This window comes from Schistocerca piceifrons, chromosome 2 (assembly GCF_021461385.2).
Source record: "Schistocerca piceifrons isolate TAMUIC-IGC-003096 chromosome 2, iqSchPice1.1, whole genome shotgun sequence".
Lineage (NCBI taxonomy): Eukaryota > Metazoa > Arthropoda > Insecta > Orthoptera > Acrididae > Schistocerca > Schistocerca piceifrons.
In genome coordinates this window covers 285,939,324-287,092,756 of record NC_060139.1, presented here as the reverse complement: position 1 = coordinate 287,092,756, position 1,153,433 = coordinate 285,939,324, and the positions used below count along the sequence as shown (strand labels likewise).

The window sequence follows — 1,153,433 nt, the reverse complement described above, 5'->3', positions numbered from 1 at the left end:
TCGCTCGGGCATGGTTGTGTGCGTTGTCCTTAGAGTTAGTTTAACTTAGATTAAGCAGTGTGTAATCCTAGGGACCGATGACCTCACCATCTTGGTCCCATAGGGCCTTACCACAAAATTTTCAAACTTCTTCCTTGCAAACCATAGTCCTGAGTCAGAGCGTAGATCTTGTAATGGATTATGCGATGTTAGACTCTATCGTAAGCTGATGAAACGTCGATAAAAGCCACTTCAGTCATCTTCCTCCCTTCAAAGCCCTCTTGTACGTGATGTGTTAGATGAGTTATCTCCGCTGTACAGTATTCTTGGGACCTAAAACCTATCAATCTTTAGTGAAAGACTGTTCAAAGATATTATGAAGGTGGCATAATAATGAGACAAGCCAATAGCTCTGAGAACAGATATTATTTTGGTTTCCTCCGCGTTACTGCAATATTCTATTGTTTTAAGCAGTTATTGTGGAAGTCCACAAGCCGCTTCGTTGTTGTTGATCTGAATGTCTTTATCTACAGGAAAGTTTCTCCCAAAACTGCTCGACGAAAGTAATGACTAATGGCTAATGACTATTCACTATTAGACTACCAAGTCAGATAAAATTACAATTGACACATGGAAGTATGCATTTAACTGAAAGAAACACCTATGGTTGTGAATTTAATAACTATTTGTTTACTTCATTTCTGCATTGTAGTAATAGTTATCTGTAATTTTTCTATGAGCTGATCCGCTGGCTGACTGGGAGAACGTAAGGGCCAATGAGGTGGAACAGCACAAAACTGTTTTTCGCTGAAAGGCAGAGTAACTGCGGGCGCGCACTGAACGATGGGGCAGGTGACCGAACTCGGCAAATTGTTCTACATCTACATCTGCATCCATACTCCACAAGCCACCTGACGGTGTGTGGCGGAGGGTACCTTGAATACCTCTATCAGTTCTCCCTTCTATTCCAGTCTCGTATTGTTCGTGGAAAGAAGGATTGTCGGTATGCCTCTGTGTGGGCTCTAATCTCTCCGATTTTATCCTCATGGTCTCTTCGCGAGATATACGTAGGAGGGAGCAATGTATTGCTTGACTCCTCGATGAAGGTATGTTCTCGAAACTTCAACAAAAGCCCGTACCCAGCTACTGAGCGTCTCTCCTGCTGAGTCTTCCACTGGAATTTATCTATCATCTCCGTAAGGCTTTCGCGATTACTAAATGATCCTGTAACGAAGCGCGCTGCTCTCCGTTGGATCTTCTGTATCTCTCCTATCAACCCTATCTGGTACGGATCCCACATTGCTGAGCAGTATTCAAGCAGTGGGCGAACAAGCGTATTGTAACCTACTTCCTTTGTTTTCGGATTGCATTTCCTTAGGATTCTTCCAATGATTCTCAGTCTGGCATCTGCTTTACCGACGATCAACTTTATATGATCATTCTATTTTAAATCACTGCTAATGCGTACTCCCAGATAATTTATGGAATTAAGTGCTTCCAGTTGCTGACCTGCTATATTGTAGCTAAACGATAAAAGATCTTTCTTTCTATGTATTCGCAGCACATTACACTTGTCTACATTGAGATTCAATTGCCAGCACACACATTCTGAGAGGCAGCGAAAAGAATACTTCCTACAAAGATAGGGGTCTGCAAGGGCATGGGAAAAACATGCCCACCGCATGAGGAGTCTGCTGGAATCAAAGGTGGTCAGCAGTAATTGATGTATGAGGGAGCCCAGTATTGACACACATAAATTAATTTTGTGGCAAGGATAAAAATTCGAAAGTGTCTACGTACAGCTGCCGTGATTGGCCGAAACAACAAAGCGAACTCATAGTGGGAGCAAAATTTTTGCTTTCTGCCCTATTCTAAGTGAAAAATATGCGGTACCGGTTATTTACCGCAGATTCCCTAAGAGGAGGGAGATTGCTAATATTTTTATTTTTTTCACTGGACGGAGCTCGGTAAGACGACAGCGATTGGCAAACGAGAATCCAGTGCTGGCACAATCAGCAAATTTTGTGGAGTCAAGCATGTAGTGGACTTCGTCTTGGAGCTCCAGAGGGGGAACACTTTGTTTTTGTCTGTTCTTTCAGAGGACAACGATTAGCTGATGGTCGTTTTGAGACACTATTTCGCAGCCATTCAAAGATTCTGGGGTCGAACTTGTAACTTTCAGCTACCACTGCAGCCATCCTCTGCATTTCAGTTTTAGAACAATGGTAAGCATGTTCATTATTTTCACCAGATGTGATGAGGTGGATGCGAAGTCATTTCTTTCGAGCTAGAGTTTTACTTTCCTGAATTTATTCACACTCCGCTAATTGAGCTTAACATGCGCCTAGGCTAGGAAACAGGCGCTCATACGCCAAAGAAGCTGGTACATGCATGGGTATTCAAACACAGAGATATGTAGACAGCCAGAATAGGGTGCTGAGGTCGACAACGACTCTATAAGAGAGGTGTCTCGTACAGGTTTTAGACCGGTTACTGCTGCTACAACGGCAGGTTATCAAGATATGAGTTTGAATTTGGCGTTATAGTCGGTGCACGAGGGATAGGACACAACATCTGCGACGTAGCAATGAAGCGGGGATTTTCCCATACGACCATTTCACGAGTGTAACGTGAATAACAGGAATACGGTAAAACATCAAATATCCGACATCGCTGCGGTCGGAAAAAGATCCTGCAAGAACGAGACCAACAACAATGGAAGAGAATCGTTGAACGTGACAGAAGTGCAACCCTTCCGCTAATTGCTGCAGATTTCAATCATCAACAAGTGTCAGCGTGCGAACCATTCAGTGAAACACCAGCTATATGGGCTTTCGGAGCCGATGGCTGCACGACACAAAGCTTTACGCCTCACCTCGGTCCGTCGACACCGACAGTGGACTGTTGACGACTTGAAACGTGTTGCCTGGTCGGACGAGTCTCGCTTTAAGTTCTATCGAGTGGATGGACGTGTACTGGTATGTAGACAACCTCGTGAATCCATAGACCCTGCTTGTCAGCAGGGGATTGCTCAAGCTGGTGGACGCTTTGTAATGGTGTGGGGAGTGTGCAGTTGGAGTGATATGGGACCCCTGATACGTCTAGATACGACTCTGACAGGTGACAGGTACGTAAACACCCTGCCTGATCACCTGCGTCCATTCATGTCCATCGTGCATTCCGACGGACTTGGGAAATTCCAGCAGGACAATGCGACAACCCACACGTCTTTAATAGCTACAGAGTGACTCTTCTGAGCTCAAACACTGCCGCTGACCACCAAACTCCCCAGGCATGAATATTACTGAGCATATCCGGGATGCCTTGGAACGTGCTGTTCAAAATAAATCTCCGCCCCCTCGTACTCTTACGGATTTATGGACAGCCCTGCAGGATTCATGGTGTCAGTTCCCTGTAACACTACTTCAGACATTCGTCGAGTCCATGCCACGTCGGATTGTGGAACTTCTGCGTGCTCGGGAGGCCCTACACGATATTAGGCATGTGTACCAGTTTCTTTGGCTCTTTAGTGTATGTACTTCTATGTGTATTTTCTTTAACCCGTTAGTCAATTCAGCAACCATTGGTAGTTTATGTGGGCATAGTTAATTGTAGATTATTGTCATCATTTCCTTTCCAGTTCTACCCATCTGTTCCAAGGTATTATCATGCTTGTTTAATAATCCATTTGAACCACTGCCACTTAATAATTACATGTATTAGCTATTCAGTGGAGTCAAGTCTATGTGTTTTAGCAATAAACAGGATTTAATAGTGACCTTGGGTTTCATTCAATAGTCAGAAGAAATTGTTTCTCATTTTACTTGGTGCAACGCATAGAAGAGCAGATACTTTTATATCTGTTATCGTAATATGTACAGACATCAGTGTTTATTGTTTTTTCTCTGCATCAAACAGTGTTCCCACTAACACGTCAGAAACTTTATTACCAGATATTTTCTGAATGCTCTTAACTGCACCTCTAATTGGACTACACGTGTCAGTATAGACCATCAGTTTTGCATCTATGTGTCCACAGTTCAACACCTGACTTACTGGCTAGGAGAAAATAAGCATTAATGGCTTGCTCTTGCCGCATGTACTTCTAGGTACTAATCAATCTAAAGAGGTATAAGAGTAATAGCTATAGTAAGTTCGCAAATGAAGTTAATACTGACGTAATATTGTTCAGTATACCATCCACAGTCACTGACAAAAATGTATGTACTTATACGCGTTTACACCCTGTACTTACGAGATACAGTACCTATATTTCATGTTCAATTGGGCCATTCCTGTTCTTAATGTTCAGTAGTATCTGTTGTTCGACCTTGTCCTAAGACTCCACATGATCATATGGGGAGTGGCCTCTTCGCTGTATATGGCACTGGGTTCAGATATTGATAGCATCAGAGGGCTATGCTTAATCGTCAGCCGTAGTCCCACAGTAGAATGTAGTCCAAGCCAACTGCCTTGTTATTTTTACAACGCTGTACTGCTTTTTGCAGCTTTTTTTCGAAAAATGGAGTTTAGAACTAATTCATTTACGAGTGTTCTTGCCTCTGAATCTTAGGCCGTTTGCCCCGTCTGCCTACTTTGTTTGGGACACGTGACGTTCGGGACGCCAGGTTCGCCACTGCTACCCCCTGCCCTCTCCCTTCCCAGACAGTGCCGAAACAAACGGCAGCAGCCGCGCCGCCGCCCGGCTGCTCTCTCGCCGCCGCCGCCCCCCTCGACGCCGCCTCCACACGACGCCCAGCGTCGGCGTCCGGCGTCCGGCAGCCGCCGTCTTGCTCGCGGCCACTAATATTTCAGCAGCGCGGCGCTGCGCGGCGGGCGGGCGCCGGCGCCTAAAGAGAATAGGTAATTGTCGCCCGGTGTTTAGGGCCGGCGGACCCGCATCAAACATTCAGAGCACACACTGGCCCCACAAAGTGCCGGCCTCATCCATTATTCGGCCGTAGAAATCCGCCGCCCACCTGCCCGTCACTCCTATTAAATTTCCTTAAAGTGAATTTTATCACCGTTATATATCTTACAGTAGAGCACGGAGTTGCAATTATTGTGTCGTTTCGGGGGGAGCCCTGCCGAATATTACCGCCTCCCGTGCTCTTCCTGGTCCCGATCCTCACCACTGCGAGGCCTTTTCCTTCATCATCGGGCTCGCTTCCCGCTGGGCTTCGCTCTCTTGCGCTGTAAATAAATGTTAACCTTGCACGGCAGTCTCGGTCGGAGAGGGCCCCAGGGGTTCAGACGCCTAAGGCAGCTCCCCGGTTTGTCAGGATGCTCGTATGGTGATGTGACATACACTCCTGGAAATTGAAATAAGAACACCGTGAATTCATTGTCCCAGGAAGGGGAAACTTTATTGACACATTCCTGGGGTCAGATACATCACATGATCACACTGACAGAACCACAGGCACATAGACACAGGCAACAGAGCATGCACAATGTCGGCACTAGTACAGTGTATATCCACCTTTCGCAGCAATGCAGGCTGCTATTCTCCCATGGAGACGATCGTAGAGATGCTGGATGTAGTCCTGTGGAACGGCTTGCCATGCCATTTCCACCTGGCGCCTCAGTTGGACCAGCGTTCGTGCTGGACGTGCAGACCGCGTGAGACGACGCTTCATCCAGTCCCAAACATGCTCAATGGGGGACAGATCCGGAGATCTTGCTGGCCAGGGTAGTTGACTTACACCTTCTAGAGCACGTTGGGTGGCACGGGATACATGCGGACGTGCATTGTCCTGTTGGAACAGCAAGTTCCCTTGCCGGTCTAGGAATGGTAGAACGATGGGTTCGATGACGGTTTGGATGTACCGTGCACTATTCAGTGTCCCCTCGACGATCACCAGTGGTGTACGGCCAGTGTAGGAGATCGCTCCCCACACCATGATGCCGGGTGTTGGCCCTGTGTGCCTCGGTCGTATGCAGTCCTGATTGTGGCGCTCACCTGCACGGCGCCAAACACACATACGACCATCATTGGCACCAAGGCAGAAGCGACTCTCATCGCTGAAGACGACACGTCTCCATTCGTCCCTCCATTCACGCCTGTCGCGACACCACTGGAGGCGGGCTGCACGATGTTGGGGCGTGAGCGGAAGACGGCCTAACGGTGTGCGGGACCGTAGCCCAGCTTCATGGAGACGGTTGCGAATGGTCCTCGCCGATACCCCAGGAGCAACAGTGTCCCTAATTTGCTGGGAAGTGGCGGTGCGGTCCCCTACGGCACTGCGTAGGATCCTATGGTCTTGGCGTGCATCCTTGCGTCGCTGCGGTCCGGTCCCAGGTCGACGGGCACGTGCACCTTCCGCCGACCACTGGCGACAACATCGATGTACTGTGGAGACCTCACACCCCACGTGTTGAGCAATTCGGCGGTACGTCCACCCGGCCTCCCGCATGCCCACTATACGCCCTCGCTCAAAGTCCGTCAACTGCACATACGGTTCACGTCCACGCTGTCGCGGCATGCTACCAGTGTTAAAGACTGCGATGGAGCTCCGTATGCCACGGCAAACTGGCTGACACTGACGGCGGCGGTGCACAAATGCTGCGCAGCTAGCGCCATTCGACGGCCAACACCGCGGTTCCTGGTGTGTCCGCTGTGCCGTGCGTGTGATCATTGCTTGTACAGCCCTCTCGCAGTGTCCGGAGCAAGTATGGTGGGTCTGACACACCGGTGTCAATGTGTTCTTTTTTCCATTTCCAGGAGTGTATAAGGATGGCGGCAGTATCGCGTAGACAAGGTATGGAATGGCAGTGCATTGACGGAGCTGTCATCTGTACTCAGGTGGTTCATATGAGAAGTTTTCCGATGTGATTATGGCCGCACGATGGGAATTAACAGACTCTGAACGCGGAATGAAAGCTGGAGCTGGACGCATGGGACATTCCATTTCGGAAATCGTTAGGGAATTCACTACCCTAAGATCATAGTGTCAAGAGTGTGCTGAGAATACCACTTTTAGGGCATTACCTCTCACCACGGACAACGCAGTGGTCGACGGCCTTCACTTAACGACCGAGAGCAGCGGCGTCTCCGTTGAGTTGTCAGTGCTAACAGACAAGCAACACTGCGCGAAGTAACCGCAGAAATCAATGTGGGACGTATTCGTTAGGACAGTGTGGCAAAATTTGCCGTTAATGTGCTATGGCAGCAGACGACCGAAGCGAGTGCCTTTGCTAACAGGACGATATCGCCGGCAGCACCTCTCCTGGGCTCGTGAGTATATCGGTTGGACACCAGACGACTGGAAAACGGTAGCCTGGTCAGATGAGTCCCGATTTCAGTTGGTAAGAGCTGACGGTAGGTTTCGAGTGGGGTGCAACCCCCACGACGCCATGGACCCTTCTTGTCAACACAGCACTGTGCAAGCTGGAGTGGCTCCATTGTGGTTAGGCTTTGTTTCCGTGGAATGCACAGGGTTCTCTGATCCAACTGAACCAATCATCGACTGCAAATGGTTATCTTGGCTACTTGGAGACCGTCTGTAACCATTCATGAACTTCATGTTCTCAAACAGCGATGCGCCTTATCGCTGGGCCGCAATTGTTTGTGATTGCCTTGAAGAAAATTCGAAAGAATGATTTGGCCACCGAGGTCGCCCAGCACGAATCCCATCGGACATTCACGAGACATAATCGAGAGGTCAGTTCGTGCAGAAAATTCCGCACTGGCAATAGTTCCACAACTATGGACGACTATAGAGGCGTCAGGGCTGAACTTTTCTGCAGGAAACTATCAACGACTTGATGAGTGCGTACCACGTCGAGTTGCTGCACTACGCCGGGCAAAAGGAGGTCCGACACGATATTGGGAGACATCCCATGACTTTTGCCACCTCAGTGTACAAATCAAGATCTTGAACCTGTCACACTCGGTATACTGTAAATTTCATAGCCTTCCTCACAGTTTCGTTCATTTGAACAAACAACCGGTTTCGTATTTATATCCATTACCAGCACCTCATGCAGCTCCGCTTCCTTTAAGACCTGATGGTGGCTGCAAAGCCCAAACCGCTTATCTTTTCAAATAAAGTGACTTATACTCGTCTTTCAGCTACATGTCCCTTTAGATGGTCAGCGTATAAGCGGGCCTGTTGCCTCGTTCGTACAAAGTAAGTCTGAATCAGTTAATTCTATTAACTGGGTAATAATAACATCAATTGTGCCAGTACTGACTCACTGGGATGTTATCTTCCTGACTAGCATTGCAATAGATTCAAAACAAAACTCCGTATTAACAGCAAATAAAACACTTAAAAATTATAAAATTAGAGGGGTCTGAGCCAGACTAACAAGTAACGATAAAAACTCAATTTAAAAACCATTTAATACATATTCAAAAATAAAATCACAAGTAACTTCAGAAATAAGAACAATGACGATTAAAGGAATGTTCATTATCGTTTGTATAAAACGATAAACATTTCTTAACACGTTCCAAACCCGTCGGTTTTGCATGAGGAAGGATTCATCTCACCTATATGCACATGCACATTCATCTGACGACACGCGCACACGAAGAAGAGAAGGATAAATGTATACACCAAATCAAAACACGATGGGCCAGAGAAACGTTAACTTTACTGATCAACCACCTGGTCTGTTGCCCGTGTATAAATCCTACACCTCGCAGGTACGAAAAGATACGAAAAGATATAAGATGAAGACAATTCCTAATACATTTACGTTGTACCACAGGCTTGAATGATAACTACATTGAGATGAAGGTTCCCCACCTGGTGGAAAGGCACGTAGGCACGTGCTCTGGCTTACCTAACCAAGACAAAGAAACACTGAATACAAGAAAGAAGTTCAAAATTTTTCGTTTTTAAAATTCAGTCTTAATCACACCACGTATGTTATAAGAACATAGGTGACCGGTTTCGGTCATATCACATGACCATAATCCTGTTATTTAATTTAGAAAGTAATAGAAACCTTACCAGATTTACAATAAAATGAGATAAAATGCTTATAAGGATAAAATTCAATAAGACGTGTTTATGATGAAGACTACCGGCGTAAATTCGGTTCGCCATTACGGACATACATGTCCCGAGCTAGAAGTGAATGCCTCGTTAATGTCTAGACGGTACCATCGCATACCGGTTATACAGACGCCTCTAGCATTTGCGCCACGTCGCTCACAAACTGACAATCACTTCTATGTATCAGTTTCCGTCTCCATTGTTCTTCATAACTTGTACACCATATCCAGTGGCGCATCTAGTGCATGCTCACAAAAAAACATCGACTATTTCGGAGGATGGATAATTTCATTGTCCATTAAGTAGCCTGTCTGCACTGTTCATGGATATTTAAAAAATGGAACTTAACACACATTCCTTCACTGGTTAGACAACAACTCTCCCTTTCCCCTCTTACTCCTAATGCTGACTGTCCACTGATCACCCTATTGCTCAACAATTACACCCCGAAACATGTCCCACTTGGGAGCTCTCGACTGGCTGGCAGTGGAATGTATCAATAGTAAATTCATACATACGAGTAACTACTACATATACCATGTGTTATACATACAACAATAAAACTATAGGTATGATACTACGTATCAGGCCAGGATCAGTGGTCCAACCATCTTTAAGTGCCACTGACAACCACAATAATCCTCAGTATAAGGAAAGGAGAACAATGCCTCGCCAGGTGATTGCAAAAGCAACGATTGTACAGTGAGGTACGTAATTAGTACAAAAATAAGATTAAAAATATGATGTAAAGAATCAGCACTAATCATAACAACCGTATGAGAACAAGACTTTTTTATTTGTTTCACCATAAATTATATACGTACTTCTGGTTTTAGGTACAAGATACTTTTTGTAACTGTAAGAATAAACTGTACACAACGAAACAATAGGAGAATAAAATAAAATAGATAAAAAGCCTAAAAACTAGATGCTACGAAGGGAAAAACCGTAGTTATATTTTATATGGTCATTCAACAAATTGCAATCAAGACTGGAACATTGGTCATAAGGAAGTACAAAGCATTAAGTATCAAGTAAAAAACACTCATCAAATCTATACCACTATACACTGAGGTGAAAAATTCATGGGATAGCGATATGCACATATACACAGGTCGGCAGTATCGTGCACACAAGGTATAAAATGGCAGTGCATTGGCGGAGCTGTCGTTAGTACTCCGACGTGATTGCGGCCGAACGACTCTGGACGTGGAATGGTAGTTGGAGCTAGACTCATGGGACGACCCACTTCGGAAATCGTTAGGGAATCCAATATTTCGGGATCCACAGTGACAAGACTGTGCCAAGAATACTACATTTCTGACGTTATCTCTCAGCACGGACAACCAAGTGGCCGACGGCGTTCACTTAACGACCGAGAGCAGCGGCGTTTGCGCAGAGTTTCCAGTGCTAACAGACAAGAAACACTGCGTGAAATAACCGCAAAAATCAATGTGGGACGTACGACGAACGTATCCTTTACGACAGTGCGGCCAAATTTGGCATTAACGGGCCATGGCACCTGCAGTGCCCCTCCTGGGCTCGTGACCATATCGGTTGGACCCTAGACGACTGGAAACTGTGGTCTGGTCAGATGAGTCCAGATTTCAGTTGGGTGGTGTATTTAATCCTTTTGTTCTCCTGGCTATTTTTTTATTAATGGTCATGTTAAAAGTTCGATGTGCTTACGTGGCTGTTTTCTTGCTAAATTCTAGGAGCAGATTTTATTATGAAGCACGCATCGATGTGGAGGAAAATAAAACTTCCATGATCCGGATTAAATACATTTATTTTAGTCGTGAACTAAAAGTTGTTGATTTACTTCTGTGACAGAAATTGATCACAGATAAAAAATGTCTTTCATTATCTGGTTTCATAGTCTTGGGCATAACGAACTGAAATGTACTTTGGCTATATTTTAAAATTATTTTTTTCGCAGCAGAAATGACTTCAGTGCTTGCTTTCTACAGCGACCAGTGATATTAGGCTGACAGTTAATATTGGCACATTATTCAACATTAGACCATCGCTTAGCGTAATGTCCGCTACATTACAATTTCAGAAAACGAATATCAAGTATTATCACTTCAATGCTGTTCACTGGCCGTATTCTTTATCTGTTAATAATTTCAGTCTCTTTAAATGTCTCCGAAAATACCGGCCGGAGTGGCCGTGCGGTTCTAGGCACTACAGTTTGGAACCGCGTGACCGCTACGGTCGCAGGTTCGAATCCTGCCTCGGGCGTGGATGTGTGTGATGTCTTTAGGTTCGTTAGGTTTAATTAGTTCTAAGTTCTAGGTGACTAATGACCTCAGAAGTTAAGTCGCATAGTGCTCAGAGCCATTTGAACCATTTTTTGTCTCCGAAAATAAATCATTCTACTTCTGTAATTGATTTATCAGACTTGGGGAAAATCTCGTGATCTTTGGAATCAAAGCCGACCATGCGGCAAATTCACTTTTTGGAATAAATCGGGTAAAACAAAGTTTTAATAACACTGACATATTGTTTCAATTCCAATTCAGAATTGCGCGTCACAACGAAGCGTTAATGCTAACTGACGAGATTGTTACATAACATAGCGAGAACGAGACACTATTGTCCCTATTACTTATAGGTTAATAGAAACAAACAAATTCTGATCTAGAGTATTCTTACTCTTTTACTCTCTTAGAATAATACTTTGTTCCTTCTTTATGGCTAATACTTAAATATTTCAATCAAACTAATTAAACATTATTTTTTTATCAAAATTACGGCTTCAGGCCGTCAAAGGCGCGGCTACAATGGGAGTTCAGTGGCGTTCGTGTTTGACACAGACCTCACGAAGTCATGGACCAGCTTGTCAACAAGGCACTATGCAAGCTGGTGGTGGTGGTTACATAATGATGTGGGCTGTGTTTACGTGGAATAGACTGGATCCTTTGGTTCAGCTGAACCGATATTATCTTTAAATGATTATGTTCGGCTACTTGGAGACCATATGCAGCCATTCACTGGCTTCATGTTCCAAAACAACGACGGAATTTTTTTGGATGACAATGCGCCTTGTCACTGGGCTACAGTTGCTTGCGACTGGTTTGGAGAAAATTGTGAACAATTCAAGTGAATGATCTGGCCACCCAGATCGCCCCATGTGAATCCCATCGAACATTTGCGGGACTTAATCGAGAGGTGAGTTCGCGCACAAAATCTGGCGCCGGCTGCACCTTAGCAGCTACGGATGGCGGTAGAGGCAGCACGGCTCGGCACTTCTGCAGGGGACTTCCAGCGACCTGTTGAGTCCACAGCACGTCGAGCTGCTGCACTGCGACGGGCAGAAGAAAGTCCGACACCATATTATGAGATATCCCCTGACTTTTGTCATCTAAGTGTATAAGGAGACAAAGTTGTTTAATGTTGTTTCCGAAAATCACGAAAAGTTCTAGACCGATTTACTTCAAACTTTTACGGTACTCTAATAAACATTTGCACTGTTGTATGGCTTATCAGCTTATGATTAGAAAGCTTCTATGGAATCTGAATAGTCCAAGAGATTGTGATCCTAACCGTTCGCAGACAAAGCACATAGCAGACTATAATTACTCGTGTAGGTTACAGAATTTAAAAAGGGGTGTTATCAAAGTCCCTGAAGTTTCTGGCGTGAAGACAGTGGGTTTTTCGTTTGGTTTGTCTCCCGTAGAAATCGCAATACCACTCACCTCGGAGATGTTGTGTCCCATCACTCATGCGCCGACTATAACACCACTTTCAGACTAACTTAAATCTTGTAAACCGCCATTGTGGCGACAGTAACCGATCTAACAACTACGCCAGGCGCTTTTTGTCTTACATAGGTGTTGTCGACCTGTTTATATATCTCTGTGTTTGAATACGCATGCCTATATCAGTTTCTTTGGGGCTTTAGTGTAAATTACCTTCTCATACAGGGCCACCGAGCGATTTGCGAAATGTGTAATGCCTGTCCTGTAGATGTTGGAACGTGCAGCAGTTGGTCTCGTTCCATTGGTTATCGTAAGTTGTTATACGTCATGAGCTCAGAAAATGCGTACATATGTGGATCGACAGCAAAGCTTGCGCCACTATCTTTGTGGTTACACGCAGCAGGACGACAGTAACGTCTCGTGAAGTCCTGTAGAACGGCAGCCAATGATGTCTTGACGAGCAGAGGCCTGACAGGGCAGGTTTTTTCTTTAGCTCTAGTTGTGTACCTTATATGCTGGGGGCGGACAAATTTAGATGGAGTGGCGTGCTGCTTAAATTGGTGACTCACACGATGCTCTTGTACGTACCGAATGCATCACTATCCTAATTTCCTGCATCAATTTCACTCTGATTCCGATGTTTCTTTCATGCCTGGTAAATTCATTCATTTTACTGGCGGCCTGCGACAACCAGAACTCGGTGTTTTATGAATGAGTTTGAGCTTTGTACCCGCGTGGACAAGGATACCCACGCGATCTTTTATCGTCCGTTCTTGTATACTGCTTACCTGGCCTCTCTCAGCTAAAAGCAAACCAATTACTTCTTTTAGTAATTTTCTGTAGAGTATTAGATCCATCTAAAAATAAACATGTATTAGATAGCCTAACTGCCCTTTTTTTCTTTCTGTGTGGAACTGTAGCCCTTATGTATGAATAATGGATCCAATTTGAAACTTCCTGGCAGGAAAAAACTGTGTGTCCGGCCGGGACTCGAGCTTGGGACCTCTGCCCCCTGCGGACACGTGTTCTAACGTCTCTGCTATCCAAGCACGACTAACGACCCTGTTCACAGCTTTACTTCCCCCAGTACCTGATCTCCTACCTTCCAAACTTCACAGAAGCTCTCCAGCATGCCTTGTGGGACTAGCATTCCTGGAGGAAAGGGTAGTGTGGAGACACGGCAAGGCTACTAGATGCGGGTTACCAGGAAGTTTAAGATCACAGTGGACTACGCGGCAGGGTGGGAATTCATCCTGGAATGGACCCAGTTGTTTCCTTTCCTCTTACACAGTTTCATGAGTAACGTACTTTGTATGACGGCTCATTTAGTGAGACTTGAGTCTGGGGATGTAGCTCTATAACAGCTTGCCGGACGACGGCTTCCGGCGATGGAGAGGCTGACTGGACGCTCGCTTGGGGACGCGGCTCTGGGAACGCTGGACACAGAGAATTCGATCTGTTCTCAGAAATGGTTGTCGAGACGCCTCGCGACCCCTGGAATCGCCGTGGTACCGTCGCGGCTGTGGGAACTGCGAGGCTATTTTGTAAACATAGAACGGAGGTCTCCCGCGAGATACCAAACGCGAAACACAGCCAAGTTAAACCGTTCTCGGAAGTCATTGTCACGACGCCTTGCAACCCTTGGAGTTATTATGGAACCATAGCGGGTCTGGAAATTCCGAGGCTGTTTTGTAAATCCAGAATGGAGGTGTGTCGGCAGCTGCCAAGTGTTGCCTTCTCGTGGATAGTGATAGCTGAGATTCCAAGGCCATAGTTATACTGGGAAATTCATCTGGGAGCAGCAAGAGAGGCAGAGGGGATAGGGTAGCAGGGAACTCAATGACCAATGACGGCTTGTCGCTGTGGCCGTTGATGAGATAGGCAAAGATAAGAGGGCAGAGGCCTAAATTGTGTGTCGGGGTACAGGAATTAAAAGTGTTGGGAAGGTAGTGGACGTTGATCCGGAGTCGAGGCCGGCAGGAGAGTTGTGAAGCGATGACACCAGCAGCGCGAGGACGTGGAAACAGGAGGAGGGTAGCAGTGTGGCCGGGACCGGTGGGAAACGAAGAGACGCAGCGCTCAATATCGAAGGTAAATCGCCGCAGCAACTTTCTGTAGTCTCACTTAATGGTGGAGCGAGCAATTCTGAGCGGCCGAAGACTGGAGGACGGATAGTTCGTGGGTTTTATTGGTTGTCAGAAAGGTCTGGAAGTGTCTAAGAGTGTAACAGAGTCTAAGTTAAACCTTTTTTTTGCTATAGTTGTTACATAATATAAATACAGAAAGTATATGAAACCTTACTTGTCGAAGTGTTAATGGATGGAAAAAGTAATTAAAGGATGTGGATAATACCCTTAAGACGTTCAGTTTATATTGCCAAGTCACTTTAACAGTTAGTCTCTCCATCTGTAAGTGTTCTACGTCCTATGTGTCGTCATTTCTTTTTCAGTGTCCGCCGTAATCTTTGTATGACGATATATGAAACCTTACTTGTCAAAGTGTTAATGGATGGAAAAGGTAATTAAAGGATGTGACTAATACCCTTATGACGTTCAATGTATACTGCCAAGTCCCTTTAACAGTTAGTATTTCCACCTGTAAGTGTTCTGTGTCCTACGTGTCGTCATTTCTTTTTCAATGTTCGTCGCAATCTTTGTATGACGGTAGGCTAGGTTTATATGTAGCGTCTGTGTTGCTGAATAATTTCCCTACAGTTCCACAATCCTCATGAACATACGCTGGGTCTTCGTGACTGTCAGATAGGCCAATGATTTCCGTTTAGAATAATTCTCCTTGTCCCACGGGGTGAGTCGTTTATAGTGAGGCTGGCGACCCAAAGTAATTAGAATTATCGGGGTTGGGAGAGCGGGTGTTAAAGGCAGCCAGTAGCAGTTAACCTCATTTAGGTAGTACATTTAAGGGAGGGAGCATTACAAGTGTTACCTCTTAATGTCTCCGTTGCTAGCGAACTTTGGCATTCTCCTCACGTATAACGTTAGCTTGCGAGTCCACACTTATGTCATACTTTTGCTGCTGACTAAATACGATGAAAATAAAACAGATCTCGACCAGGTGTGAATAATTTTCTGCAGATTTATTTCTGTATTCTTAGCTTACTATGCGATACATGTTTTCACAAGTCTACAAAAACAGTGCTACGCATTTGATACTAATTGTAACTGAAGTTTCTTCCGCAGATGTCTCGCGCTAGAAGCTGCACAGCTAAGAATTTTGAGCACTTCTAATTTTCAGCCTTATGAGGTAAGTCGACGATCAGCGGATGTTGTGCATTCCCTTGGTCTAGACTCAAGTAGTTTCCCTTCACAAACTGAAGAACATCATCATTATTTGCACTCAGTTACATATCTTGATTTTTGTTTGCTTTACAGTACGCACTGACAGGGATGTGCAGCCATGCTGACTCCTGTGTGGTGGCCAGCGGCGCTACGTTTCTCACTTGATGATCAGTGGCACGATCAACCCGACTAAGGTGGCGCCACAGCTTCTCGGTTGGGTTCAAGTACCGCGAGTTTGGTGGGCAGGGGAGTGCGGTAAACACATTCTGGCGCACCCACGTACACTGCTAGATGTGTGAGACGTTGCATTGTCCTGCTGGTAGATGTCATTGTGTCGAGGAAAAACAAACTGCACGTAGAGATGGGCATGATCCCCGAGGACAGTTGCGTATTTGTATCGATGTGCCTTCCAGAATGACGTCATCACCCAGGGAACATGGAAACATTCGTCAGATCGTAACGCTCTGTCCTCCGGCCTGGACTCTTCCGACGAATGTTGCAGGGTGGTTGATTTCAGACGTTCCACGCCGTAACACGTCAACGGCCACCTATTATATGAATTGCACGAATGATTCCTAAAAGGAACGATCCTTTTATACCTATGTTCCCAGGTGCAAGGTGTACAGTTTCAAGGATGTAATTTTCATTCGGCTTGTCCTGCCGAATATTTCAGCTAGTAAATCAACAAGATTAAGGCTTTCAAGATGACTCGAGAACTTTCTGAGATGGAGTAATATTCCTATGACGGACACTGGATGTCGTGCTCTGCATTTCCAATCCGTAAATAAAGATCTTCCAATGGAACGGATTGCACCTTGTGGTACTGGAGACTTCTCCTCCGCCGCGCTTCTTCCCGTTCTTTCCTTGCATTATATGCCCTCGCTTTAAACTGATAGGTGTTGTCGGATACACTGAAATCAGGAACAGGGAAATGCCCTTTTTGCGTTGGACGTTCTACAAGGGGTTCCAAGTGCTCGTTTTGTATCACGGCCATGATGTCATGGAGTCCTGATGGAATTTCACCTGATTTCGATATCGCTGCAGCTCAACCATCTTCAGTAGCATGTTGGCAAGATGGACGTTGTTGCCCCTCTGCAGTTCTGGGGTGCGCTGGTACACTTAGCGAGTGTTCGCTTTGAACTTTTGGTGTGAGACGTTCCACTGGCTCTATTGAGCTCCCTTCAATCTTTCTATAGTTATTTGTACCCCTAATGGTCGTAACATTTGTGCTTTCGATTCAAGGGAGAAGGAGTATTTTCCTTAGATAGCCACAGTGGCAAATACTGTCATTTCTAAATTTATGCTTTATGTTTCATTCATTTGTAGATATACTAAAGTAAACTAAACTCCGTCCGAACACGTCTCGGAAGACTCTAACGGTACCGACCGGTCGCCGTGTCATCCTCAGACCTTAGGCGTCACCGGATGCAGATACAGAGGGGCATGTGTTCAGCACACCGCTCTGCCGGCCGTTGTCAGTTTTCGTGAACAGTGCCGCTAATCCCCAGTCAAGTAGCTCCTCAATCGGCCTCACAAGGCTGACTGCAGCCCGCTTGCACAGCATGCGGCAGACCCAGACGGTGACCTATCCAAGTGCTAGCCAAGCCCGACACCGCTTAACTTCGGCGTTCTGGCGGGAACCGGTGTTACCACTGCGGCAAGGCTGTTGGCTCTATAGGTACACTGCCTCTACATAGTCCCCTACTACACATCTTATATATAGTCTTCTATTTATTATTGCGTTTCCATGTTATATTTCTGTGTTTGTCCTTTCTCACTCCACGTCTCGTCTGCTACAGAGAGAGTGTGTGCGAATGTCTATGTGTACTTTTGTTCTTTGGTAGAGAGCCTTTGAATGGTCGTTGCAGTTTAAGCGACTTTTGTGTAGAGACGACGTACCTCATGCTGGGCCAAACAGACATCAGGGGGGACTGGTCGGCAGCTTTTCTATTCATAAATACTGGTACAAGTAGCTGGACCGTATTTTCTCTGCTCATTTTTGCTACTTCTTGATGACCTCTGTCGCCAGTGTGTTCCCTGGCTCATCGGTAGGTAAGACACCATAAAACACACATCAAAAATTTCACAAATGATTTGGACAGACAAAACATCAAAATAGCAGGACTCAAAAAAATGAAAAATACAACTGAAAACATATTTGAATCTCAAGGTTGTAGAATTTACAATGGAAAACCAGGACAAATAGTTATGAAAAAGTGCCCACAATTCGGAGCAGGATTTATAGTAAATTTTAAAGTGATAGATTCAGTAACTGATTTTAAAGCTACTTCTACACGAATCGCAGCTTTAACTCTGGAAACCACAAACAAGATCTACACTATCATAAACGCCTATGCACCGCCCAATGAGAAAAATTTTCTAACATGAATGTGGTAGAAGTACAAATTTATGGTATCTTTTGAATCAGTCAATAACTCAAGTCAGTAAAAACAACATAAAGATCTTAATAGGAGATTTTAATGCAGGCGCCACATAAATAAAGTAACAGAAATGGACAAAGACACGTTGAAATTTGCAGAACACGTGGGGCTCTAAATCTACGTATTTTAAAAGAAAACCAAGCAAACTTATGACATGGAAACATCCTGATTGGACAAGAGGAGAGTGGCAGCTGGACCATGTCTGCATGGACAAATTCTTTCATAAAGAAATTCGAAATGTTTAAGTGCTGAGAGGAACAAACACAGGTTATGATCATTATTTGGTCAAAACCAAATTCACCCCATTAAGGAAAAAAAGAGAAAGAACAATTGGAGATAAAAGAACGTATGACCCACATAAACTAACCAAAAAAACAAAAATTAAAAAAAACACACAAGATACAATAGTAAGCGATAATCTTGAGAAACTAATACCAATTTTAAAACAGCGTGCTGAAGAACCGGCCCCAGCAAATATACGTAAAAAAAACATGCATGGTGAACTACAGTATGTGACGAAATACATAATGAAAGGCATCAGCCTTGGACAAAATTTCAAACTCACAAAACAGAAGAAAATGCAGCTAATCTGAAAATATCAGTAAAAATTGTCTCAAATTATCAGAAAAAAAGCGGCAACGCCAAAAGGATCTTCTGAGCTCCACTGAAGAAAACTTCTACTAAACCAATTCCAGAGAGAATTTCACAGCTTTTGATAAACAATTAATTAATTACAACCCTCCTACACTATTGCTGAGAGGTATAGATGGAAGAATAGACAATAACAACAAGGAAAACACAGAAATCATGGCAGAAGCATTAAATAGGTTCTTGAACTGTGATGAACCTGAAAAGCCTCAAAAATACACAGAAGCACCCTTGTAAAAACCAAACCATAAAATATAAACCCACCTACAGTACAAGAAATAGAAATTGCACTTAAAGAAAGGAGAAACTGGCGAAAATCAAGTGTCTGCCGAAATGTGGAAGTATCCTGGTAAAACAACTGAGACATCTTTACATATCATTTTACAAAACAATTGAGCAATAGAAAAAATTCACATAATAATGGACCTTAGCTATAATTAGCCCACTTTATAAGAAAGAAGACAAAAGTGATTCAGACAACTATAAAAGAATCTCGATCTTGGACTGTACCTACAAGATTTTTTTCAAGATTTTATACAGTGGGATCAAAGAACAACTGAATAAGGAACTGGGGAATACTAAGGAGGCTTCAGACCTTGGAGAAGCTGTGCCAAACAAATAATTACTCTGAAAGTAATCATGGTGTATTACAGCAAATGAAACAAGCCTCTGTCATTTGCATTTATAGCTTGTAAGAAAGCATATGATTCTGTCCACAGACCCTCACTGTTAAAAATTTTGAGACATTTCGGACTCCACCCAAAATTAATTAAAATGATAGAGCTTAGCTTAACAAAAATAAATACGAAAATTAAGTTCAGAGAGAAACTTACTGAATCGTACTGGGTAAAAACTGGTTTAAGGCAGGGAGATGGCCTGTCACCACTTATTTTTAATTGCGCCCTTGAATACATAATGAGGGAATGGTACAAGTACAATACTAAGAACATTAAGATTGGAATACCAAAAGACGACATAAAGTTGAACTGTTTAGGATTTGCTGATGACCTCTCTCTTCTTGCCAACAACATTCATGAAACCACACAACAAATACAATCATTACAGGAAACAGTCCACAGTATTGGCCGTAAAACATCTTCTGGAAAAAACGTAAATAATGCTAACGAAACCGCCACTTGCAAACAAAATTAGAATTGGAGAACACGACATAAAAATTGTTGAAAAGTTTGAATCTTGGCAGAAATAATAACACGAATAAACAAATTGATCAAAACACATCATGTTACCAAGAACACATATAACAAAAAATGCCTCTCAATAGCCATAAAACAGAAACACTACAAAATATTCGCACAGACGCAAATAACATATTCTAGCGAAACTATATTTAAAACAACCAACACTGTAGCAATAAACAGATTACTCAGAATAGAAAGAAGGATAGTCAGAACATGTATAAATAAAAAATACCAAAAAGACGGAGACTGGAGAATAGCTTCAAATGAAACAGTTTATAAAGAAATAGAACCAGTGACAACTACAATGAAAAAGAAACGGATCTCTTTCCTAGGACATTGGATGAGGACAACAGAAAGTAGAATAAACAGGAGAATAATTGAGAAGTTATGGAATAGTAAGAGTGGCATTAAATGGATCGCAGAAATCAAGGAGGACATGATAAAATTATAGATTACGTTGGAGGACTTGAAAGACAAGACAGATCCTTTCAAGATCCTTCAGGACAAACATATCACACTGCCAATAAAAATTAACAAACAGAGAATGGGAAGGCTGACTTTGGATGAGGAGAGAAGGGCACGATCTGAAAGAATGAAAAATTATTGGGTCATCAACAAACAGAATAACTTAGTTCATAATATTGGCTAAAGTGGTCCATTGTAGGTCATAAAATAAATAAAACAGACAACTGCTTTAATAGCACTGAATACTAGAGCGATCATGATGGTTGTTCTTCATAAGGAATTTAGCCGAAGGCCGAACTTTGTACTCTTGATGACTGCACGCCTCGCCTGGGCCCATCAACACCGACTTGGACTCCTGATGACTGGAAACATGTTGCCTGGTCGGACGAGTCTCGTTTCAAATTGTATCAAGCGGATGGAGACAACATCTTGAATCCTTGGATCCTGCGTGTCAGCATGGGACTGTTCAAGCTGGTGGAGGCTCTGTAATGATGTGGAGCCTGTGCAGTTGGAGTGATATGGGACCCCTGTACTTCTAGATACGACTCAGACAGGTGACACGTACTTTAAGCATCCCGTCTGATCACCTGCACACATTCATGTCCATTGTGCATTGCGATGGATTTAGGCAATTCCAGCAGGAAAATGCGACGTCGCACACGTCCAGAGTTGCTACAGAGTGGCTCCAGGAACACTCTTCTGAGGTTAAACACTTCCCACTTCCACTGTCCACCAAACTTCCCAGACATGAACATTATTGAGCATATCAGGGATGCCATGCAATGTGCTGTTCAGAAGAGATCTCCACCTCCTCGCACTCTTAGTATTTATGGACAACCCTATGGGATTCATGAATTCAATTCCCTCCTGCATTACTTGAGACTTTAGCCAATTCCATGCCACGTCGTGCTGCGGCACTTCTGCGTGCTCGCGTGGACCCTACACGATGTTAGGCAAGTGTACCTGTTTCTTTTGCTCTTCAGCGTATTTATCCTTCTCCAACATCCCTAAAAGTCCTTAACATTTTCAGGGAATCACCTTGTAGAATCATTTGGCATCTACAACCACGTGCAGTATAAAATATACTCGAAAAAAAAAAACATTCAGAGTAATCGATAGGTAACTCATTCGACAATGACGCAGCTTTGAGTCCTCATGATATTATCGTTCGACAATCCCATCCGCACAAAATGTTGTCCCCGGGCATTCTCCTGAATCGTATGCTCACATCTTGTAACAAGACCATAACGAAGTATGAATGTACTTGTCAGCTGCAGTGTACACAGTATGAAGAGTGTTTGCGGTCGTGTCAGACCAGAGTACAGTACCAGAACAAGGAGTCTTCCTTTGCGGTGGGCTGGCGGCCAGGAGCGGGAGAGTTACGGCCGACTTGTCCACCCAGTGGGCCATCGCGTCCTGTTAGCACCTGCAGCCGCCAGCCTGCGCCCGAAGAGCAGCAAATAAAGGCGGCGCCACAGTAGAGGGGGGGCCCCCGCCTGTCCCCGGCTAGGCTGTGACTTGCCGGCTGTGGGGTAGCCACTGTGCGACCAGGGCAATGGCGCTCAGGTTCAGCGAAATGAGAACGTCGCCCCTAAGAAACCTTCCAGCAGCTGATTGAACGTATGCTTACGAGAGTGGAATCTGTCATCAAGGCTAAGGGTGGGCCAACACCATACTGAATTCCAGCATTACCGATGGAGGGCGCCACGAACTTTTAAGTCACATAGTTCTCTGGACACAGTGTTTAGTCTAATCTCTTTCTCTATGGAGAAGTATATAGCGTTATACGCATTTCTCTGTTAGCACTCCGTCTTCAGGCCACAAGTGGCCCATCGGGACCATCCGACCGCCGTGTTATCCTCAGCTGAGGATGCGGATAGAGGGGCGTGTGGTCAGCACACCGCTCTCGTGATCGTTATAATGGTTTTCTGTGACCGGAGCCACCACTATCGGGTCGAGTAGCTCCTCAATTGGCATCACGAGGCTGAGTGCACAACAAAAAATGGTAACAGCGCATGGCGCCCTGATGGTCACCCATCCAAGTGCCAGCCACGTCCGACAGCGCTTAAATTCGGTGGTCTGGTAGGAACCGGTGTATCCACTGCGGTACCGCCTTACCCATTTCTCAGTTGAGCAATGTTTAAAAACTTTTCCGAAACTGTTGCAATATTTCTACCATCAGTGTGGTGTGAGCTGACTACGTAGTGCACTGATAGCCAGAAAAAAGCGCAGCAGAAGTTCTTACACTGACTTTATCGACTGCTTGGTTTAGTGCCACATTCCCTGTTGTACAGAGGAAAATAAGACAGAGACTTTGAGTATATGCACAGGGGAAAATGGGCGCTGTCCGGGAACGGAAACTACGTTCGAGGTGCTCGACAGATTTCAAGCTGCTGTCGTAGGTTGTGGTGACGACATGAATGCTTTTGCTCCTCTGGAGCTTATAAAACGTCGTCAGGGGTTGTATTTCCTTTTAAATGAACATGAAGAGTCACAACCGCAAAAAACGTCTTTTCATAAAAGATCGGTTTCGGTTTGTTTTAGACCATCTTCAGACCTACCACCCTGATGGTAGACGATGGTGGTGAACGGAGCAGGCGCTATGACACCACAAACGAAGTTAGGAAGTTCTCAAGATGGTCTAAAACGGACCGAAACTGGCAACCTTGTAAAAAAAGAAGTTTCTTGCGATTCTGACTGTTCATGATCATTTTTAAGTAAAAATAAACCGTTGTTCTTCAAGAGAAATGTCCTAAAAAATTACGCATTTCCTTTTCGTTGTTCAGTAGGAGGCAATAGTGCCTTGAAACACGTACGGATTTGTTACGCTAGTTCCCCCTCTAAACTCGTGTTCAAGGTGTGTCCTCCAATCATGCAGGGATCTGAAACGCAAACTGATCTTCCAAACACGCAATTAAGGCAATGCATGGAATATAGCCACGAAGTTGCGGTGCTTATTTCATGCCGCTCGCGTTTCGTCCGTCGCTCTCGTTTGATTTCACTGCGCAGCGTTTGAGTTTACGTTTCTAGCGTATTCTGTAGGTTTATATGGAACATTCCAAGGACGTACTCGGTGGTATTGTGAACAATTTTGACATAGTAAAATATGATAGAGAGAAGGATGTAGAATTCGATGCCCTCTATCTTGTGAAGGTGACTGCAACGCGGAGTGTGGTTATTTCATTGAAAAATTTTGGGAGTCAACACATAAAAATTTGATTACGATGAGACGTTATTCGCAGCAGGTACGATATGAGTTTAGAAAAGTACATATATATGTACGTCATCTTTCGAGGACAAAAAGAGAGACTCGACTAGAAACTTTAATTGTAAAGCAGCTATTGGAATCAAGTTTCTGAAAAAAATTCACCATTAATGAGATGGGGATTGAATGTCCTAATAGAGATTAGCTGCAGTTCTTCCCACCGGATCACGGTTATTTAGTTGACCTTGTGTGATAATAAGGAACAACAGACGTGTTTGTCGCCGTCGTCCTCGTGTCTGTGGTGGTCCTTACGTTTCTTTTGTGAAGTCCTACGCCAAGAATGATACTTATTTGGTGGTGCTTCAGTAGCCTAAGGTGCACTTCACTGTTACAGTGCTTTTAAATTACGGGTAGTGCCTGCTTAGTTTTAAAGCTGTGAAGCCTCCAACTTGAACTGAGGCTTAGTTTAGAGTAAGGTAAGTGCCTGTGTGGGCAGACTGTTTGTTTTGAGGGTCTATTGACGTAGTAAGTGGCGCCAGGCTAATTAAGGTACAAATTCTGACTTCTCTAGTTTGAGTAAGTTTGTGTGTGGCTTAGAGCTGCCGCTGTTTGCTCGTTATGTGCACTACTTTGAATTACTAATTGAGTACCTACAGAAACGTTAGCTGCATTACTGGTTGATGGAGAATGCTCGTTTGTGTCCATTCTGTGTGTGTGTGTGTGTGTGTGTGTGTGTGTGTGTGTGTGTGTGTGTTTTTTATTTTCAAAATTCACTGTCACCTGATTTTCAGTAACGCATTTCCGGTTTACTTTAATGGCAATTTGTAACGCGAACAATATGAAGTCAGAACTTGTCCAGGTTTTCCTATTAAATTCGCTTAAGTAATGTTTCTCTCTTCAACTTTTTTGTTAACGTCATCGAACTGTGGTGTTGTGCCTTGCCGCGCGGAGTGGCCGCGTGGTTTGAGGCGCCATGGCACGGACTGCGCGGCCCTCCGCCAGAGGTTCGAGTCCTCCCTCGGGCATGGGTGTGTGTGTTGTTCTTAGAATAAGTTAGTTTAAGTTACTTTAAGTAGTGTGTAAGTCTAGCGACCGATGACCTCAGCAGTTTGGTCCCTTACGAATTCACACACATTTGAACATTTGAACACTTGTTGTGCCTTGCAGTGTGACCTAGTCACTTATTCAGTTCCATTACAGAGCGTGATAGTTCCACTTTCTCTGCGCCTTGCTCCTTCTACATCTACATTTACATATATACTCCGCTAGCCACCAAGCAGTGTGTGGCGGAGGGCACAATTCGCGCCAAAGTCATATTTCCCCCCCTCTGTTCCACTCGCGGATCGCGCGAGGGGAAAACGACTGTCTGAACGCCTCAGTGCGAGCTCTTATTTCCCTTATCTTTGAATGGTGATCATTATGTGATTTGAAAGTTGGTGGTAATAATATATGCTCTACATCCTCGGCGAAGATTGAATTTACTGAGCAGCCCCTTCTGTTTAGCGCGTCGTCCACCTGCAAGTGTGTCCCACTTCAAACTTTCTATGAGATTTGTAACGCTCTTGCGATGGCTAAATGTACCAGTCACGAATCTTACCGCTCTTCTTTGGACCTTTTCAATCTCTTGAATCAGACCCAACTGGTAAGGGTCCCATACAGACGAACAATACTCTAAGATTGGACGAACTAACGTATTGTAAGCTATTTCCTTTGTTGAAAGACTGCATCGCTTCAAGATTCTACCAATAAACCGCAATCTAGAGTTCGCATTACCCGTTACTTGTGTAATCTGATCATTCCAGTTGAGATCATTTCGAATAGCCACACCCAGATACTTGACTGATGTTACCGCTTCCAAAGACTGATCATTTATTTTGTACTCATAAATTAATGGGGATTTTCACCTTGTTATATGCAGTAGGTTACACTTACTAATATTGAGAGATAACTGCCAGTCATTATACCACGCATTTATTTTCTCTAAATCCTCATTGATTTGTTCACAACTTTCGTGCGATACTACTTTCCTGTAGACTACAGCACCATCGGCAAACAGTCTAAGGCCGCTGTCAATATCATCAACCAGATCGTTTATATAAATCGTAAAAAGATGAGGACCTATTACGCTGCCCTGGGGCACACCTGAAGTTACTCTTGTTTCTGTTGAAGTTACCCCGTTCAAGACGACATACTGCTCCCTGTCTGTTAGAAAACTTTCTATCCAACCGCATGTCATTGGATAGACCGTAAGTGAGCACTTTTTGTAGCAAGCGACAGTGCGGAACTGATTCGAACGCCTTTCGAAAGTCGAGAAATATGGCATCAACCTGGGAGGCGGTATCTAGAGCGTGTTCTACATCATGCACAAAGAGGGCCAGCTGTGTCTCGCATGACCGCTGTTTCCTAAAACCGTGCTGGTTTCTGCAGATGAGCTTCTCAGAGCTCCTTCGGCAGTGGATGGGGTGCGTGCCATCGTTGCCATCCTTGCTGTATTAGCTCTGGTGGTACGGGTCCTCGCTTCCAGTACTTGGGTAAATGAAGGGACATTGGTCATCTCAATGGCTTTGCTGTTGATGCGGTTTCGGGAAAAAGGAAAGAAACAAAAAAAAGGAAAAAGAAAATTTACAATCAAAATTTGTCAGCCCAGCTCTTCCACTCCCCATTTCCCACGCTCTCTGCATGTATCAGTGGGTTCACAAATTTCAGAAGATATCCTTAGATGTTACCAGTATGTATTGTTTATCAATATGTGGGTGAATATCCACTATAAAATGCAACCAAATTAAACAGAGATTACTTTTTCTGGGGCAAATTACTAAATTCGAATATCTTCTAGAGCTCACTATAAAATGTATCTATTTCTCTTTCAACAACAAAATATACAATGTCAGTGGATTAGCGATAAGTGCCAGCATATCTAGAGCAATATCCAAAAGATTTCTTAACCACCTTGAGCAACAAAAGCTATTCAGCGGAAACCTCCCATAAACAGAAAAGATTCAGTTTTACGAAATTTATGATCATACATACATCATTAGTGATGACAATAAAGATGATTTCCATCCTGTCTCTTCGTTTTCAACAATGTGAATACAAACTTGTAATTCCACATGAGCATGATAAGAACAAGACAACAGTTTTCTTGATCTAGCAAGAATCCATTGAGTGATGGAAACCACCACACAGAAATTGAAACCATCAAACAAAAGACTATAGCTAACAGATAACCAGCCTTAACTTATAGGCAATCTATCTACAGACAATCTGTGTACCAATAAGAAACAAATTAGAAAAAAATAATGATAAGCAACATGTACACCAATAGTATGTGTCTTCAACTTCTCAAAAAAAGTCAAATAGCTTTAAGATCTGCTGTACCAGAGCAGCTTCCTCCACAGGCTACCCACAACAATGAAAACCATCTCAATATTTATACAAATTCTGAAATCTATGAAATTGTTTGATTTGGATGTCCTGTTACATATTAGAAGAAACTAGATGTAACTACAATGTACAGTTTAAAGAATACATCAAAGCCTTCTGCTACAGTACTATTCATTCATCAGTAAGATGAAACAAATTTGAAAATACAAACAATAACTTGAACATAATTTAAGAAAGATATAATACTGACATATATGAACAGCTTCAAATTTTCATACACAACAGGTAGATTGGACAAAAACTATTAGAGGAATTCATCCAATGCAGACAATTTTTTAAAAGTTTTCTAAAATAAATTAATGTTGTATAAGTAAATTGTTGCCAACTTCTAAGTGTAATTTTCATAGAAATAAATTCTTAAGTTGATTATAGTGTGTGTGATGCTTTAACATAAATCTAAACATTCATATTAATGATGAAGACCAAAGTTCAATTCTGCTTTAAAATTAAATTCTTCAATTTTGTCCTGCTACATATCATGTAGAATGAAGACTTCCACAACAGTAATACGTAGCAAGAATGTCGTAACGTTTGTGTGGCTAATATCATTCCACTGTAAGACTTGCAAAATACTGTGAGTATGTAACTAACACATATAGTGCTCTATGACATTCGTCTAGTTATGCAGCAATGTAGAAATGTGTATAGCACTTTCCATGGTATAAATTATGCTAATGTTTCTTCTCCAGTGCTGGTCAACATATAATCTTCTTTCCCACATCGCTGTCTGGCAACCAAACAACATGTGCATGTAACAAGCAAATGTCATGCTGTAGAAACATCCCACCTCATGACAATAGCATAAGCATTGAATGTTTAGTAGAGTTTAAAATAAAAGTGACTGAAGTTGTAAACTGATGATGTTTTGTGTATTATCTAGCCCTTGAAAAACAGCCAGTTATAGATGAAGTATTTTCCAGTCAATCTGGTAGTGGGCTGAATCATTTCAGTTTTGTTTGCTTTGAGTTAGTCGGTTGCTAGTTTTGAGTGGACAATATTTTAGTTCTGCATTAAAGATAGACATTTCTCCTTCAGTGAAAATGATATTATTAACATTGATTATCGCTAGGTCATAACTAGAATTTTTTGGAGGGAACATGAATAAAAATCTTTGTGTTTTCAATGATCACCCCCACCCTCATGTCAAGTTGAGCTGGATAGTGATAATTCATGAGAATGAATACATGAGAAATGATTTCTTTCCAGAATAAGAACATCATTTAGATTATGATACGATAAGCTTAGAGTCGACATGAGGAAAGCTACTGAAGAAACCACAATATGGTGGATTTCGAATACCCCAGAATATTTCGAGTGAAAGGGTTATCTCAGCTGTAAATGTCATAACTTCGAGACTTGTGGAAGAAATGGAAACAATGGTTTTAGATACTAACAACAGTATGCAGGGATTTTGTTGAATGATAAAAGTTTGTTACAATTTTTATCTTCTTAGGAATGTAATGAAATAACCTTATGTTGCCCATGTTGGAATGTTGTGAGGAAATGCGTTTATAACAACGAAAGTTCAATTATCTACATCAGTCACTCTTGTCATTTCATGTCACGACGTGTATCGAGAGTTTATATTCTCATCTTCAGTTGGCATTATGATATTATGTTACAGATTTGCTAGCTGGATGCAGACAGTTGTTTGTTGTGGTTCCATTTTACTACAAAAACGTGTAACAGGCACTTGTTAGCGTAATATGGCATTAAGATTATAAATTTTAAACGATGATAGGGTTACTTACAATCTATTCCAGTGCACAGGAACATGTGGTTCTTCATAAATATATATTTTTAACTTAGTTTCTCTCACAAAAAATGAGCCAATAATGTAAACAAACAAAAGATCATAACGTTGTTAAGATGTAGTGCCTTACCTCAGAGATGAATCATTACTAACTTAAATTGTTGACAATAGATACATATGACAATTACAACATTTTTTCATTCTTTATAACAACTTGTTAAAAGTGTTACTATTGCATATATGCGAGAATAAAGATGCAAATAAAAATAATATAAAAGATCTAAGAATATAAAATTTGAACACTTAGTATCAACATTATCTAATTCTTATTGTTTCTGTACAATGCTTTGGAAATTACGCTTTATTAAGATCACTCAGGAACCAGAAAGTGGAAAGAATTACAGTGTATCATCTAGTATGTCCGTGAAGCTCTTAAAGAAGCTCATTGCCACTGTATCAGCATTTTCATTTAGTTTGTTCTGTCAGTATTTTCCACTGTGGATGAAAATTTACCATTGTTCATAGAGATTGAGTTTGTGGCCTTTGTTTATTTTGTGAAGTATTATTATATCATCTATGTCCTCAAACGAAGGTTTTGTGTCCTGAATGTAGCTATGGCAGATATATTGGGTCTGTTGGAACTAAGTGCATTAATGTGTTCTTTGAATCTAGTTTGGAAGCTTCTTCCGGTTAGACTGACACATTCTAAGGAGCATTAACTGCATTTTATCTTTACTGGTTTTTGTATAGAGTGACACTCTGTTATCTAATCTATTGTTGTTGGAGAAAGCAAGTCTTACATTGTATGGTCTCAACACACTAGCAGTTTTTGCGACATGGTACCAAAGTAGGGGGGGGGGGGGGGGGGCATGCTGTCCTGATGTCTATCTGCTTCTTGTTATTATTTATGGTTCTATCTGTTCCTTTCCTCACTTCCTTAGGTATTTTTCTATGAGTGTAGGTTGAAAACCATATGCAGCTGCTGCCTATTTGATGACCTTAATTTCGTTTTGGAGCATTTAATTGCTTAATGGCATTTTGTGTGCTCTGTGCAACGTCTGTAAGCTGTTGCGTGTGTGCAGGTGGCATGAAGAAGCATGGATATTGACATATGTAGTTGTGGGTTTTCTGTAAATACTAAGTATGTGTTCACTGGTTTTTTTTCTGGTTATAGTGAAATCCAAAAAGTTTATTGAGTTCTGATTTTCACATTCACAAGTGAACTGAATGTTCTTGTGCATGATGTTGAATGCTTGAATTAATGTCTCAACGAATTGTTCGTTTTCCGTCTCTGTTGTTAGTAATGTGTCATCCACACACCTTTTGTAAAACTTAATATGTTGTGTACGCGGGCGGTTGCTATTGAACAATTTTTGCTGAAGGTGGTCAATGAATATGTTAGCTGTGGCCCTATGCTGGAGCCTATTGCTAGACCATTTGGTTGTCTGCATACTATATTAGTGATGGGTAAACCAGAAACAAGACCTATGTTAATATGCGTCATTGAGTCAACGTTTTTACGAGCAGTATATTTTAATCAACACAAAACTACTTATTACGGTACACGAAAAATTCCGAAATGTATCACAACCATTACCATTATGTTTAGTATAATTTGTAAGACCATAGGTTTTCAATTTTCTTACGAATACAACGATAAAAATTACAGTATAAACTTGCGGAGTTCACGTCATCCTTTGATCAAACAATACCTTTGGGTTTGTTTTCGTGATACTGCGTTAACTGTTACTTTGTATTTCGGAAAGGTGTTGGAGTGGACGTTATATTTGCATACTTTTGTAAATGGGTTCTCACGGTACGGTGGAGTAGGCTGGTGAGTGGATTTCCAAACGTAAAGCAGTAAGTTGTAACTTGTTATTACGTTTTATTGTGCCAGTTGTTGTATGTGACGTGATGTTTTTCGTCTCGTTCAGTCTGCGATCTCTTTCTTCATATTGGATACAACTTAAGTAATGACAGGTCGTAGGCCAGCACGGCGAGCTAGTTATTACCGGGGCAGAGTTGGTGTCGTCAATGAATGATTGCGCCAGAGCCGCTTCTTTCGCAGCTGAAGCAGACGGACGGCCGGTGTGGTCCCGTGTACGAGCAATAACAGGCCCCGCTCGCCGTGATTCACATAATCATTAGTATCGCCGGTGGTCAATTACTGGGAACGAAAGAAATGTGGAAGCTTTAAATTAGAGTGCGGCGCTTCTTGCTCGGCACATAATTAGCTGGCGACTTCTGCCGATATTGTCCCGGAGCGCATGCGCAGAGCGGGGGCAAAAATGCCGGCGTGGTAGGCGGTAGGCGGTGCCTTTTAGGGAAGACGCGCCTACTGCGCATGGGAAGCCGACAGCACAGCCACACAAAGGCTGCCTTTTTCCCTCTGTGATCTACCGACCCGCCGCTGCACCTGAATAAGCGACAACAACGAACTGCAGGCCACACGTCCTACCAGCATATAGTCTATTGCGGGCTTTGCATCAGTTGCGCTTTCTTTGTTAGTCGCGCACAAACGTACTGCGCCAAAGTGTCTCCACGATTGATTCGCACAACAGTCCAGCGCCGTATAGCCTCACCGAAAGCGACAACAACTGCAGTGTGCACATGACAGCAGTGAACACAGAAATGGACAGTGCGCTAAATTTACTTAATCGTATAAATGCTATTTATCCTTCGCGACAGTGGCGTAGAACCACTTTTTACTAGTTGAGATGTAAGATTCTCACATGTTTCCTACTACTGTAAATAACTCATCTTCACTGTACTAGGACAAAGATGAATGAGCGCACTCCATGAGTAGTAAACCAGATCGTTGACTCTGAGTTTACTTTTATCTATGGTTAGCACTCTCGTCAGTCACTTGTGCAGCGCCGGGGCTTTCTTATTTGAGGCATTTTAGCGAGCAGTTGAGTTGTCAGAGAATGAGTCTGTTTCTTGTGAATCTGGGATAAGCTATCTGGAATAAAAAACTTCCTGGCAGATTAAAACTGTGTACCGGACCGAGACTCGAACTCGGCACCTTTGCCTTTCGCGGGCAAGTGCTCTACCAACTGAGCTACCCAACCACGACTCACACCCCGTCCTCACAGCTTTACTTCTGCCAGTACCTCGTCTCCTACTTTTCAAACTTTACAGAAGCTCTCGTGCTATCTGGAATACTTTGAAAACTCACTGATAATACTTTCTCGTTCTTTATGTTAACTGAGAAGATTTTGAAGGAGTTTTAAAGGTAACGAAGGCATGCCCAACAATGAAATGTTTCTTTGTCAGAACTTTTAATCGAAAGAAATCCTTGCCCCTCAGATAACTAATATCTTTCAAGTTTAGTGATAATTTGATGTCTTTGTTTTCATTATGTCACAACGCAGGTGCTTGAAGTGCTTGTAGTTATTTTAATGAAAGAATTTTGTAATTGTTAGTCTTCTTATGTTGTGCAGCCTTTTTTTCAATAATCAAAGTTTGATTTCTCAAGAACTACTTTCTTTACACCAAAACCCCCTCCATAGCCGAATGAGGTAGCTCGGTGGTCAGCACACTGGACCCGCATTCGAGGGGACGACGGTTCAAACCTGCGTTCGGCCATCCTGATTTACGTTTTCCATGATTTCTCTAAATCGCTTAAAGCAAATGCCGGAATGGTTCCTTCGAAAGAGCATGGCCGCTTATCCTTCTCCATCTTTCCCTTATCCGAGCTTGTGCTCCGTCGCTAATGATTTCGTTGTCGACGGGACGTTAAACACTTGTGTTCTCCACCTCCGCCGTAGTAAAGTTCAGAGTATTATGTTGTCAGGTGTGCATTGTACCTTATGCCACACGAAGTCACAGATTGCTTCTGACAAGCAAAAACGAATGAAAGTGGTAGTGTGTAGTTTATTTTCCTTTAGCTGTTGCGTTTGCTGACTTGTTTTTGCTTTCGACAGCGTCGGTACTCCAGACGCCAAAACGGCAAGTTGAGCAAGAAGCAAGCCACTTTTATTTCAGTGTAGATATCGCCTTGCATTTTTGAGCAAACAGTCCGTATTCGGGATTGTCAGGTGTCATACTAGCAAGCAGATTGATTTTGAGTGAACAATGTTCGTAAATTCAAACATTTTCTTCCGACTACAGCAGTAATTTATTTTTGTGCAGATTCCAAGTCAAACATCGCACTTCATATCATGCAACGATCATAATGTACTTCAGTATTGAGTTTTACTTATCTAGTTTTCTTTGAGCACACAATTACTTTCTTTTGATATTAATTAGACTCAGTTCTTTTATTGCACATTTTGCATTTCATGAAGTGTAAACTTCACATGTGCAACACAGGGCCTACCAATATCCAGTTTTGCTCAGCAGTTGAATACGATATCTAAAGTACACGTTACGTAAGGTAAAATTTTTTGAAATCGCTACATCCAGTTTTCTCATTTACACTTTTTTTATATAAAGCTCACAAAACATTTCTCTGTATCTAGTGCCTTACTGCCGAAAAGTGAAAGGCTGTCTGTTTGCTTGTCAGAAGCGGTTTGCTTCTTTTTATTTTCGAAGCATCATCAGTGGCCTACAGTATATATTGTGATTCAGATTTGTGATGAAGTAGGATTTCAATTTAGATCTATAGTCAAGTTTTTTTGCGTATTTTTAGACTGACAATTACTTATTGAAGCACAATTTACTCTGGTTAGTTTACGCTTTTTTTCATTCCATGTACGATTTCCTGTCATCATTTAACGTATGGCCGGTAATAATTGCTTTAATTATTCTATATAATTCGAGATGTGCTTTTCTTGTTATTTTGGTGTATATTTCATAGTCATACTTCGCGATTTTCTCGAGTGTCCCATAACAAAAGTTTGTTTATTCTGGATATTTATTCTCTGTAGTGTTGCCAACTTCCGTAGTTGACTTTGTTGTTTCTTGTTGTTATTGATGTTGGTACTGGCGTGTGTGTGTGTTGTGCTTTCTATTTTCATTTATATTATTATCACTATATTAGAACTAATGTCATGTTGTTGTTGTGGTCCTCAGTTCGAAGACTGGGCTGATGCCCCTCTTAAGACAAATAAATTCAGAAAATACTTTTTAGTGTTCGAATTTATTTCAGTTCTTTTTAATTAATATTTTCCTTGCTACAGCCAGTCTGTTTTTTACATCCTCTCTACTTTGACCATTACTAATTATTTTGCTGAACAGATAGCAAACCTCAGCTTCTACTTTCTGTGTCTTATTTCTAAATCTTATCGTCTCAGCATTGCCTGACTTCATTCGACTACATTCAGTTCTATTGTTTTCCTTTTGCTGAATTTCGTTTGACAGTATCTTTTCAAGACACTGTTAATTCCGTTCCACTTCTGTTCCAAGTCCTTTGCCGCCTCTGCGCAATTACAGTGTCGTCGTCAAACCTGCTCCTTCAACTTTTCGTTGGCTCACTTCACTGCATGCTCAATCTACAAATCAGATAACATCACAGATGGGCTACAACTCTGTCCGACATCTGTTTCGACTACCGTTCATCTTTTATACCCATCAACTCACAAATGTGGTCAGTTTCCTATACAAGCTGGAGATACCCTGATATCGTCTATGTTGCACTATGGTTATAAAACAAGAATACTACAAGTAAAGAGAAATGACAACAATTATCTGTGTCTGTCATTTTTTGTTTTCTCCCACGATGCGTTTCAAGCGCCCACACCCTCATCTTCAGGTGCACTGGTGGACTGCATTACATTTTCGTTTGCTGGATGTAGGCAGTTGTCTGTTTTGACTTTCATTTCCCTACAAATAAGGTGTAATCAGCACTTGTGAACGTAATATGACACTAGACATAGAAATTTTAAGCAATAATAAAGCTTCCTACAATACGCTCATCGGAAAGGACCTTGAGGTTCGCCATAAAAATACATTCTCGTCTTTAGATGTCATACATTTACAAACCAACAATATAAACAGTCCAGAGTTTGTAAAGGTGTAGAATAAAGTGCCTTGTAAGTCAAAGAGCATTCATTACTAGCTTACAGTACGAATCAAAGACATAGATATCAAATATACAGGTGTTTAACTGTTCACATTCTTTTCATTTAAGAGTATAATTATTGCAAAACATAAAAGTACGAAAAATAAAAACCATATTTTTTGTTGATGTTTCGGTTTGTTGATTTGGGAGTTGTTTTACAATTTTGGTCACTCAAACACAGATAGCAGCAGAAGTTAGTGTGCATCATCTGCTTTGCTTGAGAAGCTTCTAAAAACTTCCAATGCCACTTTCTCAGCTATTTGTGTGTTTTCTGTTGTGTATAAGAATTTCAAGTTCTTCATAGATCTTCATCATGAGGCATTTGTTTAGTTTGTCAAGTATTGTTAGATTATTGTGCATGTCTTCCAAAACATGTCCTGTGTCGTTACTGTGAGTAGTTATGGCAGATTTATTGAATGTATTGTAACTAAAACGATTTATATGTTCTTTAGACCTAGTTCAAAATCTTTGTCCAGTCTGACCCTGCATACTGTACTGAGGACTCACGGTGCTTTACCTTGCAAGTAACTGAGTAAGAAACTTTGTCTTTGTTGGATTTTACCTCATAGGGTGATCTATTACTACCGTTCATTGTTGGTGGAAAACGCAATTGTAACATCACATGGTTCCAGTACATTAGCAGTTAGCTGATAACAGCACCAAAGTAATTAATGCATGCTGCCCTGCTGCCTGTCTGATTGTCGTTCCTATTTTTGTTTCTATTTATTCCTTTCCTATCTTCCTTGGACATTATGTCCACGAGAGCAGGTTGAAAACCATTAGCAGCTGTTATTTGTTTAATTACTTCAATACCATGCCAAAACATTTCATTGTTTAATGACATTTTATGTGCTCTGTGTAACATGCATTTATGTGCTGGATATATATATATATATATATATATATATATATATATATATATATATATATATATATCTGTGTGTGTGTGTGTGTGTGTGTGTGAAGATGGCATGAAGAAGCATGAATGTTGAAATGTTGATATCTGTAGTAGTGGGTTTCCTGTAAATACTAAGAATATGTTCACTGATGGTGAGGTCAAGGAAGTTTATTGAATTCTGGCATTTTTCAAGGTGGTTATAATTCAACTTTTGCTGCTTGAGAGGGCCCCATGAAAGGAGAGCGATCGTAGGAAAATGAAACTTGGTGGAAACTTTTGTAAGGGCACGCCTGGAAGAGAAATAATGAATAAACCATAAAGAATCATATTTTAATTTTCGCATGAGAGGATAACATTTGTTAACTGCACACCACATTTACGTTCCAGGTCACAATCGTTGATGTACGTGACAACCATTTGCATCAATGACAGCCTGGAACTGCACTAGAGACTGCTCTACTGCTGCCCAGACCATCTCCGGTGGGATGTTGGCTACCTCCCTCACTCTGCTCAACGTCAACCGCCAAGGTGTGTTAGTGTCCCATTTCTAAACCACGTTCTTCAGGTAACCCCACAGCTGGAAAACACAAAATTACATATCTGGTGATCTTGGTGGCCACGTAGTTTGGAGAGATCGGCCGACGATTCAGTTTTCTTCAAATGTGTTACAAAGTAAATGACTGACCACATGATCAATGTGAAGTGCAAACAGTTGATCCAGAGCACCTCTGCCCCATAAAGCAGAGTTCACATGTTGGTGCAGCGGATCACAGTGATGTGCTGTTCATGGTGCATGTTCTTGGTCCTTGGGTCAGTAGTGGTACATGATGGCAAGTCATGACACTAATATTATACACAATGCAATGCACAGTCTGAACACCATTCATATGAAGTTGGGTACCCGTACTGACAATAGTTTCCCATCAACACTGCTCAAGTAGGGACTGTTTGATTACAATCACCCTATATTTCCAGTCGACTGAATGCCATTGCACATGCTGTTGAAAAGCTGAATTAGTGCCTAAATTTCTTACTTCCCCCCCCCCTTTCATTATTTGGGTCAAATGGATCTGAGCACTATGGGACTTAACTACTGAGGCCATCAGTCCCCTAGAACTTAGAACTACTTAAACCTAACTAACCTAATGACATCACACACATCCATGCCTGAGGCAGGATTCGAACCTGCGACCATAGCGGTTGCACGGTTCCAGACTGTACCGCGTAGAACCGCTCGGCCACTTCAGCTGGCCCTTCATTATTAATAATGTGTCATCCACATAGCTTTTGTAAAGCTTAATGTCTTGTTAATGTGGTATGCTAATGTTAGATAATTGAAATCTGTATTAGTAACTGATTTAGAGCTCTTTCTAAAATGTGTGAGTGCTAATAATTCATCATCTGGGTTAACACACATGGATATGATGTCCCATTCCATTCATTATTTGACCACCGTGCACAATGGAACCACCACCACAAATACCAACATGAAATCTTAGTGCAATATTATTGTTAAAACAAAAACACAGAAGACTAATGTGAAAAACAGAAGCTTTGTGTTTCGGGCTTTGTTTCCAATCAAGACTGAAACAAGAAATGATAAATGTTCCTCATCTTACCAGCTCGCATTTTTAACCCTCCTAATACCGTGGGGTCTATAATGACCCCAGGCCATAATTTTCTGTAAAATATACCTTATTTCCTATTCCTAAAAATGATGAAAAATTCGGACTTTTCCTGAATTAAGTAATGGGTTCGTAATATATTAATATAACTTATTGAAAATATTTAGTTTTGCAGAAAATCAAGACAGAACCACTGAATACCATTGGAGTTAAACGCGACCCCATTTTGTCTCTTGCGGTATTATTACCCAATAATGCTGCACTGAATCCGTAACTGTTGCTGTACTTCCTTTGCATTATTCTTGTAAATATTGTTGTAACATGTGAGTGTTGCCAATACTTTATAAGCCAACAGTTATTTGTTCCATACAAGTGGAGACTACTATTGTGTGTGTTGCATTTAGTGGAAAATGTTTCGGCACCTTTCCGAAGACGAAGTGCTTTAAATATTACTGCAGGATAATCCACTATCTGGAGAATCAAATAGTGATATCAGCGATATTGTTTCTGATGTCTCATGCAGCGATGGAGAAATTGACGTCTTAGAAGAGAGTATTCCTCAATCAGACGGAAGTTCAGAAGAAGATCTGGACAGCGCAGGTGTCCAGCCTGAACAAGAAGTAACACATACTTCTGACTGTTATATGTAAGTACACATTGTATTTTTGTAAATGTGCGCCAAGATATACCCTTTGTATTTTTAATTTTGTGTAGGTCTAAAAACAAAGAAGAATTGTGGCACAAACACGAGTTGAGATGAGCTTGTGGAAGAGAAGAGAGACGGAACATAATGTGAGTAAAGCCAGGTCCAACAAAATTCACAGTGAAAAATGTAGACTCCATAGCATCAGCTTTTCATTTGTTTCTTAGGAGAAACATTGTTGATGTAAGTGGACTAACAAAGAGGGTAGTCTTGTTTACAATAGTAAATGGAAAGCAGTAGATGCCACTGAACTGAAGTGCTTTATTGGTGTCTTGATCTTAGCAAGTGCTTACAAGGCCCATAATAAAGCAGTTACACATCTGTGGAACAAAGAGGATGGTAGACCCATTTTTAGTGAAGCAATGGCTAGAAATCGTTTTACGCAAATTTCAATGTGTATCCGATTTGATGACGCAAATGTGAAACGTCACAACCGTGCTCCTGACAAGCTGGCTCCCATTAGAGAAATATTTGAAATGTGGGTACACACATTTCAAGAAGCATATGTTCGTCACAGCAATGTAACAATTGATGAACAACTTGTGGCATTTCGTGGAGATGTCGATTTCGGCAATATATTCCTTCAAAACCAGGAAAATATGGGTTGAAATTATGAACATTGTGAAGTTGGTCAAGGCTTTAGATATGGTGAAAGGCTTAGAAAACAGTGGCAGAAATGTAACAACTGATAGTTTTTTCACTAGCCTGAGTTTGGCGAGAGAACTTCTGAAACTCAATCTCACACTCTTAGGAACAATTAGAAAAAATAAAGGAGAACTACCACAAGCTTTCACTCAGACCAAAGTTCGAGTCAAATATTCATCTATTTTTGGATTCAAAGAGCATGTTTCAATTGTTTCATATTGTCCGAAAAAGGGACAAGTTGTAACTTTGCTCAGTACAATGCATTCAAGGAAGGAAGTGGAAGATTGTGAAGAATGCAAGCCAGTAATGATTCTGGATTATAATAAAACAAAATCAGGAGTAGATGCCATGGACAAGGTGGTTAGAACGTACACTACAAAGAGGATGAGCAGAAAGTGGCCAATGGTATTATTTTACAACATGATTGATATCAGTGTGGTGAATGCATTTATCATATGGCTACATCTTACACCAGACTGGTCAAACAGGACCAACTACAAGAGATGGGCATTTTTCATAGAATTAGGAAAGCAGCTCGTTGGAAGAAAGCCAGCCAAAATTACTTTCCTAGTACTTCCATCAACAGTACAAACAAAAAAAGAGGACGGTGTCCGTTTTGTAAAAGGTCTAAGGACAGAAAATTCACCGATAAATGTCCAAAATGTGGATGTTCTGTGTGTAAAAACCACTCTGCAATTTATTGCTGTAAGTGTAATGCGTAATAAATGTCAATTCGGAATTTAAAAATGTTTGTAGTTTCATGAGAATCATTTGTAAATTTCACGGAAATAAATAATTTAAAAAATGTGCATCTTAATTTAATGTAATGTCACTGACATGATGTTTTAGATTGTGGAAAAAATAAGGAATGTGATTTTATTCTGCCATTATTAAAACTAACCTTGATAAAAAATAAATTCTATTGGGGTCACTAAAGACCTCAGTGGTACTCAGTGTAACAAAAAATACTCCGTATTATAAGGGTTAAAGTAACAAGAGAAATAACACCATGAACTCTATATACTTCGTGGGCTTGCCTCTACCAATAAGGTGATACGATATTGAAAACGTCTCTATGGCAACGTCTCAGTGTTGTCACAGCTCTGTAGATGGTTACTGCTTTTGCCTACAGCCGTTAGCACTTCGCAGTTGAAAGCTCGCAATAGCACTGCAACCTGTAAGCGATCTTCTTAGACCATCTTGACTATAGCACCACAAGTGACACTTCAGCCAACAGCACGGGATGAAAAGAAGGAAGTGAATGATAAGAATTCTAAGTTGTCAGCTGAAACTATTCTTGGAGGGGCAACACTATGCTTATTGCCACTGTGATGGAACAGGTATGTGTCCTGAAGCTTAAAACTTGGCGGAACACTGCAAGAAGTTCCCTAAGATGGTTTATAAAAAGTAAATAACAATTTGTTAGGCTGGTGCCATATCTGAACCTTCTTGTCTTATTGGTTGTTATTACATACATAGTGTCTATAATGAGGGGGAATACACTGTACTGGATGGACAGAAATTCTTTTGAGATGTACAATAAAGATGAGGTAGCAGTTGACACCCATATTGAACAGGTACTTCTCTCATCTCAACTGGGCACTTGAAGGCTTAGGCCCTCCTGGAGCCCCTTGCGTAGCGACTTGCATCACGAAACTGCTACTCCAGAATACTGTAAGCAAGCCACCATGCTTTCTTCCATGTAACCTCCCAAATCTCAAGGAAAGCTGTTGTGCATTTAGCTTCCTTATGTAAGAACCTTCAGACTTCTCATACCGTTTTGTACTGCTTGCTTTTATTCATGAAATAAATGTAACTGAACTGACACAGAATCATGATGTTTCAAAGTTTTGCTCAGGCTGGGTTAGATTGGATTAGATTTACTTTTATTCCAACTGATCCGCAGTGAGGAGGTTCTCCAGGATGTAGAACATGTCAGAAAAACAATAATACATGACAAATATTTACAACTAAAAGAAATACGCTAATGTACCTTCCACAGGTCCCAAGTGTAATGATCGTCATTATTTTAATGAACACTATATGAAAGGATAATTTTACAACACTCATTTATTAAGATTGCATTAATACACTGAATTTATAATTTTAAAACAATGTTTTTTTTATTTATAAGGTAATAAACATATAATAGAACTACTGAATACTTATTTACAAGGAACACATTACTGCACTGAAATAATGCAGAAGTTAGATTGTAATTTATATACAGGGTGAGTCACTAACTATTGCCACCTAGAATAACTCCGAAAGTATGATAGGGATTGAACAGTTTGTGGGACAAAAGTTGGATGGGAGAATGAGGGCCATAATATGATGTTGGTTTTTTGTTGCTAGGTGGGATCGCTTCACAGATATGAAGGTCAACTTTGTTATTTTTAGATGGGATGCTATAGTTCGGTATTTATTTTCTCATAGTGGCTATCGACACGAAAAATGTGCCAGACGCCCATCATGTTGATACCACATGCTGTTCCTTGTTCCTAAAGGTATTTATTCCAGTAACAGACCTAATGTTTCTTATAGGAATGTGGTGTATTTCCAACCATTAAGATTTCCTTCAATGAAATAGGGGCCTATAATTCTGTCCTCTAGAATCCCACACCATACATTCATCGACCACGGATATTGGTGTGCAACTTGCCGCAGCCAACATGGATTTTCAGTTGCCCAATAATGCATGTTACACAAATTAACATTTACATGGTTCGTCAATGTAACCTCATCAGTAAGTAAAATCAAATTAATAAATGTGTCATCCCTCTAAATCAGAAGTTGAGCCTGTCGGCAGAATTCAATGCGATGTATACAATCCATTTCAGTTAATTCTTGGTGGAAACTGATATGGTATGGATGATGTTTATGGTGATGCAGAACACAAACAACACTACTCTGGCTCATGCCAGATTCCCTTGCGATTTGATGCGAACTAACACAAGGATCTGGAACAACAGTGGCAAGAGTACCAATTTCCGTTTCCTTGTTATAACTTTCCTTTGCTGGATATGTTTCCAATTCATTAAAGATCCATTTGTCCTCAAATTATCATATACATATATAAATATACGACGTGTAGGGTGAGTGCATTGAGGACATCGTTCAGTGTATAGGTCTCTAGCTCTCACTGAATTTCGTTGGCCTTATTAGGCGAATATTTACTATTTGCAGAATATACGAGAGAGAATTGTCAGGGCATGTCCTTCAATAAGTGCCGAAATGATAAGGAATACTACTCAATCCGTAATAAGAAGATTGCAGCACTGCACTGACACCAGTGGTCATCACTTCGAACACCTTCTGTAAATGAACGTTCATGCCAGCTCTTTGACCTTCGTTGACCTTCAAAGACCTTTCTGTTACACATCATTTGATTCGTCTAAATAGACACTATCAGAAAATAAGTAGCAAACTATAGCATCTCATTTTAAAATACAAAGTATATATATGTATATGTATATATATATATATATATATATATATATATATATATATATATATATATATACAGGGTGCGTCACTATTGCCATCTACACCTAGAATAAGTCAAAGTTTGTGGAAGAATGGCGTCCATAATATGACTTTGGTTTTTTGTTGCTAGGTGGGGTCGTTTCAGAGATATTGAGGTCAACATCGTATTTTAAAATGAGATGCTATACTTTGGTACTTATTTTCTGATAGCGTCTGTTGAGACGAATCCAATGATGTGTAACAGTAACGTCTTTGAAGGTCAATGAAGGTCAAACAGGTGGCATGAACGTCCATTTACGGAAGGTGTTCGAAGTGATGGCCATTGGTATCACGGATTGAGTGGTATTCCTTATCACTTCGGCTCTCTCAAATTTTTAAAATCTTTAAAATGAGATGCTATACTTTGGTACTTATTTTCTGATAGCGTCTGTTGAGACGAATCCAATGATGTGTAACAGTAACGTCTTTGAAGGTCAATGAAGGTCAAACAGGTGGCATGAACGTCCATTTACAGAAGGTGTTCGAAGTGATGGCCATTGGTATCACGGATTGAGTGGTATTCCTTATCACTTCGGCTCTCTCAAATATCGTGCAAATAGTAAATATTCGCCAAATAAGGCCTACGAAATTCAGTGAGAGCTGAATCAGTTGGTTCTATTGAGAAATTCATCAATGGAGTAGAAGGAGTTGGCCATCAATAAATCGTTTAGGATTCTCTTAAACTGAATTTCATTGGTTGTTAAGCTTCTTATGGCTGCTAGCAAGTTATTGAAAATTTTGTTCCTGAATAATGCACACCTCTTTGTGCAAGAGTAAGCAACTTTAAATTCTAGTGAAGATTATTCTTATTTCTAGTATTGATTCCATGAACTGAGCTGTTGGTATGAAAAGGTGATACATTTTTAATGGCAAATTTTATTAAGAAATAAACATATTGGTATGCAGTAGCTAGTATCACTAGTTCCCTAAAAAGGTCTGTGCAGAATGTTCTTGAGTTCACATCACATATAACTCATATTGTACATTTTTGTGCCCAGAAAAAGCTTGGCATGATGAATTACCCCAAAAAATAATCCCATATGATATTATGAAGTGAAAGTCAGCATAGTATGCCAGTTTTTTAATTTTTATATCCCCTGTGTCAGACAGAATTCTAATTGCAAATAGAGATTTGTTTAGGTGCTTCAGTAGTTCTATGGTGGGCTCCACCCAGCTGAACTTATTGTCAAGCTGTAATCCAAGAATTTACCACTGTCCACTTCTTCACTATGCTTGTCATCATATATTAGGCATATACTTGTGGGACACCCCTTACACGTTTTGAAATGCATGTAGTGTGTTTTTCTAAAGTCTAATGACAAAGGATAGGAATCAGTGATTAATGTCCATGAATATTTTGATAGCTGTTTTTTGTAAGACTACACTTGACTGTCTATTTATTGCAATGTTTGTATCACTGGCAAACAAAACAAACTTGGCATCTTGTAATGTCACCGATCAAAGGTCATTGATATACACAGGAAAAGGTAAGGGCCCTAAGATGGAACTTTGTGGAACCTCACATGTAATTAGTTCCCATTTGGATGATGCCTGATAGCTCAATACACGTCTCTTTCCCAATAACACCCTTTGTTTCCTACTAGAGACATAAGATTTGAACCATTTTGCAGCATTTCCTGGTAAACCATAATATTCTAATGTACACAGTCAAATGCCTTTGACAAATCACAAAATATACCAATTGCCTGCAACTTTTTGTCTAATGAATGAACTACATTTTGATTGTAAGTGTAGATAGCCTTGTCAGTAAAAGAACCCTTTAGAAATCCGAACTGTGACTTTGACAGTACGTTATTTGTGATAATATGGTTATAAAACCGATTGCACATCACCTTTTCTAAAATTCTTGAGAGTGCTGGAAAAAGTGAAAGTGGACAGCAATTTGATGCTATTTTTTATCTCCATTCTTAATCAGTGGCTTAATTTCAGCAATTTTCAACCATTCAGGAAATATTCCACTGATAACCGACTGGTTACACAGATAGCTTAATATGTTGTTTATCTCAGAATCACGTTACTTAATTAACTATGTTGCAGTTTTTGATTTTAAAGATTTTATGATGGACATTACTTCTGCTGGGGTAGTGAGGGTCAAATTTATATAATGGAAGTTACTTGAAATGTCTAGTCTGAGGTAACCCATGGCAGCATCTACAGAACCTGACAACCCCATCTTTTCAGTAACAGTTATAAAATGTTTGTTAAAAAGTTCTGCAACACTATACACATCTGTCACCAATGTATTATTTACTCTTAAAGCTATTTGCCCCTCGTCATGTCTGGTTCTACTGATATCCTCCTTCACTATATCCCATATTGTCTTTATTTGGTTATCTGACATGACTACCTTTTCCTTATAATATATTTGCCTTGGTGTCCATATTACAGCCTTTAATATTTTGCAGTATTTCTAGTATCGTGCTATTAGCATCAGCATCAGAACTGTTTTGGATTGACAGAAACAGTTTTCTTTTTGTTTTACAAGACACCTCTATTCCTTGAGTAATCTATGGCTTCTTTGTAGACTTTGCTCTAACCTTGGTTAGTTTTGGGGGATAACAGTTTTCAAAAAAGGTACGCACTTCATTAGCAAAAGTGTTATATTTTTCATTCATTCCATGAGCATGTGAGAAGAGTCCTAAAATAATCAATTTTTGGCTTATTGATTACCCTCTTGGGTCCAGATTTAACAGATATCCTATTCAGTTTTAACATTTAACAGAAGGAACTGAATGTCATGGTCTGAGAGGCCATTAACTCTTGGTTTTGTAATATAATTCTGTTCTTTGGACTTTTGTATAAAGAAATTATCAATGGCTGTTTGTGAGCAATTGGCTAACCTAGTTGGGAACTTAACAGTGGGAATTAAGTTTAATGATAGTGTTACTAACTCAAATAAGTTTATGAAATTCTCCTTCTGTTGCATATGCTTCCATATGCTGTTCTAGGCAAAATTTATGAATGTCTATGTTCTTAAATTTATGACAGTTCCTGATGAATGTGGCAACTCCTCCTTCATCCATTTCTGCTCTACAAAAGTGAGATGCTAACCCAAATCCTGTAACACTTAAAAGTTCTATGCCAGTGGTCACATGATGTGCAGAGAGGCAGATTATGTCAGCTGGATTTCAGGACTCTAATTCATCTATACAGATAATTAATTCATTAATTTTCTCAGTCCTCGAATATTTTGATGCAATAAAGTTGGCTGACATTTCACATTGACTGAGTTAAAATTGGGTAGAGCTGAAATTTCTGCTGATTGTTGACAATTCTTAACCAACAGCTGTTTATGCTGATGCAATAAGCTAGAATTGTTTTTTGGTTTCTTTCTCAAACTGAAGGTTTATCTCAATCCTAACCTTTCTTAAAACTTGGTTTCTTTCTGTCCTCCCTACCCTAAAAAAGGGTCTTTTGTGAACCCTATAATCACTGGTATTTTATCACTCATGATACTGCCTCCCCCTTTAACTTTCCTGCTATTTTCCCAGCCAGTTTACCCTTCCCTTTCCTGTTGTTGCCTAGTATAATCCCACCTATTGAGAGAATCAACAGGAACCACACCAATGTTTGACCCTGCACTTAACATAAGCAGCTGTTCCAACTCCAAATTACTTCTCCTGGCAGAAGAGTTCAAATGAGGTCAGTCATGGCGCCCAGGAATAGATACAAATTCAACACGCTTCAATGCTGATTCATTCTTTACCGGGTCACACGCTATACTGTACCCAGGATCTCTGTCAGTACTGATACCTGGCCCACCCAGTACAACCATAATGTCTTCCCTAGTGAAATCTTTGCAAGGTGATCCTAAATCCTCTGTCACCACCTCCAGATCAGCAGTAGGTTTAAAAAAATTGGTAACCTGGTATTCTGATCTTAGTTCATCCTGCAAAAGTTGGCCAGCATCTCACCCATGGAAAATACCTAACAACAACACTTTCTGTTTGGATAATATGGTTGTGGAATAACAGCGATTGATATAAAATTAACTTAGTATTAAGAAAGCAGTCTTAATAAATAAAAAAACGCGATTGGGAGCTTTCTTAATACTAAAATAACACTTTCTTTCTCTTTACTGATTTCCCTACATTCTCACTTTTCAGTTTCCTGCTGGAAGTTTTTTGTGCCCTGTCTACACTTGCAACTGCTTGAGTCTCAGCAGCTTCTAACTGAATCAACAGGTCAATCTATTTTCCACAGTCACAGCAAAGTTCTAGGCCTGTTCCTCCTGTTGCCTGTTGCCGCTTCCCACCGCTCTTCACCCTTCTCCCTTCTTAACCCATCAAGATCTCCTCTGGCCGGAAGGGCGGCAGTTTTCCCCTCCAGTTCTAATATCTTCCTATATCTACTACATATCATACAAAACCACTGATGAGTCTCATTTACTTCCTCTACTCCCACGCCACTACAGTCACCCAAACGGAAAAAAAATTACAGCATCCATCACACCAAAGCCCCAACCTAACAATTCTATGGCAAGTCAAGCACTTTTCACTCATGATAAACGTAACAGTTTATAAAGAATAAGTCTGTTAAATTACAGATAAACACGAAAACATGATTCGACAAATTTGACCTATACGTAACTCTATGTAAACAAAAGCAACAGTGCAAAGTTTCTGAAACAACAACGTAAACATTACGCTACTTTCCGGAAATGTGAGTTAAGTAATGAAGAGGTACGCTACAGTTAAATTGCTGGAGAGAGCAAAAAGCATTTAAACGAAATCTATAGATTCGCTGCGCTAAAACGTAAATAGAAAATACGACTATAACACGACTGTACGATCTTTTCGCGTTTTCTGCTATATTACGTACAGAAAAAAGAAATGTACGCTTAAAAGGCACACTAACACACCTATTTACCACGTAATCAGTACTAAGCTAAATGTTCAATGTGTGTGAAATCTTAAGGGACTTAACTGCTAAGGTCATCAGTCCCTAAGCTTACACACTACCTAACCTAAATTATCCTAAGGACAAACACACACACTCATGCCTGAGGGAGGACTCGAACCTCCGCCGGGACCAGCCGCACAGTCCATGCCCGCAGCGCCTGAGACCGCTCGGTTAATCCCGCGCGGCAAGATAAATGTTATTATAATCTAAAATGATTTATCTTTACGAGAACACCAAAACTCATGCTAGTCGCCTGGCTGTAGGGCTGCCAACCCCGGGTGGTTTCGGAAGATGTCACGTACAGCCCCAGGTTTGCTGGAGCCCATCGTTAGAACATTTGGTTGTTTGAACACTTTATTGTCCAATGAGAAAGTGAATTAGGAATTTAGTAAAATTTCAAGGAAGTCAATGTAAGCAGTACTTTGAGCTACTGTAAACTTTTTATGTTTCATAATACTGTTTTTAATAACTTCCACTGCCTCATCTATGCAGATGGATAGATTAGTGACATCTAGTGATAACATCTCGCACTTGTTAGGAACAGGAATCTTTTGTGGCTCATGCCCTACATTATAGCTGTTTTCTAAATGGAATTTTCTTCAAATGTGTAATTGTTCCTGATAATCTCATTTAGTTTATGACTCAGCTTATAGGCTAGGCTGCTTCTAGAATTAATAATAGGTCTGACAGGGCGGTACTCGTTGTGAATCTTTAGTTGTGACCTTAGTTGTGGTTCTTTTGGGTTCATAGGATATAAAAAGGCATTTCTCTTTGTTAGTAAGTAAGAAGTCAGTTGTCTTTAAGGATGCCTTGAGTTCAGTCTGAAATTTGTCTGTTGGGTCTTTTTTTATCTGCATATTGTTATTTCTCTTAAAGAGGTGTAAGGTTTTTTGAATGTAAGTTTGATCATATACAATCACTGATGCACTGTCATCATTAGCTTATTTTCTCTTGCCTTATGTTCTCTTAGTTTACTGTTTACAGCTTTTTTTTAGTGTTGTACTGTCCATACTGGATTTACAGCAGTGTGTCGGTCAGACTGGACGAAATTTCTAAACTAGATTTAAAGAACATATAAATATAAATACTTTTAGGTACAGTACCTCAATAAATCTGTCATAGCTAACCACATTAATGACACAGGACATGCTGTTGACAGTATGGTTAATAATCTATTAGTACTTGCGGAAATAGTGCTAATGAACTAATTTGGTAGCTTCTCAATCGCAATACATGTCCAGTAAATTTTGCTACTTATGTTTGAGTGATGTAAATCATAAAATAACTGCCAAATCGCCAAAATAAATATATACTGAAGTACACAATGTAAGATTTTTTTATTTTTTGCAATGTGATTATCTTAAGTGATAACATTGCAAAGGATGAACGACATATTTGTTATCTCTGTCTTTGTTTAGTAATGTAACATAATAAAAAAAAGTTCTTTTACATACAGGGCATTGTATTTCAACAACGATTCATCTGACGAAAAGGGTGTAAGACCTTGGAAGAAAATAAAAAGTGACTTACACCAACAATTGTTTTAACTTATCTTTCATAAGCTATTGATAGCCTTTGTCTCCCTGACGTTCATCGCTCCTATGGCATTAAAATGTGTCAGTAAGATTTGCTGATGACACTGTAATTCTGTTAGATGAAAAATGGCATGGAAGAGTAGTTGAGTGGCATCGATAGTGTGTTAAAAAGAGCTTATAAGGCGATCATGAACTCAAGTAAAACAGTTGTAAAGGAATGTATCGAAATAAACCAGACGATGTGGAGGGAATAAGATTAGAAAATGTGACAGTGAAATCAGTAGCTGAGTTTTGCTGTTCTGAAAGAAATATCACTGTTGATGACTGAAGTAGAAATACAGACTGGCTATATGAAGAAAACAGTTCCTAAAGAAGAGGAATTTGTTAATATATCATATAAATTTCAGTGTTAGGAAGTCTTTTCTCAGTGTATTTATCTGAGGTATAGCCATGTGCGGAAGTTAAACGTGGACAATGAGCAGTTCCAAGAAGGGGAGCTTTTGGAGTGGGGTGCTGTAGAAGAATGCTAAATATTACCTGGACAGAGCGAATAACAAATGAGGAAGTACTGAAATGAACTGGAGAGAACCAAAATTTATGGCATAGCCCGACTAGAAGAAGGGATCAGTTTATAGGACATATCCTGGCATCAAAGAGTCATCAGTTCTGTAATAGAGGGAAATGTGTGGAGAATTCAGCAGGCAGGTTCAAATAGATGTTGTAAGTTGCAGTAGTTATTCAGGGATGAGGAAGCTTGCTCAGCATAGACTAGTGTGGACTATCATGGAGAGGTGCACTAACCAGTGTTCGAACTGAAGACTACACAACAATGCCCAGTAGCTGCTGTAATAGTTTTACTTTTAGTAATGACCAGTTCGATCGATACTGGAAACATATTTGTGTAGGTACGTTATATTAGCAGCTGCTGGTGCTGCAGAATATTAATGACGATTGTCACAGTGATGTGAGCTACAGAAACACTAATGACGGTGCGTGTGCAGATACAGTAGGTGGAAGTTTCCAATAAAATCATCTGTATTTTAGTTTAGTTTTTCAAATATTACAATTAAAAATCGAATACAAATTTCATGCTGTGAAGGCGTAGTGTTGAAGACCAGGGTTCGATCATCTAAGTTATGAGGATATAGTGAACAAAGTGTGTTCTGTAGAGGAAGCGAAATCCAGCAACGAGAAGGCGAACTGGAAAACCATTTTCATGCTCTGCGAGATACAGAATAGGTTGATCATTTATTAAACGATGCAGAAGAAAATTCGTGTACCAGCGTTCAGACTATATGGAAAATGAGGGAATAAAAAATAAAAAGAGAAAGAATTGGACTTTTAGCTAACGAAAGTGAACTGAAAGCAAGTGATAAAAATTCATTGTCTTTTAAGTGTAATTTTGAAGACAGATGGCCGGGTTGTGTGGCCATGCGGTTCTAGGCGCTTCAGTCTGACCGCTACGGTCCCAGGTTCGAATCCTGCTTCAGGCATGGATGTGTGTGATGTCCTTAGTTAGGTTTAAGTAGTTCTAAGTTCTAGGGGACTGATGACCACAGATGTTAAGTCCCATAGTACTTAGAGCCATTTGAACCATTTTTTGAAGACAGATGGTCAGCTTCCTTGCAAGTAACTCATAAATGATGTACTCGCTTTCAAATTTGGAATGTAGCATATTTTGTAAATACAGTAGGTGGAAGTTTCCAGTAAAATCATCTGTATTTAAGTTTAGTTTTTCAAATATTTGTACAGCCTGAGATATACATTAATCCAACTAACGTGGAGCTTGCTGTATTTCGCTGGTTTCGGCGTACTTCACGATGTGTGTATATAGAGGCTATTAAATAATTCATAGATTAAATGTTACTTTATCCATGTTGGATCTTGTGAACTCTACAGCCACTAATGGTTGTTGGTGAACAACACGACCAGCCACAATTACTTTTAAAGTGCCTTTGTTTTACATCATTCATGCACATTATCAGATGGCTAAAGTTTCCAGCTACATAAAAGTTCCATCTTAAATTCTTTCACCCTTCCCTCTCTGTCCACCTCCTCCTCTCCCTGTCTCTGTCCATCTCTTGCTCTTGCCCCATAATCTCTTGGCATCACCTCCTCGCCATTCTCTCTGTCCATCTCCTCTTCGCATTGTGTTCTATTCCCCCCCCCCCCCCCCCGCACCCACTGTCTCTGTTCTCTTATCCCTCTCTCTCTCTATTTGAACCTTGTTTGTTGTTACTGCAAACGAAGCCTTGATTGGGAATTGAAGTTGCTCAGAATGAGTGGCTAAATAGGTTGGAATTGTTGATATACGAGGTATGAGAGACACCCCCCCCCCAGCTGCTGTATCTGTCAGGGTAGTAGTGTCAGTGACAGTAGTATGTATAGTTTTGATACTGTGAATGGGTAGTATTGCAAAATTCAGATGATTCAAATTCTACAGTTAACATTCTAATCATAATCTAATAGGCCATACTACATTCTGATGATGAGGAAGAAAACAAAACAGCACATTGTTATGTATTCAATTTTTGTTTGGAAAAACATATAAGGAGAAAAAATATATATTGGGCAATTAATTTGGCTAATGGTTTAAATGCCTGCTATTGTAGTTGAAAGTGGCTGCGAGAAAGAAATCGAAACTGCATGTTTTTACATCGGAGTGCAGCCCTTCCTTGCAGTCAGCTTTAACTGAAAACTTGTGAAATGTCATATAAAGAAATATATAGCTCAAGTCTATCTGTATGTTTATTAACACATTGTGTAAAAAATTCAAGTAAATTTTCAAGAGCTTCTCGAAATTTTTCCTAACAACATTCCTGCTTCCTAAAGTAAATCTACATTTTTATATTATGTACTCTAGAAAAATACAAATAAATTGGTCAACTTTATTTTTAATAACTACATTTATCGTTCATACATTGTGTATATATTTATACAGTGCATACATTAAAAAATAAATGGCCTTTTGTCCATCAGAATGTCCACCAGAGGATCATGTAAAAATCTGGAGTAAATTGGTCAAGAATGTTCCAAAAATTTTTGGTAACAATTTTTCTCCTTTATATACTACATTTGTATTTATATACTACATTTATTAACAAAATATTTAGTCCACACCTGTGTGGATGTTCCTTAGAGTACTGTACAAATATCTGAAGTAAATTGGTTTAACATTTTTGCTAAGAACATTTCTTTTTTGTATGTTACATACATATTTATATATTACAAATATTTAAAAAGTGTAGCCTATGCCTGTCCAAATGTTATGTAAAGTATTGTGTAAAAATTTAATGTAAATCGATCAAGAACTTTTGGAGATTTTTGGTAACATGAGTTCCTCTCTATATATTAAATGTAGCTTTATAAATTATTTGTAAATAATGTATATATGTGTATGTCCATATGTTCATTATAGTAGTGTGGAAAATTTGAAGTAAATCAGTCAAGAACTGTCTGAGAGTTTTCCTGACAACATTCCCCCTTTACATGTTATGTACTTTTATGTGTATCATATATACCTATGTCTGCCTCAATATTTATTACAATATCATGTCAAAATCTGATTAAGTCAGTCAAGAACATTTCGAGACTCTTGCTATCACTTTTGCTTTGTATGTTATATACATTTATATACCAAATATATTGAAAATATGGAGTCTATGTCCATTCAAATTTTTAGAGTATCGAGTTAAAATGTGATGTAAACTGGTCAAGACATTTGCACTATTTTTGCTAAAATGTTCCTCTTTATACAGGGTGTAATGGGTATAAGTGCACATATATTTGTGTGTGTTACGTTAACATGTACACATATCACTATGTCCATGTCAAAATAGTCTTTCCACAAACATGTCACAAACTTTACAACCTGCTGTTTTCTGCATGGTTGTAACTGCACCACAAGTGGACTTCTTCTGTCAGTATAGACTAACCATTTTGCATTCAACTGTCCACACTTCAACACTTGACCTGTTGCTCATGAAAAAGTAAGCATTAATGACTTGCTTTTCCAAGATTTAGCTGAACACAATAACAAGCCTAAAAATATACGAGTTATGATGACTATAATTATTAGTCTTATGTAAATACGGATGTAATGTCGTACAATACACCATCCGCAGTCGTCAGTAGCACTGCTCTTATATCCATTACACCTTGTATATTATATGTATTTATATTTTGTGTTGTTGTTGCTGCAGTTTCAGTTCTAAGACTGGTTTGATGCAGCTCTCTCATCTCTGAATAACAGCCTACATCATTCTGAATTTGCCTACCATATTCATTTCTTGGTCTCCATCAATGATTTTTTTACCTGACACTGCTCTTCAGTACTAAACTGATGATCCCTTGATGTCACAGAATGTGCTCTATCAACCTACCCCTTCTCCTAGCCAGGCTGTGTCACACATTTCTTTTCTTCCTAATCCTATTCGGTGCTTCCTCATTAGCGACGTGGTCTATCCACCTAATCTTCAGCATTCTTCTGTATCACATTTCAGAAGCTTCTATTCTCTTTTTGTCTAAACCATGTATCATGGACGTTTCACTTCCATACATGGCTACACTCCACACAAAACTTTCAGGAAAGACCTCCTGACACTTAAGTCCATACTCAGCATTAACAAATTTCTCTTCTTCAGAAACGGTTTTCTTGACATTGCCAGTCTACATTTTATATCCTCTCTACTTCGGCTATCATTAGTTATTTTGCTGTCCAAACAGTAAAACTCACCTACTACTTTAAGTGTCTCATTTCCTACTCTAATTCCCTGATCATCATCTGATTTAATTAGACTACATTCCATTATTCTTGCTGTACTCTTGTTGATGTTCGTCTTATGTCCTCCTTTCAAGACTGTCTATTCCATTCAGCTACTCCTCCAAGCATTTTACTGCCTCTGACAGAATTACAACATGATTGGCAAACCTCAAATTGTTTATTTCTTCTCCTTGAAACTTAATTCCTACTCCAAATTTTTCTTTGGTTCCCCTTACTGCTTGCTCAATGTAGAGATGAATAACGTTGGGGATAGCCTTCAGCCCTGTCTCACTCCCTCCTCAACTAATGCTTCCCTTTCATGTCCCTCAACTCTTTCAACTGCCATCTGGTTTTTGTGCAAGTTGTAAACAACGTTGTGCTCCCTGTATTTTACCATCGCTATCTTCAGATTTACAAAGAGACTTTTCCAGTCAACACTGTCAAAAGCTTTCTCTAAGTCTACAAACACTATAAACATAGGTTTGCCTTTCCTTAACCTACTTTCTAAGATAAACTCTAGGGTTGGTACTGCCTCACGTGTTCCTAAATTTGTATTAAAATGTATATAGTGTATGTCCATCTGTTTAAAAATTTGAAGTATATATGTCAAGAACTTTTCAAGATTTTTGGGAACAACTTTAAACAACGATTTGACTTTATATAGTGCTAAAGAACAGATACTTATCTATATATGTGATCTATATTAATTTAATGAACACATGTAGCCTTTGTTACATGAACATTTATTAGAACATTGCGTACAAATTTGAAGTGAATTGGTGTAGGGTTTTTCGAGCTTTTGCTATAATGTTCCCTCTTGAACCTCCCCCCACCCCACAGACACTCAAACACATACACAAACACACACACACTCACACGCACACACACACACACACACACACACACATACAAATATATATATATATATATATATATATATATATATACAGGGTGTTACAAAAAGGTACTGCCAAACTTTCAGGAAACATTCCTCACACACAAAGAAAGAAAATATGTTATGTGGACAAGTGTCCGGAAACGCTTACTTTCCATGTTAGAGCTCATTTTATTACTTCCCTTCAAATCACATTAATCATGGAATGGAAACAAACAGCAACAGAACGTACCAGCGTGACTTCAAACACTTTGTTATAGGAAATGTTCAAAATGTCCTCCGTTAGCGAGGATACATGCATCCACCCTCCGTCGCATGGAATCCCTGATGCGCTGATGCAGCCCTGGAGAATGGCGTATTGTATCACAGCCGTCCACAATACGAGCACGAAGAGTCTCGACATTTGGTACCGGGGTTGCGTAGACAAGTGCTTTCAAATTCCCCCATAAGTGAAAGTCAAGAGGGTTGAGGTCAGGAGAGCGTGGAGGCCATGGAATTGGTCCGCCTCTACCAATCCATCGGTCACCGAATCTGTTGTTGAGAAATGTACGAACACTTCGACTGAAATGTGCAGGAGCTCCATCGTGCATGAACCACATGTTGTGTCATACTTGTAAAGGCACATGTTCTAGCAGCACAGGTAGAGTATCCCGTATGAAATCATGATAATGTGCTCCATTGAGCGTAGGTGGAAGAACATACTGACGAAACTAAAATGAGCTATAACATGGAAATTAAGCGTTTCCAGACACATGTCCACATAACATCTTTTCTTTATTTGTATGTGAGGAATGTTTCCTGAAAGTTTGGCTGTACCTTTTTGTAACACCCTGTATATATATATATATATATATATATATATGTGTGTGTGTGTGTGTGTGTGTGTGTGTGTGTGTGTCTTATGTCCATCTGAATGTTTATTAGAGCATCGTCTAAAAATGTGGAGTATATTGGTCTGCTGCTCTTTGAGGTTTTTGGCAACAATGTTAAACAACAATTTGTCTTTATGCGGTATTATAAGTGAAATGGAACTGTTGTGTACACTTACATAGCGGATGGCGCTTCGTCTTGCCATTGTTCCTATGCCCTTCCAGGAAAATGTGTAAGTTGTCGCGCATGTAATTCGGACAAATCACTGTGGCACATAGAACAAACTTCAGAGTATTCTTCACGCTAGTTTACACTTCACACATGTGCTTTAATTCGGGGTTCTTCCTTACACAGCAAAGAGGATCCACTAAGCAAAGATATCACTGATTCTTATTGAGCACACATCTAAACTAAGTAGAGAAAATATGGGGAGGGCAACATGTTAAAACAGGAAAAGCTTTACTCATTATTACTTATTATTTAAGGACTCTAGGAGAAATTGTTTCCAGCACCTTTTTTATAACAACTAGCAGCAGAAATTTTATCAAGACATTATAAAGCCATCAGATTCCATACCATAATTTATGGATGTACAGAACTTTTGTTGATCATTAGGGTTCATAAGTTTGTTGTGAGCAACACAGAATTAAAAAGGTGAAGGCTGGGAGGAGTTCAAAACACTTGTTCAAAATTATTATTTAGATTTAAGTAACTTGTTACTGTCATCATAAACAGATAATTTCAAATATAGATATATGCATTATGCACCATCAATTAACAGTTTTCTGGAACAGACTGCTTGGTTGACACTGGAGTTTTATAACAGCTCATTCCTAGTTAATAGATTAGCCCATTCCCATTTAAAATAGTACTACTTTAATTAAAGACTTCCGTACATCTGATCCCCTCTCTTCACGTGCCTCAACTGTTAAATATTTTGCCACTTTTGATTAGAAGTCTCTCAAGAGGTCTGCAAACATCTTTAGCACTGAATGGATATACTTAAATGTTGATCGATGATTTAACTTTTATTAATATCTCATCATTACGTTTTGGTATATGCCCATCACCAGGCATTTGGTATAAATATACGATGTAAGCCAAGAAATGAAATTTAAAAGCACATGTTTCAATAATGCAGTGAAGTTGACAAACGCAACTATCAGAAATCATATGCATTCCTATGTCGCCTTTTGTTACATTTCGGCAGATTATTAGTAACCACAGTGACGCAAGCAGTCCAACACAGCAGAAGTAAACAAATTTGCCAGTAGATGTCGTTTGTGACAGTACACTTATGAAGACATACTAAGTTGGTATATGACCTGGCTTATTGAAACTTGAGTTGTATAACTGATTAATAAAAGAATATAAAAATATAATTAAAGGAGCAGCTATTACATTTCAAGCTGCAAGATTTGGCTCAAATGGCTCTGAGCACTATGCGACTTAACTTCTGAGGTCATCAGTCGCCTAGAACTTAGAACTAATTAAACCTAACTAACCTAAGGACATCACACACATCCATGCAAGATTTTAAACAAAGTTAAAAGCAATGCTACGCTGTACAACACAATCACAAATAGATCTGTATATGAAAAAGCGTAAAGAGAATAGTATGTAACAGACGATGCAGATCAGAAACATGGATTTTTAAGGAAGTGGAATGAAGTCATGCCAGGGCATTTTCTTATGATAAAAGGAACCATAAAAATGTATGGCTAATTACACGTTATCACAGGAGCATGGTCATAAGCCATTCCACGAAAGACAATAGATAGCAACCGTCAGTCATATTTTCAGTCATTTTTATTTGAATACGAAGTTCTCATTCCTACATTAAAAAAGTACACTGGAGCGCAAAAATAAAGGACGAAAGTAACTTTCTCATGACGTGTCTATGCCAAGTAACAGAGCTCAATGAATCTTGGACCTTATAAAGAAAGAAGTGCTACATTACAGTACAGTACAGTAGAGTACAGAAGGTAACTGAAAGAAATAAGCAATGATACAAACAGAAATAACACTTTTATTCAAATACAATAATTACACTGAAGTCGCAACGATTCATGATGATCCCTTTGACGTAACAAAAGACCTGACATGATCACCATCAGTGACAATGCACGCTCTGCAACGTGCTCCCGTGGTTGCTAAAAGATGGTAAGAGTTTTGTGTGGTAGTGCGTTTCGTCCCTCCACCATTGTGTTTGACAACTGCTGGTTTGCCGGCGGTGCAAGTGCAGTGGACATGTTGCAATATGTCTCTACAACACACCCCACATGCGCTCGATGGGACTTAATTCGAGGTAACGGCAGGTCAGTATTTTTGCCGAATATCATTTCGTTCCAAGAGCTCCTCCAGCTGCGGTGGTCGTTGCGGTCGTGCTTTGTCACCGATAAAAACGAAGTCAGGCCGAAAGTACTCCTGAAAAGACGCTCGTGGGGAAAGAGTATAGTTTTACAATAATGTTGACTGCTGAGTGTACCGTGTTCAAAGATTTGGAGACCACTATGCCTACGCAACATCATGTAGATAGCCGCAGTCACGGCCTCTGCAGTTGTCGGGATAGCGAGATGCGAAGTATGAGGAGGAAGGTCCGTCAAGTGCCCAAAAGTGGTAGTAAGGCATTGTTAATAGAATACACATTTCTTGTTGATGGATAGACAGCTGTCTTATTTAACTTAACCAGTAGACAGGCGAGCAGGTGAAACTCAGACAAGGCCAGTATGCTTCTTCATGTTTTCGCGGCGTAAAGACTGTTCCATAAAATTTCGGGCGTGCAGCCGCATAAATTCAGTTTCTTCTTCAAACATTACGGCTGAATACCGTCCAGCCATCTTCAGGGTGAGCTGAGGTGGGTAACGCTCCAGCATTTGCTCCGTCCTTTTGAACACAAGGACCGAACCACTGCGTATGCGGCCAAAGACACACAAGGCGCCAGAGACGTTGACAGGCGGCAAAGAGGTGTAACATATGCATGGAAACTAAATCTATGGCTGCGTAGTCTGTCCACACCGTGACATCGATGTGTCACGGAGAGCTGTACCGTCGCGACGTCTTTGTGATTTAATTATAGAAATTTCTGGATTTCATGATTTGTCCAAGCTGAAGCCGCTATCTCTATTAATTAAATTCGTAGTCAACCGAATTTCAGTTGCTTCCTTCACTACTGAGTCCTAGAAAGATGAGGTCGAGGATAAAATTTCGACATTATCGTACACCATAGAGTGCCCAGTGTCAATACAGTGCTCTGCCACCGCAGATCTATTAGGTTGTAAGAGACGGGTGTACCTGCGGTGCTCTGTGCATCTGTCATGGACTGTACGTGTCGACTGTCCGATGTATGAACGGCTGCACTCACAGGAGATCATATAAACCCCAGGCTTCCGAAGTACCAAATCATCTGTAATTAAACCACAAAGACATCGCGACGGTACAGCTCTCCGTGACACATCGATATCACCGTGTGGATCGACTGCGCCTCCATAGATTTAATTTCCATGCATATGTTACCCTTCTTTGCCGCCTACCAACGTCTCTGACGCCCTGTGTGTCTTTGGCCGCATATGCAGTCGTTCGGTCCTCCAGTTCAAAAGGACGGATTTAGTGCTGGAGCGTTAGTCACCTCGGATCACCCTGAAGATGGCTGGACGGTATTCGGTCGAAATATTAGAAGAAGAAACTGAATTTATGCGGCTGCACGCCCGAAATTTTACGGAAACGGCCAGTATGCGTTTACTCCTCCAGGCTTTGCAGTCTCGGCCACTGAGGCAACGGGTCTGAACACCCAGTGGGCAGCTACCTCACAGGAGGTTGCTCACTAGACGCACTGCGTTCGTTACTTGCGTGGTCCCGGTGGCCAGAAGCAAGGCTAGCAGGTTACCAGCAGTTGACATTGTAGACGGCGCTCGGGAAAGGCACCCAACAGCTCTGCTCGATGTGTCCGTAGCCATCAAGAGTTGTGTCCGGCCTCCGAGTGAGAGAACGGCCAGCGACGATGGTGTCTGCTCGGGGATACAGGTCGCGGGTGGCAGCTACTGCACTCGCCTGGGATGATGGTAGTTTGGCAGGTCACTAGGTACCATCAGCGAAGCCTCCTGGCTGGTAGAAGACGAGGCAGCAGCAGCCCATGGCAATCATAACTTTCAGGATGGGCTGGCTCTTGCATTGTAGATCGATGTCATCTAGGTGGACCACAGCTGCAGCGTCACAGATTCCACCTCAGGACTGATTAGCTATAAACTGAGAATTAGGTTTTGGAAGTCAGTGTGTTTTTACCAGTCGGTATGTGCCAATGACTTTATCAAGGGGCAATAATGACCGAATGGTCCTAGTTTTATGAATCTCTGCGCCACGCTGTGTCACAACTATTCCGTTCAGGCTTTCAGTTCGGTTATTTCTGCAGCGTCTGTGTGCTGTGAAGCCACTCTCGCGTGCGACTTACGCATTGTTAGTTTACTGTGCGTTGTCGGGAGCATAGCCTTATGGTACCTTCTCTGTGAGGTAAATACTGCATCGGCACATTGGTTATCTATCTTGGATGGTGAGTAGCAGTTAACTCGCTGGTGTACTACATGCAATACCGGCTGTTCTTCTTTGTTGGCCTCCCAATCTAGATAATGGTACTAAACTGACTTGGGTTCAGCTATGGCGCTGGCACATCCGTAATCTGATTATTATTTCAATCGCCGTATCTGTTAATACGTTAATCCCACAGTGAGACAAGATGGCCAGTGCCTTCACGGGAAAATTTTTGCTGTTATTTACGGAGCCATGATTGTACTCCGCGGAGCACCTTTTCTTCCGAAATAAACTGACCGCCACGAATGTCTTTCTTCAGTACTCCACAATCACACAAATCGTGTGGGAGATATCGGGACTATTCAGGATGCGAAAGGGCGTCCCAGCGAAACGTCTGCAGTCTAATTGAAACAACCTTGGCAACGTGTTCCTTACACATCCGCCATACAGTTCAGATATCTCCCCATGCGGTTCCGTATTTTTGGAGGCCTGATGAAAGAAATTCTTGGCTGTCGATTTATTTCGGACGAAAAGATACGTCCCTGGGTACAATCGTGGCTCCATAGGCAACCACAAAAACTTTTCCATGAAGACACTGACCGTCTTGTCTCACAGTGGGGTAAACGTATAAACAATTAAGACGATTGAAATAATAAACAGATTATATACTTGCTTTTCACCTGTACAGTTTTCATTTGACTGCGCCTTATAAGAACTCTACAGTCAGACACTATACAAACTGAAAACTACTGGTGAACAGGGTTGGTGATGGTCGAAGAGGAAGCTCCGTAATGTCAAATTTTTTTTTTTTTTTTACAAGAAATGATCGTATCATGTATATGCGCGTGGAAAATCACAATAATGGTCCATCTTTGCTACATGAGATACGCAGGAAATCGGTGAAAAATGCAAAAAAAAATCGAGTATAATAAAGGGAAGTGGTTCAATTGTTGCTTCTGGCAAGCTTACTTGAAACCTGGAGAAGCAGGAGACGTGTTTTGTAATCTAATGAGCAACATGCCAGGAGGTCCGTTACCCACACAGTTCGCCGCCTGTGTCATAAAAGATGGTATTTATGAGGAAAATGTATCTTTGTCTCCTTGTGTTTGGGCAGGCGAGCCCCCTGCGCTTTTGGCAACGACAGACGCGTGCGTCTGTTTTCATTCTCGTTAGCTCTTTGTTCGAATTTGTTCACCATGAACAGCTTGAAAAGAGTACTGACAGACTCTTACAGTCCGCTAAATAACGTCAGCTCTGTTTGAGCCTACGCATGTGTAATTCAGGAGTATAGTGGATGGTTATACGGCATTAACTAATGTGCCACGCGATACAAATTCTATTCTTATCATATTCCATAACATTTTCGAAACGTATTTTTCTCTGCGTAAGACGGTGAGCTTGTTTCAGTGTTTGGGAACATTTATTTCACATTTCATGATACTTTTTATTCCTGTATTCTGAAAACACATTATAATTTATTGTTTCTAAAACTAACTGGTTAATCAAACTCAACAAACTGCAATTACCATTCAATGTAAACAATTCTATAAAAATGTCATCTGTGTATAGATACCGATATGAGTTATACCCTACGATTGATCGCTGTAAAGCTTTTGTATCTTTGGTTTGTGTTTCTGCGAATAGTAGTTGGCAATGAGCTCTGGAGGGGAGAATGTGGGGCGGTGGGTAAAAGTTAATCATTGTTTGTGCGCCGTTTTTCTCACACGAGCCTGGCAACTAATTTTGTGGTCAGCCAGAAAGCGAAGGGAAACATACTGACCTTAGTTCCCAGCTTGCACGGCTGCATTCTGGTCCAGTTCATTGAAAGAGAAGTTTCTATTCTCCTATTTCTTTGCGGGATCAGGACTATGATCTTGAATAAAATATAAAGTTCCAGTCAAAATTTATATTACGTACAGATTCTCGCACACAACACTTAGAAATTCACTATTGTCAATTGAAAGCAAGTCTTTCTATTCTAACAGCACATTTAGCAGTTCAGAGGCGACCTCCACGGTACGTTCCTACCAGATTGTCTTTGGCCCTGACTAACATTACTCAATGAAAGTTTGCAATAAATGTTCCAAATTAATGCTCGCCATAAAAGTGGAAATAAAGTCACCACTTGCCATGCGGAATTGTAATTCTCACGGACTACACACTAACAGTTACTTTGGTGAATTCTAAGCGATCCAGGACGGTGCACAGTCCTCGCGAGTTCATTATCCGTTTTTACTGCAAAATAAGCGCTTTGACACATTTCGGCTCTGACGTCAGCCGAGGCACAGCGCGATCCGACGTTTAACAGACGTGGATCTTACAGTAGCTGAATGCGAAGTGAACCTTACCTCTGGGGTTGTTTTTATATAGGTGCCGGAGCGGACGGCCGAGGGAACACCCGGTTTCTACAGCTATCTGCATACTGCAGCAGCCTCCGAACGACCGCTTTCTCGGGCACATAAACTTTAATAATATAGTTACAAATTACTTCAGAACCCTTTTAATTTTTATTTGTATTTAGTTAAGTTGTTTGAAATCACCGAAAGAGTTTCAGCTCACTAGAATGAATACTTTGCCTTCTAGAATTTTTATAGTGGAACTAACGATAGATCGTTACCTCTGAACCATATCTTTAATAGAACTTATGTCAGCAGTTATTAATACTACAACTCTCAAATTTGGTATTGCTCTATCACTTGGTGTGTTTTACCATCCACTTTAACCAAAATTCTCTATCACTAAAATCACAGGTACTTAATCTACAACAATTGGGTACATTTTAGTTACAAAATTTTTTACTTAACTAGTCAAAAACTATAAGACGAAGCTTAACATGGTCTTTCATCATAAAACAAATTTTGATGTTCCTAAAAATGGTTCAAATGGCTCTAAGCACTGCGGGACTAAACATCTGAGGTCATCAGTCCCCTAGACTTAGAACCACTTAAACCTAACTAACCTAAGGACATCACACACATTCACGGCCGAGGCAGAATTCGAAACTGCGACCGTAGCAGCAGCGCGGTTCCGGACTGAAGCGCCTACAGCCCCTCGGCCACAGCGGCCGGCTCATGTTTCTAACTGCATTATTTAGCATCTCTGATTTTTCGTAAAAACGTGGATTCCGGTGTTAATTTTTGTCATACGGTTTTGGAAACCTGCACCACTTATTTATGAGCTCTAGGTGCACCTTCTGACCAAATTCTGGCTTTCTAGCTTCATTATTTGGCGCCACTTATTTTTCTCTTCAACCGGCATTTTTACGTGATCTGTTAAGTCTAGAACATAAAGACTTGGTATTTGGAACATTATAACACTAAACTATATTTTAACAAAGTTTCAAACATAAATTTTGATTTTTAATTTCATACGTAATTGTGGTGCAATGCTTGCGCGCTACGTGCAGGCGCGTTAAGGTGACGTGGCGCTACTAGCAGTGAACTGGGGTAAGTCCTGGGACACTCGCTCACATCTGTATTTAACACACGATACAGCGCTTGGCTTGCTTCAAGAAGCAGTTGGTTGTGGGATGTATTGATGGTCGAACTTGGGAAGGCGAGACCGTAACTTGTCTCCATTGCACCCTCCTAAAATAGTATATTGTCAACGAATGAACAAATTTGAAAAACTGTTCTGTGCTTATTAAGGAGTGAGGGACTGTAGGCTATGGTAATTTCAGATGGTGTTTCATTTCAAAGGCGTTTTATTTATACCTGATTATATTATTCTGAGAACACGATAGAATAGCATTATTGACGAATATTTTGGATGAAAGAACTACGACCGTATATTGAGACCGAGAATGAGATTAATGTATTGTTCTTAAACACTACCAGGATCCAGGCACTCTCTCGGCGAAATCGAATCCCGTTTTATTTCAGGACAACGAGCAACAACAACGGTAACGAGCAGAAAGATGAGTATTAATTTCAACCATTAACATTTCACAACGAGCAGTGTTAACGAAGTAGTTATAGCACTTGAGCCCTGCAACTCTTTTTAATCAATTGTATGTCTTGTGTGCACAGACAAAAATGTGATTGTTCTCTTATTACGACAATTGTTCAACAATATTTTAATTATACGGGAGAACAGGGTGGCATTAGAGTACCAAAAACTGACAAGGAGGGCAAAGAAAGACAATGGCAGAATGTTGAAATGGATACAGTGCACTCTTTGAAGTCTGTTTCGCACAAAGCTTAGATCCTATCATTAGCTTAGAAATATCTTCTGAAAAACGTACTTTAGACTGACGCTCACAGTTATTAATTTCTTTCCTTTAAACTCTTGCAATGTTATGATCTCTATGTACGCAGTCCACCAAGTTTCCTTAGATCCGCATGGGGTTTGGCAGTGGTGAACACAAGCTGGCTGCCACACTCGTGGACTCAAAACACAATTAATTCTAGCATCTGTTCGACACTTGTAATTTTACAGCGTCACAGTACGACACTGTTAATGAAAAACACTAAAACGTTCAGCACAGATGCAGATAAAGTTTGATTACCAATAAATAAACCCCCAAAAATTGTGAAAGAATTATCTTTCCTCGTTAATCAAAAAATGTTCCACATAATGGCACCTACTTTCCACCGGAACGCCAACAGAGTGAGTGCACAGTTCAGGCATATAGAGTCGTCTGATGGTGTTTATTTAGAGAAAAGTGTTGCCACATCAGGTGGTTGTAGAACAAAAATACGATTAAAGTTAATCCTTAATTTATTGCAATGCAAAAAGAGACAGCCAGTGCTGCAACTAAAATGGATGTTTATTTAGACGGTGGCCTGTTTCGGGCTACGACCATTCTCAAACCAACCAATGTTTGCCAGGCGAAATGTCCGTCCAAAACGGCAGTAAATGAAGTGGATGCATATACGAATATTAGTTGGGATCACAGACATATGAAACCATTTTCTTTACTGCTATTTTGGACGAACATTTTACTTGGCAAACATTAGTTGGTTTGAGAATGCGCGAGACCCGAAACCGAACACCGACTAAATAAACATCCACTTTAGTTGCAACTGTGGCTGTCCGTTTTGGCATCACAAGTTAAAATGAGTTGCTGTCCCAATATACTCAGCACGGTGGAGTCAGGCCTTAATTTATTGATTAAAGAATAATATGATTCGCAGGTCAAAGGAACCTATAGTGACAATTTACCATGTCATGAATAATGAAATTACTGCACCTGGAATTATAAACAGAAAGAAATTACCCAGTCACGAGATAAAATTCCTGTCTCTACTGATTGCATCGAATAAATACTGAAGGCCTCTGTGGAAGACTGCTACTCAGGAAGCCAATGATCTTTCGATGTCTGAGCAGCTCGCAAATTCAATTATACTGGAGAAGATCGACCGATGATACCAATACAAGAAATCCAATATCAAAAGAAAGCTCATAAATTAAACATGCTAATTGTGAGTTGCTCAGAGGAACCGCGACACTTACTCAAACAGAAGAGAGAAAGAAGCGACAGGCAGGGTCGGACACCTCGCGATATGTCCTCCGCAACAAGACGGTGAGCTCCACGTCCTCCAACCCGTCTGACTGTCCTCTCCTATATTCCTCACTGCTCCCCTACTCTACCGGTGGAGGTGAGGAACTGGAGGGGAGGAATATCGTTTTCTATCATCGTGACGACTACGAACTTCTCCTCACATTCAAAATTGCAGGCCGAGAGCCTAGAGAATTTTCTCAAAAAGCGCTTGTAGCATTTCTGTAAACTGACTAGAAGCTGGTACTGGGCGGGCTTTCGCCACTATTGGCTGAGAATTCGTCTGGGCACAAAGTGTAGTTTGTTGCCACGCTGCGTACGGAAATATGGTGCTTATGCTTCTAGGAAAGACTCAGGGTGTTTCTGGCGTCCCCTCCCCCCAACCTCCTCCCCCAGGTACCACTTGTATTACGCACAGCTCTGACAAGGCCGGCCTGGGAGCACCGTTACGTCCCGCACCCCTCTCACGCGGCTCTAATGCCCTTCGGGGAATTCAGGGAAATGTCCCAAAAATCCACTCCCCGGCTACCGTCATTAGCCTGCAGTTGGCCTTTCACCACTTTCCAGCAATGGGGAGTTTAACGAGCTCAGTACTCCCGACTTCACAAGCCGTGTTCCTCCATCCAGAAAATTTAGCATAATACAACAGCAATAGCTACATTTATGGTCGCTTAGCGACATGTGACTAACAAGTTACAATACACATTTGTTCAGCACGCTTCTGTCAGTTGTAATTTTAAAGATAATACAAGGGCTATTCGGAAAGTAAGCTCTGATGAGGTGAGAAATGGAAACCACAGAGAAAATCCTATGAAGCTTTGCACAGATGCGTTGGTCAGTGTCCCTAGTATGCATGTCGATAGCGACAAGTCATTCTTTTGCATTCTGAGCCCACAGTGAGCTCGTAAAGATGCCTAGAAAAATAGTGTCTCCCGCGAAGTTTGAGGGGCTGGTGTGAGATTTCGCCTGATCTCATGCAGCCCACATAACATAACTGTCATGCGTTTCCTTCTGAGTGACAATTCTCGGCAGCACTCTGAAGGGGCAATGAAGATGCCCCTGCAGTGTTTTAAATGCGAAATGTTTGATCACCAACAATGGAGCCCGTAATTGATTCTCCCTGAGTTTCATTTTTGTTCACATGAACCACTAGCTATGAAGACGACGTTCTCGCACAGACAACGAGCTGTAGACCAGCGCAGAGAATTGGCAGGAAGCACAGGCGGCTCTTTTATGACGAAGGTGACCGCCCGGTTGGCCGTGCAGTCTAACGCACGGCTTTCCGGGCGGGAAGGAGCGCCGGTCCCCGGCACGAATCCGCCCGGCTGATTTGTGTCGAGGTCCGGGGAGCCGGCCAGTCTGTGGATGGTTTTTAGGCGGTTTTCCATCTGCTTCGACGAATGCGAGCTGGTTCCCCTTATTCCGCCTCAGCTACGCTATGTCGGCGATAGCTGCGCAAACACGTTCTCCACGTGCATGAACACCACCAGTACTCTACCACGCAAACACAGGGGTTACACTCGTCTGGTGTGAGACGTTCACTGGGGGGTCCACCGGGGACTGAACCGCACAATAACCCTGGGTTTGGTGTGGGGGTGAAGTGGACTGCGGTAGTCGTCGTGGGGTTGCGGATCACTGCGGTTGCGTCGGGGACGGAGCCTCTCCGTCGTTTCTAGGTCCCCGGTTAACATAACATAACATGATGAGGGTATTGGAAAGTTGGTAAAACGCCAAGACAATTGTCTTAATCGGATCGGCAATTTTGTAGAGAAGTAACTGGAAGGTGTAGCTAACTGTTGCAAATAAAACATTTTTTTTAATTTTTACTGTGGTTTCCATTTTGCGACAGATCGGACCTTACTTTCCGATTAGCCCTCATAACTCGTTTGTAAAGTTTGTTAGAAGAGTTAATAGTTCTCTGTAGCTTGACGTTGCTACAGTGGCGCAATATGCGTGTTGCTTGGAGTGGCCAAGGGAAAGGTGCGCTGCCAGTTACTGGCAGTACGAGCAGTTTGGCTGTCCCCGCGCCCCGCCGCTCTGGCGCCTGTGTACAGAGTGCCGGCACCTGCGGCGGGTGTTGCTCGCGCCTCGCACCACGAAAGCCGCCCGCCGGGTGGTACGCTGGCCCCGCAACAGCAGCGGCACCAGGCCGAGGCTGCGGGCGCGCCCATTATTACTGAAATTAATTTCAATCGGCCGCTGTGGGTGAGTCGGCAGTCGGCGAACAAAGCGCTGCCTGTGCCGCTGCCTGTCCCGGCAGCCCGTCCTAATTATACTCGCGCCGCTGCCAGCGCAGACCAGCCGCCGCCCGCCCTAACGAGCGCTACAAAACTTGGCCGCCCGCTGCCTAGCCGCTAATCCAGTGTCACAGATGGGTTAACGTAGTTGGCGTCGCCTACGTTTACATCTACATCTACACTCTGCAACCCACTTTATATTTTTTCATAGGTCTAAAATCGATTCTCGTGTCATACAGAGACAATAAATATGAGTATATTACGGATGAAACTTCGTTGACTGTCTGCATTTCTGTTTTTCGTATTATTATTTTTCGATAGATCTTTCGTAAAGCACCATCCAAGTTGACTATAAGTTTTTCATAATCACCTGCATCTGCTTTGCCAGATTGTGATGAAAATTTCGAATGAATCTTGCAGTTTCCGTTCCGTAATGTGTTGTTCTTATGATCTTCAGTCCAGAGACTGGTTTGATGCAGCTCTCCATGCTACTCTATAGCGTAATATGTATCGAAAATAAAAATGGTTCGAATGGTTCTGAGCACTATCGGACTCAACATCTGAGGTCATCAGTCCCCTAGAACCTAGAACTACTTAAACCTAACTAATCTAAGGACATCACACACATCCATGCCCGAGGCAGGACATTTCGTAGCGGTCGCGCGGTTCCAGACTGAAGCGCCTCGAACCGTTCGGTCACAACGGCCGGCGAAAGTAAAATCTTCAGAAATTGAAATAAAGACAATCGACAGAAATGTATTAATAAAACATATAAGCCACTTGCGTCTGCAAGGTGGCACGGTGGCACGGTGCATTCCTGTTGCATTTGCGAACGTTGCATGGCAACAACGGATATCAGTAAGGCCTGGAACATGCTCTAAAGTCTCTCACTTTCCTGTCGTGGTCATTTCGTGGATGTACCCCGTGATCCCAGAAAGTTTCGAGAGTGCTTCGTTAGTTACATGTCACGTAGATCACCTGAACGATTTTTTTGCCGTAGTGGTGTGGAATGATCAGTTTACAGGTATACATGGCATGTGGCAAGTGCTAACATACTTCTGAAGCCCTAATCGTGTCACTACATTTAAAAGCTATATTTTTTCTTTTTTCTTTTTAGAGCCTACAACTTTTCTTTCTAGTACAAATTCCTCTGGGGATAGAAGGAGTTGTCCAGGAAAAATGATTTTACTCATAGGTTAGATTTAAAATTTCCGTTGCTGCCTGTCAGATATTTTGGGTAGGGTAAATTATCAAAAGTTTTTCTTGCTGAAAATTTAACTCCTTTCTGAGACGCATACAGCTCTAATAATAGGTTATAAAGGTTATTTTTCCTCTATTGTTGTAATTCTGGACGTCAATATTCCTATCAAATTGTGACGTATTATTTATGACGAATTTTACCACCGAATATATGTATTGTGACGGCGCAGTTAAAAGACCTAGCTCCTGGAAGAGCTACCTACATGACGTCCTTGAATGAACACCACCTATTACTCTTACTGCTGGCTTTGGTGCAATCAATACCTTCTTTATAAGTGATTAGTTACTGGAAAAAATTGTTCCATAAGACATTACTAAGTGGTAATAAGCAACACATGCTGGCCGGTGTGGCCGAGTGGTTCTAGGCGCTTCAATCTGGAACCGCGCAACCGCTACGGTCGCAGGTTCGAATCCTGCCTCGGGTATGGATGTGTGTGATGTCCTTAGGTTAGGTTAGGTTTAAGTAGTTCTAAGTTCTAGGGGACTGATGACCTCAGATGTTACGTCCCATAGTGCTCAGACCCATTTGAACCATTTGCAACACATCTCAGTAGGTCGTTGATTCGTTTGTTTGCAAGACTAGCAACTGTATGAAGAGCAAAAGTAACTGAACTTAATTGTCTGAGAAGCTCAGTAATATGCTTCTTCCAGTTCAAGTTTTCACCCAAAAACGTTGAGCATTCTACCCTATTTACTCACTCCCGCTCATGTTCAAAAATGGTTCAAATGGCTCTAAGCACTATGAGACTTACCATCTGAGGTCATCAGTCCCCTAGACTTAGAGCTACTTAAACCTAACTAATCCGAGGACATCACACACATCGATGCCCGAGGCAGCATTCGAACCTGCAACCGTAGCAGCAGCGAGGTTCCGGACTGAAGCACCTAGAACCTCTCGGCCACAGCGGCCGGCCCTGCTCATGTGCTACACAGTTGCTGGTTAGAATTTTTATAATTCTTTTAATTTCAGTGAAGGATTAATAAAAAGGAGAGAAGAGTTAATATTGTAGGTTTAAGGCTTCAGATGTCCTACACAAACTCCTCCCAGTTAAGGACGCAAAGAACGTTGATCACCCATGTGATACTGTCACAAAATTCCTTCCTTGGAATGTTGTTGCTCAACTCGCACGTCACTTTGGCTTGAATGTTGGTTATGTCGTCAAAGAGTTGATCCCACACGTAAATTTCTGCACTTTGACGTTTTGTCTTAAGCTCCCCCTGACAACATCAGATCTAATCACCCTTGACGATTTGCTCTAGGAATGAATTTCCCACGTTTATCATTTCGCTCTAGTCGCAACAGACGTCCACGGTCGTTGATTTGTTCGGGAGTCAAGGTCTGGGAGACAAACTTTCCACACACTTTTCTCTTCTTCAAAGCATTCTGAGTAATGTCTTGAACACATGATTTAGAGATGATGCTCTATTGTGATTTGTGACGCTAAAGCGTTAACACACTGGGGTCGCACATCCGATTCGTAACACTGTCTACTCACAACTCACAGGTCGAATTCACATCTTTTGTTTGGCTGTTGGTTCGAACTGCCACCACAGTTACTGTGCTGATGTCGTTTATAAGCCAGGAATAAAATCAGTCTCGGAACTTTTTGTAGGGGCGGGTGGCGGTAGTGACCGACTCTTCTGGGACTGTACATTCTCGGAATTTAACATCGAACTGTGATGCGCAAAGCCTCTCTTGTGACATCTGCTATTCAGTTTGCTGAACACCTCCGCAGTGTTGTTGCTCTGGATGAATGAGAATGAGACCATACACGCAGCTCTTGTTAGAATCTTCTCTGTTTCCTCCATCAGTCCTACTTGGCAAAGCGCCCAGACTGACGGCCAATACTCAAGAATTCTTCAACAAGTGTTTTGAAAGCCATCCCCTTCCTTAAGGTTCTTCAGATGAATCTCAGCCTCTCATTTGCTTTTACTGCCACTAGGTTTTAGGAGTCGCTCGGGGTAGCCGGGCCATCTAGGGCGCCTTGTCACGGTCCGTGCGGCTCCCCCCGTCGGAGGTTCGAGTCCTCCCTCGGTCATGGGTGGGTGTGTTGTCCACAGCATAAATTAGTTTAAGTTAGATTAAGTAGTGTGTAGGCTTAGGGACCGATGACCTCAGCAGTTTGGTCCCATAAGACCTTACCACAAATTTCCAAAAAACTAGTTTTATGTGATAATTGCACTTTATCCATTTCCGAATGTCTCCTCCTCGGTATTTTCTGGGTGTTCAAGGTTAACAGTGTCGTTAGTAATGGAACCAAACATTCGCCCATCTCTAATCGTGCAACGTTATCCCTTCCCACACGATAACACCTGAACCATCAAAAGGATCCTGTATGATAGTGATGGACGTATCCTCATATGGTGAAAGGTGAGAACACGTAACGCACCCAGGAACGGTGTCGAAGACGATCGTTTTGCTGATCCATATGATATGCGGAGGGATAATGTTGCACTGACGTATTGACTTTCAAATCTTTGAACTCGCTAATATCACCGATCAACTTTAGTGTCACTCTGTACTGCTTCCCCACGCGCTTTTTCTCGGGGCTGCTTTCAAGCTAGACTTGCGCGACCGCAACGAGCAGCGCAGATGAAGGAGCTCCTGCAACGAGAGGATATTCGGCGAGCACGTGTGGGATGCGTTGGGGATACGTACTGAGACACGTCCACGTGCAACGAAGACCATGTTGCAGTTGTCAGCCGCACTTATGGAGGAATGGAACGCCCTAGCAAGAGAACCGCTCAACAACACTGAGGTCCGCGTGGGAGCCTGTTGCAGAGCATGACTGGCATGCATTGAATAAAAGTGTAATATCTGTTCATCTCATTGCGTATTTCTTTCAGTTAGCTTCTGTATCACTGTGTAGCAGTGGGACATATATTTTCGGAAATTCTCATGATGTACAGTAACATTTCTTGATCTCCGACAAGGTACGAATGTTCATTACATACGATTGCTATATTCGTAATATCTTTCTGACATATGGCCTACATAAAATAAGATTATCTACTTTTAACGTGCTTAATAGTATATATTAATTAAGTACACACGCGACGGCCTGTGTTTGAATTGTGTGTGTGTGTGTGTGTGTGTGTGTGTGTGTGTGTGTGTGTGTATATGTGTGTATGTGTGTGTGGCCATTAGAGGACGTGTCTCTCGATTTAATCATGCATCAGCATCGTCTCTTAGAGACGATTTCCTATTCCACATACCCACATTTTACTCTTTTAGTGATGCTGCTCTTTGTATCACAATGTCAGATAAATCTTTGCTACTGATACGCGTATATCACTTTGACATTTCAATATGCATTGAGTCCTACACTATGAGATGCTGTAACCATTCACATCGTACCTACTGCGATAATGCAGATTATTGTTATCAGCCGTCGGCGCTGACATTGGCGTGCGAGTATATTGCTGTTAATTCAGTCTTGTGATAGGAAATCAGTGCACTGATAATGCACACGTTTGAGCAGTTGTTAAATTCTACCTCTTTCTTTTTTTTTCGAACGTATCATATAAATTATCCACGTGTTCTTTTATCTGTGCAATTTTCTGGAATTTTTTAACTCATATTTTTGACGGGCAGTGTCCGTCAGCTGGTTTATATAGGAAGTCTCGTATCTTTTTCAGGTGCAATTCCCGAGAACCAGTATTTTTGAGAAAAGGAGAGTTCAGAAGTTGATAGGAAAACGGCGGTCCAGTGACGAAGTCTCTAGTTTTAAGCCGGACCGTAAGCCTTCATTTCGAACTCGGAAGTGGTAAAATATTTTACAGAAGCTTTGTGCAAGCCCGAAAGGAGTTCTTCGGTCGGCTTTTAAAAGTACGTCCTGCGCTTCTATTCTCCAGTCCTCACACATGAAACTTTACCGCGTTTCGAGTGATCAGGCGTTACTTCATGCTGATCCCGGAGAAAGGGACAATTATTGAGAGTGGTTGCTTGAAAAGACTGTGGATGGCGAACAAGACCCGGCACTATCTTTTATGAGTGATAAAGGTTTCTTTCCCCTTTCTGGGCACGTGAAGAGCCCGACTTACCCATACTGGTCTGCCGAAAACCGCCACATTGCGAGTCAGATTGAAGTTTCCTGCGTAGTTTGTGGCAGTTAGACTATCGGTCCGATGTGCTTTGATACCATCATCTGTATAGAAATTTATGTTTAAATTTTGGAGAATTTATGCTCTCAATTAAAGGTCCTTTGAACTGGAGTGCCGGCCAAAGTGGCCGGGCGGTTCTAGGCACTACAGTCTGGAGCCGCGCGAGCGCTACGGTCGCAGGTTCGAATCCTGCCTCGGGCATGGATGTGTGTGCTGTCCTTAGGTTAGTTAGGTTTAAGTAGTTTTAAGTTCTAGGGGACTGATGACCACAGAAGTTAAGTCCCATAGTGCTCAGAGCCATTTTGAACTGGAGTGTTGGGCTTTCTGGCTGCGTGCCACATGTTCTCGTCACCACTACCTTGCATTCGTGAGGCCTCCGTCTTGTGATTTCTGTCTTTGGGCACATTCAAAAGGAAACATAAAAGAAAAAAAATATATAAAACGGTAACCAACTGAAGGAAAACTTACGCACGTGCGTTGAAAGAAAGTGTTACTGTTAGGGATAAAGTGAGTTTCAGTGTGCTATCACGAGCGGAAAAATGCATAGAGATTCAGGGCGACCGTTTTCAAAGTATGTTGTAATTTTCAAATTGCTCTAATTTTTAAAATACACTATCTGACATACAAGTAAAACACTCAGAAGGGGAGGAGGAAACGAAATGAAGCTGCACAGGTTGAGAGGGTATGTGGAATTCCAGCGGTCACAATAGCGAGTCAGATTTACAAAGAAGTTAGGCGGCATCAGCCCACTTATCAGTATGACGTTGCAGCTCCTATGGCAGGATGTAAGCACTGATTGCATTGGGAAGCCGTTGTATCTTTTCCTGAAGTAAGCTGGTCAACAACTGTTGTAAATGGATACTCCACTCGGATGGAGCTCACATCCGATATGGCGTCACACATGTTATATAGGAGACACATACGGGGATCTTGCTGTCCACGGGAGTACCTCAGCATCACATGTTCATACAAACATGCGCCACATGTGGACGAGCATTGTCATGTTGAAAAACGTCATCACGTTACTCTCATATAATAGGTGACACATGAGGACACAGGGAGTGCGGTTCTGTCGCCAGAGTTCCCTCACTCGCTGCCAGCCGTGACTAAAGTCATACCCGATACGTCCCCAAACCATGGCAGCGGGAGTAACACAGCTGTGCGGCTGGTCCCGGCGGAGGTTCGAGTCCTCCCTCAGGCATGGGTACGTGTCTTTGTCTTTAGGATAATTTAGGTTAAGTAGTGTGTAAGCTTAGGGACTGATGACCTTAGCAGTTAAGTCCCATAAGATTTCAAAAAAAAAGTAACACAGCTGTGCGTCTCCGAAACATCGGAAGAATAGTTCTCTCCAGGCCGCCGCCATACTTGTCGACGTCGGTCGTCAGTGGCAGCGCAGAACCGCGATTCATCACTGAACACAATGCGACGCCATTCACCAGCAGTCAATGTTTACCGCTCACGACTCCACACAAAACGCAGCCGTTTGCTTTGTGACGTTCACGGCAGTCTATGCACTGAACGGAAGTGCCCTAGATCGACTGCAGCCACTCTGTGACTTATGGTGCGGAACGACGCAAAATGTTCCAGGAAGTCGGTTACCTGTTCTTGGATGGCAAGCGCAGATGCGAAGTTTGTACGATCTGCTTGGTGCACATGACCCTCTGCCAGGCACTTAAGTGTGATTTGCAGAGTATCCATGTAGATGTAGATCTAGGTGACGGCGATACCCTCTTGTGGCGGTCACGCGTGGTCGACCGTAACCTTGACGACGGTTACGGTGAACTCGCGTTCTCGTGCAGTCCATCACTCACTCACTGTCGCAGCCGAACGCTCGACAGATCTGAATGCCGCACGACTTGACCTGCCGGTCAAATGAGATCCCCTCTAGACTTCGTCCGGTGCTGATGTCGCTGTCTCGCACGAGTACGCGGCATTGCCGTGTCCTCCACAGTAATCACTCAACGTGTCATGCTATTCACGTTCCTTCTGTACTGTACCAGGAGCGTTAACAGCGCTAAACCCGAACAACACTAATGCACTCTGGTCAGAAAGAATTGCAACTCTTTAATCATTTACACAGCCGCCCATGGTGGGCCCTTATATGACGCTACAGTGACATTTCTCCATGTATTAATGATTACTGAAAACCACCTGAGCTATATTTTTAAACATTTATTGTGTTATGACCGGTTTCGTTTCTCTGAACATCTTCAGGCTGCCTGTAGATTTAGAATAATTACGTCACATATATCTGAAGCGATAATTTTGATCCCGCAGAACGATCATAAGTTGTTAGTAACGTTGTTACAAGACAAGCGTTGTGTTTTAAACATGTAAAGAAGGAAAGGCAACCAGTCTGGTGGCTATCTTATGCTGTTGATCAAATCACAAGCTACCTGCTTTATGTTAGCTTCTTTTATTTACAATGGAGGAGTACATACACCAGTTGTTACTAAAAGCTGCATGATCACTATGATGATGACGACAAACGACTTATCGCACAGTAATTACATATAGTACAACATAACCCGTAATTGTGATCGTACAAAGATATCATGACTGCAGAATAAAAGCCGTTACCACATATAACTGAACGTATGAAAGAGTTCAAATTAGCCGAACGGGGTAAATAATTGCAGCTAACTTAAAACAGCTCCCTTGTAGTTTTATTAAAAGCATTCGATAACCATCAGTTCGAGTCCCTTAGCTCTTTTACATTTTTAAAAGGCATCGCATCTCTTGTAACAAGGTTACTTATAACTTACGATCGTATTGTCAGATCAAAATCATCGTTCCAGATATATTTTACCTAATTATTCTGCAACTGTACTTTATATTTGTTGACTTACTGTCAAAGCTGTCGAACGACGATGTAATATGGCGTAAGCACTGTCACCTGTTTCGATGTTGTGTAAGTCTGGAAGAATAGACACCACGCATTAGTATAATGTTCCCTTGTTATTGTACATAATTGTATTCTTAATATTTCTTCGGTTCTACTTTTCAGTTGTTTGCGTTAATTGTGCACTCTTTAATATTAGTTCTGTACTTAAGGTAACTCTTACGATCGCACAGTCAACTGTCGCACTCGACGGACACCAGATACCGTGTTTACAAGTTTACTTCTGTGGAGGGGCGGCCCTGTCTAGGCAGTTTATTGTAAGCAGCTTGCCGTATAGGCTCGCGTTAATTCCGCAAGCGGTCGGCTAAACGTTTACGATCTGTGTTCTTGGATGTTGCCTTTAACATTACATACCGCAAGCAGTCCATTCTACATCTTGACTTCATCATAACCCGGTTGGGGTTTAGCATAAGGTTATTATCAGGGCGAGTCGCCTGTTTTATTAAAATGATGTAGCCGTTGCCTAGCTTCCTGTTTTGTTTAACTACAGGCAAACTGAAGCTATCCGAGCCGTGTTCCAGCGCGATTTTGATTCTGGCGCCTGTCAGGGATACTTGATACAGTTGCTGCACGTTCGTTTCCGCAGTCGCCGTGTGGACACCGGGGGTGTGGTCATTTGTGTACTTAGCGTCGGCTGCTTGCTTTACAGGACAGCGGGGCGGCAATTGGTGGATGGAAAACACGGCGGGACAGCAACGAGCAGGAGGGACGAGCTATTGCTTGGAGATTAAATGGGAGTTCTCGACCCAAGTCGTTCCTGAGTGCGCTGAACGTTGCTTGACTGCTCATCCGTGGTCGCTGCCAAGCGGGTGCTTTCGACTATTACATGTTTAAATCTTGTGACTGTGTCTTCAGACCCGCGTGCTCTTGTTTGCACTGACGTTTATTTCCTCCGCGCTAGTCTGTTTCCCGAATGAAAGAACGGACACATTTGAAGATAGGCAAGCAATTAGTTGTTGCCTTCATTTGACTGTTTTATAGCAGTATTTCCAGCAGTCAGCTACTGAATTCGTGTTCTGCTTCAGCTGCCTTTTTACGCCATTTGTACAGAAGACTGGCAAAATTCTGTTGTCTGTTTTGTTTCTGCAATTTCAGAATGTGTGCCGTGAGCTGTGATTGCCGCTCTCATAATTTGCTTTTTTTTCCTACGTTGCAGTAAGGCGAGAGTTGGGTGATTCCTTATCCGTATTAAGCTGGCTCCTATTAGTAGTTGAACGAGCATGTGAGGTGCAAGCACCGCGGCGCCATTTCGCTTCGTCGTACGGAAGCCAATTCATTCACCAATTTGGTTAATGTGTTTCTTATTAAATTTTCTCACTGCGTGACATATATATGTGTGCCCTGTTCAGTATATCGAAGGCTTGTGTAATTTTTTTAAAGCAATTGGAAATAATACTTTCTGAGTCTTAAGCTTTACCTGGTTAGTTATGGAAATTCATAGTGAATATTAAAGACTCACTAAAGTCCATTTTCGTTAAAACGCACTTCATTTTCTTAATTCTGTATTCTCCTTTAGCTGAAACCTTTTATTTCAAATTATGATAAAGGCAGTAACAACTCAGCTCAACACACTGGTCTGGTGATTTAATTATTGTTAATTAAGAGTTTATTTGATATAATGGTTACTTTTGTATCAAATTTCCTTTAGAAAAGGAGGAGAAGAAACAAAAAGAATCTAAGAAATAAGAGTGTTGGAGTTTAACCAAAATATTTCCTTTCTGACTAACCAACATTTGCCAATCTCCTGCCCGTGCCTTTTGTAACCAGTTCTGTTTAAATGTTCAGAGAAATGAAGCCGTTCGTAACACAATAAATGTGTAAAAATGCAGCTGACGCAGTTTTCATTAATAATTAACATTAATGTCAACTGTGGGCTCAACATGATAAAGATTATTTCTCCACGCGTCAGGGGGTTCCACATTCCTTGACAGTGTTACTGGCGCGGGCTCGCTTCTGTCTCAGACACAGTGTAGCGTTCGGAAGGGCGCCAACACCAGCGACGTGTTTTAGTCAGGCCTGGACGGATGCTCGGATGGCTGGAAATCGCCCCTGAACTCCAGGACGTACCAAGTATGCGGGTGGCCCGTAAACACGATCAATCTAAATTCTCGTTGGCGGTGTAACACAGATTTTAAATTGTCAATTGATGTTCTCTGCTTAGGCTCCTTCTTCTACATTGCTAGAAATTTGAGAGAATAATTTAAAAACACGCGTAGCGCAAGCGTAGAGGACGGGCTGCTCACCTCACACGTTCCGTGGCACCCTGTGACACTAGGGGTTTACAAGTCACAATCAACTCAGAAGGTCTTCTATGTTTCACGCCATCTACGTGCTTCCTTCGTGTGCGTCAGTTCCTACCAAGGCAGTACATTATTTGCTCAAGTGTAATTACTACACAGGAATGCTGTAAAACCTGTTATACATGTCTATAAGGCTCATAATATGCAAAGTGTATGTCTGGTCGAAACTACTGAAGCTCGTTGGTGAAAAAACCTTGGGAAAATGTGGCCCTTTCAAGTAAACGGGAAGATGGGGTGAGCGAGAAGAGAAAATCTTCTCCTGTAGGCCGACTGAGCTGTACCTGACTGTCGGCCGGAGTGGCCGAGCGGTTCTAGGCGCTATAGTCTGGAACCGCGCGACCGCTACGGTCGCAGGTTCGAATCCTGCCTCGGGCATGGATGTGTGTGATGTCCTTAGGTTAGTTAGGTTTAAGTAGTTCTAAGTTCTAGCGGACTGATTGTTGTGTTGGCAGAAGAGCCAACACCGTGTTACTAGTGGACGCCGAAACGCACGCGTTTTAGCTCACGCAGGCTGGCGTGAGGAGGGAAGAACTATACTGATGTAGGTCTGGAACATGACAAGAAACGAGAATTCAGAAAGCGGGCGAAATTAGTTTGACACTTAACTTTAATCTATTAATGATGAACGTCGCTCTTGACGGTACATGATTCACAATATTATCTGTTCCGAAGACATTTTTGAAGATATGACGTATAGTAACTGAATATGGCGCATTGCTAGGTCGTAGCAAATGACGTAGCTGAAGGCTATGCTAAACTGTCGTCTCTGCAAATGAGAGCGTATGTAGACAGTGAACCATCGCTAGCAAAGTCGGCTGCACAAATGGGGCGAGTGCTAGGGAGTCTCTCTAGACTAGACCTGCCGTATGGCGGCGCTCGGTCTGCAATCACTGATAGTGGCGACACGCGGGTCCGACGTATACCAACGGACCGCGGCCGATTTAAAGGCTACCACCTATCAAGTGTGGTGTCTCGCGGTGACACCACACTTATGACCTCAGAAGTTAAGTCCCATAGTGCTCAGAGCCATTTTTTTGCACCTGACTCCGGGGCAAGGAGGGCTGGAGTGTACGGTGCACGTGCAAAACGGCAGCTGCGGGTGAGAGCCGCGGGATTTCCTGCGACACGATAAGACTTTGCGGAGAGATTAACTGCGGCCGATTACCTGCGTCTCGCCTCGCCTCCGTTACGCAACGGTGAGGAGCTGCGCGTCGCTGTCTGGCAGGTGAGCCGCGGCCGCCAGGGCTTCGCGGTGACAGCGTGCAAAGTCCCGCAGAAACGTCCCCAACCACACACACTCCGGAAGGAGGATCTCCGAAGTTTGGCGGAAGGACGTAGAAACCATTAGCTGCCGGACACCCTGTCTGCTTGCGGTGTCGATATGTAGCGCCTCCTGAGTCGTTTGCACACTCACTAAGGAACGAATCAATTTTTCATTCAGCCATACGAATAATCGAAAGTCGTGTGCCTACGGCTATGCAGAAACGCACTCAATATGGGAACTCACTGAATAAATCGCGACAGTCATGATGATGATGATGCTGATGACTGTGGTGGCAAATTTTGACGATGATGACATGATGATCATGGTCACGATAAGGAAGTTGATAGGTCAGGAAATGTTTAAGCGATCGCTCTGTGGACGAGTCTGTGATAGAAGTGGCTACAAACAAGTCCCTGTTAAAACCAACGGTGCCGGCCGCGGTGGTCGTGCGGTTCTAGCGCTGCAGTTCGGAACCGCGGGACTGCTACGGTCGCAGGTTCGAATCCTGCCTCGGGCATGGATGTGTGTGATGTCCTTAGGTTAGTTAGGTTTAAGTAGTTCTAAGTTCTAGGGTACTGATGACCACAGATGTTAAGTCCCATAGTGCTCAGAGCCATTTTTTGAAAACCAACGGTGGTTTCCAAAACAACGATCATGCAAAACTCATTTCAAGCGAATCATGGTTCAAATGACTCTAAGCACTATGGGACTTAACATCTGAGGTCATCAGTCCCCTAGGCTTAGAATTACTTAAACTTAACTAACCTAAGGACATCACACACATCCATGCCCGAGGCAGGATTCGAACCTGCGACCGTAGCAGCAGCGCGGTTCCGGACTAAAGAGCCTAGAACCGCTCGGCCACAGCGGCCAGCCTCAAGTGAATCATGTCTGACAACAGCGGTGCCCTCAGCAGAAGGAACGCAGTTGATTCTTTTTCTGTACTTTCTGAACGCTTTTGATTCAGTTCCACACAGGCCCCTTGCAAAGAGAATTCGTTCCTACGGGATATGCAACCAGGTTTGTGACTGAATGGGAAGTGCCCCGACAGCCAGATAGCAGCCGTTATCCTGGATTGCAAGTCATCCACATCAACTGACATAATTTATGAGCTGCTGCAAGAGAGTGTGATTGGACCGTTTTTGTTCATTTTGTATGTTGATAGATTAGCGGGAAGTGTTAATTGCAATCTCAGACTTTTCGCAGGTGATACAGTTTATATGAGAAAGTAAAGAGTACACTCTTCAACACATTTCAGGTGATTTGCAGAGTTCAGATGTAAATGTAGACGTCTATTGTCATGTCCACTCTGCGGCATCTTTCTTCCTGTAGATCTGGAAAGAGCAGTTGTTGAGCCCACTGTCTGAACAATGAACCGCTTCCATTAGTCTGTACCTTTTTAACGAAGAAATATGCTACGTATGAACAGGCGCGGCGCCAGTGTTCTGCTGGTAGTCGTGCTTCCTTCCCTCTCGAATAACAATTATTTGTAACAAACTCCTGTTGTACGAAACAGCCAAAAACCCCCAACTGCGTTCCAATGTTACATGGCCGAATGAGTCTATCGCAGCCTTATTTCGACGCTTAACGCCATTGGGACCAATAGCTAGAGACGTATACTAATATTGCACGAAATCTTCCAGTCAATCTTGAAAAAAATAACAAATGTTTAGTGGTTACTGGTACATATGTACTAAGAAATACTCAGTGAGAGAGACGTTCAAACCTGCTTGGAGAACGCGGATTCGGTTTTTCAACACAAGGCAGCAACGACATGAGAGAATACTTGAAAGGTACGAGATAAAAGTACCACTGTCTGATGTGTATGATTTCGTGACAAGGGTGTTTCAAGAAAGATGGCTCCGACTTCAGAGCACTTTATCTTGTACACTGCCAACGACCTTGCCGCAATGGTAACACCCGTTCCCGTCGGATCACCACTGTTAAGCGCTATTGGGCTTGGCTAGCATTTGGACAGGTGACCATCTAGGTCTACAGAGAGCTTTTGGCAAGCGGGCTGCACTCAACCCATGTGAAGCCAACTGAGGAGCTGCTTGATAGAGAAGTAGGGGCTCCGCTTACGAAAGCTGACAACGGCCGGAACAGCGGTGTGCTAACCACATACCCCTCCATATCCGCACCCAGTGACGCCTATGTCGCCGAGGATGATACGGTAGTCGGACGGTACCGTTTGGTCTCCGGGCTTGTTTTGACGGAGCAATATCTTCTGCATGAACGAAGATAGGAACTTAGGTTACACTTTTTCAAAAAAGTCATCCCATTTAACAGGATTATATCTTTTAATACCCGCACATACAACCTTAGAGTACTTTTTACAACTATGTTTAGAGAAGAAGTTCTTATTTACCTTCCACAAATGTTCAGTATGCCCCCTAGCGGACGCACGATAAGCATCCAGACGGTAGCCAAACCCGTCCCATAGTTTTGAGAACATGTCTCGCGTTACTGCGTTCCCCACTACAGTTACACGGCGCCGCACTTCACCCAGAGACGATGAAAGAGGAGGCACATACACGCAGCCTTTCACAAAAACCCACAAAAAATTAGAAATAAGTCACACACCACGAGAGCATGCGGCCGTCTAGGCCAGCGGCGGGTGATGTGCGAGCACCAATGCATCGCTGAACCCCTACTCACGACGAAAATGACGTCGCACATTTGTAACTGAACTGATCTTCTTGAAATGGAAAAGGCAAGACGCCTTCCGTTCAGTTGACAACTGGAAACCGACTCTCCGCGCACGAAGTCAAACCCAATTAACACCAAAATAAAACATGTTGAATATTGTCTACTGCAGTTAGTAATTAACGTCTATAAAAGAACAAAAAAACTATAAATATCCATCTGTATTCCAACAATATTTAGTGGAATTAAAATGATTGAGTTACTAGGTACTAGCTGCTAATACTACGTACAGAAAGCCCGTTAAAACCCATATTGTCGGGAAAACATTTAAGCGTATACTGAAAGGATAAGCTAACGAGAAATGGTCTCGTGTATATGTCGCAGTACACAATAAACTCAAATTCGAAGAGGTAGAAACTGAAGCTGCCTGTGAGATTGGTTGGCTCAGTATCAGGGGTGAGCGTAAGTTATAACTGCATCCCCTAACTGCATCCTTCTATCGACCACCAGACTCACCCACTTCCCAGACGTAAACGAAAACTTCTCTGAAGGAAATCTCAGTTCACCAGTACGTAAGCTCCCCAACAGTACTGAAATCATCGCTGTAGATTTTAATCATCTAACAATCAAATGTGACAGTTACAGATTTGTTAGTAGCGGACGTGGCAAGAGAGCCTGCGAAACATAACTAAATACTTTCTCTGAAGACTATCTAAAACAGATAGTTCCGAACTCCAGTCATGTTACAGAATATTAGATTTAATGGAAACAGACAGGCCTGTCCTCTCTAAGAACGCCCACTTCAAAGCTGGTAACGTGAACGTGAGTCTGTTGTGGCAACAAAGAGTAACAAAGCACAAAAACCAACAAAAACAAATAGAAAGATTTATATTTTCAGAAAATTAGATAGTGAGACATTAGTGTCACATCTCAATGACGAACTTGAAACATTTCGCTCTGGAGAGAACCATTTAGAAGAATTACGGGCAATTTAAAAGAATAGTTGATCATATATATATATATATATATATATATATATATATATATATATATATATATATATACATGGTGTTACAAAAAGGTACGGCCAAACTTTCAGGAAACATTCCTGACACACAAATAAAGAAAAGATGTTACGTGGACACGTGTCCGGAAACGCTTAATTTCCATGTTAGAGCTCATTTTAGTTTCGTCAGTATGTACTATACTTCCTCGATTCACCGCCAATTGGCCCAATTGAAGGAAGGTAATGTTGACTTCGGTGCTTGTGTTGACATGCGACTCATTGCTCTACAGTACTAGCATCAAGCACATCAGTACGTAGCATCAACAGGTTAGCGTTCATCACGAACGAGGTTTTGCAGTCAGTGCAATGTTTACAAATGCGGAGTTGGCAGATGCCCATTTGATGTATGGATTAGCACGGGGCAATAGCCGTGGCGCGGTATGTTTGTATCGAGACAGATTTCCAGAACGAAGGTGTCCCGACAGGAAGACGTTCGAAACAATTGACCGGCGTCTTAGGGAGCACGGAACATTCCAGCCTATGACTAGCGACTGGGGAAGACCTAGAACGACGAGGACACCTGCAATGGGCGAGGCAATTCTTCGTGCAGCTGACGATAACACTAATGTCAGCGTCAGAGAAGTTGCTGCTGTACAAGGTAACGTTGACCACGTCACTGTATGGAGAGTGGTACTGGAGAACCAGTTGTTTCCGTACCATGTACAGCGTGTGCAGGCCCTATCAGCAGCTGATTGACCTCCACGGGTACACTTCTGCGAATGGTTCATCCAACAATGTGTCAATCCTCATTTCAGTGCAAATGTTCTCTTTACGGATGAGGCTTCATTCCAACGTTATCAAATTGTAAATTTTCACAATCAACATGTGTGCGCCGACGAGAATCCGCACGCAATTGTGCAATCACGTCATCGACACAGATTTTCTGTGAACGTTTGAGCAGGCATTGTTGGTGATGTCTTGATTGGGCCCCCTGTTCTTCCACGTACGCTCAGTAGAGCACGTTATCATGATTTCATACGGGATACTCTACCTGTGCTGCTAGAACATGTGCCTTTACAAGTACGACACAACATGTGGTTCATGCACGATGGAGCTCCTGCACATTTCAGTCGAAGTGTTCGAACGCTTCTCAACAACAGATTCGGTGACCGATGGATTGGTAGAGGCGGACCAATTCCATGGCCTCCACGCTCTCCTGACCTCAACCCTCTTGACTTTCACTTATGGGGGCATTTGAAAGCTCTTGTCTACGCAACCCCGGTACCGAATGTAGAGACTCTTCGTGCTCGTATTGTGGACGGCTGTGATACAATACGCCATTTTCCAGGGCTGCATCAGCGCATCAGGGATTCCATGCGACGGAGGGTGGATGCATGTATCCTCGCTAACGGAGAACATTTTGAACATTTCCTGTAACAAACTGTTTGAAGTCACGCTGGTACGTTCTGTTGCTGTGTGTTTCCATTCCATGATTAATGTGATTTGAAGAGAAGTAATAAAATGAGCTCTAACATGGAAAGTAAGCGTTTCCGGACACATGTGTACATAACATATTTTCTTTCTTTGTGTGTGAGTAATGTTTCCTGAAAGTTTGGCCGTACCTTTTTCTAACACCCTATATATATATATATATATATATATATATATATATATATATATGAGTTTGACTGACCTGTGGGAGAGTGTCACGGAAGTGCTGAAAGAATTGAAGCAGCAGACACTTGAAGATCGACAGGAACTATCCTTGAAAGTGTTCTTGGAAAGTCTCTACAACTGGCTTTAAATTATTACTCTAGGGATATACCACAACCCCCTAAGTATCGCTCTCGCTCACATAGGAATCGTGAAGATAAGATTAGACTAATTACTGCAACCACAGAGACTCGAACAATCATTCTTCCCACGCTCCGTACGTGAGTGGAGAAGAAAACGTGAGATTGCCATAATAAGTGGTACAAAGGTAAATACCCTCTGTTATGCACTTCACAGTGGTTTGCTGAGTATAGATGCAGTCGTAGAATTAATTAATATTGCTGTATTTTTTATTTAATGCAAGTAATGTCAGATTTTAAGAATAGTCATTAAAATATCCATAAATGCGCACATTTTCACAGAAATTAATAATACAGATAATAGATTAAAACTGTATAGGATATTATGAAACTATCAGAATTAAACAGAATGGCAATCTTGTGACCGAAAATTCACGAGTTGTGAGTGTTTTTAACATCACTTTTTAAATGTAGCAACAAAAATAGTATTAAACAGTTCGGTTGAAGAAACGAGATAGCACATTAAAAATATCGTTTCACAAAACTTTAAGCAACTAGAAGTAACTTCAATATCCTTTACTGAAGTTAGTCGAATTATAAAAGTTCTGAAAAAAATGGCTCTAAGCGCTAAGGGAGTTAACATCTGAGGTCAACAGTCCCCTAGACTTAGAACTACTTAAACCTAACTAACCTAAGGACAGCCGGCCAGTGTGGCCAAGCGGTTCTAGGCGCTTCGTCTGGAACCGTGCGACCGCTACGGTCGCAGGTTCGAATCCTGCGTCGGGCATGGATGTGTGTGATGTCCTTAGGTTAGTTAGGTTTAAGTAGTTCTAAGTTCTAGGCGACTGATGACCTCAGATGTTAAGTCCCATAGTGCTCAGAGCCATTTGAACCATTTTGAACCTAAGGGCTTCACACACATCCGTGCCCGAGGCAGGATTCGAATCTGCGACCGTAGCAGCAGAGCGGTTCCGGATTGAAGCGCCTAGAACCTCTCGGCCACAGCGGCCGGCATAAAAGTTCTGACGAAATTTAAGACAGAATTTTGAACAGTTGTTCTAACATAATAAGTAACGTTGTTAATGACAAACTTTTACACCACTGGCACAGAGAATCTTTCCAGACAGTTCAAAATACGCCATTGTTAAACCTCTTCATAAAAAAAGGTGCCAAGAAAGAGTTAAATAGTTTTCGTCCAATTTCCTTACCGATGTCTGTTTCCACTTAACTTCCATTGAGCAGAACTGGTGCTTTGTGCAAACGGTATTAGTGTTGTGATAAATTCCATGAGAGGAAAGGAACAGAACTATTGTGATTCTCTGAAAATGAACTCTCCCCTAATTTTGAGAAAACAAAATGGAAAAAAAGTCGGTAAACCTGGTACAGTGCTTCAAATATATAGGGCCTGATTTGTAAAAAGAAAGGTTACGGCACTGTGACCCTCTGGGCAGGTGTTTCCGAAATTTAGACTTCTTAAAACCTTATTTTAAGACTTTTCTGTGCGTTTTAGAAGTGCGAATACAACATTTGTACTCGTAAAGAATGAAGTTCCATCGTACCAACACATTTAAAATCTGCGGTTCTGATTTTTGTTTTTCGTCAGATGTACAGGTACGGCGTACCGGAGCGTACCGTCACAACTCAGTGAAAACTTCAGCTGGAAGAAACGTATTACTGTTCTGCTCAAACAGTCAGGTTCAGCTGCTATTGTTCCTCGTATTTTTGCTAGTCATAGAAACAAAGGAATCAACACCCTAAAATACTTGGCATATTTAACCGGTCAGTAACGTCTTACGATGAGCACCCGTGGTCTGTCCCTCTGTAGTTGGGGAGAGCCAGGCTGGCGTTCCGTACAGCATCACATCTAATACAGGTTCAAATGGCTCTGAGCACTATGGGACTTAACATCTATGGTCATCAGTCCCCTAGTTCTTAGAACTACTTAAACTTAACTAACCTAAGGACATCACACAACACCCAGTCATCACGAGGCAGAGAAAATCCTTGACCCCGCCGGGAATCGAACACATCCAAGACAGACTGATCTGAATTCTAAGCAGTGTGGAAGGAAAACGACTGCCTGGAGAGCTGCACTCTTTGAGGTATTAGCAAAGCAGTATCAGTCTGTTGTAGATATTTTAGGCGACACTATTGGAGATTGGAGGTAGAAAACGCCAATGGCAGTGCACAAGATAACTCCAGTTGCATAATTTCTTTAAGAATGATTCTTTTAGCTGATGTAGCTCAAGTAATATGGGAAGTTATTTTAGTTTATTCTTTGAATATCATTTTTGTAACATTTTCATTTGAACACGTATACTAATTATAATCATGTAATAAAGAATTATCTCTGCCCCGGTAGTTGAGTGGTCAGCGTGACAGAATGTCAATCGTAAGGGCCCGGGTTCGATTCCCGGTTGGGTCGGAGATTTTCTCCTCTCATGGACTGGGTGTTGTGTTGTCCTAATCATCATCATTCCATCCTCATCGACGCGCAAGTCACCGAAGTGGTGTCAAATCGAAGGACTTGCACCCGGCGAACGGTCTACCCTACGGGAGGCCCTAGTCACACGACATTTACATTTATTTTATAAAAAATAATTAAATAAATCAAATTTTAAAAATAATAAAAGGAAAATTGTGGAAGCTTACATCCCTTTGCCTTGGGAGAATTTTTGAGAATAATTTCAGGAAACTCCTGAAGAGCGATAGTCTTTTTTTTTATGGTAGCGCATAAGTGTGCAGTGCCAGGTCGGGGATAGATTTGATTGTCATTTCTTTCTTTAGAGGAAACAGGTTCAGGGTACTCTCTTCCCCTTGAGGTGGGAAACTGTCCCTAAAAGGCGAATAAACTAGCAACGATCAACGTCATGAGAATGCAAAAGGCAATGGAAACCACTACCTTACAGACACATAATGTCTATCCACAGGACATGTAGCCTGTCATTGAAAAAGTGTCATAATGGTCTCTCCGATGCCGAAAGATTGTGGAATAGTGCCCCATTCGGATCTCTGGGAGGGGACTGCCAAGGAGGAGGTGATCATGAGAATAAGACTGAATAACCTACGAAATCGTAATGTTCATCGAGTCGGGGCGTGGAATGTCAGAAGCTTGAAAATCTGAAAAGGGAAATCCTAAGGCTCAATCTAGATGTAGCAAGGGTCAGTGAAGTGAAATGGAAAGAAGAAAGGTTTTCCGGTCCGACGAATATAGGGTAATATCAACAGCAGCAGAAAATCGTATAAAGGGGTAGGATTCATTATGAATAAGTAGGTAGGGCAAGCAGTGAGCAACTGTAAACAGTTCACTGATAGGTTTGTTTTCATCAGAATCGACAGCAAAACAATACCGACAACAACAGTTCAGGTATAAATGCAAGCACCAGAGGAAGAGAGAGAGAAAGTATATGACAATAGTGAACGGGCGGTTCAGTATGTAAAGGAAGATGAGAATCTAATAGTCATGGGGGATTGGAATGCGGTTTGCAGGAAAAGGAATTGAAGAAAGAGTTGTGAGAAAATATGTGCTTAGTAGTAGGAATGAGAGAGGAGAAGACTAAATGAGTTCTGCAATAAATTTCTGCTAGTAATAGCGAATATTCTGTTCAAGGAGAAGGTGTACTTGGAAAAGGCCAAGAGGCACGGGAATATTTCAGTTGGATTACATCATGATCAGGCAGAGATTCCGAAATCAGAATCTGGATAAGGCGTACCCAGAAGCAGATTTAGGCTTAAATCATAATTTAGTAATGATGAGAGTAGTCTGAAATTTAAGAGACTAGTCAGACAGAATCAATGCGCAAAGAACTGGGATGCTAATGTACTAAGGAATGAACAGATACGCTTGAAATACTCTGAAGTAAGAGCAGTCAAGCAATTGGAAAGAAAAGCATAGATACAAGGAAGGTAACTGCGCAGGATCCAGGGGTAATAGAAGAAATACTTCAGTTGATCGATGAAATAAGGAAGTGCTTAAATGTTCAAGGAAATTCAGGAATACAGAAATACAAGTCACTTAACAACGAAATAATTAGGATGTGCAGGAATTTCAAGACGAAACGGCTGCATGAAAAATGTGGAGAAATCGAGAAAGAAATGGCTGTCGGAAGGACTGGCTCAATATACAGAAAACTCAAAATAACCTTTGGAAACGCACTGTTAAATGCAGAGGAGAGAGAGGATGAGTGGAAACAACACAGTGTAAATCTCTATGAGGGAGAGAACTTGTCTGACGACGTGATGGAAGAAGAAACAGGAGGCGACAGGGAAACAATAGGAGATCCACTATCAGTATCAGAATCTAAAAGGGCTTTGAACGACTGAAGATCAGATAAGGCAGAAGGGATAGATAACATTCCATGGAAGTTTCTATAATTGTAGAAATTATAATCACTGGGGGAAGTAGCAACAAACCGACTATTCACGTTGATGCGGGATGTGTGAAACTGGTTATATGCCAACAGACTTTCGGACCTCAAAATTTCGAAGACAGCAACAACCGACAAGTGTGAGAATTATCGCACAAGTAGCTTAATAGCTCATGCACCCAAATAGCTGACAAGAATAGCACACGGAAGAATGGAAAAAAAACTAAGGATTTGCTAGATTACGATCGGTTTGGCTTCAGGAAAGGTAAATGCACCAGAGAGGCAGTCCGACGCTGCGGTTGATAATGGAAGCGAGACTAAAGAAAAATCAAGACATGTTCACAGAATTTGTCGACCTGGAAACAGCGTTCGACAATGTCAAATGGTGCAAGGTGTTCGAAATTCTGAGAAAAATAGGGGTAAGCTGTAGGGAAAGGCGAATAATATACAATATGTTTAAGAAACAAGAGTGAACAATTCAAGTAAGACTGGAAGACCAAGAACGAAGAGCTAGGAAATGGGTGTAAGACAGGGATGTAGTCTTTCGCCCCTAGTGTTCAATTTATATGTCAAAGAAGCAGTTGTGGAAATAAAAGACAAGCTCATAAGTGGCATTAAGATTGAAGGTGAAAGGTTATGAATAATAAGATTCGCTGATGAGATTACTATCCTTAGTGGAGATGAAGAAGAATTACAGGATCTGTTGAATGGAATGAATTGTTTAATAAGTACAGAATATGAGTTGAGAGCAAAACGAAGAAAGACGAAAGTAATGAGAAGTAGGAGAAAAGAGAACAGCGAGAAATTTAACGCCAGATCTGGAGATCACTAAGTAGATGAAGTTTAGGAATTCGAACATCTAGGCAGAAAATAACCAGTGATGGACGAGATAGGGAGGACATATAAAGCAGACCAGCACTGGTGAAAGGGGCGTTCCTGGCCACGATAAGTCTGCTCGTGTCAAACATAGGCCTTAATTTGAGGAATAAATTTCTGAGAATATATGGCAAAGAAACATGGACTGTTGCAAAACCTGAAAGGAAGAGAATCGAAGCATTTGAGATGTGGTGCTGCAGAACAATGTTGAAAAGTAGGTGGGCTAATAAGGTAAGGAATGAGCAGGTTCTCCCCAGAATCGGGGAGGAAAGGGATGTGTGGAAAGCACTGGCAAGGAGAAGATACAGGATGACAGGATTTATTTTAAGACATCACAGAATAACTTGCTACGCTGAGATGAAGAGGCAGGACAGGAATTCGTGGCGGGCCGCATCAAACCAGTCAGAAGACTGATGACTAAAAAGAGTCTTGTTTGCACGAAATAGAGCAGTAAGAATAATATGTGGTGTTCACCTGCAGTCATCTTATAGGTATCTCATCAAGAAGTCAGGTATTTTAACTGCACCAGCACAATACATAAGTTCGCTAATGAAATTCGTCATAAGTAATGCTTCACAACCTGAAAAAATTTGTGATCTCCGTAACTACAAAACTAGAGGTTCAGTTTGCATCAAGAAATAATTTTAATCATGTCCCCAATAACAAAATTTTTGATACACAGCAAGGCAAGATTTTTATCTAACCTTAAATCATTTATTCTGGGCCACTGTTTTAAGTGCAGCTGGATGAGTAGGGCTGAAAAATAGTACGTTAATTAATGTTAAAACTGGTAATGTACACATATCCTGTAACCCGGATTGCCGGCCGCGGTGGTCTCGTGGTTCTAGGCGCGCAGTCCGGAACCGTGCGACTGCTACGGTCGCAGGTTCGAATCCTGCCTAGGGCATGGCTGTGTGTGATGTCCTTAAGTTAGTTAGGTTTACGTAGTTCTAAGTTCTAGGGGACTGATGACCACAGCAGTTGAGTCCCATAGTGCTCAGAGCCATTTGTAACCCGGATTCATTCCAGAAATTGTGCAAATGACCCATGGAAAATGTAGCTAACTAATTGGTGGTTCTTCACCTTGTTATGCATGGTTCAGATTCTTACAAAGCTTAGTAGGTAGTCAGGTTCTCCTAAAAAAATACAGTGTTATTAGTTCCTGTCATAAATTGTATAAATGTTTAAAATAATGTAACAAGATCTCCTAGTTTGAATCTGCCTCTCAGGGTTTCCACCAATGGGAGAGTTGTTGTTGGTCATGTGTGAGGCTAGTCTTACTATTTCTTTGAGTCTTGCTTAAGAGAAAGAGAAAGTGGACATGTTTACAACCTTGAAAATTAATGTGTAATTTTTATTAATGAAAATATTTTTTAAAAAAAATTAAGTGTAGAGCTGACTCGATACATGAAAATGCGGCCTACATACAGGAGTAAGGCTCAATCCACGGCAGTGTCAGCCGCAGCTGCGAGACACAACAAAACTTAGAACAGGAGCCGACCACCTGGTGCTCTCAGGGCGCTCTGCAGACAGAAATTAGGATAGGAGGCAGTACATACAACCCAAGAAACTTCTACTGAAAAGTTCGCGGTAAGGACAATTTCACTGATCAACGGAATGTGAGCTGATTTTAAACCTCCCGGCAGATTGAAACAAACAGTCCAGTTTACGTTTTACTGTGCAACGTATTCACTGCATCAGAAGGTGAAGCTGTCCTTGACACTATATGGTCCAATTATATAAATATGACCACCCCCTATGATCGACATCAACGTGCAATAACCACTTACAGACGGTAGATAGCAGCACTAACAGTGTCTCGGGGGGAGGGGGGGGGGATGCAGAAAATAGTGAAGTCATTGTAATGCGGAAACGGAGCGATTTATGTGACGACCAAAAGGGCATGATCATTCGTTTTCGGGCCAAGAGTGGAATAGTTTCCCGACCGTCTAAGTCTGTAAACTGTTCGCGTGCCGCCGTGGTTAAAGTATACCGTGCATGGCAAAATGGTGCTATCCAAAACCGGCGCGCAAACGACTATGATGCACCAAGGGCGACAAAGGTCAGGGGTGATCGACAGCTTCGGAGATGTGTGCGAGAGAGTAGACGCGCAACTGTTGAGCAACTGACCGCCCAGATGAAACAAGGGCCTACCAGCTGCGTCTCCCCTCAACAACCGTTCAGGGAACGTTGCTGCTGATGGGCCTCCGCAGCAGGTGCCTGCTTCATGCACCCATACCGACTGCTGTTCACCGGCAACGAAGGCTGGAATTTGCACTCCAGTACTGCAGCTGCACATCCAATGAGTGGTGACAGGTGGCCGTTTCAGATGAATCACATTTCATGCTCTATAGGACAAATTCCCTTTGGCGTGTACGGCGTGAAAGCAAACACTCTGCAACAGCAGTCGGAAGGGTCAAGCGTTGTGGCCTGGGGAATGTTTTCGTGGCGTTCCCTGGATGATACCGTCATGCTGGGAGGCACAATGGATGAACACATATCCTTGGGGACCATGTCTACCCCTGTATGCAGTTTGTTTTCCAACAGCAGAAAGACAGTGCAGTGTGTCTCAGAGCTTGCGGTGTATGTGCGTGGTTCTAAGAGCACCAGGATGAGTTTGCCATAATTCCTTGGCCACCAAATTCCCCGGATTAAAACGCAATCGAGGATATGTGTGGCAACCTCGATCGAGCTGCTCACGCCATGGATCCTCAGCCTAGAAACCTGGCGCATCTGGCAACAGGACTGGAGTCGGCGTGGTTCCACATTCCTGTTGGTACCTTCCAGAACCTCAATGACTCTTGTCTTACACGTTTCGCAGCGGTCCTTCTTACAAATGGTCGTTATTGAGGCTTTCAACAGGTGGTCTCATTAATGTCACTATACAGTGTATTTGTGTGAGACGAGTCTGAGAAACACAATTTTAAAAACCCGTTAAATTTATTAGCTTTCAAAATATGTTCCGGTGTATATGAACCCGGGACTGGGCGACACGCCACGTGTTTCCCAGGGTCTGGAGACCTGAGGATTCGCCTGGCGTGCGCGCTGCTCCTGAGGAACGGCGGCCTCCGTGCCAAGGCAACAGGTGCCCCGCACGGCACAATGCGTTGACCGGCCACGTCCGCGGCGCTGGCAGTGTGCATATGGACACGTGTGCCGACCGGGCAGGCCGCGGCGGAGTGCGTGTCGCATGGAAACTCGGCCATTATGCTAACGGCTGTTTGTGTTCCGAGATTCCCAGGCCACGGCAGTCTGCTGCCGTCCACAGTCGCGCAATCACCGCTGTCGTGGCGGTAACGGGTCAGTGAGTTCTGCGAAGTGCCAGGTAACACATTTCGCTTACTTCGACTTTGGACGGAGAAAACACGGCAATAGCACTCTGAGCAGGTGGCTGTCAAGAGATCCAAAAACTATCACAGTGCACAACTTTTCACTTTATGTTAATATACGAGGGGCGTTCAACAAGTATTGCAACACTTTGTAGCCTCCCAACAGAAAAAATATGCATAACAATCACGTTCAGTGTAACCTCCGCACAGATAAATCCCGCAACCTACCAATAATAAAATGTGATTAATCTCTCAATAAAATTGTGGCTCACATACAACCTTTCAATAATTAACTGACTGTGAATCTAAACTGGTAAATTAGGACTTCAGTAGTGCTGCGTCATGGCCCTGAAAGATCATACTGAATAAATTGAAAATTCTTACCTCCATGAAGTCGCTAAATAACGCTTATATATGTGCTCCTACAAGAAATTTTTCTGGTACAGCCCAGTGCAACGCTAGCCGCCAGATTTTTCTTTACGATAATCGGGATGACCATGGATTGCAGAAATTAGCAAATTCTTTAAATTCAGATGAATGATTGTCAAAAAGTTAATCTCATAAAAAAGATTATTATTAAAAGATTTTTTTGAAAAATTTACATGCGACTTGATATAACAGTAGTACAAATTTAGCTGTAACAAACTACATATGCGCGCGGCTGCATTTACCTTATACTACATCACCCAGGCACCGCCATCGCTTCCCACGACCGGTCCCGCCAAATCCATACACCAGACTGCTCGCTACTAGTTACTCCTACTGACACTGCTCTCTGGTCTGCCATTCTCTTATAGCTTACATATCGCAGGCAGCGCGTGAGCAATCCATCGAAATTACATCTGCTCGAGTGCGCTAGCAATAAATTCCTCAGTCATGGACCTCTTACAACTTTTTTTCTGAAAGCAGGTTCGTTTATTCAGGATGCCAATACACCATATTATTCACCACTCTTTTGGTTACAATACACTATTTTTCAACATCACCTACGTTCATTACGACGGCCTTACGCCACCTCATTGGGGAGGCCTGTACGTCCGCGTGGTGCCACGCTAGTGGACGCCGTCGGAGTAAACGTTCTGCAGCACCAATAACCTCCCCATCATATATGTACTCCTTCCCGCGGAGTGCATCCTTCGTTGGACGAAACAGATGGAGGTGGTAAGGTGCGAGATCCGGGCTGTAGAGTGGATGAGGAAGAACAGTCCAATGAACTTTTGTGAGCTCCTCTCGGTGTGAGGCCTTGCGTTTCCAAGGAGAAGGAGAAGTTCGTTTGCATTTTTGTGCTAACGAACACGCTGAAGTCTTTTCTTCAGTTTTCTGAGAGTAGCACAAAACATGTCAGAGTTGATCGTTGCACAATGAGGTAGGGAATCAGACAAAACTACCCTCTGCTAGTCACTTAAATGTGATTTGCAGAGAATCCATGTAGATGTAGATGTACCCCTTCAGAGTCCCAGAAGACCGTCACCATGAGTTTGGGGGTTGGGTTGTTTGGGGGAGGAGACCAAACAGCGAGGTCATAGGTCTCATCGGATTAGGGAAGGACGAGGAAGGAAGTCGGCCGTGCCCTTTCAAAGGAACCATCCTGGCATTTGCGTGGAGCGATTTAGGGAAATCACGGAAAACCTAAATCAGGATGGTTGGACGCGGGATTGAACCGTCGACCTCCCGACCCTCACTTTACCGGCTCAGTGTGCGGCTTTGAACCTTTTGTTCGGAGGAGAGGTGGTGTGGCGCCACTGCATGGGCTGCCATTTTGTTCCCGGTTCAAAGCGATTCTTCGCCTGTGACGATGTTTGACAAAAAAAATCACGACCAGCCTCGTAACTCGCAAGCAATTCCGCACACATGGCCATTCATTGCTCTTTACGATCTTCTGTACGATGGTTTGGAACCCAGTGAGAACACATCTTTGAGTACCGCAACTGGTGGACGGGTGTGTCAGTACTGATACTTCCAGTGGAGCAGCGAGGTGTCTGATTGTGATCCGTCGATCACCATAAAAGGGAGTGTCCGCACATTCCGATACTACAGGAGTCGCAGCTGTGTGTGGCCGGCCGGCACGCGAGAGATAGATGGGTTTGCACGACCTGGTTATGGTGATGACAGACACCTTGCCCAAATGGCCCAACGACCCATCGTTCTTTTGGTGACTTCCAGATCTCCGTAGATATTCTACAAGTGCCTATGAACACCTGCGATGCTCTGGTTTGCTGGCAAAAGAAACTCAGTGATAGCTCTCTGCATGGAACCTAACTTCATTACAGACAACATTCTGAAAGCTATGTATAGTGCATCCGCCTATCGGGACTTCGCGATACTATAGGGGCTGAAGCAGGAATATTCCACTATGTTCTACAACAAATTCCACATCTTTTGAATCGTAAGTGGCCGTATTTGAACACATCGCTGAAAAACTATATAGTGTTACTAGAACACCCCAACCAACACGCACGGTATCTGATAGTCTAAAATAAAGTTCACGAAATATTTTGAGTGGCAGCCAACAGTATCTTCAGTCAATTAATGGTATGCATTCAAGAGATCTACCGAGTCATTCTTTCCAGTTTCTGCACAAGTTTTCGACGAACGACCTAGCCGTCTTCTTCAGGTGGTGCGAGTTGTGGGTACCCGCTGCCTGATCTCCTGCCAGACTGTGAAATATGGTCGGTCTCGCGCCGCTGTTTATAACCGACTTCGATTTTCCGACGCCCACTGCGCCGTTTTACGCTGTTTTCTTCTTCAGAGCTCGCACACTGGTATTCCGTGAAACGAACATTCTCTCGCCATTTCCCAGCTATGGTGGAAACGATGGCCGGCGAGATCTCAATAAATTGAGTGTCGGACCCAAAGCCTTGTTTAAACTAAACCTTCCGTCCTTGTTTATTATGGTTTCTGGCATCTTTATCTTCATAGGCTCCTTAATGTTGCTGTCACAGTAACTTGGAGCCTGCACCACGATACTGATCTCACCGCATTATATTCGAGGTAGCGCTCGGCGACAGCTGATCTGATCGGTTGTTTTAGTCGGATGTGTCGTTTATGTTCCTTGCATCTGTCCTCTACTGTTCTGATGTCCGCCCACGTAAGATATGGCACATTCACTCCGAATGCAATACACACCAGGCTTTCTGAGACCCAGATCCTCTTGAAGCATTACAGAGAAGATGTTTTATCTTTCTTGGTGGTAGAGAAACCCACTGGATACCGCATTTCTATAGGAGTCCACTGATCTTCCTCGGAACTGAGCAAGAGTTCGATAAGCGATTGTTGGCTTCTCTTTCTGTTTCTCGATCCCGACCTCTTTCGCAGGTGTTCTTGACTGGGGCCGCATCGCATGCTCAGCTTGACGATTTGAGTACCCACTCCTTCTCAACACTATTCATAGGTCCTGTAATTCTTCGCGATCCCCTTCCTGTCTGAAAGCTGCGTCCGACCTCTGCGAACCAGAGTCTTCAGCATCACATTGCTTTGTCACGATGGTAATGACTCGAGGCACGGAGACAGAGATCAATGTGCGGTGTTCTTCTATATGCAATTTGATCCAGGGAGGTCGCCCGATCTTCCGTGAACTAACACGTCGAGAAAAGGTATTTGGCCCTCTTTTACGAGTTCTGTAGTGCCGCATCTGTCGCTTGGAGTCTCCAACAAAGCAATCCCCGGCCGTGCCTCGACCTGCGCGAACCGCCATGGTTCGTGGATCGGACTACAGCACTCCTGGAAGAAAGGATATGGCGGAGGCGTGGCTTAGCCACAGACTGTGGGATGTCCCCAGAGTGAAATTTTCACTCTGCAGCAGTGTGTGCGCTGATATGAAACTTCCTGAGTGGGTAGTGAGTCGTGCCTGGGTAACTCAGTTGGCAGAGCACTCGCCCGCGAAAGACATAGGTCCCGAGTCCGAGTCTCGGTCCAACACACTGTTTTTAATCAGCCTGGAAGTTTCATATCAGCGCACACTCCGCTGCAGAGTGAAACTTTCATTCTAGGAGGAACAGACTGATTTTCCAGGAACACTTCAACCTTTTCGTTCCATGTGGCCGCATCACAAACGTGTCGTCTACTTATCGTCAGAAAAAACTATGGTCTGAACTTGGGGGATACTACTTCGCTTCAATGTTTGCGCGTGAAGGTTCGCCACGACAGGCGATAACGGACTCCCCGTCGCCACGCTGTTGGTTTGTTCACAGTATTTTCCGTCTAGCAGAAAAATGTCGTCAGGACGAGCCTAAAATGCTCAGCGAAAGAACCATCACACCTTTCCGTGCTTTGTTATAAGGACTCAGGAACTGAGAGTCTCGTAAAGAGGGACACTACATCGAAACTGATCACAGTATTCGTATTCTGGTTGTGTCTTCACGTAGCACTTTATATAAATGACGAAGACCCATGTCTCGTTATACGTATGGACTATTTAAATACGCATGACACGGGGGCAGTGCCCTGTTGAAAATGGCCGACGCACTGACACACTACATAGTGAGATGTCACTTGAAAATAGCGATCGTGGTAAATGGGTACGTATGGTAACAGTTCAGATGGATGTCCGGATGACAGTCCACATGGTAACAGTCCAAACGTTGTACCGGTACTTTCTAAAATGTTGCACGGTTGTGGATGCAGGTACACGGAAAATAACCACGTATAATACTGTTCACACAACCATTTTCGTTGATGTAAGTAACTGAATACTTCCTTTCAGTTACTCGGTATGTTTAATTTAGAGTTAGATTATATTTTACATTGACACCCTTTAAATTTTCGCGGGCAGAGCAACTCTCCAAACGCGAGTGACTTGAACTAGTATCTTCCAGGAAAATGAACCTCTGGCATCTGAATGTCGAAGTGATAGGATAGAAGAGAGAGAAATCTGCTGCTAGGTCAGACTTAACAGTGCATTTTGTTCCGCTCGTCAGTAAAAGCTAACGCGTCTGTTCACGCGCAGTTGAGTCATTTGTACGCGATATCGTCTGCGGACAGTTCCGCCAAGGGTGATCCGGCAACGACACAGACGATAAGGTACTTGTGCCGATATTAAATTCATTTCACGACTTTCTGTCCGAGCGCGGTAAACAACATATGGCCGTCGGAACAATTGTATTGCGCAGAGAGACAAAATTCATTGTTCAGGAGACGAAATCTCGTACGTTTTGTACTCGGCCTTGCGAAAGGCGGAACGCTCTCTCGACATTACAACGCATTGTTCGCAGTTAGGGGAGCTTTCCGCCTTTATTAATATTTCGCTCATTCATCTCCTAAATATTGCTCCCAATTTTATCTTATCGCCGTAGTTTAACGTTGCCATTGTCAGAAGGGCCAAGGCATTATTACCCGGAGGCTAATGGGCGACCCCGCCATTGTGCAGGGTGGCGCTGACTGGCGGCGCGGGCGTAAATTAGAAAACAAAAGACGGCGCTCTCGCTCGCCGAGGGGCAGTCAGTCAGTCGGTGCTGGTCTGGCGCAGCGCTGCCCTGCGTTGCGCGCGTCTCGCTTCGTCTCGTCGCGTGATCAAAAGGCGCAAATCCGCCGGCGGTGCTGGACACAATTAGCGGCGTGGCGTGCTGTTTAGGAGCCGTTAGCCGCGGAGATATACATCGCCTCGCCCCCTGCTACTTGCTGCACGTCTCGGACACGCCCCACCATTCTCTCTTTCTCTCTCTCTCTGTCTCTCGCCTCTAATCTCTCTGTGGCTCCATGCTCAGTGAGCGACCTGCCTCAATGAATTTTTCCGAGTCGGATTGAATGTTTCGTCGCCGGTCTAGTGTTCCACGACGCACGTAATCATAAATAAAGTTATCCGTACTGTGAGCTGAGAAACGATTTATATTATCGTTATAGTTTATTGTATAGTCCAGCCATAGCGTAAATCCGGCTGTGTCTAATAAAGTCTTCAGTAGCTGTCTCACAAAATATAGAACCTCATGAATTCCTGTAAGCTGTATTACTTCAACGAAGAATACCTGTCACAGTTCGACATATGACTTCACAGTTTTTCCCTGCTTGTTACCGATCATTGCACTGGTGGTTGATTACCACAATAAAAATGGTTCAAATGGCTCTGAACACTGTGGGACTTAACATCTGAGATCGTCAGTCCCCTAGAGCTTAGAACTACTTAAGCCTAACTAACCTAAGAACATCACACACTTCCATGCCCGAGGCAGGATTCGAATCTGCGACCGTAGCAGTCGCACGGTTCCGGACTGAAGCGCCTAGAACCGCTCGGCCACCGCGGCCGGCGATTACCACAATAGTCTGCGACTTTTCCCCCTGCAGCGGAATTTAATAATAATGTTCCAGAATGAATTTTCTCTCTGCAGTGCAGTGTGCGCTGATATGACACTTAAAATTGTGTGCCGCACTTCGGCCCGAACCCGAGATCTCTGCTTTTCGTGGGCAAGTGTTCTTCCAACTGAGCTACGCAAACACGACTCACTACTCGTCCACACACTTCTACTTCCGCCAGTATCAGGAGTGCTAGTCCCGCAATTTTCACAGGAGAACTTCTCTGAAGTGTGGAAGTTACGAGACGAGGTACTGGCGGAAGTAAAGCTTTGGAGATAAGTCGTGAATCGTGTTTGGGTAGCTTAGTTGGTAGAACTGCCGCCTCTGCAGGCCATTGACCCCACTCCGATGGTATCGACAGTGCCAACGATTGACGCACCCTTCATCGCCAAGATGGAGATCGACTCGCTCATCAGCCTTCTCGCGGGAGCGACGCTACTCCCTGGTATCGTCGGACATGGAAGGTCACTTGGGGAAACAACATTCGCCGAAACAAAACGTGTTTGGATATGTTGGTTCACACACAAACAGGAAGTAGCCACTTGAGAGAGAGCAGAGGCGGTTTCCCAAGCATCAAATACCGAAGGACGCCGACTTCTGCTCTGCAGTCGCTAGACTGTCCAAGTGGCAAGGCTCGAAGTGTCGTCTGGGTCAGTGAATAGCGAACTGCTGCTCAGTATGCATTTCGCTCCTTCATGATCACGTGGGTTACGGGCAAGGTGTGGAGGAGGGTCCTTATATTCTCTAATGGGTCTGCACACAAGACCCCCGATACATGGCGAGTGTTTTTGAAATTTAATTACTTGATTTGCTTTCGTCTGTCTATAGATGTGTGGACGGATCACATCACTCTTTGCGATGTGGTCACCATTCAGTAGTGTCCACCGATGTTGCTTGTGTTGCTGCGATGGTTCGCTAGTTGTCCGCAAGCGCAGCGAAGCGCAGTAAGGGAGTTGTTTTTCTGGCGCTGTGCATCCACTAGGGCCTGTTAGGAGGTGTGTGTTTTAGAATCTGTATATGGTGTGCGTGTTAGATGGTGTTTTTTTGGAAATCTTTGATGAATGTTTAGGTCTCTATTAGCATGTTTTTTTGTGATACGTTTTTCCCAACGAAAGATGTAGCTCCGTAAACAGAGCAGGACATCACGTCTGATGTTTGTGCCAGCGAAAACCTAGTGTTTCCTACCTCCTCTTACCTTTCAGCACAGCTGCGCAAAGGCTTCTTATCACCTGATGCTTTGTTTGAGGAATAGCGCGACTTCCGGTTTGCGCATCGTGAGCTAGCTCTGTGTGCGAGCTTCTCTCCCGATCTGTGTGAGTGGGAATATGCGAGGCAGCTGGCATGTCTGCCATGCGGTCACTGTGAAGACGTGATCGGTAGGTTGTTTTTGCCGGATATGGGTTGCGGTGTTGGAGGAAGGTGCTTGGTACGTTGGTACGTACAAGACGTTGGATACATGGCGAGTCTTTTTCCCGCAGATTGCAATATTCCACACAGTCACTCAATCTGATGAGATATTTCCCAGAAACCGATGGATTGTGGGACTGATGCAGTAAGTATTTTGACCTAACTGTACGAGTATCAAGCAAAAGGATTTGAGGTGATGTCGTAAGAGTGGAGGTACTGCAACTGAGTTATTTCCTACCAAAGAGTAGCCTTGTCTCCCGCAAACTGATTAAATAAAGAATATGCGGTAACGTATTACTGACACTGATTTGGATTTCGTGTCATGAGATCCCTCCTCTCCGTCGTAGACTGAGTCTTTTCCGCCAATTTATAGGTGAAAGAAGGGAGGGGGAAATGGGGAAGGGCGGGGCTTGGGGATACTCTAGGAGGGGACAGGTGGCTTAGAACTGAACAAATGCCCTTTGCCCAGAGGGGTGAGGCGAGGAGGGGGAGGTGAGGCTTGAGGGTTTCTCAGAAGAACAGATTATCCCAGCGGAGGTATAATCAACCCTCAGGGTGTACTAAACCACTTAGCAAAATTATAGGTGAAGGGAAGAGGGTGGGGTTGGTTTAATTGATCGATTTAGTCAACTGATCGGTTTAGTTAACTAGCATATCAATTTGATATCAAAAGTGCGCTAGAATGAACGTTACTCTATGAGAACATTGCGCTACTACTCAGAACAACATCACTAGTTTGGGCACAACATGCCGTTTTCATTGTATGTTTTTGTGACAATTATATGCCCAATAAACCTCACGTTTTAATCATGGACATACTAATCCAGTATTCTAAAAGTCTTGTAGAGACTGATTGTTATTGACGTTTAGAAATCTCCAAAGCGACGTAGAAGACGCAGAGATAAGTAATTTAATACGGGGCCGCAAATGTTGGGAAATACACCAAAATTGGATGACAAATGTTAAGCATGTGACGTCACCAGATGATGCACCTCGCCGCACGTGCAGCAGCTGGGCACACTGGCAGGGGGCACGGCTAAACATCACTCCCCTTGGCTTCTCTCCTTTAGTAAATGTAAATCGATTGATCGTCGTCTCGTTTACCACTATCACAACCACTACCGTATCACATCGGATAATGCAACCACGAAAACCGAGTAGCCTAGCGGAGCAATGTGTAGCACAGCCGCCTATCAGAGAGACCAACCGTTGCACGTGTGGCGAGGTACGTCATCTGGTGAAGTCACACATTCAACATTTGTCATCCACTTTTGGGTTATTCCCGACAATTGCAGCTCCATGTGTCACATATCAAATTGCTCGCCTCAGCATCTTCTATATCGATTAGAGTGTTTTTAAACGTTAATAAGAGTCACCCTATCTATTAAAACGAGAGTTATGTCCGTTGCTGAAATAGGTCCACTAAACACAAGACTTCAAAGTTGAAATTTTAACGTATTTCAAGAAATGTTGATTAATTAAGTCTGAAAGTATTTTTAACTCATATGTTACAGATGTACAAGATGGTACGCGGTAGTGTGTTTTGAAGCACTCACGCCATGGACTGGCAGTTGCCTAGTTGTTGCATTAACAACTAGTGCCGTAACACTGCTGTACTATTTTGCGACTTGGGATGGACACTGCTTACAGAAATTGGTGGGTATCCTCTGCAGTCGAAATATGTAGCTACATGTGGTGCCAAGTTCGTGTTTCTTAAGTCACGTGGCTGTTAGTCATGTAACCACCACAACATTAGAAATACTTCGCTTCTAGGTGGACATTTGTTCTAGAACCATGGACTGTGTATATTTTCCAAAAAAGTTAAATTAATGTTGCAACTATTGCTAAATTATATAGAGTGGCAAGTTTCTAGGGGGGCAAAATCTTGAATTTTAATATCGTTTCAAAAGGATGAATCAAACAAGAAAATGAAACTTTTTATGTAAATAAAGAAGCATGGGACTAAATTCATGAAACAAATCATCCATAAAATCTAGCGTCTTACCACAAATTATCTACAGAATTGTGAAACAGATGACAAACGAAGCAGTAGAGTTGGTCTCTTTTTGTTTGTTTTTAAAAAAAAAATGGTTCAAATGGCTCTGAGCACTATGGGACTTAACTTCTGAGGTCATCAGTCCCCTAGAACTTAGAACTACTTAAACCTAACTAACCTAAGGATATCACACACATCCATGCCCGAGGCAGGATTCGAACCTGCGACCGTAGCGGTCGTGCGGTTTCAGACTGTAGGGCCTAGAACCGCTCGGCCACTCCGGCCGGCTTTGTTTTTCAAAATAGCAAAATTTGCTAGTGGCAGTGTTGCCAAATCAATTTATAGCAAGCGCCTACACAACACATGAAATGTACCTATGTCAGCTTGAAAGTCCCAATACAAGCGAAAAACTTTGCAATAAACAAATAAAGATAAATGCCGGTTTATGATGGCCTAACAGTTCCTATACAACTGCCTTAAACAGAATTGCGGCATCCAATAAAAAATGAAGAATAAGTAACATATACACTATAAATGTTTCACTTCCATTGCATTGACTGGCGCACCATATCTGACTCTGGTATTGAAGATGTATTCATGTCAGAAACATGTGTGAGTAGGCATGATATGTGAAAATAGGACATCACATATGAAGAAGTTTGTTAAAAGGGTAGACTATATCTGTAAACCTCCCCCCCCCCCCCCCCCCATGAACCATGGACCTTGCCGTTGGTGGGGAGGCTTGCGTGCCTCACCGATATAGATAGCCGTACCGTAGGTGCAACCACAACGGAGGGGTATCTGTTGAGAGGCCAGACAAACGTGTGGTTCCTGAAGAGGGGCAGCAGTAGTTGCAGGGGCAACAGTCCGGATGATTGACTGATCTGGCTTTGTAACACTAACCAAAAAGGCCTTGCTGCGCTGGTACTGCGAACGGCTGAAAGCAAGGGGAAACTACAGCCGTAATTTCTCCCGAGGGCATGCAGCTTTACTGTATGATTAAATGATGATGGCGTCCTCTTGCGTAAAATATTCCGGAGGTAAAGTAGTTCCCTATTCGGATCTCCGGGAGGTGACTACTCAGGAGGACGTCGTTATCAGGAGAAAGAAAACTGGCATTGTACGGATCGGAGCGTGGAATGTCAGATCCCTTAATCGGGCAGGTAGGTTCGAAAATTTAACAAGAGAAATGGATAGGTTAAAGTTAGATATAGTGGGAATTAGTGAAGTTCGGTGGCAGGAGGAACAAGACTCCTGGTCAGGTGAATGCAGGGTTATAAATACAAAATCAAATAGGGGTAATGCAGGAGTAGGTTTAATAATGAATAAAAAAATAGGAGTGCGGGTAAGCTACTACAAACAGCATAGTGAACGTATTATAGTGGCCAAGATAGACGCGAAGCCCACGCCTACTACAGTAGTACAAGTTTATATGCCAACGAGCTCTGCAGATGATGAAGAAATTGAAGAAATGTATGATGAGATAAAAGAAATTATTCAGATAGTGAAGGGAGACGAAAATTTAATAGTCATGGGTGACTGGAATTCGTCAGTAGGAAAAGGGAGAGAAGGAAACATAGTAGGTGAATATGGATTGGGGGTAAGAAATGGAAGAGGAAGCCGTCTGGTAGAATTTTGCACACAGCATAACTTAATCATAGCTAACACTTGGTTCAAGAATCATAAAAGAAAGTTGTATACATGGGAGAATCCTGGAGATACTAAAAGGTATCAGATAGATTATATAATGGTAAGACAGAGATTTAGGAACCAGGTTTTAAATTGTAAGACATTTCCAGGGGCAGATGTGGACTCTGACCACAATCTATTGGTTATGAACTGTAGATTAAAACTGAAGAAATTGCAAAAAGGTGGGAATTTAAGGAGATGGGACCTGGATAAACTGACTAAACCAGAGGTTGTACAGAGTTTCAGGGAGAGCATAAGGGAACAATCGACAGGAATGGGGGAAAGAAATACAGTAGAAGAAGAATGGGTAGCTCTGAGGGATGAAGTAGTGAAGGCAGCAGACGATCAAGTAGGTAAAAAGACGAGGGCTTGTATAAAACCTTGGGTAACAGAAGAAATATTGAATTTAATTGATGAAAGGAGAAAATATAAAAATGTAGTAAATGAAGCAGGCAAAAAGGAATACAAATGTCTCAAAAATGAGATCGACAGGAAGTGTAAAGTGGCTAAGCAAGCATGGCTAGAGGACAAATGTAAGGATGTAGAGGCTTTTCTCACTAGGAGTAAGACAGATACTGCCTACAGGAAAATTAAAGAGACCTTTGGAGAAAAGAGAGCCACTTATATGAATATCAAGAGCTCAGATGGAAACCCAGTTCTCAGCAAAGAAGGGAAAGCAGAAAGATGGAAGAAGTATATAGAGGGTCTATACAAGGACGATGCACTTGAGGACAATATTATGGAAATGGAAGAGGATGTAGATGAAGATGAAATGGGAGATACGATACTGCGTGAAGAGTTTGACAGAACACTGAAAGACCTGAGTCGAAACAAGGCCCTGGGAGTAGACAACATGCCATTAGAACTACTGACGGCCTTGGGAGAGCCAGTCCTGCCAAAAGTCTACCATCTGGTGAGCAAGATGTACGAGACCGACGAAATACCCTCAGACTTCAAGAAAAATATAATAACTGCAATCCCAAAAAAGTAGGTGTTGACAGATGTGAAAATTACCGAACCATCAGTTTAATAAGTCACAGCTGCAAAATACTAACGCGAATCCTTTACAGACGAATGGAAAAATTGGTAGAAGCCGACCTCGGGGAAGATCAGTTTGGATTCCGTAGAAATGTTGGAACACGTGAGGCAACACTGACCTTACGACTTATCTTAGAAGAAAGATTAAGGAAAGGCAAACCTACGTTTCTAGCATTTGTAGACTTAGAGAAAGCTTTTGACAATGTTGTCTGAAATACTCTCTTTCAAATTCTAAAGGTGGCAGGGGTAAATTACAGAGAGCGAAAGGCTATTTACAATTTGTACAGAAACAAGATGGAAGTTATACGAGTTGAGGGGCATGAAAGGGAAGCAGTGGTTGGGAAGGGAGTGAGATAGGGTTGTAGCCTCTCCCCGATGTTATTCAATCTGTATATTGAGCAAGCAGTAAAGGAAACAAAAGAAAAATTCGGAGTAGGTATTAAAATCCAGGGAGAAGAAATAAAAACTTTGAGGTTCGCCGATGACATTGTAATTCTGTCAGAGACAACAAAGGGCTTGGAAGAGGAGTTGAACGGAATGGACAGTGTCTTGAAAGGAGGATATAAGATGAACACTAACAAAAACAAAACGAGGATAATGGAATGTAGTCGAATTAAGTCGGGTGATGCTGAGGGAATTAGATTAGCAAATGAGGCACTTAAAGTAGTAAAGGAGTTTCTGCTATTTGGGGAGCAAAGTAACTGATGATGGTCGGAGTAGAGAAGATATAAAATGTAGACTGACAATGGTAAGGAAAGCGTTTCTGAAGAAGAGAAATTTGTTAACATCGAGTATAGATTTAAGTGTCAGGAAGTCATTTCTGAAAGTATTTGTATGGAGTGTAGCCATGTATAGAAGTGAAACATGGACAATAAATATTTTGGACAAGAAGAGAATAGAAGCTTTCGAAATGTGGTGCTACAGAAGAATGTTGAAGATTAGGTGGGTAGATCACGTAACTAATGAGAGGTATTGAATAGGATTGGGGAGAAGAGAAGTTTGTGGCACAACTTGACTAGAAGAAGGGATCGGTTGGTAGGACATGTCCTGAGGTATCAAGGGATCACAAATTTAGTATTGGAGGGCAGCGTAGAGGGTAAAAATCGTAGAGGGACACCAAGAGATGAATACACTAAGCAGATTCAGAAGGATGTAGTTTGCAGTAAGTACTGGGAGATGAAGAAGCTTGCACAGGATAGAGTAGCATGGAGAGCTGCATCAAACCAGTCTCAGGACTGAAGACCACAACAACAACAACAACAACAACAACAACAACATATCTGTAAACGTAGGAAAAGGGGGGGGGGATTGTAACCTGAAATTTTCTCTTGTTGTGGGAAAATCCCTGGAGCCAGCCCTGACTGCGACGTTTGTTGTCTTGTACACTACTGGCCATTAAAATTGCTACACCAAGAAGAAATGCAGATGATAAACGGGTATTCATTGGACAGATATATTATACTAGAACTGGCATGTGATTACATTTTCAAGCAATTTGGGTGCATAGATCCTGAGAAATCAGTACCCAGAACAACCATCTCTGGCCGTAATAACGGCCCTGATACGCCTGGGCATTGAGTCAAACAGAGATTGGATGGCGTGTACAAGTACAGCCGCCCATGCAGCTTCAACACGATACCACAGTTCATCAAGAGTAGTGACGGGCGTATTGTGTCGAGCCAGTTGCTCGGCCACCATTGACCAGACGTTGTCAATTGGTGAGAGATCTGGAGAATGTGCTGGCCAAGGCAGCAGCCGAACATTTTCTGTATCCAGAAAGGCCCGTACAGGACCTGCAACATGCGGTCGTGCATTATCCTGCTGAAATGTAGGGTTTCGCAGGGATCGAATTAAGGGTAGAGCCACGGGTAGTAACACATTTGAAATGTAACGTCCACTGTTCAAAGTGCCGTCAATGCGAACAAGAGGTCACTGACGTTTTCCTATTCGTGCACGCAGGTTCGTCGTTGAGTACACCATCCTGTCTGTGATGCAGCGTCAAGGGTAACCGCAGCCAAGGTCTCCGAACTGATAGTCCATGCTGCTGCAAACGACGTCGAACTGTTCGTGCAGATGGTTGTTGTCTTGCAAACGTCCTCATCTGTTGACTCAGGGATCGAGACGTGGCTGCACGATCCGTTACAGCCATGCGGATAAGAAGCCTGTCATCTCGAATGCTAGTGATACGAGGCCGTTGGGATCCAGCACGGCGTTCCGTATTGCCCTCCTGAACCCATCGATTCCATATTCTGCTAACAGTCATTGGATCTCGATCAAGCAGCAATGTCGCGATACGATAAACCGCAATCGCGATGGGCTACAATCCGACCTTTATGAAAGTCGAAAACGTGATGGTACGCATTTCTGCTCCTTACAAGAGGCATCACAACAACGTTTCACCTGGCAACGCCGGTCAACTGCTGTTTGTGTATGAGAAATCAGTTGGAAACTTTCCCCATGTCAGCACGTTGTAGGTGTCGCCACCGGCGCCAACCTTGTGTGAATGCTCTGAAAAGCTAATCATTTGCATATCACAGCATCTTCTTCCTATCGGTTAAATTTCGCCTCTGTAGCACGTCATCTTCGTGGTGTAGCAATTTTAAAGGCCAGTAGTGTAGATTGAAGACAACGTTCTGACAGAAACTTCCTGGCAGATTAAAAGTGTGTGCCCGACTGCGCCTTGAAGCTGGAACTTTTGCTTTTCACAAGCAAGTGCTCTATGACCTTCTTCCTTTTAAATCGAACAAGAACTGAACACGGGCCAGCAGTTTGGTAGTTTATTGCCTTCTCTTATATTTTTAAAAGATTTTACATTTCTGATATGGAACTGACAAGCAGGGGCTCGGGGGACAGAGTGCGCTGTGCCGGGGGGGGGGGGGGGGGGGGGGAATCCCGCGGCATGGACCCCCTCACCGCCACCAAGCCAGTATGGTATAGGGAAGAGGGCAACATGGGAATCAACTGAAGTGTCGAGATGGGCTTTTGCTCCGTCATGTAAGGGCATATTTGGCTATGGGAAAATACTTATCCTCCAGGTATACGGGGTTCGTGGTTGGATTGCATCCGGCAGCACCTGGATGTAGCAGGCAGTCATTTGCTGGACTAATCACCAGGTGTTGTGTGAAGAGGTGCAGGTCACACAGCGGTCGTCAGTGTTGAGTTGTTGGCAAAGCAGGCAAAGAGGAAGGAATCCAACAAAGTGATGGTGTCCAGTTACTGTTGTGTAGCAAATTTCCTGTTGATAATGTTTTACTACGTGGCCTGGATGTTGGTAGAGAGGAAGGGCTGGTGGATAGTATGCCACAAAATAGGCCATTGGGTGGAGGGATATTTGGTCGCTGGCCGGTGTGGCCAAGCGGTTCTAGGCGCTTCAGTCTGCAGCCGCTCGACCGCTATGTCGCAGGTTCGAATCCTGCCTCGGGCATGGATGTGTCTGATGTCCTTAGGTTATTTAGGTTTAAGCAGTTCTAAGTTCTAGGGGACTGATGATCTCAGATGTTAAGTCCCATAGTGCTCAGAGCCATTTGAACCATTTGATATTTGGTCTCCAGTACGTTACAGGGAACATGGTGCAAGAGTAGAGTGTAAAAATCCTTTATCTGGGTGGGTACGTGTCTGGGAGACTGGAATGTGCGTAACTGTGGTCGGTGAAGAACTCCAAAATGTGAGACAGGTTGACAGACACCGATGGCGAGGTAGATGCAGGTGGAATCTGAAGCAAACCATGTGTTTGGGATGTGCCCTCTCCAGATCATTGCTTTCTATTAGTACTCATAGACAAAGCTGCAGCTCATATCTGTATGTTGACGAGTGGAAGGTCACCATCCCATGGAGGGGAGGAAAGGATAAGAGTCTCATTATAGTCTCTAAACATAGAACCAACCATGTGATAATACCCATATGCCACCTAAATGGGTTGCACCCGTCGCCAGTGGCAGAGGGAACACTTGTGTGGTGTGTACAAATTGGTATGCCACATAGCGATAAAGGAACTCAGGGCATTGGAGGGGGTCCTGGCGGCGCAGAAGGCTTTGGCAAACATCGTTTGAATGATGTGTAATTGCGATGGAAATTCGTTGTGCCTGAGCATGTGGTGGTGGATATAAAAGTAACGCCCACAAACCAGAAAGTCTGCACCTGCTGCAGGGGCACACCTCTCTTTCCTGGAAACCTCATCTGATATACACTGTAGAAGATTCGGCCATGTTCAAGACATTGCTTGTGGCAGCCCCATAACAAATAATCAATCTGAAGATTACTCAGATCTCTGAGTCAGAGTGGACGTGGAGTAAGAGGTTGGCAGCATACGCCCGGCAATGAAAGCTGTGGTGGTGAAGGGTGAGTCCAGAGATCTTAGGTGTCAGCCTCCCATTGAAAGGTTCAAGTGCAACATCATATGGTAGGGTAGAGTGGGGGCCCCCTTGCCAGAGTGAGCAGTGGATGGATACCAGCCACGCCAAACATTAGTTGACTTGGACTTGGGAACATGCACTGCTGTAAAGGCACCAGAGGATATCAATGCGGGGAGGTAGTATGCCCATGTGGGCCGCCACCAAAAACAGGAAACAATGGCGCACTTTATCGAAGATACCATTGAAATCTTTAGTGATATCTTCAGAATGGAGTCCGTAAGTCGCCACCATCACAATTAAATTGCAGCACTCGCCTGTGCCAGTTTATAAGCTAACCTTTCCCCCACGTGTCGTTTGCTCCACCACAAGGACATGAGGGAACATTTATCAGAGACGCATTGCCAGTAAAGGTGCGAAGATCTTGTAATCTGTGTTGAGTACAGTGAGCGGCTGACAGCATGTGGCCGTCAAACTGTGGAATAGTATGTGAACCAGAATGATGATGTTCTTAAGAATAATGTGGGCAGCATTGCTTGAATAGATGTCATCAGTTCCTGAATTGTAATCGTCCAATGTGGCGCCATGAGCCCTTGGAAGGCGCAGTAAAACTCGTTCTGTAAACTGTCGATGCTGGGCGATTTGTTGACCGCACCTTTCTCAATGCATTATCGACCTTATCCCATGTGACTGCCACCGTTATACAGGGTTATTCCAAATTATGGACCCATTCTCAAAACTTCTTATTTATTCAAGTACAAATCCAAAATGAACAAGTTTTATACCAATGGAAATAGGAGGTTTCAAAGTTTTTTCCATAATGTTTGATATCAATTTAATAAATTTTTATAATTTGTAATTAATTAGGTTTTAATAATTATTTAATAATTATAAATATTCAATGTGGCCACTGTTGGCTGCATGGTAAACATTGACGCAGTAGCCAAACTCATCCCATTCACTCGAAAGCGTATCTGCTGTTACTGAGTGCACGGCACAAGTGATCTGGTTCTGTAGATGATTCAGAGTGGTTGGTAGAGGCGGGACGTAAACAGCTTCCCTCACTTAACCCCATAAGAAATAGTCGCAAGGTATGAGATCAGGAGATCTCGGTGGCCAGAAGTGCAGAACCAGGTCCTCAAGTCCCCTGCGACCGATCCAGCATTGAGGAAGGGAGTCATTCAAATAGCCTCGTACATCACGGTGCCATCCTGTTGGAAAATGAAGTCCTGGGAATCTTCCATAACTTGATGGAACAGCCATTGTTCCAACATGTCCAGATACGTGATTTCCATTACAATTCTTTCCACAAAGCAAAATGGTCCATGTACCTTTGTAGAGGATACGGCACAGAACACATTGATCTTCAGTGAGTCTCGTCCGTGTTTCAGTGGTGAATGTGGATTTTCCAAACCCCATATGCGAACATTGTGTCTGCTGACTTTTCCACTAAGGTGGATCATTGCTTCATCGCTAAAAATTACAAGCTGTAGAAATGCGTCATTCTCCATCTTTGCTAGCACATAACCACAAAATGCGAGACGCTTCTCTTTGTCATTGGGGTTGGGCGCCTGCACAAGTTCTAATTGGCAGTGTTTGTACAGCAAAAGCCATCTCACAACTTTCCATACAGTTGGTTGGGGTATTCCAAGTTCTCGAGTGGCTCCATTGGTAGACTTTCCGGGACTGTGCACACAACTTTCTCAAATCCGTCCCACATCATCCTCTGACACACGCTGTCGGCCTGCGCTTTTCCCTTGGCAGACACTCCTAGTCTGGTTGAATTGGTTAAACCAAGGGCTAATGCTTTTGGGAGTTGGTGGTTGAATACTGAATTTGATACGAAATACCCACGGCCCTGCAGTTTGCGACTCACTTTTCGCGAAATCAAGAACGCAGAAAACCTTGTGCTCCACAGTCGCCATCTCACTTACAACTGACAGCCGCTTCTGAAACCATCACCGCCCGCCCATTGGCGCCCGTCAAAACCTTTGAAACTTGCTCTTTTCATTGGTATAAAATTTGTTCATTTTGGATTTGTAGTTGAATGCATACGAATTTTTGAAAATGGATCCATTATTTAGAATAACCCTTCAGTATCTGTCTCTATATCGCTAACTCAGAGATGCTGTGTCCCATTGCTCGTGCTCTCACTATAACACCATGTCCAAACTCACTTAAATCTTGATAACGTGCCACGGTAGCAGCAGTAACCGATCTATCAACGACGCCAGACACTCGTTGTCTTACATAGGCGTTGCCGACCGCAGCGCCGTATTCAGGCTTTTTACGTATCTCTGTATTTGAATACGGATGTGTATACCAGTTTCCTTGGCGCTTCAGTATATGATTCATTGTTGGATACTGACCACATAGCGCTTTTCTTCTGCCGTCTACTGCCAGATACTCCATATCAGCGACCTCAGTAGTCATTAGACACCGTGAGAGAGCAGAATGGGGCACTCCGCAGAACTCAGGACCTTCAAACGTGGTCAGGTGATTGGGTGTCACTTGTGTCGTAAGTCTGTATGCGAGATTTCCACGATTCTAAACGTCCCTAGGTCCACTGTTTCCAATGTGATAGTGAAGTGGAAACGTGAAGGGATGCGTACAGCACAAAAGCGTACAGGCCGACCTCGTCTGTTGACTGACAGACACCGCTGACAGTTGTAGAAGGTCATAATATTGTAGGCGCCCCGATGGTCCTGGTCGCCTACGGTGGACTTGAAGCCGAGCAGTGACCTCTCCAGTTGTCAGGATGCTAGGAAATGACTGTGGACGCATCAGCAACGCCAAAGAAACCTTATTAATTCATGACACCTTTATTCCTGCCGAGTACAATGTGGCCCACGTAACACAGGCTGGCTGAGCTTGGTGATATCAACGACCTTCCCCGAGTCCTCGCTGACTCGGAGCGATGACACCAGCTCCGGGCCGCACCCGTCTTGCTAGCGCAGCGCCGCGTGCTGTGACGTAGCGATGGAACGCCCTTACTTCGGCCACGAGTGTCTGGCCAGGCGGCTCGGCGGTGGACAGCAGGCCACTGCGCATAGGAAGCTCCGGGTTGGAGTCCCGGCGCTGTCGGCACGAGAGGCGTTCTCGTAGTGCGGAGTGTACTCCATCCCACTCCATCTTCTTCCCTGCTCCTCCTGGTGGCTCGTCCGCGGTGGACGGGCGGAACGGGCTGCAGTCCCACAGCGTCGTTGGCTCACCCAGTTGTGACGGCGGATTCACAGGGCCTAGGCCCTGCACGATCTCGACGACGGCTCACTGATGTGGTCAGCATTGGCGGCGAGCGAGTTTGCCGCGATGTCTGCTAATCCTGGGTTGATGATTGACAGCGGCAGCAGAGAGGACCAGAGCTGGTACTGTCCCCTCACGTCTGCTGCTGGATGGGCCGCCCTTACTGCAACATCTCCTTAATAAAGATTAACATGTCGATCACCGAGCTGAGCGCTACGCAGCGACCCAGTACACATCTAACTGCAAGTCTAACTGCAAGTGCCTTGTTGCTATCAAAACTGGCGTATTTAAAGGAAGCACGAGCGACGTCCTGACGTCATGCTCGTTTGTAATGAATGCATTCGTTCCACTTATACTGCTGATTTATCTGTCGTACTCCCCCCTTAGGTGTTCTTGCGACAGTGTTACGTGTTGTTGCGGTAGACTTACACGAAGTTATGAAATGCAGTACAGCTGACGCTATACCTCTGTCTTACACTCTACGAAAGTCTCCATCTAACACAAACCCGCGTGCTAAGCAATTATCTCTCGCCTGTTGTGTGTAACCAGGCCACTGCTCCTGTGTGACGACACATTCCGATACATGTGCAATCCTCTTACATCTTGGCTAACCTACTGCCTCTGGCTCTCGGCATAGGCAATGAAACTTTGACGATATTCCACGTTTCCAACTATTTACTATTCCGCGACACTACACATTCCCCTCCTTTAAGAAAATTCGTCCCGAATTTTACAATTCTGGGCTTACTGGTTGTGCACGCCATACTTCCTTATACTCTACAGGTATCTTACAACTACTCCTTCAACACTGTCAAACTTTTCTTATCCGCTAATAATTTATTTACACTTAACACTGATTCCAATCTTATCGTTGGTTATCATTTATATTACGTTCCACTATTCCCGATCCATCCCATAGGTATTTGATGTACGGTTGTTATTACAGAACCAGACATCTTTTTCCGTATACAAAAGTAAGTTGCACAAATAAACACTAGAACAAAGATTATGCTAGTCGTTGACACACCAAATATAATTGTGTTTTGCTTACGTTTCTCCTGATATTACTGCACGTGCTGTAGTAGTTGATTAACTGAGATCTGCTCTTTTTCTGAGATAATCAGGCTATCTAAAGATTGTAGCAATGTGGGATCCAAGGACTCGTTAATAAGCGTTAGGTTCTGGCGAGGCAATATGTGTGATGGTTCCTCTTGATAATACAAGATAGGCTGTGTCACGTTAATCATTGTTGTACCCATGAAAGTAGCTGGCAGGTGAAAATGCTTCCCCACTATTTCACATCCAGTGCCATTAATCAATAACCCACTGTCCTGCAATCCAAGCTTTGATATATCTGTCAATCTACCATTTCTGTAACAAGTGGCAACTACGGTCTCTAGTTCGAACACAGAGTAAATCCAATGTTCCCCAACTTTCTGAAATTTCGGTCTCGGAAGCAACACCTTTTCGCATTCTAAGGTTCCCATATTCCCCAAGAACAACTGCATCTCACACGAATGATTGTGGTATGCCATCTCCTTTGCTGGACAAATAGAAACACTTCCCCTGAAACAGTCTGTCAAATCTTCCGTAGACATCACCACATGAGCACTCCTCCGTCTTGACACTAACAACACTTTCCGAGTTTGCACTTGCACCCACTTCCCAAGTGCACCCCATCCAATTGGATACGGGTGTACTGTATAACACTGGGACTGCGAATTGACACCCATCACTGGTATTTGCACTTCTACGTGTATACTCGCCTGATCCGTAATTACTCTCACTTTAGACATGCGATAGAATAACGGTAAATTCCTCTTCGCCGCAGCCACGACATGACGCACTCCTTCCGAGAATTCTTCCTACGCTTTCAGCAACGCCTTCAGCATCTGATCTGGATCTAACAAAGTGGCACTCAATTGCCCATGCACTGCGTGATGCATAGCTTCATATAACGCTTCCAATTCGACACGCGCATCATCCACCGTGTCTGCTAATGCCCTCAATAAAGCTGCTACTTGTATTTTCCCGTCTATTCGCCTCAATCTCGCCTGTATAGCCTCTATATCCCCATTCAACACTTTTCTGGTATTTACTGCATGCCGTTCCAGGTCTGACGTCAACTCCTGCACTGTTCTAGTGACATTCAATATCCCCTGCTCCATGTTACCGATACGTGTCGTGTGCCAATCCACTTTCGACTTTGTCTCCTCCGCCAACTCCTGCACCTTCCCCACCGTACTACACTCCTGGAAATGGAAAAAAGAACACATTGACACCGGTGTGTCAGACCCACCATACTTGCTCCGGACACTGCGAGAGGGCTGTACAAGCAATGATCACACGCACGGCACAGCGGACACACCAAGAACCGCGGTGTTGGCCGTCGAATGGCGCTAGCTGCGCAGCATTTGTGCACCGCCGCCGTCAGTGTCAGCCAGTTTGCCGTGGCATACGGAGCTCCATCGCAGTCTTTAACACTGGTAGCATGCCGCGACAGCGTGGACGTGAACCGTATGTGCAGTTGATGGACTTTGAGCGAGGGCGTATAGTGAGCATGCGGGAGGCCGGGTGGACGTACCGCCGAATTGCTCAACACGTGGGGCGTGAGGTCTCCACAGTACATCGATGTTGTCGCCAGTGGTCGGCGGAAGGTGCACGTGCCCGTCGACCTGGGACCGGACCGCAGCGACGCACGGATGCACGTCAAGACCGTAGGATCCTACACAGTGCCGTAGGGGACCGCACCGCCACTTCCCAGCAAATTAGGGACACTGTTGCTCCTGGGGTATCGGCGAGGACCATTCGCAACCGTCTCCATGAAGCTGGGCTACGGTCCCGCACACCGTTAGGCCGTCTTCCGCTCACGCCCCAACATCGTGCAGCCCGCCTCCAGTGGTGTCGCGACAGGCGTGAATGGAGGGACGAATGGAGACGTGTCGTCTTCAGCGATGAGAGTCGCTTCTGCCTTGGTGCCAATGATGGTCGTATGCGTGTTTGGCGCCGTGCAGGTGAGCGCCACAATCAGGACTGCATACGACCGAGGCACACAGGGCCAACACCCGGCATCATGGTGTGGGGAGCGATCTCCTACACTGGCCGTACACCACTGGTGATCGTCGAGGGGACACTGAATAGTGCACGGTACATCCAAACCGTCATCGAACACATCGTTCTACCATTCCTAGACCGGCAAGGGAACTTGCTGTTCCAACAGGACAATGCACGTCCGCATGTATCCCGTGCCACCCAACGTGCTCTAGAAGGTGTAAGTCAACTACCCTGGCCAGCAAGATCTCCGGATCTGTCCCCCATTGAGCATGTTTGGGACTGGATGAAGCGTCGTCTCACGCAGTCTGCACGTCCAGCAAGAACGCTGGTCCAACTGAGGCGCCAGGTGGAAATGGCATGGCAAGCCGTTCCACAGGACTACATCCAGCATCTCTACGATCGTCTCCATGGGAGAATAGCAGCCTGCATTGCTGCGAAAGGTGGATATACACTGTACTAGTGCCGACATTGTACATGCTCTGTTGCCTGTGTCTATGTGCCTGTGGTTCTGTCAGTGTGATCATGTGATGTATCTGACGCCAGGAATGTGTCAATAAAGTTTCCCCTTCCTGGGACAATGAATTCACGGTGTTCTTATTTCAATTTCCAGGAGTGTATTTAAGCTCCTTACATCTTCCTCGTCTGCGGTTCCAAACACTGTTTACAGCAGTTTTCCCCCTGCATCCAACCACCCTCGTTTCCTGCGAACGAGCGTTTGCGGGGCCACTTCTGTTACTTGTTCAGCTGCCTTCTCAGCTTTTCGTATGAGAGCTTCAGTTCCTGATACTCGTTCCGTATGTCTTGAAACAACCCCTCCTTCTCCGTGGCCGCCTGTAGCGCCGTGAACCTGTTCTGTAGTGTCCGTACATCATTCCTCACTCCCCATATATTATACGTGAACACAATTGTCCACCTGCGGCTTGACAATGCCACATCTAATTGTCTTGCAAACAAAATTCCCTTATCTTGTGGTTGCACCTGCACCACCTGTCCTCTGCAACAGTGTAGCAGTACCAGACTGACGAAAAGTTTCCCGGGCCACATCCTGGCACGGCACCTGAAGGAAAACGAAGCCATGTCAATCGCTCCCTTCCTTACCACGTCTAAAACACACAAATGACAAGTAAAAACTACACATACCCTATAACCTAATAACAATAAATACGACATGTTCCTCCCCGAGGACACTTAATCTACTTATCCCTAGACCTAAGTGCGTAAGGAACGTTCCTCTGCTGTTCTTTTAGCTTCGGTACCTTCACACACTTTGTTACTGCTGGAGGAATCTGCGGTAATGCATCCACTGCGCCCTTAAACGGCTAAATTCTACTCACATGAACTACTGACGACTTGGTTGGTAACTGCAACTTTACGTTCACTGGAGACACTATTTCATTTACCTGATACGGTCCAGAATATTTTGTCAAAAACGTCTTCGTTTTACCCTTCGGAACATAAGGATTTGCCAACAATGCCCATTGACCAGTTTTGTACTGCGGCAGTTTACCTGTTCTTTGCCCAATACTCTCTTGTTTCTCCAAAGCTTTAGTATTAGCACGCCGTACCCTTTGCCAAATCTCTCTCAATTTCTTGGCGAAATTCTTCACTGGCTCATCCTGTGAACCTACCTGAGGTTTGAGCACAATGGTGATGGCATTTTCCGACCATAAATTACCTCATACAGAGAGAGCCCCTTTCCTGTATGAACTTTCGCGTTATATGCGCTTGTCAACAGATTTAAATACACGTCCCAATCTGTGTGTTCTGAATTTACGTAATGACTAATCATCTTAACTAACGTCCTATGAACCCTTTCTGTTCGTCCATTCGACTGAGGATGAAATGGGCTTGTCCGCAATTTCTTAACTTTCAATAAACGGCATAACTGCTTCATAAGCTCCGACATAAAGTTACTACCCTGATCTGTAATTATAGTATCAGGCACACCATACTTCAGCAAACAGTTATTTACTAAGGCTTGCACAACAGTGTTTAATATTTTTGTGGGATCTAAAATTTCAAAACCTCTGTCACACCGGCCTGATTTAGCTTCACTGATCAGGATAGTAAAAAACATGCGTATATTAAGGGAATCTTCATTCACAAAGCAGGCTTATCACATTAACACAGTTCAATACTGTTCTATCCTGATTAAATTGAGCTTAACTTAAATTCCATAAGGCAGTGAAGCAATTTTGATGTCTCGGTGCGACGAAAGTTGTCAGTCGATCTCCTGAAAACATTTGTAATAATTATTAACTTTCGGTGATCACATGGGGAAGACCGGAGATCTGCTGGTAAGACCGTGTTAGCCTATTTATTGAAAGTAATGAACTGGATATCTTGAGCATACAAAACGGCAGGTTCGTCCAGTGTAAATCAGAAGTTCCCCACTGACCCCGTGCAACACAGCGTGGTAAGCAGACACTGTCAATAATAATCAGTTAAATCATACGCGAACACACTTACTTTAGTTTAGTTCATGTATTAAATTCCTTCTCATACAGAATCTCATCAAGATGGCGACTAGCTCAACAATACATACATATACATCTTCGTTCTCTCACGGCTAATCGGCAAGATCTCCTTCATTCTTTTCATAAGAGAAAACATAGATAGCAGAGAAGCTATTCCATGGAGTACATGGACGCTCCAAGGAATAATAGGGCTTGAAACTACTTTGCATTGATAATCATCGTATATTAAAGTTTAGGAATCGGTAAGATAAGAAGAGATATTTCGAGATATGTACTGAGTTATATAATTTATAAAATTTCTGAAAATATCGCGGAGAGATCGCTGCAAGAGACATTACAAGTGCTTGCCTTCTGATCTGGAATAGCTACCATTACCAGGTATCTGGAAAAATGATCTAATATTGTTAATACATATCGATTACCCGCTTGGGTCTTGTTAAATGCTCCGATCACGTCTAATCCCATGAATGGGAATGGACGATCCGCTTCAGGTAGTCTCTGTAACTGAATTTTCTGATGACTTAAATCTGTTCTCTGCGCACACGGTATACAATTTTGCACATACTGCTCTACATCATTGCGACGTGTCTTCCACCAAAACCTTTCAGCTACCCGTCTATCAGTCGTTCTTTTATCACCATGACCCGACAATACATGGTCGTGCGCTTGTTTCAACACTTCTTCCCTCAGCGACTCCAGTACTACGACGCATAGTCGCACTTCGTCTTCCTGCATTTCAAATTGCGGTTGCGTTTGGAACAATTGACACTCTCTGTCAGTGGCTTGCGCCTTTATCCACTCCTTCTCACTTATGCCCACAACTTGTACAGCTGCTAGTTTTCTACTAAGCGCATCTGCATTCGTATGTTTTACTCCTGGTTTGTGAATTACCTCGTAGTCAAATTCACTTAGTTTCAGTGCCAATCTCGTTAAACGACTCGAAGGATCTTTCAACCCCAACAACCACTTCAATGCTGCGTGATCTGTAATCACCTTGAACTTACGCCCATTTAAATAACAGCGAAAATACGAGATACCGTAAATCACTGCTAACATTTCTTTCTCTGCAGTTGAATAATTCTTCTCTGCCTTATACAGTTGCCTGGAAGCATAAGCCACTAGATGTTCCTGTCCATTAACCCTCTGAGAAAGAATACAACCAACAGCAATATTACTAGCATCACATCTTGTTCGAAATCAGGAAGTATCAACACTGGGTCTGATGTTAGTATCTGTTTGAGCTTCTCGAATGCCTCCTGACACTGTGCTGTCCATTCAAACTTAACACCTTTCTTTAACAATCTCGTTAATGGATGTGCAATTTTCGCGAACCCCTTTACATATCGTCTGTAGTAATTACATAAACCGACATATTGCCGAACCTGTTTAGTGGTCTGTAGTACTGGAAAACCACGCACAGCCGACGTTAGACGAGGATCCGTTCTTACCCCATCCTGACTGATAATATGCCCAAGATAAGTCACTTGCGTCTGAGCAAACTGACATTTCTCGACATTAAGCGAAAGATTTGCCGCTCTTAGCCTACTAAATACTTCGTTCAGTCGTTCCAAATGCTCTTCTATATTACGCGAAAAAGCAACAATATCATCGAGGTATACCATAGCAATCTTCGGCTTCAGTCCCTGAAGCACACCGTCTAACAGACGCTGGAAAGTAGCAGGAGCGTTTTTCAACCCAAAGGGCATTCTGTGATACTGAAAGTGACCAAGGCTTGTTGTAAAGGCCGTCTTCGGTCTATCCTCGGGACTTACTTCTATCTGATGGTACCCACTCTTTAGATCTAGTGTCGAAAAATATTTATACCGACCTAGGTTATCCAATGTTTCCGTGATGTTCGGTATTGGATACGCATCTGTTACAGTTCGTGCGTTCAAAAAACGATAGTCGCAACAAAACCTATACTTTTTAGTACCGTCCAATGACTTCTTAGGAACTACCACTATGTTGGCAGACCACGGGCTTTCACTGTTCTCTATAATACCGTCCCTTAGCTGTTGATTAATAAATTCTTCCACTAGTGGTTGTAGGTGTTTCGCTATCCTGTATGGTTTTCTATAGACCGACGGACTATCGCCAGTCAGTATATGGTGCTGTGTAATAGGAGTTGCTCGCAATGGACCTTCTGAATTAGACAAATCTAAATACTCTAATAACAAAGCTTCCATAGCTTTCCGATCACCATTCTCCAAATGACGAAACTTATCACGTAGTACAGATGCTTTGACGGTTTGCTTGACGTTATAATCACCTTGGGATTCACCTATATCCTCATCGTCGAATATTTCCAAACTTACTACCACTAAACCCTTTGGGAGATCCACTTCATCTGCCCCAAAATTATCTACACTGACCGGAATCATCAGTTCCCCATTTATATCCGTTACGCGTGCAACGCTCCTCCTAATAATACAATGCATTTCATCCAATGCTTCATTGCTCTGCAGTGCCTCCACACACAGTCTCTGCTGTCGGTACCTACTGACAACCAAACTAACTTCCCTGTAGCCGAATGCACTTTGACATGCGTAATCATCTTTAATGCCCTTGTACGCGGTTCAATTGGTGACATCTTAGCAACGGATGCACCTCGCAACGTAGAAACATTTACAGTTGTTGTACCCATTGAAAACAAGTTTCCACTAAGTTCAACTGTACGCTGTGAAAGACTAATTTTGACATGGTGTTTATCGAGGAAGTCCAGTCCGAGAATCACAGAATACCCTTGTCCCACAGTTGGCAACACTTCCATTTGCTTTCCGAACTCTACAGTTCCAATCTTAAAAACGAGCTGTGTTGTACCCAGTGACTGGAACTCATTATTTCCTACTCCACGTAATCTATACCTAGGAGTACCTAGTCTTCTCCTACCCACGAGGTCTAGATTAGCAACAAATACATGTGCCCCTGTATCAATCAAAAATTTACATCTGTTATTCCTTACAACAACCATCAAGCAACAATCCGTCTCCGTACTAGTTTTCACCATACTTCTGCTTACCGGGAATGTCTTCCGACGGACGAAACACTCCCGTTTCCGTTTAACGCTTTTTCCTGTTTATTCCCGTTATCATTCTGCTTACTACGACACTCAATCGGCTTGTGACCGTAGCGTTTACAAGCATAGCACTGCGGCTGTCTGCATTGAGCCTTCACGTGACCTTTCCTCCCACAACGGTAACAATTCCTCTCCGACGCAAAGATGCGTTTGTAATTGCGAACCCTTGTTGCAATGTCTGTCTCCTGCAGACGCGCTGCAATACGCAGTACTACAGGTAAATCCCCAGGATTCTCCATCCTAACCCTACGAGAAAATTCTGTTTGTGCCTCTTGTAGTAATACACGATCCGCATCGGAATTACCCGATAATTCATAGGTCTGCGAATTAATTTTCCGTGTCCTCTCTGAAAAAGACTCCACTGTCTCATTGACCTTCTGTGTTAAATTAACTTCTCCCTAAAAAATCTTGCACTATTCTGCTTACGATATCTTTGTCGTAACCCATCTGCCAATTCTTCAAACGTGCTCGCCTTACTAAGCGTCTCATGGTACATCACGAACGTCTTGGCTTCCCCTGCAAGTCGCAAATTTGCCATACGTAACGTAGTTACGTCCGACCAATTGCTCATTGCAGCTGTTGCCAAAACATCGTTAATGAACGCTGTGACATCCTCTGTTGTTTTACCCGAGAAAGGCGTGATCAGGTTAGCTACTGAAGGATATATTGTAAGGTTGGACATTGCTACTGACTTGCACTCACTTGAACCCGTTTGCGACTCTTGCGCCGAACGCAAGGTCTCCATTCGCGTCATTAATTCTACATGACGTAACTTATACTGCGCATTCTCTTCTAACAATTTTGAGACTTGCTCCGTCAGAGCAGCTATACTCACTTCAGTACTAACGGATCTTGTTTCCGGCATGATTTGTGCAAATTACCAACAACTTAGTCTATACTGAATTTACTCCTCAGAACAATAACTACACTAGCTACTCAACTCCTTTGCCACAGTTGAGTACTACACACAAGAAGACAAACAAGACTCACAATGCACAACTAAACAAAATTAATCCTTCCGCCTTGTTATTGCCCAGCGACACTCTCTACAACTGTGCACTGTGTGACCAAACCGTCTACAAATTGAACATTCTACTTGTACAAACTTCGTGCATGGCTCCCCATGCCCCATTAAATTACACAGAGTACATCTGACTGGTACCAAGTACGTTTCCCAACTGTTTCCCTTAAACTCAGATAAATCTGCTGTTTCCGCAGGTCTCACAATCTGCACTCCCAACAAAGAACGTGCATCCATAGTTATTAACAAAAATCGCATCGTGCACTTAGCACAAGGCTATGTAGAGTCGACAGTTCTGACCGCAACACTGTGGTGTCAGTCCTGCAGTGGCGGTGTCGACGACTCCAGATACCAGATCTGCAGGCCAGTGCTGTAGTGGGCGGTTCGAACACTTGTGATACCAAATCCGTAGGCGGTGGGCGCGAGGACTTCTGACACCAAATCTGTAGGCGCCCCGGTGGTCCCGGTCGCCTACGGTGGACTTGAAGCCGAGCAGTGACGTCTCCAGTTGTCAGGATGCTAGGAAATGACTGTGAACACGTCACAAACGCTAAAGAAACATTATTAATTCATGACACCTTTATTCCTGCCGAGTACAATGTGGCCCGCGTAACACATGCTGGCTGAGCTTGGTGAAATCAACGACCTTCCCCGAGTCCTCGCTGACTCGGAGCGATGACACCAACTCTGGGCCGCACCAGTCTTGCTAGCGCAGCGCCGCGTGTTGGGACGTAGCGGTGGAACGCCCTTACTTCGGCCACGAGTGTCTGGCCAGGCGGCTCGGCGGTGGACAGCAGGCCACTGCGCATAGGAAGCTCCGGGTTGGAGTCCCGGCGCTGTCGGCACGAGAGGCGTTCTCGTAGTGCGGAGTGTACTCCATCCCACTCCATCTTCTTCCCTGCTCCTCCTGGTGGCTCGTCCGCGGTGGACGGGCGGAACGGGCTGCAGTCCCACAGCGTCGTTGGCTCACCCAGATGTGACGGCGGATGCACAGGGCCTAGGCCCTGCACGATCTCGACGATGACTCACTGATGTGGTCAGCATTGGCGGCGAGCGAGTTTGCCGCGATGTCTGCTAATCCTGGGTTGATGATTGACAGCGGCGGCAGAGAGGACCAGAGCTGGTACTGTCCCCTCACGTCTGCTGCTGGATGGGCCGCCCTTACTGCAACATCTCCTTAATAAAGATTAACATGTCGATCACCGAGCTGAGCGCTACGCAGCGACCCAGTACACATCTAACTGCAAGTCTAACTGCAAGTGCCTTGTTGCTATCAAAACTGGCGTATTTAAAGGAAGCACGAGCGACGTCCTGACGTCATGCTCGTTTGTAATGAATGCATTCGTTCCACTTATACTGCTGATTTATCTGTCGTACTCCCCCCTTAGGTGTTCTTGCGACAGTGTTACGTGTTGTTGCGGTAGACTTACACGAAGTTATGAAATGCAGTACAGCTGACGCTATACCTCTGTCTTACACTCTACGAAAGTCTCCATCTAACACAAACCCGCGTGCTAAGCAATTATCTCTCGCCTGTTGTGTGTAACCAGGCCACTGCCCCTGCGTGACGACACATTCCGATACATGTGCAATCCTCTTACATCTTGGCTAACCTACTGCCTCTGGCTCTCGGCATAGGCAATGAAACTTTACAATATTTCACGTTTCCAACTCGAGGCACCCACATGCCTTGCTCATACAGTGGCATCAAGCAGTCAGGCCTGCAAGATGAGTGGTCCGCCAAGTGAGTGGATTCATTCTTATTTATCGAGTAACATGGACTCTCGTACTCACAATTAAGTTACAAATTACCTTCCTGTATGAATATTACGCAACGGAAACGCACATCTCACTATCAGTAATTTACCGAACTCTGACTGTTCACTACGCACTGGCAGTACCACATTTTCTTTCTTATTTAACGGCTTTGATCAACACGTGGCCATCGCACTGAATATGAATGGCGCACACATTATAAATTCTGGATATCATGACAGCATACAAGTCGAAGGAAAAGGCCACCAATCTTTTTCTTTTCACTATCGTATTTATTCCGATAAAATCTATAACCTAAACACACAAATTCCATAACCTACAACAATAACACATTAGAAATTCCGCCCAGTGGGCATGGCTTTACATTGGTGATTCTCTATCTTATGGTCTCGTAATTATTTAATGCTGCAATGCACTTTCTGGATAGGATGGTGGATCTTTTGCTATATCTCACACTTCGACTCTCACAACCATCATCACGAAACTTTCCTCCAGACCGAGCGGTACAAAAGGAACATGCATAACCCACTACCTCTGAAACTACCTTGCTACTCTCCCATGCAAACCACACATACTTAAATTACATGACATACACCACACTGCAACATGGAATACAACATAAGGAATAGTCACAACATTATAATCACATCACTTTCAGCTTTCCCACTTCAATTAGTATTCATCCCAGTTCCACACGACACTGCCCCACTTCGTAACTTTTCTTTCCTACCACGAACTCTGGACGATATATGCACGTCTTCCTGTGCAATGCAAGCCAAGTGGCGTTGCTGGATAGACGGCTGACTCACCTTGCTTCTCTCTCAGAGTATTATAGTTTGAATCAAGCGTCACACGGAAACATAACACACAAAGTAATATTAAGAACATATTCATCACACACACGAGTCCTCAACTGATACCATGGACGAGTACTTCTCTTTATCCTTCGTCTCATACACAGATTGAGACTCACACAGTACTCACCACGTGGAAGTACTCGTCTCTAATTTCAAGTCCTGCACACCCCATTTCTTAAATATTTCCAACTTATAGTACACACGCTAGTAATTCAGCTTAACTTAAGCACTCGGAAGTATTTCAACTTATTGCTACACGTGGTTTCATTGTGACCGTTGGTCACTTCCGAAGATTACTACGATCCCCTTAATATTACCTGCCTGACATTTAATTCTCCACACAAAAGTTCCTGAAATAGAGAAATTACTATTCTAAACTACTCTTAAGTATTTCACATGCATACCATGTCTCCACTCTTTTGTCTTTACGGAGCACGCCTAAGACAGGTCTTACCAACACTAGATCCAGCGGCAGAGTGCTGAAACATGGCCGTTCTTGAGGTTCTCTCGCACCTCTACCGAAGTGGGGGAGCACCTTGCTACCGCATTGGTCAGCCACATTTCAGGCGCTCAAAGCTCTGGTAAATTTTATCTCTTTGGTTCTACCAAAGGATGACCAAAGGGTCGTCTCAAAGATGATCATATATTCACATTCACTATCTGTGGTTAGCAGACGACCATACATTCATTCATTTCACAGATCTCACCAAACTGGATGCAGGGATTTATTTTGTGGGAGTGCACATGTGATCAATTAAATAAATAAATTGTCATTCTTTCCCACACTGGTATCCGGCTTCGCTGTATTAATTGAAATTGAGCTATTTTTACAAAAAATGTGTTGTTCTGACAAGAATAATGAAGTATGTTGTACCTATTTTCAATGTCGGGCGGTACTGTACCCTTTCACCACTTCCTACTGTTGGAGAGCGATACGGGGATGGCGATTGCGTCTTTCAACACGATCGAGCACCTGATCATAATGCACGGCCTGTGGCGAGGTGGTTACACGACAGTAACAGCCCTGTAATGGACTGGCCTGCACAGAGTCCCGACCTGAATCCTAGAGAACACCTTTGGGATGTTTTCGAACGCCAACTTGGTGCCAGGCCTCACCGACCGACATCGATACCTTTCGTCAGTGCAGCACTCCGTGAAGAATGGGCAGCCATTCCCCAAGAAACCTTCCAGCATCTGATTTAACGTATGCCTGAGAGAGTGGAAGCTGTCATCAAGTCTAAGGATGGGCCAACACCATATTGAATTCCAGCATTACCGATGGAGTGCGCCACGAACTCGTAAGTCATTTCAGCCAGGTGTCGGGATACTTTTGATCACATAGTGTATATGGCTATAATGGTCGCCATGTAGGATTTCCCCGATATCATGCAGCAGGAGGCCCCACATGACTAAACGTAGTTTGGTCAAATGGTACAGTGGGGAGCATGATCTTTTTGGTGCAAGATGCAGTTAAGATCACCTCCTAGCAGGCAGTGTTCATATCGACCTAAAAACAAGGAGGTGATGTGTCTGGAATAAAACCAGGCCGTTCCATGTTGTTGTACAGTGTCACAAGGAGTGTAAATATTAATGAATTTCATCTTCATGACAGTAAGCGTCTTGCCCCCAGATGGTGATGGAAGGAGAATCGGTGATAGGAATCCCTTTGCAGACACAGATGGCCACCCTATAGCCCATGGAGTCACCTAACACACACTCACCCTGCAAACTTTCTATCCCACTCGCTGTGCTAAAAAAACTTTAAGATGATAAAACTACTACCTTATACACCAAAGGAATAAACCATAGATTCTTTGTGATGCATGTATTATATATAGCTTTCTGGATGTGTATGACACCAACTGTTCATATCTGATTACGATTCGTAAATTATGTTATGCTTGCATCAGTCCAATAAAATGATCGTTAACAATGGAAAATGCATGAAGCAACGACACCTTATCAGGAAAAAATTATGTTATACTTTCATCAGTCCTATGAAATGGTCGTTAACAATGGAAAATGCATGAAGCAACGACACCTTATGAAGAAATGGTAAGAAGTTTGCTGTTAACGATTGAAGTCAGATATCGCTCTAAGCCACACACAGAATACTGAGTTGTATACAAGTCAAACACAGGTTATAACACAGAGCTGATACAGCCCGTGAGAATAATGTGATAAATGACCTACAGCAACATCTCCCTCTCTCTAGAATGCATTATCAGTCTATCATTAAATCATACATCGTTACGCCCCCCTCTCAACCGATCACTCCATCTACTACCATCCTTTAACGCAGATCATTAACCATTCATAGACAGATAGCTCTTTTATCTAGGAAGACATCCAAGACAAACGTTAACTTTCATGTACTCCTATTACCTCAGTAGACTGATAGCAATTAAAAACCATGCAGCAATTGTTCTCTAACGTATTTGTTAGATGACACCGTATGTTTGTGATTAATACAGAATACAGAGACGCACATTGTAAACGCACTTTGTTAGACTTTAAAACATGTAAACAGTCATGCACAGGGTCAAACATATGATCCATTCTGTAGTTGTACCCTGCAGCTCCCAAGCTGGTAATACATTGCTCTTTAACTAAGGACACTTTATAAATATCTATAAGGTGGATGCCGATAACTTTTGTGGCCACACTTGGGCTTGTGATCTGACATGTATAAATTTATTACTCTACATTTGGTGGTCATCCACGTTAACCAATCATTTCCAGCAGTCTTATCGCTGTCCGCGAAAAGTAGCAGTTTCCCTGGTTCCCTGTGCTTCCATATTAACTTTTTCTCATACCCTACATGCTGTCACACACTCGTTCCTATGTATAAGAATTTTCCTGCACCAAACAGACAAATTCTCCTCGTTCTCCCACAGTTCCTTCACATTTTGGTGCATTTTCCATCAGTTTATACGTATTTTCCGACAATTTTGTAATTTTACCGATTTTATCTCACTTCTGCTCATATTATCATGACTTCTTAAAATTGCTTGTAAATTTAATACATATTCCGAAACCTAGCACAATGTGTGTGTGTATGTGTGTGTGTGTGTGTGTGTGTGTGTGTGTGTGTGTGTGTGTGTTTCGGCTATGGAATGTAGTTTTGCACCTCCCCTCTGCTGATGGCTACTTCCCACACTAAGCCAGAGTATTTGTGTCATGTGATGTAGACAGTGTAACAGGGTTCGCGGTATGTCCGCATGTATATGAACCTCACAAAGCAATGGAGGATTGTTTAGCAATGTTACAGAAACTGAGGACCGACAAGTCGTTGATAGTGGTGATTTGTACCTCATTTAATTGAATAAAATGCGTTGAAATTACATAAAACATGGTAAAATTACAGAAATTGATAGAAAATACGTTAAACTGATGAAAATACGACAGAAATGTGGAGGAAAGTGGGTACTTACACACTCGCCCGTATGTATGAAAATCATTCCATTCATCCACCAGTGGGACTGACAAATGATGGTGCATATTATCCATGCTCTAAGGGCTTAAGTCCTGCAGAGTACCCCCTAGTTCCACTTGCATTTATGCAGCGTAAGTCATAAAAGTGAAAGACACAGTGTCCAAAGATATGGAGATAAGTATCAATACCACCTATGAGACGGAAACAGCCATCATATACCTGGATGCAGCATGCACCACCAATATGAGGAATCAGTTCTCTTGGTCTCTTCGAAAATAGAACACCAAGACATCTGCTACTCCATCACTGTAGAAGATCAGATTCGGACAGCTGCTGGGAAACAGGTTTCATAAGTTGTGCAGTCTTTATTATTTTTGTCAATAAGAAACACCGCTTCTGTCTTTTATTTCAACCATCCTGTGTGGTGTGGGAGCAGCTTAGTTTACACCAAGCGATTTCCTGCTTTCTGTGAGAGCCAATGGGTCAAAATGTATTAACGTTGGTTTAGCACCTGAAATAGACCTCGAAGTCACAACAGAAAAACAAAATGTTTCACTGTGTACAGAGCTGTAGTAATGCACTGCTTCGATATGTTACACCAAAAGAAGCATTGGATCAAATTGCTTATGAAAAACCAACACAAGAATCTTCTCTTGTGATTGGTAGTGTCTGAGATATGATCTTACTCCAGTACAGGGACTTCAATCACTGGTCACCTGCTCATACATCTATATTTAATGGAATCACCATATATGATCGACAAATTAAATGTATTCATATTCACGAATAATGAAAACCATCAGCTGCAGGCTGAAATGACAACAATGAAAATTTGTGCTGGGCTAGGACTCTAACCCAGATTTCCCACTTATCACAAGCGCTCACCTTACAGTTTTGCTATCCGTGCATGCCCCCCCATGAACCATGGACCTTGCCTTTGGTGGGGAGGCTTGCGTGCCTCAGCGATACAGATAGCCGTACCGTAGGTGCAACCACAACGGAGGGGTATCTGTTGAGAGGCCAGACAAACGTGTGGTTCCTGAAGAGGGGCAGCAGCCTTTTCAGTAGTTGCAAGGGCAATAGTCTGGATGATTGACTGATCTGGCCTTGTAACAATAACCAAAACGACCTTGCTGTGCTGGTACTGCGAACGGCTGAAAGCAAGGGGAAACTACAGCCGTAATTTTTCCCGAGGGCATGCAGCTTTACTGTATGATTACATGATGATGGCGTCCTCTTGGGTAAAATATTCCGGAGGTAAAATAGTCCCCCATTCGGATCTCCGGGCGGGGACTACTCAAGAGGGTGTCGTTATCAGGAGAAAGAAAACTGGCGTTCTACGGATCGGAGCGTGGAATGTCAGATCCCTTAATCGGGCAGGTAGATTAGAAAATTTAAAAAGGGAAATGGATAGGTTGAAGTTAGATATAGTGGGAATTAGTGAAGTTCGGTGGCAGGAGGAACAAGACTTCTGGTCAGGTGACTACAGGGTTATAAACACAAAATCAAATAGGGGTAATGCAGGAGTAGGTTTAATAATGAATAGGAAAATAGGAATGCGGGTAAGCTACTACAAACAGCATAGTGAACGCATTATTGTGGCCAAGATAGATACGAAGCCCACGCCTACTACAGTAGTACAAGTTTATATGCCAACTAGCTCTGCAGATGACGAAGAAATTGATGAAGTGCATGATGAGATAAAAGAAATTATTCAGATAGTGAAGGGAGACGAAAATTTAATAGTCATGGGCGACTGGAATTCGAGTGTAGGAAAAGGGAGAGAAGGAAACATAGTAGGTGAATATGGATTGGGGGACAGAAATGAAAGAGGAAGCCGCCTGGTCGAATTTTGCACAGAGCACAACATAATCATAACTAACACTTGGTTTAAGAATCATGAAAGAAGGTTGTACACATGGAAGAACCCTGGAGATACTAAAAGGTATCAGATAGATTATATAATGGTAAGACAGAGATTTAGGAACCAGGTTTTAAATTGTAAGACATTTCCAGGGGCAGATGTGGACTCTGAGCACAATCTATTGGTTATGACCTGTAGATTAAAACTGAAGAAACTGCAAAAAGGTGGAAATTTAAGGAGATGGGACCTGGATAAACTAAAAGAACCAGAGGTTGTACAGAGATTCAGGTAGAGCATAAGGGAGCAATTGACAGGAATGGGGGAAATAAATACAGTAGAAGAAGAATGGGTAGCTTTGAGGGATGAAGTAGTGAAGGCAGCAGAGGATCAAGTAGGTAAAAAGACGAGGGCTAGTAGAAATCCTTGGGTAACAGAAGAAATATTGAATTTAATTGATGAAAGGAGAAAATATAAAAATGCAGTAAGTGAAACAGGCAAAAAGGAATACAAACGTCTCAAAAATGAGATCGTCAGGAAGTGCAAAATGGCTAAGCAGGGATGGCTAGAGGACAAATGTAAGGATGTAGAGGCTTGTCTCACTAGGGGTAAGATAGATACCGCCTACAGGAAAATTAAAGAGACCTTTGGAGATAAGAGAACGACTTGTATGAATATCAAGAGCTCAGATGGAAACCCAGTTCTAAGCAAAGAAGGGAAAGCAGAAAGGTGGAAGGAGTATATAGAGGGTCTATACAAGGGCGATGTACTTGAGGACAATATTATGGAAATGGAAGAGGATGTAGATGAAGATGAAATGGGAGATACGATACTGCGTGAAGAGTTTGACAGAGCACTGAAAGACCTGAGTCGAAACAAGGCCCCCGGAGTAGACAATATTCCATTGGAACTACTGACGGCCGTGGGAGAGCCAGTCCTGACAAAACTCTACCATCTGGTGAGCAAGATGTATGAAACAGGCGAAATACCCTCAGACTTCAAGAAGAATATAATAATTCCAATCCCAAAGAAAGCAGGTGTTGACAGATGTGAAAATTACCGAACTATCAGCTTAATAAGTCACAGCTGCAAAATACTAACACGAATTCTTTACAGACGAATGGAAAAACTAGTAGAAGCCAACCTCGGGGAAGATCAGTTTGGATTCCGTAGAAACACTGGAACACGTGAGGCAATACTGACCTTACGACTTATCTTAGAAGAAAGATTAAGGAAAGGCAAACCTACGTTTCTAGCATTTGTAGACTTAGAGAAAGCTTTTGACAATGTTGACTGGAATACTCTCTTTCAAATTCTAAAGGTGGCAGGGGTAAAATACAGGGAGCGAAAAGCTATTTACAATTTGTACAGAAACCAGATGGCAGTTATAAGAGTCGAGGGACATGAAAGGGAAGCAGTGGTTGGGAAGGGAGTAAGACAGGGTTGTAGCCTCTCCCCGATGTTGTTCAAACTGTATATTGAGCAAGCAGTAAAGGAAACAAAAGAAAAATTCGGAGTAGGTATTAAAATTCATGGAGAAGAAATAAAAACTTTGAGGTTCGCCGATGACATTGTAATTCTGTCAGAGACAGCAAAGGACTTGGAAGAGCAGTTGAATGGAATGGACAGTGTCTTGAAAGGAGGATATAAGATGAACATCAACAAAAGCAAAACAAGGATAATGGAATGTAGTCTAATTAAGTCGGGTGATGCTGAGGGAATTAGATTAGGAAATGAGGCACTTAAAGTAGTAAAGGAGTTTTGCTATTTGGGGAGCAAAATAACTGATGATGATCGAAGTAGAGAGGATATAAAATGTAGGCTGGCAATGGCAAGGAAAGCGTTTCTGAAGAAGAGAAATTTGTTAACATCCAGTATTGATTTAAGTGTCAGGAAGTCATTTCTGAAAGTATTCGTATGGAGTGTAGCCATGTATGGAAGTGAAACATGGACGATAAATAGTTTGGACAAGAAGAGAATAGAAGCTTTCGAAATGTGGTGCTACAGAAGAATGCTGAAGATTAGATGGGTAGATCACATAACTAATGAGGAAGTATTGAATAGGATTGGGGAGAAGAGAAGTTTGTGGCACAACTTGACCAGAAGAAGGGATCGGTTGGTAGGACATGTTCTGAGGCATCAAGGGATCACCAATTTAGTATTGGAGGGCAGCGTGGAGGGTAAAAATCGTAGAGGGAGACCAAGAGATGAATACACTAAGCAGATTCAGAAGGATGTAGGTTGCAGTAGGTACTGGGAGATGAAAAAGCTTGCACAGGATAGAGTAGCATGGAGAGCTGCATCAAACCAGTCTCAGGACTGAAGACCACAACAACAACATCCGTGCATGACTTACGGCCAGACTCACACTTCCATATGTAATCAACCACGAACTCGTACATCCGTTATGTATATTCCCATACAGATCAGATGTTGTACTTGAAAGTCGCTTGCCTGTTATAGTACACTGAAGCGCCAAAGAAACTGGTATAGGCATGTGTACTCAAATACAGAGATATGTAAACAGGCAGAATATGGCACTGTGGTCGGCAACGCCTATATAGGACAAAAAGTGTCTGGCGCACTTATTAGGTCAGTTACTGCTACTACAATATCAGGTTATCAACATTTAAGTGAGTTTGAACATGATGTTATAGTCGGCACACGAGCGATGTGACACAGCATCTCCTAGGCAGCGATGAAGTGGGGATTTTCCCATACAACCATTTCATGAATGAATCGTGAATATCAGGAATGTAGTAAAGCATCAAATCTTTGACATCGCTGCAGCCGGAAGAAGAAGCCTGCAAGAACAGGACCAACGACGACTGAAGGGAATCCTTCAGTGTGACAGAAGTGCAACCCTTCCACAAATTGCTGCAGATTTCAATGCAGGGCCACCAACTAGTATCAACGTGTGAACCATTCAACAAAACATCATCGATATGGGCTTTTGGAGCCGAAAGCCCATTCGTGTACCCTTGATGACTGCACGACACAAAGGTCTACGCCTCGCCTGGATCCGGCAACACCGACATTGAACAGTTGATGATTGGAAACATGTGCCTGGTCGGTCGAGTCTCATTTCAAATTGTTTCGAGCAGATGAACATGTATCAGTATGGAGACAACCTCATGAATCTATGGACCCTGCATGTCAGCAGGGTACTGTCCAAGCTGAGCTCTGTAATGGTGTGGGGTGTGTGCAGCTGGAGTGATATTGGACCCCTGACACATCTACATACGACTCTGAGAGGTGACACATACGGAAGCATCCTGTCTGATCACCTGCATCCATTCATGTCCATTGTGCATTGCGATGGATTTAGGCAATTCGAGCAGGACAATGCGATACCCGTTACGTCCAGAATCGCTACAGAGTGTTTCCAGGAACCCTCTTCTGAGTCTAAACTCTTCTGCTGGCGACCACACTCCCCAGACAGGAACATTATTGAGCATATCTTGGATTCTTGCAACGTGCTGGTCAGAAGAGATCTCCACCTCCTCGTACTCTTACCGATTAATGGACAGCCCTGCAGGATTCATGGTGTCAGTTCCCTCCAGCACTATTTCAGACATCAGTCAAGTCCATGCCACGTCGTGTTGCGGCACTGCTGCGTGCTTGTGGGGGCCTTATATGATATTAGGCAGATGTACCAGTTTCTTTGGCTCTTTAGTGTATATTCCCATACAGGTCAGACGTTGTACCTGAAAGTCACTTGGCTAGTATTGGCAGAGAAGTGCGGTATTTCAGTGCCTGTGTTATTCTGATTACGATGCAAAGTTCCTTCGGACATGCATGCACTTATTATTGTGATTACGATGCAAAATTCCTGTGGATATTCATGCGTGTCCAAACGAACTTTGCTTTGTAATAAGAATAAAAGACAGTGCAATATCGTACATATGGCAGATGTCACCATTCGGACGGTATTTGTTTTTGATGAATCGGAAGGGAGAGATGCGGTAAAATCTTATTGAGTCTCTATCATTAGCGAAGTTCGTATGGTTCGTAGTTTTACACCATTGGATGTTACAAAAGTAACGAGGAGGGAAAGAGAGAGAGAGCGAGAGAATGTGCTGTCAACTAAGATTCTGACATCATTTACACTGTCGAATTTCTAGTGTAGTAATCATAGGAATACGATAAAGGAGATTGGGACATGATATTTATAGACAGGCATTTGATATCAATGAACTGTATGTGTTATGCTTCTGAATTTCTTTGTGCAGTTCACGTATACTTTGCTCAGTCGTGAATTTTCATCTGTACGTCACTGTGCTATTTTTCTCGTTGGGGTAACCACGCGGTCTGGGGCACCTTGTCACGGTCCGCGCAGCTCCTTTCGTTGTAGGTTCTAGTCTTCCTTCGGGAATGGGTGTGTGTGCTGTTCTTAAAGTAAGTTAGTTTAAGTTAGATGAAGTAGTCTGCAAGTCTAGGGACTGGTGACCTCAGCAGTTTGGTCCCATAGAAGCTTACCACAAATTTCCAAATTTTTTCTCGTTGTGATCGTTCTCTACCTTGTTAGTGACACGTGGAGGAGGACTACACAGTCTTCTAAGTAATGGAACAGCGCTGACGTAACGTGATGTGCTTCCGAGAGAATTAGCAGAGGTCTGTGACTTGGCGGGGGACATGTCTTACTTGTAATCGGGTGGATTCAAATGCTATATATCGAAGACTTGAGGGTTCCTGAGAATACGGCAGGTAAGCTATACTCTGACGGCAGTTGAGAGGTGAGGTTCAGAGGACAGCTCTATACAGTTTCTTCTAAATATTGTGGACAAACATATTAGAACCTCTCACGTAAGTCACGCAAAGTGCCTGCAGTGAGAAAATTAGGAGCTAATGTGCAGGTTTTTAACGAGAGAAAATCAGCATCCTTCTGCGAGTTCTGCGTGTATGTAAATGGATGAGCTGACATCTTAATAGGTAGAGTAAATTTACATCTACATCTAAACGCATGCTTTGCAAGCCATTGTAAGGTGCATGGGGAGGGCACCTTGCACCACTGCTAGTCATTTCCTTTCTGTCCCACTGACAAATACAGCGAGGGAAAGAAAGACTGTCTGTACACCTATGTATGAGCGTTAATTCCTCTTCAGTGTATATTGAAAATGGTTTGAATTTAATCTCATGAGATTCTTTCCAGCACAGACTGAGTTTTTTTCCTAATAGTTTTTTCTGAACTGGATGCGGAAGAAGGGGGTGAGGATGGGCGGTTGCAGTATGTCCTCTGGGGGTAACATTGTGCACTTTCTTAGTCAACCGCAGCACATCAGTGTGAGCACAGATATGAAGATTATCCAACGGGACAACATCTCCAATTTTCAGCAGTGTAGTTACGTAATTAGGACATGTACTTGCTGGACAGGGTAATATTTACACCTACCACACCAACAGCTCTGAACAGACTGTGCAATTTTCCCGCCAGTTTTTTTCTTGGGGGGAGGATGAAGAAGAAGGCTGGAGTATTTCCCGGGAGGGGGACGAGAGGCTCAAAGCTGAACAAGTATCCTTTTTTCCAGAGGGGTGGGGAAGGAGGAGGGAGAGGGGGTGGGTGGGGGTTTTCTCAGAAGAACTAATTATCCCCAGTGAGTTATAAATCAACCCTCAGAGAGTCATAAACCACTTACCAGGACGATAGGTTAAGGGCAGGCGGTTTAATTGATCAAATTAATTAATTAATTTTATATCAAACGTAAGCAGGAATGAACATTACCCTACTACATATGTTTCTTGGTATGGAGGTCTATTGATAAAAAGAATCCTGATATTAAAGAGAATATTATTTACCTTAAGTGGTGTGGACCTTGCCGAGGTGTGGTGCCTTACATGCCTCTACAATACAGACAGGCATACTGCAGGTGCAACCAAAATGGAGGGTTTCTGTGGAGAGGCCAGACTAACCTGTTGATACTGAGAGGAACAGCAGTCTTTTTAGTAGTTGCCAGGCAACCCTCTGGATGATTGAGTGATATGGCCTTGTCACATTAACCAACTTGGGATCCTACGTCTACATGACTACTCTGCAAATCACACTTTGCTTCTTAGTAGATGATTCATAGAACCACTTGCAGACCAGCTCGAACAGAATGTTGGGAAAATAAACACCTAATTATTTCAGTGCAAGTTCTGATTTATTTTATTTTATCAGCCAAGTCATTTTTCTCTGTGTAGTTGGGTCTCAACAGTATTTTCGCCTTCAGAAGAGAAAGTTAGTGATTGAAATTTCGTGAGAAGATCTCACTGTGTGCGTTAGGGAGCACTGCGCTCTCATTTAAATATTTGGCCGAAAGAGTAAGCCTACAGCAACTGTGAAACAAACCCTGTCGTCCAGGACCGCGTGCCACAAAGGGCGCAGATTCACCACGAGATGGGGAAACTCGCAGGCGTCTGTTGTCTATTGAGGCCTAAGCGCTGTAGTGTGCCAGGGAGACGGACGAGACCCTACATCATAGGGAAACCCAGTAGAAGTCATTTGTGGCCAAGGAGACATAGCAGTGTTAAATGTGGAGGACCTAAGATCGGCCATAAAGAGAAACATTTATGAAAACTATTTAATTCTGTAGTAATGTAGGGAATCAAGCCACAGTAATTTTAATCTGTCATCCTCCATAAATTTTCATGTTGATCCCAACAAAACTTGAATATTGATCATATCTATAATAGTTTAGTATTTTCTGTTAAAGTGAAATTAACAAGTTTTGTAACAAAGACCTGAATCCTAAAATCTGAACGTTTTGGTCGATCTTAACGATCGACATTTCATATAGAGGCGCATCATTAACTGACAAACGTTGTAAAAATCAACTCTGTAACTTTATTTGTTTAAAAGATATAGTAAATTTAAATTATTAGTATTTTCAGTTAGGCATCAGATCATCATTTACTCTACACAAATCGCATTGAACGATGACAGCATGACACCTTATTGAATCATTAGATAATAAAATATTGTGAATTTTAGTGCAAAATAGTTACTTTTATTCTTTATTTATAGGAAAGCACATTGTTGCAAGGCTGCTGGCAATGGCATTCAAAGCTAAGAAGGAAACTGTATTGGTTTTGTGTAAAAGAATTTAACGTCATTATATAATGGATATTATTGTTACTTTATTTGCAACGTGAAAGTGGTCAAGCTTTGATTATTTAAATATGTTAAAATGTAGAGTAATGTAGAATAAGCTGAAGTCGATCAGATGGACGGCTTCAGGAAAGGGAACTGCCCTAGTCAGTTGATCGAGGATATTCGGCGCGCGGGAAACGCAGCCAGGGACGGGCAGAGGTCAGTGCTAGTGCAGACGCGAAAGTGGACAGTTCGGATGGAGAAACCAAAGGGTACAGTTCGGATGCAGACGCGAAAGCGTACAGTCGCTCTTTAGGCAGCTAGGAAGTGAAACAACTTAGAAAATTTCGCGTTGTGTGGTATCGCGGGACTTTGTCTCTGAGCGGTGAGCAGCCGCTCGCCTGGTGTGAACTCTTAACTTTACGCGTAGGTAACTTGTATTTCGCAATGAGATTGTTAATGTTCGAACTGTGTCAAATGGATATGCGCTCGAGTGTAACAGTAACTCGAAATATGACCACTTTCGCTATTAGTTTGCTTTCTGTATAAACATTATTGTAACCAAATCGCAACTGTGTGGTCTGCATTATTTATGGGTCGTTAATTTAGTTCCCGATATTATTATTACCGCTATTATATGTTATTAACTTTGTTTTTCTGCAAATTTGCCATCACCCAGACAATTTAACCAAAGGATCACAAGTGTCTAATTTAGTGTGTGTAATGCGACACGTGCACTTCAACCCCTAGTCGAGTTTGAGCCAAGACATTTCGACGAAGAGGAAGCACATGTGATCCCGAACATCTTTGGGATGTTAGCTCGCAACCGCAACCAAAAAGCATCTTTGTTTTGAAGATTGTCATCCTAAATCGTTTATAATATCCGTGGCACTCCCTCTCCTATTTCATGATAATTCGAAACGCACTGCCCTTCTATGAATTTTTCCAATGTCCCTGACAATCCTATCTAGTAAGGATCCCAACCTGCACAATAAAACTCTAGAAAAGGGCGAACAAGTATGGTGTAATCAAAATACCCACGGGTGTACTGTCGATCTACAGTGTCCAACGGGCACAATATTTCCGCGATCATACATGAACTGACGGACTGAGCTCCTGTGAACGTGCCGGTACGGAGATCCGTACGCTATGGCTGCTCAGGGGGAACTGGCTTCGGTCGCGGCGGCGGCCGATTTAAATACCCTCCGCCCGCGGCGCACTCCCTCCGCCGTCCGCGCCCCGCGCCACGGTCGCGCGGTGGAACAGATTGCGACGGCGTCTGAGATGACGTCGGTGTGATGGCTCTGTCCGCCGTGGTCGTCACAACTATACGTTTGCTCGATTTACTCTTGATTAACCCAATCGCTGGTCCCCAAGCCTTGCTAAGATTATAGCCACAGTCACGGTTTATGAGGTCGTCATTGGTGCGAATTTCGATAGCCTCTCTAACAACGCTGTCCAAGTATCTCGACGTCTGTACCAGAATCCTCGTGCGTTCATACTCCATAGCGTGATTTTCCCCGAGAGTGCGCCTGCACATGGAATAAACGCAGTGCCTACCTCCTCCCTCGTGATTTCATCCATCTCCACGGGTTGTGCTGTAGTGGTTGGGCGGAGAGCACGTTGAATCTGCCACTCTGAGTACCCATTTTTTTCGAAATACTGTTCTCAGATGTTCCAATTCCTGGGGGTAGACTCTCTGCGTCAGAGATAGTGCGCGCCCTATGTACTAGAGTTTTAAGTACCCCATTCCTCTGTGAAGGGTGGTGGCAGCTGTCTGCGTGCAAATACAGATCAGTGTGCGTTGTCTTCCGATACACCCCATGACCTAGGGTGCCGTCAGCCCTTCTCTTGACCAAGACGTCAAGGAAAGGTAATTTACCCTTCGTTTCAGTCTCCATAGTGAATTTGATGTTGGGGTGTATGGAGTTTAGATGTGTAAGGAAGTCAAGGGGTTTATCCATACCATGTGGCCAGATGGCGAACGTGTCGTCCACGTAACGGAAAAAGCAAGTAGGTTTCCATTCGGATGACGACAGGGCTTCTTCCTCGAAGTTCTCCATGTACAAATTCGCTACCACCGGTGAGAGTGGGCTACCCATGGCGACTCCCTCAGACATGCCTAAAAAGTTCAGTGGTCTTCTCGTCAAACTTCTGACCAATCAATTGTAGTGACTCTCGCAGGGGTACCCTCATAAACAAGGAAACGACGTCAAAACTCACCATGATATCTGACTCATCCAACCTGAAGCTATTAAGGCGTTTAGCAAAATCCACGGAATTACCGATGTGATGAGGTCATTTACCCACATAAGGACTTAATATTCCCGTCAGGTATTTGGCCAACAAACATGTAGGTGCCCTGATCTTACTGACAATGGGGCGTAATGGTGCCCCCTCTTTGTGAACCTTCGGGAGCCCATATAGTCTTGGAGGTACCGGACCTTGGGGTAACAATTTCTTAGCGTCACCCTCCGGTAAATCTACGCCCTTGAGAAGCGACCTCGTCTTGTTCTCCACCTTCTTTGTAGGGTCAACGCTGATCTTCCGGTAGGAATCGTCATTTAGCAGGTTCTGCGTCTTATCAGTGTAGTCCTTATGGGAGACAACAACTGTAGCATTGCCATTGTCAGCCGGTAAGACAACAATTTCAGAGCGCTCCCTCAGATCACGAATGGCCGCCCTCTCTTAACTGGTGATATTTGACTTCATCGGCTTGGATTTCGTCAACGCACGACAAGTTTCACGACGTATTTCCTCAGCTGATTCAGGCAGAAGTCGAGCTGCAACCTGTTCAACAGCACTAACAATTTCTGCGACCGGAGTGAACTTGGGGGTGGGAGGGAAGTTGAGACCTTGACGTCCCGTTGCCTTCTTATGGGCGGAATCAGCTGCAACCCAGATGACACCATCAATCCAGTCCCAGGAAAAAGAAGTGAAATTACTAGCCAGTTGCAAATGTAGTTTGAGTAATTCCTGTGATATAAACTCAAGGCTCCGGCGGGTGAATTGCACTCTCTCACGTACCAATGCGAGGCGGGCTCTTTTCTTGATTCTCTTAGCTGCTGCAGAATCGATGTGATGCATAACCTTAGCAAACTTTGGAACAAAATTCTCAGAACGACATCTCTTTAGAAAGGCAAGAGTACTTAGCAAACGACATCTACGGTGGTGCAACTTTTCACATTTCTTCCTGCTGCGGTACATCTCCTCCTCGTAAAGGTGTATGATGTGATTCTTGAGTTTCTCCCGGCGTGTTTGATAATCAAAATATCCACAGGCGTACTGCCGGTCTACAGTGTCCAACGGGCTCAATATTTCGGCGATCAAACATGTCGCCGTCGCAATCTGTTCCACCGCGCGACCGTGGCGCGGGGTGCGTACGGCGGAGGGAGTGCGCCGCGGGCGGAGGGTATTTAAATCGGCTGCCGCCGCGACCGAACCCAGTTCCCTCTGAGCAGCCATAGCGTATGGATCTCCGTACCGGCACGTTCACAGGAGCTCAGTCCGACATGTATGATCGCCGAAATATTGTGCCCGTTGGACACTGTAGACCGGCAGTACACCCGTGGATATTTTGATTATCAAATACGCCAGGAGAAACTCAATAATCACAAGTATGGTGTATTCAGTTCCTGTAGTAGATCTTTTGGTTCTTCTAAGTGTTCTGCCAATAATGTGCATTCTTTGATTCGCCTTCCCCACAAAGTTTTACACGTGATAGACTGACTTAAGTTGTTGTATCTATAATTGCTAAGTATTTAGTAGACTGACCAACCCTTAAATAAACATGAGTTACCGTGTAACTGAAAATTAAAGGAATATTTTTAGTACTCATGTTGCATATATCACACTTTTTATTGTTCATACCCAATTGTCCCTTCCATACCATGCACATATCGTAAGTAAATTATGCTCTAATTCGTATAAACCTTCTGTCGAGTTTGGTAAATGACACCATCATCCACAAACAATCCAAGAGGGCTGTGCAGATTGTCTCCCAAAACTTTGTAGATTAATAACAGCAGAGGGCCTATGATATTCCGTTGGAAAATCCCAGATATCGCTTCTGTGTCACTCATGACCTCTCGTTAATTACTGTGTACACTGGCCTTTCTGACAGGAAATCACAAATCCAGTCACACAGCTGAGATGATACTCCATAGGCAAGAAACTTGATTACTAGATGCTTCTGAAGAACGGTGTCAAAAGCTTCAGAAAACCTAAAAAACGCGTGGAATCAACTTGAGATCCCTGTCAATAGCAATAATTAATTCGTTAGAATAAAACGGCAGTTGTTTTTTACAAGAACTATATTTTCTGAAACCATGTTGGCAATGTGATGAATGGTCATTTTCTTCGAGATATTTCATAATGTTCGAACAAAGTATATGTTCAAAAACCCTGCTGCAAATCGATGTCAGTGATGTGTCTCTATAATTCAGGGGATTACTTGAGTAGTGGTGTTCTACCATGCTGACAATTGGGCCCTCGCTACAAGATGTAGCACAATTGAAGCATCTGAGGATATCCTAACGAAAGACCTGAAGATAATGGGTGAATATTTCCGTAAGTGGACACTTCAACCAAATGCTTCCAAAACAGAGGTTATTTGCTTCCATCTCAACAAGAAACTCGCTGGAAAAGAACTCAACATTCGAATTGAAAGCACCGTTCTCAGGCACAATAAAACTCCAAAGTACTTGGGCATGACGCTGGAAAGAACACTATGTTTCAAAGAGCACGTAACAAAGACAGCCGAAAAATTAAAGACAAGAAACAACATTATTCAAAAGCTCTGTGGTACTACCTGGGGACCAACGGCCTCCACTCTCCGCACCTCTGCTTTAGCAATTGTATTCTCGGCTGCCGAATACTGTGCTCCCATTTGGCTAAACAGCCCACATGTAAAAAAAAGGTGGATGTCCAGTTGCATAACACTCTAAGGATGATTTCTGGAGTAATTAAACCCACTCCAAGCAACGGCTCCCAATATTAAGTCACATCCCGCCGCCACACTTGCGATGTACTGACGCCCTTGTACGTGAATACAAAAACATCATGGGAAATCGAAGCCTGCCAGCCCACCAAGACATTCAGGCTGCAAACACTAATAGGCTTCGATCTAGGAACTCGCCAACAAGAACAGCAAGGAACTGTGTACAAGAAGGTTTCAGTATCACAAACGCATGGTCTGAAAAATGGAACGCATGGCAGTATCATAACGTGCCTTGCATCACACAAAAGCCACCTGGTTTTGACCTACCACACAAAACGTGGTCCACTCTAAATAGGATTAGGCAGATGTGCTTACTCCCTGTATAAATGGGGTAAAATACTATTCCCTCATTATGACTGCGGAGAAAGTCAGACCATCAGCCACATTGTTGAAGAGTGTTCCAGAAGAGCCTATAATGGGAGCCCCGACGATTTCCTGCTCGCAACTTCAGAGTCGATAGATTATATTAATAGACTTGATGCTTGTATGTAATCCGTAAACTTTGTTATATTAGTAATGCTTGTTTGCAATTATTACGTTTGTTATATTAGTGATTTGTCTGTTTCTTTCTTATGTGTCTGTATTGCCATACGATAAATAAAATAAACCATCTCTAGGACAGCCTGCCTTGTTGCCAAATTTCCAGAAACCTACTTTCTCCTATGATACTATGCAATGTTGCAAGACTTCACCCCCACTCTTCCCCCTATCCATCTGATGTCACAATCCAAGATGGCAGAGCCTTCCCACCTGTCCTAAGTATAAAATGGCGGGAAATTCGAAATAGCCAAGATGATAAAACTAGCACAGCAAGAAATTCAAAAAATCCAAGTTCGGCACTTGTGCTAAGCCTGAAATGGTAGTAAATTTCAGAAAATCCCAGACAGTGCACTTATCCTAAGTTTAAAATGGTGCCACATCATTTTTATTTAAACATTTATCGTTTTATAGTCTAAAAGCACAGCAAAATTTACTTAATTAAACATATGCTGTTCCCAGTGGGAATGGCTTCAGCAGTCCTGTAGTAACAGCCTTCCTTCTGGTCTGGGCACAGAGCTCACGAAGCATGTAGGTGCCTCACCATCCACGAGTCCTGCTGACCAGGAAGCCTAAGCATGTCCACTGCACCACGCCTTGCAGCCATCTGTGTGCATCCACTGTGCTGGTAACACAAAAATGCATTCTATTTCCTATTTACCCTACTGTATTTCTAGTGACATTACTAACATTCCAGTACAGGAAAGCATTTAGGATATGCTATTTCTTGCCCACAAACGTAATTGCTTGATCTGTTCTGTTTCTAGTGTCGCTGCTAATATTCCAACATAGGAAAGCAATTACCAGGGCACAAATATATGTCTCTGACCTAATTTCCTGCGCTATTTCTGTCACATACAATAAACAGAAACTTATGGTACGGGTAAAACATGCTTAAAGAAGTTCATAAAGATGTGTGTTAGTGAGGGGGGGGGGGGGAATTGCGTGTGTGTGTGTGTGTGTGTGTGTGTTCATTATGGGACAATCACTAAGGTGGTAGTATAGTAGTAGTAGCAGTAGAGTAGTATTAGTAATACCAGTATATTTCAACCATAGATTCAAAGAGGTGCCCAGCCTTCTGTACTGCAATCACCACACACGTTTTCTGTGATGTTCCCCCCACTGCAACCTGAAATTAATATAAGTACCAGCAATTTGTCAGTCAACACCACCATGATTTAGTGTTCTGCATCAAAACAGTCTGCATTATATAAGTATTTTCAGGAGGTGTGTGTGTGTGTGTGTGTGTGTGTGTGTGTGTGTGTGTGTGTGTGTGGCTGGTTCAAATGATTTCCCAAATGATGATGTTGTGTAACCATTGACGAAGTCACTGAAACAGAAGAACATATCAATTTTCAAATTATTAATCAGTTTAAACTCTAGTGAGAGTAAACGTGTCTGCATAGGAATGATGTTAGATCATGAATCAAACCAGCTTCGATTTTTGGAAAGCCACAGTATTGTGGCAGTAAAGTGATCCCCAACAGAGTGGTGTCATTATGGGGTAACTCAATGGCTATTGTGAGCATGTTTGTTTAAAATACTCATACAGGATTACTAAGCGATTTCCACATCAGTGCAGGTGACTTGCCATGAACAACTGAACTTTTTAATGAAACAGGGATCACTCATATACAAGAGCAGATGTTTAAGAATTTAATGCCAGGATTAGAACACTGGCGGCGTGAGCGCAATTTGTTAGTGCAGTTTGCCTACATCAGGGTGAGTACACACTCAGGAGGAAACTTACTGCTTTCTTTCGATTGACAGCTCCTTGACCAGTTGTTCTGCTATGTGGATTATGACCCCCTGGGGATAATCCATCCTTCCAAGAAACCCTCACCCTTCCCCCTCTCCCTCCTCATCCTCCTCCTCCACCTCTCTGGGAACTCCCCTCACTGATAAAAGCACACTTTTGATATCAATTTGATTGACTGACTAATTAAATCGATCAATTAACTAACCCTTGCCCCTCTGGGAAACCCCAAAGCTCTCCCCTTCTGTCCCCCACCTGGAAATAACAAGATGACTACAGTATGACATGGGATAAATCTTAGCCATTGTATAACACAGAATGACTAGAAATTTGCAATAAACCTGAAAGAATTAGAGAAATAAAGATCTGTTTTCTGTCAGCACAGAAATAAGAAAATTTAAGAAACCTGCTTAGGCATTCAACCTACAAGTACGATATTCAGATTCGTGACAACCAAACAGAACATCATGTTCATCCCCCACAATTCTTTAACATGGCGAACATCATTTTATACTTCAGGAGAAGGTAGCAACGATGAGATGAAGAGTAAAGATAATTTACTGTGCCATAACCAGCTTCCATTCAACTAACTACATCCAGCCTATGAGCAACCTTTTTACTGTGTGTAAGAACATAGCCCCATATCTACATGCGGAGTGATCGTAACTATGCAATGTCAGTGTAAACTCCTCTCAAAATATATTTCACCACGGTAAATAAATTGAAATCACCTCACCCAAGTGTTTCTTCATTGTAATATATGCACAAAAGCGTGGGAAACAGAAAGTTAGTCTCAACATCAGAAGAGACCAGAATCGACTTAAGAATACAACATAGACTAGAATCATAACAGAATCATAAGAGCGATGAATTCGCTTCAAAATGAGCAGAACGACCTGGTCTGACACCTGCCAACGAATTTTTTTTTTTCATAAATCAAATTGAGTAACCAAAGAAGTGGAATTGGTGCACTAACTATGCAAAGACATTGCTGCAATGGAATAGTCTTATCGAAACTGATTACAGTAGGCACTCATAGTATAAAGTAAAGTATCTGCTACGACATGTTAAGAACAAAATATAATAGGAAGAAATAGCTGAACAGAACATCACATTTGCCCCTCAAAATCCTTTAACGATCAGAACATCATTTCACACTTCAGGAGATGGAAGCAACCTTGAGTTGCGGCTATTTGGATAGTCTGTATTTAAATTTGCTCCACAAGAGCTTGGATTACTCATTAACGCAAAAAAAGCTACTTCCCAGCAGACCATTTACAAATGTCAGTTTGCTTAAATTATCAAAAAGTTGTCCACTCCAAGAGTTTGTGCATTTTTTGTGCAAAATACACCACCTAAGGCTATGTGGTAATCTAATAAATGCAAATTGTAACTTTAGATGTTGTTCAGAGGACCTGGAATTCAATGATGGCGTATGTTAATAGAAACCAAAATATCATCTACAACTATTATTCATTTGGAGTCATACAATCACTTGAAGAGTTATACCTATACTTTACCTACAAAAACCTTGTTTGTTACAATTTTCAGTGCTATCAAAACTTCAGAACATACCAGCGCACAGATTTATACCTTGTGTTACTTCTGATGGCTACAAAAATAGAAAGAATCATCACAACGTCAGTTCATCAGTTGAGCTTCAAGAGGGATGACACACACTCTGGTTTAAAAACAGTGATCATCGGTACTACTCATGAATTGTTTCCCATCAACTGCATTAAGCAAAGGGACTGTCATATTGCATTGATAGGACTAAAAATGTACAACAGCACTCCCAATATCACACCATCAAACTGCAAACTACATCCATGATGTGGTGAAGTTCTGCAAGCACCACACGGCACATATACCATCGATGATTTAAACATATATTTAAAACAGTCTGTGCCAGGTTTCAGGTTTTGCTCTTATGACAAGGTGCTTAAAACTGATATAAGAACGGCCAACTAGATAATAGACTTTATATAGGAAAGTTCGATAGGATCGCTAACAGCTTTCCCGAAAGAGCAAATTTGGCAACTGGATCAGGCTAAATTTTAAGAATCAGGCCATTAGCAGATAGTCTACCAGTTGGAACAACTGATAACGAGTGCAGTATTGTGACGATTTCGTATCTCAACCACAAATTGAGGCACAGTATCTACAGACTATTCCCTACAATTGGCTCAACACACAAAATGGTAGAAACATCAGCCAACATCATTTACCTGCCAGTGAATGTTCAGACATCAGGCCCTCTTAAATTGTATACTGTGGACCAAGACGAACGTCTTGCCGGCTATCATGGTGAAGAAATCATAATACGGTTAGGCATACTGTATAAAACAACCACTCACAACCAACAGTGCCCCACTACACAGCAGAAACACAACACGTTAGCACCAATTCTTTAAATTTCTGTGCTTGAAACTGCATGAGAAAAATGACATCGTTCAATATAACCGCTTCACTCGATTATGATGAATAAACCATACGTCAGGAATGCTTCTCACACAACCATTTGGCTTTATTGAAAACTTTGTTTCAGACTGCACAGATGAATATCTTAACAGGGGCTGTTAGACCAGCTTAAGTAAAATTATATATTAGATTTCAGTTTTGACAGAACTTCGCCACAACAGTGAAGTTTAGGTATTTTGTGTATGACAAAAGTATTGAAAGCTCATAATTCTGACAGAGTATTAATTCTATAAACATCAGCAGTTCCAGTTTACGTTAATGTATTCATGTATTTTGACAATGTCCGGACAAATGATCGGAATAGTGAGAATTTAAGTTATACTCTCTGATTGTTCTGCACCCACGAGAAACATCTCATTTTAGAGTCTATGGAACGAAAACTGAAGATAAGGTAATCTCATAACAACGGTGAGTTTAGGATTATGCACCAGAATGATTTAACCAGTTCAAGCAATAGTTTCGTTCTCCAACATCGAGGTAAATTTTGTGAAAAAAGTGGATGATACAGCAGTATCTCAACTTATAGGTAACGCAATCGCATTCCTATTTAGGGAAGTAAGATCCGAGCTGAGTTGGCTTGAAATTGATGACGTACAGAATGTAGGTGTCACACCCACCATAAATACATATTTTTCCACATCAAAATCGGACGTGAACAGTCTATACAATGACGGATGTTTTCTAAAGAAACCAACATCAACAGATGAATACAAACGATTCAGTGCTCACAAACCTCTGAAGGTGCTGATGGGATATATCGAGGAGATGAAATACGTTCTAGTTAACGTATTGCAAGAACTCATTTTGGTTCAAAGTGGAACAAACAGTAATGCATACAACCAAGTATACGAATGCTTAGTTTCACGGTGACGTATACTGATAAATCCATATGTGGATTTTAAACCACTGGATGTGGATGCTTAAACTTTTAAAGACACTACATGCCACTACTCAACTGGCCCTAAATTTCTGGTCATCCTTATCTCTAGTCAGCAAAGAACTAACAGGACCCCTATTCCCACCAAGAGTTTAGGCACCCAACCCTCTTTCCAGTTACATTTGCCCACCGTTGGCGTCATAGTTTCCATTACATTACATTCCTTAACAAAATATCCCACCAAGAAGAGGCGAAACATTAAAAACTAATAATCGTGATTTTCTCCCCACTTTTCTGAGAAAACTTCACGCTATGTGTTGCATTCACCTGATGCCACATCAGCTTCATCAGTTGGTGGCTTCTCAAGCCCCACATCATTAGTCCTGGCAATAGTAGGAATTGTGCTCGAGGCCCAGCCGCCAACTTTGCGGCTCCTTCTGAGCCTGTAGTATGTCAGGAGTGTTTTGCCATGTTCTTTGGAAAGACAGGAGATATTTACCAGATGAATGTACTTTTCGTAACGTGGTCCAAAGACCTATCTGCAGCCAGTAGAGTTCTGCCATCCAGAACGAATGGTTTCAGGTCAGCTGTCCAAACTGTAAACGTGCAATAAACTGCACAACAGGCCCAATGCCAGTATGATGCTAGTTGAAGCGATTTTCGCAAGACGTGACCAGGGCTGCTATACCTGTCTCTCTCCTACTCACAGTTGTGCAAAGCCCGTGACTTCTCGCCCCACAGGGAGCCCCTTTCACTGTGCCACCTGCAACACTCCTCAATTGCAAAGCTTACCCAAGAAAACAATAAATACTGCATCAGGTTAAATTAAAAAGGAGGAAATGAAGTCAGTGAATATAATCTCATTAACCAAGCAAAACTTTATATTTCCAGTCTCTGAGTAATCCAACTGCCATCCAGTCGAATTATTTATCATAAATACGAGAGTTGTCCGTAAAATAAGGTTTCACAATGAAAAACATGTTTATTGGCGTTGAATTATACATGTGTGGAAAGCTTAGGCTTTTTTCCTACTTTTCGACATAATCGCCGTTGATGTCAATGCAGTTTTGCGTGCAGTGTGCCATCTTCCGTATGCCTGCATCGTAGAACTCTCCCGCCGCACCACTAAGGCAGCTTAAAACCTCTTCTTTCAGCTCCTCACTGGTTGAGAAATATATCCCACCCACCTGTTCCTTCAATTCAGGGAAGAGATTAAAGCCACTTGGAGCTATGTCTGGGCTGCTAGGTGTGTGTGTGACAGTATCCAATCCAGATTGATTGATGATATTGGTTGTGACACGAGCAGTGTGTACGAGCTATGTCCTGATGCAAACGCAGTCCCTTCATGAGCGTGCCTCTCTCCTCTTGTTTCGGATCGCGCGGCGGAGGTTCTTCAAAGTTTCACAGTCGCAGTCCGCATTGATTGTTGTACCGGCAGGCAGGAATTCGCACAACAATAACCCCCTCCTGTCCCAAAACATGCTCGCCATCACTTTGCCGGCAGACAGTGTTCGTTTAAACTTTCGCGACTTCGGTGACGCTGGCTGTCTCCACTGACGGGATTGTTGTTACGTTTCCGGTGTTGTATAGTGGACACAGGTCTCGTCTCCAGTGACAATAGAGTCCAAGAATTCCTCACCATCAGTTATTTAGGCCGCTTCCAAACGTTTACGTTTGTGATCGTCAATAGGCATTCTCGGCACCCATCTTACACAACCCTTGGCATACCCTAAATAGTCTGTCAAAATTTTGTCAATGTTGGTCTTGCTGAGATCAGGGCTCATCTCGCAGAGCTACTGAATCGTCACCCTTCGATCTTTCAGTATTGCTTCTTTCACTTTCGTAATCGTTTCGTCCGAAACCATCGGCCGTCCAGAACGCTGTTCGTCATCCACGTCTTTAAGTCCGTCTTTCAATTCTCTGCACCATTTGCTCACATATTGTACCCTCTTATACGTTTCTCCATAGGCTTCACACAGTTGGGAATGAATGCTCTCTGGCGCATTCATTTTTGCACACTAAAAACGAATCATAGAGCGTAATTTGCACTTGGCATCAGACACGAGTGGGAGGTCCATCTCTGACAGCTGCTAAGCCAAATCTGAATACCGCAGACAGCTCACCGGTGCGAAATGGGAGAAGCAGAACCAAGCCAGAGGCCAGCGTTGGCATATCCGGCGTAACAGCGTTCCTGACGCATTCATCCTTAAAAACTGAACAAGATGCTGCAGGCAATTACTTGAAGGTGCTATTGCAGACTGAGCCTCAACAACAGCTTACAAACTGAATATCAAATGTCCAGCCAATTAAACTATTCACTCCTTTACCAAGGCTAAAGTTGACATTATGTTACAATTTTATTTCGTTACTCTGCCCTTCCTCAAAGTGTGGTTCCCTGATTAATCTCTAAGCGACAGGACAAAACGTTAACTGACTTAAGGTTCACTCATACCACTTATACTATATACAACATTGATCGTTAGTGCTATATAGAGCTTTATAAAGCAAACAGATGGTTAAGCTGTTACGAAAATTGAAATTTTATGTTATGAATATTATTTTTCAGAATAATTATGCAATTATATTACACTAATTAAATATTGAAGTATTAGTATACAGCACGAAATTCGACAGTGTTACAGGCTAATACTGTCATATAGTAGTTAATTGGAAACACAAAATAAACACTTTAACAAATATTATTCAAAATAATACATTATACTCCTAAAGCTACCCAAGTTCCACAAGTGTGTGTTGTGTATTTTTTCAACCCTTATATATGACATACTACAAGACAGGAAAATTAATGTAGCATCGAAATCTAACAAGAAGGTATGTGAAAACATGGTACATGCAGTTACTTTACTCTGACAATTACAACATAAAATATAAAAACACATCATTTTATTTTTATATAAATAGTATGAGAGACCTAGGAGATGCTGATAGCCACAAATGTGATAATAAGTGTAAGCAGGAAAGAAAATAGACATATAGTGCACTCATTTTTTTCTGGTCCATAATCCTTATTCAAGAATATGTATCTCAGCTATCGTAACTCAAAGTGTTGAGTACGCTTTTCGTTATTGTACTCACATCCTTAGTTATGCTCTTCATTTTATTTATGTTAACCTTGTCTACAATCACTCATTTCCAGTCTGCTGAATTCTATATAAAAAATTAGTAAAACATATTGTTAAAATATTCTTTGTATCCAGTTTAATAACACCTTGCTGTCGGTAAGATTACTGTAAATTGATATGCATCTAACTCTCCACTGTGACTCGTACTCCTTTGATCTTAAGCCATCATTTCTAACTCTTGTAAGCCAAGAAAGTTTGCTTTCCATACACTAGCAAGCACATGTCATGCTCTTATTAAAAAAATACAAAAAAGATGTCCCCATCAAACAATTACTTTGTCCAGACATACCATAAAGTCGAACTATCTCAAAACACACTCGTTCCTTCAAACAACAATGTCCAACCACAAGTTTAGCAAGGACCGCTTTTCAAACTACACTATAACCTGTCATCCGAAAACGCTCCATCAGCGTGGAGGAAATACACATAAGCACCTACTCAATCACTACCTGCCAACTAAGGACATCCACAACAAAACTAATACCACATATCATGTACCAGCAGGCAATCTTTCCACCCAACAGTCAACCTGACACCAGGTACATTCCCATATAAACAAATCATCTCCAGCATCATTAAATGTGGATAGTAACATGCATGTGATACCCCTGGTTTATGACTACTCTTTGCGATATCACCTTCTCAGCCACAAATTACATCTTATTTGAAGACGTCGGCAGATGGTACCCTCCTTTCTTTTGTAGTGCTCTGATTTAACTGTGCTTGTAGACACTAACACTGCTTCTTAAATGCAGAGAATCTATTGAAATCATACACCTTGGGTCAATGCTGTGCACTGTAATTGGTCATCCAACTCCATACAAAAGTATATTCATATGAACAAAAAATCTTAATTTGCTTTAGCTGCTTGACCTGAGTCCTTATTCTGTATTTTACTCCAAGAAGGGTTTGATGTATCTAATATGATGCGTGCCAACAGATTTCTTTTATTTCCAGCTCAAAAGCATTTGCATGAGCAGTTTTCTTATCCTCATCAGTCCATTATACACAGAAAAGGAATTGTGACTTAATCTCTTTTGTTTGTTCGAAAATCGGAAGGATTTTACTAAGACTTTCTGCCCCGCATGATATTCTCGCACTCCAGCCTCGTTGTCCAGCCGTTCCTTTCCCTTGTGGCCTGCGTCTTGTATTCTGTGCAACGCCTGGCCGACCAATTCTCTATGCTGTTGTTGCATCCGTGATAGATCTAATTCTCTCAATCTATCTGGTGGATGATGATTCTATAAAACAAAAGTAACTCCAAAGTGGCCAAATCATATCTTCCTACAGTGGAGTCGCCACCTCACTCTGGGTGTCTGACTTTGCTTCATTTTGGGAAAACCTCGTCTAAGTGTTTTCTCACTGCACTGAAAAACTACGCCTCACAGAGAACGCGTTTCGTGACTCTGTGGAGCCAAACACGCTTGGAGTTTGCTCCTGACTAAGCCATTTCGGAACGTCATATATGACTGAGTTACGCAAATCGCTGGTACGAATTAATGGCGCATCTGAAGCTTCGTATCTCCACCAGGCAAGACTTCCACTACGTTTGTTAGCGACCTCACAAGTGCGTTACATTGTTCTAAGTTACTTTTGTTAGGCTCCAAGTGAACGTTATTAATATCCACCAACTCACAGACGCTGACTGGCGATGTACCATCTGACACACCCTTACCTTGAGCAATCAGCTGGACTACAGTGACAGCAGCGCCAAGTTTCGTTCGACCTTCCTGTGTCAGAACATGCTCTGACAAGCGTCCTCAGTGACCACTTACTCTGTATTATCTCCTTCTCTGCTATTGTCCTAGTCTTTTCTTCTTCGTCTTTAGTTGCTTTCCTATTTCCTTTAGTTCTTTTATTATTTCGTCTGTCCCCTTCTGTGCTTTTGCATCAATTTTCTTTAAAAATTCTTTAAAAATATTGGTCTCCAGTTACAGTCTGTCTATTTGACGCATTTTGCGCAAACTCATTTGAATATCTCTTCTCACTGCGTGTCTAGCCTATTGTTATCTTCTGTATCGTAATTTCTAATCGTCACTACGGATTCAATTTGTTTTGAATCGACTTCCTCTTCTTCCTCGTTATTCCTGTCTCTAGCGTCCTTAAGTCATCACCCGCTTCTATGTTGTCTGTGCCAATAATTTCATTACCACTAATGTTCGGACGTGACTGTTCCGTGAGAAAGGCCAATTGTTCCTCTCCTGAATAAATGACTGCCCCATGACAGATACAGGTTTATTCTTAGCCTCTTCTTGTTTTAGCCGTGTCGTACTTCTTGTTCTCATGCAAACTATGTATTGAACACAATGGCTAATAAAACAAAATGAACCTCCTCACCGCTAATATCTCACATATCAGATAACTCAACAGATCTCATCTATGTAAAGCATAACCCTCCTTAAATTTTCAATGCCGGTATCACAACGCCGATAACCAATCAGACATGGAAAAGAATTCAAAAAAATATAGAAAGGAAGCTGGAAATGAAGTTCGTACGGTAGTTACTTGCGCTAGTAGTCGTTTTAGAGAACATCGCGGTTCTAAATGTTCACAGTCTTCAAATAAATAATTAAAATCGAGAAAAGGTAGACTTCTCACTGCATCCCAGAATCTCCTATTTTAATTTGGCCCTTGCAGGGCAGCCAATTTTTGCAAAACCTCGTGTGTGTGTGAGTGAATTTACCTGTATTAGAATTATTTTTGATAAGATACACCCTTGAGACACAAAGCTGGAATAGTTATACACAACAGATTGGTTAATGCTATAGAAGACCGTGGCCCTAGAGTGAATCTTAAGCTGAGGAATTTCCATTTTATCAGTGAAATATATCAGACGTGATTATGGAGGCAATATCTACTAGAATCAAACACAGAAGTAAGCTCTTTATTTTAGTACAAGAAGCAATAGAATGGTCAAGCAAGCACCTAAATAAATAATGAAATCACAAGAGTTACAAGCCTAGAATATTACCTATGATCAGAAAAGTGACTTATCAGTTGGCAAAGTTACCCAGAGGTGGTCAAATGGTTCAAAAGGCTCTAAGCACTATGGGACTTAACATCTGAGGTCATCAGTCCCCTAGAACTTAGAACTACTTAAACCTAACTAACCTAAGGACATCACACACATACATGCCCGAGGCAGGATTCGAATCTGCGACCGTAGCTGCAGGGCGGTTCCGGACTGAAGCGCCTAGAACCTCTCTGCCACAGCGGCCGGCTCTAGAGGGGGTCAGATTTAGTTATTACTCACGTATCTGACACTGAGAAATTTATGTCGACCTACATACACATCAGTTACAGTGATTTTTTGTCTGTGCAGAATGTCAAAGAATCCCACGCAAATGGGAATGCACTGATGACCGTGGGAAAGGGAAACCGATCACGAATCCGAACTTCTAGTTTATGAAGGCCCTAACATTGCGAAGCTGCTAATTATGCTCACCATTATAGGAGGTGCGATATGAGCAGGACGGTGGCCGGATGCCGTCAAGAAAACGCGAGAATCACTCTGCGAAGAACTCGAACACTAGACCCCACTCCGCGGATAGAGTCTGCTGTTCCAGCTGAGAGAACAGCCTGAAGAGTACTTACGTGTTGAGCGCAAAGTTCAGACATGAAGAGCTTTTTTCCAGCCATTAAAAGAACTGACCACAGTCTCATTCCTGTCAAGAATTTAGGCAGCCAATCCTCTAAAGTTAGACTGGCCCATCAATGGCGTGATAGTTTCCCTATCAAATCAGATCTTTAAGAAGAGGCGAAACGTTAAGCAACCAATAATGTCGATTTGCTCGCCACGTTCCTAAAAAAAACTTGGTACTACGTGTTACATCGTGCTCATGTCACATACATTTCACCAGTCGGTGCCCTCTCTAGCAGCATGCCAGCCTCACATCACAGGCCCTGGGAAAGGCTAAAAACTGTTCTTAAGGCTAGTTGCCAAGAGTACAGTGCCTTCTGAACCTTCAGTATGTTAGAATTGTTTTTCATGTTTTTTTGGAAAGCCAGGAGACGCTTATCAACTGAACACACTTTTCTGAACATGGTCCAAGTGACAGAGTTCCGCCATCTGGAACAAATGCTTTCACAGCTCCGTCATCCAAATTGGATGTGTCCAATGAACTGCACATTAGGTCAGGCGCCAGTATGACGCCAGCTGAGGCGACTGTCCCAGCAGAACGTAAGGGCCACCACAACTGTCGCTTCGCCGCCCCCCCCCCCCCCCTGGCGTGGTCTGAGGCGCCTTGCCACGGTTCGTGCGGCTCCCTCCCCCTCCCCCCCCCCCCCGCCCCGGAGGTTCGAGTCCTCCCTCGGGCATGGGTGTGTGTGTTGTCGTTAGTTAGGTTAAACAGTGTGTAAGCCTAGGAACCGATGACCGCAGCAGTTTGGTCCCATAGGAGCTTATCACAAATTTCCACCGCTCCCAATTCTGTGATGGCCGGTTTCCGTCGCTCCACAGAGGCCGCTATCACCATGATACTTGTGACTCCCATCCTGTATTGACAGTGCTCCCAAATTCTGAGGCTTATGGAGAACAGCAATGAATACATACAGCATCAGTTTAAATTTGAAATGTTAAAAAAGAGGAAATCAAGCCGGCATATATAATCACTTCAATCTCATTTATCCATCTAAGTTTCATATTATCAAAGCCTCTAACTTAATTCCAATCCAGTTGAGATATTTATCATAAATAAATGGAACGCCTGCCACTTTTATACATTAATAAGCACAGTATCTCATTTAAACCGGTTCACGAAGGCATTGCAAACTTCAAAGATTATAACTGACACTCAAGGCTCACTCGATGAATACTGACAGTTTGTATTTAATAATATTGTACTTACCACCTTCATGAATGATGGAAGAGATACGACGCCTTTCTGCAAAAATATCAAGTCATGAAAACTTTTGAGAGACTTAGAACGGTCATGACGTAAAAACACGCAATGGCTAACGTGTAACAATAACGGGAAACACTGGAATAAATAAGGAATAACTTATGACGATGTGGTGACACTCTTTGAACTTTTGACTACATTGCTTCGATTTTTATATGAAAGGTAGTGACTAATCAACTTATTATTTCACATTCCCATGAAAGCTTGCACATACCCAGCGCTCATGTGTTGTGCCAAATTCATGCAGCCGGCCGCGGTGTTTAGCGGTTCTAGGCGCTCAGTCCGGAACCGCGCGACTGCTACGGTCGCAGGTTCGAATCCTGCCTCGGGCATGGATGTGTGTGATGTCCTTAGGTTAGTTAGGTTTAAGTAGTTCTAAGTTCTAGGGGACTGATTACCACAGATGTTAAGTCCCATAGTGTTCAGAGCCAGCCAAATTCATGCAACCCTGTGTGCACACATCACACGACCATTCAAGGTGAAAGCTCAATCGCGAGTGGCTGTTTCTTAACCCCATCGCCGCTACCATTATTATGTTTATGTAAGGCAGGCTGGAAACACGGTTTTTTTTCGGCATGTCAGTGTTCTTTGACCCATCACAATGAAATGCAGCAACAAGCTACATCTTGATGCCTCAGTCATCATTGATGATGGTGACCATATATATATATATACATATATATATATATATATATATATATATATATATATATATATATATATATGTGTGTGTGTGTGTGTGTGTGTGTGTGTGTGTGTGTGTGTGTGTGTGTGTGTGTGCGTGTGTTGTGTGTGCATATTTATTACATTTATGAACTGATGTTTTTTCTTCAAGATTGTTGAATGAGAGCTATTTGTCACAAACACGGCTTACTGTACATGATGATCATCTGATGGCAAGCCAGTTTAAGGCGTTGTGATCATCACAGGGCTTAGTAGGTGACCGACAATTATAGGCACTGATTTGGCTGTACACTTTTCGTTTCATGCCATGAAGTAAATACCTTGCATTCCTCTGTAAAAAACTTTTTGTCTCTCTTCAGACAAGACGACATAAATGCTCTCCCGCAATATGGTCCCAATTATTTCCTCACACTATGCAAGTGACAGATAAATCCGTCACACGGAACCACTAGCTAATTAATGTTCGTAACTGATAAGTAACAGTGTGTGCACTCTCCGAAACACCCGACGCACGTTCATATGGCAACACTGAAACACATATCTAATTAATACAAACAGCTCTCTATCTCTCGCCAGCTACGTAATTATAGACCAGCTCAATTGGGCGCTTTTTAATGTCGATAGCGAAAAAGGTGGAGTTCAACGCACACATGCACACTTCTCGGTTGATGTCGACCAACACTACCAAATGAGCTGCAAAGACGGTGAGAATGATGATAAGTGGTGAGGGGTGGACGGGCAACACCTTGTAGCCTTTCTGTAGATGCTTATGACAGAAGCATGCGAAGAACCGATCTGTTTCACGGTTTTCGAGATACTCTATTCATGTTCCCAAGCGCCGAGCCTTGTGTCAGAGCGATTATCCAGCTGTAGTTCTTAGCATCGCTACAGTGACTCACCATTTGTCTCTGCTCCGTCTCTAGTTTCTTCTCTGCGCCACTTCTCGAGGAGGCATTCAGTCTCGCAGTTGGCAGAGGTCGTAATACACTCCTGGAAATGGAAAAAAGAACACATTGACACCGGTGTGTCAGACCCACCATACTTGCTCCGGACACTGCGAGAGGGCTGTACAAGCAATGATCACACGCACGGCACAGCGGACACACCAGGAACCGCGGTGTTGGCCGTCGAATGGCGCTAGCTGCGCAGCATTTGTGCACCGCCGCCGTCAGTGTCAGCCAGTTTGCCGTGGCATACGGAGCTCCATCGCAGTCTTTAACACTGGTAGCATGCCGCGACAGCGTGGACGTGAACCGTATGTGCAGTTGACGGACTTTGAGCGAGGGCGTATAGTGGGCATGCGGGAGGCCGGGTGGACGTACCGCCGAATTGCTCAACACGTGGGGCGTGAGGTCTCCACAGTACATCGATGTTGTCGCCAGTGGTCGGCGGAAGGTGCACGTGCCCGTCGACCTGGAACCGGACCGCAGCGACGCACGGATGCACGCCAAGACCGTAGGATCCTACGCAGTGCCGTAGGGGACCGCACCGCCACTTCCCAGCAAATTAGGGACACTGTTGCTCCTGGGGTATCGGCGAGGACCATTCGCAACCGTCTCCATGAAGCTGGGCTACGGTCCCGCACACCGTTAGGCCGTCTTCCGCTCACGCCCCAACATCGTGCAGCCCGCCTCCAGTGGTGTCGCGACAGGCGTGAATGGAGGGACGAATGGAGACGTGTCGTCTTCAGCGATGAGAGTCGCTTCTGCCTTGGTGCCAATGATGGTCGTATGCGTGTTTGGCGCCGTGCAGGTGAGCGCCACAATTAGGACTGCATACGACCGAGGCACACAGGGCCAACACCCGGCATCATGGTGTGGGGAGCGATCTCCTACACTGGCCGTACACCACTGGTGATCGTCGAGGGGACACTGAATAGTGCACGGTACATCCAAACCGTCATCGAACCCATCGTTCTACCATTCCTAGACCGGCAAGGGAACTTGCTGTTCCAACAGGACAGTGCACGTCCGCATGTATCCCGTGCCACCCAACGTGCTCTAGAAGGTGTAAGTCAACTACCCTGGCCAGCAAGATCTCCGGATCTGTCCCCCATTGAGCATGTTTGGGACTGGATGAAGCGTCGTCTCACGCGGTCTGCACGTCCAGCACGAACGCTGGTCCAACTGAGGCGCCAGGTGGAAATGGCATGGCAAGCCGTTCCACAGGACTACATCCAGCATCTCTACGATCGTCTCCATGGGAGAATAGCAGCCTGCATTGCTGCGAAAGGTGGATATACACTGTACTAGTGCCGACATTGTGCATGCTCTGTTGCCTGTGTCTATGTGCCTGTGGTTCTGTCAGTGTGATCATGTGATGTACCTGACCCCAGGAATGTGTCAATAAAGTTTCCCCTTCCTGGGACAATGAATTCACGGTGTTCTTATTTCAATTTCCAGGAGTGTATTTTCGCCACAATGTTACAGAACGTACAGGAGACACAAAAGGACATATGTTGACAGGAATATATTCTCGTCTAATCGGGATAGATACTGTATACTGTGGAAAGTATTCATGGCCAATGTGGTAATGGAAGGAATCTGTATGTCATCGGGACATTGTTACAACTCAAGCTGCTAAAGCAACTGGTTCTCGCTTTCGAATTGGCTTCTTGAAGCCATGGTGCAAGAAGAAATCACGCGATCCATTTGAAACTGGAGAGAAAGTGGTCGGAGCGTAGTTCCTGGTCAACATAACACAGTCCCGGGTTTAATTAGCCGCGCGGGGCAGCCGTGGTCTAACAAGCCTCTCGCTACGGTTTGCGCTGCTCCCCTCCCCCCCCCCCCCCCCCCCCCCCGTCGGAGGTTCGAGTCCTCCTCCCTTGGGGATGGGTGTGTGTGTGTGTTGTCCTTAGCATAAGTTAGTGTGTAAGCCTAGGGACCAATGACCTCAGCAGTTTGGTCCCATAGAACTTACCACAAATTTCCAATTTTCCGGGTTCAATCCCATACCTCTACAGAGCACTTTATTCGATGGGAGACATGTTACACAACATATGTCTGTGTACTGCGCAGCTCACTTTATAGCACACGGCGGCGAGAACTTCTGATCAATATTTGTGATTTTTCTTTTCTCCTTTTCCAACAGTGTACAGAGCGACGAAAAAATTTGTCTGTATTGCTCGTATGCGTACTAACCCCATTTATTATTTTCATTGTTGCTACGTGATATATATGATGGAGGCGGCAGAATTGCCACAGTTCTTTGGAATACCATTTCTCTAAATTTATCCGGCGGTGTTTCCCGAGAATTACGAATTCAGTGATGGGCCACGCAGTAAACAGTGTGTTATTCATGAATGTCCGTCTTGATCACATATGCTATACAGTTCAGAATGACTAGTTTCGGTTTACTGCTATATTCATATATGTTAGAACTAGAAAAAAGCAGTAATGTGACAAAAAACAGATTCAGTTGACTGGGGAACGAACATACAAAAAATCAGGGAGTACAAAAATAGACAACGTGGCTACAGCCACAGACACCAGCTACGCATACCACGAAAAGTATTCTGACAGAAGTATCATCGTCACACAATCCGTACATGTGGGTAAGAAGTGCCAGTGATGGCCTGGCGGCGTCCTGTATTTAGACAAACTTAATTAGTACTTAAATACATAAGTGAACAGCAACATAAATTCAAAATTTTCAAATTTAAATACATGGTCATTCGTGAAAATGATTTCATATGACAAAATGTGTGTCTGACAATAAAAAAAAACTAAATAAAAATTGTAGAAATAAAATCCACACTTAAAGTCAAAATAAACCGTGCAGAAGATATCAAAAAGTCCCTCAATACAAACCTAATAACTCAACATTGTGTGAAAGTCAGAATAAAAGGTGTAGAGCCAAAATCTATTATCACAAAATCTTTCAAGATGACAACCAAATGAAACACCACTTTGCGTGGAGGATGGTTAATGAAACAAGAATTATTTGATTAAAAGTCTCCAGGGTCGACAGCGCTTGTAGGTAGGCAGCGGCGGATTTAGAAGTTTTGCGCCCCTAGCCACACCATATTATATACGCCCCCACCCCCCAAAAAAACATGTTTTAAATAATAACTATTACCCAATCACTTCACAATTCCCGTTTTGGGTGGGAGCGCTGTGAGCTGTTTCCGTACTCTGCTATTCGTTGTTCTGAAGGACGCGTCAGCGGTCTAGTCGCGCTCAATCAAAATTTAATATGGTTCCTGAACTGTACTGGGTGAACGGCAGCGGATAAAACAAACTTAAAACTGCATTGTGTTAACACGTTCTTCAGTCGAAAGACGACAGAAACGAACACAGTGAAAATAACTTTTCTTTTATGGCCTAAAAATTCAGCAGAGCATGTAGGAGACAACGGATTTTTGTTACACATTCACTTTTAATATGTTCTTTTACACGAAACCGATAAAAATGAAAATAAAAACGTTGTGTTACGATCTAAAAATTGAAGCGAACTTGTCTTACATTAGAAATTAATACGTACTTTTACAGAAATACGTCCAAAATCAAAATTAAAGTGTCGTTTACGATCTAATAACTTCAATGTGTAGCAGATAAAAAAAACACGTTCGGTATTAATACGTGAATCTATATGAAAGCTCAAGAAATGAATATGAAATAGAGATTTTGGTGCACGAACTAATAATTAAATACATACGAACAAACAGAGAACTGGATTTGCTATTACATAGTTTTACAGACTAGTGTGGAAAAATTAATTTGTTTTATAATCTAATAGTTAACATGAAAAGCATTAGGGTCTGTGTAGCTAGATGCTGCATAATAAGTGCACACAATACCAATAATCCATGTAAGGGATGTACAGTTTTGTACCGCAGCTACTGCTCTCATCATAGCTCTTTCTAATTATTAGCAAACCTTTTACGTATTTATCAACAGAACTGAGCTACGTTATTTATTAACACTTTTTCATGTGAGCGTACTCTCCTATTATGTATTTCCGAGATAACTGTACATTTCAGCAGACGCCAAGAATAGGCATCAGCTGTAATATACTACAGTATCAGTATGACTTGACTGTACAGCGCCGAGCGGCCTGGGTCATTCAGGTATTGTTTAGTACTGTCGGGCGCCTTCGGTCACGCCTGCACGTAAACGAGTTTTAGTTCCACGTTCTTCCACCAGCAATTGTAAAATAAACAGGGAATACGCAGTTTGTAAATCCAATGAATGTGCTCTAAGTTATAACAAAAATCACATTATAATCTTAAAATTTTAAAACTAATATGCATAAATAAACAAACTCACCAGTCAGCAAAGTTTGCGTCTGGCTTTGACGGCAGATAACTCGTTGATCATATCTACATAGTTCAGACAGTTATCAGTTAGGAGGTCGGCTTCGATGTGAAGAGTGGACAAGACGTTCAATAACTCCTCAGACAACGTAGAACGTAGGTACGATTTCAGTCTTTTAAGAGCCAAAGACGAGCGTTCCGTTGAACAATTTGGAAGTTCCATACATAGAAATATTCTAAACGCAATGTCAACATTCGGAAACACGGACTGTAACCTCTTATTTCGTAAAAATTTCCTCATTTCCACTGGTATGCCGGCCGGTGTGGCCGAGCGGTTCTAGGCGCTTCAGTCCGGAACCGCGTGATCGCTACGGTCGCAGGTTCGATTCCTGCCTCGGGCATGGATGTGTGTGATGTCCTTACGTTAGTTAGGTTTAAGTAGTTCTAAGTTCTAGGGGACTGATGACCTCAGATGTTAAGTCCCATAGTGCTCAGAGCCATTTGAACCATTTCCGACTGGTATATCACTAATCTCAGAAGTTTTCAGAAGTTCCGCGAAAAGTACACATTCACTAGGGAAGGAAGGCTCTAAAGCTGTGTCATATGACGCTTGGAGTTTTGCTGCACGTTCAGCAATATCGTCAGATGAACTGTTCTTAAGGTTACTTTAAACTGTGGAGGAGTCCAGCAGTGTTCTATAGCTTTCCCACCTTCTCAGTAATTCGGCGTACAAGTTGTCGAGTACTGGGAAAAATGTTTCGACTCTAAATTTTTCCCTTCTAGTCAGATAAACTTCTTCAGAGTCCACTTCGTCCTCATCATGAAGTTTGCGTTTTCGTGAACTTTTGTAGGTGCATTCATAGTCAATATCAGTCACAATCTCCATGGATTTATTTTCATAATAGTTGAACGTGCCACGAATAGATGCAATAAATCCTACAAGTGATTCATATAATTCATGCACTATTTTAGTAATAATATTTACACTTTGCAATTTCAGATTTACACTAGTAAACCTCTGGAGTATGACCTTCCAAACTGTCATCATGAATACTGCTTCTAGTCTGCAGAGTTGATTCAATAAAGCTGAAGCCTCATTTCGCACAAGTGGTTTTTCAAACGTATTATTGGCAATATGTGTGAGGGCACTGATAACGCCCTCTCAGTTTTCTTACAGACTTACGCTTCCTCTCTTGCTGACCAACATATTTTTGATAAACTTTTTACCGCTTTGCTTCCTAGTTTCATGAAAGAAAGAAGTTTATTCGAGCGCTGTGTAGAAGTAGAAAAAAAATTATAAAGGTTTTGCACTACGTTGAAAAATGAACATGCTTCCCGACAACAGTTTGCAGCACTAGTGCCGACTAAATTCAAAGAATGTGCTGCACAAGGCACATAATGCGCTTTCGGATTTCGTTCTTTAATGCGTGCCGGCAAACCAGTGTAGGTTCCTGATATACTGCTTGCGTTGTCATATGACTGGCCTCTACAGTCAGTAATACCAATGGAATTTGTAGACAGGACTTTTAGTACGGCCTCAACTCAGTTTCCGGACTTTCAACAGGTTCACCATTCTCGTTCACATATCTTAATGTGAAACATAATCGATCAAAACGTGAAATGTCCACGGAAGAATCTATTATAATGGAGAAATATTTGGCCTCTTTTATTTCACTTGCGATAATTCTTTTTATTCGTTCAGAAAGAAGCTTTATTATTTCATCACAGATTGTTGAAGAAAGATAACTTGTATGTCCCTGCCCTGGATTTCCATATCGTTCAATATGCTCTACGAGATAAGGATCAAACTCGGCTATAAGTTCAAGAGACATCATAAATTAACCGTCATGTAATGAATGGAATCTTTCAAGGTGTCCACGCAGGGGGAGTCCACAACTCGTTAGCTTCTTCTCTACTGCAAACACACTTTTCAACACACTGTGCCAGTACATTTTTTCTGTCTCAACATATCATTCGAAATGGTTATCTATTGTTCCAAGTGACTTTTTTCTTGTTAAGACTGATAACTCAGAATTTTTGTGCTCAAGTGAATTCTCATGATCCGGCCGGTGTGGCCGTGCGGTTCTAGGCGCTTCGGTCTGGAACCGTGTGACCACTACGGTCGCAGGTTCGAATCCTGCCTCGGGCATGGATGTATGTGATGGCCTTAGGTTAGTTAGGTTTAAGTAGTTCTAAGTTCTAGGGGACTGATGACCACATATGTTAAGTCCCATAGTGCTCAGAGCCATTTTTGAATTCTCATGATGAGATAAAATATTATAAATATTTTTCCAATCTGCAATACGATTTGTAGCAATCGCGGCCTTACCTCCAAATAATTATATGGTGCACAAAAAACAGCACCGGTGCTACAGGAGTATACTAGAAAATCACGCAAAGTTAATTTACCATGTAAGAGTTTACGGTAAAATACATTTTTGTTCAAATATGTGGTTTTATCGCCATTGATCTTCTTGAATTAGAAAAATCATCGTTACAATTTTGATTAATGCCACCTTGTAAGAGAATGTCGATTGTTGATTTATTGACACACTATTCTGCAGGATAATAACCAAAGAGGTTCTTTCTTTCTGTAATATCTGAGTCGACACTTATTTTTTCGTGAAACTCGAAATCAGGAACAACTTGCTTTTCTTTATTTTTAACTTTTGTTTCGTCTGTATTTACATCTTTTACAACAGCTGCACAGCCAGAAACATCATCTGTGCTACTTGAACTCGAAGTCGAACCAGCAACATTTTTTGCAAAAAATGTATCTACCCTGCCAAGCTTTTGGAACATTGGCTTCTCGTTCTCGCTTTTCCTTCGATAATTTCCGAAATGCCGCCCCACTTAATTTTGCACGTTTATTTTTTTTCCCTTATTCATGTTAAGGCACTTACAAAATTGCCAACCAACAGTCAAAACAAAAGAAAAAAATTTGTAAAAGGAAAGGAAGAAAGACTGTATCCAGTTCCAATCGTACTACACCGCACATCAGCACAAAGAATTTTACTTTAAACACGGAGCGATGAACTGACCAACTCGGATTACTCGACGTAACTGTGCCATGAAAATACGATAATGTAGAATAATTTAATTTCATTGTAGCCTGTTTCTCTGTTGTCAGTGAACAGCAGAAGCACTCCTGGCATCTGGAATTCGTCTCGTAAGGAAAACGGGAGAGTCCCTTTTCTGGCTTCTGTTTCCCGCGTCGCCGGAATTATAGCTAGGACACAAATATGTTCTGAATGTTCTTGACACTGTCTTTCTAATTTAAAAAGCAACAAATTTTTGCAGTTTCTTACAGTGAGGAGTGCTGGTTTGACTCTTATCCCACTTATTCTTACAACATTTTAGTGGTTTCTGTGGGCAGAGAAGATAGACTACAAAGTATAAGTAGTCTTGTTGGCAGTTGATGTGGTGTGTTGTCATTTGCGTGAGCACTGCTGTTATGTCTACACATAAATGCACCTTTTGTCCCAACATAAAATAAAAATAACCTTTCCTCGAAGAAAAAAAGCTTAATTAAGAAGTTTAATATAAATTTTTCAGTGCCACGTGCTATTCTATTGCACAGATTGGGAACTTTGATATCGTGCAGGCTGCAGCACAATAAATGAGAGAAACGAAAGTTGGTTTCTTCTTTTTTCGCCAAAGAAGTAATTGAGTAAGTAAACAAATAAAATTTTTAACTGTAGTGAAGTGTATTTCACACATTATTAGATATTCTGCTTATGTTCTTTTTTATCTAAACATGTGTTTAAAAATGCAAAGCTCACATGTTGAAGACCACAGAGTTTTCACATTAATTACAGTAATGAGGGTTGACTTGATACTTCCCCGTAGTTTGTACAAGAAATTTAAGTAGAGTCCCGTTTTACATACTGAGGCCCACACGTGTTACAGTATTTAAGAAACTACTGATTAGTTTACCACAGCTTTTCAGGGGCCCCGGTATTTTCACAGGGAAAATATGGCAGGGTTACGTAGAAGCCGACAACTTTCTCGAAATAATAATGTTTCAAACATTGCATTGTACGAGGGCATTCCCAAAAGTAAGGTCTCCTATTTTTTATAAGTACATAGAGCTGTTTATTTCTACAATGGTTTACATCATTTACAGCTTGAACATTTAGCTATTTTTCGACATCACCATTTCTGTCGATGTATTTTTGTAGACGCTGTGGCAGTTTTTGTATGCCAGCTCGCCGCCATGCTGTTCTTCTTTCACCTTGTCGTCGGAGCTGAATCGCTTTCCGGCCAAATGTTCTTTTAAACTAGGGAACAGACGACAGTCACTGGGCGCCAAGTCAGGACTATAGGGCGGGTGGGGGGGGGGGCGATTATGTTCCAGTGAAACTGTTGCGGGAGAGCAACAGTTTGCCGAGCGATGTGTGGGCTAGCGTTGTCATGGAGAATGTGTACGCCGTTGCTCAACATCCTTTTTTCCTGTTCTGAATTGCCCGTTTGTGTTTTTTCAGAGTCTCACAGTACCGGTCAGCGTTAAGTGTGGTCCCAGCGATTCAGCGCCGACGACGAGGTGAAAGAAGAGGTTCGTAACTATCTGAATAGCATGGCGGCGAGCTGATATGACACGGGCATACAAAATCTGCCACAGTGTCTACAAAAATGCGTCGACAGAAATGGTGATTATGTCGAAAAATAGCTAAATGTTCAAGCTGTAAACTGATGTAAACCACTGTAGAAATAAACAGGTCTATGTACTTATTAAAAAATAGGAGACCTTACTTTTGTGAGATTGCCGTCCTGACAGCTTGCTTCAGAATACACTCCTGGAAATGGAAAAAAGAACACATTGACACCGGTGTGTCAGACCCACCATACTTGCTCCGGACACTGCGAGAGGGCTGTACAAGCAATGATCACACGCATGGCACAGCGGACACACCAGGAACCGCGGTGTTGGCCGTCGAATGGCACTAGCTGCGCAGCATTTGTGCACCGCCGCCGTCAGTGTCTGCCAGTTTGCCGTGGCATACGGAGCTCCATCGCAGTCTTTAACACTGGTAGCATGCCGCGACAGCGTGGACGTGAACCGTATGTGCAGTTGACGGACTTTGAGCGAGGGCGTATAGTGGGCATGCGGGAGGCCGGGTGGACGTACCGCCGAATTGCTCAACACGTGGGGCGTGTGGTCTCCACAGTACATCGATGTTGTCGCCAGTGGTCGGCGGAAGGTGCACGTGCCCGTCGACCTGGGACCGGACCGCAGCGACGCACGGATGCACGCCAAGACCGTAGGATTCTATGCAGTGCCGTAGGGGACCGCACCGCCACTTCCCAGCAAATTAGGGACACTGTTGCTCCTGGGGTATCGGCGAGGACCATTCGCAACCGTCTCCATGAAGCTGGGCTACGGTCCCGCACACCGTTAGGCCGTCTTCCGCTCATGCCCCAACATCGTGCAGCCCGCCTCCAGTGGTGTCGCGACAGGCGTGAATGGAGGGACGAATGGAGACGTGTCGTCTTCAGCGATGAGAGTCGCTTCTGCCTTGGTGCCAATGATGGTCGTATGCGTGTTTGGCGCCGTGCAGGTGAGCGCCACAATCAGGACTGCATACGACCGAGGCACACAGGGCCAACACCCGGCATCATGGTGTGGGGAGCGATCTCCTACACTGGCCGTACACCACTGGTGATCGTCGAGGGGACACTGAATAGTGCACGGTACATCCAAACCGTCATCGAACCATCGTTCTACCATTCCTAGACCGGCAAGGGAACTTGTTGTTCCAACAGGACAATGCACGTCCGCATGTATCCCGTGCCACCCAACGTGCTCTAGAAGGTGTAAGTCAACTACCCTGGCCAGCAAGGTCTCCGGATCTGTCCCCCATTGAGCATGTTTGGGACTGGATGAAGCGTCGTCTCACGCGGTCTGCACGTCCAGCACGAACGCTGGTCCAACTGAGGCGCCAGGTGGAAATGGCATGGCAAGCCGTTCCACAGGACTACATCCAGCATCTCTACGATCGTCTCCATGGGAGAATAGCAGCCTGCATTGCTGCGAAAGGTGGATATACACGGTACTAGTGCCGACATTGTGCATGCTCTGTTGCCTGTGTCTATGTGCCTGTGGTTCTGTCAGTGTGATCATGTGATGTATCTGACCCCAGGAATGTGTCAATAAAGTTTCCCCTTCCTGGGACAATGAATTCACGGTGTTCTTATTTCAATTTCCAGGAGTGTATTTTGAACAATCGTGAAGATGGTACCAGACAGAAACCAAATGCTAAATTTCCATTCAGTCACCAAGTAAACTATGTAAATTTGCAAGCTTGTATTGTCGAATTTCGTTCTTAAGTCTTATTTAAACTAGCAAGTTGTTTAACAATATTAAAATTTTTTGTTGTTTTTAAGAGCAGTTATTTTAAAACGTAAAAGGTTAAAATGAGTACTGAGCAAAAAATGCCGCCCCCTTAAGGTGCCCCTCCCGCAGGCCCGTGCCTAGTGGGCCTATGTTTAAATCCGTCACTGAGGGTAGGAACGCAGTCGTCACGACGCCACGGCCTCTCCGCATGACGTTTTGTTTGGCTGTGGCGCTGGTCGGCTGCCCTTCGGAGGGAGGCCCAGTCCCCGTTCCGCCGATGTCTCGGTGCACGGCCGCACGCCCAGCCGCTGTGGACATCGACACTGTTCACCCCACTGACAGGGGAAACTCCCCATCGCACCCCCCTTCAGGTATAGTGGTGAGATGGTCCGGCCGATAACCCGTCAAAAACTAAACACACATCGAGCATGAAAAGGAAGAAAGTGATGAACTGTGAAAAAAGAAGAAAAATCGAAGCAGTGAACGGTCGGAGCTCAATAGTGTAACATCGAGCGAATATGAGAAGGCACGGCGTCGTGGTTGTGTGGTGACGGTGTTGGACTGCGAAGGGAAAGATCCGTCTTCAAAACAAATGGTTCAAATGGCTCTGAGCACTATGGGACTTAACTGCTGAGGTCATCAGTCCCCTAGATCTTAGAACTACTTAAACCTAACTAACCTAAGGACATCACACACATCCATGCCCGAGGCAGGATTCGAACCTGCGACCGTAGCAACAGCGTGGGTTCAGACTGCAGCGCCAAGAACCGCTCGGCCACTCCGGCCGGCGATCCCTCTTCAAATCTCCTCCGGGCTTCATATTATTATTATTATTATTGTGATTATTATTATTATTTACAATTTTATAAACCGTCCGTCCAGTCAAGTACGTGTCTGTTCGCTGTATTCATATTTCTGCCTGTGTCGTGTTGTGACGTCCGTTTGCAACATCGAGCTGTGAGAAAGGGACCTCGAGACGTTCGTACCTCTTGCTTGTTCTATGCAACGACAAGATGTGATGACTCTTGCGTCCTGTTTCGGAAATTTTGACTCTTAAATTCCTTTGTTGTAACATATTTCACACACGTATATTTGATGTTCTCATTTCTGTGAATTCCTCCCTGTCACCTTTACGGTGTAACCTAGAACTAGTTGTACTTTATTTTTTCTGAAAGCTTCCCCAATTATATGGGAAAGTCCACCACTGAATGGTATAGTACCAAACCTCTTACTACTTGAACCTATCTTCTTCTTATCATGTATTTTTGACCTTAGCTTGTTATCACGGTCCTTGTATCCGTTCACCATGGCTTTTTGTTTAATAATAACACTCAACTCTTTTGCTGCGTCGTTACGATCGAGTGGCAGTTTTAACATCCTATTAATCACATCTGTGAAATATGTCCACCTATACTTTTAATTTTTTTATTGTTAGATACACATTTTGCGGCATGTAATAATTTTAATGGATGCCTGTGTATATTCTATTTTAAACTGCTGAATTTATGTTGCTGATCAGTTACGTATCTCAGCAGTAGTGCACTCTAATGGCTATAGGTATGTTTGTAAAAGCGGACTCGTTTACGGACTTCATGTCTTCAGTTGATTAAACAGTGTGTTGGTTGCGAATCAGACAAGAAATCAGGCAGTGCTGGCCGCAATTAAATCCGCCGCAACGATGTAAGGAGGCGGTACACAGCAAGAAGACTTCCTGTGTTAACACACGCCATGTTCCTCAGTTCACCCCGAGACAACGCCGCCACGTAAGAATAGTTATGTCCTTCAGGAGTATGTGTTTGAATTATCACAAGTGCACGATTATGAGGTCAACAGGAAATTACTTTACACCAGTAAATTACTCTGCAAGAGACCAACAAACTCTGACTGGTGTAGACTACCGCACAACACATTAATTAATTACTTTCCAAGAACAGTTACGTTCGAAAAACCTCCAATATGCCTACAGACTGTAGCAGCAAGCATTTTAGACCGGCGTTGTATGACGAGGCTACAGCAAACATCTATGATACCAGAGTCAATGGTAAGCACGAAAAAGTCGCCACATCTAGAAAATCGCGTACAGCTGAAAGGGCAAGAAATTTTTAATATATCCAGCGCATTGGTGAAATCTGGTATTCGGGCCCACTACAAGAGCCAGGAAAAAAACAGTCATTATCCCGTGGACAATCCAAAATACAAATGAAATTTTTGTCACACCCTATCATTCTTCTCCCTTGTGAACTACCAGAATACTTAGCGCTGCATGCTTTGATTAGAGTACCGTCAACTCACCCTTTTTTTAGTAATTCATCTTACTGTTTAATTCCTTTGTGTGCTTATTACAGTATTTCCTCATCCCATAAGTTCAGGTTGTCCATCTGAACAAATACTGATCCAACCTCACACATCATACATCACGTCACCTCGTAACGTTATGCCTTGATATTTAGTCTATATTATTGTCTCCAGCAGCCTACTACCAATGATATACTAAAATTCTACTAGGCTCTCTGTTCTCATTACGCACATTACGTTGATATCTATGCAAATTTAAGGTAAAGTGTAATTCATTAAACTATGCTAATTATTATGACAGTCTTTCTGAATGTCTGTACAATATTCAATAATAATACTCCCTGTATCAAACTGTATTGTGAAAGCACAACCCAAGTGTGCTACTCACACTCGTTTACCTAAACTTTCTCCGCTGTGGAAGCTGACACTTTCATGAGATCTGTCACTGTTACAACTACGCATATCCCAGCAGATCTGAGCTGCCCAAGCACGACTCACGATCCGTCCTCACAGCTTTACTTCCACCATTACCTCGTCTCCTACGTCCCACACTTCACAGAAGTTCTGCTGCGAAACCTGCAAGACTAGCACTCCAGGAAGAAAGGATATTGCGGAGACGTGGCTTAGCCACAGCTTGGGGGACGTTCCCAGAATGAAATTTTCACTCTGCAGCGGAGTGTGCGCTATATGAAACTTCCTGGCAGATTAAAAGCGTGTGCCGAACCAAGATTCGAATTCAGGACCATTGTCTTTCGCAGTCCCGAGTTCGAGTGTTGGTCCGGCACTCAGTTTTAATCTGCCAGGAAGTTTCAAAATGTAAGCTATTGTAACTTCTAGTTATATAAAAAAAACTGGATTGTTTTGAAAATCAGCGTTATGCAAACACAATTAGTTTATTTTTATATTTACACGTACATGTTCCGACATCAATGTGTCATCTTCTGTGGCTCACATTTTTATTTCTGTAAAGTACAGTATCACATTTATAATAATTTAACTGCTGTAAGCCTAAGAATTACATATGTGCAATTTTCTTTCTTTTGTTTAGACACTCACCTCAAAATTACGTCGCTAACTGAACTGTATTATTACACAACGGTTTCAATGCTCGTTTTCGTCGTTTTTGTGACAGCATGTCATCTGCAAACTAGCCATGAAGAAAATTATTGCGTATTTGTGAAGAACTGATTCGATTGTAGAAGTTATGTACGTTACTGTACTTACATTTTTCGTCCTGTTTCGTGTCACTGCTTGGTGTCTTGACCGACTGCTATTTATTGCATTGTTTTCACTCAGTTTTTCACAAATTTCCGCTCACTAATTAACTTCACATGCACTTTCACAAAATGTGGCGAAATGTGATCTGTGTTCTGCGAATATTCTTCAAAACTTGAACACAAAGAAAAAATTCAGTTCACAGCAACATGATAATAGATTCCATATAAAAATTATGGACCCTTGGAAGGTGAAAATCGAGAATCCGATGGGTAAAAATTAAAAAAAAGGAAATAAACGCTTCTAAGCGATACGACTGAAGAAAATATTCATCATATGGGAACAGAGAAATAATCATCTAATAATTTTCCCAACATTCTACTGTGAAAATACATTTTTGTTTTCAGGAGGAACACTCAACGAATGACTCTGCAGTTAGATCAAGTTATCATACTACTTTTCAGCTGCAAAGGGTTGCAAAGTTTCGCTGATTTTTCGGCTACAGCTGGGACTTACACACGTACAGTGTGACGTTTCATAGCAAAAATAGTCTCATACACTTCTGTTTCCTCAATGTAAATTTTTGGAGTTACTAGTATGTCTATTTTTAGACTTACATCTAGATGCTGCTTTTTTACGCAACGAAGAGAACGAAATGCACCTACAGAAGCTCACCGGCAGGCTTCAGTTTAAGAGCTTGTCTTCGAATTAGCATTACCCGAAAAGAGGTACCAGACACTGATGCTTTAGTGAAAAACAAAACAAGTAATATTCGTTGACATTCTGTGTTTTATTTTTAACGTTTAGATATAATGGTAAGGAATATATAATTGTCGATTTAAATTTCATCCTGAAACGGCACATCGTAAGTCTGCAAGAGATACTGTGTTTCCTACTTAGCTGCCCTCCGTTTCTCGCGTCATCATTAATTGTCAGTTGTCATTAATAAATTTGCCACAAAACACGTTGATGAGCCACTATGAAGCGCCTAGAACCGCTCGGCCACCACGGCCGGCTTTATAGACATCCATCGGATATCGGCGGTTGGCTGGCAATCAGGACTCGAGGTAAGTCATTTCAAGAACTATTTTTACAACCAAATAGCATTCCTGCTCACAGAAAGGACAGACCACTTCCGATGTAATTTTGTGCAGCAAGTGAATATAGTTCCACTTCAGTTGTGATGGTCGCATGTGCAGTTCAACGTGTAAACACTAACTGCTGTTTCATATCAGGACTGTTCGTATAAGTGTTCACACAACGCCTTGTACAGCAGATTAGTGCAGTATTTCATCCCCACCATTTATGATGTAAGTCTGCAATACAATGTCAGCAACCACGTACATAATATATCAGTCTTAACCGATTTAATGAACGAAATGAACTGAATCGATCTATGGAGGTACATTGAAATGAAACGATGTCAGTACAAACCTTTCACACTTCCTGTACTTGCAAGGTACAGAACAAGCAGCTGAGCAGCGATGATCGAAAATTTATGCCAGACCTGTGCCTGAAGACTGGTACACCCACAGTCTGGACTCAACCCCTCACTTTCAACCGACGCTTCCGTATATGATTTCCCAACACTGACTGTTGCCAGAGTTTCTGTGTCGGGGTATTCCTCGATCTGATTATCTTCCTATAACTGTGAATGGCTGGAGCTTTAATCTGATCTTGAAGGATCTGCGTTCAGTCGTTCTCACCCTCTGCACTGTTGTTAATCACGTTAAATCAAATTCCCTGTCCGATATAAAGTTCTATTGCCATATGCAATAGCTACAATGGACGAACTTCCAGCCATCAACGGTCATCTTCCGAACCTCGAATATCAGGCAGCACGATATGACGTCTTGTGTATGGCAGCTTGAACCCTGCTGGGGATACTTTCAGTGAGGTGTCTCAATATGCGCGGAGGAGTGAGAGCCCAGTCTTCCTCGAGAGCCGAAAACAAAGAAACTAGCGATGCTGGACGCTCGGATCTGGTGCGAAGTTGTAACTCAACACAAAGGTGTTCCACTTGGTTCAGGTCGGGTCTCTGGGCAGGCCAGTCCATTGTCTCACAGATGCTGCTTTTCGGCAGGGTGCACTGTAGTGCTGACACAAAAACCCATCACCTCCCAACTGTTCCTTTACTGTATGCAGCACACAGTGTGCATTTATCTTTTTCTTAAACGTAATAAAGAGACCACATTCAAACGACAAACAACATTTCCGCACCATAACACCAGCTCGTTCGTACTTTACTGTTAGCACTACACAAGGACAATTACCAAACCCAAACGCTTCCTCGGATTGCCAGAAGGAGCAGCGCGGTTCATCACTCCAAATCACTCTTCCTGTCACCCACCGTCAACTGACGTCGCTGCTCGCACCTCCTCAAGTCTCGCTTAGCACTGACTAGAGGAACGTGTGGCTTACGGAATCAGCTGCACCACTGTACTCCATTATTTTTTAACACCCTACGCACAGTCATCGTGCTAGTTGATTTCCTGGTAGAACTTAGCAAATCTAATGATTTCAAACTATTTTTTTACAACCACTCTCCGCAGTGCTCGACTACCTCTGTCCATCAGTACACAAGGTGTGCGTGTTCTCGGTTTAGCTGTGGCTGTTCCTTCGCTTTTCCACTTCACATTCACATCACCAATAGTCGAATTGGGCAGCTTTAGTTGGGCTGAAATGTCCCTGACGGACTTGTTGTTGAGGTGACATCCAATGACCAGCCCACGTTCGACGTCACTGAGCCCACCGGCGACCCATTCTGCTGTTACTGCTTCCCCGCTGACAATACAATAATGCCCGCATTCTGTTTACACTGTCGGGCCAGATTCTCGTGCGCACAGTCCACTGCAGTGAACGCTCCCTACTGGTGCTGCGCCCTGCGTCCATTTGCAGCCTAAGGACTGGTCGAAAACGTCAAACAAGCGACCATTAACGGCTCTCGAAAGCAGTGGACACCTTTATCACTGTGTTAATACACTTTACATTTCCTACCGTCTCTTTTATTAGATTTGTTATTATTAGTAAGCATTGTTACCCTTATTGGTTTCTGGTCACTACTGTCATTCCAAATGCTCTCAGCCGTATGCAGATCGGTTTCAAAACATGATCTCGCTTGTATTAACGCCTTTGTCTTTATCATTACGTACAATACTGTAACTACTAGCATTATTTAACTAAACTGTGATGCAGAACATTTTGTGCATGTAAAATTCTGGTTCGTGAAAGAGAGGCTCTGTAACCCCTAATCCCAACACATTAAATAATAAGTAAATTTGTGTCTGCTGTACCTGGTCCTTCCCTCGTTCACTACTTAGGGTAGGTGAGGGTAAATCTCTGAAAATGTCATATTATCGTCCGGCGCCGCTGCAAAAACACTTTATTTATACAACCAGTTTCAGTCGTCTGACCATCATCAGATTTATAACAGTGTTCACAGCATCATGGTAGGCGAAACATGAAACCGTTATCGTCAGACGCTGAAACCACAAGTAATACACATTTAGCATATTGCAATATGAATTACGTCGCCAAATATATGAGCTATGGGGCCTCACCTTTGAGTATACTTCGAAGAGACAAGAAAACTGCTACACCTGCGTAATATTGTGTAGGGACGCCGCGAGCACGCAGAACTGTCTCATCACGACATGGCATGGACTCGGCTAATGTCTGAAGTAACGTTGCAGGGAACTGACACCATGACTCGTGCAGGGCTGCCCATAAATCCGTAAGACTACGATGGGGTGGAGATCACTTCTGAACAGCACGTTGGAATGCATCCAAGGCATGCTCAATAATATTAATGTCTGAGGAGATCGGTAGTCAGCGTAAGTGTTTAAACTCTGAAGAGGGTTCCTGAACCACTCTGTGGCAATTCTGAACGTGTGAGGTGTCGAATTGTCCTGATGGAATTGCCCAACTCCGTTGGAATGCACAAGGCACATGAATGGATGCAGATAAGCAGACAGGATGCTTACGTACGTGTCATCTGGCAGAGTCGTATCTAGACGTATCGTGGGCCCTGTATCACTCCAATAACACACGCCCCTCACCATTACAGAGCCTCCATCGGCTTGAACATCCCCTGTTGACATGCAGGGTCCATGGATTCATGACGTTGTATCCATCCGCTCGACACAATTTGAAACGAAACTCGTCCGAGCAGACAACATGTTTCCAGTCATCAACAGTCCAATGTCGGTATTGACGGGCCCAGGCGAGGCGTAAAGCTTTGTGTTGCGCAGTCATCAAGGGTACACGAGTGGGCCTTTGGTTCGAAAGCCCATATCGATGATGCTTCGTTGAATGGTTCGCACGTTGACACTTGTTGGTGGCGCAGCACTGAAATCTGCAGCAATTTGCGAAAGGGTTGTACTTCTGTCACGTTGAGCGATTCTCTCCAGTCGTCGTTGGTTCCGTTCTTGCAGGATCTTTTTCCGGCCGCAGAGAGTTGATGTTTTAGCGGATTCGTGATATTCACGGTACAGTCTCGAAATGGTCGTACGGGAAAATCCCCATTTCATCGCTACCTCGGAGATGCTGTGTCCCATCGGTCGTGCGCCGACGATAACAACACGTTGAAACTGACTTAAATCTTGATAACCTGCCATTGTAGCAGCAGTAACCGATCTAAGAACTGCGCCAGACACTTGTCTTACATAGGCATTGCCGTCCGCAGCGCCGTTTCCTGTCTGTTTACACGTCTCTGTATTTGAATACGCACCCCTATATCAGTTTTTTGGCGCTTCAGTGTGTATTTGTAAACCTATTCGGTACGGTGGTACCTTTCGCAGTAGCGGATGGTGCGGTCTGATACGGAAAGCACCTGTCGGCTCAGGAAGCGCGCACAGGGTTGCGTAGCGATAGATTCGTTGAAGGCAGTCGACTCCACTGAGACGTAACCAGCGAGCCCGCCGGCACGGTCGTGGACGGCAGTGGACGGGCATGTTCCCAGGCGGGCGTCGCGGGCGGCCGTGCGTGCCCGCTGTCGGCGGCGTGTGGTCCCCCCAGAGCCGGTGTACCCTCTGCTCTGCTCTGGCCTGCCCTGCGCCGTGTCCGCAGCGACCGTGAAATGAGTGGCGCGGCCATTGTGCGCGCGCCCAGAGCAAACACGCCGGCCCACACAATGGCGGTGGCGCGCGACCGTCTTCCACGGGACGCGTTATTGAAGCGACACACCGCCCTCGCCCACTCCCTGCCTGCCCGGCCGGATCATTGTGTGCCGTCCCTGCCTATCGGCAGTTTGCCCACTGACTTATCGCTACGCTGTCGTCCGCCGCTTTTCCACGTTGTCGCAGCTCTCCGGCCTCTCGACACGCACCACGACACGGCGCGAGTCCCCCTCTTGCTGCAGTTATTATCTGCCCTCCACTCGACGATGTCTCGCGGTGGCGGAGTCTCCGCCACCAGTCCCTTCGACCCGAGCGACTTTCTCGTCTTAATCAACTCGTCCCAATTACTCGACTAGTCTCCCTGGCGAACAGATTCCCACAGCGAATCGTCGTTTTCGTTGACTCGTCGGCGCCAAAATGGCCACTGTAGGGTTAGGAGCGACTCTTGTTCTTACAAAAAATCGGTATATACTGAAACATTAAGAAGTGCACTACAGTACCATTAATAAGTAGAGTTTATCAACGGCTGAAACATAGCTCACCTAGACAAAGGTCATCCAGTGATTTCTCCACGGTTCTGAGAACTGAAAGAGCAGCAGAACTGTCCTCCAGACATTGCACAACGTCAGCTTTCATTTGCTGCATTTTATTTATTTACTACCTAGCAAACCTGGTGTGGCCCAGGTATCCATTTCGCTAGTTATATGTTAGAAATTAAAACGTAAAAGTTGAACAGTGTTTGTAGAGTAACATCGAAAAAAATTCATTTCGATGCATTCGTGAAACACCTTTGAAATTATGAAACAGTCGTACAAAGAAATACACATAATGTACAAATTTATAAGTACAGTATCCAAATTATGAAGCATAGTTTGTAAAATGCAAATTATCTGAATGTTATTTCTGTACGTTGGGCGCAGCTGCTTCGCGCGTCTACAACGCTGTTTTGTACGCTCCGTTTCATCTACATCTACGTCTACGTGATTACTCTGCTATTCACAATTAAGTGCCTCGTAGAGGGTTAAATGAACAACCTTCAAGCTGATGAATTCTTCTCGGGTTATCAGCCGAGTGGTGGCGTCGTCTGATAACCCGAGAAGAATTCATCAGTGGAATACGCCGAGATAAAGACTTCAGTCGCATACACCTTCAAGCTGTCTCTCTACCGTTCCACTCTCGAACAGCGCCCGGGAAAAACGAGCACTTAAATTTTTCTGTGCGAGCCCTGATTTCTCTTGTTTTATCGTGATGATCATTTCTCTCTACGTAGGTGGGTGTCAACAGAATGTTTTCGCAATCGGAAGAGAAAACCGGTGATAGAAATTTCATGAGAAGATCCCGTAGCAACGAAAAACGCCTTTGTTTTAATGATTGCCACTCCAATTCACGTATCATGTCTGTGGCACTATCTCCTCTATTTCGCGATAGTACAAAACGAGCTGCCCCTCTTTGTACTTTTTCCATGTCATCCGTGGGTCCCACCTAATGCGGATCCCACACAGCACAGCAATATTCCAGAATAGGGCGGACAAGTGTGGTGTAAGCAGTGTCTTTAGTAGATCTGTTGCACCTTCTAAGTGTTCTGCCGATAAATGGCAGTTTGTGGTTTGGTCTACCCACAACATTATCTATGTAATCGTTCCAATTTAGGTTATTTGTAATTGTAATCCCTAAGTATTTGGTTCAATTTATAGCTTTCAGATTTGTGTGACTTATCGCGTAATCGAAATTTAGCGGATTTCTTTTAGTACTCATGTGAATAACTTCACGCTTTTTCTTTATTCATGGTCAACTGCCACTTTTCGCACCACACAGATATCTTATTTAAATCATTTTGCAATTCATTTTTGTCATTTGATGACTTAACAAGACGGTAAACGACAGCATGATTTGCAAACAATCTTAGACGGCTACTCAGATTGTCTCCTATGTCGTTAATATAGATAAGGAACAATAGAGGGCCTATAACACTTCCTTGGGGAACGTCGGATATTACTTCTGTTTTACTCGATGACTTTCCGTCTATTACTACGAACTGTGACCTTTCTGACAGGAAATCACGAATCCAGTCGCACAACTGAGGCGATACTCCGTAAACACGCAGTTTGATTAGAAGACGCTTGTGAGGAACGGTGTCGAAAGCCTTCGGGAAATATAGAAATATGGAATCAATTTGACATCCCCTGTCGATAGCACTCATTACTTCATGAGTATAAAGAGCTAGTTCTGTTCCGCAAGAACGATACTTTCTGAATCCTTGCTGACTGTCAATAAATCGTTTTCTTCGAGGTAATTCATGATGTTCGAACACAGTATACGTTCCAAAACCCTAACTGCAAATCGACGTTAGTGATGTTGCTGTTGTGGCCTTCAGTACTGAGACTGGTTTGATGCAGCTCTCCATGCTACTCTATCTTGTGCAAGCTTCTTCATCCCCCAGTACTTACTGCAACCTACATCCTTCTGAATCTGCTTAGTGTATTCATCTCTAGGTCTCCCTCTACGATTTTTACCCTCCACGCTGCCCTCCAATGCTAAATTTGTGATCCGTTGATGCCTCAGAACATGTCCTACCAACCGGTCCCTTCTTCTTGTCGAGTTGTACCACAAACTCCTCTTCTCCCCAATTCTATTCAATACCTCCTCATTAGTTCTGTGATCTACCCATTAATCTTCAGCATTCTTCTGTAGCACCACATTTCGAAAGCTTCTATTCTCTTCTTGTCTAAATTGGTTATCTTCATTGTAACTTCCATGTATGTCTACACTCAATACAAATACTTTCAGACACGACTTCCTGACACTTATATCGATACTCGATGTTAACAAATTTCTCTTCTTCAGAAACGCTTTCCTTGCCATTGCCAGTCTACATTTTATATCCTCTCTACTTCGGCCATCATCAGTTATTTTGCTCCCCAAATAGCAGAACTCCTTTACTACTTTAAGTGTCTCATTTCCTAATCTAATTCCCTCAGCATCACCCTACTTAATTCGACTACATTCCAAGTGATATGGGCCTGTAATTCAGCGGATTACTCCCATTTCCCATTTTTGGGTATTGGTGTAACCTGAGGAACTTTCCAGTCTTTAGGTATGGAACTTCCTGTGAGCGAGCGGTTGTATATAATTGCTAAATATGGAGCTATTGCATCTGTATACTCTGAAAGGAACCTGACTGGTATACCATCTGTACCGGAAGCCTTGCCTTTATTAAGTGATTTAAGCTGCTTTGCTACACCGAGGACATCTACTTCGATGTGTATTTCGCAGTTTTTCTTGATTGGAATTCGGGAATATTTACTTCGTCTTCTTTGGTGAAGCAGTTTCCGAAAACCGTGTTTGTTAACTCTGCTTTGGTGGTACTGTCATCAGTGACTTCACCGTTGTTATCGCGCAGTGAAGATATTGATTGCGTCTTACCACTGGTGTGCTTTATATATGACCAGAATCTCTTTGGGCTTCCTGCCAGATTCCGAGACAGAGTTTCGTTGTGGAAATTATTAAAAGCATCTCGCATTGAAGCACGCGCTATATTTCGAACTTCTGCAAAACTTTGCCAGTCATGGGGATTTTGCGTTATTTTAAATTTGGCATGTTTTTTTCGTTGCTTCTGCAACAGCGGTCTGATCCGTTTTCTGTACCATGGGGGATCAGTACCATCACTTATTAATTATGTGGTATATATCTCTCATTTGGAATCGATACTGTTCCACATCTTTTCTACGCTTACGTGATCAGATCGGAAGCAGTGGAGACTATCTCTTAAAAAGGCGTTAAGAGCATGTTTATCAGCGTTTTTAAATAGTTGTACTTTGCGTTTCTTTTTGATGGTTGGGGGTGTTACGGTATTCATCCTAGCAGCAACTGCTTTGTGGTCGTTTACCCCTGTATTCGTCATAATACTCCCTATTTCTCCAGGATTATTTGTTGCTAAGAGGTCAAGTATGCTTTCGCAACCATTTACGCTTCAAGTAGGCTCATGAACTAATTGTTCAAAGTAATTTTCTGAGAAAGTATTCAGTACAATTTCGGATGAAGTTTAATGCCTGCCGTTGCCTTTAAACGTATAATTTTTCCAGCATATCGAGGGTAGATTGAAGTCGCCACCGACTATAATTGTATGAGTGGGGTACCTATTTGAAATGAGACTCAAGTTTTCTTTGAACTGTTCAGCAACTATATATTCTGAGCCGGGGGGTCGGTAAAACGATCCAATTAATAGTTTAGTCCGATTCTCAAGTATAACCTCTACCCATACTATTTCGCAGGAATTATCTGCTTCAATTTCACTACAAGGCAAACTACCTCTGACAGCAATAAATACTCCACCACCAACAGTATTTAATCTATCATTTCTGAGCACCGTTAGATCGTTTAAAAAAAATCGGCTGAATTTATTTCCGGCTTTAGCCAGCTTTCTGTGCCTATAACAATTTGAGCTTCAGTGCATTGTATTAGCGCTTGGAGCTCCGGTTCTTTCCCAACACAGCTACGACAATTTACAACTACAATACCGATAGTTTCTACAACTACCTTTTAGACGGACGCTCTTTCTGTGGTTTACTGAGACCCTCTAACCTGAAAAACCGCACAGTCCCTTCCATACAGCCCCCGCTACCCGTGTAGCCGCTTCCTGTGTGCAGTGGCCTCCTAACATATTAAGCAGTACCCGGAAACCCACAACCCGATAGCGCAAGTCAAGGAATCTGCAGCCTACATGCTCACAGAACCGCCTGAGCCTCTGATTCCGACCCTCCACTCGGCTCTGCACCAAAGTACCAGTCGGTTCCGTCGACGATGCTGCAGATGGTGAGCTCCGCCTTAATCTCCGAAGCAAGACTGGCAGTCTTTACTATTTCCGCTAGCCGCCCGAAACCAGAGAGCATCTTCTCCAGTCCAAAGAGACACACGTCATTGCTACCGACATGGGCTACCACCTGCAGTTGACAGCACCCTGTACTCTTCATGGCATATGGAAGCACTCTTTCCACATCCGGAATGACTCCCCCCAGTATGCGCACTGTGTGCACACTGGCTTCCTTCCCCTCGTTGGCAGCCATGTTCCTAAGGGGCCCCATTACGCGCCTAACGTTGGAGCTCCCAACTACCAGCAAACTCACCCTATGTGAATGCCCAGACCTTGCAGGCCGAGAAGCTTCCTCTGGAACAGGGTGCATCCGTCTCAGAGACTTCGTCAGCCACAGATAACGCCCGAAACCTGTTCATCAAACGAACCAGGGAGGCCCTACACTCGGTGCCACAGAAAGTCTTTCGCTGCATGCCAGACTTGGAATGATCTCCCACTCGACCATGGGTGAGGGATCAACCTCAGTGAAGGCAGTACCCTGGGCGCCTACAGCAGTGGACCGATCGGGGGACACGTGGGAAATGCTCGACGTCCCTCGCATCCCCACGTCTGACCACCTTCAGTGATGACCCTTGGCAGCAGCCTCAAGCTGTGTGACAGAAGCCAACACTGCCTGGAGCTGTGAGCGAAGGGTCACCAACTCAGCTCGCATCTGTACACACAATCACAGTGCCTATTCATTTCTGAACCCGCTCCTGTTTGAAACTCGTAAAGATATGTAATAAACAAACGGTGTACTCGCCTTATTAGCAGCAGGAACTCGCGGTGCTCTCTTAGCTCTGTAGACGGGTGTGGACTTCGCCTACAGCCTTTGTGCTTCGCAGTTGAAAGCTGTCAAAATCCCGCCAGGTGTCCTTAAGTTGACTCGGCTGAGGAGTGTCTCAGTAGTAAGGAATAAACGTATTAAAACTTCGTGCATAATGAGGCAGTTTTTTACGCACCTTAGTGATTATGACGCCATGTCCCTAGAACGACGTGTCGTATACTGATGTATTTGTGTAGGTACATTCAGCGACATACTTGGATACCGTCTGCGAAATGTATTGCCAACAGAGTTATTAGCAAAGAAGTAATAAGTTTAAACGTTATGCACGCTGAGGCAGTTTTTCATGCATCTCATTGTTTATGACGTCATATCTCCTCAACTATGATAGACAGGAGGATCTTACCCTCACACCGATTGTTGCCTGACAGTAAGGGATAAGTGTACTAAGTTTAGTTGAAATCAGTCCAGCGGTTTAGGAGGAGATGTGAAACACAGAGACATACACATACACAAATACATATCTCCATTTGTATAATATTTATAGATGTAACATGCTCAGATTAGAACATCAGGCCCTCCCCTATATCAGCTGAGGTAACACCCACGAAAGTCGGAGGAAATGGAATGAAACTTCAAGGCTGAGGGGGTAGGTGATGTTACCTCAGTCATTAAATATCGAGTGAAATTTGCATACCTGCCAAAAAGACCCACTTGCTACTATGACGTTGAAGCACCTCTGGCCTGAATGCATGCACTGATTCGGATTTGGAAGGTGATATAAAGCCGGACGTATCCTCTCCTGAGGCAAGCTGGCCCACAGCTGTTGTAACTGGTCCTTGGTACGCTGGATGCTCGCACTGGGACAGAGTTGATGGCCAAGCTGATCCCAGACATGTGCCGTTGGGCACAGATCTGGGGACCTTGCTAGCCACGGGAGTACATCAGCATCAAGCAGTCAGTTGACAGAAACACGCGCCACGTATGGGCGACCATTGTCGTGTTGAAAACTGACACCAGATGTTCTCACACGAGAGACAACATGTCTGAACACAGGATGTACGCGACATAGTTATGCAAACAAAAAGTCATGAAAAAAAACAATAAAATGAACATTAAGAGGACACCAAACAACAACAACCACTACTGTAAAAGAAGCGAGCGCGACAGGAAGTGGTTACAACAGCTGACATTAGCAGATGATGCCACGGACGGAGTTTCTGCGCATGCGCGATCTTCAGCATACTTACGGTTTCAGAACTCTATACACAGCACAGTTAGTTGATCACTGACGACACTGCCCAACCGTAACGTGGTTGATGGTTGATTTTTCACGCTGTCATGTGACGTGTACCCACCAGGAGCTGTCGATTCTGATAAGGAAGTCGCTTGTGAAGGCCAGGCTTCAGTTTCCGCTATTTGTTGTTCATCAAGGCACAATCAACATTTGTCGCAGCCTGAAACTGTACAGAAAAACGATAGAGGAATGCCTCACGGTACACGTCAATGCTACACCTCGTAAATACATACACTAAACAAGCTTGGTTTAAAGAATATATGAAAGTGAAGATGTGAAAGTGATGTAGAAAAAAGGGCACATACATGTTCGTAACAGGTGATCCTAGATTGTAAACGTTAAATGAAGTCAGCTGCATCGCAGCAAAGACATGAAGTAAGTACCACACAAAACTGAAAGCAGCACCAAAATTTGTGTGCCAAAATGTGTCTTTAATCTAACAATAGGTAACACGGTATAAAGTAAAATAAATACATGCACATATTAATAAAAGGAATTATGTATGTTTTGCTTACATAGAGTGTTATCAAAAGTTTGTATCACGGGCCACTTCAGATGCTTAAAAAATAAAAGAAGTGGAACACATCTGTCAATGACACAGCATTTTATTTATGTGTAGAGACGAGTCTTATATGTTAAGAAGACAGAAATAATAAAACCAGTAAATGAGGAAAGACGGAAAATACACACATCAAAACATGTTTTGCATCACCTCGGTTCCAACGGTTCCGGAACCTGTACAGAAAATTAGAATAGAGATCAACATAAACATCATTTTCGCCCTTTTTATTGCTCATGAAAACCACACATTGCATGTTGTAGCACCATACAGCTAGACCTCTAAAACCCAGTAGCACGTCCTCTTGCGTTGATGCAGGCCTGTATTCGTCGTGGCATACTATACACAAGTTCGTCAAGGCACTGTTAGTCCAGATTGTCCCACTTCTCAAAGGCGATTCAGCGTAGATCCCTCAGAGTGGTTGGTGGGTCACGTCTTCCATAAACAGCCCCTTTCAATCTATTCCAGGCATGTTCGATAGGGCTGGCATTCAGTATCGGTCAGAGGATGGCATTCACATATCGTACAGCCGTTACGGCGGCGTACGTCCGCCCCACATAATGCCACCCCAAAACAGCAGGGAACCTCCACCTTGCTGCACTCGCTGGACAGTGTGTCCAAGGCGTTCAGCCTGACCGGGTTGCCTCCAAACAAGTCTCCGACGATTGTTTGGTTGAAGACATATGCGGCAATCATCGGGGAAGAGAACGTGATGCCAATCCTGAGCGGTCCATACGGTATGTTGTTGGGCCCATCTGTACGGCGCTGCATGGTGTCGTGGTTGCAAAGATGGACCTCGCCATGGACGTCGGGAGTGAAGTTGCGCGTCATGCAGCCTATTGCGCACAGTTTGAGTCATAACACGACGTCTTGTGGCTGCACAAAAAGCAGTATTCAACACGGTGACGTCGCTGTCAGGGTTTCTCCGAGCCGTAATTCGTAGGTAGCGGTCATTCACTGCTGTAGTATCCATTGGGCTGCCTAAGCGAGGCATGTCATCGACAGTTCCTGTCTCTCTGTATCTCCTCCATGTTCGAACAACATCGCTTTGGTTCACTCCGAGACGCCTGGACACTTCCCTTGTTGGGAGCCTTTGCTGACACAAAGTAACAATGCGGAAGCGATCGAACCGCGGTATTGACCGTCTAGGCATGGTTGAAGTACAGACAACAAGAGCCGTGTACCTCCTTCCTTGTGGAATGACTGGAAATGATCGGCTGTCGGACCTCCTCCGTCTAATAGGCGCCGCTCATCCATGGTTGTTTACATCTCTGGGCGGGTTTGGTGACATCTTCGAACGGTCAAAGGAACTGTGTCTGTGATACAATCTCCACAGTCAACGTCTATCTTTAGGTGTTCTGGGAACCGGGGTGATACAAAACTTTTTTTGATGTGTGTATATTCTAATGGATTGCTTTGCACTTGAATCATTATCCCTAATTATTTGTTACTAAGTAAGTAAGACGATTACTGCGCAAGGAGAAGACTTGAGACAGTGATATAAGGCTTGGATGTCGCTCACACGCAAAACTGGACGTCCCTTCCACCTACCCAATATACACCAAAGCGCCAAAGAAACTGGTATAGGCATGCATATTCAAATATAGAGATATGTAAACGGGCAGATGTATTTTCACAGTGAAAATGTTGGGAAAATTAAGAGGTGTTTATTTCTCTGCTCACATATGATGAATACTTTCTTCAGTCGTATCGTTTAAAAGCATTTCTTTTTCTTTTTTTAATTTTTGCCTATCGGATTCTCATTGTTCACCTTCCAAGTGTCCATAATTTTTACATGGAATCTATTGTCATGTTGTTGCGAACAGATTTTTTTCTTTGTGATCAAGTTTTGAAGAATATTCGCAGAACACTAACCATATCAAGACACCATCGTGTACAATAAACATGTAGACTAGACATTCTGCACTGATACGTAGATGTCGATGTGTCTGACCACTCTGAAGTTCCTAACCCGACTATCGTGCTACCTTCCATCCCTTTAAAAGTAACTACTCTCCATTTTAAGGGGAGACTCCAACCATTCCAATTTTTTGAATAATATTTCACTCCTAAATCCCAAAAACGATTTGGCTATATTCAATTTACAAGTAAGTCTAAGAAGTGTCTGAAATACAGACTGCTTAAGGGGCCGTGGCACACCGAAAGATGACAAAGACACTTTTTTTATTTCTATCACTATTAAACAGAACCGTCTTTACTCCTAACTTGGCATAAACTCCAACAGGGAAAAACAAATTGCAAGATTTCTAGGAAAAGTGAAGCGAAACAATTGGTAGTCAGTCATTGGAAATCAACTGCTTTGTCTGCTGACTGTGTAAAAATAAATTTGGGGAATACACTGAAGTCCTGTTCAGTAGAATCAACAAGTTCTAAGGAAACAGGCATTGGCTTATAATCAGATGTTCCTACCATTGCACCTACTCAAGAAGACTGTCAGTAGATTTTAGTCAGGAACTCAAGAAAAAGGCTTCCCTGATCTTGAAATTACAAGAAGAAGCTTCATATAAGCAGCAAAGGAAAACGTTATGTTGAATTTTAATGAGTATGTGTCTTGTAGTAACAGTCTTTTTGTTAAAATGTTAAAATCCATTTTAACATCTAAGCTCAGCGCCAACTTTTTTATCACTAATATTAACCAATCGGCAACAAGTAGTCTTAATGTTGAAACGTGTCGCCTTATACCGCTCATGTCTAGAGCCTGTGTATCTGGTGAATTGCCGCGCGGGGTAGCCGAGTGGTCTGTGGCGTCTTGCCATGGCTCGCACGGCTCCCCCCGTCGGAGGTTCGAGTTCTCCCTTGGGCATAGGTGTGTGTGTTGACCTAAGCGTAAGTTAGATTGAGTAGTGTGTAAGCCTAGGAACCGATGACCTGAGCAGTTTGGTCCCATAGGAACTTACCACAAATTTCCAAAAAAATTTCAGGAGAATGACTCAAGCGTGCACAATGACAGATGGTCTGAAGTGGGTTCAGCCGAGCACGTAGTTATAGTTTTCATCTGCTACAGGATAGTAGTGCACAGAGACATTCAAGAAACAAGTCAAAGGAATATTTTTGGGAAGTGTTCTGTTTATTTTGAAAGGGTACAGTACCGCCCGGCATTGAAAATCGGTACAACATACTTCATTATTCTTGTCAGAACAACACATTTTTTCAGAATGAGATTTTCACTCTGCAGCGGAGTGTGCGCTGATATGAAACTTCCTGGCAGATTAAAACTGTGTGCCCGACCGAGACTCGAACTCGGGACCTTTGCCTTTCGAGGGCAAGTGCTCTACCAACTGAGCTACCGAAGCACGACTCACGCCCGGTACTCACAGCCTTACTTCTGCCAGTATCTCGTCTCCTACCTTCCAAACTTTACAGAAGCTTCTGTAAAGTAAAGGCAAAGGTCCCGAATTCAAGTCTCGGTCGGGCACACAGTTTTAATCTGCCAGGAAGTAACACATTTTTTGTAAGACTAACTCAATTTCAATTAAGACAGAGAAGCCGGATACCAGTGTGGGAAAGAATGACAATTTATTTATTTAATTGATCACATGTGCACTCCCACAAAATAAATCCCTACATCCAGTTTGGTGAGATCTGTGAAATGAATGAATGTATGGTCGTCTGCTAACCGCAGATAGTGAATGTGAATATATGATCATCTTTGAGACGATCCTTTGGCCACCTTTGGTGGGACCAAAGAGATGAAATTTACCTGAGCTTTGAGCGCCTGAAATGTGGCTGACCAATACGGTAGCAAGGTGCTCCCCCACTTCGGTAGAGGTGCGAGAGAACCTGAAGAACGGCCATGTTTCAGCACTCTGCCGCTGGATCTAGTGTTGGTAAGACCTGTCTTAGGCGTGCTCCATAAGGACAAAAGAGTGGAGACGTGCATGTGAAATACTTAAGAGTAGTTTAGAATAATAATTTCTCTATTTCAGGAACTTTTGTGGGGAGAATTAAATGTCAGGCAGGTAATATTAATGGGATCGTAGTAATCTTCGGAAGCGACCAACGGTCACAATGAAACCACGTGTAGCAATAAGTTGAAACACTTCCGAGTGCTTAAGTTAAGCTGAATTACTAGCGTGTGTACTATAAGTTGGAAATATTTAAGAAATGGCGTGTGCAGGACTTGAAATTAGACTAGTACTTCCACGTGGTGAGTACTGTGTGAGTCTCAATCTGTGTATGAGACAAAGGATAAAGAGAAGTACTCGACCATGGTATCAGTTGAGGACTCGCGTGTGTGATGAATATGTTCTTAATATTACTTTGCGTGTTATGTTTCCGTGTGACGCTGATTCAAACTATAATACTCTGAGAGAAAAGCAAGGTGAGTCAGCCGTCTATCCAGCAACGCCACTTGGCTTGCATTGCACAGGAAGACGTGCATATATCGTTCAGAGTTCGTAGTAGGAAAGAAAAGTTACGAAGTGGGGCAGTGTCGTGTGGAACTGGGATGAATACTAATTGAAGTGGGAAAGCTGAAAGTGATGTGATTATAATGAAAATGAAATGTCGTGTGACGAGGGCCTCCCGTCGGGTAGACCGTTCGCCTGGTGCAAGTCTTTCGATTTGACGCCACTTCGGCGACTTGCGCGTCGATGGGGATGAAATGATGATGATTAGGACAACACAACACCCAGTCCCTGAGCGGAGAAAATCTCCGACCCAGCCGGAAATCGAACCCGGGCCCTTTGGATTGACAGTCTGTCGCGCTGACCACTCAGCTACCGGGGGCGGACATGTGATTATAATGTTGTGACTATTCCTTATGTTGTATTCCATGTTGCAGTGTGGGGAATGTCATGTAATTTAAGTATGTGTGGTTTGCATGGGAGAGTAGCAAGGTAGTTTCAGAGGTAGTGGGTTATGCATGTTCCTTTTGTACCGCTCGGTCTGGAGGAAAGTTTCGTGATGATGGTTGTGAGAGTCGAAGTGTGAGATATAGCAAAAGATCCATCATCCTATCCAGAAAGTGCACTGTAGCATTAAATAATTACGAGACCATAAGATAGAGAATCACCAATGTAAAGCCATGCCCATTGGGCGGAATTTTTCATGTGCTATTGTTGTAGGTTATAGAATTTGTGTGTTTAGGTTATAGAATGTATCGGAATAAATAAGATAGTGAAAAGAAAAGATTGGTGGCCTTTACCTTCGAATTGTATGTTGTCATGATATCCAGAATTTATAATATGTGCGCCATTCATATTCAGTGCGATGGCCACGTGTTGATCAAAGCCGTTAAATAAGAAAGGAAATGTGGTATTGCCAGTGCGTAGTGAACAGTCAGAGTTCTGTAAATTACTGATAGTCAGATGTGCGTTTCCGTTGCGTAATATTCATACAGGAGGATAATTTGTAACTTAATTGTGAGTACGAGAGTTCATGTTACTCGATAAATAAGTATGAATCCACTCGCTTGGCAGACCACTCATCTTGCAGGCCTGACTGCTTGATGCCACAGTATGAGCAAGGCATATGGGTGCCTCTCAATTTCTTGAAGGATTTTTTGTTTATTTATGTTTGTGCAGTTTTGTATATGCTTTTAGTAGCGTGAATGATGCGTAAATTTGGTCTAAAGTAAATATGTAGATCATTGTTCCACTGATGAACGTTGTACGACGGGCAGTTTCAAATCATGATATGTTAAGTTCAAATGGTTCAAATGGCTCTGAGCACTATGGGACTTAACTTCTGTGGTCATCAGTCCCCTAGAACTTAGAACTACTTAAACCTAACTAACCTAAGGACATCACACACGTCCATGCCCGAAGCAGGATTCGAACCTGCAACCGTAGCGGTCACGCGGTTCCAGACTGAAGTGCCTTTAACCGCACGGCCACACCGGCCGGCTATGTTAAGTAAGTTTATGGTAAAAGGAAAGCTAGTTCTATTGCAAACGAAAGTAGTTAACAATGTAAAGTATAAACAAAATATCAGTATGTTAAATATTTATTTAGGGAATAAGAACAGTTGGAAAGTGTTTTATTTCTTGATTGATTAGTGATGAAAAGCGTCGACTGACGCGGGAGAATAATGTTTTTCTGTTGGTCTTAAAGAAAACTGACCAATCAGAACGGAGTATTCTTCGCACGTCTTTTCTCTTGGAGATAGAGAACGCTTACATCAGTCTAAGTAGTCGGAGCCCAGCCTTTCAATGGTGGTGGTTGGTGGTTGTTGGGATGTTTAAGGGGGACTAAACAGCGAAGGTCATCAGTCCCCCACTTTCAATGGTACGGTCGTGTGTAGTATGAGCTCCGAAGGAAGTTATAATTTGCCGGTCTTAGTTGAGCTACATGTTTCAAAAGTATTTTAAAGTGAAGGCATATTTATTACTGTGTCTTTTTTAGAAAGTACGATTTTTTAAGTAATTTTGTGTATGAGAAAAGACAATAATTCCGCGTGGCATATTGAGCAGATCGGCAACTAAAACTTGAGTGCATTAGACACCGATAAACTTAATAGTATGGCGAGCATTTTCATTTAAGAACAGTCCGTGCTTAGTAGCTGTTCAGATTTCGGGAAATACGTTACCATAAACTTGCTAACGTGAATGAGAGAGCTTGTGCATGACTGGGTTAAGATTAGCACGGGCTTGGCAGTGAACGTGTACATTATCAGGGTTCAGAACATCCCGAAGTTTTGCCAGTATTTCCACCTTTCATTCAAAATTAAGATTTTTCCCGATTCTTGGAATAGCTACGTGGTATGCACCCTGGTGCGAGTTGCAGTATGATAGGTTTCTGCTCGGCTTTCCTACCGGCGATTTGCTGCAACGAGTAGGTGCAGGTAAAGGACGACAGGAAACCGAGCCGCCGCATTGTGTTTGCATACTTCTATGAATTAATATTATCGAAACTGTAGTTTGTTTATTTTATCATCACATTTATGTGCCAATAATTAAAGAAAATTTAAGCCTGAACGTTGAAACAAAACTGAAAACAAATTATTAATATTTCTTATAAAATGAACGCACAGAACCACCGAACTACAGGTATGTGTTTGGACTGTATCTACAAAATCTGGAATGTGAAAATTGTGATGTGAGTACTAAAACCATACAAAAAATTCAAAACTCCTAATCCAATGAAGTTGTGGCCTTCAATACTTGGTACTGCTACATTTTTACATAATGTACGTGATTTTAAAGTTTGGTTGCTACCTGCAAAGTAGAAGTGGAGTCCCCCCCTCAAGCACCATATGTACTGTATGTTCGTATCTAACGCTACGCCGAACCTAATTGTGGCCATCCTTCTGAAGGCAACACACAGTTTGCAGTTCTGCGTAACGACATCTTAATCGTCCCATTCTACCGCGAACGCTCACAAACAGGCGGCGAGCGAGAGTGAGCTCTCTAGTTCGCCTAGCCGCATCCTTAACACGCCTGCTATAGTCATCGACATGTATTACTATAAAATAGTTTTGACATGTATTGAAAGGTTGCAAAACTACGATCAGTTACTCCCACTAGTTTGGAGTTTCCTTAAAGCCTCTGCAACCGTTTCGTCAGTGTTCATTGCTGGCTTCTTTCTTCTTTTTCCATCAAAGTTTAAATTAGTCGGTCAAACTGGTGGCCTTGGTACTCCGCGTCTTCTCGAAGATTTTCCACTGATGATGTATTTATTCTTCGGTTCCGTCCTTCTGAGACGTTATTAATGCGATGGCGCCTTCACCTGCGATTCCACATCTCTCTTAGCATGTATTCGTTATCGAACCAACTGGTCCACAAAATAAGTCATAAAAGTACTGAAACTTTCCGTTTTCCAACGTGCTCTCGTGAATACACACCCACCCAGCATCCAACACCTCCAGGGAAAGATACGCTAGAGCAGAACGCATTCTTATGTGACAGCGTAATCCTCGTCTTCCTGATGGTCTGAAACGAGGCAGCAACACTGAACTTGTTTCCAAAAACATCGGTAACTCTGTTCCAGGAAACAAACTGTTACCTGCTTGTACAATGGCAATTTCGAAGTCCGTCATCATAGATACAGGGTTCCATCCAGGCACGTTAGTTTTAATAGGTTTAAAAGTCGTTCATATACTTCTCTCTTTTTATTTGGTAGCAAATGAAACGTTCCATCCACAAAGAATGATTCGCAGTTTGATACACACTTTTCCCTTTTCGTTGGTAAACACTAGTATTTGGTCGTTCGATATCCTGTTATCATCTACGAGTGAAAAATTGCTACCATCATTCATCAGTAAATTATTTTCTTGGGAGAGTATTCCTCCAGAATCGGTGGGATCTTTGTAGTTTCGCCCAATGCGATGTAACGATCGTTTCGCATTTCTGTGTTATGGCAGCGATCTTACTAAGCCGTAGCTTCGATTGAAGAGCGGCCCTACTTCTTCAACGTAAACTGATGAAATTACAGTCTCTGTTTCTTTTGCCCGCTTCTTTGTGCTGACAAACTGTTTTCGCACTTCATCTGCTGCTTCATATGGAATACAAACATGGCTACTTTCCCCTAAAACTGTGTTAAATTTTGACGACAGTCTTCCTTTGCATTTATTCTTTTTAGAGTTTACACAAAACCAATAAGTCACTGACGCCCATTGTAAATCAGTAAAGACTTCACTTTGGTGATCTCGGTGAACTTCATTATCTAAGCACTAAAACACGGAACCCTCCTTTCCAGTCAGAGGTCATTGCAGTTCTTAAGTCTGAGAGTAAACTACGCACAATACGAACTGGTGTGGGGACAGGGAACTTTGTGCGGGAAACGGGCTTTGTCCTTCCCCAAAATTCGTCGTGGGTAGCGGTGGAGGGGCCGGTGTATCCTACTCCTGGAACACCCTGTCCACTATTACACTGTCCCGGGCTCCGCGCAAATGTCAACGCATTCCCTTTCCGTGCAAGTGTCAAAAACACATTTATGTGTCGTTGAGACCACTGTTGTGAAAAACGCAGATTTGTGGTCAACTTATGGCGAGCACAGACAGTGGGTATTTAATCCTCGATTACTAAACCCTCGTAAAATTTACGACTCCAATGATAACAATCTGCAGTTCTCGCCAATCTGGTATTGTCAGTATAGTGTATGAAACAGGACACTTTGTACTTCTTCTGTATGTGACATACCATTGGAAAGTGTATAATTGTAATTAATTAGAGCGTAAACTATAAAAAACATTTCCTTTGAATAATATATGAGGTAGTAAAGTTTATAATGGTCTAGTAACAACGTAACGTTTTCTCCCCCGTTAGTGTTGTGGGGTTAACATGCCCATACATACTGCCTCCCTGCTTAAGTACACAGGAGTACATTGCGGAGACACTCGCTACGTTATAGGATGATACCCTATTTTGATCTGTGCGCATCTATAAGACTGCAGTTTAGTAGATGGTACATCTGATCCGGAAACACCTGCATCGGACGTCCGCCAAGTGAGCGGTGAGAGCTCGTGTCTGGGATCTAACTCGTTCACCTGACCTGGCCGCACTTGGTTTTTTTCCCATGCGGGGCACCCGTCGAGACAGGACAGGATTTTCTGGCAAGTCCCGCTGATGGTGAACTTGCGACAACACCAGGATTACTCCAAAGGGCACAACAGAACTGCTATGAATGTAACACTTCGTGCAAGATGTGAACGTAAGAACAGTAATTATACATATGCGGGTCCTTGGACGGTCATAGTGGTCAGAAGACCAACTGCCAACTTGAAATTTTCACATTCACGCTTCCATCTTTCCAGACTTGTGTTCTCTCTCTCACACACACACACACACTGATACATTTGTCCTTCTCGCTCATTGCTCAACGTTAGTACTATAACCCAGGATACGACATGGAAACGCAGATATGGAGCGCGATTATATTACACTCTAAGACAGAAAAAAATAGTTGACACACCTTGAGGGAATTGTACGAATGAGACAGAAATGAGTCGATGTGACGTACATGTGCTGACAAATAAATGATTACAGTTTAATAAAAATTAGATGATTTATTCAAGAGAAAGAGCTTCAGAAATTGAGGAAGTCAACAATGCGTTCGTGCACTCTGGCCCTTATGGAAGCAGCTATTCAGCTTGGCACTGACTGATAGAGTTCTTGGATGTCCTCGTAAGGGATATCGTGCCAAATTCTGTCCTATTGGTGTGTTAGATCCTCAAAATCGCTAGCTGCCCGCAGAGCCCTGCCCATAATTCTCCTGTTTCGAATTGGTCAGAGATTAGGCGACCTTACTGGCCAAGGTAGGGTTTGGTAAGCCCGAAGGCAACAGTAGAAACTCTCGCCCTGTGCGATCGGGCATTGTCTTGCTGAAATGTAAGTCCAAGATGGCTTGCCGTGAAGAGCAACAAAATGGGGTGTAGAATATCGTCGACGTACCGCTTTGCTGTAAGAGTGCCGCGGTGAAAACTAAAGGGGTCCTGCTATGAAAAGAAATGGCTGGCCAGACCATGACTCCCTTCTGTCGGGCCGTATGGCGGGCGAGAATCAGGCTGGTTTCGCACCGCTGTCCGGGGCGTCTCCAGACACGCCTGCGCTGGTCATCGTCGCCCAGTTCCATGCCGGACTCATCACTGAAGACTGCTCTACTCCAGTCAATGAAATTCCAGGCCCAAGACGTGTCCGGAGACGCCGGATCTCTCCCTAATCGATAATGTTTTGAGCATTATGGGCAGGACTTTCAAACTAGTTAGGGATCTCGACGATCTAACGCGCCAATTGGACAGTTGGAGAGAATTTGCCACGGTATCGCTTAGAAGGACATCCATAACTTTCTCAATCAATGCCTAGCCGAATGACTGCTTGCATAAGGGCCAGAGGAGGAGCAACGCGTTATTGACTTGCCAAATTTGTGAAGCTGTGTCACTTGATTAAATCATCCACTTTTCCCGAAGTTGTTATCATTTGTATGACTCTACACGTACATCACATCTACCGGTTTCCGTTCCATTCGGATAATTTCTTCGCTGTTTGTCGTGTTTCTTTTAACTTTTTTTCTTGTCTTACAGTTTTTAAGCCTGTAATGCTACACAGCTTATAATTTTAGCAGATAACATCAAATAGACTTTTGATTTCCCATGGGGCCGTCAGCCTCGTAACACTGAATGCCTTTAGCCGACATCAGGAATGTCACTGGAGACGTTTCGGCAATGCTTTGACCCTCCTCTTTTTTTTAACGGTCAGTCTACGTTAGACTTGTGCACTACACTTCTCACACTTTCCAAATAATTGTCCGCGGTATCCTGTAAGGGACAGTATCATCCGAACAACCTCAGAGAGCTGTTGACGATATAGCAAGGAGCAGCGGCTGTGCAGACATCAGATAAGGACCGCCATTGTTACCTCCGGTTGTGAAGATGATGCTAGCTCTATAATTACGTCCCGCGGTCGCACACTAGCGTCTTAAGAAGCCGCGTTCACCTTTGCGGGAGAAAGTTGTTTGTTTGCCCACCGATCCGCCAGGCGATTTCCTTTAGAGAAACCTTGACAAATCCCAGCAGGAACACTTCGACGTTAATGGCTTCTTTGCCGGCCGCCGACTGCATACTAATTTCCGGCAGACGCAGCTGCTACTGTTCTGCCTGGTTCTCCGGTGCAGGGGGCTTTTCTCGTGTCACATCGGATGGGCGGGGAAAAATATTTTAAAAAATAAAATACTTTACGGTGATAAGCGAATGGCCATGCTCAGCTGAGTGCGCGACGTGAGCTAAAAGAGGTGCCCAGCAGTGGCGCCTCCTAGACTCTCTGGAGTCTAGGCTAGGAGAGCGCGCTATTACGGTGGCCGGCAGGCAGACCGGCGCCTCCGGCTGCGCGCGCGGAATACACAGCGGCCGCGGTGCGCCCCCTGGCCTCTGCCGGCTCCCCTCGCTGGCTGCCTACCTGGCTGACTGGCTGGCGTTTCGCCCCGCCGCGCCACGCCGCATCGCATCCCAAACAGTCGCGTCCTGCGCCGCTGGACGCGATCGCCTCGGACTTTTCAATTACTGTTAATGACGCATTGTGCCGGTCCTCCTCATGCAAAACGCGTAGAGCACATTTTGGCACGAGCGTGTTCCAGCCTGTTTCTCAAATAACGGATAGCTCTTTCGTTTCTCTCATCTAAACTTCCAGTTATACAGATATATGAGTAACGAGTTGTACCGCAATTCAAATAGCGTGCATGCCTCTATAGCCATATTTCCTCATCATTTTACAAGATACCTTGTTGCCCTGCATTATTTTCGGCTCAGACTGTACCACATACGCATAAGTTACCACGGAAGTTTAATATTTTTCGAATATTTATGTGGCAACATGAAGAGCAGCTAAACACTCAGCTTGAATAACATATTACGCATCTTATCAAAATCTAATCCCGTATAGAATGATAAGGCTGATAATGAGACGCAACTGTCACATTCGATCATTTTATTGTGAGACGCTGTACTATATATACCGAAGAACCAAAGAAACTGGAACACCTTCCTAACATCGTGTAGGGCCCCCTCGAGCACGCAGAAGTGCCGCAACACGACGTGGCATGGACACAACTATTGTCTGAAGTAGTGCTGGACAGAACTGACACCATCAATCCTGCTGAGCTGGCCATAAATCCGTTGGAGTACTAGAGGGCGGAGAGCTCTTCTGAAGAGCACGTTGCAAGGTATCTCAGATATGCCCAATAATGCTCCTGTCTGGCGAGACGGCGGAAGTGTTTAAACTCAGAAGAGTTTTCCTGGAGCCACTCTGTAGCAATTCTGGACGCGTGGGTTGTCGCATTGTCCTGCTGGAATTTCCCAAGTTAGGTGGAATCCACAATGGACATGAACGGATGCAGGTGATCAGACAGGACGCTTACGTACGATCACCTGCCTGAGTCGTATCTAGACGTATCAGGGGTACCATATCACTCCAGCTGCACATGGCACACGCTATTACACAGTCTCCACCAGCTTGAAAGTGCCTTACTGACATGCAGGGTCCATGGGTTCTTGAGGTTGTCTCCATATCGGTAGACGTCCATCCGCTCGAACAATTTGAAAAGAGACTCCTCCGACCAGGCAACATGTTCCCAGCCATCAACAGTCCAATGTTGGTGTTGACGGGCCCAGATGAGGCGTAAACCTTTCTCTCGTGCAGTCATCAAGGGTACAAAGTTCAGGAAGCCCATTTCGATGATGTTTCCTTCAATGCTTCGCCCGCTGACACTTGTTGGTGGCCCAGAACTGGATTCTGCAGCAATTTGCGGAAGGGTTGAACTTCTGTCAAGTTAAACGATTCTGTTCAGTCGTCATTGGTCCGTTCATGAAGGATCTTTTTCCAGGAGCAGCGATATCGGAGATTTGATGCTTTACATGTTTCCTGATATTCACGGTACACTCGTGAAATGCTGGTACGGGAAAATTCCCAGTTCATCGCTACCTCGGAGATGCTGTGTCCCGTATCTCGTTCAGACACACTTAAATCCTGTTAACCTGCCATTGTAGCAGCAGTTGGTCCCGGCGGAGGTTCGAGGCCTCCCTCGGGCATGGGTGTGTGTGTTTGTCCTTAGGATAATTTAGCTTAAGTAGTGTGTAAGCTTAGAGACTGATGACCTTAGCAGTTAAGTCCATAAGATTTCACACACATTTGAACATTTGTAGCAGCAGTAACCGATCTAACAATTACACCAGACACCGAGAGGTTCTAGGCGCTTCAGACCGGAACCACGCGACTGCTACGGTCGCAGGTTCGAATCCTGCCTCGGACATGGATGTGTGTGATGTCCTTAGGTTAGTTACGTTTAAGTAGTTCTAAGTTCTAGGGGACTAATGACCTCAGATGTTAAGTCCCGTAGTGCTCAGAGAGCGGCATGCTACGCCGCTCTTCAGACATAGTGGTGACAATAACAGTACAAGAACGGAGAATTAAAATGAATAGAGTGATGGGCAAAAAATAGTGGTCACAGATACACAAAAAACACGGAGCCGTTCACACGCGACGATAACGACACTGAAAACACGTTGACACGGCGCACATAACACTGATGAATCCGACGGCACAAGTGAACATAGAAGCGGGACGGCGGACACTAAAAACACAAAACGACGTCACACACACGAGACACAGATGGCGATGATTTCCGGCGCGCGAAAGTCCACGTAGCGTGTGCGAGTCCGGGGACCTGCCAAGAGAGGTAGAAGGGTGAGGGCGGGTGGAGAGGGGAGAACATAGATGCCAATGGCTGAAGAGATGGGAGGAGGAGGAGAAGGACAGTGGAGGGGAGGCCCGGGGGAGGAGTGGGGAGAAGGGGAGTAGGGATGGATTGTGCCCAAAGGAACAGATACAGGAAGAGGAAGAGAGGATCAAAGTTGGTAGGAGGGGTAGACGGAGGGGAGGAGGACATCATCAGGGAGGGGGAGCTGGCGGAAGCCACCTTGGGAGAGGGTAAGGAGGGTGGAGAGATGGAGACCAGGTGGGACGTGGGAATACAGGCGCGGCAGCAGGCGGGGGTGGGAGAGGATCGGGGAGACGAGCGGGTGAGGAGGATCGAGTTTACGGGAGGTGTACAGGATCTGTACCTTTTCAAGGAAAAGGAGGAGGTGGGGGAAGGGGATGAGATCGTACAGGATCAGCGTAGGGGAGGGGAGACGGATGCGATAAGCGAGGAAGAGAGCATGGCGTTCAAGGATTTGGAGGGATTTGTAAAAAGTAGGGGGGCGGAGATCCAAGCCGGATGGGCATAACAAAGGATAGGGTGGATGAGGGATTTATAGGTGTGGAGAATGGTGGAGGGGTCCAGACCCCACGTACGGCCGGAGAGGAGCTTAAGGAGACTGAGTCGGGAGCGTGCCTTGGCTTGGATTGTCCGGAGGTGGGGAGTCCAGGAGAGGCGATGGTCGAGGGTGACGCCAAGGTACTTAAGGGTGGGAGTGAGGGCGATAGGACGGCCATAGATGGTGATGTAGAAATCAAGGAGGCGGAAGGAAGGGGTGGTTTTGCCTACATTGATCACCTGGGTTTTGGAGGGATTGACCTTGAGCAACCACTGGTTGCACCAAGCGGTGAACCGGTCAAGGTGGGATTGGAGAAGGTGTTGGGAGCGCTGTAGAGTGGGGGCAAGGGCAAGCGGCGGTGTCATCGGAAAACTGGAGAAGGTGGATGGGGGCTGACAGCGGCGGCATGTCCGCCGTGTACAAAAGGTACAGAAGGGGGGAGAGGACAGAGCCTTGGGGCACACCGGCAGAGGGGAAAAAGGTGTAGGAATCTGTGTTATGGATGGTGACATAGGAAGGACGGCGGGAGAGAAAGGAGCCAATCAGACGAACGTAGTTAATGGAAAGGGCGAAGGTTTGGAGCTTGAAGAGGAGACCGGAATGCCATACGCGGTCATAAGCACGTTCGAGGTCCAGGGAGAGGAAGATTGCGGCGCGACAGGAATTAAGCTGTTCGGAAAGGAGATGAGTGAGGTGAAGGAGAAGGTCGTCGGAAGAGAAGGACAGCCGAAAGCCACACTGGTTAACGGGAAGGAGGTGGTGCTGGTGGAGATGCTGGTGGATGCGTCGGGTGAGGATAGATTCCAGGACCTTGCTGAAGACTGAGGTAAGGCTGATAGGACGGTAGGAGGAGACGGCGGACGGCGGTTTGCCAGGTTTAAGGAACATGAGGATACGGGAGGTTTTCCACAGGTCGGGGTAGTAACCGGTGGACAGGACTACATTGTAGAGCCTGGCCAGGGTGGAGAGGAAAGAGACAGGAGCTTCACGAAGGTGACGGTAGGTGACATGATCATGACCAGGAGCAGTGTTGCGTTTTGTGCGGAGTGTATCAATGAGATCCTGTGTAGTGATAGGGGCATTGAGTTCCGTGTGTACAATGTTGTCCAAGTACTGGAAACCAGGAGCGAGGGGAGGGACAGAGGTGTCAGTTCAATCACGGATATCCGGGAAGAGGGAGTAATCGAACTGGGGATCATCGGGGATAGAAAATACATCGGAGAGGTAGGAGTCAAAGTGATTGGCCTTACTAAGGGTGTCAGGGAAAGGGTGATCATCATGGAGAAGAGGATAATAGAGGGTAAGGCGACGGAATGCCGACCAGAACTTGGACGAGTTGATTGGTAGGGTAGCATTTAAACGGGTGCATGTCTGTCGCCAGTCCCGGCGTTTCTTAGCCGCGAGCAAATTACGAATGTGTCGCTGGAGTTGCCGGTGGCGTCGTAGTGTGTCCGGGTCACGTGTGCGGAGGAAGGCACGGTAGACGACAGGATTCACGGAGGAGGAGGACGGCCTGCGGGGGTAAGGTAGGACGGTGGGGGTGGACGGCGACAATAGGGACGTGGGCCTCCACGGCCTCAGACAAGGTCTGCTGGAGAAAGGAGGTGGCATGGGTGACATCGTCAGGATGGTGGTAGGTGAAGGGGTGACTATCGACCTGGGTGGAAAGGGTATCCCGGTAGGCATTCCAGTTGGCATGGGAATAGTCATGGACGTACTTAGGGGGAGGGTCATGACGAGGGTCGGGGCGGGGGCGACGACCATCTGAAATGGTGAGGAGGACAGGGAGATGGTCGCTACCAATAGGCTCCAGGACATCCACCGTTATGCGGCCAAGGAGGTTGGGGGAGGAGAGAATAACATCAGGAGTGGAGTTGGATTCGGGACGGGTGTGCTGGGGGATGGGGATGAGGTCGCCTTGAAGGGAGGAGAGGAACCGATGCCACCGCTGTAACTGGGCAGTGAAACGACTATGGATGTTGAGGTTGGCGGCGATCACGTAGGAGGAGAAGGCACGGTCGATGTGGGAGAGGAAGTCGAAAGGAATAGGGGCGTTGGGGCGGACATAGATGGTGGCGCAGGTAATGGTAAGGCCGGGGAAGAAGAGACTAAGGATCAGGTGTTCGGTGGGGTCGGGAAGGAGAGGTTGGAGCTGATCTGGCGGTGGTGACCAATGGCAACTCCGCCACGCGCAATTGGGAGGGGATTATCGGAGCGGTGGAGGAGATAGGGTGAGGTGTGGATGGAGTGGTGGGGTTGGAGGAAGGTTTCATTGAGGAGGAAGGCATCCACGTGGTGGGTGGCAAGGGTGTGCAGGAAGAGGTTCCTGTTGGCGGGAAGGGAGCGGATATTGTTGAAAAGGATACATTGCTGTCGCGCCATGACAGGGATTTAGACGAGGGTGTCAAGACGGGAGAAGGTGAAATGGGCCTGGTTGTTGGAGTAGGTGGCGTACATTTTGAGTTGGAAAATGGAACGGGTGGCGAGGGAGATCTGTTGGAGGGTGTGGGGGCACTGAAAGGGATGAACATTCTGAAGGACGATGGTGAGGAACCTGATGATGTCCTCAGTGGTGGGGGGGGGGGAGGGACGAAAGGAATTGCCAGGAGGGGTGGGGGCGTCCAGAGGACGGACAGAGACGGTGAGTTCAGGAGTGGTCGGAGGGGGTCAGGCTTTACACTTTTGGGAGTAGGTGGGATGGAGGAGATTACAGGTATTGCAGGAGGGAGGGGATTGAAGGTTAGGGCACTGCCAGAGGAAGTGTGCTTGCCTACAATGCAGGCAGGTGGGGGCCTCGTGGCACTCAGCTGTTGGGTGTGCTTTATAGCGCAGACACCTCTGGCAGCGCAGGGATTGAGGAGGGGAATGGGAGGGGTCGACCTTGTAGCGCTGGTTGAAGAGGAGGGCACCCTCCTTCAGGAGATGGTCAATGGAGGGGGCATCCTCGGAGAAAACCCACATAAGGCGAGTGGGTCCGGCCGAGTTGAAAATGCGGCGGACTGCCCGCACCTTCAGCGTGGGATGCGCCTTGAGCTCTGCCAACACCTCCTCCTCCGTGATCGACGGACTGAGCTGAGTGATCACGGCGGTGAGGGTCGGCGGGCGACGCGGGGGTTGGGGTTGGCGGGTAGGAGATGGAGAAGGAGCAGGGGTGAGGGAGGCGTTGGGGCCAAAACGGGTGATGGGGAGGCGGGAGAGGATGTCAGTAGGGTTTTGTCGTGGGGCCAGAAGGATAACCACATGACACTTCGGAAACTCTGAAAATCTTGGACGCAGCAGAGAGGAACAAGGAAGCGTTACCTCGGAAATCAAAGGCTGGGTTATTTCCGAGGATTTGTACTCTGAGAAGCTTACCATTGTATGAGTATAGGTATTTCCTCGCAAACTTTCCGCGCTGGACGACAAAAGATTAAAATATGATTGGTCGGCGTTCGGAAGAATCTGTAGAGAGGGAGAATATTCCGTGGTTTCGAGAATACGATTCGCCTTCTAATTTACGAGGGAGGGGAGCCGAGCTTTGCTGGGAAGCCAGCTGTGGAGAGAAGAGGTCTTCCGTTTTCGAGCGCCCAGGTTTGATGGTCGCTCAGTATCAGCTTTGTTGGTACAGACGGACTTGCTGTCTTTGCTCTCAGGAGATTTTATAGTTAGAGCGGTTAGGCACTGTACTGTGGCGAACGTATACGATTCTGGACTTCGCCTCCGGGTTAGGAGGCGTCGTTGAATTCACAGCACTTCTTCTGCCTGCAATCACATTGAGACGTTATATGAACTCCGTCCTTGTGGCTGGGAGTTCGCGTTTGTTGTCTGTAGAACACAGAGAGGAGAAGACAGTATTAGATTATACTAGTCAGAGGACCGTCTTGTGCCGTCCTAGTGTTTGAATGAGTTTTTTTATATATATTTTGTGGCTGGAGTTCTCCCGTCGTCGCAGACGCGTACAAGAACCATCACTCCGACGCACCGGACGCAGTACATACGGTGATATTGCTAATTGCTTCGGTTTATTAGGCCTGTAAAGCTAAACAGCTGTGATCACGTAAATTTTATTTCCACTGAGGTGGCACACCACTGTAGATCATCTTTGAAAGTAGTGTCTTCTAGTGTTTGGTACGTAGATGATGTTAGTCGTCTCGCGTTATTTATATTAGATCGCGTGACCATAAAAGGTGCAGATTTTGGCAGTTGATCAATCGTATTAGTTAGGAAATTCTTTTGTATCCCCTTATGTCCGTTGGACATTGATATATAAACATTTGTAATATAAAGGGGTTTTTAACCTACATTAAATGTATACGCGGAAACAGCATTTATCATTTGGTAGTTACTAGTTGCCTTAATCATTGATTTATGTCTATGCTGTAATTTATATGTTAAAGTGCAAGAAGAAGGAGATAATCACCATTAAGAGATCCTAGGATCTGCTTCAGGGGGTAGTCAAACAGGGCCAAATCTTCATTTTCGCGTTCAGTATTTCCGTTGCGCACATTCATTTTACAGCCACCTGGAGTAGCATCTTGGGAAATGTAACAATGAAATGAAATGCTGTAGCTGACAATATACTGAATTTATAGACTGGAGTCACCGGCGATGAAGTATAACACATAATAATTAAAAGTGTAAATTTTCAAGAAAAACATAATGTTTATCTATGAATGCCTCAATGTAAAACAAAATCACTCTTATGCATGGCTAGTGAAATTATATCTCAACTGATCTTAAACTTCAGATTCAAATATCGCAATTCCATAAAAAAATTAATCTTCACAAGTACAAAACTTATCCCCTGTCGAGGGAATTTTAAGCAAGACACAGTTTTACAGCATTTAAACAAACTTATTTGGCAGAAAATTAGAAAAAAACAAAATCCTTCACACAGAAGTTTTAATTTGTCTATTCTTCAACCTGATGGTCCCAAAAAAATCAGTACCCTCTACATCCTCTTACTTAAAACAGCATGATTTACAACTTAATTTTTTTTTAAAGAAAGTAGTTTCTCACGAATATTGTGTCGTCTTAGGGTACCCTTGAGAGAGCGTAGGCCCCACTGACTGCGCCCAACGGCGGCAGCCTCGGACGCGATACACACAAACAGCTTGCACTCAACAACATACGGAAAAGCCAATACATTCATAGCCAAGCGTTGTGACACTTGTGAAGCCGTGAGACCTTTACCCAGCACTAATTTAAGATAGAAAACACTGAATTGACCGATCAGAGGAATCAACTATTTCGCTAAATACCATCACAGATGGTATTATGATTCCATATAGACCAACTTTTAGGCAACGAGGTGACAAGTAATTATAACTAGTCGGTTTCTATCTTTCCTCTTTAGATAACGACAGTGCAAACTGATAGCTTATTAGAATTTAATTACACAGCACAAGTTACAGGACTGGGCGATTAAGGACTTAGCTGACCTAAGTACCACCGAATAATAGTAACGTTCAACAGAAAGATTTGAAATACTGCATGTAGTTTAAAAATCACCAACAGAACTACAGGTGGTTAGTGCTTTTCACATTAAGAGATTTTAAATGGTGGATTACAGTAGGGCTACTCATTTCAGCTATAAGCCCTGCATGATATGACATGAAACCTTTTTAAAAAATTGTCAGTGTGATGCAATTACGGTACATTAACTGTGAATGTATTCCGGTATATGAAAGGTCGAAATTCCTTTACGTGGACGAAGTATTAAACAAACTTCTGAAGAAGGCAAAATCACGGTATATAACAATGGTGAAGCTATTCTACCCAGCCAAGAGGCTACTCCACACAGCGTATTCTAATGTCAAAATCATAAGCATTTATCACAAGTAAACATTTTTAGACGTTTTGTACCCATGCACACTTCGTGAAACCATGCGGCACACTGCTGACACTTTATCCAAGAAGAGACACCTACAACACTCGTTACTGCTTGTTTGATATCTTCCTCGGACCATGAAGCACTTGGCTTTTTCTCTTTCAATATGCGAACCATTTGAAAAGAAACCAATAAAACGTGTTCTCTAGAATTTCGCAGTAAAACAAGATTTAAACAAATAATTTGACTGTGCGGAAATAGCTCCACGCGTACGGGTCGAAGTAGCCCCATGTGCTGATATTTCGAAAAACGCGGTAAATCTGACCTTTGTGCAAAAATCCAGCAATACTTGTTGATAGACACACTGCATAAACTGTATTCTTACACAAGTACCAATAAGAGTTTAAAATTTCACGTGATTGTGCATGGTAGACAATTTGTTAGGCTGTATTCTTTAACTGTGGCAATAATCCATCACAATTCGTCTGCCTCTAAAGTCTGTTCTTCTGTCCTGTCAATGTAACACTAATATAATAGAAAACGCCTTACAACAATCACATGCGGCGACACAGAGATACTGGCAGAAAGGTAAGGCAAAATGACCTTTGTGAGCACCTAGCTCACTGTTACAACATTTTATATTCCAGGTGGATTGGCTCTGTGAGCGGATGGCTGTACCCTCGGCGGCTGGCACAACCATAGGGACTCATTTTTAAGGCACAACCGTTAACAAAGGCGACTTCAACATTTAGATATGAATAGCAGTATAGAAGGGGCAGGACTCGGGCACTCCTAAGCCAGAAACTAAAGTGGAGCGATCAAAAAACGGAACGGTTTGCAACAGAAAAATAACCAACAACTTGCTATTTCGGAGCACAGAACATTAAACACTTGACCCGCTAGAAAGGGGCAGCACGGGGGTTGAAGATACTGGGTGATGCCACAGGACAAGACACAGCCGCACCAGGCCTAAATCGTCCACGGACAGCAGCGGCTCCCAACACGGACGCCTCTAGCCCCAGATCCGCTGCGCCAACGCGGCCTCGCTGCGCAGACCCACCCAGCTGTGTCGCTCCTCCGCGTCACGCCAAACCGACAACGGCCCAGCACTGCTCCAAGGCTGACTGCCCGCTGCTGCCGCCGTAAGCCGTACCATGCTCCCTACACGATAGTACTGCCCTCTCCAGGACAACTCGTGGCTCCCTCCACCCTCGCTGGAAACTGACCTAACAACCCGTTTTTTTTCCTTTATTGTTATTTTGATCCCTTGTACATCAAGTCGTTCACAAGTGCAGCGTCCAAAGAAAAACGTTCAGCTCTCAGGCACTAACAGAGACGACAGAAACGGCACACGTGAACGAAGGAACACAAATGACGGAACACTTAAACACTAACACTATGGCACACACAAAAACACTGGCGACGGTCTCCGGCGCGCGAAAGTTCACTTGACGTGTACGAGCCCAGGGACCTGCCAAAAGGAGATAAGGAGTGGGGGAAGAGGGAGAGGGGAGGGTGTAGATGCCCGTGGCAGAGGAGAGGGGAGGAGGAGGAAAGATGGTAGGGGGGCAGAGGAAGCCCGTGGGAGAGGAGGGAGGGAGGAAGGGAGGAGGGACAGAAGGGAGAGAGGGTGCCCTCGGGAAAAAACACAGGGTGCGGTAGAGGAGGATCAAAGTTGGTGGGAGGGGTAGATGGAGGGGATGAGGGCATCATCAGGGAGGGGGAGTTGGTGGAAGCCACCTTGGGCGAGGGTATGGAGAGTGGAGAGATGGAGAGCAGTTGGGATGTGGGAATGCAGGCGCGGCAGTGGACGGGGGTGGGAGAGGATGGGAGAGACAAGCAGGTGAGGAGGATCAAGTTTGCGGGAGGTGTAGAGGATCCGTATCCATTCGAGGAAAAGGAGGAGGTGCGGGAACGGAATTAGGTCATACAGGATCTGCGTGGGGGGGGGGGGGGGGGGGAGACGGATACTATAGGCGACGTGGAGAGCATGGCGTTCGAGGATTTGTAAAAGGTAGGAGGGACGGAGATCCAGGCGGGAAGAGCGTAGCAGAGGATAGGGAAGATAAGGAATTTGTAGGTGTGGAGGATGGTGGAGGGATCCAGACCCCATGTGCGGCCAGAAAGGAGCTTGAGGAGACGGAGGCGGGAGGCGGAGGCTTGGATAGTCGGGAGATGGTGGGTCCAGGAGAGGCGACGGTCAAGGGTGACGCCAAGGTACTTGAGGGTGGGGGTGAGGGCGATAGGACGGCCATAAATGGTGAGATAGAAGTCGAGGAGACGGAAGGAAGGGGTGGTTTTGCCTACAATGATCGCCTGGGTCTTGGGCCAGCCCGTCTTAGGCTGCTCCTTTTAAACTGCACGTGGCCAATCACGCCTCGGCAAAGCAAGCTAAGGCGAACAGCCGACACAAGGCTGGGGCCAGAGACAAAGAGAAGGTGCCACGGCTCAATTTTATATCAAAACACGCATACTGGTTTAATAAACACAACAGATACACATAGCGGAGACTTTAGTCATCAATATTATATTCTCGTCACCGTTTACAACAGTTAACCAAAGCTGGTGTAACGTTTCGGTTCCTCGACCGTAGAATTAACGTGGTTTTGAGGCGAAGAACTTGCCGAGCCATGTTCGGAACGAATTTTCAAAAAAAATGGTTCAAATGGCTCTGAGCACTATGGGACTTAACAGCTGAGGTCATCAGTCCCCCAGGACTTAGAACTACTTAAACCTAACTAATCTAAGGACATTACACACATCCATGCCCGAGGCAGGATTCGAACCTGCGACCGTAGCGGTCGCGCGGTTCCAGACTGAAGCCCCTAGAACCACTCGGCCACATCGGCCGGCAACAAAATTTCAATAGACGTTATTTTTCAGATGTAGAAACACGCCTACCAACTTTCGTTTATATCGCACAACTCCTTTTTGGTGAACAGATTTTTTCCCGTCTCTCTCTCTCTCTCTCTCTCTCTCTCTCTCTATATATATATATATATATATATATATATATATATATATATATATATATATAGGGTGAGTCACCTAACATTACCGCTGGATATATTTCGTAAACCACATCAAATACTGACGAATCGATTCCACAGACCGAACGTGAGGAGAGGGGCTAGTGCAATGGTTAATATAAACCATTAAAAATTTGCACGGAAGTATGTTTTTTAACACAAACCTATGCTTTTTTAAATGGAACCCCGTTAGTTTCGTTAGCACATCTGAACATATAAACAAGTACGTAATCAGTGCCGTTTGTTGCATTGTAAGCCGGCCGCTGATGGCCGAGCGGTTCCGGCGCTACAGTCTGGAACCGCGCGACCCCTACGGTCGCAGGTTCGAATCCTGCCTCGGGCATGGATGTGTGTGTTGTCCTTAGGTTTAAGTAGTTCTAAGTTCTAGGGGACTTATGACCTCAGCAGTTGAGTCCCATAGTGCTCAGAGCCATTTTTTTGTTGCATTGTAAAATGTTAATTACATCCGGAGATATTGTAACCTAAAGTTGACGCTTGAGTATCACTCCTCCGCTGTTCGATCGTGTGTATCGGAGAGCACCGAATTACGTAGGGATCCAAAGGGAACGGTGATGGACCTGAGGTACAGAAGAGACTGGAACAGCACATTACGTTCACATGCTAACACCTTTTTATTGGTCTTTTTCACTGACGCACATGTACATTACCATGAGGGGTGAGGTACACGTACACACGTGGTTTCCGTTTTCAATTACGGAGTGGAATAGAGTGTGTCCCGACATGTCAGGCCAATAGATGTTCAATGTGGTGGCCATCATTTGCTGCACACAATTGCAATCTCTGGCGTAATGAATGTCGTACACGCCGCAGTACATCTGGTGTAATGTCGCCGCAGGCTGTCACAATACGTTGTTTCATATCCTCTGGGGTTGTAGGCACATCACGGTACACATTCTCCTTTAACGTATCCCACAGAAAGAAGTCCAGAGGTGTAAGATCAGGAGAACGGGCTGGCCAATTTATGCGTCCTCCACGTCCTATGAAACGCCCGTCGAACATCCTGTCAAGGGTCAGCCTAGTGTTAATTGCGGAATGTGCAGGTGCACCATCATGCTGACACCACATACGTCGACGCGTTTCCAGTGGGACATTTTCGAGCAACGTTGGCAGATCATTTTGTAGAAACGCGATGTATGTTGCAGCTGTTTGTGGCCCCTGCAATGAAGTGAGGACCAATGAGGTGGTCGCCAATGATTCCGCACCATACATTTACAGTCCACGGTCGCTGTCGCTCTACCTGTCTGAGCCAGCGAGGATTGTTCACGGACCAGTAATGCATGTTCCGTAGAGTCACTGCCCCGTGGTTTGTGAAACCCGCTTCATCGGTAAATAAGTAGAACTGCAACGCATTCTCTGTTAATGCCCATTGACAGAATTGCACTCGATGGTTAAAGTCATGACCATCTAATTGCTGATGTAGCGACACATGAAACGAATGAAAGCGGTGACGATGCAGTATTCGCATGACACTACTTTGACTCAGTCCACCGGCTCTCGCAATGTCCCGTGTACTCATGTGTGGGTTCATGGCAACAGCAGCTAACACACCAACTGCACCCGCTTCTCCTGTGACGGCCCTGTTACGGACCCGTTTGCGTGCTACGACCATACCTGTTGAATACAGTTGGCGGTAGATGTTTTGCAATGTGCGGCACGTTGGATGCCCTCTGTCCGGGTACCGTTCTGCATACACCCTGCAGGCTTCAGCTGCATTTCGTCGACACTCGCCATAGATGAGTATCATCTCCGCCTTTTCAGAGTTCGAATACATCATGGTCACAGTTCCTACAACACTACGCTATCACAGACGTCTGGTAACACGGCGTACTACAGTTGGTCTGCGTGCGGAGACGAATGCAGACTAACAATAGCAGCAAGCGCTACATGCGGACACTGCGACAGCTAGACCAAACCACAAAAGTGCACTACAGCCACACTCGTAAACACGGTCGTCATCGTAAACATGTCCCTGCAGATGCTGCTCGCCGACCGTGGCCCGTGTTTGTTACAACACGCAACTGAACGTCGGAGGTTTCAAGCGTCAACTTTAGGTTACAATATCTCCGGATGTAATTAACATTTTACAATGCAACAAACGGCACTGATTACGTATTTGCTTATATGTTCAGATGTACTAACAAAACCAACGTGGTTCCATTTAAAAAGACGTAGGTTTGCGTTAAAAAACATACTTCCGTGCATTTTTGTATGGATTGTATTAAACAATTACACTAGTCCCTCTCCTCACATTCGGTCTGTGGAATCGGTTCGTCAGTATTTGATGTGGTTTACGAAATATATCCAGCGGTAACGTTAGGTGACTCACCCTGTATATATATATATATATATATATATATATATATATATATATATATATATATATATAAGTAGGCTGTTTAGGTTTTCTTATTGGTAACGCCACGTAGCACTCTGTATGAAAATCACTAGCTGTGCTGTGTGCAGTCTGTGGCTTGTTTGCATTGTTGTCTGCCATTGTAGTGTTGGGCAGCTGGATCTTAACAGTGCATAGCGTTCGGCAGTTGGAGGTGAGCCGCCAGCAGTGGTGGATGTGGGGAGGGAGATGGCGGAGTTTTGAAATTTGTAAGACTGGATGTCATGAACTGCTATATATATTATGACTATTAAGGTAAATACATCATTTGTTCTCTATCAAAATCTTTCATTTGCTAACTATGCCTATTAGTAGTTAGTGCCTCCTGTAGTTTGAATCTTTTATTTAGCTGGCAGTAGTGGCGCTCGCTGTATTGCAGTAGTTCGAGTAACGAAGATTTTTGTGAGGTAAGTGATTTGTGAAAGGTATAGGTTATGTTAGTCAGGGCCACTCTTTTGTAGGGATTATTAAAAGTCAGATTGCGTTGCGCTAAAAATATTGTGTGTCAGTTTAAGCACAGTCATGTACAATTTTTCAAAAGGGGACGTTTCATATGGCGACCCTGCCAGGATACCTCACTGGAATCTACTGATTTTTTCTTGTAGTTTGTGTAATTAGTATAGCTTTTGTTTATTGCTAGCATGTAATTATAGAGAGAATTTCCTTTGTAGTTGTAGTTTTTCATTATTGTACAGTAAAACAGTTGTGGCATGCACGTAGATTTGCAGCAAGTATTTCGCAGCTGCGCTTGCAATTAACTAGATATTATTTTCAATGCTATGTTAATGTGTTCTCTTATTTTTGCTCTTCAAATTGTGTTTTTCTGTGTTGTCGTGTGAAATATTGTGACAATAATGGCGTGTGAAAAACGTAATACTAGGCTCCAAAGTAAACTGAGAAATGACAGTGAAGACGAAAGAAGTGTGTTAGCGCCACCGTGTAATGAATTAACCAATGTTCAACATAGTAATTTGGTAATTCTGCATAGGGAAATGGAGTGGGCGGCAAACAATGGCGTAGGCAGTGAAACAATTAGTGAACAGGGAAGCAATATCGATCGATCGCTCGGCAACAGCTCGCCTTAGGAATCCGAAATGACAGGACACAATTTTGCAAATACTGTAGATTCAGGTTTTACGTCCTCACCGTTTTCTAAAATAAGTCAAGACACATTTTCTGCTTGTCAAAATGTGAATGTTGCAGGTGCAAATCCACTGCCGAAAAGCGTACAGGAACAGATTCCAGACACTAATGCATTGTTATTACAGCTAATGTAACAAATGGAACAAAATCAGAGACAAACACAGCAAAAGCTTCAAAAGTTAGACACAATGGAACAACACCAGAGACAAACACAGCAAAAGCTTCAAAAGTTAGACACAATGGAACAAAATCTTCAAAAGTTAGACACAATGGAACAACACCAAAGACAAACACAGCAACAGTTAGACGCAATGGAACAAAATCTTCAAAAGTTAGACACCACACTTGAACAAACACGTGAAGATTGAACTACTGAGTTACATAAAATCGAATCGAAATGTCAGAAAGTCTGTCATGAAGTCAAAACACAAATTTGTGAGCATTTCCAACCTATTTTTTCGCGTCATGAAAATGCATTACAGAATCACGAAGCAGCCATAAAAGAACTGCAAACTATTGTTCATGAAAATCACTACACCTTGCAAGCAAAAATTGACTCAGTTGAATCTACCGATTCGGTTATGCAACTTGCAAAAACTCAGGAAAACTTAAAGGACACAGTAGATACGATTTCAACATAAAATGGACACTCTGAAACTTGGTTCAGAAAAACACACAGAGGAAATAATTTCACTAACAGATAAAGTAGCCGAACTTTCAGATCAGTTCACTAACTTATCTACAAAGGTAGATGATTATCTGAATGACACAAGACCTGTAGCCATCACTGACACAGAAGAGTATGAACAAATTAAGAAGTTCAAACAAAATCAGAATCAAATTAATACGCAACACAAAAGAGAAATCCGGGAAGTACAAGATCAGTTGGCACAAGTAATACAAAAATTACATATTTCAGAGGACACTCGCGCCCCAACACGGGAAGAAGGACTTAGAAATACGGAACAACCACAAAATAATAACACAAGACACTTCGGAAATGATGAAAGAAATTGGCAAGGCACACCGAATTTTGAGATGGAACCGCCGAAACGACGTAATAATGACCGACATGTGACTCGCCGACATGATGATTTTGACTATAAGCTGTTCATTACTACACGTAAATTCAAAACATTTAAGAATTCTGGCAACGACATTCATCCACAAGCATGGCTCCATCAATTCTCTCATTGTTTTCCTCCCAACTGGTCGTTAGAGCACAGATTAGAATTTATGTGTGGCTACTTAGAGAATGAACCAGCTGAAAGAATGCGATCGGTCATTCACGATTGTCACAGAGAAGGAGAATTTTACCATGCGTTCCTCTCAGCATATTGGTCTCAAGCTACACAAGACCGAGTAAAACATAGCATCATGATGATGAAACACTTTGAACAATCTGAATTTTCCAGTCTTGTCAAATATTTTGAAGACATGTTGCACAAGAATCAGTACCTGTCAAACCCATACAGCCCCTCAGAACTCATCTGCATTTGCTTAATCAAATTACCTGAACATTTGCGACATATTATTTTGGCAGGACGTTGCAAAGATGACATTAAAGCTTTTCAGGGGCTTTTACAAGAACTGGAAATTGACACTGACAATCGCGGGATGCGAAAACAGGAAAACAATCATTACAGGTCACATGCGTCACAATTCCGTGACGACAGAAATAATAACTGGACACGACAAGGCTATTCTTACAACGTAAATCGTGACCAAAACAGACATCATCCGTATGACAACCACTGGCAGAGTAATAGTTACAGAGAAAGATCGCATTTCCATAGTAATGAATATGACAGAGACAATCATAGAAACAGACAATATGGCAACCAGAACAATTATTATCAAGGGAGACAGAATAATTCAGACACAACGGTCCACCGCGCAGTTACGATTCCGGGAGAAATTCTCCACCACATGACCGACAAAAAAGAAACTGTGTAAACTACCGACAAAACGACAGACCTGAATTCCATCAGAACTGGCGAGCTTCAAACAGGGCAGGGCACTCTCGACAAGGTGAATTTGTAGAAGTTAGGTCTCCTAATCCCAATAACGACGCGCGCCAACAAAGGAACAGACAATGACTCGCACCGCAGGCAGCCGCGTGCGCCGGCTGGCTCAGAAAAAAATAACATAGACGCTAACCTTGAGAAGCATTTTAGCATTATACCACATGATAATTCCGTTCAAGTTGATCCTCTGCGTACTAGGAAGAGTAAAGGATTGCACCACATTTCACATGTAAAACCGTTTATTGAAAGATAATCTGCTTTATCACTTAGTCTTTGCCATAAAATTTTTCGCTTCACATTTCTAGTATGCTTTGTCAGACTTAGAATCTGTTAACATGCAACAATGTTTGAAGTTAAATATCCAGTCAAGAACCAAGAGAACTTATTTAAACAGAAATTACGAATGCATTGTTATTGTGAACAGACGACACAGTGTTATTGTGTGTGTACATTCTTGCTTGTTAGTTGCACGATCATGTAACGACTATAAGGCTCACATACTTAGAACATATACCGACACTGGTACTGAGATTTTCATGCAACATTTTGGTTTACTTGAAAAGACATTCTTTATTTGAAGTACTTTCTGTGGGATTAAAGATGACTTAGCACTTGGTTTCTTTGACAGCTACACAATTATATCACGAGGCTACTAATGAGTGACAATTTACAATGTTGTTTTTGCGGTGTATCTGTTTTATATCTGCACAGTTTTTCTGAATTCTTCTGGAAAGTAATACATGTTTTAGTAGTACCTTTTGTGGTATAGCTACAATGAGACAGTCTTTTTCGTAGCACAACAATACGTTACAGTATAGTACTTTCTTGATCACGGTAATGTACGTGATAACTACAATATCTATGCGCATAGCATTTCGCTTTTGTTTATTACAAGGTAAGTACATTGACTTCCACAGAACTTTGCTTACGGACGACGATAATTACGACACTAGGCACATTTTTTACCAGCTCAACAGTACACGTATTTGAGTGATTAAATTTGTACTTAAAACATTTATTTTTAAAGATTTTTGAATTACAAAGAAAGTTTTCAGTGATACATTTCATTCCATTGCTGTAATCTGTAACACCTGAGGGTATAATTACATTAATCCTCAGGCGGGTATACGCTTACTTTGTGTACCATTTGTTTGGCAAGCACAAGGAGCCCTAGCTAATATGGTATTTGCTTATACAACTTTACTCATCGGTACCATATTTCTCTAACACACAAATTACACAGCTATCTGATCATTTAACTGAGAGATAAACATTTTTTTACTACATCAGTGACACATGTTTACGCAGTTACACAGTTGGGTAACTTCACACTTATGAAATTGTATTTTGTCTGTACTTTGTGAACTGTTCATATTTTTTTGGAACCATTGTGAAACTATGAGAGCTTTGAATGATGTATTTGGTAAGGGAGCGTGATTTAAAGTACGTTTGAGGTAGATGACACTATTGAAATGAGCAGGGAATTTTTTTTTAAGTTTTGAAATTATTGCAGAAAGCTACGACGTTTTTGAGATTTGACTGGGGTGTTATGACATTATTACGACGACGATGCTGTTATGCTGTTGAGGTATGTTTATGATCAATAAGCTGATGCTATATGAGGAATTTGATTATGCTACGTATTGGTTATGATGAAATATTGTAGAAGTGTCGACGATATGTATATGTATAATAAGGTAAGGAATAATGAGTAGTGGTTAGGGACTGTGATTTGTGGAAAAGGTTGTTGGAAACCAAGAATCGTACTTTAAGAGTTATGAAATGTGTCTAAATGCGTGAATGTATCACAATGCCGACGAATATTTTTTGGACACTATTATATTTATAGGATTTTGTTTCTACACATTTGTAATGCAAATTCTCAACCTCTGAATTTTTTTATATGAGACTGACGCTGTAGCAGAAACTGCTGTCGTGAATATTTCAGTAGGAAAGGTAAATGACCTTGACATAATGCGTTTTGGGCGCCCAGCTGAGAGGTAGTTGTCTGACAAAAGAAAGCCATTAGGTGCAAAAAAAAAGGGGCCATTATCCTCGCTATTGACATTTCTTTGTCGAAAGCATCGCAAATACCACACGCTCAAACTTGAAAACATATGATAACACTGTGGCGCTTTTAATTTATGATATTTACTAAAATACCTAATGAAATGATGAGCTACATTTTACATCTATTGTCTTTCTAGTTGAGAGATTGCTCATTTTGTTTAATATCTGGTCTCCAGCTGTGTTGCAGCATTGGTTTTATAAAATAAACTTAAATGCATCTGCTAATGTGAACACTTTCTGTCAACAGATCTATTAAATGATTATTTTCTGATCCACATTCTTCGAAAAAGGAGCTCTTGGAATGGAAACAACAATAAGAAGGGACTAATAACAGTAACTGCATATATAATTTTCTTTTCAAGTACTTGGTAATTTTTTTGTAGAATTACTTTTTGTGGTGCACCACTTTAACTATATAGACATTAAGATGTGAATATACATTTCCCTTATCTGCATTGTTGTCTTTAGTGTAGTTTTTTTTTTTTTTTTTTTTTTTTTTTTTTTTTTTTTTTTTTTTTTTTTTTTTTTTTTTTTTTTGCTTGAGCTATGTCATGTTTAGATATAAGCCATTGCATTTGCTGCTGCTGTTTTCCAGGCATAGTGCTACTAAATTTCACTTTTACATTACTCTGTTAAGCCAGTTTTACTAATGATTTATTTTTCTTGTTGCTGCACATTGGCTCATATTAGTTGTAATTTTGCATTTTATCTGTTAATTTAGATTTACTGCTGCTTGCTTTGCACTCTGCATTTTTTTGTCATTGCTATTTGTGTTAATTGTTTTGTGCTGCTATATTGCCTTGTCCCTTAGTTTAGCATCTGAGCTCAGTAGATTTAAGTTAGCTTAAGATGGGGTAAGCTATATGTGAGAACGAGTTGTGATGAATTGGAATAAATGCATTGAGAAGCTATAAGAAAATGGTTTAGCCAAAAAAGAATTTTGAAAGAGGATGTGAACAGAATATAGAAAGCATGCTGGGATAGGATTTTTTTGGTGGAAACAAATGTTGAAATAAGAGGAAATATCTACAGAACGAAGTTTTGGGTTGGACTGCAGTACCAAATGTCACACTGAAAACGAACCCTGTCTTTCCTTTTGTATTATTTCGGTATGTTTTTGTGTACCCTTGTGTATTTGTGTTCTTCCTGTCTTTATGTGCTTAGCTAATAAGATTTATGTTGTAGCATTTCTCTAATACTCAGCTACATTCACTCTGATGAGGAATACTGTTATCCTCAAATATAATTTGCATTTATAATATGTTATTTTCGTTGTAAAGATGTTTAGACATTATTAATTCTGTTCTGTTTCAATTATCATGTGTGAAATTAATGTTTCGAAAACTATTCTCATTATTTTATTTATTTACTTATTTCATTATTCCTGTAACACTGATGTATATGTTTATTTCTATTCTTTTGTAAAGTCTGTGTTACTACAAATGTTATCTGTACTGTTATGTTCTTTAATGACGTATTTTGTACCTTTGTAATTGTATTCTTATGTTGTAAATGTATAGACATCAGTTCTTCAAATTAAGTTACATTTCACTGCACACGTTTCTGTTGGTCATAGTAATGTACAATATGTGAGAAGTAGGGACTGTTAGTGTTTGCACGTGTGTTACTAATTCAGCAAGGGACTGGATAACAGCATTGCTGGTTCTAAGGACAATTCCAAAAACTTTGTGAGTGCACAAGTGGTGCTTATGGACTTGCTATATTATCTGCAAGACTCTTCAATGGTGATTGTGCACCTGCACAGTCACAACAGATGGCTGCTGGCCATCTCTACAAGGACTACAGTGGGTCTGCATCTTTGATGACCCACCAATACCATTATTTCTACAAGGACTACAGTGGGTCTACACCTTTGCTGACTCACCAGTACCATTATTTCTACTAGGACTGCAGTGGGTCTGCACCTCTGGTGGCCCACCAATACCGTAATCTCTACCAGGACTACAGTGGGTCTGCTCTGTGATGACCTACCTACCAATACTCTTCAAAATTTCGACTGACTTTGCTGTGGGTTTGCTCTGTTGTGGACCAATACCTGTCTGCATGTCAAGAGTCAGCACTGTCTTTCCATTGGAAGGACAACACTACTTCTTCAAGATTGCATGGAAATCCACTACTTCCATGTGCATTTTCTTTTACTGCTCAGACTTTAAGAAAAAAAAACACTGCAATTTTACTGTGATGGATGATCAGGACTGTCTTTACGGACAGTGAGAAAATTTTAGCTTTTGACCAACATTGTATCAATAAGTGTGTGCATTTTATTTCTTTGTTATTGTAATTGTGAAAAAAAAATTTAACAAATATGTATTGGCCAGTGCCCAAAAAAATTTGTAAAATTTTTTGTGGGAAGCATGGGGGCTATGTAAGTAGGCTGTTTAGGTTTTCTTATTGGTAACGCCACGTAGCGCTCTGTATGAAAATCACTGGCTGTGCTGTGTGCAGTCTGTGGCTAGTTTGCATTGTTGTCTGCCATTGTAGTGTTGCGCAGCTGGATGTCAACAGCGCATAGCGTTCGGCAGTTGGAGGTGAGCTGCCAGCAGTGGTGGATGTGGGGAGGGAGATGGCGGAGTTTTGAAATTTGTAAGACTGGATGTCATGAACTGCTATATATATTATGACTATTAAGGTAAATACATCATTTGTTCTCTATCAAAATCTATCATTTGCTAACTATGCCTATCAGTAGTTAGTGCCTTCCGTAGTTTGAATCTTTTATTTAGCTGGCAGTAGTGGCGCTCGCTGTATTGCAGTAATTCGAGTAACGAAGATTTTTGTGAGGTAAGTGATTTGTGAAAGGTATAGGTTAATGTTAGTCAGGGCCACTCTTTTGCAGGGATTATTAAAAGTCAGATTGCGTTGCGCTAAAAATATTATGTGTCAGTTTAAGCACAGTCATGTACAATTTTTCAAAAGGGGACGTTTCACATTGTGAAGGTGGAGTTAAAATGCCAAAGTCCTTGAAGAGGTACCGGCAAGATGATTGGGTGTTAACACCGCAATTATTGTTACTTCTGCCTTTTGTTCAATCAGTGTTTTCTTTCTAAGTGATGAGTTATTTCAAAAACTAGCCCATTATTATTAAATATTATTCATTCATCATCCCACCATATTTCATTTATCACTTTTCCAGATCACATCTAGAATCGTAAACGGTCAGGACACTAATCATTGATCAGACAATCAACCCAACATGGAGAGTCATCTAACGAAAGAATCCACCGTCTTACATACACAGCATTGTGGGTCCAAGAAAAGACACCACTCGGATATGGTGGGGTGTCACTTAGAAGCTTTTGGTGAGTCAGGGCACCTGGCAGCCCAACAGACAAAAGGTAGACAGAGACTTAAATTCAGCAAGCTCGGAAAATTCTCTTTCTTTGCGACATTAAATATAAATTCAATAATGAAAACTGGTAAACAGAAACAGTTAACAGACGTAATGAATCAACACAAAATTGTAATAACAGCCCTTCAGGAGCTTCGAAACGTAAATCAGGACCCATCTGAATCTGTTAGATACCGTCTCAACAAAGGAGCTCCAGGAAAAAGAGCAATAAAAAGTGTTCCGTTATTTGGAATGGGATTTCTGGTTCACAACAGCACATTAGACTCAGTAGAGGACTTCTCGTCGAACTCCCCAAGAACGACACCTTGACAATCATATATACATTGATTAATGTCAATGACCCAACAAATGACAAGATTATGAAAGATAAGGAAGGAACGGAAATATTTTGGGAAGAAAAGGACCAACTGATATCAAACAGGCCTGACGCCCATATTAAAATCTTGCTTGGAGATTTCAATCGAAAAATTGGGAAAGAAAGAACATATCGCACTGTTGTTGGTAAATGGCCAGCTCATAAACTGACAAACAAGAATGGTCAAAGACTAATTGAACTTTTATAGATCATGGACTTATTCTCGAAACTACAAGATTTAAGAGAAGACTGCACAAGTTAATGACCTGGAAATTCCCTAATGTTAAAATGGTGGAGTGTCAAATAGATCATGTCGCAATGGATAACAAGTACCATAAGGAAGTCTATAACGTCAAAGTCCTTCGTAGGGTCGACATCGATTCAGATCATTAAATTTCAAAGATAAAAATTAAGTTAACCCCAAGAAAGAAAAACAAACCATCAAAATCAACTAGGAGGAGAAAATATGACCCCAGCTATTTAATAAATAATGTGTTGTATTCAGAGAGATCCAAAACACTTCCAAGCGACGAACTGGGAACGAATACAGATAAATTAAAAAACATTGCCGAAGAGATTGCCTCTGTCAGAAGACGAAAGAAACATGCCTTGTAGAATGAAAAATGTGATAAAGCAATACAGAAAAGGCATGGCTGAATGACTAACAAAAGAAAACTGAAAAATCTTGAGAAGAGCTAACCATTGCCAGAAGACATACGGCATAGGAAATCAGAAGAATCAAAAGAGGCCACCAAAAAGAAACACTAAACTTCATAGAGGAATCATTCAAACAACATAAAACACGGGACTATTATAGGACATTCAGAAAGTGTCAATCAGAGCATACTCCACCCACACCCACGATGAAAAATAAAAATGGGAAACTAGCGCACAATAATCAAGACAATGGCAACATTCTAGCTGATCACTTCAAAGAATTACTAAATGCCGAGGAACCAAAGAAATATCTAGATTTCGAACCACAGCCAAAAAACAAAACACATCCAGAGAAGGTTCCACCATCAGATCTCAGTGAAGTGATCGAAGCAACTAGAGGCTCAAGAACTACGAAGCAGCTGGGGAGAATGAACCGGTCGCAGAGCTGTGGAAGAACGGAAATAAACAAACACTTCAGAACTTCCTAAGCACATAGAAGATCATGTCGCGAGAGTGGAACAAGAAATGCCAACCGAACACCAAGATTACAGAAATATCAAACTCAATTGCCTGGCCTTTGCTGATGATCTAGCGCTGCTCGCAAATGGCGTGGAAGAGGCTAAAAACCAAATTGAAGAACTCGAAAAAAATAGCAGCAAAAGAAGGACTACGGATCTCGTTTGAAAGGACAGAAATGATGCCGTCCTTCAAGGGTTGTTATCATTACAATGAATTAAAATTGTAAATAAATTCAAATATCTTGGGAATGTTATAAGTTGGAATTCCGAAAAAGTGCCAGAAGAGTGGAAGACAGCTATAATCCACCAAATACACAGAAAGGGTGATAGATGTGATCCAAACAACTATCGGAGGATCCTGCTGCTTGATGTCACATATAAAATCTTGTCTAGAATTATCTTTACAAGAATTCAGGAACAACTCGACCAAGAACTTGAAGAATATCAAGGAGGATTTCGTCCTGGAAGAAGCTGTTCAGATCAGATTATCGGCCTTAAGTGGATCATGAAACATCGAAGAGTGAGAAACAAGAAGTTGGTCACCACTTTTGTTGCAGCGCGGGATTAGCCGAGCGGTCTTAGGCGCTGCAGTCATGGACAGTGCGGCTGGTCCCGGCGGAGGTTCGAGTCCTCCCTCGGGCATGGGTGTGTGTGTTTGTCCTTAGGATAATTCACGTTAAGTAGTGTGTAACCTTAGGTACTGATGACCTTAGCAGTTAAGTCCTATAAGAGTTGACACTTTTTTTTTTTTTTTTGGAACCACTTTTGTTGCCTTTAAGAAAGCATATGACAGTATCCATCGTGAGTCATCACTTAAAATCCTCGCGGAATTTGTATTGCACCTGAAACTCGTTAATCTTACTAGACTCACCCTTAAGAATACTAAATAAAAAGTTAAATTCAGGGGGGAACTATCTGAAACATTTGAAATCCGGACGGGACTTCGGCAGGGGGATGGTCTCTCACCACTATTATTTAACTGCGCACTGGAGGAAATCATGCGAGAGTGGAACAAGAAATGCCAACCGAACACCAAGATTACAGAAATATCAAACTCAATTGCCTGGCCTTTGCTGATGATCTAGCGCTGCTCGCAAATGGCGTGGAAGAGGCTAAAAACCAAATTGAAGAACTCGAAAAAAATAGCAGCAAAAGAAGGACTACGGATCTCGTTTGAAAGGACAGAAATGATGCCGTCCTTCAAGGTTGTTATCATTACAATGAATTAAAATTGTAAATAAATTCAAATATCTTGGGAATGTTATAAGTTGGAATTCAAACGAGAAAATGTCGGTAGAAAGCAGAACAACTAAACTGAAACAACCGCAACGCATCACCTGGCCAATATTCAAGAAGAAATGTCTCTCGATAAATGCAAAACTCAGGCACTACCAGTCTGCTATTAAATCTGAAGCAACCTGTGCTAGTGAGACACTGTTCAGTATGAACACCAAATGAACCACATACAAACTACAGAAGACAGAACATTTATAAACAAAATATACCAAGTAGAGGGACAGTGGCTACTATTACCAAACGAAGTTGTATATCAAGAAACTGAGTCAATAATTAACACAACGCGAAAAAAGAGGGTTGCTTTTTTCTGCCACATTTCCAGACTACCAGAAACCAGGCTACTGAAACAACTGTTCACCTATTTTTGGAAAAGTAAGACCAAGAACAACTGGTTCAAAAAAGTTCAAGAAGATTTGGACGAGTTAGGCTTCACAACGCAACAAATTAAAGACAGAGAAGAGAAGAAGATCCTGAAACACAGTGACACGAGATTTAAACTAAAGACATTTACACGCAAAAAAATACACCATAACGGATGAAGAAAGGGCAGCGAGGTCGGAAAGGATGAAGAAGTTTTGGGAGCAGAAAAGGAAAGCCAAATCTACAACTACACTCCTGGAAATGGAAAAAAGAACACATTGACACCGGTGTGTCAGACCCACCATACTTGCTCCGGACACTGCGAGAGGGCTGTACAAGCAATGATCACACGCACGGCACAGCGGACACACCAGGAACCGCGGTGTTGGCCGTCGAATGGCGCTAGCTGCGCAGCATTTGTGCACCGCCGCCGTCAGTGTCAGCCAGTTTGCCGTGGCATACAGAGCTCCATCGCAGTCTTTAACACTGGTAGCATGCCGCGACAGCGTGGACGTGAACCGTATGTGCAGTTAACGGACTTTGAGCGAGGGCGTATAGTGGGCATGCGGGAGGCCGGGTGGACGTACCGCCGAATTACTCAACACGTGGGGCGTGAGGTCTCCACAGTACATCGACGGTGGTCGGCGGAAGGTGCACGTGCCCGTCGACCTGGGACCGGACCGCAGCGACGTACGGATGCACGCCAAGACCGTTGGATCCTACGCAGTGCCGTAGGGGACCGCACCGCCACTTCCCAGCAAATTAGGGACGCTGTTGCTCCCGGGGTATCGGCGAGGACCATTCGCAACCGTCTCCATGAAGCTGGGCTACGGTCCCGCACACCGTTAGGCCGTATTCCGCTCACGCCCCAACATCGTGCAGCCCGCCTCCAGTGGTGTCGCGACAGGCGTGAATGGAGGGACGAATGGAGACGTGTCGTCTTCAGCGATGAGAGTCGCTTCTGCCTTGGTGCCAATGATGGTCGTATGCGTGTTTGGCGCCGTGGAGGTGAGCGCCACAATCAGGACTGCATACGACGGAGGCACACAGGGCCAATACCCGGCATCATGGTGTGGGGAGCGATCTCCTACACTGGCCGTACACCACTGGTGATCGTCGAGGGGACACTGAATAGTGCACGGTACATCCAAACCGTCATCGAACCCATCGTTCTACCATTCCTAGACCGGCAAGGGAACTTGCTGTTCCAACAGGACAATGCACGTCCGCATGTATCCCGTGCCACCCAACGTGCTCTAGAAGGTGTAAGTCAACTACTCTGGCCAGCAAGATCTCCGGATCTGTCCCCCATTGAGCATATTTGGGACTGGATGAAGCGTCGTCTCACGCGGTCTGCACGTCCAGCACGAACGCTGGTCCAACTGAGGCGCCAGGTGGAAATGGCATGGCAAGCCGTTCCACAGGACTACATCCAGCATCTCTACGATCGTCTCCATGGGAGAATAGCAGCCTGCATTGCTGCGAAAGGTGGATATACACTGTACTAGTGCCGACATTGTGCATGCTCTGTTGCCTGTGTCTATGTGCCTGTGGTTCTGTCAGTGTGATCATGTGATGTATCTGACCCCAGGAATGTGTCAATAAAGTTTCCCCTTCCTGGGACAATGAATTCACGGTGTTCTTATTTCAATTTCCAGGAGTGTAGTATTAAGATTTCAATGTATATGGGTTGAGTAAAGTGCTCCAATGTGGGCGTAAAATATGTAAATAAATAAATAAATGGATACATACATAGTACTTTAGCATGTCGATCACTTTGTTTCCAAGGCAAGCAAAAGCAGCTGAACTTAATTATTCAAGCACCTCAGAAATATGCTTCTTCCAGAACAAATTTTCATCAATATGTACTCCCAAAACTCTGGGGCAGGACAGAAATCCTGCTGCGCGGAGTGACCGCCTGGTTTAAGGCGCCATGCCAAGGAACGCGCGGCCCCTGCCGCCGGAGGTTCCAGTTCTCCCTCGGACATGGGTGTGTGTGTTGCTCTTAGCATTAGTTAGTTTAAGTAGTGTGTAAGTCTAGGGGCCGATGACCTCAGCAGTTTGGTACCTTAGGAATTCACACACACTTGAACATTTGAAAATTCTATCCTGTTTACTGACTCTTGTTCATGTGCTACGTCAGTTGCTGTAGGATTCTGTTTGTTGTGCAGGACTAAATGTAATGTGTTTTCTCAAACTTTATGGTGAGTCCCTTTACAGAGCACCACTTAATAATTCTTTAATAATTCTTTCAAAAATTCATTATCAATTTCTTCTGTTGATTTTTAATGGGCTTCTCTATAAGACGAATTCCAGCTGCAAAATCTACCAATTCTGCTTGATTAATGTTACGTGAAATGTCATTCACATATACAAGTAAAGGGATGGACCCAAAATTTAACCCAGTTGGATTCGCTTCGTGACTTCTTCCTAGTCAATAAAATTTTATCTCATTCCAGTATTGTTAGAATTATGCAGCACAACGTTTTGCATTGCGTTTGTTAAGTATGCTTCAGACTAGTTATTTGTAAAGCTATCAGTTCCACAAAACTTCAGTTTTTCTGAGAGAATAATATGATTTACATAATGAAACGCATTCACAAAAAATACCAACTGGCGATTTTTTTTTAAATTTAAGGCTTGTAATATTTGGTGCGTGAACGTGTAAACAGCTTTCTCAGTTGAGCATCTTTTCTGGAATCCCAACTCTGATTGCCAAGTAAACTGTTTCTACTTAAATATGAGACTAATCTTGAGTATATTACTATTTTGGATATTTTAGAAAAAGACATAAGTCAGGAAATTGGTCGCTAGCTATTTAAAAATAGCATATTTTAATATGTTTACCGTGGTAGTGATACTTCACACATATCATTAAAGACATTAATTATTAACTTAGAACAACTCTTCAGATTCTGTCTGAAACCCAATTTCGGCCGTAGGAGCATTTGTTTTCCGTAATTTTTATAATTCTGTTAACGTCAGTGAAGTATGTTGATGCTTCTTCTAGTGACTCGATATATTATGGAATGACATTTTCCTCGTGTTTCTTCAACTGAATAATTTATCGTAGCTTTCCTACTCCATTTAGAAAGCGACTGTTAAAAATACTCTCAACTTGCGAAATATTAGACACCATATTGTAGTCATAAAAGTTTAATGTTGTAATCATACAAGTATACATGCCACTCGTGATGCAGGTGGCACCGAAACTAAACACGTCTGCAGTGATATTGATGAACTCGTAAAATATATCAAAGGGGATGGGAATTCAATCGTGATGAGGGACTGAAACGAAGTCGTCGTTGAAAGCAGGGAATAGAAAACAATGGATGTGGTCAGCAATTTTGTGGGAAACGAGAAGGGAGACAAAATTCATTTAACCTTCCCACTATACTTCTTTCTTTATGAAATTAAGCCCAACTTTACCTCCTACTCTATAAAAGTCCGCTTATTACCAAAGCTGGTTGCAGTTTTATATATTTACATTCAATTAACTGTCACGGGTTCTAAAATATTAGTAACGGATAAGCTTGACCTAAGAACCTAATCTAAAGTGAACTGCAACTGATCTGAATGCAACTTGTCTTTTTATTAAATTTGCAACCGAAGTAAAACAATTATCTGGCCCTAACCAAAATTTCCACTTACCTCGCATCTTGACAACATTGTTGCAGATTTCTCAAAAGCACAACAGCAAACCCGCAAGCAGGCAGCGGCTAAACTAGATTTTTTTTCTAAATACATGTTCAAACTGTTACATTTTGTAATGCGTAATGATAAACCGTGGGGTGGGGAGAGTAACTATTCTTATGAAATAATATTCCAAGACAACGATTTTAGAATGAAGTAGTATTCAAGACAGGGTAAAATTTCGAGCGAGCTTCACACATAACATTGGTCTGAACAATACTATGCTTAACAAAGGGAACAATGATTTTAAAAGGGTACAATGTTAACAGAGAAAGTGTATAAAAACCAAACAGCTTCATCTGTTGATATGTTAATGCGTGACTCAGGGAGTGGGGTGGTCTTTCTCTCGGTTCTGAACAAGTTAACTACCTGACAATAATCACTCCTAGCTGTGCAGTGCTGCAGTCTTACCTCAGACTTCTTCTCTTCAAAAATAATAACATTATTCAAAATTTATATCCTTTTCGCCTTTCAGTACATACACCCTATTCATCCTTGCTGTCCTTTACAATAAACCTTTCTTCATCTAACAGATACCATCTTAAGTCAACACAGTACTGCTGAATACGTCCGTCACCTACCACGCTTCAACAAGAATGTATCAGACAGCCCAGAGGCAAAGCGTGTGCCTCGACAGGGCCAAAGATTACTTAACAGCAACACAGCTTGCTCTCTCTCTCTCTCTCGCCAACACAGAAAAATCAGAATGACATGACCACCTCACGTCATTGTCACGGAAGTACAGCTGGCACATATCAGGTGTTCAAAGACGATATCATCTTTACTTTATTTAGGTAAAACAGAGATTGTGGAGCGAAGTTAAGGATTACAATAGCAATCTGGGCGCTGACACTGATAATGACCGTAACTTAAAACTATGAAATGCTAGTTGAACTTCAATAAATTAAAGAGAAAACACGCGTAACGTGCTAACCTAGGCAAATTGAAGTATGAAAATATGAAGAAATAGCATTAAACATATGTAGTAAAAGCAACAGGAAACGTCCTAGATTAAAAAGGGAGAAAAAGAGACAGCCAGAGAAACAAATGAATGCGAGAGTTCGCAAGTGAATGACGAAAATGGAAAAATGTTGAAAGTGGGCAGCAAGTTATGAAAGTTATGAAAGTATTCGTAAACGGAGAGAAGTCAAAGGTGAATGGATGGAAGAAAGAACTCATGAAACAGATACAAAGTTGAAACAACAGAACGAAGATGTGCTCTTTAATTTCGGCTTTCCGTCAGTGATGGGAATAAAGAATGAATGTAAAGAAACGTTTCAAGCAAAGTACGCTGGTAGGAAATTCCTCACGACCGGCAATGTTCAAAATCTGAACAAGTAATGGAGGGCTGTAGGACCCGTTCAGAACGTGTAGGCGAATAAGCGACATAGCTGAGGACCCCTGAAACTAGATGCAGTATTCGCATGGTCAGTACGAGAAGCCCCGTAAGTCTGAGGATCAAGAAAAAAAGAGTTCATTACTGTAACTGGCTGTTATCAAGAATTGCTAATGGTTACTTGGACCCCCCGCTGTACTTCATGTCAGATGAGGTCTGGTTTGATTTGTCAGGTTAAATAAACTCACAGAATTTCAGATACTGACAACCCACATATTCTGCATGAAGGACTTCCCAGAGAAAACAGAGTTTTGTGTGTGTTGTATGGCATGCGCATTATTGGCCCCATATTTTTGAATTATATCTTAAACACTGTCACGTATCTAGAGATCTTTGACTCTTTCTACGCAGAATTAATAGGTGAAGAGAAGTTGTATGCAGTATTGCAACAGGATGGAGCAACTGCTCAGACACCGTACCAAAGTATGGCCCACATCAGCACTGTGTTCCCTGAAGAAAGACTTGTCAGTAGAGGTCTCTGGCCTCAAAGGTCCCCCAGACTTAGTGATTTTTATTTATGAGGCGCTCCTAGACAAGAAGAACTGAAGCCACCTCAACATGACAAGTTAAGTAAACTTGAAAGTTTATTGTAATCTTCGCTCCTCTCAAATCTTCATAAAAGACTTTGCTTATTAACCATTTGGACTGGGCATTCTTGATGTGGACAATAGATGGAAGAAGGGAGGAAGGGGGGAGGGAGATTACAACCCCACACTGCAGTTCACACCACGGACGTGTAGAGGAATGTGCGGGTCTTTGACTGGCCTGCTCATTCTCATGGTTTGCCTTCCACAGTGCAAGTCTGCGACGAGCTCGGAAGGGGTACACTTTATACCAGCCAGCAGTTTTCGCCAAACTGCATAGCATGTGTTTTACACATGGCAACAAATTCTTCAACACAACAATCAGAGGCTGTTGATGCCGTGCCAGAACGACTGCAAAAGTGCACTAGTGTCCGTTTGATTCACATCTCATTCTGATGCTGATCATGGACATCACTTCCGAAGAGAATCATAGTTTGATAATTCAATACCCGTTATGTAGTGGACTGATGCTTCACGGTTCTCCGTTTTCGGCCAGGTGCGTCTCAGAAGCACTTTTAAGAGCGGGACATCCTGGCCTGCAACGTGAGGTGATCGGCGGCGAGCAGCCGCGGGCAGCGCGGCGCTGCGCGACGACCGGCCAGCCAGCAGACGCCGTCGGCCGCTGAGCGCCAGCGCCGACACCGGCCGTTTGAAGTGGACTGCATTATTCAGGCCCGCGGCCTTTCCCTTCTTCTGCGCGAAGGGCGACGAGCTCCCTCAAAGATTTCACCACAGAGTAATTGCAGAGCTCCGTTCGTTCCCGGGAAGCGACGCTGCTATTTCCGAGCGCGGCACCGCCCCCTCCCACGCAAAGACTGCACTCCGATTTTCCCGCGCCGTTCTTTGTGGACATTGCCGGTAATTTATGTTGCCGCTCGTGACAAGAACTCTGTCGGTCGGCGTGAAAAAGTGTTAGAATTGCTTCACAGGGCGCTTTGAAGCCTGTACGGCAGGGGAGTAGTGAATGTCACTCTGTGGGTTACTATGTTACTGTCGCCTGGGACGTGTGAGGTGTTTCGTCCGTATTTATTAAAATAGCTCAGTCCAGTCCGCCTAACTGCAGTGCGGGGTGTCGCGGCGTCGGGAGTTTCACTCAGAACGTCCCTAAGGTACCGTAAGTGTTACAAACTATATGCAAAACTGCAACCACCATAGACTCCAAAAACCCACTGTAGCCAGCTAGACACTGACCAGTGGCCACTAACAGACGTAAAGTCTTGACGGAGTGGACCTATCAATTGTATTCGTCGTGCTGGGAAGAGCAATGAATGCGCAAGAGGAACGGACACCAATGTTAAGAGAATAGAACCGTGTGCTGGAGAGTGCCACCAACCCTGAATCTCCCCTTTCGCGGGCAGTGAGGAAGGACATCGATTTGCAACTCGATGGTTCAACCGGCTAGAGCACTGCCCGCGCAACCGGGAGTTTCGGATTCGAGTGCCAGTCCGACACACAGTTCTAATCCACCAGGAAGCTGCAGAGTGGGATACAAGCCGCTGCAGAGTGAAATATTAGTTCTGGAAACAATGCTGAGATCCGCAGCCCTTATGACCAGACATTAGGGATCTGTGCCACACCTGTTGAAAGGAATGGAGAGAATAAGTAGTATAGAATACAGTCTAAGAGAAACAATGCAAAGGTTGAAGGTGATGTGTACTGTGTAAGGTAGCGTGGCCTCCTGACCTTCATTTCTTACATATTCCGTACTCACAATCGTACTCTGCACATCAAGACGCTTCATTCGAACCCAAACTCGATAAGGTAGAGTCAATTTTGTATGAATTCATGGAAGCGATATGCAAATCTAATAAATAAATTGCAAGTGCGCAAAGAGGTTGAAAAAAGTCGAGGCTGGCGTACACAACATGACGGCCACAGGAATTTTCGTTCTCAAGAGGAAACCAGCGGGCTGGGATGACTGTCCCACCAGAGGGCTGGGTCAACAACATACCTACTATGGCCAAACCGACAGCCCAGAGAGAAGACAGCTTTTGCCAGCCCCCCGTGTTCGACTTAAAAACAAATTCCGCTACATTGTGTGGGAGCGCCCAGAAGACACATTTTTTCAAGGACCAATTGCGTAGTTACGGAGTTCTCGCAGGAAGCCAGTATACGCCTAACGGAGATGCTACAGATTTCCGCATTTGCTGACTTAAACGAAACGTCATTTTCCCGTTTAAAAGAGCAACTCTGATTGGCGGAATATTTCTGATGCAAAGAGTTTGAGGAGTGAGGGAAGGCAGCGAATGATATACCCTAGCAACTTTTCCAGAAAAAGGGGCCATTGAGTTGTCGCTCTTGGAGCGGGAACACGTAACGAGAGTGAGTGCACTCGTACATGTAGGCAAAGAGCGAGGAACAAAGTCTCTCCTCAGTACTTCACTGGGAGCGCACCTCTGTCGTTAGCGAATCGGAGTGACACTCTATATTGAGTCGCTTGCGATTAAACGTTGTCACTGTGTTGGCTGTCACACTTATTGTGCAGTGTGAACACGGACAGAGTACCAGTTAACCGCCTGCGAGCGAGTATTGAGTGGCATCGCGGTGGACTGGTTATCTGACCGGTGTACCACGCCAATAGTTAGACTATGGGCGGATAGGATTCCTTGACTTCGTCAAGGGGTAATGAGAGTTTGATTGGCGAAGGTCAATCCAGATAGAAAGAGATAGTTGTGTTATTTGTCAGCTGAGAGCGGCGCAGGCAGCAGTTGTCGCAGCTCACGGTATTGTGCGCTACAGCGCATGCGAGCCTCATCTGTCCTCCCCAACAGTACACTCCACTACATTTCTCACGCGACAGCCTTGACCGTGCCTAGAAAAGTTATTCAAGTTGTGTAGGCGCGGCTCTCTGCCATTCTGCCGAGTAAATAACATTCTTAAAGAAAAGGGAGAAAAGGGCCTTTCCATACTTTGTAAAATAATAGCATTCCTATCCATAAGAGGCAATATACTGTTCTGAAAAGAACCCGGAAATTTATTATTATTTTATAAGAAAAAGTTTCACTTGATTTCTCAGAATTTTTTGTAATAAATAATGTTTTTCTTTCGTTTAATGTTTTTCTTACACTAACTAGCAATACTCCCGTACCCAAGTATCCCACTAGTCACATAAGAATATATAGAATATTTTTGTGTCTTTTCCTTACAGCGGACCACTCCAGAAGATATTTGTTGCTGAATGTTTTTCAAGCAGTTCTTGTTGGTACATTAGCAGCGTCTGTCTGACTTCTGTAGTAGTGGGAGGTGGGAACTGTTTCTTGCAGGAGCCAAAGGGTACTTGTTGGATCAGTGCACTGCGCAACTTGACAGAATAAAACCCACACACTCACAAACGAAAAGGAGAATAACGACTTTGCTAACATCAGAACTGAGAACTATTGAGTACTGGAACATGTGAAAGGATTCTCGTATCTAGGAATCAAGGCTACGCAGCAGTGTCGGAGAAAGACAGGTATCACAAGCAGACTGGAGCACCAGAAGGAAACTTTCTCCAGTGAAAGAGCTCTGTTGTTACAGATAAGTATTGCTGTCCAACAACGCTACTAGCGAAATGGTCATTTGATTCAGGAAATGGAGGCATGCGAAAAAGAATAGCTGAGAGAAGAAGTTTGTGTTAGACACCTCACTAGGTCAGTGTGGCAAGTGCTGTGACGTCTAGGCACAGTCAGTTTGGCTATGGAAGGGACAGAAAAAAATAATAATACGAAAACTGATGGTGTACAACACTGGCACTGGTAGTTGACACATTGAGACGAAAAGATTAGCAAAAAACAGGAAACGATGGAAGACAGCACCAAACCGGTCGAAGGACCGATGACTTGAAAAAATTGCAGGAAAGAGAACGTCGGCCTGCCGTGTAGCGAAATGACGCTGACTTAGTGAGATTCACAATGTGGCGTTACCAGAGGAAGGAACCGGTCCGACTCTGACGCCATGCGGATGTCGGCTTTATCTCGGCCAAAGCATCACGAGCGATGAGACCATCTACAACAAACTAGTAGAGGCAACCAAACTGCTGCACAAGTGTGTCGGTAACAAAATTTCCTCCCTTGCATATTTTGGCCAGAAAAATTGACATCAAACGTAGGCAGTTTGCCAATAGTGTAATCATATGTGGGAGAAGCATCTTCATTCTATACTCTTCAGCTGTGTGGCCCCTTTAGTGCAGTGGGGTTAGAGTACTCGTGTTCGAGAGTTCGATGGCGGGTCTAGAGGTAATTTTTGTTTAATTTCCTAATGTTAGACTGCGTGACACGGGAACTGGCTTCTTAATCGTTGTTCAGCAATTGCACCATGCCTTATACAAAATACGCACAGTTATTTAATGCTAACACAGAACTTAGGGTACAGTTGCCGCTATGGTTCGAATTTTAAAGACGTATGATGGAGCTGCGTTCACATGTAATGATCACTTGGGTTTCAACTTGTTGTCTGAATGCTTGACTGAGCGAAGGTATCCTGCACTTTATAAAAGACATCCCGACACTCGTTATTTAAGTTATCTGTGCTCTTGATTCCTTTTCGTATTTAATTATTATTCTCTCAGACACTTTCCCGATATATCTTGGACCTTTGAAGAGCAGCATGATTCTTGGAAACTAAAGGAAATGGCATTCTAGTGCTTCAGTTGCAGTGTGTACTATGTGATGTGAAGTCCCGCTGAAATTTATATCATGACTCTTTAATCAGATGCTCAGTGGAATTAATGCAGAGACTTTGTACAACGATACAGCGAGGATATATCGCTATTATTTCCCACACATGTCCTAAGCGGCGCACTTTTTCCATTAGCGATTTCACAGGGAAAATAGGGATACGTCGTAACTATGAGTGTCGCTGAGAGCAAAAGTGGCTCATATTCTATAAAATGGACTTTTCTTACCAAAAAAAAACCTTTACTATCAAAGCACACATCGTGCCTCAAAAAAGGAAAAAAAATATTATATGGTTCTTTAAGAGGAAGGGGGGATTACCACTAACAATGTAGCTTTAATGTCAGCATATGAACTTTGCGGAAAGAAATAACGAGTGCGGATATATAAGGAACTCCAACATGCGCTCATATCAAGATACATTACGATCACAGGGGCGAGTTTCATGGGACAAGAAGATGATCTGCTACATTTCGCAAAACTCAATAATTTTAATAAATGCCAATTTATCGAAGCACTCCTAGCGACACAGATATTCGTTCTGCTCAGGAGATCGAGCGTGATGCAAATATGTGAGTCTAGCGTTGGTAGACAATAAACTCCAAGCCAAGTCAAAAAATGAAGTAAAAACGATAGTCCAATACCCTTAAATCTGAACATGTACTCCCTGTTGGTTTGGTACTACTGTGAGTATGCTGTTTAGGTTTTTATATTGGTAACGCCACGTAGCGCTCTGTATGAAAATCACTGGCTGTGCTGTGTGCAGTCTGTGGCTGGTCTGCATTGTTGTCTGCCATTGTAGTGTTGGGCAGTTGGCTGTTAACAGCGCGTAGCGTTGCGCAGTTGGAGGTGAGCCTCCGGCAGTGGTGGATGTGGGGAGAGAGATGACGGAATTTTGAGAGCGGACGATCTGGACGTGTGTCCATCAGAGACAGTAAATTTGTAAGACTGGATGCCATAAACTGCGATATATATTATGACTTTTGAACACTGTTAAGGTAAATACATTGTTTGTTCCTTATCAAAATCTTTCATTTGCTAACTATGCCTATCAGTAGTTAGTGCCTTCAGTAGTTAGAATCTTTTATTTAGCTGGCAGTAGTGGCGCTCGCTGTATTGCAGTAGTTTGAGTAACGAAGATTTTTGTGAGGTAAGTGATTCACGAAAGGTATAGGTTATTGTTAGTCAGGGCCATTTTTTGTAGGGATTATTGAAAGTCAGATTGCATTGCGCTAAAAATATTGTGTGTCAGTTTAGTGTTGATCGGAATAGGTAAAGAGCGAAGTGTCTGAGTACGTTCAGTTTTGCTCAGCTGTTTGAAAATCAAATAACGTAAGGGGTTTACCAGCACAGTAATTCATTAATTTTTCTAAGGGGACGTTTCACTACTCATTGAGTTAAGTATCCTACGTTTAACCATCCTTCTAGTGCCAATTCCCTACTCAAGTTCACATGGTGCTCGGTAGCCCACAGAAATACAAGTTTAACCTGAGTAGTCACACATAAACCTGAATCACAATTGGAATAATTAAAAGTGATAACCAAAGTACAGATAATTCACTGAAGGCGATCAATAAATCGAAAGACTCGAGAATTTCATACAACGATAAGTCAATACAAAGACCGCATCATAGTCCACGAAAACAAGGAAATTTTACCCAATATTCACTCCACACAACACAAGTGGGCGTCAGTGAATTAACAAAATCGAATGCAAGCTCTAAATTTAACCGTGGACGTATCTTCAGCGTTAGACATACGACAAAGTGCAAACACCAAAGTCCCAGTTATACTGAGAAACTTTCAGAATAACAATTCGATCTTTTTATTATTAATTCGTGTAACTAAACTGAGCAACTAATTCAAGTAACTAATTCCGAGCATCTATATCTACATCTACATAGTTACTCCACCAGCCACCGTTCGATGCGTGGCGAAGGATACCCTGTACCATCACTTGTTGTTTCCTTACCTGTTCCACTCGCAAATAGAGCGAGGGAAAAACATCTGTCTGTATGCCTCCGTATGAGCCCTTTTCTCTCGTATCCTATCTTCGTGGTCCTTACGCGCACTATATGTTGGCGGCAGTAGACTCGTGTAGCTGTCAGCTTTGAATGCCGGTTCTCTAAACTTTCTCAATAGTATCTCTCGGAAAGAACGTCACCTTCCCTTTTGAGTTCTCGAAGCATCTCCGTAACACTTACGTGTTGTTTGAACCCATCGGTAACAAATGTAGCAGCCCGCCCCTCTATGGCTTCGATGTTTTCCTTCGTCCTGAAACTTACGATATAGCGTGCTCCGAACAACACGAGTGCTCTCGGCGGTCGACTCGGGCAGAGAGTCTAGAAAACTTTTTAACCGCCGGTCATTGCCTGCCTTTTTTCTACCAGATGGAGGAGTGCTGGACCAATCCGGAAACTTCTGAAAGAGCCGGTGGATGCTTGGCTACTCCGATTTTTATTAGCACATGTGCATACTTAATTACTCACACATCCACACAGTACAGAGCTTACTCATGACGCGGATTACAGAAAGGAAAGAGGTTAGGATATGAGGCACAAATAAAATAAGTCAGTCCCTACAAAGTCTTTCTCCATGCACAGGGCAGAAGTATGATATAGGACAGAAGAAAACTAAGATGCTAGTCTGATTGAAATGCAAACAAAACATAATAAATGACATTTACACGAAACTGGTATGAAACAGGCTCCTTTCAACTAGTCATAGACATTTTGGCTAAAGCACTAGATGATCTTCCAATTCATGCTCGGCAGAGGTTGTGGTTCGGAAGATATGTGTGACGGTATTTAAACTTAGCCCTCGGTTCAAATGGCTCTGAGCACTATGGCAGTTAACATCTGAGGTCATCAGTCCCTTAGAACTTGGAACTACTTAAACCTAACTAACCTAAGGACATCACACACATCCATGCCCGAGGCAGGATTCGAACCTGCGACCGTAGCGGTCGCGCGGTTTCCAGACTGTAGCGCCGGCCGGGGTGGCCGAGCGGTTCTAGGAAACGGATCGGTCGTGAAGGGTTTGTTCTACGGATACCACGTTTACCTGACCTGAATCTCCTGGATTTCTTTCTGTGGGGACACATGCAGAAGCACGTTTATTTTACTCCCCGGATGGATGTAGAGAAAGTGACAGTTGCTTCCATGTTGCACTTGTAACTGGGGATGCAACTATGCTGCAAGGCTCAGGGAAATGTGATCCAACGTGTCACTAAATGCTTGAAAAAGTAGAGAGGTCGCATTGAGCATTTGCTCTGAAGGCGATGTATGTTGTGTGAAAGACAAACTGTTACTGATAATAATTTAAAATTTTACAACTCGCAGCTGTTACTAAATATAGTGTGTTTAACAACTGATGATTAAATAAATCATGTAGTTATCATAGCTAACTTCTTCTTAACTGATTGTTATTCTTCATGAACATTTACGGCATACAGGGGAAGGATAAAAATTTTGACGCACCATCAGAAATGCATGCTTGAATACAAATTCAGATGCTAGCCAAGGCTGCAGGTAGCGCTGTTGTATTTGACCACGAACGGTACTGTGGAATGCTCTCAGTACGAAGTATCAATTGTGTTCAGAATAGTGTCCCGTATAGTTCTGAATGCATTATGTCGGAGCTAAGTGAACTCGGATGTGGGCAAATTGCTGGTGCTCTATGGTGGTGCTTCCGTTACCAACAGAGCCGGAGTGTTTCGTGTTTCAAGAGGCATCTTATCCCAGATTTATACAGCATACAGAGAAAGCGGAAAAATATCAAGCGCTAAGTCACAAAGAGGACGAAAGTGTGCGTTGAATGATGCTGGCAAACGGTCATTCAAGAGGACTGTGACGAAAAATAAAAGAACGACAGCTCCAAAACTAACTGAAGAACTGAATGTCGCACTGGCTAATACTGTTATCAACAAAACAATACGAAGGCAGCTCCACTGGCAGAGAATCTCAGAGCAACCTTCAAATTGCCTACGAGCGCTTCTATTTTTACGGCGGAGACAGTGGCAATTTTGGAAGCACTTACGTTTGTCTCTAGCACTTCCTTCCCCAAGATATTGATAGTATCTGACTCGCAAAGCGTTCTTAAAAACATTCAGTACAGTCGATGGAACAAAACAACCAACAGTTATATCTTGGATGTGATATCTGAATATATTCGCAGCACACGCACGGGCCGGACGATCCATTTGTTGTGGGTACCTTCCCACTCTGGTATCCTCTATAATGATGAAGTTGATGCATTAGCCAAACAAGCGGCAACCTTAGGCACCGTCCTGGATCTGCACCTTCCTTATACAGACATGTGAAGTCAAGGATCACGCAAGACAACAGTGTCAGGAAATGTGGAACGTTTCTCAACAGACAAAAGGCGGTTATTACGCAGTGCTACAACCTTGGATTCCTTCACAGCCGTTGTTCATGAGGACACATCTGGACCGATCCACGATTTCTACCATCGTAAGACTCCACTTCAATCATGCCTCTTTCCCACAACATCTACATCGAATCAACGTTTACAGTTCACCAGCATGTGAGTGTGATCCTGAGTCGGAAGCTGATGTCAACCACATCTTATTTATGTGCCCCAAATTTGACCGTGAACGGTTGGTCTTTCGGAAGACATTGCTGAGTATGGGCTACCATCTTCCTCAATCAGCTTCTTCTCTTTTGTGTACTAAAGACGTTCGTCTATATAAAGTGATCGTTAACTTCATCAGGAGTACTGGTTACAATCTGTAGGTTTTAATGGTGTACATAAATTATAAATATGTCTTGCTGATGAAGATATTTCAGAAGTGGTGTGAATTGTAATCCAAGACACTTTTAATTATTTTCCAATTCAATTCAATTCAATTTTTAAAACATTATGTACAAAACTGTAACAGTTAAGCTTTTTATTCTTGTAAATATGCATTTCTGTATTTGTTTATTCAATTATGTGTACATTGTCACTATGTGTTGCCGATGGCTAAATTGAGTACACACTCAAAGGCCAAATAGAAAAAGAAATCTCAGAGCAAGTTGGAATTCCAGATTCACACATCACTGATTCAAATTCCCATAACAGGAAACGTGTTGCCAAAGCCGTCAAACCTAGACTGTGGAGCATAGGAAAAAAATTTGTTTGGTCACATTGGCCTTGTTTCATACTGAAACTTCCTGTGTGTCGGACCGAGACTCGAACTCGTGACCTTTGCCTTTCGTGGGCAAGTGCTCTACCACGGAGCTACCCGCGAACGACTCATGCCCCGTCCTCACAGCTTCAGTTCTGCCAATACTTCGTCTCCTACCTTCCAAACTTCACAGAAGCTCTTCTGTGAACCTTGCATATAGGATACTGCGCAGACATGGCTCAGCCACAGCCTGGGGGATGTTTCCAAAATAAGATTTTCACTCTGCAGCGGAGTGTGCGCTGATATGAAACTTCCTGACAAAGTAAAACTGTGTTCCGGACCGAGACTCGAACTCGGGATCCTTTTTCTCCTGCCCCAAGACAGGAAAGGGGACCTACAAAAAATCTCCTTGCCACTGCCGCTTGTGTCCTAAAAAAAAAATGCATCTGTTTATGCGTTGGGGCTATCTACGCGTATCTCCCAAAACAACTAACCTATTACTACAAGAGTGTAGGAAAGGAAGAAAGAGGGAGGGAAGAAAATATAGAGTAGCGATGAAAACAGAAGTAATTGTGTAGGGGCTTTTGTTTTTTTGTTTATTTTATTTCATTTTTTTTTGTTTTGCTTTTTGTATATATATTTTTATTTTCCTTAATTTTTTCTTATTTTATTTTTTGTTAAATCATTCCATGTACCAGAATTCCATGAGTCGCTAGACACTTCCGATTGGCGGAACATCCAAACGTGTCTTCTCGAAATTTTAATGGAGATTCCGTTTGTAGTGCGTTCAGAACATCATGTAGGCAAAATAAGCAACAGCATCTGATGGCTTGAACGTCCCAGGTGGTAGGCTGGTCATGAAAGGCGCTCCATAGAAAATTGGAAAAGAACTGCTTGTATCTGTGGTTGCGAACAAGTGCACAGTGTCGATCGTTAAGGTACGTCCAATAACCTAGTTCTGATTTCTAGTCGGGACCAAAAATGTAGCGGAGCATATGACCAGGTATCCAATTCACAGCGTTAGTTTTTGTTGCGGGGTAATGAATCACATCCGGGAATAAATGCGTCAGAAAAGTAATCTGAGCAGGTGTCTGTCAGGTAAGAAAAGCCAACATACGCTGCGCGAGCCTCCAGACGTCGGACGATGGATTACATGAGAATCGAAGAGCATCTGTGTCATCTACACCACAGTGAACACAGAAGGGTGTGTCCACGAGGCGGATGCGGTGCAAACGAAACTGGTTGACCTGTTTGCCATTGACGGTGACATACCAGGTGGACTGGACGCTGGAGTCGAGTTAACCTGCATGCACCGTTTTTCCACACACGACACCATATGATCTGGGGTAACTTGCGTTATGGGGTTGGGGGTTCGATACATTTGTAGTGTGTCGTGTAGTCTTTATCTGGAGTATACGTGGAAGGGGTAAGGAGTGAAGGATGTAACTTACTTCAAGAAAGAAGTGCCGAAAGTGATAAAAGGGCGGTGGAATGCCTGATAACATGACTGGGGCTGACATGGAGACTGGCGCATATTCACGCTAAAGCAGTCCGGTCAGGCTCGTCAGACAGCGGCGCCAGATTTTCAGTTTGGAACTAACAAAAAGTGCCATTACTCTGCTGGCACATGGAATAAGCCCACTCCATCACGCTCCCATGGGAGGGCAAGGGAGGAATATTGAACTTTAAATAACATCCCGGTACAGTCAAAGGATCGCCATCAACATACGACATGCGAAGGTCATCGGAACCGGGAACACTTGTGCCACATGGGGGATGAGGCGTGACAAACATTCACGTATTGCGCACTCTGTACAATGTCGAGGGATCGAAGCCGGTGGTCCACGAGGCCAGACCTGGTCGTTTGGAGAAGACGTCTACTGTTTGTTGCCGCAGAACGACAGAGGTCTTTCACAAAATCAATGCCCAAACAGCGGACGCTATTGGCCACAAAGGAGCGACACATCTCTCAGGTAGATCCCCACCAATGAGCAGAACCTTAGATTTGGAAATGTTAAGAGAAGTGCGCGTTTTCTCCCCATATGTCGCCACCCAAATCAGAACCGCGAGAACATCGTCTGCACTGCGGTGCCCACGCAATGTCAGGCCCACCAGGCGTTGGCGAAGCCCCTGGAGTAGGGGTTCAAATACCAAAGCATACAGTATCGTGGAAAGTGGGCAACCCCGTCGGACAGAGCGCTCGATCGCTAGAGGTGCGGTGTGGCGACCATTACAGAATATTCTTGAAGTCGCGCCGCTCAAGAGGCGCATTACCACTGTTACTATATGAGCCGGAAAACCCATGTGTTGGAGGACCGATTTCAGAAAGGTATTGGTCGACACGGTCGAATTCAAGCGACGCCAATGCATCAAGCAAATGTTGCGACCTCGCGAGTGCGATCATGTTCCTGTAACGGCAAATGGCCGTATGGATGTTGTTGTCACCGCCCAGCGAAATCTGATCAAGGGAGGTGACGTATCTTGCTGTCTTCTCGAGTCGTGAGGTCAACAAACAGGTGAAAATTTTTATGTCATTGTTGAGTAGAGTGATGGGCCGGTAATCACAGATCCGTGATCGCACATGTGGCTTAGGGACCAGGATGATGACCCCCATCAAGAAAGGTGGCTGGGATCGTCGTTGTGCGTGACGTAAGTTCACGACAGATGGACGTCCAAGTAGATACCAAAAGATAGCAAAACCACTTGTAAAATTCGAGGGAGAGGCCATCACGTCCAGGGGACTTGTTAGCGGCTCCCACCTTGATAGTATCTAGGACTTCATCGGGGCTCCCATTTTGCTAAAGTTCTTGAGCCACATCCTCTGGCATGGTGTTGACTGTCAGTGCCGCTACCTCCTCAATTAAAGTCGGGGGATGTGGGACGGCAACGTACAGCCAGCTGAAATGAGAGTAGAAAGTGTGACCATGGCGCATTGTGTAGTGTATCGTCGTCCTTCCGCATCGGTGAGGTCGTGGATGAGAGCTTGACGACGTCGTCTGCGTTCTGCGAGGAGGTGGCATATGGTGATGGGTACAGGCTCTAACAGGGGTCTCTTCGAAGTGTTGTCGCATAAGTGAAGAGATATGCGCTTCAGCATGATGCACTATCGTCTGATGGTCATCGAAGTGCAGTCACGTAGCGCCACATAATGAAACTCCATGGTGCTCGCTTGCGAAGCTTTGAAGTCTTTGCCATATCCCATCAGTGCCCTGTATAGAGCTGGTTTCGCACAGGATAGCCACCAGGATAAGGTTGGATGTGTACGCTGGGCGATGTTGACGACAGAGGGCTCACACATCCTCAACGATCTGTCTGCAATCAGGGACAGTCAGGTGGGAATCGCGCCAGTCCTGTGGTCAGGGCGCCCGAAGCTGAGATCACTGTCCTGCATCCAGTCCACTGCCTGCGATGCCACATGAAGAAGTGTGTCGTCGGATGGCATTTGACTTCTCTTCTTCTGGTTTTAGGGTGGCAACTGCTTTTAGAGGTGCTGTTCTGTGACAAAATATGAACGTTCAATGCGCGAGATCGTGACCATCTGAAGAAAAGCAGAGGTAGGCATCGCACTCGTATCGATATCCATGGCCATGGGTGGGTTGGTCATCGACCTCTGGAGCATTGGTGGTCTGCACCATAATAGTAGTGGGGCAACAGGGGCATTAGCACATTTCGTTAGTGCAGGTTGCCTACATCAGGGGCAGATATGCACTCAGGGGCAAACCTGTTGTTCTCCTTTGATTGAAAGATACCTAACCTATTGTTCTCCTTTGATTGACAGGTCATTAACCTATTGTTCTGCTAAAAGGATCATTCCTTTTTATTGACAGGTACATAACCTATTGTTCCCCCATCCCTTCCTCCCCCCCTCAGAAAACTACAAACCCACCCTCTCCCTCTCACTGCTACAGGCACACTTTCAGGTTTGAATTATTGGAATAGCCCCCTCCCTCTCTTATCAGTTTGATTGACTACTTAATTAAATTGATCAATCAATTATCCCCTCCCCATCTGGCTAACTCCCCCTCCTGCAAATTGGTGGGAAAAAGATTCAGTTGATCGGTCATTTACAGGGAATTCTATTGCAGTCTACGGAATATTGTTTAAACAATTTAGACAATGTATGGAAAGTTGTTTACTTATTTATGGCAGTGTATGGAATATAGTTTATTTATATGTTAAAGAATTTGTCAGGAAATCGATTGCAGTGTATGGAATATTGTTTAAGGATGCAGGGTACTTATAAATGGTGGAAAAATCGAAACTTTTTATGACTTTATTAATTTCTATAGTCTTTCCTGATTACATTTATATATACATTATAGGGTTTCAAATAAAAAATTATATATATAGAATTTTAAAGTTACTGTCATGTATGCCACCATGCCCCCTTTATTTCTGTTACAGAAAGCAGTATTATTTCGAAAAGAACTGTGAACGTTCCGTTTCCAGCGATTATAAGTATGGTATATTGTATATGTTGGTAACAGTGCAGGTTTCTAGTGCCTGTAAATGATCATCTTTGCTAGTATTTACTTTTGTTTCGCTGAAGCAGTTTTTTCACGTGTTACTGAATGTTTGTTGCCTGTGTGCTACATATATTTGTGGAAGTACATGTCCTTTAGTGTGCAATAAATACGAACTATGCCACATATCAAGAAATTCAATAAAAGGAAATTCTGTGGTAACTAGTTCACAAACAAAGCAAGCCATGCTGTTGAAAGTTACTTACGCATCAGTTCTTCAGAGAAGAAACTCCCACATGGCACGCCTCCTGGTGATTCAAATTTTTGTCTTAACAATGAGGCTATTTCGTGCATAAAGGAAATGTAAACAACGTGATGGTGTAGGCTATCTGGAAATAACTGAACAACAAAGTAGCAGGAAGGGTTTAGCATCAAAATCAGACGTTCTGTGTAGATCTTGCAATAAATCCACCTCGAAAATGACTTCGAACCCTGTGCATAATTCATATGATGTGAATTTGAAGTTAGTGTATGCAATGCATGCAATACGAAAAGGAAAAACGCTGCTCAAACATTTTGCGGTTTGATGGACCTTTCTCCTCCTCCCAGTAAGTTCAGCAAAAATAAAAATACTATTAGATGCCTTAACGGTTGTGTCTGAAGCATCGATGAAACGTGCTGTAGAAGAAACAGTAAATATTAGTGGAATCAGGGACATTGCTGTTGCACTTGATGGGACATGGCAAAATCGAGGACATCGTTCCTTGAATGATGTTGTAAGTGCTACTTCTCTGGAGAATGGAAAAGTTGTTGATGTTGAGTGCTTACCTAAGTACTGCCACACCTGCCATGGTAACACTGAAGGACATATTGAACATTAGTGTTCTAAGAATTATGGTTACAGTGGAGGTATGGAGTGTGATGGAACTCTACAAATGTTTCAGAGGTCGGCGCCCATTTATAACGTTAGATATACAAAGTACCTTGCCGATGGGAACTCTACGTTTCAAACAATGACACAGGGTCACAGGGACATCTCTTGCGACTTGTAGTATAGTTTGTGGGATACAGCCATCCTCCTACAGCACAGGTGATGCAGTTTTACACTGGTACGTGCACTGGATCAATACCTGTGTATTTAACTGGATCGTCACATGTGCTCAGTGCCAGCATGCAGACGGTATTTCTTTTCTATATATATAAGCAGGGAGATGCGATAAAAATCTTATCTAGTTCTCTATCGGATGAAGTTAGTGGAGCATTTATAGTTCGTAATTTTTCTCTGTTGGATGGTGCAGGTTAACAATGATAGCATGTTGAGATGATAGACATGAATGGGCCCTGAGGGACACAGATCTACTTGGGCAGCAGTTTGGGGGCACACCACATTGCAGTAGCAAAATTCTCATCCTTCTCTCAGTTCCCATACTGTCTTTTATACTACCTCTTGCAGCAGGAGCACGCTTTGTTTGGCCCTGACCTTACACATAGTACACTGTTGGCGGAGCTATGACAACATATTCCTATTTCCACCGAATGGTCAAAACACGTCCTGTTGCACTAACTCAGACCACTCTGTTTCTACACAGGTTGCAGAAGGTGGTACATGTAGCCTTCTCCGACTTATGCTCAGTCCCAACTTAAACTGGAACGATCACATGCACAAAGCTACAGAAATGGCAGCAGTTGCAAGAGGTATAGTGTCCGCCTAAAAAGCCACATTGGAATTTTACTGTAGCAGATAGGTTCAAAAAAGGTGACATATTTAGAGATATGAGAGTGTCAGGAATTCACTAGTGGCTGTAATCATTAAAAGACTTCTCCATCGGATAGAACCCAGGTACGTGGTTGACTGGAAAGACTTGATTCCAAATCACAGACAACATTTCTACCAGAGAGCGTGACAGATCTGAAAAGCCCGTGTACATTTCTTACGACCTCAATCAGCACACCATCTACTGTTTGTGATCCTTCTCGATCAACCTTCACCTATAATCCAATGGATATACCAAAGAACGTCTGACATGGCATCGAGACAGTATGCGTTACAAATACTGGAGAATTACCTAGCAGCAGCATAAGGGTGTTGCAAGTACCGGTTTCATACCACGTTCCATAGCCAAATCACTTTCTAAATTCAGTGATTTTATCATGAGGTTGCATCGTCAGCGACATGTAACTGCACTGTTGGTCTGTTAATATACTCTCGGACGATCAACGTCTAAATTCAGTGTCGCGGTATTTGTCTGGTAAAACCACTTAATTCGGAGGTAATGCCATACCTCGATTTATAAAACCAGTATAACTTTTAACATGGATACTTGTATGCACCTGTAGAACCAAGACCGCTTGTGATGGTAATATGGTTGTGTTTTTTAACATCTGGCGGTTTGTAAGACGATTACGACTCTCTAAGACACAGTGGTACCGCTCGCAAGAAAACTTATTAGACATGTCCACCCATCGTTGATTCTCGCTCAGTATTATTTCTATCGCCGGCAATCATTTACTGGCGAAGTATTATACTTAGTAATAGGGGGTGCGTGATGGGTTCGCCTTGAGCATCAGGCTTATAAAGTATGTATTTGTGTTCTGACATGTGCAAAGGAAATGACTACGTCCAGTCGTAAGGAAGGAATGGATTTGACGTGGAATACTGTGATAGCAAAAGGGAGAGTATGTCAAGTCATAAGAATGGTACAGATACTTCTATTTCCAGGGCCACAGCAGTCAGCAGTGTGTATTTCCGATACTTTGCTCATTGTCAAATGTCGTCCAATTGAGACCGCGATCGTAATAGTTAGTTGTAAGTTGTTGTTGTTGTTGTTGTCTTCAGTCCTGAGACTGGTTTGATGCAGCTCTCCATGCTAATCTATCCTGTGCAAGCTTCTTCATCTCCCAGTACCTACTGCAACCTACATCCTTCTGAATCTGCTTAGTGTATTCATCTCTTGGTCTCCCTCTACGATTTTTACCCTCCACGGCGCCCTCCAATGCTAAATTTGTGATCCCTTGATGCCTCAAAACATGTCCTACCAACCGATCCCTTCTTCTAGTCAAGTTGTGCCACAAACTTCTCTTCTCCCCAATCCTATTCAATACCTCCTCATTAGTTACATGATCTACCCACCTTATCTTCAGCATTCTACTGTAGCACCACATTTCGAAAGCTTCTATTCTCTTCTTGTCCAAACTAGTCATCGTCCATGTTTCACTTCAATACATGGCTACACTCCATACAAATACTTTCAGAAATGACTTCCAGACACTTAAGTCTATACTCGATGTTAACAAATTTCTCTTCTTCAGAAACGCTTTCCTTGCCATTGCCAGTCTACATTTTATATCCTCTCTACTTCGACCATCATCAGTTATTTTACTCCTAAATAGCAAAACTCCTTTACTACTTTAAGTGTCTCATTTCCTAATCTAATCCCCTCAGCATCACCCGATTTAATTTGACTACATTCCATTATCCTCGTTTTGCTTTTGTTGATGTTCATCTTATATCCTCCTTGCAAGACACTGTCCATTCCGTTCAACTGCTCATCCAAGTCCTTTGCTGTCTCTGACAGAATTACAATGTCATCGGCGAACCTCAAAGTTTTTACTTCTTCTCCATGAATTTTAAAACCTACTCTGAATTTTTCTTTTGTTTCTTTTACTGCTTGCTCAATATACAGATTGAATAACATCGGGGAGAGGCTACAACCCTGTCTCACTCCTTTCCCAACCACTGTTTCCCTTTCATGCCCCTCGACTCTTATAACTGCCATCTGGTTTCTGTACAAATTGTAAATAGCCTTTCGCTCCCTGTATTTTACCCCTGCCACCTTCAGAATTTGAAAGAGAGTATTCCAGTTAACATTGTCAAAAGCTTTCTCTAAGTCTACAAATGCTAGAAACGTAGGTTTGCCTTTGCTTAATCTTTCTTCTAAGATAAGTCGTAAGGTTAGTATTGCCTCACGTGTTCCAACATTTCTACGGAATCCAAACTGATCTTCCCCGAGGTCCGCTTCTACCAGTTTTTCCATTCGTCTGTAAAGAATTCGCGTTAGTATTTTGCAGCTGTGACTTATTAAACTGATAGTTCGGTAATTTTCACATCTGTCAACACCTGCTTTCTTTGGGATTGGAATTATTATATTCTTCTTGAAGTCTGAGGGTAATTCGCCTGTCTCACACATCTTGCTCACCAGATGGTAGAGTTTTGTCAGGACTGGCTCTCCCAAGGCCATAAGTAGTTCTAATGGAATGTTGTCTACTCCCGGGGCCTTGTTTCGACTCAGGTCTTTCAGTGCTCTGTCAAACTCTTCACGCAGTATAATATCTCCCATTTCGGCTTAATCTACATCCTCTTCCATTTCCATAATATTGTCCTCAAGTACATCGCCCTTGTATAAACCCTCTATATACTCCTTCCACATTTCTGCCTTCTCTTCTTTGCTTAGAACTGGGTTGCCATCTGAGCTCTTGATATTCATACAAGTGGTTCTCTTCTCTCCAAAGGTCTCTTTAATTTTCCTATAGGCAGTATCTATCTTACCCCTAGTGAGACAAGCCTCTACATCCTTTCATTTGTCCTCTAGCCATCCCTGCTTCGCCATTTTGCACTTCCTGTCAATCTCATTTTTGAGACGTTTGTATTTCTTTTTGCCTGCTTCATTTACTGCATTTTTATATTTTCTCCTTTCATCAATTAAATTCAATATTTCTTCTGTTACCCAAGGATTTCTATTAGCCCTCGTCGTTTTACCTACTTGATCGTCTGCTGCCTTCACTACTTCATCCCTCAGAGCTACCCATTCTTCTTCTACTGTATTTCTTTCCCCCATTCCTGTTAATTGTTCCCTTATGCTCTCCCTGAAACTCTGTACAACCTCTGGTTCTTTCAGTTTATTCAGGTCCCATCTCCTTAAATTCCCACCTTTTAGCAGTTTCTTCAGTTTCAATCTGCAGTTCATAACCAATAGATTGTGGTCAGAATCCACATCTGCCCCTGGAAATGTCTTACAATTTAAAACCTGGTTCCTAAATCTCTGTCTTACCATTATATAATCTATCTGATACCTTTTAGTATCTCCAGGATTCTTCCAGGTATACAACCTTCTTTTATGATTCTTGAACCAAGTGTTAGCTATGATTAAGTTATGCTCTGTGCAAAATTCTACAAGGCGGCTTCCACTTTCATTTCTTCCCCCCAATCCATATTCACCTACTATGTTTCCTTCTCTCCCTTTTCCTACTGACGAATTCCAGTCACCCATGACTATTAAATTTTCGTCTCCCTTCACTACCTGAATAATTTCTTTTATCTCGTCATACATTTCATCTATTTCTTCATCATCTGCAGAGCTAGTTGGCATATAAACTTGTACTACTGTAGTAGGCATGGGCTTTGTGTCTATCTTGGCCACAATAATGCGTTCACTATGCTGTTTGTACTAGCTAACCCGCACTCCTATTTTTTTTATTCATTATTAAACCTACTCCTGCATTTCCCTATTTGATTTTGTATTTATAACCCTGTAATCACCTGACCAAAAGTCTTGTTCCTCCTGCCACCGAATTTCACTTATTCCCACTATATCTAACTTTAACCTATCCATTTCCCTTTTTAAATTTTCTAACCTACCTGCCCGATTAAGGGATCTGACATTCCACGCTCCGATCCGTAGAACGCCAGTTTTCTTTCTCCTGTAAGTATAGCGATCAAATAACGCAGGAGCTGTCCGAATGGATAGGCGTTTTGGGGTGCAGTAATGTAGCTGACTGAACCGTGTCGTCCTCTAGATGGCCGAGTAGCGAACTAATACTTAGTATGTGTTGGACAGCTTTCGTGATGTATGGAAATTTGAGAAGATTCAATACAGACGCGTGTTTGTGCTGGAGCATTACTCTCTCCCATGTAAATTGTCCGGTTGACTGCTTCTGCACATTTCGTGGCTTTATTTAGTTGAGAGAACATCGTGGGGTGTGCATCTAGTAGGTGAAAGACGGACTGAAGACACGTTTGCCCGGTTCTCTAGAAATGAAAAAGACCTTAGTTGACTTTGTAAATTATAGGGATGATTTGGGGTCTGTTATATCACAGACATCAGAATTTGCGAGTGGAAGTATCAGTTTCCTCTATTTTTATCGAGGTTTCAAATAAAGGTTCAAAATGGTTCAAATGCCTCTGAGCACTATGGGACTTAACGTCTGAGGTCATCAGTCCCCTAGAACTTAGAACTACTTGAACCTAACTAACCTAAGGACATCACACACCTCCATGCCCGAGGCAGGATTCGAACCTGCGACCGTAGCAGTCGCGCGGTTCTGGACTGAAGCGCCTAGAACCGCTAGGCCACCGCGGCCGGCTCAAGTAAAAGCCTTTGCAGATGAGATCAGTTTCTAGTTACTCAGTGCTTTACAGCACTCTCCACCTCGGTAAAGTTTCGAGTTACTAGATAAATATTTTCCGGTCTATATCTTCGGAATTATACTGCGCAAACGATACTGCTATGCAAGTGGTATTGCTGTGTGCTTGATATAGAAAAGTATCGCGAAAGTGGTGTTATATTCTGGAAAACTATGTGAAATTACATATGTTCTTGTAATCCCAGAGTCTGGACATGGGTGTAGAAAGCAAGCAAGCAAGCAGGTCGGGACCAGAAATAGCAATGCCTTTGTGCTGAGGGGAAATGAGCCGTATTTTGTACAACAGTTCGGAGACTGACTTCCGTCTGTTGAGGGTACTCTGGTCACCTGTCGGGAGTGGATGATTTCTGACCGTCGGCTGCGGTGGATGACCATCCAACCTCGCAGGAAATATCTAGTGCTGCGAGGAGTATATGTGGTGCATGTGCTTATGCTGTCTGTCTTCGCGGTGTATGTACGAGTGTTGGCGGTCAATAGCTATATGCATGATGCAAGAGGAGCAATTCCGTATGGACAAATTTTATGTTAACTACATCGATATGGTATGTGGAGATCGGTTTCACACTGAAATATTCAAGCTTCCGTCCTCAGTGACAGAGCAGTTCAAATGGCTCTGAGCACTATGGGACTTAACTTTTGAGTCATCAGTCCCCTAGACTTAGAACTACTTAAACCTAAGTAACACAAGGACATCGCACACATCCATGCCCGAGGCAGGATTCGAACCTGCGACCGTATCTGTAGCGCCTAGAACCGCTCGACCACCTCGGCCGCCGGCAGAGCAGAGTAATTGAGCAAGATTCTTTCCATATTTGATGATCTGTAGGCCACCTTTGCAGGGTTTAACAGTCAGTGAAATACGGCTATCTGTACAAAATAGTTTTGTCACTGAAAGTCTCGTCTGCAGAAAGGTAAAGGTGGACAGTGCTTCCACGCCGGCAGCATCAGAAATTTGGCGGGTAAATTCAGTAAGAGCCAATCAGAGTGCCCCACTCATTCACAAGAGATCCTTTGTGCTGGGACATATGAGCCTCTATGGACTGATTCTAACAAGATGGGAGCAAGGTATCTACAGCAGTATGTTGTACCTCATCCACCATTGTGGCATTGGAACATCTCCAGCAGCTGTACAACGACGAAAATTCCAGCCACTTTCTAACATTCTGCGTGGTGTCTGTTTGTTCTATGTCGTGTCTCCCTACCACTTTCGCGCAACGACGGTCTGAGCGTGTTTTTTAGGGAATTGGCTAGCTTGAACCTGGGACCTGTTGCTGGTAACGAGAAGCCAGACCACACATGACATGTAGAGTTCAAAAGAGTTCAGTGAGACTAGCGATGATATAACCAAATACTTAATGATTTCAGCGTCAGCTCCACTGCACTCCCTGTAAAAGAATCTTAATACTAACTAAATTTAGTGGAAGGGGTTCAAGGCTCTCCTATTTTTAGTTAGCTGGTAAAATAACGTCGAAAAAGTAGTTAAGTTTACCATTGGAAATTTTATTCTACTCACAAAACATTGTTTATAAATTGCACTATTGATAAAAGGAAATGTTTTAATACAGGATGATAAAAACCAACTGCGTTCAACAAAAATGTGAACGAATATTCCCTGAATGGGTTTCCAAGTTCTACAATGGATCGAAGGATGACCTATGCCAAATCACATCTATAATCTAGGTTTAAATTAAGTTTCACAAAAGAGAAAACTATCAAAATGGTCTATAGTGACCCTCAATTATCTTTAATTACTTATCTAACTTGTCGTAAATTACAGTGGCTGATGTGGCTTCTCAATAATTATATAACAGAAAAATCATCGCGTTTCAGATTTTAACTTACGTAGCAAATGTGAATACCATGAGCTTCAATTGACGATCGGCACTAGTATTACGTAAAAAGGGGATGTAACAGATGAGACTTGTGCAGTTCTGAGTGAAGCCTTATGCGCTCAAAAATGCGGCATCGCGTGCGTTCATTACCTTGTCGGTGTTCGTCAGGGGGCGGCGGCCAGCGCAGCTCCATCCAGCTCGCCGTCTCCGAAGCAACTCTTTTCTAACTTCTCCTTACTACAATTTACCGAAGTTGATTTAAAAAAAAAACTATCTGGCTGTGTTTTCATCTGACCAATCAGGGTCTCAATGTTAGCCTTAAGTCCCGTCTAAAAAAATTCTGTCTATCCAATGAGAAACGTTATACTTTTCGTGGTGGGGCAATGTTTTTAACGTTTGCAACATAACAGAGACGCGAAAAAGTTTCACGCAAAAACTTGCGGCTGGTGTGGCCCTTTTTGTGTTATCGTAAGATCTATACTGTTCTTCTGGAGGGCTCTAGCTTTTAACATGGACTGGGGGTGGTCCTAGCGGTTAGCTGGCGACGTGGGTATCCGTCCCTTATCGTAGGGCCCTCTAGCTTAACACGGTTCTGCTCTCGGCTTCTGTTCTCGTTTCTCCCCTCGGAACTACGTCTGTCTCACGGTGGGAAGGTATGACATGCATATAGGCATTCTTGTGTTAGTCTGTGGTATTCCATTTGCTCACTCGTTACTCGTATTACTTTGGTTAATTTAATGTCACAATTTATTCGGAGCTATGTGACATACTACTGGATTTGCTTATCATGTCAGGGTTTTCATGGAAGGTGTTGGATTTGCCTGACACCTTACAACTTTTCTCTTCTGCAGGAGAGTGCTTCGAATTCTGTTTGCGTAATTGTTCTGATTTTCCTGTCTGTGTTTCGACAGTGCTCTGTTTCCAAACAACAAGAATGCTTTTATGATTAATGCTGTTCTCGCAAGTGAGCACAGACATGATAAAGGGTTTTAGCAGTGAGAATGTTCACTGTTTCTGAGATGTATGTTGAAAGCAGGACGTCACGAATTCCAGGGTAGCACGGGATGCCTCGTTAGGACCATCAGGAAGAATGCGTTCAGTGTCATTCTGGACTATTTTCGTAAACAGGGCAAGAATTTCCATGCAGATAAGCTGAGACATCACGAAAGCTCCTACAACAACAAAAACAACAAAAAGCGGCCATTAACTATTTCTGCAACATTTTACGATTTCCGAGAGGTATTCTTGGCTCTTATTTACACAGACATGTGACATCAATATAACACTGACAGCCTGTTAGCTGCACCTGCGAGGGTGAGCTGCTATGCAAACATCTCGCCGAAGGTGATCCGCTATGCGAAAATATCGCTGGACTGCAGGTACAAAGGCTATGCGACATGGTGCCGGCAACGATGTCTATGTAGACATGTGCTTCGACATGTATTTCTCAGGTGTCAAGTATGAAAGGGATGCCACAGCCTCATGCTAGCGTCACCCGAACAGACACTTGCACGTGGTTCAGCATCTAAGGACCACGTCGTCGCTTTCTGGGGGGCCCCCGTGCATGCCGACTACTGGGAGTGCGTCTGGTGGTGTTCTGTGTGGTCCAATGGGCAGGGGACGGCGGGTGGTGCGAGCTTTGCTATCGAAAGATTTTTAACTGTGTAATTATGTGTGATAGGTGTTTCATGACAGTATTCCTTGTGCCATTGGAATAAAAAGAAGGGAGATCAATTTAAGTACTTCTTACAAGACTGCATCTTTCCAAACAGCAGAGAATGATGAGCAAGAGAAATGCAAGCCCTGCAAACTGAATTTTTTATAACTAAACAATATACCCTCGAATTTCTCTTCATGAGATTCTTCCTCTCCACCATAGAGCTGTCAGTTTGCCAGTAGTAGAGGGGAGTGGCAGAGGGGAGGGGATGAGGGGGACGGGAATAGGGTGGCGGAGGGTGGTGATCGATTTCCTGAAAAATTCTTTAAATAGATAAATAAACTATATTCCATACACTGCCATCAATAATTAAACAATATTTCATACATTGTCTAAACTGTTTGAACAATATTCCATATACTGCAATCAAATTCCTTCCAAATGATAGATCAGCTGTCTTTTTCCCTCCAATCTGCAGGACTGGGTCAGTTTTCCATTAGGGGAGGGGATAGTTAGTTGATCAATTTAATTAAGTAGTCAATAAAATTGATGAGAGTGAGAGGGGGCTATTCCAATAACTCAAACCTGGAAGTGTGCCTGTAGCAGTGAGGGGGAGAGGTTGGGTTTGTAGTTTTCTGAGGGGGGGAGGAGGGAATGGGGGAACAATAGGTTATGTACCTGTCAATAAAAAGGAATGATTCTTTTAGCAGAACAATAGGTTAATGACCTGTCAATCAAAGGAGAACAATAGGTTAGATACCTGTCAATCAAAGGAGAACAATAGGTTAAGAACCTGTCAATCAAAGAAGAACAGTAGGTTTGCCCCTGGGTGCATACCTGTCCCTGATGTAGGCAACCTGCACAAAGAAAATGTGCTGATGCCCCTGTTGTCCCACTACTCATCATTTCCAGTTGGGTGTGCCAGGGAAAGAACAAGCACTTCCTGAAGTGGCGAATCAGGATTGTGCATGGCTGTGGCGTAGCTGAAAGCAAACGTCGACGGTGACGGTCTGACCGAACGCGGACCTCTTGTCCACAACCAGAACATGTCCGTGGCTGGCCGTCATACATTACGATGGCTTGCACGCCACCTACCAGTAGATGCTGTACGATGGTACATGTTTGGAGAGTTCGCTCTTAATTTGGCAGACACCATGCAACACATGGTGTGTCTTGATGCCTGCCATTTTTCAGCGATGTAGCCCGCAACATTGCCATAGGCTCAGAAAGCTTCGACGACCACGTCTGTGGCACTTCCAAAGGTAGCTCAAAGACCCGAATTGTTCGAATACCGAAACCAGCGTGATCTACCGTCACTTCCCCAATATGCCCGTCAGAATGCTTGAACTTGAGGCCGTGTGCGTGTTGTTGAACTACGTCAGCACATCCTTCCACCCTCGTCATTTTAATATAGACGATACTGCCAGTGATAGAGAAGTGAATACCTATCAATTACTGTGGGTCCAGACGTAGCTCTTCGTGAATGAACTGTTCAGTTTCATAAGTGCGTGGTCGTGCAAGTTCGGCTTGAAATGTTACTTTAAGTGTCGCTCGGCGGTAAGAGTGCGCCATGAGGTGCAGTAGTAATGGACACTACAGAACACGAAAAACCGCAAAGAGGAGGTAAACAACTGTGGTGCGCTGTCCGGCGTGTGGAACCGGTCTGCACGCGACCACAGCCGAAAACCGACTTTGACCTTTTCCTTTTAGTGGGTAAGTGCTCTACTACTGACCTACCCAAGAACGACTCATGACCCATCCTCATATCTTCAATTCTGCCAGTACATCGTCTCCTACCTTCCAAACTTCACAGAAGCTCTTCTACGAACTCTGCAGATCTAGCACTCCTGGAAGAAAGGATATTGCAGATACATGGATTAGCCACAGCCTGGGGGACGTTTCCAGAAAGAAATTTTCACTCTGCAGCGGAGTGTACAGTGATATGAAACTTCCTGGCAGATTACAACTGTATGCCAGACCAATACTCCACCTCGGGACCATTGCCTTCGCTGTAGTCATGGACTGTGCGGCTGGTCCTGGCGGAGGTTCGAGTCCTCCCTCGGGCATGGGTATGTCCTTAGGATGATTTAGGTTAAGTAGTGAGTAAGCTTAGGGACTGATGACCTTAGCAGTTAAGCCCCATAAGATTTCACACACATTTGAACATTTTTGAATCATTGTCTTTGATGAACAAGTGCTCTACCACTGAGCTACCCTAGGACGACTCACAGCCCATCCTCTGTAGTAGAGCACTTGCCCATGATAGGCAAAGGTCCCGAGTTCGAGTCTCGGCCCGGTACACAGTTTTAATGTGCCAGGAAGTTTCATATCAGTGCACACTCCGCTGCAGAGTGAAAATTTCATTCTTGTTTCATATTTTTTCCAACTTCTGGCCAAGAGTGAAATGTGGAGGGGATTAGATGATGATTTGGGCAGCCATATCGTGGTTTTCCATGGACCCCGTGCACCCAGCAAGGACTCTGTGACCGTTTTGGCTGATCAGGCCCATCACGTGGTACAATGCTTGTTCCACAGTGATGGTGCTGTGTCCCAAGACGACACGGTCCCTGTTGACACAACTCGCATCGTCCAGGATTGGTTTTCTGAGCACGAATATGAGTCAGCAGATCGCAATATTATTGAGCCTTCGTGGTCTACTTCGGAAAGAGGGCAGCATGATCGCTACCAGGACCGTTTTTTCCAGAGCGTAGAAGGGGTGAGAGGCACCCCGGCGCAAATACCTAGGGGGCGCAAACCGAGTGAATGGAATAACTTGACTGCTGTTACGGAAAGGGGTCTGACGCTACGGGAAATGTTAACGTAATAAACACTTTGCACTGCCAACACAAACTACGACACTTAGATTAACCATACAGACGTCTAGCCCTCTGCCTTTGGGAACAATCGAAAAAACAAGTAGTTCTGCTTGCCGGTCACGTAGACTTTCTGCAGATGAATGTCGTTCGACAACGAATGGTAGATTACATCCGTAATTTTTGCATTTCTACTGTGCGACAGATGTCTCATTTCAACAACCATGCATTTTAAGACGATACTCTCCTGGGAGACAACAAATCCAAGTTGCACAGTCAGATACAGTATGCAGCTATATTGTTCATCAAAAACAAAACAAACACCATCTGAACAGGCCTTAAAGGCCCAACGGTACCGACCGGTCGCTGTGTCATCCTCAGACCTTAGGCATCACCGGATGCGGATACAGAAGGGCATGTGGTGATTTTTGTGTCGTCTCATTGTCACTGTAGGCTTGTACCGTGGGAAGCAAGGAGAGGATGTTGTTTGGTGGCTGGTATTGTCTTTCTGTAACATAACTGCACGCGTATATTAACACTGGTCTTTCTTAACATAAACAGAGAGTTACTAAACTTTACATAGTCCAACACTTCGGTAATAGTCCACGTTAGCCTCACTGCTGGTGAAGTGCAAGTCCTGCTATGTACACTACTCTGGTCGCTAGGTACTGCCTGAGACTATGACTCTGTCTGCGACTGCAGGTGACTGGGCTGCGACTGAAAACTCGACACGGTGATTCACTGGATGACTGTCTGAGCTCTACGGTCCGCGGTGGCGATCTAAACACTGGCGGCCGAGAGGGAGTTAGCAGCGCGTTTCTTCGAGTTTGTCTTTGGCCTCAATCCTGATAGGTTCGCTTGTTCCAGTGCCTACCATCGATCTCCTCTCAGCCCCTTTTCCGATCGGAGTGCTGGCAACATGTTAAGCCAGCACATTCCTCCCCCCGAAATGCCGCACCGTTGTCATGTAGGGAAGGTGCGAACAAACAACGGAAGCAGGACGCTGGATGTAGGGATGAGCCGGGAGCCGTGATTGTGGAGGATGGCGTACTCCCAACCACACCCCGCCATCTTGCGAGGCAACAGGAACATCCTCCGGAAAACTGCTGCCAGGGCACACGTCCAGGCATGAGGGCGTATCCTAGAGCGGCGACGGCGATGGCGGGTCCAGGTCCATTGGGTCCTCGAACGCGGTTGGCGGGGGCGGGGGTGAGTGCGCATCGTCCATCCGCTCCTCCTGGGGTGCCCTGGAGGCACCAGCGGGCGGCTATGAAGGCCGCGCGGTCCCCTGAGGCCGCGAATCTGGGAGAAGAAAAGCAGCAGTATCACAGGGCAGATGACACGCACGAATTTGGTTCTGGTGGCGGCACTGCAAACCATCAAAACCTGCAATCAAATTCATGTAAGAGCCAATGCATTCCTGGATCACGCCTCTTTCCCAGCGCGCAAGGTTGCCATAAACCCTGAAAAGTACAAGATCGCGCGTCGCAAAGCGATACTTGTGGACCATTGGATGCTGCGGTTGGTGTAGCAAGTGGAACAGCTTCCGATAGTGGCGGCCGTGCAGAAGTTCCGCCGGTGACTTTCCGTCTCGTGGGTGCGAGCGACAGGAGGCGAGAAAGATTTCCAGCGCTTGTTCCATTGTGTTTATGGTGCGAAGCTTGGCCAACTGTTGTTTGGAAGTGCGTCCGAAGCGTTCTGCTTCTCCGTTGGACTGTGCGTGAAACGGAGCACTTGTTAGATGACGAATGCCATTGCGTTCACAAAACTGTTCAAAGTCACGTGAAGTGAACTGTGGTCCGTTGTCCGACACAAGTACTTCTGGCAAACTTTCTACGCAAAATATGGAGGACAGCGTTTGAATGGAGCTACGTGATGTGGTGGAATTCATAGGCACCGAAAATGGGAACTTTCTAAAAGAGTTTTCCACTATGAGCCAACGAGTGTTCCAAAATGGCCCTGCAAAGCCAGTGTGCACTCGATGCCATGGCGATTGAGCCTTAGGCCAAACCGAGAATGTCTGTGGCGGAGCGGACTGGTTGTCCGCGCATGCGCGACACTGTGGCGTCATCTCTTCAATGTGAGCGTTCATGCCCTGCCAAATACAGCCAGAGAACGCTAACTGTTTAGTGCGACCAATACCGTAATGTCCTTGATGGAGCAATAGCAACACATCCTTTTGCAACTCTTTGGGAATAAGCACAAGCGATTGTCCACTGTCATTCTGAACTAGAATCACACCCAGTTGCTGGCCGGTGTGGCCCAGCGGTTCTAGGCGCTTCAGTCTGGAACCGCGCGACCGCTACGGTCGCAGTTTCGAATACTACCTCGGGCATGGATGTGTGTGATGCCCTTAGGTTAGTTAGGTTTAAGTAGTTCTAAGTTCTAGGGGACTGATGACCTCAGATGTTGAGTCCCATAGTGCTCAGAGCCATTTTTTTCACACCCAATTGTACCGAAAGGTTATGCCGACGAGCAAAGTATCGGCGCACAACTGAGTTATGGATATTGTTCAATGAGCGAGGCCAAAACATGTGAACCTAATGCAACAAAATCTTGAGATCTGGGTCTGCTTCCGTGGCCTGTGTTATTTTTCTGCAGTGCGAGGGAAAAGATTCAAGCGATTCAGAATCCTGCGCATCGATTAGGGCAACAAGATGCAGCAGATGCATCAACATCAGAGTCTGAGCCAATCGGAAGGCGAGATAGAAGCAATCGCATTTCCATGCTTTGATGTAGGTTTGTACACAATTTCATACTGATACTGCGAAAGCAACAAAGATCGGCGTTGCAATTTTAGAGCATTGCGTGTAGGGACCGGCTTTGCCGCATGAAACAAGGACTGCAAAGGCTTGTGATCTGTCACTAAACAGAACTTACGACCATACAAATAGTGATGGAATTTGGTCACAGCATATACAACAGCGAGATCCTCTTTTCCAGTTTGAGAGTAATAGCACAGAGTTTGAGTTAACAACTTTGAGGCAAAAGCAATAAGTCAGTATTGTGCACCAATTCTCTGCGAAAGCACAGTGCCGATCTCGTAGGAAGAAGCGTCGACTTGCAAAACTACCGCCTGGGTAGTGTCAGCATGCACTAACCATCTGCCACTGAGCAAAGCGTTCAAAATGGCTCAAATGGCTCTGAGCACTATGGGACTCAACATCTTAGGTCATAAGTCCCCCAGAACTTAGAACTACTTAAACCTAACTAACCTAAGGACATCACACACACCCATGCCCGATGCAGGATTCGAACCTGCGACCGTAGCAGTCCCGCGGTTCCGGACTGCAGCGCCAGAACCGCTAGACCACCGCGGCCGGCACTGAGCAAAGCGTTTTTGAGTTTGTGAAATACGTCTTGACGGTCATTAGTCCACACAAAAGGCATATTTTTGCGAAGCAAGCGATGCAATGGAGCCGCGATCTGAGCGGCATTCGGTATGAACCGAATGTAGTACGTCATCTTGCTTAGTGCAGTTCAGAAACATTGCGAGGAACAGGCAGGTCACGGATTGCAAGCAAATGAGACTGAAGGGGATGCACACCTTGGCTGTTTATCACATGACTTAAGTAGTGTAGTTCAGTTTGAAAAAAGTCACTCTTTTCGAGACGACACTTTAGTCCTGCTTCTGACAACACTCGAAAAAGAGTACGCAAATTGGCAATAATACTTTTGCAGTCCGTCGTTCCAAGTAACATTGAAAAATGGCGGGTGCAGAAGCACTGCCTAAGAGCAAACGCAAATACTTGAACAGTCCTAAGTGTGTTTTTACAACAAACACTTTCTGTGATTCCTGATCTAATGGAATTTGCAAGTAGGTATCACACAAATATATCTTACAAAAGTACGTCCTGCACCAAGCCTGTCCATGAATACCTCAGGGTGAGGTAACAAATAAGTGTCAACCACTGTCTGTGGCTTGACTGTAGACTTGAAGTCAACACAAATTCGAATGCGACTAGAAGGCTTAGGCAACAAAACGAGAGGACTTGCCCATTGACTAGCTCGAATGGGAGCAATTACACCATTATGTTGCAATTATTTCAATTCGCTGGCTACTTTGTCTCTTAAAGCAACTGGAACGGGGCGGGCTCAGAAAAATTTAGGCTGTGCATTGTCTTTCAATGTAACATGCGCTAAGAAGTTATTAGCTTTTCACATTCCTTCTGAAAATAGTCCAGGAAATTCTTTAAACAAGCTAGCGACACAGTCTTTTGGTGCAAATGTGGAAACTGACAGTACATTGTCGTGGATGCTAAGGCCAAACAAATCAAAGGCATCTAAATCGTATATGTTCTCACTGTCTCCTGATTTCAACACAGTACAATTCGCCGTCCTGGTGTGAGTTTTGCAAGTGGCACGCAAACTACACTGTCCAAGCACTGGAATTTCCTGTCCGTTGCAAGCAGTGAGGTGCTTGCTAGATTTAGAAAGGCGTGGTGAGCCTAACTGTTCGTACGTGGCACGATTAAACAAAGTTACTGAGGCACCTGTGTCTAACTTAAATTTCGCACGACGGCCAGCAATTCGTAACGAGACAAACGTCTTTGCAGAGCACTAAGGCGAGAAAGAGACTCAACCTTAATGTTACTTTTGTCAGAACTTGTTGTAGGTTTAGCAAACACAACGTGCACTGCGTGCGCACGAGCCTTTATTTTCTGGAAGCGGAAAAAATTGGTGTTTTTGTGCCGTTGCAAACAAACTGCTTAGACATGACCCTTTTCCCACGCGTATAACACCTTGCGTTACGTGATGGGCATTCCTGTCTTTTATGGCAAGCAAAACATCTAGGGCAAGACTTCACTAAGTTCACAGGTCCGTTTACATGTCTGCATGGCTATACGCGCGGCTGTGTACGCGCTCGTTTTTGTGGTTGCTTGGGGCGGTCGCGAGCAAGGGGTGACTCGATCAGACAAATCGGGGTCTGGTTCAAATGGTTCAAATCGCTCTGAGAACTATGGGACTTAACTTCTGAGGTCATCAGTCCCCTAGAACTTAGAACTATTTAAACCTAACTAACCTAAGGACATCACACACATCCATGCTCGAGGCAGGATTCGAACCTGCGACCGTAGCGGTCGCGCGGTTCCGGACTGAAGCGCCTAGAACCGCTCGGCCACCGCTGCCGGCTGCGGTCTGGTCAAACTAATCGGCTGCCATGGCACCCGAATCATATTGCTCTAAGATTTGCAACGCTTGAGGTAGTGATGGATCAGAGTACTTTAAGATCTGTTCCCATATTCTAAAATCTGGGACATTCAAAGCTATTGCATCCCTAATCATTAAATCAGAGTAAAAGTTGCCACACTAGACTTAAATTTACAGTTCCTAGTCATGCTCGTTAATTCTGTGTACCACTGACGGTATGTTTGTTCCGGCTTTTTCTGCAAGCAAAAGAACTGATATCTGGCTGCGGCTACTTGGACTTGCTGGTCATATACTGAGTTAATGCAAGGATTACTTCGTCGTAACTGAGTTCGTCGAGAGACGCGGTTGGGAATAATTTTTGTATTAACCTGAACATTGGGGACCTCACAATCGAAAGAAAGTATTGTAGCTTTACAGTAACTTGAACTCGATGAACTTCACAATGTGCTTGGAACTGTGTCAGGTATTCGAGCAATTCCTCTTCGGTGTCGTTAAACTGCCGGAACGTTGATATGCTTGTGAGCGACACTTGTTGGGCGGCTCGGTTTGTCTGTTGAGCGGCAGACGCAGCTTGTGCAGCCAGCAGTTGCTGTACTGTCGTTAGCAGGGCAACAATTTGTTGGTTATGAAACTGAAAAGCTTGTGTTAGATCCATCACACTGGCCGTCTCTGGGTGAGGCGCGGGGCAAGGGGTGGAGGGGGGCGGGTAGCCACGGTTTACACAAATGCTTTATAGCAAAAGAGCTCGAAAAGCCACTGATTAGTTCTGCGGCTCCCGCCCTGGAATATATGGAAAAGCACAACAAAAATTAGCAATGAGAAATGAGCACAGCTGCGAGCTAAAACACTAGAGGAGCAAGCAGAATCTGCACTGAATTATACTCGTCGCCAGTTTTTGTGTCGTCTCGTTGTCACTGTAGGCTTGTACCACGGGAAGCAAGGTGAGGATGCTGTTTGGTGGCTGGTATCATCTTTCTGTAACATAACTGTACGCATATATTAACAGGGTTCTTAACTTGTCCGTTGTGGTACAAGTTCTTCTGCAATAGTCCACGTTAGCCTCACAGCTGGTGAAGTACAAGTCCCGCTATGTACACTACTCTGGTCGCTATGAGCTGCCCGGGACTGCGACTCTGTCTGCGACTGCAAGTGATGGGCTGCGACTGAAGTCTCTACTCGGTGACTCACTGGATGACTGAATGGGCCCTCTGGTCCGCGGTGGAGATCTAAATACTGGTGGTCGAGAGGGCGTTGGCAGCGCGTTTCTTGCGAGTTTGTCTTTGACCTCTCTCCTGATAGACTCGCTTGCTGGGGTGGCTCTCCTCGCAGGCCCTTTGCCGATCGGAGTGCTGGCGACAGCTTATGCTGGTCGTTGTCAATGTTCGTCACAGGTGTCGCTGTTTCTTAGTCATGACACGGGTTCCCAGGTAGATGCCGTGTTTCTTGACTTCCGCAAGGCGTTCGATACAGTTCCCCACAGTCGTTTAATGAACCAAGTAAAAGCATATGGACTATCAGACCAATTGTGTGATTGGATTGAAGAGTTCCTAGATAACAGAACGCAGCATGTCATTCTCAATGGAGAGAAGTCTTCCGAAGTAAAAGTGATTTCATGTGTGCCGCAGGGGAGTGTCTTAGGACCGTTGCTATTCACAATATACATAAATGACCTTGTGGATGACATCGGAAGTTCACTGAGGCTTTTTGCGGATGATGCTGTGGTATATCGAGAGGTTGTAACAATGGAAAATTGTACTGAAATGCAGGAGGATCTGCAGCGAATTGACGCATGGTGCAGGGAATGGCAATTGAATCTCAATGTAGACAAGTGTAATGTGCTGCGAATACATAGAAAGATAGATCCCTTATCATTTAGCTACAAAATAGCAGGTCAGCAACTGGAAGCAGTTAATTCCATAAATTATCTGGGAGTAGGCATTAGGAGTGATTTAAAATGGAATGATCATATAAAGTTGATCGTTGGTAAAGCAGATGCCAGACTGAGATTTATTGGAAGAATCCTAAGGAAATGCAATCCGAAAACAAAGGAAGTAGGTTACAGTACGCTTGTTCGCCCACTGCTTGAATACTGCTCAGCAGTGTGGGATCCGTACCAGATATGGTTGATAGAAGAGATAGAGAAGATCCAACGGAGAGCAGCGCGCTTCGTTACAGGATCATTTAGTAATCGCGAAAGCGTTACGGAGATTATAAACTCCAGCGGAAGACTCTGCAGGAGAGACGCTCAGTAGGTCGGTACGGGCTTTTGTTAAAGTTTCGAGAACATACCTTCGCCGAAGAGTCAAGCAGTATATTGCTCCTTCCTACGTATATCTCGCGAAGAGACCATGAGGATAAAATCAGAGAGATTAGAGCCCACACAGAGGAATACCGACAATCCTACTTTCCACAAACAATACGAGACTGGAATAGAAGGGAGAACCGATAGAGGTACTCAAGGTACCCTCCGCCACACACCGTCAGGTGGCTTGCGGAGTGTGGATGTAGATGTAGATGTAGCTCCTCAGATTGCCTCACAAAGGTTGAGCGCACCCCACTTGCTGGCAGCGCTCAGCAGACATTTGGATAGTCTGTCATCCAAGTGTTAGCCAAGCCCGACAGCACTTAACTTCAGTGATCTGACGGGAAATGGTGTTACCACTGTGGCAAGATTGTTGGTACATTGTACATCACTTATTGAAATTTACTTTCTGTATAGTTTGATGGTATCTACTTACTTTATATTCAAAGAAGGTTATTGAATTAGTGTAGTTTCGTGCAAGGAGTTTGTGTAAAATTGCTTTTTCGTGTAAATTAACTCTGGATTGTCAAGATAAGTCGGTCATAATTTTAAAGATTAAGTGTTACGGTATCAGTTAGGTGTAGAAATAAAACATATTTTATTCTGTTATATTGCTCAGTCAGTGGCACCGTGCAATATGACAACCCGTGATAATAACTGTGCATTTTATTTATGGTCTGTATGAGATACTTTATCGTGCTTTGTGTGGTTGTGATTGGTAGATGTCAGAATTAGTTGATGGTATAAAGAAACTATCAGATGCTCAAAATAAAAAAATGAAACTGGAAGAAGAAGAAATAATTAAAAGCTGACTTCGCCGACTGACAATTTTACTTTTTTTTCCGACCCAGTAAGATCATTTTAGTTAAGTGTAAAACAACCTGTGTTGGATAGGCAGAAAGAAATTTTAGGTTATTTTCCAGTTGGGGGAAATAAATGTGGCGCATGCGCGCATTTTCTATTGCAGCTGGCACTCCCGTCTGCGCCTGTTTCATATTAATAAGTGTTATTGCTATATATGTTTAATCACAGTGAAACAATAACACTTTTTTGTGTAAAACAAGCGCAGACGAGGGCGCTAATAGCAGTGTGAAAAGAACGATAATCGCAGGCGCCTTGTTTGAAACGTCCCCTTAGAAAAATTAATGAATTACTGTGCTGATAAACCCCTTACGTTATTTGATTTTCAAACAGCTGAGCAAAACTGAACGTACTCAGACATTTCTCTCTTTACTTATTCTGATCATCACTAAACTGACACTCAATATTTTTAGGGCAACGCAATCTGACTTTCAATAATCCCTACAAAAGAATGGCCCTGGCTAACAATAACATATACCTTTCATGAATCACTTACTCACAAAAATCTTCGTTACTCGAACTACTGCAACACAGCGAGCGCCAATACTGCCAGCTAAATAAACGATTCTAACTACTAAAGGCACTAACTGCTAATAGGCATAGTTAGCAAATGAAAGATTTTGATAGAGAATAAACAATGTATTTACTTAATAGTATTCAAAAGTCATTATATATACATGGTGAGTCACCCACGTTACCGCTGGATATATTTCGTAAACCATATCAAATACTGACGAACCGATTCCACAGCCCGAACGTGGGGAGAGGGGCTAGTGTAATGTTTAATACAAACCATACAGAAATGCACGGAAGTATGTTTTTTATCACAAACCTACGTTTTTTTAAATGGAACCACGTTAGTTTTGTTAGCACATCTGAACATATAAACATTGTAAAATGTTAATTACATCCGGAGATATTGTAACCTAAAGTTAACGCTTGAAACCTCCGACGTTCAGTTGCGTGTTGTAACAAACACGGGCCACGGTCGGCGAGCAGCATCTGCAGGGACATGTTTACGATGACGACCGTGTTTACGAGTGTGGCTGTAGTGCACTGTTGTGGTTTGGTCTAGCTGTCGCAGTGTCCGCATGTAGCGCTTGCTGCTATTGTTATTCTGCATTCGTCTCCGCACGCAGACGAACTGTAGTACACCGTGTTGCCAGACGTCTGTGATAGTGTAGTGTTGCAGGAACTGTGACCATGGTGTATTCGAACTCTGAAAAGCCGGAGATGATACTCATCTATGGCGAGTGTCGACGAAATGCAGCTGAAGCCTACAGGGTGTATGCAGAACGGTACCCGGACAGAGAGCATCCAACGTGCCGCACATTGCAAAACATCTACCGCCAACTGTATGCAACAGGTACGGTCGTAGCACGCAAACGGGTCCGTAACAGGCCCGTCACAGGAGAAGCGGGTGCAGTTGGTGTGTTAGCTGCTGTTGCCATGAACCCACACATGAGTACACGGGACATTGCGAGAGCCGGTGGACTGAGTCAAAGTAGTGTCATGCGCATACTGCATCGTCACCGCTTTCACCCGTTTCATGTGTCGCTACATCAGCAATTACATGGTGATGACTTTAATCATCGAGTGCAATTCTGTCAACGGGCATTAACAGAGAATGCGTTGCAGTTCTACCTATTTACCGATGAAGCGGGTTTCACAAACCACGGGGCAGTGAATCTACGGAACATGCATTACTGGTCCGTGGACAATCCTCGCTGGCTCAGACAGGTAGAGCGACAGCGACCGTGGACTGTAAATGTATGGTGCGGAATCATTGGCGACCACCTCATTGGTCCTCACTTCATTGCAGGGGCCCAAACAGCTGCAACATACATCGCGTTTCTACAGAATGATCTGTCAATGTTGCTCGAAAATGTCCCACTGGAAACGCGTCGACGTATGTGGTATCAGCATGATGGTGCACCTGCACATTCCGCAATTAACACTAGGCTGACCTTTGACAGGATGTTCGACGGGCGTTTCATAGGACGTGGAGGACGCATAAATTGGCCAGCCCGTTCTCCTGATCTTACACCTCTGGACTTCTTTCTGTGGGGTATGTTAAAGGAGAATGTGTACCGTGATGTGCCTACAACCCCAGAGGATATGAAACAACGTATTGTGACAGCCTGCGGCGACATTACACCAGATGTACTGCGGCGTGTACGACATTCATTACGCCAGAGATTGCAATTGTGTGCAGCAAATGATGGCCACCACATTGAACATCTATTGGCCTGACATGTCGGGACACACTCTATTCCACTCCGTAATTGAAAACGGAAACCACGTGTGTACGTGTACCTCACCCCTCATGGTAATGTACATGTGCGGCAGTGAAAAAGACCAATAAAAAGGTGTTAGCATGTGGACGTAATGAGCTGTTCCAGTCTCTTCTGTACCTAAGGTCCATCACCGTTCCCTTTGGATCCCTACGTAATTCGGTGCTCTCCGATACACACGATCGAACAGCGGAGGAGTGGTATTCTAGCGTCAACTTTAGGTTACAATATCTCCGGATGTAATTAACATTTTACAATGCACCAAACGGCACTGATTACGTATTTGTTTTTTATGTTCAGATGTGCTAACAAAACTAACGGGATTCCATTTAAAAAACGTAGGTTTGTGTTAAAAACATACTTCCGTGCATTTTTTTTATGGTTTGTATTAACGAATTACACTAGCCCCTCTCCTCACGTTCGGTCTGTGGAATCGATTCGTCAGTATTTGATGTGGTTTACGAAATATATCCAGCGGTAATGTTAGGTGACTCACCCTAGCGCAACGCTACGCGCTGTTCACATCCAACTGCCCAACACTACAATAACGAATATTCCAACAATGCCAACCAGCCACAGACTGCACACAGCACAGCCAGTGATTTTCGTACATAGCGCTACCTGGCGTTACCAATATAAAAACCTAAACAGCCTACCCCAAATGGAAAATTACCAAATAAGTTTAATAACCAGTTAATTATGTAGTATAATATGACGTGTTGGTAATTTGGTAGAGCTCTTGGCGAACTGCCGTTTCGATCGAGCGACTATCGTTATGCGAGGTATCGGCTGTTTCGCAGCGCGCGCATGGTTATCTATTCTCCTGGATGACGTTATACTGTTTTACGCAAAAAAAATCTTATTATAATCAAAAATATGTGGCAATAACACTTCCTGTTGTGCGAAGCGTTTATTCATATATATATAAATAGACGCTTAAGAGCAAGTACGATTTTTTTTTTCATTTTCGATAACGTTTAACTACGGGTCTCAGGGAACACATTTAAAATCAGAAATTGCTTTAGTGACGCGGTGATATTCACGTAAGCACTACAAAAACATTATTTAAAGCAACTGCTGCGTCCAAACAACAGTAAGTAAGATGAAGAAGCTACCGTGAAGTGTAGTGTGCTAATGCTATGGAGTATCTAATACGGCCACGCCGCATTCAAGGCGTAGCACATCGAAGGTCCGTAGCGCCGTCTCCCCTTATTACACCCTCGTGGAACTAACACAATATGAACTTTTATATTCATTAAGTGCAGTCGAAAAAGCCATTTCTTACACAAAAATCGTTGGCGCTGCACGTCGGAAAGTGATACTTCGCAAATGTAAACATAAGCACACAATTCCGTACGTGATAATATATTGCACCTTTCCAGTAACACAGCTTAGTACTTAACTGAGAATTAAATAGATTTACAAGTTTAACTGAAGTGTTTACTTACCCATCGAAATCATCCTCACAGACATAAACGTTTGAAACGTCGGCTACATCGTTTGAACTCTTCGAACGAGTTGCAAGCATATTTTACTTATATTCCCTTTCTTTGCAATTTTAAGAACAAATTTCCGAAATTTTTATAGATGTACTTGTACAGTGTGGCAACATACACCGTTTGTAACTCAATGTTTACAGCGTAAATTCCAGAACAAGGCACTACTGTGTATCGGCTTCGAGTCTAGTACAGATAGAGCCCCACAAAAAATTACGTCACAGGCATCACGTGGCTCGAGGGAAGCTTTTTTGCAGGCTTTCAAATTATTTTAATTTCATTTTCGATATTTTTGTTAATATGTACAGTTAGCAGGGAAAGATCTTATTGTGGGCATAAAACACGTAATTAACCGTTTAAGATGATTTCTACGAAGTAGTCAAATATGAAATACCCCATCACATTTCCGTATTTTGTCGGTTTTTAACACTGGTGGCCGTTTCAGACAGTACATTTGGCTAGCTGCCCAAATTGTTGACTAATGATATTTTGCTTTTCAGGGACATCTTCGACAAAGTCAGCTGGACAATCAGAAGAGATACTTTCTTCAGAAGAGGCACCTGCTTCAGAAGAGACACTCACTTAAAGAGACTGGACTCATATTTCAAAAGATAATATCTCCACTAGTACCTCACCTGCTCAAGATGAATCAACTGCGACCTCTGAACTTCGATTGGGTGCGAGATTTTCTGAAAATACCGCAAATGATCCTGCTCTCTGGCCTCACATAATACCCGATAAAATGAATTATTTTTAACAGAAAACGGACCAGCTGAGATTAAAATATCTACATCTACATCGAAGTGATTACTTTGCTATTCACAGTAAAGTGCCTGGCAGAGGGTTCAAAGAACCACCTTCAAGCTGTCTCTCTACCGTTCCACTCTCGAACGGAGGGCGGGAAAACGAGCATTTAAATTTGTCTGTGGAAGACCCGATTTCTCTTATTTTATCGTGATGATCATTTCTCCCTATGTAGGTGGGTGCCAACAGAATTTTTTCGCAATCGTTGGAGAAAACTGGTGATTGAAATTTCATGAGAAGATCCCGTCGCAACGAAAAACGCTTCTGTTTTAATGATTGCCACTCCAATTCACGTATCGCGTCAGTTGCACTGTCTCCACAATTTCGCAGTAATACAAAACGAGCTGCCCTTCTTTGTACTTTTACGATGTTGAAGGAATTTCGGAAAACCGTGTTTAATAACTCCGCTTTAGTGGCATTGTCGTCATTGACTTGACGGTTGTTACCGCGTAGAGAAAATATTGACTGCGTCTTGCCACTGGTGTGCTTTATGTAACACCAGAATCTCTGGGTTTTCTGCCAGATTTCGAGACTGAGTTTCGTTATTGAAATTATTTAACGCATCTCGCGTTGAAGTACTGGCTATATTTCGAATTTCTGCAAAACTTTTTCAGTCTTGGGTATTTTACACTCTTTTAAATTTGGCATGCTTTTTTCGCTGATTCTGCAACAGCGATCTGACCCGTTTTGTGTACTATAGGGGGATCAGTACCACCACTTATTAACAGTGTGGTATATATCTCTCAGTTGCCGTCGATACTACCTCTTTGAAATCATTCCACATATTCTGCTGATTGCAATAACAGGTCATTTAATCATACCTATTACAATAAAACGTTACAAAATAACGAAATTGTTCTTCGGGATTGGCTTGTTTATTCAAAATCTATAAATTCGTTATTTTGTTTTTACTATAAGACTTTTCCTCCCCCCATAAACCATGGACCTTGCCGCGTGCCTCAGCGGTACAGATAGCCGTACCGTAGGTGCAACCACAACGGAGGGGTATCTGTTGAGAGGCCAGACAAACGTGTGGTTCCTGAAGAGGGGCAGCAGCCTTTTCAGTAGTTGCAAGGGCAACAGTCTGGATGATTGACTGATCTGGCCTTGTAACAATAACCAAAACGGCCTTGCTGTGCTGGTACTGCGAACGGCTGAAAGCAAGGGGAAACTACGGCCGTAATCTTTCCCGAGGGCATGCAGCTTTATTGTATGCATAAATGATGATGGCGTCCTCTTGGGTAAAATATTCCGGAGGTAAAATAGTCCCCCATTCGGATCTCCGGGCGGGGACTACTCAAGAGGATGTCGTTATCAGGAGAAAGAAAACTGACGTTCTACGGATCGGAGCGTGGAATGTCAGATCACTTAATCGGGCAGGTAGGTTAGAAAATTTAAAGAGGGAGATGGATAGATTAAAGTTAGATATAGTGGGAATTAGTGAAGTTCGGTGGCAGGAGGAACAAGGCTTCTGGTCAGGTGACTACAGGGTTATAAACACAAAATCAAATAGGGGTAATGCAGGAGTAGGTTTAATAATGAATAGGAAAATAGGAATGCGGGTAAGCTACTACAAACAGCATAGTGAACGCATTATTGTGGCCAAGATAGATACGAAGCCCACACCTACTACAGTAGTACAAGTTTATATGCCAACTAGCTCTGCAGATGACGAAAAAATTGAAGAAATGTATGATGAAATAAAAGAAATTATTCAGATAGTGAAGGGTGACGAAAATTTAATAGTCATGGGTGACTGGAATTCGGTAGTAGGAAAAGGGAGAGAAGGAAACGTAGTAGGTGAATATGGATTGAGGCTAAGAAATGAAAGAGGAAGCCGCCTGGTAGAATTTTGCACAGAGCACAACTTAATCATAGCTAACACTTGGTTTAAGAATCATGAAAGAAGGTTGTATACATGGAAGAACCCTGGAGATACTAAAAGGCATCAGATAGATTATATAATGGTAAGACAGAGATTTAGGAACCAGGTTTTAAATTGTAAGACATTTCCAGGGGCAGATGTAGACTCTGACCACAATCTATTGGTTATGACCTGTAGATTAAAACTGAAGAAACTACAAAAAGGTGGAAACTTAAGGAGATGGGACCTGGATAAACTGAAAGAACCAGAGGTTGTACAGAGTTTTAGGGAGAGCATAAGGGAACAATTAACAGGAATGGGGGAAAGAAATACAGTAGAAGAAGATTGGGTAGCTTTGAGGGATGAAGTAGTGAAGGCAGCAGACGATCAAGTAGGTAAAAAGACGAGGGCTAGTAGAAATCCTTGGGTAACAAAAGAAATATTGAATTTAATTGATGAAAGGAAAAAACATAAAAATGCAGTAAATGAAGCAGGCAAAAAGGAATACAAACGTCTCAAAATGAGATCGACAGGAAGTGCAAAATGGCTAAGCAGGGATGGCTAGAGGACAAATGTAAAGATGTAGAGGCTTATCTCACTAGGGGTAAGATAGATACTGCCTACAGGAAAGTTAAAGAGACCTTTGGAGATAAGAGAACCACTTGTATGAACATCAAGAGCTCAGATGGAAACCCAGTTCTAAGCAAAGAAGGAAAAGCAGAAAGGTGGAAAGAGTATATAGAGGGTCTATACAACGGCGATGTGCTTGAGGACAATATTATGGAAATGGAAGAGGATGTAGATGAAGATGAAATGGGAGATACGATATTGCGTGAAGAGTTTGACAGAGCACTGAAAGACCTGAGTCGAAACAAGGCCCCCGGAGTAGACAACATTCCATTGGAACTACTGACGGCCTTGGGAGAGCCACACCTGACAAAACTCTACCATCTGGTGAGCAAGATGTATAAGACAGGCGAAATACCCTCAGACTTCAAGAAGAATATAATAATCCCAATCCCAAAGAAAGCAGGTGTTGACAGATGTGACAATTACCGAACAATCAGTTTAATACTAACGCGAATTCTTTACAGACGAATGGAAAAACTGGTAGAAGCCGACCTCGGGGAAGATCAGTTTGGATTCCGTAGAAATACTGGAACACGTGAGGCAATAGTGACCTTACGGCTTATCTTAGAAGAAAGATTAAGCAAAGGCAAACCTACGTTTCTAGCGTTTGTAGACTTAGAGAAAGCTTTTGACAATGTTGACTGGAATACTCTCTTTCAAATTCTGAAGGTGGCAGGGGTAAAATACAGGGAGCGAAAGGCTATTTACAATTTGTACAGAAACCAGATGGCAGTTATAACAGTCGAGGGACATGAAAGGGAAGCAGTGGTTGGGAAGGCAGTAAGACAGGGTTGTAGCGTCTCCCCGATGTTATTCAATCTGTATATTGAGCAAGCAGTAAAAGAAACAAAAGAAAAATTCGGAGTAGGTTTTAAAATTCATGGAGAAGAAGTAAAAACTTTGAGGTTCGCCGATGACATTGTAATTCTGTCAGAGACAGCAAAGGACTTGGATGAGCAGTTGAACGGAATGGACAGTGTCTTGCAAGGAGGATATAAGATGAACATCAACAAAAGCAAAACGAGGATAATGGAATGTAGTCGAATTAAGTCAGGTGATGCTGAGGGAATTAGATTAGGAAATGAGACAAAGTAGTAAAGGAGTTTTGCTATTTGGGGAGCAAAACAACTGATGATGGTCGAAGTAGAGAGGATATAACATGTAGACTGGCAATGGCAAGGAAAGCGTTTCTGAAGAAGAGAAATTTGTTAACATCGAGTATAGATTTAAGTGTCAGGAAGTAATTTCTGAAAGTATTTGTATGGAGTGTAGCCATGTATGGAAGTGAAACATGGATGATAAATAGTTTGGACAAGAAGAGAATAGAAGCTTTTGAAATGTGGTGCTACAGAAGAATGCTGAAGATTAGATGGGTAGACCACATAACTAATGAGGAAGTATTGAATAGGATTGGGGAGAAGAGAAGTTTGTGGCACAGCTTGACCATAAGAAGGGATCAGTTGGTAGGAGGGTAAAAATCGTAGAGGGAGACCAAGAGATGAATACACTAAGCAGATTCAGAAGGATGTAGGTTGCAGTAGGTACTGGGAGATGAAGAAGTTTGCACAGGATAGATTAGCATGGAGAGCTGCATCAAATCAGTCTCAGGACTGAAGACCACAACAACAACAACATAAGACTTTTAATATAAATATCAATGCCTTTAATGGACAGATTGGTTTTAAAGACTAAAGACACTTACAGAGAAAATTATAAAGGCATGAAAACAGTTCAGGTCACAAACTCTCTTTAAAAATATTTAGATCTAAAAAAGGAATTACTAAAAGGTGCAACAGTAGACTCCGTAAATCAAGCCCAAATTTGGATTTTAGAGGATCTAGTGAAAAATTATTCTCTAGTCAAATAACGGATTTTTTTCAAGTTGGTGGAATGTATTTCTAATTTTGATAATATGCTCTCAGAACACATTGCACGAATATAAAGGGTTTAGCATCACATGCCGCATTATCTTGGCCACAATATTCAAAATGCATTAACATTAACATACCTACGTTGACGTTGAAGCCTCTTTCAAATACGAGGGAAAGTAGAGTTGATGCTTTAAGAGCATCTTTAATATCAATAAAATTTATGCTGCATTATATTCTATTTTTATCAGTATCAAGTATGACGGTGACTTAAGAAACATGGCGGGTTCATTAATATCAAAACTAAAGACTTTCAGGTTCATATGTTCAGTTCTAATACGGTACAACATTTTATCAAAAATTAGTACTGTAAGCAAAACTTTGCAAAGGTCAGGTGTTATTCTTTTAGAGGCTGTCAAAATGATCGATCTGGTCAAAGAAGATTTAGGCTTTTACGGCACAGGTAGTGCATTTGAACAATTGCTAGTTGATTCAAAATTAATTGCTGAAGATTAAAAATGTCAATCTGAATTCACCGAAACTGCTCGTCCACATCCTAGAAAACGACATTTTAATTACAGAGCTGCAGATGAGCCCATATTGGCCCCAAAAAAGAAATTTAAAGCAAATTCTTATTTTTTGTTCCTTGACATGGCTATCTTAGAGTTAAATGAAACATTCGATTTGTTAACAGATCACAATGACAGATTTTCATTTTTGAAAAACATTGAAAACTGGAGGGAATTGGAGAGAGACCAAAGAACAACACAATGTCTCAACCTACAACAAAAGCTTTCGTATGAAAATAAATCGGATATTGATGGGGATGATCTGTTTAATGAGTCAGAAGTGCTTCCTTTTTTTTGTAAAGAAAAACACAACTCCACTCCATGTGTTAAATTATATTCATTACAACAAATTAATGTCTGTGTTTCCAAATGTTTCAACATCTTAACACTTCCTGTAATAGTGGCAGAAGGCGAAAGATCATTTTCAGACCTGAAAATAATAAAAAACTATTTATGATCAACCATGCCCCAAGGTGGACTGACAAATTTGGCCACATAAATATCGAATCTAATGTAGATTTCAAAACAGACGATATCATTAAAAAATTTTGCCGACTTAAAAGCCAGAAGAATTGAACTCGATGTTTGAAAATGTATCTAGCTTTATTTTAGGGTAAGTATTAAACAAAAATTTGAATATTAAAATTAAAATCTGTTTACTTTTCCTTTGTTAGCAAGGGCGGCGTGCGCAGGCTGATTTTTCGCAACCTGGCGCCCAGTATCGTTAAGACGGCCCTGGTCGTTATCCACCCCCATCATCGTTATCTGAACTTACTACTATTTTGTACTATTCTGTACAGAATGAGTATTCGTCCATTCCGAGGCGACTGGATGCTCTTTTGAAAGCCGACGGATTTCCTATACCGTATTAGACGTGTTAATGTGCGGTGTGTTTGCTGTTTCTGTATTTTTGTCCGTCCCTGTATTTGATCAGCAACCGCTATGTTCAAATCTAAAAAATCGTAGCTGTAGGACATACATCGTTTAAGAAAAATGTATCAGTAGCATTAATGAGCAGGTGAAAACTATAAAACAAACTGCACCTAGAGGTGGAGTCGAACTCTAGCATTTGAATAATCTAACGCGAACTCCACCGCAGTATCTGGGCAGCGCGACTGCACAGCGTCTAATGAAGTTACTTCTTCCACACGTGCTTTTGGTGATGCCAAATTGCCTTTATTTTAAGTGGTTCAAATGGCTCTGAGCACTATGGGAGTTAACATCTGAGGTAATCAGTCCCCTAGACTTAGAACTACTTAAACCTAACTAACCTAAGGACAGCACACACGTCCATGCCCGAGGCAGCATTCGAACATGCGACCGTAGCAACAGTGCGGTTCAGGACTGAAGCGCCTAGAACCGCTCGGCCACAACGGACGGTGCCTTAAAACTCCAGTTTTCTATCCACATAGAGAAAAACGGAATTTTAGATAGAGACATTTTTGTGCTGTTAACCGTGCAAGGTATCTCGCCGTGGCGTCCTAATGCGCGAATTCTTGTTCACGGAAATGGTAAGTTTTACACTATAAACACCTCGACCAAACTCTACCATACTGATACTCCAATATTATCGTGCCTGTGGAATAATCTGATTAAGATTTTATCCAAGCTTATATTCAGTGGAGAAATAGCAGTTCTTACAGATGAATAATGATATGAGCCTTGCATAATGCACCGTTCTCTGCAAGATACAAGCTGAATGTAAGTGACTGTAAATGTGTTGTTATAGGCTTGGGATGAGTTGAGACTTCTATGTAGCGGTAATTCTGGAAAATCCACAATCTATTGACATGAAAACAATCTGTCAGACTTTGAATGGAATCAGAATTCAGCCTAAATAACATCAATTTTCGACTCTGAAATGCTAGTGTGTTACTGTGCTGGGAACTACCCAACAACAGTGAAAATACATAACTACGAGAATATCATGCAGTGCTCTCACTTTCAGGAATTTACATTCAGAAACTTGACGTGTGATAGCCCAGCCATTCAGCGTGCTGTTGACGAGCGTATTGGCTAGCACTCTTTCTGTATTGATTTTACGGAATTGACTGGCATGCCCTTTACAGAGCTTACCCATCAGAACACTTCCGAAAAAGTCTTTGCTACGAATTCTGATGTGTGTTGTCTTCAGTATGACAAATTATCATCACAACCTGACACTTGTCCACAATTACGTGTATGTCTGAACGTATTTATGAATCCTGAAAAAAGTGAAGATCTAGATACATGATTATCTATCTCTCAGAACTGTGTTTGAGTTCGCCCAAAACCCATTACATGTTGAATAAAATATGCATAGAAGATTAACAAAGTACAGATCGCAACTGGAATGGTTTACATGTTCAGTAAACTACATAAAGAGGCAGTCAAGATGTCTCCCAAGGAACTACTGGAAACATTTACCTACGGGCAGGGGCATGTATAAGAACTGTAGCTCTTGTTTAAATGAATAGTTGCCCGTCTACAGGACACATACCAGCGGCGTTCAATAAGTAATACACATATTTTTTCGGCCAATTTCGGTTGAAAAAAAGTTGGAATTTGTTGTCGGACACAGTGGAATATTTCCAAATCAGCCCCTATAGTTTCATGAAGTCCCGTAGGTGGCAGCGCTATACATAACGTTCAAAATGGCATCTGCAACGGAAGTGCTTTCCAAGCAGAGTGCTGTGAGTCTCTTTTGGATAAAAACGATATCATCATAGATATTCGTTGGCGGTTGCAGAGTGTCCATCGATACCTGGTAGTAATCAGATGCACAGTGAGTCGTTGGGCGAGGCGTCTGTCATCATCACAACAAGGTCGGGAAAACCTGTCTGATCAGCTGTGACTCCTGCAGTGCTGCAACGTGCGGACACTCTCATACGAGGCGATGGATCACAATCAAACACCTCGCTGCCCAACTGGACGTCTCTGTTGACTGTGCTGACACACTCGTCCATCCGTTGGGCTACTCAAAGCTCTGTGCACGCTGGGTTCCTTACCGCTTAACAGAAGATCAAAATGAGCAACGGAGGGCCATCTCTGCGAAATTGCTTGCGCGTTTTAATGCTGAGCGTGAGATTTTTTTGTCGACCTTCGTCACAAGCGATGAAACATGGGCTCATCACTTCTAACCGGGAACAAAACGGCCATCTATGGAGTGGCGTCACACCACCTCTCCTCCTCGGCCGGTGAAGTCATGGCGACGGTCTTCTGGGAGTCGGAAGGGGCTTATTCTGTTTGGTGTCCTCCCTTATGGTGCAACGATCAACTCTGAAGTGTATTGTGCTACCCTCAGAAAACTGAAGAAAAAACTTCGGCGTGGTCGTAGCCACAAAATGCAAACGAGCTTCTCCTTCCCTATGGCAATACGAGGCCACACACAAGTCTGTGCACCTCAGAGGAGCTCACGAAACGTCACTGGACTGTTCTTCCACATCCACCGTACAGTCCAGAAATCTCAATTTCTCGTTTCCATCCAATGAAGAATCCACTCTGCGGCAAGCATTATGTGGATGATGAGGAAGTTACTGACGCAGCAACACGTTGGCTCCGACGTCGACCAGTAGAGTGGTACACAGGACCTCCCACTAAGGCGGCGTAAGGCCGTCCCATTGGTGGCGACTATGTCGAAAAATAGGGTTTTGTAGCCAAAAAAATAGGGGAAAATATGGAGTAATGGAATCCTGAATAAAACCAACCTGCTTTCAGAAAAAGGAGGTGTGTTAATTATTGAACGCCCCTTGTACATATCTTGAAGCAACGGCCTTGCCGCGGTGGATACACCGGTTCCCGTCAGATCACCGAAGTTAAGTGCTATCGGGCGTTGCCGGCCCTTGGATGGGTGACCATCCTGGCCGCCTTGCACTGTTGCCATTTTTCGGGGTGCAGTCAGCCTCGTGATGCCAATTGAGGAGCTACTCGACCGAATAGTAGCGGCTCCGGTCAAAGAAAACCATAATGACGACCGGGAGAGCAGTGTGCTGACCACACACCCCTCCTAACCGCATCCTCAGTGAGGATGACACGGCGATCGGATGGTCCCGATTGGCCACTTGTGGCCTGAAGGCGGTTCTACATATCTTGTAGAACAGTTCTTGAAGTGAGGGACCATGACTTTACAGTCGAGTTATTGTTGAGTCCCAGAGAGTACATTTGTACAGGCGTTGCTGTCTCAGGGAGTAAGGGAGAGAGTTAACTACTGTAACAAACTACTCTATTTTATAGCAAAAATTGTAACAAAATATTCCATGTCACAGTGAAATTGTGACTAAATGTGCACATTACAGGAAAAATTGTAACAGGATACTAGGAATACAGATAAATATTATATTTAGTATCTTTATGTAGAAAACTTTCACAACTGACAACCTCACACATTGACTATATAACAGGTGTAAAATCCAGGGCAAGGCTTTTCGGTCTAAGTAGTTGCTGTATTGATGGATCTTTTCACATTTTACATGATATCAAACTTAACTGTTCAAGTGGTTCAATATCAGAGAGAGTGACACACAGTTCATGCATTTTGCAGCTGCTGTTAGACTTACGTGTTCATTATTATGAGAGACAAATTGTGTGTCGAATGTGACTGGTCAAAAACTCAGGTACAAACAGTTGGACTATACAAGATATATACACATAATTCTGCACCAGCGTCAGCAGTGATGCCAATGGATTGTGCATCTGTTGGCCACTTATGTAAACTTTTGAATTATGTAACTTTAAGTTTTTGTAAACTGTGATATTCTAATTTTGCTTAACGGTTATACATATGGAATCATTTGTCACAGCCGCGCGGGATTAGCCGAGCTGTCTAAGCGCTGCCGTCAGGGACTGTGCACCTGGTCCCGGCGGAGGTTCGAATCCTCCCTCGGACATGGGTGTGTGTGTTTGTCCTTACGATAGTTTACGTTAAGTAGTGTGTAAGCTTAGGGACTGATGACCTTAGCAGTTAAGTCCCATAAGATATCACACACACACAATCATTTGTCACAGAAATATAATAACACACTGAAAGCTTTTTTACAGATGGAAGTGGAAATGAAGTCCCACGCTTCTTAACAGAGCGCAGGGGACCCGCACCGCCGTACTAGGCAAGATCCTAGTGGAGGTGGTTTGCCGTTGCCTTCCTCCGACCGTAATGGGGATGAATGTTGATGATGAAGACGACACAACAACGACCAGTCATCTCGGGGCAGGTGAAAATCCTTGCCCCCGCCGGGAATCGAATCCGGGACGCGTGTTCGTGAAGCGAGAACGCTACTGTGAGACTACGAGCGGAGGACTTTTTATTGATAGTCTTTATAAATAATACATATTTGGGCTAGTGGACAATAGGATATTGTAGCACTCTGGAATAACTGTTTGCTACCTAATGGACATGTGAGCGGACACATGTCAGAGTACTGTACATCTGCAAATGGGCAATATCAAGAGGATCATATGTGTGGAGAGAATCCCCATAACATTACTGGAGGAATGCATTAGGAACAAGCAAGAGTGAAACTGCTCGCTGATGAAGCTGAAGGTGCTAGCAACAGCCTTCTGAGAGTCAACTGCTTCAGTAATGTGCTGAACAACTGTTGTACCTCAGTTTGCCACTATTCAGTTTTGTAGATTGACCACTCAGTAATTTCATACTGAATATAAATCAGAAAATAATTCTTCCAATGAACTTTGCCATATTTTTGTCCGTGTGAAATGTTTTATCCCATTCTAAAATCTGTTCGTTTGTCCTGAAACCATTATAATCATAAGCCACTATTGTTTCGGTATTTAACCAACTGAAAAAATAGTTACAGTCCATGCCCATAATTAATGGCTCAAAATTATGTAAAAATGTTATGTTGCATTGCACCTGTCACCTTCTACCGTGAAATTACGATGTGATTTTTGACACTCGATTGCACTTAAGGTAACTAGCGTAGTTCTAATTATTTATTATCAGCGTGGTATGATTGTGTGGATATAGATAGTGTCATTGTGCTGACATTGTAAGTAGGCTGTTTATGTTTTCTCTATGTAAGTAGGCTGTTTATGTTTTCTCTATGTAAGTAGGCTGTTTATGTTTTCTTATTGGCAACGTTACGTAGCGCTCAATATGAAAATCACTGGCTGTGCTGTGTGCAGTCTGTCGCTAGTTTGCATTGTTGTCTGCCATTGTAGTGTTAGGCAGCTGGCTGTGAACAGCGCGTAGCGTTGCGCAGTTGGAGGTGAGCCGCCAGCAGTGGTGGATGTGGGGAGAGAGATGGCGGAGTTTTGTAATTTTTCATGAACTGATATATTTATATATGATGATATCAAGGTAAATACATTGTTTGTTCTCTATTAATATCTTTCATTTGCTAACTATCCCTATCAGTAGTTAGTGCCTTCAGTAGTTTGAATCTTTTATTTAGCTGGCAGTAGTGGCGCTCGCTGCATTGCAGTAGCTTGAGCAGCGAAGATTTTTGTGAGGTAAGTGATTTGTGAAAGGCATAGTTTAATGTTTGTCAGGGCCATTCTTTAGTAGGGAGTTTTGAAAGTCAGATTGCGTTGCGCTAAAAATATTGTGTGTCAGGTTAAGCACAGTCTTGTATAAATTGTTCAAAGGGGACGTTTCATATGTCGACCCTTAGCCTAGGATACCTCACGGGAATCTTCTGATTTTTTCTTGTAGTTTGTGTAATTAGTGTAGCTATTGTTTATTGCTAGCGCGTAATTGTAGAGAGAATCCCCTTTGTAGTTGTAGCCTTTCATTGTTGTACAGTAAAACAGTTGTGGCATGCATATAGATTTGCACCAAGTATTTCGCAGCTACGCTTGCAATTAACTAGATATTATTTTCAGTGCTATTTTAATGTGTTCTCTTATTTTTGATCTTCAAATTGTGCTTTTCTTTGTTATCGTGTGAAATACTGTGACAATAATGGCGTGTGAAAAACGTAACACTAGGCTCCAAACTAAACTGAGAAATAATAGTGATGACGAGCGTAGCTTATCAGCGCCGCCGAGTAATGAATTTACTAATGTTCAAAGTAGTAATTTGGTAACTGTGCACAGGGAAATGGAGCGGGCGTCAAACAATGGCGTGGACAGTGAAACAATTAGTGAAGAGGGAAGCATTATCGATCGATCGGTCGGCAACAGCTCGCCTCAGGAATCGGGAATGACAGGACACAGTTTTGCAAATACTGTAGATTCAGGTTTTGGATCCTCACCGTTTTCTCAAATAAGTCAAGACACATTTTCTGCTTGTCAAAATGTGAATGTTTCCGGTGTAAATTCACTGCCGAAAAGCACTGAGGAACATGTTTCAGACACCAATGCATTGTTATTACAATTAATACAACAAATGGGACAAACACAGCAAAAGCTTCAAAAGTTAGACACAATGGAACAAAATCAGAGACAAACACAGCAACAGTTAGACGCAATGGAACAAAATCTTCACACCACGCTTGAACAAACACGTGAAGATTTAACTACTGAGTTACATAACATTGAATCGAAATGTCAAAAAGTCTGTAATGACGTAAAAACACAAATTTGTGAGCATTTTCAACCTATTTTTTCGCGGCATGAAAATGCATTACAGAATCACGAAGCAGCCATAAAAGAACTGCAAGCCATTGTTCATGAAAATCATGAGACCTTGTGGGCTAAAATTGACTCAGTTGCATCTACCGATTCGGTTACGCAACTTGCAATAACTCAGGGAAACTTAAAGGACACAGTAGATACGATTTCAACACAAATGGACACTCTGAAACTTGGTTCAGAAAAACACACTGAGGAAATGTGTTCACTATCGGAGAAAGTAGCCGAACTTTCGGATCAGGTCACTAACTTATCTACAAAGGTAGATGATGATCTGAATGACACAAGACCTGTAGCCTTCACTGACACTGAAGAGTGCGAACAAATTAGGAAATTCAAACAAAATCAGAATCAGATTAATACGCAACACCAAAGAGAAATCCGGGAAGTACAAGATCAGCTGACACAGTTAATACAAGAATTACGTATTTCAGAGGATACTCGCGCCCCAATACGGGAAGAGGGACTTAGAAATACGGAACAACCACAAAATAATAACACAGGACACTTCGGAAGTTATGAAAGAAATTGGCAAGGTGCACCGAATTTTGAAATGGAACCGCCGAAACGACATAACAATGACCGATATGCGACTCGCCGACATGATGACTTTGACTATAAGCTGTTCATTACTACACGTAAATTCAAAACATTTAAGAATTCTGGGAACGACATTCATCCACAAGCATGGCTCCATCAATTCTCTCATTGTTTTCCTCCCAACTGGTCATTAGAGCACAGATTAGAATTTATGTGTGGCTACTTAGAGAATGAACCAGCTGTAAGAATGCGGTCGGTCATTCACGATTGCCACAGTGAAGGAGAATTTTACCATGCCTTCCTCTCAGCATATTGGTCTCAAGCCACACAAGACCGGGTAAAACATGGTATCATAATGATGAAACATTTCGAACAATCTGAATTTTCCAGTCTTGTCAAATATTTTGAAGACATGTTGCATAAGAATCAATATCTTTCAAACCCATACAGCCCCTCAGAACTCATCCGCATTTGCTTAATCAAATTACCTGAACATTTACGACATATTATTTTGGCAGGACGTTGCAAAGACGACATTGAAGCTTTTCAGGGACTGTTACAAGAATTGGAAATTGACACTGGCAATCGCGGAAAGCGGAAACAGGAACATAACAATTACAGGTCACATCCGTCGCAATTCCGCGATGAAAGAAGTAGTAACTTGACACGACAAGGCTATTCTCACAACACAAATCGTGACCAAAACAGACACCACCCTTATGACAACCGCTGGCAGAAAAATAGTTACAGAGAAAGATCGCATTTCCGTAGAAATGAATATGACAGAGATAACCATAGAAATAGACAATATGACAACCAGAACTATTATTATCAAGGGAGACAGAATAACTTCAGACGCAACAGTTCAGCGCGGAGTTACGATTCAGGGAGAAATTCTCCACCACATGACCGACAAGGAAGAAACTACGGAATCTACCGACATGACGACAGACGATATGATCGTAACGACAGACCTGAATTGCATCAGAACTGGCGGGATTCAAACAGAGCAGGGCCCTCTCGGCAAGGCGAATTTGTAGAAGTTAGGTCTCCTAATCCCAATAACGACGCGCGCCAACAAAGGGACAGACAATGACTCGCACCGCAGGCAGCCGCGTGCGCCCGCTGGCTCAGGGAAAAATAACAAAGACGCTAGCCTTGAGAAAAGATTTAGCATTCTTTACCGACGTATACCGCATGACAATTGCATTCAAGTTCAAACTCTGTGTACTATGAAGAGTAAAGGTTTACACCAGATTTCACATGTAAAACCATTTATTGAAAGATAATCTGCTTTTTAACTTTGTATTTGCCATAAAACTTTTCACTTCACATTTCTAGTATGCTTTGTCAGACTTAAGAAACTGTTAACGTGCAACAATGTTTGAAGTTAAATATCCAGTCTAGAACCTAGGGAACATTTTTAAACAGAAATTACGAATGCATTGTTATAGTGAACAGACGACACAGTGTTGTATTTGTACATTCTGGCTTGCTAGTTGCACGATTACGTAACGACTATCAGGCTTACATACTTAGAACATTTACCAGTACTGCTAATGAGATTTTAATGCAACATTTTGGTTTATTTGAAAATACATTCTGAATTTAAAGTGCTTTCTGAGAGATACCAGATGACACAGAGGTTAGTTTATGTGACAGCTACACGATTTTTATCACGACGCTACTAATGAGTGACAATTTACAATGTTGCTTTTGCGGTGTATCTGTTTTATATCTGCACAGTTTTCTGAATTCTTCTGGAAAGAAAAACATGTTTTAGTAGTAACTTTTGTGGTATAGCAACAATGAGACAGCCTTTTTCGTGGCACAACATTACGTTACTGTACAGTACTTTCTTCATCACGCCAATAAGCATAATAACTACGACATCTATACGCAAAGCATTTCACTTTTGTTTATCATGTGGTAAGTACATTGACTTCTGCAGAACTTAGCTTTCGGAGGACGATAACTACGACACTTCCACAGAGATTATGTTGCGACAAGATGCACAGTTTAGCGCTACAGTACACGCATTTGAGTGATTAATCTTATACTTAAAACACTTATTTTTAAAGATTTTTTTTTAATTACAAAGAAAGTTTTCCGTGATACATTTCATTCCATTGCGGTAATTTGTAACACCTGGGAGTATAATTACATTAATCCTCAGGGGGGTACATGCTTACTTTGTGTACCATGTGTTTGGCAAGCACAAGGAGCCCTAGCTAATATGGTATTTGCTTATACAACTTTACACATCGGTACCATATTTCTCTAACACACAATTTACACAGCTATCTGATCATTTAACTGAGAGAGACAAACATTTATTTTTACTACATCAGTGACACATGTTTACGCAATTACACAGTTGGATAACTTCACACTTATGAAACTGTATTTTGTCTGTACTTTGTAAACTGTTCATATTTTTTCGGAATCATTGTGATACTATGAGAGCTTTGAATGATGTATTTGGTAAAGGGATTATGATTTTTAAAGTACGTTTGAGGCAGATGACACTTTTGACATGAGCAGAGAATTTTTTTAATTATTGGAGGAAGCTACGACGATTTTGAGATTTGACTGAGGTGTTATGATGTTATTTTTACGACGACGATGTGTATTATGCTGCTGAGGTATGTTTACGATTAATAGGCTGAGGCTATATGAGTTATTTGATTATGCTTCATATTTATAATGACGAAATATTGACGAGTGTCGATGGATATGTATATGTGTAATGAGGTAAGGAATAATGAGTAGTGTTTAGGGACTCTGACTTGTGAAAAAGGATGTTGGAAACCAAGAATCGTACTTTAAGAGTTATGACATGTGTGAATCATGTGTGAATGTATCACAATGCCACTGAACATTTTTTGGACACTGTTATATTCATAGGATTTTGTTTCTACAGATTTGCAACGCTAATTCTTGACCTGTGAAATATTTTTGTATGAGACTACCACGGTAGTAGAATCTCCTGTCGTAAATATTTCCGTACGAAAGTTAAGTGACCACCTGCACGTAATGCGTCGCGGGCACCCAGCTGTGTCAGACGGCTGGAGAAAAAGCCATTATTGCGAGCCCTTTTCAGCGGCACAGGTAGCACAAAAAAAAAGGGGGAGGCCATTATCCTTGGAAATATTCTTACATCTGCAAACCTGATAATGACAAGTGTCTTTCTACGAGAATTGAGAGCTACTGACTTACGAAATGCCACATAGCTATTGAATGATGTTTTTATGCTTTGGTTTGCATAATTGCTTATTTCATTTGACATCTGTTTTCCAGCTGTGTTGCAGCATTGGTTTCATAAAATAAAATTAAATGCATTTGCTAATGTGAACACTTTCTGTCAACAGATTTATTAAATAATTATTTTCTGATCCACATTCTTCGAAAAAGGAGCTCTTCGAATGGAGAGACCAATAAGAAGGAACTAGTAACTGCATTCATAATTTTCTTTTCAAGTAATTGGTAACTTTTTGGTAGAATAACTTCTTGTGGTGCACCACTTTAATTACATAGATATTAAGATGTGAATATACATTTCCCTTATCTGCATTGTTGTTTTTACTGTATTATTTTTTCTGCTTGAGCTATGTCATGTTTAGATATAAGCTGCTGTTTGCCAGGCATAGTGCTACTGAACTTTAATTTGTGTTACTCTGCTAAGCCAGATTTATTTTTTTTTTGTTTTGTTTGCTGCTTATTGCCTTATATTAGTTGTAATTTATGCTGCTTGCTTTGCCTTTTGTATTTTTTATCATTGCTGTTTGTATTAATTGTTTTGTGCTGCTGCATTGCCTCGTCCCTTAGTTTAATATCTGAGCTCAGTAGATTTAAGTTAGCTTAAGAGGGGGTAGACTATATAAGAAAGGAACTATGGAGAATAGGGGAAGAATGCTTTGAAAGTTACATGAAAACGGTTTGGGCCCAAATGAGTATTGTACAATCAGAAATAATTATTTTTGAAAGAAATATGAACAGAATACAGAAAGCATGCTTGGATAAGAATTTTTTTTGGTGGAAACAAAGGATGAAATAAGAGGAAAGATATATGAAGTTTTGGGTTGGACTGCAGTACCAAATGTTACACTGAAAACGAACCCTGTCCTTTCCTATTGGTGTTATCCCACTATGTGTTTGTGTACCCTTGAGTATTTGTTTTCTTCCTGTTTCTGTGTACTGTTTCATAGAATTTTTTTCTCTTCTAATACTAAGCTATATTCACTATGAGGAGGAATACTGTTATCCTCAAATATAAGTTGTATTAATAATATGTTATTTTCTTTGTAAAGTTGTTTACAATTCTGTTCTGTTTCAATGTTCATGTGTGAAATTAATGTTTCGAAAACTATTCTCATTATTTTATGTATGTACTTATGTCACTATTTTTGTAACACTGATGTATATGTTTATTTCTATTCTTTTGTAAAGCCTGTACTACAAATGTTATCTGTATTATTATGTTTTAATGATGTATTTTGTACCTTTGTAATTGTATTCTTATGTTATAAAATTGTAATTGTCACCAGTTCATGACATTATTAACTTGTTAGTTACATTTCACTGCACACGTTTCTGTTGGTCATAGTATGTGGACAATATGTGAGAAGTAGGGACTGTTAGTGTTTGCACGTGTGTTAATAACTCAGCAAGGGACTGGATAACAGCATTGCTGGTTCTAAGGACAATTTCAAAAACTTTGTGAGTGCACAAGTGGTGGTTTATGGACTTGCTATATTATCCGCAAGACTCTTCAATGGTGATTGTGCACCTGCACAGTCACAACAGATGGCTGCTGGCCATCTCTTCAAGGACTACAGTGGGTCTACATCTTTGATGATCCATCAATACCATTATTTCTACAAGGACTGCAGTGGGTCTGCACCTCTGGTGGCCCACCAATATCGTAATCTCTACCAGGACTACGGTGGGTCTGCTCTGTGATGACCTACCTACCAATACTCTTCAAAACGTCGACTGACTCTGCTGTGGGTTTACTCTGTTGTGGCCCATTACCTGTCTGCATGTCGAGTCAGCACTGTCTTTCCGTTGGAAGGACAACACTACTTCTTCAAGACTGCATGGAAATCCACTACTTCCGTGTGCATTTTCTTCTACTGCTCAGACTTTGAGAAAAACACTGCTATTCTCCTGTTATGTACGATCAGGACTGTCTTTATGGACTGTGAGAAAATTTGAGCTTTTGACCAACATAATATCAATAAATGTGTGCATTTGATTTCTTTGTTATTGTAATTATGAAAAATTTTATCAAATCATTATTGGCCACTGCCCAAAAAAAAAATTTGTAAAATTTTTGTGGGGAGCATGGGGGCTATGTAAGTAGGCTGTTTATGTTTTCTCTATGTAAGTAGGCTGTTTATGTTTTCTCTATGTAAGTAGGCTGTTTATGTTTTCTTATTGGCAACGTTACGTAGCGCTCAATATGAAAATCACTGGCTGTGCTGTGTGCAGTCTGTCGCTAGTTTGCATTGTTGTCTGCCATTGTAGTGTTAGGCAGCTGGCTGTGAACAGCGCGTAGCGTTGCGCAGTTGGAGGTGAGCTGCCAGCAGTGGTGGATGTGGGGAGAGAGATGGCGGAGTTTTGTAATTTTTCATGAACTGATATATTTATATATGATGATATCAAGGTAAATACATTGTTTGTTCTCTATTAATATCTTTCATTTGCTAACTATCCCTATCAGTAGTTAGTGCCTTCAGTAGTTTGAATCTTTTATTTAGCTGGCAGTAGTGGCGCTCGCTGTATTGCAGTAGCTTGAGCAGCGAAGATTTTTGTGAGGTAAGTGATTTGTGAAAGGCATAGTTTAATGTTTGTCAGGGCCATTCTTTAGTAGGGAGTTTTGAAAGTCAGATTGCGTTGCGCTAAAAATATTGTGTGTCAGGTTAAGCACAGTCTTGTATAAATTGTTCAAAGGGGACGTTTCAACATGAATGTAAAAGTGAATGTGTTTCTATTTCTTTTGTCTTACTGCTTCATTTCATTTGGTGTGTTATTACAATTTTATGAGTAAATGAGCGTTGTGTATCAATGTTGCGAAGACTTGTGCTAATTTAATTTGTATTTTATGACAGTTGCTTTACAAAATGTTTTTGTAGCCTTCTTATGAAATAATGGTTTGACTGCGCCCAATAATCATCTCTTGAGAGAGCAATAGACTACAAAGTCTGTCGCTGAACTGCAATACTTTAAATTTTGGAAACACAAGTAGTGGCAATATCTTCCGAAATTTAATTTTGAAATAGGTTAGCTTCATTTTCAGTGGTCAATTTTTGTTATGTTAATTGTATGTTAATTAATATAATGCTGTATATGTTGTTTGAAAGCTGTTCTGCTACACGTTCACACCACACAGTATAGGAAAACATTGATTTTACAGTTTTTATGTGTGCGAACTGGCAAATCCTGTAAGAGGTGGTCCCATCAACACCTTCCCATTCACGTTTGGGGCTGTAAGGAACATGTGATATGCAACATTAGGAATTACAGTAGGTGAAATCAAGAACACTGTTCCGAAAATTTCTACTTTCAGTTTTTGCAAACTTGGCTGAATTAACACATTGTGACATGACTGTCAGGTAGCGCTATGGAATATTGTTTCATTTATTGTTTCATTTTCTGCCACTATTTCGAGCTTACTGTACTGAGTGTACTGGATATGTGTGCTGTGAGGGAAAGTTGTGCTTTTTCTTGTTAGAAGGGTGCACGCCCAGCGTGGTCTAAGTTGCCTGTCTGTCGGTAGGAGGCGACCAGTGAGTCTCATTAGGAGGGCGACCATCCCAGAGCAGCTGGGCAATTTCCGCGGAAATTAGGCTGCAGCCTGAAGTGTGCTTTTCTTGGCAAAGACAGCAGCTGCCGTCACGCAGGGAGGAGAACACTGTGGCACTGCTGCCATCCCTACAGAATAACTGAGCACGGCACTTTTGCCTTTTCCGTACGTACTTCAAAGGACGCAATACGGTGGCACCACTGCACCAGTGCGGGGCAGCCGGTTGCTTTCACTCCAGACTTTTGGTGTATCCAGTCGAAAGAGACACCTCTCTGCACAGAGAGGCTTACCAGCCGAGGGGACACTTCTCCAGAAAAGCACCAATCTCGTGTGTGTTAATGTACACTTTGTAGGCCAAGAGTGGGAAGTTTCTACCGCATTTCCTCAGTTTTTATTCTTCGCAAAATAAGCGACATTCTCATTTGCCACATGGGCAAGAAAACTGAGCCGTCCTCTCCGCGGATAGTTCTTTTCAAAATGAGCATTTGAGGATCTTGATCTAAGATTCTGGGGGATTCACTCCCGGTCGCCGTCTGCTGCAGATCGGGGCATGCTAACTGATTTTTGGGGAAATGTAAGTGCTGCAATTGTCGTAGTGGGATCCATATTCTGAGCAGCTCGCTACTCGCTTACTTTACCACGCAACTTCCGTTGCTTAGTTGGTTGTAACTTGTCGTCTCCTTTTGCCCCGTTAACTTTGAATTTGCCAACTGCCCAGATGAGGAATATTATTAAGTTTCCTCTGTGCACTCTTCCATATTATTGACTAGGAAGAGTGGTTTCGGTTTTCCTTTGATTTATAACCTAGCTTTGTGGTTTCTCGTGATACTACGGCTAACAAATTCTAAGGATGACGAGGATACCTCACAGCAGTCCCAATTCTCAATTTTTTAATTATTTGTGGTACGTGAAGTACAGAATTGATGTATTAATCCGCAAAGCTGTTCGGTGCAACTCTCAAAATTTCTGGAGAAAATCCACTTTGAAATTTTTCGAGTGTCTATAGTTAAGTAACTCACGGCCGGTTTTTGTCCACCGGCCCCGCGGCTCTTTGGCAGAACGCTCACCTCCACATGGGTGCGTGCAGGTTCGATTCCGAGCCCATACAAATTTTCAAGAATAGTGCATATTCTACTAGCGTATCCGTGAAGCGTAACACACTTGAAGATGAAAAAAATAATTTGTACTCTTTTATTTAAACAATCTTTGTTAACAATCTTTTATGAAAGATTAGTAGTTAAGAATTTGTATTTTGTGTGCGATATGTAATTATCAATAAGAAAATGCGCATTATTCTTACAAAAAGGCAAATATGTATTAATCAGTAGATACTTAGTGAATTTTATATTTGATTGACGTAGCTATTAGATATGTGCCAACGGCCTTGCCTCAGTGGTAACAACGGGTCCCGTCAGATCATCGAAGCTACGTGACGTTGGGCTTGCCTGTCACTTGGATGGTGACCATACGGTCTGTCGAGCAAGAGGGATGCACTCAGCCCTTGTGAGGCCAATTGAGGAGCTTCTTCATTGAGAAGTAGCGGCTCCGGTCAAGAAAACTGACAACGGCTTGGAGAGCGGTGTGCTGACAACATGCTTCTCCGTATCCGCATCCGGTGACACCTAAGGACTGAGGATGACAAAGCGGCCGGTCGGTACCGTCGGGCATTCATGGCCTGTTCAGGCTGGGTAGGTATTAGATCCGACCGGAAAACACGACAAAAACATCGACCGAAACAAGACTCGAACAGTGATTTCCAATGTTGAGCGCTTCAAACTCTTTTTTTTTCATTTTCATCTTTACCTTTTTACGCTTTATAAAAATGCTCTTAGAACATGCATCATTGTTAAAATGTTTGGATTAGTTGAGAATCAAACACGGGCCGCCCACGGCGCATACAAGCATTCTGCCAAAGCGCCACGTAGCCTGTGATCAGAAACTACCCGTCAGCTGCTAAATTAACGACACTCGCAAAATTTCAGAATCGACTATCTCGCGAATTTTTGTGGCTTGCACCTAACTCCTTCGGGGATGATTGATATTTGAATTCTGAACTTCACGTAGTATAAATATATATTTTAAAAATCACAAAAATCCGGATCCCATGTGGTCTCCTTGTGAGATCATAACTTTCAGATTTAGCGAATAAAGGTCTGTCCACTATCTCCATTCCGGTTTTTCAGATTTTGGTTTCCGTCAGGTACCACATGGTTACGATTAAAATACAGCTGCTCACAGACATCCAGTGTGGGCTGTAATTATCGTATGGCAGCGCAACTTGGTAGGTATGCCAATGTTTTAATACAGAATCGATTTGCACTGGAAAAGAGTTAGTTGTTTTGTGGTGCAGGAACTGACCAACGGAAATGCCTGCTGTCTGTACCTGTGGCTGACTGGGCGATAGTCTAAAATTTTAAATCAGGTTCCTTGGAGACTGCAAGATAATGGAATCGGTGGGCATCCCTTGGTGTTTCAGCCATGACGCGGGTCCTGCGCAGTGGAGGTGACGTTTTAAGAGCGTTGTACAAATCAGTTAACGTCCAGCTAAACCTTGGTGATTCACAAGAGAATTTCTTCAACAGGAAAAACCTTAACTAATTCATAGTTCTGTTCCTGTTTTGGAGCCGTAAAATACCGGTTAGTTATTTACGAGTTTATATTCGTCTATTGTGACTTAGTACGTAACATGTGGTGTTGTTGAAGAAAGGACTGAGTTTCGTAGCAAACATAGAAGCGTTTAGGTGGTGGGTAATGACGGAGACGTATTTAGCGAGTTCTGTATGAAGCCAATAAATTACTTTTGCTTTCGTGGAAACATAAGGTGCGATGTTTATGTCTTACATGACACAATGACTTGGAACTGGTTATTCTTTTGTCTTTGTGGAGGTTACTGACGGAACTTGCAAGACAGCAGTTGGAGATGGAGTCCTGACAGTAGTTAAATCTCTGAATATTTCTGAACGCGGTAAGACAGCTACAGGACATTCATCACTGGCTTGGGATCAGTGACGAGTTTTAGCCAGTCTTGAGCGTCCAAGCGAGGCTGCCGATCTTCACTTAAGACTGGTTTCAATACAGTAGCAGTGTGGAGAATGAATCTGGATCCGCCAGTAAAACGCTAGTGAGAAATGAATCGACACTGTAACACTAGCTTTCTATGTTCTCAGATAACTTGTCTGCAAAACAGTATTGTATATTAGAGGTAAACTGAATGACGGTGCACTGTTTTAAAAAGACAGGATGAACAAAATTACTGCTGTCTCTACTACTACTGCTACTTCTTTGTAAGGTACACATGCTGTGCTGTGGGGCGATCTGTGTGGATGGTAATGAAGAACACACTTCGTAGTTTTATTGTTGGAATAATAAAAGTGTCTACACTGCGCTCACGGCGCGCGAAGTGTGTTCATCGTTTCCCATTACTATTTCTACAACTAGAACCGTCCCCCTCTTTATCGTGACATGCGCCTACTGTGATCTGGGAAACCACTGAAAAGCCGAAATAAGATTAACAGAACGGAAAACCAGTCCAACTTGCAAATATTTTCTTTTTTATCCGATGACTAGTTTCGGGCTGAGATGCAGTTTCAAATCAACATAACAAAGTCGAAAATGGCATTTCCGGAGATGTCAACAAAATGTGTACTGTACATTCACACTGCATACAGATAATACCTCTGGAAACGTCATTTTCGACTTCGTTATGTTGATTTGAAAATGGGTGTCGAACCGAAACTAGACATCGAATGAAAAATAAAATATTTACAGCCTGGACCGGTTTTTCGTTCTGTTGATTAACAGAAGTTGCTGACTCAAGTAACTGCAGCAAGCTGAAAATTCCAAAATAAGATTGCCGGATGGAGCTTTCACCTCCATTACTTCTGAAAGATATTCGCCAGTCAGTACACATTAAAAGATTAATCTTTCGGTACAAATGCGCCGTATGTGAAATTTTTATTTACTTATCCTAAGCCATATGTCTTGCAAGTAGTTCGATACCTCTCTCCATTTTCCCTCTTCTCTCGTGCTGTTTTTCATCTCTACGTTGTATTACACCCGACAATCTGGCTTGCATTTTCTATGTCTCGTTTGCTCCAACTACTTTTGGATACCGTAGCAGATGCCTCACTAACTTCTCCCTTCTTCTATTTTCCATACACTTATCTCCCCGTCTGTTTGTTTTAGTTCTGCGTATCGAAGTTGTCCAACCAATTTTCTTCAACAACACCACATGTTACATACTTCCAGCTTCTTCAACTTCCTCCTCTCCGAATTTCCTATTGTTCAAATGGCTCTGAGCACTATGGGACTTGACTTCTGTGGTCATCAGTGCCCTAGAACTTAGAACTACATAAACCTAACTAACCTAAGGACACCACACACATCCATGCCCGAAGCAGGATTCGAACCTGCGACCGTAGCAGTCGCGCGGTTCCGGACTGAGGGCCTAGAACCGCTCGGCCAGAATTTCCTATGGTCATCGTTTCAGACACACACTTTCAGAAACTTTTCATTCCCATGTTAATAACTGAAATCAGCAGAGCCCTTTCACTGAAGGAAACTCTCTTCACCCACGCCAATCTAATTCTGATACCTTCTTTTCTTCGTCTATCCTGTACCATCTCGCTTTCAAAATAGTTCTTTCACTTATTCCCGTATCATATCGCTCACAGCATTGTTTTTTACCAAACCGTTACTCTCGTTTCTGCAATTCTTTTCACTTTCATCTTTGTTTTGTTTGCGTTAAAGCCACATTCTGTGTTAAGTATTTTATCCGTTCTATGCTACAGGTATTTTATGTCTAAATCTAAACGAAATACTCACTTTGCAGCATTTTGCTAACGCGAAAATTATTTCCAGACTGAGTTTTACAAAATGCGCTTGTCATGCAGCTCTCTGGAGTGATTTCGCAGCGACAGCGAGAGAACAGCCGGTGTATCCTTGTGCACAGCTCCGCCGCCCTTCTAGCAGAAGTTCATTAAGAGCCGCTAACGAATTTGGTGTCCAGGCAGGGCGCCGCGACCAGCGCTGCCGTCTGGCCGACCGTAAACGGTTTCTTTTGTACGACGTCTCCTTTGAACGCCGCCGCGATAAAACGAAAGCGCATGCGGATAAGCAAAGGCCGCCTGCAGACTATCGGTGAATATTAATCTTCCATTCACTGTGACAGTGAGCAGACAAGGTTTTGCACTTGGTTGCAGCTACTATTCCGCAAGGCCCCATCTTGCATGGGAGTCTCAGCTACTCCCTCCCGGTTTCTGTACGAATGGTTTCTACCTCTCAGTAGGTCTTAAACAGGTTGTTAGTCGATGGCGCATATCTTACATAAAGAGCATCCGACTAAGCAGATCTGCGTGGAGCAGAGGGACAACTGGGTAAGGTGAAACAAGAAGGTTCCACAATAAAATGAGACCCGCATCACAAACGTGCATTCAACGCTGCTGTCTCCTTAGTGTTGCCGCACCCAGGAGCGCAAGATAACTGAATTCCAAATCCCATTCTAACTATATATTGATGTGCCACAACCGGTTCAGAAACTGAAATTCCTCTTTTTCGATACAGTCAACATCATAGTCATCGTCATCATCACTTGTTGTGCCCATTGGCAGATCCCTAACACAAATGCTGTCTGCACCTGAAGCTGTTCCAGGCCAACTACTTCGTTGTCTGGTATCTTTCGCTTTTCTCTTCATCCAGCTTTTTTTATTGTTCTCCTTCCTACTTTCTTGTGTCCTTCTCCTGTAACTTCGATGGCTCTTTATTCACACGAAGTGTTGAGTGCTATTGACAAGGGATTTCAAATTGATTCCGTATTTATGAGTCTCCAGAAGGCTTTTGACACTGTACCACACAAGTGGCTCGCAGTAACTGAAGTTATCGAGTAAAACAGAAATTACTTCTGGCGTTCCCCAAGGTAGTATTACAGGTCCTTTTCTGTTCCTTATCTATATAAACGATTTGGGAGACAATCTGAGCAGCCGTCTTAAGTTGTTTGCAGATGACGCTGTCGTTTATCGACAAGCAAAGTCATCAGAAATCAAAAAAATTGCAAAACGATGTGGAAAAGATATCTGAATGGTGCGAAAATCGACAGTTGATCCTAAATAACGAAAAGTGTGAGGTCATCCACATGGGTGCTAAAAGGATTCCGTTGAATTTCGGTTACACGATAAATCGGTCAAATCTAAAGGCCGTAAATTCAGCTAAATAGCTAGTTCAAATGGTTCAAATGGCTCTGAGCACTATGGGACTTAACATCTGTGGTCATCAGTCCCCTACAACTTACAACTAGTTAAACCTAACTAACCTAAGGACATCACACACATCCATGCCCGAGGCAGGATTCGAACCTGCGACCGTAGCAGTCACGCGGTTCCGGACTGAGCGCCTAGAACCGCTAGACCTAAATAGCTAGTAATTACAATTACGAACAATTTCAGTTGGAAAGAACACATAGAAAATGTTGTAGGGAAGGCTAACCGAAGACTGCGTTTTATTGATAGGTCACTTAGAAAATGTAACAAATCTACTACGGAGACTGCCTACGCCAGGCTTGCCCGTCCTCTTTTGGAATACTACTGCGTCGCGTGGGATCCTTACTAGACAGAATTGACAGATTACATCGAGAAAGTTCAAAGAAGGGCAGCACGTTTTGTGTTATTGCGAAATACGGGAGAGAGTGTCACTGAAATTATACAGGATTTGGGGTGGACATCATTAAAACAAGAGCGTTTTTCATTGCGGCGGAATCTTCTCACGAAATTTCAGTCACCAACTGTCTCCTCCGAATGCGACGAAATAACGCCGACATACTTGGGGGGAAACGATCAAATAATATAAAATAAGGGAAATCAGAGCTCGCACGGAAAGATATCGATGTTCGTTTTTTCCGCGCGCTGTACGAGATTGGAATAATAGAGAATTGTGAAAGTGGTTCGATGAACCCTCTGGTAGGCACTTAAATGTGATTTGCAGATTATCCATGTAGGTGTAGATGCAGTTGCTGGTAGAATTCCTTTTCTTTATAGTATATTCCCCACCCATTTTGCTTTCCTTTTTTCAAACACTGGTAGGAGAATTCTTTGTTCCTTTATCCTTTCCATTCTTTCACTGTTCTTCACTTTATCAATTCATTTTATTTTCTCCAGTCCTCTCCAAACCCACATCTGGAGTGCTTCAATTTTGCCGCTTTCCCGCTTTTTAATAGTCTGCGTTCACAGCCGAACAAAAAAGAAACATTTAACCAAAGTTTTTTCTAACTTCAACCCTAATTTTGATGCATAAAAAGAGTTGCTAGTTCTGGAATGTCCACTGCAATTCTTAATCTTCTTTCCTCTTCACTCACCCAGTTATCATTTAGCGTATTCCTCAGATCTGTAGTGTGCAACCTATTCAATATGGCCTTGTGTTGTTTTCACTTTCATATCTTCTTAGCCACGTACTCAATTACGTTAGCTTCCTTTGCGTTGATTTTCGTTCCGTACACCTTCTGCAAGTCAGGATTCTGTCCTCTGCGGTACAGAATAGCGTTCTCATGTTGCTGCCTGTATTAACAAAGTATATATTATACTAATCGTATGGCAGTTACACATCACTTTCGAAATACAAATAAAATATGTACACAATTTACCAATTTAGACACACATAGCTTTTATAATATATCACGTCTGCTGTAGCGTCCAAGAAGTCAGAGGCTTTTCCAGGACACGTATTTTGAGAGCACTCTTCATTAATATGACTGGCCGGCTGTCCTGGGAAGCCACAGGTGCATTCGGCAGTGGTAGTCTTTCACCATCTGTGTAGAACGTCACCGTATCTCCCATGGTTGGTCCGGATCCTGTTGAGTGAGCTCCATGTCCTCTGTGGCAGATCTAGTTCACATGGTTAATAACAAAGTGAAACCATAGTTTCAGCATTCCTCCCGAATCTGTTTTGTAATTCGTAGTCAGCAAGCATATTAAGACGAGTCGTACCCTCCATTTAAACATAACAAGTAGTTAAATGTCCATTCAATAGATAGATTTTAAGTAGGTGGATGTGACGTCACGCAGTGTGTCTGGTGGAAGGCACCGGCAGAACAAATTACTTGGCGAGCAAAAGGCAATATGTTGGTATAGTGTGCTAACCAATGTGTTCAAACAAATGTGATCAGTAAGAATGCAACTTTATTTCACCCATCACGAAGTTATTCACGTAACTCGGACATGTTTATCAGTCACGAGTAGTAAAACTGCGGTAGAACATCACACACAATATCACTCACAATTCTCAAGCTTAGTGTAGTTTTTATATTTTTATCTGAGATGTCCATACAGAAAAGTGGACATAAATCAAAAGGTTTTTTTTTTTTTAGTTTCCCGCCTATCATTACAGTATTGTTGCACCAATGGTTTTCACGCGTTCTATTCTACTGTCGATCCGGGGATACCGTTGAGGTGCGCCTCCTGTGTGCATAACGTATTCAAAGGAACAGCACGGTGCAGTATGAGGATGGCGTTGTTTTACTTCTGCAGATAATTTAATGGGACGTATTTAATTTACGACTCTTTGTCAATAACACATTGACAGTTCTTCCTGTTTATTATGTCTAGCATCAGGACAAGGTAGTCATGACAGTCAACAATGACACGAGGATGTTACGTCACTTCTGATACACTCCTACACGACGTCATCGCCGCGCGGGATTAGCCGAGCGGTCTAGGCGCTGCAGTCATGGACTGTGCGGCTGATCCCGGCGGAGGTTCGAGTCCTCCCTAGGGCATGGATGTGTGTGTTTGACCTTAGGATAATTTAGGTTAAGTAGTGTGTAAGTTTAGGGACTGATGGCCTTAGCAGTTAAGTCCCAAAAGATTTCAACACAGCTGAACAGTCGACGTCATCGCCGCGACAGTACATATGAAAATCGAGTTTCGAATAGTCAAATTCAGTCGCTCTTACTAAAACATTTCCGATTTTCTGCTGTTGCTTCTGCCACCATGCATGATTTACTGTAAATGCACCGCTACGTGAACACTTTCTCAGTTACAAACCAACATGCACTGACTTCCCAGTTCGTAACTAGCTGGCCCTCGCGAGTTACTAGGCAGGAACATAGCGTAGCTAGGGCTGACGTGTGTGCACGGCACTGACACCACTACCATCCAGTATGCGGCACGCGAACACTACTTACTTACTGACAAAATGCGCTTTTCATTACGACTTCAAAAATCTTGTAGCCATGCTTCTCCTTTCAGCTGGAAACTGCCACTCTCATTATGCATGTGGGGAGTGATATGTTGGGGGAAACATTCCAGCTGCGCAAGTAAATTAGTGGAGATGCTAATCAGTTCCTTCGAGGCACCTTCTGTCATCACATCTGCTGCCTCGCCGTAACTGTCGCCATCCAGACTGGAAATGAACTGCCATTTAAATTCCTCGATAAGGTTCCGTGAGATAAAGGGCTCAGAAATTGCTTCAGGGCTCAGAAATTGCTTCAGCTGCACCTGATAGCTCCCGAGACATGCATATTAAGTCCTCCCCTCCCGCAACAATTCCAACACCGTGTCACCCTTTTCGGTTTTTGATTAAAGGGTTACCACCCTAATTTGTACCGCACAACAGGAAGCAGTTGCGGGTCCATCTCAAACAGGAGGGCGGAAATAGACAGGGAAGGGACTACAGGAGTAATGCCCACCTAGACGTTCTAATGACGGCTTTACATACTGCGGCGGGTGGAGGACTTTTTATAAATTGGTTAACTAAAATGAGGTCAGTGACAATATTCAGCTACGCTACATTATTTCTGTTTTATGCAGCGATGAAAGAAACAGAGAAATCAACACAAGAGATAGAAACGAAAAGAATACAGCATTCTGACGTGTGAAGATACTACTATAGTACTCCATAAATATTCTCTCTTCTTTTTCTTGGTCTTTGTTTTGTTTTCTTTCACTTTTACACTGGAGTGAGTTGCAGTAGCACAGGTGGATTGCTGTTAGTCGTTTTCTCTTTTGCTCTTGTTGTTCTTCTTGTTGTGTCTTCACTCCGAAGACGGTCTGATCCAGCTCTCCACTCTACTCTATCCTGTGCAACGCTCTTAATCTCCTTTTAAGTATTGCAACCTACATACTTTTGAACGTACTTACTGTATTCATCCCTAGAGCTCCCCGAGAAATTTTACCCCCACGCTTCCCCTAATACTAACTTGGTGATTCCTTGTTGTCTCAGAATATATCCTATCAACCGATCCCTTCTTTCAGTCAGGTTGTGCCACAAATTTCGTTCTCACCAATACTATTCAGGACCTCCTCACCAATACTATTCAGGACCTCCTCACTGGTTACAAGATCTGCCCATCTAATCTTCAGCATTCTTCTGTAGCACCACATTTCAAAAGCTTCTATTCTCTTCTTACCTCAACTGTTTATTGTCCATTTTTTACTTCCATACATGGCCACATTCCAGGCAAATACCTTCAGAAAAAACTTCGTAAACCTAAAATCTATATTCATTGTTAACAAAATAAATTGTTCAAATGGCTCTGAGCACTATGGGACTTAACATCTTAGGTCATCAGTCCCCTAGAACTTAGAACTACTTAAACCTAACTAACCTAAGCACATCACACACATCCATGCCCGAGGCAGGATTCGAACCTGCGACCGTAGCAGTCACGCGGTTCCGGACTGAAGCGCCTAGAACCGCACGGCCACCGCGGGCGGCCATTGTTAACAAATTTCTCTTCTTCAGAAACGGTTTTCTTTCCATTGCCGCTCTACTTTTTACATCCTCTTTACTTGGTCTTCATCAACTATTTTACCGCCCAAACAGCAAAAATCATCTACTTTAGTGTCTCGTTTCCTAATCTAATTCACTGAGCCTCGCCTTCTGTAATTACATTTCACTAGCCTCGTTTTGCATTTGTTGATGTTCATCTAATATCCCCCTTCCAAGAAACTGTCCATTCTGTTCAACTGCTCTTCCAGGTGCTTTGCTGTCTCTCACAGAATTACAATGTCATCGGCATGTTTTTATTTCTTCTCCCTGATCTTTAATTCCTTCTTCAGATTTTTCTTTGGTTTCCCTTACTGCTTGTTCAATGTACAGATTGATTAACATCGGGGATAGGCTACAACCGTGTCTGACTCCCTTCTCAACCACTGCTTCCCTTTCATGCCCCTCGGCTCTTGTAATTGCCGTCTGGTTTCTGTACAAGTTGTAAATAGCCTTTCGCTCCCTGTATTTTACCTCCGCTACCTTCAGAATTTCAGAATATTCCAGTCAACACTGTCAAAAGCTTTCTCCAACTCTACAAATGCTATAATCGTACGTCTGCCCTTCGTTGACCCATGCTCTAAGAGAAGTCGTAGGGTCAGTACTGCCTCACGTGTTCCTACATTTCTCCGGAATCCAAACTGATCTTCCCCGAGGTCGACATCCATCAGTTTTTCCATTCTCTGTGAGTAATTCGAGTTAGTATTTGGCAACGAAGGCTTATTATATTGAGAGTTCGACAATATTAAAACGTGTCAGCACCTTCTTTCTTAGGAATTGGAATTATTACATTCTTTTTTAATTCTGAGGGTATTTTCCCCTGTCTTATAAACCTTGCGTACCAGGTGGAATAGTTTTGCTTATGGCTGGCTCTCCCAAGAGTATAAGCAGTTGTCAGGGTACTTGTCTCGATTTAGATCTTTCATTACTCTGTCAAATTCTTCAAGCAGTATCATATCTCATCTTTATCTACAGGGTAGGACAAATAAAAGTGGCCTTGACGAGCGGCTATGACTGGACGTGAACGTATGCATATAACTGCAACCCGCGCCTCGCACACTACGTGTACGCCCGCCATGTGATCCACACAGGTTCAGAGCATAGTGCGGGCTGTCAGTGTGAGTGGAGCAGTGGAAAGGGGACGATGGTACTCACAGTGTTCGTTATGGAAACTTGCGTGACAACAAAATCGTGGAAACATTGTTCTTAGTTGTTTGTTGAGAAGTGCCATGCAACGCTTAGTCCGAAAATGACGTCAGACAGGAACTGTTTGGAACTAGTCCAAAAACAATCCGAAACGTGCCCGGTCACCAGAAAATGTGGCTGCAGTTCACCAGATATGCATCTGCACATGCATCGCTACCGAGTGTCTGTTGTTCATGCGTTAAAACCAGCAGATGCTCCTCACCACCTCCAGTTTTGTGAGTGGCTGTTTACTGAGATAACAATGAATGACTTGCACATGGATCTGTCTGACGAAGCCTGATTTCAACTGAGTGGTTATGTCAACTCACAGAATAACAGGTTTTGGGAAGGGGAGAAACCACATAACTTCCACGAAACACCATTGCATGATCAGGAGATTAGAGTTTGTGTGAGTGTCTGCACGCAGCATTATGGGTCCCATCTTCTTTCATTGGACACTGACTTCGGCGCGTTACATTGGCAACAATTTGAAACCATTTGTGGCAGCATTAACGGAGGAGGAATAAACGTACAGTTACACAATGTGATCAGAGTATCCGGACACCCCCAAAGACATGCATTTTTAATTTGAGGTGCATTGTGCTGCGACCTACTGCCAGGTACTCCATATCAGCAGCCTCAGTAGTCATTAGACATCGTGAGGGAGCAGAATGGGGCGCTCCCGGAACTCACGGACTTCGAACGTGGTCAGGTGATTGGGTATCACTTGCGTTATACGTCTGTACGCGAGATTTCCGCACTCCTAAACACTCCTAGGTCCACTGTTTCCGAAGTGACAGTGAAGTGGAAACGTGAAGGGACACGTACAGCACAAAAGCGTATAGGCCGACCTCATCTGTTGACTAACAGAGAAAAATTTGAAATTTGTAGCAAGGTCTTATCGGACCAAATTGCTGAGATCATCTGTCCCTAAGCCTACATACTACTTAATCTAACTTAAACTAACTTACGCTATGGATAACACACACACCCATGTCCGAGGTAGGACGCGAACCTCCGACGGGGGGAGCCGCACGGATCGTGACAAGGCGCCTCAGATTATGCGGCTACAACGCGCGGCGACAAACAGGAAGCGCCGACAGGTGAAGAGGGTCGTAATGTGTAATAGGCAGACATCTATCCAGACACACACGAATTCCAAATTGTATCAGGATCCACTGCAAGTACCATGACAGTTAGGCGGTAGGTGAGAAAACTTGGATTTCATGGTCGAGGGGCTGCTCATAAGCCACACATCAAGGCGGTAAATGTCAAATGACGCCTCGCTTGGCGCAAGGAGCGTAAGCGTTGGACGATTGCACAGTGGAAAACGTTGTGTGGAGTGACGAATCACGGTACACAATGTGGCGATCCGATAGCGGAGTGTATCTATGGCGAATGCCCGGTGAACGTCATCTGCCAGCATGTGTAGTGGCAAAAGTAAAATTCGAAGGGGGTGATGTTACGGTGTGGTCGTGTTTTTCATGTAAGGGCTTGCTACCCTTGTTGTTTTGCGTGGCACTGTCACAGCACAGGCCAAAACTGATGTTTTAAGCACCTTCTTGCTTTCCACTGTTGTAGAGCAATTCGGGAATGGCGATTGTATCTTTCATCACGATCGTGCAACTGTTCATAATGCACGGGCCGTGGCGGAGTGGTTACACGACGATAACATCCCTGTAATGGACTGGCCTGCACAGAGTCCTGACCTGAATCCTATAGAACACCTTTGGGATGTTTTGGAATGCCGTCGTCGTCTCACCGACCGACATCGATACCTCTCATCAATGCAGCATTCCTTGAAGAATGGGCTGCCATTCCCCAAGAAACCTTCCAGCACCTGATTGAATATGTACCTGCGGGAGTGGAAGCTGTAATCACGGCTAAGGGTGGGCTAACACCATACAGAATTCCAGCATTACCGATGGAGGGCGCCCCGAACTTGTAAGTCATTTTCAGCCAGGTGTCCGGATACTTTTGATCATGCAGTGTACTTCCAACAGGACGTAGCAACTGCCCATACAGCTGGCCGAATTTTGGAGCACACTTACAAAACCGTCACTCCTGCCAGAGTTGTTAACAGAGGTCAGTCTGGTCTATGCCTTACCTAGCCACCCAGGTCACAGTGCGCTTATTTTGTGTGGGGAGTCCTCGGGTCTAGATGTATCGTAGTAACCCTCATAGTCATCAAGAACTGCAGCAGAACATTTCGGACGAGACGGCAGCAATTTCAGCAGTCCAACTTAGATCCGCCTTGGGCAGCTTGCTGACCAGGGCGCATATGAGCCAAGAGATGAATGGTGGTCACTTTCAACATCTGCTATAGTCAGGTTAGCACTGAATTTCCTTTCCTTTGTTGTATTTCTTTGTACCCTGAAACTCTGTTCTGTGGGCCACTTTTATTTGCCCCATTCTGTACGTCCTGCTCCCTTTCTATAAAATTGCCTTCAGATACATTTCTCTTGTATAGACCTCCCACATACTCCTTTCAACTTTCAGCTTTCTCTTCTTTGCTTGGTCCTCGTTCTCTAAATTTAATTTTTCAGTAGGCGGTATCTGTCTTCCTCCAACTGATACAGGCTTCTATACCCATACATTTATCCTCTATCGATTCTTGCGTATCCATTTTGCACTTACGTCACTCTCGTTTTTTAGACGTTTGTATTCCCTTTCGCCTGCTTTATTTACTGGATTTTTATATTTTCTCCTTTCATCAATTAAATTCAATACCTCCTGTGATATCCAAGGTTTTCTACTAGACTTAGTTTTTTTACCTATTTGGTCCGGCGCTGTTTTCATTGCTTCATATCTCAAAGCTAGCCATTAGTTTTTTATTGTTTTCCTTTCCCCTGTTTCAGTTAACCGTTACTAATACTCCCCCTGAAATTTTGAAAAACCTCTGGTACTTCTAAATTACCCAGGTCTCATCTCCTTAACCTCGTATCTTTTTGCAGCTTCTTCTGTTTTAATCTGTAATTCATAACCAATAAATTGTGGTCAGATACTAGACTGAAGAGCCAAAGAAACTGGTACAGCTGCCAATGTCGTATAGGGCCCTCGTGGGCACGCAGAATTGCCGCAACACGACGTGGCATGGAATCGACTAATGTCTGAAGCACTGCTGGAGGGAATTGACACCATGAATCCTGCAGGGCTGTCCATAAATCCGTAAGAGTACGAGGGGGTGGAGATTTCTTCCGAACAGCGCGTTGCAAGGCATCCCAGATATGCTCAATAATGTTCATGTCTGGGGAGTTTGGTGGCCAGTGGATGCTTTCAACTCAGAAGAGTGTTCCTGGAGCCATTCTGTAGCAGTTTTGAACGTCTGGGGTATCGCATTTTCCTGCTGGAATTTCCCAATGCACAATGGACATGAATGGACACATGTAATGAGACAGGATGCTTACATACGTGTCACCTGTCAGAATCGTATCTAAACGTATCAGGAGTCTCATATCACTCCAACTGCACACGACCCACACCATTACAGAGCCTGCACCAGTTTGAACAGTCCCGTGCTGGCATGAAAGGTCCATACATTCATGAGGTAGTCTCCATACCAGAACACGCCCATCCACTCGGTATAATATGAAACGAGACTCCTCCGACCACGCAACATGTTTCCACTCATCAACAGTCCAAATCAAAAATGGCTCTAAACACTATGGGACTTAACATCTGAGGTCATCAGTCCCCTAGAACTTAGAACTACTTAAACCTAACTAACCTAAGAACATCATACACATCCATGCCCGAGGCAGGATTCGAACCTGCGACCGTAGCAGCATCGCGGTTCCGAACTGAAGTGCCTAGAACCGCTCGGTCACAGTTGCCAGCCTCAACAGTCCAATGTCTGTGTTGACGGGCCCAGGCAAGGCGTAAGGCTTTGTATCGTGTAGTCATCAAGGGTACACGACTGGGCGTTCGACTCCGAAAGCACATATCGATGATGTGTCGTTGAATGGTTCGCAAGCTGACGCTTGGTTATGGCCCAGCACTGAAATCTCCGGCAATCTGAGGAAGAGTTGCACTTCTGTCACCTTGAACGATTCTCTTCAGCCGTCGTTGGTACTGCTCTTGTACGATATTTTTCAGGTCGCAGCGATTTCGGAGATTTGATGTTTTCCCGGATAACTGATATTCACGGTACACTCGCGAAATGATCGTACGGGAAAACCGCCACTTCATCGCGACGTCGAAGATGCTGTGTCGCCGGCCGAGGTGGTCGAGCAGTTCTAGGCGCTGCAGTCTGGAACCGCAAGACCGCTACGGTCGCAGGTTCGAATCCAGTCCCATAGTGCTCAGAGCCATTTGAACCATTTTTTTTATGCTGTGTCTCATCGTTCGTGCACCGACTATAACATCACGTTCAAACTCACTTAAATTTTGATAACCTGCCATTGTAGCAGCAGTAACCGATCTAACAACTGCGCCAGACACTTGTTATCCTTTATAGGTGTTGCTAACAGCAGCGGCGTTTACTGCTGATTTATGTATCTCTGTATTCGAATGAGAATGCTTAATACTAGTTTCTTTGGTCCTTCAGTGTATATGTGCCCCTAGAAACCTCTTATAGTTTAAAATCTGGTTCCGAAATCTCTCTCTTACCATTATACAGGGTGGTCCATTGATAGTGACCGGGCCAAATATCTCACGAAATAAGCATCAAACGAAAAAACTACAAAGAACGAAACTCGTCTAGCTTGAAGGGGGAAACAATATGGCGCTATGGTTTGCCCGCTAGATGGCGCTGCCATAGGTCAAACGGATATAAACTGCGTTTTTTTAAAATAGGAACCCCCATTTTTTATTACATATTTGTGTAGTACGTAAAGAAACATGAATGTTTTAGTTGAACCACTTTTTCAGCTTTGTGATAGGTGGCGCTGTAATAGTCGCAAACGTATAAGTGCGTGGTATCACGTAACATTCCGCCAATGCGGACGGTATTTGCTTCGTGATACATTACCCGTGTTAAAATGGACCGTTTACCAATTGCGGAAAAGGTCGATATCGTGTTGATGTATGGCTATTGTGATCAAAATGCCCAAAGGGCGTGTGCTATGTATGCTGCTCGGTATCCTGGACGACTTCATCCAAGTGTCCGGACAGTTCGCCGGATAGTTAAGTTGTTTAAGGAAACAGGAAGTCTTCAGCCACATGTGAAATGTCAACCACGACCTGCAACAAATGATAATGCCCAAGTAGGTGTTTTAGCTGCTGTCGCGGCTAATCCGCACATCAGTAGCAGACAAACCGCGCGAGAACTGGGAATCTCAAAAACGTTGGTCTATGCCCCAGGAATTGCATGGCGACGACTTTGAACGTCGTGTACAGTTCTGTCACTGGGCACAAGAGAAATTACGGGACGATGACAGATTTTTTCACGCGTTCTATTTAGCGACGAAGCGTCATTCACCAACAGCGGTAACGTAAACCGACATAATATGCACTATTGGGCAACGGAAAATCCACGATGAATGCGACAAGTGGAACATCAGCGACCTTGGCGGGTTACTGTATGGTGCAGCATTATGGGAGGAAGAATAATTAGCCCCCATTTTATCGATGGCAATCTAAATGGTGCATTGTATGCTGATTTCCTACGTAATATTCTACCGATGTTACTACAAGATGTTTCACTGCATGACTGAATGGCGATGTACTTCCAACATGATGGATGTCCGGCACATAGTTCGTGTGCGGTTGAAGTGGTATGGAATAGCATATTTCATGACAGGTGGATTGGTCGTCGAAGCACCATACCATGGCCCACACATTCACCGGATCTGACGTCCCCGGGTTTCTTTCTGTGGGGAAAGTTGAGGGATATTTGCTATCGTGATCCACCGACAAAGCCTGACAACATGCGTTAGTGCATTGTCAATGCATGTGCGAACATTACGGAAGGCGAACTACTCGCTGTTGAGAGGAATGTCGTTGCACGTATTGCCAAATGTATTGAGGTTGACGGACATCATTTTGAGCATTTATTGCATTAATGTGGTATTTACAGGTAATCACGCTGTAACAGCATGCATTCTCAGAAATGATAGGTTCACAAAAGTACATGTATCACATTGGAACAACCGAAATAAAATGTTCAGACGTACCTACGTTCTGTATTTTAATTTAAAAAACCTACCTGTTACCAAATGTTCGTCTAAAACCGTGAGCCATATGTTTGTGACTATTACAGCGCCACCTATCACAAAGCGAAAAATGTGGTCCAACCTAAAGCATTCATATTTCTTTACGTACTACACAAATATGTAATAAAAAATGGGGGTTCCTATTTTTAAAAAAACACAATTGATATCCGTTTGACGTATGGCAGCGCTATCTAACGGGCCAACCATAGCGCCATCTGGTTTCCCCCTTCAAGCTATACAAGTTTCGTTCTTTGTAGTTTTTTCGTTTGACGCTTATTTCGTGAGATATTTGGCCCGGTCACGATCAATGGACCACCCTGTATAATCAATCTGAAACCATGCGGTGTGTTCAGGTCTCTTCCATTTATACATCCTCCTTTCATGGTTTTAAACCAAGTGTTGGTTACGATTAAATTATACTCTGAGCAAAATTCTACCAGGCAGCTTCCTCTTTCTTTCCTTTCTCCCAGTTCATACTCACCTACTATTTTTCCTTCTCTTTCTTTTCCTACCATCGAATTCCAGTCCCCATCACGATTAAACTGTCCTTTCCCTTAATTCTCTGAATAATTTCTTTTATCTCATCAAACATTATTTCAGTCTCTTCATCATCTGTGCAGCTAGTTGGAATATAAACTTGCAGTACTGTAGTGCTTGTTGGCTTCTTTTCTATCTCGACTATGATAATGAGATCATTATCCTTTTCATAGTAGCTTACTCGCATTCCTATTTTCTTATTCATTATTGGATATACTCCTTCATTACCCCTACTGCATTTTGTATTCATAGTCCTACACTCACATGAGCAGAACTCATGTTCCTCCTGCCACCAAACTTCACTAATTCCCACTGTGTCTCACTTCAACCTATCCATTTACTTTTTTTAATTTTTCCAGCCTACCTGGTGGAATAAGAGACTTAGCATTCCACGCTCCGACCCGAAGAGTGCCTGTTCTATTTTTTCTGATGACGAGATGATACTGTGTAGTTCTCGCCTGGAGATCCGAATGGAGGACTATTTTACCTTCATAGTTTTTTACCCAAGATATGAAACGTCCCCTTAGAAAAATTTATGAATTACTGTGTTGATAAAACTCTTACGCTATTTGATTTTCAAACAGCTGAGCAAAACTGAACGTACTCAGGCATTTCGCTCTTTACCTATTCTGATCAACACTAAACTGACACACAATATTTTTAGCGCAACGCAATCTGACTTTCAATAATCCCTACAAAAGAATGTCGCTGACTAACATTAACCTATACCTTTCACAAATCACTTACCCCACAAAAATCTTCGTTACTCGAACTACTGCAATACATCGAGCGCCACTAATGCCAGCTAAATAAAAGATTCAAACTACCGAATGCAGTAACTACTGATAGGCATAGTTAGCAAATGAAAGTTTTTGATAGAGAACAAACAATGTATTTTCCTTAATAGTGTTCAAAAGTCATAATATATATATCAGTTCATGAGATCCAGTATTACAAATTTACTCTTTCTGGCGGACACACGTCCAGATCGTCCGCTCTTAAAATTCTGCCATCTCTCTCCCCACATCCACCACTGCTAGCGGCTCACCTCCAACTGCGCAACGCTACGCGCTGTTAACAGCCAACTGCGCAACACTACAATAGCAAATTCCAACAATGTAAACCAGCCACAGACTGCACACAGCACAGTCAGTGATTTTCATAAAGAGCGCTACGTGGCGTTACCAACATAAAAACCTAAACAGCCTACTTACAACTTCAACCTATCCATTTACTTTTTTTAAATTTTCCAGCCTACCTGGTCGAATAAGGGATTTAGCATTCCATGCTCCGACCCGTAGAGTGCCTGTTCTATTTTTTCTGATGACGACATGATACTGCGTAGTTCTTGCCCGGAGATCCGAATGGAGGACTATTTTACCTCCATAGTTTTTTACCCAAGAGGATTCCGACATCATTGAAGCGTACGGTACAGCTGCGTGCATCGATTTCAGTCGTTCGCAGTACAAGCACAGCATCGCCATGTTAAATCCACTCAAAACGTTCCTCTATACATAAAACTGTATATACGAGGGCGTGCTGGAAAGTAATGCCTCCGAATTTTTTATGCGAGAACTCTTAAAGCATTTTAAATGAAGTAAACTTTATTAACAGTCTACGTCTTCATTCCTCATGTCTACATACTTATTTCTCAACATAGTCACCCTGGCGACGGACACATTTCTCCCAATGAAAGACTAGTTTGTTGATAACGTCGCTGTAGAAAATTTGACTTTGGTTATGGAGCCTCATCCTCATCCTCATTCACAATGGTTCATTGCTATCAAAGTGAAGGTCTTGAAGGAGTTCCTTACGTATTGGAAACAAATGGAAATCGGATGGAGCCAAGTCGGACTGTACGCAGGCTGGTCGATGACAGAACCCAAGGCGTCCGATTGTTGCAGATGTCGCAGCGCTTCTGTGTGGTCTGCCAAAGAAGAGGGTGCTCCACACGTGGATGAACTCTTCGAATTGGCAACTCGATTACAAAACGGTGTTTCCCTCACACGGGCACAGTCGCGTTACACAACGCCATGGTACAATTTGGAGCTGTCTAGCGGCAGAGGGCTGCAAATGTGCAAGCATAAAGAATAAGAAAGTATAATGTTAATAACGTTTGTTTTATTGAAAAAGCCTTAAAAGTTTTCACATAAAAAATTCGGAGGCATTACTTTTCAGCTGGCCTCGTAAGTGTAAAATCGTGATTTCGTCTAAAATGTAAAACATTGTAAATTGTGAAATATTCTGCGAGAGAATCGAGATTTAAAAATGTAACGAAACTGTAGCAACGATGTCTGGAAGGCAGTGTGTGACTGACAGCCGTGTGGTGCGCTAGCGCGGGAATTGTGAGTTTCTAGCCACCGACTGGGTCTTGCTTGTGTAACGCGTGCGCTTTCGATAACGAACCGCGGACGTTGAAGTTATAAACTGAACATAATACAGTGCTTCAAATTATTCACCGGACTATATAAAAGGCAGAAAGCTCTCGTCTCGCGGAGAAATATCAGAAATAATTTTGTATTAAAGATTTCACTTGTGCTGAAGTTGTTTATGACATGGTTGCTACATACTCACCTGTTCTAAATCCCAGGCACTCTAGATCACGCTTTCACTAGTTTAGAAGGGTTAAACCGATTTTAATTTCTCTCATTAAACGCTCATTTCTAGAAAAATACTTTGCTTTTCGAATGTTTCCTCTTTTCTCATCGCCTACATTGTTCCATTTACAGTGATACGAGGGTTGGAACATTAATAGTGGCAACTACTTACTTACAGCTAGTACAAAATAGATAATTGTTTCAAAGTTTTACTGACCTTCAAAGTAGTCACCAGCACCAGCACTGTGTAAACCCGTTGCCAGCGATGTCTCTAAGCTGGTCGTAGGTTGTGTTCCAAAAATGAACAGCATAGAGATAGAAGTGGTGACACTTTCTGCAGGACTTGACCATCATTTTGCAGGACAATGCTCAAGCACGTACAGTGCAAGCTATTACTGAGTTGTTTGAGTCATGGGGCTGCTAAGTGCTATACCACTTACTGCACTCCCCTGACTTAAGCCCTCGTGTGCTCAACTACATTTCTAAACTGAAGGAAACACTTCACGGCATTAGCTTCAGAACTGCTACAAATTCGTCGGGCAATAGACCGCGCCGCTCGGACTGTCAACACAACTGGCAGTGCTAAGAGTATCCTGCGACTTCCACAACGCTGGAAACGGGTTATACACAATGCTGGTGACTATTTTTAAGGTCAGTAAAACTTTGAAACACGTATCTGTTTTGTACGAGCTGTGAATAAATATTGCCACTACTGAAGTTCCAACCCTCGTGCAATCTTTATGTTTTATGCCGCTTTTACTACATACAAATGTATATCTGCTGTGTTTCTGCGTGTTACTCTTGAGCCGGCCGCTGTGACCGAGCGGTTCTAGGCGATTCAGTCTGGAACCGCGCGACCGCTACGGTAGCAGGTTCGAATCCTGCCTCGGGCTTGAATGTGTGTGATGTACTTAGGTTAGTTAGGTTTAAGTAGTTCTAAGTTCTAGGGGACTGATGACCTCAGATGTTTAGTCCCATAGTGCTCAGAGCCATTTGAGCCATTTGTTACTCTTGCAATTTACATGTTCATAGTAATTATATCTTGACTTATACGTTGTTCAACGCAATGTCCCAGTCAAATGTGCACTTCGTTTAGTGTCCGCCATTAAGTCATTGGTGAAGTGCTTAGACCGTGTGAAAACTTCGAATCTGATAGGTGCTTCTTGTCTGGCATTTGATTACATATTAGTATTCGTCGTACTACGCATTTCCAGAGCTATTGTGGGGACTTGCTTGCTTGTTTCATGCATATTAGTAATCAGTTCAGTCAGTATCGGTGTCATTCAGTGAATTCTGAAAATAGTTACAGTTTGATGGTTTTAGTTTATGAACACACTTCGTTAGAGACGTAACATATTTTCTCTATTTTCAGTATTTTGTTTCGGTTAAATCCCGCTACAATTTTAAAGATCAATTGCTTTGTCACCAATTTTTTATACAATTATTGTCATTTCTGGTATAAGTAATATTATAGAGGTTCCTGTTTTGTCACATCCGACGTAAGGAACAATGAATTTAAAAAAATGGTTCAAATAGCTCTGAGCACTATGGGACTTAACTTCTGAGGTCATCAGTCCCCTAGAATTTAGAACTACTTAAACCTAACTAACCTAAGGACACCACACACATCCATGCCCGAGGCAGGATTCGAACCTGCGACCGTAGCGGTCGCGCGGTTCCAGACTGTAGTGCCTAGAACCGCTCGGTCACTCCACCCGGCAACAATGAATTAACCAAATAAGGGAGTTGTCAAAATATTTTCATTCAATACTGCCAAACTGCATCCTCTTACGCAGGCGGTGGATAAGGGTTATTAGAAATATCTTAACAGATATTGGGGATCGATTCTTCATGCGAAAACAAAAAAAAGAGCATATGAATAAGTCCTGAAATCTTTGAGCTATTAATGAAACATTATGAAAATTACCTGCCTCATTTTAGGAAGACACATTTCGGCATGTAATTAGCTGATTGTAAAATGTAAACATTCACGGCCTGAGATAACACGGTTAATAAAATGTTCCGGGCTATTATGCCTTGGTGTATTTGACATTTAAACCGAACGTGTCGTCCCCATCTGCGAAGGACATTTTCAAGAGGGATCGCAGCTTTTCTGAGTATCCGATTCACGCCCTGGCTCGCTACTGACTGCAGCAAAATTCCTTTTACGCGTGCTCTCGCGCAGTGGCGTGACGTCACTTGCTTTGAATACCCCAGCGCAAGTGACCGTTTTCGATTGCCGCCTCCGTTTTTGCTCTCACCCCATGGTGGAAGACTGATACACATCTTATTCAGCGACTGGATCCAAATGCCATTCAATTCCACGCCCTCCTCCTTCCTGCTGAAATTCCTGGGGTGTCTAACAATCTCTATGGCCTCTGCGCATAGAGTCTCATGTATTCGCTTGTGGCTGCCATTACTTGAGTCGTACCAGAATGGATGTGGTGGTCTCCTGGCTGCAAAACGTGTTCCGCACAGCTGATCTGTCAATCTCCCCTCTTCTGCAATTCCCTTGTGCTCTTCTAGTCGTTTTTCGACCGTTCATTTTGCAGAACCCACGGACACATCCACACAACTACGCGGAATCCTTCAAATTTTTTCGGAGGTTTGCGAGTATTCTTGGCAAATTTTAGGTGATCGTATATCTTCCGGGTGCGCTGTAGATTACCGCGATGTTCCGGTTTAGTACCTGCGGAAATAAAATGTCAAATCTGCAGAATGTTACTACATGGCACATATGAAACAATTAATATGAATAGAGGCACAACTGACAGACCTGTAAACGGTGGAAATAAGGCTCAGTAACCAGCTAATCCAGCGTTTGACAGTCGTTACCATCTCTGCATCTCTTATATCTATATAATTGTCCTTGGCCGATCCACGCAACGGACCTCGTCAGTATGAAGCAGACATCCTAGAAATGCAGCTGGTTCTATTTATAATTTAAGGGTCACCTGACTGTACGAAAGTTATAGGATATTAAGGATCTCAAAATGAAAGTCAGATCAAGAATATAAAACTTTTAATTAATTTGATCAGGTGAACAACTGACAATGAATGATACAGAACAAACTAAAACAAAATGGCTGTAAACTCCATGGTACTCAGGTTCAATTGGAAGACAGCAGGAAATAAAAATGAAAAAGACTTCCACATGTTGGCAGTTCGCAAAAGCAAGACAAATGTGACAAATACTTAATACAGACATCTGAGCATTCGAGATTCTTAACCAAGTGAGTTAAATGTGAGCTGCACAGATGACGGATTAGCTACTGCCTGAGAGAAACTGACATTCTTCAAGAACAGCGAGAGGGCGCCAGTCAGCAGCAGATGAGCTGGGAAGCGAATCCTCTCCAATCCAAGTTCTCTCCTGAATTATTTCAATTCGTAATCTCCATTTGGAGGCGATACTGAATGCTGCTGACAATCTGAAGAAAGAAAATGTTTCCTTTTCTAGGTAAAAATAGGGGCGACCAGCAGAATCTTCTCACTAAGACATTGCAAAAAGATTTTATGATTTGTGAGGTTGGTACATCTACGTCCACATCTACATTGATACTCCGCAAGCCACCCAACGGTGTGTGGCGGAGGGCACTTTACGTGCCACTGTCATTACCTGCCTTTCCTGTTCCAGTCGCGTATGGTTCGCGGGAAGAACGACTGTCTGAAAGCCTCCGTGCGCGCTCTAATCTCTCTAATTTTATATTCGTGATCTCCTCGGGAGGTATAAGTAGGGGGAAGCAATATATTCGATACCTCATCCAGAAACGCACCCTCTCGAAACCTGGCGAGCAAGCTACACCGCGATGCAGAGCGCCTCTCTTGCAGAGTCTGCCACTTGAGTTTATTAAACGTCTCCGTAACGCTATCACGGTTACCAAATAACCCTGTGACGAAACGCGCTGCTCTGGTTTCAAACAGTCCGTCACCAGCGGTCAGCACCGACTGCACCGCCTCTGGTGGCTAGTGTGTTACTTTGGATAGAACAGTCCGTAATTCTGCAGAGAAGCAACGATCTTCCTCATGCCAAGGAAGCGCCAGGGGGCGGCTCCTCTTTGATGTGCGGGGCAGAACGGCAAATTTCACCCTCAAACGCCGTCAAGGAAAAGCTGTCCATGGTGACCGGTGAGACGATGGCTGTATCAAGTGGATTGGCACCAGGAACTGTCCTCAGTAAGCTTTTCGCGAAAACTGGATGCCTCCCACGGGGTACTCAGTGCCCATTTTTGACACTGTGGAAAGACTCCTGCCGACCCTACGGGACTGGGGAGCCCTCCACACCCACTCCCTCCTGCAGAGGAATTGAATACTTTCTACTCCCAGTAAACTGTACCGAACTCACACAGTTAATCGTCACGTAATTGTAAGAGAGATGAGACAAAATCGCAAAGCGATAAGTGACAGTCACGTTACAATCATTCCAGAAAGTTCTCGTTTCAGAAACTCATGCGAAATGTTCATTATCACACCAGTCCATCTTTCGGCTACAGGTACAGCAACCTCTTGAGATTTTCAAGACAGAATAGGCAGTCTCGGCCTGAAAACGGTTTTTTGTGTATTTTATTTGTGATGCGTTTCACTCTCAGAGAACCGTCGTCAGACATCTGCGGGAAAAATAAGTTTCGTCAGTACAAATTTATGAGACAGGAATCAACTACAAAGCTACATTGTCAGTTAAATAAAGCATCTGGGAAATCATGACCAGAATTGTGAAAAGAGTGTAATCAAAGACAAACTCACTAGATGAAAACACTCGAAGACCACTGCGACCCGCCGTCACCAAAAATGGCACGTCATCCAATAAAATGTACAGGTCACATCCACTTACGGAAATAAATAAGAATATGATTCCAGGCGAAGAAAGCTAAGAAACCACATAAATAAGGACGGAGATAGAGGAACAAATATTGAGGACTAAGAGACCTCGGCCCACAGAGTAATCTAAGGAATAAAAGAGTCACACGTTACCTGTGGTTACGCGTAATCGCTCGTAACACAACGCATCCCTATGTTTACAACATAGGCCAGGTGTATAAAACGTCTATAGGGTACACTTTTACGGCTCCTAATACAGAGCTATGAATCAAAGTGACAGACTCGTACTAGGGCGCGCCGCCAGACGGGAAAACAGAGAATGTATTTCCAGAGAAATGATAAACGTAGATCCAGTATATAAGATCAAAACAAGGACGCACAAGTAATAAATATCAGTGTATAAAACAAAGTCACGTGCGCATAGACATTTATTTAAAAAGTAACATCATAGCCTCGAAGTAGCCCTGGTTATCGAAGATCAGTTGTTCTTCAAATTCTTCAACGATGTTCATCTTCTCGTCTTTTTTGTACAAAATGCAGAACATCGAGATCAGGTATGGATGGTGGGAGACTACGAGAAGTTTTCAAATGTTGCACGAAGGGAGAGTATTTTTTAAGTTGCCCTTTTTTCTTAAAAGATGTTCATTGAAACGGGGTATGAAGAATCTCCCCGTTTGACCGACATGGTGTGTGTCACAACCAAGGCACTTAATTCTATATACTCCCGATTTCTAAAAGGAGAAAGACTTAGGTTTCTCATTGTGAGGAACACAATTTGTACCTAAACAGTTTGGCCAACTAATATTGTTGTTTTCCTTTGTTACTATTTACTTATACTTTTTATTGTGGATGATCAAGTGATACAGAAGTATTACAGAATAACAAAATTTATTTAGAATATTTTGCAATATTTATTCAGAATGTTATCTTAATTTTTATGTAGCTTTCCATGAAAGAACGTTGCATATCCTGTAAGAGTACGTTGTGGAACACAGTTGTATGTGAAAAATTAAGATTTTCTCTTACAGTAGCAAAAATAATGGAAATTTTTAACAGAACATACTGTCTGACATACTGAAATAATACAATGTATTTATATAATTAACCTCGAAACTAAAAAGAAAACTGGTTCTCTGCGGGACAAGGGACAATAACAAAGAAAAAGTTAAACACAGGAAAAATAAAAAACTGTTCAGTCAGAAGGTAAGTTCACACAAAGTTCCCTGAATTGTACATCGAGATTACACACATCCAACAAGGCCCTCATTTTCTCTGCCATTAGGGGAAGAAGCTCTTTAAAGAACAAAGGAATTTAGGAATGACGGAGGACATCAAAAAAGTTCGAAGTGCAGCTGGTTTTGCTTTATCGCGAAATGGGAGAGAGAGTGTCACGGGGGTGATACCAGAGTTGTGTGGCAATCATTAAAATAAGACGCTGTTCATTGCCGTGAGATTTTTTTTACGAAATTTCAATGGTCAACGATCTACTTCGAATGCGAACGTATTTTCTTGGCACCCACGTACACAGGGATAAATGTTCGTTGTACGGAACTAAGAAAAAAAATGAGCTCACACAGAAATAGTGTCTAAGTCCCAACTGATTGCTGCGGTCATTTGACTCAGTGTTGCTTGTCTGTTAGCATTGACAACTCGACGCAAACGTTGTCGGTCTCGGTCGTGAAGGGAAGACCGTCGGCCACTGCGTTATTCGTGGTTAGAGTAACGCCTGAATTTCTGTATTCTCAACATACTCCTGACATTGTGGTGCTCGAAATACTGAATTCCCTAACGACTTGCGAAATGGCATGTGGCTAGTTTCAACTACGATTCCGCATTCTTAGTCTGGTATTTTCCGTCGTGCGGCCTTAACCACGTCGGAAATCTTTTGACGTGAATCATATGAGTACAAGTGACAGCTTCGTCAACACATTGCCCTCTTGTATCTTGTGCACGCGATACTATCGCCATCTGTATACATGCTATCGTATCCAATGACTTTGTCACCTCAGTGTAAGACAGTTAACTTTTTAACTATGGATATACTCTGAAGATGGGTGACAGTGCCTGAAACCGGTAATCAGGAAGAGTAAAACAGCGCTCGACAGAATGAAAAGAATTGGGTTTTCTACGCAGAGTTTGCCAAGAGCCAGAACTGTCAGTTCTGACAGTCTACCTAGTGCTCAAGAGGCGCGCCTGCCACGAAAGGTAGTTAGCTCAAAGCACTGTGCTGGCCACGTCACGCCACTGGGACCTCATTAACATGAGTGCTGCACTGCGAATCTGAACTACGCTCACACGCGAGAAGAGTGGTAACTCCCTGGTAGACCATCGGACCTTGCATACCGTACCACGGCGGCGCTGACACATTCGCTGCCGCGGGTAACGCAAATAGAACTTGTCAGGCACAAGGGCAGCGTACGACGGACAGCGTCCTTCCACGAGACAACGCATGTGTGTTGGAATTTTCCTGCATTCCATGTGATCATTAGAACTGAACAGTGGTCCAGTCGGTGTGTGACATAGAGATTTCACTGAACCACATACGGTGCCTCGACTAACATAAAACCATTTTATTGTCAGATACAAATTTGCTTTCTTTACTGCTATGTTCCTTAAGAACTTCATTCACAGAATTCCGAAGACAGTAACGGCAGGTTAATGCGAGATTATCGAACAGTCAGCTTCGAAAATTACTGGACAGAATAATACTGGTATACAAAAGAGGGGGAACATGAAGGTCTGTTACACTTCGTTCGCTTTGGCTTTGGGAAAGGTAAAGGTGTCAGAGGGGCAGATCTGTTGATAATTAATGCGAGACTTAACAAGCTCCAGAACACATTCATATGAATGGTCGAACTAGAAAAAATGTTAGACACTGTAAAGTTGCGCAAGATGTTTGAAACCCTCAGATTAATAGGTACACACTAATGAAGAAGAGCCGGCCGGGGTGGCCAAGCGGTTCTAGGCGCTACAGTCTGGAACCGCGCGACCGCAACGGTCGCAGGTTCGAATCCTGCCTCGGGCATGGATGTGTGTGATGTCCTTAGGTTAGTTAGGTTTAAGTAGTTTTCTAGGGGACTAATGACCTCAGAAGTTAAGTCCCATAGTGCTCAGAGCCATTTGAGCCATTTGAACTGAAGAAGACGAGTAGTACACGGTATATACAATCACCAGGAGGGAACAATGAGAAAGGAAGAGCAACAGATAAGTGCTCCGAAAGAGTGACCTGTATTTTGAAGAAGTAATTAAGAAAATAAGGGAAAGGGTTACGACTTAACCACCGAATGGATATACCTAGGTCACTGGGCTATGCACGGCTCTGTTTCAAAGGAATGTGAAGCCATTTTGACTATTTTTCGACCGTGACTGTTTCAAGAAGTATGTAAACGTTTTAACTACCACTACCAATCACAAAATTTGTTAACTAATGTATTATTTATTTATTCTGCGACATGTTTCGAGGGAATACCTCATAATCCGGCTATATGGCATTACAAAAACAATTTCACAATCAGATCACACAGAAAATAAACAGACTTTTCTTAAATGCTGTGGTTATCCTGTGGAAGAAGAGAAAACCTAGTGGGAGGAGATGTCACTTTGTAAGCTGGACTGATCTTTGCATGAAAATGTTTTGTAACGGTCATTCACTTTGCTCTTATGGCGTGGCAGTCTCGTTTTGATGAGCTGAGGAGTTTCCATTTCTGCGGCTCACTGTTCACAAATTTTCACAAACGTACCAGTAACTTGGAAACATGATCAGCTTTGAAATACTTGGGATCGAAAAAGGCAGAAGGGACGGTTAGCATTCCATCAGAATTTCTAAAAGTGCCAACAAAACGACGATTCAAGTTGGTATTGTGAGTTAACGAGCATTTCGCTCTCATTTAAATATATGGTCGAAAGAATCAGCCTTCAGGAACTGTGAAACGATCCCTGTCGTCCAGGACCGTGTGCCACAAAAAACGTAGATTCGCCAAGAGATGGGGAAATTCACAGTATGATGCCCAAGCGCTGTAATGTGAGACAGACGAGAACCTACGTCATAGGGAAGCCACTTAGAAGCCGTTTGTGGCCAGGGAGACGTAGCAGTGTTAAATGTGGCGGACCAAAGACTGGGTGCGGTTCTGGCGCTGCAGTCCGGAACCGCGGGACTGCTACGGTCGTAGGTTCGAATCCTGCCTCGGGCATGGGTGTGTGTGATGTCCTTAGGTTAGTTAGGTTTAATTAGTTCTAAGTTCTAGGGGACTTATGACCTAAGATGTTGAGTCCCATAGTGCTCAGAGCCATTTGAACCATTTGAACCAAAGAACATTTCTGAAAACTATTTAATTCTGTAGTAATTCAGGGAATGAAGACATGGTAGTTTTAATGTATCAACCTTCATAAATTTTCATGGGTATCCCAATAAAACTTGAATATAGATCATATTTATAATAGTTTAGGATTTACTGTTAAAGGGAAATTAACAAGTTTTGTAACAAAACCTGAATGCTAAAACCTGAACACTTTGGTCCATTTAACGATCGACATTTCATATAGAAGGGCATCATTAAAATGACAAGTGTTGTAAATATCAACTGTGTAACTTTATTTGTTTAAAAGATATGGTGAATTTAAATTAATGGCTCTGAGCACTATGGGACATAACATCTGAGGTCATCAGTCCCCTAGACTTAGAACTACTTAAACCTAACTAACCTAAGAACATCACACACATCCATGCCCGAGGCAGGATTCGCACCTGCGATCGTAGCAGCAGCGCGGTTCCAGACTGAAGCACCTAGAACCGCTCGACCACAACGGCCGGCAATTTAAATTATCAGTATTTTCAGTTAAGCATCAGATCATTATTTCCTCCACACAAAACACATTGAACGATGACAGCATGGCTGGCCGCTGTGGCCGAGCGGTTCTAGGCGCTTCAGTCCGGAACCGCGTTGCTGCTACAGGCGCAGGTTCCAACCCTGCCTCGGGCATGTGTGATGTCCTTAGGTTAGTTAGGTTTAAGCAGTTCTAAGTTCTAGGGGACTGATGACCTCAGATGTTAAGTCCCATAGCGCTTAGAGCCATTTCAACCTGAAACCTCCCCTTAGAAAAATTTATGAATTACTGTGCTGGTAAACCTCTTACGTTATTTGGTTTTCAAACAGCTGAGTAGAACTGAACGTACTAAGACGTTTCTCTATTTACTTATTCTGATCAACGCTAAACTGACACACAATATTTTTAGCGCAAAGCAATCTGACTTTCAATAATCCCTACAAAAGAATGGCCCTGACTAATAATAACCTATACCTTTCATGAATCACTTACCTCACAAAAATCTTCGTTACTTGAACTACTGCAATACAGCAAGCGCCAATACTGCCAGCTAAATAAAAGATTCTAACTACTGAAGGCGCTAACTACTGATAGGTATACTTAGCAAAATGAAGGATTTTGATAGAGAACAAACAATGTATTTACCTTAATAATGTTCAAAAGTCATCATATATATATATATATATATATATATATATATATATCAGTAATGATATCCAGTATTACAAATTTACTCTTTCTGATGGACACACGTCCAGATCGTCTGCTCTCAAAATTCTGCCATGTCTCTCCCCACATCACCACTGCTGGCGTCTCACCTCCACCTGTGCAACGCTACGTGCTGTTCACCTCCAACTGCCCAACACTACAATAGCAAATATTCCAACAATGCAAACCAGCCACAGACTTCACACAGCACAGTCAGTGATTTTCATATAGAGCGCTATATGGCGTTAACAACATAAAAACCTAAACAGCCTACTTATATATCCCTCATGCTCCCACACAAAAAATTTTACAAATTGTTTCGGGCAGTGGCCAATAACGATTTGATAAAAGTTTTCATAATTATAATAACAAAGATATCAAATGCACACACTTATTTATACAATGTTGGTCAAAAGCAAAAATTGTTGTCATAAAGACAGTCCTGATCATTCATCACAATAGTAATTACAGTTTTCTTTTTTCTCTCAAAATCTGAGCAGTAAAAGAAAATGCACACGGAAGTAGTGGATTTCCATGCAGTCTTGAAGAAATAGTGTTGTCTTTCCAACGGAAAGACAGTGCTGTCTCTTGACATGCAGACAGGTAATGGGCCACAACAGAGCAAACCCACAACAGAGCAAACCCACAACAGAGTCAGTCGAAGTTTTGAAGAATATTGGTAGGTAGGTCATCACAGAGCAGACCCACTGTAATCCTGGTAGAGAGTATGGTATTGGTGGGCCATCAAAGGTGCAGACCCACCACAGTCCTTGTAAAGACGGCCAGCAGCCATCTGTTGCGACTGTGCAGGTGCACAATCACCATCGAAGAGTCTTGCGGACAATATAGCAAGTCCATAAACCACCACTTGTGCACTCACAAAGTTTTTGGAATTGTCCTTAGAACCAGCAATGCTGTTAACCAGTCCCTTGCTGAATTATTAACACACGTGCAATCAGTAACAGTTCCAACTTCTCACATATCGTGCATATACTACGACCAACAGAAATTTGTGCACTGAAATGAATGCTTACAAGTTACTTAATTTGATGAACTGGTGTCAATTACAATTTTATAACATGAAAATACAATTACAAAGGTACAGAAAACATCATTAAAACATAATAATACAGATAACATTTGTAGTAATACAGGTTTTACAAAAGAATAGAAATAAACATATACATCAGTGTTACAGGAATTATGACTTAAGTAAATAAATAAAATAATGAGAATAGTTTTCGAAACATTAATTTCACACATGAGCACAAAAACAAAACAGAATCAATAATCTCTAAACATCTTTTCAAAGTAAATAACATATTATTAGAAAAATTGCACAATATAACTCTTATCAGATAAACACAAAAAACAGGAAGAACACAAATACACAAGGGTACACGGACACACAGCAGAATAACACAAAAGGAAAGGACAGGGTTTGTTTTCAGTGTAACATTTGGTACTATAATCCAACACAAAACTTAATTCCATAGATCTTTCCTCTTATTTCAACATTCGTTCCCAGAAAAAAATCCTATCCAAGCATGCTGTCCGTATTTATATGTTCACATATTTCTTACCTCATTATTTATTTTCCATTATCTTATCCCATCATTTGTTTCCAAGAAAATTCTACCTAAACCTGTTGTCCCTAAACCCTACTTTTTTGTTCATACCCTCCTTCAAAATAATTATTTCTCATTGTACAATACTCATTTTGGCCCAAATCTTTTTCATATAACTTCTCAATGCATTCTTTTCCTATTCTTCATAACTCATTCTCTTATATAGCCTACCCCATCTTAAGTTAAATCTACTGAGCTCAGATATATATACTAAGAGACAACGCAATGCAGCAGCAAAAAAAATTAACACAAACAGCAATGACAAAGAAATGGAAATTGGCAAAGCAAGCAGCAGTATATCTAAATTAGCAAAGGAAATCCAATATTACAACTAATATAAGGTAATGTGCAGCCATCAAGAAAAATGAATCAGAAGTGAAACTGGCTTAACAGAGTAACACAAAGTGAAATTCAGTAGCACTATGCTTAGTAAACAGCAGCAGCAAACGTGATAATTTATATTTAAACATGACAAATCCATAAGCAGAAAAAATAGTACACTAAAGACAACAACGCAGGTAAGGGAAATGTCTATTCACATCTTAATGTCTATGTCATTAAAGTGGTGCACCACAACAACTTATTCTACAAAAAAATTACCAAGTACTTGAAAAGAAAGTTATGTATGCAGTTACTGTTATTAGTGCCTTCTTATTGTTCTTTCCTTTCCAAGTGCTCCTTTTTCGAAGAATGTGGATCATAAAATTATTATTTAATAGATCTGTTGACAGAAAGTGTTCACAATAGCAAATACATTTAATTTTATTTTATAAAACCAATGCTGCAACACAGCTGGAAACCAGATATCAAATGAAATAAGTTACTATATACAAAGCAAAGTATAAAAACATCATTCAATAGCAATGTGGCATTTCATAAGTCAGTAGAAATTCTCTCATCTCTCGTAGAAAGACACTTGTCATAATCAGGTGTGCAGGTGTAAGAATATTTCCCATCAATTCATAAGCATTTCAGTAAGTAGCAGAAAGTACGAGCTGCTAAGTGTAATCATATGTTTCCAAGTAATGAGCGTGTCCTATTTGCGATGCTTTCTACAAAGGGATGTCAATGGCGAGGTTAATGGCCTCTTTTTTTCTCCACCTAATGGCTTATTCTCCAGGCGACTGGAGCAGCTGGGCACCCACAATGCATTACATCAAGGTCACTTAGCTTTCTTACCGAAATATTTACGACAGCAGGTTCCGCTACAGTGACAGTCTCATATACAAAATTTCACAGGTCGAAAAATTACAGTAGAAATGCTTAGAAATGAAATCTTATGAATAACAGTGTTGTGATACATTCACGCATGGACACACGTCATAACTCTTAAAGTATGATTCTTGGTTTCCAACATCCTTTTCCACAAATCAGAGTCCCTAACCACTACTCATCATTCCTTACCTTATTACACATATACATATTCGTCAACACTTCTTCAATATTTCATCATAATAAATACGTAGCATAATCAAATTCCTCATATAGCAACAGCTTATTGATAATAAACATACCTCAACAGCATAATACACATCGTCATCATAATAATAACATAATAACACCTCAGTCAAATCTCAAAAACGTCGTAGCTTTCTGCAATAATTTCAAAACCTAAAAAAATTCTCTGCTCGTTTCAATAGTTTTATCTACCTCAAATGTTCTTTAAAAACTCATGATCCCATACCAAATACAGCATTCAAAGCTCTCATAGTATCACAATGGTCCCGAAAAAATATGAACAGTTCAAAAAGTACAGACAAAACACAATTTCATAAGTGTGAAGTTATCCAGCTGTGTAATTGCATAAACATGTGTCACTGATGTAGTAAAAAAATGTTTATCTCTTTCAGTTAAATGATCAGATAGCTGTGTAATTCTGTGTTACAGAAATATGGTACTGATGTGTAAAGTTGTATAAGCAAATACCATATTGGCTAGGGCTCCTAGCGCTTGCCACGCTTAGTGCACTAAGTAGGTGTGTACCCCCTGAGCATTAATGTAAGTATACCCTCAAGTGTTACAGATTACAGCAATGGAATGAAATGTATCACGGAAAACCTTTGTATCTTTGTAATTTAAAAATCTTTAAAAATAAATGTTTAAGTACAATATTAATCACTCAAATTCGTGTACTGTAGCACTAAACTATGCGTCTTGTTTTAAGATAATCTCTGTCATTACTCAAGGGTAAACAATGTGCCAAGTGTCGTAATTATCGTCGTCCATAAGCAAAGTTCTGTAGAAGTCAATGTACTTACCTCGTAATAAATAAACGAGGAATGCTATGCGTATAGATATCGTGGTTATTATGTACATCACCGTGATCAAGAAATTACTTTACTGTAATGTATTGTTGTGCTACGAAAAAGGCTGTCTCACTGTAACTATACCACAAAAGTTACTACTAAAACATGTTTTACTTTCCAGAAGTATTCAGAAAAACTGTACAGATATGAAATAGATACGGCGCAAAAGCAATAATATAAATTGTGTCACACATTAATAGCGTCGTGATATAATGATTTAGCTGTCAAATAAACTAACCACTGTGTCATCTGGTATCTCTCAGAAAGTACTTTAAATCCAGAATGTATTTTCAAGTAAACCAAAATGTTGCATTAAAATCTCATTAGCAGTACCGGTATATGTTCTAAGTATGTGAGCCTTATAGTCGTTATGTAATCTTGCAACTAACAAGCAAGAATGTACACACACAATAACACTGTGTCGTCTGTTCACTATCACAATGCATTCGTAGTTATTGTCTAAATATGTTCCCTAGGTTCTAGACTGTATAGTTAACTTCAAAAAATTGTTGCACATTAACAGTTTCTAAGTGTGACAAAGCGTACTAGTAATGTGAAGTGAAAAATGTTATAGCAAAGACTAAGTTAAAAAGCAAATGATCTCTCAATAAACGGTTTTATATGTGAAATGTGGTGCAATCCTTTACTCTTCCTAGTACGCAGAGTTTCAGCTTCAAAACAATTATTGTGTTGTATATGTCGGTAAGGAATGCTAAAATTTTTCTCAAGGTTAGCGTCTATGTTATTTTTCTCTGAGCCAGCCGGCGCAATTGGCTGTCTGCGGTGCGAGTCATTGCCTATTGTCTCTTTGCTGGCGCGCGTCGTTATTAGGATTAGGAGATCTAACTTCCACAAATTCACCTTGTGGAGAGGGCCCTGCACTGTTTGAATCCCGCCAGTTCTGATGAAATTCAGGTCTGTCGTTAGGATTATATCGTCTGTCGTCATGACGGTAGATTCCATAGTTTCTTTCTTGTCGGTTACGTAGTGGAGAATTTCTCCCTGAATCGTAACTGAGCGGAACTGTTGCGTCTGAAGTTATTCTGTCTCCCTTGATAATAATTGTTTTGGTTCCCATATTGTCTGTTTCTATGGTTATCTCTGTCATATAAATTACTACAGAAATGCGATATTTCTCTGTAACAATTATTGTGCCAACGGTTGTCACACGGGTGGTGTCTGTTTTGGTCACGATTTGCGTTGTAAGAATAGCCTTGTCGTGTCCAGTTATTATTTCTTTCAACGCGGAATTGTGACCTGTAGTTGTTGTGTTTCTGTTTTCGCGTTCCGCGATTGTCAGTGTCAATTTACAATTCTTGTAACAGTCACTGACAAGCTTCAATGTCGTCTTTGCAACGTCCTGCCAAAATAGTATGTCGTAAATGTTCAGGCAATTTGATTAAGCAAATGCGGATGAGTTCTGAGGGGCTGTATGGGTTTGACAGGTACAGATTCTTATGCAACATATCTTCAAAATATTTCACAAGACCGGAAAATTCAGATTGTTCGAAATGTATCATCATTATGACGCTATGTTTTGCTCGGTCTTGTGTAGCTTGAGACCAATATGCTGAGAGGAAGGCATGATAAAAGTCTCCTTCACTGTGACAATCGTGAATGACCGATCGCATTCTTAAAGCTGGTTCATTCTCTAAGTAGCCACACATAAATTCTAACCTGTGCTCCAATGACCAGTTGGGAGGAAAACAATGAGAGAATTGATGGAGCCACGCTTGTGGATGAACGTCGTTGCCAGAGTTCTTAAATGTTTTGAATTTACGTGTAGTAATGAATAGCTTATAGTCAAAGTCATCGTGAAGGCGAGTGGCATATCGGTCATTGTTACGTCGTGTCGGCGGTTCCATCTCAAAATTCGGTGCTCCTTGCCAATTTCTTTCATAATTTCCGAAATGCCCTGCGTTATTATTTTGTGGCTTTTCCGAATTTCTAAGTCCCTCTTCCCGTGTTGGTGCGCGTGTGTCCTCTGAAATATGTAATTCTTGTATTACTTGTGCCAACTGATCTTGTACTTCCTGGATTTCTCTTTAGTGTTGCATATTGATTCGATTTTGATTCTGTTTAAATTTCTTAATTTGTTCATACTCTTCAGCGTCAGTGAAAGCTACGGGTCTTGTGTCATTCAGATCATCATCTACCTTTGTAGATAAGTTAGTGAACTGATCCGAAAGTTCGGCTACTTTCTCCAATAATGAACTGACTTGCTCAGTGTGTTCTTCTGAACCAAGTTTCAGAGTGTCCATTTGTGTTGGAAACGTATCTACCGTGTCGTTTAAGTTTTCCTGAGTTTTTGCAAGTTGCGTAACCGAATCGGTAGATGCAACTAAGTCAATTTTAGCTTGCAAGGTGTCGTGATTTTCATGAACAATAGTTTGCAGTTCCTTTATGGCTGCTTCGTGATTCTATAATGCATTTTCATGACGCGAAAAAATAGGTTGGAAATGCTCACAAATTTGTATTTTTACGTCATTACAGACTTTTTGACATTTCGATTGGATTTCAAGTAACTCAGCAGTTAAACCTTCACGTGTTTGTTCAAGCGTGGTGTCCAACGTTTGAAGCTGTTGCTGTGTTTGTCTCTGGTGTTGTTCCATTGTGTCTAGCTTTTGAAGCTTTTGTCCCATTTGTTGCATTAATTGTAATAACAATGCACTGGTGTCTGAAACATGTTCCTCAGTGCTATTCGGCAGTGCATTTGAACCGGCAATACTCGCATTTTGAAGAGCAGAAAATGTGTCTTGACTTATTTGAGAAAACGGTGAGGACGCAAAACCTGAATCTTCAGTATTTGCAAGATTGTGTCCTGTCATTTCGAAATCCTGCGGCGATTTGTTGCCGACCGATCTATCGATAATGCTTCCCTGTTCATTAATTGTTTCACTGTCTACAACATTATTTGCCACCCGCTCCATTTCCCTATGCACAATTACCAAATTACTACTTTGAATGCCTGTTAATTCATTAAATGGTGGTGCTGATAAGCTACGCTCGTCGTCACTATCATTTCTCAGTTTACTTTGGAGCCTAGTGTTACGTTTTTCACACGCCATAAATATCACGTATTTCACACTGTAACACAGAAAAGAACAATTTGAAGAGTAAAATAAGAAAACACATTACAATAGCTCTGCAAATAATATCTAATTAATTGCAAGCACAGCTGCGAAATACTTGGTGCAAATCTACATGCATGCCACATCCGTTTTACTGTACAACAATGAAAAACTACAACTGCAAAGAAGATTCTCTCTGCAATTACGCGCTAGCAATAAACAATAGCTACACGAATTACACAAACTACAAGAAACCTCCCCTTAGAAAAATTTATGAATTACTGTGCTGGTAAACTTCCTACGTTATTTGATTTTCAAACAGCTGAGTAGAACTGAACGTACTAAGACGTTTCTCTCTTTACTTATTCTGATCAACACTAAACTGACACACAATATTTTTAGCGCAACGCAATTTGACTTTGAATAATCCCTACAAAAGAATGGCCCTGACTAATAATAACCTATACCTTTCATGAATCACTTACCTCACAAAAATCTTCGTTACTTGAACTACTGCAATACAGCGAGCGAGCGCCAATACTGCCAGCTAAATAAAAGATTCTAACTACTGAAGGCACTAACTACTGATAGGCATACTTAGCAAAATGAAAGATTTTGATAGAGAACAAACAATGTATTTACCTTAATAATGTTCAAAAGTCATCATATATATATATATATATATATATATATATATATATATATATATATATATATCAGTTAATGATATCCAGTATTACAAATTTACTCTTTCTGATGGACACACATCCAGATCGTCTGCTCTCAAAATTCTGCCATCTCTCTCCCCACATCCACCACTGCTGGCGGCTCACCTCCACCTGTGCAACGCTGCATGCTGTTCACCTCCAACTGCCCAACGCTACAATAGCAAATATTCCAACAATGCAAACCAGCCACAGACTGCACACAGCACAGTCAGTGATTTTCATATAGAGCGCTACGTGGCGTTACCAACATAAAAACCTAAACAGCCTGCTTACAAACCATTTGATGACAGCATGACACTGTATTGAATCATTAGATAACAGAATATTTGTTGTACAGTTTAGTGCATAATAGTTACTTTTGTTCTTTATTTATTTATCGGATAGCACATTGGTGCAAGGCTACTGGCTGTGACATTCAAAGTTAAGAAGGAAATTGTATTGGTTTTATGCAAAAAAAATTTAACGTTTATTATGTAATGGATATTATTGTTACTTTATTTAAAACGTGAAAATGGTCAAGCTTTGATTATTTAAATATGTTGTAATGTAAAATAATGTAGAATAAGCTGTAGCCAATCAGATGGACGGCTTCAGGAAAGGGAACTGCACTAGTCAGTTGAGCGAGGATGTTCGGCTCTCAGGAAACGCGGCCGGGGACGGGCAGAGGAACAGTGCTTGTGGAGAAGCGAAAGCGGACGGTCGGTCTTTAGGTAGCTAGGAAGTAAAAACGACGTAGAAAATTTCGCGTTATGTGATATCGCAGGACTTAGTCTATGAGCGGTGAGCAGCCGCGTGCGTGGTGTGAACAATTAACTTTTCGTGTTAGTTAACGAGGTAGAGTATTGGACTTGAAATTCGCGATGAGATTGTGAATGATCGAACTGTGGCTAGTGGATATGCGCTCGAGTGTAATACTAATTCTAAATAGGACAACTTTCGCTATTAGTTTGCTTTCTGATTAAACATTATTCTAACCAAATCGCAACTGTGTGGCCTACTTCATTTATGGGTCGTTAATGTAGCTCCCGATATTATTATTAATGTTCTTATATGTTATATTAACGTTGTATGTTTATACAATTTCGCAAACTTGTCATCAGCCAGAGGATTTAACCAAAAGGTCACAAGTGTCTAATTTAGGGAGTGTAATGCGACACGTGCGGTCCAACACCTAGACGAGTTTGAGTCAAGACATTTCGACGAAGAGGAAACGCATGTGAGATCGAACATCTTTGGGATGTTATTTCGCAGTATGTAGTAGGTATGAGTTTGGCGATACCATCTGACTTTCGGGAAAACATCATCCGCACAATTCCGAAGATTTCAAGAGCCGAAAAGTGCGAGAATTGTCGCACAATCAACTTAACAGCTCATGCATCCAAGTTTCTGACAAGAATAACATACAGAAGAATGGAAAAGAAAATTGGGGATGTGTTAGATGACGATCAGTTTGGCTTTGGGAAAGGTATAGGCACCAGAAAGGCAGTTCTGACGTTGCGATTGATAATGGAAGCAAGACTAAAGAAAAATCTAGACACATTCATAGATTTTGTCAACTAGGAAAAAGCGTTCGATAATGTCAAATGGTACCAAATATTCGAAATTCTCAGAAAAATAGGGGTAAGCTGTTGGGAATGGCAGGTAAAATATAATGTGCACAAGGGCCAAGAGAGAATAATGAGAGTGGATGACCAAGAACGAAGTGCTCAGGTTAAAAACGGGATAAGACAGAGATGTAGTCTTTCCCCCCTATTGCTCAATCTATACATCGAAGAAGCAATTGAAATAAAAGAAAGGTCCAAGAGTGGAATTAAAATTCAAGATGAGAGGACATTAACGTCAAGATTCGCTAATAACATTGCTATCCTCAGTGAAGTGAGGAAGAGTTACAGGATCTGCTGAATGGCATGAAGAGTCTAATGAGTATAGAAGACCGAATGAGAGTAAATCGAAGAAAGACGAAAGTAATGAGAAGAAATTAAAACAGCGAGAAACTTAATATCAGGATTGGTGATCACAAAGCAGATGAAGTTAAGGAATTCTGCTACCTAGGGAGCAAAATAACCATGAAAGACTGAGCAAGAAGGATATCAAAAGCGAACTTCTTGTTTTTTGAGTCATCAGTCTTCTGACTGATTCAGTGTGACCCACCACCAGTTCCTCTCCTGTGTCAACCTTTTCATCTCAGAGTAGCAGTTGCAGTCCATATCCCCAATTATTTCCTGAACATATTCCAGTCTCTGCTTCCCTCCAGACATTTTATCTTCTACAGCTTCCTCCAGTACCATGAAGTTACTCCCCGATGTCTTAAGTCCTTCCATCCTATCCCTTCTTCTTGTTAGTGTTTTTCATATATTCCTTTCCTCACTAATTTTCCAGAGAACCTCCTCATTCCTTGCCTTATCAGTACTTCTACTTTTCAACATTTGTCCGTCGCACCATAAGCCAAATGCTGCGATTGTCTTCAGCTCCAGTTTCCCCACATGATATGTTTCACTACTATACTACCGTGCTCCAGAAGTACATTCTCAAAATTTTCTTACTCAGATTAGGTCCTATGTTTGACAGCAACAGACCTCTGGTCCAGGAATGGCATTTCTGCCAGTGCTTGTCTGCTTTTGATGTCTTCCTTGCTCCAACCATCATGGATTATTTTGCTGCTTAGGTAGGAGAATTCTTTAAGTTCATCTACTCCATGATCACCAATCCTGATATTAAGTTTCTCTCTGTTCTCGTTTCTGTTACTGCTAATTCTTTTTGTCTTTCTTCAATGTACTCTCAATCCATATTCTGTACTCATGAGACTGTTCATTCCATTCAGCAAATCCTGTAATTCTTCCTCTCTTCCACTGAGGAGAGCAATGTCATCAGCAAATCTTATCATAGATTTCCTTTCACCTTGCATTTTAATTCGACTCTTGAACCTTTCTTTTATTTTCGTAATTGATTCTTTGATGTATAAATTGAACTGTAGTGGCAAAAGACTACATCCCTGTCTTACACCTTTTTAATCTGAGTACTTCGTTCTTGACCTCCCACTCTTATTATTACTGTGTGGTTCTTTCACATACTGTATATTACCCATCATTGCCTATAGCTTACCCCTATTTTTCTGAGAATGTGGAACACTTTACATTGTCGAATGGTTTTCCAAGCCGTCAAATCCCATGAACGTGTCTTGATTTTTCTTCACTGTTGCTTCCATTATCAACTACGAAGTCAAAATTGCCTCCCTAGTGCCTCTAGCTTTCCTCTCTGTTCATAACCAACATCTCCTCAATTGCACACATTGCTCACCGATGGGTGCTTGCGCCAGAATGAGTGAATGTCTTGCCTCTAGCATGTTAGATGAGTGTCCGCGCTTTTCTCAAATGATCTACAGGTCCAGCACAGACATTTGTCCCTATGGGTTGTGAAATGTAACTTAAACCAATCCTGCTGTATCTTCGTTATTTACAACTAAGTGATTACAGTTAATATAACTGATAACTTCCTTCTTGAACGATATAGAAATCTTGTCCATTGAACACATAGTACAGACTTACTTCAGTTCTGTCTGACCTGCTAAGCATGGACTGAGTTCTTTTCCTGCAGATTTCCAGATGGGGGAGCAGTGGGGAGGGGAGAGGGGCCTGGGTGCCAACTGTGCCCTCTGGTGGTGGTGCTGTGAACAGTCAGTTGGTCTCTGGACCTCAAGATGAACAAACAAAACTTGCTATTCCCACCAATAAATCTGAATTTCCCATTATTTTGACTTTCCCACCAAAATTTCAATTTTGCGCCTTTTCGATAGGAGGGGAGGGGTGGAGGTGGATAGGAGGGGAGGGAGGGGTGGTGGGGGAAGGGGCCCACAGGCTGACTGGGGAAAACCGATGACATCGTCAGTGAGGTGGAGGGGTGCCCCAGAATGTATGCAAACCACACTAACAAAATGTTCTCGTAGCTCCCTTGCCCCACTGCTAATGTGGGCTAGTCAGAAAACGGATTACGCTATGTCAAGTGAAACTAACATTCTTCAAGAACAGTGAAAGGGCGCCAGTCAGTTTGGAAAACAGACGGCTAAAACTTATTGCCACCCAAGGGGCGCTCGCTTCCTGCTTTTGACACTCTCTGAAAAACTTGTATACTTTCTACTCCCAGTCAAATGTGCCAAGCTCACACAATTAATTAATTATCACGTAACTTTACGAGAGATGAGAAAAAAATCACAAAACGATAAGTGACAGTCGTGTTACAACTGCTCCACAAAGTTCTCGATTCAGAAAATCGCACGAAATGTTCAGGACGTCTTCCACTTGATTGTATAGACGCACTCACTCACATATCTGTGAATGGATTAAAATCCTCATGGTTCAGTTCAGGCTAGGCACTGTCATCAGTTTCAGATCAATGTCTGATGTGTGCGCAGGTATTGTCTACAAGTACTTCATTGCGACTGCTCTACTTGACAGTGGACAGTTTACATTACTGCAGATATGACGAAGCATGTGGCAATGCATAATACATATGTGACATCCTGTGTGTACAATATGTGTAAATGAAAACACGAAACATTCAGTAATATCAAATAGTGGGGCAAAGCTGATAAGACGTCACTTTTGATATCAAACTGACACCAGATTAATTGACTAATAATTAAACTGATCAATTACTTACCCCTCCCTCTCTGGGAAATCACCATCCATTGGACGGTCCCTCCCCACGCCCTAATTGGCCGGCAATGCAAAAATCAGTGGGAATTCAAATTTTCGTGGTAAATTAGAATTTCTGCAGTAAATTCAAAAGCTAATCACATTACATTCCAGAGGACATAATACTAACAATAATAATATAATGTATTCTTTATTTATACATATTCAATTTGCATATATTGGTGTGTTTACTTATAAAAATTCAATTTACATATGCTGGTGTGGAAGTATGTAGGGAACTCTCTTTACTTCATCATCTTTGGAATACAGGCACTGTCTAACTACGACGTCACAATGCGAGATGGCCGACCGAGAGTACTGCCACATTCTATTCCCCTCCTCCTGTTGGCGTGAAATTCAAAAATTGACGGGACACTGAAAGATCAGCGGAAAACTTCAAATTTTCTCCTCTGCTATAAAGAATAGGAGCTGCAGAAGGGTAACTGTCGTTGATCGAGCACTACAGTGTAACTCTACCTTCTGGTCAGTATTTTCTTTATTAGCGTAGCACTAGAGAGTTCCTGCAAAAGTCTAGACAATAGCCCTATACTGGAAGGATGGTTACAATAACAGAACATTAAACAATCACCGTTACAATAACAGAACATTAAACTATCACCGAAATGCAGAGGAGTACCCTCCTGCCAGACTACAGGTAATAGCTCCTGGGAGGAACATAAGGATGGGAAATAATACTGCAACCCACTGTCCCAGTGTGGCTTTAAATCCCTGCCCGTTTATACATAATTTCTGTAGCAACAGCACTGAAGCATGAACCACACTTACACCTATTTACAAGTCGGAAGCCGCATCCTAGCCAGCAGAAACATGGGAAATACACTATGTGATCAAAAGTATCCGAACACTCCCAGAAACATACGTTTTGCATATTAGGTGCATTGTGCTGCCACCTACTGCCAGATACTCCACATCTGCGACCTCAGTAGTCATTAGACATCGTACGAAAGCAGAATGGGGCACTCCGTGGTACTCACGGACTTCGAATTTGGTCAGGTGATTGTGTCATACGCCTGTACGCGAGATTTCCACATCTTAAACATCCTTAGGTCCACTGTATCCGATGTGATAGTGAAGTGGAAACGTGAAGGGACACGTACAGCACAAAAGCGTACAGGCTGACCTTGTCTGTTGACTGACAGAGACCGCCGTCAGTTGAAGAGGGTCGTAATGTGGAATAGACAGACATCTATCCAGACCATCACACACGAATTCCAAACTGCATCAGGATCCACTGCAAGTACTATGACAGTTAGGCTGGAGATGAGAAAACGTGGATTTCATGGTCGAGCGGCTGCTCATAAGTCACACATCACGCCGGCAAATGCCAAACGACGCCTCGCTTGGTCTAAGGAGCGTAAACATTGGACGAGTGACCAGTGGAAAAGCATTGTGTGGAGTGACGAGTCACGGTACACAATGTGGCAATCCGATAGCAGGTTGTAGGTATGGCGAATGCCCGTGAACGTCTTCTGCCAGTGTGTGTAGTGTCAACAGTAAAATTCGCAGGCGGTGGTGATATGTTGCGGTCGTGTTTCTCATGGAGGGGGCTTACACCCCTTGTTGTTTTGAATGGCACTATCACAGCACAGGCCTACTCTAATGTTTTAAGCACCTTCTTGCTTCCCACTGTGAAAGAACAATTCGGGAATGGCGACTGCATCTTTCAACACGATCGAGCACCTGTACATAATGCACGGCCTGTGGCGGAGTGCTTACACGACAATAGCATCCCTGTAATGGACTGGCCTGCACAGAGTCCTGACCTGAATCCTATAGAACACCTTTGGGATGATTTGGAAAGCCGACTTTGTGCCAGGTGTGCCGACCGACATCGATACCTCACTTCAGTGCAGCACTCCGTGAAGAATGGGCTCCCATTTCCCAAGAAACCTGATTGAACGTATACCTGCAAGAGTCGAAGCTGTCATCAAGACTAAGGTTGGGCCAACACCATATTGAATTCCAGCATTACCGATGGAGGGCGCCCCGAACTTGAATGTCATTTTAGCCAGGTGTCCGGATACTTTTGATCACATAGTGTACATTGTACGATATTTTTACGAGCGTAGTGTTCATTATCTTAGTTGAACACGGCACCGCATGACTAAAGCTGACCAGTCATCTCCAGTCTACTACAGCCCCGTCAGCTGAGTGTATTGTGAACCTGAAGATCCAGTCATCATGAACTTGCGAGACAAGCAGGTGCGATTTGGACTAACTACAGTTCCACCGCTGACATAGACTACTCAGTTTAAAAAACTCACTGCACCAAATCCGAAATGGAGATGTTGTTTTGTCCATACACCTCAAATTTCTAATGCAAAATGTAGATCCCTCCTTTTTATACGAGTTGTTTTCGAAGACAGAAGAAATCTGACCATACACGGTTTTCACATCGCTAAAGCGTCGTTACTTGTTGTAGCACAGGCTGTATTTCCACTTATTCTCTCATTAGGTAGAAAAATCAGTTTTGTCAATTCATGTCTGCCATGTCCTGCATCACAGGACTAGAATATTAAACTCATTTTTGGCTCATTATGGAGTACTAGCAGCAAGATCAGTCTACAGCGTGCCTCCTCACTTTCGATCTCTGATGCTAATCAGATGCTCCCTCACCTACGAAGCCAAACAGCAGCACTGAGACGTATGTAAATATCAGGTTAACATTACGTATCACTTTATAAATTCGGTAATATAGCTGATTTTATTACGATGGCCATCTCTCCCTGTGTATATGGGAGATTGATATTCCCTTAAAAGATCAAGCTGCTACGAAAAAACGCCTGATTGACACTGCAACACGTGAATCATATACGTGGTACTCTCGCCATCGCTTCCACCCGTCTGCTGGTATGGTCATTGATATCAAATTGATTGACTCATTAATTAAATTGATCATGAGCGTCCCTTTCCATGATGAGTAATTTTTTCTTGCAGCCAAATTACATTCGCTAGGTAACAGTGACAGTCTGAGAGGGCTCCCCACAGTTATGTAGTCACTTCCTCGGATACCAAAAAGAGTGGTAACCGTTGTCAAATAGCCGAAGACATCCAACGCTAATTACGTTCTGTTCTCAATTGCCTTGTCATGCTGGTGGAAGTAAATCACTTAGAATTTGTATATACTGCTACCACACTAATCCTGCTGAGACCTGTCGGACTATGGGGGCAGTCTCTCATCTCCACCCCCGTGACGCCTCCGCGCCCATCACCGCCTCCACCAGCAGGTCGCATGTGTACAGTTGTCACCGCCACCACAGAGTCTCCAACCTCATCCCGAACATGAAGGCTGCACCGCTGCCGACCGACAAGGCTCCGCTCGCCATGCCGGACAGTTGTTAATGATTCCAGACTCGCAAAAGTTGTCCTATCCTTCTCAGAAACACTGGGCGCTTAAATGTCGCTGAGGTAAATACCAGGATGTTGCTTCCTCTCATCCTTTCTAAAAAACGAAACGTTCTGAGACGTCTTTTCGAAATATCCAGGATAGGTTGACCCAGTGAGGGATAGCAAAATACCTGTCTGCTGACCATCTCATCCCAAAACGTGTAGGAGCCAGAAGATCTGGGTTTCCCTCAGGATACAGCCCTGTACAGTCGTGCCTATTGGCTTCCACCTAATCAGTGGGAGGATGCTTCGAAACTCAAATGGGAATCCCTGGAGGGAAGGCGATGTTCTTTTAGAGGAACACTATTGAGAACCAACATTTGAAGCTGACTGTAGACGTATTCTACTGCCGCTAACAAACATTTTGCCTAAGGCCCACGAAGATACGTTAAGAGAAATTAGAGCTCATATGGTTGCATACAGACTGTCTTCTTCTCCCTCACTCTGTTTGCGAGAAGAACAGAAAAGGAAATGACTCGTAGTGGTACATGGTACCCTCCGCAACGCACCATATGATGGCTTGCAGGGTATGCATATAGATGTAAATTACGTCTACCTATTAAGACCTCTGTCCATCCATTTGTAGGTCCACAAAACTTATGGAAGAATGTTCCCTCTTACTTACCGAAATGTTCAAATGTGTGTGAAATCTTAAGGGACTTAACTGCTAAGGTCATCAGTCCCTAAGCATACACACTACTTAACCTAAATTATCCTAAGGACAAACACACACACGCATGCCCGAGGGAGGATTCGAACCTCCGCCGGGATCAGCCGCACAGTCCAAGACTTCAGCGCCTGAGACCGCTCTGCTAATCCCACGCGGCTCTTACTTATCGAGAAAACAAAAGGTTGAACTTCTATTGTTGATTATCTGTCGGCAGAAACCATCGTCTTAGGCCTTAATTTTTCGAATGCAGTCACTTCGTAAGACGTATGTCAAAAGTTGTAATATGTTTGCTCAGAATAATTATAAGAAATGGTACAAAGCTCACTTCTCAACTCGTCCTTGATCAGAGTATCGCTTACGTGGCGCATTCAGACGAATTTCAGGTCTTCGATGCACAACACTTAAATCCATCTTATTTCGACGAGTATGAGATGTCTCCTGCAAAGTCACAGACCTCTGCTAATTGTCTCGAAATCCCATGACATTCCCACAGCACTGTTTCATCGGTTAGAAGGCTGTCTAGTCCTCCACCCGTCAGTGGCTAGGTAGAGAGCTAACGCAATGAGAAAAATAGCACACTAGCATACAGGAGGAAATTCACAACCATGCAGAGTATATGTCGAATGCACAAAGAAATTCAGAAGTATAATGCCTACAATTCATCGATGTCGAATAACTGTGTATAAACATCCCCCTGTAAATTTCCTTATCTCCTTTACCGTATTGCTGTGATTCCTACACTAGAAATATGACAGTGTTATGGTGTCAGAGTTTTCATTGACAACACAGTCTCTCTCTCTCTCTCTCTCTCTCTCTCTCTATCTATCTATCTATCTATCTATCTCCTCGTTATTTTTATAACATCCGACGGAGTAAAACTGCGAACTATAAAAACTTCGCTATGATCACTGCATCTCTCTCTTCCGGTACATCAAAAACAAATTCCGTCTGTGCGTTGAAATCGAGCATATATAGTGACCCCATTACATACACATGCATTGGTCCAATGGATAAGATGGCCAGTGATGGAAGTCGCTTCCACAGACATACATAAAATTTTGTCTCCTGTACTGGAGAAAGTCCATGTCCTACAAACAATCAATCACAAGACAGGGTTCTTGTGTTGTTGTTTCGTAAGCAGTATGATACATTGGTTTTTTGATGTAACACATCTGAGTAGTGTATGGCTACAGACTTGTACATGAGAAAGGTGGCAACACTGCGACGACGCGGACTCTTCGAGTATTTGCTGCACTAAATAATTATAAAAAGCGTTGTTATTAAGCTATTTTTAAACGCGTACAGGTGTTATAAATATAATATAAGTGTTGTTAAATTAGTGGAAGTATTAGTGAAGTATAAAATAAGATTAAACGGGGTAAGAAGCGTATTTTTCTTCTCGTGCCTGTAGCACGAATCCTAGGCCTAATTTCACGCGCCCAAATCTTGAGTAAGCAGTGAATTAAACTTATAGGTAAACGTTTACAGTTGGTATAAATATAAGTGTTGTTACATTAGTGAAAGTGTTAGTGAAGTGTTAAAGAAGATTAAACGGGGTAAGAAGTTTATTTTCCTTCTCGCGCCTATAGCACGGATTTTAGGCTCAATTCCACGCGCGCGTATCGTAAGTGAACAAACAGTGACTTAAACTTATATGTAATCACCAGTTTTTTTTATTCAGTATTCATTCAATTTATTTATATCTGCCTGAATAGTTTCTAGGGTCCTTTGTTTACGTTTTAGTCAGTACTTAAATCAGTTTATACGATTTCTGTTTTTACCATGAGTGAGAAGTGTGTGACATGCCGTAGGATCGTTAGTTCCGGGATATGGTGTGATGGGTGCTGTAGTTTCTTTCATTGGGGCGAATGTAGAGGCGTGGGAAATAGGGACATAAGTCAGGCTCACCAGTGGTATTGTAGGATCTGCAGTAGAGATAGGAAACTACTGGAACAGGAAGGGAAAATTGCAGCTCTTCAAGCTGACCTAGACAAGGCAAGGGAGGATCTGGGCAGGTTAAAGAGGGAGAAGGGTGAACAGAGGTGGGAAGTGGCAACAGGTAATAGGGGGAACAGGCAAAGGAGAGCATCAGACAGCTTTGTCATAAATCTTGAAAATAGATTTGACCTGTTGCCTCACTCAGAATCGGATGAGCCTCATGTAGCTGAAGCTGTAGAAAGGGCACAACAAGCTTTCAAGGACTTGAAAAAGGTAGGGAAATTTGTAAAGAGAAAGAAAGTTCTGTTGTTAGGTAGTTCCCATGGTAGAGGTGTTGGCCAACTACTGCAGGAAAATCTAGGTCCAGAGAGTACCAGGTCACAAACTTTTTCAAGCCTAGTGCAGATCTGGGTCAGGTAACAGAGGATGTAGGTTCTTTATGCAAGGATTTCACAAAGGAGGATGCCGTGGTTATAGTGGGTGGTCCGGGAAATAGCATTGACAGAGACTCTGAATATTCCACAGAGAGTGACCTGGTGAAGATAGCATCAGCAACGAAGCATACGAGTGTGGGATTTGTGTCTGTGTTGAGACGCCATGATCGGCCTCATTTGAACTCTTCCGTAGGGAGGGTGAACTTGGAGTGGCTGCATACGACGGATATAGGATCCCATATTGGTTTGATTCCTGTGGATGCTATCGATAGGTGGGACTACACTAGGCATGGCCTTCACCTCAATAGGAAAGGGAAGGGAAAACTGTCTGGGTTGATTGCAGAAAACTTAAGGGGGGGGGGGGGGGGGCACTCTCACAAGTGGTATAATACCAGTGGTCACAGGTGTCAGAGGGATGCCTTCTTTAGGATAGGGAAGGGGGAAAGAAAACAAGTTTTAAGAGAGATTGGCAGACATACTCAGTTTGAGGAAACAGATGAACAGGAGTCAGATTTTAGCATACAACCTCCATTTAAACAATGTTTAACAGAAAGTAATCAGAAACTGCCAGTTCATCTTCGCCAAAGCAGTTATAATCCCATTAGTATGCAGTATCAGTTATCTTTATTACACCAGTACATTCTGGGACTCAGAAATAAAGTTGATGAACTACTCATTTGTATCGATGAAATGAATTCATCTAACCAAATTGACATTATCTGCTTCTCTGAACATCAAGTGACCACTGGTATAGATATGTTGGACATTTCAGGATTTAAGCTAGCTTCCTACTTCTGCAGAGTAGATATGGATGGAGGAGGAGTTGCCACATTTATTAAAAACTGCCATAAATTCAAGAACATTGACATTAATAAATTCTGTTTGGAGCAGGATCTAGAACCATGTGCAACAGAAGTAGAGTTCCATAACAGATCCTATATAATAGTAAAAATTTACCGAGCACCTGCAGGAAATTATAATCTCTTCATAAATCATCTAGAAGCTCTATTGCGTTATTTAACAGGAAGAAAAAAAGAAATTTTGAATGCTGGTGACTTTAATATAGATTTTCTAATGCAATCTTCCAGTAAACATTTACTGCAGTTAGTAATGTTGTCTTTCAATCTAACTCACACTGTAAACTTTCCAACTAGGACCACTAAATCCTCAAGGACAGCCACTGATAACATTTTTATAGACAAATCAAAGGAACAAAATCATATCATAAAACCTGTTATAAATGGACTATCAGATCATGACATGCAGCTCCTTGTTTTAAATGTAAATTCTAAGAAGATTATGAAGACTGCTAAATCTGAGTACAGGAGAGTAGTCAATCAACCAAAAATTGAGTGTTTTAGAAAACTGCTCAAAGATATAAACTGGAAAGATGTTTATAGTGCTCATGACATGAATGAAAAATATAACACATTCATGAACAATGTCAGTACCATGTTTGAAAACTGTTTTCCTCTAAAAGTTACTCAAATTAAACAGAAGTCTACAATAAAACAATGGATTACACAAGGAATAAAGATTGCTTGTAAAACAAAAAGGAAAATGTATCTGTCGACCAAAAATAACTCCAATGCCGGTGATTTAGCTAAATACAAGGAATACTTAAAATATTTAAAAAATAATTCAGACATCTAAACAAATGCACTACGAGAAGAAGATAGCAACGTCAGGGAACAAAATAAAAACAATATGGGATATAGTGAAAGAGGAGACTGGTACAACTAGAAAGGAACAGGAGCAAATAGCACTAAGGGTAGATGACACATTACTAACTGATGGGCATAGTGTGGCAAATCTATTTAACAAGTACTTTATATTCGTTACTGATAGAATGGGACTGTCACAATCAGTAAATAATGCCCCTGAATATCTGAAACTAGCCTTTACAAATAGCTTCAGGTACATGAATATGTCACTCACTTCACCAAAAGAAATATCTTCCATAATAAAATCTTTAAAAACAAAGCATTCTAGTGGTTACAATGAAATATCAACAAAGTTAATTAAGGCATGTTCTTGTGAGTTTAGTACAATTCTAAGTTACTTGTGTAACCAGTCAATTATAACTAGGACATTTCCTGACTGGCTAAAATATGCAGATGTTAAGCCCCTATTCAAGAAAGGGGATGAAGAGATACCATCAAACTACAGACCGATTTCACTTTTGCCAGCATTCTCAAAAATTTTGGAAAAAGTAATGTACAGGCAGCTGCTCAACCATCTGAAAACAAATAACATATTATCAAGAACACAGTTTGGATTTTTGAAGGGTTCTGATATCGAGAAGGCTATTTACGCCTACAGTGAAAATGTACTTAATTCATTGAATAACAAGTTACAAGCAGCAGGTATTTTCTGTGATTTGTCAAAGGCATTCGATTGTGTGATCCACAACATCCTTTTAAATAAATTAGAATTCTATGGTGTCACGGGGAGTGTTGCAAAATGGTTCAAGTCATACCTCGCTAACAGGAAACAAAGAGTTTCAGTGCAAGGGACTAGTGAATTAAGTCATCAGTCGCCATCAGAATGGGAAAAAAATTACATGTGGTGTCCCACAAGGATCCATCTTACGGCCATTGTTTTTTCTTGTGTACGTTAATGATCTCTCATCAGTTACACTGCCAGAAGCAAACTTCGTTTTGTTTGCAGATGACACAAGCATTGCAGTAAATAGTATGTCGAGTGTAGTTCTAGAAATATCTGCTAATGATATTTTCATGGATATTAATAAATGGTTTAAAGCCAACTCACTGACATTAAACTTCGAAAAGACTCACTATATGCAATTCAGAACGTGTAAGAGGCTTCCACCCAGCATATGCATAAAGTATGAAGAAGAGCAGATAGAAGAGGTTGACAGTCTTAAATTCCTGGGATTACAACTTGATAATAAATTCAGTTGGGAGGAGCACACCACCGAACTGCAGAAACGCCTTAACAAATCTGTATTTGCAATTCGAGTGTTAGCAGACATAGGGGACATGAAAATGAAAAAGCTTGCATACTTTGCCTACTTTCATTCCATAATGCCATATAGTATAATATTTTGGGGTAACTCTTCAAATCAAACAAAAGTTTTCAGCATCCAAAAGCGTGTAATACGTATTATTTGTGGAGTAAATTCACGGACGTCCTGTAGAAACCTCTTCAAAGAACTGGGTGTACTAACTACTGCCTCTCAGTATATTTACTCCTTAATGAAATTTGTCCTAAATAATATATATCATTTTCCAACAAACAGCTCAGTTCATACATACAATACCAGGAACAAAAATGATCTGCACAAGGACTTAAAAGCACTTTAGTTCAAAAAGGGGTCCACTACTCAGGAACACACATCTTCAATAATCTGCCAGCAAACATAAAAAATTTAGTTACAAATAAAGATCAGTTTAAAAGGAGCCTGAAAGACTTACTAGTTGGCAACTCCTTCTACTCATTGACGAATTTTTTAATATAAACAAATGATGTATATATTCATACTATTAGTATTGTTATTTCAGCTTAAAAAAATTGACATGTTCCACATCCACGAGGATCTCCTCAGCACAGATCTGTGGAACGAAAAACTAATCTAATCTAATCTAATCGCCAGACATTTTGTTTTTCTACCATGAATCCGAGGTCTGCGTCAAGTGCTAAACTGACATTAACACGTTTCTATCCATCGGATCTCACGGAGAGCTGTACATCACATGGTGTAAGGTAAGCTGCTACCATAACAAACAGGATGGTTAAAATACAAGAGAGACGTTGTGTCTCTTATTAACAAAAATGCAGAAGACATCACAACATATAGAAACTGGAAGAGTTTGCAGCGTTGTGGAGCGTTTTCAACAGCTGTCCAGACGTGATGACCTCTACTTTTAACCTCATCTTCCACAACGCGAGGTAGCAGATGTCTCGATGTTCCATTTTAAAAGAGACCAAGAGCATTGATTCCCCATATCGGTAGCGTATATTACAACCAGGTATATGGTCACCGTTTCAGTGTGATACATAGTGTTCATCCTGATCTCCAAATCTTTGACCACTGTGCCATTCATTTTCGTGGCTTACAATGCATAACCACATGTGGAACAAGGGAGTATTCTGAAGGGCTTAAACCAGAACAGCACAGATAGTATGCACCATCAGTTGTCAGTCCCATTGATGGAGGAATGGAACGATTTTCGTACATCCAAATGAGCATGTAAGTACCCTTATTCTTCCACATTTTTGTGGTGTTTTCCTCAGTTTTACGTATTTTCCATGACGTTCGTAATTTTATCAGTTTTCTGTAATTTCAAAGCATTTTCCCCTTTTACTCGGATACCAAACCACCACTCTTGACGACTTGTCACATCAACAAAACGTTCCATCGCATCAATCTAGTGTTGTTATCAGTCAGTGACGTTGTAGCATGGTTCTCAATTTCTGTACCATTGCTAAACCACCCCCTGCGTTACTTTGCGAGTGCTATATACAAGCAGACACATCATCAACGCTGTTAAATTGTCTACATCACATGACGCAAATACTGTTTCTTAGAGTAGAAAATAGCCATCAGAGGAGAGGATGTGCATAAGTACCTCCTTTATCTGAAACACTTCATAAATTCGGTAAGATTTCATTACAAGTGTCCATCTCTCCCTATGTGGGTGCGAGTCACAAAGTAGTCTCACATTTGTAGGATAACATCGGAGATTGAAAAATCTCACCAACAGCTTTGATGACCACCACCCCAACAAAAGAATCATATCCATAGCAGCACTGTGCCCTTTATATCGAAACGAGCTACCCTTCATTGAATCTATCGGCTAAGGATCCTGTGCAAATCTCTAGATTGTCTCTTTATGCATCTGTAACTGTTCCTCTGTCTTTAATCAACCACCGCTCCCAGCAACACTGTCTCCGATTTAATTTTGGACGGCTGAGAACTAGGAGGGCATTATACCCACTATATTCGGAGTCTCGTGAAGGAACAGAACAAGCTGAGTTCCATGTATTCAACATACTACGATATTTAGCTTTTGCAAAGTGTATAACAGATGTTCCAAACTTGCACAACTGACCGATGCTGGTGATGTAGACCAGTATTCTCGCCTTAATACCGTAACAACCGTTTCGCAAAGGCTATTCTGTTCCAACCTTACTCATGTCACCCATCCAATTACACACTATCTCCCTAGATGCATGCATGCTGAGGAGGTTAGCATTTTTTATTGCTTTATAACAGATATGAGACTGATACCTTTGAGAGTACTCTGGTGATATAACAGACGGTTAAGAAGAAGACGAAGAAGAAAAATATGTTTGATGCATGACAGAGCTGCAGACGGAAGGAGTTTGAAACATTTTACGTAAATCACTTGTGCTATCAATTCTGTGGTTTTGTTGTAGTGTTTGGATTCCATACCAAAAAGGTATTTGAGAGAAATGATCATAGAACACAAACACACACTTCTAAGGATACACATTTCTGCACTTACACGTGCTATAACGTTAAAGCAGTGTGGTTTCGGACATATTATCCACGTGGAATGCAACGCTGTTTATACTCCAATGCAGGAAATATGTTTCGAACACCTAACTTACATTCACCTTACGAGTTTCCTATCCCACTCACTATGCTGAGAAATTTTTTTAGGATGATAAAACTACTACTTTCTACAACAAAGGAAAGAAAACACAGATTCTACGTGATACATGCACTACATAGTTTTCCAGGGGTGTATAGCGTCCATTGTTCACGTCTGATTACGGTCAGAAAATTCTGCATGCTTTCATCAGTCCTAAAATGATCGTCAACAACGGAAAATTCAAGGACACCTTGCCCTTCCAAAAATACATAAACAGTCTCAATTTAAAATGGTTCAGATGGCTCTAAGCACTATGGGACTTAACATCTGAGGTCATCAGTCCCCTAGAACTTAGAACTACTTAAACCTAACTAACCTCAGGACATCACACACATCCATGCCCAAGGCAGGATTCGAACCTCCGCCCGTAGCAACAGCGCGGTTCCGGACTGAAGCGCCTAGAACCGCTCGGCCACAGCGGCCGGCGTCTCATATTTATCATAATTCATGTGCATCTTTTGCATAGTTATAGTGCAAAGTAGGTGAAAGTGGGTAGTTGGGTGACCTGGAAAAGTAGGTAGCCATCAGTATATTAACCCTAGTTTCTTACCTATTTCACCGAACAAGTGCTTAAAGTTTAGGTACTTTTGCCGCAAAGAATCACTATTCTGTAGAAAATTTCAAAATTTCAGCGTTTGTCGATCATATAGATGAGAAAAGGTTGGCGTTTTAGATTCTGATACCTAGTTTTGGCTCCTTTTCCAGATCATGCAGCTACCCACTTTTTGCTGCTTCGCACTATAACAATGCAAAAGACGCGTATAGATTATCGTAAATATGAGAGTTATGTACAGCTTTTTGACAAGGGAAAGGTATTCTGGCGAAGCAATGGGTAGTTAGGTGACCTGGAAAAGTAGTGGAAACCATGTAGCCGATTTTTCCTATTAAATTCCAATTTTCACGGTAAATTTAAATGCTAATTACATCGAGTTGCAGAATAACAATAATAATAATTAATAATAATAAATAGTAATAATACATCCTCTATTTATAGAAATTCACTTTGCATACTGCAGGTGTGTAAGTAAATATATAGGTTTCTCTCTTGATTTGCCGGCCGCGGTGGTCTAGCGGTTCTAGGCGCTCAGTCCGGAACCGCGCGACTGCTACGGTCGCAGGTTCGAATCCTGCCTCGGGCATGGATACGTGTGTGATGTCCTTAGGTTAGTTAGGTTTAAGTAGTTCTAAGTTCTAGGGGACTGATGACCACAGATGTTAAGTCCCATAGTGCTCAGAGCCATTTGAACCATTTTGAATCTCTCTTGGTTTCATCATCTTTGGAATACTGATTCAGTTTATGAAGTCATAAACAATCCAGGATGGCTGACTCAGAATACTGGTACAGTCCGTCCAATTTCCCTCCTCCTATTGGTGGGAAATTCAAAATTTGGCTGGACACTGAAAAAGCAGTGCGAAAATTCAAACTTGCTCCAGCCAGCCTAGCCGATAGACCTGTGTGGGAACGATGGGTAATAATACGTCAGCAAACTGTCACTGTAGCTGTGTCCGTAGCTAATTTTATTTCGATGGCGACCTCTCCCTGTGTAAGTGGGAGATTGATATTCCATTAAAAGATCAAGCCACAACGAAAACACGCCTGATTACCACTCTAACTCAAGAATCATATCCGTGGTAAAATTTTGTATTTGTGGGGATCCACAGCCTCCAGATGCTTAATAAACACAAACATGGTCCACAGTAGGGTGTAATGCGTTGTTTGTATAATCGTGCGATTTCAGCTAAGCATCATTGCCAAGTACATTTTTATCATCTGTATTTCAGGTCATTTTCAAATCACTTTCAAACTGCAAATAAAGAACAGTCATTTTCCGTGATTTTGAAAGGATCCACACTACAGTAGCACCTTTTAAGATCGTATTTTGACCTTTGCTCTATGTACAACAACATGGTAAGTAGCGTGCATCTTTTCGTAAAATGACAGAATATGGCTACTTTTTACTTGTATTTAAGAGTGATTTTAAATTGACATGAAACACAGTAGTTGTAAATGTCCTTGACAAGGACACTTAGTAGAAATTAGCTAATCAAATGATTAAAATAGCCGGCCGCGGTGGCCGAGCGGTTCTAGGCGCTTCAGTCCGGAACCGCGCAACTGCTACGGTCGCAGGTCCTAATCCTGCCTCGGGCATGGATGTGTGAGATGTCCTTAGGTTGGTTAGGTTTAAGTAGTTCTAAGTTCTAGGGGACTGATGACCTCAGGTGTTAAGTCCAATAGTGCTCAGAGCCATTTTTTTTTTTTTTTTTATTCAATAGACATCGCATTACGGCCTACTACGGACCATGTTCACGTTTATTATATGCGTGGTACACTCCCCCTCGCTTCCACCCTCCCGGTAGCACGTCATTGATATCAAACTAACTAATTAACTAAATTGATCACTAAAATCCCTTTGCGTGGTGAGCAATTTTTTTCCTGTAGTCGAATTATACTCGCCAGGTAACCATTACAGACGCTTCCGTGACGTATCTAGATGCTTCCCACAGGCTAGGTATTCATTTCCTTAGATACCAAAATGGGTGGTAACCGTCGTCAAATAGTTGAACATATCCATCGTTAATTACGCTCTGTTCTCGGTTGCCTTGTCCTGCTGGTGGAACTAAGTCACTTAGAATTCAAGTACACTATCCGAGAATAAACCTGATGAGACTTGTCGGTCTAAGGGTGGAGTAGGATGATTCACACTCTTCTCCACCCCCGCAACACATCCCCCCCATCCCCGCCTCCGTCACTGGGTCGCATGTGACCAGCTGCCACCGAGTCGCGGATTCCGCCACGCATCAGGACTCGACCGCTACCGACCGTCAACCCACCACTCGCCATGCCAGGAAGCTGTTAATGATTCCAGACTCGCAAAAATTCTCTCACTCTCCTCAGAAGAACTGGGCGATAAAATGTGGCTGGGGTAAATATCAAGATATTGAACAATATGTTTTCCCTCGTCGCATATGCAAACAGAAACGTCTTGAGATGTGTTTTCGAAACATGCCGCAAAGGCTGACGCAGTGAACAATAGAAAAATACCTTTCAGCGGAAACCGCATCCGAAACTTTTATGAGCTTGCCGATCTGGGTTTCCCTCAGAATACAATTCTGTAGAAGCATTCCTGTCGGCTCCCTCCAAATTAGTGGGTGGATGTTTCGAGAACTGAAATCGGAATCCCTGGAGGGAAGGCGATGTTCTTTTCCAGAAACACTATTGAGAATCGACATTTGAAGCTGACTGTAGAAGGATTCTACTACCGCCAAAATAAATTTCGCATAAGGACCACGAAGATGTGATACGACAAATTAGCGCTCATACAGAGCCATATACACAGTCTTCTTTTCTTCGCGCTCTGTTTACGAGTGGAATACGAAAGGAGATGACTAGTAGTGGTACAGGGTACCCTCCGCCATGCACCGTACGATGGCTTGCAAAGTATCCATATAGATCTAGATACAAATTTATCTATTAAGATGGCAGTCCATCCATTTATAGTCACACAAAACTCACGTCTGAGTGGTGTCTCTTATTTATCTAGAAAATGAAAGATGGAACTCTGCTGCTGAATGTGTCTCGGTAAAAATCGTCGTATCAGCTCCTAATTTCCTCATTGCAATGACTTTGCGAGACGTTTGTGAGAGCATGTAATATGTTTGCCCACAATACTTACAATAGGCGGTATAGAGCTCACCTCTCCACTCCCTTTCGTCAGAGTATCGCTTACCTGCAATATTCTCACCAATCTTCCAGTCTTAGATATACAGCATTTGAATCCACCTGATGTCGCTGGCAAGTCACAGACTCCTCCTACTTCTCTCGAAATCCCATGACCTTCTGCCACCCCTCATTGACTTGGTAGAGAGCTATCACGGCGAGACAACGGGACACGAACATACAGGAGAAAAATCGCAACCTTGCAGAGTATACGTGGACTACACAAAGATACTCACAAGCCTAAAACATACAGTTCATCGATATCGAATAATTGTCTGCAAGTATCCGCCTGTAGGGGGAGATTCGGGACTTAATCGCGGCATTCCTCATTTATTTACCCCCACGTGCTGTTTGATAGTGGACCGACCATGATATTGTACATCATCAAGAGCAGCGTATACCCACATGAGTAGTATACATATGACAGTGCTTGTTATTTATTTCCCAAGATACTACTCCAGTCGGGTGTAAAATGAATGTGCGCAACGAAGAATAATACACGATAAAATGAAGATTGGCCTTGACGGACTACCCCCTGAGGGGGATCTTAGGATCTCTTAATTCTATAAATTACAATGTAAACATTAAGGGGATACGGAATCGGATTTTGGGTTAAAAAATCGAATTTTTTTTTTATTGGCGTATTATATTCTGCCATGTTTCCTCTTTAAAATGACGTATCATACATAGCTCTACTACAATTATAACTATTTTATTTTTATATATTTGTGAGATCGGGTATTGCGCTTTAGTTATACACGTCTCTCGTGGCTGACCATGAACTTTTTGGCAGTACCTTTAAAGTGACATGAATTCAAATATCCCGGTTTCCAGCGACTATTTATACACTAGTTGCCCGAAAATGTTTCTCTCTGGTTTCCTCAAGTTACTCTTTGACTTTGTGGCGGGACTGTTTTGTAAACAGTGTGATATAAGAAAGTAGTTGTTGTTGAGTTATTTCGTATTTAGTGCTTCATTTTTCGCAGTGAAAATGCCTAGAGCTAAAGCAAAAGTATTTAAAAAGCGTGTGAACTGGCAAAATAAAAGAAATAATGATTCATTAGCAAAGCAAAGCAGTTCATCATCATCACTGTTGGAAAATGTGAATCCACTTATTACTGATTTGCCGAACGAACTTACACCAAATGAAAACAGTGCTTCTCATAAAAAACTAAGAGATTTGGAAGAGAAATATAATTTACTTGATAGAGGGAATGAAGTTTTTGAACTCATTGATACGAATATATTGTGTGAAGCTCTTGAAAACAGTTTGTGCTGCAAAAAATGTCATGGAAACGTTTCTCTGAAAGTAGAATCCCATGTTGGCCTGGCTGCCCAGTTTAATTTAAAATGCAGTGTTTGTAAATACAGCTGTAAGTTTCCAAGTTCGGTTTCAGTAACTGTAAATAATGGATACAAGAAAACTGAACTTTATAGTGTAAATATTAGGTTAGTTTATGGATTGCGAGCAATTGGTAAGGGCAAAGCAGCTGGTGATATGCTATGTGGTGTTCTAAATCTTCCAAGTGCACCTTCAAAGTTTGAAGCTTACAATTATGTACTAGGATCTGCAGTTGAAGATGTAGCACAGAAGTCAATGCAGGTTGCTGTGGAAGAAGCAGTGGAAGAAAATGACGGCAGTCGTGACCTCACAGTGGCGTTTGATGGCACGTGGCAGAAAAGGGGCCACACCTCCAACAATGGTGTTGTAACAGCAACTAGTGTTGATACTGGCAAGGTTATTGATGTTGCAATAATGTCTAAATACTGTAGGTGCACAGGCAGGCTGAAAAATGAACACAGTGATGACTGTATTGCTAATTATTATGGTAGTAGTGGTGGCATGGAGGTTGCTGGGGTGAAGAAAATTTTTCATCGCTCTTCACAGTGGTATAATGTTCGCTATGTCAAATATCTGGGAGATGGTGACTCTAAAGCATTCAAAGAAGTTTTGGAAAGCAAACCATATGGGAACAGTGTAAATATAAGCAAACTTGAATGTATAGGACATGTGCAGAAGAGAATGGGTGCCAGGCTGAGAAGGTTAAAATCAGTTATGAAAGGGAAAAAACTAGATGATGGGAAAACCTTGGATGGCAGAGGAAGATTGACTGATTCCATAATAGACCACATTCAGAACTGCTATGGCCTTGCAATCAGGCAAAATACAGGCAATCTTGAAGAAATGAGGAGAGCTATATGGGCTTTATATTTCCACACCGCATCCACGGATGAGCATCCACAACATGGTTTGTGCCCCAAAGGTGAAAACAGCTGGTGTAAATACAATAGGGGACTAACAACAGGAGAGAAATACATTCACCACCACAGTCTACCATCAGCCATCATGGCAGAAATAAAGCCCATTTTCAGAGATCTGGCTGACAGAAGTCTTCTGATGAAATGTCTTCACGGAAAAACGCAGAACCCCAACGAGTGCTTGAATAGTGTGATATGGCATCGTCTCCCAAAAACAGTGTTTGTCGGAATTAATACACTACATTTTGGTGTGTATGATGCTGTGGCAACCTTCAATCTTGGAAATATAACTAAATGCGAGGTCCTTCAAAAGTTGGGTATGTGTGTTGGTTCCCGTACGGTACGTGCTATGTTCTTTTTAGATCAGCACAGACTAAGGCATGCTGATAATATAATCAAGACATTAGTGAAAAAAGCAAGACAGGTGCAGAGGGGTGCCAAAAGAAGACTTGAAGATGATTATGAAGACTGTGAAGGGGGTATTAGCTACGGATCAGGAATGTTTTAATCTTCTTTCTCCGTTTCCCGTAAGTTTACTTTTTACTTCATCTAGGAACATTATCTCAGGTACTGGTCAACCTAGAAGTCTGAAATTTTTATGACGTAGTGACATAGGTCCCTATTACATACTGAAACAACGATTTTTTAATTACTTGATTTACAAAAGACTTAGGGGTGATAGTCTAGTAAAACGCGATGGAAAAAATTTACTTAAAAATAAATGTACAATATCTCTGTAAGAAAATACTTTGACAATAAACTGTTGTTTCAGTATTGTTGTAACATATGAATGCACATACAGTAAAATTTTTACCTCTCTGTCTCCAGTAGTTTGTGAGAAAATGTTCCCTATAGTAGGCATATATTAACATTGCGGGGATAGGTGATTCCGTATCCCCTTAATGAATGATGAAAGAAACTACCCTACAAAATGATAAACGTTGTTCCTGCTTATATATTTATTGTAGATTAAAGAAACATTTATATTACAAAGCTTACACTTCCTAAGTCAAATTACTAATCAATTGCCCAACTCTGCCCCTTATTATGGCTGCGTGGTCTAATATCAATAACGCGAAACGACTGACATCATGTACGTACCAAACACTACAAGACACTACTTTCAAAGATGATCTACGATGGTGTGGTACCCCAGTGGAAATAAGCTAACGTGATCATAGCTGTTTAGCTTTCATAGCCCTAATAAGCCGAAGCAATTTGCGATATCACCGTATGTACTACGTCCGGTGCGTCGAAGTGATGGTTCTCGTACTCGTCTGCGACGAAGGAAGAATTCCAGCCACAAATAAACTCTTTCAAACACTAGGACGGCAGAAGGCGGTCCTCTGACTAATATACTCTAATACTGCCTTCTCCTCTCTGTGTTCTACAGACGAAAAACGCGAATTTCCAGCCACAAGGACGTCTCAACGTTAGTCAGAGGAAGTGCTCTCAATTGCTGAACGCTGCGTACTCAACGACGACTTCCAACTCGGAGGTGAAGTCCAGAACTGTATAGGTCCGCAACAGTACAGTGCCTAACTGTTCTATCAACTCTCCTGAGAGCAAATGCAGCAAGTCGGGCCGTACCAACAAAGCTGATATCGAGCGACCGTCACACACGGTCGCTCACAACGAAGACCTCGTTTCTCCAGCGCTGGCTTCCCAGCAAGGCTTGGCTCCCCACCATCGTAATTCCGAGAACGAATCATATTCCCGAAACCACGGAATATTCTCCCTCTCTACAGATTCTTCCGAACGCCGACCAACCATATTTTAGTCTTTTGTCGTCCAGCGCGGAAAGTTTGAGACGAAAAACCTATGCTCGTACAATGGTACGCTTCTGTGTAAAAATCCTTGGAAATAACCCAGCCTGCGTGGTTTCCGAGGTGCCACTTCTTCGTTCCTCTCACCTGCGTCCAAGATTTTCAGCGCTCGGTCGTATTATCCAGTTATCCTTCCGGCCCCTACTACAATAGCGGCCTGCCGTCATTCTATTGTGCTCCAGAGCTCAGGTGCCACGACGTCCGTCTAGCTACTTCCTGTTTTGAGCAGGACCAACACCTGTGCGGGCCTTCCACCCAGAGCTTGAGCTCTGCCTGCCATTTCATCTCCACTGGCGTTCCGACCTCTACTAGTATAAGCAATCATTCACTAAGCCGTTTTTATAATAAAGCCACTCAGTCACCTTTCATGCAATAAGCGTTAACAATTATTTACAAGACGTATGTGACAATGTCAGTCTCCTTTATATATTCATATGTACAATCTGTCACATGATACCTAATAGTGTTTGTAGATCACGGTAAAGTATGTGGATGAGTTCTTGTAAGGTGTGAAATTATAGCCACCTTACAATTTAGAAGCAAACCCAGTACTTATGCGTTTATCCAGCTATCGCACATCGAGAGCCAATTAACCAACAAGTACAAGCAAGACCATATCAGTGTCAATGTTTCCTCCAGCACAAGCAGTCATCTTAGTATCTCTTACTCCTCGATCTGAATTCTAGAGCAACTGTCTCTAGGTGAACACCGAAGGAATTTACCGTAACTCGTCTCCTACACCATCACATTTTAGTGGGCGGGTCAACCTGACATATTCTTCTGCTTTAGCCCACCGACGTGTAAGTTCTTAGTATTTGGATTGCCTCCGCTAAGATTCCTGCAAGTGAATCCGAATCTGACGTATTCATTCTACTTCAGCCCACTCCAGATGCTTTCGGGCGAGGTATTTTACGGAAGTTAACGTTTCCGATGACAGTATACTGGATTACTAGTCCCATTAATGTGCAAGAGGTTTAGTTACGTTGAGGTCCACTACCAACTCCACCACAAGCCTTCCCACTTGTGTAAACAAATATATTGCAAGCAGCTGTACAGTGAATAGTGGAGGATACATTACACAAGTGTTATCGACTACCCATCCATCCCAGTCTCACATTCTGATCGAGTAAAAAACTACCTATATACTTTCAGACATACCCTAATCTACGCTAAGTTTCTGCGGGAAATACATCATCTTTCTTAGAGATTTTTTTTCCGTCACACATTCGAATCGAGTATACCAACCTATAGGTTAGACCTATATCGTTGACGTTTATCTGTTGTAGAATTATGGAACGTATTTTACGCTCAAGAATTAAGACCTTTTTAGAAAATGAACATCTTCTCTATAAAAATTAATATGGATTTCGCAAAAAGAGATCCTGCGAAACAGCTCACTCTGTTCCCTCATGAGCTCCACATCGCTGAGGACAACGGCGCTCAGGTTGATGCCGTGTTCCTTGATTTCAGTAAGGCATTTGACACCGTCCCGCATTGCCGTTTAATGAAAAAAAATACGAACTTACGGAGTATCGGAGCAGACCTGCGATTGGATTCAAGACTTCCTGCAGACAGAACTCAACAGGTCGCTCTTAACGGAATTAAATCCACAGATGTAAAGGTAATATACGGAGTACCACAGGGAAGTGTGGTAGAACCTTTGCTGTTTACAATATATATATACAGGGTGAGTCACCTAACGTTACCGCTGGATATATTTCGTAAACCACATCAAATACCGACGAACCGATTCCACAGACCGAACGTGAGGAGAGGGGCTAGTGTAATTGTTTAATACAAACCATACAAAAATGCACGGAAGTATGTTTTCTAACACAAACCTACGTTTTTTTAAAATGGAACCACGTTAGTGGCACTGATTACGTATTTGTTTATATGTTCAGATGTGCTAACAAAACTAACGGGGTTCCATTTAAAAACAAGTAGGTTTGTGTTAAAAAACATACTTCCGTGCATTTTTTTATGGTTTGTATTAACCAATTACACTAGCCCCTCTCCTCACGTTCGGTCTGTGGAATCGATTCGTCAGTATTTGATGTGGTTTACGAAATATATCCAGCGGTAATGCTAGGTGACTCACCGCGGCAGCGAGCTCAGCGTCTGTCCATCTAGTAGGTGCGGCTGTATTATAGGCTCCAGGAACTGACAATCCCTGGTTCTAAACACCCAGTGGAAACACTGGACCAAAGCTTACAAGCTATCATGATTCGTGAGAGTAATGACAGAATTACCCCAGGTGGTAACCAATCCACTCGTCGACAGACGACAACTGGGTTTTCGGATTCTGGGGAACCCGGGCCATCACGATCAGAGTTCTCAAGCAAACTTCGACCCAAGGTTCCCATGTACATTGGTACCTTTAACATTCAGACCCTAATTCAACCTGGAAAATTACACAACTTAGTAACAGAGCTAGACCAACAAAAAATTAAGATCTTAGCGTTACAAGAAACTAGATTCACGGATGAAAATACAATAGACTATGGAAACTATCGCATCTTCAAGAGCAAGACTGACAAACGAATTGCCAATGGTACGCCACTCCTGGGCATGGCATTTGCGGTGCACAGAAATATATTAGGCTCAATTAGAGAGGTCTCTTCCATAAATAATCGCCTCATGACCATGCGTATCCAGTGCGCCAACAAGAAATACACATTGATAAATGTTCATGCACCCACAAACATAGACAACAAAAAACGCCAACTACAAACTGAAAAATTCTGGACTAAACTTGAAGATGTCATGGCGAAAATTCCCCGGGATGATATCAAAATCTTAATGGGAGATTTAAATTCACAAATTGGCAGAGAGAAAGAACAACAAAAAACTGTAGGAAAATATCCAGCACACAGATTCACCAACAGAAACGGACTGAGATTTATTGAACTATGCCAACAAAATAATCTAAAAATAATGTCTACATCTTTGAGAAAAAAACCTAGAAAACAAAAGACCTGGAGGTCCCCCATACAAGAGATCGGCGAATATCAGATTGACCACATTGGCATCTCCTATTTCGTACAGAAAGAGATCCATGATGTCCAAGTCCGCAGAGGGGCGAACATTGACTCAGACCACTACTTAACACGCATTAAAGTGAAATTCACCCCAAAAAAATTCTATCCGAAGAAAACACACATGATGAAATTTGACACACGAACAATCAAAGAAACCAATCTGAAGGAGGAGTGGGAAAAGGAACCAGCTGACTCTTGGGAAAAATTTCGAACAAAAATTACAAAGAAGGCAAAAGAACTGATCCCATTGAAAAAGAACACAAAGCACCCCTGGTGGGACTCTGGATGTGAAAAAGCGCTGGAAGAAAGAAAGAAAGCCTTTCTGAAGTATAACAGTAAAAAATACCCAGAAAATCTAGATCACTTCCACAACACCAGAAGACAAGTGGCAAAAACAATCAGACAAGTCAAGGGGAAGTGCCTCAAGGAACAGTGTGAGTCTATTGAAGAAAATTTCCGTAACTATAATGTACGAGACTTCTATAAGACCTTTGCTGGGAGAATCAATGGATACGGCTCACGAAATCTATGTTTCAGAAAACCAGATGGAAAACTAGCGCTCACAAATCGGGAAAATTGTGAGGAGCTGGCAAGATACTTTTCCGGACTCCTCAATTGTCCTGAACCTTCTTCAAGATTCCCTCAAGAAACTGCTATCTACACAAATCCAGAATCCCCACCACCTACACTAGAGGAGATCCAAAGACATATTCATAGACTGAAAAACAACAAGGCATCCGGAGAAGATAATATCACTGCAGAACTACTTAAAAATCTTGGACCAAATTCCCTCAAAGAACTCACTCAAATCATCACAGACATTTGGCAGACAGAAAAACTACCAGAAGATTGGAAATGCGCCCTAATTCATCCACTGCATAAAAAGGGAGACATGGCAGATATAAACAACTATCGAGGAATCTCCCTTCTCCAAGTCACTTATAAAATCCTCTCAGCTTGTCTTCTTCAACGAACACAAGAACAACTCGAACACAGTATTGGTGAATACCAAGCTGGCTTTCGCCCTCACCGATCCTGTGCAGAACAAATTTTCAATTAGAAGACAACACTAAAATACAAAGCAGTCAGAAACAGTCCGATCATTTGTTCCTTTGCTGATTTCGCAAAGGCTTATGATTCAATCGATAGGCAATCTCTCTTTATTATCCTTGAGGAGCTAGGACTCGATCCGAAAACCCTAAACCTTATCAAAGAAACGCTCACAAACACAACTTCTAAGATAAAATTCCTGGGTGAAATATCAGAGCCCTTCCTGATCAAAACCGGCGTCAGACAAGGTGACGGCTTGTCTCCACTCCTCTTCAACCTTGTCTTAGACAAAGTCATCCGAGAATGGGAAAAAGAACTGAAGAATCAAAATTACTGGAAGCCTATACAACTAGGAAGATCTAAAAATGGTATTAAAATTTCATGCTTGGCATTTGCAGATGACGTGGCCATTCTAGCAGAAAACGAGACCACAGCAATTAAACAGATAGACATTCTCAAAGAATGCGCCGAAAAAGTTGGGCTACAAATTTCCTTCCAAAAAACCAAATTCATCTGCTCAAAATTTGAAACTCAAAAACTGACTACAAAATATGGACAAATTGAGAGAGTTCCATTCTTTAAATACTTAGGCGAGGTCCTAGAACCCACAGGGGGAGAGAAAACTGCACAAAAAGTTCGACTGCAAAAACTGAAAAGAGCATACTGGAAAACCCACAACATCTACAATAAAAAGTGTCTCTCCATTCACTCAAAAATACGACACTACAATACAGTAATCAAGTCCGAAGCACTATATGCCAGCGAAACACTCACACTCCATAGAAAAGGCGACCTGGAAGGCATCCTGAAAGAGGAACGCAAAATTATCAGAAAGATTCTTGGCCCAAAAAGAACGGAAGATGGATACAGGTTACAGTCTCGGAAAACTACAGAAAAACTATCTAACCTCGCCGCAGACATCCGGAAAAGAAGACTAAAATTTTACGGTCATATCCACAGACTCCCAACACCCAGACTCTCCCACAAAATTTTAATATACATTGAAAAATTGAAAACCATACCCTGGATACAAGAAACCAAAACAGATGTAGCAAATGCACAAATAAATTCTTCAGAAGTTATAAACAGAAATGTATACAGGCAAAAAATCAATAGCTGGAAAGTACAACCCGAGAATGAAGTTTGCAAGAGACAGGGGACAAAATGGACAGAGGAAAGAAAGAGAATTCATGAGGAAAGAATGAGAGAAGTTTGGAGAATTAAAAAATTGAATCGGAAAAGCTTTGCGTGATCCGTATGGGTCCAATCGCACATAATAATAATAATTATATATATATATGGTCTAGTAGAAAGAGTTTGATGCTCTCTACAGCTATTCGCAGATGATGCAGTTGTCTGTACCAAAGTAGCAACGCCAGAAGATAGTAAGAACTTGCAGAACGAACTGCAGAGAATTGATGAATGGTGCAGGCTCTGACAATCGATCCTGAACGTAAATAAATGTAACATATTGCGCATACATAGGAAAAGAAATCCACTACGGTACAGCTACACTATTGATGAAAACAGCTGGAGACAGAGTTTGCCGTAAAATATCTAGGCGTATCTATCCAGAGCGACCTTAAGTGGAATGACCATATAAAACAGACAGTGGGAAAAGCAGACACCAGACTCAGATTTATCGGAAGAATCTTAAGGAAATGTAACTCATCCACGAAAGAAGTGGCTTATAAGACGCTTGTTAGTCCGATTCTTGAGTATTGTTCATCTATCTGGGATCCCTATCATGTAGGACTGATAGAGGAGATGAAGAAAATCCAACGAAGAGCGGCGCGTTTCGTCACGGGATCGTTTAGCTGGCGAGAGAGCGTTACTGAGATGCTAAACAAACTCCACTGGCACACGTTACAAGAGAGGCGTTGTGCATCACGGAGAGATTTACTATTGAAATTTCGGGACAGCACTTTTCAGGAGGAGTCGGACAACGTATTACTTCCCCCCACATATATCTCGCGTATTGACCACGAGGAGAAAATTCAAGAAATTAGAGCCAATACAGAGGCTTACCGACAGTCATTCTTTACAAGCACTATTTGCGAGTGGAACAGGATTGGACAGATCAGATAGTGGTACCGAAAGTACCCTCTGCCCCACAGCATTACGTGGCTTGCTGAGTATGATGCGGATGTGGATGTAGAAATTCGTAGCAGCATCCACATGATGCTTTTACTTCGCGGATCAGTCACATAACACGAACAGACGTGAGCTCACAGGATTGGTAGACAGCGACTACATAGTGTCGAGCTGTCGAATCGATGCTACTGTTCACCAATACATGTCATGTAACTACAAACAGGTCTATGTGTGTTAATGTTGGGTTAGCAAGTACAATGACCTCAAAGTGATTTTGGAAACTGAGAATGTACAGTAAGGTATGGAGGTGGAGCTCGTTCGAGTAGAGGAGGAGGAGCTGTGCAGCAAACAGACACACATATCGAGGGGCAGCTGACGGCAAAGTACGACATACTTTGTCCCGTCATTCCCGTCTCTGACAACAGCAGTGTTAGTGTATCAATACTGATTGCGTTTAGTGTTGCTGTGTTAAAAGTAACCATTTGAGAGTCATTACAGAACCCATTTCTAAAGCAACAAAGTGCTGTGAACACACATGGTCTGCAGGAAGTGGCATGTGCTGCAATGGAGTGAGAGTAGATCTGTGGTATTGTTTTGTTTAACATAGTGGTACCATTGAGATGGAGATGTGCTATTCGTTATTTCGGTCGCTCAGTCATTCTATGAACAACTAAAATTCATTGCAAGATGGTGTACCTATTCTATGAGATTTTTCATGCAATAAACGTGAAATTCTAAGCATACAGAAAACAATTATTTGCGAAATACAGTCGCATGGTTTCCAAACGTCAGTCAGTTCTATTCAATTACAATAATAGTGTGCGAGGTACTCCCGCCCACCATTAACAAATGTTCCATTAAAACTAGAGTCTTTCACATACAGACTCCATCTTGATTTCGAAATGTAATCTGCTTACGATGAAAATACAGCCCATCCAATGAAGCAATGGAATCAGATGTCTGTAACACAGTCGCCAAACATTTGTCATGGCTATTTGAGGAAACTGATGCTCACACCACTAAACAATGTGCTATTAAAACTACAGTCTTCCACGCCATATACGCTCATATAGATCCCCTCAAGATTTCGAAATGTCAATTGCTTAGGAAGAAAAATACCCAGTTATCCAGCGGTGTAATGAAATGAGATGCATGTAACTCCAAACGTCTGCCATGGCTATTTAAGCACAGTGATGCTATGTGAGGTACGCCCCCCTCCACCCTCCCGCCTCATCAACAAATGTTCCGTTAAAACTAGAGTCTTCCATGTCATATACATGCATATAGACTTTACTCTGGTTTCAAAAAGTAATTTGTCTACAAAGAAAAAAAAACAGGTATCCCAAGGTGCATTGGAACCAGGTGGAAGTAACACACGCCCCAAATGACTATTACGGCTACTTAAAAACAGTTTGATGTGTAAGGTACTCCCTCCCATAATTAACAAATGTTCCATTAAAACTACAGTCTAATGCACCATATACATCCCATACGGATTTTTGAAATGTCCTTCCACATCGCTAGCATTTAGATAGAATCTAACTCGAATACAATTATAAAGCAGAGCTCAAAAACCAGGTTATTTTTAGCGGAGGAAGGTGTAAACGCTTCCCCAAACGTTCTGTAGTCGCACATATCCATTATGATTTTCCGAATCCATAAGCTAGTAGTCATCCATAGAAGGCCGTTGCAAAAGTACAAGTTGAGGTCCATTCCCACATCAACCAGTTCTGCTTTAGATGGATTTTTTATATTCCCGCTGCATCCATACCAATTTCTCCTGATATACACCACGCTTCTGACTGTGGTATAAGGTACAATGTCTCTAGAATGCATAGACTTCCCCCTATTAAAGTACTGATATATGACATCATCCTTCCATCCAGCATATAGTGCGTATATTAAGAAACCAAGCACCTTCAACCGACAATTCCGATTACATCTGCTGTGTGATGCTTTATATTAAAGTAATATGACTTAAGGAAGTAGATAGCCCTCAAATTTTGTTTTTCTCCCTGTAATACCTCCCAATACAGAATCTAGTCGCTACTAGCTTAGTGGAGTGTAAATGTCGCAAAGCACTTGTTACCGGATCATATGGAACTCTATAGCACTGATCTTAGCAACAGGACTCCTTTGAGGGGCGAAATGATGTTCCTTTTAACCCCATGGAAGACTGCATACATTGACAGAACGGTGGTACTGTATGTCAATTCCATGCTTCAACACAAAGAAAAAAATCGCTATTCTTCAACACAAGTCAGGATCTGTTAAAATCGCAGAGTAATTGTAGCTATCGTATTATGAGCAAAGCTAAGTGTAATTGAAGGAAATAAAATAAGAAAATAGCGCATTTTAACGATAATACTTTATTCTTCACAATGTATATTAACAAGGTATAAAAAGTACACCTTTGCAGTCATCAAAAGTGCTTTTACTGTAGCTAAAACAGGTCCTGACACACACCAGGAGGAAAGAATAGGTCTACATTTAATGAAAGCACCAATCCGTCTGCAGGGAAAGAATAGTAGTCCCACTTCTTTCCGGAAGCAGATTTTACACAGGTGAGCACTGTCAAAAGCTCTCGCGCTGACATGGTATTCTGTTGCTGCTTTCAGAACATTTATTTTTATTATTTTATATATTTATATTTATTATTTACATTTATATATATATATATATATATATATATATATATATATATATATATATATATATGGTGGTGGTGGTGGTGGTGGTGGTTAGTGTTTAACGTCCCGTCGACAACGAGGTCATTAGAGACGGAGGGCAAGCTCGGGTTAGGGAAGGATTGGGAAGGAAATCGGCCGTGCCCTTTCAAAGGAACCATCCCGGCATTTGCCTGAAACGATTTAGGGAAATCACGGAAAACCTAAATGAGGATGGCTGGAGACGGGATTGAACCGTCGTCCTCCCGAATGCGAGTCCAGTGTGCTAACCACTGCGCCACCTCGCTCGGTATATATATATATATATATATATATATATATATATATATATATATATATATATATATATATATATTATTTATATTTATTATTAGCTGCGACATCTGCAGTAGTTTTTGCATCTCTCTTCTGACAGACATTATCCACAAAATCACTATTCCTCGCAAGAAACACAACAAGCGCTTGGAAAACCACCATGCATGTTCAACCAATGATTTACTCGTTTCCTACCAGTATTCCAACCCTACACCACAATGGAAACACACGGTTTCACCTCCGTCACCGGCATAAAAGAATCCAGCTTCAGTTAGTTTGTCAGGACGTTGCTCAGTATCTAAAGATTAACTTTTGAAAGATGTACGTTCTATGTTTATGGTGAGCTAACCTAATATCCCACACACTACACATTGAACTGCATAACGATGCTGATATAGGAGATGAATGTGGGAGTATCCACATGCTGCACAGGTCACGGATATTGCACAAAATCGTCAGTTCGACCCACCGATATACCTCCCCAACACCCTGAGACATCCACTATTTTACAGAGCGACATGCTTTCAAAGCTCCCTCTATATGTAGCCTACTCTACAGATACAGGCAACGGCCTTGCCGCAGTGGATACACCGGTTCCCGTGAGATCACCGAAGTTAAGCGCTGTCGGGCGTGGCCAGCTCTTGGATGGGTGACCATCCAGCCACCATGCGCTGTTGCCATTTTTCGGGGTGCACTCTGCCTCGTGATGCCAATTGAGGAGCTACTCGTCCGAATAATAGCGGTTCCAGTCAAAGAAAACCATCATAACGACCGGGAGAGCGGTGTGCTGACCACACGCCCCTCCTATCCGCATCCTCAACTGAGGATGACACGGCGGTCGGATGGGCCACTTGTGTCCTGAAGACGGAGTGCTACAGATGCAACATGTTGACACTTTTGCTCATGTGATAATGACATCACATCCAGCGATGTATTCCACAATTTTATGTATTTTGTCCAATAAAGTAAGACTGTTCCCTACATCCCGTCAACTTCATGGCGCAATTACAATGGGGAATTAGAAGCCACTGATACTGAGGACACTGCCCCCTCCATCTTCATATTTTGTAACTGGAACACTCTGGAGCTGGGAGGCGTACTGATAGGCCGACTATATTTGTTAATAACAAATTACATCATTGAGATCTATTTGATTAATATTTCGATGCATCAGCAGGAGCCACACAGACTCAGATAACATGTAGTAGTCTCAATTTTACCCATTTTCCACGATGTTCCGAGTTATACCCAATTACGTGAGTTATCTGTCAACATCACGTCTCATCGTGTCACGACGTCACATCACAGTCGCGACCCGTCGCGTCACGTCGCGTTTCGTCGCATCGACATCATAATGCTTTCAGCTTTGATTCCGATTCCTGCATCACCGCTAAGCCGTCACTCCATTACTAGTGTGAGATATCATAGTGTTAAAAATCAACACAGTGGTAGAAATAATGACGTCACAGAGAATCCTACAAGCCAAAAATATTGTGTAAAAAATACCCTAATACTTTACTAGGTTATGTGACATTATAGGAAAATTCTGATGCCTGCAATCAAAGATACTGTGTTTTTAGCACACCTCTAAAGAAAGGCGTCCAGTGTGTAACTAACTCCAGCGGGGATCACGTCGCCTGCTGGAGGGTGGGTCACCCCTCAGACTCCGATATGTAGGGTGTTGCCTTGAATGCCGACGATTGCAGACGCAGTGCCCAGCAGTCGCCGAGACAGCTAAGGTTGGTACCAGACATTGCTGGTTAAGAGACCTATAGCTTGCATTAACGGCAAACAAATCCCAAGATGTAGGTGGAAATATCAAAGACAGGTGCAAATACACACTACTCTCATCACTGTATTTGCTGGATAATGCCAGTACGGTACGGAAATCATCGCATGATTGCGACCACTAGATCGCAAACGGGAGTGCTTCAAATATCTGCGTATCTCCACAGAAGTGGTAGAGAAATTTGCACAGCATATGTGTAATCACCTCCGACCTAATAGCTGTCACCAATGACTCTCAATCGTCCAGGCAGAGGACGTCCCACCACAGCAGAAACCTGTCGTAAGTTGTCGATGCTGTTGCATATAATCACTGCTAACGGTTTAAGCACTGAGCACTTCGCCTGCCCGCTCCTCTATAATTTCTCTATGGAACACCTAGACAAACCAGTCTTAACTCGTACGCACATACCAGAGCAAATCTGTGGACTCCTTTGTGGGTAACCGCTGCAAACAGCGTAAGCGCCAAGCACATCTCACCCCATAACGTTTTTTCCTATTACAATGTGTGCAGATAGACTCTGCTACCGTTCATCCCAGAAGTAATAGGCTCCAATATTACTCGATTTATGTGTCATCATGGACGACATTGTGTTGTCAGAGCTCCAACGATATGTGAGAGGCGGATTCGTAACAGAATCTTAACGTCCAACATTTTCTGATATTATTGTAACCAGTACAAGTATGAAGTGTTTTTGTGACTAAATAACGTTTTTTTGTTAATACGACTGTATGCAGCAGCTCGCAAACGTGCAATAAAAAATAATATTTGTGAGTTTTTATTCCTCTGGCTGTTAAGGATCTTCGTCAGGGCCGGCCGCGGTGGTCTAGCGGTTCTAGGCGCGCAGTCCAGAACCGCGCGACTGCTACGGTCGCAGGTTCGAATCCTGCCTCGGGCATGGATGTGTGTGATGTCCTTAGGTTAGTTAGGTTTAAGTAGTTCTAAGTTCTAGGGGACTGATGACCACAGTAGTTAAGTCCCATAGTTCTCAGAAGCATTTGAACCATTTTTTTTCTTCGTCAGGTGGCACACACTGTCAGCATAGTCAATCGCCGGCTTCCTCTGATACCGGCAGCATGTGGGCGATACACGGGTCTTGTTTCCTTCCAACGGTCGCTGGATGATTCGTCTTAAGTGCCGACTCTACCTATTAGGTGAAGGCGTCCGCACGTGTTACTAACCGTCAGACAAGCCCATAGGTCTGTGGTTCCCTCTATCAATTAGGTTGCATATCAGTTTTAGCGCGGTTACATAGAGCCGATGAGACAATTATTCCCACGACTGGCGGGCACATATACGGGGATGTGCTGCACGGCCAAAGTTTGGTCAGAATTCCCTGGGCAATCTGCGGGCTCACAGTGGCTTCCGCAGGAGTCACTGTCCAGGGTCGACAGACACACACATCTTGTCATAAACACGCTGCTGACTGTACAGTGATCAGGCACGTGCTACCCGCTTTTTCCACCTATCATTGTGCGTACGTTTTTCGTATTTCTCAATCACGCTGGTAACTGGTCTTTGGAGAATCGGTTTATCGGTATAGGGTGCTCGGCCTCTAGCGTCATATTTTATAGTATCGTGACCCCTGCGAATCTATGAGCTTGTATGTAGAAAGAGTTTATTTTTTCTGCTGCACTGTGAACACTTCCCTGTCTAGTTTCCGTGTACTGATCTTGTATATGATTATTTCCGCATCTATTTACTACGGTTACAGTAATGTGATACTGCTAAAGTTATATATCTGGCACATCTAGCCTACCGTCGACGAAGTCCTAGGATTGTATTTGGTCGCTAAATTTTTGTTCCCGATGTACCAAGTATGGATCGCGTGTAGTCGGAGGTATATGCCTACTGCACGAGTCCTGCTCACATTTGTGGGACGCTCATTGTTTATGCACACACAAGTTTTGGTAGCAAATACAGCAGAGTTGTGACCTGCAGCACGTGTCTTTGGAATTCTACAGATAGGTCGAAAATGCAAATCATAACACACTCGGATTTTCTCATGCTTGGTGTAAGAGGCTTATAGTAATACTCCATATACTTGCAGGGTTTACTTTGTTACGGGTCTTCATTCCGCCTGGGAGGCTGCCTAGCTGAAAACGGAGTCACCCACGCTAGTTTTAAAAGCATCACTATCACTGTGGGAGGGAGGAGAAGGGGAGTATGTTTATGGTTGGCCCAGAAAGAAAGAGTGGTAGGGAGAGATGTGCTTGGCGCTTAAACTGTTTGCAGCAGTTACCCACAAAGGAGTCCACAGATTTGCTCTGGTGAGTGTGTAGGTGCCTACGAGTTAAGACTAGTTTGTCTAGGTGTTCCATAGAGAAATTATAGAGGAGCTTGGAGGGGGATTGGTTGGTGCTTAAACTGGTAGCAGCGATTACGTGCAAGAGTGTCGACAAGTTGGGACACGTTTTTGCTGTGGTGAGACGTCCGTTCTCTGAGAGCCATTGGTGACAGCTACAGGGTCGGAGGGGATTACACATATGCTGTGCCAGTTTCTCTACCACTTCTGTGGAGACATTCTGGAGAACTGTTAGGCAGATATTTGTAGCACTCCTGTTTGCGACCTGATGGGCACAACCATGCGAGGATTTCCGAACCACACCGACAGTATCCACAGAACACAGTGATGAAAGCGATGTGTATTTGAATCCGCCTTTGATAATTCCCCCTACATCTTGGTATCTGTTTGCAGTTATTGAAAGCTGTAGATCTCTTAACCAGCGATGTTTGGTACCAACTGCAACTTTCTCGGCAATTGCTGGCCACTGTGTCCGCGATCATCGGCGTCCGAGGCAACACCCAACACATCCGAGTCCGAGGGTAATATACCCTCTAGCAGGCGGCATGATTTCCGATGAAGGTGGTGTACATATTGGACGATTCTCTCTAGAGATGTGCTACAAATACAGTTTCTTTAGTTGGAGCCATCAGAATTTGCATATGATGTCACATAACCTAGTAAGGTAGGGTGGTATTTTGTATGCAATATCTCTGGCTTATATACTGTGACGTCAGTACATCTGCCAGAGTGTTCATTTATAACACTGGGACGTCACACACTAGTTATGGTGTGACGCCTTAGCGATGATATTTAAATGAGAGCCAAAGCTGAGAGCATTATGATGTTGACACGACGCAACACCACATGACGTGACATGTCGCGACACTGTGATGTAACATTGTGTCATGATGCGACGCGGTGTTTATACATAACTCAGGTAATTGCATACACTTCCCAAAATTGTGGGAAATACGTAAAACTGATAATACTTGCAAACCTGCCTAGACGAAGTCTCTGTTGATGTCACGTAATATTGTCATTAACAAATATATTTAAGGTGACGGAATTTGTTATTAACAAGCAGACACAACATATCCCTATCCTCCAGAGTGCCGCTAGTTGTAAAATATGGTAATTGTTGAAAATATGTAAAATATTTAAGACTGAGAATACTAGCAAATCTGTCTGGTTGTGGCCTCAGCTGGTGTCACATAGTATTGGTATTAGCAAATAGAACTCAAGTGATGTGACTTGTTATTTATTATTAACAAATAGACGAATCCTCTCCCTATGCTGTCTAGCTTCTGAGCATTCCCCTCCCACACAAGTGACACTGTTATAAAAGGAGAAGGTCTCGAGAGGGTGCATGGTCCTCATTGGTGCATAGGGGAGGGATTCCCGCCATTATTGTGTAACATTACCTTTAACATGAGTAGAACAATTACCTGGGTGATCCCCACGCATGACCTAGATCAATCCCCAATGATCTGAGGGAAGGGTGTAGGCAAAATGAGTAGCCGATGTGTGTAACCTTACATCGGATGTGTAACATGACACCAGATGCTATAAGAACGTTATCTGGGCTTCAGCTCTGGCTGTATTTAAACAGTATTATGTACTCTAACCACATTTTTCGGTACTGTAAAAAGCAGAGTGCCTGTGTCGGCTGCTAGCCGCTTTGGGTTCGGACCCCTGTGGCGCTGCAGTGCGCATGCGCGGATCTGAGGCAGATTGCTTTTGATTGGTTGGCGCGAGGAGAACTGACACCAGCCTTTCGGTTCGCTAGGACCGTTCGGCATCGCTTCCAAAATGCTCTCCCTCGAAAATAAGACCGTTGGGTGCGCTAGAGTACCGAACCGTTCGACAAAATGACGGAAGGATACAGAAGAGGTCCTCAGGCCAAAGGAGGGAGCATCATCGTCAGACCGGAGGAGAGAGCTTTATGGTGTGGGGAAGTTTTCATGGCATGCCCTGGATGATATCGTCATGCTGGAAGGCACAATGGATGAACACAAAAATGCATCTATCCTTGAGCACATGTCCACCCCTAGATACAGTTTGTTTATCCTCGGCAAGATGGCATCTACCAGCAAGACAAGGCAAAGTGTCACACAGCTCGCAGTGCACGTGCGTGGTTTGAGGAGCACCAGGGTGAGTTCACCGTACTTGGTTCAAATGGTTCAAATGGCTCTGAGCACTATGGGACTCAACTGCTGAGGTCATTAGTCCCCTAGAACTTAGAACTAGTTAAACCTAACTAACCTAAGGACATCACAAACATCCATGCCCGAGGCAGGATTCGAACCTGCGACCGTAGAGGTCTTACGGTTCCAGACTGCAGCGCCTTTAACCGCACGGCCACTACGGCCGGCAGTTCACCGTACTCTCCTCGCCACCAGACTCACTAGATGTATACCCAGCCGAGAATCTATGGGCACTACTCGATCGGGATGCTCGCGCCATGGACGCTAGGTTTCTGAAGATTGTCATAAAGGGTGATCTTTCAGTTGCATTCCCTATTTCAGAGATGAATCGGAATAGTGCTAGGAAGTATACACAAAATTAAAGAACAGCTCTACCGTTACTCTAATGATGCATTGTGCAAGCCGCAAAATATATAGCGTACAAAAGCTATTTTTATTAAACTCTTAAATGCACGTTTTAAATTCTAGACGTCCCAAAAATAAGAAGACTGCCATAAGAAGTTCATACAAGCTTAATTTAATAACTGTGAGAATGTGTGAAGACTTTTGCAAGTTTGTGTTCAATGATTGTGGCAATAAAAGTATCTCTCCTAGCATTTTAGAGATGCAACTCTATGAGTGATTGCAGTTCCGAGTGCTCATATTATGTACGTTTGTGATATTTGCTTGACAATAAGGAAAATAAGGAATACTCGAAACGGCAACAAGTAAAAATTTTAGTTAGCCATAAGCTATACTTATCATGTTTAAGGAATATAAAGCCATTAAGTCATTTTTTTCGCATATGCCTCAAATCCAAGTGATACTCTATTTCTGCGACGACCAACAAATGAAGTCGTATGGACGTAGTTGAGGGTTTTTCGTGATACGTTATTAATATGAACTAAAGAAACGACGTAGTAAATATTCACGAAACATGTACGTAACGACAAAAAGGCGAGATTTATATTAGATAGGTGGTTGTTTACTCATCTACCGCCCCCTTGTCACCTGCATGGGTAGAACCTATTTATTTACGTATTTTCTGCAAAAGGACTACTTTCATTTTCTGTGGCTTATTTAGTGACAGGCCTGACACCTCAGATTTCTAACCCCACATGTAATACTCAGGGACGACATATTCGGAGCATATCCTTGCACTGTGAACATGTACTTCATCAATTCATTTACATCGAGGTACCCAGGTGTACTGAACAATATTGTTTTTCGGGAAACGATGATACTTCACATCTACATCTACGTGCATACCTTCCATATGGTTCATGGCGGAGGGTACCTTTCTCATTGCAACAACACGGCAATTTTATCGACAAATAACAATTTGGTAGAAAGGTAGGAATCGTAACTCCAGTGACTGCGCTACTCTCACACGAAACCTATACTGCTAGCAGAATGCAGCTAGAGAACAAGGGTTGGCCGCCGCCGTGTCTCCCTTGTGACGATACAGTTGACAGCCCTAGCTGAAAGTCACGTGCACGAGACTCTGCAGAGAGCTTTGGAATGTATCTCTTAGGACACTTGCACAAAGCCAGCCACTTTACACAGCCTCACCTCCACCCCCCCCCCCCCCCTTATCACGACGGTGGACACTATTCCCACCATCAGGACTCGAACCGGCTACCCCCGAGTCTAGCTCCACTGCAGCAGCCGTACCTCGCCTGCTGAGGCAGCTTTGTCTGCTGTCCAGCAACCTCACGTCGCGGACTGCTCTGTCATCTTCTATTTCCTTCACACTTAAACGATCTGAAGATCAGTGGCTGGACCTCCGTTCGCTAAAGAATACGATGCAGTTCTCAAAAAGACTCAAATAGTCGTCTATGAAGATCCATCTGGCTGTAGTTGATTACATGACGCAAAAGTCTTATAATTTCGAATTCCTGGTTCGAATCTCATTAGAAGCAACTGTTGAATATTGTATTTAAAATCTTATTTATTAACAAATAGAATTTTTAGTAAAATTAACACGTTCCTCTTTCTGATAACGTGTCGTATGAAAATAAATTCGAGTTTAATACGAAAATGAAAATGTATTATTGTTAAATGAAAAATGTAGATGATTAATATTGTCCAAATTTTAATTTTTTGTGATTATTGTATATTAATGGCACTAGTAACTAAAAATAAAAAGATGTTATTTTTATTAAATAATTATAATTCAGCATTTATTACCTAACATTTCCATAAATCTGAACGTAAAAACAGTTTTCTGGCTACATTCGAATTTACGATCATGAGACCTGTACGCTACCGAGTGAGCTACCGCCAAGTATGTTAATTAACGAGTCTGTGACTGTAATAACAATCTTATTTACACCAGACTCGTTTGGCTTTATTTTAAGAGATCTTCAGTGCTCACTTTAATAGTGTGGTTTGCTTGCAAATCTGTCTGCCAACATCGTAAAGTATTGTTAAACTATTTTAAATTACTATTGTTACGTTTTCTTCCTACTGCATTTCTAACGTTCTTGTACACTAAAATCGAACACTTATTTGTAGAAAAACGTTAGGAATGAAGCAGGAAAAAAAGTGTTGTAACAGCAATTTAAAACTGTTTAATAAAAGTGATTGAAAAGATGAAAACTGTCAACGATCTTCGTGAACAAATTTGAGAGGAAAACCACATTGTTACAGTGGCCTCAGAAGATGCTTTGAAATAAAGCGAAACGCGTATGTTCTAAGGTTTTTATTATAGTCACAAAGGACGGTTTACATCCTACGTTACTTTTAAAACTGCGACTGAGGAAGAGAGACATAAAAAACGAAAATACAATATGTACAAATTATGTTTATTAATTGCAGTTGTTTTGTACTTACCAGCATTCGGAAATCTAATCTTCGAAGACTTTTTTTTAATTGTGTCGAACTGCTTTAGGAATCGGCGTCTTTCGCAGACGGGAATGAAAACGCTCGACACCGGTACTGGTTAGTCAAATAAATTTGCAAATCTAAATGGTGACTGGCTACTACAAAACCCTCATCAGTTCTCAGTATTTCACCGTATTCAACGAGGCCCCCCAATTGTTACGTCACCAGACGTCAGATTTAATATCTGATAAAAAGTCTTTCCTCAGTTGTTCCTACAGAATACCATCGTAGATAGGCTGCACCTGCATCTACTTCCGACTTTTTTATGTCTTTAACACTGGCTATTCACAAGACACAGTAGCACATCCACAAAGTAGGTTAGACTTCATTGCTCAATCTACGCGGACATCACTAGAGCTGTAAAATTGTGCAAGGAACAGAATATACTAAATTAAGAACTTATCGAGTAATAAGAAGCACAAAGTTTATGCAAAGTTTTTAAAAATCTTGCGAAGGTGAATTGAATATTGACAACAGGAAATTAATTCTCCTTTGAAAAACTATTTTAGTCGTCTCTAAACCGCAGGATAGCTGGACGTCAAAGTGAACGTTGTGGAGGATTGTGAACTTTCACCGTTATTAGCTGCCCTGTGCTGTGTTGAAAGTTATTCCGTCTTTCCGTTGAAAGTAACTGCGTTAAGATGGGGCCGTCACGGGTTCATTGCATAATTTAATGAGAATTCCGCCAGATCCCGGAGTATTGTTCTGTTTCATTGATTTTGTATGCCTTTCAACATCAATGGCGCGGATATTTATATCACTGATCTCTAATTAGTGCGACGGCTAGCGGCGGAAGGTTGTTTTAGGTTCCCCTTATTTGTAAAGGGCTACAGAGTTCAATATTTCGAGTTTTATTTCACTACTGTCCGTTTCGCTAACGACTCTTTGATGAGGAAGTGAAAAGGCGTATTCGTATTTATGCCGCAGCAGTAACCGCTTCTTTTTTGAAATTCAGTTGTTTTTCAGCTGGTTTTCAGAGACTTCAAAGTCTAACTAGACTCGGTAACATTTGTCTTACGTTCTTGGGAGCTTCTAAAGACTTGCGGAAATCTTTTCCGTTCTTAGCTATTTTCTCCATCAATAGCTTCTGAAATTCTAATGATTGAGATATGAACCGTTCTTTCAAGATGTGATATGATGTCATTGTACTGAAATCATGGACGGAAATGAATTCATGTTCATAGGAACAGCGTCAGTGTTCGTAAATCCATTCCAGAAGATTTCATTGTAACAGACGAATTCCACTTTAAACTAATGTGATAATAATTTGTCCCCATTCCATAGTTATCGACAAGAAAAAATCAATTCATGGCCGAGTTTGGTACAACTTTTCCTGGAGTTCGGAGTTATTTTCTGCCAGCTTTGCCTTTATGTACGATATTTTTGTCTTAGGGAGATAAGAGGGAGTAATTAGAAACGAAATAAAAGAATCTAGCAACAAATGGAATATCGGCGAGGTTGACTGCGCACCAAGTTGTGCAGATCAGTGGAGTAACCAAAAGAAGAGCGCGGTAACTTTACGCCATTTAGCCACAGGGGACTCTTTTAAAAGTCTGGAATATTTATTTCTTGTTCCAAAGAACACAATTAGTAAATTTATACCTGAAACCTGCGAAGCGGTCCACAAGGCACTTATGGAATACATACAGGTAATTACAATAACATATAGTATACAACTTTTTCGTTTATTATTTGATTTGAATTTTCAACATAGTAAAGTACGAGTACTCTAGGTCTAAGTATTTAAGGAATAGAAAGAAACAATAATACGAGAATGGTTGATCAGCGTAATAATATTGATTATTAAAAATGTTACCAGCATAGAAAGAAAGTATTCGTTTGAGTAATAAAATAAGATCGACCTATAAATTTGAAAATAAATAGTCATCTGAGAAATCAGCACTCATATTTGATTCTCTCTCACTTGGTAGTGTTGATTGGTTGTAGGGAGTTGGTGGCGGGCACATCGCATTTGTTATTTGTGACGTAATTGACACTTGAAGCCTCATGGCAATTGGAGGCCCAATACTGCGTAGCATTGATGCAACACACTTTCGGAAATAGTCGTAGGAGTCCTCTTGGTTCATTACTGCAGCACGATTTGAAATAGCTTGTAATTTCTCAATCGCACATGAAAAAAAAAAAAAAAAAAAAAAAAAAAAACGATTTGGGAGTCGTGCAGAACCTTTTCGCCGAATTTTGATGATGAAGGCTGCGATGAAGTTGAAGGCACTTTTCGTTTTAGTACTGCCCTGTGTGTCTCAGTTTCTGCTGGAATCTGTGATGTGCTTGGCGTGGTCTCGTTGAGATCGTCAACAGCAGTTAAATCTACAGATAGGGATTGTGGCTTCTCCAATTTCGATTGTTCATTTGTGTTTATTGGTGACACCTGTAATCAAAACATTAATTTTCTTCCAGGCGCTGGCAACTTCAGATGAATGGAAAAATATAGAGTATGGGTTTAGAGAACGATGGAACTTTCCAGGCTGTGCAGCTCTGGACGGAAAACACATTGTCATTCGTGCCCCTCCCGCTAATGGATCTGATTATTACAATTGCAAAAGTAGTTTCAGTATTGTATTGCTAGCTTTAGCTGATTCCGATTATTGTTTCCTGTATGTTGATGTAGGAGCTAAAGGAAGAAATTCTGATGGTGGCATATTTCAAAACAGCTCACTGTACAACGCTTTGGAAACAAATTCCCTTGCAATGCCAAGTGATTTTGTTATTGTAGGGGATGATGCGTTTCCGCTAAAGACTTACCTGATGGAACCTTACAGTCGGCGTAACATGTCTCGACAGGCAGGAATCTACAACTATCGAGTTTCAAGGGCTCGAAGAGTTGTAGAAAATACTTTCGGCATACTTGTGAGTAAATTTAGAGTATTCGAAAAACCAATATCTTTAAAAATACAGTCGTTGGACAAAGTAGTACTAGCCTGCTGCTCGTTGCGCAACTGACTGCGGAAAACGAATGCCGCCTACATCTCACGAGGTTTAATTGACTTCGAGGATGAAAACCATCATATTTTCCCTGGATCGTGGCGTCAAGAGGAAATTACTGGCCAACAGAACCTTCCGCAATCTGCTAACAGACATCCACATCAACAGGCACAACAAATTCGGGATAATTACCGTGATTACTTTAATAATGAAGGTGCTGTGCCCTGGCAAAATGTACTGCTCGGCGACGTTCAAAATACAGAACCGTAGAGCACGTCAGTGTCAATATTGTGCTCAGTTATTTTGTACATGGTTGTCTTCAATTAGTATGTGTCACAAAGTAAATGCATTGCTAGATATATTTTATCATAAGAATGTAATGTTACAGTGATAGATATTGTTGTATTAAAAGAAGCTGTTACAGTTCCTATGATATACCTACTATTCTGTATAATCATTATAAAAACTGTTGTAATAATGTAAATGTAAGGAACAATTTTGAAAATGTATAAAATTTCAAATATGGAAACAAACTTTTATTTCACTTACCAGATTTGATAGTGTGGGTCGTTGCTGAACTAATGGGCGAATGAAAGAATTCATCTTGTCAAACCGAAGATTTTTGGTTTATAAACCTCGTCAGTGCCAGCTCCACACCATTCGCTTTCGATTATTTTCTTCAGTTCCTGGCAATACGAACTCCTCGAGTTTTTAAATTTCACAATAACTTCTTTCGGTCCGAATCCTTTTGGCAGCAGCCATACTTGCATCTCGGTCTCTGTATTCTTCTCTGCTTACATCATACAAGACCTGCTCAGTAGCGTAAAGTTCCAGAAATTTTAAAGTTTCACTGTCTTGCAACTTGATCACACGACCTTTAATGGCACTAGTTGCCATCTTGTTGTTCGTAGCACTAGATGCTGTAATCTGACACAGCCACAGACGAGGCAAACTCACGACTGAAAATCAAACGCGTCTGATATGAAGCGTGAGCCCTCACGCCTGCCCGTGGCGTCACAGTCAAACTCACGTCTCTTCGTCCACACGGGTAGTGTTCCACGACAGCATGCCTCACGCTAACGTGTCACGCCCCGTGGGAACCCGGCTTTACAGATACGATGTGCTATAAGCGTGAGAGAAAGTCCCTCTATACTACTAGAAATCGCTGCAGGGTTAGCAGCTGCCCGTGAGTGTCGTCAAGAACCGCTTCTTGCAGCGTTTCAGTTTCGATCCTCGCATGCCCCAAACTGTCTGCTAATGTTCGCAATAACTTCACTATTAACATTCGTTCATCAAGTGCACTTATTTGACTTTGCGCCTCCTTTAAATCACTATTCAGGGTATCCATTGTGCTCCACGCGTACTGCTGTTGTTCTGTCATTAACTTTCGCACTATTTTGCCAATATTCAATATCCCTTGTCCCATGCTTGCTAGTTGTGTCGTGTGCCAACCCACCATTGCTTTTTTATCTTCTGCCATATCTTATACGGTTGCTATCAAGTCGTTCAAACTCACTTTATCCTCGTTGTCTGCTATTCCAAACACTGCTTTTAACGGCGTCCCACATGCGTCTAACGTCATCTTTTCTTCCGTACTAATGATTGTGGAACAACTTCCGTCAATTGCTACAATTCAGCCCTCAGCTTTCCATAGGAAAGCTCTAACTCTCGGTACTCGCTTTGCACTTCTACCAATAGTCCTCCTTTCATCGCCTCCTTGTGCAACTCTGTGAACACGCACTGTAGTCTTATGACTTCGTTCCTCACCTCCCAATAGTTGAATATCAACTTCATTATCCACTAGTGATTCGTGAGTGGCATATATGGTTGTCTTAAGACCAAAGTCCCAGTATTGAAGAATGGTTCCGAATAGTACCTCCTGTGTAAAAGTGTTATAGTATTACGCCAATGATAATACTTTTGGATATCATCATTGGTATACCACCTAAGAGAAAACACCCCTTCCTCTTGGGGTTCAGCGCACACCTACAGAACCAAAGACAAACAAATGTAGTCTTCTGACTGGTTTGATGCGGCCCGCCACGAATTCCTCTCCTGTGCTAAGCTCTTCATCTCAGAGTAGCACTTGCAACCTACGTCCTCAATTATTTGCTGGATGTTTCCAATCTCTGTCTTCCTCTACAGTTTTTGCCCTCTACAACTCCCTTTAGTACCATGAAAGCCATTCCCTCATGTCTTCAAATGGTTCAAATGGCTCTGAGCACTATGGGACTCAACTGCTGCGGTCATTAGTCCCCTAGAACTTAGAACTAGTTAAACCTAACTAACCTAAGGACATCACAAACATCCATGCCCGACGCAGGAATCGAACCTGCGACCGTAGCGGTCTTGCGGTTCCAGACTGCAGCGCCTTTAACCGCACGGCCACTTCGGCCGGCTCCCTCATGTCTTAACAGATGTACAATCATTCTGTCCCTTCTCCTTATCAGTGTTTTCCACATATTCCTTTCCTCTCCGGTTCTGCGCAGAACCTCCTCATTCCTTGCCTTATCAGTCCACCTAATTTTCAACATTCGTCTGTAGCACCACATCTCAAATGGTTTGATTCTCTTCTGTTCCGGTTTTCCCACAGTCCAGGTTTCATATCAATGCTGTTCTCCAGAATTGTAATTCTGTCAGAGACAGCAAAGGACTTGGAACAGCAGTTGAACGGAATGGACAGTGTCTTGAAAGGAGGATATAAGATGAACATCAACAAAAGCAAAACGAGGATAATGGAATGTAGTCAAATTAAATCGGGTGATGCTGAGGGAATTAGATTAGGAAATGAGACACTTAAAGTAGTAAAGGAGTTTTGCTATTTAGAGAGTAAAATAACTGATGATACTCGAAGTAGAGAGGATATAAAATGTAGACTGGCAATGGCAAGGAAATCGTTTCTGAAGAAGAGAAATTTGTTAACATCGAATATAGATTTAAGTGTCAGGAAGTCGTTTCTGAAAGTATTTGTATGGAGTGTAGCCATGTATGGAAGTGAAACATGGACGATAACTAGTTTGGACAAGAAGAGAATAGAAGCTTTCGAAATGTGGTGCTACAGAAGAATGCTGAAGATAAGGTGGGTAGATCACGTAACTAATGAGGAGGTATTGAATAGGATTGGGGAGAAGAGAAGTTTGTGGCACAGTTTGACTAGAAGAAGGGATCGGTTGGTAGGACATGTTTTGAGGCATCAAGGGCTCACAAATTTAGCATTGGAGGGCAGCATGGAGGGTAAAAATCGTAGAGGGGGACCAAGAGATGAATACACTAAGCAGATTCAGAAGGATGTAGGTTGCACTAGGTACTGGGAGATGAAGAAGCTTGCACAGGATAGAGTAGCATGGAGAGCTGCATCAAACCAGTCTCAGGACTGAAGACCACAACAACAACAACAATATCCCAACATAACCCATATACATCTGAAGTATAAAATGTGTAGTTCTTTCTAATTTCCCTTAGATATAAGTTCATATGGTACATTATATGTACCTTTTCCTTTGTTACGCATCTTCTTACTTTCTAGTAATAACGAAGGAATCTGAAGTAATGCATCAATCGCGCCTTTAAACGGCTTCGTTCTACTGATACAGGCTGCAAATGTTTTAGTCGATAGAGGTAGTTCTACATTTACCGGCGAAGTCATTTCGATGACCGGTTATTGTCTCTGATCCTCTTGTAAGAACGTTTTTGTTTAGCACATTGGGATAGAAGGGTTTGCTACCAGTACCCACTGCCCTATTCTGTACTGCGGTTGCCCAACTCGTTCCTGATTTTCCAAAACTTTAGTGCTGGGACGTTTTATCCTCCGCAAAACTTATCTTACTCATTTAGTAAATTGTTTCACTGGTTCACCTTGTGTCTCTAATTTTGGTTTAATCACGTCAAAAGGTGACACCACACCCACCCATACACTACTTCTCGTGATGAAAGACCTGCCCCTGTGTGAATTTTCGATTTATATGTGCTCACTAAAAAATTTAAATAAGTATCACGTTACACGTGCTGCTTTTCACGTAATGACAGCATTTAAGATATTATGCAGTGAAATCTCTCCGTTCATTCACTTCCGGATAGCCGGGCTGATACTCAGCTTCTTGACTCGCAGTAAATGGCGTAACTGTTTCACCAGATTAGACACAAACTTAGTCCCATGGCCTGAGATTATGCTGTCCGGTACATAAGATTTAGTAACCAGTTGTTTACCATTATCTGTGCAAATAATAACACAGGAGATGATATCTTTATTTCCTCCAATTTCTGAAATGCTTCCTCACATTTTGCTGTCCATCAACATTTAACTCCTTTCTTAAGTCACGCAACCATCTGTGTGTGGCGTGTTTGTAATTGTGTTTTATTTATATTTTAGGACAATTAATCTGTAAAAAACACACCAAATGTAGAAAGAAAGCGTGTAAACCGTCTGATGATGAATCGCAACGATTCGAAACCGGTAACGGTTTCCTTTGAATAAAGGAACTCAAAGTAAATTTGTGGCTGGTTGCTGTCCTAACACGATCAACTAAATTAATGGCTGTGCAAACTCAGCTAATACCTTTATAAATTTACTGTAATAATTACATAAACCAGAAATGATTGCAGCTGTTTTACTGTCTGCGGTGTCGCAAAATCACACACGGGTGATGTGAGACGAGGATTCGTCCTCACCATATCCCGACTGACAACATGTCTCAGGTAATTAATTTGTGTTTGAGCAGATTGACATTTCTCCACACTAAGTATGAGAAGAGCTGTTCTCAGTCTGCTGAGCACTTCGTCCAAGAGTTTAACATGCTCTTCCCCATTTCTTGAAAAATTAATTATATCGTCTAGAAACCCCATACACATCCTCAATATCGACCCGAGAAGTACTATCTCTAACAACCATTGGAATGTAGCATGAGCATTTTTTAATCCAAATGACGCCCTGCAGTATTGATAATGACCTGAGGGTGCTGTGAATGCTGTTTTAGGCCCGTCTTCTGGGAATACCACAAGATGCTGAGACCCATTCATTGTCAAAAAATATTTGCCTCATTCCAAGCTATTCAATGTTTCTGTGATGTTCGGGATTGCGTATGTATCTGTTATAGTGGATGAATTCAGTAATGGTAGTGGCAATAGAATCTATACTTCTTGATACACTCAAATGACTTTTTGGCTCAATGACAGCACTGGCTGACCAGGGACCATCACTATATTCGATAATACTTTCAGTTATCTGTTGATCTATAAATTCATCTACCAGAGGTTGTAGGTGCTTGCTGTTCTATATGGTCCCTTGTAGATTCGTGTGTTATTGCCTTTTGGAATGCAATTTTGTGTTAAAAATTTTGCTAGTAATGGAGCATCTGAGTTGAACAACTCTGAGTACTCTAATAACAACAATTCTGTCTTTCAGGGGACAAAACTTGGTAAACCGTGCAGATCCACTGACGGTTTGATTAAGGTTGTAATCATCTGCTCACTTATCGACATCGTTCTGATCGAGTATCTCTAACGTTACTAATATTAATCCCTTTGGGAGACTCACGTCATCCATACCAAAATTATCCATCCTTACCAGAACCATAAATTCACCATTTATATTGCTAATGCACACTACGGTTCTGTGCATAAAACAGTGCGTTTTTTCTAACGCTTCATTGTATGGTAGTACACTGAAGGGCCAAAGAAACTGGTATAGGCATGCATATTCAAATACAGAGATATGTAAAAAGGCAGAATACGGCGCTGCGGTCGGCAACGCCTGTATACGACCATAAGTATCTGCTACAACGGCAGGTTGGTTGGTTGGTTTTGGGGAAGGAGACTAAACAGCGTGGTCATCGGTCTCATCGGATTAGGGAAGGATGGGGAAGGAAGTCGGCCGTGCCCTTTCAGAGGAACCATCCCGGCATTTGCCTGGAGTGATTTAGGGAAATCACGGAAAACCTAAATCAGGATGGCCGGACGCGGGATTGAACCGTCGTCCTCCCGAATGCGAGTCCAATGGCAGGTTGTCAAGATTTAAGTGAGTTTGAACGTGGTGTTACAGTTGGCGCACGAGCGAGGGGACACGGCATCTCCAAGGCAGCGACGAACTGGGGATATTCCCGTACGATCATTTCACGCGTGTACCGTGAATATCAGGAATCAGGTAAAATATCAAATCTCCGACATCGCTGCGGCCGGAATAAAATTCTCCAAGAACGGGACCAACGACGACTGAAGAAAATCGTTCAGCGTGACAGAAGTGCAACCCTTCAGCAAATTTCTTCAGATTTCAATGCTGGGTCATCAACAAGTGTCAGCGTGCGAACTATTCAACGAAACACCATCGATACAGGCTTTCGGAGCAGAAGGTCCACTCGTGTACCCTTGATGACTGCACAACACAAAGCCTTTCGCATCATTTGGGCCCGTCAACACCGATATTGGACTGCTGATGACTGGAAACATGTTGGGTGGTCGGAGGAGTGTCGTTTCATATCGTATCGAGCGGATGGACGTGTTCGGGTATGGAGACAACCTCATGAATCTATGGACCCTGCATGTCAGCAGGGGACTGTTCAAGCTGGTGGATGTTCTGTAATGGTGTGGGGCGTGTCCAGTTGGAGTGATATGGGACCTCTGATACTTCTAGATACGACTGTGATAGGTGACAAGTACGTAAGCATCCATTAACGTCCATTGTGCATTCCGACGGACTTGGGCAATTCCAGCAGGACAATGCGATACCCCACACGTCCAGAATTACTACAGAGTGGCTCCAGGAGCACTCTTCTGAGTTTAAACACTTCCGCTGGCCACTAAACTCGGCAGACATGAACATTATTGAGCATATCTGGGATGTCTGGCAACGTGCTGTTCACCTCCTCGTAATCTTACACATTTATGTACAGCGCTGCAGGGTTCCTGGCGTCAGCCGGCCGGAGTGGCCGAGCGGTTCTAGGCGCTATAGACTCTCCCATTATGCAGTATACAGTAAAAATATAGTGCATCTTACTGGAAAGTCGCGTGTGCAAGATCCTCGGTGGCTAATACGTTAACCTCCTCCCTGTTTCCTGGGCTCTACATCTCGTTGCCAGGCGGAGGAGAGATGACCGCTGTGAGAGAGAGATGGAAAATCACAAAGAACATTGCAGAGGTGCGGAAGTCGTAACGGCAACCGCGAGTGTGTGTATAACGTATGCAGCGCGTAAGCATGTGTGTTTGGGAAGGGTTGGTAAGCAGTATTCAATGAAGCAATATTAGTATATTGTGTAAATTATGTAACTAAGTAATTAATTTTTGTACTAGTGAAATACAAAACGATGCCGTACTTAGAAAAACAAAAATCATCAAAATTAATTTTCAACTAGTTGACACAATTTACCATTGAAGAACGCTGCATTCTCTCTTGTTTATCTGAGCTGTGAACTTTGTAAGCAGTCATTTGTATCAAGACGTTTGTCAGGAACACAGATACATGCAGTGTTAACGCGACATGTTAATTACACATTCATGAACGATATCTCGGTGCAACCATCGATATAAACGAGCAGGAAACTGCTAGGCAGGTATTTACGAACGACTACGGTTTGAAATGAGAATTCACGGCACTGCGTCGCGTGCGCCGTAGCGTGCCGTGTAACTCGTCGTATCTCACTTGCATCGCTCGCGACGATTGCCGGTTAACACAGTGGACACCAGTTACTGTGGAGCTCGACATTTATCGAATTAAGTGATCATTTGCTTGACACGGCCTCAGAATAGGTGACGTGATGTACAGTTCGCGTGATTTGTATACTACCCTCGGTCACGGTTATAATGCTACAGAGTAGGTAGGCATGGATGTTATATTGATCTTCGACTTAAGCGAGCGTAGTATACCAACGGAAAATAATCTATGTTTCCAAAGAGCGTCCCATTTGTAGATCTGTCACGTGTAACGCCCGGATCGTACGGTTACATGCGGCGTTTTGCGCGAGTGTAGACACGATAGCTGAGCCGTGCGCTAAAGGCAGGCGACGAGTGGACTCGCGGCACGTCGCGAGTTGACCGACTTTGCAACTTAAGAAGGTCAAGAGTTCGATACGCACCGGATAATAGGCAAGAATCCGAGTTCCGTTGGTCAACGGCGTCTATAAAGGATCTTAAGTATCGCTGAGACAATATTTGAACGCACGTCTAACCTGCCGCAATCTTTTACAGAAGCTCGACATTTAGCACGGACTTCAATGCGAGATGCCTATAACAGTTTCCACAACGAAACTTTGTCTCGAAACCTGGCAGAAAATCCAAAGAGATTCTGGTCGTATGTGAAGTATGTTAGCGGCAAGAAACAATCAGTGCCTTTTCTGCGCGGTAGCAATGAAGATACAATCGAAGACAGTGCTGCCAAAGCAGAGTTACTAAAGAGAGCCTTATGAAATTGCTTCACAAAAGAAGACGAAGTAAACATTCCAGAACTCGAATCGAGAATAGCGGCCAACATGAGTAACGTAGAAGTAAATATCCTCAGAGTAGTGAAGCAACTTAAATCACTTAATAAAAGCAAGTCTTCTGGTCCAGACTGTATACCAATTAGGTTCCTTTCGGAGTATGCTGATACTTAACAATCATATACAACCGTTCGCTCGCCGAAAGATCCGTACCCAAAGACTGGAAAGTTGCACATGTCACACCAATATTCAAGAAAGGTAGTTAAATTACAGCCCCCTATCGTTAACGTCGATCTGCTGCAGGATTCCAGAGCATATATTGTGTTCGAACATTATGAATTACCTCGAAGAAAACGGTCTATTGACACACAGTCAACATGGGTTTAGAAAGCATCGTTCCTGTGAAACACAACTAGCTCTTTATTCACATGAAATGTTGAGTGCTATTGACAAGGGATTTCAGATCGATTCCGTATTTCTGGATTTCCGGGAGGCTTTTGACACTATACCACACAAGCGGCTCGTAGTTAAATTGCGTGCTTATAGAATATCGTCTCAGTTATGTGACTGGATTTTTGACTTCCTGTCAGAGAGGTCACAGTTCGTAGTAATTGACGGAAAGTCATCGAGTAAAACAGAAGTGATTTCTGGCGTTCCCCAAGGTAGTGTTATAGGCCCTTTGCTGGTCCTTATCTATGTAAACGATTTTGGAGACAATCTGAGCAGCCGTCTTCGGTTGTTTGCAGATGAAGCTGTCGTTTGTCGACTAATAAAATCATCAGAAGATCAAAACAAACTGCAAAACGATTTAGAAAAGATATCTGAATGGTGCGAAAAGTGGCAATTGACCCTAAATAACGAAAAGTGCGAGGTAATCCACATGAGTGCTAAAAGGAATTCGTTAAACTTCGGTTACAAGATAAATCAGTCTAATCTAAAACACGTAAATTCAATTAAATGCCTAGGTATTACAATTACGAACAACTTAAATTGGAAGAAACACATAGAAAATGTTGTGGGGAAGGCTAACCAAAGACTGCGTTTTATTGGCAGGACACTTAGCAAATGTAACAGACCTACTAAGGAGACTGCCTACAATACGCTTGTCCGTCCTCTTTTAGAATACTGCTGCGCAGTGTGGGATCCTTAGCAGATAGGAGTGACGGAGTACGTCGAAAAAGTTCAAAGAAAGGCACACGTTTTGTACTATCGCGAAATATGGGAAAGAATGTCACAGAAATGATACTGGATTTGGGCTGGAAATCATTAAAAGAAAGACGTTTTTCGTTGCGATGGAATCTTCTCACGAAATTCCAATCACCAACCTTCTCCTCCGAATGCGAAAATATTTTGTTTACGTCGACCTACATAGGGAGGAACGATCACCACGATAAAATAAGGGAAATCAGAGCTCGTACAGAAAGATATAGGTGTTCATTCTTTCCACGCGCTATACGAGATTGGAATAATAGAGAATTGTGAATGTGGTTCGATAAACCTTCTGCCAGGCACTCGAATGTGATTTGCAGAGTATCCATCTAGATGTAGATGTAGATGCCACAAAGGAAGCGAAGTCGACCAACCGCGTTCCCTACCACAGTTCTCACCTGCTGGTTCCATTTCATATCGATTTGCATCGTTACACCCAGATATTTAAATGACTTGACTGCGTCATGCAGGAAACTTGTAATACTGTATCCGGACGTTACAGGTTTGATCTTCCTACTCATCCGCATTAACTTACATTTTTCCACATTTAGGGCTAGGTGCCATTCGTCTCACCAACTGGAAATTTTGTCTAATCATTCATTAAGCTGGGAGAATAGGACTATAATGCTTTAGACGTTTCCTCCACTGAGTATGATGTCTCTTACTGGTTCAGCAAACGACGATTCGATGCTCTGACATGACAGAATTTCCAAGCGAAGGTGGCTTGTGATACGCCTGGCAGGCGGTTCCATCTACAGCTGGACGACAATGGTACAGCCGACGTTCGGAATCGGACAGAACGCCGAGGCAGGAAACTGCATCGACACCGGTCGTTCTGTGGTGTATGATATCGTCAAAGAGACACAGAAATTTTCGAAAAGAGGGTTTCACATAGTCGGTGTTGTAGTTTCAGATAAATTTTGGAATCGGGTCTTCCTTGGACCTAAAAATGGTTCAAATGGCTCTGAGCACTGTGGGACTTAACTTCTGAGGTCATCAGTCCCCTAGAACTTAGAACCACTTAAACCTAACTAACCTAAGGACATCACACACATCCATGCCCGAGGCAGGATTCGAACCTGCGGCCGTGGCGTCGCGCGGTTCCAGACTGAAGCGCCTAGAACCGCTCGGCCACACCGGCCGGCTCTCTCTCTCTCTCTACCTCTCTCTTACACACAGAGAACGCTCACACACGCGCGCGCGCTCGCACGCACACAGATACACACAAACTCCATATATTATTTACTACACAGCAACAGTTGTGAAGCATCAAACTCCAGTTGCAGACGCTACAGGAAGGACATTGTTCAAAGTTAAACTTGCACAAGACAATATGTGCTATATGAATGAGGTTAGAAACTTGGAGCAATTTCAGTTTATATGGTGTATGGTTATACGGCGATAACCCAATATTGAGAAAAAATTAATCATAGATGTACAAAGTTATATTTTCAAAATCCGATTTGACAAGGACGTATATCTCACATGCGTACGCGTTCAACCTTTGTGGTACATACCACAGTTACGTTTATGACGAAAGCCTTCGTTTACATTTCACAAATGTTCAATGTGACCGCCACCATACTGTTGTCAAAGATCCAGGCTTCTGTGTCGTCTCGTTGTCACTGTCGAGTCTTGTACCGTGGGAAACAAGGAGAGGATGTTGTTTGGTGGCGAGCATCTTCTTTCTGCAACACAGCTGCACACTTGTATTAACAGGGTTCTTTATTCATAAGAACAAGAAGCTACTTATCTTTAAGTAAGTTGTTGTGGTACAAGCTCTTCCGTAATAGTCCACGTTAGCCTCACTGCTGGTGAAGTACAAGTCCCGCTATAAACACTACACTCTCGTAGCCTGTAATGTAAACTGAGAACGCCAACTAGAATAGTGACTGATTCTGTACAACTGCGACTGTGACTCCGCGACTCTACAGATTGTAACTGACTGTGGTCCCCGGTCCGCGGCAGCGATCTGAACACTCGCGGTCGAGAGTTCATGTCTGGCGCCTTGCTTGCGAGTACGTCTCTGGTCCCTCTCCTGATAGGCGATCTTGATTCAGGACCTACTATCGATCTTCTTGCAATCTCTTTGCCGACTGGTGTGCTGGCGATAGCTTACACCAGCACGCAGACAATAGTCCAACTCAGTCCTTTTTATATATATTTTATTTTTAATTTTTAGAGCTGCTGCATTCAGTACTGCTGCTATGCACAGTGGCAGTTCACCCAACTTCGGGGGAAGGGGGGAAAGCCATATAGAGGAGCCTTGAAACACTCCCTATTAAATCCACCGTTATCGACTAGCGGATTATAGCATAATAGTTTAAAATAGTGTGACCGTGTGCAACTGATAAAGGTTGATAGGTTAATATTTGCACGGGAGTTGTTTCGCATCAGATCCAATAAAGCTAATTAGGATGTCAGTTCACAATATCGGTGCATTCTTTGTTGTTAATGTTCTGTATCTTTTGTCTAAACAGCACGAATGAGGCAGTTACTGCCTTCGTCTGACAAAGTAATAACGGTTAGGTCCTCACAGGTCGCCTATCAATATCGTCACGCTCCAATATTCTTCATGTGGCACTGGATACACAATACTCACTGCAATCCAAATCTTTGGTGCCCGGCTTAGTTGTCGCGTAATCACGTTGCACGAATGAACAGTTAAACACACCAAACAAATCACTCAATTAACGTAATTTACGTATTTGATGGAGGTCAGGCCCACGCCTTTGGGTGACACACACAGCCGTTAAACAATCGTACACGCGGTCGGCCTTCCTGCCGAAATCCGCCCTGCTCGCTTAGCACCAAGAACTTACTTGCTCGGAGTCTCAACACTGGACTGCTATCTGGCGCGCTGGGCGCTCGACTATCGACAGTACCTACTGCGACCTACGTGAGGCAAAGATATATTGTTCTCAATATATAAGGGGCGGTTGACCTCTTAAGCCTTTCACAACCCTTCTATGAAAATTGTATTAAGCATCGCGATACCAAGCGGCCAATGATGTGATGCGAGATCCGTACAGCCGGTTGATCGTTTAGGGAGTTCAGTGTTAAACAAACGCTCTTGCATGCAGCTGCGAGTACGGCGGTTCTCCGTCCAGCTGAAAAATGAAATTTCGCCATATTCTCACAGTTTCGGAAAAAGCTACATGTCCAAAATATCGAGGTAATAGTCCTTTACGTAAAAATCTTTCCTCGGGAAACGGCGCGAAACACATCATCCTTCAGAGAGCCTCTGTACTTCTTGAGTACGTTACATGGCTCCCCCTATTCTTACCTCATGGAGCTTCACTTCCGCATTTAAGTGGAACGTAGCTTCATACCTAAACACTGAAGGTGACAGGAAAGTATGTTTCATTTCCATGCCCAGAATGAATTCCTTGATTAGGAAGGCGTTCGATGGAGTTCCGCTCTACCACTTACCGAACGAAATACGAGCGTACAAATATTTGAGGAACACAGCATGTCTTTCTCAGCGGAGAGAAGCCTTCAGACGTATAAGTAATTTTGGGTGTGCCCCAAAGGAGTGTTATACGACCATAACTTTTCACAGCATATAGATAACGTCGGAAGTTCCATAACGCTTTTCGCAGATGATGTTGTTGCCTAAAGAGAAGCCGAAACGCTAGAAAATTGTTGCGAAATGTAGGAAGAGCTGCGGAGGATCGACTCTTGGTGCAGAGACTGGCAATTATCCTTTAGCATAAAAGAATGTAGCGTATTGCTCCTAAATATGAAGAAAGGTCGTTGCTGTTTGATTACACGATTGCGGAACAAGCACTGGAAGCACTTATTTGATACGAGTATGCTTACGGAGCGATTTATAAAGTGGAATGGCCCAGTCCGGAACCGCGCGACTGCTACGGTCGCAGATTCGAATTCTGCCTCGGGCATGGATGTGTGTGATGTCCTTAGGTTAGTTAGGTTTAAGTAGTTCTAAGTTCTAGGGGACTGATAACCACAGTAGTTAAGTCGCATAGTGCTCAGAGCCATTTGAACCATTTTTTTGGAATGGCCATATAAAACTAATCGCAGGTAAGGCAGATGCTAGACTGATATTTATTGCAAAAATTTTCAAGAAATGTAGTCCATCAACTGTAAGATGGCAAGAACTATGCCCTATGTAAGATGGCAAGAACTATGCCCCTTACATGAAGTCATTAAAGATCACTGTACTCACGATGAGCGAACAGTAGGGCTGCACAAAAATGACTGACAAGGCACAATGCATCTTGTAGAGGGTATAGTATGAACGTATTGGAATAATTAATGTTGGGTGATGGTTTTAAAGTAATTTAGGCGACATGAAAACTTTGTGGAAACGCGTCAGTTTACTAGAGGCTAGTTTATCCCAGGGAAGTATTCAGAGTTGACCACTGCCGGGTGGCGGCGCGCGGCTGGGGAATGGCGAAAGGAAGCGACAATAGGCAGCTCAGGGCGGCTCAAACTCTGAGAAAGCGGTAACGGGGCGCGGCCTCCAGCTGCCTTAAGATGAGTGACAGTGAAGGTGTGGTTGACCCCAAGTTGGTGTACCAGGAAGCAGACAGAGAACTTGTACACCTGTTGATAAATGTCTGTCGTCCCATTTTCGTGAAACATGCGAGAAAGCCGTGCAGAGCTACAGTGTAGTGGTCAAAAGAGGCTGAAATATGCGTGTTCGTGACTATAGCAACTTCACACTGAACTCACGGTCCACAGAGTCTGAAGTAAATCAGGTGAAGAGCGACAGAATAAAATACACTGGCCTCCGATGGGAATGTAGGACCAACGAATTTGAAGTACTCTCCTGGGAGTCAGAATTACGGAAAAAAGGTGTTTTATGCAGACGTTAACCTTGATGGTTGGCCTGGGAGGAGCTAACTAGCAGAAGTTGAGAGGAAGGGAAATTTTTTGAGAATTTATTCACTTCCCAGAGCAGACATTGTTTGGCGCTGGGAAGCGACACATAATTAACGCGACTTGCGCAGCAATTGGCGTAAGTGATTTTGCTGGAGGGGAAACTGAGGTGAAGAGCGGACTGGCAGAAGTCTCCATAGAGGTCTTCCATTCCCAGCTTGCCTAGAGTGCGGACGTGGCGTTCTTTACTCAGTGTGCCTGAGAGAGAGTGAGCATCTCTGCAGTTTAGGACTTAGCAAACGGAACGATTGAGCTTGTAGATAGAAAGTTTTCGTTCAGCTATGTACTAAGCAAGATAGCTAGGAGTGAATAGACGAGTGCAGCCTTGCAGCACCACGAGGCCGACTGACGTCCGCATGACGACGACGACCCGCCGTGCTGAATTCGGTGATATTGCGCCCGCTCCGGCACGAGTTAGGCCACTGATTAATTCGTCGGATCGGCAAAGTTTCCACAAGGGTTTCACGGGCCGTGTATTGTAGAATTCTTCTCGCGCATCGCATTACGACTGGGTCAGTCGATAGGAATTAATTTCGATTTACCGCGCTTTACTCCACATAAACACAATTTATTCCCACTGCCTGTTAGGAGAGTCATGTAATGTGATGACTGGAGGTCGTGAGTTAAAATAAATTTGTGCTAATCGACTGCATCTGTTTTCAATCAAGTAGCTGAATCAATTAAAGTCAACCCTGCCACCGCAGTTCAATCAGGAGTCACAGGGCCTTATTACTTTCTTTGCATTATCCGATAATACGGCAGTTTTTCACCCTCTGTTGATCCATTAGTCAATTAGCTGGGGTGAACACACGGCAAAACCAGATAAGTGATGGGTGGGGTGCTTAGAAAACAGTCGTTGGACGTGTCCTTGAATACTGTTGGTTAATTTGGAATCCGTACCAGATAGACTGACAGAGGAAGTAGAGAAGATCCACAGAGGAGCAGTACGTTTCGTTTAGTGAGCGCGAAAGCGTCACGGAGATGTTGAGCCACCTCCAGTGGCAGACTCTGCAAAAGATTCGTCGTGCCTCACGGTGTGGTTCACTGTTACAGCTATGAGAGTGTACGCTCCTGAAAGAGGCAACCAGTACTTCGCTTGTCCTCGCGTATAACACGCGAAAAGGCCAGCGAGATGAAATTGGAGACATTGAGTCTCAAGTGGAGGGTTAGCAGCAATCGTTCTTCGCGCGGACCATTCGGAATGGAACAGGAAACGGGGGATGTGACTGACACCGGTAGACAACGTACTCTCCGCCACACACCGTAAGGTGGTTTTCCGTGTAGAAATGGAGATGCAGATGTAATTCTTCTGACAGGGAATTCCATACAAAACGGAACTTTTGAGTGCATAATAACACTCAAATTTACTTTTCTGCCGTCTCTTTCTGCAAGCTGAAGGCCTCGAATCGGAAGTTACGGACGCCTGACGACAGTGCGCCGCCAGAGCTAGATATAGTGGCCCTGTCGCTAGCGCCCTGCAGTGAAGCTGCTCTTCAGCGGGCGGCTTGTTCCCCCCTGCCCCCACGCTGCCACGGTACAATCATCAAGTCTTCTCCCGGTCGGCGGGTCTGCTGCACGAAGCGGTCATTCAGCTGGCAGTGACGCGTCCCAGCACAGCAAGAGACAGACAAGACAAACCGGGAGCGGAAACGTCCGGTCAGTCGCAGGGCAGCGAGCAGACCCTCTGGCCGAAGCGTCCTCCACACAGCTGGCGCGTTCGCAGCGCAGTTGTCGGGCGCCCAGTAACTGACTCGTATGCCGCACAGTACGCGTGATGCTTGTCTGCAGCATTCTACGTCGGCTGTTGTCGACCACATGTGGCGCACAAACCACGCTGAGCTTCAGTCTCTGGGAATGGACTCGTGTGAAAGAGATGAGGTGTCTTATTGTGACTTTTCAGGTTTCCCGGGCTCTTCCTGCGAATTAACTTAATTAGAGATTGTCAAAGGTAGAGGAATAAATTCCGATCAAAATTTTGCATACGTCTGTTGATTCTTAAAATATTGCGAATGGAATTATAATATTGCAAGTACTTCTAGAAACACTCGCTGTGACAAAAGATGTGAACACCATCGCTGGAGATGCGCACCGTGGCTGCTTCATATCCCCCAGCCGTACATTGTCCCTGAAGCACTTTTCAACTATCCATACATTATCCATTGACACTGTATTATAACAAATCTTACCAAAGAAACGCGTTTTTCGAAAGATCGTTAATTCACTCGCTCCTTCAAACAATACATGCTTCATACCACTCAAATTATAATGCAAAGCCGGCCAGAGTGGCCGAGCAGTTCTAGGCGCGACAGTCTGGATCGCGCGACCGCTACGGTCGCAGGTTCGAATCCTGCCTCGGGCATGGATGTGTGTGATGTCCTTAGGTTAGTTAGGTTTAAGTAGTTTTAAGTTACAGGGGACTAATTACCACAGCAGTTAAGTCCCATAGTGCTCAGAGCCATTTTTTTTACAATGCAAAAACAATAAGATACAACAGGTTAAGCTTCAGCTTTCCATAAGCCACCTGGCTCTGTGTAGCGGAGGGTACTCCTGGTGTAACTGTCTGATTACCCCATACCTGTTCCATTCGTGAATCGAGGGCTAGATGAATGATTGTGCGTAAACCTAAGAATTAGTTCCAATGTCTCGGATATTCTCGTTGCAGTCGTTTTACAAAACGTATGCAGGAGGAAGTAATATGTTATCCGATTCTCCGGAAAGGCGCTGTCTCAGAATTTCAATAGTAAACTTCTCTGTGATGCACAACACCCGTTTTGCAGCGTCTGCCACTGGAGTTCGCCGAGCGTCTTTTGCAGAATTATCCGAAAGGGACGGAAATAGCTAAATGTGATGCGCATCTACGGACAAACAAATGATTAGAATTTCAGAAAAACTGGGTTATTTGTTCAAGAAAGAGAGCTTCTCAAATTGACACAAAGTCAATAACCCGTTGGCCCACCTCTGGCCCTTATGCAAGCAGTTATTCGGCTTGGCACTGAGTGACAGAGCTGTTTGATTTCCTCCTGGGACATAACGTGTCAAGTTCTGTCTAACTGGAGCGTCTGATCGTGAAAATCCATAGCTGGTTGGTGGGCCATGCCCGCTTCGAATTGAGCACCGATGACCAGGAAAGACGTGTCTGCAGACCCCCTCCCGGACAGCGGTGGGACACCAAGCTGACTCTCGCCCGCCATGCGACCCAACAATCAGGACCGATGGCCTCGTGTGACACTTCTTTTCGCAGTAGGAATCATCTGAGGCACAGCGGTACGTCAACGATATTCTACGTCCCGTTTCGTAGCTCTTCATGGCAAGACATCCTGGTGTAACGCAGGATGCTGCCTGCCGTGAGAACGGCATAGCGTAACATTCAGTCGATACGAAGATTCACACCCTCTACGAATCTAAATAATCCATATTAGTTATTATCCGATTTTGTTCAAATTTGGTATACAGCCTTCGTTATTAATGGAATGATGCTGTCAGAATTTCAGATTTTTATTTATTACAGTTCCGGAGATAAAGAGAATTACCTAAAAGTCCTAAAACCTACGCTGGTTTTTTAAAACAAAATTAGGAACAATAACAGATTGACTTTCATTATAATTTGAAGCCATTACAAAGTTGTCAGTGCATAAAAATCAATTAATTGGAATTTTCTTTTTTAAAACTTTAGTCACTTTGCTACACGTAATACAAAAATCGGTCAAAATTATTATTTGATTATATTTTGTTGTGTGAGTGCATGAGAATGATTCAGAGAGTGTATGTGGGACATACGATAAAATTTAATACTTCATTTTACGTAAAACCTTGCACAAACGAACCATGTGGAAGTTATGTTGCAACCACGATTCAGGTGACGTATGTCAGTGTGAGTATGCTTTTGTATAAAAGCAGCCAGAATCGAAGTTAGAGATGGAATAAGTTTACTTATCAATCTGAAGAATATTTCGCATTTTGCTTGTTTTGATTAGACATACTACAAGAAATTGAAGTTTTGCTGACATTAATAACTATCAAATTAATGAATGGATAAGTAAGATTTTCCGCGAGAATGATCAGGAAGAAACGTTCTGATTGGTCGTTTGGATCAACAGCCAATCAGAATTAAGCTGTTCCTGCGCGAATAGAGGAGTGTGCAGACAGGAGAGTAACTCGAGAGAGTCGCTTGCTACCCGGCCTACGGATAATACGATGTTCATCGCTCCTTAAAAATACTCTGCAAGATGAGGAACTAGTGAGCTAATTTCGGTCTGAACATATCGTAACTGAAGCGACTGGAGTTACGAACATTTTAATGGAAGTTTGGTGTTTCTAAGTTAAATAGTTTGAGAGATATGAGCGTGTGAACTTTCTGGTCGTAGTAACAACTCCGCGTGGCGTATTTCATGCTCTGAACGGAAAATTTTGGCAAGTACTTCTTACGAAGAAGACCAGTGAAACGACCGAATGTTCAGCTCGTGAATAGTTGTGGGTTTGTGACTGGTAGAACGTGAAAATTCTGGCTGATTTTCGAGTGAATATTTGTTATACAGACAGTGAACTTTCTATGATAACGTTTCATCATATTAAATACGGACTTGATAACCATTTCATGTGTTTCAGTATAAATAAAAAACAGAGTACTCCAATTTTAAACGCTTTTCTGAAAGTAGACTGAATATCCCGAACGCCCGATTTTTTAATGAAGAACTTTCAGGAACTGACTTTCAACTAGAATTACACGGCCTCTGTGTGGTAGGTATTAGGTGGTGGTTTCATCAACGCTGCTTTACACGGCCTAGCACGTATCTGCTACCACAGAGTGAAGGGACATCGGCAAGAACCCTGTCGAGGTAGGTGGACTGAACGATAGCGATAACAGCAACACTGACGGCCGACCCTGCCCCGTCGCACTAGGCTAACATATCAGCAAAATAATGCCCGATTACACACGGCGAGAGCTTCTGTTATTTGTCTTCGTGCTTGCCAAACCCTACCTCAGCCAGCAAGGTCACCGGATCTCTCCCCAGTTGAGAGAGTTGGCAGAGCTCTCCAACCATGTCAGGATTTTGATGCTCTAGTGCGCTAGTTGGACATAGTTTGGCGCGATATCCCTCAGGAGGACATCAAACAGTTCTATTAACCCATATCAGACGGAATATCTGCTTGCATCAGGACCAGAGGTAGACCAACACGTTATTGACTATCTCAATTTGAGAAGCTCTTAATATCGAATAAATCATCTAATTTTCCTGTAAATCGGTAAGGACAGAAGCTGAAACAATGAATCAGTTTGCCACCTTTTATTAAGTGGCTCTCGTAGTCCTAGTCACCAGACCTGTGCTTCAGTTTTTCGGTCTGCTCTGTGAAACAGTGACAGCAGCCAGCGAGCTCACACTTCGTTTTATGTCGTGTAAATCACGATGTTGTTCAAGTTGCGAGAATTTTCTGAAATTGTACTCATTTGTTTGTCTGCGCATGTACATCACATTTACGGATTTCCGTCCAATTAGGATAATTCCTTTCTGGGGCGTCATGTTTCTTTCTTTTTCTTTTCAGTGTATAACTTTCTGTAATCCTAACTTTTAATATGCCACAAACGTCTATGATTTCAATAAAAATTACAACAACATTAACAGCAATAACAATAATTTGTTTAGATTACTGCTTAGCACAACGATTTAACATAATGTCCAATAAACTGTAATTCAGAGAAATACGTAATTAGAAAAGTACTCGAGCAAGAAAATTAAATTTGCATTGGTTTCCGTACAGTAAGATAGGCAGCAGACGCAGTGCTTGCGGTGCAACAGGCCAGTGAAAACAGCAGAATTTAATCGAGAGATCCAGTTAGCATTTGTTGATTTTGAAAAAGTCTTTGCTAAAGTTAACAAAGAAAAACTGTGGAGCATATTGAACAGAAGAGGGTAGTCACTTCATTTAATAAACACCTTAACAAGCCTATAGGAAGACTCAAGTCGAGTTAGAAATAAACGGAGAAGTGGCAACGGGTTCTTCACTAACAAGTGCACCGAACAAGGGTGTAGCATTTCGACCGCTCTTTTTCGGTACGATGTGCCAGAGAAGACAGATTAAGACAACGCGACATCAGGAAGCAATTGAACAAATGTAACTTAAGAAAACAAACTGAAGACAACAGGTAAAAATGAAGAGAACTTAACGACAGGAAGAACTGCGGCATTCAACCTTACAAAGTCAGAAATTATAACCCGGTAGCGCGAAGAAACCTGTGCCAAGTACTCTTTCAGTCAGTCGTTTCTGCCCACGTTCGGGAAATTAAGCCTCTCTATTATTTTTCTTAGTTCATTCATTCATTCACTGGGTTGTCTACCTTGCGGCAGGTTATGACTGCATAGCCCTCCATGCATCTCTGTCTTCTGCGTACCTCTTCATTCTTTGGGACCGTCCTTGTGGCCTGCTGACATCATCAAACATCTGGAACCTTCTTCTGCCCTTCCCTCTCTTTCCCGGAAAGAAACCTTCAATTGGCTCTATTAGAAGGCAATCTCTTCTTAGATTGTGGCCTATCCAGTTTTGTTGCCTGTTCTTCAACGTCAGCAGCGTCCTTCGTTCTTCTCCAACTCTCCTCTGTACTTTCATTCCTGACTTTATGAGTCCAGCTGATCTCCATTGTACGCCATATCCACATTTCACAAGCTTCAATTCTCTTCTCATCCTGCTTTCTCAAAGGCCACGTTTCTGCTCCATACAAGGTCACGCTCCATATTAAGCACTTAACCAATCTCTTCCTTAATTCCTTGTTTAAGCAACTAGTTAGGAGTCTTCTCTGCTTTTGGAATGCCTCTTTCGCCAGAGCCATTCTCACTTTGATATCTTGTTGGCAATCCATGTCTTCTTTAATCCAACTTCCAAAATTTTTCTTAGTGGGGAGTCTTTATCTTTCTACCTCTCCTTCACTTTCTGAGGTTTGCCAGTTCTGCTTGTGGACACACAAACCGAAACGGATTTGTCTTTGGCAGCCTTTCAACGCGTTCAGGCGTTTGTTCTGATGTGTGCACTGGGACTGGTGATCGCCACTTTTGACAGCTGCTTGAGCTTAAATTTTTGCTTTAAGATATAAGCTGCAAGTGTAAATAAAAAAAACTTAATACTAATTTGCGACCTATAGTTCCTTATCCCTGAATACTAAGTTTACGATCCCCGAAAGCCTGCATAAATCCTAACCCTTAACGTTTAGCTTTATCCTGTAACACTTTTTTCTAACTACAACCCAGTTCCTAAATTTAGTTGTAGGAATAACAACAAGTTGAAAAAACACCTTCACTCTAATTAGGTTTCCCTTATTCAGAAACACACATCATTAATAATTTGCCAACAGCCACAACATATTTAGTTACCAATGACGTAAATTTTAAGAGGATCCTAAAGAGTTCAGTGGTGGTCAATATTTTCTATTCCATTGATGAATTTCTTTAATAGCAATATTACACTACGTGAGTGCTACGTAGCAGCTAACATTTCAACATCTTCAGCGTGGTAATGCAGTCTCTGTAAGCACTTAATACTCTTTGTTTCCCATGTTTGGATACATAAACATAACAAAGTACGTAGACATTAAATTTGATACGTTTTGTACACGACACTTAGTTAAGAACGTTTGACTTGATGACCATTTCACTTCGGATATGTAGAAGGAAGATTAGTGTATCAGATGTTTATTAATTACATATCCCGTATTACTATTATTTGTGACATGTTCACCTACCTAACTGAATCCAATTTAATCTAGGCTCTAGATGCATGTCTTTGACGAAGAAGTTCGCGTACGGGTGATTCTTTCCAGGCAGAATAATCGTTAAAGCAATTAGATTGCGTGTGGTAGTGAGCCTGTAGTAGGGAAGTAATATACCCAGGACAAAGACTGCGACATTCGGGCATAATTTGCTCTCATGGAGCCGTTGAACCTGCACAGTTCGCAGGAACTCGCCTGTTGCTCCGGTTAGCAGCAAAACTGTCAGTACGAGAGTTCAAAGAGCCACATTCTAGACTATGGCTCGATGTGTGAGGCATGGCGTCAGCTATCAGCGAATGACGTTTAGTATCTACTGAGCACTCGCGTCAGTGCCCTGTCTCCAACACGGTATATACGTGGAGTTTACTTTAAATGAAGACATTAAAATATCTCTAAAACTAAACATCGGATAAAAAGAAGTTACAATTCAATTTGTCTGGCTCGAAGAGGGACATCCAACGACCCCACACTCGACCCGCCATCCCACTCCGTGCGTCCATGGCGAAGGGTAACTTTGAAATCTTCAATGGGAACTCCCGGTTTATTTGTAGATTACGATTCTGCTGTAAAATCTGCATACACTTTGTCTAAAGCGTTTTCTTCGTTTGGCCACTGATGGCGCTGTAATCGGAGGAATAGAAATTGGTGCACAATCGTAATTTACGACATGTTGCTCAATGGCCTTGAATATCCAGTGTTAAGTGGGGTCCCATCTCCATACTGCTAGGGTAGGACAGCCCAGTATTTCAGAACTTCTAACTGGAAGCCCAATTCGCAGTGTCGGATTCCTCCGACATATCGAACAGGGGACTACTCGATGCGCCACCGTGGCCGTGGCTCGAGGAGAACGCTACTCTACTTTTCCAATTAGGGTAATTGTTCAAACGTAGTCTTTAGTACACTTAGTGGTCCGCTTTTCAAATGTCCGTACACAGGACACAAGTATGTCTGCGGGAATGTCAGCACAGGCGTTTCTGATGCGGTCGACCACGTCTTCACGGCCTGTTGACACTTGCTGGTACACCTTCTCTTTTTAATACTCCCACAGAAAGAAATACGATGACGTCAAATCCGGCAAGCTAGTGGGCCAGTTAACAGGGCTGCCTCTGCCGATCCACCGACCAGTGTAAACGGGGTCTAATACCTTTCACGCTTCAATTGCCTAATGCGCTGGGCAACCTAATACGTTGTCGAACGTCCAGGGCAACAGCTCCTGTAGTATAGGCAGTTCCTGTTCCAAAAACGATGGTTTTTTTGCGTCCATTCAACGTGCCGTCGATAAAATACGGAGCAATAAGTTCGTTCGCCATGATGCCATACCATATGTTAACTGACCAAGAACGTTGATGGTCAACCTGCCGTAACCAGTAGGGATTGTCTACACTCCAGCAATGCATGAGATGCCCATTAACGCTACCGTGGTTTGTGACTGTAGACTGATAGGAAAATAGTACATGAACAAAGAAAGTAGGGATCGTAAAACGTAAACTTTCACGGCCGGAACTGTCACAATTAATAAAATATTATTCCGTGGTCTAAAACCCGAAATTTCGTCCCCATCTGAGGACATTTTCAAGGGCGATCGTGGCTTTGTCAAACGTCCGATGTATCGAGCTAGGGTGTGAATCGGACGTCCAACAAAGCTACGATCCCCCTTGAAAATGTCCTCCGCAAATTGGGGTTTTGTAGCGAAATTCCTTAGACCACGGCATAATGGCCCTGAATATTTTATTAATTGTGAAAGTGGGGATGACCTGCATTTGCTGACTTGCCCATTCACAAAACACTACCCGGTTATGGAAATCGGAACCATGAAGTTCTTGATGCAGTGCCTCGTGGTATGGATGATACTTATGACGATGCAGTATTGTGACAATGCTACCTACGAAAATACCGGAATCGCAGTCTAATTGCCGGGCGATTATCAGCGGATTGTGGTGCACTGCCGCTGGTACAGTTATTTCATTAGTTTCTCCTGTAACACGTTTTCTTCGTTTCGTTTTGCCGGTCTGTACGCTGCCATCAGACATTGAGGCGCTCACAACCTTATAAGAGAAGTAACGAGCGCGAGCTTTCTCTGGAAAACGCTTGACAAGGCAACAGTAGCCTCACCGTTTCTCATACGTTCTCCGTAAACCAGGATCATTTCAGTTTTTTCTTCTGTGAATGCAACATTCATCGTCCACTTCCATGTCTGTTCTTTAAATGATAGGTAGGTGCGCAGGCAATAAACACTGCGCAAGTATTGTAATGTTTAGAGGCGCTAACTGTTCTACGTCCGCACGATACGTGAGCTCCGGTCGCAGTGTACTGCCTATTATGATACGTCGTAGTTCGCCTCAAGGCCACGGTGGTGCATCGAGTAGTCCCCTGTTCGATATATCGCTGGAATACAACGCTGCGAATGGGGTTTCGCATTAGAAGTTATGAAATAACGGCCTGTCCTACCCTCGCATCATCGAGGTAGGGGTCCCACGTGTCACTGGATGTTGATTGTGCACCCATTTCTATTCCTCCGATTACAGCGCCATCTGTGACGAAATGAAGAGAATGCTTCAGACAAAATGTATGTAGATTCTGCCGCAGAATCTTAATCTGCAATAAAAACCTGGGTTTCGCACTGGAGATTTCAAAGCTGGCCCCCGAGACGTACGCATGGGGTGGGCTGACGAGTCGAGTGTAGTATTGTTCAATGTCCCACTATGACCCAAACAAATTGGAATTATAACTTCTTTTTATCCAGTGTGTAGTTTCCGAGATATTTTAATATCTTCAGTTAAAATGAACACCCTGTATTTTTAATCAAACGCGACGCAGTGTTCAATCTGAAGGTCAGCAGCAAAGATGATGATGTTCGGTTTGTGGGGCGCTCAACTGCGCGGTTCTCAGCGCCCGTACAAATTCCCAACCGTTGCTCAGTCCAATCTCGCCACTTTCATGAATGAGGATGAAATGATGAGGACAACACAAACACCCACTCATCTTGTGGCAGGTGAAAATCCCTGATCTCGCCGGGAATCGAACCCGGGACCCCGTGCTCGGGAAGCGAGAACGCGAACGTGAGACCACAAACTGCGGACAGCAGTAAAGAGGCCATTAGTCTCAGTTTTATTCTGGATTACATTTTCACTAGTTTTGCTACGTCATTTCAGGACGACTAAGAAACGAGGATTTCAAAAAAAATTTAGATATAACCATCAATGTCAAATGTGATCTAGTCTTGATTCGACACGAAATATTCAGGTTAGATGTTCCCCTGCTACTTCAAGCAGTAACTGATATGGGCAAAAAACCATATAGTCTGTACAACCACAGCCACGATAAATCACGCTGAGACATAAAACCACTTCAGCCGTAGCTTCGTTTTATTCTTAAGCACTACTGGTGTGACAGCATTTACAGCCGCATCTTCAGATGCAAATCTGTATGTAAGTGGAAAAATAGTCATGTAGAAAAATAAATCATCGCAAATCTGAGATTAAACCGTAATTAAAAATGTACTCACTGGAGTCAAGTCACGGTACACAAAACATATTAGGGAAGACCCAGCGTTCGTAGTCATTCCCTTGCAACAGATTTTCCGCAAAACGGCATCCATCCTAAAAGTAATAAGATATAGAGGAGGACGTTTCCGTAATGATTTTAATAGGAATCCTCACACTGATGTCCATTTTCCTCGGCATATTAGTATTATAGTGGCAAAGGTTTTTAGCCGGTGGACTGTCACCTAGACACCATATAATAGGCTAGTGGGTGTTCAACTCGGAAGGTGGACAAAGTTCGTTTCAGCGCATTTGTTAGTGCAGGTTTCCTACATCACGGGCAGGTATGCACTCAGGGATCTTCAGGTGCAAATCTGTATAGTTGTTGTTGTTGTTGTTGTGGTCTTCAGTCCTGAGACTGGTTTGATGCAGCTCTCCATGCTACTCTATCCTGTGCAAGCTTTTTCATCTCCCAGTACCTACTGCAACCTACATCCTTCTGAATTTGCTTAGTGTATTCATCTCTTGGTCTCCCTCTACGATTTTTACCCTCCACGCTGCCCTCCAATACTAAATTGGTGATCCCTTGATGCCTCAGAACATGTCCTACCAACCGATCCCTTCTTCTGGTCAAGTTGTGCCACAAACTTCTCTTCTCCCCAATCCTATTCAATACTTCCTCATTAGTTATGTGATCTACCCATCTAATCTTCAGCATTCTTCTGTAGCACCACATTTCGAAAGCTTCTATTCTCTTCTTGTCCAAACTATTTATCGTCCATGTTTCACTTCCATACATGGCTACACTCCATACGAATACTTTCAGAAATGACTTCCTGACACTTAAATCAATACTGGATGTTAACAAATTTCTCTTCTTCAGAAACGCTTTCCTTGCCATAGCCAGCCTACATTTTATATCCTCTCTACTTCGACCATCATCAGTTATTTTGCTCCCCAAATAGCAAAACTCCTTTACTACTTTAAGTGCCTCATTTCCTAATCTAATTCCCTCAGCATCACCCGACTTAATTAGACTACATTCCATTATCCTTGTTTTGCTTTTGTTGATGTTCATCTTATATCCTCCTTTCAAGACACTGTCCATTCCATTCAACTGCTCTTCCAAGTCCTTTGCTGTCTCTGACAGAATTACAATGTCATCGGCGAACCTCAAAGTTTTTATTTCTTCTCCATGAATTTTAATACCTACTCCGAATTTTTCTTTTGTTTCCTTTACTGCTTGCTCAATATACAGATTGAACAGCATCGGGGACAGGCTACAACCCTGTCTTACTCCCTTCCCAACCACTGCTTCCCTTTCATGTCCCTCGACTCTTATAACTGCCATCTGGTTTCTGTACAAATTGTAAATAGCCTTTCGCTCCCTGTATTTTACCCCTGCCACCTTTAGAATTTGAAAGAGAGTATTCCAGTCAACATTGTCAAAAGCTTTCTCTAAGTCTACAAATGCTAGAAACGTAGGTTTGCCTTTACATAATCTTTCTTCTAAGATAAGTCGTGATGTCAGTATTGCCTCACGTGTTCCAGTGTTTCTACGGAATCCTAACTGATCTTCCCCGAGGTTGGCTTCTACTAGTTTTTCCATTCGTCTGTAAAGAATTCGTGTTAGTATTTTGCAGCTGTGACTTATTAAGCTGATAGTTCGGTAATTTTCACATCTGTCAACACCTGCTTTCTTTGGGATTGGAATTATTATATTCTTCTTGAAGTCTGAGGGTATTTCGCCTGTTTCATACATCTTGCTCACCAGATGGTAGAGTTTTGTCAGGACTGGCTCTCCCACGGCCGTCAGTAGTTCCAATGGAATATTGTCTACTCCGGGGGCCTTGTTTCGACTCAGGTCTTTCAGTGCTCTGTCAAACTCTTCATGCAGTATCGTATCTCCCATTTCATCTTCATCTACATCCTCTTCCATTTCCATAATATTGTCCTCAAGTACATCGCCCTTGTATAGAACCTCTATATACTCCTTCCACTTTTCTGCTTTCCCTTCTTTGCTTAGAACTGGGTTTCCATCTGAGCTCTTGATATTCATACAAGTCGTTCTCTTATCTCCAAAGGTCTCTTTAATTTTCCTGTAGGCGGTATCTATCTTACCCCTAGTGAGATAGGCCTCTACATCCTTACATTTATCCTCTAGCCATCCCTGCTTAGCCATTTTGCACTTCCTGTCGATCTCATTTTTGAGACGTTTGTATTCCTTTTTGCCTGTTTCACTTACTGCATTTTTATATTTTCTCCTTTCATCAATTAAATTCAATATTTCTTCTGTTACCCAAGGATTTCTACTAGCCCTCGTCTTTATACCTACTTGATCCTCTGCTGCCTTCACTACTTCATCCCTCAAAGCTACCCATTCTTCTTCTACTGTATTTATTTCCCCCATTCCTGTCAATTGCTCCCTTATGCTCTCCCTGAATCTCTGTACAACCTCTGGTTCTTTTAGTTTATCCAGGTCCCATCTCCTTAAATTCCCACCTTTTTGCAGTTTCTTCAGTTTTAATCTACAGGTCATAACCAATAGATTGTGGTCAGAGTCCACATCTGCCCCTGGAAATGTCTTACAATTTAAAACCTGGTTCCTAAATCTCTGTCTTACCATTATATAATCTATTTGATACCTTTTAGTATCTCCAGGGTTCTTCCATGTATACAACCTTCTTTCATGATTCTTAAACCAAGTGTTAGTTATGATTATGTTGTGCTCTGTGCAAAATTCTACCAGGCGGCTTCCTCTTTCATTTCTGTCCCCCAATCCATATTTACCTACTATGTTTCCTTCTCTCCCTTTTCCTACACTCGAATTCCAGTCACCCATGACTATTAAATTTTCGTCTCCCTTCACAATCTGAATAATTTCTTTTATTTCATCATACATTTCTTCAATTTCTTCGTCATCTGCAGAGCTAGTTGGCATATAAACTTGTACTACTGTAGTAGGTGTGGGCTTCGTATCTATCTTGGCCACAATAATGCGTTCACTATGCTGTTTGTAGTAGCTTACCCGCATTCCTATTTTCCTATTCATTATTAAACCTACTCCTGCATTACCCCTATTTGATTTTGTGTTTATAACCCTGTAGTCACCTGACCAGAAGTCTTGTTCCTCCTGCCACCGAACTTCACTAATTCCCACTATATCTAACTTCAACCTATCCATTTCCCTTTTTAAATTTTCTAACCTACCTGCCCGATTAAGGGATCTGACATTCCACGCTCCGATCCGTAGAACGCCAGTTTTCTTTCTCCTGATAACGACATCCTCCTGAGTAGTCCCCGCCCGGAGATCCGAATGGGGGACTATTTTACCTCCGGAATATTTTACCCAAGAGGACGCCATCATCATTTAATCATACAGTAAAGCTGCATGCCCTCGGGAAAAATTACGGCTGTAGTTTCCCCTTGCTTTCAGCCGTTCGCAGTACCAGCACAGCAAGGCCGTTTTGGTTATTGTTACAAGGCCAGATCAGTCAATCATCCAGACTGTTGCCCTTGCAACTACTGAAAAGGCTGCTGCCCCTCTTCAGGAACCACACGTTTGTCTGGCCTCTCAACAGATACCCCTCCGTTGTGGTTGCACCTACGGTACGGCTATCTGTATCGCTGAGGCACGTAAGCCTCCCCACCAACGGCAAGGTCCATGATGGTTCATGGGGGGGGGGAATCTGTATAGTATAAGTGGAAAAATAATCATGAAGAAAAATAAATAATCCCAAGCCTAAGAAGAAATCGTAATGCAAAATGTACTTACTGGAACCAAGTCACGATACACCTAACGTATTGCGAGGAGATCCAGTGTTCATATTCATTTGCATACCTGCCCTCATGCGTCTTACACCCGTTAAAAAGCCACATTTTTAAAATTACGTAGCGATTTTAAAATTACTATAGAAAAATAAACTTGGCTCGATTCATAAAAGGTCCTCTCTCATCGCACGGTGTACAAGAAAACCACTTATAATGCTCCTTTTCACCAATTATGGGCAATGGGATGTATTTCGATGTAGTCTTATCGGAACCTGATTGCTTTTTCTCTCTCGATCAGATAAGAGTAGTTTCGAAACTTTTTGATCATATTCTTTACCTGACAATAAAAACAGAAATCGCAGGGTTGCACTAGCGAATTCATTTGCGATGGAGATGTGAGACGAGAGAGGAGGAGTCACTTTAATGCTGTATGATGGCAGACCACCCGTATCTCGAAAAATCTCGTCGTATAGTTCTGGATTTGTTAGTCGTTCCCACGAATCAGTTAACAGAAGACATATGTTGTCGTGAACGTAAGGCTTCATAACATTAGCCAAAAAATAATTGTGCATGGTCGTTGTAAGTTCCCCAGATTTTGATGAAGTACTAACGGCATTCGCATATTTTGTCACATATTCCACTGCCAAATTTTCCTTTGCCTTTCCTTTTCATAACTTTTATTAAAATATTAATAAATACAATATATTGGGCATGATTTCGGTTTATTTCCAGGGTAAGTAACGTAAAAATTGACAGTAAAAACTTACTGCACTGGGACTCGACTCCACGACCCTTGGATTATCATTCTGCACACTTCCCGCTGCACCAACTGCTACCTGAAAAAAAAGGGCTATCGTAAATGCCTCAATCCTCGCCCAACACCTGTCAAAAATGATACTTTTCTCTAAACGCCTGGCCATCTGGAACTCCCGCTTGCGTCACTTCCATTTGTAGAGGAGTCCTGTGTATACCATAAATCTGGACGCAATCGGCGATGAGCAGGCGCGGTCCCCTTGTCAGGTTCTTTAATGACTTCAGCATCGGTGTATAAAACGTCATATTTCCCCAACTACATGTCGTACAATGATACAACAAGTACAGTCAGTGGTATTATTAATCAAGGTAGTTCCACATTTAGCTATCGGAGCGCGTGCTGGTGGACAGAGGAATAAGCCGCATTATTGCGTTACACCTTCTTTTTATTTTGTGATATCGTGAGTTCAAAGACAGTACCCCCTCCTGATTTTTTTTTAATCAGTTATAATTATGTATTGCGAATTAAATCTTGGAATTGTAGGATGAGATATCCTTACGGGGATCTAAAATTTTCTTATTGTGTTTACTGACAATATACTGCTTGTTAATTCATGTATCTCGGTTTCATTTTGCCACGAACCTTATTTTCTGTACTCAGTCACGTTGTTCGGGCTCCATCTTGTTAATCACACGAGCCGACTGCACGACCTGCATGCACTCTGATGGATGAGCACTCGACAACTGGGCTGCTACTGGGAAATATTGTAGCAAGTAGTGTTACTCTGAATGCTTTAACTTCCACGTGCTGGTAAAGGCAGGTCGACGCGTGGGGCACTGCCGACTGCTGTTAATGACACACTGTGCCGCACGATCATACTGGTTCTCACGATGTTGTGCGGGAAGGCGAGGGGGGCTTAAAGTGCTCACTCTGTGCGTTGACTATTTATTTGTATGAACCAATTCTATGTTCAGAAAACTGAGGAGACGGCCTCAAAGCACAGCTGGACGCTTTAAGCAGGAAGTTAACACATGCTCAGTGTAATCCATGGCCTTTACGAACTAATACGCTCACTGTGCACGGTACGCAAGTACTATTGTACGCAGTTATCCCCCCTCCATCCCTCCCATATCTTTTCGTTGCGCTGAATTTATGACAGGGCATGTGTGGTGTGACTATTTTCCATTTAACTTACGACTCAGATCATGTACCAAGTTGTTCTCTGGGACTTTAGAATTACAAATTCTTCGCATCTTGAAATTATCAAGGCTTGAATATCACTACTTATGGGAGTAGTCCACGCTTTTAAAGATTCACACAAATATACGCATCCTTCACGTTTTTGTTTATAATAGAAAAACTAGGAAAATTAGAGCATAGGGAATTACAACGAGCTAAGAGTAATTTGGTTTAACTATGGATTGGATAACTGGAGAACTGACAAAGTGCCCGCGTCTCGTGGTCGTGCGGTAGCGTTCTCGCTTTCCACGCCCGGGTTCCCGGGTTCGATTCCCGGCGGGGTCAGGGATTTTCTCTGCCTCGTGATGGCTGGGTGTTGTGTGCTGTCCTTAGGTTAGTTAGGTTTAAGTAGTTCTAAGTTCTAGGGGACTTATGACCACAGCAGTTGAGTCCCATAGTGCTCAGAGCCATTTGAACCATTTGAACTGACAAAGTCATGTGGATTATATTACGAATACCATGTACACTCACGCAAGGATTCATAATTCCTGCAAAATATGGCTAAAATAGATCTAGGCGCTACAGTCTAGAGCCGCGGGACCGCTACAGTCGCAGATTCGAATCCTGCCTCGGGCTTGGATGTGTAGTGTTGTCCTTAGGTTAGTTAGCTTTAAGTAGTTCTAAGTTCTAGGGAACTGATGACCTCAGAAGTTAAGTCCCATAGTGCTCAGAGCCATTTGAACCACATGACTAAAATATGCAATTTTGTGACTCGAATAATTAGCAGACTAACATGTTTCCCTAGTACAAATGCCGGCCGGAGTGGCCGAGCGTTTCTAGGCGCTACAGTCTGGAACCGCGCGACAGCTACGGTAGCAAGTTCGAATCCTGCCTCGGTTCAAATGGTTCAAATGGCTCTGAGCACTATGGGACTCAACATCCATGGTCATCAGTCCCCTAGAACTTAGAACTACTTAAACCTAACTAACCTAAGAACAGCACACAACACCCAGCCATCACGAGGCAGGGAAAATCCCTGGCCCCGCCGGGAATCGAACCCGGAACCCGGGCTTGGGAAGCGAGAACGCTACCGCACGACTACGACATGCGGGCTCCTGCCTCGGGCATGGATGTGTGTGATGTCCTTAGGTTAGTTTAGGTTTAAGTAGTTCTAAGTTCTAGGGGACTCATAACCTCAGACGTTAAATCCCATAGTGCTCAGAGCCATTTGAACCTAGTACAAATGAGCGTTTTGAATCCAGAAAAATGGGGGCTACAGGAATATGGCACTGAATATTGGAAATAAGCATTAGTTAAAAATCGAACATTCTGGAAAAAGTGAGTTTTTATTAGAAAATAAGTTTTGATAAATAAAAATGTAAATGTCTTCTGACTAGAGCCTCCCGTCGGGTAGACCATTCGCCAGGTGCAAGTCTTTCGATTTGTCGCCACTTCGGCGACTTGCGCGTCGAAGGGGATGAAATGGTGATGATTAGGACAACACAACACCCAGTCCCTGAGAGAAGGAAACCTCCGACCCAGCCGGGAATCGCACCCGTACCCTTACGATTGACATTCTGTCGCGCTGACCTACCGAGGGCAGACACAAGTTTTGATAAACGAAGTTTTTGAAAAAGCAAGGTGTTTAGAAAAAAGCAGGATAAGATACATTGCTTGACTCAGATTTATTTATTAGCTCACTCTGCAAATGTTATCTCTGAGACTTAAATAATGAATATTTACCCGTAAATGTTGCTCCTAGGCAAACGACTTAGGTTACAAGTATTAACCTAGGAATCTCGTTGTCAGTAATAAGACTTAACGATTCTCTGCTTGAATAATAAAATAGCTAATGTGAGGAATAGTCGTACATGTATCATTCATAAAACGGGATCAGATAAAGAAAAACAACAGTAATTACTAATTAGTGTCAGGAAAAGTATAAGAACAAGTGGACGGTCCCAACTTGCAATGTTACAACTCGTTTGCAGTTAGAACCAAACAAACCGTATTGCATGCAGAGTCCTCCAGCTGGCAGTACACTTCCTACTCGACGTACCCAGACCGGCTGGTTGCGACGCAGACGCTGCGGTTGTATGAAACACGCCGGGCCGGCGAGGCGGCGCCCGCCCACTAGAACGGGAACCGAGTCCGATGTGATCACCAGACAACGGCGTGGTCCGTTCTAAAACCGGGGGGCGTCACGAACAAGGCGAGATTCCTTCCGCGGCGCCGCTGTGTAAATAAGAGAAAGTAAACATTTATAGCTGTCTGCACCCTCGTCGCTCCAGTCCAAACACACAGCGTAATTGGAGCAACGCGTAAACAAACAGCCAGGTTTGGAGGAACAAGCACAGAACTACAATTTGTTAGTTTTAATAACCATGCATTAGTATTCCTAACATTGGAGGACACCACAGTACAGATCCACTGATTTCACATCTATTATCGTGTTAGAGCCGAGTGCAGATTTTCATTTCTTGTTCTGTTTTTTCACGTATTGATTCAGTGTCAAGTGACATCAATAACGAGACTACATTTTGCGATTGAAATGTTATCACACCCTGTTTTGATCGATAAGAAAGGGCGCCCACGATTTTCGGCCTACCACAGACGAAATTTCGCCACAAAAGCCGAATCCCACCCAAGAAACCAACATAAAACGACCAGTTGTGCCTCGAGTCATGTTTTAATGCTGAATGGAAGGTACGATTACCAGGCTGAACCAAGACTGCACATTTAGCTTTGGTTTCACTTAAAATAATTGTCTCCCAAATAAAGAACAGCCCACAAGAAAAAAGCAAGTAATGATTTACCAAAGAACTGCCGATGTACCCTTCCCCCTTCTGTTACACTCAGGCATGACATCCGCTTCTCTCTTTCTCCCTCTCTCTCTCTCATACACACACACACACACACACACACACACACACACGTGTGTGTGTGTGTGTGTGTGTGTGTGTGTGTGTGTGTGTGTGTGTGTGTGAGAGAGAGAGAGAGAGAGAGAGAGAGAGAGAGAGAGACTCGCAGTATATTAACCCGTAATCTGTGGTGAAGCATATGAAGAGCTGTTCTAGCTGCTACTATAACGTGACAGTCAGCCGCGGGCGTAGACAAACGAGAACTTCAGTCGCCCAGGGATGGCATACAGGAAATCTGCGAAACATTCGCATCTTTCTCAATAACAGTCTTGTAAAGAATACGTCTCATTTTAAATAGATTCAAATACTCTTTCAAATTGACACAAATACCTCAGTCCTCTATGTTTCAGCTTCAGTTGCCGTTGAACGTAACATAAATGCTTCTGACATTCTTTGTGAAAGGACTCATTCTTTGTGAAAGGACTCCTGTGACGACTGATTCGAAACAAGGATGAGATTTGGTTTCGCGTTCCCCTGTTTCACTTGAATGCCAAATGCTATAAACATATTCCAGTGACGATAAAAACAAAGTTTTGAAAATGTGTGTTTTGTGACAAAACAAAAGTTAATTACAGCTATGAGGAGTTACGTAAAGCCCTCAGTTGCTAACCCATATAGTAATTTATGAATATTGATGTCTCAGAAAACGAATCAGGAATGCGATCTGACCACAGAAGTTTTACGAAACAATCATAGACCACACATATTTAATGTGGGAGCAACGGAAATGTATTTTGTATAACTAGACATTTAACTTTAAACAGTAGGTAATCCTTCATCAAGAAACTGTCCAAAAATAATACACTGTGAATGATAGTGTGAATGCTTTAAGCTTGTACCCAAAAGCCGTGCAATGAGGAAGTTCTCTCGCGAGTGTAATCACTGAATTTGTATTTTAAAAAATACTTATTCAAATATCTCATTATATCACGTACATCAGCTGTAGTTTAAGGACAAAATCTCCATATAGTATTGCCAAATAGAAAGCCTCTCGCTACCATGTGTTCCGCAGAACATCTCACTAATAAATGCCGGCTGGAATGACTGAGCGGTTCTAGGCGCTACAGTCTGGAACCGTGCGACCGCTACGGTCGCAGGTTCGAATCCTGCCTCGGGCATGGATGTGGATGATGTCCTTGGTTTAATTAGTTCTACGTTCTAGGGGACTGATGACCTCAGAAATTAAGTCCCATAGTGCTCAGAGCCACTAATAAATGAGAGCACTGTGTATTGTTTTCGGAAAACATCAGTCTTCTGTTACAGCATCCGACAACACACCTTTCACCACCTGTAACCTTAATCCACACAGACAACAAATGTTTATTCCTAATGGTTGGCAGTGGCAGTATACGATTAATTCAGTTAACTGGTTACGTCGCACCTGAGCAGAGATGTGTCGAAGCGTGCACCAGCAGGGGTGCACGAGATGACGACACGACACTGCAGCATTTGGCAATGTTCCATAAGACAATAATTGAACTGGCTTGGACTGAACAAAATAATTCGGAGAAAAACATATATAGTTCTCAAAACAGCTCAGACATTCACAAAGTCCACGTGGTTTCTCAACAGAGTAAATACAAGAAACTTTCTCGAACAAAGTAATGAAATTCCGTGAAATTCCGTATTATCAGTACACGACTTCTAGTGATATATTTACAATACACTGAAAGTAAAATATATTAGTAACTGTTTGGGTTCCAAAATAAAACACTGCGAGTGCTACCCACTCGTTATCACAATTTACAGCTTTGCATGTTGTGCAACATTCCATTAATGATTTGGTCTCTGCGCAGAACGGTAACACTATACATCGAAACACATTAGTGGATATCTGATTATATTTATTAAATAAGGACTGCCTAATCAAGAGACGAGTTGTAGAAACTGGGATTCATAAATGGAAGTAAATTTCACGAATCAAGTATTTATTCAAATTCAAAACCAACATGGAAATTTATTGGAAAGTGAATCATGAAAAAACGAAAAACACAGAAAACTGACGCAAAATGCTGAAATTAATTATGTGGAACTTTAAAATAAATTGATAGGAAGACATCTGTATCAGTCATGTCACAACGGGACTGTAATGAACTATACATCGTCTGTTAGACACCACAAAGAATTTGTAAAGGTCTCACCCATAATCTTTAACATTTGTAGAAATTCTGATCCAGTTCGCTTCGACAGCAGACAAAACAAGAAGCAGAACAGACCGGACTGCCATCCAAATTAAGCGCTAAGAACAGATCCCAAACAAGGAAGCCAGACAGACTGGTGAAACTCATTCGAGACTATATTTCCTGTTGTTACCACTTTCGCGAACATATCCCATTGGTTGGATTCCCGCAAAAGATACCAAATACCTTAGTAAAGGCACAAAGCGATCGCTTAAAGACATGCAAAGACATGCAAAACATCACAAGGATAAACCCACGATTTACGACGACAAAAATGTTGTGGGCAAAAACAAAATTGCAAACGGACAGGCCGGGCGTGGTGGCCGAGCGGTTCTAGGCGCCTCAGACCGGAACCGCGCGACTGCTACGGTCGCAGGTTCGAATCCTGCCTCGGGCATGGATGTGTGTGATGTCCTTAGGTTAGTTAGGTTTAAGTAGTTCTAAGTTCTAGAGGACTGATGACCTCAGATGATAAGTCCCATAGTGCTCAGAGCCATTTGAACCAAACGGACAGGCAAATTTTTTTTCGCCTTCTCCTTGGCAATTGGAATAGATTGGTGAAGCGCTTTTGTTGAATCCACCAGATTACATTATTAATTGGTACAAGATACCCCGCGATATATCTACAACAAAAGCCGATCTAATCCTGAAAGAATTAATGAAAATAATTATTTTGTAAATGAGTTAACTCAGGCAACCTCATGGTAGAGCTTGTTTGGCAGATATTTCACAATGTTAACCCGTGAGTTCCGAAATCATAAATGTGATAATTACAGTACAATCTTTAACTAAAATTATGGCAAAACCCTCAAGTTTGTATTAGATAAAATTAAGATATGTGTCTCATTTGATGTTCAATAATTAAGAATGATCCACATGACAACGACAAGAAAAAAAACTGAATTAAGTTCAGCGAAATGCTTCAGACTGAGTTGCCTATCATTAAAAGGAGCTTACTGTTTAGAACAGGTGATAGGGTCAAGTTCTGCACAAAATTTAAAACAAACATACAATAAATAGAAATTGACAAACTGAGTCATTTTTGCTTCAGGTTGAGTAAATGTTTGTACATATACACCTACGCGATCCAGTCACATTAATGTGACCACCCACTATGTTCAACGAGCAGTAAGTACTCACACACAGTGGCAGCACTAGCAGTGGAGGGTATATAAAGCGCGTAGGGAAAGGGGGGACGCGGGAAACAGTGCAGTCGTTGTCGAAATGCAGAAACGGAGCGATATCTTTGGCGTCCAGACGGGCATAATCATTGGCTTTCGGGTCAAGGGTGGAAGCATTTCCTAAACGGCTAAGTTTGTAAACCGTTCGCGAGCCGCCGTGGTTAAAGTATACCGTGCATGGCAAAATGGCGCAAGCCAAAACTGACGCCGAGGCAACCATGGGACAGGCGTGAACGACAGCTGCGGAAGTGTGTACGGGCGAATGGACATGCAACAGTCGAGCAAGTGCCTGCCCAGAGGAACCAAGGGGCTGCTAACAGTGTCTCCTCAACGACCGTCCAGCGAACGTTGCTGTGGATGGCCCTCTGCAGCAGGCGCCTGGTCCTTCAACCCACGCTGACTGCTGTCGATCGGCGACGAAGACTGGAATTTGCACGCCAGTACCCCAACTGGACGTCCAGTTACTGGCGACTGGTTGCCTCTTCAGATGAATCACGTTTTGTGACCCGTCGGATAGATGGCCTTTGGCGTGTACGACGTCAAATGTCTGAAAGCAGACGCTCTGCAACAATTATCCGAAGGATCCAGGCCGGAGGAGGGAGCGTCCTGGTCTGAGGACTGTTTTCGTGGCATTCCCTGGGTGATTTCATTATTCAGGAAGGCACAATGGATCAACACAATTATGCACCTATCCCTGGAGACCATATGTATCCCTAAATGCAGTTTGTTTTCCCACGGCACGATCAAGGCAATGTAACGTGCCACACAGCTCGCACTGTGGCTCCAAGACCATCAGGGTAAGTTTATCGTACTCTCCTGGCTACCACACTCACCGGATTTAAATCCAATCGAGAACCTGCGGGACAGTCTCCACGTCCCTGTGGGCAGCTTCCAGAAACTCATTCACTCTTTCTGCAAATCTCGCAGAATATATCCAGTCACATTAAAGTGACCACCTGTCAAAAGCCTGAATAAATACCAGCACAGACCACTGCGAGACTTGCAGAAAGAGAGTGAATGGGTTTCTGGAAGCTGCCGACAGGGACGTGGAGCCATGCCAGCTGTCGAGAGTGTCCCGCAGATTCAGTGTACGAAAGCGATGATAGAAGAGTACAAAACTCACCTAGGAATTAAGAAATAGTATGTATTTTTATTAGTAGACACTTCTCACAAGACATGCACTGGAAGTTTTATCATTTGCACTACCACAAGTTTGTGATAATACAGTACATGCAAATGATACGTTAATTTATTCCTAAATTATTTAAATTAATTCTGACCATGCCAAGTTGTATTAACGTTTTGTAGATAAGTTATTCTTTAATAATAACGCAAAGTACTTATTTTTAATGGGAATATTTTGCAATGGGAAATGAATGGGCAAAAAATGTTTTATCATGCGGGCGAAACTATGTATGTTCACTAAACTATGCACATGAGACTACAAAAGCAATTTCTTTTCTCAGACGTACTATTTGTGACTGAAGGAGTACACAGTAGCACGTGGAAACCACTGGATCGTCGTTGCTGGTGTGCAGCGCTGAATGACCATGCCGCTGGTTTCTGGACAGTTCTTGACTTGCCCCAATCGTTGTGAATTGGTTGAGGTGGCTGGCTGGATCCAGGACCTCACTCTCCCCTTTTTGTAGCGTTCATGCAGCTAGGACCTCATTCTGGTCAGTCTAATGCTTCCAGCACTGGTTTTGGAATGAGGACATTCTGTTTGTTGACGAGGTTATGCTCTGTGTACGGCGCAGCAGCCAGTCATCTGCGGCCTGCCTGCAGCTGACAAATAAACCCATGCCTTGTGCAGTCGTGTGTCAGCCACAGCCATCCCACCTGTCGCGCGGAGAGGTAAAGGAAAGTTTACAAAGAAAACTAGTCTGTCAGCTTCCTATAGAACATCTGAACATACGTATATAAACCATTAATAAAAACCTGTTCGGAAACATTGTCTCTTATTTTAGATACAGGTAGTTATTAGGTCTCAGTCTCGCTCAAACGCGATAAGTATCTTAACTGTATAACTGTGAAGCGCAATGTTTTTGTACATAATATTTACTAACGATCTAATTACGTAAAATCATCTAACAGACCTGATATTAGGAGTAACATAAGAATAAACAATAATCATGATTGGTTGGCACAGCTATACTACATCACAGAGAAACAATTAATGATTTAAATTAACAACCATTTCCACTTAAATTCTACAACAAATACCAAACACCAGTACTGCCAAATATCTACTACATGCTACTCTAACTCGCTGGATGCGCCGTTACAAATCGCCTAATGTGGATCCAGGGGTGCACTAGCCATTCTTCTATCCACTACACGTAACTCATTACAACTGGCACGTTTCGTCACTGTATAGTTTACTCGGCACGAGAACTTTACAGAAATGTTCTACAAACTCCATCGGCAGACGTTACAAGAGAGGTGTTGTGCATCACGGAGAGATTTACTACTGAAATTTCGAGACAGCACTCTTCGGAAACAGTCGGACAACATATAACTTCCCCCTGTATACGTCTCGCGTAATGACCATGTGGAGAAAATTCGAGAAATTAGAGCCAAAACAGAGGCTTCCCGAAAATCATTATTCCCACGCGCTATACGGGAGTGGAACCGGGTTGGAGGGCTCAGTTCGTGGTACCATTAGATGGCTTGCGTAGTATGGTGTAAATATAGATGTAGACGTAGATGAATCGCAGATAGCAGGCGAGGCATTCTGATCAAAGGTCGTTCGCCGCCACCTGCAGTTTTCGGTGACCGCTGCTTGCGTACCTGACCTTCATTATCGGAAGACGGGTAGGATTCCCGACGTTCCGGCACAAAAGCCATCGTAGCAACGATGAGTGTTAGACGTTCCATGGAAGCGTCCGGCACAGCGTCGTCACGAGTCGATGTGGTAGGAGGAGGGAGGGACGCAGGCGCCTCCTTCCCGTCGGAATCCGCAGACGAACGTGTCGCTTGTGACAGAGGCTCTGTGGGTCGTCCACCTGTGGGCGGGTAAGTGAGGTCTGCCGCGTTAAGTGACAGCCAATACTATTGGTGGAGTCTCTCTCGGCGTCTCAGCCGGTGACAGTTCAGTAATGCGCCGTAGCAGACATTCCGTATGGAGGTGATCCTCCTTGCTACATGCTGAGAAAGTCTTGTGCTGCCCGTCGTATAGTCGCATAACGACCGCGCGACACCTACTGTTGTTTAATATCACGGCTTGTGACAAAGAAGATCAATCGTGATCTGACGCACCCCATTTAAAACGGAGTACCAAGTGAACTGCATTCAGCCTTCTACAGTGTGACCGTGAACCACACCGTAGGACCGGAAGGCCGCAATGTCTTCTTCTGCGGGAAGCTCGAATGGCAGCTCAAACACGAGTATGGTACGCATGCTTGAGTCCGCTTGCGCCACCATCCCCTCGCAGCGTGATAAAACCGTAGGCCATGTTGAGCAGATTTTGAGGTCCTGTCACACGCCGCACTGACAACGACCTTAACACAGACGACACTACTGGGAATGGAAAGCTGTATCCCCAGTATCTCTGATGGTGGTATCTTTGCCTCGTCACGCAGGCAGTGTTCTACTTCCAGCGCTTTTGGTCGGGTATATTAATTGTTAAAGGTGAATCGATGTGTTTCTTTCCTGAAGCGGTTGGCCATGTTCCTGTTCACAAGCAAGCGCAGTCCAAGTCCGCATCGTAAACAAAGTATACTGTGCGCCTCGTTCACAGTGCACGTTCACACTGTCCGGCCTCTAATGATACACATATGCTGTTGCTTTAACCATTGCGCCATACGGACAGAGAGTTTATCGCATCTGCGGGGCCTACCTCTGCACGCCTCTCGGCCGACCCACATTCCCATGCAGCACCACCTATCTGCAGTCCTCGTCCACGTCACTATTGGGGCAAGGGGTTTCCCACGTCAAAGTACCGTTATCCAAGATGGCGGCGATGGCGTCATCCAAGATGGCGGCGATGACAACATCCAATATGGCGGCGATGACGTCAAACAAGATGGTAGATTATGGCGGGAAGTTTGAATTCCAGCAGGATAATGCACCACACCTCTCTCATTTCCTAATTTGATCACCTCAACATCGCCTGATTTAATTCGACAACACTCAGTTACCCTTGTTTTACATCTTACAAACTCTTCTGAAAATAGTGTAGATGCCATGCTGCCAATTCCTCCCATGAACTGGCACAAAGTTTCAATTTTGTTGGGAACATAGGTCACTTGGGGTTTCGCTGCTAGCGCGAGAGACAGAACACTTTTACTAACCTCAATCGACTCCTCCACCTAAGGATTCGTTGTAAAAAAGCACTTTTCTTTATTATTTAACCAATATTAAGCAGGTGTGTTCACCACTGGGTCTGGACTCCAACTGACTTAGTTCAGATCGCCAGCAGAAGAGGCCGCTCTCAGGTCGTCAGGTGATGACGCAAGTACCGTTATCCAAGATGGCGCCACCCAGTGTGTCAACCAAGAGGTCCAGAGCCCAACTGCCTTAGTTCATATCGTCGCCACCAGACGGTACTAACGTGACGTTGGGTCATGACACAAGTACCGTTATTCAAGATGGCTGCATACATTTTCTTCACCATGTGCTCTAGGACACACAACCACTGCATGGTCCCATTACGTAACACCCCCCCCCCCCCCCCCCAGATCGTCTGTTCTCTCTCTCTCGCGTCTGCAGCCCGCGAGCGCGCGACCGCTGGCGTCACAAACTCCAGCCTGCACGTTCATATCCGCGCCACAGACAGTACGCTAACGAATGTAACTGAACACATGTGGCACCCACATCGCGCATCTAACATACCAATTACCTAAGTACTTAATTCCAATTCAATTTTAATTTTATTCCATAAATGAATTTTATTCCATAAATGAATGTACTATATCTATATTCAATTCTCAAATGAGAATTTTCACATTTTCCCAATAGGAGCGCAATGCTCATTCATTCGTCATGTAGTACCCCCTCCCCCACCCCTAGAATGCTGCATTTCTATTGGCTACTGCATTAGTCACGTGATTCTACGTCATACAACCCCAGATGGTGATCTGTCGGGGGAAATGGTGCGAAAATGACTCAGGTTGCACTGGGCTGCTGGGGAGAGTAAGGAGGCAGTGCACTCTATTTATTTTTGAACATTTTATTTGTCACACTCATACAAAAGACATCCTTTGGGCCATCTCACACAGTCCACAGACCTGTAAACTGCTTCTAAATAAATAACGCTCTCCAGACACTCAAACAACTCCTAATTTTCCCAAATAATTTCGTTACACACTTGCAGACTCCTCCTAATTAATGCAGCACAGGGATGTGTAGACACACTCAGTATTCATAAACTGTCCAAATAACACATAGCACAGCCTACGGGCCCACTCCCAAAATAATGCAATCAATGCACGCAAGCACCCTCCGCCAACCCCTATCCAGTAGAGCACACAGACAGCCCTAACGAAGGGGCGTGGCCGTCAGCTGTCAAACCATGCAAAGGGCCCCACTCGGGACCCGCAAGAATGAGGCAACCACATCCCTTCTCATACTTGACACAAGAGAAATCCCTATCGCAATACGTGTTCACCCAGACACACGTCATGACGCGACTGGCCAGGGACGCGTGCGCTGTCACAGTCATGAGCTGCGTCCGATTGCAGGTGAAAGTTGCCTGCCCATATTTTCGTGTATACACTCATGCTTATACTGACGTCACTGAATTAAAAGATGCGATCACATGAGACACCTCAGCAGATGTCTTTACCGCCGATGACAGAATAGCACAGGGCGCATTGATCCTAGCACAACATGAGACACCCGTTTAACCATACTTACCTACCCAGTGTATCTCTCGCCTCACCTCGAAACGTTTGCACGGCAACTCGTCATCTAAAACGTTCTCAATGTTATTCTTATGTCAAATGGCCTTGCAAAAAAAAAAAAAAAAAATCCAAGTAGACCTCTCTGGAATTGTATAGTGTCCCAGAAATAGTTAACGCTTGCTTTTTACATGTCTCAGCTTGTATGCACGGAAATTCTTACCCTAACAGAACCCGTTTACGAAACTATCCAGTTCACTCGTCCCAGCACACCTAACATGATACCCTTCCTGAAATCAACATACGCAAACGTCCTCAACGTTATGTAGAGGCTCCTATACCCCAGCACAAACGATGTCAATCAATCTAGCATTATGGTGCGCTCTTATCGAATTTACCCGCCGCCCAACACATACTAAGTATCAGTTCACTATTCGGTCGTCTAGAGGACTGCAAAGTTAACTCACATACATTCCTATACTCCAGCAGGGATGTAGACTCGGACGGGTGCTGCTGTTAACGGGAAACGTGAATCATTACCACCACAGGCCATGCATACATGTTACGATCGCGGTCTCAATTGAACGGCATCCGACAATGAGTGAAGTATCTGAAATACACCCTGCTGACGGCAGTGGCTCTGGAAATGGAAATATCTGTACCTTCCTTATGACTGCAAATACTCTTCCCTTTGCTATCACAGTACTCCAAGTCAAATCCACACCCTCCTTACGACTGCACATAGTAATTTCCTTCCCACGAACACATACTTTATAAAAGCTAATGTTCAAATGCGAACGTATGACGCATCCCTTACTACTACTTTTAATACTCCGACAATAACTGATTTCCTACGATACGAAATAATACTGAACGAAAATCAACAATCGGTGTGCATGTCTATTAGGTTTTTCTTGAGAGTCTTACCATTGTGTCTTAGAAAGAGCGACGTAATCCGCTAGATGTTAAAGAAAAAATCGATCGCATAAACTACTGCATGTTACTGTCACAAGCAGTCTTGGTTCTACAGGTGCACACAAGTATCCATGTTAAAAGCTGTACCCGCTTTACAAATCGAGGTACGATATGACCGTCACGGTGATCGTACGAACGTGTATTATCCGTCCACGATGCAATCTCATAATAAAATCACTGAACTTTGAAAGTGGTTCGGCTAAGGAACGTGATATGTAAGCGGTATTTGCGACTCCCTTACACCGTCCCATCTAGATAATTCTATAGTATTTGTAGCGCATTCTCTCTCTATATCATACCAGAGCTTCGGCGATATATCGACTGATTGAGAACGATCACAAACAGTAGCAGTAGATGATGTGCCGATTGAGGTCGTAAGAAGAAAAATGTACACTAGCTTCTCACGTCTCTAGTATAACCCTACCCACCAGAAATGATGTCAATAATTTCGAATGAAGTCTCTCTATTCAAGCATATACCTGCATTTGATCACACACACAAGTGAATCGTATTTCTCACACTCCCACATCTAGAAACGAGTCACCTTCCTCGAACCTAGCGGCTACAGTAAAATTCCAACCTGGTTTTAGACAGCCCGTGCGTGTGATAGTTCCATTTTAAGTCGGAACTGAGCAGAAGTAGGAGAAAAACATACCCACCACCTGCTGCAACCCGTGTAGAAACAGAACGACCTGAGTTAGTGCCACAGGACAGTGTTTGTCCATTCGACGTAAATGCGCGCAATGTGCTACATCCCCAAACTACATACAAGTATTACAGATCAGCATCCATTCAAATCAATCAGCCCAACATGCTATCATCCTTATTCTCTCCCCCTCCCCCCCACCCCCCAAACAGAGAAAAATTACGAACTATAGAACTTCCACTAACTTCATCCTATATATAAACCACCTAGACACCGATGCTGACGCAGTTATGCAAAGCGGCGGTGGCGCTCCAGTGTGGAGAAAGAGATTTCGCAATGCTCCCCAGAATACCGCAGTGTGCAGCCATCCAGGCATTCCTAACCGTTTGCCAAGTCCATCACCTCAAACTGCTACTACTACTGCCGCCTATTAAATATACAGGCACCGCAGACGCCACATTAAAGTTTGATCACTTACACTCTAGGCGAATGATCGTATGAGACGCTCCTTCTGGTTCTGTTTATTTTTTTCAGACACTGTTTTCTAACACGCCTTTGTACAATGTCAAACATTTCCTTTTCTCTACCACGACTTCGAGACCTAGGCCAGATTCTAAACTGACATTAAGAAGTTCTGATCGACGGCCTCTCGCAGGAAACTAGACCTTGCACGGTGTAAATCATATTCTTACGGTGGATAGCATAACACTGGATGATTTTAAATAAAAGACAGTTAGAACATATGCAAACTGTAACAGTTTTACGGCGTTGGCTTAGGTCACCAAACTACAGCCCGAAGTTGATTCACGAGCTATACATTTAGACTCGTCTCTCACACTGACGGAATAGCTGACGACTCTGCGTTTCCTTTCGACTGATTCCTCATATTGCACTCATGTACGCAATCACTGTTTCGCTGCTAGCAACCCACAAGGAGTTGCTGCCAATCCAACAAAACTTGTTCCCCAACTCAAACAAGCGATATCAGTCAATCATTATGTGGTAACCAGTGCACGGGTGGGATGGAAAAGACACCATCGATGTACTCTAATAATAAACATCACATTTCATAGCGCGACGAATTTTACAATAACTTCAACACCGGCCAATCATGTTATAGAAAGTTTCCCCAATTTCAATATCAAAGCTAAACCAGCCCCTCTCCACTTTGTGAGTATCATTGCGAACATGCATAGATGACTGTGCAGTACGTCCATTCAGTGTTAATTATCGAACACATAAATCATAAAAATATACCAGACAGCGCTCAACGTATTTCTATCACCTATAGCATAGTGTTTAATTTACGGTCTATCTCTCTGTGTACGTGAGTCACAGAGCATTCTCGGTGTCTTAGGATAAAATTAGAGAGTGAAAGATCCTCCTCACACTGTCATTGACCAACCACCCCTGCAGCACCGTCAGCGAATTAATCTACAACCGACCAGAAGAAGACCGCTACATGCCACGTCTAGTGAATGAATTGAGCTTTCCGAGTCCTAACCCATCCAAGTTCACGAAATTTCTCGTGATGAGACCATGTCGAGGAGCTTAGCACTCCTTATCGGATTTCAAATTCCCGTCATGTAATAGCAGTCAGTTAAGAATAACGATAAAGGAATCATTTTTTATAGGCGATGGAGCTCCTGGCGGATGGAGGTCGACGCATTTTTACCTAAATCAATCAAGTTATCAACTCTAAAGTACTGCTCTAGAGTCTAGGATCGGTACGTGGACCCGAGCGGGGGCCTGTGCATGGTTTGACAGCTGACGATCACGCCCCTTCGTTGGGGCTGTCTGTGTGCTCTACTGGACAGGGGTTGGCGGAGGGTGCTTGCGTGCATTGATTGCATTATTTTGAGAGCGGGCCTGTAGGCTGTGCTATGCGTTAATGGACAGTTTATGAGTACTGAGTGTGACTACACATCCCTGTGCTGCATTAATTAGGAGGAGTCTGCAAGTGTGTAATGAAATTATTTGAGAAAATTAGGAGTTGTTTGAGTGTCTGGAGAGCGTTATTTAGAAGCAGTTTACAGATCTGTGGACTGTGTGAGATGGCCCAAAGGATGTCTTTGTATGAGTGTGACAAATAAAATGTTCTAAAATAAATAGAGTGCACTGCTTCCTTACTCTTCCCAGCAGCCCAGTGCAACCTGACTCATTTTCGCACCATTTTCCCCCAACAGATCACCATCTGGGGTTGTATGACGTAGAATCACGTGACTGATACAGTAGGCAATAGGAGTGCAGCATTCTAGGGATGGAGGGCGGGGTGCCACGTACGAATGAATGAGCATTGCGCTCCTATTGGGAAAATGTGAAAATTCTCATTTGATAATTGAATATAGAAATAGTACATTCATTTATGGAATATAATTAAAATTGAATTGGAAGTAAGTACTTAGGTAATTGATATGTTAGATGCGCGATGTGGGTGTCACACGTGTTCAGTTACATTCGTTTGGGTATTTGCAGAAGACTGTCTGTGGCGCGGATATGAACGTGCGGGCTGGAGATTGTGACGTCAGCGGTCTCGCGCTTGTAGGCTGCACATGCGAGAGAGGTGGAACAGACGATCTGGGGTTACATAATGGGACCATGCAGTGGTTGTGTGTCCTAGAGCACATGGTGAAGAAAATGTATGCAGCCATCTTGAATCACGGTACTTGTGTCATGACCCAACGTCACGGTAGTGCCGTCTGGTGGCGACCATCTGAACTAAGCCAGTTGGAGTCCAGACCCAGTGGTGAACACACCTGCTTGATATTGGCTAAATAATAAAGAAAAGTGCTTTTTTACAACGAATCCTTAGGTGGAGTAGTCACTACTGAGGTTAGTACAAGTGTTCTGTCTTTCGCGCTAGCAGTGAAACCCCAAGTGACCTATGTTCCCAACAAAATTGAAACTTGGCGCCAGTTCATAGGAGGAATTGGCAGAATGGCATCTACAATATTTTCAGAAGAGGTAGTAAGATGTAAAACAAGGGTAACCGAGTGTAGTCGAATTAAATCAGGCGATGTTGAGGTGATCAGATTAGGAAATGAGAGGGGTGTGGTGCATTATCCTGCTGGAATTTGAACTTCGCCCCTTTTTTCTGGGAGAGGGGGTTAGGTTTGTGGAGGTGGCCCAATTCACCTTCTTCCCGCCAAAATTCAAACTTCCCGCCAAAATCTGCCATCTTGATTGACGTCATCGCCGCCATATTGGATGACGGTACTTTGGCGTGGGAACGCCCTTGCCCCAATACTCACATCCTCCATGCTCGCTACTTTTTAGATTGTCACAAGAGGTCGAACGTAACTGTGCATCGGCACTAAAAGTGGTGGATTCATTGCCCACCGAGGCGAATGAATTACATGAATGCGTGGTGTCTCTTATTTCGGACATGTCTGAAAGAACAGTCACCATGCATTCATGAAATCTAGTTAGTGCACCTGGTCATACCTGTGACTAAATATGCCTCGCAAATGCGTAAACACTGCTGACAATTTTTGCTACTTTTGCGGGTAGCCTACATTGAAATCGCAAAGGAGGCCAATAACGCTGTATATGTAGTGCAGGCGTAGCGTTTTTCGACAACAACAGGTCAGGTATACATGCCGAAATCTCAAGCTGGAAATGAAGAGATAGAGAAAGTATAGGAGGCTATTGAACGGATAATTCCATACGTACAGGAAGATGAAAATCTAATACTCAAGGGGGAGTCGAATGCGGTTGTAGGGGAAGGAGCAGAAGAAAGGGTTACCGGACATATGGGCTTGGTGTTAGGAATGGGAGACAAGAAAGTCTAATTGTGTTCGGCGTAAATAACAGCTAGTAATAGCCAATACTCTATTCGAGAATCACAAGAGGAGACCAGGAGATACGGGAAGAGACTATGAAATCAGACAGTGGATTGTAAGGCGTACCCAGAAGTAGATATAGACTCACAATTTAGTAGTGACGAAGAGTAAGATGAAGTTTAAGAGACTAGTCAGGAAGAATCCATACGCTAAGAAGCGAGATACGGAAATACTATCGAATCAAGAGATAGGCTTGAAGTTCTCTAAGGCTATAGATACTACGACAGATAACAGCCCAGTAGACATTTCGGTTGCAGAGGAATAGGCATCTCTGAAAAGGGCAAAAACAGAAGTTGGAAAGAAAAACGCAGGTACGAAGAAGGTAACTGTGAGGAAAGCATGGGTAACAGAAGAAATCCTTCAGTTAATCGATGAAAGAAAGAAGTACAAAAAAGTTCAGGGAAATTCAGGAACACAGAAATACAAGTCGTTTAGGAATAAAATAAATAGGAAGTGCAGGGAAACTAAGGCTAAATGCTTCATGAAAAATATGAAGAAATCGAAAAAGAAATTATTCTCGGAAGGACTGACTCAGCATATAGAAAAGTCAAAACAACGTTCGGAGACACTGAAAGCAAGGGTGGTAGCACTAAAAGTGCAAAGAAATTCCACAGATGAATGCAGAGGACAGAGCGGCTATGTTGAAAGAATACATTGAAGGCCTCTATGAGGGGCAGACTTGTCTGGTGTGGTTGCAAAAGAAACAGGAGTCGATAGGGAAGAGATAAGGGTTTAAGTATTAGATTCATAATTTTAAAGAGCATTAGATGACTTAATGTCAAATAAGGCAGAAGGGATAGGTAACATTCCATTAGAACTTTTTAAAATCACTTCAGTGGCAACAAAACGACTATACACGTATGATGTATGAGTTTGGCGATATACCATTCGACTGTCGGAGAAATATCATCCATAGAGTCCCGACGGCTGGAAGACCTGACAAGCGCGACAATTGTCGCACAGTCCGCTTAACAGCTCATCATCCAAGCTGCTGACAAGAATAATATACAGAAGAACAGGAAAAAAAATTGAGGATCTGTTAGATGACAATCAGTTTGGCTTTATGAAAGGTAAAGGTACCAGAGAGGCAGTCCTGACGTTACACTTGATAATGTAAGCAAGACTAAAGAAAAATCAAGACACGCTCATAGGGTTTGTCGGTCTGGGAAAAGCGTTCGACAGTGTCAAATGGCGCAAAATGTTCGAAATTCTAAGGAAAACAGGGTAAGCTAAAGGGTGAAACGGGTAGTATACAACATAAACAAGAGACAAGAGGGAACAATAAGAGTGGAAGATCAAGGACGAAGTGCTCGCATTAAAAAGAGTAGGGTTTGATTTATACATAGAAGAAGCAAATAAGGAAATAAAAGAATGGTTCAAGAGTGAAATTAAAATTGAAGGTGATACGATATCCGAGATTAGATTCGCTGATGACATTACTATCCTGCGTGAAAGTGGAGAAGAATCATATGACCTGCTAAATCGAATGAACAGTCTAATGAGTACAGAAAATGGATTGAGAGTAAGTCGAAGAAAGACGAAAGTACTGAGAAGAAGGAAACGAGTCCAGCGAGATACTTAACATTTGCAATGATGCTCACGAAGTAGATGAAGTTAAGGAATTCTACCAAGGCAGTAAAATAACCCACGATGGGCGGAGCAAGGAGAACATCAAAAGCAGACAGCACTGGTAAAAAAGGCATTCCTAACCAAGGGAAGTCAAATAGTATCAAACAAAGGCCTTAATTTGAGGAAGAAATTTCTGAGCATGTATGTTAGCAGCACAGCATTGTATGGTAGTGAAACTTGGACTGTAAGAAAAGCGGAGCAGAAGAAAATGGAAGGATTTGAGATGTGATGCCACAGACGAATGTTGAAAATTAGGTGGACTGATAAGGTAAGCAATGAGGAAGTTCTTAGTAGAATCGGGGAGAAAAACAAGATATGGAAAAAATTGACAAAAAGAGGGGAGATGATGAGAAGACATCTGTTAAGAACATATCCAGCAAATAATAATTGAGGACATAGGCTGCATGTGCTACTCTGAAATAAAGATGTTAGTACAGAGAGGACTTCGTGGCGGGCACTGTCTTGCCAGTCCGAAGACTGATGATTCAAGATTTTTTTTTTTTTTAAAAACTGTACTTTGGATGTGGCTTTGGCTGTATCACTCACATATTTAACTTGTGTGAGACTCTGCACAAATGGACCATAAGAAAAGGTGTAAGTGCAAATTCTTCGAAATTTCACCGCTAACTACATATAAAAATCGATAACAAACTAACAATTGTGCTTTTTCATATATTACAGTAAAATCAGCAAAACAAATCAGACTCTCACACGCCGAAGACATTACATAAAAATGGGATAGTACAAATAGAAACACACTCTAAAATGGAAACATTTCCCGAAACGCGTCGTGTAAATTTTAATAAAAGAAAATCATGACTAGCAGCAGGAAACTTACTTATAAACAAACCCATGCTTTTCACAGTCGTAGGCTTCCACAAAAACAGATCATAGTCACTGATAAAACATCAGAACGCTTATAAGAGAAAGCAAATGAAATCCTCAAGGATGTTTACAATCGTAAAATCGTAATAAATTAATGTAGAACTTTAAGCGTAGATGATACATCTGTAGATTGTGAAGCAGACACAAAGTGTTTAGGGCTGAACACTGTCAGCTGACATGGTGTGAACATATAAAGATACTGACAAAAAGAATGTCATCAGTATACTATGCTCTGAAGCTGTTAGCACCAATTTGTAACAGCCAATGTCTTGTGGTGACACACTATGCTCACATTCTTAGCGATGGGATTTTTTTCTGGGGATCGAAACACGGAAACAATTTTTAAACTGCAGAAAAAGACCATAAGAATAATAACAGGAGGTAGCAGTCAGGCTCATTGTAAAGAGCTATGCAAAAAATCAGGTATCTTAACTCCACCAAATGAGTACATATGTGAAGCGTTTCAGAGAAGCATTATTAGTAGTGCACTAGTAGTTCTATTCATAAACATGGAACAAGAGATGGTTTTGAAGTTACGTTTACCCAGGAAAAACAAACAAATAACTCAAAACAGCAGTTTATATCGGCAGAATGAAGTGTTTGTTTAAAAAGGCAGCTAAAGCGTTCTTCACAAGTAATGCATATTACACAGTTAAGACTACTTAGAGAACTCGGAGCACTGGATAGTAATGAAAGGGGATACTATAGCACTTTTGTCACATTTCAAAAGATGTTTACAGTTTATGCTTATACAAGGACCATGTGTCAGCATGTGTAAAGCATGACAGTAATGTCGGCTGGCTTAGTTTTTCAGGTGGACAGTTGAGTGTGGAGTCCGGAACTGAGGCAATGGGCACGGCGGTATCTCCTCAGTCCAGGAGTCATCGGTGGGTGTCATAGTTTGAGCGGCAATGAAGAATGTATGATCGGCAACAGTCCACGGGTCATCAACGGATATCCTCAGTGTTGGCCACTGAAGCGGGAAACTGTGTTTTATTTAGAAAGTTAACTGAAACAGTTTGTGTGTAAATGAAGGAATATTATATACAAGAAAGAAATACCGAATGAGGCAATGCAGCTGTTAGGACGCTGACCTCATATTCGAGAGGATGGAGCTCCACTGTCCGGCCATTCTGATTTTGGTTTTCCTTGGTTTTCCTGGATCGCTAAGGCAAAACCAAGGCACTGTCTAACACCTGTCCTATCCGCCTAGGCTGTCAGTCTTATCCTCTTAAAGCATGTTATGTATGCTGTGTGCTATATTTTGGGCTGTTGATTGGCACTGTATTACCTTGACAAATCCTTATCATTGTGAGATGATCCTTGGATGAATAAAATAAATAACGAAAAAAGTGCAAATGAACAGACATCTTTCAAATTGCAAAAATGTTGTTGCTCTTCCTAATTTTGGTGAGTATTTTGAATAACGTATATGTTTCAGTTATGGTTAAGCACCAGCTGCCAACATACTCATAGGTCAAGTTTTTATTGGCGGTTTCAAAATACAATTTGGTTAAATGTAAACATCTGTTTCAGAAGAGTTGGTAGGACGGAAACGTGTTAACAGCCGAATATCCTTAGTGGTTGTCTGTGGGCCACCTGGGGTAACAATGAGCGTTCTTCCACATTCTGGCAGTCCTATCTGTTGTGACGCTTTTGGAATAACCCTCCCACATTAAGAAACTAATGTCTGTCGGATAGAGTTATTCTGATAACCACATATCAATAACTGGTGTTCCAGCAATTTGCAGAGCCAACGCAGTCAGCTGTGAGGTACAAATACTTATAACGTTTAAACGTACAACAGATGTCGCTCTCTTTAAAAAAAAAAAAAAAATTTTTCTTGCTGTTACCTTTCTGCATATTGTGTCGTCTCTAATTCTGCCATCTTCAGTTATTTTGCTGTTAAAATAGCAGAATTAATCTACTACTTTAGTTATTTTACTTCCTAATCCAATTCCTTCAGCATCACCTGATTTACCTCAACTACACCTACAACTACCCTTTTTTTTGTTGATGTTCATGTAACAGCCTCTTTTCAAGACACCATCTATATGAGCTGCAAAGTTCTTTGCCCTGACAGAAGTACAGTGTCACATGAGCGCCTTACAACTTTTATTTCTTATCTCTGAACTTTAATTACTTTCCTGAATTTCTCTTTAGTTTCCTTTACTGCTTACTCTGTGTGGTGACTCAATAATATGTGTTGTACGGTACAAGTATTCCTCATTTCCTCTCTATTACTGACTCCCTTCAGTGTCGTTCGAGTCTTGTAAGTAGTGTCTACAGTCTGGTTTATGTACGAATTGTAATTAACCTTTCGCTTCCTCTACTTCATGTCTAACGAGGGAAACCGACAACGCTTCTGACTAATGAACCCGAGAAGGCTTCGCAGTTCCTAAATATGTATGGGAACTGAACATTCGTGCTGATTTGGGGTATCCCTGGGAAATGTATTTGGGCGCTAATTTCGGCTTCTAGATGCGATTTCGCCCAATTTGAACGTTTGGAATTTGAAATTATAATAAATAATAATTTGAATGAAACAGACGTTTGTTTTCGTTTTTTGTTTTTATTGTTTTTACGAATTATTACATTCTTTGTACACAATACAATTACAAAACTTCAGAAAAAACAACATTTTTTTATTTTTAATAGTGTGTGGTGACAGTTTGAACTAGTTTTCTGAACTACCAGTTCGTCAAAGGATAATATATAACTGCTTACGTGCAAAACACTCTGATCATAAACGAATGTCAACGTATTTGAATGTCTGATCTTGCGCCTTGTTTATAGTTGCTGCAAACGATACCTGATTAGGAAATGAAATCGCTTAAAATGAATTTGTAAATCCCTTGGAGCCATTAGTATACGGAATAAGTGAGCGTCCTCGACAGCTGCACATCCTGTAAGGATGATTGCTTCCATGGCATTACTTCTCATGGTTTTAATTTCCAAACGGGTACCATTACGAAATTTCGGTTATTGAGACTGCGTAATGGTACTATAGGAATGCCGACTTTAAGCGTCAAACTATGTGGCGGGAAGCCAGGTGTATTCTGTGAATTTAGAAATTTTTGTGGATACTGAACTGCATCTTCAGTGGTGACAATATCTATTCATTGGTATCCCGTATGTTCTCCTATTACTTTTTCCGAAATAATATTGTTTATTACAGATGCAGAAATTTTTTGGGGTGTAATGATCGCTGTTTCACAAAGCCAATAGCATGGATTCTGTAAAAGATCATCGATGCTAGGATAAATTTCAGAAATTAGAGAATCAGTGTAATGTTTCCTTGTTTTTCATCGACAGACGTATAGCCATGATCGTGAAGTACTGTTCTAACAGTGGCACGGGAACATTCCTAATTGCCAATAAATGATCTTGATGGAACTTAGCTGGTGTGTAGAGGGGGCGAAATAGAGCAATATGTTTTTTTTGCCCACTTTTACTTTTACGGGCTCAAACACACGCCGAAAGGTAATCTGGCATTTTAGGTTTAGAGGGTACATCTTCGACACTATGACACATAAAAAATTTGTAATTAATACAGAATTAATGTTCTTGAAAACTGTATACTCAACTTTCGTAATGATTTAAAATTTTTCAAAATGCCCCACCACTGTTAATTAATTTTGGAAAATGAAAACCTTGGTTACAACATAAATTAAAGAAGCTTTCAAGCCATATACATCCCTGTGTAATAAAGCTGGTTTCTGAAAGACAATATTTGGAAAATAATCTGTACAAAATGTGCTTTGGGCGTACTCTCTATATACCCGATTAAAACACCTAAACTTCCATTACTATTCTAATTATTTATTTTACTTATATTTGTTTTATGTTTTAAATTATTATTTCAAGCTTTACGTTGATGGTTTTTTTTTAGTTTACCGTTTCCCATAAGTGTGTTTTGTTAACTGAAAATAAATATTTTTTATTATCATAGAAAATAATTACAGTAATGATGATCTGCAAAGAAATGCTTAAAAGATAACAATTTTTTATTCTGTGAACATGAAATCAACAAACTTTCTTAACTTAATACACGCGACAGAGAACACATTATAAAACAAAATTCAGAAGGATTTCAAATTGACGCTAGTGAACCTCTAAATATCATGATTCGTATCAGACATATTTCAGTAAATTGTTAAGTCTTGGAGAAGAGACTTGATTGTGTAGTAATGACTGCAGCTTGATTATATTGTTTCTCAAGTGGAGACTGACATCATAAACATTCAACAGAACTAGATCTGAAAGTCTTCTCACAAAGTTCTTCCAACATCGGAAGTTGTGTAAGTCCCACGACCGTCCTTTAGAAAATTAAGTCAGCTTCCCTCCAAAATGAACGAGATGTCCAGCACTAGAATGTGAAAGGAGATTACGTCTATAAACCACAGACGGCCTTTACCTGTTTACCACACCGCAGTTATATATATATTTATCCGAAGTATGGTGCTTCCACACCTATTGGTAACAGGAATCTTACCTGCAAAACTGTGCAGTTTTGTGTAATATTTGTGATCAGTGCTTACAAGGTGACAACATATACAGACGGAAGCTTTTCTGATTACTTACCTGACGTAAATAACTGCAGTTTAGCGATCTTGGAGAGATGACATATCACTGTGACCGGAAAAATGTTGCTTTTCGGTGACAGACTATGATCTCCTTTCAGAATTAAAATAATCAACCGTAATTAGCTATTTTGCGATCATTAAGAGCTCTAAACTCTGCCTCTGCAAAACACAATTTATATCTTTTTTTCTCTTTACCCAAACATGTTCGACACCTATGCTTCATTTCCTGTGTGTCTTTGTTTATGTAAAATGTTATACAAATTTCAAGCTTTTTTTATTTTAGATCTAAAAACTATAACATGGGCATTTTCTTGTTTTGATTGTTTACCTGCAGCTACATTAATTGTGAATCTGGATTTGTACAGATTTGCTTGCGTTTGTGACTTTTTGCAGTTCGACATCTGCAAAGTAGACGGAACAGCTATAGTTTTTAACAGTTACTACACTTTAAAAAAATTTCTAAGACTAGTGGACTGGTTATGTTCTGTGCTTACGTTTCACATTGTATTGCATATTTCCAAACGCTGAGAAAACCATGTCAACACTAGCTTCTAACCACAGCAGTACGTCTTTCCAACGCGTAATATTTATATGTGGCGGACATGTCGCTCAGTAAAGGTATCTGGAAGTGTGTCACAACTATCCATTTACTTAAGAAAAAATACATTTTTTCCAACGAACGTGAAAGTGGATAAAATAAGTAACGTTTAATGTAAATATGACGAGAAAAACGGAGGGGACAGTGAACGCACCCTGAGAGTTGTTACACGTTAACTATCGACAAGCACTGTAGTTTAAATGAATGCGTATTGTACACTGGAGTGATAGCGTTCCGAGCTCCGCTATATTTCGAAGAATGGCGCCGATAATCAACGCGCTGTCAGAGACAACAATGGGTCTTTTAAAACTGGACCTTCAACGCTATCTTTCGCCGAATTGCTTCACTAAACAGAGGGACCATTAATGATAAGAAGAGTATTGCTTAATGGTGACACAAAAAGCCACCCAGAAATGCTTTTAGTGCGCACACGGCGATTTAATGCCCTCTCTAGGAGGAGACAAGCAGGGGTTGGATGGACGGTTGACAGATGGTCCTCTGAGCACCTGCGACACAAATTCGTTACGGGGCCCTCAACAGATTAGTTCCAGCCACCTCAGCTCACACAGAAACAGCCGTCAGACGAGATCCTGTACATGTTGCTGGCCACTGCATACGGAGGTGTGACACACCAAGATGTGACTACATACACAGGAGGACAACTACTGTACATCTACAGCTCCATCTACAGCCATGCTCTACAACCCACTGAGAAGTGCATAGCAGAGGATACTGCTCATTTTACAGACTTTAGATAGTTAAACATGTACTTCCTTCCCTATCTTTCAGACTGTGTCAGGATGATGGTGATATTGTAAAGCAAATGCCTGAGATTCATCCATTTATTCACAGGCAACGTTGTATTTCGTGATACGACGCGGTAGCGCTTCGAAACATGTATCCTTCTTGTACAGTGCCTAGAGGATGAGAGATGGCTATTTCATCTCCATCACACAAGAAACGGAACCATCAGCAGCGATGGAACAGCATCATTCCCGAGAAAGATAATCACGGTTGACCATAATCTTCCGCTAAACTAAACAACGGCAGAAATCAGTCGGTTGATGTATTACTACAGTTGTTTTCTTATTTACGTTTCTCGCAGTTTAACTTTTAAGGCTCGATAAAATACAACAATATTACTGCTAATTGTGTTGTACAGTGTTCTTCAGTTACTGTGTATTTATATTTAAAATTAAGACTAAGGATATCTAAAGAGGAAGAATAAATACACTACTGCCCATTAAAATTGCTACACCAAGAAGAAATGCAAATGATAAACGTGTATTCATTGGACAAATATATTATTCTAGAACTGACATGTGATTACATTTTCAAGCATTTTGGGTGCATAGATCCTGAGAAATCAGTACCCAGAAAAACCACCTCTGGCCGTAATAACGGCCTTGATACGCCTGGGCATTGAGTCAAACAGAGCTTGGATGGCGTGTACAGGTACAGCTGCACATGCAGCTTCAACACGATACCACAGTTCATCAGGAGTAGTGACTGGCGTCTTGTGACGAGCCAGTTGCTCGGCCACCATTAACCAGACGTTTTCAATTGGTGAGAGATCTGGAGAATGTGCTGGTCAGGACAGCAATCAAACATTTTCTGTATCCAGAAACGCCCGTACAGGACCTGCAACATGCGGTCGTGCATCATCCTGCTGAAATGTAGGGTTTCGCAGGAATCTAATGAAGGGTAGAGCCACGGGTCGTAACACATCTGAAATGTAACGTCCACTGTTCCATGTGCCGTCAGTGCGAACAAGAGATGACCGAGACGTGTAACCAATGACACCCCATACCATCACGCCGGCTGATACGCCAGTATGGCGATAACGAATACACGCTTCCAATGTGCGTTCACCGCGATGTCGCCAAACACGGGTGCGACCATCATGATGCTGTAAACAGAACCTGGATTCATCCGAAAAAAAATTACGTTTTGCCATTCGTGCACCCAGGTTCGTCGTTGAGTACACCATCGCAGGCGCTCCTGTCTGTGATGCAGCGTCAAGGGTAACCGCAGCCATGGTCTCTGAGCTGATACTCCATGCTGCTGCAAATGTCATCGAACTGTTCGTACAGATGGATGTTGGCATGCAAACGTCCCCATCTGTTGACTCAGGGATCGAGACGTGGCTGCACGATCCGTTACAGCCATGCGGATAAGACGCCTGTCATCTCGACTGCTAGTGGTACAAGGCCGTTGGGATCCAGCACGGCGTTCCGTATTACCCTCCTGAATCCACCGATTCCATATTCTGCTAACAGTCATTGGATCTCAACCAACACGAGCAGCAAAGTCGCGATACAATAAACCGCATTCGCGATAGGCTACAATCCGACCTTTATCAAAGTCGGAAGTGTGATGGTACACATTTCTCCTCCTTACACGAGGCATCACAACAACGTTTCACCAGGCAACGCCGGTCAACTGCTGTTTGTGTATGAGAAACCGGTTGGAAACTGTCCTCGTGTCAGCACGGTGTAGGTGTCGCCACGGGCGCCATCCTTGTGTGAATGCTCTGAAAAGCTAATCATTTGCATGTCACAGCATCTTCTTCCTGTCGGTTAAATTTCGCGTCTGTAGCACGTCATCTTCGTGGTGTAGCAATTTTAATGGCCAGTAGCGTAAATAATGAACGCAAGTAATATCACGTGCAGCAACAACATCTTAAGAATGGGGAAAGTTTTTTTTTTTTTTTTACTTTTTTACGTCTTTTCTAAACGCTGAATTAGATAAATGGTTTGCACTGTTTTGTATAAAAATTAGACTCTTTACATCGTTTTGCTAAGAATATGAAAAATATTGTTTTGTGAAGTAAGATTTACGCGGCAGTCGGAATTAGCGAGTATACGATCAATCTGCGGTGAGTTCGTGAGTCGAAGATTTTTCCTGTTCTTCCCCCTATCAGGGCAGAACAATGGCTCAAAAACCTGCTACGAAGAGTCATAAATTGTTGACATTCTAACGGATATCGATTACGATTTCTCTTGCGAGAAGGTATTGCTGCCTGCGTCTTTCACATCATCTTCGTCAGTGATCAGCTCCTCGCATGGGCGTGAAATAATGTTGTACAACCATAGAGTCCGTCAAGAAAATAGTCACCTCAGGGCCATCCTACCATCCTATAGCAGTGCCAGTTAGTGATAATTTCAGATTTTAGTAAAAATTCGGAAAATATATTAAACATCCGTATTACATTAGACATTTCTACTTTTACACTAGAATATGAGGGAATACTTCCAAAAAGAAAATTCTTACCAGTTGCTACGAAAAAAATAAACTCTATTGTTACAATAAATTTGGAAGAAAAATAATTTTTTACTTCAAATATTGAAACAACAGAACTACTGATATATTTGGAATGAATAAAATATATGTACGCTCTGGAAGTTTATAGAAGCATGTGATACATATTTGATAGTAAAAACACGAAACTATTCCGAGATACAAAAATAAAATACCGTAAGAGGTGTGAAAGTGTTCCGCCTGTGTAACGAAAAAGTCGTCGCTGATCAACATGCGTTCTGTTGGACCTTGTAGAAACTTCTAGCGAGAAAGTTCGTAAGAGAACTGTGAAATTAATTTTGATAGAATCGGAGAGGTCATTGCTGTATCGTGTCACGTATGAACGCATTTTATCTGCACGAGACTCCGTGTGTGACAGCGCGCGGGTATCTGTACGCCCTCACGAGGACTTCAGTTCTGGCGGTACGCTTTAATACGACGGAGAGTATTCCAGATTTATTTGCAACTCTTAATGACCCTTCGTCACTGCACTCACCACCCACATCGCCGATGTACGCTACACAAAGGTAACATTAGTGTTTCGGGCCACTAATTCCGTTGAGGTCGAGCGAAATATGTTTGTGCGTATGGTTTGATGAAACGCAAGTTTTATCGAAGTATACAGAGTGTCTCATAAAGAATCATCTCATTAAAAAAATATATAACTAGTATGTTATTTGAGATGTGCGTGAACAAAGCAAACACTAGAATTTTTCATGGTTCCGGTAGGTAGCAGCAGTGTGCGCCCACTTCAGTTCTAGTAAAAATGGTGTTGGCACAACAGAAAGCGTTTCGTGTTCTACGTTTTGCGCAGTGCAGGTCAGTGATAACTGTTCAGCGTGACTTTCGTACTAGGTATAGTGTGGATCCTCTTACAGCAGAGAGCATTTGACGATGGTATGAACAATTCCGAGAAATAGGTTGTTTGTGTAAAGTCAAGATGTCCGTAGAAATCCGTTCGCTGTGCAGTTCCACAACTCAACATGCCCCCCAATGCTCGTCTGGCAAGTGTTGCGTCGACGTTTACGCATGAAACCACACAAAATTCTGTTACTGCAAGCTGTTCGTGAAGTTGACAAACAACAATGTGCAGAGTTCTGTAATTTCGTACTTGGCAAGATGGAGGATGACAGTTTTCTTCGACCGTCATAATGTGAGAATATGGGGTACGGGACAACCACATGAAGTTGTACATCAGAGCACCTCTCCAAAATTTAATGTGTTTCTTTTTTTCAGTTTCACGGGAAAAGGTGTACGATCCATTTATCTTTGCCGAGAACACTGTTACAGGAAGCACATATCTCGATATACTTGGGAACTTCCTTTTCCCACAGTTGGGGACTGATTCGAACGGCTTCATTTACCAACAGGATGCCGTCTGGAAGTGCGGGAATTTTTAATCGAAGGATTACTGAACGAAGAATCGGTCGCACAGGACCAAATGATTCAGCCTTACATTACTGCCTCCATTGTCACCGGTCCTGACTGTGAGTGATTATTTCCTGCGAGAGTTAACAAAATACTGTTTATGTGCCTCCGTTACCAACAACAATGAATGAACTAAAGACATCTCTCAACAGCAGCTGTGGAAACTGCAACTCAAGATGTGCTCCCTGCAGTGTGGGAATAACTGCCGTGCGTCTCAAGGGGACCATATTGAACACCTATGAAAAGGTGTGAAAAAAACTTTTTTAGTTTTCCGTTCATCAAAAAACGAAGTTCAGTGTATGTGTCTATTAGTTTCAGAAATACAGAGGAGCCAAATCGGATGATTGTTTTTGATACAACCTGTACTACAAGACTATTGTCTTCAGCGAGCAATAAGTTCGTTGTACACAAAACTTCGTTCTTCTTGCTGTAGTGTCTCTGCATTCCAATAAAAATTTTAGTCCATCCTCACACTTTCTGTCTCAAAAACTAAATGAGCGGAGACGGCAATAACAGAGGTCTTTGAGTCAGAATAATTAATTTTTTCGCCGAGATCACCCTGTATTTTATAGCCGCTCATCTCTCGAATCTAAGAACTTTTTGTCAGAATCGTTTTCATTTACATCCCTATCTAGGTGGCATCTAGAAATTCTGCCGACGTGACTGCACTGTTAATATGAAATGTTGACGACTCCAAAATACCACAAGGTTTTCGTATTTTATCCCTGGTTTCTGGTTTCTTCACTGTTAGGGAAGATTAACACTACACGTAAGCCTCTGCTCCTGCATTTCGCACACTACCAAACACAAGCGAACGCAACGTTCCACGGAAGACTGAAACACATGTGAAAATACGAAAGCGGTCAGCATTCATCTGGCGCTGAACTGCTGCAGCTGTTAATAGTGTGGCTACAAAGCCACGAGCCGGCCGAGTCGCAGCACTTAGTAGACTGCAGGCAGCAGGTGTGACATTGAGGCGTCTAATTTCGCGGCAGCCTCTCTAGTGTAAACACATTGTCAAATCTGCGGAGAAACTGGTGCTTAAAAGACAACTACATTTTGTTACCAATTATCCATCGCTTTATTTTCATCTTTATTAGTTTATTGACTTAATATTCACCGACAGAGGTACCCTCAAGGTTCAAAAACTCGTGTGTGAGCAAATGCCTAACTTTAAATGTGTAGTTCGTTTATTTTATTGTGTTAGATGTTGAGGCGACATCACCAGAGTCAGTCCTGTCACATACAGGCCGCGTATCCTCTACATACCTACTCTACAAGACAATGCGAAATGTTAGCAGAGGGTACTTCATATCAATGTAATGCACTGAGGGATCTCAACTCAGAGGTCACGAAACCCAACAATATGTTGTCTTTTAACACCTATTTTGACCTATTTCGTATCTGTATCGATATTTCTATGTCAACTGTAGTATTCCTTATATATAACGTATCTGTCATGGAAATTCTTTGACTATGTATACATGTTTCAGTTATGTGAATTTTTGAACGATGTTGTTTGAATTGTGCTTGTGAATTTAAATAACTACTGAAATGATTGTTATGTAATGTACAATAAATGACTTGGTCCATAATTAGGGAATGTAGGGTTAAATGTAAAAAATGTGGGGAAGCCCCGCAGCTACGAAGTAGCTTGGCGGAGTGGATGCGCAATTGTGACGGGTAAGGGGTCGGGGCTCAGCAGTGCTGTGGTTAACACCTCGCTAACAGCGAGTTTTGAGGTCAGAAGAGCTTAAGGGCAGTATCTATGGGCCTCGGATGTTGAATTTGGTGATACCATTATCATGGCATGGTTTTTGGCCCTATAAAAACATTATTTCGACGCCAAGAAGATCAGTAATAGGGCGAAGCCAACAGTACTGCCATGACTGCATCGCTGCCAGGTTAACAGCCACTGTAAATAGTGCCACCAGTACCACCAGCCTTCCACTAAACTGTTTTGTATTTTGCACTCTGTAAATGGACCAGGTATTTGTGAAATTTGCTTAATTTTAATAATAACGGTGGTGTTACTAAAAACTGTATCTTACACGCGTGATTATCCCAATCCACAAACCTGGACAGGAATCCTATCCTACTGAGTTTAATTCCGAGTGTTCTAATTTATTATGAGAAAGTGGCTGAACTTCATTTTAATGCTGTGTTGTCATTTGCACAGCCAATTATAATTAAGAGTAGGTCAAAAGACAGCTTATGAAAGCACATTTGTTATTTAAAGAGTTATAGTTTGTTGTGCTTTACTTAACTAATATTAATGATAAGAATACTTGCCTTTTTTCATACATACTGGTGTAAGTTTGTTAATGAGCATGGTACTTCAAACCATGAAAGTTTAAGGGTCGTCGTTAATGAAGCAATGCAAGTGTAGTTAGCTTTGCATTCTGTTTAGTTGCTTCAAACCGAGATTAAGAAAGAACTGTTTACTGTGTTACCTATTCTAATGAAAGCTGATTAATACACAGGCATAGAGACCCTATATTAGGCAAATGAAGTTATAGATTATGGTCATTAGTAGACTCGCTCATTTAAATTCAGAATCATTTCAAGCTTTTCCCTCTTCAGTATTGCTAATAGTTGCATTGTAAGGTGTCAGGCAAATCCAACACCTTCCATGAAAACCCTGACATGATACGCAAATCCAATAGTATGTCACATAGCTCCGAATAAATCGTGACATTAAATTAACCAAAGTAATACGAGTAACGAGTGAGCAAATGGAATACCACAGACTAACACGAGAATGCCTAAATGCATGTCATACCTTCCCACCGTGGGACAGACGCAGTTCCGAGGGGAGAAACGAGAACAGAAGCCGAGAGCAGAACCGTATTAAGATGGAAGGCCCTGCGATAAGGGACGGACGGACACCCACGTCGGCAGCTAAATGCTAGGACCACACCACCCGCAAGTTTTAGCGTGAGACTTTTTCGCGTCTCTGTTACGTTAGGACCACCCCCCAGCCAATGTTAAAAGCTAGAGCCCTCCAGAAGAACAGTATAGATCTTACAATAATGCTAAAAGGACCACACCAGCTGCAAGTTTTAGCGTGAGACTTTTTCGCGTCTCTGTTACGTTGCAAACTTTAAAAACATTGCCCCACCACGAAAAGTATAACGTTTCTCATTGGATAGTCAGAATTTTTGTAGGCGGAGCTTAAGGTTAACATTGAGACCCTGATTGGTCAGATGAAAACACAGCCAGATAGTTTTTTTTTTAACCAACTTCGGTAAATTGTAGTAAGGAGAAGTTACGGGAGAGTTAGTTCCGAGACGGCGAGGTGAGCGGAGCTGTGCTGCCCGCTGCCCCCTGACGAACACCGACAAGGTAATGAACGCACGCGATGCCGCATAACAGCGCATAAAGCTTCACTCAGAACTGCAGAAGTCTCATCTGTTACATCCCCTTTTTGCGTAATACTAGTGTCGATCGTCAATTAAAGCTCATGGTGTTCACATTTGCCACTTGAAGTAAAAATCTGAAATGCGATGATTTTTCTGTTATATAGCTATTGAGAAGCCACATCAGGCACTGTAATTTACGACAAGTTAGATAAGTAATTAAAGATAATTGAGGGTCACTGAAGACCATTTTGATAGTTTTCTCTTTTGTGAAACTTAATTGAAACCTAGATTATAGATGTGATATGGCATAGGTCATCCCTCGATCCATTGTAGAACTTGGAAACCCATTCAGGGAATATTCGTTCACATTTTTGTTGACACGCAGTTTGTTTTTATCATCCTGTATTAAAACATTTCCTTTTATCAATAGTGCAATTTATAAACAATGTTTTGGGAGTAGAATGAAATTTCCAATGGTAAACTTAACTGCTTTTTCGAAGTTATTTTACCAGCTAACTAAAAATAGGAAAGCCTTGAACCCCTTCTACTAAATTTAGTTAGTATTAAGATTCTTTTACAGGGAGTGCAGTGAAGCTGACGCTGAAATCATTAAGTATTTGGTTATACAATCACTAGTCTCACTGAACTCTTCTGAATTCTACATGTCACGAGTGGTCTGGCGTCTCCTTACCAGCAACAGGTCCCAGGTTCAAACCAGTCAATTCCCTAAAAAAACACGCTAAGAGCGTCGTTGCGCGAAAGTGGTAGGGAGACACGATATAGAACAGACACCACGCAGCATGTTTAGAGCATGTGCGTCGATATTTGGTTTTATAAACTGTTGCACCTAGTTCATTTAAGGTACGTTTTGTTGAGAGGTATATGTTTCTGTTTACTATCTCATTGGCCATTTGCTTATCTGACTTACTAGTTTGCAGCACATTTATCTGCAAGGTTAGGTTATTGTGCTGTAGCGTGAACAGATATAAGGAAAGAGTGTAGTGTGTGTGTCAAGGAAGGTTAGGTTAGCCTTTTGCTTTATCGTTTGGCTTGATACAAGAATGCCTAATTAGGATGGCGACCTGTTTTAATATGTAATGTTACAACTTGCTTTTGTGCTGGGAGAATGTCTGCTCCTGACCCATCGTTTACTATTGTTTAATGCTCTGCTGGAGTATTTCGGATAACGAATCCCAGCTTGATTGCTCTATTTCCATTAGGTTATCTCACGGTCGTAACTACTTAAAAATTCCTCGCAGAGGTATAACGGTAGCATCGATTGCTGTTTAAGGGGGTAGCTGGAAGTGTTACAGGCTGATATAATGACTATCACGATCATACGTACCATTCATCAGTTCTGCAAACGACATCTGACTGAAACGTAAGAAAATTACCCTGTCGTAGGATGAAGTTAATGCGGGGAAATAATGTTAACTGTTGCATTTCTTAGACCTTGCAAGCGATTCATTGTCGTCTCACTGAGATCGGGTGGAAAGACGCGCACCACTGGCACAACACCCGATCTCATCGAGATGACGTGTTAATTGTTGTCTTTTATTTTCAGTAAACCCTTAAACGTACTATGAAAAGGCGCCAACGATTACCGTGCCACATATTTTCCAGCTGGTGAACAAAAATATGGAAATACCAAAAACCGAACCCATTACCGTCCGCCTGGTTAGCTGAGTGGTAACGTGTTTGGCTGTACTGCAGTGGGTCCGGGTTCGATTCCTGGCCGGGATGGAGATTTTATCCGCCCGTGGACTGAGTTTTGTGTTGCCCTCATCATCCTTTATCATCGTCACAGACACGTAAGTCGCCCAATGTGGCGTCACCTGAAATAAGACTTGCAACTCAGCAGCCAAATTTCCCCGGATGGGGCCTCCCGACCAACAATGCCACACGATCATTTCATTTTATTTCACAACACCTTACCATGCCAAATACCGTGTAGGAAACCCATTGGCATTCAAAACACCGTCCAGTCGTCTCGGACTGGATAAAAATAGGTCCTGTATGGGTTTCAAGGGAGTCTTACACCATTCTTCCTGCAAAATAGTGGGAATGTCAGGTAACGACGATGGACGTGGATAACGATCAAGGACCCTTCTGTCCAAAGTAGACCAGAAAGTCTGAGTAATACTGAGATCTGGTGACTATGATGGCCAGGGGAGATGTGACATTCCTCCTGGCACTCACAAAACCAGTCCTGGGCGGTGCGAGCTGCGGGACGAGGGGCCCTGTCGTCTTATAACACATCATCACCACTGGGGAACAAACACTGTACCACGGTATGGCCGTCATCAGTCAAAATGGTCACAGAATCGCTGGCAGTAATGCGCCCTTGGAGAATAACCGTGGGGCCCGTGGAGTACCACGATCTGTCTGCCCAAATCGTCACCGAGTCCCCGCCATGTTTCACTCTTGGGACGTAAACTCGGCCAGAAGTTGGAAACAGTGTGAAACAGGACTCATCCGACGAAATGATTTTCTTCTATTGATTTTTGGCCTCGGCACCACGTTGTCCTCTTTCGGACACTTGCAACAGCGATCAGTGGTTTTGGTATTCCAGCTCGCCCTGCGATTTCGTGTTTATGGAACTCCCTTCGTTACAGGGTTCGCGAGGGCGACATTCAGTTCCGCAGTGACTTTTGCGGCTGTCGTCCTCTCATTTTTCGTAACAATACTCTTGAATGACTGTATGTCACGATCACTCAACGCACACTTTCGTCCGCGTTGTGACTTAGATGTTGTTTCCCGGATTTCCCGAGCGCGGTATAAATTTTCGAGACGGTGCCTCTTGAACCACGAAACACTTCGGTTACCTGGATTGCGGAAGCATCCGCCATACGAGCACCAGTAATTTGCCCATGTTCGGCATAACACACTCACAATTACTCACAACACTGCTCTGGTCACTGTTGAAGGATCCTTTATTGTATGATTATATGATAGCGAAACAAATACTGGTAGTAGTTACTTCTGTAAAATATCTGGGAGTATGCGTGCGGAACGATTTGAAGTCGAATGATCATATAAAATTAATTGTTGGTAAGTCGGGTACCAGGTTGAGATTCATTGCGAAAGTCCTTAGAAAATGTAGTCCATCAACAAAGGAGGTGGCTTACAAAACACTCGTTCGACCTATACTTGAGTATCGCTCATCAGTGTGGGATCCGTACCAGGTCGGGTTGACGGAGGAGATAGAGAACTTCCAAAGAAGAGCGGCGCGTTTCGTCACAGGGTTATTTGGCAAGCGTGATAGCGTTACGGAGATGTTTAGCAAACTCAAGTGGCAGACTCTGCAAGGGAGGCGCTCTGCACCGCGGTGTAGCTTGCTGTCCAGGTTTCGAGAGGAATATATTGCTTCCCCCTACTTATACCCCCCGAGGAGATCACGAATTTAGAGAGATTCGAGCGCGCACGGACGCTTTCCGACAGTCGTTCTTCCCGCGAACCATACGCGACCGGAACAGGAAAGGGAGGTAATGACAGTGGAACGTAAAGTGCCCTCCGCCACACACCGTTGGGTGGCTTGCGGAGAATAAATGTAGATGTAGACACTCAGTCAGATACGCCAGCACCGCCTGCAGAATTGGGCAGCTGCTGCATTTATATTCAAGCATGCGTTTCTCGCGGTGTTTCCATATTTTCGTCCAACCGCTGTAATCCAGCTGTGGCTCCTCACGAATTCTGCACAATGAGTGCAGACAGTTTCAACTTTTTCGAGCAAATAGTATCAGCTTCCGTGACAAACCGGGGACACAAATTTCTGACTTGCTTCTTCTACTGCTGAGCAGCTACTCATTACAGTAAGATAAGTTCGAGCAAGTATTTGAGAGACGTTCAAAACAGCACAATAAACAGCTTATTTTTAGTAGGACAAACTACTAAAGCGTAGAAGTGTTAATTTTTTAAAGTCGTCAGTCTTCTGACTGGTATTATGCGGCCCGCCACGAACTACTCTCCTGTGCCAACTTCATCTCAGAGTAGCACTTGCAACCTACCTCCTCAATTATTTGCTGAATGTATTCCAATTAATTTATAATTAAATTTTACTGTACTGTAAAATATGGAGTCCAGCGAAGACTGCTAGACGCAAAATTATGAATCTAAAAGTACAACAGGAACCTCCAGTTATTTGTAAAGTAGATTTCGTTTCAAATCTGTCGTAATCATCGCTTCATTTGTCAACGTTACCTCAATTATTACTGGCTTTTCTCTCTTAAGCCTACTACAATTAAAGACGAAAAAACGAATATTAAATTACGTTCATTAGCTATAAGTTTGTAAAATGCCACCATCAAATGAGTGAAAGGAGGGAAGCATTTTAATTGCCACTGAAGCTGAGCGAGAGTAAAATATTCAGTGGTAATAATGAATTCTCAATCATACCATCGGAGCAACTTAATAGTTTTGGCCTCCACCATTCACAAGTACGAAGAAAATTTCAGTCACAGTTAATGAAAAATCATATAATAACTTAGCTGCTCCATATGATGAGGTACTCAATTTTGATATCCTCGGGGGTTGTTGCTTCAGAAAGTCCCGGCGTTCGGCTATGCTCATGCACTAATTTTTAAAGAAAATACAGAGTAAATCACTTTTCTTGTCTTATATTGTGACCGATTAGTATGTACAGTGATGCAAGATACATTTCTGGTCTGACAGCTTCCGAAAGAGTCTCACACGAACAGCTTCCGAAAGACAATGATGCAGATTTACTGACTAACTGATTGACACTCTCTCTGTCTCTCTGCCCTGCTATTGACTCTCCGACTCGGCTGCCCTGTGGCCCATGCGCCACTTCCTTTTATATTAAACTAAACAACGGAATACATTGTTAAATGTAAGATTTAGAAAATAATAATTAAAAGTCGTTAGCTGTTTTTAGTCACTTACATCAAATTGCGCCACATATTGCCCTGAATGTTCTGGTAGTCAATTTGCGAAAGTTTACTTAATATCGTATACAATTTCAACGAATTTTCAGTGTAACAATTTAAATTACATTTTAATTAATTATAAACAAATCACTTTGAATAACATATCGTTAAGAGTATTTTGGTTTGCTCGCAAATAGAGCTATCATTTTAAATAATCATTGCGAATAAACATCGTTGCTTTTTAGAAATAGGGGAGAGGTAAATTTTTAAGAATACGTGGTGCAACGTGGCTGCACAGTTCATATCACGTAATTTCATGGTTGGGTTATTAACAAATGGTTTATTCCCCTTAGTTGCTAATACAAATCGGCTAACATATTAAAGTGAAATTCAATCTGAGATAGTAAACTCATTTGCACTAATTTTTTAAAGAGCAGTTTACTACAAGAACTTGGTATAGACATAACAGTGTAAAGTCCAGAAAATTAAAAATTTGAGCTAAATTGACCTCTCCAGAGAATGTTGGCTTGAGGGAGGAATTTCACATAGGGCTGGGAAGGTAAACCGATTTCATTTGGATGACTTTCCAGTTTGTGATTTATTGGCGTAAATTACTTTTATGATCACACAGTCTGGTAATTTTTGATTGACAAACCAATATGTTTGCGGACTCATCGCACGTGTCTAATGATGACACTGTTTTCGTGTCTGTAACAAGACGTGGTATTACCATTAAGTTCCATTTTGCAGGTGATACAATACTGTGTAATGTACTGAAAATATTATATAAAGATGAGTATCACGAAAGACCCTTTTATTGCGTCACATATAATGATGCATATGATACCATCCCAGTTATTGGTCTGTGTGCACAACTTCGAGTACATTCAAGGGCCATTCGCCTTAGAGTACGTAACTGTTCAACTGCGTTAGCGTTAGCGTAACATGCCCATGCAAACAAACATAACAAACATATTCCTGCTACTAGTTTGTTTATGTTCGTTGTACGACACCATACGTCTTCTTCGTTTCGTTTATACCATTGTTCACGACCTGTTACCTAGTATCTTTAAAAACTTTGTTCATTTTACAATTTTTATATAATAATGACATAAATTGTTCTTCATTACAGACATGGATTTTCAGCAAAGGCTTTTATATAAATTAAAGTAATAATAAGAAAATTCAGGATGTTATAAAATGTAAATTACTGACATGCGTCGGACGGTGTTTCTGTGAAAGTTATCCTGACGCCATCACTAGCGTCCACGTCCGCATTGTGGCCGCAGCGGAACTTACTTGCACGTGGATTTTGTGTACTTCTTTGCGTACTCGATCACTGTTCCGTAACAGTGGTACTTCAGAAAGTTAGAAATTATCGTCGTTCTCACAATATATGATAGGTGAGTCCTACTTCAGCATTGGTAACTGATCATTCTTATATAGCAATTGTGTTTCTTCGTGCATTTATATGCCCGTGTTTTTTGTATCATTTGAATTCTATCTTTTTAGTTAATAAATCTCATGGTTATACTGAAACCCACTATCATTTCAGTAGCAAAAGAACCACATTTACTATACTGTCCTCAATCAGATTTTTTGGGGAAGATGTTATTAAATGAATCCATTAATTACGTAAAGGTGTCAACTCAAGAATTGTTCACTAATGGCCAAAGAGATTCTTTTTGCGTTTCCGATGTGTAGCAGATACAGTGATAGCTCTTGGTGGTGGTGTAGATCACGATAACATTCTGATACGGCTTTTTATAAAATCAGACAGCTTAGTTTCATCTCACCGCCGTGGCGCCTGTCAGTTGTAACTGGAGACTTGAATAAAAGCCAGAGCGATGTACCACTGCACACACCACAATCCGCCCATTCCGTAGTGTCCCAAATCATTGAACGCTAACATTGGAGCAGTTCACCTGAAAAGAACATGTGCGAAGGACATTAAACCTCTTATCTTCTTTCATGAACCAAGTCCTCACATGGCCCAAGGAATAAATTTTCATGGAAACACCATCGTGACCTTCTATCACTGATCAGATTGTACGAAAATTTGTGTTTTGTTAGCGGTGTACAGCGGTGAGCAAACACAGACGTAGTTCTGCCAGAAAAACGAAAGAAATAACACGTTTGTGAACTTGGAGGTATTGTTTCTTTATTTACTGCTGCACATTTTAAGGCCGTTACCACGTATTCTGCAACACTTTGTATTGTACACACTAACATTCAGAGACTTCTTTACTTTGTTTTAAGAAAGGTAGCTACGTTACAAATTTAAAAATCATAAAATTAACAGCAACAAAAAATCAAATCAAAGCAAAGACCTTCTAACTGATATTTAATTTCGACCTAATGAAGAAATCAAAGAGAAAAGATCCTGACTTGTGGATTCCCGCCGGTTACGTAGGAAACATATTAAAGGAAGGGGGGGGGGGGGGGTGAGGAGAAAGAGTCATGAAGTTCCACCTCCCCAAAAAAAGCAAAAATACTGTGCTAACCATGGATGTAAATGAATTATTATGAATGTAGTAAAACATTTTATTTATTTTTATTGCCACCATCATTCGAATCATAGGCATTTGTGGCACGTTAAATGCAGATATAATGGCAATAACTGGAATGGGGGAGAAGAGGGGGGGAGGGGGCGAGTAAGGCAGACCGTGACCAACGCTCCCCCCCCCCTCCCTCAACAGAACCCGCACCTGATTTACGTGACACTACCGGTGAAACACTTTTGGTCTGCCCTGACATCAACAGTTACTATAAACAGGAGCCACAATTACCACCACTGGCACATACCACTAAATTTGGATGATCCAGCATCACTTTTATAGCAAACTTCATTACACGCATAATATCACACACTACGCACCTCCTAATTTCAATGTATGTTGGATCCCGACGTCACCAGCAAAATTTCGGAGGTTGTTGTAGACACTTTCAGAATTTTCTGGTATACAGAACCAGTAATCTCCGGTGCCTCGTCTGCGTTTCACCTAATCTTTTATTGCCAATCATCTTTGAATCCATATTGCACTGAACGTATCATGACAACAGTACACATGTCCGTGGTATGAGCTGTATGTCTTTTTTGCTAACAAACTACAAAGTTGTGTTACATGAAGTTTTCCCAGTGGATAAAATATTCCATCATTTTTCGGTAGTGCATCTGGGATATCTTCGATTTATATTCCGGTATTCTGGCGGACAACCTTTCCGCCAGTCTCAGTTTAAGTTTTTAATTGGCTTTACACACTGTGGAGTAAACGCGCATCAAGTTTAGTCTATGACTGACTATTTTGTGTTATCTCTTACGCGGTTGCGTTTGCTCCACAGTGAGTAAAGTAAATTAAAAATACGCTAGTGACTTACCTGGAGAGTGACGAAAAGGTTGCCAGCCGAAATACCGGGACGTGATTTAAAAATATCCCGGATGCACGCCAGAAAAATGATGCAGTAAACTACAAACTTGTTCCATTCACTCGCGGTAGCCGCCGTTGACAACAATGCCCACTTTACTTTTCGGCCTCAAGCATGCAGTCAGTACTGTTCGACGTCTTTTCTAGTTTGTTTTTCTAATAGTGTTAGTCGTGCGTTACAGCGGTACACAGCAGCACAAGACAGGTTTGCTATTAAAGAGCTGGCCGATATGCACATCTCTGAGTGCAGTGGAAGAGACGCACTGCGACACTAATCGGATGCCGAGCTGTTCCCGCAACGGCGGCAACCACGTCATACTACAGTGAGGGTTGTTGCATTACTGTGAACTGTGTGTTGTATGTTTTGGTAATTGCATTTCAAACGCTTTTTCATTGTTGTGGAGGTTTTGGCACAGAAACAAAGGTTAGCATAACAACCGTATAAACCACGATTAGGAAATTACCGTGTAACGATCCACAGGAGACGATACGTCCCTTATGCCGAAACGCTCAGCAAACGTTTCTAAATGTCGCCGAAATTTTCTCAGTGCAGTTCTCACAAGTTACACGTGCTACACTGCACACCAGTGCCTAGTATTCTAAACTAGTCAGGTACTTTATATACTAAAATTTTGAACAAAATATTTATTGTTTTTAATGAGTTCTTCTACAATATTCTATAAATGTTTCAAATTGTTCAGTTAAACTTAACCCAGCATCAGTAGATTTTACGTTTTAGAATGAATATCATATTCATTATTTTCAGGTTGAAGATACATTAATATCTCCTTAAAAAGTACGTTGTGAGAAAAAGTCAACAACAACACAAGTTGTATTTAAAAAAATAAAATTGTAGTGGCCGTAAGGTATCTCCCCCCCCCCCCCCCCTTGGTATTGCACTTTCTGAAAGGGTGTTGGTATTGCTAAGAGAAGGCTAAAAGATTCATTGAGGTTCTCAGTACCTCTTTAAAAAGTACGTTGTAAGCATAGCTGAACAATAATTTTTTTTAATTTTTTGGGGTAGGCACGAAATGGCCCCCACAACCCTCTGGTGATACACGTTACTGGAAATGTTTTGATATTATAGGAGTTAAGGAGAAAGCCGCTCAGACGCCGTCCACTGACCTGCCTACTACGACTGTAGGCGTCTCTGTGGACATCACTGGTTCCAGGATGGGTTTAACACAGGTGCACTCAACTTCTTCCAAAACGGAAGATGAAACGTTAGAGTTTAGCGTCCCAGTGACACTGAGATCATCAGAAATGCAGCAGCAGACGAGACTGGGCAGCAGACGAGACTGGGACGAGAAGTCGACCGTGGCCTCTTTTCATGGAGTTTCCCGACTGTCACCTGCGCTGATTTAGGGACAGTGGCAAACGTAAATTAGGCTGTACAGACGGGCTTTGAACTTCATTCCAGCTCCATGCGAAGCCAGTGTTTTAATCACTCTACGTCTTCATTCCTTGCCAGCTTGTTTACACCAGCCGCGAAAGTTGTGCAGTTAAAATTCCCTTCTACTACATACATCCACGTTTCTCATACTAATGACTTTATTACATCTTACGCCTGCACAGTCGTTTCGTTAGTACAATCCACGAGAAACCTGTGGATCAGAATAAACTGAACTTCAAATGACATTGGTCTCCATTCTAAAACTTCTTGTCAGATGATTTGTGGAAAGTAGATACTCTTGAATCAATTTGGTACGGTAATTCTAGAAATAATTTCCGTTTCTTTCTATCACGTCAGGTTTTTATAAAAATAAAAAGTAATAATTTGACGATTTTAACTTCTGGGCCAACAAATATATTCAAACACCAATTTACAAGGTAAGTTTTTAACCAAAACACATTTAAAAAATAAACGACATTTGAAAATACTCCACTTCGTTACTATCCTGAATAAAAACATGACATCACCAGTGTTCCATTAATTGTTAAACTTTCTTTTCTTCGACTTCCTTGGAGATGCTTTTATATGGCGACTTTCCCTCTTCAACATCCAACGGTATTCGGCCATCATAGCTGCATTCCAGTTCCCCCGCTGCCGACCTCCTCTTCACCTCCATATGTTAGTGAAAACGTTTATCCTGTTCACTACAATGTCCCAAATTTTCCGAAAAGTAGTCGATACGTGAGTGTAGAAAGCGAACTTTCACACACGTGTTACGAGCGGTTCTAGGAGCTTCAGCCTGGAACAGCGCTACCGCCACGGTCGCAGGTTCGACTCCTGCCTCGGGCATGGATGTGTGTGATGTCCTTAGGTTAGTTAGGTTTAAGTAGTTCTGAGTTCTAGGGGACTGATGACCTCAGATGTTAAGTCCAATAGTGCTCAGAGCCACACTCGTGTTACAACCCATCTTCTTGAAATTTTGCAACATTTTTTTCAACATTGACTTTGTAATTAGAATCCTTATTATTCCCTAGAAAGTTCTCAGTATCTTGTAACGTTTCACTAGGCATGGCCTGCATCTCAATAGGTTTGGGAGGGGAGACTGGCAAAGCTTGTAGGTGACAGTGTAGTGGGCGGTGGTGGGGTCACTCATGGAAAAATTCCTGTAGTATTTGGTATTAGAGCTGCATTTTTTAGATTGATGTCAACTGATAAGAATCCTTGCTTAAAGGGAGTCTCTCTAACAAAGGAATCACCTTCAGGGGAGGTCAGGTATCCAAATAGTGAAGGAATCACCATACTTCATCAAAATATAACAGGTATTAGAGATAAAGTTAGTCAACTGCTTATAGATGTGACTCTGGCGTTACTGGTATATCGGAGCACCATTAAAATAATTTGACGATTCAGAGGCTACCTTTACCAGGATACAGATTAGCTGGCTGTTTTTCAAGGAATTCTTTGCGGAGTGGGGGAGTAGCCATGTACGTAAAAACCAGTATTCCATTTGAGTCCGTAGATGTATCACGACAGTGCACTGAACAGGTATTTGAATGTTGTGCACGGGCAGTTGAATTTAGTGAAACTAAACTTCTAATTGTTGTGTTGTTCTTAGGTCTCCTAACTCTGACTTCAGAGCACTTCTGCTCAAGCTAGAGAGTGTTCTTGGTTCTTTTTATAGGAAGTACCAGAAATTAGTTATATGTGGTGACTTTAATATTAATTTTGTATGTGACTGTGCAAGAAGAAGGATGTTGGAAGATCTAAATTCATATGATCTGATGAAGACTATGTTTTTTTCCATCTAAGGTGCAGGGGAACAGTAGCACAGCCATAGACAATATTTTTATTCATTCTTCGTTACTAGATGGGCATTCTGTTGGTAAAAGGGTTAATGGCCTTTCAGACCACAGTGCACAAACTACGTAGAAAAGCTAATCCAACGCCAATAGAAGGTTTTTTAAAACTCATTAAGGAACAAGAGTGGTATGATGTTTATAGTGCTGATAACATAGATGACAAATATAATCCTTTTCTTATCACATTTCCCATGCTCTTTGAAAGCTGTTCTCCATTAAAACGTTCTAAACAGGCTACTATCTGTAAAAAGCAGACTGGGTGGCTGACTAATGGGATAAAGATATCATATAAAACATAGTGGGAATTATATCAAAATGTTAGTAGTGGTCACAATCAAGCTATACTAGCCCATTACAAACAGTATTGTAAGGTGCTTGAAAATGTTATTAGGAAGAGAAAGAGTATGTGGTATGCAAATAGAATAGCTAATTCACGGGATAAAATTAAAACCGTACAGTCAGTCGTGAAAGAAGTGTCTGGTCAGCAGCACAAGGTCGACGATATAAAGTCAGTTCGTAGTAAAAAATATTTCTGTTGCTGATAAATCAGATATATGTACAATATTTAACAATCGCTTTCTGAGCATTGCTGGTGAATTAAATAAAAACATAATTTCTACGGGAATCATATAACTCTCTTGGAAAATGCCTTTTCGAGATTGATGTCCGAAATGCTTCTCTGTGATACTGACAAGGGGGAGATTAAGTCCATAATTAAATCACTGAAGACTAAGGGCTCTCATAGATATAATGGAGTGCCTAGCAGAATATTAAAGTACCGTGCGGCACATGGTAACCCTGTATTAGCTATAATCTAATTTTTCCTTTAAGAATGGTCCGTTTCCTGACCGATTAAAGTACTCAGCATTAAAGCCGCTTTATAAAAATGGAGAAAGGAATAATGTAGAGAGTTTTAGACCCACTTCTATGCCATCAGTGTTTGCTAAAGTTATTTAAAAGGCTGTATATGTAAGCATAAGTGATAATTTTATTTCAAATAATTTGCTATCAAATGTTTTTGAAATGGTTTAACAACTGAAAATACTATATTCTCTATTCTCTGTGAGGTACTGGATGGATTAAACAAAAGGTTTCGGACGCTAGGCATCTTTTTTTATTTAACTAAGGCGTCTGATTATGTTGATCACAAATTATTGTTCCAGAAGTTGAACCCTTATGGAATATAGGGAGTTGCCCATATTTGGTTCACCTCCTACTTTAACAACAGACAGCAAAAGGTCATTATTCACAGTACTGAGAATGGCTATGATGTTGAATCTGAGTGGGGTACGGTCAAGTGGGGCATGTCCCAGGGATCATTTCTGGGGCCACTCCTGTTCCTTATTTATATAAATGATATGCCCTCTAGTATTACAGGTGATTCTCAAATATTTATGTTTGCTGATGAAACTAGATTGGTAGTAAAATATGTTGTGTGCCACGTTGGAATTGTTTCAAATACTGCAGTTCATGAAATAAGTTCATGTCTTGTAGAAAATAAACTAACACTAAGTCACAGTAAGACTCAGTTTTTGCAGTTTCCAACACATAATTCAACAAAACCAGGCGTTTTAATTTCGCAGAATGGGCATATGATTAGTGAAACTGAACAGTTCAGATTTCTAGGTGTTCACACAGATAGTAAACTGTCGTGGAAAGCCCATGTTCAGGATCTTATTCAAAAATTTAGTGCTGCCTTTTTACTATGCGAACGGTATCTGAAATAGTTATAGTTCGACACGAAAGCTGTCTACATTGCTTAATTTCACTCACTTAAGACGTATGGTATTATGTTCTGTGGTAACTCTTCCCATTCTCAAAGGATATTTTTGTTTCAGAAACGGGCGATTCGGACAATAAGTGATGCAAGTTTGCGAACCTCTTGTCGACCCCTGTTCATTGGTCAGGGTATTCTGTCAATATATATATTCTTTAGTGTCGTTACTTGTTAACAGTATCAGCTTATTCCTAAGAATCAGCAACTTTCACTCCGTTAATACTAGGCAGAAATACAATCTGCATTTGGATCGCACTTTCTTGACTCCTGTGCAGAAAGGTGTGTTGTATCCATTTTCAATAAACTGCCACAAGGATACAAAGATCTTAGTATTAATCCACGCGCTTTCAAATCGAAACTGAAGAGTTTTCTTCCGGGTCACTCATTCTGTTCTGTCAAGGAATTCCTTGAAAAATTAAGCTGATTCCTGTGTTATATTGTTGACGGCGTTTACATAAACTTACGGCTTGTCTTTCTTTCGTAAACACTTTATTTTATCTGTTATTACTTTTATGTTGTAATTTCATGTACTGGCACGTTCCATGAACTTGGAAATTTGTTCCTCAACTTGGACCTACGAAACTAGATGTGTAAAATAAAATAAAAATAAATAGCTGATAGGAACGCGGTCCAAGTATCTTTTCTCTCATCTTGATGGTCTTCTCAAAATCTTCATGCTTCATTAATATCTTTATTTGAGGACCAACAAAAATTCCAGCTTTCAATTTGTCTTGTGCGACGCTGGGAAATTTCTTGGGAAGGTATTTGAAGCCGGGTCCATCCTGTGGTAGAGCCTTTACAAGCTGCTTCATCAATTCCAGTTTTATATGTAGTGGTGGTGGAAGCAAGACTTTTTCTTTTAGTTCTATAAGCAGCTCGTGCAGGATATTTTTAGTGTCAGGCACAAAATTTCACTGCTCTGTCCAGACTCTCGCACTCCAGTGTCTTTGCCTTGGCCGACACCCCCATTTTCACAGAAAGCAAGACATTTTTGTGAACCTAGCTTTTGTCCTAACAGTATTCCGATATGAGATTTTCACTCAGCAGCGGAGTGCGCGCTGATATGAAACTTCCTGGCAGATTAAAACTGTGTGCCGAACCCAGACTCGAACTCGGGATCTTTGCCCATCCTGGTCACAAAGTTTTTTTTCAGGTAAGCATGGTAAGCTTTTTTCACAAAGTGTGTAATTACCAGACTCTGCTTAGGCACTTGGTAATTTCCAAAAACGTAACAGAAAACATTTGGGTTGTTCACACACTTTCTTATTTACATTGCCGTAACTACGAAGAAAAGGCAAACTGGTTTATTAATATTGTCTTAAATATACAGAATAATCACAACACAGTGCTGTCTGTGAGATAAACACCACTTTCAAGGTCACACAGTAACAACTAGCACGTAACAACCTAAAGGTGTACACGACTGTATTGAGAAATTTCCCTCCAACAATACGTATAATCTACTGACAGAACAATATATCTTTGAAGTCAAATTGTAGCAAAACTGTAAGTGATACTAAAAACCCGAAAACAAATTTGTAATGAACATAAAAAGTTGAGGTAGTGTCACATACTGCTTTTCAGCCATCTAATACCATGGAGATTAGTGTAATCAATAACAGAAATACTAGAGCTACAGCCTTGTTTAAATTATAATCCAATTTAAATCGGCATCTTCCTGCAATATGAAACAAAGTGACCATACAATAATGCGAAAAATAAGTAAGTGCGTAATAATGTTCACTATCACAGCTGACACAAAACTGGGACTTCAGATTGGTTAAAACAAAGGTGTGACGCTGGAGAAACTAGTGTAATCAGTTTTTTAATGCCAAAAGACTAGAAGTTCTCTCGAATATGACAGCGCTATAGGGAAGAAAACCTCACCTCATGATTCTTGTCAGTTACGACGTTTTTGTCTTTGGAAGTTGCATCTGGAAATGCTGTTGAAATGTCACAGTTGGTTATTGACGTGGGAGCCAAAAACGGTGCTGAATTCTAAGAAACTGCTACTTCATGAACCATTTCGAGAAATTTAAAGGCAACGCTCCGAGCTTTGCTCGAAATTCCTTCGATAGAGATGCCTTAGAGAACGTATCGAGAATATGACAGGTTGCGCTGCGTGACAACGTGGTCAAGGTTGACCTCTATGTTCATAGATGCGAAATATATATTATGACGTCCGACTTCTAGCCTGCCGTCAGAGCACCGGCGTAGCGAAGGGTTTGAAGTGGTTTACTATAACATCCGCCGTGCTGATTGTAATGGGGCATCTTCCTCTAGCACTAATGTTCCTCAAAAATAGTCTTCGAAACCAGTATTATTTTTCGAATTTTGGACAGGTCAATATTATCTCAGCCGTTTTCCTGAAAACTTTCATATAATTATATACACAGTATAAGCTAGAATTTATGAAAAGGAATTACTTTATTTTCGACGTTACAATCGATAAGTACGGTACTATCTCTGAATGTACAGTTAATTTTTTTTTTTAGAAATATTTGAAATTACGAATTATTTGGCACAAAATTTCTATTATTAACTACGCAATCTAGTACTGTTTATTATGCTTATTTCTGGATTCATTTATGAAATAATAATCGAAATTAGTAGAAATTCATTTGTCAAGAAAATCTGTAAACCCTTTGAAATACGGTTATTACCGCAAAGTAGTAGTAAGGGCGCCTCTGACGACGTATTTCTGTATTTTGGGCGGACAACGTAATTTCGGCTCTGTTAATGTGAAAATTCAAAAGACTATATGATATACTAAAATGTGAAAAATATATTAACGTAACAAAAAAAATTCTGCAACAACAATCTTCAAATTATATTTGTTTAGATCAATTCAACTATGAGGACCTAAAATGCGAGAATTTCTGCTTCGAGAATCTGACCCCTAGACAAGAGAATCTGGAGCTAAGTGAAGTAGAAAGTTTATTGTAATCTCAAATTTTTCGTAAAAGACTTTGCTCATTGTGGACAATAACTGTAACTAGGAAGGTGGAGGGAGATTACAAGATGCACATAACAAGCTTGCGGATATGGATATAGAGAAAAGGATAGTGAGTATGTTTCTTACCGGCGCTGACCTCCACTCGTGGGAGCTGTACCGTTATTGTCGACTCCGACTGTTTTGTCACTTCCGCGGTACAAAGAATTGCACGCCACTTTTCGAGCAGGAAATTTTGATGGACACGAAAACTTCGACTGTTTCAAGAAAAAAACGTAACTCTACCACTAATTAATTGATTTTTCAGACGCTTAACGACACTATAAAGATTTTATCACAAGTGAAGTTGAGATATTTTTACATAGTTTTAGTAGGAGACAGAGACTTTTAGCTGCTCTGCATCGCCGCAGGGAGCAGAGCGCTGTGGTGGCTCTCTCCAAGCAGTGCTTGGCGCGACGACGTCGTAACTTCCTGCCTCAAACATCAGATGCCAAATAGTTTGTCACACTACAGTCAGCTTGGAGGTAATAGCTGCTACTTGCCGACCCAGCACTCCTTATTTACTTGGCAGGGAAAAATTAATCCTTAATTGCTGTCAGGGTGACAGGTGACAAAGGGCCACGGACCTCGCCGCAAGACCAGGATACATCGAGGCGAGAAAAAGTGCGTTGCTTTCATGATGGTAGATGGGTAGAAGTCGCTAATGATCATGGTTATGAGTCCTCCAGAATCTGTAATAGTCGAATTGGGCCAGACATTTGTGCTAACTGGGTCAAGAGTGGTGCCGGTCGGGATGTGAATTCCTGGCAGCTGGCGCTTGAAGATGTGACAGTATTAAAATTGTCTACAAGTGTGGCATTCACATTCCTGACGAAATACACGGGTAAGAAACGATTAAATACTTAGGAGGACTCCTCTGAACCGGCTGTACGCGCTATTGAGGTTACGACACATTATTCTGGCAGTTGACAGAACACCTACATACGACACGTGATCAAAAAGCAACGGGGAATTTTTTAATTTCGCGAACTTTATACATCCGATTTTCAGTTTTTTTATCTTGCTGGTGCACATGTTCCTGATGTATGTTTGTATTTTTAGCTGCTTAGAATGTTTAGTTTATTGTTGACATCGAAAAGGTTGTTCGTGTTTTCGAGTGGTAGGCGAATTTTTACTTTCGAAAAAGGTGGATCGAAGAATTCGCATTATATTATAATTGGAAACTAAAATAAAGTGCAGCACCACATACGAAATGTTGACCGCAGCTTTTGGCGAATTTACTGTGAGTAAGACAACAGTTTGCGAGTGGTATAAACATTTCAAAGTGGGTTAAGAAGACACTGAAGACGACGACCGCCCTGGACGCACAAGTATATCAATTACTAGTGACAATGTGGAACAAGTAAAGAAAGTGGTTCTGTAAATTCAACGGATCATCGTCAGAGTGGTTGCTAATGATGCCGGTATATCCCTTTGCTCATGCCAAGTAATTTTTTCTAATGTTACGGGCATCAAACGTGTAGCAGCGTCATTTGTTCCGCAATTGTTGGATTTCGACAGCAAACGACGTCGCGTAGACATCCCTCACGAATTGTTGAATGGAGTCGACAATGATCCAGAACTTCTGCAGAAGGTTAGGACAGGAGACGAGATACGGGTGGCAGGGTCTGGCGGCGAAACCAAGGCCCAGTCGTACCAATGAAATCTGCCTGAAGAGCCAAGACAAAAAAATTCGACAAGTTCGTTCACACGTGATGGTTTTTCTCAGTGTTTTCTTCTATTACAATGGGATAGTGTATCATGAGTTCCTGTCTTATCGTCGTAAGGTCAATAGGGAATACTACCTGGAAGGCCCGTGTCGTTTGCGTGAAGCGACCTGAAGAAAACGAGCAGAGCTGTGACAAAACCCCTCATGAAAATACCATTACGATAATGCTCCTGCTCACACCTCATACTTCGTTCGTGATATTTTAGCAAAAAAACAAAACCGTTATATTGTCTCAGTCGCCGTATTCGCCGGGCCTGGTCCCCTGCCACTTCTTTTTATTCCCGAGCTGAGAGAACCGTGGAAGGACGTCGTTTTGCCATCATTGATGAGATAAAAACAGAATCGCTGAAGGAAAGCCATAACGAAAAGTGATTTCCAGAAGTTCTTCCAAGATTGGAAAAAGCGCTGGCACAAGTATATTATGTATGTGGGGGATTGCTTTAAAGGGGACAGAGTTGATGCTGTTGGATAAGATAAGATTCTTTAAGAAAGACGAAAATTCCCGTTACTTTTTGATCACACCTGGTATATCAGCAGCGGTAGCAGGAGTTATTGCATTGTTTCGATTTTAACTGTGATGCAGAGTCGCAAATTTGTGCGCAGGGGTCAAGTTGCATACGTAAAATCACAGGCGTTACAGAACAAAACGGTGACAAAACGGTCTGTTTACAAGTCTTCCTAATAAGATCTTGGAATGTCAAGTACACCGGAGCGCCACTGTATCTTTTCGTTTTAAGTATAAGAAAAGGGAATGGCACCTCAGTCTCCTTACTGACAATTTCGAGAATATCAATAATAAAAGGACAAGTTAACGCGCAGCAAGTCTGCATAAGTTCTGTCCGATATGCGTGGTGTATAATTAATCACTTCTGCCGCAGCTATGATCCGTGCAACCAACTTTTCCTCCGAGTGGACTGGGATCTAAACAAGACTCTTTGTGTGTCCCCACAAGACAAAAATCCAAAGGGTTAAACCTGTGGATCTTGCTGGCCAAGAATGTGGTCCACCTCGACCGATCTACCTGTTCCCGTGGACTAAGTTCAGATGGTTTCGGACGCGAGCTACAAAATGTACTGGCCCGCCATGATGCTAGAAACACAACTCGTGCCGAATGTCCAGTAGTACATCTTCCAAAATCTTGTTGCAGGAATATCAAGTATGTGGCAACAGGAAAGATGTACGGCCCAATCACACGACCATCGCATATACCTGTCGCGACACTGATGCCGTAGAGGTACTGAAATCTTACTGTACACGTGGCTTTGGGGTTTTCTTGCGCCTAAATTTGGCTATTTCGAGCGTTCACAACACCTTCCCTGTCCAAATGCGATTCGTCAGTGAACAAAATGCACCTTGGAAACTGAGGAAAATCCACATAACGGCGTAAAAACCGAGTACAAAACTGACAGGCGGCAAAAATCCTCCTGCAGCGTGCCGTGCACCTTCTGAGGGTGAAACGGCTGGAGTTTCCGTTCATGCAGAACACGCCAGACGATGAGACACGTGAGAGTCACGTGCAATGGCTTGAGTACTCGTCGATGGGTTCTCTTCAGCTTGATGAAGCACTTCCAGTACGACAGTGGGCCGCCTTCTTGGAGCACAACAGTTTGCTCTGTCGCTTCTGAATTTACCAGTTTCCTGCAGCCATTGCTCTACTCTGGCAGACATGGGGTAAGAGGGAGTCACACCATTTGGAAAGTACTAGTGGCACAGACGATGAGCTTCTCTTCCATTACGGCAAGATTCACCGTAAATTAACAAGATATCAGTGACGCTACGGACGAGTACTCAGGCATCCCGTTACTGCAGTTCTCGTCACGGTAATGTCAACTGACGCATCACCAGGAAGCATCAAAACGAGGCATATGGAAACGAAGGACATCACGTGACATCACATACCTGTACCTTTCATGAATGTGGGTAGCCTATCATAACAGGCGTACTGAGTAAGAAACATCAAGCGTGCGACTGAGCAGCTCTTGCTTTCCTTGTAACATGGAAACGAACCGTTTCCGAACATGGGTTCCTTTGTAACACTTGATTTACTAAGACCCCTCTACAGCTTCTAGAGGCGTGTAACATTAATTGTGAAACACCCTGTATAAAGCGCGATCAAAAAGGTCTGGGAGCGTTCCTGCAGCGTATAAGCGGTCCAGCGCGGATCGGATGCGGGTAGACAAGCACCGACAGGTAGGCAAGCGGTTAGTACGGCACTCGAAAGGAGACGGTTTGATCGCCCCTTATATAAAACGGCCATTCTTACCAGTTGATGTGTGTTTATTTGAAAATTGTTGTTTCACTCATCATTCCTAATTAGTCTTCTTTACAGTCGCCTGGCAGCTTTCCTCCTCCTGTTTAATTAACGATACGTCCAAAAAGACAAACAGAGGAAGGGGAAGGATGCGCTAAAAAGCACTTCCGGGAAGGGTAGCTAGCCTTAGAAGCCATGTTTTACAAGTATTATAGTCAGATTTATCTTTCTCTCGTGCTTTTATGTAGGTTTCGAATTTTAGCTGTTCGTAGACTATGTTTTCTGAGGCATAGGCTAGGTGGATAGGTGAATGTAGTTACTGATACGAAAACGGGTATTGACTGATGTATCACACCACTGTTCGTTAATATATTGTGCGAACTCGTTACCGATCTAGTTCATTTCGTGATTTGGAAGCTAAATCTCGACTTACGCTTATAAGCAACCATAAGGATCTTCAGTTTTGTGAGCAGTGCAACCGGACGAGAAAAGTACGCGAACTGACATTTCTCTCAATACTCCAGTCTTGTGCTGCAAAGAGGTGCAGTGCTCCTCAGTTACACAAAGGTTACATATTTTTTTGACCTATTTAAACTCTACAACAAAAAGGGACATTTTACAGGCAGAACGAAGAGCGTATACGTCTATTTGACAGTCATGAACCAACCCTAGGAATAGGTAACTGCCAACTCGACAAACTTTCTCTCGGCCGCGACAGTCTGTAGATGTCAGAAATGTGTCGTATATTTTCCATGCATATATAATAAAATAATTATTATCAGTACATGCCAGCAAGATATTGTCTTGGAAATCTCACATGCTTCCTGTAGTAGCAACCGTTGCTAAACCGCTGCTAGGTAAGAAATACTAACGTTATTTTCGAATGCTTCCTGTAATCCGCGTCTACCTTATCGAAATCAGACAACTGGTTCGAGAAATAAAATGTCTATTATCGAAGTAGCTTCGACGAGCGTAATATCTCGCAGGCAAGGTCGTCCTTTGTCCACGTGACGCGCAGCGGAGAGAAGGAATTAAAAGTGTATTTCTGATAGGGCGGGTACAGCATCCAAGATCTGTAGTTTAATACAGAGTCAAGAATGGAAGGTTCTATGCTAATAAGCAAACGTCACTTACACTGTCATAGCTCTCGCCAAGAAATGATTCTTCGACTCGCAGGGATCTTTTCTAACTCAGTGACAGGCAGGGACAGAGAGTGAAACAAGCCTTTTCGCCGATTTGTTTTGACGATATCTTCCGATGTACTAAAATCATTAAGCTCAGTGCAGGTTACAATGACGTTTGGTGCTTCAGTACGTATCTCGACTCAATATATTTTAGACTAATATGATAATTTCATCGTGTCTCCAGTGATCAAAAAACCCTCAATTACAGCCAGCTAGAAACCAAACTGTCACAATTGCCTGCAAAAAAAAAAAAAAGTTAATGTGACAAATCGTGCTTATCCTTGCTTAGGCGGTCTGTCATCTATCATACTAATTCAAGCGATAAAACTGTTTTTGCACGTTTGTTTGATTAACTTGTGAAATGTCATCACATGGAGACTTTATATACGAAAATAATTCTAAGTACCGTTTCCAGTACTAGCTGAAATTAGCAGCCTTAGGCATTTGGGCACTCTCCTCTGGCGCATTGCCGAGCATAGCATTACTGGTCAAGCTTTACTTCCTGCGATACACCAGAAAGACCCGGACTTGACTGTATTCTGAAAAATACAACCTATCTGCAGGCTGGTAGAGTGATAGCTTTACAATTGTGTAAACATAGGTGTGTCATGTGGTTACTGCTTACTATCTCAAAATGTACAGAACAAAACAAAATTAAATTGCTTCTGTGTGGTAATATATGCAACTAATCTCCTTTTGTAGACAGTTTGCCTTGGGCCATAGTTAGACTAAACTTAAACTACAAGCACTAATTCGAGAGAATTGCGAAAATTTATATTGTTGAAAGTAGTGTGCGATGGACGGTGTCGCCTCTAGCACACGTGCTCCAGATTTACGTAACAGTCGGTTCTCTCAACAATAGCAGACGAACAGTGTTGCTTTTGGTTTCATGTTCAGGTTGCGAAAGTAAAACGTTACCTGACTCTCCATGTGTTGCGCTTGTCAGAGGAGTTGTACAATGTAGTAGCGACACTCGTATTATTTCCATCGACAAGCACTGCCGTAGGTATGTCATCTGCGACATGCCCGAAGTCCACGGACGCATACATTCCGATGAGGAAGGCTGGGGGGTGGCGGGTAGGAGACGAGCGTGTGCAGCGCTGCTGGTCAGACGCGGCAGCATGACGAACTCGCAGCAGCCACCTCTCGCTCGGCGACGCTCGGACAGATTCGGCTGCCTTCGGGTCGGCTGCCATTACCGCGGCCGAGGCGGTCCGCACACAGCGAGCGCGGGAGGGGGGGAAGCCCTTACTGCCGTCAACATCAAAGCGGCGCGCTGATTGGTCGGCCGCGGAGCCTCGTTCTGACGGCGGCGGCGCAGGCTGCAAAGCGGACGCGGCGCCAAAGAGAGTCTCAGTCAGTCAAGTACTCAGTGGGGATGGCTGCTCGCGCTTCGGCGGCAGGCAGAGCTGTGGCAGCTGGTCGCCTGGCCGAGTGATTCGGAACTCCTTTCTTTCTCTTCCCCCCTACTGCGTGCAGCGCCCGGGGGTAGGGGAAGAAGATCGGTGTCTTTTACCAAAAGTGTGTTTTGAAGATGCCGCATGTGAGTAGTGGGGGCGGCGGCGATGACCTGGGCAGCACGGACGAAGTAAAAGTATTCAAAGATGAGGGAGAAGACGAGAAGAGGTCGTCCGAGAATTTGACGGAAGAGAAAAGTAGCTTGATAGACCTTACAGAATCTGAGGTACGTAGCACCAGCGGAGGTCGTCTCGTGCATCAAAGTCGATGTCTTTTTGTAGAATGTGATGGTAGCTGATCCATTTGTCACGCCGTGCTTAGTGTTGTGATCTGTGCCGGAACGTCGCTGGAAACAGTGCATTGTTGCAGTTTGCGTGTGTAGGCTGTTCACCGACGTGTGCTTCTGCGAAGTGACAGGACAGCGCACGTGTTCATTGCCTGTGATTAGTGCGTGTGAATACACACGAAAATGCCTGCAGTTCGTGTGACGTGCGGTGCCGACGGAAGAGTGAACGGCAGAAATAGCTAGTTTACCTGTTTGATTGTCCCGTTCCCATTTCTTTTTCCCCCTGCGCTAAGTAGTATTGCCTTAGAAAACAAAAATCCGACCAAGAGCAGTGTGAGATCCTCATTTTTCTTTCCAGGAAAAGAGCGGCTCCTTACCCGGGCAGAGCTATTCTTCAAGCAAGAATGCGACGCGATCGGACCACAGCCCCGTCTTCGGTAAGTCTTGTTGCGTGTTTATTTGGCTGCAGCAGCGCGTGTGCCGTAGCGTGTCGTGCTAGAAGTGTGGTGTGTACGCCGGTGTGGTGTTTATGCGTGCACGCGCGTGACCGCGGCCTGGTGAGGGGGCGGGGGCGGCGCTGAAGGTCGCCGGCGGAGGCTGACAAAGCCAGCCAGCTAGCGAGGCGGTGAAAGCGCGGCGTGGCCAGCGGCAGCGGACGCGCTGTTGCCCGTCCAGCCGCGGACTCGGCCCGGCCTGGCCTGGACGCCTACTTGGCCGATAACTTTACGAGGCGCCCCGCACTGTAATAACTACCGCACTTATAACGCGCCCGCCCCCCTACCCTCCGGCCGCCCGTGGGCCATGCTTCCTTTCCCCTCCCCTCCCTGCCCCTACGTGCAGGCCGTAGTGGCTCCACCTAGCCGTTCACTTCTATAACGAAGAGACAGTACGCTTTTATCAACTTCTCGGTCGTCAAGACGATGATTTGTAGTGCTATAGTGCTTTAGTTGTGCAGCTGCTTGCTTAATAGACTTAAGCTTGCGGACTGACCGTGAATGTAACTTATAGGTTAGGGTATACTAATTAATAGTATTACGCGTTCAGTCACAAAATTTTTATTTTCTAATTAGTGTTCAACGCGTTCGGAGTTACAACGCCGTTTTCAATGACTGTAAAAACACAGTGGGCATTACATCTGCTTTAGTTGTACGTTTGAAAATGCTAATCACACACAGTAAATACCCTTACTTTTTTATAATAAGAGAGAAAATCATCAGTATCGACATTTGTAGCGACAATCACGTAGAAACCAACTTGATGTATATGCCTCAAACGTGTAAGACACCAATCGAAGTGACACATCATGCTTTGACTACCTGATGTGAAAACAATTTTATTCAGGATACGTCTCGTGTAATTCGAGCGACAATATTGTCTTTTCCATGTTTGTTTATGCTGATTGTTACGTATGCAGTCGCAGTTTTGCGGATTTCTTCGTAGACACGCCGTTGTAACACGTCTTTAGTTGAACATTTTCAGTTAGTTTCATTTTAAATCGTGAATTACTCTTACAAAACTAGTAATTACGCTTCAGTTTGATTATTAGGTCAGTTTTGTTGCGTCAGGCTCGATTTATTTCTGTTTCTCATATCTTCTCACGTTGTAAACAAACACAAACGTTTCCTAATTTCATCAGTAATAAACGATGTTTTTGGACAGCCTGCAACTATCAAGTAATGTAAATTCCCTCGACATATGAAAACGGGAATGAATCATCGAAACGAGTTGTGCTGCACTTGAGAACACTTAACATATGCGTTCAGTAACTTTATTATTTAATCATTACATACTTTTCTTCTACTCACACAGGTAAACATACATAGCTAACGGTATATTACGGGAATAATCATAGACCATTCATACTAACAGTTCTTCAGTAACCAATTTCGAATGGCTCAGACGAACTTTTATCTCCGTTGCCACGGAAATTACAGTCTTTGCAGAGCGAAAACGTCGCCTTTGTTGTAGATCGCTCGTTTTCCTATTGCAGTCCGACAGTACTCCATCATTTATTTTGGAAATGCTCGAAAAATTAATTATGCTGTGGAGTAGACTTTTACGTATTGCTTCCACTTGGTGTGTTACTTTTTGTAAACTTAATGCCACAGGGCATATAATTTGCTTAAAATGTTATTGGAAAAATTAAACGTTAGTGTGTAACCCTTTCTAGAAACTGCGCGTCTTGTAAAAACAATACTCATAGATCAGACATGCATAACACGATTTTTCCATCTCCCGCGGTCGGCTTTTGTGGTCAGTTTCGTTCTGTGACTGTACTTTACAAGCGAAATCTACGTCGTGTCGATGGTACAGATTTACACCCCGCAGGTATCTTTTCTATGGCTATACCAGTTTGTTTTTATTCGCGGTTACGATTTTATGTTGTGCAAATTACGCCTAAGACTGTGGCAAGTAAATTCCGAAGAACGGTGCATTAATAACAATAGTGTGATTAGTATCGTCACTTACCATTGTTGCAGTGCCAGGACCGACCGACAGATTGACAGTACAGTGTACACATGAAACCTGTATAGCTTTCATTTAACCTAACCCCTAACAGATATTTCTCTGGGCGTAACAGTCAGATTATTAACATTTCTGCAAGGCTTAAATAACACTGACAAAGTTATTAGAACTTTGATGAAGCTAGGGCTACATTGTTTACTTTTCTACACAAGCACATCATTACCGGTTTTGTAAAAAATTAAAACATCGTTCGTATTCTCTTTCACGATGTAACACAATCTTAAGGCAGTCAACTAAATATCTATAAAGTTGGCGTTACTACAATATTATTTGTAGCAAAGTATGAAGGCCTGATCGCTTTTTTTTTTCGTACCTCCAATCTGTAGTCAAATGATTAACCCGAAAATCATATACAGCAGTGCATTCTTTTCACCAATAAAGATTTGAATGAAGGGACCGAGTCTGAGCTGTTCTTCAGTGTAAGAACTTGCTGGCGGCCATCAGCGTACACGACTCTGGAATTTTTAACGTTGTTGTCTGGAAGACAACCGAGGGGAAACGTACTACTGAATTTCACCAGTTACACAAAGGCGTTACCTCAAAATCTTTATTGCTGATATTATTTACGCCCTGTTTGTATTTGTTTAAGCAACATTTGAATGTGTTCCAACAGCCCATATAAATACTATTTCGAACAAAGAAATCAGGAGTTGGTAGTTTATTTATTTATTTATTTTTCACCGTCATAACACCCGGAGTTAAAGGTTATTTATTACATGATACGTCGCTTTGCCTCACACGTTGTAAGGTACAGAGAACGTCACATTCTTTATTTATTCGTCACGGCGAACTAGACGTGGAAGCTAGAGCTACGAAGTTGTAATAGTATGGAAGAGTGCCTGTGTTTCCGGAAGGGTGGTAACCTTAAATAAAAAACAAGCGTGTAAAATTATGATCTGTACCAGAAGTCGCCTATTGTGTAGCCGCGCTGCGTGGGGAGCGCTGGGGATGCGACAGGTATATTTATCGCCGCTGGGTGGTTACCGTCACGTGTCATAAATAATGAATGAGCGTCGTAAAGCTTAGCGTAAATCGGGTTCGCTTTATGATCGGTCAGTCGCAGGAATTACTCCCGTAAGAGGACGGGCCTCTTTTTAGTATGTATACCTTTTTCCTCCACATAAGCTTCCACTGTCAACAGTTTACCTTTCCACGCTTTCTATTTTTAAATAGATGTGACAAAATTTGAGAAACGTTGAAAGTGCATCGATCATGTTAAATAACTCGTCAGATTGCATTTCATTGCGAAACATTCGATAAGCAGCACAATATTTTTTTATTTGCCTACACTTTGTCCCAAATATTAAATAAATGTCAAGACGGACTCAAAATTATTGTGTGCAGGAATGGTATGACCCTCGTCAAGAGCGTGCGTCATTATTACTTGTAATGATCGCTGAATATTTGTTACGTAAAAAAGAGATGCGTGGAGCTGTTCACATTGCATCATGGCTTGAAGAGCTCACGTGTCAGAAATATCAGCGATGCTACAAACGCAAACTATTTACGGTTGTTATTTTCTGTGACGATCTTAAAAAGTAATGGTCGACTTCTATACTCACAACATTCACTTCTGTAAAATAGTATGTCGTAAAGAATAAGTGCATGTAATTTTGCTTTCTATTATTTGCGCTGTTTTAACAGCGTTGAAAGAAAACTGAGGCTTGTATAGTAAATATTTTGAATATGAGCAGAACTGATTTTATTCCGACGACACGTTCGTTTTCTTTGGATTAATGTCGTTCTCGTTTTTCATCTTTCCTGAACACGATGTCGCCCTTAAGTGTAACTGTAAACGCTCGCCAAGATGCTAAATTTTCGGGAATATAAGAAAGATATTATACGATTTGAAAGGTAAGTTGAAATGATCAGATATCAATAGAATTTGGAACTTTATTATTTTTACACGTTGCAAGTTAGTAAACAACCCCACACATGCAATACTGGATTTGTAAAGATGGCTGTAATAGCTTACGTTTGCTTTTTTATGTTATTCGAAATACTACTAAGAAATGTGTCGTTTTACAGTATATCGTAAATCTGGCAGTAGTTAACTTTAGGTATCAAACACTCCCAGACTTGTTCAAATGAATCAGAGCGTTGGAAATTAAATATCAGCGAATCGTTTTTAGAACCTGTGTAATTATTTTAAATTCTTCGGAATGAAAGACCAACCACAAACTGGATTTGTGTTTCCAAATAAATAATAGTTCGTAGGGCGCAGACCTAATAGTTTTTGCATGAGAACACAATATTTAGAAGACCATTTGGATTTAGAAACACATGAAGAATTAATAATTCTTTAAAATATAGCTCAGTTTTGGCGTAATGGCGATACTGTGAAATTAGCTCGTTGAAACTGCTTCCCATTTTATGTTCAGATAAATTTTCGTTTCACTAATAATATTTCTAGCAACTGTGAATATTTCTAGCAGCTGTGGTGCCTACTTTTTGTCATCAGTGTAATGTATAGCAGTGAAAGTTTCTCATTTGGAAGCATCAGTGCGATGTACTGCATTCTAAACAGTTTAAAGCGGATTTGCTCAGACTTGTTTATGCGGATTGTTTCATTAATCACGCTGTGCTAGTTAGTGTACCGCTCTGTACAATTTGCTTACACTTTCAGATCATTAAAAATGTTTAACATTTAACAACAACAATATTAAAGGATTTGTTTTTCCGTGCAACTTTTTTGTGTGTACGGCTTACAGAACGCATGCCGTATTGTGATTACGTCGTCATATCTTTAGATATCAACCATTTACGGCTATCGTGGATGCAAACGCGATCACACTGATTTCTTGCTTGTCACCAGTTACAGAGTTTGCAGTCGAATTACTGTTGTCGATTTAGAAACGTTAGGAAAATTATTGAAACGTAAAGGAAAACTTGAAACATTAATTTTACTGCAAACTCAGTGATGTGAGGTATCCAATTCGCTGAGAAAGTAAATTCTGGATTTTCAGTTTGTTTCATTTTGCCGATAATGGATTGCATGTTGTTTACCAGCATAGAATTGGGATGTGGCACTTCAGACATTTGTAGTTCACTGTCAGTAAACGTTTTTAGACAATTTTACAGAGACATTTTACTGTTTCAAAATCAATTTCGTGTCAGAATGGAGAACGACAGGGCACTTGTGCTAGAAGTATGTGGATTGCAGCTTTGAAGACGTTACGTTATCGAAAACGATTAAAGATTTTTATGTCTTGCACGGTAAAAAATTCATGTGTCGTTCCTGGATTAAACTCAGAGTACAAAGAAATTTATCGTGTTTAAAGTTGATGGTGCGTTAGAGAGAAATTTTAGCCGTGGGCCGTAGATTATTGCAGCATTCCAGATACTGGTTGAAACGTTGGCATCCGTTTAGGCGGCGTCTTGACCAGTAATACCAAGCTTCATGTTTGCATATGTCAGACAACTTTAGTGCACCACGCGAGAAAACTGGAAATCCGTATTTGTTCGCCACTTCTTTCCTAAATACATTGCTCAGACTTGGTGATGAGCGAGCATTAAGTGATCACGTTTTATAAAAGGCCGAGGACGACACGACTGTGGTAACGAAATTCGACTGCAGTATCCCACTATGAGCGAGAAACGCGTAATTTATTTGTAGAATAGCCTGCCACAAGTATTTAAGAGACAATATACTGACATGTGTGAAGTTCAAAATTTACGTTAGTTCGCGACATTTGTTTATAAAATGTTATTGAAATATGAAATTTGCATTGGTAGATCTCTATTTGGAGGTGCACTATTATGCATTTTATTGTAATATATGCTTTCAGAGTGGACGGCTGGGCAACCAGTAACTATTAGTTTTTCTCGGTAGCCACCATTATTCCAGACTGCCCACTTCTGTTTACGACGCAAATAACTTCGTGCAGTGTGTGTGTGTGTGGGGGGGGGCGCAGTGTTCGAAGGATTTACAAACGCATGATTTCCTACCAATATCTCGCCGAAAACGAGTTTGTCCGCAGCTCTTAGGATTAACATATACTAACGTGCGTACTGGATTCGAGTATAATTAAAAATCTATTGAAGAGTGTGAAAACACCGGTGTATTTCCCTTTCAAAATATCAGCGTAATGGTATGTCTTCAAGTAACAACCAAATGCCATCTTCAAGGACAGTACTATGCAATAAAACAGAAACAAACTGGAAAATGACTAGCGATTATAGAGAATGTGTAAAATAACTGTTATGTTCAACTCACTAATTTCAGTTACCCACAATGACGACATATAGAGGGAGAAGAGCCCTTCCATGCAACTTGTTTGAGAATATAACATACAGTTGGTACAGTGATCCTTCTGTTAGACCGTGCTTTATATCACTAACTTTTTCGAAAAGTAAATCGTTGATTTTCTATTGCTCTGATAAGAGAGAATGTGAGTGAATAAACATTTGTTTAGATTCTTATATCGTGCTATAGAAAACAGTAAAGCATTACAGGGAAAAGATTGCTATGGGAAATATTAGAGACTAGCTTCTTCAGTAGATTTTGCGTGGTTCGGTATACAGCGCAAAGTAGCAGCAAATTAATGTCTTTTTAAGTTCAGGTTTTAGAGATTTATTTGTGGCGTTCAGAATTAATACGTCCACGCAGATCCAGGAAAGCGTTAGTCGTCTCTGTTGAAATTTCTGTTGCTAAATGAAAGATAAAGTAGTGCTTTGAAAAACTGTACAGTATTTGAAAAAAAATTAAGACTGTAGTCGAAGGTGGCTAAATTTTTCGTGACAATGTTAAACCAGTGTGGTGGCATTTATTTGTGAAAACTTTGTTGTTAACTATTGTTTACATTTTCACAACTTAGTTATTTTCCCAAGCCGTAATGGCCAGATGATTGCTACCAGAGATTTTGCAAATTGTGTTATTTCTGCATGGCGTCAGTTTCGCGCGTGTTAATATAATAAAGCTTAGCTTAAATACTTCTGAACACCGTAAATCATATTGTAGCGTGTATAACACACATTAATATATGCATCAGCCGAGATTCTTGAGAGGAAATAAAGGTAGACGGTACGGATATGAACGTTTAGCGACGAAGTTGCGTTTGGTAAAGAAAATGAATAAAAATGATGCAAATACAATAAATTTTTATTTCAGGATGCAATTAAATGTATAAAGAGCTTAGATGTTTTCTCTTTCATGTAGGACATTTTAGAATAGATGAAAAAGAGAAACTTGGTGAAGATCATAGCCTTAAAAAATAACCAAGCGTTTTCTTTGATGTTAGTCACTCAAGAGCTAAATCATGCCCGCCACGCAACGTTACATCTATCTCGAAATTAGAAGATAGATAAAGTTTAATACTGTACAAAGTCAAAAATTTCCCCGAAGCTGATAATTGAGATGCGGCGTATTTTAATAGCAGGACATACTATTGTTGTGGAAAACCTCGGGTAACTTCGTTAAATAATTTCTGTGGGACAAGTAGCCTCGGTGAGGGACGGTTGTGGCGAAAATGGTATTTTAATGACGCACATAAAAAACTTCCATTTGCATATTCATATTTTTGATGGAACCTTTTCGCCGCTTCCATTGGGGTTTTAATATAATATTGCAACGTTAAGTGGGTCCATATCATTGTTGAGCTCCCTCCTTCCATTTTCCATCACAAACAAAGCTCTTTGCAGGTATAAATTTACGTACCCTTCTGTGGGTTTGTTTTGTAAGATAATTATTCACAGATTATTTACATAGATGTATTTTTAGTTTAGGTGGTATTACTTTTTCGATATGCAACTTCCTGTCTTATGATTATTTAGTAAAGATGATCTCTCGTTTAGTGTTAAAGGAGATATGTAACACTAAAATGAAATGATAATATCTTCACATTTATAGGCTATGACATTCTTCATTGTTAGGAATTCTAATGTAGCTTTGAGATCAACAGGCAGCAGTCAACTTTATAAATGCGCCATCTGTTCACAAAAAAACGCTACTCGTCGTTTCGTGAATCGTATGAGTACTCACAATAATGCTATTGGATTACTGGAGATTAAAACTGGCTTTAACTTTGCCTTGCGTCCCCCTCCCCATCCGACTGGGAAAGAACATCGATCAATGATTACATGAGCGATTTTTAAATCTTTTGTGTATTACTAGATTCATGTTTAGTTGACTGTATACTACTTTCATGTTTAGTTGACTGTACCGTATGTTTGTGAAATTATTGTGTACATTTCTAAAATTATGATAATGTGCCTTTTTTATAACTACATAGGCCTACACTATTTACCAAGTTGCTCTGCCCTGTGTCGTGTTATATTTCTCTTTGAGCTACGTTATTCTGCTCCTTGATGAGGGGTCATGATTAACTTGTTCGAACTAAAGCACCATCAGTGTTGCCTGTATTTCATCTACCTGTAGCTACGCTTTGTTAAATAGATTCTAGTTAGTGCATTCTCGTATTTTTGCCTTCAGTCGAGACAATTCAGATTTTATTACGATTGCGTCAGTTTCTCCTGTGTCCTTAGTGATGATCTTGTCTTCTACATAGGATAGTTTATTCTATCGCCCCACTTTTTCTCCCCGTATGTGTGAAATAAATGTTTGAAAGTCATTACAACTACTAGCTTTAACAGTTTATTTTCTGAGAGCAAACTGCAGTATTTAAAAATTTTTCATCCTCCAGTTCCCCGTAAAAATAAAATAATAATAAAAAACACTACATTCCAGGGAATGTTGACGCTCTTTCTAATGCCTCATTTTCCTGAAGAACCTAATGGTCTTCGGTGTCAAACTTTCAAGCATTGTCATCCTAATTTCCACATATATTACAGCTTGCAGTTTAATCGAATGAAAAGTAGAGCGCCACAGTACGGCTGTTGCAGACTTTATCAACTGTGACCAGTTGTATAGGTTGATAGAGAGAACAAATCTTGCAGGAATCTGAAGTCACAGTTTCTCCAGAATATTATTGTTTTACAACTACTGAATCAGTCTCTTTGGTGGTTCCCATACATAAGCTATGGTGTGCCTTCAACATAATATAAGGTACTGTAGCAATGCTCATTCATTGGTATTTTCAAAAGCTTTTTCTCTGCATATTGATGATTGGATAGAAAGCTCTGACTTCAGTAAAGCTGTAACCCTTCCGCTATATTTACTTAACCCTTGTTCATAGTGTAATGTAGTCCGACATTGCTTGAAATATATTAACAGTGATGAATCTATGTTGTCATGAAATAATACAGTGCATGGAAAATGATTCACGTTAAGCGTCTTTCTGGTTTCATAAATTAAACACTAGCAACACGGATCTCAAAGAACCGTGCCGAATTTATGTCATTGAAATCCACCCTCTGCCCGCCATGTTTGTGCCCAACTCCAAAAGCCCGTGTAACTTTTGCCCCTACGCGGCTCGTTTTGAAGCATCAAGATACCTGAGAATACTATAGAAAGCGCCATGTAGGTTAACGCCTGCAATTATAGGTACAATAGTGGCAATGAATCATGACAGTAGATGTGAGACTGTTTTGAATCAGATCTCTCTGCAAATCTTTCCTGTGAAAGTCCCTTCACATCCGCATAACTAGCCCTCCTAGTGCTATATCAGCTTGCTTTAAGCCTTCATCTCGCGCTACAATTTTTTATCTCCCACATTTTCTTCCATTACTACATTAAGTATTCCTTGCTGCCTCATGATGTGGCCAAACAACCCACTCATTCTTTCCACCGAATTGTGTCATAGAGATCTTGCAGTTCAATTTTATTAGTTGCTAGACCTACCCCTCTGACCTTAAGCAATTGTCTGTAAAAGTAAGTTCAAAAGCTTCTGTTTCTTACTTGTCTGCACTGTTCATTACCCACTTTTCACGTCCGTTAACAAAACCATTTTTCGCACAATCATTTTTTGCTGTTGCCAAAGTATATTTTATATCTTATGTACGTGTGCCCTCGTCAGTTATTTCCTTTCCGAAATAAAAAAACTTGTATTCTACGTAGGTGTCTCATTCCACGATTTAATTCGAGTGCAATCATTATTCTTGTCTTATTTTTGTCGATGTTCATCTTTAACATCGTTTCAAAACATTTTCCATCCCATTCAACAGAATTTCAGAGTCCTATGTCATCAGTAAACTTCAAAGTTTTTAAACAGACAAGGCACACTCTGCTTCAAGAAATCACAGTGACCGTCTTGTAAAATTTTGTTACCGTATAATTCAAGCAAAAGGCTAACAACTGTACTGAGATTCAAATCTATAATTTAAAAGGATCTTAAAGTTTTTATTTCCTCACAGTGAATTTTAATTCCTTTTCCATATTTCTCCTTGGTTTCCTTTCCTGCTTGCAAATATAAATTAATACAGACTTCATTTACCCGTCACATAATTTTATGTAGCACAGTTTCGGTGAGAGGAGTCTGTATCTTTCTTTTAGTTATTACTGACTGATTGCAATAGTTGGATTCGTCATGCCACCCTCCATTCCCCTTGCCCTTATTTTGGGAGAGGCCCCGCCATCTACAGAAAGTGATCAAACGCACACTTTATATTTCGGCACTAATAAAAACCTTGATAGAAGGTTTGAAATGTGCAATACGATGAATTTTGGGTTCTACATTTTTTATTAGGCGAACCGATGAAATGTCTAGAATTATCTATTGGACACTTGTTTGTCGAATATATCTACACAGTGAGCATATTAGTACTTGACATGCTAGCAACTATGTGGTAATTGCTTTTAACTAATGTGTATTCATATCCCGATGCGTGAAGATGGAGTTATGTGGCTTTGAAATCGATATGTTTACTAGAAAACAATAAATGCAACTGAATCGGTAAAGCAAAAGAGATAAAAGGAAGGGAGTAAAAAGTATGTATATTTTAGTCCGTGTAGATACTCGGTGTTACGGAGCGCTGTAGGTCTCGAGAGTATTGCCGTGGAAGACAGGGACGGCTGCGCGGTGCGTGCCGACGTTTTACAGTGGCGATAACTCGCACGAGCCGACTGCGGCCGCGCGCTGTTGTGACAGGACAGCGATGCGATTGTTTTGCTGCGGCCTGCCTGCCAGCAGACGCTCGCCCGCTACCCCGCTGTCCGCTGGGGCCAACCGCCGGCGTCCGTTTCGAAATCAGTGGGTCGCGAGCTGCGCTTTCAGAGGCGCTAAATGTAATAGGCCTAAGCTTTTATTCTGGATCTACAGTCAGTCTGTTTTCTGTGGGTGTTTGCTGAGAGAGAAGTGGGGGGGGGGGGGGGGGGAGGCATGAGTGGGGCGGTTGTGGAATCCATGTACCAGCCTGAGCGCTCTAGCTAATCAAGATTGCGGACTAAATCGTATTTGTCGTTTGTTGTGGGCGACCGTGCAGTTCCCGTACTTTCTTCTGGATGCTCTTTAATTTTACTGTTCGTTAGCGCTGTATCAAGGATCGTATTTTGTGGCGTCAGTGTTCTACTCATGTTCGTTGTAGCCGTAGTTGTGCGCTGTAGAGATGGGCAAACTCGTTCATCCTTGGGAACTAGTTCACTGGTGATCGCTCTTTTTTGGGAACCGTTCATTTTTACTCGTTCACCATTCACCTGTGCTTGGTATATGGTTCTTATGAAAAACTGAAAATTAGTAGGAAGTTTGGAAGTGGTTCAAAGCACTATGGGACTTAACATCTGAGCTCATCAGTCCCCTAGGACTTAGAACTACTTAAACCTAACTAACCTAAAGACATCACACACATCCATGCCCGAGGCAGGATTCGAACCTGCGACCGTAGCAGCAGCGCGTTCCGGACTGAAGCGCCTAGAACCGCTCGGCCACAGCGACCGGAGAAAATTTTTAGCATAGGTGACTGAAGATGGAAGGCTCCAAGAGGGGGCACTTTCCTCCCCCCCTGGAGTACAGAGTTTTTATTCATAAGAGAATTCTCACACACTTGTAATTTTCGTGATTCTGCAAAACTTCTCGTGTAGCCAACTCTAGTGTTATGTAGCTGATCGCAGTGAAATAATATAAGGTGGCGCATGAAAAACCGGCCCCGAGTACAGACAGCTCGCCAATTACGCACGATTTGTTGACCGCTACGAGCAGAATAGATAAAATGTAATAATTAGGCAGCGAATAAATAACAAATAAGCTAATGCAAACAACATCGAAACAATAGATGACGTTTGGTGGGCGATAATGAGCAGTCTAGTACTCGGGGCCGTGTTTTTGTGCGCCACCCTGTACCACTGAAATAATATTGTAGAAGTTATCGCATTCTCTTTACAAAATGTGACACCAGACACTCGATTATGGAGCGCGGGCTTCATACGGTTGTTAAGTAAGTCTGCCTTCCATAACAGTGAACATGCTCTTTTACCTTGGATCAAAAAAAGACGGAAAATGGCCACTCGTGTGTGCCGTGCCGACTTCCTTTGCATGTGTGATAACAAAACAAATCTTGCCTTGTTACAAGTATTTCTTCTGCAGTTTATCGAAATAGTGAAGTAAGCTGAATATGCCTATTTGTTACCTAAGAAGATATATGCATTACATACCACGTAATTTGCGTAATTATAAAATACATTTTAATTAACGGTCATGGACGCTGAATAGAATACGAAAAGAACCAGAAGTTCAGAGTTCAAAAAAGGTTTGAAACAGATCTAGAATGGGCGTGCGCAGTGAACAAACGAACAACTTGATACTGAACGAAACTGCTAAACTGAGCAGTCGGCAGTGGAACTGCGACGAGTCCGACCGAGCGAGACCGAGACAGACGGGAACGGGACCGAGGCTGGAACGAGACCGGCCGACGTGCACTGACCGTTCTCCGTTACCGGAAACTATAAAGTAGAACGCCCGACTGAAGTGATCTATGAAAGACCGTTCCTTAGAATTCTTTCCTCGGTCGTTCCGTTCATTTTGATGAACCGTTCCTTTGGACCCTTTAGTTTGCGAACGACTCAACTCCAGTGCGCTGCAGCTATTGTATAACCGAAGGCTGAAGTCTATATCCAGTCATGATGTTTTTATCCTCTAAATGTTTATTTACTCATCTTCGTGCTTTAAAGTCTGAATAGGGTTATCGGATCATATCATTTTTAGGAGATCACAACGTATATAATCTTCAGATATGAAAGCTACAGTACTTGTGAATATAAATATGTTAATTAATCAGTCAAGTGCGGCGTGTTCCCCAAACAGCAGTGGTGAATAAGGTACAAATAATCTTGGTCCCAGGGGAGGAGTAAAGGAAGATGTGCCTCACTCTGTATGGTCTATAGTAAAATTGCCATCATTTGTGCAAGAGATGTCACGGTAGATTAGATTTAAGATTAGAGTTGAGGATTGCATGTTCAGTAACACGAGTCTTTTACTGGGTCACAAAGTGTTTCCAAGCATGTGGCTTTAGATTAGGTGCACATTTTTTAAATTACATATTTGATAGCTGATGAAATGGGAATATTTGACATCGAACATACTAGTGAGCATAATAACAGCACATCATATTTCATGGTTAGATATAACAAATGTACATCTTACTCACTGTGCTATATAGTACAAACCTTTACTGTTCGGTTTTATGTATGCTGGAATGAGGCGAATTTGTGTTTTAGGTGACTGATACCACAGTAGGCGGATATTATTGTGTTGCTGTATGTTGCACGGTAATGCGCACCAAGTGACAACTCGATTGACGGAATAGTTTTTGTTTTGAAAATAGTTGTGCCGTGTGTGTTTCATTCAGGTGGGTAAAATAGACTACCACGCTGCTACAAAATTCCTTACTTCAAACAGTTTATCGACAAAAGAAGTACCAACCAAGTTGCTGAAAACAAAAGAGAGGTTTACTTAATCATTTTTAATATTTAAGGAGTAGCGGTTGAATCCAACAAATGAAAATATTTATAATGCTCAATAAGGAACTGAACACTGAATGCTAAATATGTTTGGAATTACTGACGCCATTGGTATACAAGAAAACTGGAGTAAAGTACATTTTACGCTTAGCAGTAACTCAGAATCTTGAAAAAGCAGCGACATTTTCATGCATTGTCTGTCGTTTTCAAAAGAATATAAAAGATAGCATTTTTTTCTATGCAAGAGACGTGGGGCCAACCTCATTACAGAAAGGAAGCAGAAATAAAAGCAGCAAGTGGACGTGGGTGACCCTGCACCTAGCCAGTGTTTTATGGGATGCTAAAGGATTTTTCGTATGTTTTACTCTTTACAAGGTACTGCTAGCAAAGTGGTTAACGCGCTCCGAACTGCGTTATGCGTGACAAATTAAAGACAGGTGTGACGGAAGATACATTTCTCAACTTCATTTATCAGCTGCTGTCATGGCTCATCCACTACTGATGGAAGAATTATACGTAGGGGGGTATTAAACTGCATCAGCTAGACCAGTTGAACAGGAAGAAAGGAGAAAAGGAATGTGAGAAAAAGACTTAGATTCCAAATGAACGAAAAAATCCTCTTCCACGTTCAAATTTCACTTGACCACACGCATGCTTTAGCAACGGTACCCCTTTGGGATTTGGAGTACGATTTATCGTAACAACCACGAGTATTGAGTGCAATCTGTACCCATATACTGAGAAACATGTTGTAATAGACTTATATGGGAGTTGTGTAGACTTACCAGAACTGCATTGCTGAGATGGAATGTATGTTGGGCCAAACGAATTAATTTTATCTTGGGATCTTTCCTCTGTCGAATAATCCAACGAACTTTTATTGTTTTGTTGCTGTGGTTTCAAGTTAATGGGACGTTCATTAGTAGTTGGAGTTTGATGGAAATTACATTAAGAAAGGTGATTCAACAATTAAAACGAAGTAAAATACATTCTCATTCTAGTTTCGTCACCGATGTTAATGGAGAATTAAATGAACGGCGAGTGTAGCAAAGGGAAACCTTTCAATAATGGAGCAGGGATGTTCTTCAAGGAAGACGGCGCCCCAGTATTAGCTGTGGTTCGCCTCATTCTTAACAATGCTTGTTTCGTAAAGTGTGCCTTTTCAATCGAATACAAGCTTTGTTTATACGTATATATTTAATGTCCAAACATTACTTGTCATACACTAGTGTACCAAACTTAAGAATGAAAGTAAATTTCACATGATTTGTCACTGTTGAATAACATAACTCGACGAAACTTCGGACAGTATATAGAAGGAATTGCTGCAGTATATTGCGAAAGATAAAGAAACGTATAATGTTACGAACATAAATGACCCTTTTATCCAAAGACAGTAATTACACTGAAGTCACCGCAATTTATGGTGGTTTTACGGACCTTAGAAAAGGTGGGACGCGATCTTTAACTGGGTAGATGATCACCACGGACTGCAGTGCATGCTTGGCAACGTGCTGTCCCATGCTGGCAAGAAGATTGAGAAACAGTTCTTGTTGCAGGACGTTTCACTCCTTCACCACCGCGGTTGACAACTGTCGGATGGTGGACGTGCAGCAACACGTCTTGCCAACGCATCCCACATGTGCCCGATGGGACGTAAGTCGGGGGGGGGGGGGGGGGGGGAGAGCAAGCTAATCCATTCGCCGACTATCCTCTCGTTCCAAGAAGTCCTCCTGCGCTATTCGATGGCGTCTCGCATTATCGTCCATAAAAATCAAGTCAGGCACGAATGCGCTCCTCAAAAGACGCACATGGGGAAGAACACAGTGTCACAGTAACATTGACGTGTGCGCGTAACACGTGGCCACTATTGTGATCATGTTCGACAATGTTCCTGGCTGCATGACGTATACCCACCCTTCGCCATACGAGGGTACGCCGAGAATCACTACTCATATTGTATGTCTCTCATCTAACAAGAGCACGCGACCCCATTCCTCGTTGGTCCAGTCTCTCTTCTCTTGGCACGATCGCAAGCGCTGCCGCCGTTGTCCGGGTGTCAACGAAACACGACGTCATGGTCGTCGGGCAAAGAGACAACCTCCATGAAATCGCCGTGCTGCACTGTGAAGAGTGAGATTGCGTGCCTTGCAGTCCTGCTAAATGTGGTTGCAATTGCACTCGCTGTTTAACGTGGGCCCCTTCTTGTCTGTTGCACTACGTAGCGGTGATTTGGTGCTGTAGTAGACCGTGGTCCACTACCTCTCCTTCGGACAGCAGTGCCTGTGGTTCGGAAAGCTCGCTATGCATGTGAATCAATACTGTAAGCAGTATCAAACTCCGGAGCTACAATTGTCAGACTTCGCCCTTCTTCCAGATTCCCGATGATTTTCCCTGTGTGAAATCATCCAGATGTTTTCCCCGAACCATGTTGTAATGAAAAACCACAGTGTACCAGAACTGCCCGCTGGTTGACCTACACACACGTCTTTTCCTGTTCCTTCAACTGCCTCGTGTTGCGGGGCTAGCCCTATTTGGCGCTATAGTTAAGCACGAAAAGACAGGCCACGGCGCGTACGTCACGAAGATAGGCCTGAACTCGGTCGCTCAGCTCGGAAGACAAAACTCCGTTTCTAAACCTTTTAACTCGCAGCTGGGCGTGTGTGTACTAACGAGAATTAAATCTTCTACTGGAATCTATTATAAATTCTTACTGATTAACAGTACTACAACAAATAAATTGTATAACGACTTGTTTATAGCATCTAGTCTCTTCTGCTTAAAGTCCTCATTTCATACAAGAAGTGGTGCTTATGCAGCCGATAATGATTTTGACTTGATTTTAATTTTATTGAACCCCAATACAGCCATGACAAATCGTAAGTAGGCCTATGGACTTCCGATCATTGTAGGGCTAATAAATGTAAGACTTCATAATAGCGGATTCCAGTAGAAGATGCAATTCTCCTTCGTACGTACACATCTAGTTACGAGTTAACGGGTGTAGAAACGTAGTTTGGCTGCTGAGTTGAGTGAGCGAGCGAGCGCAGGCCTACCTTCGTGCCGGCCGGTGTGGTCAAGCGGTTCTAGGTGCTTCAGTCTGGAACCCCGCGACCGCTACGGTCGCAGGTTCGAATCCTGCCTCGGGCATGGATGTGTGCGATGTCCTTAGGTTTAAGAAGTTCTAAGTTCTAGGGGACTGATGACCTCAGATGTCAAGTCCCATAGTGCTCAGAGCAATTTGAACCTACCTTCGTGACATAAGCGCCGCGGCCTGTCTTTCTCGTAGGCCTCGCCTCACGCAGTATGACGTCCAGCTTACTGTACACGACTGGGAGACCTCAGGCAAAGTGCTCCCGTACTTTCATTCATTTCCACAGAATACTTAACACGTTATCGTACTTCATCGGTCTTGTCCTTAAATTTTGCATATCATTGCACGTAATATTAACATGACTCGGATTAAACAAAAGAAATGGCTCTGAGCACTATGGGACTTAACATCTGAGGTCATCAGTCCGCGAGAACTTAGAACTACTTAAACCTAACTAACCTAAGGACATCACACACATCCATGCCCGAGGCAGGATTCGAACCTGCGACCGTAGCAGCAGCGCGGTTCCGGACTGAAGCGCCTAGAACCGCTCGACCACCGCGGCAGGCCTCGGATTAAACACCGGCAACAATATGAAATTGATGTTAGGTGATTCACAGTTCTCTTAGAGTACTGAATATGTTACATTACAACATATTAAAAGTCATGTTTTTAAATAATAAGGTCTTAACTGTTAGCTGTGACAACGGTGTGGCCCAAAAGTTCATTCACACTTCGGTTTCCGTGTTTTTTCTACATCGTTTAATATAGATATGGGAATCCTTCATTTGAATTGGTCAGTGCTAATTTTCTTCTCCATTCTTGCGAACATGTTCTGAATGTACACAACGATGTGCCATACTGCAATTTTCTCCTGTCTTTCGGAAGTAAATATTACTTCACACATCCAGGTACCATTATTTGCTGCGTTTCCGTAAAGCTGTTGTGGCGATAAAAACACGCGTCTCATCTTATAATTTTTTACAAGCATGAGTTACTCGTAAAAAAGGATTAATATTTGTGATGAGCAGCCCTTCAAGTCAAAGGAGTAGCTCCTTGCGGAAACGTAGATGCTGTTATGGAGGAGTCAGTTACGAAATAAATGCCGTATTTCTACGTAACACTAGGCTTGTATAGAGTCGTACACCCAAGTCCGAAAATGGTTGTTCCTACTTACACCTAATCGAACCGATTTGTAGTTCACCCTTTCTCCCTGCGGCAGTAGAATACAGAGAAGTCTACTGATTGTGTACTAGTCACAGTTGCACTCAAGTTATCGCGAATTACCAAGCAAGCACCAACAAAAGAGTGGCTGTTGTGCATTTTGACCGAGCTAAATTACTGAGTGCTCATCATTTGCCCACTGTAACGGATATGAAATCATTCTGCAATATCGTACTCATCAAAGCTCATTACACGCTGTTCAGTAAACTCTAAAGATACTCAACCGTTACGAAAAATAAAATTGTGTTTGATGTTCGAAACACAGCGTTTTATTGCTGTGCTCAAGGGCTTCCGGTAATAAGTTTCCAACACCTTTAGTAAACCTTGTTATTAGTTGCCAGGCCCTACCATATATTTCATTGGCATGACGTAGATTTTGTTTTTGAAGACAGATGCGCGTGTCATTACTCTGATGGAAAAAGTACGTAAATATCATCTTATTCTTCCTTTGACTGAGCCCTCTTGGAGTGTTATATTGCTTGCTATCCTAAATTGACGTTCTGATATTTGTCACTTATTATTATTCATGTTATTAGAATTGATGACACAAATATGTTAAAAGTATTAGAAATTTTGTGCCTTGGTCGAAACAGTTGTCTGCGTTCCGTAAGTCACTACTTTCCGTTAACTCACAACTTCGGGGCTAGATTGAGATGATTTTGAATACTCGTATTAGATGATTAAATGAGCACGATGTGTAGAGCGTCGATTCTATAAATCACCACTATTGTTTGGATCCAATGTCTGGGTATCAACAATAGTTGGAGTACGAAATATGCAAATTGCAAATTACTTTCGAAGAAACTCAACTGTAATTCGCGTAACTTCAAACTGTAATGACTTCCTAAATTAAATCTGCACATGTGCTCGCAGTAGGAACCATAAATATTTTGAGATTCAAGTTCTGATAAACATTTGCCCAATTTTCTGTAATTATGGAGTCAGAACTGCGGTGGATACGTACCTTTCCGAAAAATGTTAGTGGGCATTAAGTCCCCTCACCCTCTAGAAACATGTTGTGTATTAAATTATTTTTATTTAATATTCATTATGTAGGAGCTACACACATTATAAGCAACAAAAGAATTCGGAGCAGATTCTATGTGACTTTTTCGCGGTATAGCACGAGTAATGCGTTGGAACGCTAGCCTCAAGTCATTAATCACTGCATACCGTTTCTCTTCAACAATGCTCTTGATAAGACCCTAGAGCGAATCATCGACAAGACTTGTTGTGAGGCCGGGACTCTGATGTGGCTAAACAAGTGGAATGTAGGTGATCCACGGCCAGTCCAGCGTTCCGGGAAAACCTCATTCAGATATTCCCGCACTGAAATAGCAAAATGGGGACGCGCACCATCTTGCTGAAACCAGTGGTCCAGCCTGATGCCATGGCCTTCTAGCGGGGGTATGAGCCAGGTCCCTAACATCTGAAATATTGGTATCGGTTGACGGTACCATAAACAAGAAATGGACTGTGGATGTCTGTCATCCAAGCCATAACGTAGAGAAGGTTATTCTCTACCTCCTCCTCTGTGACCAAAGACGATATTTCGTGATCGGGAACTCCGGTAAATGGCACAGTCGCTGCTAAAGATAACTTTACCGCGCCCCCGAATTGTATCACAGATCTGCTGGAGTACGTCACATGAACCCTTCGTTCGTCTTAAATCATGTCCAACGATTCCTGCGAGGACATTGGTCGATATGCAAGTAATTTTAAGTCCTCTTCCATAGGCTTATGTATAGTTGACCGGGTGCACACATCGTCCCACAGGGTTTTTCGTGTCGACTTCGTTGGTGAATTTTCCACAGATCCTGCGACGCCCTGCGTTGTACCCCTATTGTTGGTGGCCAACCAGTTCTCGGTTTATCCTTTACATTACCGGCAGTAAAGAGTTTTTGTTCCCCCTGGAAAAGTGTACACTTTGGCGGTGACTCATGTCCAAAACGCAACTGGAAGTTCGTACGCAATTGTTCCAACAGTTGTCCAGTTTTTGACGTTTCATGGACTTAGGTGCCTGCAATTTGCGCTTTTCAGTGCTGTTGCAACTAGTATCCGCTATTGTTCACGTAACTGCGATAGACAACTGTGTGTCGTCAACAAATGGCAAGTTTACTGTGTCGTATATATGTATATAAATGTCTATCTTAGGGGGGGGGGGGGGTTGTGCCCACTCTGTAGGACAGATGACTTCAATGTCGAGAATGCGTTATAGTTTTTGTCGGCTTCAATTCGGTGATGCAACTATTTGCAGCGTCGATTGCAAGTTGACGATATATTAAATTACTACCAATCGCGGATGAAACTATCCCTGTTCACAGCGCTACTACTCCAGTTTGTTGCGGTGTCAGACATAAATCCCGATTGCTCTCTTATGTTTATATAACACTTCTTTTCTCTGAGCGTATCGCTTTGCGCGGTCTAACGAAATAGGCCTCTTGTAGTAGCTATCTAACTCAAACCGGCAATTCATTTCTATCCATTGTTAATGGAAAAGTTTCTTTTGTTTCAAGATTATCTGTCACTGTGAGGTAACTGCGTAAACTAGCAATGAATGTAGGCATAGCTAAAATTTTATATATGCGGGATGACAATCATTGTCTTGCAACGATACTTTCGTACTGTGATGGAACGGGAAAAAAGGGTGTAAAGACTGAAAGACGAACTGCTCAGTTAAATAGAAAGTATCCACTACTGTGAAAACTGATTTGAGAGTTAACGGCCCGCATTTGTATTGATTTATACTATGGTTGTAAGTTATTTTTATTCTCATTATTATTGACATAAGTTTTATGCTATACATTTAATTTTAAAAACTGGGGCACTGGTTGAATATTGGGAACATAATTACCCTTATGAGACCTTCATCAAATATAGGTCCCTGTTTCGCAACTACCATGAGTAGTAACGATTCATCCATAGGAAGACCGCTGGATTGTCTGTGTGGCGCTTACCGGCGGAAACGAGCGTGCTGATGCAGCAGTTTACGCTGTACTCTTTTTAGGGAGGACGACGGTTCAGATCTCCGTGCTGCCATGCAGCTTTGCATGTTCACATACAGCAAGTACCGGTATGCTTCCTCGTCTTTTCCTAACCCGAAGTGGTAGTCCATCGCTAATGACCAAGACGCCGACGGGGCGTTAAAACTCTGTCTTTCTTCCTTCACCGGCGAAGGAAGGACATCAGCGGTACAGAAAGCCACCAAGTGGTCACCTTGTGACTGTTCAGAACATAGAGTTCAAGGGCATGAAAATGCTTAGCGTAAATCCGTCATATTATTTAATGGTGTCAGACTACCTCTTTTATCTGTTTTCTGTGTGGTATAAAATATTGTTCCGATGCTTGAGAAGTTTTGTCAGATTCCGAGTAACAGAATTCTGCAGCTACCCATGCAACAGGACCCAGAACAGTGTTTTGTTTCGCAAACGCACTTATCTTCCGTTGGTTTGGGATGGCTTCCTCTTTATAGGGAGCTAGCATCAACATGTGTTACCCTGTTCCAAATTACTGTGTTGTTCGTCTGCGTTCAGGAATCTCCCGTGTTCAAGATATGTTTGATGGAATCCTCTTGCAACGTAAATCTGAGGTTCCTTAATAGCCTCGCAAGCTGTTAACAAACAGTAACTGTTCACAATTGAATTAATCGTACTAAAATAAATTCTTTGCATAATCGCAATGACTATTAGGTTTCTTGTGATGCAATAATAACATTTGGGCGTGGTGTGAGGTTGCTGGAAGTGTCTTTTTCTTTTGGTTAATTTCAATTGACAGCTGCTTTCATCTTTTGTTCGCCCTTTTTACAGTCGCTTGAAATAAATAAGACGGTAAACATTAGTCGTTATAAATATAGCTTCTTCATAACAATATAAATTTAGCTTCTGCATAACAATAATGTTCCGAAATTTTTGCTGCAGCGGTAGCAGACTTTGAGTGATGTTGCAGTGTCTTTCCAAGCACTTCAAAAACTGGTCTGCAGCAAAATAAGACGTACTTCATTTTCTATGTTGCAATAATTCGTTTTAGTCTGTACACACATTTTCGAAACCGTCGGTGAGCTTTCAGAGAACGCTTTTAAGATTTTTCTGAATGGCAGTTGTGGGGGATGAACATCGTCTCACAGCAATTATAATAATGAACGTAACCGATCTGTTATGATTAACGTAGCTTGTGACCTGCGACTGATATTAGTAGTAGATTCAGTGCACAAGTATCAAGTAATTGTTTCCAGGTGCATTTTATTTTGTATGTACCAAGTAATATAGCAGTTAGTTTCTTCAGCGATGTTGGGTGACGACGCCGCACTGTGGTTACCAATTCCAAATACCCTAAAACCCAATGTTAAAGGCAGGTGATAAGACGTGCATTGGGAGGCCTTGATGTTCATCTACAGTTTTGTCAAACCAAGTCCGAATAATACTTGCTGCATAGTTTGGAGCATTGTCATCTTGTAAGGAGGCTTCCTTCTTACTGAGCGTCTCCTGTGCCATGGTCTGCAGATGTCTGTCTGTGTTGTCCGTAGAACGTTTGGCCGTAATTAGTCATTGAGAAATAATAATAGTACTTGTGAAATCTCATGAACTTAACACATTCTCACAGAGCTACCTAAGTGTTTTTAACGATGGACAGTAAGCAGTAGGACGAACGCGTTTTTATGGCATCTGCTATTCATAAATTCTATCTGCTGTTGGAAAAAGTGTGAGGGATAGATATTTGGACGATACTAGGTCTACTCTTCTCACTGGTCGCTTTAGCTCGAAACTAATTACTTCGTATCTACACTTACTTTTTGGTAGTCATACCGGCTGAAGATGCCGAATTAAGTTCTGACGCTACTGCTGCCTTATTAGCTATATACTATTTAGGCACAAACACCTTATAAATAGGCTTTCGTCCAGTATTGTATTACGTTCAGAATGTACTTCCACGAGTTGTTTATGCTGTCTGACTGGACACTTTTCTGTACGTCTGATAGAGTGACCGAGTGTCTTGACTGTTATAGTAAACGACAGTGACACTACGCGTGTGGGCAGCGTTACCATTTTGAAAAGTTTGCTTGGGAATGTAAGAGGTCACACTGTATTAAGATCTGAAATTTCGATACATCATACAGTAAAAAATGTGATCTCTGTAATGTTGTCCACGCACTATTTTCAACTATGACGATAGAACATTTAATTAGTGAAACATTTGTTCCTTTATGATAGTGGTTCCCAACCTTTCTGAGGCTGTTACCCCTGAAAGAGATGAAATTTCATCCATTTCCTTATTAAAGTTCGGGACTTAAACATTAGACGGTAAAAAATTACCAATCCTGTTTTTAGAGTGACAAATGATTTACAATACTTAATGTTCAACTAACTGAATCAAGAAAACCAAAAATGTAATGGTTCAATTGGCTGTTTGGTTCTGCTAATTTCTAGCAGTCATTTTTTATATTTGAATTGCCGTTAGACATTCCCATACCAAGCTCATTCTTGTATTCACTTTTGTATTCATTGCTTTCATAACTGAAGCCTACTTTTAGACATTTAAGACGTGGCGAAAGGAGTCGGTATTCTTACGATTTCTTCCAATAATAATGTTTGCTAACGACAGGCCGTTCGCTGAAACACTACCAGTTCTGTTGTATGAAAATTCGTTTGTAATGAGTTGCCAATGCGAGGTCCAAGGTCAAATTTCACTACATGAAAATATTCTTTCATCCACTGAAACTGGTCATCGAACGTGGGCAAATTTTCGAAATCTGAAAAAATAGTGATTCTTAGATTTTAATATTGATTGGAATTGATTATTACCACTGGATAGACAGCATAAGCAATAAATAGAAGAGGAAAACTGTTGGTAAGATGAATGAATTTTGAAAATGAGGCTTTTTATGTGTATGTAACTGACGTTAACAAACAGTTCGTATTAACAGTTGTGCCTGATGACAGGAAGACATGAACTTTTCACACGATTATGAAATAATGATGAAAAAACCGGTGTGGGCTGAACAGCTGGGTGGCGGATGGTCAAAAAAAGTTCTCCCTGAATTTTAAGAAATAAGAAAAGACTCAGAAGAACAACTTAAGGGAAGGAACAACATAGATTTCTGTGGCTGGAGATAGTGACGCATGGAAATATCTAGAGTGGGAGCTTTTATCAAATGGCTGATGATTATTTTGATAATGTGTTATGTAGCAGAGTATAACGAAATTTTTATGATAGAGATTATTTTTAACAAATGAATTTAGAGTGGTCACGGAATGTTCACCAGACCCATTTTGTTTTTATGCCTCAGAAATTTCTAATTCAGTTCTCAGGGAGTAATTACCCGCAGGTTGGGAACCACTGCACTATGACGCTGGGAAATCAAATACATAGGTGGTGTGGCCTGTTTCGTTTAATGGCCTTCAGATCTCTGATTTGTAAGTATCGAAGGCCGGCCACTGGTGGCAGAGCGGTTCTAGGCGCTTCAGTCTGGAACCGCGCGACCGCTACAGTCGCAGGTTCGAATCCTGCCTCGGGCATGGTTGTGTGTGATGTCCTTAGGTTAGTTAGGTTTGAGTAGTTCTAAATTCTAGGGGACTGATGACCTGAGATGTTAAGTCCCATTGTGCTCAGAGCCATTTTTGTAAGTATCCCTAGGAAGACATACGGCACTGTTATCGCAATCGTATAGCTTCGCTAGTCATGTAAGTAAGCCAAGCAGTAACCAGGCTCTGCAGTCCATAGTCATTTGCGTAAGCCAAGCGGTAACTAGGCTTCACAGTTCGGATTGCTGCGCAACCGTCAGGCTCCGTGGGGTTTCCGCATGGTACCACTAGTGGAACACGTCCGTTGCTTTCTAATATAGGCAAACAGTTTTCTGAAAGCAGTACAGATAGATGGCGATTGTACTCCAAATGTACTGTGCAGGTCAGCAGTAGCGTAACGCCAAGTCAGAACGAACAGTCTGTCCAAGGCTACGCATATTCACATATTGGAAGCCGGTCAGCTGGTGTGGCGCCATCGGGAAGAGGCGCCGAGCTGTTGGCGCTTTCGCCTACAAGAGTTCACTGTTGTGGTTCGCGCGCCCACCACCCAGATATATGGCGGCTGTTAGCAGCGCCCGCCTAAAAAGTTGCCTCCATCTTGTAGTGCTGTCGCCAGCTTTTATTTTTGCGCGCCGCCGGGACTGGTAGCAAGTTTCCAAATGAGCTGCTGGCTCGCCGCTCGCCACATATTGTCATTAGGCCCTCAAATTTGTATGATTTACTGTCGGCAGGGCTGTGTTTAGCGCACGGATGTCATCTGCAGTCACAGCTCCCCTCGTTGCCGGCGGAGTTGAACCCGGAGCTGCGGTCGGCCGTTTGACTTACGCGGAATGAAGATGCTTTTTGTAGGCGCCATACTTCTCTCCACAGTTCCCACTCGCCTTCGACATCTGGCCTTTGCCGGTTTCTTCACCCTTCGAGCAGTCTTGTTTCGTGGCTCCCTGAACAGTATACCAGCCTCTGTGACCACTCCGAGAGGTGTTGCAGTCGACCGATCGTACACATCTATCACAACGGTCGATTTTATTTACTTTATTTTTTCCTTTTTAAGGAGTTTGAACGCATTTGTAAAACCAAAATTGTCGCTAAGGGCAAAGGAAAAAAGTCGATGCGAAAGTCAGCAGAACCAGGGCAGCGACCATAACATCTGCTAAGACAACAAACAGTTTGTCTCTTATCTTAACCTTTGGAGTTTGGATCCGGGAATGGGCGATACAGACCCTGCTAACGGACAGTCGTGGAATTTCTCGTTTGGGAGTACAACCCACTGTAGCCGGTTTTGATAGTCTTCGTCAGGAATTACCGAACGAGGTGGTTAAGACACTGGTCCTAGTTCGGGAGGACAAATATTCAGATCCCCGTCGCCCACCCACTTACAGTTGTTCGGTAGTTTCCGGAAACTTTTAACGCAAATGCCAGCCGGAACGGTTACCCCAACATCGTTCGTGTAAGATGCACGTTTATCTTAGATTTTACATGGATCATTTTCACTGTTGACTAAGCCACATGACTATGCCCTAGCATTTTAAGCTGATCGGCTGTATGATTCCCATTGTATCCATAACCCTACAGTTGCTGACTCCCTTGCCGGCCGGAGTGGCCGAGCGGTTCTGGGCGCTAAAGTCAAGAACCGCGCGACCGCTACGGTGGCAGGTTCGAATCCTGCCTCGGGCACGGATGTGTGTGATGTCCTTAGGTTAGTTAGGTTTAAGTAGTTCTAAGTTCTAGCGGACTGAGGGCCTCAGAAATTTTAGTCCCATAGTGCTCAGAGCCATTTGAACCATTTTTTTTGCTGACTCCCGCCACGTTCAAGGTTTCGGTTCGTTTAGTTTATAAGTGGTCTTCCACTTCGTTGTTGACTAACTATGCCACAGCGCAAGAGTGCAGATAGGAATACGACAGCCTTTTCCTACTTTACACAGATACACACGCCAAAATCTCTCTTATCTTATGGCTCCTACACGATATACAATTTAGTAGTAGCAGAGTTACGCAGTCTTCCTCGAATACTGGTTCATTGCATTTATCCAACATGGTTTCGCGAGGACAATTTCGCTTTTGTGCCAAAAATTCTTGTTTAATTTTCCAGGACATCTGTTAGACTTCCGTTGGCCTATACCGAAGTGTGCCTAACGTCGCAACTCTGAATACTTTAGATTGCTGCTGTCACGCATATTTGATAAGAACCCCCCTCTTGCATTGGTCGCACTAGTATCTTGTGTGAAATTTTCACTTTGCAGGCACACCGTGACTACCCAGAACTTAATGCATGTGTTCGCTCCATTTCATATTGGTTATTAGTGTAATTGGCGCCAAACATTTAGACGATGTGAAATGCTCCACATGTTCTCCTTTAATCTTGTAATCTGCTGTTACAGTTTTCTTTCACTTTTTGTGAGCTGTGCCAAGCATTTTTCCACACTTAAAAGGTTTTCCCGTTCATTACACCAAATAGGAAATTTTATTCATGTCTTTCTGCATTTCCGTAAGATTGTCCAGCGACGATATTTTGCTGTAGAGAACAGCATCGTTACCGAAGAGAATGTCAATGCTGCCGACTCTTACTATAGACTGACGAAAGTACTGCGTTTGCTGGCCTTGGCCCGGACATATCATCGGCTCGACCTAGTAGTCACAAACCAATGTAGATGTCATGAACGAACTGGCGTAGTTGGAACTCTCTAATCAACCCAAAGGTTGTTTCGATACAGCTCTCTACTCTCGGTAGATATCCACTTTACTTCAGCGCACGTGTTGCGTCCCACAGCATCGAAAGTTTGCCTTGTGTATTCAGTATTGAGACCTGCCCATGCAGTTCTTTCCCTCAAACGCCAGCCTCTGAGCTGTTGTTTTAAACGACTCGTGTTTCCTCGTTTCATGACATCCTCCATTAGACATTTTGCTCTTTGTCTTGTTGCGTAACGACATAATTCATTACTCGATATGTGCGTCAACAGTCACACGTGTTCGCAGTCGTCTAGTCGGTGTCGAGACGCGTGGCACGCAGGGCAGCCGATCGCGCTTGTGCAGCCCTGGCGGCCCGGCGCGGCGGCAGACACGTACGGCGCGGCAGTGTCCCAGATAGCCGGCAGCCCAGCCCAGCCTCCGGAGTCCCTGCTGCCGAATTCCGCACCCCGGCCTGCACCATATTTTCATTTTCTCGGCAGCAGTCCCGCTGAGCGGTCGTGACCATTCGTCCAGCTCAGGAATTTACGTGCCAAAGGACTCCCCGAGACTGCCCGTGTAGTGCACAACGGTCGTGTGTCTGGATTCTGGAGAAACATTGTACCACTAGGAACATCACATAGACGAAGACGAGATCGGGCACACACAGAAATCGCCAACGCGGAAGATGGGTACAAGATATGTGTAAAATATGGACTAACCGATACTAGGAATGATACGCCTAATAAGCCGTACAAAATTTCTAAGAACCCATATTCACAACGACTTTTACCGGTATTATTCACACTCATACACGTCGTTTCCGTAGAAACCGTGACGGTGAAATTAGCTTGCGCGGAGGGATGTTAGCAGTCGTTCTGTCCCTGCCGAAACATTAATGGAATGCAGATGGAACTTAAGTACGCAGTACACTAAGAAATATCCCTGCCGCACTCTTTCCTAGTGTCTGTCTAAAGAGGAAACGGGATACACATTACCCGACCGTGCACCACATGAACAGCAGATAACCAATTGAGCAGTGACTAGCTTGACTTTGTCTCAAATTCAAGCGCTTTATGTGGCTGTTACTTGGGAGTGTTACGTGTCATGCGTTACGATTATCATAAAAGCTTCGTTAGCGAAGTGCGTCGAGATTCGATTTATGATATTGAATATTAAACGACAGTGGACTACGATAGCAGACTATTTTTGTACTGGGCAGGAGAGCTACAGAACGTGAACAGTGATTTTACTACCTGGAGTGCAAATTTTGATTACAACACGTTGAAAATTCGTGTAGTGGATTGATCACTTAATATATCGAAGGTATGTGGGAACTCTGATTTGAATAGGCAGTGGCTATGGTAATAAAACCGATTGATGTGTTAATGACTACTTCTTTCGCAACCAGTTAGCCCGAGTGTGGTGACGCAGTGGTTAGCACACTGGACTCGCATTCGGGAGGATGACGGTTCAAACCCGCGTCCTGTCATTCTGATTTGGGTTTTGCGTTATTTCCCTAAATCTTTTCAGATAAATGCTGCGGTGGTTTCTTCGAAAGGCGTGACCGATTTCCTTCCACATTCCTCCCTAATCCAATGGGACCGATGACCTCGTTGTTTGGTCCCCTCTCCCCCAAACCAACCAACCAGCAGCCAGTTATTGTGTTTTGTCTCGCTTCGTGGCCTTTTGCCTTCTAACCGAGGGACATCGAAACAGCTGACGATGTGATGGTTAATATTACATATATTTGATTGTGTGTGTGTGTGTGTGTGTGTGTGTGTGTGTGTGAGTGAGTGTGAGTGTGAGTGTGAGTCTAAGAGTGGGTGCCTGGGGGCAGGAGCTGGTCGCATTTTTGGCTAACTTTTCCCAATGAACTGCACTGTCACGAGCGAAAGTGATTAAGTTGGTAACGTTATAAAATCGATTCGTTAATAACATCGTTTGTTTCTGAAAGATAACGAAAACAGCTGAAAATATAAACATGGGCCTGATTATCATGGGAGGATGTATGAAAGTATAATATGTTACAACGCGTTGTGTGGAGTATCGTCCTTGCTGATTGATTCGCATATGGGCCGGTCGCAGTAAGAAGTTTGGTTTGTAGCAACTGTTAATTTTTTCCTGGTTACAGCTTGTCTTTCTAGATTACAACTGACGAGTTTTTAAGAGCGGCTATAGTTCGTGTAAAAATGTATCCGCTAATTACTATCCGGGAGATAAAACGTGGTTAAATATTTGCTGTAATAGATAGCCATACGCGCCTGAGAGATTTTAAATCAAGCGATAATAAGAAACAGATGTGTGTGGGAGCAGTTAATATTCACGTCGTCAATTATGACGAGATCGCAGTCGAGAGACGTTTTGTATTTGGAGGGACGCGCGATAATGACGCGAGCGGAGTCAGCAGTAAGTGGCCACTGCAGTGCGCTCGCACTATTACCCCAAATTACAGGCCGGGATTAATTTGCTGTAAGCGTAATTTGGAGGAGCGCCGCGTCCAGCGGATGGGCGCTAAGCAGGCGCGACGAATCTGCTGCCTGCCTGGCCGCCCGCCTGCCTGTCCGGTCGGCGGCGCTTTCCAAGTAGGGCGCGCCGCGCGCCGTATTTAGCGGTGCAGGAAGCTCGCGGCTGGCTGGGGTCTTGCACCCGGCACCCGCCGCCCACTGCACCGCGCCGGCTGGGGCCGCTTCCCGACCAAATCAGAGTGCGAGTCGCCTCTGTCTAGCCCATCAAATCTTGTCAAAAATGGTTCAAATGGCTCTGAGCACTATGGGACTTAATATCTGAGGTCATCAGTCGCCTATAACTTAGAACTACTTAAACCTAACTAACCTAAGGACATCACACACATCCCTGCCCGAGGCAGGATTCGAACCTGCGGCCGTAGCGGTCGCGCGGTTCCAGACTGAAGTGCCTAGAACCGCTCGGCCACCACGGCCGGCTCAAATCTTGTACCGCCGTTTTAATATGTGCGTTTCACAAAATGATATTTCTCTTTATGCTTCCAGGTGTTCTGGCGTGTTGTTGTTTCCATGTCACGCCCTTAAAATGGAAAAGACAATGCGGGAGAACACCCGGATACATACTATTAACTCATTAATATATTAATCAGTCTTTCTGCAAGCACGAGGATATGAGCGACTTTTCTTTTCTCCAGTTTGCAACGATATGTAGTCACAAGGGATCATATCCAGAGAACAAGCAACGAGGTCGGTTCCTGTTCGACTACACTATCGACAGAGGGGCCTGTAGTGGACTGGCCTCTTGAAATTAGACGTAGGAAAACCAAACGCCGGATCGTGATTCATTGCAAGATTCACGAAATGCAATTCTTTACTGATTATTGAGTATTGCTCGTGAGTAAGGAGCCGCTACGATTTGGGATTAATATGTTCAAGTATACCATGACTAGAAAGTAATGGCAAGTGGAGCTCAAACCGGGATTTATCTCCAGTCGTTCTTCCTACCCAGAATCCGCGCGTGGAACAGGAAAAACGAATAGAAAGGGAGGGGATGATAGCAGTACCACAGGTACCGTCCGTCATAGGCCGTAAGTTAGCTTCAGCAGAAAGCAGATGTGGACCCGTGGTTCCCGATCTTTTCTGAATACAACTATTCCCCCGTCCCTATCCATCGAATGTTGTCACTTTAACGATTAACTAAACTTTAAAATTAAAAAGATTCTTCTTTGAACACTTTTGTTTTTAAAATGACGCAACGTAAATGACATTTAGTTTTTGGTTCAGATGGCTCTGAGCACTATGCGACTTAACTTCTGAGGTCATCAGTCGCCTAGAACTTAGAACTAATTAAACCTAACTAACCTAAGGACATTACACACATCCATGCCCGAGGCAGGATTCGAACCTGCGACCGTAGCGGCCGCTCGGTTCCAGACTGTAGCGCCTAGAACCGCACGGCCACTCCGGCTGGCTTTAGTTTTTGTACGGTTTTATTAAACAACGAACTAACGAGTCGGTGACACAACTGGATCGGCTTATTTCAAGTAATCTGTATTTACAGAGTAATGAAGCAGTGCATCGCGATTGGTGCCGCAACTATTTCTCAGAAAAGAAGGCTAACTATCCGTACGCATGGAACACTCTGCACCACTCCTCTCCCTAACGACACTTGCTGCTCTCACACCCTAGACCCCATTTCAATTCAACCAACTTAGAATGTTTGTTCTATGTTTTCTCTATACTTACCATTTCTGAATCACTTGTTTGATGGACTCTTTTCTTCTGACATAGCGCAAATTGCAATACTTGGGTCTGCCAGTGCTTTGTGTCGGACTACGGGCAGTAATATCTGTAATAATACTGTATAGGCCCTACAGCAATCTAGTAGCACTACATAGTTGCTGTGCTGTCATTTACTTCGTTTATGGTTGCGAAGTGAATAATGAAGCAATTTCTGGTCTGCCGCGGGAATTACCGACAGTTAGGAGAAGGCATTTTCATAAGATATTCAAGCATATGTTCTTATTATCTCAATTTTACTGTCATAGCCGCATGGTTCAAAGAATGTTTGCAGGAGATGGACTGTGTGAGGCTGTCTGTACACTCGTTTCGTAAGCTGTAATCACCAGGTTGAGTCACGCGTAAGTGCTACTACTGGAAAAAATTTAATTATTTTTAACTTGTGTAATCAGTATTACTGTCGGACGAAATAGAAATAATAATAATAATAATAATCTCTTTAAAATTATTTGGTTTCGTGACCAAAACACAACCGAACCCTTTGTTTTCATTCCTCAGAAAATTGCGTTTTACCCCTTAGGGGATAGTTACCCCGAGGTTGGGAACCACTACTCTAAGCGAATCGCAGTTATGTTTTCAGCTTATCGAACGGCGTTCGCCTTTCTCCCTGGAACATTCGCACACAGAATCCACGTATTGGATTGCCCCATGCATCCAGGTTGAAATAATCGTCTCCATGCTTCGTTAACCGTGACGTAACTCATTAAATATTCAAATTTCGCTCGAACATGGCTAAATGTTGATTTCTCCTAAACGATTGTCCCACCTTTGGTCTGGCGTGATCTGTTGTAGCAGACGCAGTTTCTACATGATTAATTCTCAAACTGCCGATCAGTGTGTGATGAAGAGTACGTGTCACTCATCCACCTCCCCTCTTCTTCTTTCACTCGCAGAGAGAAAAGCTTTCAAAACACGTCCCTATAAATCAAGTTTTGTAATTTTATGGTTCTTGTCATTACGGGAAAACCAATTAATATCTTTCTTCGCTCTGCTCGGGAAGTCCGCTCTCGAAATTATTAAAATAATGGTTTTAGAGATGAATAATTGTTCTCTTAGCGTATCCCAACGGAGTAGGGTGAGGATACGTATAAGGTTCTCGCGCCAACAGAACAGAATCTCGGCGAATCGTGCAGCTTTTCTTTGAATCGACGTCTCTCTTCCGTTAATCTAATGTAGCAAGACTCCCACTGCTTGCTTAAAATCGCCTCATACCCGATTATCCGTGCTGAATGTTGTAGATCCGTTCATTTGTTCGCACTCGGTATTCGTTATCTCGCAGATCTTACTTCGATGACCTTTCAGGATTCTATTTTGGCGACCATCTGTTTAACTCTGACATCCTGACAATTTCGGATGTGTAACGTCACTTCTCTTCGTACGACCAAAAGGAAATCCCGTGGACCAATCATATCAACCGAAAAGGGAGAGTCTCCGTAATAATGAATTAGCCATATAATTCGTATCGATGCCTTGGGTGGTTATTAAACATTCGTGATTCACTTTCACAATATCACAGCAGAAACATGCACTTGTCCACCATCCGTCTCTGTCAGAGAAGTTTTACTCAACTGAATAACCAATTTTGTGCAAACACATACAAGAAAGGAGATAAGAAGTCTGAAATGATATTAAATATAGCTGCAGTTAGATTGTGATTCCGTTTAAAGTTCCGTAACTTACGAAACGCGCGTCGTATGTGTCAGGGTTACCCACACACTATAGTAGTGTGTGAGTACTCTTCCGTCAGTGCCCTTACTTCTGTACCATTGTATTACTAGCACGTTGTATGCTAGCGGCAAGACACAATCAGTGTCTGCTCTGTGTGATAACAATGAAGATACTATCGACGACAGTGATGCTAAAGCAGAGTTAGTAAACACAGCCTTCTGAAATTCTTTCACCAAAGAAGACGAAGTAAATATTCCAGAATTCGAATCAAGAATAGCTGCCGACATGAGTAACTTAGAAGCATGTGTCATCTAAGTAGTGAAGCAACTTAAATCACGTAGTAAAAACAAGTCTTTCGGTCAGGATTGTATACCTGTTAGGTCCCTTTCAGAGTATGCTGATGCAATAGCTCTATACTTAAGTCATATACTCGCTCGCTCGACGAAAGATCTGTACCCAAAGACTGAAAATTGCACAGATCACACCAATATTCGAGAAAGGCAATAGATCATTGAATTATAGGCTCATACCATTAATGTCGATTGTGCCAGGATCGTGGAACAAATATTGTATTCGAATGTTACGAATTACGTCGAAGAAAACGGTTTATTGACACGTAATCAACACGGATTTAGAAAACATCGTTCTCGTGAAACACAACTAGCTCTTTACTCAGACGAAGTGTTGCGAGCTATCGACAAGGGGTTTCAAATTGATTACGTATTTGTAGATTTCCAGAAGGCGTTTGACATCGTACCTCACAAGCGGCTTGTAATGAAACTGGGTGCTTATGAAATATCGTCTCAGTTATGCGACTGCACTCGTGATTTCATATCAGAGAGGTCACAGTTCGTAGTAACTGATCAACAGAGTACATCGAGAAAGTTCAAAGAAAGGCAACAGTTTTGAATTTTCGAGAAATAGGGGAGAGAACGACAAGGACATGAGACAGGATTTGGGGTAAAAATCATGAAAACAAAGCGGTTTTGGTTGCAGCAGGATCTTCTCACGAAACTTCAGTCACCAACTTTCTCCTCCGAATTCGAAAAATTCTGTTGGCGCCGACGTATATAGGTATAAACGATCATAATAATAAAATAAGGTAAATCAGATCTCGTAATGAAAGATATAGTTCTTTCTTTCCGCTTGCTGTTCGGAAGTGGAATAACAGAGAGTTAGTGTGAAGGTGTTTCGATGAACCCTCTGCAAGGCACTTACGTGTGGCTTGCAGAGTAGCCATGTAGATGTGTATTATCTCACATGTTCACATGTGTGTGAAATCTTATGGGACTTAACTGCCAAAGTCATCAGTCCCTAAGCTTACACACTACTTAGCCTAAATTATCCTAAGGACAAATACACACACCCATGCCCGAGGGAGGACTCGAACCTCCGCCGGGACCAGCCACACAGTCCATGACTGCAGCGCCTTAGACCGCTTGGCTAATCCTACGTGGCGTATATTATCTCTCAGGATATTAACGTAAAGTTTTGTGCTTCTCCTGTTGGATATTTGTGGAGCGTCTTTTTAAAACTCACAATCAAACTAGGTCTTGGTGGATGCAGTAGACGTCTGATTTGTCATGGATTAACTGTCGAAGAGTCTTAATGAACTCATGGCCGGGTAACACCAATTTCACCGCCTACAGGCATATTTGTGATTTTCAGTTTCGTGATAGCAATACTAAAGGTTAATGCTAGGAAGGTTGCAGTTCTGTGACTCAGATGTAATGAGGCTAAAATGAAGCGAGCCTTAATAATGCTATCTAGACGTATTTAAACTTTCCGTCGCTGGTGGAACCGCAGGAACGCGGTCGTACGGAAACTTGAAAGAACATATTTATTGTCGGCCATAATGGCTATGTTTGTGAACCGTGACTGTGTGGGATAATTTTTTATATCTAATTTCTACTACCAGTTACGTTTTTATTTTATGTTTAATCCAACATAATACAACGCGTTTAGAACATGTTCTGTTCATCTTCAGGCGTTTATAGATACACACATACATACAGAGAAATGTTACTTAAACAGTCTTAAACTAGATTAATCTGTAACTCTTTGTCCATTGTTTGTTACTGTAGCGGCTGGTGTGGCATTTGGAGGGGAGGAGGGGGGCATGGCTAGAAATCGAAATCAGTGATGTCTTCTGCTGGTTTTCTTCCTTGTGGTTGATTATGAATGATACCACAGCCTGTATAGACTGCAGATAGATTTGCATCAGACATGTGTTACGAAAATAGTGTGAAAGGCTTTTATATGATAGTTGATCACTTACGATTTGATCACCTTGCTGCTTCACTTGCGTCACTGGTGTAATGGCGGAGCTGTTGATTAACATTACACTATTGCACATTGTATTTTCGATTCCTAGCCATCCACTGCCCTCCTCCCCCTCCCCAACTGCCTCACCAGCCGCTACAGTAACAAGCAATGGACAAAGAGTTCTACACTCATGCTCATAAATTAAGGATAATGCTGATATATGGTGAAACAACGCTCTGGTGGGCGGTTTGCGGGTTTAAATCATCTCGGGGTATGACCATGAGATGCATTTGACCTGCGGCCGTCAAACGGTAGCGCTGGCAGCAGTCCACATACGCAGAGGTGTGTTGGTGCATGTCAGAGTACGGTGCAGCGAGTAAGTGTGCAGACGTTTACAGACGTGCTAATGGTAACTGTGTTGAAAATGGCTCAAAGAACACACACTGATGACGTTGTGAGGGGTGGAATACTAGGGCGACTGGAGGCTGGTCAACACAGCAGGTCGTAGCACGGGCCCTCCGTGTGCCACAAAGTGTGATCTCAAGATTATGGCAACGATTCCAGAAGACAGGAAACGTGTCCAGGCGCTACAGTACGGGACGTCCACAGTGTTCAACACCACAAGAAGACCGATATCTCACCGTCAGTGCCCGCAGACGGCCACGGCGTATTGCAGGTAGCCTTTTTCGGGACCTAACCGCAGCCACTGGAACAGTTGTCTCCATACACACAGTCTACAGGCGACTGAACAGACATGGTTTATTCGCCCGGAGACCTGCAAGGTGCATCCCACTGACCCCTGGTCACAGGAGAGCCCGTAAATCCTGGTGTCAAGAACACAGCACATGGTCATTGGAACAGTAGTCCCAGGTTATGTTCACGGACGAGTCCAGGTATAGTCAGAACAGTGATTCTCGACGGGTTTTCATCTGGCGTGAACCAGGAACGAGATACCGACCCCTTAATGTCCTTTAAAGGGACCTGTATGGAGGTCGTGGTTTGATGGTGTGGGGTGGGATTATGATTGGTGCACGTACACCCCTGTATGACTTTGACAGAGGAACTGTAACAGGTCAGGTGTATCGAGACGTCATTTTGCACCATTGTGTCCACCTTTTAAGGGGTGCAGTGAGTCTCACATTCTTCCTGATGGATGATAACGCACGGCCCCACCGAGCTGCCATCGTGGGGGGTACCCTGAAACAGACGATATCAGGCGAATGGAGTGGCCTGCCTGTTCTCCAGACCTAAACCCCATCAAGAACGTGTGGGATGCTCTCGGTTGACGTATCGCTGCACGTCTTCAAACCCCTACGACACTTTAGGAGCTCCAACAGGCACTGGTCCAAGAATGGGAGTCTATACCCTAGCAGCTGCTCGACCACTTGATCCAGAGTATGCCAACCCGTTGTGCGGCCTGTGTACGTGTGCATGGTGATCATATCCCATATTGATGTCGGGGTACATGCGCAGGAAACAATGGCGTTTTGCAGTACATGTGTTTCGGGGCGATTTTCTCAACTTACCACGAATACTGTGGACTTACATATCTGTGTCGTGTGTGTTCTGTATGTCCCTATGGTATTAGTGCCTGCCAGTTTTGTGTAGTGCCACGTTGTGTGGCACCACATTCTGCAATTATCCTTAATTTATGAACATGAGTGTAGATTAATCTAGTTTTCTCTGTATGTATGTATGTATGTATAAACTCCTGAAGATGAACAGAACATGTTCGAGCGCGTTGTATTACATCAGATTAAACATAAAATAAAAAAGTGACTGGTAGCAGAAATTAGAAATAAGTAAAGAACATATTTGCCTCAGACTGCAGTTAAATGCGTTTCTATCTTTTTTTGTAACGGCCTTGAATTCGATCATGTTGAAAAGAAAAAGAAATGAAGATCATTGAAATGCAGTCTGAGGTAAATTCATTTTCACAGCCAGCCTACCTAGACGTATTCCTGCAAACTAGCTAATGCATTACCCTCCGTTTGCCGGTGTGTACCGGTGCACCGAATTAACAATAGCGGCTTTATTCGGTAGGGTAGGAAACGTAGTGTGAGGAACGGACGACAGCGATGAATGCAGCACAAAACGGTAATGATAGTTATTCCAGCAACTTCAATATTATTAAATAGTATCAGCAAATGGAAGAATTTAATGCTTCCACGCGCAAGACACTCTCCCCGATAAGTACACTGTAATTTGTGTGACAACAGCCATTCTGCTCAATGGAGTCTTTGTTTTATCTAGACGCTGGCCCCATGGTTTTATTACGGTTCTTGCACGTAGAGGTAATTGATGTCGCTATTCTTTATTAGCTGCGTAAAAAGCAGATTGTAAGTCAGTTGTGCACTCTGTCCTTGAAGTTGTAAAATTCGCAACCTCACTAACGGAGAAACTTTGATACGTTACTGTGAACAGTTTAGCAGTCTGATGCTGGAGGTTTGTATTCGTATCGCAGTCCTTTTACATCGCGAAATTCAGGCAGGACGTTGAAATACACTGATTATTGAATTTTAAGTGGGAAAAGTTTCATCAGAGCTGGAAGCGGCTGTTCTTCGACAACCGCAAGTGTCTAATGACATCTGGTGAAGAGAGACATAACAGAGCTAATGGAGAGGATGCTTCCACCACCCTTTTCTTGTATCGTCACCTGCCAAGGGATGCAGGGACTAATTTGCAGAAGAGCCAGAATATTTCTACCTGACCACGAAAAGGCATTTAAACTCATTAAGTGTATCTATGTATATATACTGTTAGATGCGGCCCATCGGCTGATGAATGTGAAGCAGGCTGTGGTCTTGGTTTCCGTTTCTACGAGACGCACGAGTTCGACAGATCCAACTCAGCTTTGCGTATTGCTTCGTTTGTTCTCATTTATTAACATACTGCGACCCTTTTCTAGTTTAATTTCTGTCTAGTTTTTCTGTTTAAACTTATTGGTTTCTGCAAGAAACAGAAAAAAACATGTAAACATGGCAGTAACCTGGAATCTCTGTTCGGATTTTACGAGTCGCCATTAGGACTTCATGAAATAGTAAACCCTTTGATCTCCCCTATTCAATCATCTGCTACACTTTATTTCTTTGTCTTCTCGCTATTGTACAACTTCAGAAAGCAACTGACAAAGTTTAATTTTCAGCAGAAGGAATCTGAAAATAGTAACAACCCGGAAAATGGAAAATAAAGAAGCAGTTTACGAAGTAACCTTTATCGCTCACTTGCTGCTGTTCACGTGATTTCGCCGCTGGGGGCGAAGATTTGGTGGCTTGTTGCACAGCTGGAGGAGGAGGAGACGTGAATGCTACTGTTTTACTGGGCGGTTTTATAACTGCACTGATGAATCTGAGCAGCATTCCATCTCGTGAGACAGAATCCGGTTATGTACATCTGAGTGCTGCAGATTCTTAGCACTGCTTATTCCATACGCAGCTATCCAGATATCGAACTGGCAGGGTTGTTGCAAGATGGGTAAGGCGCTACTGACCCCGTGAACGTAGTAGTACTCAGTAATTTGTCAATGATCGTGTACTAAAGGAAGTGGCTTTAAGCAATTCTGATGCAGCAGTCTAATGTACTGCGACAGGAAAAAGAGACAAAGCGTGCAGCGCCATGATCCATCCTATCAAGATTGATTTTATACGGTCATCAGAAACAAAGGCTAAACTTATTTTTAAATAAAAAGGGATTATCGAGTGGGAAGAAAGGTCAATAAATGTACGTCTCATATTCCACCAGGACTGTTATTAAATTCCTTGATGTGCAATAGCGATTTTTGTTATTGTGTCATTTTTCAAGTAATAGCTGACTGAAATGCGTCAATGCATATAAATACACGTGAAGAGGGCGTCGTCCTCGCGGCAACCGTGTTTACATATTTGACGTCATATGCATGACAAAACAGGATTTCTTGTCGTCTATAGAAAGGATGTAGCGTATCCCATAGCACTTGTTCATATATTACTTATTATCGATTTAATGTTAACATTGCACTATCATTTATCACTTTGCGTGCACGATTTCAGCTAGCGTACGCCTTGTTTATTCGTGGTTGATAATGAAATATGTAAATATGGTTGGAAACGAAGACGACTTCATCTTAACAGTAGCTAATATGCGCTTACTGACTTCATAGTGAGACTGACACGTAACCTAATGTGAGCGGTACTGCTTAGGATTCCTTCGTTTAGACACGTGTCTCGTCCTGTGTTCCGATGGCCTGGAGTAGACAGACACTTGCCGCTGGTTTCCAGTTAAGCCGTTAACTAAGTCTTCGGCATTATAGATTAGCCGGTAGTTTTTGCATATCGTGTGCCAGAGAATGCATTCAGATCCTTCCACGCCCAAGTACCGCAGCCGCCAGAGCGGCTGGCGCGAGTGACACGGTTCCCACAGAGGCGCGAGCGCTTTGTGCTAACCGCGTGGCGAGGAGCGGCGGAGCCGGTGGCCGCGCCGCCACCGCCGTAGCTGGCTGTAGGTCGTGCGGCAGGCGGCCCAAGGCCACGCGCTCGCCGCCGGAGGCTGGCCCCAGACGCGCCGCGCAGCGCCGCTGCTAACGAGCCAGCCACCGGCCGCAGCCCGAGCCGAGCTGCGATCGCTCCGGAAATCGCAGCCTGTCACGGCGCGCCGGTCGCAGTGCGGGGTGCCACGTGGCTGGGAAGTTTGACTTTACCGGAAATCACAGGGAGTTCTGCGAAACTCTGTTTGTCGCCGGAAAGAAATATTCTGAGTTATTTTGTTACAAATCACTCAGAATGCTTCGGAAGCCATCAGTCGTCGACTCGCGTAACAAAAGGTGAAGAATGGCATTGAATTTTTCCATGTTTGTTACTCGATAGCAGTTACCTCTGTCGCGCCCCCAGCCGGCCGAAGTGGCTCAAATGGCTCTTAGCACTATGGGACTTAACATCAATGGTCATCAGTCCTCTAGAACGTAGAACTACTTAAACCTAACTAACCTAAGGACATCACACAACACCCAGCCATCACGAGCCAGAGAAAATCCCTGACCCCGCCGGCCGAAGTGGCCGTGCGGTTAAAGGCGCTTCAGTCTGGAACCGCAAGACCGCTACGGTCGCAGGTTCGAATCCTGCCTCGGGCATGGATGTTTGTGATGTCCTTAGGTTAGTTAGGTTTAACTAGTTCTAAGTTCTAGGGGACTAATGACCTCAGCAGTTGAGTCCCATAGTGCTCAGAGCCATTTGAACCATTTTTTTGTCGCGCCCCCAGACCTCGAGAATCTTCGTTATTGCCCGTAGGTCCTCGGGCTCCAGATCCGTTTTCCGTTGCGTAATTGTGAAGTGAACGTGTGCGGTAGACTTTGTCAAGCAGCTGTCAATTAGTCGTTAGCAGAAGGGCAAAGAGGTGTTTTTTAATTCAAGAAGTATAAGTAGGGGCCCATATTTGAACACGTGCATTCTGCATATCATCCTTCAATATTAATGTTTCGATTCTTTCAGTGGAAGGCAGTACTTCCTCGCTGAATTTTTGTGGTAAGTTCCTATGGGATGAAACTGCTGAGGTCATCGGCCCCTAGGCTCACGCGCTACTTAATCTAACTTACACTAAGCACAACACACATACACACCCATGCCCGAGGGAGGACTCGAACCTCCGACGGGGCCGCCGCGCAAACCGTGGCAAGGCGCCTGAGACCGCGCGGCTTCTCGCTGTATAATGTTTCAAGTAAACAACTGCCATAGTGTAAACTGTGTCCGGTTTGAAACACTATATGTCATTATTGTCAAAGTATATTCATATTACATTCTATTGAAAACGTATCGATGTATGTTCCTGTGACGATTTCTCAAAGCTTGGGCGTGTCACATGATGGTGACGGATGAGAGCGACGAAGGAATCTGCAGAGGCGGAAAGGTCCTATAATTTACAGAACCGTTGATAGCACTGTAAATCCTAGCCGAACCTGGAATAATCACTAGGAAGTGGCGAGGCAACACAATACATTTCCTGCGACTTAGAAAACAGGTGACGTAAACCATGCGCTCACGTACAAGAAAAACTGATACAGCGAATTTTGTAATTTCAGCCTGAAAATTTCAAAATGAAACAAAATCGCAATGCACCTATTTGTTCATTCTTCATCATTTTGCTTTCCTTTGTCTTCCTACCCACCGCCCCCCTTCTTAACTCTCTTTTTCTTTCGTTATTTCTTTTCCTCTGTAGGTTATCTCCTTCAAAAAAATGGCTCTGAGCACTATGGGACTTAACATCTGAGGTCATCAGTCCCCTAGACTTAGCCGGCCAGGGTGGCCGAGCGGTTCTAGGCGCTACAGTCTGGAACGGCGCGACCGCTACGCTAGGGGACTAATGACCTCAGAAGTTAAGTCCCATAGTACTCAGAGCCATTAGAACCATCCCCTAGACTTAGAACTATTTAAACCTAACTAACCTAAGGACATCATACACATCCATGCCCGAGACAGGATTCGAACCTGCGACCGTAGCGGTCGCGCGGTTCCAGACTGAAGCGCCTAGAACCGCTCGGCCACATCGGCCGGCCTATCTCCTTCACTCTCGCAATGTATGGTCTGTGCCCAGTAACTATCGAATCAGACACATCTGACCACTCGGATATTTTGTTTGATGAAGTGCGTTGGAAGTCGATTATAGTATTTCACCTGCTTATTATTATTATTATTATTATTATTATTATTATTATTATTATTATTCAGACTGAGTTTCTGTGGTCCGTATCTCCTAGAGATGTGGTCTTCTCAGATACTCTTGTAACTCCATATGTAATTGTTGGACTGCTAATCGTCGGAACCGTCTGGATTCTCCAGACGGTGAATACATGACCTTGACCACCCTCGGTTGTTTATAGTTGTGCTTAATAATTCAGGCAATGTAGGAAATGTAGAAAGTTTTATTGACTGGGAAAAAAATAACAACACAGGGTTCAATTTTGGGTTGACTCCTATTCCTTATGTGAATGTCCTTCCACTTAGCATTCAACAAGCAAAGTTGGTACGTTTTGCTGACGGTACTAGTATTATAACAAAACCCATTAGAGAGAAAGCAACAGTAGACTTGATAAATGGTATTTTCTAAGAATTATTACGCGTTTCTCTGAAAGCGGTCTGTTTATACATTTTGAAGAAACACTCTACATTCAGTTCTATGCAACAAATAGAATCATACTCATGATTGATGTAGCATATGAGCAGAGTCAGTAAATAGGGTAGAATGCTCCAAATTCATGGGTGCACAATTGATGAAAGCTTCAACAAAAAGAAGCATATTACTGAGATTCTCAAACAGTTACAGTTCAGCTACTTCTGCTCCTTGTGCAGTTGCTAATCTGGGAAACAAACGTATCAACCTTCAGAAGTTTTTTTCATTGAAGTAACTTACATATATCTACTAGTGAAATTCGCCATAGATAATCCATCACAATTTGAGAAGAACAGTGACGTCCATATTCACAACACTAGAGGGAAAAATGACCTTCATTACTCATTGTTAAAGCTGTCAGTGGCTCAGAAAGGAGTTAAATAAGCAGAAACAAAAGTTTTTGAGAATTTGCTCAGTAATATAAAATATCTCACAAGCAGAGAAGCAAGTTTTATATCTAATTTAAAATCATCTCTCCTGGTCACCTTCTTCCATTGACGAATTTCTACTTAAAAACGGTAGCAAGTAAAAAAATTAAAAAGTTTAGCTGCATGTATAGGGCTAAAAATGATAATGAATTAATTAATTTTAACACTAATCATGTATACATATTGTGTAAGCTAACTCGTTCCACATCATTTCGATAAAAGAATCGTTCAGGTGGCCTGTGGAACGTGTAACTAACTAACTGGTGAATCCATATATCACATCATCAAGAGAGGTAAGAAAATTTCATAACGTACCACATCGGACTTTGAACTTAGAGGCCCGCCTGCAGCATTAAACAGTTCTAATGCTTATTATTAATAAAATAGTGTCTAAATCCTTAATTTTCTTTACTGGCCCTTACTGCCTCCACATTGACAGAAACAGTTCTTCCGTTTACGTTTAACAGGGGGAGATGAACATTTTAGACATGTTGTGGACCAATCACTATTGATACTACTGCTGAGACATCAGAAGATCATGTCTTTCAGATAGAGGGTGTAGTGGATAAATTGAGTTTATAATGCTTAATAGATTTTAGTTATAGAATATTTCGAAGTATCGATACAATATCTCGATTAATACCGTTCGCTGAGCATGTCGTGTCGCGAAGGCTGGATTTTTGTAGCACGTGTTTCTTCCTGGTGTAATCTGCTGGGTCTAGAGTTGATAACTCATCGAAAGAGGGGGGCGGATGTACGGTATACCGCTCGTTTGCACCTCACATTTGCGAGACGCTACCAAACTACTAGTGTTTCCTGTTCTTAGTAAATGACGGTTATTAGTGCTGTAAAGATATGTCGTTAAGTTGTAAATGTTGGTAGGAGAACGGATGTGGTGAAACCAGGTGGTACCACATAGCGCAACCGTCGGCCGTAAAGGGCTCCATTCACTAGCGAATCACGTCCTTGAGGCACTGCGGAGTGTCTTAGAGCTTTACCGTGAGCATTAGTTCATAGGCACAGCTTCAGCATCTGACTCTGCTTCACTAACTTCATTTATGTATTCACGACCATTTAAAATGTCGCTATCTTCTTCGAGTTCGTTTTGGTGCAGTTTGCCTAATAACTTTTCGCCTGTTGTCGCAGTGGTTTTTCTGCGAAAACCCTTTTTCCTACCACGTGGTAAGCTTTTGACTGTGCACTTCTGGTCCTTGCTCACGACAGAGTTAAAATCGTGAATGGACCCTAGGTAATAAATTTCAAATTTTCTGCTAAAGTTTCACAGGACAGGAACAGGGAAGGAGAAGTGTTATTTTTCTGTAGCTGAGTTTTACTTGTTGTGGTATTCCAATACGTTTTCATCACTAATTTAGCTCGAATTGCTATTTTTAATCTTCTTGTAGCTTAGTGATGGACGAAGTAACACTTGAGGGGCGTTTCATCATAAAGCGATTCTAGTCCAAAAACAATCTACTTTTGGAACCGCTGTTTTTTAATGCGTTACAGCAGGTGAATTATCCCATCCTCATTCCGGTCTCTTCATAGTATGTGTGAACTCACATTTGTCTGACTCTCAACAACGTTTGACACCGAAATTAACTTCAGATTGGAAAAGTGACTAACGATAAATAAATAATTCTTAGTTAACGTTCAAAGAAAAAAGGGTATTTTTTTGCAAAATTAAGAAGTACTGAGTCAATCAAACGGTTACTTATTTTTATTTCTAACAATCCACTTTAGTTTGTGTCATCAAGGAGCATTTGAAGCTGACTTTGTAGCTCTCGTTTGTTTCTACTGCTACAACAGTTGAAAATCTGCTCTTCATATCTTTACCACAGTCTAATAAATGCAGTCACAACACTCCCTGATGCGAAGGTTATTACCGTTTGACAGCTTCAAATGCGTCATAAGGATAATATCTGGGATTTTTTATTATTTTCTACTTATCAGAATAATGGTTATATTTTTGCGTACCATGCGTTAGTAAGTTAGCAAGAGACATGAATTATCGTGGAATACATGTAAAAACAGCCGAATCGCGCTGATTCAGTGACATAAGCTTCAACTCATTCTGCAGAAATACTGTCGAATATGCCTATAATTGCAGCTTATTGCGCTGAAACCAAGCGAATTTAAACACATTTCATGCATGAGAAGCGTATATTTCTGTTGGTATCTGCTGTTATTATCATAGGCATTTTCAGTGATACTTTTATTTATGGAGTCTAATGATTCACCTTTTCGTACACTTCACTCGACTTTCAGATACCCGAATTTTTTTTTTTTTTTTTTTTTTTTTTTTTTTTTTTTTTTTTTTAGATGTAATAACTTTTGCTTCAAAAGAGGACGTGTTGAAGATCCTTGCCGTTTATGGGTCGGATTTAGCAACAAGTGTGGCATTAGTTTCTCTTGCGGTGGTTCAAATGGCTCTAAGCACTATGGGATTTAACATCTCAGGCCATAAATCCCCTAGAACTTAAAACTACTTAAACCAAACCAACCTAAGGACATCACACACATCCATGCCCGAGGCAGGATTCGAACCTGCGACCGTAGCGGTCGCCCGGTTCCAGACTGTAGCGCCTAGAACAGCTCGGCCACATTGGCCGGCTCCTGTGCTGTTGGCAATTTATTATCACGTCTATGTTTTTTCCCCCTAAGGTACAATTGAGGTGGCTTGTTTGATACGTTAAATAATGTGGGTGTTACATTCCGTATAAGTTTCCTACGTTCCAGGTTCACTGACATGTCTGAAAGCGTGGCGAACAAATGTCTGCTTTGTTAGATATACGACGTCTTTGTGCAAAAGGTCAGATCTTCTGGTGTTTACTAGCAGTTTTTTTATTAAAAGAAAACGACAGTACTCAGTAAATGTCTGTACGGAACAATACAATCGTAAATAAACTGTCCTGAAATGTACCGTTTCGTACCTCTCATAGTCATTAGGAAACTAAGAAATAAAGAAATGTGGTGACGTTTTTTAGTTATTGACGGTTTTTATGGCACTACATACACTCCCCTTTGTAAAACCTGGTGTTACGAATCAATATAAACGTTAGTATTCGTACTCATATTCTGAAGTGTCACTTGCTGGCTGCTTGGGGCTCTGCTTTTGTTAAAAAGAGACGGAGTGTCGCAACTGTTGTGTTAGACTGTGCCTGTACGTTGTGGCGAATGGGATCGATATTCTTAAGAGTTTGTCCGATAATAGTGTACACTAACAACCGGCCTTGAGCTATAATAATAATAGTTCTCCACTGTCAAAATATTTTTATAGTGTTGTCTTCGCGGAATCTTAGACACCGTTTTTTGGGTCGAAATCAATTGCATCTGAAAATACCCCATCAATGGTTGCAATGGATTGGATTCATTAATCGATTTTCATAATCAGGGAAATTAAGTGGAGGTAGATGTGAAAATACATGCTCCACGTCGAAAGCAAATTCTTTCCTGGAATCCAAGATGCAAGCGAAAACCGAGACGACCGCATAACAGCATCTACATCTACATCTATACTCCGCGAGCCACCTTACGGTGTGTGGCGGAGGGTACTTATTGTACCACTGTCTGATCCCCCCTTCCCTGTTCCATTCACGAATTGTGCGTGGGAAGAACGACTGCTTGTAAGTCTCCGTATTTGCACTAATTTCTCGGATCTTTTCGTTGTGATCATTACGCGAGATATATGTGGGCGGTAGTAATATGTTGCCCATCTCTTCCCGGAATGTGCTCTCTCGTAATTTCGATAATAAACCTCTCCGTATTGCGTAACGCCTTTCTTGAAGTGTCCGCCACTGGAGCTTGTTCAGCATCTCCGTAACGCTCTCGCGCTGACTAAATGTCCCCATGACGAATCGCGCTGCTTTTCGCTGGATCATGTCTATCTCTTCTATTAATCCAACCTGGTAAGGGTCCCATACTGATGAGCAATACTCAAGAATCGGACGAACAAGCGTTTTGTAAGCTACTTCTTTCGTCGATGAGTCACATTTTCTTAGAATTCTTCCTATGAATCTCAACCTGGCGCCTGCTTTTCCCACTATTTGTTTTATGTGATCATTCCACTTCAGATCGCTCCGGATAGTAACTCCTAAGTATTTTACGGTCGTTACCGCTTCCAATGATTTACCACCTATGGCATAATCGTACTGGAATGGATTTCTGCCCCTATGTATGCGCATTATATTACATTTATCTACGTTTAGGGAAAGCTGCCAGCTGTCGCACCATGCATTAATCCTCTGCAGGTCTTCCTGGAGTACGTACGAGTCTTCTGATGTTGCTACTTTCTTGTAGACAACCGTGTCATCTGCAAATAGCCTCACGGAGCTACCGATGTTGTCAACTAAGTCATTTATGTATATTGTAAACAATAAAGGTCCTATCACGCTTCCTTGCGGTACTCCCGAAATTACCTCTACATCTGCAGATTTTGAACCGTTAAGAATGACATGTTGTGTTCTTTCTTCTAGGAAATCCTGAATCCAATCACAAACCTGGTCCGATATTCCGTAAGCTCGTATTTTTTTCACTAAACGTAAGTGCGGAACCGTATCAAATGCCTTCCTGAAGTCCAGGAATACGGCATCAATCTGCTCGCCAGTGTCTACGGCACTGTGAATTTCTTGGGCAAATAGGGCGAGCTGAGTTTCACATGATCTCTGTTTGCGGAATCCATGTTGGTTATGATGAAGCAGATTTGTATTATCTAAGAACGTCATAATACGAGAACACAAAACATGTTCCATTATTCTACAACAGATTGACGTAAGCGAAATAGGCCTATAATTATTCGCATCTGATTTATGACCCTTCTTGAAAATGGGAACGACCTGCGCTTTCTTCCAGTCGCTAGGTACTTTACGTTCTTCCAGCGATCTACGATAAATTGCTGATAGAAAGGGGGCAAGTTCTTTAGCATAATCACTGTAGAATCTTAAGGGTATCTCGTCTGGTCCGGATGCTTTTCCGCTACTAAGTGATAGCAGTTGTTTTTCAATTCCGATATCGTTTATTTCAATATTTTCCATTTTGGCGTCCGTGCGACGGCTGAAGTCAGGGACCGTGTTACGATTTTCCGCAGTGAAACAGTTTCGGAACACTGAATTCAGTATTTCTGCCTTTCTTCGGTCGTCCTCTGTTTCGGTGCCATCGTGGTCAACGAGTGACTGAATAGGGGATTTAGATCCGCTTACCGATTTTACATATGACCAAAACTTTTTAGGGTTCTTGTTTAGATTGTTTGCCAATGTTTTATGTTCGAATTCGTTGAATGCTTCTCTCATTGCTCTCTTTACGCTCTTTTTCGCTTCGTTCAGCTTTTCCTTATCAGCTATGATTCGACTACTCTTAAACCTATGATGAAGCTTTCTTTGTTTCCGTAGTACCTTTCGTACATGATTGTTATACCACGGTGGATCTTTCCCCTCGCTTTGGACCTTAGTCGGTACGAACTTATCTAAGGCGTACTGGACGATGTTTCTGAATTTTTTCCATTTTTGTTCCACATCCTCTTCCTCAGAAATGAACGTTTGATGGTGGTCACTCAGATATTCTGCGATTTGTGCCCTATCACTCTTGTTAAGCAAATATATTTTCCTTCCTTTCTTGGCATTTCTTATTACACTTGTGGTCATTGATGCAACCACTGACTTATGATCACTGATACCCTCTTCTACATTCACGGAGTCGAAAAGTTCCGGTCTATTTGTTGCTATGAGGTCTAAAACGTTAGCTTCACGAGTTGGTTCTCTAACTATCTGCTCGAAGTAATTCTCGGACAAGGCAGTCAGGATAATGTCACAAGAGTCTCTGTCCCTGGCTCCAGTTCTGATTGTGTGACTATCCCATTCTATACCTGGTAGATTGAAGTCTCCCCCTATTACAATAGTATGATCACGAAACTTCTTCACGACGTTCTGCAGGTTCTCTCTGAGGCACTCAACTACTACGGTTGCTGATGCAGGTGGTCTATAGAAGCATCCGACTATCATATCTGACCCACCTTTGATACTTAACTTAACCCAGATTATTTCACATTCACATTCGCATTCGCTAATAACTTCACTGGATATTATTGAATTCTTTACTGCTATAAATACTCCTCCACCATTGGCGTTTATCCTATCCTTGCGGTATATATTCCATTCTGTGCCTAGGATTTCGTTACTGTTCACTTCCGGTTTTAACCAACTTTCCGTTCCTAATACTATATGCGCACTATTTCCTTCAATAAGAGATACTAATTCAGGAACCTTGCCCTGGATACTCCTGCAGTTTACCAATATTACGTTAACTTTTCCTGTTTTTGGTCTCTGAGGACGGACGTTCTTTATCAACGATGATAATGTCCTCTCTGGTAAGCCGTCAGGTATTTTATCGTTTCGCCCAAGGGGGGGTCCCTCTAACCTAAAAAACCCCCGTGTGCACGCCACACGTACTCTGCTACCCTAGTAGCTGCTTCCGGTGTGCAGTGCACGCCTGACCTGTCTAGAGGGGCCCTACAGTTCTCCACCCAATAACGGAGGTCGATGAATTTGCAACCATTATAGTCGCAGAGTCGTCTGAGCCTCTGGTTTAGACCCTCCACACGGCTCCAAACCAGAGGACCGCGATCGACTCTGGGCACTATGCTGCAGATATTAAGCTCAGCTTGCACTCCGCGTGCGATGCTGGTTGTCTTCACCAAATCAGCCAGCCGCCGGAAGGAACCAAGGATGGCCTCAGAACCCAAGCGGCAGGCGTCATTCGTTCCGACATGTGCTACTATCTGCAGCCGGTCACACCCAGTGCGTTCAATAGCTGCCGGAAGGGCCTCCTCCACATTACGGACGAGACCCCCCGGCAAGCACACCGAGTGCACACTGGCATTCTTCCCCGACCTACCCGCTATTTTCCTGAGGGGCTCCATAACCCGCCTAACGTTGGAGCTCCCTATAACTAATAGGCCCGCCCTCTGTGACTGTCGGGACCTTGCCGGAGAATCGGCCACTGGCCCAACAGGCGAGGCATCCTGTGGTGGCTCGGAAACGATGTCATCACCACTAGGAAGTACCCCGTACCTGTTGGAAAGGGGTAAGGCAGCTGCCACGCGGCCAGATCCCACCTTCGCCTTTCGGCCAGGCACGCGCGAGCCCACCACTGTCCGCCATTCACCCTGGAGTGATGGCTGACCGGTAAGATGCTCACTGCCGGAAGACGCAGCGACATCAGGGGTTCCATGTGATTCCAAGGCCACCGAAGTAGGCATAGGTCTCACCACAGTTGCCCCAACGCCACTACGAGCCGACGCCTGCGCCTCGAGCTCGATGAGCCTAACAGACAAAGCCTCCACCTGCCCCCGAAGAGTGGCCAATTCTCCTTGCGTCCGCTCACAACAACCACAGTCCCTACACATGACTATGTTTACCCTACTCTATACGGTGACAAATTCCCAAGATAATCTTCTGATGAGCTACTCTGATAATCAAGAAACACTCACTGAAATACGAGACGCGAAAACTACGCTAGGTTTTCCCAGAAAAACTATTTAAAAGCTAAGCGCAGCAAATAAGTACAAAAACGCTTTATACAAACAGTACTCGCTGCTGCTGGTGCTCTCGCTCTGGCTGTCACAAGACAACTGCTGATTCAAGTGACTAGTGGCTAACGGCCGCGAAACAAACAAAAGACGGTTTTAGGGCGCTTTCTGTTCTAAACGATCAAGAAAACACTAAGAAATCTAACACGAAAACTACGTAAAGTTTTATCAAGAACTGTTAGTTACTATGCAGAGCAGATAAACACAAACAGAATCCCTTCCTTAGTGGAAGGTCGTAAACAAAATGCAAAATAAACGCTTTATACAAACAGTACTCGCTGCTGCTGGTGCTCTCGCTCTGGCTGTCACAAGACAACTGCTGATTCAAGTGACTAGTGGCTAACGGCCGCGAAACAAACAAAAGACGGTTTTAGGGCGCTTTCTGTTCTAAACGATCAAGAAAACACCAAGAAATCTAACACGAAAACTACGTAAAGTTTTATCAAGAACTGTTAGTTACTATGCAGAGCAGATAAACACAAATAGAATCCCTTCCTTAGTGGAAGGTCGTAAACAAAATGCAAAATAAACGCTTTATACAAACAGTACTCGCTGCTGCTGGTGCTCTCGCTCTGGCTGTCACAAGACAGCATTGAAAAACACGCAGAATCGATAGGTACGCGTTAAGCTGAAGACCGTAATGAATGGAAAAGTATGACGCCTGTGGCGAGCAGTGGATATCAGATAAGTGCGATCTACTGTATATCTACATGGATACTCTGCAAATCACATTTAAGTGCCTGACAGAGGATTCATCGAACCACCTTCACAAATCTCTATTGTTCCAATCTCGTATAGCGCGCGGAAATAATGAACACCTATATCTTACCGTACGAGCTCTGATTTCCCTTATTTTATCTATGTGATCGTTCCTCCCTATGTAAGTCGGTGTCAACAAAATATTTTCGCATTCGGAGGAGAAAGTTGGTGATTGGAGTTTCGTGAGAAGATTCCATCGCAACGAAAAACTCCTTTCTTTTAATGATGTCCATCCCAAATTCTGTATCATTTCTGTGACTTTCTCTCCCATATTTCGCGATAATACAAAACGTGCTGCCTTTCTTTGAACTTTTTCGATGTACTACTTCAGTCCTATCTGGTAAGGATCCCACACTGCGCAACAGTATTCTAAAAGATGACGGACAAGCGTAGTATAGGCAGTCTCCTTAGTAGATCTGTAAAATTTTCTAAGTGTCCTGTCAATGAAACGCAGTCTTTGGTTAGCCTTCACCACAACATTTTCTGTGTGTTCCTTCCAATTTGATAGCGGAGAGTATGTTATAAAAGTAGATTGATTCCTAATGACAGCTTTTTTGTTCTAAAGGTTAATTTGACTCCATAAGGGGTAATTACCCAGAAGTTGAAAGTGAGGTAGCACCGAGGTGAAGCCATTACAGAACAGCGCGATCTTTTCAGGACGCCTCTCCGGAATGAGAGTGAGTAAACAGAAGAGCGTCGTCGACGAACGCACCAGCCGCGGCGGCAGCGTGTCGCAAGGGCGGCCTCCGGCGCATCGACGACAATGGCGCAGATGCCACCACGCGGGCCGTGCCCGCGCCGCGTACATACTAATGCCGCCGCTGCGCTGGGAAAACGTGCGGTGCGCCGCGGTGCCACGCCACGCGCTGCTCCGCCTTTTAGGGACGGCTCGAGGCTGCGAGTGCGGCCCGTCATATTAACAACCAGCGAGGTGTCGCAGCGTCACACACGACTCCGGTCATCGTGTTTTTTGAAATTGCTCGAAGCGAATGCCCGCTTGGTTACTGCCTTTATCGGATCCGATCTTGTTTCGTCTCAAATGACCCTACACCTACTGTGGGACTTCAGTTAGAGAAAATTGTTTACTTAAGATAAGGTCGTCTCTTCGTTATACACTCTATCGACCTGTTACAATCCTAGTAGCGTAGTTGGATTCTTTCTGTGTCAGCGATCCTCATCTACGTGATAAGGACATCAAAAGCTAGAGTAATACTCTATAATTCTCACTCCAGCGCCTTTTATGAGGTTATCTGCGTCTACATCTGCGTAGCTACTCTGCAAATCAGACTTAAGTGCGTGGCAGAGGGTCCATCGATCCACCTTCACAAAAATTCTCTGTTAGTGTGCTCTCGAACGACGCGCGGAAAACACTAGCACCTGTATCTTTCCGTGCGAGCTCTGATTTCTGTTATTTTATTGTGATAATCGTTTCTACCTATGTAGATCGGCATAAAAAAAGTATTTTCGCACTCAGAGTAGAAAGTTGGTGATTTAAATTTCATGAGAAGATCCCGCCGCCAGCCGAGGTGGCCGAGCGGTTTTAGGCACTACAGTCCGGAACCGCGCGACTGCTACGGTAGTAGGTTCGAATCCTGCCTCGGGCATGGGTGTGTGTGATGTCCTTAGTTAGGTTTAAGTAGATCTAAATTCCAGGGGACTGATGACCTTAGAAGTTAAGTCCCATAGTGCTCAGAGCCATTTGAACCATTTGAGGATCCCGCCACAACGAAAAACGCCTGTTCTTGAATTTATTTCCACCCCAAATCCTGTATCATGCTCGTGACCCTCTGTCCTGTATTTCTCGATAGTACAGAACGTGCTGCTCTTCTTCGAACTTTCTCGATGTACTCCGTTAAACCTATCTGGTAAGGATCCCTCACCACGCAGCAGTCCTCCAAATTTGGACAGACAATAGTACTGTAAGCAGTCTCTTTATTATGTCTGTTGCATCTTCTAAGTGTTTTGCCAATAAAACGCAGTATTTGGTTCGTCTTTTCCACAACATTTTCTGTATGTTCTTTCCAATTTAAGTTGTTCGTAACTGTAATTCCTAGGTATGTAGTTGAATTTACGGCCTTCAGATTTGACACTACTTATCGTGTAATCGGAATTTAACGGATTCCTTTTAGCACCCATGTGGATGACCTCACACTTTTCGTTATTAGGGGTCAATAGCACATTTTCGCACGGTACAAATATCTAAATCGTTTTGCAATTTGTTTTGATCTTCTGATGACTTTATTAGACGACAAACGACAGCGTCATCTGAAACCAACCTTAGACGGCTGCTCAGATTCTCTCCTAAATCGCTTATATAGATAAGGAAAGGCAAAGGTCCTATAACATTACCTTGGCTCAAATGGCTCTGAGCACTATGGGACTTAACATCTATGGTCATCAGTCCCCTAGAACTTAGAACTACTTAAACCTAACTAACCTAAGGACATCACACAACACCCAGCCATCACGAGGCAGAGAAAATCCCTGACCCCGCCGGGAATCGAACCCGGGAACCCGGGCGTGGGAAGCGAGAACGCTACCGCACGACCACGAGATGCGGGCCATTACCTTGGGCGACGCCAGAAATCACTTTTCTTTTACTCGATGACTTTCCGTCAGTTATTACGAACTGTGACCTCCCTGATAGGAAATCACGAATCCAGTCGTACAACTGAGATAATATTTCATAAGCCCGCAATTCGATTACAAGCCAGTGGTGTATTGTATTAAACCGGGGACCTAGAAACGCCCCACACCGAACCCAGGATTATTATGCGGTTGCCCCTCCCTCCCCCCGTCCGTAACGTCTCATACCAGACGAGTGTAATCCCAAATGTTTGAGTGGCAGATAATTATGGTGTACACGTACGTGTTTGCGCGGCAATCGCCGACACAGTGTAACTGAGACGGAGTAAGGGAAACCAGCCCCCATTCGCCGAGGTAGATGGAAAACCACCTTAAAAGCCACCCACTGGCTGGCCGCTCACCGGACCTCGCCGGGAGGATCCGTGCTGGAGACACAGCCCTCACTACGCTCTGGACCTGTGTGGATCACGTGGCGGGCGTACACGTGGTGTGCACACCACGTCAAATCGTGTTCACTCGAACGGGCTATTCCTATTTACTCATCCTGTACCTTCTTAGCACCTTCAAATATTTTTCCAAAAAAACTTGCCCTGCGAACAGATTCGCTCTTTTTTTACGCTTTGAGAGGAGACAGTGGGAGTGGCAAAGAAACGAAAAAATAATAAATACTGGAAGATAATAGACAGAGGCTGTGGTATAGAAAGAGCGAAGGAGAGACAATGGCAGTGTGAGGGAACGAAAGTAACACGGTGGCAGTGAAACATAGTAGACAGTGACGAAACAATGCTAGGAAAAGACTGAAGAAGACACTGGCAGTAGGAGAGGAATGAAGAGGAGAAAGTGGAAATGGGTAGCAACCAGTGATAATGAGAGACAGAGTTTATGACAATGACAACGAGGAAGAGAGAGATAGTGAAGTGAGAAGAAACAGCAGATGTATGGGGTGCCTGATTGTTAGTTCAGTAACGTTTCTTTTAACATTAAAGCAGCTGTGGCTGCATAAATGGTCAGTTGTGGACTCATGTTTGTGTGACTTGATTCAAAGCTGTGTGTACTACAGTGTTGTGGTATGCGATCCGAGGGATGGTTTGACACAGTTCTCCGTGCTACTGTTTCCTAGGGAAGACTCTTCACCTCCGAATAATTACTGCAATCCATATCCAAATGGAGCTGCAGACTGTATCATATTTTCGTCTCTCTCTAGAATTTTTATGGCCTCACACTTCCGTCTATTAACAAGCCGACGCTTCCTTCAAGCCTCCGGATGTGTCCTATGTTATCTTTAGGCAGGTTGTGGCATAAATTTCTTTTCCTGCCAATTCGATTTAGTAATTCGAATTTTCCAATTTATTGGATTTCTAGCTATGCTCATTCGACCATCTCGATAGTGGAATGTCAGCGATGACAATACGAACGTGAGGACAACACAACACTACACCCATTCCCCGAGCGGAGAAGATCTACCAGCCGGGAATCTAACCCGGGCCCCATTCTTTAGCAATCGGCCGTGCTGACCGCGCAGCTATCGAGACGGACGTTTAGTACCCAGTCTATCTATTTAATCCTTATCATTCCTGTGCAACTTCACATTTCAAACGCTTCTATTCTGTTATTGTCTAAACTGCTTATCGACCACATTCTACACACCAGACAAATACATGCAGGAAGGTCTTCCTGACGCTTAAATTTGTATTAAATGTTAACAAATTCCTCTTTTTCAAAAATATTTTTCGTGCTATAGCCGGTGTGCATTTTATATCCTCTCCACTTTCGCTATTATCAGTTACTTGTTGCCCACTAACAAACCTAATTTTTTCTCGCGATTTCTGCAACACCACCTGATTTAAGTTTGTACATTCAGTTCAAATGGTTCAAATTGCTCTGAGCACTATGCGACTTAACTTCTAAGGTCATCAGTCGCCTAGAACTTAGAACTAATTAAACCTAACTAACCTAAGGACATCACACACATCCATGCCCGAGGCAGGCGCAAATGGTTCAAATGGCTCTGAGCACTATGGGACTCAACTGCTGTGGTCATAAGTCCCCTAGAACTTAGAACTACTTAAACCTAATTAACCTAAGGACAGCACACAACACCCAGCCATCACGAGGCAGAGAAAATTCCTGACCCCGCCGGGAATCGAACCCGGGAACCCGGGCGTGAGAAGTAAGAACGCTACCGCACGACCACGAGATGCGGGCCCCGAGGCAGGATTCGAACCTGCGACCGTTGCGGTCGCTCGGCTCCAGACTGTAGCGCCCAGAACCGCACGGCCACTCCGGCCGGCGTACATTCAGTGGTCTTGTTTTTCTTTTGTTTATGTTTATCTTATAGCCTCTTTTCTAGACGCTGCAATATGCAGACGTTTATACCGTCCTTAAAGCTGCCCTCTATAGACTCGAGATTTATCAGGCAGCTGACACTGGCACAGCGTTCACAAAACCTTTTTTACCTATACCTGTGTGTGTGTGTGTGTGTGTGTGTGTGTGTGTGCGCGCACTGGCATTTCCAGCTCCTCCGTAGGATACGCAGCATTTTCATGATACGCCCAGGAAGTTCATCGGTGGGTGTTAATCTCACGCTAATACCTGCCTAATCAATGAAACTCTCATCGGAAATATGACGCAACAGTTTAACGTGTTACGGATGCCTGGTTCACAGCTGAAGGACTAAGATGTGACCGTATCTAAGGAACCGTTCCGGCATTCACGTGCAATGAATACGGAAAACTAGGAGAGCAGACAGAGGTTAGAATCTACTCCTCCGGCAAGAGAATCCAGTACGTCGTACATGTGCAAGCGAATTTTCATTCCGAGGCAGCACATTTGGCCTGTGAGGAGACACTTGAGAAGGGCCCACGTGGATGCAGCCGTAAGGAGTCACCCTTTGGAAAATCCCGGAAATTATGCCCGTGGCGGGCGTGGCGCTCGTGTTTGCGCGCGACCAATATTTGCGGCGGTGCAGTGGTCTGGTCTTCTAATACCTGGCGCGCCGGCCGACACGCCTCGGCAAACCTCGCGCCGGCTCGGCTCGTGTTACCCGCCTCCTTACCGGCCACCGTGTCTGCCGCAGCACACGGTTAATATTTAGACTGCTTGTGCATTCAGCAGTCGCTACAGGAAAGCAGTGCTCGCCTTTTCACTCACCTTCTACATGCTCTTTCGCCGCCTCTTACAAGGGAACCTCCCCATCGCACCCCACTCAGATTTAGTTATAAGTTGGCACAGTGGATAGGCCTTGAAAAACTGAACACAGATCAATCGAGAAAACAGGAAGAAATTGTGTGGAACTATGAAAAAAATAAGCAAAATTTACAAACTGAGAAGTCCATGCGCAAGACAGGCAACATAAAAGACAATGTGAACTCAGGAGCGCCGTGGTCGCGTGGTTAGCGTGAGCAGCTGCGGAACGAGGGGGCCTTGGTTCAAGTCTTCCCTCGAGTGAAAAGTTTAGTTTCTTTATTTTCGCAAAGCTATGATCTGTCCGTTCTTTCATTGACGCCTCTGTTCACTGTAGTAAGTTTAGTGTCTGTGTGTTGCGACCGCGCCGCAAAACCGTGAGATTAGTAGACGAAAGGACGTGCCTGTACAATGGGAACCGAAAACATTTGATCGCAAGATCATAGGTCAACCGATTCCTCCACAGGAAAACACGTCTGATATATTTTATACGACACTGGTGACGGCATGTGCGTCATATGACAGGAATATGTTGTCCACCCACCTAACTTGTACACTTGGCGAATGGGTTAAAAGATTCTTCTACCTTGCCCGATTGAGGTTTTTTTGTGGATGTAATAATCACTCCTAAAGAAGTGATGAAAAATAAGAGTTTGTCACATAATGTGCAACAAATGAATGCAACAGTTTCACAGTCGCGCAGTTTTCCCTGTGCTCTGTCAAAACATATGTTTTTAACGTTTTCAAATTTTTCCGTGTGTAGACCGTCAGATCCTGCATATGTCCAAGCAAATCTGATCATGTGGTGGAATTTTGGAGAGCGAAGTTGATTATGTGTGAGTGCCTGAACTTTGATAATTGTCTGAAAATAAAAAATAAAACTTTTCACTCGAGGGAGGACTTGAACCAAGGACCTCTCGTTCCGCAGCTGCTCACGCTACCCACACGACCACGGCGCTCCTGAGCTCAGGTCATCCTTGATGTTGCCTATCTTCGCATGGACTACTCAGTTTGTATATTTTGCTTGTTTTTTTAATAGTTACACACAACTTCTTCCTGTTTTCTTGATTGATCTGTGTTCAGTTTTTCAAGGCCTATCCACTGTCCCAACTTATAACTAAATCTGAGGGGGTGCGATGGGGAGGTTTCCTTGTTAGTACTTGTCACCGCCACCTATCTTCCTGCTGTAGCGGAAAGGAGCAAAGAAAAACTTTGGACTTGGTGCTGTTATGCCAGTACGTCTACCAATGTTACACGAATGTCGTACTGAAAGCCATCAGCAATCGTCATCACAGGTTATACCTGCAAAATGAGCGACATTTATGTTTCGTTCGTAAATTCAAAGTCAAAAAGGAAAATCTGTTGTTGAAATTCATCTTAGACTTGAGCGTACAAATGGAATGTGTACTTCGACGTCAACAGTGGTAGGAGAAGGGTGGAACAGTTCAAAGATAGGGACACAGGGAACCAAGATAAACCTCGTGGTGATGGCTCTCAAACTCCCACCACAGTATACAGCGAGAAAATAGATGTCCATTCCAGCAAGGAAGACGAACGGGTCGCTGTGATACAATTGCAACAAAACTTAGAATAGGACAGCGCAGGATGAGATATGATTCAAATGTTGGGCTATGGAAAGGGTTGTTCCCATTGGTTCGCACGTTTATTAATCGAAGACTAGAAAATTCAGCGAAGAACCTTTACCAAAGGCCTTCTTAAGAGAGCTCATTATGGCGGAAATGAATCTTTGATTATTGTAACAGACGATGAAAGCTGGTTCCATCATTATGAGCCTGAAATAAAAGTGTAGAGCATGGAATGGGACGATTTGGATTCGGCACCACGAAAGACAGCAAAGACCGACCAGTCTTCTGAGGTGGAGAGGATAGCAATCTGGTTGATTTTCTTGAAACTTGCACAGAACCGTAAGTGCTGTCCGCTGCTTGGTAACACTTTAGATGCTCCGTCGTGCGTCGCATTGAGTAGTTGTTCCTGCACGTACTCAACGCTGCTCGTGTCACTACGTAGAGTAGCAAGGAAAGTCTTCTACATCCTCCCTACAGTAGACTTGACAACCATCAAGTACTGTATTTTCGTTTTTATAATAGAACAGCGGGGAGACTTCAGACGACATCCAGTAAGCGGCGTGTCATTGTCTGTAGGCAGCCGGAACGGTCGTCTGCAGCTACGAATTGGAAAAATGAATGCGCGTAAATGCAGCGATTATTGAATGGTGACAGAAAAATGTGTAGATTCGGATAATGCTTATAATTTGTCTAGTATAATTAATATTCTTAACAGGTTGCTCTTGACTTCCAGTACAACTCTCCCAATGGGCGAGAAAATAGAATTGTTGCCATAACGATTGTACGCTCCCAAGTCAACAACCTAGCGCAGTCGTAGAGTATAATGGTAAATCAGAAGCAAGAAATGTTGATAATAGTTACCGTGGGGTATGCACAAGTAGGTGGCACAAATTCCCTGTAAGTGAAACCTAAATTTATGGAGCTTATCTGGCTTCTCCAACAAAAACAACTGCACCGTCTAAGTTATTGCTTCTCAGTAACACTGCGATGCTGTTATACGGTATCACTAGTAAACTGTTTGTCGTAAGGAGCACACACGAGCTACAGTCTTGACAAGATGATGACAATTTGACTTTCAGCCAGTCGGTGTGAGGACCAGTAGTACAGTAGGTGTCGTGGCGCGGACTCAGCTGGCCGCCGCATAGGCCCGGCGCGGCGCGGCGCCCATCCTTGGGATGAGCGTGACGTCATGGCGCTTGGCAGGCGGCCGCGCTGCCCGCATCTGCCTCTGCCGCCGCTCCAGTAGCCGAGGCCGCGCTGGCGCGTGCGAGGTAGCGAGCGAGCGCTTCCACTCGTCACGACAAAAAAGTCTTTGTTTGTGTGCGCTGTGGCACTTGCATTCATTTTCAAGAGTAATAATTACGCCCTTCTAGTATTTAGTGCGTTTGTTTTACGTAGCGAGATTTGGCCTCCAGGCCCACTCATATATCCAAACAGGCTGCCTTTTAGGAATTCCCTTTAAAGAAAAATGTGCAATGCGTAGAAACCATTTTTCCAGTTTAATATTAAAGATATAAATGGTCTCAGTCCTGTTAACATTGTTATCAGAATATTTTTCATCCGAACAATTGCAAAAATGGAGTAAATTGTCCTGGAAAAGAAAGAAAAGAATATGCAAAAATTAACATAATCGATACATAAAGAAATAACAATGGAGCAGACAGAGAATGAAAGAAAGTAGAGATGGAAAGTAAAGCTGTGAGGTTGGTTTGAACAGAGCAATGCTTTACTTCGCATGGACCTATTGTATGTGGGCCTTTTCCGACATTTCAACAGGTTTACCTAGCTAGTTACAAAGAGACCTACTGTTTAATGTTTACTTAGATCCTCGGCACAATTTGCCATTTTTATATTAACAAACCTGTAGGCTTGCTGTCTGAAACCGCTGACGAGATGGAATAAGGAAAATCATGGGAGATGCTTACATGTTAATTGATATTTCAATTTGCTGTCGAATACGAAGGAGGGGGCGGGAGCATACCAGGAGTGAAGGTTTAGTAGTTTTAGTGCCTCCAGAATGCGGCGTGGTTTCGGGATGAACATACACGAGGAGAGATAGTGAGCAGTCCACGTGGCTTGAGTGGCCATTTGTGTGGCCAGCGTCTCCGCGGTTGCTGTACGAGTGTTAAAAGTATTTCAAATCCGTCTCTGCAGCATTAAAAACGTGTGTTTCTTTTACCATAGTCATTTAAAATATCGTCAGTTTCCCAGAATGAAACATATTTGCAGTTCTGGTTTGTTTATGGATCCCAAAACATTATTGTTTGGTTAAATATATGTGTTTAGATGCCTTTCATTTACCAGGATATCAATGAATTAGGGCCAGAGTCATTGATTATTCATGAATTTTGCCTTATATTTTGAACTATTTATTTTCCTGTGCAGAACTTGTGTATGTTTGCTGCTGGTAAACACAACTCGACAAATTCAGCATGTAAATGACTACTTCCCATGAGCTTGAGTTTCTGAAATGCAAAAAATAAGAACTGATTTATTTGTCGAGATGAGGAAGTTCGTTGATATAGAATAAAATATATTTGAGAATTCCAGTGAAAAGTTTCCATATCGAACTAATACCAAACACACACTGAAGTCCACAGCTCCAACAAAAACATTCATAATAGCTATTAAAGTGACAAAATTTGCTTTGCCGTGCAATGTTGAACCAAGGAAACGATATTAGTATAAATCACAATATCTATCTAATTCGTAGATGTACGGGTCAGAGTTTGCATCGAAAATATAAAAAAAAAGTGGTGTCTCATAAGATTACACGAAGAGTCGACACGTTTGCAAACATATAGCAGTTTAATTCATCCGGATGCGCGTATTTTGCGAGCCTGTTCAAGAAATTCTGATAGACCTTAACAAGGGCGATGGCTTCATGTTTTAATGTCAGGTCGCGTGGGTTATGGTAGTGCCTGCGTTTCGTTCAGTAATGGCAGTAGTAAAATCTGTGATGCTCCTATCTGGCCTACGTCGGTAATTCCTGCTCTGAACAGGATTCGTTAAAATACTCAGGCGTTCTTTCAGTTTAGTTAACGAGTGAGTCGAGTATTACGAAGCATTTCGTACTCAACTTTGAAATCGTCTGTTCCTGTTGTTTATGACCTCATCATAGTCATCGTCGTACGCTCTTACCTGAGGTCAGAAACAACGCACAAATAATCTCCATCTTCGTTTGTCATGAGTCATCCTCGTCTAGTGTTGTGGAACGTGTCCTTTCGTCCTTTTTCCGTCTGAGCAGCCAGATGCAAGCGTTAAATCCCTTCGTTACTGTCTCACTGTCTATTCGTCATTTCTCTAATATTCTTCCAACACTAGCTACTTATTTCAGTATTTTCTCTTCCCCAATCATTTTCGTAAGTGAGCACTTAACATCTTCGCATATTTTTCGCTTTTAACGCTTACGGTGAATTCTAGGCATTCTTTCTAAAGATTGTGTATTAAGATTTTTCAGTGTCCCGTTGCATTTCTAATGCCTTCTTCCTTATTTAGGGGCGGGAATAAAAATTAAATGGTATTTTTATACTGTCAGTTAAATTTCTTGCTAGTCGAAACGCCCCGCATTTGCCATCGAAATATTTGATATTCGACGTTGTTGCTCTGGTTTGAACATACGGTATGCTGGCAGCAAAATGTGCGAAGAGCTACAGATCTTAGTACTAAAGCTGAAGAATAATTCCCGCTGATGCTTTGTATGTGAGAAACAGGAGAAAATGGCGGTTTCTCCTTTCGGTTTATGCCGTAATATATTGAACCTGGTTACATTATAAGTAAGCTGATTCATTAATAATACCCCTACAAATAATTGGCAACGGAATGGTTGATATCGAAGCATTAATTAGCTTCGATAATTACCCAGAGGCTTTTTGTTACAGCTATGTAGGCGTGATCTTCCGTACACGTGAAGACTCTCATATACCTCTTTCTACCAAATGTCCTACAGTGAATCTAACGCTGTGTCGGGTACGACAGTTAATATAATCAAAGTAATACATTAGCGTTTTAGGCGTTTCCGTATAGCAAAGTAAACACTAGGGAGATTCATTGGAGAGGACACAAATAATTGACTTCTTTTTGCCACAAAACTTGTGGGGACATTTGCCATGTTTAGACTGCGTGCACCTGAACTTGAACTTTTCCAGTTCGCTCAACGAGGTGGAGCACCATTCCGAAGGGTGGCGATCAGATCAGCTTCCAATCATCCAGATTTAGGTTTTCAGTTATTTCCCTAAATAGTTACACACAAATGCCCGGATGGTTCCTTTGAAAAGGCACGGCGTATTTCCTTCCCCATCCTTGAAACGATCCTAGCATGTGCTCCGTCGTTCATGACCTCGATGTGGACGGGACGTTAAACCCTGATTTTCTTTCTTTCGTTTCAGTCAAGTAGTTCGATGCAAATCTTTTTGAATGAAAAAGTTTCGAAAAAAGAGATGTGAATAAAACGAGGATCTGTTGGCGGGACTGGGTCTCCGTATTTTTGATATTTTACGCGCGCTCACACACACACACACACACACACACACACACACACACACACACACACACAACAAACTTTCCTGACGCATCATTATGGAGATGGCTTAAATCTTGACCTTTGTGCGTCTTTTGGTGTTGTCGGTCATGAGAGACATAAACTGACTGAGTCAGCGGCCTTTGTACACAATCGTTTGATTACATTTACTGAAAGTGCCAACGTTATCACTCTGTGAATCACCCGTTCTATATGTTTATATGTCGATTCCGCGTCAGATGATAATGTGACGATTGTCTTTGTTTCCTCCTGTCTTTGATACAACATCGTTACATGATTATTTTTTTGCAGTGTAGGAAATATTAAGGACACGAAGGAGACACGTCATGTTGTTTTTAGCTGAGCCTATATAAGGCTCACGTCGGCTTAGTGTTATCCGCAACTGCAGTAAAACACGTCACAGTGAGGCTCGTCATACAAGGGGAACAAGCTTTTATGGTTCATTAGTGGATTAACGGTGACTAACAGCGAGCGATGTTTACTAAACATTCCCAGGCGACTCTTATTATTATTATTATTTGTTGTTGTTTGTTGTTTGTAGCTTCAAAAACCATCCGACGCGGAGAGAAGGCCCCGAGAGGTGGATTTCCTATAACTGTTTCTAGATGCATGGACCCGATTCAGGCGTTAAGAGATTGTTAACTGACATTCCCAGCAAAGCTACACCATAAACGCTAAAACCGAACCATCGTTCTTTAAATGAAAGGCTGCTGAGTAAGTACGATCAACCATTACTCGAGACGGTAATTCGGTGTGCTGTCATTGTATGTCTAGGTTAGGAGTTACGAAGACGTCGTAGGCACATGGAGATCTGAAAACGGAAAAAATACTGTTGTATCTGTGATACTGTGTCTGACGGTATAGATTCTTATTGTGGCACATATTTGTCAATTAGCAGATCTATAGGTCAGTTAATACGAGTGTATCCGCTTAATACAGATACTCCAACGAGCGTCCTGGCGCACTGGACGGGATTCGAATCCCCTTCCCATCATTTTTGAGTTCGCTACAGTTGCGCTATATAAGCCACGCGGAGTGGCCGCGCGGTTAGAGGCGCCATGTCACACAGATTGCGCGGGCCCTCCCGCCGTAGGTTCGAGTTCTCCCTTGGGCATGGGTGTGTGTGTGTGTGTGTGGGGGGGGGGGGGGTTAGCATAAGTTAGTTAAAGTAGTGTGTAAGTCTAGGGACCGATGATGTCAGCAGTTTGGTCCCTTAGGAATTCACACACATCTGAACATTTGCTCTACATTATTGCCGTAATGATCGTTTTTTAACAACTCCGCCATTCTGGTCCAGCTGCCCAAGTGATTCGCCTTGAATGACCTCGATGTAGACGGATTATTAATCTCGAACTTCTTTTTATTTTACTTCGTACTTTGTTCTAGAAATGTTAACGCGATGCTGACTTTCTTTTTTTTTTTCTGAGTCGTGTCGCATACATGTAGTACATGTCACTGACTGGAACACGGAAGAGCGAAGCGTCCTCTGTGAGAATGGAGTTTACGTAATCGCTTAGTAATACCAAGTGGTTGGTTGCGTATTTTAATCGTACCAGCTGTACTCATGTATTTCCGTACCCGTTTACTGAGGAATTAAGATGTCATTGGGGTACAGTTCGCTCCTCCCAAGAGACGTGAATGCGCACAGCTGCCTACATTCTTGGGGGGAGCCACGCCCGTTTTGAGCGCTCAGGAACACAGGTAAATCAGCTGTGTCGGCGCTTTGATGTCGCCGGCGGGGGACGGGCAATAGACTGCCGGTTATCAGCGGGGTCGCCGCTATCTTATCTGCAGCCGCGGCCGCAGCCTTCCAGCTAGCCTGGCGTGGCGGGGCCTGGGTGCGCAGCGCGCCTCCGCCGCCACTGGGGGTCCTCTCTCCGGCAATAACGTTTAGCCGTTCCTCGGTTTGCTGCTTTCCGTAGTGACAAGAACCCGTTTCGGCGTGTTGCAGCGACATACAGGATTGCTATGACGTGCCCTAGGGAGAGAAACTATGATTACTCTTCCTCCTCGTAGGTATACTGCTTGTTTCAATATGAGTATACGACTTTTGACGTTTTGTAGCATTTATTACGTTCAGTTTACAATTATAAATGTCACCGGTCTTGCTGCAGTGGTAAACCGGTTCCCGTAAGATCACCGAACGCTGTCGGGCTTGGATAGCACTTGGATGGGTCACTGTCCGGGTCTGCCGAGCGCTAATGGCAAGCGGGGTGCACTCAGTCCTTGTGATGCCAATTGAGGAGCTACTTGATAGAGAAGTAGTGACACCTGTCACGAAAAGTGACAACGACCGGGAGGTATCCGCAGCCGGTAACGCCAAAGGGCCGAGGATGACACGGCGGCCGGTCGGTATTGTCGGCCTTCAAGGCCTGGTCGGACGGTGTTGTTGTTGTTACAGTTAGAAATTATACATTAAAACAAAGAGCGACTCAGTTTTTCTTGCAACTGTGTTGTTTCTAAAGTCGGGTAGCTCACTGGTGGCGGAGGCACTTGCATTTAACCCTTTCTGAACCCTCAAAGGTAAAATTTGCATGGCGTCAGGTTGTGTGAACGTGGAGGTCATGCCAAAGCATACGCGTATTGAGTTATGCCAGTGAAGCGGCGCACCGTCTTGCTGCCAAATAATGTTCTGTGCTTGAGCTTCTTGCAATTGAGGAAAGACCAATAGTTCAAACGCATCGAGATAAGCAACACCAGTTACACCTGCCTCGCCAGAAAAAGGAAGTCAGTTTAGGGGAGTCTCGCTACAACTGTACGCTCTCGCGGGGATTTGCTGATCCCCAGATGTGCTTTTATGTGTGTTCACATTTACACTTACATTTAAAGTAGATTCATGACTAAAGACGACACGATGCAGAAAATCTTCATCGTCATGCAGCAACATTTGGTTTATAAAGTTGACACGTAAACTGCAGACTCTAGGTTTTAGAACTTGTAACAACTGCAGATGATAAAGACGTAGTTTTCCGTAAAAGTCTCCACACAGACGTCACTGGAATTACTAATGCCGTACTAATTTCTTGGGGCTACGATTGATAGACTCTCACTCGTCCAAAACGTTCATCAGTCACCCTTTGCACACAGTTATATGGACAAAGCTATTTGGTGTTGCTCCGTCATTTGATGTATTTTTATAATTGTAACTTGGAAGTAATGAGGCTACAAAGCCTTAAAACCTGTATCGCACAATTAATTAAATATTAGGCAAATAACTGCTCACAGAGACGCGTAGAAGCAGCCGTTCTTCACGCGCCTCTTCTCTGAATGGAGCGGGAACGAACATTCTGCAATGTACTTCATAGCATCTTGCACAGTATAGATGCATATGCACATCGGTTAAAAGGAAGTTGGTAACGTCAGCTGCATTAATTCTTAAAGGACTAACAAGGATGCTGTGTATTCCTATTTTCTGCCGGATCGAGTCACATTACTATATTCCCCCTATGTGTGGCGTTTTCAGCAGGATGACCCTCTACGTATATCGCGTGCTGTGCCCTAGCGAAGGAGGTATATAACGGCACAGGTAAGGTGTTTGCAAGAATTTGTTGGCGTTAATAAAATAAACGATTTATCAGAGTTGGAGAATTGGCCGACCATCTGATTACGTGCCAACGTGTGCGATAGCTATAGCGGAACAGCTAGCAAATAAATAAATCTGACGACAGACAACTTCACTAAACCGTTTAGCAAGCCCTGCTTGTTATACAACTCGGAAGAGCCACTTTTTTTTACGACAGTGTAACGACGGAAAATATGTGACTTTTGTTGGCGGCATAGAAAGTAGACTGCTGCTGACTGGCGACTGGTAGCGCTGTCACATGGGATACGTAACTGCCTCGTAGAACGAATGGACGTGAGCGTTCCCAGGGCGAAATGTCGCAGATGAACCACTCTACGTTCATCCCTGCAAAAACTCAAGCTACCAGGAGCACATTTATACGAGGGATGTTCGGCCGGTTTCGTTTGAAAAAAATGTGGAATTTGTTGCGGAAATTGTGGAATATTTCCTCTTCAGCCCTTATAGTTTCATGAAGTTCCGATAGGTCGCGGCGCTATACGTTATTTTCCAGATGGCGTCTGTAACAAAGTGTGTTCCAAGCAGAGAGCTGTCATTTAGTTTCCTTTGGCGGAAAAGCAGAGCATAGCAGACAATCAGAATGTCCTCGCCGCATAACAGACGATCATAAGGAGCAACGCAGGATTATCTGTGCGGAATTGCTCGCACGTTACGAGGCTGATCCTGACAAGTTTTGTCGAACATTGTCACATGCGATGAAACATGGACTCATCCCTTCGAATCGGAAACGAAACGGCAATCAGTGGGGTTGTGCGACACACCGACGAAAAAATTCACAGCCATGGCAACGGTCTGTGAGACTCTGAAGGGATTATTCTGTTTTATGTCGCCCCTCATGGTGCAACGATCAACACTGAGGTGTATTGTGCTGGCCTCAGGAAATAGAAGAAACGCCTTCAGCGTGTACGTCACCACGTCTCCTAATTACAATGCAAGGCCTCACACATGCCTGCGCACCCGAGAGGAGCTCACAAAATTCATTGGACTGTTCTTCCTTATCCACCCTACAGCCCGGATCTCGCATCTAGCGACGTCAATATCTGTGGCCTAATAAAGGATGAAAGATGCATTCCGCTGGAAGCAGTACGTGGATGACGGGGAGGTTATCGATGAAGCAAGACATTGGCGCCGACGTCGACCAGTAGAGTGTCACCATGCAGGCCCTCCTAGTAAAGCCGCCAAAGGCTGTCGTATTGAACGGAGATGATGTTGAAACATAAGGTTCTGTAGCCAAAGGAGTGGGGAATGATATGGCATATTAGAATCCTGAATAAAACCAACCTGCTTTCAGAAAAAAAATCGTGTTGAATTACATATTGAACGCCACTTGTACTTAGGGAAATGTTTTCATGACATTTTCTAGGACCATTAAACCTTATTGGAAGCCCTCTTGGCGAATTCGTTCTCAGAAAGTTTCACCGTAGTTCCGGAGACAGAGATATTTCAGCAAGCGCACTGTATATCGTATAGTTCATTGTATGAATTCACCGCGATGTGCCTTTCAGCACAGGGTGGCCGTTTCCATCTCTTGTAGGCAAGGTGTGTTCTCTATTCTACATACTAACGACCGGTTATGGTCATTCTTTACTTGTGTCAGTAGCGCACATTGACACACTAATAACTGAAATGGAAATAACATCTTATAAAGCCCTACGCGGGAATTAGGCGAAATATAATGTATCACTCAAAATTCACATTAGAATTTAAAAAACGATGTACACGAGGCAGAAAAGCACGAATGATAGACGCACTTCTACAGCTCCAAAGTGAAAGATATTTTCTGTACGATGACGTAAGTGTTCATAATATTATGTAAATGAAGATATATACAAACGTTCCATTCTTGTCATCATGTGAATCAAATAGAGATAAGATTTAATGTTTTACTTTCAAGTTTCCATTTCACTACTAGACTGTATTATCAGATATTTGTAACCTCGAAATGGAAAGAATGTAGTCAGTATTATTGGATGATATATTTATCGTGTTATGTGTAGATACCTCGACGTAGTATTGTGTGGAAGCTGAGTCTTGAATTTCACGTCATAATTCCTAGTTTAAATTTGATATGCGTGCAGTTGAGCAGACATGCTGCAATGAATTTAGTGATCTTCGAGGAAATTTTACTTGTACATCGTATGGGAGGTACTGTCTTGAGATAAGCCATTCCATGTGCAGATGAGGTGGAGGCAGCTGATGTGATGTGTACATTTGCACGTCGCTCGTTGTGATGACGAACATCTCTGTTCTCTGTGAATTCAGGCCTGTTAGAACTCAACACAGTAGAGCAAGCAACGATATTTCTATATTAAAACATATCGTACCTCCTCATCTGTTTAGTAAAGTTTTGCCGTTGCTATAAAATTTTATTATTCTTTGATATCTGTTGCGCATTAACTGATATTTCACGCGTGCAGAACTAGTAACTTAACTTATAAATTTCATTAATAAATAATTAATATTAAAATTCATTAAAAATGAAAGCCATTGGAGTCCTGTTTGTGAGTGCACGGATAGGAAGAACAACACTCTGCGCTAGGTATGTTTCGTTTACATCATGTTTGTTCCCCCGAGCCCGAATGAATATTAATTAATTATAAAAAAATCAGGTTCCATAAATAGCTGTTGCAAACGATTAGCAGTTGCCAGTGTCCATCTTTCTACGAATACATAGGCACTGTTGAAACGTCTCCTCTCGTGCTCCCAGTTCTAAGGAAAGATAATAAGGATCAAATAAACCTACTAAGGAGACTGTCTACACTACGCTTGTCCGTCCTCTTTTAGAATACTGCTGCGCGGTGTGGGATCCTTACCAGATAGGACTGACGGAGTACATCGAAAAAGTTCAAAGGAGGTCAGCACGTTCTGTATTATCGCGAAATATGGGAGAGAAAGTCACAGAAATGATACCGGATTTGGGCTGGACATCATTAAAAGAAAGGCGGTTTTCGTTGCGATGGAATCTTCTCACGAAATTCCAATCACCAACTTTCTCCTCCGAATGCGAAAATATTTTGTTGACACCGACCTACATAGGGAGGATTGATCACCACGATGAAATAAGGGAAATCAGAGCTCGTACGGAAATACACTCCTGGAAATTGAAATAAGAACACCGTGAATTCATTGTCCCAGGAAGGGGAAACTTTATTGACACATTCCTGGGGTCAGATACATCACATGATCACACTGACAGAACCACAGGCACATAGACACAGGCAACAGAGCATGCACAATGTCGGCACTAGTACAGTGTATATCCACCTTTCGCAGCGATGCAGGCTGCTATTCTCCCATGGAGACGATAGTAGAGATGCTGGATGTAGTCCTGTGGAACGGCTTGCCATGCCATTTCCACCTGGCGCCTCAGTTGGACCAGCGTTCGTGCTGGACGTGCAGACCGCGTGAGACGACGCTTCATCCAGTCCCAAACATGCTCAATTGGGGACAGATCCGGAGATCTTGCTGGCCAGGGTAGTTGACTTACACCTTCTAGAGCACGTTGGGTGGCACGGGATACATGCGGACGTGCATTGTCCTGTTGGAACAGCAAGTTCCCTTGCCGGTCTAGGAATGGTAGAAGATGGGTTCGATGACGGTTTGGATGTACCGTGCACTATTCAGTGTCCCCTCGACGATCACCAGTGGTGTACGGCCAGTGTAGGAGATCGCTCCCCACACCATGATGCCGGGTGTTGGCCCTGTATGCCTCGGTCGTATGCAGTCCTGATTGTGGCGCTCACCTGCACGGCGCCAAACACGCATACGACCATCATTGGCACCAAGGCAGAAGCGACTCTCATCGCTGAAGACGACACGTCTCCATTCGTCCCTCCATTCACGCCTGTCGCGACACTACTGCAGGCGGGCTGCACGATGTTGGGGCGTGAGCGGAAGACGGCCTAACGGTGTGCGGGACCATAGCCCAGCTTCATGGAGACGGTTGCGAATGGTCCTCGCCGATACCCCAGGAGCAACAGTGTCCCTAATTTGCTGGGAAGTGGCGGTGTGGTCCCCTACGGCACTGCGTAGGATCCTACGGTCTTGGCGTGCATCCGTGCGTCGCTGCGGTCCGGTCCCAGGTCGACGGGCACGTGCACCTTCCGCCGACCACTGGCGACAACATCGATGTACTGTGGAGACCTCACGCCCCACGTGTTGAGCAATTCAGCGGTACGTCCACCCGGCCTCCCGCATGCCCACTATACGCCCTCGCTCAAAGTCCGTCAACTGCACATACGGTTCACGTCCACGCTGTCGCGGCATGCTACCAGTGTTAAAGACTGCGATGGAGCTCCGTATGCCACGGCAAACTGGCTGACACTGACGGCGGCGGTGCACAAATGCTGCGCAGCTAGCGCCATTCGACGGCCAACACCGCGGTTCCTGGTGTGTCCGCTGTGCCGTGCGTGTGATCATTGCTTGTACAGCCCTCTCGCAGTGTCCGGAGCAAGTATGGTGGGTCTGACACACCGGTGTCAATGTGTTCTTTTTTCCATTTCCAGGAGTGTATATAGGTGTTCGTTCCTTCCGCGCGCTATACGAGACTGGAATAATAGAGAATTCTGAAGATGGTTCGATGAATCCTCTGCCAGGCACTTAAATGTGATTTGCAGAGTATCCATGTAGATGTAGATGAAAGGGTTCAGCGGGTTTCGTCAAACATACTTTCATGACGTTGGCTGATGTGCAGACGTCTGCGTGGGAATGAGACATTCAGTAGCTAATGGCCGCTGGAACTGCACGTTTATGTTCGGTTTCGATTACTACCAATATTTCCATTCAAGATTCACGTAGCGTCCGAGATTTGTTTATCCTGTTTTTGTTTTACGTGAGACCGCGGAAGATCAGTGGTTCATATCTGTCTGTTGCTGTAAATATCGTTTACTTCAGGTTCCGTGTACGAACTGACCTCTCGATTATGTCCCATAAATGTTCAATAGGATTCATGTCAGACGATCTGAGTGACCAAATCATTCGCTCTTATTGCCCAAAATATTCTTCAAACCAATCGCCAACAACTGTGGCCCGGTGACATGGCGCATTGTCATCCATAAAAATTCCATCGTTGTTTGGGAACGTGAAGTCCATGAATGACTGCATATGGTCTCAAAATGGCCGAAAATAACCATTTCCAGTCAGTGACCCAGTCCATTGTATGTAGACACAGCCTATACCATTATGGCCACCACCAGCTTTCCATGTTGCCTTCGTAACAGCTTGGGCCAATGGCTTCGTGGGGTCTGTGCCACACTCGAACCCCTCCATTAGATCTTACCAGCTGAAATCGGACTCATCTGACCAGCCCACGGTTTTTCAGACGTCTAGAGTCCAGCTGATATGGTAACGAGCCCGGGAAAGGCGCTGCAGGCAATGTCATGCTGTTGGTCGTCTGCTGCCGTAGCCCAAATTTCGCCCCACTGCCCTATCGAATGCTCTGTTGTACGTCCCATATTGATCTGTGTGGGTGTTTCACGCAATATTGCTTGTCTGTTAGCACTGACATCTCTACCCAAACGCTGTTGCTGTCGATCTTTAAGTGAAGGCTGTCGGCTACTACATTATACGTGGTGAGATTTAGCGCCAGAAATTTGGTATTGTCGGTACACTCTTGACAGTGTGGATCTCAGAATATTGAATTTCCTAACGCTTTTCGAAATGGAATGACACTTGCGTGTAGCTCCAACTACCTACCATCAGTCAGCATTAACGTGATTATGGCGGCACGACGCGATAATCACTTCGGGAATTTTTGCACATGAATCACCTGAATACAAATGAGAGCTCCGCCAATGCACTGCCAAATGGTTCTGAGCACTTTGGGAATTAACATCTGAGGTCATCAGTCCCCTCACACACATCCATGCCCGAGACAGGATTCGAACCTGCGATTGTAGCGGTCGCCCGGTTCCAGACTGTAGCGCCTAGAACCGCCCGGCCACCTCGGTCGGCCCACCACGCACGTCTCCTTGTGTAGGTGTACATATAAAAGCTTGTTGAAGAGAAACCGAATCGACGTGAAAATGTGATATGCACTTTGAGAAAATAGTTTGCATCCACGTCAGACTGTTTCTATAGCTTTCACTTTGCTTTGACGGGCAGCGGTACAATCATATGGAACTAAGTGCTATACAACAATGACAAAAGTGGTCCCCATTCCAACAAATTAATAAAAATTGTCAGCACTAGTTTCTTATTAAAATCATTAGTTTAGTCACCATGAGAACACTAAAAAAACTCTGTAGTATGAAGAACAGTCTTCAAGACACATTTGCAGAAACATCGGCATTCTGTATCCTGATGATCATTAAGAGATCACTATAACCTTGGCTTGACAACAAGAACATGACAGAGCCGCCGTGGATCCACGCAACACCAGTGTTGAGAGCTCGTAAAGAGCTTGTATATGGCACAGGCGTAGCATGTGCTTGCTCCTTCTAACTTCCCACAGTCCTCTCCCCCTTTTTGGTCGCCCACGATAGATGATGTGATGTGACACGCGGCCGTAGAACAGCGACTGGAACCTGGAGCGTAATGCGAATCCCTTGCTCAGCTTGTCGCGTTATCAGTGTTTGTCCTTCTGCTCGCACGCGTTTAGTTATTTGCCTCAGTACTCTCATTTATATATTTGCTCAGCGCAGAGTACGCCACGTTCGTTTACCTTCTGCTCTGTAGATAGAACAACATTGCAAATAGAGCCAATGGCGTTAAAAGTATTCGTACTATAGCGATAGTCAGCTGAGCACTATGAGCAATGCTACGCAGATTCGCAATAGCGGAGGTAGTCTAGAAAGTTGAACAATTCGATTCTAATTACTATACTGCGGCTTCTCCATCTAAATACTTCGAGTTATACATGTTCTGCTTACGTCGCTCCGTTTTGTTGGTCTTAATGTCAGTCGGATAGTGCGTAAATATAGTGGTTTCAACACTACATTTTATTATTATCCACGGTTGTAAAACAGTTACTGTGCCAGGTACATAAACTTTTACAGTGAGAACTCTAACCAGTGAGAACTAGCTTACGGAGGAGCTTACGTTCTAACATGGAATTTGAAAGTCGTGTTAGGCGACTCAAAAATTTTGCTTCGAATGATAAATCTTTGGGGTATCGATCAGCCAACTGAATTGTCATAGCTTCTTATACGTAAGCTAGTTCTCACTGGCTATCCTTAACTGTCGCAAAGAATGGAGCGACATACAGGAATTCCAAGAAATACAAAATCTGGCGTGATAAGAGTACAGATGGGACAAATTGAACGGCAAGAGAAGAGTTTGTAATCGTGTCTAAATAATTGACTAAACGTTTTCGTAATAACGATTTGAGTACGACATTCGTTGTATATGTCTTACAGGTGCGTGTGACATTGGGTGAAAACATCAGTGTGAATAACATAATACTTTGACTCAAAAGCATGTACTTATCTGGCAAAGTAACTAATTTCTGCGTATGAAAGAATTTGTTGCCCGCCGAATGTGTGCCTGCCGTGCAGGAGAAACAAACATTAGCATCTCGTCGGAATACCATGGACGCCGTAGCGTAATTGAGAGAGACTATTTTATCGTAGTGTAGAGCATTTGAGTTGGCAAAAGTGGCAGATCCATTCCGGTTTTTGCTGATACGCTCATTCCATTAAGCCAGGAACTGACGGTAAATCGCTGGAAACGTGGCCCGAGAGGAATTCCGACATACAGCGCAGCAGAGGATTAGCGTCCACGAGATAAGCTATTCTCGTGAGTCTTCTGGCAGATGCTCAGGTTATCGCTAAAAGTGCTGTAAAGAAACGTGGGACATTATCTGTTTCTGTCTGCAACTCACTTGACGGAACTTCATGAAGAATCACGATTGCAAGCTTCCCTCGGTTGAACCATCAAAAAACTCATTAATTTTGTCTATCACATACTATTTTTTGTTCATAGTAATCTCGCTCTGTTCGTTGAAGAGGTAAGAAGGTGACTGAGCCGCAGTCTGTGATAGAATCCTCGTAGCTTTGAGTCATTTGGACGCAATGTGAACTAAATATTGTACGCAAATTGCAATAGTAGGTCATAATGAGAGATAGGAGACAAGTTGTAAATATTCCCAAAGTTAAGTGTACAAATAATGTACTTTTATAACACCATATGGTGCCAAGAATCGGTCCACTACTTACGGCAAGATACTAACAAGGAAGCCCTTGAGTGCGAGATTGAAAAAGGCCAATGATGTTCATGGCCTTCGACGCCCCACATATCGCCTACAATGCAATCAAAATATTGGCCGCTAGTGGCAACAGGGGGTGGGACTGGAGGTGTCAAATGGTGAGCATATCGTGAGGCTACGGAGCGTAGTTGTACTGCTTAGTCGCCGAGTAACTCTCAACAGTGCTAGTGATGTTGATACAAAGCAGAGAAATGCCAACGATAAACAAAGCAAACATTGCGTTATATCTACAACAACGGTTTCCTAATTTGACATTTCGTCAGGTAGGAGCCCAAGGAACTTCGCAGGGTGAGAAAGAAGTGGCAGATGAAATATTAGCGTTTCTGCAAGATGAGTCAGTGACTTGCAGTGTACGCTGGACTGTGCGGACAAGGTACATGAGGAGTACAGTGTTGATGATAACGTGCTTAACAAGTGAAAGTGATATTGAAACAGGTGTCGAGCCCTATATTTCATCATCATTGACGGACAAGGAGCCGCAAATCCCGTCTTCAGTGAAACGTATTAAAGGACAGTCGCTGCCCAAGGAGCGGGTACATAATTAACGTACATGGAAGATCATTCGTAGCATTGTAAAAAACAGTTATAAACAGATTTCAAATAACTCAATACCATGTAGCGCATAAGAAAAACTACGGATTTTGAAGGGAGGACAACTTGCACGTGACAAAAACTGGCGTTTACGCGTTTCTAGGACGTTATGCACATCAAATTGAGCGCGACATCGATTACAGTGATTTCAAAGGAAGCAGTGTATGGTTGCATAACTTCAAACAGTCCACAGTATTGGAAAACGTAAGATAACGAAATTTCAAACAGAGCGTCAACTTGATGATGAATATCGAACTACGGAATCGGCCCGAAAATTTGTAGACGAGATAAACAAACTATCGTTCAGTAAGGAATTTATTTTCAGCTCCTACGAATCGGGATTTGAAGATGAAATGCATCTGAAATGAACCCTGGGAATTAGAGTTACCAAGAGAGTTGTGAGAGTTGTGTCAAGATCAACTAACGTGAATGCCTAAACGCCTTCGTATGCAATTATGCCGACTGTTAATCTGGAAGGTGAATTGGCCGGAACGTTATTTACTGTGCTGCGAGAAGTTGGAGGTGCTCTGTCCCCTACGTTTCTTTCTCGTGTGCCTGAGCTTGCAAGGGCAGTAGGGAATATTTACGTCACAGCAAGCAAGGGTGGGAAAATGGGCAAAAGAAAACTGCAACTATGATGTGATCACTGCTTTTAACCAACAGCTGGTTATAATAACTTGCTTATATCCTTTTAGAGCAAATTATCCATCCTGAAAAGTTTGTGACATTGCAGTTCATACCACCTGGAACCACCGGACAAATTCAGCCTCTGGATGTCGTTTTTTCCTTGCCCATAAAACATACTATCGCACTGTCTGCAGCTACGCCTGAAAGGATAGCCAGTTTCACGATAAGCTCCCCGACAGACTGTTTCACATTCGGTTGCGTTCCATCACATTCCATGAGCTGTCATCTTCCGTTGCACGAATATGATTTTATATGCATTATTTAGGACTGGATATCTAGCTGAACATCCTGCATGGTTTGTAACCGCCAAGGAGTTTGCCTTCGATCTTGATGGTGCGAACTTTTGAGATAACTGTGGCGCGCAGTTTTTCATACGGTGTTCATGATACAAGTTAATGGTTTGTTCTGAACATTTATTGAGTGTCGGCAATGTCCATTTTTTGTGAAGTGTTATACATACATCGCACAGAAGGTTGTTCTCTGCACCTCACTGACAGTCATTTTCTGTCGCCTCCTGATGCACGTGGTGACTCATTAGCAGCTAATATTTTTCCTGTCATAACTGTTACCACAGCACTTTCAAGTGAGTTTTACTAAAGACTGAATTTGCGACCTCACACTCAAGAGGTTCTTCGCAAGACATGTCCACACTAAATACCAAGAAACTGCAAAATATATTAATTTAAAAAGAACCTTACTGCAATACGAAGCTTCTTCTACATTTCTAGCGGCTATTCAAATGCCATATTAGTTCATTTCCTTTTTCAGTGAATTGCCCTATAACTGCATGTGTCACAGTTCTATAATGCCAGAATTTAGGGCTTTTTCATTCTTTGAAGAACTAGGTGTTAGAGGTAACGTAAGACGGCTAGCACAAGTTTACAGTAAGGAAAGTAAATTTCAAAGCTAGGTAGTCATTTTGCCAAAATAATTCTCTTCACCTGTCACATCGTACTGTCACAGTACTTCAAATGGTTCAAATGGCTCTGAGCACTATGGGACTCAACATCTTAGGTCATAAGTCCCCTAGAACTTAGAACTACTTAAACCTAACTAACCTAAGGACATCACACACACCCATGCCCGAGGCAGGATTCGAACCTGCGACCGTAGCAGTCCCGCGGTTCCGGACTGCAGCGCCAGAACCGCTAGACCACCGCGGCCGGCGTCACAGTACTTCCCAGGTACTTCCGAATTCATACGCAAATAGTCTTGTGTCAAAAAGTGAATAATGACACGGAACCTGCTGTCAAAGAATGAATAAAGATGTTCCTTTCTGCCAATACTTCATATTTATGTAACGTACCAGTCGTGTATTCATCCTTGTCTTCAAGTTGCACCGGATTTATGTTAGAGGTAGTCGCATCGATTAGAGGTTTTTTTTTGCGTACGTATTTTTTAAAATATGTCAGGTTGGGAGAAGTCATGAGATCCTTTTAAGTTTTGATAATAAGGCATTTATGTTTATTTCATGATCAGAACTAAACGATACATCTTCTTTTTTACCAGTTTATAACCTTTGCTTCTACGGCTAAAGCCAAATACCGTCCGACGAAATCTGGAGATTTCTGAAAAGCAGGCAGTTCTACAATTGCAATTCAGGTGATACAAGAATAATCTGATTTTTTTTTCATTCATTTTGGGTGTGTTGAGATAACTCTAATCTTGAACTGTTAGAATCAGTTTACAGCGTTTCTGTCATTAACGTAGCTCTGTGTGAGCTGTATTTAATTATTTTGCCTGCGTCGTTATGCCTGACATTGAAAATACTCAGCGCCTTATATGCACTTGAAATAAAATTCACGCTGCCCTTCAACTATGTGTGGTTGAGTATTTGGCCTCATCCGATTGGCATATTTGTAAAAGAGACGGCCGCTGGAAGGAAAAGGAGCAATTTCTCAAAATTAGGGACATTTTTGGTACCAGATCACCAGATGTGTTAGCATTACCCGCGAAGAATTACACGCCCGCAAGCTTTATCTTATCTCCGACCTTTCGGATACGCAAGCAGTATTCCCCCACTTAACCAGCACGAAGCCGCCGATGCCATCGACGACTCTCGCTAGCGACGATCAGCCTCAATAAATACGTGCTGCCTTCTCAAATTCTGATACGTCTCGTTGACTAGTAGCTGCCACAAGAAGTGCCTCCTCCGGACCTGGATGTAAAGAGATTCGTCATGCAATTTTGCTCTCTAATGGATTGTAATGCGTAAACTGGTCCCGACCCTTATTAAATGTCATAAAACAGTGTCACATTTTTGAGTAAAAAGAAAGGGAAAAGTAGAAAGGAACATCCGCAGTGTAAAGTAAGGGTGTTATAAAGTTAAATTGCTTGCTTGGCAATTACAGAGGGTGGTGTTCCTTCTTTTTTTTTTTTACGATTTCTTTGGGTGCTAACCGCGCGCGAGCTGGCGCGCATTCGCTTGCACGCCCGCTGTTCACTCATAAAAAAGTCTTTCATGATAAAACGACAGACGGCGGACGCCGGCGCGGGCGCGGGGCCTGAGGTGCTCTTGCATAATAATTAGTGCGCTGCAGAAGGTCGCGTCCGGCCGCTCCGCTCACTAATTAACGTTCTCGCTCATGAAACATTCGTCGCGGCGCTGGGTGCTGGCGGTGTCTTCTTTTGTAGCGTCCGTGACGGCTGCCGCCGGCGACGCGTGTTCCACGTGTGTTCAGCTCCCCGAAAACGCATCGGCTGTTAAACCCTCTGCTCCCGTTTGTGTACTACACTGGACCTGAACTACTCACCACTCAAAAGCAGCATTAACGTAAAAAGAAGAGGCTGTGTGGGTGAGTCATGTGGGAGCATACTCGAGGCATGGAAGAGAGAGAGTGCCGGTGGGGTTCGCGATCATTTCAGTCTATTGCATCATGTGAAGTTTCGTGCAGTGCTCAGAAATGGCATATTAGTACCCTAATTATGCATTGAGCTGATAAAATAATATTTTGCTGGTAGGTACGTGCCATGCAGACGCAAAGACCTGCTAGTGGACGCAGAGACTTGCTAGTGGTCGCAAAGTACCTTTTGGCGAAGATGAGTTTCGTCGATACTATACCAACATACATCCTGTCCTCCGTTCGGTATGGACCGTATCAGGTTCCTCTAAGTTTCTCAGTGAAGAATTTTGCGATGCGCTACCACTAACAACACACCCCTCATGAAGGAAACACGATCAGACTTGTTCTCTCGTTCCTTTGTTGGATGTAACACATGAAGATAATGCAAGAATCCTCCAGAGGGCCGGCCGGAGTGGCCGAGCGGTTAAAGGCGCTACAGTCTGGAACCGCACGATCGCTACGGTCGCAGGTTCGAATCCTGCCTCGGGCATGGATGTGTGTGATGTCCTTAGGTTAGTTAGGTTTAAGTAGTTCTAAGTTCTAGGGGACTTACGACCACAGCAGTTGAGTCCCATAGTGCTCAGAGCCATTTGAACCTTTTGAACCAATCCTCCAGAGTCACTTCGTAATGTTTTTAATGATACCTAGAAAATATCTGCCACCTTGCCGTTTCCCAACCAACCGTGCCATACGACTTTCCTTTTCATCCTCATGCAAGACTATGTTATTAGCGAACACGGCCATGGAGCTGCGTAGTGACTTGTGATGTACCCCGTCCAAAGTTCGACAAACATGTACATTAATGAGTTTTCGGGGATGAAGCTAGACCATCATTAGTTGCTGATTGTATGGCGTCCAGTTAACTTACAAGGCGAGCTGTAGTCTGACGGGTGGGTGCGATTCGCTGCTTGTTTATTACGGAAAATGTGATAGCTTGTTAGTTGCATGTTCCATAGATCTTTTCAACTACTTTTATATCGAAATTCTGTGGAACGAGTCAATTTACAGGTTATCTCTACACAATAGTTTCAGAATTAATGAACACATTTTTTCCAGTCCTCATGCAATTGCACTTAAAAACTGGGATTTTTATTTTACAGTCTATTTTTAATAAAAATTAGCCGCATCTGGACAGCGACTTTTTTTTCGGCCCGTGTGAGAAATTCGTGAGAGAGAAAGAGGGAGAGATAGCACATGTTGAGTATTACGCTGAGGCCAAAAATCATGGGGTAGTGATATGCACTTACACAGACGGCGATATTATCGCTTACACAAGATATAAAAGGACAGTGCGTTGGCGCAGCTGTCATTTGTACTCAGACGATTCATGTGAAAAGTGTCCGGCGTGATTATGGACGCACGACGGGACTTAACAGATTTCGAACGCGGAATGGTGTTTGGAGCTAGCCGCAAGTGACATTCCATTTTGGAAATCTTAAGGAAATTTAACATTCCGAGACAGTATCAAGAGTGTGCCGAGAATGGCACATTTCAGGCACGGATAAACAGTGACCGACGACGGTCTTCAGTCAACGTCCGAGAGCAGCGGCGTTTGCGTAGTGTTGTCAGTGCTAACAAACAAGCAACAGTGCGTGAAATAATCGCAGAAATTAATGTGAAGCGTAAGACGAACTCTATGCGTTAGGATAGTGCGGCGAAATTTGGCGTTAATACCGCGCTGGATTAGCCGCGCGATCTAAGGCGCTGCAGTCATGGATTGTGCGGCTGGTCCCGGCGGAGGTTCGAGTCCTCCCTCGGGCATGGATGTGTGTGTTTGTCCTTAGGATTATTTAGGTTAATTAGTGTGTAAGCTTAGGGACTGATGACCTTAGCAGTTAAGTCCCATAAGATTTCACACACATTTGATTTTGGCGTTAATGGGCTATGGTTGCAGATGACCGAAGCGAGTGCCTTGGTCAACAGCACTACATCGCCTGCAGCGCCTCTCCCGGGCTAGTGGCCGTATCAGATTTCGGTTAGAAACAGCTGATGGTAGGGTTCGAGTGTAGCGCAGACCTCACGAAGCCAGGGACCCATCCTGTTAGCCACCCACTGTGCAAGCTGATGGTGACTCCATAATGGAATGGACTGTGTTCTCTGGTCTGTTCGGCTTCTTGAAGACCGTCTGAAGCCATTCATGGACTTTATGTTCCCAAACAACGATAGAATTTTTATGAACGATAAAGCACCATGTCACCGGGCCACAGTTGTTCTCGATTGGTTTGAAGAACATTCAGGACGTACCGATCGAATGTTATGGCCACCCAGATCGCGCGACATGAAAAATCCTGTCGTACATTTGTGAAACATACTCGAGAAATCAGCTGGTGCACAAAATCCTGCACCGGCAACATTTTTGCAGTTATGGACGGCTACAGAGGCAGCATGGCTCAGCAACTTGATGAATCCATGTCACGGCGAGATGCTGCACTACCCCGGGCAAAAGGAGGTCCGACACGATATTCGGAGGTATTCCATGACTTACGTCACCTCGTTATATTGCCAATATGTCGACACAAAGACGGTGTGAGGGCGAGTATTATCCTATTGTCAATACTACGAGTGTTCGAACTTAATTAGTGGCAACTATTTATTCACAACCGATACAAAAGAGTTACATGTTTGCACCTGTTACTGTCCTTCAAAGTAGTCACCAGCGTTACCAGCTATGTGGAAAGCGTAGTATACCGTTAGCAGAGCCTCTTCTGTTGATGGTGCGAATGGAGCGGTCTACTGCCTGTCGAATCGCTGGAACAGTTTTGAAGCGAATGCCACGAAGTGGTTCCTTCATCTACGGAATCAAATCAGTCACAAGGACTTAAGTCCGGGGAGTATGGTGGATGGTACAGTACTACCCAGTCCCATCGACCGAACAGAGCAGCCACAGCTTGCGCTGTATGCGCCCGCGAATTGTCGTGCAAAATTCTACTTTCGGGGCGACCCATAATGACGCCATTCGTTGGATTGGCGTTTCAGTTTTGGCTCGTACTATGTGGCCCATATCTCATCCAGTGCTATTGCGTCTGAGCAGCGTCGTAACGCATCCATTTTTGCATTTCCGTCAAGTCATGCGGAACCCATCATGATACAATTTTTCCCATGCCCAGGCGTTCCTTCCGGATGCGAAGCACAGTCGTATGCGCTAATCCGGTTTCGTGGGCGAGCTCACGAATCGTATGGCGTTGATCACTGTCCACTAACGCGGCAACAGCATGCAGTTTTTCTTCAGAGACGCTAGGACGACCTGCCCGATGCATGACTGCCACAGTTTGCCTACCTTCGTTGAAGGTTTTTACCCAACGTGCCACTATTCTGTACGGCTATGCAGATTCCCCTCGCGCCTCTTGAAGACCTTCATGACACTGTCGTGCTGCACGACCTCTGGCACATTCAATCTTGATCCAACTCCGTTGTTCCTGTTTCGAAAACATAGTGACACCCTTACGTTAGACCGCTCGCTCACAAGTGACTGTGTTTCCCTCGATTGTGCGCAAGCCGGTGATGTGGGACGGGCGAGTCCATTTCCTCGAAGGTAAGGTAGATATGTCAGCAACGTGTGCTGTCAGCGACAATAGTAGATTCCATTGGATATTGTCTCCACAGCAGTGTTGCCAGTATTTAAGTTCCAACCTACGTAGAAATGCTCTATTGACGAGCAGTATAGGTGCCGTGGAAAATATTCTCAGTACTTCCAATCCGTATTGAGCGTGTGAGGGTGAGTATTAATTGTTTGTCAATTTGCCATTCTGTAGTATGCATTTTTCTAGTTTGGCTTCCGAATAGTAAAGCTGCCGTATGCTAAGTTCAAGCGATTTAGACTCATAAACATTTAAAGCCAACAAATGAATGACAGCTTACTTTATTAAGTGCCACAGGAGCAACCCATGCATATGCGATCAATTAACCAAAGTGTTTTTAGGCAAATATTTAAAACCTGCTTTCTAATGGTGTTTGTGGTTATTAACACACCTAATTTCAAACACTTGAATGACATGCCTTTGACGAAAAAATCGCGAAGTTAATCCTAATTGCCTGGCGATTGGGGTTGCCTATCTCACTGCCATACTTTGTTTTCTGTTCTTTCTCGTATTAACATTAGTAAATAATTCTTGCCCATTGTTGCCGTATTAGAATATTGCAGCCGTTGAAACTGAAGTAACTTATAATGAACTAGCTGCAACTAGTTGAATTTATAGGTGTTTATTTTTCTATGATGACATTTCAGGACACCTGGCAGCCCATAGTCAGATTTCACGTTGTTTCTTTACTTAAGGCATTTTTTTTTTTTTTTTCACTTGCCGCCCTGATTTTACGACCCACCACCTAAGTGCTTAAGGTGGGTCTATTTTGACCACTTGGCCGCTACGACCGGTGTGCGGACTCTGATGTAGTTGATGAAACTCACACCAGTTCCCGCATCCGGTCGCACCGTTGCCCGTGTCCCGCCACGTTGAGGCGGGTCTGTGCTTTTTTTTTTTTTTTTTTCTTTTTTCTTTTTTCTTTACTTTGGCAGCTTTCCCAAAACCGATTTAACAAAAATTTTACAAAAATTAATGTTTAATTGGAAGAAGGAAATACAAGGAATAGTTTAGTCTGAAGAGGAGAAAAGACGATAGGAAAGGAAGAGATGATAGTCCCACCACCGTAGGGGACTGAGGATGAGCGTCTTGGGATTTATCTTCAAGCCTCTGATCCTCAGTCCCCTAACCTTAGCCTAGGAAGTTCTATTCTATTCTAGTTGTGGCGTTTGATATCTCTATTTATGTTCTATCTGGTTACTTGTATACAGGTTTAGAGTGCCGTGGTAGCTGATGGCAACTGCGACGGTGCGCCGACACTGTTTATGTCTAATTTTATACATTAATCTATTGTCAGTTTTAGGTCTACTTATGTAAGTCTATTGCATGTCAGTTGTTTTATATTGAGACTTAGTTTAGTTCTTCCACACTATGGTGTCTGTCTGGGTGCTGCATATAGGTTTATTGTCTGTGTGGTCTTCTGCTCCTGTATTCTTTGTGGCATTCGTCAGAAATTTTGTCTGTTAGTGCGTTCAGTATGTCCCAAAGTTCAGGTGTTCTGATCGCGTCGTATATGTGTTCCTCTGTCTGTAAGTGTTGTATCCCAGGTGTGTTCCTGTGCTGTCTGTATTTCCCGCAGAATAGGATTGTGTGTTCGGGGGTTCCCATACCTCCACATGTACACGTTGATGTGTCTCTAAGACTCACGCGATTTAAGTGCGTGGGATAAGGTCCGTGGCCAGTCAAGAAATGCACCATGCCGCGGCTAGGATCGGCATGTTTCATTCTTAATCTTTCCGTTATGTTCGGAAAAAATGTATAGACTCTCCGTCCCTTATCACTTGTGCCCCATTCCTGTTGCCATGTGTCGATTTTCCATTTTTTGAGGTCCCGCTTATTGTTCAGCAGGGAACCAGTCAATATGTTGACCTGGTCTAGTCTACCCATCTTTAACCAGTACAGAGCGGCCCGATATTTGATTGTGATATCTATCGGGAAAATTCCTAGCACGACACACAGTGCTTCAACTGATGTAGTGCCGAAGGCTCCCGATAGTCGCAGAAGGACGCTTCTCTGCCCTCGCCTAACCGCTGTTCTGTTTGTGACGAGGTTGAGTCTGTGCGCCCATGTACTGGCCGCAAAGCTTAGCACTGATTCGAAGAGTGCGCAGTGGTAAGTTCGTGTGACTGACAGAGGAAGTCTGTATTGTCCTGAATTAATCCTTGCCAGTTTATGTAGTAATTTTTCTGCCTTGTTTGTTGTTATTCTGATATGTTCATGGAAGTTCAGCTTCTCATCTATGTATACGCCCAAGTAGCGGGTTACCGTCATTCTCTTTATGTTGTTGTTCTGTATTTTAATAGATGGATTGCGTCTGAGTTGCCCTTTGAGCAGTGTGTATGTTGTTTTGTTGCCCGCTATCTTGAGTTTGTTTGTGTTGCACCATTGTGTTATTGTCTGCAGTGTGCCACTCGCCTTCTCCTCTAGCTGGGCTCTTGTATTTGCTGAGATGACCACCAGTAGGTCATCTGCATAGGCGACAGCACCGTCTGTCCTCATATCCTCCTCCAGCAGTTGCAGGAGAGGTTCAAAAATTATGTCCCAGAAGATGGGTCCACAGATCGATCCCTGCGGACATCCCTTGGTAATTTTCCTTATTACCTTCCGGTTGCCCACGCGCCATTCCACTATTCTGTCTCTGCAGTAGTCTAAAAGACTGTTGTATAGGGCTGCGGGTACTTCCATCTGGCGTAACCTCAGAAACAGTGCTGGCCACCACAGGTTGTCAAATGCTCCTGCGATGTCTATCATGATTGCCAAAGAGTATGTTTTATCTGTGTTTTGTGTGATTTCTAAAGCTCTGTTTATTGCATCATCGATGCTTTTCCCTTTCCGAATCCTGCCTCGGGCATGGATGTGTGTGATGTCCTTACGTTAGTTAGGTTTAAGTAGTTCTAACTCTAGGGGACTGATGACCTCAGATGTTAACTCCTACAGTGCTTAGAGCCATTTGAACCATTTTTCCTACAAAATGATCGCGGGTAAACATCACGTATTCTTACTGCTATCTTTTGTGCAGCTAGTATTTTGTTTTTAAGTGATGAGTTACGCCTAGAAATTATCCCATAAGACGTTAATGAGTGGGAAAATATTAGTTGATCCACCTGTTCTCAAGACTAGCAATTATAAAAAGAGCAAAAGCAGCGGAACTTAATTGTTTTAAGAGCTGAGTAATATCAACATGTTTAGAGCATTCTGCTCTCTATATTTGTTGCCATTCCTATGATACATCAATTATCGATATGTTGGTACAGAACTGAATGTAACGTGTTTTCTCCTATCATTTCCCACTAGCCCCTCCCCAATCAATCTGTTTGCTCAGGAAATGTTGAAACTGCATCCTAGAAAATCAATCGAATACTCGATCTATTAAATTATCCAGCAAATCGAACTAAACCTGTGGTTACGACACTTAAGTCATGTTCGGGTGGAGTGGGGTTCCAATCGTAAAATTAACATAATAATTTTGTCAATAACTTACGAATTTGTTGGGTCCTTACCAACACAATACTTTGCTGTCTACGGAGAAATTCATTAGAATCTCAGTAGTTAAAAGCAAACCATATTCCCACATTCATTCCTCACTGAAAACGTATTCAAGTAATTAGTCTGTGTGCATGCGGTACAACGTATTTACTCGTGGTTGACGCCTGCTGGCGCTTATACCTGTTAGGTCTCGAGAAGTAATTTGCAAGTACTTCATCAGGCATTGATAAACAGCTCCAGCACGGCTTTTAAAAGATGCGGCTACTCACAAAGACGCCGAGTGAGTGATTTACGCTGTTCTTTATGGTTGCTTGTTTGACGTTTCGCCGCGTCCCTTGCCCCACGGACAGCAGAATGCGCAGTAAACAGGCGCCACCCACGCCGACGACGCGAGGCCTAGACGCGTCTTGGGCACAGCCGCCCAGCTTCCGGAAACTACTAGTTGCAGTTGTGTCCGCCATGACTGTACTAATTTTGTGCTTGCTTACTAATAGAACCTGGCGTACAGTGCATCTGTGGTGCTTCTGCTGGCGCATTCTTTATACAGCTGATTTAACAGATTCTTGGGAAGGATTTCCCGGGTTCACTTCTGAGAGAGAGAGAGAGAGACCGCGGAAAATATTGTTTCTTGAAGTCTGCTTTACTTCATTATTCGAAGAACACTGTGCGTGTTAGGGCAATCCACTCGAGGACGAGAGGAATAGTATAGCGTACATCATCATACAGAGATGGGTTTCCTTTCGTGGTATCCACCGGTATCATCACGTTGGCAATAATAACGTTAAACAAGAAGTGACATAATACCGTAAGAAATTGGTAATAGTATGTAACAGTAGAGCATTCGTAAATGCCATGGTGTAGTTAAAATTCGTTCAAGACTACACAGAACTCAGAATTCAGCTGATGAAAATTGCGATATTAATGCTGGAGCTCGTAAATAAAACTTCTGCATGCTGTGGAATTGTGGCCCTATGTATGCTCTCATATGCAGCAGTCAGGCGGCTACTTACCGTTCAGTTGAAAATTTACCACCGGAGGTTACCAACGCCTCGAACATTAATGATGTGAACGTCAGTGTCTCAACTTGTTGGTGCCTATGAGAGCTTTTTATATAAAATTCTAATTTTTCCCATAGAGCTGACGCCGTTTGTGTCACTCTTCTTGTGTTCCCTCCGGGTATAGTTGTACAAAGAGTGTGAGCAGCATCGTTAAAGAGTCGACTGACACAAACTAGGCTGCTTTGTTGCAAATCGTCGCCGAAGAAGGGATTTGCAAGGATCTGTATCGATAGTTTACTTCTGTCTGGGTTACAAAGTTAACAGTGACACAATTTAGTGTGTTGTGTACCAAGAAATGTAGACATGCTGTAAAGTAAAGTTTGGACTGTTGCACGACGACATCGAATGAAATAATAGTTCTTGAACGTACCTACAGATTCATTGTATCTACATATGTACTCTACAAGCCACCCTATGATAGGGATGGGGAAAATCAAAACCGTTAGTTATGAACAACCGGTATTTGTTTGATCTCAGTTAGAACTGTTGCTTTTATTTTTGTATTTATAATGAAGTTCAAAACCGAAATATCAGTAAGCCATAAAACAGAGCTAATTTTTGTTTTTTGTTTTTAAATAAGTCTTTTATTAAGAACGAGCAATTTTTATTCTCAAAGTTGACATTACTTTAAAATATTTCGTCATTATAGAAAATTGAAAAAGCGATTGGGGTTTTTTAACAAAAATGCTGACAGAACGAGTAAAAAAAAAAACAGTTGCCACAAGAATTGGTACAGTATGTTTTTGCTGTGGTCTTCAGCCCGAAGTCCGTTATGACGCAGCTCTCCATGCTACTCTATACTGTGCAAGCCTCTTCATCTTCGAACAACTACAGCAACTTCATCCTTCTGAATCTGCTTACCGTATTCATCTCTTGCTCTCTCCCTCTACTGTTTGTACTCCACTTCCCTCCAATACTATGATGTCTCAGAATGTGCCCTGTCAACATATCTCTTCTTCTAGTCAGGTTGTGTCACAAATTTCTTTCCTCCCCAGTACTATTCAGTATCTCCTCATTAGTTACATGATCTATCCGTCGAATCTTCAGTATTCTTGTGTAGCACTGTATTCTAAAAGCTTCTTTACTCTCCTTGTCCTAACTGTGTAGCGTCCATGTTTCATTGCCATACATGGCTACGCTTCCATACAAATACTTTCAGAAAAGACTTCCTAGTACATTTATTTTGCTGCCCAAATAACCATACAGTGGAGCTGATGCTCTCGGGAAAAATTACGGCTGTAGTTTTCCGTTGCTTTCAGCCGTTCGCAGTTCCAGCACGGCAAGGCCGTTTTGGTTGACGTTAGAAGGCCAGATCATTCAATCATCGCCGGCCGTGGTAGCCGAGCGGTTCTAGGCACTTCAGTCCGGAACCGCGCGACTGCTACGGTCGCGGTTAAAGGCGCTGCAGTCTGGAACCGCAAGACCGCTACGGTCGCAGGTTCGAATCCTGCCTCGGGCATGGATGTTTGTGATGTCCTTAGGTTAGTTAGGTTTAACTAGTTCTAAGTTCTAGGGGACTAATGACCTCAGCAGTTGAGTCCCATAGTGCTCAGAGCCATTTGAACCATTTTTTGCTACGGTCGCAGGTTCGAATCCTGCCTCGGGCATGGATGTGTGTGGTGTCCTTAGGTTAGTTAGGTTTAAGTAGTTCTAAGTTCTAAGGGACTGATGACTTCAGATGTTAAGTGCCATAGTGCTCAGAGCCATTTTGAACATTCAATCATCCAGGCTGTTGCCCTGCAACTACTGGAAATGCTGCTGCCCGCCCGTCTTCAGGAACCACAAGTTTGTGTGGCCTCGGACAGTACTGCTGGGACAGTAATGTGCCTGTCACCATGTGACGTGGACTATTAGATGGTACACGTGTACATGCAATGTGCAAAGTTTGCCCCATCTGGCCTATATGGTATTTTCTAATTGTTGTTGTCGAACATCAGTTGTCCTACAGAATGTCACCATTCCGAGTCTGGAAGTATTTTACGAAGTGTAGTATCAGTGAAGTACAATGTCCCATTTGCTTAAAAAAAATTAAGAACGGGAGGAACCACAACAAACTTGCCGCATAGGATAAGGAGAAAACTTAACATTTCGTCCATAGTGTACAATAAAAAGAGAAAGCAGGTGAACTCCTGCCTGTGTCTACACAGCATGCCTTTATCTGCTTTTAGCCCTTGTAAACGAACAAATTAACATGAAAAATAGAGTTCTTCAATTTCAGTATTGACCCTTTAACTCTGTTCGTAATGTCCAAATAGTGGTATGATGCCCGATTAAAATATGTTTTTTGTTCAGAGTTTCACTAAATTAAATCACAAGAAAAATACTTGTTTTTTGTAGCAGTCAGCCACTTAACACTTCTCAAGAGAAGCAGCTAACGATAGACGATTCCGCGTATCTTGAAACTGAGGGAGTAAGCATTTTTCAATCTTTCTTCGATTTATACGTGTATTACAGGAAACAATAGAAATAAAAAAACCCAAAACCGGTTATTTCAGAGATCTGTTATTTTTAACGGTTTTAACAATCTGGTTAAAGTAGTATTGAAAAAAAAAAAAAAACAGTATAACCGAAAACCAGTTTTTACTGCTATACTGCCATCCCTACCGTACGGTGTTGGCGAAAAGCATGTGCTCTCAGTGTCATTTTCTCACACTCTGTTCCATTCGCGAATGGTTCTCAAGTAGAACTGTCGAAAGCTTCCGGTATTTGTTTGATTTTACCGTTGTGGTCATTATGCAATGTTTGTGTTGGAAGAAGTAATATGTCTCTTAACAAATCGGCTGAGGTAGTCCGTCACGGTTCCTTCGTTGTTATTACTTTAGAAAACATAATTGGTGGGGTAAAGTATGAGTCACATATACTATTCTCTAGTGAAGTCCAATTATTCTCCATTGATTCAGATCAGAGGCATCCATATCCACTCCATACGATATGCCGGTTTAGGAAACAGCATTTCCTTCTCTAGAGGAGAATGATTTTCGCAATTTTGCTAATTTATCGCTGTAGTATGCTCTTCAGGCGACTCGCCGCAATCGTCAATCGTTGTCGCCAAATTAAGAAAAACATTGCTAGTTCGGATTATATGCAGACATGGAAAAGATTGACTAATATTCATTTTGCGGATCCACAGTGTGTTTCCCTTCATCTGATCCATTTGATTAGTTTATGAGATCGCACACTATTCAGCCCACACCCATAGACGCGATGAGCAGCGAGCAGTCGGATGCCACTCGTACAGGCCTAGACGCTGTCGGGTACCGGTGTCAGCGAGGAATGCCGGTAAGTCATATGGAGCGTGGAATGGAATGCCGGCGAGAAATGAGGAAAGCGATCGGCGGCGCCAGGTTGCGAAACGGAGATAGTGGCCGGTGACGACGTGCTGAGGATGCTTAACGGTGCTGCCAGATACGGCCGCCCGGCCGCTCCAAAGGTTGGAGTTGTGCGTGCGCCAGCCCTGGCGCTTCCACGGTCGGAACGACGTGTCTGTTCCTTAGCCGCTTTCCTCACATCCGTTAACCGGGGCTTTCGAGACCTAATCCTATTTTTCGTCACCTGGATCCGATACGATAGTTGTCGCCTTTTCGTTCAAGAAGGTTTAAATCGAGTTACACGAAGATATCGTTATGTTGAAGCTCGTCCACAAGCAAAGTGAAATGTGGTAGGTAAACAAGCCCGAGCGGACACTACAGAAGAAGTCAGAGCTCAGGAGGAAATGGTTCTTCATTTTCGCGAATCTAGGAAGTGAGTATTTGAGGAAAAGAAACGTGTAGGCATAGTTTTTAAAACCGAGTCAGATAAGAAATGTGGTCCAGTATTTGTCAGCCGTCTGGGTGGTCTACCTTTTTCTTCACCTCTGGTTTTGACGTTCAGTAGCTTCCGTATGAATTTGAAGACTCGAATGCGAATTATGAAATTTCCATTTTCAACAGACAATCTTTCCTCATCCCCATTTCCCCTCTCCACCTCTGTCCCCCTCTCCGCGCCTAGTCGCATCATCTGTGTTTCCATCGTCCAAAACCATAGCTCATTGTCCTGTCCAACTTGACCGACGTATCTTGCCGATGTTGCGAATGAAACGTAAGTTCGTCTAAAATAAGACTTATGGAGGCTTGGTGCATATGAGCAGAAGAGTTTAGACATGCAGGGAAAACGTATAGTTACAAGAGAGTCCTCTTTGCAAGATCAGGAGCTTGGTGTACAATTAAAAAAGCAAGTAACGATATTCTAGAAAGGCTTTTCTCTAATTCGGCTGTCGTACATACTTCGAGTCTCAAGTTAAAGAAAAGAAAATTTTCTGATTACTGTCGTAATTTTGGACACAAATAAATAAGGCCTACAGTCTTCATTCGCAGTTATTTAGTTTCTGATGGTAGCTGTCCCGGGAACGAACCAGAGCTTCAAGAAAGCACAGAAGCTGAAATCGTTAAAGCTACCGAAAATTGGCTAAAACCGAAGATAAGTCCGGCCAAAGTTCTCACAAAGGACCTAACGATATTTGGGAAATATAGATTAAATAAAGTTGGTGGCGGCATGTTTGTTGTAAGACCCCTTGAGTTAAAGTGGGTAGAGGCTATACGTGACCCTTGGAATAAATTAATAATTGGTTTGCTTTAGGGCCCCAACCACCACCCCACCCACATCCCTACTCAGATGATCCAGTTGCTGAACAGCTCAAAGAAAACCTGAATATCGTCTTAAATAGTTACCTCACTCCTACAATTATAGTCGGTGGTGACTTCAATCTACTGTCAATGCGTTGGCAAAAATACATCTTCAAAACAGGTGGTAGGTGTAAAATATCCCGTCAGAAATTGTAGTAAGTACTTTCTCCGAAAGTTATCTTGAGCAAGTCGTTCAGATGCCTATTCTAAACGTAAATGATTGCGGAAACATACTTGACCTCTTAGCAACAAGTAAATCCTGAACAAGTAGGGATCGTCATGACAGACACAGGGATCTGTGACCACAAGGTCGTCGTATCGAGACTAACCACTGCAACATCCAAACCCACCAGAAGTAAACGCAAAATATAACTATTGAAAAAAGTAGTTAAAATTTGATTGACGCCTTCCTAAGAAACAATTTTCTCTCCTATCCAACTAACTATGAAAGCATAGGCCAGATGTGGCTTGAATTTACAGAAGTAGTGTCTGGGACAATTGAGAGATTTATATCGAATAAATTAATAAATAATTGTTATGACTCCCAGGGTACATACATCAGGTCAGAACACTGTTGCAGAAGCAACGAAAAAAGCTTGCAAAATTTAAAAAACTCGATATCTCCAAGTTGACGATGTTTTACTGAATCTCGAAACTTAGTGCGGACGTCAATGCATCGAGCGAGGTGGCGCAGTGGTTAGACACTGGACTCGCATTCGGGAGGACGACGGTTCAATCCCGCGTCCGGCCATCCTGATTTAGGTTTTCCGTGATTTCCCTAAATCACTCCAGGCAAATGCCGGGATGGTTCCTCTGAAAGGGCACGGCCGACTTCCTTCCCCAACCTTCCCTAATCCGATGAGACCGATGACCACGCTGTCTGGTCTCCTTCCCCAAAAACAACCAACAACCAACTTCAATGCGAGATGCTTTTAAAAGCTTCCACAACTAACTGCCTCGAAATCTGATGGAAAAACCAAAGAGATTCTGGTCGTCTGTAAAGTGTAAAGTACACCAGCGGTAAGACAATCAGTACCTCCACTGCGCGATACCAATGGTAAGATTACCTATGTAACGCCAATAAAGCGAGTTATTAAAACACAGTTTTCCGAAATTCCTTCATCAAAGAAGTAAATATCCCAGAATTCGAATCAAGAACAGCTGGCGACATGAGTAACTTAGAAGTAAAATATCCTCTGTGTAGCGAAACAGCTTAAAGCACCTAATAAAGGCAACTCTTCTGGTCCATATTGCATACGATTTAGGTTCCTTCCGGAGTATGCTGACGCCATAGCCCCTACTTAGCAGCCATATGCAACCACTCGCTTGACGATGGACCCGTACCAAAAGAATGGAAAGTTGCACAGGTCACTCCAATATTCAAGAAAGATATTGGGAGTAATCCGTTGAATTACGGACCCATATTACTGACGTCGATTAGCAGTGTGATTTTTAGGATGTATACCGTGTTCGAACGCTATGAATTACTTCGAAGGTAACGATCTATTGACACACGGCACGGATTCAGGAAGTTTCATTCTCGTCAAACACAACTAGGTCTTTATTCGTACGAACTAATGAGTGCTATCGACAGGGGCTCTCAAATTGATTCCGTATTTTTAGATTTCCAGAAAGCTTTTGACATTGTTCCTCACAAGCGTCTTCTAATCAAATAATGAAATTGAGTGACAGTGTGTGACTGAATTTGTCTTTTCGTATCAGAAAGGTCACAGTACGTAGTAATCGACGGATAATCAGTAAAACAGAAACAAAATCTAGTGTTCCCCAAGGAAGTTTTATAGGTTCTCCGCGTTGCTACTATATATAAACGATTTAGGAGACAATCTGCACAGCCCTCTTGGATTGCTTGCAGATGATGCTGTCATTTACCGTCTAGTAAAGACCAAAATCAATTGCGAAATGACTACACAAGATTTCTGTGTGATGCGAAAAGTGGCAACTGTATCTGATCAAGAAAGAGTGAGAGGTCAGCCAAAGGATTAGGAAAAGATAGCCGTTAAATTCCGCTTACACGATAAACCGCATATAGTTATAGGCTGCCAAATCGACTGACTACGAATTACAATTGCGAACAATTTAAATTGAAACTATCTCATAGATGACATTGTGGGGAAGGCATACCAAAGACTGTGTTTTATTGGCAGAACACGTATAAGACACAACAGGTTCACTAAAGAGTCTGCCTGCACTACGCTTCTTGATCCTCTGCTAGAGTATCCTTGTGCGATGCGGGATCCTTACCACATAGGACTGACGGAGACATCTAAAAAGTCCAAAGAAGCGCAACTAGTTCTGTATTATCACGAAATAGGAGAATGTGTGTCACGGATATGATACGCGAATTGGGATGGCAGTCATTAAAAGAAAAGTGCTTTTCGTTGCGACGAGATCTTTTGACGCAATTTCTGTAATCAACGTTCTCATATGAATGTGAAAGTATTTTATTGTCACCAACGTACATAGGGAGAAATGATCGTCGTAAGAAAATAAAAGAAATCATGGCTCGTAAAGAAAAATTTAAGTAATTACTTCTCCCACGCTCTGTTAGTGACGGAAACAGTAGAGAAATAGTCTGAAGTTGGTTCGAAGAACCCTCTGCCAGGCACGTGAATGTGAATTGCATAGTCGTCATGTAGATGTAAATGATAACAAAATGCTCTAAACATGGCCTGTAAAAAATATTTGCTTATCATTTTCTTGTAAGACAGTGGTAATGTTCTTCGTACTGTACTATTAGTTTGTGGTACGATAAATTTTCGAATTATCTTGTTCATAAAAGTTACGGTGTCCTCTATCTGCAGGTTGGGATGACACCACAGTTATTTACTAGGCATGGTCCGTTTGGAGGTTGAATGTTCTTAACTAGAGCTCTGGCTTGAATTATTCAGCTAATTACAAACTCCTATTTATCGTGGACTCCGAACCATGGTGCAACTTGGCATTTTCCATATTAACAAATCATTGTTAGAGACGAAAGAAGCATTAGGTACAGAATAGTACTGGAAAAAGTGTAAAGCAGTTTGAATGAGATTCAGTCGCCGTGTGCAATTTACAAGCACCTACCGCTGAGAATCTAGATGCCACAGTGTTGGCGACAGTCCACGTTTTACCGACGGCGCGAGGAACCGGTGATCGCCAAAGGAGTGTGCCTGTGAATGTGAATTTTATCCGCCTCCTCCCTCGCGCCTCGATGCTCTCTGATTCCTGCACCGTGTATACCGCAACAGCTCTGCGGCGCTCGTCAAGCCGGATTACAATTTGTTCGCCAACAGATTTTTTTCGCCGTGACAGCGTGGAGGAATTAATTTTGGTTAAAACTTTTGCAGGGAGAGAGGCAATTGGTAAGTCTTCACGTGGCTCATAATTACTCGACCAACTCGTGAAGCAGACTTTTTTTTCCTTTCTTCTTCCCCCTTGCACCCCCAGTTCCTCACTCTTCCGCGGACTAAACCTTTTTTTCCGTCTCTTTTCTGCTCGCCATTGCAGTTTCTGATATCCGTGGAAGTCGGGCTGTTTTATTGCAGTTCGGGGTTCATTTAAACTTTTAGGTCCTGGCCGAATGCGGCGGCTTTTAACGAGATCTGTGGGAAGCGCTCGCGGCGTATTATCGGGTCGCGCTGCCACGTGGCGTGTCGTTAGCGCTCGTCCCGGCACAACTTGGCGCTCCCAATCGTCGGGATCTGAGCGCGAGGCGGGCGCGCCGACGGAACGCCCGTGTCTCGTCCTGCGGCTCTGCGAGAGGCGTCAGCGCGGTCGGCGGCAGCCGCCCGGGCACGTTGCGATCTGCGTGATGCTAACTTGTTAAAAGGCGCACTCATTGTAGCAGTTTAGTAAAACGATGCTCTCAGAAATAAATAGCACTAATTCCCGTACTTATAAAAATGAGCAGCCTTATGCTATATTTATGTATCATTGGAATCTGAGGTTGCAGTGTTAGCGCCTGTACTTACTTTCACACAACCAAGTCTACTCCTTTTAGCGGATCGTATTAGCTGCAATCTCAGGCCTTCCGCGGATGATAACAGCTATCTATGAGCAATTTCTTTCCGGTAAAAATATTAGTGGTGTTGAGCTAGACCTCGACGACTAGATCGTAATAGAAAGAAATGCGATGTTGTGTAACTCACGAAACGCAATAACGTGGGATTCTTCGACTACCTGATTAATGGGTCACCAATACAGTCGTGTCATACCAATATTTGGGAGCAACTGTGTTGTAGAGGGATGAAGAAGGACCATTAAGGTTCAATTGTTGGTAAGCAGATAGGCTGCGACTCATTGATGTAGGAAACTGTAACTTGCGTACAAAAGAGATGTACAAAACACTTGCACAACCCATATTTGAGTACCGTCCGAGTGTATGAGACCCATATCAGATCGGACTAAAAGGAAAAAACGAGCTTGTACAAAGAAGGACGATGAGAATGAGAACGGTCGTAGGTTTGTATGCCTGGCGAGAGGGTATAAAAAAGGTTTACTTAAGTAACTGTTACACCGGGAGTAGCGACACACAGCTGATGACACACAGCTGATGAACAAACTGCAGAAACTTGACGATCCGTCATTCAAGGAAGAAATCAGGGATATTCTTGAGATTCATACATGTCTATCCAGTAGGGATCGTACAGATATAGTTACACAAATACACCATGTGATCAAAAGTATCCGGACACCTGTCGAGAAAAAATACTTACAAGTTCGTGGCGCCCTCAATCGGTAATGCTGGAATTCAATATGGTGTTGGCCTTGTTGACAGCTTCCACTCTCGTAGGCATAAGTTCAGTCAGGTGCTGGGATGTTTCTTGGCGAATGACAGTCCATTCTTCAAGGAGGACTGCACTGAGGAAATGTATCGATGTCGGTCGGTGAGGCCTGGCACGAAGTCGGCGTTCCAAAACATCCCAAAGGTGTCTTATAGGATTCAGGTCAGGACTCTGTGCAGGCCAGTCCATTGCAGGGATGTCGTTGTCGTGCAACCACTCCGCCACAGACCGTGCATTATGAACAGGCGCTAGGTCGTGTTGAAAGACGCAGTCGCCATCCCCAAATTGCTCTTCAGCAGTGGGGAACAAGAAGGTGCTTAAAACATCAACGTAGACCTGATCAGTGATAGTGCCAAGCAAAACAACAAGGGGTGCAAGCCTCCTCGATGAAAAACACGACCACACCAAAACACCACCGCCTCCGAATTTTGCTGTTGGCACAACACACGCTGTCAGATGACGTTCACTGGGTATTCGCCATACCCACACCTTGCCATCGGATCGTCACATCGTGTACCGTGATTCGTCACTCTATACAACGTTTTTCCACTATTCAATCGTCCAATGTTTACACTCCTTACGTCAAGCGAGGCGTCGTTTGGCATTTACCGGCTTGATGTGTGGCTTATGAGCAACCGCTCGACAGTGAAATCCAAGTTTTCTCACCTCTCGCCTAACTGTCATAGTACTTGCAGTGGATCCTGATGCAGATTGGAATTCCTGTGAGATGGTCTGGATAGATATCTGCCTATTACATGTTACGATCTTCTTCAACTGTCTGCGGTCTCTGTGAGTCAACAGTCGACGTCGGCCTGTATGCTTTTGTGCTGTACGTGTCCCTTCACGTATCCACTTCACTATCAAATCGGAAACAGTGGACCTAGGGATGTTTAGGAGTACGGGAATCTCGTGTTCAGACGTATGACACAAGTGACAATCACCTGACCACTTTCGAAGTTCATGAGAACCGCGGGGCGCCCCATTCTGCTCTCTCTCACGATGTATAATGACTACTAAGGTCGCTGATACGGAATAGCTGGCAGCACAATGCACCGAATATGAAAAACTTATGTTTTTGGCGGTGTCCGGATACTTTTGATCACATAGTGTAATAGCTCGCACAGAGACGAACAGGTAGTCATTCTTCCCGTCCGAGAATAGAACAGAAGGAAACTAATATACTCCATATGGTTTATCATCTGCCGCACGCCGCTTTAGTGATTCGAATAGATTTAGATTTCGTAGCCACTATATGGTATGTGGCGGGAAAGGCAGTACCATTTTCTCCTTGGCAGTCTGCGACCAGTACACTGTCCCTGTATGACCGGGTTTCACTCATTTAACCCTCGTTACGTGAGACAGAGCTGAGGGAACGGCACATGAACTCATCTTTTGAGAAGAAGTTGACGACGATTTTCAGCGACTTTTCTCGGTGCCTGTTCATCTATGGTTCTTAACAGAATTCATGTTAAGAAATGGTAATAACATTTACACATTAACAAGGGTACCGAAATTGACAATTCTCTAACTGCGATACGCAGTCATATGTTTGGTGTTGTTGAAGTGAAGTTTCCTCTTCCATTCAGCGTTTCTTTTTATTCTCTCGCTAAGACGTTTTTCACAAAAGTTTGTGTCACAGGATGGAAGCTTGATAATCACACGTTTAATCACGACTGGGAAATAGCGATAACATGCGTCGAAATCGTCAACAAGCTTATGTTCACTGAGATAAAAAATCACTTAGTGGAAAGCCCGGCACAGATTTATTTTTCATTCTCACTGGCTGCACGGCCTGCGCCAGATATTTATACCTGTCAGATTTAAAGGAATATTATATATAAACACAGATTTGGAATGTATGTATTTGGAATTAAGATACTTAACAATTTAAATCTTAAATTAAGAGCCTCGTGTGTTAACTATCATTTCAACGCACAAAACTTTGTGCGAAACCTAAGTATTGACAGTCAGTGCCGCCAAAATTGTAAATGCTGAGGGATGAAAGTGGTAGATTAAATTATATAGTTACCAAATAAATATAATTTCGTGTGCACATCACTAATAACCAAAAACCCAAATAACAATTTATATAGTAATTTGTGCATTTGTTTATTGTTGACACTTTTTTAATTGTCTCATTTTAAGGAAACTCGATAAATTTACCTTATGATCCAATTCTGCGATTACTTCGATGGCATTTTGTTTAAATTAAGTAGAGTAACTTTCCTGTGAAAACGCAAAAGATGCTAACGTAAATTGCATGTGTATGACCTGTAATATTTCCTCGGTTTATGTAACTGGTGGTATGTTTTCACTTTTCCAACCTAGCTGAAGTCATCAACTCCTCCAGGAACACGAAAACATAGCGTCAGTAACATGGGTTTAATGTTTTCGCGTACGGCCCTCTGTAAATTAACGTAAGAAAAGACTAATAGCATTTGTACTCTTGGCGCCTCAATAATCGGTGTCGCATTGAGGGAATGTATCTGAACAATATCTAGAATATTTGTCGGCTGAGAGAATTCGGCTAAGCGTGGCATTCTGTTTGCAGCCCTATGTTGTCGTGTACTTGGATTTAGACTGACGCTGCCGTTTACTTGGTGTTTCAGGGAAGGTGGAGCCGACGCCTCACACGTCGTCCTTCAACATGGGCTACCTCGTCTCTCCGTACCCGTACCCCAACGGAACGGCTGGGCCCATCCCTGTCTCTATGGTGAGTACCCGCAAGTCCTTACCGAGTCCAAATGTGGACTTCGCTGTGAAGCGCTCGTGCCCTCATTAAATACACGAGACCGCGCGCTGAGCCCAAGCTGGTCATACTAGTTTCGTGTGAACATTTGCCGGCATATAGTTCAAATGTTTTTGCACGTTTCTGAAGATACAAGTATCACGTGGTTTATATATGGATGCAAACACTCTCAAGGCTAAGAAATTATTCAGTTTTGTCTTAAAATGTGCCGATGAACGAAAATGGAGGGGGTCGATGGAAGAAAGTTCTAAGTGAGGATTAGTTAGTGTTTTCAACTCCGCCACTGGTAAAGTGGTTTATTTGTACCGCTAGAAATAACTGTTTACTATATAAATTGTTTCTCTTATTTATGGCTTTGTCTCTTAAAAGCTCACCGAAATATAACATGCAATAACTCAGACCGGCACTCTCATGGGTTAGCACTTTCTTCCGCAGAGCCCTATTACGAATTTCTTTGGAACGTACAACTATCTACGGTCCATTCTAATTCTCTCAGCCATAACCTCATATAAGCTCAGTCATGTTGGTACCTGTTATAAGATGTTCCACTTTACAGAAGGAATATTTTTGAATGGCTGTTCAACGTTTTCCGCAATTCATTCTTTGTACAGTGTCTTTTTAATCTACGTATGCTGATGGTAAGTTAATTCCTAGAGAGGATAAATTTGGTGACAGAATTTTAGTGCCCTCGCCAAAACTTAAAAGTTTTCATTTATTCCCCGTGAGTGGGGAATAACCTGCTACCGTACCTTACTCCGTTCTCAAATGCTGCATGCCTTTCATATACTTTGACTTTCAGATCTGCAGTCAGGTTTCTATACAAGTTATACATAGCCTACCATCCTCAGAATTTGAAAGAATATATTCCAGTTTCACATTCTCAGAAGTTTCCGTAAAAAATTGCAATTGCCGTAAATGTAAGTTTGCCTGTCTTCAACCTGTCTTTTAAGAAGGTCGCGTGGTCTGTAATACCTGATGTGCTCCTGGGTTTTTTTTTTTTTTTTCCCCTAGACCCAAGTCGATCTCCCGCCAGGTCAGCTCCTGACAGTGTTTCCACCCTTCTATAGATAGCTTTTGTTACTATTTTACAATTCTGGCTTACTGAACTGCTTGTACAGTAGTAAAATTTCCAGCAGCTGCACTCATCTGTGTCTAATAAAGAGTGATTATTTGCTAGTAATTATTTTAATATTTCCAGAACGGTATTAGGGGCTAATATTGCGCGCTGAGTAGCAGGAGTTTCTCGTTCCAAATGTGCTGTTGGACCCAGATGTTAAAAGTATATCGTTGTTGATGGATCTAGATTCAGATTGCCAGCAAAGCACGTCAGTAGTCGTACTTGAGCCTAACTTTTTGAGGCAGGATGTCGCAAGCGGGCCAATACGCCAGAACACAGCATGTTGTTATCAATGGAGAGACGTCTACAGACGCTAAAGTAACCTCTGGCGTGCCACAGGGGAGTGTTATGGGACCATTGCTTTTCACAATATATATAAATGACTTAGTAGATAGTGTCGGAAGTTCCATGCGGCTTTTCGCGGATGATGCTGTAGTATACAGAGAAGTTGCTGCATTAGAAAATTGTAGCGAAATACAGGAAGATCTGCAGCGGATAGGCACTTGGTGCAGGGAGTGGCAACTGACCCTTAACATAGACAAATGTAATGTATTGCGAATACATAGAAAGAAGGATCCTTTATTGTATGATTATATGATAGCGGAACAAACACTGGTAGCAGTTACTTCTGTAAAATATCTGGGAGTATGCGTACGGAACGATTTGAAGTGGAATGATCATATAAAATTGATTGTTGGTAGGGCGGGTACCAGGTTGAGATTCATTGGGAGAGTGCTTAGAAAATGTAGTCCATCAACAAAGGAGGTGGCTTACAAAACACTCGTTCGACCTATACTTGAGTATTGCTCATCAGTGTGGGATCCGTACCAGGTCGGGTTGACGGAGGAGATAGAAAAGATCCAAAGAAGAGCGGCGCGTTTCGTCACCGGGTTATTTGGTAACCGTGATAGCGTTACGGAGATGTTTAATAAACTCAAGTGGCAGACTCTGCAAGAGAGGCGCTCTGCATCGCGGTGTAGCTTGCTGTCCAGGTTTCGAGAGGGTGCGTTTCTGGATGAGGTATCGAATATATTGCTTCCCCCTACTTATACCTCCCGAGGAGATCACGAATGTAAAATTAGAGAGATTAGAGCGCGCACGGAGGCTTTCAGACAGTCGTTCTTCCCGCGAACCATACGCGACTGGAACAGGAAAGGGAGGTAATGACAGTGGCACGTAAAGTGCCCTCCGCCACACACCGTTGGGTGGCTTGCGGAGTATCAATGTAGATGTAGATGTAGATGTAGAGAAGCAGTCCTAAACGTAACTAGTCCCGAAATAGAGAAAAAGCGCCCACTGCATTACTTTACCATTTACGTGATTACGCTGCGCCGCGCAGTGCCCGTAATCTGCATTAGGGGTGCGGCGGGCGGTGCGGAGTGGCGTCGGCTGGCCGACTTTGTACGTCTGGCGCACGTGCCCCATACAAGTACAGTCGCGCGTTTTAGTTTCCCGTATCCGTAATTAACGCCGCTGCATAACGCATTAAAATTACGCAGACACTCCTTTACGTCTGCGCGTGCGAAACATCCGCTCGCTCGCAGCTCTAAATGTGGTCTCGCCAGACACAAAAAGGGAGACGGAAAAAAAGGAAGTAGCTGCTCCAAAATGAAAATGTGACACTGGAAATGCAGTGACATCGGTCACCTAGTACAGTAGTTAGCGTTAATTAAAGTTACCGCGGCGTAGAAGGTCGCTGTAAATCCTGTTGTATTAACCATTAGTAAATTGGCTTGGCATAGACAGAGCAGCAAAGCTGAGAGCGAGAGAGTCGCGCTAACGAGGCATTAGCACCTGCAGCGAGCCAGCCCGCCAACAACCCACCGCGTGCACTTTTCCCTCAGCCGGTCGCATCTGCTCTGACCGCTCGCTGCCGCCCGACTACTGAACGTCAAACTGGACAACACATCGCACTTCGTCTTCCGATGCGTACTCGTGTCAGTACCCCGTTCCGTAGGCAGCAACCTTCCGGTCCCGATGGGAGTGAAGCTTCATTCCCATAATTTTTTCCCTGTTCTGTTCAGCAGCTCTTCAATAGTTACTCCATCTACCTATCTGATCATCAGCATTCTTCTGTAGCACCGGATTTGAAAAGCTTCTATTCTCTCCTTGTCTGAGCTACTAATCGCCAATGTTTCCCTGTCGTACAAGTCTAAACTCGAAACAAGTACGTTCAGAAATAACTTCCTAACAGAAGTCGGCCGAAAAAGGCCTAACCCACAAGAGCGTATTTTGGGTTACTGCATGTTATATGTTGCGTTAAATTCCCAAGACATGAGAGTAAGTACATTAAGTCAAATACAGGATATCCTAAGAGGAATGATCAATAATCAGGGACCTGACAGAAACGGTCATTTGAAGCATAAAAAGTCTACTGAACATTGGCTCTAAAATTCATACCTTAAGAGCTATAAGTACTTGTTCATCTTCGCTACCATGAAACACATCTATAACATTTTAGAGCCCATGTTTACTACACTTTGCTGCTTCGAAGGGTCATTGCTATCATATACCTGAATAATTACCAATCCTCCTTGGACACGTTGTTTAGTACAGAGCAGTTCCTAGCGTACATGGAGTACTACTTGCTACCAGCATGTGGTGAAACAAGACAGCGTGATAAGACTAATCCTTACTAAATTGAGGGTTATCATTTTCTTCCACCAACCGCTTCAGTTTATATTCGATGTTAACGTATGTCTCTTTTTCAGAAACTCGCTATTCCCAATTTGCATTTCATATATGTACTTAATTGAGTGCACCACAGCCAAAAATTTGTTAAATGAATATGGTATTTTTCCACTTTGGCTGTTTTTAAACTTTTTCTTCTTTTCACAACTGGTTTCGACTTGTCACAAAATGTTAGTACATTGCCAGCGTTTCACGTACGGTACTTTCCGTTGATTTACCTTCAGCCATTGAGTTCCCATTTCGTAGTGGTAACGTAGAGTGTCTTTTCAATATAGTTAAACACTGAGTAGTGGTTCAAAAAGCTGAAACTAATTGTGAAAAGAAGAAAAAGTTTAAATTAACAACCGTCCAAGTGGAAGAATGCCGCTTTCTTTGAATGCATTTCATACCCTCTTTACTTCCTCCCGCGTGTCATTTTGCTGCCCGGATTGCAACACTCGTCCACTACTTTTATGTCTCCTACTTCTCTCGACAGCACCTGATTTGATTCTAGTGCACATACTTGCGCATTTTTGTTTGCTTCATGTTCATCTTATAACCCTTAAGAACAGTATCCATTTTGTTCATGCGATTGCCACCCTAGAATAACAGTGTACTCGGCAAACCATAATGTTTCTTATTTCATCTCTGAGAACCTTTTTTTTCTCTCCAAATTTCTCTTCACTTTACTTACCACTTACATAAACACACAGGGGTGCATATGCCATACAGTAGAATAACATGCAGAGCCGGTCCCTTCTCAACTATTCTCACGCTTTCATGTCCTTTAACTAATACAAGTATAAATAACACACTGCAAGGTTCACCAGTACGCTGTAATCTAGAGTGGCGTTTACCAAACTAGCTTCTGTGAAATCTTAACTTTTACAAGGAAGCAAAGCAGGGCGCGAGGAGAAGGGAATGGTTTAAATTTTGGCCGCCCACTTACTACAGATGCACTCTACGATCAGGAGGTACGAATGTTTTAGTAATTATTTTTTCGTCTCCTTAAACCATACACACCTAGTTCTTCGCAGCATTAACAGTCTTGACGATTGTTACCCGCTGATAGCTACACTGTGTTACTTAGTCTTATGGGTTACACGTCAGCAATTATTGGGAATTCGGTGATTTTCCATTTTCACGTTTTCTGCTTTTCTTAACAATTGGTGTTTAACACTCGTGTATTTTTATAGAGTGCCTGCTGTTCAGCACCTTTAGCCTTTTCCACGCCTTTTTTTCCGTGACGTTTACTCGAACCCTGAGTAATTTTTTATCTCTGCACACCATCATACTTTTTGGAATTTGTAATATAAGAGCAATATAGTTACAGCAGTACCAGATTCTATACAGGGTGATTCAGTGATATGTAACGTATGACGGAAGAGGGTAAATGTATCAGTAAGGGGCCTTGGTCTGGAACTGACCGAGTAGGAAGTTCTAAGCGAAAATCGTTCTGATGCGTCTGACAGTGGAAAACGTGTACCAGTACTGTTGGCACCTCTCAATTTCGAGAATAAAGAGATTGTTTCGCTCCGACGTCTTTCCAAATCCTGAGAAGTACACCGTATTGAAAATTCAGTGCCCAGAGTGACATATACGATGACGGAGACAGCATCAAATACAGTACGTTAAGCAACGAAGTGTCGGAAATGCTTCTTACGTGAGTACGAAGTATCCAGGAAGTCATTGGGTGTGATAGAGATTAAAACAGCGTTAAATGTGTTTTCGATCAGTCTTACAATAAATGCCCCAAACGAGGACCATTAGCTTGAGAGCAGGGCCGGTGTCGACGTAGCTGGACGTCCCGTGTTCGATGGAAAGTGTGTGACGTGTTCTGTACGTGTGTCACCGCTGGAAGAATTCTTGCAAGTAATTCCTCCAAAGGCCTTCACATGAGCTCTAGTGTAGCCCCACAGAAAGGAGTCTAGTGTGGTGACGTCTAGGGATCTTCAAAGCCAAACTACAGGTTTGCCAGAGCTCCTCTCCTCAAGGACTTTGGTGGGTGCTCTTACAAGAATAGAGTGTACATGGCCACCTAAGTCGAGGAGGCGGCAACATGAAGTGCTCAAGTAGTACGGTTGTCGCCTACGATACTGTCTTACATGTATACTGAAAATTGTCCTTTATGACTTCACCTAACTGTGGTGTGTGATTTGTCATGCGACCGTAAGTGCGGATAATAATAGTTGTACCGGGTGATCAAGAAGTCAGTATAAATTTGAAAACTGAATAAATCACGGAAGAATGGAGATAGAGAGGTACAAATTGACACACAAGCTTGGAATGACACGCGGTTTTATTAGAACCAAAAAAATACAAAAGTTCAAAAAATGTCCGACAGATGGCGCTTCATCTGATCAGAATCGCAATAATTAGCATAACAAAGTAAGACAAAGCAAATATGATGTTCTTTACAGGAAATGCTCAATATGTCCACCATCATTCCTCAACAATAGCTGCAGTCGAGGAATTATGTTGTGAAGAGCACTGTAAAGCATATCCGGAGTTATGGTGAGGCATTGGCGTCGGATATTGTCTTTCAGCATCCCTAGAGATGTCGGTCGAACACGATACACTTGCGACTTGAGGTAACCCCGAAGCTAATAATCGCACGGACTGAGGTCTGGGGACCTGGGAAGCCAAGCATGACAAAGTGGCGGCTGAGCACACGATCATCACCAAACGACGCGCACAAGAGATCTTTCACGCGTCTAGCTATACTTCGCTTTTTTTTCTCCTAATAAAACCCCATGTCATTCCAAGCATGTGTGTCAATTTTTACGTCTCTATCTACATTATTCTGTGGTTTATTAAGTTTTCAAATTTATACTGACTTTTTGATCACCCGGTACATGCCTTCCTCACTAAAGTGAATTTCATCCGTCAACAAAACACCTTCAGGAAACTGAAGGTCTTCGTTAACCTGTTACAGAAACCAACGTACTAAATCAAGCCGAAGGGGATAACGATCCTGGTCCCACGGCCTGTAGTGCGGCAGTATGGATGAAGCAGTAGCTCATACAGCACATTCCGCACCAGACTGCGGTGAACACCGAGCTCAGCGGGAATTGCTCGCTCGATGTGCATTTCCGACAACCGACTGCTTAACGAAATATATTTCTTTGCTTCCCTCATCTTATCTGTCAGTCTGAACGCAGAATTTTTTTTCACCTTGTATAGTGTATTCGGCTACCTGGGAGCGCCCCCCCCCCCCCCTCCCCGAGGACGATCCAGTACCACGTCGACGGCGGCGAGCAGTGCACCTTCGTTAGGCGTTGCGCACCCTCGGCGCAGATGACGGGGGGTGTAGTGTCCGCGTGTGTGTGTGGCTGCGGCGCGGCGAGGCGCCTGGCACGGCGCGACGGCGGGGGCCGCGGATTTATGTGTCGCACTGCAGCGCCACCCGCTAATTAGCTTTTACGACGGCTCCGCCCCGAGTCGGAAATCCACTCCCAAGGTCGCCAAGTAGCTGCCGCCCTAGCACTGCTTCGCTGATGGAATTGGGTTCGCCGTGTCGTTCTGCAGTACCACTATCGTTTGAGGTGTTCCAGTGCGTCATAATATTCTGATACACACACACAAACACACATAGACATCTCTAACCGCCTACCACCCAAAAGAGCTTTCGTACGTATGTCATCTTCATCAGGAAGAGCGCTGTAATTACAACCGTGATTGACCCGCGATTGGTCGACCTACGTCATCGTGGTTAGGGTGTGAAACAGTTGCTGTAACCAGGACAGCAGCCGTAGTCTTAGTAGTGCGTCGAAAAGCTCTGAACGCTGAAAGACTTCAGAGAAATTCGCCGAGTTGTTCCAACAGACGCCCATAGGATGTTGGACGTCGACACGAGTTTTGGCTGCATGTGTTTCAGAAGCCTTGGTGACCAATCACGGGCTGATTACACGGCCATCACAGCAGCAATTACGATAGCCAGTTGTTCGCGACGAAGACGATGGAGGTTGTCGTTGAAAACTCCAGAAATCTACTCTATTTCGACGATCCGAGAAAATCAAAAACATTTTACGAGTACACGTATTAAAATGTCTCTTGTTGAGCACTACTACAATTATTATTACTGGAAAATCATAGTTTAGTCTCTTAGTTGGTTCCGGACGGCTGGATTTCGAATTAAAAGCCATGTGACAGTGTGCCGATTTATGGGCAGTAGTCCGTTTTAGACAATTTCAGGGACTTGCGCACCTGGACGTTCGTGGAAAATCCTAGCGGCTACCGCTTCTGAGTGCCGAATAGCGTGTGTTGATGAGGTATTTTGGGTGTCAACAATAAATAGGTCGGCAAATATATTTATATTAATTTTTCAGTAATCTGTCGCAACTGCTAGTTTTGGTAATTACAGTGTCGGCGAGAAGTTATATGCTGCGGCAGATAAGATGTTAGCTAATAAATGACTCTTACACCCTCAAAAGCCAAATAATGGGATAAGGGACAGGTCACACATACCTATAACGGCTTATGTACATCTGAAGACAGTAACTATGATTCAACGTGTTCAGATGTAATTATCGGTATCTCGGTTACGAATATAGGATGCCCTGCCCTCTTTATCTAGAGAGATAGCGTAATAATTCCCTCTGGGTGCAAGTGACAATGTGTCCTTAACGTACCCTAGTAATCCTGCGGAGGACTGGGGACCTAGAGTTTGACGTGAAATCCGAACCATGTGTTGTTCCTAGCTAATTTTAATGTTATTGTTAGGCTCCGTTGAAAACAGACTGAAATATTCCGTGGTCCGGCCGGAATTTGGTGTCGCGATCTTCCGGTTTTCAGGCACGCGCTTTACCACACCACCAGGCCTGGCAACTAGGGAGATACGAATTACCGAAGCGCAGCGTGGTAACGTACCGTCGCTCGGTCAGGTGGGTCTTCTTTCCTTATTAGGAGGCTGGGCAACCGATCCCGTCCATTTCGCAATTAGTAACAGCGGTGGAAGTAGGCTCTTAGGGAATGTTTATCGCGCTGACACAGTGCGCTTCTTCAGGCAGAGTTTAAGGGAACAGTCGCTAGCGTTGAGGTAGTATCTACTACTGTATCAGTAGTCGTCGACGCTGCAGTCTCATGAGCTATTTTTATTCATGAAGACACATTTCTCACCCTGACTTCCTGTGGTTCGTGATGTCCACCCACGTCACAGGTCGGTATAGTATATTAAAACTGCGGTGCGGGTCTAGGTCGCTGGTTCAGTCTCGACGGTTAAGTCAGTTTCTTCACCAGGACAGTGTACGTATTAGGATTACTAGGTTGAATATGCCATTGTTATTAATTAAATCCCGCACCCCCCCCCCCGTCCCCATACCCGTAACGGGCAATGGAGTGTTGGCGCGTGGTAGTAATCGGTTGGGAATACTGTATTCGACCCCTCCTTCCTACTATTCTCGACGTGTAACCTATGTACCGGTACAGCGTTTCACTCTTCCGTCACCACCACCACACGCGTTAAACACCACACAGATAGTTATGTTTACTATGCGGGATGATTAATGTAATACCCTTGACACAAAGTCGTATCTGTGTGCACCACACGAGTGATATACATCCGTACACATCGTTGTGGTTTCAGACAATCTCGTATATTCAGTGAATTTTGACATTGTCAAACTGCAGCACGCGAACTGTTTGAAATGTCTTCTTTTATTAACAAATGCCTCGATTACATTTTGTAAATATATTACTGTATATACCTACAAAATGCGATTAAGACATTTGTGAACAAAAGAGTGGGTCTCGTATGGTCTGTCAAGCTAATACTTACCTGTTTATCCCTTTTCTGCGTATAGTCAGTGTTCTCGGTCTTCTTGACGCATGTAAATTGAGAATGAACTAGTGCTTCGGAGGATTACTTCCAACTTCTTCATTAGGAGCAACTGACTGCTTCTCAGCTTGAATTTGTAACATATCATTTCCTGCTCACCCATGTGCGTTAGACGTTTTTCACTTTGTAGCCGCCTCGGTCAGTTTCAGTTCTCAGTGCGAAGGGGTTTCTTGTTCGGCTAAATATGATGGGCCGGATGTACCAAACGCTGCAAATGGTGGCGACTGGAGCCTACATGGCGGGCTTGGCGAGAAATTTCTCCATGACGGAGTTGCAAAAAGACTTCTTAATGTCCCGACAGGGGGCAGCATCTGACAAAAACGTTGTTAGCAATAGGAGGAGAATGGCCAATGACACCGCCTACTTTTTCTTTTGTTTTTATGATTGACTGAAAGGACTGTATTTGAAATAATTTCGTGAAGCTGTGGTGAGTTCACGAAATCGCGGCAGTCAGCCGGCGGTCCTCGTGCGTTGGAGAAGTCTTATGCCATCTGGGGCAGAGGGGTATTTTCGGACCGTATTTCGGAAGTCTGGGATTCGTGATCCATCGGTTTTAACGAGGGCCTGAATGCCACACGCAAGACAGAGTGTATCCGTAATGCGTTCTTGCGCGCGGGCAGCGATTTCTGCTTAGGTATTTGCCGTTGCGCTTCGTGAGTAGTGGTGAGTAATTAGTGTGAAATTGCGCGGTAAAATAAGGGCTCTCTGAAAACGGAGGCTTTAGTTAGCTGGAAGTGGTAGTTAGATAAACAGTGACGGATTTGGCATTGGTTATTCGGTACTAACAACCTTCATTTCTATAAGTGGAAATCTGAGAGTAATGTTTTTTGAGTGCTCTTTTCTCTGTTGATATAGAACTGTGTTCCCATTTGGTTGTCGAGTAATTGTGAATGGCAATTATTAATAGCCAGTTGAAAGTAATTAACGGAACTGTTACTAGTGAACCTTCCGATCCAGTGCTCGTATCCTGGAGCACATGGAAGTAGATATAAATAGGATTTTTTAAGTATGTACCTTGATGTGTGAGAATTTAACCCAGCCTCGCGGGTCAAAGGGAGGCTGGCGATCCTGATTTAATTTGATTGGATGGTGTACCATAGTAGACAGTTAATAGGGATCCACCAAAAATGTTTCCGATTAGAACTGCGGAGCAGTTCGTCGCGACACTGCTCTGGCACACTTCATGGCGCCAAGAGTACGTGGATTCTGGTCGCTGCCGCGAGTGGGCACCACGGAGGCTCTGAGGTCGGACGAAAGGAGTTTTCCATATTTTGTAACCAGTTTTTGCCGTGTTACTGGTCGCCCCACGTCACCTTGACTTCGTAATATTAGAGATATTATCGATGTCGGTAATGGAAGGATGCTAGTGGCGATACTGTTGCTTTTGAGACGTAGACAATTCTGCTATTTTTGTTTATAGTCTCCCAATTGTTTACGTTCCGACAGGAGTAGCGGCTCGGCTAGAGTCCCTCCATGACATACATCGAAACTGTGACAGCATAACGTCACGATGTCGTAAGACGACCAATCACTGGCAATTTATTTCTTGTAAAAGTTTCCACAGCAGCAGTCGTGACACTCAGTTGCTTTCGACAAATATGATGCGGGCAACCCTCGAAAGCTCAAGATTTTACTCTATTTTCTTGCAGCATGAAGATCGGGAGCATTTGGAAAAGCATGTAGTTGCGTAAAACTTGTTTCCTAGTTAAAACATGAAACACACAAGCCAGACTTCACGAGAAATGTTGGTGAATTAATAGTGAACCGCTCCCGCGAGAGGTTAGAGGTAATCAGCGCATGGAATATCGAAAAGTATATTCTGCCAGTGCTGTACATGCACTATGGTTCACAGCGATTTTATCATTGATACCTTAGCGTAGTTACTACAAGGTCTCAGTTCATACGTCGCTACTCTTAACGTGCTCAGCACGCAGAGTAGCACATACTAGATTTCGCATAAATGCCTGAAAGACGATTCTGGGCTGTAACAGTCAGAACTGTGTGTTGTCGGTTGTGTATGTTAGACCTACTTAGTGCTTGTTCTTATGGGGTGCGACGTGCAGGCGAACTGCAAAATTAAGGAGTCACGATCGACGGCACGCACATCTTTACGAAGCGGTACATTTAGCACCATCAGCTGCAGAAGTGACCGGGAAGCGTGTGGCGAAGCGTCGTATTCCAGAGAGTACAAATTGTAAATTTTTGGCATATTTCACTTTCGAATATAAATTAATATCGGCGTTATTTGCGTACGGTTTCATAAACCGTCGGTTATGCGTTTAATTGTTTTTGCGTGCATTACTTTCACATAATGTCGGGTAAAATTGTGTAAGGCTGTTCTCCTACGATGTGGGGGTTTAAGATAAGAGAACTGCCAGCCTGAAAATTATTTATTAGCTGTACCACGGCTTATTAAAATATGCGTATGTAGTCTGCGGTGTAAAAAGTATTTGAATGGTAGAATATCGGCGACAACTGTATGCAGAAAATGCGCATTAATGTCCAATTCCGGGATGGGTGAGCTGATAAGCCAGATGGAGTGCTACATTAGCGGGCCAGAAGCTAGTGTTAACTGAATTTCGCTCTCAGGTACTCACGCTAAAAGGGTCGCTGGACCATTGTTGAACACAAGAGCACCTTTTTCCCTTTTTTTGTGCGCGTTATTTGATTTGATGGTCGCTAACAGCACTGCAGCGGAATTAAAACGAGTGGGAAATCCGTAATATGACCCGTTACATACTTGATGAATAAATTTAAAATGCTGTCCAGGAGCAAACCGTTTATGCCGTGTAACAGATTGGAAAATAAAGCGGAAGCCGAGGAATGATTTGGAGTAATAACACATTACTAGAATGCTGCGTACGAGCGCTCCGGCGCTGCGGCAAGGGGGAGGGGTGCGAATGAAAGGGGTTTTATGTATGCAACGAATTTACATTTGCGCTCTGCTCATTAATTCCGCTTTTCCAATGCCGATTCTGCGGCTCGTTCGTCGGCTCCATTGTCTGGCTGTTGTGGTGGCGGTTACGGGATGTGGCGCTGTCGTCTTCCTCCCGCTGGCTGGCGCCTTTGCTCGATCGCTTAAGGCGGAGATATTTTCTTTTCAGATTACTGCTGTATCATGGCACAGATGTGCATAGTTCCCATATTTCTCACGGAATGTTCAGTGTGTCCCTGAACTCTGTTAGACTGCTGCGTTCACTTCGCTTCGTTGGCCGCATTCTCTGATCCTCCGTGACGCAACCGCTTTCGAGCACAAAGTACCAAGTTCGACCAAGGTGTGATGGAAAATATTTTCACAACGAGAATTTATTCGCCAAGGACAGAGAATATAGACTGTTACCGGTCAGTATGTTGAGCGTCATTTAAATCCCAAAATTCTCGGTGCTATTCTGTTCAGTGATGAGATCCATGACGCTTTCGATACTTACAGTGATACCTGTGGGAGTTAAGTTACGACGAAATATTTTTATAGTACTTCACTCCGCTGACTGTTTCGTGTCGCACGGTTCACTTTTCAACTATTTCAACAACGGTCTGCGAAATAATCCTGGAAGGTTTCCGAAGGTTATAAGAGGTAAAGCGATTCGTGGCTGGCCGAGCGTCCACAATTATTTCTTCTATTATTTCAGCATATGAAAAAGTACGCACTTTTCTCGATCGGCAACGGAAACGCTACAAGATAGGCATTGTGCATCGCAGAGAGAACAATATTGACAGACTATATTAAGAGAGCCCCCCGTTCCAACATACACAGAAGCGCCAAAGAAACTGGTACAGGCATGCATATTCAAATACAGAGATAAGTAAACATGCAGAATACGGTGCTGCGGTCGGCAATGACTGTATAAGACAACATGTGTCTGGCGCAGTTGTTAGATCGGTTACTCTTGCTATAATGGCAAGTTATCAAGATTTAAGTGACTTTGAACTTGGTGTTATAGTTGGCGCACGAGCGAGGGGACACGGCATCTCCAAGGCAGCGACGAACTGGGGATTTTCCCGTACGTCCATTTCGCGAGTGTACCGTGAATATCAGGAATCCGGTAAAACATCTAATCTCTGACATTTCTGCGGCCGGAAAAAGGTCCTGCAAAAACGGGACCACCGAAGACTGAAAAGAATCGTTCAACGTGACAGAAGTGCAAACCTCCCGCAAATTGCTGCAGATTTCAATGCTGGGTCATCTACAAGTGTCAGCGTGCGAACCATTCAACGAAACATCATCGATTTGGGCTTTCGGAGCCGAAGGCCGACTTCTGTACCCTTGATGACTGCACGACACAAAGCTTTACGCCTTGCCTGGGAAACGTGTTGCCTGGCCGTCGAGTCTCGTTTCAAATTGTATCGAGCGGATGTACATGTACGCGTATGGAGACAACCTCACGAATCCACGGACCCTGCATGACAGCAGGGGACTGTTCAAGCCGGTGGAGGCTCTGTAATGGTGTGGGTCGTATGCAGTTGGAGTGATTTGGGACCCTTGATACGTCTAGATACAACTCTGACAGGTGACACATACGTAAGCACCCTGTCTCATTACTTGCATCCATTCATGTCCCTTGTGGATTCCGAAGGACTTGGACGATTCCAGCAAGACAATGCGACACTTCACACGTCCAGAGCTGCTACAGAGTGGTTCCCGGAACACTCTTCTGAGTTTAAATGCTTCTGCTGGCCACCAAACTCCACAGAGATGAGCATTATTGAGCATACCTAGAATGCCTTACAATGTGCTATTCAGAAAAGATCTCCACCATCTCATAAACTTATGGATTATAGACAGCCCTGCAGGATTCATGGTGTCATTTCCCTCCAGCACTACTTCAGATATTAGTCGACTCCTCGCCACTTCGTGTTGCGGCACTTCAGCGTGCTCGCGGGGGCCGTACACGATATTAGGAAGGTGTACCAGTTTTTTTGGCTCTTCAGCGTACATCTCGGCTGATAAGCGTTACAGTGAAGTTAGAAAAATCCATGTTTATCCTGATAGATGTCGACGGTCTTTCTTCCAGCGTACAATCCGGAAGTTGCACAGAAGAGCCCGCAAGTGGCACAGGAGATGGTGTTTCATACAGTATGCAAGTAGCCTCCTCCACACGCGGTGACTTTGAGTACAGATGTATGAATTATAAGGAGATACTGACATATTTCAGTTAGCAGTAGGCCTTATGACGATACGAACAGTAGTCGATGGTACTTCTCAGAATGCGGTTTAGAGAGTAGTGAAGGGGAAGAAGAACCAGTGGCTGGAAGCGGCGGGCGCGCGTTGGCTCTGCGTAGCGTCCGGAATCCGGCCGCGCAGCGTCTTCGCGGGAAGCCGGCGGCAGACCAGACCGCCCACGCCTTTGTTCTGGGCCGGGCAGGTAACCGCCGGCGCGCCGCGGCCGCTCCGCACAAGAGCGCTTCCCAGTGTTCCCGCCGCTGTCGTGTCCTGTCCTCTCCCTGCTCTCGTGGAAATGAAAAGCTGAAGCCGTAGCTAGCAAAAGCTATTAAAACTCGATAAACTACTACGAGATATTCTCCGGTGCTGAGCGTGTATTTCGTAAAGCAACGACATCCTTTGTCTCGAAGAAAAGCAGAGATGATGACGATGATTATGATGAGACTGGATTATTGAGCGTATTGCATAAAGTGCGGATCACAGTCTGGAAGATAGTGGTTGTCAGTGACGAGGTTTCGCACGCTTCGTGCCGCTCATTTTTACACTCGATAAAAGGCAATGTGAAGTACCAGTGTGACGGAGGTGTAGAACGTAAACATTTTGAACCGGAAGGCTATTAGTTTATTAGGCTTGGCCCTGTTGCAGGTGGTGTGCCATTGTGTTACTCGTACTTGTTAATCGTCCTGCGTAGACAATTGTAAAAGAACGTCCAGTATACCGCTGATTCCAGAAATGACGTCAATGGGACCGTGTCTGCATGGTTTCGAAAGGAATTGATTTACGTTGGGGGGGGGGGGGGGGGGAGTATGTTGCACTTTGCACTCGCGTCTTACGATGTATCCCAGAATTCTGGTTTGAACACATGTTTTCGCTATAGTTCTTTGAAATGAGTCTGAAATATTTTGTCCCCAGGTCGCTGCTTCAACGGGTGAGTTTCAGGCACCAGGTTCAGTCGTCGATCGTGTTCATTTGCTTGCAGCTCATCTGGCCTAGTCCTATTCGTTATTGTAGCCGTCTGGGCCAGTATCCGGCCACAGTGGGGGGGTTATTCTTCAATCCGGAACTGAGGGGCCAGTGCTTCCTTAATGCTCCTGTAGCCAGACCCGTCAGTGTTTCTGACATCCTTTGTAGAAAAAGTCCTTAAAGTTCTGCTAGAGGGCAGCACCTTACAGAACCCATGAAAGCAGAAGCGGGAATGGCAAATGAGAGTGCCTACTTTATGCTCCAGTGTGTCTGTGGCAGAAAGACATATATTTCACATAACCCCGTGGAATGGCCACTAGCTCGCGAAATTGAGAAGTGTGTGTGTGTGTGTGTGTGTGTGTGTGTGTGTGTGTGAATTCCTAAGGGACCAAACTGCTTAGGTCATCAGTCCTCAGACTTACACACTACTTAAACTAACTTATGCTAAGAACAACATACACTCCCAAGCCCGAGGGAGGACTCGAACCTCCGGTGGGAGGGACCGCGCAGTCCGTGACATGGCGCCTCAAACCGCGTGGGCACTCCGCGCGGCAAAATTGAGAAGTTCGCCGGCAGCCGTTGTGGGGTATTTAAGTGGTGTGCTCTCTGGGGAGGAGCTGGTGTTGCTATTATGTGTATCACGAGTAGGCGATCTATTTTGATCAATCTTGTTACTGAGGGCAGTGCCAAGACTGGGAATTAGAAGTGTGTTTTCGGATGCGGACATGCTATTCTGCTCAGGCACTTTCCTATTTTTCTCTGCCAGTGTTGCGGATTAGTAAGTATGGACTTCTTCGGCAAAAGCAGAGACCTCAGAGAAGAGCATCGAGCCCGTAGCTAGGTGAGGATGGATAAAAGTGAGAGGCTTGGCTAGGGTTAGTGCACGCCATTAAATTTTGTTTCCGTACATATGTGAGAATGATTTCCTTGTGCGGCTCTTTCCCTATTGACTTTGACTGTATTTATATTGGCTCTATTTAGTTCTATCTCGCAGATTAAAGCAAAGCTTGCGACCCTTATTTAAACTGTTTTGCTGGTTTGGCGGTGAAATTGGATAGTGTATCAGTGAAGAGAATAATCAGGTGTCGCCCATAAACATTTCCCATCAATCTCATGAGCAGGTCTCGCGCGCTGACCGTTCCCGAGAGTACCTGAATTCCGGCCGCGGCTGAGATTTCGTGCGACGTTATGGGAGCACGGGGCCACCGACGGAAGGAACGTTTCACTAACTTTTTTTTCCTGTAATTGTGTCGCGTATTTCACCTTTCGTAATGATTTTTATACAAGAAAATTCAGAGTTACCCCATCGCTCGGAGTCCACATTTTTAACTGTTTGTCTTGCAGTGATCAGCTGTGCAAGTCCAAAGGACCGAGGCTTCAGTTGCGTGTTACTTTGCCTCCTGTTAACATTGTCTGCCATAGTCTAACTTTTACATCTTTCAGAATCGCACTTTTAGTTAAGAGCTGACGTCTATTGCAAACGGCTCGCTTCCACTCTGCAACTCGTTGTGAAACTGGGGTGAGTCCGTCATCATTTGACCTTTTTCAGATTCTGAATGCGTCTACCACGGCAGGATATTTTCCACTAGTGCCCAGTCACATTAGTTCAGCTCTGACAAAAATGTTCATGTGCTGTAGAATTCGTGTGGCAATAATAAGTTAACCCGAATACTGCGGAGGAAACGAAATTGTTCCTTCGGCCATGCAGTACTGTTAAGGTTTTTTTTTAATTTCTCCCACAAAGTTTATAATTTTGATAACGATTGTCTCGTAGGTTTGACTGACCATTTATTGTAGGGGGCATTATGGAAGTAACGTAAAGAAGAACCTCGGAACGAGGGCAGCGGCTAAATAGCTGCACACTGTGCCCTAGAGTTTCACAGGAAATTTGTGGAGATATACGGCTGAAGTGTGGACTGCCCGTATATACTAGACGTAATTCATGCTCGAGCTTTCCAGGCTCAGGTTTCCGGGCGTTATCACTCTTGCCGGCGAGAGGACGGAACTCTGGAATCCCCAGCCCTGGCTCGGTCCACGCGGTTGCACTCCTGTGGGAACCCCTCCACGCGACAGAGACCCGCGCGCCGGCCTGCGTTCATTATCCCGCGGGACAAAGCCGGCGGAGGAAGTGCCGGCTTTATTTCACGTGCGCGGTTCTAATTTCCTTGGCCCGGCCTGTCACGGCGCGAGGACGCACGGCTAATTGTGCGACACGCAGAAAGCCATTAAAATGTGCTCCCCGTCTTTTCATGCGCAGCGCGGACCAAGGCCGTTTCTTTCTTCTCTGCTATCGGTGGGGCTGCGCGGAACCCCTGAGATTCGAGAAGAAATGAATCTATCTATATGTGATTTCGTATTGCCCTTCAGTTTGGTGCATTTCTATTTTTATATGGCTTCTTCCGTCCCAGTCCATTCAAGTGAACTGGAATTTCGTCCAGAGCGTGTTCATGAAACTGTCAGTTCATGTAACTACCGTCGATATGAACGTTTCGGACATAAATAATATACTTCTATAGCGTACACTGTTTTATTACGGACAAGCATAACTATAATAAAATTACAGCCCTCTTAGACGAAAAGGTTGGTTTTTATAGCACAGTGCTGTACTATAGGCTAGTTCTACTAGATATGGTATGTCCCTTCCGTCCTCCGACCATGTGAGAACCGTCTTACGCAGCCTAAAGACCTGAATTCAAAGTGGAGTCCGAACAGTGGTGCAAGTTTAGTTTTCGTATTGCATTATCACATGTGAACGCCACGTCGACTGTACCTCTTTCAGTGATTATTTTACATTTTTACTACACGAACACTTGTGATATGTTCGGTTTGCAACGAGCACTATTATTAGCAAAATTGTTTTAATACGTGAATCGAGTTAAATCTTTGTCCTTCATTTAAATCATTGTAATCCGAATCGCAAGAATAAATTCAAAGCTTCAGGAATTCCTTATCTTTCAGTATTCGAACATCTGCTTGCAGAAGCATTCACTACTCCCAGAACTTTGCACGGCTGTAGCTTTCGATCATATTCCACCATTACAGCCTGATAATCGTCTATTTCGGTATTAAACAAATATATCTGGATATCAATAAATAGCTTTTTTCTGGGAAATCTGGACTCCATCGGCCCGGAGGCATTTAAGTATTCCCAAATACACTTTCTAATGTTATCCTATAGTTTTTCGTTAGTTGTCTCTTATCACGAGGAGTCCAGCGAAGAAATATCGCAGTTGGTCTTCTGTCAGTTTATTGGACTACAAGCTCTCTCCTTCCATTTCGATATAATAAATGATATCACATCCTTAACTGTAGTTACATCTTTCTTATTTATTCGTCTGCCCCTTTCCATTGCTTGTCTAAAAAACGTTTTTTGATTATTTGTGTGGCGAAGACATTTCAGATGGTTTTCTGCTCTGCACAAACACTCGTTGTGCGTTTTTACATGGTCTTGCTTTCAGAAATGACGTCCCATGTGGCTTCAGTACAAGCCAAATTCATCGCCGTTGAATGTAATCTTGAGTGCTAAATCTCGCATACGTATTCTGAAGACATCTAGTGTGAAATGGCAGTAGTTAAGGATATATTCGATACAGTGTGTGGTCTATAACTGAGGTAGCGGGTATGTGAAGACAATTAATCCTGTGGAGTGAAATCTACGGATCACTGTGTTTTATCAGCTGCCCTGTAAACTTTTAATCGTGATTACTGTAATCAGTGCCGAAGACCCCTGTTTAGCTCTTCGATGGCAGTATTAGCAGATCTGAGACAGGGAACGGAACAAATGTGCCTTGAGTAGTACAGGCTGCAGTAGTGTATGCCTCGGTTATGGAGCTTTGCTTACTGGTTCTATTTCTTACAACATTATTTGTTAAAGACAGAACAGTGCAATGGGAGTGGTGGTGCCATTTCGGTCTGTGGAGAAACTAGCGGCGTGCTAAAGTATTTGTAAAGATTGAACCTCAGTGCCTATGCCAGCGTTCATTGTCACATCTTGTTATATGGACCACCTATGAGAGTTCATGATGAACGCGAGTAAAAGATAATCTTGGTGAGAAGTAGCATATTTACCAGCAGTCATTAGGAAATGTGTTTGCGCTTTCGAAATCCTTGAATCGGGTGACTCACTTTCACGTAGAAACCAAAAGAAGCGATTGCGTTTTCATTTCTCCTTTTGATGCTCATTTTCGTCTGACGCTGAATCCGCAGACTTTAACTTACAAGAGCGGCTTTATTATTCTGTTTCCTACACAAGGAGTATGGGGGTTAAATTTGCCACCGTGACGTGATGTAGGAGAGCGTTGGAGCTCGTCAGTGGTGAGATATGCTAAGGCTCCGGATGTTTTGTTTCCCAATCAGTAGACCTTTCTGACTTCTAATACGATCTCACAACTATTGTGCATAGCACAGGCATTCGTTTTCCAGAGAGTCGAGTACTGTTGTTCTGGCCGGAGAAGGAGTGATCGACAGTAGTTGGGTGAAGTTTTATGGCCCTACGAGGCCGCAACAGCCGCTCCATAAGACTCTACCAGTTTATGGAAGGTCATTGTGTGGCCACGCCTCGTAGGCCGTCCTTTTTTTGTCCCATTTCTCTCGATCCCCGGCAGGCAGGGGCAGCAGCAGCTCCTTTTCTCGTGACGTGTCACTCGCTCGCAGGCGGGGGCCGCGCCGTGGTATTCGGGTTTGTTGTCCTTCACGGCCATTCTTCCGCCCCGTTCCTCCCCCACTTCCAGCTCATTTATTCCGAACCCCCTGTGGCCGCGGCCGGCGGGGGAGGAGCCCCGTTCTGCCGGTGAACAAACACTCGCCCGAGCTGGACGGGGAGAATGCCGCATGGTCAATAAGACAGGTAGGTAGGCGATGCGAGGCGAGGAGCGGCGCGCCGCGCTGGCGACCGGGCTCAGCGCGCTGGGTTTTTGGTAAAGCGGCGCGCGGCGTTGCCAGCCAGGCAGCCTCTGGTCGCCAGCACGGGTCCCGGCCGCTCTGGGCTGCGCTGCGCTGCGCTGCTCTGGGCTGGGCTGGGTTGCCGTGCGTGCCGTCCCAGGCCCGGGCCGGCCCGGCCCGTCCCGTGAACGGACGCAGCCTGCCTGCCCTCCCGATTCAGTTTTTTTCTGGGCGCAGCGCCGCTAACAGGTGCGTGCGCGGCCGCCCTCGTGACGTGACGTGCTGCTCTCGTTTGGCGCCCGAGGGACACGCAGCCCCAGCCCCGGTATATCAGGTGCCGAGCGCCTCGTTCACCTCCCACCCGGACATTCCGGCGTCTGAAGGACGCAGCAGCAGGCACGCGCAGGTGGCGGTGCTTCACACGCCCTGCTGCACTCCAACGGCGTAGCCGGCGTCACTCGTCTTCGTTACGGTACACCGAATGTTGAGCTATTTAATGCAGCTCTAGTGAACATCACTGCCTTACGCATGCCGCAAAGGAAGCGAGGCAACTCGCAGAAGTTCGGTACGCCACCTGACGGTAGATTGCTCTGTCACGTAAGCATCTACTCACGTTAGACATAACATTAATTTCCGAACGGTTCAAGGTACCGAAACAAAAATTTTGGCAAAGTATATCACGAAAAGTTACGCACCCATATTTGTTTTTTAATTAATGTTATTGACTCTTCTATCAACTGAGATACTACTAGAACGAGTATGGTTTTCATAACTGGAGTAATATACTGTTTTAATACCATTCGACAGCTTTTGAAAGTCGAGTACGATGATTTCATTTCGCAAAAATATCAAATAAATGCCCTAATTTTGATATGCGTTCTGTTGTTGCGTTGTAAAGCTATCACCAAGGCTCTAACACGAGGATGCGTCGCTACATGCAACGTATTGTAAAGTGGAGGACGTACATGCATTCTGAATACTTTTCCTGGTCCCCTTCTCATACGCTAAATGAATAGCCTATAGTTCAATTTATATTGTTATTAATGTGTGTGAAATCTTATAGGACTGCTAAGGTCATCAGTCCCTAAGCTTACACCGTACTTAACCTAAATTATCCTAAGGACAAACACACACACACACACACCCATGCCCGAGGGAGGACTCGAACCTCCGCTGGGACCAGCCGCACAGTCCGTGACTGCAGCGCCTTAGACCGCTCGGCTAATCCCGCGCGACTCAATTTATATGAAATCCAGCATGTTCAGAATTTCTGTCGTATGAGGTAGAGCCTTGTACCCTCGCACTGTGTTCTTGCTGCATATACGATAGAGAGACAAGTGTTCGTCTCATAGAAAAGTATTTGCACACTCCAAACGCGGCTTTCGTCTTTTTGTAAGATAGGAATGTCCACAGAATACGTATCACGAATATGTAAATGAAAGGGCAGTTATTGTTCATTGAGAATGTTAAGCTTAACTTCCTAGCTCATGTCCATGATAACCTAAATGTGTGGGCTCAGGTCATCGTAGGAACACCACTTCTAAAATATCATATGGCCTGAGCTACACCCTCTATACACCATGGTTAAGACTGGACTGGGCTGTTGGTGCTGTCGACACCTTGCTTCATTTGAAAATAGATAAAATTTCTACACGCTTCCAGTCAGCCACTGTCCAGTCTCTGTGGTGTTTGACCTATTAATGAGATGCACTGACTTTTTGCTATGTATACTATACCAAAATAATGTTCATTGTATGCAGTTGGCTTCGCGTGGTTCACTCGAAAACTGTTTGAAATGGACTTGTATTTCTGTCAGATATGGAACTGGTGATCATTGACTCGGTGTCCGTGTCATTCCTTTACGGTCCCTATCGGTTCGGATCTTTTTACGATCACTGATGTTACCTACAACACTCCGTAGCGACGTGTATATTCTTTTAAGGGTATGGCTAATATTTTGCCCATCGAGCTTGTCAGTCTACTCGTGTCTTCCAACAGCTCTCGATGGCGGTAACAATTTACCGTTCGATTAAATAGCCGAACTTGCCGTAATATCTCGTTTAATTCCCCCCCCCCCCCCCCCCTCTACACACACACACACACACACACACACACACACACTTTTTGTCTGTGGATGACAGTCTTTCGAATTGGCGTGAAAATAGTTAAGCACTCCATCTGTTCGCCGTCAGTATGATTTCACAAGTTGTTCTTTTCTAACAATCATATTCGTGAAAACTCCTTGTGTTAGCTAGGTGGATGATGCCACAGGCGCATTTGTTGTTGGACTGAGTTTCGTAGCCTGCCTCTTTAAGAACAGCACGTGGCCTAGTGTTTACGATGTGCCAACTGCGCGCGCCCTGGCCACGGTCTGTAAGTCTAAGTTTCGACGGCAACCAGCTCGGTGTGTCGAGCGCCGGAGCTCCCATATAAATTCCTCGCTCCGGTAGCGGAGGCGCGAGAACGCGGCCGGCAAATTACGGGCTGGCACGGCGGCCGCCAGCGATGCGCCGAGCCGCGCCTTCCTTTTTTTAGCTGCGCCAGCGCTCGCTCGCAGTTTAATCGCGAAGTAAGACGGTGCGCCAGTGGCTGGCGACTCGTTTTTTGCCGCGACGCTCGTTATCACGATCAGCTGCTTGTTTGAGTTTGGCGCTCGGCCGCTCGTTTGCCGGGAATGTGGGTCCGCCGTCAGCTCGCCCACACTCTCCCAGCCGCGGGCAGATCGCCCACGTCGCCACCAGTCTGGTCCCCGTGGTCTTTCCTGTGCCGTTTACACGCTTGCCGCGTTCCTGCTCGACGAGCCTGTTGCCGATTCATTTCGCGACATCGTATTTCGGACACGGCTCGAAATTAGGCAGTCACGTTTCGACTCGTGGCACCCTTAGGTTGGATACACACTCTCGGAATGTTGAAGTTGCATAGCGTCAGCTGCGCAGTAAATGGACGTGCCGCTAATGCGCACAGGGTAAATGTATCAGTTCACAAGGGGCGGAACGCCTGCGTCTGCGGAATTTCGTCGCTCGGCAGCCGCATCGCCTACAGCGAGACGGAAATCTTGCGGCGGCGGTCACGAGAATCGGGTGGGTGGTACGTACTGGCGGAGCGGCAGGCGTGCTAAGAGGGGCCAGCCGACGGCAGTCAGTGGCCAGCTGACAGCAGGCAGCGTTGCGTTCCCCGGACTTTCTCCACAGGTGTCCACAGCGTGGTCTCTAGATACTGATAAAATTTACACAGAAGTTTCAATAACGGAGGCGGAGAAAAGGTCTTGTATATGGATCATAAAGACCGATGAATACAAAAATAGAACCAAGGAAAGGATAATAATTACATGGGAATTCCGTGACATTTACTGTCATTATTTCTGCATTTCGTAGAGCATTCGAGTAGAGAGAGATATAACATCTGTTCGTATTTATTTTCACATCATCATTATTATAACAACACTCTGGGTTACAGCATCAGTCAAAATTATGACAGAATAAGCGATTTAATTTTTCGAAATATATCAGGCGTTTTCATTTAGAGATTCGTCAACAGCAATAAATTTAAGATACTCCTAGATTTCTCATGTTGTTGTCATGTTTACCAAAAAGAGTAATTCAATTGAAATTATGAAATGATCCAAGAGCGAGTCTTCTTTTTTAAATAAAAAAGTGAAACAAAAGACAAGACAGATCAAATATTTGCTAAAATTACGTGATTTCTGAAGCATTCCAGATATCGCTGATCGATAGTTGGATACAGGGAAACACGTGTAATATAGACATTGTTGCGATATAGATAAATATGTAATGTGTTAACTGTTTACAGTAAAACATTAGCAACTAATGCGATGAATGATAAACAGGAATATCAGATATTTGTGGCAGCAAAAAGTATAATTTCTCAAAAGTTGTAGCAAGGGAAACTGTTCCCGCTCTCCGTTCGTGAGAATCGCCAATAACGGTATCAGTTCATTGTTTTACATGAATTAAGAGACGTGATCGCCTTGTGACATACGCCGTTTTTTCAACAATGTGGCGAAGGAACATTTGACGTACCTTCGAGGCTGTGCAAATGTGGTTGGAAATGCCTTTCTCGTGAGACTACATTTTACGTCAATGTGGTTTAATATGTGTTCTGAGAGCCCAAACGCTTCGTCGCCAACAAACACATACGCCCTAACTACTTCACTGCCATTTGGTAAGCCAGAATGCTCAGGTATATACAATGTATTTCGGTTCAGGCGCTTCCGCAGCTTTGTTTTTTTTTTTTAATGTGTTCTCTGAATCTCTTCCAAACGAGCCGGTTCATCCAAAATTAATGGGTAATCTTAGTTGGCCACTGCTAGAACAACAACGGGTTAGAAGTAGTTGTAAAACAGTGACCCACTCATCTATGGCTTCACCTAACAAATGTGTTTCCCATCCATTGCCCCTATACAGTTCGGAAAATTCGCACGGGTTTGGAATCCGTTTGCAGTATTCTATACTCACGTATCGGCTGACGCAGACACTTGCCACGCAGCCTGTCGCACATCGCGCAGCACTCGTTCCCACTGTGTCACTGGCTGTTGACTTGTCAGTTCTGTATGTATCGTGCAGATCAGTTACGTAAAAGACACTAGACAAATACCTAAGAAATATTTAAAAGGTTTTATATTTTATGTTGAATTTCCATTTCGTTCTTCTTTTTTTCTCTTGTAGGCTAGAAAGGTCAACAAAAGTGGCGGAACGTTAGGGACTGTTAGCGGAAATGTACAAACATAGAAAAAAATACCTTGCTGAGAAGCAGTATAAAGATTGAAATACGTGTATCTACTGGCCAGCTGGGGTTCTTGGTACCTGTTCTAGAAACAACAGATTCAGTTTCAGGTCTACATGAAGACTGAAAATAGCACGTGAAATAGCTTTTGAAATTATCCCTGGTAGAAGACAACATCGGCAATCGGGTAAAATCAGATGACAGTTTAACATCTGATCAGACTTCAGTAGGCTTATCAAGTCCATAACAGAAAATAAATCAGGAGTGCGAAAACTGACCTGAAGCTAAAAGGCGGAAATTTCTGGATAGTGTAGGCCACCAATTCCTTCTCCGTTCCCACAGACGAAATTAAATCGTTTTTCAATTCCTCGTTGCACACTTTGCGTGACTGGAATTCCGTATTGAGATTTTACTCCCACTTTAGTGCATCCGAAACGCAAAATCGCAATCATTTCATGGGAGAATGCAACTTGTCAGCCACCTATACAACGTGCGTTGAGGCTACAAAAGTCATAGGGTATCTCCTAATGTATCGAACCTCCTTTTGCCCAGCGTAGTGCAGCAACTCGACGTGGCGTGACTCAGCAAATCGTTGAAAGTTTCCTGCAGAAATATTGAGCCATGCTGCCTCTATACCCGTCCATAATTGCGAAAGTGTCGGTGCAGGGTTTTGTGCACGGACTGATAACTCGCTTATGTCCCATAATGTTCGATGGGATTCATGTCGGGCAACCTGGGTGGCCGAATCACTCCCTCGAATTGTCCACAATGTTCTCCAAACTAATCGCGAACAACTGTGGCCCGATGACATGGCTTGTTGTCATGGGAAAATGGGGTTCATGTCTGGTGGCAGATGGCCGTACGTCACCATTTCTAGTCAGTGATTGGTACGTGCCCTTAGCGCTAGGATTTCACCCGGAACAAGTCTCGCCCATTCATGCCTGTCCGTAGTGTAAGGCCCTCCCCTAAACAGCCGCCAGTTCCGCAAACTGGAAGCTACATCAAAGTTGGTATCGTCACAGTCAAACACACGTTAGACTGTGATGAAATTCAGTAACGATAAGAAATTTAATTTTTGCTGGATTGTAATATAATATGAATGTGCATTATTAAAGAAATAAAAACATTTATAGAGAGTTGAAAGCATCGCCAGCAAAAGAAAAAAAATAACGTGATGTTATTTAAGGGCAATAAGGACAAGTTTTCATTAACTAATTCACTTATTTGAGGGAAACAGATGAGCAAACATACAATGCGAAAACAATGGTTTTGAATCTGTCATGTCGGTAGTAAAGCCACGGATGCAGTCGAATAACTCTGTTGTCTAAAATCAACGTTATATAGAAATAAGTCAAAGTCGTTTTGTTTATATAGGCCCTCATAGCAGCAAACTAAAATTAAAGAATATAAGAATGCCATAAAGTAGAAATGCCTAATGAAAGCAGTAAGATATTTGCTTATATGACATATTTCGTTAGTATTTGCATGGGTAATGGGTGAATTTTAACTTGTAAATTCTTCCAATGCCATACCTGCGCATTATAAACGAGGTTATAAAGAATTGTGACTGTTTCTGTGTGATTAGTGTCCTATATGCTGTTGCAAACGTCTCAGGAAAATAATCTGTCGTTATTCTTTGTCCTGTCCTGTCTGTTTTTAACCAAAAGATTTATTAATTTCGTAAATAACAATCAAACCACTTTTAAAAATAATAATGATGATGTGTATGTTTGTCACAGAGCAAGTATGGAGGAAATAAATGCTGCAGTGTTTCACGAATGTAAAAGGTTCTTCAAGCTGTACTAGTCCTTCTTCCACCCCTAAAACTTATCAGAAAAACTATTCAGTGAATAACATACGAAAACAGCTTGGATCGATCTAGCAAGAACAAAGTAATTTTGATGTCCTTTGGAAGTATAATGAACATTAGTGTTTGTTTCACACATACTGTCTTTCTGAAACTTAAGTGTCAAATATACTGTGGTTCCTCTTTCTCCAAGCAAATTATTCTTTGAGGGTAGATTTTTCCTGTTTTAGCTTTGGGTGCTTTTTCTCACATAGAAGTATGTTTCTTAGTAGGCTATTCATCTGAATACTGAGTTCTTGTATTTAAAGAATTCAGTGCTAAATTGTTTTCTCTTTGTTTGCTGTGGAAGGAAGTACCTGGCACAGCTGAGGCCAATTGTGCACGTTTTTTGTAACGTGTCTTTTAACTATCTCGCAACATTTAAGACCTAGCAAGACATTAATGTAACATTCACTCCAAGTGCAGCTGAACGCGGTAAACCACGTGGGTCAACTGAAACGATGCCCAGGCACCGAAAAAGACCGGGAAAACCGGGGTGAGTGGGCGGGACTTGTTCCGGAGGGGTGAGTGGGCGGGACTTGTTCCGGGTGAAATCCTAGCGCTAACAATTCCTGTGATCGGTTCAATTGAATCAGGGGACCCAGTCCATGCAGTAAGCCCAGGACATTTTCAAACTTTACGTAGCCAGAAAATGTTTACTGTCAGACTGCAACTGCTCATTTACGGCAAATGCAATCTCAACAGTGTCGGTCGGAAGAAACTGTGACGTTCCTTTTTGTGTGTACGTTCTTTTAAGTTACATCCAACTTACCTGTTAAACTCATTAAAGAAAAGAAAATTCAGCTTGTTAGTTTATTGTCTTTAGCACCATATTATCACCATGTTTTTTAAAAACAGTTATGAAAATAGTAATAGACATTGAAGGTACACCTAGTCTCATGTCCATGCCTCTGGAATGCATTTCTAAACGTGTGGTGTAATTCACCAAAGCTCGAGAAAGACATTCGGAATCAATTGAAAAATTTCGATTCGTCCTTTCGTAGCTTGTTAAACAACGAAAATAAATGTAAGAAGTTCCAGCGAAGAGCGGTGCGTTTCGTCGCGGGATCGTTTAGTCGGCGCGAGAGCGTTACCGAGATGCTCAGCAAACTCTAGTAGCAGACATTACGAGAAGGCGTTGTGCATATTGAAGTAGTTTACTATTGAAATTTCGAGAGAATACTCTCCGGGAAGTGTGGGACAACATACTTCTTCCTCAAACATCCATACACTTCATGAGCAAGACGAAAAACTTCTAGAAACTAGAACCATTATACCGACGATCATTCGCAAGTGGAACAGGGAAGGGGGGGGAATCCGTTAGTGGTACCAGAAGTTCCCTCCCTCAGCCACACACTATTCGATGGCTTGCTGAGTGTCATGCAGACAAATTTAAAACGCTCCTTGTAGTAACCGACAACGCCGACTACCAGCTGAAAAAAAAAGAAGGAAACAAATGCAGTCTACTTGCGTGGCCTCCTCGCGGCTGTGAAGAGAAGCATATTCATTCTAAGAATATTTCTTGCCGTACTAGAGTGAATAGTGTATTTTTTCATTCGTGTACTGAATTTCTATTGTCATGTAGTCGCAAAGTAAATTGTTATCAGGTAGGCTTTACTTATATTTTTTAAACTTTGTGTACAAGAACAGCTACTGAATTTCTCGAGAAGACAAGAAAAAAAAGACACAATAATAGCTAATTCTGCTCCTGACACTGCGAATATTTGTCTCTAGTTGTAAAATGAAACAAACTCTTTAATGCAACGTCAGCTTTCAGTATGACATATGAGGCGTGTTTGCACACAGCGAATGGCCAGAACATGGAGTGTGGATCGTCGTAGTCAGTTGCAGCCGCCCGCCAGTCTATATCACTTATGTACTTGGAACTGGAAACAGACATGTCTCTCCTTCTAGTGTTGAAAACAGATACGATTTGCTACCCACATGTCGTACACGGCAGTGTAAGACGTAAAATGCACCAATCGTAAATTGGGCAGCGACTATAATTTTAACTGAAACTTTTCTGTGTATGTGCGATGTTTTACTTGCGTTACAAATATCATAATACGAGGAACAACGACGAGGGAGCAGTGCAAGATGTAAGACTGTAAGGTGTGAAACAATAAATCTCTTCAATCGAATAGTTTCCTCAACATCGAATGAGAAAGGTTACACAGCTCGGAACACATGCGAATCCCAGAACAGTGGTTTTACGCGAGAAATAAGTGTTAAGTAGAAAATGACATAAACTGATGTAGCTTTTTAGAAGCACAGTAGACGACTCGATATTTGGCCATCCGCATATCGTACCGCAGCTATCCCCATGACTACACGATTCTACGTCTAGCCACAGTATGTCTTCCGCTGCTCGAGCGGCCCGAACTTTGTCTTGCGGCTGCGGTTCCTCAGCAGCGTCTGCGACGCAGCGATCTCGGAGAGCTGCAACAGCTTACAGTACAGTACAGTGCTGTTACTGACGTGTCCATCTTCTATTTCCCCCATGCTGTAGTGAGATATGGCTTCTTGTTCCAGCTTCCAAAACAATTTCGATTGTTAACCACATTTCGTGTACAGTAATGTAACAGCTAAAACGAACCGAACATCAGGTAGCCAGCGGCCACATTTACATTGCAAACCCTTAAAATGTTAGCTGGTCATAATAACCATAAGCAATATCGAAAAAAATACGTTTTTTCGCCCAGCTGTAACGTGACATTATACGATTAGAAAAAAAAGCCATAGGTGTCAATTAGTTATATCAAAATCGAATGAGAAGTATTATACAGTGAAGAAACCGCAAAAATCTGGAAGAAGTGTTTTTCAATTTTTTTACAGCAAAGGGCGAACCTCTACTGAGAAACTATTTGCGTGAGTTGATATAGCTTTGCTTCATTTACGTACAGATTTCTTACAGCTAAAAAATGGAACAACTGCACTGCGGTGATCACAGCTGCTACCGTGTCGTAGAAACTTCACTTTCACCTTAACTGCATCTGCCAGGACGGCGTATTTACTACTTACAAATGTCCGCAGGGACTTGCTACTTGGTGGAACGTAATAGACTGGTCAGCCGGCATGAGAGTGATGGTGGGTAAGAGGGTCTACATCTCAGCTACATCTACACAACGCAGGCCGCTGTACAGTGAATAGCTGAAGGTACCTGCTACCAAAGTTAGCGATACCGGCACTCCGGTATATTCCATTTGCGTACTGATCGAGCGGAAAATGCCTCTGTATGTGCCCAAATCCTTGCACTCGCGGCCAGCCCTATAATTTATTTCATATGTTCGTTCTATTTCATTTCGCTTCTTAATATTATTCCTAAATACATTTTTTTTTTTTGTTTCCCATCGTTCACGAACTGTATACAGGATACGAACAAAAATACAGAAACACTGAACCTTACCATACCTAATGCGGTGTAGGGAACCCGTTGGCCTTCAAAACAGCTCCCAGTCACTTCGGAATGGATAAATATCGGTCCTGCATGGTTATTAAGGGAATCACACTTCCAGTTAAATAACCGCAATGATGGAGGTGGATAGCGATTGTGCACCGCCAGGGGAGATGCGACAATTCATTCTCGTGCTGACAAAAACAGCCCTGGATGATGAGAGTTGTGCGAACAGGGCCCATGTCCCCTTGCAACACAGCATCACCATTGGGAAACAAACCTTGTGCCGTGGGATGGACTTGATTACCCAAATAAGCATATAAATTTGACGGTAATGCGACCTTGCAGCGTAACCGTGGGGCCCATGGAACACCACGATATGGCTGCCCAAATCATCACCAAAGCTCCACCAGGGCTCAGTCTTGGGATGTGAAGTCGGCCAGATGTAGGAAACTATGTGAAACAAGACTCAACCGACCAAATGACTTTCTTCCAATGGTCCACAGGCAAGGTTTTATGGCTTCGGCACCGTGTTTTCCTGTTAACGGGCATTTGCGTCATTGATTTGCGGTTTTGGAATTCCAGCTCGCACTGCAATTCCCGGCGGATGTAGCTACCTTCTTGTTGTAGTTGCGCTGACAGTGTTCGCGAGTGCGACATTCAGTTGTGGAGTGACTTCTGCAGCTGTCGTCCTCTTGTTTCTCGTCAGAATCCTCCTCATTGCTCGTCCCTCACGGATGAAGTTTTTCCGCTTTCCATGTATGCAGTATAAACATTCGGTACGGTGCCTCCTGAAACACGAAACGCTTCGTCTCCCATGATTACGGAAGCACCCATCATAGGTACACCAAAACTTGCCCACGTTCGAACTCAGATAGCTCACAACTATACACTCTATATAGGATACGTACTGACCACGACTGATACTATTGAGGTCATTGCGCAGGAGCTGTCCGTACTCAAATACAACAACTCAAGATGCTAGCGTGGCTAGCATCTGCATTTATGTTCAACCATGCATATCTCGCGGTGATTTCTCATATTTTTGCCCAACCCCTGTATTTCTACGGAACACTTTAATTGGGAAGGCTTTAAATTGAAAACATTAGTGATCCTACTACGCTTCCCTGGGCAGTGCCGATGTTACTAACGACGTGAGTTGTGTGTTACCGTGTCGATGCAGTGTGTGCTGAGCTGGTGGGCTGACCTGGAGCCTACGAAGCTATTAATGCAATGCGGTTGACATGCACAAGTCCTATTGCTGGTGGAAGGGTACGTTTTCATCGTTTGACAAAAACGCGTCCTCGTAGATATTTTATGAACTGCAACAGGTTGTTTTCGTGTCAGATGGTATCCGTAATACTGAGTAGTTTAGATGAACTGGTGCAACACGGGCACCTGTTAGGTCACGGCAACTGATGCTGTAGGCATGTTAACCTATGGTGGTTAATTCAGTTCCACCTGGTGAAACATTTGCGAATCGCTTAGGTGCTTAAAACGTCAAAGATGTAAAACGTCAAAGATGTATCACCCCAGATTTTAGGCTTTGTGTTTATGACTTACGGTTCTCATTCGAGTGCGTTAGCTACTTTTGACCTACGATATATTGCTGGTAATTATTATATTGATTGTAGCATCGTAGTTATCTTACATTATTTGCTGATTAATGGTTATTTACTGCTGTCATGGAGTAACTCCTGTACTTCTCTCTGATTAAGAGAGGCTGCGATTCATACGTCAAGACGATATTTGCTCCCGAGATGTCTGTAATTCCTGTGACATTTTTGCATGCTGTTGATCTGTACGATTTTATCTTGTCAACTTCATCATAATTGATATAAAACGAGGAAGTCAGTTAGGTACATTGAATACACATAAACCTGATGCAATATTGGATTCTTCGCGAGTCGCAGTTAATATATTTATTTTGCTCCAGAAACAAGTGACCAGGAAGAAAGATTAGTAAAAGTAGATCCTCAGTAGTTAGATTTTCCGAGGTTCCCGGAGATGGCACGAAGACAGTTGCTTAGGAGCGACTGTGCGTTCGAAGATCGAACGCAGTCACGAGGAGAAAGTTGCTCCTAGATGTTTCCCAAGAAGCTCGCATCCACTTCGCTGCACGTCTCATACTCGTCTAACCTGATCGGGGATCAGAAAGAAGAGATGAGGAACTCTGTTGTGCCTCTCGGGCCCATTGAACAGGAAATCAAGCGAATTACTTTGGCTCAAAGTAACTCGTGTCGTGCGCAGAAAAGTTGGGTGCACGTTAAGAGTCCGTTTTGTTTAAACGCGCGACTTTGGGCCGAATCGAGGACTGATTCCTGCATCGACCTGGACTTCCGTGTTTGTACTCTACCTCGTCCACACGCGGCGCCGTATCTGAGCTGTACAAACCAGCCGGCGCTAATGTGATTGCCGTGCCGCAGCGGCTGCGGCACTGTGTGCATCACAAGCCGTGAATCACGCCGGCTCCGCTGTCTTCACTTCTTGCCGCTGTGCGCGCACTGCTCTCATTCAGAATGAGCCAGGTCAGTCTTGAAGGTGTAGGCGCGCGCACGCATACGCGCACACACACACACACACACACACACACACACACACACACACTCTCTCTCTCTCTCTCTCTCTCTCTCTCTCGCTCTCTGTGGATCCTCCTCAAAGACGGAAAATGCTAAAGCATGAGATTATAACGGTCTTACCGACGAGGCGTACGCTTTATTACTTGATGGTTATTATGCTAACTGTTGGCCGTTAAGAACTAGTTGTTCAGATTATCCAGACTCGCAAAACGGAAGGTGCAGTCAGCACTGAGACGATACGACACATTGCAACAAAGGTCGCACGACGCGACGCTTATTGTTTCGGCGCTCCTGTTTTCACTGGAATGATGACATACCCGCCACGACTCGTCATATGACAGACGAGGAGACAACACGAATCGCTTTTGAGTTTCAGCTGCAATCCTGAGCTCTTCTAAAGAGGTAGTTATTGTGGCTCATCATTTTTTAAAGTTCCAGAAACTGCAAGAGGAAAACAAGTTCTGGGTGAGCGTGTATAATGCTATAAATCTCAGATACTCACTGGGTGGACAAAAATATGCAAACGACAAGATACAACATATTGCCGTACCTAATTCGGTGTAGGAGACCCTTTGGCATTCTGAATACCTCTAAGACGTCTTGGAGTGTATAAATACACGTCCTGTATGATTTCCACAGGAATCTTCTACCTTCTGCTTCTGCAAGTAACTGCAAATTCAAGTAACGGTGATGGAGTTGAATAGCAATCACGCACCCTTCTCCGCGAAGTAGACCACAGAGGCTCAGTAATTTTCAGATGGTGACTATACTGACTAGGGGAGGTGCGACAACTCATTCTCGTGCTCCTGGACGATGCGAGCTGTGTGGACAGGGGTCGTGTTGTCTTGGAACACAGTATAACCGTCGTATGACATGGCCCAAATCATTACCGAAGCCCGCCGTGTTTCATTCCTGGGACGTAAATTCGGCGGAAGTTGGAAAAAGTGTCCAACAAGACTCATACGGCCAAATAACTTTCTTCTACTGCTCCACAGACCAGATTGTGTTGCTTCGGCGCCAAGTTTTCCTGTTAAGGGCATTTGCACCATTGAGTGTGACTTTGAAATTCCAGCTCGATCTGCAGTAATTCCGTGCTTTTGAAACTCCTTTCGTGTTGTTTTGGTGCTGACAGTGTTCGCGGGCGCGACATTCAGTTCTGTCACGATTTTTTGTAGCCGTTGTCCTGTGATTTTTCGTCACAATTCTCTGCAATGGCCGCCCATCACAATCATTCAGCACACGTTTTAGTCCGCATTTTAATTTACGGGATGACGTTTTTTCGCTTAGCCTATGTGCGGCATAAATCTTCGATAAGGTACTTCTTCAAACAAAACGCCCCGTCTCCCTTGGTTACGGAAGCACCCACCATACTAACACCAACAGTTTGTCGCGTTCAGTTTCACGTAGCTCCCACATACAGCACTGACAGCTTCACAGTATACAGTTATGACCATGACTGGCATTTGAAACGTATTAAGAACATTGCGCAGGTGCCGTTCGCTGTCATATACAACAGCACCACCTACATGCTTGGCTAACATATCCATTTTATGTTGAAGCATGCGTTTCTCGCGGTGTTTCCATATTTCAAACCAACTCCTGTAGTTCGGGCCAACGGCCTTGCCGCAGTGGATTTACCGGTTCCCGTCAGATCACCGAAGTTAAGCGCTGTCCGGCGTGGCCGGCACTTTGATGGGTGACCATCCGGTTCGCCACGCGCTGTTGCCATTTTCAAGGATTCACTTTGCCTCTTGATGCCAATTGAGGAGCTACTCGACCGAATAGCAGCGGCTCCTGTCAAACAAAACCATCATAACGACCGGGAGAGCGTTGTGCTGACCACACGCCCCTACTATTCACATTCTCAGCTGAGGATGACACGGCGGTCGGATGGTCCCGATGAGCCACTTGTGGACTGAAGACGGAGTGCTTTGGCTGTAGTTAGGCTATGGTTTCTTGTGAGCTCTCCCAAAGCGAATGCAAGCTGCCCGAGTTCTATGGGATGAGTGCAGATAGTTTCAACTTTTTGGAACAACTGGTATCAGCTGCTCTGACAAAGCAAGGCACAAATTTTCAAGTTGCTACTTCTACCGCTGAGACGCTATTCATTACAATAAGTTTATTTTAAGTGAGACAGCCTAGTACGGTATTTCATTCTGTGTGGTAATACATAAATAATGGTTACAAATTGATGAAGCTGGAATAGTATTTCACGGCCGATTTGCGTCAATGCTGATATTTGTTTTATGGGCATTAGGGTGTGGTCCAAAGAATAATTATCTGCCTAATATTTCGTCTTCCAGTGCTGTAGACATCGTTAGAGGCTTTAGAGCAGTTACCAGAGTCGAATAGGCTCAACAGGCCATACTGTTGATATGTATCCCACGTGACGATCGTCGGACTGCTGCCTAAAATCTCAGAGTTTCGCTGACGTAGGTTGTGGAGTTTGTAGTGGGGAAGAGATAGATCTATTTGTTTTATTTAGCTTTTTTTCCGTACAGCAACTAGTCTAATTTCATTCGTTCTCCGTTTCTGTTTGAGTTATTTTTGTGATTTCTATGGCATCTCTCTACATCCTAGCGTAATAATGATTAGAACTTGCTAAAACAGTAGTGTTAGAGAACGAATATGGTATTTCCCTGGCCCCATTGCATGGTTTACGACTGCTGGTTTATTCGTCTTGCCCAGGCGACATTCCACTTCTGTTCCTTAAGGCTGGTGTTAATAATGTTATATATTTCCTATGTAGGCCTACACTTGGGCGCAGATGCATGGGAGCCTATAATTTTTCTCTAGCTATGGCAAGCGACAGGCGTAGGTCCCTTTCAGTGTTCAAATACTTGCGCACCTTCCTTGTTGGTTTAAAAGCCAGCAGTGTCATGTCTTGTATCACAAAGTTTCCTGAAATGTCATAGCATAGACTTAGAAAGAATCCAGTCAGCATCGTTAGCTGATGAGTCCCGGCGTCTTTTATTTTCAGTAAGTTGTTTTCTTTCCAGTTACTGCTTGTATCGGCAGCATACGAAAAAGGGAAACACGAGGCAGTTCCACACTCCTACTCCTCATAGCAGGCAACAATATGTCCGCGTTTGGTGCCTAGCTGCCAGCCTCGTAGCAGAAAACCTCAAATATACCTTACGTATTTTTTTGAGAATGAAGAGGTGAGGCTCTTCTTCTACCGCCGTTAAAAGAACAATTTCAATACCTTAGCTATATTTCGAGTGCAGCAACATTCCCGCCGTAAAATGCGCCAAACGAGGAAGACTGCATGGCGGATAACGCACGCGAATCCAGAAAAATTGGTTTTTAATTTTGTATGTGAAAAATAAAAGTTTTGCTGAGAAAATAACTACAGAGCTTTTCTTCATCTGCATAAAACAGTTTTTTTTGACAGTACGATACGAGTTGCATGGAGCAAGCAGAACTCCATATTGCGCCGGGCGATACGATAGAGATACGTACCGGCGTTGTGTATCGCTGTCGTCCCAGTGCGAACCAGTTAAGTCGTTTCCACAGCTTTGTGGTACGTTCGCCGCCTGGTTGCCAATTCAGCTGTAAGAGGTAATTTAGAACCCGCGCCACCTTCTGCGTTATTTACCATCCGAACAATTGCTTTGGCAGATGCTAATTATGGTACCGTTTCCGAGGCATGTGAAGCTTCGCTGTTTCTAGGTTTATCGAATGAGCCTGAATTGTTATTGTCTGTATGTACCGATCTGTATACACCGATACCTTCTCGTGACTGCTCAATTAGGCATGACCGAGGAGGAAGTCAAAGTGGGAAGGCGCTGGATTCGTATGCAGGGGGACGGCCGTTCAGATCGCCGTCCGGCCATCCAGATCAAGGCGGGTGCCGGGACGGTTACTTCGAAAGGGCACGGAAGATTTGCTTCTCCATCCTTCTCTAGCCCGGCTTAGTTTATAACGACCTTGGAGTCGACCAGTCTTCCTTCCTTCATCTGGAAAGCATGTGGTTACAAACTAATCTCAGATCGTTCATTGGGATAAACGGAGCCTCCGGTTAGCTCCCAAACTGCGCTGAAGAAGCGATCATATTTTCAGAGTTTAAATTCAGCTTCACTAAATTGCAGAAGTTCATAATACCTTTGAGGTTTACCGTGCTTTCCGAAGTAGAGAAACAAAACTTGGATAATCTCATCGTAATATTACCAGATTCCTCTTCAAATACGGGTGGGAGAAACTAAGATCAAGAGTTCGCGGTTATTCGGTATGACGCTTACAACAATTTGTGGCCCGGATCATTGCGCAAATGTGCTTGTGCACCGTTAATAATATCCTCGACGTTGACGAGATGTTGACCTTAGAGAACATTCCACTGCTTTTCATGACTGTCCCTGTCGTTTGGTTCTGAATCCCGCACAGTTGCTCTGTTAAAAGCGTAGAGTTTAGAGTGCAGCATAGTACGGATGTGAAACAATTTGGATAAGAAGGCAATGGAAACCTTTGAAATGTGATGCCACAGTAGAATGCTGACTATTGTATGGGTATATATCGAATAACTTAACGACGAGGTTCTGAATGGAACTGAGATACCGAATAGAATTGGCGAAAAAAAAAAAAAAAATTGCGGCACAAGGAACAGTTTACTTGGCTCGGAAGGAAGTTTACGTGAGGAGGTAGGGAGGGAGAGGGGGTAGGAATTGTAGACGGAGACCAAGGATCGAGTACAACAGGCGCGTTCAGTAGGCTGCAGGAGTTAAAGCAGAGATGGAGAGAATTGCATAGGATGGACTAACGTGGAGAGCTGTATCAGACCAGTCCTCGGACTGAAGACCACAATAACAACAGCAGCAACCTTCATTATTTCATATTTATTAGGAAGCACCCATTGATTTTCTGATGGGTTGCCCATAAGGAATTTCTTTGTGACTCTTAGTGAAGGTAAAGTGCGCACATGCGCTGTTACAACATGGTGACGTAAGAAAGATAAAGGGACTGAGCGCTCTAATGGAAAGCTGTATCAGCGAGGAACAGTTTTAATATAGCGCGTAGCCGGCGTAATTAATCCCAAGCAGATAAAGCCCTTATCATCCCTGTTGCGTCTGAGATTTATTGGCTCACTCGTTGTATGACTGCAGATGGTGTCTATTCGAAGTCTGTCCGCTTCTCATCTTCCGTCAGATTTAATTTTGGAAGGAAAATCATGAATAGCAGCATACTAAATACGCAGTCACACTGGGATTATTAGCTTAAAAGTGTGACGGCGATGATGATGATAAGCATAACCCATCATGGCTGGACCATTTCATTGTCTTCGACAGCTCATATTAGAAGAGCCAAAAGAACAAAGGAAAAATGGAGTCTTTTGTTTAAGCGATAGTTGGCTGAATGTTTCAAAGCACATACCCTGTTCATTGTAATATAACAGTAGTGTCTGAGCTAATAAATGCAGGTAGTTTTGGAACTGACATCTATATGCTCCTAATAGCGTTTCAAATGAGACAGAATAACTTTCATATTCTTTTCTGTAGATCTTGTTTGATTTCGTCCTTAGCACATATAAATTAATATTTTTTCTTTTGATCAGCCGTATGACGGCAAGAATATGAAAACTGATTGGAAATGTGAAATTCATAATTCAAATGTTTCTTTGATGCGATGTTGAATGTACAGGGACAGGGAATTTTCTGACTTTTCCGAGCAGCTTTCATGGAAGAAAACCGCTCTTCTCTCTCTCTCTCTCTCTCTCTCTCTCTCTCTCTCTCTCTCTCTCTGTGTGTGTGTGTGTGTGTGTGTGTGTGTGTGTGTGTGTGTGTGTGTGTGTGTGTGTGTGTGTGTGTGTGCAGGTGGAGTCCATATTTATGCCGGCGGCAGTGTTACGTTACGCACGTGGTAACTCCGCTGCTTGTCCTGATTATTGGGGATTTCAGAAGCCTCTAAACAAGGGTGAAGGTTAACCTACCTGTGCACGGAAAGTTGACTGAACTCCAGAAATTACGTGGTAGCGTCTCGTTTTTATTTTTTATGCACTGGTCTTCGAAGATACGTAGCTAGCGTGATGGGCAGGTTACAAGAAGCGCGCCTCCTCGCATGCATATTAGCGGGCAAATGTGGCGCCAAGGCCTATATTAAAGGTGGAGATGTTTGAGTATGATACACCATTTCCGAAACCTAAAACACAGTCTACGTTTAAATGTTGACAGGTGAACTGCGCAGCGGTTATAAATGGTGCCGACGTCTCGGGCCATAATCACACGGGGAGTCTAATGAGATTAAATTAACGATCTAGTCTCTGAATTCATTCCGATTATTTCGGTACGTAAGGTAGTTCAGGTGCTCCACTATTCGGTAACGTGCTAGTACGTTGAGTGTTAGAACAACGGTACGTATTATCGTCCACAAGAGAACCAATGTAGTGTCGATGTGTTACTTTATGACTCGAAACTGACAACGGCTGAGCCTTTACTGCACTGGTCTCGTAGGAATCATTTCTTGAAGTATAGAAGTAGAAGAAAGTGATTATGAGGTATCATAAGTTACCAATACATAAAGATTCTGCAAATTTTGAATTATTATATTACAGCTATAATCACAGCTTCTTGCTAGTTTATGACAGTCCGTCTACTAATAAATGAGTTTTACAACATATGAGCCATGTCTCTCCCAGACGAAAGCCTCTCCCCCCTACCCCCACTCCTGCCCAAAAAAATCGTATGTTCAATTGGGAAATGGCCAGTCACTATCTATGTCTGCAGGTTGGTAAAACATAAAAAATTGCTGACGCTGATGACCGCGCTATTTAGCAACCAATTATTTTGGATATCAAGCGTTGAAGAAGGGGAAGACTAACGATAATGTTAATCAGAACATAGTGGAAGGGTGTATATGACCCGGGACAACCGGGAGATCCGGGAAAAACCCGGGAATTTTTTTCATCCGGGAGAAAACAGGGAAAACCCCGGGAATTTTTTAGAACTCCGGGAATTTTTCGTTGTTTTAGTTTTCATTTAAATTTTTGTTATTGTGGTGTCACCGCCAGACACCACACTTGCTAGGTGGTAGCCTTTAAATCGGCAGCGGTCCATTAGTATACGCCGGACCCGCGTGTCGCCACTGTCAGTGATAGCAGACCGAGCGCCACCACACGGCAGGTCTAGAGAGACGTACTGGCACTCGCCCCAGTTGTACAGCCGACGTTCATAGCAATGGTTCACTGACAACTACGCTCTCATTTGCCGAGACAATAGTTAGCATAGCCTTGAGCTACATTTGCTACGACCTAGCAAGGCGCCGTATTCAATTGATATTGAGATTCTATTAATGTATCATCAAGAGCGATGTTCTACAAATGTGGATTAAAGTTAAGTATTCCAGAAGCTACGTACTTTTCTTTATAGCATTCATTACGTATCCTGTTTCAGACCTCACGCCAGTCTGCGTGAGTTTAAGCGCGTGCCTTTCGGCTTCCTCTCATTGTGTCTAGGCTGTCTTGTCTAGACACAACAGTTATTTTAACTGGTAAGAATCGATACTCCAACAAAGGATGTTACTGTATCCCGCTACTGCAGAATAATACTGCAACAATAAAACGTGAACGAGAAAACAAAACGAAAATTAAACCATAAACTGCCATATACAACAACTAAACACAGTGCTCATTACAAGGGTTACCCAACAGCAAAATGTGTCAAAGGCTTTAGGAAGACTGTGCAATGCTTCATAACAGCAAATTGCCTCCGATGAGTGTGACGTCACAACTGTTTACATTAGATTCGTTTTAGCAGTTACGAGCGGGCTCATGCACAGTTGAGTGCCGTATGAGTAGTACCTTCTCCCGTTTCTGGCTACAGAAATGTGGCTGTTGGCTGTGTAAGCAGTCGCAGCAAGCAGCTAGATGCCACCGGGAAACATTTTACTGTCGCGTCCAGCGGACAGAGTCACGCATGCACAGCGGGCCCGGATCTAGGAATGGTGGGGGGGGGGGGGGGGCCGGAAGCGCCAAATTCATATTCTGGAGGAGAAAAAACCTATCTTAGTATTGCCCCGGTTCGGAAATATCGCAGATCCGATGTTGATGCGCAGAGCAGTCTGAGTTACAGTGGGGAAGTGTGTAGTCTCCACGTGACCTCGTGTTTGCATTTTGTGATTTTGCTGTTTCCTCTTCGTTTACTGCTCTCACGTCAAATAAAAACAAAATGGGTTTCTGTGGCCGGGAGCTATCAAGTGAATTAAAATACATTCACATAATTACGGAAGGCTAATATATGTTATTAGTTTCAGAAGTTATTTTTGTCGGTTTGCTAAATAAATTTGGTTTTTATTAATCTTTTACGCTGAGGCAGTCAATGTGTTTGAAACAAAGTGTTTCGTTCCACACTATTGGCTAATTTCAACTGCTTGCTGCATTTCAAGTGCACGTTTTCAGCTTCTAGCACGTATGGCATTATGCCATAATAAAGAATCAAAAATGAGTTAATACAGTACTGGTACCCCAAGAAAATTTACATCTCGAAACCCAACTGAAAAGCTTAATGTCAGGTCGAGGGTTACTTCGTTGGGAAACTGAACATACGAATGTGCTCTTTAAGTTTGCAATTTGAATGTGCCATTTTAGTATGCTTCACGAAATTCCCATGCTCTTTGATTATCCTCTTGTCTTTTTTCTTTTATGACATAATGTAAGATCTTCTAATGTTTTACACCAGGGGTCTCCGAACTTTTTAGCCCGCGGGCCACATTGAGTCCTCCACGAAGTCTTAAGGGCCAAGATCTACCTAGTGGGATTAAAGCACCCTAGCACTCCACGATCACCGTAATGTAAGGCTAAAGGAAAGATGAACTCGCAGAAATCTAAGGTTGTTGGAATAGCTAGCACCGAAACGAACTACGATTTTTATTTAATTACATAAATTTGATTGGTGGACGTACTTGACCTAAATTCTGGCATATTTTATTCTGGTGAATTTCACCGACAAAAAAGTATGTCACTGCACATTCTTCACGAAAGCGTCCTGCAAAGTTAACGGAATCTCAAAATCATTCTTAGCAACACTATTACTGCAAGACGTAACAGAGGTAGAGTATGTCAACGTATCGTTATTTCAAGCGGCGCAACAATAAGTTTAGTTATGTAGTCTTGTAGCGAGTAGCAGAGCCAATGTCGCGGTGTATTGGTCGCGATAGGCCTCGAAACTCAATTGTTGGCAGTATAGGTACCACCTCAAATATTTGGCGGGCCGGATACCGGGGATGTCTGGCCAGCTAACGCGCGCCGATTTGCCAGCTCTCGCGGGCCGGTTTCGGCCCGTGGGCCGTAGTTTGGAGACCCTTGTTTTACACGTACGAACATGCGGACTTCCTGCGTCATAGCAGCTGCCAAAGTGCGGTTGTTATGTGGCACTCTCTGACGACTACTGAAACGAGCCAATTGTTAACAGGTCGCGGGAAAATATTGCGAATGGTGGTTTGAAAAGCGTTATTTCCAAAGTAAATTTCCTTCTACGCAAGTTGAACTAATTGCGAGAATGTACGATGAATTTCGTAAATCAACATTCATGTCGTTATTATGAGCAAATTGATGTAGAGCTACGGGAAGCTCTCTGCCCTCTGCTGTAGCTAATTTATTTGTGGAAAACTTTGAGGACAAGTCACTGGACTCGGCTAAAAAATTTACTTTCACGTTTGTGTGATACATCTTAAAGTGTAACACGCGCAAAAAGTATCAACATTATATGTGAAAACTAAGCTTCTCTTGCAGCTTATTAGCCTTAGAGACCAATGTTATATGTGAAAACTTTGCTTTTCTTCTAGCAACACTATGTATATAAATGTAAAACATTAACTTTTCCTGTTTGTGTATCACGTGTCCTGTAGTCTGAATATCCGCTGTCATCTGTTGGCGGGATCAAGTGATACGAGCTATGACTGGCTTACAAAAGCGCATCGCAACCTCGATTACAATGGTTCGGAAAGTAACATGCTGTGTTTGGTGGAATTCGAATTTACACTTTCGTAATAAGAAAATACGCAGCGTACATGTTGCTGCACATCAAAAATCTTTCCAAAAGGAGTTTTCTTCCCTGCGTTTCGTTTTCTAAAGTGCCGGGAAATTATACGCCCGTGTATAAAAACATAACCATTCAAAGGATTGATAAGTTTTACAGTTCCGAGGGGAAATATACCGTCACTTAATAACATGGAAAAAGTGTTTTCGTGTGGGAGAAAGTGTATTTTTAACCGGGAAATATCCGGGAATTTTTTTTTTCCTTGTCCACGTAGACACCCTGTATATGCACGCGGAAGGACGGCGATTCGTAGCCCTGCCCGGCCCTCCAAATTTAGACAAACACCGGAGTTCGTGCTCTGTCTGTAATGACTGCGTCGTTGACGGAAGTTTCAACCAAGATAGTTTTACCTACCTTCCTTCTCTCTGTTAGTTGGATAAAACTTAAGTACCCAGCCTTACGGAGAAGTGGAATTTATAAGTTTTGCGGATCACATATCAGCGTAACATTTCAATGATACTAAAGGTAAGAATAATATACCGCTGCTGTCAGAGTTTCCATAGTTTTTTTTTTTTTTTATAACGGAAGAGATAGGTTTACAAATGGTTCAAATGGCTCTGAGCACTATGGGACTCAACATCTTAGGTCATAAGTCCCCTAGAACTTAGAACTACTTAAACCTAACTAACCTAAGGACATCACACACACCCATGCCCGAGGCAGGATTCGAACCTGCGACCGTAGCAGTCCTGCGGTTCCGGACTGCAGCGCCAGAACCGCTAGACCACCGCGGCCGGCATAGGTTTACATGCTGAGTGTATAGAATGGCATCTAATTAGCCGGTGAGAAAACCTGACATAAAAACTTTACGACAGGTTGACACTGGCACGGTGCAACCATCGTGCTTACGGTCAGTGCCATTACATAAATAATACTATTCTGTAGACACACAGAAAAGTATTCAATCTGCATTGTTTGTAAACCTGGAGACGCATCCCGTAAACGTAATGAAAAGAAAGCATATGGAGGCCAACCTTTCTTTTAATCAAAAGATTTCGCCATTACTTTTCTTCGTTTCATTGTTTGGCTTACAGACGCTCTTCCAAAGAGATGGCGCTTGCGCTGTTTACTCTACTCCGTATACTCTTTCCGTTGGGAACATTCAGCTCACGTCGGTCTTTCGTCGAAATTGCTATTACTAGCGCGGTACTAGAAAGATGCACTTCGTTTCTATTACGGCTTCTATTGCATGATTGGCCCTAAAAAAGTAATAAGAGTGGGGATTAACATTTCGTATATGACGATGACATTAGAGGTGGGTGCACGAGCTCGGACTGGGAGACGATGTCGCAGGAAATAGATGGTATCGTTTTAAAAGGAACCATGCCAACATTGCCCTTAAGCGACATATGGAAAATCAAATCTGGATATCTGGTTAGTGAGTTAAACCGCCACCGTCCTAAATGCTAGTTCCGTGTTTTACCACCGCAACACATCTCTCGGTGGAAAAGAGTATTGTAGGAATTCGGGAAGACCCTTCTTTCGCAGAGATACTATTGCGAATTCACCTTAAAACATTTGCGTGAGGCCTTAATCTAGATCTGTACTTCAGAAATTACTTCGGCACTGTGTCGTAGCTCATTAACAATGGTTTTTCAAGAGGTCCCAGTTCTATTTTAATTTGCTTTTACCTTCTTATACACCTGGAATAACTACGCTCTAAACCCAATAAAACAGGATAATCGGTCTTCTGAAGTAGCATTGTCGAAGTAAAGGTTTATTGTGGTGTAGTGGTATACAGCCTGTTAGAGAGTTCTCGTTAATTTTATAGCAGCCGGCTGATTCAAAGGTGAGAGTGTGTTTGTGTTGCAGATACGCGGAAAATGTAAGGTTAGTGCGTCACAGGTGGACTGTGCCGGACCAAGTCGGTGTCAGTTGGCGCCTCCATGTTGGTTTTGTTTACACTTTGACCTTTGGCCGCCGCGTTTGGGGAAAACGTCTGCGACCTACGGCAGCAAGGGCACGGGACTCCGCTACCTGTCTCACCCCCGTCAGTGTAACAAGTGCCGCAATTTCGCGGCTCCTCTGCTGACTCACGCGACAGAGCCTGAAACCCATCCAAAAATATCTTTTCGCTCATGTTCAGAAAACAGAACACCTTAAACGACTTGAGACAGGACGTTCATATTCACAGGGCATGTACATTAGTATGCTTTGCTGATTAGCATTTGAACCATGTCGGCTCGCGGTTTCAAGGTCAACATCGATATCGCGGCGCAACACCACCTACAGATAAAATGTGCCTGCCGCTCTCGTCGCTACAAACCGAAGGAAATGGATCAGTATCAGTTGAGCAGACGGGCAGGATGCTTCGCAGACGTATGCGCGAACCGTACCTTCAGATCAGTGAGTTTGAAAGAGGGCATATTATTGGATGAGAGAATATGATGCATCCATCCGGGACGGAGTCTTTTGGCAGTGTAACGGATGTGTTCAGATTGGTTCACGGAAGGCCGCAGAACACGACGAGATGCAGGACAGATCTGCGTCCTCCTTGGCTCTGGCGCAACGGTGTAACATGTTCTGCACTGTCAGGGGTGGCAGTAGGCCGTCGTATACTACGACATGGGTTACGTGCGCATCGCCCACTTCCCCGCCTACCTTTGACGAACGTGCAGAAACATGCTAGGCGGCAATAGTTTATGGAACGACGTCACTGCTGACAGAAGTGGCATCAGATAGTATTTTAGGACGAATCCAGGTTCTGTTTGTTTGAAAATGATGGTCGCAGTTTGATTCGCCGCAGACGGAGGAGCGGCATCACAGTGACTGCATTAGAACAAGACGTAGAGTGCCAACTCAAGGCCTTATGGTGTGTCGTGCTATTGGGTACAACCACAAATCAAAGTTGGTGCTCGTCCAGGGCATTGTGACCGGTAGACCTACGTGAATGACATCCTGCGACCGATGGCTATACCCTTTCGGCACAACACCCCAGGTGCCATTTTTTAGCAATACAATCCACGACCACCCGTTGCTGCACGAACATGTGTCATAGGTTGTCAGTCTTTCGCTTTGGCCTGGCAGATCACCAGACTTGTCGCCAATCAAAAATGTGTGGGATATGGAGAAACGACAGCTGCAGGGCTGTGACCCAGTGTCAACCACCAAATATGAACTTTGGATCCAGGTGAATGCAGCGTGGATAGCTATACCACAGGGCGCCATTCACGCCTTACACGAGCCGACGCTATCACGCAGGGAACAAGTTATCAGGGCCCATGGCGGATCTGTGCCTACTAGGCAACAGGACACATGCTGAACCGAGGTGACTGAAACACTAATCATTTCTGCAGAACGTATTAATGTACATGTCGTGTGAATATGAAAATCCCGTTCAAGGTGTTCTGTTTTTTTTTTTCTGAACCTGAGTGTATATACTTAATTTCATTGCGGATTAAGTTCGCAAGGAAGGAAAAATGTACATCAAATTTGTAAGTCTGTGGAAGAAGGGAATCGAAAGCGCTAACTACGAACCCGAATCTCACACAGAACGTATGTAGACGCATGTCAATTCCACATTTGCTGCTACAGCTTCTTCGAATCATGACACAGATATATACGAATTGTAGCATACATTAGAAATCTGCCGCCTTGTACTACTACTACTACAGTGTTTAACCTAGAAACCTAATAGCAGTGTGGCTGGCTGCTGTTTACGTTACGTACCAATGAATTACAGAATGTGTTTTCCAGGACAGATCCAATCACTTTGCCTGCAGAGCCTCAAGAGGTTCAGCAAGAGCGGCGAAGTGTCATTACCACAATTAAAATGATTCCCCACAGATTCGAAATCTGTATATATGAGAACGAAAGTTCTGCTCCAGGAAAACCGTTACTATTATTCAGACTATTTCTCTTCACCGTAGTAAGAGCATTCTAAGGTACAGTACCCATCTTTTTATCTATACAGCCGCGCGGTTTGAGGCGCCATGTTACAGAATGTGCGGCCCCTCCCGCCGGAGGTTCGAGTCCTCCTTCGGGTTTGGGTGTGTGGGTTGTTCTCAGCGTAAGTTAGTTTAAGCAGTGTGTAAGTCTAGGGACCGATGACCTCAGCAGTTTGGTCCCTTAGGAATTCACACATACTTGTTTTTTATCTGTACACTTTACAGGACGTCCATATTCTAGTTGTCGTGTAATACCTGCTCATTGTCGTCCATTTACGCCGCATTCTTAGTTAAATACCTACATAAACATATTGATGAAGTAGTTAGTTGAAGCGATCACGTTAAATGAGAGAATTGCGTAAACGTCACTGCGCTTACAAACAGTCAAGGTAGTGAATTGTGAATTGCAGAGTAAGCAGTAGATCAAGATGTAGATATAAATAATGAATAATTTTAAGCGAAGGTGTCAAGGTAATGGGAAGGACGGTAGAGAGTGTAAACTGATTTTTTGTGTGTTTTGCAACGTGGTCTATAGAGTTGATTTTGCGAAATAATGTATTATGAGCGTCGTGGTTGTTGTTGCTGCTGCTGCAGCTGCTGCTATAGCGAAGACAGAGTGTGGTGGGACTGACACAGGAAGGGAGATGTGGAGATGTGGTGAGTGGGAAATGATGGGCGGGTGGCGCAGTGTGGAGAGATGAACGCGTGGCTCATTGCTGACAGGCTAGTTGTGCGCACCGCGGCCGCCGCTTCCTGGAAGCTTGAGCCAGCGCAGCAGCGGCTATCAGCGCGCAGGTCGGCGGCGGTGTGGGCGGGGCCGCACGTGGACGTTGCAGGAAGTGCTGGCGGCGCCTCGCGACTGCCACCGGAAAAGTACCCTCTCCTCTCCTGTATTCTACGTCCAGAGAATCGGCCTTATTTCTCTCTGGCCGTGTTCGGCAGCCACAATGGGTTCGTCCGACATACCGCGACGCTAAATACTGATATCAAACTTTCCAGACAGAATTTCATTGGTGAACTTAAGATAACGATCTGCGTACTTTCGACAGAATATAGGATACGTGTGGTATGATAGTGCTCAAGTTAATTTATTCTGATTCCTTTCCTGTCGCTACCAAACCAGTAGCTCTTACCCGGGAAAGGCTGCGTCCACGTCCCTGTCTGTACTCCCTTCTTACAGATTTCTGTAGTTTCATAGGGAATGTGAGCATCGCTTCTTCAGCTGTCTTACTGCTCACGAGTTTTGGCGCTGAAATGTGAATACGCAAATGTGTGATAAAACAAAACAAGCAGGTAGCACTTTTCGAGGCTTACCGACAATCATTTTTCCCACGCACCATTAGAGAGTGGAACAGAGTTGGAGGGATCAGATAGTGGTGCCGAAAGTACCCTCTACCACACACCATTAGGTGGCTTGCGTAGTATGATGTACATGTAGATGTAGTACTATTCACATTTGTTTCACCTATTGCATGTACGTAGATAACTGCGTCTAACGCTCGCGACCGGTCTTACCCCCCCCCCCCCCCCCAAAAAAAAAAGAAAGAAAGAAATCTTACCAGTCCAATAATTTTTGTGTATGTTTCGGCCAGCTATGAACAACGCTAATTTTTCTCTCAAACTTTAAGACCAGAAAACTTTGTTTTTTTAATTTTTTCGGTTACCTAGCCTCCTTTCTTCAGTCATGTTACTCGACTACTTTTATTAGGTTTTGGCTGTAAACTCCAGTCCATCATAAACTGCGTAGTCACGTTTCATGACATCAGCTTGTGAGATGCCCATTTCCTGTATGTCTTTTTTCACTTCCGAGAATCGAGAAAGCATTCTTTCTTTCTTTCCTTCCTTCCTCGGAAGATTCGAGGGCCAGTCTCCTAATACCAAACTGACAGTTTCTTGACCCTTCCTATCAACCGATACCTTCCTTTTAGTCAAGTTGTGCTGTAAATTTCTTTCTTCCCCATTTTTATTCAGTGCCTCCTCATTAGTTATTCGATCTACCCATCTGTCTAATCTTCAGCATTCTTCTGTAGCACACATTTCAGAAGCTTGTATTCTCTTCTTGTTTGAACTGTTCGCTGTTTACGTTTCACTTCAATACAACGCTAACTTTCAGAAAATACTTCTTAACACTGAATTTATATTCTATATTAACAAATACTTCTTTTTAAAAATGCTGTCCTTGCTAACCCCAGTCTGCATTCTGTAGCCTCTTTACTACGCCTTCGTCGTTTATTTTGCTGCCCAACAAGCAAAACGCTTTAATATTTTCAGTGTCTCAGTTCCTAATGTAAGTCACACAATAAAGGCAATTCTCCAGGTCCAGATTGTATACCAGTTAGGTGCGTTTCGGAGTATGCTGTTTAGCTTTGTATTTAACAGTCGTATACAACTGTTCGCTCGACGACAGTTCCGTATGTAAGGACTGGAAAACTGCACAGCCACACAATTAACAGAGAGGAAATCGAAGTAATCCGCTGAATTACAGACCCATATCACTGACCTCAGTTTACAGTAGGATTTTTGGAACGTATACTGTGTTCGAACATCATCAGTTATCTCTACTGACACGTATTCAGCACAGCACAGTTTCAGAAAATAGCGTTCTTATGAAATACACCTGGGTTTTTATTCACACGAACGAATGAGTACTATCGACAGGGGATCTCAAATTGATTTTATATTTCTAAAGTTCCGGAACTCTTTTGACACCATTCCACATAAACGGCTTCTAATCAAATTGCTTGACTATTGAGTATCGCTAAGTTTTGCGATTGGGTTTGTGATTCCCGCCAGGAAGGTCACAGTAGTAACTGACGGGAACTCGTCGAATAAAACAGAAATTATACCTGGTGATCCCCAAGGAAGTGTTTTGAGGCCCTCTGCTGTTCCTAATCTGCTTGAACGATGTGGGACACAATCTGAGCAGCCCTCTTAGATTGTATGCATATGGTGCTATAGTTTACCGTCCAGTATAGTCATCAGATCAAAACCAGTTGCAAAACGATTTAGACGAAATATCTGTATGGTGCGAAAAGTGGCAGTTGACTTTAAACCATAAAACTACGAGGTCATCTATATCACTAAAAGTAAGAGATAAAATGTTCCAGAATCCTACTGCAGCTTGATGTCAGTGGTATGGATCTGTAATGCAGCAGATTACTTCTGTTTCCTTTCTTCTGTATTGGAGTGACATGTGCAGCTTTCCTGTCGTTACTTACGTAAACATCTAGGGACTACACTTACGAACAACTTAGAAAGGGTCACATAGAAAATATTGTGGGTCGGGCGAAGCAAAGACTGCATTTTACTGGCAGAACACAGAAGATACAGCATCCACTAGACCACCTACACTACATTTATTCGTCCTCTAGAATTAACGGAGGACATCGAAAAAGTCCGAGAAAGGGCAGCCCGTTTTGAGTTATCGCGAAATAGGAGAGAGAGTATCACGCGTATGATTAGCGAGTTGGGTTGGCAATCATTAAAACAAAGGTGGCTCAAATGGCTCTGAGCACTATGGGACTTAACTGCTATGGTCATCAGTCCCCTAGAACTTAGAACTACTTAAACCTAACTAACCTAAGGACATCACAAACACCCATGCCCGAGGCAGGATTCGAACCTGCGACCGCAGCGGTCGCGCGGTCCCAGACTGTAGCGCCTAGAACCGCTCGGCCACAAAACAAAGGTGTTTTCCGATGCTGCGAGATCTTTTCGTGAAATTTCAATCACCAGCTTTCTCCACCGAAAGCGAAAATATTTTGTTGACGCCAACTAAATAGGGAGAAATGATCATCGTAATATAATAAGAGAAACCAGACCCAGTAAATAACGATTTAAGTGTTCATTTTTAGTTGGGTGGTTGATTCGAGGAATGGAATCAAATTGCAGTGACGTCATCAGTCACATAGAGTTGGGGAACAAAAGCGGCCGAACCCTTCCAGAGGAACCATCCCGGCATTTGCCTGAAGCGATTTAGGGAACTCACGGAAAACCTAAATCACGATGGCCCGATGCGAGTTGGAACCGTCGTCCCCCCGAATGCCACTCCAGTGTACTAACCACTGCGCCACCTCGCTCGGTAAGTTCACTTTTCCCATGCGCTGTTAGAGAGGTAGAGAGGGTAACAGTAGAGAAATAGTCTGAAGGTGGTTCGAAGAACCATACGCCAAGCATTTAAATGTAAATTCCATACTAGTCCTATAGATGTAGAGTTCCACTTTTAATCCGACTACATTCCGTCACTTTCACTCATCGTACAGCCTCTTTTCAAGACACGATCTATTCCTTTCAGCTGTCATCGGGAAAACTCAGAAGTTTTTATTTAGTCTTTGTGAATTTTAATTCTTTCCAAATTTTTCTTCGGTTTCCTATACTGTTGCTGCTGAATGTACAGATCTAATTTTATCGGGGATAGGTAACATCCCTGTCTTGGTTCCTTCTTAACCATCCCTTCGACTCATAACTATACTCCTGTTCTTGTTCAAGCTCCCTCTGTTTGTTCACTGCTTCCTTTAGAATATCGAACAGTGTATTATAATCAGAGTTGTCTAAAGCTTTTTCTCTTAAGTCCACAAATACAATAAAGATAGTTTTGCCTTTCTTTAGTATGTGTTCAAGGGTAAGTCGTAGGGGTCAGTATTGCCTCGCATGTTCCTAAATTTCTCCGAAATCCAAAGTGATCTCTCGAGGTTGGCGTCTACCAGGTTTTTCATTCTTCTGTAGAGAATTCATATGAATGTTTTGCAACCATGGTTTATTATAATAGCAGTTCGCTAATGGGCCCATCTGTCAGCACTTGCTTTCTTTGGAATTAATATATACTGATTGAGTCTGGGGGTATTCCTCCCGTCTCGTACTACTTGCACAACAGATGTAGTAGTTTTGTCATCTTTTCGTGTTGCGTAACGTGAGTAGCGCAAGCTTTAGAGACAAGTAGGTGAGAGACACATCTAGTTATTATACACTCCGCAGCTCACGGTGCAGTGCATGGCAGAGGATGCAATCTATGTGCAGAATCAATAGCGAATTGTTTGAGGAGCGGTCCTCAAGGGTGTTTCTTTGTAGGCTAGTATTGGACTGGTTCTTAGTAAACCGCTCTTAACTGTTGTAAGAAACGATGTTTACATGTTTCGCAGTGTTCGTGACATTCACCCTTAAATTGAAACCATATTATGACATTAGAAAGGTCAGAGCTACGAGTAACACAGATTCATCAAGTTTCGGACACTGCAAGGTGACATAGGCGTGATGTAACGCAGGAAACGTGGGAAAATTTGAGAAACCTTAACTTTCTTAACAATAATAATCAGCTCTATCTTTGGGTTCTTAGTTAAACCATGTGAACATCGAGCTTCGTTCATAGATCTACCCTTTATGCACTCGTGTTATTTATGTCATACTGTGTGAGAATTTAGCATGTTAGTCGGTTAGGTTTCTGTTTGACCTGTGATTTTGTTACATGTACGTAACAACTGGCATTATGGTTTCACTCATGAGTGAACCGGTATTTTTTTGTCGCTGATCGATAGGTATATGTAGGCTGGGAAACGATTTGTTTGGCGTCCCCGGATGTGTATGTCTGCGAGGTCGTCTACATCTCAGCGCCTGGTGTTGTGGTGAGGACGACATGCAACAGACATGACCGCCATCTCGGGGCAGGCGCTGCGGAAGATTCCGCGTTTCACCGAGCAATATGTTTGGTTTTTCTTCTTTTTTACATAAATGGATTTCTCTTGGTTTTTACACCAAGCCCACGGTGAACAAACCTTCATCTTCGCGTGGTTCTAGAGGAACTTTTCGCTTCACCACACGGAAAAAACAATGAGAATCAGCCCATGTAATAGAGAAATTACTACCTTAAATCAATTTCATAACTTTTATATGAGTTTTACATCAATGGAATGCGAAGTTCCAAAGGAAATGGTTCCTGGTTTTAAATTTGAAAATCGGTCACTCCAAGATTTTATCTCCACCTTCCACCAGCTTTTGGTTGTCCGTGATTTCCTTAATTCGATTAACCCGAATGCTGCGATAATTTTTATCTGAAAAGTCTACACCGATGTCCTTCGCTAACCTTACACAATCCGAGCTTGTCGTCCACGGGACGCTAAAATTAAATAACATTAAAGTTATGATCAATCCGATAAATACAACTAAGTTGTCATCAACCCGTTGTTGCTTTGAACACGGTACAAGGCATGATCTTATTGGAAATGAAATTGCCGACCGTTGAACTAACGAAGTTACAGGGGCACCTGTAGTTTAATGTGGACTCCGCCCCACAGTCCAATTCGACATTTTTCACATCAACAGACATTGCTGGAGGTGACAGATAAAAATCATAGGACCGACCTGGGATCGAACACCAGACGTTAGAAACCGTCTTGTGGAACTTACTGAGCCAAACTCAATTGATTGTTCTTTTAAGATTTTCCCTTTGAACAGACAGGGAAAAAACACTTGCGTTCATGTTTTATACCGGGTGCGTACACAATTAATAATTTTAATTTTTTCCCTTCGTTCCTAAGTTTTTGTTCTATGGTGTGATTCGTATAAGGAAACTAAATGATAAGCTGTTTCAGTTGTGCCATATGCGTTGGAAACGAAATAAAAATTTTCTTCATTAGCCAATTGTCATTCATTCTGCAAATAGGACCGTAAAACTTTAATCTCCTCTTTCTTGTTGCATCTGTGATTGTTTCTTTGTTTGTTACTACAAATCTTCAATTCTCCTCTTCACCAGTCTTAGAAGTGTTTCTATCATTATCTATTCATTCGCTTTGTCCTTAGAAATTACTGCCATATCGTCAGTAAAACAGACACATTTAACCTCAAATCTTCCTCTTCGTTGCCCTAGATGGATACCTTCTGTGTTTTACTCTTGTAATTCTTTATCCCATTCTCTCATGGCCTTGCCTGAGACCAGATTGAAGGGAATCGGGGAGAGCCCATCTCCGTGCCGATAACCTGTATTAATTCTGAAGGGTTCAGAAACTTTTAGGAATTTAACTTTTTAATTCGTGTCTGTGAGTGCCTAATCCACTAAACGTCTGGTGGTTTTGTCAAGTATCTGCTTCTTCCTGTGTTAGAATGCTATCTGTCTGTCTACAGAATCTTATGCATTTCAAAATGAAACCAGTGGTTGATCTTGAATAGTTTTCAAGTTAAAAATTTGCTCTGGGCACGATTAATGTTTTCTGAACGCTGTTTGGTATTCGCCAATTGTGTGTTCTGCTTGATCTTCTATCTTATTAAGTAGAGCTTTGGATATAATTTTGTAGGTGACTGGAAGCAGAGTTATGCTTCGGTAATGCTTGGTATCTGTCCTGTCACCCTTGTTATCTAGCAGATGGTTTATGGCTTGTTTCCAGTCGTCCGGTATTCTTGCTTTCTCCCAGCAATCCTTACTAACCTCATACATGGTTTCAGTTGCCCGCTTCTCTGTCAGTTTCCACATCTCAGCTAATATCCCGTCTTCACCTGGCACTTTTTTTTGTTTTTCTGCTGCCAGTGTATACTTCAGTTTGATGCAGTGATGGTGTTTCTGAAGGTGGGTTTTCTATTTGAGGTGAAGTATTTTGCTAGTAACTCATTGTTGTCTTTGTCATTGGTAATCAGTTTGTCTGTTGAATCTTAAAAGTGTTGGCACATCTGCTAATAACGCCGTATTTCTTCTTGGAAAACTTTGTCGAAGCTCTGTCTGAAATTTGTGTTTACTTTCTCTAATCGTTTTTGTCATATTTCTGTTCCCCTGTTCGAATAAATTTTGATGTTTGTATTCTGATCTCAGTGAATGTGTTCCATTCTCTTTTCTTTTCGCAGGAATTCATTTTTTCCAAGCAGTTAGTCTATGCTCTATCGCTTTGTCATATATCTTATTCCACCACCTGCTTCCTTTTTCTTCGTGGTTCTTCTAATTCTTTCAGCGTTTCTGTCATTACCTCTCTGATTTCATCCCAATTTTCCATCTTCTTTGCGCGAAGCTTTTTAACGAACTCGTTCCTAGGATCTGACAGACATTCTGTGTCACTTCTTTGGACTTAATTTTGGGTTTTTATGTTTATAGTGATTGCGTTATATAATAATTACAGATTTGTTACTACATTGCAGTTTTTCTTATTGTCTTGTTATGTGGGAAACAACTTTTTGTATGTATATTTGCCTTCTTGTAGTTGTGCTTAGGTGATCTGCGTAGCAGGGATGTCCGATTTTCGACGTTTTACGAACACTTTTCCACTGAACAACTCACTTCCACTGTTCACTGAGTTAGGTTTCGTGTGCTTACTGTTTCGTGTGTTGCCAACGGTCGCTATGTGTTCTTCGTTTGCATTTTGTTTGCGACATGGTGTTTGTATGTAGGTTAATATTCTCTTATTTGTTGCGCGCACGGGTATCTGTTTATTATTATTTTAGTGGCTAACATGGTCAGTGAGTTGATTTAATCATTTAGCACTTTCTTCATTACAAGGGCTCTTTATATGAGAAATTTTTTCTGTGATATTAGGAGTTTCTGCTGTGGTCGTTCACCGTGTTTTATGTTACGTGGTTCATGTCCATGCTTTATAGGTGTTTATCACAGATAGAATGGCTATTTTTATATTTCCAGCGTATTACGTGTTTTTGTATCCAATTTTGAAACATGTCTTTCCAAAAATTTCATCATTTCATTCAGTCAAATACAGCTCTCACACATGTGGACAGATCGCCTTATATTGTTGTGATAAAGTCCTTGGAATTATTATATTTGATTCTGTGGGTAAAAGAACATGAACGTAGAAGTTTTTATTGATGAAACGGTACAGCAAACTGAGAGAAATACTAAAGGAAGAAGAGTGGAAAGCAAGAAGAGCAGCATAACGCGCTTAGATTCGTCTCCAGGGATATGTTCCACACTCAACCCAATCACAGCAGTGATACGTACACGTAGCCGATACGAACCTGTTGATGATATATGAACATTTAACGTTTGAATTTTTTTATTTTATTTTTATTTTTTGCTAGTTATGAGAGCCGCCCCCTCCATTCCCTTTTGTTCTTCTCTTTCCGAGTCTGCTATATATATATATATATATATATATATATATATATATATATATATATATATATATATATTATTTCGAAAATAACGCTTCTACTTTCCTGGAATAAGTGAAAAGTGTCGTTTGTCTACTTTTGTGAATGTATACTTTGAATGCGTGCCCTTGTACGAAAGTTTCAAGATTTCCTGCGCATGACTTTATTACTTATTATTTACGTTTGTATTTATAGCCTCTTTCTGAACGGAAGTTCCTCGTTACTCCGCGCTTTTCTGGGAAGGTTGTCTTGACTTGACTACACCATCATCGCCTTTTTCGTAGTTACCGACGGTGCAGCTTAGTCAGTGATTTTCGTTCCAGACAAACAAGCACCAGAATAAAGTGTCGGACTGTTCCCTCCATTTTCCATGGACGGAGCAGCAAAAAAACTTTCTGCTGCGCTCGTTCATTGTCCGTCAATTCGAAGTGGTTCATTACATTTTTATCGCCCGAGAATGAGGTCCTGCGGGCGACGGCGTGGTAACGAGGCGGCTTGATGACCAGAGTAATACTCGACGCCAGTGCATCGGTCCGCCTCCCGTAATAGCGGCGCACAAAAAGTAACCTTGCATTGTTCTGGCAGGCGCCCGGCCCGCCACCCCGTCGGGGTCTTGTTTTCGGCTGCCTAGTGCACGCACGCTGCTTTCCGCGGCAAAGCGTGTGATAATCCGCGCCCTGTATGGTCGAGGTCCACACTCTCCAGAGAAATCGTGGGATTAAGTGCTGAATTGATTTAGACGACGCCACACAGATTATTTTTTTATGCCTTTCGATCTGTAAACAGCGTGGCCAAAAGTCACGGAAAGACTCAGGATGTTTTCGAACATTGCGGCTAGTGGCGCGAGTGTAAACACGATATTCGATCAGTGTTTCCTCCGCCATACACGACGGATGACAGAGGGTCAACTGCGAGTCAGATCGCCACCGATTCGAATGCGATAGGCACGCAATCGTACCAGGTCAGTACAGAGAGCTGCAGCAGCCGACAACTTGCTCGTGTCGCACTGCGTTCCCAACCGTTTAGGCCACTCAGTATTCGTGAGATGTGTAATAGTTACATAATTGCAACACCTTAAACATAGTTAAATTTCTGGTTGGTGTGATGAATAGCAGCTGTCTCTGAATGTAGAAAAAAATGTAAGTTAGTGCGGATGAGTAGGAAAAACGTTTCGGATGCAGCATTAGTAGTGTCCTGCTTGACACATTTACGGCGTTTAAATACGGCGTATGAAATGGAACGAACATTCGAGGATTGTGGTAGGCAAGGCGATTGGTCGATTCGGTTTATTGGGAAAGTGTGGTTCATGTGTAAAGGACATCGCATTTAGGAAGGTAGTGCGACCTGTTCTTAAGTACTGCTCGAGTGTTTGGGTTCCGCACCAGGTCGAATTAAAGGAAGACATCGAAACAATTTAGAGGCGGGTCGCTCGATTTGTTACCGGCAAGTTCGAACAACACACAAGTAGTCGGGAACTCAAATGGAAATCTCTGGAGGGAAGACGCATTTTTCGAGGTTCACTGTTTAGAAAGTATAGAGAACCGGCATTTGAAGCTGACTGCATAACTATTCTGTTGCAGTCAACCACAAAGCTACGAAAAAATTAGAGTTCGTACGGAGGCACACAGACAGTCGTTTCTCCCTCGCTCTATTTGCGAGTGGAACGGGAAATAAAATGACTAGTACAGGGTACCCTCCGCCACGCACCGTACGGTTTGCCGAGATACAGTGATGAGTCAGTCCGGTAGTGCACATGGAATGAAGGAATACCGGTATGATGGCTCACAGTCTCTCATATTTGTGTTTATGGAGTAGAAAAGGACTTGATAACAAGGGCAAAGGAGAGCAAGGGACGTCGAATCGAGCAAAATTCGCCTTGTAACCGTGGGTGGGAATGTATCATAAAATGAGCGACAAATACTTCAAAGCGTGTGCATTTTTTCCCTAACTTGCCACAGTTGATATCTGTTAGCCTGAAGTGCCGCAGTTGCTGTCTAAATAGCTCAAGATATTCGTTTCAGATGAACAGTTGCAGTTGAGCATTATTGTAATCCACCGTTGGTTCCATTAGACGCACGTACTCTGTGTTTATTCCGTGGAGTTGGATTCTTAAAAACAACAATGCTAGAATGTCTGTAACGCCGTAATTTTTTTTAAATAGCTGCAGTATAGTATCTGAAATGTGGTTCTTAGGGTGCATTGTTTATATTAGAGATATGTAGAGGCCCGGTGCCTTAATTTTTGTTAATGTACAGAGAGTGTGAATGCAGTCAAACAATGAGATTAGTAACTGTGAGCTAGGAAACTGGCGAAAAAGAAGGTTGTTGTGTAAGACTTGGTACACAACGGTCAGGAGATATGGGCTACAGAGTGGCGTGGCAACTGTTGTCGTAGGAAAACTGGACAGAAGCAGAAATGATTAGTGAACAAGTTAACACAGTAAACGAAAGATTTACTTCACTTGTATTTCTCCAAGTGTACAAAGACTCATTACAAATAATGCAGCAAGAAATAAAGTCCAGATGATCCAGTAGCAACAAGGATGAGATTCTCAGAGCTAAAGAACGAATGATAGTATTGTAGTAATGAGTCTGCGAGTGCAAGTGACACGAGCGGCTGCTGCCAGCCATCATATCGAAGTGGCGGAGGGCGTTCACAGTACGGAGCCACTGCAGGCGTGGCGCAGCGGGCGTGCACCATTGGGTCCGCCAGATCCCGTACGACCGCTGGCGGCGTCTGACGGAAACTTACAATTCCGTTGCCAACTTCAAGACCCGGTAGGTGGAATCGATGCCTGACAACACAAAAACTGAATTAAGCTTTTAAAAGAACTTTCTTTTCCAAATAACAATGTTTATCATAAATGCTCGAAATACTTGCCTCCAAAATTGACGTTTTCGGAGAAATGTTTGGCTCGCCTTCTTGAAAATTTCTAGTGTGTTGCGAGTGACTGCAGTGGCCTTCAAAAGTTTAGCGAGCAGTCCTTTACTTGATTGGCCACCGAATTGAACTGGAAATATGTGGCAGATGAAGATGATTCCTAGAATGTGTCGTTATTGAATAGAAGTAGAGTGAAGAGCTAATTAGACGAGCTAGCTAGGCCAACAGAAATGTAAACACTTAATAGACAGGTGGAGATAATGTGGTGGTGTGACGGGCAGGCGCAGCTGGACAGGACGGTTAGGCTGGAGATAAACGGGGCCCCGCGGCGGAGAGGAGGCAGGTTCAAGGCGAGCGGCCTGGCGCATGCATCACGGCGCGTATTACGGCGAGGCGCGCCCTAACAAGACGTGTTAATGAAGCGGCTGGCCGCTACTGCCCGCCCCGCCCTGCCTCGCCGCGCCGCTTCTTGCCGCATTCCGCACAGCGCGAACGCTATCGCCTCTTATTACTGTCGCAGTGCGTGTTCTCGCGCTTATTCCCGGCCGGCAGGAACGCGCGGTCTTTATGCTGGGCAGACCGCGGCAGACACCTGTCTCCTGCTGTGACGTCACTCGACTGCCTCTGTTTCTGACCGCCCGAACTGTATTTTCCCCCAAAATTTTTAGCTGTTGTTACGTTTATAGTTTGTCCTTATTGTGGTTGTTGTTTCGTTTTTCAACCCGAAGACTGGTTTGATTCAGCATTGCGTGCTACTCTATCCTGTGCAAGCCTAATCATCTCGCAATAACTACTGCAGCCTACATCCTTCAGAATCTGCTTACTCTTTTCATCTCGTGGTCTCCCTCTACGATTTTTACCTCCCACATATCCCTCCAGTACTCAGTTGGTGATCCCTTGATGTCCCATTTCTTTCACTCAAGTTGTGCCACATATTTCTTTTCTCTCCAGTGTTATTCAGTACCTCCTCATCAGTTACGTAATCTACCCACCTAATCTTAGACAATCTTTTGTACCACCACATTTCGAAACCTTCTATACTGTTTCTGTCTAAACTGCTTAGGCCGGCCCTTGTGGCCGTGCGGTTCTAGGCGATTCAGTGTGGAACCGTGTGACCGCTACGGTCGCAGGTCCGAATCCTGCCTCGGGCATGGATGTGTGTGATGTCCTTAGGTTAGTTAGGTTTAAGTAGTTCTAAGTTCTAGGGGACTGATGATCACAGATGTTAAGTCCCATAGTGCTCAGAGCCATTCGAACCATTTTTTTAAACTGCTTATTGCCATGTTTCACTCTCATGCTCGGCTAAACTCCACACAAATACTTTCAGAAAAGAATTCCTAACCCTTCAATCTATAGTCAATGTTAATTTATCTTCTTCCGAAAAACTTTTCATGCCATTGCCAGTCTACATTATCCTCTTCTCCTTGTTCTGCTTTTATTGATATTCATCATATATCCATCTTTCAAGGCACTGTCCATTCCGTTGAACTGCTCTTCCAAGTCAAAATTACAGAGTCATCCGCAAACTTCAAAATTCTTATTTCTTCTTCCTGAACTTTAATTCCTACTTCAAATTTTTCTGTTGTTTCCTTTACTGCTTGTTAAGTGTTTAGTGTTCAGACTGAATAACATTGGGGACAGGCTGCATCCCTGTCTCATTCCCTTCTCAACCACTCCCCTTTCATGCCTCTCGACTCTTATAATTGCCGTCTGGTTTCTCACTATCAGCACCTGCTTTCTTTGGAACTGACATATTATAATTTCTTGAAGTCTGAGGGTCTTTCACCTGTGTCATACACCTTGCACACCAAACGGAATGACCTGTCCGTCAGGGATCTTGTTTGAACGTACGTCTTTCAGTGGTGCTTAAATTCTTCTCGCAGTATCGTATCTCTCATCTCATGTTCATCTACGTCCTCTTCCATTTCTATAATACTGCCTTCAATTTCGTCGTGTACAGACGCTCTACATGCTCCTTCCATCTGTCAGCTTTCCCCTCTTTGCTTGGGACTGCTTTTCCATGTGAGTTTTTGATATTAATGCAGCTGCTTCTCTTTTCTCCGAAAGCCTCTTTAACCCTTCCACCTGAATCTTTTCTAAAGGAAGGAAACTTGTTCTTTATGTAGTAATGCTCTCAAGTGATTTCTTAAATGATTTTAGATCCAAGATTTATACTGAAGGTCGTACGCCGTTTCAATACGTACTTTATACAGTTTGCTTCCAAATGATCATTTAATAATTACGATGCAAAATAATAATGACAGTATTCAGTTATACAGTAGAACACAGCGAACCAGCCACATTCGTGTATTTTGGTGGTCACGAGCTAGTGCGCACTGCTGCGTCGACTTCCATATATTTTCATAGTGATGCTCAACTGCAGCACTTGCGTATGATGAAAAGATTGAACATTCGCAAAAGTGTACATTATGTTTGCATTGGGAAAAATACTTCTGTTGCAGCGAAGACACAGTAAAATTTAATGTACAAGTTGTAACCAGAGGGCCTGAAAGTGTCTGCCTTTAATCTTGTGATACATACTTTTGTATTCTTAAATTTGTCTAGCCATTCCTGTTTAGTCATTTTGCACTTCGTGTCAGTCTCATTTTTAGACGTTTGTATTCACTTTCGCCTGCTTCATCTGCCACATTTTTATATCTTCTCCTTTCATCAGTTAATTCAATATCTCTTGTGTTATTCAAGGATTTCTATTAGGTCTTATCTTTTTACCAATTTGATCCTTTGCTGCCTTCACTGTTTCATTTCTTAAAGCTACCCATTCGTCTTCTACTGTATTTCTTTCTCCTGTCTAGTCAACTGTTGCCTAATGTTACGTTCCTCTGAAACTCCCAATAACTTCTTGTACTTGGAGCTTATCCAGGTCCCATCTTCTTAATTTTCTACCTTTTTCGAATGTCTTCAGTTTTAATCTGCAGTTCACAAAAATTGTGATCAGAGTCAACATCTGCCCCTGGAAAAGTCTTACAATTTAAAATATGGTTTCGAAATCTGTCTTACCGTTACATAATCAATCTGAAACCACCTTGTGTCTCCAGGTCTCTTCCACGTCTACAGCCTTCCGTTAGTGATTCTTAAACCAAGTGTTAGCGATGATTAAAATATGCTCTATGCAAAATTCTTCCTGGCGGCCATCTATTTCATTCTTTTGCCTACTATGGAATTCCAGTCCCCCATCACAATTAAATTTTCGATTCCGGTGACTGTCTAAATAATTTCTTTTATGTATTCATACGTTTTTTAATCTCTTCGTCTGCTGAGCTAGCTGGCTTATAAACTTCTAATACTGTATGTAGTAGGTGTGGTCTTCGTGTCTGTCTTCGCTAAGATAATGCATTCACTGCGCTGTAAGTAGTAGACTACCAACAGTCCTATTTTCTTGTTCAGTAATCCAATTTATTTATTTATTTATTTGTAATGTTCCTATTTTCTTATTCATTATTGCGGTGGGCAACAAGATTCCATAGGAATAAATAGCCGTATGGTTTCAGTTACATATGAAAGTTGAAATTACAGTCCGATTAAAATTACTTCATCGTTGACACTTAACGCATTGTAGCTAGTTTGACAGCACTCAACGTCATGCCACAACTGTTCGCCGTTGCGAAACTGCTACTTCCTTGTCCGGCTTTCGTTCTTGATACGTTTGGATCCCGAATCCTGGGTTTAGCCCTTGTATTTTTTGTTTCATCCCACATGATAACCACACCACCAAAGACAAACACACACACACACACACACACACACACACACACACAGAGAGAGAGAGAGAGAGAGAGAGAGAGAGAGAGAGAACGGTGCTAACGAAATACACACGTTTCACACACAGCACTAACCAAACACTGTTGAATCCTTCCGCGCAAACGCGGTTTAGCGACTCATGTCCAATTATTACACTCCCAGAGATCGGCTCACAGTAGAAAGGCTTCGCACGATATTGCTTGAAGCGTAATTTTTGAAGGCTGCAATTAATCCTTACGACTGTGTCACCAGAGTCATAACAGTCGTTCGCAGTGTAATGGCTTAGCGCAGCGGTTAGCGTGTAAAGCTGATGTGTGGGCGATCATAGGTGCATGCAAAGAATTTTTTTTATTTTCCGAAATCATCAAAAGACTTTGAGTGTTACATTAATTCAGTTAATTGGTTTAAATTAATTTTTTATTTCAAATACTTTGGCGTCATTTACATCATCGTATTGACTTTATTTGCTTTTATTGTTTTTCCTATGACTCTTCTTTCTTGTGGATTTTGCTTGTGTCGCCTATAACCTGCAACCATGTACCAAAGAGACTGTTCAATCGGTTGCTAACACGGCAGTCCGTGTCGCCAGTGTGAGGATTTCAGGTAATGACAGGGAGAAATTACAGTTTGTTTTTACCGCTGAAACTGAAATTTTTCTGTTTTGAATTTGCTCGTCCAGGTTAGCCTTAAACACCGTGAACAAATCTGTCATGATTTTAGTTTTGCCCCGGACTGTTGAGCGCGTTTCCTCGGGTACATTGAACATCATGAGGTTGTGACTAGGTTAGGAAATGAGTGTAAAATTCAGGGATACAGAGCGTGTCGTCTGACGCAGTTCAATCATTGGTCACGAAATCAACTGTTGACAGAGCATCTTTCATTTCCTTGGTACCTCGCGACGACCGCTACCAACATGCCTCGCAGTATACATGAACAGCATCTCTGAAGTGACCGCCGGCCGAAGTGGCCGTGCGGTTAAAGGCGCTGCAGTCTGGAACCGCAAGACCGCTACGGTCGCAGGTTCGAATCCTGCCTCGGGCATGGATGTTTGTGATGTCCTTAGGTTAGTTAGGTTTAACTAGTTCTAAGTTCTAGGGGACTAATGACCTCAGCAGTTGAGTCCCATAGTGCTCAGAGCCATCTCTGAAGTGACCCTCCGTGTTTGTGTGTCGCCTGTAACCGAGCGGCAGCTCTCAGTGGATGTTCCAGCGGCATGTGACAGACGTCAGTTATCAAGTAATTTTAATTGGACTATTGGTTTCGATGTATGCGCGGAAACACTACACAGCACACTCACCGCACTCCTCAGCACTCATTGGCGGACAGGTGGAATCCTACCTCAGTTTTGTGTCAAAACACCCCCCCCCCCCCCCCTCCGACAATGATTTATATCATTTGGGGCTCAACGAAAAACTAGGCAAGAATTACTCTTTACAGTGCAGAATAATTCCTCCTAATTGTCCCTCCTTCCTGCAAAATCTGGCACAATTTCTAGTACTGCATGATAACTGCAATACCAAATCATTCTAGTAAGTTCGCTGTTTTGTGAACAATGGCTGGTGTTTTTATCTTTCTTCCTCATCCAGACGTTTATTTTCGTTTCGTTTTCCCTGAAATAGGGAAGGAAGTAGACTAAGGTAAAAAAAACTAATATCCGAAAGGAAATCTCCACTGCGTACCAAAATATTTGGCATACTACTTTAACGATTACAGCAAGTGTTGCATGTTTGTTGAATGCAAGTCAGTACAAGGTAAGGTAGACAGTGATGCTGCGAAAAAAGAAAATTGTTCCATATTTTACAACCTTTCTGCAGTTATTGTGTTTCTTAACAGCGTACAACCCTTAATGCGTTACGTTACTGGAAGTTTCGCAATATCTGCCCTACACAGCGAAACAAAACGAATTATCAACACAAAATTAAAGTATCTTCCTTTTCTTATTTTTGATGGAGCAGACAGCTTGCCACTTGTAGTAAACGCTATGTGATGTAGAGTAACGAACTGCGATAGAAAGGTTCTTGGGTTTGAAACTACTGGAGATATAAAAACTCATTAATGTGACAAAAATTGACTAGTTGTTCTTTTTTGCCGTAATTTTAAGAATTTTTTTCTTTCTTCACCCGATCTAGTTACGCAATTTTATTTATTTTATTTATGCAGACTCTTGAGGAACGAAGTATGTCTAAGAAATCAATCCCTGTATAGTCTTTTACTGCTCTACAATTTCACATTGTGCTGTTGACGATATCGGATAAAGCGGAAAGGATACAAATTGTTTGTTTACGGGACTGTAGGGACGAAAGTAAGCGTAAGCTACACACAGTTTGCCGCTCCGTTGTTTATTGACAAACTTTCTAAGCACGAGCGAAGAGCAGTAACTGAAGTTATGTTCATCACCGTGTTTTGCTCTCTGCGTGGTACGTTGATCGATAGTGCCTTTTGCCCTTGGCACGCAACAACGTACACATCCGCCTTTTTTAGAAAGTAAACTGGTATTCAAAATTTAAGGACGAAGGTAACCTCCGGGTGATGTCACTTCCAAGTAACATAACTCGATGAAACGTGAACCATACGTAGAAAGAATTGCTACAGTGTAGCACAGAAAGTTATAGAAAAAAATATCCAACAGAAATTACACTTATTCAGAGACAGTACTTACACTGAAGTCCCTGCGATCCATGATGGTAACCTGGGTATTACAAAAAGCGGCACATAGTTCTTAATAGCGGACGGCACTGCGTGCTCTACAACGTGCTCCCATGCTGGCCACAAAGTTGATAAGGAGTCCTGGTACGGCGTCCGTTCATCCACCAGCGTGGTTGAGAGCTGCTGGATGGTCGTTGGTGCGTGTCTTCGATGTACTGCAAAACATCTCTTCAAAGCATCCCACAAGTGCACGGTGGGATTTAAGTCGGAGGAATGGACAAGCCAGTCAATTTTCTGAATAAACTCTCGTTCCATTGCTCCTCCAGCTGTGCTGCTCGATACGGTTGCGCATTGTCAGCCACGAAAATAAAGTCAGGCCCGAAAGCACCCATGAAAAGATGCACGTAGGGAAGGAATACAGTCTCACATTAATATTAACCGGTGAGTTTACCGTGGTCAAGGATTTGGAGAGTATTTTGCGCATGCAAAAGTGTGCCTCCCCACACCATGACACCTGGATCACCAAAGCGATCATGTTCGACAATACTGAACGCACCCTCATATGGAAAGAGACGGGAACACGTAACCCACGCAGGAACAATGTCTAACATGATTGTATTTGTGGACCAGGTGTTACGGTGTGTGGATGCATAAAGTTGCAAGGAGATACTGATCTCCATGTCCTTGGAAACTGCACTCCTTCCCTAAATGCGTCTTTTCAGAGGTGCTCTCGACCAAGACATTGTTATGGATGACAATGTGCTACCGCAGCAAGCACAGATGGAGCAGTCATTGCAACGAGAAGATATTATGCCGATGACCGACCAGCGCGTTCCCGCGACTTAAATCTCATTTAGTACTTGTGGGATACGTTGGGGGGACGTATTCCAGCACGTTCACATGGCGCCAGACAACAGCTCTGTACCGGTCTTGTGGCCAGTACGGCAGCACATTGTAGAGTATGCTGTCTGTGATGATCACACACCCTATTAAGGACCACGTCCCGCCGTTTGTAATGTCCGGGGGACCACCATGAACCGCGTTGACTTCAGTCTAATTATTGTCTTTGAATGAAAGTCCCAGTTCTGTTCGTCTCGTTGCGTATTTCTTTCAGTTATCTTCCTTACACTACTGTAGCAGTTCTTTCTACATGTGTTCAAGTTTCGTCGAGCTATGTTACTTGACGGTTCACACAGCAGTATAGTTGCAAGGAGTATGCGGCACTTGTGCTTTACTCTGCAGGTATCGGGAAACGTTGTAATATCTGGTGAAAACTTGCCATAGGTACCAGCAGATATATTTTAGAGACATGAACCACTTTTGAGAATTGATTATTTGGTATAATGTCAAATAATTCGTTTCTTGATTATGCAACCAGTAACAGACTAAAAATCTGTATGAACGAAACAAAACTCTATGCAGTGAAATTGATGTCTTCAAATAATTTCTTCGGTGTACTCTTCAGCTATTTGCTACTTACTATAAGCGTGTTTAGGCATTTCATCCTGCGGTAGAGGAGATGGCGTAGTGTTTAAGACACTGGACACACATTTTAAAGGAACAAGGTCCAGATCGCCGTCCGGCAATGCACGTTTGTGTTTCTCGTGGTTCAGAAAACGGCGTCAGTCGAACACCGCGCGACCCTCGCAGTGAGACAGTCCGTGTCCTCCTTCCGCCCGCGGCTCGAATGTTTCAGTTTTTATTGTCTCGAAACCCTAAAGCTTTGGGCTTAACTTTGTGAGTGTTGTTCCGTAATGAGATCGATGTGGACGGGACGTTAGACCCTGAGTTCCCCAGGGAAGGCGGTGGCGGAGGCTGCTGCCGGCTGCTCGGTAGTGCACGGCCCGACTGCCTGGCGCTGGCGCTGGTGTGTCCGGTTTACCTTGAGGCCGGGCCCGGCCGGGACGCGGCCCCAGACGGCGACAGCGCCAGCCGCGCGGCCTGTCGCAAATATTGACTCTGCCCCCGTACTACCCGGGCCCGCCGGGCGCAGGTGTGAAGATTAAAGACGGCTCTTTGTTCCGTTGCTACCGTTGCGTCTGTTTGCGGTCCGCTGTGTGACTTTCCTCCAGATTCGACCTGACCGCCCGCCGCCTCTCCGTTTGCCCCCGCGACGCACCGGTTGTTCCGCTTACCGTTTGCTGTGGCCGAGCTGAAATCACGTTGCCATTGTCCCCCGCCAAAATACACGGGCCGGTATTTGTTGCCCTTGTGCAGAGACTTTGCAGGTGCACTTGAAATAGCTGTTTGTGCTGGACTGTCTTTGAGCACTGCCCACAGCTGAAATTGAGCTCTTCCTCTTTGTAGAAGCACTCTTACTTCGCCTGCGCTTACGGTCGACTTGACAGTAGTTTCAGAGTGACCAAATCTGTACTCTGCGAATCACTGTGAAATGCGTAGTACAGTAGCGGATATGTTTCACCTTACCAAATACAGGATGATTCACGTAAGACATAACCCCCCTTTTATTTCGTTAACGGTTACACGTAGAAAAGAGGTTTTTGGTAGATGTTAGAGGGTCGAGGGCACTTATTGTCTTGTATGGTGAATGCTTTTAGCGCTGGTATCAACGTAGATAATGAAGCAAGTAGGTTTTTTTTATTTTAATGGAAAGGTGTACTTTTTGTAACTGCATTCGATAGCTGTTGCGAAGACAATACAGCGATATAACGTTTGTTAATATTCGCATTGAAACCTGTCGTGCGCAGGCCGAGCGGTTCTAGGCGCTACAGTCCGGAATCGCGCTGCTGCAACGGTCCCAGGTTCGAATCCTGCCTCGGGCATGGATATGTGTGATGATGTTCTTAGTTTAAGTAGTTCTAAGTCTAGGGGACTGATGACCTCAGATTTTAAGTCCCATAGTGCGTAGAGCCATTTGAACCATTGAATGTAGTGTACGGAAATACAACATAGGCTGGAATCGAGCGTATTACAAGGGGCTTAGGAAAACTATTTCACTATTGTGTATCTTCCCAGATTTACGTGAGCTGAAACAGAGAAATCAACTGTTCGTTCTGAAAAAATTAAGAACTCTTATACGCTGCAAAAAGCAACTGCTGTGTTAATTACACGTGGGTGGGTGCTTCTGAGAGTTAAAATACATGCTGTCGGACAACAGCTCCGCCTATATTGCTCTAAATTATATCATGTGGGATACATTCGTTGATATAAACATTTTATTTAAAATACTTCAGTGGCCACCTGTACACCGCAAAGTAAATATTTTTCTTAACGTAACGTCGTTTCATGTTGAACGTAAGCGCGTAATAACAGTGTTACCAGTTACGTGCAATACATGCTATTGACTTGTTTGACATTGAAATGCAATTTCGTGCACATGTAAATGAAATAAACAATTTACTAACAATGATTTGGTAACCACCCAAATCACATAAGTTTTGTTTTACAAAGAAATAACATTATCCTTTGTTTAAACATGCGTTCAAACTGTCGACCATGGACTGAATGGTACATTTGCAATCGCCATTCGAAAGAACGATGAATAGATGTAATTACAGTGAATGATATGTTATAGCAAGCTCTAGCGATTCGACGAGACATATCGTCTGGCATAGTTGGGGCTTCATCATAGACTGCATCTTTGAGTGTTCCCCAAAAAAAGAAATCGAGAGGCGTCAAATCGGGGGATCTCGCAGGCCATTAGATAACATAATTTCGTACTACCCAACGTCCCGAAAAGTTCTCACTCACTATTTGTCTTGCGACACGGGTCTATTGAGCTGGACAACCGACGTGTTCCAGCCTCATACAGTATTGAATATCCAATGGCAGAATGTCCGTCGGAAAGTGTGTGTACGAATGTCTTTTTATAACGCGTGAGATGAAGTAAGGTTCCACAGTGCAATTTCCTATGATAACCGCACCATACGTTCACGCTCCACGATCGTTGATGTTGCACCTGACGAAGCCAGTGTGGACTTTCTGCTGCCCCGTTGTGCATATTACGCGAATTTACATGAGCGTGGTTAGTAAACGTTGCTTAATCGGTAAAGAGCGCGCATCGGAAAAACGTAGGGTCATTTATCAGTTGCTGAAGGACAGAGTGTCAAAATTCTGTACGACGTTCGAAATCACGATCGTCGAGTGCCTGATGTAGTGACAGATGTCAGGGAAGGAAATTCTGTGTATTCAGGATGCGAATGATACTCTTCCGTCTGATTGCGCATTCCTTGGCAGTATATCTCGTACCACTGCGCGGATTATTTAGCTTCGTAGTCAGAACAACTTCTTCGTGTTCTCTGTCAATTGCAGTCTCCTTTCTTGTCGTCTTTCTGACTGTCAAGCACACTGTCCGCACTGGCAAGTGGCTCTAAGCACTATGGGACTTAACATCTGAGGTCATCAGTCCCCTAGACTTAGAACTACTTAAACACAACTAACATAAGGACATCACATACATCCATGCCCGAGGCAGGATTCGAACCTGCGACCGTAGCAGCCGCGTGGTTCCGGACTGAAGCCCCTAGAACCGCTCGATCACAGCGGCCGGTAGCGTCTTAATAATTCGTGCAATTGCTTGGTGCGTCGGGCATTGGCTATCTGGATAGATAATCCTATATCGATCTACTGTTTTTACGGAATTTCTTTTACATTCACCATATAAAAGTAAGATATCCAACTTCTCCTCATTGGTGTATATGCACGCAACGAATGTTGAAGTAGAAATTAGCAGTCTACAGTGCAGACAGGTAAACAGGCAAATTTGTTGACATTCTGACAGAGCGTAGCACTGCTTGGTGGTGCTTGCACCGCTAATTTTGATTCCGGCCACCATGCTCTCAATTCCAGGACATTTCTCGAATTTTTTTATGACAAGTTTCAGCGTCAACATTAACTAACGCTATATCACTGTAACTGTCTTTTCAAGAGCCTTCGAATGCAGTTATAAAAAGTATACGGTTCCATTTAAAAGAACGTACATACTTCAGTATCTCCGTTGATACCATAGCTAAAAACACTACTCAGACAAGGAAAAATAAATTCCCCTCGATGCTTTAACATTTGCCAAAAAACCGCGTTTCGATGTGTGTAACCACGAAATAAAAGGGGTCTTACGTGACTCACCGTGTGTGTTTTTCATTGTACCATATACTAAGGTGTCTTTATATTCCATCCACTCATAGAAGTGGACAGAAAGACTGCTTGCGCGCTTCTGTGCGATCTTCTATTTGTTTGATTTTATGTGCACGATCTCTACGGGATGATGCGTAGGAGAGTGAACACTATTCGCAGTTTGCCCTAAACGACTGTTCTTGGAGTTTATTAACCAAGTAGTTGCGCGATGCACAACGTCTTTCTTCGAGCTTCTGTCAGTTAAATATTTCGCAACATTTCTGTTACGCTCCGTTGCCAGTCACATATGCCAGTGACCATTCACACGCCCGTTCTTTGTATAGGCTTGATGTTCGCTGTTAGTCTGACCTGATATGGATCCCATACATTGAACACTATACAGTTGTAAGCCGTATAACTGTTCTGTATACAATCTCTTTTGTAGGCACAATGCAAAACATCGTACGAATGAATCTTAGGCTGCCACAACTGGCCTCTGTTATCATTCAGCTTCACGTCTCTACATCCTGTTACTCAAAATATTTGTACGACATGACTAAATCTATTCGTGTCTCGTTAATCACGCTGTCGAAGGGTACCACTCTTAAATGCAGTTAGGCAGCGAAAATACGTGGAAGCCAAAACAGTCACTGACGGCAAATTTATTTTATTCAGTTCAAAAATGGTTCAAATGGCTCTGAGCACTATGGGACTCAACTGCTGAGGTCATTAGTCCCCTAGAACTTAGAACTAGTTAAACCTAACTAACCTAAGGACATCACAGACATCCATGCCCGAGGCAGGATTCGAACCTGCGACCGTAGCGGTCTTGCGGTTCCAGACTGCAGCGCCTTTAACCGCACGGCCACTTCGGCCGGCTATTCAGTTCAGTAATCTATTTTGATCGAAACGATCATCATGAGATCGATCTGTCTCCTTAAACGTATTAAAAGAAGCAAATAAAATGGATAGCCGTGTTTGGCATGGTCACATAATACACACTTCAAAAAAAATTTTATTTAACCCCGGCTCCCAGAACTCCTGAAGATGGACGTTGACTGTGGATATTGTATCACAGACACAGTCCCTTTGACTGTTCAGAGATAAACCCGCCCAAAGATGTAAACAACCATGCATGGGCAGCGCCTGTTAGACGGAGTGGGTCCGAAAGCCGATCAGTTCCAGTCATTCCACCACGGAGGAGGCACACGGCTCTTTGTTGTCTGTAGTTCAACCATGTCAGGAAGGGCTCTCAACAAGGGAAGTGTCCAGACGTCTAGGAATCAACCAAAGCGATGTTGTTCGGACATAGAGATACAGAGAGACAGGAACTGTCGATGACATGCCTCGCTCAGGCCCCCCAAGCGCTACTACCGCAGTGGATGACCGCTACCTACGGATTATAGCTCGGAGGAACCCTGACAGCAACGCCACCATGTTGAATAACGCTTTTCGTGCAGCCAAAGAATGTCGTGTTATTACTCAAACTGTGCGCAATAGGCTGCATGATGTACAACTTCACTTCCGACGTTCATGGCCGAGGTCCATCTTTGCAACCACGACACCATGCAGCGCGGTACAGATAGGCCCAGCAACATGCCGAATGGCATCACGTTCTCTTAGTCCGATGAGTGTCGCATATGCCTTCAACCAGACAATCGTCGGAGACTTGTTTGGAGGCAACCCAGTCAGGCTGAATGCCTTAGACACACTGTTCAGCGAGTGCAGCATTGTGGAGATTCCCCGATGCTTTGGGGTGGCATTATGTAGGGCCGACGTACGCCGCTGGTGGTCATGGAAGGCGTCGTAACGGCTGTACGATACGTGAATGTCATCCTCCGACCGATAATGCAACCATTTCGGCAGCATATTGGCGAGGTATTCGTCTTCGTGGACGACAATTCGCGCCCCCAGCGTGCACATCTTGTGAATGACTTCCTTCAGGATAACGCTGTATGGTGGTACAACATGCAATGTGTGATTTTCATGAGCAATAAAATGGCGGTAATAATGTTTATGTTGGTCTCTATTCCAATTATCTGTACAGGTTCTGGGACTCTCGGAACCAAGAGTGATGCAAATCTTTTTTTGATGTGTCTATAAAAACACGATAAAGTTGTGATGATAAACACTTGGGGTCTGTGCTGTAGGGCAATCGTTTGGCCGCGCTGTGTAAGGCGCATGTCACGGACTGCGCTGCCCCTCCCGCCGGAGGTTCGAGTCCTCCCTCGGGCATGGGTGTGTGTGTTGCTCTTAGCATAAGTTAGTTTAAGTAGAGTGTAAGTCTAGGGGCCGATAACCACAGCAATTCGGTCCCTTAGGAATTCACACACATTTGAACAATTTCTAGCAATCGTTTGCACCCTACGCTTACAGCTGCAGAGCTGCAGTACAAACAGGTGAGGGGGTTTGGCCGCTAGGTGTCGCCGACGGTAAGTACGGTGTCGTTCACTATACGCTCGTTCCGTTATTGAGTATTTCTCGTTAATGGGTCAATGGAAGAGAGATTTTAGAAAGGATTCTACAGTGCAGGTGCTCCTTAGCGTGAGAAACAAAGTCGCAAAAGCGCGGAACCTCCAGTACATGCTGCTTTAAATTCAGAGGAGGTACGTTCAGTCGGAATCATGAAACGGTATTTTAGAAATATATGGACCAACTGCGGCAATGTGCAACCGTAGTTCTTCTGCTGAGTGGTGTAGGAAATTGGAGGAGTGGGATATGATTCTGGTACTTCATGTACTTTCCGCGACAGATACGATGTAGTGCAGAATACAGTTGTAGATATACGATATAGATAACCAAGACCTGATAATGAAAGCTCTGCCGCCGATGACCATCTGTGTGGTGTGCGTGCTTTAACATATTTTCGAGTCTTTGAGGTTTCATCCAAATCTGCCGCATTCTTCATTTCAAAAATCAAATGTTCAAATGTGTGTGAAATCTTATGGGACTTAACTGCTATGGTCATCAGTCCCTAAGCTTACGCACTACTTAACCTAAATTATCCTAAGGACAAACACATACGCCCATACCCAAGGGAGGACTCGAACCTCCGTCGGGACCAGCCGCACAGTCCATGACTGCAGCGCCCCGGACTGCTCGGCTAGTCCCGCGCGGTGCATTCTTCATTTCAAAATGGCTGTGAGCACTATGGGACTTAACATCAATGGTCATCAGTCCCCTAGAACTTAGAACTACTTAAACCTAACTAACCTAAGGACATCACACAACACCCAGCCATCACGAGGCAGAGAAAATCCCTGACCCCGCCGGGAATCGAACCCGGGAATCCGGGCGTGGGAAGCGAGAACGCTACCGCACGACCACGAGATGCGGGCATTCTTCATTTCTCGCCGTGTCTATATATTTAGTCTTCAGAGTCCAATAAAATGACCATTTAGTACGTGATTCTTCTGGTATAATCACAGTTTAGAAATCATGTCAGGTTTTTTTATCACGTCATGACGTTGACGGAATAATATAATTTCCGGTTTTTGCACACTTTCATCATGACCTTGCGTAGACGACATATTTCTGACTTAGTACAGAATGCTGCAATCACAGGTAACATTCGACAAATGTTCATCACGTTGTTGACTGTTCCTCTTGGACCGACGATTACACGTTTTCCTGTGGTAGCCGGTCTGGTGTTTATTTCCCCACGACTGTCATATCAGTTGGGTTACTTTGTAAACTTAAATTCTCTCAAAGCAGGTATTAAACAACACTAAAGGTAAGTGGTTTGAAAGCAATAACATCATTTGAGGATGAGCACGCTATTTACACGCCCGGCGTTAGCTGTGTAAACGCTTCTGCAAAATGGAAGAGGAGCGTTGGCTTGTTTCTCAGGTTACGATGCGACAATGTGCCGGAAGCGAAGGCAGTAAAACGAGACCGGGACTTGTAAACAGCTTGTACATACATAGGTCGTGGTTTGGAATAGCTAGTGTTAAACATACAGTAAATAAAAGCTCCCGCTTGCGTTCGCGCATCGAGTATAGTGAACAATTGTTTTTGCTCAGCGTGAGTTCGTGCAGTGAATGCTCGTTGCCGTCTGCCGCACATTATTTGTCTTGGTCGTATAGACTTTTATTTTCTGTCGTATTGAATCGATGCTACACACGAGATCGATAGGTGAGTCTTAAATTTTAATAAATTTTTACCGGTTACTAACATTTGCTCACATTTCAACCGTATCATATCGTACCTTCTACTGAGTTAGATGACCTACTTCTTTCTGATGGCTGATGCAAGAATTAAAAGTGACCACAGTACGAGAAAGTCTCTGTAGGGTACTTTTTTTGCCAAGGTTATTGACTAAGCGAACAACGGAGATAAATATAATACATTTATTTTTAGACGTGTCTGGCTATAAAAAAAAATTGTCATTTAGAATAGGTGACATAACATATTTAAAGTTTCAGGACACCACTTCTTAACGTCTTTGCTGCATGCGACTAGTGGTGTTACTCATTTCTTATGCCTAGACACTGTGTCACAGACCTGGCGGTTGCTATGTTAACTTTGATGTGACAGAATGGTTCAGACAAAGGTTGTTTGATTACAAAAGCCGTAGCTAATTGTTCTGCCGAAAGACTCTTGGGTGATATGCATTATGTGGGCATTAACACGAGAAGGGTCCACCCTTCGCTTTCATGATGGCTTGGACTCCGCTGGAGACACTTTTAGTGGTCAACCCTTAATTTATTGGGCAACCAGTTTCAACGTTTTACTACGCCATCTTTAGGCCCCTGACCGACGTGTAGGAATAATCTACCTCGCTTGTGATCAAAACAGATTCCAGCATCACTGGTATTAGTAGATATTTGTTACAATGGCCACTCCAACAGTCGGCAGGTGACGGTTGGAGTGGTAAAAATCTGAAACTGAGTGCCCAATAAAATAAGGTGGACAGTTGGTGGTTGAAAGGTGTTTAATTTGGCATCCACTTTCAGTGAGTGTCTGCATGTCTGTGGAGGAATGGCAGACCACTCTTCCTCAAGAACCGGAACCAGACACGGCAGTGATGGAGCTGGGGTCAGGGGTGAAACTGACGTTTCAACTCATCCCAAAGATGTTACATTGGGTTCAGGTCGTAACTGTGACAAGGTCAGTCCACTTCAGGAATTTTATTGTCCACAACATTGTCTCCCAGATGCCGCTTTATGAAAGGGTGAATTGTCATGGAGATATCATCGTCTCCGAACGTATCCTCTTCTGTAAAATGTGTGCATATCCTTCCACGTTTAGCGCATTCTTAACCTCGAAAAACCTCACAGCGTAACACTATCTCCTCCGTGCTTCACTGCTGGCACTGCACATATTGGCAGATAATGCTCTCCAGGCATCCGCCAAACTCTGACTCTACCGTTGTATTGCCGCAGGGTATAGCGTCGTACATCATTCGAAATCACTCGTTTCCAGTCGTCCATTGTCTAGTGGCATCGATCTTCACACCACATCAAGCATCGCTAGGTTGGCATCCGAAATGTGTGTCCTACGAGGAGCTACTCGACCATTCTTTTTAACTCCCTAAGCACTGTCTGCTTGCTAGCGAGACTGCTCGGAGCACTTTTAAACTCACAAGCGATACTTTCCACTTACTTATGGAACTTCATACTACGACTCTTCGCAGAGCTCGACGGTCCCTGTCCATCAGTACGTGAGGGGGTCAGCCTGGTCATGGTTGTGATTGTTTCTTTGCGTTTCCACGCCATAATCACATCACCAACAGTCGGCTGGAGCACCTGTAGAAGGGTTGAAATGTCGCTGATGAGTCTGCTACTTCAAGTACGGGTATTCTAAAAATACAGCTCAAAGCTCTTCCATAGTTGTAAGCGCAGTCAAATGGAAACAAGGTAGATAGAATAATGTGAAAAAACTGTTTATTATTTCAAAAGTAATCGCCATAACTGTCAATATAGTCATTCCACTGTGAGACACCATGGTCAGTGCCTTCATGCAAAAATGTTTGTGGTTGCCTGCTGTAGCATATAACGTGTTTGGGGAGTGGATCACTGAGTTGTTTACGACTGAGAGTGTTTGGGCTGAAACTAATTTGTTTTTCTTTTTTTTTTTTTATTTTCCTCAGTCCAAATTTGATTGATGAGTCCTACGATTCGACGCCAGTTTGGAACCCCGCAAACGTCCTTGGAGTAAGCTAGGCGCCAGATTTGAGAACCTACCACCTCGACCAACGCGGCCTCGGTATCAACTACTACGCGCCCCTCATTTGCGGATCGTACAAAACCAATGGGAAGCATAATGTTTCAAACAGAGATCTGTATAACTAAAGTGATCTCACTTCCGGTAACAGCCCTGGCTGACAGGCTTTTGAAACCACCAAATAAAAGTATCCCATCGAACAACATTCTAACATTGAACAAATATGCACTGTATAATCATGTAATGAAGACTTCAGAATTTGTGGTCTCATAAAATAAGAAGTGTGAATGCAACATGCACTACGATTAAGAACGACGGTGACAATAAAGTAGTTACATTCGTAGCGTACACTCACGGCAAAACAGTTACATACGTAACAAACACTTCCACGTATCCAGTTAGTACTAAAATTCATTACAGATCAGTTGACAGTAGCGGCAGTTTTCTTAGCTATACCCAAACTACTTAAGCTAGATCGCCCACTGTTAACGTCCCTTACAACTGTCCCAGTGGTCGTTTATCAAAATGCTCAACTACCTCGTAGTAACCTCCTTATCGTACGCGGCAATAGCCGTAGTTTAATCTAAGTTTTCCAATCAACGCTCCAGGCTAACTTACAAGTAAAAGACTTAGAACCATTACCGCTGTTCGACTTCGCTGTGCGGTGTGAGATAGCCACTGAGGACAGCGGACAACCTCGACAACCAACACACTTCCGTTGTCCCTTAGACAATGTGCAAGAGAACTACTCAGTAAAGTAGGCGCCCTTGCTATCAATAATTAAAACGAACCGGAATACAAAAGGTTCGCCTAACATTCAGCATGGACGTCGTTCCACTGAACCAGCCAACACCCAACGACAAAACGCAAGTCAAAACTGAAAACCGCTCCTTGTATTTACCCTTGCTACTTTCTGAATTTCAAAGAGAGTATGCCAGTCAACATCGTCTAAAGCTTTCTCTAAGCCTACAAATGTTACAGACCGAGTGAGGTGGCGCAGGGGTTAGCACACTACACTCGCATTCGGGATGATGACGGTTCAAAGCCGCGTCCAGCCATCCTGATTTAGATTTTCCGTGCTTTCCCTTAATCGCTTCAGGCAAATGTCGGGGCGTTCTTTGAAAGGGCACGGCAGACATCCTTCCTTCCTTCCTGGCCGACATGCTGTGTTCCCTATATACAGCAGATATTCGGACATTAATTTCACTTCCTAACACTGCTTGCAGAGGCAAAAACCGCATTAAACCTCAGTGTTCCTATATCCTCGCCCTCGTAGTGAGGTCAGATGCTCACACGACTCTCTGACGTCACGTCGAGCACGTCTAACAGAGAAATGGCACAGCGGTGAACGTTCGCGCTGTTCCTTTCTGATTCCCAATAGAGGGCTCTTCTATACACACATACCTACCTGCGATACGAACTTCCACATCATGCTCGTTACATAGTTTCATGTGACTGCCCCTTAAAGGACACTTATCATATTTTATGAACTTCACAGGGGCTGTTCTGCATACTTTGGTGGCCTAAAAATGTCGGGATAAAGGACACATCAGAGAATGGCAGCCACAGCCGTCTTGTTTCCGGGATGACTTTTCCCACTATATAAACCGTATGTGGAATGCGACTTGCGTTGAACGTTTGATAACGGCACTGCCCCCGAAATATAAGACCCCGATTGAACACTCATCCTACACTTTTGTTCGTGAAATAACCACGGAAAAAACGACAGCAGTAAATGAAAAGCGTACTGTACAATAATACTGTGGAACGAAAGCAAACTAGCGCTTTTCATTTATTATAATGTTCTACCAAGAACCGACGTAAGATTCAGTTAACAGGATAAAAGTACGTTGAGCTGTTGTTGGTTCGGGAAGCCTCAGTAGAGTATAGAACTGATTGTATACATTCAGATTAATTGTGGGAACAAGTAGTATCACAGCGCATTGTGGGTGCGTATTTGAAAGACTTCGTAGGCGCTGCAGATACCCACGCCACTTGCCGCCCCCCCCCCCCTTTTCTTCTTTTTATTCAAGATCTGTTTCTTCATAGCGTAGTTCTGATCTGGGGGTTGTGACCTGGGAAGGTGCAGCGCGCAGCGCACGGGAACGCAGCTGTACTCTCCCCTGAGCCACGTACTGGTTACTGGAAGACACCTCCCGCCTGAACAGCGTCTGACGGCGGCGGTTGTGCTGGGATACGGCGGGCGGCTCGCGAAGGCTCAGCGCCGCGACGCGAGGCGACGCCGCGTCGTCTTTGGCGGGCGGTGTGCCGCCACCGCCGTATATTTGTAATTAGCGCAGTTGTAAATGAAACCGAGGAGGAGCCGGAGCGCGCTGTGGGGGGAGTAATTAGCACGCGCGGCAATTACTGCCGCCATTAGCATTGCCGATAACGAGCGTGCGCCGCGCCACGTCTGACGCCGCTGCAGTCGGGCGAGACTTCCGCGATAGAAAGGCCGCTTCTGTGTCGCGTCGCACGGTCTGCTTCTTACTGCAGCAGGAATAGTTTCAGAAATACGCGCTGTCTACTTAGATTAAAATAGTTTTGCGATAGACGTTTCAGCGAGTCGATTGGTAGGGGCCCACGTGCTCGCTGTGTTGGCTGTTTCGTTGGTGCACCGTGCATGCAGCGCTTTGTCGAGCGTGGCTGTCTGCCCGAGGGCAACACAACAATCTTTCAGCCACAAAGTTATTTAATCGGAGTATAGCTAGAGTGCGTAGAACTGTTGAGGCAGATCGACGGATACTATATGTCTAGCGGTGAATCTTCACGCGTGTCTCAGAACATTTATTACTTGTTTTTAAAAGCACAGTAAAATGATTACCCGTTCATGTACTTCAATAAACCAGGTTCAGTTTTAGAACAGAAAGGCCATTTCGCCTCTTTATTAGAGTTCGTGGTATGACATACAGCCAGCTCACACTTTCTAATCGTTATTGTTGAATTCGGTATTAATTTGATGTTAGTGTTTCGTACTTCCATGTCTTATTATCATGTTATGATACAATATTTTCTGTTACAACTTATTCTACGACGTGTATCGCCGACACAGTGTCAGATTCAATTTATACGTTAACGAAACGAATGTCAGTATAGTAACCACGGCTAACAGTCGTTATTAGGGTATTTGGGACGATCCGAGTGACGTAGGATCCTCACGTTGGATGGTCTGGTCCTGTGAAATCAGATTGCATCTCTGTTTACGAACAGAGACCGTAGTTTGTAAGAGCCGTGTAATGCTTTGTAAAATCAAACGAACTCTCTCCACAGACAAAGGATGACAGTTCCGCGTGCTTAATTGTATTCACAACTTCTGAGTCTTGTGAAGTGTAAGTATTCATTAATCAGTGGACTCACTAGTGCAGCTGTCGTTGGTTCTCCGCTCAGTTTCGTGGTATGACTGTGCTAGATATTGTAAGACCTTTCTTCGTCTTGCTTTTGATTTGACTTACTTTCCTACCACTTTAGAGAGGCGGCTTAGATAATTTTGCTGTTGCCGTACTACGTGTTGAATATTGCTAGAACTTATTGTACGAGGCGAATAGCATTTTACAAATAATATATACGAGTAAATTTTTATATGGATTTTGGCAGTGTTAGTGGTAGCTGGTGGCCGAATGTCCTTTCTGACGCCTCCACTCCCACGGAGACGGATTTTGTTGTGTATGCATCTGGAGTAAAGCACACGATCACGTGCGAGAACGTTTTCTGAATGTCTGCGTAGGATTCATCTGAGGAGGCGAGACTTGGGTAGCAGCCCAGTATTTACCTGTCGGGATGTGGGAAACAGTCTGAAAATCACATCCGTACTGGCGGGCTCACCAGTCCTCGTCGTTATTCCACGAGGCGGATTCAGTTTGAGCAGGCTCCCCTCTCCGTCTCTCCAGATTCATTTCATGCCGACCAAGTTTCGAACATTTCAGAACATCGCCGTTTCATGGAAGATATTTGCTACGATCAGAAAATCCTCCCAAGTTTAACAAATAATATCAATAATAACGGTGTATGTAAAGTGGCGAGTAGTCAGTGATGAAGTTATTACGTAATTCTGGCGAAGCCAGTGTTCTCACCGGACGTGCCTCCCACGTTTCTCGGAAATGTGGTACGATTTACGGCCTGACAGTTCCCCTACAGTCGATGGCACACAGTCGGCGGCCTGCCATCACAGGAAGTGAGGCCGCGGCCCTGACCCGCGCTTTGCACCGTCAGGCCAGGCTGCCCCGCGCCATTCCTTGTTTTCTCGGAATGACGACCCGTATTAGGTCGGCGGCCGATAGTGTGTGCTGCCTGACGCACAAGAGATTCAGGCGAGGTGTTGACGTACAGCGAGTTTATGCGGGACACGTAAGACTGATGTGAAGCGGAACTTTCGGCCAGAAGGCCCTCCCAAGACCCTCATAGGGTGTACCATGCCGCGTTTTATTCTGTCCCATCTTAATAGCCGGTTTTCGCACATTTGGAAACGGAATACGGCACGTTGCTGATTATGGGTGCTGTAAATATTTAAATTCCCATAATCAGACATACTTAAGATATGGTAGCGACATACGTACCTGTTGCTGTTATTGTCATAACAACAAAGTACGAAACAGATCCCATATTTACATCTGGCAATACTATATTGCGTCCTCCGCCATATGCTGAATAGATTAGTCTACGCTCAAGAAAAAGAGTTTCATACGCGATGGGAACAAAAGTGACAGCTATTTTTCTTACGGAAAGTATCATGCCACTGTCGAACACCTTTTCTCAAAAACCGAACTAATTTTAATTTATGCAAATTCTCTAACTAAATATCACCAGGTGTGGAGTATTTAGAACACAAGCTACAGCCCAACATGACCTTTCACTGATAAAGACAAGGTAGAGGAAACACTAGGAAGAAAACAAATAATTTTTAATATGACAACCAACTACAGATCCTACAGTTTTTTTCTAGAGAAAGTCATGTCTAAGATGTATGAGGATATAGTGTGCCGACAAGCTTTTTTGTTTAGTGATTTTATATTTAAATTTCTGTGTGGTCATTTTTAGTGTGTCATCCACCGCAGTGGAAATATGGACTTGCCTAAAATCATTTGTGCTAATTAGCGGTGGCAAGTAGTCGTAGTTCCACCTCGTCCAGCTTCCGCGCGAGCGAGCGCTTGTGTGTGTGTGTGTGTGTGTGTGTGTGTGTGTGTGTGTGTGTGTGTCAGCAGCAGTAATAATAGAAGACGGGTTATGTTATAGAGCATGGTTAACTGTCAGCATCAGTAATAATAGAAGAAGTATTATATTCTAGAGCACGGGTAACGAACAGTTGGATCTTATATTTTAGAGCTTGGCTAACGAACGGTTGTATCCGTTGCTCTTGTCACATAAGTATGCTATCAATCACGCGAAAGCGTTATGTGGCACTTAGGCACTTCTGCTGAGCCTTTATCTCAATAGCAGCACTCAATGCAGCAGCAACACAACAGCGCTGCCACAGATAGGCAGTCGTATCTCAGTTATCTTGTACCGTCTCTTTTCTCTTATAGCCATCACTCAGTGTTGAAATCCAAGTGAATATGTTTGACAGCAACATTTTCAGAAATGAAAGTGTCCACTGAATAGCTTCTAATACCTACAGAACTATCTGTAATGCCGTAGCATAGGAAAAGTAATTTCAGGTATATGGACTGACGGAAGGTTTGTAATATTCCATCACTCTATTAGATCCATCGTTTCATGTTTCGATGATCTACACCTGCTTGGAATTCTGTCTTGAAATACAGTGAACATCCGTGACAAAAAAGTGTGCCTAACCTTGTCTCGAAAACAAGTTGTTCTGAAACACCTCGAGTTCGCTGTTAGATATAACATATAGTCATCGGTTTGTCTCTCTTTTTAGCACCATTCCACGTAACTTTTTAGAATTGTAACACAGAATCATAAGCAAGATAAGCAGCATAAGAATACGCTTTCGAATCCTCGTTGTAAATTTTTGTAAAGAACCCACTTGTCTGTTGTTTGTTAATACTTTTTTACTGCCATGTGTTCAGTTACAACCGGCCGGAGTGGCCGTGCGGTTCTAGGCGCTACAGTCTGGAGCCGAGCGACCGCTACGGTCGCAGGTTCGAATCCTGCCTCGGGCATGGATGTGTGTGATGTCCTTAGGTTGGTTAGGTTTAATTAGTTCTAAGTTCTAGGCGACTGATGACCTCAGAAGTTAAGTCGCATAGTGCTCAGAGCCATTTTTTTGTTCAGTTACCTTGATATAAGTAACTTCAGTTAACGTGGTTAACGAGTCATACACAAAGTTTATTTGATGAGAGTTGGCAACTGAGTCAGTTTGATTGCTGTAGTGATGGTAATTCTATAGTTCTTAGCTCTTGCGTACGTGCATTGTTCGTCGATGGGTGTAGAGTTTACACTGGCGAGAGACAAATATGGCTTTCAAGACTTACCCGTGCTGATATCATTTCCACGAAAGCCTTTCCTTACCTAGTTGCTACCCCTTCAGCTGCTCTGTTCACCGTTCGCTGAATTTACGTTTTCAGATCTTTGCTTCCCTCACAATAATTGCTCATTGTTGTTCTTTGCGTTGCCAAAATTAAATAGCTCTGCAAGACCAAACACAATTTTTACCAACATAGAACATTTTGTCCTAAGAAATTGTGGTTACAATCTCTCATCTCTTTTGCTTCGTTTAAAAAAATTTTTGGCGCAATGTTTAAAACTTATTTCATGTTTTTCAGTTTGCTTACTCCCCACGCCATGGAGCTTACGTACAGAGCTCCAGAGAAGTTTTCCGGAACGTCTGCCGCATTATCGTAGTTTATTACTGTGACATTTGTTTTGATAAAACAATATTTCCTTTACGGCTTCGAATCTTCGGATTTATTTTGTAATTTTGCTTTCTGGTTGTAAGAATGCCATTATTTTGACTTTTTGGTGGTTGTTTTTATTATGTGAAGTCCCATGTGTATCGATTTAGGTGACTTCAGTTCGCCTAACGACGGTGACGGGTGGTTTTGAGTTGGAGTCTGTTTATGATGTTTTCTGAGGCTGCTGCACGGAGCATAAGTTGTAATGCGAATGCACAAAGCGACGGCAGCCGTTACGATAAGCAGCCGGGCCGCCTGTCTATTGTGAGCGGCTCGTTTGTCCGCGGAGACGCACTGGTTCTGCTCCTGGTTGTGGTGCGGTGCCATTACCTTGCGAACACAATGCTTGCACGCCGCTCCGGATAGCTGCGCGCGTCACCATTCTGTGTATACGTAAAGGTGCCTTGCTTCTGCCACGTGTTTACCTTTTCAGTTGCTTCCTCTTGTGATCATGATGTAGCCTGTTGCACACTTCTGACTCGACTGCGAGAGCTGTTTATCCGAGAACATCGACGAACGGAGAAAACGAAATGTGACACGGGTATCTTCTTTCCTGTTTCCCACAAAACCCGACGCAACGCATCGTTCCGAAGGTCTTTTGGTGCACGTGTAATAGTTAACTGTCATCGCTGGTAACGATTTCACGTTTGTAGTTTGTAAAGTATTGTTGGTCTTCACTTTTTGAATGAAATTTGCGTACATAATGGTCGGTGTCTCGAGGGAGCCTTCGAGCATACTTTCTGAAGTAGCCGTAGGCTCTGTCCTCACAAAAATAGTGTTATGTCGGGCACGTATTAGTGATTTTTACTGTGCTTTAGTTCAATGTATCTCCTGCTATGGTCGTCTAGATGAGACAGAAGTTTAGTAAAAAATAGTTGCGAAAAGGAGGCAGTTAGTGATTGCTAACATTTTATACGTTCGTATCATTGAATTATATGTGCGTGTCATTGAATCCTTTGGTCGCTATCATGGAAAGCATCTACTTTACAAATCACGAAGTTTACAGTTCTGAAAATTAAAATGTACTCATGGAGACAATTCTTTGTAATGCATTAATTGTTCTGCCGGCGCTAATTTGAATACATAATGGCATGAAGTAGCTTAAAAAAGTACAAGATATTTGAAGAAGAAGCCCAGGCGTCCGTTAGGATAAAGTTGTTTAACTAGGCTACTGGAAATTTGCGAACGAACTGCAGTGCGATAGTATTTAACTAAGTCATAATTTTGTTTACAGAAAATGCAATTCATTCGCCTCTACTGTGTAATACCCATTTCCTAGTAATCAAAGGACAACGGCAAATTCTTAGTGCTTTTCATATGTTTTCTGGGGTGATATTATATTTATGCCAGTATTTTATAAACACTGCCTTGCTAAAATCAGTGCCGAAATCAGACAAAGCGGTATCCATTGCAAATAATAGCTCAGAACGGTACTTACTGCATCACTAGATAAAGCAGCCAAGTATCTCCTCGCGTATGTAGGGTTGGTGAGGGGCAGTGGAGAGAGTGGTGATGCGTTAAACACGACATCATCTGCTGTGTCCGCAAACAGAACTTCAAAGTTTAATCTTTTTGTCAGTCCTTTGTAAGTGTTGCAGATGATATGCGCACGTGCCTTTTCTTCCCCGTCGCGCGTGTGTTGCAGTTTCAATGAGATACCCGTAGGACACGTTTTAAGGCATCAAGGGATCACAAATTTACCATTGAAGGGCAGCGTGGAGGGTAAAAATCGTAGAGGGAGACCAAGAGATGAATACACTGAGCAGATTCAGAAGGATGTAGGTTGCAGTAGGTACTGGGAAATGAAGAAGCTTGCACAGGATAGAGTAGCATGGAGAGCTGCATCAAACCAGTCTCAGGACTGAAGACCACAACAACAACAACCCGTGTGAGAAAGAGGTTCGTCTGCGAGAATATGCGTCGTGAGTACGCCCGGCGAGCGGGCTCTTGCCAGTCGGGGCAGGCAGACTGGCGCGTGGTTTGATTAATTAGCGGCTGGCAGACACGCGATGCCGCGCAAACAGTGGCCGGCCGCGGCTTCCGGTCTCTGCGCGCCACGCCGCACCCCGCGCGCTACCCTCGGCAAATACAGGCAGCGGGCGCGAGGCGCGCGCTTCCGGCCGCGCCCAGCCCGGGCAGCAGTCCGCCTTCCTGCCTGCTTGCCGGCAGCCGCCGGAGCAGAAAATCCGTCGCCAGAAGAAAACCGGCCGTGCACTTTTCAGACTACCTCGCCGAAACACTTCACGGCATTCGCTTCAGAAGTGCTACAAATTCGTAGGGCAATAGACCGCGCCGCTCGAACTGTCAACGCAACTGGCACTGCTAAGAGTATCCTACGACTTCCACATGGCTGGCAACAGGTTATACAAAATGCCGGTGACTGCTTTGAAGGTCAGCAAAACTTTGAAACACGTATCTATTTTGTATGAGCTGTAAATAAATAGTTGCCACTGTTAAAGTTCCAACCCTCATACATGTTGAAGTTCAACATCGAAATTTCGCTATTCGATCGCTGCACAGTGTGAACCGTGGTTTCTTACAGTAAGACATACTATATGAGGACAAGGTTAGCGACAGACGCATGTAAAGTTTTTGAACGGTGTTGGCATCGCTCGTGATCAGCAGCGGGTAGCTAATGGAGCGCCTGTTGACATTCAGACAGGCCAAACAAACATCGCGGTGGATGGTGGGGTCTGCTGCCGCCGCCCGGGCGGGTCCTTCCAGTGCTCCAGGGTTGTCTTCTCCCCTCCACTCTTCATCTTCTTGCTGCCTGCCGTGTCCCGGTTGTTTGTTGGGCAGGTCAAACAGCGCTACTAATCGAAATAGGTACCGGGTGCATAGCGGAGCCATTCATACTGTAATATAATGAGAACACTTGAAAAATTGTACCCATTGGAGCAGCTCGGACTGTAATCTAATGAGGTTGTTGTTGTTGTTGTTGTTGTTGTGGTCTTCAATCCAGAGACTGGTTTGATGCAGCCCTCCATGCTACTCTGTCCTGTGCAAGGTTCTTCATCTCCCAGTACCTACTGCAACCTACCGAGCAAGGTGGCGCAGTGGTTAGACTATGGACTCGCATTCGGGAGGACGACGGTTCAATCCCACGTCCGGCCATCCTGATTTAGGTTTTCCGTAATTTCCCTAAATCACTCCAGGCAAATGCCGGGATGGTTCCTCTGAAAGGGCACGGCCGACTTCCTTCCCCATCCTTCCCTAATCCGATGAGACCCATGACCACGCTGTCTGGTCTCCTTCCGCAGACAACCAACCAACCAACCAACCTACTGCAACCTACATCCTTGTGAATCTGTTTAATGTATTGGCTAAGTGGTTCAAATGGCTCTGAGCACTATGGGACTTAACATCTAAGGTCATCAGTCCCCTAGAACTTAGAACTACTTCAACCTAACTAACCTAAGGATATCACACAACACCCAGTCATCACGAGGCAGAGAAAATCCCTGTCCCCGCCGGGAATCGTCCGCAGCTCGTGGTCGTGCGGTAGCGTTCTCGCTTCCCGCGCCCGGGTTCCCGGGTTCGATTCCCGGCGGGGTCAGGGATTTTCTCTGCCCCGTGATGACTGGGTGTGTGTGATGTCCTTAGGTTAGTTAGGTTTAAGTAGTTCTAAGTTCTAGGGGACTAATGACCATAGATGTTAAGTCCCATAGTGCTCAGAGCCATTTTGAACCCGCCGGGAATCAAACCCTCTATGATTTTTACCCTCCGTGCTGCCGTCCAATACTAAATTGGTGATCCATTGATGCCTCAACAACTGAAAATTTAAACGCGAAGAAATAACCTTTGTCTGTCCACGTTCTTCTCTTCCACTAGCAAAGAATACAAAAGAAAAAGAAGAACCACCTCTCAGAGCATACCGCACTTAAACCACCTCCAAAATGCAACGATACTATCCATTCGGATTATTGATATTTGTGGAGTTCGACATCCGATCAATTTATTAGGTTTTTATTCCGTTAAACTCTACGAGCAACTTTAACAAGAAAAATGTGTCTCTGTGACACGCAGTGATTGTAGCTGATAATTAGAAGGATCTTGACGTCCTTAAAGGAATTACAGAGACCCTTAAAGTAATTACAAAGATCCTACGAAAGACGTATGCTATGAATAGACTTATTACTCTTTTCTTACTGACTGTGCCGCAACACGACGGTCGTGTTTATGATGAGCATTGTGTTCTTGCTTTGATTGAAGTCAAATGCATGGATTTCGTGTTCGAAGCTCGACTGCTAAGTTATTAATTGTTGTATACATTTCATGTCACCCATGTTGGACAGCGGGTTGAAAACTGCGATTATTTGTAGCATAAAAAATAAATTGAAACAGTTGTCTGCATCAGTTCATATTTATTCAAATTGGCTGACGCACGTAATTATTTTAATTTATGTTATGTGTGCATGTAATATGGGAGTAGGGTAAAGCACAATATATGAAACAAAAAGATAGTGTCTGTTATCAGTACTGTATCAAAAACATATAGAGAAATAAAATTTGCTGTTTTTCTGTCTTTTGGCTAGTTAGCTTCATAGAATCATAAGGTGTGCACATTTTACTATAGCAGAACGTCAATGGTAAGTAGTAGGCAACTAACAATCAGTAAAAACACACCGTTTAAACTAAGTAATTAATTTTGTTCGATGTATGGTCGCCATCGAACTCTCTGTTAATTTTATCTTTGTGTCGGGACGTTATGTACACTAATCAAGTTTCTCTGTTTAAGATCCAGTCATATGCACAGACTGGTTATCTGGTGGAAACAGATTAAGTAGATGCATTCTCAACAGTTTTAATACACTTAGTGTAGCCAAGAACAAGGCGGTGAGTCTTTTGAGCACTCGTATGAAACGAATGCTTGTTGCCTCATCTAGTTGTGTGAGATGTGCATGTTGCCGTTTCGATGGCTAAGAATTGAGGCACTGGCGACGTGGCCTCTGACCGATCCGTAATCTGGGGCCTTGCCACAGGGGCAGCCACTTTATCAGCGGAGCCGCAATGGCAGCCTAGCTTAGTCCCCGCCCTGAGTCAAGGTGGGGCACGCTCTTGTCTGCTGTACAGCTGCTGTCACAGTGCCGTTTGTGTTGTCAAGTCAGTAGTTCATTCTTTTTTCCCCACTTGACGTAGGTGTTCACTGCGGCGTACTTCGTCGAATGCCGCAACAGACAGCTGTGTGCGTAGAGATGCATTTAGGAAGAAAATTAAGATAGCAATGGAACAACTAGACATTGGACGTGGGAGGCAGTGTTGGAATATCACATTACTGTCCTGGTCAAAGACTTACATTAAATATATCCTGTTTCCGAGTTAAGTTTGTAGCTGTAATAATTGCTAGAGGAGTCCTGTGTTTGTCATTTGATGATTACTGAAAAAAACAAAAGGTAGATAGATAGGTAGAGTGAGCGACCGTGTGTGCGCAGAAGCAGCGCCAATGGCATAGGCAAAGCTAATTCCCTCATCAGAAAGACAGATCTTGATAAGTATCAGGAGCCCGCTTTCTGTGAGCAACGATTGAAAGATTTCGTTCGCATTTACCTTATGTCTTCAACGTCTGATCTTTCTAACTGCATAATGTTATTGAAATTTTCTTATACGACAAGGATTTAAGAGGCTACCCGTTCTTCCAAACACCACCTAATTAGTGAGCGGTGTTACTCGCGGCTGCGGTTGCGGCCCCGAGAAGCCGGTATGAAGTGGAAGTAGTGAGTCCAAGTACTCGCAATGACGGCTTGTGGCAAGACAAAAACGGAACTACTTGGAAGTGAGGAGGAGCGGCGTTTTTGGGGCCTGCTCGTGTAGCGTGAACTCCGAACAAATGGCCGGTGGAGGTGCGACGTTTGATGTCTGTATCACGGATCTGCGGCTGGACGTGGACAAAGATGCGGGTGGCGCGTCAGGCTCGATTTAGCGGCAGGATTGGAGTTAGCGCGCGACGGCCCGCGGCCGCGGCGACAAAGCCGCGTTCGGCTCGGCTGCGCGCGCCTCCTGCGCGGTCACCGCCTCCGCCTCTGGGTCGTCCTTCGGTCGCCGCTTCCCACTCGACCGAGTCATTTGTCAGCGCGGCCGCCGAACGGGAACTTGCGCTCGTTCTGCTTATGCCCCACAGACGCGCCCGAGCAATTTTAATTTGCGTCTCGCCTAGTCGGCCGCGGCATGCTTCGTGCATCGTCCCAGGAAATTCTTGGCTGTACCGTTCCATTCTAGTTTTCGTGTGAGACAATTTTTGTTGGTTCAGTACTGCATTCTTGTTGCATTTGACGTAACGTTGGTATTCACTTCTTTCGTCAGAGATATCTAGACATTATTAACGATCAAATGAATATACAGCCAACATATCTCCACAGTGACGACACTAACACCCTTCTAATGTTACGAACTGTGTTCGTCTCCGCTAATACTCTTTTCCTTGTAGAGTGCAAACCATTTATATGACAAATAAGAGATCGGATTGTTGCCGTTGTGGTCTTCAGGCTGGAGATTAAAAGTCCGATCCACGAACGATGGCGGTTCGCGCATGTCGAGGCACGGGCGGGAATGGCGTTGTTGACAGTTCCAAGCGACAGTTGCAGTACTCGCATTCTCTTTCTTTCCGCTCGAAGGAAGCGTATATCCTACTAATTATGTCTCTCGCTCGCTTCTGCAGAATTTATCGCTTATCACCACCATCAGCGATGACAACTCACAACAAATGAAATAGAAATTCATCAAACAACTCGCTACGATGACGTTTAATGCTCGTATTAACTACGGCATTCAGAACAGACGCTCAGAACACTACTGAACTCTCATTGGCTGTCGGAGTACCCGTGACGTCGGTGCGCAGAACAAGTCTAAACTCGACCGCCACCAGTCTTCGTTTTCTCATGTCGCCATGTATGTCTGTGTATTCTTTTATTTCCTTATTACTTCTCAGCCTGTTTGATGTGATTAAATTTTTCCCTTTTCAGGAATGCTTTTTCGCACTATTGCCAATTTAGACACAATTAATACTGATTTTACTTCCGCTGTCGTCAGTTACTTTGCTTCCCAGATAGTGAAACTTATTTACTACTTTCAGCGTCTCATTTTGTAGTCTTAATCGCCTAATTTAAATCGAGTAGTGTGAATTACCCTTGTTTTACTCCCGTTTATGTTCATCATCAAGACACTATCCATTCTGTTCGACTGATCTTCCAAATCCTTTGTCGTCTCTGACACCAAACGTACAGATTCTATAAATCTATGTGTCTCTTTCTTCATACTGTGTTAAAAGGTAAGTCGTAGTGTCACTAGTGTTTCTACGGTCGCAGGTTCGAATCCTGACTCGGACATGGATGTGTGTGATGTCCTTAGAAATGCACCACGTTTTCTTAAAGCGCAAGATTGAAATCCCTTGATTTTGTTGCTCCTTTTTTCTTGCACCTGTTCTGTCGGAAACCCATTCCGCACAGGAAAAAGTTCTCCAGTTACTTGCTGCAAACGGCAAACAAATACTTTTAGGAGAGCCGATTGCTTGTAGTAATCTTAGTGGACCAGAATCCTCTGTGGCAGCAAAAAGCTGGAAAACAGATGCTGCAGAAATCCGGAACGAGGTCAGGAAGGTGGCGGCGGCGGAGGTGACAGGGGAGGTATTCCTGGAGCTTAGCGCAGGTAGCGGCGAGACCTATCTGCGAGCTGCCTCCAGGATGTCCGCACATTCCGGCCGGGTTTTAGCCTGGCTCAGATAACGCGGGAAACAGAACCGCTGTCACGGCCTTGTGGCCTATCGGCTCGGCTGGATCCTGGCGCCGCCTGCCAGACGACGCTCAGCCACCGCTTCCATCCAACAACTCTCGTGCTTCTTGCAGCTGTAAATAACGGCTGACTGCTGTAAATAATTAGTGGTCCACATCCTTAATCTTGCCTCGTTAACTTCTTTCCTGTAGGTTCATTCCGAATTGTAACCAACTGTGAGACATGATGAAAAATATACTGAATGCTTAGAGTGAAGATGAAGATATTACGCGTTTCCATTGCCCGCTAAGAAATACGCTCCTTACTTGACCTTAGTTTATTGTCCATCAAATTGTTGCCCACGTTACAGGTAGTCGATGGAACAATTACCGTAAATAGGATCGCGAAGTTCGTACGCCGGCTGGAGTGGCCCGGCGTTTCTAGGCGCTACGGTCTGGAACCGCGCGACCGCTACGGTCGCAAGTTCGAATCCTGCCTCGGGCATGGATGTGTGTGATGTCCTTAGGGTAGTCAGGTTTAAGTAGTTCTCAGTTCTAGGGGACTGATAACCTCAGCAGTTAAGTCCCATAGTGCTCAGAGCCATTTGAACCATTTTGAAGTTCGTACTGATTTTCGGAGAGTATCAGACTAGAGGGATTCGTGTAGCGACGTATTCATAGGTGCAGTTCTTGGCGGATGTGGATAAATGGTAATCAGATAAAGCGCTAACACGTGATGCATGCCTCAACACTGTCGGCGTATTTGGGATCCTAGAAAGCCAGAGTGGTGTAAGGGTTCATAAGTTCCAAAGGCATTTTTCTAATGACAATAAAGTCGACTCGAGGGGACATTAAACTGGTAACCTCTCTTCTTCAATGGTCAGAATTGCAATCGGGCAACTGACTGTCTCCAGGTTCCTAATTACGTGAAATTTGGGCCACAGGACATTTTTCTGACGAGAGGCTAGATTGTGTATATGATGACAGTTAATTAATGACCACATTGATACTTATAGTAATTTTATTCGTGTTATACTTTCAGCTATAAAATCGAGGTAATAAGTATTATGATACGTGAAAATACAGGAAAATAACATACATTGCCTCTTATAGTTTTTGAAACTAACACTTCATCCACCACTTTTGAAAGTTTTAAATTTGATATCAAGTGAATTTCATTTCTCGTGGCTGCTTTCAGATCTTCTAAGTTGTGCGAGTTACTGACGCAGAAATTAGACTTTAAATAAACCCATAAAAATCTGGAGCACTTAAATCTGGTTAACTGCATGGCCACTCAGTTTCACCAAACTCGAAATCACTTGATTTTTTGTTTCCATACTTAGGTGGTTTGTTGAATCGTCCTGCTGAAAGAACATATCCGCAAAATTGGGGTTCCGACACAGTTACTCAGGAATAAAAAATTCTCTAAGCATTTGTATGTAATGATTACCTATAATGATTAAAGGAGCACTATTTTCGTTAAAAAATATAGACCTAGTAGGCATGATCACCACACAATAACTTTTGCACTACGTAAAGAGTGCTCATGAATCTCACGTGGATTTTCTATTGTCCATAGTATCACATTCTGTTTACTCAGATAACCAGGTAAGCGGAAGTTTGCTTCATCAGTCATTAAGAGGGAAGTTTATAATGACTGATTAGCTAAGGTAAATCAAATTATAGTATTACGTAGCGCCAGCATGTTTGAACGTGTGGAGTACCTGAAGTTTATAAGCAAACAGATTCGGAACTTTTCTGAGGTTGTTGGGCATTGTTTCTGCATTGGTACCAAACAGATTGATTTGGGGTGTTTGTGATTCCAGTTCTCACCTTTTAAGCGGTTTCTTCATTGCATACAGATCTCTATGTCTACCCTACATTTTGGGTCAATTGCACTGTCACTAGTTCAATAGGATTAAACACAGCGGAGAATCGACGTTCTAAAAAGTCGGCAAATGTAGCGTGAAACCTTCTTTGAGCAGAGATATCAGAGTTATTGCTAGCAAATTAAAATTTCACTATTGATGCTTGCTGTTGTGTACTCCACCATTGCCTGTTACATGATTAAATTTCGCAAATGATGATGTTTAGCTTCACCTGAAAAAAATATTAGCCCCTCAAAACATTCATTGTAAATGCTGTCATTAATTAATTGTCACCCTGTACAACTCTGCAACATATTTGGCACAGAATGAAACGGGTAGGAATGTGTGTCGGGTCATTTTGGCCAAACTTTGTAGTTTTCCTATAACATGTATTTTCAGGACAGAACAGGAAAAGGAATAAATAATGTTATTATAGGTAATTTCGAGGTTCATAAATATACGTTGTACTCAGCATGCGATAGATCATCGAGAAGCACTGAGAACATAATTTGGAAAGGCACAATGCATTTATATATTACATAAGATTGTTCGTTAGAGTAAGAAGAATAAAGCACTGGGAAATACTTTCTTACTATTGCAGAAATCATAAAAAAGAGGTACAAATGCACTGCTACTGAAATAGACGAAACAGTGACGTTTTTAATAACCCCGTAATAATAAACGAAGGGGTTACACAAGGCTGCATCCTGATAGCGATATCGTTGTTGTTGTTGTTGTTGTTGTTGTTGTGGTCTTCAGTCCTGAGACTGGTTTGATGCAGCTCTCCATGCTACTCTATCCTGTGCAAGCTTTTTCATCTCCCAGTACCTACTGCAACCTACATCCTTCTGAACCTGCTTAGTGTATTCATCTCTTGGTCTCCCTCTACGATTTTTACCCTCCACGCTGCCCTCCAATACTAAATTGGTGATCCCTTGATGCCTCAGAACATGTCCTACCAACCGATCCCTTCTTCTGGTCAAGTTGTGCCACAAACTTCTCTTCTCCCCAATCCTATTCAATACTTCCTCATTAGTTATGTGATCTACCCATCTAATCTTCAGCATTCTTCTGTAGCACCACATTTCGAAAGCTTCTATTCTCTTCTTGTCCAAACTATTTATCGTCCATGTTTCACTTCCATACATGGCTACACTCCATACGAATACTTTCAGAAATGACTTCCTGACACTTAAATCAATACTGGATGTTAACAAATTTCTCTTCTTCAGAAACGCTTTCCTTGCCATTGCCAGCCTACATTTTATATCCTCTCTACTTCGACCATTATCAGTTATTTTGCTCCCCAAATAGCAAAACTCCTTTACTACTTTAAGTGCCTCATTTCCTAATCTAATTCCCACAGCATCACCCGACTTAATTAGGCTACATTCCATTATCCTCGTTTTGCTTTTATTGATGTTCATCTTATATCCTCCTTTCAAGACACTGTCCATTCCATTCAACTGCTCTTCCAAGTCCTTTGCTGTCTCGGACAGAATTATAATGTCATCGGCGAACGTCAAAGTTTTTATTTCTTCTCCATGAATTTTAATACCTACTCCGAATTTTTCTTTTGTTTCCTTTACTGCTTGCTCAATATACAGATTGAACAACATCGGGGAGAGGCTACAACCCTGTCTTACTCCCTTCCCAACCACTGCTTCCCTTTCATGTCCCTCGACTCTTATAACTGCCATCTGGTTTCTGTACACATTGTAAATAGCCTTTCGCTCCCTGTATTTTACCCCTGCCACCTTCAGAATTTGAAAGAGAGTATTCCAGTCAACATTGTCAAAAGCTTTCTCTAAGTCTACAAATGCTAGAAACGTAGGTTTGCCTTTCCTTAATCTTTCTTCTAAGATAAGTCGTAAGGTCAGTATTGCCTCACGTGTTCCAGTGTTTCTACGGAATCCAAACCGATCTTCCCCGAGGTTGGCTTCTACTAGTTTTTCCATTCGTCTGTAAAGAATTCGTGTTAGTATTTTGCAGCTGTGACTTATTAAGCTGATAGTTCGGTAATTTTCACATCTGTCAACACCTGCTTTCTTTGGGATTGGAATTATTATATTCTTCTTGAAGTCTGAGGGTATTTCGCCTGTCTCATACAACTTCCTCACCAGATGGTAGAGTTTTGTCAGGACTGGCTCTCCCACGGCCGTCAGTAGTTCCAATGGAATATTGTCTACTCCGGGGGCTTTGTTTCGACTCAGGTCTTTCAGTGCTCTGTCAAACTCTTCACGCAGTATCATATCTCCCATTTCATCTTCATCTACATCCTCTTCCATTTCCATAATATTGTCCTCAAGTACATCGCCCTTGTATAGACCCTCTGTATACTCCTTCCACCTTTCTGCTTTCCCTTCTTTGCTTAGAACTGGGTTTCCATCTGAGCTCTTGATATTCATACAAGTCGTTCTCTTATCTCCAAAGGTCTCTTTAATTTTCCTGTAGGCGGTATCTATCTTACCCCTAGTGAGATAGGCCTCTACATCCTTACATTTGTCCTCTAGCCATCCCTGCTTAGCCATTTTGCACTTCCTGTCGATCTCATTTTTGAGACGTTTGTATTCCTTTTTGCCTGTTTCACTTACTGCATTTTTATATTTTCTCCTTTCATCAATTAAATTCAATATTTCTTCTGTTACCCAAGGATTTCTACTAGCCCTCGTCTTTTTACCTACTTGATCCTCTGCTGCCTTCACTACTTCATCCCTCAAAGCTACCCATTCTTCTTCTACTGTATTTATTTCCCCCATTCCTGTCAATTGCTCCCTTATGCTCTCCCTGAATATCTGTACAACCTCTGGTTCTTTCAGTTTATCCAGGTCCCATCTCCTTAAATTCCCACCTTTTTGCAGTTTCTTCAGTTTTAATCTACAGGTCATAACCAATAGATTGTGGTCAGAGTCCACATCTCCCCCTGGAAATCTCTTACAATTTAAAACCTGGTTCCTAAATCTCTGTCTTACCATTATATAATCTATCTGATACCTTTTAGTATCTCCAGGGTTCTTCCATGTGTACAACCTTCTTTCATGATTCTTAAACCAAGTGTTAGTTATGATTATGTTGTGCTCTGTGCAAAATTCTACCAGGCGGCTTCCTCTTTCATTTCTGTCCCCCAATCCATATTCACCTACTATGTTTCCTTCTCTCCCTTTTCCTACACTCGAATTCCAGTCACCCATGACTATTAAATTTTCGTCTCCCTTCACAATCTGAATAATTTCTTTTATTTCATCATACATTTCTTCAATGTCTTCGTCATCTGCAGAGCTAGTTGGCATATAAACTTGTACTACTGTAGTAGGTGTGGGCTTCGTATCTATCTTGGCCACAGTAATGCGTTCACTATGCTGCTTGTAGTAGCTTACCCGCATTCCTATTTTCCTATTCATTATTAAACCTACTCCTGCATTACCCCTATTTGATTTTGTGTTTATAACCCTGTAGTCACCTGACCAGAAGTCTTGTTCCTCCTGCCACCGAACTTCACTAATTCCCACAATATCTAACTTCAACCTATCCATTTCCCTTTTTAAATTTTCTAACCTACCTGCCCGATTAAGGGATCTGACATTCCACGCTCCGATCCGTAGAACGCCAGTTTTCTTTCTCCTGATAACGACATCCTCTTGAGTAGTCCCCGCCCGGAGATCCGAATGGGGGACTATTTTACCTCCGGAATATTTTACCCAAGAGGACGCCATCATCATGTAATCATACAGTAAAGCTGCATGCCCTCGGGAAAAATTACGGCTGTAGTTTCCCCTTGCTTTCAGCCGTTCGCAGTACCGGCACGGCAAGGCCGTTTCGGTTATTGTTACAAGGCCAGATCAGTCAATCATCCAGACTGTTGCCCTTGCAACTACTGAAACGGCTGCTGCCCCTCTTGAGGAACCACACGTTTGTCTGGCCTCTCAACAGATACCCCTCCGTTGTGGTTGCACCTACGGTACGGCTATCTGTATCGCTGAGGCACGCAAGCCTCCCCACCAACGGCAAGGTCCATGGTTCATGGGGGGGATAGCGATATTACCTTACATATTGTCTCGAGCATGGAAAGGAGAGTACCTGATTCAGTTAAGCTACCAGAGGACAGATGAACAAGGATGACCACGAACAAGATACATCGACGGGAAAATCTTGAGTCGATCAAAAATCAGTATCTATCATATGACATTAGAACAGTCACACACTTCAGGTGCCCTGTGTGTAATGTTACGTACAAGTGCAGGGTGTCCCACATGAAACCGGTACGCCTCATGTACGATTAATCAGCTGTAGTCGAACTGCTTGTGAAGTAACATTGAGGCCCATAGCCACTACTTCCAACATCTCTTATAAACCAGTAAGTACATGCTTCTTTACGTTACTATTACGTATTCTCTTTTAATTACTTCATTGTTACTTGGATCTTGGACGGGAGGCGTACCATGTATAATTTAAAGTTGAAGATGAGGTTGGGCGTTTTGCTGAAATGTGTAGTGTGATACATAGCAGGCTGGGAAAGCACTGTAGGAAAGAAACAGTAAACTTTTGTAAAACCTTGTCCGTCCTAGTTGTCTTGTAAAGGAGCGAGACATTGATAATAAAACGCAGAGATATCTCCCAGCTCGAAGCAGCGAGAATGAGATTCCACGTGCAGTTATGGGTTGTTCCAAATGAGATAACATAAGAAACGAAGATGTCCAAAAAGAACGGGACTTTTATTCTGTGTGTGCAAAAAATGAATATATATATTAAATTTAATGTATATTAAATTATTCATGGACCAAAATTGCACCAGAATTAATTTTACATTATACCCCTTGGGAAAGACGCAGTGTGGAACGTCCCAGAAAACAGGCGGACTGTTACGTCGGAGTAGGCCAGATGGCCTAGCCGGTGAAGATTATGATGATGATTTCCAAGCCCTAAACTGAACAGTAGCATGGAGCGTTCGGATAGATATTTAATATTGCACATCAGGTCGCACTTAAGATGAACATTTTTATTTTGAAATAATTGAAGCTAAATAAAAAAAAAGAGGCGGAGGAAGGTTTATTAGAGGCAAATGTCAAGCAAAGAACGGCAAACTGCCCCAGGTAATTACTGAAGCCATCGGAAGGGAACTGTCTCGCTCGGTTCGAAACGCGTCGATGGCCCCCTCCCTCCGACGTTAGCAAGCAGTTGACGAGACGTTAAATGCCGAATGCAGCCATCAGACGCCTTAAACGAACCTGAGCTACCGTTTTATGTACGTTAATAATTGTCGGCCGGCGTCACCCGCAGCGGGGCCGAGTGAAATAACTCGGTGCAAAGTGGCGGGTGCGCTGCCCGCGGGCCCCGATTACAGCGGCGAGCCGCCGTCACGACGCTGCCCGCCACCGCCCGATGATATCGCCGCGGCAATTAGCGGCTGGCCTGCCTGCCCGCTGGAGATTGGTTTGTTACTCGCTTCAAGGCCACGGCACGCCAGTCTTGCTCGCGCACGCGCTCGCCCATCTAATATCGGCTGCGCAGCCGTTAACTAGGATGCCACACTCTGCGAATTTCAGCCCTTCTTTCTCCTCCCACTCGCCTCAGTTATAATGGAGAAAAGGCGAGGACCTTTCTCTGCTGCCTAGAGGATGGGCGAAACCTTAGTGGAGACGGTTTGCCATTGCTATCACGGGAGTAAACCGTGACCTTGCTGAGGAAACTATCACGAGCAGTCTGCCTCAACCACTAGGCCATACGAGCAAGCCTCCTGCCCTGGCTTAATCTTTTAAATCCGTTCCCCTCTTTTTCTTATTCACACATACACCGTGGGAGAACCTCTGGTTGTAGTGTTGACCTGGAGCCTCAATGGTTAAGGCTCGTAATAAACAGTAGACCGATGATCGAGTTCCGGTCTGGCAGAGATAAAAAAGTTAGTCGGTGCATACTTAAAAAATTAGAATGGCGTGGCGAGGATTCGTGACTCTTCGTTTTCGTTTTATTAGTTCGATATAGCGGTCTCTATTCCACATCAGGAATTATAAGAAGCAATGAAACTTGCACTCGAAGCAACCCATAAAGCACTTGAACGCTAGTATTACAAATAACAACCCAATACCCTCCACCCTGTGTGTTCCTCTGGCAGATAATCTGGTAAAAGAAGCAGGACGATAGCGTCGGAGATCCTTATAGAGTAAGTGTGTTCAAAATACGGATAAACTCCCTATTTCTTTCGGCGTTTCTTGGCAGAAAAACTTCATAATTATAAATGTATCTGTTGCTAATTTGAATGCGATAAGTAAAATATACTGGCACAGACATTGAACCATTGTTAGCCTTGAAAAGAACGCTACAAGTGGGTCGTGTACGAAAGCTGGACTGCTAATCGGGAGACAGAGAAACGGAGTTGATGAGAGAAACGGCCGATAGCAACCTGGATTTATACAGCGTGTCCCAGAAGGAATGGTCACTGCGCAGGGATATGACACCAACGATTATTTGAAGCATAAAACTTGATATGGAATACGCCCTCTTCCGGATGGTTTCGTAGATAGAGCACATTTAATGTAAATTCTTATTTTCTGTAGTATTCAGTACATTGTCATGGGAAATAGTAAAAATTACAACATGTGGTTTACAAAGTATCATTTGAAAAATACGTATTTTTAATACATTCACCTCTAAGCATTACCGTATACGGAAAATTACAGCTGTTGTACAGTTCACAATAATCGTCCGAATATCCCACCGTCAACTCCAATAGATTTGTGCGCTCTTGGGAGAATATGTTATGTTGCATGTCCGAGTGCTTCTGCAAGTTCCGTTACGGGGGGAGCGTCATACATGATGCGACCTTTCGGTAGTACGTCTCTGTCTCCATAATACAGCAAAAACAAAAATCTGATGAAGTAAGGTCTGGCGATCTTGGTGACGACTTAATTCTACTGCCACGACCAAGGCAGCAGTTACGGTAAGTGCGGTTGAGATCGGTTGAGATGTTCCCTCACATGTCTGTTAAAATCTGGAGGTGCGCCATCCTGCTGTTAATTCATCACAGTCCGCGTGGCCAAAGGAATACCCTCAAGGTGTTCAACAAACGAATTTTACAAGTATGCAAGTAATTCTATACCGTCACTAGCTCTTCTAAAGGGAGTAGACCATCAGCATGTTTCCGATCATGCCGCACCAAACATAGATCGAAAAATCAATTTGGAAATTGGTTTCCACTGCAGCGTGTGGATTTTCCTGCGACGGATGATTATTTCGTGTGTTGTTGATTCCATTCCGTGTAAACGTGGCTTATCAGTGAATAGTATTAATGGAAACAAATAACGACTCTCATTAACCAGTGACAAAAATTCAAGTCTTTCTGCGTTGTCGACAGTGTGAATTGCGGACACGCTGTATGTGAAACGGATGCAAGTTGTTGTTTTTTTTTTTTTTTTTTTTTTTTTTTTCGTGTAACGTTCGCCATGCACGTGTTCGTGTAACATTGATATGTACAGCAAGTCGCCTTTTACTTGTAGTACAGCTACGGTGCATCACTTGGATGATATGTTACTGTTCCTGTACAGTTTTTTAAGCTACACACTCAGAAGAAAAATGGGAACATAGAAGAATACCTGTTTCACGCAGCGTGCAGAAAACTATGGTAAACACTGTACGATCGATGATTCACTGTGTCGGAAAGCACTGATTATATTCTTCGACAATAGCTGGAGCAGTACCGACGCAGAAGCCATAAACATACACCATATCAACATATTGTTCACTAGTGTAGATATATGGTATTCTACCCAGCGCGTGTACGAATGTAGTTAGCCGAAGCTTCTCTCTGATACACTCTCAATCCTCCGCACAACTCCACTCACAGAACATCATGGACAACTGCGCGTACAGTGGGCTTGTTTAATGGCTGGAAGATATCCCTACCAAAGAGGCTGAAAGCAACTTTGGTAGGCTGGCCTAAAATAGAACGTCAAACAGGTTGGATGGGTAAGAAATATACGTGCGCGATACTAGCCCAACAATAAACGTACATTTAATGTTTACTGTTCCAGAAACCATTTGGAGGAAGAGGATTGAGATTAGTTTTTAATGTCCCATCGACAGCGTGGTCATTAGAGGTGGAACACAAGATTGGGTTAGAGAAGGATGAGGAAGAAAATCGGCCGTGCCCTTTCAAAGGAACCATCCCAGCATTTGCCTGAAGCGATTTAGGGAAATCACGGAAAACCTAAATCAGGATGACCGGACGCGGTTATGAAGCGTCGTCCTCCCAAATGCGAATCTTAGCGAAGTGGAAACCATTCGGAACAGGGTGTATTTCCTTACGACTTTTTTTGCTTCAAATGATCGTTCCTGTTATATCCTGAAAATTGACCATTCCTTCGGGGACACCCTAAAGAACTAACCACGACTACCAATCATTCGTGCATTTGCTGGAGTAGTGACTTGGACATTGACGGCACGTTAAATTGTAAGCGTCCTTCCTTGCAAACAGCAACTCACGCCATCACTGCGCGTAACTTTGCATAGAAGTATGGAAATTAACGCAAGACATTGGCCCGTGGTATGCTGATCCAGCAAACCCGCGTCATTTGCAACTGAAGTTCTAGAAGTAGAAACTTGTTACGTCGCCAGGGTCCCAAGTGGCCACAGATGCAATTTTCAAAAATAATTTGAGGAACAATGTACGTCGAAGTGTAGGCATTCTTTTACTCAAGATCACGAACTCTCTCTCTCTCTCCGAATGTTATTAATTTTTTCAATGGTACTTTTTCAGTTTATCGTGTACCATTGTATCAGAAGTACCTCACATTTACAAGAGAGTAAAATAGAGCCGCTGAGCCTTCTGATTCATCCGAACACGACTGCATGCTCAGGTACTGAAATAAATTTACACATAATGAAACTTGTGACCAAATCGAATTGATTTTACGTTAATTCACTTTGACTTTTACGTGGCGACAAATTGCGTACACTTGCATCAGATATTTATCAGTTATTACAAGACGCTTTCGGACTAGTTGACCCTATTATTTGTTTGTTGCGTGTGTTAATATCTTCTAAATGTCCCGAGTGCAATAAAAAAATTTTTTACACTGAACTACGAAAGCTAGTGTTCGGCGTCTTTGTCCAATACACACGAAATCGGACGTTATTTATTATGTTTGGTATAGGCTTTCCATTATAAACTTTAGCTAACTAAAAGTAAAAATTCTTTCGAGCTCTTCACTTTGAACTTGAGACAGATGATTGTGACCTCAAACAGAACTAATGAGTTATTTGGAAAACAGTTGCTTAAGTATAGAATTTTTTGAGCAAGTCACACAATTTTATAAAGTAAACCTACGTAACGTGTCATCTTCCAAAATTTCCGAATTCAATGCAGGAGACGGTGGAGTCTCGCAGGAAACTGGCAACTCGAGTTGTGCAAGGATGATTGAGTGATTTATATCTGTTCTACATATGGAAAGTGAGTAATGAGCGTGCAAACTACTGCATTGACTTGCACCATGAAATTAAATAGGTATGGTCGTAAAGAATATGAACCTGTCTCAAATCAGAGTTCAGCACCATCTCACTCGACAACTGGACGCAACCAGAGACTGAAAAGAGGTTAAATTGTCTGTTAATCCATCATCAAGCGTCGCTGCCGGGAAAGCAGAGTGGTACGGCACGGCGGCCACGCCTAGGTGACGGGTGGACATGTTTATGCTTTGTGCCGCGGTTCCAATTTCACTGGCAGCATTCCAGCGGCAGCGCTCTCAGCGACACCTGTTGATTCCGCGGCCATTGTTGCGCCACGTATTAACTCCTGGACACGTCCACAGTTCCCGGCGCCTCTGGACAACCCTCTTCCAGACCACTTTCCTGAATACAGTTCAAAAGGACAGATAGGTTGTTCCTATATTTTCCGTAGTTGCAGTTACGTATGTCATTATCATTATGATCTGGTGCCAGAGAACTTTTAAACTAACTTGAGACTGATTTTCAATCTTTAGCGGACTGGCACATACATTTTTGTTACGCCCGAAGCCAGCACGAAAACAGCGTGGTAGCACCGATACAATAACCAAGTAAATAATCTCTTCTTCTCATTTTCTAGCTGGGTGTGTGTTCGATGGCATACTCATTGCTGCCCTCAGATCATGGCGTCTTGATGCGGCATTTGACTAAATGTAGCCTGATAAATGTACAGATAACCGTAAAGGCAGGGGACAATGCCGGTGTAGACAACGAAATGGAGGCATACATGGACCTGGTTACAAATTACACTGCCCTGTGCGTCACATAATATTTCGTGTTTGGATTTAGTTTTGTTACGATTTTTCATCTTGCTTTTAACAATTATTGTGACATTTGTTGTAATCTTGAAAGCTTATCTGCAGTCGGTGACCGATAAGCTATTAAATTTTGGCTGCTGCGCCGTATGAACACGAACCTCGAGATGCAACATGATGTCAAATTGAATTTATGGCTTAAGAGTGGTAACTGCTTAAGAATTCGAATATTTATATTTCGCAGTTGTCATTAAGTTATGACGAAATCTGAGATTAACGCTGTGCTGCAAATCGACAGATTGTGTGGAAGTGTGGTGGAAAGGCAAAATCTGTGAATACGAAATCGAAGTGACGAAACTAACGATTTGTTTATCATTGCTGCATAGCTTATTAAGAACTCTTTTGGCGTTTATGCGCTTCGTTTTGTGCTATTTTCCCAAGCATTAGCCTCAGATGGCTTTCTATATTTCAGCTTTATGAGCTAATGTTTTACTACTACATCTACCTGAGTATTCTCCTAATGGTTTCTTAATTTTATTTGATAGAGAGAGATCGCCAGATCCGTGACGGTGAATAATGAAATCTGTTATGATGATGTATTTTCGTCGCTACGGCTATCGCACTGCAAACAAACAACACTAATTGTCAGAAGATAGAGTGAAATTAATTGGGAGTACGAAACTGAATATTCTTAACCCGAGTCCTTGCGTACGACCTGTTTCTTCATCCTCTCAGCTTCTTGTCGCCGTTATTGGGTCTCTCTGTTATCGCTCCTCCATATTTCCTAATTTCGTTTCATTTAATTTTTATGTTGTTTTGTAACGATTTGAATCGCAGTCATGCAAGCGCATTTTCTAAACTGCTGTTAAAAGTTTGCATTCGTTTTGGCTGAGAAGCTTTTTATTTTGCTGAATAACTTAGTAAGGACTTACGCTAATAACATATCTTCAAAGCGACGATAGTCAGTCTCACTGAACGTATTACAATAAGAACCACTGTCATTACCGAATTACGGGTTCAGTATCATTAGGCTACATTGCTTGCACACTTTGTTTGTGATAGGCGTGTGACTGCCGCTCCAATAGCACTTTTCACACTGCATTCTTCGAAATTTGGATTCCATGAGCAAGTTTAGGGGTGCTTCGTGATAATCGTAAGTTTCTCTCCAAGGGGATAAATTTTTTTCCATTAGGATGACACATATAGCCGAAACTTGACCATCTACTGTACATCCGTACGGATTTCGGAGCACTTTATCATACCTCTTCAGACATTCAGTGCATTACGAATAACGCTCCATCTTCGACAACCACCCATGAACTGTAAATAGTGGTAAACCGCATTGTGGACATATTACGAGGGTAAGTAAATTATTATCCGCAAAGTAGTTATAAAATTTTATTGTAATCAAATAGGAAACTTACAAGAATATCATTTTTCGATATAGTCTCCGTGCGTTTCAACGCACTTGGTCCATCGTTGTACAAGCTTCCTGATGCTCTCATAAAAGAAGGTTCTCGGTTGAGCTGCGAGCCAGGAATGCACCGCGTCTTGCATTGCTTCGTCCGAGGCAAATCGACGGCCCCTTAATACCTGTTTGAGTGGACCAAACAAGCGATAGTCAGAAGGGGGCAAGATCGGGACTATATGGAGGATGATCCAGTACTTCAAATTGGAGCTTCTGGAGCTTTTCAGCGATGTGGGCAGCAGTATGCGGACGGGCATTGTTGTGCAACAACACAACACCTTTTGACAGCAATCCACGGCGTTTGCTTCGAACTGCAGTCTTTAACCTGGCAGTAATCATCTCACTGTTTATTGTTGTGCCCTTTACCCCATAATGTTCCAGTACTGGACCCTGTGCGTCCCAAAAAACCATAAGCATCAGTTTCCCTGCGGACGGTTGGGTTTGAACTTTTTCTTGCGCGCCGAATGTTGATGTTTCCATTCCATACTCTGCCGTTTACTCTCCGGCTCGTAATGATGGATCCATGTTTCGTCACCAGTAATGATCCTGTCTAAGAAGTTGTCCCCTTCGTAACCCTATCGATCAAAATGTTTTTGCGTGTTGGTTTATGCAACTGTGTGAGTTGCTTTGGGATCCCTCTTGCACAAACTTTATAAAACCCAAGTCTGTTGTGGATGATTTCGTAGGCAGAATGTGCCACATCGTCAGTAGTTAATCGTCTGTCGAAGAGAATCTTTCCACGTGAACGCTCAATGGTTTTTTCATTTGTGGTGGTAAACGGTCATCCGGCTCCTTCATCGTGCGTAACACTTGTGCGACCATTTCAGAATTTCTCAATTCATTCGTAGAGACTCCGTTGTGGCAAAACACTGTTCCCGTACTGTACTACCGAAAGTCTTCGATGAATTTCGGCCTCTGATACGCCTTCCACCACAAAAAACGGATCACTGAACGGCGCTGCTCTTCTTTGGTGCAAATAGACAGCGAGCAGCCATGATTAATGGCAACGAAAACGAAACTAACTTAGCAGGTTGAAAATTGTGAAGATGTAACAACAAATAAACAAAGCATGCGTCATCAACGTGAAACGACAGTACTACCAAAATAAAACGAAAATATAACTAAATTGCAGATAATAATTGACTTACCCTTGTAAAAACAACTGTGTATTGTTTTCAAAGGCAGCACCATCAGTGTCAGTGCGGCGGTCAACCGTTTGTTATTAAACATAGGCACGTGTCTCCGACGCATTGCTTATTCAATATTTCGTCATGTCTGAAGTATTCATTTCTGACCATATGTTCTTTTTCTCAACTTGCGCAGTTTAGGTCGCTGTGCTATCTATATAGCTCAGACGGCCAAAGGTTTGTGACTTCTCATATAAAAAGGGCTTCCCAAAATAATATATACACTCTTTGAAATTGAATCTCTCTTAAATTAGAGCAGCTAGAAATAATTTTTGTGGGTAATAATTCAGAATTTGGTGTACAGGCAGACGTCGAACCGAACAGACACACCAGCAGCGGCAGCAGTTGTCTAATATACAGCAGTTTAGTTTAGTTCCCGGGTGCATATCCTTTTGTAAGGCGGCTACCTAGCGTCATTTTCCCGCAGTCAGACCGCAACGTCACGCCATTAAAGGTACGTTGTCCAAGACGCGACGCACTCTAGCGACTGCGACGGGTCGCTACGTGACGTCAGAAGTTGCCTGCTGGGGCGCATGCGCAGTTCGAGTTTGGGATGCGACGCGCGACTGTTGCGGCAGCTGCCGCAGCACTGCACCAGTGAGCAGAGTTGCGACGGAAGTCGGGCGACACGAAGACGTACGGCTGCTAGAAAGATGTCGAGTCAGTCAAGGAAAACTGAAATGAGGCACTCACAGGATGTGATGATCTGTGAGCTGGTCTCGCAACATCCTTGCCTTTACGATTTGAAGAACCCTAAATATAGGGACGGAAGTCGGGCGACACGAAGACGTACGGCTGCTAGAAAGATGTCGAGTCAGTCAAGGAAAACTGAAATGAGGCACTCACAGGATGTGATGATCTGTGAGCTGGTCTCGCAACATCCTTGCCTTTACGATTTGAAGAACCCTAAATATAGGGACACTTTGTTCAGAGACAGAATTTGGGAAGAAATTGGTGCACAGTTGAAACTGGCAAGTGAGTGAAATATATATTATTTTCCCATTAATGCAACTTTTTCAGTCCTGTTATGAAAATGAGTGTAATCCATGCAGATGTCGAATTAGAATGATGAAAATCAGCTTGCAGGTCAGTTTTCGGATTACTTTTTTTTTTTTTTTTTTTTTTTTTTTTTTTTTTTTTTTTTTTTACGATAAAAATTGAAAACGGCAAGCACATTATAAAATGAACAATCTAAAGTTCAACGAGAAAGTTACATTTTACAATACCTTCACTTTGAAAGTAAACGGTAGATTGGTGTCTTGTTCCAGTTGTGAAAAACCACCAGCAGATTGTTGTACAGCTTTCTGTAATCAATTTCGCTCTGTTGAAAAACGTAAATTTTTGACATTTGTTGGTTTTGTTAGGACGTCTACTTCTACTTGGGTATCCTCGTCCAGGTTCAGAAGAAAATACTAGAGGTGAGTAATTTATCCTCTTCCCAAGAATGAGAAGAAAATATATTGAAGGCAGCATGTCTTTACTTTTAAGAAACCTACATTTCGTGGCATTTTAAATGAAATTGTCAAGAGCATATGGAGAAATATTAGTAACTCATACCGGAGAAATATATGACATAAAATGGTTTCATTAGGTCCAAATGTGTCAGCGAAACAAAACAAATGCACTCTCTACCGTGTGATAACCACATGATTCACGTTGCGCGTCGACAGAACTGGAGGCTAGTCGCGACCGTCCCGGAGATATATGAGCCCAAATCTCGGAAACGGAGATCGATATCCTTCTGATCTCAACTTTAAAAATAATTTCGATATGTTAGCTTCGTTTCATCGGCAACGATGTATGACCTAACGTGAACCATACGCAAAGTAGCCAGCGACCGCATTTTTCACTGTACACAATTCAAATTTTATGCAGTACGTTACTTGTAAATTAAGTATGGGAATAACTGTGACGAATATTGGAAAAATAGACACCTCATTATCAAGCTGTGATGTGAAACTGTAAGATAAGCAAACATCAATTTTTTGTGTCTTTTACTTTCCTCACAATCGATAGAGAAGTAATATACAGCGAAAAAAACACGCAAAACCGGAAGAGATACTTTTCAATTTTTTAAAGTAAAAGGAGAATCTGTATCGAAAAACCAACTCTGGGAGCCGATGTAAGTTTGTTCCATTAACATACAGTATTTTTTACAGCAAGAAAATCGGAATTCTTATTTTTCTTATGTATTTGAATCCGCCGCCACCGACCAGAGCTTGGGAAACAGCGACTCCTGTCGTGTTGCGGCCTTGTCGCCTTCTGCCAGGGTGGGAAAAGAGGAGGGCGCAGCGTCGTAGTCGCAGCCAACTGTCGCGTCTTGCACAACGTAGCTTTAGTGTCGTGCTGGTACACAGTATATAGTTCCGATCAGTGCATTCTAGTTTGCACACTTATCTCGTGCAGTAACTTTCGGGTAAGCAGAGTTTCTAGTAACAGGTAACTGTAGATACATCCGCTTCAGCAGATAATTTTATTTCTGTTTAAGAGCTTGTCGTCTCAGGCGTAGTGAGAAATCTGCAGAGCACTTTTTAGTGTTTCTTTATTCTCCTCGTTATATTTTGCGTACATTCCAAACTCAGTAGCGCCATTTGAGATATTATACCTATTTCTACACACTACGATATGGCTGGGGACTGTGTTGTGAGCGGACACAAGGAGAATTCGCTGTTGTCGTAAACAGCTGGAATCAGCGTTGGCTACCGTCGACATGCTTCTGACTAATGCCCGAAGTTGCGGCTCTGGTGACGAGACCTGACTCCTTTGTTGCCGTTGGAATCCCCTGGTAACACGGGTGTCGCTGGCTCTTCTGATACGCAACATCTGACGGGTCCGTCCTTACTCGTGAGTGGGTGGCAGAGATGGGTTCACGTGTCACTGGGCGGAAGGCGAAAGAGAGAGCAGGTCGCACACGGCTAGCTCTTTACGCCTTAGCAATAGGTAAGAAAGAGGTGCTACCCAGTGTTGATGATGATTCTGAGCCATCACAGGATGCCTCTCCTGTTGGGCCAGTGCCCAATTCTCCTGCCCAGTCTGGATAGAGGAAGCTCCAATGTTATGATGGAATGATGGAGCCCCTCAGGGACATAGCAGGCAAGGCGGGGAAGAATGCCAGTGCGCATTCAATATGTTTGCCCGGGAGTCTCGTCCGTGATGTGGAAGAGGCCCTGCCGGCGGCTGTTGAGCCCACTGGGTGCAACCGGCTGCATATAGTGGCACATGTCGCCACGAATGACACCTTCTACTTGATTCTGAGGGCATCCTCGGCTCCTTCAGGCGGATGACTGGTTTGGTGAAGGCAACTAGCGTCGCATGCGGGATGCAGGCTAAGCTGTCTATTCGTAACATCATACCCAGAGTTGATCGCGGTCCTCTGGTTTGGAGCAGAGTGGAAGCTCTAAACCAGAGGCTCAGACGACTCCTGAGACGGTATCGGATGCGAATTTCTCGACCTCCGCTATCTGGAGCAGAATTGTAGGGTTCCCCTTAACAGGACAGGCGTGCACTACACGCAGGAAGTATTAGGAACAGAAAGTTGATTGAGACCAGACTTAACGACAACGAAATCCTAAGTTCAAATTGGAATATTTATCGTAAGGATAGGTTAGTTGCCAATGGTGGCGACGTGTTTATTGCAGTAAAGAGTTCGATAAAATCTAGCGAGGTTATCACGGATTTCGATTGGTGAATTGATCTGGGTGAAGTTAAGTATCAAAGATCAGTCAAAAATATTAATTGGATGCTTTTATAGACTGGGTTAGGAGCTCTGGTGGGCCGGCCGCGGTGGCCGAGCGGTTCTAGGCGCTTCAGTCCGGAACCACGCCGCTGCTACGGTCGCAGGTTCGAATCCTGCCTCGGGCATGGATGTGTGTGATGTCCTCAGGTTAGTTAGGTTTAAGTAATTCTAAATCTAGGGGACTGATGACATCAGATGTTAAGTCCCATAGTGCTTAGAGCCATTTGGAGCTCTGATGGTATAGTGCCTCAGACAGAACTCGCAGAATATCGTTAGTAATTTTTCTGACCAAGCCGTTGCAATAGGGGATGATTTCAGCTTGTCAGATATAGATTGGGTGCTATCAAACTGGTGCCAGAGACAGGGATTCATGTGTTCTGGATATCTTATCCGAAAATTACTTTGAGCAGATAGTTAGAGAACCAACTCGTGAGGGTAACGTCTTACTTAGAGCAAATAGATAGAGAACCAATTCGTGAGGGTAACGTTGGTTGGTTGATTTGGGGGAGGGGACCAAACAGCAAGGTCATCAGTCCCATCGGATTAAGGAAGGGCGGGGAAGGAAATCGGCCGTGCCCTTTCAAAGGAACCATCCCGGCACTTGCCTGGAGCGATGTAGGGAAATGACGGAAAACCTAAATCAGGATGGCCGAACACGTGTTTGAACCGTCGTCCTCCCGAATGCGAGTCCAGTGTGTTAACCACTGCGCCACCTCGCTCGAGGAGGGTAATGTTTTAGACCTCCTGGCAACAAACAGACCTGAACTTACCTGGCAACAAACAGACCTGAACTTGCCGTATCAGTGATTATAAGGTTGTGATATCATCTATGACAGATGATCTGACAAAGAACGTTAAGAAATGTAGGAAGATATTTTTGCTTAGCAAGAGTGACAGGATACAAATTTCAGAGTATGCCCTAGACAGTTATTTTCCAGGTAAGGTCATAAGGGATGGGAAGACCCACCATGGTTTAATAGCCCTGTTAGGAAACTGCTGGGTAAACAAAGAGAACTTCATCTCAGGTTGAAGAGAAGTAACAACCTAGCTGACAAACAAAAGCTGAAAGAAGCGAAAATGAGAGTAAGGAGAGAAATGAGAGAAGCGTTCAATAACTACGAAAGTAAAACTTTCTCAATCCATCTGAGTAAAAACCCTAAGAGGTTCGTCTATTCATTCACTCAGTGACCATACTGGCTCCGAAACGGAATCTAACAGAGAGAGAGAGAGAGAGAGAGAGAGAGAGAGAGAGAGAGAGAGAGGGTCGAAGTATTGAATTCGGTCTTCCGAAATTGATTCACCACGGAAGATTGTGACAGGGTCCCTCCTATCAATCGTCGTACGAACATCGAAATGGCAGATTTGAGATAACAGATCGCGGAATAGAGAAATAACTGCACTCACTTAGTAGTTGGAAGGCCTCAGGACCAGATGAGATGCCAGTTAGATGCTATACAGATAAATCGAAAGCACATGGTCCTCTTTTAGCAGTAATTTATCGTAGATCGGTTGAGTAACGAATTGTACCTAGCGACTGGAAGAAAGGACAGATGCACACAATTGTGGATCTATATCGTTGATGTCAATTTATTGTAGAATGATGGAACACGTTTTATGCTTAAGAAGTATGCCGTTCTTGGAGAAGGAAAATCTCATGTACAAAAATCAACATGAATTCTGCAAAGAGAGATCCTGCGAAACTCAGCTCGCTCTGTTCCTCCGTTGAGATCCACGGCACCGTAGACAATGGCGCTCTGATTGATACCGTGTTCCTTGACTGCAGGAAAGCATTGACACCGTCCCGCACTGCCGTTTAGTGAAAAAAATGCAAACTTCTCGAATATCGGAGCACAATTGCAACTGATTTCAAGACTTCCTTGCAGAGAGAACTCTACACGTCGGTCTCAACGCAACAAAATCGACAGATGTAAAGGTAATTTCCGGAGTACCCCAAGGAAGCGTCGTAGGACCGTTAGTGTTTACAATATATATAAGTGATCTAGTAGGAAACATAGGATGTTCTGTAAGGCTGTTCGCAGATGATGCTGTTGTCTATAATTTAGGGCTCAATTAATGGTACAAAAAGTACCCTCCGCTACACACTATTACGTAGCTTGCTGAGCATGATGTAGATGAAGGCGGTGAAAAACCTAGAACTCTTCCATTTGTTGCAATATGGGAAGCAAAAATTGTGAAATAGTTTGAGAATCGAAATGGATGCTTAAGTGTTAGGGGGAAAAAAACCTCAGCATGTGAGTGAGAGTCGACGCCTTGAATAGAATTTGGATCACCACCACCTTCACGGTTGACAGTTACGAAAATCCAAGACAAGTCTGAAGTCGGTGGAACGGTACACGGTGAGAAGAAGGGATTTAGCGGAAGAAATACATGTTCAGCACAACAAAAGTGTTGAAGGAATTCGACGTACACAGACTCCTCGAAAAAGTCTTTGCGAGACAGGGTTCAGGAAAGCTAGGGTCCACAGAATTTTGTGGACTCAGATATAGAAGTCTTATATCCTGACACTTCTCCCTGTTCCGAACGAGAATGATGCATACAGGTGAACTGAATTTTGTGAGTAGTTTATCAACATGTATGAAGACGATGAACGTTTCCAGTGTCCAGTTCGTTGGACGGATGAAACTACCTTTGAACCTAATGAAACATTTACCCGCCATATAGCGAGTGTTAGTCTAACAAAAAACGATTTGTAGTTAAAGAATGACATGTTAATCTACCAGGAATTGCAGTTTGATGTGGTCTTTCGTGTATAGGGTCAGTCGAGCCATACTTGTTTGAAGACACAGTCACAGGTGACACTTACCTCTAAATGTTGCACATAATAACTCCTTACCTTAACGACGTTTTTGACAATGAAGGTTATTACTTTCCCCAAGATGTAGCACCACTTGATGCGAGGGAATTTTGTAATCACATATTCATTAATATAAAGGTCGTTCCGTCTAACACACAGCAAGCAGAATTAGTTGTTTTTGTAGATGACAATAGTATCGTAATCAATCCACGCATACATACAGTAAGAGAAGAAATGGCGTATATTCTTAAAAGTATTGTTGATTAGTTTTCTGCGAGTGGTCTCGTGTCAGTTTCAGAAAGGCACAAAATATTCAGTTCTGCACATTTATAAGTACTAGATACATGATGAGTGTAACACATGCTAATGAAATAATAACTAGGGTGGAAACGTCAAAACCTTTGAAATAATAACTAGAGTGGAAATATCAAAACATTTAGGTATCCATATCGATGTAAATTTAAACTGGAAAAAACACGTTTTGGAACTCCTAAAACAAATCAGTTCGGCCACATTTTTCACTTCTAATCGTAGCAAATCTTGGGGAGAGACAGATAAGTTAGTTGACAAATTCTGCGTATTTTGATTCAGTAACGTCGTTTGGACTAATGTACTGCGGTCGCTCAACTTTTAAGAAAGGAACTACTCTAATAAGAATACTTAGTGCTCACCCACGATCTCTTGTAGGCCTGCTTACTCCTTCTCAGTATATTTATAACTTCATGAAATTCGTTTTGAGTAATCCTCTGCGGTTGAAAAGGGATAGTTATGTACGTAATTACAATATCAGAAGAAAGAAATGACATTCATCACTCTACGTTAAGGTTATCCGTAGCACAAAAAGGGGTGCACAATGCTCCGACCAAAAATTGTAATTACCTACCTAATGATATGAAATGTCTGACAGATAACAAAGCTAAATTTGAAAACGAAGTGAAAACATTTCTCGTTGATAACTCCTGTAGACTTCTATAGTAGGGGTACCGTCAAGAAGACAGTGTTCGCCGCTAAAACAAAAACACTGAATGATCTAAGAGAGCAAATTGAGGAAGCCTGCTATGCCATTTCATTAGAAACAATACAGCTGGTACGTCGTTTGCAAGTCGGGGACGGCTGTGGATTGCGGCGGAAGGAGGTCATTTTGAACATACAACACGTTAAGATACATCTTAATGTAAATGTCACTAAAGAAACTGAATATTTGTGTACTCTTTAATTAAAGATATGGGGTTTTGATAGGGTGTGTTCACTTACTATAGAACACTCCGTATAGCTGTTTGCAGGCATGCGTAATACGCTCTCACATCTATTTCGGCCTAAGCATTCGGTTGTGGTTTGTTAATTTCACGCTGTGGCAGACTTGTCGTGAATTTAAATTTTTATAAAATGAGATGCTGCTAATTCTACCGAATTTGGGTTTCCCATACGAAACGCACAGCTCGATAAGATAGCCGGAATATCTCGCGTTAGTACAGAGGTAATCACCCCGAAGGATTATTTTAACACAGTCGTGCTCTACTGATCCTGGTCGTCTGCGATATGACATATGGTCGTCTTCTCGCGACTCCAGAGGACCTCGTTACGCAGCCAGATGAGGGCACACAGTCGCCGTAAACGCCGGACAAAAACCTAACAGCAGCTGATTGTTGAACTCTGGGCGTTCTGGTCCTCAGCCACGAGGCAAAATATCATCGCCTAACAAAACTACATTATTTGCATTAGAACATAGGAAACTTGGTGGGTTAGATTTTGCAGCGAAATGTCGTGTATATGTAAAATTAATCCTTGTCTTGTGAGGGTACCCTCCTTCTGTGCCAGAAATACAGTCTTTAATCCATAAATTTATTACACTTGTATAAAAAGACGCACTTCATATATATCTTCCGCGTCCTATATTTATACTGTAAGAATACAACGTACACTGTTCTTTTAGTTGGTAAATTTTCGCGGAGAAAAGCTTTGCGGTGTTTCCGCTTGATAACGATGACAATACTATGAGTTCCTGTTCGTTGTTTTTGCAGTCGTTCCGTTGAGGGGGAGAGGGGGGGGGGGCCGCTGTGCGAACATCCAGTCAAGCAGCGTTGTTCGCAGTAATTCGGAAATTGCCTGTTTACTGTGTGGCGAGAGACGAATTAACATTTGGTCGCACTGTGTGTCAGGTCGTTTTTGCGATCATTTTGATGGAAATATCTGTTTGAGTTCACACTGATTAATACGTGGCGGTGAAAAGCGTTGATGACATCAAAGACACAGGAGCGATGCCAATATGTGGCTGGCGAAAACAGACGAGCGGCGATCACACATACTGTCTCTTTGAATACACAGGCAGCGTTGATATTATAGTTTTTTCTTCGGTTGCCGATATTTTACCTGTGTTTCGTATCCTTCTGTCTGCCGAACTGATTTTGTCACAACAGCACCGCTCTGCCAGACGGGGCCACCGTTGTAGTCACCCGATACTCCTGCCAGTAGCCGAATCAGCTATAGAGCCTGCGGCCCCGCTGCCTCTTGCGCTTACCTGTGGCTTTGCTTAATGAGCACCCATTATGTCACCCTTGCGATAACTCTTTAACGAGTTTACTCACGAGTGTTGCAGTCGTTAGATGCCCGTTTAGTGTCGCAACGCCACAATAATTATAGTTTTTTGTTAAATTACTGAAAACTATACGCGGGACTGCACGTTTTTAAAATAAGTTCGTCTGCTGTGTTTTGCTGTTATGCGCTTGTTATCTGTGCATATTATTCCATAATGATACGGAGACTGCAGTCTTCTGAACAAAGTATTTTATGAGAATTTTTATGGAATCAAAGCATATTTTCTGACTGCGAGAACCACCTTGTCACCCCCGTTCAATAAGATACATTTACTTCCAAAATATAAGGAGGTTGTCTTGTGAGTTAAAACAATACTAAGCGTAAAGTTATCGAAAACAATAGCCACATCATATTGCGTCCCTCTTACTGACAAGGGAACCTCCCCATCGCGCCCGCCTCAGATTTAGTTATAAGTTGGCACAGCGGATAGGCCTTGAAAAACTGACCACAGATCAATCGAGAAAACAGGAAGAAGTTGTGTGGAACTATGAAAAAAATAAACAAAATATACAGACTGAGTAGTCCATGCGCAAGATAGGCAACATCAAGGAGATTGTGAGCTCAGGAGCGCCGTGGTTCTGTGGTTTGCGTGAGTAGCTGCGGAATGGGAGGTCCTTGGTTCAAGTCTTCCCTCGACTGAAAATTTTACTTTCTTTATTTTCGCAAAGTTATGATCTATCCGTTCGTTCATTGACGTCTCCGTTCACTGTAATAAGTTTAGTGTCTGTGTTTTGCGACCGCACCGCAAAACCGTGCGATTAGTAGACGAAAGGACGTGCCTCTCCAATGGGAACCGAAAACATTTGATCGCAAGGTCATAGGATAACCGATTCCTCCACAGGAAAACATGTCTGATATATTCTATACGACACTGGTGACGGCATGTGCGTCACATGACAGGAATATGTTGTCGACCCACCTAATTTGTACACTTAGCGAATGGGTAAAAAGATTCTTCTACCTTGCCCGACTTAGGTTTTCTTGTGGACGTGATAATCACTCCCAAAAGAGTGATGAAAACATAAGAGTTTGTCACATAAACTGAAAATAAAAAATTAAACTTTTCACTCGAGGGAAGACTTGAACCTAGGACCTCCCGTTCCGTAGCTGCTCTCGCTAACCACGGGACCACGGCGCTCTTTACCTCCCATTGTCCTTGATGTTGCCTATCGTGGCATGGACTACTCGGTTTGTATGTTTTACTTATTTTTTTCATAGTTCCACACAACTTCCTGTTTTCTCGATTGATCTGTGTTCAGTTTTCCAAGGCCTATCCACTGTGCCAACTTATAACTAAATCTGAGGGGGGTGCGATGGGGAGGTTTCCTTGTGAGTGGTTAGTGTGTAACATCATAAAGCTCTGATATGGAACGAATTCATGAAGCGACCTAAGTTGAACATTTGTTTTACTATTTGTATTACGGTTTGTCTTAGTTACGTTCACATTTGAGTTAGTGGTTACTAATTTCGAGTGTATTTACTCGTTCGTTTTCGGAACATTACCAGAGTCGTTCTCATTTCTTTACTGATATAGTGTAATAGCGACACATTTTGAGTTGTGCCACTATGCTGCAACATTTGGATTTATACCGTGAAAACGACTCTCATAATGGTCGGAAAATGGACTGGTATGTTCGAAACTCGTCACCTTGAACGCGACTAAGGCAGCAAATTAAATAAATAGTGAAACTGAATAAATGAATAAAGTTGTTGGTTATTTTGCCATTGCAGTGACAGAGTTCCATAAATGAAGTTTTGCATTTCTCGGGATTGTCTCCTCGGGATATTCGGAGTAAATACTCTTGAAGTAGACTCGAAGTCTACCGTCATTGTGGTGAATTCGCTCAAATTCCACAAGCGAGCTAACCTGCTTTGGGCTGTCGCGTTGCTTTTTCTTTTTTCTTTTTTTTTTCAATTTTTCAAGCGGCTGTCGGAAACAGAAAATCGGTACGGGTGGATGGATCCGCGCGTGCAGCCGCCAGAACCCTGAAGCTGGTGGCGGTGGTGCTCGACGCTACAAACGCTCCGATTAGCCGCGGAGTCGCTCGCCGGCTCGCGCTGTTACGTACAGACCCACGTACGCCCGCCAGCGTGCTCCTCTCTCCTCCCTTTCGTCTTTCTGCCTCCTGCTTGTCTCACCCCTATCCTCTACTCATCCTCCGTTGCCGAGGAGGACAGCAGCAGCCGCCGCCGCCGCGGGCTTCGACGACGTCGACGGGGCCCCGCAGCACTTTGCAGAAAACTATACGAAAGCACTCGGAAAAGAATGGACTTTGTGGCAGGCGGGCAGGCCGTGAGGGGGTTAGGCAGGGGGGGAGGGGGGGGGGGCTGAGGCGGGCAGTGTTTTAGGGGAGCGTGTAATTGCAGCGAGCAAATGTGTGACGCCGCCTCGCCGTCTTCTTCGCGAACAATGGCGGAGAGGTTTGTGGCTGGCGACTCGTCCCCAACCCCCGGGCTGGCCGCGACTTTTAAAGTAATGACGCCGCCGCCGGCCGCCACCGCTGCGCACGATTAAACCGCCTCCAATTGAAAGGGAAACTGACGATAGTGGATTCCATTTTTGTAATTTTCTTTCCAGCGTTTTCATTTGTTGCTGTCACGGACGCTGAAACAACAAATATTTTTTTGTCCTGCTTATTTCGTGGTCTTTTTTTTTTTTATCCTCTCTTCCCCTCACATCGTCTGCATCAGTACCGAAAACAAAGAATTCACACACAGAGTCAACACCTTAAAGGCACGTGAACGCTACGGCGAATACAGTCCACATTGTTAAAGAGATAACGTGATGCGCTCTTCTCTTTATTAAAGTCACTTCTTTGCCGAGAAGCCGACGAGATTAAACGAGAGGTAAAAATACAGGATTAGCGTTAATTGCCACCTTAATTACTTTATTGCTAATTCTAAAGATTAAAGCTACGCCGTGTCGCCGCAGCAAGCGAGACGCAGTCGGAATTCGGAAGTGCTGCCGCCGTTTAAACGAGAGGAAAAGTTGTTCGGCCGCGCGCAGTCTCGTACAATGGCGCTCGCGGCGGAAAAAATTGCGACTAATTATTTAAAAATTTGTGCTACATTAACAACTAGAATCTGAAATCGTGTTTCGAACCCGACCGGAAGTGGGACACGTTGGAAATGTGACAGGACGCGTGCTTTTAGAAACGTGTTTGCCTTATTTATGAAGGCACGGAGAGAAATCTTTAATTTTCAAAACGGCTGCGAGCTGAATTATTTATAAACAGCGATTAACGGTCCATTTTAGTGGCGCTAATGAAAGTTTAACCGTAGCGCTGCGGCTGTCGGGCCCTCGCGCGGGTCTGATGCACCGCAAATTGCATTACGCTCTGCATTTAGGCATTATATTGAGATTTAGCGGGCAATCAGCGGAAATTGGAGAGCCACGAGCAAAGTATTTCATATTAAAACTGTTAGCATACTGATTGATACTTGGTATTTTGAGGATCACACGTAATCGGCCCCTCCCATAAACTAACACCCTCAAACAGTAGAGGAAAATATACCCTGCTCCCGACTAAAAACTAACGGCGGGCACAGCCTGAACTATTTTCAGGCGTGGTTCTCAAGTTGTTCCAAAAGCCTAAAGAGAGCATTTCCTTTGCGTTATTTCCTCCTAGCAAAAAACATTTTTTTTTTCGTACAAACCGTGAATACAGTACAATGCAAGACGACTACAAAGATAAACATTACTACACAAAGTAGTGAGATACATGTGTACACATGTATTAAATAACCTGCAACAGCGTATTAAATGTATCCTCGGTAATGCAATGGAGTTCAACACTGAATCGAAGACCTTCTGTTCACAAATCGTTCCACTCCATTGAAAAGCGTGTTCACAATAAGTCTTAACATTGCTGTGTTATTTTGGTATAATATTATAATTAATATGTACACTGTATTACTACAGTGTTTCATAAAGCTGTGTCGTTTCATTCTATTGGAAAATAAAATCTAATCTTCCCTCGTCCCAGAGCCGTTCTCCACAGGACACATGGAATATAATTCACATTATCTAATGTAAATTAATGTCTATGGAAAACTTAGATAACCGTATGCGACTATCAAAATTCTGTTCTATTCTTTACGTGTATCATTCACAGTCGACAAAAGCTGGCCATTTAGAGCCTTTGACAACAAGAAGTGCAGCGGTTGTTTTACCATTGATTAAATCGTCAGTTTTATTTCCCAGTGGTTCATGTCACTAACAAAATTAAGGATACAGAGTCAGTTGTCTGTTATTTGTGTCATATGTGCATCTGCGTTAACAGTTTTTACTTTTGTGCTCTCTAGTTTTTCCCCGGTATGGAGATGTAACACTCTACTTCATGTTAAAAAAATTACATTGGAGAACTAACGGATGTGAAGTTTTTACATTGTTTATGGTTTCCACTCCAGAATGCTCTTCAGTTCGGCGTGCGCACAATAGTTACATGAATTTACTTCTCGGACAAGCAATACAACATTATAACAGCTATCCAGACACTAACTCGGAAACATTGTCGAAAATTTGCTGAGGCAAACATAGTAAAAAAAAGCACCTATCACTACTTTCTGTAAGGTTGATACACTAAATAACGGGCGGAAACAGGCAATACAGAAAGAGAGTTGCCACATGAGCTGAAGGCCTTTAAATTAACATCGGGGGTGGTTAATAACTGGCTCTCTGTTTTATTTTTTTTTATTGTTCTATAACTGGTATTTGCCGACCATTGTTACTTGATTACTGTATGTTTTTGTCTCATTATAAACGAAACATTAAAAAGTGGAAGTTCCCGTAGCAGTCAACAGCAAATACGATCTAAATAAAAGTACCATCTGTAAGGCGCCAGGTGGCCACTGTGGCCGAGCGGTTCTAGGCGCTTCAGTGCGGAAACACGCTGCTGCTACGGTCGCAGGTTCGAATCCTGCCTCTGGCATGGATGTGTGTGCTGTCCTTAGGTAAGGTTGGTTTTAGTCGTTCTAAGTCTAGGGGACTGATGACCTCAGATGTTAAGTCCCATAGTGCTTAGAGCCATTTGAACCGTTTTTGTAAGGCGCCAAATATTATCTGAGATTTATTTTCTTTGTTATTGTACTCAGGACCTGTGATCACTTTTTGCGTAGGCCTAGTTCTTCATCACAATGACACTTCGACTGTGACGAGTGGAATAACACATCGTGCAGGAAAAAAAAGTCGATAATTCAGCTGGTCAAATTTTGCGCTGTACTGTTGCTCCAGACTGGTTGAAACACGGCACTGCGATGGTTGTCGATCTCCAAGTAGTGAGTTTGACTCCAGGTTGTGAAAGACATTTTCTGTACCAGTTTATGGCCCGCATGGGAAAGAGAGTTCCTAATCACCATTCCGTGCTCTGTTGCACTGGGAATCTCACCGTTAAGCTCGGCTGCTTCCTGGGCACTATTCGTTTCATGAACAACAGTGTTGTACAGGTCCTACGCGCCTCCGGGTAATGCTCGACGACAAGGCATCTGTCGTGAAAGAATGGTATCGATGTGCGGAAAATCTATCTTTTTCGTGAGTACGCAGTAACTTGATGAAAATTTGTGCCAAGTGTGGACGCGAACTTGAATTTCCGGCTTTCCGCCAATTGTCGGTTTAACACCTGGAATTACTCAAACTCTGATTGTACCCTCTAGCACAACCATTACCATATGTGGAAACATTTGTTACGATGAAAACATGGGTTAGTCCTGGATATGTGCTCAGATACCCTAGTGCTTCGGGCGCAGCTTACGAGAAATAGGAAATCCTGGATCGAGTCCCAGGGTGGTTCAGATCTTCTGTGGCCACAACATACCCGTTACATTGTGGATTCAACATCTCTCGCGTGTTTTTCTGGTATCGTTTCTAACATAAGTTTTCGAATAAGGTCAGATTGAAAGGTTTGCACGAGAGTTTTATTTGTATTGCTTTTGTTTCATGTCTTCGGATCTTCGTTGATCACACACCTCATTGAATCTCACCCACCTCACTGAATCTCCGAGCCGTACGAGTGTACCTTATATTCCAGTTTAAGATTTAAGGGAATTTCGGGATTGTCAGTGGCAGTCACCAATATCCAACACACATGTTAATAAATCGTCTGGTGACGTTATAAAAGGCAACATAACGCGTGGAGGTGAAGAGGGCTGCGTAATTTACTTTTGTAAACATTAAAGGGAGTGAACCGTCATCACGCAGTCTTTTCTTTGCAGCACGCTGTGAAATTTCAGCGTGGCTGGTGATATGTGGTCATTGATCGCCTATCGTGGCCCTCTCTCTCACGGATTTTCGGACCACTGTAAGAGAGACCTGGGCTGCCGTCGCCCGCGGCGCAGCTGAAGGCGGCATCTTCCCGCATGTCGCGGCAATATCGGCTTCGCCGTCCTCGCCTCGGCGAACTGTGTTCACGGGCCTCCTCAGGTCTCGGGCCATGAATAATGCACCGAGTCAACACGCGCCCGTTTCCTCCCCATGTGACGTGTAGCACCGCTCGCAGAATGAAGGTCGTCCTATCCCTTGCTCCCTGTGACAGCTCTCCCTGGCACGGCTCCCAGTGGAATCGTGTAACAGACAGGCTGTATCTTCCTAAACACCGTTTAATTTTTTCGACAGATCCTTAAAGTTTAACTGGTCACTCAGTTTACACTCCGCCCCCCCCCCCCCCCCAAAATGCACTGACAAATAATGTGTATCTATGCGGTATTCGATTCAGATAGGATTCTTGTCGTACTTAACATTTTTCTCCACGCCCGCTGCCTTTTAGTTTATCAACAGTGTTAATGATTAAACGTCAGTCGGCATGTCGAGTAATAACATGCAGTTGGTTCTGACGCTTACTGATTGCAACGAAGGAAGGAAAGAACATTAGAGTTTAACGTCCTACCGACAACGAGATCGTTGGAGCCAGAGCACAAGCTCTGCTTAGGAAAGGATGTGGCGGGTGGTGGGGGGGGGGGGGGGGGGGGCTAAATCGGCCGTGCCGTTTCAAAGGTGCCATTCTGACATTTTCCTTCAACGGTTTAGGGAAATCACGGAAATTCTGAATCTTTATGGTCGAACGGGGATTAGAACCGCTATCATCCTGAATTCGAATCCAGTGTCTTAACCACTCCACTGCCAGCCTCGATTAAATATTACAGTCGCCTGCGTACGAAGTTACGCCATCAAGCGGTCGTTGGAGGCATTGCTCGCTAATTAGCGGAATAGCCGTGCGTCATCCGGTGAAAAGAAACTTAGAATATTCACGCTTCATGTATGTTAGATTAGTAGATACGATAAGAAGCTGTTTTGCCTTTTGATTATACCAAATCCTTCAGAAAGAACAAGTAAAAAAATTGAGCAGTGATTTCTTTTTGCATACCTAACCAACACGTGTTACGTTGTAAACAGGAACGTAAATGAGTAAAATGACTGAGGGTGAAGTAAATTTTTGGAAAAGATGACATTGTTTCATAGAGACAGTGATTCATTTTTTTTTTAATTTTGAATTAAATGTTTTCTTTGACACACTCAAGAAAATGTTCTATATATTTCCTCGGTATTGACACCAAGGGCAATCATCAGAATGATTGAAAGCGTTGTCATATGGTCACCAAGTAATGCTTTGTCACACTACGTGACCATCTGACGCTGCTTTCAGTCTTTCTGATGGTGGACATCCTCGTGTTCACAAAACCAGTCTTCGACAATGCAAGCTATGTAAACAGGAGCCGTGTCGTCTTGGAACTCTGCGTCACAGGTGTAGAACAAACATTGTACCACGGAATGGACCTGATCACCCAAAATGGTCACAGATCGTTGGTAGTGATGCGATCTCGCAGAGTACCTGGAGTCCATGGACTACTACGATGTAGGTGCCCAAATATCACCGAAGCCCCGCCGTATTTCACTCTTGTGATGTGAACTCGGCAGAAGCTGGAAAAAGTATGCAAAAAATACTCATCCGACCAAATGACTTCCCTCCATTGCTCCATAGTCCAGGTTTTATGGCTTCGGCACCACGTTGTCCTGTCTATATAGGCATATGCATCACTGATGAGGTTCTTTGGAATTCCAGCGCGCCCTGCAATTCCCTGCTTACGGAGCACCCTTCATGTTGATTTGCTGCTGACAGTGTTCGCTATTGCGGTATTCAGTTCTCCAGTGACGTTTGCAGTTGTCGTCCACTAATTTTTCGTCACAGTCCTCTTCAGTGACCTTCCGTCGCCGGCCGGTGTGACCGAGAGGTTCTAGGCGCTTCAGTCTGGAGCCGCGCGACCGCTACGGTATCTCCTTTGGGGTGACACCTTCTGCTGTCAAGAATTCAATGACTGCACGTTGCTTAAATCACATTGTCCGACCGTCTGCGCAGGGTTCCATACTTTACACTAACAACACAACCGTTCATTGCCAGCTGGAGCTGTAGAGAAGAGGCTACGGAACAAGCCAGCACCTGCTGCATACCAATGCTGCCAACTGTTGAAGAGTTACGAAGGTGGAGGCATTACTTCTCAGTCAACCCTCGTATTTTGTAGATAACGGTAAATTGAAAACAAATGTACGTACCTGCACAAGTTTCACCACAGAATGGTGGAAAAATAAACCAACAGCTAAATCGCAACCGACATTCACTGCAGAGTATCCGAGCACGGACTGAGGCAAACCCAACCCGAACTGTTAATAAAACGTGCTGTAGAGAAGACTGTCGGAACACGCTAGGCGTAGTGTCGGCCAGCTGTCGTTCCCCAAGCTACCACGCGTCGCGGGCCGGGGCACCGAACATGTTAATCATACAACACGGAGTAAACGCGGCATCTACAGGAGTATTATTGTATTTCATACGCGCTATTCATGTTTGTGAACTCAAGTGTGTCAATTAAAAAACTCTCACACTTACGAAATTCAAAACAGTATAGCTGTCAGTTTCGTACAGCGCCATGGATACGCTGTAACTTGTTTCGATAGAATCGATCGCCACTGGTGACGGCGTGCAGCAATTGTCGTCGCGGTCGGTGTTTCGTTAGGTAATCATTGTTAATGGGCCTTCCTTCAGTTTTGGCGTGAAATTAAAATAATTCCGAGTGATATCTTAATTTAAAAAATAGTCGCGGGCCGCAAGAAGGCTGCACACTGGGCGTGGCTTGCCTACCGCTGCTCTAGGGGCCATCATTCAGCATTTGTCTTGTGTACACGAGCATGCAGACCAGGATAAAATATATAACTGGAATACTCTGAGTTGATGGTGTTGGGACAACAACCAGCCACAAATTTACTTTCAGTTCCTTTATTCAGAGGGTACCGTTACCGGTTTCGAATCGTTATGATTCATCTTCAGACGATTTCCATGCTTTCCGTACAACATGTGGCGCTTTTTTTTTAATTTTTTTCAGATTGTCCTAAAATATAAATGATACGCAGCACGCCACACAGATGGTTGCGTTAGAGATTTTCATTGGATGTGACTTACGTGAAATGTCTGTTTGGAGTGTTTGTTTTCATTACATTCGTCCAACAGATGTGAATACATTCCCACTGCATTCTTGCCGGCCAAAGTGGCCGCGCGGTTCTGGCACTGCAGTCTGGAACCGCGAGACCGCTACGATCGCAGGTTCGAATCCTGCCTCGGGCATGGATGTGTGTGATGTCCTTAGGTTAGTTAGGTTTAACTAGTTCTAAGTTCTAGGGGACTAATGACGTCAGGAGTTGAGTCCCATAGTGCTCAGAGCCATTTTGAACCACTGCATTCTTATCGTTGCACACATAAATTTTTCCCACTGAACACTTTAGATTTGTCACAAAAAAGATTTCCACCACGCTGTCCCAACACCATCAACATTTGTCTTCAAATAACAGCCACGTTCTCCAACCATGCCATCATATGACAAAATTGCAATATTCTTGAGTGTTTTCTTTTCAGGTCTTAAAACATACGATTTACTTCATTATCCACATGTAGGACTGTCTTTTTTTTTGTGGATGTGGTGGTGGGAGGGGGAGAGGTGGACAAAGTTCCTCGGAAAGTAAAAGCACGGTATCTGATATCGGAGACTACGTTTGACCGCTGCGAAACAGAACGTAATCTGCGCAGGCGGTTCTGAAAGATAGAGAGAAGGCCATTGTTACGTCGTCAGATGAAGCCGTGAGGCGCGGTGCGTCGACGTGGAGTGCGCTCTGTGTGGACAGGCGAGTATTCTCGGGCCGGCAGCTTTGTGCGCCGGCGCATCCCGCGGGCTTTATTTCTTACGTTAATGACTCCATATATCTGCGGCCGTGTCACTCGGCGCGTTGCGTCAGCGCGGTGGCCGGCCGCCGGCCCTTTGTACAGCGCGTCGCCCTGCGCGAGTCGCGCGGCGTCGCCGGCTCTTGCTCGCTTGCATCAGTGGCCGTCTCCTCTGAGGCCTCGTTTGTGCGCGCAAAGCGCCGCTGTCAACACGGCTTCTCTGATGCGGCCGCGTGCAAGCCTGACGCGCTCGTTCCACGTCAACATTTTTGCAAGAGTTGAATGAATTCAGCTTATGTCAGTGCATAGAGACGCTCTTCATCTAAGTTCAGTAAAAGGGTAAGAAGCAAAGACAATTTCTGTCGATTTCACTTTGTGTACACCATGAAACACTATTTTAAACGGTGGTTGATTTTATAATGTTATTTCATTTGCTGATACTGACCAGCCGTTGGTCCATTATCAAACAGAGCTTTGCAAAAAATACACAGCGTCCTGTGCAGAGTCCATTTGGTAATAATTTGAAGATTCGTGACTAATAATCGAAGGTACAATCACGATACAAATTATGAAACACACTATATAAAATTACAGCGAACAGCTGTAGCAGCAGTACAGAGCAAAAATTTAGAACTGACCCTTACAGTTAGTTGATGGAGTGGGTGATCCATTCAAAGGACGGTCAGTCGCTTCAGTAGCGTCTTCCTAGAACGCTGCATTACGGATATTTTTCACTTTTAAGCTGTGTCATAGTGGAACTTACTTAGTCACAGTTCGTGTATCTGATAATGAGTTAACAGCCGGAACAAATAAAATGATATTGCAAATTCAGCCAGCTGTAGCGCAGTGTTTTTTTTTCCACCTCGTTCTTCACCCCGAAAACTTGTTTGATTCGCCTTTCCACGCTAGTATAAGTCACTTCATCTCTGTGGAACAATGTTGTTTTTCAGAAAATGTTATTGGCTGATACCCACACTCAACAAAATTAATTCAAGTAAGAATTACATCTAAGCTCTGTAGGAACGGTCAGTATTCGTGCACATTTTCGAATAATGTTTACCGATACATTGAAGCGCATCCATTGTGATTTGCTAAATGGCGATAAACTGCGGGAAATGATCCGTGATAATGAGCATAAAAGACCGTATGGACATTTGATAAGAGATGCCTTTCGATGAAAGTACACCAACTGGAAGGTGGAGATAAAAGTTCTTTGACAGGTTAGGTTTCAGTATTTGAAAGTGGGAATATTGCGTCTGTAGTAGTGCTTTTTCGTATAGTGGTAGCGAACCATCAGCATCGGTTCAGCCCCATTGTGGGGGGCGGGGGTTCTTGGCGACTACTTAATGGGACCAGTCATCCTCGAACAACGCTTCAAGGGCGATGCATATTTCCACTTCTTGCGCGTGACCTTGACTCCGCTGCGGAAGACGTGTCTTTGGTGGCAGGATGGGCAATGTGGCTACTGCATGATGATGCTCCGCCTGACTTACGTAATTCCGTGCGGAGGTGTCTCGATGCTTATCCGGACTATACGGAGGCTGGACCGGTATGATAGCTCGTTGCCACCTTACCGCAAAACGCTAGTACAGACAGAACGTTTCAACATGTCTGACGTGTTTTCAAGTGGGCTTTTACTGACTGAAACCTACACTGTCAAAGATCTTACGTTTGCACCTTCAAGTTGGTGTACCTCCCTTGGAATGCATTCCCAGCCAAATGTCCGTAAGACCTTTTTTTCCTTGCCCTCTGAGGGATCGTTTCTTGCGGTTTTCACCATTTAGCGAAATCTTCAGGAATATAAATTAGATTTTAATTTACAGATGTATTCGGATACCATTTTGGACTGACACCCTTAACGTCACATTCACTTAGCGTCTCAAAAACTCTCACCAGAAGCGCCATTTGATGCTATGCAATGTTCGCTTTGCTGTTGACCTTAGAATTTCTGTCGTGGAACTGACAAACCCCACAAAAGATTAAAGAGTGTTTTATAACAAACTGTTCTCTTAAGTTCATAATTTTGCTAAAGTTTTTGGGCCATAGATACGAGAGGATTTGTTGAGTTAAATAGATTAAGAGACTAATTTGTGTAAGTCATAACAGATAAACCTCAACATCTCGCGGTATCGAGAAACGAATTAAAGCTTTACCTGCAAAAGCTAGTCCTGCTGTGTGATACGCAGTGGGCTCATCGAATAAAAATAACCATCATTAACAATTACCGAATTTATGTTAACATTTCAACTAAATCTCTCAGTTGAATGAATTTAGTAACGGTTAAAAATACAAGACTGAAGTCCGTTTCAGAAGTGGTTTTCAATGTTAATTGAGAAAGAAGGTACAATTTCAGGAATAAACTTGAATTGTAGAGTTTCTGTCCTTACGTTTACAAAACGTTGAGGTTCTTACAAGGAGCCGTTACACATCGGCAGGGTGGTCCTAACAAGATCTGTTGTCATAGACATATATAACGTTTACCTTAGCTTTGCTCACAGTTTTGCAACCACTTTAAATAGATTCCAGGCACTGCTGGAATCCATTATTCTAATAACCCTGCCGTCTCGAAATGAGTGAAAGCCTGAAAGAGCGTCTTGTTAAGCATGTTCGATTTGTACCCCGGGATATAAATTCGAGTTCTAATTAACCACTCTGTAGTAACGTGTCCATCTCTATAGCTATGCTGTTAATTTGTCTGCCTGCTGTGCGGAGAATCCTTGGTGCGAGGACTGGAAAGACTTGGACCCATCCTCGAGACTCCATTCGGGGAACTTGAGTGAGAAGTAGCGGCTCCAAGTCTGGGAAACTGACAACGGGTGGGAGAGTGGTCTGCTTGAGCCCATAACGCCCCCCCCCCCCCCCCACCATAATGCAACCGAATGGAGGATGATACGGCATCCGGTCGCCCATGAATGGTTCGCTGAGGACAATACACGCTGCTTCAACTTTAGCTATCATCAGCTTATATGAGTGACCAGTCTATAACATAACCAGATATGTAATTTTGGAGCCTTCTCTTTCTGTTTTATCAATTCTCAGTTTCACTCTTCGTGCACAGCTTCCCATCTTTTAGTAATCGATGTTAAAAATAAGTGAATGATCAGTTGACGTAACATGTCTGCAACTATTCGTGATGTATGTACAGTTTTGGGCATTCGAAGTAATACTGTATGCAGTACAGGTCAGATCGTCCTAAATGCTGTCGTTGTCGGAAAAAGAACGGAGTTCCCGTGACTGCCATCCTTGGAACGGCCAGCAGGCAGCGCTGGGCGCTAATGAGTGATCACGGGGCGCGCGCAGCCATCAGCCGCAGCTAACAAATGGCCGCAATTAATTACGCGCAAGCACTGCCGCTGATTTAAATACTGCGGCTCCGGCGCTCACCGGTCGTCCGTCCCAAATAAAATAACACCGTTCCGCGTATGTGGCTGTGCGTGTTGCCGAGTGTCGCTCGGTGCAGCGTACAAGACTATGGAACAACTGTAGCACGTTAAGTCTGATGGATACCTAGTAATGAGATTTCAGCAAGATCACGCTGTAAGCTGCTACGCACCATTTCGCATTCAGTATTGAAGGCCGTTCCTTCACCCAAGCACATAAGCTGCGTTTATGGTGTCTGGAGCGAGGATTATCATAAATTTTTACCCTGTAGAGAAATGCCTTCTTAAACTTAGTATCCAACACGAAGCAACTGGACAAATTTCTGTTGCTGTTGTTTTTGTGACATCCGAAAATTTGTATCTGTAATTTATTTCTTTAGAAATTAGAATGTAAATTAATTAGAAAATAAGGAATAAAAGTCTTTTTCTGGGTGTGATTCATCGGTATAAAATAAGTGCCGAAGTTTTTAAATTTAGTCATGACTATCCATAGTACCATCGCAGATGTAGAATTTCTGGTGTGACGCTGAAACCGAGCACATCGGATATAGCAAAGTATGACAATTATCGGAATTGTTTAACTATGTTTTGTTAAGCGGCATCAGTGGAAAGCTAGGATCACACTATGAACTGTTTCAGCTATCGGTTGCAGTCATGTTCATATCTGCATCTTGTGATATTAACTAAGATATAATTCTCGAATAAATGAGAAATAAACAACAAAGAAGAAGTCATATGCTGTCAGTAGTGATTCTCCAACAGAAAGAGGTTCCTACTCAATGGTCTGAAGATGACCACAGTAGTGGTCGAAACCGATCACCTTGTTAAATAAATCGTGATCAAGACTGTTTTTAATAATAACAATTTTAAAATGCATTAGATAGCACCCTAGCCCTAGCATGCAACGTCACGCTCGATCCCCAAGTATGTGTGTCAAGAACTAAAAGTAAAGCTGAGCTTTAAGTAGATACAAATTGTGGCCAGCCATGATAAGATTGCCCCTCATGCACCGAGTTTCAATTCTACTTGTTCAAAAAGATTCACAATGTAAAATATACACGTATTTAACAATGTGAGGGCTGTTTTATTCTTTATTTTATTATATATTTTCATCATTTTTAATTTTATGTATTTTTATTTTTTGATATCTTCTACGCAGCGACTTTTTTAAGAAGTAGAAGTGAAACTCTGTACATAGGGGGTACTCTTACCACCGCTGGTCGCAGTTTGTATCTGTGTTTAGCTGGGCTTACCTTTATTTTTAGTACTTGCCCCGCCTATTTGGGAACCGAGCATGCCGACTTGTGCCAGGGGTAACCTATGCATTTTCAAGTTGCGTTCTATAAGACACATCTGGTATCATAGAAAGAAAATATTTTGTTTGTGTCTCCTACATTATTATTTTAAGTATGAATTGGGATTTTTTAACCATTAGATGGCCTGGGGATGGTACGCTAAACCGAAACCGCGGTAGCCAGTAGGCATAATAAGAAATTGCCACTACAGGCTAAAACGCATCAGTTATTTAATGGTGAGAAGAAATCGAACAACAGATTCTGATGCTTTAGTGTAGAAGTGAAAATGTGATTAATGGCTAAGTTCTTATGGAACCCACGTCTACGGTTTAGAGTATCAATGTTTTGCTGTATCACAGATGATCATCAAACAAAAGATCTAATCCGAATAATCTTCAACGTGTTGCTGAAAATCGTTTACATATATCTCTGCACACACCCTCTGGCGTCGTCCTTAGGTATCAAACAGGCGGTCTGTTTCATCTTCCTGTGCAACTTCTTTCTCCTTGTTGAAGCTCGCCTGATCATTCAATCGATTCCTTAGATAGTGCAAACACTGTTTACTCATCACTACTGCCACTTCTTAATTTTTTGGGTAAAAAAATGCAGCTTACAGTTTTGGGTTCGACTAAGATACTAGTAAATGTGCTATCGCTTCCAGACTTAAGTAATATTCTGGGATTTGATATAATTTACGAAAGTAGGGTGCGAGTGTAAGTATTCGACTTCTGTGGTATTTTAAACATACGACGAACTGATCTAACTGCACAAAACCTCCTAGCTACAGATATGACCATTCATTTGCCCCGTCTTTCAAGGTCTGCAGGTGGATTTGGTAGTCGTTAATGTGGCCAGGTGATCAGTTCTGACGGCGCATCATATCCTAAACCCACGGGCAGCAAATTCGTGTATACCACCTGTCCGTTAATCGCGGTTCGAATTTTGTGTGTTTTCCTTATGCTTGGCCTACAACTTTCAAACACCGATTAGAGTAAGTATGGGGTTCCACTGAGCAGTATATCATTTGGTTTAGAAGTTTAAGAGATCGTACACGGAGTCAAAAGTAATCAGAAAATATCAAAGCATGTTCCGAGTAACTTCTCGGTGCAACTGAATATAAAACACATTACAGAACGTAATATCAGCTAACTGTGATTACACCTGTTGTCAAGCGGAGCTACACAACAAAACTACGTTATCTTGTAAACGTGCGAGACAATACCAATCGCTGTATTATTCCTTCGTCAGTAAGTGTGAGCAGTTTTCTGGTGTTATGTCCTATACTTATTCACATATATTCAAGCAGTAAGGTTTGGTGCTATAGATTCTTTACTCGTCTTCATACTGCTCTGGCTGTACTAAACAGAGGACCATACTTCAGTTTTTTTTTTTTTTTTTTCTTCATAATACGTTCTGCTAATAACATATGTATGGTCATACATAGACGACACTTGAATATGACCTCAGTATTTTACATGTTGTGTTCGTGAGATGGAGAGGGGCAACAGAGAAGAATCTACCTAACCACGTGTAGAAAGCCTCTTAAAAACTAGGCCCGGACTCGCTGTCGTATCAGACGAACGGCAGTCGAATCCAGCTTCCTGTCCGGCGTGTCCGGGGAGAGACGCCGCCCTGACGGATGGCGCGTGTGGGAGCGGCCGCCCATAACTCTGGGCGACCCGCGCTTACCCGGGCGGCCCGCATTACGGCTAAAAACCTCGTGAATCACAGCCATTTAAATATTTATGAGCGGACTATTGTGGCGGTGGCGGAGGCGCCCACGTGCAGCGGCAGCAGCCGCCAGCGCCGCGTGACTGCCGGCCACGGTCGCCACGCGAGAAAGCAGGCCCAGCAGCGTGGCCTGATGACAGCGTTTTCACGTCTCGAACATCATCACAGGAGTTCATCCAGGCTCTACGATTCATCTGAGCCCGCCGCCTCCAACAGGTGAAACACTGGCGACGCACGGTCTTCAGGTGACATCACTGAACTACTTCTTCGATGTGTCAACTTTGCGGACAGCGTATCGAGCCGATAATCTCTCCGATATCCATACTCCAATTTCTATTCCTCCTGCCCACCGGCAGTTTGAAAAAACTGGAAAAGTGAATCCTTTCAACATTGTAATAACGCTGGATACATTTAATATCTACTTTGATACTTCCGCCTTTATAACTCATATTAGTATAGCACTCAGCAAAGTAAAAGCTGATGTATGCAGTCCATCTTGTATCTCTCAGCATGAGGCATTTTTTCCTTCTTCGAAAACCGAGTACGATGGCAACCGGACATCAAATCAGAAGATGGAAAAATAACGAAAATATACATTTCTTTTCCCGAATGTGAGGTCTCGACGTGTTCTCGATGGGAAAAAAGTATTAGTGCACTCTTTCTAATCTTCAGGTTTTCTACACGTATCAACCTGATTTTTTGCGTCAACTGTCGTTGACAGCAGCGGTACTACTTCCGTAAAGCTTTAATTCACCCTGAAGACTCATACTTTCAGCCTTTGTTGAAATGGTTCCAAAAAAAAATTTCGTGTCACTGACAAGGGAGCCCATCCTAAATCCCGTTTACAATCTGAGACAACGCCACTGTCTTGTGACACACGCAGTTCGAGGAACAGTCAGTCCTTTCACATGTCAGTCTTCCGCAGAAGCGCATGGGGCATTTCTGAGAGGGGTGCGTGTGCACACATGTATTATTTACCTCGGAACATGGTAAAGTGCGTCTGTGATAAGCCACTTTACTATGACAACGCATGGTCTGAGTGGCACAAAACAGTTCGTGCTTTGCGTTTCATATGAAGAGGTTCCTAGTCAATGGTCTGAAGATGACCACAGTAGTGGTCGAAACCGATCACCTTGTTAAATAAATCGTGATCAAGACTGTTTTTAACAATAATTATTTATAAGACATTGATCACTGCTGTTCCCGTAATGCATTCAAAAGTAATTTTAAAATTGCTTTCAATACCGTATGTTTGCCGTCATAGCGTTGGCGTCAGCAAGTGATCCAAAGGGCAGCGGAGATCAGAAATGAAGCGCCGCTACCTTGTTTGGACGTTGTCAGAATGAAGCGCCGGTATCCTGCCTGGACGTGGGTGGTGGAGGTGGTGGTGACTGGTAAAACTTCCCTGAATACAATAATCCTTAATTCATGTTAGACACAGAGACGAAATCGTAGCTGGAGAGAAGACGGTGCCTGCCAGGGAGGCAGCACCTGCTAATAGTGATGTCCGCTGGCGTCGGCGGGGTTCGAACACGTAACCCACGACGGAGGGAGGTAGTCACCCAGCAGGTGACCCATTGGTGCGAAAACACCAGTTGTCTGCATAGTTATTACTGATCAGGCGGACGCATTATTTTAGGAGTAGGCGTTCGCATCTGACAATTTTTAAAGCAATAGACAACATTTCTATTACTACCAAGGATTTCGTAGGCGTCCAAGTCATCTTGCATGGTCCATCGGTGTTCAGGCGGACTACTGCAGCGATCGGAGTCAAAGTTCGTGGAAGATGGCTGGCGGCTTCATGTGGCACTGCAGTGGACTCCCTCTCAAAGTTAATGGCCGGCGTGAAATGTGGCGTTCTCCATCCCGTACGCATCTGGATACTGCCGTGTACAAAGAGCTTTGGCGAGCACATGAGAACACGCCAAAGAGAGGGTTTCATTCAAGTAGTATTTATGTGAGTCAGGCCAACCAGGGTTTTCCACGTGGCACCACTTTAGCCCGTAAATCGTAATAAGTTGGAGTGATCGGCCGTAGGTGTCACGCAATGGTGACTTCATTCAGGTCCTCCCTCGGGCATGGGTGTGTGTGTTTGTCCTTAGGATAATTTAGGTGAAGTAGTGTGTACGCTTAGGGACTGATGACCTTAGCAGTAAAGTCCCATAAGATTTCACACACATTTCAACATTTTTGTGACTTCATTCGGCCAGGTTTTCTCGCCTGGTCAGTTTTTCTAGCCGCAACTGTAGGATATCCCACATTGGCGTTCAGTGACTGGTTGGCCTATTTCGTAGCATTAGCGGACTGAATGAGTGCTCTGGCGATCTGAGTATGTTTCATTACTGCACAGTGTCTGGTCATCAGGTTGACGGCACATCCCCCCCATGACGACGTGATACTGCATCGACGCTAGGCGGACTAGGTCGTGAAGCAACAGGAGAGAAAAGATATTGTATAAATGTCTCTAACTTGGTTATTTTAGGATCCTTTGGTCATACGATGGCCTGAGGGTGATACGGTGTGCCAAAACAGGTAGGCAGTAGGAAAAATAAAAATAGCGACTATAAACCACAACACATATATGTTTTCTGATTGTTTATTTTTTTCTGATTTTCAGTACGTCGAGAATATGTTTCTTACCATTATTATTTTTAAATTATTGATGTCGTAATAACACGAACGTCAGTAACAAAATTTGGGAGAAACGTTCGTATCAGTATATAATAATGTATAATTAGTTCGATGGGGTAAGCTGTATAAGCCGTTTGAACATTGAGTTTCTTTTATCATGCATCATATGTAATCATCTCAGTTTCACATATAGAACTGGCGTTGGGTGTAGGTGCCACAGAAGATAGCATTGAATGTTCAACTTTTAAGATTCTAGCCGCTAGGGAAAAAGGAAGAAGCAGTAGAAAAAACAAAAAAAGAAGAAATGCTTGCACTGTCCGAATTTAGGAGTTGGGAGGTTATTTCTTCTACGGTCTATAATAAAACGTTCTTCCTGCAGTGCTCCATTTAACGTTCTTCACGCTCGTCATTGCTTTATATTGTTTGGAAAGTTGCTGAATAGAAATGAGTATTTTGCGAGGTTTAGAAATTTTCAGAGACTGCTATTAGTTGCTCAAAAATTTCTAAATGTGTCCTCAAAGAATAGTCGTAGGTTGTAGCCTCATTCTCCCAGCGATTAGCAGAAGAAATTTCAGATTGTTTGGCGGAAAAAGGGAGACATACTTTTCACAGAAAAAACAAGCCCTGTGATAAGTGATGAAAGTGAATATGCTGGCGTAGAATTTCTCTCCTGTATAAATATAGGCACACTGCATAAATAATGTCGCTTCTATGCTTCACTGTACATAAAGATGTATAGGCCTCGGATTAAAGCAGTTATGTGTTATGTGCTGGTCAACAAGAAATGTATATTCCAATCCTGCATGTGGTCAACGCCACCGTCGCACCGAGGTCCTAACACCCTAATACCGGCAAGGATTGTCTGGAAGGATTGGTACTGGCGATTACGGATTTGCACGGAAGTAGCCGGCACTTGCGTCCGGCAGACGGAGTAGAGCTGAGCGCTGCTCACATACCTGCGAGGCGAGGGGCTGCGTATCGACCGGAGGGTGGCGCGCGGTGCGTGCAGTGCGTGGCGTCGCGTGCGGCCAGATTGCGCGGCGCGTCGCGCCGGCCGGCGACCCCCGCAGTCATTACCCCGGCCAGCAACAGCTGCGCTGGGCCGCCGCTACTGCGCGATTACACGATCACGTCTATTAATTACTTGCGAGTATGCGTAGGGAACGATTCAAAGTTGAACGGTCACGCCAGTCATACATTCAGAGCTTAGGAAGTGCAGTCCAACCCCTTCCCCTAAGGAGGTAGCGTACAAAACCCTCGTTCCACTAGTACTGAAATACTGCACGTTAGTCTGGGATCTTTACCTAACCGCCAGGTTAGCCGAGAGCGCTAATGCGCTGCTTCCTGGACTCGGGTAGGCGCGCCGGCCGCGGATCGAATCCGCTCGGCGGATCAACGACAAGGGCAGGTGTGCCGGCCAGCCTGGATGTTGTTTTAAGGCGCTTTTCCACATCCCACTAGGTAAATACCGGGCTGGTCCCCACGTTCCGCTTCAGTTACACGACTCGCAGACATTTGAAACACGTTCGCACTATTTCATGATTTGTACTAGATGCAATCAGCTGGGGTACACTGATTCTGTCTCGGGGGATACAGGGTGGCGGTAGGAAGGACATCCGGCCACCCCTTCAAATTAACCATGCCAAATCCGATTGTAACCACTCCGACCCTGCCAAATTGCGGGATAAAGGCGCCAGCGAAAGAGGAGTTTCGAATCTGTAACTGATAGATACTCGAGTAGATTCAAAGAAGAGCACCTGATTGGTTGTACGTTCATTTAGTAAACGCGAAAGCGTCACTTCCAGTGGCAGCTGCTGTAAGACAGGCGTTCTGCATTATTGTGCATTTACCGTTAGACAAACATTTCGTCCGCAGCTCGTGGTCGTGTGGTAGCGTTCTCGCTTCCCGCGCCCGGGTTCCCGGGTTCGATTCCCGGCGGGGTCAGGGATTTTCTCTGCCTCGTGATGACTGGGTGTTGTGTGCTGTCCTTAGGTTAGTTAGGTTTAAGTAGTTCTAAGTTCTAGGGGACTGATGACTATAGATGTTAAGTCCCATATTGCTCAGAGCCATTTGTACCAACTAACATTTCGAGATCCAAACACTTCCAAAAGTTTCAGCCCATTATTTAAAATGTTGCTAGCAAGTTTGTGTTTGGCATTTCTTGAAGAGTAAAACACACTTAAGTCTTTTGTATGGAATAGTCGGAAGTATTTTAGCATGCGGAGAGAGGTGTGTACCGATTTGTTTCTTTCCTGCTTGTTCTGCGAGTAAATTGTCTCTTCTTCACCAAACGAACCTTACAAACCCATGTCGGATGCTGCTTCTTCATGAGTTTCATCTGCATAACAGACGATATTAAGACAAAACAGAACTAAGTTTTAATTACAGCAGCAATGTATTAATGACGAGTAATTGTAGCGGACTGGATGTGAATCTATTTCAGACTGTTCCCAGTTAGGTATTTCTCTCGCCGATCTAGATTCATTGAATTCTTCCTCTTGAGCAACCGAAATGTCTTGTTCACTCAAGAGACGTCTCGTATTTGTAGCCAAATTACGGCAGACTGCAAAACCTAGTCACTAGACGCACGAAACTCACGACAACGCGAACACGCATTGCTCAGCCAGTGGCGACATCAGCTCTTACGTACACTATAGTTTCTTTCTAAATAATTCTAGAAACTGAATAAGGCAGCATCTGTGAAGAGACAGGTAGTGAGACGTCCGCACATTGTTCTTGTACGAATTGAGTCCCGTTTTCGGGCGGTAGGTTGCTTGCGCGTCGAGAAAATCGCGTGCCAAGAAATTCACGGCCCTTTGAACTTAGCGTTGTGGTTCAAATTGTCCTCGGGCTTGGTCGCCAAAGTTTAAAAATTTCGAGAGTGTGCGGTACGGTCCTAGAAGAGTCAGCCAATAGACCGCTTCCTCGTTCATCCACTGACAGAAAAATATCGCAGCAGCAAAAAAGAAATTAATGTAGAGTAATGAAATTGTGGCAATACATTTGTCTTAAGTAACATATTGAAGTAATAATCATTACAAGATCACGGTTAACGTAAGCGTGAGATAAGCCATTGTAAATGTGAAACGCTGGTACATTAATAAACGGTGTGACCGCCGGAATGTTAAATGCAAGCATGCAAACGTGCATGTATTGTGTTGTACAGGTGCCGGATGTTATTTTGTGGGATGAAGTTCCATGGCTGCTGCACTTGATCGGTCAGTACAGGGACGGTTAATGCTATCTGTGGATGACGCTGGAGTGCTCGTCCGAGGATGTCCAATATGTGCTCTGCTGGAGGCGTATCTGGTGATCGACAGTCCAAGATAACACGTCGGCATTCTGTAGAGCATGCTGGCTTACAACAGCGGTATCCTGTTGGAATACAGCTCCTGGAATGTTGTTCGTGAATGGCAGCACAACAGGTCGAATCACCAGATTGCCGTACAATTTTGCAGTGAGAGTGCTCCTGCTGTCATATGAAATCGCATCCCAGACCATAACTCCAGGTTTAAGTCCAGTGTGTCTAGGGGGCAGACAGGTTGGTTGCAGGCCCTCAACTGGCCTCCTCCTAACCAACACACGGCCATCACTGCCATCTCGTCAAGACGAGCTTTCATCAGAAAACACAACGTACTTCCACTCTGCCGTCCATGGAGTTCTCACTTGACACCACTGAAGTTACAAATTGCTGTGATTTGTGTAGTCAGTGGAATGCACGCTACAGGGTGTCTGGTTTTGAACTGTCCCTGAGTCAACCGATTTATAACGGTTGTGTCGCTGTGGTGCCAACTCGTGCTCCAAATGCTGTTGCAAACGCAGCACGATGCTCCAGCACCATACGCGGAACACGATGGTCTTCCCTCTCGGTAGCGGCACATGGCCGCCGTGAGCCTAGTCTTCTTGCGACTGTATATTTTCGTGGCCACCGCTGTCAGCAGTCAAGTACAGTTTCTCCATTCCTGCCGAGTCTTTATGGAATATCGCAGAAGGAAAATCCAACTTCTCGTAGCCCTATTACACGACCTCGTTCAAATTCAGTGAGGTGTTGATAATCGCATCTTCGTCGCCTTAAAGGCATTCTTCACGAACATCAATTCACCAGGTCGAATCTCAAAGGTAACTAACGGTCACGACCGTTACAGGCAAACGTGAAATGCATCATCAGAGCGGCGCTACCAGCACCACACTTACGCGATTGGCGCGAAATTTGAATAGAAGTCACCTTTCAGATGTATAAACTCACCTACCAACTTTCATTTATGTTGCACAGCTCCTTCTTTGTGCTGCAATTTTTTTCCCGTCAGTGTATATCTCACGAAAAGACTATGAAGCTAGAGATTCGAGCCTTCCCGCGAACCATTCGTCTGACTGGGACAGGAGAGGAGGGAGTGACAGTAATTCACAAAATACCCTCCACCGCACACCACAAGGTGGCTTGTGGAGTGTCGATGTAGATTAGAAGAGCCCACTGAGACCGAACTTCTCTGTCGTCTATAGTTGTGTTATCAGCATCCATCACCTGTACTAGCCGGGATGTTTTCAACTTAAAGGTAAGATCAGCCTGCTTAAAGTTGATAACTGCAGATCCGAGACCACATGTTTGAGGACCCTATAGTTACTCAAGATGAAGACGTGGTGACTTAATTCCTTTACATTCCCTAAATCGTTACAGGTGTTTCCTTAATCATCGTTGATCAGCTAAAGCTCATGGAACTGTAGTGGTATTTTAGAGAGAGAAAGAGAGAGGGAGGGTCGAAAATTCGGACGGTAGTACGGAAATGAGGGATCTGGATACAAATTGACCTTTGAACTTTGGCTTACCTACAGACAGAGGCAATGACTCTTCACGTTGACTTAATGACGTAATGATGATACACCCCTTCACCACCCCCACCCCTCTACTCCCCCTATCTTGAACCAAGCAGACTCCAAGATGGCTGAACCAACTCAGTTGTGCTTTATACTCCAACTAATTTCCCCCCCCCCCCCCATTTTTAATTTTATTTATATAAACGGATATTAAATATTTGTTAAGACAACACTTCGATAACAGTAATAGTGTCTATTAATCATTAGCATATGTGGCATGATTGCCCACTTGCGTGGTTCTGTGTAACTTAGCCCCATTTCTGTTCTAGTTACGGCATACGCTACTTGTTACGAATATTGCAGAAATAGAGGAAATATGTTTCTTCTATGTTGGTAATATTTATGGGTACTGTCACTCACCGGCCGCGGTGGCCGTGCGGTTCTAGGCGCTGCAGTCCGGGTCCGCGGGGCTGCTACGGTCGCAGGTTCGAATCCTGCCTCGGGCATGGATGTGTGTGATGTCCTTAGGTTAGTTAGGTTTAAGTAGTTCTAAGTTCTAGGGGACTGATGACCTAAGATGTTAAGTCCCATAGTGCTCAGAGCCATACTGTCACTCGGTTGCAGTTGTTTTCTGCTTATCTTTTAAGTTAAGAATAAACATCCTTAGTTTCTAGCGACAGAATTATTTCAGTTGCAAATAATAAGTAGTATCAAAACGCAGTTACTTCAGACGAATGACAGTTTGTGTTATCCATAGAATTAGCAACATTTTCGTCACTGATTCAGTTTGAATTCTACTGACAGTAAAGAAAGCTGAAATGGACTAGTGGTTTACTTGCACCTAGTTCAGATGTCAGTCAAACCATCAGCACGGCAAGCTATAATTGAGTTTTTTGCTGCTGGCACCGGACCTGTCTAGGCTTTCTAAGCTCATGGGAAAACCCAGCCACAAAAGCTAAGCCGGCTGTCAGCTGTCGGAAAGGGTTCGGACGATGGAAATCTGCTCTTACCTGAGTTTTCCACCTGACACGGGACTCAGGTAAATGCCGTGATCCTGTGTCCGACAGCAGGCTGTGTGAGCCACCCTCGCGTCCTTTGCAACCATTAAACGCTAGGAATTACGTGCTGTTTTAAAGCTTTTACTACTGCCGAAAACGCCGGAAGAAGCTTGTAGCGTAACAACCTGTGCGTCGCCCAAAATGGAAATCAAAAGACGTGCGTCAAAGAGCGTGATAATTAGCACTGTAAAGCAAGCGCGTAACTTATTTCTGAACTCGCTCAGTTATGTGGGAATATTTACGTAGAAAGAAAACAATAAAACCTATGACTTTCTCATTACTACATTCAACAAAGCTTGACAACGCCCTTCTGGACCTTTCCAGCGTTATGTTGTGGTATTTGAATGCGGATGATTAAAAGTTCAGAGTAGCAAATTGAAAATAATATGACCTTACTCACATAGGAATAGCTGTGTGGTTTCTTCGTAATTTGGCCTATCCATAAATAATTGTTATTCCGTTGCACCGTCTAACTTTGTTCGTAATTTCGTCATTCCACATATGTACACTTAATATTCCGCTGGGATTCTGTTGCTACGTTCAGTACGCTAAAATTTGCATTACTTTATTAACGGCATCTTTCGCAGTAACGGCATCTTTTCGCAGTGCGTTATTGCTGTCCCTTTTTGGAAATGAACTAAATTTTTTATGTTTTCATGCGACCTTGTGTGTGAATGTTTCTAGAAACAGCGCCCAAACATTCAGCGCTGAATCTTAAAAGAGAGAATCGTGTATGAATAAGCGGTTGCGAAACGCTTTTCAGCAGAAAAGCTAAGCTCGGTTGGGACAGTGTCTTTCATAATAACATATTATTTTTGTTTTTGCATCGGCTCTAAACCCGTTGCACCTGCAAGCCGTCATATCCCATCTCTCGGGGTGATAATGATACTTATTCCCGAACTTTCCAAAATGCATGTAATTCGGGAAGACGTGAGTTTCATTTGCTGGACGCGTACTGCTTTAGTTCAGTTCATAGCTTTAATTGTTCGACTACATAATTTATTCTGATAATGTAACACATTGATAATAATATGAAACTGTACACTCAGTTACGCTCGATATTACTGTATTAGACTGTATTTTACAATTTATGACTTTTTACTGCGTTTAAGATTATTGCACACAGTGGTATTCCCAATGCACAGGAATAATTATTCTACATGTGCACAACAGAACGGATGAATGTTCTATTTAGATTGAATGATACGGACATGTATGGTGGCTGGAATATCAACAACGACATTAAATGTAGCTGTCGTTGTACATTTTCGTGTGCAGCAGAATTATCGGCCTTTAATCTCATTTCATTTGTATTACCAAGAATGAGTGCACGAAACAATAAGAAGTATTCCGTGTGAATATCTCGTTGGCGGAGATGTGAACTGCCATATGAATGATAATACAGAAATTTCTGCTGCTATAATGCGTATATCGCGTGCCTCAGGATAGGTCCCAAAATACCGAATGGGCCTCTAGTGATTACAGCGGACGTCTCGCTGCTCGTGTTGCGGACATACTTTCGGGCGGTCACGACAGACTTAGGGGCCCTTGACGTCTTTGTGTAGGTCTAGCGTAAAAGCGGCCTCGCGGGGGCACCTATTCTGGTATTCTCCCGGAATGTCCCGCGGCCGTTCCGGAATTACTGTCGCGCCTATCGATACAGAAGCGTGGAGTCGGTGCACATCCGTGCACCCTCAGGGCGACGTCGTATAATATTGAGTATAAATGCAGACATCGCCAACAGAACGGCAGCCAGCGCCGCCGTAGCCTTAAATTCTCAATTGTAAACTTGCTTCCGGCTACTTAACTCGTTGGAAATTACAGGAAAAGCAGGAGGCGTTAGTCTGATCTGCGCTGAATTTTTGGTGGATATGTCATCCACGTATCGCCATCCATCTAATCTGTATGCTATGATAAAATAATGTCACCACAGAGACATTTCTTGCCTTCAGTTCGAAAGTACGCTGCCATTGACAACAGTTATTTTGTACACGGTTAAATAGAAGACAACTTGTCATACCTGCTTAAGCTGAAATTCTAAACAGCGTTTTATTTGTGGAACGGTAGACGTTAGGCAGGAGGGCCTTTTATCTGCTTGGGTTGTCGGTGAAGAGAGATGAATGACGAGTTCACGGTTCCTCATGGGCTTGTCCAAGACAGCAAAAAAAATTAGAAACATAGCAGTACTATAAATGTATGTTCACGTCGCAGGTTTATCTAGACGAGAAACTGTTTCATATTTACTTCAGAATCTTCTGCAGTTATGTTACTTCGATATAGAATATAGTTAAACACAATGTAAACAGAATACTAATTGCCCATACTCGGGGGGGGGGGGGGCATGGGGCATCCCAAGCTCTCAGGGAAATGCAAAAATATAGTGCAGTCAGGTGTTTTTCTTTCAGGTTTTCAACAGGGTCGAAACTGGAACATTTTTATGGCTGCTTATAAATCGCCATTTGTCTTCCGAAATTTTCAAAATACACCATACTCGAGCGGCGGCTCCTGCAGAATTTTACCAATTGCTACTATGTGGTGGCCTATTGCCTTTTGACTTAATAATGGTAGTAGTCGTAGCTAAATGGAATATATTAATTTTAGGTATCTTAACTTGGACTGTATTTAATAGTTTAACATTGCGAGAACTAAAAGAAAATGGAAAAAGTTGGCGTCTGCAGAAATCGAATCCAGGTCCGCGATTTAGCGATTTGCGATTTTTTTTCCTTTCTACGATAATTAACTATACATTATACAGGCTATAAATAAGAAGGCAAAAATCAAATGTACATAAACTGGTCACTGAGATGTTGTACCATAAGATTAAAAGAAAAAGAAAAGAAACTGAAGAGTCCATCGAGCAAAAGCAAAACTTTTCGGCGACTATAGTACAATGAAATGATCCCCAGCACACAGTTGGTGGGTGGACGACCACGTCTTCTCGGCGAACATATTCGTAGTTCCGTGATTCATGTGAGGGTCTGTATACTGCCCGTTACGCCCCAGGTGTGATGGAGATCCAGGAAAACACTATCCAAATAATTGACAGAAAGATTAAGGTATCGTGAAAGTTTCATCAACGAGTCATGTCGTTCCTGTAAGAATGCCCAATAGTCAAGCACATCCTTTTTAAAATCTTGGAAAAAATAGTAAACTTATTACTCCGATTCTCGCCAGTGCGTGGGCCTTCATAGGTGGAAAATAGGTGTCTTCCGGGCAGAGTAACATTCTAGGCTCGATCGCTTGTGACGCAGCTCGAAGATAAAACGCGAGGGTCCTCCGTACCAGGATCCACACTTCTGCTGAGGGTCCACATACTAAGCCATGTTCGTCTGTATCGATCACGCGACACTGCGTGCAGCGTGGGGAGTCACCCATATCGATACTATGCTGTCGAATCCGTGTCTTGTGTTTCTCATTAACGACAAGGTACCAGGAGGAGCGCACCACCGTGCCCAGATAACCGCGGTGAATGTCCCGCCGCACCACGGATCATAGAGTCGTGAGACTGAACTCACACTCACAGTCACTTTCCGGGTATGGTTCCTCGTCACTAGATGATATATACGTTCCCCGCCGTTGGTTCTCTGGTACTGCGGAAGTCAGCGTAGACATAGCTATGTTCAAGGAAAAAGGTCTTGACATGTGAGAGAGATGCGCGACGTCTTCTACGGCAATGGGCAGAAGGCGGGACACAGGCCTCAGTGCTTCAATCAGAAGACCAGTGGCATTATTGCAGCGATAAGTCTACAGCTTAACCGTTGTGCTGACATACAATGCTGCTACCCTCGCACGAATGTTGACAAGCCCCAACCCACCGTCGCGTTTTAGGAGGGTGTTAGCGTCTTACAGTACCTTGGATGTACGTCCAGCGCTGACGAAATAACCAAGTGCAGCCGGTGATCATTGTGCTATCACGGCCGTCATCGGGATAATATGAACCAGGTGCGGTATTCTGGATGCCATGTGGGTGTTGACAAAGGCGACTCGTTGGACTTAGTGCCTCCTGACGCCCGTTCCGACCATCTGTAGAAGGCTTCTATAATTACTTGTCGCCGAGCTGTGGGCATCGCGGGTAAACAGAATGCCCACGCATTTGAGCATGTCTATCGATTGCTGGGGCCCTACACTGCCTTGCTGGAGACCTCTCATTGCCCCAGACTTACCTGTGTTCATCGATCTATCCGCCGTCGCATCGTATCGCGCAATCCATTCCAGTGTTGCCTTTACCTCATAGCCCGATTGGGCCAGAAACACCCGATCATCTGCAATGAAACGTGTGCCCCTGCAGTGTTATCCCTGATAGACAACGTTTCGATGCGCATATAAATGGTTCAAAAGCAACTTCGCATAAGATCATTGAGAGCGGGCGTCTTGACAGACCGATCGCGAAATTGACTGTGAGCCCGCCACACGTCCATCAACCAGCACTTTGAATAATGCACCACGGAGAGGTCGCAGGGTGACACTGAATAGGGGGGGGGGGGGGGGGGGGGGGTATGCCATGCGGGCCATCACAGCTGCAAGAAAGTCTAGGCGCACCCCGTCAAAATCTTGATCGAAGTCCACATTGATCAGGGCACCTCGAAGGCAACAAGCTGTTGCGAAGGCTTTTCCATCCCGACAGTCATAAAGCGCCGTCTGCGTGTTACTACCTCCCCACAAGCGCGTGTCTTCTGTAGAAATGCCTTGGGACAAGAAGCTCTTAAGGATACATGGTACTTTTCCGGCTCAATAGCATGTAAAAATCAACACCTATTTCTTTCAAGCACTGTTTAAAATATGTATGTTTTACAGATTTTTTGTTAATATCAGGTTATGCAGCAGACTTTCTAAACAAATTAGAAAATTTTGAATATTTTTGAACATGCTTAGGGTTATTAAAAAAATTACAAAGAAATTGATGCATTTTTTTTCCAAAATGCTTCCTCAAATTGAGGTACCATTTAATCCAGCGTTATACATTTGAAGGAGACCAAATTTTTACAGATATGCATGACATGATGGTTGAAGTACTTGACTTATTTAATTCCACCTATTACATATATTACAAGGATAAAAAATATCATATCCTACATTTTAATTTTTATAATTTTTCCTATTAAAAATATTTTTTCTATAATTTAGTTGTTTATGCAATTACGCTTAGGTCTGCTACATCAGTATGGACTATTGCAAGTTACAGAAAAAAATTAGAGCAACGCTTTATAAACTTTAGGAAATATTTATACCTGAATTCTGAAAAATACACTTGCGGGAAATTGCGAATGAAGAGATGAGTCCAATTAAACTGTGCCTCAGAACATTCCTGAAACATAGTCTTCATCCTGCAGCATTTCTTCATCTTCGATATTCGTCGTGACATTCCTTTTCTTCTTGCTTCTTTGGCAACTTGAAGAGCGAATATTTCAGCTTCATGCACCCGTTGTCTGACATACGCAAGCAACTGATCTTCCATATTAGAGCCACATTTTATGCCTAAATTTTTCAGGACTTCAAGCCCTCCTATCACTTCATCATTGAAACATATCACTGCCTCGAAGTACACCAGCTTTTAATGTATTTAGTCCTATAAAAAACATTCTTGGGTAATCTTTCCCATACGCAATGGTTGAAACTTTCATTTGTATTCTGAAGTGCCCCCATGAAGACATTTACTAAGCAAAACAGGGTCACCAGGTCTCTAAAAATTGATTTTATTTCATTCATAACAGACCCAGGAAGAGAATGCTTATGATGGTATATTTGACCACTTTCTTTTGCTTTTTGGTAACCGCACCAAGAATCTGCTCCTTTAGCGCAAAGTCCGTGAGCAGGGTGCTCATCTGTGGACAACTTATGAAAGTAGGTGGCCATACAGCTTTTCTCATTGCTGTAACATCATTCAGAGGTGCAGTTCGTCTAATGGCCAGTCCATAATAACTCTGAAGAAGGTCTGTTTCAGTTTCTGTCAATCTGCCTCGGCCAGACAGATTTTCCGTCAGATAGCAACTTTCCTTTCTCTTCGTAGCTTCCTCAGTCTAGCACCCATCCTCTTTTGCTTTTGTCCACAACACTCCAGTTATGTTACCAAGGTATCACCATAAACATTGAACTCATTATTTTTATTGAAAGCTTTAGAGCCCCCATCGCGTAGGTACTTCGTATATCTAACGTAATAAACGGGCACCTACTTCTGAAATATTTTTAGAGCTCCATCACACTCCATACGTCCACTGTAACCATCATAATTCTTAGAGCACTGATGTTCAATATGTCCTTCAGTGTTACCATGGCAGGTGTGGCAGTACTTAGATAAGCACTCAACATCAACAACTTTTCCATTCTCCAGAGAAATAGCACGTACAACACCATTCAAGGAACGATGTCCTCGGCGTTGCCGTGTCCATCAAGTGCAACAGCAATGTCCCTGGCTCCTGTAATTTTTACAGTTTCTTCTACTGCACGTTTTATCGATGCTTTAGACACAACCGTCAACGCACCTAAAAGTATTTTTATGTGCTTGCTGAACCTAGTGGGAGGAGGAGGAAGGTCCATCAAACTACAAAACGTTTGAGCAGCCTTTTTTCCTTTTCGTATTGCACGCATTGCATACACTAACTTCAAAGTCACATCGTATGAATTACGCACAATGTTAGAAGTCATTTTCGAGGTAGATTTATTGCCGGATCTACACAGAACAACTACTTTTGACACTAAACCCTTCCTGCTACTTTGTTGTTCAGTTATTTCCAGACAGCCTACACCATCACATTATTTACATTTCGCCACTTCCTTTATCAAAGAAGATAAGATTCCCACGCCAACAACAACAAATCCACTACAGACAGGGTCATTGTTAGAACAAAAGTTTGGATCACTAGGAGGCGTGCCATGTGGGAGTTTCTTCCCTCAAGAACTGATACATAGATTACTTTGACCAGCGTGGCTTACTTTGTTTGTGAACTGGTTACCACGGAATTTCCTTTTATTGAATTTCTTGATGCGTGGCATAGTTCGTATTTATTGCACATTAAAGGATATGTACGTCCACAAATATAAGTAGCACGTGGGCAACAAACATTCAGTAACACGTGAACAAACTGCTTCAGCGAAACACAAGTAAATACTAGGAAAGATAATCATTCACAGACACTAGAAACCTGCACTGTTACCAACATATAGAATGTATCATACATATAATTGCTGGAAACAAAAAGTTCACAGTTCTTTTCGAAATAATACAGTTTCTGTAACAGAAATAAAGAGGACGTGGTGGCACAAATGACCGTAACTTTAAAATTTGTTATATGTAGGTCATTTTTCATTTGCAACCCTATAATGTATGTATCAATGTAATCACGAAAGGCTGTAGTATAAGTACCCTGTATTAGCTCCCCGCATGGGCGTTTGTTCTGTAGAAAGTACTTGGGGCAAGACGCTTGTAACCGCGTCGCCAGGAGCCTTGTGAAGATTTTCAAGTCTGTGTTGAGCAAGGTCAGCGGTCGTCCCCTTGTTTGCTTGGGGATAATCAGGCCTTTAACAAAGCATGGAGGCCATGGGACAGTAGGTGTCATCAATCCCTGGTACATCTACGCCTATCTGAGAATTCTCAAATCTTGAAAGACCCTATAGGACTCCAAGGGAATACGGTTGGAACCAGGGGACGTGGTGCTTGCACTATTGCTATGGCTTCCTCGAGGTCTGCGGGGGTAATTGGCATCATACGAGATTCTGCTGCCTTGTCATCAAGAGTACCCGATATCGACAGTGACACTAAAGCAAAAGCAGCACCATGGTAATGCTCCTCACGTATACCCGTCGGTCGGTCAACAAATCTATTCACAATTTCCTCCTGTGCAGTCCAACGGCAACCATCTGGCATTCGAAAACGTTGATCATAGTTCCCCTCATGCCTTTCGTGAAGAGTGCGGGTCATGGGCGGGGGTTCACCGCGAACCCGATCGTGACACCGCGCTTGTACCACGACACCTTGAAGACGACAACGCGTAAGTGAGATGATCTTTGCCATGGTGCGACGAATCTCCGCCTGTCGGTCTGGGGTCGTTAAGCTTGGCATGAGTTCTCGGAGCACGTAAAGTAATATTCCGTCATGTGCCGTTTTGGCATATTAGATCCACCATTGCAACATGGACGGATATATCAGCAGTCCATCTTAGCAGGCGGTCCGTGTGTCTGCTATGAGTCGACGACATTCTGGCTCGTGAGGGTGCGCTACATTCATTTGCCAGCACCCACGACTCCTCTGTACTTTCTGACGCTGGAGGAAGACAGAGCAGATGTTGCGTTATGATTGGAAAAGGCTAACGGCCGTTTTTCTACGTCCGTCGTCGCTCCCGCTATATCAGGAGAAACATAAATGCGATCTAGGCGACTCATGGAGTGAATTCTGACATATTTGTATCCTGAGCGGCCGCCATGCACGCTTTCACAAGTGTGTAGAAGACGCAGTTCTTGCAGCAATAGACGCAGTTCAGTACTTGTGGAGCAAATGGGATATTGAACTTTCGGATGAAGCACGCTGTTCCACCCATTACGGATGTAGCTGTCGTATCGTCCCAGGAAGAGAAGCATGGCCTCTTCCGAATAGAAATGCGACAGGTTGCGTGTCTTGTCCGTTCTAGACGGGGCATAGATGTTTACAATCATGTACGTTGTGTAGTTACCGCTAACCAATTAGTCGACGGCAAATACGTCACCTCGTCAACCTTTATACCACCTCGCTCCAATATGGCCGTACCGAAACCGGTATCAGAAGCAGGCGTAGCGTACGAAACATAACCGCAGAAGTATGTAAAGGTCTCCAGACGGGCTACTTGCATGAGTGCAATGTCCACATCTGACACTCGTAGCACATCACGCAACAATTGAAACATCACTTTCGAACAGATGGCGTCAAGATTGATGGAACCGATGCAGTAGGCCGGCTGCAGGTTTTCAGGCGCAGGGACACTAATTGCATCAGATGGTTTATACATCTTTTGTCAGTGTCCATGCGCGAGACTTCCTCCTCTTCACCAGAAATATATGAATCGTGGGCTACCGAGACCTGTGGCACTGTCACGACTTCAGTCACAAGATCGTCATCATCATCATCTGACCATAGAGACGGGTCTGGATGAAGAATCATCTGCCTGCGACGGTGTCGCGCGATGATCAGATGGTGTCCTCTGTCTCCTGTTACGCTTCTTCGACGATCGTTGTTTACGTGAGTGGGGCTTACGTGTCGGAAGATGGCAGAGAGTCCCGACGGTCACGTGCGACAGCTGACATGGTCACTACAGTGGCTTCAACATCTATGCCTCCATGGGCGTTTTCGTCAACCGTCGATATAGCTTTCGGGGGAGGAGCGGGGTGTGTAATGGGCGTGGAGGTCACTTCCGTCCTCTGTAGTGACTCAGTCATTTGCGGAGTGCTGCTAGGGCCAGTCAGAGGCGGTAATGTGTCGACATCGTTCTTGAGCACTGGCACTGACGTCTCAGGTGGCAGTTTTGCTATTCGGACCGGACGTGGCTTTCTTTATCGCATCGTGAACGCGTCTACGGCTGTCCGTCGTAACTGATGACGACTCTGAATCATATAAATCGGATGGGGACGTGTTTATTTAAAGTAATGCGGCCCTCGGTCCGGCACACAGTTTTAATCTGCCAGGAAGTTTCATATCAGCGCACACTCCGCTGCAGAGTGAAAATCTCATTCTGGAAACATCCCCAGGCTGTGGCTAAGCCATGTCTCCGCAATATCCTTTCTTCCAGACGTGCTAGTTCTGCAAGGTTCGCAGAAGAACTTCTGTGAAGTTTGAAAGGCAGGAGACGAGGTACTGGCAGAATTGAAGCCGTGAGGACGGGTCGTGAGTCGTGCTTGGGTAGCTCAGTGGTAGAGCACTTGCCCGCGAAAGGCAAAGGTCCCGAGTTCGAGTCTCGGTCTGGCACACAGTTTTAATCAGCCAGGAAGTTTCAAAAATACTGACCTTTTAAATTCAGTAATATGTGCCAGAAGAATGACTTCAGACTAAATATTTGTTCAGAACATGATCTGCCCTACCTGAAACCAGCTTGACGCTCACCTAAATTACCCTCCAGCGTCATTTCTACTCTATTTAGTATAATCTTGGAAAGTATGTTATATGCAACTGTTTGCAAAGCAATTCTTCTGTTGCTGTAAACATCTTTTTCAAGCCCATCTTCCACCCTACTGGGAGTTTTTCGAATTTCCAAGTTTTCTCAAAGCTTAATTTTATTTTTTTTTATTTCTGGTAGGGACCATTCGAAAAGTTCTGCTGAAATAGATTCTTCTCCACTAGCTTTAAAGGTTTTTGGTAACTTCAGTTTCTTTTATTGTTGGGAATAGATCTTATTCTAGATTTTCTTGAGTGTTTGAACAGTCGAGCTTAAGGATTGATTCTTGACAATTAAGAAGCTGATCAGTATATTTTGCAAGTATTTTGAAATTTTCGATATTCGGTGAACGTCGTGCCACCCTCCTTTGTTAGATTTACGTTTGGAGGACATCTACCTAACTCTTCAAATCTTACTTCCTCCTCTAAAAGTCTACTGGAAAAGGGCCTCTTTAGCAGATCATCTACAGAAAATACTTACATACTAAATTTGCTCGTATGCTCGCTTGTTGTACCAACATGTAGCCTATAGCCTTCTGACTTACTCCCCTAGACCTTAGAACTACTTAAACCTAACTAACCTAAGGACATCACAAACATCCATGCCCGAGGCAGGACTCGAACCTACGACCGTAGCGGTCGCGCGGTTCCAGACTGTAGCGCCTAGAACCGCTCGGCCACTTCGGCCGCCATAGTTTAACATTGCGAGGAATAAAAGTGTGGACATTTACAGGAATCGAACCCACGCCTGTCAACTGTGCCGTCACGCCAGCAGTTCTTTATAAAATCAGCACACTGTACGCTTGTACAATAAGCTACACGCAATTTCATAGAAAAATATTTACCTGGTACTATGAGCAACGCAGCACTCATAGTGTGTGAACGAGGCCCACGAGAAAGACAGGCCATGACACGTACGAGGGATATGCAAAAGAATGTGAACACTTGTACCTACTTGGGAATCGTTTATTAATAAGGGGTTGGACCCCCATTTACCCGTAATACAGCTGCGATTCTTCTTGGAATACTGGCATGTAATGATTGTGTAGCTTCCAGTGGAATGTTATGCCACTCTTCGAACAGGACCTCTTCTGTTGTGATGAGGGAGGCGGAAATCTGCTCCGGAGTCCGCGCTCCAATACCCCCCACAAGGGTTTGATAATGTTCAAGTCCGGAGACAGTGCTGGCCAGGGAAGACCCTGAAGTTCAGTTGCATGCTCCTCATAAACGATTGTACTGTCCTGGCTGTGTGAAAGGCTGCATTATCGTCCTGAAATATGGCATCATTGTTCGCGAACAACATTTGAATCATAGGGTGCACCTGATCACCTAAAATGTTCACATAATCGTTGGCTGTAACACGGCCTTTGATAGCAATGACGGAACCAGCAGGATACCATGATATGGCTGCCCACACCATGACACTTCGACCTCCATGCTTAGCCGTTGGAATCAAGCAATCAGGATCGTCATCTTCTTTTGGCGTTCTCCGGACGTAAACCCGGCCCGATATTGGAAATAACGAAAACGCTGACTTGTCGGACCGTATGACGTGTTTTCACTGATCAGCCGTCCAGGATTTATGCTCTTGACACCATGTTTTATTTACGCGTCTTTGCGACGGTTGTCGTCACTATTGGTTTCGGTATAGCAGCTTGCCCATGAATATTTACTTTAATGGAGTTCTCGGCGGACAGTGTCGATAGATACGGGTCTCGAAGATGGCTATTCAGCTTTGCAGTCACTTTAGCCGCCGTAGTTTTGTGTCCTTTTGGCACAATTCGTGTTAGCGTACGACGACCTCTGTCATTTAGATGTGATTTGCCCCCACTGTTAAGTTTACACGATCATGTGTTTCCATGTTTTGTGTAGGCTGTCATGACTGTTGGAACTGTTGGTCTGTCTTGGTTACTGATGCTCCAGCTAATCGGCCGCCCCCATCTGCCCTCTTTGGAACTCCGTTAGGTCCTTGTTTGCACGTCGACCTCGGCCTCTGAATGCAAATACGAAGTGTGCACTACTCGTAAGCAATCTGCACTTACGCCTAGTCCATACACAACACGCACAGTCCAGCGCGACACATGGCCCACCTGCATTGTTGACCATAGAACACAACCATCTCATTACTACCACTGTCCGAGCGTTTCTAGGCGCTACAGTCTGGAACCGCGCGACCGCTACGGTCGCAGGTTCGAATCCTGCCTCGGGCATGGATGTGTGTGTTGTCCTTAGGTTAGTTAGGTTTAAGTAGTTCTAAGTTCTAGGGGACTTATGACCTCAGCAGTTGAGTCCCATATTGCTCAGAGCCATTTGAACCAACTACCACTGTTCACATTATTTTGCCTATCCCCTGGACGTCACAACACGTGACACTACAGGTCTGACGAGTGCAAGCAGCCGTCTCTGGCGGGGAACGAGTAGCATTTCAGACGAGTTTAATGCTCTTGATTATGTGTTTAAATGCTTGCAAGTTCTCTACAGCGCACGACAAAATTTAGCCCTGTACTTGAGTACCTTTTCAATTACATACTGATTTACCGTAGGCCCTGCACGGAGCCGAGCATTCGCGAAGTGTGACGGACAAGCCGACTAGTGTGACTAGTTCGCTGCAGGGTCCGTATATCTCGTTGGTCCCGTGCTAGAAAGATTGCCATCGCAACAGAACACGCACAATAGAAAACAGGCGGCAGCGTCGCTTCTCTGAGTTGATCGGATGGCAGCTGACCATCATTTCAGCACTCGTCGCTGGTTTGTAGTCCGTTTTATTTGAATACCAGCACGCGTTCGACGAGAAATGCCGTAATTTTATTACGATTTCCTTTTCGCATTCGAAGCGCAGTGACATAATTTTAGTACGGAATCGATAGTCTTCTACGTTCCCCGCCCTACCTCACCTCTAAGTAACAACTATTGCACTAAGTCACCTAAAGATTCTGTTTCATCTCTTAGTCGAAAGCTGATTGGATCCTACCTAAATGACGTCAATAAAAGAAACAATCCTTATGTTCCTTTTAATATTACTTTTCCCTTTCAGTTTAGGCTGTCCATGTACAGAACCTTACTAAAGTCTTCTGTATTACTCTTTCTGTGAGTGAAGCTTTCACAGTGCAGGCAAACAGCTCAGAATACCTGCCGGACATTGAAATTATACACAGTATACATGACTGTATGCAGGCTCGATACGCCTCGCGATGCTGCATGTGGCCACTATTTAAAATCTGTTTCGTCTAGATTGGAAATAGATATGGCTCTGCCTTCATCCCTAAAGTAACTTTCTTATGTTGGCCACATTTCTTAAGCAGCCTAGCCTACCAGACGTAAATTAGCCTGCGACTATATTTTTCAGTGCAAACACGACGAATGCGTTAGTTAAATTCCAAACATCATATAAATGCGACATTTATGAAAAGATTGCAAATCCATTATTATGTAGCGGTGTGAGGCTGTAAAATGTGAATTTATCGCTATTTTTAACTGATGGCGATCAAAATCGCTCGAGGAAGAACTATGTTCTATGTGTGCGCGCCGTGGGCACACACAGCGTGCAGCGACGTAGTGGAAAACGCATCCGCAGCTGTCGGGCAGCAGCGCGACAAGGAATGCTACAGCGCCGAGAAAGCGCTGCGAACAGCGGCCTCAGTGTCCTATTGGGACGCCAGGTGAGACGAGGTCGAGGTACGATTTTAAACGCTGCGGCGGTCGCGATGCGTCGTTTTTTGCGCCACTGTGGGGTCACGTGCCGCGTTGTGACTGGGTCACGCAAATTGTTTCTAAACTGGAAAGTAGGGACATGTGTCTCTTCCTAACGACTTACATTCTCGCCGAATTTCAAACTTACAATTGTTCTTTCTCATGTTTGTACGTAAGTATCTTGCTACAAAGGACAGCTACATTCTGTATTTTTCTTATAGTATTTCGGATTATATAGGCGACTATTATAGAAGCGCTTATTGCTTATTGTAGTCTTCAACCCAATAACTGGTTTTATGCAGCTCTCCATGTTAGTATAACCTGTGCAAATGGCCTCATATCTAAATAACTGCTGCGCACAACATACACTGAACCTGCTTATTGTATTCAAACTTTGGTCTTTCCCATATTTTTATTCTCCTCGTACGAGCCTATCCCTTCTTTTAGTAGAGTTCTCCTGCAAAGCTCTTTTCTCTCTGTTGTGATGTAGTACCGGTTTGTTATTTGTCCGATTTTCCCATATGATTTTCAGCATTCTCTTGTAGGACCACGTTCCAGTTTCTTCTATTCTCTTCTTATCTGGACCGTTCATTGTCCACATATCACTACAACATGGGGTATCATCTAGTACAGGACTGGACACCGTGGTTTTTGTGGAAGGAGAGTGTAAACACTGTATATATCCAAAGGCGATCTTTGCTTTTCTGTGGAGAGTATGCATCGTCCCGAAAAATGCTCCTGCAATACGACGACGCTCACGCTCATACATTCCAGACAAATACCTTTAGGAAATATTTCGTTACCCGTGATAAGGAGTTTCTCTTTTTCATGAAACTCTTTTATAGCTATCTCAGTGTACATTTTGTATCCTCCGTAGTTTTGCCTTCATCAGTTACTTTGCTGCCCATAAAGGAAAATTCATCTACAACTTCTACTGTTTGAGTTCCTGATCAAATTCCCTCAGCATTGACTAATTTAATTCGACTGCACTCCATTATGGTCATTTTACAGTTGTTAGTGTCTATCATTTAACATTTTTTTCAAGACGCTACTCATTCAGTTGAGCTGGTCTTACAAGTCCTATGCGTTCTTTGACAGAATGTCATGGGCGAAGCTCATTTTGTATATCTCCTCCATGAACCTTAGTTCCCTTTCGCTCTCAGTATTTTACGATTTCAGAATTTGAGAGAATAAATTTCAATCTAACATCGTGAAATGCTTATTCTCAAAATGCAAGTGCTTTCTATTTCGGTTTTAGTGCGTAGTGGTATGTAATGCGGTGAATTTTAATGCTAGTTGCAGAAAGGGCCTAGACGGAAGGCGACAGTTCGTGTGCTCCGTGCATTATTTGCGTTGCCGGCGGCGGGCAGTAGCGCCTTGGCTCCGCCCCCGGTGACTGACAGTGACTGAGTGAGTGAGCCGGCTGGCTGGCTGGCGTATCGACCGGCGGGCGCGGTGCCATGCATTACTAACGCCGCGCGGCGCAGCGCTGCGAACCTCTGCCTCTGCCCCTGCCCCTGCCTCTCTCACTGGCCGACCTCGTGGTGCTCTGCTGCTACTGTACAGCTGATACATCGCCTTCCGGCTGTCCAGATGGATAATAAATTGACGTGACACCGGCTTGTGCGTAGGTCAACCAAAAAGCTAGGTTTGCCTGCTTTGCAAATACGAACCTGTTTCGCTGTACTGACCTACAGACGGAATTGCTCGCACCGGTAGCATACTACCATTCAGTTATGTCCTATGGTATGTAGTCTTCTGAGTTATTACAGTTGAAGTGAAAAACGTACGAGGGGCGTTCCATATTGAATGACACCTTCTTTTTTCCCATCATTCATGGTGCGCCATTCGACTCATCATTACAAGTAGTAGTACTTTAGTCTAGCCACAGGTGACAGAACAGTCACTAGAAGCGTAAACCGTGGGTTACTGCAGAAGGTGGGTGTAAACACTGCGGATATTCACAGGCGATTGTTGGCTGTGTGGTGAGAATGTACATCGTCCTGAAGAGCGCTTTTGCAACACGACTACGCTCACACCCAGGCGAGTGGCCCCTCATGATTATCACGTATTCGAGGCTACGAAGAAACCTCTGTCCAACATCGCGTCGCAGACATCCAGGAACCGCGAGCGGTTGGCCTAAGTGGGTGCAACAGACTCCAGAAATGTGGTTCGAGGAAGGCTTACAGAAGTTAAAGCGGCCAAGTGAGGGGAATACTGTGGGTGTGACACTGACTGGAACCCCACTTATGTGATAGCATCCGTGGTTTTGCGTCTGGTATGGGTACTAGAGTAGTTGTTGCACGAGCACCTTCCGTAACGGTGCACACACTCCATTTACTGCCAACAGTCGCTGTGAATTTCTCTTGTGTTCACTCCCTCCTTTCACAGGAGCCACGTCGTCCAGCGCCGTCCTTGATGGTCTACGCAGTGATGGTCGTGTGCCACCTACGATTAGACACAAATACCACATTCTTGCAACTGTAATGACGAGTCAAATGGCGCGCTGTGAACGATGGGAAAAAATAAAGTGTAAATCAGTGTTGAACGATCCTTGTATTCATTCTACAGAAACATTGAGTCAGAATATTGTGTAATGTTGACGATCGCGCATCTTGCAGAAGCTCGTTCAGGGGTGTAAAACATGTTCGATTTCAGACAATGTTGCTTACCAACTTACAAAAATCGCGTCTTCGCAATTCTTAAAACGAGATTCTACCATAAATTGCCGTAAGATATATGGAATAAGTCTGAACGGGATGCAATACCGGTAGGTTTTAGCGACACAGCAGGGAGGATGTCCAAACTACTCGCAGGGAGGTGCTGTAGTAGCTTTTTAATATCCATCGTCATCCGCTATTGAATCAGATTAGTCAGTCTGTGTGTGAAGAAACGAAATTAACAAGTTCGCTCGAAAGACAGAGCACTTTCACTGACAGGCTGCTCGTTACTACTTTAAATCAGTAAATGAGCATAAAAATGTGGCCGAGTCATCAGTAGGAATTGCAGGCTTACAAAGGTTTTTGGAAAAATTTCGAAACGGGTGAACGAGATTGCGACGCACAAACACCGAAATGCGTCTTGGGGTTATCTATGTTTGCAGGCACGAGACTGAGGCAATACTGATGCTTTTTCAAGTAATTCATACACATCTGCGCGCGCGCGCCTATTGCGTGGCTAATGTTTGATTACATTTTTAAGTCATATAAAATGAACCTACCTTCATGAGGTGAATTCTGAGCTATTCATTTGCTCTCCCTTTGTACCACTACCTTTAAACTGATACAGCAATCGTCCAGAAATCATAGATACGGAGCAAGCGAAGCATCTGTTGATGAGGGTGTCATCTCTGTTCCTTGTGCTTAGGACAAAACAAACATAGCTATCAAGCCAAATAATTAAGTAATCTTTAACAAGCTGTATTATACTTCTTCTAAGAAGAAGCGCAATGAATAAAGACGGTCCGAACATACTGTAACTTACGAGTAATCGTTCTAGAATGCATCAATGTTCTTGCATGCACGTATTTCGCTTGTTTGACTATAATTAGAACTGGTGTTGTTTATGTGACATTAAATACATTTATTACAGATGTCCGCATGCAACGTTTAGTTAGCTGCACGAGATGAAGATCTGTTAACGAATTCTGTCACGTCGTAATGTGCATCAGATGTTTACTATGTCAAATTCACCAATACCACAATAAAAAGACGTTAAAGAAGTGCTATAATCTAATTTTGCTTTTGTACTCGATATGGCATGTTGCTTCTTCTCAAACGGTATGTTTATTAGGAAATGTTCTAGTATAGGGCGTGGAGGCAGAAATTATTGCACGAGAATTAAGAACCACTTAAACAAGACCTGTTAGCTACAGCAATCTTCTGGCGAATTGTAATTAAAACAGAGAGTGTTTATGCTCTGCCTCGGTCCAAAGAACATCTCAGAATAACTCGTGAAGTCATTTACCCTAGCGGAATTACCGGTCTGCCTGGAGTGTACTGGATGTAGATCCAGTGTTAAATCTTGAAACTAATTTTATATTTCTCTGCGGAGGAAGCGGAATTGAGAACATCTTGCGGGTGCTGTATTTTATACTTTATTTTGTTTACGTTTCTATGGAAAAGTTGGAGTTGCCGCAGTGTTAGGCGGTCATTGTTGCGGCAGCCATTTGAATTTCGCGGTTCAAATGTGGCAACAGCGCTGCAAGCTGTCACGAATCTTCTCTCGCCGTGTAGACTATACGCTAACATTGCTGTTGGAAAGGGAAGTTTATTGTCCGCTGAAACCTCTCAAGATTTACAATCTGGCAGAGCAACTCCTAGCAGAATTTGGCTGCTTCGCTTCTGTCGTCGCCTGAGGTGATGCTTGCGTCGAGTGGACGCGATGTCGCCGAATCTTTGGTCCGAAACTGCGGTTAGCGCCCGTGTCGCGCCAGCGCTAACTGGTGGTGCACACACATTTTCGGCTTTTAGTGTGAGCGACCGCGGACGGAGTCGCCGATGGCCTGCCGCAGTCAAGTGAGTGGTCACGGTGCCCGCACCGCGGCGCGTCCTAATTCCTGATCCGTCAAATTACTCGCCGCCCCGCGCCGGAAGTCCTGCGCAGCCGCCTGTTACCGCCTCTGCTTGCTCGAGCCCATTGCTCGTGAAGGCTGCAGCAGCCTCGTATGACGCGCGCGCTGCACTGGTCACGCGAGGGATGACTGACCTACTGGCTGGCGGGAGCAGCGCGAACTCGAGGCCACTCGTCGAGCTGCCCTCCCTGCTGGAGAGCTACTCGTCTGTATCGGATGGCGTCCGCGCTATTTCAACGAGGCGCCTCTGTTACTACAGGCGCGGGACCATTTGACGTTAGGTAGTTCAAATGGCTCTGAGCACTACGGGATTTAACATCTGTGGTCATCACTCCCCTAGAACTTAGAACTACTTAAATCTACTAAACCAAGGACATCACACACATCCATGCCCGAGGCAAGATTCGAACCTGTGACCGTAGCGGTCGCGCGGTTCCGGACTGAAGCGCCTAGAACCGCTCGGTCACACCAGCCGTCCGTCAGGTAGTAGCAGTCATTCTCCTGTCCATGGACAAAAATCTCGCTATAGACAGTCTCAAATGTTCACGCATAGCCTTACCGTGCACTATTCAAGAGTACAGTTACAAAACCAATAGCCGGCCGGAGTGGCCGTGCGGTTCTAAGCGCTGCAGTCTGGAGCCGAGCGACCGCTACGGTCGCAGGTTGGAATCCTGCCTCGGGCTTGGATGTGTGTGATGTACTTAGGTTCATCATCATCAGCCAATTCAATCATTAGATGATGTGGCCTCTTCGAGTCGTGGATTCAGGTAGGCTTTCAGAAGTCTTCTCCAAGTGGGACGGTCTTGGGCAGTTCTCTGCCAGGTGTTACCAGCGATCTTCTTGATGTCTTTGTCCCATCTGTCTGGTGGTCTTCCTCTAGGCCTCCGGTGCTCTCTCGGACTCCACTCCAGTACTAGCTTCGTCCATCTGTTGTCTTTTCTTCTTGCGACGTGGCCAGCCCACTGCCATTTCAAGGAACCTACTCTCTCTAAGATGTCATTAACCTTCGTCACAGACCGGATGTCATCTGCCCTTTTCCTGCCCTTTCTTGTATAGCCCAGCATTGATCTCTCCATGGCTCTCTGTGCTGTCCTAAGTTTCCCTTTTGTGAATGAGTTCAGTGTCCACGTCTCGCATCCGTACGTCATCACAGGAAGAATGCATTGATCAAATACTGCTTTCTTCAGATTTACTGGCATTTTTGATCTGAATACTTTTGAATTCTTCCCAAATGCTTGCCAGCCAAGCTTGATGCGTCGATAGATTTCTGGTCTTATGTCTCCCTTCATATTTATAATCAGGCCAAGGTAGACATATTCACTGACCTCTTCTAGTAGACTGTCCTTGACTTTCACATCTCCAGCTGGGACCCATGGATATTACTTTTGTTTTGGAAAGGTTCATGTTCAAGCCAACCAGCTGACATTCCGATGCAAGATCTGTAACTAAGTTTTGGAGCTCTGCGAAGTCTTTGGCCAGTAAGGCAATATCATCAGCAAATCTCAAGTTGGTAAGCCTTCTTCCATTAATTCTAATTCCCTTACCTTCCCAGCTCAGCTTTGACATAGCCATTTCCAATACAGCAGAGAACAGTTTTGGGGAGATGGGATCGCCTTGCTTGACACCCCTCATGATGCAGAATTCTTGAGTTGATTCGCCGATGTTAACATAAGCTGAAGAATTCTCGTAGATTTTCCTGAGCACTTCAATGTATGCTGCTCCCACTCCTTGCTCACTCAAAGCTTGGAGGACAGCTACATGGCTAACGGAGTCAAATGCCTTTTCAAAGTCAACAAAGGCAATGCAGAGAGGCAGTTGGTATTCATTCGCTCTGCTTATCACTTCACTAACGGTCAGAATGTGGTCAATAGTGCTAAAATTGCTTCGGAATCCAGCTTGTTCTATAGGTTGGGCTGAGTCTAGGGTGGAACTAATTCGGTTTAACAAGATCTTTGTAAAAATTTTGTACAAAATTGAGAGGAAGCTGATAAGACGGTAGTTTTTAATATTGTGAATACTTCCTTTCTTGTGTATCAAAATAATCTTAGCCTTGTTCCACGATAGTGGGATTGAAGCATAGCGCAGGCAGGAAGTAAATACTTTTGCCAAGTGATTTATTGTTACCTCTCCTGCCAGTTTGAGGATGTCAACGCTGAGCTCATCATCACCTGGCACTGTTCCCTTCTTCATGCTATCTAGAGCACATTTGACTTCCGATGGGAGTATATCTGGAACACTAGATATATCATTTAAATTAGATACACTCAAATTTTCCCCTGGATTGCTATACAAATTGCTATAAAAGTCTCTGATGAACTTCAAAACCGCCTCCTTTTCAGTGATTCGACTGTCATTTCCATCGAGTGTGATAATCTGCTTTTTACCTATTGTGAGTTTGCGTTTGGCTGACTTTAAACTTGTCTTGTTCTCCAAGCTTGCTCGTAAGGTGTCTTCAGTGAATTTCTGTATGTCAGCTTTCATTTCTCTTCGCACTGCCTTACATAGTTCGGAATACGCCACCATGTCACGATCGGTTTGGATTTTCATTTCTCTCCTCTGTTGTAAAAGGGTTTCAGTTTTGGCACTGAATTTCTTTGGTTGTTTATTTTTTTGGCATAGGCCACCGACTTCTTGTGCACTTGAAACAATCATTTCCGCCAAATCACAATCTTTAGTTACGTGGAACTTGCTTTGGAGGACTTCTTGGAATTTCGAGGAATGTTCTTCCAGGTTTTTGAGGTTGATTACCCTTCTCTTCCCTTTCATAAGTTTACTCCTTTCATTTCTTACATTGAGTTCGACCCTTGCTCTCACAAGACGGTGATCACTGCCAGTGTTGAACTGATTTAGCACTGATACGTCTTTTACAATCTGCGGAATATTTGACAGAATAAAGTCTATCTCATTTTTGACACTGAAATTTGGGCTCCTCCAAGTCCATTTTCGGTCAGGGTGCTTCTTAAAGAACGTATTCATGATGGACATACTGGTGTACTCAGCGAACTGGACTAATCTCTCACCTCTATCGTTTCGGTCGTCAATCCCATAGTTGCCCACCACTGTGTCGCCTTGTTTCTTGGTGCCAACTTTTGCATTGAAATCTCCAATGACCATCTGGAAGTGACAATCGCTACCTTTTTTACAGGTGTTATCCAGACTTTCGTAAAATGATTCAATTTCTTCGTCAGGGTGACTTGAGGTGGGAGCGTACACCTGAACAATCTGTATTTTATACCTATTCGACAGCTTCAGGACCATTCGAGCTGTCCTGCTGGAAGTTCCTTCTAAGACAGATACTCTATCAGCAATATTCTTGTTGATTAAGAACCCAACTCCATTGAGTTTTCCTTCTGGATCGCCACAAAAGTAAAACAAGTTGCCAGAGCGCAAACGGAGACAGTCTTCCCCTTTTCGGCGAACTTCGCTTAAACCAACAATACTCCAGTTGATTTTTGTAAGCTCTTTCTCGATCTCTTCTAGTCTGTCGTTGCCTATTAGAGAGCGACAGTTATATGTACAGACGTGAAGAGTCTGTATCTTCTTCTTAGCACCACTTGGTGTTTGGGACATCAAAGTTGCTCCCACCCGGAGATCCGACTGTGGGGCTATTACTCCGGAAAATTTAACATTAATGTCACACAACATAACTCGAAGGTGAGAAGCATAATCGCCACGCTTGCTTCAGAACGGATTGGCGATATAATTTCCAGGCCGCCCCTGACATGGGGTACAGACACCTTTGGTAGGCCGCTCCACTAGAGTACAGACGCCACCACACTGCTAGTTTTGGTCCACCCCGGGTATTTCATTTCCCCGGTGCCACCCATATCTGGGAGGTTTTCCCCTATCCGCCACCTGGGGAGGCGCCCGATGGGGGACTAGCAACCCCACACGGGGTACTTAGGTTAGTTAGGTTTAATTAGTTCTAAGTTCTAGGCGACTGATGACCTCAGAAGTTAAGTCGCATAGTGCTCAGAGCTATTTGAACCATTTGAACAAAACCAATAACAAAAACATATCTTTTGCTGACGTAATGAGGTTTCGACATTACATGACGTTTAAATACCTTACATAATAATTAAATACGATATGTGGCATTTATTCTCTCGTTTGCTGTTTCGCATGGGGCACTGAGGGGGGGGGGGGGGGGGGGGAGAGAGAGAGAGAGAGAGAGAGATATGATATCTTCACAGACCTGCGAGCTGAAGATGTTTTGTTGTAAAGTCGTCCTATCCACGGATAACTGCAAACACTATAACGGAGAAAATACGATGTAGACATTTACATTTGTACAAATAAAAACGCCAGTGGCAGAAAACTTGCTCGATAAAATAAAGGTGTAATAAAATACATTAGCTTAGTGATCTTACCTCACAACTACGTGCGTATAACGGATTCTGCTGTGGCTTCTCGTACCTGTAATGTACCACTTACTTGAGTCTCAGTTGTTGAATGGCAGACGGCGGTTCCAAAGGTCTGGGTTTCGACCCAAGGTCAGTCGTAAGAATTTTGTCTGTCGGTTATCAATTTTCGTCTCTGATACTGATTGATATTGTGAAAAATGAAGAACCGCGACGTTATTCCTTACAACAAGCTGGGAAAGTCATTTCAAAGTTCGGAGTACGACGAGGGCATAGTACCTCCAGTATGACCGTGTCCAGTAAAGCACCCCACTATTCAACCAACCGTTTTTAGTTTTATCAGTACCCGTGTTCGTTTTGTTATCTTTTATGGCGGAAAAACAACTAAGATCATCCACGTCCATGTCAGAACCGTAGAACACTAAGACGAAAAAGGAGTTAAATGCGACTTCATGTAAATATCTTTATCGTGCTTATTCTGATACCGTGTTCTCAGGAATTGGACACCTGTTGAAACTTTCGTTTAAACACACACTATTAGGTGCAAAGCATTAGTCCTACAAAGAGAGGCGGACGGTTGGTGCTGTTCCGTACTCTGTTTATGATCTCTGATATTATTGTGTGCAATATTTCGTTTGACCACAATGAATACATTGTGCACCCATGACCTAAATACAACGAAATTTTGAACTTTGTGTTGCTGAAAACCTAATTTCCTGTTTCATTCGTTTCAGGTGAGTACCACTGGCAGAAGCAACATGATTATCGAGAATCAGTCTTGCCTGCTAGTACATCGTAAGTACTAAAGACGTTTATTTATGTGCCATATTTCCGAAACAAATGGATGTATATGTATCACATCGTTTAACCTTAGTAGTACAAATGCATTTTCCATTACACGCATTACCAGAGGGGGGAGAGGTATTTTATGCCCCCCAAAATTACAAAAAAAGCCAAATTCATTAATTAGTGTAAAAATTATGTCAAGAATATACTTTTTAAAGAGATAGTGATGTGTAACTAGTGTCCAGAACCTGAAAATACTTTTGGCAGACTCTTTGCAATATTAACGCACTTCTAGTAACGTGTACTACCTGCTTTATGAACATCACAAAAAATTTAAAAGCTGCAAATTTCGTGCATTGTTGTTGACTTTTTCTCTAAGCATACCTTTTAAAGAGATACGGATGTGTAAACTTGCTCTTGGAAATATTGAAAAAACATTCTTTGGTCAAGGTGACATTTACTTAGATTTAAATTTTTGAGTTAAGTTTAACTGAAAAACTTAAAGCATGTATGGAATCCGGTGGAAGAATTTATTAAAAATAATAATTTTCTTTCAAATTTTTAAAATACAAAGAAACAAACTAAATTGCAATATTTTCAAAAGGTGAACATAAAGTAACCCCCGCCACCCTCATTGGTATTGCGAGGTTTAAAGAACTGCTGAAAAGGCATCGTTGCTGTAAAAACTGTACCACGCGATTTGTTCGCAGAATAGTGGAGCATCTTTGCTGGTAGAGGGGTACCTCGACTTCACTTCGAAACTGTAATGTAAAAATTTCGTGTTACTGGGTAAAATTTGTAAGTTCCTCAATGCATCTTTTACTGTAACGGCAAGATTCGAACCATAGTAGAATTTTATATTAAATGAATGCGAGTGAAAGTCAAGTTCTTAATATGTAACATTATACTCATTACGTTTCAACAATCAAGGCACGCAATCCAGTAGCGGTTTCGTTGAACCGAAAACTTATAGATGGAAACGTCGCTGCTACAGGGGAAATCTGGAAACAGCTCGCTGCTGATTCTCGCATTTGCCTTTCGTTGTGCGTAGGAAGGGACGTTTCACCGACGAGAACTTTTCGGGAAGGTTGGCAAAACTTGACTGAACATGTACGCGATCCCTGTAAACTTTGGAAACTTCTTTTGTGTTTGATTTGGAGGTTCAATGGAGCTTTCTGTTCAAAGAAAGTCAACCGGTTAGTTCTTTGGTGCGCATTGTTTTCAACCGCCACTGGGTGAATGGCGCGGTGCCTGGAGGGTAAACGGCGAATGTCACGGTCGCTTTGTGGCGGCAGCGAAAGAAACGGGTGTCGGTGTGGTAGCGGGCGCGGGTCAGTGACCCGTGCCGAGATGGAGCTGTCGAGTCGCTGTGCGGCGTTTTGCCCGCCGGTCCGGTGAAGCACGAGCGAGCGCGCTGGATTCCGTCACACGGCCTCCGCTCTGTGTCACGGACACGTGCCATGTCGAGGCAAGAAGCCCGGACACGCCGTACCGAGGCCAATTCCATTAAGGCTGCAGTGGAGAAAAAGTGTGCCGCCCCGGGCGACTCTTTTCGTCAGGTTGACGGGGCCGCAGTCGTGGCGGTCACTGCAACTGATCGTATTGCCGCTTAAGAGCTCACGCAGTGGCCTGCATTGCGTTGAGATGTATATAACTTGCCTGCCGTCTGGTCAGTCAGCTAGGCTAGGCGCGATTATTAGCCAGCGTTCAGCTCTCCTGAACGGCGAATTATTTCCCTAGTTACGTCTCAGATAAACAATGACGCTCAATTCAGATTCGAAAATACCCAAAATATTTCTGATATGACTGATCGCAGAGACGTGGACAGCTGAAGACAGCCGGCCGCGGTGGCCGAGCGGTTCTAGGCGCTTTCGTCCGGAACCGCGCGACTGCTACGGTCGCAGGTTTGACATCCTGCCTCGAGCATGGATGTATGTGATGTCCTTAGGTTAGTTCGGTTTAAGTAGTTCTAAGTTCTAGGGGACTGATGACGTCAGATGTTAAGTCCCATAGTGCTCAGAGCCATTTTTGCGCTGAAGACATGTGCTGGAAAAACGAACTAACCCTCAAACGCTTGACATTGGTCTCACCCCTAAATATCAAAGATCCCATACCCAGCAACAGATGGCAATACTTATCTCGTAAGTCCACGTTTCAGCGCCAGAACCCTGCCGCTGTGGTTTGAGGAGCATTATAGTGAATTCACGTTGATGTCTCGGTCTCCAAATTCGCTTGACGTAAATCCTTTGGGAACCCACCTATGTCGCTATCGGGCGCCATCACCGCGTACGCAAATCAGCGTTCCGTTATTTATGCGAATTACATGACCTGTGCCTAGACATCTAACGCCACATACGTCCACAAACCTTCCAACAAACTGCCGGATCCCTGATACACAGAATCCGTTCAAATGGTTCTGAGCACTATGCGACTTAACTTCTGAGATCATCAGTTGCCTAGAACTTAGAACTAATTAAACCTAACGAACCTAAGGACATCACACACATCCATGCCCGAGGCAGGATTCCAACCTGCGACCGTAGCGGTCGCTCGGCTCCAGACTGTAGCGCCTAGAACCGCACGGCCACTCCGGCCGGCACACGGAATCAGTGATATATTTCGTTCCAAAGACGGACAAACAAGGTATTAAGCAGGTGGTCATAATGTTTTAGCTCAAGAGTGTATCAGATAACATGAATGATGGAAGTCTCGTAGCATGAGAACTTTTTCGCGGGTTCACGAGTGATAGGACAGTCACAGGGGAAACGTGGAATTTGACAGTAACAGAGCATATTGTTTAATTATTTGCCGCCAGATCGATCAGTTGGTGATGCAAGCTTCTTTGAACAGCGAATTCTTCCATTTCTGCCGATCTTGAGCTTCCCATTGTCATTCAATACAGCTATCTGTCTTGAGTTTCTGGGTCCCGGCGGAGGTTCGAGTTCTCCCTCGGGCGTGGGTGTGTGCGTGTTTGTCCTTAGGATAATTTAGGTTAAGTAGTGTGTAAGCTTAGGGACTGATGACCTTAGCAGTTAAGTCCCATAAGATTTCACACACATTTGAGTTGCTGTCCGTTCGTCATTCACTTGGTCTTTTTTGGTATATTAGGCTCCAATCTAGTACTTGTTTGGTCCATGTGCCATCTTTTCTTCGAGCAACATGACCATCCCACTGCCGTTTCATGATATTCGCTCTTTGCTTTACATTGGAGATCTCTGTTGTACTCTCGATATCATCTGTATTCTTTCCATGTTTCTTTTTATAGATCAACAATGATCTTTCCATTTCCCTTTGGGTTGCTGTCAGTTTTTAAGAATGAACACAATTAATGTCCCATGTTTCACAGCCACTGGCAGTATACATTGGTCAAAAACTGTTTCATTCAGCTCAGCCGACATCTTAGTCTTCAAAACTGAAGAGTATGCAGGGTTTTACTAATAACTCTTATCGCATAATGATGTTTTTTCTGACTGGAAGATATTATCCCGACACAAAACAAATGAGGCTGTATGTATTACTAAGGAGCTATTTTACGCGGCAAATTAGCACGCGATAGTTAGCGGCCGTTTATATTTACGCCGCGACAGATTTTATATAAGTAAAACGCTTCAGTGGCATTCGACGAGCATTTCAGCACAGAGCTGTTCTTCCTCTCAACCGGACCGTTAGCAGAAAAAGCGGACCTCTTGCACAGCCTCACCATAAATGACAACGCAGAAATGTTTTGAGAGGTGGAAGGAACGAATGCAGAAGATGTCTGCGAACTGTAAGCCTCGTACTTTGAAAATGATCATCAATCACTAAATGAACATTTTTGTTAAGTACGCTGAGTAGCACCGTCCATCTCGTTTCGTTTCACGACATCGTACGCAATTACCTACGCAGGGCGAAAACCCTGACGTCGAATAAGTTGAAAGTCATCAAAAAAAGAAAAAAAGAAATGGTTCAAATGGCTCTAAGCAGTATGGGACTTAACATCTGAGGTCATCAGTCCCCTAGACTTAGAACTGCTTAAACCTAACTAACCTAAGGACATCACACACATCCCATGCCCAAGGCAGGATTCGAACCTCCGACCGTAGCAGCAGCGCGGTTCCCGACTGAAGCGCCTAGAGCTGGTCGGCCACAACGGCCGGCTGAAAGTCATCACAGCGTAAATATGTAGCTCAAAGTCAAAAAAATTGTGCACTAAGACGCTTTAGCACGTGAGCAGTGTGATGTTCTACAGCGGCTAACAAATGTAGCTTCGGGGTTGCTCACCGGCTCATAAAAGTAAATAAACCTCCTTCATATTGTTTATTGCCTTACACTGTCTTTGGGAAATGTCGGGAACAGTAGTTTTGCAATAAGACTGAGCTGTGGCATGGTGACCATGAAGAGCGCGGCGCGGTGATTTACGTAGGGAAGTGCCAGCCAGCCAGGCAGGGAGACCAGCGGTGGCCACGAGGCGGCGCGGCGCTGCTGTTATTACAAACAGTATTTACGAGCCGGCCGATTCCGGGAAGAGATTGCAGCGTGCCCTGAAACACGGCGGGCGCGCTTTTTGTTCCTCTAGCGCCGCAACGTGCACCCGCGGACGGGGCGGGATGGACGTGCGAAACAGCCGGAACGTGGGGCATCACCTGTTTACGCTGTCTGGTGCTGCGGGACCCAGCTGTCGAGGCGCGGCGCCAACAAACGTCTCTGTCGGCCCACCTTTTCCGTTGACTGCAAGAATATCGTAGGATCTGCATTTCGGTGCTGTCGCAAGAAATACGATGACGATCGTGAAGTGAAGCTAATTATTGTAGTTGCCTCTGAAAACGCGTCACATCTGTTCCTGATCCTATGTAACGTGCCTCCCACCATACCCCTTCCCCTCCTTACCACCCCCCCACACTGAAAAATATTCTAACTTCACCTCCTCCATACTTTATTTTATCGCTAATAATGGTAATATGCACTGACTTTCACCAAGAAAATTTTTTTTTTGACTTGACATTTTTCAGTCTAAAAATTAGTTTTCACCGCGTGAAGAAATTTGTACGCGTTAACTAGACGATTATAGTAAATACAAAGTCAAAAACAGCAGTCTACGTCGTGATATTATGTTTCAGATACTAGATCCACCGCTGTTAACTCATTAGTGATGTATTAGTGTGACGGAAGTGAATGAAAGTATGGTTCTACATTAACGCGCTATATGAATGGCTTTGCTATCCGTCAAGTGGAAATTCTCTCTCTCTCTCTCTCTCTCTCTCTCTCTCTCTCTCGCTCGTCTGTGTGTGTGTGTGTGTGTGTGTGTGTGTGTGTGTGTGTGTGTGTGTGTGTGTGTGTGTCGAATTTGTCGTCTGTGATTACCCTATAAGTGATACTTTCAGTGTCTACGCACCGTATAATCTCGTTTTTCCCCTTTTTTCAAGTATTAAAATCACCAAGAAAATGCGTAACTTGTGCGTGTAGCTGAGCAGAGTTCGCTCTGCGTCAACAACGGCGCTCACGTGGTGGCTGGAGTTGGTACACACTAACTTGCTAAGCACCGCCTCTCCCTTTGATCTACACCGCCAGCTATTGGCTCCTTCTGAGGTGCGTACATCAGAGCCACAAATAGATTATTAGAACTGACGCTGCCTCACATTCCGAATTACGCTTCTGACCCAGTTTTTACGCAGTGAGGTGTTAGTCTAGTCGTCGACTTGAGCAACGTATGTCACTGCTTTAGAGCAGCTGTGAGAAGTCGTATCAGTGCGTGTTTCTACAGGTGTCGGTGATAGGCCGTCCATGGTTTAATTACTCGTATGTTTGATTCACTTGCAGAATGTTGCAAACTGCAGGACTAGCACTTAGTTACGCTTAGTATTAGCATGGCTACAGAAAACCAATTATCCGATCTACGTACGTACTCCGGAAACCTTCATACTGTGCGTGGCGGTACTTTGTACCACTCCTAGTCATTTCCTTTCATGTCCGACTCGCATATGGATAGCGGGAAAAACTACTGTCTATATCCCTCCATACATACAAAACATAATTTATCTTATGTACCTCGTCCTTAAGCGAAATAGACGGTGGCTGCAGAAGAATCGTTTTGCAATCGGCTGCAGATGGCGGTTCACGAGGTATGTGCACTTGTTCATCTTCGCTATTCTAAAACATCTCTTCTACTCACAGGGTTCCGGCGATGGCGCAGTCGTAAGAGTTACGACTGTGAGCAGTGTGACATCATTCGCCGAACTTTCTGGACAGAGGCTGTACGCTTCGTCCGTCGATTTTTCTATAGGCACACCGGGCCCCATCTGTTCATCTCGTGCCTGTTGAATAATGTGATATATCAGTATAATGTAATAGGTCAGGTACCTTTCAAATATCACCAAACTGCTGCATCATATCTGGCTGTAACTTAAATGAAGGAAAGGTCACCGCATTGTGACTAAAGTACTTTTTTGGGAGACTTAACTGTGAACATTTTAAATTTGTGAATTGGCGAATGGGCAAAGCTGTGTTTTTCCTCCAAGGAATGTAACACTTTTTGAAGGACATCATCTTTACACCAGTGACTGTTAATAGCGTAAAGATGATGTCCTTCAAAAAGTTTTGTACGACTGTGAATCCCAGCTACAACAAGGATGTAACACTAGTTGCGATCCTATGAGTTAGTGTCGTATGGAGTGGCACAAACATTCGAATGATGACATCCTATTAGCCAACAGAAAGGTGGTGTAGCAAATTTATCTATTTGCATCTTGGAGATGATATTGCGTCTCAGACAAGTTGCTGACAACAGACAAGGTGACTAGAAGAAGAGAACTGCTGTCTGTGAAATACGAAGGGGAAGGCAGATTAGCGTTTTTCGAGCTTTTACGGGGAAAAATCAAACATTTGGTGTTGTCAAAAACCCTTGGTAACTTAGGATGGCTCATTGCACCGCCCAAAGAGGTACAAATGGAAGCTTGTACTTTCCTATAACGATTTTAGAAATGATTTACAGCTCCGACAAACGTAACGTTTACATCGAATTTAGAGACAGCGCAGAACGCGTGCAACATTCCAGTATCGTAATGATAGTACTGTGTAAGCAGCAAACACTATCTGCGGACGTACAGATATCCACGCAACAGGCAAAAGTCTTTTGGTGCCATGGAAATTTGAAGATGAGATTATTTTCCCTTTAATTCTGCTAATTCTACTGCCATTTGCGTTTATTTCCTTTCTGGGGAAGACAGTAGTCGTCCTCGAAGAGCTTATTTGTGAAAAACGTGCCATAAGGTGAAGGCATTACAGTAATGCTGTGGCCCCATGCTCCTTAGGTCGTGAATCGTGTTTCAGATGTGTGGGATTCTTTTTGAAGTCGTAATGCAGTTACACCAAATTGCACGGTAGTTCTAGTGAAGGAGATGACTATTTAAGAGTGACCAAGTAAGCAGAAAAACTAATAAATGATTGCAAGCTACTGTGTTGGCAGTTAGAATGACAACATACAACCATAGTAATTAGTGTCTGTTCACGTGTCTGAGCTGTTACACATCTACAGAAACTATTGTCGAATGCGTGTGTGTCATACAGGTCAGATTTAGAATGTACTTAAGTCCACTATATCTAATTAAATCTTAAATTATATTCTCTTGTAGGTGATTTCAAAATTAATTAAATCCATTATGGTTACATAATGTCGGAAGGTATAAAATACAGGGAGCGAAAGGCTATTTACAATTTGTACAGAAATCAGATGGCAGTTATAAGAGTCGAGGGGCACGAAAGGGAAGCAGTGGTTGGGAAAGGAGTGAGACAGGGTTGTAGCCTCTCCCCGATGTTGTTCAATCTGTATATTGACAAGCAGTAAAGGAAACAAAAGAAAAATTCGGAGTAGGTATTAAAATTCATGGAGAAGAAGTAAAAACTTTGAAGTTCGCCGATGACATTGTAATTCTGTCAGAGACAGCAAAGGACTTGGAAGAGCAGTTGAACGGAATGGACAGTGTCTTGAAAGGAGGATATAAGATGAACATCAACAAAAGCAAAACGAGGATAATGGAATGTAGTCAAATTAATCGGGTGATGCTGAGGGAATTAGATTAGGAAATGAGACACTTAAAGTAGTAAAGGAGTTTTGCTATTTAGGGAGTAAAATAACTGATGATGGTCGAAGTAGAGAGGATATAAAATGTAGACTGGCAATGGCAAGGAAAGCTTTTCTGAAGAAGAGACATTTGTTAACATCGAGTATAGATTTAAGTGTCAGGAAGTCGTTTCTGAAAGTATTTGTATGGAGTGTAGCCATGTATGGAAGTGAAACATGGACGATAACTAGTTTGGACAAGAAGAGAGTAGAAGCTTTCGAAATGCGGTGCTACAGAAGAATGCTGAAGATAAGGTGGATAGATCACGTAACTAATGAGGAGGTATTGAATAGGATTGGGGAGAAGAGAAGTTTGTGGCACAGCTTGACTAGAAGAAGGGATCGGTTGGTAGGACATGTTTTGAGGCATCAAGGGATCACAAATTTAGCATTGGAGGGCAGCATGGAGGGTAAAAATCGTAGAGGGAGACCAAGAGATAAATACACAAGCAGATTCAGAAGGATGTAGGTTGCAGTAGGTACTGGGAGATGAAAAAGCTTGCACAGGATAAGTAGCATGGAGAGCTGCATCAAACCAGTCTCAGGACTGAAGACCACAACAACAACAACAACAATGTGGGATACCTCGCCGGATTCCGTAATTGTTTAAGAAGTTTACTATACGAAAGCTACGTTGTTATGCACCAGCATTGCTTGTCGATAATTTGTACAGTTGGGTGTATTCTCGTCACATAATTCCCTGTGGATTTACGGCGTTGTGATGCAAATTATGGCTGCCGATGTTTCTCTCTGACGCCTGAGTTCGGTTTTTCGTTTTTCTCACTTCGAATACGAAATTAGATCGTCTCTTTCGGCTCCATGCGTGTGTGTTCTCGGAAGATGAGGTGGCGTTAATTACCGTGCCTGGGGGAACAGGTAATAGGTTTCGGAAACTTCGTATGCAGTGTGGGGCCTTTCAGGTGAGGTGATTCCGCACCTATCAGAAATACGACGTGCCCTAATAGCTGTCAAGAATTAAAGAAACATGGTCGTTAATTGTCTTCCTTCTTTCGTTCCTAGCGGCCGGTTTACACGTCGGTCCGTTTTTTTCCAAAACTGCTTCTGCATATTTGGGTTTTTTTTCTTAACGGTTCACATGAATGTTTAATAGGGCGGCACTATTTTTGTGAAAGGCGATAATGAAATAGCGTTTGTAAGACCCATTACCTCTGTATCCATCTCTCATGAGGGGTGTGTGTGTGTGTGTGTGTGTGTGTGTCTGTCGAAACTGATGGTAAATTTTCCGTTTCAGAAACATTGGAAAATTAGTTCTAAAAAATCTGTTTGTTTATGAAAAGCACTCCAGAGCGCCTTTGGTCAGGTGGTTCGGAATAATGTTCAGGCAGTCCACAGCTATCGTGGTGTCTTCGATTTCTACCACAGATCCCATGGAAACCCAGGCGAATGTCCCCCGCAGAATAATAATACGCTCCCCCCTCAGTCTGTTTCCGTGGCGTTGTGCTTGTTTTCCAGCAGCCGATCAGCTGAATGACGGCATGCGCGGCTACCTAGTGTAACAAGAAATGTGATTTATCCGGCCAGGCGAAACGTTTCCTTTGATCAACAGAGGCCGCCTGTCGTGCATTGCAGAGGCGGCAAGCTTCCGACCGCCGCGTTCTATGATGGGTCGTGGGCATCCCATATCTATTCATGTACTCGCAGTTTCATCCCAATTCAACTGCTTTCCATAGCTGCTAAAGATGGGCTTCGCCCTTTCTCCATGCTCTTTCCCAGGGATTGGGCCGTAACAGCCTGTCGTTTGCCAAGCACACTTACGTCAATGGACTTCCCCATTTGGAGCCCGTATTGTCACTAAAATGATACTCCATTCATCTCTGATCTGCTTACGTATTTTGCAGTACTTTCCTTACGACGTCATGTGCCTGCAACGGTATCAGGCGGCATTCAATCTCACGGTGGACGGCGACCATAATGTTTCCATTCATCAGTGTAAATCATTGTGCCTACTTGCTGATGTAAGTTTGTTTATCGTACACTTAGTTTTCAAAACCCATGTTATTGTTAACAAAGGTTGCACATTGGACGAAACTAATTGTTACAGTGTCATATTTTATTCATCTCGGACTGAAAACTTAACACTGAAATGGACATGCTGCACTTCTCGGCAAATGGATAATCCGAAACGAGCTGTGTGCTTAAATGTTATAATAATCTGCAAAATTACCGGCCATAAAATTAGCAGATCTTTCCTCAGTCGTCCAGACGGTACCGTTGCTGTGTCAACCATTGCTTACAGAGTTGTATGTCGGGGATTAAGACCGCAGCGTTACGGCGGTGTGCTGCTGCTGCGGTGTCTGCGGCGGCGCCGCAGAGCGCGTTGAGGTGCGCCGCGTGCGCCACGGTGACTGCTTGCCCAGCCATGCGGCCTGTGCACATCTCCGGCACATCCCAGCCTACACGCCCCGGTAACCGCTCTCGCGTTACTCGTTCCCGCCGTTTATACGCTTCTTATGAGACCACTTTTGCTGCTGATGAGGCCATTGATCAGCGTCCCCGCTTTAGCGCTGCTCGTTTTTCCTGGCGCGCTGCGTCTCACGGTATGCTACCACCAGTAAGTGCCGATTTTACGGCTGCCGTTGTCTTGCAGTCGTGGGTGCCTTTGTGTGCCTTGGAAAATAAAAGCGGCTCGAAGGTGCAACTCCACGTACTGGCTTTGCCGTAGGTCGTGAATATGCTCTCTGAGGGGCTACCTATACAGCCCGCTTTCGCGATCTCACGATGAGTTGGAACCAAAAACAGTCACGTCTGGCGTATTCTTTGTAGCGCGGCATAGTTAAAAACATCGGTGTTAAGAGGTTTCACGTAGCACCACAAGCAGGTTATCCTACACAATCTGAAAGCTGAACTTAATATCGTTTAGACCCCAAACGTTTATTTGCGTGCCTAGGCGAGGCAAAAATTCATGAATTTTTTGAAAATGTGTTGTTTATCCAAAATTACTGATCGACATTAGCAAGGTATGTCTTGTATTGTACAAGAATTTTTCCATTTACCAGGAACACGAAAATCGGTTAGGGTCATACGTAGATTATGTAATGAATTTATTTATCGTAGTCCACTTTCTTGGTTACAACAATGGATCATTACGTATAGAATTAAGTGAGCGTGAATTTTCATGATGATCTACTTATTTTCTTATCCCCACTTTTGTTTTTTCTTTTTTCTTTTTTGTTTTGTTCATGAATGTAATGTATGCTTCAGAAAGTCCCACAAGTTCCTTTGCATCTTATTTTTTGTGTGTGTCATATGAGGTAAGAGAAATATGGAACTTAAGATTACATCGGCATCGCGTTTATTAGAGACGAAGGATTATCTCGGTTTGGATAAAAATTACGAAAAAAATTGGACGTGCTTTGCTTAAGAAACCTCTGTGGAGATTTGGGATAACAACGGGAAATCTAAATCTAAAGATGATCAGGCGGTGCTTTAACCTCTCTCTTACATCACTGTTTTCGTGAGCCTGGTACCTAACGCCTCCATTACCAGAGTGGTCTTTCCTCTGAAAGGGCACGGCCGACTTCCTTCCCCATCCTTCCCTATTCCGATGAGACCGATGACCACGCTGTCTGGTCTCCTTCCCCAAACCAACCAACCAACCAACCAGAGTGGTCTCTTCTGGTTCATGGATGTAATTTGTTTTAAGCGATATCATAGGGCGGAGCATTCGGCATCACTGTTATTGTCAAAGCTGAACTGCGCATGTACCATCAGTGGCGTTTGATATTCCACATATCTAGATAGTCACGAAATTCCGCTCGACAGACAGAAGTAATTCAGAGATTATTTCGATATATTGATACAGTCCATTGAGACACAACGTTTAATGAATAGAAAGTATCTGTAGACTTCACCTAACAGCGATCAGAAATGCATCTTCAGGGTCATGTGGCAGCAGAATCCACTCTGGGATCTCGTGTAAGATTTTTCAGATAAGGCTACAACATCGAAATAGATGCTATGAGTTCACTTTTCGCCCACGGTTTGACATTTTAATTGGAATTAGTGTGCAATTACACAGCACGGCTACTGAGCTAGACGACTCCAGGTTTGAAAGATGGACTTCGGAGACTTACGTCAGGAGAAAGTTGGTGGCTTCCGTTCAAGACTAATTTGTGGGGACAAAATCTGAGTTCTTCACGACGAAGTGGATACAAAGAGATTGACGTGAAATCTGAAACAGGAGAAGATTGGAACATGACCACCCACTGGAAAGGACAAAGCATAGCGTTGGTACTCCTGAGCATATCTCGAGGGAACATCTCACCAAATTCCAAAAAAGTAACAATTGGTATGCAGTAATAATGTGACTGCATCCTTTCCTAAGTGACTCTGATCATAGAATACTCGTACAATAGCTCCGATCGTCCAAGCTTTTCATTCGAATAATCTTTTTTACGTCATTAAGAGAAGAACATAAAGATACCTTCTGGTATAATGCATATTTCATTCGTAGATATTCTGTAACCTGGAGTTTGGTAAATGTCTATTGAATATTGTGCAATAAAATTAATTGGCAAGCTATAGACTGTAGTGTGCCACAATTTAAATTCCTCCAATAGGTAGCAGATACCTAATGTTGTGTACGTCACGGAGTTTGAGGCGCCATGCCACGGTTGCGCGGTCCCTCCCGCCGGAGGTTCGAGTCCTCCCTCAGGCATGGGTGTGTGTTTTGTTGTTAGCATAAGTTACTTTAAGTTTGTTTAGGTAGTGTGTAAGTCTAGGGACCGATGATCTCAGCAGTTTGGTCCCTTATTAATTCACACACATTTGAACATTTTGTTGTGTATTGGCGGGGATAAACAAGAGAATGTGCTGGTATCTATTTGGCATCCGTTGCCTCGAAACAGAAACAAAAAAAGTATCACGGAATCGTAATAACATGAAATCTGCGAATACTCACTATTTATTGTGCTATGTATAAATAGACTCTTAAATTAGCGTGAAACCAGTTTCGGGACCGAAGACGACAACTACGTCGACATCAGGGTCCATCATCTTGTGATCTATTGAAAACGTAAATTAAAAAGTACAAAAAAAGACACAAGAAACGTCTAAAAAGTAAAAAAAAAAATGTGTTGCCCCTTTAAGTTTAATATCCAAGCTTCGTCTCGCTGGGGTACTGCTAAGTAAATAATAAAAAAAGTAGTTACTACCGGCTATCCTTTTTAGAACAGCATACTTTATTACTGGGTATAAGCCTCTTCTGTTTAGCATCATCTCTTCCAGGCCTGCGCGCTCCACATCCACACCTCAAAATGGCTAGTGAACTTATCGTTACTTGTTATATAAAATACGAAAACAAATTCGTCTCTAATTAGCGTAACATCGTTAAAGAATATAGTTACGTATTTATTTTATATCATATTTTTACATAATTACGTACGAACTTAGTTTCATGCAGTAACCTGTCTTATGAGGCCTATGCCCTGCGCTTCATTAAAGCGCGAATCGCGCGACGGCGTGACCCAAGTGCGGCGACTCGAAGGGGTAGGCGACGCTGACGGTCGTGTCTGTATGCGAATTTTTTGGAGTAAATTAATTAAGACTTATCAATTTGACGTTTTTGCTGTGGTATTTACCTCCGTTGCCTAGGTAGCTCAGTTGTATTAAAATTTCATTCTCTACTATTTTTAGATGTATTGTGTTTTTATTTTAATTATTTAGCGGTCTCCTGACGCGACGATGCTTGGATAAAAATATTACTACTTATATTAAATTTAAAGTGGCAATACGTATTATTTTTTGACTTTTTAGTGATTTTTTGTGTCTTTTCTAATTTTTAATTTAAGTTTTATTTAATGCTTTACAAACTTCACTCACACAAGTACTACCCGGGACAAAACGACAAATTCCGACGCGAGGTCTTTTTCACGTATGCGATTTATATGTTTTTGTTTATTCATAGAGTCATTCGTTGAACATGTTTTAGTATATAATTAGCTAATTTAGGTAACATAGGCAATGAGCTGTGACGAAGACCCTAAATCACATCGGAAGAAAGTGGGCTGCCTCTGTGCTCTCTTGCAATACGTTGCCTAAATTATTTGGACAAAACCGTTTGATTTAGATGTGAATTGTAGACCTCAAAAAGAACTACAAGAAATGTTGCGAGAGCATATGTTTATCTTCTACAGTTGAGCTACAATCACCCTTTTTCTGCTTTGTAGGTACTACAACGAGCGATTTCTAAAACCAAAACTTATCATTGTTGGTCATCCATAAAAGATATGCATATATTCTCTCGGATTTTAAAATGTTTTTGAGCCCTACAATCTGGCATTACTAAAGTTGATGTAGCTCTTATGTGTTACGAAGTGTATACCAAGAGAGCGTCCTGGCGAAAACTTGATTTAGCTGATGAAAGTTAAACGACAGAACAGACTTTCATGTAACATAACAAAGAACCACCTCTTTGAACCAGCCTTTAAAAAAATAAATTAAAAAAGATTTATTAAAATCGCACCTTTCGTTTGCGAGCTACGGTACCTCAGACTGATACACATATGCACACGTGAAACTTACAGCACCCCTCTTTTTACGTCGGGGTTGAAAACACAAAATTTAGTGGTTGTGGTTGTAACGCACTTACTCTAATACTTACCTAAATTATTAAGTGTTTAAAGAAACGAACGAAAACGCCGTACAGACAACACATATTCATATAATTTGATAGGCCTAGCTGGGCAATGAATCTATCTTCTTCAGTGCAGTTCCTGTGGGAATCTCGGAAGACCGAGTATGGAGGAAATGGACAGGGTGGCGCTTGATAGGAGTTTGGATGGGCCGTGAGGTGTGCCGGGATAGTCCGTGCAGTTGTGATAGCACTGTGTGTCCCGGATGGCGCAGTGGTTACCGCACAGTAAGCATGAGATCCTGGATCCGAATCCCGGTCCGGTAGACATTTTCACTCGGCGCCGCCGATTCCTCGTAATGTCGTAATGCAGCTGACAGCAATGATCCCTCGCCTTTCCTTTCCTTTCTTCCCATCTCCGCCTTGAGTTTAATCAATATTATTTTGAAAATTCAATACTGTGTATCCAAATTTCCAATAAGCCTTTGTTCCTCCAAATCCCGGTGGAATATTCCATAACTGCCAGCTACGTTACAAACTACTCGGGCCTGTTGACACGAGTTGTCGCGCCGTTGTCTGGAGCTGTTCCTGCGGTTGCCGCCAGCTGTCAGCGGCGCCTCTGCCCATTGTGGCGCACCTGCTGCTCGCCTGCTGCCCGGGTTCGCTAATAACAGCCAGCCCCGCCCAGCGCGCCGATCACACGGCATTGTTACGGCGCTGCTACCGGAAGCGGCACCTAACGAACCACATTCCAGCGGGCTGCTCGCCCCGCGGCCTGGCCGCGTTAACATTCCCCAGAAATTGGGCGTTCGCCGCCGCTAACATTTCCTCGTCTTGTTGAACCGAACTCATTTACATGTAAGGGGCGCTGAGTTAACTGGCACCCGCCGCGTCCTGTCACTGGTTTTCACCCGTAACCTTGGACTCTCGGGGTATATTCTACCCCAGTCTCGCACAGATGCTGCAGCAACTGCTTTATACGTCATCCAACACTGCAGCGCATCTCACCACCTCTCTATCAGTTGGTCGTTAACTGTTGTGAGTGACAGTTATAGTCCTGGAGGTAAGTAACGACAAATAGTACTACTTGATTATGGGTTGGAGCAGACTATATCCCACATCATTGGTCGGGTTCCTACTTTCGAGATTGTGGCACTCTGGTCGATGTAGAAGGATGAGCCAAAGTTTGTTGGTGATTGAGTATGGGATGCTATAGATGCACAAGAAAGTCAGTTTAGCGACAATGACGACAATTTAGATCTAGATTTGGTATGTGATTTTGATAGTGACACAAAGACTAAAGGTGGTGATAGTGAAGGTCAGATGAGGGGACGTCAAAGAAAATGCACTTAATTACTGTAAAAAATAAAAAGGCGTAAGTGGTGAAGAAGGGATCGGGAACAAACGTCCGAAGAAGAGAACAATATCGTTACGCTTTTTTCAAGGATAGTTGGCGCAGGGAAAAGACTTGTGAAAATATTGCAGAGAAATATGCTTCTGAAGTAATTTTCGCAAATTAAGTACTGACAGAGGTAGAGGTGCATACTAAAAGTAAGTTGCAACAAGTGAGAGACACACTAAAGCAGCTAAATCAGGCTAAATATCAATAACTGAATTGGAGGCAACCTGCACAATCAGCCTGTCAGTATCCATCGTGATCACATGTTAATTGTGACAATCATTTGCGAACATTTTATAAAGCATTTTTTTTGCATTTTGATGTTTGTTATTTAGATAAGGCACTTCCAATGTATGTGGCGTCTGTAAGCCAGGCTTAAAAATGAATCAACTGCTTCGAAACTAGTAGCCATACGTATATGTATTGCAACTGTGACTGCCTTAATAAATGCTTGAAAAATTAAAAACGTTGCTGCTCCTGTGGCGACAAAATGTTGAAACTGAAAGATTCTTAGTATTGTTTTGGTTGAATATTATTCTTTTTCTTCCTGTTTTGCGGTTCTTCAGGATAAACTGTTGGAGATCTTGTCCAAGTAGCAATATCCTTTCAGTACAGCGTATATTCGCTCGCAAGCAGTTGTAATCTTAGTATTCAGTTTTGTCATAATTTACTTTTAAATTCATTAAATTGTCAAATACTGTATACAAATTACTAAAAAGAGCTGTTTTATGGTTGAGTAGCAAATGCCCCACATCCCAGTTTATGTGACAAAATATAAGAGACAGTGAAATGAAAAAGAGACACATGGGAAAAAAGTAAGTCAAAATGAGTGTGGCAACATGTGGGCCCACAGCAGTTACACTTGGGAGCCGTTTACACATCCTCCGTACAGTTCCGCTCTCCCCATGGGATTTCCATATTTTGGGAGTCTTGAAGAAAAACATTCGTGGCCGTCGATTTGCTTCGGACGAAGAGGTGCACGCTTGAGTACTATCATGGTCCAGTGGGCAACTACAAACATTTTTCCACGAGGTCATTAAACGTCCTGCCCACTGTGAGATAAAGGTATTGACATTTAAGGCGATTACTTTTGAAATAACAAACAGTTTACTTACTGTTTTTTCATCTGTCTCGTTTTCATATGAGTGGCCATTGTATATTCCAGGTTAAAGATTAACCATAGCACGTGCAGTCTTTATGCTTCGGTGCATTGATTTTATAGGGTGTCGCACACGATTATATATTAGAACTAAGTAGTAATTTCATAGGATCTAGGACAGCGTGCTGAAGAGCAGGTCTCCGAATTTTTTATCTGAAAACTCGTAAATCTGTTTAAGTAAAACAAACGTTATTAACATTGCACATCATTATTCTTCATGTCCACATGTTTGTAACCGTCTGCCGCTGGAGGGCTCCGAATTGTAGCGTGTAACTTGGCAGTGTGGAACGTAACAATGTCGGTGCTTGAGAAGCAGCGCGCTGTAATCGAGTTTCGATTTCGAGGAGTGGCCCACGTTTGTTGCGCCTTCTTCTTCAACACGACAGTGACAGACCATACACGAGCACTGCGGAAATGTAACAACCCAACGCCACGTGTTCAGTTATCGACCATCTGCTATACAGTGCCAACTTGGCCCCATGCGATGTTGCTCTATTTCCAAAACTTAAAGAACACCATGAAGAACTTCACTATGATACCAGTGAATGGTCCAAGCAGAAGTGAGGTTGTGGGTTCGTCAACGAAGTCCAACAGTGTAAAGAGACGGTAGCAAGAGACAGATCTCCCGTGGAGAGAAATGTGTTTGTCGCCGTGATGAACGTGTTTAGAAATAAATATGAAGAATAAACACGTAGAACGTTAATAGCGTTTCTTTTATGCAAAAAAGGTTTTAAGTGTTTTCACATAAATGCGGAGGCATTTCTTTTCAGCACGTCCTCATAATGTTCCCCGATACGCAACAGGGTATAGATATCTTTTTGTGTATGAGACATAACTGGCTAGACGTGTGAAAGGATCTAAAGAACTGATAGCACGGAATAAAGTAAACAAATGGCCGGCCGCTGTGGCCGAGCGGTTCTAGGCGCAAGTTCGAATCCTGCCTCGGGCATGGATGTGTGTGATGGCGTTAGGTTAGTTAGGTTTAAGTAGTTCTACGTTCTAGGGGACTGATGACCCCAGATGTTAAGTCCCATAGTGCTCAGAGCCATTTGAACCAAAGTAAACAAATGAAACGCTCAATTACGGGGTTACTGGAAGGCCGGTGCTTGTTGGCGCGTAACATTATCACACGAGAAAATAGAAGTGATTGGCAGTAATCGAATGTTGAATATTTCGACGCTCGAACACGTCTCCCGAAAACTCCGCTTTGTTGTCCTTTAGCCGGCCGAAGTGGCCGTGCGGTTAAAGGTGCTGCAGTCTGGAACCGCAAGACCGCTACGGTCGTAGGTTCGAATCCTGCCTCGGGCATGGATGTTTGTGATGTCCTTAGGTTAGTTAGGTTTAACTAGTTCTCAGTTCTAGGGGACTAATGACCTCAGCAGTTGAGTCCTATAGTGCTCAGAGCCATTTGAACCATTTTGTTGTCCTTTATCGAAACTGTTATGTATTTTTTGAAACCATTGTGCCTTCTTTCGTCTTTAATCGTTGTTGTTCGTAATTTTCCGTATATGATACAGCATTCGGAAGTTCCTAATTTAACGGCCTTCAGCATTGCCATTACGAAGGATCATTTGCAGTTTTATGATTTACACGTATTTCATATTAAGGTGTAGGTGAGTTGTATACAGAAACTGTTACGTGCTGTTATAAGCAGTCGCCCATTTGCTGCTAGAAATGATGTTGGTGGCCTATAACGTTTCGAGTGTCGTTGACAGCGGATGAACACTGTTGTCAGGCGGTGCGCCTCGTTGTCTTCTCACGGCGGAATTACCGGCAGCCGTAGGTAGACTGTGGGCGGCTGTTAGGAAGGCAACGAGCTGTGAGCCAGGGCCCAGGCCGAGGTTGCGTGCGGGCAGACGAGCTGTTGATTGTCTCACATGTGGCCGCAGCCGGCCGGCCGCGCGGCGGCGGCGGCGGCGGCGGCGGAGAGCGCGCTCGGGCTCAGCCTGCCTCGTTAGGGCTGACCAACGCGCCACACCGGCCACCGGCGGCGCTGACTCACCGCGCGCGCGCCGCCACGCCGGCCAGCCGCTCACCTGGCGGGCGGTCCGTGGCGTCCCTCGCCCGGCTGTGTCACTCTTTCTCATACGAGCGGCTGTCAGCTGTGGTGCACAGCCGACAAGTGCTACCCGGCTCGAGCTCGCTATCTCCGGGAATTTGCTCCGGTCACACGCCGCGACAAAACATTCCACACAGCATCCCCATAACTGGCGTTCTCACAGATCGTCAACAGGAGGGAACGAGTCACGGTTGCGACACAGTGCGAAGTTTGAGTAAGAGCTTGATATTTTTCCTGCGAGTGTTCTACAGCCACTCAGCAAACCATTTTGAACTGCACGGCAGAAGGTATTTCTCATTCTGTCACTTGTCAGTTCAGATTCTTCAGCATCGCCGTGGCTCTCTTCTGCGAGTGAAACAAACCAGCGACCATTCGTCCTGATCCGTTAGCCGTAGTTGGTACGAGTCCCACTCGCTTAATAAATATTCTAGATTATGTTGCACGAATGTTATGTATGTAATTTCGTTTGCAGACACTATAGTTTCTCAGTATCTTACCGGGGAGCTCAAGCCTACCACATTGTTTCCGACGTCTGAGCCTATGTGATCATTCCATTTTATATTCTCCCAGTTCGTTGCACCGGTACAATAGCGTTCGTCCATTTTTTTTTAAATGTAGTTAATTTAATCACTTTTGGGTAGCTCATATATTGAGAAACACTGAGATTTCTTTAAACGAGGGTATTTTCTTTTCCCGGACTAGGATCAACTAGGCATTGTAATGAATCTTGATATTACGCAATGTTAATATTGCCAGTGCTCATGAGTAAACACAGTAAACTGTGCGAAGGTTACATTTGGAACATGAATATTTCGTTACGGAAACCGGTGTACTCCACAGACATGACACGTAAGGACTACGTACCTCTGAAAATAGAAGAAAACAAATAGGAACCTGATGATTTGTCGAAAAACTTTTTGAAAAGGGAAGTAGTGTCATAGCATGAAAAAATCTATTTGCACATTTAAAGGGATCACCCTTAATTCATCTTAAACTATGTGAAAAAGATAGGTTGGAAAATCATTGTCTGTAGATGTAACGTGTATGAGGGGTGTCTTAATCCAGTTTATTGCGAGTTTACACCTCGTCGACTTCGTTTTCGATAGGCATGTTGAGGTCTTAAATATATTTTGTTTATCATACGCTGTCGTTTTGTTACACCCTCCGCTATTATGCTTAGCTTAACCACTGGTTTGTGTAGACTACAGGAAACTTCCAGAACAGTACGACAGAATTCCAAGAACATATTATGTGCCATAGTTTCCGTATCTATAGTAGTCGAGTTGCATGTTTTTAATTTTTGTCATGTTGAGAGGAAAAAATAGGAATGGGTTTTTTTCACCGTCTTCGCTGACTAGGTGAGAAAACGCGAATCCCAATGAAGAATAAGATGTCAAATCTAAATCTGTCTTCAGACCATGAAAGGTAGCAAGCAGCTACTAACTGTTGTCAGGAGGCTGTATTTGTGTGTGTGTGTGTGTCAAATGGTTCAAATGGCTCTGACAAGGGAACCTCCGCATCGCATCCCCCTTAGATTTAGTTATAAGTTGGCACAGTGGATAGGCCTTGAAAAACTGAACACAGATCAATTGAGAAAACAGGAAGAAGTTGTGTGGAACTGTGAAAAAATAAGCAAAATATACAAACTCAGTAGTTCATGGGAAGATATATAACATCAAGGACACTGGAAAGGCAGGAGCTCCGTGGTCTCGTGGTAACGTGACCAGCTGCGGAACGAAAGGTCCTTGGTTCAAATCTTCCATCGAGTGAAAATTTAATTTTTTATTTTCAGTTTATGTGACAGACTCTTATGTTTTCATCACTTTTTTGGGAGTGATTACCACATTCACAAGAAAACCTAAATCGGGCAAGGTAGAAGAATCTTTTTACCCATTCGCCAAGTGTACAAGTTAGCTGGGTCGACAACATATTCCTGTCATGTGACGCACATGCCGTCACCAGTGTCGTATAGAATATATCAGACGTGTTTTCCTGTGGAGGAATCGGTTGAGCTATGACCTTGCGATCAAATGTTTTCGGTTCCCATTGGAGAGGCACGTCCTTTCGTCTACTAATCTCACGGTTTTGCGGTGCGGTCGCAAAACACAGACACTAAACTTATTACAGTGAACAGAGACGTCAATGAACGAACGGACAGATAATAACTATGCAAAAATAAAGAAAGTAAAATTTTCACTCGAGAGAAGACTTGAACCATGGACCTCTCCTTCTGCAACTGCTCACGCTACCACGGGACCACGCCGCCCGTGAGCTAACGGTCTCCATCATATTGCCTATGTCGCCCATGGACTACTCAGTTTGTATATTTTGCTTATTTTTTCACAGTTCCACACAACTTCTTCCTGTTTTCTCAATTGATCTGTGTTCAGTTTATCAAGGCCTATCCACTGTGCCAACTTATAACTAAATCTGAGGGGGGTGCGATGGGGAGGTTCCCTTGTGAGCACTATGGGACTTAACATCTATGGTCATCAGTCCCCTAGAACTTAGAACTACTTAAACCTAACTAACCTAAGGACAGCACACAACACCCAGCCATCACGAGGCAGAGAAAATCCCTGACCCCGCCGGGAATCGAACCCGGGAACCCGGGCGTGGGAAGCGAGAACGCTACCGCACGACCACGAGATGCGGGCGTGTGTGTGTCCAAAGGCGCTCTTGATATGAATCCATGTGAGGGCCGAAATGTTCGGTTGTCGCGGGTACGGATATTTCCGTCTCTGCTTAGTATTAATCGGATTTTGGGTTCCACTTCCTTACTGATTGCTCTGCTTGTTGCGTGTCTTCATTTACGGTCAGCAGCTAAAACTACGACGCAATTTTGTCTGTTCACTTCTTCTTCTTCTCCTTCTGAGTAGAACAGACCAGCAAATTTAAGTGCAAAGTAATACAGGTTATGAATCAAGCCTAATCTGAAGAAGGTAACTGTGGTAATCCCCTCAACAGTGTGCTTTAAACGAAAGGAAGTGAAAAGTATTTGAAATTTAACTTACTGAAAGAATGACACACAGTTGACAACAAACAAAGGAGAAAATGGATATCTTCAGTATTACGTTTGCATATAATAGAAAGCAACTATCTTACACTTATGAACGATTGGTAATTAATTCAAGTTTATTAATTAAACAGCAACTGTATTTCGTTATTCAAAGTCCTCCCTGCCCCTTTAATTTGATAATGTTTGAGGAATTCGTGTTTTTAATTCACTTTTAGGTATTGTTTTTCTCTATCGTATACACCCACTCACGGTCATGAATAAGCAAAAGGGACTCTGACGTCCCATAACTCTAGTGAGTTATCGAGCCATTTCAGTTACTAGAACGGCATCTCACCGTGCTCTTGCAATATCAGCGCAATATCCATCCCTCTTTACCGGCAAACCAAGCTGCTTGTATAGAGACAAATAGCTAACACGTTGAGCTCATAGGACGCGATGTGTAAAGTTCCACGCCGTATCCCGAGACTCTGCTGTAAAGCAGAGCTTAGTAGAAAGTTCACACAGTTACTTGGGGTGACCAGTCGTAGAAGACCCAAGGCATTGCGAAACCTCTCAGCGTTGTAAGTGACTCTCTACGGTGTAACTGCATTTCTTGGCTTACGTGAGTTGTCAGTAGCCCCAACTTTCTCCTAGTTCCCGTACAGTGACGTCACAGCGCATAACTGTCCGCCGGCCTAGCCAAGGCACCGGCGAACGAGTGCAGGCACCTTTTCGTCCACTAGCTCCCAGTGCGTTACAGCAACAAATGAAGGATCAGTAACTCGTTTGTTGCTCGAAAATGAAGATATGTTTTGTTATGTTGGTGGATGTCAATGTCCATTTGACTTATACTTTGGTACTAACCGAGATAACGGAATATTTAACAAAATGTACTCATCATGGGGATGCTCGGAATTCAGTTCCCTGTAGCCCATCCAAATTTAAGTTTTCCGTGGTTTCATTAAGTCTGACAAGTAGAACACAAAAAGGTCACGACTGATTTCCATTTCCGTTAATGTCCTACCCAAGCTAGTTTTCCATCTATAATGGCTTCGTCGTCTACGGAGAGTAAACCCGTTTCTTCGCTCATTCCTTATACTTGGTGATTTTCTTACAGAAGAGTATGTTGTTAATTATCTGCAATGATCCTAATAACTGAGTAGTAAAGTTAGGTTGCGCTGCTATAACGTAACGATTATTAAACTAAGAGATCTTCACGTTCAAGGTAAAGGGCACTGTTCTCTTGCACTACTAAGCAACATCTCACGCGGCGCACACACTCAAGCTTTGCTTCAACCTTTTCGACGGGAGGTTTGGAAGCATCCGCCGTACAATCCAGATCTTGCACCGTGTGATTCCCATCTTTTCGGCAAGCTGAAAGAACGTCTGGGGCGAAAGAGCGGTTCTCGTATGGCTCCGTGACCAAAAAGAGGATTTCAGTCGTGGAGGAATTTGACCATTGGTAGAACGTTCCGACCTTTCGTTTAGAAGTCCTTCATAAAGATACTTTAAATTAGAATAGGATCGGACAGTTGCAGAAATAAAACGAGGTTTACTGTCACTTCGTTTGATTAAGTAGTAACAAACTACGTGAAAATACACTAGACCCACTCTTTAGATCGATGGAGGATAAAAATGAAACAGTATTTTGATGCTTTGGAAATGACCGTATGATGACAGAAGTTAAGAGGATATAAAATGGAGACGAGCCATGGCGAAAAAAGATTTTCTGTATAACAAAAATTCGTTGGCATCTAATATAGATTAATTAATTAATTATTATCATTTGCGAATAAGCCCATTAGGACTTCGTTAAGTACTGTGTGGCGCAGTTAAAATTAGCCCGCCTTCCCTTTGAATGCGAATTCAATATTTCGACTAATGAAATAGAGTAAACAGCTGAAACAGTGGAAATTTGTATGCAGTGATCCATTGTCAGCGTTCTTATGTCAGCATTTCAGCTTATTTCATCATTGAAGTCAGTCGTTCCTCTCTGAGGTCTGCAATATGACTTTCTCAATAGAAGAAAGAATTGAAATTGTGGAAGCATGTGTGAATTAACAGACTACATTAAGGAAACTCGCGAAATTTTGGGAGTCAAGTAGCCGGACACAGGAACAATACAGTGTCTGTATAAAAATTGACGCACCTACGGATATGTGCAAAATGTAAAATGACAAGAATTCCTTCAGTTCGCACACCAGAAGTTATTGCAGACACTCGCCGAAGAATTATTCAGCGCCTAAAGAAGTCTATACGTAAACTGGCCCAAAAAAAAAAATGGCTCTGAGCACTATGGGACTCAACTGCTGAGGTCATTAGTCCCCTAGAACTTAGAACTAGTTAAATCTAACTAACCTAAGGACATCACAAACATCCATGCCCGAGGCAGGATTCGAACCTGCGACCTTAGCGGTCTTGCGGTTCCAGACTGCAGCGCCTTTAACCGCACGGCCACTTCGGCCGGCACTGGCCCAAAAGACTTATGTAAGTAAGAGGAGTAGCCGGCGGATATTGAAAAGTTTGAATTTGAAGTCATATCGTTTGGCGGTTGTGCAGCAGTTACGGGAGAGTGACAGAAATGTGTAGATTATATTGCACGTGGCTTTTGAATAACGTCAACGATAGTTTGTTAAACCCTTTCCATTACATAATGAGCGATGAAACACACTTTCCGGTCTAGTGAATTCACAGAACACGAGCTACTGGTCTACGGAGAACCCTAACATTGTGTGTCAGCAACCACACCATGATGAAAAAGTGGGCATTTGGTGCGATGTAACAAGAACGCGAATCATTGGACGATATTTTTTGACACTACACTCAACACGGTTACATATGTGGAAATGTTTGATGCATTTTGTGCTAAACTCACTTAATATGAAAGAAAATATTGCTTCTTCCAGCAAGATGCGCAACATGCCACACGTCTGAGGTATCCCTGGAACGGGTCCATACCTTCACTCAGGAACGAACTGCCAGCAAACATTTATGGCCACCACGTTCGCCAGATAGAACAACATGTGATTTTTTTTTCCCAGTGGGGGCACTTGAATAGCAAGATCTAGGAAACAAACACATACACGATACAGGAACTGAAAGACATCAGCAGTGAAGTTGCCACCATCGATATCCGAACCTTACGCCGGGTATATGTGAATATGCTTAGACGTGTACAGCTGTTTGTTGATGTTGACACTTTCAACATCTTCCATAAATGTATTTTTCATTGTAAATAAATGGTAAGTCCATTTCATCTCTTGCTATAGTTTCACTGCATTTTCTTTATACTTACATAATGCTTAGGGACGGGCATTTGTCTTCCTTTGTGCCGTTATTTCTTTTCCATTGGGCTTGCTTTGTGTCTGTGTTGTCCTAGTCTCTGTCTTCGGTTTTTCCCACTTCCCAGTTTGGAATTTTTTTACCTGAAAATCTCGCGGTTTTGGACATCTTCAGGACAAATTCATGCCAATTTCAAATCAGTTTTGATATCGCCAACTCATTTCATCGTGTCCGTTTTGGCTTTGCCTCTGTTAAAAAAAGAAAAAAGAAGACACTTTCTTTTGTAGGTCTATCCGTATTAATTCTTTTAATGTATCCATGGACTCTTAACCTGCGTTTTGTAATGTCACTATGAATACTTGTGTATCGTATGTTTTCTTGATAGCTTCTGAATCGGAGTTGATCATCTGTAAGTTTTGGGCCCAGAAATCTTATTATGGTTTTGCGTTCCTTTTTCTCATTGCTTCTAATGTCTGTTTTCTGCTTCAAAATTAGTGTTTTGATCCATAAAAATCATTCTAGTTTACTTACTATATTGTAAAGTGTTGGTTTGATGTGCTTGGAGGTACATTTCATGTTTATATATTTTTGGTAAGTCGGTATGCAGTTTCCATAGTTTAACATTCTATTTCTCTGAATGCTTCACCAATCTATTTAAAGTTGTGGAACTCGTTTAATTTTGCCATGTTTCGTCTCCATGATTTTGGTGCTTGTCTTTTACCGAATACGTACTGTCTTTTCAAAAGATATCTTGAGATTTGCTTTGTCTGCAGTTTCTTTCAAGAGTGCAATCTGATTTTGGCTGATGAAACGTTGCGGGTTAATACTGCTAAATGGTCTGCAAATGCTAGACAATCTATAAGTAATTTTGCTCTATCTGAAGTGGCTGGTTGGTCGATTTTGAGGACTAACCTGTTTTTGCGCCATTTCCGTACTACTTCCTCAAGGATACAATTGAAAAGATATAGGGAAAGCCCATCTCCTTGTAGTACTCCATTTCCGATTTCAGGCGGATCTGTGACTTCCACCATAAATTTATCCTTGGACTTTCGATCTGCCAGTGTCTGTTTTGTGACTGCAAGTGTTTTCAGATCTAGACTTTCTCCTTTTAATATTCGTAAAAGTGACTCGTGGTCAACTCAGTAATAAGCTTTTTTGAAATCACATGAGTCTAAATGTTTGCTACAAATTCTCTCATGTCTTAGGATTAGCCTGGATTGTTCAGACTCAGCGTGCTTTTGTTCACTGCGAGGTCTACATAGACATTCTGCAAGCGCCAATGAATATCTACGATGCTCAAGTTTTACGCCAAATGAAACTAACTCAGTGACTGCTCTCTTCGTAAAATGCACTTCCGTTACAGATGCCATATTGAATGCTACGTATAGCGCCAGCCGGCTATCGGAACGTCATTAAATTATAAAGTCTGCAGCGCAAATATTGCACGATGTTCCACAACGAATTCCTCGTTTTTTCAACCGAAATCGGCCGAAAAAATATGTTGCCTTATTTATTTCTGAGTCTAAAAATGCTATAAAGATAGACGGATAAGCCAACACTATGACTAGGGAAAGATAGATACCCCTTAAGGAAAAGAGTAAGGAGAAGCAGCTGTACGAATATCAAGGGCTCAGAAGGAAAGTCAGTAGTAAGCAAAGAAGCGAAAACTGACAGATGGAAAGATTATGTAGAGGGCGTGTACGAGGTATTATAAAAGGAAATAAGACTTAGGTGAAGATGGGATGGGAGATATGATACTGCGATAAGAATTTGATACAGCATTGAAAGACGTAAGTCGAAACAAGGCCTCGGTAGTATATAACATTCCGTCGGAACTACTTACAGCCTTGGGAGAGCCAACCATGACAAAACTCTTCCATCTGCTGTGTAAGACATATGAGACAGTCGAAATAGCGAAATACCCTCAGAGCAAAATACTAACTTGAATTCTTTACGGATGAATTGAAAAACTGGTAGAAGTCGGCCTCGGGGAAGATCAGTTTGGATTCCGAAGAAATGTAGGAACACACAAGGCGAGTTCTCTTAGATGATAGTTTATGGAAAGGCGAACTCACACGTATCAGCGAAAGCGTTATGACCACTTGCTTAATAGCTTGTTTGCCCATCTTTGGAACGAAATACACCATTGATTCTGTGTATCAGGGATTCGACACTTTGTTGGTAGGTATGTAGCATTAAATGTTTACGCACAGGTCATGTAATTAGCGTAAATAACGAGTCGCTGATTTTCGTACGCGTTGATGGCGGCCGATAGCAACCCATATGGATACCATAGGATTTACATCAGGCGAATTTGGTCGCCGGGACATCAACGTGATTTCGCTATAATGCACCCGACACCACTGCAGCACGTTTCTGGCTCCAAGACACGGACAATTCTACTGCTGAAACATGACGTCGCCGTCAGGGAAGGCATTGAGCATGAAGGGATGCAAGTGGTTCGCAGTTGCTAGCGTGTCTTCGATTACTGCCAAAGGTCGCATGCGAGCCCGGGAGAATGTCTCCCATGGCATAATACTGATCCCACTGGTCCGTGTTCTTGGCGCGCTGCACGTCTCGAGCCGCCGGATCTAGTGTACAAAAATCTGATTCACCCGAAGAGCCGACACGTTTCCATTAATCGATGATCGAATCCCGATGGTCCCGTGTCCACTGCAATCGTAAGTGATGATGTCATTGGGTCAGCAAGTGATGAAGTAATTGGTGGTCTGCTGCGGAGCTCCATGTTCAACAACGTACGATGAAAGGTATGCTCCGCAACAATTATGCATGCACTACCATTGCTCTCTTTCGGCGGAGATGCCACACATCATCATCTATCCTACTTTACAGAGCAGACAATCCTCAGACCCCCCTTTCTGTGAAGTGTCGTGGACGTCTATCTATTTAGCGCCTAGTGGTAGTTTCACTGTCCTACCTCTTTCCGCAGATGCTCACAACAGTAGCACGTGAACACTCAACCAGCTTCGCCGTTCTCGAGATACTCGTTCACAGGCTTTGCGTAGGAATAATCTGTCCATTGTAAAAGTCGCTTATCTCAATGGATTTCCCCATTTGTAGCCCATATTTTCGTTAGGGAGATCCCCCGCCCATGTCTGCTCCGCTCACAACTTTGGTTCCACGTCACGTGCCCGCAACGCCACCAGGTAGCGGTGGACAGTGGTCATAATGTTGGCTTATCAGTCTACCTTTATAGCACTTTTAGACTCAGAAAATTTTTTACAATGTTGACTGGAATACTCTCTTTGAAATTCTGAAAGTAGCAGGGATAAAATACAAGGAGCGAAAGGCTATTTACGACTTGTACAGAAAGCAGACGGCAGTCTCAAGAGTTGAGGAGCATGAAAGGGAAGCAGTGGTTTAGAAGGGAGTGATTCAAGGTTGCAGCGTATCCCCGATCTTATTAAGTCTACACATTGAGCAAGAAGTTAAGGAAACCGAAGAAAAATTCGGAGAAGGAATTAAAGTTCTGGGAGAAGAAATAAAAACTTCTAGTTTTGCCGATGACATTGTCATTCTGTCACACACAACAAAGGACTAGAAAGGGGAGTTGAACGGAATGGACAGCTTCTTGAAAGGAGGATAAAAGATGTCTATCAACAAAAGCAAAACAAGGGTGACGGAATGCAAAAAATTTGTAAATTTTTGGTAAGTTTCTAGGGGACCAAGCTGCTGAGGTCATTGGCCCCTAGGCTTACACACTAACTAAACTAACTTACGCTAAGGACAACACACACACACACACACACACACACACACACACACACACACACACACACACACACACGAGGGAGGACTGAAACGTCCGACGGAGGGAGCCGCGTGAACACGGAATGTAATACAAACAACTTTCTTAGGAGTGGAACCACAGCTCAGAGACATTATGATTAACAGTAAAAACACTCAACTCTCACTAACCCTTGAGATTTGCTAAATAGTCAAGAATGATGAGGTGTTTCCAAAAGCCGCATAGCTGTATTAAGGTGCTTCATTCGCAGCTACCGGTTAAATGTGAGTATAGAAGTATTTTCAGGCTTATCTGTCAGAAATACAAATCACTGTGTGACGGTTTTTAAATGGTAGAGATACCGAACCACAATGTTGACATTCAACAAGAAACAATGACGAGTACTCACAATGGTTATATTTGCATAATGTAAGTGGACAGTTACGGAGTCCCAGCGTTCGTGAAGTTATCCATGTTGAAAATCAAACCACAATTGTGGATTCTGACAACTAAATTTAGTACACCCAAAAGTTACTGTAAAATCTACAAAGCATGACTGTTGAATGAGCCAGGTCTAGAAAACAGCAGGGAAAAGTTAATATTAAATGCAACATCAATGTGAACGGGGATACAACGCCTAAAACCAACTAACATCTAGGGAAAGTACCCCAGTTACACGGGAAATATTATCCCAAAAATAATAGTGGAGTACGGAACCGAAACATTGAGAGTAATAAATCTGAAAAAATAGCTTACCGGATGACACCACGTATGATATGTTATGAAATCCGGTAGACACCAACTGTATAAAATCAATGAAGTAAAACTTAAAAATCACGTGTAATGTTCGTAGTTGCGTCATATTGATAACCGGTCGATGTGGTGTAAAGCAGCCTGTGAAAGGCGGAAGGCCACGTTGACTAAGAGGCAACCAAACACACGAGCAGCTGCGGACAGGAAATCATAAATAACAAAACCAACAGATGACCCTTGAACTGTATTACGTAACTTCAAAAATCCGTAGTTATTGTAGAAAACAAAAGAAAATGTTTCGGAAGAAATACGTACCATGAAGGCATTAAAGCGAGGCCCAGGTTCAACTTTAATAATCAGATTGAGACACTACAGTATCCCATCCAAACTTGATTATTTGAATTGTCGCCAGTCGCTATTAGGGTGATTTTCACTGTTATTAAGTAACTGCATAACACTCAAATACTACTCTTTTGGTAATTTTATAATATTGAGGTACTGATGTAAAGCAGATTGTATTTTATTTTTCATTTATACCTACAATAATTACTGGATCAAAGCATACTTTGGACTGAAGACCACAACATTTTCTGAGGTTAGTTTTGAAGTTCATCTAGAAATTTTTAACGTTGTTTCTTTCGATTTCAACTAGTTGATCCTTTTCGTGTTTGCTTTTGGTCTTTCTGATTAATTTTACTGTCTCTTTCCTCACTGTCAAGAATATTTTTCAGTTGTCTTATATCTTACTTCTGTTCCAATTGTTGTATGCATTCTGTCAAGAATGAATTGCATACTCGCATTCCTCAGTCTACAAAGGGTGTAATATAAATTTTAATTTTAGTAAGTCTGTTCTGAAGGTATTTGTTTGGACTGTAGTGCGACCGTACTGATTTTATGGGAATGGGCATTTAGTGTGGATTAGGAAATAAAATACATTCTCCCTCATCAACTCGCCGTAAATCGACGTTCTAAACTAAACTGTTCTCAGGCTCTATATCAGGTCAGAGCCCCTACGTGCTCCTGCACGAAAAGATTTACCCACATACAGCACAAACATTAAGTGGGGCCCATAAATGTGGTTGGACTACGTTTCATCTATCGGGAGCTAACTCACTTTCGTCACAATATACCTAGTGTTCCACAAAAGTATTTAATATAAAAAAGCAGGCAAGATTTGCAATGCCACATCACCTAGGCACCCACGATTTTTTAAAGTTCCACAAATTCGAGTTTATTTCCAATAAGAACATAAAAAAATCGAAAGTCGCAGTTCACAATAAATTAATTTCAGAACCTGACCGAGTTTGCACCCACGATTTTTTAAAGTTCCACAAATTCGAGTTTATTTCGAATAAGAACATAAAAAAATCGAAAGTCGCAGTTCACAATAAATTAATTTCAGAACCTGACCGAGTTTCTTAAGATAATAGAGGCGGTTGAATAAGCCACGATTAATTGCATGAGTTGGCTTTAGAAAACCGCTGAACTTACACGGTATCTCAGACTATGAATTCCACAAGGCGTGGCTAAACTGAAACCTTCTAAGTGCGGTTTGTATCACATGCACCCCGAAAAATAACAAGTCCATTACAGGCCGAAAAATTTATATGTCCGAAGGTAGGAATCTGAACAATTCACACACGCGAACTAGTGGCTATTTCGCTGCTCATCAGATAAAACTTTCTCGAAACAGACAAACACACAGCCTGACCGCATCCAACGTCGTCAGAAAAACGACTGCCCTACAAAATGCCGTTGTTCACCCAGGAAGTCTCGGTCAAGCCCCACTGAAATCAGTTAAGTTATTGAACATGACAATTGTTGAAATTCTGTGTCTTAACCTTTTACACTATGCGATACATTAAATCGCACGGAAATTTTCAGAGAAATACAATGCTGTTATCAGTTTTCTTGTATCTGCCACAGTTTATTTATAAACCATTAATTTCATGGCTTTTCTCCATTTTCGGATTTCTAAGTGTAAATATTAACAAACCATTTAGATTATACATTAAATAATGCCCTATATATCCTAAGTTCACTGTACTGCCTCTACTTTTAACATTTCTCTATTTATTTAGCAAGAAAAGCTGTTTTTAACTGCGCGTAATCTACTTTTCGGCCTCATATTTAAATATATGAACAACTTCAGTAAATGTACTACCACAGTCCGATGTAGTTCTAAGAGATGTATCCGTAGACACCTCGCTTGTTGCAGTCGCATAATGCTTTGCCGAGATATTCACTTTTACAGTTCAGGTATTATATATAACATTTATCTTACAGTAACTGATAAACTAATGGGGATATCGAAACCGCGACTTCACACTCGTAATCGTCCATCTTTTCCGCTTCAATTGAGCCCACTGGCTCTTCAGTGACACACAAGGTAAAATATTTATTAATTTTGGGGTGAGCTTTAATTTTGGACTGGCCGCGAAAAGCGGCCGTGAGAAACGTGCAGCCATTGTGCTGCCCAAAGGAAGGGTTTTCCCAGTGATGTCATTGGAAGTCCTGTGAGAACCCTGTTTGTGTGGAGCAGTATGAAACTGGCCCTCCACGTGCTCCTGTCAAGCTGATTTCGGCTGTCAACGCGAATATCACCTGGTCTTAGCCGTTGTCTGTGCGTCCGCGGTTGCGGGTTTGTGACTGAATAAAGTATCTAAGTCGCTGTCGTGTTACAATAGTATTGTGCGGAACTGACATGTGGACGATAAGCAGTTCAGACGAGAGCATAGAAGCTTTAAAAATGTGGCACTACAAAAGAATGCTGAAGATGAAGTGGGTGGAGAGACAGAATCGAATTGAGGACAATAGAAATTTGTAACACAACCTCACTAACAGAGGGAGGGCGACTCGGGAAATCAGATTGGAATGAGGCTTGGTTGGCTTGTCGTAGTGTGCCTAAAGGGTTTTACCCTGTAACAGTAGTAAAACACACTGACCAGCGAATACACAGAAGAAAAAAGGTTGCCAAGTTTTGCCCGAAATTTATATACCAGCTTAATGAACGCTTGAACTCCTGGAAAAATAGCTCATCGACAGCACGCGCTATTTTTGATCTGCTGGTCTTGGTTTAATCCCACCCTCCGGCAGTTTGTGACTTCGGTAGTAATTAGAAGAATTCTTAAATAAAATCAGTAAAAGAAACTACCATAAATGATATTATTAATGATTTTATTTTATATGTGAAGCAACTGTGTGAGACCTAATCAAACGAGTTAAAATTAATATTACGTTTTAAAATAGTTAAGTAATATTAAATCCATTTTTGGGGAGAGGTAAATATTAATAAAGTGCTATTTTTAAACCTGCTATTATATGCGGACGGCTGTAAGTTTTTCTTTACAACCTTTTTTCAACATGTTTATTCCGTGGGTCCGCAGCTCGTGGTCGTGCAGTAGCGTTCTCGCTTCCCGGCGGGGTCAGGGATTTTCTCTGCCTCGTGATGACTGGGTGTTGTGTGATGTCCTTAGGTTAGTTAGGTTTAAGTAGTTCTAAGTTCTAGGGGACTGATGACCATAGATGTTAAAGTCCCATAGTGCTCAGAGCCATTTGAACCATTTTTACTATCCAAAGTATTTGTTTGTTTCCAAGAAGCAACTGTTAAATTTGGCCCTCGAGTTCAGCTAACGATAGGCGAATATTTTCAAAAATACACCAATGTTGTAATAATGTTGTGAAAATGTGGAAAATGAAAAGGATTGTACGTCGACCTCCTTTTATAGTTGTTTGATGCCTTATGCGGGGGAAGTATGTTGGGTATTGACTCTTGAAGTGGCCAGAAGCCTTGACTGTATGATGAGGTCTTTCCAGATGTGGAGACGTCACCAACTGGCACGATTATAGTGATTCCCAGCGAAGTGTACTCCTCTTATTCAGCATTGTGACTTCTACTTTTATCGGCGAGTAAAAAATCTAATAAAGTTAATACAAAATTCTACTTATTCCACTGAAGATGACAGAAAAATAAATTCTCGTGAAGACTGTATAAAAACACAGTCTATCATCAGCTGTCGTTGCCAGTTTTTAATGAAATAATCCGGTATGGTGCCAAACTTTCTGATGAAACAGGAATTTTTATGAATGTCAGTAAAGTGTGTATTTTGCCCGCCCGGCGGATGTGTCGAGGTCCGATGTGCCGGCCAGCCTGTGGGTGGTTTTTAAGGAGGTTATCCATCTGCTTCGGCGAATGGGGGCTGGTTCCCTTTATTCCGCCTCAGTCGGCGATTGGTGCGCTACACTGTCCCCACGTACGAGTACACCATAATCACTCTACCACGCAAACATTGGGGTTACACTCGTCTGGAATGAGACGGTTGGGGGTCCACTGGGGGTCGAACCGCGCAGTAACCCTGGGTTCGGTGTGGGGCGGCGGTGGGGTGAGTGGGCTGCTGTAGCTTGTTGTGGGGCTGTGCACCACAGCGCTACGGTGGGGACGAATCTTCTCCGCCGTTTCTAGGTCCCCTGTTCAATACATACTACATACAGAAAGTGTGTTATCCACTGACCTGTCACAAAAACGTTGTTCATGTAAAATTTCATATTTTATGAACTGTGCCAGATGACGGGATAGTTTTTGTTTTCATTCAAGTTTTTGTCTGCAAAAAAAAATGTAAAACATATGTAATGTAAAGAAGATATTTTTATTCTACTAGATGATTGTTATAATCGCAAAAGTTTTATTTAGCTGTTTTAAAATACAACATTAACACAAACACAAAAAGTTGCATCATACATAAAATAAAATCATTAGTGATTTCATTTACGGTAGTTTGGTTATTCATTTTATTTAAAAATTCTTCTTCGAGTCATTACTACAGAAAAAATTGACGGAAGGTGGAATAGAACCCGGTTCAGTAAACCTGAAATCAAGCGTGCTGCTAATGAGCTATTTTTACACAAATTCAGACGTTCATTAGACTGCTATGTAAAGTGCGAGGGAAACTTGGAAGTCTTGTTTTGTGGGAATTGGCTGGCCAGTGCGTTTTACTACTGCTAACAGTATAACACCCTTTCGGTAAGCTGCAAGCCAACCAAGCTCATTTCAATATGAATTTTCCAATTCATGCCCTCCCCTTGTAAGAGCAGCATTCGTTTGGTAGGGCACATTCTTATTCGAGATATCATAAATTTAGTATTTGCTGGAAAATGTGGAGGGTCACAATTTGTAGAGGGAGACCAAGATATAAATACAGTAAGCAAGTTCAAATGGATGCAGGTTGCAGTCATTCAGAGAACAAGATAGACCAGCGTAGAGAGTAGTGTTTGCCGACGAAGAAACCTGCCATAGACACGCGCCGTGCAACGCCGATCGTGTTTGAATTTGCTGTTTTAGGTAGTTGGAGGAGAATTTGAAAGAGTGGAAGATAAAGCAGAAGTGTGACGGGGGAGTGGTGTGGAGGCGGGACTGGGCGCTGGGCATTCCAGCTGCTGGAAGCGTGCCCGGAGCGACAGTGTCGCCTCTCGCCTAGTTAGCGGCAGATCGCGTGCGGCCAAACAGCCCGGGGCCGCGGCACGCTCCGCGCATGCGCCCACCGCGTACGCCGCCGCTGCGCAGACGCAGGTGCTTCGTCACGAGGGCAGCGGCCGCCAGCCTAGCCCAAGTCGTCCTCGTAGTTATCTCGCCGGTGCCGGCTGTCGTGAGAATTCGTACCACTGTACTCCTTGCTTCCCTAGCCTCTCTTGAGACAGGGTTCAGTATAAGTCAGATTCAGTATACGTCTCTGTCGTACTACAGTGCCCTGAATATTATAGATCTAACGATTTTCGATTTACGTTTATTTCTGCTGATAAAATATCTCGTTTAAATTACATTTGTGGATTAGATATTCCTGCCGAACGCTAATTCACAGCAGTTTTATACATATCACACGGTCATATCTGTACGATACTCTCCATAATGGTGAATGAGACTTTGCGGCCTAAATCAGTCAACACTACACGTTGTTCCCTTAGTGTTTGACAATATATACACTAAAAAACGAATGCTTTCAAAGAAATGGAAAATGTTTTCATATAAGTATTTTACTTATATTTTTGTTGACTCCTTCAGTATGTAAAGATTTAAGGTAATTCTTGGCTAAACTCTTCAGGTTTATGACTCGGTAGTAACATTACCTCCAGTGTTTGCTTCTTCCTAACTGCTTTTTGTGGGGATAACATGTTGCAAATATTAATTGTCTTTGATGAGACAGTAATGACTTACAGTAATTGACCAGTGTCATGACAGTTCATTGGAGACATTCTAGATTCAAGCCACAGTGTTAAATATCAATTAAGCTTTCTTCCCACCTGAAATTGTTAACATACATTTTGTTCGTATGTCTATACATCAGGAAATGTCGTATTATGTGTTAACAGCACCTCATATTTAGGAATATGTATGCGTTACTGTTGATTTTTTTGAGTCAAATACATTTTCGATATCGCTTTCCCTGTGTAGATATCCTTGATGAAGCATCATCAACGACATCGTGCGTCTTCCCGTTATGTATTTCAAACAAAATGTAAGTTCCAACTCCTTTTACCCACTGCGAACTTTGCTCTGTACCATTTTCGTTCTCTGTGGCGCCCGCGCTTCACCTTTTCATTTACATTTCGAGGCACTGAAAAATCAGTTTTGCGATACACAGAGAGTAACATTCAGGTCCATTTGTTTTCCACTAGTGACAGTTTTCCCAAGGACAGCTTTATTGTTGGCAGCCGACCTTGGCACTCATTGTGATTCCCGAGATCAGCTTCCTACCTGCGGCGATACCAAAGACTGTTGCCGTAAACATAGCAGGGTTTATAGCCGTTTGTTTTGAACGTCGCACGTCCATTCACACACAGTGCGGACGCTGCTATCCGGTAATTGCCGCGATGAGCCGCCTGCAGTGCCCTCGGGCCCGATTTGAATCGCCTGCTGCACTTTTCCGCTAACGATGACTGGCTGCGGCCAACGAGATTTATACCGCTCCAAATTAATTTACACAACCTGTTTCTCTTCACCCGCTCCCACCTAGGCCGGCGCTCGCCTCGCCCGCTCTTCACTCCTCTCCTTGTTTTGGGCGCCTTTCTCGTTAGAAAAAACGAAAGCTGCCCGCCTTGTTTATTATTTCCGCCTGCTACGCTTCTCGTTTTCGGCGTCTCTCTCGCTCCCGTTGCGTCCCGCGTAGCTCTTTCTCGCTCTCCTCCTCGTCCCGCTGTTTTCTCGGCCCATTCTGAGGGGCCTTTCGCCTTTTTAGGGTGGGGGAGGAGGTGGTCGGACACGCGGGCAGGGGGGCAGGGGCGGCGTTGCCAAGCGTCGAGGAATGCTGCGCCCGCAGAGACCAGGGGCGGCCAAACCCGGCGTGGCGTGGCTCACGCCGCGGCCGCGCGGCCCTTCGCGTAAGCCGCTATTAGTTCCAGCGTGCGCCGACGTCCATTCGTCGCCGTATTAATTCATCCACTTGACTAATTGGGCGTCTGCCGGAGGAATTTGCTCCGCGTCCAGAGGCCAGCGCGTTGTGTACGCCTTCACACAATAACCGAGGACACGTGCGGAGATTAGGATTCCTTTCCACCTACACGGATCCATTTCTCAAGTGCGAATGCTACACGAAATATTAGACGTGGATAGCGTTGAGGAAATTCTTTCTTTTCTTTTTCTCTTAAATCGTGTATCCAACTACTTTCGCCACGTAGCAGTGCAAATTGCGAGTACGTTTAAACCACTACTACCAACAACAAAACTGAAAAACTGCCTTGAAATATCAACTGTATTGGAGAAGACTGACTGCTAAGTGAAATAAGGGAACACACTGGTGATCGTGTAATATCACTAAAATATTGACGGGCGAAGAAATAATAAAAAAATTGTGTTTTTATGACGGCAAACGTTTCAAAACGTGTATATTTACATCGTCTGAGTTGTTTTTGCAAGGATGGGAGAACAATACGGCTGCAGATAGTGAAGAAACCATTCCTGCAATCTGTGCGGATCGATACATTATTTGGAGTGCAATCTTAGGCCCACAGAACCAGGACTCCACGTACAGAATTAAAAGGTTTAGGTAAAAGTGTCATATCATATTACTGATCAGGGTTAACCTGTATAACGATTTTACTTGCGCGCGGAAAAGCGAATAGAAATCGGAAGAATTTCTCATTTCAGAGTAGAAACTGCGATAGTTTCTCGTTTAATGATGTAATACATAACGTCAGTGATCAAAAAGACAGTAAGGGCTGCTCAAGAACCTTTTGATGGTGGAAATTAAAAAGCTAAAAGTTCGACTAACAATCGTAAATTACCCAAGGCACTTATTTGCTAGGTCAGTAATATAATCGTCTCAAATCTATACAGAAAAACGTTATAAAATATAATTGTGTCGTAGTTTTTTCTTCTGTGAATCAAGAAAATGTTGCAGACATAATTTGATGATGCATCGTAATTACGTGAATTATATGTCCCAAATTTGGTAACGAACGGCATTTCTCACACTGTTGCCTCTAGGCAAATATGCATCTCCAGATTGCCAGCGGAGAAAGTAAGTTTAGCTTGTTTGGTTTCGTGTTTATTCATTGGCGTTCTGCTTCGTTCGATGAGTCAGTTGCTGTCGGTCGGCAAATCTGTAATGTGCTGTTCTCCCAGTCGCGCCCCGACTAGCTTGTTGCAATTGCAGCACGACGTATATAAGCGCTTTCTGTTTTTGAAGTTTGGAAAAGGAAGGGACCTCTTGTTTTTGTGCGAGGCTGTAAGTGTCGCCCACCGCCTCTCCGCCAAGCCCCCGCTTTTCGTAGCGAAGTGCGGTAGTTGTCTTTTCGCGTGTTTACAGCGCGTTTAGATCCGCCGATAGGACGTGGCACGCCGAGATGACCGGCCGCTGCCGCCGTCCCCAGCCCCGAGAAAAATGCTGTTCTCGCCGCCGGCCGCCGCCGCCAACGCAGGCATAAATCCCGCCCTGAGCTTCTGCTATCGCGATTGGGCGGCGGAAACACTCACCTTTAGGGGGAAGCAAAACTGAATCATTGTAGAGCGTGCTTCTCTGTCCCCAGTTGTTGCAAAATTGACCTTATTTACCTAACTATTTTTTTAAAGCGCGGACCAGGTTGCACGCAAGTTTCAAAGCGAATATGTTTGAAGGACATACCATTGTTATTTTAGTTACCGACATCGAACTGCCTGTCGGATAGGATGAATGGCGGAAGGAATAACGTTACACCTAATCAAAGATGAACTTCCTCCAAAATGAGGAAATAAGAAAAATGAGCGTATGGCATTGTTGGCCAGGTGATAGCGAGCGGTTGTGCAGCTGTTCAATCGGAAGAGGTCTTGTTCCTTCGCACACTGCTAGAGTTTTCTCTTAAATGCGTACGTTGAGTGTAGATGGCTGTAATGCGTATGTGCATAATGTGTAGTTGGCGAACGCAAAACGGTGTTCCTGTTTTTAAGTTACATACGCTGTCATCTGCCCGCATGCCCGCAATTTCTTGCCCGCTCTCGTTGTACCGATGTGAGGAAAAGTTTGATGCTCATTTTAAATAATATCTCACAGCGAATACAAAATTACGAACGATTCATAACAGAAGGAGATTTTGGGCTTGCGGTCTCTGCGCAAGCAAATTGAACCAGCCAGCACTTCTTGAAGTTTTCCGAGCGACTCGAATATTCCATCATTTTCCGGGAGTGCACCCCAGATATTATAAACTTTTTTACCGATATTTCGGCTGACAAACTTTCAGCTGTTTTCAAGGTGAGTCTCATGCAACATTTTAAAAATACCTTACAATCTGGACCAAACGCGCGTGCGTCAAAGATAATGCTTTTCATAATAAGAGCGACAGTCGTAGTTAAAAGTTGACGCCTCTAAGAGAAAAACAAAGCAAGCGCAGAGTCAGCGAATCCAAAGTGCTTACGAAGTATATGGTTGATTATTGTGGATGACATGAGTTGGAATGCCACGCATTGAAGACCTAACACAATATTTCCTTTGAGATCGCAGACGTGTAAAGAGGGGTTTCCGTGATTTGTCGATCCCAGGCCTCAACTGCACGGCGTTCCAACATATGCCGCCCATAATAATCAACCAAATACTTCGTCACCACTGTAGATTCGCTGACCCTGCACTTACTTTGTTTTTTTCTTAGAAGCGTGAAGTTTTATCTACGACTCGCACGCTTGTTTACGAGCAGCATTATCTCTGACCCAAGCGCGTTTACTTCACAGTGTAAAGTGTTTTAAAAATCTTGCAACCGACACAACCTGAGAATGGCTGAAAGTTTGTCGGCCGAAATATCGGTGGAAGGGAGCACTACCAAAAATATGGAATGAATGGATCAGTTGTCGGACGCTAACAGATTACTGAAATGTCTTCATTAGTTGCGACAAACTGACAGTTTCCCTTTTTTCCGCATGTGCTGTTTACCTATGTTCATTAGCCAGTTTATACTGCTCCAGATCCAAATCGTTCACAGAAAGCCCCTTGTTTAGCAACTTAACGTTACGTTAAATTTGATTTGCCTAATTGTTAGAGTAACGATACATGATATCGCCAATTGTTGTGTGCTGCGTTTGCGTGTAGAATTATGTAAAATATTAACAAGGATTGCGATTTCATTCACAGGGAACAAGTGCACTGGACACATGAAAGTTAATCGAATGCTTTTGTCCCTTTTTTTGATAAGAATCGTGTTTCTCCTCTCTTATGTTTACACCTTGGAGAGCTTTGCTAGCTCTAAAAAATCGCATTCGGGAGGACGACGGTTCAATCCCGTCTCCGGCCATCCTGATTTAGGTTTTCCGTGATTTCCCTAAATCGTTTCAGGCAAATGCCGGGATGGTTCCTTTGAAAGGGCACGGCCGATTTCCTTCCCAATCCTTCCCTAACCCGAGCTTGCGCTCCGTCTCTAATGACCTCGTTGTTGGTTGGTTGGTTGGTTTGGGGAAGGAGACCAGACAGCGTGATCATCGGTCTCATCGGATTAGGGAAGGATGGGGAAGGAAGTCGGCCGTGCCCTTTCAGAGGAACCATCCCGGCATTTGCCTGGACTGATTTAGGGAAATCACGGAAAACCTAAATCAGGATGGCCGGACGCGGGATTGAACCGTCGTCCTTCCGAATGCGAGTCCACTGTCTAACCACTGCGCCACCTCGCTCGGTGACCTCTTTGTCGACGGGACGTTAAACACTAACCACCACCACCACCATCTAAAAAATCAATAACATTCCAACTTTTACGCGTTATACAGTGACTCTTATGTATGTCTTTCTTTCGCAGTACGTGGTCTGGTTGGCATCGCTCTCCATCTCTCTCTCTTTTTCTATTTTATAGACATGACTATTCAGCAATTAAAACATAAGTGCCTGGCAGAGTGTCCACCGAACCACCTTCCGACTATTTTTCCGCTATCGTTCCACTCTCGGGACAGCGTGCGAGAAAAACGAACACGTATGTGTTTCAGTGCGAGCTCCATTTTCTTTTATTTTATCACGAAGCCCATTTCTCCCTATGTAGGTGGGCACCTACAAAATACTTTCACATTTGGAGGAGAGAATGTTATTTTTTATCTGTTTTTACCCTGTGTTCCCAGTTGCCTTCACATATATCTGTGTGCTGATCAATTTTCTCTCCTTTATTGGTGCATGCAGTGGTACAAGAACAGCTCTTAGGTGTCTTGTAGGACATACAACTAATCTGTCCCATGTTTTTGATACGATTTTCCTTCCTTCCTTATTAGGTTTGGTACTATTTTCATTTGATATCTAGATACCTGTCCGCCTGATTCTTAACGTATTTTTGTAGGACTGCAAATCCAATGCTAAATTATTTCTCCTTCTGTGGAATTTGCACGGTCCACACTTCATTTCCATTCAATGATGCGCTCCAGACGCCAATTTCTCAGTTGAGTGACAATGTTCGGGACTAGGAAAAAAATATTCAATTGAAGATCTACAGCCTGGTCACACGTTGACCACAGTGTCGTGCCGTGTTCTAGGCACTAAAAGTCTTTCACGACATCTTCTCAGTTCTTATATTTAGTTGGTCGGTATTGGTCTCGCTGTTACAGTATACGCCTTTCTGTAACCAAAATTAGGGGCTAAGTAGACTTTGTAATCGTTCATTGTTGACTTTTTGGCCTTTAGTGGTAGTTTGTCATTCCGTGGCAAGAAATAACCCAGAACGTCTTACCTTCTCCGTGGCAGTCCTTCGTGGGCGTTGTCGAGAATGGAGGAGAGACTCATTGTATGGGAGGACCTGCATAGCACATGGTTTTTGTTTAGAATGTTCACAGTATCTTCGATCTTGTGATAAGTAGTCTGTGGTGATGATAATACAAGGGGAAGAAATACGAATTTTTTGGTGCTTTTCGGGTGATTCATCTCAGAGAAATTGTTCGACTTGCTACATACAACATTGTTCTTAACCTTACGTCAGGAGGCAAACATATCTGATGACTGTGATGTATTAACGTTTTGACTGCTAGCACGTAATAATAGAGAATGGCACTGACGATTAAATAATGGTTACCGTGAGATCCCATACCGACGATGTAATTCATGACGAGGATTGTTATCAGCTTCTATTTTTTGATATGCTGTACACAAATGCCGCAAGATCATCTGGTAGTAAGTAGTTAAAATTCTATTTCCGCTGTTTTGTCGGTAACAGCTTGAGTAGACGTACGTGCCGTAGAAAACTCAAATCCGGTGATCGTGGGCAATAGCCGTTTACTGGCCAGTTTCCAAGTTTTCTAATGGCAGTGCCCTCGGAGACAAGCGCGAAATTCCACTCTTGGGAACAGGAGGCTTTGGCGGGCAGCGGCTAGTGTCTTTCATCGTAGACGCCGTCGCGGAAGAGCGATGTTAGAGGGAATGTGTAAACAGTTTTTGCTGTAGCAGTCCTGTTGTCCGGAACAGACGTGTTGCACCATCTCCGCAGATATTGTGGGTTTGTTCCACTTGTGTACTGCCAATGACATCTCTAAAGATGGAGAGAACCCGCGAAAATTCCCTGCTGCTGTCCTTCTCATTATGCGCAGACGCCTTTCACGTTGGGAGTTGTTTTCATGTCTAATTTAAATTATTATAAAACGACCCCGCGACTGCCAGATGAATGTTTCACTTAGCATGACTCATTCTTTTCGTACTGACGGCCCTCAGATTGGAACAAGGCGAAAATAGAACAAAACGATTAAATTGAATCCTTGGTTGTGATTTTGATAACTGTGATTTATACATCCCTCTCAACTACTTCGTAATGCCGTAAGTAAAGTTTCAGATTAGTCACTGTTGACGTCTTTGTCGATGGAACATTAAAACCTTATCTTCTTTGCTTTTCAAGGACTTAATTCAGGTAGGATGATTTACAACAGCCCAAAATTCGTGGGATATTACTAGTGCAAATCATCTCAACACTCGATCGATAAATGCACAAAAGCACTTGTTCAATCTGTGTAACTCAGATTTTTAAAGTTCTTGAGGTAGCTATCGTTTCATCTACATCAGCCGTTTGACATCCTATTGGGTTAAGGTTTCTTTTCTCTTGGAATTCAACAAAGAACTTCCTCGGTTCGTGAGCCATCCATAAACTGTCTACACTTACCACCCACCTTCATTTTTCTGCGAAGTCATAATTGTAAACTTTCAATTTCAGATACAATATCAAAACCACTCCAGTCCATTTTACAGTTCTGTTTATGTATTTTCCTGCCCATTTAGTCGTCTTCAACCACGCTAAATGCAATAACTCGTCAGCTGCTTACATGGTTCCACTGTTAATTTGTGCTATTTTGTTTGCGATCAGTTAATTTTACACTATTGTTATAACTGACCTTCAGTAACGTAAAGAACCTCAAACCCTGTCTTTGTGGCTGGTAACTGTCTCTGTAAACATGTATGTGATCTGCATCGGTGGGGTATCATCGTGCAAATAAAAATATGTAAAGGCTATTTCTTACAGTAGGTATTCAGAGATGAAAATAATAATTAACGGAAGAGAGAAAGGGGTGGAGAGCGGCATCAGTCAATCGTTATGGGCTGATGGAATAATTAGAAATATTCTGTAAGGTTTGAGCAAATACATGATCAAAGTAACAACACTACTCGATTTAACGAACGGATCAGTCGTTCCTGTAATTTTAACACGCGTGTTGTCTCAGTAAAAATTTATAGATCTAGGTAATTCTCTTCATTATATTAAATATGCTCCACACCCAGAGCACATGACGGCCTACCGCTACTCTAAACAGTATTATTCCGCTAGCGAATGCAGTTAGAGAGATGAACAGTGTAGAAAGTGGAACCCTTAAGCCTAATAGACCTGTCTGCATTGTTTGAGTGCAGCAACTTCAGTCTCTATAAAGAAACTTACAAAGGAATAGCGACTGTGCACAACAGAATGTGTATGTGGAGATACACTAAATGACACGTACACAGTGGCAATATGTGAAGCTAGCACCGACTACCGTAGCAGAATCTTATCGAAAGAGCTATCTCAAAACTCCAGCAAAATTTGGTTGTATGTTGAGGCTGTCAGTGGTACCAATGCACAGACACTCTTAAATGATACGGGATCCAAGTTGAGCGTAGCAAAGCAAAAGCAGAAATGCTGAACCCCGGTTTCAAATGTTCGTTTCCAAAGGAAGATACAGGAATACAACTCCCGTTTAATTCTCGCGCGTCAGCAAACATGGTTGATACAGATATTAGTAGCGTTGAGAAACTGCCGAAATCGTTAAAATTTTATTTAACTCCAGCGCTCAGTTTGAGTCCCTATCTCGATTTGAAACGTTCACGTCTCTTGTCCTACTTGTAATATGTTACCGTCGACCGGACTCGTTCGCGCAAGCTTCCGGCCACAATCGCGAACCCCACACACAAATGACCAAATAGATTCTGTGCTCACGTAGAATCCAACAAAATCGTGCAGATGTTAAATTGATAATTAGTCAGGCTGCTAAGTGCTAATGCAGCCGGAATTCGATTATCCACAAAATAAAATTTAATTCACCTCATATAATCACGAAGAACACAGCTAACTTCCCTGATTAAAAGAAAGGAATATGTTTCTCGTAATGGCACCTGTATTACATAGGAAACAGTCACAGTGAGACTGCAATTCAGTGAGGTAGCGTCCTGTGACGATTTCTAGCTTCAATTGAAAGGGTCGCCTCATCGAAATGTTGTCAGAGGAAATAATGGCACCGGCCGGTGTGGCCGTGCGGTTAAAGGGCAACAAGCTTATCGGATAGGGTCTGTTAACATCAATAGCATTGGGACGCCGGTAAAAATCAAGATGCTCAATGACATGATAAAGGCTGCGGATTTAGACATAGCACTATTACAAGAAGTTCGGGTACTTTCCCCCTCGGACTTTTACGGTTACGACATTTACTGTTCCCTGTGTGACGAGAGAGGCGTTGGCACAGCTATACTATTAAAGGAAGGGATACGTGCCGACGAAGTAGAGTATTTGCCTTCTGCCCGTGGTACGGCCGTGACCATAGGTGGAATACGTTTGATCAACATAAACGCACCGTCAGGCTCGGATAAGAGAAGGGACAGAGCAGATTTTTACGCCCATGAGGTTACACTGTTGTTCCAGGGACGATACGATGGTTGCCTACTCGGCGGAGATTTTAATTGTGTGCTCGACAGAAAGGACCAACAACCTAACTATACTACTAGCCAAGAACTTAGGGAGCTGATCAACGGGATGGAATTAGTCGATACATGGGACCTGAAGTATCGCAACCAACCAGGATATACATTTTTTACTAGCCACTCCGCGGGCCGTTTGGACCGGATCTATGTTTCACGGGCGTTAGCAATGTCGACGGTGGACGCAGAAATATGGCCGACAGCGTTTACAGACCACGAGGCATATATTTGTACCATTAACCTTGATAGACAGCAGGTGTGGAGACGGAGGGGTACTTGGAAGATGAACGTCTCCCACCTGCGAGATGCAGAATGCCGACGCATCGTGGAGGACGCGTGGCATGGCTGCCTCCGTCGACGAAATTCTTTCGGTTCTGTCCTGCAGTGGTGGATCGAGTGCGCGAAGCCAGTTTTACGGAGGACGTTAATAGGTTACGGGAAGGAGGCTTCTCAATGGCAGCGCACGACCACTGAGTTTTACTTTACGGCTCTCCGGGAACTGTTAGCTCAACCACCTACACCAGAACGCCAGACGGCCGTCCACCGAGTTAAGGCGAAGCTGGTACAACTTGCGACGCAGAGGATGGCAGGTACGATGATACGCGCGAGGTTGCAGGATTTCCTGCCCAACGAGGTTCCCTCGATGCATTATGTGATAAAGGAAAGACGAAGAAGACGCAGGAATTTAATACATGAGATCGATCTCGGCAATGGCCGTCGTTTTACAACACAAAGGGGCATAGCACAGGCGTTCACGAATCATTTTAGCAGATTCTATGCGAGCAACGGGGAGGGTCAGAGGGAGCTGGGGAACGTCCTGGAAGAGATCCCAGACGCGACGAGTGTGAACGGTGAAGCGGACGGGTTATCTGAAATTACGTGTGAAGAGCTGGAGGAAGCGATTACACGAGGTGCTTGCAACAAGACCCCAGGTCCAGACGGATTCCCGTTGGAATTTTACCGTGCCTTTGTGACCATTATGACACCGATGTGGCTATGTATGTTTAATGAGCTTCTGCGGCAAGAAGTACCGGTTCACATTCAATTCACGGAAGGGCTCATGATACCGATACCGAAGCCCCGTGGTGGCAAACGGCCTTGTGATTATCGCCCCTTGACCCTCCTTAATAGTGACTACATGATCTTCATGCGCATCCTGGGAAGTCGTATCAAAAAGTCGCTGGAGAATCGAATACATGCCGATCAGACTTGCCTTGGCGGCATCAGTAATATCCACACAGCCTTGGGAGAATATCGTGACGTCGTCGCCCTCGCGGCTGCATGCCGCCTCCGGGGGGCGATGGTTGCAGTAGATTTCGATCATGCTTTTGATCGCGTGGATCATGTGTACCTCGCGGCGGTGATGAACAGGATGGTGTCTCGCCATTATTGACCAATGCTGTGATGCGGCTGTTGCACGGCGCCAGATCAGCGATAGTGGTCAACGGAGGGAGAACTGAGTATTTTAAGATCTTAAGATCAGTGAGACAGGGTTGCCCCTCGTCGATTCTCCTTTATGCGATCGCCTTAGAACCGTGCCTCGCAGGCCTTCGCCGCCGTCTTACCGGGATCTCCCTACGGCATTTGTCATTCAAATGCAGAGCATACGCGGATGATATTGTGTTCCTCGTACGGAATGAGAGGGAGACTCAAACAGCACTGGATTGGCTACAGACGTATGGGATGGCAGCTGGAAGTGTGGTCAACTACCGAAAATCACAATTCATGTATTTGGGGCGTGGACTAGAACCAGGAACGGAAGGACTCTTACCTACGGTGGAAACCCTCCGCTGTTTGGGTATCACCTTTCATAAGGAGACAGCGAGAACGGCTGCCGACAATTACCGAAGACTGTTACTCAGAGTCCGCACGGCAGTACGACTAAACGCCCTACGGTCGATGGATATGCTGCAGCGAGTGTTACTCGTCAACCTTTATCTCGCGCCCATGATGTGCCACCTGACACACCTTCTCCCCTTGACGCGCACGATGGCTATGAGGCTTGGCTCTGAGCACTATGGGACTCAACTGCTGAGGTCATTAGTCCCCTAGAACTTAGAACTAGCTAAACCTAACTAACCTAAGGACATCACAAACATCCATGCCCGAGGCAGGATTCGAACCTGCGACCGTAGCGGTCTTGCGGTTCCAGACTGCAGCGCCTTTAACCGCACGGCCACTTCGGCCGGCGCTATGAGGCTTCAGGCGGCTTTTGGGTACTATGTGTGCCTGGGACAACTCTTTAAGATACAGTACAACACGCTTACCCTCCCAGCGCGAGAGGGCGGCGTTGGTTTAGTGAACGTGCACGAGAAGGCGCGTGCCATGTATATTAATACTATGCTCAAACGGTGGCGCAACAGGAATCACTCGCTTACGGGGACGATCATCGAAGAACTCGTACCAACATCGCATCTTCCTCCAGTCAGTGTCGGCCATATATCGCCCCCTTTAACGTATGTGCGCACGTTCATCGTGGAACACAGTTACGTTCGAGAGCGTTTACCGACGACCCGACAGTCGACATCGAAGGACGTGTACCATCTGCTTCTTCGACAGATCGCCCGGAATAGGGTGGAACGCAAACATCCAGCTGTTAATTGGCACGTGGTGTGGCGCGCGGTCCACCTACCCCACCTACCTACATCGGTCAGATCAACATGGTACATTGTCGTGAACCGAAAATACCCTACGAATGATAAAAAGTACGCAATACATTTGGCGGATTCGCCCTTGTGTCAGCAATGCGGCGTTCTGGATACGGACGACCATCGGCTGGTCTGCGGCGAGGCATTGGCTGTCTGGACTCTCGCAAGAAAGATAATAGCGTTCATGCGGCGCACTATCTATACAGCAGTCTGTTCTGACATAGTATTTTTTCCAGAGGAAACGTATTTTCCGCGTCATAAGACGAACGCAGTGGCGTGGGTCACAGGTATGACGGTCCATTACATCTATAGAGACACACGTACGAACTTCCTGGATTACTAGCAATACTTGCAAGATGGACACACAAAACTATTACGGCTACAAAAGTACAAGGATTGGTATGCCAATTTCCTAGTAACGGTTTTAGCGGACCCGCCATATACTTGGGGTGTGCCGGGTGCGCAAAGATGAGCGGCGGTGCTTTCGTTGTGAAACCGACCAAGTAATGTGATCGACTAAGAACACTATGCGAGTATGCGACCTACGAAAAACACAGGCTTGAACAATTAGCAAATGGATGTAGAGCCATTTTTTTGAAATAATGGCGTGGGAAAAAATTACCTTAAAAATACTAATTTATTTGCTCTCATTCAATATTGTTCAACTTGAAATTGGAGTGATTTACAGTCACTTTCATAAAAACATGTAAATAGCAATATGCATGCATTGTTCAGAGTTTTTTAATCGCCAGCGTGATAATATCCAGATTTACAAACACTTTGTCTGTGCAGAAGGCATCAGAATGCTCCCTGGAAGACTGCAAATTGAGATGCAAATCACTTTCGAAAGTCTGTGCAACTCACAACGCGGACAAGTGCTAGATTGCATCGACTTTTGATCCCCTTATGATAGATAACTAACGATAAAGAGCAACCACATATTCCGAAACAGACTCGCAAATTCTTAGCTGTGCAGTGCGACAACGCAAACGCTAAACGTGACACTTACTCCAAAACAGTTAAAGGAGCGCCAGGTTGAAGCAGCGACTTTTCCAACGACGAGATACGAACCATCGCCGTGTGCTCGCCCTAAAATCGACTGCTGACTGCCTACTCTAACATTCTTGTTAAAATTACCGTAGGAGGGGAGAAAATAGTAAGATTTGCAAGAGTGACAACTGAAAATCTCCCTCTGTCTTCCTACATGAAGGGAAAGCCTGCAGAATTTTCACCTTGAGCACTTTCGGTGTATGTGCTGTCAGTAAACTAAAAGTTGCCAGTGCACTGGTCATCGGCTTATGACTGGCAGGACTACTGCAGGTGCAGCTCGCTTCCCAAGCTGTTCCTGTGCTTCCGTTTATAGGACAACCTACGCGCTTGTGTTGAATTATCTCTTGAGCTCACATTGCTCGTACTTGCTAAGTCACCCGTATGTGGGCAAGTTAATGGGCCGCCCAGTGTTGCTGCGAGGTAAGATGAAATTGCACGGCTCAACGCTGGCGAGCTCAGGGCGCGAAGCGGCAGGTCCAGATACAAAGGCGAGCAGGGTCACCGGAAATGGGTAAATCCCAAAGCCGGGAATTTGGACGGCTTTTACTCGCATGGTCTTTGTCCAGGGGATGCACCAAAAATGGTGGAGTGTCAGACATGCTGATGGCTTCTTACAGCTCTTTGAGAACATATAATAGTTTTCAGTCAAGAATTAAAGCAAATCTGAATACATTTGCGATCTCAGAAAAATAAAATACATCCAATAAAACGATAATACATCCAATGTCTTAAAAATTACAGAAATTAATATTTCACAATGACTTGACATTTTCACAGTGAACCTCCGAATTAACAACTTTTAAACGCTTCACGCGATTTCAGCAAACGATATCTCGGATGATTGCATTGCATGATAGCTATCATCCCAGAAAATCGCTCATCTGTATCTGTTTTATTTATTGACTTATGACGTCTTTTATATCTTTGTATTACGCAAATGTTTGTCAGAACACAATATTCTCCACAATTACACAGCATATGAATGCAGTACGAATGGCTCATATGTCGACATACCTGTGTAGTTATTAAATAAAAACTTTACTGCTTTGCCAGTTGTAAGTACTATTAAAAACTGTGCTAATTTAGCACTGGTCAATCACATTTGTTAGCGGACACCACAGATGAAAAGATTGATTCTGGATAGTGAATGGCCACTACCATACTTTAACTTCCGAAGGGTCTTTGTATTTCGAAAGGTCCGAATGCGCTTCAAAGTAGGACTCTCAACTTTTTATGATTGTGCTACGGAACTGAGGATTGACAGTCATCTCGCTTGGATTAATTTGTAAATCGTCATGTTGAACTCTGAAGTGCTTTGAGCTGACGAATATTTAGTGTATTGTGATTACAAAATGATATTAGTTTTCTTGTGTCTTTGTTGACTGTTGAGTTTAGGCTATTGCTGCCATTCTCAAAACACTCTCAACGTAACTTTATTGCATTTGGTAAGGGCATTTTCTGCCTGTATTTCAACTGAATATCTTAGGACCACTGCCCGTTTATCTGAGATATAATTCTTGAAGAAACATGACTGAACATATTTTGTTGTCGTCTACATCAGTTGCTGAGGTTAGAATACAACCCTTGATATTAATTTATTCATGTAAATTTTATTTAAATTTCCGTGTATTTTATTAACCCGCAGTTATTGCCAGTGTATAGGCTATTTGACTGCAGAATCACTGCTTCAGGTTATTATTTGCAGCGAATTAGCTGCGGGGCATGAAAGCAGACTAGAGCGGCTCGACCCTGTGGCTATATCCAGCTATTTTTGTTTGAGTCGTTCATAGCCCAAGTACCTAAAGTACGAGTAACCACAGGTAAAGACGCACCTGGCTTACTTGTGTTGGAAGCTTTTCGGATGAACAACTACACAAGCGGTAACCGTTAGGCACCGTTACGTATTGCTTTGAAAGGCGCTTTTGAAGTCCGCAGCTCGTGGTCGTCCAGTAGCGTTCTCGTTTCCCACGCCCTGGTTCCCGAGTTCGCTTCCCGGGGGGGTCACGGATTTTCTCTGCCTCGTGATGACTGGCTGTTGTGTGATGTCCTTAGGTTAGTTAGGTTTAAGTAGTTCCGAGTTCTAGGGGACTGATGACCATAGATGTTAAGTCCCATAGTGCTCAGAGCCATTGAAGCGCTTTTGAAGTACTTTGACATAAGAGGTACCCAAATCTGTTTACTCACGCGAAAGCTGCCCATGGGAGTTCAGTGGTGGGGAACCTCCCAGATTTCTACCATTGACTACTCACCACGTAAAACTTGAAGCTGGCACATCTCGCCACATTCCAACAACTGGGAGAAACCAAGAGGTAAAATGAAAGAATTCAGAGACCATGCTCTTCCAGACAGAAAGTTTATGAGATTACAATAGAATGGTTCTATGTATTGTTACTTAGCGACATGTTACAATCTAGTATCGTCGCAGATTATATGCACAATTTGTAGCTGAGTTAGCTTCTCTCTTAACCATGTTATAAAACACATCTGTCGACAAGAAGGGCAACGTAAATGTTTCGCAAAACTACGATTCAGTATTATCTGTCTTATCTTAAACATAGTAGGATATCCCTAACCAAATGGATTCCGTAAACGTCGGACATGCGAAATCCTAGGCGATTTTCTCAGTAATATCGTGTCATGGATCAAGGGCATCCGACAGATACAATGTTTCATTTTCGAAAAGCATTTGATAAGTACCATACCAGCTTTCACGAAGGAATGCACGATGATATGGGATATCAAGCGAGATTTGTGACTAAGTTGAGTATTTTTTGCAATGATAGTCGTCGGCATATCTAGAAGGGACTTCGTTCATGTCCTAGAGCAGTGTGTTGGAACTCTCGTTCTTCATATTGTATATTAATGCCCTGGTAGAGAACATTAACAGTAATCTCACTCAGTTTTTTTGCAAAAGATAAATGTATGTGTAATAAAGTACTGCCTGAAAAAAAGAGATCAATTTTTCAGTCAGAACTTGATGTAAATGTCAGAACTATGAAATTACACACTTCTCAAAACGCAAAAACGTAGTGGTCAGTGACTGAAATAGTCGGAAGTGCAGTACGTGGGTATAACTAACAATTTGTCTGCAGGTGAAATGGAGTAATAACGTAATCTCAGTCGACGGTGAAGCAGGTGACGACTTGGGATCATTGGTAGGATACTGGGAAAATACAGAACAGTCTAAAGGAGATCGCTTACAAAACTCTCGTGCAACCAAACCTAGAATATTGCTCAATAGTGTGAGGTCCACACTAAATAGGACTAACAGAGCAGATTGAAGGTATAGAAATAAACATAGCACAAATGGTTACATTTGTGATTGACTCATGGGAGGGTGTGAAGAAAATATTAAAAAAAAACATACACTGCAGAGCCAAAGAATCGGCTACACCTGCCTAATATCGTGTAGGGCCCCCGCTAGCACGCAAAAGTGCCGAAACACAACGTGGCATAGACTCTCCTAATGTCTGAAGTAGTGCTGGTGGGAACTGACTCCTGCTGGGCTGTCCGTAAAACCGTATGAGTACGAGGAGGTGGAGAACTCTTCTGAACAGCACTTTGCAAGACATCCCAGCTATGCTCAATAATGTTCATGTCTGGGGAATTTGGCGGCCAGTGCAAGTGTTTAAACTAAGAAGGGAGTTTCTGGAGCCACTCTGTAGCAATTCTGGACATGTGGGTTGTCGCATTGTCCTGCTGGAATTGCCCAAGTCCGTCGGAATGCACATGAATGGATGCAGGTGATCAGACAGGATGCTTACGTACGTGTCACCAGTCAAGAGTCGTATACAGACGTATCAGGGGGTCCCATATCACTCCAACTATACGCCCCACACGATTACAGAGCCAAGAGGATTGGTTGATTCTGCAGAGATTGGAGCTTCTTTAGGTTTGCTTTCGCTGCCTTCCCCCAAACGCCGGCAGCGTATTCGATGAAAGGGCAGGAGGGGTCACTCAATCTGTCAAATGCTCGCTAAACATCTAGGAACACGCAGTACGATACTTAGTATCGTAGGTGTGCAGTATTACGACCTAGAGTCATATTTTATAGTTTTCGTTACAGTGCCATTAGGGACACATTGCACACTATGTTTAAATCAGGAACACACAATTCATGGTTTTTCATGTATGATGACATTTGGCCAGTTACAGTACAGTGGCAAGCAACTGTGGACTTTTACCCACCCAGGGCTAGTATAGAATAGACCTAGCGAAACATGAACACGAGTGTCAGAAAAAAAGAAGCGAATGGTTGGATTCCTGCTTTATGCTCGTGAAAAATGCCGTTTCATTAATATTATTTGAGTGACTCGCTACGTCTGCCTATTTGCTGTCATTTGAGGAGGAACTTGGGGAAAACAGTTAGGATAGTCAGAAACAAGGAGGAAGTTTCCAATTAGTGGCGGATCTCACGATTATAAGTACAGACGCCGATGCCCATCTGCGGGCGACCTCCGTCCGGTAGTATTTACTTGGGGCTCGCAGCTTCCGGCACCGACTACACGGGTCGGTGGCCAATAACTATGCAAATCAGCAGCGGCGGTCGCGTGATGGATGGCATTCCGCGTGCGCGGGCGCGGGCGCCCATCTGGCGTATCACGGGAGCGGGACGGGGCCCAGCGCTGGCCCCCGGCCGCCGGGCTCCCACAGGCGCAAGACAAAGGCCCGGCCCAGGCCAGCGCCGCGAGATTAATTGAGGATCCACTCGATAAACCTGTTCGATGTTCTCCGATTAGACCGTGTCCGGCTGGCCTCTCCCTTCCCCTCGTTTCCCCACCTCTCCGCCCGCGCGCCTCACCCATCCCCCCACCCTCGTCACTATGCCCCCACCATTGCTCCCGCGCCTCTTGTGCTTCCACGGCTCTCCGTTCAGTTTTACATTGCCCTCTTTCTCACTGTCTCATTTGGCCTTAATCTCGAGATGCTGGGTCACAGTGCACGGAGAGGAAGCGCTGCTCCTTACTGACGCTTTTTTTTTGCCTCGTTTTCTTTTTAAACTATTATTACTCACAGAACCTGGTGCTTAGTAGCGCTTCCCGCGTGGACACAACTCTCTTAATTGCCTTACTGTTTACGGCAAGAGGTTAAAATATGTAGTTGTCGCGTTTTTGTTGTGCACCTTATGGAGGCTACTTAAACTTTTGTTATCTCTAATTACAGTCTAGTCTAATGTTATCCAAATAATTTTGATTTACTTGGTATACTGTTGTCTTAGTATAGCTTGTCATTAGCACTTTCGAAATGTACACAGACCATTTTCATTTTCTGTTCCTTCCGTCCTTTCAGTTTCGCCCCAACTCTCTCGTCTAACATTACCATGCCATCTTAGCATTAGGTCCTTTTCGTTTAGATATTCGGCCATGTTTTAGCTGCTCGTATATTATTGTTGTTATCATAAAAATTGAGAGAAAATGACGTTACAATTTTGTCTATGCTCTGTTTCTTTTCCGTTGTCCTTTACCAGTGTTGCAAAGATTTTAATTCTTAGTACACAATTCGATTAATAATTTTATAGAAATGCTGCTCGTTTCATTTGTGAAATTAAGAAACATGTCACATTTAACGTTACTAGTTAATTTTCCCTTATGTGTACTTGGGAATCTATTCCTGTCTGTCGCTGAAAGCAGAGCTCAAGTTGAAACATTACAAGCAGCTGTCCCCTGTATCGATCTTTGCATATATTAACTGTGGTGTGATTTTTGTAAAATCTCTGAAGCTTTTTTCTCTTACGCATTGTTGTAAAAGTCAGGAGCTTCCAATAGAGGAAGAATGGGACTGTAAAGTGTAGACAGAAAGGATAGTTGGAGAGTAGTGTTTTTTAAAGTTGCTGTGTAACTTGTATTCTGATAAGTTATTCTGATTTATTAAGTAAAGTCTTAAGTGACGTCTAATGTTCACTGGAACATGGAATTTTTCCTGTCATATTAAAACATGCTGTTGTTAAACGTCTTCATAAGAAACATGGCAGGAGATACTTAAATAATTATTGTCCAACTTCCTTACTGACATCTTTTTTCCAAAAAATGTACACTGAATAATATTAATGATAATAATAATAATAATAATAATAATAACAGTAATATTAATAATAATGAACCACTAGACAGAAGGAAGGGTTAATACCTACATTCAAATGTGCGTATCAGTTTGTTTCTGTCTGGAAGTGCCAGATCTCTGGTCGCACTTCATGATGATCCAACCTTTTACTAAGCTGTACAGAGTACGAGTGCCGAGCCCAGCTTATGACTTGCAAGTGCAGGCGCTGACGATGAGTGGAGCGGATAGGCGACTGCAGCACTACCGAAATCGGAACAACTGTATCATTCTTAATGTTTCTTGGAAGTCGTTAAATGGTCTCATTATGATTCCCAGATAAATATGTTCTGTGTAGTTCGTGCCATATTTTAAACAAAAGTAAGTTTTTTTCACGCATTTCAATGTTTTTGAGATCATATCTCTAAAATATCTCTTAAACTATATACCGTGCATTGATTTAATTTTGCATGTACAGTCAGTGCTACATGTCTACGAACTGTGTTGCGAATAGAGTCGGTAATAAAAAAGAAGTAATAAATTAAAACATCATACCTGATGCCGAAGCTTTACTGCATTAACAGCGAAAATTTAGTAAGCGATAAAGTTTTCCCCATTCATGATTTTGTGGGTTGTGTCTGTAAGAAAAAGATTCGTAAAGGTTTGAAATTATGTGTAAAATTTGTTGACAGTCGCTAAGTGCTTTCATAATCAAGTAGTGGATGAATCAAGTTGGGATATCTGCGCAGTGTCAGTTACGCTGCTTCAAGACAGACACAGTTTGTGGCTGTAATACTTGTCTCATTGCGTTAAACTTTTAAGATGAAACTATAACTCTGAAAGAGTATATTATGACAGCATTTTGAACTTTTAAATTTGTTAGTAATTATCTGAATTATTGCAAATCAAATTTTTGTTACATCTGGAGGACGTTACATCGCACGCTGCAACTGGCACTGGGTTCCAGGATAGGTAAGTCAGTTGGTCCTCAGGAATGGGGCAGGGGGTAGCGGCTCACAAATCAGTTTGTTACCGTATCGGGCAACACTTTGCTCCCATATTAATGGCTGTTACTTTTCATGCTGCAGTTTTGTACCTTAGAGGGCTTTGAACAGACGAAATGTCAGCTCATTAACGAAAACTTGATCTTTTTCGAGCCACGAAAGTGTTGGACAAACAAAAGTCAAACAAAAGCTGCGTTAGGTGCTGGAAGCTTCAGCGCCTTCATTGTTGGCTGGGAAGCTGTTTTTCTGTCTGATAGCTGAAAGGTTTCTACAGCTGTTGCCTCCTTTCGTATCCAGGACATCCTTGATGCCAGTGAATGAAGAAAACTCCCGAAAAAGACGATATGTGACGATGCAAAAAAATCCATAGAATGGAAGCATAAGTGCTTATCTGACTTTTTTTGTAATAAACTGTTTTTCACAATGTCACCATTCGCAGACTGTTACTAGCAAACAGGACAAATTCGAATATTTGCTATTGATCAACTCGTTTCATGGTAACAGTATATTTATTTACAACTATCATCGCATTCTATAACACAACATTTTGCTCGATTGTCTCGTCACGACCTGGATACTCATACAGGAGACATCTCTGGTTTGCGCTTATTGGATTCTATCGTTGCATTGCTGGCGCGTGTTACTGCATTTTCTGATTGCATGGCTACTCTTATAATGAAAGAAATTGCAGTTACTGGCCCTTAAAACTCATTTTAAATACATCAAATCAGTTGTCGATAAATGCTCTCTGAAGAATGACGGATCGATCTGATTAGAATTTATCGGACGCGCTTACTTGCGTTACCATGTCGCGGCAAGCGTCACTGAACGATCTCTTGTAGCAAAAGCCTTCAGTGATTTGCATTTAAATAAATAGCTCTCGTCTGTAGTTATTTCTCGGGTTCAGATGGTTTGATCATTCTTTGCCTTTGAGCCTCAATGTTCCTGATCATCAGCAACGACTTGGTCCAACTGTAAAATATACAAAGCAATTTGTACTAATCAATAGTGTCGTTGGCATCCAGTTTCGTTGCTGCTCTGCAGCCATTGAAGTACATCATGAAACTTCAGTTATGTGTTGCTTTCCCACATTTAGTTTGTACATCGTAATCTAGGACGATATCTTAGAAATGACTTACAGTTCTACGCTAATGGGTGTTCTTGCAGCTCGTCGTTCTTTCCTGGAACGATTGTAGCCTGCAGTTTTATTTTATTTTATTTTATTTATTCTGTTCTCGAGCTGAAGCAACTTTACGTAATGACTCCTTTGCGAAACTATTTTTCGGGGAGTATGTGAACGAGTTTGAAAGGACTAGATATTGCATATTGTAAAAGCAGAAAATCTGTTTTATCAATCTGAGGCTGTAGAGAAGTAATATATTCTGACCCAAAGGAGATGGCAAGTTGCGGACATATTAAATTGGCACTGGACATCCGAACACGAAGGACTGAATATGAAACATGAACACAACACCCGAGAAACTGTGAAAATATGTGCGACTCAACAATTGTTAGACCGAGCTAAGTGGTGAAGCAGCAAAACTCCTAATTTAAACCCACCAAGAGCGCATTTCAAAATCACATTTGACCGTCTGGATGTGTTTCTGTATTTTCCCTGGTCACGTCAGTCAAGTAATTCGATGGCCGATCTCTTCTGCAGATAGTATCCAGTGATTGCAGGGGAAACAAAGTGGAAGTTACTTTCTTAGTAGACGGGAGCTCCTTATTTTGGTGGACCTTACGTTTGACGGATAACGCACTCGAGCGCTGTGCGTACCACATGTGAAGGGAAGCGTAAGTCGCGGCTAAGCGCACGCGCCTCTCAGCCTTCCAAGGCCGCCTGGGGAGGGTCCTGCGTCGTATTAGCCAGCCTGCGGGTGTCAGCGCCCCCGCGCCGTGCTAACGCCGCAATGAGGAAGGCCATTACAGTCATCGTCAACACGAGTCGTTCAGCCAGTTGACAGCCGTGCAGGCGTAGATACAAGCAGCGGTTTGTAGACAAACACATCTGAACAGGGTCTCTTTGAAATGAATTTACGGGTTCGGTGTATTGCGAGGTAGTAACTGCAATAAAATAAATAGCACATAGCCGGTCTAGGTAAGCATGCGGTTTTGAGTTTAAGGGAAAAAGGGAACACACGCCGGCCGTTGAACGATGAACCCTGCGTAGGTTCTGACCTTACGAAGGGAGAGAGAAAGTAAGTACCTTCCGAGGTATGTACATAGAACGGGGGACATATCCTAAGGTGGACAGATTAATAAGGAGACTCTGCAGAGGGAGACCAGCAAATAAAAATTTGTTCAACGGAGTGCCGCAGTGTAGTTGTAAGTGGACTCGACCGCAGTAAGTTAACTATTTAAGGTTGAAAAACAAGCAAACCCCGTTTTTGTTTTACGAATGGCATTGACTCAACAATGAAGAACAGGAGAAGTTAGTAGCGTGAAGCCTGGCCAATAACTGGTGCCTGTTGTGGCGTTCTTTCAGTGGGACATCTGGACTTGCCAATAGAGCTTCAATGTAATTTTTCACTCGTGTACGAATGCCCTCGACGTTACGGTGGAACTTAACGTAGAAACTAGATTGGCTACTCTTTAAATAATTGCTATCCCGCGACGTGCCGTATTCATTAATGAGGCCGATGACACGCGACTACGTCATGCTCGATTCAGAAATTTCGTTTGCAAGTGTAATGTGAGCGAATTTTCGAGCATAGTACTGCCTTTGACGCCTGAATGACGTAGGATGTATACATTTCTTGTTCTTTCTTCATGTTGTACCTCAGAACGAACGGCTGCCTGTTACGAAGACTGTTGTTGTTGTTGTTGTTGTTGTTGTGGTCTTCAGTCCTGAGACTGGTTTGATGCAGCTCTCCATGCTAATCTATCCTGTGCAAGCTCCTTCATCTCCCAGTACCTACTGCAACCTACATCCTTCTGAATCTGCTTAGAGTATTCATCTCTTGGTCTCCCTCTGCGATTTTTACCCTCCACGCTGCCCTCCAATGCTAAATTTGTGATCCCTTGATGCCTCAGGACATGTCCTACCAACCGATCCCTTCTTCTAGTCAAGTCGTGCCACAAACTTCTCTTCTCCCCAATCCTATTCAATACCTCCTCATTAGTTACGTGATCTACCCACCTAACCTTCAACATTCTTCTGTAGCACCACATTTCGAAAGCTTCTATTCTCTTCTTGTCCAAACTATTTATTGTCCATGTTTCACTTCCATACATGGCTACACTCCATACAAATACTTTCAGAAATGACTTCCTGACACTTAAATCAATACTGGATGTTAACAAATTTCTCTTCTTCAGAAACGCTTTCCTTGCCATTGCCAGCCTACATTTTATATCCTCTCTACTTCGACCATCATCAGTTATTTTGCTCCCCAAATAGCAAAACTCCTTTACTACTTTGTCTCATTTCCTAATCTAATTCCCTCAGCATCACCTGACTTAATTCGACTACATTCCATTATCCTCGTTTTGCTTTTGTTGATGTTCATCTTATATCCTCCTTTCAAGACACTGTCCATTCCGTTCAACTGCTCTTCCAAGTCCTTTGCTGTCTCTGACAGAATTACAATGTCATCGGCGAACCTCAAAGCTTTTATTTCTTCTCCCTGGATTTTAATACCTAATCCAAATTTTTCTTTTGTTTCCTTTACTGCTTGCTCAATATAGAGATTGAATAACATCGGGGAGAGGCTACAACCCTGTCTCACTCCCTTCCCAACCACTGCTTTCCTTTCATGCCCCTCGACTCTTATAACTGCCATCTGGTTTCTGTACAAATTGTAAATAGCCTCTCGCTCCCTGTATTTTACCCCTGCCACCTTTAGGAAGACTATATACTGTAATTCCTGCCCCCCTCCCTTGAACCATGTCCTTGCCGTTCGCGGGGAGCCTGGCATGCCTCCGCGATACAGGTAGCCTTACCGTACGTATAACCACAACGGAGGGGTATCTGTTGATCTGTTGAGAGGCCAGAAAAACGTGTGGTTCCTAAAGAGGGGCAGAAGCCTTTTCAGTAGTTGCAGGGACAACAGTCTGGATGATTGGCTGATCTGGCCCTATAACATTAACCAAAATGGCCTTGCTGTGCTGGTACTGCGAACGGCTGTGAAAGCAAGGAGAAACTACAGCCCTAATTTTTCCCGAGGGCATGCAGCTTTAGTGTATGGTTAAATGATGATGGCGCCCACTTGGGTAAAATAGTCTCCCATTCGGATCTCCGGGCGGGCACTACTCAGGAGGACGTCGTTATCAGGAGAAACAAAACTGGCGTTCTGCGGATCGGAGAGTGGAATGTTTTTCCCGAAAAGAACTTGCTTAGAAAGTGCGATATTACTGATATACAACTACACGATTGCACTTTTAAACTGAATATTGTTACTTTGTTCGTGGTGCTCCAGTTCACGGTCGTATAAATTGCGACGTGTCACATCAAAATCATATACTTTCGAAGTACAATATTTCTTTGCCCCTACATCGGTTCTAGGCAGTAGGTTGATGTATTACCACACGAGTGACCATATGATCTTCGTAATAAGCCTTCACCTATCAGTAGTGTCCTTTCCGCCGTGGTTATTGTCGTCATCTTACGATAAACTGGTATCATTGTACGATTGTATACGGCAAAATTTTGTATTGAGTATTGCTTCTAGTTAAGTGCCGATTGGGACATGTGCTAAACGAAACGATTAATTAGCTTTGCATATTGTTGTTTCAGTGTATGAACTGTCGAATTTACTGTAGGGTCCTTTCTCATCTTGAAAATTTTGTCAGTCTTGAACACAAGAAGTTTCAACCGTTGAGAAAGCCTTTGACTTCGTATGTGTTCTTTTCGTACTGGAGCCTTGCGGTGGCGAGTAATGGAACGTGAACATATGTATTAAACTACACGCCTGGTATTTTGTGCGATATAAACACTGAGAAGGGTGTGATGATCCTGCCACAGATTTGAGCGCTAGGTTTCGGACGTAATTGTAGAAGATGTGGTGCGTGAAGCGTGTCGTTGATTTGTTGTGTGAGTAGTTCCTGTAACATAGACAGCAACTGTTGAAAGAGGGGTGACGATTAGTTGAAGAGTTCTTTTAGTTAAGATATGCAGACGGAACACGAGAAAAGTGAGAGCGGGAGGTCTGCAGGTGAAGTGGTATTGAGTCGAGGGTGTTGTCTGTTATGGGCTCCTATAATGTCCCAATGAGCAGCTTTAATAAGGAAATAACTGTAACTAGTTAAACACTGTCAGTTTCACTAGGCGTGGTAATTTATTTGCACGCAGGTAAATCAGCACTGCTGACGCTTATTCAAATTTATCTAACACAGATCGCTTATGTTATTGAAGTCGTGCTATTTGGTGAAAACTTAATGCATGTAGTATTATAGAAAATCAAAATCTAGTCGTTTCACTTCGACGAACCGGATGTTGAACGAAGTGAAAATTAATCTACATCAGCAGTGCCATGTGACTTATCTGGTCTCGTTCTGCGTCGGTTATTAACGGGGTCTAGGCTTCACACAGGCTTCGTGTACTTAAATCAGTGAGATAATCTCGTCCAGTTTCAACACCTTCAAGTTAAACACACGTTAGGTCGTGGCGAATACAGAGGAAGTGAAGACCGAAATACTAGTGATGAGTTCTGCTCTGGTGTTGCGGCCGCAAATGGAGAGCGTACGGTGCGTCCTGGATTCACTGTGGATTGTACTGGCTCGTCGCAGCCTAACTAGACGAAACCATCTCCGAACGTGTCTCGTTATTCACCGCCTCGAATTTATCGGGTTTACGTCAGCCTGGGATTGCTGCGGCGTCGGCGGCCAGTGATAAACTGTCGGCGCAATTGTTGCTGCGGAACATTTTTATTTGTCGCCGGTAATTGATTACACGGGCCGCGGGGAAGCCCGCCCCACGCGAGTGTTAATTTGCGTTGCGTGTGCACCGCGCCGCGCTCACTGCAGCCGATACTGCTGCGCTCGCGGTCTTGCCCGCCAGTTAATGAACAGCCGGATGGGCGAGCTCTTTCCTATACATTTTCGTTCGGCGGTCTGCATTTTCCCCGGCTCCGCTCGCGAAATAATTGCTGTCGCCGTTGGAGTGTAGTCCAATTAGGTGTTCATTTAAGTCAACCTGGTCGATAATTATAGGGCTATTACGCTAGACTGTTAGGCGTCCAGTGATATACCAGTCCCGCACAGTGGCCTGCGGAATAATACACGGATGTAAAAACACTTACGGGCACACAGTATAAGTGTATGAGGTACGTACATGTGACATCGAAAATGTCGGGGGTAACGTACGTTGCTTTTGAGGTAACAAGACACAGCGACTGTATCTTATTTCTTGCGCACATGAACTGGCTCCTCGCATTTGTGTTTAGTAACAAATTTTGCATAGCATAGTGTCGTTGTGCTGTCTGCCATGGGGTTGACGAAGATCACACGCTGTTCTTTCATTTTGGTCTGTGCACAATGCACGGAAAAGAAAATTTGTTTATTGTGGGTGATTATGCTAGAGCACGGACGCATGCATTGTCGTCGTATTACAGCTTTACTGGACGACATTGTTAAGTTGCTTAGTATTGTCCGTAGTTGTATTCAGTTTCCTACCGCTGTCTTTAGGCTTAGCATTTGTTAGTTTTAGTTCAGCTGTTGACAGTTTTACGTCGGTAAAAGGAGTAACATAATCCCGAAAGACGTCGTCTTACTTCGTTTTGATAGAACAACATGGGGTGAGTGTAACTGCTGAAGAGAAGTGAAGCGACGTTTTCGTTTGAACAGGAGAGGTCCGCCTCAGGACCTGTGTGAAATCTGTAAGTAGTGTGCAATATAGACTGAACGGAATCACGTCTGTACTGTGTGCAGTAAATGTTTCGTGCTTGTGCTTAGCTTGGCAGCCGAAACAACGGATCTCCTATGCTGCGTGCCCTCGTACGCTAAAGCCTCTAATGTGCTTACGGCAGTGAGTTAGAATACGCCACATGCGGCATGCGAGATGAAATGTATGCACGGTATGACGTCACCAGTCTGTCACTCTTTCCATACTACTGCTACTGCTACTGCTGCTGCTACTACTACTACTACTACTACTACTGCTATTGCTGCATGTGAATGCTGCTTGACCGTTCATCACGGGCACCTGTTTATGACGAAGTTAAAAAGACATAGTTTACATAGTTAAAAACCTTGTGTAATCAGATCGTTGCCAGCGTAAAACTTAAAGCTGCAGAAGCATAAAAAAAACAGCTTTCAAATTATATAAATAATCGCCCCGCTTTCCGTTCCGTGAGTTCATCCTTCATCCATATGTACTGGCACACTGATGAAGTGTGAAGTTCATGTAGTGAGATTCCCATTTCTATCTCTGCAACGGTAAGTGTCATTTTGACGTAGCCATCATTATTTAGATAGATAATCCTTTATAATATGACTTTCACTGCTGATATTGGAGACAGCTGAAAATGAACGCCAAATGTGAAATGAAATGAAGTAAAAAATAAATAAGTTAATGTTTGATCGCTGCGAGGCACGGAACATAACAGACGATGTGGATGGTTTTGCGACTAGCCGCTAGCGGTTGCATCGTTAAGCGCACTGATCGGAGTTGCATTACGGTTTGTGGCCGTGGGAGGCGTGAGGGCCGCGTGGCCAGCATGGTAGTCCGGCGTGGCACGCGCAATGTGTGGCGACAGAGGTCTACAGCGATCCGCCGTTTTGCGGTCAAACAAGCTAACGCAGAACGAGGCGACTTGCTCTTAAAATCCTAGTTGGAACACAGTCTGCTAGAAAACTCTCCTTTGGATGTTACTGCCACTTCATTATCACGAGAATATAATTAATTTTTGATTTCGAGGGTTCTGTTTGTACTTGCCGCAGGCCGATTGTTGGCCGTGCATCGCCAGTCACAAGTAAGCTGTCAACCTTATAAATTAAAAAATCTGTGTTTGCAAGGAATAATTTCGGTTTTTTTTTTCCAATCGTGCGTTGTAAGTTACGTGTATGGTGTCTGTGAAATTCCTCTAACAGTAGGCATGGCGTCCACTAGTGCAAGAATGTTCGAAATTGTCGACCTCTGAGACCAAGTTGCATTGCAAGGACTTTCAGATTTCTTTTTAGTGACTTATTCTCATCTTTGCTTTTCGGCGAAAGTGCTGTGATAACAAATTAGCATTTTGTGATGAGAAGCGAGTGCTTCGACCAGATCCCGTTACAGCGGAGCAATTCCGAATGTATTGTCGTCGCGTGCTACCGTTATTTGCGACCGATTGTGAGTCTTTGCAAGAGTGACGTAATGGCCCTGGGCAGCCCCGAATCCGACAGCCGGCAGGTGGCTGCTCACGCACGCCTCGACCGCTGGTAACCGGAGCGCTCTGGGTCGTCGTCGCGACACATAGGGGTAGACCGAAAAGCAGTGCTGCTAATGTCAAGACCTGTGCATTCTACGTAACGGATATGTCGCATCACGTCCAGGTCGCCCGAGTGTTGACGGGAGACGAAAGCTCACCTTTATTCAAAGGGCGTTCAAAAAGTTTTGCACAATCGTCTCAAATTGTTTTATTTTTTTGCAGGAGCAGAATAAAATTTTTTGTGAAGATACTTGGAACATTTAGCTATAAATTGGTATATAAATGTATTTTCTTTTATTCACAGGTGTGCCATAATGGACCGTGAATTAGATGTCAGGTTGGGACAACGGTCGGTGATAGAGTTCCTCTTCAAGACTGGCAATGACTCTGCCACATCGATTCACACAGGAAGTTGCTCCCTGTTTACGGGGAGAACACAGTGGATCGCAGCAGTATCGAGCGGTGGTTGCAGAGGTTTAAAGAAGGTGATTCCTCTCTACTGGACAATTCACAATGCGGCAGACCATCGACGGCAGTGAGTGATGTGAATAAAGAGACTATTGATCGAATCATCCAAAATGACAGATGTGTGACGACACGACAGCTTGCTGAAATGGCTCGTTTGTCATTGGGTAGTGTGGTATCACTGGTACAGTCACTGGGGTACAGAAAAATCTGTGCACGTTGGGTGCCTAGATTACTGACAAGAGAAATGAAAACGATGAGGAAGAACGTGCGCAAGTGTCTCACGAAAACTAATTACTGAAGAGTGGAAACAGTGTTTTGACGGCGTCATTACCCAGGATGAAACATGGTAGTTTTTGTCCGAACCTGAGAGCAAAACCGAATCCATGGAGTGGCGTCATCCAGGTTCCCCTCGGAAGAAGAAACCAAGACTTTCACGAACAGCAGGCCGAAAGATGATGGCCTTCTGGGATCAGTGTGGTGTCATTTTCATTGACTTTTTGGAACCTGGTTACTGTTTGTCATTGGATAAGCTGCGACGTGCCATCAAGACCCACAGACCACAGATTCAGGGTCAGCTTATCGGACTACACAATGATAATGCCAAACCCCATATAGCCCTTATGACGCAGGAGAAAATCAGGAAAATCGGTTGGAAAATTGTTCCGCATCCTCCCTACAGTCCGGACTTGGCTCCGTCTGATTTTTACTTCTTTGGTCATCTGAAGGCCCACCTGCGCGGTAAAACATTTGATAGTGAGAAAGACCTTATTTCTTGTGCCAAGCGATGGTGTAAAAGTCAATCCCCAGAATTTTACCAAAGTGCATTTACATCATGGAAAGAACGGTGGGCCAGATACGTCACGGCTGTTGGAGGCTACATTGAGTAGATTCAATATATAGCTAAATGTTCCAAGTATGTTCACAAAAAATTTCATTCTCTTCCTGTAAAAAATAAAAAAAATATAGAGACTACTGTGCAAAACTTTTTGAACGCCCTTTTTATAATGTATAGCTCTATCTGAAAAGATGAACCTGAAAATGTCTGTGTATGTGAACGAAAGAAATCAGTGCCGAACTGTAATACGAAGCAGAACTAAAAACTTACTGGGGGACCTTAGATGGAAGGCAATTCAGTGACATGTACAACTCTACTTATGTGGGTAACACTAGTTTGGTAAACATTGCTGAAATTGAACCTGCACTGCTTAAGCGTCACATATGGTGAATGAACAATCAGTCTTGTTGGAAACAGGAAAGACTGGAGATTACGGCCCGACGGAACATATCCATGCTTACTCCTGACAGAAGGTCGATGGCCGAAATGAAACCGCAACTTGACGCTGTTGGTGATCGTGACATACTTGATTGTTTTATACACTTAAAATTAATTTTTCAATGCTGTTACGAGGGCACGTTAATTTTAAGACTCACTTCTTTCCCATGTCATTGCTTTCAGATTTGTGACCATCATAAAGTATCATCCTTTGTAGTAGTAATACTGTGACGGATCAGTTTGTGGTGACCACAGGTCTGATGCTTGTACATCCCGAAAACGTTGTTCCTTCTTTTATCAACCCTAAGGTTTGTCCGATGCAGTTCTTCATTCTTTTCCCTTGCCAGATGTCCTGTACACTTAAACATTTTACTTATTAATTAATATTTTATAGTCATAACGAAGTCAGACAACTACACCAAGCAGAGCAAAAATGCCGCATGTTCTTTGCGCAGAATTCATTCGGAAAATACGAGAAAAAAGTCTAAGTAAAGGAAGCGAATAACCAGACAAAATTATTAGCTCAGGCAAATTCGTATTCCTGTGGAAACGGTTGCCAGGCACCTGTAAAATCGATGGGTATTTGATGGTTCTCGTAGCGTAGGTTAGAACAGGCTAATAGGCCGGGGCGTGTAATTGCTGGCTGGCCACGGGCGCAAGCAAACACCTGGGCGACTCATTACACAGGTGAGCTGCTAGGGACGGAGGAGGAACCACCCTCTGACTGGATATCACCCACCTCCCTGCGAACGTAGCGGTGTTCTGGTTCACGTTGAAAAGCTATGGCCAATATCATCTCCGCTGTTCTGTTTCAATTCACACGTATTTTTAATGCGAAGTGTAGGCAGTCTCTTTAGCAGACCTGTTGCATCTTCTAAGTATTCTGCTAATAAAACGCAATCATTGGTTTGCCATCCCCACAACATTATCTGTGTGATAGTTCCAACTAAAAATGTTTGTAATTGTAATTGCTAGGTATTTACTTGAATTGTTACAGTCTTTAAATTTGTGTGATGTATCGTCTACCCGAAATTTAACGTATGTCTTTTTGTACTCATTTGGATGACCTCACACTCTTTCTTGTTCAGATACAGTTGCCACATTTCAGACCATAGAGATATCGTGGCTAAGTCATTTTGAAATTAGTTTTGGTCATCTTATGACCTCACTAAATGACAGCTTCATGTGGAAACAATCTAAGAGGAGTGCACAGGTTGCCTCCTGAATCTTTACTGTAGGTTACGAGCAGCAGAGGGATTACAACACTTCCTTGGGGAACACCGGATACCACTTCTGTTTTACTGGATGATTTTCCCAAGATTGTTACGTGATGTGGTTCTGTAATTCAGCGTATTACTCCAGATTCCTTTCTTACGTATTGCTGTGACCTGTGATGGGAAATCTCGAACCCAGTCGCAATGCCATAGACACTCAGTTTGATTAGACGTCTCGTGAGGAACGGTATCAAAAGCTTTCTGGAAACCTAAAAATAAGGAATCAGTTTGAGATCATCTGTCAATAGTATTAATTACTTCGTGCGACTAAGTAGCTAGTTGTGTTTCACAAGAATGACATTTTATGAATCCGTGCTGACTGTGTGAATAGACCGTTACCTTCGAGGTAATTCATAGTGTCGAACGCAGTATATGTTCCAAAATCGTACAGGAAACTGACTTCAGTGATGTGGTTCTGTAATTCAGCTGATTACTCCAATTTCCTTTCTTACATATTGGTGTGACCTGTGCAACTTTTCAGTCTTTTGGTAAGTACGAGACTATTGCATCAGCATACAATGAAAAGAATCTAATCGGTATGCAGTCTGGACCAGAAAACTTGTCTTTATTAGGTTCTTTAAGCTGCCTCGCTACACCTAGATGTCTACTTCTAAATTACTCCTGTTGGCAGTTGTTGTGGATTCGAATTCTGGAATATTTATTTCGTCTTCTGTAGGGAAGGAATTTCGGTATAGCTCCGCTTTAGTTGCGCTACATTGATAATATTACCATTGGTATCGCGCTGTGAAGGTATTGATTATGTGTTGCTGCTGGTCTGCTTTACATACGACCAGAATCTCTCTGCATTTTCTGTCATTTGGAGACAGTTTCGTTGTAGAAGCTATTAAAAACATTTTGCATTGAAGTCCACGTAATGTTTCGAGCTTCACTAAAACATCACCAACTTGGAGATGTTAATTTTTTTTAAAATTTCGTATTCTTTTTTCGTTGCTTCTGCAACAGTTTTCTGAGCTGTGGGATCATTACAGTGTTTTATTAATTTATTCAGTATGACTCAATTGTCTAAGATACTGTTTCTCTGAATTCAAGCCACATCTAGTCTACGATTCCATAGTTAGCTGGAAAGGAGAGGAGATTATCTCTTAGGAAGGCGTCAAGCGATTTTTTTCTGCTTTCTTAAGTAGTTATATTTTGCAGTTTTAAACGTGGCTGTCTCTCAGCAACCGCATATAAGTTTCAACGGAAAAATAACTCAGCCAACCGGTTGCAAATAATTTTTAATACATTGGCTTAGGTTTCGACACCTCGAGGGATGTCTTCATCAGAATGAATTTTTAACAACCGCCAAAGTTACATTGCGAGCAGGCAATAGTCAAAATTATGAGGAGACATGCTGAAGTCAAAAATTACAAATGATCCAGCGTTTGGTACGTATACCTTGTATTGAACAACATGTAATACAGTTCCTGACGTTTTTTGCCTACGACCGGTTTTGAACATGTACTTTGTTAACATACTGAGGGTAGATTGAAGTCACCGCCAATGAAATTGAATGAATGTGGTAACTCAAAAATGCCTCTGAGCACCTTGGGACTTAACATCTGAGAGTCATCAGTCCCCTAGAACTTAGAACTACTTAAACCTAACTAACCTAAGAACATCACACACATCCATGCCCGAGGCAGGATTCGAACCTGCGACCGTAGTAGTCGCGCGATTCCGGACTGAAGCTCCTAGAACCGCTCGGCCGCCGCGGCCGACCGCGAGGTAACAATTTGCGATGATCTTCAAGTTTTCTTTGAACAGTTCAGCATCTGAATCATGTGAAGGTAACTAATTATTAGTTTATTCTGGTTGTGCGTAACCTCTATCCATACTCACAGGAACTCTCTGCTCCAGTTTCGCTACTTCTAACGGTAACAAACACGCCGCTACCATCTGTATTTAATCTATCCTTTACCGTTAGGTCGTTTTTGAAAATTTCATCTTAACTGATCTCCGGCTTTAGCCAGTTTTCGGTACCTCTAACGATTTGAGCTTCGGTGCTTTCTATTGGCGTTCGGAGTTGTGGTTCTTTTCAAGCACAGCTAAGACAGTTTACAACTACAATACTGATTGTTACTGTGTCTACCATGTTCTTGTGTTTGTCCTGCGGTCTTTGAAACGGAAGCCTTTTCTACCCTACCAACCTATGGCGCAGGGTGAGAAATTTGCAATTTACACGGTTGCAGAACCGGATGAACGTCTGATTCAGATCCTCTACTCGGCTTTGTGCCATAGGTCCTCCTCAGTCGGTCCTGTCGGCGATGCTACAGGTAGTGAGTTCTGCATTCATCTCGAAGGCAAGAGCGGCCGTCTTTACCACTTCAGCTAGCCTCCAGTAAGAAGAGCGAACGTCTTGTGATACAAAGCTACATACATCGTTAGTACCAACGTGAGGCATTACACGCAGTGTGCTGCACCCTGTGTTCGTCACGGCATCTAAAGCACTCGTTTACATACGTCGTTTATTATTATTATTATTATTATTATTATTATATCCTCGTGTTTATATCCATGTGTTTTGATGAAAGTGTGTAACCCTCTGTCAACTCGAAACTGTTAACGCTGTAATAAAGTAAACCAAATTACGGCCGGTTGCAGCCGGCCTGGGCGGTCGAGCGATTCTAGGCGCTACGGTCTGGAACCGCGCGGCCGCTACGGTCGTAGGTTCGAATCCTCCCTCGGGCATGGGTGTGTGTGATGTCCTTAGGTTAGTTAGGTTTAAGTAGTTCTAAGTTCTAGGGGACTGATGAACTCAGAAGTTAAGTCCCATAGTACTCAGACCCATTTTTGAACGGCCGGTTGCTGTTGTGTACCATCAACATTGTTTTTCTACTTTTATTTTTTATTATCGTCGTTTATTTACTGATCTACGGAATGTATATATAGAGCTTAGTAGCTCATGTGGTTAAATCTTATGGTGGAAATCGAAGGGCTTTATTTTCTATCCCTCGTATAACAGTTTTATACATTAGTCTATTTTTACCTTAACGCCATGTTGTTGACTGCTTGTGCTGACATTCAGCTCAGTTCAGTGCATTACTTGTGTTCCATGTGCCCATGTAATGACACCAGGTGCAGCAGTTGTATGTTCATTATACACATGTCAGTATGTACACTTCGTGTGGCCTCCTGAACTAGTTGCTCAAAATATAAAAAAATGGTTCAAATGGCTCTGAGCACTATGGGACTTTCCAGCTGTGGTCATCAGTCCCCTAGAACTTAGAACTACTTAAACCTAACTAACGTAAGGACATCACACACATCCATGCCCGAGGCAGGATTCGAACCTGCGACCGTAGCAGTCGCGCGGTTCCGGACTGCGCGCCTAGAACCGCGAGACCACCGCGGCCGGCTCAAAATATAAAACTTAACGCTAAAATTAAAACAAATATTACAGCTTTTGTATATTGATGTTAAATATGAAATAAAGCTTGTCGATTCAGCTAAATGCCTAGGGATTAAACTGGAATCATACAAAGAAAATTTTATTAGGAAGGCTAACCAAAGACTGCGTTTTATTGGCAGAACAATTGGCAGACGCAACGGATCTAATAAAGAGGCTGCCTGAATTAGGCTTGTGAGTAGTCTTGTGTAGTCCTACTGCGGAGTATTGGATCCTTGCCAGATAGTATCGACGAAGAACATCAAAAAATGTTCAAATGTGTGTGAAATCGTGTGGGACTTCTGGGGTATTTTGTTGACTCCCACCGACTTAGGTAGAAATAACCATCGTAAGAAAATACAAAAAATGAGATATTTCACGGAAAGATTTACAATTTCGTTCTTTCCTCGTGCTATTCGAGTTAGAAGACATCGTCTAGAAGTGGTGAGATGGATCCCCCTCCAGGCACGTTAATGTGAACTGCAGAGTACTCCTGCAGATGTCGATGTAGATTAGGATGATCAGATTTCCAAAATCAAAATATGGGACCCAATTTAGAAGTTAAAATGAATCGACATTTTATGGAAGCTTTTGTTAATACTGTATCGATATGGCAGATTTTAGTTGAATTACTTAATTTATGCCACAACTGCATAGATCCATGGTACAGTTTTGTTAAAACTCCCATTACCAAAGACCAAAATAACTTGCATTACTAATCGAGTAAATACTTTATTGTTTTGTTGCTGTCACACGCAAAAACAGTAATCACATTAAAATAAAGAGATTTTTAAATGGGATAGAAAATTCTTATTATTTACCTAGGTTACTCATTTCTCACTCCCAGTTGTTCTGGAAGTTTCGATGCGGGACGTCTGGTCACCCTGATGTAGGCGTGTCATAAAATGAAGATGAAACGTAAAACTAAATTAGCACCAGCATATACTTAAGCCTAAATGGACAAAGACCAGGCAGACCTAATGTACTGACGGACAGGGATAATCGAACATTGTGGAGGGCGACTAAAAAAAAATAAAATTCATGAAACCAGCAGAAGGAATCACTCGTGAGTTCAAATGTGCTACCAGCAGTACAATATATCTCGAAGATTTTAACAATCACTGCAAAGATAAAGGAACTTGTGCATCAGCAGCATGGAGACAGAAGTGTAATACCGACCTACGCTTGTAACTAACGCTAATGCGAATTACCCACCTCATCAAAGTTCCCACACAGCCAAAACCGTCCAATCTTGTTTGAAATTGAGACAAGTATCCCTCTTGGATCTGTCTTTCGACGACCTAGATGGAATTTAAAAAAAAGCAAAATGGAATGTACTTGCAAAAAATTTGGAGTAATATCTTGGTTGGATTCCTCCAAAAGCAAATAACTATGAGAAGCTTGTTGGAGCTATTATTAAGTGCAGCAAGCAAGGCAATCCGGAATGGCTACCGCAAACAATGTACTCCAGGTTGGAAGTAAACTAGCGAGAAGCACTGTGGTGAATTTCTAATAAGTGGTGACCCGGAAACAGCGGATAATCTTCTTCGGAAGCTCGATACAGCCAGACGTACTATAGTTTGATTAATATTCCTTGATAGCTGACACTTAACGCTTACAGCTGGTTTGCATTTGATGAGCTTCGCACAACATTGTATAAAGCAGAGTTTTTGAAGGCTGTAATTCATCGTTACGACTGAGTGACCACGGTCAAAAATATAACAACTTGACTCAGTATTGTACTATAGCGCAGTGGTTAGCGAGGAAGGTCGTAGGTCCGAATATCGTGAAATGTCGCTTTTTTTAAATTTCTAAATCCAGTCAAAAGATTTGTCATTTTCATCTTCGTATTAACTTTCTTATTTGCTCTTTTTTTCTATCTATCATTCTTTCTTCGTCTGAAAGTTGCTTGTGTCGCATATAATCTCCAACCAAGTGCCAACGAGGACTGCTCATCGCTTCGTAACGCGGCAGCCTGTGTAACCATTGAGAGGATGGTGTCAAGTAACCAATGAAAGCGAGAAATTACAGTTTGCTTCTAGCGCTGAAACTGAACTTGTTTTGTCTTGAGTTTGCTCGTTGAAGTTAGCTTTCATAGCTGTGAACAAAGCTATCGTGATTTTAGTTCTGCCGCAGATTGTTCTCGGATACAGTGCACACCACGAGGTTGCTGCTAGCTTAGGACATGAGTTTAAATTCAGGGCTGCGAACCGCGTCTTCTGCCACTTGGTAACTTAAAATCGGCTGTCAACAGAGCATCTCACATTTCCCACACCTTCGCGGCGCTCACATACTACACAGTTCCATATTACACATTAACAGCATTTGTGAAGTGACGTGCCATGTTTGTGTGTTACATATAACAGAACGGTAGCCGGCGGCTAGTGTTGCAACACAGTAGCGGCAAGTGACAGACGTCAACTGTCAAGTAATTTTAAATGGACTAGAGACTGTTGGATGATTCAGGTTTCAAAAATCAAGTGGAGAAGCATGGTCATTACTAAGGAAGCTGAGTGGTAACAAAAGGAAGAGGTAGCATTCTTAGTTCAGCCAAGAGGATTGCGTCACCTTTATTGTCTACATCCAGAGCACCAAAGAATAAAACTCGTATAAGGTCCATCAGACGCAAACTTATATTGCTCAAAAGAACACTAATGAACAATCTGAGCTCTCAATAACTTTCTCTTTATGTGAAATTTCTGCTGCTCTTGAAACTATAAAACACGGAATGATACCAGGAAGTGAGAGAATCGATACCGAATTTTTTTGCTTACCGTAACTATGCAAAAAGATGGATGGCGGATTTCCTGAGCGAAATATCTCCCATTTGACTATTGAGCACTATTTATAAGTTCGATAAAGTAACTCTGTAGAAATAATTCTGTACAGATGGGTTTGTCCAGTGACGTTTCGGAGCCTTCCTGTTGAGGAAGCTGGATTCCGATCATGACGGAGCTGCGCAGATCAAGTATTACCATTTACTGAAGCAGGACACCACATGAAGCAGCTTTCGTTTATCTACGTCCAGCATATGTTATGATTTATAGTAATGCGTTGCACATCAAACCTAATCGATAACATTTTTGCTGGAAGGACATTTACTGTAATTACAAGAGGAAGCACTATCGTTCCAAAAGTATCGTATAATGACTTGCCTCAGGGAACCGTTCTCGCTACTCTATTGTCTAACATCTTAGGTCACAACTTGCGTAAATGGCGGTCTCAACATAACCCAAATAAAAGAGAAGTTTCGTGTCTTCATGTGTGCAGTATATTGGCACATACAGCCTTTGTTGTCTATTTTGAGGGAGACAAACTGCGTCGTTGCATGCATCCAAAATACCTTGGGATCGTATTAGGTAGGGCGCTACTTTTTCCAGGAGCACTTGACGCGAACATCTATTAAGCGCAAAAGTAGAAATAAGTCTTCCTAAGCTCTGTGGTACTAGTTGGGGGTCCAGGCACTCTTAGTGTGTCGCACTGGAATTCGTATACACAGCAGCAGAGTATTGTGCGCCTGTCTGGTTTAATAGTCCATATGTGAAAAAGACTTCAAGAAGAATATAATAATTCCAATCCCAAAGAAAGCAGGTGTTGACAGATGTGAAAATTACCGAACTATCAGCTTAATAACTCACAGCTGCAAAATACTAACACGAATTCTTTACAGACGAATGGAAAAACTAGTAGAAGCCAACCTCGGGGAAGATCAGTTTGGATTCCGTAGAAACACTGGAACACGTGAGGCAATACTGACCTTACGACTTATCTTAGAAGAAAGATTAAGGAAAGGCAAACCTACGTTTCTAGCATTTGTAGACTTAGAGAAAGCTTTTGACAATGTTGACTGGAATACTCTCTTTCAAATTCTAAAGGTGGCAGGGGTAAAATACAGGGAGCGAAAGGCTATTTACAATTTGTACAGAAACCAGATGGCAGTTATAAGAGTCGAGGGACATGAAAGGGAAGCAGTGGTTGGGAAGGGAGTAAGACAGGGTTGTAGCCTCTCCCCGATGTTGTTCAATCTGTATATTGAGCAAGCAGTAAAGGAAACAAAAGAAAAATTCGGAGTAGGTATTAAAATTCATGGAGAAGAAATAAAAACTTTGAGGTTCGCCGATGACATTGTAATTCTGTCAGAGACAGCAAAGGACTTGGAAGAGCAGTTGAATGGAATGGACAGTGTCTTGAAAGGAGGATATAAGATGAACATCAACAAAAGCAAAACAAGGATAATGGAATGTAGTCTAATTAAGTCGGGTGATGCTGAGGGAATTAGATTAGGAAATGAGACAAAGTAGTAAAGGAGTTTTGCTATTTGGGGAGCAAAATAACTGATGATGGTCGAAGTAGAGAGGATATAAAATGTAGGCTGGCAATGGCAAGGAAAGCGTTTCTGAAGAAGAGAAGTTTGTTAACATCCAGTATTGATTTAAGTGTCAGGAAGTCATTTCTGAAAGTATTCGTATGGAGTTTAGCCATGTATGGAAGTGAAACATGGACGATAAGTAGTTTGGACAAGAAGAGAATAGAAGCTTTCGAAATGTGGTGCTACAGAAGAATGCTGAAGATTAGATGGGTAGATCACATAACTAATGAGGAAGTATTGAATAGGATTGGGGAGAAGAGAAGTTTGTGGCACAACTTGACCAGAAGAAGGGATCGGTTGGTAGGACATGTTCTGAGGCATCAAGGGATCACCAATTTAGTATTGGAGGGCAGCGTGGAGGGTAAAATTCGTAGAGGGAGACCAAGAGATGAATACGCTAAGCAGATTCAGAAGGATGTAGGTTGCAGTAGGTACTGGGAGATGAAAAAGCTTGCACAGGATAGAGTAGCATGGAGAGCTGCATCAAACCAGTCTCAGGACTGAAGACCACAACAACAACAACATGTGAAAAAGATAGCTGTACACCTTAATGAACCCTTGCGCATTGTTAATGGAGCAATACGATCTACTCGCACATACTAGTTACTTATCTTAAGTCACATTCCGTCTCCTGATACGAGACCAAAGTATGCGCTTCTACGTGAGTACCAGAATGCCGTTAATTTCCCCGACTTTCCAGCATCGAATGCTGGAGCGAAAAACATTAAGATCAAGATATGCCACTCTTATTCTTACTGATAATTACTTACTGATAATAATTCAGTGTTATCGATGAATGGAAACGCTGTTGGCAAGAAAACTGTCCTCCATATTGCATGAAACTGCCCAGCATCCAGGAGAAGCGCCATGGATTTGACCAGCGGTGGGCAATTTGGACTACTCCGCATCGCACCCGAATGGGCCACGGAATATGTGCAAACACACTCCACAACTGAGGTTAATCTTCATCACCATCTTGTGGCGGTTGTTCAACGTGACAGGCAGTTAGTCGTTCATGTTGTATCAATATGTGCCGCACGTGTGACTACAAGGGTCCTTCCGAAGATATCCTGACAGCCAGGTTAGCGGTACGATGATCGACATAAAAGACCGTGATATTTGCCGATAGCCATTGTCATTAGTGCTGGAGAGCTGTGTTGATACGAAGTAGTTTATTAATTTAATGTGTAGCTATTACTGTGATTCAAAAACTCCTGAGGTATAAAACCATACGATAAATAAATAAATAATTGTGCTTACGGAAGTGAAAAGAAAGGGTTACAATGGTTGAGCAGCTAGTTATAAGCCACATATTTCTGTACTCGATGCTAAACGACGAATTAGGCGTTGTAAAGACCGACGCCACTAGACAGTGGATGACTGGAAAGGAGTGATTTAGATTTGAATTTTAGATCTGACTCACCCTATACTCTGTGACAGATTCATTGTAGGGTTTGAGTTTGGCAAGTGCATGGGGAAGTTAACTGTGATGACTTGCAGTGCCAACAGTGAAGTACGGAGAAAGTGATGTTCCACTGTGCAGGTGTTTTCGTGGTTAGGATGTGGTCCTCTTACTGCTCTTAAGAAAACGCTAAATGTGGAGGGATATGAACACATTTTACAGCACAGTGCACTCGGTACAGTAGAGGGAGAGTTCGCAGACAATGATTGTATCAGCATAAGAATACATCCTGTTATAAAGCAGTATCTGGACGACAGCGTTCCTTAGATGGACCAGGCCACCTAGCGTCTCGGCTTGAACCTCAGTTATGTCGTCAACTTTGCTCTAGGCCCCAACGTCCAAAATCACTACCTTCTCTGCTTTCGCCTGTAGAACAAGAATGTGCTTTCATTCCTCCACAGACTTTGACACCTCACCGAAAGCGTAGCAGAGTTCAAGCAGTAATGACGGTGAAAGGTAGACACACCCTTTATATAGGTGTCCGGACTCTTTTGATCAGATAGTGTAAGAGTCTTAGCACCTTGGCTGGTGTCACTGTGGTCACCCCGTAGAAGAGGGATCAAAGAAGAGCGAACAGTTAAATTATTTATACGAAGTTTCTGTTGACTCTCTCGCTTTGGGAAACATTCAAAGCATGCAGTGCGGCTACGACGTTCGAATATCGAGTTAATTGCTGTGAAAGAGAAGCTTTTGATATTGTTTGGCAAGACCAGGTGCAATTCTTTGGAAAGAAGCAATGGATCTGAGGGTACGAATTATTTTAATTTTGCTTACCAAGTTATTTCTTTTATGTAGAAATAGAATTTTTTCTTCGTTTTTATTCTGCAAGGGGAGCTACTATAAATATTTTCTCACTAAATAGGTACGTCTACAGGGATTCCCAAAGCAAACTAATACTGTTTGGACGCTCCCTGAAGAAAAAAAAAACGAAATTTACAAAAATAAATAGTACGGCGTGCCTTAGTTGTAGCGGGGAATGAACGCAGGAAGATGAGATTGTCCACGTTGACGAGTTGTAAGGTCGCTGGCGTACTGTGCCCGGGCGGGATGCGATATCTGCTTCCGCCCCGCGCCTATCGCTGGCCGGACGACCGCAACGTACGCCCGTCCGCAGATGCCTCCGCTGCGGTTCGCTTTTGGCTCTAGCGACTTCATCATCTGCTGGCGACTGTCTACACATACCATCCGTTTACACTGATTTTGAGAAACAACAAATAATCCGAATCTGGAGTGACGGGAACCTTAACACAAGACAAGCGGAAGAGCAAAACAATACGGCTGTATCGGATCGTTTAGCGAGGTACTTCGCAGCTTTGTGTGAGGCGAGGGCATTCGTTTTTGACTCCTAAAACGTAAAGTGAAAACCGCACTCGAGGCAGAGAAACACGCGTTTGGTTGTGCAGTTTGTGCCTGCTTTGCTGTTCTCTAAAATTACGTTACGCAAGCCCTAACGAGGAGAGATGAGGTTAATTGGGCGGGGGACCGTTGTGACATGACAAAACGCAGCACGGCTCGCCTTCGGCGGCTTCGTCTGTACTCGTCTGTCTTTTAAGCACAGGTCTCTCCCTCGGCCAACGATTACGCTAACCACAGTCGAAGCAGTTATCATGTGGCAGATATAAGGTGCTAGTGCTCCGAGCGGCAAGAAAGCCAGCCGTAGGATTATTTGTTTTCAATTGGTTTTCTATATAATTGACGAAATAATTATTATATTTTTGCGTTCCAAGCATTCTTAAATGATCAGGAGACACGAATGATAGTGAAATAAATGTAGTAACACTCGAATCACACTGATGCAGCAGCATAAACTACAACCTATTCATGGAAAAGTACTTTCGAATATGCGTCTAACTGAAAACAAGATAATATTAACATATATTTCATGTATTTCTTTTGTTGTCCGCCCTTATTACTATAGCCACTTTCCTTGACACACAATTTTGTATGGATATAATCATTCGTACATTCTGACACTACATTCGATTAACTAAAACATTAATGTTTTTGTAAATGTAATTACTTTCGCTTCAAAAGCAATTGTGTTGGATTATTTCCGTTTGCGGCTCAGATATAGAGCATCAATTGTGAAATTGGTTTCTTCTTTGTTGAGAAAGACTTCTGTAGCTATCGACGCTTTATTATCACGTCTGTGTGGTTTTCCCTTCAGCTACAGCTGTGATGGCTTATTTGGTACGTTAAATAATGTAGGTATTGCATTCCATACAAGTTTCCCACCTTCCACATTCGCTGATTTGACTGGACCTGTAGCGAAGAAGACTGTGTGTTGTCGAGCCATATGCGATGTCTTTATGCAGAAGATAAGGTGTTCTGCTGTTTACTAGCCATTTTTTGTTCGTGAAAGAAAACTATAGTCTATATCTGTAGGTTACAAGAAAATATAAACAATATAAAGAAACTGCTGTTATGCACCGTTTCGTACCTTTCCGGATCGTAGAAAACTAAAGAAAGATAAATATGGTGTAATGTGTTGTTATTAATGATTTTCAGAGCACTATTATAAAAACTATTCACACTCATCGGATATCGTATTCAGAAGTGCACTTTTCTATCCGTTTGGAGCACTTCTGTCGCAGTGTATAACAAAAATGAGCAGGAGTATCGTGACGCTTCCTTACCACAAGCAGTCTTTATGCTGGCATTGCTTCTGTGGTTCGTAATATATACTGTAAACTTCATGTCGCTCTGTCCGAATTTGCTTGAGGGCGTCTTAATTTCTCGACCTTGCTTTGTATCTTTATGCTGATCTATAGTGGAACATTAGTGTGAACATGATATATCAATCAGCTTACGCGAGGTACCTGATAAAATGTTCCGGTGGAACAAGAAACCGCGAAGAAAACATTTATTACGAGGGCCATTCTATAAATGTAATATAATAATTTTACAGCTTTTAATCTATATACGAAAACGTCCTTTTGGTTGCTTCTAATTTGGGGTTTCTTCTGCATGTGTAGGAAGTTACGAATAAATTCGATTGGTGGCAGAGTAGTTTATGCAAGACACTCGTTGCAAACAGCTCTTGGTTGAGAAAGAAGGAAACCTTGATGAACATACATAAACGTTTGTGTGCAGTGTAAGGAAATTACGCAGGTGGTAAGAATACTGTTGAGCGATGGGTAGAAAGTCACTGCTTACGACAAGGTGAACCGCCTGGATGCCATTATTCTCGACAGTTGTCTGTACAGATATCGGTGGGCACTGGGGGTGCGTGTGCAGTGATTCAGACGCTTGGATATTCAAAGGTGTGTTCATGACCGGACTACGAATTCTCACAACACACTACAAGATTCAAAGAAAACATTTGAACTGCTGGAGGAATTTGATGCCTTTTTGTGTCACGGATCGTTACAGTCGACGAAACCTGGCTGCATCATCTTGCGCTGGAAACAAAAAGTCGGCAGTGGACAATTAGTTCTGATATCTAGGGAGACAACATGCAAATACTGTACCTCAAAGTCTACATATACGCAATAAAAGCTGTAGCACTTTACACCTTCCATTCAATTTCTGTAGATATTTAGGATGTAACAGCAAGATTGTGTTCACTGGAGTTAAAAGTGGAAGAGTTCTTACAAAACTTGCGTGTTCGTTTCGATGTCCGCCTCAATTTTGGACTCATATTCAACATCTAGTAGCGTATATCTGACAGCGAAATTTACTTATTGGTGAGCAGCGTGTTAATTTAACATTCTGCGGGAAATGCTTAACAATAATTTCAGCGATTGGACATAAAACTATTTTTATGTCTATAAATGTTAAAGCGCAATGATATCTTAAAATATATTTTTTATGCGAGCGCTTTCCATTACTTAATTAAGGATAGACGTTTTAGAAGAGTAGCTGTAGACAAGTTTGCGAGAGGCTTGAGTAGAAGCACATTAAAACCTTTGCTGGAGTGTTTATAATATCGCGGCACGAGGGTGGATAAGAAATACAGATATGCAGCGGAAAGGAGGTGACACTGGGACGTACAACTGATACTGTGAGGGGCCGCCACAACTGAAGTTACCAAAGACGATTGGCGATTAAAGGGTGGTGCAGTGAGTAGCTCCGGAAAAAGAAAGAGAGAATTTTAAGGGAACACTAAAAGAGTGCAAACATAATAGTAGAAGCTGAATGATTAGGATTCCTCCAATTTGTCTGCTGCTCGTAGATGTGGTACGAGCGACGTTGTCGTGTGCAGTGAGGCTGATGAATGTTTGTTGCGGTGAGGGGAGGGGGTCGTTGTCGTGTTTAGAAGAGGGAACACGTGGTGCGATTGTCGGGAATCGAACGACAAGAACAAGGTAGCGCTGTCAGGACGGTATTATTCGGTGGAGGTGGTGCTGGTGCTGGAGGGCGTCGCGGTTCAATTAAGGGGAGTGACACGCCTGGAAGCAGCCGTGACCCGCGCATGCATATTGAAGAGGCCGCGCGCTCCGCTCCGCTTCCTCTGTTGACCGCGCCCTGCTTGCCTAGCGGTCGACATCTATCGGCTCATTACTGTTTGACGCCGGCCATCTCGGCTTGTCACCGATGACGACAGCGGAAAGCAAACATCGCTCCCCGTTATCGACCAGAGCCCCATCCTGCCGCACTTTCGTTAGTGTTTCCAGTCATTTTCCGTAAAATTTCACTCCTCGCTGGTATTCAATCATTTTATCCTGTATCACTACAGTTAAGCTGCGAAGAAGAGAATAGTTAGATCTCTTACTGAACCGTTATTCCGCCGGGAATGACCCCGATAGTGAGGATTCATTACGTACAACCAAGCGTAAGGAGTCATAGTAAGCAAAGCTGAGGTTTGAACACCGCAATGACTAGACGTGGCCCTATTGGACATGAGTTGCCTTGGGGTTTTAAATTGACTTTGGCAACCAGTTATACGGGATCTCCGCTTTAACGCGATCCGATTCACGACAAAGACTTTGCCAGAGACGGGTCACTACAAAACTATTAGATTCACTCTTCCTTTTTCTTCCAGCCTTGGGTCATACAGATTGTATCAACACTGGTTTCAATTTTTTAGTTCATCATCAGGTGTTCGTCATTACCTTTTGCGTACTAATTGTGCAACCTCTTGGCCTGTTCGGTTCACATACAAAACATCTAATGCTGACGTACAAAGAAGCTGAAAAAAAAGAGACTGAAGGGGAAAAAAAATCTTAGCATGTCGGTGGCAGTATTCCCCCAGAAAGCAAGCTAGTCTACGAAACTATTAAAGTTTCTCGATATGTTTTTCAGTTTTTTTATCAACTCAGAAAACAGCTTTTCCTTCGATTTAAGCACGTGTTAGTAACTTTAAGGTTACAGGATTTGTGTCGCTTCATCCCCAGCTTATCATAATTCACGCATTTCGAAGACGTAGAGCTTTGACTAAATGTACGAAACGTACCTCTTTATTTTAGGAAGACTCTTTAAGTCAGCACCACACTGTCACATACAGACTTTCGGTATTGGTTATATCGATGATGGAGCACCGAGAAGTACACGGGGACAAAAGTAGCGAACGCAGTCCTGACGCTGTCACCGAAACGACGCGAAGTAGCCCGTAGAAAAACCACAACAAATCTTGGCCGAAGAGGGGGAACAAAAGAAAAGATATCAGCTGTTCCTCGAGTGCCTCACGTCTATTAGCCAAGTGCCGGGACGACAGCGAGAGCCGCTGCGTGGCAGTGTGGGAGAGCGGGGCGAGATAAGCTGGCCGCCGTGGCACGCCGCCAGTCGGCTGTGTATATCGGGACTTCCGGCCGGCGCCCGCCGCTCCGCGCCGCGACCCTATCCCGACAGGAATAGAGCGCGACCCGGCGCGGCACGCTGCTCCCCTCGCTCCAGGCAGCCGCCATTGTGCGCTGCGCTGACCTACATCCCTACCTGTGTCCACGGCGCGACAAAGCGCACCCTCCTACTTTTCCCACGAGCTCGCATTTGATCATTTCGATCGCAGGAAGCGCCTAACAACGGCCACGCGACCTCTAGCGGAAGCCTCGTGCTTCTTTGGCAGGGGCGCTTTCTTGTGCCTGCGAGGCGAACATTTGTGTTAGACAGTTTCGTATCGTTAAGACATTTTTCGCGCCTGCCAGCAGCACGTGACGTTGACATGCTACGACTTATTTCGGAAATGCCAAGACCAAGTTCTTGATGTAGAGCAGTTCATATCTGTACACTTCAAGAAGTGTAAAAGTGTGCTTTCATTTGGGTAGAGGATTAATGAATCACTACTAGAATCCGTTATGTCATATAAAATTTTGAGAGTAACATTGTGTAGCTATATAAGTGAACGAACACATAGGCTTGACTGTAGCGTAAACGAATGGAGGGCTAAGGATTCATTGGTAGTAAACTTGGAAATTACAGTTTGTCTACAACAGAGATCGCATACGAAATAACGCACAGCTCATACTGGAATACAACTCAAGTGTATGGGACCCATAAGAGATCGGACTGAAGCATTGAACTTGCACGAGGAATGGCGATGCAGAAGGACACTGTCTTCTTTGACTGGCGAGAGAATGTAACAGAAATGTTGATAAGCCCTAAACGACAAACACTCCAAGGAAGACGCTGCACGTATATCTCGAGAACTTCTTTAAAAGCTTTAAAGCCCATCTTTCGCAGCAGAAACTCCGAATATTAGGAACTTGTTACGTGTCTAGCCCGTAGAGATGTACAGACACAATTAGACCAATAACGGTCCGTGCAGACGCCTGTAAGCATTCTTTGTTCTCACGCTGCCGTTGTGACTGGAACAGGAAGAAACCATTATATAGGGTACTGTAAAAGTACCCTGTGCCACACACTTCACTGTGATCGCAGAGTACAGACGCAAATGTTGGTATCTTGGGCCTGGGAGGTTAATACATTTGCAAACAGCAACCAATCTGACTATAGGCCGAGATGGTCTTTATTCGATGACACGAATTCTTGAGCGTGTCAAGTTACATATGCCCATTTAACAACTGTAGTACAGTATCTCTTACTTGTATGTGAGATCAACAGTTCGTGGAACTATGAACGGAACTGTAATCAGAGAATCTCGAGTGATATAAACTGTAGACATTTCTTTGTTTGTAGGATATTCGCAGTTTCAGTTTTTGTACGAAAGAAATTGGTCGCTAATCATTTGTATACTGAGTACTAAATTGTACGGAATGTCTATCAGGTTGAAGTAACATAGGAATTTCTAGTATATGCAAAGGAGGACAGCGTGAATTGTCACAGGCTTGCAAAGAAAGACAGCGTTAAATGTCTCAGGCTTCTTTGCCCCATAAGAAGATGTGTATCGGAAATGCTGAAATATGTCAACTGGCAGACACACGAAAAAATACATCTGCATCTCGCGTGACAAATTATATATTACGTTAGTCTGAAGCAGCACTGCAAGGGTTTCCCTCGGCCAAGTAGCGGCGCTTACAGCGTTCAGTTCAAGTGACGGAACTGGGAGAGCAGGAGGCGTCCTTATCTTGACGGCGGTACACACTTGGAGCGTAACGATGAAGACACTTAGTTACAGTGAGATGTTTACGTTACGTGCGGCAATCAAACGATACCTTTCAGTGAATATTCCGTTTCGCATAATTCAACCAGAGAACTAACAAATAGCTGACGCGCGCGGGTGCACTAACAAATTTTAATTCGGAGTGAGGTCCCAAAGATAACATATATTGTTCACCTGGGCTGTAATGTTCGCTTGTTTGCTACAGCTTCCCTTTAAAATATTAGAGGCACTTACTAGCCCTTTGGCCGTGTGTCGGAGATAAACAGTGTACAAAAAGTGCAGCACTTACTGTCTGTATAATATAAGCTCCGAAGATAACTTGCGGTGGACAGTTTCATCGCATGTTGTTGGGGTTCTCTCAATCAGCTGTTTATTACTGCCAATTATCGAGGTACTGCAGCCCATGTTGCGAGTAACAAGGCTATGGCAGAATGTGCTATAAAAATTTGTGAGTAACCGACGCCGTTCCTCTTCTGCCATTATTTACACAGTTATGGGCGGCTTTGTTTGTTTTCACTTTGTAATAAGTAGGAGACATTGCCCACTGTCGATAAAATGTAACTAATAACACGAGTTTTAATGCCATTTATGTGTTATGGCTTGCATTGAACGTAAGACATTGCGCGTAATTATGCTCTCGTACTGAAATCAGCTGACAGATCATATGTGAATGATGGAACAAAGAAAAATTGGTTTAAAAAACTTGAACTGTCAAAGATGGCAATACGGTTTAGTAATAAACAGCTGATTGAGATAACCCCAACAACATGCGATGAAACTGTCCTCCGCAAGTTATCTTCGGAGCTTATATTATACAGACAGTATCTTCGACAGTTCAAGTTTTTTAAACGAATTTTTCTTTGTTCCATCATTCACATATGCTCTGTCAGCTGATTTCAGTACGAGAGCATAATTACGCGGAATGTCATCAGTGTCAAACGCGAATGCAACCGGGTACTGCTTGCTTCCTCCAGTGATGTATTAGACGAGGAGCGTAACAGTAGAGTCAGCCTTACTACTTCACCTGAAATACGGGGATTTTGGTTCCAGCGCAAAGTCCGAGACAGCGCTGTACGGAGACACGCCGCGAAAGGTCAGTTGTGTGAGTTCACGTCCTGTTTTGATTTTACATATCTTTATACATGTTGCTCTCAGGGTGACGCAGTACTGTCGGTTAAATTTTAGCCATTCTATGGCTATCGTATATCGTATCGAATCTGGTATTTAACATCCCTACCTATACCACCTATAAGAAGTGCTGTATGTCTTAAATACACTCCTGGAAATTGAAATAAGAACACCGTGAATTCATTGTCCCAGGAAGGGGAAACTTTATTGACACATTCCTGGGGTCAGATACGTCACATGATCACACTGACAGAACCACAGGCACATAGACACAGGCAACAGAGCATGCACAGTGTCGGCACTAGGACAGTGTATATCCACCTTTCGCAGCAATGCAGGCTGCTATTCTCCCATGGAGACGATCGTAGAGATGCTGGATGTAGTCCTGTGGAACGGCTTGCCATGCCATTTCCACCTGGCGCCTCAGTTGGACCAGCGTTCGTGCTGGACGTGCAGACCGCGTGAGACGACGCTTCATCCAGTCCCAAACATGCTCAATGGGGGACAGATCCGGAGATCTTGCTGGCCAGGGTAGTTGACTTACACCTTCTAGAGCACGTAGGGTGGCACGGGATACATGCGGACGTGCATTGTCGTGTTGGAACAGCAAGTTCCCTTGCCGGTCTAGGAATGGTAGAACGATGGGTTCGATGACGGTTTGGCTGTACCGTGCACTATTCAGTGTCCCCTCGATGATCACCAGTGGTGTACGGCCAGTGTAGGAGATCGCTCCCCACACCATGATGCCGGATGTTGGCCCTGTGTGCCTCGGTCGTATGCAGTCCTGATTGTGGCGCTCACCTGCACGGCGCCAAACACGCATACGACCACCATTGGCACCAAGGCAGAAGCGACTCTCATCGCTGAAGACGACACGTCTCCATTCGCCCCTCCATTCACGCCTGCCGCGACACCACTGGAGGCGGGCTGCACGATGTTGGGGCGTGAGCGGAAGACGGCCTAACGGTGTGCGGGACCGTAGCCCAGCTTCATGGAGACAGTTGCGAATGGTCCTCGCCGATACCCCAGGAGCAACAGTGTCCCTAATTTGCTGGGAAGTGGCGGTGCGGTCCCCTACGGCACTGCGTAGGATCCTACGGTCTTGGCGTGCATCCGTGCGTCGCTGCGGTCCGGTCCCAGGTCGACGGGCACGTGCACCTTCCGCCGACCACTGGCGACAACATCGATGTACTGTGGAGACCTCACGCCCCACGTGTTGAGCAATTCGGCGGTACGTCCACCCGGCCTCCCGCATGCCCGCTATACGCCCTCGCTCAAAGTCCGTCAACTGCACATACAGTTCACGTCCACGCTGTCGCGGCATGCTACCAGTGTTAAAGACTGCGATGGAGCTCCGTATGCCACGGCAAACTGGCTGACACTGACGGCGGCGGTGCACAAATGCTGCGCAGCTAGCGCCATTCGACGGCCAACACCGCGGTTCCTGGTGTGTCCGCTGTGCCATGCGTGTGATCATTGCTTGTACAGCCCTCTCGCAGTGTCCGGAGCAAGTATGGTGGGTCTGACACACCGGTGTCAATGTGTTCTTTTTTCCATTTCCAGGAGTGTACATCGTCGTCTCTTCCCTATAACTGATTCCCGTAGGCTTCTTCGTTTAGTCATTCTGTGAAATACATCTTATTTACGTTAGTTTCCTGTTCAGTGAATGTCTATTTTTATTCTGCAATATAACGTTTAAATTGTATCAAGTTAAGTGGTTTTCCTCTTTTCACGTATCATTCTAAAACAGTGATGTATCATTTTATACACATGGGCGCCAGTTCAATGCAAATTCTGCACCGTTTATGACATACGTCACTCGCGGAAGGTCAGTGATATCTCGTCTGCTGCTGCAATTATTTATGTCATTAGCCCTCGAAGGTGTGTTGAGAAATCGGTATTTTTCCTTTTGTTTCAGGTGAGTACGCGCAGCCGAGGTGGCGCCGACGACGCCGTGCGACGCTGGGACTGCGTGAGTGTCGGCAGCGCCCATTAACGTACTGGCGACGGTGACTGCGCACCTCAGGGGCGCCCACCACTCCTCGCCCCCCTACCCCTGCCGTCTTATTTCGGCCGATTTATCCCGACCGTTTCGCGCCAATGGCCGCCTAACTTATCTCGGGCGCGGATGTGCCTGCCCATCTTATAATTAAGTTTGCTGTAAATTCAGGCGTAAATTGCCCCGCGTCCGCGTTTCTTTTCCTTTTACGGCTACCCACTGTTCATGTATTAGCGGGGAGATAAACGCTGTGGTGGCATTAAGGACTCGGCATTTGCATTAATCCGTCGTCTGGCTTAAATCAACTGTTGTTTCTGCCAGACTGTAAATACTAGCTACGTTCGGAGGGAAATCACAAACACGGGAGATAATGCGACGGGTGGTCTTCGCGTAGCTTCTTAATGTGGGCGGCCAAGTTTTGTAGCGTATAAAAGCGATTTATGTTCGGGACAATTCCGGCTAGAGAGAGTCTCAGCGTTCGTTGATCTTGGAACGTAGGAAAGGGAAACGAACGCAGCGAGCTTTCTTCGATCTATCTGTGGAAAGAGAACGATGTTCCTAAGTTGTCACTGTAAAGCATTTTTAATATAAAATGCTACAGTGAAACGGCGTAATTTATATGAAATTGCTTTTGTTGCCTGACAACTATAGCGGCTATCTCCTGAGAATATTTAGACGTGATCTTTCTTGCATTCTCCTTGTTCTCTTAAACGTCACGTAGAATTACTTCACGTTCCAAAATCGTGTACAATCAATGCACCTTCGACACAATTACGCTAGGAACCCAATTAACGCAACTTAATCCCTTTTCGTACATGCTGAAGGAACTGAAGTACCTGCAGGGAACATCATTGACTTGGACACGTCGTTTATTTCTAATAAAATTGGTAGTTGCTTTAGTCACCTTATTCATTTCACTCACAAACTATGTGCCGTGTTGATTATACGTCACCACGACGATAAAAAAGGCCCACCCAATAGAGATATCAATAAGTTTCTTTTTTAGTGCCTTCCGGTCCAAAGATTGTATTGATCTCCTTTACAACCTGCACAGCTCTTACGTTAGACATTTCAGTTTTGATAGGGCTTGAAGCTTCCTGGCAGATTAAAACTGTGTGCCGGACCGAGATCCGAACTCGGAACCTTCGCATTTCGCGGGCAAGTGCTCTACCATCTGAGCTATCCAAGCACGACTCACGCCCCTCGACAGCTTTACTTCCGCCAGTACCTCGTCTCCTACCTTCCCGACTTCACAGTACACATACCAACCAAATATTGCTTACACTCATTATTCAAATACACCATTTAGTACTACCGACCAAATGTTACTTACACACATCAGTCATAAAAGTGACACATTTCACGAGGAGTAGGTAAGCACTTGTTTCTAACCGGTGACCTTCCGATGTTCACATATCACAAAAGAGTGTGAACAGCCTTTGTACGTACATTCCTGTAGCGCCTTTTCCCCGTAAATTAGTTCTCCGTTGCTGCTTGCAAGTGGAGGAACGTGTACATGTGACATAGATTCCAATTGAAGACCCCTTTCTTTCTATTTTGCGTTTATTAAAGACCCACCGACTCTCTCGTAACACTAGTTGCTGCAAAATTTTCGAGAAACGGTTATATGAGAATGAAGTAAGAGCCACTTATGGTCAGGACTACAAATGCGAGGAAGATACTCTTTTTATCCTTTTTTCAGTATCTTCTACTGGAATATGGGACACGTATTTCATATTTATTTTATTATTTCATATTTATTTTATTGCTGTTGTAACTTCCGGAGGATACAGTTTCACGTCAAGCTAGCTCCTTTTTACTTTTGTTTATTCTGAGGGGCAGGGGTTTGTGAACTGTCTACCAAAATGTTTCATGTTTTGTCGGTCTCTTTTAGATTAAGCAATAGAAGCGTCCTGACTTACGGTTCTTCACAATAACACAGTGTGTACCTTTTCCTTATTAGTGTGTCAGCTTGGATGAGAGACGCTAAAACACTAATTGTTTGGTGTATACGTATATTAAAACTGACGTTTTGAGCTTGGGCATTGCTCCTATTAGCATATAAACTTGTTAAAGAAATAACTTGAAGTGTAATAGCACGGTACCTAATTCTTTACTCAGATGTTTGGCGCATACTTACGGCAAGTAGTCTGTAACATCCAATACGAGCCTCTGTTTTGTAGAAGTATTGGGATAATCTGTAGTCGCAGATGTTACTTTTGAGTAAAAGCAGAAGTGTATAGTGTAGGTTGGTTATTGTTCGTTTATTGATTTGTTCTGCTAAGATTAAAGCTGTACCCCTCAATGCGCGACGAAATCACTGATAACTGAAAGGGAAAAGGAGAGTCTCTCCGTGCCAGTTGCTCAGGGTAATGTCTTTTTGTCTTTACTCACTTTTGTGTAATACGTACAAGTGGGCCATCCTGCCTTCCCTTACGAGTCGGTTGCGCTCTCACTGAAAAAAAATGAAAAATTTTATTTGCAGAACTTCGGAAATAACTATTTGTAGACGGTTGAACGAGAATCCAAACCACGTGCCTCCAGTATGCGATACTTAATACCTACACCACACTTCTGTTCACTGGACACTTTTAGCATGGTGTTGTATTGGGTGAGATGAAAAAGTTGTGGGGGTAGAGGGGGTGCCAGGGCTCTGCTCGTGAGATAGCCGTGGCGGCCGCCGGAAGCCGCGTGTTGATAGCGCCGTGACTGACACCTCCCTCCTGCCGTTTGTCTACTTTCCTGGCATTGTTTTGAGTGGACTCGGCAGCTGCACGGAGTAACGAAAACGGCGGATGCAAATATGCCATCAACTGGAGTAAACGGAACGCAACAACGGTAACAAACCCCCGTCAGTCACAATGATAGCCCAAAGTGATACCAACGCTTGCTGTTTGGCGTCGCTTCAACGCCGCGGACACTGCACAATACTCAGAAGTATCAAGCACGGGTACCACGACAGCATCTGGCTCCATCGCTTCTGTGAGACTCGCACCCACCGGCAGTTCTTATTCACCCCATTTTTCTTCATTGACAGCAGTATTTTTAAATATGGTTATCAGAAATTAAATTGCAGTGGTCTTTCTAAACGCTGTATACCATTCGTAACGGTGGCCGTATGAGAAAATACACGGGTACATATAACCTAATGCAACGTATACTGTTTGAGAGATAATTGAACCAAGTTTTGCACATTTAGTTATTATATTATTGGCTATAATGTTGATTTTTTAATTTTTTTGTCAAATGGTATGATTAGGATGTTGCTGGAGGCTTTTAGAACACATACTATCACACGAGGAACATTTTCCTTAAAGGTTACTTATCACTTTTAAAATGTGGTATATTATTCTGAGTAATTAAGTAAAACAAGTTGGTGTACTACTGTGTAATATGAGTCTAAGAAACCGTTTTTTTTTTAATTTCTGTATATCAACCATAGCAGATTTTGTTTCACCAAGATTTTACTAAATTTGACGGTAATGCACTTGGAAAAATTTTGATTCACAGGAAATTTTACATCATTTGTAATACGAATTACACTCTTGAAAATTGAAAACAGCATTTCTGACATGCCGCACACCTATCTGGTAGACAAAATTTCAACGTTTCAGTCCAATTTTACATATATCCCCTCAAATGAATTCTTGCCTGACCTTGGAGTGGATTCGATACACAACTATAAACCATGTGTAGGAGACCTTTATTTTGTTGTGACTAAATATTTCTACGCAGACAATTTTTTTGTCGCGTATGTAAAAAGCTACGACAGTGTGACCGCTGTAGATGAAGTGGTTGTGATTAACAACTTCAAAATGGTTGATCTCTGACCTTCTTGAACGACTCTCCTAAAAGTCACGTGTGTAACCTATCGCGACATTCACTGGATTTTGATCCTGGACGCTGTTGAACACGAATGTGCTGTGTCATTAGCACATTATCAAGCCCGATCACTATTTGGTCGTCCACAATCAACGCAACACTTTAAATTCTCAGTTTCTTAGAAAAGCGTTGCTAACTTCATTAGTAGAGTACATGCTGGCAGGCAGACAGGGTGAATCATCTAAAACTTGAGCCGCAAATATTGCAGAAATGGAAAGTGCTAGTGTTATTAGCTAATAAACAGAAGGTAGTAATACTTAGAAAGTGTATTCTTGTACAGACATACACTTTTTAAACGCAACAATGCCTGTTGACATGAACAAACTAAAAGTAGGTTAAATTAGATGTCTGGTGTTTGTTGCAGGATTCTAGTGCGAGTCGTAGTTTGAAAAGTTCCCACACCGACACTTGCACAGTACCTGTGCTAGCACACACTATAGAACAACACAGGTGCATACACTAGTTATGTGGATCTTGGCCAGTAACGAGACAAATGACCATCTCAGATTGTGTTCTAACCGACTGCCGACAGCGGTAATACACGCTCCCAGTCTGGTATGGAACGACTGCTACACACGTGCTAGCATTTCAGCAGAGATTGCCAATCAAAGTGCAGGAATACGTCGTCGCATATCATCGGATGTAGTTGATATGAACTTGCAAACAGTGTCTTTCACCTTTCCCCACAGAAAAAAGTCTACAGGCGTCAAATACGGGGAACGGGCCGGCCAAGTTACAGACCCTCTGCGTCCAATCCAACGATTGGGAAACCGTTCGTGAAGCCATGCTGTAGTTCTTCGTCCACTATGGGCTGGACAGCCATCATGTTGGTACCATAGGTTCCTCCTAGTCTGCAGAGGAATGTCTTCTAGCATCCGTGGAAGTTGGTCAGTTAGAAGGCTGCGATACTCGTGCGCGTTCAGTGTTCCGTCTGTGAAAAACAGGCCTATGGGCTCATGGTTCACCATCACACGCCACACTTTTTCACTCCATGGACGCTGACGTTCCACATAATGAAGCCAACAAGGATTGTCGACAGACCAATGGCACACATTTCGGCGATGTACCTGGTCATGATTGGTAAATGTGGCGTCATCATAACAAGATACGTGATAATCTGGAGTATCCCGTCTTAATACCTATGTACAAAAGTACGTCCACGGAGAATGGGTAGGACAGCTGCCACACCGTCTTGCCATTGCGCGGTAGGTAACGTGGGGATCAACTGCAACAGCAGCGAGAACATTAATTTCCCCGACTTCTGTTGTCACTTGTTTACTTTTGTTACGTTGTCTAAGTGTTACAGTACCACTTTCATGTAAGTGGTTGAAGAGGTTGGTAAATAATGGCCTAGATGGTTGAGGTCTATTGGGATACCTTACCGCATACACCGTACAAAGACGAACTGCATTCTTCCTACACTCTCCGTACACCACGAGCATGTCCGTTTTTTTCTGCGTTGATAAATTCTACCGTCCACTCACGACCTACAGCTTGGACTGTCACACACTAACTGACTAGCAAGCCGCAGCGCACTTAAGGAACACACGAGCACACCGTAAGCAAACATAACTACATCGTATGTAGCAGCTACTCAGCTTGAATGACACAAACAACTATCGGTGTGGGAACTCTTCAAAATACGATATCTCGTAAACGACTCGCACTAGAATCCTGCAACAAACACCACTGACATTCTAATTCTCCCTACTTTTAGTTCTTTAATGTCAATAGACATTGTTCCATTTAAGAAATGTGTACGTCTGCACAAAAAATACGTTCTCTAAGTATTATTACAATCTGCGTATTGGCTTACAATACGAGCACCTGCTATCAATCCATTCTGTGAAAACTGTAAATCAGTAGCACTTTCCATTTCCACAGTATTTACGGTGCAAGTTTTAGGCAATTCACCCTGGTTATTCCTCCAATGTCCTTATTTCTTGTAAAATTACAGATATTTCTGTCAATTTCTCGGCTTTGAGTATGACAAGAACATTATAAAAATGAAATAGGTTAAACGATCAGTACTCCCTTTCTGGATAGCACAGCGAAACTTCTGATTGCACCGTACCAGCTCAAGTTAGTTCAGTATAGCAGGATCTCTGTAGCACGGCATGTACAATCAGTCAAACCGACGAAAAGGTAAAAAGATAGTTCCCAAGTGCCCTAGTTTTTCAGAAGTGTAATGTCCTGCTAATCTTCGGCGTATTCCGTGAAACAACATAGTAATTTCGTAAGTTCTTGGAATCCCTTAGTTGAATATAAATGGTCGTTCAGTATAGAAGGCGCACCTGATTTATATTTCGAACGTACCACGTTCTTCGCTATCCACTTCACACCTTGAGTAATGCATTGCAATGTTGCATTGGTCGGCACGGTTGAATATTTGCTTTAATTGTTGGATAATTACTCGGGTTGCTCGGGAACCTGTCACGTTTTGATACCTGTTAACTGATTTGTTTGATTTAGTACTTGGTTGCGGTGGCTGCAAGCGGCTGTTACAAATAACGTAACACTAATTGTAAGTCAGTTTTTTGCGTATCTGAGTACCGTCAAGAAAACTACAAATGTCACTCTTGCTCTTTGTATGTGAAACATGTTTGTCCTGGTCATTACCATCCTACTTACCCTCGTCGAACAAGTGTCATAGCTATTTCGTCGTGAAGATGAGTACTCAGCGTATCGAATGTGATATCTGCGTTTGGCTACTTTACACTTACAAATTAAAACCTTTCTTTGCAGCAGTATATCCTCTTGTAACGATTTAATTAGCTACTTCTGTTATTTGTTTTCTATTTCTTCTCCATGTGCAGAAATGTATGTGGTAAGTGCATAACTTTCAGTAACTTGTGTTAGAGAACCAACTGTACATCTTTTTATTTGTTTGTTTTCACTCCGTTTCTCTTTCCGGAAAGCCGGTCATAATTTTTCAGTCATTAGCGACAATAGTAGTAGCAATTTTTGCAGGGTATTTTACGATTTACTTAAGTTCGTCACTTGACCAACGTTCGTCCTACGGCAGTGTTTCGTGAAATAATCAGTCATTTTGTGGTTAATGTAATCTTCGTAGGGAACTGTTGGTGAAACCCATAGGGCTGCAGTTGTCTAAATCAAAAAGGCTGTTATTATTCGCACCCGTTCAGCACATTTGCGAAACGAATCGAACCTTATTTATGACTGATGATAGTGAATTAACTGCCAGTAAAACCTTGATAGGAGTTGGAATTGCTAGTACTTACAGGCTTGGTTAACAGTTGTTTTACGTCATTCCTTGTAACACAGGACGCGATGGAAGTCAGGTACTTTGAAGGTCACCGAAGCACGTCGTCGTTAGCCCCTGCTGTGATGTGGCAGCGCTCACAATGCATGTAATACCTTGCCTTGGGGGTCGGGACGCCTCATATTAAATGCCCTTCCCGCGATTGATAGGCGGAGCGGCTGACAAGACCACCCACTACCTCGTCATTATCCCTTAGGGTGCCAGTTGTGAGTGTGAGAGAAGCCGTCTGTCACGGCATTATTGCTGTCAATTTATATTTGTCGATCATTTTCGCTAGGGCTGTACGCACGACAGAGTGCAGTTTGTTAACAAAGAGACCTAGACATGCGGCCGCCGGCCCAATAGCGGTGGTTTCTGTGAGTTCTGTGTCGCTTTTCGTCATATAATTGATCCGCAAATAGTAAAAGCCAGCATTGAAACGGCACTTTTCCGTTGATGGTATTAATTTGAGGCTACTGATTTCAATTTTATCATCACAGCGTATGATAAATGCATTTGTACATCACATATGTCATTAAGAAAAGAATTTAGCCTACAGTTTGAGAACTGTTGAGTTTGAGCACTGTAGTCTAAGTTTTCGTACCAGCTAACTTAGCCACACTTTTGAAATTGCTCTCATATTGGTTCTTAATAAATAGTCACACCGTGTATTTAAAATTTTTCTTTGTGTGTTTTTGTCAAGAATGTGCTTGCTTGTAATCCAAGAATGCACATCACATCAGTTTGGGTCCCGCAGCCATTAATCAGAGTTGGTTCTCGTTGGCGAGTAATAGAAAAAGAAAGAGGACCTTCCTTGATAAACGCTAGAGCCTTAAAAAGAACATTGAGTTTCTGAACGGCGCCGTAGCGTAACGGTTAAGTCGTTTGGGGGTATCTTGAAGTTTGTGGGGTCTGGTGCAGTTAACTTTTTACTTCTTTATCGAAATGATTCTGATCATTATTTTTATTCGGTTAATTGGTTGAAAACATAATTTTTTCATTTCTAACCCTGTGCCGTATCATTTTAACTATCATATTAATTTTCAAAATGAAAAAGAATAAAAAGGGGAAAGAATGAGATCAAATAAAGAGGGTAATACGGTGATTAAAATAGCGCAGCAATGGATTAGAAACGAAAAGAATTATATCTAAACAATTAATTGGATAAGAAGAATCGTCAGTTTAATTTATATAGTTATGTAAAGAACTTTAGGTAGCACCCAACAGTACTTGAAGTCGGAACCTTCAGCATATCAGCCTAATCACTAAAATTCTATGTTACGCTATGTTACAACACCGTTCTGAAAATTCATAATACTGATGTTAAGGCTCAGGAATGTAGTGGATCGCAATAAATTCTGAAATTCTTTTTGTGGTTTGCTCGCAAACGAGGGTAAATGGTTACACTAATATGTCGAACCAACCCCTGGTGACCTTTCGGTAAATTTTAAAAATACCGAATTCATGTCATGTCATTGTTCACAAACAGGGAAGAAAGAAAAGCCTTTTCAAGTGTTTCTTCTTTATCCTGCGGGATACTGCTGGTATACATCAGTGCATATAGTAAACCGTTGTGAAAACGCACTTCACCTCTTAGCAACAAATAATCCTGAGCTAAAAACGAGCATCAAAGTGGATATAGGGCTTAATGAACATCGAGTTGTCGTAGCGAGATTGAATATTGTAATCCCCAAATCATCCAAAACTAAACGAAACGTATACCTATTCAAAAAAGCAAACTGACAGTGTAAGTGTAGACCAGATGCAGTTGAGAGATTTATACCAAATAAATTAACAAACGACGGAGCCGATACTCCTTGGTACACAAAACGGGTCAGATCACTGTTGCAGAAACAACGGATAAAACATACCAAAGTTAAAGTAATGCAAAATCTACAAGATTGGATATCCGTTACGGATAAAGCATGCCAAATTTAAAGGAATGCAAAATTTACAAGGTTGGATATCCTTCACAGAAACTCGAAATTCAGCGCGGACTTGAATGCGAGATGCTTATAATAGTTTCCACAACGAAACTTCGTCTCGGAACCTGCCAGAAAACCCAGAGATTCTGGTCGTATGTAAACTATGCTAGCGGCCAAGACGCAGTCAATGCCTTCTCCGCGCGGTAGCAGTGGAAATACTATCGACGTCAGCGCTGCGAAAGCAGAATTACTAGACACAACCTTTCGAAATTCATTGACCAATAAAGTAGTAGTAAATATTCCATAATTCGAATCAAGAAAATCTGCCAACATGAGTAACTTAGGACTAGATATCCTCGGAGTAGTAAAGCAACTTAATAAAAACATGTCTTCCAGTCCAGACGTGCCTTCCGGTCCAGTCTTCCTTTCAGAGTACGCTGACGAAATAGCTCCATACTTCGCAATCATATACAACCGCTCGCTCGACTAAAGATCCGTACCCAAAGACTGGAAAGTTGCACAGGTCACGCTAATTAATAGGAGTCATCCATTACACTACAGGTCCATATCATTAATTACGATATGCAGCAGGTTTTTGGAACATATATTGTGTTTGAACATTATGAATTACCTCGAAGAGAACGTTTATTGACACACAGTCAACATGGATTTAGAAAACATCGTTCTTTTGAAACACAATTAGTTCTTTACACGCACGAGGTGTTGTGTGCTGTTGACAAGGGATTTCAAATTGATCTCGTTTTCCAAAAGGACCACACAAGCGACTTGTTGCGTGCTTATGGAATATCGCCACAGTTATGTGACTGGATTCGTGATTTCCTGTCAGAGAGGTCACAGTTGATGGTAATTGACGGAAAGTCATCGAGTTAAAGAGAAGTGATTTCTGGCGTTCTTCAAGGTAGTGTTATAGGCCCTCTGCTGTTCCTTGTGGAGACAATCTGAGCAGCCGTCTTAGGTTATTTGCAGATGATGTTGTCGTTTATCGTCAAGTAAACTCACCAGAAGATCAAAACAAATTGCAAAACTATGTAGAAAAGATATCTGAATGGTGCGAAAATTGGCAATTGACCCTAAATAATAAAAAGTGTGAGGTCGTCCATGTGAGTGCTAAAAGAAATCTGTTGAACTTCGGTTACACGATAAACCAGTCCAATCCAAAGGCCGTAAGTTCAACTAAATACCTAGGAATTATAGTTACGGGCAATTTAAATTAAAAAGAACACATAGAAAATGTTGCGGGGAAGGCATCTACATCTACATGGATACTCTGCAAATCACAGTTAAGTGCCTGGCAGAGGGTTCATCGAACCATCTTCACAATTCTCTATTATTCCAATTTCGTATAGCGCGCGGAAAGAAAAAACACCTATATCTTTCCGTAGGAACTCTGATTTCCCTTATTTTATCGTGGTGATCGTTTCTCCCTATGTAGGTCGGTGTCAACAAAATATTTTCGCATTCGAAGGAGGAAGTTGGTGATTGGAATTTCGTGAGAAGATTCCGTCCCCACGAAAAACGCCTTTCTTTTAATGATGTCCAGTCCAAATCTTGTATCATTTCTGTGCCACTCTCTCCCATATTTCGCGATAATTCAAAACGTGCTGCCCTTCCCTGAACTTTTTCCATGTACTCCGTCAGTCATATCTGCTAAGGATCCCACACCGCACAGCAGTATTCTAAAAGAGGACGGACAAGCGTAGTATAGGCAGTCTCCTTAGTAGACCTGTTACATTTTCCAAGTGTCCTGCCAATGAAACGCAGTCTTTGGTTAGTCTTCCCCACAGCATTTTCTGTGTGTTCCTTCAAATTTAAGTTGTTCGTAATTGTAATACCTAGGTATTTAATTGAATTTACGTGTTTTAGATTAGACTGATTTATCGTGTAACCGAAGTTTAACGAATTCCTTTTAGCACTCATGTGGATGACCTCACACTTTTCGTTGTTTAGGGTCAACTGCCATTTTCGCACCATCCAGATATCTTTTCTAAACCGTTTTGCAATTTGTTTTGATCTTCTGGTGACTTTATTAGTCGATAAACGGCAGCATCATCTGCAAACAACCTAAGTCGGCTGCTCAGATTGTCTCCCAAATCGTCTGTATAGATAAGGAACAGCAAGAGGCCTATAATACCACCTTGGGGAAAGCCAGAAATCACTTCTGTTTTACTCGATGACTTTCCGTCAGTTACTACGAACTGTGACCTCTCTGACAGGAAATCACAAATCCAGTCACATAACCGAGACGATACTCCATAAGAACGCAATTTCACTACAAGCCGCTTGTGTGGTACAGTATCAAAAGTCTTCCAGAAATACGGAATCGATCTGAAATCCCTTGTCAATAACACTCAACACTTCATGCGAATAAAGAGCTAGTTGTGTTTCACAAGAACGATTTTTTCTAAACCCATGTTGACTGTGTGTCAATAGACAGTTTTCTTCGAGGTAATTCATAATGTTTGAACACAATATATGTTCGAAATTCCTGTTGCATATCGATGTTAACGATGTGCACCTGTAATTTAGTGGATTACTGCTACTACCTTTCTTGAATATTGTGCAACTTTCCAGTCTTTGGGTACGGATATTTCGTCGAGCGAACGGTTTTATATGGTTGTTAAGTATGGAGGTAATGCATCAGCATACTCCGAAAGAAATCTAGTTGGTATACAGTCTGGACCAGAAGACTTGCTTTTATTAAGTGATTTAAGTTGCTACACAACTCTGAGGATATTTACTTCTGCGTTACTCATGTTGGCAGCTGTTCTCGATTCGAATTCTGGAATATTTGCTTTGTCTTCTTTTGTGAAGGCATTTCGGAAGGCTGTGTTTAGTAACTTTGCTTTGGCATCACTGTCTTCGATAGTGTATCCATTGCTATCGCGCACAGAAGGCATTGATTGTTTCTTGCCGTTAACATACTTCACATACGACCAGAATCCCTTTGGAATTTCTGCCAGGTTTAGTGACAAAGTTTCGTTGTGGAAACTGTTATAAGCATCTCGCATTGAAGTCCGCGCTAAATTTCGAGTTTCTGTAAGAGATCGCCAATCTTGGGGATTTTGCGTCTGTTTAAATTTGGCATGTTTGTTTCGTTGTTTCTGCAACAGTGTTCTAACCCGTTTTGTGTACCAAGGAGGATCAGCTCCGTCGTTTGTTAATTTATGTAGTATAAGTCTCTCAATTGCTGCCGATACTATTTCTTTGAATTCAAACCACATCTGGTCTACACTTATATTATTAATTTGGAATGAGTGGATATTGTCTCTCACGAAGGCGTCAAGTGAATTTTTATCTGCTTTTTTTGAATAGATATATTTTTCGCTTATTTTTGGAGGATTTCGGGATTACAGTATTCAGTCACGTTATGACAACCGTGTGTTGCCTAATCCCTGTATCGGTTTTGATGCTCGTTATTAACTCAGTATTATCTGTTGCTAAGAGGTCAAGTGTGTTTTCACAACCGTTTACTATTCGCGTGGGCTCATTAACTAACTGCTCGAAATAATTTTCAGAGAATACGTATAGCACAATTTCGGACGAAACCAAAGGCTGCGTTTCTTTGGCAGAACACTTATATTTTAAAATGTAAGAGATCTACTAAAGAGATTTCCTACACTACGCTTGTCCGTCCGGATTTGGAGTACTGCTTCGCGGTGTGGGGTTCTTATCAAATAGGATTAACGGAGTATATCGAGAAAGTTCAGAGAAGAAGAGCACGTTGTGTATTTTCGTGAAATAGAGGAGAGAGTGTCATTGAAATGATACAAGATTTGGGGTGGACATTATTAAAAGAAAGGCGTTTTCCGTTGCGACGGAATCTTCTTAACGAAAGTTCAATGACCAACTTTCTCCTCCGAATGCGAAAATATTTTGTTGACGCCGATCTATGTAGGGAGAAACGATCGTCACAATAAAATACGGGAAATTAGAGCTCGCACGGAAAGATATAGGTGTTCGTTTTTTCCGCGCGCTGTTAGGGAGTAGAGTAGTAAATAATCATTGTGGAGATGTCAGGTACTTAAGTGTGATTTGCATTTACACGTGGATGTAGATATAATTACACTAGAGGACATTAGCGCATCTGCTAAGAGAATTTCATTGGGTTCCTGTTACGTCACAAATGACTCAAATTTAGTGTTTGTCTGGTCAACTAAATATCTAGGGATTACAGTTAGGAGTAACTTAAATTGAAACAGTCATCCAAATAATTGATAGAGCATTTAGAAGATGGAATAAACCCACTGTAGTATCTGTTTGCACTACTCTTGCCCTTCGTTTTGCAATATTACTGCACAGTGACGGATCCTAATAGAGAAGTCTCACAGAAGTCGTTCAGCAAGTTGAAAGAAACGCGACTCGTTTTGTAAAACGATGTTTCACCCATTAACTTTTAATATTATGGTTACAGACTAGTGTCGTTAGAAAGAAATGATGCAGAATGATTACAGACTTGTCCATACCAGTAGAGAGATGTTGGACACTTGTCGGTGGACATTCTTCGCCTTCACTGCCTGTTACTCTTCTCCTGGTCACCGTGTTACACATAGCACCTAATGTACCAGGCACCTGGTCACGAACCGGCGACCCCTGCTGTCGGAGGCGAACGCTAACGAGTAAGCGGCCACTGCCCCGCTCCCCTCCTGCTCCACGCATGCTCACTGCGGGTCCCAGCTATTACCTCGCCAGCAATCACCGTCATTATAAAACTACAAACAGAACAAAAACACTCGCCAACCTTGGGCCGCATTATATTACCTTCAAAACGGGGAGACAACTTTGTAATTCCCTATTAACGAGCCAATTTTCCAGTAGCCCCTCTGCGGCAACCGCCCCCACCCTCGCCCCGGCGCGCGTTTTCTACCTGCCCGTCATGTGCTCAATCACATAAGTGTCCATTCACATATTCATAAAGCCCATCGCTCGCCTGGCGCACCTGTTTGGAGCACGGCGAGGCGACGGCGCAGACGCGGGGCGGGGCCAGACAACTTTATGGCGGCCGCCCCATAATTTAGTGGCTAGTTAATTATCACACCGGCACCCCTCCTGACACCACTCCGGCTCCAGGGGGGTGCCTAGCCCTGCCACCGCTGCCCTTTCCGGTTATAACATCAGGGAAACAAACGTGTACACGGAGCAGACCACCTTGAGTAGAACTTCGAAACGCGATTGTGTTAATCAAAGCAACCGTTAAAATAATTTTGGAACGCTACGAAGGTTCATGCCATTTTCATAGGAGTCTTTCTCTTTCATCGTTCTTGCTTCTTTTCACATGGTAGCAAAAAAAATGTGGTATAGTCGTAGCCCTTGGAACCACTGCTTCGGTTATACAGAATTTGCAACCACACGACGCATTTGAAACGAAACGACTGACAGCAGAATCAGCCTTACCTGTTCATAGAATGTGTTAATGCTTACTGTGATGTAGTATCAGTCATTGTGCGTTAAATAACCCATAAACATAATGTGTGATGAAAAATATTAATTTGAATAATGAAAAGGTCATAAATGTTTCATTGAAACAGCCCTCCACGAACAGTTGTTCAACAGCAAATACCTTATACGGATATCGTGTTAAATCAGTTAAACGTTGTGTTTTTGCTTCGTATCGTTCATATTTATTACTTCAATATCTAACTGCAAGTTAGGAAATGCTGTGATTGAATGCATGCCTGTTGTGTAGTGACATTGACGTATAGTATAATAGAAGATGTTTTATTCTAGCAATGATGTTAACAGTGGGATAATTTACACACTCAGAAGGTATTACTGAGGTCAATGTTTCGTGGTACTCACCAGCTGTGGTGCAAGGACCTTATGTGTTGGTTTGCAGCTGCATGTATTCACGTTACTGGTGTCGTTACTCATCCTAAATGAATCTGTTACCGTGAATAGTTGTTTTATCCAGACTGACCCTGAGGTTCGATGGGTAAATGACATGCTACAAATCTAGTCCTTTGGACTTCAAGTCTTAGCCGTCTTTTTTTTCTGTGACTTATCGCTTCTTTCATCTCTGCCAATGATTTTTATACGCGTGCAATGCAATGTTTCATTGTAGTTCAAAGATCATATTAAACAGTAAGTCACCATATAATTGTTTGGCTAATTCAGTTCAAAGGTCGCCATTCCTTTCCTAGGTGTGTACCTGCTGTGTGACAGAAAGTGCGTAATTTTTCTTAATGTCGTTAAAAGTCAGTGTCAGTTGTTTATTGTTTGAGAATGGGTCAAATTGTTTTTCATTGCCTGATGGCCATTGGCATTGGCGAAAGGAGGTGCATGGTACGAGCAACGGACCTGTCGTACGCGTAAACCAGGGCGGGAATTGCGCTGCCTATGCCCTGGCTGTGCTGCTTTCCAGCGCAGAGTGCAAGTGGCGAAATTCAATCAAATAACTGGCCAACGGCTGGTCACGGAGGTAACAATGTTCCGTGGCTCTTACATCAGCTCCGCGCCGCACACAAAGGGACTACTCAGTGGCTATTTCGTTGTCGCTGTCTCCTTCACTTACAAGTGTGCGTCGGGCGATGTCAGTGCCGGAGGTTCAGCATACGACCCTATAAAAGCAACATCCCTTCGCATTCACATACAAACCAGCATAAACTGTTATACGGCCCAATCATCAAGGACTGGCATAAACCTGTGAATGACCATTTAGCAAACTTACGAGGTTCATAAGTTCGGGTGTCATACTAGTAGAACCGTTGTCAGGCGGAGAAAAATATTCCAGTTGTCGTTACCTGCCGTTTTTTAATGCCGCGGAAAATTGATCTACATGTTTGATTCACTTACATGATCGAAACAAATTTAGTGTCGAAGAAGATTTCCGCCCGATATTTATATTTCTTTTGTTTATGGAGTGCATTCTCATTAATGGGACGGCATCTGTAGGTTGTAGCGCTGACGTTGTGTGTAAAAACTAGACAGAGCACATCTATTAAGTCCACTACGCACGAATAACGAGCCTACGTTCTGTGGCGCTGCACTTCCGTTGAGCATCAAAAAATTCAGTTCTCAGTCGGCGATCTCCGGTGCGAAAAGCTACGGCCGAACGTAGACAAGGATCCTATCAGAGTCGTTGGTGGATTACCTTTTTTATTGATACGTGTTCGCGACAGCGCAATCCACCTGGCTAAAGTTCTAAGTAATAAGAATGTTTTAAAACGACTGGATCGTAGCAGTTACATGTCAGAAGGATTACGTGCTTTCAGAAAACGTTCTGAGAGCACAGATTTTTTGAACCCTCCTGTAAAAGCAATTTCAGTTGCTTGTTGATGTTGGCAGTAATGACGCCTTACATAGCAGACAGATGCCAAATTACACAAATGAAACAGTGCAATTAAAACTTTGTGTTTCTTAAGTGAATTTACTTTTCGTACCTCAGCCTGTATATTTCTTTATACTATGACGTTAACAACGCCACATCTGAAGATATAACCTGATGTATTAAAATATATATGCACTAACGGGGAAAAAAATGCGACACCCTCAAAGGCGTCATTTGGTTGACAAGTGAGGTGACAGGTAGTTCATCATTGCACAAATCTATGTTAGCAAATACAAATCAAATTAAACACACGACACAATAAAGAAAGCGCAAACAGTCGTTTCAGTACACAGTGTACCTCCCTCTGGCGGCTATCTAGACGTTTATTCTCGCATGCAAACGATCATAAAGGTGGCGAATAGCATCCTGCGCCCTTTTCATCGCGTGCCATACGTGTTAAATTGCGAGAGATCCAGTAATCTAGAGGGGCCAGGAAAGATGTTTCACAGTACGAAGAGTACACTGCGCCCTAGCAGCCGCACTGTCCCGCTGGGAAAGGACATCACCCTCCTGTAAGTTGTCCTCGACGCGAGTATTCATCAGATACAAGGGTATCGTCGGGAGGGTCCAAAGAAGTGTGACAGGTCCGCTGTTATTTACTACATACATAAATAACTTGGCCGACAGGTTGAGTTATTAGCTGATGATTCCGTGGTGTACGGGAAGGTGACGTAGTTGAGCGATTGAAGGAGCATACAAGATGACTTGTAAATTTGTGGTAAGATCTTATGGAACCAAACTGATTAGGTCATTGGTCCCTAGGCATACACACTTCTTAATCTAAGTTAAACTGACTTATGCTATGGACAACACACACACACACACACACACACACACACACACACACACACACACACGCCTGAGGGAGGACTCGAACCTCCAACGGGGGGGGGGGGGGGGGGGGGGGGGGGGGGGGCGTGCGGACCGTGACAAGAAGCCTTAGACCGCGCGACTCAAGATGACTTAGACAAAATTTCCAGTTTATGTGATGTGATGAATGGCAGCTAGCCCTAAATGCGGAAAGATGTACGTTAATGCGATAAGTAGGAAGACCAAACCTCTGATGTCAAGATACAGTATTAGTAATGTCCTGCTTGAGTCAGTCAAGTCGTTTAAATGTCTGGGCGTAACGTCGCAGAGCGATATGAGATGGAACGAGTATGTGAGAACTGTGATAGGGAAGGCGAATGGTCGACTTTGGTTTGTTGGGAAAATTATGGGAAAATTTGGTTCATCTATAAAGGAGACTACATGTAGGACGCTAGTGCAGCCTATTCTAGAGTACTGCTCGAGTCTTTTGGACCCGTTCCATGTCGGAATAAAGGACATCAAAGGAGTCAGAGGCGCGCTGCTAGATTTCTTGCTGGTGGGTTCGAACAACACGGAAGTATTACGGAGATCTTTCGGGAACTCAAATGGGAATCACTGGAGGGAAGGCGAGGTTCTTTTCAAGGGACACTGGTGATAAAAAATAGAGAACCGGTATTTGAAGCTGACTGTAGAACGATACTAGTGCCGCCCACATTCATTTCGGTTAAGGACCACGAACATAAGAAGTGCTCGTACGGAGGGATATAGACAGTGGTTTCCGTCGCTCTATTTGCGAGTGGAACAGGAAAGGTTTCAAATGGTTCAAATGGCTCTGAGCACTATGGGACTTGACTTCTTTGGTCATGAGTCCCCTAAAACTTAGAACTAATTAAACCTAACTAACCTAAGGACGTCACACACATCCATGCCCGAGGCAGGATTCGAACCTGCGACCGTAGCGGTCGCGCGGTTCCAGACTGTAGCGCCTATAACCGCTCGACCACTCCGGCCGGCAACAGGAAAGGGAATGACTAATAATGGTTCAAGGGTAACCTCCGCCACCCAGCGTACGGTGGCTAGCGGAATATATATGTAGAACAACCTGCGCAACGTAGTGGGAAACACCAAATGGAATCACGACTTACAACTGATACCCCCCACAGCATAAACTGGCCGAATACAGTCCGGAATAGGCAGTTTACTCTCTATGCCATAGACGCGAACGTTCATCACTTGTATAGAGAGAGAACCTACCCTTTATCACTGAAGACAACATAGCGTCATTTCACTCTCTAGTCAACTGTTCCACGACGCCAGAGTACCCATGGTTGGCGGTGTTGTGCTACGCGGACATCCAGAACTGGTCTGCAGGTGTGGGAATATCCCACAGACCACTGTTGAAAGCAGCGACATACACCTACAGATTGTCCCAGCATTTGCAGCAATTCATCGATACGTACTTCCAGCTTCTGACAGGTCACAATCCATCCTCGTTAACATGGCTGAAGGTACTCACCGGTGGGGCATGTTCGTAGTCTGGAGTGAAAGTTGCGAACACTGTCCATATCTAAACTCAACATAGTGCTGCCTGCAGAGTTAAAACAAGGAATGCACAGACAGGCTTCCTGAGAGCCATCTGATCGCCAATGACTGACAAATCAGTCGCTAACAACCCCTCACTATTCAAATATTATACCCCGGTGCCACTGAAACCAGTCCTTGACGGTTTTGCGTGTGTTTCCGGTAGTGTATTCAACATGGTGGTAGAATGACTTGACCCGATTAAGAGGCGCGCTTATTTGTTCTGCGTGTTGATCCTGGTAACTGGGAACATGCGATATGGGGAGCTGTTTCATGTTGATAAATAGCAAACAGCTTTGTAGATCAGGCACATGACTTATTAAGAAACGCGCATATATTTTTGTTTATTTATAATGTCCAAAACTGCTAATCTGATTTCTTCATTTCAGACATACAGCCTGATGGTTATAAATTTTTAAAAAGGAATACAGTTGTTGACTCAAGCAAGACAAAAAAAAATTATTTTATTGCGCAGCATTTATGCGGCCAACGGTAGAGACATGGTTACATGCAATTCATGATCGCCTAACTTATCCTCTATATCCAGGTTTAAATCTCGATGTCTCCACAATGTGTCATAGAAAAGAAGAAAGGAGATTATGGTTCCACGTTCCATGGATACTCACAACCCAACCTCAGGTTAGAGAAGAAAATCGGACGTGACCTTACAAAAGGAACAGACGTAGCATGTGTAGGGAAACCACGGAAAACCTATATCTGGATGGCCGGACGGAATTTGAATCGTCGTCCTCCCGAATGCGAGTCCAATATTTTATCACTGCGGCCTCTCGGTAGGCCTCTATTAGAGCGAGAACAGGCAGTTCGTCTGTCGGATTGTACGTAGAAGGTCGCGGGCACCTTTGGCGCTGAGAGTAGCGGGCTTACGTGCCGGCACCATGGTTTCCACTTCGCTGTTATTCCTTTAAATACTCAAACACAAGCATGATTTCTGATGTTATTTCGTAGTTTTGAGCAACGTTGTAGAACTGACATTTATGACCAACTCATTTGCGCTTTTGGCAGTGACAGCTACGATGAAGTTTACAATAAAACAATAAAGACATTCTGTAGCTTAAGGAAAAGCTATAATGGAGGCATCATGAACAATTAAGTAAAGATGGGTTGTGTGCTTTACCAAACATGTCCCGTATGGGTGAGCAATGTGTTTTTCCATCCTGTAATTCCTGAACCTCAGCACCAGCTAGTTGTAGCTGAGCCTACAAATTGAAACACTCAGCACGTTCAAAAATCGCTAGCATTGAGAAAAATATAAGCACTAATAACATATAAACTTACGGGCATCTGAATCGAACGTTTACGCTTGAAATACTATAATAAATTACGTACCTTCAGAGGGTGAAAACTTATCTGAATAACAAAAATGGAAAGAACTAAAATAGGTATATTCGAAGGAACAAGGCTTCACCATCGGAAATACCCGCACACAAGAATTCCCACTGCGAGAACTATGTGTATTCTGTTTGAGTACGGCCAGGTTCCACCCTAATAAGGCATTATGTTTTGTCGTAGTATCTCAGACATAACCGTTCGATTCAGGAGTGTGTATACGTAGTAGTCCATTGCTTCTGTTCGTGGAAGACGAACGTTGTGGAACGTGCAGTGTTTTTCAGGCTGTAGTTCCCTCTATGACTAGCTGGGTTGTTCGAAAAAACGTGTTAGAGAGTGGTAAGAGCTTACCTGACCCAACAAATACATGCCCGGTAGAGCGACCAAACAAATACGTGCCTGGTAAAGCACAAAGCTGCAGAATCCTCTGTCGTTCCTTGTTAAGCAACAGAATTCCATTTTGGTTTTATTGATTTTTTTTCTCGTAGGTGTCATGATCGATTTTTTGTTGTTAATGTCGCTTGCACAAAGTTGTTTCAAAACTAATTTTGCATCTGAAATAACGTAAACAGTCGCAGCTCTCATCACATTGCCCTTCAAGAAATAGAAATAGCTTCAACTGGGCAGACAGCTACACAGTATTATACTTTCAATGGTACTTCAATTTTTTTTTAAATTAATATTGTTGGTTATATCTACTTAAATTTGTAAGTAATGTCGATATATCGAGTGTAGCGTTGCACGTAATGTGGCTGCGACCTGAGCCCCCGTCGCTGAAGCTTCGAGGAGCCGCAGGCGTAATTGGTGCGTACTCCTCTTCCGCCCCGCGAGGCGCGTGAGAAGCGCCGGCTGCGGCACTACCCTTTGCACCAGGCACGCCGTTGCTCTCTCCCACTTTGTCCACCTCTACATTCACATAGAAACTACGTAAACCACCGTACGGCGCGTGGCGGAAGGTACTTTATACACTACTACTCAGCTCCTTTCCTGTTCCACTCGCAAATAGAACGAGGGAAAAACGACTATCTATATGCCTCCGTAGAGCCTGATTTCTCGTATCTAATGTTCGTGGTCCTTAGCCGAAATGTACGTTGGCGGTAGTACAATCGTTCTGCAGTCAACTTAAAATGCCGGTGCTCTAATTTTCTCATTGCTATTCCTGTAGTGGTAAGAAATCTAGCAGCTCGCATCTGAATTGATTTGATGTTTTCATTTACTCCGACCTGGTGCGATTCCCAAACACTCCAAAAAATACTCAAGAATAGGTCGCACTAGCGTTATATATGCAATCTCCTTGACAGATGAACCACACTTCTCCCAATAAACCGAAGTCGACCAGTCGCCTTCCCTATCACAACCCTCACGTGCTCGTTGCATTTCATATTGCTTTAGACATTACGCCTAGATATTTAATCGACGTAACTGTCAGGCAGAGCCCAATTAAAACTGTATCCGAAAATTACTCGTTTGCTTTTCCTACTCATCTGCATTAAGTTACATTTTTCTACATTTAGAGCCAGTTGTCATCCAACACACCATCTAGAAATTTTGTGTAGGCCATCTTGTATCCTCCTACAGTCACTCAACGCCACCTTCCCGTACACTACATCATCATCAGAAGATCTTTTATGTATATAGTGAATAATGCCGGTCATGTTAAATTTCCTTGGAGTACTCCTGAGGATACCCTTGTCTCTGATGAACACACGCAGTCGACCAACTTTCTGTGTTCTATTCCCCAAAAAAATCTTCGAGCCACTCACATATCCGGGAACCTGTTACAGTCGATAGCTCGACACATGCCCCCGGTGCCGACTGCAGTCGATGTCATCATAGTCGAACCACTCATATCTTCACCCATCTCAGTATTTTTGAGGCTTGTTTCCTTCGCAACACTATCACTGCTGTTCGTGCTGATATAACACTGCGAGCTGTTGCTCTTAGTTTGTGATAACCATGGTCTCTTGTGTTATTGAGGATATTTCTCAATATTTAATACACGGTGTGATCACTAGGAATATGACATTGACGAAGCATAGTCAGTGTCATTTGGATGAAACACGGAATCCATCTAAAGCATAGATAATGAAAATGTTCTCCTAAATAATAAGGATTAGAATCGTTGATAAGGATTAGAATCTTACGTAAAAGCATTTATGAAGTACCTCAGTGTTGAGCCACGCTGTGAAATAGCCTACGCAGTAGCTAGACGAGCTGGAATGACTCAGGCAGTGGCTAATGACAGGCTTGGTTTGTGCTCGTATCGCAATTGCAGACACGTTGAGTGTATAACAGTGCGCACTATCTTCCTTGAAAGAAGTTATTCACTTGGTCTGGTTGTTTCCTATTTGAAAGGAACCGTCCATTTCTTTGCCGATTTGCTGCTTTCGCCGCCTTCGTAATTATCGAATAACAGTGCACCAAAATTGGCTAAACGCTTTCGTTTGTCGGCATGTCATTAGCCACGTTACAGTGAAAAAGCAATGTCCCCACCGAGTGACAAACAAGAGTTATTTGGTTACTTCTGTAGGGCAAATATGTGCAGTTTCGGTTGGTTGGCGAGAGGAATCCCTTCGGTTTAGGGTTAGCCACGACGTCCTCGTGCGAACATATGAGTCTGCAGGTCGCCGCACCCAACTGTAGGCGCCGCGGTATACGGCGAGCGGCCAAACAGCGGCCGCATTTCATTAATTGTCAGCGCCGTTTGCGTGTCGGCGCCGGCCTGAGTGGCCCATTGAGATAGTAATGGCCGGCCGGCTATTTCCGTCGGAAAGGCGCCCGCCAGCTCGTCGCGGCGACGGCTGCACCGAAAAACGCTTCTGGCTGGTAACGAACTGGCGGCTACCGCAACAGAAATTTAAATCGTTGGCTAATACTGTCAGACAGGGCTGTTGTTGGAAGTGAAGTTGCGAACTTCACAAGGCAACAAAGTGTAGTTAAGCCTCCATCGAGACCAACTTAAAGTGGGTAACAGAAAGTTGAAAGGTGAAGTGTTTCGATTGACACGACGCAACAAATAGAATAACGAAGTCTGAATAAGTAGCACGGAGAAAAACGCCTCGACCGCAGAGAAACCTAGGGATAGCACCAGGAAGGCGTGTCCATCATTTTCCCGGTAAATGGAACAGGCGCCGGGCTTCAGCGAAAGAACAGCGCCCTCCATTACGGCGGCCAATTAGGGAGGCGGCCACGCACGCCGTGACTCAACTTGGCGTGCGCCGCGCCCCGCGCACGACGCGCAAATTGATTAATTGTCGGCGCCGAATCAAAAGGGGCCCCGCCCCGCAGGGCGCGATAGGCAAATACGCCTCGTGCTGCGCGCCAGTAAATATTTCTCTTTATTCCCCCTTCCTTAGCGCGCCTGTAGGTGTCCGCCTCGTTAAGTCGCGCCAGGTGGCTAACGTGGCAGGCATGCGATGAATATGCACGGTTCAGGAGAGATGGAAATATTAACAAAGGAACGTCCTACAACGAGTCTACGTCTTTAGACACTTTGTTGTTCCTTAAGCCGTTAGCACACGGACGGCGGTGTCGAACGTCAACGTTGAGTGTGGCAAGTTTAGCGTGCTACTGAACTTGCGCATTACGGTATACGCGATCGCAGCGCTCTCCAGCGGCAGGTGACTGTATCTGGCTCGCACATCACCACTGTTCACGAAATGGACGGGTGTAACATTGCTACGGTAGATCTATTAAAACGCACATATGCTCCTTTGTCTATATGCTAGCTATGTTCTGTCTGTAGTATACATAAATAAAAACTTCAGTATTCATGGACATGTTAAAGGCATAAAGAAAAGAACAATGCCCAGTCAATAATGGCATCGACTTATAAAAGCTTGCTTGATCACTGTTCTATTCAGCAGCAAAATCTTTACAACATGTGAAATAAGAAACTTTCATACCATCGTATGTTTTAGAATACACTTTTGTTAAACTGATAACTAAGAATGCCGAACCAGTTACAAAACGCGAAGGTTAGTAATAAAAATATTTGATCGTCGTGAGGCGCGAACCAGCAACACGTGAACCATTATTTTACCATTCTGCGACGCTACTCTTTACATTATGCCGACTGTGGCTGGTGAAAGATCATACTATGCATTTAAATCGTAGATATATCATTAACTGATACTTATAACAGATCTATCAAGAACATTGCATTATCTCGCGAGTCTGTACTGAAGAGAGATGGCGTGCATGTGACGTAGGTGAAGTTCTGCCATCTCATTGGTCAACGTCCAATCACACGTTCAGAATGTCTGTCACGTTATTTATTTGCTCTCCACGTTCGGGAAATCTCCCCAACGTGCTTTTTCCACGCTATGACGTTGTGGACCCACGCGCTCAACGTTCGAATGCACGGTACATGTGACGTAGGTGAAGTTCTGCCGTCTCATTGGTCAACGTCCAATCACACGTTCAGAATGTCTGTCACGTTAGATATTTGCTCTCCACGTTCGGGAAAACTCCCCAACGTGCTTTTTCCACGCTATGACGTCGTGGATCCACACGCTCAACGTTCGAATGCACGGTCCGTGTGCCGACGGCTTTACGAGGGTGATGAACATGAAAAAAATCTGAGATTCGTGCAGTGATAAAGTACTTCGTAAAGAAAGGTGTGAAAGTAAAGGACATTGAAGCCGATTTCCAGAATACCCTGGGGGGACTCTGCTCCTTCATATTCAGTTGTTGCCAAGTGGAAAAATGAATTTAAATTTGGCCGCGAGACCTTAGATGATGATCCGCGCAGTGGTCAGCCAAGATGTGTCACTACTCTAGAAATCATTGCAAAAGTGCAGAAAATGGTCATGGAGGATCGCCGACTGAAAGTGCGTGAAATTGCTCACTCTTGCCAGATGACATCTGAAAGGGCATATCACATTTTAACTGAAGAATTACAAATAAAAAAAAAATATCTGCAAGATGGGTGCGGCGACTCTTGAGCTGGATCAAAAAATCATGAGAATAGTCATATCGGAACAATGTTTGGCCCGTTTTAGGAGAAACGAACAAGATTTTTTGCGTCGGTTTGTGACCACAGATGAAACTTGGTACACTACTATACCCCAGAGACAAAACAACAGTCGAAGCAGTGGAAACATGCTGATTCTCCGCCACCAAAGAAAGCAAAGACAATTCCTTCGGCGGGAAAGATCATGGCATCAGTGTTCTGGGATGTGAAGGGGATTCTGTTTCTAGATTATCTCCCCACTGTGCAAAAAATTACTGGGGAATATTGTGCTAATCCCCTGGACAAATTCAACAAAAGATACGAGAATAAAGGCCAGGCTTAGCAAAGAAGAAAGTCATCTTCCATCAAGACATTGTGTACCCGCACAAATGTTCCGCCGCCATGGCAAAATTACACGAAGTAAGGTATGAATTGTTGCCACACCCGCCATATTCAGCTGATATGGCTCCGTCAGACTTCCATCTCTCCGCAAAACTGAAAACTGTTCTTGGTGGACGAAGATTCACTTAAACGAAGAATTGACAACAATTTTGCAGGGCTGGAGGAAACTCATTTTCGCGATGGGATCAAGGCACTGGAACGTCGTTGGACAAAGTGCGTTAATCTACAAGGAGACTACATTGAAAAATAAAAAAAAAGTGTCAGTGATGTAAGTACTTTTTTTGTATTCCGTTCCGAGAACTTTTCAAATCACCCTCGTACAATATGGAGACGGCATGGTTGTAACTTGCACGCACAGCCCAGTGCTGTCTCATGTTGACCGTACTGATTGTTTAATCCTGTGGATGTGGGCATCTCTGCCATTGACGCCTTTCCGACCGCCGTGGCACCACTCACTAATAGTTACGACGATCTCGATCATTATAACATTAAATGCTCAGTTACATACTTCTGAAGAGTTGCCGTTTCCGCTTAAATAAGCATTGTGTAACGGTGCCGCATAGTCGTTCACCAAACAACTTTCGGGCGGAACTGAAGCTGAATATTTCGAACTTCTGGTGACAGTAAGGAGTGTGTCCTTGGACCAGCCGAACGTGTGACGTTGGCCGTGTGGTTGCGCTAAAGGTTTTTGGAGAGAGAGAGAGCGGGGTTGTGCGCCGGGGCGAACTGTACGGACGCTGGGCGTCGCGGCTGGCTCACGTAATTAATGACGCTATTGATTGAGCGGAAATACGCAAATAATGAATGAGCCCGTGTGTCGACATATAATAATGGGCGAAGAGGAAAAAAGTACTCTGCTTCCTGCGTAGCTGGGGTGACGGCCGTGTGCACCGATTCCGGCTCTCACCACTAATGACTGACTAGCCTCACCTGTGGAATAACTCCCCGTTGTTTACTAAAATAGGACTAAATGGTCGAGAAATGAGTTATCGAACTAAATTTGTTGAAGGCGCATATTTGCGTTTTATTACGAGCGTAGAGGTTTCGTTTTACTCACATTGTGTCGTTGGAAATGCTTGTTAGGAGTAGAAAGTCTACTTTACGAACTTAAACGATAGTGTTACTGTTGCCTTCAGTCCGAAGCCTGGTTTGATGCAGCTCTCTGTGCAAGTCTCATCATCTCAGCGTGAGTGCTGTAACTTACATATTCAATTCCAGTTGTGTGCTAAGTATACGTGCGAAACGGAGAAACCCTCTAATAATATAGAAATTATCGTTTTATGAAAGTGTTGCAATGAAGAAGGTAGCTTTGCAGTGTTTGTACATTCTTCGAGGCAGATTTGTGTGTTATAACTAAGTAAGCGACACAAGACACTTTAAGTAGTTCGGAGTCTCTCGGAGAGCTAATATTAATTTGCGGCTAGAAGGAAAAGTGTTTCGCAGAGAGAGGTATGCGAAAGATAATTTTAAGAAAGAAACAAAAACACGTGTTTTCAGTTGCGCCGATGCACACCTACTTTCTCCAGATAGAACAAACTGGAGGACAGGGTTTACGTCCCTGTGACGATGAGGTCATTAGAGACAGAGCACAAAGCTTAGACATTGACGAAGGAAGCGTCTCTGCGTTCGTCTCAGTTTTCAAAATAACCGACTAATTCATTTGTTTTCCTTACTTTCTTGTTATCATTTCGCAGTGATCAACGAACTATGCACATTCGCTTGAGCTCCGTAGAGTTTACTCCTTCGCAGTTATCCTTTGCTCCGCACATACGACACGACTTGGGTGTAGAGCCGCCCGGGTCTGGATGAGCGCCCGGCTGCCAGGCGGTAGCGGCGCGCTCCGCCCTCCCCAACCGTCTGGCCCTTTTCCCAGAGTCCGTGGCCGTCTTCTCGAGAATAATGCGTCCGTCCTCCGTCCCCTCCCCTCCGTATAAAACAAGGGCCGGGCGTCTCTCTTTCCACATCTTAAAAGCTGTTGTTCGGAATTTCATTCACGTAACGGGAACTCTCCCTCCCGCCGCCTCCATTAGGCGGCCCGACATTCAGATCTTATCTTCCTCATCCGTTCTCAGATCAAAAACCCATTAATTTTTCCCCATCCTTCAATCGGTCGGTTTCCGCAGATATTAATCTCACTTTTCATAAGCCCATTTGACTGCTGGTGCTTCGTAACAATTATTGTCGTATGATCGTGAAGATATTTCCTTTTAGTGCAGAATTGTAAAGCGCTCGTACAATTTTTGAGCCATTATTCCCATTATTAATACTTTTATATTGACCATTTAACTATAGGAATCCATCGCTTACGCAGTTACAAAATTCAGATAAAATATGGTCCAGTGTCACTCGAAAATATGTATTACGTATTAACTATAGTCCCGTTCTGTAGATGAGATCTGATTGTCCTGTAGAGGCTTTAAAACATATTGTGTTAAAGGGTTTTTCGCTTTTCCCGTAGTACTATAACTTTTACACCTCTGATCAGCTTTCACATTGCACTACACATTGTTAAGATGCGGTTAAGGAAGTTCCATGATATTTTTCAATAACCACTTGCAAGACAGCCGTAGAGTTTTCTTTGTGGACCTACATCAGTAAGCTTAGCTAGTCTGAAGAATGATGATTATTCACAGTATCTTCGTCAAAGTGTATCAGACTTAAACTTGTGCAATGATCATGGTTATTAGCAGTTTTTATAGTTGAATTCCTGAAACGCATACTATCTCTGTACGGCGGTAGACGTTTTTATGTTAAACTTAATTCAGTTTGCTTAACAACCTCTAGAAGTATCTAAAACGAACTGATTTACTTCTCGTATACTCAAAAAGGTATATCATTTGCAGTAGGATGTTATTCACGATAACGGTGCTTGAGCTCTGTGGCTGCGGCGTATGTAAATTAAAAAATGTAGCAATCAGCCACTTTTTTATACTTTATGTATGCCGACACGCGTTTCGGGTTTCCATTCGTCTTCATACGGCGTGATGATGAATCTGTAACTACATTCTGACACAAACGAAATTCGCAAAACGCCTGGTTGCCGTATTTTTCCAAGTAGTTCCCAACAGTAGAATCACCCAGTGAAGGAGTAGAACAAGCTGCCTGTCGTTACTTTGATTATTCCAGAATCGGTAGTTGAGCTGTCATTTGGCTCTCAGGTATTGCAAGACGTTTAGTATCATTTGCGGTGCGAAATTGTTAGATGAGCATCTCAGGAGATCAACGCCAAGTCGTTCTAGATGATATTTCCACCTGATAAAAATTTGAAACGGTCTCCGGGAATAGTGAAAGCGGGATATCGGTGTTGAGTGACTCTACCCACTAAACCGGCCCTTTGCTCTGTTTTCAGAGGAATGACCGTGTGTTAAGTTAACCGTAACCTTAAACGCAATCGAATATACTTAACGTCACAGTGCTCAAAGTACAGAGTAGCTCTCTTTAAATCGATGAAAAGCAGCTTTATGGCCGTGTTCAGAATTTCAAAGCGATCGTCAACACATCATTAATTTACAAGACGCCAGTGCAGAATGCCTAGCTACAGTTAGAACTACAGGCACTTGCGTGATAAATTTCGTAATAAAATAAGCCTTTCTCCTCGACATAAATTTCGACGACTTCACAAGTTTGCAGCTACGGTTATGTCAGTGTTTTTATCTACATACTCGTGCGATCAACTTTTTCCAGCAGTGAAGAGAACGAAATCTGCACTCAGAGAAAGCAAGCAGAAAGCTTGTTTTTGAATCAACAGTGCTCAGAAAGTGGTGCCAGGCATTGATGCTTTAGTGAAAAGGAAAATAGAAAGAATTCATTGGGATCCAGTGTTCTTGTGTTTTTAACCTGCGAATAAAACAGTCGCGAAGTATAAGTTAATGCATGGGGCCTGCCGGCCAACAATGCCATACGATCATTTCATTTTCAGTTAATGTTAATTTAAACTTCGTCCGAAAACAGCATTCATCATAAGGCTACAACAGTGGCAAGAAATATGTTTGGCACTTAGCTGCTCCGTGTTCTTCACCCCATCAACTAACATAAGCTGCCGTGGAGTAGGCGCATTGTCACTAGTTTCCAGATTGGGGCTGCCTCGTTCCCACTCCTCCCTCCCCTTCACCCCTACGATTTCTGGCCGTAAGCCGTCCGGTTGGTCGCTGCTCAGATATGTGCCCGAGCAAGCTCGCAGGAGCAGGTCAGTGAACAGCCCTGTACTGGGCGGTTGAGAACGTATCTACGAAAAGCACTGATTGTCATAGTTATCGGTGCTAAACTCTGTCCCATTTATGGCGTCAATTTTTCACTGTACAGCGAAGAACTCATCCTGCAAGAAACCAGTGCCGTGTCGTACACACTTGAAAATATTTCCGAAATAGTGCAAGCAAAGGTGTCGGTCGGTCACTTGAGAACACTGATGCCCCCTTCGCGTGGGAGCAGGGGTAGTTGAGTCAGCAGCGGCAGCGCGTACGCATGCCGTGCGTGACGGATGGCGTTGGCGCACAAAAGCGTCCATTGAGGCGACGTGGCCGGCGGTGGGCTGGTGTTTGGGGACGTTATCTTGGCGCGCGCTCTGACGGCCTATCTAATCGCCGCCATCCTCCGGTAGCCGTGTGTGTACTTCGCTGCCAGTACCGCGTCTCAGTCCGATGTTGAGGACTCTTCTGTTTGCCCACCATATCACCCTTCCAGAGACTTTCGATCGCATGGCTCCTATCACTGGGCGTCCCCCTATTTGGACGGTGTGTTACAGGGATACTGTACTTCTCATTCACAGGCGAGCTGTTGCTTTTCCGAGATATCTAGTTTCTCAGCTGAATGTACCAGATCATTGCCCTTTCAGTATCTCCAGGCTATCTGTAAATCGCGTCCTTCCGGTGCGTACTAACTACAAATATCTGCCTCCGTACAGTAATGACAGTCGTCCATGCCTTGGTCTGAAATGTGAAAGAGATGTGTTTCATGCTGCAACTCGATTTAGTAAAGAAAAAGGACGGGACGGAGAGAGCGAACACTCCGCTCAAATACATTAACGACACTGTGCTTTGGGCATGCAACTGTGTACGTTTCAGTACTTTAACACGTAATTGTTTTTGTTGTCCAGGCAATTGATTTCTTTTTTACAATGAGGCCAATCGGGTACAAGGTTACTTGAGTTGCTTTCTCACAGAGAAAAATATGTAAATTTTGATTTTTGGTAGGAACGAATAGTTTTTTTTAAAAGAACTTGAAAAGAAATTCTGAGTCATGTTTCAGCTAAGAAGTGCTGTGGAGGAGTGCAACCAATAGTCTTGTTTTCCGTCTAATTAGGCAGTTCAGATTCATTTGGGTAATTCTAAATATAATCACAGCACTTTCGTTTTTCGTGGTACTGTAAAATATTGCAATTTTAATCAGCGACTGGGTGTTGTGTGATGTCCTTAGGTTAGTTCGGTTTAAGTAGTTCTAAGTTCTAGGGGACTGATGACCATAAATGTTAAATCCCGTAGTGCTCAGAGCCATTTGAACCATTTTTAATCAGCGCGAAGAGTTTCAAACACGATTATTTTTAATATTTTCGTCCGTAGCTCGTGGTCTAGTGACGCCGGCACAGTAGCTCAGCGTGTTTGGTCAGAGGGATAGCTGTCCTTTGTAATAAAGAGTCTGAGTGAATGGATCCACGATAAACTTGAACAAGCGTCAAGGGACGTCCGCTCCTAACAAATATAAAGACCAATAACGAACAAAAAGAAATTTAAAAGAAAGTGGCTGGTATCTTTGCCTATAGATCGCGGTGTTCCGAGTTCGATTCACGGACGGGTCGGAAATTTTCTTCGTTCGGTAACTGCGTGTCTGTGTTTTTCTCATCATTTCTTCTCATCTTCATCGCCGCGCAAGTCGACGATGTGACGTCAAGTACAAAGATTTGCACCAAGCGACCGAACAGCCTCAGACGGAATCCCGGCCAGTAGTGTCATCATTTGATTAATTTATCTACACTAAATTATTAAATCTATGAATGTCAACCGTCTGAAGCTCAAAAAATTTATTTGATAAATGTTTTTCAAGATGTATCGTGAGCATTTGTTTCGTTCTTTCTCCTGTTCGTTGTTCAAAACTTAAGTACCAGGCAGAGTGTTCATCGACCCACTCTCTACCATTCCAATCTTGAACGATTTATTTGCCCATTCCCAGTTTATACTGGCGGGAAGAGACTCAACGAAAGGACCCAGATGTTGTTCATTAAGCGAATATCAAGATATATGAGATTTAACCACTGTTAGGTTAGGGAGTAATTAATAATCTCTAACATAGAAGCTACAGTCACAAAGAGCCCACGACGTGATGCCCTTCAATTAACCACTGTTGCTTACAGTTGGCCGTGATAGTAGCAATCGGAGAGTTACCGTATATGCGTTTGTTTTTGTAGAAGCGTGTTACCTCCTGGAACTGACACTGGCAAAACTGCAGTATTTTTGTGCTATAGCATCAGGGAGTTGCCTGTAAATCAACATAGATTAAATATTTGCGAGTGGCAAGAAACTACGACGATCTTCTCTCTTAATTATTGTCAGTACAAGTCAGAGTACTTAAGAATTGGGAAAGAACTGAAGGGCAGCTGAGAAATTTTTAATTGGCTTACATATGAATGTAATTACTCCCTTAAGGACATTTAATAATTGCAAGATTCAACAGAGTGAGGTAGTTTTCGAACGTATTCCACCTGCCGTTCGTGAAGTGGCGATACGCCTGGGCATTGAGTCAAACAGAGCTTGGATGGCGTGTACAGGTACAGCTGCCCATGCAGCAAGACGATACCACAGTTCATCAAGAGTAGTGACTGGCGTATTGTGACGAGCCAGTTGCTTGGCCACCATTGACCAGACGTTTTCAATTGGTGAGAGATGTGGAGAATGTGCTGGCCAGGGCATCAGTCGAACATTTTCTGTATCCAGGAAGGCCCGTACATGACCTGCAACATGGGGTCGTGCATTATCCTTCTGAAATGTGGGGTGTCGCAGGGATCGAATGAAGGGTAGAGCCACGGGTCGCAACATATCTGAAATGTAACGTTCACTGTTCAAAGTGCCGTCAATGCGAACAAGAGGTGATCAAGACGTGTAACCAATGGCACCCCATACCATCACGTCGGGCGATAAACCAGTATGGCGATGACGAATACACGCTTCCAATGTGTGTTCACCGCGATGCCCCCAAACACGGATGCGACCATCATGATGCCGTAAACAGAACCTGGATTCTTCAAAAAAAAAAAAAGACTTTTTGCCATTCGTGTACCCAGGTTGGTCGTTGAGTACACCATCGCAGGCGCTCCTGTCTGTGATGGAGCGTCAAGGGTAACCGCAGCCATGGTCTCCGAGCTGATAGTCCATGCTGCTGCAAATGTCGTCGAACTGTTCGTGCAGATGGCTGTTGTCTTGCAAACGTCCCCATCTGTTGACTCAGGGATCGAGACGTGGCTAAGATTCCTATCATCTCGACTGCTAGTGATACGAGGCCGTTGGGATCCAGTACGGCGTTCCGTATTACCCTCCTGAACCCACCGATTCCATATTTTAACAGTCATTGGATCTCGACCAACGCGAGCAGCAATGTCGCGATACGATAAACCGCAATCGCGATAGGCTACAATCCGACGTTTATCAAAGTCGGAAACGTGATGGTAAGCATATCTCCTCCTTACACGAGGCATCACAACAACGTTTCATCAGGCAACGCCGGTCAACTGCTGTTTGTGTATGAGAAATCGATTGGAAACTTTACACATGTCAGCACGTTGCGTGAATGCTCTGTAAAGCTAATCATTTGCATATCACAGCATCTTCTTCCTGTCGGTTAAATTTCGCGTCTGTGGCAAGTCATCTTCGTGGTGTAGCAATTCTAATGGCCAGAAGTGTAAATACTGTTGTGGAACGAGTTGTTATCAATGTAGTAGATGACAGTTCCAGAACTGAAATGTATTTCTCGGATTCGGATAAGGATGTGAGACACTGAAATCTGTACCGAACGTTGTATGTCGATAGAATATCAACTAAAACACCGATTTAACTTGTGCTATGTGCTGTCGTCCAGTAGAACAGACGTAAACAATAATTAAAAGTAACACAACAACTATGGATAACTGGAAATGCGTATCAGCTAGTGATCTCGCGTGGGTGAGTCGGTAGCACCTGAGACCGTCGCACCAAAGGTCCCACGTTCAATCCCTGCTGATGACAGTTTGTTTTAACTGTTTACACGTGGAACTGTTACATGGGAGAACATTTTACGGACATGTAAATGGACTTTTTGGAGTCTGCTGCAGTGTTCTTCTGGCAGTCTTCTTTCGTTGGAAGTTGGTTGGTTGGTTGATTTGGTGGAGGGGACCAAACAGCGAGGTCATCGGTCCCATCGGGTTAGGGAAGGATGGGGAAGGAGGTGGGCCGTGTCCTTTCAAAGCAACCATCTCAACATTTGCCTGAAGCGATTAAGGAAAATCACGGAAAACCTAAATCAAGATGACCGGACGAGTGTTTGAACCTTCGAGTTGAAAGTAGCAAACTTATTTGTATAGATGCACTATGTGATCAAAAGTTTCCGGACATCTGGCTGAAAATGACTTACAAATTCGTGGCGCACTCCATCGGTAATGCTGGAAATCAGTATGGCGATGACCCACCCTTGATGACAGCTTCCACTCTCGCAGGCATACCATCAGTCAGGTGCTGGAAGGTTTCTTAGGGAATGGCAGCCCATTCTTCAAGGATTGCTGCATTAAGGAGAGGTATCGATGTCGGCCGGTGAGGCCTGGCACGAAGTCGGCGTTCCAAAACATCCCATAGATGTTTTATAAAATTCACGTCAGGACTCGATGCAGGCTAGTCAATTACAGGGATGTTATAGTCGTGTAACCACTCCGCCACAGACCGTACATTATGAACAGGTGCTCGATCGTGTTGAAAGATGCAATCGTCATCCCGAATTGCTCTTCAACAGTTGGAAGCAAGAAGGTGCTTAAAACACCAGTGTAGGCCTGTGTTGTGATAGTGCCACGCAAAACAGCTAGGGGTGCAAGCCCCTTCCATGAAAAACACGACCACACCATACCACCACCGCCTCCGAATTTTCCTGTTGCCGCTACACACGCTGGCAGATGACTTTCACCGGGCATTCGCAATACCCACACCCTGCCATCGGATCGCCCCATTGTGTACCGTGATTCGTCAGTCCACACAACGTTCTTCCACTGTTCAGTCGTCCAGTGTTTACACTCTTTACACCAAGCGAGGAGTCGTTTGGCATTTACTGGCGTGATGTGTGGCTTATGAACACAGCCGCTCGACCATGAAATCCAAGTTTTCTCACCTCCCGCCTAACTGTCATAGTACTTGCAGTGGATCCTGATGCAGATTGGAATTCCTGTGTGATGGTCTGGATAAATGTCTGCCTATTACACGTTACGACCTTCTTCAACTTTCTGCGGTCTCTGTCAGTCAACAAACGACGTCGGCCTGTACGCTTTTGTGCTGTACGCGTCCCTTCACGTTTCCAGTTCAGTATCAAATGGGAAACAGTGGACCTAAGGATGTTTAGGAGTGTGGAAAAGTAGCTTAGATACGTATGACACAAATGACACTCAATCAGCTGACCTCGTTCGAAGTGATTGAGTTCCATGGAGCGCCCCATTCTGCTCTCTCGCGATGTCTAATGACTACTGAGGTCGCTGATATGGAGTACCGTGTAGTAGGTGGCAGATACTTTCGATCACATAGTGTAAGTTTGGTGTTCTGTCGGACACGATCGACAAAACAGGCATCACTCATGATGAAGCAGCTTGTGCATTTGTAGTTTCACCGCATAAACATAAACAATCGGAGCAGTGGAATAAAGAAACAATTGCATCACACGTGCGGAAGTGTTAACAGTCCCATATAACATCTAAACTTGTCATCGTTGGGGTTTGCACTAAGTAGTTGTGGTGTTGTTTTTAATTAACATTTACGCTCGCTCTGCTGGACGTGAGTACATAGTACGAACTAAATGGGAGTTTTCGTTGACACGCTACCGACATAAGACGTTTAGTACCGATACGAGAGTGTTTACAACCGGAGGTCTGGATGTAAGAGATTACCAGACCACTCACTGACTGTAATAAATACCTGTAGTGGCTTCAGTATTCAACGGTACGGTGATCTCCCTGCAGTATACTTTTCTACGCACATAGCTCGCTCATAAAAAATACCCTATGTTTAAGCTAGGAATTTTTCATCACTCTTTTTTGTGATTAGAATACTATGTTAGGTGAGAAGAAGAGCGTTTTATGCTTTCCGTCAGGTCACCTAAGAAGCGTGCAGTAGTGCTGGAGTTTTGTCGAATACTGTTTCATTCTCTTTAGAAATTTAATGATATTCGAAGCTATATTGTTTCTCTTCTCGTCTCCTTTTACGTCTGAATTGCTCACATCACTGCAGGTTAGCTGGACCAGCTGGCTGGCCAGTGTTGTCCAAGTTAAATGCGCTATGGTCATACTTGACTGTACTGAGCTCAGTTTGGCTTCCCGCTTCACATGAAACGAAATCCAGTGGGATTCAAGCAAATGCGTAAGTGTACATGGTGTAATGTTGGCATCTGGTTTATTCTTATGATAAACACAGTAAAGTTCCGAACGTACCATTTCTCGCCGTTTTTGTTTTTGTCAGACGAAAGTGTTACTTAATGGACTGAGGCGATCCGGAAGAAGTTGTCTATAAATGGATTGTGCAGTTCTATCATTACGTACCGTACCGTGAAGCGGGAGATATGAAAATAGTAACTTATTTCCTATTCAGACGATATATTTCCGGATATTGGTCCCATATATCCAATATCAAAACCAAGTCTCCTCAGCAACCACTAGAAAACTGTAATACGCCGGCCGCTGTGGCCGAGCGGTTGTAGGCGCTTAAGTCCGGAACCGCGCTGCTGTTACGGTCGCAGGTTCGACTCCTGCCTCGGGCATGGATGTGTGTGACGTCCTTAGGTTAGTTAGGTTTAAGTAGTTCTAAGTTCTCGGGAGCTGATGACCTCAGATGTTAAGTCCCATAGTGCTTAGAGCCATTTGAACCATTTGAAAACTGTAACGTTAATGGTGGTACGCCTTTTGAATAGCTGTGTGTATCCTAAAAAATAGCTGTGTGTATCCTAAATTCTTGTTACTATGTACCTTGGGATTTCCAATTCTTTGCCGTTCATGTCGATAGAACTTTCTGTGTCTACAAATTGCAGTATCTGCGTTTACAGAACATGGAACATGGTCTCAAACGGGCCCTGCATGTGTGCGTAAGACGATATTGTTTTCAGTCCACAGCTTGTTAGGAATTGGTAAAGTGCGTCCTTTCCCAGTGACCTGTGAATTCTGGAAGATTTGTGAGGTTTGCCGTGTACAGATACAGCGTGAGCGTGCCGCTCATGAGGAGCGACGGCAGCATTGCCAGCTCACGTGCAGCCGCGGCTTTGTGCAGATGTGTGTAGCGACCGACCTCCGACCTGTGACGTCACGCTCTGCCAGAGACAACTGCATCTGCGCCTAGTCGTAGTAGTTGCTCGCGTCGCTCTGCGGGCAGATAGCGGACTGCTTAGATACTGCCCCACTGAGACTCGTGCACTCTACTTCCCTACCTGTTATCTTTATTTTTCACACCTCCACGTGATGCAGGTGCTGTTGCACATAAGGCATATGTGAGCAGTGCCGCATATGAGTTGCTCAATACTCGACGATTTCAGTTTCGGGAAACAGGCCATAAATTTCCTCGTTTTCTCAATAAACAACTATTCATTGTAGTTACGACTTTTTTGGCACACTCTGATGGCAATATGTGGTCAGTATTATGTTGCTACACGAAAAATATTTGTGTTCAATTGAAAAGAACTATGTTCAAAATCAAATGGCTCTGAGCACTGTCCGACTTTACTTCTGAGGTCATCAGTCGCCTAGAACTTAGAACTAATTAAACCTAACTAACATAAGGACATCACACACATCCATGCCCGAGGCAGGATTCGAACCTGCGACCGTAGCGGTTGTTCGGCTCCAGACTGTAGCGCCTAGAACCGCACGGCCACTCCGGCCGGCAGAACTATGTTAAGCCTATGTAAATTAATAAATTGAGTAACACACACGTAAGGTAACGTATTATTTTATTAGGTTTGGAGATAAACCGCGGATGACGCTGATTGGTTGTGAATGCCCATAATGAACCTTTGTCTCTGCATCGGACTGAGCGTTTTCCTGAAATTTCTTGGCAGATTAAAAATGTGTGGCGGACCGCGACTGTAACTCGGAACTCTGCCTTTCCCAACTGATCCCTCAGGACGCGACTCGCAAAAGTAGGAGAGAGGTACAGCCAGAAGGAAGGCTATGAGTCGTGTCTGGATAGCTCAGTCGTCATTAGAGCATTACCTGTGAAAGGAATTTAATCGTTCGAGAAGTTTCAGATCGTGAGTACATGGGATTGAAGAAGATTACGAGGAAGAAAAAAGGATTAAGAAAATAATCTTGTTCACAGGCGTCCACCATTTCTCTTATGTAATAACCTATCTTTACACTGGACATAAAAATGTTGTACCACTTTCAGAAAACAGCCCATGCATTTTGTCCGTTGTGCTACATTGCCTATCAGCTCAAGTATGGGAAATACTTGCTTGCTGTTGTAACTGTCGGTCGCGCGCTGATTGGCAGCATAATCGTAGAAAAATGTTTGCTTTTGGTGTGGTCTGTGTATTGTACGTTCAACCAATGCTACGAAAATGCTAACGGCAATTCAGTGTATCACTGTTTATTTCGAGAAAACTTGCCGTCTCCTCTGTAGTTGTTTTACTGCAGGACGTCTACTTGACTTTAACACAAGTGCTTCGTCATCCCTATTGGAGATGGGATGGCTAATCTTACGCTCCACTCCAAATGTAGGAAGATTTCTTTCTTATTGGCTAATGAAAACTACTACACGGAAATGTTTGGCAAGAAGATAGATTTATCTGGCCCTCGACCCTCCTGGACTGTCAAACGAAGTCCTGAAGTGCAGTAGTTACGATGTACGGCTTTACGGGCACCAACATGTTCAGTAGTTTTACGCAGCGCGGCTAATTTGCCGAGTTTTAAGCAGCTCATTAGGCGGAGGCAGTGTTCACGCCGGGGATGAGCCATCTGTACGACGTTGTGACGCCGCTTAATTACCGCGCGTTGACAGTGCGTAGCGCACCCACCTACGCAGATTTCATACCGCCAAGTGCGGCGCTGAATACGATGCTCATTCTGTAATAAGAATTAACGTCTTACACGGTGTTAGCCACATGATGGCGCTGTGCTAATCCCGTTGAATGAGAATGTAGCGTTCTGTCTAATTACCACAAAATGTTACACAGGGATAAAGTACTGCTGAATTGCAGACACCTTGACATGTGAATAATATCTGCCTAACGAATTGTGCTAGGCACGTTGAGTATCAGCGTACTTTTACTTGTGTAAAAGTTTTAAGTAATTGATTGTTAGTGTAGTACGGTATCCGTGAAATACTTTTTGCAACAATGTACCAATATGGGTATTAGTATCATTTTATGTATACTGTTTAGTATTAACAGTAATATTATATGAACGGATCCCTTCGGATTTTCGCCGAAGTGGCCGTGCGGTTAAAGGCGCTGCAGTCTGGAACCGCAAGACCGCTACGGTCGCAGGTTCGAATCCTGCCTCGGGCATGGATGTTTGTGATGTCCTTAGGTTAGTTAGGTTTAACTAGTTCTAATTTCTAGGGGACTAATGACCTCAGCAGTTGAGTCTCATAGTGCTCAGAGCCATTTTCACTTTTAGTTAGACGTTTCAGACAGAATAACACCATAATAATGAACTTACGGATGACATGAAAAAACAATGAGTTTTGCTGTGTAGGGGAAGTTGTAGCTCGATTAAAATAACTGTGTGTTACAATGATGGCGGGGGGGGGGGGGGCATGTTGTGTGCATCCAGTCACGCTTGCAAGGCGCTGAGAGTTCTGTACCTGCAAGATGCGATACAACAGCCACGTGGAGCTCGAGAAATAACTACAACTGGCTGTCCTACCTTACGAATTGCTGAATCGTCTAAACTCTACCACTAAGTTTCTATAACCACGGTTTAGTCTCTGAGAATACACGAAACACGAACACGGGTGTTGCCTAACAAAATACAAGCGACGTGGTCGTGTGTCTCCCTGTGTTCAGTGACACTTAGCTAGATATTACTGATTTTGTTTTGTGTGAAATTAGATTCACAAGAGGTGTGGCATGCGGTTCACTTAACGATATTTATTTACAACTCACGTGTTTCCTCCTTAACCTGTTACCAGTATCACTGTTCAACTTCTCCATTTTAGTATTGTGGAGAAGCTTGGCTGGTTGTACAATATGCACTTACCTCCACGTGAACGGCGTTCCAGAGTTAGCGGTAGCGCTCCATCAGAGTTAATCCAGAGTATGCGACCCGTAGTGATGTGGTGTGTCGTTGCGGTGATGGGCAACCAGCGGAACTGGAGCCACGGGAGATGCTCGATAGGCGGTGTAACGTGAGAAAGCGACTGTGTTGCAAACAGATGCGGCTGGCTGGCGGCGGCCGGCTCGCGCGTTGTGTGTGTGTAATCGCCACTGCAAGTGGAGCCGCCTCCCCTCACCGGCCGCGGATTAGCGCGGGGTGCCGGCCCGCCAGTAATAACAAGGGATATTAATGACGTGACGTGCACGCAGGCGTCGGCCGTAGCGAGATGCGCGAACACAAACGTGGGCCACGGCGCGAGAAGGCACTCTGCGGACTCGGCCGGCGGTTCACTTGCGGCTGACAGCTTTGTTGTAAGAGATTTGCAACTTCGCGTATGCTCAGCCCTGTAAATTTTTCATCGCAAACCGAACGAGGTGGCGAAGTGTTTCGCACGCTGGTCTAGCGTCCTATAGGACGGCGGTTCAAACGCCAATCGGGGCATCCAGAATACGTTTTCCTTCGTTTCCTTAGTCGATTAAGGCAAATGTCCTCTTAGTTTCTTTGGAAAGGACATGTCCGATTTCATTCTCTATTAGTTTTCCAATACGAGTTTGTACTCCATCTCGAACGACCTCGTCGCCAAAGGGACGTAAAACCCTACTTTCGCTTCCGCCCCAATTATAAAATCTATGGGGCGTGTTTTTGGCTACCCGAAGTTGAATGGTGGAGATTGAGAAGACTAGGACCCATATTTTGGAGGGGAGACCATCAAACCTCGCTGACGGCGTTTTATTTTTATATACAGGTTGATTTTCATCACCGTTTAAAAACCGCCAAAGTGAGGTAGATGACTCTGAGACAAGTAATTTAGTATAAGACACATGGGGCCGCAAATGTCAGGAAATACCCCGAAAGTGGACCTCAAGTGTTGAACATGTGACGTCACCAGCTGATGGTACCTCATTGCACGTGCAGCGAAAGGGCTTGTCGATCTTACGTTTGGTGGTAGGTTACATGTCGCTCCGCTGGGTTACTTGCTTTAGACCGGCTTTTGTAAATGTGATCTGTTGTAGGCGTAGAAGTTATAAATTATTGTCCTCACTTTAACAAAGCGAAAGCTGTTCTTATTTTGTGTTTCTTTCGTTTTGTCCTTTTTTCTTATATTTAAAGACTTTATTTAGTGAAAAACACGTAGGTCATTTGCTGGTAGCGATGCAATTCGGAAGCTCATACTTAGTTTCCTAGTGATTTAACGTCGCAGGTTTTTGTTTTACTGTACTTCGCAGTTAACCAACGGAGCCCGCGAGACCGGTAAATGAAATAACGAATATTACCTCAGTTTACGATGCACACACACAAAAAAAGATATTGCCTGCCAGACACAAGACTCGAATCCTGAGCCCCTCGCGCTGATGTCGAGCAGTTAGACACGAAACCACACCGACGTTACAAGTCTGAGGCTGTCGACTACTTCACCATGTTGCAGCCACTATTGTTTACTTCCCGCTTCATAACTGAGATAGTGTCCTGTATTGACGCCGAATATCCGAGCGGCCCCGAAACTAAGTAGTAAAAGCATCCTTTGTTCCATGAAACAGTTTTTGAATTCCTTTCCCACTCCCTGTAAATTAATTCATGACGCGAATCGAAACGAACTGCGTTTCGTTCGCTGCGACTATTTTACAAGGATGATGATACAATAATAATAATAATGCCAGCATCTACTTTTGAGGAGGTGCATTAAAGCCGGTGTGTTCCATTTCTGAAACACACACAGCAAAAAGAAACAAAATAAAAAATGTTCTTTGCAGTTTACTACTGAAACTTGAAATCTTACGCTTGTTGTAATAGTTGTGTAGTTCCCCCCCCCCCCCCCTCTCTCTCTCTCTCTCTCTCTCTCTCTCTCTCTCTCTCTCTCTCTCTCTCACACACACACACACACACACACACACACACACACACAAGCTTATATTGTTACAACTCCAGACTGTAGCAGGTTTACGTGCGTCTTCACTACCCTTATACTGAGAGCTTGCAAATGCGATAGGAGTGAGGTCGGCTGCTGCCAGTGTTCTTAGCAATCGGCTGCCCAGTCTTGCGTTGGCGCGCGTATGCTAAGAAGGTACGAGTTGCTAATATTGTTTGTTTGCGTCAGTAAGTACAGTAGTTGTTCGACAGGTGAGAAATGATACACATGGCGGTGTTTCTTCGCTGCCGGTTACTACACAAACGCCTATTCTCGTCAGTGTCACAGTATCAGTACGATAATCCTTCGGAGAGATTAGCGGTAGTAAAGATCGCGCAGAGATCTTGATAAGCTTTCCATAGGAAAACTAAATATATATCGCTTGAAGGAGAACAGTTTTCCGGCCAAATATTTGAGTTCGAAGACCCATGTATGATTTTTCTCTCTTTTTGTAGCAAAGTATACGTTGACACGGTCGAAAAGTCAGTTATCTCATTTTGCGTATCATTTCTCACATACTGACGAAAACCACCGTAAGAAGGCGTAGACTATGAAAGATCCTGTGGAATGAATAGAAGTCTGTGACAGCAGAATGTCTTCCAGACTACGCAGTCAAGGAAGAGGAAGAAGAGCAAGTCAATAACTTTCTTACAAAAAGCAGGTGAGTTCCGGTTTGTATCTGACGTTTAAATTGAGGAAAAGTCACAGATTTCTTTGTTACAGAGCTAGAATCTTGCTCACGCGACCTACTTCAGCCACCATAGTTGCATGGTTCCCTCTATTATGTGCAGCGAGACACGTTTGTTCTCTGAGGAGAAGCTCGCAGCTACACCTGCAGCTGCAGAAGAACCCGAGAAATAATATCCGAGCACAACGAGTAATTTATTCTCCATGTTTATGTTACGATGCAGTTTGGAGTGACTTAGGTGTCGGCCAATCGCTGTGTAGCAGTGCGAAATAAATGGAAAGGAAGAGAATAATATATAACTGCGTCTTTGCTTTAGCGTAAGGTTACATCGTTAATGATCAGAGTTCTTTTAAAATATACTGTTTTTCTAAAGCCACAACCTAATAAAACAACTGATTTATTATCTGTACTATAAGTCTGCGAAAGGTTGAAATTTGGAATGTTGAGTCCGCATTACCTTGTTTCCAGTTAGTTATTGGAGCTAACGAAAAAATGTAAAGTGCCGTTAATTATCTGACCCGCCTTTCTATAGTCCTTCGGAAAAATTCGGTGAGTAGAACAGAACAGCGAAAACTGCCAGGAGAGTTTGTACTTTCATTGATGAAAAGTTACAAAATTAGCAGTTCCAAAAGTAAAGTGAAATAGTTGCCGTCGATACAGGAACAGCTCACTAATGGTTTCAGTGAATACGTACACGAGTTGCATATCGGCCAACACTTCATGGGTATAACTATCGATTATATCGATTATACTAGTGATCAGTTAGCGTATAACCAACTCTGTCGGAAAAACAAACTCGAGACAGAACTGAGCAGTATTGAATGCAAGCTCTGAGGTCGAAGATTGAAGTGGGCATTACTGTTGTCAACAGCAGCTACCGCGAGTGAATGGAGCAAATTTTTTTCCAAACAGCATACGCATCACTTACCGCGGAAATTTGCTCTGTTGCGCAGCTAATTTCAGTACAATACACGTAGAAAGATAAATAGACCTAATAAATCGAAGGACATATCAATTATCCTTTAACGAGCCACCTTACTTAGAAATTATCCGTAAAGAGCACCCGAAATGTAATCTATGGAGTTCCAACTACTCCATGTATACTGTCATCAAGAGTGACGTGACGGGATGCACAAATTTACCCTTTTATTTTGCCTCTAGCACACCCTCCTCACGGATCCTGCTCTATTTGATATTACCCTTAGTTCCTGCTACGTGACAGTGAGATGCTAGACCCATAATTCGTTCCATCAAGAGTCCATCTATCTGTCATGGAGATAAATGGTAAAGAGTTCTGGATATTTATAGAAAACTTACGAACAATTCCATTCTCAGTAGAAAATGCCTAAGGAAACTCGTCAATATCACGACAGATGGAGCTTTGCCTCGGACGCGTGCTTGGCCCCTGTCTGGGAAGCAATATGTCGTTTATGTGCCCCGGCTGCGACGAGAGCTGGAGGACGCAGCACAAAGCTCTTTGCACTGATCCTCGGCCGAATCGTACCCTGGCAGGGGGTCCAGCTGGTGGAATAGTATACTATAGCAAGTTGAAAGGAGTGTCTACACGATTATCCCTGTGGAGGGCGTGCGGTTGCTTCATCCCCCACGGGCAGTGTCCGACACCCCGTTACAAGCCTAATCCCCTAACCACCGCTGTTTCGCCACGGGTCTATTCAAGTACCGGTTTATGATTATTGAAATCATAACCTATTCTTCTCCAGCGTAGTGAGGGTTAGGGGATGCGGCAGCCGATGCTCTTTCCGACCGAAACCCACCCTTAGAGGGAAGGGTCTCCACTCAGCGGTTGCCGAGTGGCGTGTGTGTGCGCGCGCGCCCCGCAAAGCATGAAAATGATAAACTAGTGGCTAGGGGCGTCGGGAGGGCCTGGCAAATCGAGGTCAGCGTGCCGGCTATTCATATGCTAAAATATCGTTATTAATATGTCTGGGGCGGCGGGGCTAAGCGGCGCATTGTGCTCGCGTTTCACACCTCGCGCGCGCAACCTGCTGAGTCCGCAACCAGCAACCCCTCTGCAAATATTGCTGTCGGCTCCGCGCCGCCCCTTTGTGGTCCGCAGCCTCCGTAGGCGCACCTGCGCGGCCTGTCCTCGCACGGCCGACTCTGCCTACGCTACGTTCCAGCGACAATCGCGGAGTACTACGTTGTAACTACTAATGTGGCCATGGCCGTTATTAGCTTCAGTCCGTGGTTTATTGTCGTGTCTAGTTCCGACCATAATTTTTACTGTACACCGTCAGGAGATCCAGTGCTAGAATTGTAGAACTGTACGCATTCCATGAACTTTGTTTGGAATCTGGCTTCTTTAATAACAGAAGCCACGGTAATCATCTCGCTGAGGTTGGAGGCACTTCCTGTGGTTTTCCTTAACGTCTGCGAATTAAATTTATGTTTCTAAAAACTCTGCTTTCAGCACAACACAATGTTTTTTTCTTGAAAAGAATTAGGTCTTTGCATATTTTTATTCGAGAAAAGAGCATTAATTGTAACTGCTATCGTGAATTGCTCGCGTAATATGTTTTCTGAGGTAATCATTCACCATCTGATGTCATTAGTCACTTCCTGCAGATCCTGTTTATTTGTCCGGACTGAGCTTTTTCTTCAGATGAAGGGCGCAGACTGCTAAGTGTGTTCAGTACAAGTCCCAAATCATCCAGTAGATGCAAAAACATGATGTCTAAAACTGATGTCTGTATTTTTTTTTATATTATTGCATTACAACGAAACAAAGTTGCTTGATTGAAATCGGCATCCATAAAGTTTCTCACATATTCTACCATTATCCTAACTGAACTGAAATGCATAAATGCAGCCTACGAAATTTGAGCAGTGCACTCAGTATGGCTAATGTACTCGTACAATCTCTTTATGTACCACTAACACGTACAATAGCATTGACATAACTGGTTAAACCTAGTCTTTTATTTCGTATTTCCAGCCCGAGCCGCTTGCTGACATCATCCTTCAGTTTTCCCCGTGCAGCGGTTGGCGGTTGTAGGGATGGTCGTTTCATCGGTTTCTTTGTCACCTCTGTCACAAACCTGAACTCGCTGCCATTTGGACATTAAAATTTCTCTTCGATCGAAGACTTACGAAGGGGTACCCAAAAAAAAGCTATATATTTTCAGATTGTTTACATAACAACCATATCCCCTTCAAAATACTCTCCATTGCAACTAATACATTTTCCCACCGGTCCTTTTACTTTGGGAACATTTTTTGTAGTCATCTTTAGAAATGACTGACATCTTCTCCCTCGTTTTTTCGTGACTTCTTCAGTGTTGTCAAATTAGTGTCTTTTCATTCGTGGAAATAAGAAAAAGTCGCGCGGGGCCAGCTGAGACGAATAAGGTACGTGGGGCAGCGGAACCGTGTCATTTTAGACAAAAACTATCGAACAGTGATGGCTGTGTGTGGAGGTGCGTTCTCATGGTGGAAGAACCAGTCTCCTGTCTACCACAGATATTGTCTTTTTTGGCGAGCACTCTTGCGCAGTCTTCTGAAAACTTCCAAATAAAAGGTTTGCTTGATGGTCTAAGCTGGGGGAACAAAATTTGAATGAGCTATACCCTTGACATCAAAAAAGCAAATCATCATTCTGTTTTGATGTTTGACTTGACGACTTTTTTGCTAGGTTGACAATGACGTCTTCTATTGTCTCGACTGATGTTTTGTTTCTAGGTCGTAACCATAGCACCATGACTCATTCATAACAAGTAGTGACCTTTCACAGAAAATATGGACCAGCTTCAAGCGCAACTCGACGTTCCTTTTGATTGTCAGTCATAACTCAAGAACCAGACTTGGCAGCAACACTTTTCATTCCCAGATCTTATGTTAAATTTCGCTGTACCGAGTTCCAAAATAACCCACTGATCTCTGACAGTTGATCAACTGTCTGACGACGGTCTTTCAATATTTTCGTCGATTCGAGCAGTTAATGGATGTCCAGAATGAGGTTTGTCGTCAATCGACAAGTCGACAAGTTTAAATCGAGCAAACCACTCGTACACTTATTTTTTCACGTAGCGTCATTTTGGTAAGCTGTTTTCAACATTGGAACGTTTTCAGCAGCATTTTTACCGCCTAGAAAACAATATTTCACAGCTGCGCAATGGGATGTTGCAGGATACCATCATCTCACACAAATCCTTGCAGAATGATTGCACGGTTGACGGTTGACCTGTCTTTTCCAATAACAGCGTTTGCCTGCTGTTATTTTCAGCACTTCGTTTCACACAGCTGCTGTGTTTAGCGGTATTACAGTGTTGTTGCACATTAAAGCGCTCTTCTGCACCAACTTTAACTTCACACAGTTTACAAAATAATATTTTCTTCTCTCCAAATTCTCGAACATATCCTCGCAACTTCACACTGTCGGAGCACTTTGCTTTAGGCATGTTGAACAAGGCAAAGGCTTTATTCAAACTGGTTACTGGGAACACCTATGCGACTACGATGATTATTACGGCAGAAGCAGCCGGCCGGTGTGGCCATGTGGTTAAAGGCGCTTCAGTCTGGAACCTCGTGACCGCTACGGTCGCAGGTTCGAATCCTGCCTCGGCCGTGGATGTGTGTGATGTCCTTAGGTTAGTTAGGTTTAGTTAGTTCTAAGTTCTAGGCGACTGATGACCTCAGAAGTTAAGTTGCATAGTGCTCAGAGCCATTTGATTGAACGGCAGAAGCCGCCTTCGTTGGCTCTGAGAGCATATTGTGGACTCTGCGCAACAATGTTTTGTGTTCGCGAAACGACTGTTGTGGTACACCGATTTTCTGCTACAGTCCTGAGAAATAAAGCTGTGTACTAATTTATCGGTTTATCTTTCATAATAGCACGTTAAATATTGTCTCGTGAGCAACATATTCATTTTCTTGTTCGTGTGTCCCTTAAGATACAAGAAAAACGGTATATGCATTTTTGGCAAAAGTTGACGGAAATATGGCCTACTAAATTAAAAGTTAGCCGCAATACGACCTATTACTGAAATTTGTTGAAATATGACTTTATATAAGCAATCGAAACACATTTTTCGACACTAAAAGGCCTAGATTTCACCCTATAGTTCAGAAAAAATATGACTTGTCATTAAAATCCAGGCCCTAATGATCACATATACTTTCTGGAAAATCCTGTCCGACGCTCAGGATAGTAGTGCAATGCTACCCTTATTGGTAGCCTTTGGGGCAATTTTAATTGCGGTCCACTTCTAATGTTTTTTGACAAATATATGTGATTGCGTACCGGGATAATTATGCGGATTAATTTTGATTACTTTCTCGTTCTCTGATATGTTTGAGCAAATGTTAAGTCTCTGAAAGACACATCCGTCATCAGTACTTTAAGATTACCTGAAAAATTCTTGTATTTAGGTTTGCTCTGCTTACTGAAATTCCGGTAAATGAGATAATCAAAATGTGCTATAAAGCTATGCCGAAAATTAAGCGTACTGGTAAGCAATAAGGAGGAAATCTGCAGAATCGGTAAGAAAAAGAATACGTGGCGAACAGAAAACAGAAGCAGGGGCAGGATGATAGAACATTGTACTAGAGGGGAACCGTAGACGGCAAAAGCCGCGAGGGAAAGTGATTGGAAAATATCCAGTAAATAATTTTGGCATAGGGAAAATAGTTGTGGCTGGCCAAAGCAACCCAGCCAGAAAACCGGACTGACGACGATAAAACAAGAAGAGCGCTTAAAGTGGACTATATGGCAACGACCCTTTATTTCACGAATAACGCGATTTAGCGTTTCGTCGAACCGTCTACAAATTTTATTCAAAGCAGATGCAGCACTCTTCAGAAAAGAGAGCCTTAAGAGACAGAAGCCGCAGCGTGAACCGGGAATCTTTTTGCAGCTGATCCCACGTGGTCTATCTGTTCGATTCACATCTCATTTGAGTTTTCTTCTTTACTTTCAGCACCAAAAACGACAGATGAGGCTCGGAGTAAAGATCTGCGTGCGGGTGGCAGCCCAGCAGGGTCAGTAAAGAACACGCGGTGGCCGCAGCGCTTTAACCGGAAGCACGGATCGCACCTGCCAGATTCCCGGAGCCGTCCGAGCAGGGCGTGATCTCGCGTAATCCGCCGGGTCCAGTCCTATGTGCCGCGCGCTGCTAAGCCATGCAGACTCTCGCCACCTGTCCACCCCGGCTCGCAACTTCCTCAATAGCACCGGCACCGGCGGCGGCGGCAGAGGATTTAACGCTCCTGTAAATAGGAGCTGCCGGCCCCTGGTCCGGAGCCACGTTTGAAGTTTACCCTGCTCGTCCACCAGATGATGTCCACAGTCCGCAAGCACACGCGTTTCAGTAAGCCTCCCTCTCCAGTCTGAGGAACTGGCAAAGAAAACGTCCTACCGGACTGAACGCTTTGGAGACTGCAAGTGCTGGGTAGGGAAACCTGAGCAAGAATGCGAATTGCTCCTCGTCCTACCTTCTTCGAATGAATCATCCTTTATCTTCAGTTATTCTTGTGCGCTAAGGAACAGGGGAGATTTATCAGTTATTGTGCCTTTTGCACAATATCGTATCAGAAATAATAATGAAAAAGGATTATATTTTTCCAGGACACTGCGAACATATGGGAAACTTTTATTGTAGTACAAGGACCTGAATATTTTTTTTAATGCCACATGGATTACATTGAGCGTAAGCTTATGTTGTTGTACCTCAATGATCGGCGCTGAGGTGGAGTGGGAGATGGTATAGCATTCATACATCGTGACAAAGGTTGCTCGGTTTCTACACGTGACTGCAGGCAGAATTTACATCATCCCTGCTTAGAAACACTCTTCGTCATGTACTTTTCGCGTAGTATAGATGTAGCTCAATTTCTAGTGCCCTCTTTAAATACAACCTCTGTAAGACTGCTCAAGAGGAAACGATTCTTGCGACGTTTGAATATAACGTTAATGTTTTTAGTTTTTGGTACCATCTCGGTGTACTATCAGAATTTTCCTAATTTAGGACGGTATTTCTTGCGTTTAACGCCGTAGATGTTGATGATTGGCTATTGAATGGTATTACGATGATTGGTAGAAGCGTTCACAGCCGTACTACTTGCTGAAGGGCGGAGGGTGATCGGCGCCTTGTCCGGTCGCAGAAGTGTGCAGAAATGAAGCGGTACCAGTACCTTGTAACTTTCAGCATCATATAAACGGCCACAAAGGTATACGTTTTTATATCCGAGTAAGTTATTTTGCCCATTCACAAAGAATGCTAAGCGTTTGAATTTCCAGTGCTATAGTGTCAAACTTATAAGTTGTTTTTTATATATATATATATATAGTCTTACCTTCTATAAGCGGAACTTCTTTACGACACAGGTTAAAACAGACCCCAACCTCGTCGTCGATGGAACGTTAAATCCCAGCCTTGCTTTGTATAACAGAACAATCCAATCTAAAAGAGAGTGTTATCGCAGTTAGGCAGTCTTTGCTACCTAACTCTCGCCGAAATGGCTCTTCTCTCTTTAGTCCACTGCGGTTGGTGTAAAATGATTGTTTGTCTTGTTGTGGACAATTGCTGTGACTGAGTGCTTGGAAAGTATGATGTCGTGCACCGTTGTACTCATTGTCTACTTCTCTGCGATAGCAAAATCGTAAACCCCCGCACCATGTGACGTTCCGGAAAGGTTTAAATTTTAATCCAGGACGTTGAAGTCCTATCGCTCCTCTAAACCTTGCCATTTGTTTATTGCTCATACAGATTACGATCTCAAGTATGAAACGAAATGGTGTTGATCTGACAAAATTCCTGCCACCGTAGTGAGTCTACTATGTGTGTGAAATGAAAGCGACTTTGCAGTGGGGAAGGCAGGAAAACGGAAGTGGGAGCTGAGAGACGAGACGAATTTTCAAGTTTCGCGATACAGTCACCCGCAAATTCTATGCTTCCATTCTAGCCATTTTCGGAAACGATTTGGACACTAGTCTCTGGATTACCCTTTCGATTACTGAGCTCGATCTTGGTGACTGGGGAAATGCGGTAAAATTTAATTCGATGTGAAAGCCGCACGTAAAAAAAAAGCGTTGGCGGTGTGCCACACAGAAACGGTGTTGAGAGGCGCGTCCGGCCGGCGCTAGGTGACAGAGCGGGATCGGGTGACGGCCGCATTGTGCGGCGAGGAAATCCGCCGCAGCCGCGGCCGCGCCTCGGGCGCCCGTCTGCCGCGCCGCGCCGTGTCGTGTCGCTTTACGCACTGGTCGGTCTTCGCTGGCGCTTAATCTCGCACATCCGCCGGCGCGCCGCGCCCACGCGCTGCCTGCGCTCCGCAGCGCCACAGCGCCTCTTGCGAAGGTCCAGGAAACTGCACACCGCCAGCAGTTGATGTCTCCTGCGTGCTGCCTCATCACTGGAAAAAACGAGTGCCAGTACAGTCCTTTGTCACTTAAGGCAATTGCTGGACTGGTTTACCGCTAAAAACGAACTGTCTGTCTCAGAAATCAGATAGAATAAACTAATTTTTACAGACGAATTCCGCAAGTTCAACCGCAGTATACGCCAAAGTAACGTAATTCGCCTTGGAGTCCAACCTCAGCAACCAGTATCAAAGTAAAATACACAGGGAAATTCGTAGGCTGCACAGCAAAAACTGGGCTTGGTGAGCTTCTTAATGGTTCCTGTGAAGAAACCATTTGCCCCGACGTAATTAACTCTGCTTGAGATAAGTAGTATTGCAGCGCTATAACGCATGTCTAGTGCGTAGTGCCACTGGCTACCGTTGCAGAGCCCGATGTGACGTAGTATGTTTTCACCGTGCAATGATCTGAAACGGGATTCAGTTGCCTCGTGGTGCCTACCGAGGATTTGCCTAAGAAATTAAGCGCTTGTTACCTTGACGCACAAGGAGCAGTCATCGTACTGGGGCACATTTTTATGTACCGCCGCTCTCCCCTACACTGGAGGACACCGTCTCTCAAAGACAGTGCGCTGCCCTCAAGCTCGACTACCTGCACTGACCGCCGTGACTTATGGCACCGGGCCAGCTTGCGCGCCCCACGTCTGATTGTAATGCAACACCCGCTCAGATTTACGGCCACTCGCAAAATAAACCGGTCCACCAGAATAAATTTTAAAAAGAAATGGGAACACGCACAATGTGCTCCTACATTCCAGGTATATACTGCTGCCAGGTCCTGTGTGGGCTTCCATTAATACAGCAAGAGTACCACCTCCCTTCGTGTTCCACATGTACGTCTAAACTCCATAGGCACTGTGCAGTGCGAGGCGGAGAGTACTTCGTACCAACATTAAAACTGAGAAGTACTATTCCACTCGCGTACTGAGCGACTCGTTTTTTACGTATGGGCCATAATCTTTCCAGTTTACTCTCATCGTCCTTTCGTGAGATATACGACGGTGGTAGCAGGATCATCGTAAAGTCTACCTCGAATATCGGAGCTCTAATTTTACTGAACGGGGTTTCGCGAGAACAACGTCGTCTTGATGCTAAGATGTTCATTTAATTTCACTAAGCACCTATGTTACACTTTCATAAAGCGCACATCGCCTTCACCAATACTGAAAACCTCAGGCATAAATAGTAATACTACGCTAAGAGAAGTCTGAAAGGTTTGCTAAGTAAGCAGTTCGATCACACTCTGGGTATTTTCTCCAGCAATTCCATACGACTTTACTTATACTTCATTTCAATGATGAGGTAATAAATACAAACAGTACAGCGTCGCCAGTACAAATTCTGCGATGTACTGATTTCTTCACCTTCCTTTACAGGGAACCGAACCGCCTTTAGTTAGTTTATAGCAATAATACGTATTTTTTTACAAGTCCTACAACAGTTATACGGATTTGCAGATAAATGGCTTCAGCCATGCAGCTCAGGTGTCGTACTATTTAAGATGACATCCGGTCTGTGACGAAGGTTAACGATATATTAGAGACAGTAGATTCCTTGAAATGGCAGTGGGCTGGCCACGTCGCAAGAAGAAAAGACAACAGATGGACGAAGCTAGTACTGGAGTGGAGTCCGAAAGAACACCGGAGGCCTAGAGGAAGACCACCAGACAGATGGGACAAAGACATCAAGAAGATCGCTGGTAACACCTGGCAGAGAACTGCCCAAGACCGTCCCACTTGGAGAAGACTGCTGAAAGCCCACCTGAATCCACGACTCGAAGAGGCCACATCATTTAGTGATTGAAATGGCTGATGATGATGATGATGATGATGTCTGGATTCCTTCCCGATAAATAACGTTCTTATGAAATCTTTGTTTTATGCCTGTGTAATGACTGTAAATATATCTAAATGAAAAGCACAATGTTGTGGATGTTCTGCAGTATCAGTTTATTTCATTAACGAACTACCGCGCGGGGTAGCCGGCGGTCTGAGGCATCTTGGCACGGTTCGCGCGGCTCCCCCCCGTCGGAGGTTCGATTCCTCCCTCGGACTTGGGTCTGTGTGTTGTCCTTGGCGTAAGTTAGTTTAAGTAGTGTGTAACCCTAGCGACCAATGACCTCAGCAGTTTGGTTCCATAGGAACTCAGCACTTCCACCATCATTAACATTAACCGACTTTCGGTTTACATGACCATCGCCCGACTTTAACTGACAATCGTCATCAAAGACGGTGCAACCAGCGGAAAAATGCCCCTCTCGGAGCACAGAAAAATTAGAATAAGTTCCTATTTATTTAAAAGACTCTGACTGAAAAATGGGGCACCAGCTGCTTCATTCTTTAAAAAGTTTGCCAAAAATTTCGGCATGCGAACATATTCACGCGCTTCTTATCGTACAGCACACCTCAAACTGCCACAATCCCCCCTAACTATAACTCACTCACACCCACTAATCCATCGCTCTGAGTCGCTCATACCCATCCACTTCCAGTTGCCCTTTCTCACTCACTCACTCACTCATTCAGCCCAACGCATTGCCATTATCTCTTTGTGTCTCTCTCTGTCATTGCCTCCTGTGTCAGTGCCACAATTTCCTTCGTTCTGTGCTACTACCACAGTCTCCATTCACTGACTCTTTCTCCCTCTTGCTCTCTCTTACTGCTAATATCTCATTCCTTCGATCCTACTGCTTCTGTCTCGTTTCACGATCACTATCTCTTCCTTTTTGTAATGGTTATATACTCTATTTATGTTACCGATTGTCACTGACTCTCAACCACTTCCCCTTTGTCTTTCTCTTTATTTCGTCCTTCCCCCTCCCCCTCGCCCCATCTCCAGTTGACACTGTCTCCTTCACTCTTTTCCTAGCACTGTTCTGTCACTGTCTATGTTCCACTGCCACTGTTCCCGTCTCTTTCTCTCAGGGGCGCCGTTGTCTCCTCTGCTCTTTCTAAAACACGACCACTGTCAACTATCTTCTAGTATTTATTACTTTTCCATCCACTTGCCACTGCCTCTGTCTTCTTCTCTGTTAGCATAAAAAGCGGGACTAATTAGCATGCCAATATTTTTGAGAAAATTTTTAAAGGTGCTGAGGAAGGTAGAATGGGGCAGCTGGTATCCCACTTTTCACTCTAGAGTCTTTTAATAAACAGGAGCATATTAGCCTTTTTGTGCTGCGATAGGAGCATTTTTCCGCTGGTTCCCTTCTTTTCCATGCTACATCATAACATATTACTCACGAGAAAAGAAATGAATTGGACAGTAACATTTAGATGTTTACTTAGGTGGAATTTAAATAACGCAAAACTAATTTTACACGTCAGAGCGGATTTTACATTAAAAATAATTAGCATGTGTGTCAGTACTTCAACCTGAAGTTCCCAAATGATAACGGAGACGCTTTACAACATATTTCTCCGTGCTGTGTCACTTTAAGAGACCACATTTTCGCCTCACACCAAATTTTACGTGTCCAAGAAGGGTAACCTTGAACCTTTGTATCCCGGAAATGGATAAAGATGTGAAGAAAAGATTCAAAGTTGTTCGAATTGGGATCTTAGGAACATACAGCAAAAATTACAGCCATCTGCTGTGCTTAACCATCTTAGAATCCGCGGCTTGGTTTTCGTACCCAAAACGTAAGTTTATGTGGTGTTTCTTGATAACAGATGAAGATTTTTGAAAGCAGATATGGCTCTTTTAGATAAATGCCTAGACAATATACCGTTAAAATGTGAGCAATTTGCTGCGGTTATTCATAATTTAAATTTTGCCTCATGCCAAATTTTGTGTGTGTACCGGTAGGGTAATTTTGAACCTCCGTATCTTGGAAACGGATAAAGATATCAAGAAAATTTTGAAGGTTGCTCGAGATCTGGATCTTACGAATATATCGTAAAAATTTCAGCCATTTGCTGTGCAAAGCGTCTTCGAATTTTCGGCTGGATTTTGATCCGCTGCTAACTATGATAGTATAATAATAAAAAAAAACTTTTTTGTGGGGTTTTCCAAGGAACCGCCCATGAATAGTGTGTCTATAAGTCACATCAAGCCCACAATAGATCACGTCAAATGCAAAAGAAGCACCCGATATGCTCCATTTGCCTAAGCAGTAGGAGATGTGTAATACTCATGCTTTGAACTCGTCCTGTAGGGTAGTGGCACCAGGAAGATCCTTCTGCTGGGTATGCAAGTGGTCCCTAGCCCAAGAGCTATCCACAACACTTGATCCTACCTTTTTATCGCCAATAGAACCGGAAAATTCCGTTTTTATTCACGGCATTTTGGAACATGAGGTACAAACACAGAATAAATGTCACCATGACAGTGCTGTCGTAAAGTAATTGAAAATATCAAGCACTCAATAAATGTAAAGGATACAAGTTAGAAGAGAAACTGTGTGTGCGTGTGTTTGTTTATGTATGTCCAAAGACGAGGTGGACGGGAGGGCACAATAGTGCTGAAGAATAGCATGGAGAGGTAATACATATCAAAGGTGATATAGAAAAAGTGATATAATTAACAGGAAATAATCTAAGCTAAATTATGTACCTATAGTATGAAAAAATTTCTTTTACTGTAGGGAAGCTGTACATAGTGTGTTTTTACTCTTCAGTCAGGCAGAGATACAGCAAATAGGTTGCGAACAGGAACAAAGCTGGAGATTGCAGTTCTCCGGTTTTTCCTGTATTTATTTAGTTTATTGTAATTGTATATGTACAGTATGTGTTATGTTGTTTTATTATATGTACATCTTTCCTCTAGTAAGACAAATTTTTCATTCTACCACTGATAAACAATGTATATCAATTGTCAATTCGATCTTCTGTCGTTTTTGTGTATCACCTGCCATATGTAATACACTATCTCTTCATGCTATTCTTCACTACTCATGCCCCTATTAATGTTATTTTAGTGTAATTCTTAATTTTATTTAAATGGTTACATAGGCTGTTACGTTGTCTTACCATATTTACATCTTCTGTTGAATGCAATTCCTTGCTAATTTTGTCGATTTCCCGTCTAACTCATCTCTGCATGCACACACAGCTTTTCGAGATATAGTGTCAATGTGTCAATTTTTTTTCTGGTGTTCGTTCGCTTTGTATTTTACTTACTGTCTAACTTAAATATTTTCAATTAATTTAGCACTGCACTGGCAGTGATGACATTTCCTCTGTGTTTGTACCTCGCTTTCGATTTATAACATCTTTTTCAATGCTGTTCACGGGTATTGTACCCTCTTTGACGGCAATAGTCAGTTAAAGTCTGATGATGGCTTTGTAATCCCGTATACCGGTTAACGGAATGAATTAATATTATATAGCATGCACAACATAGTGCTTTTAGTTTATAATTATGAAGCTATTTTACCAAGAAGCGACGTAAGAATCATTAATTGTAGATACAGCCAGTGTTTGGTTCTCAAGGTCCTTGCGTTTTAAAATTTAAATGTTTGTTGATAGCCATTTCTATATCTTTAAATTAGCATCCGTGTATATTGGTTACCTGCTTGTAACAATAATTCCCTAGACTTCTAATGACATAATTGTGGGAAACTAAAATGTTTATAATTCACTGAAGTGTAATGGTTTGCGTCTTTGTCGTGTCAGGACGCAGGATTAACACTGCATATGAGCAAAAACGTAGTTGATATACAGTATATCATCAAAAGTATCCGGACACCTGGCTGAAAATGACTTACAGGTTCGTGGCGCCCTCCATCGGTAATGCTGGAATTAAATATGGTGTTGGTCCATCCGTAGCCTTGGTGATAGCTTCCATTCTAGCAGTCAGGTGCTGAAAGGTTTCTTGGTGAATGGCAGCCCTTTTTTTGCGGAGTGCTGCACTGAGGAGAAGTATCGATGGCACGAAGTCGGCGTTCCAAAACATCGCAAAGGTGTTCTATAGGATTCAGGTCAAATGGTTCAAATGGCTCTGAGCACTATGCGACTTAACTTCTGAGGTCATCAGTCACCTAGAACTTAGAACTAATTAAACCTAACTAACCTAAGGCCATCACACACAGCCATGCCCGAGGCAGGATTCGAACCTGCGACCGCAGCGGTCGCTCGGCTCCAGACTTAGCGCCCACAACCGCACGGCCACTCAGGCCGACAGATTCAGGTCAGCACTCTGTATCGGCCAGTTCATTACAGGGATGTTACTGTCGTGTAACCGGACCGCCACAGACTGTGCATTATGAGCAGGTGCTCGATCGTGTTGAAGGATGCAATCGTCATCCCCGAATTGTTCTTCAACAGTGGGAAGCACCCGTGGTCTAGGGGTAGCGTCTTTGATTCATAATCAAAACGTCTTCGGTCCCGGGTTCGATCCCCACCACTGCCTAAATTTTGATAAATAATCAGCATTGTCGGCCGAAGACTTCCGGCATAAGAAGTCAGCCTCATTCTGCCAACGGCCTTGTCAAAGAGGGCGGAGGTGCGGATAGAGGTTCAGGGCACTCTCTTGTCCTAGGGGTGGGAAATTGCCCCTAAAGGCGGAAGAATCAGCAATGATCAACGACATGAGGATGCAGAAGGCAATGGAAACCACTGCATTAAAGACACGTAACGTGTATCCACAGGACATGTGGCCTGTAATTGAAGAAGTGTCATGATGATCTCTCCATTGGAAAAAGATTCCGGAATAGTCCCCCATTCGGATCTCCGGGAGGGGACTGCCAAGGGGGAGGTTACCGTGAGAAAAATATTGAATAATCAAAGAAAGGATAACGTTCTACGAGTCGGGGCGTGGAATGCCAGAAGCTTGAACGTGGTAGGGAAACTAGAAAATCTGAAAAGGGAAATGCAAAGGCTCAGTCTAGATATAGTAGGGATCAGTGAAGTGAAGTGGAAGGAAGACAAGGATTTCTGGTCAGATGAGTATCGGGTAATATCAACAGCAGCAGAAAATGGTATAACAGGTGTAGGATTCGTTATGAATAGGAAGGTAGGGCAGAGGTTGTGTTACTGTGAACAGTTCAATGACCGGGTTGTTCTAATCAGAATCGACAGCAGACCAACACCGACAACGATAGTTCAGGTATGCATGCCGACGTCGCAAGCTGAAGATGAACAGATAGAGAAAGTGTATGAGGATATTGAAAAGGTAATGCAGTATGTAAAGGGAGACGAAAATCTAATAGTCATGGGCGACTGGAATGCAGTTGTAGGGGAAGGAGTAGAAGAAAAGATTACAGGAGAATATGGGCTTGGGACAAGGAATGAAAGAAGAGAAAAACTAATTGAGTTCTGTAACAAGTTTCAGCTAGTAATAGCGAATACCCTGTTCAAGAATCACAAGAGGAGGAGGTATACTTGGAAAAGGCCGGGAGATACGGGAAGATTTCAATTAGATTACATCATGGTCAGACAGAGATTCCGAAATCAGATACTGGATTGTAAGGCGTACCCAGGAGCAGATATAGACTCAGATCACAATATAGTAGTGATGAAGAGTAGGCTGAAGTTCAAGACATTAGTCAGGAAGAATCAATACGCAAAGAAGTGGGATACGGAAGTACTAAGGAATGACGAGATACGTTTGAAGTTCTCTAACGCTATAGATACAGCAATAAGGAATAGCGCAGTAGGCAGTACAGTTGAAGAGGAATGGACATCTCTAAAAAGGGCCATCACAGAAGTTGGGAAGGAAAACATAGGTACAAAGAAGGTAGCTGCGAAGAAACCATGGGTAACAGAAGAAATACTTCAGTTGATTGATGAAAGGAGGAAGTACAAACATGTTCCGGGAAAATCAGGAATACAGAAATACAAGTCGCTGAGGAATGAAATAAATAGGAAGTGCAGGGAAGCTAAGACGAAATGGCTGCAGGAAAAATGTGAAGACATCGAAAAAGATATGATTGTCGGAAGGACAGACTCAGCATACAGGAAAGTCAAAACAACCTTTGGTGACATTAAAAGCAACGGTGGTAACATTAAGAGTGCAACGGGAATTCCACTGTTAAATGCTGAGGAGAGAGCAGAAAGGTGGAAAGAATACATTGAAAGTCTCTATGAGGGTGAAGATTTGTTTGATGTGATAGAAGAAGAAACAGGAGCCGATTTAGGAGAGATAGGGGATCCAGTATTAGAATCGGAATTTAAAAAGCTTTGGAGGACTTACGGTCAAATAAGGCAGAAGGGATAGATAACATTCCATCAGAATTTCTAAAATCGTTGGGGGAAGTGGCAACAAAACGACTATTCACGTTGGTGTGTAGAATATACGAGTCTGGCGACATACCATCTGACTTTCGGAAAAGCATCATCTACACAATTCCGAAGACGGCAAGAGCTAACAAGTGCGAGAATTATCGCACGATCAGCTTAACAGCTCATGCATCGAAGCTGCTTACAAGAATAATATACAGAAGAATGGAAAAGAAAATTGAGAATGCTAAAGAAAAATCAAGACACTTTCATAGGATTTGTCGACCTGGAAAAAGAGTTCGACAATATAAAATGGTGCAAGCTGTTCGAGATTCTGAAAAAAGTAGGGGTAAGCAACAGGGAGAGACGGGTCATATACAATATGTACAACAACCAAGAAGGAATAATAAGAGTGGACGATCAAGAACGAAGTGCTCGTATTAAGAAGGGTGTAAGACAAGGCTGTAGCCTTTCGCCCCTACTCTTCAATCTGTACATCGAGGAAGCAATGATGGAAATAAAAGAAAGGTTCGGGAGTGGAATAAAAATACAAGGTGAAAGGATATCAATGATACGATTCGGTGATGGCATTGCTATCCTGAGTGAAAGTGAAGAAGAATCAAATGATCTGCTGAACGGAATGAACAGTCTAATGGGTACACAGTATGGTTTGAGAGTAAATCGGAGAAAGACGAAGGTAATGAGAAGTAGTAGAAATGAGAACAGCGAGAAACTTAACATCAGGATTGATGGTCACGAAGTCAATGAAGTTAAGGAATTCTGCTACCTAGGCAGTAAAATAACCAATGACGGACGGAGCAAGAAGGACATCAAAAGCAGACTCACTATGGCAAAAAAGGCATTTCTGGCCAAGAGAAGTCTACTAATATCAAATACCGGCCTTAATTTGAGGAAGAAATTTCTGAGGATGTACGTCTGGAGTACAGCATGGTATGGTAGTGAAACATGGACTGTGGGAAAACCGGAACAGAAGAGAATCGAAGCATTCGCTATAGGCGAATGTTGAAAATTAGGTGGACTGATAAGGAATGAGGAGGTTCTACGCAGAATCAGAAAGGAAAGGAATATGTGGAAAACACTGATAAGGAGAAGGGACAGGATGATAGGACATCTGCTAAGACATGAGAGAATGACTTCTATGGTACTAGAGGGAGCTGTAGAGGGCAAAAACTGTAGAGGAAGACAGAGATTGGAATACGTCAAGCAAAGAATTGAGGACGTAGGTTGCAAGTGCTACTCTGAGATGAAGAGGTTAGCACAGGAAAGGAATTCGTGACGGGCCGCATCAAACCAGTCAGTAGACTGATGACAAAAAAAAGTGGGAAGCAAGAAGGTGCTTAAAACATCAATGTAGACCTGTGCTGTGATAGTGCCGCGCAAAACAACAAGGGGTGCAAGCCCCCTCCATGAAAAACACACCATAACACCACCCCCACCGAATTTTACTGTTGGCACTGGCAGATGACGTTCACCGGGCATTCGCAGTACCCACAACCTGCCATCGGACCTCCACATTGTGTACCGTGATTCTAGTCACTCCACACAACGTTCTTCCACGGTTCAATCATCCAATAAACGCTCCTTACATCAAGCGTGGCATCGTTTGGCATATACCGGCGTGATGTATGGCTTATGAGCAGCCGCTCGACCATGAAATCCAAGTTTTCTCACCTCCCGCCTAAATGTCATAGTACTTGCAGTGGATCCTGATACAATTTGTAGTCCCTTTGTGATGGTTTGGATAGATGTCTGCCTATTACACATTATGACCCTCTTCAACTGTCGGCGGTCTGTCAGGTCAACAGACGAGGTCGGCCTGTACGCTTTTGTGCTGAACGTGTCCCTTCACGTTTCCACTTCACTGTCACATCGAAAACAGTGGATCTAGGGATGTTTAGGAGTATGGAAATCTCGCTATAGACGTATGACTCAAGTGACAATCAGCTGACCACGTTCGAAGTGAGTGAGTTTCGCGGAGCGCCCCATTCTGCTCTTTTACGATGTCTAATGACTACTGAGGTCGCTGATATGGAGTTCATGGCAGTAGGTGGCAGCACAATGCACCTAATATGAAAAACGTATGTTTCTGGGGGTGTCCGGATACTTTTGATCACATTGTGTATATTAGTGGTTGGGAAATTTGACACTGTACGTTATGCTCGACATTTTCAAAAATGGCTCTGAGCGCCATGGGACTTAACTTCTCAGGTCATCAGTCCCTTAGAACTTAGAACTACTTAAACCTAATTAACCTAAGGACATCACACGCATCCATGCCCGAGGCAGGTTTCGAACCTGCGACCGTAGCGGTCGCGCGGTTCCAGACTGATACGCCTAGAACCGCTCGGCCACTCTGGCCGGCGACGTTTTCAAATCTCAGAATTGGTAGCTGTGTCTTAAGAGCGTACGGTACTCCATTGCCCTTGAAGCTCTGTTATATATATTTTTGTTGCAGCAAATTGAATGAAATAATTCGTAATCGAAGCTTCTATTAAATACAAGATACCTGTTAAAACAACTCTGAGCCATCACGATTTCTGGACGCAGAAATACCAAGCTATATACAAGATACTGATTCGTCTGGCTACAGAATCACAATCTTTTTGCAAGAATCTGCTGAATTTCCTTCATCTACAGACACTAAACATTTTGTCGCGTAGGCTTGATTACTAATCCATGCAATTCGATCCTTTAAGAGAACTGTCTTCCAATGTATTTTCTTGTACTGCTTGTTATGTTATACCCAAATTAGTGTACCATTCTGTAAACATTTGTTTTCCCTGCGGGTAAGAGAGATTAAAGCAACACACTTCCTCGTTTGATGCCAGAACAAGTAATTCTCAAATTCTTTTCTGAACAAGAAGAGAAAAAGCTAGGACGTCTACTACGTAATCGTGTGCTATTCATAGATCGCTGTTTGATAGTTTTGTAGTAAAAATGACTTGAGCCCGCTGAGGGACCCGAACAGTAGGCTCGGCAGCCAGAACGGAAATTAATTGTGGCGCCGAGACGCGCTCCTCCGCTTCCCATTGATTCGGCCGGGGGCTGCCTACCACTGGTTTAGCACCTGCCCCGTCCTTTGTAGGTACACCTCCCGCCACCGCTGTTCATTCGCTGCACGGAACTATGTACGGACACATCGTTCTGTAGAAAACCTTCGTAACTCTACAGTCCCAGGGCTGTCCCACCATGTCCTGTAAGTACTTTCGGTGCTGCTGCGCTAGTTGCATGCTGCAAATTGGGTATAAGTATGCAACTATTATCGGTGTTACACGTAACTAGCTACTAAAAGTTTTAATGCTGTTTTCAGTATTTTGTGTAGTTGGAACTAAGCTCAGAGTGGTAGCTAATAATGACGTGCGTATCACTGAATTCTGTTAGTTGATGTATATCTTACACTGTTTTATGATGAACAAGCACGGGACAATAGCGGGACATTCAGATTTCTAAATATTATGTAAAGTACCTCAAGGCTGCTCCGCGTGTAGAACCAGTGATAATAAAGACATTGCGCTAGATTTCACGGAGAGTTGAGCAATGTAAAGGGTCTGTGAAATAAAAACCTCGTTGTTGCAGTCAGGCAATTTTGGGTTTAAATACACTCTTTGTAGCTTCTTGTAAAACGTTGCGGATGAGGATCATCGCGTTGGAAGAAAATACGGTGCTGTTGACGGCAATCCGTCGAGGGCAAGGCCTTTGATTATTCCGCTGCTCTATAAATATCTGGACTTGACTTTACAGGGTGTTCGGAAATTCCCTTCACAAAGTTTCAAGACTAGTAGAGGGGAGTGATTACGTAATAATCTGAATAGGAACCCAAGTCCGGAAACTTACCGTATCTGTTCTACAACGGTTTCGCTCCAGATGTTTTACTCGTCCACTTCTGCTTGAGTAACTGGGTGAGACGTGACGCAGTGCAATTGTTCATTTATTAGGAATAATTTGAAAGGAAACACTACGCAGCATTCATCACTTAAGCACATTTGTTTGTATTAACGCTTCAACACTAATTGTTTACATTATTGCAGAACGAAAAAGAAAAAAAAAAACAGTATACTATACGAATCCAGTATACGTGTGCATCGCAACAGCGGCTCGGTATGGCGACCAAATTGTATGGTACCTACTGTCCATCCCACCAGGTGTCTCCCCAGTTTTTAGTGCAGCGGCGAGAACTCGTTCTCTATCTCTACCGATATCTCGCAAATTAAACTTCGAATACTACCCCAGAAGTAGTAGTCCATACAGGTGACCGTTTGACGAAGTACATGTCATCCTACCTACGCTATTTCATACTGGGACAAGGAACTTTGAGACATTGTCTTTGCGTCAGACGTGGACGCGATACACAGCTAATTGAAACCATCGTAGAACGGAACCGAAACGTTTCCGGACGTGGGTTCCTATTCAAAATATTACGTACTCACTCCCCTCTGCAAGCTCCAGAAGTTTGTGTAACGAGAATTTGCGAACACCCTGTACACTTCCACCGTGATGTAGGAGTAGCCTGGCCACAGTCGCCTGCACCTTTTAGTGCTCGTTTATAAATAGAAAGGCCAGAAATTGCAGGAATGATTGTCCTACATGAACCTGTTCCGTGTACGACGTCCAAATCTTATGGCAAGAGCGGCTTATGTTGCAGCTGTAGGTACGATGCCTGTGCAGTATGGTGTCTGTTGAACGTAGCAGCACGTCGCAAGTTAACCGACTTTCATTGTTGAGTGATAACCGGTGCAAGATGCTTAGGTCATCACATATCAGACATTGCACAACAGTTCGGATTTTCGAAGTCAGTAGTGTCTAGGACGGATCTTCAATATCGGAGAGACATGGTTTCTACACGCATAAGACGCCACAAAGGACAAGCTCAAGTGTTTGACGAAAGTACGTCATGCCGCCTTCGGAGAGCCGTACACGACAATAGACGGTCGAGTGTTGAGTCAGATCACCGCCGATTCGAATGTACGTCTTCGGGAACTCTTTTTTGCACCATAACCTTACGGCGTCAAATGCACCGCATAGGCTTCATCAGCCGTCCACCGTCACGATATCGAGTACTTTCCCTTGTCTTTTTTCACTCATTGTATTTAAGAAAGTCGAACGAAGGTAGTAACATACATCTGAAAATGGCTTGCTCGAGACAGCAACTGTATGTTCTTCTGTTGTCGTTACCATCAGTATTGCATAGCGGATTTTATATTCGGGATTTGTCCCCGCCCCAACTGTTTTGAAATTCTGCATCGTGTCAGTAACAGTTGGGGCATCACCCTGTAAAAGATTTTTCGGTGCGTAAGGGGTGTAGATCATTAGGCTGTTCATCGTATTATTCGTACTCCGCACATTTATCGTTTCCATTTTGCCAGTTTATGAGAATAAACGTGTGCGTGATGTAACAAAGTATTCTACATTCTCGTAAACGTTGCTACGATGAAGGAAGACGCAAGAAGAAATGTAGGTGAAAGTAGAAAAATATGTGCTGACGGTATGTATAGATTTGATAGAAAGTGGGAGTCGGTGGTAGGAGATAGTGACTAAACAGGTGCGCAGCGGTGCAGCGGCGGTGAATGATAAATCCCGCGGGCCTGAGTAGTCGAACGCCTGGGACCGGCAAGCGTCGCTAACTGGGTAAACGACGAGAGGCGGCGGCGAGTAGCGCGTTTGTGGATTCCAGGCGCGAGGGAGAGCGCTGTGGATGGCGGGGGCGGTCGTTAGCCGTGACGGGCGCTGGCGACGTGTTGTCACGGCGCTGAATGGGCGGCCGCTCCGCGCCGCGAGGTGCCGCGAAATGAGCGCGCGTTGATCAAAAAACCATAATTACTGCGGGCTGCAGGCTGCGGGACGACGATCGCAGGCAGGCGTCTTTTGTGGCTGGCGAGCAGTTAGTTCCCGGCGACAGATTACTCCGGCGCCAGCCGCGGGCGCCTCCACAGCGGCGGGTGGGCGGCGCGGCGCGGGCGCCGGCGCCGGCGCGGGACGCGCGCCGTGGGCCCGGCTGGCGCAGCTCGTGGCCGCGGGCGCTACCTGCTGACAGCTCCGAGCCGCAGTGTTTCCGCAACGAGTATTAACGCGTACGATTTCCAGTTGAGCGTTCTCGGCTACGCCTAATGTCCAGGGTGGACCTCTGCTTGTTTAAATTTTTTCTTCTAACTACTTGTGAAGCCAGCTAGAGAGGCCATTGAAAGTTGGATAATAGAAGCAGTAGAAGTAGTAGTACTAGTACTAGCAGTAAAAAATAAGTGTCCCGAGGCAGAATAAACCATTCTGCAAAAAATCCTTGACAGAAGTCGTGTGCTAGGTCATCCAAGACTGTTGATGTGGCACTGGAAAATCTCATTGAGGGGAAGGTTATGGTTCTGACTGTAGATGATGACAAACGTGGGGGCATCTAGCACAGCTATTTCCGGAGTTTGATGTATCAGATCTGGAGAGAAGACGATACTGGTCAAGCATTAAAAAGCACGAAAGAAAACTTATGACGAGAAGAAAGATAGAAATGAAAAGTAGAAAAAGAGAAAGATATACAACAGCCAGTGGCAAAAGATTTTACCTCTTTAGACGAGCTATGACGATGGTGACTGGCTATTTCACTAACAGTAGGCAGACTGAGAGCATTCTGGCCCGGAAGCATTAGCAGCGTCCCGTCATCATTCTCTCCCCTACCAACGTTCACATATCAGAACTCTCTCGCCATATGAGTCGGCAACTTTGTTCTGTCGTAGAAAAGTCCTAATTACTCATTAGAGATGAAAGTCTGGATCATTGCGTTACTAATCTTGGCATATGAGCAGTTGCATTATCTGGCGGCGACGGCCTTATACCTGTATACTCGTCCACGTCCACGTCCACTTACACTCATGTGAAATTTTTCATATTCTTTGTATGCTCCGTAATAGGTTTGCGAGGTGGTTAAAGTGTCGCACATTGGGGCTCTATGTTATTGCTGACTTTCTTCAGTTGCACAGATTCAAAATATTGGGACTACAGCGAATCCGGCAATGCCTCGCAATTTCTAAGTGTGAATGGGTACTGGATATGCGTCCTAATCCCCTTCTTCCTTTTCTGTGCCCCCCCTCTCTCTCTCTCCCCCCCTCTCTCTCTCTCTCTCTCTCTCTCTCTCTCTCTCTCTCTCTCTCTCTCACACACACACACACACACACACACACACACACACACACACACACACATTGATCCTTGCTTAGTGTGATATCAAATGAAACCGTCATAGAGAGTTGAAGTCCTGTAAGTGAATAGGTAAATATGTTGGAATCAGGTGTACGGGGTATGAGGGAGCCCTCTCCAGCTGCTGGATGTGTAAGGATAGTAGCGTTAATGACGATATTTTATCTGGGAGGAAGTAGGATTACAAAGTTAGCCACACATACATCTTTCCTATAGTCTGTTAAACCCGACTGTGAGGAAGACAGAACATTTTTTTTTTATACAATGTTTGTGTAGATAATTTTGCACAAAAATAGTGTACACAGGAATATATAAGAAGAAAGAATACACGCAGGAGAAGCGATTTGCCTAATTATTTAAGTGCCCTGCTATTGTAGTTAAAACTTACTTCGAGAAAGAAAATGAAATTGCACATTTTCACAGCACAGCATAGCATTCTCTTTCTCACAATCGGTTCTAATTGAAAACCTGTACACAGCTCTGTAAAAAACGATAAAGGGAATCTATGTATGAACGTTTGATATTGTGTAACAATTTCAAGTAAATCGATCAGGGACTTCTCGAGATTTTTGGAAACAACGTCAAACAACGACTTTCTTACATGTGTTTAAAAGTACGTAGTTTACATCAATACGAACCATACAGTACCGTGTAAAAATTTGAACTAAACCAGTCAAGAACTTTTCGAAATTTTTGGTAACAGCGTTAAACGACGAATTATCTTCATAAAGTATAGTATGTCACACTACTGGCCAGCTTAGTTAGTATGACGTAGAAATTGATGTTACACGTGCAACATGCGTCTTAAGAAAAGAAAATTGGAAGATCAGGGTCGTTAGAGACGATTCACGGATTGATCGAGGACGTGGAAAGAAACCATCCGTGACGATTTCCAAGGAAGGATCTCAACATATACCTCAGTCGGTTTAAGGCAGCCACGGAACACTTAAATGTGGATGCCCGCGCCGGACGCCGCTCCTTGGTCCAAATGGCTCTGAGCACTATGGGACGTAACATCTGAAGTCATCAGTCCCCTAGAACGTAGAACTACTTAAACCTAACTAGCCTAAGGACGTCACACACATCCATGCCCGAGGCCGGATTCGAACCTGCGACCGTAGCGGTCACGCGGTTCCAGACTGAAGCGCCTAGAACCGCACGGCCACACCGACGCCGCTCCTGTCCCCTGCAATGCCGTTGTTTCAACAGCTTCAACACATTGGTTCTCTCTTCAGAGTTTTGCGGGTCGCAGGGCGTACAAGGTTCGTTGTCATCCGTCACGCTGGTACAAAAACCATTGTAATTGAATAGACATCGTATCTGTAAGACCGCAGCGCGCCGTTTTGCCTAATGCCGGGCGTCAGATTTCTGGTCACTACAGTTTGACAGTTCGTTGCTGATACTGAATTAAACATACGTGGCCGTGCATAAGACTTTGGCACGAAACACCACTCGGAACGTGGAACAGTTCGGTGATTGTCGCCAGTGTTAGGCGTTGTGAGGCGCAGGGGCAGTTGGTTAACTGTGCGGTTGCGGTCGGGCAGCTTCAGAGAATGCGGAGGCGGTGATTGCGTTTCGGGGAAACCGTAGGGAATTATATCCTGTCGACCCACCGGATTCGCAAGCTATTCTTGGTAGTGTGTGCACAGCGCCAGAAAATTGTAGACCAGTCAGACTTTTCCATTGTTACAGGCAAGTAAATACAGAACGAAACTTCAAAACGTTCACAATCCTCTGGCGAAAGTCTTTAACTATTGCGCGTCTGGAAAGGCAAACAAGTCGTTTGAACGATAAGTTCTGCCGGCCGAAGTGGCCGTGCGGTTAAAGGCGCTGCAGTCTGGAACCGCAAGACCGCTGCGGTCGCAGGTTCGAATCCTGCCTCGGGCATGGATGTTTGTGATGTCCTTAGGTTAGTTAGGTTTAACTAGTTCTAAGTTCTAGGGGACTAATGACCTCAGCAGTTGAGTCCCATAGTGCTCAGAGCCATTTGAACCATTTGAACGATAAGTTCTAAGGGTCGGTCTGACGGGAGCATGAAGGAATCCAGCGATAGAGTTGCATTTAGTGATGCGGAGAGGCGTTTGACCTCGATAAGGTTATGTATCGCGTCTACCGAATTGGACTCGCATTCGGATGGAGCCATTTCCAAAGCCCCCTTCGCCCATCCTGATTTCCGTTGTTTTCATAAATCGCTTCGGTCGAATGGCGGGTTGTTTCCTTTGAAAGGGACGCGATCGTTTCCCTTCCTCTTCTGAAATAGTTCTCGATTTCCAACAACCTCGTTGTCGACTTTAAACACTAATCTTTTTTGCTTTTGACTCAGTTATTCCAACGACAAAATGAGAACTGATAATACGGACATCTGTCTTGACGGATTGTTTTGTATTCTTTCGATGCTGTGAAGTCTTCATCCCTTACTACATTCGCTTGTAACAGACATTTGTTTCTTTGTTTGTTATGAACGATGTTCTGTTTTTGAGTGTAAATGACTGACCCTAGGGCTGTTTCTTGTTTACATGTCTGATGATTGCATAAACAGCACTTGAAAGAGACTTCATCGTTATGTCTGTCTTCAGTTGTAGTAACCTACGGCTTCGGACAGACTTGTGGGGAGAAAAGAAGAGTATTAAAGAGGAAAAAAAAACATTGTTTGGGAGATTTTCATTAGCGCGAAGACTTCCTGGTGGCCGCTAACCAGGTGCGAGAGGACAATGGCGGCGGCCGCCCCTTGGCCCTGCGCCGCGCAGCAGCGCCGGAGACAAAAGCGCGCGGCCAGAGATTTCTTCAGGGAGCCGGCGCGGCGCGCCATTTGTGTAATGGGCTGCCTATTACTCGTTTAGCCGAGCCGCAGCTGCTGGCGGCGCCTCGCCTCGCTTCGCCGCTGCCTTTGTCACGGGGCGGCACCCGGCGTCGCGGCGTCTCGCGTCGCCGTATGTAGCGTTAATGGCGCCGCCGCCGGAATCTGCGCGCCGAATTTCTGATCCTCTTCTTCGGTTCCTGCTCTTTCATTTGTGTAATGGCTCTGTGTTCTCCAGAGCGTTGCGGGTAAGGCAGGCATCCGTTCGGTGTGTGTGTGTGTGTGTGTGTGTGTGTGTGTGTGTTGAAAAGCTGTTGAGGTATTGTCAGTGAAAGATTAGTGTCTACATTTGCAAAAATGATTTCTCGGGCAGTATCGACGCTATGTGGTACGTTTGTTGTTTTGCGCTAGAGACGAGATTCTGGCTGTATCCTGTAAACGGAGTTCAGCATATTCAGATCGTACTATGTACATCACAGAACTGCTACGTTCGAGTGTTGTGGGTCAGTCGCTACTGTAGTTTCTTTTTATTGTGTAACATAAAAACATGAACTGCGCCATCGAGGAGGCAGTGGGTTGATTTTGAATCATCACTGTGGCGATACTAACACATTAATATCAAGTTCGGTGAAGTATGCTTCGCAGATAGATGCATTTAAGAGCTATTTTGTATTTCAGAAGGAAGGCAGGAGACGAGATACTGGCAGAAGTAAAGCTGTGAGTACCGGGCGTGAGTCGCGCTTCGGTTGCTCAGATGGTAGAGCACTTGCCCGCGAAAGGAAAAGGTCCCGAGTTCGAGTCTCGGTCGGGCACACAGTTTTAATCTGCCAGGAAGTTTCATATTTTGTATTTGTTTGTACGCCCCGTGGATATTGTCCGTAGTAAGATCTTCGCAGTAAGTAATAAGTTTAAAGGAGAATAATGTATGTTAAAATGATTTTTAACACTATCATTTATTGTTAGATATGTATCTTGATTATTGGAAAAAGCTGTGGCCATTGATTGCATAGGATAGAATTTAAATTAAACTTTAAACACACTTGGGGTGTGTGCTATTGGCGTTAATAATATAACGTTTGCTCCACGAACCTACGCACCATGACTAGGATTTTTGGGTGTGTATTATTTGTATCTCTGAACAACAAAATAATTGGCATATAGCATGCTAACGTATAGTTCGTAATTTGTAGTCATTTGTCTCAGGAACAACATCCGTACTGGCTTTGGAACTTCTAGTGATTTCTTGAGTACACGTATGTTCCAGTTCGTGCACTATGAATGTCATGACAATGTACACGCAGAGGCGAAGCTGTATGCGAATGGCTGCGTAGTATAGAAACGTGTAGTACGCAATTTTTGTGATGATGGAGACTAGTAGCCATTTAAAAAGCAGGATAATAGTTAAAGTATCCATTTAATCAGAAAACTGACATTACAAATAGGTCCGTAGAGAAACTTACGTCCTCGGCAAAGCGTGGCGTAGTCACTCTTGATATAACGCCACGGTAGCCCTTGGCCGCTGTTTGCCTAGCAGAAGCAGAAATGTGCAGGCCAACAACTCGGGTTAGCGTCAGCGGGACCGGGATTAGACAGTTACTGACTGTGGCTGAAGTGGAGAGCAAAAATTAGAGAACTTCAAGCTCACTCGGACACTTACCATCGATCAGACAATCTGTCAAACAATTTGCGACAGGAACAGGAAAAGAGGGAAGTGACAGCGGTACACGAAGTACCCTCCGTCACACACCATTAGATGTAGACGTAGGCAGCTGGTAATGTTAGTGACGTCCTCACTTTGTATCATTGACGTCGATACTAAACTTAGGAAATTCCTTTTATCACCTGTGCATAACCTAGTGACTAGAGTGATGAACCATTTCACTGAGCAGCCACGGCTGTGTCTTTCGGGGATTGCGTTGCAGTGCAGAGTGCGCCTGTCATGGTGTAGTTGCTGAAAGGGACCTTCTTCTTATGAAATACGTCTAAAATATCACCATTTGTTTGAATTTGCAAAACCATACCAGAAGGTTTTTAGCGTATTCGATAGATATGTGTATTTTTACTGTATTCGGAGTTAGTTAGCATTATCATAGATGAAATACACTGGATCAGAACTTTTAAAGGAATTTCATAACGTAGCTCATACAAATCCTGGCAGTTAACTAAGATTCATGTCCTAATACTCCCGTAGCAATTACGGGCATGCACTTTCGCAAGAAGTGTGTCATTAGTTACAAAATGTTGCAGTTTTTATTATCCGATATTGTTTTCGCCATCACGACCGTTGCTGAGTCGGTTGGCTAAATGTATTTTAAAGGGCCTTAATGTCAACTGTAACAATACAACGCCTTGCAATAATGCACGTGTTTCTCGAACTGGAGGGGAAGGAGAAAAAGAGGGACAGGGTTTAGATGAGGCCCCTTTAATTGGAAAACGAGTATTTCGCTGTAATAGATCTGATGGATCGTAAATTCCGTTTTGTTTTCGGTATCACCCAAAGAGGTTTTTCAGGTGTGTCCTGGAAATATTCGAATAAACGTAAATTCATAGTTGCACTGATCAGAAGTTTTTTTTTTTTTTTTCTCTCAAGATTGCAAGTGAAAAAAAGAAAAACGAAGAGTTACCAATGCTAGAGGCATTGTCCCTACTTGTGAATTATAAGAAAAATTGACAGATGAGGACCAAATCGTAGGTATGCAGCTACTTTCTTACACTGTCAATACCATCTGCATTACGCTGTTACCGTCTGGCAGGAACTACGGATCCGGAGTGAAATGCGACTGTGAAAGTCCTGCGCGATAACTATAACCTCAAGAATTGTTTACAGTTGTGAACTATTTCCCCTACTTTTTGTCTTATTATTGTTCTCTGCACTTCATTTGGTTCACGGTGTTGCTACAGTTCTAACATTTTCGAACCTCCTGCTGGTTACCTTTTCTCAGTGATGCACTCTTGTCGATAATTTGTGACCTCCGTATAAATATTTGTAATAGTCAGAATTCAGGAAATACGTGAAAATTCTTTTATTCCAAGCTACGGTTGAAGATGATGACAAAACAGCTCTACACTGTAACCCGTTAGAATACATTGCTTTTGAACCTAGTAAGACGATAAGCCCACGTGCACAAGTGTTGATGAGCTGTGAAGAGGTACACGGTGACATCTTGTAACTTACCTTCTCGTTTGACAGAGTGTGTTAAAAATATGAAGAAGTCTTTATTGGTTTTCTGTTTCGGATAATGAAAGTGATGACTGGAAAGCAAGTAACAATTTAGAAACGCCGATGAGTAGTAATAATACGCCCCTACAATAGTATGAGGCCCCCCATACTGAAAGATAAAGATGGAAGAATGGCACACAGTAACAAACAAAATATTGAAATCACGGGAAAAGCTATTAATAAACTTTTAAATTGTGAAGAATCCAAAGAACTCGTGCAAATCGACGTAAATACGCCAATTAAAACCGAACCTAACGAATTAGACCCCCTCCTAAATAAGGTTAAAAAAGCTACACTAATTAAAAAATAAATAACTAAATAAAGAAAATTTAAAATAAATATAAATAAAGCATAAAGTATCAATAATACTTGAGAAAAATTTATAAGGCGTGTGGAGATCAGATTTTTGTTGAAATGTGAAAATATTCAAGTGACACAATCAAGACCTTACACAAGGGTTTAACAAAAATTTGGATAAGTTACCTGAATATAGAATCTCGGCCATCATCCACCCGCTACAGAAGAAGGGGGATAGGAGTAATCCAGACAACTACCGAGGAATCTCTCTCGTAGATGCACATATAAGATTTTATCCAAGATCCTATATGGAAGAATCAAGAAACAACTAGAACAGGAGTTAGGGGAATACCAGGGAGAATTCAACCCACGAAGAAGCTGTGCAGAACAAATCATTAGCTTAAACCCGATTATGGCGCACTACATTAACGGAACAAACTTTCGCAATAACATTTGTAGATTTTAAGACGGCATGTGACTGTCTCCAAAGACCTTCAGTACCAAAAATTTTAAGGACTCTCGGATCCCATCCGAACCTAATTAAATTAATGGGACACTGTCTATCACCATTACTGTTCAACTGAGCCCTGCAATACATAATGAGAAAATGGTGAAAGGGTAACCCAAAGATCATAAGAATTGAAAGTGCTTATAATAATCATATAAGTTTGAACTGCTTGGGATTTGCTGATGATCTTGCTTTCCTAGCCAACAATGTTCAGGAAACGAGACAAGAAATTAAATCACTACAAGAAAGAGCACAGAAAATTGGTCTCAGAATATCATTTGAAAAAAGCAGAGATACTGCGAAGTGAGCCACCACTTGCAAATAAAATTACAGTAGGGGAACAAGAAATCAGAATTGTTGACAAATTTAAATGTTTAGGCGAAATCGTGACTTACGCTCTAAATGAGAAACCATCATGACAAAATAGAATAAACTGGACAAAGGCAATTACGTTACCAAAAACACATGCAACAATAAAAGTCTATCCAACGATACAAAATTAAAACATTGTGAAACAGTTACACCACCAGAAATAACTTACGCAGCTGAAACCATCAAGTAATACAGCAGAAATTGACAAACAACTGAAGATAGAAGAAAAATAATTAGGACATCCATAAATAAACAATATTAGATAAATGGGCATTGGAAAATAGCTTCAGATGAAAATAGAAAGAAAATATCTGAAAGAATGAAGAAGTATTGGGCAGACTGAAGAACAAAATATCCTTCATATAATAATAAATTATCATAATTCCTGTATAACAAGTGCACTATTGAATTGTCTTATTGAAGTGTTATTGAGCTGTATTGTACTACTGAATAACAACAACGTGTACAAACTTTTGTATAACTGACTAGAGTGGTCCAACGAAAGACATAAAATATAGATAATTAATAATAATACGTCCCTAGAGCGCGTAACTTATGACGGCTGTGAGCCCACTATTGATGTCTGAACCGAAGGCCGTAACCACCAACAAGACAGCGCCGCTGCTCCAGCGTACTCCACCCCAGCGAGCGCCCCGCCTGACGTTTGGTACGCGCGCACCTGTCGGGCGGGCCGGTAATTTGGACCGGGCTGTCCGTCAGTGCGTCGTCATCCCGCCAGGATTAGGCGCTTAATTGGTGGGCGCCTAAACCACGGTCGCTTCGAGGGATGCTTAGATAACGGACGCGCTCCTAAGTGGGGTTGCCGTGTTCCAGCGGCGCTCCGGCGTGTCCCTCACACCCACAGTGCCACCAAAAAGGGACAAAAACGAACAAGATTTGCTCACACGAGAATTCCTACAGGTAGTCGGGCCGAGTCGTGGGGCCGGCGCCGTTGCCACATCGCCCGCACAGTCACAAAAAACGCCGGGGTAGGCGTAGCGAAACTGTTGGAAAATAAACACGAGCCGGGACCCTTCCATTTGGAGGGCCCAGCCTCTGGGCGGCCTTAATTTGCGTGGACCCGGCCTTTTCTTGTTAAACGACCCAATTGACAAGAGGCTAGATGAGGCCCATCGCTTGTTGCCTGTTGGTACTGTTATTTCTGTATTTACCCCTGCATTCCGTGATCAGAACCTTGGTCCCTTCCGCCAGTGCGTGTCCTGTCCGTTAAGCCGTTGGCGCACGGACCGTGCTGTCGTACGTCAACGTTGAGCGTGCTGGCCAGTAAAGATGATAACATGCATGAAACTGAGGAGCGGTATTAAAACGGCTGAGAAAAAGGCATCGACACTATTTACATTCCTGTCGTCATCGATCGTCGTCGTAAGTTTTCGAGGTAGAGATAGTGACGCTAATCAGTGTGCAGCACTCGTAAATAGAATGCGAGGATCTAGAAATGGTTGTCGTTTCGTTTGTTGGGCAATCTTCCGCAGTCGCAGTTTACCAAGTAATAGGGCATACATATTAATTGTTGAAATAGGTAATCCTGTAGTTTTTTTTTAAACAGGATTCTAGAATGTAAAACTTTTTTGTTTGGATTTAACATGCAAAAACGGATAAATTTAAGTCAAAAAACCAAAAAGCAGGCTTCACAGCATCGTACCGCATTAGCTGCAGCGCAATCGATTCAGTCGTTTTACTTTGACGGTAGTCTCTTCAGGATATAAAGTGATTAAAGCACACTTCGTGAAATGAATAAGTTTGATTGCTCAAGAGCTTCAGCGTGAACCATTAGGATAGATGGGAAAAATTGTCGAAGCTATAAGACGGCACAAAGAAATGTTTGGCACGACACGGAGTGCATTGTCGTGTTCATATAAAGTGTCCCAGGAGAAATGCTCAATATTCAGAGAGCCGGCCGCGGTGGCCGAGCGGTTCTAGGCCCTTCAGTCTGGAACCGCGCGACTGCTACGGTCGCAGGTTCGAATCCTGCCTCGGGCATGGATGTGTGTGATGTCCTTAGGTTAGTTAGGTTTAAGTAGTTCTAAGTTCTAGGGACTGATGACCTCAGATGTTAAGCCCTATAGTGCTCAGAGCTATTTGCCATTTTTCAGTATTCAGAGATGTGACAGGAACGATCATTGGAATCAAAAAAGTTCAGTGAACACGGGCTCTAAAATGCACAGGCCTATCTTAAGAGTTACGGGCACTTCTTCATCGTCCATACTGTGAAACAAATCTTTTCTACTGCAAGCTCTTTGCGTTCCATATTTTGAGTGGTGGTAGTATGGACCAAAACAAGAAAAAATTGTCTGGTAAACATGGCCTCTAAGTTGCATACCTAAAGTGCTATGAGCACTTCTTCCGTATGTCCACAGTACCAAGGACGAACAGATTTCATGCAAACTGAAGATATGAAAATAAATATGTTACGGTAAAAATCGTTCCGCGCGTGCCTGCTGACGAACAGAGAGGTAATCGTTCGCGCGTGTGTTGGGAATGAACAGAAAAGCCAGAAATGTTTCAAGAATTTGACGCAGAAGTCATCACGGGCGACGAGTCAAGGTGTTATTGGTACGACCTAGAATCCAAGCAACAGTCCAGCCAGCGGAAGACTCCATCATCAAGAAGGCCCAAGAAAGTAAATAAGGTGAGGTCCCATGTGAAGACAATATTGGTATGTTTTTATCGATATCAAGGTGATCGTCCACCATGAATTAGTTGCCCTGGGTACCACAGTTAACCAACATTACTATCTTGAAGTGCTACGACTATTACGTGGAACACGGAGAAAAAAAAACCTACATTGTGGCAAACAGGAGACTGGATTTTGCACCACGACAACGTTCCTGCGCGCGTACAGCGTTGATTCTCAGGCAGTTTTGGATCCAAAACCGAATAACAATCGTTTCTCACACACCCTACTCACCGGACCTGGCCCCCTGTGACGTTTTTTGATTTCCAAGAATCAAAAGAAGCTGGAAAGGAAAGCGTTTCGAAGGCGCAGAAGGAACCGCATTCACTCCATTTCTCTAACGTTTCGCTCTAGAACAGCCCTCGAACGAACAGGTAAATCTTCCAATGCGAGCTCTGATTTCTCGTATTTTATTGCAATGATTATTTATCACTATGTAGGTGGCTGTCAACAAAGTAGCATTCGGACGAGAGCGTCGTAGATTGAAATTTCGTGCAAAGGTCTCGTCGCAACAACAAAAAAAAACCTTTGTTTTAATGATTGCCACCCCAACTAGCTTATCATACGTGTGACACTGTCTCCCCTATTTAGCGCTAATACAAAACATGCTGCCCTTCTTTGAAATTTTTCGATGTCGTTCGTGAATCCTGTCTGATAAGTATCCCTTACCGCACAGCAGTGCTCTAGCAGTGGGCGGACAAATCTAGTGTAAGCAGTCTCTTTAGTTCGCCGGTTGCATCTTCTAATTGTTCTGCAAATAAAGCACAATCCTCGGTTTACATTCCCCGTAGTAGCCTTAAAATCGTTCAAATTTAAGTCTAATTCCTGGATATTTAGTTGAATGACAGCCTTTGATTGGTGTGTCTTATCGTGTAACCGAAATCTAACGAAATACTTGTAGCACTGTTATGGATGTCCACGCGCATTCCATTATTTGGGTTCAATTGCCACTTTTCGCACCTTACAGTTATCTTGTCTAAATAGTTTTGCAGTTTGATTTATTCATCTCATGACTTCATAAGACCGTAGGTGACATCATCTCTAAACAATCTAAGAGGGCTGCTGAGATTGTCACCTAAATCGTTTACGTATATCAGCAACAGTAGAGGGCATACAATACTTTGTTGGGGAACGCCGCATATTACTTCTGTTTAACTCGATGACTTTCCATCTATTAGGCCTACTACGAACTGTGACATTTCCGACAAGAGACAGTGCTTCCACCAATAGAAAAAAAAAGTTTAGACTAGTGTATTATGTCTGACGGACACTGCTTTGAAGGTGCCTAAGTTTTTAAAATATTCCGTCAAATACACAATTTTTTGTAAAACAATTCTCTTTATTTTTGGTTCCCCCTCGGGGTATACTAAGATACTTGCAGTACGAGTAGAAGCCTTTTGGGAATGTTGACTCCAGGCACGTTTTGACGCCACTATGGACTAAGAAGTGTTTATGAGCTATTAGTAAATATTAGTCTATTCAAAAATGTATATCCATTAATCAGTATATGTGAGAATTGGCTGAAATAAGCTTATCATTATTTTTGATTAGTGAGCCTTACACTGAATTGATTATTGTGGACTGCAGTAATGCGTTTGGGATGGAGGGGACCAAGCAGAGGAGGGTTAGCGATTATCTACACAGTTGGTGGACAGATATTCAAGAATGACAACTTCACTTTTGAATTAGTGCTGCCGTAAATGTCATTGCTCGACACGTGTAGACCAGCGTAATGAAACAACTGGAAAGGTGAACACTTCGTAGCTTCCTCAGCAACATTTTGACTAGAAATGTGTACAGGTCAGTACGACGACGTTTGGTTCGAAATATCGAAATGGCTGGCCGGTGGCGGAGAGTGCGTTGCGCGGGGCAGTAGTGTTCTCGGAAGCGCTTTACATATAATGCGCCGGCGGTCCCTCGCCTCGGCCGGGCCGAACAATGGGCCGTCCCCCTCGCCGCTCACATTTTACTCTCCCCCTCCCCCCTGCACCCTTTCATCGTCATTTTATGTCCTGTGTGTGCTGCCACCTCGTAGTCTCGTGTTATCAGCCGCACCGCTGTATGTCGATGTGCCTTCCATGTGTCTTACCAAATACCAAATTACCATGTACCTGACGTCTAATGCAGTCACCTGGAAGTATGTTGGCTCCGTAGGGAAGCCGTGCACCTGTACTATGTGGAAATTGTGTCAGCGAAGAACCTAAATTTAGGTGACGGAACGGGAATCTCCAGAGTACAACTGGATCATTATAATCGTGCACCACCCGTTTGCCTTTTATGACTTGACAGCCCTGCTTACTATGTACTTATCGACTCTACACTCGAACGAAGTAATGCCTCATTTCGTTGTTTTTTTTTTTCAGTTGATACTGTAAATCATCCGCTTTATCAGTAGAAATCTCCTGGTAGTATTAACTGTACTATCTGATTTTGTGGACACTGTGAGCGGAACGTGTCACAGCCCCTTTTGTGGCTTATCAGCGTCCCTGCATTGAGTGAGGTTTCCCCCGCTGGATGATATGGACATCTTGGCACGATATCTCGACTCGCAACCCTCAGCATCATCAGCATCAGTGATGGTAAACGCAAATAACGTGCAACATATGGACGACATTCGACTGCACTCCCGAAACCTCAACGAATATTTGTTACGCGACAGCCCTTAAGAATCGAACGTTCTGCCCTATATTTTAAGTAACGTTCAAACGAATGTGGTTCGAGTTTTTAAGTTTTGTGAATCGTCCAATATTTTTGCCAAGATTTTAGGGGAGTGGTATTACTATGTTCACAAGATGACTGGTTCACTTAAGTTTTTTGTAAGTGGTCAGTCAGTCACATTTTCCTGTGACATTCTCGTAGCTCTGCTGTCTTCTTACTTGTGTTTTAATCTCCTGTATACCACATTTTAGTATTTTCTCGTTCTCTTAGCGCGTTCGTTAATATTTTCGCTATTTTATCCACATTCGTTTATTTTAATGTTTGTAAAGGGCGCTGATAACCTCGCCGTTGAGCGCCCGTAAGCTCCAAACACACACGCAACAATCAAATGATTCTGTTATTGATACAAGGATTTTAGGAACATTATCATCCAGATGTTTTCGCTGTGTCTTTACGAGTAGCCATACATGACAGAAATGTTAGTATTTGTGACCAAATGAAAATGCTGTGGCTGTGTTCTAGGAGCTTTTCCAGCGCCAGAAAGTCAAACAATTTCTTGGAGTCCGAATTTCATTCGTAAACAAAGATTGGAGGTCGTCATGCAACAGTTATCTTAAATGTTTTGCTGAACTAACTACGGAAGTTCTTCTAAAGAAGTTCTGGATCGTTGTGAACTTCACTGAGCAATACCTGAGCGATGTCTACGCGAGATCGTTTCTGGTCGAAATTCAACAGTTTCACGCCCAAAGCACCCGAAAAAAATTCTTTGGCGTGAGCCAGAGGATATATCAACAGCATCAACGTCTCATGGTGATCTGGCAATTTCCCAGGACAATTTTCTTTACGTCTTTCACATCGCAGTCAGTAATCACTGTGCTACTGCGTAGAGAACGGCCGTCGTCTCTAACGTCTTCTCGAGTCTCTTTGGAACGTTTTTACCACTCGTAAACTCTTGTCTTACTCATAACAGATTCACTGAAAGCCACAGTCAACATTTCGAATGCAGTACTGCACTTTATTCCATTTTTGAAGCAAAATTTAATGCAAATTCTTTAATTAATCTTTTTCGAAAGTAAAAAGTCGCCGAGCACTCGGAAACACGTGTAACCTTTTCGACTGTCAGCAATAAATTAAAATGAAAACATACATCATAAACATGTGTACCAACAAGATAAAAAAATTTAAAATCTGATTATAAAGCCCGCGAAATTAAAAAATTCCTGTCACTGTTTGATCACACCTCACAGTTGAAAACAAGTTTTACTTTGCTAGTTTTCACGGACACAAATGATTTTTTGCAGTGTTCCCACGCAACATCACTTATCTGTCATTGATAAACAATTTAAAGCTTATAACAATTCTGAAACTTGTAATGACTTTCTGCCATTGGACATTTTGTTCTCTACCGTCATCCCTCATCATTTCGCGTCTCTGTTCGATAGTCTTTAAGTATGAGAAATCCTCACAGAATCATGTTCCCAACTGTTGTCACTCGAATCTAATATTCACAGACTGATACCAGCGGCGCATGTTTCAAACTGGATGCCTCTTCACACGACGGTCGTTGTCGTCTCGAAGCAGGGATCTGGGAGAAAAGTCGCCAAAGTACTACTTTGGACTGAAATTATTTTAAGAAAACGAAGCCTGAATATTTTATGCTTATCTTTGAAACATGCTTATCTTTGAAACATGCGTATTCAGATATGCACTCCTATTTATATTTCTTATAAAATTAAAGAAAAACACCTTTCAGTTTGTGCTAATGACGAATATATAGGTACGAAACAAATACTCACGCGCGCGATACTCACTGTCGAACTGCCAGGCAATGGGAACGGACCTGAGCCCGAGAATCCATCGGCAGTAACAGAAATTCCCGAGGTCGGCGAGGTAGCAGGAGGCGCCTACAAGCACTGCTACAATCCAGTGCAGTTCTTCACTTTTCCACAGTTGATTCGTTCCGAAGCAGGAGCGATTTGTAATAAGTCATTCAGAACAGTTAACTCAACGAAAGTCTCTCCGAATTCCCAGAATCGTTTATAATTCTCCGAGGTTTCATTGACTTTTCTAGCAAATTCAGTATCCATGAGAATTAACGATTTTCCAAGTTTTCCAAATAAGTCACCACAATGAGTTACGTTAATCCATGGAAGATTGGCTCAAAGAAGTACAGAGAAAGGAGAATAATTTTCAACATTTACAAGGCCAAAATGGGAGTAATAAAGGGGAAGGTCAAGAATGACAAGACGGAGCGAGGTGTCGCACACTTTACGATGCTGGACTCGCATTCGGGAGGAGTGCTGTTCAAATCCACCTTTTACGTCTTCCGGGGTTCCGCTAAATCGCTCAAACCAAGTGCCGGGATCTTTTCTTAGAAAAGGGCACAGCTGACTTCCTTCCCAACACGTGCTTTTATTTTCTCTCGTATGACAACATTAGCCTAGACGGGATTCAGATTGACAGTAAGTGACTGTTGCCTGTCGGGAGCAAACAGGAAGCAGCTGCACGGGGAATGCAGAGAACTGGTCGTGGTAGCTTACTAAAGGTATGGAGACATGTCAGGAAGTAATCATAAACAGCATTCTCTCCTGCGGTCTGCTGCATCACTTCAGGACACCACGGCACGCACAGGCGGCTCGTTTGCTGTCTCATAAGTATGTACAATACCGTTACTGCTCTTTCCATAATAACACAAAGGAACTTTGTAATCACAACGGATAGGAAAAAGCCGTCCTTTACGTTAGGAAATCAAAAGGAATACTTCAAAACTTGTCAGCTGCTTCAAAATAATTTTCAGTACTTCTCAAATAAAATAACATAACTGACGTATCACGGGTATAATGGTACAGCATCGAAACCAAGGCCCCACGATGATGCTACCGTTCACGTCGCAGTACTTGCTCATGATCATTTGACAAAAAACAAAACCGCCATGTTGCCCTAGCCGTCCGTGTTCGTCGGACATGTCCCCTGCAACTTGTTTCTACAGAGTGCGGCGCTTAAATCTAGACAAATTTCAATTTGAATTTCTCGCCACGTCGTAGTTCTGCGGGAGGTCGCGATTGGCGCTCTTGAAAGTCACAGGCTTCCAGTAAAAAGTCAGGACATCAAAATGGCCGAGATGTTACGTACAAGTGCGGAGTACAACCGAAGAGCTGCGATTATCGAAAGTCTTCGCCCACTGAAAGAGATCGATTCTTCGGGAACCCGAAATCAACTGCTTACGATGTTGTGGTCAAGTATGGATGCTTCGGAGAAGTGTCGCGCCCAGTGAGGACGATATCATGCCGCCATATTCCTTTGAAAAGGGAAAAACCGTCATAAAAGAAGTTTATCTGCAAGTTTTGACGAATGTCGTGAAACTGTGGATGGTAACTGTGGCCTCGGAGAGACTATGTCTTTCAGCAGGACGGTGCACCGGCTCATACGAGCCACTTAGTCCAAAACTGGCTCTCGGATAACATTGACTTGTTCTGGTCAGAGGCGTGCTGGCCCCGGAATAACTGGGATTTTTGAATCCTCTCGATGACTATGTTTGGAGCGTAGACAAAAGAGTTACCAATAAGACGAGGCACCCCAATGTCGCATTTCTACGATCGAAGAAGCATTCGCGAATTGGACAGCGCTGTTTTAAAGAGTGCGTGCGATTCGCTTCAGGACAAGATTGGAGGCGGTCATTGCGGCTGAAGGGGGTTACTTCGAGTAATGCTACTCTTGAAAGGGTCATAGTTGAAGTTGATAAATAACGAAAGATTCCTTCAAAAATACCAGCAATGGAGGGTAAAGTTTTGATAACGCCAGCCACTCGTGCTGGCGAAACTTCAGGAAAATCTTTTGGTGGAACAGAGTCACCAACCTGAAAAACACCTTATTTCGACTGACATTCTAGAATACATTTGTCTGACTCCACAAATGGTATCCTGATGCTTTATCGATGTTTATTCTTTTGCTTAAGACAGTGTCGCTTTGGAGAACGGAAATCAGGATAATTTTGTGCACATGTGAAAGGTGTGTGCTGTATAGGCTGCGATGGTGACGGATGGTGGCAGGGACTGGAATTTCTCCAGTTGTTAGAGCAGCTTGGATTATTGTGTGTTTTGGCGGATATCTTTACGTTCAAATCAAATGGATCCAAGCACTACGGGACTTAACATCTGAGGTCATCAGTCCTCAGATGTTAAGTCCCATAGGGCTTAGAGCCATTTCATTTCAACTTAACGTCTGAGGTCATCAGTCCCCTAGACTTAGAACTACTTAAACCTAACTAGCTTAAGGACATTACACACATTCATGCCCGAGGCAGGATTCGAACCTGCGACCGTAGTAGCATCGCGGTTCCGGACTGAAGGGCCTAGAAACGCGGCCGGCTCTTTACGTTCAATTAACGTCTTAAATCGAACCCAGTTCATATATAGCGAACTGTCTGTCCAAAGCAAAAGGTAAGAAGAAAGGTAGTAAAAAGAGGTACAGGCCAGCTGAGGGCAAGAAGAAAACGCTGAGCGTGAGTTCGGAGGGCGGCGTGCCGCACCCGGGGAATAGAAATCTGGTAACCGGAGCCGGGCCGGGCCGGGGCGGGCCATACAGGCTGGCAGTCTCGAAATTCCGGCGCGGCGCCCAAAGCTGGAGCGGCCGGAGGGCTATGTGGGCGCGACGGGCGCGGCTTCCGTAAATCGTGCGTGCGCATTAACGCGGCGTAAATCTGCTTCCTGTTGCGAGAGCACGCCTAGTTTCTTCAGCGTGACGCGTCGATTTGTCCTCGGCGGCTTGCTAACGTGCCCGGGGAAGAGGCGAAGCCGTTTGGAGCTCATTACTGTTACCTAGCGTGGGGCTCATCACTGCAGTCTACCGCTCTGCTCGATACGCGAGTCACCTGCAGTCCAGTCGCTGTTCCTCAGTGCGATGGCACCCAGTGGTTTGCTTTCTGTGTAGTTTGTGTTGTTGCAGATTGTGAACGTTTTTCGAAAGGTATCTAGCGTTTCTTCCAGCGTTCTCCAGATGCACTGCCTCCGGCACCAGTACTGACTGCTTGCTAACCGCGGACTCCAGTGAGCAAGTTGTGCACGCACTTTGCAACATTTGGATCTATAGCCTGCTCCTCCACCTCGACCGCTACGGTCGCAGGTTCGAATCCTGCCTCGGGCATGGATGTGTGTGATGTCCTTAGCTTAGTTAGGTTTAATTAGTTCTAAGTTCTAGGCGACTGATGACCTCAGAAGTTAAGTCGCATAGTGCTCAGAGTCATTTGAACCATCCTCCACCTCGTTGCGCGGATGAACATTCATTTCTGCCGCTTGTCTCAAAATGTATTTTTCTGTGCACTACTAGCCTCCGCCCCTTATTCCTCCGGAAATCTTCCTTGATTTGCTAAGTATCAGTCTGTCATTTCAGACATTCCTCAAACACAGTATAAAATTTGCAAATCATAAAAAACCTCGTCTGCTAATTTTAGGAAGATCACCTTAAAAATGTTTAGTGATGTGTGTCTATTAGTAGGGCGTTGGGGCTTGGATCACTTTTTTACGTAGTTCAAAAATGGTTTAAATGGCTCTGAGCACTATGGGACTTACCATCAGAGGTCATCAGTCCCCTAGACTTATAACTACTTAAACCTACCCAACCTAAGGACATCACACACATCCAAGCCGGAGGCAGGATTCGAACCTGCGGCCGTAGCAGCAGCGCGGTTCCGGACTGAAGCGCCTAGAACCGCTCTGCCACAGCGGCCGCCTTTTATGTAGTGGATAACATACTGTCACAAGAGATTTCGCAACTGTTCAACTTTTTTGTTATAACGGTCTCAACTGCAAACACTCTTACATCATTTGTGAAAAAAGAGAGATCTAGCTATCGTCCCCTAGCGGAAAAATTAGCAAAAATGTGACAAAGGGGTGCCCACAGGGCTCTGTCCTGGGGCTACTCTTTTGGGACATTAATATGGAACCCCTTTTCGACAACCTAAAGAGCACTAACGATGTGCTAGGGGTCATATCCTAAGCAGACGACCTCCTCCTGCCGGTTGGCGGTCGTAGGCGCGAGGACCTAGAACCGAAGGTCGATAGGGCTATATCTATTATCTATTTTGACTGCATGGTGCCATAAAGCCAAAATGACAGTAGCGCCTAGCAAGTCTACATATCTGTCATTAAAGGGACAACTTGTAAGAAATCCAACTGTCAGAATTAACGACTCCCCAGTTATTCGGCACCGTGAGGCCCGTTATTCTATGTGTAGTCGTCGATGGGAGGTGTAACTATGCATCGCACATTGATACTGTAACACAAAGATATTTGAAAACGGTAAATAACTTAATTGGGATTGGTCATAAACATTTCCATCTCCCACCCGACTCGACCTTATTAAATTATACCACAAAACTATCTTAACATCAATTGTAGGATACTAGTCAGGGGTCTGGGCACACAGGCTCACGAGGGTCATGCCTGCCATGGCCGTAAGAAGGGTGCAGCGAAAAATGCTCCTGCACTCGGTAGGAGCATATAGAACAACTCCTTGGGCGGGGGGGGGGGGGGGGGGGGAGCATTGCTAGTACAAATGGGACTTTGTCCCTTTGACATAAAAATCAGAGAACAGGCGGCCTGGTACTGGTTGAAGAAAGAAAGGAGGGAAAAAATAGTGGAAATAATGGGGGTTTATGTGGGGATAAGTCTGGAATTAAAAGAAGGGGGGAAGAATTATGGCAAGAGCAGTGGGACAATGATGAAACAGGGCGAAGAACAAATGAGTTGTTGCCAAACATTAAGGAGCACTTGAGGCTTACATACTTTAAACCAACGAGAGGACTGCTGCACTTTCTTACTGGACATGGCTCCTACCGGCATATCTATGCCGGTTTGGGAAGCGGGCTACACCAACGTGTGACTGTGGTGCTGTGCAGGGCAATCCAGACCATGTGATGTATGAGTGCCTCCCGTTCGACGATGCTGCAGGTCAACTCAGGCAACAACTTCCCAATCATAACATGCACCACTTAGTCAGGCAAGAGGACACTTTTCACATTTTAAACAAACTCTCAGATGAAATATCTAATAAAGTTCTGAAAGAATTCCTAAGGAACAACCGACAATGATCAATACCTGAATTAGACTCCGTGCACCTGTCCTCTTCCGCTGGGGCGTGGACTTGGCCAGCCGCTTCACGGCTAGGATCCGCCATGTCTCGGATTAAGGGGGAGGGTGTACATTTCTCACCGATCGTGACACGCACCGATAATGACAGTATATATAAGAGATAGGTTAGCTGTAGGATAAGATAGGACAATTTATTGGGATAGCACTGCAGCGATTATAGCGTCTTAGGCCAGCCCAGTGCCATGGGCGTGCCCACTGGGATTAGCTCGGTGGGCAAGGCCAACAGCATAGGTTTGTAACATGCTGGCACACCTGTAACGCCGCAGGTAGTGTAGATTAGCTTAAGTATAGACAAAGTGTCATATGCATAATACAAATAACAGCTGTAGAGAACTAGTCATAATCAACTAACAAACTAGAAACAAGTAGAGTTGTGGAGAACAGCTGTAGAGAACTAGTCACAGTTAACTAACAATCAAGAAACACGTAGCACAGAGTAATAGTAAATCAGAAATGCCTGTAGTGGTAAAATAATAAAAGTACTAACGTACCTATAGTGTTAGTGAAGCTGCAGTAAGTGTAAGACGCATTAAAATTAAGACCCACTAATTTAGTTTGGTAGTGGGTTGATATGTATCACTGTAGTTACCTTTTAACAAAGTTTTTTTTAAAAAAAACACTCTTACCTGACAATTAGTTTCGATCACATTTAAATGATCATTTTCAGATCTAAAAATATAATGAAATATTTCTTAGTTAACATTGAGATTATTTAAACTTTAAAAATTCTTAAAATTTTACTAGAATAAGCGGATAATATGCACTGGCAAAATTTAAAATCCAAGATGGTTAAATTTGCGCCCGAATAATCGCAAGTTGTGAGAAGGCCAAGTTCTTTATAAAAAGTATGTAGTCATAAGCTGTGATATTAAAGAAACAATTGTCTTATATCTTATAGACAGTACCAGTGTTACATTTAAAACTGCAGAGTATCAGCACTTTTCCTCCCCCCCCGCCTCCCACTTTCCTTCCTCCTCTACCCGTCATCCATGATGCGTGGATCTGTATGGTGCAAAGTGGATTTCGTGAAATGCTTAATGCCACAGAACGTTGTCACAAACGTACTGTAGTGCTGTTCTATAGTCATTTTTTTATTTGTACCTTACTGTTCCTATTTGAGTTTACATATTGTCATTTAGAGATAGCAAACGCAGCTGTGGACTCTAGAATATGTAGTGCCCAGTGGAGAAATCGGAACTTTCCTGACTTATTCTTCTGTTTCCGTTCAGTAGAGAGGTGACTGCAGCCGGATGCAGCCAGCATTTGCGCCGTGTATAGCAGTAATGCCAAGAAGTGCTTTTCTCATTTTAAGGAGGATCGTTTTGACATATTGACTCTCAACATTCGAGAAGACCCTCGGGGTTTGATGAAAATTGTTCAAACACACTAATCTACAATGGTCCACGTCAGTGTATTCGAAAACTTGCAAATATGATGAACTGTGATGATTTCACCATCGTGTGACATTTGCATGCAATGGAGGAAGTTCAAAAATCGAGTGTATAGGTACCCTATCCTGTATGCCAAAACCACAAAAATCAGCGGGTGGTCGTTATGCATTTCTGCTTGCTCGTCATCAGTCGTCTCATGAACAACACCGACGTTGCGTATCATGCATTGTTACTGGTGACGAGAAATGGTATCTTTATGCTAACGTAAGGAAAAGAAAGGAATGATTGAACTCAAAGCAGAAACTCCCCGTACAAAGACCTACACGCATCCACAATAGATAATATTATGCACTTGGTGGAACAGCGACGGTGTGGTGTACTACGAATTGCTTTCCCGACGTGTAACCATCACTGCTGATATTTATTGTCAACAGGTGAGACGTCTTGCAGACGCAATCCAAGTGATGATACTCCACGATAAAGCCCGCCCGCATTCTGGTAGACTGACAAAAACAGTATACAGGAGTTGGGTTGGGAAATCAGTCCGCACCCTCCTTATTCATCGGATCCTGCGCCCTCAGATTTTCACCTTTTCCGCTCTCTGTCTAAGAGCTTTCGAGGAATTTCTTTTCCGGATTAAAATGCTCTCCGAACATGGCTCGACGAGTTGTTCGGCTCTAAACCACGTGAACTCTACAGCCAAGGAATCGAAAAGTTACACCAGCGTTTGCAGACTGTTGTAAATAGTGAATGAGAATGTATTATTTATTGCTAAATTCTTTGTTGCATACATCTGTTGTATTTATCAACCCGTATGGAAAAACATTATGAATTTAGCACCAACTCAGTAGTTATCAAGTGTGGTTGTTTGCGATAGAGACAGTTATACATCTTTTAAAAACACTTTTTTAATAGTTTCACTGTGGATTCGAGTGTGAATCAGATGATATTTCATGTTGTGAAAATGGTAGTACACTCGTTATATTTCACAAGTCCTAATGGCAAATAGGTTTGTAGGAATCAGGATTAATGTTATACGAAATAATATGTGTAACTACATTGCCAAAGGCAATTCTTCCTCTATTTACAAAGTGTGTGTTTTGTTGTGAGTCACGTAAATTCATTAGAAAAAGAGTTCTGTAACCAATGTCGAAAGTGCTGCAGATTACCCCCAGGTCCTACATCACAACACATAGCTACTTTATTAATTCAGCCGGCCGCGGTGGTCTCGCGGTTCTAGGCGCGCAGTCCGGAACCGTGCGACTGCTACGGTCGCAGGTTCGAATCCTGCCTCGGGCATGGATGTGTGTGATGTCCTTAGGTTAGTTAGGTTTAAGTAGTTCTAAGTTCTAGGGGACTGATGACCACAGCAGTTGAGTCCCATAGTGCTCAGAGCCATTTGAACCAACCATATTAATTCACGTAAATCCACCAATTATGGAACTTTAAACCCTGAAACGAATAGTGGAAATAAATTGTTTATTGTAGACCTAAACTTACAGTCGCAGCTGGTATTTCCCAATAAGTTACAGTAATTAAAAAACACCGGAGCAAGCGTCAGAAACATAGTTTGCTCTAAATAGGCGAACTAGCGGCAAGCATAAAAGTGACAGCAAACGGCAAGATTACATGCTACTGCGTTGAGGAACGGCTGGTTAAATAACTGCTCCATTCTCGAAACTAACGTTGTAACATAAGCTGAAGTTCATATAGTGCACAAGCTGGGGAGACTGAATCAAACGAGGAAATAGCAGCGGTTCCAACTTTAAAGGAACCGACTACTGTTGCTGCAGCAATACGTAGCGGAGGAGGCAGGAGACTGGGAAATAGACAGCGGCACAACAGTACAACACAAGGGCCGTCGCGAATGGCGCGGCTGTCCCGGCTTGCCAGACACGGCCGTTCCGACCCGCCTTTCGCTTTTCGGCTCCCCTGCATAACTGGAAGAGCCTTTTCTCTCCGCACCTGCGGCTCGTTGGGTGGGCTGCCACGTTACTAACTCCAGCAGCGACGTTCCATCCAGTGTGTTAATGGACCGATCGAAGAATGCATTTCGTTTCAAGTAATAAGCGCCGATTGGTATCCTGTAGTACAATTAACATAATGATTTCGAAATGAAACATTTAATTATAACCAAAAACATGAATGTGAGTTGAAAATACAGAATAATATCAAGTAACAGGTTACTAATACAATGTACAGTCACATTAATCTATCCAACTGTCAAAAGCCAGAATATGGTACCCAAGGATAGATACAAACTTAACCGTTTCGGAAATGCTTCCACCTTTGGCCGGAGAGCTAATGATGAAGCTCTTTTGAAAGTCAGATAACTCGCTCCGTGTACGCAGTAAGACAACGGCAGGACTTTTTACCAGCCCCCCCCCCCCCCCCCCCCGACGCACTTTAAATACTCTCCAGTGCTAGTGTTGCCACCTGCCATCTGTGAATGATTATTGGATTATTGCACTTTGACGTCGGAAACAGGCGATGGTCACATTAATGTGGCTGGACCGTGTATATTGCAGCGTAATTGTTGAAAGTGGTACATTTCATTCGTCTGGTTGATTAGAAAGCAAAAAGAGCTACTGCGATGATGGTACAACCGAGAATCTGAAAAAGCAATGTAGGCCTACTGACCACAGCTCAGTACGTGCCTTTATCACTTTCTGTACTGCAAGACAACTTGATGTAGACAAGTATGAAAAATTTTCTGAGATTCTGTATGTATTCGTATGCTAGTAGAACGTACAATACATCGTTTCTACTCCCTAAACATCCGTCGTACTAAACTTCGAGGATGCAGCCATGTAAATGTGTTGTTACAATGAGCATGTTTGTTAAGGTGGGTCTGATTCAGAACTTCTTTCAGATAAATAAATGATAACTCAATAGCTACTCTATTAATATCAATTTTTTGTTCCATGAATTCAAAGCCAGGCAGTGTGCATTGATTTGTAGAAATTCGCGGCTGAAAAGTATCGATTTGTAAAGGTCCGTCTTGATGACAGTAACTTTTACACTTCACTATTACCGGTTGTGGCTAGTGCCATCATAAAATGTAGGTATCAACGTCAAAATTATACATTTAGGTACATAATTAGTGCCACAGTATGATCGCGGACTCATTTCTAGACTTTATGTCTTCAGTTAATGAGAACTATCGAGTATCACGTAAAATATATTATCTCTGTAGCCTATATTAAAATGTCTATGTATGTATGTGTCCTCGAACATATCACTGGAACGCCTAGAGTAACTTCAACGGAACTTGATACGCATGGGACTTGGTACCAGAAGAAAATTGCTGTATTGGAGGAGACGCTCCTAATAACACTGTTAGTAGACGTAGGGATGGAGCATAAGTATGGTACGCCATACACGATCGTAATTTATTTTCTTCTCTGAATATCGTAAACTTTTATCGGCTATTTCACGAGAGGCTAGTTTCACATAAGTGCCGTAACTCTGCCAACCCTTAAATGTTATAGTAGCGTAGGCTATGCACTACAAAACAGTAATAAATCCACACTTCGACACTTTGCAGAAATACTGTTGCTGAAACTAATCTTAATAAGAATTATTCATGTGGAAAACCTATTTGACTACCACAAAGGGCCGGCCGCGGTGGTCTCGCGGTTCTAGGCGCTCAGTCCGGAACCGCGCGGTTGCTACGGTCGCAGGTTCGAATCCTGCCTCGGGCATGGATGTGTGTGATGTCCTTAGGTTAGTTAGGTTTAAGTAGTTCTAAGTTCTAGGGGACTGATGACCACAGATGTTAAGTCCCATAGTGCTCAGAGCCATTTGAACCATACTACAAAGGCTATCGTTATTAGCGGAGCGTTGTAGTGGGGGTCTTTCTACAACGAAACACTTCTTATGCACTTCACTGTTTAGCTTAGTTACTCATTAGATGTATCAGTATTTTCCATTAAATCATGATGCCAGTTTTTGCAGCTGGATCAGAAACTAGTAGAAACTTACCATGAATGTCTCCTCCTGAAAATGAATGATAGTGTCAATAGAAATCGGTTGCCAGCCCTGAAGTTGTTCTGCTTTAACTTCAAATCTTTAGTGAAATTTTCCCTGGAAGAAAGAAACTTCACTGTAGAAACAAGACTCAAACTAGCAAGATATTTAGCGCCAAGTCACTTTTGCAGTCAACGCGGCGAAGCTTTTTAAATAGAAATGAAGTTACTCGACTAGGCTTACTAAGTCCAACTTGATGGCACATTAATGCTGTGTTCCGGACGAATTCTCGAACCTGTGCCTTTCACTGGCAAGTGCTCTACAGTCTCAGCTAAGCACGCCTCATGCCCTGTCCACACAACCTCACGTCCTCTGTACCTCTTTTCTTACCTTCCAAACAATCAGGTGCTGGCAGAAGTGAGGCTGAGTGGAACGCATGACGACACTAAAACCAAATTTGGTATGCACATCTCTTAGCACTCACATTTTTTTGGTTGGGAGTGACAAATACATAAATTCGCAATGTCTAATCAGCACTGGACTCGCATTCGGGAGGACGACGGTTCAATCCCGCGTCCGGCCATTCTGTTTTAGTTTTTCCGTGATTTCCCTAAATCGCTCCAGGCAAATGCCGGGATGGTTCCTTTCAAAGGGCACGGCCGACTTCCTTCCCCATCCGCCCCTAATCCGATGAGACCGAAGACCTCGCTGCCTGGTCTCCTCGCCCAAAAACCAACCAACCAATCTAATCGGCTAGTGGACGTGTAAAAACAGTCCACTGATGACGACGTAACTGGCTGAAACGCGAGCAATGGCACACTGTATTTTCTTGCAAAAAGCCCCTCTCTCTCCTCCCCCGCTGATTTGAGTTCTTCAAGCACCAGGATTGAAGAGCCAGATGTGCACGGCAGTGAGAGAGAGAGCGGCTGACACCTGACTCCAGTTTAAGGTTTAAGAGAGAGACGCGGGTAGCTCTGCTGCAGCGGCGGGAAGATCTGAGGCCGAACCACTTGCAGGATGGAGATCGCCGCCGCGCCGCATCGCGGGGGTGTTTGTGCGTCGTCGCTAATTCGGAAGCGCTTGACTGCTGGCGCTGGGCGCGCGCCTTGTAATCACGCGCTGCCCCACTCGCGTATCCGCGGGCGCGCGCCCTCCTCCCCGTCCCTCATCTTTAATAAGGGATGGGTTGATTAAAAAGTAAATCGGCTGTCGAGTTTTCCTTTGCCGGAGAAGAGAGCGGGCCTCCTTCTTCTCCTTGGCGTCCCCTGCCTCCTCCTTAACCCCCCATCCCCCCACCCCCTTGCTCTCCCTGATTACACCCAATTCATAACGCTTGCCTTAATATCCCCCTTTACAGTGCCTTTGCCCACAAAGAGACCCCTGAGCTAATATCTCGGCAGCGCCAGCGCCGCGGCGGCTCTCGACGAGACGAGACGAGGAAGGCGAGGCGGAGCGGAGCGGGTCCGCCTGCGCGTGTGCGCGCGGTCTGCGCACCGGGGCAAAAATGCTCCTCGTGCGTCCGCCTAACTTAATAAGCATCGACATAATTGATAGTCCTCGAGTGCGCGCGGCTAAAACTTGCCGCTGCGGGTTAAGTCGCGGGGGGAGCGGGTGCACGCGAAAAGAAGTGCTTCCGCCGCCGGCTGCCGCGACCGGGCTGACTCACGCCAGCCGACCCGGCCCTTGCTTAACTGCCGGCTTCCGCAGCTCGCGCTTGTTGCAGACGAAGGCGGGTGAACGACGCACGGGGTGAAAACTGACTCTGACCACTCGCAATAGCTGCAGTTGTTAAATGTCTTAGGCAAAGCGTGTCAGACGCTGTCAGTAACAGCAGATTAATTTGCTATTATCAGTACAGGAATCTTGTAAACAAAATATTTCTTTTCGTGTGATAATGTGGTATAGTTTAATATCGTTACAAGGCATTACTACTACGTAAAAGAGGAGCTTATTCAGCGATATACTCAGTTTTTAGTTCTTGCTTTTTAATTTTTTTGTATTTATTCGTGTTTGTAGCGATATCTTTGTAGGTACACTGCAACATGTTACCTTTTACCAGACTTTGTTATTGCTTGATTTACATTCGCAAAGGCGCCACAACAGCACAGAGAAAAGCTGGGTATAACGGGGTATCGAGTGATGACCGTGGAAGCCGTACTACTACTTGTATACGCAATACTAAACAAACGTCTCAGTCATTGTCCATGAAACGTTATCTTTTTAGTGCACCGTCAATATGGTATAATGGCAGTTTATTGACACCACCGCCAGTCAAATAAGGGAACGGCGCTTGACGAGAGAATAACACTTTGGAAAAGAAACACGGAAGGTTAGGGGAATCCGGTTACGCACCACTGTTGAATTCCGTGAGAAACGGAAAAATTAGCTACAGGCAAAGTCCAGAAACTCTCTCCTCAGCCCCTTCAGTAGTGATGGTTGTTGAATGTGGTGACGACGATGATGCCTCTCTTGCGGGAGGCTACCGTTTCATCTGGAGTTCGCAGATAGGGCTATTGTTAGCGTTTAGCATATCCAGTTACAATTTCTAACTACAGTTTCTTCACTTTCTATCACCGGAAATAATACATTCACAGTCGTCGTGTCTTGGAGGGTGATTACCCCTGTTTTGGTGTCTCTTTAAATGAAACTTTGAAACGTGGCTGACTACTCCTCAAGTCGTGTCGAAATTCTTCCGGGTAATGTATTGAATAAAACAGTGACTTCGTGCATGGTCGTAAGGGTCGTGGAGAATGGTTAGTCGTAGCAAGTACACCAAGGGTGCTAGCGCTACGTGTAGCTGTCGATGTGTGGCATAGAAAAAACTTGTTGCAAGACCTTTTCAGCGAGGAAGGAGTCTAGGAGAACTACTTTTAGTGTTTCAGATCGCCGAGAGTTAAAAAGGTTGCTCACAAAATATACTACAACTAATGAGAAATAGGTGAAGGCTTAAGTCAGTCAGCACATATAAAATGAACTGTAGGCGCGAGCTGCACAAATTGAGTATCCATGGTCGAGTCTTATTCACCACTGTGATCCCGTTACCACGCGCATATTGTACCGAAGCGATACGACGTATATCAAGAACAAATTAGGTCCAAGATTTATGAGCGTATCCTATTGTACGGGCACTGTTGGAGACAATGGACGCAATCTTTCAAGATGGCAAATGTTGTCGTTGTCACCACTAACTGTGCATAACCACTCGAATGCTATCGGGTATTTATGGGTCGGAGTAAAGATAGAAAATCCTGCAAAGATTACCTTAAACACAGTTAACGAAACTGATTGATACTCAGTGTAGTTAGTAGCACAAAAGTCATCTTCGAACAATTCAGTCTCTACCATGCCTTATAAACTTTATGGTTCTTATAAACATCTGTTCATTCAGACAAGCGTCACTAAAGGTACTTCGAAGGTAATCTTGGTTATAAACGACTAAGTTATTCATGTAATTACTTTGATTTAACACATATAAATGAGACAAAATTCGGTGTAAGATGTAAAAAGTGTTCTGGACGTGTGAATAGAGCTGGAGAAAAGGTCGTCTTATAGGTGTTAGAATATTATTGACGTACGTAAATGCTTTGCTGGCCGGTTTTGCCCGTCAGTATTCTTTTACCAGTATATGAATGTGACATAGCATGTTGACTACAGTGAAGCGAAATTAGTCAATGCAAAGAAATCTATCTTCGCTACACAATTGAATCTTTTTCTCATAACTTTAGTCGTTTGCCGTAATTCGGCAAACAAAATGCGGCCCACTTTGGGGAGATGCTGATTGTACTGTAGTTCCATGTCGACTGGTTTGTTAAGTTCAGCTGACTGCAGCTGATTACGATGACGTGCCTTGGCGTTTGGTATCGCGGTTTCCATGGGTCTTTGGCCTTGCACTCGCTTTGTTCGCAGGAAATACGTCACGGTTACGCGGAATTGTAATTTCCTCGTTCCACTCCGCGTTACTGTTAGCGGGTGACTAAATTCTGATTAAAACCCTGGTCTTTCAGAATAGCAGCGATCAAAATCCACCTTTAAAGGTGGCACATATCGTAAGTACAGTTCTTAATGTGCACGTTCCGGTCCTCTACAATTTATCTGACTCAAATATACGATTCAGAAGCGTGAAGTACAGTGAGTCATGTTATCAGAATCATATTCGTATCGATAGAGGATCGGTGACAATCTGAGCACGAGACCAGCAGGACGGGGGAAAATTTCGTACCAAAGCATACGGTATCAGTCATCCGCCCAACGAGGACTGATTGGCCGACCAACGCGGATTTGGTTTTTAGACGCACTAGGTGAATACCGGGCTGGTACCCAGTCCCGCCTCAGTTACAGGATTCGCAAATATTTAGAAACTTTTCGCTAACTTTGACATATGTACCACTCCACGCCGACATTTGGGTACACACATTACGTTCCGGGGGTAAAGGGGTGGCGCCAGGAAGGGCTTCCGGCCACACCTTGATTTATCCATGCCAAAATCGGTAATCGTCACTCCGACCCTGCCTCGATGAGGAACAAAATCACAAGAAAAAGAAGCAGAACACGGCGTCTTGCGTCGCTGATGGAGATTATTATTATCTGTTGGATACTTTTAGGAATTTGTTGAGCTGGTTTCGCAGCTAAGGCTGGTTCGGTTGATATTGGACACACTGTTGTTTCTTACCTTCTTGCATATGGTGTCTGTTCACCATGTTTCGCTCCTAGCTCGTGATTCAGCCCAATACTAGGCCAGCTTGCCACATATAAACGAGCTCTCTTTACTTTTTAAACCCTTATAATTAGGGCCTAATTTATCGAACGTATTAAGAAGTCTGGGCACGGAAGTATACTAAAAGCAGTAGAAATAAACTACTGTGAACGAACTTGCTGTCTGTACGCAAAGAGTGCAGTTACATTTAACATACTAACGGCTGATGACATTTTAAATGTAGTTAACAAATTAAGAGTGGCAATAGGAAACATAAAATGCTTTTCCAAAACTAATACCGGCCGCGAGGAGTGAGGGCCATTGTTGCATAGTTTGCTCGTAAGAAGCATTCGATCAGAATTAAGAATAGCGCAAAGATTGGTGAAGTTTTTGCCATAGATACGAAGTTCGAACTTGTGGTCTCCGGTGGCTCGTCCCGGAGAAGTTGCATTTCGTTTGATTTCTTACCCCCGTTTATCTTTTTATTGCAGTGAAAATATCTGCATAGCACTGCAAATGTCGGCGGTGTTCACTGTGTGTCTTGTTTGGAAAACTTGTGGCATTCGCTCATGGTACTTGTTGTGGATAAAGCCCCACGTAAACTCTTCGATCTCAAGATCGTTTGCGGCTCGGTTCTATCTGGTGGTTTTCGGTTTAGTTAGTTGTTCGTCAACAGTGATACACAGCACTACGGACAGGTTTACTGATGTAGAGTTTGGTGAATTGCACCTTGTGTGTTCACTGAACGCTACGGAAGAGCGCCGCAACAACTCTATGCTGAAATGTTCTGCCATCTATGGCAACCCCATCTTGCATGTGTTTGAGAGCTGTTGCATTGCTATGTGTTTTGTGTTGTAATAATTCAGAGTTTTCATTGTTGTGAAGGTATTGTCCTGTAGTTAAAAAAAGTAAGTGGCATGACAAACCAAATAAATCATAATTACATCATTACTGCGTAACTGGCCACGGGAGACAATGGGTGCCTTACACCAAAATACTCAGAAAATATCCCTGAAGACCCTCAGAAATTTTGTCGGTGGTCTTTGGGTTCACCCTGTATCTATAAACTTGATTGTGTGAGTTTAGTTGCTTTTTTCCATTATTTAACTCTATTGACAGTTAAGTTGTAGAAGGTAAGGCAAGCTGGTAAGACTGCACAATAGTTTTTATTACGAGCACTTTCCACAGTTCCCTGATTTTAAATACACTCCTGGAAATTGAAATAAGAACACCGTGAATTCATTGTCCCAGGAAGGGGAAACTTTATTGACACATTCCTGGGGTCAGATACATCACATGATCACACTGACAGAACCACAGGCACATAGACACAGGCAACAGAGCATGCACAATGTCGACACTAGTACAGTGTATATCCACCTTTCGCAGCAATGCAGGCTGCTATTCTCCCATGGAGACGATCGTAGAGATGCTGGATGTAGTCCTGTGGAACGGCTTGCCATGCCATTTCCACCTGGCGCCTCAGTTGGACCAGCGTTCGTGCTGGACGTGCAGACCGCGTGAGACGACGCTTCATCCAGTCCCAAACATGCTCAATGGGGGACAGATCTGGAGATCTTGCTGGCCAGGGTAGTTGACTTACACCTTCTAGAGCACGTTGGGTGGCACGGGATACATGCGGACGTGCATTGTCCTGTTGGAACAGCAAGTTCCCTTGCCGGTCTAGGAATGGTAGAACGATGGCTTCGATGACGGTTTGGATGTACTGTGCACTATTCAGTGTCCCCTCGACGATCACCAGTGGTGTACGGCCAGTGTAGGAGATCGCTCCCCACACCATGATGCCGGGTGTTGGCCCTGTGTGCCTCGGTCGTATCCAGTCCTGATTGTGGCGCTCACCTGCACGGCGCCAAACACGCATACGACCATCATTGGCACCAAGGCAGAAGCGACTCTCATCGCTGAAGACGACACGTCTCCATTCGTCCCTCCATTCACGCCTGTCGCGACACCACTGGAGGCGGGCTGCATGATGTTGGGGCGTGAGCGGAAGACGGCCTAACGGTGTGCGGGACCGTAGCCCAGCTTCATGGAGACGGTTGCGAATGGTCCTCGCCGATACCCCAGAAGCAACAGTGTCCCTAATTTGCTGGGAAGTGGCGGTGCGGTCCCCTACGGCACTGCGTAGGATCCTACGGTCTTGGCGTGCATCCGTGCGTCGCTGCGGTCCGGTCCCAGGTCGACAGGCACGTGCACCTTCCGCCGACCACTGGCGACAACATCGATGTACTGTGGAGACCTCACGCCCCACGTGTTTAGCAATTCGGCGGTACGTCCACCCGGCCTCCCGCATGCCCACTATACGCCCTCGCTCAAAGTCCGTCAACTGCACATACGGTTCACGTCCACGCTGTCGCGGCATGCTACCAGTGTTAAAGACTGCGATGGAGCTCCGTATGCCACGGCAAACTGGCTGACACTGACGGCGGCGGTGCACAAATGCTGCGCAGCTAGCGCCATTCGACGGCCAACACCGCGGTTCCTGGTGTGTCCGCTGTGCCGTGCGTGTGATCATTGCTTGTACAGCCTTCTCGCAGTGTCCGGAGCAAGTATGGTGGGTCTGACACACCGGTGTCAATGTGTTCTTTTTTCCATTTCCAGGAGTGTAGTTGTTGATGTACGTGCAGCGTTTCCTTCTCTTTCTAATTCCAAAATATCTGCAAGTCCGCACCATATCCCTAATATTGCACCAGTTCAAAGTTAATTGTGTAGGATAAGTTTCATATTATTAACTCAAGCCGATGTCCGCACCAACTGATTGTAGTGATGGGCACTGAAAAAATTCGAAATGTTATTGATAAATACTGTTTGTAATCTGTTGATGATTGGAGGCTCTCCAGCGGTAACTGTTGCCGTATTTGAGTATATTACGATGCAGTGGCAGTCGACGCTACGTCCCACAACAAAATTTTCAGAAGCACGTCTCAAGTTTCATTTCTTTCGCCCATCGAGTACTTTGGCATTAAATCAAACCAGCCAATAGAATATAACTGATACTTGATGAGTACTGTTCGCCTTTACTTTCGTACTTGGTTGTAGTTGTATTTGCAAAGGAGAACACGGAATTAGAACGAAATGGCTAGATTCTCTCATCGTCGTTGTCATTACGATTCTGTGCGCTGGTGCGCTTCCGCTAGTGGCAGCGCACGGAAGAGCGGCTACAAGGAACGACGGTTTTCGTGGCCGCCGTTTGGCGTTTTCCGGAGTGACGACGACGACGAGCCACGGGCGGAGGTTCCGCGGCGGTTTGCGCGGCTCGGGGCGCGCGTGCGGTCAGGCGGCGGGCCGGCGCTTGACCCCCGCGGTGGCGCCGGCGCCAGCGCGACCGGCTCCGCCTCATTTACATTTCACGTTTCAGCGACTGTCGCAAAAAAAAGTCGTACACGAAAAATCACGCGCGCATTCATCATGCTCTAGCGTACCGTTACTCGCCGCCACACGCTCTGTTTGAAGAGGCACGCACCTTGCTTTTTCTAGCGTACCAACACCTTTCGCGTGGACAAAACTGACGAATTGCTGTACGCCTGCCCCAGTGACACCCGTACCTTGTTGTATTCACAATAATGTCGAGGTGTAATGGCACAGCCGAGACCTTCTGACGGTTCTGTCTAACCAACACGGTAGTGGTGGTGTTGATTTTATGAGCTGCCTTCCTTAGAACTCCGAAAGTCTGTCTACAGTGAGACTCGTAAAAGAAATCGCTTGCCACGAAGGGTACGTGCTCAGTTACGAAATATTAGAGAAGCCAGTGAACACTCAGTTCGAATAAGTAATTAATTTCGGACGTTACGGTCATGACGTTAGACGGGAGGAGAGGGAGAGACTAAACAGTGGAAAATAACTATGTGAATGCAGCAGGGTGACGTCTTCGATAAAAGCGGATATTTCGACAGCTGCATAGCATGTCATCCCAAGACACAAATACAGTGCAGCAAGGAAGCACTGCGCAAGGGAATGTAAAACCTCGGTATGCAGAGCGTGTTTTTCGACCCCCTTCTCAGTTTAAGGTCCTTTCAGTATCCGTAATGGATGATCTTGATTTGCGTAAGGTGGGCCGCTATCATATTCCTTGTAATTGTGGCGTGCCATGTACTGGCCGTACTGTCACGATCGCGGAAGACCAGTGAATTGAGCCGACATCGGTGGCCACGCGGTTCTAGGCGCTGCAGTACGGAACCGCGCTGCTGCTACGGTCGCAGGTTCGAATCCTGCCTCGCGCATGGGTGTGTGTGATGTCCTTAGGTTAGTTAGGTTTAAGTAGTTCTAAGTTCTAGGGGACTGATGACCTCAGATGTTCAGTCCCACAGTGCTCAGAGCCATTTGAACCAGTGAATTGAGAATAAGCGTGACACACTTTTACGACAGGCGAGCAAATCTTCTATTGCAGAACATTGTCTTGACAACGGTCATCCTGTGGAATACAAGAACACGGAGATTTTGGCCAGCACTCCCAGCTATTGGGATATTATTATGAAGGAAGTACTTGAAATTAAATTAGCAAGTGACCTTATAAATAGAGATGGACGTTTTTTCCTTAAATTCTGCTTGGAATCCCATCCTCTACCTTGTAAAAGGACAGCAGAGGGACAGAGTTAATGCTACCTCACTGGATTAGTAATTAATTTTCACTATCGATAACTTCTGACGGCGATCATCTTTTGTTGCGGTGGCGCTAGTGTTTACAGTGTGTGTGTGTGTGTGTGTGTGTGTGTGTGTGTGTGTGTGTGTGTGTGTGTGTCTGTGTGTGTGTGTGTGTTTTATCTTCCCGTAAATGATGTGCATATCGAGGTGTTTAATTCCCTTGCGCAGCGCTTCCTTGCTGCACTTGTACCTTGAAAATGAGAGGGTATGTACCACTCGAAATACCGGCGGTTGTCGAAGACGCCACCCGGCTGCATACCCGTAAGTTATTTGAACATTGTATATTCTGGGAGAAACTCGTGTTTCACAGACAGGGGGAGTTGTTAAGTGTTTAGTGTCCGTCCATAAATAGCTAGTGTCTTCTCTCTCCCTGCCAAAACCAAGTTCAGTGGTGAATAATGGGGTTCTTCTTTCGCTTGTGCCTTTATCCTGCTGTTCGCAGGGTGGGCTTGGGTGGCCGGATGCCTTTCCTGCCGCCACCCGGAACCCCCCCCCCCCCTCCGGGACGGAAGTAGTGTACCCCAGCTTTCTGCGTCTAGTGTAATCCATGGAATAGCGCGAACGTGTTCAGATGCCTGCGAGTCGTGTAACTGAGGTGGGACTTGAGGACCAGCCCGGTATTCACCTAGGGGGATGTGGAAAACCGCCTAAAAACCACATCCACTCTGGCAGGCACACCGGCCCTCGTCGTTAATCCGCCGAGCGGATCCGATCCGGGGCCGGCTCACCTACCCGAGTCCAGGACGCGAGTCGGCTAACCTGGCGAGTGGTGAATAATGGGGTTGTGATCTTTTTATCAGTTTCTCATTATCCATAATTCTAAATTATTGTGGAAGAATCACGTTAAGTGGTTCGTTGTATTCTGAGATTGCAGCTAGTACGAAGTATATGTATATCTAAAAGTGGAAGCCGGCCGGAGTGGCCGAGCGGTTAAAGGCGCTACAGTCTGGAACCGCACGACCGCTACGGTCGCAGGTTCGAATCCTGCCTCGGGCATGGATGTCTGTGATGTCCTTAGGTTAGTTAGGTTTCAGTAGTTCTAAGTTCTAGGGGACTTATGACCACAGCAGTTGAGTCCCATAGTGCTCAGAGCCATCTAAAAATGGAAGACGTTTACCGCGGATGTACAACGTTGAAGAAGGACAATATTCCAGGTAAGTTATTCTTGTGGTACTTTTATAGCAAAATTGAGTAGTCATAAAAGGATCACCAGTTACGAGAAGTATATATTGTAGGTTAAAATCACCGTAAATTGCTATCAGTAGAAATATCCAAACGTTTGAAAATTATTTTTTATTGCAGTTCCTCCATTCTCCACTGTTACTTACATAGCTACGTCCAGTATCTTTCCAAAGTTCACGGATCGTCCATTTATATCAAACTAATCAGTTTTTTTCAACGAAAACTTAAGTCGCCATTCTATCTATCGGCTCGTTTCTGTTGGAATTAATTATAATGCATATCTTGCCACCAAAGAGCATTATTTCTGCTCTATCAATACAAGATGGGGAGTCATTTATGTAAAACAAGAGTAGTGGGCCGGTTATCGAACTCAGTGGTGAGAGCGTAGAGGTTTCTCTTAGGTCGAAAGATGATCGCTTTTGCATTCTTGTCTTACGAAAACTGTTTCCTACTTCACTGTTAGAAAGATTGTAATTTAAGCAGACAAACGTGTTCTATAAATTGCAAAACATTTGAGTGAAATTTTGTAATTACGGAAAAAAGCCACTGCTTCTTATGTCTCTAACATCATTTTTTCACAAGGCATCCCGATTTTTTCGCGACTGACACAGCAGCAACAAGTAGCATTTTCTGTTAGAAGTGTTGTATGAGTCTGCAGTCTCCCCATTGAGATTTCCTTTTGTTTCGATTTGATCGGTAATGTGGTACTCTCCATAATGTCGACTTTGAGTGATTCATTTTTATCCCGAGCGAGCATTCTGTTTGCAGCTAGCAGCATTTGCAGAAAAGACAGTTTTTGAAGGAAATTTTAAAAAAGTCCGCGAAACCAGTATTCAGAGCGAGATCTAGCTCTCTTATAAATAAACGTTACGTATCCCTGATTCCATTTAAAGCCAGATCAAGTATGCGCAAGTGTTACCGCCGCCAACAACTTGCGCAAGGGTCGATCCACTGGGAGGGATATACCGTACGCTCGCAGCAGTCGTGGCGTAACTAGTGCGTGGGAGCCAACTGCGCTAAGGGGGCGCGGCGGCGCATTCAGGGAGATCTGCTGCAGATCTCTGGCTATTCAGGACTCGAGTAGCCCGCTGCTATTGTGCTTACTCTTTGTGGAAGAAATCTCCGCCAGGACGAATGTACGTCGGCTTGCGTATTCTTCGGCCAAATTCTTTGTATATACACAGTAGCGGTGTTCCATTCTAAACGCAAAAGATTGCTCCCGAGTATGAGAATAAATTTTCATCACACTGACTACTTGAATTCACCCCCAAGACATAATAGGAAAACGATTGTGCAAGTGACTGCTTCACTGTATTTAATTTTGTTAGTGCGCTCTGTAACTGGTATCGATCAGCCATGATTAGTGAAATACTGAATCTAATTATTTACTTAATCGTGTCCGAAAACATACACCATATAATAAAAAACAGTACATAGGTAGTTGCAAGCTGGTACTATAAGCATTAGCAGTTTTCTACAAACAAACGTTACATAATAACAAACGTTTTGAATGCTATGTGACTAATATTTAGCCACCTCACAAGCTTCACGGGAAGCTGCCATCAGTTCTTTTAGGGAATACATAATTAGATACTGCTTGCAAATCAGTGGATGATACGTTGTTTGCTCTTCTCCGCATTCACACAGCTTGGAGTAATCCCCACCTCTTCAGGTTGGCGGTGCACATACCGCCTCCAAATCGTACAGATGTCATCTAGGCCCACCACTTTGCCATTTTCGGTTTTGTTAAGTTCTCTGTTAAATCATTCATGCTATTGTTATCTTCATTAAATGTTTCAATTTAAGCTAATAAGAGAGATCCGATACTTAACCACTAATCGTCGTTGTTGGATGTCCGTAAGTAAATGAAAATTTTCCCTTTGCGGCTCTCTTTTAAATGTGGATTTTGCAAGATGAAGCCTACACCGAAGAGAGAGAACCTGGTAGTAGCTGATTACGAGATTAGTTGTGAACACTTGGAGCACCTCGCATTGTATAAATACACTCCTGGAAATTGAAATAAGAACACCGTGAATTCATTGTCCCAGGAAGGGGAAACTTCATTGACACATTCCTGGGGTCAGATACATCACATGATCACACTGACAGAACTACAGGCACATAGACACAGGCAACAGAGCATGCACAATGTCGGCACTAGTACAGTGTATATCCACCTTTCGCAGCAATGCAGGCTGCTATTCTCCCATGGAGACGATCGTAGAGATGCTGGATGTAGTCCTGTGGAACGGCTTGCCATGCCATTTCCACCTGGCGCCTCAGTTGGACCAGCGTTCGTGCTGGACGTGCAGACCGCGTGAGACGACGCTTCATCCAGTCCCAAACATGCACAATGGGAGACAGATCCGGAGATCTTGCTGGCCAGGGTAGTTGACTTACACCTCCTAGAGCACGTTGGGTGGCACGGGATACATGCGGACGTGCATTGTCCTGTTGGAACAGCACGTTCCCTTGCCGGTCTAGGAATGGTAGAACAATGGGTTCGATGACGGTTTGGATGTACCGTGCACTATTCAGTGTCCCCTCGACGATCACCAGTGGTGTACGGCCAGTGTAGGAGATCGCTCCCCACACTATGATGCTGGGTGTTGGCCCTGTGTGCCTCGGTCGTATGCAGTCCTGATTGTGGCGCTCACCTGCACGGCGCCAAACACGCATACGACCATCATTGGCACCAAGGCAGAAGCGACTCTCATCGCTGAAGACGACACGTCTCCATTCGTCCCTCCATTCACGCCTGTCGCGACACCACTGGAGGCGGGCTGCACGATGTTGGGGCGTGAGCGGAAGACGGCCTAACGGTGTGCGGGACCGTAGCCCAGCTTCATGGAGACGGTTGCGAATGGTCCTCGCCGATACCCCAGAAGCAACAGTGTCCCTAATTTGCTGGGAAGTGGCGGTGCGGTCCCCTACGGCACTGCGTAGGATCCTACGGTCTTGGCGTGCATCCGTGCGTCGCTGCGGTCCGGTCCCAGGTCGACGGGCACGTGCACCTTCCGCCGACCACTGGCGACAACATCGATGTACTGTGGAGACCTCACGCCCCACGTGTTGAGCAATTCGGCGGTACGTCCACCCGGCCTCCCGCATGCCCACTATACGCCCTCGCTCAAAGTCCGTCAACTGCACATACGGTTCGCGTCCACGCTGTTGCGGCATGCTACCAGTGTTAAAGACTGCGATGGAGCTGCGTATGCCACGGCAAACTGGCTGACACTGACGGCGGTGGTGCACAAATGCTGCGCAGCTAGCGCCATTCGACGGCCAACACCGCGGTTCCTGGTGTGTCCGCTGTGCCGTGCGTGTGATCATTGCTTGTACAGCCCTCTCGCAGTGTCCGGAGCAAGTATGGTGGGTCTGACACACCGGGGTCAATGTGTTCTTTTTTCCATTTCCAGGAGTGTATTTAGGGGTAGTACTGAAAAGCTGTATGAAATACGATATATATCTAAAAACAGTCCTACAGTGTCGGTCACATTAATGTGACCAACGGTCAAAAGTGTGAATAACTATCTTCGTAGCACAATACGTGCAGAAAGAGAGTTAGTGAGGTTCTGAAAGTACCGACAGGGATGTGGAGCCATGGCGACTAGAGTGCCTTGGCCAACTGCGCTAGATTACTCGGTTGAGGATCCGTGGTGCGAAGAGGCCTATAGAGATTCTCGATTGGGCCCTATAGAGATTCTCTATTGGGCTTAAGTGTGGTGAATTTGGTGGCCAGGGCAATGCTGTAAAGTAATCCTGGTGTTCTTCGAACCATGCACGTACGCTGCGAGCTGTGTGACGCGTTGCATTGTCCAGTTGGTAAGTGCCATGGAGCCGAGGGAAAACAAACTCCATGTAAAAATGGGTGCTATCCCCAAGGACAGATGGATACCTGTGTTGATGCAAGGTCACCCAAGAAATGCCATCCGCGATGGAGCCGACCGTCGACTTTTATTTGCTTTGAGACGCTTCAAGCCGCACAGACCTACGGCCGTCTGTCGGATGGAGCATAAAACGTGATGCATGTGAAAAGGCCACCTGTTGCCACTCAGTGGACGTCTAGTTCAGTATTGGCGTGCAAATTCCGGCGTTCATCGCCAACGAACAGCAGTCAGCAAGGGAGCATTAGTCAGGTGCCTGTTGCCGAGGCCTACACGCAGCAAGGCTCACTGAACGGTCGTTGAGGGGACACTGTAGGTAGCCCCTTGGTTCATCCGGGAAGTCGGCTGCTGAACGGTTGCACGTCTATTCGCCCGTACACATCTCCGCACCCGTCGTTCGCCCCATTTATCTGTGGCCCGTGATGCATCATAGTTGCGGCGATAAATCACTCCGTTTCCACATTCTCTCGAATCGTTTTGCGTTTTGCAATTGAAAGATGTGGTACTGACGGGTTAGTTGCAGACGAATCGCTTCAAAGGTACAGAAGTATGTCTCAGTTAATACCGATTGACGCGAGAACCCGAGGGATCGTCAAGATTCATGGAATTTGTATTCTCTTGGCAACACATGTGATAAAAATGTGTGTCATTCTGTACACGGTGGGAAAAATGACACTGCTCCAGAAAATTTTTCACGAACTCATTATTAATCATATATGCAACGCAACACAGAGGAAACGAGAAGCATTTTAAATGCGGTGCTAACGAAAAACTCAGATAGTGAGATTGGTAGATCGAGTAACAAATTCAGAGTTACTGAAATGAATCGAGAAGAAAAGAAATTGATTGGACAACTTGACAAAAAGAAGGGATAACTTGGTAGGAGACCTCATGAGGTTAATTTGGTAATGGAGGGAAATGTGTGTGGTGTGGGAGGGGGGGGGTTGAGAGGGGTATAAATGAAGAGGTGAGAGCGAGGCTTGACTGCAGTGAGGAGGGTCGAGTAGCTGTACGTTGCACTAGTTATGAAGAGTCTCGCACTGAATGCACTAGCGTGGAGGGCAGCATAAAACCAGTCTTTAGAGGAAGATCAGAGCAACAACTTGTAACATGCCCTCTGGAATGGTCAGCTATCATCTTATCGAGTCTCCCGCCATTCGCACAATAGAGGAAAAATAAACTGTACAAAGTCCGAAGATTGATAGGGCTCATGAATATAATCGGACGATGGGATACTCAGTACCAAGAGACTTCTTAACGGTCTGTTTTGCTAATAGATAATCATTCCCTCGGTTTCGTTGTTTTTATAAAGAGGTGAGGGCGAGCGGTGGCCGCTGCAGCGGTATTACGAAACAGGCGTGGCGTGGCGTGGCGTGTAGAAGTGGCGGCGCTGGCGTGGTGCTTTGTGAATGGCGGCGAGCGCCACGGCGTCCTGCAGGCGTCGGGACGCCTGTCGCGTGACGTTGCCTTCTTAATTTAGCCCGGCCAGAATGTCTCGAGCACGCCTGCCAACTGCAGGCCGCACGCGTTTAAGACGCGCGGACATGGCCCGCAATTAGTGCGCGCGCGACGGTGGCAGCGTACCGAGCGGTCGCCGGCGCAGCCACCGCGTGCAGAAATAAACGGACAGTCCCGCGGCGCAGGTGAGAGAGTACCTGCGGCAGGGGCGATGCATGAGTACCGCTGAGAGAGAGAGAGAGAGAGAGAGAGAGAGAGAGAGAGAGAGAGAGAGGCTGTACTAAGGAATGTTCGCCGAGACAGTCACTCAAACGACTCTGATAACAAGAGAAAAACGCAGACAGTCCGCTGCGTATATGAAACTGAAAACATGGCGTCAGTGAGTCGATGCCTATAACGACGTCTTACGTTCCATCAAGCGGGCGAGGACATTCCACATCGTTTATGTTTAAGTATTAACGCTCCATCGACCGCGACCTCATTAGGGATATCCTTCCAACAACTTGACTGTAGTTGTATGTAGATAGTCGTCGTGTGAGCAGTCGCTAAGTGGTTTAAGGAAAATGCAGGAAACGTCATATGGTCAGGATGTGGAGCAGATAATGACCGTACTTGTTGAGTATATAATTTTATTTTTTCTCTTTGTCGGTAGCTTAATTTGTAAAAACTACTTATGGCTGGCTACTCGAACGAAGTGACTGCTTCCAGTGGTACGTTATTTGTTACTCGTTCTGTTTCCAGGAATTGTTACCAAAGTAGCTTTATGTACGGTAGCAACTACGAGGTAAAGTAGCGGATTTTGGTCTTACCGACAACTGATTTCTGTGGTAGTGTTAACGTAATCCTGGAACGGCAATGGATCCACGTAGACGGTAGCATCAACGAACAGCCAAGAAGGTAAAGATTCGGAGCCTAAGCTTCTGCGTATCTTCGCCTTCTCTGCCTCGCGTAGACTCGCCTGTCGATGTAGCTTTGGTCTCGTCCGTTCCTTCGCAGCAGCTAAGCACTCCGTGGTATCGTTCTCCCAGGAGGATTCTTTGATTCTTTCCTCGTCATGAACCCAACATTTTGGCTTTAGCTGGCGGTTTTTCAATATTTTCTACTTTAGCTTAAGAAATCCTGCTTATTTTTAGTGTATTTTACTAAAATTATTATTATTGTTGCTTTCTTATGATTCGAAGTTTTATTACTTTTGCTGTAGCAGAATAATCCTATTACGGGAATACTTGTGACACTTGGAATGAAAACTGTTTACAAATATAACGCGTTCAGAATAAATGAGAGTGTCGTAAGTGAAATGATTTTCATGTATAATCTGCGTTATATGTCTTGTTACGTTGCAGTTGCTGGTATTAATACAGTACAATAATCGCCGTCTCGGCGGGATTAAAATACTACTTAACATTTTCTTTTTCCTGGTACACGACTCCGTGTTTGAATGTATCACGGGCCTCTTCCAGTTTGGAGGACCATGATCACGCCAATTAGAAAATGTTACCGGAATCGCAAATTTTAGCGGATGGAGTACGGAAATACTAGCGCCATTGAGTACGACGAGGTAATACGTGACCCGTTGCAAACGAAAAAGTAGTCTGCTACTGTACGAGCCTTCACGTAGAGACACGAAGGCAGCGAATTATATTTTAATTGTGGTCGCGATGGCTGCTTTCCCTAAAACAACAATTAGCGACGGTTCTCGTCTCAGACCGCAGATGTTCATAAGCGCCGCAAAATGAGTTTATTGCATCTGGGCCCTGTCGTAATGTTTTATGTTTGAATCATCCCCGTTATTTGTTATCAGATCAAACGGTAAGAAAGGAGTGCATAATTTGTTTGTTGCCCACTTCAAACTGCTGCTGCTGCTGAGCGCACTCGTCGAGAGATCTCCCGTTTGCTCACAAGACACGTTCACACCCGGAGGACGTACACTGTCGAGGACAGTTTGCGTCGCTGATGGTGACTTCTATTTTAGACAGGGGCTCTACCCCCACACCGGAATAATGAAGGCTACTCGTCGTCTGTAAAAGAGAAGAACGACGCGCGTGCCGGCTAATGCGGCGAGTCGCAAGCCCGCTCGTAAAGAAGGCTAGAGCAACCGAGCGGCGGGTAGCGGGCGTGGCGTTGCGCTGGCCGTGTGCCCGCGGTCGTCGCCACCGCCGGTGCGCTGCACGCAGCAGCCGCCGCCGGGGCTAAAATAGACGCCTCCCAGGCAGGCCCGCCCCGCTGACCGTGAACACTGCCGCCTGTCCGCCGCCGACGCCCACCTATTCCTTTTGTGCATTTGCTTTTCTACGCGGGGAGAACTGCCCTCCGCAGTACGTGTGACATGTTTTCCCGCTCTTTTCCGCAAACAGGCAGTAAATATTTTAAAAAAATTTCTATTCCGGAACCATCTCGTCGCCTTTCAGCCTCACATTCCAGCGAAACGTCACAAACGTACAAGCAATTCAGAATCTGCGTTGTCGCTACTGTAGGTGTTAAAGTGCCTCGACGTGTAGTTACGAGGTTATTTTTATACCAGTCCCAGTCCGATCGGAATCTTGTCCTTTTTGTTGCCTGAAGCTTACCTTGTGCCTATGATACAGACACTGAACGCAGAAGCATTCCACGTTCTACAGTAGTAGAAGTTTTCCCATTGCAGCATTTGCACCCATTAAATGTTTTTTTTTTCTTTCTTAATTATTATTAGTGTTAGTGAGAGATGTACGATAAGATAAAGCTGTCATTCTGTAACTCCGAGTATAAGATCAGGTCTAATTTTGCCACACACACATCAAAAAAAGTTTAGCATCACCTCGGTTCCGAAACCTGTACAGAAAATTGGAATAGAGATCAACATAAACATCATTTGCGCCCTTTTTATTGCTCATGTTGTATCACCGTAAAGCCAGACTTTCAGAGATGGTGGCCCAGATTGGTATACACACCGGTACCTCTCATACCCAGTAGCACGTCCTCTCGCATTGATCCATACCTGTATTCGCCGTGGCATACATCCTCAAGTTCATCAAGGCACTGTTTGTCCAGATTGTCCCACTCCTCAACGGGGCGATTCGGCGTAGATCCCTCTGAGTGGCTGGTGAGTCACGTCGTCCATAAACAGCCCTTTTCAATCTATCCCAGGCATGTTCGATATGGGTCATGTCTGCTGTTCGATATGGGTCATGTCTGGAGAACATGCTGGCCACTCTAGTCGAGCGATGTCGTTATCCTGAAAGAAGTCATTCACAAGATGAGCACGATAGGGGCGCGAATTGTCGTCCATGAAGACGAATGCCTCGCCAATATGCTGCCGATATGGTTGCACTATCGGTCGGAGGATGGCATTCACGTATCGTACAGCCGTTACGGCGCCTTCCATGACCACCAGCGGCGTACGTCGGCCCCTCGTAATGCCACCCCAAAACAGCAGGGAACCTCCACCTTTCTCACTCGCTGGATAGTGTGTCCAAGGCGTTCAGCCTGACCCGGTTGTCACCAAACACGTCTCCGACGATTATCTGGTTGAAGGGAAATGCGACACTTACCGGTGAAGAGAACGTGATGCAAATCCTGAGTGGTCCATTCGGCATGTTGTTGAGCCCCATCTGTACTGCGCTGCATGGTGTCGTGGTTGCAAAGATGGACCTCGCCATGGACGTCGGGAGTGAAGTTGCGGATCACTCAGTCTATTGCGCACAGTTTGAGTCGTAACACGACGTCCTGTGGCTACACGAAAAATCATTATTCAACGTGGTGGCGTTGCTGTCAGGCTTCCTCCGAGCCATAATCCGTAGGTAGCGGTCATCCACTGCCGTAGTATCCCTTGGGCGGGCTGAGCGAGGCATGTCATTGACAGTTCCTGCCTCTGTGTCTCCTCTTTTGTATCTCGCTTGGATAGGCGGTGGGTGGGTCTGCTTCTGTGAACTGCTTCTGTAATATAGGCCGAGAGTGAAAGAAGCGAGTAGAAACAGGAGAGGTGAAGCACTTCGGTACTGCATGTAACTTCAACACTTTTAATAGAGTCAAAAACACAAGCAAATACCAAAATTCATACATAACTTTGGCTAGGATGAGCACGTAGGCGTGAAGCCATAGTCCATGTCTAAACCTGTGAAGTTAGGATGACAGTTCTGTATAATCTCAAAACTAACAAATACTCGTTGTTGTCCAAACTTTAACTGAACGTAACTAATACAAAATCTCAATAGAAAGCTATCCCACTCGGTAATAGAAGCGATATTTCGAGGCCGCTTGCTCTTGATGAAATGGCAGAAATCAAGACGGCACTCGCTGATCTCCACAGCGTCGGCCAGTGGGCGCTGCGATCGACGCCACATCCTCCATGTCCGAACAACATCGCTTTGGTTCACTCCCAGACGTCTGGACACTTCCCTTGTTGAGAGCCCGTCCTGGCACAAAGTAACAATGCGTACTCTATCGAACCGCGTGTAGGCATGGTTGAACTACAGACAACCCGAGCCGTGTACCTCCTTCCTGGTGGAATGGCAGAAGCTGATCGGCTGACAGACCCCCTTCGCCGGCCGGAGTGGCCGCGCGGTTAAAGGCGCTTCAGTCTGGAACCGCACGACCGCTACGGTCGCAGGTTCGAATCCTGTCTCGGGCATGGATGTGTGTGATGTCCTTGGGTTAGTTAGGTTTAAGTAGTTCTAAGTTCTAGGGGACTTATGACCACAGCAGTTGAGTCCCATAGTGCTCAGAGCCATTTGAACCAGACCCCCTTCGTGTAATAGCCGCTGCTCATGCATGATTGTTTACATCTTTGGGCGGGTTTAGTGACATCACTGAACAGTCAGTGGGGCTGTGTGTGTGATACAATATCCACAGTTAACGTCTATCTTCAGGAGTTCTGGGAACCGGGGTGATCCAAAACATTTTTGATGTGTTTATATTACATTAGTCAGAACAATTTCCTAATTAATTTGAACGATTTCAAGTAACTAGTTTTGCTAAAGCTCAGTTCACTTAACTAATAGTAATTATTTCCTATTGCAGTCATATTGTTGATATGTAAACAGATGTAATCACTATATTACTGATAATTAGGAAAATAACCTACAGAAATCCTTGAAGTATTCATATAATTAATTTCCAAAACATGGTACGAACATTCAGCACTTAATTAGTTTCTGGCTAATTAACACTTTTATGTATGGCACAGTTTATTTAGCTGTTTCGCAGTTTTCGTGATCAAGAAGACTTATTTCAGTCGAAACTCCTATTTTAACATACAGTTCAGAGCAAAACCAATATTTCTGCCCTATTTCAATAATGTGAGATGTAAAATTGTAATTGCAGAGTATCGAAATTACGTATTTAACAGTGTGAAACTGTTTTTTGCAAAGCTATATAAGCACTGGGCCTGAAGCCATTTTTAAGTCAGTCTATTCTGAGACTGGAACCCATTTCAGTCACAGCCGTAATAATATAACGATGCAATGATGTGTTATTGTGCATAAGAATATGGGCAGTGAAGTAGGACAGTTAACAATGATTACTGATTAACGGTTATATAAAAGTGCAACACGTATCGCACATCGGGCGAGTGTGACTTGTTGGCTGGTTAGATTATACTGCACAGTGACTGTTATCGTACAATTAGAAGGTGCAGTATATGCATACCTAGTAGATGAGACTTAACTACATAATTAAGACATGGACTGGCCGTAACTAATTCCGTGTGGGGGTCTGACGTTTGTGGAACTAAAACTTGTGAAACCAAATGTGTGTGTGTGTGTGTGTGTGTGTGTGTGTGTGTGTGTGTGTGTGTGTGTGTGTGTGTGTCGAGCACTTTATTGGATGTAGATAGTGCTGTACCCACCCACATTTACAGCCAGTTTTTCGTCGTGATCGCTGCCACCTAGGAATTACAAGCTGATTTATGGCCACGTTTATCACACAGTGTCGCATTATTATGCTTGGCAGTGCCTGCAAAGCTTTGGGTCACTGCTAGAACTTAATGACTAATAAGCCTTTCAGCTGTGCACTAACCTGCTAATGTTAAACGAGCACATGTTGGAGAATATACCCTTTCCGATAACATGCTTTGAAATGTCAGTTTTTTTGGTTTTTTTTCGCGGTAGCGTTTTCTACTCTATTCATATCGTAGTAACTGCAAGATTTCGCCCTCGGCTGTAGCTCGCGCAGAATACGGTGGCCGATGCGCAGTGATCAGATTTCGTTCAGAGCGCTGGCCGAGTTCATTCGTATATTCGTAACGGGAGGCCGACAACTGTTTTCCATCGAGGCGCACGCCCTGCAGTCTTTCTCAAATGATTTTACAGAAACTAGTCGGCGAAAAAATTTCGTTTTTGCTGTGCTTATGTTTTTAGATGTTAGGTTTGTGATGATGTGCCCATCATTTCGTTAATGGTCATAGTTTTTGTGATGTATGTGTGGAAGTAAGACACTGCACGAAATTCGGAAAAGTTTGCTACGATTTTGCGTTTAGTGCATTTTACGTAATATGTTGTTGCGTATGAAATTCAGTTAACCTATTGAACTTTTTTTTAGTGTTGGGTGTAGGTATCTACCCATCGCCAGTATCGAGAAAATTGATCTGACATAGCACGCTCATTTGGGATCGCGCCATATGAGCAATAAAGCCAAAGTGAAATATCCATAACATTCCTTGTATTTCACAAACTGTTTGAGATATTGAAAAAAAAATCAAATGGCTCTGAGCACTGTGGGACTTGACATCTGCGGTCATCAGTCCCCTAGAACGTAGAACTACTTAAACATAACTAACCTAAGGACATCACACACATCCATGCCCAAGGCAGGATTCGAACCTGTGACCGTAGCTGTCACGCGGTTCCCGACTGAAGCGCCTAGAACCGCTCGTCCACACCGGCCGGCTGGATATTGAAAAGATATTCTGACAAATGACGGCACGCAAAGAGGAGAGTACTTTGCCATATCGTTATTATGAAAAACTTTATTATCTACATCTAGTGGCCTTGGCGTTTTGCGCGCACTGTACGAGTGTTAGACTCTTGGGAGTGTTCCATAGCGAAGGCTAAGGAAGGCTTTCCTTGCTGTGGGGGAAACGTCTCTGACTCGTAACGTATAAGGCTAGGAAATGGATTGGCAGTGTGCCATTAATGCTTCTACCCTTTTAATGCTCATAAAAGTAAACTGGTAAGCAAGTACGTAAAATGTGAGATGAACGTTTTTAAAAGATGACTTTCACAACACCGTGCTGTCAAGCTTAAGAAAAGCATGCTAAGAGGCAATAACTAGAGACTTTTTGGTAACAAATTTAAATCGTGATGCTTGCGAAAAAGAGTAGGCCTTCACTCCGACGCTGCGCCTCACTTGGTCACAGAAATTGGTAGCTAGTGTTGACACATGCTGAATGGGCAGCTGAAAAGTGCCGGTTATGACGTGTCAGTATTCCAGTGGCGACCCACGCCAGATTCGTGAGAGACCCGGTTTCTGGAGTGTGGAACAAATTGTTTGATCCTGTCTGTGTCGAGATGGTAGCGGCGTCACCCTAGCCGACAGCGAACAGCGAGCAGCAGGCAGTGAGCCGCGGCGCCGCCGCCCACGCGCCCGGTGACAAGTGGCCGGGCCGGCCATTGTGTGCGCGGACACGCCCCGCCCCGCTCCGCTCTGGCACGGGGCACCACGCTTTTTGCATACATTGTGCGGGCCGGCCGACGGTAAAGTTCAGCCGTCTGCGCTGTCCGCGGAGGGCACCGCCTCTTAAGTCGCGTGTGTTGCGTATGCGGGCACTCCTCTGTCGTACACGTTCACCTGTCGTATCCGCATCGGAATATACTAACTAAATCCTGGACTGTCAGAGCGATTTCCTTGACTTTAACCGAGATGACGAATTCTCGTAGCGAGAGCCACATCACGTCGAGTTCCAAGAAATTGCTCACCATAATGTTTGAGCGGACATGCGTGTGTAACACCTATATTCTATACCTGCGATACAAGGTTGGCAACACTTTACATGACACCCTCGTATAGTTTATTGTTTTCTTAATTTTGGAAGTTTTCACATTTGTATATTTTTACAGAATGTTACTATGAAGTCTAGGTTCTTCTTATATTAAATGAATGAAAATACTGTCTAATACGCGCAATGTTTTTACAATTGTAAGTTACAGGAAAACGTGGAGGGAAGTGAAAAGTGGTTTGTAAAGTATGTCGAGAGCGATGCCAGTTTAAGGGCCTTATTCACTCATGTTACGGGTATTAACCAAGTTTGTATTCAATGAACTATTACAAAACAGTGGGTTTATAATTTGCATGTCGTTCCATAGCAAAAGTGCCTACGAAAGAGCGTCGATAATCACTTAAATATAATTATAGCTTGGTTACATTCTACGTGTTTCTATATGATAAAAGCAGGGTCAAAAGTGCAATGGTACGCTATAAAAGACTCAGGGTCTTGGTATGTTAAAACTGTGCTGGTCATTATCAACTGATGCCCATTAAATAACATAAAGGTTACTTAGTTTGACAGCTATAATAGTACACGTTAGTCTGACAGTTTATTGCTTTATTATTGTTCATTGATAGACGAATTCAAAGTGAGGGTAAATGATTGAGCCCGCTAGCATGTTTCACGTCAGAATTGTTTTATTCTGAAAGCAGAGAGAATTAAGAACCTACTTTCCATTCTTGAAGCGTAAAAATCAGTAATGTTTGTTTCAGAATTATTTGTTCGTTTTGCGCTGGCTACCGTCAGTGTTCGTCTTGGCACTTACAGTTATTACACTCTGGGGCAAATTGGTTTGTATCCTAAACAGCTTCAGTTCATACCTCTTACTATGAGGCTAAATTAGAAAAGAGTTTCATAGTCCGATAGCTTATTGCATTAGACGCACGATCACCGTCAGCTAAAATCCTGTAGAAACGTTAACCATTAACTGAATTTACGAAATCATAAGACTCGTTAGTGTTATATTTGTCGTTACCTTTACAGGACTGTGTTGTATGTCCTTTTTACTGTGTCGGAAGCCCAAATACGACAATATCAGTTTAATTTTATGTGTAGTTAAGCAACTCCTCGTGGTAGGCAATCATTATGCACTTACCTCTTATCGTGACAGATCACCGAGCGAGGTGGCGCAATGGCTAGCACATTTGACTCACATTCGGGAGGACGACGGTTCAAACCCGCTTCCGGCCATCCTGATTTAGGTTTTCCGTGATTTCCCTAAATCACTTCAGGCAAATGCCGGGATGGTTCCCTTGAAAGGACACGGCCGTCTTGTGTTCTCTAATCCGATGGCACCGATGACCTCGCTGTTTGCACACTTCCCCCATATCAATCAACCAGTCAGTCTCTTGACTGATCAATGCCTGCAGAAAAGTAATGAAGGTTATACGAACTTCCTTTATTTATTCTTGAGGAACTGTTTCGAATATAGCACGTTATCAGACGTAGGTTTGTAACTAATTAGAGTAAAATTGTTTGCAGCAATCCCATATTGACTAATGGGGATCTTTCGGGTATTCAACTAAGTTGTTGTTTCCTTGTTTCCATTTCAACTGGATACCCGGAAGACCACCATTAATTAGTTAGTCGAGAAAACCGGAGAGATAAAATCCCGTATTATCCTTTTATAGCGATTCAAGTAAGCTTTTATTCCACTCATGGCCATAGAGTATATAGGGTATTACAGGCGGAGTGGTCAGTATTCAGGGAGAAGCAAAAAAGTCAAGTAAACATGCATTTTAAAATGCACACCTTAAGAGCTATGAGCACTTCGTCATTGTCGATACTGTGAATCAAGTCTATCCATATTTTGGTAGATGGTAGGATGGACAAAACAAGAAAAAAAGTGTCCGGTAAACTTGGGGTCTAAAGCGCATTCCCTTGATACCCACGAGCACTTGTTCATCTTCAGTACTGTGGCATTTCTTGTACTGAACGAGTGGTCATAGCTATTAAGATATGCGTATTAGAGCCCATGTTTACGAGGCTTTGTTTCGAGTGATCGTTTCTGTCATTTACCTAAATATTGAACATTTCGTCTGGAGCACCATTTAAAATTGTGCGTACAAACTGTCCGTTGTTACTTTGAAGGGATTGCGAATTATACTTTTTGATTGATTAAGTATGAGAGTAACTGTATCCAATCAAAATTTTGGTATTGTTGAACCAACAGCAGAGAGTATGGTTGTGAAAAAACCGACAAATTGTAGAGCAACGACATACTCCGATTATTGGTCTTCAAGAAGCCCGCGTATCGGGGGATGGTAATACTTTTATTTTCCTTTGTTCCATCTCTTACACGTTTTAACGACGTGTCCTGATACTGACTTGCATACTGAGAACATATCAATATTTCAGACGCGTCTAATCAGTAAAAGCTATATGTGCTCCTGATGTACTGCTGATATGATACTCGTTACATTGTCGACATAAAGGTAGTAACACATTTGTTGGTCATTGTTTGCATAATTATGACATCAGAAAGTATTTGAAATTTTAAATGTTTTAATTCAGTTAATCCACGTGCGGTATTTTAACATTTTTCCTATTTTGTGTTTCAGGTGAGTCTGCCAATGTTCGTTGGTCTATGAGCGTCCTCGCACTTTGGTAAGAATCCTAAAAGCATATTTCTGGACTCCTATGAATCGAGAAATATTTTAGAGATGTGGCTATTACTTTGTTGTGTTTTCGTTTTATTTAGAGCTGTGAAGTCATTTGAACAAATGTCTGTTAGATGTATCCCTAGAATTATGAATTAAGACTATCACACTCTTGTCCTAATGGAACTTAAAGCTTTGTACCCGTGCTTGCAGAAAATAATAATGAATTCAAGGTCAGCCTTCTTCCAAGTGCAAGATATTTTTTTTTTTTGTTTACCGCAGCTGTTGCTTCTTCAATTCTGATTTTTTTTTTCTTTTTTTAATAAAAGATGTGTGCACTGTGGCTCCAACAAAAATCAACCACAAGTCTATATTAATTAATACAACATGCCGTGACCGCTATACTTCATTTGACCTAACCAGTACTTTGTCGTTATTTGCCAGCACTATTGTTGTTTTGTGTTTAAAGTGAAGTTTTCTTGTGCACGGTGGTGAATTAAGGGTTTTAATGTGCTAATGTGGCTTACAAGCACTTTTCATGGCCAAAAATTATTTTGTAGGCCACTGGATCCCCATAGCTCTCTCGTCTGTACATATGCTATGGTTTGTATGGGCGACTGGGGCACAAGCTACAGAGCACAACTAATTGTTGATCGAGTAAAATAATTGCCCACTTTACCATCACTAAGATTTACCATCTCTGAACAGTTATCAGCCCTTAAGTTACTGAAAGAGTTGTCATGCAGTGACGTCGACGGAGGCTATTGCACTGTCTTCCGGTTCCTATTCCTGCCTCTTATAGTTCGCAAGGAATTTCTTCAGCAAATCATTAATACAGTATAACATCACTAAACATGCACAATGAAGCAACAAAACAATATAAACATCCATGGTATCAGAATTCAGTTCTGTATTTCGGTTTTCTCATAAAGCAGTACACAGCAACCAGTTTCTCCAAATTTTCTTCGCTTAAGCTCGTGCGTTTAACTGGTGGAACGTTTTTGTACATAGAAAATCACTTTTTTTCGTAGCAAGAAATGACAGCTTCATATTTTCGTGAAGAAATTTCGCAGAAAGTCGGGAGCCGTAACTAAACTTTATAATCGACACAAATAAGAGGTACCCGCTTTCATTATGTTCTGGGCGGTACAAAATTCAGGCACTTTCCTTTGTTAGCGACAATGAAAAGTGTTGCATTGTCGACCGACTTCGTAATATGAACTTGGAAAGATAATCGTGTAGTGACGTGGTGTTGTATTTTATAGACAATTCTAAAGCAACATTCTGCTCACAATGCTTAGTTTTCGCTGCAATAATTAGTATATAGTCCGTAAATTTCGTATTGACGATTGCGGTGCGGATCGAACTATCTTCTGCAATCCTGGCAACTAACTTCCCGTGCAACACAGTTTACGTACAACAATTCTTACGATAGCAAGGATTGGCAGCAGTGAGAGACGACACGAAGTAATTTGACATTACCGGCGTCTACCGGGACGAACTAGGGCGCTTGAGATCATTAACAAAAATCGCGAAATTTCTCATAAACAAATATGAGTAAAACGTGCTTATGATGCAAGTCATTGTAGTATATCCACTGAAGCCAGAAAAATGGTACACCATGCCTTTTAAATGTCTGAATTCAAACTGTTATATCGAAAAATAATTTCGAAACACAAATTTACTCTCCAAATAGCCAAAACATGAAAACATGCGTCTGTTACTACCAGTTAATTACTAGGAAAAAATAAAAAAGTAGTCGATACTCCTACACTGGTGTTCCAAGCGAAGTAAGTGCTCCGTGAAAAACCATTGACAGCATGGAGTTTTCTCGACCTTTTGAAGATACTTATAACTTTTTAATAATATTAGTGGGGTTTTTTTGGTGTTCGTTTGGATTTAAAGTTGTAGTAATCACTGAATGAAATATGTTTCTTCTCATCTTTTAAAATTTTGTTAATCTTCCAAATAAACAAGGTACGGTATTCATCAAAGTAACAGGGTTCTCAAAGTGTTCCGTCAGAAGAAAAGTTTGGGAACCAGTGCTGTAAACAGGTGTTTCGCCTGCATGATTAATAACAGTGGCACAGCATTACTGACGATTACACATGATGTGTATTCGGATTGTTTCGTATTCTGGTAGCAGAAACGTCGGAGTAATAGGACAGGAAGAGGCGAGTAGCAAATGAGACGTGGGGCAGAACGTCGCGTGTCGAGAGAGGTAACGAGGATGTTGGCTCTCGCTATTAATAAAACGTGCGGTGGCAGCGGCTCTGCCGAAAGAGTCTATTAATCCGAGCGTCCCCGAGACTGTTGCGCCACTCGCGGGTAATTGCGGCCAATAACAGCCGTGGGGGCCTGAGAATCGCCACATGGCGCTGTCGAAACGTGCCGCTCGCGTGCGCCGCACATCATCTAATTGTATTGCAATCTCGACACTTTCTTCCCGGTCCCGTCGGTAATATGTCTGACCGCGCCCGTTCTGAATAATACACTCACTGTCCGGTGCCTAAGTGACAGCGAGCGACAAATGGCAGCTCTGCGGGATTATTTAGCGGTGCTGCTCTTGTTCATCCCGTAACGATCACCTGGCAGTTAACGCCTCAGGAATCGGGCGCCGACGTTAATTACCGTGCTCCTGCCCTGCTGAGGTGGCGTACGAGACGAGGCGCGTTCAGGTGAATGATGAATGCGGCGCCTGGGGCCGACTGGCTTTACATGTCGAGCGGATACTTCTTGGCACTCAGCACAGTTTCGTCTCGGGCGGTTGAGGCGGTCGCTATATGAATCTTGGGAAATCTTGTCTGCTGACGAGCTGGGCGCGTGAGCTTTCGAGGGGCACCGTTGGCGTGTGCACAGCCGTGCGGGCAATAGAGCGTCACCCGTGGAGCATTTAGACTTTTCTTTCTGTCAGGGGTGCAGGAAGTGTTATGCATTGTGAGCTTCAATTGGAGTCAGATTACAACCTCTTCCTGTCTACACACGTACAGTAACCAAAATAGTAACTCCTTGTCCAAGAAAGTCATTTCCGAGCATATTGAGATAAGGGTGCAGATGAGCGGTTAGCCGATTCGGATTTTATTTTCGAGGCGGTGGGAGTGGGGTTGGGAAAGGTGTTATCATAAGTGTATTTCAGCGTTAGGCAGTAGATGTCAACCCCTTGGAAATAGGATTTTATCTGCTAGCGACGCAAGAACTAGCGAACAATGGAGCTTTCAGGAACCCAAGGGGGTATTGGTTTGGCTTAAGTTACACGAGAGATATGCCGTGCACGCTGGGTGGTATTTTCAGAGCCTAGCAAGTAGTTTGGAGACTTTCTCCCACGGCCGTGCTGCTAGCGAGAGAAACGGATGACCACTCAGACTGTCCGCATTTGAAGGATAAGTCAATGATTCTCTATGTCTGACCTGAGTGGCTGAAAAATCCGAATGTGATACAACTTGTCGAGCTACTTGGAGCTCGCGGAAATCGAGCAATCGGCCAGCAACCTTCCAGGAGCTGTTAAGTGGTGCCACTAGTCTCCCGTCTCGAAACATAGTAGTCGACAAACTTATTCGTGCAGTTCGGGTAGCTCACAATAATCTGCAAGTGCATCAAGGTGCACAGCCCGTTAGGATTATAACCACTTTTTCTCTTTGTGTCTGCCAGTTTGCGGCGCAGTGTTTGCTAGGCAGAGACTTCTTATTACGTTGTAGAGCTGTTAGTTTGGTGGTTATTACACTGTAGAGTTATTAGCTTGGTGGAGGTGGCTTTTAATGGAAGAGATTAACTCTGCGACTTTCATTTAACGTTGATAAACCTGCATTTATATCTGGGGAAACAAGAGGTATTTTGATTTTGGTGAGGCTCTCGACATACATAGCTTTGAACGGGTATCCAGTTTTGTGTTTGTGAAGTTTTCTGCATAACCTGCAAGAATTCAGTTGAAAGCGATATATTGAATCATGACTATGTACATTGTACAGCTCTCTAATCGTATATTGGAATCTTCATCTGTGTAGTTAGGTAGCTACAGGATCCGGTCACACTGGCGACTCTTATTTGGACTTTTCCACGAACTTAGCAGTACCGAGAATTAATTTGGGTGTACCGATAAACGTTTCCTGTTGTGATTCTCGAAGTTTTCGCGGCACAGAGAGTATTCAGCGAAGTTTCGGGATTGCAGCAGGATGACGTCGTCATCGTGCCACGATATTTCTTGAGGTGAAGTTAGCTGAGTGATTGTCAGCCTAAGTACCGTGACTAGATGTCGACGTTATCCAGCTGCAATCCCAAAACTTGACTGAATAAACGTTTACTTGTTTCCCACGGGTGGAATAGTCGAGTAACTGAAATTGAGATGCCACGTTATCCCCGAAGTCGATACGGAGGAGCCTGTCTCTTCACTGCAGTTCTACTGCCAAGTAAAAAAACAATACCAGGGCTACATTTGGTTCGGTGTCAACGCTTAATTGGTCTCGAAGTCTTTGTTCCAAGTTTGTAGAAATGTCAAGCGGGCTGCGTGAATGTATGAGGGATGTAGTCATCATCCTTATTTATTTTTATTTGTTTATCAAAAGTCTGCTTCCGTCTTGGGCCGAATATTTATTCTTATTTTACGAGAGATGACTAAGACCGTTTTATCTGGAAATAGGATCTGAAACTTAACAAATAATGATCAGCAGATGGTTAAATGACGTACGGTAGTTAAAAATATTCTCATTTTATCAAACATTTTTCATTGATGCAGTTTCACACATAGTAGCTTTGTACGAACATGTCACGTCCTCTCAACAGTAATGGCCGACATTAGGTTCCCCCTCGTCTAATAGAAAACAAGAAGTAAGTTAAATCAGTTTTCCTTCCCCTAGGAGGAAGTAAATAATGCTAGAGAACACGGGCAGCGATGACTGTTCCATTACACTGTCGCTGATGACAGTAATTCAGTATTCAAATTGAAAATTACTTGTGGCTAGCACGGAAGAATTGCTGCCTTCCAAGCCGATGGAGTAAAATTATATCAGGCGAGACAACCCGCTTTCTTTCCTTTTCTACGTATGAAGCCTATTAATTGCATGACACATTGACAAAATGCTGTTTATTGATCGAATACGAGACCAGGTGTCCAATATTGGCAGTTTCTGTGGTTCTCTACATGTTTTGTGTCATATACAGGATTCGCAATCGTTATAATGGGAGCTTGGAGAACAGAGAATGTGTTCACGTCGCGAAGGCTTAGATCCTGAGCCTAGGAAGTGTCATTTTAATTCACATTATTCTAGGGTATCTGCTTTGGAAGCATATTCGTTTGAGCGGTAGTTTATGATCTGGAGCCATCGCCGATAGGTGTTAGACTTGACGCGTGTAGCGTGTAGTTTCAGCGCTTGTGCTAAGCGTTTCCGTTTGTGCACGAGCCAGGACGGAGGCGAGTGGGCGCGCACCGGAAGTGCCGTCAGCGACCTACTCGCTCGCTCGTGGAACAGGTAGACCCGCGCGTTCTCTTTTTGTCTCGTCAGTTCATGTTCTTTCTCTTTTCCAGTTTTAGGGCACGATAAATTCTGCAGCCAGTCGAATGATCTATTCGGTAAAGGTCAGTTCTTGTCCAGGCTGCCCATCTCCGTCACCATTGATTCGTGTCGCTTAACGCTTCGTCAACGCGCCTGACGTCTCTTCTAGCTGTTCCGCCTGCTTTAGTCTGCAGTAACCTTTTCCATTGTCTGTCTGCAGTTCTAACGGAGATTACAAACTCAACACGCCGTGCAAAGTATAGCATTGGTGAAGGTACCCGACTCCATTTGGGAAAAACGAGTGTCAAAAGTCATCGGAATTCGTTTCGTTTGTGTTCCCTAAATCTCCTCGGTGCTTTTCGCTTTCCTCCTTCACATGGGCTGTTTTCCCGTCTCTTATAATCTCGAATTCGACGACTTAACAACCGAATTCTCTTTCCCCCCACCATTATTAGTTCAGTCACGTAATAGTGCTTCATCACAGTGACACTGTGAGTCGGTGACAGCTGCACCGGAATTGAACAATTTCTTATATTTAAGACAGCATAGAATTAACGGTTCACCTTTAACTATATCTCAGAAAAGACTCCGACATGAGGCGTAATAAAAACTGATATCCTGATTTTCGCGGATTAGTTTCAGAAATTTGCAGAAGTGTGGCACGTAAAGGAGGAGAAAGGGACTTCAAATGGTGAGCGGAAAGCTGTGTACCTTTAGGGCGTCAGAAGTTTCAGAAGAAGTGGCGTGTAATACTTGGCTCTCTTACATGTATGTGTACAAATCGTTAGAAATTGTTACGTGTTAAAATTATGGCAAAAAGTCATTAAGTTTGTTTATAAAAGTGCGAACATTGTCGAGATAAAGCACTCCCATTTTTATGTTGAGCTTAATTTTGGAATTGAGAATTAAGATCTCGAAAATAATTCATGTTATTTCTGGGACAGGCGATTAAAAATATCTTAAACAGCAGTGCCAAAGTTAAGGAATACTACTCATAGACCTACTATAACTTGTTATTGAAGACTGTGTGTGTGTGTGTGTGTGTGTGTGTGTGTGTGTCAGAGAGAGAGATGGCAAATGGCTCTGAGCACTATGGGACTTAACTTCTGAGGTCATCAGTCCCCTAGAACTTAGCTACTTAAACCTAACTAACCTAAGGACATCACACACACCCATGCCCGAGGCAGGATTCGAACCTGCGACCGTAGCTGTCGCGCGGTTCCAGAATGTAGCGCCTAGAACCGCTCGGCCACCCCGGCCGGCAGAGTGAGAGAGAGAGAGAGAGAGAGAGAGAGAGAGAGAGAGAGAGAGAGAGTCTGGAAAAATAATGACCTTGCACGCGGTATACTAACACTGTAAAATCAGTCAACCTGTGCAGTAAGGCACAAATTACTAATCTCTACTTCAGACCAGTGTTTCTGTCACAGTTCTTGATGCGTGAACTGTGACGTCGATTACGCTTACGGAGGTTTAAATGGCGTTTTAATACAACAGGATGGAGCAATTACGGTGCAAGCCGGGCCCTGTCCCGTGGACAAGCGTCGTTTCGATTAAATCCGGTTCATCTGGCCGTGAGTCAGCACAAGAAGCTGCGGCCCGGCCGCCCACATGAGTTTGATTATTAATCCCGCCGTCTCCGCGCATCAGCTTGGCCCGGCCCGGCCCCGACGTCGTCTTTACGGTTTTTTTTGCTGGTGTCGCCCCACTTAATGTGCGAACGGATGACGTGTGTAAAAGGCGCCTAGTGGCCGCTGCTAAAGCACAGAAATGATGAGCAGGCCATCAGCTAGTTAATTAAAAATCTCTCAGAAATGACCGCCAGGTACAACGCTGCTACAGGGCTGGAAAGGCAGCGAGAATTGGAGCCACTGACGCTTCGCCGTGGGTGAGACTGTCTTGCATGAAACGACTAAAGATATATCGATGCGCCATCATCCCTTTGGAGACACGCCTCGCCGCGTAGTTTTACTTTGCTTACTTATGTACAGCTGCTACTTCATACCTGCAGAAGTTAGTGATCTCAAGTTCCGCGAGACAGATCTTATTTAATTTTCATTAAGATGGGTACTTCGGAATATTCCAGTTAAGTGACGGCGGATGCAGAGGTGAAAAGTAAAATCCTAAAGCTGTTGGTCGGCTGATGAGCTGTTAAATAAAAATTGCAAGAAGTTGTTCAAATGTGTATGAAATCTTATGGGACTTAAATGCTAAGGTCATCAATCCCTAAGCTTACATACTACTTAATCTAAATTATCCTAAGGACAAACACACACACCCATGCCCGAGGGAGGACTCGAACCTCCGCCGGGACCAGCCGCACAGTCCAGACCGCCTTAGACCGTTCAGCTAATCCCGCGCGGCTTGCAAGAAGTAAACTCTTAGAATATATAAACCCTAAACTACAGTGAAATAAATTGACTTATATGTTACTTTGCAAGTATGACAATCAGATTCTGTATACTGACATTACTAGCAGCGCGAACAGCCGTTCTCATTTTGGCTTAATGTACCATCCAGAGTGTAGTTGAAGTACTCTACAAAACCTTTAATATAAGAAGCGTAATTTTATGTTTTTATGCACAAATGTAACGAGTTGTTTATATACCGTAGCAATTGTTTGTAATTTTTGTCTAATACTTGGCGCTAAAGAAAAAAGTGTGTGTGTGTGTGTGTGTGCGTGTGCGTGCGTGTATGTGCGTGCTAGAGCTGCTACCCCTCTAATCAAAATGGCAAGCAGAGAGGGCCGACCTTAAGCAACCGCGTCATTCGATGCTTTTTATTCTTCTGCAAACGGATTTTCTTGGAAATTCATGTTTAGAATCTCGCTCAATTATTGGTACTACGACATTTAGTACCTCTGTCGAGCTTAAAAGAACAATATGGGAATGTTTCAGTGCCATCGTCCGGTCGTTAACTCGGCGCCTGTAACGGAAATTGGTTCTTCTGTGTGAAGCGATAAGTACGATAATCAAGTACACAAAATTCACTTCCCGAAAGCTCTAAATTCTCGCTTTCTTCTGTCTCAGCATGTTACCACCCGCGCGTTGCCGTTGCCAGAATCAATGCTGTAAGTCTGTTGCAGACGGTCTCGTAAGCAGGGCGAGAGGAGCGTAGCCGTTTCGCCCAACGACTGGAACTCCCCCTGCAGTCTTGAACCGTCATGTACGAGATTTTCCCCCAGAATCATTTCGCGCTGCTTTAACTTGAAGGGCGCGGACCGTAACGAGGGATCTACGAAATATTTTAAAGATTATAGGAAGTAATTATCGGGTCGCCGCGGGGCGCGGCACGCTTGCATACTGCGGCCCTGTGGGAACAAGGGCAGCACGAGGCTCTCCCCCTGCCCGTGTGTGTCACTTTGTGTTAATTAGTTAAGGTCGTTGGTCGCGCCCAAATTACACCTCCGGAGGAACTCAAAGGAAGCAATTATAAGCCCTGCGACGAGTTACAGCCCTTGGCCCAATCCCGGCTATGCCCTGCGCGGCTTGCCACTGCGTTTATCTTGCCGCGGAGGTAGCAGAGTACCAGATCGCGAGTAGATGCTACTGCAGGCAATGCTAATTAATACTGGTCGCGTTTTGTTTGGCTTGAGTTTTATCTATTATGAATGAAAATTACAGCCTCTTGAAACTGCAAACAAACAGTGAAAAACTACCTAAAAGAGAACGTGACTGATTTTACCAGTCGCCTAGCGCTTGTTACTCGATCTAGGTGATGATAGTACTAATTAGGTTTATCGTAGTGGATTATGACTATATCCAGTCTTATTTCATATTACTGTTACATCGTTAAAGGTCGCATCTATCGAAACAGAAACTGCCAATATTGATAACCTCAAGTGCTGTAATCTGCTTTGATTTTGCTTGTAAGCATAGTTTGTTTTGCAGTTAGCAATGAAAACTGAAGTTGACAACACTGTTATGTGACAACGTAATGTATTCATTTGCGTGATTCGTCAAAAATCAAAGTTCTTCCATACTGAACGGGAAACTAACGCGATGGCTGCATATTATCTCAAAAGGTAGTGCTGCAGGTTATCGAACGCGTTTAAATGTTATGTTGTTTATAATACGATTTTTGGAACGTAAATGTAATATTTTTCATGTCATGTCACTGAGGATAACTTCAGGGCTACTATATCTTGTGTCTGGTAAAGTGTTTTGTCTGTAGTTAAATACAGCTGTTATTTCTATTATTAGTTTCTCCATTTATAGTGGGTGCTGTTATCCTGCAGCTGTATATTCATTCCGTTAATGAAAGGCCGCTCCATTTGTTGATACGTGCTGTATGTTAGTCCACGATAGGTTTCGGCCATCACATCCAGGCCGTCTTCAAGTGGATCTGACAAATTGTCACGGTTTATGCGTAATGTAGTGTATACACGAATGGGCGAAGGCATCGTGACCACCTACTTAATAGCTTGTTTGTCCGTCTTTGGAACGAAATACATCACTGATTCTGACAGTTTGTTGGTAGGTTTGTGGAGATCTGTGGCATTAGATGTCTACGTACAGGTCACGTAATTCGCGTAAATAACAGGCTACCGTTTCGCGTACGCGGTGATGACGCCCGATGGCGACCAAGATGGGTTCTATAGGATTTACATCAGTCGGATTTGGTCGCTGAGACATCAACGTGAGTTCAGTCTGATGCTCCTCAAACCACTACAGTACGTTCGTGTCTCCGAGGCACGGACAGTTATACAGTAAAATATGACATCGCCGTCGGGGGAGACATCAAGCATGAAGCGATGCAGGTGGTTCACGGCTGTCAACGTGTCTTAGATTACTACCACAGACCCCATCCTAGCATAGGAGAATGTCTGTCATAGCATAATGCTGCTCCCACCAGCCTGTCCGTAGCGCGCTGCACGTTTGGAGCTGTCGTTCAGCTATATGATGGCGTTTATGGAGATGATCATCGACCTAGCGTAGCAAAAATGTGATTCACCCGAAGAGCCGACACGTTTCCATTGATGACCGTCGAATACTAATGGTCCCGTGCCCACTGCACTCGTAATTGACGATGTCGTTGGGTCAACGTGTGAACACGTAGGGGAGATCTGGTGCCGAGCTCCATGTACAACAGTGTGCGATGAACGGTGTGTTCTGAAACACTTGTGCATCACCATCTATCCTACTTTACGGAGCAGACAAGCCTCCGAACCACATGTTCTGTGAAGAGTTGTGGACGACCTACCACTTAGCGCCTAGTGGTAGTTTCACTGTCCTTCTACATCATTCCTTAGATGTCCACAGAAGTACCAGGTGAACATTCGGCCAGCTTCGCCGTTTTTGAAATACTCTTTCACAGGTTCTGCGTTGTAATAATCTGCTCTTTGTCGGAGCCGCTTATCTCAATGGATTTCCCTATTTTCAGCCCATATCTTCGCTAGAGTTATGGTCCGTGCCTTCTCCGCCACCAGGCGGCATCCATCATGGCGGTGGACAGTGATCATAACGTTTTGGTTAATCAGATAAATATTTTACATAATTGGAAATGAGAAACTAAGATTAAACATGTACAGTGTAAGTTCAGGAACGTCAGCTGATAAAGAAATTAACAGTCGATTGAATTTAAGAGCTATGTGGCCAAGGATATCGCTAGAAAAATGAACGTGTCTTAATTATAAAAACTATACTAATCGATTCATTTTAAGTATTGCCTAGCCTTTGCTTTGAAAGGAATTGTGTTCTGACTTATTACAATCTTATATTGAATGCTATACCAATTAAAAGCGGCAAGTAATTTTTAGATTTAGTTTATTTCTAAAATAGTGTCAGTGGACGATGGTAAAGTAAAGTTACGTCCTCTGGCCTGCACCGGCAACATTTGAAATAAAATGTTCAAATGTATGTGAATTCCTAAGGGACCAAACTACTGAGTTTATGTGATTTCAGTCTTTCTCGGCGTATTCCACTGATGAATTCTTCTCGGGTTTTCAGCCGAATGGTGGCGTCGTCTTGTCGCAACCACTCGGCTGATAACCCGAGAAGAATTCATCAAACTGCTGAGGTCATCGGTCCCTAGACTTACACATTACTTAAACTAACTTATGTTCAGAACGACACACACACCCATGCCGGCCGCGGTGGTCTAGCGGTTCTAGGCGCTCAGTCCGGAACCGCGCGACTGCTACGGTCGCAGGTTCGAATCCTGCCTCGGGCATGGATGTGTGTGATGTCCTTAGGTTAGTTAGGTTTAAGTAGTTCTAAGTTCTAGGGGACTGATGACCACAGATGTTAAGTCCCATAGTGCTCAGAGCCATTTGAACCAACACACACCCATGCCCGAGGGAGGACTCGAACCTCCGGCGGGAGGGGCCGCGCAATCCGTTACATAGCGCCCAAACCACGCGTCCAATCCGCGCGGCGATTCAAGAAGAAAGATCAGATTTCAGCTGTTCATTACAAACTATAACGGATAGAAACACATTGCTCATGCCACTGAATAGAAGTTGCAAAGTTTCGACACGGATGCAGTGTTGTTTGTTGGTAGCAACATGGCTACTACACCACAAGAGAAATCATTTTGTGTGTTGGAATTTGCACGAACTCAATCCGTTGTCCAAGTGCAACGTGCATTCCGCCGTCGATTCAACAAGAAGCCGCTTCTGCGCAAACAGATTTAACACTTTTTCCGAACTACTTATCTTTGCGGAGGAATCCATGTTTCATCTGTCGGGCAAAGTAAACTGCTGTAATGTAAGGATTTGGCGGTCACAGAATCCTGGCATCGCCGTCGAACATGAAAGAGATCCGCCGAACTGGAAGTGTTTTGTGCCGTTTCTGTTCAGTAAGTTTATAGATCTTTGTTTTGACGGAGGCAACTGTGACAGGAATGTCCTAGCTGAACATGCTGCAAAATTGGTGGTTTCCTCAGTTTCACGAAGATTCCAGTGACTTCCTTTTTGTACATGACTGCGCCCCGCCTCACTTTCAGCTTGAGGTGTGGCGTTATCACAAAAACAAAACTCCTCAACGTTGCATTGGAAGAGGCGGACAGCAAGATTCATTGCTTTTGGCCTCCCAGGCCACCAGACCTCACACTTCGCGATTTTTCCCGTGGGGGTACAGAGAAGACAGAGTCTTTGTCCTCATCTATGGCAGCCACTCTTCAAGAGCTAAGAAATCGAATTTTTGGAGCCGTCGATTCAGTAAACAGGGACGTGTTGATTTGTATGTGGAATGAAGTGGAGTACCTTTTCGATATTTCTTGACAACGCGTGGTGCTCATGTTGAGTGTATGGTATAGTGTTTTTGCGAACGTGAAACTTTGACCATTCCTCTGTCCAGTGACATGCGCAGTGTGCTTCTATCTTTTATAGTTTGTCTGTAAAACAACTGAAATCTGTTCTTTCTTGTAGAATGACTCTGTCCATACCAGCGAGTGGAGCAGCCTTATATTGATTTTATTTTTATGTTATATCTTACCTCAGTAGCTTGCTTTTTACTGTCTTTACTGCATTCAGTTTTGCTTTAGTTTTAACGCGGCAGTGTACGCCATAACCTCTGAGATTGTTTTACTGTGTTACCTTCTCCTCTGCTGTAAAACAGATTTGCGTTGACAGCCCCCTAGCAGGTTAAGTTAAATTTGCCACGGCCTAAGTCTTAGTTACTCCATTTTGGCTCGCCCATGATGCGCAACGTCTTTGTAATGGAACTGGCATTAGGAAGCATGGCACAATTTGAATATAGAAATGTCTTGATGGCATAGTCATTAATAAGCGTTACGCGTTTCAGAATTTCACCATCAGACAGGCTGTGGAATAAAATGCACAAAAAAATTAACGATGACAAATGTGCACATACTAACATAAGTGTTTATCTTATTGCTCCATTTACAAAATTTTCATTTAGTATCGTACTTACATTTCAATCAAACTTAAGTAAAAAAAATCACTAAAATGAGCACTGGGACTGAATATAGCTCAGATTTAATCCCATATAGGCATATTTAACAATGACGAAGAGAACCGGTGCCTGACTTGGCTGTGGCTTTTGAGCTATGTAAGAATTAAACGAAGGCCGGTAGGTGACGTTTCTATGGTCATTGACCATAGAAACTAAGTCAAAGAGTAACTTTACAAAGAACTATACATTGCGATGCTACATGTCAGAACATCTTTAATAACCTGACAAAGATACATTTATTCTACTTTTATGGGGGAGAAAGTCATATATTGACAGTGGGTAAAATGTACGTAGAGTGAAATACGCGTCGTTAGACAGAATCGTGAACAATAAAAGAGAGATAGTCATTAGTCAGTAATCAGAAGAGAAGACATGTTTGCAACCATTAACTGGTATAGTGCAAAGTAAACACAAAACCGGTACAGATCAGAAATAAAATAAAGTTCTGAAAGAATAAGTTCACAACCATCACAAAATAAAATTTTACGTAATCACCACCAAGTGTAGTAGTCATATTACAATTGTCGAACATACAATAAATGGCTTACAGTTGAATCATTTAGGTGAGCCTAGTTTAGTGGCAATAACTTAAATGTATCTTTGTTAGGTTGTTTACGACGTTCTGACATATTATTCATCGCAGTGTATAGTGCTTTGTGAAGATACTCTTCGACTGCATTTCTATGGTCAGTACTAGCAGCGCTTTTGTTTACTTCTTACATAGCTTAATCCCCACCCTCAGTTTGGCACTGATTCTCTTCGAAAACTGTTTTTCCCCTGGGGGTACATAAAAGTCAGAGACTGTCAAATATGCCTATATGAAATGAGATCTGTATTGTATTCTGTCTATGTGCTCACTTCCGTGATTTTAACTAACCTTTCCGTTAAATGTAAGAACAAGATTAATAGAAAATTCTGTACATGGATCACTAAGCTGCCATATTTGTGATAGTACGTGCATACGTATTTGCTATCGTTAACTTTGTGCCACAACTTCAGTACGATGAAATTTTGAAACGCGTAATACTTAATAAAGAATTGTGTGACAAAGACCTTTCTATGTTTCAAAGTTGTTGCAAATCTGAATGGTTACCTGCCTCTACCATGGATGTATTTCTCCATCAAGTAATGGGATTCGGAAACTTGGCAGTGTCTATAGAATTCATCGCGATATGAAAGAGGCCTAGGAAAACAGTGTCAACGGTATTGTTCTTTTTCTGTTGCCTACTTCGGATAGGCGCAGAAATTTGAAACTGCTCGTCGTTAGTTCGTTCGTTACTTTTCTGATAATTCATAATTTGTATGGAGATCCAAATAGGTCTACAGCGAAAACGCCTGGTTGCATTAATTTGAAATTCGCTATTAAGCCGTGAAAAAGTGAGGCGGGGCCGGTCGAATGGTCGCAAATGTGTCGCACTCAGCCCGTGTTCAGCAGTTTGTCCGGAGGGAGGCGAGAGGCCGGCCGATGTGGCCGAGCGGTTCTAGGCACTTCAGTCTGGAACCGCGCGACCGCTACGGTCGCAGGTTCGAATCCTGCCTCGGGCATGGATGTGTGTGATGTCCTTAGGTTAGTTAGGTTTAAGTAGTTCTAAGTTCTAGGGGACTGATGACCACAGATGTTTAGTCCCATAGTGCTCAGAGCCATTTTGGAGGGGAGAGAATAGCATGGCTGTCCTAGCAAGCACGTTACTCAGCGGCCGCCGTTGTTTTGATGGGGCCAGCACGTTAGTCAGCGGCCGCCGTTGTTTTGATGGGGCCGGAGTGTGGCGTCGCGGGCCGCTATTAACGGGGCGCATTTGTTTACGCTGACCTAGGAGGGAGACGTCGGGCGCACTTGGCACGTTCAACGCATCAGCCCGCACGCCGCACGGACCCGTGTAGGTGGTTGATCACCGAAACAAATGCAGTTTCGTGGAACCGCTTCACGACTGTAGACTGCTGCACAGCTTCCTAGCAGTCTACGGGCGTCGCATTAGTTTGTCCACACATCCAACGCGCGTTATGCAGGTGTCGCTTTTGGTAGTAACTTATGCATTCACTTTCAATTCACAATACGTGTAAAATATCATAAATCTTGGGTACAACACCACCATCAAAGTGCTGTGTTTTTCAAGTGGTTCAAATGGCTCTGAGCACTAGGGACTTAGCATCTGAGGTCATCGGTCCCCTAGACTTAGAATTACTTAAACCTACCTAACCTAAGGACATCACGCACATCCATGCCCGAGGCAGGATTCGAACCTGCGACCGTAGCGGTCGCGCGGTTCCAGACTGAAGTGCCTAGAACCGCTCGGCCACATCGGCCGGCGTTTCACTTCTATAAACGGCTACATGCAGACGAGTTCCTCCGCGGCCGGCTGTGTTTTTCACATCCGACATATGTCCGGCACGTTCTTTCATATACTCGAGAATATATCTACATATGTACTCCGGATACTACTGTGTATTGATTCGTGTTGCGACTTAGTCATATTTTTCGTTAGGCATCATAATATTTCCCACTCTACCCAGTCACCGTGGATTCTACAAGAACAGAATTGTTGCACATTCTCTGGAGCACCGGTACTGTAACCAGTCGATTTTTTGTGAGGGCGAATTCGCCTTCTTCCGAAAGTTAGTTTCGCACTTACGATCCCTGAGCATCTCCATTGCACTTCCGCCCGGGATTTGGCCAGTGTCATGGTTCTAAGAAGGGAGACTCCCCATCGTCCCCCTCCCCCCCCCCCCTTCAGATTTAATGACAAAATGACTCAGTGGGTAGCCTGACAAAGACTGAATGCAGATGAAGCATGAAAATAGGAAGAATGTATACTGAAATGTGAGAAAAGGGGGAAATGGAAACAATGAACAGTCCAAGCTCAAGATGTACAACATCGAGCGAATTTGAATAACCATGTCGTCGTGGTTGTGTGGTCACGACGTTGGACTGCAAAGTAGGAGATCCGGGTTTCCAATCTCTCGTGCCCATTTTTTTTCCACATAAAATTATGAACTTTCCGTCCTGTCCTTGACGTGTCTCTTCTCCTTCTGTAGTTTTGGCAGTTGTCGTACTTTGTTTAAAGAATACCAGTTATGGGGTAATAATATGTTGCCATCACAAGTAAATGTGATGAATAGTGAGAGCAGTCAAGATGTCACAAAGGCCTCTTACAGAAATGAAAACAACAAATAAAAGGGTATGAACTATGTTTCGGCAAATGAATTCAATCGTCAAAACTTCCAAAGCGGAACGCAAGAGTCACAGCATGTGGTACTTGTGTAGAACAAATCGGTGCTGTACGCTGGAGGTCCCTTCGTCACACCTCGCTGTTGCGAACGGACGTTACAGACGTTACACCACGACACAGACACAGACTGGAATACAGCGAACAGATACCTCATTGACCTGACGAACAGTTCATAATTATGTGAAAAAAATTGGGCACGAGGGATATTTAAACAAGAATCTCCCCCTTCACAGCTCAGCCCCGTGACCACATAACACGGCGCCATGTTTACTGGAAATCTCTCGATGTTCCACAATATTGATCTTGGACCGTTACCGTTCACTGTTTCTATTTTACTTCTTTTTTCACATTTCTGTATACCTTCTTCATGTTTTCATGCTTGATCTATGTCCCGTTTTTGACGGGCTGTTGTCTGGGCCAGCTTACCACTAAATCTGAGGGGGGTGCGATGGGAAGTTTCCCTTGCAAGCAGTGTGTCTCCGAAATACTTGTGTGTCTGCTGTCACGGCTGCGTTGCAGCCGTGCATTACAGTCTAATTTGCGGACGTAGTAGGTGTATTTGTGAAATCAGTCTTAGAACTAGCTTATCACCATGTCGGCATGCTCTCGACTGGAATACGGAACCGTTGTGTACATCGCTGTATCACATCCACTACGAGATAAGTCACCGAGAGAAGCGAATCAGACGCAACATTACCAATTACTATGGCAGGAGAGGGAGCTAGGGCATGATGTGTGAGCAACAGTACCACCCTCTAGAAGGAAACCATGCACTCTGTAACTGTGGCTGCATGGTACAGCGGTATTAGACCGCAGTCTCTGTAACAGTGTGTGACTGAATAAATGATCTCTAAAATGAAAACCACACATTTCCGGACATAAGTTCATTAGACCTTTTTTGTTCCATATCTCTCATCGATCAGTCCCTAGAGTTTGTATACACTGGAAAAAGTCAGCCTATATATGTTTTCGGTGGTTTAAGATTCTGAACAAACACACATTTAAATGTGTATTTCCCTTCATACATATTCATATATGACACAGGGTGTAACAAGTATAAGGGCAGATATTTTATATGTAGTACGTTACTATGTACGCCAGGCGAACGGTCTACCCGACGGGGAGGCCCTAGCCAGCAATGTGTTGGTTATGTTTTGTATGCATGGAACAGTCTTCCCACAAACATATCACAAACTTTACTACCTGATGTTTTCTGCATGGTCATAACTGCAGTACTAAGGGTGGCGAGAGCCAAACTAGTATAAATTACCCTTGTAGTAACTCTTACTTCTTCAGTCTGGACTACTTGAGTAAATTATTTCCAAAGTAATATTCTCTATTAGTAAGTGATGGAGAGTTCAATTTCTGTTTACCTCTTTAGTTGAAACTGAAGTAACAACGCCTTTTTACTAGAGAAGTTAGCCATTTCTGCACACTGCTGACAAGTACATTTCATTTCCTCTCACAAAATACTGATTATCGGCAAACTGTCGCATCACCTTTTGACAACAACATCGTGTTAGCGTAATTAATGCTAGAAAGGATTATTAAAATTCAAGGAAGCTAAATGCTGTTGTATTAATGATCGGTGTATTATGAAAAAGAAACGTGCGATTGATCGACAAATCTATTGTTCAATCCTTAACTCGCCTGTCTACAGCTAGCACGGTCCATTATTGGTGGGTGACACGTGTTAATTTAAGCGACGCAGTATACAGTAGTTTTAAAGCGTGAGATACAAGCAAACAGCAGCATAGATATAGCCAAGGGCAGTTTAAATGTTAAGACATGTTAAAAAAAAGTACCATAAAGTGAGACAGGGCGGTTTGCTGAAATAATGAAGAAGTACATAACTACTATTGAATGTAGAGTGCATGATCTCAACTTGCTAAAGAGGAAAAAGGATGCTTAGGGAAACAGACACTTTGAACATAACGCAGAAGTTGTTACACAAAGATCACAAGAGCAACTTAAAGTAATTCGGAAGAACTTGAAAGCTAAATTTATAAGAGGACAATTCCAAACAATCAGTGGAATGGCTGAGACGAAGTTACGCGATGTAAGGCAAATGGTTGTTGATATGATTCCACATGTTTTGGATGGGATAACTGGAGTTGACCGACAATGATAAAACTGAAAACAATGTGGTCCTTTCAAGCAAGATCGATGATAAAAACTATTCGGAAGATTGCATGAAACTGGTGAAGGTGAAACTTTATCCCGTAGTCGTGGACCTCAGCATGCGTTCAATGGTGACCTCAGCATGCGTTCAATGGTGGGAGATTATCAGAAGATGTAACCGTGAAAAAGGCTGAGAACATGCGGTTGTAGTGAAGAACTGGGAGTTGTTGAAAAACAACGAGCTTGAAATATAATGCAAGAATGTTGTTAATTGAAAGACACAGAGTAATCGTGGAAATGTAAGTTAACGAGTGAGTTCAAAAACGAAATGGAGCAAATTTCAGATTCCGGTTCGCCAGGCAATGTGTTCAAGAAACTTAGGCTTCTGTAAATGAATATGTTGCATATGTACAAATGTATGAAACATATTTTATTATGCTTCATTTTGTCCAGTGGTTCATATGATATTTTTTTCACCTGACATTATATTTGTGTTGTCTGCTTCAGCATCAGCAGTTTAATTTTTCAATTACCACATGCTAATATTTATTTGTATTAGCAAAATTATAAAAGTGGACATGTTGTTTTTCGTAGAAGTAGTCAAGACAACGTTATTGTGTAATTTAGTATACTGAAGTACGAAATAAAATGAAAATGTTAATCCCTTAACAGCAAAAAAAGAGCCTTATTTATTCATTTAAGAAGAAAAGTCTTTACGCTATCTTGTTTTTTACTAGCAAATTAAGTGCAGTTTTAATTAAAATAATTACGTGTAATAGACCTTCCGACAGCTTGGCCTGCAGATCCTGCTTCTGGCTGAAATGCATATTGGTCGATGTCATTCAACTCCACAGCATCAAGGTGAAATACATCTCCAACTTCTACTACGTAGCTGTGCAGAACTGGAGCAGCCACAATAACATTCTACACTAGTTTTTTAAACGAGAATTTGGAAACTTTTCTTGCAAACTCGGAATGTACGCTCTGTTACACACCTGGTGTCAATATGCGGTCTGTTGTAGTGCACTTCGGTTCCTGTGAGGGATCGAAACATAGGAGTCATGAGGTAGCATATACACTATCTCCATTTTCAAATTCAGCAGCAAATCTACTATTGTCCCAAATGCGCGCGTCATGCGTGGAACCCGACCATTGGCTTACCTAGTTCACAATCTTAATATTGACGTCGCAGATGATTTGTGTATTGATAGACAAGTTCTTTCGATATGTGTATATTTCTGCTTGTGCTCCAGACGGACAAAGTATGGGTATATGCACGCAATTTATGGCCCCTGTAACTGTGGAATGTACCAGTTACATAGAATTCCCTTTTGTTGCCTTGTACATTTCCTTTGTTTTGTGACATGGACACATTTAGTGACGTTAAGGCAATTAACCTGTTTATCATGTTGTTAGAGCTTTTCTAGCAGTAGTAAGATGGATGTTAATGGGAACCTTGTTATGAATTTGGTAAGTACCAGTGTGAAAGATTCACAGTCCACAAAGAAGTTGCAGCTCAGGAGACAAAACTAGGTTCCTGTCGTCATTATGCTGCAGTAACGGCTCCAGTATACCAAGCAGCGACTCCAAAGATCCCTAACGAAATACAAACAGCTCTTTCAAACTATTTTCGCTATACATTGCAAATAGGCCTTTTCTCTCCATTAAAATCCTTATTTTTAGGATCAACCTCTTCTTAATCTCCAAATATTCTTCGTAGTCAGGTAATCCATAGACTACGATATTTAACACGCAGAAGCCGAAGAACGCATCTTACTTTCTAACTTACTCCTACTACGTATTAGGAATAAATTATGGCCTTATTTTCGTCTTAAGTTATTAATGTAGTACGTTCTCTTTGCTTGTGCTCTCCACCACATATGGAGTAAATTAATATACTTAGGGAATACATGAAAAATTTACTCCTGTAGTAATTTACTCCTTTACTTCAGTACTGGCCGGCCGTTGTGGCCGAGCGGATCTAGGCGCTTCAGTCTGGAACGGCGCGACAGCTACGGTCGCAGGTTCGAATCCTGCCTCAGGCATGGATGTGTGTGATTTCCTTAGGTTAGTTGGGTTTAAGTAGTTCTAAGTTCTAGGGGACTGATGACCTCAGATGTCAAGTCCCATAGTGCTCAGAGCCATTTGAACTTAAGTATTCTCTACTGGAAGTCACCGATTTCCTTCTCTCTTAGTAACTTACTACTTTAGTCTCTCTCACTTTTGGCTGGTGCTCGCCACTCGAAGTGGGATGCGCCTGTCAGGATAAGACTAACCGTTTTGCATTAACACGTCCACACATCGATACTTGATTTGCTGCCCAGAGAAAAATAAGCATTAATGGCTCATGTCACGCATACACGGACGTAGTAACCAACCCAAAAACATACGACTTGTAATCGTTATAATCATTAGTCTGCAAATGACGGAAATGTTGATATGTTGTTCAATACACCGTTCTCAGTAACCGATATAAATATTTGCACTTATACTCGGTACACCCCATACATGGCACTCCAGTATATCTATAAAAACACGTGCGTATTCGAATGCAACGTTTTGTGAAAATTCCAAAGCAATAGGTGCAGAACTTGTGAAGATTTACGATTTTGTACACACGAACATTTGCATTTTTATTTATGTACACGATAGATTAGGGGGGGGGGGGGGATAATAGCTGCTGCGACGTATTAACTTGCATCATTTAAAATGGAGGATACGTGATAATGTAAGTGACTAAATACTGATTTCTAACGATGTAAAACTATCCAACTTAAGGTACAGCATTCGCTGATGTATAGCACATTCCGACTTAACCTTACTTGTTTGGAGGAAATGTCGTTCCAGAGGGAGTCTAAACTTAATTCGATTATTGTTTGTTCCTCAGGTGGTATTTGACCGACTGCTAGTGTCTGTCGTGCAACCATTCCAAAGTGTCGTTGACCAAATGTTTTCAGATGAAGTGGGACGTTAGGAAAACACAAAACACTTTTAACTGGAAGTTGTCACAATTTGAAGCTACGTGTATCATCATTTTTAGTCATCGTTGACAACTATTAATGTGATGACAAAAATAGAAATGAGACGATTTGTATACATACTTGATGTGACCCTCGCTCGACGTATAAGGGTATCTCTGGTGATCTGTACACGCCTCCCTCCCAGAGAGGTACCCTCCGCCATGCACCGCTGGGTGGCTTGCAGAGTGTGTATGTAGATGTAGATGTGAAAGCCGAATGGTCCATTTGGTTGTGCAGAGCCCGGCAGGCATCTTCTGGGACGGCTGTGGATCCAGTTTTCTGTGGCCAGTAGCTGTCCGGTCGTTAAGGATGCGGCTCCTCCGCGGGGGAGATGCCTGCTGGCAAACGACCCGTAATGGACAGCCAGTCCCCCGTTGGGGGCACCATTCGTTCCGTGTTAAAGCCCAACTCCGTCACGTTAGGGCACGATTTATTGCGGCGTGATTAGAAAAGGAAATAAGCCGACTCGCTGGGTAACGACACCGCGACACTAACGCCCGCTGCAGCGACTACTCCGGCGGCAGCCTCGGGTGCCGCTGAAGCGCCTCAGCTGCGGGCAGCCGAGAGCCGGCCGCGAAGAGGTCACACGCGGCTGGCGAAAATGTTGGCTGTAGCATTGTCGAGTGCTACCTCCTGCCCCTGCTGCAGCACACCGAAGCACACTGTTCCGTTTGTGACTTGGCACAGCTTCTAACAAGAAGCGAATAATTTTCTTATGTGCTCGTAAGTCTAAAACTTGATTTTATATATAGTTGAGGACTTCACAGAGCAAATTTTAGTGATTGTTTATTCTCCTCGTTTATGTACTGTTCAGTTCCCTTAATGTGACCACCTGTTAAAAGCCTGCGCGCAGCGTGAGACTTGCAGGGGGAGCATCAGTGAGGTTCTGGAAGGTTCCGATAGGGATGTGCAGCCATGCCGTCTGCAGTGCCGTGGGCACCGCACTAGATTTCTCGGATCACATGATCCATGGTGTGAACAGCCCGATCGAGGTGGCCCCACAAATTCTCGATTGGACCCTTTACTTCCAGATATTACAAGCCGTACACACCAACGGTCGTCTGTCCAACGGAGCAGGAAACGTGATTAATCTGAAAATTACGACTTCTAGTTGCGGTATTGGCGTACAAATTCCAGCCTTCGCCGCCGATGAACAACAGTCAGCACGGGTGCGTGAACCAGGTGCTTGCTGCGAAGGCCCATACAGAGCAACGTTCGCTGGACGGTCGTTGAGGAGACACTGTTGGTAGCCACTTGGTTCCTCTGGCCTGTCAGGCGCTCAGCGTAGCGTCTATTCTTCCGTACACTTCTCCGCAGTCGTCGCTCACCCCTGTCATCTATGGCTTGTGGTACACCAAATCAGCCTCGGCGCCGGGTTTGGATAGCGCCCTTCTGCCATACAGGGTATACCTCAACCGTAGCGGCACGCGAACAGTTTACAGACTTAGCCGTTTCGGAAATGCTCCCACCCTTGTCACCAAAGCCAATAATCACGCCCTTTTGGAAGTCCGATAAATCGCTCAACTGCCGCATTACGACGACGACGACTCCACTGTTCACTGCTTCCCCTCGAGTAGCAGTGTGTACCCACTGCTGGTGCTGCCACTGCCGTCTGTAAGTGGTTATTGCACGTTTACGTTGAACATAGGCGATTTTTGCATTAATGTTACTGGACCAAATCTCCAACCTCAGTAGCGCCACAGCTGAGTAATTTTCACTTTTGCGGGTGTCTGTTTGTGCTTTGTCAGTTACTCTAGAAAGCTTTGTTTGCATTTTATTCAGATTTTTACACAGTATTATGTGTCCAGGCATTGTGGTTGCTGCGAGCGGGCACAAGAATTGGCTGCTGGAAGCTGCATTGGGCACGGTCGACAGCCTTCTGGCTACTGCTCAAATCTGCAGCGATATCGGGGCGCCAGTGACGAGACCTGCAACACCTTTGGTGTCGCTGGAATCCTCTGGTGACCGGGATTTCGCTGCGTCTTCCGATACCCAAAATACCACTGGGTGTACCCGGCTACAGATAGTGGCGCATGTCGGCAGGAATGACGCCTGCCACTTGGGTTCTGAGACCATTCTCGATTACTGTCGGCGGATGGCTGATTCGGTGAAGGCAACTAGCATCCCACGCGGGGTGCAGAATAAGCTCATTACTCATTATTTGTAGCATCGTATCCAGGTCCGATCATAGTCGTCTGGTATGGAGCGGAGTGGAAGGTGTAAACTAGAGGCTCACACGATTCCGCGACGGTATCGGATACGAATTTGAATGTGGTCTTTTTTTTCACAGTCTGTTGTGGGATTCGAAATATGTCATGAACTTTTAGATATGTAGTTGTTCTGATTTTCCCATCTGTGCATAGTCACCAGTGTGCTTCGAGAAATGAGGAAAATAAAAAATAAGAGTCTTAATACCCCTGACTTCAGCAGCATATATAAAACTAAGCCCACCCACAGTTTCAGAAAAGTGACGAACGCAATAGCAGTGTAGGACTCAGAAATTATTTTCTCTCCCTGGCAGTGACTTCAAACACGCAGCTAGAACTCGAAATGTGGTGAGCATCCTGTTAAGAGTTACAGAGACATTTATTTCGACTTCCAAGTATCGTCGTTTTGGCGTGTAAAATCGTATATTGCAGCTGATATTGGTTTCAGGACCTATTTCCCACAAAAGCATGTGATGTGTCTCAGGGATGAAGACTGGGAGGTTTCACAAGTGAGGCACGATCTTTTTAGATTCTGTGCTAATTGTGGCGGTATACATCGCAAAACTGAATCAAACTACTCTGCAGCGATCTGTTTGAAGGTTTATATTAGAGATATATGCAGGTGGATTTAATAACTCCTAAAGCAGCCTGTCCTAGAAAGACAAGGGGAGGCCATGGTATTTCCCGCAAAGCATGCAAAGTGTCCCGGGGAGGTTTCACAATTGCGCTGCGATTTTTTTAGAGACAGTCCTCAAGTGTGGTGGTGGTAATAAAACGTGTAATTACATCGCAAATTGTTTAAATATTCTTTCGTCATGTGCAAAGGCATCTCTCTCTCTCTCTCTCTCTCTCTCTCTCTCTCTCTCTCTCTCTCTCTCTCTCTCTCTCCTCCCTCCCCCCCCCCCCCTCTCTCTCTCTCTCTCTCTCTTATCTATCTATCTATCTTTGCGCAGTGGTACTGTGACATGTTCAAGATGTTTATGTGACAATATTCCGAAGATTGCTTACACACCAGATGTAATAACTCCTGAAGCAGTTCGTGTTCAACGTCAAGGGGCATCTGTGAACCAAGGGTGTGGGTATTTCCAGCGCAACAGGATATGCTTAGCGCGCGGCCGCCCTGTGACTACCGCATGGCCAGTGCTGCGAGCCCGGCGCATGGCTTCTCCAGTGACTGGCACGGACACCAGCGGTTCCAAGTTCGGGCAGCCTGCGAGGGTGGCGAGACGCGCGAAAGTTTTCCAGATACGTGTAAGCGATCTGTGACAGTGTAACTACGTGGTTCCTTACGCGATCGGAATGAAAATGCGCCGTAATTATTTAACGTCGTCTAAATTGTTTAAAACACCAGCGTCAAACTCGAGGTGTATTGCGATTTGGGAAATAAATAAACAGTATTCTTAAACAGATCGTTTAAACAATGCCTTGTGGACGCTATATTAGCCTATCGTCGTGAGATCCCCCCAGTCCAGCAGCTAGACACAGAGTGACCGAATTTCCCGCTGTTTTTGCCTCGGACCGCCATCTTGGATTCTGTCACGGGAGGGGAAGGGGGGGAGGGCCAACAGCGCCTTCTGGTGGTGGTGTTGTGAACTAGGTCAGTTGGACTCCAGGCCTGAAGGGGAACACACTGGATGGAGTTACTGTCTACGACAACTCAAATTGCGTAATTAAACAATATACCACAGTGCATTCAAAATAAAGGCATATGTCCATCCTGTCCAGCTGCCCTGCACAGACTGAGTCGTTTTTCCGACAATTTCCATTTCGCTGACGTATTTTCCCTCCAAAATTTGGACTTCCTGCCATGACGTCAGTGTTATGTTACAACATCTATGACCGCCATCTTGGATCCGCGATCTTGAGTAAATTTGGGAATAGTGCGGAGGGGGGGGGGGGGGGGGGCGGGCCAACCGGCTTCGTCTTACTACTGACGCAATTGCCTTGCCTAGGGACGAGCAAAAAGTTACACATGCAACCACACCTCTTCCGTTAACATATGTGACGCCACTTCGGGACACGCCGACACTGACGCCAAAGCCTTCTATCGATCCGCCAACTCAGGCGTGACGTGAGACGCGACGATGTGGAGGATGCACATCAGGATTAACCCCTCACTAAGGACGTGGACATACGTCGGTGCAACCAGCGTGCACTGAACCGACGTAAAAACCGCCGACTCAAACCAGGCGGTGCGCATTCCTGCAATCTGAGATCTGTTTTTATTACAGCATCTTGATGCATCCGTCACAAGAACTGCGACACCTTCCCAGGGGATCCCACACATTCTTCCAGATGCTAACAGGATGTGGCAGAGACGTCGCGTACATCAACCGCCAACACGGATCAGGGAGGAGTTGTGGCTCCTGACAGCATCGACTGATGTGACCGGGGTGTCTGGGACGCGTAGTCGTGCCCACTCACTCAGCTAGCTGATGATGGTGAAGTTAGAACTCTGTCAGGATACGTTTTACGCGTCTGGCGTAGATGTTCTGTTGGTATAGGAAGTACGGCTTACGCGTTTCCAGAGATATCTGGTTATTTCACACACAAATCACCTTATTGGATCAATTACAGTGGGACAGCGATCTTCATATGGGGAGTGATACCAGCAACGGACCGTTCTTTTCTGCCATCTGCATGTGATCTAGCGGTTACAATTCACGGCACACTCAACACATATGGTCCCTCTGGCACATACCAGCAAAAGGGAGGGGCACAGTTGTACTGTGCAGATATTTTTACTCTTTTTGCCTGCAGGTATGACCAGTTTCTTGTCAGCGATGATTTGAGCTGCATTCTGACCCTGAAAGACCAAAACTCCCCGTTTCAATACGTCCAAGGAACTATAAGTGATATGCCGGGACTTGAATCGGTGTGACACATGGGAACGGATCCATGGGAATAGGAAATGTTCCACGTTTTTCACCGGACACTCGGCAAGCTGTATTGGCCGTATCTGTGTCTCTGGTGGTCGACAGGAAGCGATGGTTGCTATGGCCCATGGCTTTTACTGATCCATAAGTTGGCTCTACATCTCGCCCTTAATATCTACGGCCGACACAAAGTGCAGAGACACCGGGACGCTGTGGAGTACTATCACATGGCGCTTCACGAGCTGTGAGTCCAAGCCCCTTCTCACCGTCAGGCTGAAGTCAACGATGTTAAGGCGCTCATTATCACGCTCAAACGACGCAGGGTGGAAGGCGTGCCTATAAGGGCCAGATGCTTGGGATGGCATTGCCAGGAACGTCCATCAATGGATAATGTGATACGCGAAAAGTGACGGTTTCGCCAAACGTTGATAAACACGCTCCGTACCGCGGATGGTATTCATCTTACGGAACAAAAGGGACGTAACTTCAGAATTTTTGGACAGATTTCGTCGCCTTTTAAGTGGTGGCCAGGCAGATCCACGGGCAAGGGAGGAGATAAATTGTTAAAATCCATTTTAACCGTAAGTTTGTTTTTCTAAGCTCAGTGTCAACGTTTTTATCATAAATATTAACAAACCTGAATGAAATTTTTGCAGCAAGTACTCTTGATGTGTTTCCGTACTTCTATGTATTAATGTTGCCGAAAATGTAATTTGTTTATTTTATAATCACACTTCTGTGCCGATAATGAAAAAATGTAAGGATGAAATTTAAAAGAAACGCTGGAAACAAATTATTAATATTTCTCATAAAATGAATACAGAGAACCGTTGAACTATGTCTTGTGAATGTACCTACAAAACCTAGTATGTGAAAATTGCGGTGTGAGTACCAGAAGTTGGTTTTCAAGAATACCATTAAAATCATATCGAAAACTCGAAAAAATAGTGAAGTTCTGGACTTCAGAACTTGGATATTGCTACATCTTTACATAATAGACACGACTTTAAAATTTGGTTGCTATCGGCAAAGTGGAAGAAAAGTTAAATTTTTGGCTGGAGTCTGCCCTTAAGCACTCCGCCGTATATACTGTATGTTCGTATCCGGGACTACGCCGAACCTATACTCCGTTCATCATAAGAATAAACCTGATGTAAACATTACGCCCTGTGTTCTTCCGCGTTTGCTGGAATGTAATTGCATTTTGTTTCACGTGGAGCAGAAGCCAATCTGTGACCAGTACAGTCAAGCACGATCATAAGGATACGTTTTATGTTGTGTTACATGCACATAGACTGAGCGATAATGCGGGACACCGCGTGACCGCTACGGTCGCAGGTTCGAATCCTGCCTCGGGCATGGATGTGTGTGATGTCCTTAGGTTAGTTAGGTTTAATTAGTTCTAAGTTCTAGGCGACTGATGACCTCAGAAGTTAGGTCGCATAGTGGGCTTCTTAGGTGACTAGACGGAAAGCATGAAATGTTCTCTTCTCACCTGACATAGTATTCTAATTACAAACAAGAGTGGTGAAAATTCCTAAATTACACACAGGGTAATTTTTCTGAGCGAGCTATGTGTGATGCAAAAGCATACAGCAGGGAATTCACCGCATTGTTGAATACTGAAGCCAGTGAAGGTATTAATTACAGTCGGCTGGTAACCTCTCGGCTCCTTCCTTATCCGAATCGGAGAAATACATTTCAATTCTGGAACTGTCACCTGCTACGTTGATAACGAGTCCATGAACAACAGAATCCACGTAGCCAACCGGGCGCCGCATTTTCTACTTTTATTACGAGCCGTTCTATATCCCGCCATCATTCGGCAGTGACACTTGGCGTGCGTTCCAGTACGTCTGGCAGCTTAGTAGTCATGTTACTTGTCGGGCCAAATCCCGCAGCTTGGCTCCAGATCAGTTCTGTTGGGTTCATATTGTACTTATACAGTAACAAATGTAAAAATGTAACATTTGTGTGATGTGCTCGATTGTTCTTCATGTTTCTACGACACTTAAGTACATCTGTGGTATAAAACGATGGACATTGTCCAAATGAAGAGTACTCGGTTTTTCATTTCTGCCTTAAAAATTAAATTGTTATGTTTCCTTAATTTAAGCAAGTTTTATTAACAGTCTTTCATAAAATATCGATAGTTAATAATTTGTGTTTGAAATGAAAAGAGGAATTTCGCGTACAGTATGTAATTAGAAAACAGAAGACGTGCATTATTCACAAAAATGATGAATTTTACAATTACGAGATGTAGCTATTTCAAATTGAACGAGAAAAAATAATAACTCAGAGGAGATTTGAACCGGCGAGCCATGAATTGTAGTAGATTTTCAGTCAATTCCTCCACATGTCCTGTTTGTATTTGTGTCTCAACTGAATGTAATACAGTCCGCCGGAAAACTTCTAAGTCGACTGTCTGTGTAGATTTATGAAAAACATTAAGAACAACCTATTTCTCGGCAATTTTTAACCGTGTTCCACTACGGAACAGGAAGCAGCCGCAGCCATTTTGATATTGCACATCAACAGCGCGAGAATCAAAGCACAGCAGTGCAGAGGCTGTGGCTGTACACGATTTTTGCAATAAAAACTATAGCGTGATTAAGGAAAACGTTGAAGGTTGTTAATACATAAGAATTTATTAAAGTTTTATCTAACGTAATTTAGTAATAAGATATCTAATACTTAAGTAGAACCTACTTCCAAGAGCGTAACGCCACCAGTGTACTTGTGCTACGGCTTCTGACCAATCATCCCGTTGTGTTTGTTTACATCAGGTTTATTCAAAAATGATTTAAATGGCTCTGAGCACTATGGGACTTAACTTCTGAGGTCATCAGTCCCCTAGAACTTAGAACTACTTAAACATAACTAACCTAAGGACATCACACACACCCATGCCCGAGGCAGGATTCGAACCTGTGACCGAAGCAGTCGCGTGGTTCCAGACTGAAGCGCCCAGAACCGGGTTTATTTTTACGATGAACGGAGTGCAATTATGATCGTTCCTCTGAAGCCAGCACATTTGTTTGCACTTCCCCTGCACTATCAGTCGGCTGTGCTGACGTCTGATCGTCACAATTACCTCGAGCGCTCAAAACACAGGCAGCGAGCGAGTGTGAACGCTCTTGCTCGCCTAAACGCATCATCAGCAGGCCTGCTGTAGTCTAGGGCATGTTTTATTGCAAATTAGTTTTAATATAATGTTGAAAGGTTGCAAATCTACGACCAGTCACTTGTGTATGATAATTTATTTTGTCTTTACCATTTTCACGCTGGTTTGCTGATCTAACGGAGGGAGAAAGTATGGATTTAATTGCGTGTTATTTGCCTCCGTTTCCGCTGAAAAGATTTTTTATTCAGTGTCCTCCCATACAGATTTTGATTTTAAGAACTTCTCAAGGCGAATGCTACGATTAATCCCTAGAAAAGGCTTAGCCTTTAAGACAGTTTTGTCCCTCTTCATTAGTGAATATTTTACAAATTTCAAGAGACATTTAGCCGACTTCGTTCCGTTTCCAGGGAATAGCACAAAGAGGTGGGCTCTTTCAGTCCTAAATTAAATTTATTTACGATATTTACAAGACTGCAAATAAGTACATTAAACTATTTTTCAAAACTGACAAATTTTTCAATGGATCAGACGTTCCTTTCGTCGTTGTAACACAACTCGAAATGATTTTGAGTTTCCACGAGTTTGGAGCTTCTTTTAAAACCTTTGCAACCGTTTCGTCAGTCTTCGTTATTGACTCTTTTATTTCTCTTCCCATCAAAGTTTCAAATTAGTCAGCCAAACTGGTGACCTTGGTACTCTGCGTCTTCCCGAAGATTTTTCACTAATGAGTAAAGATTCGGATGAACTTTTGATATGAATGTGTTTATTGTTCGGTTCCATCGTTCTGAGACATTATAAGTGCGATGGCGCCTTCCATTGCAATTCACCTATCTCTTGGCGTATGTTTGTTATCGAGCCACTGGTCCAGAAAGTAGTCATGAAAGTCCTGAAGCTTTTGGTTTTCAGGCGTTCCCTATTCGTCAGTAAATTACTTTTTTATTGAAGAGCTGTCGTACTTCTTTAACGTAAACTGATGAAACTGTAGCGTCTGTTCCTTTGCCCGCTTCTTTGCGCTGACAAAATATCTTCATTTCCTGCTTCATCTGGAATAGAAAACGTGACTACCTTTTTTGTGGATAGTCTTCCTTCGCATTTATTCTTTTCAAATCTTAAACAACACCATTATGTTACTTCTTGCTTATTCGTGCAGACTTCCCTTTGATGGTCTCGGTGAACTCGGTTGTCTCACCCCCAAAACACGGAACACTACTTGCCTGTCAGAGGTCAACTGCAATACTTAACTCTGGGGGAAAGCTGCGCACGTTACGAACTGGTGCAGGGACAGAGAACTTTGTGCAGGAAATGTGCTTTGGCCTTCTCCAGAATACGTTGCAGGTAGCGGCGGACAGGGCGATGTATCCTACTTCTTGAACACCCTGTCCACTACCTACAGTGTCCTGGGCTCCGCGCAAATATCAACAAATTCCCTCTCCTCACGAGTGTCACTCCGTGCAAGTGTCAAAAATTCGGAACAACCGAGGATGATGACGAAACATGTGTTGCTTGGCGACCTGTTACTTGCTGTTATGTGTCGTTTTATTTCAGATAGATTATCTTCTTGCGGATAGAGACCCTGTTGCATAAGAAGCCGTCTCTGTAATCGGTAATTGTGAAGATCCAACAGTTTGCATTTGATGGAGATTGCCGTTGTCTGCGAAGCGGTTGTGGGTATAGGAAGGTGTGTTCAGAAAGAGGCTGTGGGCGCGAGCGAGCAGCGGTTGGGGAGGCCGAGGATGCGGGCGGGCGAGCGTGGGTGTGCCGGCGTAATTGTCTGCTGGTGGTGGTGGCTCCTTTGTGTCGCAGCATTAGCCAGCGTGACTACACACTCCCGGACCTGCCGCTGCCTTGCCGCGGCTACCTGCCGCTACCGCCGCATCTGCCTGCTACCGGCGTTCCCACAGATGTGTGAGTTCTGTCAACAGACAACAGTCCTCGTCTTGAGTCTGAATAAGAACGGGAATCGGCGGCGGCTACTTTAGAGAATGTGCGTGCAGCTCTTTTTAAATCCGAATCTACTGCCTTAACCACTCCGCTAACCCGATCATTTATCCTGCTGACGGCTGACGGCCTTCAGTCTTCACTACATTTCTTCTGATGAGCTATACAATCGAAGCAATTCCGATAGCAGATCTAAAGTATGTGTATTCCCTGGGTGACAATTTAGGTTGTAGGATCACCACATACGGTCATTGTAACACAGCGAAGCAGTGATGCATTAAAATGGAATCAGTAGAAGATACATACGCCAAGGGCCTCTTAAACAATACAGGCAACGAGCTGAAACATATTACCGATCATAGTGCGACGTTTTTTGACGGTAGAAGGCAGTGCCTGCGAACCCATTTTTATGGATAATATTTTGTAGATTACCTTGGTCTTCGAATTATCGGTAGGGCGAGAGGGGGTGATCACGGGAGATAGAACCTTAAGTGAATTACGCAAGAGAAACCTTGATAGTTGTTTTGGGAGTGTCTGGAGAAAGCTCACATTGTAAACATTGAAGCTCGTGTTGTAAACTGCTAGTAGCCTAATGAAATTGAGCTATCATCTGGTCAGCTGCAATGACGTACACACATTGCGAACACGCAAATGTTTAGGTGATGAAATAATACAGTACCATGCAATGTAAAAGACGCAGTCCTATAAAAGGGAGAGAAAAAATACGAGCTACTAAATTACAGTGATAATTTAATTATTAGCTTCTCCTTCGAAATAAGTAAATAAGAAAAAGAGTAAAAGAGAAAAAAATTTCTGGCAGCTGAAGTAGTTCGAATATGTAGGTGTCAGGGTAGTATACAATGAACATTTTATGTCGTTTTTGGAACGACGATCGGTACTATGTCTTGATATACAAACACTTTGTATCCGGACTATAGTAGTATACAACAAAATCTTGTTCAGTAAAATAGATTGTTGTCGTCGACACTAAGATGTTTTCCTTGTAAAGAAGGAAACTCGACGCTATATGACACGTTGAGGCGATGATATGCGATACTGGATGCTTGGATGGGCTTGGCGAGCCTCTTGTCGCCTTGGGTGGGATGCGTGACACGGTTATTCATATCTAGCAGGGAGTTTGTTCATTCCAAGACGCTTATAAACCTTGACACACGTTGCGCACAACAAGAGAGGGTTTTCATAATGGCCTTCACTCCACATTACCACTGTGCACGATATTGTTCTGCTCCAGTGGTATATCGTATTCAGTATTATCGTGACAATCGTTTGTCGATGAAAGAGATTTAACAGAATATCTGAAATATTCATTCGTATGTATCAGTGACAGTGGCATACTCTTCCATGTGTATGAGTTATAGTGACAGTGATATTTGCACACTACATACGTAAAATTTTGTTTGAGGTGTGGTGTTACGCTCTTCAGTATTGCGTTGGCAACAGTCGACGGAAAGCGACAGTTCAATAGAATTTACATGACGACTCGGTTAGAGGCTGAAATACTGAGTTCTCGAACGAGAGGAACATGGCACGAATGTCTGAATAAAATAGCCTTTTTCCTCCTGAACCACTCCGGGTAAATGTCACGATTAGTTTCTACCGTAGCCGACTCCCTTCTAAATTGTTTGGTATCGTTGTTACTGACCGTTACTTTGAACAGAAATATATGCATTTGATTTCGGTTATGTACTTGTATTTAATAATAATATAAGTAATAATAATAACGATAATAACAGCAGCGATTTATAACATTCCATGAGAGGTCAGCAGTTAGAGGATTCGTTGTTCAGAGCCCTGGTGTACGAGTGCTGCAGAAGCGAAATACGGAGGTGGCAGTTGGGGGTCACGGCGCTGCGACCTCAGCGCGCATGCAGCAGGCTGTGCCAGTCAGGCGTGTGAGACTTCCGTGCGCGGCTGCCTTCGCCGGCAGGTCGTAAAAGAAGTGTCGTGCGGACGAGAGTGGCGTCTGCGGCGGCCTGGCCCGATAAATCACGGCCAGATGTGTCGCGGCGATACCAGCGCAGCGGCCGGGCGTCGCGACGTCGCTGGCGGCGCTGCGCCTAGCCCAGCTCCTAGCGCCGCCTGGCACTCCGGAGCCGCACCGCCACCGCCACAGCGCTAATTTATGGGGGCACCGAGACGGCGGCCGCCGGCACAGGCTGCGACATTCTGTTGGGTGTTTTTCGGAAAATGAATATTTCAAGCGTCAACAGGTGATGAGAAACAGTGACGAATACATTCCACACCGATCGGCTGTGCACACCCAGCACAGCCCCTTAACGAACTTACGGAATGGTGCCATCTTTGAATATTGTGCGTGATCGTGATTGTTACCTTCGTCTGGTCTTGTTTCGTCCCACTGAATGATGCCTCTTTTGCTCTGAACACAGTGAACACATGCAGATACCTATGATTCGTAAGCTATAGAACAAATGTATACCGTACACGGGTGTTTCTGCATACCTGTCAAAAAAAAGGAGTATATTGGTGGCTATTTTAGTAGTCTCGTTGGTCACTTTCGATCTGCGTCGTTTGAGTGTGGTGTATTATTTCGCGCGGGTATGCATTGAAACAGAGAGATGCACCCCGACTGCATTACGTGTAGATCCGTGTAGTGTAGCGACTTCTGCTGCGCCCGCGGGTTATTACTGTTATTTAATTTATTAGTTACTAATTAATGAACTGTATAGGTTTCAGAAATTCCAGTGTTATCAGAATCTTTTAGCCGTTCACGGTAGGGGCCATGACTGGAAACACCGCCACTGAACAAGAATGATTAAAAATAAAACGCTTCGGAAATAGAGTGTCACAAATAGTACTACAGTGGAAGCTTCATGGCCGATATTTGCTTCCGCTGAAAGACCGTGGTCAGCGCTCGAAACTATTTACTAACGAGAATGAAATTTTCACTTTGTGGTGAAGTGTGCGCTGATATGAAACTTCTTGTCAAATTAAAACTGTGTGCCGGGCCGAGATTCGAACTCGGGACCTTTGCTTTTCGGGCGGGTGCGCTACTAACTGAGGTACCCAAGCACGACTCACGCCCCATCCTCACAGCTCCCAGGAGTGCTCGTTCTGCATGGTTCGCAGAAGAGTCTGTGAAGTTTGGAAAGTAAGAGACGAGGTACTGGCAGAAGTGAAGCCGTGAGGATGGTGCATGAGTCGTGCTTGGGTATCTCAGATGGTAGAGAAGTTGCCCGCGAAAGACAAAAGGTCCCGAGTTCGAGTGTCGGTCCGGCACACAGTTTTAATCTGCTCAGAAGTTTCATATTTACTAACGCTTTGTCTCCGGCTGCTGAGGACGCCTATAGAGATGTAGTGCCAGCCGTGAAGATGACTACCGCGGAAGGAGAGTAAGTCTTAGTGAATAGTTTTTGTTTCGACCACTGTCTCTGACCACGAAAGTTTCAATACACTATCTGGTCAAAAGTATCCGGATGTCTATTAGCGGACAGTAGTATGGGGGTTGTCCCCCATTCACTTTAATGGTGTCTTCAACTCTGCTGGGGAAATTTTCAGTGATGTGCAGGACTGACAGACCAGTCTTCCCTAACAGCCGAACGCAGAAAAGTTAATGATGTACGCTGGGGTCTTATTATTCACCGCCTGAGAACTCCTCCTCTACTATACGCAGTACGGAATGTTGTGTCCGTGTTTATACCCTTCCACATTTGGCTTTCTCTTAAAAACAATAATAGGACCACACTGTAACCACGAAAAACACCCCCATACCGCAACACCGCCCATCCCTCTGTGCTTCTATGTTAGCACTAGACGTGATCGCAGATAACGTTTCCAGGCATTCGGCAAACTCAAACCCTACTATCAAATTGCCACCGGAAATAGCGTGACACATCACTGTTTCCAATCATCCACTCTCCAGCGGCGTTGCTCTTCACAACACCTCAAACATCGACTAGTATCAGCTACTAAAATGTGTGGGTCACGAGTAGCTGCTCGACCACTGTACCCCATTCTTTTTAACTCTCTGCGGACAGTCGTTGTGCTATCTGGACAGCTGATATCACTTTGGAACTCACGAGCGAATCCTTATTCTGATTTCATGCGTGGATATATATATTTTACAACCACCCTCCGCAGTGCTGTAAGGTCCCTGTCCGTCAGTAAATGAGGTCTTGCCCGGTCGTGGTTTAGCTATGGTTGTTCCTTCGTTCTTTCACTTCATATCGTAAACAGTCGATTTGGGCAGCTGTAGAATGAATGGTTGAATTGTCGCTGATGGAATTGTTGCGCTGGCGAAATGCAGTGACTAGTCCACGTTCGAAGTCAATGAGCTGGTAGATCCATTATGCTGTTTCTGCTTATTTTCTGACAGCACAGTACTCCCCGCCTCCTTTTAAAGTGACGGTTTCGCCCCTCGGGCAGTTCGATGGTCAATTCCGAATTACATATGGGTGACGGGATTCATGTAGATGAAGACAACTTGTTGGAAGTGGTAAACGACAACTTGCACTCAATCAAATTGGCCATTCAGGCGTGGCGAATCTCGTGCCAGCCATACCCACTGAAGGAAGCGATGCTCACGACAAGTAATAGGACATTTTCCATTGACACACAGTTTTCTTTCCGGGGGGGGGGGGGGGGGGGGCTGATCCACCAAGATGTGAAGCCTGTGGAGGACATTCGATACATGGTATTTTAACAACGTATGTTTCGTATGCAACCCATTGCTTGGCTGGAGATCTGTCCTTCATACTAGTTGACAACAGCAACTGCATAACACGCATCTTAAAATCCTGTGAAGGTTTCCTGCTGAAAGGGAGAGGAAGTCATTAAGCTCGGAATGGATGGGTCGGGCCCTGTTTTTCGTGTGAGTGATAAGTCGTCTTTATCACATGCGGTGTATCGTTAAGATGTTTTTTCAAACGATTGGAGGATTTTAATAGGTACAAATCACCTTTTTATGTTAACATAGCTAGGCATTTTCAAGTAATCTACTAATGGGTGTCCCTGACGGGTCTTCGCAGGAATTTAGCTTGTGAGGTCAGACGTCGTTCAAACCGCAATACGTGTATGTTGATATCTAGAATGGGTACTGATGACCATGGTGTTGGGCGCCCTAAATATGTCATCACATCATCAAAACGTCTGGATGCACACTGCTTTTTCCGAAGGATTAAGAAATGGAGCAGTGGCGCCGTTGCCCCCTGCAGCACAGTTGCGACTGTGGTGCAGCGCTGTCATCGCAGCGCGGCCCCGTATCGCGGCCATCCGTCTCTTTTACTGCGCGGGCCGCCGCTATTGCAGTCTTTCGTGCGGCCCGTCGCCCGTCGCGTGACGGTCGGCGACGGATCTCGGCTCACGTGTGTGTTGTCGCGCCGCCTCGCCGTAAAACGCCTGTTCTATCACTCTTTTGTAGCGATTTACGCCGAAAGGGCGCCACGGCCCGAAATAGACGAGGAGCACCCGCGATCCTCGCGTGATTTGTCACACACGAGCGAGAAAGCGTAGGCTGTCGGCGCTGTGCTACGCTGTGTAAGGCGCCGCTTGTACTCACGTGTCTGGCACCTGGAAACTGAGTGCGTGCAAGTCTGCGGAACTTCGTCGATGTATTGGCGCACTCTACGCAGACAAGATGGTCGCCTCTGTCTTCAGTGCTGTCTTGATGTAAAAATTGACAAGATGCACCGTTGTTCGGAATCCATTTTAAAATGTATACCTCCTACTACTCTCTGGATAAGTCAATTCAAAGGTCGGAGGACGCAAGGGCATGCCTGTATGAAGATGTTTAATAAAGCACTGTGATATCTAGACCAGTCTTTGAGTTCAGGACAGCTTTACCTTTTGACCGTATTTTGATGGCGACTGGGTTCCAGAGAGAGAGAGAGAGAGAGGGGGGGGGGGGGGGGGAAGTGTGTATGTTTGGGTGCGCGGAATTAGTTGCGTCTTTACCTGCGGTTAATCGTACTTTAGGTACTCGGACTATGCATTGTTTAAAAAGAATAGCTCGATGTAGCCATACTGTCGAGCCGCATATGTCTACTTTCACGCCCCGCATCTGCTTCGCTGCCAATAATAACCTGTGGCTATGATCCTGCAGTCTAGTAGTCTGTGCATTGGCACCGAGCGAGGTGGCGCAGTGGTTAGCACACTGGACTCGCATTCGGGAGGACGACGATTCAATCCCGCGTCCGGCCATCCTGATTTAGGTTTTCCGTGATTTCCCTAAATCGCTCCAGGCAAATGCCGGGATGGTTTCTTTGAAAGGGCAGGGCCGATTTCCTTCCCCATCCTTCCCTAATCCGATGAGACCGATGACCTCGCAGTTTGGTCTCTTCCCCCAAACAACCCAACCCTATGCATTGGCTAGAATTGCGAGTTAATAAAATACACAGAAATATAAAATAAAAGATAAATGAATGATTTAATAACAAGCGTTCTGTTCTTACGACAGTAATTGATGTGAACGACACAGAATTGCGTTGGATGATGTTTATTCACGAATGAACATCTCAAATAATAGGGAAGTGGTCCCACTATATTCAGTTAAAATCCAGCCAGAAAATAACCGTCAAGTTCCATTGAGACCGTTATGAGAATGGTGGCGAAATCCCCAAAGTAAATTGTATTCAGAGGTGCATGAAAACTTCCATTGAGACCGTTATGAGAATGGTGGCGAAATCCCCAATGTAAATTGTATTCAAAGGTACATGAAAACAGGTCCATTTCGTAAACACAGTACACGAAATATTCACCAGCACACAACAGTTCCGAGTTCAACGTGATGATTCACTAATTAACGCACGTGATGTAGAGAATAGTAACTCATGCTGTGTCTGTCCTCAGTTCCGTAAATCAAGCGGCAAACGCTAGAGTCCTACTCTGGAGCACATTCAAACCTTTGAAATCCGAGTCCCTTTAGAAGTTAAACTACGGTAGTAGCCGTTCACTGCCCAGAGGCAATCACCTACACGATCGAATACCACTCGGTACCACAGGTAGGTCTCCCTCCTTCAAGCACAATCGTAGATAGTTTCCAGGATCATCTCCTGAGCTCTTCATTCGAAAAGTTCAGGTCTGCACCTGACTCCCTAGTGCTCCGCTAATGCCTGCTTTTCCATTGGCTGAAGGCCGTCAGACCTGCCGCAGTGTGCCCTGAGCCATTGGGCCCTCTAGAGTTCAGCAGTACAACAAATGCATGTTACCTCGTACTAGTACTGGGCGACCGATTAGCTCGCCTAAATTCGCATAACGTTACAGTGTGTGTGTTTGTATTTATTTTTAATTTTTTTTCGACTACTAGCTAGTTTGCCAGTAGAATGATAGCCGATAATGACCTTTTTTGCCTTTCTCTGTTTATTGCTGACAACGAGGCGTCTTCATTTTTCCATGCCTTCCCAAAGACCATGAATGCCACACAGTATGAAACGTACCAACATACATCAGCACCCAAGTGTCAGGCTGTACAGAGCGCAACGCAAACTTGTACTGCATGTAACAAGTTTTTATTGCGTGGCCATCATCCACAGCAAGCACAGAAATATTTTTTAAAAGTAGAACTGTCTTTACTTGCTGCAGCTGTAATTTATTTCTCCCAGACGCGTTCCGTCTGTTTTTAATCTCAAGCATCTTCTGTGGGATCAAGAACGATACAGTTTTGTTTTGATATGTGTTATTTTTAGATTAGCAAACAGTTCACATTGCATTTTTTATGGAAATAAGTAGTTAGAGTTTGTTGGCATTTGCGTTTCCTCTCAGCTGTTCTGGAGGTTGCTCTATCACTTCATTTCCAAAACTTAAGCAAATTTTCATATTCCGAACATTATCTTCCACTCTGTTCACCATGTTTATCCTTATTTTTGTGGTGGAGTGTTATTCTGTTATTTTCTCTATTTATCTATAGATAAGAAAATGGAATAACACTACCCGCCAGGGTAGGCGCGCCGGCCCTGGATCGAATCCGCCCGGCGGATTAACGACGAGGGCCGGTAGTATGTCGGCCAGCATGAATGTGGTTTTTAGGCGGTTTTCCACATCCCGCTAGGCGAATACCGGGCTGGTCCCCACTTTCCGCCTCAATTACACGACTCACAGACATTTGAAACACGTTCGCACTATACGATGACTTACACTAGACGCAGACAGCTGGGGTACACTAATTCCGTCCCAGGGGGTCCAGGGTGGCGGCAGGAAGGGCATCCGGCCACCCTCTGCAACTAACACTGCCAAATCAATAGTAACACGGCCGACCCCGCGTGAAGTGGGACCAAGTCCCCAAGAAAGAAGGAAAGAAAAAGATAATGTAATAATACCACCCAACACCTTTTCACTCACTTGCCCATGGACACCCCCACAGAACATTCAAACGAAAACTCAAATCAGCTGATCACCAAAGCTTTCAACCACTCTCTAACAGCTGCTACATTCATATTCAACATTCTACAACTCAAACCACCAACACTCTCTCGCCCCCCCCCCCCCCCCAACCGCTTGCGTACACACACACACACACACACACACACACACACACACACACACACACACACACACACAGTCATGAATAGATATTAGTTTTCGAAATGAATTTCGTTATAATGTTGGCAACATGTAGGTAAACAAACCAAACAGGAGGAAACACATAATGAACTCACAATATTTACATCTTTAAAAGCACAGTTTTCGCAAAATATCTATAACTGGTGGCAAATGAGTAATAGCGCACCACATAAACGATGATAAACATGGTGAACAGTGTGAAAGAGAAAGATCGGGATATAAAAATGTGCCTAAGTTTCAGAAATGAAGTGGTAGTGCGACCTCCAGGCCAGATGAGAGAAAACGCAGATGCCAACAAACTGTAAGTAATTACTTATTTACATAAAAAATGCGACGTGATCTGTTTGATAATCTAAAAATAACAAACATCAAAACAAAACTGTATCGTTCTAAATCCAATTGCAGATGCCTTAGAGTAAAAATAGGCGAAACTCGTCTGGCGGAAGCAAATGACAGGTGCAGGAAGTAAAGACGGTTTTATTTACAAAAGAGTTATTGCAAATATCACATGAAATGCTAATTTGAATTGATATACATGTTTGTGGTTCTCACCCTCTGTTACTTCTGGCCTGCAATAGTGCGTGTATTTTCACTCGTTTTTGTTATTTTACCACAGATTTGATGATTGCGTTATCGGAAACGCTTTTATAACCTCGTAACTTTTATTGCCTCATCCGAATCGGCCTCTCGTCCTAACTTTGCTTTCATGTTGAAGTAACTTAAGATAATATGATATCCGCACAGACGGTACAACTAAGTTTAGACCTCTCTGTTGTGGTGTGATAAATACAGTTCAAACTAAAGAAGCAGAAAAGCCTTACGAAATGCAGGTAAAGTACAGCTAATATAATCTCAGATTTAAACGTTTGAAATAAAGGAACCGTTTTGGGTTAATGTGACGATAATACTCGGTACTATACACGGTTACATTCGTGCTGCCAAAGAATATCGGTTAGGACTTTTTCATCTTGAAGTGGATTTTAAAGGTTTTACCTCCTTATGTGTGTTGTCACGGACAGTATAAACCATTTTCGTAAAGAAAGGAGTGAAAAAAGAAGCTAATCATTACACAAATACCCGCTTCCTTTTTCTTGCCTGTCGTAATATAATACTGGCGTACTAGAGTGATAATCATGTCGAGATACATAGTCAAAAACTGCGAGAGAGTGTTTGTTGCTGTACTACAGATCTGTACTATGCACCTGTTTACATTGGACGTCGTCACGAGCAGAGCGGTGTCTTTGGGACACGTGCGGCAGGCAGCATGTGTGCGCGCCCAGGCTCATGTGCGCAGCGTTTGCGCAATCCGGGGCCGGCCGCTTTGAGAGATCAACGCAGAATTACTGCAATGTTGCGAGAATTAAATATTTAAATTACAACGCTCTGTGTACCCGGCTTTAACAACTTGGTAATTCTTACAACTAAACACACGTGCGCCTGCGCCGCGCAATTTGTCGTAACTGCCTTTAGGCAAACACGGCAGTCAGCAGACGGCCATGTGTTTGCCATGTGTTGATGAGCATTGCTGTGCAACTGTTTACTCTAGTAGAGGTATGGCAGCCGAACCCCGCTAGCGTGCGATACGCGGCTGCCGCTATTGTCCTGCGTGTCTCTTGTCTGCCGTACTTTTCTTTTTGCGGAGGGTAGGACTGATACGTGCGGATTAGACCCGTATGTTCCTGTCTACCATTTTTTAAATATACTTTTGTTGCAGGAAATGATCGGTCAACCACACAACCACACGTTTGTGGTTTTAGTTTCCCTAGAGGGAACGCGTTTACAAAATCGTTCGTCGACACAACAGTGTGGTGCAACTTCCTCATTTTGAAGATACTGCTAGCGATTCGAAATTTTGAACTAAGAGACTACCCGCCAGCATTCTTAACGAGATCCCCCCGCTTTCGCAGTATATTATCAGAGCAAGGCACTGTTGCACGAAAGTTCGCCATAGGATTGAGAGTAAAATGTGGCGACGAAATGTTGCTACATGTGCACTTTTTAAAAGCACTTCTGTTGCTGTTTTGCTGATATTTTTCAGTCAGCTAATAAAATTTCATGTATATACTTTTTGTTTGAAAAATATTAAATTTTTGAACTACTTGCTGTACAAAGCACCCACGTGTTCCCCATGGGCGTCCGTTCGATGTCGTGCGTAACTTAAACGTGACGTCACGTAACGAATACATGGTGTTTATAAATTAGTTATACAACAGTAACCTTCATTTGTAAAAAGAGTAAATCACTTAGAGAAATGTTTGATACAGCACTGAATGCAGTATATCTTCAGGTTTTATTCCCGTCTAACACTGTTACCAACGTTTCCGCTAAGTAGCATGCGTGAATGACTTATTGCAACGGTTATCATGGAGACGTATAACGGTGCAGATCGTGCGTTACGTTGTTTATGGTCTTATGAATCCAAATCCGCTACTACAGCTGAGAGACAATTCAGGGCTAAATATCACAAGCCACCACCTCAAAGACAAACAGTGTTATTAACTGGTACAATCATTTTAGGACGGCTGGTCAGGGCGGCCAGCAGTCTCTGAAGCAGTAATTGCACAATTTCGACAGTCTTACATTCGTAGTCCTGGTAAATCAACGAGACGTGCCAACGTAGATAGAATATTCCTCGTTTTACAGTGTGGAAGGCATTATGGAAACGCCTGTCATTCAATCCCTACAAATTGGAGCGCAAACTGTAAGAGAAAGTGATAAATAAAGAAAAAGCTGAGTATTGTGTAGAAATGTTTAACAAAAGACAGATTGAAGTGATTTTCTTAATAAAATGGTGTTCAGTGACGAAGGCCCCTTCGATGCCAATGGTAAAGTGAATCGACACAATGTTCGGATATAGAATGAGCAATAACCACATCACGTAACTGAACACGTACGGGACTCGCCTAAGGTAAACTTTTTTTGCACTGTTTGCTATAACACGATTTACTGTCCCTTTTTTTCCCAGCCAACTGTAACTGGCGTACCTTATCTGGATAGCTGGGACATTATCTAATGCTTCATTTACAACAGGATATCTATACAGAATTTATTTTCCAGCAAGACGGTTCACCACGACATGGTCATAGTGAAATTGACACGTGTCTCTGTAGGAATGTCCCGACTTGGGTTGGGGTTGCGTTGTTTGGGAGGAAAGAGACTAAACAGCGAGGTCATCGGTCTCATCGGATTAGGGAAGGACGGGAAAGGAAGTGGGCCGTGTCCTTTCCAAGGAACCATCCCAGAATTTGCCTGGAGCGATTTAGGGAAATCACGGAATACCTAAATCAGGATGGCCGGACGCAGGATTGAACCGTCGTCCTCCCGAATGCGAGTCCATTGTGCTAACCACTGCGCCACCTCGCTCGGTGTCCCGACTTGGATTGGACGTTGTGGAACAATATCTTGACCACCACGATTACCTGATATAACCCAGAATTGACACATCTCAAGGATGTATTGTGATCAGTACTTCCCCAAATGTAGACCGATACACTAAGGATATGGGGACGCCTAGGCAGACAGCGAAATACGTGGCATCAGCTGCTTAGGGCCGTGCTACTGTCCTGTCGTCTCTGCTGGTGACCACAAGCGAGAAACACAGGCTCCTACATTCGATGCGGATGGCAATAAAGCGTAGTGTGTTGCCCCGACACCCTCCCGAGGAAGGAGGCCAAACTATGTGTGAAACATGATCCTGCTTTGACGAGGGCCACGCTGCGATGACGAAGTGGTGGCAGAGCTTTGACCTGACACTGGCTGCGCCCACCTGCAGTCGGGGAAACCAGCGAGCTCGAGACGCCGGCAATTTACTGCTGCTGGCGTCGCCGCCTTCTGCCGGACGTTAGCGATGCTATCTCCGCCGCCCAGATACGCAGCCTTTAATTGGCGCTTGTAAACCTCGCGTCCACTGCTACAGTAAACGTTGATCCAGCAGGCTGTCGGATAAACGTTGGCTATGCAGTTTCTTAATGCAGGAGCTTTAAGAGCGGTTTCTGCGTCGGCTCTCGTTATGAAGCCATCCTGCGACGTTAGACAACGATGTTTATAGGTCGCAGTCACTGTTCCTCTTCCGTGCACTACTTGATAATGAGTTCTTGTACAGCTACCTCTGTGGACGATTAAATCCAAATTAGAGAAATGTTGAGAGCAGTAGTTCTCATTCAATTTCGTATTACCTTTCAGAACCAGAAGTAACATATAAAACTACAGATACAGCTATCATGTAGATATGGAACTGTCAGATGATAAAGAGGCATAATGCCGATAAAACAGTTAAAAATAAAAATAACGCTGACAGATCATATCACTTGTATTCGGTGCAAAAGAAAAGCACTCATGAATCCCAAGATTCTTTTGAACATCATATATTGCACTAAACAGGGTCCTATTGGAGGTGATACGCTGTCGCCTTTCTCCGACCTTTGACCTGACTCACCCAGCCAGTTACACGGGACCTACACTTTAACGTGAGATGAAAGAAGTGATCAGAGACAAATAAAAATCCTGCGAGTGAGTGGCGCTCGAACCTGAGACGTGAGGATTTGTAATGTAGCACTTCACTGTCGTTCTCGATGTTAAGAATAAACAGTAAAATTGGCCTCAGCAGTCAACCTGGCTTCCTGATGCGACAGGGGCGGCTAAGAACTCGGCACGCGAGGAGCAGTGCTGTCTTTGTCGTGTCCGTAGCCCTCTCGCGTGGCTGCATACCCCAACCGAAACGCCATCGTGTATGAGCATGAGGAGAGGCAACAGAAGGAAACTGCGAAAGCACAGTGCATTGGCATGGATACGACTTGACTTCACATTTCTTGTCAACATATTTTAAATGGGAATTACAATACAGATCAATCAGTTCTACCTTTACATGCATAGCGATGCTTTCAACTGAAACGGCAAAGGTCTCCACAACAGGAGTAAGACCAGCAGTGTCCTCAAAACATTTAGAATATCATTCTTGTAATGCTTTCAAGGCCATAATGAATTCTCCAAACCTCGCGATCTTTTACGCCAGTGAGCTTAGGGAAATGGACTGTGGTTTTTTTTCAGAATTTGTTCCTTCCACAATGAGATTTTATTTTTAAATGGATCCCCATCAAATCAGAAATTTGATATTTCTCACCTTGTAGTGTCTTACCGTAGGCAATGTGGTCAGGTCTACTGAAAATGCGAGGTCTGCAATCCATTCCGGATGTTCTAACTTTCGTTCTGGCTCTTCTTGTTTTTTGATAAATTCAACAATGGTGGGTCTAAAATCGAAAAATCGTTCCAGACATGTTCCTCGACTTAACCATCGTGCTTTTTAGAAATATATCAAGTGTCCATAATCTTCGTTCAGTTACTCCGAAAATTGTTGCAACTGACAGTGAAATAATACGGGTGACTTCAGAAAATTTACTTTTCATACCACCAATTTCATCACGTCGTCCATACCTGCAAATTTAGCACAGAGTGCTTTTGGATGTGCAAAACAATGAATCCCTTTCTTCATTTGTTGTAATTTTTTCGTCTTTTGTCGTCAGCTGAATCTTTAAATTCTTTCTGCCTGGTGTTGTAATGTCGTACCACAGGAAGTTTGCTGTACCCGTCGATTATGCGAGTGTATGTCGCTTAATAGATATTGAGAATTCTTATTCTTCTCTTCTGTCATTCCCATTCATTCTTGAAAGTTTGTGACGATGTACGGCTAGATTGTCTCTTTTTGTGCGAACAGCCAATGGACGTGTGAAATTCTTTCATACCACGAACAAATAGCGCTGAGACAACGATTCTGCCGAACTGAAGAAAGTTGTGTCGACCGAAAAATACCTCACCGTAGTGATAAAGGAAATGCCACGTCGTACCGAGTACCTCAAAGGAGTACCGAGCGAAGCCGGGACAGGCCGAGTCTCAGCCCGCACATCGTGTTCGCGTGCTGTTTGGCACGCCGTCGCCGACCCTGTCCATAGGATCTCTCTCTCTCTCTCTCTCTCTCTCTCTCTCTCTCTCTCACACACACACGCACACACACACACACATACACACACACACACGTATATTTGTATATTTATATTCGCTTTCTATAGGTTCCATAATTTACTTGTGCAAGAAAAAATTGCATATACGTGTACATTTATGACTGACAGCATGTTTGAGTATGTGATCGACGCGACGTTACTACTATTGGACGATAGGAGATCTACTGTACTATAACACAAAGTGGTACAAAGTTTACGGATAGCATTCGAGGATCAGTCACAGATCTTATTGTGCGTCTGCGAAAAGTTCTTTCCAAGGTCCAGTTGGGTATCCAAAGAATGTTTTTTCTTGCGTAGTTCAGTTATACCGTCTTTGCACTAATGTATGAGAGAAAATGGTTCAAATGGCTCTGAGCACTATGGGACTCAACTGCTGAGGTCATTAGTCCCCTAGAACTTAGAACTAGTTAAACCTAACTAACCTAAGGACATCACACACATCCATGCCCGAGGCAGGATTCGAACCTGCGACCGTAGCGGTCTCGCGGTTCCAGACTGCAGCGCCAGAACCGCGCGGCCACTTCGGCCGGCAATGTATGAGAGAAGACGGTAAGAAACAGTGGAAGTAGTAAAAGCTTCCCTCGCTTCTCCTACCGCTTTGAAAATTATCGATGCCCTCGTTGCCGGTTTTGGTCTGTTCTGGACAACTGCTGTCACTTTACACTCATATAGAATGTCTCATTTTCAGTAAAGCTACGACAGCATTTGAGGCACAAATGATTCAAACATCTTTGATATGTTTAAGTGTGAATCACTTGGAATTATTTGACTTCGCAGTGTATTACATTGGACTTTTCATATGGTGATTGCGAGTACTGACGAATATACTGTAGCGGTACTGGTCAGTAAAGTCACATCGCTGCGTCATGCCAGACAAGTAGGGAATGCTTTCGAGAGGTCTTCCTTACGTCGTTACGAAGAAAAATTAGTCTTTACGTGTGTCTCTAATCTCACTAGTTCCTCTTTCGTCACTGATTGCACGCGTCGAGCAGCTGCTTCATTAATAACATAGCAAAGTCTGTCCGGTCTGAAACGATTATTAATTGATTAATTAAACCATCAGCTGCTTATCTACTGGTGTGCAGCGAGTGCCTCTGCAGGTGGCTTGAGATAATTAATGTGACCAGTGTCGTTGATGTTGTTGAATACTTCTAAGTCCGTGGAATTTCTCTTTGTCGACGGTTAATCAGCTTGACGAAGATGTGGTCAGTAATAGATATCTCGGCTGCAGAGCTGTGGTCATCGTCTGCCGTCAGTTAATTTAAATTCGCAGAACACTCACTCAAACACACATCCTCCCTTCATACATTCACCGCCGACATCAGGATTTTCATCTCTCGTGCCTCAAATAATGCACTCCTATCTTCCTTGAATTTGAGTAAAGAGATACCTTTCATGCGTCAGGATACACGCGTTTAGGCCTTCTTCTCATAGCTATAGGCACATTTATCTCGAGAATGTTGCCAGGATACTTTCTAGTGTCTTTGGTAATCAACTCTGCTGCTTTCTCCTCTCTTCTTTATTTTTCGATTTGTACTGAAACTGCAGCTCAGTATTCTGATTTGCGTTTGTCTGCCTACAAGGTCACAAGATGTAATCTAAAATAAATCAGAAAGAATAAGCTCCATGATGATTATTTCATTCGTAATCCGCAGTGGATTTGTCATATTTTACATAGAATGTTTTTGTCTGCTCCATACGTCCAATAGTCGACCACTGTAGTACATAGTACTGCCAAAGCAGTAGTTCGTACTAAAACACGAAAAGTACTGAAATTTCAATTTAACGCAAGAATAAATATTTATAGTACGTCGTATTCTGTACCTGTGTAAAAGGGGAACATAGAAACAAGTCAATTTAGCAACACCGACAGTCAAAAACAAAACGCCGGCCGCTATGACCGAGCGGTTCTACGCGCTTCAGTCCGGAACCGCGCTGCTGCTACGGTCGCAGGTTCCAATCCTGCCTCGGGCGTGGATGTGTGTGATGTCCTTAGGTTAGTTAGGTTTAAACAGTTCTAAGTCTAGGGGACTGATGACCTCAGCTGTTAAGTCCCATAGTGCTTAGAGCCATTTGAGCTATCAAAAACAAAACACTTTATGTGGTAGAAATGGAAACTTATCCTTATCGCTCTCCACTGTCGCGACTGGAGTGAACACACATGGTGCAGTATATAAAATACACGGTGAGAGCGAACTGCATGAAAACAAACGTAAATTAGTTACAAATATCGTGCGTGCACACACCTTTTTCAACATGTCATCATCATTACAGATATTCGGATTTAGGTTATGACATACTCGATATGCGTGCCATCATTGGCGATAATGTGGCGCAGGGAAGCAGTGAAATTCCGTATGACCCGCTGAAGTGTCGGAACATCGATGCTGTCGATGACCTCCTGAATAACAGTGTTTTCAGATCAGCAGTGGTTTTGGAGTTATTGCTGTAAACGTTATCTTTAATATAGCTCCACAAAAAGGGCTTTTACGTGTTCCGATACGGAAAATATGGCGGCCAGTCGAGGCCCACGCCAGTGGCGATCCCCAAAGTGCTCCTCCAGGATATCACTCTCTTGCTTCGATGGAGTCGAGCTCCGTCTTGTATGAAACACATCTTGTCGAAATCAGGATCACTTTGTATAATGGGGACGAAAACATCGTCCAAAACCTTCACGTACCGTTCGGTAGCCACCGTGCCATGAAGGAATATCGCACCGATATTCTGTGACTGGATATTGCACATCACACAGTCAACCGTTGAGGGTTAAGAGATTTCTCGATCACGAACTGCCGATTCTCAGTCCCCCAAACGCGCTAATTTTGCTTACTGACGAACCTATCCAGATGAAAGTGGGCTTCGTCGCTAAACCAAACCGTACAGCGCATACTAATTCCCGTTATGCCCCGCAGCCAACCGTGCAGTCTGAACTTCCTAACGCAAACCGTTCAGCAGTAATGACGATTTTATTTCATATAATTCAATAATTGTCACCCTGTACAACTCTCGATAGCCAAGAAACATTTGTAGGCAAAGAGCTGCGAAAAATGACCAGTCTGAGTGTCTGAATACAGTTACAACACCACTTGTTGGTAGGACACAAGTTAACACACCCTCTAAATCCAAGTCTGTCAATGGGTCGGCAAAACAATGAAACGACTACTGTGGAGGCGGGAATATAACACTCACTGGAGAAGTCAGCCAAGTCGGGACTCGCACAGAACTCTCTCTCTTGGCCTTTGAGGCCACATTTTGTGGTAGATGCGATGCGGTAGCGCTTGGCAACTCCGGGAGGACTGGTGCCGTCGGTGATGCTGCTTATACTTAAAACATCTCTATGGTGGTCGACCTCCGTGTGACATTACCGATTATCGACGACACCGCACTAAAAACGAACCAACCAAAGTGAATATGAGGCAAACCGAAGCTTGGGGCAGTAGCGAGGCTAGATGTTACTTAGAAGACGATATCTTGCCCACATCGTTGTTATCCGAGTCAAGTATGCCTAAGAGGAAAAATATATTGACGTAGAGAAATACAGCGTTATCGTCAACTAATCTTTGAAAGAATAGTGTTCAGGAACACTACTACGTAAATTGTGCTAGAATTTGCGAATGCCTCTGGGCCCATGAAAAGCGTTAAAAGATTATATATGAGGGTTTCAAAGCATGAATATAATTTACAGTAGAAAGCACTCGAAACGATAGACAATGGCTAATGTATGGCTTTTGTTGGTATTTTCCATATGTAAGATAGTATTTGACTCTTTGACTCGTATGCTACCATTACTTTGTTTGGCACGTGGAGGAAAACACTTTGCTCCTAAACGGACGAGTTACTTCGTAATTTTGTAAGCTGTATACTAAGGCCCTTTGGTAGGATAGTGTACCCAAAATCCCCATATTTTTTACATAACTGTGATGGCGGATATTTAGCAATCTGTAACAAGTAATGTTTGAAAAACCTTTTTTGTGATTTCAGATTGCTGAATAAGAAACTGCTGTTTTCCCGTAAATAATTTGAACATTCGATACGCTAGGAGAAGTTAAAGTTTCATATTATAATCGACCTCTTGTCATGTAAGGTAATGAATTTCGGACAATTTTGCTAGCATAGTATGTAAGCTCGGTGCCATTATCGCCGTAATGATTAGACAATTGGGTGCTCTAACAGCCAGTGTACATCTAATTGCTACAATATTCCAATACTGGTCTGAATAAAATACGAAAACCGGATACACCATTCAGTTCTACTCATAACAACATTTTGGCGCGAAATATGGACGGACAAGGCAACTCTAGAATTGCCTAGTCGAGGATTTGCTGTGAAACGTCTGTACACAAGTCTCAGAAACGGTTCGCGAAGTGCGGCAAGTTTAGTAACGGACAGGGCGTGGACGCAAGGCGTCTCGGAAATAAAAACAGGGCGCCGCTTTATTAATTACGGCGCGAAGTGTTTGTGACAGCGGCGGGCGGTGACTAATTGCCGCGGGATTGTTCTTGCGGGCGCGCCCGCCGCCGCCGGCTCGATACACTGGCTCGGCTCGCGTCGCGTCGCCGTTAATACTGCACCAGTGTTTACGGCGCCTGCGGCTTTACACCGGCCGGGCGCACCTGTGAAACTTGAATGAGTCCGGCCGGAGCGCGCATTACCTCTTCCCATTTATTCAATAAATAATCGCTCGCTGATGTCCGGTCACGGAAGACGTTATCTGGTAATGCGCTTCTACCCCCGATGTAACCTCATGCCTTTACTACCAGCTACTTAAGGTTTTAAATTCGGGAATAGAAAGTACTTAGGGCTTATGAGTAAGTATGCAGATAGCGCTGTTTTCAACTGCATATGCGCACGCTCCGATGTACGGCAGCCTGTTTCTAACTCACGTCTGATGCTCTAACTGTGCTCGTCTTGTTTCTCTCGTCGTGTACTTGGACACGGTCGATACGGGGCATTTCATTAATCCGTACTTTTCTGGTGGGTTATTTCAGTTGTATCCAGCGGATCGTTGTGCCGATAACTATTCTGAACAATCACGAATGAACTCTTATGTTTTGTGATGCGTACCACGGAAAAAGGCTGTAATAGTTGCTTGGCAGTTCGCCGTTGATACTGTGCACTGCTAACGGAGTGAGTGATAACAGACGTGGGCCCTCTAACTCAGCAAAAAGAAATGCGCGGGACCTGATTACTACACCATCAGTTCCGCTAGGTCTTGACTTTTTTATGTGCAGTTACAACGTAAAACGAAAGGCACGTTGCAGAAATAGCTGAAAGCTTGTGTCCATTGGTAATAATAAGTATTGCGTGCGTGTTGCTTACAGCGGTTTTTTTTTCACACTCGTTGCACGCTGAGCCTGCCCAGCCGTCTCTGCGCAAATGATGACCCCGAAACTTGTAGATATCGATTGGCAGGCTGGTACCCATTACAAATCTTGAAGACTAAAACGTTACCTTCTAATAGGCTTGCGATGTGAAATGATGTAAGACTAGACGACGCGGGACAAATCCCGTTATTGTTCCACCCTTAGTAAAGTGAGGACACGCAACGTTTTGATGACGATGGCCTGGTATTAACGTGAGCATCATAATACGGTTCGTAAGGGCAGAAATACTGCTGACAATATCACATCTCTTGCAATGGACTTGGAAAAACTTTCGTGACCAATGGGTATGAGACGGCTTTAGTTTTTTTATTTTTCGAGGGGTTATGACAATGTTGTGATACCTGATCTCATTAAAAAATTGAAGCTGGTACACCTCCCGGTATCGCTTTTACTAATTATTTGCTCGGCGGTGGTAATGCCCGTGTCCAGACAACGAGTTATGCGGGCCTCGCGTAGTGACCTGTGGCCTTCTACAGGGTGCTATATTGAGTCCCTTACTACACACACTGGAGACTCTGTTTAGCCTAAACGTCAAAGTCACGAGAAGATTGTGGCTTCACGAGGCAAGTGACAAGCTACACTCGAAAAGCACTTGTGATATTCACGAGGAAACGACGCAATTACTTCTCATCTGAACTTCAGTCACATGCTAAGCTACTTGGTGTCTACTTTGGCTGCAAACTTACGTGGACACGTCATATTGCGTATCTCATAGACAAGGTTGAACACACTGCGAAAATAATGCGGATGCTTGCTAGAGTTTGGTGGGGAATGTAACTGACAGGCCACTTAACACTTTATAGCTTCTCGATCCGCTGTGTCCTCGATCATGGCAGCTGGAGTTACTGCCCATAGGGGAAGCTACACTCCTGGAAATTGAAATAAGAACACCGTGAATTCATTGTCCCAGGAAGGGGAAACTTTATTGACACATTCCTGGGGTCAGATACATCACATGATCACACTGACAGAACCACAGGCACATAGACACAGGCAACAGAGCATGCACAATGTCGGCACTAGTACAGTGTATATCCACCATTCGCAGCAATGCAGGCTGCTATTCTCCCATGGAGACGATCGTAGAGATGCTGGATGTAGTCCTTTGGAACACTTGCCATGCCATTTCCACCTGGCGCCTCAGTTGGACCAGCGTTCGTGCTGGACATGGAGACCGCGTGAGACGACGCTTCATCCAGTCCCAAACATGCTCAATGGGGGACAGATCCGGAGATCTTGCTGGCCAGGGTAGTTGACTTACACCTTCTAGAGCACGTTGGGTGGCACGGGATACATGCGGACGTGCATTGTCCTGTTGGAACAGCAAGTTCCCTTGCCGGTCTAGGAATGGTAGAACGATGGGTTCGATGACGGTTTGGATGTACCGTGCACTATTCAGTGTCCCCTCGACGATCACCAGTGGTGTACGGCCAGAGTAGGAGATCGCTCGCCACACCATGATGCCTGGTGTTGGCCCTGTGTGCCTCGGTCGTATGCAGTCCTGATTGTGGCGCTCACCTGCACGGCGCCAAACACGCATACGACCATCATTGGCACCAAGGCAGAAGCGACTCTCATCGCTGAAGACGACACGTCTCCATTCGTCCCTCCATTCACGCCTGTCGCGACACCACTGGAGGCGGGCTGCACGATGTTGGGGCGTGAGCGGAAGACGGCCTAACGGTGTGCGGGACCGTAGCCCAGCTTCATGGAGACGGTTGCGAATGGTCCTCGCCGATACCCCAGGAGCAACAGTGTCCCTAATTTGCTGGGAAGTGGCGGTGCGGTCCCCTACGGCACTGCGTAGGATCCTACGGTCTTGGCGTGCATCCGTGCGTCGCTGCGGTCCGGTCCCTGGTCGACGGGCACGTGCACCTTCCGCCGACCACTGGCGACAACATCGATGTACTGTGGAGACCTCACGCCCCACGTGTTGAGCAATTCGGCGGTACGTCCACCCGGCCTCCCGCATGCCCACTATACGCCCTCGCTCAAAGTCCGTCAACTGCACATACGGTTCACGTCCACGCTGTCGCGGCATGCTACCAGTGTTAAGACTGCGATGGAGCTGCGTATGCCACGGCAAACTGGCTGACACTGACGGCGGCGGTGCACAAATGCTGCGCAGCTAGCGCCATTCGACGGCCAACACCGCGGTTCCTGGTGTGTCCGCTGTGCCGTGCGTGTGATCATTGCTTGTACAGCCCTCTCGCAGTGTCCGGAGCAAGTATGGTGGGTCTGACACACCGGTGTCAATGTGTTCTTTTTTCCATTTCCAGGAGTGTATTTATTATGGCATGCAGCTTTTCCGGCTCGTATTGGTCCTCACGGATTCCCGGAGTGTTTTGCAGAAACTACAACATCTGGCGTTTGATAAACAGACTATTAGATATGTCTTGGAGGCCACAATAGACGCGCGGACATTGGGTATCGACGTCCGTTTACTTCGGATCAAAAGGCGTCAAGGCATTCTCCATAACGAAACTCTTGGCCGCCTAGCTAAGTTTAATATAACTGAAGGACAGTTATGCCCGACACCTATCCCTTATACTGATTTCAACTCGACGGCCAAGAAAGCTGCTTATCACAACTGGAATTTTGAATTGCACTTATCCGAGCACCACAACGGCGGCCACCTGACGGCCATACAACAGAACGTCTCTTCTACGCCATGGTTCACATAGCTGAAGCTTAGTAGACGTCATGTGACCTCTCTTACCCATATCAATAAAAATATATAAATAATCCTCACGAAGATGGGACACGGGTTCATGACGGCGCCGGCAGATCTGAACCACGTACTGGGCCGCACAGACGGTCTTGTAAAAAAAAAAAAAAAAATGGTTGCGAAGGGCTACCCCCTCTCCACAAAGTTCAACTGATTTACTTCACCGGTTCGATATACGTAGGTATTATTTGCTCGCAAACTATTTCAAAGACGCCACACCGTTGTCGAGCTTTCGATTTAAAGTTGCTGTGGATATCATACTCATCTGGAACCACGCTGGTTCGAATCCTGGATCGTAATTTTGTGCTTTCTTTAAAATTTATATAACGAACTTATCTTTGTACTTCGTACTTTTATAATGTCGTTCGTACATCGAACTCTGTTTTTATTGTTCTACTGTGGAAACTGCAGTTATGTTAACACGGCACTTTTGTGACTTGATCTGTTGTTCGCTGTATGGTTTTTGCTGCTCAAAACCTAAAATAAATAAATAAAATAATGTGAAAAGCGGCTTCTGTGCTTTCTATCGGCTTTGTAGGCCGTGACTAGGTGCAGTCTTCTCATCTACTGCGCTCCAAACCTCAAGTCCTGCATAAAGAATACGGCAGTAGGCACCGACACATACATACACAACATAAGTACTGGACGTCTTGTACAACTCATGCTATCGCATATGTAAAACTTCTGATTCCTGTTTTTTAATTCTCTTACCGACTTGGTGGTTTTTCTTTTTTTTTTTCTAAATGTTGTCGTATCGTTGTTTCTGGCCTTCCTCTAAATAAAGCAACTGAATATGATACTGTTCAGCTTTTAATGTGCTTAAAGCGTTGTCATTGTTAAGCCCTTTCTCTTCCGTTCCAGTCTGAGTCCGAACTGCAGCAAAGCTGTACCTGCTTGCTGGCGGTGACTTCACTGCGGTTGTCCTTCGCGACTCCGCTTGTGGCGTACCCGTGCATGCGGATCACGTCAATACCTCTATGCGATCACACGTACATACGGATCTCATTACAAGATTCTCATACGTGAAGGCGTTTACCCTTTGCTTTGTCTAAGTAAAAAGATAACTCAAAGCATTTGTCGACAAATGCAGGGCATGTGCAAACCGTGTGTTTCGTGCTAGTAACGGTGTTGTTATACTTTGTTGAGGTGAGGAGGCACATGTTGCCAATTTATGTGTAAGCACTGTAATAAAACGTGGTGTCTTTCAACTACAGAATTCGCTTTTTTGCTTTTGTATTACACTATTGATGGGCACAGTGGACGTGAAAGAAAACTTACTGTGCTGTATCACAAAATATCCTGTTACATTCTTTCCATAACTCTTTTTCTGTACAGCGTATAGGGATTGCTAATATGAAGAGAGTGAAATCAAAAAGCTCCCTTTGATATTGTGAAGGTGGTGCAAAACATGTAATCCAAACAACGAACGAAAAATGGGGTAACTGTGAAGGGTGTGTAGCTTTCGTTTTCAGGCATCTCGAACTATGATTTCATTTGTATGATTAATAATTGAGGTGAATCACATGCTGACTGGCAATTTGAGATCGATAATGTTTTAGAAATAATTTTGGCTTCCTAGCTTTTTTTATAAACAGAAGCACTTCCGTCTTTTTACTAGCAGTCGATATGAAGTGAGACATTCGTGACTGGAGGAATAGATTCGGGTACAGCTCATCCCCCCCTCCCCCCCTCAACAAACTGTAACAACATTCGACTACAATGAATTTTCGAAAGACCAGGAAACTACGCATGAACTGATACAGGGACGTCAATCTAGATCCCGATACGGAAGATGTGTCCCGGCCCAAGTTTGTTACTACTGTGACCATGTACAAAATTGCAGACTAATGAATTTAGATAATGCTGCCTGTACTTAAGTCGGTTTCGTTTTCATTCAGTTGATCACACCGTAAATACAACATGGTAAAATCGTCGTCTTGTTGCGAAAAAACGTGTGATACAAGATCGGATGACACGAAGTGAGAGTGAGAGACTACTGGCAGGACGGAATGGCCTACTCTTTCAATATCTGCCTTTAATACGTATACATTACGGGTTGGGATGGCAGTGATTGTAGGGCCGTAGGAAACGATTTGTGTGACCTGATGTTCTCTGAAGCAAAGTGTGAAAAAAAACTTCTGAAAGGAAGGATACTGACAGAGCAGAAGGACCTGGTTTTCGCCTACCTATATTAAATAAGAACATTATTGGGCAGGGTGACGTGGGCTGCTCTCTTAATAGGAAGCAATATATGTTCGCAAAGTACGAAACTGTTTTTGTCAGTGGATCTGTTTACCGCGATTGAAAACACAATAAAGGAAAAAACCTGATCTTTCTGTAATATTTTTGTAGGTAAGTACTAATGAAATGTTGTCTCATGTCTGAAGTGTATTGTCACCGCATGTTTGATACGCATTTGGTGGACATAACAGCGCCTCTGTGCGGAAGAGATTTTACAAAAATGGTTCAAATGGCTCTGAGCACAATGGGACTTAACATCAGAGGTCATCAGTCCCCTAGAACTTAGAACTACTTAAACCTAACTAACCTAAAGACATCACACACATACATGCCCGAAGCAGGATTCGAACCTGCGACCGTAGCGGTCGCGCGGTTCCAGACTGAAGCGCCTAGAGCCGCTCGGTCACACGGCCGGCCGAGATTTTACAAGTGACGTATGACCTGCGTATTTTGTTCATAGACATCGCTGCATGAGGTTATGGTTAGCTACATGTTAATGGGGAAGAAAATGCACGGTCGGTGTTAATATGTTTATAATGCAGCGAGCAGTCGACGTGTGGTAGGAATATGAGGGAAAATGGGAGTAAGTGGATCCGAGCTAATCCCTGCCAAAATGTTCAAATGTGTGTGAATTCCTATGGAACCAAACTGCTGAGTTCATCAGTCCCTAGACTTACACACTACATAAACTAACTTATGCTAAGAAAAACACACACACACACACACACACACCAATGCTCGAGGGAGGAACCTCCGGCGGGAGGGGCCGCGCAGTCCATGACATGGCGCCTCAAACCGCGCGGCCACTCCGCGCAGCAATCCCTGCCAGTACCGGCATGCACATTCGTATGCAGCCGCGCGCCTACGCTGCAGCTGGCTCCGTATTAACTACGGTAAAAAAAAAGTCGCGCACGGACATTCCCGACGGGTCTTGGGCCGCCTACGTGCTCGCGCCGCTACCCGGGCGAGGGAGGGCCGGCGAGTACTGGGTCCGCGAATTTACGGCTCCGCTCCCATTTGTGTTAATGAACTACCGCACATTCGGCAGCGGCTGCGAGGCTATCATCCGGCGTAAAAATTTTCGTTCCAGTTGCTAGTTCTGGCTGGTATTTGGCCACGTCGCAGTAGCTCTGTTGAGGAGGCTTTCATAAAATTTTTGATGCTTCGCATTTCTACGAAGATGCTTACACCGACTGCAAAATCTATGAGGTAGAGCGTAATCGGAAGCGTACGAAATCACGGCAGAGAAGAACGGCATAACATAAATCACACCATCACTGTCACCCTGTGCATTATTTCACAGCAGTTTCATCTGCTCTGGGCATTATTGCATTGCTTTAACATCGTATATCAATTTGGATAAATATTTCTTCTTTAGTATTCCTTGGAGTGAACTGGAGTGGCAATCATTAAAACAAAGGCGTTTTTCGTTGCGACGGGATCTTCTCATGAAATTTCAATCACCAGTTTTCTCCTCCGATTGCGAAAACATTCTGTTGGCACCCACCTACATAGGGAGAAATGATCATCACGATAAAATAAGAGAAATCAGGGCTCACACGAAAAAAATTAAGTGCTCGTTTTTCCCGTGTGCCGTTCGAGAGTGGAACGGTAGAGAGACAGCATGAAGGTGGTTCATTGAACCCTCTGCCAGTCACTTTATCGTGAATAGCAGAGTAATCACGAAGATGTAGATGTAGGCATGCTTGAAACTAAACTTTCGAGATAGTTTCATTCGCCGGAAACAGAGCAAAACTATGTAACGACATCTTACTGTCGCTTGTCCCAACTCTCCTAAGTTCGAAAGAAGAAAGTATGTTGGAAGCATTACTTATTTCAGCTTATGTAGAGCACTTCCCTGTGTCCTACTGGAGTTTTCATGCTGACAAAAAATATTAGTGTCCGAAATATATCGTATGGAAGGGCTAGAATTTTGCATAATAATATTAGTTATTGTTGTTTTTTCACTGTGGGAAAATACTCTCGTAAAAATATGGTAAGATGAATAACAGCGAGTCATGGCGGGCAAGTTGCACTAGGCTGAGAGGTTTCTTGGCTTGCTGTCAAATTGATATGAGTCGCCGCCTGACAACTTATTTAATACGCAACGGTCAGAATGGGGTTGGAGTTGTTTTGGGGAAGGAGACCAGACACCTAGGTCATCGGTCTCATCGGTTTAGGGATGAACGGGGAAGGAAATCGGCCGTGCCCTTTGAAAGGAACCATCCTGGCATTTGCCTGGAGCGATTTAGGGAAATCACGCGGGATCGTCAGAATGCTTCAAACCTTTGTATGTTATCTTTTTCTGTAATTCACTGAACGAAAATTATATACTATGTTTTGATTCCTTGGAACGCGCTATTCCAGAAGCAATTTCGCTGATGTCGTGCTTTAATTAGTGAAGGTACCACTATGTGTGCATAGCTAAATCATTAAAAAAGCGGATGTAGAACTACAACATTATTAACTTTTCAAACTGTGAGGTTCTGAGACAACACCAGACTATATACGGTGGTTGCGGTCTGCTAAAAGAGGAACTAGCGATTTACAAGGACGTACTATTCCGTAACATAACAAACTTGTGCTATTTTGTTCGTTGTCAAGTGAAATTTCAATATAATCACCTCTGCTGAGTATGTTTACATTTACAGTGTCAAAAGGTTGGCTCAAATGGCTCTGAGCACTATGGGACTTAACTTGCAAGGTCATCAGTCCCCTAGAACTTAGAACTACTTAAACCTAACTAACCTAAGGACATCACACACATCCATGCCCGAGGCAGGATTCGAACCTGCGACCGTAGCGGTCACGCGGTTCTCGACTGTAGCGCCTTTAACCGCTTGGCCACCCCGGCCGGCAGTGTCAAAAGGAAAGAGGGATTGCTGTATCTCAGTTGGCGGGAAACAAATAAATGATGTTTGGAGTGGTACGTACTATGCAGCGTGCACTGGCGCTTCCGGTATGACACATTGGACGTCTAGCACCCTGCGAACTAATTTTACAATACTATTTATTACAAATTTGTGGGAACCACTCGGCACTAGTGGCAGTTGGGTCGTGTGTGTGTGTGTGTGTGTGTGTGTGTGTGTGTGTGTGTCAAAGAGAGGGAGAAATTGGAAAACATGTAATAGCTTTCCCGTTTTCGTCGATTCGTCGATAGTGGATGTTCGAACATTTTCGAAAGCAGTGGACGCCCCGGAAATGGATTTACCATCGTATGCGGAAACACGGAATAGTAAATATCGCGACTCTCAGTTTGCGTGTGGAATAGTAAGGCGAACCGGCAGCATTAGTGGCAAGAAGTTGTCGGCCACGAAGTGAACAGCGGCCTGCGGAGTGCTGATGTGATGTGCATGCAGAGTGGAACTGTGACGGGCGGGAGCGAGCGGTCGGCAGGCAGACCGAAGGCTGCCTCAGGCCGCGTTACGCAAGCGGGTTAGCGCTGGCGCTGGCGCTGGCGGGCATGCGCGCGCACGCCGCCTAATTGGATAACGACCTCGAGGACGGCCGCCTATGGATGTGCGTGCGCGCCGCGGCGACACCTCGCCATTGGCCATCCTTCCGACCACCCTCGTTCTTCCCTTTCTTGCTCGTTTTTTTTATACCTCGGGCAGTGAAATAGCTGTTTTTTAGACGTAAGGGATTACTTTGTTACACTTAAGGCTACGACAGAAATTATGATGTCCCATAGAACATGAGGGAAATACAGAAATACCAACTACACTGTCGACTTCGTAACTGAGGAATATTTCGCTCTACACAGGCACACAAGAAAAAGGAAGAGAAATTACGGTTGCATGTGAAATGGGGGAGCCGGTTTCAGATCGTTGCACTGACATTTCGGCCAGTGTTTTTACATCATTTCCTTCGATGTTCCCTGCGAAAGAACTATTTTTTATCCTGTATTTGTTGCTTAAAATTAACGTGCCTTTGACGTAACATCGAGCCATACTAAAACTCTCAAAACTAAGAATTATACATCCAGCTCACCAGAATTAAAACACGAACAAAACACATGGCCTTTTGTGGCGTACAAATAGTGGGTAAAAACCAACCGCATAAAATAAAACTTGTGCCGATCAGACGAAGTGGCAGCGGCGGCGTTGGTGCTTGTTTTTGTTTGCAGTCCGAGGACAGGTTTTGATGGAGCTCTCCGTGTTACTCAATGCAGTGCAAACTTCTTCATTTCAGAATAACCACTGCAACCTATATCTGCTTACTGTATTCATCCTTGGTCTCCCTCTACAATCCCCCCCGGTACTTGGCTCTGAGCACTATGGGACTTAACATCTGTGGTCATCAGTCCCCTAGAACTTAGAACTACTTATACCTAACCTAAGGACATCACACACATCCATGCCCGAGGCAGGATTCGAACCTGCGACCGTAGCAGTCGCGCGGTTCCGGACTGAGCGCCTGGAACCGCGAGACCACCGCGGCCGGCCCCCCGGTACTTCCCTCCAGTACTAAACTGGTAATTCTTTGATGTCTAACGATGCGTCCTATCAGCCGATCCCTTCTTCTAGTCAGTCTGTGCTACAAACCTCTTTCCTCCTCAGTTCTATTGAGAACTCCTCATTAGTTATGTGATCTACCCATCCAATCTTCAGCATTCTTCCGTAGTACAACATTTCAAACATCTCTGTTCTCTTCTTGTCCAAATTGTTTATCGCCCATGGTTCACTTCCATACATGGCAACACTCCATACAAACACTTTGCGAAAAGAAAAATATTCAAATTTGTGTGTATTTCTAAGGGACCAAACTGCTGAGATCATCGGCCCCTAGACTTACACACTACTTCAAGTAACTTATGCTAAGGACAACACTCACACCCATGCGCGAGGGAGGCCTCGAACCTCCGGCGGGAGGAGCCGCGCAATCCGTGACAGGGCGCCTCAAATCACACAGCTACACCGCGCGGCTGCGAAAAGACTTCTGACACTTAAATCCGTACTCGACGTTGCCAAATTTGTCTTGTTCAGAAACACTATTATTGTCATTGCCAGTCCACTTTTCATATCCTACCTACTTCGTCCGTAAAGAGTTACGTTCCTGCCCAAATAACAAAACTCGTCTACTACTTTAAGCATCACTTGGGTTAATTGGACCACATTCTATTGAACTTGTTCTTGTTTTGTTGATGTTCATCTTATACCCTACTTTCAAGATACTGTGCCGCGCGGGGTAGCCGGGTCTGCGGCGCCTTGTCACGGTCCGCGCGGCTCCCCCCGTCGGAGATTCCAGTCCTCCCTCGGGCATGGGTGTGTGTTGTCCTTAACGGAAGTTAGTTTAAGTTAGATTAAGTAGTGTGTAAGCTTACGGACCGATGACCTCAACATAAGACCTTACCACAAATTTCCAAATTTCAAGATACTGTCTATTCCGTTCAACTGCCTTCCCAAATCCTTTGCTGTTTCGGACAGAATTACGACGTCATCGGCAAACCTCAAAGTTTTTATTTCTTCTCCCGGAACTTTTAATTCCTATTCCAAATTTTTGTTTCCTTTTCTTCTTATTCAGCGCACAGGTTGGATAACATCGGCGATAGGCTGCAACTATCACACTCCTTTTGCAACGACTGTTTCGTGCCCCTCAACTGTTAAAAGTGTCGTCTGGTTTATGTACAGGTTGTACGTTGATGGTAATATAATAAATAAAACATGTGTTATGTCTATGAGATATGGGTTTCTTGAAGCCCTGTGTGAAAATTAATCTAGCTGGAAAGAATTGCGCGGAATTAATGCAGTTAATGATCAGTAAATTATGCAAATAATAGTCGTAAGATTAGGCGGATGATCTTGCATTTTCGGTATAGCGCTACTCCGGCGATAAACTTTCTGTTTAGTCCATGGAAGCACCTTCAGGGCAGAAAGGTCTATTAAGCTATACGATGAAAATTTAGGAACTAGTTTAGCGGGAATTGGGCTCGTCTCTCCACCTGTCACGCACGCTTATGGTTGCAAAGAATGAAATGACATCTTTCGGTGTTGGACTTGTGAACTTTACTGCAAGATACGTTGACCACGCAGTCATTGTTGGGGCCAACTACGCAGCAGTTACCGTAATAATCGGGAGCTGGGTGGACACAGTTACCTCAGTTGTCACCTACGAAATCTACAACAGAGACGCGCGGTTAGTGGACCTAAATGTTCCAGAGTTTTAGGATTAAAAATAATTTTATTTTAACGACTGCAGACTAGAGAAGAAGGATAGTGAAACATTGCATTGCAGGCATGTTGGAAGGGAGATCTGAAGCAGAAGATCAGCCTTTCGCTACAATTGCGACACCGTCATAGGTGTTCGACTCGCGTCACCTGCCGATACGTGCTGCTTTTTCCAGACTACGCAGACGGTTTACGAGTAACCTCTAGTCTTCGCTTTTTGGTGAGGCAAGTCTGTCCTTCAGCAAATTTTTCTTCGCTTCGGTATCCGGGGAGAAATAACACTGAGCTAGTGAGAGACTGACGACTGAGATTAGCTTGTGACGGTCTTCCATACATTTGAAATAGCAACGCCCCTTGCTCGAAACGCATGTTTTTTTAGTACAAAACACGTATTCGCGGCACCAGGAAAGTTCATTTTGTTTCCCTTTAAGCTCTTTTAGATTTATCTTCTTGGAGCTCGTAACACCTTGTTACCAGAACGAACCTCTTAAAATGGCACTGATCTTATCTCCGAGGAGTGTGTAAGCACAAAAGAAGGTTTATGCATATAATTTGTAATGCGTCAGTTGCCGCCCGCCCGACGACTGACCATTGCGATAATCAACATTCGGCTAATTTGCATCTGTTTGAAATTTTGCATTTGGTTTGAAATTTAACGTGGCGACACGCGTGCGTGTCTGAAGCTCAACTGCAAATGCTTGTCGAGAACGAGCTGAGGCTGAAGCTGTCGGCCTGCAGCGCTGGGCGCAGCGACCTCGGCGTCGCATTCTGTGGCCGCCGGCGCCGGCGCCGCCACCGCAGACCGCAGCCGCTCATGTGCCACCTGTCTTACAGCGCGCGCCTCGCTTTACTGCCTGCCTGTAGGCCGCCCGCAACTGTCGTCACCTCCACCGGGGTGCACGAGGCCACGGCTTTTCTACAAGAATGTGTAACCGCGTCACAGACAGATAATCCACCGGTCAGCCCAAAAACTGGACACAAGTCCACACTTGGAAAGGTCGTCGTTCCCCAAGTTTAGCAAGTCCTTGTGACCAGAATGCTTAAATGATGGAAGGAATGTCTAGGCGGTTGCAAAAGCATGGAGCGACTGGCAATCCATCTGGATAAGGGAAGAAATTCGTGGTTGCTCTGGAGCGTAGGTGCAGCTCCAGGATTTTCAGAATTCCTGCAGTCGGCTGCTAGTGAGCCACTGTGGGCAGTAGTGCTACTGCCAATGGAGGAAGATGAAGCAGTTCTCAAGTGCGTTTTCCGTGCGCACCCGTGGCCGTCGTATCAGCTTTTCGGCCTTCTTCACGAGCTTTTCCAGTTTCTATAGGCGAGTGTCACGCGTTAATGAATGTACGCCTACATGTTGTTGCTACTCTGAAGCCTCATATTACATAATTTAGCAGTTAGTAGCTGGATACATTCCTTGATGGAAGTGAAGGACTGGGCGAGGGTAAATTAAAGCTAATAAACGCCACGTCTTTCCGGTTTCGATTGTGGCGTGAATCTCAAAGTACGGAATTGTTTTGACATTGAGGACATTTCTGCGGAATTCGCGAGGGACCAGTTAGGGGCTGAATGTCGCCTGTTTTGCAGTTTGATAGTGTTAGTAACAATTATGACTTAGTTTGCCTGACGGTAGGCTAGCGCCCTTATTAAGAGCCTTTTAAATGACTGTTAGTGCTCTGACATTGACCCAGGCCCGCCGATAATCGTTTACTGGTAAATCAGTGTTACTACAAGACGCGAACTTTGCGCGGCGTCACGGCACCGACGAAGACGACGAGACGATAGAACATTTCACTCGAGTGAAACATATAGTCAGATGACGTCGCCACAACGATATATGATTGTGAAAATTATGCGAACTTCAATTATCATCTGTGTTCCACCTTTCAGTGAAATCCTAGATTTGTTCATTAGAGCTGATGTGTTATGAAATCAGAGTAGTGGAAACAGATAAAATTTCTCACTCTCCTGAAGTACCTAAAACATGATTCGGTATTGTGGCATGGAAAACATGAACTCTGCAGGACCTCTGTAATACTGACGTTCTCCACAGCTATCATTGTGTCTTCTGTGTCGACCGCAGGTCCAAGGGAAGCGAAGCGAAGGTAAATGTCCTCGACAGCGTAATAGTGCTCCCAGCAAGCAAAATGCGTGGTTTGACGCGGGTGTAGACGTGATTGAACTGGAAGCGGAAGTAATCTTAACCTTTCGGCTTGCGTTCATTTGTATCCATGGCGCAATGAATTTCAGCTGACTTTGTAGAACTAACACAGAAACACGCTGGGATCGTATACCGGAAACATTCTTTTTTCTTCCGTCTGTGCACTCACTTTCGCAGAACAGGAAAAGGTTGGCCTGTCACGTTATTGATGGAGGTATGGACATCCAACGTCTTTCCTATGAGCGATTTTTAATATCACTAACCGACCACCACTAGCCCTCTTTCGAATATGCTAATCACGACGGCTTCCGAACGCACCACCAACTTCAGCGTTTCTCTGATACTCGCAAAACCATAAAAATGGGCTTTCCTCAAAGTCGTTTAAATCAGGAGCATTCCCCATCCGCCGCATAATAAGTGGAACCGACGATGTCCCTGTATTTCTGGTAGCTCTCGTGCCGTGTCAAGTGCTCTCCTAAGACGTAAAATTGATCAGTGTGAGATGATGTCCATGTTTCGTGTGAGGATTATAGCTTGATGTGTAAATTACGGATGTACTTGTTACAGTTATGATGAAATGGTAAAACAATATGTTTTATCCCCTCCGTACGAATGCGAATTTTAGTTTCGTGCTCATTGTTTCGAGGTAGGCGCTACGTTAATAAACACGTAGCGCTTTCGCAGTAACGGATATTATTGACGAATGATTTTAAACTGTCAATTACCGTATTTGGGAAGATAGCAGTTGTTCTGGGAATTCGCGTAGGTACATGGCCGCCAGACACTACCAGAACTGTGTCGAATGCTGGTAATCTCAGTTTGGTTTGGCAGAGCGTTGCAGAGTGTCCGCCAGCGCGGAGGAGTGGGGAAGAGGCAGCGCCACCTGTCGCCTCGGACGCGGCCCGTGGTGGTCGGCGCCTGTCGTCACCGTGGCGCCGCTCGGTTGCACATCGGCACACTATCTCTCCATCTTTTAATTAACAAATTTCAATCTGCTGATTTTAATTACAGTCACCTTTTGTATTTGATCTGCCGGTAATTAAAAGTTATGGACAGGGTGTGGGGTGACGCTGCACGGCGCAGCATATTACACCCTCGATTGAACATTTACGAGAACGCTGCCAAATTTTCGTTCCGGAGATGAAGCGGCGTGGAGTAACTCCTGTTACGAGATTTTGATCAAAGCGAGAATTGCTTATAGCGGCTCCAGTTGCCCCTGGAACAAGATGGACGCCTTGAGAGCGTAACGAACTTAGTGCCGCGTTGTCGACAGCTGCAAATAATGACACCTGCCTGTAAAACGTATTAGTAATTATTTGAATCGTGAGCGATGCATGTTTGTGGATCTACATAGGTGAGAGATCGCTATCGACCCTCGAAGGAAATTCGTGAATGTGACTTCGATGGTCGGTATATCCTACGTTACCGCTTAACGTACAAAACTCAGCTAAATCGCGGTTGGCTCAACTGCCTTCTATTACAGATATTGACAAACAGCTGCATTTGACTTCCTGTGGAATCCTTACCGGATGCTAGACAAGAATGTGAATGTACAAAATATGACTCCAAGGAACCGTATTGTAAATATTGCTCCCTGGCGTTGGTTTTAAATAATTTCTAACGATCTTCATTCGTGATCGGTAAACCACTGAACACAAGCCTCCCCAACGAAAGATCAGAAACACTTAGCCATTTATGATGTGTTATTGCTTTCGATATATATAAAGTTAACAATAGGGGAAAATTTCTGGATGCAGGTCATACAAGTCGCAAGATTGCTGTTGACAAAGCATGACTGTCATTTAATGAATATCGGTGCAACTCCTGCTCAGAGCAACAGAAACACGTTGACAATTTCTTTACTGTAAGTAACACCGGAATATTTTGTGTAGGAGAATGTAAACTTCTGAAGTGAAACTAACAAATTAGGTGACAATTGTTCCATACGTTTATAAGTAATCTGAGATATTTTGTTCTAGAGACTGTAAACTATTCAGCAGGCCGTGCGGTTAAAGGCGCTTCAGTCTGGAACCGCGTGACCGCTACGGTCGCAGGTTCGAATCCTGCCTCGGGCATGGATGTGTGTGATGTCCTTAGGTTGGTTAGGTTTAATTAGTTCTAAGTTCTAGGCGACTGATGACCTCAGAAGTTAGTCCACTAGCTAATTTCGTGCGTTATACTCTGTTTTCACGGAAATGCGTATTGTAATATGTTTTAAGCGATCTGCCAATCTTTAGTTGGGAAGACATAATAAATGGAGCCAATTGATTACGCATTTTCCAAATTTTCTTTTATTCATTTGCGGGACACACGATCTTCAGATAATTGTCGGCAAATTTCTATAGTGTATTATTCTGTACGCTAAAAATCAAACTCGGATTATTCATTTGTCATTGTGTAGGGAGTTACTACACACAGTCCGCTACCCAATTTAGTAAGTTCACTGCTGAATCTGAGGAACGATCCCCACGTCCATTACTGGCGAGTGAATGGAGCGCTGCCGAAAGGTTCCAGCCAGAGCTTCGGTGACGAGCAGCCTGCGGACGTGGACACCTCGTTGAGAGCGCGCGCGACGCCCTCCGTCTAATCCGCGGCGCTCTTAAAAACCGTTCCCGGCGCGCCGAATAATGAATGCCGCGGCGGCCGGCGGCCGTCTTGCGCGCCGTCTCGATGCATGTTTTATGGCGCCGAGAAATGGCTGCGATCCGGCCGCGCCAGCCCGGCCCGGACCGGCGCGCCCAAACGGAATCGTTAATGCGGCGCCGTGTTTACTATGCGTCGCGGCAAATCCGTTTTGGTGCCGAGGGCGGGCCGGCTGTGTGAGCTGCGCTGACCCAAACAGCGCCGGCGGAGCACTCGTCAGCTGGGCCTCGCGCCGCGATAATGTTTGTTTCTAATCGTCATATTTCCTCAATCCCACCAGGACGCTGAAAACATTTCTTCCGTAATTATTTTGGCAGAGTTCTCTCCTTGCTGACAATGACACGTCCCATGTCCAATGGTTAAGGCTGGTTTGCGGAAAACCGGAAGTTTCCTCGGGATTGCATTTCTCTTTCGGATCATAATAAGCCACATAAATTGTTCTGCACGCGAGTCTATTGCAGCGCTACATTATCGTTCCGTAACAAGATTCACCCTTCTTACGTGATTGAAAATTTTCTGAAAGAGGAACAGAAGGCATTGAGCCGCAGTTTAGGTGATCTTAGATCAGTCATGCTATTTACTTCAGAAAAAGACGCCAAATCTCTCATCTTTAAAAATTTCCGCACTTAAATGTTCCACAAAAGCCCACCACGTATTTTTGTAGTTGGCTTGAATGGAATGAGAAACGCTCACAACCTACATCACTGTAGAAGGAAGTACAAAACAAGAGTTTGAGGAGTTACAGTTAGTACATCCTATATGAAAAACTTCAAGAGAGAGAATACACCCTAAAGCTGCCGGCGACTTTATCGTAGAAAATGTAACGAGAGTTTGCAGAGTTGCAATCTTCCACGTATTTTCCGCGAACCGAAAATATATGTGCCTCACTGAGGGAAGTTAATATCAGCATTAAGGCGTAAGTAAAGGATCTACCCTCTATGGAATTCACACTGCTATTTGAACACCATTGAATTAGCACTTGCCCCTCTTGTAAACTACTACCATCACTCCTCTTGGATTGCAAAGCACAGCTTTACCACTCTGCAGGTAAATTTAAAGTTGTTCATCTTTATCCAAGGCAATAAAATTACTAAGGAGCTGCATATAATACAGTCTTCGGTGTGTGATTTTTTTCCTTCTTTTTAATTTTATTTTTGCCAATTCAGCAACGTCTGTTGGACGACAGAAATGCGGAACCATTCGTAGTTTCACTTCACCCAATCGGAATCATGCTCGACGCTTTTCATCATCATTTAAAAAAGGGTTAAGGGGGGGGGAGATGTTACGTGTGGATTCTCCAGTGGTATTTGTAATGGTTCGCAAAAGATAACGTCCCGTTGATAAAAGATGCTAACAACAAACGCGCTTTCCGATGTATTGCAGATAACGTGATCGCTGGAAAGGTGAACAGGCAAACCTGTTCGATGAAGGATAGTAGCGTGTACTAGTGTCAAGATGTAGGAAACAACAGAGGCAGCAAGTAGTAGGTCCAGTGACTGACACACATAACGCGTGTGAGAAGTCTGTCAGATGGATCGAAGGGATTCGCACTATTCGGGAAAAGATGAAAGATGCGATAAAAGTGGGAATAAATGTCGAACAGTAGAATTCGAACACATCAACGTCGCTGGACTCAATCTTCGTCGCAGTCTTGCTCGGGCGTTAGCCATAGGAGGACAGTAATTATCGTTCAGTATTTGTAATGCCAAAGCTCAGAGATGTCACACACTCGTACACAGTTCTCGGCCAAACGTCAACGTTTTTCATTGCGTACTTCAGCAGTCGTAGACAGCCCCAGTTAGTGCCGTAAGGTGCCGATCGCGCCACGGATTCGCATGTGAGGAACCACTGGCTAAACAGGCGATACCCGTAAAGACGTTCGCCCACTTGGGAGTTTGCCTGGCTGCCTGCGCGCGGCGCCGCATCATGCAAATTTGTATGCTGGCTCCCGCGCATCCGGCCCGGGGCGCCACCGACGTGCCGCACTTCACAAAGCACCTCGGGCCCGCTCGCCGCCGCTGCCTTCACCTCCTGCCGCCACAGCGACGTTTTTACTATTTGTAACTCGCGGGTAAATGTTAAAACCATTGGACTACTACTCTTACGTAGTAGGCTGCTGACCAGAATACTATACACAAGAACTGGACGAATATCAGTTTGGTTCCACGAAGGTGAAAGATGTGAGACAAGCATTTCTGACGCTACATCGATGATAAGTCAGAATACCTTTCTTGCATTTTTCCTAGAGAAAGCCTTCGATGATGTAAGGTAGTACATAAGCCATTCACAGTCATCAGAAGATTGGGCCTGAAATGTAGACAGTCTACAATATCTACAATATCAAAACGGTAGCAACATAAATCGAAGGTCAAGGAAGCCAAGTTCGCGTTTCGAAGACTGCCATGCAGGATTTCAGCTTATCACCACTGTCACTCAATTTGTACGTCGAAGACGCAGTGAGAGGAACGAAAGAAAACTTGGCCATGACAACTGAAGTCCAAGGGGAACAACATTAGTGCTAACATTTGATGATGAGATGGCCTGTCTAGCCGAATATAAGGGACAGGATACGTAGTACAAATGTGCCGTAAGGGTAAATATAAAAAAGACAATTTCATAAAGAGTATACAAAAAAGAACAACTACTTAACACCGTAGTAAAGGGAACGGCACAGTAGTGCAAGAAGTAAAAGTATTTTCCTATTTGGGAACCAAGAGAGAGGAAATTTAATAGCTGCTTTCAGACTAGAATTAGCAAAGCATATTATAGATGATGCGCTGCTGCTTGTAGTAGTTTCGTGAAGCTCTGGAGAGTAACAAAATATAGAGAAGACTGGATGACGACATAAAACTAGTCGAGAATGATGACTTAAAACCGATGTGGCTATCTGTAAGTGACATCAAGCAGCAGCTGAGGGTTGACGTCTTGATTGGCCAACGCTCTTCATGTTGTTGTTGTTGTTGTTGTTGTTCGTGTTGATGTGGTCTTCAGCCCCAAGATGCAGTATGCAGTTCTCCATGCAATTCTATCCTGTGCAGGCCTCTTCACCTCCGATTAACTACTAAAAATGACCTCCTTCTGAATCTGCTCACTGCGTCAATCTCTTGGTCTCACTCTATGATTTTAACCCCCCCCCCCCCCCCTAACACTTCCCTCCCGTAATTAATTGATGATCACCCTTGATGTCTCAGAACGTATTCTATCACTCGATTCCTTCTTTTTATCAAGTTGTACCAGAAATTTCCTTTCTCCCCAATCTGTTCATAAAATGTTCTGTGATGCATAATAGCGCTGTGTTGTACACTAAAGGCAGAAAAGATGATAAATATGGAGGCTTAAAGTGTAAAATGTGTCATATTAAATATAACAAATCGAAATATGCATGAATTGACTTTCTGTAAGTTAAAATATGCGAACATGCACGGAAAACTACGGTCATTTGGTAGTATTAGGCCATGAAATGAATAATACCAGAGTTTGAGATGCGTAACCAACATATAAAAGCATGAATGTGCATGGAGATCCTGGCTATAATACTAACTATAACCAAAATGAGTTTGATTGCACTGTAAATCAGTCATCTATCATTCATGATTTTAAGTACTATTTCTGCAATTCAAATAAGTAAACAAGAAAATCAACAGTTGAATTGACGACGAAAAATATGGGAGAAAAGAATGATTTCGCAAAATATTTGAAAAACCATCAAACATAGCCGAAGAAGTGTTTGAAGCTGTTATCGAGGTACGTAGCCAGATAAAGAAACAAACTGAAAGAGAGAACCATCCACACGATGAGCAGTACTTTTGCCAGCAATAGATGGACTCATTGAAAATTTGGAGAAGAAATTTCTTCGAAACAAGGATTTCTTACCTTCAGTCGAAAGAATGTTACTCGTTAAGTGACATCGCGAGAATTTAAATAATGTGTCCGAACTGTAAGTTTATTTTGAGAAAGGGGGGCGTAAACTGAACTTTAAGCAGAGTATACCGTATGGCGTGAGAAATGGTGTTATCAAGAGAAGTCCCTCCTCCCTACAAAACATGTTGGTTTGTGATGCTTGTGACAAGACCTTTGTCCAGACATCTTACATATTTTGTGTATACTTGCGTCCCTTCCAATATCAGTGTGCGAAGCTGAGAACTTATTTTCGACAGTGAAACGAGTGAAGACTTCCTTGAGGAACACAATGGGCAATGAAAGGTTGACCGGACTAGTGTTAATGTCAGTGGACTATCCTCTTCCTTTTACAGGATGTCATGGCAAGTGACACTAAGGCTTTTACTACTGTTACCAAATCAAATTCTATGGTATTTATACGCGCATAAAAACAAATTTAAAGTTATTTAAGAAAATTGGTAACAACTGTCAATTATAGAAAAAATATTTTTAAATAATAAATTATCTAAGAAGTATGTCTTTCATGTAAAACAAAAGGTTATTTGGTTGATAGACCTATCTGATCTTCAATGAATACTCTTATTTTCTTCACGTGTATAATATAAGAAAATAATATTTTATTTCGTTGTACAACTCTAAAGTATTTTTAGTTAAATTAATCAACTCAGTTTATATTTTGCCTCTTGCTGTCGTGTATACATAATTGACATAAATATTCACATAAAGATTTTTTCTGCTCAACTACGTATTAAATACTGTTTTAATCTATTTAAAATTATTCGAAATAATTATTTTTACTTATATTATTTTATTTAGTAGTATTTTCAAGTTTTACTGCAAGATTATGTTATACGGCGAAATGTCTTTTTAATATCGTTGGAACAGTGAGTCCAACCATCACAGCTCTAATACATTTGTAAATAAATCTGATATAAACGACAATTTATGTTGTACATCGTCGAGTTGCTTATTAGCGTCGAAGACTGTATTTTAATTCATTTGGCTATAGAGTGAAGTTATCGTATTGCCAAGTAAAGAAATATTGAATTGTGTGTGCATTTGGTTATTAATGAAAAACATGCGTCTTTAAGGTCCTCTTTAACAAATCGGTGGCCCCCTCCCTCGCCCTTGTCAAAATCGTGGTTACGTCCTCGAGTAAGCAGGTTGAAACGGGTGCAATAAAGAGAAATGCAGTTTGCTAGGAGTGTGATATGTTTTGAAGTGACGTGAGCAGCTGCGGCCTTATTACGGGACGGAGCATCTTGAGAAGCGCGCGCCTCGCCGCGACGGTGTGAGGGGCCGCGAGCGTCGCTGCGGCCGGCGATTTGCGCAGCGAGGCGAGGGGTGTCCGCTGGCGCGTGAGCGCCGTCGCTGCGGCTGCTCACCCCGTTGTTCCGGGAAACAACGCGCCCAAGACAGGCGCGCCCGCATCGCCGACCGCGCACAATTAAAATATACATGTTATCATTAAATTCTTCCGGCAGGCGTGGCACGCCAACAATGGCGCGCTCGTTAGCCCCTCCCGCCCCCTTACCTGCCGCTGCCGCACAATGCCCGCAACCGGCCGCCATTACGCACCGCGCGGCGACGCTCGGATTACGAGTGATTCCCGCCCCGTGCCGCGCGCCATATATTAATGATATCGTAATCCGCTTATTTAACGGGAGGTTTGCCGGCCGCCGCTGCCGCACAGTGGGCAGATCGCCGAACGGCGCTCCTTGCGCCGAGAGCATGTCGTTATACGGCTTAACGAGAGCCGCGTCTCGCCTTTGTGGTCCTCCACTGCCACCTGCTTCTCCTCCTCACGGGGGATTATCACTCGTTCGCTGCTGCGTGCTGCCCGCTTGTTGCTTTTTGCGCCGGATTAAATTTTGTCTGCGGAAATTGCTCCTTTCGCGTACAGCGTTTTCTACTTTCTGTCTGTTTGTGATACCGCGTTTTGAAAGCTCTTTCTCTGGATTTTCGATCTAGGCTGGATTTACCACCCAAAAGACAGGTTAAAGCCGGCTTTTCTTGTGAAATTCCTTAAAGAGGTGTGCTTCCGCGTGAACTCACCAGTTCTGGCATAATTGAATTCTCAGCCGTTTCCCTTGTGACTAAGGAGTCAAATAGCGTGTTATCTTAGTAAATGGAGGAATAGGGTGCAGCACTGTAAGACAGAAACTGCATAGTCGTGCTGCCCTCTGTCGCCCTGTCTTCACTCAACTTTTCATAACTGCACCATCGCGACAAAGAAGTTAACCTACTGCACAGTTTTCGTGTTAAGTATTACTCTGACATTCAGTTACTTAACGTAATTATAAAATTATGCGTGAGAAATTAGTGAGTGTATCAATAACTAGCCAACTGGCGACTGTTGCTATTGTTTGACGAAAAATATTGATGTATATTGCTATCGCAGTTCCCCGATTAAAAATTGTCGTGAATATTTGCGGATACAAAACAAAGTAGTACTGTTGAAAAAAATGTAGTACTTGCTCATTTTAACAAAAATTTTGTACTAAATTATTCATGCTGTTGTTACATTCATCAGTCCGAAGATGCAGTTCTCCATCCTACTCTGTCCTGTGCGAGCCTCTTCATCTGTGAATAATCCTCCTGAATCTGCTTACTGTCTTCATCTCTGTGTCTCCCTCTACGATTTTTACCTCCCGTGAACCCTCCATCAATGGATTGCTGATCCATTAATGCCTCAGATCATGTCCTATAAACCACATGTAATATAAACCGATACCGTATTTTACTCAACTTGTACCACAAATTTCTTTTCTCCCCAATTCCATCTAGTAGCTCGTTAGATACGCGATATACCCCTCTAATCTTCAGCATTTTTCTGTAGCACCACATTCCGAAAGCTTCTTGCTCTCTCCTTGTCCATCCTATTTGTTGTCCGTGTTTCACTTCTATAAACGGCTACACGCATACGAGTTCCTCCAGAAAAGGCTTCGTAAAACGTAAATATATATTTGATGTTAACAGGTTTCTCATTAGTGAGAGTGTCATTGAAACTCCTCCATCTCAGCGTACACCAGAACAAATTTAGTTAATTCTTATAAAACATCCATAACATTCTGGTTGTGCAATTTGGACCATTGTTTATGGTGTTACGAGGTGGAAATTTTTCTTCATCATATCCACTGCCGCTGGGACATCTTCCAGTTCGTAGAAAGTTGATGCTTTGAAAGCATCGGCTTGTGCTACTCAGTTCAGTCCAGCGTTTATTCGCAGGTGAGAGGGAGTCATTTAGGCTGTTCAGATTCCTTAGGGCAATATACGCCGTCAAGTATCTTCACTGTACAAAGTAATGTTTCGACATATGTAGGAAGTAAATAGCCGAATCGAGTCTCTGCACGCAGCGTGCCTATAGTTTTGAAAATATACATGCTAATTGTGCTCGTAATAAGAATTATCGTTACGATGTTTTGCTGTGAAAAGACATGTGGCGTGAAATGCAGCCAACATTGAAATTGTTTTAAGGCTGCAAAATATCTGAATCGACAGGAGGTGGATTTCCTTATTTTCTGTGGTATGTGAGCATAGAAGTATTCATTGTGTACCACAAGTTGCTATAACAATAATAGATTTCCTTCTGAAACTTCTAGTGGTGCCAATAAATTACTGTCGAATCTGGTAGATGCAAATTACCGCCAGAGAAGAAGATGTGACAGTTTTTAGGTACTGTACATAAATAAAGAGTACTTTGTTTTTTTAATTTTCTGTGCAGAAGCAGTGAGACGCTTCACTTGTAGTTTTATTCGCGCTCACCTCTAGCAACTTCTGAAGCAAGAAAATTTCTAGCTTTTTCTGAGATGAATTTCCGTTGACCAGTCGCTCTTCATGAAAAGTTTCAACTTGAAACTGTTGTGTAACAATAAAGAAGATATCAAATTTTGAGATCTTTAGTAGGTTCGATGGGAAGTGCGCCGAAGTAGTTGATGGTAGTGTTGCTTTTGTGGTGGGGCTGTTCGCTGACTCTCGATGTCGGCCGGTGGGACGATTTGCGTCACGGCGGCGACTCCGCGTCGTATCTCGTCGGCCGGAGCGCTCGACTTGCGACGCTCTTAAAGTAATGAGCCCCTCTTGTCACCTAAATGCGTTCTTAAGCGATCCGAGCCGTAAAATAGCCGACGCGCTGTTTTTCTTGGATTCCAGCGGCGGGGAGATTTTTCTGTACCTGGGCTTTATTTATCTTTCACCAGGACACCGTAAAGTACACCACAACACAGACTTCATTGCATCTGTGAAGAATCCGGCGCTTAAATATTGCTACAAGGACGGCGCGCGCCGAGAGTAAAACACGCCGTGCAGCGGACACTATTTTATCTTTATCACTCGACGTACGTGTTGGAAATACCTCGTGCTTGTTTACTGGGCGACGGCGACAGGAATCTCCGATGCAGTTGTCAGATAGCAGCTCTTTTACTTTGTGTGATGCCACCCATTAATGAAGTGATTGTCAGTGTCACACATGGTCGACCCGATTAAATTATCTTCGTTTTAAATGCGATTAGTATCACGACAGGATACAGTTGTGTTGCCGTATGAGTATCCAAAGTAATTCAAATAAGATATTTTTGTGAAAGACTCAAGCTAACCGTATCTTCTTTCGAAGCTCACAGATGGAACACAAGTTACCCTGCGTTAATCTCTCTATGCTACTGCTTGTCTTTTTAAGTAAAACGATTATAGTTTTGGCGCTATTGGGAAAACACGGGCTATTATCAATTAATTTCTATTAACCGCAGCTTTGGCTGGAATTCAGCCCTACGTGTCTGGCTGCAATTCAGCCCTACGTGTCGTCAGTCACACATACTGGAATCTGTTTCTTCAAACATAAAAACACCGTCCGAACAAGCCTCGTTAGGCCCAACGGTATCGACCGACCGCCGTCTCACCCTCAGATCTTAGACCTCACCGTATGCGGATACTGAGGGGCATTTGATCAGCATGCCACTCTCCTGGCCGTTGTCAGCTTTCGTGACCAGTGCCGCTTCTTCTCAGTCAAGTAGCTCCTCAATTGGCCTCCCAAGGGCTGAGTGCACCCCGCTTGGCAACAGCACTCGGCAGACCCGGGCGATGATCCATCCAGATTCTATCCAAGCCCGACAGCGCCGAACTTCGGTGACCTGACGTGAATCGGTGTTACTACTGCGGCGAGTCCGTTGTCATCAGTCACACTAGCCTGATAATATCATGAACAGAGTTACATAACTTTCTTTTATGGATGTGTGAAAAGTAAAAATTTTCGCAGCTCATCTATATAAAAAAAGTAGCATTGTCAAACGGTACAGCTTACTCATGGAAAAAGTTATGAAGGTAATTAAGTAAGTCATTACATGTTTTAAATGAACGTTGTAAGTCACTAACAATTCGAAAACAGAAACTAATTAAAAGTATCAGATATAGTCACACGTATAAAAATAATAACAACAATTAATTTCGACAGAAATTTTGAAAAGCGTGACTGATTCTCGCAATCTGAAGTACGTAAACGGGCATAAAATCTGTATAAAATGTATCACATTAAGTCAGGCTATATGCTGTTCATTATCAGTCACAAAATTCTCAACTCCCCCGCCTGTGGCTGTCTTGCTTGTAAGGCGATCGGCGAGAAAATATCAAGCTAGGAAGTAAGAAGGTAAAATCAGTATAGTGACTACTACCTGTTTTGTGTAACAATGATGGATGGCAAGAACTCTGCAAATGGTTCAAATGGCTCTGTGCATTATGGGACTTAACATCTGAGGTCATCGGTCCCCTAGAACGTAGAACTACGTAAACCTAACTAACCTAAGGACATCACACAAAATCATGCCCGAGGGAGGATTCGAACCTGCGACCGTAGCAGTCGCGCGGTTCCGGGCTGAAGCGCCTAGAACCGCTCGGGCACCGCGGCCGTCGAACTCTGCAAATTTTATATTTTGTTATGATGACGTCCGGGCCGTCAGAGTTTTCGATGTACGGCTATTAGCATACAGTAAGGCAAATATCATCCATTATGCTATTAAACGCGTTATGTATTACGTTTGCCATAAGCTCAATATTATAATAGTTAGCACTTAGCATATTGCATCATTCCTTAAATGCTGGAACAGCGTTGCGTTCTTCGTGTCTGTGTCGACGTCAAGCACAGTTCGCACAGTGATGCTACGATTGGAACCAACATTCACTGCCATTAACTTCTTCATAATTCTTAACGTTAATGCTCTTACATCTATTGCATGATACCAGAACATAAAGTTAACCTTATAGTTAACTGTTTAACGCAGTAAGTGTGTATCTAGTTGCTAGGAAGACTTTTTGTAAAGGTACAAATCTATGTGGTTGGCACGAGTTAGCGAAATAAAATCGAGTCGGTACATGCCAGTCTGTAAGAGTGAACCTTTCCATTAAACTGCCTATACGTAGAATCCCCATTGTCAGTGCACAGTGTACTTCTGGTCCAGAATTGAACCACATTTTCCTCTTACCCGTGATCCGTATCCAGTAGGAGATTGCATAATTGACACTGGAGGCTCACCTAGACACGACACGATGGCAATATTGAGATGGTAGTCGTCATCGGGCAGAAGTTTGTGAAAGACGCTGTGGCGGCGGCAGGTGGCGGTGCCAGGCGGCGAGCGCTTGGTATTCACGCTGCCGGCGCCAGCAGGAAACAATATTTCGAAGGCGGCCTTGGGGGTGCATCCTGGACCTGGACCAGCCGGGAATTCTTAGCCGCGCCGCGCTACGCGACGCGACGCGCTTCCCGCACCCAGTATCTGACGCCGTCTTTGTCGCTTTTAATTCACTATCGTGCACGCATACTCTGATGACAAAACCTTTCACACCGTTTTCCGAAAAGCTGCAGTCTACACTACGTAAGACTTAGCAGCATATGTCTGAAGAGATTCTACATTTTAGCGTAGCACTCGTTACGTGATTAGGCACGGGGTCCTGGCATCCTTACAATGTTGCAAATATACTCGTGTCAAGGAAAACAGAACACTTTAAATGACTAGAGCCAGGATGTTCATATTCACAGGACATGTTGTGCAGAAATGATTAGCATTTGAACCATGTCGGCCCGCAGGTTCAAGGTCAACATCATATCGCGGGGCAACACCACCTACGGGTGGAATGTACCTGCGGCTCTCGCTGTCGCTATAAACGGAATGTAATGAACAGTACGATTTGGGCTGACGTACAGCATGCTTCGCTGACGTATGCGCTAATTGCACCGTCAAATCTGTCAGTTTGAAAGAGGGCGTATTAGTGGCATGAGAGGATGTGATGCATCCATCTGGTAAATCGTTGCTCATGTGGGACGACGTTTTTCGGCAGTGCAACGGTTGTATGCAGAATGGTTCACGGAAGGCTGTAGAAGACGACGAGGTGGGTCAGGTCGCACCACCGAGACCAACTCCCGAGAAGATCGACACCTCATCCGAATGGCATTGCAGGGCAGATCTGCGTCTTCCTGGGCTCTGGTGCATCGGTGGAACAGTGTAACACATTGCACCCTATCAGAGGAGACAGGCCGTCGCCGTTTATTACGGTATGGGTTATGTGGGCGTCGTCCACTTCCCCGCGTACCTTTGACGAATGTGCGGAAAGATGCGAGACGGCAGTGGTGTACGGAACGATGTCACTGGGGACAGGAATGGCATCAAATAGTGGTTTAGGATGAATCCAGGTTCTGTTAATTTGAAAATGATGGCCGCATTTTGGTTCGTTTCAGAGAGGGGGCGCGGTATCAGGGTGACTGCATTCGCACAAGAAATACAGCGCGAACTCAAGGCCTTATGGTGGAGGATGGTATTGGGTACAACCACAAATCAACTTGGTGCGCGTCCAGGGCACTGTGACCAGTGTAACGTACGTGAATGACATCCTGCGACCCGTAGCCATACACCATAGGCACAACTCCCCAGACACCATTTTTCAGGAAGGCAATGCACGACCACATGTTGCTGCACGCCTTTTTGGTGTCACAGGATATCAGCGTTTCGCCGTGTCCCCCCAGATCACCAGAGTTGTCGCCAACTGAAAATGTGTGGGATATAGTGAAACGACGGGTGTAGACTTACGACGCAATGGCAACCACCACAGATGTACTTTGGAACCGTGTGAATGCAGCATGGGTGGTTATACCACAGGACGCCACTTGCGCCTTATACGCGTCGATGCCGTCACGCATAGAATAATTTCAATTTATCAGAGCCCGAGGCGGACCTTGTGCCTAGTAGGCAACAGGACACATGCTGGACCGAAGTGACTGAAATGCTGATCATTTCTGCAGAACACACTAACGTGCGTGGCCAGCGAATGTGGACGTCCTATCTCTAGTCGTTCAAGGTGTTCTGTTTTTGTGAGCCTGTGTGTTCGTCATAATTTGAATTATTAATAAAAATTCCTAGGAAACACCAAACGTCGGTATTTTTATTTTGTCGAGAATGATGGATTGTAATTTCAAAAGGAAACTTTTATCTATTCGTTACGAAAAACTTAAAAAATAAATAAGTAATTTAAAAAATTCCTCAACGCCTGGGAAATGAGTGACACCTAACTAGCGTTCTGAGTGTTCAAAGATGCACGCTATGTCTAGTTCATCGCAGAAACGCAAAAGTCTTTCAAGATATTAAATGAAATACTGTAAGAGCAGTGAAATTATTTTGCCTATTTAACAAAAAAAGTTGTCTGCGATGAATTCATTTTGTTATGGAGCTCTGTACGCAGTTCAGTTGCAGGTCTCTGGTCCTGTGTTGGTACGTTTACGTTTGGAGTGTATAGTGCAAGAGGAATCACTACCCTCCCTTATTTAAACTCCACAGGGATTAAACGGAACACGTCTTGCACATAAAAACACCATAAATTCCGTGATACCTTGCAAGGTGCAATTATGCAATACTTCAGAAAGTACTCAAGACGCCCGCGAGCTGCGGCCCTTGGCTGTTCGAGACAGGAAGTCTGCTCGCTGCAGAGTCCCCACGCTGCCTGGCGCATTCGCTCTCAGCGGCCACTCGGCAGTACCTGCGTGCACAAAGAACCTGGAAAGTCCAGTTCCGGTCACACAAAGTTACATCATTTCTCGACAGGGAGCAGATTATATTGGACAGACTGACCTGCCCAGTTTGTTAAATGCCACTAGATGGCACTTGGAGTGGCAGAGTGGAACTCGACCACCTAATAAAAACTTCATGCAGAAAGTTTTTAAGAAAATATTGAAATTTGTATCGTGCCACTTGGGAGTATGGTCTGTATGTGAGATACTCTAAGAACGACAGAGCGTGTATATTCACTCAGCGCTAGCCAGGAAACTTTTGTTCCATGATCGGAGGACTTCAGAAAATATTGCTTTTGAAATTCTTAGATATTTTTCATTTTTCTACAAATCATCCTATGTACTGAACTTCTGTGACAAAATATTTAGGCAACTGCAGTAGAATGAGCACAATTCCAGTATGACGTTTAATCAAGCATTTCTAGGCTGTGTGCAAGGCGTTACTATTTCAGTGTAGCTCTTACCGAAGCACAATGTAGAAAGATTTCACTGAACAAATGGAAAATCAACCGCAAGCTAGCGAGTCGTGTTGGCTGACGTGCCGGTAGCGGTCACGGCAAAATGGCGAAGCGGGAGGAAGGAAGGATCTGAGGCGCGTAGCCTCGTGCTGTCTAATATCGCGACTGCGCCCATGGTGAGTGAGGAGAAGTTGGAGATCCTTTCCGTATTGAAACTCGGGGTGGGACAGTTGTCTCCCTGTGGCTGCGGCTGCCGGCGGTCCCCTCGGACGAGGCACCTGCGCCCCCGTGGCCTCGCGCCGCGTCCCCGAGGCGTGGCCGCTTCCCACGGCCGCTGGGCTGCTGGGCCGTTTTTTGCAGCGGTCGCGCGCTGGCGCGGGCCGCAGCAGGCGCTGTCGGCATCTGGCGGAGACCACACGCGCCGAGCTGCCGCCAAAGCCGCGCCTGCCGCCTTTTTGCCATTCCGCACACTTGCTGCTGTCACGGGGTGGCTGCGACACAGCATTGTACCGCTTCTCTGCAACCTGGTCCCTACCGCATTAACGTGGAACCGATGGGCGATTAGAAAATTTTACAACTAACAGACATAAAAAATAGGCTGTAGGTAAAAAAAGGCTGACTAACCGTGCTCTACGGGATTGGAACAACAAGTAGCTAAGCGATTGAACTGAAATGCAGGATTGAGTATTCTAAATGAGTTCGTTTACTTCCCATTTCTATAGAGTAAATAAGGTTTTTTCATTGTTTTGTAATAAGATTGTCTTACGGGATGTGCCCGTATTTCCATCCCAGCAGTGGAAAAAACGATACGACACTGTGTTATGAAAATTCAGAAGAGACATTAGAGTCAAGCCGTACCCGGTATGAAGTTACATAGGCCTGTTACGCCATGCAGGCGATTTTCGTGTCACTTACTGACGATATGAAGATGATGACAAGCGGAGAAAATTGCCTACCCGTGCGGGAATCTAAACTCAGCCCCTTCCGTTAGCAAAGTGTCGCGCTGATCCCGCAGCTACGGAGGCAAACAGAGTAAACAAGTTCTTAATTGTTCGTCTGGCAACGTGTTTATGCCTCAATGAAAACTTTTCAAATGTTACGATGGAGGAGAGGCAGTATTAACCCAGCTGTTATTTGTATGTCTGTTGGTAGATTTTTGTATATTACAGAAGATTAAGGGGGTAATCTTCGTTGAACGCATAAAAAATAGTTGAGTTTCGCGATATTTTCAAGTAAAACTAAACGAAACACACATGCCGAGTTTAACCAGACGCAAAATCCTCAAGATTGGCGATCTTTTACAGAAGCTCGAATTTAGCGCGGACTTCAATGCGAGTTTCTACATCGAAACTTTGTCCCGAAACCTGGCAGATAATCCAAAGAGATTCTGATCGTATGTGAATCCAAAGAGATTCTGGTCGTATGTGAAGTATGTTAGCGGCAAGAAACAGTCAGTACCTTCTCTGCGAGATACTATCGATGACAGCGCTGCCAAAGCAGAGTTGCTACACACAGCCTTCCGATATGCCTTCAAAAAAGAAGACGAAGTAAATATTCCAGAATTCAATCACGAACAGTTACCAACAAGAGTAACGTAGAAGTAAATATCCTCGGCGTAGTGAAGCAACTTAAATCACTTAATAAAAGCAAGTCTTTTGGTCCAGACTGTATACCAATTAGGTTCCTTTCAGAGTATGCTGATGCATTAGCTCCATACTTAAATCATGTACAGCCGTGCGCTCGACGAAAGATCCGTACCCAAAGGCTGGAAAGTTGCACAGGTCACACCAATATTCAAGAAAAGTAGTAGGAGTAATCCACATAATTACAGGCCCATATGGTTAACGTGGATATGCAGCAGGATTTTGGAACATATATTGTGTTCAAACATTATGAATTACCTCGAAGAAAACTGTCTATTGACACACAGTAAACATGGGTTTAGAAAACAGCGTTCCTGTGAAACACAGCTAGCCCTTATTCACATGAATTGTTGAGTGCTATTGACAAGGGATTTCAGATCGATTCTGTATTTCTGAATTTCCGGAAGGCTTTTGACACTGGACCACACAAGCGGCTTATAGTGAAATTGCGTGCTTATGGAATATCATCTTAGTTATGTGACTGGATTTGTGACTTCCTGTCAGAGAGGTCACAGTTCGTAGTAATTGACGGAAAGTCATCGAGTAAAACAGAAGTGATTTCTGGCGTTCCCCAAGGTAGTGTTATAGGCCCTTTGGTGTTCTTTATCTATATAAACGATTTGGGAGACAATCCGAGCAGCCGTCTTCGGTTGTTTGCAGATGACGTTTATCGACTAATAAAGTCATCAGAAGATCAAAACAAATTGCAAAACGATTTGGAAAAGATATCTGAATGGTGCGAAAATTGGCAGTTGACGTTAAATAATGGAAAGTGTGAGGTCATCCACATGAGTGGCTTGGCTGGTTCAAATGGCTCTGAGCACTATGCGACTTAACTTCTGAGATCATCAGTCGCCTAGAACTTAGAACTAATTAAACCTAAGTAACCTAAGGACATCACACACAACCATGCCCGAGGCAGGATTCGAACCTGTGACCGCAGCGGTCACGCGGTTCCAGACTGAAGCGCCTTTAACCGCACGGCCACACCGGCCGGCTCCACATGAGTGCTAAAAGGAATTAGTTAAACTTCGGTTACACGATAAATCAGTCAAATCTAAAGGCCGTAAATTCAACTAGATACCTATGAATTACAATTACGAACAACTTAAATTGGAAAGAACACATAGAAAATGTTGTGGGGAAGGCTAACCAAAGACTGCGTTTTATTGGCAGGACACTTAGAAAATGTAACAGCTCTACTAAGGAGACTGCCTGCATTACGCTTGTCCGTCCTATTTTAGAATATTGCTGCGCAATGTGAGATCCTTACCAAATAGGATTGCGGAGTACATCGAAAAAGTTCAGAGAAGGGCAGCACGTTTTGTATTATCGCGAAATAGGGGAGAGACCGTCACTGAAACGGTACAGGATTTGGGCTGGACATCATTAAAACAAAGGCGTGTTTCGTTGCGACGCAATCTTCTCACGAAGTTCCAATCACCAACTTTCTCCTCCGGATGCTAAAATATTTTGTTAACACCGACCTATATAGGGAGGAACAATCACCACGATAAAATAAGGGAAATCAGAGCACTTACGGAAAGATATAGGTGTTCTCTCTTTCCGCGCGCTATACGAGATTGGAGTAATAGAGAATTGTGAAAGTGGTTCGATGACCCCTCTGCCATGCATTTAAATATGATTTGCAGAGTATCCATGTAGATGTAGATGTAAAATAAAAGTAATGGGAAATCTGATGACAGAGTTTTATTCCTTCCATTTGTGTCTTTAAGAAATCATTTTTGTGTCCGCATCAGACGCTCCCTGAAACCGCTGCATCAGGCAGAAAGCCCCTTGCAGACGGCACATTGGTCATCAGCGAGAAATCTCGAATCCTTCTTATCAGACTTGCGATAGGCTACTTTTCTATAAGTCGTTTTAAATATATTTTCTACGAACATACATGAGATGCTTAGAAAAGATCAAGTTCTAACAAAATGGTGACTTATCCAAATATCAAGTTTTTCGCCCAAAACATTGAGACAGAGGCATGCATTAATAATTGACGTTTTGAGATGTGGCAAAACGGCTACTTACGCCGATGGAAAATTCAATTTATAATGGCAGCATCAAATTCCGATCAAAAACGAATGTACCATTCTCTAGTAATGCTTCCTGCCAATTTGAAATGTACGATTTCGAGAAAAACGATTTTAAAGTTTTGGCTAACATTTTTTGTAGTTACACATACAGCTAGTCTGCGATCCTAGACGAAACAGCAATCCTTCCATATCCAAAAGTGTCGCCTCCATCTTCCTCGCAGCCACGGTGGTCCTGCGGGCCTCTTCGGCAGCTTCTGTGATCCGCTGCTCTGCTCGCCTGGTGCGCGTTTCGTCCGCTTCTGTGCAAAATTTGCAACAGGCTGGTGCGATCCCTAGTTCTAGCACGTCCGTAATTTCCATAATGCCTCATAGGAATTGTTGACAATTTTTTCCCGCTGTGAATGGTTTTCGGAGACACCTTTTCTCAGATCGCCTCGTTACTCGATAACGGATTTTCTGGCGAACTTGGAATGAACACTACAGTCAAGTAGACACCCCAGAAAAAATCTTAAGCAAAAAAAATCAATTTTTTGAAATTTTCACAGAGGACTACCAGTTGGATGCAGCGTTAGATCGGAAAGTGTTGGCGTGGACGGATATATCCCGGGTTCGATTTCCGGCGGGGTCAGGGATTTTCTCTGCCTCTTGATGACTGGGTGTTGTGTGATGTCCTTAGGTTAGTCAGGTTTAAGTAGTTCTAAGTTCTAGGGGACTGATGACCATAGATGTTAAGTCTCATAGTGCTCAGAGCCATTTCAACCTTTTTTTTTTTTTTTTGACGGATATGAGGAGGAAGGTCGTCCCTTGTTATGAGTGTGTCATGGTGGTGCACCACTCCGATGAGGATGGCAAGGCCACCCCAAATCACTGAGGCTCTGTGCCTTTCTGGCGGAACCTACCTAGATATACATCGAGCACACTTTGTCTTCCTGTATACAAGTGCGAAGTTTTCTGCTATTGTTTCGTCATAGTTTTTACAATTGTGTGCAAAAGTTAGGATCTTTTTCATTCCTATAACGAGCAAACACACTGGCGTTAACACTCTTAACACTTTTACGAAAATTGGTCGTACGAATTAACAGTGACGTGAACAGCTCCAGAAGATGGAATATCACGGTAACATAATATTAATGATTCCGCTTCAAAGATTTATGTACCAAAACTCATAAGGAGGTCAAAACTACTAACCGTTTCAAGGCGCAAGGTGAGAGGGGCAAAAATATGAAAAATATTGTCTTTTTTATTGAAACATTACATCTTCGTTGGAAAAAGAACTATTTATAGAGTTTAAGGTAACCGTATTAAGCGGTACTTCCCCTCCCTCCCCTCTCCCCACCATCCTTGATGCCTACACGCGAAGGTTGTAGTTTCCAACCATGTCACGCACCGCCCCTCAGTTCTAGGAAGGTCGCACACGCTTGACCTAGTGGTTTTACGGGCAACCGAGAAAGTTGCAGGTGCAACTGTGTGCCCCATACGTTTGTCGTGACTTTTTTGCTTTAGCCCTTCGCTAGAAACATTTATGCTTTAGTAGCCGCTGTCGCAGCATTAGTCGGCAAAACGTGCCACGAAACTTTTATTTAATGGGTTCGCCCTATTCTTGGAATTGGTAATCTGTTCTGCAGGTTCAGAAGTAAAAATTCACGAGGACAGATGTAAACCATAACACATTTTAATAGCACGTCGTAACACTTTTCGTGGAGAGTGAAGCTGCTATATTTTACGAGAGTGTCGTCTGTACGGACAACGAAGGAAACTTGCATATTTTCAACGCAGATGACACAGCATTTACACAGATTTGAATTATTTCTCAATTGCATCGTATTCGACTGGATTTCCTTTGCCAGTTTGTTGATTGCTATGCGTATCATAGTTGTTACGTAACTGATGTCATACTCTGTTGCAAGGAACCTGAAAAATAAAAAAAAGGTAAACATATATAACAGAAAAAAACGTAGGACGGGCTGCAGATTATTTCTGTACTTTTGGATTTGTTGTCTGGAACCCGTCTAGTCCACGAGCCGTGCCGTAAGCAAAGGGACATAAGCAATTTCAGCATGTTGCAAATAACGAAGATACTGGAATGATGTAGTTGGAATCATCTGCTGTATAAATCATTTAGTCAACGTGTCGAATTAGTTAGCAACTTTCATCAGCTTAACTTTAGTATCTATGACAACGATCATTTTCGTCGACCAGAAGTATTTGATGCATGTTGTTTTAACTCCTGTAGTTTAAGTGACTATTTAGACCAGTAGTTCCCAACCTGGGGGTAATTACCCCCGAGAGGGGTAAAATGAAATTTTCTAAGCGGTTAAAAAAAGGGGGGGAGGGTTCAGGAGTATTATGATCTCGGAACAGAACTATTTTCAAAAAATCGTTGTTATTATCATCACTGTTTGGGAAAACTGCAATACTGATTACATAAGTTACCGATAATTACATTTATTGTTTCAAATATTAGTATTAACGCGTTAGACAATGTGGTGCAGTTTACAGCTTGTGAAACAGACGTATGAACAACATTTTCCTTGTTCCTCACATATTCCTACTGCACTGTCACAGGACAGTGAAATTGATAAGTATATGCTTAAATATCTGACGAAAACGCCTTCTCCGTGTTGTACATAGTTCCCACAGTGGCCCCGAAGCAGCTTAGTTATTCATTTCGCTACAATAAACTATCTAATTAAGGTCTCAGCCAACGGCCTTGCGGCAGTGGTAACGCTGGTTCCTCTCAGATCACCGAAGTTAACCGCTGTCGGGCTGGACTAGTACTTGGATGGGTGACCATCCAGTCTGCCGAGCGCTGTTGGCAAGAGGGGTGCACTCAGCTCTTGTGAGGCAAATGATGAGCTACTTGATTGACAAGTAGTGGCTCCGGTCTCGTAAACTGACATACCGTCGGGAGAGCGGTGTGTTGATCACTGGCCCCTCCGTATCCGCATCCAGTGACGCCTGTGGGCCGCGGTTGACGCGGCGGCCGGTTGGTACCGTTGGACGTTCGTGGCCTGTTCGGGCGGAGTTTTAGTAATTGAGATCAAAACACAGCAATAATCACGTAATGGTTACTACATTGCTGTGCTTCAGTGGTCAGACGCAAAGCAGTGGCAGTCCAAACTTCCGCGTTCTACTATTTCGGGGGCAAGAGTTCAGGAATCTAGTGGTACATAAGTAGTGGGTATAGTGCACACCCTTTGACTTGGTTGATTTTAAAATGGTGTTGCTGGGTGTGAGTGAAGCAGGTGTCACTAGGGAAAGGGATAGCGCAGAGGTAGCACGTTTTGTAATAAGTATCTACCGTCGATGTGGGTAGCTACCCTTCTTTTCTGAGGAGTTGTAGGTAACAGTCGCAATGCACTGTGAATTACTTCATCTTTCTATAAATATAAGTAAAATGTTGTTAGAATTAAGCGGTACCACTTGTCTTATTGACTCATTGTTTTGTGTGCAATAAGACACCTAGGAAAACTAATAAATGTCATTTAAAAAATAAAAGCGTTCAAAGAAAGTTCTTTTTCATTCTAGAGTTTTGTTAGGTGCTAATGTCATTGATGGTGGGAGGGCGGGGGGTGGATACTAGCAAATATCTGATTGCACTCAGGGGTAATAGTCTCTGTCCGCAGCTCGTGGTCGTGCGGTAGCGTTCTCGCTACCCGTGCCCGGGTTCCCGGGTTCGATTCCCGGCGGGGTCAGGTGTTTTCTCTGCCTCGTGATGACTGGATGTTGTGTGATCTCCTTAGGTTGGTTAGGTTTAAGTAGTTCTAAGTTCTAGAGGACTGATGACCATAGATGTTAAGTCCCATAGTGCTCAGAGCCATTTGAACCATTTAATAGTCTCTGAAATGTTGGGAAACATTGATTTAGACTTTATTAACCTGTGTGTATTACAACAGTCTTTTTTTAGGTTATAACGTGCGATTGGATGGGTGTTCAAAAAAACCATAAAGCACTTGCAGTAAAATACTTATCCGACTACCGAAGTGCCATGTTCTTACTGGGAATATTAATATTTGGTACTCCGCCTGGCTTCGACAGGAGAAATCTGGTGTCGATGTAGTCTGTTTCACGTGCGCTTATCAGTACTTGTGACTGTCAAATTTGAGTGTATTTGAGGAGGCTGGAGAGGTGCTGAAGTGATTGGAGCCAGGACACGAAATGCATCATTTGCCATTTGGCGTCCACCACTTGGTAACGATCTCCTGCAGGCCTCTCAAAGCGTAACGGACGTAACTGCACTCATCTGTTTGCTTCTACGTGATGTGTAATCACAGATACTCAACCCTTGATGCGTGTGGCAGTTTTCGAATGACTGAGACAGTTTCTAGTTTGTTACAGAATCGCACACGATTTACGGAGCTGTCAAACATCATAATGTATCCAAATAGCTGTACATACCATGTCACGTATGCTAGTATCCTTGAATTTTCCAGAAATGCCATACACTTCCGTAATATCGTTTTCAGCTGGAATATTGTGGCACACTGTTGAGTTATACGTTAGCACGTTGTGTAGATGATTGTACGGTAAGGGAAAAAAAGCCTTACCTTGAACTTGTAGTCAGATTTATGCATTCTTTTGTTAAATGTTAAATATTAACATACACTTTGTCTGTAGCGTCAGCTATTAGACTGAAACATCTTATGCGTACTCACGAATAGCATTACTCGTTATGTGTTTAAGTGGTTTTGGGGATTCAATGTGCAACGTGCGGCACACACAAACGTCTTCCTGATTCCAGACTCTGACGCAAATCTTAAAGTTTTACCACTGTTTAAATAAATCATGGTTTCATTTCTAAAAATATAGAAGAAGTTGTATGTAGACATTATTTTCTCTGAGGGAACCGTTCCTCCCCTAGACCTACCCCAAGTTACATGTCTGGTAAGAGGTGCAAGAAGAAATTAACACAGATTTATCTTCTTCTAGACTGTGGGATGCATCTACAATAGGAAGTATCCGAGAGTGGGGGTGCATCTATAATCGGAAATATCCCAGAATTGGGACGCGTGCATCCTAAACTTTAACGACACGTGTCGTCATATTGTACGACATGACAAACTCCATGCTGGATGACATGGTGGCATGTATCATCTTACTTTACGCGATGCTTTACATTAAATGACGTGGGTACTAACACTAACAAGTAGAAAGACATTATGTATTATTTTTCATTACTTGACACGATGCATTATATTACATGATGTGGGTAATAATATTAACAAGAAAATAAGCGGGACTAAGTCAAGATGTTTTAATTCAAATGTCTTTGAAGCTGCCACAAAGTCGAAAAACTAGTTTTCTTCTTTTACACCACAGACTCTGCACAGGACACCTTCACCTTTTTGTGCTATGACAGGAGCATTTTTCATTCTGGTTAAACAAATATGAAGGGGACTGTGGCGTGTTTACTGTAGTTTTGTGAGTGTTACGCGCGCCATAACAGTCATTCTCGTGACAGAACGAAGGTACCGAAGACTCTGTCAGCTACGGAGTGTGATCGCTCGTTTGTTGCACGTGTATTTTGCGTTTTAGTAACAACTCGGTCGCAGGTTTTCCGGAGGTGGGTACGCTACGGCAGCAGGTAGGGTAGGACCGGGACCACGCCGAACGCGGAGCGGCGCATTCCACATTCCGGACCCGCCGGTGACAATGAGCGGCGTTCCTGCCACTCACTGTGCGCCCCGGCTAACGGAACTCGCCCCAGCCCGACCGCCGGGTCATGTTTAGTCTGCCCGCTGTGACCTCGCTCTGCGCTAAACTTGGTAGTGGCTAGGTGCCAGCACTGCCAACCTGTGGCATAATCTCTATATTCCCATGATGCACCTGAAAGCTATTGCAGCACCTTGTATATCCTTGCTTTGCAACGACCAACTGAAGTAGCGTGACTCACATTCTTATTTCTGCAGTCGAGATAGTTGAAAATCGACGGAAAACCGGAAATGTGCCTTGTACTTTCAGGTTACAAAATGTTATCGCTGAGGCGCATTGCTACTGCTAGTACATTGAAAATAATATGATCGTTGTTAAACTGACCTGTCTTTTGGAAGCTGAAAATATTTTAAGCATTTATAAGGCCTACTTCCATTATTTAGGTGTACTACAGTCTCTCTCTTTCCAAGCATTAATCCCGATTGACGGGGTCTGCTGTTACGGTTAAACGGACGTGGCATGCTAATTTTAAGGGGTGGCCAGATGCCCTTGCTGTCGCCACTCCGTACCCCCCAGGACGGAATCAGTGTACTCCAGCTGTCTGCGTCTTGTGTAAGCAATGGAATAATGCGAACGTGTTTCAAATGTCTGAGAGTCGTGTAACTGGGGACCAGCCTGGTATTCACCTAGTGGGATATAGAAAACCACCTAAAAACCACATCCAGGCTGACCGGCACACCGGTCCTCGTTAGTCTGCCGGGCGGATTCGATATGATTCGGGCCCGGCGCGTCTACCGGAGTGCAGGAAGCAGCGCGTTAATGCTCTCGGTTACCCTGGCGGGTCATTTAGGTATACCACAGTATTCTGTACCAATTCATCGCCAACCCTTAGCTTGTCCAGCAGGCTTCCTCTTGCACGAAAGGTATAACGCAGGACAAAAGTGTAATTAAAGAAATATTCTTGTGCTGTATTCAGCACATCTGCCCCCATAAACGTTTGAAAACAAACAACAGGGATTATTTGGAATTTGAAAATTTATGGTAAGTTGTTATGGGACCAAACTGCTGAGGGCATCGGTCCCTAAGCTTACACACTACTTCATCTAACTTACGCTGAGGACAACACACACACACACACACACACACACACACCACACCCGTGCGCCCAGGGGAGGACTTGAACCTCCGACGGGGGGAGTCGCGCGGACCGTGACGTTAGTTCCGTCTCACGATACTTGCGACACTAGCCCCCTCTTACGAGACTTGCTCTGATACTGCTGGAATTCTGGCGCTAGTTGTTCGTAGATAGTGTAAGCAGTACTGATTCGTGTTGAGGAGAGTGGAGACTACACTCCCTCCTCTCCCCCCCTCTCTCTCTCCCCTTCTCTCTCCCTCTCTCTCAACCGAGCGAGGTGGCGTAGTGGTTAGCAGACTGGACTTAACATTTGGGAGGACGACGGATGAAATCCGCGTCCGGCCATCCTGATTTAGGTTTTCCGTGATTTTCCTAAATCGCTACAGACAAATACCCTGGATGGTTCCTGTGAAAGGGCACGGCCGACTTCCTTCCCAATCTTTCCCTAATCCGATGGGACCGATAACCTCGCTTGTGATGTAACCCTTCCGTGGTTTCCTACGATTAAAGCAAATACTAGTTTCTGCATCTTTACAGCTTACGCTCCGTCCTCTAATAATCTCGTCGTCCACTTAGTATTAAACCCTAATGTTCCTTCAGGCATTTACTCCTTCGCACGTCGTAAGCTTAGCTGCCCTGAAGTGCAGCCGCTATAGTGTTCATAAGATGTTCTTCTGTGCACAAGTTGTAGTTGTAATCTTCATTCCGAAGGTTGGTCTGAGGCAGCTCTCCACGTTACTCTATCGCCTGCCAGCCTCTTCATCTGCGAATAATTACTGCAACCTACATCCATTTGAAGCTGCCTGCTGCAGTCATTCCTTGGCATCCCTTCAATTTTTGTGCACCACGTTCCCTCCATTACCAAACTGACGATTCATTCATGCCTCCATGCCTCAGCGTGTGTCCTGTGAACCGACCCATTCTTTTAGTCAAGTTGCCCCATTAATTTCTTTTTTCAACTTTTCGATTCAGTACTTCTTCTACCCATCTAGTCTTAAGCAGTCTTGTATAATACCAGATTTTAAAGGCTTCTGTTGTCTTGTCTAAATTGCTTATCGTATGATTTTCACTTCCCTACAAGACTACACTCCAGACAAATACCTTCAGCAAAGACTTCAATCTATATTCTATGTGAACAAATTTCGCTTCTTCAGAAATGCTTTTCTTCGGCCATCATGTTATTTTACTGCCCAAATAGTAAATCTCATCTACTAAGGTGTCTCGTTTCGTAATGTAATTCCCTCAGTATTTCCTGACTTGATTCGGCATCTTACTTTTGCTCTTTATATTGATCTTTATAGCCTGTGGTCGAGACACTCACCTTTCCATTTAGCTGTTCTTCCAAGCCATTATGCTGTGCTTGACAGAATTACAATGTCATCCCAAACCTCAAAGTTTCTGTATCTTCTCCAAATTTGTCTCGGTCTCATTCGTTATTTCTTAACGCACAATCGGGGATAGAGGGTAAACCCTGTCTCATTCTCTTCTCAGCCATATCTTCCGTTCCAGATCCTTCGACTCCTATAACGACAGTATGGTTTTTGTACAAGTTGTAAATACTCTTTCGTTCTCTGTAATTTATCCCTCATTCCTTCAGAATTTCAAAGAGTGTAGTGTAGTCCAGTTAACATTGCCAAAAGATTTTTCTTAATCTACAAATACTGTATACGTAGGTTCTTCAACAGAATTTATACGGTACGTAGTAGGGTGTTCCTGTGTTTCTGTGGAACCCAAACTGATCTTCCCCGAGGTCGACTTCTACCAGTTTTTCTGTTTTTCTGTAAATAATTCGGTTCAGTATTTTGCAACCATGACTCATTAAACTGATAGCTCCGTAATATTCATAACAGTATCATATTCCCTAAGTCATCTTCATTTAATTCTTATTCTCTTTCTATAGTATTGTTTTCAAGTTTGGTTCACTCGTACAGCCCTTCTAATTCCACGTTGCAGCTTTTCCTTATTTCCGCAGTATAGGAGTACCACTCGAGCTCTTGATTTATTTATTTATTGTTCCGTGGGACCAAATTAAGGAGAAGTCTCCATGGTCATGGAACGAAAAGCATGCTCCTATTTCCTTGTATTTACCTCTAACCATTGCTGCTTTGCCATTTTGTACTTCGTGTCAGTCTCATTTTTAGACGTCTGTATTCCGTTTTTTTCTGCTTCATTTTGTATATAAACTTCGTGAAGTACTATATAACGATTAACAGAGGCTGAGAAAGACAGATATTTAGATTTTAAATGTAACCACCACCATAACAGAATATTAATCTAGACATTGGAGACGTATTCGGGAGATTAGGGTGCAAAAATCTGTTGGTTCACTTTGAGAGAAGTTGCCATTGTTCTGCATATGCCACCCCATATAGAACTGGGCGAGTTCCGGCTTACAAGAAATCATTCGAACCTATTCTTGTGAAGCTGGGTATGTGCTGTGTGTGTGTGTGTGTGTGTGTGTGTGTGTTAACTTGGAAGATGGAAGAGAAGTGAAGTAAACAGACGTAGAACCGTCAGATTCGAGCTGGCGCATTCTCTGGCGGCGCCTCTTATCAAGAGAGGTGCCGGCCGGGAGGAGCTGCGTGACGCGCCGGCGGATATGGCACGAAATCAATTAGCAGCGCGTGGCGCGGTCTGGCCCGGCGCACCTTATCGCAACCTCCGCGGCCCGTCCGTGCTGCCGTATTAGGAGTGCTAACTGTGTACGCCAGAGATCCGTCCGCTGCCGCCTGCGTAACGCGGTTCAAGGGCAAACTGTCCCTGCCGGCTGGGTGCGCCACTTCACCATCTCCCAAGCACTAGCGCCGTACTGTGTGTTAGTACAGCACCAGTAAATATCCTGTGTACGAATGTGCTACGTTTTCATCTGTGCCGAAAAGACATGCTTGGCAACCTTACCCGTCAATGCTGCTATTGTTAGTTTTAAGACAAAGTGAACTAATCGCAAAGGACTGTGTTCGACGGAGCTGTTGAAAGTGAGAGACAGAATTTCAACGTTGTCCACTGATGTGACCATTGGCGAGGTGAACTGGGGATCGAATACACAGAACGCTTACAAAATGAAAACTTTGTCAACATGTTGGGGTTGTCGGGTACAAATGCTACGCTGAGATGAAGAGCTTGACGCAGGGGAATAATTCGTGGTTGCTGCATCATACCAGTCAGAAGACTGATAGTAAAAAAATAAATAAATAAACTGCCGAAGCTCACCGCAATGTGAAATGTTGACGAATCATCTACTTCAAGCCGTGAGCCTCAGGCCACTGTCGACTTCTGGTCCTGCATACATTCTGTAAGTTCAGTGCTGTTGATAGCCTCTTCTCTCATTTTTGTGGTAATTAATTGGCTTATGGAATAAACTACTGTTGCGTATTGAAATTGTAGTTACGAATTATGTAGTTATATGTAATAAAAAAATATAACTGGAAGCACTGTTGTGACAACCAGTCATAACTGGAAAATCCTCGATGTAAAGAGAGTCGTGCTATTCTTGTTTGTTAATACCCCACACGCAGTTCAGAAATTGTACATTTTTATGCGTCTTTGCCCTACAGGAAATTGGAAGATAGCCGCAGTGATGGCTTTAAAATGAGTTGTTCCATTTTTTTAACAACGTGTTATTTGTGTGAATTGAACATTGGCGGGAAATCCTCTGCGATAAGTGAAGAGATATGTACGATTTGTGTTATGCGTCTGTCCGCGTGCGTAGGGAAGTTTCGACTGACTTGGTTGGGAGACGGTCGTCTCCCTTAAAAGCAGCGTGTCAGTTATTTACGCTGCAGTACTGCGCCACTCTCACCAGAAGAGGTAAGAACGCCGGAGGCGCCACAGATCATTACTGATACATCGGCTGCTGCCGATACCGCGCTAATGGCGCGCGAGAAGTCACTTCGCCGGCCTTGCAACTTTTATGACGCCCCGCCGTTGGACCGCGCTAAGCCTAATCTGGAGAGAGCGACTGCCCTGCCTCCTACCCCACAGACCGACTCTTGCTGCAGTGCCGAATCGATAAAAGTAGGAACAGGCGGCCTACCGGGGAAATAAGAGGAGCCAGAGGCGTTGTCTCCGACTACGCCTGTCTGGCGGCAGGCTTGACGTGAGTTCCCATTACCTTCTAACTAATGACGTGGCTTCCTACATTTCATCTTTTTAGCATCGTTGTCGGCCGTTATCGCCGCGACTTTATACAGTTTCATCGTGAAGTCAAGCGATTATTTTTTGTTCGTGAAATTCCATGAGGCGATGATAATATTCGGTTTTTTTGTAATCTCAATGTTGGGTTTGTTCTGAGATAGGCTACACTTGCATTAAAGCATCAGTAAATATAAAACTGTCTTATTTCTGAGCACATGAGAAAAGGCAGTTATCTGCACGTTTTTGCGTTGGAAACGACGGGGTAAAGATTAATTACATAGCACACAGTAGATGAACGAACGGTATGAATATTCACAGTTCTTCTGAAAGGAGGCAGTTATCCTTTGAAATGGCGTGTTCTGTAAGAAATGACCATTACACAACCTCTAGCATAAAAAAATAAAAAATAAAATAATAATAATAATAATAATAATAATAATAATAAATCTTGGCGGCCGGTGTGGCCGAGCGGTTCTAGGCACTTCAGTCCGGAACCGCGCGACTGCAGGTTCGAATCCTGCTTCGGGCATGGATGTGTGTGATGTCTTTAGGTTATTTAGGTTTACGTAGTTCTAAGTTCTAGGGGACTGATGACCTCAGATGTTAAGTCCCATAGTGCTCAGAGCCATTTGCGCCATTTCAACCAAAAAAACTACCTTCTGCTCACAATAAGAACCTACGCCACAAATCAAAAACGCGTATACGATGTTTCGGAATAACATTTTTTTCCATTGCGAATGTGGCTGCAGTAATGTGTTATGATGATGTGGCTATTAGTTTCTGCGCATGGGCGGAATTACAGAAATAAAAAGAGTGCATACTGCCCTTTGTGGATGTCTCAGTAACGAATAGAGCGGCGACTTGTGACGGATACGATCGATCTCCGTCTTGGTAGCCGTTAGATTACTGTGAATTTAATAACAGCAGCCTGGGAGTGACGTTCTTTATTGTGCGACTAGCTTCGGCGACTCTTATTGCCAGCTCATTCGTAGGATGAGTTGAAAATAATCGTGAAGTTTTATTGTCTGTGATTTCAGTGAACACTATGATGCCCACATAATTACTGCATGGACAGGAGGCAGGAAATACCGTTTTGCAGTGGGTACGCCGCAGACGCGGTTCTTGCGGACCGGACCACGGGCTTGAGTTCATCATCGACAGTAGCATGTCAGCCAACCGCGAATGTACGTGCAGACGCCGTGGTATCTACTCTGGCTCTATAACGTAGGTCATTTTGGTTTTACAACTGTAAATGATGGCTGTCAAGTGTCGTATTGCCATATCGAAACACTTGCCTATGATCTTGAACAAGAAACCCTCGCGTGTTGTATTGTTCCAGTCTAACGTTTCAGTTTCTTGCGGTTTACGCGAACCTTTGACGGACCGTTTAATTCGTACGAGGAGATGCACTCTTGCGTAAATTAAGGATAGTGATGCTGAGTGAGATCTGTTGCAGCTCTTTATGGAACTATTTTCTTTACTTTGAGTATAGGATCTTAGAAAAGATTTCAGTGCTCTTAAAAAGTTGAGTGCGGGTCCTCCGTTGATACCAGCTTTGTTCCTTTCCTTTTCTAATTCTTTTTGTTAACGTTTGCGTTTCCCAGGTTTTGTTGAAAAGCAAGAAAAGAACAAAAATTGGATGTAAAATACTGTTACTCAGCAGTCAGATCCCAGTAATTGCAAATTGGGAAGTAAGATCATCATGCCGCTCAAAAAACTGAAAAAATATTTTTTTCGTGTCACCTGCTTAGCATGCGATACGTTTCTAAGCTCAGAATGGGATATGATAGTGATGATAACAATCGAAAGTTTCAGTTAGTAGAGAAACAGAAACTGAAAATGTTTCCAACAATATTCCCTCAATGATCAGTACCTGTGTGAGCGAGTTAGAATCTATATATTTAGTTGCTTATCGATTTTTTCTAGCAAAAACAGTAACCTGACCATTGTCGACAGGTACCAACATTCATAACATAGAGAACAATATGATTAATGATGTGCTTCCGGGATTAGGGCCGAGTTGTTGTTTCAGTTTTTTTGCACAAATGGAAGGAAAATCTCACCTGTATATCTGGAAGCACGCCGTTAATCATTCACGCCAAGAAAATCTGAGCGTCACAACCATACGAGTTTTAATTTGTAGGAATTTATTTTTTCTCCAGTTGGATGTATCTGTTATGAATTGTTCGCTTCAATACTGTAATGATAATGTGCTTAAAACTTTAATTTTCCTGTGTTAAATGTTCTGTTTTTTCTTCTGTGCAATGCCTACCTTAATCTGAATCTTGTTTTCTTGTTTCAGGTAAGTGGGCACCTGTACCTTATCTGCTGAGCCAGCTGTCCCTTTATGTTACTTGCATATGTAAGTATATCTCATTCAATAATTAGCAGTTTTACAGAATTGTTGCGAAATACTGCAAAATATAGTTTTTGAATAAATGGAGACCAGCAAGTAACTGAATGCACAAGGAGGGCCTGATACGTGTGAGAGGAAAACTTGAATTAGTGTGTTGCACTGACACTTAAGGTAAACATGGTCGCAAATAAAGCATCAAGAGGTATCTGACTGTGTGGCATGGAATTAAATAATGACGAAGTAAAAACAATAAAATGTCATAGAATAATGTTACAGCAATTATAATGGTTCAAATGGTTCAAATGGCTCTGATCACTATGGGACTCAACTGCTGAGGTCATTAGTCCCCTAGAACTTAGAACTAGTTAAACCTAACTAACCTAAGAACATCACAAACATCCATGCCCGAGGCAGGATTCGAACCTGCGACCGTAGCGGTCTTGCGGTTCCAGACTGCAGCGCCTTTAACCGCACGGCCACTTCGGCCGGCAGCAATTATAATGTACGTATATTACCAAAATTGAGAGAGATTAGCCTTTTCCTATTCGGGGATTATAATAATTCTCTACATCATATATGAAACGTTTCTAAATATTTTTGTTTGTAGTTACTAAGCCGTTGTGGCAGCGAATTATGATGTTTTTTATAATAACTGATTTTTCGCTTGATGGTTTTCATTAATCGATATTAGTTGCACTATGTATTCTAGCTTGAAAAATGTTTTCAAACACCGCTATCAGTCACAAAATTAGTTAATAGCTAAATTATTTATTTAGCGCCATGTTTCGAGGTGGTACCTCATCATCAGGCAGTGTTGGCATTACAAAAATATTTAACACGTGTTTATACAGATATTGATGCTCCTTCATATGACTGCTTTTAATATCTGTATAAACGTGTGTTAAATGTTTTTGTAATGCCAATATAGCTTGATGACGAGGTATCATCTCGAAACATGTCGCCAAATAAATAATGTAGTTGTCAACAAATTTCTGAAAACATTTCATGTTTGTGAAACAATCACGGTCGATTAATAGCCAATACGGCTTCAAATTATGCTAACTTTATTGTTGGAACCTTTGTAAATTCTGCTTACGCGTTCCCACTACCGAAATCCATGCTCCCTTATCGCCACATGAAATACTAAGATTAGCGAGGTAAAGTTTATTCGCGAAAACGGATGAATTTATGTACTGCTATACCTGCGAAGTACGTAGTATTAATTAGAGATGCCACACTCATTTAGATTTGCGAGACAGGGTTATACTTGACTGTACTACAAAACTTACGATTTTTGCGTTGCAACTACCTGACTGTATTTACGAAGTGAATAGGTAAAGATTCACAGAAGAAGACCACGCTTTCCACGGAAAATGAATATAATTCATGAGCTTCAGTTAGTGATTGTCATGACCTTCTCTTTCATTAATTACACGTCCGTCCATCTGATAGCCCGACGATCTCGTATAAGGGCTCTGTTCTTCCGAGCCCTTGCACACTCACTACGCGGCTACACTCGGAACGTGGCTGATCAGAAATACACGCCCGCCCTTCAGAATGTAATTTAGAATTTTTGTAGCGTTTCCATATTAGAAACATAAGTTTGTTGATCACTGAGGAGTACCAAGTCCCAATTTCAGAAATGTTAGACTCTCTTTTAAATATCACTTCCATCTCAGATGTATTCGCCTTGCTTCCTACACTCGGGAAACTGTTGGAATTTGCAAGGTCTAAGCGGACCCGAACAGTGTTAAAACATGAAGCTTTTCAGCCCATCAGTTTTAAGAGCAGATGCGAGTATCTCCAGTGGTCATTTCGTGGTTTCACCAATAACACTCCTTTAGTAAGTGCTGCTTCCTGCCAGGGCTTTCTGGACATTTACCTCCATCAGACGCTGGAAAGCACCTGTCCTGATGCTAAAGCCCCTGGCCCTTAAACTGTCTTAGGTGGTTATTACACGACGATACTGTTCTAGCGCGACAGCCATTTAGCGGTAGAGCGGGTGAAATTACGAAAATTAGCAGACACATATAGCGAGTATCGTATTGTATCATAATAAGGTACGTCGGCAGTCGTTTCTTTCTGAGTCAATATGCATATAACGTTACACGGTGATTTTCGATTTGTATCGTAATGTCTTACTTACGAAAGTTCATGTTTGACTTGATTGCATCTCTTGCGTTATTGCAGCATGGCAGAAAAGAGAAACTGGCAGTGATAGGGGAGAAAGTCACCAGGAAACGTAATGTTACAACCAGCCTGCAACATAACAGGGTTTTTGCCGGTATTTCATTCGTGATCTGGGCTGATATGATCACAAAAAGTATAATCATATGATTCAATTCTTACTTTCGAGAATGTGAAACAGCCTCCCTCATGACTGTGTCATACTTGTTACTACCATCTTCTGTCATAGACAGCAGCTTCTCGAAACAGGCCATGTCCATCCTCACGAAATTTCGAAATTCTTACAGATCTTCGAGCCTCAGTTCCCTCACGAAATTTCGAAATTCTTACGGCTCTTCGAGCCTCAGTTCTTTCATAAGCAGTGAATATAATCCCCTCCCATCGACCTTTTTTTCAGCCAGGGTCAAATTCAACAAGGCTTTTAGTTTTCGTGGTCGTTCTGCCCTAATCTGAAGATTTACTGTCACTGCCAGAGCAATTCCTCCAGAAAGAAGTGGGTCCTCCATGTGCAAAACCATGTAATAAAAAACTAACAGTTGAATCCAATTGAGAACAGGAGTAACCTACACAAGAGAATAACAGTTTCTTATAACACAGGAACCTTGAGCTCACATAAATAATTTGAACGAATGACGTTCCAATATGTCACACAGTCCCCCTTGTGTTTCGCGCGGTAGAACGAACGACTTTGCAAGAGATAGACGGTTCTGTCTGCATTTCGCACGTAATTACCGTCTACTGCGCATGTGTACCGGGTATATTCCGCGTGGATGGTGTAATAGGTCTACGTTAACCAGCTTGTAGTTACAGATACACACGCTTGGGGCGCTGGTGCATAGGTGTACTGTTCAGGCGCATCGTGTAATAGGGGCTTTACTGAGCTCTGAACGCAAACCACTTGACGCAGATTAATAATGGACCAATCTATCACTTACGGGTTGGAAAAGCACAAATCCTCAGATTGTTGCCTGTTGCATCCCTGAAAACCAAGAGGACGAGCCCTTGACGCGGTGAATCATGTGTTACAAGCTGACTGCTTTTCCGATTGACGGTTCACCTTTCTTACGATAACAAGTAACTTTTGAGCACTTTTACGTTCTTGAATTGTTGACAGAGATTACTTCTGATACTTCGTATCATTTCTCCTTTCCCTGTTCCATTGGCGAATGGTGTGTGGGTAGAACGGTTGTGGGCAAACCTCTGTATGATATCTGATCTCTCTAGTTTTTTTTTTTCTCTTGGTCATTTCGCGGGACATACGTGAGAAGAAGTAATATGACAATTTCGGAATTTCTACAGTAAACCTCTCCAGCGTACAAGAAGTCTCTCTTGCAGCGTATGCCACTAAGTCTCAGTTTCCGCAAGGCTGTTCCACCGACTGCATGATCCCGTGACGAAACGCGCCGATCTTGTCTATCTCTTCCGTCATAAATCCAGATGGATGAACGTCCTAGATTACCACAAAATTAACGTATAGCTGAAGGAGCTGGAGAGAGAAGTTAAGTATAATTCGGGGGCTTGCTGTGTTGCACGGGATTAAAGAAACAAATGCGCGGCTTCGATGTGTGCACAAAGAGGTGCAGTGTTGGTCAGCGTGTGGTGCAACTACGTGTTCACACACTGCAGCCAAAATCTTTGTCTTCGGTCAAAACCCTTCAGAACATATCGCACCGACGGTGCCACTTTCGGGGTTGTACTGATTCGTAAGAAAATAGGGAACGTTATGAAATCCTTTGAAAGCTGTCGTTAGGCGGCCTGCTTTTGGCCCGGCACACCGCAGAACGCCTTCTAGCAGGCTCTAGCCTGGAGAGCTGCGCCAGTTGGCCGCGACCCTCCCGCCGTCCTTATTGAATCGCCGACTAATCTGATTCCGGCGTCGTTAGGAAATCGATTCAGTTAACTCTTCAAGGCGTGCCCCCGCCACGCGTTTTTTCCCTCCCGCCGGCTCTCGCCGCCCCGCCACCTAATCGTGTTGTCCAAGGCAGTTAAACACACCATTACGAATCGCCGCGAGGGAGAATGGCTGTTTAGCAGGAAAATAGGTTCTCGAAGAAGGCGAAAGAATTCTCCTTCTGGAGGGAGTCGCTGTTGGAGAAAGCAATTCTGAAGCCACGAGGAAAATCAGAGTATCGGGGTCTGCTGTATAAATCGTTTTTGCAACGCTAACCACTGTGTTCAAATTTGATTGTATAGAAGCTACTATAGATAATGATAATCTGTCAGTCATTTTCCATTACGTCAGTTCTTCTGTGCATATGTAAGTATTTTTGATGGACGTTTGCGTTGTAGGTCTATATCTATAGTTCAAACAAGAGATTACTTGGACGGAACAGTTTTGATTAAATACACTCGGCATGGCAGAGAAGTACGAGTCTGTGATTCGTTTCTACCGACGCGCTGGGTGTATGAAATATAGAGAGAACGGCAGGGAAATTTGGAGAGAGAGTAGTTTGTCCCTGTGTATCACATGCGTATCGCAACATTGTTTTCCTTCAGAGGCCTTTGCTAGATATGAAACGTATTTCACCTTCTCATGTTTCTGGACACACCGGTACTTTGCGAAGGAACAGACACAATGCAGAACTTCACTAACTTCACATAATCTTATTAAAATGAACTCGTTTTAGAATTCTCTAAAGAAAGGCTCATGAAGATCTGAATTTACAGCCATGCAAATGCGGAAAATGACGGAAGAAGGAAGAAGTAGCTGTGGACGATTTATTAATGGCCAGAAGCGAAGACTTCAATAATCAAATGAGAAATGCTCTGGTGTTAATGCTGTGTGCTTGTTGCTAGCTCAATAGCTTGTAGCTTGGATTTCAGAATTTGTGTGTCTCCAAATGCTCTACATTGGCCTTTTTTCCGTAGTTATCATCTTGAGTTCACTACAAATAATTGAATTGAAGGATACGACAGAACTATAAAGTACCACGGAAATACAAACATAAACTTTTGTTTGAATGAGGACAGGCAGTGTCATTAAAAAGCCCTTGAATCAAATGTACCGGAAGACTTGATGGTAAGCTCGGACGTTATTTTGGCGTGGAAGGCGAGGCTGATAGCAAGAGCTGGGAGTCACTTCACCTACCGCAGTGACAGACCTTTCTACGGTGTCGGTCGTATGCGGGTGCCGGCGAGCCACAATTTGCTGGGGGACAGGCAGCGGCGCTTGTCGGTAGAGACGTATTGCGGCGTCGCAGATCGTCGACCCGTGACAGTGGCTTCGTAAACAAATGGCGAGCGCGCACATTCCCAGATAAGTTGTGGAAATCTTAATACTGATTTATCCGCAATGTATTTGTCAGAGTGCTGGCAGGGCGCGCGGACGCCGGCAAATTTACGGCGCCATTGTTGGAGTGCGCTGCTGGCGGCTGGCTCGCCGCCAAGGGGCGCGCGGGATGGCGTGTGCAGTGTGCGGCCCGTCACCGCCGGACGTCGACAGTGGCGGTACATAAGTGCGTGACAGTTTGTCCATATGAGCAGTGTTCGACGAGTAAATAAAGAAATATGGAAAAATCAACAACTGCATCTGACGTGTTGACCTTATTATAACTGGGGAAAAATCAATCTTTGAAAGAGTGTGTTATTGTCCTCGTGAAGAGTTTCCGTGCGAAGTAGCATTGACGTCAGGGAAAAGACGGTGCTGGTATTTGTGAGGGATCGAGGCAAATAAGAACCAGAAGAGGAAAATGTTGAGAAGTAGGCTAACAAAAGTTTCCCTGGGAGAGTGAAAGTATCGATACAGGATGCTTACTTACAGCTGCTTATAGCGTAGAAGATTTAATACCAGCTCCGCCTGCTCGACCCCGACTGACCACTCAGTAACAACCGGCGGGCGTGTCATCGTGTGCCAGTGACGTCATGCAGATGCGGTATGGAGGGACATGCAGTCAGCTCCCCACTGTCCCGGACGTTGTCAGCTCCTCAGCTGCATCATGAGGCGGAGTGGATTATTTCCAGTTCTTCCACTAAGAAAAAATAGTTGCCACTATCGGGAATTGAACTCGGGTCCTCCGCCTAGCAGTCACACACGCAAATCAATTAGCTACGGTGTTGAAGAATTGATTTAATACCAATAGACATTATAGAACAATCGCATTTAAAGAAACACCCCGTGCATGGCAATTTAAAGTGTACATAGTTCTCACTGTGCGGCTTAAACAGTAACCTTGAGCTTATTTAACCAATTACTGCGCTCTTTTGTATCACAACTATTATTTGAAACAATTTAGTTAAAACTCTCACATTTTCACGAACTCGTCACTGGCTGGCGTTTTAAGTCGCTTTATTCAAGAGCCCTACCTTGCCCCGACCGTACACTTCTTTATTTTTGTTTGTTTATTTTTTACCCTGCATATATGTGAATATTCAGAAAACGCTGATCCTCTCTCATATTGCAAAACTAACAGTATAGATGCAAACGTGTAATAAACTATTCGCGAGCTGAAGCATCTGTGGGATTTGGTCATAATCGATGATTTTGTAGCTTACACGAGTGCAGATTCAACTTGGAGCGGTGTAGTGTGAAGACACGACGGCGAGAATGATATCTTCGTTTTGGGAGGCTGCACCGGCGACGGTGAGACAGCGAATGCGGCGTGTCTCGCGGCGTGGTCCAGGCGTCGGGCGCGGCGTTCCCACGGCGCCTGGGCTGGCGGGGCGCCACTCCGTGACCCGCATCCGCATCCTCAATCTGGACCTCGTCTTCATCCTCAGCAGCCGGCTTCGAACCCCGCGTAGTAAAAGTGTGTTCAACTCCAAGGTTGATTGAACAGACCTACCCAGCTAGTTAAAGGAGGGAGGGGGACTACACACGAGAGTGGACTTTCGTATTAACAACTACTGACAGACTAACTAGGAATCGAAGACGATGAAGATTTTCTGGATCATGCCTTCAGTGATGAATCGACCTTTCACCTTAGTGGACATGTTAATACTCGCAGTGTGCGCATCTGGGGCTCAGAAAATCTTCACGAGGTGGTACAAATGCGACGAGATTCCCCTAAAGTGACTTTTTTTGTGCCGAATCCCTGCGGAAAGTATATGGGCCTTTATTTTTTGGTGAACCTACTGTAACTGGCACTTCTTACCTTGATGCACTAGAGGAATGGCTCTTCCCTTAATTGGAAGATGAGCCAGAGAACTTCATTTTCCAGCAAGATGGTGCGCCACCTCACTGGCATAGTGATTGGTTGAAATTCACTGTATCCAAGCGCTGGCTAGGCCGCAAGGGGCCCAATGACAGGGCTTGCTTTGGATGGCCTCCACGTTCACCCGACTTGACGCCATGCGATTTTTTTTCCTTTGGGGCTTCATCAAGGATCGTGTGTACGTGCCTCCACTACCAGAAGACCTCCCCGAATTAAGAAACCGGATTGAAGCAGCTATTGGTACAATTACCGAAGCCACACTTATCAACGTTTGGGAAGAACTCGGCTATAGACTTGATGTGTGAAGTGTGACAAATGGTGCTCAAATTGAACATTTATAAGGTTCTTGGTAAAACTGTTTGAGTTGCTCTTTCATTTGACGTATCATTTATAACTATAAGTTTAATATAATGAATATTAGAAAGCGTTAAAACCCCGATATTCATTTATAAACACCCTGTATATGCTATCGTTTCTGACCCCAAAATATACTTTTCCGATGTCATAATTTTAGCACAAATTTTTCGATAGAAGTAATATTGAGCATACATGAGTTTCAGGTGGCGCACACATCCGTGTCTAAAATAGGTGGGCAGCCCCAGAAAAAACAAATGTTATTTGGAGATTAGATAGACAGACGTAAACACGATGTAATCCCAGTGCCCACTTGTTCCAAATACGCAAAACAAATTAATTTTAGTCATATTTTCAGAGGAAGTACGAGAGCATGCTGAAAAGTAATGCCTCCGAATTTATGTGAAAACTCTTGAAGCTTTTGAAATGAGACAAACATTATTAACGTTCTACACGTTTATTCTTCATGTCTACATATTTATTTTTCAACATAGTTACTCAGCGACGAACACATTTCTACTAGCGGCAGTCCAGATTGTTAATTCCGTCACTGTAGTATATTTTGACTTGGTTGACGGAGCAACAACCTCATCTCTACTTGCACTGCTTCGTCGCTATCAAAGTGAATTCTTCGAAGCTGTTCTTTAAGTTGTCAGGTCTGTATGGAAGATGATCGGTAACTGAACCCAAGGCGTCGGATTGTTGGAGAGTCGCAGCGCTCGTGTGTGGTCCGGCATTGTCCTGCTGAAGGAAAGGATGCTCGATGCGTGGACAAACTCTTCCAGTTTGAAAATCGATTGCAGCACGCTTTTCTCACGCAGCGAAATACTTGGGTTACACACCGCCATGTTACACGCTTGAATTCGGTACTCTATAGCGGCAGATGCCGCTATAGAGTTTCGAATTCAAGCGTGTAGCGTGGCGTTGTATATATATATATAAAGAATAAAGACGTGTGGAATGTTAAGAATCTTTGTTTTACTTAAAAAGACTAAAGAGCTTACACATAAAAAAATTCTGAGGCATCATTATTCAGCACGTCGTCGTAAATGAACGCCAACTGTGATGATGCCACTGCTGAAATGAAGCTGTTCAAGCAAATGCAAACGTATAATCTGTGTGTTGCTAGAAGGGTTTTAGGCATCTTGATTAGTCTTATTGCATATTATTTTACACTGTCGAAAAAAAATTAGCACACCCTTTTAGAAGTTTCCGATTCACTCAAGATTTATTGTTGCAACAGTGAGTATGGAGTACATGAAACGATTACATTCACAGATCGACAGCACAAGCGGTTCTGAGGTAACAGGTAACTCACTCATGCTGAAACACTCATATTAGTACGTGGTGTAGCCTCCACGAGCGGTAATGTAGACACTGACTCTGGCGACCCAGTTGATCGTACAGATGGCGAATACTGTCCTGGGATACGTTATGCCACGCCTGCTCGAGCTGTTCACGTTGTTCGGTAAGAATTGTTGGTTGACGAGTCGCACGAGTCACGTGTCGTCTCGTCGTGGAAGACTGGCTAGAGGCGTGCGTGCTCGAAGTCCCACTGCTAATAATCGGTTCGCAACAGTTCTTGTTGACATGTCGGGGCTCACAAGCCCTCTTATCTGTGCAGTGGTAGCTGTACGACGTGCCACTGCTGCCGTCTTTGCTGCGTGGACGTCCAGAACCTCGCCTGCAGGTGTGAGAATGAGAAGGTTCACGTGATCACTGACATCAGCATCATTGCATAGCTGACGCAGCAAGTCCAATCAGTGATTTAGTTCTCCGAAAGAACCACCACGTCACTCGGAAGGCCACAATTTGACCCCTTTCAAACACGCTCAGTTGTCTGTCTCCATGGCATGGTTGGCTGCGTGCTTCACACGTTTGCACCACAGTGAGTCTTGTGGCTGTAAGCATTTCATATTGAAGGGTAGACACAGATGGCGCTGTGATAACCTATGCCACTACGCTATCTGTTGAGGGACGACGTTGAAACCATTATCAGTACGTCTACTTAGCCCCAAGTAGCATATGCCGTCATGGGATCAAAAGCGACGTAGTCTTTCCATGTGTACAATTTTTTTTCCGTCAGTGTGTATAGGCGATCTGTAGGTGTCAGAAGCAGTTGTAACGTAATAGGTGAATTTCATGGTCATATTTTTACTTAACATTTGAGATATCTGTAGTCTGGACTCGACGGCTTTACATGAGTTGATGCCGTATAGCCACTTATTTGTATGGTCAAACTTTTAATGACGTTATTCATTAGATTTCATTGTCTTTGTGGCATTAATTCATTGAAAATATCACGTTATCTGATCAAAAACATTTGAATTGAAGTCTTTCCTCGGTTATCAAACATTGCGTGTCCTGTGTGCTTACGAATCTAGGTTACCCTCTTATGGTAAAACAGAAGTGTGTGTGAGAACCACGTCGAAGTCGCGAGCTGTCAGCCGAGGAAGGAAGCGAGGATTGCGATGACATGTTGTGGCAAAGGTTAAACATTTGCTAACTTGCATTTCGTTTCGTTCTATGTTCTTTGAATTTAGAACAGAAGAGATTGGGAGCTTCTTAAGTAACGTTTTCACTCTGTAAACTCTGTTCCATAACTATTTGACCAAGCAGCAACAAAAGGTTCTCTTTGACTCACGCTACAAATTGGAGATAATTATAAGCCTTTCTTTGACTATTTTCTGAGGACAACAGGCCGTAAACAACAAAGACTTTATTCGTTCAACATTTACGGCGAGGACAATTTATTAGAGTCGTGTGATGTCGAGACAGTTTACTTTCGGCGTGCGTTTGAAGGGCTTTTGTGAAAAGTATAGACCATTCAATTCGTATAACATGATGCAATATTTTTGAGGCATTTACTGTCAAACAAAATGTTACTGTACTGATCAACAGGAGCTCTAGTCTGAATTAGATGTATGGATTACTGTTTTGGCGCAAAGTAAAATCCCTTTTCAATGTGGAATTTCGGACATCTAGAAAGATTATGACGTGTGTTACCCGACGTGCAAAAAAATTGTAACGGAAACGCATTAATTGGGTTAGATAGAGCAGCAATCAGTCGTCGAATTAAGTTGCTTTAATATGACATTCATAATCACAACGCAGATCAGATTTCGACCTGTGTCAGGTCATTATCAATGCATTCACTTGAGCACGAACAACTGCTACAATTCCGCACTGCATTGATAACGACCTGACACAGGTCGAAATCTGATCTGCGTTGTGACTATAAATGTCATATTAAAGCAACTTAATTCTACGACTGATTGCTGCTCTATCTAACCCAATATAACCACAGTCGTTGCGTGCACCCACCCCATGGAGGGCAACCTGATGAAGAAACGCATTAAGTATTGAAATTCGTGTGTAACTATAGAATCTGAATTTTGATGGACTGAGGGACAAAAAACATCTTACGCGTTTTGAGGGTTCCCCTTACCGATTCATTCTACCGTTCTGAAGAAAGTGCAAGGCCTTCTTTTATTTCACTGCGAACCAGACGGTAAATAGAACAAATAAATATTCGTGCCCTATGAATTATTTTTCATGAGAGCCTGCCTCGATGCCTTGCTGTCACAATCCATCTTAATAAAGTGTTAGCTCTCATTCTCGCTGTCAAACAGGTGGTTAAAACAATGATTTACCCATAAACGTTTAGATTTTATTAATTTCTTTTCGTCTCAGGCGTATGTATAGCAGCTTTTGCGGAAGGTGGCCATGCAAAAGAAAGTATTATAGATTTTTTCTGTTAATTTCTAGGAATGAAACTTGTATTGAAAAATGTGATCTAATATTACCTGAAATATCTTTATAAATTCTGTAGTTAATTGATTTTGATAGAATTTGAAGGGAAACTGGTGAATAATACCTAACGAGACAGTGGTCTGCTTGTCTTACACTGGCCTTGAGTCGGCAACAAAGCACAATGATACAATCAGAAACATTGGCAGGGGACGTCGCGTTGCCCGCAGAGGCCAGCTGTTTCCCATAGTAACGTGGGTGGTCCGCCCGTCCAGAGGAAGAAAAACGACGGACCCCCCTGGCAGAAGGGAATGGCGTACAGCCAGTGACAGCGCGCCACGTGCGTTGCCATCTTTTCCTCCAAAAACCTCGTATCGCTCTCGTTAGCCGCCGTAGGTCGGCGATTAATGTGCAGTTTTTTAGTTGGCCTCTGCTGAAGGGACTCGCGCTTCGCCGGACTGGTACTCCACACTATTCACGATTTACTCGTGATTTTGTTTCGTGCGGAAGCAACATACGAAGTGAAATAGTTCGGTGATGAAACACAACTCTGTCTCAGTTACATTCCCTGCGATGATACTGGCGTCAATACTGTGAGGTAAATATATAATTATAATTTGAAAATTAATGAAACATGGTATTACATCTGAGACGTTTTTTCCTGAGAGATTGTTCTTGCTGTCACACAACTATACATAGTGAGATCAAACAGTACTTACGCCTCTGCAAGAGATGTCCGCTCATTACTTATACCACATGGGAACCGCAGTTGTGCGTCATCTTGGAACGATGCCTAACAAGAAAGCCGCTTTGATACAGATCTGTGACGTAAACAGCTGCACTTTTGGTCTCCCCGAAAGGATTGTAAAATGGAATAAGAACAGAACAAATCTCAGCAGCTAATAGTTTGAGCCGAGCCATTGGGGAGAACATAAAGCTGCTTATGAAAGTCTGATCAGGAATAATTTCTGTCTATCTCCGCGAAAGGCAGTGGAATGGTTAATACCGCGTTATGCACAATCTGTCACATGCTTCTTGGACTTCCTACATTAGTGTTATATTGCAGACATGTTAGGTGTGGAACTTGATCTGAGTTGATATTAATTTAGGCTTGTATCTACAAAATTACAATTTTTCGCCACGGAGTCTGTCTGTCTTAACTAATTTGGAATATTTTTTGCCACTAGCACACACCAAAGGAAGGTGGTGGGCTCGGTGAAGTTAACGACGTGTAGGGCTGTCGTATAGGAACCAGAAATCTGTCACGTTGATTTGCATTGCACTTCAGAAACTCTTCCGAGGGAAGTGTATCCCTATCGCGTATGAAATAATTTTGCGACAGTGTGTGGAGAAACACACAGCGTTTGCTAGTAATAAAGTATTTTATTGAATTACAATCCCAATTAATTTCTTTTTTGTAGTCACATTAACGATTTTCACGTAACTTACGTGAACCGTCAATAAATCTGATGATGACTAAGCTAAGTCTAAACGGGTAAAATATGTTTTAATGAAGTACTTTGTATACAAATATATATGGAATTAACGTGTATCTGGAGGCTTTATGCCACAGAAACTGAAAGCCCGAAAATGTGGCTTTAGCTCTCATGACATGACCATTATTGCCTTGCGATTCTCTCTCATCCATTGTGTCTCAGTTCGTTCATTGCGAAAATTGTGTTCTCTAATCCGTTCATTTCGCTTGAAATTTTATATATCAAATAGTACGCGATTCAGGTTTCTTGTCGCTAGAATAGGTTTGATTACAGAGCTACTCAGACACCATAAAGATATCGTACAGATTATTGCGGTCCGTGTAGGGCTGTGCGGTCCGTCGTGGAACAGAGGCATTACAGACTACCTACGATTTGAATAAGATTTGTAATCCAACACAAAATATATTTCACGAGACGGTCTATTATTGACTACCAGCGGCGCGGGGTAGTCGCGCGGCCTAGGGCGCCTTGTCACGGTCCTTGCGGCTCCCCACGTCGGAGGTCGAGTCCTCCCTCGGGCATGGGTGTGTGTGTTGTCCATAGCTTAAGTTAGTTTTAAGCTAGATTAAGTAGTATGTAGGCTTAGGAACCGATGACCTCAGCAGTTTGGTCCCATAAGGCCGTACCACAAATTTCCAAAACAGACTACCAACAAGTTGGGATTGCTCATATCTTCCTTTGCTAAATGAACACAGTCAGAGTGTGATTCCATGGCAACATTAGTAGAGGTATCCTCGAGTAATATTCCTCGCGTATTTTAACTTCGTGAGAATGCGGAAGTGTCTAGCCAAATACAGTACTTTATTTTCTACAGGGAGTGCTGCGCAACTCTTAAATTATTCCGGAAAGACCGATTGAAACCGCCAAAAGCTGTTACTTTCGTAATTTTGTATTATGTGCGACTAGATTAGATTTTAAATTATCAGGTCTCCCTCAACGTCATTCGTTGTAGGTTGGCTTGATGATGATTTAATATTGGAGAGCCGCGCGGGATTAGCCGAGCGGCCTGAGGCGCTGCAGTCCTGGACTGAGCGGCTGATCCCGGCGGAGGTTCGAGTCCTCCCTCGGGCATGGGTGTGTGTGTTTGTCCTTAGGATAATTTACGTTAAGTAGTGTGTAAGCTTAGGGACTGATGACCTTAGCAGTTAAGTCCCATACGATTTCACACACATTTGAACATTTAATATTGGAGAAGGTAGTAGAAACTAATAAAAATTGTTAGTGAAACAACTTTGGCGGTTTTGAGATGTGTGTTCTGAATTAAAGTCTTGGTACGTATATATTTTTACTTATTTTCCGTATATCTCTTGGTTTTTGGAGTCGCTCATGGAGTGAGTTGGCGTAGACGTATGACATTCGATTCGCATCACAGAGGATGGTGGTTAATTTTTGTGTTCGGCTATAAATCTTAAAAACGTTATCAACATGAGAATATCTCTCAGGCTATAAATCTTAATATTATTGTCAGCATTGTGAGATGAGAATATCTTTTCGACGGGTTGCTCAGTTTGCTGTCATCAGAAGGATCAAAGTTCTTTGACTTTAATGTTTCCGTGGGGGCTGATCTGAATTGTAGGTGCAGACACCGCCACTGTCGCCAGTACTTGTCAGATGAAGCACTGCTCGACTGTCAGCCTGGAGTAACTTCGCGGCTCAAAACTCTATCCGTGAAGAAGTTAACTGACTAGTATCTGCTTCGAAACTGTAAGAAGTCCGAGCTCTTGACTGCACTTCTTGCTCGGGCCGGTCCACTAAGAGCCCCGCAACGCACAGTTCCGTTTTGCTATCCACGCACTCTCATTTGTGTTTCTGAAGAGAGAAGCAGTAGTAACGCAGTAGTGAGCCGAGCTGAGATTGCAGCAGGTGACTTTGCCATTGAGTAAGCCGAGAGTGGTGTCAGTCGTGGCCTGTACACCGTCGGGCAGAGTGCGCGCCCAAAAGTTTGGCACAGCGAGGCGGGCCGGCGGCTAGTCCTAGCACGTGCGCTGCCGCAACGCTCTGCCGACCGCGGCACCTCCTCACAATTAGAATGAGCTCGCTGGGAAACTCCCCTCCGCGAGCTGTTGCTTCACCGCTTCTTATTTATAGTGTCCCACTGCTTAAAACGCTCTGTGGGGAAGCCACGTAGCCACGCACGAATTGGTCGCCCATCTAATGTGAAAGAAAACACTTTTGTGCTCCGTAGCTTCATGTCGTTCTGACGTAGAGAATTGATTCATTTCTCTCCGGGCTATCTATGCCGTTTGGGCATTGTGTAAAGTCTCATTAGGCAGCGTTTTACGAAATTGTAAGAAAGTTTGGGCAACACTGTTGTAGATTGCAAAGACAGCGTTGAAAGTGTGCTCTCTACGTACCAGTAGGGTATTTAACTGTTTTGGAAATCCTCTTTACGTGGTTAATTATTGTAATTCACAATCATGACATTTTTCCCCTCGTGACTTACAGTATTTTTTAAAAAAGGAAATGACATATAAATAACTTAAAGCCCGCTAAAGCGCTCCATTTGAGTCATTTGATTCCTGTGACGTCACTCGCTAGCACGCTGTTCCTACTGTCGTAACCTCATTCTCAGTTATATCTTATTTTGGAAATTTACGTTTTGGAACATGGGTTACAAATTGTGTGTAGTTCCACATTGTACAAATAGATCTATAAAAACTCCTGAGACATTGTTTTTTTATGTTCCAAAGAACGAGAAGATGCGTAAAATTTGGTGCATCTCTCTCGTAGAGATTCAGATGAGATAGTGGACACTACGTGTGTTTATTTCCGTTAGGATCATTTTGATGGACACGTTGTCACTAGTCGCGTAAGTAGGTATCGTGCTGCACTGCTAATGCGATGGTCGCGAGATCGCTCCTTATTCGGAACATCCTTTTTTTTCGCTTCCTGTTGTCGTCTCCTACTACTGCTGTATTCTTAAGTTTACTTTATTGGTAATATAGTTAAGTTAGAGCTTTAAATTCTGTATCATATTACATTTTAATATCTACTTTCATTTATTAGCTTCATTTTACTCCTAATCAGTTAGAGATGAATCACAAGGATGGTTTTGAGAAACTGCACTTTACGCCTGATCTAACTCTTATTCTGAAGAATCTGAGAAATCATTTAACGTTTTTAGACCATATTATTCTTCGAGATAATAATTTGCCACTTCCAACTGTCTCCATTGAGCTTCTTGCGAAGCTGTACGATTTTGACAAAGAGAGAAATAGCTTTTAACTTACGAGAAAATGTAATAAGACCAGGGATTTACGATAAAATGAAAGTTGTTCTTGTTTGAAGGGTTCTCGGGTGTCCAATCGGATACGATCGTCGAATTCCCACGATATTTCGGCGAATAACCGTTCCGACATTATCAACAAATAGTTCAAATGGCTCTGAGCACTATGGGACTTAACCCTGTGGTCATCAGTCCCCTAGAACTTAGAACTACTTAAACCTAACTAACCTAAGGACATCACACACATCCATGCCCGAGGCAGGATTCGAACCTGCGACCGTAGCGGTGGCGCGGTTCCAGACTGTAGCGCCTAGAACCGCTCGACCACTCCGGCCGGCTCCCGTTGTTACTTAAAAGTAAATGCGTTTTCCGTCACTAAATAAGTAACCTGTTTGAAGAAAAAGTGCAGGAAAGTGCTAACTTCTCTAGCTAACATTCCTATAACAGACGTATAGCGTCGTCTTCCTCCTAGTTTTTGACGACACCCTTGTTTGAGCCAATAACAGAGCATTTTCGATCACGCGACGAGTTCTTGAAATTTAATGATTTTAAGCCTGAATTACATAAAAAATAACAGATATTTTGTAAGAATATTGACCGACAATTTATTTTAGTATAATCGTTCAGACTAACAACTATCGAAGCCAAATTTTTCACACAGTAATGCCGGAGAGGAGGAAATTCTGACGGCATTTACAGGATATGCACCACCTCCAGAACGCACCAGAGGCGGGGTGTATGCACACTAAAAATAACTACATGCTCTCGAACTCTAGAGTGTGACACTGCTGAATTTATTGCTCATCCAAATTTTAGCCCTGCAAATTGATAGATATACGGCTGATCACATGCGCAAAACGCTACCGTATAAGCCGAACAGACACACAGTTCGTTCACTCAGAGAAGGTTGCTGTGGCTAACAGCCGAAATATGCTTGGGGCGGCTACCACGATCAATCCTGTAATGAGATTTTCTTTACATTTCCGTGACGACGCCTCAGAGTGCCGCATTTCTGGACAACTTCGGCCTTCAGTGCTGCGGCAACCTTTTGTATTTCGCAGTTGAAAGTTGGCAACAGCGCTGCTAGCTTCCTCTCTGGCTCAACAGCTTTCTTTGCAAAGATATCGAGAAGGGATTTGGCAAACTAGGAACGAGGGATGGCAAGCGACTTATTCGGCGTAGGCTAGGCGACGGAGCGGACTTTTTTTCCTCTCTCCTGGGCTGACTCGCGATAAGACGGCCGCGTGCTGACGGCGGGTAAGAGGAGCGCCTGCTGACCGCTCACAAGCGGAAGAGGCCAGTGCAGGCGGGTCGCGGCCCCCAGAGCTGCCTCCTCGTCCATCTGCAAGCATGGCAAAGACGTAGTTGTATTTAATCCAAGAGCTAGCCGAGGAAACGGGGATTACGCACCCGCCTTATGTTTCAGTTCGTAGTAGGAACCACTTCACTCTTCTGGATCATCTCAAGTCGTGAGTAGTCAACACCAGATAATAGGTCGAAGTCTGTAATTTATATTTCAGTATACCGTACTGTAAACCAATCATTAATTCACTAAAGCTTTGCCAAGTTTCTCTCTTTTTATTGGGTGGTCATTTTACTTTCTCTTACACCGACACTGCCGGCTATGGGTCACTTTAGTGCTCCACCTGACAGGGCTAGTAGGAGAAAAATCTAACTTTTTAAGGGAAATTTTGAAGTTGCTTAACTCGTGCATTTCGTACCCTCCCCTTTCACCTCAAGTGTAGGTGTTGTAACTACCATGAAAAATAATCAGCTGTTGCCAAAATATTCCTGGGTTGCAGTATACTTCAAAATTGAGTTCCAGCAAACACTAAATCATTGCGCTGCCTCCTGTACCTGTAAGTTGCTAGTCAATGTAGTGTAAATGAGCTCTTGTCTTGAATGCAGCAAGCTGTTCCTCTCCGTCCTTTAGTTTCCGAATCAGACTTGTGTTGAGTTTCTGATAGTTTGTTTGCAAATATTCCCACACATTGTGAACGACGAAATACAGGGTATCTAACACCAAGACAGATTTACTTGCAGAGGGTGCTTACAGAATTGGACAGTGAGTCATAATGTTCCGTTTTGAGTTATCAACTACTGATTCAAACGATCACCTTATTGGCAGATGCTAGAAATTACACGAGTCGACTTACTTTTTTTACAGGAAAATGATGACATATGTTTACTGTTCCCGTACATATAAAATTACATGTACACTGCCTGACAAAAAAAAGGGATAGGAGGAAAGGAAATGAAATTTTACAGTGAGTACAGACGTTATCTAAGTGACAACAATGTAATGTTTACAAAAAAAAAAAAAACCTCGACTTCATGAGCCCATTCGTCAGTATGACATTGCATACCCTCTGGCCTGGATGCATGCATTGTGTTTCTCCTGAGGCAAACTTGCCTACAACTGTTGTGAATGGTTCTTGATACCCCAGCTACCGGCCCTAACGTGGAGTGGACGTCCGAGCCGGTCCCACACACGCTCAAACGGGGAGAGGTGTTGGGGTCCTGCTAGCCAAGGGCGTATCTCACCGTCACGCAGACAAGTCATAGACACACCTGCCATGTGTGTTCGAGCATAGCCCTGTTGCAAAATGGTACCATGACAGTGTTGTGTGACAGGTAACGTATCAAGACGTGACGGGAATGGAACATTTGGACGGAGTGACACTTGCACGGAGTCCGGGGCTATTGCCGGGGTAACCGCCTTTTTACAGGCACAGCACACAGAGAAGTCCAGCAGTTCAGCACAGCTGATCGTGCGAGCTGGCTTACGCTCACAACACCGCAGTCGGCAACCGTGCATCGCTTCAGGGTGGCTCATTGACGCATTTCGCTGCGAATTTATTTTTAAGGCTTTTATCTTAATGAGAAATGGACAATGAAATTCAACATAACGAGAACTGACATTGAAATTCAACATCTGTTTTAATACTTTGACGATGCAGAGAACGGGGCCAGCTAAGCAAGAAACATGGTATTTTTTACAACTATTGCAGCTTTGTGATGACTGCCGTTTTAGGATGAAATTTAAATTGACAAATTTACATTTCGTTACCATTTTTCTGAAACGTTAAACATAAAGACACGGAATGTCAATGAATATTATTATTTTTTTTTTTGTTTTCACTGAAAGATCAACGTCTGGTACCATTTTTCGAGTAATGCTCATTCGAAGACACGTTCTTAAGCTGAAGTCTGCCTGTGAGCTTATGTGTGTGGATTTCATTCTCTTCACGGCGTAAAAAAGTAGCACGTACTTGGAAGTCTAAAGATGGACATAATAGTAGCTGCAGACCTATAAAGTCGTGAAAACTTACATTGAGCAAACAGAAGTCTACGAGGCTAATTTTCCTATGGAACTAATCACGCAAACGTCAAACTGTGAGTACGTTCTAGGTGTAGTCGAGTTCCCACACTGTCAACATAACGCGAAAATCACTGAATTGTGCAACCCTTTGCAAGCTGAAAAGCAGTACGATAACTTGATGTAACTCCAGATTCATTCGATGAGTGGTCCTCCTGAAAACAAAAATTTACTTTAATAGTGAAAGTGTGGGGAAAATGGTTGAGACGTTTATTTCTTTGCTTCAATATGATGTAAGATGAATATTCTCTTTAGCCATATCGCTACACATATGGACCAGGCATCCTGCAGTGATACCTTGATATTAATGTGTCTGGGCGCTTTGAAGTTCCTAATCCGACCATCATGGTAGTTTTCATCCCTTTAAAAACAGCTACTCTCCATTTCAGGGAGAGACTCCACCCTAAAAACCCTAATACGTTTTTGTAAACAAAAGAGTGAGGAATAATATGGTGTATTGGAATCCTGAATAATATCAACTTGCTTTCGGAAATATTACTGTTTGAACTCCCCTCTTCACCGTTTATCCACCGCTGACCGAGAAAAACAACATGCGAGTCGAACAAATATGTACGCCTGCTTGAAAAGACCCAAATTTTTGAAACGTTTGCTCATTCCGGCACCTTTCTAATTATGGTAATTCATACGAGCGTTATCTTTAGGCCTGAAATATTAGACTTACTTCCAGAGAAAGATAGTTCGCTTGTCGAGTAGTCGGTTTATTGCTATACATAATTTGTTTGAAGCTACAGACGTCCTTCAATGTGCTCTGTAAGGCTTGACTGTGGGAGAGCGCAAATATCTGCAGCGGTGTACACACACCGCAAAAATAAACCCGCGCCGACTTGCGTCCGGCACGAACGTTTGCAAAGAGGAGAAGCCTCATTTTGTGTGTGCACAGTAGTGGTGGCGGGTGCCCGCGCGGTAGCCGAGAGCACGTCTCGCGGAGTAGGCGATATTTACCTGTCGCCGGGGGCTACAGGCGTCTTGCGCCAGCCGAGTGCCTTTCCGTGTAGCGCCGCGGACAGAGTGCTCCCACGTGGCCGTGTTGGCATACCGCCGGTATGCGGGCTCTTCACATTCTGCCGATCCGCCTCTCCAGTCCACAAGAAATTGACCCATTATTAATCGCATGTCGGTTTTCTCTCCCCTAGCATGATCGTTTGCCCTTTGGTTTTCTCTTCGTTGGCGGATTGATTACTGTCAACCTCCTGTTGAAAATAAAATAAAAATTGACGTACAGTTTGTCTTATAGTTGAAAAGTACTTCGATAAATGTATCAGTAGGAAGCGCCAGTGTTGAAGAGTGATCTATTTGTTGCTGATTTTTAGTATGCAAATATTAATGGAGGATCGTTTAAACCTTTTTCACTTTAGCGTAGTTCTGGAAAATTGTGTGTTGCGTATAGCCTGGTAACAATTTTTTGTATGGTAATCTTGTATACTAGTTCTGTGGTCTCGTGATGGATCTCTCTCAGCAGCGCGCGGTTCCAGACTGTAGCGCCTAAAACCGCTCGGCCACACGGGCCGGCGGACGTCCATTCATTCCATCTCCAACCTAAAGATGTTACCCACTCAGTATTGTAATTCCTAAAAGAAAAAAAGAAACGTTTGGACGATGAATTGTAGATTGCATACGCCGCCGTTGTTGGCTACCTTTGTGGGACTGTGACTGCTGACCGATGCACTGTAATACTTTACAACAGACGTATGGCATGAGGTCTGTCGCAAATTCAACTGTCTATCTTTTCCAGCTGAAGAAGTATCTGTTACATTATTGTAAATACAGTGGATATGGCTGCATTGTGCAGTGGTCTTCAAGACGAAAGTAAATTTGTTAAATTCTGAAGTTGTGCAATTCTTTTACGTACGTCATGTGTAACATGACCCACTTTGTTACTTAAACATAAAAATAGTTCCATGATAAAATCATAGGTCGTAATTAAATTTCAGATTCAGGGTCTCCTACACTATGTATTATGTTGATTTTAACTGACTGCTAATTCGTTAGTTGTTGGAGTAGAGTCCACTATTTCATACCGCACCTTTGTACAGATGACAAGCGAGGTCGTAAACGTTGATCGTCGATTTTGATTCAAATATATATATATATATATATATATATATATATATATATATATATAGGGTTATTACAAATGATTGAAGCGATTTCATAAATTCACTGTAGCTCCATTCATTGACATATGGTCACGACACACTACAGATACGTAGAAAAACTCATAAAGTTTTGTTCGGCTGAAGCCGCACTTAGGTTTCTGCCGCCAGAGCGCTCGAGAGCGCAGTGAGACAAAATGGCGACAGGAGCCAAGAAAGCGTATGTCGTGCTTGAAATGCACTCACATCAGTCAGTCATAACAGTGCAAGACACTTAAGGACGAAGTTCAACAAAGATCCACCAACTGCTAACTCCATTCGGCGATGGTATGCGTAGTTTAAAGCTTCTGGATGCCTCTGTAAGGGGAAATCAACGGGTCGGCCTGCACTGAGTGAAGAAACTGTTGAACGCGTGCGGACAAGTTTCACGCTTAGCCCGCGGAAGTCGACGAATAAAGCAAGCAGGGAGCTATTTTCATCTTTCAACAGGATGGTGCTCCACCGCACTTCCATCATGATGTTCGGAATTTCTTAAACAGGAGATTGGAAAACCGATGGATCGGTCGTGGTGGAGATCATGATCAGCAATTCATGTCATGGCCTCCACGCTCTCCCGACTTAACCCCATTTGATTTCTTTCTGTGGGGTTATGTGAAAGATTCAGTGTTTAAACCTCCTCTACCAAGAAACGTGCCAGAACTGCGAGCTCGCACCAACGATGCTTTCGAACTCATTGATGGGGACATGCTGCGCCGAGTGTGGGAGGAACTTGATTATCGGCTTGATGTCTGCCGAATCACTAAAGGGGCACATATCGAACATTTGTGAATGCCTAAAAAAACTTTTTGAGTTTTTGTATGTGTGTGCAAAGCATTGTGAAAATATCTCAAATAATAAAGTTATTGTAGAGCTGTGAAATCGCTTCAATCATTTGTAATAACCCTATATATATATATATATATATATATATATATATATATATATATATATATATATATGCCATTGGAAAAGAAATGGACACGTATTGCGACTTTCAGTTCGAATGTCGTGTGTTTTGGTTGACTGTAGGAGAAGACCAAACAGCGATGTCATCGGTCCCATCGGATTAGGGAAGGATAGGGAAGGAAGTGCGTTCCTGTGCTAACCACAGCGCTACCGTAAGTCGCCCGTGTTCCGAGACTTACGGCTAGGTAGCGAACCGGTGTTGTGATGCATTGGCGTATGCATCTTGTTCTGGATTTGCAAATTCGAATTCAGGTCGAGGTAGCAATTTTCACAAAATCGTGGTGAAATAAATCGTGACTAGTAGCTTGGCAGCTGGTTTTAATTGTTGGAACTGGGACGCAGAAAATTTCTGTCGATTTTCTGAAAAGCAATGGAATCAAGCTGTGAGCGGAAATAGTTGTCGATAAAATCAAATGGCTCTGAGCACTATGGGACTTAACATCTGAGGTCGTCAGTCCCCTAGAACTTAGAACTACTTAAACCTAACTAACCTAAGGACGTCACACACATCCATGCCCGAGGCAGGATTCGAACCTGCGACCGTAGCAGTCGCGCGGTTCCGGGCTCTAGCGCCCAGAACCGCTGAGCCACAGCGGCCGGCCAGTTGTCGATAGTTTTAATTTTTTTCGGTTCCCGGCGACGAACATTGTCCGCAGTTTTACACGAATCCGTGACGCACAATTTCTGGCCTTCGATTCTAAACTAGTAGTCTGTCATTTGTTCGAAGTTCACGGGGCGTTAAATTTAAATCTTCGTTGTTTTCAACTGTTTATCGGAGGAATCTCAGCACTTTTGCTCTCAGCAGGGGATCGTGGGTTCTGATGATACCTGATTGTTTTCACCGGAGAACAGCTGAGACACGTGAAGTTTCCTGTGATCCGGCGCGCTTACCATGTGAAGTAGTCTAGTCTCCGCAGGTCCGTTGTTTCTCTCGGCGCCTGGCTACAGGTGAGCGGCGATGCCTTGACTCCTGGGAGGCGGGCCCGTTTAATTAGCGGTTCGCGTGCCTCCTAACGACTCGTCGTGCGGCCGCTACCGTCAGATGCTATCAGCGGCGCCCACGCCCTCGGCCGCCCCTTACAAACTTATATAGCCCTAATCTTCCGCGTACGATTAAAGTACCGCCGATCCCGAGCGAAAATGTGGAAGCTTAAAATGTACCATATCCACGGGCCTGTTCGGAACGTAACTTGTCGTATACCGTTCTCGTCGATGTGAACGGAAGGTGAGCGAACGAAAAAAAGTTGCAATCTCTCTGTAATCAATTAACGAATATGAACGATAGTGGCAATGAGATACTCGCTCGTTTTTATATCCAGAGAAGAAACCGCTGGTTCCGTGGCGAGGTGCTCGGGTGAGGGGATACAGTTGTGATAGCTGTTGGCATTGGGCTGCATTTATCATGATGTTCTGCCCCGGCAAAAAATTCTGTCGCAGTTCCGAACAATTCAGGAAACATTTCATTCGGATCTCTTTTAGTTAGCTACAGCTGCCTGTATCTGCAAGCGAGCTGGTTTCCTCTCCAGTCATATCAGCGAGTGGCCATTGCTGGCTTTTCTACAACTTGCAGGATATCCTCAGTTTCTCGTGCAGTCTGTGCTGGGACTAGCACAGACAACCCGAAAAGTTCCGCGTCTTTATATCCTTATGCGCTCTGATAACCAAAATGCAATTCGCGGTACGTGGTATTTTCATCATACCAATTACTGCAGCAACTTACTGGTCCATTCGTCAAGGAAGTTTCTGGATGATATGTCATCCAATTAATGTGCGCGTTGTGTTATGTGTAGTTTCGCCCTGACGGTCTGTACGTTGATAGTGTACAGGCAGTTTATCTTGTTGTACATTCTCTCGCATACGTCCACCATTACCTGCAAATTCTATCTGATTTCATATTTATGTGTTACTTCGAATAAAGCAGAAAAATGTCGGATACTTCCTCAGATTAATGTACAGTAATCAAAAGTCTGCTGTACCACTGGAAGCAATTGTAGGACTCTTGTGGTTATCAGCGTTGATGTATATCTGACCTTTGCCGTCTTCATTTTTTTGTTCTGTTATGTGACATCAGCCTCGAGGAAATCGCAAATACTTTTGGTTAGATGAAAATTAAAGCAAAAAGGGGCGTCTGTAAAGAGAAGGGTGAATCGGTCAACAGACACAAAGCTTGACTGCGTGATGGAAATAGCTTTTATCGTTGTAAGTACCGTGTGATACGACCAGTCAGGGAGCGACTAAATTGGAATGCAGGGCTTTTGCATGAAGACTCCGTGACCAGTTCTTCCCTTACCTGTCGTCGAGATATATCACGGATCTGAAGAAAAATTTTAATGGTATTTTAGTGACAACAGAATGATTCAGAAATCAATTGTATCTGATTTCATAGTTTGTATTTTTTCCTCTCTCTGACACTTCCGCTTTTAATGTGCACCGTATAACATAAAATAATCATTCAGTATCATTTTCAGACCTGATTAGCTTTACTGAAAACTCACCTATAAGTATTCAGTGCAGTGTTTCATTGGATTCTATCCATGTATATTAATTGCAGGTGAATTATGTAACTTTGCCAAATCCAAGATTTACTGTTCTCTTGCAGTATGTTTTTCACTAGCAGACAGTGTTTTTGTTTGTAGCTGTTAGTATAGTTTTCGTAGAATTTATAGCAAAATTATTAAAATGACTGTACGAAATGGTGAAAAGTCTCAGGTGCATGTTACCCTAAGAGCCTCAGGGCAGTTGTATGTCCAGCGGAGATGATATCCTACAGCTTGAAAAGTTGCAGGAGCAGAGCCAGCTGAATGAGGCGTAGGATGTGTGACCTGACGTTTTCGGGAGGTGAAAACTAGTGAATGAAGGTGGGTGTTCCCTCAAGGCCGCCGTCGCCACGAAGAATGCACAGTCGCAAAAAATGACAGCAGTGTACTGTTTTTAACCATAACATGCTGTTCACAACGATTAGCAATAGCTCAAAGAAATGGCCAAATATCGCTTCGACCCCTAAATAGATATGGCACAAATGGTGTTGTTATTATTTATCGAAATGAAGTGCCAATGTGGTGTGTGAAAGTATGACTTACTTAAGGTTTTTTCTCAATATTTGTGATGTGGAATGAAAGGGAGTGGACCCTGGCAGTTGGTATTCTCTGAGCGCAATTTGGCAGTCGCACAGCGGGAACGACGTGTGCAGCCTTTCCACCGCCGTTGCCTCTTCAGAATTGGCAGACGCTCACTCTCCAGGCAGATCAGAGGCTGACAACGTCTCTCAGGTGGTGCCTCGGTTCTCCCTTCACGGAATTTTCAATCACTCACAAGATCGTGCAGAGACTGTGGCGCTAGTAGACATGTCCGTATTGTCCCGGACGGTAGCAGGTTTCATCCAGAATACAGTGGCTAAACTATAAAAGCAGTGATCGTTAAGGACGTGATTCTCAGGGTAGTATAGAAAAAAGGACGGCTATATAGTGTTACCATATTTCCTGAATCATGACTCCTGAGAAGCCTGTGTTCCACTTTACCACTGGTTAATCTTCCTGCCTTTTTTACCATGTGAAGTCCTTCCACGCTCATTAACCCGTGATGTAGGTACGTTTTCTTGTTTCCCCGACTTTCTTGTAGTAGGTACATTCTGTTCGGAGAGACTTAACCTGTATGTAGAGAGATGTTTTTCCACTTAGGCATCACTCATAGGATCCTATTACATTTGAGTAGTTCGAAAGCTGTCATGCTTCAAGTAGAAACATTGCTGTGCTACAAACGCTGCCAGACGTAGAACTTGCTTTTTGAGATACGTTAGTGGATTTTTTCTCAAGAGAGATTTTCTCTGAGACATTACGCACTAAATTATGGATGGTTGGTTGATTTGGGGGAGGGGACCAAACAGCAAGGTCATCGGTGCCATCGGAGTAGGGAACGAAGGGGCAGGAAGTCGGCCGTGCCGTTTCAAAGGAACTGTCCAGGCATTTGCCTGAAGCGGTCTAGGGAAATCACGGAAAACCTAAATCAGGATGGCCGGACGCGGGTTTGAACCGTGGTCCTTCCAAATGCGAGTTCTGTGTGCCAACCAGTGCGCCACTTCGTTCGGTCTAAATTATGGGGAAGGTAAATGGTTACTGAATATCTTATGATTGTTAGCCACGTATTGAAAATCTTAGACGATACAGCCAGTAACGTTGTAATATTGCAGAAACTACGTTTTTACGCCCCATTTTACAACATGATTTGTTACAGTGTTAATGTACAAGAAAACGCAGTCTTTGTATTGAGGATTTCGCTACGAGAAATTACGGAAAAATGTTTTCTGTGGTGTCACCGCCAGACACCACACTTGCTAGGTGGTAGCCTTTAAATCGGCCGCGGTCCATTAGTATACGTCGGATCCGCGTGTCGCCACTGTCAGTGATTGCAGACCGAGCGCCGCCACACGGCAGGTCTAGAGAGACTTACTAGCACACGCCCCAGTTGTACAGCCGACTTTGCTAGCGATGCTACACTGACAAATACGCTCTCATTTGCCAAGACGATAGTTAGCATAGCCTTCAGCTACGTCATTTGCTACGACCTAGCAAGGCGCCATTACCAGTTTATATTGAGTTTGTAATACTGTCTAAACAAGAGCGATGTTCCCCAATTGTGGATTAAAGTTAAGTATTCCAAGAACTACGTTCTTTTCTTTATAGGATAATTACTTTACCTTGTTCCAGACCTCAAGCCAATCTGCGTGAGCTTAAAGGCGTGCCTTTCGGCTACCCGTCACTGTGGATTGGCTGTCTTGTCAGTCCACAACATTTTCCTATGAGCGTATATATGCGATAAACAGAGAAAACCCAGAAATAATGTGACCGAGTGAAGGGGCTCAGTGGTTAGCACACTGGACTCGCATTCTGGAGGATGAGGGTTCAAAGCCGCGTCCAGATATCTTGATTTAGGTTTTCCGTGATTTCCCTAAATCGCTTCAGGCAAACGCCGAGCTGGTTTCTTTGAACCGGCACGGTCGATTTCCTTCTTCATCCTTCCCTAATCCGAGCTTGTGCTCCGTCTCCAATGACCTCGCTTTCGACGGGACGTTGAACACTAATCTCCTCATCCAGAAATAATGTGTAAGCTATTTTATTGACATGTGGCCATCGGTTTACAGCCATACATGGCAGTTACGTAGTTTCATTTTGTCTATTGTACTATACATGTCATAAATTAGATTAGTTCATTTTGACGAGAATGCGAGAAGAAATCGACCTTTCGTTGAGCAAAGGAACTATGCATTCGTCAGAAGTGATTCTGGAAAACCTCTGCATATTTTAATCTGTAATGCTTGGTCTTTTTTAATCGCGTCGTTCTAGTCATACGTGTGAATAACACTGCGCAAATAACTATACCTGCAAGATAGTGTGCCGAGAGGAATGGTAGATATACACAAGTGATGCGAAGTGACTCTGGGAGAAGAGTTACATTTGTTACGCGACGACCGAATACTAATCCGCACAGTGTGTAACCACAGCACGGCGATAACCACCGTTTACGTCGACAAACTGCAGGAACCGGTGTGCAGTCGGTGGCGGAGGGTACGTCATGCCAATAGTAGTGATTTCTTGTCTTATGTCATTCACGTATTGAGTGAGGAAAAATGACTTGCCACAAGGCCTTGGTACACGCCCTAACTCTCTTCTCGTATCATTAGGATCTGTACGTGAGATACAACATAGTATCAGTAGCATTTTCTCATAGTTACCTTCCAGTACTGGTTCTCTAAATATAGAGCGCGTCTCTGATTTCTTCGATGTTTACTGTATGCTTACTTGACAATGCTCCAGACGCTGAAGCAGTCTTGTAACAAAATATATGCTGTGACGTCTTGTATTGGAGTTCCTTTATGTGGCTTCCTGAATGGGCCAAATGGTCCTTACAGCTTTGCCACTGCGTCGTCATGACGCTGGACCATTGTAAGAAACACGGTCCTCACGATGTTGACAGTTGGGACTCTGTAGGGGAATGATATGTTGGCACTCGTGTTTTTGCAACGGGTATCATTGCCCAGAAATAAATGCACTGGACCCGTAAACGCCATTGCTGGCGGACTGAGTGGTAAAACGCAATGTATTTAGACATGTACTGCTTCAGCCTGAACTAAAGCGAGGCTCGAATACGTGTTAGAAGCTACTGTGTTGACCTTAATGTGGCAGAGTGCATTATTGAGCTACATACTCAAAAAATTCATGTGTAACGGTTAGCGACGCCATTGAGTACAACATGCGATCTCTACTTCTGCAAATTAAAGGACAATTTGAACATCAAAGATGTTTTTAGAGCCCGAGGTATGGGTCGTTTTCCAGGTTCCTTCAGTCTACCTATTTTAGCACCACTGTGCTCGAGCAATAATGATCAAGCCTGGGTCGCAGAAAGTCGGAGCACCACTGCTTCGCCAGCTTTCAATTCTCCTGGCATGTCGCAGCCCTGGTGAAAAATGTCCAGAGTTTTATCAACTTTTCCTCGTCAATCCTCGTTCGTTGTTGGTACTTTGTAATGTCGTGATCTTCCACAATGCTGAATTCTCGACGCCAAAGTGGAGATCGTGTATGGAATTTTCCACGCGGCGAGGCGGTGATGTGGTTAAGATACTGGACTACGAAAAAAGCTATCGGCCGATTTATTAACCCACTGTTCTCTACCGAGTCAGTGGTAAAGCACTGGACTCATATGCGCAGCGAAGTCGCTTCAAAACGTCGTCCCGACATCCAGATTCATGTTTTCCTTGGTATATCTAAATCGATTTAGGCAAATGCCGGGATGGTTTCTCGGAAAATTACTCGGCCGACTTCCTTTCGTGTTGTTCCCCAATCTGTGATTGTCCTCTCTGTCTTGCGATCTTATAATTTACGGGATATTCAGTGTCAAACAGTAAGTCCTACAGAAATGGATGTATCACCCACTTCCTTGGGTGGAAGAAGGCAACGGATCGCCACTACCGACAGAAACATACCTAGTAAAGAACTGTATTGTCCGAGCCAACCAATTTATATTTTTACTAACGTATTAATTTTTGCTTGGCAGTTGTGTTCGTATCTACGTTTGTGAGGTGAGGGCTGTTAGTGGGAGTAAAGTAAAGAAATAGCTATTTATAACTGTCGGAGAACTGACTCGGTGTTTAGTGGTATTTTCTGCCGCACTCTTAAGCTCATGGGATAAACACAGCGTGGTGTGTAGTGTAGGTGCGCGAGTCTATGCGGCCTCCGGTGGAGGCGGAAGATTGGCACGCCGCCAGCACGCGCCTCATAACGGCGACCTGCGCGCGCGGTAATTACTGGCAGTCATCAGCCGGCGGCTTTGCCCGATATTAGCCGCCTCCGCCAGCCTGCGCGGCAATATCGCCGCGTCGCGTGCCGCAGCCGCCACCGCCGCCGCTGTACGGGCCGCCCTTTACGAGAGCGCGCCGTCCGCTTTTAAACGTCCGGCCGGTGTCCATCTTACCAGGCCGGGCAGGGGGCGGGGGCGGCTGGGGCGGTGGCGTTTTCAAGCGGCACTCATATCGCCGCAGACGTAGAGTGCAGCGCAGCCGCGTGTCGGAATCCGCCGACACAGGCGCCGTGTGTGGCAAAGCAGCGCGCGTTATTGGCTTTCCGTCTTGAGAGGGCCGCGCGCTCTCGCGGTACAGGCGAACGACAGCTGCAGTCTGTGTCTGCGGCACCCACGCCCGCTTTGCAAGCTCGCAGCCAGTCGCGATTAATTGTTCAAAGCAGGCGCGCCCGTCACGTCGTTCGATGCGCGTTCGTCGGGCTTGGCTGGAGATGTACACAGCTTGGCGCGTCACCGAGCGAGGTAGAACCGTGGTGCTGCTGATGGCCAGCTGGTAGTTCCGATTTCCCGTCGTGCTATTGTACATGTCTGAAAACGTGCGCCGTTAATATTCACGATTTTGTAGTTTTCCAGGTAACCTCTGTATGAAGTATGGAAGCTATAGTTTGAAAGCGGAACGCGTTAGAAGTTCTATTCTGTTATAAATGTACGGAAGCGCTCCTTAATTACACGATGGAAAATTCTTTCCGATAACACAGTAGCTTCACCCTAACTTCTCAATTACAAAACGAAAGAGCCGATTTCGAATTAGTTGGCGCAACCTCACTGGAGCAATAATGCTGCACTTTGTTCTGCGCGGTTACTGGGTATGTTTATTTCACAATCTCCCATTCGGCGTCTGTGCCATTCTCAAGTGATAACGCATTGTCCTCGTGTCGAACCATAGTTACATATTTCACTTCGTCTGTGTAAGAATAAAAACAGTTCACTTGGGATTGGTTCATAAGCAGAAGTTGCGAATGTGAAATAAGTTCAGTGACATCCAGGCGAAACATGTCGTATGCGACCATAATATTCGTAGTAGTTTGTATGGCAATTCTTGTTGTCTTAGTATGATATATCCCATTTTATTTTTGCTGCCTGTTTGAACGTTCGGTTAGTTGTCCTTGAGAAGCAGCTCAACACGAGGAGTCAGTAACTTGATGTAGGTGCGTCAGCGTAGGATTTTCTGGTGTTCTTGTAGTCGCCAAATAAAAGTGTTAAAGTAGAAAATTTGCTCAGTCAAGGTGTACTCAAGGTGTACTGCTTGCCATTTCACGAAATCTCATAAAGTCGCGATCATATATTCGGCACAATGATTATGATCAATTACCGCTTTTTTTATTGCCTGTTTATCGTTAAGCCATTAAAGAAGCTGCGGTGAAGTCAACATAAGGGACCTGCTGATATCTCCAGATGATAGTGTTTGCTAAAGATGGTCATCCGATACGCAACAGCAGTCGCCTCATTAGGGAAATCCACTGGTGTGTGTGTGTGTGTGTGTGTGTGTGTGTGTGTGTGTGTGTGAGAGAGAGAGAGAGAGAGAGAGAGAGAGAGAGAGAGAGAGAGAGAGAATTTTTGCCATTCACGAAAGAGAGGAGTAAAGAAATAGAGTAACTAGAAAAGGAAGGAAGATAAGAAATGATGCATAGATCAGCTGCTAACCTAGTCTTTGAAGCAAAGAAAAGCAGAACAAGTGTAGGAATAGAAAGAAGTAATATTAGGGTGGTACATAAACCGGAGGAAGTGTTCGGAAGGTGGCAAGGATATGTAGAGTGCCTATATGAGGCGAATCAGGAACCAAACAATGAAGACGCGAGGTATAGAAGAGGACAAATGATGCTACATCTTGGAAGGAGAAGAAGAAAGGTCTTTAAAAGAGATGAAGATTCACAAAGCAAGTGGAATTGATGGATTGTCAGAAGAGTTATTTAAGAGCCTTGGGAGTGGTGTTACACAAAAGCAAGATAACGAATGACAACACTATGAAAGAAAAGAAAATATTCGCCAGTATCCCATACATGGACCCCATATCACAAAAAATAGCTAACCTTTTCAAGAAAGCAAATGCAACAGTTTCATTCTCAACTAATAATAAATTAGGAAACTTACTCATCCATAACTTAAAATCAAATACGCAAACGTACAACAGTGGAGTGTACAAAGTATCATGCTCCAATTGTCCTGCCTACTATGTAGGGAAAACAGACAGAAACTTCAAAACTCGTTTTCAAGAACATGTATAAATACTTTCAAGCTCAACCACCTTGAAAAATCAGTCATTGCACAACATATGTAGGAAACGAAACATGTCATCTTTTCCTTTTTTTTATCTTATGGGACTTAACTGCTAAGGTCATCAGTCCCTAAGCTTACACACTACTTAACCTAACTTATCCTAAGGACAAACACTCACACCCATGCCCGAGGGAGGACTCGAACCTCCGCCGGGATCAGCCGCACAGTCCATGACTGCAGCGCCTTAGGCCGTTCGGCTAATCCCCCGCAAACATGTCATCAACAATCTAGAAAACAGGTTGGCAGTATTACATAATCAAGCCAATGGTGAGACTCTAAATGTGTTACAACAACTGGAGATATACTTCCACAAAAATCAAAAAAATGAACAGACACATTTCGCAAGCCACAGCTATTTCAGTAATTTTAAAGATCTATTCTAAAATTATTTCCTGCTTATGTCAGTGTTTCCTGCATATTTCAATTGTTTAATAATTATATGTTTAGCACTATGAAGAATTCATCTTTTACCACACCATGTACAAAAATATCTGTGAAGTGTTTACAAACAAGTGTTTGCGAATGCGCCCCTTGAATGAAGTGATATGTTTGAAAATGACGGAGGAAAAAACTTATACTGTTGCTAAAACGTTAAAAACGCTTTTCTTGGATTCTTTGGTAAGTTTACGCTATTCATCTTTTCCACTAGTTCGCACGTATTTTCCGCGTCTGACTTACGAAATTCGTAACCGAACATCAAACCGTTTCGTGACAGGAGTATGCATTTCGTCTCACTCAAGAGAACAAATAAAGCATGTATTAAGACGAATTACACCTGAAGATGGACCCACAGGTTCCGAAATGCATCGTGTACTGAATAAAACACGAAAAAGTGTGACTGAAAGCGTTTTTTAATTCATACCTCGAGTTATTGAGTACAGACACGTTTGAATCTGCAAAATATGGATAAAATTAGAATGAAGTGTATACTGTTTTCGTTGAGTCGGAGAAAGCCTATGTGGAATAAAGTTACGTATATTGCAAGGAAGAGTGGATTGTGTACCTACAACGGAAAACGCGAGTACAGATTGGGACTGAGATGTCAGAGGAAAGCACATTTGGAGGGGAAGTGAGGCAGGGCTGCTGTTTAATATGTATTTGGAGCATATTGTTCCGCAGAGTTTGAAACGAAAAAGAGGAGTGCGGGTTGATGATAAGAGGATAGAATATGTTCGATTTTCAGATGGTGTGTCTGTTATTGGCAGAGAGCGAAAGAACTATGATTAGAATGTTAAAAGAATTAAATAAGATCTGTGAGGAGCTCCGAATGAGAATGAATAAGAAAAAGACAAAATATGTGTGTGTGTGTGTGTGTGTGTGTGTGTGTGTGTGTGTGTGTGTGTGTGTGGTTTGAGGTTTTCGGGCGCTAAACAGCGTGGTCATCAGCGCCCAAACGCGTAGAAACAGGAACACATGCAGTGAAGGGACGAAGACAGACAGCGAACAAGGAGAACGGCTAAAAGACACAGACCTGACGCAGTTACAAATCCTCACATACAGAGGCAAAACAAGAGGAGAAGAAACGCACTAAAAAAGGAAAGGAAACACAAGGAAAAGAGAACAGAAATCGAAGTGAAACAAGTAGGTAATCGTGACTGGCGGACCTCTTACCTAAAGCCTGGGTGAGCCAGTCACCCAGCAGCACATTAAAATCCTCTCCCTAAAATCGGTGCCAGATGCAAGAAAAGTAAAAACAACTACAAAATTAGGACATGAAAACGTAGAATAAGTAAGTGCTTTAAATTATCTGGGAGGCATTATTACGGAAGACGAATGAGATGAAATAAAGAGGAGAAAATGCGTGTAGCAATCACGAAGGAGACGTTTAATAAGGACGCTTCTATATGGGTGCATGGACAGGGACCTGAGGAAGAGATTGGCGAATTGGTTTGTATGGAGCGTGACACAATGCGGAGCTGAGTCGTGGACACTGAGGAAATTGGAAGAAAAAAGAACAGAAGAATTCGAGATGCGGATTTGGAGAAGGATGGAAGGGATAAAGCGTCTAGACAAAGCGAGAAAGGAATAAGTGTTGGGAAGAGCGAGAAATTTTAAAGGTAATCAGAAAGAGGAAACACAGACATGGATGAGAAGTGATTGTTTACTGATGGATACTATGGAAGGAACGGTGAGTGGCAGAGGAAGAAGAAGGCGCAGAAGATAACAGGTGTTGGATAGTATAAGGATAAAAAACAATTCTGAGAATACGAAGAGGGTAGCAAATACAGGAGTGTATGGAGAGCTGCTTTTGAAGACCTGTGCTAGGCACAACACATAATGATGAGAAATGTCTTTTTCTGAAGTGCATCGTTCCTCTTCCACTGGATATGAGCCCGAATTCGTGGTCGCTTGTCGGGTAACAATGGATGAAAGACTCCCGTGTGGCGTGCTGTGGACTTTTTCTGCTGAATATGCTTAACGGATCAGAAACGAAATTCGTAAGTAATACGCACGATATCTACTCGTTTTAGGCTCGTTGGAACATCTCAAAGGATTTTTCTAGGTAATGGCTAGTTATTCATTAAAGAACTCTTTGGTCTTCATCGAGTCTCGTCCCCTACAGGAAACCAGTAGTTTTGAGGCGAAATGAAGGTTTTTCTGCTCTTCTTTTGTAGCACTGACCACTTTGTACTTTCCTAAATCACTTCTGTATCTATTTTACAACGATTTGTAGTCTTGAATTTAGCATCACACACTTTTGTCGTATATTTCTGTAGTTCTCTCTGTGTCGTGTGCATATTCTTTTGATACTTATCCTATGTCTGTCCCTAGATAGAACTGACGCATTTTTAATGTAGAGCACTCGTTTCCTCTGTTGTGGAGCTGCTGTTACGTCTGAGATCCCTATATTGGGCGATTAACGATACCGTTGACTCCTTTGTCGCGAGGACTTTTCGCTAGCTGCCCGTGCCGCAGAGTGCAGGTGAGGGTGCTGGCGACGCACGCGGCGGCACGTGTCCGGTGGTCCGGCGTCCGGGCACGCGCAGCTGACGCCGCCAGATAAGATACGGCGCCGGCGCAGATGGCCGCTCCGCGCCACTCCTTGCCGCGCTGACCCGCTTCCCGAGCGCGCACTGCTTTTCCGACCCGAACCCGTAGCCAGCGGAGGCGCTAATGTCTTCTAACTGGTTTCGTGCAACCCACCACGACGATTTCGTATTCTGTGCCAACTTCTTCACCTCGACGTAGCACCAAAATTGAGCGTTTTCGATTATTTGCTGTTTATATGTCGATCTCTGTCTTCCCTTGCAGATTTGCCATCTACGGTTCCCTCTAGAACCGTGAGTGTTATTTCGTGACGTCTTCCCGTCATTCTTGCAGTTAGTGAGTCTCGTTAATCATGCGGAGAATCTCTTTATTTCATGTCAGTCCACTTAGTTTTTAGGAGTCTTGTGTAACACCACATATCAAAGGATTCCCTCCTTTCCCCATTTTCTCAAAGTCCGTGATCTACTTACATACAGTACTGTGCTCCAGACTTAACTTTCAGAGATTTTTTTCCTTAGATTGAGTCCTTTGTTTGAGAGTTATTTTACTTCCTAGGTAAGTGAATGGGGTAGGTATGGCGTCTTGTCGGACGTCACTTCTGTAGCGACAGTGCGTAGAAACGAAGAGTGATCTGTCTTATCATTGTTTCCTTATCATCCAGGAAGTTGCACATACGTGGTGTGCTTCTGTCCTCGAACCATGGAGACATCGATCATGTTCACTACTGCGAGTGTTTCATCACCAAAATTTATGTTGTAATAAAGCAAAAGGAGACTGCGAAAGCTACGTATTATTAATCGTCAGTAATTGAAATTAACTCTAATTATATGGAGAAATGAGATGTAAATGTTAGGTAGTCGTGTCACACCGTTTTATCGAGAATTGCTTAACCGAAAAGAATTCAAGAAAAGGGAAGCTGTTAGCCACCAGTTCTGAAATACGATCACAAAGGGGAGGGCAGTACGACGAAGCTTTCCGCATTTGCTGTAAGTGGAATGGCAGTAACGGATGCTCGCTGTGGAAATAACGTGGTTGTATGGTAACAACCGACGTAGTTTCTGCATGTGCCCTGTTGCTGAAGGTGCTACTCAGACGGAACTGCGTTCGTGCATGGTTACTCCCAAGGTAATGGAAGACAACGATCGTATATCGAAATGGCGGTAACTTCGGCATTACACATTTTGCTGTGTAAAGACTGAAAACGTGCAGGATTATCTCGGGCGCCACACCATAGTGTGCATCCATAGGCATAAAAGCGTGTCCGTAGCTAACGCGCCAGGTACATGAAATGTTTTCGGAAATGCTAGTATCGACAGCCATAAGCTGTATAATAGAATGACAACAGTCAAAATATGAGCTGGACCGGGTCTGGAAAGCGGAGTGCCCACTTATCGCGAGCGGTCGCATCACCATTTGGCTTTCCGAGAACGTCTAACGGGCAGACCCAAACGTCCAAATGTTGTTAACCGCAGTGCTTCTTCCTTCGGATATGCATTTTTGTGCGAAGGGACATTGCATCGTAATTCTGAACAACACAGGCACCGCAATGCCGTATTTATGCGTCGACACAGGGCAAGCGACCTTCAGTTAATGTCTCTCCTATACATAAGGGATATAGGAGTGCAATTGTATACACGTGGGTGACGACATACGGAGTTTGGGTCTGGCCGTGAGTCGTGCTCGTATAGCCTAATGGTAAGGAGCGATAAGCGGGAAATCCGGGTTTGAGTCCTGGTCCGACATTATTTTCAATGTTGTCATTCCAGTATATAGCGTTTGGTTGACCATATTCGTAACTGCGAATACATTTCATAACGGCTGTAGTCGCCGCAGTGCCTGTTCCATGTATGTCCGAAGGAACGTTGCATCGTATTTCTGATCATCAACACAGGCACTGCAGTATCGTAACATGACAGGTGGTTGGGGTGGAATAGATGGTGATGCCTCAAGCGGGTTGGGCAGCACAGCGTCTCGGTGTACAAGTTGGGAAACTTATCTTGGTGCCAAATCTCAGAATGTGGGAGGAATTAGTGCCCCTCAGTGTCGGCATGACCCTAATTTAAATTCGAACGTAACGGACCTGAATTTTATGGGTTTTCGCCATCTTACGTATTTTCTACAACGTAGTAGGCTATCGCGAAATAGGGGAGGGAGCACGTCGGATATGATTGGGGTGGCAATCGTTAAATCAAAGGCGTTTCCCGTCGCGGCAGGATCTTCTCCCGAAATATCAATCACCAGCTTCCTCCTCAGGCTGCGAAAATATTTTGTTGGCGCCCCCCCCCCCCCCTCTATATAGGGAGGAATGATCATCATAATAAAATAAGAGAACTCGGAGCTCGCAGAGACGGATTTAAGGATTCGTTTTTCCTGCGCGCTGTTAGCGTTTGGAACGGTAGAGAACTAGCTTGAAGGTGGTTCAATGAACCCTTAGCAAGGCATTTGTGAACTGCAGAGTAATCATGTAAATGTAGATAAAATGTACGGCTCCGTCGCCACTCGATGATTTTCCATGCCAGCAATCCATGGGTGGTGCCTGCACACGGAAGTTTGCGAGCAAATCGAATCTGTGATAGGAATTACTTTTATTTTGCTCTCATCCGTTATGATGGTGACTGGACTGGACAGTCGTTGTGGCTGTGCCACATGTGTTGTGTGCCTTCGAATAATATCTGCTTTCCCACTACCGTGTCGTCCAGTTTGGGATGTTAAATTTATCGTGTATCTCCTTTCTGCTGATGCTTAGTACAACCGTCTTTCTTTGGTTTTATGGCGAGGTGCTAGCGGCAGTCCAATGCTACAAAATTAAATCTCTATGCTCAGAAAGTGCGCCACTTTTAGATACTTCCTGGCGAGCAAATCAAACAGTGAAGCAACTTTTGGTTATTTTTAATGGGAGTGCTTAATCCTTCACCTCTTACTCGACGTTGCGTTTCCTTCGAACGAAATAAAATCTCAGAGACACTCTGCAGAAACTATAGCGTGAAAGCACAAGTATGGATCAATCGTTATTCATCCTGCTACGGACCTATTGCTGATCGCGATTCTCAGGGAACAGAATAAAGACAGTTTTCGAAGAATGTGGCGTGAGCTTCACCTGAGCGGCATGTCTCTCCAATATCGATCCTGTAACCGTCTTCACAGAACATTGCTAGGACGTAAGATTGTCATCAACCTGCATACTGGAGAGGAACGGGAAAGAACATTTTTGCTGTAAAACTGTACATTTCGCAAGTTGACGCCCACACGACGACTGAAATTATTTTGACTGCTATCCAATCGTCGCCCCCTTTGCGCGAACCTCGGTTTTGGCGTCTTGAGTCACGTTAAAATTCTGCCCGCATTTACACGCTTTTACCACTTCCACTATTGTTTCTGCGTTAAATATTGGTGAGTAAAGTACTACGTTTTCTTTTGTAGTTCTGCCGAAGTGCAACATTGAAGAGATTATAACTGGAGAGAAGCGCAGTGACAGACGGAAGTCAAGGAACTACTGTAGTTCAGAGAGAGAATATTAAAAATTAGTTGTCTAGAGGAATACTTCTCGAGAAAGTCATTTTTTCCGGATAAGAGTCCCGATTCGGTGCATACTTCTTGCCGGTCCTCAATGTTTACTGTAAAATAGTTTCCCAAGCAAGCTCTAACGAAATATGGAGCACAGATTCAAATGAATTACGCAGTCCCGCTACGACAGAATGTACTCTCGGCCACTCATGACACTGGCTGCTCAGAGTGACTGAGTGCGTCATTGTTGTGTTGCTTAGGGAATAAATCTGCATACGAGAGACGTGTCACACGCTCCCGTTCCTCCTGCCAACTATTCCGTTCGTTGAGATTCCGTCTCGGTCCGACACATTAGTAGTGTGATGGAAACTGCCTGTGCATTTGGTGAAGCCTGACGTGACTCTAAAGACGGCGTGAGTTGCTGGTGTTCAATACGGGATGAACGTCATGTTTCTTAATGATTAGGAAAAGAGAATTTTGCTGGAGTTATTCTGGACCAACGTTAATAAAGCCTCAGGGCCGTGAAGGTGCACACATTTAGCATTGCGAAAAGACTTCTAGGGCTAATAATCAGAAATGTAGAGCTCAAGGAAATATGTGAGTGGTTTGTTAATAATCTTATGTGAAACATTTGATGACGTGAAACAGGAAAATAGTATTTATGTTAAGATAACGCAGCATACACTTACCTTTAGGTTGTCTGTGACAATTAATACCTAAGTGGGAGCCCAATTTAATTTCGAAAGTTGCATGAGGCGGATACAGCAGCCAGCATTTAAAAAATAGTAAAAATTCGTGTCTCTGAAGTCACAAACTTAATCATGAAAAGTGTGTCGGTATGGAGGCATCATTAAATATCTTCGAAGGAGGAATACAAAATAAAATTTACAGTGAGAAACGGATTGGTAGTTGAATATCTGGATGGATGATGAGGAAGAACAGCTTGGGGAATGACTTGCAAACGTTTCGAGAAACGTCTAATTCCCAAGACTGTACTTCAGACAGACGGTATTAGAATTATTATTCTTCTTTAGATCAAGAATTTTTATATCACGCTGTTGTTTTACTGTTCCCAATCCTTTTGGTTCATAACACCTAGAATAAACTGGCGGCAAGTCGCAGGAACCTCGGTACTGCTTAGATTTTTAACACTAATCACGACACTCAGTTCACATCGTGATGTTATACGAACCTGGATATCTGATTTCTTAGGACCACATTTACCGATTTCTTCCCTTGTTCCATCTTTTAATGGAATGGAAAAACCCGTAATGTAGTACAATTAAAAGTTCCTTCTTTAGGTAGTGCACAGTGATTCGTAGGTGATAGCTGTAGATGTAGAATTTTTATAAATAGTTTGTTGTATAATCATTTTCCACGTTTAATCGCAATTTTTGATTACATCCATAGCCGTGTGGTTAGCGTCGCTGCCTTCGATGCAGAAGGGCCCGGGTTCGACTCCCCGTACCTTCTCAGATTTTCTCTTAGATAGGGAAGTGTGGTACGGGGTTTCCTCAGCTGCTTGGATAAGGAAACAATGGCAGCAGTAGATTCCTCCTACTGGCAATAACGGCTGAAGGGACGGGCAACATTTTTATCACATATCTCAGGATCGTAGATCTCTCCTCGTATTGCTTGCAGGCAGCAGCCAAGGCTTAATCCCTGAGTGGTGTTTTATCATCAATTATACGATTCAAAGGTTCAGTTTAATAGTGTTTCAGAAGCGCTATCGTATTCTTTAAACTATCTGTTCACCATCTTGAAGAGAAGCAGAACAGATCTAGAAGTTCAACAGATAGTACACTATGTGATCAAAAGTATCCGGACACCCCCACCCAAAAAAATACGTTTTTCATATTAGGTGCATTGTGCTGCCAGCTACTGCCCGGTACTCCATATCATCGACCTCAGTAGTCGTTAGACATCGTGAGAGAGCAGAATGGGGTGCTCCGTGGAACTCACGGACTTCTAACGTGGTCGGGTGACTGGGTGTCACTTGTATCAGAGGCCTGTACGCCAGATTTCCACACTTCTAAACATCCCTAGGTTACTGTGTCCTATGTGATAGTGAAGTGGAAACGTGAAGGGACAGGTACAGCTCAAAGCTTGCTGGCCGACCTCGTCTGTTGACTGACAGACCGCCGACAGTTGAAGAGGGTCGTAATGAGTAATAGGCAGACATCTATCCAGACCATCACACAGAAATTCCAAACTGCATCAGGATCCACTGCAAGTACTATGACAGTTACGCGGGAGGTGAGAAAACTTGGATTTCATAATCGAGCGGCTGCTCATAAGCCACGCACTACGTCGGTAAATGCCAAACGGCGCGTCGCTTGATGTAAAGAGCGTAAACATTGGACGATTGAACAATGGAAAAAAACGTTTTGTGGAGTGAAGAATCACAGTACACAATGTGGCGATTCGATGGCAGGGTATGGGTATGGCGAATACCCGGTTAAAGTCATCTGACAGCGTGTGTAGTGCCAACAATAAAATTTGGAGGCGGTGGTGGTATGTTGTGGTCATGTTTTTCATGGAGGGGGCTTGCACCCGTTGTTTTGCGTGGCACTATCACAGCACAGGCTTACACTGGTGTTTAAAGCACCTTCTTGCGTGCTACTGTTGAAGAGCAATTCGTGGATGGCGATTGCATCTTTCAACACGATCGAACACCTGTTCATAATGAACGGCCTGTGGCGGAGTGGTTACACGACAATAACAATCCCGTAGTGAACTGGTATGAATAGAATCCTGACCTGAATTCTGTAGAACATTGGTATGTTTTGGAACGCCGACTTCGTGCCAAGCCTCGACCGATATCGATACCTCTCCTCAGTGCAGCACTACGTGAAGAATGAAACCTTCGAGCACTTGATTGAACGTATGCCCGCGAGAGTGGAAGCTGTCATCAGAGCTAAGGGTGGGTCAACACCATATTGAATCTTTACTTGTATGTCAATTCCAATGGTGCCAGGTTTTTAATTGTTCTTAAAATTTATACATCTATATAATTAAAAAGTCTGTTGAATATGTTTTGTTAATGCAGTTGATGAAAATGTAAAGCAAATGCCTAATTACGGATCAGTGTCAAGCTAGTGAAATAAACGTGAAGTATATCTGTGTAAAAAAGCAGATAAAAATTCGCTTGACGCTTTCCTGAGAGACGGCCTCCACTCCTTCCGATCTGGCTATGTAAGCTTAGACCAGAAGTGGTTTTGAATTCAAAAGAAATATATGCACCAAGTAAATTAATAAGAGATGGTAGTGATTCCCCCCCCCCCCCCCCATGGTACACAAAACATGTCAGAACGCTATTCCAGAAGCAACGTAAAAAGCATTACAATTTCAAAGAACGCAAAAGAAGCTCGAAAAGTAGCGTGAACTTCAGTACGAGGAGCTTTTAATAGCTTCCACAACGAATCTTGTCTCGAAATCAGCAGAAAACTCAAAAGAGATTATGGTTATATTTAAAGTACACGAATGCCAAGACGCAGTCAGTACAGTGCCTCTAAAACAGAGTTACTAAACAAAGTTTTCCGAAACTCCTTCACGAAGGAAGACGAAGTAAATATTCCAGAAATCCAGTCTAGAACAACTGTCAACATGAATAACTCAGAAATAGATATCCTTGGCTTAGAGAAATAGCTCAGATCACTTAATAAAGGCAAGGCCGACTTCCTTCCCCATCTTTTCCTAATCCGATGGGACCGATGACCTCGCTGTTTGGTCCCCACCCCCGAATCAACCAACCAATCATTTTTCTGTTCCGATTGCGAAAAATATTCTGTTGGCGGCCACTTACATGATCGTCACGCTAAAATAAGAAAAATCGCAGGTTGCACAGGAAGATTCAGCGTTTGCCTTTCCCCTCCCCGTTCGAGAATGGAGCGGTAAAGAAACAGCTTGAAGGTGGTTTGATGAACCCTCTGCCAGGCATTTAACTGTGAATTGTGTTAAACTGACGCTCGTTTCTTAAGTGCCAAGTGTGTTCACCTCCCAAGTCCAATGAAACAGATGGTTGTTTAAAAAAACTTCACAGCGATACCGCTTTAACTTTTAACTTTTTTCCCCTACGTTCCTTCCGTTTTCCCTTCCCCCTAAAATCTTTTATTTAGGGATCCTCGCCACCGCAGTAGTTTCTACAAATGTAGTGAGGGATGCATCCGCGGCAACCGTACGATTGGGTTGGCGCATCACGTGGAGTTTTGCTCGTAGGCTGCCTTGCGGCCGTCCATAATTTAAGCGACCACCCATCCCCGCCCCTGGGACGACTCCTCGACATGAATAACACAGCGCTAAGTGATTTTGTGGCAAGGCTGGTGTGCCGAGCTGCGGATAATATTTAAGGAGGCGGCGGTGCTGGTGTTTATTTCATAAGCGGCCGCGTCAGGTGTGTGGCAGCCGCGTCACGCACGGCCTCCTGTACTGTGCTTCCCGCCGTCTGCTTCGAATCCTCAATGAATGGAGCATCGCGCCGCCACTCACTTCCGCACGCGCGTCTGTGCTGTGTTGCCTTGTGAATCACATTTCTGCGGCAGACTGTGGCCGTAGGCGAGCACAAGACTGGAGGAACACAGGCGGAGCACCCCCTCTCGTTAAGTCCTTGAATCTGGAGCATAGATGTAAGAGGATGGGAACACTTGCACAGAGCCTGGGGCTCATATCGGGCCAACCGGTAGAGATGATACACAAAACAGTTAGGTACAAACAAAACACCCTTCGAGGAAATGCGATAACAGTTTTCCAAAACTTAGCCTTCACAAAACAGTTAGGGTTGTCTTCTAGGAAAAGCGCGGCAGGCAGTTCAGCTCAGCTGGCTCGCGCTCACACCTCAGCTGTGAGCAACAATGTGGCTCATTTACGCGTTTCGCAGTGAATTTCTTTTTAAGACTGTTATGTTAATGAGAGATGAGAATCAACTTCAACATAATTAGAACTACAGTGAAATTTAACATCTCTTTTAACATTTTGAAGATGCAAAGAACGGAGGGCAGCTAAGTAAGGAACATAGTATTTCCTACGACTGTTGCAGCCTTTTGATGACTGTCGTTATGGGATGAAATTTAAATTGACAAGTTTATATTTCGTTACCATTTTACTGATACGTTAAACGTAAAGACACAGAATGTCAATGAATATTTCTTATTTTGTTATTCATTAGAAGATCGATGTCTGGCAACACTTTCGGAGTAACTCTGATTCGAAGACAAGCTCTTAAGCTTAAGACTGCCAGTGAGCTTCTCAGCGTGGGTTTCGCTCTCTTCATGGCATAAAAAAGCAGCATGACATGTAAGTCTGAAGATCGACATAATAGTAAATGCACGACTTGTAAAGTCGTGAAAATTTACTTTGAGGAAACGGAAGTCCGCGAGACTAATATTTCTGTGGATCTCATCTAACAGACGTCAGACTATAGAAGTGTAAGTTCTAACTGTAGCCGAACTTCCACACTATCAACAAATCCTTGTCCTTGTAAAAAGAGATCTACGGATGAATAAAGCTACTACTACATAACCCGAGAATCAGTGAAACTGCACAACCCATTGCAGACTGAAAATCAGTATGATAACTTGATCTAACTGCACATTCATTCGTAGAGTGTTCCTCCTGAAAACAAAAATGTATTTTCAGAGTGAAAGTGTGGGGAGAATTACGGAGACGTTTATTTCTGTGCTTCCATATGATGAATACTCTCTTCAGTCATATCGCTTAAAAGATTTTTTTCCTCTTCATTGGCTTTTCGCCAATCGCCTTCCAAGTGTCCAAAATCGTTTGCGTGGAATTGATTGTAATGTTCTAAACTGAATTTTTTTCGTTGTGTTCAGATGTTTTAAGCACATTAATACACTCCTGGAAATTGAAATAAGAACACCGTGAATTCATTGTCCCAGGAAGGGGAAACTTTATTGACACATTCCTGGGGTCAGATACATCACATGATCACACTGACAGAACCACAGGCACATAGACACAGGCAACAGAGCATGCACAATGTCGGCACTAGTACAGTGTATATCCACCTTTCGCAGCAATGCAGGCTGCTATTCTCCCATGGAGACGATCGTAGAGATGCTGGATGTAGTCCTGTGGAACGGCTTGCCATGCCATTTCCACCTGGCGCCTCAGTTGGACCAGCGTTCGTGCTGGACGTGCAGACCGCGTGAGACGACGCTTCATCCAGTCCCAAACATGCTCAATGGGGGACAGATCCGGAGATCTTGCTGGCCAGGGTAGTTGACTTACACCTTCTAGAGCACGTTGGGTGGCACGGGATACATGCGGACGTGCATTGTCCTGTTGGAACAGCAAGTTCCCTTGCCGGTCTAGGAATGGTAGAACGATGGGTTCGATGACGGTTTGGATGTACCGTGCACTATTCAGTGTCCCCTCGACGATCACCAGTGGTGTACGGCCAGTGTAGGAGATCGCTCCCCACACCATGATGCCGGATGTTGGCCCTGTGTGCCTCGGTCGTATGCAGTCCTGATTGTGGCGCTCACCTGCACGGCGCCAAACACGCATACGACCATCATTGGCACCAAGGCAGAAGCGACTCTCATCGCTGAAGACGACACGTCTCCATTCGTCCCTCCATTCACGCCTGTCGCGACACCACTGGAGGCGGGCTGCACGATGTTGGGGCGTGAGCGGAAGACAGCCTAACGGTGTGCGGGACCGTAGCCCAGCTTCATGGAGACGGTTGCGAATGGTCCTCGCCGATACCCCAGGAGCAACAGTGTCCCTAATTTGCTGGGAAGTGGCGGTGCGGTCCCCTACGGCACTGCGTAGGATCCTACGGTCTTGGCGTGCATCCGTGCGTCGCTGCGGTCCGGTCCCAGGTCGACGGGCACGTGCACCTTCCGCCGACCACTGGCGACAACATCGATGTACTGTGGAGACCTCACGCCCCACGTGTTGAGCAATTCGGCGGTACGTCCACCCGGTCTCCCACATGCCCACTATACGCCCTCGCTCAAAGTCCGTCAACTGCACATACGGTTCACGTCCACGCTGTCGCGGCATGCTACCAGTGTTAAAGACTGCGATGGAGCTCCGTATGCCACGGCAAACTGGCTGACACTGACGGCGGCGGTGCACAAATGCTGCGCAGCTAGCGCCATTCGACGGCCAACACCGCGGTTCCTGGTGTGTCCGCTGTGCCGTGCGTGTGATCATTGCTTGTACAGCCCTCTCGCAGTGTCCGGAGCAAGTATGGTGGGTCTGACACACCGGTGTCAATGTGTTCTTTTTTCCATTTCCAGGAGTGTAGAACACAAAGCCTATCTAGACACTATCCCATTCAATACAAAGACTAGGCATCCTGCAGTGATACGGTGATGTTCATGTGTTTTTAAGTTCCTAATCCGATCATCGTACTAGTTTTCATCCCTATTCTTAGGTTCCAAAACGATTTGGCCATATTCGAATTACAAGTACGTCTAAGAAATTTTTGAAATACGGACTGCATAAGGGGCTGTGGCACACTGAAAGATGCAAAGGCAATTTTCTATTTCTATCACCTCCACATAGGACCATCTTGACTCCGAATTTGGCATAAACTCAAACAGGGAAAAACAAATTGCAAGATTTCCAGGAAAACTGAAGCGAAACAATTGGCAGCCAGTCGTTGGAAATCAATTACTTTGCCTGGTGACACTGTAAATATAAATTTAGGAGATATACTGAAGTTCTGTTCAGTACAATCAACAAGTTCTAAAGAAACAGGCATTGGCTTACAGCCAGATATCCCTATCGATGCACCTCCACAAGAAGACTGGAGCAGATCTTTATTCACAAAATTCAAGAGAAAGGCTATCGTGATCCTGAAATTATAAGAATAAGCCTCACAGAAGCAGGATGGGAGAACTTTATGGTGCCGGTGAATTTTAATGGGTATGTGTCTTACTGTAACAGTCATCTTTTGATAAAAATGTTAAAATCAATTTTACCATAAGTTTTTTTTTCTAAGCTCAGTGCCAACCTTTTTATCATAAATATTAACCAATCTGAATGAAATTTTTGCAGGAAGTAGTCTTGATATGTAGTGCATTCTTCTATGCATTAATGTTATCGAAAATGTAATTTATTTGTTTTGCAGTCACATTTATGTACCGATAATCAAAGAAAATTGAAGGCCAAATATTAAATAAACACTGGAAACAAATTATTAATATTTCTTATAAAATGAATGCACAGTTGGTTGGTTGGTTGTTTTGGGGAAGGACCAGACAGCGAGGTCAGCGGTTTCATCGGATTAGGGAAGAACGGGGAAGGAAGTCGGCCGTGCCCTTTGAAAGGAACCATCCCGGCATTTGCCTCGAGTGATTTTAGGGAAAGCACGGAAAACCTAAATCAGGATGGCCGGACGCGGGATTGAACCGTCGTCCTCCCGAATGCGAGTCCAGTGTCTAACCACTGCGTCACCTCGCTCGGTGAATGCACAGAACCGACGAACTATATCTGGTGAATGTACCTACAAAATCTGGCACGTAAAAGTTCTGGTGTGAATACGAAAAATTGGTCTTTACGCAATAGACATGATTTTAAAATTTGGTTGCTATCGGCAAAGTGGAAGGAAAGTTAAATTGTTAGGTGTAGACTCCCCTTAGGCACTGTATGTTCGTGTCTAAGGCTGCACGGGACCTAACTGTGGTCGTTCCTCTGAAGGCAGCACATTGTTTGCCTCATCTTCTAACGGAATGAGAAAGTATGGATGTAATTCCATGACATTTACATGGATATCCGCTGCAATGATTTTGTATTCGGTGTCGGCCCACATATTTTGGTTGTTGAAGCTCTCAAGTTGTGATTATTATCTAGAAAAAGACTTGGCTTTTGAGATAGTTTTAGGAACACCACGATAAGATAGTCTCTTTTCGTCTCCCATTAAATTTATTTATAATATTTACAAGATTTCAACGATTACATTAAACTACTGTTCAGTATTTACAAATTTTTCAGTGATTCTGACGTTTCCTTCGTCATTGTAACTTCTGTGCGTAGGCCACACAAGTCAGAAATTATTTTTAGTTCCCATCAGTTTTGAATGTCTTTAAAGCCTTTGCAATTGTTTCGTCAGTCTTCAGTGCTGACCTTTTCCTTATTCTCCCACGAAAGTTTAAAAGTAGTCGGTCGAACTGCATATTGCCGAAGATTTTTGACGAATGAGTAAAAATTGTGATGAACTTTTGATATTAATATATTTATTCTTGGGTACCATCCTTCTGAGAAGTTATTAGTGCGATGGCACCTTCCACTGCAATTCCACATCTCTCTTGGCATCTGTTCGTTATCAAGCCACTGGGCCACAAAATAGTCATAAAAGTCCTGCAACTTCCGGTTTTCAGCCGTGCTCTGCCGAATACGCAACCAACCATCATCCAACATTTCCAGTAGAAGATGTGCTAGAGCCAAGACATTCTTATGTGACAGCGTATTTCCTCGTTTTCGCTAAAAGCTGGAAAGACGCCGGAAACACTGAACCTGTTTCCACAAACATTGATGAAAAGTACCATTGAACCTAGTTACCTTCCTTCCAAGAGAAAAACTTTTAGCTGCTTGGACGGTGGCACTTTCGAAGTACATCATCAGAGATACAGGCTTCCATCCAGGCTTGTCAGTTTTTAATAGCTTTAAAAAAAACGTGTAAATCAGTGAAGGTTTCCCTTTGGTGGTTTCGGTGAACTCCATTATCTCAGTACTAAAACACGGAACACTACTTGTCAGTCACAGGTAAAATGCAGCACTGAACTCTGTGAGAAAGCCTCGCACACTACGAACTGGTGTGGGGACAGGGAACTTTGTGCAGGAAATATGCTTTGGTCTTCCACAGAATACGTCGCAGGTAGCGGAGACAGGTTGGTGTATCCTGCATCTGGAACACCCTGCCCACTACCTACAGTGTCCTGGACTCCGTGCAGATGTCAACACATTCCCTGTCCATACAAATGTCACTCTGGGTAAGTTTCACCCACTCAAGATATAAGAGTGTAGGCTTTCACGGCCAGGATTCATTCGATAAAATTCTTCTCGTGTGTGACCGTGTCACACGTGATTATACTACTAACGTTTCGGCTGCTGTTGCAGCCAACCTACTAAATCGCAAGTGTACCTAATTCTGGCTTTAAGTTTCTAAGTGCGATGGGGAACACTGCAGTTTCAGATCGCCATGTTGCCTCAGAAGGATAGCTGATAAACCACCGAGTCCGCACAGCATCTTTTATTTATTACAAGAGCGCTAAAGTCGGTCTTGATTTCCTTATTCCTTTTGAAGGCAAAGCTCTCATCAAATGTCAGAAATAAATACTTAACGACAGAACCGTACTGTTCTCAGAAATTATCAGAGTGGTCGTTATTTGGCGAACCTAATTATCCGAGATAGAACTTTGTATAGTTCCCGTCGGGTGTAGGATCTTATGTTAAAGGTGGCAATGAGAAAAGCATTACAGTTAGAAACTGTGTGTCTTGGGGCAGTGCAGCTGACGGAACGCGAATGCCCAAACGATTGTCATCCAGTATTTGAGAATGACAGCACTTACCTACTCCCAGCAGACTTGACACACAATTTCAAATTTTTACGAAACTTTTTGTCGCTGACACCGCCACAAAATGATGAATGGAAAAAAAAGTTTATCGCTAACTACATTTTCGCTGTTCATGCAAACTTCAGCATCAAGCGTGACGTTTTAATTTATTACTTCTTAACTGCCGACACTATACGCAATAGTTTGCAGACAGTATCCACATAGGGGTCTGTTCAGAAAATTTTGGAACATTCGTAATTTCGCGCCAGTAATGTGTCGGATCGAAATGCGGTTGGTGTCTCTGTTTAATGTTTAACTGCCGGAAGTTTCATTTGTTGTATGTCAGTTATTGCTCAGTACTGTGTTAAGTAGAACGTTGTGTCGCACAGTTTGCGAATTTCGAGATGGCAGAGTAGGAGGAGCAACATGTCTGCATTAAACTGTGCGTGAAACTCGAGAAAAGCTTTACAGAGACCCACGAAATGATGCAGGAAATATACGGTGATGAATGCTTAAGCCGTACTCGCTAATGATGACACGGTTTAAAAATTGCCGGACGGAAGTTAAAGACGACCCTCGTCCAAGACGCACTTCGACATCTACCGACGACGCTGATGTCAGGAACGTCGGCAAAACTGTGCGTGCCTATCGAAGACTTGACTGTGCGAGAGATTGCAAAAAAATGTAACATTTCAGTTGCATCATGTCATGAAATCCTGACTCAGCATCTTGGAATGCATCGTGTTGTCGCCAAGTTCGTACCACTGCTCATTAGCGAAGTCGAGAAAGACCTTCGCCTCGCAATCTGTGAAGAGATTTTGGATCGCGCAAATGAGAACGAAATGTTCCTTAAGAGAATCATAACTGGTAATGAGACGTGAGTGTACGGTTATGATGTTGAGACCAAGATTCAATCTACACAACGGGTCGGGAAAGGTTCTCTAAGACCAAAAAAAGCTCGTCAGGTCAGGTCAAACTTAAGAGTCATGCTGATAGTTTTCTTTGACTTCCGTCATGAATTCGATGTCGGGGGAGATGTTGCGACGCCTGAGAGAAAATGAGAACAAAATGGCCTGAAATAATGAGACAATTCACGGCTCTTGCATCACGATAATGCACCCGCACATTCGTCCCAGTTGGTGTGTGACTTGCACAAAAAACGAAACCATCGTGCTGCCTCATCCTCCGTACTCTCCAGATCTGGCCCCTGCTGACATTTTTGTATTTCCAAAGTTCGAAACCCCTTTGAAAGGACGAGGATTTGTAACGACAGACGAGATATCAACCAACAGACGTAACAAGACTGCTTCTGGAACTGGAAACGGCTGTGTATGAACTGTGGGGGACATTATTTCGAAGGAGACCACGCACAATAAGGAAAAGGCAAGCGTAGAAAAATTTGTGGGAAAAGTTCCGCAATTTTTTGAAGAGACCCCATATAGCACTGAATGTACTTGTTAATTTATATCTTTGTACCACAAATAGTTCAGGAGAGGTGACGTCGCAAACACTGAGGAGCGTGAAAACCTTGCTTTTGCTTAAATTGGAACGCAGATTACAGACTATATTCAGACAGTGTTTCGTAATGAGACCACTTGGCGGCTTCCAACAAACTTTAAGCAAAATTTCATACTCTTCCCAAATTTCATCTCGCTTACTTGCTCCTTAGTAGTGAAGTCTTTGCGATGGTCAAACGAGGGTATGCTAATACGGTCCTCCTGCGTTAATGATTTCTTAAACACGAATTTTAAAACTTAAGCTTTCCTTTTGCTGTCCTGTATTGGCGCACCATAATGGTCAGTGAGTGACTGGATAGAAACATTCGGCCCGCTAGGCGATTTCACGTAGGACCAGAATTCTAGGCAATAATTTTTGCTATCGTATGACGGTAGTAGTTGTATACTTCGCGCATCGATCTTTATACAGACACCTGAATTTCTGCTAACTTTTGCCTGTACTTTTTTGAACCACGAGTGGAACAGTCTCTGTTTCGTCAGCATTTTCCGAATTTGTCATGAATCTTTTCCGTTCTTGATCCACTTACTCGGTACATACTTCTTCAGAGGGCGATTTACAATCCGTTTAAACTTTGCCCATAGTTCCTCGTCTTTCACCGTATTCGAACTAAAAGACGGGCAGTCATTGCGTAATTCAGATGCTAACAACTGCTTATACACTCTTTCTAACAGAAATACTTTGCTAGCCATTCTGAATGGTTTCATTAACTTTGGTAACCGTTGACGCTATGATAACATGGTCATTAATCCCTTCTCTATACTGACATCGCGCTAACGTCAGGCCTGTTTGCAGCCACAAGCTCGGGAATATTCCCATTGCGTGTGGACTGTCGCGCTAGCTGCTCAGAATGGTTTAAATGGCTCCAAGAACTATGAGACTGAACATCTAAGGTCATTAGTCCCCTAGACTCAGAACTACTTAAACCTAACCTAAGGACATCCTGCCCGAGGCAGGATTCGAACCTGCGACCGTAGCAGCAGCGCGGTTCCGGACTGAAGCGGCCGGCACTAGCTGCTCAAGACTGTTTCCGGAAAATGTCTGCAAAAGTACTTCGCGAGACTGCCTGAACGAGTCACCTGTAATGATTCTTTAGGCATTCCAGTCTACACTCTGTAGGTTAAGTCGCCTGCAGATAATATTACATGATCTGGGTATTTCCGTGCTACTGATCGTAGACTTTCGATGATCGTAAAACTGTTACGGCGGAATAAGGTGGCCGGTAAAAACAACCGATAACATGAGTTCACATAGACCTTTTAGTCGCATTCAGATAACTTCAAAGACACATTCACTTTCGACCTCGTTGGGCACAATGTTTCTGTTGACTGCGATGAATTCCCTCCCCACCCCTTACCCCACCACCTCCTGCGGCGTCTAATTTGTCTTTCCGAGATACATTCCAAACCGCGTTAAATTTTTCAGAGTATCCTCCTTCGGGTTTCAGCCAGCTCTAGATCCCGAGAATAATTTGTGCATGTCAGGTGATCTGGAGGGCCGCATACTGAAGAACTTCGTTACGAATACTTACTTCGACAGTTTACTGTGAAAATTTTGACATTCAAATGTCTTTGCTTTGTGCGGGGTCTGATTTCGCTCACTGCGTATCGACTGGCGACAGTTGATCAGAGGACCTCGAACTAACACCTAGCTTAGAAAACCCCTATGTGCACTCCACAAGGATCCGCTACTCGAGTACCTGTTTCCATTATGTACTTTACTCCAGACCTATAAGGGAGAATCATACAATTCTTCACATGGGCGCGTATGACCATAGTCGTTTTTGCGCCCTAAAACAAAACAAAACCTACAATTCTCCACTCCGTATCACAGGTCCAGAAATTTTCAGCCAAGTCCGTCACAGAATCGATAGAGCCTTAAGTTCAGACCTTCCACTCGTCTCCAAACCAAATGACCCCGACCAATTTTGGGAAGGATGCTGCAAATTGTGATCTCTGCTTGCACCCCTTGAGCTTGCACCCCGCGAGACCAGCAGTATTCACCACCTCCGCCAGCTGCCCGTACGAACTGAAGAAGGCCTCAGAACCCAGGCGACAGACGTCATTGGTGCCGATGTGAGCTACAACTTGAAGACGACTACACGCTCCGAACTCGATAACAGCGGGCAAGGCATCCACCACATATTGAACGAGGCACACCATCAACTGCACATTGTATCTTTTTGTGCCCTGGACTCTGTTTCCCATAACGCGCCTTACATTGGAGCTCCCGATAACTAGCACACCCCTGCCTCCGTATGCCTATAAGATCCTGCTGAAGGAGCGAGGACTCCCGTCCAGTGACAGAGTGAAGGAGCGAGGTCAGCGTTACCATTGCCAAACTGTCTGATGTAATGTAGGGAAACCACGGAAAACCTAAATTACGTTGACTACTTCCACCATCCAGAATAGAAGGCCAGTCTGTTCTTAAACAGTACTACATCATTCAATTTATCCCTGCTGTACGATACTGTTTTACAAATAAGTTATTCTATAATATAAATGGCTAGTGCTACACTGTTCATTCATTTCCGACTCCCAGTTAGTACGGACAATATACACCACACTACTTCGTACAGCATACGTTTCCAGAGATTTTCGAATAATGTTCCACAAAAATTGCATAACACGTAATATGATTATTAATGATATTTTTATGAACTTGTCAGTTTGCGAAGTAGTGTTGTGTCCGTGATAATGGAGTACACCACCTGTGTTGTTGCTTGCCGTGGTGGTTTAGCTGATAACAGTGGCGAACCCCATACTGCCTATATTTTAATGGTCGTTTGAACCTCCGTTATTAGCTTGGGCACTTTGAGTCATACACTTTAGTCCCATATTTTTCAGTTCTCATTAGCAGAAAGATACAGTAACACAATAACGAAATTGAGAGAACACTATCCGAGCGGATAATGACGTATAGCCGGCTGGTGTAGCCGTGCGGTTCTAGGCGCTTCAGTCTGGAACCGCCTGACCGCTACGGTCGCAAGTTCCAATCCTGCCTCGGGCATGGATGTATGTGATGTCCTTAGGTTAGTTAGGTTTAAGTAGTTCTAAGTTCTAGGGGACTGATAACCACAGATGTTAAGTCCCATAATGCTCAGAGCCATTTGAATCAATGACGTATACGTTGACGTACCCAAGAGCTGAGCACCATTGGTAGTAAGACACAGAAATTCCCGATTATCTTACCTGAAGAAACCTTCTTTTGGTGATCGAACGTAATGGGGTCTCTGTGAGCGAATCGCGGAATATATCATGTAAATAAGTGTCTGTTGAGGACAGGAGTAATAGTAGAGTTGTTTTCAAATCTAATCAACCGATGTTATCTTTTTGTCAGCTCTGCTGAGCTTATTGAAATAATAGTATAGTATGCTGCTGCAGTGTACTTCAGCTATATGAGATATCACGGGTCATAAAGATACTTTGATGTGATGTGATGTGTAACAAAAGACTACGATAGTAAAGAAATTTGTCATGCTACGTACTGCGGAAGGAATAGTACTCTGTGTAGGGCTTCTGTGGTGACATAAGCTAAATATTTTTTTGTGAGTGCTCCGGAATTGCAGCGTCGTATGGCAGGAGCCACGGCACTGACCGGATGGTGAGGGGGGTGGGGGGGGGGGCGCTTGGGGGCAGGAGGTGGTAGCGTGCGCGGCCGGCCGTGAAGCACCCGGCAGCTCAGCTCGTGTGCGGGCGGGGCGCGTGGGCGCATTCTTTTGTGCCGGACAGCTCTTCTCGCGTCATCGGATCCGCATCCGCGCCCCGACCGATGCGCGTTGTTTTCGCGCCAGCTTCAAAGGCGGCCGCTGCGCCGTATTTCCTGAGCTTCGCCTCTCAGCGCACCCTGTCACGTCCAGCTCCTGTCTCCACTTGCATTTGTAGGTTACCAGTGGTGTCGGCTGCAACCGTAAAGTCTCGTCAGTTATCACGAGTTTGCTCCTCCTTGGTTTGTAGTTTTTTAGTATATAGAAAGACAACGTTTATCAGAGGTTTTTTTTCAGTTAAATCAGCTGCTTCGGCGCGACACACCATTGACTGGAGAAGATTCTAAATTTCTTCGTTTCCCAACGAACCCAGGCAGCCCGTGTCTGTAAGTGAAGGACGTCTTCCAAGACTTAAGCGAAGAGTTTTCTCCAAAGAACTTACGCAGTTTCTTCATCACCTCCCGCTCGCCGAATAGAACAGTAACAGTAGTAGCCGATCGAGACAGACGCAGCAACAGGGAAGTAACCGCTTTTGTGAAATTTACGAGTTTTTAACCAGGAGCGAATTTTATTATATCATCTGTGTTCTTTAATAGTTTAGTTTCTTGAGTTTATGAGTGTAAATGTAATATCTAATAGCCACACTTCTCGCGTTTTCGTTTCCGTCGGAAAGTAAACCGATTTTGTGACATATTACAAGTTCTTAACCAGGGGCGAATTATTTAGTTTCACCTGAGTGCTTCGGTAGTTAGGTTTTTGAATATCTGTGTATTGTTAGACACAGTTCCTGCGCTTTCGTCAGGATCTACAGTAGAGTTGCGCAGCACGTGCCGATAGTCCGTTTATCTGCATAGTTTAGTTCAAATGGCGCTAAGCATTATGGGACTTAACATCTGAGGTCATCAGACCTCTAGAGTTTGAGTTACTTAAACCTAACTAACCTAAGACATTACACACATCCATGCCCGAAGCAGGATTCAAACCTGCTACCGCAGCAGCAGCGCGATTCCGGACTGAAGCGCCTAGAACCGCTCGGTAACAGCGGCCGGCCATAGTTTAGTTTTCCACGGTCTTTAGTATCTACATCGACTACGATTGTTGTGTGCGGATACGAGCCGAGTTGGTGACACTTCGCTCTCAGCTTTAAGCTGTGATGGCTTCGGTTACACAGCTTGAGGCTGCAGTGGATGGGCACCACTGTTGTGGGCCGGCCGAGGGGATCCAACGGACGTCCAGCACGTCAAGAGTCCTCCGATCGGTCCTCACCGGTGGCCAACCAAGTTACTGCTCGCACTGAGGTTGACCCTTCACTTCTGTTCGAGTGGGAGGTCGCCTCGGGGCGAAGCAGGCGGCGAAAGACTTCCCAGGCGCCGCACGTAAGGCCTCCCCGGTTTGTCTGACAAACAGGTTCCGGGTGCTGTCTGGCTGACACTGTCGCTGAGCCAGATGCTGTCGTCGTCCTGTTTCAGAGGAAACCACTCAGCCTGCAAGATCCGGGCAATCACAGAGGGTGAGATTATTGGTAGTTGGGAGCTCCAACTTTAGGCGGGTTATGGGGCCCCTTAGAGACTTCGCTGACGAGAAGGGAAAGAAAACCAATGTGCACTCCGTGTGTATACCGGGTGGAATCATTTCAGATTTGGAAAAGGTCCTCCCGGATGCCATGAAGAGCACGGTGATTGCTCACGTCGGTACCAATGATGTGTGTCACTTTGGACCAGAAGAGATTCTCTCTGGTTTCGAGCGGCTAACAGAAGTGATAAAGGCTACCAGTCTTGCTTGCAAGATGAAAGCAGAGCTGACCATTTCCAGCATAGTCGACAGGACCGATTGCGGACCTCGGTACAGAGCCGAGTGGAGGGTCTGAATCAGAGGCTCAGACGGTTCTGCGGCCGTGTAGGCTACAGATTCCTCGACTTGCGCCAAAGGGTGGTTGGGTTTCGGGTTCCGCTGAATAGGTCAGATGTCCACGGTTTTTTTAGGTTAGAGGGTCTCGGGAAAACACAAAAATGGCGTCAGTCACAAAGGGTGCAGGCCCAACACAGGAATAACGTAGATACAGGAACCATTGGTAAAACAGTTGTAAATTGTCGTAGCTATGTTGGAAAAGTACCAGAGCTCCAAGCAGTGATGCTCAAATCGTTATAGACACTGAAAGCTGGCTAAAGCTGGATATAAGCTGAGCCGTAATTTTTGCGAAGGACCTAACGGTGTTGTTCCGAAAGGATAAGGTAAACACAGTTGGCGGTGGCGTGTTTGTTGCTGTTAGAAGTAGTTTAACTTGTCGCGAAATTGAAGTAGATACTTCCTGTGAGTTAGTATGGGCAGAGGTCATTGCTGGCAACCGGAATAAAATAATAATAGGATTCTTTTACCGACCTCCCAATTCAGATGATAAAGTTGCTGAAAGGTTCCAAGAAAATTTCAGTTTTATTTCAAACACCTACCCGACTCATAAGATAATAGTTGATGTTGACTTTAATCAACCCTCGATATGTTGGCGAAAATACACGCTTAATTCCGGAGGTACGCCTAAAATATCATCCGAAATTGTGCTAGATGCATTCTCTGAAAATTATTTTGAGCTGTTAGTTCATGCGCCCACGCGAATAGTAAACGGTTGTGAAAACACACTTGACCTCTTAGCAGCAAATAATCCTGAGTTAACAACGAGCATAAAAAATGATACAGGGGTTAGTGAACACAGGGTTGTCGTAGCGAGATTGAATATTGTAATCCCCAAATCCTCCAAAAATAAGCGAAAAATATACCTATTCAAAAAAAGCAGATAAAATTCACTTGACGCCTTCCTGAGAGACAATGTCCACTCATCCAAATTAATAGTACAAGTGTAGACCAGATGTGGCTTGAATTCAAAGAAATAGTATGGGCAGCAATTGAGAGATTTATACAATATAAATTAACAAACGACGAAGCTGGTACACAAAACAGGTTAGAACACTGTTGCAGAGACAACGAAACAAACATGCTAAATTTAAACAGCTGCAAAATCCCCAAGATTGGCGATCTTTTACAGAAGCTCGAAATTTAGCGCGGACTTCAATGCGAGAAGCTTATAACAGTTTCCACAACGAAACTTTGTCTCGACACCTGGCAGAAAATCCAACGAGATTCTGGTCGTATGTGAAGTATGTTAGCGGCAAGAAACAATCAGTGCCTTCTCTGCGCCATAGCAGTGGAGATACTATCGAAGACAGTGTTGCCAAAGCAAAGTTACTAGACACAGCCTTCCGAAATGCCTTCACAAAAGAATACGAAGTAAATATTCCCGAATTCAATCAAGAACAGCTGCCAACATGAGTAACGTAGAAGTAAATATCCTCGGCGTAGTGAAGCAACTTAAATCACTTAATAAAAGCAAGTCTTCTGGTCCAGACTGTATACCAATTAGGTTCCTTTCAGAGTATGATGATATAACGGTCATATACAGCCGTTCGCTCGACGAAAGATCCGTACCCAAAGGCTGGAAAGTTGCACAGGTCACACCAATATTCAAGAAAGGTAGTAGGAGTAATCCACTAAATTACAGGCCCATATGGTTAACGTCGATATGCAGCAGGATTTTGGAACATACATTGTTTTCAAACATTATGAATTACCTCGAAGAAAACTGTCTATTGACACACAGTCAACATGGGTTTAGAAAGCATCGTTCCTGTGAAACACAACTAGCTCTTTATTCACATGAAGTGTTGAGTGCTATTGACAAGGGATTTCGGATCGATTCTGTATTTCTGAATTTCCGGAAGGCTTTTGACACTGTACCACACAAGCGGCTTATAGTGAAATTGCGTGCTTATGGAATATCGTCTTAGTTATGTGACTAGATTTGTGACTTCCTGTCAGCGAGGTCACAGTTCGTAGTAATTGACGGAAAGTCATCGAGTAAAACAGAAGTGAGGTAGTGTTATAGGCCCTTTGGTGTTCTTTATCTATATAAACGATTTGGGAGACAATCCGAGCAGCCGTCTTCGGTTGTTTGCAGATGACGATGTCGTTTATCGACTAATAATGTCATCAGAAGATCAAAACAAATTGCAAAACTATTTAGAAAAGATATCTGAATGGTGCGAAAATTGGCAGTTGACGTTAAATAACGGAAAGTGTGAGGTCATCGACACGAATGCTAAAGGAATTCGTTAAACTTCGGTTACACGATGAATCAGTCAAATCTAAAGGCCGTAAATTCAACTAGATACCTATGAATTACAATTACGAGCAACTTAAATTGGAAAGAACACATACAAAATTGTGTGGGGAAGGCTAACCAAAGACTTCGTTTTATTGGCAGGACGCTTAGAAAATGTAACATCTACTAAAGAGACTGCCTACACTACGCTTGTCCGTCCTCTTTTAGAATATTGCTGCGCGGTGTGGGATCCTTACCAGATAGGATTAACGGAGTATATCAAAAAAGTTCAAAGAAGGGCAGCACATTTTGTATTGTCGTGAAATAGGGGAGAGACCGTCACTGAAATGTTACAGGATTTGGGCTGGACATCATTAAAAGAAAGGCGTTTTTTGTTGCGACTGTATCTTCTCACGAAATTCCCATCACCAGCTTTCTCCTTCGAATGCGAAAATATTTTGTTGACACCGACCTACATAGATAGAAAAGATCACCACGATAAAATAAGGGAAATCAGAGCTCGTACGGAAAGATACAGGTGTTCATTCTTTCCGCGCGCTATACGAGATTGGAATAATAGAGAATTGTGAAGGTGCCAGGCAGAGTATCCATGTAGATGTAGTAAAGTAGAGAAAAAAGATAGGCACAGAAAAAATCGAAAACCTAGAGAAAAAGCCTGTTACTAATTTCCAACTACTAATTTGAGGTGGAAGGCTGAACAGAGTGCGAAGTGGACTGACGCTTTACTGAAGATACAACCTGTGAATATGGAAAGCATCTAGATGCAGAACACCTCTCTTTCTGACTGCAGATGCGTGTAATCTACGCGCTGGATGACCAAGTTTCAGAAAATGTCCTATGAAATAAAATTACCAAATTCTCTTTCGTAAAATCCGTATGATTGCCTTAAATACTTTGTATATATCGTTGGAAAATTGGAAGTAAGTTTACTGTAATATCTTCGATATGAATGTAAAAACTCTTTGGTGGGAATTTGTAATGAGATGCGGGTACCGTGATTTACACCTATCAGTGAATGTCTTTGAATAAGCAAGCATCGAAGGCTTCCATAACCACACTTTCGGATGCATCGGTTTGTCGTATTAAGTAGTTGCGGCACTTAAAATGAAATGTAACCGTTGCAGAGTGGTACTAAAAATTAGTCCAGTGTTACTGGATTGCTGTGGGTACAGCAAGCGAAAAAGTAACGACGACGGGAAAAAAGGCTTGTCCCATCCGCGTCTGGATGACCTATGGCCATTATCTCCCGCCCCCGGCAATTCATTTCAAGCAATGCCGATGCTGTCTGCGACTTCCCGAGGAGAGGAAATGTAATGATTACCTGCGTTCACGAGGTTCATGGATGAACTATACGGACAACACTTCATGCCAACGTAAAGTGGAATGGCCGTATCAGTAGTCATTGTGCTTTTAAGCCCTACACACTCTTGCCCGATAATTTAGCCGCGAAAAGCGTTAATATCGCGTTAACATCCTGCGCCAGTATTCGCTTAATATAAAATATATATTACGGTGATGTATATTAGATTAATTTAATTAAGCTAACTCATTACCATCTAACAAATCAGAGCTATACGAATTAAAGTTTCATAGTCTTCACAAGATTAACAAAGTTTCTCCGACGGATTCAGTTTCCTTCTATTTGTGACTAACGTTTTACAAGTATCTAAAAGGTACCAAGAGAATTACTGGTTGGCGCAAAGTACCTCTCGCCCTCCAGAGTCAGCGTGTTTTACCGTCCGCACAATCGGTGAAAACCGAGTTAAGCAGTATCCTCGGAAAAGGCGGGAAAAATAACGCGTCTTGGAAAAGCTGCCGCGAGTCCACCCGGGAGCTAAATGCCATTCCATTAAGTTTGCGAGCATCGCGACCGTTTAAACCAAAACGTTAATTACGACGGGCGTGACAGTCGCGGGTGGCTTGTTAGCGCTCACGCAAACACGAGCACAAGCGCGAACGCACACGCGGCTGCACGGGCCTCCAACAAACGGCGCCTCACAAAACCCTTTCTGCGTAGCGCACGGCCCTCCCCTACACCAGCCGCCCGGTCCGTCCTGACAATTTCGCAGCGAGGCGCGGAGCCGCATTTCTGAGAACTGCACTTTAAAATAATGCCGCTCCATCGTCTATCCAGCGCGCGGCGCCGTCTCCCGCCTCTGTCGCCCAGTACTCAGCCGCGTTCCGCTTTGCCTCGAAAAAGAGGGCGGCCAGCGTTGCGGGGGAGGGAAGGTTCCGATGATGAATTTTTCGCCAGGTTTGCAGGGTATTACTCGGAAAAGAGCCGGCCTGCGAGCGCAGAGGGAGCGAGCTACGCCGGCGCCGCAGAACAATGGGCGCCGACATGGGGACGCGACAATAAAAATTGACAATGGCAGGCGCAGCGCGCTATCGAACGGCCGACGCTGGCCGGGCCGGCGTCGCCTCGTCTTGGCCGCGTCGTGCCTGGCACTATTGTGGCGCCGCCGCCGCAAGTAGCAATTAATCAGACCGTGCTCTGGCCCCTGAGTACCTAGCTGGCAGTAACACGAAGCGATATGAAACTCAATGAACGCGTGACATCAGTAATAGGACGAGTGGTAAATGTAGGGATGCCTAGGGAACTTATTATTAGAACAGGTGAAGAAAGACGACGTTATTCTCTCGTAAACGTGTGTTCCAGAGAGAAAGTGCAACACATTTGCTGCGTCCGTAATACGTCTCTCGCAGGGTTTATGGGAACGAGACAACTAGAGATTAGGTCGAAATTAGACACACGTCAACAGTAACCTTTCCCTTGCTTCGTAAGCGATTGCAATATGACGAAATAACCTCTTCTATGCACAAATGTTCAAAATGTGTGAATTCGTCAGGTACCAAAATACTGAGCTCATCGGCCCCTAGACTTACACACTAGTTAAACTAACTTATGCGAAGAACAAAACACACACACACACACACACACACACACACACACGCACACACACACACACACACACACACACACACACACACACACACACACACACACACACACACCCATGGCCCGAGGGAGGACTCGAACCTCCAGCGGGATGGTCCGCGCAATTCGTGACATGGCGCCTCAAACCGCGCGGCCACTCCGCGCGGCTTCTATGCATAGTACTACCGCCTGCGTTGCATATGTGTAGATTTAAATAGAGATAAATGTCCAACTCGAGGGCTGTTCATCTGATTCTGTTGCCGCCACATACTCGCCTTGGAATTCCACACAAATCGCATAGCAACGGCCTCAAACTGCAGATCATCGGGGTTTCTTGTGCGTTTTTCTTCAGGAAATAACCATAAATCTGCGCTCGCACTCTTTGTGTGATTCAGCCCAGCATGATCAAAAGATAGTATTTTGCGGCTGTGGAGGCTAGAAGATTGTATAGGACTAGCAGACAAGAGGTAACACTGTTCAGGGCTTCATGTCCAATGATCAACTAGACGCGCCCCTTATGTTAAATTTGTGAACTCGAGGCACTATAAACCGCCGTTCTAACAGTCACAGCTTTGAAAATTTTTTGCCCACCTTTTCCCAATAGAAATCGCGAGGTCATTATTGTTAGAATATAGGAAATAATATATTCGTGAGGTTTCATATCAGAGTCCCAGTCTGTCGATAAATTTTAGTATTCGTTCTTTGAGAGTCATCTGTACTGAAGAACTATTGCTGTCGTTTTGAGGAATGACTTGCTCTGGTTGCGTATCTGATAGTTGTTTACTTTGATGCCTTTTAAAGACTGTCATTAATGGAGACTGAATCCATGAAGCGTAGCGAGGTGGGCAGCGTGGCGCAGAGCGGTGTGGGCCAGAGGACGGGCGTGTTTACAAACAGCGGCAGACTGCCGCGACACCAGGTCCGCCGCTGGCCTTGACGGCGAGCAGCCGCACAAAAAGCGGAGCGGGCCGCAGGTGAGCTCCCGCCTGCTGCCGGCGTCGGCGTGGCTATGAATGGCCGGGCCGGCCTCATTCCACACATTGCACTGCCCGGCGTGCGCCCTGGCAGAGAGCTCCGAGGGATTCTACAGTTCCGGTAGAGTGTACCTGGTATGGTGCTTTTGCTCGATTCTCTTAATAAATTGTACTTAAAAATGAACTTAAACAGTCTCGACCGCAAGAAAACTAACATTGGCTACCGGTTTCAGTCAGTTTTTGACCTCCTTCAAACCTCGTACCATGATGGTAGGTGGTAAACAGAATACGTGTTACGACTCCACGAACGTCGACTGCAAGTATGAAATTTGCAACTGCGATGTTTAAAGTACCTTCATCAGTGTACATTGCGGAGCTAAAGTATTATGGTCACTTGCTTAACATCTTGTTTGTCCATCTTTGGAACGAAACACATAACTGATTCTGCGTATCAAAGATCCGACAGTTTGTTGGTAGGCTTGTGGAGGTATGTGACCTTAGATGTCTACGCACGGGTCATGTAATTCGCGTAAATAAAGGCCGCTGATTTGCGTAGGCGGGGATAGCGTCCGATAGCGACCCACATGGATTCCGTAGGATTTACATCAGGCGAATTTGGTCGCTGAGACATCAACGTGAGATTACTCTAATGCTCCTCAAACCACTGCAGCACGGTTCTGGCCCCGATACACGGACAGTTATACTGCTGGCAGATGACATCGCAGTTGGGGAAGACATCAAGCATCAAGGGATGCAGGTGGTTCGCAGCTGTCAGCATGTCTCCGATTGCTACTGCAGGTCCCTTGTAAGCTCAGGAGAATGTCTCCTATACAATAATACTGCGCTCGCCAGGCTGTGTTCGTGGCGTGCTGCACGTTTTGAGCCGCCGTTCACCTCGATGACGGCGTTTCTGGAAACGAACATCGACCTAATGTAGCAAAAAATGTGATTCGCCCGGAAATCCGACAGGTTTCCATTGATCGACGGTCGTATCCCGGTGGTCCCGTGCCCACTGCAATCGTAATTGACGATGTCGTTGGGTCAACACGTGAAACGTAGGGGTGGTCTGCTGCGGAGCTCCATGTTCAACCAATGTACGGCGAACGGTGTGCTATGAGACACTTGTGCGTGTACCAGCACTGTGCTCTTTCGACAGAGGTGCAACAGATCACCATCTACCCTAGTTTACAGAGCAGAAAAGCTTCCGCACCCCACGTTCTGTGGAGAGTCGCGGACGTCGAACCATTTAGCGCCTAGTGGTAGTTTCACACTCCTCCTACCTCTTTCCGTAGAATCTCACGACAGTAGCGTGTGAACATTCGACCAGCTGCGCCGTTTTCGAGATACTCATTCATAGGCTTTGCGTAATTAAAAAAAGTCGCTTATCTCTGCGGATTTTCCCATTTGCAGCCCCTACCTTCGCTAGGTTGATCCCTCATCAGTCTTTGCTGTGCTTACGTACATTTCATAGCGCGTTACGTGCCCGCAACGTCGCCAGGAGGCATCCAGCGTCGCTGTTATTTCTTTCTTTCTTTCTTTCTTTTTTATCTCGTTTTGTTCGGTATTATTCATTTTGTTTGTTCGGGGCGGACGTCCCATGACGATTGCTCAGGTTCATCAGTGACCCATTAACTCAGTTCTTTTATTACAGAGAGCAGCGAGCCCTCTGACCGAACACGCTGAGCTACTGTGCCGGCATACCCTAGTTTACAGAGCAGTGGTCCAGTGGTCGTAATGTTTTGGCTTATCATTGTATGATTACTGTGTCATTATCGTTACCTTGTTTGACGATGCGTTCCCATTGTTTAGTTTTGTGGACCTCAGGTATTCAAAGTTTAAGAAGTCAGAACTATTACGTTCCCTGGGTTACTTCGCGAACCACCTGGGCGTGTCCGCACGTTGACGTTACGAAACATGCGCGTGGTGGCACCTCGTGAATCATAGACATGCAGATAGCCAAGGCCGCGGGCGCGGGTGAGTCAGCCGCTCGTACGCGTGTCCGAGTCATGTGTACACACAGTGGAGCGTCAGCGTTAGTTCCACTTTATTTAGATATTGTTCTAACACACCAACATCTACAGCTCTACATTGCACGAATTAATTGCTAATGCAAGACTCACATTTCCTCAAGTGTGCAGGGATAAAGTTAAGGAATTGAGAAAGAACTTGAAGTTAGTTTATATAGTGGCGTCCATTAATGTTCGATCGTGCATGTTTCATATTATATCCTATGGTGTTATTGTTATGAGCACCGATATAGAAACGTAAGTTTGGCATAAACAAGATCCTTTGTGGGACATACAATTTTTAAAAATAAATCGCCTCATCGTTTGAAAAATTAAAAAACTCTTTTTTATGATGTGCGAACACTGAATATCACACGTTTTAACAGTAAATATTTCTAAATAAAAATATAATCTTTCTTAAAAATAAAATAAACAGTGAACGTTAATTTGATAACTCATCCTTTTCGTCGCATTTCAATTGTATAGCTGTGTTTCGTATACACTTAGGCTGAGTGTGACCGTATTTCTTCTTTATTCGACTGTCCAGTACACATTAGGAATTGAAAATGTTTTCCCTATTTAACTCCGCCCAAAGATTTACAATTATTTGAGGTGATGGCTATCAGGATCTTTTCGGACAGCTGTAAATTTAGCAAAAAAAGAATGCTTTGTGCCGAGTGTTGTTATCGTAGTAAATATTAAGTGCATCCTTGATGCCACCTATTTCTCACTGTTTTATACTATACCTCTTACAGTGTAAGATCGTCTTTCTTTCTTGTACCGCAGTCAAACATTTCTCAGACACGACCGGATGACGACAGCCGTCTTATCATGAAGATGCCTGCAACCACTGTGTTCCCTTATTGTCTTCCCTTTTGAGTCGCAGTTTTTGAACTTGGACTGATTCGCAGAAATCACTTATCCCTACAACAGGGAGCCTCTCCTTTCTACCTACCTCATTTATCATCGGCTTCCTTTTGGCTGTTGCTATTGCTACATTTGTAGTCCACAAGCCATACTGCGGTGTGTGGCAGAGGGTACGTGGTGTACCAATATTATATTCCTCGCAACTTGCTTTATTCGTGGTTGGCATGTGGAAACAAAGCATTGTTTCAGAATGCATCTACCGCAATAAAGGTTCTGTCATCAAGATCAAGAACACTAAGTTTTCGGTTTCTTCTTTAATTTCGCAGCGTAGCCTCTTCCCCACGTTCAGTCAGGTTCTTCAAACAACCTGTTTGTGGTAGTAACTCCAGTTTGTCTTACAAAGCTCTGCCAACGACTTTCCTTTGTACTTTTAGAATAATTTTGCGACTGTCGGACTCGAGTAGAGAGATTTACGTAGAGATAACACTCCGTTACGAAATAAACTTAACCATGTGCCTAATCAGTACGTGTTTCGTATACTTTTCAGACATTAAAATTATTCTGAAGAAAAATGGAAAATGTCACTTCAAATAACAACAGTACAAATTACGTCGTTTTATCGCCCCTTTAGCAAGTAACACACTTCCATAACAGTGCTTAAGCTCATCTAGTCTCGTGTTAACCGTGATGTTTGTTTCACAGTTACACTGAAGTAACTATGTTTACGTTGCGTTTCCACATTAATTGAATAGGTAATCACTAACTACGGAAGCCTTTTCATTTACGCTGAGACGACAAAAGTCATTGGATACCTCCTAATATCCTGTCGGACCCCTTTTTGACCTGCGTACTGCAGCAGCTCAACGTGGCATGTATCCACAATTCCTTGGAAGTCCCCTGCAGAAATCCTGTGTCATGCTACCTCTATAGCCGTCCCTAACTGCGGAAGTGTGCAGGAATATGTGCTCGAACTGAGCTTTCAGTTATGTCCCATAAATGTTCGAGCGGATCTTTGTTGGCCTGTCGTGTGTGGCCCGACCATTCAGTCTGATTGTCCTGAATGTTCTTGAAACCAATCGCAAAAAGTTGTGGCCCAGTGGCATGGCGCATTGTCATCCATAAAAATTCCATCGTTGTTTGGGAACTTTTAATCCACGAATGGCTTTAGATTCTCTCCGAGTAGCGGACCATAACCATTCCCGGTCAATGATCGGTTCATTTGGACCAGACGACTCAGTCCATTCCATGTAAATACAGTCCACACCATTTTGGAGCCGCCACCAGCTGGTACAGTGCCTTGTTGACAGTTTGGGTCCATGGCTCAGTAGGGTCTGGGCCACACTTGAATCCTACCATCAGCTCTTACCAACTGAAATCGGAACTCATCTGACCAGACCACAGTTTTCCAGTCGTCTGCGGTCCAACCGATATGGTGACGAGCGAAGGAGAGGCGCTGCAGGCGGTGTCGTGCTGTTAGCAAAGGCACTCACGTCGATCGCCTGCTTCCACATTTTTTTTTGACGCAGCGTTGCTTGTCTCTTAGCACCGGCAACTCTACGCAAACGCCGCTGCACTCCGTCGTTAAGTGACGGCCGTTGGCCACTGCGTTGTCCGTGGTGAGAGGTAATACCTGAAACGTCGGTACGGACTGGAGATCAGGAACGGGTGGGGTACGAATCCAGTGTCGAGGGTTGCATGCGATAGCAGGCGCCGCTGTTACGTCAGTGCTACACCGCTGCCTCCTGCCCATCCCGCTGCAGTTGTGCGAGTATGGCGAGTCTGATAACCGTTGCGTCGCCGTCGCTTACTGCTCGTCGACTCGTTCCCCTCCTAAAGTGTACACGAGTATGTCATCAGTGGTGAGTTTCGAGTAACATGTACACTGCTCTTCTCGTCGTGTTGAAATTTGCCTCTCTTGCCTAAGCTCGGGACAGTTCCCAAGGATTCATGTCACAAACACGATAATACAGTCATAATTGCGACGGAATTCAGCAGCAGTGTTTTATCAGACAAGCAACAGAGGTAATTACATGTCAGTAACTCGTGAAAAACCCCATTCTCCGTGTAAAAATAAACGTCTAATTTTTAGACATCTTGCCGCAAACTCACATCGATGACCATTTCATCAACTATCGATGGCGCTTAAAAATTTACGTTATTTATTTGAAAAATATTATGTATTTATTTGGATATCGGAGTACATAACGAAGTTTCGCATATTAAGCCATGCAGCTAGGAACAACCTTTTAAAGCAGCTTCTAGGGTTGCACAAGGTGGAGTGCTATTTAGAACAACAATGCAACGTTGCTACTGAGCCATGCAGCTAGGAACAGCCTTTTAAAGCAGCTTCTAGGGTTGCACAAGGTGGAGTGCTATGTAGAACAACAATGCAACGTTGCTACTGAGCCATGCAGCTAGGAACAACCTTTTAAAGCAGCTTCTAGGGTTGCACAAGGTGGAGTGCTATGTAGAACAATAATGCAACGTTGCTACTGATGTATACTAACCACTGACATGCCACAGTTTGTGTGTTCTTTTTGTCATGGTAACTTCAGTTTATAGGCTGTTAGCGAGTTGTGTAGCGTATGATTCATTTACATTAATTTTTCGAGGACTGCTGTAAATTTATTTTAATATTTAGTCACTCGCAGAGAACATAAATTAAAGTAAATTTACAGCGCTCTTCAAAAAGTTTTGTTCAAATAAACACACACACACACACACACACACACACACACACACACACACACATATATATATATATATATATATATATATATATACACTTCAGAAGTATTGCACCCCAAATATCGCGGATATATATATATATATATATATATATATATATATATATATATATATATATATATATATATATATACAGGGTGAGTCACCTAACATTACCGCTGGATATATTTCGTAAACCACATCAAATACTGACGAATCGATTCCACAGACCGAACGTGAGGAGAGGGGCTAGTGTAATTGGTTAATACAAACCACAACAAAATGCACGGAAGTATGTTTTTTAACACAAACTTACGTTTTTTTTTAAATAGAACCGCGTTAGTTCTGTTAGCACATCTGAACATATAAACAAATACGTAATCATTGCCGTTTGTTGCATTGTAAAATGTTGATTACATCCGGAGATATTGTAACCTAAAGTTGACACTTGAGTACCACTCCTCCGCTGTTCGATCGTATGTATCGGAGAGCACCGAATTACGTAGGGATCCAAAGGGAACGGTGATGAACCTTATGTACAGAAGAGACTGGAACAGCACATTACGTCCACATGCTAACACCTTTTTATTGGTCTTTTTCACTGCCGCACATGTACATTACCATGAGGGGTGAGGTACACGTACACACGTGGTTTCCGTTTTCAATTACGGAGTGGAATAGTGTGTGTCCCGACCTGTCAGGCCAATAGATGTTCAATGTGGTGACCATCATTTGCTGCACATAATTGCAATCTCTGGCGTAATGAATGTTGTACACGCCGCAGTACATCTGGTGTAATGTCGCCGCAGGCTGCCACAATACGTTGTTTCGTATCCTCTGGGGTTGTAGGCACATCACGGTACACATTCTCCTTTAACGTACCCCACAGAAAGAAGTCCAGAGGTGTAAGATCAGGAGAACGGGCTGGCCAATTTATGCGTCCTCCACGTCCTATGAAACGCCCGTCGAACATCCTGTCAAGGGTCAGCCTAGTGTTAATTGCGGAATGTGCAGGTGCACCATCATGCTGATACCACATACGTCGACGCGTTTCCAGTGGGACATTTTCGAGCAACGTTGCCAGATCATTCTGTAGAAACGCGATGTATGTTGCAGCTGTGTGGGCCCCTGCTATGAAGTGAGGACCGATGAGGTGGTCGCCAATGATTCCGCACCATACATTTACAGTCCACGGTCGCTGTCGCTCTACCTGTCTGAGCCAGCGAGGATTGTCCACGGACCAGTAATGCATGTTCCTGCAGATGCTGCTCGCCGACCGTGGCCCGTGTTTGTTACAACACGCAACTGAACGTCGGAGGTTTCAAGCGTCAACTTTAGGTTACAATATCTCCGGATGTAATTAACATTTTCCAATGCAACAAACGGCACTGGTTACGTATTTGTTTATATGTTCAGATGTGCTACCAAAACTAACGTGGTTCCATTTAAAAAAACGTAGGTTTGTGTTAAAAAACATACTTCCGTGCATTTTTGTATGGTTTGTATTAAACAATTACACTAGCCCCTCTCCGCACGTTCGGTCTGTGGAATCGGTTCGTTAGTATTTGATGTGGTTTACGAAATATATCCAGCGGTAACGTTAGGTGACTCACCCTTTATACACTCACAAATATCACGGAAATAGAAAGTGATATTGATGTGTGGTTTTCACGGAATGGATTGGTAGTCAGGGTGTCGCATTGTTAGGCAATCAACAGATTGTAACAATACTTCTAAAGTGTGTTTTTTTGTGCAAACATACACTTTTTGAAATGGAACAGTGCCTATTGACATTAACAGACTAAGAGTAATGTGAATTAGAATGTCAGTGATGTTTGTTGCAGGAATCTGGTGCGAGCCGTTTATGAGATATCGTAATGCGATTTTCTAGTCAGTCAGTGTGTGATAGTACAAGCAGTAGGTCGTGAGTGGACGATAGTATTTATCAAGCCAAAATAAGACGACATGCTCATGGTGTACGGAGAGTGCAGGAAGAATGCAGTTCGGTGTGGAGGCCCATTGTTAGGAGTTTTTGGTGGACTGTATGTTCAGGTACACTTGCACTCTGCCAAGCATTAAAGTGTGATAGTTCCGCCACATTTGGCCGCCTACCCTGTTTTACCAGTTTGCCCAGCCTACTACGTCCGACACCTATAATGAGGGTGGCCGTCCAACCCCAAGACGTCTGGACGTGGTTTCGCCTTGGTTTCGCCACGTGTTGAAAACACGCACGACAGCACTGCTCCAACACCCGACAAGTTGTACAGTTTCCGGAATGGCCGTACTATCACAATCTTGCCCTCGGTCAAATTCAGAGAGATCTCGCGCCTTGTCCATTCGACATGCGGAGAGCACGCTCACTGATACTACGTGCACCGTGGGTGTGTCTGACTAGCAGTCATTCCTCGCCAGGTGACGCTGCTATAGCCCGGACGGATATTTATCGATAGTAAGTCGGTGGCATAACGTTGTGACTGATGAGTGTGTTCTATATACTAATAACAAATCTGTAGAACCGTCGTGTCTATCTGTTTGAACATGCTACTGTCTTTCATGTGATTTTCACAGGAAACTTGAACATAGCTTGGGGCACCGTGTAGGCTTTTTTTCATCAAAATCTTCGTCGTTTTTCACGTCCAGTTAACGTATCAGGTAATACGGCTCTGATGATGTTTGTACTTACTTTCTGTCGTGGATGTCCGATGGTCATCCCTTATCAGTACAGTGATGTATGGCGAAGAATTTACCGAGCGTGTTTGCACAGTGGTTAGGCATTGGACTCGCACTCGAGAGGACGGCTGTTGAAATACTCTTCCGATGAACTGAGGTGTTTTCTGGTTTCCCTGAACCGCGTAAGGCGATTGCGCGGATGATTCCATTGAAAAACTCACAGCTGATTTCCATTCGTTTCAATGAATTCACATGTCGATGAAACACAGCGGCCTCTCATTATATCACTTGGTAATAATAAAAATATTGAAGAAAGCGTCGTTCTACCAGAAAAGAAGAAGGGATGGGTAAGCAGAGCACTTGCCTGTCGACCGGGACTGTTCGTGATGAAGTATTGCCATGCGTTGTTCCTTTGTTTATAATAACCAATAGCGACGTCAATTTAAAAAGGGGAAAAAATATCTTCAATGGTAGCACTGGAGGCGGGTCATTATATCGATAGAATTTCCCAGTTAAGTAAGGTAGTCACGAATGTTGTTTGTTCTCAATTCATAAAGGCGGCGGATTAATCCCTCTGCTCAATAATGGAACGACTCGTTACCAGATTTTCTGCCGCTCGATGAAATCACCAGCCTTTCATCTCTTCATGAACAAGATATAAGCTGCGACTCGTCAGCGGAATATAAATGAGGGCGCACAAAGGGAATGTATACGAAGCCCGTAATCGTTTCCTTAGAAGGCAGGAACGTGTTAGCTAACATGCCCCAACTTATCATATTGATTTTGTCTGTTTTCTCTTCGTATTCTTTCCGGTTAAAAACTCCACTTACTTTTTAGAAAATTTGTGCAATAGTATAGGATCCGTTATAGAAGTATGCTTTGGGTTTGGGTGCCGACAATCGCATTTAGCTTGTGTCGTGCGGCTAAATGTCTCTAAGGCGAACTTACTGCATACAGTATGCTAGCCTTGCTCCCAATCGTGTGACTGTTCCTCATCTGGAACATAAATTCAGCAGATTCGTTCCTTCTTCTTCGTAATTGAAATGTGTTTGTGTACATACCCGCTCCTTTCGACGATAGATATCAGTGAAAAATACAGTTCACATCTTCGTTCGAATTAAAAAAGAAAACTTATATGGACATGTCCGAAAGGACACACACGGGTCATACCGGCCATGACCTCCTCCTCCTCCTGTGCGGATGCACACATATTCCCCGAACTCATACGGGACTTTTTAAGAAAGTCTTCCACGAGTAATGAGTGTGTTAGGGTGGAACACTACGAATGTAGTGTGTGGACATACAAGGTCAGAAGTTACGCTGAAATAAAACATGCAATTCTGAGTTGCACGTAAATTAGTAACAGTGTTGTTTTGGCCAGCGGTGTACTTAGGTATTGGTTCTTCGGTGAGTATGTTCTGAGTTACACTTAGTAACGATGGTACTGTGGCCAGCATTGTGCAGAGAAATAGAGTCTGTAGAATGGTATCAAGTCTATTAAATAAATTTAAGAAAGCGATCACATAGCTGTCTGTATCTCCGCCACCTGAGGAGGTGTAGTTGTAAAGAAATTACATTCTCTTCGATTTTCTTTTAATGTCGCTTACCAGTATTGTGTTTGCCCTGTGTCGCACTAATATTATTTGTAGTTCTGTCAACGTCGCAGTTGTTGGTGAAACAGAGCCACATTCAAGTACTGTTTTGGCCATCCTTAGATTTCCCACATGAATGCGACGATAATTTCATCAAACAGGTATTAACCCCATCTGGTTTTCTTTGGCAATATTTTCCTTGCTCTGTACTGCAATTAATTTATGTGACATGACATCTCAGATGTTTACATAGTCAATTTCTAATGTTCATAATTCCCCAAAAGCTTTGGAAGACGCAATGTGAATGTCATTATTGTTGACATATTTGAGTCTTTCAGTGCGTAAATAAGACTCTAGTTTTTCTATTGCTAACGTTTCACTTGTTGACGTGCTTGTTTTTGTTGAAAAATATGTCGTATTCTAAAATTCAAATGTAGGATAGTAACATGAAAATTCGCATATGCCTTGTGTATTTGAATCGAATGAATGCAGTTTCTCTAGAGGAAATTTGTGTTCGTAAAATTTATGCTGTCACGAGCGAGTACATGCGTAGATGCACTGGTTACAGACTTTCGTATAAAGCACATTGAGAATTTACTTCACGATAAGGCTTCCAGTTCTGAACTCCGGCACTGTTTACCCTCGTCTTCAGGTATTCGAGTGTCGATCCGCTTGTTTTTCTTGGTTTACCTATGTATATTTAGTGGAACTTTGTGGTCGTTCCACCTGACATCTCTCCGGAAAGAAAACTCAAGGACACGTGAAGGTTACAGTAATTGAGCACCGATCGTGTAATCAAACTTACATCGCATCCATTCGTCTATTTACATATGTATGTATGTGCATATGTATGTATAAAACCGGGGACCTAGAAACGGTGGCCTAGCGGTTCTAGGCGCTTCAGCCCGGAACCGCGCTGCTGCTACGGTCGCAGGTTCGAATACTGCCTCGGGCATGGATGTGTGTGATGTCCTTGGGTCAGTTACGTTTAAGTAGTTCTACGTCTACGGGTCTGATGACATCAGATGTTAAGTCGCATAGTGCTGCCATTTGAACCATCTGAACCTAGAAACGACGGAGAGGCTTCGTCCCGCCGTAGCCCTCAGTTGTTCACAACCCCCCAACAGGCCACAGCAGTCCACCCACCCCACCGCCGCCTCACACCGAATTCAGGGTTATTGTGCGGTTCGCCCCCCCCCCCCCCCCCAGTGGACTCCCCCTCCCGCCCCCAGGAACGTCTCATACCAGACGAGTGTAACCCTAAATGTTTGCGTGGTAGAATCATTTTGGTGTACGCGTACGTGGAAACGGCGTTTGCGTAGCAATCGCCGACACAGACTCTATTTACGTAACTTTCTATTTATTTATGTTACTTGTCTGCATGTCTTTGCACCAAGCAAGTGTCTAATGATGTCGCCTCCTGTACAGGTTACCGCCAACTACGAAGAGCCTCATAATGCTAAGGACTTGTTAGCGAGGTCATTTATGTACAGTGAACAACAGCGCCATATCACGGCGCCCATAGGTAACCCGGATGCCACCTTCGTTTTTTTCCATGCCGTGTGATAAGCCTGTTTCTGCCTTCAATCTGGACACGTATCCGTTCAGATATTCTGTAGGCATGTATTTAGTTTACTAGGCGACAACTGAAAATGTTGTCGAAGTCTTTCTGGAAATCAATAAACACAGTTTAAAAAAATGGTTCAAATGGCTCTGAGCACCATGGGACTTAACATCTGGAGTCACCATTTCCCAAGAACTTAGAACTACTTAAACCTAAGGACATCAAACACATCCATGCGCGAGGCAGGATTCGAACCAGCGACCGTAGCGGTCGCGCGGTTCCAGACTGAAGCGCCTAAACACAGTTTCCACCTGAACTCCGCTGTCTGCTGCTATCCGTTCTTACAGATTTAAACTGAAGAGCTGGTAAGTTTGCTACGACTGCATAATGCACGAGCGCTTATGGTGCTGCGTAGTGTATTTCGTGCAGAGAAAGGTACAGCGATTTTACAAAGTTGCGAGGAGAGAGCAAGAAGACTAAGCACGTGTTGTCGCAGCCGATAACACGTTGACGGGTTGCCCTGGGGAGTGCGGCAGCGGGAGCGACAGGAATTGGATCTGCAAGGCGGCGGCGCGCGCGGCACGGCCAGTATTTTGAGCAGGCTCGCCTCGCCACCGCTGCCCCCGGTTTTTAATTTCACAGTGAAGCGAACTGGAGCCGGCGCGGGCGCCGAGCGGCCGACCCGCCCAGACCGAGTGCAGCGGCCCACTGAGCGAGCAAATCTGAAACCCGCGATTTCGGTGCGACTGTGCGCACCACTTGCTACCAGGTCAGCACAAGGCTTTGTTTGGGACACGCGCCGCCCAAGTCCGCCTGCCCGTGTGTGCGTGTGCAACGCGCCGCGCCCAGCCGTGGGCAGCGAAAAAAGTATTTTAAAAAAATACCGTACCGCTCTCTTAGGCGCTCCGGTACGGCGAAAATAATCGTTGGCCGGACGCCGGGTTTCGATGTTTGAAACATCTGACGGGCCGGGTACAGCGTAGTTGCTCTTCGACAGCGATTCAGATCCTGTTCGGCGAGAATGACTTGTGTTTTTGCGGGCCGCTTATTGGAGTGGCCGGCGGCTGGGCCTCCGCTTTGATCGCGGCAGGAGCCGTTTGGCGGCTTTCAGGCAAATCGATGCCATTGGAGCGCGTTTTGAGATGAAAAGGCGGCAGGTGAATGCGCGGCTGGAATGCTCCGCGCTTAACGGCTGCGTGCGGATATTTTCCTCTCCGCGCTGTTTCCCCTCTCCCTTTCTCTTTGGTTCTTCCGTACATTTAGGAGACAAATCTCGGTGGCCGGAGTGGGTTCGGAGTCGACAGCGTCGGCGGCAATGGCTCTCTCAGTGTGCACGGCCTCGTAGTAGCAGGGGGCATGTCGGCCGTGCTTAACTTGACGTCGGAAAATATAAAATTTGGTTATAAATGAATCTGTGAACTGCGGAATTTTTCGTGTGGCTATGAAAGGGCGACAGTTACTTCAGTTTTTTTTAAGGAGGGTCGCTATAACTTTCATGTGACTTTTTTTAATTATTTTGGAGCACCATTGAGATTCGTGTATGAATATCTTTGAAAGCAAGACGGGTCCTCTGTAGGAATCAAAATACTGCATTCCGAAAGTAATGATTGTGTTACACACGGCTCTGTCCGTTCGTTCTCCGCATTACTGTGGACTGTAGCCAACACACTGTGTCCTATTCTGCATATCGGAAAATGTTCGACACTGCTGCTCTACGCGTTAGGATGGGCGAAAGATGTTCATGCGGATCATTGCGCAGGTGTGGACTGGGAGCGCACTTAAAACACCTCTTATTGTTTGGAATAATCGTCGAAAGTGAGATAAAGGTGGATGTGTTTCGACAGTATTACTCCCCGTGTTGTATCCAATGATTTTGTCTCTCTGAGATAGTAAGCGACCTGCGCCGGAGATTTGAGATACAGTGTTCATAGAAATTTGTTGCCGAATGCACTAACTTTCATCGTGGATAGGTGTTTGGTGTAGAGACTGGCCACTGGTTCTTCGTAGAAACAAACACGAGAAAATTTTTGCAAATGTAGCGTGCAGGTATAAATCATTGTCAGTTCTAAAATATTTAGGAATTTATAAAATAGCAACAAGAATTGATTTGGGGATTGGGGAGGGGGGGATTTATACGGCGAACAAACACAACTGCGATATTGTGGGAACGTGTCACTCATCTCCGAAGGGCTTTGCTCAGAAAACTTTGAAGGGACGTTCACTATTGTTTCCTCCGTTGTGTTAACGTCGAGAACATGACAATTTGTTACTGGAGAAACGAGTTGTATTTTGTGCAAGGGAATTTGTATTTTTGTGGCAACGGATGGACAATAAAGTGGCGAGAAAAGTACTGAAGAAATATCGTTATGTGAAAGTGAAGAGTTGAAAGTGGGAATTCGGAGTGATAGGAGCACATTTTAATCAGAGGCGCGTTAGCCGGAGTTTGGGTCCGCCAATTTCGGAGAGAATAAGTTTATAACAAGCCAGATTTGGACAGTAACGAACAGAGTGAAGCCAGATAGGGGGGACGGTGTAAAGGAGGGATTCAAGTAAAGTAGTTCACAGAAGATCAGTCTAAGAGCAGTGAAGAATTTGTCGGAGACGCAGCGTGGCTTCATTGTTCGAAGTGTATTTGTTTTTTAAAGAAGAGTGATACGAATACAAACTTTTGAAAACGTGGAGAGACCTATTATTAAGAGAATCGACTCAGAAGCTCATCAAGAACGAAGAAATCAAGACTCTGGAGGTACAAGAATTGTACAGGTTTTGCCAAAGAAGTTTGAATGTACGTAACAATAGTAGCGGCAGAGTATGAAGAATGCAACATATATTTACTGATCGGAGAAATAGAAGAACTGGTGGACTCTTGCGAAGCAGAGATAGAAAGTGATTGTTACGCGACATTTTGTGCTAGTAAGACGAATAGGAACTGTGCAACGATTATCGAGGTCATGTATTGAGATAGCCAACTACTGATTAACCATGAAAGTGAAACTACTCAATAAACAGGCGCCGCGCCTCGTGGATAAATTAGTGCATGTACGTCCATTGTTGTAATTCAAATTCATTTAACGCCTTCTTCATACTCCATCTGAAGTGATTTAAAGTAATTTTAGATACCAGACTTCGTGACAGAGACAAAGTTTGAGGCATTATATATTTTTCAGGTAATTTATTTATATCCGGGACGACTCATAGTACAGCGAAAGCCGTGTTGTTTGCATCATTGTATAAACTGAAGTAGGAATATTGAATTTTCTCATTATGAGAGTACTAAAGGGCAATCTGTTTCAGTTGTTAAAAACCATTCAAAAGCCAAGATCGCACAAAATATTTTTTATTCAGGACAACCGGTTTTCAAAAACCAAGATCGCACAAAATATTTTTCGTTTCAAGACAACTGTGCATGACGTTCAGCGTAAAAAGAGCGTGTTTTACTAAAAAGTTGTTTTTAAGACCTGAAGATGGCTAAGACTTTTGAAACCGAATGTCTTGAACGAAAAATATTCCTTGCGGTCTTGGCCTTTGAATGGTTTTTAATAAGTAGGAAAATTATGTTTTCGTGAAAGAGAAGTATTAAATCATCCGGGATTCAGTTCAGTTTCTTTAAGGCATGACTTCATTTAGGGTTTGGTCGATAGTGGCACTTCGTTGATACGTTAATGAAGTACAACACTTAACGTGTAAGGATTTTGGACGTAAGAGTATTCTCGCTGTTTCAGTCCAGATACGATTCATTACGCGCAGATTGTTTTGCAAAGTTTCAGTAGATTCGTACCTGGTAAACTTTGCATTAGCTACATCCATTCTTGAGGGCATTGCGCGACCTAAAACAACCTCCATTTCACCTATTTGAGCACTCAATATTTTTTAAATATTTGTAATTGTTTCTGTAGATTCAGATGTATGATATGGATGGATCAGTGCGTGTGAAAACTGGCGTTTACTTTCATTTACAGCCGGACGGGGTGGCCGAACGGTTCTAGGCGCTACAGTCTTGAACCGTGCGACCGCTACGGTCGCAGGTTCGAATTCTACCTCGGGCATGGATGTGTGTGATGTCCTTAGGTTAGGTTTAAATAGTTCTAAGTTCTAGGGGACTGATGACCTAAAACAGTAGCTCGTTCGAGTAATAGTTAAGGAATTAAGTGTAACAGTGAAGAACAGTTCATTTATAATAATAGTTTTAATAACACCATCCCGAAGCCACGAAATTGTGGGCAATTTTGTCCTTCGAGAATAAAATCGCTGCCAGAATATGGATTCACTTAAGTTCAGATAGCGTCGCTGTTACCAGACACAGTGTAGAACGATATTGCAAGATTACACCGTTATGAAGAAACAATAGATTGTGATAGAATTCACTAGAGGATTCGATGACTGTACATTTATAGATTGCCTTCAGGTACATACTTTCCTCATTTACTCTTGACTTACTTTCTTTTCTGTTAGTTCAAGCTGTGTGTGTGTGTGTTTGCGGAACAGTATTTTATAAGAATGAAAAGAGATGGACATCTTTTTATAGCTTTTTATTCTCTTGGTCCAATAGAAGAAAATAAAGCAAACTCTTAAGGAATTGGTTGTCTCATTGAAAAAATGTGATAAAGGAAATACTAACGACAATCATTATAGTACATTGTCTCAAAACTGTTGCAAGAAAAGCTCCTCAAGTGACTTAGATAGGAAGTGTATTTCGGGGAACCCAACCATAGTGATGGTTAACGTTGACTTTTCTTGTAAAAATTGGCTGTGAGCAAAACATTTGGAAGCGATTATCCGCGTCCCGCTGCCGACGGCAGAAGGCTGCGTGCTTCCGGAGGCGCCAGCGCGGGCTGCCATTTCCGAACACGTCGAACGAAGGTGGCGGCGTGTACCATTCGGGGAAACATTTTATATCCAGTGTTCCGTGAGGCAACTGCGAAGCAGAATCAAGGCGCCGGCGTTATTACTCCCGCTGTTTACAGCCCATAACGTTGCGTTACAGGCGGCGATAGCCTGTCGGCAGAATCCGCAACAAGCCGCGTCAAAGAACTGTCCGCAGAGACAACGCCCGGCTTTCTCAACATACCGTGCTTTCGTTCATGTCGAGCAGAATTCCGATACGTGCGTGCAAATGGTATGGAGCCTGGCAAATTATGCCGTGCATGTAATTCGTATGTAAAAGAGAGTACTAGGCATGACAGCCAAGTGCAGAAAGCTGTTTGATGCTTGGACAGAAAAAAGCACGTGAACATCATGTGTTATAGACCCTATGCTTCCAATCTCGATTTCTTCCTTGGCAGTCTCTGTAATTTAGTACTAATCGAGAGGCTTTTGTGGTTGTCGTCAATGAAGAAAGAAATACTTTCCTGAATTAATAAGCGACGTCTTTTTCCTTCTTTACTATTTCTACAGAATTGAAGTTTCGAGCTCTTTGTCGACATAACGACGGCCTACCAAGGAGAGCCGTATGAATATTATCCAATAATTTCACGTCTTCAGAAATAAAACGCGAAATAACGTCTATTTAAATGTCAACGCGACACTAGCTTTCAGTAGTATTCAATCAAAAGAGAACACTAGTTTTTCTAAACTTACCAGATGAAAAGCCGGAACAGTATATTCGTAGTAGTTGAAGAGGAAAACGATGCGGCCTTATCACCGAGAAGTGTTATTTATGTTGTAATTTGTTCACAGATGTGCTCCTTTTAATGTCTTCACCTTCACAACTAATGCAAATTGGAAATTTGTGTAAGTCCCATGGGACCAGACTGCTGAGGTCATCGGTCCCTGAGCTTACACACTACTTAATCTAACTTACACTAAGGACAACGCACACACTCATGCTCGAGGGAGGACTCGAACCTCCGACGGGGGGAACCGCGCGGACCGTGACAAGACGCCTTAGACCGCGCGCCCACGACTTATGGTAATAGTGTGTGTCGAAGGCAAGATTAATTTCGATCTTTGTCACAATAGTACGCATTATTCGAAGGAGGCTACAATTAAAATTACCTATTTTCCAGAACATTAAATTAAATTTATGGACTGTTTCAAACGAATGTAGAATCCCAGTTGCATCGCTTCATAGTATCCTGAGTGTCGGGCACTTCATAAAGGTAAACATAGTGAGTTATACAGGGTGGTCTAATACGGTATGGCCGCCCGGGGCGGCCGAGCGGTTCTAGGCGCTACAGTCTGGAACAGCGCGACCGATACGGTCGCAGGTTCGAATCCTGCCTCGGGCATGGATGTGTGTGATGTCCTTAGGTTAGTTAGGTTTAAGTAGTTCTAAGTTGTAGGGGACTGATGACCTCAGATGTTAAGTTCCATAGTGCTCAGAGCCATTTTTCTAATACGGTATGAAAAGGTTGTAAGGGTGTTGCTGGGTACGTTGTGCAGAGAAATAATTGTTAAGACAATATTCGACATCTTCCGCCGTTTCCGAGTTAATTAGCGCTGAAGTTAGCCAGTAAGGCCGTTGCGCGCGCCAATTCAATCGGCTCACCGGATACGGTGTTACCAAATGTGTTCGTCTTTTCGTTTCCTAAAACCGATCAACGGAGCGATGAAAAAATTGGACATGGGATGGAAGGAAGGATCGAACCCGTGCCAAAGACTAAGCAGTCTCGTACGCTGTCATCTACGCCATGTTAACAACTGACAATAATAGACAATTTTCCTGTGTTAAAACTATGGCTCCGACGGTTGTTATTCTGATTGATTATAACATTCAAATAGCATTTATGGTCAATTTTCTCTCAAAATATTTGTAATTTTTGTCTACTTAAAGCTAAAAAAAAATCAGTAAATATCAAGATTTGGTCACGTGATCGAAAACGCTCTGTTATTTGCTGATGCTCTAGTGATGTCACAGGCTAGGAGTAAGTCTAATATGTACTTGTGTTATAGGAGTGTTAGCTGATGTTGCGAGGTTTATACGTACATTTTCTACACACAGTTTAGCTGTTTGGTGATGGAAAACGCAATTACAATTTTTAAGTAACAGTCGAAAGGAATTTAGTGAACGCTGATAGTTGAAACCTTCCGAAAGCTGATTCGTTTATGCCCCATCCATTTAGAGCGCCGTGCAACGACGGACACTCTTTTCTTTGCTCCCTGCAACATCATTAAACTCGCTCAAAACTAAGGAATATAGAACTGTTGCAAATGGGTCATTATATTTTAACTAGATTGTCGAGTATCAGTCATGAGCTACGACCCAAATTCTATTATTCTCGGCAAATCTTGGCGCTGATTTCCTACATAGAAGACGCTCAGCAGAGATACCGATCCGACGAGGCGTTCGGTGGCGAATGACGTTATTCAGTTATATAGTAAGTCACAATGTTCCAGACCACATGGGTTATGTACAGTTACTCGTCGGATGTGCTCTCGACACCATACGTTGCAGGATGATACTTGTCACACAGACATGGAAAACATAAATTGCAACGGCATCCACTGCATCGAATGAACGAATGAATGCAGTTTCCCCGCATTTACAGAGAACGTTCAGATTTCCTAAGGGAAAACACATCTCGTTGACATTTTGAAAAAATTTCTCTTTCTTCTGACAGTATAGATTAAAAATTAAGTTTGAGCGGGAGTCGAACAGTCACCTAATATACGTTCGTCTTACGCAGCTCGAACGCTAACCACTTTTGTAAATCTCATTTTGAAATAAATAAATAAGTAAAAACATGTGGCGTAACGGACAGCGGATGATTGTCACTTGTTCAAGTCCTGTGAGGGTCATACAATTTTAAAAGTTTTAGACGAAATACGAAAATGGCGTTAGCAAGAACAGATTGTAGCAGTCGTTTCGATGGCGGGGTGTTTTATATAGAGCTTCAAATTAATCTTAGTCCGAGAAATGGACAACAGAGGATAAATTCATTTACTTTGCGAACAGACAGTTCACATTTTTGGAAAGCAGTGCTTGTAGTGAAGAATCACCACACGCCCACAGTACGATGAGGTGTAGGACGATGAAGGCTTCTTTCTATACGAAGAGTTATAAGACATGTGCAACATGCAGGTCACACAAACGTAAGGTCTGTGGTGTTTGTAAGTCTAAACTTACGCCACCGTCTGAAGCAGACTTCTTAATCTTCATGTAAGATGATGAAACTTAAAAAGTTTAAACAATAAGGATCCTACCTGGACAGTACGAAGATGAAAAATATTGTTTCGAATAAAGTAAAAAGTGTGTGGTCACATTAACTAGAAAATAGTTTTTTCACCGTGACGTGTGTGAACAGCGATTGCAAATGTAAGCTCGTGTTAACGGCAAGGAAAACAAAGAAAATATTCTGTTCCTGATTGGTGTGGTGAAGTTTTGTATTTGTGATTTGGTTTTCATATAAGAGGACTGTCGGCTCGTTTTACAAGTAGGTCAAAATATTTCGGATTGGATTGGAACCAGCGATCTGTGGACATCGTCTTATAAAATTCGACTATCTACCACTCTAGCAACTGAGCTACCGAATAATTTATGTGAAGTAGGATAAAACGACAATTTTCGCTAGGAGTAATTTCGTTGAATGACGCTATCCTTCCGTTTTAACAGTGGGAAAGTATATCTCGAAAGTAAATTAATGTCGGTTTCACAGTGCAACACATTTTTAACTTGTGTGTCGACGTGGCGGCAATTTGCCGGAACAGTGCAACCACATTTTATGCATCTTCTCATTCTCTGGAACTCTCAAAAAATTTTTTTTTCGGGAGTTTGTCAAGTATGGTACTAAACACAATTTGTAACCCATTTTCCGAAACGTAAATTCCAAAACAAGACATCACCGTGAATTAGCATTATGACAGTAATAGCAGCAGCGAGCTAGCCATTGACGTCACAGGTATCACATGTCTGGAATGGAGCGTTGTAAGCCGCGCGGTCTAAGGGCTGCAGTCATGGACTGTGCGGCTGGTCCCGGCGGAGGTTCGAGACCTCCCTCGGGCATGGGATAATTTAGTTTAAGTAGTGAGTAAGCTTAGGGACTGATGACCTTAGCAGTTAAGTCCCATAAGATTTCACACACATTTGAACAATTTTTGGAGCGTTGTAGCGGGCTTTCACACAATATGAAGGTGGCTTCCGTTTTTATACTCGTAAAAGAATACTGAAATTCAAGAAGAATAAAAGCATGTTAGGAGCATAAAATGACATAATTAATCATTTAAGAGACCTTAGAGAAAACAGTCAAATGCCCTTTTGTATTTGGCGGGCCGCTAGAATTTGCGCGCGCAACGGGCTGATTGGCTAATTTAAGTGCTAATTAACTCGGATACGGCGCAACATGGAAATTTTTTTCCCACATGTTTCCCAGCACTAGCACTGCAAGATTTTTAGACTGTTTTGTCCACCCAGTATTACAGTTTAGAGCACTACAGTGGGCGACGCTTTTCTGACACAACTGCATGCAAAAGTGCGGAATTAACATTTTCTTATTGTTGAATATCTACACCCGCAATCACTACTCCACACCGAAATCTAATTTCATATATAAACAGCACATAAATCGGTTCACACACTCGAGGAAGGCAGTTGTTTAGTTCTTCAAATACGACACTGTATAGTGAAGCAGTAGGTACTCATTCTATCAATCAGGTTAATAAACTGATTCAATTAAATTCGTATCCATACTTTTCGATGCTGTAGATTTCGGTCCGGGTAATTCTGTATCAAATAACGGAACTGTTGTAGGTGTCAAACATTGTATACATAAAAAAAACAAAGAAATTGATATTATCGATACTCTTGGGCTCATACTGTTGGCGAAGAAACAAATCGGAAGGTGTAGAACACGAAGAAAGAAATGAGCAGCTAAATCTAGGGTATTAAGCGGAGACAGGAATACCGCAGGGTATTAAGCGCACAGAGAGACCGCAGATTGTTTAATGGCGACAGCTCGTCGAAGTGTCTACGGGCGTCGACCCTGCGGCACTGGGTGCCCCCCGGACCGGTTTGCATTGCCGGTGGACGTTATTTACATCGTTAGGGACACGGGGAAGCAATGTCAGTGACAGTCGCCGCAGGGCGCTGCCACTGCAATGTACGGTGCAGCCCATCCAGTTTAGGAAAAACGCGCAGTGTATATTTTCTTGTTACTTCTGACCCATGTTCATTGGAACCTCAGATTTCTTACACCACAATTTTTACTGTACATCTAAATCAAACGTAAGTACATATACACATCTTCAAAAAGCGAAATAAGTAGTATCTGTCGAAGTGTAGTAAAATGAAACTTCCTGGTAGTTCGAGTCTCGGTCCGGCACACAGTTTTAATCTGCCAGGAAGTTTCATATCAGCGCACACTCCGCTGCAGAGTGAAAATCTCATTCTGTAGTAAGATGATCTTCGTCTTTCTACGTCGGTGCTGCTGAAGGTGAAAACCTTGGCGTCAGAGAATAATTAGTAACTACCGCATCTGGCTTTTTCAAGTGTTGTTTTATGGCTTTAGCGATTTCAGTTTGTTTTCCACAATTTATTTTAATGTTCAGTCGACTTAAAGACTATATTTTAGTCTCACCATAAGGTACCAAATGTGCCTTAAAAACGAGAGCCATAAGTACGTCTGTTGGATATTTTGGAAGACGACATTCTTTTTGGCACATTTTTCGAACTGCAGGCTCTTTTTCGCGCTGCAGTCGTTCAGTTATACAGCTCTAACATTCTTAAAATTAATATGCTTAATTTTTCAAATCATTGTAGTGTGCATATTCTTTCTGCAGAAGGATCAGAGAGCGTAGGATTGATGACATGTCTACAGTAATTCATTTTTTGCTCCAACGAACAGACGCTTTCAGTTTTAATGATACGATCAATATCCTACAGTATACACATTTCTCCAGATACATAGTACCAACGTTATCGTTTATTTCAAGTTAAGTGTTGTGGAAGGGTTCAAAAATGGCTCTGAGCACTATGGGACTTAACTGCTGTGGTCATCAGTCCCCTAGAACTTAGAACTACTTAAACCTAACTAACCTAAGGACATCACACACATCCATGCCCGAGGCAGGATTTGAACCTGCGACCGTAGCAGGTGTGCAGTTCCGGACTGAGCGCCTGAACCGCTAGACCACCGCGGTCGGCCGTTGTGGAAGGGGGGCGGGTTTAGTCTGTTCAAGCACAAGATGTTTACTGAGATCAGTATCGCAAAATATCTGCAGGTGAACTGTCATAAACTGTTTCAACGTTTCGAATTGGTAATTGAAAAAAAGAATCACAAGCCGAGATCGCTAAAAAAAGCATTTTATCGGATGTTCGGCTTCGACAGAGCTATGCTGTCGTCATCGGATCGTATGACAGCATAGTTCTGTCTCAATCAGGTCATCCAATTTTTTTTCTTTTTTTTTGCGAGTGATCTCGACTTCCGACGATGACTGCGTAGCTCTGTAGAAACCTGTCGTCCAATAAAATGCTTTTTTAGCAACCTTGGCTTGTGAAGTTTTCTTCACTTATCATAGATTGCAGATCGCGCCCAGATTGACCACGTCAGGAATATATAATTTAGAATTGGAACATTATGGTGGTAGTTAAGAGAGGTTTTATCGCGTTGAAATGTGGGCAACAACAATTGCAAAACATTTTTATTAATTAGATAAAATCATAAGTGAAAAATTGGAATCAAGAGACCCATATCAGTTAACCATACACAGCTTAAAGTGACCTGAAAACACGGAGTTGAAAGAAAATACAGAACAGAATTACTTATTCGGAAATCTATCAGACTGGATTCTCTAATTAGCCTGTTGCTAATGCTACAACTAAAATACGCTAAAAATCTCAATTATTGCGCCATATAAATTTGTCTTTTAAAAACAATCACATAATGTGCATGAAACACAGTATAGTCAAAATAGGGTCACCCTAAAAACTCAGTCTCAATATATTATGAATAAAGATGACTACCAATTGTCACAGAAAAAAACACAAGTACTGGCATTCAGTCGGCAACGTAAAGTAACATGGAACGGTCATAATGCCAGTAATGAATAGAAAACATTTGAACAAATAAAGAACACAGTCACCTTTAAAGTTGTCGATAGTGCCGGCCGAAGTGGCCGTGCGGTTAAAGGCGCTGCAGTCTGGAACCGCAAGACCGCTACGGTCGCAGGTTCGAATCCTGCCTCGGGCATGGATGTTTGTGATGTCCTTAGGTTAGTTAGGTTTAACTAGTTCTAAGTTCTAGGAGACTAATGACCTCAGCAGTTGAGTCCCATAGTGCTCAGAGCCATTTGAACCATTTTTTTTGTCGATAGTGGAGTTAGTCAGTGTTCATAGCATATCGGTGAATTTCTTTCTTTTATTTTTAAGATTGTATTCTCGGGTAACCTTGAAACATTCTTCAATGTCATTAGCCATTACCGAGATCCAGGGGTTCAAAGTTGGCGTACTTTCACACGCAGTATACGATCTGAGGCGTAAATGTAGAAAGCACATGGCAAATGTTATAGGGCCATCGCTAGGGTACTAAGGCAATCAATCTATGATTTTACTCAGCATTTCTCACCAATAAAACTTTACGAGGCGCTATCTGTATATAATGGGAAACTGCACTGCTATACAACTATGCCCAAAGCGATAGTGCAGTGAGAAAAAATGGGCTAAAAAGGGTATTAACATGCCTGCCAAAAATTATGTAAAACTTGAAAGATAGATAATTCAGTGAAATATTGCTTATAACATATTATGTTCCATATATGTTCGATAGGATTCATGTCAGGCGATCACATGATGTCCATGAATGGGTGCAAATTGTCTCCAAGTATCCAAACGTAACCATTTCCGGTCAATAACCGGTTCATTTGGACCAGAGGACCCAGTGCATTCTATGTAAACACAGTCCATACCACTATGAAGCCACCACTAGCTTGCACAGTGCCTTAATGACAACCTGGATCCATGGCTTTGCGCCACACTTGAACCTTGACACCGTGGGTCTTGGAATAAAAATTTCCCAGCGATTTCCGAAATGGAATGCCCCATGCGTCTAGCTCCAACTACCATTCCGACTTCATATCTGGTAATTGTCCGCCCCTCGTGGTCTCGCGGTAGCGTTCTCGCTTCCCGAGCACGGGGTCCCGGGTTCGATTCCCGGCGGGGTCAGGAATTTTTCCTGCCTCGAGATGACTGGGTGTTGTTGTGTCGTCATCATCATCATTCATCCCCATTACGGTCGGAGGAAGGCAACGGCAAACCACCTCCATTAGGACCTTGCCTAGTAAGGCGGTGCGGGTCTCCCGCATCGTTCCCCTACGCTCTGTAAAGAAGCATGGGACTTCATTTTTTTTTCATCTGTTCATTCCTGTCGTGCGGCCATTATTTTGTCAGATACCGTTTCTGATTAATCACCTGTGTACAAATGACAGCATTGCCCTTTCTTACCTTAGTGTACACGATACACCCGCCATCTGCGTATCCGTATACCGCTATCCCATGACTTTTGTCATTTAGGTGTATGTTATGCCTACTTAATTTGTTGTTTATGTGTTAAAGTGTACAGATATGTCGAAATATACAAAGAAATTGTTACAATTTGACTGGCCTATAGAATTTTTGACCTATAGAATTCGTTTTATGTAAGGAAGACCACCCTACTGTAGCAGGGAAAAGAAGGAAACAGAAAAGTGGGGAACCAGCTGCCTCAGTCGTCATTCCGTCTTTCCTCACCAAATATGTTGGCAGGCGATCATACTCGTGCTTTTTTGTGTTGAAAGAGAGTAGCAGAGAGACAGTGTTCGTGGAAGAGAGAGGTGGCAGTCCCATTGGAAGACAGAGGGCGAGGAGCCATTGATGGTGGGAGAGAAAAAGTGGCAGTGATAGAGGAGAGATGAGTAGAGATAGTAGCAATGGTAGCAAAAGAGAGACAAGACAGTGGAAATGCGAAATGCAGATGTGTGGAGACCATACAAAGTCATGGAGGGGTCTGGACCCTCCCAGACCGACGAACTTTAATACGTAGGTACCGGGGGAGAGGCGGGGAGGCATTTTGGCCCGAAGTTTTAAACAGATGGGTATAGGAAAAAAATAGTTGGCCACCATAGAACTTTTGAGATGCCGAAGTATGGTGGAGACAGTGGCAGAGGGAAAGAAAGTCCAAAGGAAACGGTGCAAGTGAGAGATGAGACAACTGCAGTGTCATATACTGTATATCAACGGGGGAAAAAAGGGGAGACAGTAGGGGAGAGACTATATAGACAGTGACAATGAGAGGGAGATGCTGTGATGACTAACTGTACTGTTTTCATTATAAGAATAAACCTGATGTCAACATTACACAGTGTATTCTTCCGCGTTTTCTGGAATCTGGACTTCGTTTCCCGTGGAGCGGAAGCAAACTGTCTCGAGTACAGTCAAGTACGATAATAGGGATACGTTTTATGTTGTGCGTTACACGCACATCAACTTAGCGATAATGTGAGACAACTACTTTACCGACACAGTTCTCTTGGACAGCACTGGCCAGCCAGCTGGTCCATCTATCCTCCAGTGATGATGTCAACAGCTGCAGTAGAGACGTAAAAAGAGATGAGCAGGAAACAATGTAGCTTCGATTGTCATTTAAATTCGTAAACAAATGAAGTAATATTCGGCAAAACTCAAGCAATTCAGCACAGTTCTTCGGGACACCGGCGGAAAGCATAACACGCTTTCGTTCATAGCTAACATAGCATTGCTATTGAAAAAAAGAGTGATGCAAATTCCTAACTTAAGTACGGGGTAATTTGTCTGCGCGAGTTATGTTTAACTCAAATTTGCATTGCAGGAATTTCATCGTGTAGTTATATATTGAAACCGGTACTTACAATCTGCCATCTGGTAATCTCTGAAGTACTTCCACATCCCAATCCAAGAAATACATTTCAGTACTGGAAGTGTCACCTGCTGCGGCGATAATCGATCAACAACAGAATCCACGAAGTGAACCAAGCGCCTTCTGTATCACGCCAACGTCCGGCTGTGATGTATGAAAAATCTTCGTGCATTAGTTCCAGTACGTGTGGCAGCTTAATTTCTTGTTATTTCTCGCGACAAATTCCTTAACTTGGCTCCAGATCAGTTCTGTTGGGATCGTATTGCAGCGGTTCGGTGGCAAGTGTAAGAATGCACTAATTGTGTGATGCGCTCGATGCCTTGAAAATTATTGTTTTCCATGTTTCTACGATGCTTATCACTCTGCCCCTTGTGAGACCACAATCTGTGACATAAAACAGTGAATGCAGCCAAAATAAAGAGAGAAAAGATTTAACAGTGAGAAGCAAGAATGTGTTTAAAACATCAATGTAGGCCTGTTCTGTGATACTGCCACGCAAAACAACAAGAGGTGCAAGCTCCCTGCATGAAAAATACGACCACAGCATAACACCAACGCCTCCGAATTTAACGGTTGGCAGTACACACGCCGGGAAAGATGACATTCACCGGACATTCGCCATACCCACACCCTGCCATCGGATCGCCACATTGTGTACCGTGATTCATCACTCCACACAACATTTTTCCACTGTTCAATCGTCCAATGTTACGCCACATACACCAAGCGAGGCGTCGTTTGGCATTTACCGACGTGGTGTGTGGCTTATGAGCAGTCGCTCGTTCATGAAATCCAAGTTATCTCACATCTCGCCTAACTGTCATAGTACATGCAGTGGATTCTGATGCAGTTTAGAATTCCTCTGAGATGGTCTGGATAGATGTCTGCCTATTACACATTACGACCCCTTCAACTATCGGCGGTCTGTCAGTCAACAGAAGAGTCGACCTGTACCGTCTTGTGCAGTACGCGGCCCCTCACGTTACTGCTTCACTATCACATCGGAAACAGTGGACGTAGGGATGTTTAGGAGTGTGGAAATCTCGTGTACGGACGTATGACACAAGTGACACCCAATCACTTGACCACGTTCGTAGTCCGTGGGTTCCGCGGAGCGCCCCATTCTGCTCTCTCACTATGTCTAATGACTACTGAGGTCGCTGATATGGAGTACCTGGCAGTAGGTGGCAGCACAATGCACCTAATATGAAAAACGTATGTTTTTGGGGCTGTCCGGATACATTTGATCACATAGTGCATGTTTGGTGCAAGATGGCAAACCTGCATCTTGGAATTTATAGGCTAAAGGGTGTAAGAAGAAATGAATACATATTTATGTGCTTCTGGAGAGTGGGGTACATCTACAGTTGACATGTGCCATGTTATACATGACGTCATGAATCATGTTACTTTATACTTGACACGATGCATTATATCACATGAAATGGGTACTAAGACTAACAAATAAAAATCGCAGAGTATGTCAAGATATCACAGGAATTTAAATTGAACTATTTAAATATCAGTACAAAAAATCTCAAAAAAACAGTAAAACCCATAAAACTCATTTTACCACCTCGCTGAATTTTTGAAACCTCTTTAAAAATCATTCGTGGTTTTGGTGTAGTGTGAACTGGACTTAGTACGTCCAAAGCATTAAGGATCTCCATGCTGACAACAAGTGTATGTCGTTTAATGGAAAATTAAGGACGTTTACTGCATTCTGTATTAGACGACGTGTAGGGAAGAGACATAAACAGTAAAGAACAAATCCTCTCTGTCATTGAGAGAGGATGAATTACATTGTATTGACGCAAGTATGAGTCGCGCGTAACTCTCGACGAAAGATATATTAAACTGGACTTAATGACGCAGTAATTTGGCAGGTTATTTTGTTCCTGTATAACATTAAATTATATTTGCACTTATTATAATGTGCTAATTATTACAACGGTAAATTAGGGGTAAATTTCACGGTTTGCGCAAACAAGAAGTCGAGTAAATAGTGCGGGGCTTTTACCGGTGCTCCAGCGAACCACTCGTAATTCACGAGCGCTGTAAATTGAAAGTTGTAAAACGTATTAACGTTCCGTCTATCCATAAATATTTAGTCAGCCGTCGGGGCGGGTGGGGCCGCAGCTTTTGATGTGTTGCCGGGAATTCCATCGGCGGTCGGCGGCGGCAGAAGCGGCGGCGGTGGCGGCGGCGGCGATGGTGTGTGGTGGCTGCGGCGCGCTCGCTGCGGCCGTTCATTAGCCGATAGCAATTAGAAAACTCGATATCTATCATCGATTTTATTCGATAGCACTGTTATAATCAATATGCCGGCATACCGCGGAGTGGAGCGGCCGGCCGAAAGCGAGGCCCGACCGCGGCGCGTTTGAAACAGTAGACGGCGCGGCGCCACACGGCCGGAGGTCGATGAGGCCGCGGGCCGCGGTTCGACGCCCGCCGGCGGCACAGGCGCCGCACCGCACCACAAAGCACTTTTCGCTCTCCAAGACGCGTTAAAAATCCCCGAGCCCGCACCGTGGTGCGGCGCGCCGTGCGCGATATAGGGATTCACAAAGGGCGCATCGCATCGCATCGTGTGGCGTGGCGCCGTACGGTAGTGTTCTGCGGCGCTCACAGGTCGGCGCGGACCTCGCCGCGCCGCCGCCTCTGTGCGCGCGAACGCATTGCAAATATGCGGCTCGGCTCGGCTCGCGCTGGCACGCCGCGGCTGCGGCGCTCCCCGGCGCTTTTCCTCCCCCTCCCCCTCCCCTGCCCCACACGTGAGCGTCCGATTGTTTCCACCGCGTGTGTGTGCGCCTGTTCCTGTGTGTTTGGCCAAAAGCGAACCGCGCTGAGGTGACCCGGTAGCCCCCCCTCCCTCCCCTACCCATCCGCGAAAATAGCGGGAAACTTTTTTTTTTCCGGAACGTTTTTATCGCTTTGTAAATCCTTTTTCCATTTCATTTCTATTTCTTCCTGTAATAATTTTTCAGCGGTGGCTTTGCGTTACACTGCACAGCGGCAGCGGCGTGAGGTGACCTTTTTATTCGTGAAATACGTGTGTTGGTCCGTGAAAGTAAACCAGGTTCTCGCGAATGAAATTTCCTGGACAACATAGGTGACAGTACGATAAGGACGCTTCCTTTCACGCGCCTTTCTTTTCTCGTTTGCCTAACGAGATGCACCGAGGTAAGGATGGCAGTTTAGATCTCCGTTTGGCCGTCGAGCAAAGGTTGTCCATTATTTTCCCTGAAATGGTAAAGACAAATGTAGACACACAGTTCATTAGTGTTCAGCTGTTTGATTTCCTGTCTCAACCTCTTTTCAAGAAAAAGTGATTGCGAAATGGCTACGCGCACAGCGAAAGTTTCACTACTCTTACAAGCCACCTAATCTTATCCTGAATTAAGCATTAACATTTCTTACTCAGAGTGGACTCCCAAGCTATTTAATAAATAAAGATAAAATTAGGTTTCCAGCTAGTTAGAGTACGGAAAAGACGCAAGGATTTAACACCCAGGTAAATTTTTTTGCCACGCTATACAAACAACAGTGCATACATAAATTGACCTATCTGTTTTCAACATAATTCGAGAGATCCTCAAAAGGTACGTAAAGTTTGTTAATGACTACGGCGACAGTCGCCGAGAAATGTGTTAAATGTCAGGTGGAAGACTGACTGCGCGACAGGAGGTGAAAAGGCGCTGAGACTGAAATCTTTTCCTTCGAATTTAGAGCATGTGTCGTCTGTTTTTGCTAAATGTGTAACTATGAACAAAAGGAAGCTTCATAATGTTGTGTTCCAACTTCTCAAATAATTTTTGACTAAAACATTTTGGAACATTGACTATCCGCAGTCCGCATGAATTTCAAGGAAGACTTTTCTGGAGGAAAGTAGATGGTGTTCCTCTCATTAAGGTGTTCCTGAAATTTTCTGAATGAATGCTGTAGGGGAAAAAAAGGTCAACAACCAGTACAGCGTCTGATTCGTTGCTATGTTGTGGAAGCCGGGAATTAATTTTTTAAATATAGTTCTCGGTAGTCTCGTCAGATTTAGAGTCCCACAGAAAGTTTGCGACAGACTTTGGGATCGTTGATGTACTGGAAAGTAGCACGTTCCCTTTCCTCGTGCCACCTCCCCAACCCTCCACACCCTACCCACGACCCTGCAACGATTTTCAGTACATTGCTGTTGAGATTATGTGAGTGATGCGGAACTGAAGTGGTGCAAGTCCAAAAACATGTTGAGATGGTGTGGCTTTTGGGAGAGTGATATATTAAAACTGTATTTAAGGTGAAGAGAAATTTTAACGAAATTTCCACATACACAATGAACCAATTGTTGGAAAGAAATTATTGCACTAGTATGTACACGATTTTATGAACTAAAAAATGTTAAATGAACAGATGAAAGCTTTGCACTACAAGCTGAAATAAACAAGCTAAAATGCAACCAGCATAACAAGTTCCATATCATACACTGGTTCCCACCATAATGCTGGGCTATTTGTTATTCTACACTTACGATGTCCACATATTTCTTTCTCCCTGATAGTGTACTGGCAATCACAGGCAAGTGTTCACAGAAAGCATGTCGGCGGGGAAATGAAGCCAATAAAGACAGCATATCATTCTTGTTCTGAACTGATACTGGTTTTGTGTTGGTATACAGTTTGTCCTGGTCAATAAAGGCAAGAAAATTCAACTGACGGCCTGCCCCTTCTTTAGATCTACCGAGTAGAATTCACTGTCACAGCTATTTGTCTCTTTGTCCCAGCTCTCAAATCATAGAAATTTAATTTTGTATCAGTTCACATCTTCCCATTGACAGTGCTTTCTCGTTTTGTTAAACAATTTTCGAAGACTTCAGTCAACAAGAAATCTGTGTTTGCATCACACTCAATGAGAATGGTTTCCTTTTACACACTGTTTTCTCGATTCTCAAAGGAATGAATTTCACGTTGAAGGTGCGCTTTCTTCTAGATTAAATCAGAATCCGAATTCCCAGATACTAGAAATTTGTGATCAATGTCGTCTGCTTTGTTTTGAAGACTGTTAATGTACTTCAAGATGATTTGAGTCATTTTTATGTTTCTGTTCTGTTCTTCACAGCAATCAAAATACAGAATAATTCTTTTATGGGCCTTTGCATGGGTTTCACTACACATGTAGCCAATGCTTGAGCACCTGTGCCTCCTTCCTCGCACATAAACGCCCGTCAATAGTGTTGAACGAGTGACATCTAAAACTGTATACATACATATTTCTCTTATAATAACAAATAGATGTCGTTAATTTTGGAAATGGAAAGGTTTTTTCCAGATTAAATGTCGTCACATAACATGTCACATCAGGTAATTGTTTATCTTGCTTTAAACTGACTCTTGCTCTCTCTCTGCGATTCGCAAATGCAATTCCTTCTGAACTGTGTACAGCATCCCTTTCTTTTCACGGGATCTGTTTCCAGGTCAGAAACCTTTCTCACATCCTTGGCAGATATCACAATACGGATTTTGAAAATGAGGTTAAATTTTCTACATCTACGTAGATACTGCGCAAGCCACCGTGTGGTGCGTGGCGGAGAGTACACTGTACCTTTACTAGTCATTTCCTTTCATTTCCACTCACAAACTGAGTACGGGAAAAACGACTATCTGTATGCCTGCGTATGAGCCCTAATTTCTCGTATCTTATCTTCGTGGTCGTTAAGCGCAATGTATGTCGGCGTCAGTAGAATCGTTCAGCAGTCAGCTTCAAATGCCGGTTCTCCAAATTTTCTCAGTACTGTTTCTTGAAAAAGAACGTTGCCTTCCGTCCAGAGTTTCCTATTTGACCTCCCGAAGCATCTCCATAACACGTATTATTCGAACCTACCGACAACAAATCTAGGAACCCACCTCTTAATTGCTTCGACGTCTTCCTTCAATTCTCTCAATAATCCGAAGTCGACCATTCGCCTTCCCAGTCACAGTTCTGACATACTTGTTCCATTTCATTCGCTTTGCAACGTTACGCCCAGATATTTAAGGGGGCTAGGACTTCAAACGGGCCGACTTGGAGCAGGAGAGGCACCACAGGACATTTCAATTTCCACTGTCTATACTTTTACAAATAAATTCATAAAACTTTGTCAGCATGACCAGGAAGGATTCAGAATTTACACTCATAGCAGTGGTAGTTCTAAATCATAACGAAGTGCTTTTTTTTTACGTGTGAAATTTCATAATTTTTTCACTTACTAATAGCAGCATTTGTTGCTATAGGTACGCATTTATTCACAAGTAAGAGAGATTCTTTGATAAATTTTGCGCAGCATATAAACCATACTTAATGGTGTATGAAACTCTAGAATTTTCCACATCTATTAAAAACTGTGGTAAAAATTGAGGTAATTAACTATAACATTTGTATTTTTTCTAAACATGAAGTTTAAAATGTAACAGTTCATTCGTTTTTTCATAAATTAAATAAATTCTAGAGTTGCATACACCTGTGAGTATGGTATGTATGCTGTGCAAAATTCATCGAAGAATCTCTCTAACTTACGAAGAGAAGTGTACCTATAGCAGCAAATAAAGCCATTAGTAAGTCAAAAAAATGATCAAATTTCGCACGTAAAAAAATTATTTTGTTATGTTTTCGAACTTCCACTGCAATGAGTGTGAATCCTGAATCCTCCCTCGTGACGCTGACAAAGTTTTGTGAATTTGTTTGTAAAAGTATAACCACTGGACATTAAAATGTCCTTTGATGCCTCTCCTGCTCCAAGTCGGCCCGTTTGACGTCCTACCCCACTTTAAGAGGGGACTTGACTGTGTCAAGCAGGACACTAGTAATACAGTAATATTACCGGTTTGATATTCCTACTCATTCGCATTAACTTTCATTTTTCCACATTTAGAACTAGCTGCCATTCGTGACACGAAATGGAAATTTTATCTAAGTTGTCTTGTATCTTTCTACAGTTACTCAACTTTGACAATTTACCGTACAACACAGCCTCGTCAGCTAACAACCTCAGCGTGCTGTCCACCCTGTCTGCCAAATCTTTTATGTGTACAGAGAATAACAGCAGTCTTAACACACTTCCCTGGGGCATGCCTGACGATACCCTTAACTCTGATGGACATTCACCGTCGAGGACAACATACTGGTTTCTATTATATTAGAAGTCTGAAAGCCACATATCTGTGAACTTACTCCATATTTTCGTATCTTCTTTAACAGCTTGCAATGGGGCACCGTGTCAAATGCTTTCCGGAAATCTAGAAATGTGGAATCTGCCTGTTGCCCTTCATCCATCCTTCGCAGTATATCATGTGAGAAAAGTTTTCCCACGAGCTATGCTTTCTAAAACCATGCTGAGTCATGGACAAAAGCTTCTCAGTCTAAATAAAGCTGAATATATTCGAACTGAGAATTTGTCCATAGATTCTGCAGCAAACCTAAAGTTAGGGATATTGGTCTGTAATTTTGCGAGTCCGTTCTTTTACACTTACGATATACTGGAGTCATCTGTGTGTTTTCTTCCACTCGCTTGGGACCTTGCGTTGGGCGAGAGATTCACGATAAATGCAAGCTAGGCAAGGGGCCAGTGCCGTGGAGTACTCTTTGTAAAACCGGACTGGGATTCCATCCGGACCTCGTTTTTTATTTGCTTTCAAATCTTTCAGTTTCTTACACCAAGGGTGCTTATTACTCTGTCGTCCATACGGGAGTCTGTCCGATGGTCAAATGACGGTATGTTTGTACGTTTCTCGTGGGTGTGAGATGTCTTGAACGTGAAATGTAAAACTTTGGTTTTCGCTTTGCTGTCTTCTCGTGCCATACCAGACTGGTCAACAAGGAATTGAATGGAAGCCTTAGACCCGTTTAGCGATGTTACGTACGTCCAGAATTTTCTCGGGGCCTCTGCTAGATCTTTTGCTAAGATATGATGGTATTAGGTGTTGTATGCTTCGCGCATAGATCTTTCCACAATTCAACGAATCTCAACTGAGCTTTGGTTGTCGTCATTTGTGCATTCTCTCTTGAACTGTTAGTGCAACCAGGGTCTGCTTCCTCAGCATCCTCCGAATTTCGTTATTAAACAATGCAGGGTCTTTTCCATCCTTTATCCATTTACTTGGCGCACAACTCTCCAGACCACGATATGCTTTCTGCTTAAACTTTGCCCATAATTCTCTACATCCATCTTACTGGAACTAAGTTATGTCAGTTCACTGTCTAAGCGAGACGCTAACAAATGCTTAACTGCTGTATGTAGCAGAAACACTCTCCTAGCCTTCTTGACTAATTTATTAACTTTTGTAACCATAGTTGCTATAGTGACATCTTGATCGCTACTCACCCTTTCTACACTGACATTGTCGGTAAGGTCCGGCCTATTTGTAGCTACAAGGTCTAAGATATTTCCATTGCTTGTGGGCTACCGAGCTAGTTGCTCAAGACAGTTTTTCAGAAGCCGTGTCCAAAAGTATTTTGCATGACTGTCTGTCTGGTTCCCCCCTCCCCCCCCCCCATCCCCGCCCACAGTGAATCCATAGACATCCCAGTCTATACTTGGTAGATTAAAGTCGCCTCTAGCTAGTATTGCGTGATCTGGGTATTTCCGCACTACTGACCATAAACTTGCTTTGAATGACTCTGGAAGTCTCACAGCGGAGTCGGGTGGTGGGTAAAAAATCCAACAATTAAGTTAGTTTCACCTACACTTGTTGTACGCGATAAGATAACGTCAGCGTCACACTCAACTTCAATCTCAAGGCAGACAGTATTTTTGTCAACTGCAATGAACACTCCCCCTCTTATCGTTCGATATACATTCCATGACTCGCTAAATATCTCAGAGCTTTCCACTTCGGGTTTCAGCCAGCTCTCCGTCGCAAGAATAATTTGGGTGCAAGAACATGCCTAGAGGGCAGTAAATTCGGGAACTTCGTTACGTATACTTCGACAGTTTACAGATAAAATTTTGACAGTCGTGGTGTCTTTAGTCTGGACTGTGTCTGACTTCCCTTACTGCGTATCGACTGGCGAGTGTTCATCAGAGCACCTCAAACTACCGTCTAGCCAAAAAAATCCTCATGTGTACTCCACAAGTACCCTGCTACCCGATTAGCTGCTTCCTTTGTGTTGTGCACCCTGACCTATCAAGGGAGACCTACAAATCCCCCATAATAACGCAGGTCTAGAAATATGCAGTCAAGACCGTCACGTCGACGAACCCTTTGGTTGAGACCCTCCACTCGGCTCTAAACCAAAGGACCCCGATCAACTCCGGAAACAATGCTGCAAATTGCGAGCTCTGCTTGCACCCCGCGCGTGAGGCCAGCAGTCTTCACCACCTCCGCCACCCGCCTGTATGAACTGTGGATCACCTCAGAACCCATGAGAGAAGCGTCGTTGGTGCCGACGTGAGCTACAATCGAAGACGACTGCACCATGTACTCTTAATAGCCGGAGGCAAGGCCGTTTCTGCGTCTCGGATAAGATTCCCCGGCAGACATAGGGAGGTATGGCTTCATACCTCCTCTGCATTATCGGATGACGTGTCGCTGATCTCATTTGTTCTAAGACTGCAGTACACGCGAGGTGCCTATTTGCTTCCACGCCCTGAGTGGAATGGATAAGTTCAAATAAATGTTCATCAACCCGCAGTCTTCTGTAATTGTTGTCCCCTGCGCAGAAAATAGCATGTAGGTCATGAATCCGTTATCTTGTGGCTGTACTATACCCTTCGCGAGGAACTGATATTGCATAAATAATTTTAGCTTCAGTTAGTTTGTTTAGACAGGATGCCACTCGCGTTTTATTAACAGAATACCAGAAACGGCACAATTATATTCCATTTTATGAATCACAAATAATTTCCGATCTTCACATTTTCATAGAAACGAAACAAAGGACTGCGTACTTGTGTTTTTACTATCAGGTTGTTCTCAGTTACACATCCAAATAACCGGAGATTGCTGATAAAGTCCTTAACCGATACCGACAAGGCAGACGAGTTATTTTTCTTCCCAGACTGTCGAACCAGCTCCGATCTTACAGCCGGACCAACTTCGTCCGCCATCCAAGTTAGGCGCGATCCGAAGATCTCCGAAGTGCTTCTTCGTCTCTGCCTTTTTGTTTACTGTTCTGCTGGCAGTTAACACTTTTGAAATAAAGGAATGATAGCATACTATTGAGAGATGCTCTGATATGAAATGCAAGTAAATACACCGTTAGTTTTTCTAATATTAATATAAGAAGATATCATATTGGCGCGCAACTTCCCAATGCAGCAGACAATCGCGGAGAAGGACCACAATTTAAGCGGTATTTCTCACGGTACCCGTACCGAACAAACCATCTGTTACTAGCATTTCACACCACATTACGTCATCTTGCCACTGTTGTCTTCTCATCTGCTCTAAGAAGAGCTGCTTGTACTTGAATATGATGGCTGCTAAGCCATATGCTGCAGGGGCGCCATAACGCACCTAAGGTTGCAGCTCCAGATATTTAGCAAACACCTCCCCCCATGTGCCTGCTGAAGGAGCGTCCTCGTTTCCATTGGGTGAAAGGGCTAGGCGAGTCTGCCAGTCTCCACATTGACCCTCCGCCGCGAGCGACGAGAACGCGTTATCACCCGCCACTCACCCTGCTGTGAGGGCGGATCCACCGCGTCGGGTGCACTGGTACGTGCCTCGGAAGCAGAGCCCGTAGGCGAAACAAGCGACACCTGAGGTGTTTCGTGCGACGCGTCATATTATCCACCACCTCTGCGCCCCGAGGCAGCAGCCTGAAGGTGACTGACTGTAGCGAAAAGCGCATTCAGCTTTTCACGAACTGCTGCCAGCTCCTACTGCGTCCGCACATAACATGCACACGACCTAACCATCCTAGCAAGACTAACTGAAGAAGTGAACTATAACAGCAGACCAGCTGGAAATTTGGGATAAGGTTTTATGGGACCAAACTGCTGAGGTCATCGGCACTACTTAATAAAACTAACTTACGCTAAGGACAACACACACACACACGCTTGCCCGAGGGAGGACTCGAACCTCCAACGGGGGGACAACAGACAGAATCCTAGATATGCAACTTGTTACGCTCCTGATGTGTCACCAATGGACGTTGATGCGTTAATGAGGTATGTGAGCTTTTCAGTGAGCAACTATTGCGCTACAGACTGAATTAATTCACTCTTACAAAAAAGGAAGATTGAACCTCCGGTACAGAAAAACATGCACGAAATTTAAAAATATACTACGAGGATGCGTAGAAAAAGATAAACACGTAGCTTTCCGTCCTGTAGATGTATATTAGTGGAGAGCTGGTCTAAATATGTGATAATATTACTTCTCTTTCATAGGAAGCTTTCCACTTTCATTACGCCATGCTGTGTAGAGATCATACTTTTTTTGCCCTATTAGTCCAGAGTGTAGGTATTTTGTGATAGGACTGCTTTCTCTGAGTAGTGACTATTAGGATGAAAATTAGGTGAAACAACACCAGTCATCAGTTTTGTTGCCAAGGACCTGCTGGCCTCTAGCATTACAGACAGCATTTCATCTTTTGGTATACATCTGTAAAGGTGTCATCAGTAATTTGCAGTGCGTTCAAAAATATTTTTTACACGCTGTTACTGTTGTGTCTTACACTCGTACGTTTAGAAGTATGAAAACTCTCCTCGTGACCCACATTCTTCCTGACACGATCAACACTTTTCATTTGAGCGAGACCTCGAACAAATACATTGTGCTTACAAAATCACCAGGAGTCAAAAATGAGTTGTAAACGTGGTTCAAATGGTTCAAATGGCTCTGAGCGCTATGGTACTTAACATCTGAGGTCATCAGTCCCCTAGAATTTAGAACTACTTAAACCTAACTAACCTAAGGACACCACACACATCCATGCCCGAGGCAGGATTCGAACCTGCGACCGTAGCGGTCGCACGGTTCCAGACTGAAGTGCCTAGAACCGCTCGGCCACAGCAGCCGGCAGTTGTAAATGTGTTCGCAGCTAATTTGGCATAACACTTAAGTCTACACTGGCAGTCTAAATTTGCAAATTTTTTTATCGACAGTTGAGTTCCCTTTTGAGTAATGTAAGGTCTGCTAGAATTGCGGCTCATTTTCATAACATTCATTCCTACTTCATTTGCGCCCACGTGTGTTATTAGCAGCAGATTGTCCCATAAATCCCATAATAAATAAATAAGCAAGTGAGATACTTCTGCAGTAAGTGCCTTAAATATAATACTAAGTATTATTGATAACTAATAGACATGTGATTAGAGAAACAGAAGTTTTGGTATTCTCCGTAATTGCAGCGAATATAGTTTAAATGAATTTACCTTCATTTTCTTTATGCTTGGAGGATGAATCATGGAAAGCTTGATGCATATGTAGAATCCTTTAAACAGTGATTGTTACTGCTATCACTGCTTAGAGTCATAATTCGACACGGAACTATACACAACAGCAAGCATGGACTTACTTCGCTACTTCTCTGGGGGAAAAAATTAAAAAGAAATAAAAAAACGCGAATTCGGCACAGTAGCAAGACACTGTTGTTGCAGCCTGCGAAGTGAGTTCAGTACGGGAAAGAACACGTAATGTTGTGCATCAGTTTGGACTATCAATTTTGGACTTGCGCCACTTCTGCTCTGCACCCCTCATATATCGCGAAAGATCTTTATAAGCCCGGTTCGGAAAACGGTGTTCTCGTAGCGTCGTCGTCGTCGTGTGAGGGGAATTATAATAGCCAGACGCGGTGCAGAAGGGCGTTGATAATGATCCAAATTAGTAACCGCGGCGGATTTAAGTATAAAGGTGCATTAGTGGCGTTTAAATCAATAAACAACTTGTGTGTCGCGCGCTTTAGTTTCTCTATTACAGCCGAGATTAAATTAAATGTTTGTTAATTGTATTAACACGCGTTTTAATAGAGGCTTTTGATTTTCATGCAAATTCAGAGAGCCTCGGGCTAACGGCCGTAACTCGCCGCACCATTCGGTCGCTAAATCACATTTCGCCTTAATGACGGTCACAGTCCCGCGCGCCGCGCCAACAAGTCAGCCGGCTGTGTCGCGCCAGCACAAAGCGCGGCCGTCTTGTCATGCAAAACCTCGAGCACGAGACTACGTTGCAATACGTCGTGTCCAATAACTGCTTCCGGTCACACATTTACTATACCTACAACAACGTTGGCCTGTTTTGCTACTCTTTAGATGACATTATATTTTACGGATATATTTGTTTCGACGACACCGGCAGTTTTCGTGCTAACGAAATGTAAATCTTGTCTTCTTGAGTTAAGTATGACTCGTAACTAGTCTCTTGTAGGTTTAAACAGTGGCACGGTTTTGGTCAGGTAGTGATTTTTGTATCTAGCACGGCAGCGCAACCAACCCAATTATTTCTCCTGGCTATCGATGTGTACAGCACAGTGTGTCAGTGGATTGTCTTTCAACTCTGCAAGTCTTCAAAGAGAGAGGCATACGGTGTACTTCTGTAGGTCACAAAATTCGAGCGAGTAAGGAAAATTATTTGTGGTATATTTATCTTCTGGCGTCATTTCATTTTCTTTCGGAGTTCAACTTTACTAAAGAGAATAAAACAAAGTACTTTAGTTATTTGATGCGATGTTTTGGGTGCGGATTTCTGCTGACGCCTGGAATGTAGATGCAAGCGTAGTGGTGCATTCATCATGTGAAGTCAAGTTCGGCGGACGTCCACTGACCGTACAGTACTACTGTTGATGACTTTTTAGTTGCTGCGTTGTCACAGTCGCATTGATTTATGCATACTTAACTTTCTTTACGTACCCCGTACCTTTACACCCCAAAAGAGAGTCTATCGCCGTCATACGTCAGTTGCTACCACTCTGTGGCGGCGTTAACACACATCGATTTAATTCCGGGGAAACATCGCAAATATGTTGCATCAGCTAATTCTCGATGGCTGGTACTACTGACTAATGAGTACAAAACCTGAGAATGCATTAAAATTCTCAGCGGCAATTTTCCGGCGTTCTGACAAATATGATAATAGCATAAATACCTGTGTGTGAAAAAGTTAATTTATTATTTTACTTTAAAATAATAGACATTTTTCTGGCTCTTGTTTGCGCGCGTTTTCGCCTGTTTAACATTTGAGACAGCTTACATATTGCTGAACATTTCAGAAATAATTATTCTTATAAAGGGGCGCATTTTCATCCGTAGCCCCCATCTGTGCTGGAGGCGAGGGCTGCTAGCATGGTACAACGATGTTGGACTGGCGACAGTTGTACATCAGAAACCGGCTGTATAATAAATATTGGGCGAGACGCCAGTGATTCCAGGTATTGCTATTGTGAATTCGTTATGTGGCAAATATCGTTCCGATCACATCACCACTCTCGGTTCTTTAAGACTGGGAGTTGCCGAGAACTTTCGCTTTCGGAAAAATTGCAGTTTCTTCCATTGGCTATCAGGAAATTCTCTAAAATTCCGAACACGTTGAAATTAGCACGGGAAGTTTAACACTATGCCGGAGTGGGGCTTGAATGCGAAACTTGCCTTTTCACACAGCCGGCAGGTGTGGCCGTGCGGTTCTAAGCGCGTCAGTTTGGAACCGCGTGACCGCTACGGTCGCAGGTTCGAATCCTGCCTCGGGCATGGATGTGTGTGTTGTCCTTAGGTTAGTTAGGTTTAAGTAGTTCTAAATTCTAGGGGACTGATGACCTCAGTAGTTAAGTCGCATAGTGCTCAGAGCCATTTGAACCATTTTGCCTTTTCACAGATAGCAGTAAAGTATTATGTTGATACTTCTGACGTTACTTCCGCCTAATGTTTTAGATGCTACGCTACATGTGTTCTTGTTTTGGTTTTAGAGCTGTTCTTTCGCTTTGCGTCTTTGAATTTTCTGTAGCATAGCACTAAGAATATGAACATCCGTGTACTTTATTTTGTTTTTTGAACGTTGTTGCCAACTTCAATAATACAGGAAATTGGGCTTACATTGCGCAGTTAAGGTTTACTTGGCGATGTATTGAAAGAAACTAACATATTATAATAACTATATTTTTATAATTTAAATAGCAACGAAGCCCTTGTATGGATTAAAAAGGTTTATACAAATCAAGCCACTTATTTGTTATTTCGTCTGATCATGTAGCAGGGCGCGAGAGATACCTAAAATTTAAATTGTAATGAGCATGAAAAAAGTGCAAGATCACCCGGTCGTGGTTAAGAGCGCCTTTCTAGTGGATTACATTTTCGCTTTGTTATTAAAATAATATAAATATATATGTCGTTCATTTCTTCTTCATTTCATTTTGAGTAAGCATTTGCGCATTCTTCCTCAGTCCCTACTCTTAAAAGACTCGTCTCTCGGTGGTACAAGGTAAGTACTTCTCAGTCTCGCTTTCCAGTCTGTGTTTCTCCAGCATGGTGCTCCTGAGACAAATCAGTTCGTTAAGGTAGGCGTGGCCAAAGAACAGGTAGACTTTGTATCCGACAACCAACGCTGTCTTGTGTTGCGGCGCGGGTTGCATTACAAAAACCGCGTATCCCGAGCGGCGGGTAGTTGTGGCAGCAAGTGGCCAACGCCAAAGAGTCGACAAATTAACAGTCGGCGAGCCGCGCGGCTCTTCTGCTCGCAAGAATCATCTACCATAGCGCTCGCAAAATGTCGCTTTTAGACGACTACAAATCAGGTGCCTGGCTTTCTTCGTCTTTTGTTGTTGTTATTATAAAACATAATCATAATATAAACCTTTAAACGCTTCTTTTCGCTTTTTATCGAATCCAATTTTGCTATATGATCATTCACTTACTAGTCAGACAGCTTCAAAAATAAGATGAATTTACTTTCCTTGTAGCAACCGTTTTATCTACTCATTTTTTATTTTGAGTTACACCTGTACAAATCAACACCACCTTTCGCAACATACTGCTCGTTTTTCGGCCTTATTTTCATACTGCCAACGCAGAATCACACGAGTGTCATGACTGTAGTTTTCTTAAGCTGAACGTGTCCTTCGTTAAAGCTCTGACGCAGAGGTAGGATAGTGAGAAGAAAGGAAAATTAACAAAAACACTCCTGTTCACTTTGTCGAACCAGTGATTTAAATAGACATGTATGATGATGAAATAAAACGCTACACATCATTATTTTACGAAAACTCCTTTCTTAATTTTATTCACGACCGGTTTTGGTTGTCCATAATTTTCTTAACGTTGCTGAGTGTCTGTTTCACTTCATACTTGGCGTATTGCATGGCGCAGCAGACGACACGTTCCACATTCAAATACGAAACGCGCGAATGTAGTTTACTTAAGGGAGTAGCTGCCCGAAATCGGTCAGGATTTAAACAAAGAAACGGAATTCAGTTACACAGTGACTGTTGGCAGCCCAATTCATCATCCAACATAACAGAAGTATGGGATTATTGGTCGACCCCGGAACTGAAGTACCGATGACGTGGGAGAACTCTGCACAATATTCTGAGAAATGTGCCGATGTTGCCAGTGGTACCCTTGCTTCGGGGCTGCTACGTAAAGTCTGTGGGCGGGAGGCAAGTGGGTGCCCGCAGTAGGCTACACAACCTGTCGACAAGTCGTGTCGAATTACGAGTTAACACGTTCTCCGGCAGGTATGTAATTTGAGGTAATTACGTTAGCATGATAATGATTAGCATTAGCGGCGGGTGGCTTGGTTCTGGGTTTTTACGAGTGTGTGGCCGGCGGAACGCCCGTGAAATGTGGAGACAATGGCGTCGCCGCCTTTAATTGAACGCGGCGCGCTCACTGCGGCTAAGGAGCCTTGTCTGGCACCTAGTGCGCGGCACCACTCGTACCTCACACTGTTGGACCGTCTCACATCTTCTGAAAATTCAGAGTCGTAATGACGCCAGTAAAAAGAATTTAAAAAGAAGTGCCGAGAGCATCAGTTTAAATAACATAATACTTAAAGGGAGTACGTTGTGTCTTCCACGAAACGTCCCGCATTATTATAGCATGGAAAAAAATGACATTAATTTCTGTCCTAGAGGTTTGAACAAGTGGAGAAATTCTCAGGTGCTAGAGATCCAAGAGTAATTGATGCTCGTCCAGTGTGTCCGACGGGACTAAAGGCTGCGTAGCGTGTAAACCACGGGTTCCCGAACTCTTCCTCCGACGAAGCACTTTAAGAATCATGGTATGTTGATGGAAAACCTTGTTTCTTTTGAAGGTTAAAAACAATTTAAAAAACGAGAAAAACTTGTTTTACTCGCCGATTATTTCAGTTTTAAATCATGACTAAAAACACAGAAATCGTTATAAAACTAAAAAAAAAAGCAGTATCATCAAAATGTCGAAAGAACTGCCCTCTTACTGGTAGTTTTTCGCGAAGCATTTACTCACCTCTCGTGGAACACAAATGTTCCGCGAAACACAATTTCCAATTCTGGTCTAAACAATACGCGATCAATTTACATTACGGTGACCACCGCTTTATTTTCGGCGTCAGCGTGCAATAACCACTTCCAGATGGCAGGTGGCACTAATAGCAGTGGAGGGTAAATGAAGCAGAAGGAAAAGGTCGTTTGCTTTCGTGCCAAGGGTAGAAGCATTTCCGAAATTGCTGAGTTTCTGAACTGTTCGTGTGCCGCCGTGGTTGACGTATGCCGTGCATGACAAAATGGTGTCATCCAGAACCGGCGCCGACGCAGCTGTGGTGCACGATTGCACATAGACGACTTGAGCGAACGACGGAGGCGGAGATGAATTCGGGCGAAGAGAAGTGCAATTGGTCAGCCAACTGACCGCCCAAATAAACCAGGAGGCTACCAAAATTGTCTCCTGACAGATCGTTCTGCGAACGTTGCTGTGTACGGACCTTCGCAGCAGATGACTGGTTCATGCACCCATGCTGACTGTTGTTCATCGGCGACGAAAGCTTGAATTTTCACGCCAATACCGAGTTGTGACAGGTGGCCTTTTCAGATGAATCGCGTTGTATTCTCCTTTGGACAGGTGGCGTTTGGCGCGCACGGCCCTGGAGCAGCCGTCGAGGCCGAAGGAGGGAGCGTTATGGTCTGGGGAGTGATTTCGTGGCATTCCTTGGGTGATCTCGTCATTCTGGAAGGCACAGTGGATCAACACAAGCTTCTATCCTTGGGGACCATGTCCAGCCCTACATGCAGTCAGTTTTTCCTCGACACTATGGCATCTACCAGGAGAACAATGCAACGTGTCGCACAGCTCGCTGTGTACCTACGTGGTTTCAAAGCACCAGGATGAGTTTACCGAATCTGTGGGACCACCTAGATCGGAGTGTTTGCGGTATGGATCCTCAGCCGGGAAACCCAGCGCAGCTGGTCATTTCACTGGCCTCGGGATGGTTCCATATCCCGGTCGGTACCTTCCACAACCGCACTGACTCGCGTCCTGCACGTCTTACGCTGCAAAAGATGGTTATTCAGGCTTTTGACCGGTGGTCAAATTAATGTAACACGAAAGTGTGTAATCGGCCGTAGTCGTATGGCATCACGTGATGAGTGATTGATAGGATTACCCTTGTAAAGCGAAGAGGGATATTACACATGACATTAAAGTGTGCGATTATTGTTCGCTTTCGGACGACGTGTGGTAATCGAACAGTTTCGAGACAAGATCGCCCATTAGAAACTTTTGTCAGATATCATTGTGTTGCCTCTTGCTCACAGCCCGTAGGAATACACAACATAACGCAGGTACAGCAATTCTTGCAAACGGTAGGCAGACGCGCAAGATCAATCCCAATTGAGCAACAGTATAGGTGAGGGTGGCCTCTACACTTACAGATCGATGATGGTGGTGTAGCATTAACAGTAGGCCACCGTAAAGCCCGAAAACACTTGCCGTGGAAATTGCTGGAGTAAGAAAGCCGGTTTTTTATCTGATGAATTGCTGTACAGTCTCTAGACCGACAGCTGATGTTATTGGATACAGACCCTCAGATGATCACGAGATGCGTCATTACCACCAGAACGCTGAACTGAGGTGTGCAGGAGGTGGCACATTACCTTATCCGGAACGGTTCACTAACTGCTCTGCCTCTTTCATGCCACCTTTAGGTACCGACTGCTGTTTATTTTATTTTATAAACGACAGTGATGGTCGCCACAGACGCTAGCTATTCTATATCAAATATCTCGCTATTTCAGAAATTGAAGTAATTATAGTTAAGCTTTCCGTGGATCGTGTTCTAACGGCCTACAGAAACTTTCATTTAGTCCGTGTCACGCATTTCTACCATTTGAGGTGACCGCTCACGTTGATGGGTCATAGATGATTCAACTGATTTTGAGTTCCGCCTGAGGGGGGCGATTCAACTGATCCTGACCTATTCTAGCGGGAAAAGCTGTCGTCATGCAAGAAGTCTTAGAGACAACAATTAAATAACACCTAATCACGCTCGCGTTTAAGCACGAAACGCTATTTCAAGTGTATTCCACGTTGGGAGTTGTATGACTCTTCGATGTCCTACATCATGTCACTCGAGAGAGGATGTTAAACGCATCTGTGGCACTCGGCCGTGTGGCATGAGCTTCCGTCCAAAACACGATGACAAAATTATCATCTTGGTGCATTGTTCATGCTTGCGATCGGGTTGACGCATTGAACAACACAAATACTTTTAAAGTATTCCAAGTCAACTAAGTACGGGAAAAAAGATACCGACATGTCGTTGTCGAACAGTTTTACATGTCACACCTTCTCATCACCACCTTCACCACTAGCGGTAGTAAGGATATATTAGGTTGACATGGTACCACACGTTCCTGACTTACGTTACTGTGGCACCCTCTAGATATACGTAACACAATTTACTGAAAGTGGGTACCCTAAGCGGAGCGAGATGTGGAAATTATTACAAGGAAGTTCTGTGTGAGAGTTGATTCTGCGCAGCCGCTTTACTCCATCAAGGTAAATAAACACCTGAAATGTATTCAGGGTCTGGCAGTGTCTGTAATAAAATAGTGATAACATGAAAGGAGCCAGCAAACATCAATAAACCAAAGCGTATTACACATGTTGTTAAAGCGAATTTATAGATAGAAACTAATAAATAGTCACTTCCGGTTGTTAATATGTGGCAGATTGCTCGCATACACTCCAAATTATTAAGCCCAAATGATATATATTAAGTGTTAAGTTCTCGCATTTAAAATTCAGCCCAAAACAACTTCCCTGGACCACCATACGCAGAGAGTCACAACACTGAAACGTACCGAAAAAAGGGTTCCTTGGATGACCCTACTACTCCAGCACCTTTTATTTTTTATTCCTAGAAATAGGTTACGGTAAGAGGCGTGAAATGTGTTTAGTCTGCCAGGTCCTTTAAAGCGGAACGTCAGTTCTCCCTTGACATGCTTGCCGTGCCCTTGGTTTTGAGCGTTGGTTAACAGCTTTAAAGTGTAAACTTTAAAAGGGTCGGGGACCGGCAGAAACAGGTTTAAGTTCCAGATTCTTTTTTTCGTATTACCTTTTCCACTTAACATGATCAGTGTTGGGTCAGAGCACGCTTTTAAAAAATTTCTGAGCAAACTTGTAGTCCTTTTTGTGGAGTCATTAGTAAGAGCGTAAATCATACGCTGCCGGACGTATTTTCTTAGGTGGCTTAAAGAATTGCATTTCTTGAATTTACGAGGTAAGACACCGTTTTGTTTGGCGTGTCATTAGTAACGCTATAAAGCGTAGAACTGGTAAACTTACTGGAGGGCCGTATCACCCGCTTTACTCTGCCTATTAATTTTATGCATTCTAATTCTTGTAAAAATCTTAAGTGCTTTGACTTTTTTCTCTCTGTGCGGCGACTACACAGGTTTTAAGGTGAAATCAAACATACCTGCAGTAATGAATCTTCTAGAAACACACAGTAAAGGGAACAGTTACGTGTTAGCTCTGACTACCGTGTATCACATGTAATAGTTGGATGTCCCAGACTAGTACATTCTTAAAATTTCATATTTGTATGCGGCTTTGAATAATTCTCAAATAGACTGGATGAAAGTTTTACTCAGATGGATTGCGAGGAGGATTTGGTATTCGTTAACGTCATCTCAACAGTGAACGAGGATGTAATAAAAATGTGACTGGAACATTTATTTTCCCTGACGTTCGTGTACCGTTTCTACTGACCTTCAAAATGGATATCACTAATTGACCGAAATGTACTTCGTGGCAGGCTTTTTTATGAAAATATGACTCGCATTTTATTATAATCATTAAGACTGAAGAAACTTGAAACTGTAGATTACGTTTCTCATATTATTGTTTCTTCTTTCTTTTTTAGGTAAGCGAAGTCCTTGCTTTGCAGAATTGGTGAGTTGAAATATTTGAGCATCAGGGTATCCTGTATCTTGAGCTCGAAGAATTCTCTCTCTTTGGAAAGGCAGCTTTTTTAGACATTAATTAGGTGTTAATTACGAGACTATTTCACCTGTGTAATTATTTTGTTCAGTTTTGAAGCTTCAAAAGTAATTCTTTTTTCGATTACACATTACACGTCTGTTCTCTGTTGCGCGGTTCACTGAGGCTTCAAATGGCTCTGAGCACTATGGGACTTAACATTTGTGGTCATCAGTCCCCTAGAACTTAGAACTACTTAAACCTAACTAACCTAAGGACATCACACACATCCATGCCCGAGGCATGATTCGAACCTGCGACCGTAGCAGTCGCGCGGTTCCGGACTGAGCGCCTGAACCGCTAGACCACCGCGGCCGGCTTCACTGAGGGTGTATAGGGTATGTGGATACTGTATTGTTTCACAAATCTGCTTTGGTGTTACGAAATTTTGGAGGATTTTATTTGTAGAGCTCCACGTTGTCAAAATTCGTCCATTCGACTCGGGGGCGCATTCGTCAAGGATGCGTAAATTGCTACGCAGATCTCACTGCAGAACATCCTAACAATTACAGTCTATACTTTATTAACGAATTACAAATACGTCGTTGATACTTGGAAAATGTCATTCATTCTCAAAACAAATTCGCGGGCGACGATGCTGTCAGTGTCAGTAAGGTATCATGTACCCAGAAATGTCACTAAGTATTTGACTTTCAGATGTGTAAACAAAACTACCTCCTGTCCTACATCCAAGAGGGAATGGAACATTTTGGTGTAATTTTCTCCCTTGCGCATCTTACAGCCTGACCCGTGCTTATTAGATCCTCAGGAGCGTGTACTCGCCGACAAATATAAAGCGGAATTTAAAATGCAGATAAGGACAAGATAATTCAATTCGTATTGAAAACGAGTAAGTTGTTTCACTGAGATGCAGAAACAGGAAGTAGTACCCGAAGAAAGAATTTAAAAAAAATGGCTAGATGAGACGTTAGAGATGATTAAAGAGTTGGAGCAGCACCGAGAGGGAATCGAGGTTCTGACATTAGCGTTCATTGATTGTACGGAAACGAAGGCGAAAGTTTAACACGGCTGTCCGAAAGCCAGTTTAAACGCCGCTCCTGGCGCATAAAAGTGCAGTGTCTCCAACACTACAGTAACATGCGTGTAAAAACGTTGGTGGAACGAAAGCCAGTTGAAGGTTGGCCCACAGAATCGAAGGATGCATTAAATTATTGGATTTTAGAAGAAACCGGTTGCAACAATGTACTGTGCATAAAATTTGAGGAGCTCTACGCTATTTTATGGAGTACCCCTTGTGCACAAACTGTTAGAACTTCAGTTGTAAGGTAAAGCTATCATCAGCCTGATGTTTTATTGCAGTGTTCATGGTAGTATTGGAATTGGTGTGCCTTGCCTACCTTTAGAATTGATATGCCCTTGACAACCAGTCAATTACACACCAAAAAACTCATAGGATACATCCTAATATCGTGTCGGACCTCCTTTTGCCCAGGTAGTGGAGCAACTCGTCGTTGCATGGACTCTAACGTCGTTAGAAGACCCCTGAGGAAATAATGTGCCATGCTGCCTCTACAGCTGTCTATAATTCCGAAAGTGTTGCCGGTGCAGGATTTTACGCAACAACTGACCAATGGATTATGTTCCATAAATGTTCGATGGGATTCATGTCCCTCTATCTGTATTGCCATATAATTCCCCCGAATTGTCCAGAATTCCTCTAACCAATCGCGAACAATTGGTCACGAGCCCAGGAAAGGCGCAGCAGGCGATGTCGTGCCGTTAACAAAGGCACTCGCGTCGGTCGTCTGCTGCCATAGCTCGTTCACGCCAAATTCCGCCGCACTGCCCTAACGGATATGTTCACCGTAGGTCCCACATTGATTCCTTCGGTTATTCCGCGCGGAGTCGCTTGTCTGTTAGGTCTGTCAGCTCTACACAAACGACGCCGCTCTCAGTCGTTAAGTGAAGACCATCGACGACTGCGTTGTCGGTGGTGAAAGGTAGCGCCCGAAATTTGGTTTTCTCGGCTCACTCTTGACACTGTGAGTCTCTGAGTATTGAATTCCGTAAAGATTTCCGAAACTGGATGTCTCACTCGTCCAACTACTACCGTTCCGCGTTCAAAGTCTGTTAATTCCCGTTCTGCGGCCATTATCCCGTCGGACACCGTTTCACGTGAATCAATTGAGTAGAAATGACAGCTTTGTCAATATAATGCTTTTTTATACCTTGTGTTCGCGATACTGCGGGTATCTTAAACTTGGATACGCTATCCCATGAATTTTGTCACCTCACTGTATAGGGGGACCTCCTGTTTACCGTGAAGTTGAACCCACTGTGCAGCTTGGCATTTTTCTACAGAGACAAATTATTGCCGTTGATGAAAGAAGCTATAATTCCCAAAAATAAATTCAAGAAAATACTGAGGATTCAAACCTAGCTTTTTGTTTTGCAGTTTTCCGTCGACGGTCTTGGTAAGTGTTAACTGAACTTTCTACTTTCGAAAAATTAGCGTAATCATCTTCAGAAATGCCACAGAACATATGTTCGTGATTTTCTGTATGCTGATCAAGAATTTATCTTCGCTTTATTGACACCGATGATTGAATACAGGAAACCAAACTCACGGTAATAGTGGTGTCAGTGTATGCTTGTATTTTGGTAGACTAGTGCTACCCAGAAAAGAAGATAAGTAAGAGAAAATGTGACTAGACATCCACATGGTGATATTGTTATATTGCATAACGTAAATTATGAAATATTTCCGTTTATCAGATTTCAATAAAGTTCTCGGTTAGCGGTACACTCCGATAATCAAGTAATGCAGTCTGCATATCATCGGAATCGCGCTTCTGAATTAGAGCGCTTTTGATATGACGTACGTGTAATACTAGGTGTTAATGTGTTTCCCGTGCTTCCTCGGGAGATGAACCGCGTACCGCAGCGGCGAGTACCAGGTAGAGGCAGGGCTCTGGAGCTGCCCGTGCACGCCAGGTTTATTTGCGGTGGCGGCCCGCTGCTGCTGCTCTGGCGCCTTGGCGGTCGCGGTCGCTTTGTGTCGCGCTGTGTACACTGGCGACTTGAAAGCCGGCCATTGACGGGCCGTTAATGTTTCAACGCAGCCCGCCCCGACCTCGCAATTACACTCGCTAAATCATCAGCCGCGGTTCCTGGTCCAGTAGCTGGCGAGGGCGCAGGCCGGATCTTTCAGGCGCGTCACGTGGAGGAGGAACGAGGCACTGATGGAATTGCAATACTGACCTTGATTTCCAAAAAAGATTTAGGCCATCGTCTCAGACAATCTTTCTAAAAAATTTTGTGCATCATCTCAGACAATCTAGTTTCAGAAGGAAAGTGACACAAAACGGGAAAACACGAACTACAAGACTAGAGTGATGTGATTGCCTGAAACACTGTTGCCACAGTGCGTCCTCAGTCTGTCCGAGTTCCTGACACGAATCGCGCCGGCGATAATATTAGATGTGAGTATGCCGAGAAGCGCGGTCAGCTTCTTCCTGACCCTCGAAACTCCCTGTAGAAGTGAGAAAGTTGGACGAAGCTAAAGTACTTCACGGAAATTGGCGCTCAATCGCTTGGCGGTTTGAGAGGTCTCAGTGACGAGAAAATGAAGACTACCACATTTTGGAAATTTTGAGTCGCCTGATCGTTGGCTAGTTGTGTCAGGAAAAATAGCTTCAGTGGTTGCCAGATAATTTCAACGTTTCGTTCGCGGCAGACACTAGTGCCTATCAAGAACTTAATCGTCAGTTCTGCTCTTTACATTTAAAGTTAAGTCAGCTTGCTAAAGCAGTCGAGTGAGTAGGATTGTAGCTCTAGATTGTCGTTGGTGAACGGCTTTCCAATAATTAAACTGACAGAATAAAGAAGCTATGTAACTCGAAGTTTCTGTCAAATCACTACATGTTTTCATTTGCTATCAGTAGCGACGACTACCCTTATCATTTCATATCCTCCCCCTCTTCTCTCCTCCCGCCCCACATCCCCCCCCCTCCCCCGCCCTATCCTCTCCGAAACTGGGCGAGTGCTCAGTCACTGGAAGAATTTGCGTCAAAAACAAAGATGTTCGTCCGGGTCACCATTTTTCAATGTTTGATTCTTAAGAGCATAATGAACTTTCGTTTGTAGGAAACAGCACAGCGAGATTATTGTTTCAGTGATGTAATCAAAACTTTTAACTTATTTAAGAAATATTTCTCTCATGTATTCTTTTCCTCTTTATGGTTCTTAATCCCGTTACCCATATTGAGAATCGCGCTTTAAAGAAACGTACGTAAACACGAGCTACGAAACATGTCGAGATTACCGGGACATAAAGGGGAACAGGGGGGGAGAAACGTTTTGTGTTTGAAACGTGGCCCCCGTAGGGGCAGCGATGAAGAAAGCACACGAGATAAGAGTAATTTCACATTGCACGAGGAGATTTCCGGCGGCTCGGATCGTTACAGCGCTTGCGTACACAGATGAAGACCGTGGCATTTTCCGCGTGCTGGCGTAGTGTTTTAGTGTTTTTCATCTCCCATTGGAAGTTGAAATTAGCGCACGCTTCGCTGCCGTGTGCGAAACATTTCATTCATCTTCACCGTTATTTTCTGTTGTCTCCTTCACGGCTATTATTCTTTCTAAAGACAGTTTCATTGCAGTTAAGCTGTATTTTTTACAAGTACAATAGCGTACTTGCGAAATAAACGTGTGCGCTGTTATGCTGTATATACGGTATTGTGCTAATGAAAACTGGTGCGCAGTTGTTATGGAACCTGCTTTAAATAAAGACGATGTGTTTGTTATACTGCACACTGGAGAAATATGAACGCGAGTTGTTTCTGCTATCGTGCAGCACAGTTTGCGTACAAAATAGTAGAATTCCTCACGTAATCCCCATTGTGATAAACGTCCATCAGATACGAGCAGTGTCTTTAAAAATGCTGGCCTTTGTGAGTTAATTTTTGTAATTTTAGAAGGAAAAATTATGCTTTTAAATATAAAAAAAGAACTACGCTAACGATTCGTCCATTAGGCGAAGAGAGAAAGGTATTTTTATGTTAAAGAATCAAAACTGTTACTATTGTAATAAGTGCCGCACTAACGACAGAGCTTTTACTTAAAAACACAATGACATCTGTTAGATAATTAATTCAATGCGTTTCACTACCATTCCTCAACTGACGCGTCTCGTTCGGCATTACAGCGAATGCAGTTTTCAATTGCTGAACTGATACGCAAATAATGCTTACTTTCTTGCCTCAAAGTTACTCCTCCCCTTGAAATGTGAAATGTACAGATGTACCTTCTCTAACGACAATATCTTTTGTTTTTTCCCCAACAATAGTCTGTACGTATATAATGTTTTGGGGAAGGCAAACCAAAGACGGCGTTTTATTGGCGGCAGAACACTTGGGAGGATGCAACAGGTCTACTAAAAAGACTGCCTAAACTGCTCTTGCCCATCCTTCGATAGCGTATTACTGTGAGGTTGGAAATCCTTGCCGTACAGCACTGACGGAGGACATCTGAAAACTCCAAAGAATGGCCGCTGGGGGGGGGGGGGGGGGAGTGAGTGTCACGGATATGGTAATCGAGGGTGGGGTTGCAATCATTAAAACAAAGGCGTTTGTCGTTGCGGCGAGATCTTTTCACGAAATGTCGATCACCAACTTTCTCCTCTGAATGCCGAAATATTTTACTGTCGCCAACCTACATAGGGAGATTTATGGTCATCGTAATAAAATAACAGAACTCAGAGCTCGTACGAGAAATTTAAGTATTCATTTTCCCCAAGCGCTGTTAGAGAGTAGAACTGTAGAGAAATAGCCTGAAGGTTGTTCTATGAACCCTGTGCAAGGTATTAATGATAAATGTAGATATTGAGGTAAGTTGCTGGTTTTTCATTTCATTTTGAGAACTAACGTTGCATATTCAAGGCGATTCTTCGACATACGAAAAAACTTTGATCGTTAAAACGCTGCTCTGTCGCTTGTTGTGTGGTGTAGAATGTGTTACACTTAACCCACGAACGTGTTCTCACTGAACTGAGTGATACACGGGGAGTGTTGCACTGGAATGGAGTCAGGAGGAAAAATTGTTAAACTTAAATCATTTGTACAAGTTGACCCAGAAAGACCAAGCTGTCTTGAAAACTTGAAATCAATTACCATTACAGGAAAGACGTCAATTTGAATTCTTGTCAATTTTGAATTGAACAGTTATGAGAGACTTGCACCGTAGCAGTTCGGAAGGCAGTTCAGTCCCCGCCTCCGCTCATGGGCACAACTGTTCAAATGGGTAGATAAAGGTCGATAATACAGCGTTATAAGTGCAGCCGAGTAACGTCTCCAACACGCTTAACTTATTTCCAAAATTTGCCCCACTCATCAACAGCGCCAACATGCTGCAGATTGTAAATGGCGTCAAATCGCTGCACACAGAGCCGGGTACAGTCCGCGCTGACCGCAACTTGCTTCGCTTCACAAGATCTCGCTCGTAACACACCAGTCACCAGATGATGCCGAATACGCAGATCTGTGGTGTAGTTAGAACAGATTAACACTCTAAAGGTAGTAATCCGCAGAACTTGACCACCCCATCTGACAGACTTGCAGCGGTTTATATCAAAATCGTTACTTGCAGACATTTACCTTGTGACACAAGGATACACGATACCGACGGCTAGATTTTCTCACGACGGTAAGTTGCTGCAATTTTTTCTTTATTTAGTAGAAAAAAGTTCTAAAGCTTCAACTGATATTTTTCACAGCCATTCATACCTTACATTTTTAAAACTTAGCCTATGTCCTATGTATAATCTGGATCCACTACACAACTATTCCCTAATGAGTAACTTCGTTAACTGTACTCAGTTCTATTAATGCTGGTTGTCCAGGACTTACTTTCTTAGGGCCACTTAGAGGGCGCTTCAATTTCGAACAATGCTGAAAATTGACGTGTATGAAATACAGCAAACGTTGCCAGAGGGTGAAACTCTGCTCGTTCTGTTCATCCATGAGATCCAGAGCGCCGTAAAGAACTGCGCCCAGGTCGATGGTGTGTTCCTTGACTCCCTGAAGGCCATTAAGAGACTTCTGTTCTGTCACTTAGTAAACAAAGTACGAGTTTATCGGTAATCACACGAGCTTTGGTGTCTGTATTCAAGGTTTGCTATGAAACTGAACTTAAACACGTCGTTGTTAAAAAAATGGTTCTAATGGCTCTGAGCACTATGGGACTTAACATCTGTGGTCATCAGTGCCCTAGAACTTAGAACTACTTAAACCTAACTAACCTAAGGACATCACACACATCCATGCCCGAGGCAGGATTCGAACCTGGGACCGTAGCAGTCGCGCGGTTCCGGACTGCGCGCCTAGAACCGCGAGACCACCGCGGCCGGCCGTTGTTAGGGGGCAGAAATCTTCAGGTGAAAAAGTAGCTTCGGGAATATCAGAAGGGAATTTACAAGGCCTTTGCCGTTCAAAGTGTGTATAATATATAAAATTCGACGCTTCGTCAGCCCGTGTGCGGACGCTGTTGTCTGTAGAAAATTTGCTTCGCCAGAAAACTAGTGAAAGACTTGCAGATGATCGATAATAGGTGCAGGACCTAGCAGTTGAATCGCAGGGTAAATTAATATAAGGTACTGGGAATGAGTAGGCGGTAATCCCCATTACTTTATACTGTCGGCATTAAATCACTGGAAGCACATGCTACCGCAAAATATCCATATAAAAAAGTTCAGTGCAAGTATACTGAGGAAATATAGTTGTTCCAAGAAAGCAATGACTTATAAAACATTGCTTCTACTAATCACTGAGCACTACTTGTGAGACAGGGACCCTTAAAAGATAGGGCAGTGAGAAGAGAAAAACGGCGCGTTTCGTCACGAGTCGGCTTGGTATGTGCGAAAGCGTTACGGAGATGCTCATCAAGGTTCAGTAGCAGACGCTGCAAGAGCGGTGTTCTGCATCACGTAGTTTAATGATAAACTTGCGACAGAGTACGTTCCAAGACGGTCACGTTAATGCGTTACTTTCTCTCAGATCTGGGGAAAAGACCGTAACCGAAATTTGATAACGAGCCCAGACGGAAGCATTTCGTACTTCTCACGTACACCATTCGCTAACGGTAGAGGACAGGGGTTGTATAGAAACAGTACACTTGAAAGTGGCGTATAGATGTAGATACAAGACAGGTTCGTGTTCCAAAATTCCTAGGTCCAATAAAATTCTTTCCAAAGCTCGAAGAAGGTCCAACGGATAAAGACGTCAATGTTTAACACGTAAATGCTTCGAATACCGAAAAATTACAGCTCTTGCGATATTGTAGTATCAGGAGGCAGGGGAGGGTAGCAGAGTGATGTGCCTCTGGCATTTTCGATGTGGTGTGATGAGCCCGCGACGCCGGCGCGCCTCCGCTGGCTTCGAGCGCCGCCGGGTGGTTGCGCCGTCGCAGCTGTCACTCCACACGGACGTGGGCGCCGGTTTCGTCCGCCAATCAGGGCCGACCATTACAGTAATCCCCTGCAGCGCACCCGCCGACGTCGTTACGGCTAATTGCAATTCCCCGAAGTAGTCGGCCACAGCGCGCCGGGCCAAATGGCGGTATTTTGTTTAGGAGTCTTTGTGGCCAGATTAGGCCTATTAAGGTAAGATGCTGTCGCCGGCTGCAGCGGGAGCGAGGGGGGAGCAAGACGCGGCGCAGACGAATCAGGCCGTGCCCCGCGGGGATGCGGATGGGATCGCTGCGCGGCGCGGCGCGCTCCGGAAGCGGATTAGGGCCGGGGGAGCATCAGCCAGCCCGCCGCCGGATTGCGGAAGCCGCTCAGTACGGGACTCGCTGCCCCGGCAAACGTCGCGAATTTTCTGTGGCTGGCGGATGTGGCGCTGAATCTTGTCTCACAAGAATAGATCGAGCGAGACAGACCGACATCTACGTCATTTGTAGGCAAAGACAACGCTTCCGACAAAATTCAGAATTCCTGTGTTATTGGGGATAAAACGCAGGAAGTGAAAGGTTGCCAACAACTTGTACCTAAACCACACTGCACTTTGAAGAACGGAAGACATCGAGGGAGCTAGTAAGTGAGTCAGGATTGTAGCCTGTCGCTATGTTACTTAATCTGTACATTGAGCAAGCAAGAAAAGAAAGCTAGGAAAAATCTGGAAAAAAGAATTAGTTTAGGCAGGAGAAATATAAACTGTAATTCTGTAAGAACCGATGAAGAATTTGGAAAATCAGTTGAACAGTATGAATAGTGGAAAGAGGTTGTACGATGAACATCAATCAAGAGTGAAAGGGAGTAGTTAAGTCTAATCGAGTTAGCTGATGCTCTGAATTAAGGAATGAGACACTAAAAATAGAAATGCAGATGTGATCCCGGCATGTCAGAAAGTAAAATTATGTCTCAATATAGAGCGCCTTTCTGGCTTGTTTCAGGAGAAAGTGAAACTGCCGTATGTTAGTTTACATGTTGTCCAGTTTTGTTATCGTGTATTCTGTCACAAATTTTCCGACGGTAACAGTTCTACACGAAGAAGGCATTGGCTGAGTAAATGTTCGTGATGTTTCAGGTGTTTGGTGACAGCGACCCATCGGAAATGAAATATGTAAATTTGAGTTCCTGAGACGACCGCACAGTTGTGATCTGAAAAAAACACAGAAATAATGCTTCAACAAGGATTAAATTGGTAGAGAGTCTACGTCTTTTTCGTCGCACACGAGGCACCACTTCTCAGGTCTGCTGTTGAATCTGAGACAAGACAATAACAATTAAATTTGTCGATTATAACAGCATAAAGGCGGGCTTCGGGTGTCGCTAAGGCGCGGTCGAGCAGCTCGCCTTGAAGACGGCGCAACAGGCATGCGCGCGCCGCGCCGCCTTTGTTGAGACGGCCGGGCCGCGTGCAAAACTTGTCACCGCTCTCATTAGGCGGCCGTTTGTGTGCTCCCTTTCATGTGCTCTCCGCAGAGTATCAGCCAGCCAGCCGCACGCCTTATTAGTTAACGCGCCGAGCCACTCGGAGCCGTTCCCTTAGGTCGCGGCCAGGCTCGCAGATTAGTGCGGCGTCGCGCCCACATTTTGACAGGAGGCCCGCCGTCTGTTATTTACTCGTTCTTCAATGGATCTCTCTTATCGCCAAGGTGTTAATAAGGGATCTGCCTCTAAGTACAAAGGAGGAAGAAGTCCCGTACCCTCCAAACCTCGTGCAGTAATTTGTTGTTGGTCATGTGCCGTCTCTGAATCGTGCCATTTAATATTCTCTTCTGTAATTTGTTTAAATTTACCTCTGTCGCCGTATGCGCACATTTTGAAGGCCATTTTGTGTAAGGAAGTTTTTTTTCAGACTTAGTATCACTGATTTGCCGAAATGATAAGTCTGCGTGTGCTATCTAATGGGATCATTGAAAGTTGCTACAGCAGGTAGTTTGCTGGACCGCTCCTCAGGATTTTACATCACTTTATCTCTCTGCTGCATTCACCCGGAAGACGCTAAAATTCTGAAGTATTTGGAATCGCTGTTTAGTAATGTAGAGTGTGGTGTGCTAATGTGAGGTGAGGCGACTGACAGTTTAGAGACTATCAAAATACTTCAAGAATATAGCTAAGGATTTCCGTTCAAGGGTATGTGCGCATAGCCCGCAGCACGATCAGAAAGGTTGTCAGAAGATAATTTTTCAGAGCTCATTAGGGGCGAAGACAGTTTTCCCGTTTTGGTACCCTATAGAAAAGCAGACTGCTAGTGAAGGTTAGTCACGTTGTAATTTGACCTTCATGTTAACAGTCAGGCCGTCAAACCGTTTCAATAAGCCAGTGGGGAAGCTGGGCGTACGAAATAACAATCGAATTGTACGTGTACCGAGTCTAATGGAAACGCACTTTGAGTAGTCAGTTACTGTCTTTGAGTCATGATTTCGAAAGAGCCACATTCGGAAGTAGATTCGTGAATCTGGACCGCACAAACAGCTGTGAAGCCTGAATTCAGGATGAAGTGATAATGACTGACAGATCTAGGCGAGGTATGTCTGAAGGATTCCACGGGGGAAACTAACGATTGGAACTTTGATTAGGATGTCCACAAGTTAAGTAACAGCCCTGCCCGTAGCAGTTAGCTCTCAGGGAAGTGAGAATTTGCTTGCGCCGTACATTTTTATGCTACAATGGAATTGTCAGGTCCCGAAGAATATGTAGGGATTCGTAGATTTGCGCTTGACTGTTCAGAGATACGGGAGAGACGTGATCTCGCCATTCCTATGATACTGCCTTCCGCTACGGCCCTGTGTAAACGAACGGTGGAGCTTGGCATAAAATCAAGGTATTGTTTGGCTAGGTGTACGGTAGAGGGTAGCTGTAATAGAGAAGGGGAACATGTGCATCTGTACCCTGCGAGTCACCACGAAGTGTGTGGGAGATGCCGCTTTTTATTGAATATGCACAAAGGCTTTATCCTGTTCCATTCACGGATGGAGCATAGGAAAAATGACTGCTTGTAGGCATGTTTGCGAGCTGCTTTTTAACTATTTACTCTGCACGGTGTAGGTTTCTAGCGTGGAAGATAGTTCTTTAAGTTTTCTAAGCAGGAACTAGCGAGTTGTATATCTTCTTTCTTCGAATGTCTGCCAGTTAAAATCTCTGAACAGTTCTCGCCAGTCTGACTATTCTGTGACCGTCCGCATCACCCTTCTTCGTAAACGCTTGTGTTTCCTATAGGAAAACTGCAGTTTCCCATCAGCCTACCAGTGAATCTTAGCTTGTCGTTTGTTTTAGCTACAACCGATGCTATGTGATTATTTCACTTCATCTCTTTGTCCACTCCCAAATGTCGGGTATAACTGATTATATGTGACACACTGATATGTTAATCAAAGTATTCCACGCTTTTACTTTTCTCGATGCGCACAACGTTGCATTTCTTTGCATTAAGAGCAAGTTCCCAGTCTCTGCAACGGCCTTGCACAGTGGTAGATATTACCGGATAGAATTTCTTCTTAACTAACTGCAACATCTACCAACAGCCTCATACTGGAACTGATAGAACATACTAATTTGTGACACGAACAGTACAGGTCCTAGTGCGTTCCCCTAAAGCACACCGGGCATTACTTCAGTGCCCGTAGGTAGCTCTCCGCGCAGGATAACGTGCTGCGTCCCGCATCCCGGAAGCCTGGGACTGGTCAGTGAACTGTGGGACTGATCCGCCAGCCGGCGCAGAGGCCAGTGCGTGTAGGCAACACGTGCGGGACCTGTTGATCCCGACGGGCAGTGGTCAAGAAGCCGCACTGATTCCCTCTCAAACAGACGGCGGCCGTCGCCCGCTCTTCCTTTCTTCGGTCCCCCAACATCCGGACGGAGCTCCCTCCCGTGGCAGCAGCTGGGGCGCGCCCCTCGCCTCCGTGTCAAGGTACACACGCCCTCGACGGCCTTACCAACACCGTCACGAGCGCCCCCTCCCCGAGCAGTCTGCTGCGTCAACACGTGTGTCGCATCTGCCTCTGTATTTGGGTCGTGACGATCACTGAGTGCACAGTGTCGCACGTTGAGATATGTGCGGTTGACGTCTGTGCACTCTGCGATTATCAGTTGAGCCCTTGTTTTCGATTCCGTTTTTGTGTGCACTCCCTAAAAATGATACATAACGAGCCGAAACAGAAATTTTCTCTTTTATACGGTAGCGAGAATTAATAGCTGCTCGCAAGAAAAACGTTGGGTCTCACAGTATTTTACTGTTCGTTGTATTTCAAAACCAAATTGCAGTATAGGGCGAACTATTAAGAGTTACCTATCCGTCGACGTCTTTAGATCTAGTTACAGATGCGACACTAACCAAGATGAGTAATAAAGCGGCCTTGATTAATTTATGGCGTTCGTCTAAAATATAAGGAAAATAAGAACAGTGGGAAACATAAATGAGGGTGGCTGCGCAGTTTGGACCTCGGTACTACAACTTAAGCGGAAAAGTCGGGGATTGGATGAAACGATCTCACTCCCGAGCGAAGTTCACGCCAGACCATATGGAAGTGTCGAGGGCACGTGGCATAGTTTAAATGATATAAAAGTCTTTGGTCCTTGTGACAGCCTTGAGGACTTACAATGCCGCCAGTGATAATCAGATAACAAAGAAACATTAAGAGTTCATTGAATCTCATCAGTTGGCTCAGTGTTTTAGCGTCTAACATTGTCCGTGGGGGGCGTGAGAATGCTGCTCATTTGTCACCCAACTTACGTGACAGAACACTGTTGCACTGTTTTTGCTGTAATGACGTAAACATCCGGAGAATTCTATTGTGCATCCCTTCGATTAACATGGTATGCCGCTCTGCCGGAGCGGGAATACGGACGCTAAAGAAATATTACATTCCAGAAGCCATTAGACGTGAATTAACGTAGCTCTGTCGTGTCTTTCGCGAAACAGCATTCCCATAAGTAGCAAAAGTATGCGCGTCATGAGAGCGCAGATTCGTTAAATGCAGCGGCACGCGTAGCCACAGTTACCGTAATAACTGTTTCACTACGAAGAAATATGATTGGACCGGCATTATTTTCATAGATTTGGCCTCTTCCGGAAATATTTTATACATAGAATTTTCTGTCCTAACATATTTCCCAACCCTTATTTGTAAAGTGTAGAGGCCATCGATTGGTTAATTCATAATTTTTCTGCTTTGGTAGTACATTTTCCATTTGGAACTGAAGTTACTTATAAAGCTGAGCACGGTCTTTTCTCTTGAATCTCTTTCGATGTTCTTCGGCAGCCCTCGCCACAGTTAACATTCAGTATAAAACGTGTTCTTCCTCAAGTCGGGAAATGAAACTAAGCAGTTCACGAAACAATTATCAGCGTAACAGCGGTTAACATTTTTTGCGTTGAAAAGATTAAGCTTGAGTTCAGAGTTAATGTCATTTCTGCTTTAAAAGTGTCCAACTTTTCTTTGAAACAGAGCCTTGTTGCTTGAGAATACAGTTCGATGAAAACGGAGATGTAGGCATGAAATCCTTCGACTACTGTCACTCGT

The 1,153,433-nt window shown here is 43.4% G+C and overlaps 1 protein-coding gene, 1 non-coding gene and 1 pseudogene across 2 annotated transcripts; 2 read left to right on the top strand and 1 right to left on the bottom strand.

The window, feature by feature from the left end:
* Positions 1-188,591: 188,591 nt before the first annotated feature.
* On the bottom strand, positions 188,592-188,666 carry Trnas-cga. The gene has a single exon. It is a non-coding gene; the product is annotated as a tRNA-Ser (tRNA).
* Positions 188,667-362,134: 173,468 nt separating this feature from the next.
* On the top strand, positions 362,135-362,251 carry LOC124778302 (annotated as a pseudogene).
* Positions 362,252-461,317: 99,066 nt separating this feature from the next.
* Positions 461,318-1,029,188, top strand: LOC124777945 (protein pangolin, isoforms A/H/I/S-like). Its single transcript, XM_047253496.1, has 4 exons — positions 461,318-461,670; positions 462,089-462,167; positions 561,621-561,724; positions 1,029,148-1,029,188. Exons 1-4 carry the CDS (start codon positions 461,521-461,523, stop codon positions 1,029,175-1,029,177), a joined length of 363 nt encoding a protein of 120 aa, XP_047109452.1. The 5' UTR covers positions 461,318-461,520; the 3' UTR covers positions 1,029,178-1,029,188.
* The last annotated feature ends 124,245 nt before the right edge of the window (positions 1,029,189-1,153,433 follow it).

Excerpts from the sequence above, each read along its gene's own strand:
- LOC124777945 (XM_047253496.1), top strand. The coding sequence starts at position 461,521 with ATGCCGCATGTGAGTAGTGGGGGCGGCGGCGATGACCTGGGCAGCACG. Across the intron at positions 462,168-561,620 it reads GGACCACAGCCCCGTCTTCG|GGAAGGTGGAGCCGACGCCT; the intron begins GTAAGTCTTGTT and ends TTGGTGTTTCAG. Across the intron at positions 561,725-1,029,147 it reads GGCCCATCCCTGTCTCTATG|GTAAGTGGGCACCTGTACCT; the intron begins GTGAGTACCCGC and ends TTCTTGTTTCAG.